General features: G+C 41.8%; 4 protein-coding genes, 1 non-coding gene and 3 pseudogenes across 14 annotated transcripts; 5 read left to right on the forward strand and 3 right to left on the reverse strand.

The window, feature by feature from the left end:
* Window positions 1-21,518: 21,518 nt before the first annotated feature.
* On the forward strand, window positions 21,519-962,290 carry LOC126948846 (cuticle collagen 2-like). 3 transcript variants are annotated; one of them, XM_050781278.1, is made up of 4 exons: window positions 21,519-21,522; window positions 959,756-960,069; window positions 961,451-961,535; window positions 961,970-962,290. In XM_050781278.1, the coding sequence occupies exons 2-4, from the start codon at window positions 959,770-959,772 to the stop codon at window positions 961,984-961,986; spliced, it is 402 nt and encodes a 133-aa protein (XP_050637235.1). In that variant the 5' UTR covers window positions 21,519-21,522; window positions 959,756-959,769; the 3' UTR covers window positions 961,987-962,290. The 3 variants fall into 3 exon arrangements, 2 of the variants coding, with proteins under 2 accessions (XP_050637235.1, XP_050637236.1); XM_050781279.1 differs by lacking the exon at window positions 21,519-21,522 and adding an exon at window positions 561,430-561,433; XR_007723557.1 differs by lacking the exons at window positions 21,519-21,522; window positions 959,756-960,069; window positions 961,451-961,535 and adding an exon at window positions 960,706-961,031.
* Window positions 60,930-513,374, forward strand: KCNH1 (potassium voltage-gated channel subfamily H member 1). Of its 2 annotated transcripts, none has more exons than XM_050781032.1 (11): window positions 60,930-61,196; window positions 87,214-87,337; window positions 90,981-91,087; window positions 104,568-104,696; window positions 112,344-112,462; window positions 168,773-169,246; window positions 259,189-259,618; window positions 377,317-377,516; window positions 383,728-383,980; window positions 417,050-417,246; window positions 507,612-513,374. In XM_050781032.1, the coding sequence occupies exons 1-11, from the start codon at window positions 61,118-61,120 to the stop codon at window positions 508,467-508,469; spliced, it is 2,970 nt and encodes a 989-aa protein (XP_050636989.1). In that variant the 5' UTR covers window positions 60,930-61,117; the 3' UTR covers window positions 508,470-513,374. The 2 variants fall into 2 exon arrangements, with proteins under 2 accessions (XP_050636989.1, XP_050636997.1); XM_050781040.1 differs by having other exon boundaries at window positions 168,773-169,165.
* LOC126948748 (importin-7-like) lies at window positions 290,836-324,761 on the forward strand (annotated as a pseudogene).
* On the reverse strand, window positions 513,957-864,389 carry HHAT (hedgehog acyltransferase). Of its 7 annotated transcripts, none has more exons than XM_050781213.1 (12): window positions 864,311-864,389; window positions 843,214-843,347; window positions 826,749-826,816; window positions 801,187-801,300; window positions 788,191-788,385; window positions 784,181-784,396; window positions 770,508-770,679; window positions 729,193-729,343; window positions 680,960-680,995; window positions 603,060-603,261; window positions 568,437-568,581; window positions 513,957-517,470 (listed from the first exon to the last, which is right to left on the reverse strand). In XM_050781213.1, the coding sequence occupies exons 2-12, from the start codon at window positions 843,302-843,304 to the stop codon at window positions 517,379-517,381; spliced, it is 1,482 nt and encodes a 493-aa protein (XP_050637170.1). In that variant the 5' UTR covers window positions 843,305-843,347; window positions 864,311-864,389; the 3' UTR covers window positions 513,957-517,378. The 7 variants fall into 7 exon arrangements, with proteins under 7 accessions (XP_050637170.1, XP_050637150.1, XP_050637159.1 ...); XM_050781193.1 differs by lacking the exon at window positions 864,311-864,389 and adding an exon at window positions 863,955-864,157; XM_050781202.1 differs by lacking the exon at window positions 864,311-864,389 and adding an exon at window positions 863,485-863,566.
* LOC126944415 (U5 spliceosomal RNA) lies at window positions 814,409-814,520 on the forward strand. Its single transcript, XR_007722049.1, has one exon. It is a non-coding gene; the product is annotated as a U5 spliceosomal RNA (small nuclear RNA).
* LOC126948871 (ribonuclease H1-like) lies at window positions 888,150-888,981 on the reverse strand (annotated as a pseudogene).
* LOC126948833 (hsc70-interacting protein-like) lies at window positions 926,297-927,850 on the forward strand (annotated as a pseudogene).
* Window positions 947,455-956,468, reverse strand: SERTAD4 (SERTA domain containing 4). The gene is made up of 4 exons (XM_050781272.1): window positions 956,214-956,468; window positions 955,543-955,734; window positions 954,098-954,213; window positions 947,455-952,119 (listed from the first exon to the last, which is right to left on the reverse strand). Exons 2-4 carry the CDS (start codon window positions 955,715-955,717, stop codon window positions 951,340-951,342), a joined length of 1,071 nt encoding a protein of 356 aa, XP_050637229.1. The 5' UTR covers window positions 955,718-955,734; window positions 956,214-956,468; the 3' UTR covers window positions 947,455-951,339.
* Window positions 962,291-996,232: the final 33,942 nt, after the last annotated feature.

Raw genomic sequence — 996,232 nt, forward strand, 5'->3', positions numbered from 1 at the left:
TTAAGACTTCCTCTTTTTTCTTTTTTTTTTTTTAAAGACGGAGTCTCACTCTTGTTGTCCAGGCTGGAGTGCAATGGCACAATCTCGGCTCACTGCAACCTCCGCCTCCCGAGTTCAAGTGATTCTCCTGCCTCTGCCTCCAGAGTAGCTGGGATTACAGGCACCTGCCACTGCACCCAGCTAATTTTTTGTATTTTTAGTAGAGACGGGGTTTCACTATGTTAGCCAGGCTGGTCTCGAACTCCTGACCTCAGGCGATCCACCCACCTCGGCCTCCCAAAGTGCTGGAAATATAGGCATGAGCCACCATGCCCGGCCTGACTTCCTGTTTTTAATGGGCCCAGGAAGTCACCTCAAAAATGTCACTTTGTTGTAAAAGCATCTTTAACAAAGTTAAAGATTCTGTGACCCAATTCCTTGTTAGAAACTCCATTAATGGAAATGATATTACATAGGATGCATAGGAAAAAACTCTAATGTCAGTTAAATGCGTATGTAAGTATGTACAACATCCCCATGGAAAACCCTAAATAAAAGAAATTTAAATGGGAGGAAAATATCAAATACCCACTGGTATCTAGAACCTAAGAGAGTGGATAAGGTTAACTACTAAGGATATGTCCGTGGGAGACAAGAAAGGATAAAAGGGAGAAACTCTGGGCAGACAAGGGAGAAAGAGAAAGAAGTGGAGGACAAATGGGGAGAACATCTAAAGGCATCAGAAGTTTGAGTTCATCAATTCAGGGGCCATGTGCTCCTTTCTTTCATCCTCAGCATTTATTGTTCATTGATTTTGCACCAGGCGCTTTGCAAGGCTCTGAGGCTCTGGAAACTGTCCCTGCTCTTGGAGCAGTCATGGGTGTAAATAATCTCATATTTCCAGCATTGGGGCAACTGTCTCTCTTATTGCATTTGTTCCCTTTATGCATTCTAGTACTCTACCTGCTCCCTGTTTAGGTTTTCAACTCTCATGAAGATTCTGCTGTATTTTATAACCTCACTTTTTATTTCCCAGAGCACTTTATGCAGTAGAAACAGCATAGCATCATGGCCCTTCAGTGCCAGAGAAGGGGTTTTTGCCTTGGGCCCCATGTCTTAGAGGGCTCCATGTATCACAAAAACAAAAATATGAGTTTATTCATAAATCCATGGGCAGGAGTTACCTGTGTTATGGTCTCAGCTGTGGCACAGCATGACCTGTAATCCCAACAGCCCCTCTCAAGACTAATAGCAGCGTTCATCTCATCTCTTGCCCTGTGTCCTTAAAATAAAAGGTGACTGTGTCGGAGTTCTGTGAAGGTTGTAGGTTGGGCCAATGCCAACTTCAGACACATATTATTTCTGAGGGAAGTATTTCAGCAGTAGAAGTGGTTAGGTAAGAGAAAAAAAATTGTCAATTCTTTCCTCTCAGGTGATGTAAATATATTTTTGCATAATGAATTATATCCCAATACTGCCCAGCATCCATTTTCTTGCTTGCTCTTAACATGGCACCTGGGAAACATTTTGCAATATTAAATGATTTGTATTACTCTTAAATCTACCTATATGTAGGTCTAGATATAACATGTATGAAGCATGATACTGATTCTTCACATAAAAGCTTGGGTATTAATACTGATTTAAAAGATGTCAAAAAGTAGTGTATGATAATGATTTACATGATGGAACTAAGTGTTCTGTAATATTTTAGCAATTATAATACTTTATCATATGTGGCTTCATTACAATGTTTAGACACACAACATAAAGTTCATGATTTGTTTTTGAATCTAAGTATTGCTTTAGAAATTTTATTTCACTTGCTGTTGTCTCAGTGCTGTTGTTCTCCAAATTGAAATTGGTAAAAATAGAAAAAACAGACTTACATAGGGACTTCCGTGGCTCAAGAAAGCCTAATTTAGAGTTACTTATGGGAGAAGCAAATAATGTAAAAATCTTGATTATGACCACATAATTAGTGATTTTGGTAAAATGAAAGTAAGAGTAGGCCGGGTGTGGTGGCTCATGCCTGTAATCCCAGCACTTTGGGAGGTTGTGGGTGAATCACGAGGTCAGGAGTTCGAGACCAGCCTGACGAACACGGAGAAACCCTATCTCTACTAAAAATACAAAAATTAGACAGGCCTAGTGACACGTGCCTGTAATCCCAGCTACTCCAAAGGCTGAGGCAGGAGAATCACTTGAACCCAGGAGGCAGAGGTTACAGTGAGCCGAGATGGCACCATTGCACTCCATCCTGGGCGAGTGAGATTCTGTCTAAAAAAAAAAAAAAAAAAAAAAAGGCTGGGCGTGGTGGCTCATGCCTGTAATCCCAGCACTTTGGGAGGCCGAGGCAGGTGGATCACGAGGTCAGGAGACCAAGACCATCCTGGCTAACACGGTGAAACCCTGTATCTACTAAAAATACAAAAAATTAGCCGGGCGTGGTGGCGGGCACCTGTAGTCCCAGTTACTTGGGAGGCTGAGGCAGGAGAATGGCGTGAACCTGGGAGGCAGAGCTTGCAGTGAACCGAGATCGTGCCACTGCATTCCAGCCTGGGCGACAGATTGAGACTCTGTCTCAAAAAAAAAAAAAAAAAAAAAAAAAAAAGGAAGTAAGAGTAGTAAGTTTTATAGAATCAGTGTAATTAACAAATTATGTATGCGTCTGTTACCCAGTTTTCACTGGCTCATCAGTGGAACACTCTGACATGTGCAATTGTAATTCAGTTCAATTGTCTTTGATATTTATCTGACTTCTGATCATATAAAAACATAGTTTTATACATTTTAAAATTTTGTTGTTTATAAAGGTAATTTGTCAAGGTAAGAGGTTAGAATATATTTTATCTGAAATTTTATTAATGTTGCCGATAACTTTTACGTATTTTCTCTATTGGCATGTGGGTCTCCATTTGTATTTTTGTCCTGGGCCATGCAAATGTTAGGGGAAGTTCCAGAAAGTAGCACGTGATTAATACATTTTTGTTTATTGGTTGATATAAGATCTTCATGGCAAATAAACATTTTCTTCATGCTTAGAATTGTTTTCCTTTCTAAAAACAGTACTTTGACTTGCTGAAAATCTTTTTCTTGCAGTTTGAAAACGAAAGTTTCTGGTGATTTCTTTTTTATTTTGAACAATGCTGATGTTTTGAAATGTATCTGTTGGCTTCCTTTGTGTTTCTCTTTCCCTTCTGCTTTCTGAAAAGTTCAATTATAGGCTGGGCACGGTGGCTCACACCTGTAATCCCAGCACTTCGGGAGGCCTAGGCGGGTGGATCATCTGAGGTCAGGGGTTCGAGATCGGCCTGGCCAACATAGTGAAACCCAGTCTCTACTAAAAATACAAAAATTAGCCAGACATGGTGGCATAAGCCTGTAGTCCTACCTACTCAGGAGGCTGAGGCACAAGAATCGCTTGAACCTGGGAGGCGGAGGTTGCAGTGAGCCGAGGTCGTACCACTGCACTCAAGCCAGTCTGGGAGACAGAGCGAGACTCCATCTCCAATAAAAAGCTCGATTATAAAAGTCGGGATTGTGACAGAGCAAGGTGGTTATCACATTGTGAAGTGGGCAGCCTCAAGGGGGAACCAGGTAACAAGTAGGCTGTGCGGAGCATCCTTGTAGGGGTCAACCTGACCAGGTGAGTCCGAGCCCACATGGGAGGAAGAGGCTGCCATACATGGGTGAAGCCTTGAGTGGGGCAGCGAGGACATTCATGAGGAGGGGCTCTCCAGTGGGGAGTGCCAGAGCCCAAGCAGGGTGGTAAGGTCACCAGGCATGAGGGCAGCCTGGCATGAGGTTTCCTGGCAGGATAAAGAGGGCCTCTAGGCAGGAGAGACCCAGAAGCAGTCATGGGAGACTCATTACAAACAAGGGGCTTGATAAAAAAGTCAAGATCTCAAGAGAAAGGGAAGTCAAGATTTTCACTGTCTAATAGAAAGGGAGAAAACTACAATGAATGCTATGATGTCAGATTAGAATTGGTTGTATCTATGTGAACTCATGGCTTTCAGTAAATAGAATATTACATCAAGAAAATAAATACAGCACTAAAAATAGATAGGGGTGTGTGTGTGTGTGTGTGTATGTGTGGCCTTGTGGTAGCAACTGACCCCCCAAGAGCAATAAGCACAACTTTCACCCAGATTTTTAAATGTCATTTTCTACTAAAAAGGACCAAGGGGTTTCCAGAGATATGACTAATTCCATTTTTAGATGAAACATTTGGGGCCGGGCGCGGTAGCTCAAGCCTGTAATCCCAGCACTTTGGGAGGCCGAGAGGGGCGGATCACAAGGTCAGGAGATCGAGACCATCCTGGCTAACACGGTGAAACCCCGTCTCTACTAAAAAAATACAAAAAACTAGGCAGGCGCATGTAGTCCCAGCTACTCCGGAGGCTGAGGCAGCGTAAACCCGGGAGGCGGAGCTTACAGTGAGCTGAGATCTGGCCACTGCACTCCAACCGGAGCGACAGAGCAAGTCCCCGTCTCAAAAAAAAAAAAAAAAAAAAAAAAAAAAAAAAATGAAACGTTTGGAACATCTTGGTGAGCCAGAGATCAAAATATTATCCTAGAAATAATAGGACCATGTCAAAAGTACCCAGAAGCAAGCTTGAAGGAGATTTCACTTGACAATTTGAGCATCAAACAAATGATATCTATCATCTAAGGGATTATAACCCATTGACTATAATAGGAAGTCATGAGTCCATGCTAATATAAATTAATAAATGGAACATCTGATAAAGAATGGGTTATTTAAATTGTTTCAAAGTGACTCCACACAAAATATTCATTAATTATAAAGAGAAGAGTAAATTTATAGTGGAGATGCCTGGCAGACACCACCTTAATCAAATGATTAAAGCTGATATTATCAGTAAAGGAACAAATAAAAATGCAATGTGAGGAACCACATCATAATTTCTGTAATATTCCTGCTGAAGGCATGTAACATGAATTTAATCATAAGAAAATGTCAGACAACTCCAAATTAAGAGACATTCTATAAAATAACTGCTCTATAATCTTCAAAAATATCAAGGCTGTGAAAGTCAAGGAAAGACTGAGGAACTGTTCTAGGCTAAAGGAGACTAGAGACAGGACAACTAAATGCAATATTTGATCCTTTTTTTTTTTTTTTTTCGAAACAGAGTCTTGCTCTGTTGCCCAGGCTGGAGTGCAGTGACCTGATCTCTGCTCACTGCAAAATGTGCCTCCCAGGTTCAAGTGATTCTCCTGTCTCAGCCCCCCTAATAGCTGGGGTTACAGGTGTGTACTACCGCACCTTGCTAATTATTGTATTTTTACTAGAAATGGGGTTTCACTGTGATGGCCAGGCTGGTCGCAAACTCCTGCCCTCAAGTGATCCGCCCGCCTGGGCCTCCCAAAGTGCTGGGATTACAGATGTGAGCCACCGCACCTGGCTGCAATATGTGATCCTTAACTGGATCTATAAAGGACATTAATGGGACAATTAGGGTCTGAGGGTCTGAGGATGAAATTTTATTGTAGTATCAGTGTTAGCTTTCTAATTCTGATGGTTGTGTTCTGAATTTGCAGGAAAATGTTCTTGTTTGTAGGAACTACATGCTAAAGTATTTGTGGGTATTGGGGCATCAGGTTAGAAACTTATTCTCAAATGATTTCTTCCAGAAGAAAAGTTGTTTGAACTCTACTTGCAACTTGTCTGGAAGTTTGAGATTGTTCCAAAATAAAAAGTTTACACTAAATGTAAACATTTAAAAATAATCCTTTAAATAACCCTTTAAAATATTTAAACATAATCCTTTAAATTGGCTAAATATAATTCTGAAAATGAATTTAAAAATAACAAATTCGGCTGGACACGGTGGCTCACGCCTGTAATCCCAGCACTTTGGGAGGCCAAGGCGGGCAGATCACGAGGTCAGGAGATTGAGACCATCCTGGCTAACATGGTAAAACCCCATTTCTACTACAAATACAAAAAATTAGCCGGGTGTGGTGGCGGGCGCCCCTAGTCCCAGCTACTCCGGAGGCTGAGGCAGGAGAATGGCGTGAACCCGGGAGGCGGAGCTTGCAGTGAGCCGAGATTGTGCCACTGCACTCCAGCATGGGCGACAGAGTGAGACTCGGTCTCAGAAAACAAAAAACAAAAACAAACAACAACAACAACAACAAAAACAAATCAGTCTGGGCACAGTGGCTCACGCCTGCAATCCCAGCACTCTGGGAGGATGAGGCAGGAGGATAACTTGAGTCCAGGAGTTTAAGACCAGTTTGGGCAACACAGCAAGACCCCATCGCTATAGTTTTTTTTTTTTTTTTTAAGATGGAGTCTCGCTCTGTCACCCAGGCTGGAGTGCAGTGGCGCTATCTTGGCTTACTGCAACCTCTACTTCCTGAGTTCAAGCAATTCTCCTGTCTCAGCCTCCCAAGTAGCTGGGATTATAGTCATGTGCCACCATGCCCGGCTAATTTTTGTATTTTTAGTAGAAACAGGGTTTTACTATGTTGTCCAGGCTGGTCTCAAACTCCTGACCTCATGATTCACCCACCTCGGCCTCCCAAAGTGCTGAGATTACAAGAGTGAGCCACCATGCCCAGCCAATTGTGTGTTTTTTTTAATTAGCTGGGTGTGGTGGCGTGTGCTTGTAGGACCAGCTACTTGGGAGGCTGAGGTGAGAGAGTTGCTTGAACCCAGGAGGTAGGGGCTACAGTGAGCTATGATTGTACCACTGTATGCCAGCCTGGGTGACAAAGTGAGACCCTGTTTTATAAATAAATACATAAGTAAATAAATAAATAAAACAGTTTTAGCCAACTACCTAAATACACTCCCAAGAGCACAGTTTAAGTACGACAACCCAGGTGTGTGTGTGTGTGTGTGTGTGTGCCTGTGTGCACGCATGTGCATTTGTGTGTTTGTGTGTGTGTGTGAGATGTTCTAATGAAACGGCAGGTATTCAAAGGGTACAAAGTTTCAGTTACACAGGAGGAATAAGTTCTAGAGATGTGTGTTGTACAGCATGGTGACTATAGTTAATACTAATGTACTGTACCCTTGAAAATTGCTAAGAGTATTTTTAAATGATCTCACTACAAATAATGATAGTTTGTCAGGTAATGCATATGTTAATTAGCTTAAATTAATAATTTCACAATGTATATATATATCTCAAAACATCACGTCGTACCCCATAAATATATACAATAAGAAAGAAATGGGAGATAAAATGTGACAAATTGCGTGCGTTGTCAGTGATAAATAAGCACAAAATGCCATAGAGCAAGGGGGAGAAGCCTCTATTCTGTACGAATACTGATGAGCACTCAGTACTGAGATCTGAAGTGGACTGCTGAGTGTAAAGTCTATTTCTACATTATGAGTGCAAAAAACAGCATGTGTTTCTGTCTGCTAAGGCAGAGCATCAAAAGTGGCTGCATTAATTGATTGATTCGTCTTGGCTCTGCCATTCCTGTGAGACCCAGACAAGTCACTTAATCTCCCTATGCCTCAATTTCCTCATATATAGAATAACAGTGCCTACCTCATAGGTACTCATAGGATGCACTTAAATAAGTTAATATATGTAAAGTACTTAGAACATTGCCTGGTACAGAACAAGCGCTGCATGAAAATGTTAGCTATTATTTTTGTTTTGTTATTTATTTATTTTTTGTTTTTTACTTTTTTTTTTTTTTTTGAGATGGGGTCTTACTCTGTCACCCAGGCTGGAGTGCAGTGGTGTGGTTATGGCTCACTGCAGCCTTGACCTTCCAGGTTCAAGCGATCCTCCCACCTCAACCTCCTGAGTAGCTGGGTCTATAGGCATGCACCACCAAAAAACAGAAAATTTTTATGTTTTTTTTTGTAGAGATGGGGTTTCGCCATGTTGCTCAGGCTGGTCTTGAATTCCTGGGCAATCTGCCCTCCTTGGCTTCCCAAAGTGCTGGGCTTACAGGCGTGAGCCAACTGTTATTGTTATTAACTCATTCATCAACAGTGCAATTTGCATTCTCAAATATGTGTAATGGTAAGGTGATGGTTCCTCTCCATACCAGGAGTTGAAGGAAACTTTCCCTGTTGTGGAAATCGCTTGTACCCTCTAGTCTGTGTCCCTTTGGACGCTCCTTAATGGGGGAGTGTCAATGCTCACCACACTCTGACCCCAGCTTTTCATCCTGACCCTGGAACGCCTCTTGCTGAGCTGAGAGCCCTTGGTCAGTACAGAATGTGTCTTATATTTTCTGGCAAATGGTTTATTGTTTTCCTTCATTTGACTCTGCTTTTATATTTACCTCTTCTCTACCTCCTTTCAGAATGAATCAAACTGGGACTACTGATCAAACTTCACCTTTCTCTGTGTCTCACAGTCTGTCTGTTTTGCTTTATTTCAAAGTCAACGAAGTATCTTCAGTGCATTTGAAACAGAAATACTTTTGTATTTTTATTTGATGTTTTGTATTTTCAATAGCCACTCAATGCTCAGGCTTCAGAAGTCTATGATTATAGAGCACATTGAACATTGACCTAAGAGGGCTGAGGAGATTTTTCTTAGGATCATGTGGAAAATTCTAAGTTTCACTTATTGTTATCAATCAATACTTAGATTTCAGTTCTTTTTTGTTTATATCTGTTTGAAGACTCATTTAGGCAACTCTTTTATAGCCTGTGACTCATTTATTTATGCACTTTATTGCTGTGTCACTGTGAAGAACAGATGGCAGTGAATAAATTTTGACTTGACTTAAGGACTTGAATTTCCCTTGCATTTATAAACTGCCATTTTTAATGCTGCCATCTCTTTTAAAGTTGTTTACTTGTAAACTTCTAAGAATATACAGTAAAAGCTGTGTTTCCTTTATCTAATCTAACACTTATGCCTAAATGTATACATCTATGGATAGAATAGGAACTTCAGAATTAGTTACAGCTGGGTTTAATTGTTGGCTCTTCAAGAAAGTAGTTCATAGTAACTGTATGTTTGGGCAGATTTCTTCATCTGTAAAATATTGACTATTGTCTTTCCAAAAGACCACCAGAAAAGAAAAACAAAACAAGCTGTTGATCAAACAAACCTAAATGCATTAGACTTACTGTAATAAGGGCAAACATCGCCTTGACAGAGACTTAGTAATATCCCAGAAGGGAGAAGTCAGGAGGATACTTATAGGAGTTAGGGTGAAGGCTGGGTAGTTTTAGGGTGGAGAACTGGTTGAGGATTGGGCAGAAATTATGACATAGTAGCTTTGATCTGGTGAGCTCAAGTGAGGCAAGCATATAGTTAATCTTGAAATTAAACTGTTTTAGTTAGCTCATGGTCTTGTCTTGCAGGAGAAAGTAGCTAGGTTATTTTCGCTTATTCTCAATACTGGTTCACACAGAGGTATGTCCAATCCCAGGACTGTTTAACATAGTGCATGGTTGACACACCTGACAGCAATAACTACGCATACCCTGATAATGACCCTGTGTGGCAGATGCACCTGAACGTGTGTTTGGCGTTCTGAGCTAAGGAATCTGGGAGTGGCCAATCTGAAGAGTCATTCTTTATTTAAGGAAAATCAAAAGGTAAAATTTTAAAAGCTAAACCAAGTACTTTGCAAGATTTTAATGCCAGTTTAAGCCTGTAAAACCTGTTTCTTCCAAACATAATTAATTAACTTATTGTCTTACTTAATACAACTTTCTCATTAACTACTGCTAGAAGAAGACAGGTGTGTTCTGGAAACTTGAATCACTAAGGGGAGGAGCTTCAATTTTGATCCCAGATATGTAAGTAAATTATTTAACTTAGTCAACTCTCATGGGGAAAAAGTTATTTAAACTAGTTAAGGGTCATCATTTAAAGAAGGTAAGATATTCGGCCGGGCGCGGTGGCTCAAGCCTGTAATCCCAGCACTTTGGGAGGCCGAGACGGGCGGATCACGAGGTCAGGAGATCGAGACTATCCTGGCTAACGAGGTGAAACCCCGTCTCTACTAAAAAAATACAAAAAAACTAGCTGGGCGAGGTGGCGGGCGCCTGTAGTCCCAGCTACTCGGGAGGCTGAGGCAGGAGAATGGCGTAAACCTGGGAGGCGGAGCTTGCAGTGAGCTGAGATCCAGCCACTGCACTCCAGCCTGGGCACCAGAGCGAGACTCCGTCTCCAAAAAACAAATAAAAAAAAGAAGGTAAGATATTCTAAAGATGCTACAGCATCAGAAAAAAGTGGGAGGTTTGAAGATCAGGATTCTTTAGGAATTTTTTTTCCTCTTTGAACTCGTATTCTTTGCTTTTGATCACTTTCATTGGAAAATAATTTCAGAAACTGTTTATCCAGTTTGCTTCTACTTTTATTGATAATCTTAAGTCTGTAATCTATTTTTTCATAACTCTCTCTAGAATATGTTTTTTTTTGTTGTTTTTGTTTTGTTTTGTTTTTTGTTTTTTTTGAGATGGAGTCCCGCTCTGTTGCCCAGGCTGGACTGCAAAGGTGTGATCTTAGCTCACTGCAACCTCTGCCTCAGGGTTCAAGCAATTCTCCTGCCTTAGCCTCCCAAATAGCTGGGATTACAGGTGCATGCTGCCATGCCCGGCTAATATTTTTGGGTGTATTTTTAGTAGAGATGGGGTTTCACCATGTTGGACAGACCTCTGGTGGTCCTCCCACCTCGGCCTCCCAAAATGTTAGGATTACAGGTGTGAGCCACTGTGCCCAGCCTATAATATGGTCTTAAGGACACTCTCAACCCAGATCTGCTGTGGTTTCAGAGGAGCCCTGGATCCTCTGAGAGTTATTCATTCACATCAAATGCAATTGCTTGGATGTTTTTCTTTTCTGCCACCATTCCAGTTTTCAGTGGAGGCATGCAGAGCACATCTGGTTCCAGGCAGGCTTCATTAGTTGAAAGATTAACAGAAGTGTAACTTTTTTTTTTTTTTGCAGGGATAGCAGGAGGGTAAGATGAACAGGAAAGAGAAATTGAGTACAGTAAAAAAAATTTCTTTCAAGAACTAGAACTCCCTTTACTCATTCATATGCACTAGGTATAAGGAGTTGAGGTGTCAACTGACAGCTGATTATGAAAACCTTACCAAGAATGTCTGAGTTTCCACAGATTTTAAAGCTCTAGACTGATCTATTTTAGTTTCCAGGCATGAGCTAATTCTTATGGCTACTATAGGGCTTTCTCACTCTTTATGAGGCGTTGGACTAATGGTAGCTACCATTTACTGGCAGCTGCTATATGCTGAGAACAAATTCAGTGCTTTCTCTGTCTTAATACTCTTGACAATGGTGAGAACTGGCATCCTCATATTATAGAACAAGAAACTGAGGCTCAGAGAGATTAAATAATCAATGGTTAGACACCAAGTAAACTGGAAAGCCAGCATTGAGATCCAGGCTTTTTAGCTCTAAAATGTGTATCCCAAAGGCAATATAGAATAGTGATTAAGAGTGTGGGCTCATGCCAGGGCTCAACCGCAGCTGTGTAACTGTGGGCAAGTTGTTGAACTCCTATGTCTCAGTTATCTCATCTAAAAATGGAGTTGTTAACCCAGTTAAAAGTGGGCAAAAGATCGAAGATGGCACATAAGCACATAAAAAGATGCTCAACATTCTATGTCACTAGGGAATTGCAAACTAAAACAATAATGAGGTGCCACTACGTACCTATTAATATTAGAATAGCAAAAATCCAAAAACTGACATCAAATATTGGAGAGGATGTAGAACAACAGGAACTCTCACTTATTGCTGGTAGGAATGCAAAATGGTACAGTCACTTTGGAAGACAGTTTGGCAGTTTCTTACAAAAGTGAACATACTCTTACCATAGGATCTAGCAATCATGCACCTTGGTTTTTACCCAAATGAGTTGAAAACTTTTGTCTACAGAAAAGCTTGCACATGTATGGTTATAACAGTTTTATTCATAATTGCCGAAACTTGGAAGCAACCAATATGTCCTTTAGTAGGTGAATGGGTAAACAAACGGGTACATTTATGCAATGGAGTATCATTCAGCAGTAAAAACAAATAAGCTATCAAGCCACAAAAAGACATGGAAGAATCATAAATGTATATTGTTAATAGAAAGAAGGCATTATGAAAAGGCTACATACTATATGATTTCAAACACATAATATTCTGGAACAGGCAAACCGAAAAGTGAAAAGATCAGTGTGTACTAAGGGTTTGGAGGTGGGGAGGCAGGGAGGAGTAGGTGGAACACAGGAAACTATGCTGTGTGATGTAGTGGTGGATACATGTCACACTTGTCAAAACCTGTAGAACCCCACAACACAGAGTCAACCCTAATGTAAACTGTGGACTTTTAACAATGTATCAACATTGGCTCATCAATTGTAACAAAAGTACAACATGAATAAAAGATGTTAATAAGGAAAACTATGTGTGCTGAGGGTGGGGCTGGGGAAGGGATGGTATAGGGGAACTGTCTGTATTTTCCACAGGATTTTTTTTGTAAACTTAAAACTTCTCTAAAAATTCAATTATTTTAAAAAGTCTGCCTCAAAACAAAAAAGAGGGTTGTGAGGATTCGATGAGTTAATATATATAAAACACTTACAGAGGCTGGGCACCATAGCTCACGCCTACAATCCCAGCACTTTGGGAGGCCAAGGCGGCGGATCACAAGGTCAGGAGTTTGAGACCAGCCTGGTCAATATGGTGAAACCCTGCTTCTACTAAAAATACAAAAATTAGCTGGGTGTGGTGGTGGGTGCCTGTAGTCCTAGCTACTCGGGAGGTTGAGGCAGGAGAATCACTTGAACCTGGGAGGTGGAGGTTGCAGTGAACCGAGATGGTCCCACTGAACTCCAGCCTGGGCGACAGAGTGAGACTTCATCTCAACAACAACAACAACAACAACAACATCATAAACAACAACAACACTTAGAGAGAAGCCTGGCATGTGCAGCGCATTGAGTGGTGGTGATGATGATGATCTCTGTTGCTTTCTTGGAGGTGATCAGACATTTACTTTGCCGTGCGTGGGGCTGCCTGAATGCTTGGCAGTAATGTTTGTGACCTTGGACAAATAACATAACCTTCATACCTTAATTTCTACCTCTGTAAAATGGGATAATAATTATGCCAGTCTCTTATGCTGTAGTGCACATTTAATGCATGAATCCCTACAAAGAGTTCATAACAGTAACAGCATGTGTGTGTATTATTGTTTCTATACTATCTTCCAGTTCTTAGCACTCCACAGATCCCTGCTCAAATACACCATCTGGTTTTTTGTTTTTTTTTTTTTCCTTTCCTTGTTCCCATTTCAGCCCCAAAACCCTTGAGTATCTTTCATCTCTATAACTCTGGCCTTTGGATGGTGCGCAGCATTTGCAGATTCTCATTATCTTCTGACCAAATGGATAGACAGAACTATAGAACTGAAACCTAGTCACAGCACTTCTGCAAGGAGAAGTTGTTTAACACTCAGTGTCATAAGAGCATTCAAGTTGTAGGTCTTACATGTGGTATGACTGATAAGTAATAGTCTTGCTTTCCTGTAGGTACTTCTTCTTTACTATCTGATGTGTCTGAGGCTCTTCTTTTAGCTTCTGGGGTTATTCCAACATTTGGGCACTTTCCCTATAACATCGATACCCCACCTTTTCCCAGGTTTTACTACCTGAATTATACTGCAATGACTTTCAGCCATTTGATCACCCCAGTGGCCATAAGTTCATAGCCCCATGTTTGACCTTGAGATTTGGAAGTTATTCCTTCTGGTATGTTAAATTCCCTTCATCAGAAAAGTTCACCCAGAGTTTAACTTCACAGTCTAATATGAATTCCAGATTTCAAATAACCTTTAATTTTTTGAAGGAATGAATTACAAATAGTTCACTGAAGTTAATTTCCTTTTCTGGAATGGTCTATTTATCTGTATCTGTGTATATATAAATGAAAGATATGTATTGTTTTGTTTTTCCTTATGAATTCTACAGATATTAGTCTATGTAGAGACAGAATGTTCTCAAAAGAGACAATCACATTTTTGTGAGTACATTAAGTTGGAAGTGTTTAGGTGCAGCTCTGCTAGAGAAGGTAGAGCCAACACAGTTTTAACAAAAACGAAAGAGAATCTGTTGCTTTGCGTTTTCAGATGTGATAGTCATGACCTGCATAATGATGTTTCAGTGAACTATGGACCATGTATACGACTGTAGTCCCATAAGATTATGATACTGTATTTTTACCGTGTCATTTCTACATTTAGATATATTTAGATAAACAAATACTTATTGTGTTACAGTTGCCTACAGTGTTCAGCACAGTAACATGCTGTGCATGTTTGTAGCCTGGGAGTAATAGGCTATGCCATACAGCCTAGGTGTGTAGTAGGCTATACCATGTAGGTTTGTGTAAGTACACTCTATGGTGTTTGTACAAGAATGGCATCTCCCGAGGCTGCATTTCTCAGAACATATCCCTGTTGTGAAGTGACACATGACTATAATTATGAACTAATATTAATGCATGAAAATTGGGTTCAAGTTATTCCAAACTAAAATATCTAGGGAAAATGTATATCCAAGGTATGCTGATAGCATTAGTGATTATTCTCAGGTTGAGAACACATATATACTGTTTACAAGTAAACTAAAGCATAGTTTGTTCACCAGTCTTCTTGATTAATGGGTCCTTAGAGTTCTCAAACATAAATCTTAATCTTTTAAGGTAGCCTGGGGGTTATGTTTGGTTTGTCAATGAGGATGGCACAGAACATCCCCAAAGGAGAGACTGCTCCCTCTCTGGATAGTTGATTGATAGTTTATAGCCTGTGAATACTCAATCCTGTTAATGAGTCAAAAGACTGTGATTGTTGATTATTCCAGCTTCACAGGGAACCAGTAGGCTATAAAACAATATTATAAAGTGCTTTTTGTTCCTCAGAAGAGAGACACTTTGCAACAATAAAATAAATATATCTTTAATAGTTTAAATTCCTTTGGAACACTAGAAGTTTACTCTATCCAGAGTACCTTGCATGTGATAGATCCTGTATAATTATAAGGAAGGGAGGACTCTACACACCCAGGTATAAGGTGTGATCCCCAAATATCTGAGACACATCTCAGTCAATTTCGGAAGTTAATTTTGCCAAAGCTAAGGATGTACACCTGTGACACAGACTCAGGAGGTTCTGATGACATATGTCCAAGGTGGTCAGAGCACAGCTTGGTTTTATACATTTGAGGGAGACATGAGTCATCAATCAATATTGGGACAACTTGGTAGTGGGGAGGGGGCGTCCAGGTCATAGGTAGATAAGAGACAAATGTTGCATTCTTCTGAGTTTCTGATCACCCTTTCCAAAGGAGGCTATCAAATATGTACTTTTCTCAGTGAGCAGAGGGATGATTTTGAATAAAATGGGAGGCAGGTATGCCCTAAGCAGTTCCCAGCTTAACTTTTCCTCTTAGCTTAGCGACCTTGGGGCCCCAAGATTTCTTTTCCTTTCACAAAGGCAAATATCTAAGGTTAAAAGGTTAAGATCCCAGGTATTCAAATAACTTTTCAATAGCCTGTATTGAACTTGTCTTATTTGCCTATGCCCACTGCAAAGGTATAAATACCCTATAACTTCTGTAATTGTTCGTTACCATCAGGTCACTGACAACTGGTCTCCCTGTCTCCAGGCTTAGCCCATTCCAATATATTCTCTACTTTGCAGCTGAAATGTTATTTCCAAATGTAAATGTAATCCTGTATCTTCTCTCTTTCAAATCCTTCAGTGGCCTTCTGTTGCTCTTGGATAGAGGGAATCTTTACCAGGTTCACAAGGTCTAACATAATCACCCACTTAACCTCTTCAAACACATCTCTACCCATGCCTCCTCCAACTCTTAGATTAAGCTATGCCACTTATTGGCCTTCTATTTACTTAGCCTGTAATTCTCCCCAACCCCCACATTGACCCTCAGAAAGGGTCTCAATTTAGATCTCATGTCCTCCTCTCCCATATTCTGTTCTTACTATTCTTACTTATTCTCCCAATTCTGCATCATAAAAGACCTAGAAACTGTGATGGCAAAGCACAGACACTCTTTGATCATTCTGGGCGTGCTGGGAAGTGGAGAGGCAGTGAGGGCACATGGAAGGAAGAGTCCTGCATCAATAAGTTTTATCTCCAGCACATAAATGACTGAGATGTCTGTTCCAGTTAAGAACAAAGCTGGTTGCTTCCCTTCCTCAAGATCTTGTGTAGCCTCATGGTTCCTGCTGTGGGTAAGAAGCTGGATTATTATGGTATGCCAGATTCTCTGGGTCTAAGGATCTGGCCTTTTTTCCTGGGTGAGTGATCTGCCCCTAGGCTTGATTATCATGTTTCTCCCATGTTTCAAAATGTCTGATCCCAGTTAACTCTAAGAATTGGTGAGAAATATTATTGTTTAAGACACTACTTAATTTATTATGTTTTGAATCTACTGTGGCTCCCAAGGCACTACCATCAGAGGTGTGCTGGTAAATGTGTAACAGTTAGCCCTCTGGGGAAAAAGGGAAGCCCTTATTTGCAGTATTTTCTTGTTTCTGTGGTGTAAATGGTCAATTTCAAGCTACTGATGCAGGACTTTTTGCTCCTTAGCTCAGTGAGCTCTGGGTTCTTGTCTCATGACCAGGAAAAAGTAGGCATGCAGACACTCGAAGAGTGAGCAAGGCAGGGAGTTATATTGAGTGATGAAACAGCTTTTAGTGGGGAGGGGATGCAGGGATGGTCCCCCTACTTGAAGGCGGGAAAGTTCTCAATATAACTGTGCCCAGGGCCTTTTATGGGCTCACAATGGGGAGTATGTGCTGATTGGTGTGTGAGTATGCAAAAAAGGTCAAAGCAAAGACAACACTCAAAGGTCGGCACAACAGTGTAGAAAACCAACTAGGGAAGGGCAGGTATATGTAAAATAGATGAAGAATGGGGATCAATCAGAGGAAGGTATGCCAAACGGGAAGGTGGGTTCTCGATCTGGTCCGGGGATTTAACTTGTAGCTTTGCTTTCAGGCTTTAAACTATCTTCGGCTTGTAGGTGGGATTTTGCCGGGGACCTGCCCCTAAGCCTAGGCATTCGGCAGCCTCCTGTCACTGTCACTACCAACATGTAGTAGCTCACCAAAATGTTGTATTTCAACTTGGCAGATAAAACAGATGCTAGTAACCTCAAGAGGTAAATAATAGTAAAGTAGTAAAACAATATAGAAGAAAAAGTAGCAAAATAATTAGGCAGTGATGGGTTTGAGTAGTTGATATCTTTATTTTAAAGTAATTTAATTATATTTTAACTTTGCATAATGGCTTGCAAAATTTCTAAAAATTTAACAATTCTCATAAAATGGTATGAGCCATCTCTAGTATATCACTGAATACTATTTTATCCTCTTAGCATAAAGTTCTCTTCACATTAAAATTAAGCAAACATGGAACTCACCCTCCTAAATATGTATTTAGAAAATTAACTTGTGTGTAAATGTAGAATTGTCAGTTAGGTATTGAAACAATTGCATAAAAGCAAAAAAAAAAAAATTATGAGATGTTACACTGATCTTTTCTCACTATTAGTCTATTTTCGTTTGTTTCAGTGTGTTTTTCTTCCACATAAAAAGAAAACAGACCAACTTAATAATATATGCAAGCTTGTATCTCCTGGGTTACAGCGTTGCTCAACTGTGGTCTGCTGACTCATAGCATTCTCATCATCTGGTATCTTGTTGGAAATAGAGAATCTCAGATATGAACCAGACCTCCTGAAGCCAAATCTGCATTTTGACAAGATCCCTAGCTGGTCTAAATGCACAGTAAATTTTGAGAAGCACTGATGCACTGAGTAAAGGCTTGATGTCAGATAAGCCTGGCTCTAGAATAATACTTTCCAATAGAAATTTCTGCAATAATATTAATAGTAATGTTTCATATATGTGTCACTAAAAACATTGGCCATTAATCACATTTGGCTATTGAGCACATGAAAATGTGGTTAGTGCCTGAGGAAGGTCCCCTTGAGTATTAAGCAGAGTATTGATTGGCACATGTGTATGAGAAAATTATCCAGACTGGACAAAGAACCATCCAAGAAGATTAAAGAGAATAGTACTCAGCTCTACTACAGAGAAGGGAGTAGTGCCTGCTTCTATAATCCAACCTGGAAAATGTTATATCATGGGATATTTAGTAGAGGACTCAAAAAGTTCTTGCCTCAGTAGTCAGAAATAATCTAGACTAAGTGCACCTCTGGTCTCACCTAACATCTTTTTTTTTTTTTTTTTTTTTTTTTTTTGAGACGGAGTCTCGCTCTGTAGCCCAGGCTGGAGTGCAGTGGCCGGATCTCAGCTCACTGCAAGCTCCGCCTCCCGGGTTCACGCCATTCTCCGGCCTCAGCCTCCCGAGTAGCTGGGACTACAGGCGCTGCCACCTCGCCCGGCTATTTTTTGTATTTCTTAGTAGAGACGGGGTTTCACCGTGTTAGCCAGGATGGTCTCGATCTCCTGACCTCGTGATCCGCCCGTCTCGGCCTCCCAAAGTGCTGGGATTACAGGCTTGAGCCACCGCGCCCGGCCTCACCTAACATCTTAAAAGCAAGACTAAAAATTATTTTCAAGTAAGATACCAGCATCCTAGAACAAAGTTCAAGAATACCTATGGGAATATAAAAATATCCAACACCTAAGCAGATTATTTTTTTTTTTATTTAATAAAGTTTTATTTTTCCAAATGAACAGTTGGTTGGACCTATTCGTGCATCTTCACCAACAGCTGGAGCATCTCCACCCTTTGTATTTCTGGTGTAAATTACTTGAGCTCTGTGCTTTGAAACCAGTTTGATAAATCCTTTACTAAGGAGCTCCTGAAGGGCTGCCCTGGCCAGGGAGCCTTGAATCTTCAGTCTCTCAGAGACCACAGCTGGGGTTATAAGTTTATAGTTGGGAACTTCCTTACAGAGTTTGTTATAGGTAGCTTTGTCAAACAAGACTATGTTATTGAGCTTGTCCTGAACTTTGCCTTTGGACCACTTCTTCTTTTTGGCCTTGTCCCTGGATTTGTTCACTGGGTCTTTGTCTTTCTTGGCCAACTTTCCAGCATCTTTCTTCTTGTTGTCCTTGAGCGCATTGCAAAGCTCAGAGAGCAGTGGCAAACACAGCCTTGCTAAGATGTTGGACAAAAAGCAGCAGATAAAATTTAAAATGTCTGATATCCAATCAAAAATTTCTTGCAAAGAAGCAAGAAATGATACAGATTTTAGAACTAACAGATAAAGACACTAAAAGATATTGTAAACATTTTGTGTACATACAAAGAGATAAGTAGGTATGTGAAGATATAAAAAGGATCCAACCCAAACTTCTAGAGATGAAAACTGCAATGTCTGAGATGAAAAAGACCCTGGATAGGATTAACAGTAGACTATAATTACATAAGAAAAGATGAATGAACTTGAACATATAACAATAAAAAGTATTCAAAATAAATCAGAAACAATTTATTTTAAATGAAAAGAGCCGTGAGCTGTGAGACAATTTCAGTGGCCTAATATATATGTAATTGGATTCCCTAAAATAGAGATGTAGGACAGAGGCAAATATTTAGAAAAAGAATGGCCAAATATTTTCCAAATTTGACGAAAGCTATAAATCCACAGGTCCAAGAAGCTCAATGAACCCAAAGCTCAAGAAACATGAATACAATGACATTAAGGCACATAATAATCAAATTTCTCAAAACTAGTCATAGAGAGAAAATCTTAAAAGCAGTCAGATAAAAAAGATAAAGATGATATCAGATTTTTCACTGGAAACAATGAAAATAAGAAGACAGTGGGATAATCTTTATAGTGCAGAATGGAGAAAAAAACCTGCCACCTAGAATTTTATATCCAGCAAAAATATCTTTTAAAAATGAAGGCAAAATAGGCTGGGCGCGGTGGCTCAAGCCTGTAATCCCAGCACTTTGGGAGGCCGAGACGGGCGGATCACGAGGTCAGGAGATCGAGACCATCCTGGCTAACACGGTGAAACACCGTCTTTACTAAAAAAACACAAAAAGCTAGCGGGGCGAGGTGGCGGGCGCCTGTAGTCCCAGCTACTCGGGAGGCTGAGGCAGGAGAATGGCGGGAACCCGGGAGGCGGAGCTTGCAGTGAGCTGAGATCCGGCCACTGCACTCCAGCCTGGGTGACAGAGCGAGACTCCGTCTCAAAAAAAAAAAAAAAAAAAAAAAAAAAAAATGAAGGCAAAATAAAGACCTTTTCAGACAGACAAAAACTTAAATAATTTATTACCAGCATATCTTCACTACAAGAAATGTTAACATTTTCATACTGGAAGGAAGTGACACCAGGTAGAAATACAGATTTACACAAAAGAATAAAAAGCACTATAAGTGGTAACTTTGTTAATAAATATAGGAGAGTTTTAATTATTTTTTAAATCTCTTATAAAGATAATTGACTTTTTAAACAAAACCAACATCAGTGTATTGAGGGTTTTATAACATGCATATAGGTAAAATGTGTGACAATCAGAAGTAATACCAATTCCACATGACCTCTTCCAGAAAAATATTCCTTACAGAAGAGGGAATATTTCCCAACTCATTTAATGAGGCCAGCATTATTCTGATGCCAAAACTATACAAAAGCATTACAAGGAAAGAGAACTACAGACCATCATTCCTGATGTACAGATAAGCAAAACTTCTAAAATCTCTCATCAAGACTCCTATTCCTATTTTATTGTCAAATTTCTTGCCAGCAGTAATATTAATTTCCTAGTTGGTTTCTATGCCTCCCCTCTCCTCACTCCTATTCATTATACCTACTCTTGACAAATCAGTCTTCTTTAACATGATTTGATCATGCCATTGCTCTACAGAAGTCTCTAATTGCTCCTATTGCATACGAAATAGATACAAAGTTGTAAGGTTATTATAGAAGAGGCTGAGAAAATTTTTCCACTAGCAAGCTACTAGGTAGAGTGTCCCAGGTGATAGATTATTACTACGCACTTGTCCAATGTAGAAAATGTCATGAGGTGATCTTTGGTCCTTCTTATCCAAATTGTACTTTCTAACATCAAGCTCATCTGTAATAACATGGAATATATATTGATCATGTGCTATGTGGTATTCATCATGTAAGCACTTTACATGCATCATCTCCTCTGTACAATCAGGATGATAATAGTATCTGCATTACAGAATTCTTAATGGGGATTAAAAAGTACGTATAAAATGCTATACAGTGTGGAAAATATTAAGTGCTATAATAAGCTATCATTGTCTAAGTACTTAGTCATGATTATTACTGTTGTTTAATCCGTATTACTCATTTAAGAAAATTATTGTATTAACTCTTTTTTTTTTTTTTTCTTTTGAGATGGAGTTTTGCTCTTGTTGCCCAGGCTGGAGTGCAATGGTGTGATCTTGGCTCACTGCAACCTCTGCCTCCCAGGTTCAAGCGATTCCCCTGCCACAGCCTCCTGAGTAGCTGAGATGACAGGCATGTGCCACCACGCCCGGCTAATTTTGTATTTTTAGTAGATACGGGGTTTCTCCATGTTGGTCAGGCTGGTCTCGAACTCCTGACCTCAGGTGATCCACCTGCCTTTGCCTCCCAAAGTGCTGGGATTCCAGGCATTAGCCACCGCACCTAACCTTTTTTTTTTTTTTTTTTTTTTTGAGGCAAGAGTCTTGCTCTGTTGCCCAGACTGGAGTGCACTGGCATGATCTCGGCTCACTGCAACCTCTGCCTCCCAGGTTCAAGCAATTCTCCTGCCTCAGTCTCCTGAGTAGCTGGGATTACAGGCATGCACCACCATACCCAGTTAATTTTTGTATTTTAGTAGAGACTGGATTTCACTATGTTGGCCAGGCTGGTCTCAAACTCCTGACCTTAAGTGATCCACCTGCCTCGGCCTCCAAAAGTAATTGGGATTACAGGTGTGAGCTAACATGCCTGGCCTTACCTCTTATTTATAGATGAAAACGGGCACAGAGAGGTTACGTAACTTGCCCAGGTCACATCACCAGTAAGTTGTAGAACTCATTCTTAAGTTGGATTCTGTTTGACCCCCAAGCTCATATTCTCAACCATGTTTTGACCTGAGTCCAATAAAACATTATTGATATGGTTTGGATTTGTGTCCCCACCCAAATCTCATATTGAATTGTAATCCCTAATGTTGGAGGTGTGGCCTGGTGGGAGGTGATTGGATCACGGGGGTACTGCTTCACGAATGTTTTAGCACCATCCTCTTCGTGCTGTTCTCATGAGAGTGAGTGAGTGAATTATCATGAGACCTGGTTGTTTAAAAGTCTGTGGTACCACCCGCACATGTCTCTTGCTCCTGTTCCCGCCATGTGAGATGTCTCACTCCTCCTTTCCCCTCCACCATGATTGTAAGTTTCTAGAGGTCTCCCCAGAAACAGCAGATGCCAGCATTATGCGAGCCAATTAAACTTCTTTTCTTTTCTCCTTTTTTTTTTTTTTTTTTTTGAGACAGAGTCTTGCTCTGTCACCCAGGCTGGAGTGCAGTGGTGCAATCTTGGCTCACTGCAAGCTCCCCGCCTCCCATTCTTCTGCCTCAGCCTCCCGAGCAGCTGGGACTACAGGCACTCACCACCACACCCATCTAATTTTTTGTATTTTTAGTGGAAACAGAGTTTCACCGTGTTAGCCAGGATGGTCTCAATCTCCTGACCTTGTGATCCGCCTGCCTCAGCCTCCCAAAGTGCTGGCCATGAGCCACCGTGCCTGGCCAAACCTCTTTTCTTTATAAATTACCTGTGTCAGGTTTTTTTTATAACAATGCAAGAACTAATGAAGAAAATTGGTACTGAGGAGTGGGGCTTTGCTATAAAGATACCTGAAAATGTGAAAGTGACTTTGGAACTGGGTAATGAGCAGAAATTGGAAGAGTGTGGAGGGCTTAGAAGAAGACAGGAAAATGAAGGAATATTTGGAACTTCCTAGAGACTGGTTGAATGGTTATGACCAAAATGCTAGTAGTGATACGGACAGTGAAGTTCAGGCTGATAAGGTCTCAGGTAGAAATGAGGAACTTATTGAGAACTGAAGTAAAGGTCACTTTTGTTATGCCTTAGCAAATAATTTGGCTGCTTTGTGCCCCTGCCCTAGGGATCTGCGGAACTTTGAACTTGAGAGTGACGATTTACGGTATCTGGTGGAAGAAATTTCTAAGCAGCAAAGTGTTCAAGATGTGGCCTAACTGCTTCTAACAGTCTATGCTTATATGTGTGAGCAAAAAATCAACCTATGTTTAAACTTACGTTTAAAGGGGAAGTAGAGCAAAGATTTGGAAAATTTGCAGCCTGGTCATGTGGTAAGAAAAGAAAAGCCCATTTTCAGGGGAAGAATTCCAACAGGCTTTAGAAATTTGTATAAGTAAAAAAGAGCCAATTGCTAATTGCCAAGACAATGGGGGAAAGGCCTGGAAGGCATTTCAGAAACCTTTGCAGCAGCCCCTCCTATCACAGGCCCAGAGGCCCAGGAGGGGAGGATGGTTTTGTGGGCCAGACCCATGACCCTGGTTACCCTGCACAGCCTCAGGACACTGGTCCCTGCATTGTAGCCACTCCAGCTTCAGCCATAGCTCAAAGGGCCCAGGTACAGTTTGGGCTGCTGCTTCAGAGGGTACAAACTGTAAGACTTGGGAGCTTCCACATGGTGTTAAACCTGTGGGGGGGAAAAGTGCAAGAGTTGAGGCTTGGGCACCTCTGCCTAGATTTCAGAGGATGTACGGAAAAGCCTGAATGTCCAGGCAGAAGCCTGTTGCAAGAGTGGAGCCCTCATGGAGAACTTCTACTAGGATAGTGTGGAGGGTAAATGTGGGGTTGGAGCATCCCCCCAACAGAGTCTCCACTGGGGAACTGCCCACTGGAGCTGTGAGAAGAGTGCCATCATCCTCCAGACCCCAGAATGGTGGATCCACTGATAGCTTGCACCACGCACCTGGAAAAGTTGTAGGCATTCAGTGCCATCCCATGAAAGCAGCTGCAGGGGCTACACCCTGCAGATCCACAGGGGCAGAGCTTCCTAAGGCCTTGGGAGCTCATCCCTTGCATAAGTATGTCCTAGATATGGGACTTGGAGTCAAAGGAAATTATTTTGGAGCTTTAAGACATAATGACTGCCCTGCTGGGTTTTGGACTTGCATGGGACTTGTAGCTCCTTTCTTTTGGTTGATTTCTCCCTTTTGGAATGGGAGTACCTACCCAATGCCTATACCCCCATTGTATGTTTAAAGTAACTAACTTGTTTTTCATTTTATAGGCTAATATGTGGAAGGGAGTAGCCTTGTCTCAGATGAGACTTTGGACTTTTGAGTTAATGCAGAAAAGAGTTAAGACTTTGGAGGACTGTTGAGAAGGGATGATTATATTTTGCAATGTGAGAAGAACATGAGATTTAGGGGGCCCAGGGGTGGAATAATATGGTTTGGATCTGTGTCCCCATCAAATCTCATGTCAAATTCTAGTCCCCACTGTTGGAGGTGGTACCTTGGAGGTGGATTTCTCATGAGTGGTTTAGCACCATCCATTTGGTGTTGTTCTTGTGATAGTGAGGGAGTTCTCATGAGATCTGGTTGTTTAAAAGTGTGCAGCACCTTCCCCACTCACTCTCTCTTCTTCCTGCTCTGGCCATGCCATGTGTTTGTTTCCCCTTTGCCTTCTGACGTGATTGGAAGCTTCCTGAGTTCTCCCAAGAAGCAGAAGCCGCTATGCTTCCTGCCTTCTGACGTGATTGGAAGCTTCCTGAGTTCTCCCAAGAAGCAGAAGCCGCTATGCTTCCTGTACAGCCGGCAGAACCATGAGCCAATTAAACCTTCTTTCTTTATAAGTTACCCAGTCTCAGGTTTCTTTATAGCAGTGTAAGAATGAACTAATAGAATTATTTTTTCTCATTTGCTCTGCAGTACTGAGTGGGCTCTTAAACAACTGTATCTGTCAAAGTGTTTCAATATAGGTTGATCCTCAAAAAGAGTTTGTAGTTGATAAGAAAGATGGTCCTTCCCTGAACCATTTCTTTAAAAATGTCAACACTCCCTAGAAGCTGTTCACACATCATTTCCCATTTTCTCCTGCACTAGTGCTGATATTACTTCTTAAATGCTGACAATATTTGAGAAGCTAATTTTAGACTTTCCCTCTGGTAGAAACTAGAAGTGTGAAACAATGAGTTGGTGATCGAAACCACTGTCTGGCCTTCTCCCCATTACTTTACCAATCACAGCTTTGCTCTGTGTCCTGAGTTGTTTTTTTTTTTTTTTTTTTTTTTTTTTTGAGACGGAGTCTCGCTGTGTCTCCCAGGCTGGAGTGCAGTGGCGTGATCTCGGCTCACTGCAAGCTCCGCCTCCCGGGTTCACGCCATTCTCCCGCCTCAGCCTCCCAAGTAGCTGAGACTACAGGCGCCCGCCACCACGCCCGGCTAGTTTTTTGTATTTTTAGTAGAGACGGGGTTTCACCATGTTAGCCAGGATAGTCTCGATCTCCTGACCTCGTGATCCACCCGCCTCAGCCTCCCAAAGTGCTGGGATTACAGGCTTGAGCCACCGCGCCCGGCCTGTGTCCTGAGTTTTATAAGTTTATTTTTAAGGTTCCCATGTAAAGGTTTTTTTTTTTTTTTTTTTTTTTTTTTTTTTTTTTTTTGCCCATTACAAAATAAGATGTTCTGTAATTTGCAACTCTTCTCTTGTTGCTCTCACTCCAAGTCAGCACTTCATTGCCCTTGTTCTCAAGTCATTGCCCTTGTTCTCATGTCATATCTCAACACTCCAGCCACCTCAGTGGCTCTCTATCATTTTCAAGACTAAGCTGAAGTTCATTATGCTTGGTTTGTGTAACTCACATGTCATCTATTACCCATTGAGAGCTAAATAAGGTCATTCCAAACACGAGGGAATCTCGGTTTCTATCTAAGATTTCTGTGTCTCTGTAGGGAGAACCCTTTGCATTAGCACCCCCACTTCTGGGCTCAGGTTTTAGTAGGTTGGGACTCTGCAGCAACTGAGATATGTAATTCTGTTCCTTTTTAAGTTCTACAAACATCACAGAATCCCCTAGAATATGCCCATAAAATCCACCGACACAAAGCTAATTTTGAAAGGGTTTACGTTGTGACAATGCAAAAAATGTCAAGTTGAGCTTTAGGCATCGCTTTTTTGAAATGCTTTTTGGCTATTTCAACACCATTTTTACTGACTCTTCATCTTACATGGTCTAAATTGCACATCATATTTCTGATTCTCTTTCTCTCCTCCCTTTTCAGGAGATAAAACAAATGTCTTTCTTTGTTTTAGGTGGCTTTCTTTAGCTATCTCCTAAAATGTTTACCTTGATCCCTGCTGACTTTCATGCCTTATGTTCTATCACCACGCAGCATTCCAAGTATTGCCTCAAAAAGTATAGTAACCTTCCTAAGAGGAATTCTGATATTAGCTGTTAAGATAATATATTTTTAAACTTTCATTACATCACAAGGCCCTTGTGACCTAAATTATGCTTATCCTTCTAGCCCACCTCTCTACTACTCCTGTGCCTCTTCTGCTACCAGCATACCATGTTCTTTCTCATTATCATATCTTAAAAACATATCATTATTCCCTATGCCTGGAAGCCTCTCCCATCATCCAATAGAAAAATATATATTTTTAAAGGAAAAATGTATCTTATACAAATATAAACACAAGTGAAATACTTTATTTAACTCATTTATTAATGAGGGAACTAGTAAGATGCTACAAAAACCAAAACAGATTCAAAGGAGAATCTAGTACAGACATGTATTGGGCCACATAAGCCATCAGGAATACTTAAATGAATTTACTTCAAAAATGTAAAACTGGCTTCTTCAACACCAGGAGAGGAAAATCAACTGAAACACCATCAAAAATAATTCATTTGCAGTCTCTGGACAAGAATAATTTGCATTGCTATCAGTCGTCTATAAGTTACAGAGTTGTAAATAGTTCAAAGGCCACGAAAGGCACAAAGACCCCATAGAATCAGGTGTCTTGGAAATATGTGCTAGCCACTGCCTATTTTCCTTTCTTTTTTTTTTTTTTTTTAAAAGTATTGTGGGCACATAATAGATATATATGTTTATAGGGTACATGAGATATTTTGATACAGACATACAGTGTGTAAAAATCATATCAGAGTAAATGGGGTATCCATCACCTCAAGCATTTATCCTTTCTTTGTGTTACAAACAATCCGATTGTACTTTTAGGTATTTAAAAATGTACAATAAATTATTATTGACTGTAGTCACTCTCTTGTGCTCTTAAATATCAGATCTTATTCATTCTAATTATATTTTATATATCTGTCTAATTATATTGACCACCGCCACCCCAGCTACGCTTTTCATCCTCTGATAACCATCATTCTACTCTCTACCTCCATAAATTCAATTGTTTCAATGTTCAGCCTCCACAGATTACTGAGAACATGTGAAGTTTGTTTTTCTGTGCCTAACATCGTTCACTTGACATGATAACCTTCAATTCTGTCCCCGCTGTTGCAAATTACAGGATCTCATTTTTTTTTTTTATGGCTGAATAGTATTCCATTGTGTATATGTACCACGTTTTGTTTATCCTTTTGACTATTGATGGACACTCAGGTAATAGTGTTGCAATAAACATGAAAGTGGAGATATCTCTTTGATATACTGATTTTCTTTTTGGTTTTTTTTTTTTTTTTTTTTTGGATATATACCAGTAGTGGCATTGCTGGATCACATGGTAGCTCTATTTCTAGTTTTTTGAGGAATCTCCAAACTGTTCTTCATAGTGGATGTACTAATTTACATTCCCGCCAATAATGTACAAGGGTTCCCTTTTCTCCACATCCTCGCCAGCATTTGTTATTGCCTGTCTTGTAGATAGAAGCTATTTTAACTGGGGTAAGGTGATAGCTAATTGTAATTTTGATTTGCACTTCTCTGATGATCAGTGATGTTGAGCACCTTTTTCAAATATCTGTTTGCCATTTGTGTGTCTTCTTTTTAGAAATGTCTATTCAGATTTTTTGCCCATTTTAAAATCAGATTATTAGATTGTTCCCTGTAGAGTTGTTTGAGTTCATTATATGTTGTGGTTATTAATCTCTTGTCAGGTTGATAGTTTGCAAATATTTTCTCCCATTCTGTGGGTTGTCTCTTCAATTTATTGATTATTTCCTTTACTATGCAGAAGGTTTTTTTGATCATTTTTTGCTTTGAAAGATTGCCTGTGCATCAATTCTCTAATGATGAGTGATGTTGAGCTTCTTTTCATGATTGTTGGCCACTTGTATGCTTTCTTTTGAAAAGTGTCTGTTCATGTCCTTTGTCTACTTTTTAATGGGGTTGTTTGATTTTTTTCTTGTAAATTTGTTGATGTTCCTTATAGATGCTGGATATTAGACTTTTGTCAGATGCATCGTTTGCAAAAATTTTCTCCCATTCTGTAGGTTTTTGTTTATTCTGTTGATAGTTTCCTTTGCTGTGCAGAAGCTCTTTAGTTTAATTAGATCCCATTTGTCAGTTTTTGCTTTTGTGATTATTTTTGGTGTATCAGATGACATGATTCTATATATAGAAAACCCCATAGTCTCAGTCCAAAAGCTCCTTCAGCTGATAAACAACTTTAGCAAAGTATTATGATACAAAATCAATGTGCAAAATTCACTAACATTCCTATGAATCAACAACAGTCAAGCTGAGAGCCAAGTCAGGAATGCAATCCCATTCATGATTCCCACACAAAGAATAAAATACCTAGGCATACAGCTAACCAGGGAGTTGAAAGATCTCTACAAGGAGAACTATAAAACACTGCTCAAAGAAATCAGAGATGACACAAGCAAATGGAAAAACATTCTATGCTCATGGATAGGAAGAATCAATATTGTTAAAATGGCCACACTGCCCAAAGCAATTTGTAGATTCAATGCTATTCCCACTAAACTATCATAGATATTCTTCAAATAACTAGAAAAAACGATTTTAAATCTCATATGGAACCAAATAAAAAGAAAGAGGCTGAATAGCCAAGGCAATCTACACAAAAGAACAAAGCTGGAGGCATCACACTACCTGACTTCAAACTATACTATGGGGCTACAGTAACCAAAACAGCATGGTACTAGTACAAAAACAGACATATAGACCAGTGTAACAGAATAGAGAACCTAAAAATGAGGCTGCACATCTACAACTATCTGGTCTTTGAAAAACCTTATAAAAACTAGCAATTGGGAAAAGATTCCCTATTCAATATACAGTGCTGGGATAACTGGCTAGCCAAAAGCAGAAGATTGAAACTGGACCCCTTCCTTACACCACATACAAAATTAACTTAATTTGGATTAAAGATTTACACGTAAAACCAAAAACTATAAAACTACAAAAACCCTGGAAGACAACCAAGGCAATACCATTCTGGATATATGTATTAGTTCTTCTTTAAGGGTTTGGTAAAATTCAGCAGTGAAGCCGCTAAGTTGCAGACTTTTCTTTGGTGGGAGACTTTCCATTATAGCTTCAGTCTTCTTATTAGTCTGCTCAGGTTTTTGATTTCTTCCTGGTTCAATCTTGGTAGGTTGTATGTATCTAGGAATTTATCCATTTCTCTTAGATTTTCCAATTTATTGGCATATAGTTGCTGATATGCCAATAAAGTAGCCTCTAATGATCTTTGAATTTCTGGAGAATCAGTTTTAATGTCTCTTTTTCATATCTGATTTTATTTATTTGGGTCTTCTCTCTTTTGTTCTTAGTCTGGCTAAAGGTTTGTGAATTTTATTTATCTTTTCAATAAACCAATTTTTTGTTTCATTAATCTCTTGTATTGTTTTCTTCATGTCAATTTCATTTATTTCTGCTCTGATCGTTATTATTTCTTTTTTTCTCCTTTGGTTTGGTGTGTTCCTGCTTTCCTAGTTCTTCAAGATGCATCGTGAGGAGAAGGGTGGCCAAGGTGGCTGACTAGAGGCAGCTAGTGTGCATGGCTCTCACGGAGAGGAATGGAAGGGGCGAGTAAATTCAGCACCTTCAACTGAAACATCCAGGTACTCTCAGTGGGACTAACCAAGGCAACAACTTGACCCATGGAGAATGAAGAAAAGCAAGGCAGGATGATGGCACACCCAGGAGTGACATGGAGCCAGGGGAGCCTCCCCAACCCAGGGAATGTGCAACCATGGGAACCCATGCTTCGCCCATGGATCTTTGCAACCCTCAGGTCAGGAGATCCCCTCATGAACCCACTCCATTAGGGCCTTCAGTCTGACAGATAGAGCTACGTGGAGTCTCAGCAGAGCAGCTGCTCAGGGATGTGTGGAGAACCAGGAGCTTTAGATACCTGGGCTTTCCTGGACTCCCATTAAAAGTAGCTGCAACTCTGGCAAAGCAGGAGATGAGACAAGTGTACATACCCATAGGAAAGAGGCTGAATCCAGGGGGCTGAGCAGTGACAGTCTACAGGCCCCACTTCCATGGCACCTCATAGGATAAGACCCACTGGCTTGGAATTCCAGCCAGCCACCAGCAGCATTGCACCTCCGTGAGACAGAGCTCGCAGCGGGAGGGGAAGGCTGCCATCTTTGCTGTTAGGGCGACTTAGTCATTTCAGCCTTTGGGCTTTGGAGAGTCCCAGCCAACTGGGGGTGGAGGCAGTACCCCTGCACAGCACAGCTGCTTTATAAAAGCATGGCCAGACTGCTTTTGTAAAGTCGGTCTCTGATCCTGTTCCTCCTGTCTGGGTGGGACCCCCAAATCGGGGCTTCCAGCTACCCCTGCCAGTGTTCTCTGGCAGACAAGAGTTTTGAGACCTCCCTGGAACAGAGCTCCCAGAAGGAGAGGTGAGCTGTCATCTTTGCTGTTTGAGCAACTTAGCCATTCCAGCCTTTGGGCTTTGGAGAGTCTGAGCTGATCAGGACGGAAGGGATCCTCCAGCACAACACAGCTGCTCTATGAAAATGTGGCCAGGCTGCTTTCTAAGGCGTGTCCCTGTTCCATTCCTCCTCACTGGCAGGACCTCCCAACCAGCATCTCCAGCCACCCTCAGCAGTATTATCTGGCCAACAGATATTTGAAACTTCCCTGGAATGGACATCCCAGAGGGAGGGGTGGGCTGCTACCTTTGCTGTTTGGGCAACTTTTTTTTTTTTTTTTTTTTTTTTTTTTTTTTGAGACGGAGTCTTGCTCTGTCGCCCAGGCTGGAGTGCAGTGGCTGGATCTCGGCTCACTGCAAGCTCCGCCTCCCGGGTTCACGCCATTCTCCTGCCTCAGCCTCCCGAGTAGCTGGGACTACAGGCGCCCGCCACCTCGCCCGGCTAGTTTTTTGTACTTTTTAGTAGAGACGGGGTTTCACCGTGTTAGCCAGGATGATCTCGATCTCCTGACCTCGTGATCCGCCCGTCTCGGCCTCCCAAAGTGCTGGGATTACAGGCTTGAGCCACCGCGCCCGGCCTGTTTGGGCAACTTAGCGATTCCAGCCTTCCAGCTTTGGAGAGCCCAAGCTGATCAGGGGTGGAAGTGGTACCCCAGCACAGCACAGCTGCTCTGCAAAAACATTGCCAGACTGCTTTTTAAAGTGAGTCCTTGATCCCATTCCTTATCACCAGGTGGGGCCTCCCAACCGGGGTCTCCAGCTACCCTTACCAGTGTTTTCTGCCTGACAGAGGTTTCACAGCCCCTGTGTTGGAGGTCCCGAGGGGAGGATCAGGCCACCATCTTTGCTGTTTGGGTGACTTAGCCATTCCAGCCTTCAGGCTTTGGGGTGTCCATGGCAATGGAGAGCTGAGGTGGATCCCCAGCACAGCACAGCTGATGTATGAAAACATGGCCAGACTGCATTTTTAAGCAGCTCCCTGATCCCACGCCTTCTCAATGGGCAGGACCTTCCAACTGGTATCTCCAGCCACCTCCGTCAGATGCATTCTGGTTGGCAACATGTCTGTATCTCCCTGGGACAGAGCTCCCAGAGGAAGGGGCAGGCTGCCATCTTTGCTGCTTTTCATCCTTCAAGAGATACCTCCAGGTACTAGAAAATCTGAGGTGACTAGGGACTGGAGCAGGCCTCCAGCATACTGAAGAAGCCCTAAAGAAAAGTGGCCAGACTGTTACATGGGTGCCCACTCCTGTATCTCCTCACCAGGCAGGTCTTCCACACCTGGCCTCCAGCCAGCCCTGCGCCAGAGCTACTGAGCCAGTAGCAACTCGGCAACTCCCTGAACAGAGTCTCCAGGGACAACTGAAAGCCTCTCTGCTACTGCCTCTACAGTAAAACTGCCCTTGCCACCTTCGGACAAACAAGGAGCAAAGGCCCTAAGTGCTTATCCACACTCCAACAAGCTGCAGTTGACCCAAGGAGAGGATGCCAGTCTGTCTCCCACTGGTCCCACACACCTTCCACTGCTTATCACCACACAGGGTACCCCTGGCTTGGGCCCACAGCACAGACCCTCCATCCTGGGCTGATTGCACTGAGTAATTGCTGATCTGCATTCCTCTGGGTGGAGCCCCCGGGGGAAAAGAAAAGACCCTTGGCCACAACCACTACTAAGGCCTATTCCTCTGCTGCCTCCAAGTTGGGGAAGAAACAAACACCGACATCACCCCAGAGATACAGTGGGCAGCCTAGGAGTGCCAAGCAGTGATCAACAACCAACACTCGAGGGGGAGAGGAAACCACACTTTCAAAGCATTGAGAGGGAACGTGGCTGTAATTATTAGGAAACGTAGGGGAGCCACAGAACCGAGCAAGAGTCTACCAATTGATCAGTAAGCCTAAATGCTATGTACTGGATCACACCCCAAAGCTTCAACTCCAAAAACACCTTGCAGGCCAGATGCGATGGTTCATGCCTGGAATTCTAGCACTTTCGGAGGCCAGGGTGAGCAGATTGCCTGAGCTCAGGAGTTTGAGACCAGCCTGAGCAACATGGTGAAACCCCATTTCTACTAAAATATAAACAATTAACAGGGCATGGTGGTGTGCTCCTGTAGTCCCAGCTACTCAGGAGGCTGAGGCGGGAGAATCACTTGAACCCTGTAGGCGGAGGATGCAGTGAGCCGAGATCGTGCCACTGCACTCCAGCCTGGGCAACAGAGTGAGACTCTGTCCCCAAAACAACAACAACAACAACAAAAATACCTTGCAAACGTACCCCACTTTGAGAGGTGTTTTTTTTTTTTTTTTTTTTTTTTTGGCAGAGTCTCACTCTATCACCCAGGCTGGAGTGCAGTGTTGTGATCTCGGCTCACTGCAACATCCACCTCCTGGGTTCAAGTGATTCTCCTGCCTCAGTCTCCCAAGGGATTACAGGCGTGTGCCACTACGCCCAGCTAATTTTTGTATTTTTAGTAGAGACGGGGTTTCATCATGTTGGCTAGGCTGGTCTCAAACTCCTGACCTCAGGTGATCCCCCCACCTCGGCCTCCCAAAGTGCTGGGATTACAGGCGTGAGCCACCGTGCCTGCCCTAACATTCCCCACTCTGAAACCAGAGATAGGAAGTCAGCTTCAAATAAAGACCCTGCACAAAGCCTTGGCACAGTGAAAACGTCCAGAAGTCTACACTGCAGTTAAAGGAATATCCACATGCAGAGATGAGAAGGACCAATGCAAGAACTCTAGTAACCCAAATGACCTGAGCGTCTGTTTTATGTCCTCCAAATGACCACACCAATTCTTCAAGAGTTCTTAACCAGGCTGAGCTGGCTGAAATGAGAGAAACAGAATTCAGAATACGGTTAGGAAAATAATCACTGAGATTCAGGAAGACAGCAAAACCCAATCCAAAGAAATTAAGAATCCCAATTAAAGCAAAACAGGAACCAAAGGACAAAATAGCTGGTATAAAAAATAACCTAAGAGGTCTGACAAAACTGAATAACACAATACAAAAATTTCACAATACAATTACAAATATTAACAGCAGAATAAACCAAGCTGAGGAAAGAATTGCAGAACTTGAAGACTGGTTCTCTGAAATAATGCAGTCAGACAAAAGAAAAAAAAAGAGTGAAAAGGAACAAACAGGCCACGTGTGGTGGCTCGTGCCTGTAATCCCAGCACTTTGGGAGGCTGAGGCAGGTGGATCACCTGAGGTCAGGAGTTTGAGACCAGCCTGGGTAACATAGTGAAACCCCATCTCTTCTAAAAATACAAAAATTAGCTGGGCATGGTGGTGGGCACCTGTAGTCCCAGCTACTCAGGTGGCCAAGGCAGGAGAATTGCTTGAACCTCGGAGGCAGAGGTTGCAGTGAGCCAAGATTGTGCCATTGCATTCCAGCCTAGGCGACAAGAGCGAAACTCCATCTCAAAAAAATTAAATTAAATTAAATTAAATTAAATTAAATTAAAAAAAAGGAACAAACAAAATCTCTAAGAAGTATGGAATTACGTAAAGAGGTCAAATGTACCAATCACTGGCATTTTTGAAAGAGAGGCGGAGAAAGCAAACAAATTCAAAAATGTATTTCAGGATATCATTCATGAAAACTTCCTTGACCTTGCTAGAGAAGCAAATGCAAAATTCAGGAAATCCAGAGAACTCCTACAAAGTTCAACACAAGAAGATCACCCACAGGCTGGGCATGGTGGCTCACACCTGTAATCCCAACTCTTTGGGAGGCTGAGGTGGGTGGATCACCTGAGGTCAGGAGTTCAAGACCAGCCTGATCAACATGGTGAAAACCTGTATCTACTAGAAATACAGAAAAATAAAAAATTAGCCAGGCATGATGGCACACACCTGTAGTCCTAGCTACTTGGGAGGCTGAGGCAGGAGAATTGCTTGAACCCGGGAGGCAGAGGTTGCAGTGAGCCAAGATCACGCCATTGCACTCCAGCCTGGGCAACTAGAGCAAAACTACATCTCAAAAAAAAAAAAAAAAAAAAAAAAAAAAAGAAGAAGAAGAAGAAGAACACCCACAAGACACATAATCATCAGATTTTCCAAGGTCAAAATGAAAGAAAGAATGTTAAAGGCAGCTAGAGATTAGGGGTAGGTTACCTACAAAGGGACCCCAGCAGACTACCAGAAGACCTCTCAGCTGAAACCCTACACGTCAGAAGAGATTGGGGCCTATATTCAATATTCTTAAATAAAAAATTTTCAGCCAAGCATTGCATACCCAGCCAAACCTAAACTTCCTAAGTGAAGGAGAAATAAGATCCTTTTCATACAAGCAAACGTTGAGGGAGTTTGTTACTACCATACCTACCCTACAAGAGATCTTGAAAGGAGCACTAAATATTGAAAGGAAAAACCACTACCAGATAACACAAAAACACACTTAAAAACACACATCAGTGTCACTATAAAGCAAACACATGAACAAGCCAACATAATACCAGCAAACAACACAATGATAGGATCAAATCCACACATATCAATATTAATCTTGAATGCAATCAAGATAAATGCCCGCTTTAAAAGGCATAGAGTGGCAACCTGGATAAAAAAGCAAGCTCCATCCAGGTGTGGTGATGCCAAAGTAGATGAAAAAAAGAATAACAAATAAACAAACAAAGCAAGATCCAATGGTATGCTGCCTTCAAGACACCCATCTCACATGTAATGACACACACATAGGCTCAAAATAAAGGGATGGAGATTAAAAATCTAGCAAGAAAATGGAAAACAGAGAAAGCAGGAGTTGCAATCTTAGTTTCTGACGAAACAGACTTCAAACCAATAAAGATAAGAAAGACAAATAAGGATATTACATAACGGTAGAGGGTTTGATTAAATACGACCTAACTATTCTAAATATATATGCACCCAACACAGGAGCACCCAGATTCATAAAGCAAGTTCTTAAGAGACCTACAAAGAGACATAGACTCCCAAAGAATAATGATGAGTGACTTCAACACTCTGGTGACATTATTAGACAGATCATCCAGGCAGAAGATTAACAAAGGTATTCAGGACCTGAACTCAACTTTGGATGAAATGAATGTGATAGACCCTTACAGAACTCTCCACCCCAAAACAGCTGAAAATACATTCTTCTCATTGCCTGCCATATAACGCATACTCTAAAATCAGTCACATAATTGGACATAAAATAATTCTCAGCAAATGCAAAAGGACCAAAATCATACCAAACATACTCTTGGACCACAACTCAATAATAATAAAATTCAAGGCCAAGAAAATCGCTCAAAACCATAAAATTACATGGAAATTAAGCACATGCTCCTAAATGACTTTTGGGTAAATAATGAAATTAAGGCAGAAATCAAGAAGTTCTTTGAAAATAATGACAACAAAGATACAACATACCAAAATCTCTGGGACACAGTTAAGGCAGTGTTAAAAGGGGAAATTCATAGCACTAAAATGCCTACATCAAACAGTTAGAAAGATCTCAGTTTAACAACATAACATCACAACTGAAATAATTAGAGAAGCAAGAAAAAATCAACCCCAAAGCTAGAAGACGACAAGAAATTATAAAAATCAGAGCTAAACTAAAGGAAATTAAGACAAAAAGCCATTCAAAAGATCAACGAATCCAGAAGTTGGTTTTTTGAAAACATTATTAAGATAGATAGGCTGCCAGCTAGACTCATCAAGAAGAAAAGAGAGAAGATCCAAATAAGTACAATTAAAAATGACAAAAGGAGTGTTACAACTGATGCCACAGAAATAAAAATAACCATCGGAAACTACTACAAACACCTCTTGCACACAAACTAGAAAACCTAGAAGAGATGCAAAAATTCCTGGACAAATACATTCATCCAAGATTGAACCAGGAAGAGATTGATTCTGTGAACAGACCAATAATGAGCTCTGAAATTGATTCAGTAGTAAATAGCCTACTAACCATAAAAAACCCAGGACCTAATGGATTCACAGCTGAATTCTTCCAGATGTACAAAGAAGAGCTGATACATTTCTACAGAAACTATTCCAAACATTGAGAAGGAGGGAATCCTCCCTAGTTTTTTTTTTTTTTTTTTTTTTTTTTTTTTCAGAGTCTTGCTCTGTCACCCAGGCTGGAGTGCAGTGGTGTGATCTCAGCTCACTGCAATCTCTGCCTCCCGAGTTCAAGCAATTCTCATGCCTCAGTCTCCTGAGTAGCTGGGATTACAGGTGCACACCACCACACCCAGCTAATTTTTGTATTTTTAGTAGAGATGGGGTTTTGTCATGTTGGCCAGGCTGGTCTTGAACTCCTAATCTCAAACAATTCACCCACCTCAGCCCTCTAAAGTGATGGGATTGCAGATGTAAGCCACTGTGCCCATCCCCTAACTCATTTTATGAGGTCAGCATCACCTTGAAACAAAAACCTGGCAGAGACACAACAATAAAAGAAAACTTCAGCCCAATATCCTTGATGAACATCAATGCAAAAATCTTCAACAAAATATCGGAAAACCAAATTCAGCAGCACATCAAAAACTAATCCACCATGATCAAGTAGGCTTGATCCAAAGGATGCAAAGTTGGTTCATTATATGAAAATTAATAAATGTGATTCATCACATAAACAGAAGACAAAAACCACATGATTATTTCAATAGATGCAGAAAAGGCTTTTGATAAAATTAAACACTCTTCACGCTATAAACTCTTAATAAACTAGGTATTGAAGGAACATACTTCAAAATAATAAGAGCCATCTATGACAAACCTGCAGCCAACATCATACTGAATGAGCAAAAGCTGGAAGCATTCCCCTTGAAAATCAACACAAGACAAGGATGCCCTTTCTCACCACTCTTATTCAACATTTCCTAGTATTGGAAATCCTCAACAGAGCGATCATGCAAGAGAAAGAAATAAAGGGCATCCAAATAGGAAGAGAGGAAGTAAAACTATCTCTGTTTGCAGATGACATAATTCTATATCTAGAAAACCCCATAGTCTCAGCCCAAAAGCTTCTTCAGCTGATAAACAACTTCATCAAAGTTTCAGGATACAAAATCAACGTACAAAAATCACTAGCATTCCTATACACCATCAACAGCCAAACTGAAAGCCAAATCAGAATGGCAATCTCATTCACAATTGCCACAAAAAGAATAAAATAAGTTAACTGGGAAGATGAAAGGTCTTTACAATGAGAATTACAAAACACTGCTCAAAGAAATCGGAGAAAACATAAACAAATGAAAAAATGTTCCATGCTCATGGATAGGAAGAATCAATATCATTAAATTGGTCGCACTGCCCAAAGCAATGTACAGATTCAATGTGACGCCTATAAAACTACCAAGGACATTATTCACAGAGCTAGTAAAAACTATTTTAAATTTCATATGGAACCAAAAAAGAGCCTGAATAGCCAAGGCAATCCTAAGTAAAAAGAACAAAGTTGGAGGCATCACATTAGCAAACTTCAAACTCTGTTACAGAGCTGCAGTAACCAAAACAGCGTAGTACTGGTACAAAAACAGACAGCTAGGCCAATGGAACAGAATAGACAACTCAGAAACAAGGCTGCACACTTATAACCATCTGATCTTTGACAAAGGTGACAAAAACAAGCAATGTGGAAAAGACTCCCTATTCAATAAATAGTGCTGGGATAACTGGCTAGCCATATGTAGAAGATTGAAGCTGGACCCCTTCTTTTTTTTTTTTTTTTTTGAGAGAGAGTCTTTCTCTGTTGCCCAGGCTGGAGTGCAGTGGCATCATCTCAGCTCACTGCAAACTCCACTTCCTAAGTTCAAGCAATTCTCTGCCTCAGCCTCCTGAGTAGCTGGGATTACAGGTGCCTGCTACCACGCCCAGCTAATTTTTGTATTTTTAGTAGAGACAGAGTTTCACCGTCTTGGTCAGGCTGGTCTTGAACTCCTGACCTCGTGATCCACCTGCCTCGACCTCCCAAAGTGCTGGGGTTACAGGTGTGAGCCACCGTGCCTGGCCTGGACTCCTTTATACCATATACTAAATCAACTCAAGATGGTTTAAAGATTTAAATGTAAAGTCCGAAACAATAAAAACCCTGGAAGACAACCTAAGCAATACCATTCTAGACATAGGAACAGGCAAAGATTTCATGACAAAGACACCAAAAGCAAGAGCAACAAAAGTAAAAATTGACAAGTGGAATCTAAAAGCATTAGAACTTCTGCACAGCAAAATAAACTATCAACAGGTTGAACAGACAACTTACAGAAAGGGGGAAAATATTTGCAAACTATACATCTGACAAAGGTCTAATATCCAGCATCTATAAGGAACTTAAACAAATAAAGAAGAGAAAAACAAACAATCCTATTTAAAAGTGGGCAAAGGATATGAACAGACACTTTTCAAAAGGAGACATACATACAGGCAATAAGCATTTGAGAAAAAGCTCACTATCACTGATTATTAGAGAAGTGCAAATCAAAAACCATAGTGAGGTACCATCTCACAGCAGTCAGAATGGCTATCATTAAAAAGTCAAAAAATAACAGATGCTTGCAAGGTTGCAGAGAAAAGTAAACCCTTATACATTGTTGATGGGAGTGTAAATTTGTTCAAACATTGTGGAAAGTGTAAATTTGTTCAAAGCATGGTGATTCTTCAAAGAGCTAAAAGCAGAACTACCATTTGACTCAGTAATACTATTCCTGAGCATATACCCAGAGGAATATAAATTATTTTACCATAAAGACACATGCATGCGAATGTTCACTGCAGCACTATTCACAATAGCAAAGACATGGAATCAAACTAACTGCCCATCAGTGACAGATTGGATACAGAACATGTGGTACATATACACTATGGAATACTATGCAGCAATAAAAAGAACGAGATTATGTCTTTTGCATATATATGAATGGAGCTGGAAGCCATTATCTATAGCAAATGAATGCAGGAACAGAAAACCAAATACCACATGTTTTCACTTACATGTGGGAGCTAAATGATGAGAACTTATGAATGTAAAAAAGGAAACAACAGATGCTGGGATCTAACAGGGTAGAGAGTGGGAGGAGGGAGAGGAGCAGAAAAGATAACTGTTGAGTACTGGGCTTAATACTTGCATGATGAAATAATCTGTACAACAAACCTCCATGACACAAATTTACCTATGAAACAAAACTTCACAGGTACCCCGAACCTAAAATAAAAGTTAAAAATATATTTAAAAAAATTAAAATAGTCTGGGTGAGGTGGCTCATGCCTGTAATCCTAGCACTTTGGGAGGCCAAGGTGAGTAGATCACCTGAGGTCAGGAGTTCAACATCAGTCTGGCCAACATGGTGAAACCCCATCTCTACTGAAAATACAGAAATTAGCTGGGTGTGGTGATGCATGCCTGTAATCCCAGTTACTTGGGAGGCTGAGGCACAATAATCACTTGAACCTGGGGGGCAGAGGTTGCAGCGAGTCAAGATCCCTCCACTGCAATCCAGCCTGGGTGATAGAGCCAGACTCCGTCTCAAAAAAAAAAAAAAAAAGATGCATCATTAGGTTGTTTATTTGAAGTTTTTCTACTTTTTTGATGTAGACACTTACAGCTGTAAATATTTTCTTTTAGTACTGCTTTCACTGTATCTTTTTTTTTTTTTTTGAGATGGAGTCTCGCTGTGTCTCCCAGACTAGAGTGCAGTGGTGTGATCTCGGCTCACTGCAAGCTTCGCTTCCTGGGTTCACGCCATTCTCCTGCCTCAGCCTCCCGAGTAGCTGGGACTACAGGCGCCCGCCACCATGCCCGGCTAATTTTTTGTATTTTTAGTAGAGACAGGGTTTCACCGTGTTAGCCAGGATGGTCTCGATCTCCTGACCTTGTGATCCACCCGCCTCAGCCTCCCAAAGTGCTGGGATTATAGGCATGAGCCACCATGCCCTGCCCACTGTATCTTATAGGTTTTGGTATGTTGTGTTTCCATTATCATTTGTTTCAAGAAATTTATCAATTTTCTTCTTAGTCTCTTCATTGTTATATTGATCATTAAGGAGTGTATTGTTTGATTTCCATGTGTTTGTACAGTTTCCAAAATTCCTCTTGTTACTGACTTCTAGTTTTATTCCACTGTGGAAGAGAAGATACTTGATATTATTTCATTTTTTCTGAATGTTTTAAGATTTGTTTTGTGGCCTATCATATGGTCTATCTTTGAAAATGATCCATGTGCTGAGGAGAACGTGTATTCTAGAGCCATTGGATGAAATGTTCTGTAAACATCTATTAGGTGCATTTAGTCTGTAGTGCAGATTAAGTCCAATGTCCTTGCTAATTTTCTTTCTGGAAGATCTGTCCAGTGCTGAAAGTGCGGTATTAAAGTCTTCAGCTATTGCTGTACGGGGATCTCACTCTCTCTATAAGCTCTAATAATATTTGCGTTATATATCAGGCTGCTCCAGTGTTGGGTATATGCACATTTACAATTCTTATATCTTCTTGCTGAAATGACTCCATTTTTATTGTATAATGACATTCTTTGTCTGTTTTTATAGTTCCTGTCTTAAAACTTATTTTGTCTGATACAAGCGTAGCTACTCCTGTTCTTTTTTGGTTTCCATTTGCATGGAATATCTTTTTCAATTCCGTTATTTTCAGTTTATATGTGTCTTTATAGGTGAAGTGTATTTCTTGTAAGCAACAGATCATTAGGTCTTATTTTCTAATCCATGCAGCCACTCTATGTTTTTTAATTGGAGAGTTTAATACATTTACATTCAATATTATTATTGATAAGTACATACTTACTTCTGTCATTTTAGTTATTTATTTTCTTGTTGTTTTGTAGTCTTCTCCTCCTTTCCTTTTTTCCTGTCTTCCATTTGCTGACAGTGATTTTCTCAGGTGGTACATTTTAATTTCTTGCTTTTTATTTTTTGTGTATCTGTTGTATGTTTTTTGATTTTAGGTTACCCCAAGTCTTACAAATAATATTTAAAAACCTATTTTTAAGCTGATGACAACTTAATGATGATTGTATAAACAAACTATGAGCAAGAGACAGCTAATAAATACTCTACAGTTTAAATTCATTCCCGTGCTTTGGCTGGGCATGGTGGCTCATGCCTGTAATCCCAGCACTTTGGGAGGCTGAGGTGGGTGGATCATTTAAAGTCAGTAGTTTGAGACCAGCCCAGCCAACATGGTGAAACCCCGCCTCTACTAAAAAATACAAAAATTAGCTGGGTGTCATGCAAATGCTTGTAATCCCAGCTACTTGGGAGACGGAGGTGGAAGGATCCTTTGAACCCAGGAGGCAGAGGTTGCAGTGAGCCAAGATCATGCCACTGAACTGCAGCCTCAGAGACAAAGCAAGACTCCATCTCAAAATAAATAAATAAATAAATAAATAAACAAACAAACAAATTCATCCCCCTGCTTTTTTTTTTTTTTTTTTTTCTTTTTTTTTGAGACGGAGTCTCGCTCTGTCGCCCAGGCTGGAGTGCAATGGCCGGATCTCAGCTCACTGCAAGCTCCACCTCCCGGGTGCACGCCATTCTCCTGCCTCAGCCTCCCGAGTAGCTGGGACTACAGGCGCCCGCCACCTCACCCGGCTAGTTTTTTGTATTTTTTAGTAGAGATGGGGTTTCACTGTGTTAGCCAGGATGGTCTCGATCTCCTGACCTCGTGATCTGCCCGTCTCGGCCTCCCAAAGTGCTGGGATTACAGGCTTGAGCCACTGCGCCCGGCCCCCCCTGCTTTTTAACTTTTTTGTTTCCATTTATATCTTATCGTATTGTCTTGAAAATTTGATATAATTATTATTTTTGATCAGTTCATCTTTTAGTCTTTCTACTCGAGATTTGAGAATTTACACACCACAATCACAGTGTTATAATATGCTGTGTATTTAGTATTACCAGTGAGTTTTGTACCTTCAGGTGATGTCTTCTTGCTCATTAACATTCCTTTCTTTCAGATTAAAGAACTCTGTTAGTATTTCTTGTAGGCCAGGTCTGGTGTTTATGAGATCCCTCAACTTTTGTTTGTCTGGGAAAGTCTTTATTTCTTTTTCATGTGGGAAGGATATTTTCTCTAGATACACTATTCTAGGATAAAAGTTTTTCCTTCATCACTTTATTTATTTATTTTATTAAAAAAAATTTTTTTTGAGACAGAATCTTACTCTGTTTCCCAAGCTGGAGTGCACTGGCACGATCTCAGCTCAGTGCAACCTCTGCCTCCTGGGTTCAAGCAATTCTCTCACCTCAGCCTCCCAAGTAGCTGGGATTACACGTGCCCACCACCACACCTGGCTAATTTTTGTATTTTTGGTAGAGATGGGGTTTCACCATGTTGGCCAGGCTGGTCTTGAACTCCTGACATCAGGCAATACACCTGCTTTGGCCTCCCAAAATGCTGAGATTACAGTCCTTCCTCACTTTAAATATGTCATGCCGCCTTCTTCTGGCCTGTAAGGTTTCCACTGAAAAGTCTTCTGCCGGACATATTGGTACTCCATTGTGTTGTTATTTGTTTCTTTTCTCTTGTGGCTTTTAGGATCCTTTCTTTATCCTTGACCTTTGGTAGTTTATTAAATGCTCTGAGGTAGTCTTCTTTGGGTTAAATCTGCTTAGTGTTCAGTAACCTTCTTGTAGTTGAATGTTGATGTCTTTCTCTAGGTTTGGGAAGTTTTCTGGTATTATCCCTTTGAATAAACTTTCTACTCCTCTCTCTCTCAATCTCCTCTTACGGGCCAATAACTCTTAGATTTGCCCTTTTGAGGCTATGTTTTTGATCTTGTAGGTGTGTTTCATTCTTTTTCTTGTTTATTTATTTATTTTGTATCTTCTGTGTATTTTCAAAATAGTCTGTCTTCGAGTTCACTATGTCTTTCTTCTGCTTGATCAATTCTGCTGTTATGAGAGTCTGATACTTTCTTCAGCATATCAATTGCTTTTTTGTTTGTTTGTTTGTTTTTGTTTGAGACAGGCTCTCTGTTACCCAGGCTAGAGTGCAGTCACGCAATCTCGGCTCACTGGAACCTCCACCTCCTGGGTTCAAGCAATTCTCCTGCCTCAGCCTTCTGAGTAGCTGGGAATACAGGCGTGTGCCATCACGCTCTACTAATTTTTGTATTTTTTGGTAAAGATGGGGTTTCATCATGTTGGCCAGGCTGGTCTTGAACTCCTGACTTCAGGTAATTCACCTGCCTCAGCCTTCCAAAGTATTGGGATTACAGGTGTGAGCCACAGTATCTGGCCTCAATTGCATTTTAAACTCCATAATTTCTTCTGAATTCTTTTAAATTATTTAAATCTCTTTGTTAAATCCTATCTGTTAGGATTCTGAATTCCTTCTCTGTGTTATCTTGAATTTCATTGTGTTTCCTCAAAACAGCTATTTTGAATTCTCTGTCTGTAAGGTCACATATCTCTGTGTCTCTGTAACTGGTCACTAGTACCTTATTTTTATTTATTTATTTATTTAATTTATTTTTTTGAGACAGAGTCTTACTCTGTCACCCATGTTGGAATGCAGTGGTGTGATCTTGGATCACTGCAACCTCTGCCCTCTGAATTCAAGGCATTCTCCTGCCTCAGCCTCCCCAGTAGCTAGGATTACAGGCACCTGCCACCACACCCGGCTAATTTTTTGTATTTTTAGTAGAGACAGGGTTTCACCATCTTGGCCAGGCTAGTCTTGAACTCCTGACCTCATGATCCACCCACCTCAGCCTCCCAAAGTGTTGGGATTACAGGCATGAGCCACCGCGCCGAGCCAAGTCACTAGTACCTTATTTAGTTTGTTTGGTGAGGTCATGTTTTCCTGAATATTCTTGATGCTTCTCGATGTTTGTCAGTGTATGGGCATTGAATAGTTAAGTATTTATTGAAATCTTCATAGTTTGGGCTTCTTTGTACCCATCCTTGTTAGGAGGGCTCTCCAGGTATTTGAAGGGACTTGGATGTTGTGATCTAAGTTTTTGGCCGCCATAGCTGTATCTGCATTGGGGGCAACCCAAGTTCAGTATTTCTGTGTCTCTTGCAGACATTTTGAGGTACCTCCTTGGTGGTCTTGGATAAGATCCAGAAGAATTCTCTGGATTAGCAGGAAGACTCTTGTTCTCTCCCTTATTTTCTTCCAGATAAATGGAGTCTCTCTCTCTCTCTCTTTCTGTGTTCTTTCTCCAGTTGCCTGGAGCTGAGGCGGGGTGACACAAGCACCCCTGTGGCCACCACCACTGGGACAGCACTGAGTCTCACCCAAGGCTCATAGTAACCACTGCCTATACTGCCTACTTTTCATTGAAGACCTCCTTGAGTAATCTTTTTGGTCCATATTACAAAGAACTCTTTGTACTCTCCCTCCTTCTACCACCTTATGCTCCTCTTTCTTTCCCCGTTTGATTTACCTATTCTGCTTCTCAGCAATTAACCTTCTTTTCTTGTAGGTACACTGATATAGTTTGGATGTCCCCTCTAAATCTTATATAATTTCCAATGTTGGAGGTGGGCATGGTGGGAGGTATTTAAATCATGGGGGTGGATTTCTTATGAATAGTTGAACCCCATCCACTTGGTGCTGTCTATGTGATAGTGAGTGAATTCTCATGACATCTGGTCTTTAAAAGTGTGTGGTACCTTCCCCCTACACTCTCTCACTTGCTCCCATTCTCACCATGTGAGACCCTGTCCCCCCTTCACCTTCTACAATGATTGAAAGCTCCCTGAGGCTTCACTAGAAGCCCAGCAGATGTCAACACCATGCTTCCTATAAAGACTGCGGAACCATTCGCCAATTAAACCCCCTTTCTTTATAAATTAACCAGTCTTAGGTATTTCTTTATAGCAATGCAAGAAAGGGCTAACACATACTCCTAACTCATCTGTTTAATAACCTATCAGCAATTTGTCCAGAATAAGTATTTAGTTAAAGTGTGGTTTTTCAAAATAATTCACTTCTTATCCCTTTTGAACAAAATCAAGAAAACATTTTCTTGAGTTTAGGCTTTTAGTTCTTTTAATTCAGCGGGGCTTGGAAACTTGAACTAACTTTAGCTACAGTTTCCTAAGATATTTTTTCCATATTTTAGACTTCAATTTCTTCTTTATGATGGTAAAAAGTTGACTACAGTTCAAATATTATTCTCTTTAACAAAGTAGGTAACAGCAAAAAGGATCTTGAGGAATTACATATTTTCTGTAGTCTGTTACATTTATATGCATATACTCCAAATGGTGGTCCTCTGCTTTACATATTCATTTTCTTGTTCTAAGAATAATGTTACCTGTAGCATTTTACACGGGTTCTCAGAATCTTAAAGGAATTAGTCTCTGGCATTTGTTCCCTAGGTTGATACAGCTATTTGGCATTTATCTTTTTTTTTTTTTTTTTTTTTTTTTTGAGATGGAGTCTGGTTGTGTTGCCAGGTTGGAGTGCAGTGGTGTGATCTTGGCTCACTGCAACCTCCGCCTCCCAGGTTCAAGAGATTCTCCTGCCTCAGCCTCACAAGTAGCTGGGACTACAGGCGCATGCCACCACACCCGACTAATTTTTGTGTTTTTCGTAGAGATGGGATTTCACCATGTTGGCCAGGCTGGTCTAGAACTCCTGACCTCAAATGATCCGCCCACCTTGGCCTCCCAAAGTGCTGGGATTACAGGCATTAGCCACCGTATCCGACTGGCATTTATCTTTTGTTATTTCTGTACTTACATTATTCAAAAGAGGAACTATTTAAAGAGTTATAGATGCTCTGGTTTCTTTATGTTCCTCTTCACTTTCTTCCTTATCAGGATGATTTATCAGAGTACTTTTAGAACTGTGTTGTAATAGTGAATAGTTTCTTTACACAGGTAAATTGAATTAACGCTCCTGAGTATTCATTCTATGTAGATCTTAATAAAAGATAATTTACTAAATGACCTGCTAGGTAGCCATAGAGGAGGCTGTTAATGCTGAGACAGTATTTACAGAAAAGGAGGACCATAGCGAGGAAACAAAGTGGCATTTGAAGAGCAGAGGCAAGTAGACCCCATGCTGGTGAAGAGAAAATCTGTGATAACAAGAACATGTATAGTGTAAATAAACCAAAGGTATCCAAACACACCAACAATTCCCCAGTGACTTAAAAGCACAAAGAGGAGTAGTTGTTCAGCGGGATTCAGAATTTTAAATTCTGAATCTTGCCCAGTGTTATGCAGAGAGCGCAATCCTTTTCTGTTGCTCTCCTGGACTCTCTGGCTATAGTTGGACACTCATTTGCATGGTTAAGGTTATAAAAATTGCTGCTTACGAGGCTCTGAGGGAGTCAGCATTGCTGGCCTGGGGAAGGAGAGGAAGGCACTGCCTGAGCTAGGCACTGTAGTGGGTGGAAAGCCGGTCTGGGGCAGGCAGGCATAGCCTTAAGCATTGTCATACAATAGAAACCCTTAAGGCCTCTGCCCACCTCTTCTCTTAGGAGACTTTTGCTACAAGTTCCTGGAAAGATTAAGGTGGGATGGGAGGACTTTGTCTTCCAAAATAAACTCTTAAAATTCATGGGTTTTCTTCCTTCTCCTCTCATGCGGTGAGTGACCTTCCCCTCAAAGAGCCCTTGAATTGCAGGCAGTTTAGCTGCATATACTGTTTTTAGAACCGTAAAAGGGAATGGCACAGCATGAAGTGTATGAACAAAATAAAACAAACAATCAAGCAAACAACGGTATGCCAGACATTGCTCTTATTGCTTTATGTGTATTAATTTATTTAATCACTCCTTGTTACAACCAAGTGAAGTAGATAATATGTTATTCTTATTATTCAGATGTGTTGATTATATGAAATTACACATATCATCCCATATTATTCAGGTATGCAGTCTTGCAAAGCAGTAATCCATTAAAAAAAAAAAAAGACTTTTCTCATTTTATACAATTTACAGTCATAGCTAATCCCAAACATTGATGAAAATTAGGGGAAGGTAGTCCCTGTTTCAGGTTAATTGAGTCAACTTTTGCCCTCTAGACCAAGGCATTTTTTCCCCTGATCCTCTTTTAATTTCTGAAAAAGTAAATTCCATATATGAAGGTTGACCATGTCCTTCTGCAGCTGGCCACACCTAGAAATGTAGATTAAGCATTTGACACCGCTATTGAAATCACACTGAATCTTCCAACCTCCTATAGATTATGTTTAACACACCTTGATCTATCCATGATCTTACCTGGCATACAGCCACGGTAGCAGGTCCTTAGATGGCTTTGAGTGTCTTATGTTTGATGACAATCTTTGGCTTACATAGGGTGGTAATAGGGCTCCTTTAAATATATTTTTTTGATTATTTGAAACTTATACATCAGGGGAATGAAACTTAACCTTGGTTTTTGTGATTACTGATAATGTTTCTTGCTATCCCCAAAAGCCGCCAGCACTATCACTGTTCCTGTATGAATAATAACAGCTAACGCAGAAACAGTGCTTGCGTTGTCCCAGGCACTGTTCTAATTACTCTATGTATATTATAAAATTTAACCCTCACAATAACCTATGCAAGCTAAATGAATTTGACTTGTTTCCTTCTTCACATCATTTTTTTCTAAGTCCAAGTCTCGTGGATGCAACTGAGTGGAGGACTCTAGATCACATGGTTAAACTTGATTGTGAGAGGAGCTGGCAATGTAGGTCCTGGTCTTTGACTTGGCGGGGGGTAAGGGGTGAGATGAGGAAATGAACACAATGTAGAAAGGCACCTAAAAGATGTTGGAAAACCATAAATATCAATAATGCCACTACAAAGACACAGAAGAAAAAAATAAAAAATACAGTAATCACAGAAGCCAAGGGAAAAGTATGCTATAAATGCCACCAAGAGGTCTGGTAATATGAAGGCTGAAAAATGTCCCCTGGCTTTAGTGATATGGAGGCCATTAATAACTTTAGTAAGAACCATTTCATTAGAGTAATGGGAGGGAAAGCAGATGTATTGAGTTGAAGAAATAATAGGATGTAAGGGAATGGAAATAGTCCAGGCAATTCTTTAAAGATTGACAGTAAAGAAGAGGAGGAGAAATATAGGAGAGCAGCTGGTAGTCAAAAGTGCTGTCAGGGGATTTTACTTTTTAATATTAATATGAAGGATTCAATAGAGAGAAAGTGACAGGCGATGGCATTCAGAGCACACTACAATTTCGAAAGGTGGAAAAGATGAGGGGATGGTAGCTAGCAATTATAAACAGGTGTTTGTGGTAGAAGCACAAGGGAACTCATACCATTGGCTTTTAGTTTTGGGAAGTTGGGTGCAAAATTGAAATTGGGAGTGAGAAGGAAGGAAGAAGGTTTAAAAGGGTGAATAGTAGAAAGCAAGCTTATCTAGAGCAGTATAACATGACGGCTAGATAGTGTTGAAGGCTCTGGTGGAATAGGAAATCATTTGGATAGTAATGCCAACCTGGCCTGTTTTGCAGCTTCATCCAGCATGGCTTAGCCACCTGGATGCATGCCAAGAGGGAGTAGATAGTGTGTTTATCCCGAGTTAGGTATTATGAAGAGATAGAGAGGCCAGGTAAGATACTAGTGAGAAAGTTTCTAAAATGACAGATCACACCATCTAAGCTGAATAACTTGGGGAGTAAAGGTTGTGGTGGTGCGGTAGTGGTTAAAGAGTTAAGTAACCTGAATATCGCAAAGATACAGAAGAATGTGGTAGACAATGGTTGATAGATGTTTAGGGTCAAAAGTAGATGTGGTAAGCAGCCTCTAAGAAAGTGGTCCCGACCTCCTGGTATTCATGCCCTGGTGTCATCCCTTCCCCTTGAGTGTGAGCTTGATTTTTAATGAACAGAACATAGTAGAAGTGATGGGGATGGAAGGTTACTTCTGAGATTAGGTCACAAAAAGAGTGTGTTGGGCCAGGCGTGGTGGCTCACGCCTGTAACCTCAACACTTTGGGAGGCTGAGGTGGGTAGATCACTTGAGGTCAGGAGTTTGAGACCATCCTGGCTAACATGGTGAAACCCTGTCTCTACTAAAAATATAAAAATTAGCCAGGCATGGTGGGGCATGCCTGTAATCCCAGCTACTTGGGAGGCTGAGGCAGGAGAATTGCTTGAACCTGGGAGGCAGAGGCTGCTGTGAGCTGAGATTGTGCTACTGCACTCCAGCCTGGGCAACAGACAGAGACTCCTTCTCAGAAAAAAAAAAGAAAGACTGTGTGGCTGTGGCTTTTATATTAGACAGTCACTCGTCTGCTCTGACACTTGCTCACTCTGTGGGAAGTCAAATGTTATGTTGTGAGCTGCTCAGTGGAGAGGTCCAGATGGCAAGGAACAGAAGGAGGCTTTTATCTAACAACCTGTCAGGAATTAAAGTTTGCCAAAATCCATGTGAGGGAGGTTAGAAGATCCTCTGCCCAGCTGAGCCTTCAGATGAGACTGCAATCCCAGCCAGCAGCCTGATTGTAGCCTTATGAGACACCTTATACCAAAGGCACCCACCTAAGCTGCACTTGGATTCCTGACCCAAGTAAACTGTGAGATAATAAATATTTGTTGTTTTAAGCTGTTAAATTATGCAGTAATTTTTTTCAGCAATAGGTAACTAATATTGTGGGGTTATCAAAGTACTAGTTAGATACGCCAATATCTTGTTAAGCTTTTTTTTTTTTTTTTTTTTTTTTTTTACAACAGTCATGTGAGAATTGGATTGCAGCAACATTTTAAAGGTTCCAAATCTCATGAATGAGCTGAGGAAGTCAACTAGAAAAGAAAATGTCAAAGGATCTTTTGAAAGGCTGAACAACAACTGAGGTACCCCTTACCTTAACATAATGGCACTTATCTCCAAAGTCCCACGCTGTAAAATAATTCTGATAGTTTATATTTTCTATAATAATTATACCTGCTCTAAAGCATTCTCCTTTAGCTCCAAAATGAAATGATTAAAGGTGAGTGAAAGATATTTATGTTTTAAGACATGAAAAACAAATTTATTTTTGCCAGTCTCACTCAACCAGAATTTAAGTATTTAAGGTCAGAGATGTTTTGTTGTTGTTTTTCAGCCCCCTCAAAAGGAGGAGGAGGATCCTCCTTTTGAAATTTTTTGTGCTCCCCTTTGAAGGAGTGGCTCCATTGTATACCTACTTGTCCAGGCAGAACACTGGTTACGACTTTTGACGTTCTAACTCAAATTCTTATATCCACAGATTCACCAAGTTTTGATGATTCTACTTCACACACAGCTCTTACATCCATGCAGTCTTCTCTATTTCCCTTACCATTGACATAGTATAGCCCTTGTCTTCCTTACTCAACTTTCCTTCTCTGTTTCTCTACATCCCCATTTATCCCATTGCTGTCAGAGATATTTTTATAAAATACAAATCATGTCATGCACTTGCCTAAACTTTTATTACACTACATTATTCATAGAATAAAGCCTGAATTCAGCATGACAATGAAACTTTTCTTGACCTGGCCTTAATCGGGGTTTCCACCATCTCCTCCCCTAATTGCTTGGGCAGTCACAGTGTTAGATCACTGTGCTTGTACTCATTGCTTTGGTTTTCAGTTCTGTCTTTCTTTTTTGTGCCTGAGGAATTTACTTGATTTCACAGAAGGTTGTGTACACACACACACATATATATCTCTCCAGAATTTTTTGATATTTGTAGTAGGAGGGTTTTAAAGTTTTCTAATTTGAAATATTGCCTGAATCTAAAGTTCTGCTATATCCTTTTCTTTCTTTCTTCTTCTTCTTCTTTTTTTTTTTGGGAGGTGGAGTCTTGCTCTTGTCGCCCAGGCTGGAGTGCAATGGCGTGATCTTGGCTTACTACAACCTCTGCCTTCTGGGGTTCAAGTGATTTTCCAGCCTCAGCCTCCTGAGTAGCTAGGATTACAGGTGCCCACCACCACGTGCAGCTAATTTTTGTATTTTTATAGAGATGGGGTTTCACCATGTTGGCCAGGCTGGTCTTGAACTCCTGACCTCAGGTGATCTGCCTGCCTTGACCTCCCAAAGTGCTGGGCTTACAGGTGTGAGCCACCGTGCCTGGCCTTTTTCCTTTTTGTCTATTTTTTTATTATTACTATTAAATATTTAGAGACAGGGTCTCACTCTGTCACCCAGGTTGGAATGCAGTGGCTCAATCATAGCTCACTGAAGCCTCAACCTCCTGGGCTCAAGTGATCCTCCTGCCTCAGCCTCCTGAGTAGCTGGGACTTCAGGTGCATGCCACCATGCCAGCTAATTTTTTATTAAATTTTGTGTGTGTGTGTGTGTGAAGACAAGGTATCGCTTTGTGGCCTAAGCTGATTTCAAACTCCTGGACTCAAACATTTCTTCCACCTCAGCCTTCCAAAATGCTGGGTTTACAGGCATTTGGTACCATGTTCAACCGATTTTTATTATATTTTTTAGAGATAGGGTCTCCTTCTGTTGCCCAGGCTGGAGTGTAGTGGCATGATCATAGCACTGGAGTCTCAAATTCCTGGGCTCAGGTGATCCTCCTGCTTCAGCTTCCCAAGTAGCTAGACTGAACAGCATAAGCCACCACACCTAGCTAATTAAAAAATTTTTTTTTGTAGAGATGGGTCTCACTATGTTGCCCAGGCTATTCTCGAACTCCTGGGTTCAAGTGTTCCTCCTGCTTCGGCCTCCCAACACTCTGGATTACCGGCATGGGACACTACATCTGGCCCATTTCTTTACATTTTAAACATTCTTATATCACTGTGCTCTATGTGAGGTTCTTTTAAACCACTAAAAGGTGGTGTTTTTTTTTTCTGATCTAATAGTTTCTTTGAAAAAGCAAATTTAATCCCTTTACATTAACTGTGATTACTGATATATTTGAATGCATTTCTGTCACTTTCAATGTATTTACCATATACCATATTAATTTTTTACGTCTTTTTTTTCTTTTCACGGCATATTTTGGTTTGATTGTATTTTCTTTATGATCATTCTCATGGAAATAATCCAAGAAAATTTCCTTAATCTTGCTAGAAGAATAGACATCTAGATACAAGACATCCAGGGAACACCTATGAGACACTATACAAAATGAATGCTACCAATGCATATAGTCACCAACTGTCCAAGGTCAATGTTAAGAAAAAAAAATCTTAAAGGCAGCTAGAGAAAAAGGTCAGATTATGTGCAAATGGAACCTTGTTAGGTCAACAGCAGACTTCTCAGCAGGAACCTTAAAAGCCAGGAGAGACTGGGGGCTATTTTCAGCATTCATAAAGAAAAGAACTTCAACCGAGAATTTCTGTATCCAGGCAAACAAAGCTTCATAAGTGAAGGAGAAATAAAATCTTTTCCAGACAAACAAGCACAAAGAGAATTAATTACCATTAGGCCAGCCTTGCAAGAGATCCTTAAAGCAGTTCTAAACATGGAAATGAAAAAGAATGATACCTCCTACCATAAAACCACACTTAAGTACATAGTTCACAGACCATATAAAGCAATCACACAATAGAGACTACAAAGCAACCAGCTAACAACTTCACACTAGGACCAAAACCTCACATGTCAATATTAACCTTGAATGTAAATGGTCTAAATGCCCCACTTAAAAGGCGCAGAGTGACAAATTGGATAAAAAAACATTTTTTTTCTTGCAGACATTCACTTACTGTCTGCAAGAGACCCATCTCACACTTAATGACACTCATCAGCTCAAAGTAAGGGGCTGGAGAAAGATCTACCACACAAATGGAGAACAAAAAAGAGTAGGAATTACTATTCTTATATCAGATAAAACAGACCTTAAACTAACCAAAAGGTTTAAAATGGACAAAGAAAGGGATTATATAATGATAAAGTGTTCAGTTAAACAAGACTTGACTATTCTAAATACGCAATGTTGGCGCACTCAAATTCATAAAACAAGTACTTCTAGACCTACAAAAAGACTTAGACAGCCACACAATATTAGGGAAATTCAACACCCCACTGACGATATTAGACAGATCACTGAGGCAGAAAGTCAGCAAAGAAATTCTGGACTTAAATTCAACACTGGATCAACTGGATCTAATAGACATCTACCAAATACTCCATCCATCAGCCACAGAATATACATTCTTATCTGCACATGGAACATACTCCAAGATCAACCACCTTCTCAGCCATAAAGCAAGTCTCAATTAAAAAAAAAAAACAACAAATCACACCAACCATACTCTTGAACCATAGTGGAATAAAAATAGAAATCAGTACCAAAAAGATCTCTCAAAACCACACTATTGGCCGGGCACCATGACTCACGCCTGTAATCCCAGCACTTTAGGAGGCTGAGGTGGGCGGATCACTTGGGGTCAGGAGTTGGAGACCAGCCTGGTCAACATGTTGAAACCTCATCTCTACTAAAAGTACAAAAATTAGTCAGGCGTGGTGGTGTGGGCCTGTAATCCCAGCTACTTGGGTGGCTGAAGTGGGAGAATCACTTGAACCCAGGAAGCAGAGGTTGCAGTGAGCTGACATTGTGCCATTGCATTCCAGACTGGGCGACAGAACAAGACTCCATCTCAAACAAAACAAAACAAAAACCACACTATTACATGGAAATTAAAGAACTTGCTCCTGAATGACTTTTGGGTAAACAATGAAATTAAGGCAGAAATTTTAAAAAAATCTTTGAAATTAATGAAAATAGAGACACGACATAGCCAAATCTTTGGGATGCAGCAAAAGTAGTATGAAGTTTAGTGCTAAATACTCACTTTAAAAAGAAAGCTCTCAAATTAATAATCTATTAATAGCATCATGCCTAGAGGAACTAGAAAAACAAGAACAAACTAACCTTAAAGTTAGAATAACAGAAATAACTAAGATCAGAGCAGAACTGAATGAAATTGAGACCCAAAAATCCATATAAAAAATCAGTGAAACCAAAAATTGGTTCTTTGAAAGGATAAATGAGATCAATAGATTGCTAGTGAGAATAACAAAAAAAAGATAGCCAAATAAGCACAATCATAAATGACAAGTTGACATTACAACCAATCCCACAGAAACAGAAAAGATCCTTTGAAATTATTATGAACACCTGTATGTGCACAAAGTAGAAAATCTAGAGAAAATAAATAAATTCCTGGAAACACACAATCTCCCATGATTGAAATGGGAAGAAATTGAAACACTGAACAGACCAATATTGAGTTCTGAAATTGAATCCGTGAAAACAAAACAAAACAAAACAAAACACTTACCAACCCATAAAAACCCTGAACCAGGTCCATTCACAGTCAAACTCTACTAGATGTACAAAGAAGAGCTGGTACTAATTTCACTGAAACTATTCCAAAAAATCAGGGAGAAGGGATTCCTCGCTAACTCATTCTATGAAGCCAGCATCACCATGATACCAAAACCTGGCAAAAGATACAACAAAAAAAGAAAACTACAGGCTAACATCCCTGATGAACATAGATACAAAAATCCTCAGTTAAATATTAGCAAACCGAATTCAATAGCATATCAAAGTGTTAATTCACTATGATCAAGTAAGCTTCATTCCTAGGATGCAAGGTTGGTTCAACATACACAAATCAATAAACGTAATTTACCACATAAATTGAATTAAAAACAAAAACCATGTGATCATCTCAATAGACATGGATAAAGTTTTCAATAAAATATTCAGCCTCCTGAGTAGCTGGTATTACAGGTGTGTGCCACCACGTCAGGCTAATTTTTTTATTTTTAGTAGAGACAGGGTTTCACCACGTTGGCCAGGCTGGTCTAGAACTCCTGACTTCAAGTGATCCACCCGCCTAGGCCTCCTGAAGTGTTGGGATTACAGGCGTGAGCCACTGTGCCCAGCCTTACCTGGCATTTCTGTATGCTTAGGAGAGCAAGGTGGTACCCACTGCACCTTAGCCCCATCTGCCATCTTAATTGTATATATATTTTTTTGTTTGTTTGTTTTGTGACGGAGTTTTGCTCTTGTTGCCCAGGCTGGAGTGCAATGGCATGATCTTGGCTCACTGCAATCTCTGCCTCCCGGGTTCAAGCTATTATCTTGCCTCAGCCTCTCAAGAAGCTGGGATTACAGGCACCCACCACCATGCCAAGCTAATTTTTGTGTTTTTAGTAGAGATGGGGTTTCACTATGTTGGCCAGGCTGGTCTCAAACTCCTAATCTCAGCTGATCTGCCTGCCTCGGCCTCCCAAAGTGTTGGGATTACAGGCGTGAACGGTTTAATTGTATGTTTCTATTTAATCTTTAAATGCCTTGCACTTTGGCTCCCTCCCTACTATTCCATTGAAAATGTTTCCACTAATATATCAAATGGCCAACTAATCATTAGAGCTAATGCACATTTTCCAGTGTTTATCTCTACAGTGTACAACAAATGACGCTTTTCTTCTTTCTTTTCATTTAAAGAGTTTTCCCCTCTGGGCTTCTATAAAACCACTTCTCTCAGTTCCCTCCACTTCTAAACTGCTCCTTCTCAGTCTCCTTTGAAAGCTGTAAACTGGTGATTTCCAATTTCGAGCACCACCCAGATGTTTCTCTTGGGTTCTAGATGTGAATATCCAACTTCCTACTTGATATTTCTCTGAAATGTCCTGCAGGCAACTCAGCTTTTTCATAACTGAATACAGTTTTCCCCAAGTTTGTTTTAAGAATTGAAGGGAAGTAATAGTGATATTGTCATCGGTCATGAACTTCAAAGTAGGAGACATTTTACATGAATGGAGAAGAGTAGTGGTTTAAATATGGCAATGAGGAACTAGACAAATTCTCACCTGAACTTCTGGCTTTTTTGAGACCCTGTCTCCAAAAAAAAAAAAAAAAAAAAATCATAAGCGAAGAGGTCAAGTTGAACTATAGTTTATTTAAAAAGAAAGGAAGATTTAGAGGGCACATTGGAGACAGGAAAGCAGTTGAAAGAAATCATGAAGAACATACACATTCATTAAGTGTTTGTTGAATTTCTTGTGGGCAGGTGCCAGTCATAACCATCTTTTAATCCTTAGAACCTATCCCAGTGTCTGCTATATACTAGACACCATGCAAATGTTTGTTATAATGAGACTGTTGTAAATGACTTTTAATTATTTCCCACTGAGGGAAGGGTGTGATAAAAGATCCTTTTCTTTTTTGTTTAGAGGAAATGAGAAGGAAGAATAGCTTAGGGCAATTGGAAGGATATAACTCAATTCTACAAATGCTTCACACTGTCTGTTGGGTTAGCCATGGGTAAGTGTAGACCCACATCAGTGCATTCTTTGCCCCTAGTCAATCGAATTCAGGGACTAGTATTTCCTTTGAAGCAGATTCTGTCCCTTCTCCCAACACTGGGGAGATACATCTATAGTAGGGAATCATTTTTTTCAATGTATATAGTCTGCCCAACATTCTTCCTATAAGTTGATTCAAATAGAAGTTTTGTTAACAGAAATTACATACAAGAAGTCAGTCAGTCATTGGGCTATAGAAGCTGAAATTTCTCATGCTGCAAATTCCTCTCCACTTTTAGATATTTAGATATTTCACTCATGGTGGCTGAATAGTGAAGTCGCCTCTATGTTCAATTTCTCCTCCACTTAAGTTGCTCATGATGATGCATCTGTGGCCTGCCCCTTCCAGCTCTCAGACCTTCTAGGACTCACAGGCAACTTTCCTACGTTAGAGAGGTTCCTGGCTTTTGAAAATCTGTCACCCACACCTTGTGGTCTTAATGGAAGGAAAAATGAAGTTCCTGTCTTTATATGATACCATTTGCCCCTTCTGATGTGTGGCATTGTCATCCTCTTCGTTTGATAGACTTGTTGTTGTTGTTGCGGGGAGAGATTTTTCTGTCATTTCCTGGACTCTTTTCCCAGCCAATCTGCAGACCACCATCTCCATATTCTCCCTATAGCATTATGCCTCCATCACTATCTATTACATTTGTGAACTCACTAACTACAGTGTAGCTTAATAGCATTTATGAGAACAAAGATAGTTATAGTGTGTCTTTGTTTCAAGGAGCGTGATACAGATATAATCTATAGCATGATACAGACATAAACACATCTTATAGCTAAGAGGTAAACAAAATGCTGAGGGATACAGGAGGAGAGCCCCTGAGGAGGAAAGAAGCCTAGAAGCAGTAGACTCACATTTTAGAATTTATTTCCAACTCTGTATCTGAACTCTGTATCCCTGCAGAAAATGGGCTACATTTTCTGCACAGATGGATAGAGGCATTTGAATTGGAACTCTGGTCACAGTTATCTAAAGTTGTCCCTTTAAATGAAGGAGTGGCTTTGTATGTTATGCAAAAATATAAGCGTTCTCAACTGTTTTCCAAGGTACATTGGTATATTGTGAATCCTTCACGAATCTGTAACCAAGTTTCGACAAATCTGTAAGATTAAAATTTACTCTAACTGAGATTCCTATATTACAGAGGTAGATCTCAGACAGAACTTTTAAGTTGAGCAGGTGCTGGAACTCAATGTTAAGGAGGGAACAGAAGGTGGCAAGTAAAAGGTAAGAAGCACAGTATCCTGTCAACTAGCACCAAGAAAGAGGGAGTGTTTACTGGAATATTGAGAATGTGGCTGTGGACAGGGGAGAATGTGATTCTATTCCTACAGTCAGATGTGTTGTGAGTGAACCAAGGGAATGGGGGAAAAAATTGGATGTACCTCCACAGACACTGTGAGACACTCACATTGTGATGAAAGATTGCTGACTTTTGAACAATTTAACTCTTAAATATTTATTTTATTTAAAAATCATGAACACTTCCAGCTTTTTTTTTTTTATGGCAAAAACAGTTCATTGGCTGTTCACGTAGTAATTATCTTCCTCTTGCATCCCCAGGTAATGACTGTGATCTTGACCTAAAAGCCACCTTAGTTAGTTTGAATAAGGAAGACCTTGAAAGGAAAGGTGACTGACCAGAAACACTCTTACGAAGCACACAATGAAGAAAGGATCATTTCTAAGCAAGTACTTAAAGTGCCATAACACAGTATAACAGTGCTTTTATAAGCATCCAGTCTTATTTAAGCAAAAAGATATGAAATAATGTGATCGTGTTATGGCACACAATCTGGAGGTTTAAAACTTTAAAAAAAGGACCACTTTGTAGTAGCACTACTTTGTTTTAGGTCTTTTAATTTCTTCAAGTGTGCCACCAAAAATTGTAGTATTCAAAAAGGTGCCAATACACACACACACACGCACGCGCACACACACACACGCGCACACACACGCACGCACAGTCCATGTTGAGATCCATTTCAGTAGTACATTTTAAATGGAAGACATCTCATTTCTTTTTCTTATCAGGTAGCCCACCAAGGCTTTAACATCTCTCATCTCAAACTAATATCATCTGTTTCCTTTTTTATCTAAGCCATAGAACATGAGAGCTCATTAAAACCTTACAAATTTTATTAACTCTATGATAGTTTTCCCCTCTGCATTATTTTCTTTATCTTCCTTTCACAAGCAGGATTATGAAGTTTCTTGATGGGTTTTTAATATTGTCATGAAAAATCTTCCCTTGGCATGTTTGTGCAATAACACAACTTTAAAAACCTTATTTAAATGGACTTATTTAAATGAAGTCGACAGGCACCAAACTGGCTCAGCTCAGCACCAAATGTATTTGAGAGTCATGTTCTCTTCAACCACTGTGTTATCTCATTTGTAATAGAACAAAGAACCACTAGACGGAGCTAGGGTTTAAGAAATCACAGTTCTAGACTGGGTGACAGGCGATGGGTAGAAGGCTATCTTAAGGGAAAAGTGTATCATTACTTTCATTTCAAATCCTATGACAACCTTATTTAACTCTCTGCTAACTGCAATCTGTTTACTTTGTCTCTTCACAAGACGAGACAAAGGGTGATATTCGTAATGGCCCAATTTATTTAGTCACTCCAATAATGACATCTGACCTTGGCAAAGCACTTTACAATTTAGGGTGCTGTCCCCATACATAATCTTGCTTGATCTTCACAGCAACTCTGAGAGATTTCTGGGCAAGAATTAGTTCTTCTGTTTTTGAGATTAATTAACTGAGACAGCATGTCTTTGCAATACATTAGGATATGTCAGGATGGCTAACCCAGACAATTAATTTCCAGGGTCAGTTTTTTTTTTCCTCTTACATTTTCGTGTTGACTGTTGACTCGGTCTGAAACTAGTAAAGTCTCCATTCATTTCCTCTGTGGGACATAGGCTTAGTCTCCCACCACACCGACGGGGGATATATAGTAAAAAGGCAGGTACAGAGTATGTTTGGTTCGAAATCCCCCAAAATAAGTGAACAAACGACTATTGTCTTAGCCCCTGTCCAGAAACCTTGGATGTACGTGGTTCTTCTGTATACTAGGGGTCAACTGTAAAAACTAACTGTATCCTCTGCACTACAGACTACCCTTCAAGCCAAAGCCACGGTTGCTTAATTAATACTGCCCCTCCCCTGAGCATTCGTCCTTAGAGACAAGTCCACCGTTTTTGATGTTTGTCAGGCAGTTTGATATTGATCATACCAAACATCAGGAGCCTGCATTTGTGTCTACGGTAAAAACAACCCAAGACAACTCTTCTGAAGCTGAATCTGCCAGTCACTCTGTAAATCTGCATTATTGCAATACAACTTCATTAATTACTGCTCCAACACTGGCCTAGAATCAAGGTGGGGCAACTTTCACTAGTCAGGCTGACAAATCTTACAGGAAGGCAAGAAGGTGTTCCCAGAGCCTTAGACGTCCCGGGGTCCCTGGCCTGAAACAGAGCAAAGGAAGAGAGTTACATCAGCACGCTCCCCCAAGACTTGTTAGGGGTGAATCCGCCCTGAAAGCTGCTCACAATGCCCTCTCCACCCAACCCAAGGCACATCCTGAACACATTTCCCGGCTGTACCCAGAGGGTGGCGCTGCCGTCCCAGCCTTGGTCCACGGCCGCCCGCCGCTTCCCGGCCTCTGCGGGAACCCCAAAGATTGGTCTCCCGCAGGCCGGTGGGGGGCACGAGCCCGGTAGGGGGCGCCGCCGGCCCAGGCGCTGCTGCTCCCTCCGCCCACCCGGAGGCGGCTGCAGCGAGCCGAGGCCGGCGCGAGTGCACTGCGAGGCGGGCCGCAGGGAGGGAGGCGCGAAGAGGGCGCGAGGGTAGCAGCCGTAGGGAGCCGCCAGCCCTGCCTGCGGGTCCCCGCGGGGCGCATGGGGCGCTTCGAGCCGGGACTGCGTGCGGGCCCCGAGTCCAGTTTCCTGCTGTCGTAAGCAGCAGCGCCAGGACGCCCCCCGGACCCTGAGCTGCTGGGAGAATGACCATGGCTGGGGGCAGGAGGGGACTGGTGGCCCCGCAGAACACGTTTCTGGAGAATATTGTCCGGCGGTCCAATGGTAAGAGGTGCATTCGGATTTCGATTACCCGGGCGTTTTATCCGTGCTTTTATTGCAGAACCTCTCGCCGCTCGGAGCCAGCAGATGCAGCAGAACCCGCGAGCTCCGCTAAGGAGCCGCGGCGCGGGCACCCAGGGCAGCCTCCCTGAGGCAGAGAAAGGTGGGCAGGGCGGGGCGGGGTCTGATGGGTCCCCATCCTAACAGGAGAGCTCTTCTGGGGACGCCTTTTGGGCCTTTCTCGCGCCCTCTCGGTCTCATCTCCAAGGGTGCGTGACAGCTGCTGAGCAAAGTCCTGGGAAAAGTGATGGAAAGCTGGCCGCAGCCGGAGCGAGAGCGCGTGCCCCGTCGGCACTGCCCACCCTTCCGCGAAGGCTCTGGGGCTCCCGGAGGCGCCGCCTCTCCCCAGGGAGAGCCAGCAGTAGAGATGGGCAACTCCCGGTCCCCGTTGCCTCAGAATGGGAGGATGCGGCTGCCTCCACCTTCCATCCCTGCAACTGAAAAGTCCGAGGTGTGGGGAAGTGCTGTCGGCGGCCTGATTCCACCCCTTCACTCCCCCACCCCTTTCCAGGTGAAGTTAAGGCTCACCTTCGAAGTGAGGGGCAGATGGTTCTCCTGGCGTCAGGTGGGAAGTGGAGGGCACAGGTGCAGAGCGGACTAAATGGTCACAGGTACAAACCTGTTATATTTCCTGTCTTCCAAACCCACAACTGTTTTATGCCACCCTTAAGTGTTGCTCACTTACAAATTCCCAATCTCACCAAACCTATAAATAGATCCATTACCCAATAAACTGATCATCAGCACTCATCTGTTTCCTTGTGGCATTAAGATCGACGGTAGCATGAAGCCTTGAGAGGCGAGAGTCCTAGGAGCAGGGATGGTAAGGAAGAATTCCAAACGCTTTTGGACTTACAGCGGAGAGACCCCAGCTAAGCACTTGCAGAGCAAAAAGGAGTCCTGGCAGTTGGAAGGCGCAGCGCACGAGCTCATCAAACGCTACATTGAAAGACAGCCAAGCATAAGATGCTCTTTGCAGACTCCTAGACCCCCCACCCCACCCCTTCCAGAAACAGATGACATTCTTCTACCAGGGGGACATGAGGAGCTAACTTAGGAAATGGGTTTTAATCATGTGTAAATCTCAAGATTTCAGATGAGATTCTGTTTGGATTTAGTTAGGGATTCAGGGGAAGGGCATGAAAAGTAACTTATGTTACTAATACTCTTTAATTAAACAGTGATTTAAGTTTATCTTATAATAAAACACATCAACTAGCATAGCAAATAATCATGTATTATTTAAGTACTTTCTTAGAAATGATCATTTCTTCATTGTGTGCCTCCTAAGAGTGTTTCTGGTCAGTCACCTTTGCTTTCAAGGTCTTCCTTATTCAAACTAAGGTGGCTTTTAGGTCAAGGTCACAGTCATTACCTGGGGATGCAAGGGGATGATAATTACTATGTGAACAGCCACAATGAACTGTTTTGCCATGAAAAAAGCTGGAGGTGTTCATGGATTTTTAAATAAAATAACTAAGAGTTACTGTGCTATTATTGCTATTTTTATTGGACTATTAAGGGGTATGGAGACAATCTTAAAAATTTGGTTATCCCATTGTCAGTGACACCAACTTCCTCATAAATATCAATGACAATTCTATTTTTCAGTAAAGAGGCAGTACCCTGTATGTTAGAGGGGAAACCCCAATGTATACTGTGTATATTTTTGAGTGGAGGGAGCAGGAAGAGAAACTTACATGTAAAAGTCACAAGATGCCTTGGGTTTGTAAGAGAACCTTAAGAATCTTGGAGCTGTGAAGGCAGAATACTGTCTAGTTTAGTTGATCTTATTAGAGCCACTTTCCCTCTGTAAGCATAGAATGTGACTAGAGTAAGTCACTGGGAATATTTTTAGGATGGGCGTTGTCATTTCAACATCAGTTTCAGCAGGTTGATTTCAATGAACCAATCAAACGAATAGCTTCAACAAAAATGAAGCATCTTGGGAGAGTTGGATGAATTTTTAAAATTATTATTTCAGAAGAAATGATTCTCATCTTGAAATATGGCACTTAATGTTTAAAAGGTGATCCTTTTTATAATATTTCCTGAACACAAATGGAAGAAAAATGCGAACTCCTGGAAATATCACAATATCTGCGTGCATTATATTATTTTACTGTGGTGGAAAAAGTCTATTTAAAGATATTGATTGTCTTGTTCTAAAATCCGTGAGCCCTTTTTTTGGACATTATGGTATTAAAATAGCATTTTACCTTGGAAAAGCAATGTTTTATGATCATTTTATTAGGTGTTTTCTCCCAGTGGTCCTGTGCACTATTAATGTTCCTCTTTTACAGATCAGAAAACTGAGTCCTAGGAATAGTAAGTGGCTTATTCAAAGTGGCAGAGCGAACAATGCCTGAGGCTGGTATTCCTTAGAGGACATATATCATATATCCTTCTCTCAGCATTATTATTTCTTCCAGCTTTTATGATTTAGTCTGTGGAACTATTTTTATCATCCTTTAAAAACTTCTCATATGATAATGAACAGTAGTACTGACTTCATTTTGGGTTATTTGAATATCTGATGTCTGGAATGTCAGAGAACTGTAGGAAGAGACAGACCTTAATTATTATCTAGTCTGCCTCTCCTTCCCCATCACTGTATAAATAAGGAAACATGCAAGAGACTTTCCTCAAATATTTAAGGGCAGAACTGATGAGGCCCCAAACCATTTGAATCCAATGTCATATTCTTTATGGTACACCATGCAGAAACACTTTCCTCATGTTACCATTATATTCTCTCAAGAAGCATAATTTCCGAGTGGAGATTAAATAAAATGCTATAACAACAAGAACAACATCCATCTTGGCTAACAGCCACACTACTACATCTCAACAGAATAATAGGGCAAAGGAGAGGCTAATTATATTTCAAGGAAATGCAGTCTGTTCACCTTTGTCAGTGGTTTAGCTGAAGGCAAAGGCGGGGATAATGGGCACTTAACATCTGTGTGCCCCATTATAAAGTACCAAGTCACTTTTCATAGAATATCGCCTTTGATCCTTATAAGCTAGTAGAGGAGGTGCAGTGTCTCCATTTTAGAATTTAAGGAACTAAAATCCTTAAACTAAAACTCACCTAAGAATCCTCAGGTTAAGTGATTTACCTACAGTTAGTAAGAGGCAGAGTTAGGAAAAGGCAATTAGAGACAGATCAGGAACTAGCCAGTAGTTGTTACTGGTTTCTTCATTCAACAAAGATTTATTGAATGTATTTATGGAACACTGAGGATACAGTGGTAAACAAGAAACCCTCCTTGTGATTAGCAAATTACATTCTAGTGAATCTTGGTCCAGGGTTCTTGCCCCTATTTTACAGTGTTGACTGGCTGAAACTGTTTAGGCCTGTCACTGTATTTAAAAAACATTTCTAAGGTGTTTACTGGTCTTGCTGGTATTAAATCTACTTTAACTTTCTTTGGTACACTTTGAATCCCATTTGGAGGAAAGATTTGATAATTATCTGTTTTTTTATTGCCATAAGTAGGCAGCAGAAATAATTAATACTCCATATTTTATTTGATTTTGCTTATGGTCATGTCAGTGATCATTTTAAATCCTACTGGCTTTGTTGCCACATAGGCAAAACCAGCCCGTTTCTCTTTATATTCATGGATGGAAAGTGTTGTTACAGAATATTTTTTGATAGTTGCTTAAATCTGCAGGCACTTGTTGTCAGAATGTTCGCTGAAGCAAATAGGAGATCTGTCTTAGAAAGGCTGGCAGACCTTAGTGCCAGGAAACTACAAAAATATTACTCTAAATGGTCCCATTCTGGGCAGAACATATGTTTTAGTGTTCGGGAACCTATATCAAACAATTGTAGGTGCCAGTAAGAATCCATGCACATTAGCAGGAGTGAAACACAGCACATTTTAGTACAGATTTATGTACATGTATAATTTACAGATTGCTAAATCAGCTGTGTTTTTGTATAGTGTTAAGTTGGTTCAGGTTGTTGATATAATTAGTTAGCAAACAGGATGAGAGCCACGAGTAATGTTGTGTCTCCTCATAGATGTTTTGAGCCATGGTAATATTTATAAAACAGAAAACTGGTTAAAATCCATTGTGCCTCTAAAAGGGGAAATTGATGGTAATCTGGATTATCACCAGCTCAGCAGAGCTTGTTTTTTCTTGCAAAATATTCTAAGTCTTCAGCCAAGGCTCAGCTATCTTTCTCTGAAAGTGTCAAAACGTTAAATCTATTGGCTGATGTTAGATGGGGGATTGAGAGGCTGAAGCCTTGTGATTTAATGTTAAGGAAATAAAGCTTCCAAATTCCATGACTTTTAGGCAACCCATTTATTTTAATAATCTATCTTAAAAGAATAGATGCATTTGAGGAACACTGTGGGTCAACTGAATCCTTGTCTTCATTGTTTCCAATGCCAGCTCTTCATTTATGGTTGGACCTCATTTGGGAGTGGTTCCTTGAGCATTACCTTGAAGCTCTTCAATTCTTCCCTTCCCTTTATTTTTGATTAGTTAATGGCTTGTAAACATTTTAAAATCTACTAGAATATCTGCTTTATACATTTAGGATATTTGGACCATAATTTTCTTGGTTTTTATTTTTTCTGTTTCTCTAAGTGGCCACACCTATAACTGTTGAGAAAGAGAAATAGAATCACAGCATCTTAGTTCTGGGGGACATGCTACACAATTCATTTTCCACTGTTTGCATCCTCTCCAGAACATCCCTCCCGATGGTCCTCCAGCCTGTGCTTGACTAGCTTCAGTGATGGAACCCTCACTTTCTCATGAGGAATATTCTGTTTGTAAGCAAGTATAATTGTGTTTCTTTTTGCCTCCACTCCTTGTTTTTCTCTTCTCTTCTTTCTGCCTCTTCCTCCTCCCTTTGTTGCTGTCATTTGGTCTTACCAAAATCTGTCTTCTTATAGCTACCACTTATTTGCAGTCTGCTCCGTGGAACAAAACTGACAGCCCACTGTTTTTTCCAGCTGCAAACCTTTAAAAAATTTTGATAAGTTTTGTATTGTATTCTTCTCCCCTTTTAATCTTTTTCTTTTTAGTTGTTCAGTACCACCAATAGAAAAGCACACAAAACAATTTTGTACAGCTTAACATATTTCCATAAAGTGATACTGTATGTCATTGCCACCTGTGTCAAGAAATAGGGTCTTGCCAGCCCTCTAGAAGCCCCCAAAGCCTTCCTGATCCTAAGACCCTCACTCTTCTCCCAACGGGTGGTGTCTCCTGATTGTATGATGATCACTTTCTTGCTTTTCCTCATAATTTTACCAGTTTGTTTTGCATTCCTAAAAAAAAAACCCACTATAGTTAATAAACAAATTTTTATTTGTTTTGGAGCTTTATATACATGGGATCATCTAGCATGTATTCTTTTGGCGGGTGGCAATTCCTCCATGTTGTTGCATGTACTGCTTCCTTTTCTTTTCTTTTCTTTTTTCTTTCTTTTTTTTTTTTTGTGAGACAGAGTCTCACTTTGTTGCCCAGGCAGTGGCGGGATCTTGGCTCACTGCAACCTCTGCCTCCCAGGTTCAAGCAATTCTCCTGCCTCAGCCTCCTGAGTAGCTGGGATTACAGGCGTGCACCACCACGCCTGGCTAATTTTTGTATTTTTAGTAGATACAAGGTTTCATCATGTTGGTCAGGCTGGTCTTGAACTCCTGACCTTGTGATCCACCCACCTCGGACTTCCAAAGTGCTGGGATTACAGGCATGAGCCACTGCACCTGGCCTGTTGATGCGTTTTCACTGCTGCATAGTGCTTTATAGTATGACTGTACCACACATTGTATCCATTCTGCCATTGATGGATTGTTTCCACTTTTGTGCTATTAATGCTGCTACAAACATTCTTAGTATATCTTTCGGGACCTGTGGGCCCACATTTCTCTTGAGTATATATCTAAGATGCACATGTTTAACTGCGGTAGATGCTGTCAAACAGTTTTCCAAAGGGTTTATATTAATATAGACTCCCACCAGCAGTGTATGAGCGTTTCCATCACTGCACATCCTTGCCAGCATTTGGTATTTTCTTTTTTTTTTTTTTTTTTTGAGACAGAGTCTCGCTCTGTCACCCAGGCTGGAGTGCAGTGGCGCAATCTCGGCTCACTGCAAGCTCCGCCTCCCGGGTTCACGCCATTCTCCTGCCTCAGCCTCCTGAGTAGCTGGGACTACAGGCGCCCGCCACTGCGCCCGGCTAATTTTTTGTATTTTTAGTAGAAACGGGGTTTCACCGTGGTCTCGATCTCCTGACCTTGTGATCCACCCGCCTCGGCCTCCCAAAGTGCTGGGATTACAGGCGTGAGCCACCGCGCCCGGCATAGCATTTGGTATTTTCTTCTTTTGTCTTTAATAGTGGTGTTGCCCAAACAATCTAGTAACTCATAAAACAGGGTCATTGAGAGTTATGTTAATAGGAGCACATGACCAAAATGAAATGAAAACAAAACTTGTTCTTGCCCTTTGGGAGGCATCAGTATCCACTGTGGGTTGAACTATTCTCTCTGAGGAGCTCCCTCACACATGATTGTAAATGACATGTGAAAGACTCGTACAGTTAGAATTATGTGCAAAGGGTACATGCAAGTGTGGTGGGTTTTTTTTTTTTTTTTTTTGGTGTGTGTGTGTTTAGGAGATTCATTTTCTTAATTTGAGAAGCACTAAACCCTGGGGACAGAGATTATGCAAGAATTAGAGCTGGAAGGGAGAAGTAACTAGGAAGTGAATGATTTATATTTGTTTCACTGAAATGAAAACAAAATGACAGAAGGAAAGGCACAGATTTAGTGGAGGAATCAAAACTCAATGGAAAATTAAAACAAAAAGCAAAGGCTAGCTTATGGTTCAGTTTTATAAGCACGGTGGACTTCCTATGTGCCCAATACTGTGCTAACAAGTAGGAATACCAAAATGAGTACAGCTTTTGTGATGCTGGGTCTAACAGAGGAATCTATGACGGAGGCCAACATGCTTTGTAAACCTCTCCAAAGATTTAAGGGATGTTTTAATAATTCAACACTTACTACATATTTTTCCCTTATAAACACCTCACCCAAAATTATTCTTACATTTTACAGCTATTTATTTTTTTGTGAGGTTGGGTGTGGGATGACCAGATCCCGTAAGTGAATTAAAAGAAGATTGCAGAATGTGTGACATTTTGTTCTGATGCTGTTGAGATTTTTTTAAACAAACCTTATTCCTCTGGGATATCCCACTGCTCTGTCTTCTTTGGCATGCTGTCTTGAGTTGCTCATCCATTGGTGTGAGTTTTTAGTACATCCTAGATGCTGGAATGTGTTTGATGCTCTGGCTGTTCTCTAGGCAAGTGCAGTCTTTTTTTTTTTTTTTTTTGAGATATTATAGGATCTCACTCTGTCACCCAGGCTGGATTGGAGTGGTGCAATGTCAGCTCACTACAGCCTCTGCCTCACAGGCTCAAGCAATCCTCCCATCCTCCCACCTCAGCCTCCCGAGTAGCTGGGACTACAGGCATGTGCCACCACACCCAGCTTTTTTTTTTTTTTTTGAGACAGAGTCTCTCTCTGTTGCCCAGGCTGGAATGCAGTGGTGCAATCTCGGCTCACTGCAAGCTCCACCTCCCGGGTTCACACCATTCTCCTGCCTCAGCCTCCTGAGTAGCTGCGACTACAGGAGCCTGCCGCCATGCCTGGCTAATTTTTTGTATTTTTAGTAGAGATGGGGTTTCACCGTGTTAGCCAGGATGGTCTTGATGTCATGACCTTGTGATCCGCCCACCTCGGCCTCCCAAAGTGCTGGGATTACAGGTGTGAGTCACTGTGCCCGGTCCCACACCCAGCTAATTTTTATATTTTTCGTAGAGATGGGGTTTTGCCATGTTGTCCGGGGGTGACCAAATGAACTCCTGGGCTCAAGCGACCCACCTGCCTCAGCTTCCCAAAGTGCTGGGATTACAGGTGTCAGCCACTGCGCCCTGCTGCAAGTGTGGTCTTGCTGAACAGATCACAGTCCAGCCAACTTCAGCATCTCCCTTGATTCTCACAGTTTCTGCTCTACCAGTGAAACACTCCTGTTAATGACAAAACCACTTAAAATTCTCCTGATTAGGTATTACAGAGTTACGCCAATAGTCAATTTTGCTTACTCATACTGATTGTTCATTATGTAAATTAAAATGACAACTCTTTTGATCAGTCCTATGTTGCATAAAACTGATGTTCTGAAATTAACGGAGTCAATGCTATAATTATTAATGTAATTATTAACTGAGAGTGACTAAAAGCCATCATTTCCCATAGCCTTTTAAACGTTCTGCAATCACAACAGGTGCTTCTGTAAGGAAGAGAAATGGCCTTCAGTCTCCTTTTTCTTCCCTTAAAGCAATGATTTAGACACCCTCCACTGGCATTCTCAGAGTGCTGGAGTCAGCATTTGAAAGATGATACTGTATTGGCAAATTTTACTGATATTTATCTATGGCTTAACTTTGATTTGTATTAAGAGTGAAGTTGGAAAATACGTCTTAGACTAGAACTTCAGGGCCATGCAAAGAAAATGGAGTTAATTTGAGTGATAAGACTATATTTATTTCCATTAAATTGATATTTAAGTTTTTATTTTATTTGCTTTCTTTTCCTCTCGGCATTATCAGCACTAAATATATTAGACTTCTATGCTGTCATCATTAAGGCTGTGCTTGAAGCCTCTGTGTGGGTCAAGGTACTGAATAGTTTGTTTGCCTCCCTAGAACCACACTCTTCTTTACCAGCCTGTCTCTTGTTGGAGGTTGGGAGGCTTACCTGTATAGAGTACACCTGTAGCCTTCCTTGCTTTTTGGCTTTTGGCTGCCTTCAGCTTGTGGGGTACATCACATGAAATGGGAAGCAAGAGAGAGGTTGTAGTCCTTATTCTCCTTGTTCTCTCCCGCGAGGTCATCTTAGCCTAGCTGTTTTCCCCTGATTAAAGCTTACCGTCTCTAGCTTGCTCTCTTTGGGTTTGGGTAGGGTTGGAGACTTAAAGCTTCCAGCTGTTACTAATGTCTTGGAGTGTTCCTCAGTGGAGTGCTGGAGCAGACTGCAACTGGCTGGTTCTACCTCTTAAGATGTGATTATGTGCATCTCTTCCTTATTCTTGGTTCAGGGACTTCGCTTTGGAAGCTTGAAAACTGCTTATACCAAGGCGTAAGGTATTTACACCTTAGAAATTGGCCAATGTTATAAATCGGGACTCTTTTCTTCCCAGAGTCAGCTTGCTAACACACTACTGCCTATACCTCTCCCACACCTTTGTAAATAGTTCCTTTATTAAACATTCCTCAAATTACCCATTGAGTATGTCATATTTTGCTGCCAAGACCCTGGCTGAGAAAAGCCAATTACTTGTTCTTTGGATAAAGTGGTTTCTGTCTGTTTTTTTTTTTTTTTTTTTTTTTTGAGACGGAGTCAGTCTTGCTTTGTCACCAGGCTGGAGTGCAGTGGCACAATCTCGGCTCACTGAAACCTCCGCCTCCCGAGTTCAAGCAATTCCCCTGGCTTAGTCTCCTGAGCAGCTGGGACTACAGGTGCTTACTACCATGCCCAGCTAATTTTTCGTATTTTAGTAGAGATGGGGTTTCATTGTGTTGGCCAGGATGGTCTTGATCTTCTGACCTTGTGATCCGCCCGCCTCGGCCTCCCAAAGTGCTGGGATTACAGGCATGAACCAAAAGTGGTTTCTTAACATTTTGTGCAGACCATTCAGTCATGGCGGTGAATTTGGTGAGGGGATGTGCACTTAGGTACTCCTTTCAACACACAAAAACACCTGGGTTCTGCCTGAAGAAGGCAGTATGTGCCTGCCGTTGCTTTTCAGTTCAGTGAGTTGGTCACCGACAAGCTTGATAGAATACTTTCACGTCCCATTTCCATCTTTTTTCATCATTCAAGAATGAGGAAATAAGTGTGTATACTGCATTTGCCATTTTGAAATGATAGCTGATACTTTTTAAAGAAAAAAGGGCTCCTAAATTTTAGTCACTCTCATGTCAGATGAAATTCTCCTTTACGCTTTCCCACCTGGCTGGAGCACTCCAGGACTGTGCTCCAGCCTGACTTCACTGAGTGGCCGCTTTCCTCCGTCTTTTCTTCATTTAAAATGTCTCCTCCCCTCCAGCTTCCCAATCCGTACCTCTCACGTGTCTCTAGTAACACCGTATCTCCAGTTTCCTGGTTTTCTTCTTCTCTTTTTGTATCTCTCTCTGGCCTTTGGTCTTATTCTCTCCCCTCAGTCTCTCATGTCCTATCCTCTCCTGGTCTTTCACTCCCGCGGCTCACTCTCTCGGTCTTGCTATTATTGGTCTCTTGCTCTCGGCTCATGCTTTTGTACTCCGTGGGCCTGGCCTCTGCCCCATGCCCTATGTCCCTTCATTCCCTCGCTGTCTCCTCTCCTTTCTCCATCTGTCTATCTTCCTGCCTGTCTCTGCCACTGTCTACCTTTAATCTGTGTCACCTTCTGTCACCATCTACCATCTGTCTTCATCACTGTCTCTGTTTTTGCTGTCTCTGCCACTGTCCATGTCTCTTTGCTGTCTGTCTCTGCTGTCTCTGCCTCCATCTATCCATCTCTGCCCATCTGCCTGTCTTTCTGTCTGTCCAGTTCTCCCTTCAAATGGCCTCATTTATGCTCCCCTGTGTATCTGAGCTCCCTGTTTCTCTCTCAAGACCACTTTTCTCCATTTACTCATCAGCATGCATGTGGTCAAAGATACATGCTCAGCTCTACGGATCTCTCAGCTTTAGTTGTCTGAGTTTTGTTCTGGGGAGAGAATCTCATTGGTCCAGCCCTGACTATTGGTTGTTTGGCCAGCGGTCCACTCCAGGCCTAGTTTTCTGTGACTGGGGCCTGGGTGGAGGGGGTAGGACATGGAATTTTGTGATATGTAGAGTGGGGCAGATAAAGCCAGATAGGGAAACTGGGCGTTGCTTAAAAATGGACAAGCGTGTCCCCTACACTCCTGCCATGCCTGGGACAGAGTAGTTACTCAAATATTTGTTGTATTAAACAGAGAGCTGCTTTGAGATTCCTCCCATTCACTCTGGTGCTATACCCTGTTCAAGTCTTTTTTTTTTTTTTTTAATGTTTCTTTTTTTTTCTTTATTTCTTCTAAAAAAAAAAAAGGGATATGTATGCAGAACGTGCAGGTTTGTTACATATGTATACATGTGCCATGGTGGTTTGCTGCACCTACTGACCCATTCTTTAAGCTCCCTCCCATCTACTCCCACCCCCAACAGGACCTGGCATATGTTGTTCCCCTCTCTGTGTCCATGTGTTCTCATTGTTCAACTCCCACTTATGAGTGAGAACATGCAGTGTTTGGTTTTCTGTCCCCAGGTTAGTTTGCTGAGGATGATGGCTTCCAGCTTCATTCATGTCCCTGCAAAGGACATGATCTCATTCCTTTTTATGGCTGGATAGTATTCCATGGTGTATATGTACCACATTTTCTTTATCCAGTCTATCATTGATGGGCATTTTGGTTGGTTCCATGTCTTTGCTATTGTAAATAGTGCTGCAATAAATATGCATGTGCATGTGTCTTTATAGTAGAATGATTTATATTTCTTTGGGTATATACCCAGTAATGGGATTGCTGGGTTAAATAGTATTTCTGGTTCTAGATCCTTGAGGAATCGCCACACTGTCTTCCACAATGGTTGAACTAGTTTACATTCCCACCAACGGTGTAAAAGCGTTCCTGTTTCTCCACAGCCTGGCCAGCATCTATTGTTTCCTGACTGTTTAATAACCATCATTCTGACTGATATGAGATGGTATCTCATTGTGGTTTTGATTTGCATTTCTTTGATGATCAGTGATGTTGAGCTTTTTTCATATGTTTGTTGACTACATAAATGTCTTATTTTGAGAAGTGTCTGTTCATATTCTTTGTCCACTTTTTGATGGGATTGTTTGTTTTTCCCTTGTAAATATGTTTAATTTCCTTGTAAATTCTGGATATTAGACCTTTGTCAGATGAGTAGATTGCAAAAATTTTCTCCCATTCTGTAGGCTGTCTGTTCACTCTGATGATAGTTTCTTTTGCTGTGCAGAAGCTCTTTAGTTTAATTAGATCCCATTTGTCAATTTTGGCTTTTGTTGCAATTGCTTTTGGCATTTTTGTCATGAAGTCTTTGCCCATGCCCATGTCCTGAATGGTATTACTTAGGTTTTCTTCTAGAGTTTTTATGGTTTTGGGTTTTACATTTAAGTCTTTAATCTATCTTGAGTTAATTTTTATATAAGATGTAAGGAAGGAGTCTGATTTCAGTTTTCTGCATATGGCTAGCCAGTTTTCCTAGCACCATTTACTGAATAGGAGATCCTCTCCTCATTGCTTGTTTTTGTCAGGTTTGTCAAAGAGCAGATGGTTGTAGATGTGTGGTTTTATTTCTGAGGTCTCTGTTCTGCTCCATTGGTCTGTATGTCTGTTTTGGTACCAGTACCATGCTGTTTTGGTTATTATAGCCTTATAGTGTAGTTTGAAGTCAGGTAGTGTGATGCCGTTAGTTTTGTTCTTTTTGCTTAGCATTGTCTTGGCTATATGGGGTCTTCTTTGATTCTATATGAAATTTAAAATAGTGTTTTCTAATTCCGTGAATAATGTCAATGGTATTTTGATGGGAATAGCATTGAATCTATAAATTACTTTGGGTAGTATGGCCATTTTCATGATGTTGATTCTTGCTATCCATGAGGATGGAATTTTTTTCCATTTGTTTGTGTCCTCTCTTATTTCCCAGAGCACTGGTTTGTAGTTCTCCTTAAAGAGGTCCTTCATATCCCTTGTTAGCTGTATTCCTAGGTATTTTATTCTCTTTGCAGTGATTGTGAATGGGAGTTCATTCACGATTTGGCTTTCTGCTTGCCTATTGTTGGTGTAAAGGAATGCTTGTGATTTTTGCACATTGATTTTGTGTCCTGAGACTTTGCTTAAGTTGTTAATCAGTTCAAGAAATTTTTGGGCTGATGTGATGGTGTTTTCTAAATATAAAATCATGTCATCTGCAAACAGAGACAACTTGACTTCCTTAAAATAACACAGGAGACAAATGTAAAGCCAACTTACCAAAAAAACCCCCTTTTCCTAGCATTCATTAATATTTTTATGTTGCTTACTTTGAGTCGTCACTTTTTTTGAGTTCTGAGAGTGAATGTTTTTGTGTTATTCGATTATGGTCTAAGTCTTTTTGTTCAAATTGTCTATAATATATACAGATGTGCATTAAGAAATTATTAAGACTGTAAAAATGAGAATAAAATCTATTGGGCCAGGCACGGTGGCTCACACCTATAATCCCAGCATTTAGGGAGGCTGAGGCAGGTGGATCAGCTGAGGTCAGGAGTTCGAGACCAGCCTGGCCAACATGGTGAAATCCTGTCTCTACTAAAAATACAAAAGTTAGCTGGGCATGGTGGCACACACCTGGAATTCTAGCTAGTCAGGAGGCTGAGGCAGGAGAATTGCTTGAACCCAGGAGACAGAGGTTGCAGTGAGCCAGGATTGTGCCATCGCACTCTATCCTGGGTGACAAGAGCAAAACTCTGTCCCAAAATATATATATATGTGTATATATATATAGAATCAATCATTAAATAGATTGATTAATCTATTGAAACACTTTTAAACAATTGATTACACAAATATTTCTTAACAGTAATTCAAGATATCACTGATCTCTTATTTCTTAAGTAAAATATCATTCAGTAATAAAAGTCTCTATATTTCAACACATTTTCATTCTCTTCCATACTTCTTGTGAAACTGGTTCATCTGTTTTTATTGTTTTAAAATTAATTTGATGCTGAATGAAGATGGAGGTCATGCTTTTGATATCATGTACTTAGGGGTAACTACCCAATAAATGAAGTATTTGAGTTTGCTTTTGAAATTGAAATCTCTCTCTCCATTGTAATTTACTGACTTAATAAAAAATGTATTTCTGTAGGATATTAAAATCAGAGAAAGCAAATAACTATTGAATCTCTTGAGAGTTCAGTTTGTTTTGTGCAAAGATTAGGCTTTTGACAATTTAGAAGAGTCATTTTCATGAGACTTTATTGTTGAAAATCACAATACAGCCACAAGATGACTTTTGCTGATGTTAAGATTTTAGATGTTTTATTTGGGTATATCATACTGATTTAATTTCTTGTTTCTCATTCCATCCTCTCCATTCTCCTAAATAACCTTGATCTGTCTTTTTTTTTTAAGTAATTTCTGGTATGGATTTTATTTAGGTTCAGGTAAATCAAACTATTGTTTTCTGGTCTTTATATAGTAAAAATACATAGCACTTATTCTCATTTATCTCAATCATTATCTTTCAATTCTTTTTTTTTTTTTTTTGAGACGGAGTCTCCCTCTGTCGCCCAGGCTGGAGTGCAGTGGCGCGATCTCGGCTCACTGCAAGCTCCACCTCCTGGGTTCACGCCATTCTCCTGCCTCAGCCTCCCGAGTAGCTGGAACTACAGGCACCTGCCACCACGCCTGCCTAATTTTTTGTATTTTTAATGGAGATGGGGTTTCACCATGGTCTCAATCTTCTGACTTCATGATCCGCCCGCCTTGGCCTCCCAAAGTGCTGGGCATGAGCCACCGCACCCGGCCTCAAACTTCCTTTTTGTAAGAGTACTGATATCCTTAGAAATCTATAATTCTAATTCTAAAATGTCAGGAAGACATGTGCTCTTCTGACTAAAATATCTCAAGTTATTAGATGTGTATTGTGAAATATTTACTGTAGCCCTCCAAATAACCAGTGTTGGCAGGGAACAGTACACTTGTGTGCACTGCTTGCTGAATGTAGCTTTTATCTGCGTAACTGCCAAACTGAGTCACTTTTCTAAGTCGTTGCTTTAGTTAGTTTTTCCTTTGTTATTTGTGGTAATTTTGATGAAAAGCGATTTTTAATAATTTCTCTTGAGAATATGTCTGTGTTATGCTTTATGGGCAAATGGCAGGCTTGGAATGATTTTGACACTTCTGACTACTGCAGTGTAGTTTGGCTCATGCCTCATCAGTTGGAGAAAGTTTACACAGTAAGGGGAGGAGGGGAGTCTTTTAAATTTTTAGAGAATGTTTGTTTTATGCTATGAACCAGAGGAAAACTGTGTGGGCTGAGGAAGGTTGAATTTAGGAAACCTTACACTTAATTGTACACACTCTTGCAGCTATAGACCCTTAGGGGGTAAAAAGGCATCAGAAGTCGGCAGTAGAATCTGGCTAATTTGCATCAAAGACCTGGGATGCAGGGGAACTTTCAGATGAGAGCCAATGAATAAATCATGTCAAGGGCAGCCAGGTTGAACCTACATATTTTACTGAACAATGTAGGAAGGACTTGATAAGTTCAGAAAATACAAATTTGGAGGCAGGTTTGATGCTTCAGAATGGGCTATTGGCTGATTGGAAGTTACACATTCTCCTTGTAAAAGATACATATGTACATATACGTGTGTGTGTGTATGTGTGTGCATCAATAGCATATTTGTTTTCGAAGACACATTTAGGCATTTTCCCTATATATAAATGGACCCACCAATATGTGATTTATTTCTACTGTTGAATCATTTGACAACATGGTACATTTTAATATTAATACTGCACATCACATCATATCCCAAATCCAAACAATTCCACTGAGCAAAAGCCTGATACAACATGGTTCACCTGGAATAAGGGTATTAAGTTTAGAGGGTGTTTCTGCTGTTTTTGAAGTGATCCAGGCTGCACAGAGTCCAGCATTTAGAGAAGTGATATTTCATGGTGATGACTGGTTTGATTACTCCAAATGGATGCATGGATTGCAGGTTGCGGGGCATCATCTGATTTGTTCTTTGTTATGCATCTGATTACTTAGAGAGTCGTATTTTATTGCTGCCAGAAGCATGGAGATTTAGTTGACCCTGTCCCCCATCAGATCTATAGAGCTGAAGTGACTTACCTACAGCTCATTAGGGACAACACTGTGACTAGAATTAAACTTGTTGTCATCCCCTTTCTTCTCACAAATTGTGCTCTGGGAAGCCTAGGGATTGCTGGGGAAGGGGAAGAGTAGATTACTAGAGTGTCTTTTACCCCTCATTCTTCTATTGGTTTTCATTGTTGACTAGATTCCTCGGTTCTTCTCCATGTAATCTCAGGACCTCTTTCTCTCTAGGTTGGCTCTGGTTGCACAGTCTCCTTATGGCCTCTCCTGTAGCATGGCCGAACTTCTTACAAGGAATTTCAGGGCTCCCAAGAGCACAGCAGCAGAAGTCACCAGATCTTAAGGCTTACGCCTGCAGTGGGCACAGCACCAACTCTACTGCATTCTGTTGATTGAAGCAAATCATAGGCCCGCCCAGATGCAAGCGGGAGAGAACTACACAAGGCATGAATGCAAGGAGGCAGGGCTTATTGGGGGCTACCAATATAATCTTAACTGGTTATAATGAGGCTTTGACTGTACACCTAATATAGAGTAGGGGACCTGAGATGTGTAACGGTCTGGTCTTTTCCACACACGTAAAAAAGAAGGACAGTGAAAAGGACTTACACAGCATCAGCAGTGTTGTAAAAGTGGCCGTATTTCCTCTTCCTCTGGAGGTATTCATAAAGGGTCTCACCAGTGTGATTCAGCAGTTCTAGGAGTCAGGAACATGGGTGACCTCTTAATACCCTTGGAATCTTGGGGGTTTGATGCTTATTAATGTGTTGGAGCCCATTTTACTCTCATTCTCTTCAGATTTTTACTCAATTGAAGACTGTCTGAAGGAGCCAAATGAGGGTCAAAATACAGAATCAGCTCTATTACTATTATTGGATTAGAGAAGATAGTGGTGCCATTTGTCTCCCTTCTCAAGCTTACACCCTGGCTTCTAGACCATGAGTTACTGACCTACTCCTAGGCTAAGAAGCTGAAGTTAAGCCCAGGTCTGGCAGGGCCTGTCACAAGTATTATAGATTCTGAGTGCCATAAGGAGACAAGTAGCCCAAACCCTCTCTTTCCCCACCAGGCTGGGGCATAGGCAAGTATGAGAGGCCAAGACAGAGTGATTCCTCTTGCTCTTGAGGTAGCTACCGAGAGTTTGGTCAGTCTGATTATGAAAGTATAAGTGGCGGGGATGAAAAGGCGGACAAAAGTATTCACCCCAATACTTCTATCTAGGGGTGGGTGGACAGTCTTTTCTCTCAGTGGAAACCCCAGGAGTGGAAAGGTAAGTATTGCCTGCATAAAAACTCTTTATCAAAATAGAGCTTTGAAATGGTGCTCAATCCTCCCAAACTCAGAGTACCATTAGGCCTGTGAGGGCATTGAAAAATTGCAAGCTGTGGCTCTGCTGATTCCATTAAAGACTGTTGCAGAAGTGATATTGTTAAGAGCCTCGGCTTTGGTGTTTGTGGTAGTTAATTTTATCAGTGGGCCATGGGGTACCCAGATATTTAATCAAACATTATTCTCAGTGTTTCTGAGAGGGTGTTTTTGAATGAGTTTAGCATTCCATACAAACTTTAGGATATTTTTTCTATTTATGTGAAAAATGTCATTTATTCGTTTGTTTTTATAGAGACAGGGTCTTGCTGTCTTGCCCAGGCTGGGTTGCAGCGGCATGCTCATAGCTCATTGCAGCCTTGACCTCTTTTGCTCAAGTGATCCTCCCACCTCAGCCTCCCGAGTAGCTGGGACTATGGGCACATATCATTGTGCCTGGCTAATTTTTAAAAAGTTTTTATTGGAGACAAGCACTGACTGTGGTGCCCAGGCTGGTCTCAAACTCCTGAGCTCCAGCAGTTCTCCCACCTTGGCCTCTTCAAGTGTTGGGATTGCAGGTGTGAGCCACCATGCCTGGCTGAAATGTCCTTGGAATTCTGATAAGGATTGCATTTAATCTGTAGATCATTTTGGGCAGTGTATTAGGGTTCTCTGGAGGGACAGGACTAATAGGATGTGTGTGTGTGTGTGTGTGTGTGTGTGTGTATATAAAGGCGGGTTTATATACATATTAATATTAACTAATATAAGTATTAACTTACACAATCACAAGGTCCCAAAATAGGCTGTCCGCAAGCTGAGGAGCAAGGAGAGCCAGTCCGAGTCCCAAAACTGAAGAACTTGGAGACTGATGTTCAAGGGCAGGAAGCATCCAGCACAGGAGAAAGATGTAGTCTGGAAGACTAGACCAGTCTTGCTTTTTCACGTTTTTCTGCCTGCTTTATATTTGCTGGAAGCTGGTTAGATGGTGCCCACCAGATTAAGGGTGGGTCTGCCTTCCTCAGCCCACTGACTCAAATGTTAATCTCCTTTGGCAACACCCTCACAGACACACCAAGGATTAATGCTTTGTATCATTAAATCCACTCAATTTGACACTCACTATTAACCATCACAGGTAGTCTGAACATGTTAACAATATTAATTCTGGCTAGGTGCAGTGACTCATGCCTGTAATCCCAGCACTTTGGGAGGCCAAGGCAGGTGGATCACTTGAGGTCAGGAGTTTGAGACCTGCCTCACCAACATGGTGAATCCCCGTCTCTACTAAAAATACAAAAATCAGCTGGTCATGGTGATGTGTGCCTGTAGTCCCAGCTACTCAGGAGGCTGAGGCAGGAGAATTGCTTGAATCTGGGAGGTGGAGGTTGAACCTGGGATGCAGAGGTTGCAGTGAGCTGAGATTGCACCACTGCACTCCAGCCTGGGCGACAGAACAAGACCCTGTCTCAAAAAAAAAAAAACCAAAAAACCCAACTCCCATTCCCCTCCCCCACACAAAAGAATTATTAATTCTTCCAGTACATGAACATGGGATATATTTCCATTTATTTATGTAGGATATTATATATTATTTGATATTTTATTCAAGCAGTGGGTTACTTTGCTAATTAAGTTTTGCTTAGCTTAAAATTAGGTTTCTGTTTACTGAGTGCAAAAAATAGTAAATAATCCCAGAGTCATTGATGTTTGGACGTAGAATGCCCATCTGTGCATTTGGCTAGAAACTCTGTGTCGCTTCACTTTAGCTCTCTTATTTGGCATTCTCAACCATGGGGAATACGGCCAACCACCTGGAGGAATTCAGAAGCCTTGGCTAAGCGAAGTTGCTGTCATAGTGTCCTCGTACTGGAATTTATGTACTTTATTAAGGAGATTCCCATTTTCTGAGCCTATTTATTCTTATGGCAGACATACTTCTAGAGGCATCCTGGTAAATTCACTCAGACATACATACATAGGCTTATTTCTTTATTTTATTGAACGGATCTAATCTTCCCCTTTGCTTTTCCCTCCCATCTTACTGAATAGCAAAGGGAATGTGGTTGAGGGGACTCTAAAGTGGTATCTCTAGCTCTTCTGGTTTAAATAGTCTTTTGGGTACCTCAGTCTCTTCTGGACTCAGATTCCACTTCTACCCACCTCATTGCTTCTAAGATGGTGTGTGGGGTGGAAACAAGTGGCACTTGCATAGCCTCTGGAGCCTCAGAGCCCTGGATGCAGAGCCCTAGTTTTCCCCTCTTGTTCCTTGAGTCTCTGGCAATGGTCCCTGCTCTGCTGGTCACTGGGTGCGCAGCTGATATGTGGGGCTCCAGTCCACAGCTGGCAAACTTACGTTCCACTCTCTTGGATGGAATAAAACTTGGTATCTCTGCCCCAATCCAACACACATATTCTCTCTCTTTTCTCTCTCTCTCTCTCTCTCTCTCTGTGTGTGTGTGTGTGTGTGTGTGTGAGAGAGAGAGAGAGAGAGAGAGACTTGATCTAATGTAGGCTATTCCTGGCCTCCAGCTCACATCTGATATTTGCCTGACTCACTGTCCTCCCCCAAACACCCCCACCCACCCCATTTGATCCTAGGATTGGGTAGGTTAACATACAGCCCTTGGCTATAAGGTCAGCTCGCTCCACTGTGATAATCATCCGCTTATTCAACTTCAGCAGCCACGGGCAGTTGGGGACTTCTGGATTCTTTCCAGACTCCATGGGAACTGAGGGAGGCTCAGGACTGTAACATGGCCAAGTTTCCTGTGCAGCTGCTTTGGGTCACCCAGTGTGGTGTTCCTCCTCACCCCTGAGTGTCAAATGGGGAGCCAGGCACAAAGTTTACCCTCTTCTCTCCTGTTCCTTCTCCTCTTCTACTGTATGGAAGCAGGACTGTTACAGAAACTGGCCAGCACGCTAGGTTTTAAGAAGTAAAAGATGGTAGTCTTCAAGTGGGAGAAGAGACAAAACATTGAAAAGACAGGAGAACCCAAGCATTCAACACTGGAACAATGACTTCTACTCACATCAAAATTTCCAGAGGGCATCATTGTATACCAGAAGCAGAATAACAATATATGACTACAATAACAGTATTCATAGAAATGGTCTGATTTTAGCACCTAATGGCATAAGGAGACTATGTAATATAATGATTAAAAGCATAAATTTTGAAGTCACACAGACCTAGGTTCAAATCCCAACTTTACCCTGGTATAAATGGTGATTGTGCATCCTCAGAGACCCAGTTTCCTCATGAGTAAAATGAGGCAATCCCTGAGACTTCCTTCAGTAAAGTAATATCACTTCACAAAGATTTATGTAAAGATTGAAAAACACCATGATACACGGTAAAGTACTTAAAACAGTACCTGGTACAGAGTAATTATCAATAAATGGTACCCATTATTATTAATACCTAAAATCTCACTTCTGTGGAATCCCTTAGTCCCTTAGATGATATTTGTGGTGTTATGGCATTTGTATGGGTAGCCCCTAACTTATAAACAGATTGTGTTCTGGAAGGTAATTTACAGGTCAATTATCTGTGGTTTAGAATAGAAGGGAACGTGCGTGCTAGGAATGGGGCAGGGATGGGGGAAGAATTTGTATACTGTTGGAGGCAAATGGCTTTGTGGCTGGGACTAGAAATCTTTTTTCCATTCTCTCTGACTCCTTGGGTAAAGAGGGAATTCCTAGACCTTCTATCATGGAGTGACGAGGGAATCTTGCTCCCTAGAGCTGTAATTGCTTGCTTGGGTTAGCAGTGAGAGGAAACTATTTTGGAATTTTAAATTCTATGGTGAGAATCTTCTGAGTGGGTGATAGGCTGATGATTCGATTCCTACTGCACTTTCTATTTTTCTGTTTCCCTTACTAAAGTCAGAGAAGATGCTAGTGGGCTTGTTTTTTTTTTTTTTTTCTTCTTCTTATTAAAAAGTAAACTTTAATGTCGAAAATGCAAACTTGGGGAGGGCAGAAAGATCACACACAAGGCTGTTACTTCATACTTGGAGGGTTGCACAGTGGCGGGGCAGAGGAACTTCTTGCTTCCCAGACGGTGGGGCAGCCGAGCGTAGGCCCTCCTCACTTCCCAGACGGGGCGGCGGCAGGCCAGAGACTCTCCTCACTTCCCAGACCGGGCAGAGGCGTTCCAATTTCCCAGACGGTGAGATGGCTGGGCAGAGGCGCTCCTTACTTTCCAGAGAGTGCAGCGGCCAGGCAGAGGGGCACCTCACTTCCCAGACGGGGCGGCGGCCGGGCAGAGGGGTTCTTCACTTCCCAGACCAGGGTGAGGGGCGTGGGGGGGCGGGGGAGGGGGGGCAGGCACAGAGTCGCTCCTCACTTCACAGTGCAGCGGCCAGTGAGGGGCTCCTCATTTCCCAGACCGGGCGGCGGCAGGCCAGAGACCCTCCTCACTTCCCAGATGGTGCAGTGGCCAGGCAGAGGCGCTCCAACTTCCCAGACGGTGAGGTGCCTGGGCAGAGGGGTTCCTCACTTCCCAGACAGTGCGAAGGCCAGGCAGAGGGGTTCCTCACTTCCCAGACGGGGCGGCGGCCGGGCAGAGGTGCTCCTCACTTCCCAGACGGTAGGGGGGCCGGGCAGAGGTGCTCCTCACTTCCCAGACGGTGGGGGGGCCGGGCAGAGGGACTCCTCACTTCCCAGACGGGGTGGCGGTCGGGCAGAGGCGCCCCTCATTTCCCAGTGAGTGCGGCGGCCAGGGAGAGGTCGTTCTCACTTCCCAGAGGGTGGGGCGGCCAGGCAGAGGGGCTCCTCACTTCCTAGACTGGGTAGGGGCCGGGCAGAGGCGCCCCTCACTTCCCAGACGGTGGGACCACTGGGCAGAGGCGGTGGGCTTGGTTTTTCTTAGATGGGGCTGTAATATGCACACCAGGGACTGAGGGTATGCTTCCAGAAGGATGAATAACTTTAAAAGGTGATCAGAACACTTTTGCGAGCACTTGCAGTGATATCCGGAGCTTGAAATCTATCTTGCTCTCATTTTTCAGTAAGTAAAAAATTTGATCAGTAAATTAATCTTTTAGATTAAATTAATTAAAATTAAGTACATAGTTATTTTTATCAAAGTCAGTAAGTTCATGTTAACAAAAATCAAGCAGAAGAGCTTGTAATGTAATGGTGTCAATAACCATTCTATGCCTTGTCCCTCCTCCCATCCTACTCACCAGAGGCCGTGTCTTCTAATTTTAGCTTTCTTCTTATAGTTTCTGCCATCTCTCTAAATAACATGCATTATAGCTATTTATAGATTATCCATTTTAGATATTATCTGTTGACTTCTGTTAATTAGTTGAGGTTTTAGCTCACTTAATCTTACTCCCTACCCCTCCTCCTAATATAATTATATTACTCTCTTATTATTTATTTTTGTAACTTTAAGTAAAATATTTATACCATTTTTTAATCAGCTGTACACACCATCTCTTATTCTCTTCATCATTGTTCTCTTTTCTCTCCCTAAACTTTTATCATCTGTATTTTTAGTGTCAGAATCAATGAGATTACATTCAGATACTTATGATAATTAAATATTTCATCCTTTATTATGTATTGGTTTTAAAATTGGAAATTAATAAGGTGCTTACCTTATTCTTACAATGATATGATGATGAGATTTTGGTTTTTGTTTTCTTTGATGTTTCTAATTCTCTTTCCTGCCATACCTTTGTTGACAATGTTGTTCTAAATAATCAAGAATATCATCAAATCCTGACCTCCTTTATCCGTAGATAATTCTCTTTTGGAACTTCTAGTCTCTGAATTGTTTCATGTTGAATACTATCTACTAGCTCTCTTCCTTGCTTTCTACATTTGGAGCTATTTTTTCCTGGTTTCCATGTTGTCCTCCTTTTTGCTTTATTCCCTCATTTTACTTAAGTAACTGCCAAAGAAAGAATATGTGGTAAATAATTTCCCCTAATCTTTGCATATGTGAAAATATCTTCATTGTACACTCACATTTGATTGTTTTAATTTTAAAAAGAATGTCTTCTGGCCTTTTCTCAAGTTGTTCTTCCTGCTGTTCCTCTTCAGGTGCATGTTTTTTCCTCTTGGATTGATCCTCCATGTCTTTTTTTTTTTTTCTTCTCCGTGTTTCTTGTCTCTTTCTCTTTCTGTATTACTTTCTGTTAGATTGTATCTTCTAAAATTCATGTTCAATATTTAATTGCTATTCATTTTTAATTTACAAGAGTTCTTGTTCCCTTATTATTTTTTCCACATAGCATTCTGTTTTTGTTTTGTGGATGTAATACTTCTTGAATCTCTCTAAGGATACCAATTAGATTTTTTTTTTAAGTTCTTCTCTGTTTCCTATAATATTGCACCTTCTTCCCCAGTTATTTTATTTTTGTTGTTCATTCTTTTTTTACGTAATTTTCATTTTTGTGGATTTTTGCATTTTTAATTTGTTTACTTTTATTTTACTGGGGTCTGGTATACAAAAGAAAATAAACACATATGGTCAATCCGTTATATATAACTGGCTATTCTTCCCTCTTTCTGCATAGATAATCTCAGTGGAGCATTAGCCATGATAAAGAATACTCAGTTTTTCCTCCTGCTCTAGGTATTTTGAGGGAAATTAACTACTATTTCAGGATTTAACAAAAGAGATAGTCAAACTGACTAGGCTTCATGTTCACTTGGGAGGAATTTAGTAAATACTGTACTACTTTTAAGTCTAAGCTATTCAGTTCAGGAAATTGAGTTTATTCAGGGAGAGAAGACCAATATGAAGGATTATTCTGCCCCTAGGATAAAATCAAAGCTCTCTGACTTTATTCATTCAAGACCCTTCCCAGTCTAGTCTCCAGTTACTTATCCTGCCACTCTTCCTGGCTGCCTTTTGTCTACCCTAGCCTGCGCTGTGTTCCGTGCTGCCATGCCTTTGCCCACGCTGGATCCTCTGCCTGGAATGTTCTCTTCCTCTCACACCCTCTTGAGTTCACGAAGACAGTGATCATATTTTAATTTCTATATCTATTGTTTTTGTATTATCTGTGCCAGTTACATATTAGGCATTCAAAAAGTTTAAATAAATCTTACTCATCCTTTTAGACTAGAGCAAATTCAAATATTATCCCCTCTAAGATACAGCCCTTTACCTCTCTCAGAGTTCATTGTTTTCTTACCTGTTTCTTTAGTTAGTTGTGGACATATCTATTTGTCTTGCTAAGTTCCTTGAGCGCAGGGACTGTTTCTTATCAATCTGGAGACCTCCAGGGTCTTGCATTGTGCTTGGCACCTGTTGGCACTCAAGAGCAATTTATGTATATATGGGACAGATGGAGGGAAGGACTGGTTGTAGATTTTCATTGAAAGCATATTTATAAAAATAGTAGCTTTATAGATTCACCTCATAAATATTGTGTTTTCTGTTCCTTTTAAATAGATCAAAGCATTCTCAATAATAGATTGCCATGTTTAGTAATTCCTCCTCCTTCACCCTCCTCTGTAAGATCATGGCTCACCACAACCCTTAGCTCCTCAGACACTGTCTTCTTCCAAGTCTTTTGTCTTCAGTGGTGTCTGTATGAAGTGGAATCATTTTCCCAAGCCTGCCAAATCAAGTATAAACTCATCTAAGAAGAGTGCAGAAGCCTATCTGAAGGGTTGGCTACCCATATTGTGAAAAAACTGTAAATGCTTTCAATTAAATCATGATATAATATATCACTCTTATTTCACTCTATGTAGTATGTGTATCTACAGACACACACATACATACACAATACCCTCTCCAGTTTACAACTAAAGAAGGATGTTTGTATTCTTTCTTTTTTTGGAGGGTGGGGAAGTGCATGGGTCTTCTGTGGAAAGGAAGGGCCAAACTTAAATAATGATTACATTTAAGTTCTGGATGTTATTTGCTTAATTGAAATGCTTGAAAAGAAAGGAAGCACAGTTGATTTCCTGAGCATAAAAAGTATTGATGACTGATTTTCAAAAATGTGGGAAGTAGTGAGAATACACTAAACTGGCCAAACACAGACAGCTCTGTGGCTGCATTTCAAAATCAGCAAGAATTTCAAAATTAGCAAGAAGGTCCTGTTGTGTGGGCATCTTGATCAGCCTCTAAAAGCTCTAGTATTAAGAGAGTCTAGTTACTATTCCTTACCAAGGGAAGGGTTCCATGGTGGTATGTGTGTCCATGAGGCAGTGCTCAGCCTCCTTCCTGTACCTTCCTGAGATGCCCCCTAGGTCGGGCAAATCCTAGTTAGGGTCAAGAAGGCAAATTTTTAGCCTCTGGCCAAAAGACTGAAAAGGCTAAGATGCTGGACAGAGCTCAGAATAAATTACTTTTGGGCTCTCTCTTGCTCTGTATTATTGGTATACCTTCACTGGGATGAAAAATTAGGACTTAAATATGTCTCATGGGAATCCACTGGATTTCTGCAGGATTCGTTGGTTTGGTTAGGTACGCTTTCTTTTCTAACTTGTTTTTGGAGTACAGTGACCTAAGTTAGCACTTGCATTCAAAATATTCACTTCTAAAACAATGTTGTTTTGTATTCCTTACAGGGCCACATTCCTGTTCAAAAGTCTCTGTTTTGGAGGGAAACAGAAATATCTGGATTGCTTGACATTATTTATGTCCTCATTGAATCTCAACTAATGTGTTGCCTCATGTGCCCTTTTTTCCCTTCTTTTTTTTTTTTTAACAGATACTAATTTTGTGTTGGGGAATGCTCAGATAGTGGACTGGCCTATTGTGTACAGCAATGATGGATTTTGCAAGCTCTCTGGCTATCACAGGGCAGAAGTGATGCAAAAAAGCAGCACCTGCAGGTATTTATGTTTGGGGTTGTTCTGCTGAACAATCTATTATGGTATCTTTTGGAAAAAGAAAGTGGCTTACTGCATTTGGGAATTGCCTTTACCTCATTCAGTGTGTATTCAGAGGAAAATTTATTGCCATATCATCTCTAGTTCATGTACTATACTGGGAAAATCAAAGCAGATATAAAACATAGTTCCCACAACTGACAAACTTGCAGTCACTAAGATGGGAGAAAACCCAGAAGAACTCAGGAAAACCATTCTGTCTATAAAATGTGAACTCAAAAGTTATGGCATTTTAGATTAAATTAAATGTGAAAGTTAGAGGCTCAAATACAGTGAAATGAAATTTTAGATGATTAGAACAATTTTTAAAAATTTGTGAGCATTTTAGAAGAGTAACTACAATGTTGGAGACAAGAGCCTTGTTCCTAGAGCTTTTCTTCAGTCAAAATTCTTTTTTGTTTTGAGATGGCTTCTTGCTTTGTTGCCCAGACTGGAGTGCAGTGGTGTGATCTTGGCTCACTGCAACCTCTGCCTCCTGGGTTCAAGCAATTCTCCTGATTCAGCCTCCTGAGTAGCTGGGATTACAGCCGTGTGCCACCACACCCGGCTAATTTTTTATTTTTATTTTTATTTTTAGTAGAGACAGGGTTTCACCATGTTGGCCAGGCTGGTCTCGAACTCCTGACCTTAGGTGATCTGCCCGCCTTGGCCTCCCAAAGTGCTGGATTATAGGCATGAGCCCCCACACCTGGCCTCAGCCAGATTTTTTTACTTCAGAAAAAGATGAGAGAACCAATATTTTGTTGCCTTCTAATTCATGCTATTACCTCTCTCTCTCTCTGAACTCTTAGCAAATTGTACTAACAGTGAAGCTGGTATATTTTTACAGGGTTTCTAACCAAGCAGTGTCCTTGGGCCGTGGTGTTAGAAAAGCTCTTTTAAAGCATCTTCCAGGTGTTGAGCCAGACATACAGCCTGGATCCTGCCAGACATTCCCCTGCTGTGCCCTGGCAAGGTCTTGGCCCACCATAGCCTTTTGGCTCCTCTCAGTCTCTGCCTTCTTCCGTCTTCTGTCTTCAGTGGTGTTTGCATGAAGTGGAATCATTCATGCCAAATGAAGAAACAAACTCATCTATGAAGAGTGGAGAAAGCTGTCTGACCAAGCATAGTCTTCTGTTTTCAGAAGTTGCATTTTTACTTGCTAAGTCAGCCATGTCACTTTACATTATTTTAAAATAAAACAGTCTTCTAAAATAAAATAAATGTCTGAGCTCATAAGAAGGAAGTATCAAATGTTTTGAAAATATTTCCACTTTCTTAAATCTTAGATTTTGGGGACTGAGAAATGGAAAATTGAAGATTTTTCCCCCTGACTGTTCAAGGGTTTAGAAATTATAATTCTTAATATAATAGAATTATCTTATATTCTTTGTGTGCTGTTATCCTCTAAAGTATTTATAGATCTGCTTATCTGCATCTACATCTCTATCTGTACTGCACATATATAATCAGAACAATTTCAGAGACGTAGCTTCACTTTTTAGTGGGACTTGAACAGCCTTTCCTTACCTTTCTTCTTATTGGCTATAATCAGACACTTTAAGGAAATCAGATAAAATAACTTGCTAATTTAGCCAGCTTTTTTTTTATGCACAGTTCTCAGCAACTTATTGAATTACCCGAAGGTATCCCTTCTCTATAAATAAACATACCTTTGTGCTAGCTATGTTCCTGATAGCTCAGGAGTCTCTTTTACTTATTTTGTGCATTGTAAGCATTTGCAATCTAAGATCCAGATAAAGGACACTTAGAACTACTGGTAATCTACAGCTTGAAAAAGTACATAAGACGAATGAAAACTGGGTGTAATTATGGCACTTCATTTATTTGAAGATTCAACTTTACAGAGATTTCTTTTACCTTGTTAAGGAAATTGCTAGCATATATACCATCACTTCATTTAAATGGAGGTCACTTATACAGAAAATTAATTCACAAAGAGAAAGAGGAAAAATCCTCTTATTCTTAGGCAGGGCTCAATTAGTCTTGATCTATTCTTCTTTCTAGAGATAATTCAACAAGCTCAGTTTTCCATTTCCTGGCTTACAGACGAAGAGTACAACCCCAAAGCAGAGTACATAAGGACAACCACAGATAATCACATTCCTCAGAGGACTGGGAAGGGACATAAAATAACAACTGTGACACAGAATTCACAAAGTCAACAGCTAGGACTCTTTTCTTATTGGGTGCCAGAATTTGGAAGCCTGTAGTAAGCCCAGGGTTGTTCCAGTATCAAGCTAAGCATAGTGCTTGACTTGGTGGTTCAGTTTTAGATCAGAAATTGCACTTGATAACCTCTGAGGTTCTTTGTAGCTCTGAAACTCTATGTTTCTGTGATTCAAGTCATCAAAAAAGGTTAGATTATATTGACTTTACAGTAACATTCAGGAACCCATGCCAGTTTGTGCATTACCTGACTTGAGGAGTGATCATTGCTGCTCTTTCTTGTTATTGCAGTCTGCAGGCCTGGGGTGGGCAGGGGAAATGCTTGCTGGGCCCATGGGCAGCCTTTGTCAGAGAACTGGACATTCCAGCCCCATTGAAAGATGTTTTTTCCCCCTTTCTCTGGCATTTTGTTAGTCTCCTGTGCCATTATTTATTCCACTTAACTGGAAGTATATCCTGTTCCCAGAGGCACAAACCATAATTTTTAGACCAGATTCAGTGTGGGGCCCAGGTAAATAGACAGTCCTGGCGATTTTCTTGCTTCTGGTGAGAACTAGTGTTAGTAGGTAGACCTTCAACTCTTCTGAGGTTTTCTCTAACACATTACATGTACATTTAAATAAATGAATTTATTTTGCTGAGAACTAGAAAAGGAAAAAAATCTATGGTCTAAACTTACCCAGCCATCTTTACCAGGAAGTCTCCCAGAGTTGTATTTCTAAAATGAAATCTGATCATGTTTCTCCTTTGCTTAAAACCCTCCCGTGTGCTCCCATTGCTTTCAAGATAAAGATTAAATTACTTCCCATGGCTTATAATGCCGTGGTCTCCTCCATGATCTTGCCTCTGTTTACTTCTCTATATTATCTGTTGCAAATTTCCCTCTCATTGTCTATATTTCAATCATACTGAAATGAACTATAATCAGGGTCTGGAATTAATCTGACTGTCACCTCTGTGCCTTTGCAGTTGCTTGTCTTTTGTTTGGAATGTTTTTCTCCTTCTTTCTCTCAGCCATTTTCCCTCCTTCCTGCCCTTAGACCTAATTGTCCTTACTTTTGGGACGCATTCTCTGATCAACCAGGGAGTGCACTGTGCCTATTCTGTGTGTTCTGTAATTCATTATGTGTGCTTGCCATTGTGGCAGTGATCACACTGTTCTCTAATCCACTGTTTTCTGATGTACTGTTTTATGGTGTGTATCTCTCATTAGACTGTTAGTTTTTTGGAGGCAATGAAAAAGTCTTATTCAGAGTTGAATCAGTAAATTTTTTTAAGTTAGTTAATGTTTTCGTTGTGTGTGTGTGTGTGTTCCACAGTACATAGCACAGTGCTGAATATAGAACAGATATTTAACATATGGTTGTAGAATAATGAATACTTGTTAATCTAACTTGAGTTCTTTGGTTGTTTGCAGTTTTATGTATGGGGAGCTGACTGATAAAGACACGATTGAAAAAGTACGGCAAACATTTGAAAACTATGAGATGAATTCCTTTGAAATTTTAATGTACAAGAAGAACAGTGAGTATTGAGACCATTCTGAACTATATCTTTTTATGTGTTTGAAATAGTAAAACATCTCTTCCTGTGTTGCTGTCTTGGTTTTTCTTCTCTCCCATCAGGTAAATGCTGTTACTTGAAGCCATTGTGTATGTTGGGATGAATGATACAGAGTGATCAGTTACACTGTTTCTCACAGGAACATTTGATGAGGTTCTTGTCACTAATTAAGACTTCTTCATCTATGTTGTTGTTGCTAAGAGTTAGTGTTTTTTCCTACTGGTTTACATATGGTGAGTTGCTAGCTTAAGGCGCTTGTAGACTTTTTAAAAAGGGAGGCACAAGATGGGACAGAAATTCTGTCCAGTTCATCTTTGTATCTATCTTCCACAGCACTTAGCACATTAGTGGGTGCCTAATTAAGAGCTTCTAAATAAAAGTTTGTCCCCAGTATTAAGAGCAATACATTGTTAATTTGTATTTGTTTGTGGCTACAATTACTTCCACAAAGTATGTTAATGAGGTATTAGGTCAATAGCCATACAGAAGTATAAAACTTGCTCTTCCCTTAGGAGGTTTCCTGTTGGAGATTAGCTGTATTAGAAGTAGGGAAAGTAGGGTATATGGGCCTAGCAAGGCTGCATGGGTGTTAATAGTGGTTTGTTTCTGTTTTTTAAAAACACTAGTTTTGTAAGAAGTCCTGTTCCTTATATGTAGGATTGACTGGTAGGAAATTGATTCAATTGAACAATTCTGGGGTGGTCCTTATGGCACATGAGGATAACTGTTTAATTTGGTGGCATTTAGGTTTGAGTGATATGTTTTGCCCTGGAAAGTAAAGGGCATGTGTTGTTTTTATCTGGGAGCAGCTGGGACTTTTTTCAGGTCTGGGGTATTGGAGTAGGTGACTGAGATTACTGTTTGCTTGGTAGTCTGTGCCGATACTGGTCTGAGAGATTAGCACTGGCCATCCACAAGCCCGAGAGGGTTGTTACCAAAGCTTTCACACTGGACTTGTTGCCTTGCTCCAATTCACTCCCTCTGCTGGCAGATCTAGTTCCCACCCCACTATTAGCTAGGAAAGGAACGAAGGGAAAGACTGTGGAGGGCTGTATGCCAGTGTTTCCACTATGGGGGAACACGACTCAACTCAAAGCAACAGCTCTTACCAGAAGCATACCAACAGCGGAAAGACATGTTCTGCACATGTGTCATAAGCTAATGGAATAAGTTAAAAGTTTACCACTTTGGCAGCACTAATGATTCACTTGCCATTCGTTTCAGTGAGCATGTGCCCCAGAGTGAGTCTGAGATGCGACAGGGCAATCTGCCTTCTCCTAGCTGTCTCTGAGGCTGAAGATCCTGTATTATGAGTATCTCACTATGCTGAAAGTGATTGATTCTGATATTTGAAGTTCTGTACTTTAGGTAGACATGAACTACCCAGGTAAACCAACTAGATCAAATGATGGCCGACCAAAGAATCAGCATTTCTTCCCTTCCTGAAGTTTGTGGTAGGTTTATTGATAGTCTCCAAAGTGGCATATCAACCTGGGCATCAGGCTCTACTTTATGGGTGATATTAAAGCATTTTCAAGAGTAATTATGATCATATACAATTTTCACCCTAGCTTTTACCTTTAGAAAATAAACTTTGTGTAAGGCATGACTGTATTTTAAAATGTGGATTCTTTAAGCGCTGTGAAATAGGCACAACTGAAAGTTAATTCCTCATCCGAGGTCATGTAGCACCAGGGCTAGTTTCCACTGTTTGCTCCATGGCCATTCTTAGTTTTATTGTGGGTACAAGGCAGGGCTAACACATAAGGTCATGCAGGCTATACCCTCTTAGGGGGAAGTGGAAATCAACTTGTGATTTCCTTGCTTAGTTCTCCATGGACCATGGTCTGGAATTGCATCTGTGCTGAGGAAGGAGTTTCTCTTTCTAATTCACACAAAGATGCCTAGTGGGTCAGCAGGGGCTCTGGACAAAGCTAAACTTGTACATATAACATGAACCATGAAACTAAGGAAATGATGAAGATAATGTTTTCTTCCTAGGACCTGCCCACTACCTCCAAATCCCACCCTCTCTTGAGGAATTAAGAACCTTTAACTTATTTGTTAAGCCTGGAAATTATACAGTTGGACTGGATTCTCTCTCTCTCTGTGTATGTGTTTTTTCCAATAGCTTTTTATTGACCTACAACCCTATGGCAGACAGTAGGCTCGCTGCTAGGGATGCAAATATGAAGAGACAGACACAATGTCTGCTCTTACAGCATCTGTAGGGGAAGGGGCAGCATCCATGGAACAGAGCCGTAAGTGCTTTGATGGTGACACCACATAGGTGGCTCACAACTCCAACTTAGGGGGTCAGGGAAGGAAGTCTTCCTAACAGACATTAAGTGCCATGCAGAAACTGGAAGGATAGAGGGGAGTTAGACAAAGATCAGGGCCAAGAGTATCCCAGGCTGAATGCATGTGAAGAGGGCTGCAGCAGAGAGAGAGCACTGAGGGTTCAAGAGACACAAACCCATGCTTCTTCAACTTTGACATGCATAAGAACTCACCAGTGAATGGAAATGTGTATTTCTATGCCGAGGGTCTAGCAAAGGATCTGCGGTTCTGCTTCCAGGTGATGCCGATGCTGCAATTCCAGATAGCAACAAGAAACAGATCACACTTGGAGTAACAAGGACAGAAAGAGCTGCAATGAAGACTGGCTTCCATGCCAACAGGGTGCATCTCTTTCAGAGCTCTACCCCTTGCACCCAGCCCAGTGCCTGACACATAGAAAGTGCTCCACCCAAACTCATGGAGTAAATAAATATATGAATAGATGAGGGGCCAGGCGCAGTGACTCACGCCTATAATCCCAGCACTTTGGGAGGCCGAGGTGGGTGGATCACTTGAGGTCAGGAGTTTGAGACCAGCTTGGCCAACATGGTGAAACCCCATCTACTAAAATACAAAAATTAGCTGGGTGTGGTGGCGGGTGCCTGTAATCCCAGCTACTTGGGAGGGTGAGGCAGGAGAATTGCTCGAACTCCAGAGGCAGAGGTTGCAGTGAGCTGAGATTGTGCCACTGCTCTTCAGCCTGGGTGACAGAGAGACTCTGTCTCCAAAATGTGTGTGTGTGTCTGTGTGTGTGTGTATATATATATAAAAACATATAAATACATGAGAAGTAATACGAGGTTGGAGAGGCTAGGAAGGGCTAGTCACACAGCCAAGTTAAATCGTTTAGAATCTGTCTTAAAAGCGGCAGTGGTAGAGAAGGCGGTGGAGGTGAGGGGTGTTGAGGGATTTTAAGCAGGGTGAGTATGTCTTCAGATTCCATTTTAGAAAGATGGCTCTAAGCCGAGGAGTGGTGGCTCACGCCTGTAATCCCAGCTACTTGGAGGCTGAGGGGGGAGGATCGTTTGAGCCCAGAAGTTTGAATCTGACCTGGGAAACATAGCAAAACCCTTCTAAAAAAGAAATGAAAAGAAATATGGCTCCAGCTAGAGCGTGGAGATGGAATACAGCTTAGTGAGCAGGAGGTAGAGGAGCTGTTAGGAATCCCTCTGACAGCAAAATGATAGTGGCCTGGTCAGGCCAGTGAATGCCTGGAAGAGGCATTCAAACTGACAGGTGTCCAGGGGGCTATGGAGGAGATGAGCGCAGGGCCTTTGTCAGTGGTGTCCTGTGATGGGCTCCTCCCTTAGTTTGGGAGCCCCAGGCGGAGCCCAGGAAGTAGGAAGCCCCGCGTTAGGTGTCTGGCCTGGCTGGGAGCCGGCATTGAGGAGTGAGGAGGTGAATGTTTGCTGAGTTACTTTGAAAGGAACCTGATATTTACCAAGAAACAAGAGAGAAACAACATGTTGTGGTGCAAAGTGAGGGCATCAGAGCCAGGGAGTGAGCAGGAAGAGAGGAGTCCACTGGGAATGGAAAAGGGGCGGAGGGGAGGAAGGAGGGTTTCATGTTTCTTTTCACCTCTGTGGAGGTAGAGTTTGCTTCTACTTTGAAACTTTTGCTTCTACTTTGAAACTTCGCTGTTCAATAGAGTAAAACATTCAGCATTTTAAAGCAATATAGAGTTCCATGAGGTAAAAGTTCTTCTTGTTGAGATTTTAAAAAGTGAAATATCGCTATCTTAAAGCATATATTTTCTCTGATTTTTAAATTAATGCATTTTTACCATGATGAATGCATGCAAAAAATTTAAAGAAAAAAACCCCCAACAGACTCAGAGAAGTACTATTATACTATTAACTTTTTGGTGTGTTTCCTTTTTGTTTTTGTCTGTGTACATTTTACATAATGGAGATTTTGACATGTATACAATTTAAAAATCATATGTTTATTTAGTCTTTATCACAAAAATATCCCCATTATTAAAATTTCTCATAAATATAATTTAGAAAGAATTTTATTAATGTTTCCTCTATTATTATTTATGAGGCTCAATTTTCATTATTGAAAACAATGCTGAGGTAAAAATTGTTATACAAATGTATTTTGTTGACATTATGAAATATTTCCTAGAAGTTGAGAATTGCTGTGTCAAGGAATATGAACTAAGGTTTCTGAGACATTTTGCCAAATAGCTTTCCAGAAGGACTGAACCCATTTCCAAGTCCTCATACAGAATGTGAGTGTCTGACTCATTATGCCTCACCAGCATTGAATAGCATAATTTTTAAATTGTCAAATTGCCCACAATTTTTTTTGTTTAATGAGCTTTTTAATGCTAGTGAGATTGAAGTATTTTTTTCCTATTTATTATCCATTTAAAATTACCCTTTTAAATGTTAATTGTTCGGATTCTTTGCCTATATATCCTATTTAATTATAGGGATTTTCCCACTCAATTTTACAAGCTTTTAATACATTGTTTTAGTTCTCTGTTTCCCAGTCTCATTCTCTAGGGTTTGCAAGGACAACTTTGTAGAAAGGATCTGTCATGCGCATCCATGTGAAGAGACCATCAAACGGGCTTTGTGTGAGCAACATGGCTGTTTATTTCACCTGGGTGCAGGCGGGCTGAGTCCGAAAAGAGAGTCAGCAAAGGGAGTTGAGGGTGGGGCCATTTTATAGGATTTGGGTAGGTAAAGGAAAATTACAGTCAAAGGGGGTTTGTTCTCTGGCGGGCAGGAGTGGGGGTCACAGGGTGCTCAGTGCGGGAGCTTTTTGAGCCAGCATGAACCAGGAAAAGGAATTTCACAAGATAATGTCATCACTTAAGGCAAGGACGGGCCATTTTCACTTCTTTTGTAGTGGAATGTCATCAGTTAAGGCGGGGCAGGGCATTTGCACTTCTTTTGTGATTCTTCAGTTACTTCAGGCCATCTGGGCGTATACGTGCAAGTCACAGGGGATGCGATGGCTTGGCTTGGGCTCAGAGGCCTGACAGGATCTTCTATTGATAAGCATTAATATTTGTCCTATCTTTTGGGGAGTTGACAGTAATTAGCAGAAGGCTTCATGGTGTGGTTTGGAATGAGTGGAATTCATTACATATGTTGAAGGATGGATTATTTGAAAGATTTCTATCTATTGGCTATTTGGAAAACCTGGCATTTCTGGAGTGCTATATATTTCATATTGTTACTTGCCTCATGTTTAGTATGCTGTATGATTTCCTTTTCTTTCTTTCTTTCTTTTCTTTCTTTCCTTCTTTCCTTCTTTCTTTCCTTTCTTCCTTTCTTTCCTTCCTTTCCTTCCTTCCTTTCTTTCCTTCCTTCCTTTCTTTCCTTTCTTCCCTTTCTTTCTTTCCTTCCTTCCTTTCTTTCCTTTCTTCCCTTTCTTTCCTTCCTTCCTTTCCTTCCTTCCTTTCCTTTCTTCCTCTCCTTCCTTCCTCTCCTTTCCCTTCCCTCCCTCCTTCCTCCCCTTCCCTCCCCTCCCCTCCCCTCTCCTCTCTTCTTTCGGTGACGTGATCTCACCTCACTGCAACCTCTGCATCCCAGGCTCCAGCCACCCAAGTACCTGGGACTATAGGCAGGCACCATCATGCTCAGCTCATTTTTTTGGGTATTTTTGTAGAATTGGGGTTTCACCATGTTGGCCAGGCTGGTCTTCACCTCCTAGCTCAAGCCATCTACCCATCTCTACCTCCCAGGTCGAGATTACAGGCATGAGCCACCATGCCTGGCCTGATTTTCTTACATCAATAACAGTTGTCATTAATGAAGTCATTCAGTAAATATTCATGTGTTCACTCCTGTGCTACTCAATTAATTTTTCAATTTTTCAAACAAGAAAATCCAGAAGTATTAACCCTGAATAAAAGCAGTCAGTACCTCCTCTGGACAGCACTCCCCCAACGTGTGACTCCACAGTTTGTGGTGTGGCTAGTGGCCTGGAATCTGGGAGCTCTGGATCAGCTTCCCACTCAGAGAAGCCCAGGGAAAGGCATCTGACAGCATTTCTGCTGAGCCAGCAAGGAGAAGCTGCTGGCCAAGTACACATTGATTACCTACTGTAGGCTCAGCACTGTGCCAGACCCAGTGGGCCACAGAGATATAGATGTAAGAAACAGACTGTGCCTTTGAGGAGGTTACAGTCTAGTTGTGGAGACAAATCTAATAGGCAAAGCAATCATATTTTACTTATTTGCTGAATGGGTTACCTTTTATTTATTCAATGGTAGGAGCTGCTTATATGTAATGAATGTTGATCGTAAATCATAGACATATTGAAAAACATTCTTCTCCAAACATTTTTTCTTTTAACTTCTTAAACTTTTTTTTTTTTTTAACCATTTAGAAGTGAACAAGTTTTGTGTCAATGTTTTCCTTTTTGGTTCCGAGTTTTATATAATGCTTAGGAAGTTCTCCTTACCTAAACAATAAAAATATGCCTCCGTTGTTCCTTTTGGTACCTTTATAGTTGTGTTAAAATATTTAGAATATTAAACCATTTAGAATTTATTTTTATATATTATGTGAAGCAACAATCTCACTTATTTTCCACATTGCTTATTCAGCTGTCCTGTTACTATTTATTAAATAATCCAGCTCTTCCTTTCTGATTTGAAATACCCTTTTCTTTATATGCTAAGGTCTCACACATATGTGGATTTGTTTCTGTCTTCTTCTCTAGGAACCCTCTAGTAATTTATTAGCTATGTGAGTTTGTCTAGGATACTTGCCTACTTGGATTCCCACATTTGAAATGAGAACAATATCATAGTAGCTATTCTACATTATAGAGTCATTGTGAGAAGTAAACCACAATGTTTCAGGATCTGACCCCATTGTAAGTACTCAATGAATATTATTTTTATTGTTTTTCTTTTGAGGCCTGTGCCAGTGACTCTTAATTACTGTAGTAGGCAGTCCCTGTTATTATTTTTCTTTCTAATAATTTCAAATATTTATTGGCCATGCGTACACCTTAATTTTTCTGTTTGAATTGAATTTTAATTCATCAGAGTCAGAGAAAAACAAATACAAAAACATGATTGAAATTGCATTAGAGAGAGAGATATATATTAGAGACAGAGGTTTGACATCTTATAAAATGGAATCTTATCTACAAACAATTTAACTCTCTCCATTTATTTAGGTCTTGTTTTATGCTTATCATGCAATTTTAATTATGTTGAGGCTTAAGTATTGATTTTCCTAGTTTTGCCCTTGTTATATATGAGACTGGCCCTCTTTCCTCAAAACAGGCAGAGGCAGCTTCAGAGTTTTGTTAAACACTTTGAAATACTTCCTGTTTTTAAGTCATTCAAACAGCCATGTGAAATGAGGTTGGGCATTTCCATCTTACAGGTGAGAAATTTAAAAGGAAGGAAGAAAGGAAAGTGATAGTTTTGGGGCCAGGCATGGTGGCTTACGCCTGTAATCATAGCACTTTGGGAGGCCGAGGCGGGCAGATCACGTGAAGTCAGGAGTTCAAGACTAGCTTGGCCAACATGGCAAAACCCCATCTCTACTAAAAATACAAAAATTAGCCGGTGCGGTGGTGGGCATCTGTAATCCCAGCTACTCAGGAGGCTGAGGCAGGAGAATCGCTTGAACCCAGGAGGCGGAAGTTGCAGGAAGCTGAGATTGTGCCACTGCACTCCAGGCTAGGCAATAGAGTGAGACTCCATCTCAAAAAAAAATAAATAAATAAATAAATAAATAAAAAAGAAAGAAAGTGATAGTTTTAAACACCTATGTATCAGACATGTGGGTATTTTTACTTTATTTTAAGTAACTCTGTTATCCCCATTTTACAAATGAAGAGTCTGATGGTGAGAGAAGTTAAACTGATGCGGCCAAGGCTCCCAATAACTGAAGATACAGGGCTCAAACTCAGGGGTTGGGACTCAGTAGCAGATGTTCTAATGGCCGGTGGCCATTACATTTCTCTGGTGCTGTCTCATCCTCTCTGTACTTGTAATTCATCTCCATAAAGTTGACCCCAGACCAATTGTTCTATTTCCCGGCACAGGCTACCATCCCCAAGTCTAGTTTCTGGACCTATTAGAGTGCAGCCCTTCCCAAAAGCCAATCACAGTGGCTTGGTCTGTTCCATTGCTGTTGAATATGGTCTGGATGCCCAGATGCCTGATTACAGAGAGTACTTGGGAGGAAGCCCAGGGTAGAAAGAAGATTGATGGAGGCCAAAAATTCTCTCATATATCTGAGCCTTGCTGTTTTGTTATCTGACTGCCAAGGCTGAGGAACCTCAAAGCCAGGTTAGGTTGTCAGGTTCATTACTACATGACCTAAGGGAGCTACATAAGGGATGAAAATCAGAGTGATCTAAAAAGGCTGACCTGGAACTGCCCTCCCATTGGACATCCTCATCTTGGAAAGAGCCTCCTTCCCAGCAGCAGCAGCAGCCTCTGCCATCAGTAGGGTTGTCAGGTGCTATGTTGTTCCTGGGTTTGTACATATATCTTTCTTTAATAAAGGATTTAACATTGACACTTTGTCCTTTTTGCAGTAGGACATCAAATGCTTACTTTTCTCAGTTTTTCCATAGTAGTACTTGGGTAAGGAGGCAGAAATTTTACTTCTTCCTGATTTTTTATGTACGTATGTGAATATTTGCATTTATTGCCTCTCTAGCATCTTGATGGAATGGATTCTGCTGTAGAATTTGGGTTCTAGGAGAGACCCCTGTAGGCTACTTGCTCCAAGTTCTGTCTGCAGGAAAGTCAATGTCTGAATGGAGCCAAAGGATTCCTGAATATCCTTGGAGGGTAGAAGGGAAACTGGCTTGAGTGGGGTCCAGGTTCCAGATGGTTCACATTCACTTGAAGCAACTGTTTCACATATTAAATCTTTAAGTTATATTTCATTAAATAAAAATCCTTTGCTGTTAAGTGGAAAAGGTTGAAATAGTAGTCTGTACCACCTAGGAGGGACTTACGTTCTCTTCTGAAAGAATTCCAGAAGTGAAAACTTAAGCCTGTTCTACTCACTTTCCTAGACTGTTTGGGTAGTGATAATTCGGGACTGAAAACACTGGGTGTAGGATTTATTTTTTTTAATTTAGCATTCCTAGAGCATCTACCCCACCAAGGCTGTTGTGCAACTCCATGACGGCACTCCCTGGAGTGGAGTGATGCAATGGCTTCACATGACCCTGTGCATAATACTGCATTGAATGCCAGGAAGTAGGGGTGCCGGTGGTAAGACAGAGGAAGTAGATCAGGTCTCTCGCCCTTGGAGTGTATTATGATCTATTTAAAGAAAAAGTCCTTAGCTGTTAAGCTTTGAGGGGGCCAGTACGTAACACTTAACTTCCCTGTCCATGATCAGAACCAATTGAGAGATAAAGGAATCAGGCCAATATAGCAGGGGTCCCCAGTTCCCAGGCCACAGACTGCTACCAGTCCGTGGCCTGTTAGGAACTGGGCTATATAGCAGGAGGTGAGTGGCAGCTGACCGAGCATTACCACCTGAGCTCCACCTCCTATCAGATCAGCGGTGGCATTAGATTATCACAGAAGCGCGAACCCTATTGTGAACTGTGTATGTGAGGTTGCCTGCTCCTTGTGAGAATCTAATGCCTGATGATCTGAGGTGGAACAGTTTAATCTTGAAATCATCCTCCCACCCTGGTCCATGGAAAAATTGTGTTCCATGAAACTGGTCCCTGGTGCCAAAAAGGTTGGGGACTCCTGCAATAGAGGATAAGATATCACTTTTGTGACTAATGAAGCTGATCCTGGGGAATGTAGTTTTTACCTGTGGGCAAGTGAGTTTCTAAAAGTGAAACCTAGAATCAGACAGAGTTACCTGTAAGTCACAGGTAGTACTGGAGAACTGCAGGCTTTTCCTCTTACCAGCCATCCTTCCTGCCTTTTGCCTTTCCCACTTTATAGGGTAGGGGAGCAAAGCAGAGAAGGGGCCAAGCTACACATATCCAGCTCTTGTCTCCCAGATTACCAGCCAACCCAGGAAAAAGGCCCAGAGTGTTACACTGCAAGATGTTCTTCCACAGAGAAACACCAGATCAGGAAAAAGGAGGTCCTTTCCCTTAAAAAGTCCCTATATTTAACTCAAGATGAACGCTAAGGCACTATGTCCTGATTGTATGAATTTTTGTTATAAGATATATATTTAGATACTGAAAAGGAATGGTCAGAGTAGTATGTGTTTAATTAGGGAACATGGCCGGGTGCAGTGGCTCACGCCTGTAATCCCAGCACTTTGGGAGGCTGAGGCAGGAGAATCACCTGAGGTCAGGAGTTCAAGACCAGCTTGGCCAACATGTGAAACCCCATCTCTACTAAAAATACAAAAATTAGCCAGGTGTGGTGGCATGCACCTGTAGTCCCAGCTACCCAGGAGGCTGAGGCAGGGGAATCTCTTGAATCCAGGACGTGGAGGTTGCAGTGAGCCAAGATCGTGCAACTGTACTACGGCCTGGGTGACAGAGAGACACACTTTAAACAAATGGACCTGTTAAGTGGGGAGAGTTCATTCATGGTAAGCTTGAGCTGTGGACAAATGAAAAAGACCTCCCAATACAACTAATACAATGGTTTTCATGATCTTGGAAATGTGGCTTAGTGTCATCCACACCTGTAGTCATAAATGAAACATAAAGAATGAGCAAGTTCCCAGGCATCAGGCCCAGCCGGTGCAGTGCAGTGATGGGCTACAGGGCTATAGCTGGGAGGGGAGGGTTCTGGAGATTCTAGGAGCAGGCATCATGAGTGGGTTCCTGTCACCTGATTTATTACTAATTGGTCAAATTAGTAATACATTTGTCAAATTAGTAATAAATCAGGTGACAGGAACCCACACACAATGTGCTCCAGCCTGGGCAACAGAGAGACATAGTTTAAACAAATTCACCTATTAAGTGGGGAGTAATTAGTGGTATTTTCTGGTTTATCATCTGAAAAAATGCTTAAATTTTTTTTTAGAGCAAAAAATTTTTTTTTGATTTGTGTTTTTGCCTTAATGGAGAGGGTACAATTGAGAGCTGTGAGGATATAAATGTAATTGCTGTGACACTTTTGAGTTTTCTGTTGCTTAATTGAAAATGGTTTAAAATCCTGCAGATTCTGAGAAAAAACTGGGAGAAACAGTAATACATACTTCCAAAAACAGTGAACAATTCAGAGGTCATATTCTTAACTTTGAAATGCTATTTGTGATTTTCATATGGTAGAGTTTTCTTTCAAAACACTTCTTAAGGTGACATTATAATCTGTTGGTATTTGCAGAACACCTAGAAACTGGCAGCTGAAAATTACACAAAGAGAATGGAAAGAAGATGAAAATTAACTATAGCGGAATACATAGATAATCAAGATTTAAGGAGAACACATTTCCATTGGATCTACTTGCTGCCTGTTTGTGCATTTCAGGGTTATTACTACTGACATGTGAATAGGTGGTATAGTTAAATCTCTGAAGTAGTTGTTGTCAAGCTAGATTGGCTAACTAAGCCTAATGTTAATCAGAGATGTCTGTCTGTCCCTGGTGTACAGTACAGAGTTTGATGTGATTGTGGACAGAGAAAGCCAGGTGACCTCTTGAGGATCTATTTTCATCTCCAAGATTCAGTGAGTTGTCTGCTCTCTATCTCACAAAATAACATATGTAAAATGCTGAGCACAGTGCTGGCTACATAGGAAACTATTACTTAGCATGGGGAAATAGCTACTTTATTTTGATTTGCAAATGGTTATAAAATAGTATGCAAAGTATTATGCCAGTTATGCAAAATTCAACAAATAGTTATTCAGTTCTTCTAGATGCTGTTGTAGGAGCCAGAATATAAGAACTAGGAAGAAAAGAACATAGGATTGCTTTGTGTCTCATTTAATTTTGTATCATAGAATAAATTGGTGCTTCTTGCTGTGATGTCTTCTATGGCTAGAAAATATTTATTTATTTTCCTTAATTATTTTTGGGAAGCCAGCGAGTGACTATGCAGATATTTGACTGTTGATACCTGAGTGGGTACCCTCTCCAAGAAGCCAGTCAGAATAGCCCTGCCTGCCTCCTTCTGTGAATGAAGACAGAGCTTAGGAAGAACTCATTTATCCTCCACTGTACCTCAGGAACAAGGATTGATATTGAAACACATTCATTGAGCTTCCTATGGCACGAATGTGATCGAAGCCCAAACCTGCTTGGAATCCTTCTTTTCTGGAGAGCTTTGTACGGGGGAATTATTGTGGTGTTCCTTTCCTTCTTCAATGGCTTGTCATTTACCATTGCATTGGATCTCTTAGATTTTTATTTTAAGGAGAGGGATGTAGAAATACAGTTTCTGGGTTGGACGCAGTGGCTCATGCCTGTAATCCCAGCACTGTGGGAGGCCAAGGTGGTCGGATCACTGGAGGTTGAGAGTTCGAGACCACCCTGGCCACCTCTACTAAAAATACAAAAATTACCCGGGCGTGGTGGTGGGTGCCTGTAATCCCAGCTACCTCGGGAGGCTGAGGCGGGAGAATCACTTGAATCCGGGAGGCAGAGGTTACAGTGAGCCGAGATTGCACCATTGTACTCCAGCCTGAGAGTCTAAAAAAAAAAAGAAATATAGTTTCTGGCCCATGTGTGATTGGTCATATGAGTCAAATTGGTGGATTCCTAAACTGGATTTTGACCCTGGGATCCTTTAGCAATGGATGAAGTTTGAAATTTGAGTTGGCATGGTCTGCTGGCCATGGTTGGCAGGGCCTATCTTGGCCCCTACTCTTTACTGTCTACTATGTGGTCTAAGGTAAGTCTTTAGGTCTTTGTACCTAAGTTTCTTCCATAAGATCAGGTGGGGTTTTCAACCTATTTCCTAATTGTTTTACAAGTTAAGAGATCTGCACTTAGAAAATTAGTTGAACAGGAGAAATCCCTTACTGAATAGTCACTGTGAAAGTTTTTATTCCAGCAAGAAAAAACATTTATGGTGTGATAATAACCCAGGACTTGAAGGAATAAGACCATTTGAAAAATGAATTAATATTTGTACCTATTCATTCCCAAGTCTTTGCTTCTATAGCCCCTCAAATGAGAATGCAAATTACTGACCAACCTTTTGATATTCCTTTCAGGGACACCTGTGTGGTTCTTTGTGAAAATTGCTCCAATTCGAAACGAACAGGATAAAGTGGTTTTATTTCTTTGCACTTTCAGTGACATAACAGCTTTCAAACAGCCAATTGAGGATGATTCATGTAAAGGTTTGTAATTCTCACTTGTACAGATACATTTATGCCTTTTTTGTCTTTAGTGTGGCTCTCATTACAGAGAATTTGTGGTTGTCAAGGCAATCAATTTACAAACCTCAAGATTCTAACTTTAATTTGTATGGAGCAAAGCACTGTGTCATTCCAGAGTGTATCCAGGGAGGAGAAGGGGAGAAAAAACACTTTGTTTACGAAAGCATTTCAATCAATTTCATACCTTTAATAATTAACCCTTTCCGATATTAGTTAGGCAGAAGAAGATAGTTTGGGAACTCTAGTATCATCAGAATCTTTTTAAGTTTTCACATAACAAATGTCAGTCATACAAATGGGGTGGTCTATGGCTACATTCATCTGCTTTATATATAAACTTTCTTAGATTTGACTGAATTCTAGCACTTCAAGATTGTTACAGCAGACTTTAGCACATCTTTGTGTCTGTGGTTGATTAAGTCTGTGACTGGTTAATTCATTTGGAACATGACATTAATGAAGCCAGGTCCTGAGTAACATTTCTATATGGGTCATTTAATTAGCTATGTGATCACAGATTTTAGCACTCATCTCAGCCATATCATATGCATGTATTGTTTGCATAACATAGGGGACCCAGGAAAGGAGATGGCTCAGGGTTTCTGCAACAACTGTATCCCTGAAGAGGTTCAGCTCATCAGGACATAAAAAAGATGGCAAGTTAGTCCCAGAGGTTTTGGATTAGGGGGTGACATAGAACCTCTTTCACATCCCTCGTTCATAGCTTACACTCAAGATAACCAAGAGGCTAGGAGTTTTTTCATGTTGCAGTGCTACCTGGCTCTGTGGTTGATTTTTCAGCTCTGCTGGCGAACTCTGCTCCTTGTGGACGTAGCAAAGAGGTGAGAGCGGAGTCCAGGGGAGAGTTAAACTGAGACATATTATTTTTGATGTGACAAAATTTTTGTTGTTAAATGAGCATGATAGGAGGAAATAAAAAGCATTATGTGGATGCTCTCTCAAGGGCTGTGTCCTCTGAGGGTATTTAAAATCCTGGCACATTTAGCCACTCACATTTATGGAGTTCTGAGCACAGTACTGTGAATACCAGTGCATCCTATTTTTTTAAAACTGTCTGATAGCTCACTAACTCAATTTCAGCTTGCCTTTTGGTTTTAAGACTGCGGCAGATGCAGTCTCTCAACCAGCGTTTCAGCCACCTGAGTCTCCCTTTGCTTACAGATACATGATTGCCCGATTTCTAGTTTCTAATTTGAAGATTTCTCAGTGCAGTAGCTATTTCGTGGCAGTGGGTTCACTCATGATTAAGTATCATCTTGTTACCATATAGAAAGGCCAGTTGCTTTTTTAACCTAATAAACTCAAAAGTAGTATTTTGAAGGCAATTGAATATTTTTACATTTATTTTTGCAATTTTTCTCTTAAAAATTTATGTGATTTGGTTGAATCAAAATGTTTTTTTTTTTATTACCACTGGAACATTCGTAGGTGATGTGCTGTTATTATTTAGTAGGAAAAGCATACCTAACAGAATGCTCCGTACCTGGCATGTAGGTGCCTGCATTTGATGCTCATGAAACCTAAAGAGGGATAAATCAGGGTGATGTAGGTTTATTTTCCAGGAATAAAATGCTCCACTTCATTTAACCTGCCTCAATGGTGCATTTCTCTGTTGATAAGAGTTTTGGTATATACACATACATACTTACAGACACTCATGAGGACATACACACACATTTACTCTGTTTCTTCTTAGCTGAGGGGACCAGATATTAATTGTTTTTGTCAGTGAAATAAATAGGAGTAACTTCTGGCTGGATTCATAAAAATTTGACACACACACACGTTAGCCCTCGATGTAGGAATCCTGCTAGTAGACCACGCTTAATGTCTCCTCAAAGACATGGCTTTATAAGCCTGTCAATTTCAAATGCCATGGCAGATATGTTCAGACCTTCCCACTTGCCATGTCATTGTGCCCCTGGCCCACTGTGGTTTGGTGGTCTGCTTAGGACAAGTCAAACTTTGTATCAGTGCGCTTATGATGGAAGCACATGATCATTCTCTAGGCCTTGTTATTTTAATTCTATAAACTGCAATTTTTGCTACAGGGATCAAGTCTAGATCCTAGAAAATATGCTGCCATGTGGCTGGATTATCTCCTGGCTTGACATTTCTTCTTGGATGTACTCTCAGCAGCTTCTTTCCGGGAGACCAGCTGGGTTTTCAGTATAGCACCTTAGTCACCATTAAGAATCTTGAGTCTTGCTGACTTAGGCTTGTTTAGAATTCACTTTGGAGATGAAATGGAAATGTGGATAATCTAAAACTCCAGAAAATTCCCAGATAATTGCTCTTTGGCATAGCCCCATGGGATGTTTTCCCACCACCATATTAGCCTTTTAAATCGGTTGTGTTCAAATTGTCTTTAAAATTACTTTGTTTTCTCAGATCATGTAGTACCTAATTTGGGGACTTGGGGCTGGGGTGGGTACATCCTGATAGTGATGCAAGAAGCCAGTTTGTGCCCCCAATTTTCCCACAAATCACCCGCAAAGGGTCCAACACATGGGATAATTGACAGTAGCCTATTTCAGGATCTGACACAAAGTAACTTCTCTTCTACCCAGAGCCTCAGGCAGAGGGGATGGGTCCTGGAAATGCTTTCAGAGTCCCCTCTGTCATTTGGTGTACCAGTTCTCACCGTCCTTTTTATGAGCTAGGTAGGCCTCTGACTTCCTCATCTTCACTTTGCTCTCTGTCTTTTGACAGTAATTCTCTTACTCTCTGACAAATAGTGCCCACGGATGGCATGGAGCAGGGAATGAAAGTCAAGTTAGGTTTGCTGTTTGCTAACAGTTCTGGGTGTGTGTGTGTGTGTGTGTGTGTGTGTGTGTGTGTGTGTGTGTATGCTTAAAGGCTGAATGAGAGAGTAGGTAGGAATTCCTGCCTAAAATGAGAATCTGTGATGCTCCAGTGATTTCATTTGTTCCTTATCTCTTGCTTTTTCTTTTGTTGTAGATAATTGGGAGTAGGCTGTGGGATATGTTTCTGTCACGTTCTCTCTTCTGAGTCAGGAGGGTTGGGCAAATGAGTATAGAATTAGAGTGTAAAGCTCAGAATTTTCTCTCTTTACATTGCTCACCAAAGGATGAGTCAGTCCTCTTGTTTTCTCTATTATCCTACCAACTAATGTCATATTAAAGGAGCAAATTCATTTTCAAAGATTCACTTGTTTACTTCTAAATTCAGAGTTAAACTTAAGGCAAATGCAGACAACAAAAGGAATGCAAAACTTTGGAGTAGGTTTCTAAGAGCCAGAGATTTAGAATATTGCAGGATGAAGGCTCTGGCAAACTGTTGTAACTGTTCACCCTTCTCCATGTATCTTCATGCTGGACATGGGAGAAATAGTAATAGACACAAGTCGCAGGCCCCACCCCCCTTCAATGTTAACATTTTATGTCTCCGCCCTTAGGCTGATGGGAAAGTGACGATTTAGTGACTGCTACTTGAAGAAGCCGTTCTAGATTTTTGGTGCTTTGTACATTGGTAAGGAAAAGATTGTGGGAGGAGACTTGAGGACGCTTAGGCAGTGGTCCACACTGACTCTCCATGCTGTACCCTGTGTTGACTATTCTCTGCTGGATGTTTGGATTATGCTATCAACTCCTTCTGAATTTCTGACCCTGTATCTCAGGATAAGGCTGTCCTCTGTCTTTTTTGGTACCCCTGGACTTACTCTCAGAGGAATTGGAATTCTAACTCATCCCAGCACCATCTCTTCTGGCCTGAAAAAGAAAGATTCAGGCTCATTGGTGGCTCAGCTAAGTTGACACCCACCAGCCATTGTCGGGTCAAGACAGGGTAAAAGCCATTTCTCCATTCCTGAGAATGGAGAAAAGACCCAGTAAATACCTTTTAGCTGATTGCTAGATTGTCTACTGTGTTCCTCTCCTTTTGTCTTTTTTCTTTCTATACTCTTCCTCTTCTGCTCCTGCCCACTTCCCCTCTCATTTTCCTGATCATGTATGGTTTCAATTTTCTCATGGCATCCACAGCTCTGCTATGCCTAACTTGCTGGTGACATTTGTGATGGAACTGGAAGAATCCTGGGCCAGGGGTTTCTTCATTTGAGCACTATTCAGTGTTGAACTTACAAGTGGGATGGAATTGGAGGAGTGGGTGCAGAAATGCCTGGCAAAAGAGAGGCACAGAAATACCCCCTAAAACTGAAGAGAGTTTGTGAAATGGGCTGCCTATCCTTTGGGACCTTATATCTATTGCAAATCCAGACAGAAGTAGGGTGATGAGAGAAAAAATATTTGTTCTTTATTTGTCCAATACACCTATTGTATTCACCTGTTGGGTGCCTGGCCTCATGCTAGGTGCTGGACACAAGGAAATGCCTGCGATAGAGCCTCTGAGTCTATTTGGGAGAAGGCATAGGCAGGTAAGCAAATAAAACAGTAAAGCGCAGTCAATGATCTAATATATGCCTGCCTAAAGCAAGTTGGGGTTCAATACAGGAAGCAGGTAAGCCTGCTAGGGGTAGGCCAGTATCCTTCCTTGAAGGACAACAATGAATCATGTGGAAAGTGACTGTCTGACTTCCCCTGAGCAAGACCATTTTGAGCTAAGTTCGGTTTGGGTTGTCCCCTCCCATTTGGCCTTTTGGACAATAGGAGTTTCACTTTCTTCAGAAATGATTCTTCTGATGGGTCTGCTGTAAGGGACATTGTTGGTCCAAATTGTATGTATTATCTTCCACCAAATTGGTTTGCTCTTCATATGTTTTTAATCTCCTTGAATAGCTGTCACCCCAGTTGTCACCCAAACCAGAAACTCAGGAGCCACCTAGGTTGCTTTTTCTTTTCCTCTATAGCTATTTTTTTCAGAGTCCTGACTCTGTAGCTGCCCTCAAGTCTCCCCTTGACCCCGGCCCAGGCCGCAGCATTGGTCTAGGTCCACATGGTCTCTTGCCTGTTGTCCTAACATACTTCTATCTGTCTTTTTTTTTTTTTTTTTTTTTTTCCCAGCCCACTATCCACTTTGTTGTTCTGTTCATTTAAAATGCAAATTGGCATGTGTATCTCCCTCCTCACCACATTTAAAGTCCTTCAGTGGCTCTCAGTGGGTTTCAGGATGAAGTTCAAGGTTCTTAACTTACCTTGTAGGTTTTTACTGTCCAGGTTCTTCTTGGTTTGGCCCCTACCAACCTCTTTAGCATCATCTCAGGACATGCCTGGCATCCCCCTCCCACTTATAAGCCATGGCCCTTCATCCAGCCATTCCGAATGTCTTGTTCTTCACTGACATATTACCCTGTTTTATAATTTTCTGCCTTTGTAGGTGCTGTTCCTTCTGTGTGGGATGTCTTTCTTTCCTTAAGTCTACCTAATTCCTACTCATTGTTTAAAACTTTGCTCTAGTGCCATTTCCTTCAGGAAACTTGCTTTGTCTCCCCCGCCTGGATTAGGTATATGCCTTCTTTTGACAGTCTTGGCCATAGCATTCTGTACTCATCCCTGTCATAGAACTTAGTTCACTATGTCATGATTTCATAATTGTCAGTCTTCCCTGCTAGAGTGTGTGCTCTCTGAGGCCAGAATCTGTGTCTTATTCATGTTAATGTCTCTAGTATCTAGTACCATACCTGGTACCTAGTAATTATGTTTATAGAATTAACACATGAGTGATTGAATCTATTTTTTCATCTGGCGAGGCATGATTGCCATTATAAAGTATCTATAGCACAGGAAAGAAAATATGGGTTTGGGAACTTGGGTAAAAACTTATTTCCTTCCTTCCTGCCCATCCTGGGTAGAAGTGTGATGCAAATTTCACACTGTTCATCCATTTCCTTTTCAACACCCACTCACCTTCCCATGCCCTTGCTCAGCCAGCCGAGAGCCCACTCTTTTAAGAGCCCACTCTTGCAAAGAGAATCAGGGCTAGGCCAGAGAGTGAGGGGCTATCCTGAGTCTAGGGAAATGCCCAGAGGTCCAGGGATATTCCTTTTTATTCTTTTATGTTATATCAGGTGATGAACCAAGGGGTTTGGGGCACCTGCTCTGCCAGCTCCCTCTCATCACTGTTCTCACAGTATATAGATCACGCTGGTGGTGGTGGTAGGGTGGGTGCAGAGCCCTTGCTGATGTTTACATACACAACTGACTGAAAAATAAACTCTCTGCTCTTCTCGAAAAGCTTTTTGGAATCCAGTTTCAGCTGTATTTTAAGCTAAAGTAGAGCCTTCCTCTGAAAGTGACTTAAAAAATCTTAATTCATAGTTCCCATAGCACATTCATTGACATTGGGGGAGATGTCAAAGACCCCTACAGAGTCCATGCTGTCCCCTCCTGTTAACATTAGTGGGATACCCCACCCGCCCACAGTCAAACCACTATGCGTATCTTTTCAAGCCAATCCCAGCAGTTCCACATTTCTGCTTCGTGGCATCAGGGTGGATGAAAGCACTACTGGCTTTTTATTGAAGCCTGGCACTTCTGGAATGAGACAAAAAAGAGCTGATTTGCTATTCTTACTATATTGACAAAAATTTATCCAGTTTATGATTCTCAAAGGTTGTATAGAAAAATAAAATATGGACATTCTTCTGCTTAACTCCATTGTCCTCTGGATCCTATCTTGGAAAGTTGCTCCAGGGTAAAATTTGGCAGATGAGATTTCTACTGGAAGGTGCTGAATGCTTCTAAACTCTAAAGGATATAAAAAAATAAAATTACCTAGTCCTGCTTTTAGCTGTAATGTAAAAATAGTTGCATGCTCTGTTTATTTGCTATATACCCCATGTCTGGGTTTTTGGAGCTCCTAAAACCCAATTCCTGATTCTTGAGAATCCCGACAGGACTTCAAGGGTCTCATGGGGCAACTGCATGGTCATAACCTTGATGTAGATGGGTTGTTGAGTGTTGAAATGGACAATTGTCTTTGGGGGCCTTTAAAAGGTGTCAAGATCACTCAGACATCTTCGATTCTCAGTAAAGACCTGTCACCAACCATCTTTCTTCCATCCTAAAGCAGACTAAAATCTACCACTGCTTTTCCCCCACCTCCCCAGGGGTTGAAATCATTTCTTACTCCTCTGGCCTTGGAGAAGGTAATGCATAGAATGGCTATTGAACTAGCTTGTCCATTTAAAACCCAGAACCAGTTGTTTCTGCAAGATCAGGTAGCCTGGGGATTGGGAACCAATTTGGTAACTCAATTTGGGAACTCAGATTTGGTAACTCTGAGCCAAGTTACCAAATCAGAGAACCATCTCAATTACCTGGTATTATCTGGTGAAGAAGGCTTGGGCCATAGTGGAGAGATGTGCTAGACTCTCATTGTCCGGGCACTCTGTGTCTTAGTCTCCCTATTTGTAAAATGGTACTAAAACCTGCTCTACCAGCTTCACGAACTATGATTAGGATGAAGTGAAAGTGCAGGGGAGAAGCAAATTGCGACACACAAGGTGCTTTTCTGAGCAGTGGGTCTTGCCTGCAGGGATGCAGAGTGACTGTTGGGAGCTTAGGAGGGCATTGGGGGTGTCTGTTTCTGACAGTATAGCTTCTAACGTGAATGTCTGTGCACCTTTGGGATGTGGTTGACCCTGTCTTTTCACTCTTCCACTTGCTTCAGGCTGGGGGAAGTTTGCTCGGCTGACAAGAGCACTGACAAGCAGCAGGGGTGTCCTGCAGCAGCTGGCTCCAAGCGTGCAAAAAGGCGAGAATGTCCACAAGCACTCCCGCCTGGCAGAGGTAAGAGCAAGGGGTTAGCTCATCTTGAGCCTCACTTTTAGGGGGTGCATAGGCTGAGACAATGGCACAAAACTAGGTGCTGTCATGGAGAGGACCTTCAGGACCCCCAGACGCCTGTCTTGGCTGGGCTTACACACCACAATGTGTGACACTGGGTAAGTGACCTAACTCCTTTGAGCTTTATACTTTCCCATGTGCAAAAGCAGGCTGGAAAAGCTCTGTTTCAGCTTGCTTGAGATTAAAAGTGTCAGATCACTTTTTTAAGGAGCTGGAAGTGCTTCGTGTACAGGAAGGAGTTTTTAAACAATTTTGTTATTAGAGCAATACATACCATTATAGGCAAAGAAGATACAGGAAGTGAAAAGAAGAAAATAAAAATTACCTGCAATCTCAACAACCACATGGCATTTTACATTTTTTTTGGTGTGTGCATTTAACTTGTTTCTTTGTAGATATCCTATTTCCTAAACGCTAAGAAATTCATTTTTTCATGTTAATGTTTATGAAGTTGAGACACATCTAGCAATAGTGTATACATTAAATGTGATTGTGTTACCTTTTCTTCACTTTATATAATCATGAGCATTTTTACATGTTAATGAATATACTTAAAATTATTATTATTTTGGTAATCTTTGTAGTAAGGAAAATTTGGCATTCTTCTTTTTGCTGGGGTAAGTGAGAGGTTAGGAAGCCTTGACAAGGTATCTTATTAGGCTTCACGCACCCAACTTGTCATTGTCTGCCTTTGATGGTGCCTGGTCTTTATTTTTATTTTATTTCATTTAAAAAAAATTTTTAACTTCTTTTTATTATACTTTAAGTTCTAGGGTACATGCGCACAACATCCAGGTGTATTACATAGGTATACATGTGCCATGTTGGTTTGCTGCACCCATTAACTCATCATTTACATTAGATATTTCTCCTAATGCTATCTCTCCCCCTGTCCCCCATCCCACTACAGGCCCTGGGGTGTGATGTTCCCTGCCCTGTGTCCAAGTGTTCTCTTTGTTCAGTTCCCACCTATGAGTGAGAACATGTGGTGTTTTGTTTTCTCAGTAAAGACCTGTCACCAACCATCTTCCTCCCATCCTAAAGCAGACATTGTGATAGTTTGCTCAGAATGATGGTTTCCAGCTGCATCCATGTCCATGCAAAGGACATGAACTCATCCTTTTTATGGTTGCATAGTATTCCATGGTGTATATGTGCCACATTTTCTTAATCCATTCTATCATTGATGGACATTTGGGTTGATTCCTAGTCTCTGCTATTGTGAATAGTGCTGTAATAAACATATGTGTGCATGTGTCTTTATAGTAGAATGATTTATAATCCTTTGGGTATATACCCAGTAATGGGATTGCTGGGTCAAATGGTATTTCTAGTTCTAGATCCTTGAGGAATTGCCACACTGTCTTCCACAATGGTTGAACTAGTTTACATTCACACCAACAGTGTAGAAGCTTTCCTATTTCTCCACATCCTCTCCAGCATCTGTTGTTTCCTGACTTTTTAATGATTGCCATTCTAACTGGTGTGAGATGGTATCTCATTGTGGTTTTGATTTGCATTTCTCTGATGACCAGTGATGATGAGCATTTTTTCATGTATATGTTGGCTGCATAAATATCTTCATTTGAGAAGTGTCTGTTCATATCATTCACCCGCTTTTTGATGGGGTTTTTGTTTTTTTCTTGTATATTTGTTTAAGTTCTTTGTAGATTCTCGATATTAATCCTTTGTCAGATGGGTAGATTGCAAAAATTTTCTCCCATTCTGTAGGTTGCCTGTTCACTCTGATGGTAGTTTCTTTTGCTGTGCAGAAGCTCTTTAGTTTAATTAGATCCCATTTGTCTATTTTGTTGCCATTATTTGTGGTGTTTTAGTCATGAAGTCCTTGCCCATGCCTATGTCCTGAATGGGATTGCCTAGGTTTTTTTCTAGGGTTTTTATGGTTTTAGGTCTCACATTTAAGTCCTTAATTCATCTTGAATTAATTTTTATATAAGGTGTAAGGAAGGGGTTCAGTTTCAGCTTTCTACATACAGCTAGCCAGTTTTCCCAGCACCATTTAGTAAACAGGGAATCCTTTCCCCATTTCTTCTTTTTGTCAGGTTTGTCAAAGATCAGATGGTTGTAGATGTGTGGTGTTATTTCTAAGGACTCTGTTCTGTTCCATTGGTCTATATATCTGTTTTGGTACCAGTACCATGCTGTTTTGGTTACTGTAGCCTTGTAGTATAGTTTGAAGTCAGGTAGCGTGATGCCTCCAGCTTTGTTCTTTTTGCTTAGGATTGTCTTGGCAATATGGGCTTTTTTTGGTTCCATATGAACTTTAAAGTAGTTTTTTCCAGTTTTGTGAAGAAAGTCATTGGTAGCTTGATGGGGATGACATTGAATCTATAAATTACTTTGGGCACTATGGGCATTTTCACGATATTGATTCTTCCTATCCATGAGGATGGAATGTTCTTCCATTTGTTTCTGTCCTCTTTTATTTTGTTTAGCAGTGGTTTGTAGTTCTCCTTGAAGGGGTTCTTCACATCCCTTGTAAATTGTATTGCTAGGTATTTATTCTCTTTGTAGCAATTGTGAATGGTAGTTCACTCATGATTTGGTTCTCTGTTTGTCTGTTATTGGTGTATAGGAATGCTTGTGATTTTTGCACATTGATTTTGTACCATGAGACTTTGCTGAAGTTGCTTATCAGCCTAAGGAGATTTTGGGCTGAGACAATGGGGTTTTCTAAATATACAATCATGTCATCTGCAAACAGGGACAATTTGATTTCCTTTTTTCCTAATTAAATACCTTTTGTTTCTCTTGCCTGATTGCCCTGGCCAGAACTTCCAACACTATGTTGAATACGAGTGGTGAGACAGGGCATTCTTGTCTTATGCCAGTTTTCAAAGGGAATGCTTCCAGTTTTTGCCCATTCAGTATGATATTGGCTGTGGGTTTGTCATAAATAGCTCTTATTTTGAGATACATTCCATCATTACCTAGTTTATTGAGAGTTTTTAGCATGAAGGGCTGTTGAATTCCGTTGAAGGCTTTTCTGCATCTATTGAGATAATCATGTGGTTTTTGTCGTTGGTTCTGTTTATATGATGGACTATGTTTATTGATTTGCATATGTTGAACCAGCCTTGCATCCCAGGGATGAAGCCAACTTGATTGTGTTGGATAAACTTTTTGATGTGCTGCTGGAGTCGGTTTGCCAGTATTTTATTGAGGATTTTTGCATCGATGTTCAGCAGGGATGTTGGTCTAAAATTCTTTTTTTTTGTTGTATCTCTGTCAGGCTTTGGTATCAGGATGATGTTGGCCTCGTAAAATGAGTTAGGGAGGATTCCCTCTTCTTCTATTGATTGGAATAGTTTCAGAAGGAATGGTACCAGCTCCTCCTTGTACCTCTGGTAGAATTTGGCTGTGAATCCCTCTGGTCCTGGACTTTTTTTTGGTTGGGAGGCTATTAATTATTGCCTCAATTTCAGAGCCTGTTATTGGTGTATTCAGAGATTCCACTTCTTCCTGGTTTAGTCTTGGGAGGGTGTATCTGTCCAGGAATTTATCCATTTCTTCTAGATTTTCTAGTTTATTTGCATAGAGGTGTTTATAGTATTCTCTGATGGTAGTTTGTATTTCTGTGGGATCAGTGGTGATATCCCCTTTATCATTTTTTATTGTGTCTGTTTACTTCTTCTCTTTTTTCTTCTTTATTAGTCTTGCTAGCAGTCTATCGATTTTGTTGACCTTTTCAAAAAATCAGCTCCTGGATTCACTGATTTTTTGAAGGGTTTTTGGTATCTCTATCTCCTTCAGTTCGAGCTTCCCTGGCTGCTTTGTTTACCTACTCAAGCCTCAGTAATGGCAGACGCCCCTCCCCCTGCCAGGCTGCTGTCTCACAGGTGGAGCTCAGACTGCTGTGCTAGCAGTAAGCAAGGCTCCGTGGGCTTGGGGTCGGTGGAGCCAGGCATGGGATATAATCTCCTGGTGTGCCATTTTCTAAGACCATTGGAAAAGCACTGTATTTGTCTGGGAGTGCCCCGTTTTTCTAGGTGCCCTCTGTCGTGGCTTCCCTTGGCTAGGAAAGGGAAATCCCCTGACCCCTTGTGCTTTATGGGTGAGGCGATGCCCCTCCCTGCTTTGGCTCGCCCTCTGTGGGCTGCACCCACTGTCCAACTAGTCCCAGTGAGATGAACCAGGTACCTCAGTTGGAAATGCAGAAAACACTTGTTTTCTGTGTTGATCACGCTGGGAGCTGCAGACCGGAGCTGTTCCTATTCGGCCATCTTGGATCTGGAATCCTGGTCTTTATTTTTTCAACTACATCTGGGCGGGACCAGTTAGAAGCATTAAATCTTCTTGACTCCAAACCACCGTCTTACCCAAGGAAAACAGGTAAACTGTCCCATTGACTGTAGATGGCTCGTCAGTCCTTGATCCACGTTTGGATGATTTTGGATCTATGTTCTAGCCTGGCTCCAGAGTTCCATACCCCCTAGTGGAGACACTACCAACATGATTCAGCTCACAAATAATGTTCTGAATATATGCAGTAATGTACAATGAGTTAGGTACAAAAGATCTCCTTGTAGTAACCAGAAGCTTTTGTCAACAATGGAGATGGGGAACATTCATTTGTACCATTTTAGAGAAGGAGAGATATTTGGATGATGGTAGCATCATTTTTTGTCATGATGTGGGCTTGGCTTGTGATAGAAAGGATGCTAAAGGAGACCTTTCAACTCACAGCCTGTACTTTCTCTGCTGCTTCTTATGGTTAATAGAATAACCTCCTCTCCTACGTCTCTCCCCTTGCTCACTCTTATTCAGCCACACTGGCCTTTTTGCTGTTCCTTGTACACACCATGCTTAACTGCAAGTCTTTGCCCAAATGTTATTTTCTCTATGTAGCTGACTGTATCAGTCAGAGTTCTACCAGAGAAACAGAGCTAGTAGGTACTTAATATGAAGAGATTTATTGCAAGGAATTGACTTACGTGATTGTGGTGATTGGCTACTTGTGTCCAAAATTCAGGGCAAGTTGACAGACTGGAAACCCTTGGGAAGAGCTGATGCTGAAGTTCACAACAAATTCCTTCTTCCTTAGGAAAACTCAGTTCTGCTTTTAATGCCTTTTGACTGACTGGATGAGGCCTACTCAGATTACAGAGGATTATATCTTTTCCTGAAAGTCGACTGATTGTAGATGTTAATCACATCTACATAATACTTTTACAGCAACACTTAGTTTAGTGTTGGCTTAAATACCTGAGTGCCACGTCCTAGCCAAGTTGATACATAGAACTATTACCTCCTCACCTCTTGTCAACTTGATACTCATAAGCATTTTTATAATCCATATTTAATCTCCAAATAAGTCAATAAGAAAATCATACTTCCATCTAACATGGTACAATTACTCTATGTACAGTGGAAAATATGCCAGCCTTTTCCCCAAAAGAGGCTGCGAAGTCATTGGTGATGTTCATTTGTCTTCTTCCTATCCTGTAATTCAAATACTGTGATATAAAATTAACTATTATTAATATATTTATGTTATATAAGAGGATAAGAAAGGGATGAGAATAATAGTATTATATATTATAAATTTATACCAAATTAAGGACAACTTCTAGTCCTCTTTTTAATCTGATCTATGTTTTCTTCCACGTGATACCTTCTAATGTAATATACAGTTTACTTACTTATTGTGTTTATTCAGTGATAAATCTCAAGCACTTAGAACGGTGTTTGGCACATAGTAGGTATTCAGTATTAAGGTTTTTTTTTTTTTTTTTTTTTTTTAATTGGTGGAATGAACGAAAGAAAGGAAACAATGTTAATGAGTTTTAGTCCACCGGTCTGGCATAAGTGGTTGCTCATTGATTGCCAATATAAGGCAAACATCTAGGTCTCATCTCAGCGGCTAGTATGTTTTAGTTAACCTGGCTAGAGGCTTATTGATTTTTATTGATCTTTTCAAAGAATGAGCTTTTGGTTTTGTTAATTTTTTTTCTATTGATTTTTTGCTTTCAATTTCATTGCTTTCTGCTCCAATTTTTGTTCTTTTCTTCTGCTTACTTTGGATTTAATTTGCTTTAATTTTTTAGTTTCCTAAAGCAGAAGCTTATTGATTTTTTATTTTTTTCTTTTCTAGTATATGCATTTAATGCTAAAAATTTCCCTCTAAACACTGCTTTTGCTGCATGCCACGAATTTTAATTTGTATTCTCTTTTTCATTTAGTTAAAATATATTTTATTTTCTCTTGAGATATAGTCTTTGGCCTGTGTATTATTTAGAAGTGTGTTGTTTGGTCTCCCAAGTATTTTTGGATTTTCTAGCTATTTTCTCTAACTGATTTCTAGTTTAATTCCACTGTGGCCTGAGAGCAGACATTGTATGATTTCTATTTGTTTGTTAAGGTGGGTTACATGGCCCAAAATGTGGTCTATCTTGGTGAATGTTCCATGTGACCTTGAGAGAAGGTGATTTCTGCTATTGTTGGACAAAGTAGTCTCTACATGTTCATTCTATCCAGTTGATTGATTGTGTTATTGAGTTCAACTATATCCTTAATGATTTTCTGCCTGCTAAATCTGTCCATATCTGATAGAGAGGTATTTAAGTCTTCAACTATAATAATGAATTCATCTATTTTTCCTTGCAGTATCAATTTTCTCCTGACATTTTTTGATGCTCTGTTGTTAGATGTACAGGTGTTAAAGATTATGTCTTTTTTGAGAATTGACTCTTTTATCATTATAATGACCCTCTTCATCTCTGATAACTTTTCTTGCTTTGAAGTCTGCTCTGTCTGAAGTTAATACAGCTACTCCTGCGTTCTTTTGATTACTGTTAGCATGATATATCTTTCTCCATCTCTTCACTTTTTAATCAATATGTGTCCTCATATTTAAAATGACTTTTTGTAGATGACATATAGTTGGGTCTTGTTTTTTCATCTGGTCTGACAGTCTGTGTCTTTTAATTTGTATATTTTAGACCACTGAAGTTTAAGGTGATTATTGATATAGTTGGATTAATACCTCTGGTATTTGTTGCTTTTTTCTGTTCATTGCCCTTTTTCTTCTTATTTTGTCTTCCATTCTTTTTCTGCCTTTTTTGGTTTTAATTGAGCATTTTATATGATTCAACTTTTTCTCCTTCCTTAGCAGCAATCAAAATGCAAAAAAAAATTATTTTTACTGGTTGCCCTAGAGTTTGCAAAATACATTTACAAGTAATCCAAGCCCCTTTCAAATAATACTATACTAAGTACCTTATAATAGGAAGATGTTCCTAATTCCTCTCATTCCTTGTATCATTGCTTTAACTCATTTCATGTATTCATAAACACACATATGCATGCATAATTGAATACACGTTATTTTTTCATTAAACTGTCATCTGTTAGATTAGTTAAAAATAAGTAAAATAAAAGTTTCATTTTACCTTCACTTATTCCTCTCTGTGCTCTTTCTTTCTTGATGTCCCTCTAAGTGTCTGACCTATGTAATTCTCATTCTCTCTGAAGGACTTCTTTTGACATTTCTTGCAAGACAGGTCTACTGGCAACAAATTCACTCCATTTTTGTCTGAAAAAGTCGATTTTTCCTTTTATTTTTTGGAGATGGAGTCTGCCTCTGCTGACCAGGCTGGAGTGCAATAACATGATCTTGGCTCACTGCAATCTCTACCTCCCAAGTTCAAGTGATTTTCCTGCCTCAGCCTCCTGAGTAGCTGGGATTACAGGCATGCATCACCACGCCCGGTTAATCTTTGTAATTTTAGTAGAGATGGGGTTTCACCATGTTGGCCAGGCTGGTCTTGAACTCCTGACCTCAGGTGATCCTCCCTCCTTGGCCTCCCAAAGTGCTGGGATTACAGGCGTGAGCCACTGCACCTGGCCTTTTCCTTCATTTTTGAAGGATAATTTCACAAGGTCCAAAATTCTAGGTTGGTGGGTTTTTTTTTTCCTCTCAACTCTTTAAATATCTCATTCCACTTTCTTCTTACTTGCATGGTTTCTGAGAAGTTGGATGTACAGTTGATCCTTGAACAACATGGGCTTGAACTGTGTGAGTCCACTAATATGTGGATTATTTTTTAAAAGGTATACTGAAAATATTTTGGAGATTTACAATGACTTGAAAAACATGCAGACCAACTCCTTAGCCTAGAAATATTGAAAAAGTTAGGTATGTCATGAATGCATAAAATATATGTAGATACTAGTCTATTTCATTATTACCATAAAATATAAACAAATCTATTACAAAAAGTTAAAATTTATAAAAACGTATGCACATAAACAGAACATTTACAGACGTAAAGAGGCAGTATTAAATAACTGCATAACATGAACTAAAGGACATACTTTACTACTGTAATAATTTCGTAGCCACTTCCTGTTGTTCTTGCTGTGAACTCAAGTGTTATGAGTATCCACTTAAATGTTGTGATGCTAATCATCTCCTCCTGAACAGTCCTTTTCTCTAGTAAATTTTATATAGCAGTAAAAAGTGATCTGTCAAGGTTCTCATCATGAATCTCTAGCATATTTTTTTTTTTATCGTGTTTAGTAGAATACCATAAACCTCGGTAACACTAGGGGACCCATACGAAGTGACACTAGTTACAAGAAAAAGTTGGATTGCTCCATATATATCATAGATTGGGGTCTGCAGCTGTGGCTGCCTGCCATTTCAGATAGACTATTCGTATTGTAAACAGATGATATAAATTTATGGTATTGATAAATACAGTACATTACTGTGAATGTATTTTCCTTATGATTTTGTTAATAACATTTTGTTTTCTGTAGCTTTATTGTGAGAATACAGTATGTAATACAAAATAACATACAAAGGATGTGTTAATTGACTTTATATTGTTGGTAAGGCTTCTGGTCAATAGTAGGCTATTAGTAAATTTTTGGAGTCAAAAGTTATTGTAGATTTGACTGTGTGGGGGCATCGGTGTCTCTAACTCCTGCATTGTTCAAGCGTCAACTGTAATTCTTATCTTTCCTTCTTTTTAGGCTAGGTGATTTTTTTTTTCCTGACTTTTTTTTTTTTTTTTTTTTTTCTTTTTGAGATGGAGTCTCACTCTGTCCCCCAGGCTGGAGTACAGTCGCGTGATCTTGGCTCACTGCAACCTCCACCTCCTGGGTTCAAGCAATTCTCCTGCCTCAGCCTCCTATAGCTGGGATTACAGGCACCTGTCGCCACGCCTGGCTAATTTTTGTATTTTTAGTAGAGACGGGGTTTTACTGTGTTAGCCAGGATGGTCTTCATCTCCTGACCTCGTGATCCCCCGGCCTCGGCCTCCCAAAGTGCTGGGATTACAGGCGTGAGCCACCACGCCCGGCCGTTTTTGTGGTGTTTGTCTGAGTTGGTGTTCTCTGTACTTCTGTGATCTGAGGTTTGGTGGGTGACATTAATTTGGGAAAATTCTCAGTGATCATTGCTTTGAATGTTTCTTCTGTTCCTGTCTTACTTTTCCTTCTGGTATTCTCATTATGTGTATGCTATACCTTTTGTAGTTGTCCCACAATTCTTGAATATTCTGTTTTCTAAAATGTTTTAGTTCTGGAAGTCTCTATTGGCGTGTCCTTAAGCACAGAGATTCTTTCCTCAGCTGTTTTCAGTTTACTAATGAATCCATCAAAGACATTCTTTGTTTCAATTACAGTGTTTCTTATCTCCAGCATTTTGTTTTGGTTCTTTCTTAGAGTTCTCATCTCTCTGCTTACAATGCCTATCTCTTCTTGCGTATTGTCCACTTTTATCTATTAGAGCCCTTTAAAAATTAACGCTAGTTGTTTTAAATTCCCAGTCTGATAATTCCAACATCCCTGCCATACCTGGGTCTGGTTCTGATGCTTACTCTGTCTCTTCAAACCGTGTTTTTGCCTTTCAATATGCCTTGTGACTTTTTGCTGAAAGTCAGCTGTCATGTGCTAGGTAAATAGGCCATTTAGTAATGTGATGGTAAGGTGTGGGGTGGGGGAGGAATGTTCTATAGTACTGTGATTAGGTCTCAGTTTTTAGTGAGTCTGTGCCCCTGGGCTATGAATTTTACAAGTTCTTTTCATTCCTCCCCTCACCTCTTGGCAGGGACAGGGTGGCTGGAGCTGGCTGGAGATGGGTATTTCCTTTCCTCCAATCAGTTAGTTAGGCTCTGGTTAAATAGTTTCTCCTGAGGTCAGGCCTTGTTAAGAAGATCAGAATGCTCTGGTGTATTTAAAAATGGTTCCCTTTCTCGTCCCACTGCCAGAAGCACAAGGGGATTTTTCTTCCGTCTTCACTGTGAGGACCTGGATAGTTCCTGGAGGTACAATTCACAAAGTGTAAGGGACTTCCTACGAATGGGTCCTCCCTGGAGTTTTTAATGCTCAGACTTGTCCACGTAGCCTACAGCAATTTTTCAGTTACAGTTTAGATTTTCCTACCCAGCACTGGTTCCTGTGGAGGTTTCTGTTCCTGCCTGTCTGCTCTGGCCATTTGTGATTCTCTGTATTCACCAGTCTGTCTTTCCAGCTTTGGAGGTATCATTTTGCCCTGTGCACTCACTTCTCTGATGGATCTAAGAAGAGTTGTTGCCGGGTGCAGTGGCTCACACCTGTAATCCCAGCACTTTGGGATGCCGAGGTGGGTGGATCACAAGGTCAGGGGTTCGAGACCAGCCTGGCCAATATGGTGAAACCGCTTCTCTACTAAAAATAGAAAAATTAGCCAGGCATGGTGGTGCATGCCTATAGTCCTAGCTGCTCAGGAGGCTGAGGCAGAAGAATCACTTGAACCCGGGAGGCAGAGGTTGCAGTGAGCCAAGATTGTGCCACTGCACTCCAGCCTGGGCGACAGAGCGAGATTCCGTCTCAAAAAAGAAAAAAAAGTTGATTTTTCAGATTGTTCAGCTTTTTACTTCGTTATTAGGATAGAGTGATGGCTTCTAAGGCATTCACATGATGTGTTGGAAGTTGGTAGGAAGTTCTAAACAGAAAAATGTGTTCTCCATCCATAGCTCATAGCTGATATTTTGTCCTGTTTTCTCACTGATCAAATGGAGACTGAATAAGAGTATGGAGACCTCCGTGAAACCTCCCACCGCTAGGAAAAAATTGACACAAAGCACAGGTGGACTGAGAATAGCAATTTTGCATTTAAATAGATTGCACGTGTTGTTTTCAAAGCCAGTTTAATCTCCCTGTTAGTCTGATCCTCTCTCCTGAGCTCAGGCAGTCTGGCCTTAGTTCTTACTGTAGAACTCGTATCTCCTTTATGGACTGATTCAAGAAAAGAAGGAAGGAAGTACTGTGTACCACATTCTGTGCTCCTTGTCTCCTCCTATAATCCTCTAAACCTGGAGCAGTTTTACAGCGGAGGAAACAGAGGCATAGGGAAGTTCACTCACTTGTTTGAGGTCACCTGGTGGTAAGTGGGGGACTCTGGAATGAAAACCAGGTTTACCTGACTCTGAACCCAGCCTTTTTCTCATTCGGGGCAATTCCTTCTGGGCGTTGTTTCTTCTTCCTAGCCCTCTGCTACTGCTTATACGAGGGCGACCAGGCTTTTTGGCTTTAGACTGGGTAGGGGATGCTGAAATCTCCCCCTTCTCAGCAAAGGAAACCCAGTTAATCTCTGATCTTAAAAATACCTTATGTCAGTGCATAAGTTAGGCTGGAGGACCTTTGTCACAGGTTGGACGCTCCGAGATGCAGACACGGAGCTAACACCTGTGAAAACAGGGAGGAAACAGCACTAGGCAGGGGTAGTATCAGGCCACAGTGCAGATCCACAGAGGCTCTACCAGCCTGACAGGAAGGCCATCAGCAAAGATTGCCAGTGAGAGAAGTCCCATATAGGGCAAAAATGACCAGGCCCTTAGCCACCTTCTTGCTTTGTCATGGGTGGGTGCTTGCTGGAAGCTCAGCTTTCTGTCCCTTAGGAACCAGCAGCTGGAGGCTGTCAGCTAACTGCAGTTCCTGAAGCTGGGCAGAGAAACCTTTTTAAAAGGGGATCTGAGGGACACACTTCTGAGATTTTTGTTGCTGTAACTCCTGGTGCCCTTATAAGGAGGAAAGTCTCAGTCTGTAGGAGAGAGCAGCAGTCCTGCTCATCAGGATTTGCTGTGTGGCTTCCATGCAGGAGTGACTCTGCTGGGTTTGGTCTGCCTGGGATCACTCCATGCTGCCAGCCTGGCCTCTTTCTCCATGGGATTACTGCGGGGAAGATGTGGAAGGGACACCATCTTTCCCCATCACATCATCTCTGGAACCTTCCCCATGAAGAAGCCAGGTCAAGATGTAATCTGAGATCTGCAATTATGATAGCTAGAGCGTAGGCACGAGCATATAGGCATGTCCTGGGGAGTGGGTATTCCAGCTCAAAGCTCATGATACCATCTCATTATAAGTTGAATTAGACGGTACATCTGGTAAATACCATATGTGTATTCTGCAGTTTTCCCCTCAGTTACAGGAATAGTGTGCTGAAACAGCATTAAGGGTTATAGCCTATTTGGCAACTTAATTTTACCTGTGTGATGTCAGGCAAGTCATTTCCTAAAAGCTTCTGTTTCCTCCTCTTCTCTTGAAATAGCGATAGTAATTTGAAATGAGAATAATATGTACTCATAGATTTGTGAAGAGTGAGAGCGATTCTTAATATGAACCCTATGGCATATACAGGTTGAGCATCTCTAATGTGAAAATCCAAAACTTTTTGAACACTGGAATGAGGTAGTGACACTTTTGCTTTCTGATGGTTCAGTGTACACAAGCTCTGTTTCATGCACAAAATTATTAAAAATATTGTATGATATTACCTTTAGGCTATGTATATAAAGTATACATGAAAAAAATAAATTTTGTGTTTAGACTTGGGTTCCATTCCCAAGATATTACATGCAAATATTCCAAAATCCAAAAACATTCAGAATTTTTGGTCCCAAGCATTTTGGGTAAATGATACTCAATTTGCAATAAATCTTCAACAGATATTAGTTTAATATTAGATTTAGACGTTTGGCTCTTTGTATCACTTTCTGGAAGCTTTCTCCATTTTCAGAAATCAGGTTTTAAAAATCAGATTTTAAAACTAAAGACGTATCTAAAGTAAAACATGAAATATCCATTGTTTCTTGGAAGTAACCAGTTTTTAAAGTTTATGTGTTTTATTATAAGCATTTGTATACTTTTTCCACGTTAAATTTTTTTTTTTTTTTTTTAAGAAAAGATCTCACTCTGCTGCCCAGGCTACAGCTCAGTGGTGTGGGAGGTCTAGAGCCTGGGAGGTCAAGGCTCAAGAGATCCTCTCACCTCAGCCTCCCAAGTAGGTGGGGACTACAGGTGTAAATATTGGGGTATTTGCAAATATAGGCCACCATGCCTAATTTTTCCATTTTTTTGTAGAGATGGGGGTCTCACTCTGTTGTCCAGTCTGGTCTCAAACTCCTGGGCTCAAGCTGTCTTCCCACCTCAGCCTCCTAAAGTTCTGGGAATACTGGTGTGAGTCACTGTATCTGGCTTTAAAAACTTTTTTAATTGAAAAAAATTGTACATATTATGTATAACATGTTGTCTTGAAATATATATACATTGTAGAATGGCTAAATCAAACAAACATGTATCACCTCACGTACTTATATTTTTGTGTGTGGTGAGAACATTTAAAATCTACTCTCAGCAATTTTTAAGGATACAATACTTTGTTATTAACTATAGTCATCATGTTATACAATAGATTTCTTGCACTTATTCTTCCTATCCAAATGAAATTTTGTATCCTTTGACCAACATCTTACCCAACCTTCCCTCTTTCTCCCAGACCCTGGTAACCACCATTCTACTCTACTTCTATTCAACTTTTTTAGGTTCCACATACAGGCGAGATCATGCAATATTTGTCTTTCTGGGCTTGACTTACTTCACTTAACACAATGTCCTCCAGTTCCATTTATGTTGTTACAAATGACAGGATTTCATTCTTTTTTATGGCTGAATATTCCATTGTATATGTGCCACATTTTGTTTATCTGTTCATCTGTTGTTGGACACTTAGGTTGATTCCATATCTTGGTTATTGTGAATAATGTTGCAATAGACATAGAAGTGCCAGTATTTCTTTGACATATTGATTTCATTTCCTTTGACGATATACCCTGTAGTGAGATTGGTGAATCATATGGTCATTCTATTTTAAATATCTTGAGGAACCTCTGTACTGTTTTTTCATAACAGCTCTACTAATTTACACTCCCACCAATAGTGTGCAAGGGTTTCATTTTCTCCACATTTTCTCCAATGCTTATCTTTAATCTTTTTGATAATAGTCATCTTAACAGATGTGAAGTGGTATCTCATCGTGATTTAAATTTGCATTTCTCTGATGATTGGTGATTTTGAGCATTTTTTTCATATACCTGTTGTCCATTTGTATGTCTCCTTTTGAGAAATGTTTATTCATATCCTTTGCCTTTTTTAAAATTAGGTTATTTGTTGTCTTACTATTCAGTTTTTTGAGTGCCTTATTTATTTTGGATATTAACTCGTTATCAGATTTATGATTTGCAAATATGTTCTTCCATTCTGCAGGTTGTTGCTTCACTTTGCTGATTGTTTCCTTGGCTATGCAGAAGGTTTTTAGCTTGATATAATTTATATATACTTACACATTTTTAAAACGAAAATGTGGTCCTACTATATTATTTTAAAATTCCCTTGATTTTTTTTTTTTGAGAGAGAGTCTCGCTCTGTCGCCCAGGCTGGAGTGCAGTGGCATGATCTTGGCTCACTGCAAGCCCCGCCTCCTGGGTTCACACCATTCTCCTGCCTCAGCCTCCCGAATAGCTGGGACTACAGGTGCCCGCCACCATGCCGGGCTAAGTTTTTGTATTTTTAGTAGAGACGGGGTTTCACCGTGTTCGCCAGGATGGTCTCCATCTCCTGACCTCATGATCCGCCCACCTCGGCCCCGCAAAGTGCTAGGATTACAGGCGTGAGCCACCGTGCCTGGCCAATTTATTTAATTTTTTTAACCCATTCATCAATATAATAGGTATGTTTTCCTAAGAGCATTTGTCTCCTTCATTCTTTTTAATGGTTGCATTATATTCCATTGCATTACTATATCCAAACCTATTCAGCTATCCCCTGTTGATAGATATTTGTTACCAATCTTTGGTAATTACAGATAATGCTTCAGTGAAATTCCTTGTATGCATATTTTTAGTTTTAATTCAGAAACTTTTCCTTCAGAGTAGTATAGAGTAATTTAACAAATATCCACTGAAAAATGTTTTATTTTTAATTATGGGTACATAATAGATTTACATATTTATGGGATACATGTGATATTTTGATACGAGCATACAATGTGTAATGATCAGATAAGGGTAATTGGGGTATCCATCACCTCAAGCATTCATCATTTCTTTGTGTTAAAAAATTCTATTTTTCAGTTATTTTGAAACATATAGTAGACCTGTTCTTCCTATTTAACTGTAATTTTTTACCCATTAACCATCTCTTCCCCTGCCCACAGATGGAATCTTGGTCTGTCACCCAGGCTGGAGCGCAGTGGCATGATCTTGGCTCAATGCCGCCTCTGCCTCCTGAGTTCAAGGGATTCTCCTGCCTCAGCCTCCTTAGTAGCCAGAACTCCAGGCACGTGTTGCTACACCAGGCTAATTTTTGTATTTTTAGTAGAGAAGGGTTTTCATTATGTTGACCAGGCTGGTCTCGAACTCCTGACTTCAAGTTATCTGCTTACCTTGGCCTCTCAAAGTGCTAGGATTACAGGCGTGAGCCACTGCACCAGGCCGAACCATCTCTTCTTTATCCCCCTGTTCCTCTTTATCTCCCCCTTCACTACCATCTCTTCTTTAGCCATTATCTACCCCCACCTCTACTACCAAATCCTCTTTATCCATTAACCATCTCCTCTTTATTCCACGCAGCCCGCCACCACCGCTATCATTCCTGGACTCTGGTAACCATAATTCTACCCTATCTTCATGAGTTTAATTATTTTTGGGGGCCCCCACATAATAACATGAGATATTTATCTTTCTGCACTTGGCTTATTTCACCTAACATAATAGCCTCCAGTTCTATCCATGTTGTTGCAAAGGACAGGATTTCATTTTTTTTTATGGTTGAATAATAATTCCATTGTGTATGTGTACCACATTTTGTTTATCCATTCATCCATCAATATACACTTAGGTTGATTCCATATGCTGGCTATTGTGAACAGTGCTGCAATAAATATGGAAGTGCAGATATCTCTTGGATATACTGATTTATTTCTTTTGGGAATATACCTAGCAGGTGGGATTGCTGGATAGTATGGTAGCTCGATTTTTAGCTTTTTGAGGAATCTCCAAATCCTTCTCCACTGTGGTTGTACTAATTTACATTTCTAACAAGAGTTTATGAGGATTCCTTTTCCTCCACATCCTCACCAGCATTTGTTATTGCTTGTCCTTTGGATCAAAGCCATTTTAACTGGGGTTATGTGATATCTCATTGTAATTTTCATTTGCATTTCTCTGATCAGTGACGTTTAGCACCTTTCACGTACCTCTTTGCCATTTGTATGTCATCTTTTGAGAAATGTCTGTTCAGATCTTTTGCCCATTTTAAATGAGATGATTAGATTTTAACTTACAGAGTTGTTTGAGTTCCTTATATACTATGGTTATTAATTCCTTGTCAGGTGGATAGTTTGCAAATATTTTCTCCTATTCTGTAGATTGTTTCTTTGTTGATTGTTTCCTTTGCCATGCAGAAGATTTTTAACTTGATATGATGCCATTTGTCCATTTTTGCTTTGGTTGCCTGTACTTGTGGGGTATTACTCAAGAAATCTTTGCCCAGTCCAATGTCTTGGAGAGTTTCCCTAATGTTTTCTTTTAGTGGTTTCATAGTTAGGTATTAGATTTAAGTTTTTAATCCATTTTGATTTGATTTTTGTGTTGGGTGCAAGATAGGGGTCTAATTTCATCCTTCTGCATATGGATAATCCAGTTTTCCCAGCACCATTAATTGAAGAGACTGTTCTTTCCCCAATGTATGTTTTTCACACCTTTGTCAAAAATGAGTTCACTGTAGAGGTATGGATTTATTTCTGGGTTCTCCATTCTATTCAATTGGTCTATGTGTCTGTTTTTATGTGAGTACCATGCTGTTTTGGTTATTACAGCTCTGTAGTATAATTTGAAGTCAGATCATGTGATTCTTCCAGTTCTGTTCTTTTTGCTCACAATAGCTTTGGCTATTCTGGGTCTTCTGTTGCTCCATATAAATTTTAGGATTAATTTTTTTATTTCTGTGAAACATGTCATTAGTATTTTAATAGGAATTGCATTGAATTTGTAGATTGCTTTGAGTAGTTGGATATTATAATAATATTGATTTTTCTAATTCATGAGCATGGAATACTTTTCTCTTTTTTTGTGTGTCCTCTTCAATTTGTTGCCTCAATGTTTTGTAGCTTTCATTGTAGAGAAATTTCACTTGTTTGGGTAAATTAATTCCCAGGTATTTTATTTGTAGCTATTGTAAATGGAATTGCTTTCTTGATTTCTCTTTCAGATTGTTTGCTCTTGGTATTTAAAATGCTGCTGGTTTTTTGTATGTTGATTTTGTGTCCTGCAACTTTACTGAATTTGTTTATCTGTTCTAATAGTTTTTTTAATGGAGTCTTTAGTTTTTTCCAAATTTAAGATCATGTCATCTGCAAACAATGACTTCTTCCTCTTCAATTCGGATGTCCTTAATTTCTTTTGCTCTGGTGAGGACTGAATCTGATTGCTCTACTTAGGACTTCCAGTACTATGTTGAATAACAGTGGTGAAAGCGGGCATCCTTGTCTCATTCCAGATTTTAGAAGAAAGGTTTTCAGTTTTTCCCCATTCGGTATTATACTAGCTGTGAATCTGTTTTATATGGCTTTTATTGTATTGATGTATCTTCCTTCTCTAGTTTCTTGAGGTGTTTACTTTTAATCATGAGGCATAATGAATTTTATCAAATGTTTTTAAGGTGTCAATTGAAATGATTGTATGTTTTTTGTCCTTCATTCTGTGGATATGATGCAGCACACTGATTAATTTGCGTAATTTGTTAAACCCCTTGCATCCCTGGCATATATTTCTCTTGGTCATGACAAATGATCTTTTTAATGTGTTATTGAATTCAGTTTGCTAGTATTTTGTTGAGGATTTTTGCATCAGTGTTCATCAGGGATATTGGGCTGTAGTTGTCTTTTTTTGATGTATCTTTGTCTGATTTTGTTATCAGGATAATACTGTCCATGTAGAATGAGTTTGGATGTATTTCCTTCTCCTCTATGTTTTGGAATACTTTGAGTAGCATTGGTGTTAGTTCTTCTTTGTGTTTGGTAAAATTCAGCAGTGAAGCCATTGGATCCCAGGCTTTTCTTTGCTGGGAGACTTTTTATTATGACTTTGATCTCATTACTTGTTATTGGTTTGTTCAGGTTTTGGATTACTTCACGGTTCAATCTTGGTAGGTTGTATATGTCTAGGAATTTACCCATTTCTTCCAGGTTTTCCAATGTATTGGCGTGTAATTGCTCATAGTAGCTTCTAATGATCCTTTCAGTTTCTGCAATATCAGTTGTACTGTCTCCTTTTTCATCTGATTTTGAGTCTTCTTTTTTTTTTTTTGTTTAGTCTAAAGTTTTGTTGATTTTTTTTTCTTTTCAAAAAACCAGCTTTTATTTCGTTTCTCTTTTATATTATTTTTCCTGTTTCAATTTCATTTATTTCTGTTCTGATCTTTATTATTTCTTCTACTAATTTTAGGCTTGGTTTGCTCTTGCTTTTCTATTTAAGATACATCATTAGGTTATTTATTTGAAGTTTGTCTACTCTTTTGCTGTAGGCATTTATTGGTATGAACTTTTAGTAGTGCTTTTGCTGTATCTCATAGGTTTTGGTATGTTATGTTTCCATTTTCATTTGTTTCAAGAAATTTTTCAATTTTCTTAATTTCTTCATTGACCCACTCGTCATTCAAGAGCATATTTTTAGATTTCCATGTGTTTGTATAGTTTCCAAAATTCCTCTTGTTATTGATTTATAGTTTTATTCTGTTGTGGTCAGAGAAGACATTTGATATAATTTCAGTTTTTTGAACATTTTAAGACTTGTTTTGTGGCCTAATTTATGGTCTATCCTTAAAAATTATTCATGTGCTGAGGAGAAGAATGTGTATTTTGCAGGTGTTGGATGAAATGTTCTGTAAACATTTGTTAGGTCTATTTGGTCTGTAGTGTAGGTTAAATCCCATGTTTCTTTATTTTCTGTCCAGATGATCTGTCTTGTGCTGAAAGTGGGGTGTAGAAGTCTCTAGCTATTATTTTTTTTGGAATCTTTCTCTCTCTCTCTCTCTCTCTTTTTTTTTTGAGATGGAATCTCGCTCTGTCGCCCAGGCTGGAGTGCAGTGGTGCAATCTTGGCTCACTGCAAGCTCCGCCTCCCAGGTTCATGCCATTCTCCTACCATAGCCTCTTGAGTAGCTGGGACTACAGGTGCCCACCACCACGCCTAGCTAATTTTTTATATTTTTTAGTAGAGATGGGGTTTCACCGTGTTAGCCCGGATGGTCTAGATCTCCTGACCTCGTGATCTGCCCGCCTCAGCCTCCCAAACTGCTGGGATTACAGGCGTGAGCCACCACGCCTGGCCCTGGGAATCTCTCTCTTTCTTTAGCACTAATAATATTTGCTTTACATATATGGGTGCACTACTGTTGGGTGCATATGTATTTACAATTGTTATAGCCTCTGACTGAATTGACTCTTTTATCATTTGACTCATTTATCATCATTAATGACTTTGTCTGTCTCTCTCTCTCTCTCTTTTTTTTTTTTGAGATGGAGTCTTGCTCTGTTGCCCAGGCTGGAGTACGGTGGTGTGATCTCAGCTCACTGCAACCTCTGCCTCCCATGTTCAAATGATTCTCCTGCCTCAGCCTCCTGAGTAGCTGGGACTACAGTCACATGCCACCACACCCAGCTAATTTTTTGTATTTTCAGTAGAGACAGGGTTTCACCATGTTAGCCAGGATGGTCTTGAACTACTGACCTTGTGATCCACCCACCTCGGCCTCCCATAGTGTTGGGATTACAGGCGTGAGCCACCGCATCTGGCCATCTTTGTCTCTTTTTATAGTTTTTGTCTTGAAATCTATTTAGTCCAATATAAGTATAGCTGCTATTCCTATTGTGTTTTAGTTTCCATTTGCATGGAATATCTTTTTCTATCCCTTTATTTTCAGTCTGTGTGTGTCCTTCTAGGTGAAGTGTGTTTCTTGTAGGCAACAGATCTTTGAGTCTTGCTTATTTTTAATCAATTTAGTTACTCTGTGACTTTTGATTGGTGAGTTTAGTCCATTTACATTCAATGTTATTGTTGATAAGTAAGGACTTCTGCCATTTTGTTGTTTTTCTGGTTGTTTTGTGGTCTTCCTTCTTTCATTTCTTTCTTTTCATGAAGGTGATTTTCTCAGGTGGTGGGTTTTATTTTCTTGCCTTTTTTTTTTTTTTGTGGATATGTTGTATGATTTTGATTAGAAGTTACCATGAGGCTTGGGAATACTATCTTATAAGCCATTATTTTAAGTTGATGACAACTTAATATTGATTGCATAAACAAGAAAAGAGAAAACTGGTTAAAAAAAAAAAAAGTCTGCACTTTAACTTCATCCCCTGCTTTTAAACTTTGTTATTTCTATTTTATTGTACTGTCTATCTTAAAAAATATAGCTACCATTTTTTATTGGTTCAACTTTTAGTCTTTCTACTCAAGATATGAGTTTACACACCACAATTACAGTTATAATATACTGTGCTTTTCTGTGTACTTACTATTACCAGTGAAAATTCAGAGAATTTCTTTTTGCTCATTAATATCCTTTTCTTTCAGACTGAAGGACTCTCTTTAGTGTTTCCTGTAGGACAGTTCTGGTGTTGATGACATTCTTCAGCTTTTGTTTGGGAAAATATTTTTTCTTCATGTTTGAAGAATATTTTTGTTCAATATACTATCCTAGGATAAAAATTTTTTCCTTCTGTATTTTAAGTATGTTGTGTCAGTCTCTCCTGGCCTATGAGGATTCCACTGAGAAGTCTGTTGCCAGATGTATTGGAGCTCCTTTGTGTGTTGTTTCTTTTCTGTTGCTGCTTTTAGGATCCTTTCTTTATCCTTGACTTTTGGGAGTTTGATTATTAAATGTCTCGAGGTAGTTTTATTTGGGTTGCTTGGTGTTCTGTAACTTTCCTGTACTTGAATATTAATATCTTTATTTGGAAAGTTCTCAGTTATAATCCCTTTAATAAACTTTTTTTCTGATCTCTCATCCCATCTCCTCTTTAAGGCCAATAACTTTTGAGACTATTTTCTAGTTTGTGTCTTTCTTTCTTTCTTTCTTTCTTTCTTTCTTTCTTTCTTTCTTTCTTTCAGTCTCTCTCTCTCTCTCTCTCTCTCTCTCTGTTTCTCTCTCTGTTTCTCTTTCTCTGTTTGTCTCTGTTTCTCTTTTCTTTTGTTTTCTGTTTTTTTTCTTCTTTCTTTTTTTCATTTTTTTGGGACAGGGTCTCTCTCTGCCTCCCAGGCTAGAGTGCAGTGGCACAATCATGGCTTACTGCCACCTTAACCTCCTGGGCTCGAGCGATCCTCCCACCTCAGCCTCCCAAGTAACTGGGACTACAAGCAAACGTAGTCCCAGTTACTTAAAATACCCAGTGAATTAAAAATTTTTTGTAGAGATGGGGTTTTGCGTGTTGCCCAGGCTGGTCTCGAACTCCTGGGCTCAAGCGATCTGCCTACCTTGGTGCCCCAAAGTACTAGGACCATAGGCATGAGCCACTGTGCCTGGCTTTTCATTCCTTTTTCTTTTGTCTCCTCTGTGTGTTTTCAAATAGCCTGTCTTCAAGCTCACTGTTTCTTTCTTTTGCTTGATCAGTTCTACTATTAAGAGACTGATGCATTCTTCAATATGTCAGTTGTATTTTTCAGCTCTAGAAATTCTACTTGATTCTTTTAAATTATTTAATCTATTAAGTTTATCTGATAGGATTCTAAATTCCTTCTCTATGTTATCTTGAATTTTGTTGAGTTTCCTCAGTAGGTATCTTGAATTCTTTCTTTGAAAGGTCTCATCTCTCTGTCTCTCTAGGATTGGTCACTGGGTGCCTTATTTAGTTCATTTGGGTGAGGTCACATTTTAGATGGTCTTGACACTGGTGGATGTTCATCACTGTCTGGGGATTGAAGAGTTTGGTATTGCAGTTTGCACCCATCTTTCTTGGGAGGGCTTTCCATGTATTCAAAGGGAGTTGGGTGTTTTGACTAAGTTTTTGGTTACTGCAGCTGTATCCGCATAAGGGCACACCCCAAGCTGTGGCTCTTGCAGACTCATAGAGGTACCACCTTGGTGGTCTTGATTGAGCTTCAGAAGAATTCTCTGGATTACTAGGAAGAGATACTTATTCTCTTCCCTTATTTTCTCCCAAACCAATGGAATGTCTCCTTCTGTGCCGAGCTACCTGCTGCTTTCAGATGGGTGACACAAGCACCCCTGTGGCCACCACCACTGATACTGTGCTAGGTTAGACCCCAAGCCAGTACAACACTGGGTCCCACCCAAGGCCTACAGTGACCCCCTGCCTGGCTATTGCTTATGTTCACTCAAGGCCCAAGGGCTCTACAATCAGCAAGTGCAAATCCAGGTGGCTTGTTTCCTTCTCTTCAAGGCAGTGAGTTTCCCCCCATCCTTGGATGGGTCCAGAGATACTGTCCAGGAGCCAGGGCCTGGAGTCATGAACCTTAGGTATCTACTTGGTGCTCTATTCTATTGTAGCTGATCTGGCACTCAAGCCATGAGACAAAGTCCTTCCCCCTCTCCCCTTTTCTCAAGGCCTGTAGCCACCACTACCTAGGCCCCTTGGCAAGTACTGCCTGGCTACTGCTGATGTTCACTCAAGTCCCAGGGACTCTTTAGTCAACTTGTGGTGAATACTGTCCATCCTGAGTTTCTCCTTTAGGGCAGTGGGCTCCCCTCTAGAGGCTCAGGGCAGGTCCAGGGGCCAAAACCATGAATCGGGGATCCCAGGAGCCTTCTTGGCACTCTACCCTACTGTGGTTGAGCTGGTACCCAAACTGCAAGATGAAGTCTCCTTTCTTCTTCCCTCTCCTTTCCTCAAGCAAAAGGAGACTGTCCCCATAGCCACCACAGCTGGGTATGGCTGGGTCACACCTGAAGCCAGCATGGTTCTGAGTCTCTTACCCAAGGACTCGGGTGAGCACTGCCTGGTTACCATTCCTGATTATTCAGGGCCCAAGGCTTCTGTAGTCAGCAGGTAGTGAAGCCTGCCAGGACTGGGTCTTTTTGTTCAAGGCATCAGGTTCCCTTCTGGCCCATAGTGTGTCTAGAAGTGTTGTCCATGAGCTAGAGCCCAGAATGGCGGGCCCCAGAACTCTGCCTGTTGCCCTATCCTACTGTGGCTGAGCTGGTATCCTAGTTGCAAGACAAAGTCCTTTTTACTCTCCCCTCTCCTCAAGCTGAGGGAAGGAGTCTTTCCTGGAGCTGTGAGCTGCACTGTCTGGGTTTGGAGGAGGAGTAACTCAAGCACTCCCTCAGCCACCTCAGCTGGTATCTTACTAGGTCACATTCACCCCACACTCACTATCTTCAAGTCCAGCACAGCACCAGGACTTGCCCAGGAATTATAGTCCTTGTGGTCTAGCTTATTTAGCATCACAGAGGACCTTGGCTTGCAGTGGCATGGCTTGTTGGAATGTAGGTTCTGATCTTTGGGATGGATGATTAGCCTCTGGTTAGGGCTGGTCTGAATTCTCCCTCCATGGGTACCAGTTGAGCTCTGCCCCATGTTACTTTCCACTGTGACAGGGCAGCACTGTGTTCCAATCCAGAGTCCCACAATCACTGTGTTCTCCCTCCCCTAAGTGCATGGATTCTCTCTCCATGCCATGTGGCTACTGCTGGGGATAGGGGAGGGGTGGTATAGGCAGTTTACAGCTGTCTTTTCTTCCCTCTTCAGCGCCTTTTTATATGATGTTAAAACCAGGTACTGTGATTGCTCACTTGATTTTTTTTGGCTCTTATGTAGGTGCTTTTTTTGTGTGGATAGTTGTTCAATTTCGTGTTCTTGTGGAGGGGGTGCTCGCTGGAGGCTTCTATACTGTCTTGATGTGCCTTCCAATCTAATCATTTTATGGTTCTTATTCTTACTGATATATTTGGAATATGTCTGGTATTATTCTGGTATCTGATTTTGTGTTTTCTGTTTATCTGCTTTCTCCCCCTCCAGTTCCGCCATTCCTTCCTTACTGTCTCCCCGTTCTTTCCCTTTTTATCTCCCTCCCTCTTTCCTTGATTTCCACTCAATGTTATTTTAATTTTTTTCTATTGGTTTCAAAGGTATACACTCTATTTTTGTTCTTTTATAGATTATATTTATATATTTTTAACAGCATATACTGATTTTGAAGCTAATAACTTTAACTGCTTCTAACACAAAACAAGGACCTCAGTATTTAGAGTATTTTAACTCTAAAGTACTGTCATACGTACTGTTCTCTAGCATTTTAGTTTTTTCTTATTTTTAACTTCCTCATTGGCCATTATTTTTCTATTCTATAGTTAATACCTAATTTGATTTATCAATATATATTTTACCATTTTGTTTAGTCATCATAGATTTTGTAGTTCACAACTTTTAGTTTCCGTCTTGCTGAAGTATATCCTTGAGTAGCTCTTTCATAGATTCGGAGATTAATAAATTCTTTTAGTCTTTTCATGTCTACATATGTCATTATTTATTCCCTCTCTCTGAAATCATAGCTTAACTGAATATTTAATTTTAGAATCATATGTTCACTGAGATGTTTGTTTTATTTTAGATTTTTTTTTTTTTTTTCTTATTTGAGGCAGAGTCTCACTTTGTCACTCAGGCTAGAGTACAGTGATGCCATCTCGGCTCACTGCAACCTCTGGTTCCCAGGTTCAAGAGATTCCCTTTCCTCAGCCTCCTGAGTAGCTGGGATTACAGGTGTGCACCACCATGCCTGGCTAATTTTTTTTTTTTTTTGTATTATTTTTAGTAGAGATGGGGTTTCACCATGTTGGCCAGGCTGGTCTTGAACTCCTGACATCAGGTGATCTGCCTGCGTTGGCCTCCCAAAGTGCTGGGATTAGAGGTGTGAGCCACCATGCCCAGCCAAATGTCTATCTTTTTATTTCTAGAAATTCTATGAAGTTCTTTTTCAAATCTTCCTGGTCTTCAAAAATAGTGTCTTATTTATGTCTATTAACATTGCTCCTTTTTTATTGCTTCAGAATTTAGGCACACCTTAAATCCTCTCTCTTGGTGTTTAATTTCCTCTTGTGGTAAGCTTATCTGCAACTGGAGTCTTTTGATCGGAGTCCATTGGATCTCCAGTTGATGAGGCATCTGATTGTGGTGGTTAAGTTGAGTTTATCAATGTCACATACTATGGTTTTGCCTGGTTCAGACCAACTTTTCTGTAAGAGTTTTAGCCTGGGAGCTCCTAACTATGAGAGCAGTGTAAATTCTGACTCTACACTCATGCATGGCACAGACTTGGGGTTCTGGTTTTTTACAGATAACCCTTTTTTCTACCCAAAGTTCTAGATAGATGATCAGTTTCCTTTTTATATCTTTTAGATATGGAATAGAGATTTTCTGTTTTGTGTTTCTCTGTCATGGCATCTCCTTTTCACTCCAGCAAGAGCTTGTGACCTCTACTCCTGTCTCCTATAGTGCATAACTGGTTCTGATAACCCCTGCTTCTGAAAAACTCTTGGTCTCTTTGGTTTCAGCTCTTATTAGCTGCACTGGTTTGTATTCCTGTTATGTTTCAATGTGTTTGGTAGAAATGGACAGTTTACTTGCATTACTTAGTCTACTCTATGGACAACTCTTTAAACACTCATGCTCTTATGAATAGGATAGATTACTAGAAGTGAAAGTAAGGAGGCAGGATGTGAACACTTAAAACTGGGTAGAAAGTGCTGAAGTTGAAAAATCAAGGTTGGACCAGTTTACACTGCCTATATAATCATGAGCCATTTTCTTTCTTCCCTCACCGTTAGAAATACTATTAATTGTTTTACTCAATCTTAAATTTTAACATATAAATAAAAATGTAAGGGAAAATTATCTGTTTTTTAATGAACTGCACAAAGATTTGGTCTGTTAAATCTGGAGGATGCTTTCCTTATGTGCATGAGAATACAGCTTTCAGCCATCTGTCTGTAGGATGTGCATGAGGAGTGAGAGATGGCCATAGCCAGTCACCTCTACAGGCAGCTGGACAGATACACAGAGAATTAAAGTTGTGATGAACTTTACCTGTTGAACACATGCACGGTCAGGCTTGTTATACACATTTTCTGGTGATGAGTGACCTGTGTGCTACTGTAGTAGAGCTGAGGCCATGCCCAAATCCTTAGTGTCCAGCTCCCCAATCCAGTAGCACTGGTGGAAGCTGCTAGGATTTCCATAAGCAAAAAATGTTACCCCTTTTTCTAAAAACAAGCTCCCTTGATTCTCAAACTCTAAAATTGAGATTTCCTATTCTTCTCTTTAACTTTTTTGGGTGTTGGCTTCATTTGGCTCCTCAGACTAGAGGAAAAGTGATAACGCTGAAATGACTCCTTACTATGTGGATCTGTTTCTTTGGAGAAGAAAGTCACTTTGGCAACAGGAGCTTCTACTCTAAGTACCTGGGTTTTCAGCAGTGTTGCCTGTCATAAAGAGTCTTTTAAAATACTCACAATGGTCTCAATGTGGGCAATATGGCTGTGACTGTAGGTTGTAAGTGTGCTGTTACTGGAGGCGTTTTGGATGACCGCTTCATGGTACGTTGAAAATGAGCTTGGGTAGTGGCCAAACCAGTGTATGACCTTCCTGCTGCCTTGCAGCCCTAAAGGCTGGCCTGTGCACACGGGGGCCATGGAATTCCATCTTACCAGCTCTCTCCTTTCTGAGGCTGGGATTTTGTGGAAGGGTATTCTCTGCTTTTTTCCTGGGAGGGCTGTTTTGTGTATGTATTTATTATGTTTTAATAAACTTCGTTTACTGAAGTCAGGCAGGGGAGAACTCAACTGTTCAATGATGCCAGGGATCAACTCTGCACTTGATTTTGGTGAAAAAGCAATAAATAATTAGCTGAAATCAGGTTTAGGGATTTTTTGCAATTTTTTTTTTCTTTTTCTTTAGAGACAGGATGACGTAGTGCAAAGAGAAAGAGATTTGGAGTCAGACTGACCCAAATCTCCTCCAAAGCTCCACTACATTCCAGCTGTGTGACTTTGTAAAAGTTACTTAGCCTCCCTAATCTTTCCTCATTCTCATGAAATAAGGATAATATTACTTATCCTAAAAGATTGTTGTGAGGATTTGTGATGCTTTTAAAGACAACTCTGATTTTATTACTCCCTTTAAAAATCCTTTAATGTCTTTTTGTTGCCTCTTTGGATAAATTTGAATTTTACATGGTGACTTACAAGACCAAACTCTCTTCTCTAGCCTCATCTAGCTGTACCCCGTTTGACCTCAGCATCAGCCAGGGGCCATTTATGCCTGTCAAACACTCTCTCTCTTGACCCTGGGCCTTGGAACATGCCCTCCATTTGCCTGGAAGCTCTTGCTCCATCTGTTGGCTGGGCTACTTCCTACTCACTCTTCAAGTCTCAGTGTAGATCTCATACCTCCTCTCTGAGGCCTTTCCAACTGCTCCTACCCCACTCCAGGTAGGCTTCCTCTTAGAAGCTGTCATTGCCATATTCAGTTTCTACTTTGAGTGTTCATGACACTGGGAAAACTTTGGTTTCAGGTTTGCCTCCTCCATTAGATGAAAGGCCCACACAGGCAGTATTCGTGTCTCTTAGCCAGGCATGGTGGCTCACGCCTGTAATCACAGAACTTTGGGAGGCTGAGGTGGGCAGATCACCTGAAGTCAGGAGCTTGAGATCAGCCTGGCCAACATGGTGAAATGCAATCTCTACTAAAAATATAAACCTTAGCCAGGTGTGCTGGTGCACACCTGTAGTCCCAGCTACTTCGGAGACTGAGGCACGAGAATCGCTTGAACTCGGGAGGCGGAGGTTGCAGTGAGCTGAGATTGTGCCACTGCACTGCAGCTGGGGTGATAGAGCAAGACTCTTATCTCAAAACAACAACAACAACAACAACAACAACAACAGAAACAAAAAAAAAGAATGTCTCGGTTCTTTACTGTTATATCTCCCATCGAACACAATGCTGATAACGTAGTAAGTACTTGATAAATGTTCATTGAATGAATGAATGAGAAAAGGCAGCAAGCACTTGGTTCAGTGCAGACCATTGGTAGGGACCTCAGTAAATGTCATTTCCCTTCCACATTAACCCCTTCCTCTGCTCATGTCACCTTTCTACCTTGATCATGGATAATGGAAAACTATTCATGACTGACTTGATTATGATGGCAACGCTTCTGTGACTCGGCCTCACCAGTAATTCTTAATCATATTGAAGTAAAAAAATACACAGCTGAAGATTTCAAGATTAAAAGTTAAAAGAATACATCTGAAGTATTTCTCAACAATATAGGAAGAAACCAAGATTGTTGCCCAGTTGCATTTCAACATGGGATTGTATTTGTGATGGTGTCATGTGGGTTGGTCCTGGGCTGCAGTGTAAAGTATATGGTTAATACTTTTAATTGCTTCCCGCTGCTCTTACCTCTTCCATTAAAGAACAAGTGCATCATGGAAAAAGTCCTAAGAATAGCACCTGCCTGGTTTATGGAGAAGGGTGTTTATCATGGGAATTAAGTTGTTGTTTAGCTAGGGATGTCTGAAACCCCAAATCAGGCTTTATTTTGTGACTAGAGCAGCACCCTAGCCTCTAGCATCAAGCTCACCACCCTAGCATCAAGCTTGCCTCAATTTTTTTTTTTTTTTTTTTTTTTTTTTTTTTGAGAATGTGTGGGCTGAGTTTGTCCTCACTTTGTAGTCGTAAAAACCCAAGTCATTTCTAAACAGGGAAGCTTTTTGGAACTCTATGGAATGGAAAGAAACACACATATAGGTGCTGGGATGGGTGTACCTAGAGTAAGGGTTTAGAGGACCAAGGTTTCTTATCACCCTCAGAGGGAGATGTTCAGGCAGTTGTAGATGATGGTGATGGTAGTATTTATGGAGGGTGACCTACTTGTGTCCTTAAATGACCAGTGAAGCCAATTTGGTGGCAAGTGGTGAGTACCCTGGCACCAGTCTCGAAGAGAAAGTTCTCTGTATTTGACTCTGGTTTCTTCTGCTGCCATCATCCAGGGAGATGACAGCGGACACTCCTGAGAGATGGGGATCTTGAGGCTGCTGGTATTGCCAACCCTTGTTAGGGCCCATTCTGGCCATAGTGGATTGGCCAGGTCTTCAAGCTCTGAGGAAAACTGGAGTTTGTTCACAACTTTGTCTAATGTTACTCCCCAGTTCAAGCCTGTGTCTTTTCTTTCTGGAATCCTGTAGTAGTCTTGTAGCAGACCTCCCTGCCTCCATACTGGCCCCTTCCAGGCCCTCCTCCACACTGCTGCCCAGTTACCTTCATCAAGAGCACTTTGACTATGAACCTATCTTACTTAAAAGTTCTTACCTATGCATCAAGGGCACATCAAGTCCTGCTCTCCCTTAATGAAGCTTTATCACCCAGTATTGCCCTCTCTAGTCCCCCCAAACACAATGACAACAACAACAAACCAAAAAAACCCTTGTTTCAGCCATACCAGATTCCTCTCAAGTAAGCTTTTGTACTGCCTTCCTTTACACATGTGAGCTTTTGCACACATAGTTGGTTTGCCTAAAATGCCAGACATATATGAGTGTTGTCTGCCTTGTGGCTCATCCTTTAATGGAGATCTTGACAATCACTTTAAAATCTAAGCCTTTTTTTTATCACCTAAAAGTCAATTTGTTGTCTCTTTTTCTTTGCTGTTAAAGTACTTTTACATATGCATTCCCTACCACTTGTTGCATTATATTTTAATAATTTGTTTATACATCTCTCTTCTGTTCTAAACTGTGGGTTCCTTGTGGGTACATTTTCATGTCCAGCTCTCCATCAGATATTCAGTTAATGGATGTTTTTATTAGACTCCAGGTTTTATAGAATTGATGGAGTCTATGAGGCTACTTTGTCTTTTTTTTTTTTTTCTTCAAACAAATGTACTTTATCAGTCTCCCTTTCTTCTTAATCTCAGTTCTGCTGTTCTTGGTCTCTGATCCTTGAGGAAGCTAAGGACTTTCTGGACCACCCCAATTTTAGGCTTGAAACTTCCTGATTCTCATCCGGAATCTCCTGAAGTAATATTTTTCTTTGTTTGTGCAAAACTATTAGTTTTTAAAATTTAAGTAGTTTTTGGGGAACAGGTGGTGTTTGGTAACATGGATAAGTTCCTTAGTGGTGATATCTGAGGTTTGGTGCACCCATCACCCGAGCAGTGTACACTGTGCCCAATGTGCAGTCTTTTATTCCTCACTCCCCCATTATTCCCCACTAGTCCCCAAAGTCCAATGTATCATTCTTATGCCTTTGGATCCCCAGAGCTTAGCTCCCACTTATAAGTGAGAACATACGACGTTTGCTTTTCCATTCCTGAGTCACTTCACTTAGAATAATGGTCTCCAACTCCATCCAGGTTGCTGCAAATGCTGTTATTTGGTTCCTTTGTATGGCTGAGTAGTATTCCATGGTGTGTGTGTGTATATATATATATACACATTCCATGGTGTGTGTGTATATATATATATACACACACACACACATACACACACACACCACATTTTCTTTATCCATTTGTTGATTGATGGACATTTGGGCTGGTTCCTTATTTTTGCAGTTGCAAATTATGCTGCTGTAAACATGCCTGTGCAAGTCTTTTTCATATAATGACTTACTTTCCTCTGGGTAGATACTCAGGAGTGGGATTGCTGGATCAAATGTTAGTTTTACTTTTAGTTCTTTAAGGAATCTCCACACTGTTTCCCATAGTGATTGTACTAGTTAGCATTCACACCAGCAGTGTAAAAGTGTTCCCTTTTTACCACATCCATGCCAACATCTATTATTTTTTAATTTTTAAATTACAGGCATTCTTGCAGGAGTAAGGTGGTATCGCATTGTGGTTTTGATTTGCATTTTCCTGATAATTTGTGATGTTGAGCATTTTTTAATATGTCTGTTGGCCATTTGTATATTCTTCTGAGAGCTGTCTATTCATGTGCTTATCCCACTTTTTGATAGGATTATTTCTTCATATGTTTTCATTTTTTTCACATTTGTTGGCCATTGTATATTTTTTCATATGTTTGTTAGCCATTTATATATTCTCTTTTGAGAGTTGTCTGTTTGTGTCCTTAGCCCACTTTTTGATAGGATTTTTTTTCCTTGCTGATTTGAGTTCCTTGTAGATTCTGGATATTAGTCATTTGACAGATGCATATTTTGAGAATATTTTCTCCCACTCTGTGGGTTGTCTGTTTTTACCCTGCTGATTATTTCTTTTGCTGACAAAAGTATTAGTTTTTGAATACTGCTTAACCATTCACAAGAATGTACACACACACACAGTCACTCATATCTATATTCTGATTTGATTGTCATAGTATCTCTCTGGTCTAGGCGGTATTAGCTTCATTTTTCAGGTGAGGAAACTGAGGCATGGAGATCTTGACTTGGTCAAGGTTGATCAGCTCTGAAGCCAAGATTGGGGTTCCCAGGCTGAGACTTTGCCAGGTTCAGCCTTCGAAAGCTGCACCTTGATGAACTTACTGTGTTTTTAGCCCCCTCTGTAATAGTGTCCCCACCATCCCTTCATTTTCTGATATCGCCTACCTGTTCCCCACCTCCTTGTCTCATGCTTTTGCATGTACCCACATGCCTGCGTTCACATTTACTTCATTATTTTGTTGTCTAGTATGTATATAGGTGATCCATTACAAATCTATGAGACTAATGCCTATATTTGTTTAAGCTAGTACAGGATATTCGTGTGGTGTGGTATAACTTCATGGTTTGGACCTGTGCTGTTCAGTGTGGTAACCACTGGCAATATGTAGCTATTAAGCAATTGAGATGTGCCTTGTCTGAGTTGAGAGGTATACTAGGTGTGAAATCCATAACAGATTTCAAACTCAGTATGAAATAATGTAAAATATCTCACTAGTGATTTTATGTATTGATTACCTGTTGAAATGATATTTTAGATATATTACATTAAATTATTGGATTAAAATATTAAATTTTACTTGTTTGCTTTTACTTTTTTGTGGCTGCCAAATCATATAAGACTCACATTTGTGGCTTGCATTTTATTTCCATTGTTAGTATTAATTTAGAGTATGGACTTTTGAATTAGACTTGGGTTTGAATTTCAGCTTCATTACTTAATTAGCTTTGTGCAGCTTAAGTTTTGGGCAGCTTAGCCTCTCTTGAATAACTTTTCCTTGTCTATAAAATAGAGACCAATATTTACCTCACATGGTTGTTATAAGGATGAAATTGTATTTTGTATGTGAGGTACTCAGCCTGGAACCCGGCATGAGAGCAGAGGGGTTTAAAGCATGGACCCTAGAGTTAAACCTGACAAGGGTTTCAACACTTGGCTGCACCCTTAAAACCTTTGTGGCCTTGGATAAGTTACTTTTCTAAACCTTAGTTTCTTCTTATAAAATAGGAATGATAATAGCAGGTGCCTCATAGAGTTGTGAGAATGAAATGAACTAAATATAAAGGGCTTATGAGGTCAGGGTAGAGCATGTAGTAAGTACTCAATACATGATAACCAATGCCATAACACCCTTGCTCCTGGGGAAGGGCGTCTGCTGGAAACTTTCATGCTATTAAATGGTCTACATGGACTCTCGTTTTTATTTTTATTTCTTCACGGAAGGTACATAGAATATGAACCTAGGACTTAACATATCCGTTCTTATCTATATCATGATTATGATAGCATTTTAAGAATGTTCTTGATATTATATTTTTGTCAAGAATTATACAGAAGAATTGAAATCAGGCTCTTGAAGAGATAGCTGCACTCCCATGCTCATTGCACTATTATTCACAATAGCCAAGACATGGAAGAAACCTAAATATCTATTGATGGTAGAATAAAGAAAACGTGTTATATACACACTATAGAATATTATTCAGTCTTACAAAAGAGTCAAATCCTGCCATTTGTGATAATATGGATGAACCTGGAGGACATCATGCTAAGTGAAATAAGCCAGACATAGAAGGACAAGTGCTGCATGATAGCACTTGTATTATTAATCCAAAATAGTCAAAGTTAGAGAAGCAGAGACTAGAATAGCGATTTCCAGGGACTGCGGGAAGGGCAAAACAGGCAGATATTAGTCAAAGGGCATAAAATTTCACTTATACAAGATACATAAGTCCTAGAGATATATAGTATAGTACAGTTAATAATATTGTATCCTTAAAAATTTGCTAAGAGGGTAGAACTCATGCTAAGTGTGTTTATCACAAAAATAATAATAAAGAGGACAGGAGGAAGCTTTTTTTGGAATGATGGACAGGTTTATGGGCATAGATTGTGGTGATGGTTTCCCAGGAGTATACTTATCTCCAAATCCTCAAGTTGTATACATTAAATAGGCACAGCTTTTTCCATTACAATCATACCTCAATAAAGTGGTTTAAAAATAATTATATAATTATTTGGATCTTTTTATTTAGTTTCTTCTTTGGCTTAATTTGTTCTTCAGCTAATTCTTTTTTTTTCTTTTTGATTTTTTTATTTCCATAGGTTATTGGAGGACAGGTGGTGTTTGGTTTCATGAGTCAGTTCTTTAGTGGTGATTTGTGAGATTTTGGTGCACCCATCACCTGAGCAGTATACACTGAACCCAATTTGTAGTATTTTATTCCTCACTCCCTTTTCACCCTTTCCCCTGAGTCTCCAAAGTTTATTGCGTCATTGTTGTGCCTTTGTATGCTCATAGCTTAGCTCCCACTTATGAGTAAGAACATACAATGTTTGGTTTTCCATTCCTGAGTTACTTCACTTAGAATAACAGTCTCCGATCTCATCCAGGTTGCTGTGAATGCCATTAATTCATTCCCTTTTTATTGCTGAGACCACTATTCCATCATTCATATATATATATCCCCCACAGTGTATCCACACATTGATTGTTGGGCATTGGGTTGGTTCCACATTTTTGCAATCGTGAACTGTGCTGCTATAAATATGTGTGTGCAAACATCTTTTTCATATAATGACTTCTTTTCCTCTGGTTAGATACCCAGTAGTGGGATTGCTGGATCAAATGGTAGTTCTACTTTTAGTTCTTTAAGGAATCTCCACACTGTTTTCCATAGTGGTTGTATAGTTTACATTCCCACCAGCAGTGTAGAAGTGTTTCCTTTTCACCACATCCACACCAATATCTATTAGTTTTGATTATTTTTGATTATGGCCATTCTTGTAGGAGTAAGGTGGTATCGCATTGTGGTTTTGATTTACATTTCCCTAATCGTTAGTGATGTTGAGCATTTTTTCATACGTTTTTGTCCATTTGAATATCTTCTTTTGAGAATTGTCTATTCATGTCCTTAGTCCACTTTTTGATGGGATTAATTTTTTTCTTGCTATTTTGTTTTAGTTTGTTGTAGATTTTGGATATTAGTCCTTTGTCAGATGTGTAGATTGTGAAGATTTTCTCCCACTCTGTGAGTTGTCTGTTTACCCTGCTGACTATTCCTTTTGTTGTGCAAAGGCTCTTTACTTTAATTAAGTCCAAGCTATTTATCTTTGTTTTTATTGCATTTGCTTTTGGGTTCTTGGTCGTGAAATCCTTGCCTATGCCAGGGGGTAAAGGGGTTGAGTTCTTGATTTGGTTCTCCACTTGGTCGTTGTTGGTGTACAGAAGAACTACTGATTTGTGTATGTTAATTTTGTATCTGGACACTTTGCTGAATTCTTTTATCAGTTCTAGGAGGTTTTTGGCGGTGTCTTTAGGGTTTTCTAGGTATACAATCATATCATCAGCAAACATTGACAGTTTGAGTTCCTCTTTACAAATTTGGATGCCCTTTATTTCTTTCTCTTGTCAAATTGCTCTGGCTAGGATTCCAGTGCTGTGTTCAAGAGAAGTGATAAGAGTGGGCATCTTTGTCTTGTTCCAGTTTTCAGAGGGAATGCTTTCAACTTTTCCCATTTCAGTATTATGTTGGCTGTGGGTTTTTCATAGATGGGTTTTTATTACATTTAGGTATGTCCTTTGTATGCTGATTTTGCTGAGAGTTTTAATCATAAAGGGATGCTGGATTTTGTCGAATGCTTTTTCTGTGTCTATTGAGATGGTCATGTGATTTTTGTTTTTAATTCTGTTTATGTGGTGTATTACATTTATTGACTTGTGTATGTTAAACCATCTCTGCATCCCTGGTATGAAACTCACTTGATAATGGTGGATTATCTTCTTGATATGTTGTTGGATTTGGTTAGCTAGCATTTTTTAAGGATTTTTGCATATATGTTCATCAGTGATATTGGTCTGTAGTATTCTTTTTTGGCTATGTCCTTTCCTGGTTTTGGTATTAGGGTGATACTGGCTTCATAGAATGATTTAGGGAGGATTCTCTCTTTATCTTGTGGAATAGTGTCAATAGGACTTTGAATGTCTGGTATAATTCATCTGTGAATTCATCTGGTCCTGAACTTTTTTTGTTGGTAACTTTTTTGTTACCATTTCAATCTCACTGCTTGTTACTGTCTGTTTAGGGTATCTAATTCTTCCTGATTTAAGCTAGAATGGTTGTATCCTTCCAGGAATTCATCCATCTCCTCTATGTTTTCCAGTTTATATGTGTAAAGGTGTTCATAGTAGCCTTGAATGATCTTTTGTATTTCAGTAGTGTCAGTTGTAATATCTCCTGTTTCGTTTCTTAGTGAGGTTATTTGGATTTTCTCTCTTCTTTTCTTGGTTAATCTTGCTAATGGTCTATCCATTTTATTTATCTTTTCAAAGAACCAGCTTTTTGTTTCATTTGTCTTTTTTTGTTTGTTTCAATTTCATTTAATTCTGCTCTGATCTTGGTTATTTCCTTTCTTCTGCTGGGTTTGGGTTTGGCTTGTTCTTGTTTCTCTAGTTCCTTGAGGTGTGACCTTAGCTTGTCTTACGCTCTTGCAGACTTTTTGATGTAGGCATTTTGGGCTATGAACTTCCCTCTTAGCACTGCCTTTGCTGTATCCCAGAGGTTTTGATAGATTGTGTCACTATTGTTGTTCCTCTTGAAGTTTTAAATTTCTATCTTAACTTCATTTTTGATCCAGTGATCATTCAGGAGCAGGTTGTTTAATATCCATGTATTTGCATGGCTTTGAAGGTTCCTTTTGGAGTTCATTTGCAGTTTTATTCTACTGTGGTCTGAGAGAGTGCTTGATATAATTTCAATTTTCTTAAATTTATTGAGGCTTATTTTGTGGCCTATCATATGGTCTATCTTGGAGAAAGTTCCATGTGCTGATGAATAGAATGTAAATTCTGTGGTTGTTGGGTAGAATGTTCTTTAAATACCTACTAAGCCCATTTGTTCCAAGGTAGTTTAAATCCATTGTTTCTTTGTTGACTTTCTGTCTTGATGACCTGTCTAGTGCTGTCAGTGGAGTATTGAAGTCCGCCACTATTATTGTGTTGCTGTATATCTCATTTCTTAGGTCTAGTACTAATTGTTTTATAAATTATTAGCTAATTCTTCATTCAGGTGATTTTTGTTAAACACTATGTGCCAGGCCTTGTGATGGTAAGTAGAGACAAGCACTTTGTTTTCATGGGGCTTATGATCTAGTAAGAGAGACATCTATAAGCAAGTAAAAAAATAGATACATGTATTACAATTCCTGATGAGTACAATAAAAATCCTGTTGATAAATAGAAAGTAACAGAAGAAGGAAATGGGTGAAGATTCTATTTTAGAGAGGGTATCAGGGAAGGCTTCTATAAGGAGATGACACTTAATTTGAGACCTAAAGGTTGAGAAGAATCCATCCACATGGAAAGTAGGAGAGGAGCATTCTGAGCTGCTACATAGAAAGAGTTGGTGTCTTTGCAGAAAGCCAGTGGGTGGGCCAAGCGCGCTGGTTCATGCCTGTAATCCCAGTACTTTGGGAGGCCAAGGCACCCGGGTGGATCACTTGAGGTCAGGAGTTCTAGAACAGCCTGGCCAACATGATGAAACCCCGTCCCTACTAAAAATACAAAAATTAGACGGTCGTGTTGCCGTGCACCTGTAATCCCAGCTGCTCAGGAGTCTCAGGCACAAGAATCCAGGAGGCAGAGGTTGCAGTGAGCCAATATCATGCCACTGCACTGCAGCCTGGGACACAGAGTGAGACTCCATCTGAAAAAAACAACAACAAAAACAAACAAAAAAACCAAAAACCAGTGGGTGGAATATGGTTGGTGAAGTCAGAAGGGTTCAGATTAGGTAGGAAAGATAGGCAGGGGATTGTAGGTCACAGCAAGAATGTAGATCTTATTTGAAGTCTGATGGAGTCTGATGTAAAGAGCTGGAATGTTGTGATCAGGGAAGTGACCTGATGGAATACAAGTTGATGTATGATATATGAATTTGAGGAGGGCAAGAATGAAAGCAGAGAGAGATGAAGCTTCTGCCATGGTGTTGTGAGACAGGATGGTACATTGAATATAGTTGTAGAGGTGAGTGAGAGGTAGTGAATGGCTCCTGAGTTATATTTATTTGGTGGTAGAAGCAACAGAACTCCCTGATAGATTAGTTCTGGAGGTTTGCTTGAAGCGGGAGCTGCACTGCACACCTTTGTGGTACTAGAGCAAGAGAGAGTGGCATCAGGAAAGCCAAGCAAGGAGGGTGTTCGAGAAGGAAGAACTGTAACATGCTGCTGAGAGGATGAGGTAGATCAGGATGGAAGAGTACACTGGATGTAGTAACACTAACCTTAAAAACAGCTATTTCCGTAGTGAGTGGAGGCAGTAGATTGGGATGTGTTGGAAGGTGATTTGAGGTGAGAAAATGGACACATTGTGTTTAGACTTCTCTTTCAAAAAATCTGGCTATAAAGGGAAATAGCAAAAGAGCTGTAGCAAGAAAGTTGAGTTGATTATGTCTAAAGATGTTGATGAATTGATTCTGTATTCAAAGAGAGGCTGATGGGAAGAAAAAAGAGAATCACAGGTTGAGGACTGGGCTAAAGCATTTGAGGAGGTGGGAGGATGAGACTCAGAGCACTTGGGAGGAATTGGCCTTTCACAGAAGAGGGCACTTCCTCTCTTGAAACAAGATGAAGTAGGTAGGGGAGGATGGACGCTGATTTGTAGATATGTGACCATTGGAGGATGCAGGAGTCTTTCCCTGGTTCTGTTTTTTCGATGATTCCTAAGGCAAAAACATGAGTTAAGAGTGAGGTGTAGCAGAGAATAAGACTTAAGAGCTTAGAATAAGATATTATGATCTCTGACCATTCTCAGCAGAAATCACTTTGCATGATGATATTTACTGGACACGAAAAATTTTAGTGTGTTAGTCTGTTTTCATGCTAAAGACATACCTGAGACTGGGAAGAAAAAGAGATTTAATTAGACTTACAGTTCCACATGGCTGGGGAGACCTCAGAATCATGGCAGGAAGTGAGAGGCACTTTTTACCATGGTGGCAACAAGAGAAAATGAGGAAGAAGCAAAAGTGGAAACCCCAAATAAACCCATCATCAGATCTCGTGAGACTTATTCACTATCACGAGAATAGCTCAGGAAAGACTGGCCCCCACAATTCAATTAGCTCCCCCTCCCACACGTGGGAATTCTGGGAGATACAATTCAAGTTGAGATTTGGATGGGGACACAGCCAAACCATATCATTGTACCCCTGGCCACTCCAAGTCTCATGTCCTCACATTTCAAAACCAATCACGCCTTCCCAACAGTCCCCCGAAGTCTTAACTCATTTCAGCATTAACCCAAAAGTCCACAGTCCAAAGTCTCATCTGAGACAAGGCACGTCCCTTCCACTTATGAGCCTGTAAAATCAAAAGCAAGCTGGTTACTTCCTGGATACAATAGGGGTACAGGTATCGGGTAAATACAGCCATTCCAAATGGGAGAAATTGACCAAATCAAAGGGGTTACAGGGCCCATGCAAGTTTGAAATCCAGCAGGGCAGTCAAATTTTAAAGCTCCAAAATGATCTCCTTTGATTCCAGGTCTCACATCCAAATCACTGATGCAAGAGGTACCTTCCCATGCTCTTGGGCAGCTCCGCCCCTGTGACTTTGCAGGGTACAGCCTCCCTCCCATCTGCTTTAACGGGCTGGCGTTGAGTGTCTGTGGCTTTTGCAGGTGTATAGGGCAAGCTGTTGGATCTACCATTCTGGGGTCAGCCTGGATCTTATTGTCCATGTTGCTACCAGCATTTTGGGCAAAGCTATTCAACAAGTCTCGAGGAAGTTCCAAACTTTTCCACATTTTTCTGTCTTCTTCTGAGCCCTCCAAACTGTTCCAGCCTCTGCCTGTTACCCAGTTCTAAAGTCGCTTCCACATTTTCAGATATCTTTTCAGCAGCACCCCACTGTACTGGTACCAATTTACTGTATTAGTCTGTTTTCATGCTGCTGATAAAGACATACCTGAGACTGGGAAGAAAAAGAGGATTAATTAGACTTACAGTTCCACATGGCTGGGGAGGCCTTAGAATCATGGTGGCAGGTAAAAGCAGCAAGAGAAAATGAGTGAGAAGTAGCTGGGTGCGGTGGCTCACGCCTGTAATCCCAGCACTTTGGGAGGCTGAGGTGGGCAGATCACGAGGTCGAGAGATTAGGACCATCCTGGCTAACGCAGTGAAACCCCATCTCTACTAAAAATACAAAAAATTAGCTGGGCGTGGTGGTGGACAGCTGTAGTCCCAGCTACTCGGGAGGCTGAGGCAGGAGAATGGCCTGAACCCAGGAGGTGGAGCTTGCACTGAGCCAAGATCGCGCCACTGCACTCCAGCCTGGGCAACAGTGGGAGAGACTCTGTCTCAAAAAAAAAAAAAAAAAAAAGAAAAAAAGAAAAGGGAGAGGCCGGGCGCGGTGGCTCAAGCCTGTAATCCTAGCACTTTGGGAGGCTGAGACAGGCGAATCAGGAGGTCAGGAGATGGAGACCATCCTGGCTAACACGGTGAAACCCCATCTCTACTAAAAAATACAAAAAACTAGCCGGGCGTGGTGGCGGGCGCCTGTAGTCCCAGCTACTCGGGAGGCTGAGGCAGGAGAATGGCGTGAACCCGGGAGGCAGAGCTTGCAGTGAGCTGAGATCCGGCCACTGCACTCCAGCCTGGGCGACAGAGCAAGACTCCGTCTCAAAAAAAAAAAAAAAAAAAAAAAAAAAAAGGGGAGAAGCGAAAGTAGAAACCCCTGATAAATCATCAGATCTCGTGAGACTTATTCACTATAATGAGAACAGTAGGGGAAAGACTGGCCCCATGATTCGCTTACCTTCCCCTGGGTCTCCCCACAACATGTAGGAATTCTGAGAGATATAATTCAAGTTGAGATTTGGATGGGGACACAGCCAAACCATATCACAAGGTATGGTCCTGCTCTCCTACTCTAGTTAGGTGTAGTTTGGGGATTAGAGTAGGTACTCTTAAGAGAGACAGGCTCTGGCCAGTGCGCCTGGTTTTGGACTTATTTGGGAAGTCCTGGAGAAGGTCCACAGTGGGAGATGGTGCCTTTGACCAGGAGCTGGTTGCATAAGATGACAGGAAGGCATGTTGCTATCATTCAGGGGTTCTGTAGAAAAACAGTAAGCTATTAAGAGTCTGTGCACAGTTAAAAAAAAAAAAAAAAAAGGCACTGAATCAGGAAACTGGACTGGAGTATATGGTCCTGTTTTGTCATCTGCAATGTGACTGTGAACAAATAGTTTACCTTCTGGGTCTATTTTCCCAATTTGTAAAATAAGCAAAATACCAGCCTTCCCATTGCATGAGATGTGATGATGTATGTCAGTGTGTTATGAAAAGTATTTCATGCTGTACAGATGGATTAGTGAAAAGACTCGGAGGCTTGGAGCTGACAGCCTGTGGCTTCTACTCCCAGCTTCTCTGCTTACTCACCCCTGGCATGACTCAGGGTGAGTCATGTCACCTCCATTATACAAAGCCTCCATTTTCCCATCTGTAGAACCTCCTCACAGGGTGGTTACAAGGATTTAAAAATACAATAGGGGACTTTTGGAAGTAAAAATGCTAGAGAAATGTGATAGATTAGTCAGTCTGATTTCCCTATTTTTCATCAAGAGAAAAACATTTTTTTCCTTCCAGAATCAATCTTCAAGATGAACATTGTTTGGCCCCATAAATAATGGCCTGTAATGAGCACTTCCTCTGGACAAAGCCTGGCATTGGATGTTGTAGCAGGAGAGTGTTAGAGAGTGTAGACTAGTGACATTATCCTAGCAGAAGTAGCATCTGCCTTTGGGGAACTCCCAGTCTGACTGGGCGAATAGGACAGACACAAGCCTCTCCTAGGAAGCTTCCATTGTACAAGACTAATCAAAGGAAGACACTAGAAGCACATGCTCATACTGACAAGGGCAGAAAAGAGGCAAGGGAGATTACTGACTGTACTGTGGTCACTAGGATCACCAAGACCAGGTTATTAAGCCTAATTTCTCTGTAAAGCTTCTGAAATCTCATTGAGCATCTAACATATGCTTCTATGGCATGCTTCTATGACTGGACAAGGTCTGTATCCTATGCATTGTGACTCAGTGCCCAGAGATTCCCTCCCTTTGGAGGATACTAACGCCTTTCCAGATAGTCATATCCTGAATGGTCCTGAGAAAGCTTTTTCTCCTGAGGGTGGAGATCGCAGGCTCATAGTGAAATTTCCCCAATTGTCCTGTAGAACTTATGTTTTTGGTTTCTTTTGAAGAAACATAGAAATTGACCCTCCCAGTCTTAAAACTTAGGAAAGTTACATTTGTCCTATCTGAGTCCCTTTTTCAGGAAACCAACCGTCAGGCCTCCCAGATAGTATCAAGGAGCTGAAACTCACCAGAACACTGCATCTGGACAATGAGATGCCAGACTTCTCACCCATCATGATTGCCTAACCAACCACCTGCTTCTTGGTGGCCAACTCCTCTTCCCTACCCCTCCCTAATTCTTGTTTACCCACATGTAGCTACATTCCTTCCCCACTACATAAACCCCCAATTTTAGTTGCTCAGGGAGATGGATTTGAGTTTGTTCTCCCATCTCTTGAGCTGCAACACCCGATTAAAGCCTTTTTTCCTGGCAGTACTTGTCATCTCAGTGATTGACTTTATGTGCAGCAAGCAGCGGAACCTAAACCAAGAGCCTGGTGCATTGGTAACAATCAGAGCAATGCTGTCACTTGTCTTTCTAGTCTGAATCCATTTCCACACACACTTCTGAGGAGGAAGATGGTCAGTCTCAGGGAAGTCTTTCTGAGGAATATGAATAGTCATTTGTACTGTATTTTGAAAGGACTGTTGGAGCCAGATAGTTAACTAGCTGTGAAATACTCTTTTGGTTAGGGAATTTCTCTTAAGCATATTGGTTTTCTGTAATAACTCACTTCATGGAATTTCCATCTTCTATTTTCAGTAATATCCTGATAATTGCTAAAGAGTTCATATCAGGGTGAAATATGTAGGATCCTAGGTCGGATGGTTAAAAACTTGATCTTGCTGGAATCACTCATAGCCTTTTACATAAAGACTTGGAAAGAGAATGTCTGACATTTATCCTGATAAAATGTCCTAGCAATAAAAATATTTTAGAAAGCCAGTACCCTGTGGTTTAAATGTAAAAGGCAACATCCTAGAGATGGGAAGAGAGGTACTGAATACAAGTCTCCATCAACCCTCCCTCTCTAGCCTAGTGCTGCCGTCAATTCATCTTTGAATACGTGTTGTAGGAATATCATCAGGGGAGACTCTGTGGTCAACCTGGCATTTTGGGGAGGTATGAAGACACTATTGAACTAAGACCTCACTCAGTCAAGGGCCTAATAGCATCCTAGAAAGAATCAGAATGGAAAATCCACCTAGAAATAATTATAGATTATATCAAACTGTCACAGAAGAGCCATTTTTCTTTGAAAGGGCATTTCCTCCTGAGGATTTGTTACCAAGAACTATGGAGCTCTAGATGACTGGTTTGCAAACAGCAGGTGTCTGTTTACTGTGGATTCTTTTGAGTTCTTGCTGAATAGTCTTATCACCCAGACTGTATCTTAAAAACATGCAATAAGCCCCTGCATAACTTGCTTCCGTTTTCACCTTGCCTTTCCCTTAGCTGAATGCTCAGGACCCCTTAAAATATTTGTAATTCATCTACGTTCAGTTGATTTTAAAAACTAGACTTTTTATTTTGAGATAACTAGAATCATATAGAGCTGTAAGAAACAGTGTAAGCGACCCCATGGGCCCTTTACCCAGCTTCTCCTGATGGTAATTGCCTGCAAAACTGTAGGATAATATCACAACCTGGATATTGGCATTGATACAGTCAAGGTACAGAATATTTTCCTCACCATAAGAATACCTCATGTTTTAAAGTACTATCAAAGGAAGTTTAAAGTTATGCTTAAAAGCTCTAAATCGGATGTTTGCTGTACCTGCCACACTATGTTAGAATGTGTCCTTGAAACATATCCTCCTGCAACTTCTCAAACTCTACTAAATTGGTATTTCTTGAAGTCTAACTCTGTGTTAACAGATCTCCATTTTAAATAGAATATGGTTTTAATTTTTGATAAGCCGCTGAATTTTAAAGAGAGTTTTTTGGGGCCACCAAATATTTTGGATCATGCAGAGAATATATATTGTACTGTAGTAATTTTGTATTTACATTTGTATGATGTGACATAATAGATGTGAATGTTAATCACTGTTTGACTATGTTAATAAAGTTGTTTAACTATATAAAAAAAGAATACCTTATGTTGCCTTTTTATGGGTACTTCAGCCTCCCACCCCCTTCCTTCCTGCCCTTACTCCTTCCTTAAGCCCTGGTAAATTACTAAGTCTCTTCCTATAATTTTGTCATTTCAAGAATATTACATATATGGAGTCATAAATATGTAATCTTTGAGGTTTTTTTTTTTTCCCTCAGTCTCTGGAGACTCATCCAGATTGTTGCATGTATCAATAGTTTTTATATTTTTATTGCTGAGTAGAGCTCTATGATATATATAGAAGCAACACAGTTTAACCATTTATCTGTTGAAGGATATTTGGATTGTTTCCAGTTTTGGCCGATTATGAGCAAAGCTGCTATAAACATTCATGTACAAGTTTTTATGTGAACATAAGTTTTCATTTTTCTGGGATAAATGCCCAGGAGTGTAATTGCTAGGTCATATGGTAGTTGCATATTTAGTTGTTAATAAACTGCCAAACTCTTCTGGAGTGCATGCACCATTTTACATTCCTACTAAGAATACATGAATGATCTAGTTTATCTGCATTCTCACCAGCAGTTGGTCTTGTCACTTTTTATTTTAGCCGTTTTGATAGGTGTGTAGTAATATCACAGTGTAATTTTAATTTGCATTTCCTGAGTGACTAATGATGTTGAACATTTTTTTCATGTGCTTATTAGTTATCTGTATCTCCTTTTGGGTAAAATGTCTGTTTATACCTTTTACTCAGCTTTTAATTAGATTTTTTATAGTTGAGTTTTGACGTTATACATTATAGATGATATATTCTAGATACTATTTATTCGATGTTTGCTTTGCAGATATTCCTTTCAGTCACAGATTTTCATTTCATCCTCAACACAGTCGTTTGTTTTAAATTTTGATGAAGTCTAACTTGTCACTTTTCCCATTTATGGATTATGCTTTTGGTGTCAAATCTAAGAACAGTTTGCCTGGCCCTAGATTCTGAAGATTTTCTTTCATTTTTCTTCTAAAAAAAAGTTTTTTAGTTTTATGTTTTATATTAAGTCCGCAGTCCATTTCAAGTTAGTTTTTAAATAAGATGCTAGACTTAGGTCCTGGTTCCTTTTCTGGCTTATTGATGTCCACTTGTTCCTGTACCATTTGTTAAAAATGCCATCTTTCCTGCACAGATTGCTTTCGCACCATTGTCAAAAATCAGTTGAGTATGTTTGTATGGGTCTATTTCTGGGCTCTCTATTCTGTTCTATTAATCTATGTATCTGTTCTTTTTCCAGTACCACATAGTCTTCATTACTGTAGCTATATATCAAGTGTTGTGATTGGTTGGAATGATTCCTCCTACTTTCTTTTTAAAAACAGCTTTATTGAAGTATAATTGATATATTAACCCAAAACTAAAACTAAAAACCCACTCATGTTTAATGTACATCATTTGATGAGTTTGAACTACTTAATTTTTCTTATTCAAGATTGTTTTAGCTGTTTTGGTTCCTTTACCTTTCATATAAATTTTAAAGTAATCTTGTGCACATCTACAAAAACTCTTGCCAGCATTTTGATAGAAATTGTGCTAAACTTGTATAACGATTGGGAGAGAATGGATAGCTTTAGTATGTTTAGTCTTCTAATTTAGGAACGTGATATGTCTCTCCATTTCTTTAATCTCTTTCATTAACATTTTGTTGTTTTCAGCATTCAAATCCTGCATGTGTTTTGTTATATTTACATCTGAGTATTTTTGGAATGATTATAAATGGTATTATGTAATTTTAGTGTTCATTCCTATATGTAGAAATACAATAATTTTTATATGTGTATCTTGAAGTTTTTATGTGAATTCTTTGGGATGTTCTGTGTAGCATTATGTCATTTGCAAATCGGGATAGTTTTATTTCATCCTCTCTGATCTGAATGCCATTTATTTCCTTATTTTGGGTTATTGCAATGGCAGTACTGTGTTGATTAAGAGTGGTGAGAGCTGATATTTTGCCTTGTTCCTTGTCGTAGGGGGAAAATTTTCAGTCTTTCACCATTAAGAGTAATGTTAGCTGTAGGTTTTTTGGTAGATGCTCTTTATTAAGTTTAGGAAGTTCTCTCTGTGTTTTTTTTTTTTTTTTTTTTTTTTTTTTTTTTTTTTTTTCTGAGAGTTTTATCATGAATGGGTGTTAGGTGTTGAATTTTATTGAATGTTTTGTATATCAATTGATAAGTGATTTTTTTATTAGCTTGTTATATCGTACATTACATGGCTTTTTTTTTTTTTTTCAATATTGAGCCAGCTTTGCACTCTTGAAATGTACCCCACCTTTTTTTTTTGTTTGTTTTTTGTTAAGTGGCAGGATTTTGCTTGGTTACCCAGGCTGGAGTGTGGTGCTATGATCCTAGCTCACTGTAGCCTCGAACTCTTGGGCTCAAGTGATCCTCCTGCCTCAGCCTCCCAAGCAGCTAGGACTATAGGCATGCACCACTATCACTGGCCTTTTTTTTTTTTTTTTTTTTTTTGTAGAGATGGGGGGTCTCACTATGTTGCCGAGGCTGGTCTTGAACTTCTGGCCTCAAACATCCTCTTACCTCAGCCTCTCAAAGCACTGAGATCACAGGCCTGAGTCACCACGCCTGGCCTCATTCTTTTTATATATTGCTGAATTCTGTTTGCTACTATTTGTTAAGGATATTTGCATCTGTATTTATGAGAGCTACTAGTCTGTAGTTTTCTTTTTTGTACTATCTTTGGTTTTGGGAATCAGGGTAAAATTAGTTTCACAAAATGAATTGAGAAGTGTTCCCTCTGCTTCTATTTTCTTTTAGAGATTGTGTAGAATTGCTGTTAATTCTTTAAATTTTGACACCATTATTTATTAAAATCATCTGGGCCTGGGGATTTTTTTTCTGGGAGTTTTAAAACTATGCATTTGATTCCCTCAATAATTTTATGGCTATCGGTGTGGTAGTTTGTGGTTTTTGAGGTCCATTTCATCTAACTGGTCAACTTTATGTGTGTAGAGTTGTTTGTAGCATTCCCTTTTTTTTTTTTTAATGTCTCCAGTGTTTATAGTGATATTCTCTTTTCCATTCTTAATGCTGGTAATTTCTGTTCTCTCTCTTTTTATTTTCAGTCTGATTACAGGTTTGTTGATGTTATTTTATGTTACTGATCTTTTCAAAGACCACTGATTTTCTCTTGTTTTCCTATTTTTAATTTCATCGATTTCTGCTCATTATTATTTCCTTCCTCCTGCTTGCTTTAGTTTTATTTTTGTTCTCTTTTGATAGATTCTTGAGGTGGGAGCTTAGAATATTGATTTAAGGCTTTTTGTCTTAGGTAAACATTTAGTGATAAACATTTCCCTTTTTGTGCTACTTTCACAGTATCCCACTTCTATTTTCATTTTCATTGAGTTCAATAAAAGTTTCCCTTGCCACTTTATCTTTGGCCCATGGATTGTTTAGAAGTGTGATACTTAGTTTCCAAGTGTTTGGATATTTTCCCATTATCTTTATTGGTTTCTAGTGTGATTCCATTGTAGTTGAGAATATGCTCTGGTGATTTTAATTGTTGTATTTATTAAGGTTTATTTTATGGATTAGCATATGATCTATCCTGAATACTATTTCGTGTACACTTGTAAAGACTGTATTTTGCTTCTGTTGGGGATAGTATTCTGTAAATATTGATTAAATTCTATTGTTTGATGGTATTGTTGAGTTCTTCTCTTTCTTTGCTAGTTTTCTACCTAGTTGCTCTATCAGTTATTGAGAGAGGAGTACTGTGGGTCTGTTTCTCCTTTTGATTTTATTAGGTTTTTGCTTTATATATTTTGCAGTTCTTGTTTGGTACATATACATTAGGATTGTTCCGTCTTCTTGGAGTGATGCTTTTTATCATTATGTAATTTGCCTTTCTGTCTCTATTGTTCAGATACTTTCTATTACAGAACAACAATCATAGGATAATTTCTATTGTTTTATCTTCAAGTTAAAGTTCACTAATTTTTTTCTTCATCTTGTTCATTTGTGGTTTTTTTTTTTTTTTTTCCTGAGACAGCTTTGCCTACTTTGTTGCCCACACTGGAGTGATCATGACTCACTCCTGCCTCAACTGCCTGGGCTCAACCAATCCTCTCACCTTAGCCTCCTGAATAGCTGGAACTACAGGCATGTACCGCCAGGCACGGCTACATTTAAATGTTTTGTAGAGATGGGGTCTCACTATGTTGCTCAGGCTGGCCTCAAACTCCTGAGTTCAAGTGATCCTCCTACATTGGCCTCCAAAGTGTTAGGATTACAGACATGAGCCACTGTGCCTGGCCTCATTTTGCTTTTAAGCCTATCCATTGGATTTTTTTATATTCGTTATTATATTTTCTGGTTCTAAAACTTCCATTTGGTTCTTTATATCTTCTTTGCTTGTCCCTAATTGCTTGTTAAAGCACTTTTATGATTGTTCAAAAATCTTTGATATTTCTGATACATAATTTTGGTGTTGGCATCTATTGATTACCTGTTTTTCATTCCATTTGATATCTTCCTGGTTCTTGGTATAATGAATGAATTTTTTATTGAAAGTTTGGCATTTGGGTAGTCTCCGGATCTTATTTAAAGTTTGAATTTTAGGTTTAACATTTATATGGCAGAAGAAGAGGTAGGCATCCTCTCACTTTTGCCAGGTCAGGGTAAACATACAGATTTCCCACTCAGCCTCAATTGACACCTGAGGGGGGTACTCCTCCTTGTTACTGCTGGGTAGAGATAGGAATTCCAGCTCCTCACTAAGCTTACATGGATACCTCTCTGCGTTGTGGGGGATGACCTCATGACTGCTGGGCAGTGGTGAAAATCCCAGCTGTCCACTAGGCTTCCTCTGACCATCCCATTGAGGAGGGAAAGGGGCACCTCATTACTGTTGGTGGAGGTGGCATTGTGTGGAAGTCCATGCTTCTTACTGGGCCTTTTCTGGCTGGAATATCTCAGTAGGAGAGGAGATGGGAGATTGGGTGCTTCATTACAGCCTCAAGAAAGGGGAAGTCTAGGCTTCCTAGTAGGCCCTGCTGACTTAGCTGAGGCGGGGTGGGGGCACACAATTTTTCTGTGCTATGTGGTTATAGTAGAGTGCTTATTATCTAACAGCTTTCTGTCTTTTGAGGCTGCTCATTTCCCAGTCCTTTTGGCTGGAAAGAATAGGCTTTTGTTGGGATTTTTTTTTTTTTTTTTTTTTTTGTCTGTACTCCTTGGAGTTTCCAGGTTGCTGGCTTCTTTAGCTCCAAGTCAGGAATACATGAGTCAAAAGGAAAACCCGGAGAGCTCACCACTGTGTCGTTCCTAGCCAGTTTGCTTTCTTTTCTCCACCTTTCAGAGTCGTCTTATATTTGTTTTAGATATAATGATGAAGGCTTTTTAGTTGCACTTAGAGGGAGGAATAGGGAAAAATATGTCTACTCTATCATTCCAGAAATGGAAGTCCTATTTGGTTCATTTATTTGCTGTATTCTTGTTGGGGTGATCAGACCCCACACCAGGTTGTGGGGGTGACAAAGTCCGGTGGAGTCAAAGGAATGAGAAAAGACAATTTGAGAGAGAAAGTGGGTCCACGGGGCCAACACTAGTTATGGAGGCTGCAAAGGCCCCAAGCTCTGGAAGCCCAGACTGTTTATTGGTGATCAAACAAAGAAACAGGTGGCAAGAATGTGGGGTTGAAAGGGGGCGTTGCATTAAGCACATGATTTACAGCTGTGATGGTTTAGCATTTATATGGCCAATTCTAAGACAAAATCCATCTAGGAGCCTGGGAGGGCTAGAAGCAAGGAGCCAGCAAGTCTAGACACATGCCAGAGGTCAGGAGAGGTTTTATGCCCTGAGCCATGGATTCTGTCCAAGCCACGAGGGGTTTTGGGCCCTGGGCTTAGACTATGGTGCGTCAGGGGAGCCTTCCACCCTTTAGCACAGAACTTGGTGTTCCAAAGGCCATGAGGGGTTTTAGACCCTGGACCCCAGACATGTTCCAAGACTCTTTTACATTATCCAAGCTCTGCCTCAGCTTCTCTCAACACTCAGCTTTTCCCAACAATTCTTAAAGGCCAAACTTCTTTCTTGCTGAGGTCTCAGAATCCAAGCTTCCTTAATCACACTCTTGTAATTTCCTTTTCATGGAGAGAGAAATTAAAATCTCAAGCATAGTAGGGAGGAGTGCATTCGCAGGAGGAGTGGAAAGAGTTCTTCCACCCAAAGACGCACACTGACACTCTGGATTCCTAGCTTTCCTTTGCCCCCTTTTAAAGGCTGGTGTCAACCATAGGGGAAACAGGGGTGTTCAGCTAATTTTACCTTTACTAAACGGTCTTCAACCTCTAGAGGTAACAAGAAGTTCCCATGACACAAGAGGAGTTTTACCTAGAGATTTATAAGAACCTGCAAGTGGCAGAGGAGCAGCTGGGAGTCCCTTCCAGCTTGGCTTGGTATGAGAAGGCACAGCTTGTTGCCTTTGACTAATGAGGATGAAACCCGTTGGTGAGTCTCTCCTGGAACCAACCTTCTCTGGACTTCTTCCTGCACTAAGTCTGCTTCCTTAGAATCCTAAGTTACTCAGGGAAATGTAACCATGATGTGGAACAGCATGTGTTTTGAATCTAGTTAGATCTGTTTTGTGATCCTGTCTCCATCTCTCGCTAGCTGGAGGACTTTAGAGTTCACTCACTCACTTAAAAACAGTCCTGTAGTGCCTCCTTTGGGCCAGCCAGCATGCTGGGCTCATGGAATGTAGTAGTTGGTACTCTTCGTTGCCTTTTTTTTCCTTTTCTTTCTAGCTATCAGCAAGTCCAGCTGGGTTATACTGCAGAAATATTGATATGTACAAAATTGGACTGCTTTTCTCTATCGTCTCATCTTTTTCTCTGTTATAACAAGTACCCAGATTCTATTCTTCCCTCAATCCTTTGTACCAACTCATTATCTAGAAAGCAGCCAGGGTGATCTTTTAGAAACATGCATCCGATTATTATTCTTTTACCTAAAACCCTCTGGTTACACCCAGCCGTACATAGAATAAAATCTAACACCTCCCAATATCCCACTGGGTCCTGTGTGGACTAGTTTCCGTTTTCCTTTCAGAGCTCATCTAGCATCTTCTCCCTCGCCTCCTCCCACTCATTGTGCTTCGGCCACATTGGACTTCTTTCTTTTCCTGATAATATCAAGCTTATTTCACCCTAGGGTTATTACACCAGTTACACCCTCTGCCTAGGATAATTTTTCCATACAAACTTAAATGGCTGGTTCTTTATTGTCACTTAGGTTTCAATTCAAACACTTTCCCTCTCTTACTCAAGTCACATTTTATCAAATCACAGTGTTCTGCCTGCCCCAGTGTTATTTAGTGGTTATCACAATTTGAAATGATTTTGATTTGTCTCCTAGACTGAGCTCCACGAGAGCAGGCATCATGCTGTTTCCTTCATTGCTGCACGTCCAGTACCTAGAACAGTTCCAGGCACAGAGCAATAAATATATTTAAAAATTTTAATTGATACATAATTATGTATGTTTATGGAGTACACATGATATTTTGATACATGTATGCAGTATGTAATGATGAAATTGGGGTGATTGAGGTCTCCATCACCTCAAACATTTTTCATTTCTTTGTGCTAGAAACATTCAAAATCCTCTCTTCTAGTTATTTGAAATATAGTAAATTATTATTCTATTCACTCTACTGTGCTATAGAACACTTATTTCTCCTATCAAATACTAATTAAAAAAAACTTTTATTGATACACTTTAGATATACTTATTTTGGGGGTACATGTGATAGGTTGATAAATTTATATAATCAAATCAGGGTAGTCGGGATATCCATCATCTTAAATACTTAATCTGTTTTTTTACTCTAGCTGAAATTTTGTATCAATTAACCAACCCTTCCCTATCACACTCTCTTCTGGTACCATTCTCAGCCTCTGGTAACCACTATTCTACTCTCTACTTCTAGGAGTTCAGCTTTTTTAGCTTTCATATATGAGTGGAACATGTGGTATTTGTCTTTCTGTGCCTGGCTTATTTCATTTAATGTAATATCCTCCAGGGTTATCCATGTTGCTGCAAATGACAGGATTTCATTCTTTTTTTATGGCAAAATGATATTCTATTGGGTATATATATCCATTCATATTTTGTTTATCCATTCATCTGTCAGTGGACAGTTAGGTTGATTCCGTATCTTGGCTACTGTGAATAATGCTGCAATAAATATGGGAGTGCCAATAGCTCTTTGACATACCATTTTCCTTTCCTTTGGATATATACCCACCAATGGGATTGCTGCATCATATGGTAGTTCTGTTTTTATTCAAGGAACCTCAGTATGTTTTGCATAATGGCTGTATTAATTTACATCCCCACCAAAAAGTATATAATAATTTCCCTTCATCTGGATCCTCACCAGTATTTATTTTTTATTTTTTATTTTTATAGAGATAGAGTCTTGCTCTGTTGCCCAGGCTGGAGTGCAGTGGCATGATTTTGGCCCACTACAGCCTCTGTCTCCCGGGTTCAAGTGTTTCTCCTGCCTCAGCCTCCTGAGTAGCTGGGATTACAGGTGCATGCCACCATGCCCGGCTAATTTTGCATTTTTAGTAGAGCCGGGTTTTACCACGTTGGCCAGGCTGATCTCGAACTCCTGACCTAAGGTGATCCACCCACCTTGGCCTTCCAAAGTGCTGGGATTACAGGCGTGAGCCACCACGCCCAGCCCATCAAAATTTTTTTGTGTATATGTGTCTTTTTGATAATAGCCATTTTAACTGGGATAAGATTATATTTCATTGCATTTTGATTTGCATTTTCCTGATGATTAGTAATGTTGAGCATTTTTTCATATCCCTGTTGGCCATTTATTTGTATGTGTTCTTTTGATAAATAGCTATTCAGATTACTTCCTAATTTTTAAATCACATTATACAATTTTTGCTGTTGAGTTGAATTCCTTGTATATTCTAGAAATCCCTTGTTAGATGAATAGTTTGCAGATATTTTCTCCCATTCTGTAGGTTGTCTTTTCATTCTGTTGATTGTTTCCTTTGCTGTGCAGAAGCTTTTCAGCTTGATATAATCCTATTTGGCTATTTTTGCCTTGGTTGCCGGTACTTTTGAGGTTTACCTTAAAAATCTTTGCCCAGTCCAGCAACATGGAGAGTTTCCCTAAAGTTTTATTTTAGTGATTCCATAGTTTGAAGTCTTAGATTTAAATTTTTAACCCAGTGTGACTTGATTTTTGAGTATGAGAAGAGATAGGGTTCTAATTTCATTCTTCTGCATATGGATATCCAGTTTGCCCAGCACCATTTGTTGAAGAGACTGTCCTTTTCTCAATGTATGTTCTTGGCACCTTTGTTGAAAATGAATTCATTGTAGATACATGGATTTACTTCTGGGTTCTCTATCTGTTTCATTGGTCTATGTGTCTGTTTTTATGCAACTACCCTGTTGTTTTGGTTACTTTAACTCTGTAGTATAGTTTGAAGTCAGGTAATGTGATTCCTCTAGTTTTGTTCTTTTGGCTCAGGATAGCTTTTGCTGTTCTGGGTCTTCTGTGATTCCATGTAAATTTTAGGATTAAGTTGTTCTACTTCTGTGAAGAGTGTCATTGGTAATTTAATAGGGATTGCATTGAATCTGTAGATTGCTTTGGGTAATTAGACATTGTAATAATATTCTCCTAATCCATGGAATACTTTTCTATTTTTTTGTGTCCTCTTCAATTTCTTGTCTCAGTGTTTTATAGCTTTATTTGTAGAGATTTTTTCTTCTCTTTGGTTAAATTTATTCCCAGACACTTAATTTTTTTCGTAGCTATTGATAATGGAATTGCTCCTTTGATTTCATTTTCAGATTGTTTGCTGATGGTGTGTGGAAATGCTACTGACTTTTGTATGTTGATTTTTGTATCCTGCAACTTCAGTGAATTTGTTTACCAGTTCTAACAGGTCTTGTGTGTGTGTGTGTAGTCTGTGTTTCTCTAAATATATGATTATGTCTGTAAACAGGGACAGTTTTATTTCCTCTGCTTCAATTTGGATGCCTTTTATTTCTTTCTCTTGCCTAATTGTTCTGTCTGGGACTTTCAGTGCTATGTTGAATAACAGTGGTGAAAATGGGCATTCTTGTCTTGTTCCTGATCTTAAAGGGAAGGCTTTCAACTTTTTCCTATTCAGTATGATGTTAGCTGTGGGTTTGTCCTGTAAGGTCTTTATATATATATATATTTTTTTTATTTCCATAGGTTACTGAGGAACAGGTAGGTGTTTGGTTATATGAATAAGTTCTTTAGTGGTGATTTGTGAGATTTTGGTGCACCCATCACCCAAGCAGCATACACTGAACCCAATTTGTAGTCTTTTATCCCTCACCCCCTTCCTACCCTTTCCTCCTGAGTCCCCTAAGTCTGTTGTGTCATTCTTATGGCTTTGCATCCTCCTAGCTTAGCCCCCACTCATGAGTGAGAATATACGATGTTTGGTTTTCCATTTCTGGGTTACTTCACTTACAATCATAGTCTCCAATCTCATGCAGGTTGCTGCGAATGTAAGGCATTTGAGTACCTTTCTTCTATACCTAATTTGTTGAGAGTTTTTTTTTTTTTTTAATCTTGAAGGGATATTGAATTTTATCAAATGCTTTTTCTGCATCTATTGAGATAATAATTTTTTTCCCCTACTGCTGATGTGATGTACCATGTTTGTTAATTTGCATGTGTTGAGTCATTCTCGCATCTCTGGATAAATTCCAGTTTATTATAGTGTACACCATTTTTTTTTTTGATGTTCTGTTGGATTCAGTTTGCTAGTGTTGTGTTGAAGATTTTGTATGTAGGTTCATCAGGAATATTTGCTTGTAGTTTTCTTCTTTCGATTTGCCCTTGTCTGGTTTTGGTATCAGGGTAATGCTGGCCTCATAGATTGAGTTTGGAAGAATGCCCTCTCCTTCAATTTTTAAAAATAGTTTGAGAATAGCTGGTACTAATTCTTCTTTAAAACTTTGGTAACATTCAGCATTGAAGCCATCTGGTCCTGGGCTTTTCTTTGTTGGGAGATTTTTAAAATTACTGATTCAATTAATCGTATTTCTTGTTATTGGTTTGTTAGAGTTTTCCATTTCTTCCTGTTTCAATCTTGGTAGATTGTATGTGTCCAGGAATTTATCCATTTCCTCTAGGTTTTCCAATTTGTTGGCATATGATTATTCATAGTAGCTTCTAATGATCCTTTTATTTGTTTGCTGTTTCTTGTAATATTTCCTTTTTCATCTTGAATTTTATTGGGGGTTTCTTTTCTTGGTTAAAGGTTTGGGTTTTTTAAACTTAGGTTTTAAAAAACCCAGCTTGTCATTTCATTGCTCTTTTGTATTTTTTGTCTCAATTTTATTTAATTTAGTTCTTATTTTATATCTTTCCTTCTTCTAATTTTGGATTTGGTTTGTTCTTGCTTTTCTAGTTCCTTGAGGTGCGTTGTTAGGTTGTTTATTTAAAATCTTTTAACTTCTTTGATGTAGGCATTTATTGCTATAACCTTCCCTCTTAGTATTGCTTTTGCTGTATCCCATAGGTTTTTGTTATGTTTTCATTTGTTTCAAGACACTTTAAAATTTCTTTCTTAATTTCTCTATTGACCCACTGGTCATTCAGGAGCATGTTTAACTTCCATGTATTCATAAAGTTTCCCAAGTTCCACATGTTTCAATTTCTAGTTTACTTTCACTGTGGTCAGGAAAGATTCTTGATATGAATTTGATTTTTAAAAACTTGTTAACACTGTTTTGTCATCTCACATATAGTCTTCCTGGAGAATGTTCCATGTGCTGATGAGAAGAATGTGCATTCTGCCACTGTTGGATGAAATCAGAGCAATTAATATTTATTGAACAAAAAGTTGCTTAATCTTTTTGAGCCCCAGTTTCTAACTTATGGAATAATAATTGGCTAATAGAACAAAGGTGTATTTAGAATTGAGATAATAAATGTGTGTAAAGTGTTTAGTATAACACTTGGCTCACAGCCAAATAGTAGTTTGTAATTGTTTCTTTATGATTATTTCTATTATAAATGTTCACTTTCATTTTCCCATATTCCTTTATACCTGTTATTGTATCCAAACGATTTATCTAGAGTGTTGTGACCATTTGTCAATCACAGATGCTGACTGGTTAGATACTTGCAATTAAATCCTAACTTAGTTCTCTCTTGGTCATGTTTTTCTGTACAGGTCCTACAGCTGGGCTCAGACATCCTTCCCCAGTACAAGCAAGAGGCACCAAAGACTCCCCCTCACATCATCTTACATTACTGTGTTTTTAAGACCACGTGGGATTGGATCATCTTGATCTTGACCTTCTATACAGCCATCTTGGTCCCTTATAATGTCTCCTTCAAAACCAGGCAGAACAATGTGGCCTGGCTGGTTGTTGATAGCATCGTGGATGTTATCTTTCTGGTGGATATTGTGCTCAATTTTCATACCACCTTTGTTGGACCAGCAGGGGAGGTGATTTCTGACCCCAAACTTATCCGCATGAACTACCTGAAGACGTGGTTTGTGATTGACCTTCTGTCCTGTTTGCCATATGATGTCATCAACGCTTTTGAGAACGTGGATGAGGTTAGTGCCTTTATGGGTGATCCAGGGAAGATTGGTTTTGCTGATCAGATTCCACCACCACTGGAGGGGAGAGAGAGTCAGGTACATCCCTCAAATCTCGGACCTTGTTGTCATGTCTTTAAAACTGAATTGAATGTGGGTGGTCAACAGAAGAATAAATGGGTGGGAAATAGCATGACTGATGTGTAGAACAGAGGGAGCATGCTTGATAGATACCCTTGCCTGCTGTTCCCATCCTTTGGCGGTTTGGAGGCCCTGCATGACGGTGAATGGGTGGGGAAGAGACCAAAGGCTTACTCCTACTCCACGTGGAATGTAAGCCACTGGTTCAGGAATGGTGGGCCTGCAGTAGCAGGCATGCATGGCCACTGCACTGGCAAGTCTTCTATTGAGTATATAGTTGCTGAATGTCTACCTATTGGTTATTCTAATTATGCAGACTTTTCTTTTATCTGCTGCTGACTTTTGGCTGTTTCATAGCCAATTAACTCCTGGTAATAGGAATACCATTTTCCTGAAAGTTTGCTTTTCCTTTTTTCTGTTAAATTTTGAGATGAGTTACTTCTTCGCTAAAATGAATTTGGAGGCAACCATGTACTGAGGTAGTCAGGCACCAGCTTGTGGTTAAGAGGAGCAGTATTGTTTTGGATTACACTGCTGTTTCAGTCCATTTTGTGTTGCTATAGAGAAATACCTGAGGCAGGGTAACTTACAAAGAAAAATCAAAATTCTGATGGCTGGAAGATTTCGGACCGGGTCACTCATGGTAGAAGGTGAAGGGGGGAGCCAGCTTGTCCAGAGATCAGATGGTGAGAGAGGAAGTGAGAGACAGGAAGAGGAGGTGCCAGGCTCTTTGTAACAACCTGCTTTTGTGGGAACTAATGGAGTAAGAATCCACTTACCACCCCACTTCCCCCAGAGAGGACATTAATCTATTCAAGAGGGATCCACCCCCATGACCCAAACACCTCCCATTAGGCCCTATTTCCAACACTGGGGATCAAATTTCAACATGAGGTTTGGAGGAGACAAACATTCAAACTACAGCAACTGTTTTCAATTGTTAGTCCTGCAGGCAATGGATGAAATTAAAGGAAGCTAAATTCTCTGTAAATGTGTTGGAATTAGGACATGCTCTAAGTCATTTTCTGAATGAGTGCCTGGGCCATGTGGTAGCAGGAAGGGCCACTGGACTGATTAAGGTGATTTTCTTTGAAAAAGTGAGGATGTCAAGTCATTGCAAAGAAAAATGTCAGATTCTTATCTAGTTTGTGTTCTGTGGGAATTGTCCTTCCTTTTTCTTACTCCTAGTTGACATTCCAGATGGATTAAGATAAGGCAGTTCATTTGGCAAGTCTCCAGCCCTGATCAGCTGGGCCCTCATTGCTTCAGATTACAGAGGCTCCCAAGGTCTCAGTCTGGCTGGGTTGTGTGGGTAATCTAGGAAGCCACCTGGAAACTAAGTTGAGGTGCAAGACACATTTCAGAACTAAAGGGCTCATAGGACTCAGGCTTGAGAACATTAAAAGGAACAGCCTGCTCCCTCCCGGAATGTCAAGACCTGGGACATCCAGGTCATCCTCCCGGGATGTCAAGACTCCATGTCTTACTGGTGGTATAATGATGCCTTTGTGCCTTCAGATCAGTACCAGCAGTGGGACAGCAGCCTTTTCTCTGGGAAAACAGAACTGCTACCACTTCTCTTTCCAGTGAGCTTCTCTTTCCAATGTAGCTCTTGCTACAAAATGCTGCCAATGTAGAGCTGGAAGGAGAGAATTTGGATGCTCAGATGCTCTAGATTCACAACAACCCATGCTTGTATCTGTGTGGTGGGTTTTAAAATACTTTAAAATCCCAAAGACTAATTCTCTGGGGTGGCTTGTGTGAATTTTGTAGGGGGATGAAATGAGTCAAGACTGATCATTTACAAGAGCAGAATCATACCTAACATGAATGTTGGGGTTCTTAAATGAGAATTTTTTTTTTTTGAGACAAAGTCTTGCTCTATCACCCAGGCCGGAATGTAGTGGCACGATCTCAGCTCACCATGACCTCCGTCTCTCGGGTTCAAGCAATTCTCCTGCCTCAGCCTCCCGAATAGCTGGGATTATAGGCACATGCTACTGCCCAGCTATTTCTTGTATTTTTAGTAGAGATGGGGTTTCACCATGTTGGCCAGGCTGGTCTTGAACTCCTGACCTCAAGTGATCCACCTGCCTCGACCTCCCAAAGTGCTAAGATTACAGGTATGAGCCACCACTCCTGGCCCACAAATGAGAATTTTAGTACATGTTGGGAATATTTTTCTCTGTGAGCACATTTTTAGAAAATTTTTTCTTAGGAAAATATGATCATTTTGGCTTAGATAATTCAAATAAATTATGTGAATCTAAAAGAGCTTCTTAAACACATATGGGGAAAGTGAAATTTAGCTTTAAAAACACACTGGTTTTTAAAATAAACCATTTTCTATTTAGAGTAATGGCACTGAAATTTTGCAGATAAATAGAACAGTTTTCCAGCTTCCACAGATTCTTATTAAAAATTGGCAGAACTATAAACACATATGTAAAATGTGTCAGTCACCTGGTAGGTTAACAGAGCAGAGTTCTTCTCCCCTGGGAAGGAGTTCCAAACCAACTGAATATGTTGGGTTGGAACTCCTTTGCTGTTATTTATAAATACCCCAGTAGTGGTTTCTGATTTATAGATTCATGAAATAGATTGGTTAATAGGAAAAATGTCAGTTATCTGTAGCTTTCTCATTGGTAAAGGGCTTAGTATCAAACCTCTTACTATCACCTCTGGGTCATAAATAATAGTATAAATATTAAGGGCTATAGCTATTGTTTCCTTCTGTAAGATATCATTTTATATTTGGTAATTTCTTTTAAAGCTTTGGCTAACACCTCAAATAATGCCCTTTCATAACAACTCTGGTGGTGTGGAGGGAGAGCAGTGTGAGGAATGGGAAGATTTGGCTTTTAGTTCTCTTGGTATCACCCGTTAAAACAGCTGGGATCCTTGTGCATATCATTTAGCCTTTCTGGATCATGGTTTTCCTATGTACGTCTTGGGGATAGTACTGCTATACCTGCCTTACTGCATAGCTTTTGGGTGGTGGATTATTTGAGTTTCCTGCCAGCTCCAAGAGCTAAAGTCTGGTGAATGCTAAATCTCATCTGCATTAGTCTCACCTCCAGAAGCTTACTGTAAGAACAAGAGGCCTAGCACCCTGACCTCTTTCTTGTAATTGGGGTGGGAGGAAAACAGGGTGGGGGCTGGGACCATTTAGCAGGTAATAAGTAGACCCACTTGAGGTCACAGCCTGACAGGACCATGGGGGTCTTATAGTTCAACCTTCTTAATTCACAAGTAAGAAAAAAGACTCAGAGGGGAAATGACTCTCTCAAGATCGAATAACATACCATATAATCACAGTAATAATGAGTTCCCTTCTGACTTCTCTATTCCTAATAGCATCAGATATTTATAAAATAGGAACAAAACACTTCAATGGACAGTTGAGTCAAAACTGACCAGGAAGCTTCTGACGTGTGTGGCTCACTCCTTGGCTTGTCTGAGTGTGGTGGAGAAGTTGGACACAGGGTCTGGTTGGGGTAGATGGAGGTGGGCAGCTACATTCTCCCCAAGGCATCTGTGTTGGGGATGACATGAGCAGTTGAAGATGCTTGCCAAGGGACAGACCCAGCACAGTTTCCCAGGCATAGTCCTTTAGTGAAATGACACCATTAAATTAGTGGGAATGAATGGCTGATGTTGGTTAGAGGATGTTGGAGAGCCCATGAAGGGCACCCCATCTTCTGAACCTGGATTCGGCTGAGGGAAAACCCCCTGGGTTGGAGAATTCTGATTAATGGCTTAGTGGCTTCCTATTTACCACATGCTGTCTTCTCACCTGTGATCTGTTGTGGAGTTACTAATCTAATATTACAGCTCCCTGTGCTCTAGGTTCTTTCTCTGGGGGAGTGTGCAGAGAAACAACTTATTGACTCATTTCTCATAAAAAGTACATGTGGAGCTAGCTGAATCATCTTTGGTGTTCTCAAAATTATGCCAATGGACTTGTGTGCCAGTGGAGACCACCAAAGAAGGACGTGAGCTGTGTTGGCTTTGCCATCTGTGTGTATGTGTGCAGTGGGGGTGGGGAGTTCTTGAAGTGAAAAGATTGGAGCCACCCAAAGCCTGGGTCAAAAAAGAACTGGGGTAAATTGTTAAAGCCTGCAATTATGAATTCAGCCCTGTGGATATAGCCCATCTCCATGATTTAAGCCACACAAGTGATCCCTTTGGCTAAACTTGTTTCACTTATGTAGATGGGCTACATTTGCGTCATTCTCCAGTCTGTTGGTAATAATCTGTTTCCGAGGCCGTTTGAGAATATGTTTGCACATTAGTTAAAATGGTTGGAGGACAAAAGGTCTGGAAACAGAGCAAACTAAAGCTTGGAATGGGTATGTCAAAGCAAAAGCTAAATAAGTCTCTTTCAAGTGCTGAGTGGATTGTTGGGCTAGTGTGTTTCATGTGTTAAAGACTGAATTATTACCGACAAAACAGATTCGCTCTCCTAAGGAAACTTACTGCTTACTGCTATTGAAGTGTGGAAATGCAAAGGGGAGAATGGGGCTGTTATCTCCCAGGTGACAGTGCTGGTGCCCTGGAGCCTGAAGGTGGCCAAGAGCTTTTTTCTATCCCTGGCTCTGAAACCTCAGGCAGCAGCACAACCAGCTAGTGCCAGTGATGCAGCTGACACTTGCCAAGAGCTCACATTCATGGGAGATACTCACCTTCTAGCAGAACAGGAGCAAAATGTGCCAATGAAAAGATGACAGCATGACAAATTTTCCTTTATCTTGTGATTTCAAGTTTCCAAAACACTCATACAGATCACCTTTATCCTAACTCTGTGTGGCAGTGAAGAGACTGCGCTGAACTGGGAGGACGGCAAGTTGTTACCCAAGAGGGACTTTCTCACCCAGTTGTGCAACCTTGTGAAAGTAACTTCATCTCCCTCAACTTTTCTTTGCCTCACCTGTGTGATGAGCCCATCCCAGCTCTAACCTTCTGTGGCTTGAGAGCAGGTATTATCCTGGTTTTGCAGATGAAAGGGACAGTTTGTCCATTTGCCTGATGGCAGCTGTTTTGAGGTAGTGAAACCGGACTCTAGTCTCCTGACTCCTGGGCTTGTGCTTTCTCCTGCAGGTCATGCTGTCTCATCAGAGAATCTGGAAGACGAGGGAACCAAGCTATGCATTTCAGTCCCTGGGGCCCTTTCTCTGAATCATTCCCTGGCGTGGCGCCTGCTGTTCCCCTCATTTTCATGGACCTTTTTCACAGCTGAGGGGTGACGGGTTTGGGTGGTCAGCCTGTGTGACCCTAACATGAGGTCACTGGTGCAGGTGTGTGGGGATGGATGGTGAGGGTGGAGGTCAGCAGTGACTCCAAGGTCTCATTGCCTATCCTGGGTGAATGGCCTCACCTCTAGGTTCTTCTAGGCTCACTATTCCCTGCTCTTCCAGGCTTTCCTTATCGCTGATGCTGAAAGCAAGTTGGACCAACGTTCATTGCTTAGCCTGTTAATTTATCCCTGTCAGTCCTTACCTGTGGTTCTTTTTAAGTAGATGGCTAACATTTCAGTTTTCACATCGGTGACTCCTCTTGCTGTCCAGCTGGAAGCAGTTGGGAAGCTGTCAGGTGAAAGTCATGAGATGACCAGGGCTTTTCTTCCCCTTTGATTTCTAACGATACTGTATAGGCAGTCCTTGTGGCTCATAATAGCAATTTGGTTTTTCAAATTAGTAGACTTTATGTTTTAGAGCTGTTTCAGTTTATAGAAAATTGCAGTGGGATGTACAGAGACCACCCTCCCCTCCCCTTCTCACCCACAGTTTCCTCTCTATTAACATTTTGCATTACTGTGGTACACTTGTCATCATTGATGAGCCAATATTAATACATTATTGTTAGCTAAGTTCATATAGCATATAGCCTATAGTTAACATGAGAGTTCATTCTTTGGATTATACATTCTATGGGTTTGGACAAGTGTGTAATGATGCATATCAACCATTACAGTATCATATAGAGAAGTTTCAGTGCCTTAAACATCCCCTGTGTTCCACGTATTTATCCCCCTACCCCAATTCCTAGCAACCACTGATCTCTTTATAGTTTTGCATTTTCAGAATGTCGTAACATAGGAATCACACAGCATGTAGTCTCTCAGATTGGTTTCTTTCACTTAGCAACATGTATATCGGGTTCGTCCATTTCTTTTGTGATAACTTTTTTAAAATTGCAGAATAATATCCTATTGTATGGATGTACCATGATTTATTTTTTTGTGATAACTTTTTTAAAATTGCAGAATAATATCCTATTGTATGGATGTACCATGATTTATTTAGCAATAGCAATTAAAAATCATCACTCTGTAGCAATGGCGATTTCAATTCTGATCAGCACAGGTCTTGGTCTGGGATTTCCTTCTGCTGTGGGTTTGATTGGAGGGTGGAGAGGAGGTGAGACCCCAGGATGCAGGCTGGCCAGTCTTAGCAGCCTGTGGTAGCACCTGGGTGAAAGCAACATTTCTTACAAGCCATTATGTCCGATAGTAAAATGGACAGAAAAACTAAGTCGTACCATAGTGTCCTCATATTTCATTCTTTTTTCCGTGGCATTTCTGTCTTTTATGTTTGTGCTGAGTATTTCTTCTAACCAATTATTTTGGGAAAAAGAGGACAAAATCAGACACACAGTAGTTTTCACTCCTGTGTCTTGTTAGCGGCAGGAAGTGCTGCGGATGAGTGCGTTTCTCTTTTGATGAGTGTGACTTGCCAGCAGTGGCCAGGGGCTGAGTCTGTTTTTAGTGATGCTCCTGATGTTGCCACTGCCCCCATGCTGGAAACATTGTCTAGAACTTTTCCTTTGATTTATGTTCTCAGTCTTCCTCCTGACTTGCACTCACAGTGGGTGAAGGATTGTGGAGCAGACATGCCTCTTGTTAAAGCAGAGGCTTCACATGGAAGACTGGGCTATAGGTGCTGTCCCTGCACAGGCACCCGAGTCATGATCCTACCTGGGGTGTGTATATGTGGGAGCTGGGGAATGGCTAGGGGAGCATTTCTAACAGCAGGAAGTCGATCCTGCATGGCTTCCAGGAAGCCGTGATTGACTGTGAAACTGTGATTCAAGAGTTAAAAAAAAAATGTAAAACCTAAAAACAAATGGCTCTGAGGCAATGCAAGAGTTCAACCATTGTAGAAGATTCCTTGTGGCAATTCTTCAAGAATCTAGAACCAGAAATACCATTTGACCCAGCAATCCCATTACTGGGTATATACCCAAAGGATTATACATCATTCTACTATAAAGACACATGCACACATATGTTTATTGCAGCACTGTTCACAATAGTAAAGACTTGGAACCAACCCAAATGCCCATCAATGATAGACTGGATAAAGAAAATATGGCACATATACACCAGGGAATACTGTGCAACCATAAAAAAGGATGAGTTCATGTCCTTTGCGGGGACATGGATGAAGCTGGAAACCATCATTCTCAGCAAACTAAACACAGGAACAGAAAACCAAACACCACATGTTCTCATCATAAGTGGGAGTTGAACAATGAGAACACAGGAGGGGACCATCACACACCAGGGCCTGTTGGGGGTTGTGGGGGTAGAGGAGGGATAGCATTAGGAGAAATACCTAATGTAGATGATGGGTTGATGGGTGCAGCAAACCACTATGGCACGTGTATACCTATGTAACCTGCATGTTCTGCAGGTGTATCCCAGAACTTAAAGTATGATAAAAAAAAAAAAAAAAAAAAAAAAGAGTTCAGCACTGGGGAGCAGAATAAACTCAGCTGCTGTGTCTGACTCCCCTCTGTTGACTTGCCATTCTTCTCTCCCAGGATCCTCTCTGGCCAACCCAAGTTCGGCTTCTCTTTTAGTTCCCCACCAACTTTTCTTGGCTCCTTTTTCAGGTTGGTCCCTCTTCGAAGAAATGTAATTGACTTAGATGACAGGGGATAGGGATATAACTCCCCAAGGAGCCCCTGGTTTAGTAGGGGCCACAGATAATAGACTCGGCAGAGAATGTGAGAGGTGTTCTAGGGGTCAGTTCAAGGTGTTGCAGCCTACAACCGGGAGCACTTAGCCTAGTGGGAGAATCCAGGGAGGCTTCCTGGTGGAGATGAGTAGGTTTAGCCTTGTGAGGAGGAAGTAGGGCGTTTCTGGGAGAGGAAAGAACATGTGCAAAGGGCTGTGCTATAAGGGATGAGCAAGACATTCGTTGTGCCCAAATCAGAGTTAGCACTGGGGGAGGGACGAAGGCCGAGTCCAGTGATAAAGAATCCTAGAGTCTTGCCAAGGAGTTTACAGTTTATCATGTGGGCACAAAGAAACCATCATGGGCTTCCGTTAGGGTGGGATCTCATCTGATTTTTGTTTTTGAAGGTGTACCTAGGAAGCAGTGGTGGGAATGAGTTAGGGAAATAACATGTCCCTGCTTTCCCTCCTCCCATATCTTGAAGCTACTGTAATTAGGTCGTCACCTCCACTAGTGCACTGAACTCCATTCCCCCAACTCCTGTTCCTCTGCCCCTCAGTCCTAATGCCTGGCCAAACCCCCATCCCACTTGGACTCTTATTTTCTGCCTCCTCTAGGCTGTGTCCTAGTCCCCGAATGTGACCGGAGAATGTGAGTGGAGAACTCCATCACTGTGCAGATTGACTTCAGCTCACCTGGAATTCCCCCTGAATTTCCCCAGGATGTGTTCTCCAACAAGGCAAACCTTCATAGCTTCTCCTCTCTCTTCAGGCTGACAATACCCAGCTCGCATTCTTCCCTGATCCTGTTACTTCTTATTCACTGACAAAAGAGGAGCGATAAAAAGAGAACTTGGCCGGGCGCAGTGGCTCACGCCTGTAATCCCAGCACTTTGGGAGGCTGAGGAGGGCAGATCACCTGAGGTCAGGAGTTCGAGACCAGCCTGGCCAACATAGTGAAACTCGGTCTCTACTAAAAATACAAAAATTAACTGGGCATGGTGGCAGGCACCTCTAGTCCCAGCTACTCGGGAGGCTGAGGCAGGAGAATCCCTTGAACCCGGGAGGTGGAGGTTGCAGAGAGCCGAGATCGCGCCACTGCACTCCATCTGGGTGACAGAGCAAGACTCCATCTCAAAAAAAAAAAAAAAAAAAAAAGGAAAGAAAAAGAACTTACATGTACTCCCATAGCTAAATCCACTTTGTGGCCTGCCCACATACTCTGCTTCCTTCCTTCTAGTGGGTCAGCTTTTGTGCTGAATTCATTTCCTCTTGCCCACTCCTCAGTTGTTTCCTTTCTCTTCTGTATGATCAAGGAATATATCCCCTCTTTGTAAAGCTCTCTGCACATACCCCACCTGCTGCCCCATTTTCCTGCTTCTTTTACTGAAAGACTCCTAGAAAGAGTTCTCTGTTCTTGTTGTTTCTGCTTTTTATCTTCTCTTTCTTGCACTTATTCTGATCGGGTTTTCATCCTTGTCACTCTATTGAAACTGTAACTGTTCTTGTCAAGGGTCCAGTGATGTCCACATAGCCAAATCCAATGGTCAGATCTCAGTTCTCATCTTCTTCTACATGTTGGCAGCATTAGACCTAGCAGTCTCTCATCTCACACAATAAAATCCACAATGGTTGCCTATCAGGCACTCCATAGTCTATCCCTTGGCTGCCTTTTACTGTTTTAGGTGCCATGGCCTCTTGCTGGTCTTGGGGTACTTGCTGTTCTCTCATTAGGGGCAGACCCCTAAATGGCCTTTCCTCTCACTTCATTGAGGTGTTTGCTCAACGTTACATGATTAGAGTGGCTTTCCCTGAGAACCCTACTACAAATTTCTATCCTTTTACTTTTTCATAGCACTAATCATAATCTGATATAGGCTTTGTTATAGCTAATCTCCTTTCAGTAGAATTTTTTGAAACTTTAAAAAATTGAGGTAAAAAATACATAAAGTTAAGTGTGATAAAAATGCATTAAAGTATATGGCTTAGTGAATTTTTACAAACATATACTTGCACATAACCACTACTTAGATCAAAACATCGGATTTCTCCAGCACCCTAGAAGGTTCTCATCCGTTTTATCCTAGACTGCCCTCCACTGAAGTAACCATTATTCTGATTTCTATCGCCATAGATTAGTTTTACCTGTTCTTGAAGTACAGGTAAGTGGTATGATTCAGTGTGTAATATTTTGTACCTGGCTTCTGTCAGCACAATGGCTCTGAGCATCAACCATATTGAGTGTGTCAGTAGCTTGCTCACTTTTACTGGGGTGTAGTATTAATTGTTTCAGTTGTATAATGCTACATAAGAAACCACCCTAAAACTTAGTGGTTTAATAAAATAAATATTTTGTTGCATAATTATTCTGTTGAAATTTGGGCTTGGCTCAGCTGGGCAGTTCTTCTCTTGACAAACATAGGTACCTCATAATTGGAATTCTACAATATTTGTCCTTTTGTAACTGGCTTATTTCACTTAGTGTAATGTCATCAAGGTTTATTCATGTTGTGTCAGAATTTGCTTCCTTTTTAAGGATGAATAATATTTCATTGTGTCTATATACCACGTTTTGTTTATCCATTCACCCATCAGTGGATATGAGTTGCTTCTACTTTTGGCGATTATGAATAATGTTGCTATGAACACTGGAGTACAAATATCTCTGTTCAAGTGTTTGCTTTTAATTCTTTTGGGTTGTATCTAGAAGTGGAATTGCTGAGTCATGATAATTCTATTTTTAGTTTTTTGAGGAACTACTATACTGTTTTGCATAGCAGCTGCACCATTTTACATTCCACCAACAGTGCTCAAGGGTTCCCTTTTTTCCACATCCTTGCTAACACTTGTTATTTTCTGTATATAGCCAGCTTAATGGATGAGAGTAGCCATCTAATATGTGTAAAGTGGCATTTGGTTTCTTTATAAACAATAGATTCTGAGAACTTTGAGATCTTTTTTTTGGTTTTTCTTCTTCCTCATGCATCTAAATGTAGGCAGTGGCACGTACTCAGAGGTAGGAAAATGACACCGGAAGTTATAGAAGCCGCTGGAAGAGAAAGTTGCAGCAAAGGCGGAATGATCTGCTGAGGGGCCCTGCAGGACTCATACATGCTGAGGAAACTTTTGAGCACAATTGGATTAGGAGAATTATGGGGGGCTTCCAGAAAAAAGCAAAAACACCTGTTTAGGAAGGTGTTGAAAGAGAGGTAGAGCTTTGCTGAGTGGGAAAGGGAGGACCACATGAGGGCAGGAAAGGTTAGGCACAGGCATTGCATATGGGGCTGGGGGAAGAGGCGATTTTCTTTGGTTTAATCTTTATTTGTGAAGGAAGACAAATGTTAGTGAAAAATAGCTTGGCCATTTGCTTGTTGTTCATAAAGCTCTTAACCCAGTTAAACTCTAGTGAAAGGGGGAATAGGAGCTCTGTGATCTGGCTCTGATCGAAGAAAACAATGATTGGGAGTCTGTGTCAGAGCCATGCAGACATCTTATGATTTCTTTTTATGTTACCATTGCAATATTTAGCTCTGGAGTCTATAAATGTTAACTTATAAGAAAGAGTGCTTCAGACTTTATGGGAGAAATACCGTGCCTCAGGGATGTGCTTCCAAGTGAAGACAGACTTAGTGTTAGCCTCTGGATAATCTTTACAAAAAGAATTTTTTAATTCCACTTTTTCATTTCAGTTTTTCATGTTACTTGTAAAAAAATTTAAAAATATAGATGTAGAAATAATGAAATAATGATTGCCCTTGATTTTATCTTGTTAACATTTTGGCATATATTGTCTGCCTTTTTGTTCCTTCATATATAAAGCATATATATGTTTGTATATTTTATTAAAATGGAATTACACTGTATATAGTGAGTTTTCTATTTTATTATCTCAACAATAGATTTTCCCTTTTTATGACATTAAAAATTCTTTTATAGCAGGAACTTAAATGATTATACAGTAGTTCATTGTATGGCTATATCAAGATTTGGCATTTAGGTTACTTCCTTTTTTTAACTTTTTTATCATAATAATGAAACAGTATGCCTTTGTAAATAAATTTGTGTCACATCTCTGATTGTTTCTTTTAAAGTGTTTAAAACAGAAATATGGTTTTCAATGAATTCTAACAAAGCAAGCATCTATGTAGCCATCATCCAGGTCAAGAAATAGAATGTGACCAACTCCCCAGACATCCCTCATTGCTCCTAATCACTTCTCCCTTCTTCCTCCTCCAGAGCAACCTGATTTCTAACACTAGTGTTTCTATTTTGCTGATTTCTGATCTTCATATAAATTAAATGGGACAATGATGCATTCTTTTATGTTATCTCATTTTGTTCAGTACAGCTTTCGAGAGATTCAGGAATGCTTTTGAGTCCATCAGTAGTTAGTTCATTGTTATTGTTTGTAATCGCTTGTATGAATATCCTTCAATTTGTTAATCCAATCTACTGTTGATGTTCATTTAGGTTGTTTTTTAAATGAATATTCATACTCTTAGTACCCTGATTTCTGTTAGACAGAGTGGAATTGCTGGGCTTTACGTGTATGTATATTGTTTAGTAAATACTGCCAAACAGCTGTCCAAAGTGGTTTCATTGAGTGTTTTGCACAAAGTGGTTGCAATACATGAGAATTTCCACTGCTTTACTTCCTTGCCAACACTGATGTTTCCAGTTTACTTAATTCTACCTAATCCAATGAGCTTTTAGTTGTTTCTTGTTCTAGTTTTGATATATATTTTTTGAATGACTAAAGAGGTTTAGCATCGTTTCATAAATTTTTGCTGGGAGTCAGCATCTTTGGTTATTCTCTTTTATGAAGTGCTTATGCGGTCTCCTTTTCTACACATAATACATTTTTTATTAAAAAATTGATTTGTAGAAGTTCTTTATATAGTCTGGATATGAACCCTTTATGGGTTATATGTGCTGTAAATATTTTTTCCCTACTATGTGTTTTTCCTATTTTCTCTTTTTAGGATGCATTTTGATGAGCAAATGTTATTAATTTAGAACAATATATCAATTTTTCATTTATGTGCTTTTATGTCTTGTTTAAATTTCATACTCTCAAGTTCAAGATACTTTCCCATATCATCTTCCACTAGTTTTATTGTTTTCCATTCACATTTAGATCTGAAATCCACTTAGACTGATTATTGTGTATGATATGAAACAGAGATCAAGTTTTATTTTTTCCTCAGATATCCAGTTGACCTAGTATCATTTATTTGAAAATGCCATCCTTTCTTCACTTGTCTTCAGTCCAGTCTTTCACTTAATTATAAGTGTCTTTATAGGTGTCTTTATAGGCCTGGATCTTTTTCTGGACTCAATTCTCTTTCACTGATTTGTTTGTACTTAACTTCACCAGTATCACATTGCGTTAATCAATGCAGTTTTGTAATGAATTTTAACATTTTTATTTCTCCCTTAAATATTTGGAAGAATTCACCACGTGAGGCAATCTGGGCTTGGAATTTTCCATTTTGGATTTAATTATTTAAATAATCAAAGACCCATTCAAATTGTCTGTTACTTCTGGAGTCAGTTTTTGTAAGCTGATTTTTTCTAGGAATATTTCTATTGTACTTAAAGTTTCAGAGTTATTGGTATACAGTTGTTCATAAATAATGTCCCTTTATCTTTTAAGGTCTGTAAGATATGTAGTGATGCTGTTTTCCTTTTTTCATTCTTCATATTGATTATATTTGCTCATCTTCATTATCTCTTATTTGTTCTCCCCCCTCTACAATCAGTATTGCCAATTTACTAACTTTATTATTAAATGTTTCCAAAGAAACAACTTTTATTTTAGAATTTTGGAATTTTTTATCTTTCTGCTACTTTGAACCTTAACATTGTGAAGTGTGTCTGTCTAGTAATAATTTTTCTTTAAAGTCTACTTTGTGTCATATTAATAGAGCAACACCAGTTTTGATTTGTTTTTAGTGTTTACGTGGTATATTTTTCTATCCCTTAACATAAACCTTGCTATATTCTTGTATTTTAGATATAGCTCTTCTAAGAAGCCTATTTTAAATCCACTCTAACACACTTGCCTTTAATTTGAAGGAGTTAATTCATCACCTTTATTACATTTGACGTGATATCTTAGTTTCTATCTTCTGTCTTGCTGTTTGCTCTTAGTTGTCTCGCCTTTTCTCTTTCTCTCCTCTGCTCTTTTACCTTCTTTTGGGATTATTTGGTATTATTCACCTGTCTATTAACTTTCTAATTATTTTACTACACTTTGGGTGGGCACTCTGGAAAAATACAGTTCTGTTGTAAATTAGTACTTGTACCCCTTCCTAGATACTGCAAGGATTTTAGACTGCTTTAAACTCTTTTACCTTCTTTACTTATATGTTATTATTGTCAAGTATATACATACTGTATGTATCTTCATTGTTGTCTTATGCATCGATACTTTTATCTATTTCCCCTTTCATTGTTCCTCATCCCTTCAGTCATATTCTGCCTTCCATCTGGTATATTTTTCTTTCTGCCTGAAGAACACCCTTTAGCATCTGTTTAGTCTGCTGGTGACCAATTGTCATATTTTGTTTGTCTGAAAATACCTCTATTTTGTTTCAGTTCTTGAAAGATATTTGCACTGGTGTGATTGGATTCATGATTGCTAATTGTTTTCTTTTGGTAATTTGGATATATTTTTCCATAATTCCTCAGACTTTTATTATTTCTTTTGAGAATTTAGCTCTTGGTTTAATTGTTGTCCCTCGTAATTCTTTTTTTTCTCTGGTGCTTTTAAGATTTATTGTCTTTCTTCCTTTCTCCTCCTCTTCTTCCTTCTCTTTCATCTCTTCTAGTAGTTTTATTATTCTGTACCTAGTTATGGCCAACGTTTGTCAGACCTTGTAGATAATAGATATATAATGCATTGGGAAAGATATTATGAAACAGCAAGGGATAGTGCAGACCTGGGAGCTAGTAACAGCAGAAGCCTGGATCAGGATTAGAGTTAGGGGCTTTATCACCCCTAACATGAAAGGGAAGGGGAGCTTTCACTAATAGCTAGAAGCAGAGAGGTAGTGTGAAGAAAGTTACTTCATAGAAATTTTTATATTGGTCAAGGGATGCAGGCATCCTATGGTGACTTTTTGGAGGCAGCTGGGGAAATAAATACCCTAATCTCATTGTCCTTTCTTCTCCTTCCAAACTTCTTTTAGTTCTCCTCATTGGTGATCTGAGATACCAAGCAAAGGGTAGATTTAGAGGAGCATATGGGGTTTATACGAATCCTTACATCTGTGGTTCAGGTGTCAGCAAACCTTTTCTGTAAAGGGGCAGATAATTCGTTTAGGCTGTTTGTGTCACATGTGGTCTCTCCTCCTTTCCTCTCCCCTTCTTCTTTCATGACCTTTTAATGATGTAAAAAAAAAAAAAAAATTCTTAGCTCACAAGTCATACCGAAACAGGCCACTGGCCAAATTTGGCTGACCCCTGGTGTAGTGGGAGGGTTCATTTTTTTGCTGGGATCAGTTTTGGAGAATTCTCTGCTGCTATCTCTTTATAACTTTATCTCCTTATAACTTGACTTTCTCTTTGCTCTGGAATTCCAAGGACACACAGGTTGACTCTTTGCACTCTATCCCCTGTGTCTGTCTTATAATCTCTTGTATTTTTTAACCTTTTCTCTTCCCATGCTTCATTCTGGATATTTTTTTCTGACTCATCTCCCAGTTTCCTAATACTCTTCAGCTTTGGCTAATTACTTCTAAACTCATCCAATGCATTCTTAATTTTGGTTATTGTATTTTTCAGAGTTAGAATTGTCAAATGGCTTATTTTATAGTTTTAAGTTTTCAGCTAAAATTCCCGATTTTTCCTTCTATCTTGTAAAATATGTTAAGGATAATTATTTTAATGTCTACATTCAATAACTCCATAATTCTGAAGTCTCCGTGGGTTTCATCCTATTGTGTTCTATTGTTTCTCTTAGTTTTCCCACAGATTGTTGTATCTCTTTATGTGCTAGTTATTTTGGATTGTGTACTGGACATTCTACATGAAATTTTTAAAAAATGTTTTGGGCCCTAAGATGGTATAGATTTTTTAGAAAGTATTTAAATTTGCTTCTTACAGGTAGCTAAGAACACTAGCAACCAGGCTCATCTGAATACAGTTTCATGGAGTGAGGTGATTTGAAGCTGTATTTCAAGACTTTTTCTGGTTTACTTTGCTCTAGAGAGTAGCCATTGTATATATTGTAGCCACGTGTGTGTGTGTATGTGTATGTGTGTGTATATATATATATATTTTTTGAGACAGCATCTCACTCTATTGCCCCAGCTGGAGTGCAGTGGCATGATTATGACTCACTGCAGCCTCAACCTCCCACTCCCAGGCTCAAGTGATCCTCTTACCTCAGCCTCTCTAGTGGCTGGGACCACAGGTGTCCACTACCAAGCCTGGCTATTTTTTTTTCCCCTAGAGATGGGGGTCTCACTATGTTGCCTAGGCTGGTTTTGAACTACTGGGTTCAAGTGATCCTCCTTCCTTGCCCTTTCAAAGTGCTGGGATTACATGCATGAACTGCCATGTCTGGCCACGTAAGTCTTCACTGCCTTGCTAGCTCACTGATGCATTCAAGCTGATTTTATAAAGTTGTTTGTCCAGGGTTTATAGTTGTTCTCAATAGGATAGTTCATCTGAATTTATCAGTCCGCTATTACCAGAAGACTCTGATTATTTCTTTGAGAAAAATCATTAGAAGTAGAATTATTGGGAAAGCGGGAATGTACATTTTAATGGCTTTTGATACATACTGTCTGCTTGCCTGTCAATAAGATTGTACAGGTTTACAGAGGTACATACTAGTTTTCTTGTACCTCACCAGCACAGGATAGTAATTAAAAAAATGGTCAGTTAGATAGGTCAAAATTGGAATTTCATTGAGTTTTTATTAGGGCTATCATTTAGACTGTCTGAATTTGAGTCCTCTTACTAGCTAAATGCCCTTAAGCAATTATATTTAACTTCTCTGTGCTCAGTTGCTCATCTGAAATATTGGAATAATGATTATACTCACCTCATGGGATTTAAGTGAGGATGAAATGAGTTAATATAGGTGAAATGAGTAGAGCAGTGTCTGGTGTATCAGCATCTTTCAGTAAATGTTATTTTAATTGTTTTTTTATTATTAATATTTATCTCTTCTTCACTGGTGGTCAGAGTACAATGTTATTGAGGGCTTTGCTCATGCAGTTCTTTCCATATCTGAAGAAGCCTTAGCTATCTCTCAAAAATCTTAATCATCCATTATGGTTTAAGCTTAGGGGTTCCTTTACTCGAGATACCTTTTCTGATTCCTCTGAGTCAGGTATAATATATTTTTCTTTTTTTTTTTTTTTGAGACGGAGTCTTGCTCTGTCGCCCAGGCTGGAGTGCAGTGGCCGGATCTCAGCTCACTGCAAGCTCCGCCTCCCGGGTTTATGCCATTCTCCTGCCTCAGCCTCCCGAGTAGCTGGGACTACAGACACCCGCCACCTCGCATGGCTAGTTTTTTTGTATTTTTTAGTAGAGACGGGGTTTCACCGTGTTAGCCAGGATGGTGTCGATCTCCTGACCTCGTGATCCTCCCGTCTCGGCCTCCCAAAGTGCTGGGATTACAGGCTTGAGCCACCGCGCCCAGCCTATATTTTTCTATTCAGCCCCCACAGCATATTACTTACACTTGGATTATCGATACATTCTGTCTTTTACTACAGATCCATGGTCCATTATACACAATCCCCAAATCCCAAAAGCTGAGAAAAATGAGTATAACCTATTTAGTGGCAAAATCTCTACTGGCCTGAATGTACTTGAAGAAACCCAACCTGAGTTGATGTTTACTACTTAAGATCTTGACATAGCTCACTTAGTTTGAATATTCATACATTTCTCTGCAAAAATATTCCTATGCTTTAGGACAGGTGCTGCCCAATTCTGTTTAGGGGTGTTTGGTCATATATGATAAATGGACCTTATTAGCTATCTGAATTCTGCAGCCTATCTGGGCCTAAGGCATTTGGGTAAGGAGTTTTGGGTCTGCTTAAATATTAAGAGTTGTATGTGTACTGTAAGTTTAGGAAGGATATCTTAATCCTTAGGCTTTCCAGGCCTGGAAATAGGGGTTTATTTTTTCTCACAGCATTAGAATCCATTGGCAGATAATTGCTATATTAATTCAGTGACTTAAGTTTATCTGGGCTGAGATTTCTGTGATTCTCTTGCTCTTTCATGTAGTCACAGAATGGCTGCTCCAGTTCTAGTCATCAAGTTTATGTTCCAAGTAGAAAAAAGGAAGAATGACAAAAGGCAGAAGAACATAAGCCTCCTGAATCTGTTCCTCTTTTAAAGATTTTTTGGAAGCCTGTCTAGTGACTTCTACTTATATATCAGTGGTCAGAATTGTGTGATGTTGTCACCTCTCTGTGTAAGAGAATGGAAGGAATATAGTCCTTAGCTTGGTAGATGGCGCCCCACCAAAATAGAGATTCTCTAGCAAGAAGGAATGGAAAATAGATGTGGGGTAGACAATTAGATATCTTGGCTGATGTTTTTTGAGAACTTAAGTGTTTAGTAAGTGTTAAATATTTTATACATCTCATCTCCTGAACTCCTCATAAGAATCTTACGAATGGCCGGGTGCAGTGGCTCACACCTGTAATCCCAGCACTTTGGGAGTCCAAAGCAGGCGGATCATGAGGTCAGGAGATCGAGACCATCCTGGCTAACATGGTGAAACCCTGTCTCTACTGAAAATACAAAAAATTAGCTGGGCGTGGTGGTGGGTGCCTGTAGTCCCAGCTACTCGGGAGGCTGAGGCAGGAGAATGTCATGAACCTGGGAGGTGGAGGTTGCAGTGAGCCGAGATGGCGCCACTGCACTCCAGTCTGGGTGACAGAGCAAGACTCTGTCTCCAAAAAAAAAAAAAAAAAAAAAAGAAAAAAATAAAAGGAATCTTACGAATCTGGCATATCATCATTCCATTTTTATACATGAGGAAAGAGAGGCTCAGAGAGGTTTCCATCTGCCGAAGGTTACACTGATAGTCATCTTGGAGTGGGATTTGAATATAGGCTTGTTTGATTCTAGCATATACTTTCAACTAGTGTGCTTCACATCTACTGGGGTATAACACTGAAAGGTTAGGTAGAAGCCAGATTTTGAAGGGCGTTGACTGCAAAAAGGAGTTTAGACTAACCCCTGGCGTACATAATTATTTTCTAAATGATTACAATTATGTTTCTGTGCTAACCAGATCCATTGTCTTCATGCTATAAAGTTCTTCCCCTTTTTGTTGAACCTGGTGCTTTTCTCTAGCAAGAACTTGGAAGGGGGCCCATCCTTTAAGACCCTGCAGAGACTACCATCTCCTTGAAGACTCTCTTAGACTGACTTGGTCACTTTCTTTTTTTGCATTCCTACAGTATTCTGTACAGAAACCAAAATATTTTTATGTTGTATAATCTTCTTACATGATTAATTATGACTCAACTCAATTTTACTAGTGAGAAGGGATTGTGTCTTGTTCCTTTGCAAGTTGTGGCACTTAGCACAGTTTCTGGCACACAATAGGCATTCAGATATTGATGGAATGAGGAAAACAATGAATGGGTGAATCAAGATCACATGAGATAGTAAGAAAAAACAAGTCTGCAGAAAGTATCTTTTTTATTTTAATTATAATGCTGAACAATTAGTGGAATCATCATTTGAGTATGATCAATACCAACTGTTCATGAATGAAGTCTAATAGTTTATAGGAGAATGTCAGAATGTCAGCAATTCTGTGTTTTGAGTTAACATTATGCTTTAATTTTTTATTATATTTTAAACTTTAGATATTTTCTTTATGCATACTAAGATAATGAATATTTAATAATGCTTCATCCTGTTTATTTATTTCTTTTCTTTGAACCTCATAAAACCCCTATAAGCACAGATTTCTTTTTTATTACCTTCTGACTACTGATGCAGTCAGAGACACAGAGAGGTTGGTGACTTTGTCAAGAAGTACAGCTAGTGACAGAACAAATCTTGTTCTCACTTGAGATCCCAGAATTACTTAATATTTGGGTGATGTCTTGTTTAGCCTTAGGTTCACTACAATTAGGGGTCAAATTTAGCTTAGATAATTCTGGTTTCTTTGGAACTATCCAGCTCATAGCCAACAATACGTCGCAGCCACAGTATATAGAAAAGGGAGCACAAAGAATGTGGAAGATATTAAAGGATTTTGAGTATTAAAACTTTTCATGGGAATGAGTGTTAAATGTATTTCTCCAAGCGCAGGAAATTTATGTTGATAAGACATAAGGTTTGCAAATTAGCTGAAGTGTGTCTCAGGATGTTGGTTAGGAGGGAAGAGAATATTACAATCAATGACAGAGGCTTTTGTAAGAACTAGAGGCTTTAAGGCTTCCTTTAGGAAGCAGTAGTTTATCTTTGTGTACTGTTACCTTTTTAATATTTTGAAAGTTTTTGAAGGTAAAGATGTGTAATCAGTGCTTAGTAATTTACTACATGAATGTTACCATACACATATTGGAAATTAAAGTGCATGAGAATCATTCCTTTTCGGTAGAATGAGAAACTCCTTTGTGGGTGATATGAGATGGTCAGGAAAAGTCCCTTGGAAACATCATCTCTCCCACCAGGCTGATTAAAATTTAATGACATATTACTTGTTATATGTTTACACACTAATCAAAGTAACTTAAAATAGCGTACATATTTCTAATTATAATTGTGAGAGGAGCAGTGGAGGGCTGATGTAAGCAGAGAGGGAGGGTTGGGTGAACTTCAGTGAGTGAGAAAGGAGTGTGTGCTCCACTGTCGTCACAACTATGTGGGTGGGGGCCTAGAGGGAGACTTCTGAGAGCATGACCTGCCTCAGAGACATGGATGGAGGTGCTGGAGACAGCCTGTCGTCTCCCCACTGGTGCAAAGACAGACCCATGAAAGTAGTGCAAATGGTGAGTGTAGGTTTAAGCATGTTGTAAACAAGTTGGCAGATCCATTTAGGGCTATTTAGAAAAGGTAGGAGAAGTCTCATTAAGGGAAAGCATAAAGAAAAAATAGAAAATAAAACATGCTAAGCAATAGAGGAGACTTCTTTTTTAAGTTACATTTTATAATCATTTTTTTGAAATGGATGTATAAAAACGAAAAGATTCCATTTGAATAGAAAAAGCAACAAATAGCACGGTAACACTTAGAGGAAAGAAAGAGACCTTACAAATAATGCCATTTAAAATGTTTTATAGAACCCCTTATTTATGTCTCAATTAAAAAAAAAAGTATTAAAAAAGCAGCCACTAGAACCGATGAAATAAAAAAAATATGAATGTGTTTTGTGTCTTTGGGAAAAGATATGACAAAAACATGCTGCCTTACCTCTGTATTTATTCAGCAGTGATTGATTAAATACCACCAGAAATGAGCGCTCTGTTCAGTGCCTTGGAACTTTTAGGGGAAATATAATTTCTTCAGGTTGAGGATTTTGAGCTAGGTCTGCGAGAAAGATATAGCCCGAGATTGGCAGATAGAATCATCAGGTGGTCAAACGATAGTATCTTACTGTTGTGCAGAAGGGCATGACAAAATAACAATCACCTGTTTGATTCGGTCTCTTATTAGATGCGTGCCCTTGGGCACATTGGTTATCCTCTGAATCGCGGTGTTCTCATCTTTAATAAGAGCAGTGTCTCCTTGCAAGATGTTGTAGGGATTAAATTAGATACCTATGTAGACGAATGCAGTGCCCACATTGTTAGCATTTAGTGACTAGTGTTGTCAGCCCAGGAAACTATCCAAAAGAACAATTACTAACCTCACAAAGGTACTTGATCCTGGGAAGTATTGCCTTTGGGAAGCTGCTCTTTATTCCTGAGGACTTGAGCTTGAGCCTCTTGATGATCATTCACTCTCTGCATGCCGGAGCCTTGGCTAAAAGGGGAGGCCCCAATCTCAGGAGAGATTTTACAATAAAGCCAGCTCTAAAGGGCAGACCAGACTGGCAGTGCTAAGGGCTAATTCTGTTTTCTGCTTTCAGGTTTTCATCCTTAAAAAAATTAAATCTTATTTTATTTTTATTGACAAATAATTATTTATATTTATGGGGTACAATGTGATATTTTTGATCATTGTGGGATGATTAAATCAAACTAATTAACATATTTAACACCTTACCTATTTTTTGTGTGTGTGGCAAGAACAGAAAACCTCTTCTAGCAATTTTGAGATGTATAATACATTAACTATGGTCACCATGTTGAGCAATAGATCACTAAAACTTATTCCTCCTGTCTAACTGAAACTTTGTACCCTTTGACCACCATCTCCCCAACTCCCCCTGCCTCCTCAGCCTCTGTTAACCACCATTCTACTCAATACTTCTATGGGTTTGACTTTTTTCGATTCCAAATGTAAGTGAGATCATGCAGTATTTGTCTTTCTGTGTCTGACTTACTTCGTTTAGCATAACGTCTTCCAGTTTTACACATGGTTTGCAAAAGACAAGATTTTCTTCTAAAAAAGAAACGCTGTATAATTTTCCAGTGTGTGTATATACTACATTTTCTTAATCCATTCATCCAACCATGGACACTTAGCTTGATTCCATATCTTGGCTATTGTGAATAGTAATGCCTGCAGTGAACATGAGCATGCAGATATCTTTTTGACATACTGATTTCATTTCCTTTAGATATATACCCAGAAGTGGGATTCTGTGACATGGTAATTTTAATTTTAGTTTTTTTGAAGACTCTTTCTGCAATTGATTTTATATCATTTTATACAGTAAGGAGCAAAGTAAGGGCCCTTAGAGAGGATTACTTCTTGCCTGTTTTCCCATAGTCTATGTTGGTAAAGCAAAACATAGATTGTCCATGTTATTGTGGGGTTCTAGGTAAACTCTGTATTATAATGCCTTAGCACTTAATATTTTTTCATAGCTCTTTTCCGTATGCAATTTCATTTTGATTCTTATAATCAAAATGGATGAAATACTGATCTTGGAACCAATATTGGTTATCATTTATTGAGGTTGTAATATGTGCTAGACATTCTGCTGATGTTCTATAAACATTATCATATTAAATCCTCACAATTATGCAAGGTAGTTATTCTTACTTCTGTTATGCTGTTGAGTAAACCAAAGTTTAGAAAAGTTGAGTAACTTACTCTCAACTTACAGAGCCCCTCAGGGATGCATCTGGGTTTAGAAACCAGGCTCTGCTGTCTTTCTATCTTACTGATGGGGAACCTGAGATCAAGAGAGGGTACCTTGCCCAGGGTCACACTTGGAATTTCAAAACAGTAGCTTGTCCAGATTATTGTGAATCTTTTCTTGACCTGTGGGCACCCTGCTAACCACCAAATCCGCCTAGCATAACACTGGGTAACATGAGTAAGTAACATGAGTAATGGCCAGCAGGCCCCTCTGGGATGCTGCAATTTACATTTTTCTTCATTTACTCCAAGGATCCGTGCATCTATCTCCTTCAACAGTTAGGACTCACAGCCCTTGGTGTTGGCAGCTTAGCCGTTGTACCCTCTTCTCATATTTACAATTGAATTTACCATCCTTGCTGAATCAATCTCTGGAAAGAAGCTGTTGATAAAGGGCACTTTGGCAAGGCTGTAACTGCAGCCTGATTTGAGATGCTGCTGTAATTAGTTATAGGTTGGCATTAGCTAAATTGAATGTAATCCATCATGCTTATTGGATGTGGTAGGGGAGATATGTACCCTGAAGGGTCAGCAAGAAAGACACGTTAAGTATCAGATGAGCTGAGTATTTGCCCAGGAAGGTGAATATACAGAGCAGTGCAGTATGTTCATAACACAATAGCTTTTCTGCAATCACACAGAAGAAATAGTAGGGACTAAGGAAGAGAAAACACTTAGAAGCTTTTAAAATAAATTGGGTTAGTTACAAAGTGCCCCTTATAAAAATCAAAATCAAACAGTAATTTAGGAAAGTAGAAAATGAAATAAGTGACTCATCAGGTAATAATGAAATATTTTTCAGAAAGAATGGAATTCTCTCTAGGCACAAGTATCTCAGTGCCTATAGATTATCCTGAGAACCCCAGTGGTTTTCACTGCATTTGGGAACTTGGGCTGTTTTAAATCTCTTGAAGTGCTACACACAAGATACTCCAAATTATAACTGCTTGGCAGCTTTTTCTCATTTCTGTTCCTTGACAACAACAACAAAAACCCTTTATTAAGAGCCTGATGTTAAGAAGCAGGAGGGCATATCCGGTGTATGGCTCCTTAGACTCCCTATTTTAGAGGGTATGCCCTTGAAGATACACTGTTGTGGCTGGCTACATAGGTGTCAGAAGCAACTCAATATCTGAGTATAGAAATTGATAGATTCTAACACTGGTTTGTGTATATTCCAGCTGAGGAGCAAATCTCAGCTTGTGGCTATAACAAGAAAATTCACAGACTGGCTTTGATATCTTTCTATTCACAAAAGTAGTACTTTATGTCTTTTACCTTTGTTTTTGCTGCATAAACATATTGGAAGTTTGTTAAAAACAATTATCCACAGCAGAAGTTAACATCTCTGAGTCTTGAACTTAGGAGAGGGTGATCCTTGTGTGGAGCAGATGCATTGAAAAAGCACAAAACTTGACCTGCTGTACTTTGTTTAGCCACTGGTGGGCCAGCCCATGATCACGGAGGTACTGACAGAGAATGTGAAGATGTCACAGTTTGATTCAACTCATATGTGGAAAAGCAACCTAAAATGTGTGACAGTAGCACTATTTTTGCAAAAAGAAAAAAAAATGTTAGCTAAGTAGCTACATTGAACATCTATTATTTTCATCCTATTATAAGCATGTCAGTTTCCAAGCCATGATAGAGACACACAAAGCTAGTTGGTCAGCACCACCAATTCAGTGAATGAAATTTGTTTGCTTTATTGAACATTGTCAAGTCTAATCTCAAGCAGGCAGCAAATCATAAAACATAGCTTCCATTTCATTTTGTTTTTCTTCTAGAGAGAATCTGGTTTTCTTTGTCTTCACTCCACTACAGCATGAACACTGCTTCACTGCGGGGCCTCACATATTAAACAGCAATATTTGTTTAGCCTGTTTATAGGCCTTCTGTTCTCACATAATCCAATTCCAATTCTGGCTCCCCAAGTTAGTCATCATAGTCATTTATTATGTCTTGGGGCAACACTTTCAAATATGTTACTTCTAAGTATTTATCCTGCTATCAGGAGATACATTAATCCTAGGCGATGGCTTACTGCAATAGACCTGGCTTGTGTTATTGTGGTTCATTTATTTTTGGTTTATCTGAATTTGTAAACAGTTCTCAGCATATCTTGCAATAATAAAGCAATAATAAAGCTTTAAGTACTGTTTGCATCATTTTTCTAGCTGTTACTTAATTTTATTCCCAATATTCCTGTGTGGATGTTGAAAATTTTATGAAAAAAGACAAGAGTCAGGAGCAATTGACTTGTTCAAAGTCTTATTGCTGGTGCACTAAAGATTAGATTTCATGACCCCCAGACCAGTTTTCTAGTTCTTGCCTAACTGATTTCTGAGCCACTTTTTTGGGGGGTGGAAATTAAGATTAACTTTGCTTTTGGTGTCCTCTTTCAAACCATACCCACTTCCCCCTAACCTATGCACCAAACTTAACACATATGTGCCCACATACATGTGACCACACATACACATTCCCCTGGCCCCTCTTTACCCTGCCTTGAAACCTTGAAAATTTTAGCTCTTCACTCTGTTTCTAAACAGCCTCCACTTCTAGAACTAAGAGTAAAATGAAGGCAATTGGAGCAAAGGGAACAATTCTGGCGTAGAATAAAAGTCTCCACGAGTTTCCCAGGAAGTTTTGCCTGAGTCACTGGAATTCTGGCCCCATTTCTGTTTCATTTGACAGTACAGATGGACTTTGGGCAATTTGAATATAATTATAGAGAAGGAAAACCTGGTTTCAGATTATGTCATTCCTTATTGAGATAGTATTTATAGAGATAGTATTTATAGCTAGCAAATGAAGACATTTTTATATTGAAAAAATGTTCTCTATATTAATGACCAGATTCATTTAGGACAGCTACATAGTTACTCCTACTCAGTCATAAGAAAGCCAAACACTGGCCCTTCTTTTTTCATGCTGGTGATTTTCTTCATATAGCCATGGTGTGATAAGGGATGATTCATTTTTTTTTCTTTGTCGTTGTTACTTCTAATGACTCATTCATGGACTGAGGAGCCCCTGAGACTAGATGTAGTTGCTGAAGCAATCATATCTCTAATGCTGAGTTTTCCTTTTGACAATCAGTTCCCTGACAGTTCAGTCCAACATGGTCAATGCATAGAATAAGACATGAGTTAAACTCTGTGTCTTTTTCCATCTGACCTAAATATGCTGAAAGCACTGTCTGCCTGGGCCAGGTGAGATCTTGAGTGGCTTTCTCTGAGTGACTTTAGTGCATGTTATCCCCTTTCATGAAATGGTTTTGTTCTGGAAAGTCAAAGGATTGCTTACAGAGAGGGATATAAGAGTTCATATTGTGGGATGTTTATGAAACCTTCTTTCCACATTCAAGATACCTAATGAAAGTTTTTAAAGCTCTCATAGTGGAAAATGCACAGGCTTTGGAGCTACAGGACCAAGGTAACATCTGTAACTAAGCCTCAGTATCATTATATGTAAAATGTAGGTAGCAATATCTGCTTTGTCATATGTATGTATATAAATGCACACACACATACACACACACACATTGCCTAATACATTGTGATGTCCCTTTTCATAGCTTCTTATCTTGTTGCTTCTCAGTATATATCCAGTGCCACCCCTCTCTGGAGATCCAGAGAACTGGATGGACTCTCCCTATTAATCCTCGTACCATTCTCATGACAATTCAAGTGCAACAAACAGAGTCTCTTTCAGCCTTGGATCATATCATAATACAGTGCAAATGATTCTTTTCTTTCCTCTGGGCTTTCTGCTGACCCACCAGTTCATTTGCATATGCTATTTCTATATCTTTCATCAACATACTTTTGTTAATATTGCAGTTTCTTAGTTTAAAGGCTTTTTACCCTCATAACCTCCTAGATTGATTGTTTCCTGTTAGTGCATTGGAGGGTAGACACATCAGGCTCTCAACATCATGCTGCCTGTAAATCTCGTGTTAGGGCAAGTTAGTTCTGGGAAGGTGACTTAAGGCAGCAAATCCTGTTATCAGCATGTAGATTCTTGTGAACACCCATTACACAGGTGACCTTTTCTGATTATGGGCCTTACGTGCTCCTCTTCATTATGGCTGCATCATCATGTCTTAACCTGTATCTGGGGATCAGGTTTGTAGTTGAGCTCATATACCTTGCCCAGTTTCCAATTTCATGTTGTACTCACTTAGCAGTTGTTTCAGACAAAGCTTGAACTACAGCTTGCCAACCATGAAGGAAGCCATTTCAAGGGTAAAGGAGATGGAAGAAGTGAACATAGAAGGAAAAAGCATATTTAATCTAAATGCCTAAAATAATTTAGCATTTCGTGACATGTTAATAATGTTGCCAGGTTACAAATATCATAATTTGTTAATATTTGTCCAGAACCTCTTTGTTTTACCTTGTCAGAAGCTAAAGATATTACAATAAATAAAGATATTATAATAAATATAATAAAACTGCATATATTTCAAAATTTAGATGTCACTAATATTACCTCCTGTTAGCATGAATTTCCTGTCAGAAATAATTTAATTCATTAGCACTTAATGGTTATCTTGCCTGTATGAGAAAAGCACTACATAGGGTGTGCTGAAGATGGGAAACTGGGGAATTGATTGATAAGCCAGTATAACTGGTTTGGGTAAAGAGTACCTGGGAACTTTCTCAGCCTTCAAAGACCAGAAAACACTGCAATGCTTGAAATAAAAAGCTCCTGAGGAAAAATTATAAAAATGACATGAGAAAAATAATTGAGTTTATTACATCAAACATATAGACAAAGATTTAACATCTATAATAAATTTATAGAGTTGAGAAAAAGATCCAGATATGACGAAGTAAAACAGGAGAAAGGAAAATTCACTCAATGGGAAATATAAACCAGAAAATGTTCAATGTTACTAATAATTAAAAATGCTAAATGAAACAATAATGAGTATTTGAAAATATGGATTAGCTATGGCTCAGTGAGGTTGGCAAATCCTCTTCCTAAAAAGCAACTATAAAGTTGGACAGAATTGACACAAATAACAATTTCAGTGTTTTAGAAACTGTCCAAAGTTATACAACAATTTGAGAAACATTTATACTTAAAGAACTGTATGACTTCCTGTAACGACAGCGGGAGTCTCCAATGTTTTTTCTTGAGATTCCTCTCATTTTCCTTCCTCCCGCTACAGCTTTGTTAGCATGGAGGTTTGGCCAGGGCAAGGCAGGCTATGAGGACTAACAGCGGTGTTGCTGAATTGACTTGATTGAAGTGGCTGGTAATGCCCACACCCACCAGCATTGTCAGTGGAAGTGACAATTTCAGAAATAGGGTGAATGGGAAAGGCCAACATCTCTAGAAGCCCAAGGTTGTAGGATTGATTAAAGTGAGCATATTCCTGCCTGAGGTGCAGCAAAGACTGTAGAGAGCTCAAACTGTCCATATACTGTTGACCAACTTTGAGGCTGTTTGAATATGCAGAGGAGACACTACAGGGCCCAACAGCAAGTGAAAGTCTAGGCAGACATAAAACAGCTTGGACTTTGAGTGCATGTGCCTACCCACACACAGATTCACTGGCAGAGGATGAAAGCCTTATGGACTTGAGATGTTAGATCACATCCTCTGTCTAATCATTGACTGACTGCCAACCTATGTAGACACAAAGGTGACTCTTAAGAGTTTAGGCTTACAAATGAAAAACAAGCATAATAATAGTTAACAGGAACTCAACAGGGATATCATAACCACACACACTGAGGGAGACAGATTTCACAGATTTAGCTGAGACAAGTTATTAAACAACAACCTTCAAGTGGGGAAAAATCAGTAGAGTTACTACAGTATATTACCTATAACGTTCAGGTTTCAACAAAACATGATCAGGCTTACAAAGAAACAGTAATGTGTGACTCACACTCAGAAGGAGAAAAAAAGTCAATCGAAACTGCCTCTCAGTGTCCTCAGATATTGGGTTTAGCATACCAAGTCTTCAAAGAAATTATAAACATGTTCAAGAAACTAAATGCAACTATATTTAAAGAATTAAAGGAGAGTATAACACCAATGACTCAATAAGTAAGGAGCTAGAAATTATAAAACAAATTCTGAAGTTGAAAAGTACAATAACTGAAATAAATTCATGAAATAGCTCGAAGAGCATATTTCGAATGTTCTGAACACAAACGATAAATGTTTGAGGTGATAGATATGCTACTTATCCTGATTTGATCATTACACATTGTATACATGTACTGAAATATCACACTGTACCCCATAAATATGTATGATTGTTAAGTGTCAATTAAAAATATTAATAAAAGCAAAAAATCCATTTTTTTTCAGGTTGGTAGGATTCAGCCCAGTCACCTTAATTATGTATAACATTGGGTTGAAGAATATTTTTTTTCCCTTTGAATCTACTGACCCAACGAACAACAATCTATGTAAGGCTATAAAAATAAAACTGTAATTTCATGCCAAAAAATGTCAGGCACAGGAAGACAAATACTGCATGATCTCATTTATTGAGAAATTCAAAACAGTTGAAATTACAGAAGCAGAGAGTAGAATGGTGGTTACCAGGAGCTGGGGGTGGAATGATGGGGGTACTGTTGGACAAAAGGTGTACAGTTTTAGTTATGCAAGATGAGTAAGTTTAGGATAGCACAACAAAATGACTATACGTTATTGTATACCAGAAATTGACTAAGAGGGTAGATCTCAAGTGCTGGATTTTTCTTGAGTTTTCTTGAATTTCTTTTTGAGAAAAATTCGCTACAGGAGCTAAACAGCAAATTTAAGATTGAGAAGAAAAAAGTTAATTTGAAAATAGATTAATAGAAATTATCTAATCTGAAGAACAGAGAAAAAAGATTAAAGAAAACTGAACAGAGTAAAAGACAAAGTGAAAATTGTGAAAGCTAAGAGAAAATGACTTGTCGATATGATGAATGGCTGACTTTTTACCTGAAGTAGTGGAGGCCAGAAAACAATGAAATGACCCATTCAAGAAACAAAATTTTCCTCAACCAAGAATTCTAATCTATCAAAACTATTCTTCATAAATGACAGCAAAAGAAAGACATTTCTAAGAAAGACTGGGGAAACTGGTTGCTAGCAGACACGTCTTATAGAATATACCAAGTGAAGTCCTTCAGAATGAAAGGAAATGACATTAGTTTTAACTCAAATCCCAAGGAAGAAGTAAAGGGCATCAGAAATGGTAAGTACATAGGTTAATAAAAAATACTTTAAAATATATCTTTTTATAATCTCTTCTCCTAACTTCTTTAAAGGATGTGTGGATAAAGCAATAATAATGTATTGGGTACAAAACATCTATTGATATATGTATGATAATAGCACAAACTCTTAAAATGGAGGAAGGGCCAGGCGTGGTGGCTAACACCTGTAATCCCAGCACTTTGGGAGGCCGAGGCAGATGCATCATGAGGTCAGGAGATCAAGACTATCCTGGATAACACAGTGAAACCCCATCTTTATTAAAAATACAAAAAATTAGCCAGGCGTGGTGTCACGTGCCTGTAATCCCAGCTGCTTGGGAGGCTGAGGCAGGAGAATGACTTGAACCCGGGAGGTGGAGGTTGCAGTGAGCCGATATCGTGCCACTACACTCCAGTCTGGGTGACAGAGACTCCATCTCAAAAAAAAAAAGAAGAAACACATAAAAATTATATCTCTGAGACTAGTAGTACTCTGTTAATAAAGCCAGACAAAACAACAAGCCAATATTCTTATTAATAAAGACACAAAGCTCCTAAACAAAATATTAGCAAACCAAATCTGGCAACATGTAAAAAGAATTATTCACCATGACCAAAAGAGATTTATCTGAGGAATACATGGCTGTTTTAATATCAAAAAATTAATTACTGTAATATACTGTATTAATACGATAAAAGACAAAATCCACAAGTTGATATTAATAGGTACAGAAAAATCATTCAGTAAAATCCAACACCCATTTGTGATAAAAATGCTCGACTCACTAGAAATAGAAAAGAACCTCCTCAACCTGATAAAGAGCATTTAACAAAACACCTACTGCTAACATTATGATAGTGAAAAAGTGGATGCTTTATCCTTAAGAAGGGTAAGAGAGAGGAGGAGGGAAGGGAAGAAAGAAAGTCGTCATTGAACTGTATATATTTCTGGGGAGGCTGTGGTGAAACTGACAAACTCATACTCTGAAAATTGTTGCAAACCTTTGGGAAAATAGTAATAGATGGCAAGAAAAATATATTAATAAATTAATGTAAAATGTTGAACCTATCTTAAAAATATTCATTTGAAATAATTCAAAGGAAAAAAAATCCCATGTGCATGGAATATTTGTTGCAGCATTATCTTTAAATATGTAACATTGTAAATAATCTACTATTCTCATAATAGTGAAATGGTTAAGACATCATTTTGATGATGTTTCCACTTAAAAGTAGCTGCAATGACTAATGACATTGGTGGTAAGTATATTATTTTCATCAAAGAAAACAGGCTTTAAAATTGTAAGTTTGCTATAATTAAAAACTTAAAAATAAAACTGTATGAAATTATATATACTATACCTACACTGGAAGGAAACATTACCTGATAAGGTCAATGAAATTACAGTTGACTTTCCCTTCCTTTAAAAAAGTTCATTACTCTTGCCACAAAATAAATATGACTCTGAGAGGAAAAAAGTGACAAATGGATTTGGAGTCATTTAAGTTTGAAGAGAAAAGAAAGGATAGCTATATGGTTGGAAATCAGGTTTATAATGTTCAGTTGACACGATTTGATGGTTGATTAGGTAGGGAATTGAGAGAAAGAGTCTTTGTTGACCATGAATTTCTGTCTTAGAAGATGTTGACTCCATTAACGGAAGGACAGTATAGATATAAAGAGAATGGGTCTAGGGGCTGTATATGCTTAGAAGGTGATCTCATTTTTTGTTACATTATTGAGCATCAAATATAAGAATTTAAGTAATGTTATTTCACTGTGGGATATGTTGAATTTGAAGTGCCAGTGTGACTTTCAGGTTGAAATGTCCAGAGGTCAGAATGATATTAACATAGAACTTTGGAGAGAAGTTGGGCTAAAAGGGTAGCTATGGGAATCATATGCATGTGGGTGCTAGAGAATGAGGAAATGTCATTGAAGTTCATGATCAGTAGTCATGAATTTTGAGATAGCAGATGAAACAGAATGATGGATGCCTCATGATAAAGGGTAGAAGAGTAAGTAGATGGGAGGCAAACAGCCCGTTTTGCTTTTTTATTTTATTTTATTTTAATTTTTTGTGAGACATTTGGCAGTGAATGGAAGGAGAGAGATGAGACAATACTCAATTCAGTCAGTACTCAAACTCAAGCAAGATTGTAGAAAGGATTTGTTATAGAGGTTTTTCTTAAGATTTCAGGCTGAGATTTTCCTGTTGCTTGAAGAACCATCTAGACTCATTACTGCTGTGAATGCATTCTAGCCCTCCTTTGACTTGAATACACATTTGTCCAGTAGATATAGACCTTTTCCAGTGAGGCAGGCATGATTTCATTGTGTTCTATCACTGAAATGACTGTTGCCCTAGTTACATTTACTGTTGCAATGAGAAATGAATTTTTCAATCTATCATTTTACTGCCTTTTACAATGATTGTCTTCATCAGAAAACAAACTGGCTTGCCAATTTTGATAGCCTCTTTGTTAAAAGCAGGGTTTTATCTTTTTTACTTTCCCAATATATAAATAAGCCTTTTTTTTTTTTTAAAAAAAAAAAAAAAAGGAACTTTAGGGCAACTGAAATCATTCAAGAGAGTGAGAGGTTTCTGGATGAAGACCAACAAAAGGATTAAAACTCCTTAGTCTGGAATTATGAAGGTGGAATGGGGCAGAATTAAAGTCTAAACTGACAAAAGTTATCAGGAAGCACAATCCAGTCTACAAGTCTTAGAAACCAGAATGGGAGGCAGCCTTTTAGGTGCTAATACCTGTCTCATGGGGTCCTTGTAAGGATCAAGAGATACTATATTAAAAAATGCTTCCTAACTCATAAAGCGTGATTCAAATATATGATGTTATAATTAGAACTTGGTGGGTGGTGTTTTAGGAGAAAAAATAGGGAAAAAAACCCCTCTGTTTTAAAGTTGTGTAGGAAGCATTCACCAATGTAGCATAAATAGATCTTAGATTGCTCACATAAGGTCACAGGCATTTGCATCTGAGTGGATTTTTAAGGACTTTTGGGTCTTTTCTGTACCTTCCCTTGACCCCCAAAGGTGAACTACCACATGTTACTCATCATGTGTATTTGTTAAAAACATAATAATGGATTACATGCACACTAATTCTACCATTTCTCTCAGCATGTAGCATTTTAAAAGCTTCTTTAAGTATGAAGTATATATATCTTTGAGTATGAAGTATATATACATAAAGTACATATACAATATAAACAATGTATACTAGAAAATAAGTTCAGATAATATAAAAATGTACAAATATTGAACAACTCATTCTCCAGAAGGAAAAAAAGTCCTGATTTGTAGATTTTGCTAATTTCTATGACATAAATACTTTTTCCATCACTGATTTCAGGTTACCCACAAGACTGCACTGAGTATCAGTTAGGAAGAGATGCACAGTAGCACATTGTGTAATATTTTCACCATCCAGATACATAGAATAATCTTGAGAGCATGGCTAATAGTAAAATGCAGTAAAATAGGAGGTAAAGTACTTTGAGTATTTATTATCTTGGATTTTCATGTAACTAATTTAATTTTAAGTTCATGTAATTTGATTTTTAATAATGACTGTGTTTAACGACTAGCTTTCAAAATTTCCGAAAATTTAACAATTGCTTTCTTGAGCTGGTGTAAGTGGACTCAACTACACAATGCTCTAGATAACTTATGGGTCACAGAAGAATGATAGGGATTGGAAAATATTTAGACCTATAAGATGATGAAAATGCTACATATGAAGCATCATGGGTTGGCTGTGGTGGCTTATGCCTATAATCTCAGCACTTTGGGGGACTGAAGTGGGAGGATCGCTTGAGCCCAGGAGTTTGAGACCAGCCTGGAAAATATAATGAGACTTCGTCTCTGCTACAACCCAAAAAAGTCTTCATTCTGACTGGCGTGAGATGGTATCTGATTGTGGTTTTGATTTGCATTTCTCTAGTGATCAGTGATATTGAGCTTTCTTTCATGTTTATTGGCTACATAAATGTCTTCTTTTGAGAAGTGTCTGTTCATGTCCTCTGCCAACTTTTTGATGTAGTTTTTTTTTTTTTTTTTGATGTGGTAGTTTTTTTTTGATGTGGTAGTTTTTTTTAAATAAATTTTTTTTTAAAATTTAAGTTCCTTGTAAATTCTGGATATTAGACCTTTGTCAGATGGATAGATTGCAAAATTTTCCTCCCATTCTGTAGGTTGCCTGCTTTCTCTGATGAGTTTCTTTTGCTGTGCAGAAGCTCTTTAGTTTAATTAGATCCCATTTGTCAATTTTAGCATTTGTTGCAGTTGCTTTGGGTGATTTCATCATAAAATCTTTGCCCATGCCTATGTCCTGAATGGTATTGCCTAAGTTTTCTTCCAGTATTTTTATGGTTTTGGGTTTTACATTTAAGTCTTTAATTTATTTTGAGTTAATTTTTGTATAAGGTTTGAGGAAGGGGTCCAGTTTTAGTTTTCTGCGTATGGCTAGCCAGTTTTCCCAGCACCATTTATTAAATAGGAAATCCTTTCCCCATTGCTTGTTTTTGCCGGGTGTGTTGAAGATCAGATGGTTGTAGATATGTGGTCTTATCATGTTCTTTGCAGGGACATGGATGAAGCTGGAAGCCATCATCCTCAGCAAACTAACACAGGAACAGGAAACCACACAGGAATGGGAAACCAAACACGAACAGGAAACAAACACCGCATGTTCTCACTCATAAGTGGGAGTTGAACAATGAGAACACATGGACACAGGGAGGGGACCATCGCTCACCGGGGCCTGTCGGAGGTAGGGGACAAGGGGAGGGAGAATATCAGGACAAATAGTTAATGTGTGCAAGGCTTAAAACCTAGGTGATGGGTTGATAGGTGCAGCAAACCACCATGGCACATGTATATCTGTGTGACAAACCTGCACATTCTGCACATGTATCCTGAAACTTAGGAAAAGAAAAAAAATAAAAGCAGGAGAATAAAAAAACCAATCAAAATTAGTTTGGTGTGGTGGCATGTACCTATACTCCCAGCTACTCAGGAGGCTGAGGTGGGAGGATCACCTGAGCCTCAGATATTGAGGCTGCAGTGGGCAGAGATCATGCCACTGTACTCCAGCATAGATGACAGAGTGCAACCCTGTCTCAAAAACAAAATGAAAAAAAGTTGTGGGATGAGGCTAAGACATTACTTAGATGGTAATTTAAAACATCAAAGAAGAAAGATTTAAAAATAATAAGCATTCAACAAGATAATTTAAAAAAACAAATTATTTAAAAGTAGGAGGAAGATAAAGATGAAAGCAGGAATTAAAGATTTTTAAAAATACACAGGCAAGGTTAGCAATATCAAAAGTTGACTGTTTGAAAAGACTCACAAAAATGATAAAACTTTGGTGAGAAGGCTTAGACCAAACAACATTAGGCCTAAACCAAGGCAGTTCTACAAATATAATAGAGATTTAGAAGACAGTAAGAGAAAATTAAGCATTTAGAGCAGTATGTTTGAAAACTTAGATCAAATAATAAAATTCCTAAGGGAGATAAACTTGACTCAATTAAAATAACAGAAAACCATCTTGCCCTAAAATTGTTAATAATTGAAGTGGCATATAACTTCTAATGAAGAAAATGTAAGCACCAGGTGATTTTATAGATGAATGCTACCAAATTTTCAAGATATATATTATTCTAGTCTTATGTAAAGTTTTTCAGATAATAGAAAAAGAAGGAATACTCTCAATTCATTCTGTAAGACCAGTAAAATCACAAAACCAAAACATAAGCATGGTGCAGAAAAGTATAATTATAAGTTAACCTCACTCATGAGGATGGATGAAAAATTTATAACCAAAAAAGAGTAAACAAGAATTCATAAAGTACAGAAAAGGTAAGGTGTTATAATTAAGTTGAATTTATTCCAAGAATACACAGGTGGTTTAATATTAGAAAATTTATAAATCTGATTTATTACAGTAACAGATGAAAGGAGATAATCCATATAATTATAGATGCAGAGAAGGCAAAAAGTCAAAAACGTTTCCTGATAAAACCTCTTAGCAAATTAGGAATAAAAAGGGATGTTCTTAATTTGATAAGGAATATCTATTAAAAATCTTCTGAAAACATCATTGTAGTGGGGGTATATTTTAAGAACATTTTATTTAAAATCAAGAACAAGACAATGTTCACTATCATAGCTTCAAGTCAACATTTTGTTCAAAGTCCTAGCCAATACAGTAAGAGAGAAAAAAGAAATAGTTGTAAGGATTGGGAAGGAAGCAACGAATGAAGAAAAATTAAGTGGAAGGATATTCTCTGACAGATATTAAGACTTCTTATAACAATCTAATAATTGGGACAATACAGTATTGATGCTGGATAGACAAATAGACAGATGGAACTGAATAGAAACAGACCCATATATCAGGAAATAGGAAGAATAAAGGTAGCATCACAGGTCACTAGGGTAAGGAAGGACCACTCAATAAGTGGTTCTGGGATATTTGATTATTTGTAGAGATGAAGTGGTATTTTTTTTCTCCCTCATACCACATGTAAACAAGAAGCTTCAGACAAAAAAAAAAAGCTTAAGTCATTTGACTTAAGTGTGAAAGGCAAAACTTTCAAACTTTTAGGAAAAACCCTTATATCCTTTGCATAGCAGAGGGTGTCTTTATTTTTTTACACTTTATTGTATTTTACTTTATTATACGTTAAGTTCTGGGGTACATGTGCAGAACATGCAGGTTTGTTACATAGCTTTACACATGCCATGGTGGCTTGCTGTACCTATCAGCCCATGATCTACATTAGATATTTCTCCTAATGGTATCCCTCCGCAAGCCCCCAACCCCTGACAGGCCCCAGTGTGTGATGTTCCCCTCCCTGTGTCCATGTGTTCTCATTGTTCAACTCCCACTTATGAGTGAGAACATGTGGTGTTTGGTTTTCTGTTCTTGTGTTAGTTTGACATGAACTCAATCCTTTTTTATGGCTGCATAATATTCCATGGTGTGTATATGCCACATTTTCTTTATCGAGTCTATCATTGATGGGTATTTGGGTTGGTTCCAAGTCTTTGCTTTTGTGAACAGTGCCCCAGTAAACGTATGTGTGCATGTGTCTTTATAGTAGAATGATTTATAATCCCTTGGGTATATACCCAGTAATGGGATTGCTGGGTCAAATGGTATTTCTAGTTAGAGATCCATGAGAAATCGCCACACTGTCTTCCACAATGGTTGAACTAATTTACACTCCCACCAACAGTGTGAAAGCATTCCTATTTCTCCACATCCTCTCCAGCGTCTGTTGTTTCCTGACTTTTTAATGATTGCCATTCTAACTGATGTGAGATGGTATCTCATTGTGATTTTGATTTGCGTTTCTCTGATGACCAGTGATGATGAGCATTTTTTCATGTGTATGTTGGCTGCATAAATGTCTTCATTTGAGAAGTGTCTGTTCATATCCTTCACCCACTTTTTGATGTCTTTTTTTTTTTCTTGTAAATAAATTCTTTGTAGATTCTGGATATCAGCCCTTTGTCAGCTGGGTAGATTGCAAAAATTTTCTCCCATTCTTTAGGTTGCCTGTTCACTCTGATGGTAGTTTCTTTTGCTGTGCAGAAGCTCTTTAGCTTAATCAGATCCCATTTGTCAATTTTTGCTTTTGTTGCCATTGCTTTTGGTGTTTTAGTCATGAAGTCTTTGCCTAGGCCTATGTCCTGAATGGTATTGCCTATGTTTTCTTCTAGGGGTTGTATGGTTTCAGGTCTTATATTTAAGTCTTTAATCCACCTTGAGTTAATTTTTGTGTAAGGTGTAAGGAAGGGGTTCAGTTTGAGTTTTCTGCATATGACTGGCCAGTTTTCCCAACATCATTTATTAAATAGGGAACCCTTTCCCCATTGCTTGTTTTTGTTAGGTTTGTCAAAGATCAGATGGTTGTAGATGTGTGGTGTTATTTCTGAGGTGTCTGTTCTGTTCCATTGGTCTGTTTATCTGTTTTGGTACCAGTACCAAGCTGTTTTGGTTACTGTATCCCTGTAGTATAGTTTGAAGTCAGGTAACATGATGCCTCCAGCTTTGTTCTTTTTGTTTAGGATTGTCTTGGATATGTGGGCTCTTTTTTTGGTTCCATATGAAATTTAAAGTAGTTTTTTCTAATTCTGTGAAGAAAGTCAATGGTAGCTTGATGGGGATAGCATTGAATCTCTCAATTACTTTGGGCAGTATGGCCATTTTCATGATACTGATTCTTCCTATCCATGAGCACGGAATGTTTTTCAATTTGTTTATGTCCTCTCTTATTTCCTTGAGCAGTGGTTTGTAGTTCTCCTTGAAGAGGTCCTTCACATCCCTTGTAAGTTGTATTCCTAGGTATTTCATTCTCTTTGTAGCAATTGTGAATGGGAGTTCTCACATGATTTGGCTCTGTTTGTCTATTATTGGTGTATAGTTTATAGTATAGTTTGAAGTCAGGTAGTATGATGCCTCCAGCTTTGTTCTTTTTGCTTAGGATTGTCTTGGCTATGTGGGCTCTTTTTTGGTTCCATATAAAACTTAAAGTAGTTTTTTCTAATTCTGTGAAGAAAGAATGCTTGTGATTTTTGCACATTGATTTTTTACCATGAGACTTTGCTGAAGTTGCTTATCAGCTTAAGGAGATTTTGGGCTGAGACGATGGGGTTTTCTAAATATACAATCATGTCATCTGCAAACAGGGACAATTTGACTTCCTCTTATCCTATTTGAATACCCTTTATTTCTTTCTCTTGCCTGATTGCTCTGGCCAGAACTTCCAATACTGTGTGGAATAGGAGTGGTGAAAGAGGGCATCCTTGTCTCATGCTGGTTTTCAAAGGGAATGCTTCCAGTTTTTGCCCATTCTGTATGATATTGGCTGTGGGTTTGTCATAAATAGCTCTTATTATTTTGAGATATGTTCCATCAATACCTAGTTTACTAAGAGTTTTTTTTAGCATGAAGTGGTGTTGAATTTTATCGAAAGCCTTTTCTGCATCTATTGAGATAATTGTTGTTTTTGTCATTGGTTCTGTTTGTGATGGATTATGTTTATTGAGTTGCACATATTGAACCAGTTGCATGCCAGGGTGAAGCTGACTTGATCGTGGTGGAGAAGCTTTTGATGTGCTGCTGGATTCGGGTTGCCAGTATTTTATTGAGGATTTTTGCATTGATGTTCATCAAGGATATTGGCCTGAAATTTTCTTTTATTGTTGTATCTCTGCCAGGTTTTGGTATCACGATGATGCTGGCCTCATAAAATGAATTAGGGATGAGTCCCTGTTTTCTATTAATCTGAATAGTTTCAGAAGGAATGGTACCAGCTCCTCTTTGTACCTCTGGTAGAATTTGACTGTGAATCCATCTGGTCCTGGACTTTTTTTTGGCTTGTAGGCTGTTAATTACTGTCCCAATTTCAGATATGGTTATTGGTCTATTGAGGAATTTGACTTCTTCCTGGTTTAGACTTGGGAGAGTGTATGTGTCCAGGAATTTATCCATTTCTTCTAGATTTTCTAGTTTATTTGCATAGTGGTGTTTATAGTATTCTCTGATGGTAGTTTGTGTTTCTGTGGGATCAGTGGTGATGTCCCCTTTATCATTTTTTATTGTGTCTATTTGATTCTTCTCTCTTTTCCTCTTTATTAGTCTGGCTAGAAGTCTATCTATTTTGTTGATCTTTTCAAAAAAACCAGACTCTGGATTCATTGATTTTTTTTTTTGTGAAGGGGATTTTTGTTTCTCTATCTCCTTCAGTTCTGTTTTGATCTTAGTTAATTCTTGTATTCTGCTAGCTTTTGAATTGTGATGTTAGAGTGCCAATTTTAGATCTTTCCTGCTTTCTCTTTTGGGCACTTAGTGCTATAAATTTCCCTCTAACACTGCTTTAGCTGTGTCCCAGAGATTCTGGTACGTTGTATCTTTGTTCTCATTGGTTTCAAAGAAGATGCTTATTTCTGCCTTAATTTTATTATTTACCCAGTCTTCATTCAGGAACGGGTTGTTCAGGTTCCATGTAGTTGTGCAATTTTGAGTGAGGTTCTTAATCCTGAGTTCTAATTTGATTGCACTGTGGTCTGAGAGACAGTTTATTATGATTTCCATTCTCTTGCATTTGCTGAGGAGTGTTTCACTTCCAATTATGTTGTCAGTTTTAGAATAAGTGTGATGTGGTGCTGAGAAGAATGTGTATTCTGTTGATTTGAGGTGAAGAGTTCTGTAGATGTCTGTTAGGTCTGCTTGGTACAGAGCTGAGTTGAAATCCTGGATATCCTTGTTGATTTTCTTTATCATTGATTTGTCTAATATTGATAGTGGGGGGTTAAAGTCTCCCACTATTATTATGTAGGAATCTAAGTCTCTTTGTAGTCTCTTAGGACTCACTTTATGAATCTGGTTTCTCCTCTATGGGGTGCATATATATTTAGGATAGTTAGCTCTTCTTGTTGAATTGATCCCTTTACCGTTATGTAATGGCCTTCTTTGTCTCTTTTTGATCTTTGATGGTTTAAAGTCTGTTTTATCCGAGACTAGGATTGCAACCCCTGCTTTTTTTTGTTTTCCGTTTGCTTGGTAGATCTTTCTCCATCGCTTTCTTTTGAGCCTATGTGTGTCTCTGTACGTGAGATGGGTTTCCTGAATACAGCACACTGATGGGTCTTGACTCTTTATCCAATTTCCAGTCTGTGTCTTTTAATTGGAGCACTTAGCCCATTTACATTTGAGGTTAATATTGTTATGTGTGAATTTGATCCTGTCATTATATTGTTAGCTGGTTTTTTTTGCCCGTTAATTGATGCAGTTTCTTCATAGTGTCGATGGTCTTTACAATTTGGTATGTTTTTGCAGTGGCTGATACTAGTTGTTCCTTTCCATGTTTAGTGCTTCCTTCAGGAGCTCTTGTAAGGCAGGGCTGGTGGTGACAAAATCTCTCCACATTTGCTTGTCTGTAAAGGACTTTATTTCTCCTTCACTTATGAAGCTTAGTTTGGCTGGATATGAAATTTGGGGTTCAAAATTCTTTTCTTTTCTTTTTTTTGAGATGGAGTGTTGCTCTGTCCCCAAGGCTGGAATGCAATGTCCACTCACTCTGGTGCAATGTCTGCTCACTGCAAGCTCCGCCCCCTGGTTCATGCCATTCTTCTGCCTCAGCCTCCTGAGTAGCTGGGACTACAGGCACCCGCCACCATGCCCGGCTAATTTTTTTGTATTTTTAGTAGAGATGGGGTTTCACTGTGTTCGCCACGATGGTCTCGATCTCCTGACCTCATGGTCCGCCCATCTCGGCCTCCCAAAGTGCTGGGATTATAGGCGTGAGCCACTGCACCCGGCTAAATTCTTTTCTTTAAGAATGTTGAATATTGGCCCCCACTTCTGGCTTGTGTGGTTTCTGCTGAGAGATCCACCATTAGTCGGATGGGCTTCCCTTTGTGGGTAACCCAACCTTTCTCTCTGGCTGCCCTTAACATTTTTTCCTTCATTTCAACCTTGGTGAATACGACAATTATGTGTCTTGGGTTTGCTCTTCTTGAGGAGTATCTTTGTGGTGTTCTCTATATTTCCTGAATTTGAATGTTGGCCTGTCTTGCTCTGTTGGGGGAGTTCTCCTGGATAATATCCTGAAGAGTGTTTTCTAACTTGGTTTCATTCTCCCAGTCACTTTCTGGTATACCAGTCAAATGTAGGTTTGGTCTTTTCACATAGTTCCATATTTGTTGGAGCCTTTGTTCATTCCTTTTCATTCTTTTTTCTCTAATCTTGTCCTCACACTTTATTTCATTAAGTTGATATTCAACCTCTGATGTCCTTTCTTCCACTTGATCAATTTGGCATTGATACTTGTGTATGCTTCATGAAGTTTTTGTGCTGTGTTTTTCAGTTCCATCAGGTCATTTATGTTCTTGTATAAACTGGTTATTCCAGTTAGCAATTCCTCTAACCATTTTTCAAGGTTCTTAGCTTCCTTGCATTGGGTTAGAATATGCTCCTTTATTTAGCTCAGAGGAGTTTGTTATTACCAACCTTCTGAAGCCTATTTCTGTCAATTCGTCAAACTCATTCTCCATCCAGTTTTGTTCCTGTGCTGGTGAGGAGTTGTGATCCTTTGGAGGAGAGGAGGCATTCTGGTTTTTGGAATTTTCAGCGTTTTTGTGCGGGTATCTCCCCATCTTTGTGGATTTATCTATGTTTGGACTTTGATGTTGGTGACCTTTGGACAGGGTTTCTGTGTGGATGTCCTTTTTGTTGATGTTGATGCTCTTCTTTTCTGTTTTTTAGTTTTCCTTCTAAGAGTGAGGCCCCAGTAGAGGGTTTCTTAAGGCAGTTGCCAAAAAAAGCTAATGTAAGTTTGATGCATTTGACCACATTAAAATTAAGAATTTCTGTTCAGCAGAGACTGCATGAAGGAAATGAAAAGACAAGTTACCATTTGGGAATACGTTTTTAAAGAGAAGTTCCACAAAGCAATAAGAAAATGGCAAAGAACCCAGTAAATTAATAGGCAAAACACATGAGCAGCCATCACACTGAAGAGGAAGCACAAATGACTACCAACATAGGAAATGATGCTTTACCTCATATGTAACCAGAGAAACAGGAATAAGACTGCAAGTAGATACTGTTACATGCTCAATAGATCACAGAATGTAAAAAGTCTGAGAACCTCAAATGACAAGCATGTTACAAGACAGTATAAAATCTGGCAGTCTCATTCCTAGGTGTGAGACTCATCCCTAGAGTCTCATGCAAAGTTGCATCAGGGGCATGTTCAAGGATGTTCATAGCAGCATTGTTTTTATGATTAAAAACCTGGAAACAACCCAGATCTCCATCAATGCAAAATAAAATTCCATTGGGTGGTATATTCACCCAATGCATAACATAGTATGTTTATAAAGCTTAAGAACAATAAAACTAAATAGCATTATTTAAGGATCTGTACATTTGTTAAAAGTGGAGAGCTAGCAGGGGACAGGAGGGTTAGAGACTCCATTTCTGCCAAGATGAAGTAATAGAGACCCAGCCTCCTGAAACAATGAAAAAAAAGGAAAAGATATATGAAATGACAATTTTCAAACTATCAGGTATCAGACAATCAAGGAGAATGATCTCTGAGGGCTGAAAAACAATCTGAGCCTTATAATTCCCTGGCTTACTGCCTGGAGAGGCCATGCCATAGGGAGGGGGAGTCCAGGCAGAGCTCAGCAGTCTTCCTGAGTAAGGAGATGGAACTAGGAGTATAGGTAGGCCAAAGTGTAACACCAGAGAGAAGAAAACTGCACAGAGAGAAACAGCTGCAGAGAGCTGCAAAGGGTCCCCCTTTTATCTTCAGCTGAGTAGTGATCATTGCAGGCCTGTGTAAAAACTACTTGAAGTCAAGGAAAGGGCTACTCAAAAGGATTAGAGAGAGCAGTACTTGGAGTACACACAGGACTGGAAATAGTTCCCATTAGCTAGCGTGGAAAAACTACAGATGATAAAATTATCAGACAAAGCATTAAAACAATTATTATAACTGTATTCTTTTTGTTTGTTTTTTAAGACAGAGGTTTGCTTTTGTTTCCCAGATTGGAGTGCAATGGTGCAATCTTGGCTCACTGCAACCTCTGCCTCCCAGGTTCAAGCGATTCGCTTGCCTCAGCTTCCCGAGTAGCTGGGATTACAGGCATGCACCACCACGCCTGGCTAATTTTTAAGTTTTAGTAGAAACGGGGTTTCTCCATGTTGGTCAGGCTGTTCTTGAACTCCCAACCTCAGGTGATCCACCTGCCTTGGCCTCCTAAAGTGCTGGGATTACAGGTGTGAGCCACCATGCCCAGCCTCTATAACTGTATTCCGTATGTTCAAGAAACAAGAGAAAAGACTGAGCTTAATAAGTAGAATCATAAAAAATATAAAAAAGACTCATCAGACTTCTAGAGATGAAAGGAAAAAACATGTCGAATGGATTTAATACTGGATTAGAAAATATAGAAGAAAAAATTGTTTATCTTGAGGGCATTTAAGCAAAAACTGTCCCATTGAAATAAAAGAGAAAAATGCCTGAAAAAAATCTGCTTTTTGAATTATGCTGTTACAAGAATAAAAAGACAAGCTTCATGCTGGGAAAAAAAAATATTTGCATGTCACATATCTAATGAAAAGTTTTAGCCAAAATATGGAAAGAATGCTTAAAACTCAATAAGACGAACACCCAATAAAAAATAGACAAAAGATTTTAACAGACATGTCATCAAAGCAGATATAAAGATGGCAAATAAGCACATGAAAACTGACCCAGACATGATACAGAAGATAAAATTAGCAAACAAGGCATTAAAATAGTTATTATAACTTCATTGTATATGTTCAAGAGATAAAAAGCTCAGCATCATTAGTTATCAAGAAATGATGCTAAAACTACAAGAAACCACCATGTACCTATTAGAATGATTAAAATTAAAAACTGACTATACCAAATATTGATGTGGAGGAACTGGAACTCTCCTACATTTCTGGTAGGAACATAAAATAGAATAATCATTTTAGAAAACAGTTTGGATGTTTCTTTAAAAATCAAATATATACCTATTATGTGACCCTGCTATTTAACTTTTATTTACTGAAGAGAAATATAGCATGTGACTATATAAAGACTTGTACACAGATCTTCATAGCAGCTTTATATATTTTTTAAGGGAAAAATCCAAACATCTTCAGTAGGTAATGGGTAAGTATATTGTGATGCATTTATACAATAGGCTACTACTCAGTCATACAAAGGAATAAACTGTTGATATTTGCAACAACGTAGATGAATTCTAAAATACTTTTTTTGAGTAAAAGAAGTCAGAGTGTACACTGTATGATTCCATTTAAATAAAAATTCTAGAAAATGCAAACTGATCTATAGTGGCAGAAAGCACATTGTGGTTGCCTGGAGAGAGAGGTGGAGAGAGCATGCTGAAGGATGGGACATTACAAAGTGGTGAAATGAACATTTTGTGGTCATGAAATGCAATTATTTTGATTGTGGTGATGGTTTGATGGATGTGCAAAAATTACTATACCTCAGTAAATTTTTATGTAAAGCAAGAGGAATGGAAACCTAAAATTTGTGATACAGGTAGTAGTTAATTCTTGGAGGAGGCTAGGAAGGAGCACATGGGTGGATGCAATTAAAATTGATGATGTTCTAGTCCTTAGGCTGCATAGTGGATTCATTATTTTTATGTGACATATACATTTCATAATTATTTTATGCATGTGAACATTAAGTAATAAATTTACCAAAATGCTGCTTGTGGTAAAGAACATTTCTGGCAAAGAGAGCCTCTTGTCCATTCCAAGGTGGCTGAATGGGAACAGCACTGGTCTGCAGCTCCCAGTGTGATTGACGCAGAAGATGGGTGATTTCTGTATTTCCAACTGAGGTACCTGGTTCATCTCATTGGGACTGGTTGGATGGTGGGTACAGCCCACAGAGGGCGAACTGAAGCAGGGCGGGGCACCGCCTCACCTGGGAAGTGCAAGGGGTCAGGGGATTTCCCTTTCCTAGCCAAGGGAAGCCGTGACATACTGTACCTGGAAGATTGGTACACTTCTGCCTAAATACTGCACTTTTCCCACTGTCTTAGCAATTGGCAGACCAGGAGATTCTCTACCATGCCTGGCTCAGCAGGTCCCACGCCCATGGAGCCTTGCTCACTGCTAGTGCAGCAGTCTGAGATTGACCTGCGAGGCTGCAGCCTGTTGGGGGTGTGGTGTAGGGGCATCCGCCATTGCTGAGGCTTGAGTAGGTAAATAAAGTGGCTGGGAAGCTCGAACTGCAGCTCAACAAGGCCTGCTGCCTCTAGACTCCACCTCTATGGGAAGGGCATAGGTGAACAAAAGGCAGCAGACAACTTTTGCAGACTTACACGTCCCTGTCTGTCAGCTCTGAAGAGAGCAGTGGTTCTGCCAGCATGGCATTTGAGCTCTGAGAATGGACGGACTGCCTCCTCAAGTGGGTCCCTAACCCACATGTAGCCTAACTGGGAGATACCTCCCAGTAGGGGCCGACAGACACCTCATACAGGCAGGTGCCCCTCTGGGACAAAGCTTCCAGAGGAAGGATCAGGCAGCAATATTTGCTGTTCTGCAATATTTGCTGTTTTACAGCCTCTGCCATGATACTCAGGCAAACAGGGTCTGTAGTGGACCTCCAGCAAGCTCCAACAGACCTGCAGCTGAGGGACCTGACTGTTAGAAGGAAAACTAACAAACAGAAAGGAATGGCATCAACATCAACAAAAAGGACATCCACACCAAAACCTCATTTTTTGGTCACCAACATCAAAGACCAAAGGTAGATAAAAACCACAAAGATGGGGAGAAACCAGAGTAGAAAAGCTGAAAATTCTAAAAACCAGAGCACCTCTTCTCCTCCAAAGGATCGCAGCTCCTCGCCAGCAATAGAACAAAGCTGGACAGAGGATGACTTTGACGAGTTGACAGCAGTAGGTTTCAGCAGGTCGGTAATAACTAACTTCTCTGAACTAAAGAAGCATGTTCTAACCCATCACAAGGAAGCTAAACACCTTGAAAAAGGGTTAGACAAATGGCTACCTAGAATAAACAGTGTAGAGAAGACCTTAAATGACCTGATGGAGCTGAAAACCGTGGTACGAGAACTTTGTGATGCATGCACAAGCTTCAATAGCTGATTCAATCAAGTGGAAGAAAGGATATCAGTGATTGAAGATGAAATTAATGGAATAAAGTGAGAAGACAAGAGTAAAGAGTAAAAGGAAACGAACAAAACCTCCAAGAAATATGGGACTATGTGAAAAGACCAAATCTATGTTTGATTGATGTATCTAAAAGTGATGGGGAGAATGGAACCAGGTGGGTAAACTCTCTTCAGGATATTATCCAGGAGAATTTCCCCATCGTAGCAAGGCAGGCCAAGATTGAAATTGAGGAAATGCAGAGAATGCCACAAAGATACTCCTCGAGAAGAGCAACCCCAAGACACATAATTGTTAAATTCACCAAGGTTGAAATGAAGGAAAAAATGTTAAGGGCAGTCAGAGAGAAAGGCTGGGTTACCCACAAAGGGAAGGGCTAACATTGGATCTCTCAGCAGAAACCCAATAAGCCAGAAGAGAGTGGGGCCAATATTCAACATTCAACATTCTTAAAAGAATTTTCAACTCTGAATTTCATATCCAGCTAAACTAAGCTTCATAAGTGAAGGAGAAATAAAATCCTTTACAGACAAGCAAATATGGAGAGATTTTGTCATCACCAGGCCTGCCTTACAAGAGCTCCTGAAGGAAGCACTAAACATGGAAAGGAACAACGGTACCAGCCACTATAAAAACATGCCGAATTGTAAAGACCATTGAGGCTGTGAAGAAACTGTATCAATTAATGGACAAAAAAAGCAGCTACCATCATAATAACAGGATCAAATTCACACATAACAATATTAACCTTAAATGTAAATGGGCTAAATGCCCCAATTAAAAGACACAGACTGGCAAATTGGATAAAGAGTCAAGACCCATCAGTGTGCTGTATTCAGGAGACCCATCTCACGTGCAGAGACACATAGGCTCAAAAGAAAGGGATGGAGGAAGATCTACCAAGCAAATGGAAAGCAAGAAGAGCAGGGATTGCAATCCTAGTCTCTGCTAAAACAGTCTTTAAACCAACAAAGATCGAAAGAGATGAAGAAGGCCATTACATAATGGTAAAGGGATCAATTCAAGAAGAAGAGCTAACTATCCTAAATATATATGCACCCAGTACAGGAGCACCCAGATTCGTAAAGCAAGACCTTAGACAGCTACAAAGAGACTCAGGCTCCCACACAATAATAATGGGAGATTTTAACACCCCATTGTCAATATTAGACAGATTGATGAGACAGAAGGTTAAGAAGGATATCCAGGACTTGAACTCAGCTCTGTACCAAGCAGACCTAATAGACATCTGCAGAACTCTTCACCCCATATCAACAGAAATATACACTCTTCTCAGCATCACATCACACTTATTCTAAAATTGACAACATAATTGGAAGTAAAGGACTCCTCAGCAAATGTAAAAGAACAGAAATCACAACAAACTCTCAGACCACAGTGCAATCAAGTTAGAACTCAGGATTAAGAAATTCACTCAAAATCGCACAACTACATGGAAACTGAACAACGTGCTCCTGAATGACTACTAGGTAAATAACAAAATTAAAAAGAAACAAGTTCTTTGAAATCAATGAGAACAAAGACACAATGTACCAGAATCTCTGGGACACAGCTAAAGCAGTGTGTAGAGGGAAATTTATAGCACTAAATGCCCACAAGAAAAAGCAGGAAATATCTAAAATCAACACCCTGACATCACAATTAAAAGAACTAGAGAAGCAAGACCAAACAAATTCCAAAGCTAGCAGAACGCAAGAAATAACTAAGATCTGAGTGAACTGAAGGAGAAAGAGAAACAAAAAATCCTTCAAAAAATCAACGAATCTGAATCCAGGAGCTGGTTTTTTGAAAACATCAACAAAATTGATAGACTGCTAGCAAGACTAATAAAGAGGAAGAGAAAGAAGAATCAAATAGAGACAATAAAAAATGATAAAGGGGATATCACCACCAATCCCATAGAAATACAAAGTACCATCAGAGAATACTATAAACACCTCTATGCAAATAAACTAGAAATCTAGAAGAAATTGATAAATTCCTGGAAACATACACTCTCCCAAGACTAAACCAGGAAGAAGTGGAATCTCTGAATAAATGAATAACAGGCTCTGAAATTGAGGCAATAATTAATAGCCTACCCACCATAAATACTCCAGGACCAGATGGATTCACAGCCGAATTCTACCAGAGGTACAAAGAGGAGCTGGTACTATTCCTTCTGAAACTATTCCAATCAATAGAAAAAGAGGAATCCTCCCTAACTCATTTTATGAGCCAGCATCATCCTGATACCAAAGCCTGGCAGAGACACAAAGAAAAAGAATTTTAGACCAATATCCCTGATGAACATCGATGCAAAAATCCTCAATAAAATACTGGCAAACCGAATCCAGCAGCACATCGAAAGCTTCTCCACCACGATCGAGTTGGCTTCATCCCTGGGATGCAAGGCTGGTTTAGCATACTCAAATCAGTAAACATAATCCATCACATAAATAGAACCAATGACAAAAACCACATGATTATCTTCATAGTTGTGAAAAAAGGCCTTTGACAAAATTCAACAGCCCTTCATGCTAAAAACTCTCAATAAACTAGGTATTGATGGAACATATCTCAAAATAATAAGAGCTATTTATGACAAACCCACAGCCATTATCATACTGAATGGGCAAAAACTGGATGCATTCCCTTTGAAAACTGGCACAAGGATGCCCTCTCTCACCACTCCTATTCAACATAGTGTTGGAAATTCTGGCCAGAGCAATCAGGCAAGAGAAAGAAATAAAGGTATTTAATTAGGAAAAGAGGAAGTCAAATTGTCCCTGTTTGCAGATGACATAATTGTATATTTAGAAAACCCCATCGTCTCAGCCAAAAATCTCCTTAAGCTGATAAACAACTTCAGCCAAGTCTCATGGTACATAATCAATGTGTAAAAATCACAAGCATTCCTATACACCAATAGCAGACAAACAGGGAGCCAAATCATGAGTGAACTCCCATTCACAATTGTTACAAAGAGAAAAAAATACCTAGGATTTCAACTTACAAGGGATGTGAAGTACCCCAGCAAGGAGAACTACAAACCATTGCTCACTGAAATAAAAGAGGATACAAACAAATGGAAGAACATTCCATGCTCATGGACAGGAAGAATCAATATCATGAAAATGGCCATACTGCCCAAGGTAATTTACAGATTCAATGCCATCCCCATCAAGCTACCAATGACTTTCTTCACAGAATTGGAAAAAACTACTTTAAATTTCATATGGAACCAAAAAAAGAGCCCACATATCCAAGACAATCTGCAGCAAAAAGAACAAAGCTGGAAGCATCACGCTACCTGACGTCAAACTATACTACAAGGCTACAGTAACCAAAACAGCTTGGTACTGGTACCAAAACAGATATACAGACCAATGGAACAGAACAGAGGCCTCAGAAATAATACCACACATCTACAACCATCTGATCTTTGACAAACCTGACAAAAACAAGAAATGGGGAAAGGATTTCCTGTTTAATAAATGGTGCTGGGAAAACTGGCCAGCCATATGCAGAAAACTGAAACTGGATCCCTTCCTTACACCTTATACAAAAATTAATTCAAGATGAATTAAAGACTTAAATGTTAGACCTAAAACCATAAAAGCCCTAGAAGAAAACCTAGGCAATACCATTCAGGACATAGGCCTAGGCAAAGACTTCATGACTAAAACACCAAAAGCAATGGCAACAAAAGCAAAAATTGACAAATGGGATCTGATTAAACTAAAGCACTTCTGCACAGCAAAAGAAACTACCATCAGAGTGAACAGGCAACCTAAAGAATGGGAGAAAATTTTTGCAATCTACTCATCTGACAAAGGGCTAATATCCAACATCTATAAAGAACTTAAACAAATTTACAAGAAAAAAACAACCCCATCAAAAAGTGGGCAAAGGATATGAACAGACACTTCTGAAAAGAAGACCTTTGTGCAGCCAACATACACATGAAAAAATGCTCATCATCACTGGTCATCAGAGAAATGCAAATCAAAATCACAATGAGATACCATCTCACACCAGTTAGAATGGCGATCATTAAAAAGTCAGGAAGCAACAGATGCTGGAGAGAATGTGGAGAAATAGGAATTCTCCTATTTCTCACTGTTGGTGGGAGTGTAAATTAGTTCAACCATTGTGGAAGACAGTGTGGCATTTCCTCCTGTATCTGGAACTAGAAATACCATTTGACCCAGCAACCTGATTACTGGGTATATGCCCAAAGAATTATAAATCATGCTACTATAAAGACACATGCACATGTATGTTTATTGCAGCACTATTCACAATAGCAAAGACTTGGAACCAAGCTAAATGTCCATCAATGATAGACTGGATTAAGAAAACGTGGCACATACACACCGTGGAATACTATGCAGCCATAAAAAAGGATGAGTTCATGTCCTTTGCAGGGACATGGATGCAGCTGGAAACCATCATTCTGAGCAAACTGTCACAAGGACAGAAAACCAAACACCGCATGTTCTCACTCATAGGTGGGAACTGAACAGTGAGAACATTTGGACACAAGACTGGGAACATCATATACCAGGGCCTGTCGGAGGCTGGGGGACTGGGGGGGAGATAGCATTTGCAGAAATACGTAATGTAAATAACGAGTTGATGGGTGCAGCAAACCAACATGGCACATGTATATCTATGTAACAAACCTGCACATTTTGCACATGTACCCTAGGACTTTGAAGTATAATTTTTTTAAAAAAAGAATGTCTTATGCTAAGTTATGAAGGCAAAAGAAAGAATAAGGAGAACTGCAAATTTTTGAGTATATCTGGAGCTGGTAGTGAAAGAGGTCAGTAGGGAGAGAGGCAGAGTTAGAAGTAAGAGATTGAAGGTTCTGGATAAGAGACGGTTTTGAATGCCATTCTAGGGGGTGTGAATTTACTTGTAGGCACTGGGAAACCACTTGTAGGCACTGGGAAACCACTGGAGGATTTCCTGCCCAGAAAAGACAGGATTGGATTAAAATTAATTGGATTGGAAAGAATCCTGAATTTCCATTTATGGAGACAGATTGGAGGAGGTTACACCTGAGCCAGGGAGACCAAGTGAAATGCTTTGGAGTATTCCATGCAAGAGAAGATGAGGGCTATGGAAATGGAGGAAAGGGACAGATCCAGATTGCCAGAAAAGTTGGAGCAAAACCAAGAGAGTTTTCATAGAAACCAGGGTAAGATAGAATTTTGAGAAAGGTAATTGTCAGCAAATACACAAGGATTGAAAAGCTTCTTTCAGTATATCTAATAGAAACTTTATGGTGAGAACAGCCCACGTGGATGTTGAGGGTGGATGCCAGCTTGCCCTAGGTTCAACCTGAGTGTTGAGGTTGGGGCCAAGTGGCAACTTATATTTCCAGAAAATAGTCTGTGCCTGGAGGGAGCAAAATATTTTATATTCAAGTGATAGAGTTCCTTAAGATAGGGAATCCAGAGCAGAGCTGGAGGGCTTAGCCTTAAAATAGAAAAGGCTCACCCTATGCTCTAAGAAAATAGAAAGGTGGCTATAGGTGTAGGAATAATAATAGGTGTGGGAGAAAGATTGTGAGGGAGTTCATATTTGATAGCTTTGATTATCTGGGTCAAATAAAAGCTGGGGTACCTTTTGAAATTGAGTATGAAAATTTGGAACAGCTGTAATAGCATATTAGAAAAGGAGCTAATCAAAAACCAAGCAGTCAACCAATTAACCAGCCAAATAAAAACCTCCATAAAAATATTACTGTGGTTGAAGCTACTGCATATGGTTGCCTAGCTTAGGTAAATGCACAAGATTAGAGACACCAATAATATTCTCATAATAGTTTACCTGAATGATATTCCAAGGGTTGTGAAGTTTACAACCTCAACTGTACATGGAAGCCTTAGCTACAGGCTAGCCTGAAATTAGAAACCATAAATTCAGTAAGAACAATTGGCAGGTTTATGTGACTTTTTTTTTTTTAAAGAGTGAGTCTTTGGATTGATCCAAAATACTTAAAGTTAGAGTGGACTTTTGGGAGCCATGGAGTAGTAAGGCAAGAGGGCTGAGTGTTGAATATGATTGTTAGAGGGCAACAGAAATGACACACTTTAATCTTTATTCTGGCTCAGAGCTCTGTATGTTCTCCCCCTGTTGCTGTACTGCACGTATTACTGGTTTGTCTGACCCTTCCACAAGCTGTAAGCCCCGTAAAGTGACCAGGCTTAATGTCTGTGCCTAGGTCAGGACCTGCACACAGTAAGGACTCCATAAATCTCTGCTGGATAGACTGATAGAAAGATGAGGCTTTATGAGGAAGGAAGTTACATCATCAAGGAGTTATGCACCAGGGAGAAAGGAAAGATATGGTGTATATCTGAGTTTCAAGGGCTGGTGAAGTAGGAATAAGGGTGTGAATGCGCTGGAGGGAAGGAGTTTATGGCCAGAGATGAGTACATCAGTGTTTGGTACTTTAGAATTAGTACACCCTGTGAAGTGACAATTCCTTAGATATTGCCTGGGCAGTAGATGCTGAGGGAGAGAGGAGGTAAAGAGACAGAGAGGAAGACCAAGTGCTCAGGTGCTAGGCAGCTTGTCTGGGTGACTGAGGAAACATCACAGAGGAAGATGTGGGCCCTTGGAGGATGGTGTACCCCACGCAAGTGTCCTCAGGGAGTGACATGAGTGGCCACAAGGTAGAGAGATAAGAAGGAGGGCCAGGAACGCATGGCTTAAACCTCAAAGAAGAAAGGCTTTTGCACAAGGGAGTAAGGAGAATGTTCTAGAAAAGACAACAGTGTGCGTCATATAACTGTTTTAAGAGGGTGAAGGAGAGTTGGCCTGAGTTCAGTCGAGGTTATCCTATTTGTACTGACGTGGTTGTGTTGCTTTAGTCCTTACTCTGAGCACCATATCTCTTTTAATATATATAAATAGTCAATGATCATAATAAGGGTTTGATATTTTAGTAAAATTACACCATTACAGAAAAAGCATAATCTACTGGATTTTATCTCATTACCAATACATTTCTCTAATGCCTGAGGAAAGCTGATCCCGTTAACCCCTGGAACCATGACAAGAGGAGTATCTAGAAAGAAATGCTTCTGCTAGGCAGCTTTGTAAACTCAGACCAACAAACTGCCAGCAGATTGCATAGCTTCCATTAGCTAAACACCAGAGGAGCGGGATCCCAGCAGCTCTGGCTTGTTATATAAATTACATGCACACAGCAGGTTCAAATGCTCCTAAAGCATCAAGAACATTCTCTTTGACATATATTAGCATAAGTATTTCCATCTTTTCCATTTTCCCCCTGGATCTTATGCTTTACAAACCCTATCTGTAGTTTCCTCTTTATGTTTTCTCAGTTTTCCTGGATGCACACAGGCTATGCCCCCCACCGCCTGCTACTTTTCGCACAGCACACCTGTATAGAGGCCGTCTGCCCCTAGTGGAGTTTCTGTCATAGCCCTGTGGACAGAGCATGCCCACCCTGGTTCTTGGATGTCCTGAGTTGTGCTGTTTGAGTCTGCAGAGATTCTCACTGCACATTTAGGCTGAGTCTGTCTGGAAATACTCCCCTTCTCTCCCAGTTTTAATTAAGAATGATTCTTTACCCATTTAACCTTTTAATGTCATTTATAGCACTTTACACATTCAGATATAATCTTATTAAACTTTTATTTTCTTTTGCTTATTTTTGTTTCTCCCACTAGAAGGTAAGTTCCGTGAAGGCAGAGATCCTCTACTTTGCTTCATGTTGAATCTCCAGGGCTGGGCCTGGCACTTGAGGCCACTCAAAAAGTAGCACTTTTTAGCCAGTATTTGTCAGTTGTTCCTATGTTAATACGAAGATTAAAGTACATACTTCATAGAGTTATTGTGATGATAAAATGAGATGATGTATCTGTCACATGAGTTAATAGTCCCAGTAAGTGGCAGGTGGTAACTGGACACATTCTGGAGCTCTTGTTCAGGGCCTGTCTTTAAGAAATCTAAACTGAGAAGTGAGGGGACAGCAGCTGCCAGCTTCCCACTTGCCCTCCCCTGCCTGGGCAGTAGGTGGCACTCTGGAGGGATACCAAGAAGAGGCTGTTACCTGGTACTCAGAGAAAAATGAAGGTGGGAAAGAAACTGACTTATTTATACATCGGTTTTTGTTCTTGTTCTCTTTGTGTTTGTGTGGCTTGGCAATCTTTTCCTCACTGGCTTCTGGTTTTAGAAGAATACTCTGTTTGATTAAAGCAGGTTTCACATGGTTGGTTCACTGTTTTTCCATTCTTTCTTTTAAATATCCTCCTTATACCTAGCTGATTGATTCATAGCATCTTCATATAATGTTATCTCATAACGTTGCTGCCAAGGTCTGGAATTGGGGTGAGCGGCTCCGTGTTTAGAATATAATTACTTTGCAGCAGCTTGGAATGTACCAAAGTAATGACCAGATGAACAATTATAATGGGCGATATGGCTAATTGTGGCAGATCAGCAGAGAACGCTGATCATATCACTAAAATCAACAGCAGAAACCTGAGCATTGGCTGGTGCAACCGGTTCATTGCGTTTATGAAGTGCTGTTTTGTGTGTTCCCCTCTAGGAGGAGCCAGGACCTGCGGGAGGTAGAAAACTAGCAGAGGGCATGTGTTCTGCCCTTGCTGTTACTGTCATGTTAGGAGAGAAAATAGACTGGGATGTAACAATTGAGGACTGTGTTAAAACAACAACAACTGTGTTCACATTGCTTAATAAAGCAAAGGGGTAATCTCTTTGGATGCGGTTAATTAGGGACGACTTCCTGCAGTAGGTGAACTTAGGGTTTGTTCTTGAGGAAGGTGGTAAGATTTGGGCTGACAGGGTTAAAGACATAGGAAAGGAACTTGAAATGCCAAAGCTGAGGAATAAGCAAGATGTGTACTGGGCTCTTCCAGGAGAGAAGGGTTATGACACCTTAGTATATGGGACATGTGTTTGCAGAGGACACAAGGGCTAGCTGACTCATGTTTCAATCTGAGGTTGGTCGATTTTACTCTGGCAGTCCTTGGGCAGTTCATGGTATCTTTTTCCCTTTAAGTATAAAAGGCATATAACAATATTAAAGAAAACTATAATAAAAAAATTGTTCATTACACATCACTCTAACCCAGGACTCAGCAAACTACAGGGCAAATCTAGCCTACCACTTGTTTTTGGACAGCCCATGAGCTAAGAATGGTTTTTACTTTTTTAGATAGTTGATGAAAGACAAAAGAGAGGGATAATATTTTGTGACATGAGAAAATGATATGAAATTCAAGTTTTAGTATCCATAAATAAAGTTTTGTTAGAACCCAGGCATGTTTCTTCATCTGGATGTTTTCTTTCTTTTTTTTTCTTTTTTTTTGAGACAGGGTTTTGCTCCGTTGCCCAGGCTGGAGTGCAGTGGTGCAATCTCGGCTAACTGCATGCCTCCCGGGTTCACACCATTCTCCTGCCTCGGCCTCCTGAGTAGCTGGGACTACAGGCGCCTGCCACCACACCTGGCAATTTTTTTTTTTTTTTTTGTATTTTTAGTAGAGACGCGGTTTCACTGTGTTAGCCAGGGTGGTCTCGATCTCCTGACCTCATGATCTGCCCGCCTCGGCCTCCCAAAGTGCTGGGATTACAGGTTTGAGCCGCCACGCCTCGCCTACATCTAGATATTTTCTATGGCTGCTTTAGGGTATAATGGCAGCATTGAGTAATTGTGACAGAGACTGTATGACCAGCAAAGCCTGACGTCTGTCCCTCTACAGAAAATCTTTGTTGACTCCTGCCTTAACTCAATGATTTTTCATTTCTGCTTATTTCCTTCCTGTCTTTATCAAAAATGTGCACAGAATTTACATAGTCATATTCATTTTTGCCTACAGCTTTTCTTTGTCAAACATTCTTCTATAGTAGTGATAACTAATTTTAATGAGCATGTATTTGTGTATTGCTTTATAATGTAAAAAATGCTTTGTATCCATTATTATTATTATTTTTTAAGAGACAGGGTCTTACTCTGTTGCTAGAGTGCAGTGGCACAATCACAGCTTACTTCAGCGTTGAACTCCTGGGCTCAAGTGATCCTCCCGCCTCAGCCTCCTGAGTAGCTGGGACCACAGGCATGCACCACTATACTCGGCTAATTTTTTCCTTTTTTTTTTTTTTTGTTTTTACAGGGGTAGGGTCTCACTGAATGTTGCCCAGGCTGGTCTCAAACTCCTGGGCTCAAGCAATCTGCTCCCAATCCCTACCCCAAAGTGCTGGGATTACAGGCATCAGCCACTATGGAGGGCAATTATCTTGATTTATTATCACAAAAACCCATGCGATAAGATGGGAGTGTTCTCATTCCATGGAACTTTCATAGTGATTAAGTGATATGCTCCAGATCACACAGATAGCAAGCAAGTAAAGCCAGGATTTCTGATCCCAAATCTCTTATTCATTTTAATTTTCTGATAACTTACAATTTTTTCCCAAGCTAATTTATTTTTAATTAACAATTCTTCTGTTATCGGTTATGTAGGCTGTTCCCAGTTCTTGTTTACCAGTGGTGTATCTCAGTGAACATCATATATAGACTGATATATGTTATTTATTTTTTTTTAAGGTGAAGAATTGAGCTTTAACATTTGCTTTTCAGCCAAGAGACCCGGTGGTATGAATGGGGTAGGGATTGATCTATAAGGAAGAAGACAATTCTAGGGCAGGTGGTCTCACCCTTGTTCAAAAGCTGTCTCCTTAGAGGTTGATCTAATTTCCAAAGTCATTCAGCAATTATTTGTATGGTGCCTGTTAGCACCAGGCACAAGAACAGGTAGGTTCTGGGGCTTTGGTCTTGAAATTAACAGGGTCCCTGCCCTCAGGAGACTGATAGTTACATATAGGATGGTGAGGGGACAGGTAAGTTGGCGGTGATATTGCACTGTGGTGAGTTTACAACAGGAATATGTGCTGGATGCTTGGGAGTAGGGCCACTCTGGCTGGGATGTCAAGGAAGAGTTCTAAAATGAAGGATAGGTAGGAACTTGGTTAGGTAAAAAGCAGAAAGGGGAAGACAGTGAGAAGAGAAATCATTTTGGGCATGGAAACCCACCTACATGAAGGGCAGGTGGTAAGACAGACCATGGCAGATCTGAGGAATTCAAGTTGTTCAGCGTCACTGGAGTGTGGGTGTGTGAGAACATGGCAGGAGAGAAGGCAGGAGGAGCGGGCAGGGGCCAGGTCACAAGGGCCTTATGGGTGGCAGTGAGGTGCTGAGAATAGTCCAGGTGGAGAATAAAACACAAATTTGGGCCATGTTTTTCCCTTGTTTATTGTGAGATGTGTCTCTAGGGCTGTTGTTGATGCCTCAGAGAAGGCTGTGCAGTATATTTCTGCATCAAAAGTTGGATGAGTAATACGGGAGTTTCTAGAACAGGAGTATCTCAGTGACTGGCTCACAAATAAGTGCCCTAGTTTTTGTTGCAGAGTGAAGCAAATGGGAAAGGACTTCTGATTCTGAAACATGGTTTTTGTCTCCAGGCTTTCACCAAGGAGGGGCAGGGCATCTTGCCTCCCTAAGGCAGCCTGGGTACGCGTGCTCCCGGGCTTCCAGGACATTGACTGGGTATCCTGGGGCTGTTTTCTGGTCCAGTGCTCTGTAAGTTCCCACAGAAAGTACAAGCCATGCCTCAGACTCCTAGGAATATTCTCCGGACCAGCAGGAGCTAGTCTGACCTTCATGGTGCGATCCCTCTGAGACGTTTGCAGTTATTTTATGAAGACCAAGTGGGATAATATTCATGGAAAAGTTTCGTAAACTGTGAAGTGCTACATGGATGCTATGTATTAATTCATCCAGCTAATCTTTGTTGAGGGCCTGCTATACTGGCAGTGTTCTGGGTGCTGAGGACACAGCAGTCCCTGCCAAGGCAGTGTGTACATTCTAGTGTGTGAGGCATCAACAAATAAATGTAAAGCCTCTAGTACACTCAATGGTGATAGATGCTCTGGAGAAAAATGAAACAGGGAAGGGGGTCTAGGAGTTGTGATTTTAAGTATGTCAGTGAAGTCCTTGGAGAAGGTAACATTTGAGCAACAACTCCAATGAGGTGAGTGAGGACGATTGGGTGCCAACGTTCTGGCAGAGGATAAACAAGTGTGAAGGCCCTGCGGTGGAAGGGTATCCAATGTATCTGAGGAAAAACGGAAGTTCCCTGTGACTACGTGGGAGTGAATGAGTGAGTGAGTTGAGGGGACAGTGGTAAGAAACAAAGTTGGAGACATCCTGAATCAGGAGAGAGAGCATTGCAGAATGTGTGGCCCTTGGGGACCACTGTGAAGACTTTGGCCTTCATCCTGAGGGGAAGCCCTTGGAAGGCCCATTTATTGTAACTGTTCCTCCTCTGCTCTGGCCTCCTGCACATCCTGAACCACGTGACTTGGGTTTGAATTTGGCTTTGCCACTTAGTCACTTTATAATCTTGGGAAAGTTACTTAATCTATCAGTGCCTCAGTTTCCTTCTTTGTAAAATGGTGATACGTGTAGTTCCTAACTTACAGGAATTATGAGAATTAAATAAGGTCATGTTTATAACATACAGTGCCTGGCACATAGTAAACACTGTGTAAGAGTTAGTTTAAAACAGCAAAAAAAGTTAAGTACTGCATCCTGAGACCTCAAATAGATATTTGTGCACCAATGCTTATAGCAGCATTATTTGTCGTAGCCAAAATGTAGATACAACCCAAGTGCCCATTAATAGATGAATGGGTAAGCAAAATGTGTTGTACACACACAATAGGATATTATTTATTCACTAAAAAGTAATGAAATTCTGACACATGCTGTAACATGGATGAGCCCGAAAACACTGTGCTAAATGAAAGAAGCCAGACACAAAAGGACAAACATTGTATGATTCCACTTATATAGGTTTCTAGAATAGGTAAAATCATAGAGACAGAAAGTAGATTGGAGGTTATCAGGAGCTGGCAAAAGGGAGGATGTGGAATTAGTGTTTAATTCAGTTTCAGTTTGGAAACATGAAAAATTTCTGGAGATGAATAGTGGTTATGGTTGTACAACCTTGTGAATGTATTTAATGCCACTGAACTGTACACTTAAAGAGGGTTAAAATGGTACATTTTATGTTATATATTTTTTATTGCAATAAAAAAATACTGTAGCCTGTTTTTTTCTAGATTTGACCACAAGGAATAATGTATATTATATGAGGAGTCAGGAAACCAGGGTTTGTGTCTCAGCTTTGTCATTTGCTGCTCTGTGCCTGGAATGAGGCACCCTTTCCTGCACTTCTGGTTCCTTATCTGTAAGAGAAGGGGTGTGGGATCAGTTACCCCTGAAGTCCCCTCCTGACCCATAGTTCTGTGATCCCAGAACCCCTGAGGCGAGGCTTATGTCCTCAGCTCTCCATTTAGATGGCAGTTAGGTGGTCCCACCCTTTGGCAGCTTCCTTTGGCCATCTGCTTTCTGGCCTGGGGAGCTGTGGCTCTGTTTGCTTGCCTGGAGGGCCTTTGCAGTGGAGGGCTGTGTTCTGTCCAAACATGGGATTGTGTCCTAGTATCACCAGGAAAGGGATTTAAATTACTGTCCATAAATGCATTATGACTTTAAAAGCCATTTCTAAAGATTACCACTACTGCCACCAGTACTCATTTTTAGATGTTTTGACTTTAAGTTTCTAAAAAACACGCTTATGAATTGATTTGCTGTAGACTCATAATAGTTCTATGATTCAGGTAAGAGTTGGGGGAACTGCAGAGTGACCCTAGCTAGGCCAGTGACTTTGGAGTCAGTTTCTTTACCTCTCTGGGCATTAGTGGCCTCCTCTGGGGCTGAACTGAGAGTCCTGGGAGTCTTTTAGTGCCTACTTTGTTTTATTTCTGAGCCAAAATGATTTGGATAATACACAGTATTTAAAGAACTGAAGCCAGCTTTCAGTCCCTGGGCCCAGTATATGTGGGAAACGGGTATCTACGGAGTCCCCATGGAATGTACACAGGTTCTGCCCTGGGTAGTCCCAGGACACCATCCTGCCTGTCTTCAGGTCACCTTGTAAGAGCCCAGAGTCCTCAGTCTTTGCGAATATAGCGGTGACCAAATCTAATCTATTCTGACACTAGTCTTTTGGGGATGCAAGGAGCATCTTTTTATTCTACCACTGCTTTTGTTTATTTTTTTATTTTTATTTTTTATTATTATTATACTTTAAGTTCTAGGGTACATGTGCATAACGTGCAGGTTTGTTACATATGTATACTTGTGCCATGTTGGTGTGCTGCACCCATCAACTCGTCAGCACCCATCAACTCGTCATTTACATCAGGTATAACTCCCAGTGCCATCCCTCCCCCCTCCCCCCTCCCCATGATAGGCCCTGGTGTGTGATGTTCCCCTTCCTGAGTCCAAGTGATCTCATTGTTCAGTTCCCACCTATGAGTGAGAACATGCGGTGTTTGGTTTTCTGTTCTTGTGATAGTTTGCTGAGAATGATGGTTTCCAGCTACATCCATGACCCTACAAAGGACACAAACTCATCCTTTTTCATGGCTGCATAGTATTCCATGGTGTATATGTGCCACATTTTCTTAGTCCAGTCTGTCACTGATGGACATTTGGGTTGATTCCAAGTCTTTGCTATTGTGAATAGTGCCGCAATAAACATACATGTGCATGTGTCTTTATAGCAGCATGATTTATAATCCTTTGGGTATATACCCAGTAATGGGATGGCTGGGTCATATGGTACTTCTAGTTCTAGATCCTTGAGGAATCGCTATACTGTTTTCCATGATGGTTGAACTAGTTTACATTCCCAGCAACAGTGTAAAAGTGTTCCTATTTCTCCACATCCTCTCCAGCATCTGTTGTTTCCTGACTTTTTAATGATTGCCATTCTAACTGGTGTGAGATGGTATCTCATTGTGGTTTTGATTTGCATTTCTCTGATGGTCGTGATAATGAGCATTTTTTCATGTGTCTGTTGGCTGTATGAATGTCTTCTTTTGAGAAATGTCTGTTCATATCCTTTGCCCACTTTTTGATGGGGTTGTTTGTTTTTTTCTTGTAAATTTGTTTGAGTTCTTTGTAGGTTCTGGATATTAGCCCTTTGTCAGATGAGTAGATTGCAAAAATTTTCTCCCATTCTGTAGGTTGCTTGTTCACTCTGATGGTAGTTTCTTTTGCTGTGCAGAAGCTCTTTAGTTTAATGAGATCCCATTTGTCAATTTTTGCTTTTGTTGCCATTGCTTTTGGTGTTTTAGACATGAAGTCCTTGCCCGTGCCTATGTCCTGAATGGTATTACGTAGGTTTTCTTCTAGGGTTTTTATGGTATTAGGTCTAACATTTAAGTCTCTAATCCATCTTGAATTAATTTTCATATGAGGAGTAAGGAAAGGATCCAGTTTCAGCTTTCTTCTTATGGCTAGCCAATTTTCCCAGCGCCATTTATTAAATAGGGAATCCTTTCTCCGTTTCGTGTTTTTGTCAGGTTTGTCAAAGATCAGATGGCTACAGATGTGTGGTATTATTTCTGAGGACTCTGTTCTGTTCCATTGGTCTATATCTCTGTTTTGGTATCAGTACCATGCTGTTTTGGTTACTGTAGCCTTGTAGTATAGTTTGAAGTCAGGTAGCGTGATGCCTCCAGCTTTGTTCTTTTGACTTAGGATTGTCTTGGCAATGCGGGCTCTTTTTTGGTTCCGTATGAACTTTAAAGCAGTTTTTTCCAATTCTGTGAAGAAACTCATTGGTAGCTTGATGGGGATGGCATTGAATCTATAAATTACCTTGGGCAGTATGGCCATTTTCACAATATTGATTCTTCCTATCCATGAGCATGGTATGTTTTTCCATTTGTTTACGTCCTCTTTTATATCACTGAGCAGTGGTTTGTAGTTCTCCTTGAAGAGGTCCTTCACATCCCTTGTAAGTTGGATTCCTAGGTATTTTATTCTCTTTGTAGCAATTGTGAATGGAAGTTCATTCATGATTTGGCTCTCTGTTTGTCTGTTACTGGTGTATAAGAATGCTTGTGATTTTTGCACATTAATTTTGTATCCTGAGACTTTGCTGAAGTTTCTTATCAGCTTAAGGAGATTTTGGGCTGAGACAATGGGGTTTTCTAAATATACAATCATGTCATCTGCAAACAGGGACAATTTGACTTCTTCTTTTCCTAACTGAATACCCTTTATTTCTTTCTCTTGCCTGATTGCCCTAGCCAGAACTTCCAACACTAGGTTGAATAGGAGTGGTGAGAGAGGGCATCCCTGTCTTGTGCCAGTTTTCAAAGGGAATTTTTCCAGTTTTTGCCCATTCAGTATGATATTGGCTGTGGGTTTGTCATAAATAGCTCTTATTATTTTGAGATACGTTGCATCAATACCGAATTTATTGAGTGTTTTTAGCATGAAGGGCTGTTGAATTTTGTCAAAGGCCTTTTCTGCATCTGTTGAGATAACCATGTGGTTTTTGTCTTTGGTTCTGTTTATATGCTGGATTACATTTATTGATTTGCGTATGTTGAACCAGCCTTGCATCGCAGGGATAAAGCCCACTTGATCATGGTGGATAAGCTTTTTGATGTGCTGCTGGATCCGGTTTGCCAGTATTTTATTGAGGATTTTTGCATCGATGTTCATCAGGGATGTTGGTCTAAAATTCTCCTTTTTTGTTGTATCTCTGCCAGGCTTTGGTATCAGGATGATGTTGGCCTCATAAAATGAGTTAGGGAGGATTCCCTCTTTTTCTATTGATTGGAATAGTTTCAGAAGGAATGGTACCAGCTCCTCCTTGTACCTCTGGTAGAATTCAGCTGTGAATCCATCTGGTCCTGGACTTTTTTTGGTTGGTAGGCTATTAATTATTGCCTCAATTTCAGAGCCTGCTATTGGTCTATTCAGGGATTCAACTTCTTCCTGGTTTAGTCTTGGGAGAATGTAAGTGTCCAGGAAATTATCCATTTCTTCTAGATTTTCTAGTTTATTTGTGTAGAGGTGTTTATAGTATTCTCTGATGGTAGTTTGTATTTCTATGGGGTTGGTGGCGATATCCCCTTTATCATTTTTTTATTGCATCTATTTGATTCTTCTCTCTTTTCTTCTTTATTAGTCTTGCTAGCGGTCTATCAATTTGTTGATCTTTTCAAAAAACCAACTCCTGGATTCATTGATTTTTTTGGAGGGTTTTTTGTGTCTCTATCTCCTTCAATTCTGCTCTGATCTTAGTTATTTCTTGCCTTCTGCTAGCTTTTGAATGTGTTTGCTCTTGCATCTCTAGTTCTTTTAATTGTGATGTTAGGGTGTCAATTTTAGATCTTTCCAGCTTTCTCTTGTGGGCATTTGGTGCTATAACTTTCCCACTACACACTGCTTTAAATGTGTCCCAGAGATTCTGGTATGTTGTATCTTTGTTCTCTTTGGTTTCAAAGAACATCTTTATTTCTGCCTTCATTTCGTTATGTACCCAGTTGTCATTCAGGAGCAGGTTATTCAGTTTCCATGTAGTTGAGCGGTTTTGATTGAGTTTCTTAGTCCTGAGTTCTAGTTTGATTGCACTGTGGTCTGAGAGACAGTTTGTTATAATTTCTGTCTTGTACATTTGCTGAGGAGTGTTTTATTTCCAATTATGTGGTCAATTTTGGAATAAGTGTGATGTGGTGCTGAGAAGAATGTATATTCTGTTGATTTGGGATGGAGAGTTCTGTAGATGTCTATTAGGTCTGCTTGCTGCAGAGATGAGTTCAATTCCTGGATATCCTTGTTGACTTTCTGTCTTGTTGATCTGTCTAATGTTGGTAGTGGGGTGTTGAAGTCTCCCATTATTATTGTATGGGAGTCTAAGTCTCTTTGTAAGTCTCTAAGGACTTGCTTTATGAATCTGGGTGCTCCTGTATTGGGTGCATATATATTTAGGATAGTTAGCTTTTCCTGCTGAATTGATCCCTTTACCATTATGTAATGGCCTTCTTTGTCTCTTTTGATCTTTGATGATTTAAAGTCTGTTTTATCAGAGACTAGTATTGCAACCCCTGCTTTTTTTTGTTCTCCATTTGCTTGGTAGATCTTCCTCCATCCCTTTATTTTGAGCCTATGTGTGTCTCTGCATGTTAGATGGGTGTCCTGAATACAGCAAACTGATGGGTCTTGACTCTTTATCCAGTTTGCCAGTCTGTGTCTTTTAATTGGTCCACTTAGTCCATTTACATTTAAGGTTAATATTGTTATGTGTGAACTTGATCCTGCCATTATATTAACTCATTATTTTGCTCGTTAGTTGATGCAGTTTCTTCCTAGCCTTGATGATCTTTACATTTTGGCATGTTTTTGCAATGGCTGGTACCGGTTGTTCCTTTCCATGTTTAGTGCTTCCTTCAGGGTCTCTTGTAAGGCAGGCCTGGTGGTGACAGAATCTCTAAGCATTTGCTTGTCTGTAAAGGATTTTATTTCTCCTTCACTTATGAAACTTAGTTTGGCTGGATATGAAATTCTGGGTTGAAAATTCTTTTCTTTGAGAATTTAAATATTGGCCCCCACTCTCTTCTGGCTTGTAGAGTTTCTGCCGAGAGATCTGCTGTTAGTCTGATGGGCTTCCCTTTGTGTGTAACCCGACATTTTTCTCTGGCTGCCCTTAACATTTTTTCCTTCATTTCAACTTTGGTGAATCTGGCAATTATGTGTCTTGGAGTTGCTCTTCTCGAGGAGTATCTTTGTGGCATTCTCTCTATTTCCTGAATTTGAATGTTGGCCTGCCTTACTAGGTTGGGGAAGTTCTCCTGGATGATATCCTGAAGAGTGTTTTCCATCTTGGTTCCATTTTCCCCGTCACTTTCAGGCACCCCAGTCAGACATAGATTTGGTCTTTTTACAAAATCCCATACTTCTTGCAGGCTTTGTTCATTTCTTTTTCTTCTTTTTTCTTTAGATTTCTTTTCTCGCTTCATTTCATTCATTTGATCCTCAATTGCTGATATTCTTTCTTCCAGTTGATCGAGTCGGTTACTGAAGCTTGTGCATTTGTCACGTATTTCTCGTGTCATGGTTTTCATCTCTATCAGTTCGTTTATGGCCTTCTCTGCATTAATTATTCTAGTTATCAATTCTTCCACTCTTTTTTCAAGATTTTTAGTTTCTTTGTGCTGGGTACGTAATTCCTCCTCTAGCTCTGAGAAGTTTGATGGACTGAAGCCTTCTTCTCTCATCTCGTCAAAGTCATTCTCCGTCCAGCTTTAATCTGTTGCTGACGATGAGCTGCGTTCCTTTGGAGGGGGAGATGCGCTCTTATTTTTTGAATTTTCAGCTTTTCTGCCCTGCTTTTTCCCCATCTTTGTGATTTTATCTGCCTTTGGTCTTTGATGATGGTGATGTACTGATGGGGTTTTGGTGTGGGTGTCCTTCCTGTTTGTTAGTTTTCCTTCTAACAGTCAGGACCCTCAGCTGTAGGTCTGTTGGAGATTGCTTGAGGTCCACTCCAGACCCTGTTTGCCTGGGTATCAGCAGCAGAGGCTGCAGAAGATAGAATATTGCTGAACAGCGAGTGTACCTGTCTGATTCTTGCTTTGGAAGCTTCCTCTCAGGGGTGTACTTTTCATTCTGCTACTTGGTGCTTATACACAACCTGCTCACTACTTAAAAAGAAGGGGAGAGGCTGGGCGTGGTGGCTCACGCCTGTAATCCTAGCACTTTGGGAGGCCGAGGTGGGTGGATCACAAGGTCAGGAGATGGAGACCATCCGGGCTAGCTCGGTGAAATCCCGTCTCTACCAAAAAAATACAAAAATTAGCTGGGCCTGGTGGCGTGCACCAGTAGTCCCCGGTGCTGGGGAGGCTGATGGACGAGAATGGCGTGAACCCAGGAGGCGGAGCTTGCAGTGAGCCCAGATCGCGCCGCTGTGCTCCTGCCGCGCCACTGCGCTCCAGCCTGGGCGACAGAGGGAGACTCTGTCTCAAAAAAAAAAAAAGGTGGAGACTCATCAGTTCTATTATAGTTGGGTTGAGTTTGGGGGAGAATTTTCTGAGTGATTGGGGGAAAATAGTAGGCTGGTTTGGCTGGTGTCTTTGGAATAGCCATGGAGACTTTGATTTCATTGCTTGTTTCCAAAAGTCTAATTGTAATCAATAGAACTCATCCTCATGGCTGCTTGTCCAACAGTTAATTCATAAAAAAACTACATTCACATAAAATGGGAAAAATTGCAGCATTTTTTCCATAGGATAGTTGTGAGAATTGAATGAATGACTGTAAGACTAAGAGTTAGGACTGATTGGCACATTGCAAGTTCTTTAAAATTATTGTTATTTGCTACTACTTAGCAGGATTGGGATGACAGGTCAAAGTCTATATACAACTTTTCCACAAAAATAAACTTCTGAGTGGTATATTTGTTATTTTGGTAACTTCTGATAATTATAGTCAAAGAAGTGCTAGATCTTTTAGAGCAAGTTTAGAAAGACCAATACCTAGGTATAAATTGTATCCTATGAGTTTTCATTATTTCAGATATCCTTGTTTTTTTTTTTTTTTTAAATAACCGTATCAGGTGAAACTGACCTTTGCTCCCCTATGGGTCTCTGAGTGTCCTGAAGCACAAGTCTAGGATCCCTGCCCGTTTTCCTGACACTTACACGGCTGTTTTGGTCCAGTATATGTGACTGCTTGTTTGCAAATTTTCAGAGAAGGGGCATTATTCTCCTTATTTATTAACTCTCATCTAGGGTTAACTTCTTTTGATAATTCAGATTCTTTCTCTTCACTGTGGAGAAATAGTTTCTCCGCTTTGTGACTTGTCTTTTTTAGCTTGTTTTTTTTACAGCTGGAAGACAGCAAGGTGGCACCCTTGTGAAACAACCACTAATACTTTTATGGGCATTAGCCCTGTATTACCTGCATTTCTCCTAGTTTATAGGTGAAGATGTGAAGCTCGGAGAAGTTGGGTGACCTACTGGGGTCACAGGGGGCCTGGTCTTAGCCTGTGACCTTAGATTGAATCCCACATGTGATATGGTCCATCCATGAGACTCCTCTTGGCCTTTTGTTGTTGTTTTCCTAACAAGAAGGCAGTTTATTTTGTCTATGGCTTCTCTTATTCTCAAAAGTTTTACTTATTGATTATTTTAATCCACACAGAATGATTAAGTATGTTTACTTACTTCTGCCTGTCTCCAGAAACTTTGGATCTATATATTTACTGGAAGCCTCTTAAAGGAGCTATAATTTTCTTTACAAATCTCTACAGAGATTTATCCTCAGAAGGCCTAATGGCAGTAGAGTGGAGCTCTGTGTCTCTCAGCCGCTTCATGGAATGGAAGTCTAGAATGATTAGTAGTCTCATCACCATTCTCTGTTGAGCTGCAAAGACAAATGGCTCTCACGGGTTTAAATCTATTTGTGAAGATAGGACAGAGTTAAAACCATAAACAATATAAAGGCAAAATACTGATCCTCCTTCCAGCTGGAAGGGGGCCCTTATTACCTTAAACCTAGAAAATCCCTGAGTTAGGATTGCGCTGTTTCTCTGTGAGTCCTCTGTTTCTCCCTGTCCCTTTTTCAGTCACACTGAGAGGCATCATGGGGCCAAGTCCACCCTCATGGCACCTCTTTTGGGAACCTGCTTTGACTTCCTGTGACTCCTCAGAAGTATGCCCAGTGGCCTGCCAAGCTTTTTTTCGGAGGGTACTCTGCCTCACAGAGCTTTGGTTTGCCAAACATGTGAGGTAGTCCCTGAGTATTGGGAATTCTCAGCACCCTGCCCAGTTCTCACAGATACAACCCAGGTGTTTGGGCTGCTGACCTGTACTTTAGCATACCAGGCTCCCCAAATTCCAGGGAACCTTTTGCACATCTAAACCAGCTTTTTAAAACCCTGCCTCCTTTCCCCCCACCAGCTAGTGGAGGCCTAGGGCAAGCATACCACAAATTCTCAGTGCTTGTCAGGAGGCTACACATTTGGAGGCTTCTACCTTCTTACTTGAAGCTTGGTGTTGGGCAAGGATGCCACTGAAGTGGATTATGTTTGTGGAGGGAATGCGTGCTTTTTAAAGGCCAAATTAGATTGCATAGGGAGTTACCTGTGTTTTCCCTCTGCATGAAGTAAATAGTGTTAGCACATGTGGTCAGGAGACCCACCCGCTTCCTTGCTTCTTCAAATCTTCCTAGTCAAGGTGATGCTTTCCTAATGTTGGTGCTGTTCTGTATCCAGAGCTCTGCCCAGGGGACTGATAAGTGGACCAGTACTATACTCGGGCCCAGGGGCAAACATGCCTATAGATGCAACCCCCATGAAAGTCATTGGGGTTTTCATCCCCGCCAGACCCTGACATACTGTCATCTTGGAGAATTTAAATCAAATTAGCCTAAAGTAAATTAAGGGCATGGCTAACTGCATCAGTGTCAGGATACAACAGGATTGTATTGCTTCCTTCAATATGAGAGAAATAGATTCTAGGCTACTTGGATTAATTTCATTTCCTTGGGAGAAGAAAACCTCAAATTTGTGTTCTGAGAAGATGGAGATGTGGTTTGATAAAACCAGATTCTCTTTTCTGTATCCTTTGGATTTTATTTGGCCAATGAAAAATATTTCAGTTTTCAGGCCTCTAGAAGGAAAGAGAGCCCTACATTATCACAACTGAATACACAGCTTATTTCATGGTTTGAATTGTAAACAGAAAGGAAGTGGATGGTATTAAGCAACATTTGTAAACTTCCTTCAATGATTGTTTTCTATGGAGACTGCAGATGTGCCTTTTGGACACATTATTGGGTTAAACAAATGGAAGGTTGCAAGCTATCCCATTTTTAGTTAAAAGCTCTCTTTACACTCAGTAACCACATCCTTCCCCTGAATATGGCAATGGACCTGTTAAATAAATAGAAGAAAATCTTGATGCATACCCACAGGTCTTGTGCTAATTCAGTCTTAATGATGGCAGCTAACTTGTGCTTGCTGCTGCATTGCAGCTTACAGGCTGTGTTTTCTCTGTGGCTGATTGTAGGCAACATGAGGGCAGGAAATTGTATCTTCCTAGGTTTTGTATTACTGGTAGCTCTTGGCTGTGTCTTTCTGTCCTAGGTTTTCAGGAAATGATTACCAAATTGAATTAAACCAGCCTAAAGTAAAATGTTGAAGCAATGGAAGGGAAGAAAATTATATTTAAGCTTCATTGAGTAACTTCCAATAAAATCTGGTAAGCCAGTTTATTCCATGGTACAGTTGTAATGGCTTTGCAGTTCTCAGAGTAATGGGATCATCATGGAATATTTATTCTTGAAGTCATCTCTGTTTTATAAAGACAACCAACAAGACTATCTCTGTTAATAACACAGTAAATCCTTATAACAGACCACTAATTTTCCATCATCAAAACTTCTTATAAGTCACAGTTTAAGTTTCCATTCAACAAACATTTATTGGGCATCCACAGTGAGCTACAATTCTAAAGATGAGAATTTAAAGGTGGAATCTATAGGGCAAAGGGTTAAGAACGTATACTTGGTGGTCAGTTGATCTAAGTTCAAATTCCAGCTGTGCTGCTTTCTACCTGTGCTATATTGCACAAATGATGCTGTGTATCTGTTTCTTCAACTGTAAGTTGGGTATATAATATCCTTACCTCAAAAGGTCATGATGATTAAGTGAGTTAATGCATGTAAAATGCCTTCTGTGCCTGGTAGTCAGAAACCACTCAATAAATATTGATTATTCTCGCCAAAGATGTGTTTCCTGACCTCAAAAGCCTGTCAGCCTAATAGAAAGACATTGTGACAAATGCCAATCCGGCCTCAGGACATCTTGCACTTGCTGATCCTTCTGTCTGGAACATGCTTCACTTAGATTCTTTTGTAGCTTCCACTCTCCTCTCTGTTGGGCCTTTAATGCTAACATCTCAGTGAAGAGTTTTCCTTCACAACCCTATTTAACAATGACCATCATCCCTCTTTTTGGCACCCTATATTTTCATTTCCTGCCTAATTTTTCATCTTATTGTCATATAACAAAACATTACTTTTCTTATCTATTCTCTGTCTCCCCCTGCAGTCAAATGAAAGTTCCAGAAGGGCATGGATTTTGGTCTTGTCACCAAGACCGGTTTATTAGTGCTTGAAACCGTGTGTGGCTTGTACTAGGTGTGCAGAAATTATTTGTTTAAAGAATGAATGAAGAACCATTCATGGGAGCCTAGAGGAGGGCATGTACAGCTCTGCCTATGGGGATTAGGGGGCTTCACAGAGAGGAAACTGTTTGTGTTGCGTCTTAGACTAGCAGTTCTCATTTTTTTGTCCATAAAGACCACATGGAAAGTTACGTTCCTATGATTGATACCTGATTCACAGTTTCTAAGACACTGCCATATTCGTACTCCTTTCTTACAGTCAAGAAAGCCAATTAGAATTCAAGTCAGAGAGTGATACTATTCTTGAGATAAGGTCAAATCCACACTAATATTTATTTTAAAAGATAAACTACTTGCATACTTTATACAGTGATAATTTTTTAATAATAAAGATGTTGTGACTCATCTTCCCACTGGGATATTGAGAAGTGTACCTGAGGATGGGTAGGAGTTTTCCAGGCAGACAACCAGTGTGACAGCGTTTGAGACAGAAGAAACAGTGTGAGTGAAGGCACAGTGTGATTGTGGAACCACAAATAATCTGATATGACTAAAGAGAGGTTCCTGGGAGAGAAAGAGTGAGAGATGAGGCTGCCAAGGATTAAATTATGAAGGGTCTCATTTGCTAAACTAAATAAATTTTATCTAGAAGACAGAGGGAGATATTGCCTAGTTTAAGTGGGGTTGTGTTGTATTTCTAAACTTTAATTATTTTTATAACTTAATTTAAAAACTGAATAAGTAAATTCACATGGTACAATGTTCAAAAGAGCAAATACAGTAAGAAAGTCTTCCTTCTTGGGGACAATCGATATTTCTAGTATTTAACATGTATTTCTAGAGTGATTTTATGTATAGATAAGAAAATAATTTATTTCCTATTTTTATCCAAATGGCAGCAAAATTACCTATTGGAATACCAATATGCTTAACATTGCCCTTCTTAAAAGGACATTCAGTGAAGAAATGCTTGCATGACCAACTAAGATGATGATACCTGGTTTTGTACTTGAGAGATTATAGACCCAGAGCACATTCTCCAAGTTAGAGATAGGAGATAGAATGAGGGTTAGACATGCCAAAACCATAGACATTCCAGTGACATGCTGAAGGGTCATTCCAGGGACATTCCCATAGAGGTCTTGAGGTCGGGAGGAATGCCTGGATTGAAAAGGTAGATTTGCAGGTCATTAGTGAATAGATGGTGGTTAAAGCCACGTTAATGGATGCAGCTGCCCAGGGAAAGGGGCTATATTGAGAAGAGAAGGAGGTCTAGAAAAAGCCTTAGGGAACAATTTCACATAAAGAGAGGTGCTTTGGGAACCAAGGGAGGATAGTCTTTTCTCAATTGTTGTAGTAGTCAGTGTTCAAATCTGGTTAATATAAGGAGGGAAAAAGGTTATTAAAAGGATGTTAGGAACTCACAGAGCTTTTGGAAAGATCAGGAAAACATTTGGAGGCTACGTGGCCAGGAACAATGCCCCAAATCATGTTGTAGAATGAGAACAGGAATATACCACTGCTGCTGCTACTGGACATGGACCTGTAATATACACAGCTGATAAAACCATCAGGGGACACTGAATACCACTTCCAGAACACGATCCACTGCCTCTGGGAACTAGCAATACTGCCATGCTCTAACCAAAAGGGTCTTGTGTAGTTCCTCCATTAGGTACTATTCAGTTACTGGAGTGGGTACCTCTGATGGGCCAATTCTAGATCATGTGCTCATACTGTAGTTACATGGAAAAGCAGGTATTCTGGCATGCTCAGCTTGTGTGGTAGGAGACAGGATACACCTTGTAAGGTGATGATTCCTCAAACACAGGAAGACAGTTGAGATACTGTGTGGCCATACAGAATGTCAAATGTTCATTACAAGTGTCAAGTGCTGAACGTACAAAATTAGAAAGTCATTGGTGACCCTTGGGAAGGTAGATTCTGAGAAGCGGTAAGAGTGAACGTCTGATTGTGATGGATGGAGAAATAAGTGGTAAATGAGAAATTGAGCCGTTGTGTGTTGATTGTAGTTTTAGAAAGGAATGTTAGGAAGTTTGGCAGGGCAAATGTGGCAGGAGGGCAAGGAGCAAGGTTGTTAGAGCGGTGGGAAGAGAGTACTCGAAGTGATGTAACTAACAGAGTCTAGTGTGATACAAAAGGAAGTGGAATCTGCAGAGTTGATAGCTGGAAAAATAAAAAGAGATGAGGAATAGAGATATCAAAGAGAAGCCAAAAATTAGGTAGGATGGCGATAAGTGGAAAAGAGTGGGAGGCATGGAAAGTTGCACTCATCGTGTAGAATGCTCATGTGTAAATATTTCAGAGCTGGTGTGGTTTCCAGTGATGATGTGGAGTAAAGGTAAAGATCATTGGCAATGAGGAGGTCAAAGAATAGAGTGTTGAATGATTTTTCCTCATGGACATTAAAGTTTCCTGTGCTGACAGCAGGAGATTGGGGAGCCAGGAGAAAAGATTCAGGGGCTATAAGGGAGGGACCAAGAAATTGGTATGCAAGATAATTAATGAAAATACTAAGTCTAATTTCTGGCACATTTGTAAGCATTAAACAGATGTCACCCATTCATAATTAGATAGCAGTAATGAGGATGTGGTATTGCTTGATGGCATGAATGTTAAGGGAGAGGAGAATTTTGGTTTTTGAGTGCCAAATAGCACTTGTTTGGAAGATGCAAGTGTAGAGCTTGAAAACTCTCTACTATTAACTCCAGGATGTAAGGGAGAAGAGGGAAAAAAAGCAGGGTGCTGGGGGAAAGCCAGGTTTCAACTAAAGCAAGAAGGTGGTAAGAACAACCTATGAAGATGCTGAGGTTGGGAATTTCTCTACACATGAAGATGGGTTCCAGAGGTCTCAGAGGGAAGCATTGAAAAGGAGGTCTTTAGCTGGAGGAGGATGCAGGGAAAGAGTAGTGATGAGTAATATGGGGTTGAAAGCTATCAGGAAACTTTAAAAAAAATTTTCCTGCAGAATTTGCTATGGATGTGATTGTGTCTCCATACGGACCTGGAAGCCTGTCAGAACTATCTATCAACCTGAAAGACTAAGTGGTTCTTTTCAGCAACACATTGTCATCAGTCTGTGACTGTTATTTCCCTGTCTATGACAGAAAAAATAAAATCGAGCAGAGAATTGGTGAACCTGGTTAGATGAGAAGACAATGTAAAGCCCAGTTTAAGGGAATGCTTTATTTAGGCCAAGTGAATGGCTAAAATTTGCTAGCTTGCACACAGATGAATCTAATAATTGCTAAATTTCCATTTCAATTTGAATTGCATCAGTATAACTACAACAGAGGTTACTGAGATTTACCAACGCATTCTCTCCAGTCATAGATGTTGGCCTTCAGGGATAAAGCTCACTAAAATAGGTTCTCACTGTCTCTTCATCCATGTTGATCCAACTTGAAATTCTTGATTGTTCGTAATTGCAAGTTTGTGTTAAAGAACTCTATGGAATTATTTGAAATGTGAGGTAGGTTTTCTTTTAAAATTATTTTTAATTGGCACATAACAGTTCATTTTTATGGGGTACAGTGTCATTTTCAATACATGTATACAATGTATACTGGTCAAATCAGTGTATTTAGCATATCAATCACCTCAAGCATTTATCACTTCTTTGTGCTAGGAACTCTTTTAGCTATTTAAAAACGTATAATAAGTTATTAACTGTAGTCACCCTGTAGTGCTATAGGATACTAGAATGTATTGCTCCTCTCAAGTTGTAATTTTGTATCCAATAACTGAACTCTCCCTATTCTCTCTCCCCTTTTCAGTCTCTGGTAACCATTGTTTTTGCTCTCTACCTCTATGAGAAAACCTTTTTACCTTCCGTATATAAGTGTGAGCATGTAATATTTATCTTTTTGTGCCTGGTTCATTTCATTTAACATAATGTGTTCCAGGCTCATCCATTTGTCATCCTGCAAATGACAGGATTTTATTTTTTTATGGCTGAATAGTGTTTGTGTGTGTGTGACATTTTCTTTGTCCATTTATCTGTTGATGACACTAAGGTAAATTCCATATCTTAGCTATTGTGAACAGTGCTATAGTAAACATGAGTGCAGCTATCTCTTTGACATACTGATTCCCTTTCCTTTGGGCATAACCCAGCATTGGGATATCTGGATCATATGATGGTTCTATTTTTAGTTTTCTGAAGAACTTCCTTACTGTTGTCTATAGTGACTGAACCCATTTATATTGCTACCAGTAGTGTACAAGAGTTCCTTTTTCATCTCATCCTCACTAGCAATTGTTACTTTTTATCTTTTTGATAGTAGCCATTCTAACTGGAATGAGATGGTATCTCATTGTGGTTTTGATTTACATTTCCCTAATGATTAATGATGTTGAGCATTTTTTCATATACTTTTTAGATCATCTGCCAATTCTTTTTTTTTTTTTTGAGACAGAGTCTTGCTCTGTTACCCAGGCTGGAGTGCAGTGTCACCATCTCGGCTCACTGCAACGTCCACCTCCTGGGTTCAAGCGATTCTTCTGCCTCAGCCTCCCGAGTAGCTGGGACTACAGGCGCGAGCCACCCTGCCCAGCTAATTTTTGTATTTTTGGTACCATATTGGCCAGGCTAGTCTGGAACTCCTGACCTCATGATCTGTCCACCTTGGCCTCCCAAAGTGCTGGGATTACAGGCGTGAGCCACCACGCCCAGCCCATCTGCCAATTCTTAATCAGATTATTTTAAATGTTTTGCTTTTGAGTTCCTTGTATATTCTAGATGTTATTTAAGGATATTCATCCTTGTTGGATGAAGAGTTTACAAATCCATTCTTTAGGTTGTCTCTTCACTCTGTGGATTGTTTCCTTTGCTTTACAGAAGCTTTGTAGTTTTATATAATCCCATTTGTCTCTTCTGGCTTTGCTACCTTTACTTTTGAGGGGTTACCTATAAAATCTTTTCCCAGACTAATGTCCTGAAACATTTTCCATACGTTTTCTTACAGTAGTTTCATAATTTCTAGTCTTACATGTAAGTGTTTAATCCATTTCGAGTTGGTTTTTGCATGTGGTGAGAGATAGGAATCTAGTTTCATCTTTCCGTATATGGATATCCAGTTTCCCCAGCATCATTTATTGAAGAGACTGTCCTTTCCCCAATGTATGTCCTTGGGACCTTTTTTGAAAATAAGTTGGATGTAAATACATGGGTTTATTTCTGGGTTCTTTTTTCTATCCATTGGTCTATGTGTCTGTTTTAATGCCAGTACTGTGCTGTTTTGGTTACTATAGCTTTGTAGTAAATTTTGAAGTCAGTGTGATGGTTCCTGTTTCTAATAGTCTCTAATGATCCTTTCTATTTCTGTGTTATCCATTGTAATGTCACCTTTTTCATTTCTGATTTTATTTATTTGGGTCTTACCTCTTTTTTTCTTAGTTGGTTTAGCTAATGGTTTGTTGATTTTGCTTACCTTTTTTAAAAAACAACTTTTCATTTTATTTTTTTTGTATGTTTTTAAGTCTCTATTTCATTTATTTTTGTTCTGATTCTTGTTGCTTCTTTCCTTCTACTAATTTTGTTTGGTTTGTTCTTGCTTTTCTACTTCCTTGAGTTCACTGTGAGGCTGCTTATTCAATGTCTTTCTGCTTTTTTGATGTAGCTGTTTATTGCTATAACCTTCCTGCTTAGTATTACCTTTGCTGTATCCCATTGTTTTTGGTATGTTGTGTTTCTGTTTTCACTTATTTTAAGAAAATTTTAAATTTCCTTCTTAATTTCTTTAGAGATCCATTGGTCATTTAGGAGCATGTTGTTTAATTTCTATGTATTTGTATAGTTTTCAAAGTTGCTGTATTTATTGATTTCTAGTTTTATTCAGTTGTGGTATGAAAAGATACTTGATATGATTTAATTTTTAAAAACTTCTCATGACTTATTCTGTGGCCTAACATATGATCTATCCTGGAGAACGTTCCTTTTGCTAATAAGAGAAATACGTATTCTGCAACTGTTCGATGAAATGTGGGTAAATGTCTATGAGGTCTGTTTGGTCTGTAGTACAGTTTAAATCTGATGTTTGTTTGTTGATTTTCTGTCTAAATGATCTATCTAATGCTGAGAGTGGGATGTTGAAGTCACCAACTTGTATTTTATTGGGGTCTATCTTTTCTTTTAGATCTAGTAATATGTGCTTTATATCTATGAGAGCTCCAGTGTTGGGTGCCTATATATTTACAGTTATTATATTGTCTTGCTAAATTAATTCTTTGATCATTATATAAGGAACTTCTTTGTCTCTTTTTACAGTTTTTGGCTTAGAGTTTATTTTTTCTTACATAAGTGTGCTACTCCTGCTTGGTTTTGATTTCTGTTTGCATGGAGTATTTTTTTTTCCATCCTTTCTTTTTCAGTCTCTGTGTATTTTTACAGGTGAAGTGGGTTTCTTTTAGGTAGCCTGTGGTTGAGTCTTGGTTTTTTATTCATTCATGCAGTGTATATCTTTTAATTGGGTAATATAATACGTTCACATTCAAGGTTATTATTGATAGGTTAGTACTTCTGTTATTTTTGTTGTTTTGGTGATTTAGATATTCCTCATTTTCTCTGTTACTGTTTATCTTTGTGGTTTGGTGGTTTTCTGTAGTGACAAGGTTTAATTTCTTTTTCATTCTCATTTGCATATCTCCTCAGCCAGTAAGTTTTATACTTTCATATGTTTTTATCATAGTAGTTATCATCCTTTCTTTTCTAGATGTTGGACTCTCTTAAGCATTTCTCATAAGAAATGGTGATTCCCTGATATGTGACTTGAAGCTTTTTCTCTTGCTGTTTTTAGAATTCTATCTTTGACTTCTAACAGTTTGACTATAATGTGCCTCACAGATAACCCTTATTGGGTTGAAACTATTTGGGGACTGTCGAACTTCCTGGATGTGGGTGGATGTCCATATCTCTCCTAAGATATGGGAAGTTTCCAACTATTATTTCATTAAGTAGGCTTTCTTAAGTATCTTTTCACCTTCTTGAATTTACATAATGTAAAAATTTATTAACTTAATGGTGTCCCATAGACTTTCTTCATTACTTTTTATTTGTTTGTCCTCTGGATTACTTCAAGAGGCTTGTCTCAAGTTCAGAAATTGTTTCTTCTGCTTGAACTAGGTCTGTTGTTGACACTCTGGATTGTATTTTTTATTTCGTTCACTGAGTTTACCTCCAAGATTTCTGTTTTGTTCTCTTTTATGGTATCTATCTCTTTGTTGAATTTCTCATTTAGATCATGAGTTGTTTTTCTTAGTTTTGCTGAATTATCTATCTGTATTCTTTTATATCTCACTGAGTTTATTTTGTTTTAATTTTTAAAAATTTTATTAGGTTTCTGGGGAACAGTTTGTGTTTGGTTACATGAACAGTTCTTTAGTGGTGATTTCTGAGATTTTGGTGCACCCATCACCAGAGCAGTGTACACTGTATCCAGTGTCTAGTCTTTTATCCCTTACTACTCTCACCCTTTCCCCTGAGTCTCTAAAGTCCAATGTATCATTCTTATGCCTTTGCATCCTCATAGCTTAGCTCCCACATATGAGCGAGAACATACAATGTTTGTTTTTCCATTCTTGAGTTACTTCATTTAGAATAATAGTCTCTAATTCCATCCAGGTTGCTGTGAATGCCATTATTTTATTCTTTTTTATAGCTGAGTAGTATTCCATGGTATATATATTCAGCACACTTTATCCACTTGTTGATTGACATGCATTTGGGCTGGTTCCATATTTTTGCGATTGCAAACTGTGCTGCAATAAACGTGTGTGCAAGTATCTTTTTCGTATAATGACTTCTTTTCCTCTGGGTAGATACCTAGTAGTGGGATTGTTAGATCAAATGGTAGATCTACTTTCAGTTCTTTAAGGAATCTCCACACTGTTTTCCATAGTGGTTGTACTAGCTTACAGTCTCACCAACAATGTGAAAGTGTTCCCTTTTCACTGTATCCTTGCCAATGTCTGTTATTTTTGATTTTTTTATTATGGCCATTCTGTAGGAGTGAAGTACGCATTGTGGTTTCCCTGTAATTAGTAATGTTTAGCATTTTTCCATATGCTTGCTGGCCATTTGTATATCTTCTTTTGAGAATTGTCTATTTATGTCCTTAGCCCACTTTTTGATGAGATTGTTTTTTTCTTGCTGATTTGTTTGAGTACTTTGTAGATTCTGGATATTAGTCCTTTGTCAGATGTATAGATTGTGAAGATTTTCTCCCACTCTGTGGATTGTCTGTTAACTCTGCTGCTTATTTATTTTGCTGTGCAGAAGCTTTTTAGTTTAATTAAGTCCTACCTATTTATCTTTGTTTTTGTTGCATTTGCTTTTGGGTTCTTGGTCATGAAGTCTTTGCCTAAGTCAATGTCTAGAAATGTTTTTCCAATGTTATCTTCTAGACTCGTTATGGTTTCGGGTCTTAGATTTAAGTCTTTGATCCATCTTGAGTTGATTTTTGTATAAGGTGAGAGATGAGGATTCAGTTTTATTCTTCTACATGTGGCTTGCCAATCATCCCAGCACCATTTGTTGAATAAGGTGTCTTTTCCCCACTTTATTTTTTGTTTGCTTTGTCAAATATTGGTTGTCTGTAAGTATTTGGGTTTACTTCTGAGTTCCTTATTCTATTCCATTGGTCTATGTGCTTATTTTTATACCAGTACCATGCTATTTTGGTGACTATGGCCTTATAATGTAGTTTGCAGTTAGGTAATCTGATGCCTCCAGATTTTTTCTTTTTGCTTAGTCTTGCTTTGGCTATATGGGCTCTCTTTTGATTCCATAAGAATTTTAGGATTTTTTTTTCTAGTTCTGTGAAGAATGATGGTGATATTTTGATGGGAATTGCATTGAATTTGTAGATTGCTTTTGACAGTATGGTCATTTTCATGATATTGATTCTACCCATCCATGAGCATGGGATATGTTTCCATTTGTCTGTGTCGTCTATGATTTCTTTCAGCAGTGTTTTGTAGTTTTCCTTGTAGAGGTCTTTCACCTCCTTGGTTAAGTATATTCCTATGTATTTTACTTTTTTTTTTTGCGGTTATTGTGAAAGGGATTCAGTTCTTGATTTAATTCTCAGCTTGATTGCTGTTGGTGAATAAAAGAGCTACTGATTTGCATACATTAATTTTGTATCTGGAAAATTTGCTGAATGCTTTTATCAGTTCTAGGAGCTTTTTGGATGAGTCTTTTTAGGGTTTTCTAGGTATATGATTATATCATCAGCAAACAGTGACAGTTTGAGTCCCTCTTTATTGATTTGGATGCCCTTGATTTCTCTCTTGTCTGATTGCTCTGGCTAAGTCTATCAGTACTATGTTGAATAGAAGTGGTGAAAGTGGGCATCCTTGTGTTGTTCCAGTTCTCATGGGGGAATGCTTTCTTTTCCCTGTTCTGTATGATGTTGGCTGTGGTTTGTCATACATGGCTTTTATTACCTTAAGGTATGTTCCTTCTATGCAGATTTTGCTGAGAGTTTTAATCATAAAGAGATGCTGAATTTTGTCAAATGCTTTTTCTGCATCTATTGAGATGATCGTGTGATTTTTGTTTTTATTTCTGTTTATGTGGTGTATCACATTTATTGACTTGTGTATGTTAAACCATCTCTACATCCCTGGTATGAAACCCACTTGATCATGGTGGATTATCTTTTTAATATGATGTTGGATTCTGTTCATTAGTATTTTGTTGAGGATTTTTTAATCTGTGTTCATCAGGGATATTGGCCTGTAGTTTTCTTTTTTGGTCATGTCCTTCCCTGATTTTGGTAGTAGGGTTATACTGGCTTCACAGAATGATTTACGGAGGATTCCCTCTTTCTCTATCTTTTGGAATAGTGTCAGTAGATTGATATAAATTCTCAGAATATCTGATAGAATTCAGCTGTGAATCCATCTGGCCCTTGACTTTTTCTTGGCAGAAATTTTTAAATTATTTCAATCTCGCTACTTGTTATTGGTCTGTTCTGAGATTCTGTATCTTCCTGGTTAAATCTAGGAAGATTGTATTTTTCCAGGAATTTATTCATCTCCTCTAGGTTTTCTAGTTTATGTGCATAAAGGTTTTCACAGTAGCCTTGAATAATCTTTTGTATTTCTGTGGTATTAGTTGTACTATCTCCCGTTTCGTTTGTAATTGAGCTTATTTGGGTCTTTTCTTTTTTGGTTAATCTTGCTAATGGTCCATCAATTTTATCTTTTCAAAGAACCATCTTTTTGTTTCGTCCTTTTTGTTTGTTTCATTTAGTTCTGCTCTATCTTTGTTGTTTCTTTTCTTCTGCTGGGTTTGGGTTTGGGTTTGGATTGTTCTTGTTTGTGCGGTTCTGTAAGGTGTGACCTTAGGTTGTCTATTTGTGCTCTTTCAGACTTTTTGATGTAGACACTTACGGCTATGAACTTTCATCTTAACACTGCTCTTGCTATATCCCAGAGGTTTTGATAGGTTGTTTCACTATTATTGTTCAGTTCAAAGAATTTTTAAATTTTCTTCTGGATTTCATTTTTGACCCAGTGATCATTCAGGAGCAGGTTATTTAATTTCCATGTATTTGCATGGTTTTGAGGGTTCCTTTTGGAGTTCATTTCCAATTTTATTCCACTGTGGTTTGAGGGAGTACTTGATATAATTTAGATTGTCTTAAATTTACTGAGACTTGTTTTGTGTCCTATCATATGGTCTGTCTTGGAGAATGTTCCATGTGCTGAATGTGTATTCTGCAGTTGTTGGTTAGAATGTTGTGTAAATATCTGTTAAGTTTATTTGTGGTAGGGTTGACTTTCTGTCTTGATGACCTATCTAGTATTGTCAGTGGAGTATTAAAGTCCCCCACTATTATTGTGTTGCCATCTATCTCATTTCTTAGGTCTAGTACTAATTGTTTTATAAATTTGGGAGCTTCAGTGTTAGGTGCATATATATTTAGAATTGTCATATTTTCCTGTTGGACAAGGCCTTTTATCATTATATGGTGCCCCTTTTGTCTTTTTTTAACTGCTATTGTTTTAAAGTTTGTTTTGTCTGATATAAGAATAGCCACTCCTGCTCACTTTTGTTGACCATTTGCATAGAATATCTTTTTCCACCTCTTTACCTTAAATTTATGTGAGTCCCTATGTGTTGGGTGAGTCTCCTGAAGACATCAGAAATTTGGTTGGTGAATTCTTATCCATTCTGCCATTCTGTATCTTTTAAGTGGAGCCTTTAGGTCATTTACATTCAATGTTAGTACTGAGTGAGATTTGAGATATTATTCTATTCATCATATATTTGTTGCCTGAATATCTTTTTTTTCCCATTGTGTTATTGTTATATAGGTCCTGTGAGATTTGTGCTTTAAGGAGGTTCTATTTTGGTGTATTTCAAGGATTTGTTTCAAGATTTAGAGCTCCTTTTAGCAGTTCTTGTAGTGATGACTTGTTAATGGTGAATTCTCTCAGCATTTGTTTATCTGGAAAAGATTGCATCTTACCTTCATTTATGAAGCTTAGTTTTGCTGGATACAAAATTTTTGGCTGATATGTTTAAGGAGGCTAAAAATAGGATCCCAGTTCATTCAAGTTTGTAGGGTTTCTGGTGAGAAATCCGCTGTTAAGCTGATAGGTTTTCCTTTATAGGTTACCTGATGCTTTTGCCTCACAGGTCTTAAGATTCTTTCCTTTGTCTTGGCTTTAGATAACCTGATGACTGTGTGCCTAGGCAATGACCTTTTTCCAGTGACTCCTCTTGGTGTTCTTTGAGCTTCTATTATTTGGATGTCTAGATCTCTAGCAAGGCTGGGGAAGTTTTTCTTGATTATTCCCTCAAATATGGTTTCCAAACTTCTAGATTTCTCTTCTTCCTCAGGAATACCAATTATTCTTAGGTTTGGATGTTTAACATAGTCCCAAATTTCTTGGAGGCTTTGTTCATTTCTTAAAATTCTTTTTTCTTTTTCTTTGTTGGATTGGGCTAATTTGAAAGCCTTGTCTTCAGGCTCTGAAGTTCTTTCTCCTGCTTGTTCAATTCTATCCTGAGACTTTGCAGTGCATTTTGCATTTCTCTAAGTGTTTCTTTCATTTCCAGAAGTTGTGATTGTTTTTTAATTTATGTTGTCTATTTCACTGAAGGATTCTCGTTTCATATCCTGTATTATGTTTTTGATTTCTTTAAGTTGGACTTCACCTTTCTCTGGTGCCTTCTTGATTAGCTTAATAATCGACCTCCTGAATTCTTTTTCTGGCAATTCAGAAGTTTTGTCTTGGTTTGGATCCATTGCTGGTGAGCTGGTATGATCTTTTGGGGTGTCACAGAAGCTTGTTTTGTCATATTACCAGAATTGTTTTGCTGGTTCCTTCTTATTTGGATTTACTATGTCGAGGGGGAAGTTCTGGGATTCAAGGGCTGCTGTTCAGATTCTTTTGTCCCATAGAGTGCTCCCTTGATACAGTGTTCTCCCACTTTCCCTAGGAATGGGGCTTCCTAAGAGCGAAACTGCAGGGATTGTTTTTGCTCTTCTGGGTCTGGTCACCCAGTGGAGCTACTGGGCTCTGAGATCATACTGGGGAGTGTTGGCAAAGAGTCCTGTGATGTGATCCATCTTGAGGTCTTATAGCCATGGATACCAGCGCCTGCTCCAGTGGAGGTAGCAGAGGATTGAAGTGGACTCTGAGGATTCTTAGTTGTGTGTGTGTGCGTGTGTGTGTGTGCGTGCGTGCGTGTGTGCGTGCATTTTTTGAGATGTAGTTTTGCTCTTGTTGTCCAGGCTGGAGTGCAATGGTGCAATCTCGGCTCACTGCAACCACTGCAACCTCCACCTCCTGGGTTCAAGCGATTCGCCTGCCTCAGCCTCCTGAGTAGCTGGCATTACAGGCACCTGCCACCATGCCTGGCTAATTTTTTGTGTTTTCAGTATAGATGGGGGTTTCACCGTGTTTGCCAGGCTGGTCTCAAACTCCTGACCTCAGGTGATTCACCCACCTCAGTCTCCCAAAGTGCTGGGATTACAGGTGTGGAGGTTGTGTTTTTGTTGAGTGTGCTATTTTTTGTGTTGGTTGGCCACCAGCCAGGAGATGGCACTTTCAAGACTACATCAGCTGCGGTCCTTTAGGGAGGATAAAAACTTGCCCAGGGACACCTGGTTAAGTATTCAGGTTTCTCAGGTAGTGGGCAGTACCATAGGGCTCCCAAGAGATTATGACCTTTGTCTTTGGCTACCAGGGCGGGTAAAGAAAGACCACCAGCTGGGGGCAGGGATAGGCATGTCTGAATTCAGTATCTCCTTGTGTGAGGCTTGCTGCAGTTGCTGTGGGGGTTGGGAGTGTGGTTCCCAGTCCAGTGGAGTTATATTCCCAGGGGGATGATGGCTGTCTGTGCAGAGTCATACAGGTCACCAGGGAAGTAGGGGAAAGCTGGCAGTCACAGGCTTCACCCTGTTCCCATACAGCCCTCAGTCCTAAAGGCTGGTCTCACTCTCACCATGTCCCCCCTAACAGCACCGAGTCTATTTCTGGGAAGCAGGTAACCAGGGCTAAGAACCTGCCTGAGGCCGTGAGCCTCCCTACTGAGAAAGCAAGCTGACTCACAGGTTTTTGGCATATCAAGGAACCTGTAACAGTGATCAAGTTCCGTCAGAGGGTCTGTGGATTTTTTGGCTTTGCTGGTATATTCCTGCAGTAGTTCTTGGAGCAAAAGTTCACAGTGTGAGTCTCCACACACTGCTCTGTCCATCCAAGTGGGAGCTGCAAGCTAGTCCTGCCTCCTGTCTGCCTTCTTAATCCCAGTGGATCCTCACTGAGTTTCTTTAAGAGCATTATTCTGAATTCCTTTTTAGACATTTTATAGATTTCCTTTTCTTTTGGGTCTGTTACAGGAGAATTATTGTGTTCCTTTAGAGGTGTCATGCATTCTTTCTTTTTCGTGTTTCCTGTGTTCCTACATTGATATCTGTGCATCTGGTAGAATTGTTACCTCTTCCAGTTTTATGGAGTGGCTTTTGTAGGGAAGGACTCTTCTGTAAGTATATCCTATAGCATCAGTTGGGTAGGGCACTTTGGCTTTCATTTGGGTGAGTCCAGGAGTGTAGTCTCCAAATAGGTTTTTTTGTTTGTTTGTTTGTTGTTTTTGTTTATGTTTTGGCTGTAATCAACATCAATGGTATCTGTGAGTGCCTCGGTGGCCTAGACTACAGTTGTTAGTGGAGGCAGTTATGTGGCTTTTCTGGGGGTTGGAGCTGCCTGACAGGCTGGTTCTGAAACCCTGGAAGTGTACATCATGTACAGTGGCTCCACTGGTCATGGAGACAGCGTTGCTGGTGGTGATATGTCCCAGGTGTAGGCCAGTCCCTGGTTCCACAGTGTGCAGAAGCTCTGACAGCCAAGGGGTGAGGTGTGTTTACTGATGCAAGAAGTCTCATGTTTTTAGTGTACTAAAATAAAATAAAAATATTTGGAGTATTCTTTTTTATTTATCTCATCTACTGAACTCAGGCAAGTAAAGAAAAAAATCTCAAATTAATAGCTTAAAATGCTTTTAAATAACTAGAATTCCAGCTGCTAATGCAGTAAAAGAGAACTAATGCAACAACCGTGTAGTAGAGTATCAGTGTACACATAGATAAACAACACAATGAAAAAAATGCTTGTTTTTTATTGTTTCAGGGGCTCTTTATAACAAGAAAGAATTGTATAATAATTCAAACTTAAATTTAGTTGAGAAAATATTGAAGACCCTTTCTGCAAAGGCACTGGGCTCTAGACCTTGTATGGGTATATTCATTCCCTAGGGCTGCTGTAGCATGTTACTGCATAAATTTATTCTCTTACAGTTCTGGAGGCTAGAAGTCTAAAATCAAGGTGTTGGCAGAGCCATGGGGAGAATCTATTGCATGCCTTTCTCTTAGCCTCTAGTAATGATGGCAATTTTTGGCATTCCTTAACTTGAAGATACCTCCCTCCAATCTGTATCTGCATCACTCCAGTCCTTGTATCTGCATCTGTTACATACTATTTTCCCTCTGTATCCATCTCTTCTCTTCTTATAAGGACACCAGTAATACTGGATTAAAGATCTACCCTATTTCAGTATGACCTCATCTTAGCTAACTATACCTGCAATGATCCTTTTTCCAAATGAGGTCACATTCTGAGGTTCTAGGAAGGACATAGATTTTTGTGGGGACCTTATTTAACACAACACATGCTGAATACATGGGGCTTCTAAAATGAATAAAAAGTGGCTATTGCCTTCAGAGAGGTATAGTTCCTGATGTAGTTGGGGAAATAGGTACAGGAAATTAATGCAAGGCAATGTGTTCAAGTGATAACGAATATAGAATACTTATGGACACATGGAGGAGTTGGTACTTGGTTGGAGTTGGTGACAAACCTGAAGACTCACTAGTATGCAAAACAGGAATGCTGAGCATTCTGGGCTGAAGGACCAGTCCGAGCAGGCACAGTCGTACAATTGTGCCTCCACAATGTGGGATGCTTGCAACACTTTGAGTGTATGGCTAGAGGATAGCATGGCCTTTGGCTAGTAATTGCATGGACTGTGGTGGCCACAGAGGAAGGATGGAGAAAGGACGAAGTAAGAGGGAGATAAGAAAGATGATGGGACCCCCAATGGCAGTTTATCTCTATAAATGACTGCCACAGAAGTCTGCTCTTCAGAGATAGTAGGAGTGGGAGTGGTCTAGGAGAGGCTGGATGACCATTTCTTAAAGGTGGTCTAGAGGACATTGCTGAACTCAGAGGAATTGGCCTAGGTGAATTCTATGCTCCCTCTTAGCTCTCCAATTCTGCAATTATTAGGCAGAAATATATTTTCAGTTATCATGTCTTGTATCTCTCACTATTATTATGCTTTTGATTCTTCCTCATTTTCTCCCTATTGAGCACCTTCCATATTCTAGGTGTTGGAGATACAATAGTGAACAAGAAGAAAAAGACACTGTCGGTTTAATCTCTTCTCTATAGCATTAGCACAAAGAGTACATAGTGGGTTCTACATAAATGTTGCTTTGAACTGAATACAAGTAAGGAAAAATGACAAGGCCGTTTTGCCCTGGGCAGTAAGTTCTGCTTCAGAGTAGAACTGTTTGAAAGATGATTTCAGGGACCTCCTTATGAGGAGGTGGAGAGTAGGTGGCTGCTTATGTGGTGTTTGATTTCTGAGTCATCAAAAACACTCCTTTGCCTCCCAAAATATCTCCTCCATGCAGGCTGTGGGTACTTTTAATTCCACTGTTGGAAGTTGGTTTCCCAAGGTTTTCTCCTCTGTTAGAATGTAAATGCCTATAAAGAGAGGATATCCATTTACCCTCATTAGTCTTTTGTGCTTTAGTATAAGGGATTTTCTCAGCCCTTTTTACATAGTGGGTTTTTCAGAAAAACACACATAGGGAAAAAGAGACCCAGAGGAGGAATATTGGGCATGCCAAAAGTAAGGTTTGTTAAAAACGGTTTGGATGAGACTGACCCTGGAGATGTAGTTCTTTGGCCTACAAAAATCTATTCTTATTCTTGCATCTAGCCATTTGTTGGTGTATGTTGGACAAGAATGGTTGAACATTTTATGGCTACGAACTTGTCAGTTTTTTTTTAAAGGGCAATAAATCTCACCTCTTCCATCCTCACCTCAACAAAAATAATTTGCGTGGCAACCTGATATATGGTCTGTATTGACAAGGCTATGCTACGTATGGTTTACGTGTTCACATGACAGAGGGGTTCTGTATTTGTCAGGGAAGGCAAATACTAGCTGCTGTAACAAATGTTCCCCAAAGTTCCAGTGGCTTATTTCAGAGGTTTCTTTCTCATTTACATCACAATACAATTCAAATTGATTTTGGGGGAAGGGATATTCCACATAGTCCTTCTGGGACCCAGGCTCTTTTCATGCTATGGGTCCACCTTCAATGTGTGGCCTCACAGTCATGCTAGACTCACCTGGAAGATGTGCTAGGGGAGAAGAAGCATGTAGAGAAAGCACACTTATTAACTGCCATGGCCTGGAAGTGACATATTTCACCTCACATTCCATTGGCAAGAACTAGTCCCCAGGAACTACCCAGATGGAAGAAGCTGCAAAATATAGTTTAACTGTATCCAGGAAGAGGAAAAGCCTCTTGGTGGATCTCTGGCATAGGTTCATCAAAAAGCATTTGTACATTTTCCTTTTGTCTGTGACATAACTTGACCCTTGGAGTGTTGTCATTAAAGGGACAGTGGACAAGAGAGAATAGCAGTAACATTGAAACTGTTAGTGTTTAAAATAATGAAAAGTAATTCAATCTACTTAGTGAAGGACATCATCCTTTCTTGCATTTTTGCTATTTAAGGGAGGACAAAGTCTTGACTCAAATGTCTGTTTTGTTTGCTTGTTTATTTGCTTTGTAATGGAGGTAGAAAAAAGCTAACAGAAACTTCACTTGCATACATCTTGGAATCACGTTAGAACACCTTAGGTTTGGGGTTTTAAATGATATGGCTTCTGCAATATGTTTCAGCTATCTTTGGTAATAAGAGTATGTTAGTGTATGGAGAAGACTTAGAGATCCTCAGTCCACCTCCCATTGTCTAGAGAAGAGAACCGAGAGGTAGCTGAATTATCCAAATTCACAGCAAGTTAGTGGTTTATATTGGTCTCAGACCCCATTTTCCAGGTTTGTACTCAAGTGTTTTCTTCACTACCACAATGCTGTTCCCTAGAAAACTACTATTTGGAGAATAGACCTGGCTTGGTGTGATCAGTGGATGCCAGCCAGAAGGGAAGAGGCTTGACCAGGTGAAATCGGAAGGTTCCTTCTACCTTTTAGATTCCTTGACTGATTGTATTTAAGTAGGTGGTGTCTGATTGTATAATCCCTGGCCTGACAGAAGTGATATGGCCTTCTAAGAATTTATAATGTTTCTGAGGAAACAGAATCTCAGTTCCTTATTCTTCTCAGCTATTTCTTTATTTTTAGCTTTTCAAAAACTATATTTGTTTTTAAATTTATAAACTTATTTTTAAAAATTATAAATAATATTATAGAAATTAAGTAAATATAACAAAAATATATACAAAATATAAAATTACCTGTAATTTCATAACTTGCTAATGCAGCAATAACCTCTTAATATTTTGGTGTACTTCCCAACCATTTTCAGTACATATATATTTGCATATTTATGCACAATATAATTTGGATGAAATGTTATGCAATATGAAATAAATGTTATGTAACCCTTAAACTTTTTTCATATTATGCAATATCTCATTTCTGTGAGATGAAATATTACACAACCCTTAAAATTTTTTAAAGTAAGTAATGATATGGAAAGATGCCCACATATATTTGTTTATTATGTACAATATAATTCTAATTCTATTTGTTTTGTCTGCTTGCTTACTTGCTTTTTAATGGAAGTAGAAAATGCTAACGGGAATTTTCATTTCATACATCTTGGAATAAAATTCTAATTTTACTTTTTTTAAGGGTTGCATAATATTGCATCTCATGGAAATATACTATGCTTAAAATAATGGCCCAAGTGGGGCGGAGGGGACGAGAGTAGTATCTTTGGTTCTTTGGCCCTGACGCTGTGTTCCTCTTCTCCCAGGGCATCAGCAGCCTGTTCAGCTCTCTAAAAGTTGTCCGGCTGCTCCGTCTTGGGCGAGTGGCCCGTAAGCTGGACCACTACATTGAATATGGAGCTGCTGTGCTGGTCCTGCTGGTGTGTGTGTTTGGGCTGGCTGCACACTGGATGGCCTGCATCTGGTACAGCATTGGGGACTATGAGATCTTTGACGAGGACACCAAGACAATCCGCAACAACAGCTGGCTGTACCAACTAGCGATGGACATTGGCACCCCTTACCAGTTTAATGGGTCTGGCTCAGGGAAGTGGGAAGGTGGTCCCAGCAAGAATTCTGTCTACATCTCCTCGTTGTATTTCACAATGACCAGCCTCACCAGTGTGGGCTTTGGGAACATCGCCCCATCCACAGATATTGAGAAGATCTTTGCAGTGGCCATCATGATGATTGGCTGTAAGTATGACAGTGCTGGGTGGGGTGGTAAGGTCATGCTGTTTGGCCATCTCTTCTGTTAGCTGGAAATAGGGCAATGACTATAGTGCCAGCAGGATCAGGGGACTAATAACTTAAAACAAGGGAGAGATTTTTTTAAAGACGAGGCTTATAGTTACTTTGATAATTAAAGCAGTATATGCTTACTGCAAAAAAATTTAGAAAATACAAAAGAGTGCAAATTAGAAAGTAAAGACTATCCATAATTCTACCTCTCAGAGATAACTACTAATACTGTTGGTGTCTTCCCTTATAGACTATTTTCTTTGCATATCTGAATACATATAGATTTTTATAAACTTAAAATGAGACCTTACTGCATACACACTTTGGTAAACTATTCATAGAACAGTGAGTTATGGAAGTCTTTTCATGTCAATTTTTTTCTTTTTAATAAAAATTGTATATATTTAAGGTATGCAATGAGATGTTTTGATATAGTGAAATGATTATGACAGTGAAGCAAATTAACATATCCATTCCTTTACATCATTACCTTTTTTTTGGTGAAAGCACTTGAAATCTGCTCTCCCAGCAAATTTCCTGTAGGCATTACAGTATTATTAACTATATCCGTCTTGCTACATGTCAATTTGAACATAGCTGTAGATCAGCATAGTCTAATATAGTATGAGAAAAAGAATGTATGAAAAATGAATGCAAAACATCTCATTAATTATGTTTTATATTGATTGTATATTGAAATGGTAATATTTCTGGGATGTATCGGTTAAGCAAAATATTCTCTTAGAATTAATTTGTTTCATTTTCTTTTTAAAAGTAGCTCCTAGGAAAAATTTAAATTTAATCATCTGGACAGTGCTGGTCTAGATCAACATTTTTGATGTCTTGCTTGATGGGAAATTTTCCAACTCAAAAAAAAATCCACAGACACAGAGGGAAGAAAGGCTCTTGTTCAGTTGAGAAGTAATAGGTTATTGGAGTAACTTCATTGGATTGAGAAACAACCTTAGTTCTTGAGAAAGATACTTAGATCTTATTGACTTACTGACCGTTGTATAGCTGTTCTATTGCTGAATGTAGAAGCAACTTGTGGCTGCAGACAACAATGAATTCCCCTCATTAAAGGGAGTCTTATGTAGGAAGGGACCTAACTGGGATGGAGAAAGCAAACAAGTTTGAGTGGATTGGACTCATTGTGAAACTGCCAAGTGCACCCTGTGGGCACTTCAATGACAAATTGAGATGTGAGAAGACAGTCCTCTGGTGCAACTTCAGTTTAGACAGGTCTGAGCACACGTAAAAACTCTTGGGTTCTTGTTTCAGTAGGCAGAAACTGTTTCTCTTGATGTACTCCTTTAGGATGGAGTTGACAAATTGTTATACCGCCCAGGGAAACCTGAGGCTTCAGCCCGCCTTGCTTTGTCCAGCTGACCAGAGATTCAGCATGCCGCTTTGTGAGTGGGTTTTATTACCTCAAATTGTCACATTTGCTGCTTGGTACCTCCTTTTTTGCAACAGCCTCATCATGTCTGATGGAGTCCTTTCATAAAAGCCCTCTCTGCAGGCAGAGTTTTCCTGAGAGTATTTAAGGAATGTGTCTAAGGGGGTAATTGATTTGTGCGAAGTATGTGCCTATGGAGCTTTGGGTTTGTTCCTTACTTTAAAATGGGTTTTAATAGAGATGATTGCCTGGCCATGGGAAGCAGTGTTAAGGATCTGTGGGTGGCTAATTGCTTCATCTTAATTAGAATTTGAGGTGCTTTCTCATGTCACAGAAAAGGATTTAAGATCTTTTCTCTTCTGGAACTGTTTCAGCCTTAACTGCATGTATTTCCTAGGCAGTGCTTACTTACAGCATTTTTGTAAGCCTTGGGGCTCACAAAATAAACAACCAGATGCACCGTGCTTAGGACATGATTTGATTTCCTTCTCTTAGAGGGAGGGAGAGATGAGCCACTTTGTCAATCGAAATACCTTGTTATATCCATTACGGAAAATTTGCTAAGAGTGGTCATTTAGGAAATGGGTCCCATTTTATGGACTTGCAAAAGGCTTTCAAATATGAGATTTCCCTGCAACTTCTTACCTGGAAGAAAATAGTTCTGGTGGCATGGTGGCATATAGTAAGGATAAGCAGTTGGGTTTTGTTTGTTTGTTTGTTTGTTTTTCCCAAAATGATTCATCTATGGAAAGCACAATTTCTTGGGTATAGTCTCCAGGGAAAACTTCAATTATTACCGCCTCTTTTCTCTTCCCACCTTCTGAGAGTCAGGTGATCTCTCTCTCTTTCTTTTTTTCTCTCTGTTGCTTTCTCTCTCTGTCTCTCTTCTCTTTCTCTTCTCTCTTATCTCTCTCCCTTCTTCTTCTTCTCTCTTCTCTCTCTCTCTCTTTTTTTTGAGACAGAGTCTCACTCTGTTGCCCAGGCTGCAGTGCAATGGTATGATAGGTTCACTGCAACCTCTGCCTCTTGGGTTCAAGTGATTCTCCTGCCTTAGCCTCCCAAGTAGCTGGGCTTATAGGCCCGTGCCATAACACCTGGCTAATTTTTGTATTTTTAGTAGAGATGGGGTTTCACCATGTTGGCCAGACTGGTCTCGAACTCTTGACCTCAGGTGATCCACCTTCCTCGGCCTCCCAAAGTGCTGGAATTACAGGTGTGAGCCACCACGCCCAGCCCACTTCTTTTTTTAAAAAGGTAAAATACATGGGTAGTCACCTCTGCATTATGCAGCCAAGGATGATGTTTAGTTAAGCAAGTCTACTTAACACCATTTCCTTGAACACTTATTATTTGCCAGACACTGTACAAAATACTCTACACACAATTTTTTCTGCTCATGACAACGGTATATGTTAGAGATTATTATCTCCATTTTATAAGGAAATGGAGGCTCACAGAAGTTAACTCACTTTCCCAAGAACCTGGGACTGGTAGACAGGAGAGACAGGATTCAGATCCAGATCTCTCTCCTGTGGTAGTGTGGTCTAATGACACAGACCCCAGCAGTCTCTCCACACTTAGGCACTGAAAATTCACTTCATAGATTTTAGCAAGCCAGCAGTTTCTGCAGTGGAAACTTTTTCTTTGCTTGTTTGTTGTTGTTGTCATTTTAAGAACAAGATTATGGTACAGACTCAGGGGACTGGGTGCTTAGGAAACCAGCCATTTTTCAGCAACCTGTCACAGTTTCAGCTGTTCCACTTTCCATGTGACACACATCTGCCAAATTGTGCTAACAAGAAAGTTACTGCACTTGGTGTAATGCGTTGGTAATTATCCTTGTAAATTTATACTCCAAACAGTGTTTGTTCAGGACAACTGCTGATGTCTTACTAGATTTACAGGGTTCTCTTTTACCTTTTTTTGCCTGTGTATACACATGTATACACTGACCTCCTTCCTGTACAGCTCGTGGGATTAGACTGACATCAGATTTGGGATCTCTAGGAATGGGGAGCATTGACCACAGCCTGTACTTACATCAAATGCTCAGTGCTGTCTCCCTCCCTGACTACCAGGTCACTCTGGTAGTCAGGCCTAGCACTCCTTAAGGGGTAAAAAGAGACAAAAAGCCAGTGGGTTTTTGGAGTGCTGGGTATGTTAATGATTTTCTCCTCTTTGCACTGAATTTTATATGCCTTAGTAATAGTGTTTCTTGGCTATCTTGTTGCAGTGTATTAGCCATAATATAGATTATCCGAGCTTTCTATTACCTCCCCTGTCTGCTCTGAACATCTCATTACAACTTGGCTAATTCCCCAGAGGATGACATGCAGCAGGAAAACTAAATATTTTCAAGCTAGCCTACCTTTTTTCAGTTCTGAGAAGAAATTGCTTTAAGAAGGGTGAAAACTGTTGACTAAAATGAGCTTTTGTGATTAGCTGTGGATTTAGGTGATCTACAGTGTCTCCAAGTGCCTGGTTTTATGTCTGATTTCCATTCTGGGGTCTTGGCCTGGATTGGGGCAAGCCAGCTTCTGCCCTGGTTTCCCTGCCTTCCCTGTGTAGATCTGTGGTAGTCCCTGGCAGGGGCTGACTATAAGGTATGGTGAGTGGACTCATTTTCTCTAATATAGTCTCTCCTGTGCATTGGTAATACCAAGAGAAGCACAAGGCCATGCCAGCCCTCTGTGTGACATCTAGCAGAGAATGTCCCCCATTCAACAGGCACATACTGAGTGTCTCCCCACGTGCCAACAGATGCCAGGCTAAGTGCTAAGGATTTGGTGACTTAACACCATAGTTGGTGCTCTTAAGGAGCTGACAGTATGGGTGGTGGAGGTGGATAGGAAGGACAGAGACAGACCCTGTCAGCCCAGCAGCCAGCAACAAAGACCTAGAGATGGAGTCTTCACTGTGGCTGATCCTTTCCCTGGCCTTTGAGGAATCCCTCAAAGGAAGAAGAATTGTCAGGGGAAGAGTCCTTTTATGTGGGAGGTCTCAGGTTAGGGACCTGACCCTGTTTGGGGGAGCTCTCCAGGGATAATTTGATGGCAAAGAGATAGTTTCCATTTTCTAAATATGGGCTTTGCACTTTTCTGATTCTCTTCTCATAATGTCATTGCTGTCATTCTGTCATTTTAAGTCAGCCACATCTATTTCCTTTCTGTCTGCTAATGGTAGGGGGTCTAGACAATGTACTCCTACTCCAGACACTCTCCACCCCCAAGCCTAATATTTGGTCTCCTACCTCAGCACTGCACAACACCTGTCTCTTTGAATTCATTTCTCTTCCCAGTTCTCCTCCCACTTCAGGTCCTTAAAACTCTAGCTGAGTGTCAGCTAAAGGGACTCTCGTAAGCATTTCCTTGGTCCAGTTCTCCTCTCTGCTTCTAGTTCTACTGGGCCAGATACCATCCGGATCAATGCTTTAGGTGACCTCTCCCTCAGGCCTGGAAACTCCCAGACAGCAACTGGGCCCACCCTAGTGTTTCCTTCTATTGCCTTCTTGCCTGGGAGGAAGAGACACTACTTACGTGCACTGCCGAACACTTGACCCCATTACCTCACCCACTTGTAGCCCAGCAGTATCCCTTGTGGCCTCACTTCAGCTTGGATTGTCACTTGCATTCAAATATGGGATTTTCCCCTGCCTCCTTCGTGACCTTATTTAAAGATTTCTTGTTTCTTTCCGTTTCACTTCTGCTGTGTATCCCTTTTCACATTCTGTACCAACATACTGATTTTTCTAAAACCATGTGGGTCACAACTGCCAGGAGGCTGTAATGATATTCTTAGGAGACTTCTGACACATGGTGGACTCTTAGTAAATGTTTACTGACTTCTTGAATCAGAGCAATTGAGAAGACCCTGATATTTTGGAAGGCTTCTTCAGTGCTTCAGTGCTATTGGCAACACTTTTAAAAAAGTAGGATATGGGTTCTGCTGTTGGACAGAGACCCAAAGTGGCATGAACAAAATTTTCTAAAAGTTTAGGGTTGGCCTGGCTACTCTGCAGTCATCAGAGACCGAGGTTTCTCTGCTATATTCAACACATGACTTTCATATTGGGATCCCATATGGCTTTTTTTTTTTTTTTTTTTTCCCCAGCCATATGTTCTTATTCCAGAAAGTAGAAATAAAAGGAAGGGGAAAGCTGGTCATACTCCTTACTTTTGAGAACAAGACTAGGAAGTTGTCTATCACTTTTGTTCGCATCACATTGGCTGGAACTTGGTAACCTAGCCACACTGGGAAGGGAAGCTGGGAAATATAGAAATACAGTATTTATTCTGAGTGGTCATGTGCCTGAGTAGAAATACAATAATATAGACAAGGAAAATTGATATGGGGGGATGACCAGTAGTGTCAGCCTCAACTTTCCTTCTTCTCCTCATAGTCCTATTCTGTCAATTGATACTAGGAAACATTAGTCCTCCACAGCAGGAAGAGCTTGTTGGAGCTTTGTCCTTATATTTCTAGTTGAGAGACTTTGATTCAAATCTTAGATCTGCTCTGTGCTTTGGGCTGTATCCTCTATTTTTGTGAATTAGAGGTAAGAGGCTCTCCTGACAATCTCACTTGGCCGAAGTGAAAATTAAATGAGATAATAATATATAACAACGTTTTGGAAAAATTTGAAATTTAACATTCAGATGTCATGATTTATTGTTGTTAATAACAGTGTTTGTTTCTTGCTCTTCCTAGTTAACTTTTTCTTTTTTGTAATTAGAAAAAAGAAGAAAGTAGTAATTGCTACTCCCTTCTCAGGAGCATGAGAATGCTGTTTAATTTCATTTTTGGTTTATATTTATTTTGGGAATGGGGCAGTGTTCAGAATGTTATAGGAGAAATAGCCTTTCATTTCCAATTTATCGTTAGAGTTCTTTTCTAGCCAGCAATCAGCTTGATTTTTTCTCTATAACCTGTTGTGTTTTTTTCCCAAAAAAGTTCTGCCTACTACTATGCATTTCAGTTGGGTGCCCCCATTTTGGACAACCTTAGACTATTTTCTGTCTTCCACATCACTTTCTCCCCTCCTCCAGAAAACTCTGGTTACTCCCACCCTGTTCATAACCCTTTGTCATTTCATGCCCTTAGACTGATGGACCCTATTTTGGGTTTATTCACTTGGTTTCACTTTACACTGCTCTGTGAACATTCTTGTGACATCATGGCTATCTTTTTTGCCTGCTATTTGGTCCAGCTCTGGTGAGGCTCTAAGCTTCCTGAGGGTGGGACTTGTGGGTCGTCTTGTTCTTTCTCTTCTCTTTTGTTCCTAGGCTGCTGTAATGTGGGAAAGAGCCTACATTTTGAAACCAGTCAGTTCTGGCTTTCAGGCCCACCTCTGCCCATGATTAATGCTTTGACCTTCAGCAGGTTCCTTAACTGAAAATGGAGGTACCAAATGGGGATGCAAAAACAAAATGATGTGAAGTACCAAAATACCTAGCCTAGTGCTTCCATGCAGAGTGTTTAAACAATGATAACTCTCTCCTTGCCCCTCTGTTTCTTCTCTTGCAGCACAATTATAGGACCCAACAAAGGATGGTGTTTCTCAACTATTTGTTAGTTCTTTGGGTATGCTCTACTTTAATAGAATTGAACTTGCATAAAATATCAGGTACATTACAGTGTTTAAAGTACAGGTCATTAAATATAAGTATATCTGGATGTGAGGTTCCTTAGATACAAAGCTTCTTAAAAAAAAAATTGGCCTGAGTGCGGAGCAAGTTATGGGAAGCCCTTAAGTAGAAAGTCATTTTGTGTGGTTGGGAAGTCCTCCCAGGCTTCACTGTTCAGGCTTGACTGGCAGGATCTTCACTGGACAGGACATGGTAACAGGAGCAGCAGGAGTGATCCCCGTGGAGAAGGGGAGAAAAGACTACAAATAGTCATGCACTGGGTGCCCAAGACATGCCAGGTTATGCTGGGAAGTTTTCACTACCCAGTAACTCTTATAAATAGGCTTTCTTATCCCTGTTTTGCAGATCAGAAAACTGAGTTCAGAGACATGAAATAACTTACTTAAGGTCACAGTTTGAGAGGTGGCTGGACTGGGTTTTGACTTCAGTTTCATCTGACAAAGTCATTCCCTTTGTCTTGTTGCTTTCCTTGATTATTTTGGGATTTGGCAGGAGAAAATGTTCTTTGTGATGTGTGTGTGGTCGGGGGATGCAGGGTAAAGAATCAGGGAGAGAAAGAGGGCAGTGGAGAGATTGCAGGAGAGGGGTGGAAGATATCTCTATTATTTTGAACTATAATTACGGTGACAAAATATCTTGTGTGTATTGTGGGAGGGCATCATCCTTGTTCATAGTTGGATTACTGCACTGGGCAGAGGAATTTACAACAAGTTTTAGATGTTCAGAAGCTTTGATGATGGAATGCCAACCGATAAGGGTCATTGTTCTGATCTTATAGGTACCCACATTATTTGAAAAATTCCTTTCCTTTTTAAAAATATAATTTTAATTCAAATGTCAATTATAATATGGAGATGTTGCTAAAATCCAATCCTTTGTTTCTAGTAATATTTTGCTTCTATGTCTGTTGTCTCCTTTGAAACTCACAATACTCCATAAGGCAAGTAATGTTCTCCCCATGTTATGGATAAAGAATCTGTGGAGTAATTTGTCAAAGGTCACCCAGCTAGTTAGAAACAGAGCCGGCTCATGACTCCCAACTAGTGCTATGCTTGCTCTTGTAGATCTCCATGACAGCAGTTGGTACTGGTAGCCACAGGCCACAGTTATGTCAGTAGATTGCAGAGGCTGATTCCTTTGTAGGGTGTCCTTGAAGCTTGAGCAGGAGGGGTGAAGGTGGGCAAAGAGTGGTGAAAGTCTCTATTCTACTTTAAGCAGAGGAACTTGATTAATCACATTTCACACTTCTTCAGCTGCTTTTTGGCAAGCATTTATTGTGGCTCTCAACTGCTAGACTGACAACTACAGGCAGCTATAGAGAAATCACACAGAGGAGAAAAGAATTTTCCTTTCCTTCTTTAAAATTGGTGGGAGGAGGAAAGCCCACCAGGAAATAGTTTCTAAAAATACATCAGTAAGTATGGTCCTTGAGAAAACAAATGTTATATTTACCTGCAGTTCTCCAGAACCTCAATTAATCAACAGTGTAGCTGAGTACCTCTGGGCTCAGCTGAGTGCGTCATGTGCCAAGCACTGTGTGCCATACTGAGGATGAAGCAGTTAATGCGGCCGACAAGCTCTGCCCTCCCGTTGCTTGGAGTCTGGTAGGGGAGCCAGATGAGTCAATGAGATGAGTCTCCACTAAGGAAAGGACAGCTTGTTATGGGCACATGTGCAGGGTGTCTTCCCAGTGAGGAGGTCAAGGAGGGGTCAGGCAGTGTATACCCCATTTATTTGGGAAGAGCCATGAGCCAGGCACCTAAGGCTTTTCTAAGATTTATCATGTTGCATCTGTGTGCTGATGTTTTCACAACCAGACTTCAAGCTGCTTAGGTCAGGGGCTGTGTGAGCCAATCCATGGTCCACAGTGGGCTCAATAAATATAGAATGAATGGAGGAAGAGAGAGAAAATATGATATTTTCTCCACAGTTAACTTACAATCTACACAAATGCAAGTAGGAAAACCATGTGCAGCTGGAAAGCACTAAGTGTTCATGGAATAAGCTTTCAGATTTCTAGGAAGATGGTGATCTTTTGTGTAATATGGACGTGAATGTGGCATAAAAGAGGAGAGATTTTACTTGACCGGTGAATAATGGTTAGGATTTGCATCACTTACAATGATAGGTAAGTAATAGCAGTATTAATAATGATGAATGATTGAACATATACTGTGTGCAGAGCACATTACACACATTCTTTATTCACCTGTCCCAACACTTATGTCACAGGTGTTATTATCCTAGTTTTATAGGTGAGGAAACTAAGGCTTAGGGAGGTCAATTCTCTTTCCCTTGGTCAACCTTCTTGTGAATGGTGCAGGCACAATGCAAACCCAGATCTCTGTCTCCCAATCTCATTGTCTTTCCACCTGTCTGTGCTGCCACCCCAGTCACTGACAGCAATGAGCAGGATACTGATGCAGGAACCTGGGAGCTGAATGCTGCAGAAGAAGCAGCCGCAACCCCTTGCTGCCAAATAGTGGGCAGAAAGAAAGATGCGCTGATCCGAAAGGGACTGAGCACCTGTTTTGTGTCTTCTGGCTTGTCAGCCCCTCAGACTCCTTTTCACAGTAGGCTAGTGCTTGATGACCACCTCTGACTGTTTACCATGTGTCAAAAGACGGGGATTGCAACATTTTGCAGTAAGGCCAATTTGATGAAATTTTTTTTGGTGCTTGATGACCACTTCTGACTGTTTTCCATGTGTCAAAAGCCCGGGATTGCAATATTTTGCAGTAAGTCCAATTTGATGAAATTTTTTTAACATCCAGATCTCAATCCCGTAGTCTTCAGTTTAGAAAAGTCACTGAGATGCAGACTTGATTTTTTACTTGGAGGACTCCACCAGGGATTTCTGGGTTATATAACTCAGTTTGTTTAGACAGAAGATGCTACAGCCCATGATAGTGGTCAGCTTGTTGGCATCAAAGACTGCCCCTTTCTCTGGACAGGCCCCCTTTGAATTGATGCTACTCAGAAAGGAGGCTAACTAGACAACAAGGATGATTTGTGAAAGTCATATCCACTGCCAATGAAACCAGTCAAGCTGCATGTGCAGCTGCCATTAGGTCAGGAGAAAAACTTCCATTTTTGAAATTATATAGCATAGAAAGTCCCTGGGATCAAAAGAGACAAGCATGGGTATGGATCTTGGCTGCACTACTTAATAGTCAGCAAGGTACTTAAGTCCTGGGACTGCTTCTTCTGAAAATGGAAACGATGCAAATTAAATGGCATAAATGAAGGTAAAGATTCTTCCCTTTCAGAACCTTTGTTTCTGCTTAGTGTTCAGTCCGGCCACAGATGGCCTGCTAGTTGATGTTAATGCCTTTCTTTAACTACCCTTTGTGTGTGTTGTTTGTTCATTAATGTGGTTGAATGGTTCAACAGTTCCACCAGGGGCTTTGGTAGGTGTTGGATGAGTGTGTAAAGGAGGGAGAAGGTGTTATATGCAAATCTGGTAACAGAGAATAGGGACAGCCCAATGCTTTGTATAAGAAGAGCTTGATAAGGGTTTGTTTGTACAACTAAATATCAAGAAGAAAATCTTCCGATGAGGATACTGCAGAATGAGAAGCTGTTAGAGCCAACTCCATAAATTCTCACCTGACAGTGATTTTGCAGACTCACAAAATGTTTCCATTTTCACTTTTCCCCATTGTGAAGCTCTTTGCATGCATGGGAGAGAATAATTTCAGCTCTCATCAGCTAGAGGTCTGGCTCTGAATCACAGCTACGTGGTGATAAAAACCCACCGTCACTGCAAGAAAGCTTGACAAGGAGAGAGGTCTTGGAAGAACAAAAAGAGCAGAGGCTTTAAAACAAAATCTAATATGTGAAAAATGACCAGTGAGTTCTGCAGAGCTGCAGGTGCCCTGCTTGCAAAAGCCGACCCTGGTCAGAGGATGATCCTTTGTTCCTCCTTTGCAGAAGGAGATGGGAAACAGAACTGGTCTGGGCAGGAATGGGGGTGGCTGAGCCAGAGCAGGGGTGGGCGTAGGCTGTCCCTCCTCCTGATCACATAAATGAGGGCTGGGCCCCCTTCTTAAAGATCCCTGGGTTTGGTGTGAGGGAGTTTCAGTGCACCCATTGGGGAAACTATAGTAAACTCTAAGAAGTCCCTATGAAGCCTGGCTCAAATGTTCAAATTAACAGAGAACAGACTAACGGCACCCCTGCAGTGAAAACACAAAGTGATCGGGGCTGTTGGGGACTACCCATCTGGCCCAGTCTTGCAAGCAGAGAGGCGGGGCACAGGCAGAAGCCACAGGTTCTCCCCTGGCTGTCATTTTGATTCCATCCCTCCTGGGAAGGTCAGGTGTTTAATTATACTGAGCTGTGCTCCCATGCAGGTGCTGGCAGCCTTGGATGGAATCCAGCACCTTAACAAGTGAAAGGGAAGCAGGATTTCTGAGCAAAAGACTTTCTGAACACATTGTTGAAAGTATGATTTAAGCCTTCCATCTTTGCTTCTCTTTCTCTCTCCCCTCCACAAATATTTATCAAAACCCTACTATGTGTCAGCCACTTAGAAATGATGTGAGAACAGATGGATAATTAGCCATTCATTTTCTGTGGTAATTAACCAGCACTCCAGTGATGACACAGAGGTTAAGATTAGGAAGAACCTCACACTCATTTCCTCGGTTGTACTAAGAACCATGCCTCTACCATCCTGTGCCTTTGCGGTTGGCTTTTTATTGCACCAAATTCTATGACTTGATGTTTATCCAAATGTGTCTCCCCATTTTCCTTGGCTACACCAATGTGGAAACATAGACATGGAAAAGAGTCACAGTAGCAGGAACAAAACAGTTTCTTTTTCTGTTGCTTACCAGAAAGACCATTAGAACCCAACTTATGGCTTAAGGGGTAAGAGTAATATCTCATGGTAACTCTGGGTGACCATAGCTGCTTGTTCTTCCACCTGGTAGCATCTGCTCTCCTTCCCTGGCCACTACTGATGCATACCACATCGTTTCTCAATTGCTATGTGAACCCCCAACCCCAACGGGATGGATATTTTTCTCCATCAAAGTGCTGATGTTACTTCTTCTGTGTCACCCACAGTCACATGCAGACGCTCTGTAGTTTGCTCCAATGTGGGGGAAATGTCCTCCTCCACCTGTGCTCAGCCCTGGCATTAGGACAGAACAGGATCACGTCATACTGCCAATAATAGAATGTTTTTTCCATTCAGCTTGCCTTTTTTTTTTTTTTCTTTCCAGCCCTTTTTCATAGACCCTGATTTGAGCTTGGGCCAGAAGACACTGGGTGGGGCTGCATTCTCCCTTTCCTTCTCCTCGTGCAGAATCGCACCCTATACCAATGTTCCTAGACAAAGCTTGTTCTTGGCAAACATCTACATATGGAGAAATCACATTTCTACCATCTTTTGCTTTGGCAATCGGCATTTTGGACCAAACTTCGTGATTCCCAGTAGAGTGAGTCCTTCCCCACTGGGTACAATTTCTTGGCACTTAAGAAGAGCCATTGGACCCTGACTACTTGGAGATATAACCCTGGGAAATGGTCCTGAGTTCCCATTTACCACTCTTATCTGAGTGATTCCTGGGAACTCTCATATAAAAAAGTTTCAGCCTTTTTGCATCCATGTGGTTGGATATCGCTTTAACCAAGTTACAATTTTAAATTTATGGTTGATTATCTGTCAGATACATAATTTGCAAGAAAGTGAAAGTGCCTTTTCACTTTTTTGATGGTGTCCTTTGATGCCAGAAGTTTAACATTTTGATGAATTCTGATTTTTCTATTTTTTCTCTTTTGTTGCTTGTGCTTTTGGTGTCATTTCTTAAGGACCTTGGTCTTTAATCTACTCACTTGGTTATTACCTCCCTAGCCTCCAGCTAGCCATAAATTTGATCAGCATGGCATCAGTGTGAGAGTGTTCTGCCCATGTAATTATGTCTTCACATCGTATCAGGTAAAAGCAGTACCTGCTCTAGAGCCACTCTTCTTCTCCCACTCACTTCAGAAACGTGCAGGGGGAGCTTCTCAAATCTGTCAGTGAGAGAATCCGAGTGAATGTGAGAAAAAACACTGAATTGTCAGTGACACACGTAGCTCACAAAACCCCGACTTTTTTAGGGACAGGCTATTTGGACATACTGTTTTTAAAACTTCACCCACTGGATGTCTCATTCCTGTGTGGTCAAGAAGGCATAAGAAGTAGTTATAGAAATCCATTTTTCTGGGATACTGCTGAAAGCTGGAACCAAGACGGTCACTGTGTGGAATGACAATAAGCACTTCTCTCCAGTACTTGATCCTGAGAGTTAGAGGATATTAGCTGAGTCTGGGAGGAGTCGTGTGGTGTCGAACTGTGATATCTGCCCCGGCAGCATCTTGCCATCCCTTCCTCAGCACTGTGTCTGCCACCATTCCCTGGCAGCCAGACATGGCTGCTGCTTGCTCCATATGAAGTTACTGATCTGCTTTTCACAGTCATCTGGGCCCTAGAGACCGGCTGTTTCTTATCCCCAGGCTTATAAGCTGAGCCTGAGGCTTGAGGCAGGGAGAAGACTCACATGAGGTCACATACTGACCTTTCTACAGCCAGCCCTGCTGAAAATAGAACCCATGACTTTTACTTCTGGGAGTTCAGACCTGACGGCTTGTGTCACGCCCCTTGCCCCCTCCATCAGCTGCTCCCTTGAGATCCTGAAACCAAGCTAGAAGAGGAAGTAGGAGTATGTAGGTGAGGTTTGGTTTGAGAGGAGTAAGGGCTTTACACTGGCCTAAGTGGATTTGATTTAAGGAGAATGAAAATATTAATTCTAGTTCTCTATATTGATACACTGCTTTGAGCAAACAGTGTTTTACATACATTATGCCACTTAATCATCATTGTGACACAGTTGAAGAAGTGAGGCACAGAAAAGTTGATCAATTTTCCAGACATGACACAGTTACTGAGAGGAAGAAACAGAGCTTACATTTGAGTCTTCTGAAGTGCTCCCTCAGTGCCCCACAGCTGCCCTTTTGTGAACCCCACTGGGAACACAGAGAGGGTAGGCCAGTTTTACAACTTTTTTTTCCCCCTGAGATGAAAGACATGATGCTCACACAGAACTCTCTTGCTCTAAGCTGTCAATGTGAACGATTTATTGTTGGCAATAGTCTCAGTTCACTGGACTCCGGGCTACATGTCAGGAACTGAAGGGTGACTAACTCACTCTATGGAACCAGTGCTTGACTTGGGAAGGTGTCTACATTGACCGTTTGGATCCTGATCAGACTAAGGGAGGAGATTTAACCCCAAGTCCCTGGTACTTGACAGTACCAGGATGCCTTGCTTTTATATTTGGAACAGTCAGGATAATGACAATGTTGATGATATTAAGAGCTAAAATGTATTAGACACTTACTATGGACTACTCTTAACTCATATTGACTAATTTAATCCTCAAAGCCCTGTGAGATGGGACTATTATTCGCATTTTACAGGTGAGAAAACAGGCCCAGAAAGGTGATAAGTCATTTGCCTAAAATCAGCTAGGAAGTGGAGGAACTGGGAGAGTCATAAGTTGCAACTGCGGGTACCAACTCTGTGTGTAGCGAAGACCTGTCCTATGTCCAGATCCCTACAGTCACCTTTTAGGGATGGCTCTTCTTCCTCTCATGCTGCTACTTTGCCTCTGCTTCTGCCTCCTTAAGGAGCTGATGGTTTGGGGAGTCATGAGGGAGGTCAAGACTGGGTAAACCTTCTGATGAACGTAGGCAGTGGAGGTGGTCTCCTGTCTCCCCCTCACATCCCCTTAGTTACTCACTCTCTAGGGGGCTTTGAAAAGTTCCCAAAGCTAGGTGTTCTTTTCTGAACTTCAGTTTCCTCATCTGTAAAATGGAGGAGGTGATGGCTCTATTTCATTGGCAGAGTGATTGACAGGCTTAGATGTAATGGTGGTGAAATCCCTGGCATGGCGCCTGGCAGATAGTAAGTGCTGAATAAATAACTGCTGGAGTTACTGCTTTTATTATTATTCCTTTCCTCTTCCTCTTCCTTTCTGTTCCTACCCTAGACAGAGATGTGGGTGTTGCCTAGTGAACACTGTCTAGAAGTTGTCTAACCACAGTCCCGCTTCCAAAATTGGTTCAGAGAGCCATGAAGTGCATGAAGGTGGCCAGTCTCCACGCAGCCTGGGGTCCTGAGCATGCCCCTTTCATTATGAAATGGCAGGCATTATTCATTTATTTGTATCACTGGTCTTTGGAATAAATTAAATAATACTGCCTCAGAAAGAATTTCTCCGCACCTTCCATTGAGTACATCAACTCTCCTCTCCAACTGCTAGCCCACTAGAGATGGAGGCCCTGGAGTGGTGGGGGTGGGGAAGCATGGGGGAAGGCTCTTGGGTCAGTGGGGACAGAGTCCAAGAAGGATATTCTTCTACACGGTGTGGAGGCTTCTGATATGCTTACCACTTTGCAGATTCACTTAGCTGCTGCTTTCTTCTTTTAATCAGGCTTTTTGTAAAGCAGTTATCTCATTATTTAAATATCCTCCAGTTGAATGTTCTCACACTCATAACTTAATGACCTTAATTACGCTTATTAGTGAGAAAAGTATTTGGCATTATATTGCATTGCCTGCTGACATTCCACCATTCCTTAGAGGCTTATGTTTCCTGGTCAGGTACATAAAGAGACTGCAGAACAGGAGAACTACTAAGATACAATAGCCCTTTCTATGCCCACTGCAGCTCACTGTTCTCCAAGATTAGGTGTCCTTGGCTTGGCTATGCTGTCTCTTAGGGGCGAGGATGGGAAAGGAGAGAACAAGCATCTGGAGTGGGGCCAATTCTGTTTGTGTCCCCAAGGAGCAATTTTGCTTTTCTATGCCTCTGTTTTATCACCTGAAGATGGGAAAAGTAACCTTCATCTCTCCCTTCCTGAGAGGCAGAGAGTTGGTAGTAAATTTGAGATCTGCTCTACACTATTGGTCCAGGACTTTCCAGAGAGGACTTTAGTGGAGAAAATGTTGAGAGGTGACTTGAGATGTCAACTCTTATTCCAATGGGAAAGTGAACAGGATCTTAATCTTTCGATTATGATATTTCATTTTTTCTGTTTATTATGAATGCCTGTTCTATACCGGGTACATCATAGGTATTTCTTGGCAGCAAATAGACAATTTTTTACCCTGAGCCTATATATCCATGAAAAAATTTTTGCTATTTGTTAATGTAATGAAATACATGCTATATTCACCATCCATGCTTAGAGTGACTGGTAGGAATACTTTTAATGACATTAAGAGGCCATGATGAGCCTTTCCCAAGTCCTGCCAGAGAGGTCGCTAATTTACTGCCTGTCTTTGACAAGTATATTTTATCCATTCATTTAACAAAATTTAGGGCTGATAGATACTGAGATAAATAAAACAAAACTTCCAGAGGCAGCAATCTAAGAGGGGACAGACAAGTACATAGATAATTTGATACAGCATGAGAAATCCTGTGGTTGTAGTTAAGTATGGACTTCCAAAGGAAGAAGTGGGTAGAAGTGACCTAAACTAGGCTTTGGAGTTAAGGAACAATGGACATTTAATGTGACCTAAGTTAGCCAGATGAAAAAAAAAAAGAGAGATGGCAGGGCATGGAGGCAGACCAGAGGACCCAGTTCATTGGAAGAGAATGAAATGCATTCACATAGCTGAAATGCAGGGGAAGAGAGCAACTAGCTACAATCAAAGCAAAAGTAGAAAGTAGGGGCTGCTTTTGAAGAGATCTATGTGCTAAAGAGGTTATACTTTCTCCTGAAGGTAGGAGGAGGTATCCAGGACTTTAATCAAGAAGTAGAAATTATTAGAGATTGGATTGAAGAGGAGCAAGATGAAAGGCAGACATGACAGGAAGTTTTTGTATTATTTTAGTGGAGAAATGATGATTGTCTGAGTGAAGGCAGTGGTAGTGGGAATGGAGAGAACGGGAGGGATTCCAGAAGTCTTAAGAAAGTAGGTGGATAGCTCTTGGCAGTGTCGCTGCCTGGGGTTAGGGACAGAGTAGAGTGTACTGCTGTACTGTGGAGGGCCCACTTCACCACAGGCTTCCTTCCCAACAGGGCAGGTAGATACAGCATTTTAGCAATGCCTGAAACCACCACTTTCAGCCATATGGCGGGTCTGTGGGTGGCTGGGCAGCAACAGTGGGAAACAGACGGGCTGCCTGGCAGCAATGATGAATGGGCTCATCTCCCGAAGCCAAGACTTCCCTTTTAGCCTCAACACAGAGCCATCTTCCTCCCACCACCACCATGTGCACAGAGGTTTAAGGGCCCAGGGGTCACCAGATGGTGTTTTTGGCCACATCTGCTCATGCAAATAGAGACCATGGTCAACAGCAGAGCAGCATCTTAATTGGTTCTCTTTTTCCTGCAGTGTCCTTTGCTTGAGTTCCTCTGGGCTGAAAGTGAAAAAATGCTGTGTCTTGATGGAATTATTTTACTAAAGAAACATTTGATCAGAGCCTGAGAATCACTCCTCAGCTATTGGCACATGTTGGTTTTGTCTGCTCTGCAGAGTTGGGAACCAGCTGCTCCTGGTGAGAGGGTTGCGGGTGGCGGTGGGTGCCCTCTCCTTTTCCCTCCCCTCGTTGGTTCACTTACTGGCATTTGATGTTTCCTTGGAGTCTGTTCATCCTGGTCTTCCTGGGGCCCCTCCACTCTTCTGAGCTGCCCACATGTAGCCCAGCATCCTTAGTGAGGCCAGCTCTTAGCACTGCCTGTGAGATGTGGTATTTGGAAAAGGGAAGACTCCCCTGTGTCCTCTGAATGCCTGAGGTTTGGAGGCCCAAGTGCTTAGATATTCACTCTCCTGAAATCACTATGCATTTGTTTTTCTTATTTGGGGCTCTAGGACTTTGCTGCAAGGCCCCAGGCTGCTTGATCCAGGGTAAACCCACCTGTGTATTATTCCTCACCCACCTTCTCTCCATCCTCCTCCTATTCATTTGGCCCTTTTCTTCCTACCTAGGAATCACCACACTTAACCTGCTCTGATCCCCAAGCATGGCCATCTCACCTTCTGCCTTTTCATCTCCCTTTCCCCACTCTGTCTCTCACTTTCCTCTTCCTGAACGGGTCTGGGATTTGATTCTGAGCTGCAGAATTGTTTTCCAGAAGCTCAAGGGGCTTTGAAGGAGAGATTTTCCCTCTTCCCTCAGCCAGATTTTGGGCCTCAGAGGTAAAGGCAGGTTCCAGGGTGGCTGGCTGTGCACTCACAGACTGCTGCTGGGCCTTGAAGCCTCTCACTTGGGAAAGGAGAGCAGTGTTAAAATCTTTGACTCTGAAACCAGGTTGTCACAGGAGCCCCTTATCCCTGTTAGTTGTAGAAGAAACTGCATCAGGGGAGAGGAGACCCTCCCTTCTGGGTCTGCTGTACCCAATTCAGGGGCTGCTGTTGACACAGATGAAAGTACACAGTGGGTACAGTTTTTCTAAACCTCTTCATTTACCTCATTCCTGCCCCATCCTACTTCCAACCTCATTACCTCAAACTGGGAGCTTCCTTGAATTCACTAGAAATAGAAATGGTTAGGTCTATTTTGGGACTATCTCTTGGAGCCTAGGACTAAGGGGAGAAGAGTCAATGGAGTGGGGCATGTCTGTCTACCTGCCCCTGCTAAACTCAACAACCATGGTGAGATAAACGCCTTTCCAGCATTTCAAGGCTGAGGAACCCACAGAGGGAGGAATTAATTCAATTTATTCATTCTGGCGTCAGCCCCTATTCTGCAGGCTGCTGAGGCCCAGCTGCTGTGAGCCAGTCGGGAGCAGAAGTCTCTGGCCTAACTGTGAACTCTAACAGATGGTGGATACAGCAGCTCCTGAAGGCCTGGTTTGGTTCCCTGGTTCCTCCAACCACAAACATTCTGCTTTTTCATTTTTCTCTTTGTTTCTTTTTTCTAAGTCCTTGTGGTGCTTTTTTTTTTTTTGGAGTTGGGTCTACATAGTAAGTCAAATTAGTGGTACTTCTCTCCATGAGTTAGGAGTAGAGGGAGAGCACCCAGGCCCTTTGAGGACTTTGCCAGCCTTACTGGTACCCTTAGCAAAGGGCAATATAAAACCTATCAAGTAGTAACCCTATGGCATACTCCTTTTAACTATTTCTATTAGTATTATAGGACCTTTTGTCTTTATCTGGCAGCTTTTCTTCTGAGCCTCTAAGCATTACTCAGGTTTTAAAATTTACACAGGGAGCTGTCTATGTTGACTGTGCTTTATTTATTCATTGATCATATATTTATTTGGTGTCCTGAGTTCTTGGCACTGTGCCAGGCTATGGGGCTCCAGAGATGAATTGTTCTCAGAGCCTGCCCTCAAGGAGTTTACAATCTGATGGTCTAGCAAATTACTCTAAATCAAAGTGGGTATGATAAATGCTGCAAAAAAAAAGTATCTGGATAAAGGGCTATAGGAGTTTGGAGAATGAGAAATGACTTTCAGGAAGACACATCTTCTATAGTTTTATGAGCAGACCTCTGAAAATACTATGTTAATGGTAACATGCTCCTCAGAGGCTCATTATTATCATTACTGGTAAAGCAGGGATTGACCTGTGGGTCATGTAGCATTTGATGTGCATCTTAAAGAAGCCGCTATATAATTTGGATATGGGGATGAGCATTTATCTGTCCATCTGGCCATTGGAGATACCCCACTTAAGTAGCCAGAAGGGGAGTCAGGGGTCAGATCTGTGTGGGATTGCTGATCATTTAGTGAGCTTAGAACACACATTTAAACAAAACGACTAGCAAGTATGGTTAGGAAGAAAGGAATGCCAGTATGCAGGATGAGTGGGTCCAGGAAAGCTGGGCTGGAGTGATACGATGAATGAAGCTGTGCAGAAGAGCCAGGAAAAGGTATTTTGAAAGTGAGGTGTGGTTTTCAGAGGTCAAGGATTCCAAGCTATAGGTGATACTGTCCCTGCCCCAAGAAGCTCAGTATCCAAGTGACTACTAGATTCTGTTACATAAAACAGATAAATGGAATATAAGACACCGTGTGAAACTATTCTTCTCTTTCTCAAGATCAACAGGCTTGTCTTGAACTGCTAAAGCAGCTCTTCCTCCTAACTTTCTTAACTTTCTTAGTAGTGGCACTGACTTCCCAGCTACCATGCCCCATCTCCAGCCCCTGGACCTTTTCCCTTTTTTTCTGTGTCATTTTCTGCTTGAGAAGTCAGCATCCACAAGACCCTTGGTGTCCTTCACTTCTTTAGGTTCCCGTTATTACACCCCCAATCTTGGTCTGCATCACTCCTCATGGGAACAGTGCAGAGCCTCCTGATTTTGACTCTGCACTTCATGTGTTCCTCTCTGCCCACACCATCCCACACATCCCCATCCGACCTGAGCACCCACTGCCATGTGGAGAGTCACTTGGAGGCAGAGTCCTGTGAGGAGGATGCTGTAGTTACCCAGGTGAGAGCTGAGGTGAGCTCTGATGTTGCTGGTGGCAGTGCAGATGGAAAGAGGAAAATCCAGGATGGATTTTGGAGGTGGAACCAACAGGACCAGGTGATGAATTGGCTGTGGTAGGGTTGAGGGCAGAGCATTTGCAAGACTAGTATCTTATATAGACCTGGGTTCATGGAGGTGGACTAGCTGTGGACGTGGGGGTAGGGGTGCCATTTAGGGGTAGATCATGAATTTGAGTTTAAATATGTTGAGTTTGAGCTATCCAAGAGATGTAAGTAGAGAGTTGGCTTATGAGCTGGGGCTAAAGAGAGAGGATTGGTCAGAGATATAGATCTGGAAGCTGTTGACATGTAGCATCTGTTAGATCCAGATGTTAATTGAATATGTACTATTAGATGCAGCTTTTCTACCAAAAGTCTTAGAGGGAGGGCTGTCTGTGTTTTATTTTTGCTAGGGTAATGTGAGCTGTGTATGACTATAATAGGGTACTAAAGTTGGGCTTCTTTCTATCTGGCTAGATTGAGGAGAAGGGGGATGGAAAGAATGGAGAACAAGGTACTATCTGGATTTAAAGAAAAAAGCCTGTCAGTGAGGAGAACCCTATTACTCCCGTAACCATTGCATACAAAGATTAATGTGGCTCTTCTGCCACTCTGCGGAGAGATGGACTGTGTGAGCTGTGCAGAGGTTCTTCTAGTTCCGTCGTGACCTTGGTCCACTGTTTATGCACCATAAATTAGTAAGGTGGCTAATTGCACTGAATCTGCATCAGCACTACCCACTGGTCTAGTTAATATCCCTGCCTCTGCCCAGAGTTCTGTTCCAGAAAGTCTCTAAACGAGCTAAACATACCCAAGTGCTTCACACCTCCCACAGCCTTCCCTAGCCCACCATGCCTCACAAAACATATTTGTCCTTTCAAATGAAACAGTAATCTTGGCTTATCTAGATTCAAAAGTTCAAAGATGTATATAGCTGAAAAATAAAGAAACCAACAAAAGAACTTGTAAATGCCCTTCTGCTCAGATGAACTTTCTGAACAGCCCCAGCTCAAATTCTGATAGGAGCACCGGGGATGATTTGTGCCAGATACTCTGTTGCCCTTCCCAGCTCCCTTGGTATGTGAATGGAGATGACTCTGAGCAAGCCTACTTTCCTTCCAGGCATCGCTGCATTGTTTATCTGCTTTGCATTTGTGTAATTATTTGTTTAAATCTGTCTCTGCCCTTTCACTCTCTCTCTCTTGTTAAGCTCCTTAAGTGGAAGAACTGAGTTTACCTTGTTTACCACTGTGTTCTTAGGGCACAGTATAGTATAGTGCCTAGGAGGCAACAAGCATTTAGGACTAAAGAATTATACCATTTACTACCCCTTTTTCCTAAAGTTTCTTCCCTCATGATGGGTCTTTTCTATTATCTATTATCATAGATTTAGTTTTTTAAAAATCTGACTTTAATACGTACCTTTGTGGTACATATTAAAGAACTGTTTAGTACTTTAATAGTGGTACAAATTAAAGAACTAATTAAAGTACATTTCAAGAACTAGATAATGGTTAACAGCCTGGGCCTTAGCATTTGACAGACATAGACTTGAATTCTGTTCTGCTTAGCTAATGGCTGTGAGACCCTGGGCAAGATGTTCAAACTCTCTGCGCCTCATTCTCCTCATCTGCAAAATAGGATAAGTTTCTTACCTGAAAGTGTTATGAGGATCACATGAAGTCACCAATGTAAACCACCTAGTAGAATGCCTGGCCCACCAATTAGTGGAAGTTAAACACAAATACATTTTGAGAGCTTGTCTTTACCATTGTTCTTTTAGATCAGTGGTTCTCATATTTTTGGTCTCAAGACTCCTTTATAATCTTAAAACATTGTCAGAAATCCCCAAATCCCAAAGAGTTTTTGTTTGTATGAGATAATGATAATATATATATATATATATATCTCAATACATATTGTTTTAGAAATTAAAACTGAGATTTAAAAATCTATTCATTTAAGAATAAGAGTAACAAAGTTATTGCATGTTGACTATCAGCATATTTTTAGAAATAATTTTGTGTCAAGAGTGTTGTTCTTTTAGCTTTGCAAATCTTTTTGACCCTACCTTAATGAATGAAGCTGGAATCTCATATCTACCTCTGTATTCAGCCCATTGCAATATTACATACCATGTGGTTTCTGGAAACTCTATTCACTGTACTTTTGTGAGAGAATGAGAGTCAAAAAGGACAGTAATGTCTTAGTTTTATTAGGGAAATAATTTTGAATGTAAGGACCCCTGAAAGGGTCTCGGGGAATCTCTAGAGTTCCTGGTCACACTTTGGGAACTGCTTTCTAGATACTGGGTTCTATAAAATAGCATCATAGTCAGATATTTAGGGTTAACCTGAGCAAGTAACTAATGAGACTGATTAAAAACCATTGTGAGCCCAGCCCTGGAAGGCACTGTTAGAATCTGAGTCTGAGCTTCCTTAATTCACTCTGTGCTTCTTCTCCAGCACCCAATCAGGCAGACAGCTCTCTTCAGCTTAGCTTCTCTATTTGTTCTGTCTTCACCTGAGTCCAGGCCCTCATTACCCCACACCTGAATGTCAAGCCAGGCTTCTCTTGGGTGTGGCAATTTGATACAGGAGAAAAAGAGCATTTTGGAGTCACTTAGACCTGGTTACAAATTCTGGATTCATTTACTGTGAGGTGTATCTGTAAAAGGTGGTTGACAGGACTGCCCGTGCCCCTTCCAAGGGGTCTTGCGGTTCTAAGTGAGATTATGATGCCACATGCCTGACACAGGCTTGGCTCACAGTGGGTGCTCAGCAGCGAGTTCTGCTCCTTTCCTAGGCAGTCCCAGCCAGTTCACTCTCTGGACTGTCAGCAAGCCCCATACTTGTGAATCCCTGAGGTGTCTAAAGCCAATATTATACACATTTACCACTCACTTGCAGGTCGTATGTTTCTTACCTTCTGTGCCTTGTTTCTCAAGACTGTAAGCCACCAGAGGGCAAAACCATGCCTCTTAATGTTTCTGTACCTTCCGTGGGGCTGAGGTTGATAAATATTTATTGTTTTGAGTAGAATAATTAAAGGGCATATTTTCTGCCCTTGACAGATGCCCAGTTTGGTGGGATGATGTATCCCATTTGTACGAGGCAATATAGTCATACTTAAAAAGTATTATTATAAACAAGTGATAATCAGCAGGCAGGTCAGCTCTGCAAACAACAGAGATACCTGCCACAAACACTACTGTTTAACAAAGAAGATTTCCAAGTCTTTGTCAATGGTAGACATATTTTCAGTATTTTTCAATATAATGCAATCCACAAGGGAAAGAGAAAAAAATGTAGTGCCTTAGAGTTGTTTAGAAAGGCATTGGACTAAGCCAGATGTTCCTGGAGGAGGCAGCTGAAAGGTGGTCCCGGCCAGCCACTACACAACCACTGCCACTTACCCCTCCAGGGGTCTTGCTATCTCAACAGGCTTCCTAGCCCACTCTTCTTAGAGCCCATAGACTTGTGTCTCCTTCTCGTCTTGGAGCATCAGCCTGCTCTCTTCCTGCTTCTGCCTCTCAGCTTCCTCTGTACCATACCCTTTAAAGGTGGCCCAGATGGCAGGAGACAATGCAAAAGAAGCTGTCTGAAGGTTGGTTGTGCTTTTTGCTCTTCTAGTGCTACTGCCCCTCTCCCTACATTCCCCAAAGGCAGGTGAGCATGCAAGGCCTGGTACCTTCTTGGAGCAGGGGAGGGAAAACCATAGCAAGAGCTATGGTTTTACAAATGGTTATAGAAATCCAAATTAAGATCTCAGTAAATTATCCTGTCTTATTTAAAAATCACAGTAGGGCTCTTGTCTGATTTCATATCCTTGGAAGCCTGGAGGAGCTGCTGGAACAGAGGGCAGGGGTGTCCTCATCACTGTGTCTAGGAGAACACAGTTAATTTCTTTCCTTACCCGTGCAGGTGTTTGAGGTGAAGGCAGTCTCTAAAGTAGATCCTATGTAAGCTCCTGATGGGTTTGTAACCAATCCAGTCAGAGGAGGTACTTATTTTTCTTGGTTTTAAAGATTTTTATCCATTATCTCCCTTGCCTACTTAGTTTTATGTTCAGTCCGTTCGGCTCCCTCTTTTGCTCTTAGATAAGAGGATTTCTACTTCTCTTTTCTGGTGAAGGAAGCACAAGTGGCCGACCTTTTTTTCATAATGGTCCTTCACTAACTTGAAGACCAGCTTCTTACCATCCACTACATCCAGATCACTGTGGTCACGTTGCCCTTCGAGTTATTAAGGAGTTAGTGCACATACTATAGGCTTAGTGAGAGCTCACTACTGATCCCACTGTGAGTGAAGTAAAGCACCCTGGGCCATGGAATGCTCCTTCCAGGAGAAGATCATCCCATTTAGAGGTATGAAGCCAGTCACAGGCAAGGATTTGTCTGCCAAGACCAAAATATACTTGTTTAGAAATGCTGTAGGGATGTGCTATCAGGAGGTTCCTATTCTAAAGCTGTTTGCTGGAAGACAGAAAAAGATGGCGTTTGGTAACTGTACAGTCATACACAACCTCCTCCATGGGGTAATAAATAGGAAGGAAAAGTCTGGTTTTTTTTCTTATTTTTATTTTCTTCACTTGTTTCTTGTTCTTTCCTCCTCCCTCTCTTTTCTTTCTTCAACCTTTTCTTTTTTCTTTGTGTATCAGATTGACATGAATTCTAAAGAAAAGCTAAACTTTCCCCTGAGTTGCTAGACACCAGAAACCCAGAATGTTCTGGAAAGAGCCTCCACTTTTAGTCTGATGTTATTGGTTTACATGTAAAATATACTCACTTCTTCAGGGATTTAGCTGAGGGTCTAGGGTCCAGGACTCTGTACTTATTCTGTCTGTTTACTGGTCATATTATTCTCCTCAGCCAGTCTATCTAATGTAGATACAGAAAACATAAAGGAAGAAAATCCTTCAGTCTCCTTTTTAAAGGTATTCTTTGACCTTATGTCTATCACAACGTTGCCCTGAACTGCTTAGATGGTTTTAGGGCTACTGTCTACAGCCTGGTCACTACTCAGTTTTTTTCTAGGGTTTATATTTTTGATGGTAGGGATTTGTCAGTAACATTTTTTTTTTTTTTTTATATCACATACATTGATGACACCAGCTTCATCACTTACCTGTGGTTTAGAGTGGTTCAGGTCAAGGTCTTAGAATTAAGGACTAGGAAAACCAATTTGTACTTGACATTTAATCATTGTGGATTTTAGTTCTCTTACATAAAACGGGGGAACATGGTCCTATATCAGCTAATATCCAATAATGGGGAGGACTGAAATTGTTTGCATAAAAACTGAGATTGTTGGTATAAAACCTCCTACATGTTTAACTCTTATTAAGTTTCTTCTCACATACCCTACTCTGATAAGCAATACCAGTAACAATTGTTGACATCCTAAATTACTCAGAATCTCTTGTGGTTGTCTGCAGTATTACTGTAGGATTGCTTATCTGATGATCTGTCTATGTTAATCTCAGCTGCAGTATGGTTTAGGATGTGTCTATGTAAATGCCTGTGCCTGCATGTGATATGGCTTTGTTGGAAAAGCAAAAGCAGAGAGACAGTCCTGCCAATCTAGGTCCATCTTTTTGGTAGCCATGTCCAAGAGTATTTTTTTTTTTTTTTTAGTTTGAGAAATATCTCTTCTCTGAAACTATATTCTGTCTTCTGTTCTCAACTTTTATCCCTTTGCTATGTTTGCTGATGTCTCTGTAGACCCCTGTTGGTAATGGGTGTGTGTGGGAAGATAATTATGGGTCAGAGAGGCCTTCTATTGCAAAGGGGAGACATAGTACTTCATCTCTCATTCCCCCTCCTCCACCTAAACACCATTTTAGCTTTTGCTGCTTTGTTAGGAATATATTAGAGGATTCCATGTTTTATAAAGGGATAAACCAGAGGAGAGGGCCTATGTGGTCTCTTTCTCTTTACAGCATCCTGAGATGCTGTAAATATCCAATGGACCACTCTTGCCATCCCCATTGTAATTGAGGCAATGGAAAAAGGTAGCCTACATCTATGATATAGAATTAACCTTTGTTAATTATTATTCCATCTACATTGTGTGCCATGCATGTGTGAAGATATAAAAATGAATAAAGCACAGACCCTACTGTTAAGGAGCTCAGAGTCTAGTAGAAAGAGAAATGCATAAATCCAGTGTTAAAATACACTGTGATTAATTTGTCCAAGGTTATATAACGAAGACCAGATTTACCCTCTTATCTGAAAAAAAAGGAAACAAAAGTGAACAGAAAGCTTAACAAAATATATAAAACAATACTTTCAAGATACTAGACATCAAGCAACAAAGGACAGTGATCCCTAAGATGCAGGAAATAAGTTAGCCCTATGATTACCCCAGTTTACTGCCTTGAGAGAATTTCTGCATCCTGGTTGTGGAACTCAGTCAGAATCTGAGGAGATGGACCTGAGAGTGTGGATCTGATCAAGGCAGCTAGATATGACAGAAGAGAGTATTGTCTTGGTCTGTTTTCTGCTACTAAAACAGAATACCACACAGACTGGGTAATTTAAAAAGAAAAGAGTTTACTTAGCTCATGATTCCTCCAGAAAGCTGGGAAGTCCAAGAGCATGGTGCTGGCATCTTGTCAGGGCCTTCATGATGCATCATAATATGGCAGAGGGCATTACACGGTGAGTGGGCAAGAGAGCCAGAGAGAGCTCGTTTTCACAATAAAGCTCCTCCAATAATAACCAACTCATTTTCAAGATACTGACATCAATCCATTTGTGAGGGCAGAGGGATTACGTTTTCAACACGTGCACTTTTGAGGGACGTATTCAGACCATAGCAAGTATCAAATAGGAGAGGGCTGCACAAAGAGAAAACTAGGAAGATACTGCAGAGAATCTTCCTCAAGCCTTCAATAGATAACTAATCAACACTTGTGAATGAAGAAACTGCCCAAAGCTAGGAGAAGAATGACTCAAAAGGATTATTAAAAAACAGTGACTGGCCAGGTGCGGTGGCTCACGCCTGTAATCCCAGCACTTTTGGAGGCCGAGGCGGTGGATCACAAGGTCAGGAGATCGAGACCATCCTGGCTAACATGGTGAAACTCCGTCTCTACTAAAAATAGCCAGGCATGGTGGCGGGTGCCTGTAGTCCCAGCTACTGCGGAGGCTGAGGCAGGAGGATGGCATGAACCCGGGAGGCGGAGCTTGCAGTGAGCCGAGATCTCGCCACTGCGCTCTAGCCTGGGCAACTAAGCAAGACTCCGTCTCGACAAACAAACAACAACAACAACAACAAACAGTGACTAGTGCTTGCACAAGGTTGGGAAGAAGTTCATTTCCCACCAGGCCAGCTGTATTCACGGGATATTGGATTGAGTAGTCAGAAGGGTCTTTCCTTGGCAGTGGGAAATAATTATCTCTTGACTAAAGAATGCTCTGGGTCCACTTAACAGATCTTAAAGGTAAGACCCAAAGGATCAAGTTGTTTCCAAATAATTTAACTGTGTTCCAGAATAAAGCTCAAAAATATGAATACCCAGTAACCCAGAAGTCCTATTCACAATGTCTGACATTCAATAGAAATGACCTATTAAGCAAAGAAAGAAGAAAATACAATGCATGATGAGGAGAAAAATCAGTCAGCCGAAATTGACTCAACTGTTACAGGTTTTTAGAATTAGCAGGCAAAGACATTAGTTATTATAACTATATTCCATATGTTACAGTATTTAAGTAGAGACATGGTAAATTTTTTGTTCAAATCAAGATTCTAGAGATGAAAAAGCATTGTCCAAGATAAAAAATGCATTAGGTAGGATTAATGGCAGAATTGACACTAGACATTGCAGAAGGGAAGATTAATAAACTTGAAGACATAGCAATATGTACTATCCAAATAAAATACCTAGAGAGAAAAGAATTTAAGAGAAATGAAAGAGGCATCAATGAGCTATGACACAACTTTACAGGGCAAATATACATATAATTGGAGTCTGCAAAGGAGAAGAGAGGGAAATCTTTCTGAGCCTACTCTGGCTTGCAAAGCTGCTTTTATAATTTAAAAAATAAAAATAAAAGCAAAGGATGAGAGAGAAAGAGGGTGGAAGCAGTATTTGAAGAAATAATGGCTGAAAAATCTTCAAACTTGATGAAAAACATGAATTCACAAATCCAAGAACCCAGAAAACCCCAAGCACAAGAAACATGAAAACACACAAAAAACCTATGCCAAGGTACATCATAAAAATTTCAAAATCAGTGATGAAAAGAAAATCTTAAAGGTAACCATAGGAAAAATATATGCAGCGTAACAAGGAACAAAGACAGATTTCTTGTTAGAAAGAATGCTAGAAAGAATGCAAGTAGAAAACAATAGAGCACCATCTTTAAAGTACTGAAAGAAAACTATCAACCTAGAATTCTATATCCAGCAAAAATATCTTTCAAAACAAGATTTAAATGAAGATATTTTAGACATGTAAAATCTGAAAAAAGTTTATCAATACACCAGCACTATAAAAAATGTAAACAGATGTCTTTCAGACAAACCAAAAATGATACTGAATGAAAATATGAATCTCTATAAAGGGATGAAGAGCACTAGCCTTTCTGCCTGAACTTTCTTCTCTTCTTTTAACTCCTGTCAGTCCTTAATGACTCAGTTCACATGACCACCACTTTTCCTCCAACCCCTTAGAATGGAATCAGTATCCTTCCCTAGGCTGTCTGTGATTATCTCCTACATTGCGTTTATCATGATAATATAATTGTCCACTTGTATAACTCTTCTAGGAATTTATGAGCTTGAGGGCAGGGACTATATATACTGATAACTGGTACATAGTCAGTGATCAACAAATGCTTATTGAGTGGATCAGTGTTCTGAATTAAGGCATGGCAGTGGCAATAAGACAGAAAGGTCTTTGGGAACACTTCTTGAGGCAAGACCAATTAAGACTTGTCAAAGGTGATTGGGGATAGTAGACTCCACTGTATTATTGTCCAAACTTTAGTTTTTTGGGGTTCATTTTTGCCATTTTTGGGTCCATACTTTTGGGTCCATTTTTACCGAAGTTCAACCTGTATTAATTTTTAACTCAGTATTACTGCTTAAATGAACTCATACATTTTTACATAGATAAATGTGTTTTTTTAAAAAAATATGGTGTGACCCATGCTGGGATGGAGGCATGTGTGGGGGAGCTGTCAGTGAGGGTGTTTGACTGTTTGCCTCTGAGAGACAAGGAAGGCTTTGCTGTTGCTTGCATAAATGAGTGATTGAAAGAAGGAATGAGGTGCCATTTTAATAGCTCTAAAAGGAGAAACTGGCATTTCTTCAGGCAGAAAAGTGGGAAAGACTAAACCTAGAAGAAGGTACTGATAGGCAAAAGCAATGAGGCTGTTTTAGAAATGAGTTTCAGGGCTGGGCGCGGTGGCTCAAGCCTGTAATCCCAGCACTTTGGGAGGCCGAGACGGGCGGATCATGAGGTCAGGAGATCGAGACCATCCTGGCTAACACGGTGAAACCCCGTCTCTACTAAAAAAAAAATACAAAAAACTAGCTGGGCGCGGTGGCGGGCGCCTGTAGTCCCAGCTACTTGGGAGGCTGAGGCAGGAGAATGGCGTGAACCCGGGAGGCGGAGCTTGCAGTGAGCTGAGATCCGGCCACTGCACTCCAGCCTGGGCGACAGAGTGAGACTCCGTCTCAAAAAAAAAAAAAAAAAAAAAAAAAAAAAGAAATGAGTTTCAGGCTTCCAGGGAATGGTGTAACTGTGGGACAGGATATAAGGGGTATATATATACACATATACATACACACACACACACACACAGTTTAAGTTCTGGGATACAGGTGCAGAACGTGCAGGTTTGTTACATAGGTATATACACACCATGGTGGTTTGCTGCACCCATCAACCCGTGATCTACATTAGGTATTTCTTCTAATGCTATCCCTCCCTTAGCCCCCCGACCCCCTGATAGGCCCCGGTGTGTGATGTTCATCTCCCTGTGTCCATGTGTTCTCATTGTTCAACTCCCACTTATGAGTGAGAACATGTGGTGTTTGGTTTTCTGTGCCTGTGTTAGTTTGCTGAGAATGATGGTTTCTAGCTTCATCCATGTCCCTGCAAAGGACATTAACTGATCCTTTTTTATGGCTGCATAGTATCCACGGTGAATATGTGCCACATTTTCTTTATCCAATCTGTCACTGATAAGCATTTGGGTTGGTTCCAACTCTTTGCTATTGTGGATAGTGCTGCAATAAACATACGTGTGCATGAGTCTTTATAGTAGAATGATTTAGAATCCTTTGGGTATATACCCAGTAATGGGATTGCTGGGTCAAATGGTATTTTTGGTTCTGGATCCTTGAAGAATCGCCACACTGTCTTCCACAATAGTTGAACTAATTTACACTCCCACCAACAGTATATAATCCTATTCTCCACATCCTCTCCAGCATCTGTTGTGTCCTGACGACTACTACTACTACTACTACTACTTCTTCTTCTTCTTCTACTACTTCTTCTTCTTCTTTCTTCTTTCTTCTTTCTTCTTTCTTCTTTCTTCTTTCTTCTTTTTCTTCTTTCTTTCTTCTTTCTTCTTTCTTCTTTCTTCTTTCTTCTTTCTTCTTTCTTCTTTCTTCTTCTTTCTTCTTCTTCTTCTTCTTCTTCTTCTTCTTCTTCTTCTTCTTCTTCTTCTTCTTCCTCTCCTCCTTCTTCCTTCTTCCTTCTTCCTTCTTCCTTTCTTCTGTTCTAGGGTATGTCTGCACAGCGTGCAGTTTTGTTACATATGTATACATGTGCCATGTTGTTTTGCTACACCCATTAACTCGTCATTTACATTCGGTATTTCTCCTAATGCTATCCCTCTCCCCTGCCCCCACCCCCTGACAGGTTCCAGCGTGTGGTGTTCTCCATCCTGTGTCCAAGTGTTCTCATTGTTCAATTCCCACCTGTGAGTTAGAACATGTGGTGTTTGGTTTTCTGTCCTTGTGATAGTTTGCTCAGAATGATGGTTTCCAGCTTCATCCATGTCCCTACAAAGGACATGAACTCATCCTTTTTTATGGCTGCATAGTATTCCATGGTGTATATGTGCCACAATTTCTTAATCCAGTCTATCATTGATGACATTTGGGTTGGTTCCAAGTCTTTGCTATTGTGAATAGTGTCGCAATAAACATACATGTGCATGTGACTTTATAGCAGCATGATTTATAATCTGGGTATATACCTAGTAATGGGATTGCTGGGTCAAATGGTATTTCTAGTTCTAGATCCTTGAGGAATTGCCACACTGTCTTTCACAATGGTTGAACTAATTGTTCAACCACAACCACAGTGGTTGAACTAATTACACCAACAGTGTAAAAGCATTCCTATTTTCCACATCCTCTCCAGCACCTGTTGTTTCCTGACTTTTTAATAATCGTCATTCTAACTGGTGTAAGATGGTATCTCATTTTGGTTTTGATTTGTGTTTCTCTAATGACCACTAATTATTAACTTTTCTTTCATATGTTTGTTGGCTGTACAAATGTCTTCTTTTTATAAATGTCTGCTCATATGCTTTACCCAGTTTTTGATGGAGTTGTGTTTTTCTTGTAAATTTTTTTAAGTTCCTTGTAGATCCTGGATATTAGCCCTTGTCAAACTGAGAGAATGCAGATCTCCCATTCTATAGGGTGCCTGTTCACTCTGATGATAGTTTCTTTTGCTGTGCAGAAGCTCTTTCATTTAATTAGATCTCATTTGTCAGTTTTGGCTTATGTTGCCATTGCTTTTGTTGTTTTAGTCATGAAGTGTTTGCCCGTGCCTATGTCCTGAATGATATTGCCTAGGTTTTCTTCTAGGGTTTTTTTTTTATAGTTTTAGGTCTTACATTTAAGTCTTTAATCCCTCTAGAATTAATTTTTGTATAAAGTGTAAGGAAGGGGTCCAGTTTCAGTTTTCTGCATATGGCTAGCCAGTTTTCCCAGAACCATTTATTAAATAGGGTATCCTTTCCCCATTTCTTGTTTTTGTCAGATGTGTCAAAGATCAGATGGTTGTAGATGTGTGGTGTTATTTCTGAGGCATCTGTTCTGTTCCATTGGTCTATATATCTGTTTTGGTACCACTACCAAGATGTTTTGGTTACTGTAGCCTTGTAGTATAGTTTGAAGTCAGGTAGCATGATGCCTCCGGCTTTGTTCTTTTTGCTAAGGATTGTCTTGGGTATATGGGCTCTTTTTTGATTCCATATGAAATTTAAATTAGTTTTTTCTAATTCTGTGAAGAAAGTCAATGGTAGCTTGATGGGGATAGCATTGAATCTATCAATTACTTTGGACAGTATCGCCATTTTCACGATACTGATTCTTCCTATCCATGAGCATGGAATATTTTTGCATTTATTTGTGTCCTCTCTTATTTTCTTGAGCAGTGATTTGTAGTTCTCCTTGAAGAGGTCCTTCACATCCCTTGTAGGTTGGATTCCTAGGTATTTTATTCTCTTTGTAGCAATTGTGAATGGGATTTCACTCATGATTTGGCTGTCTATTATTGGTGTATAAGAATGCTTGTGATTTTTGCACATTGATTTTGTATCCTGAGACTTTGTTGAAGTTTCTTATCAGCTTAAGGAGATTTTGGACTGAGACGATGGGGTTTTCTAAATATACAATCATGTCATCTGCAAACAGACAATTTGACTTCTTCCCTTCCTTTTTGGATACCTTTATTTCTTTCTCTTGCCTGATTGCCCTGGCAAAAACTTCCAATATGATGTTGAATAGGAGTGGTGAGAGAGGGCATCCTTGTCTTGTGCTTGTTTTCAAAGGGAATGCTTCTGGCTTCTGCCCATTCAATATGACATTGGCTGTGGGTTAGTCCTAAATAGCTCCTATTATTTTGAGATACGTTCCATCATTACCCAGTTTATTGAGAGTTTTTAGCATGAAGGGCTGTTGAATCTTATTGAAGGCCTTCTTTACATCTATCATCTATTGAGATAATCATGTGGTTTTTGTCATTGGTTCTGATTATGAGATGGACTATGTTTATTGATTCGCATATGTTGAACCAGCCTTGCATCCCAGGTATGAAGCCAACTTGATCATGGCGGAGAAGCTTTTTGATGTGCTGCTGGATTCGGTTTGCCAGTATTTTACTGAGGATTTTTCCATCGATGTTCTTCAGGGATATTGGCCTGAAATTTTCTTTTTTTGTTGTGTCTCTGCTAGGTTTTGGTATCAGGATGATGCTGGCCTCATAAAATGAGTTAGGGAGGAGTCCCTCTTTTTCTGTTGTTTGGAATAGTGTCAGAAGTAATGGTACCAGCTCCTCTTTGTACTTCTGGTAGAATTCGGCTTTGAATCCGTCTGGTCCTGGGTTTTGTTGTGGTTGTTAGGCTGTTTCAGCCTGTTGGGCTGTTTGGTTGTTAGGCTCAATTTCAGAACTTGTTATTGGTCTATTCAGGGATTCGACTTCTTCCTGGTTTAGTCTTGGGAGGGTGTATGTGTCCAGGAATTTATCCACTTCTTCTAGATTTTCTAGTTTATTTGCATAGAGGTGTTTATAGTATTCTCTGATGGTAGTTTGTATTTCTGTGGGATCAGTGGTGATATCCCCTTTATCATTTTTTATTGTGTCTGTTTGATTCTTCTCTCTTTTCTTCTTCATTAGTCTGGCTAGTGGTCTATTTTGTTAATCTTTTCAAAAAACCAGCTCCTGGACTTAATGATTTTTTGAAGGGTTTTTTTGTGTCTCTATCTCCTTCAGTTCTGCTCGCATCTTAGTGATTTCTTGTCTTCTGCTGGCTTTTGAATTTGTTTGGTCTTGCTTCTCTAGTTCTTTTAATTGTAATGTTAAGGTATTGATTTTAGATCTTTCCTGCTTTCTCCTGTGGGCATTTAGTGCTATAAATTTCCCCATAAACACTGTTTTAGCTGTGTCTCAGAGATTCTGGTATGTTGTCTCTTTGTTCTCACTGATTTCAAAGAACTTATTGTTTCTGCCTTAATTTTGTTATTTACCCAGTAGTCATTCAGGAGCAGGTTGTTCAGTTTCCATGTAGTTGTGTGGTTCTGAGTGAGTGTCTTAATCCTGAGTTCTAATTTGATTGCACTGTGGTCTGATAGACTGTTTGTTATGATATCTGTTCTTTTGCATTTGCTGAGGAGTGTTTTACTTCCAGTTATGTGGTCAATTTTAGAATAACTGTGATGTGGTGCTGAGAAGAATGTATATTCTGTTGATTTGGAGTGGAGAGTTCTGTAGATGTCTGTTAGGTCTGCTTGGTCCAGAGTTGAGTTCACATCCTGAATATCCTTGTTAATCTTTTGTCTCAGTGGGGTGTTAAAGTCTCCCACTATTATTGTGTGGAAGTCTCAGTCTCTTTGTAGGTCTCTTAGAACTTGCTTTATGAATCTGGATGCTCCTTTATTGAATGCATATATATATTTATATAGTTAGCTCTTCTTGTTGTGTTGATCCCTTTACCACTTTGTCTTTTTTAATCTTTGTTGGTTTAAAGTCTGTTTTATCAGAGACTAGGATTGCCACTGCTGCTTTTCTTTTTTTTCTTTTCATTTGCTTGGTAAATACTCCTCCATCCCTCTATTTTTAGCCTATATGCATCTTTTCACATGAGATGGGTATCCTGAATACAGCACACTGATGGGTCTTGACTCTTTATCCAATTTGCCAGTCTGTGTCTTTTAATTGGGGCATTTAGCCTGTTTACATTTAAGGTTAATATGGTTATGTATGAATTTGATCCTGTCATTGTAATGCTAGCTGGTTATTTTGCCTATTAGTTGATGCAGTTTTTTCATAGTGTCTATGGTCTTTACAATTTAGTATGTTTTGCAGTGGCTGGTCCTGGTTGTTCTTTCTATATTAGCACTTCTTTCAGGAGCTCTTGTAAGGCAGGCCTGGTGTTGACAAAAATCTCTCAGCATTTGCTTGTCTGTAAAGGATTTTATTTCTCCTTTGCTTATGAAGCTTAGTTTGGCTAGATATGAAATTCTGGGTTGAAAATCATTTTCTTTAAGAATGTTGAATACTGGCCCCCACTCTCTTCTGGCTTGTAGGGTTTCTGCTGAGAGATCTGCTGTTAGTCCAATGGGGTTCCCTTTGTGGGTAACCCAACCTTTCTCTCTGACTGCTTTTTTTTTTCACTTCAACCTTGGTGAATCTGACAATTACGTGTCTTGGGGTTGCTCTTCTTGAGGAGTATCTTTATGGTGTTCTCTGTATTTCCTGAATTTGAATGTTGGCCTGTCTTGCTATGTTGGGGAAGTTCTCTTGTGTAATATCCTGAAGAGTGTTTTCCAACTTGGTTCCATTCTCTCTGTCAATTTCAGATACATCAATCAAATGTAGATTTGGTCTTTTCACATAGTCCCATTTTTCTTGGAGGCTTTGTTCATTCATTTTCATTCTTTTTTCTCTAATTTTGGCTTCATGCTTTGTTTCATTAAGTTGATCTTCAATCTCTGATATCCTTTCTTCCACTTGATCGATTCAGTTATTGATACTGTGTATATATCAGGAAGTTCTCGTGGTGTGTTTTTCAGCTCCATCAAGTCATTTATGCTCTTGGCTAAACTGGTTATTCTAGTTAGCAATTCATCTAACCTTTTTTCTAGGTTCTTAGTTTCCTTGCATTGGGTTAGAACATGCTCCTTTAGCTCAGACAAGTTTGTTATTACATACCTTCTGAAGCCTACTTCTGTCAATTTGTCAAACTCATTCTCCATCCAGTTTTGTTCCCTTGCTGGTGAGGAGTTGTGATCCTTTGGAGGAGAACAAGCATTCTGGTTTTTGGAATTTGGAGCCTTTTTGCGCTGGTTTTTCCTCATCTTCGTGTGTTTTTCTATGTTTGGTCTTTGATGTTGGTGACTTTTGAATAGGGTTTTGGTGTGGAACTCCTTTTTGTTGGTGTTGTTGCTATTCCTTTTGGTTTGTTAGTTTTTCTTTATCAACCAGGCCCCTCTGCTGCAGGTCTTCTGGAGTTTGCTGGAGGTCCACTCCAGACCCTGTTTGCCTGGGTATCACCAGCAGAGGCTGCAGAACAGCAAAGATTGCTGCCTGTTCCTTCCTCTGGAGGCTTTGTCCCAGAGGGTCACCCACCAGACACCAGCTGGAATTCTCCTGTATGAGGTGTCTGTGGACCCCTGCTGGAAGGTGTCTCCCCGTCAGGAGGCACGGGGGTCAGGGACCCACTTGAGTAGGCAGTCTGTCCCTTAGCAGAGCTGAAGTGCTGTGCTGGGGGATCCGCTGCTCTCTTCTGAGCCAGCAGGCAGGAATGTTTAAGTCTGCTGAACCTGTGCCCACAGCCACCCCTTTCCCTTAGGTGCTCTGTCCCAAGGATATGGGAGTTTTATCTATAAGACCCTGACTGGGGCTGCTGCCTCTCTTTCAGAGATGCTCTGCCCAGAGAAGAGGAATCTAGAGAGGCAGTCTGGGTATATTGGCTTTGCAGCGCTCTGGTGAGCTCCACCCAGTTTGAACTTCCCCACAGCTTTTTAATACTGTGAAGAGAAAATTGCCTACTCAAGCCTCAGTAATGGCAGACGCCCCTCCCCCTGCCAAGCTCAAGTATCCCAGTCAGACTGCTGTGCTGGTAGCAAGAATTTCAAGCCAGTGGATCTTACCTTGCTGGGCTCTATTGGTGTGGGATCCACTGAGCTAGACCACTTGGCTCCCTGGCTTCAGACCCCTTCCCAGGGGAGTGAATGGTTCTGTCTCATTGGTGTTCCAGGCACCACTGGGGTATGAAAAAAAACTTCTGCAGCTAGCTCAGTGTCTGCCCAAATGGCCACCTAGTTTTGTGCTTGAAACCCAGGGCCCTGGTGGCGTAGTCACCCAAGGGAATTTCTTGGTCTGCAGGTTGTGAAGACTGTGGGAAAAGCATAGTATTTGGGCCAGAGTGCACTGTTCCTCACAGCACAGTCCCTCAGGGCTTCCCTTGACTAGTGAAGGGAGTTCCCCGACCCCTTGTGCTTCCTGGGTTAGGTGATGCCCCACCCTGCTTCTGCTTACCCTCCATGGGCTGCTGCACCCACTGTCTAACCAGTCCCAGTGAGATGAGCCGGGTACCTCAGTTGGAAATGCAGAAATCACCCGCCTTCTGCATTGATCTTGCTGGGAGCTGCAGACCACAGTCGTTCCTATTCAGCCATCTTAAGATCCATTATAAGGGGGTTATGGTCAGAGTCTGTTCTTGGCCTCAGTCCGGATCTGTGTGCACTGGCAGTGCCTACTGAAGGCAAATAGGAAAAGTGTGGCTTCAGATAGTTAAATTGAGAAATCACCCTTCAGAAGTTTGAGTAACTGCCTAAGGCTCTGTGAGTGAACTTCGGCCCTGAGTTGGTCCTGGAAGGGTAAAGCTGACTCACAGTAGGCCAATGACTGACTTCTTTCTCTCTGCCTGGTGTCTCCTCCAGAAGAGATGGAAGACAGTCTTCTGAATATTCCATTAAGCCATCAGTTCAGGAATTGCAGTACATAGTACCATGAGTGCCTGGCAGAGAGCAGGGCAATTTCTGGAGAGATGTCTAGCAGCTCTTCCAGCACAGCTTTGGTAGGGGAGTGACTCCCTCTCTGAAGCAAGTATGGTTCCAGGCCAGGCCTGGGGAGAGTGAACAGGCATGGAGGATGGCAGACAAATTTCTTGGGTGCTGCTGCTCTTCTCTCACCAAAAGTACGTGAGGAGTAATCCTGAGGTTGAGGAAAGATCATTCTAGGATCTGAAGTCAGGTTTGAGTTTGAGGGCCTAGCTCCATGACTTACAAATTATGTGCCTTCGGGCAAAGACATTTAAACTCTCTGAACTCTGGCACCTTCCTCTATAAAACAGAGCTAAAACGAACGTATCTGCCTTCCTCATGGGATTCTCACAGGCTAACTGAGATAACAGATACAGGAATGCTTTGTAAACCTCCAGGCAGGCTGCAGGTGCTAGTTGTGTAGGAAAGAGAGGATCCTCTCAAGTAACAAAGCTCTTTTGAGAAGGAGGTTGCTTTGATGTAGATACCACATCGTTGGACTTGATGCTATTGAAGCCAAAGATGCCTGTGGTGGGGCTTGGTTTGTACTTGCCATTAGAGTGAGGACTGTTGACAACTCTGTCCCTTTCAATAATGACCATGCTGTATGCATGCATGCGCCTATGGATGCAACAATTTCTCTGCCATGTTTTCTCTGCGCCCTAGTTCTTTTTCTGTGCATGCCTCTCACTAGATCTGACATAGGCATCCAAGGACATGGACATGGCTTAGAGCTGTTAGTGTCTGTAGAACTGAGAGGCTGATGAATCACTGTCCAGAGCATGGGCTGGGAGGAAGAGGTTTGCCTCAGACCAGATGTAATCTAGGCCCTTGGTTTCACCATCCAAGTTTAATCATTTGATGAATCTTGTTCAGTTATTCATCAGTGTAATAAATTTCTATTGAACATCTTGTATTTCTGAGTCTATAGATATTCTGTTTCTTTTCCTGGACAGTTCAACCTTCACCAAGCTTGCTTGGCATTAATGAAAATGGGCTGTCCAAGACAGAATAACAAACCTGTGAATTTGTATAGCTCTTTCTTTACACATTACAAAGCCTTTTGCATGGCTCTTCTTAATCCTCTCAATAACACTATGAAGTATAAAATATAATTTATATGCACTTTGAGCCAGGCTGGCTGGGATGCAAAGAGATTAAGCAACCTGCTCAAGATTGCATAGCTAGTAAAGGGTGGTGTCAATATTTAAACATAATTTCTGGTTCTAGAATCCCAATGCCATCCCATAACAGGACATGAAGCAAATTGTGCCTTGTCCATGAAGAAGGCCAACAATTGTTAGGATATATGCTTTGTGTTATTTTTCTAGTGCCAAGGATGTGTTCATAGAGAAACTCCTCCACCCCCAAATCCATTCTGGTGCCTCTGGTGATCAAGGACCAACATGCCTAAGACAGGGAGACTAGGTTAGCCTCACATGTGTTAACCAGGAAAGAAGAGCTTTTCTCTATCAGAAGCAAAGCTCTGTTGGGATCCTTTGCCTTCATTAGCACACATTTGCTGCTCTAAGGTGCTGAGCTTTCCACGTATAACTGAATTCATTTACATTCATTTCTCCAAAAAAGCCTAGACCTCTGGATTGGAAGTTTTTCTAAATGCTTGCTTCCCCACCATCATACCTAGCACTTGTCTCTGGTCTACTGGATTTGTAATTTAGGAAGAGAATCAGGTGACTTCATTTGTTAGGGTAGGATTTATTCATTATAACCACCACCACAGCTACTGGAGCTTATTACTCATTCTTCCATAATGCATTCCTGTGGCTGCATACTTCACAGTCTTTTTCACAGTTTCTATGTTTTTACTGTGTATTAATGATTCAATTTTGCAGAGTGATAATGTGATGACGCTTTTGCTTCTCAGGGCTGAAAAGGTTTAGAGATTTTGCCTAATGTGGCTTCTAATTAGGATGTAGTTTAGATGCAAGCATTGAGTTTTTCTTTCCAAACAAAGAGAAACACCTCAGCAATCTTCCAGTGAGCATATTCAGCCTGAAAAGAAAATGATTTTTCCCTCCTACTCCTCATCCTCCTTATGTTTGTGCTTTCTTCCTCCTCTTGCCTGCTCCAAGTACACCAGAAGCATCTCTGACTCATAGCAAAGGAACCAGAAAGTTCCTCTTCTAATCTTAAAAGTTCCATACTTTGAAGTAAAGGGGGTGGAGGTGGGTTTGTCATGCGAGCCTGTTCTGGCATCTGCAAGCCTCCGTCTATCTGAGCACTGTTGATTTCCGAGGGCTATTTTTGATCCTGAAATCTGGGGAATGAGTTTAGATGTTATACAATGGCGGTGGGGTACGGTGATTCTATCTAGAGCTGACTTTCTCTGAAGCTATCCTGATATTCTCTCCTCCCTTGATGGGAATTTAACTTTTTTCTCCCGCACCCAGATGAGGATGACCCTTGCTCAATCTCCGTTTGAGGAATATTGCTTACCTGCTTGGTATCTGTACCCGTGACTACACGTGTCTATGAAAACCACTTCCTTTGGGCACCTCTTTAAATTTTTTAAAAATTTTATAATAGAATTTTATTTTTTAGAGTGGTTTTAGGTTCACAGCAAAATTGAGTGGAAAGTACAGAGATTTCTCGTGTATCTCTTAACCCCCTGCCATGCACAGCATTATCAATATCTCCCACCTGAGTGATACATTTGGTACAGTTGATGAAACTACATTGACACATCATTGTCATTCAAAGTCCATAGTTTACATTAGGGTTCACTCTTGGTGTTGTACCCTCTATGGGTTTGGTCAAAAGTATAATGTCATGTATTCACTATTATAGGATCATACAGAATAGTTTACTGTCCTAAAAATCTATGCTCAGCCTATTCATCCCTCATCCCTCTAACTCCAGGAAACATTTGATATTTTTTCTGTCTCTATAGTTTAGCCTTTTCTAGAATGTCATATGGTTAGAATCATACAGTAAGTAGCCTTTTCATATTGGCTTCTTTGACATAGCAATATACATTTAAGTTTTCTCTATGTCTTTTCATGGCCTCATAACTCGTTTCTTTTTAACAGTGAATAATATTCCATTGTCTGGATGTACCACAGTTTATCCATTCATCTACTGAAGGGCATCCTGGTTGCTTCCAAGTTTTGGCAATTATGAATAAAGCTACTGTAAATATCTATGTGCGGGTTTTTGTGTGGGCATAAATTTTCAATTCATATGAGTAAGTAGTATGTTACCAATCATAACAAGGAGTATGATTGCTGGATTGTATAGTAAGAGTATGTTTAATTTTGTGAGAAATCACCAGACTGTCTTCCAAAGTGGCTATACCATTTTGCATTCCCACCAGCAATGAATGAGAGTTCCCATAGTTCCAGAATCTTACCACATTTGATGTAGTTAGCATTCTGGATTTGGGCCGTTTTAATATGTGTGTAAAGATGTCTTCTTATTGTTTTGGCTGGGCATGGAGGCTGACGCCTGTAATCCCAACACTTTGGGAGGCCATGGTGGGCGGATTACTTGAGCTCAGGGGCTCAAGACCAGCCTGGGCAATATAGTGAAAGCCCATCTCAACAAAATATACAAAAATTAGCCAGGCATGGTGGAGCATGCATGTAATCCCAGCCACTCGGGAAGCTGAGGCAAGAGAATCACTTGAACCTGGGAGGCAGAGGTTGCAGTGAGCTGAGATTGCACCACTGCACTCCAGCCTGGGCAACAGAACGAGACTCTGTTTCCAAAAAAAAAAAAATCCTGTTATTGTTTTAATTTACATTTCCCTGATGATATATGATATGGAGTATCTTTTGATATGCTTACTTACCATCTGTTTATTGTCCTTCATAAGGTCTCTATTAAGTCTGGCCCATTTTAAAATCGGATTTTATTTTTATTTTTGAGTTTTAGAGTTCTTTATTTATTGTGGGAAACAATCTTTTATCTGATATGTCTTTTGGAATTTTTTCCCCCATTTTGTGACTTGCCTTCTCATTCTCTTGACAGTGTCTTTGACAGAGGAGAAAATTTTAATTTTAATGAAGTCCACCTTATCCGTTATTTCTTTTCTTGTGCCTTTGGTGCTGCAACTGAACAGTCATCACCAAACCCAAGATGATCTAGATTTTCTCCTAAGTTTTCTTCTGAAAGTTGTATGGTTGTATTTTATGTGTAAGTCTTTATTTTGAGTTAATTTTTGTCAGAGGTGTATGGTCTGTGTCTAGTTTCATATTTTTGCATGTGGATATCCAGTTGTCTGAGCAACATTTGTTGAAAAGACTATCTTTTCTCCTTTGTTGCTTTTACTCCTTTATCAAAGATCAATTAACTATATTTGTATGTCTATTTCTGGGCTTTCTATACTGTTGCATGGATTTATTTGTTTATTCTTTTACCAACACTGTATTGTTGATTACTGTAGCTTTTAATAGTAAGTCTTGAAGTTGGATAGTGTCAGTCCTCTAGTTTTGTTTTTCTCCTTCAGTGTTATATTGGCTATTCTGGGTCCTTTGCCTCTCCATATAAACTTTAGAATCAGCTTGTTGATGTCCACAAAATAACTTGCTTGGAATTTTTATTGGAATTGTGTTAAATCTACAGATCAATTTGGGAGGAACTGACGTCTTGACAATATTGAGCCTTCCTAACCATGAACATGGACTACCTCTCTATTTATTTTGTTCTTTGATTTCTTTCGTAAGAGTTTTGTAGTTTTCTTTACGTAGATCTTATACACATTTGTTAGAGTTATAACTATTTCATTTTTAGGGGTGCTAATATAAATGATACTGTGTTTCTGATTTCAGATTCCATCTGTTCATTGCTGACATACTGAAAAGTAATTTTTATGTATTAACCTTGTATCTTACAACTCTGCTATAATAATCTATTAATTCCGAAAGATTTTTTTGTCAGTTCTTTCAGATTTTCTGCATATAGAATTATGTAATCGGCAAAAAAATTTATTTCTTTCTTCCCAATCTTTATATCTTGTATTTCCTTATCTTAATGCATTAGCTAGGAGTTTCAGTATATTGAAAATCAGTAGTGAGAAGAGACATACTTACCTTGTTCCTAATGTTAGTGGGAAATTTTTGAGTTTCTCACCATTAACTATGTTGTTAGCTTTAGGTTTTTTGTAGACATTCTTTATCAAGTTGAGGAAGTTCCCCTGTATTACTAGTTTACTGAGAGTTTTTATCAGAAATAGGTATTGGATTTTGTCATATGCTTTTTCTGCATCTATTGATATAATCATGTGATTTTTCATTTTTAGCTTGTTGATGCAATAGATTGCATTAATTAATTTTTGCATGTTGAACTGGCCTTGCATATCTGGAATTCCACTTGTTTTTGCTGTATAATTATTTTTATTCATTGTTGGATTTAATTTGCTAATATCATGTTGAGGATTTTTGCATCTCTATTCATGAGAGATATAAGTGTACTTTTCTGTAATGTCTTTGTTTGGTTTTGGCATTAGTGTAATCCTGGCCTCCTAGAATGAGTTCAGAAGTATTCTGTTTCTATATTTTGAAAGTGATCGTAGATAATTGTTGTCTTTTATTTCTTAAATGTCTGATAGAGTTCACCAGTGAACCTATCTGGGTCTGGTGCTTTCTGTTTTAGGAAGTTATTAATTATTGATCCAATTTTTGAATAGATACAGACCACTTCAGATTGCTTATTTCTTCTTGGCATATTGTGTCTTTCAAGGAATTGGTCATTTTCATCTAGGTTATCAAATTTATGAGCATAGAGTTGTTCAAAGTATTCCTTTATTATCCTTTTAATGTTCATGAGGTCTGTAGTGATGTACTCACCTTCATTTCTGATATTAGTAATTTACGTCCTCTCTCTCCTATCGGGGAAACCCCATCCCTGATATTCAATGTGCGTTCTTTTCTATTTCTCTATGTGTCCGCTGGTCTGAGAAATAAAGGGAAAGAGTACAAAAGAGAGAAATTTTAAAGCTGAGTGTCCGGGGGAGACATCACATGTCGGCAGGTTCTGTGATGCTTCTTGAGCCTTAAAACCAGCAAGTTTTATTAGCAATTTTCAAAAGGGGAGGGAGTGTATGAATAGGGTGTGGGTCACAGAAATCACATGCTTCACAAGGTAATAAAATATCACAAAGCAAATGGAGGCACGGTGAGATCCTAGGACCACAGGACGGGTCGAAATTAAAATTGCTAATGAAGTTTCAGGCACACGTAGTCATTGATAACATCTTATCAGGAGACAGGGTTTGAGAGCAGATAATCGGTCTGACCAAAATTTATTAGGTGGGAATTTCCTTGTCCTAATAAGCCTGGGAGTGCTACGGGAGACTGGGGCTTATTTCATCCCTTTGACTACAACCGTAAAAGACAGCCATCCCCAAAGTGGCCATTTTAGAGGCCTCCCCTCAGGGACACATTCTCTTTCTCAGGGATGTTGCTTGCTGAGAAAAAGAATTCAGCAATATTTCTCCTATTTGCTTTTGAAAGAAGAGAAATGTGGCTGTGTTCTGCCCAGCTCACAAGGCAGTCACAGTTTAAAGTTATCTCCCTTATTCCCTGAACATTGCTGTTATCCTGTTCTTTTTTTCAAGGTGCCCAGATTTCATATTGTTCAAACACACATGCTGTACAAACAATTTGTGCAGTTAACGCAATCATCACAGGGTCCTGAGGCGACATACATCCTCCTCAACTTACAAAGATGATGGGATTAAGAGATTAAAGTAAAGACAGGCATAGGAAATCACAAGGGTATTGATTGGGGAAGTGATAAGTGTCCATGAAATCTTCACAATTTATGTTCAGAGACTGCAGTAAAGACAGGCATAAAAAATTATAAAAGTATTAATTTGGGGAACTAATAAATGTCCATGAAATCTTCACAATTTATGTTCTTCTACCACGGCTTCAGCCAGTCCCTCTGTTCAGGGTCCCTGACTTCCTGCAACACTCTCCTTTTTAGAATTAGCTTAGCTAGAAGCTTATGTATTTTATTGATATTTTCAAGAAACCAGCTTTTGGTTTTATTGATTATTGATTTTTAAATTTTATTGATTTCTGCTCTACCTTTTATAATTTCTTTTCCGTTTACTGTGCATTTAATTTGCTCTTCTTTTTCTACTTTCCTAAGGTGGAAGCTTAGGTGATTGATTTTAGATCTTTCTTCTTTTCTAATATAGGTACTCAATGCTATAAATTTTCCTCTATGCACTGTATTTGCTGCATCCCACAAATTTTGATAAGTTTTTTTTTTTATTTTAGTTTGAAGTAGTTTTGAAATTCTCTGGATATTCCTTCTTTGACTCATGTGTTATTTAGAGTTATATTTATTCTCCAAGTATTTCAAGGTTTTCCAGCTATGTTTCTGTTGATTTCTAGTTTAATTCTATTGTATGATCTGAGAGCAGACATTACCTCGTTTATATTCTTTTAAACTTGTTAAGATGTCTTTTGTGGCCCAGAATGTGTTCTATCTTGGTGACTGTTCCATGTGAGCTTGAGAAGAATGTGTATTCTGCTGTTCTTGGGCAAATTAGTCTCTACATGTCCCTTTTATCTAGTTGACTAATGATGCCATTGAGTTCATTGGTATCCTTACTGATTCTCTGCCTCCTGGGTATGTCTATTTATTACAGAAGGGTATTGAAATCTCTAACAGTAATAGTAGATTCATCTTTTTCTCCTTGCAGTCCTATCAGTTTTTGCCTCATGTACTTTAAAACTCTGTTGTTAGATGCATACTCATTAAGGATTATTATATCTTCTTGGAGCATTGATCCCTTTATTATGTAATCTGGCACCTTTCAAAAAGCAATATCTAAATGATTTCTTTTAGCTGGAGACTTATAAGTTCAAATATGGCCAACATACATAAATAATTGAGTATAATATTGAATTCATATACCAGATTTATAATTCAGGAAGAGAATTAAGTTACTTTGCTATTTATGCATTTAATTAATTTCTTGCATCTGTGTTTGACTTACACTGTTAATGACAGAAGGAAAGAGATCATTCATTTATTCATTATCACCTGTATATCAGGTGGTATCATGCTGGAAATGCAATGATGAGCAAGATAGGCAAGGTCCCTGCCATCTGGAGCTAATGACCTAGTGTAGAAAACAAAAAATTAAATAATATTTATTCCCAGTGTTAGGGGAGCTCTGAGTACACAGGCTATAGATATCTTTATACTTTCTTCAGAAGGTTGTACCATGATATGTACATAGGACATGTTCAGTTATTTGTAAAATAAATGGATTGAATAAATGGTATGGAATAGTGCAGTGAAAATGGGAGCAGATTTTGAGAGGAACTTTTGGATAGTGATGGGGGTTCCGTCATTGTCAGTAATGTTTCTCATGAAGCAGATGGGTCCTGATGCAAGTGTGGAAAATGGAGCATCATGTGACTTCAATGTGAAAGAAATGCATTCTTTGCCCTACCTGCTTTGATGACCTGCCCAGTTCCTGAGATTTCAGCATCATCCATCCTCCCTCAGGGCAGCTGAGACTCAGAGCCACTTCCCTTGCTGTTTTATACACCTATGAGACTTTCTGTGAGACTGCAGTCAGTGTCCTGCTTCAGACTCCTGCAACCCAGTCTTCCATGTTCCACTTACGTCTCTGCTCTATTCCTCTCTCTTTCTCTTCTTGCTCATATGAATGACCACATCAACTAGAGCTCTAATTAGTAAATTTCTAGAAAGCAGTTTTCCACCTGCAAAAGCAAATGGCATTTTTTGCAAAGTGTTTGTCCTGATTGGTGAATTATGGGATTCAGTCTTTGTGTGACTTTTTTTTTAATTCAGAGGATTAAAGTCATGCTAAATTGACTTAGATCTCCCTCAAGAGAGAAGTACCTATGAGCTCATTATCTCTGAGACTGAGCAGTAAAGTTAAATGCTTGGGTAGGCAGGGTGGAGAAAGCAATCTGGTATACTTATCCATTTTGAGTTAATTTTTACTGTAATCCTCTGGAGGCAGAACAAATTATGCCTGCGTTTGACCATGCACTTAGAGGGGTATAATGGCACTTAGTGACGCCAAGGGTGCTAAGGGTTTCCATGAGAAAACTAGATGTCCTTCACTGCCCCATACAGAGCTGAGCACTTTGTGCTACTCATCGCTTTATGGCTCCTTGAAAGAACAGGGATTGCACTGGTTTCCTCTTCAGCTTGTTTATGTTAAATGCTGTCCCATTTTCAATGCCTCTCAAGAGAAGCTTATAAAAGCAAAGACCCCACAGAGAAAGGAGAACCTCAGGGGATCTCTGTAGATGTAGGGAGAAGAGCATTTAAAAGATTTCAATTTTTCTCATAGACCTAGTTAGCCCTGGCTGTAGTGTAATTTCAGGGAATATGTCTTAACCTGTCTCATTATGGCAGAGTTAGGAATTGAATCCTAGGGAAATGGGAAGAAGAAATTTTCCTACTGTTAAACAACCAAATTCCAAACAGTGGCTGTCAACTGAAATGGAGAAAGCAGAGAGACAAGTAGATTTAGGATGAGAGGACGGTAGATGAAGGATTCAGGTTTCGAATTGTAAAATTTGAGATGCCAAACAGAGATGTTTCTAGGGTTCTTTGATCTACCAATCTTTGTATATCACTGTGTCCACATCTACTGTTTTAATTAATATAGACATTTAATATATTTTAACTGGTGGGTCCATTCTCTTTGCTGTTCTTTTAACAATTGTCTTAATTATTCATATATTATTGACCTTATGCTGGAATTTTCAAGTAAGTTTAAGTGCTCTGAAAACTCTTGGATGTTTGCTTGCAACCTTCCCAAATTTGTAATACAATTTGGGAAGAATTAACATTTTAATAATGTTGGGTTTTGTAATTAATGATTTATTTCTCCATTTATTCAGGAATTTTTAAACATTTCCTGTGATGTAGTCCTGATAATGTTCTCCATAAATGTTCTGCACATTTTTGTTTTATTCCTAGATATTTTACACTGTTTGTTGCTATCATGAATGGTCTGTTTTTTCTTATTAGATATTCTAATTGATTATTGCTTCTTAAAGTAATGCTATTTTGTTGTTGTTGTTGTTGTTGTTGATTTTTTGAGATGGAGTCTTGCTCTGTCGCCCAGGCTGGAATGCAGTGGCGTGATCTTGGCTCACTGCACCTTCCACCTCCTGGGTTCAAGTGATCCTCCTGCTCATCCTCCCGAGTTGCTGGGATTACCGGCACCTGCCACCACGCCCAGCTAGTTTTTCTGTATTTTTAGTAGAAATAGGGTTCCCCATGTTGGTCAGGCTGGTGTTGAACTCCTGACCTCAAGTGATCCGCTCGCCTTGGCCTCCCAAAGTGCTGGGATTACAGGTGTGAGCTACTGCACCCAGCCAAAATATTGCTATTGATTTTTGTGTGTGGATTTTATAAACAGCAAGTTTCCTAAACCCTCCTAATAGTTCTAATAACTTTTACTCATTATTGACTTCCATTTTCCATATAGACAAATATATAACCTACACTTAGAATTTTAACTCATTTTCTAATCATTACAACTCTTCATTCCTACTGTATTTTTTGGACCTTCGGTAGAATATTCAACAGCGGTGGTCATATAGGTTTCCTTGCTTGTTCCTGACTTGAATGGGAAAGCTTTTGAAATTTTACCATTGAAGGTAATTTGGACTCCAGGTTTCTGATAGATATTCTTTCCAGATTAAAGCACTGCTTTTCTAATCTTGGCTTATTAAGAATAATTCATGAAAGTTTTATCAAATGCTCTGTATTTCTTGAGAAGAATCATATGTTTCATTTCAATTCTTAATGTGGTGAATTACATTGATAGGTCTCCATTTCTCTTCTTTTCTTTCTCCTTCCTTTCTTCCATTTCCTCCTTCCTTCCCTCCATTTCCTCCTTCCTTCCCTTCAAGTATAGGAAACTGAATTAATCATACTCCTAAGTGTATGGAACACTATCAACCTTGGTTGTTTCTTTGTTATTTTTCTTACCCCTTTAATCCACCATTCTGCCTTCAATCTGTATATTTTGAGATATATGTATCCCTGAGAAATATACAGTGAGGTATGTGTATTTGTAGGGGTATATGAGTTTAATTTACTTAAAAGATATTGTGCTATGAATATATTTCTTTTTTTTTTCATTAGACACTATGATCTTTGGCATTATAGCTATGCTGATATATATATATGTATGTATGCTGCTATATATATGTATATATGCTGCTATATGTATATGAATTTGTGTGTATATATTGATGAAAAAATATACAAATCTATTGTATTGTTCCTGACATGGTTCTGCACAATATTCAGTGCTGTGCAAAATGACTACATTTTACTTATCTAATTCCCGGTGGTGGACTTAGGTTTCCTCTGTTGCCTTGGTACCACAGTGTTGTGATGAATATCCCTGTTCATGTTTCCATGAGACCTTTGAGAGAGTTATTCTGGAATATATACAGAAGAAAGTATGGCATGTTTGCCAGATTTTCTAATATTGGCCACTTCTTATATTCCTAGGATAAATCCTGCTAGTCATAGTATCAGGATGCTTCCATCTATAAATAATAGAAATGTCTAACTTCAATTGTTTTAAACAGCAGGAAAATTTATTCTCTTACATTGTGAGATGCCCTAATGTACAGCTTCTTCAGCACTGTTTAATTCAGTGACTCAAAGACAGCATCAGATTTCTTCTGTCTTTCCTGTCCTTTACCTCCACGTGGGCATTACCCTTTGCCAGACTTCCAGGGCTACATGCAGCTGCTACAGTGCCCAGCAGATGTAGAAGACTTTTTTTTTCTTTGACTCCTTTTAAAAGTGAAGAAACTTTCCAAGAAACTTCTATTCTCCAACCTCAGTAGACTTTCCTTTATGCTTCATTGGCCAGAATTATGTCACATGCTCAGGGCTAAACTAATCCCCAGCCTTGAACTTAAACTATCAAAACTGAGACCAGTGACTCAAACTTGGCTGCATATTAGAATCACTGAGAAGCTTTAAGAACTGAATTATAGCCTCTCAATTCCACTTAACTGAATTATATTTACAATATTTTATCTATTTTTTCACTACTATCTCATTGTCTATTGTAATTATTGGTCTGTTTGACTTTTTGAAATTCTTTTTTTTTTTTTTTCAGACAGAGTCTCGCTCTGTCTCCCAGGCTGGACTGCAGTGGCCGGATCTCAGCTCACTGCAAGCTCCGCCTCCTGGGTTTACACCATTCTCCTGCCTCAGCCGCCCGAGTAGCTGGGACTACAGGCGTCCGCCACCTCGCCCGGCTAGTTTTTTGTATTTTTTAGTAGAGACGGGGTTTCACCGTGTTAGCCAGGATGGTCTCGATCTCCTGACCTCGTGATCCTCCCGTCTTGGCCTCCCAAAGTGCTGGGATTACAGGCTTGAGCCACTGTGCCCGGCCTGAAATTCTTTAAGTCTTTCATTTTCATAAATCTCCCTATGATTATTTACTGTCAACTGTATCTGGAGTGACTTGACTCACATATTATTGTTTTTTTTTTTCTGTTCTTTTTATGTCTTTGAATCAGGGGCATAAGGCGGGAACCCTAGGGTTGGGCCTGGTGGCTCATGCCTGTAATCCCAGAACTTTGGGAGGCTGAGTTAGGAGGATAGTTGAGGTCAGGAGTTCAAGACCAGCCTGGCAAACACAGTGAGACCCTCTCCATCTCTATAAAAAGTAAAAAAAAAAAAAAAAAAAAAAAAAAAATGCTGGGCACAGTGGCATGCACCTGTAGTCCCAGCTACACGATAGTCTGAGGAGGGAGAATCACTTGAGCCCAGGAGTTGAATGCTGCAGTGAGCTATAATCACTCTACTGAACACCAGCCTGGACAACAGAGTGAGATGTCTCTAAAAACAAATGAAAAAAAATGTAAAAAAATAAAAAATTTTTAAAAGAGGGAAACTCCAACTATTCAAGCACATTTCAAATCTTTGTTCATGATATGCCTTCCAATATCTCATTTTTCAAAGTCATATGGTCAAGCCTGAAAGACAAGAAGCAGGGGATTCTGTTACATACAAGGCCATTGCAAGAGAATGGATAATATTGCTTAGGGGAAGCAAGAAGTAATAGCAGTAATTTAATCTGCCACCAGTAGAAAATGAAAAATGATACTTCAGTGGTCATGGTAGCCAAAATTGAGAAAATAGACAATTCTGTCAAAAGCTACAGAAAGCCCAGTAGGACTTGAAAGGAATAGTAGGACTTTGAAAATAACATTTAATGTGGTTCAGAGATGATTGGTAACTTTTACAGAAAATTAAAGTATTGAGGATAAAAGCTTGATTAAAGGGAATTAAGAATAAATTGGATAGAAGAGTCATAGAAATGAAAAACCATGTGATATGGTTTCGATCTGTGTCCCCACCCAAATCCCACGTTTAATGATAATCCCCACTATTGGTGGTGGGCCCTGGTGGGAGGTGATTGAATCATGGGGGCAGAGTTCTTATGAATGGTGTAGCATCATCTGGTCAGTGCTATTCTCATGATAGTGAGTGAGTGAGTTATCATGAGATCTGGTCGTTTATAAGTGTGTAACACCTCCCCACTCTCTCTCTCTTGCTCCTCCTCTGCCATGTAAGACATCTTGTGCCCCGTTTGTCTTCTGCCATAATTGTAAGTTTCCTGAGGACTCCCTAGAAGCTGAGCAGATGTCAGCATCATGCTTTCTGTACAGCCTACAGAACCATGAGACAATTAAACCTCTTTTCTTTATAAATTACCCAGTCTCAGGTATTTCTTTATAGCAATGAAAGAATGGACTAATACACTGTGTTTATGAAGAGCTGGAAAAGGGAAGAAAAGAACACACTCTTTTTTTTTTTGTAAAATAGGAGAAAACTGTTTAAAAGCAGAAGTGAAGGGAAATTGAAACTTCTTTGCTAGTAGCTAGGGAATAATTATAATCCTCAGGTCAGTCAGAGGGATGGTATGCAGAGTGTATGGAAAGACCATTTTAATCACCATCATTGTCATCATAGCTAACATTTATTAAGCATTTACCATGGTGCAGGCACTATATAAAGTACTTAACACAGATTATCTTGCTTAATCCTTAAAAAACTCCGTGAGATACGCAGAATATATTTTTCCTATTCCGTAAGTATGGAAACAAACTCAGTCAGTCAATTGTCTGGGGCTATCCAGCTAATAAGTGGCAGAGCCAGTATCAGAATCTAAAGACAGCATTGTTCATCTTAAAGAAGGACGGGCTGAAGTGAAGATAATATACCCTTAAGCTGAATGATCTCATTTCTATGATTTGTATTGGTTCTAAATAGAGAGAAAAAGGCAACTATAGTGGGAAGAATATATAAGTATCATAGAGAACCAAGGAGATTTATTAGAAAGAGTCACTCTGTAATGAACCAGTTCTCATCTCCTTCTGTCTGAGATCTTCAACTTGACAACAGATACTGAGAAGCTAACAGGAACTAAGATTTGAGACTTAACATGTCTACTAATAAAGCATGACTAATAAGATGCTGGGACAAGGATAAGAACGTTAATGAAAAGCTACCTGATTAACAGAGGCTGAAGCTGTTAGCAGAGTTGGCGAGTGTATTTAAAATAGGTGAGTGAGGGCACCTGGGTGACACTGTTCACAGTAGGGGAAAAAAGAGGCTGAGAATCTCAGCTGGGAGAGTACCCTGTGCTTTTTTCATTTCAATTCTTGTGCTGGGAAACCCAAAGTGTACTGTGTTCTCAGAGATATTCATTAGACCTAAATCAAGCCTTGGATATTGCACATCACAGAGACAGTATTAGCAGTGGAGGTGTGGGGGTGAGGATGGAGAGAGGGACAACACTGGGTTTTTTTTTTTCACTGTATTAACATAGATAATATCAGTGACTTCTACTTCCAGACACAAGAGAGTGACTAGAGTTGGACTTACTCTATTACTGTAAACAACTAGAAAACCAGACAAAAATCTATAAAAACTCCTTTTGGTAATTAGTACAGTTCTGTGACTCCTCAGAGAAGGGAAACAAATGACATAAGCCCTGTGATAATACCAACTTTCTGCCCGGAGATACTTTCTGGACCACAATACACACTCGAGAAGAGCATGATATCACAGAGTTGAGAAGACAAAAATTTGAATTTGAAGAGGTTGAGTGGCTGGAATGTGCTCAGTAGAGAAAACGCTGAGGATCTTTACAGAGTTCCTCTTGCAACTGCAGCTCACTGCTATATGTAGGCTAAAACTGCATAAGCCAGGCAAAGAACTACCAGGTATCTGTAAGCTGAATATTTCCAGAGGCATTACAGGGCTGGTAGAAGTTTGAGTTATGACCAGCCAGGGTTTAGGGTCCTGCTTAATATTGACGGCATTCCAAAATAAGTCACAGCTTAGTTATAGGACTAAATAAGCCCTAGAGTAAAGTCTACTTAATAAAGTTTTCATAAAGCCTAAAAAAGGATCAAACTGATATGTAATTAAGTTAACTGCCAGTCAGAACACAGTTCAACATCCATTAAAGAGGACAGTATTCAGCAGTCAACAATATGAAGGCACAATGTCCAGCATCCAATCCAAAATTACCAGGCTTGCCTAAAAGCAACACAACAAAACAAAACACATGACCCATAACTAGGAGAAAAATCAGTTAATGGAAATAGACCTAAAATGACAGAGAAAATAGAATTGACAAACAGGGTCTTTTGAACAGCTGTTGTAAATATGCATGTCATTGGAGTCCCAGAAAGGATGAAGGGCAGAAAAAATTTCAACTAGTGGCTAAAAACTTTTCATATTTTATGAAAATTATAAACTCACAGATCCAGGCAGGTCAACAACTCCAAGAAGGATAAAACACAAAGGAGTTCATGATCAAATTACTGAACAAAATTGATAAAGAGAAAATTTTAAGAGCTGACAAAAAAATTACATACAGAGGAACAAAGATAACAATACTCACATATGTCTTGTCAGAAACTTTTAAATGAGAAGAAAATGAAATCACATCTTTAAAGAGCTGTAACGAAAACAGCAAACTGTCAACCTAGAGTTCTATATCCAATAAAAATACCATTCAAAAATAAATATGAAATGAAAACTTTTTCAGGCAAACAAAAGCTGACGAATTATTCACCAGTGGACTTAAGATGCAAGTTTTTCAGATGCAAGACAAACACTATCAGTGAAACTTAAATCTATACAAATGAAGGAAGAGCATCATACATGGATAAATGCAAAGAATAAACAGCAAATCCCAAAATGTTATATACTTTATGATTCCATATATTCAGTATTCTTGAAATGACAAAATTATAGAAGTGGAAAACAGGTTAGTGGTTGGTAGGAGTTAATGAGAAGAGGATTAAAGGAAAGTTGGAAGGAAGTAGGTGTGACTATAAAAGGGAAATGAGGAATCTTGTGATGAAATGTGTTAAGAAGATATTTTAGTGGGGAAATAGTCTTTCAACAAATGGTTCTACAAAATTGTATGTTCATATACAAAAAATGAACTTCAACCCTTTAGACTCAAAATTTAACTCAAAATAGGTAGTATACTGAAACATAAAAATTAAAACTGTAAAACTAGAAGTTTTTCAACATTGGCATATGCAAAGATTTCTTAGGACACAAGACATTTGAAACATAAAAGCAAAAAAATGATACATTGGACTTTATCAAAGGCACTATTAAGAAAGACACCATTAAGAAAATGAAATTTTAAGCCACAGACTAAGCTGATAAAGATTTGAATCCCGAATGTATTAAAAAAAACTTATACAACTCAATTAAAAATAATTTTTTAAATAGGCGGAAGATTTGGACAGACACTTCTCACACACACACACACACACACACACACACACGCACACGTAAATGGCCAAAGGCACATGAAAAAATGCTTCATTTAGTCATCAAGGAAAGGCTATTGAAAACTACAATGAGATACCCACTATGATGAATAAAATTCAAAAGACTTACATATATTGCTTGTGGGTACGTAGAATAGTATTAACATTTTTGGAAATCAGCTTGGCAATTTCTTATAAAGTTAGGCATACATTTATAAGACCTGGTGTTTCCACTTCTGTTCATTTACCGAAGAGCAGTGAAAACATATGTTCACACAAAAACTTGTATATCAGTGTTCATAATAACTAAAATTAGGGAAAAATATCAAATGTCCTTAAGCAGATAAATGCAAAACAAACTTTAGTCTATTTATATAAGGGAATACTCTCTGCAATAAAAAAGCAATGTATTAGAGATATGCATGACACATGGTTGAATTTCAAATATATTATCCTGAGTTATAAAACAGTCCAGATCCCAGATAGTACATGCTGTAGGATTTAATTTATCTGGAATTATAGAAAAGGGCAAAACTTACTTAAAATGACAAAGTAGCTCAATTGTTGCCTAGGGCTGGTCATTTTGGGACAGAGGGGCACATGGGACTTTTTTTGGGGTAAAAAAATATCCTGTATCTTGAATGTGTTAGTTATATGGTGGTCACATTTGTGAAAACACATCAAGCTATGAATTCAAATGGAAGTACTTTGTCACATGTAAATTATACCTCAATAAAATTGTTTTTCAGAAAGCACCGTCTAATTGCTTTTCACAGTACCTTTGGTCACATAGCCACATGTCAGGCTAAAGCAGAGGAGCATCTGTGGGTGGTTTTCTATTCTTGACATTGCCCCCACTTTAATATGAATTTGCTTTGGACATATATATGTGTGTGTGTGTGTGTAAACATATATGTGTATGTGTGTGTGGATATAAATATTGAAATAAAACTCACCTACCATACAATTTGCATAATTAAAATGTACAATTCAGTAGTTTTAAGTACATTTATTGAGTTGTGCAACCATCACCACTATCAATTTCAGAACATTTTCATAATTCCCGAAAGAAACCCCATACCCATTTTCAGTCGCTTTCCATTTCTCCTCACATTTTGTAGGCCTAGGCAACCACTAATCTACTTTTTCTAAATCTAGATTTACCTGTTCTGGACACTTTATATAAATAGAATTGTACAATATGTGGTCTTTTGTGATTGGCTTATTTCACTTGGAATAACATTTTCAAGGTTCTAATATTTTGTAGCATTTATCAGTACTTCATTCCTTTTTATTACTGAATAATATTTTATTGTATGGCTATACCACATCTAATTCATTTGTTCATCAGTTGACAGGTATATGGGCTGTTTTCACTTTTTTGGCCATTATGAACAATGCTCCTCTGAACGTTATTGAACATTTATGTACAAGTTTTCATATGGACATTTGTTTCTGCCTTTTTTGGGTATAGACTTAGGAGTGGAATTGCTGAGTCATTTGGTAACTCCATATTTAACATCTTGAGGAACTGCTAAACTGTTTTCCAAAGCATCTGCACCACTTTACATTCTTCCAACAATTTCAGTGTTCTAATGTTTCTACATCATCACTAACACTTGTCGTTTTGATTATGGCCATTTTAATGGGTGTAAAGTGATGTCTCATTGTGGTTTTGATTTGCATTTCCCCTATGACTGGGGATGTTGAACATCTTTTCATGTGCTTATTGGCCATTTCTATGTCTTCTTTGGAGAAATGTCTGTTTAGATCCTTTGCCTATTTTGGGTTATTAATATTTTCACTATTGGGTTATGAGTTTTTTTATAATATATTCTGTATACAAATCTCTTATGAGGTATTTTATTTGCAAATATTTTCTGCTAGTCTGTGGGTTGCATTTTTTCGTGCTTGATGGTATCTTTTGCAGTACAAAAGTTTAGGTTTTCACATAGTCCAATTTATCTAGTTTTCTTCTGTAGACTGTACTTTTGGTGTCACAATTAAGGAGGCTTTGTCTAACTCAGGGTCATAAAGATTTGCCCCTATATTATCATCTAAGAGTTTTAGAGCATTAGCTTTTACAATTAAGACTATGATCCATTTTGAGTTAAATTTTGTGTATGGTGTGAGGTAGGGGTCCACCTTCATTCTCTTGCATGCAGATATCCAGTTGTCTTGACACTATTTGTTGAAAAAGTTTTTATTCCCCCATTGAGTTGTATTGATATATACCCATTTTTTTTTTCAACTAAAGCTGATCTGTAACATACTTTTTGACTCACATTTAGCCTGGATCCATCAGCTACCTGAGATAGAGAATGACAATAAGGAATAAAATGGGAATTCACCCGTTTGATTTGATTGTTCTTTGCCCCACAATCTAGGCTAAGTTTCAAAATAAAAATTATCTATCTTAAAGAGTTGGGGGAAAAGTAAGAGAGGGGCCTTATTCCAGTTTGAAAAACAGAGGTTCTGAACTGTACCTTTCTCTCTACTTTGGAAAATGCGATTGGGGTGTAGGAGAGACTAGTAAGGTGGCCCAGTTTCCATTCTATCTGGAGATACTGTTTTTCAAAGTCTTCCCTTACATAAAATGCATTTATTAGAAAAAAATAACACTTAAGAGTTACAAGCTTAGCTTCAGCACTGTATGTACACTGTGAACATTTAGGCATCAAATGAACAGCTGCCTTTTTTTTTCTTTGCCACCTTATTCCTACTGCCCTAGAACCCAAGATCATTTAGTTTGACCCAAAATGTCCTCTAAAGACTATGAGCTTTGAGTTTTAATAAGTAGTTAACAGATTTAGATCTGAATTTGATACTGCTTTGGTGCTTAAAAACTATATGACCTTGGTCAAGATGTCTAAACTTTTTGAGCTCAGTTTCAGGTAAAACATGGAGTAATAATAAACTACCTTGCAGTATTATTGTAAAGACTGAATTAATGAGCTGTCATATGAAAATATTTGTTCCAGACATTGCACATAATATCTCTGCATTGGGAGACTATGGGAGCATATATTTAGCCTGACAAATGAAGCAGATTGTATATTCCAGAGATAGCTTTAATATTACCTTCCATTCCACATGTTCTTTTAAAAATTTGCCTTTGATACTTGTTCTCTGCCCTTGAACCTGGAAAACCTTGTGGCTATGGCAGAAGTCACATTATAGTGATAGGCTAAGTCATCAAAGGTCATACAGATTCTGCGTGATTTATTTGGGACACCTACTCTTATAACCCAACTACCGGCCGGGCGCAGTGGCTCATGCCTGTAATCCCAGCATTTGGGAGGCTGAGGCAGGTGGATCACAAGGTCAGGAGATCGAGACCATCCTGGCTAACACGGTGAAACCCTGTCTTTACTAAAAAATATAAAAAATTAGCCGGGCATGTTGGCGGGCGCCTGTAGTCCCAGCTACTTGGGAGGCTAAGGCAGGAGAACAGTGTAAACCTGGGAGGCGGAGCTTGCAGTGAACCGAGATTGCGCCACTGCACTCCAGACTGAGAGAGAGAGCAAGACTCCATCTCAAAAAAAAGAAAAAAAAAGAAGAAAAAAAAAAGGAACCCAGCTACCATTCTGTAAAGAAACTCACACAGCCACATGGAAGGGCCATGTATGGGTGTTCCAGCTTACAGCTTCAGGTTATAGCTGACAGCATGGGTCAACCACCAGTTATGGCTCATAGATGATTCCAATTAAGTTACCCCATCTTTGAATCTTTCTGAATGAGGCTCCAGATGTCAAGAAACAGAGACAAGCCATCCTGCTGGGCCTTTTCTAAATTTCTCATGCTCAGAATCAGTGAACATGGTAAAATGCTAGTTGTCTTACTCTGCTAAGGGTGAGGTGATTTGTTTTGGTACAATCAAAACCAGGATTTTCTCCACCTGCCTTGATTGTTGTTGTCCAAGTACCTCAGTCCCTCCATAGGCATAGGATTTGGGCACTAAAGCTGCAGCCCAAACCCTTAAGGTTACCATCCATTGAGTGTTTACTGTGTGCAGTGGCAGCTGACACATGTTTTGCTTGCAATTAGTCCTCACAGCACAGGAAGCTATCTTCCTCCTCCTTTCTTTTCTCACTTCCCCACTTGTTTTGCTGAGTTGAGAGGAACTTGGTGATAATCTTTTGCTACCAACTCCGTTCTTGAAGGAGCATGGTAGGGGGACCTGGAGCTGCATAGTGGACCTCAGCCCTGCAATGCCTTAGTCTCCCCTAAGCTGCTCCTCATTCCCCATATCCTCACTGCCATGGCATTGCTACCATGCTGAGGGGGTAGAGACGGCATTCTGGGGTCACACCTGGCTCAATAGTAGAGACAGCTGCTCTGCTGTCAGGCTGAGGGAAGCCTGCCCCAGCACCATCCGCTCCATGCCATAGGCATATGAGAGCTGGGCTCAGTTAGTATCAGAGGGGATCCAGCCAAACCCTCTGCATGTTTCTTGTAAATTAGCCCTACCCTTAGCAGTGGACTCATGAGGCTCTCTGGAATGTGCTATTCCATCCTGCACTGATCCAGTTGGTACCTGCCATGGCACCTCTAGTTAGCAAGTTTTCTAATTTCCCTCTCCTGAGAAGGGTGCATGTGCTTGTATGATCAGTAGCCCCAGAAACTATCACTTGAGGCCTTTCTACATGACAGGGGAGAGGTCAGGGTTGACAGAATTCAAAAGTACTTCACTTGGAGCACCTAATGCTCTGGAACAGAGGGTGAACAAGTTAAGCATAGAGACCTGCATCAAGAAGGAAGGACACAGTTCTGGCTGCAGCCTTTCATGAGGGAACACTGGCAAGGCACAGCTCCTGTGGGCCTCATCACCTGACTTTCCGTGCTTTCCTAATAAGAGCTGTGAAGAGGAGGGTTGAGGAATAAAATGTAATGCCAGTAATGGAGGTACCATTCAGATCTCACACATAGACATGGAAACATTACTTAAAATCTGTCATCTGTAACTTAACTGGAAATGGCATTTACTATTATCAAGGGGGAAAGTGGTTTTGACTAAGCTGGTCACCAGCTCAGAAACCTCTGGTGACTACATGTTGCCCAAAGTACTGATGTTGGAGTTTTATATGGTGTCGAGTGTACTTCAGCCATCTTCCCAGATTGCAGCCTGCTAGTAATCCTGTACTCAAGAGCTAGTAATGTGATTTTGGATAAGGCCTATTCTGGGTCTGCACTTGGTCTTTTGTAAAATGAAGAGCCTAACCTAAATGGTCTTGAGGTTTTCAGAGCTAAAAGTAATCTTAGATTCTATCCTCCTTCACCCCCTAGTGCCCAACACTCTGCTGGGTAACGAGCATGTGCTTGATGGGTACATTGATAGGCTCACCAGGTAAAGCAGACCAAGCCTTTCTGCTCCTTATCATCCCTAAACTTAAAATTTTTCCTTTTGGAAGCTCTTCATGGATTCAAGGAAGGTCTCTTGGCCATTCCTTTTTTTCATAGGGGATAAGTGATGCTCCTTTCTTCCTGAACCTTCTAACACAAGTCATCAAAGCCTAACTTGACATGCATGCCCTGAAGTCCCTTCTCTTGCCTTCTAGGACAGGGCAACTCACAGTTAGTATTTGGTTTTCCTGCCATACAGTTCACTGGCTTCAGGGAATCTGTGGGGAAGAAGGGGACATTCCTGTTGGTTTGTACATTTTTGAGATTCAGCCAAACAATAGTGAGCTAAGACTTCCTTAAGCTGAGATAAGGGCCTTTGCTCCATTTCCTGAACATTTCTCTAATGTTGCCCTTTCCACAAGAGCAGGAACTGGGTCTTATTTCTATTTGTATGTCCAGCATCTAGCACAGTAACTCTTAAGTGGATGCTCACAAATACTTATTTTGAGCAAAGCAAAAAGGAATTGTTTTTCATTCCTGCCTCTAACTGTTGAAAATATTGGCCACGCATGGTGACTCAGGCTTGTAAATCCAGCACTTTGGGAGGCTGAGGGAGGATGATTGCTTGAGACCAGGAGTTCGAGACCAGCCCGGGCAACTTAGTGAGACCCTATCTCTACAACAACACAAAATCAGCTTGGCATGGTAGCATGAGCCTGCAGTCCCAGCTACTTGGGAGGCTGAGGTGGGAGGATCACTTGAGCCCAGGAGTTCAAGGTTGCAGTGAGTTAAGATTGCACCACTGCCCTTTTGCGCCAGTTGCTGCTGTGGCAGGTCCATGTGTGCAGTGAGTAGCACTCTTCCTGGCCCAGTAGCACCGAAGCCCTGGGTTTGACTGAGTCTGTGCTGCGATGGACCCCAACACCATTATCGAGGCCCTGCAGGGCACCATGGACCCAGCCCTGCGAGAGACCTTGGAGTGCCAGCTCAATGAAACACACAAGTCTCTGAATTTTGTCTCACCGCTGCTCCAGATTACTGTTGGAACAACTGGATTTACCTGTGAGGCAGGTGTTACGTATTTGAAAAATATAACACAGTATTGGCTTGGTCGAGAAACAGCACAAGGGTATATATCCCCTTATACTATTCCAGAAGAAGATTGCCATTGTATTTGAGAAAATATTGTAGAAGCCATTATCCATTCTCCTGAGCTCATCAGGGTACAGCTTACTACATGCATTCATCACATCATCAAACATGATTATTCAAGCTGCTGGACAGCCATTGTGGACAAAATTGGCTTTTATCTTCAGTGCGATAACAGTGCTTGTTGGCTAGGAATTCTTCTTTGCCTTTATCAGCTTGGAAAAATTATGAGTATAAAAAACTAGAGGAGTGGAGTCCATTAGTAGTAGCAATGCAGCATTTTCTGCCAGTTCTAAAGGATCATTTTATCCAGCTTCTTTCTGACCAGTCTGATCAGTCTGTCATCATCCAGAAACAAATATTTAAGATCTTCTATGCTCTTATTCAGCATATACTGCCACTGGAACTGACAAACCAACAGAACCTGACAGAATGGATAGAAATTTTGAAGACTGAAACACTTCGAATTGAAGAAGATGATCGACCTGAGTTACCATAGTGAAAATGCAAGAAGTGGGCCTTACATATTTTAGCAAGACTTTTTGAAAGATATGAAAGCCCTGGCAATGTTTCCTAGGACTATAGTAAGTTGGCTGAAGTATTTCTGAAGGCATTTGTTGTTGGTGTCCAGCAAGTTTTATTAAAGGTGTTATAACAATACAAGGAGAAGCAATATATGGTTCCTCAAGTTTTACAACAGACATTAAATTCTATTAATCAAGGAGTTTCTCATGCTCTCACCTGGAAGAAACTGAAACCCCATATACAAGGCATTATCCAAGATGTTATTTTTCCATTGATGTGTTATACAGATGCTGATGAGGAACTTCGGGAAGAAGACCCTTACGAATATATAAGCATGAAGTTTAATGTGTTTGAAGATTTCATTCCTTTTACCACTGCTGCCCAGAAGCTTTTGTTTACAGCCCGTAGTAAGAGGAAACAGGTACTTCAAAAGACTATGGGATTTTGTTACCGGATTCTTACAGAACCAAATGCTGACCTTTGAAAAACAGATGGAGCCCTGCATATGATTGGGTCTTGAGCTGAAATACTTCTGAAGAAGAAGATCTATAAAAATCAGATGGAATACATGTTGCAGAATCATGTATTCTTTCTCTTCAGCAGTGAACTAGGCTACGAGAGCAAAGGCTTGCTGGGTGCTTCACTATTTTTGTGAAGTAAAGTTCAAAAGTGATCAGAACCTTCAGACAGCTTTAGAGCTAACAAGATGTCTGATTGGTGATAGAGACATGCCTGTGAAAGTGGAAGCTGCCATTGTCTTTCAAGTATTGATCAGCAATCAAGAAAAATTTAAAGAATATATCACACCATTCATCAGACCTGTAATGCAGGCTGTTCTTCATATTATAAGAGAAACAGAAAATGATGACCTTACCAATGTAATTCGGAAAATGATCTGTGAAAATAGCGAAGAAGTTACTCTTGTTGCAGTAGAAATGGCACAATAGTTGGCAATGACATTTAGCCAAGTAATCCAGATCAGTCCTGATAAAGAAGGTAGTGATGACAAAGCAGTTACTGCTATGGGAATTCTGAATACAGCTGACACACTTCTTAGTTGTAGTTGAAGATCATAAAGAGATAACCCAACAGCTTGAGGGAATCTGCTTACAGGTCATTGGTACTGTTTTACAACAGCATGTCTCAGAATCCTATGAGGAGATATTCTCTTCAGCGCGTAGCCTGACATGTCAACAAGTGTCTCCACAAATGTGGCAGCTACCACCCCTTGTATTTGAAGTCTTTCAGCAAGATGGCTTTGATTACTTTACAGATATGATGCCGCTCCTTTATAATTATGTAACAGTTCTTAGCAAGACATTTCTGTCTGATACCCAGTATCTTGAAATGATATACAGTATGTGCAAAAAGGTTCTTACAGGAGTTGCAGGAGAAGATGCAGAGTGTCATGCGGCAAAATTGTTAGAGGTCATCATTCTGCAGTGCAAAGGGCATGACATTGACCAGTGCATTTCCTTATTCGTGCAAGCAGCCTTAGAAAGACTGACGAGAGGTTAAGACAAGTGAACTTTGAACTATATGTCTGCAAGTTGCAATTGCAGCTTTGCATTATAATGCATACCTATTACTCAATACCTTAGAAAATCTTCACTTCCCTAATAATGTTTAACCAGTTACAAATAATTTTATTAGACAGTGGCTTAATGATGTTGACTGTTTCTTGAGGCTTCATGACAGAAATATGTGTGGTCTCAGTCTCTGTGCTCTTATTGATAATGGAACAGACACCCCAAGGTTTGAATCAGGTTTCTGGACAGATTTTGCCAGCTTTTATCCTTTTATTGAATGGATTGAAAAGAGCATATGCCTGCCATGCTCTTTTGTCCAAAAATGACAGTGATGATGATGAAGCTGAAGATGATGATGAAACCGAGGAACTGGGGAGTGATGAAGATGATATTGATAAAGATGAGAAAGAATATTTGGAGATTCTGGCTAAGCAGGCAGGTGAAGATGGAGATGATGAAAATTGGGAAGAAGATGATGCTGAAGAAACTGCTCAGGAAGGCTATTCCACAGTCATTGATGACGAAGATAACCCTGTTGTTGAGTATCAGATATTTAAAGCTATCTTTCAGACTATTCAAAATCATAATCCTGTGTGGTATCAGTCTCTGACTCATGGTCTTAATGAAGAACAAAGAAAATAGTTACAGATGTAGCAACTCTGGCTGATCAAAGAAGAGCAGCCCATGAATCCAAAATGATTGAGACGCACAGAGGATACAAATTCAGTGCTCCAGTTGTGCCAAATTCTTTCAATTTTGGAGGCCCAGCACCAGGGATGAATTGATTTATCTCTTTCTTTCCTACTGTGTGATTGTAGTGAAGAGCTTGTGTTCCTCCTAGTAGTGGTTCCAGAACCGGTTCATGTTATCTATTCTAAACTAATGATCAATAGATGGACAGAAAAAAAAATCACAACAATAATCCCGGGAGATAGGACCTGACCATGCAACCTGGCACTGGAAAAGAAACCGGCGGGATTTTGGGGATGGGGAGGATTGGAGGTACCTTAGGGGGTGTATTTTCTTTATTTTTTGAAGAAAGTAAGATCCTGACTCTGAAGTTTCAAAGTGACACTGTGGAAATCTGACACAAGAGGGGATGTCATGAAGGCAACTTTTCTTTTTCTGAGGAAAAAATAGGCATGGGCTACTTAAAATGTCTCATTTACAGTATAAAACTCAAAGGTAGATGTAATTTTTAAACCTGTGAGAATTTGTTCAATTTCTGTCTCTTCCTCACCATTGGGTATCTGTTCTTTATATGTAAATAAGATAAGGTAATTTGATAGCCTTATTCAATCATCATTTTTATTCATCATTGTTCCTATGTAGATTATTGGACATTTATTATAGCACTACATAACTGATTATAAAACTCTGTAAATGAGTTAGCACTTTCATATTGAAACAAGCCTGCTAGCCTACGTATAAAACAGCAAAAAGTTTGCTGTTTATAAAAAGATGTAATGGGGTTGGGGGCAAGGGTAATTTCAAGTTATTGATTTAAAAATGAACTAGCAATTTTGTACCCGGTGACTTTGTGGTCCACTCACTTCTGATAGGGACTTGAATTTGGTATGTAAAAATGGGTTGGTGGTATTTCATTGCTGCTAAAAATGACAACTCCCTCTGTGTCCTGTTTTTCTTAAAGCTGTCAGTGTAGAAGTAGGTATTTAAATACCAGACTTTGTGGCACATATACACCATGGAATACTATGCAGCCATCAAAAAGGATGAGTTTGCGTCCTTTGTAGGGACATGGATGCAGCTGGAAACCATCATTCTTAGCAAACTATCACAAGAACAGAAAACCAAACACCGCATGTTCTCACTCATAGGTGGGAACTGAACAATAAGATCACTTGGACTCAGGAAGGGGAACATCACACACAGGGGCCTATCATGGGGAGGGGGGAGGGGGGAGGGATTGCATTGGGAGTTATACCTGATGTAAATGATGAGTTGATGGGTGCAGCACACCAACATGGCACAAGTATACATATGTAACAAACCTGCACGTTATGCACATGTACCCTACAACTTAAAGTATAATAATAATAAATAAATTAAAAAAAAAATAAGAAAGGTGGTATCTAGACCATTTTAATTGGATATGAAGTTCTACTGTTAAAGAGTTGATCTAAGAGTATGGCTAAACATCTATATGTGCAATCTATTAAAAGAACTTAATTCAGCTATTATGTCTTGATTTGATTGCAGTTTTAAAACAACATAACAATTTATAACAATTATAACAATTTTTTCCTCATTGGCCTGTTTTTAATCCTGTACCTAGAAAGAGTACAAAATGCACACTTCGAAAGTTGATATTTAACACTTACCCACTCCCCGTTCCCCATCTCTTCTACCCTTCTTGTTGATTGTGGTATCTGATCTTAACTAGATAGGCTGAAGGCATGTGGTTCCCTCCAAAAACACTACTGATACCACTGCAAAAACAAGCCAGCAAAAGAGAGTGTAGAGAGGTTGGCTTGCTTCCCTTTCTTCCTAACTGCATGTTGAAAAATAAGCCTTTATTGATCTTAAACATCTGTCAGATGAGTCATCATTGGATTATTTTTATATACATGTATATACAAAATATTTCAAATTGAAAGCAACATCTTAATGGATTCAAAACTATTACAAGCTGTTGTCTAAAACAGATGAGAAAATGTATAACTGTAAAAACAAATGTACATATTGATGTTTAAAATGCATAATTAAGAAAAAAAAAGATTGCAACACTACACTTTGTCTCAGCCATGTGGACAAATCACCCATTTGGGCACATTTTCACCCTGACTTCTTTCTGTTCAAGCCTTTACAGTAACCACCAGACAGTCCCCCCTCACCCCCACCCCCATGCGAAAACTGTTGTTGCCTGGGAAACAGAATAAGACCTGTCTCAGAAAAGAAAATTCAGAGGTCCGGCCTTACGCATAAACAAAATAGACATCTGTCCCCATGACTCATGATGTGATTTTTAGAGTGCCTATAAGGCCTCGGGCTCCCATATTTATTCTCTGCTTCTGTAGGATCAAGCTCCCAGATATTTGAAATTCCTTTAACAAGGGTAAAGTCTTCATTATATAAAGCACTAAACATGTGGTTGCTGCTGTGAACAGTAACCTATTGACCTGTATGTGCTCTAAGCCAGTGCTTCTCAGATTTTAATGTGCATACAGATCACCTGAGGGTCTTGTTAACATGCAGATTCTAACACAGTAGGCATGGGGTAGGCTCATGGCTTTGTATTTCTCACAAGCCCCCAGGAAGGCTCTAAGCTAGAGCACCTCAACTGAGACTGCATCCAACTTATCCATGATGCTACTAAAAAGTTTAGATTCAAGACCTCCATTATAGGCCTACTAAATGAGCACCTCCAGAGTAAACACCAGGTATGAGTGTGTGTGTGTGTGTGTGTGTGTGTGTGTATATATAAATATATTCTCGATACATTTATATATATATATAAATATATATTCTTGGTACATTTATATATATAATAAATATATTCTCGATACATATATAGTGGGTTTAATGCTCATTTGAAGGGCAAAGAGCAACTGATGTTTCAGTTTTTTCCAGGGGCTGTTTCTGGCTCTTTTGACATCATGTGAGTGGGGATTATTCCAGGCGGGCTCTGGTTTGGGAGTGCTACATGAAACATCCCTCCCAGCAAATTTCTCTAATATCTCTAACATACCTCCTCTACCGGTGATTCCAATGTGCTCCTCTGTGTAAGAACCATTGCCAAGATTAGTTTATCTTGATGGGAAGTTCTAGCATGAGGGTAGGGGTGGGTGGGGGTACTGTCTAGTGGTCACCGTAAAGGCTTGAACAGAGAGGAGTTAGAATTCTGGGATAAAAATGTGCCTAAATGGGTGATTTGTGCACATGGCAGAGACAGAGCTGGAGAATGAGCAAGAAGAGGCTGGACAAATGTCCTTGCCTTCATTTGTGTTTTTTAGCTTTAATGTTTCATCTTGATCAACTTTCTCATCACCTCACCCTTCAGGTAAGCTGCCCTAGAAATCAGTGGGAGAGTAGTTTTGGGGTGGGGGTTAGGGAGGAGCAGCAGAAATCTACCCTTAATACTCATTTGAAGGGCAAAGAGCAACTGATGTTTCAGTTTTTCCAGGGGCTGTTTCTGGCTCTTTTGACATCATGTGAGTGGGGATTATTCCAGGTAAGCTCTGGTTTGGGAGTGCTACATGAAACATCCCTTCCAGCAAATTTCTCTAAAGAGTGGTTGGTACTTACATTACGAATGAGTTCAGTGAAAACTGTGGTCTCTAGCTAAATATGGAAAACAGAGTTTTTAGATGGCAGCTGCCCAAAGGGTTTGTAACTCTTTTTCTATAACAAGCTCAGTTGAGAACTTGAGATTTTCTAAGGAGGAACATTTGAAAGGGTCTTGGTGATGGAGGCAAAGTAACATGTACAGCAAGAGGCAGAGATGACTCCAGAATGCCTGCATCATTGCTTGGGGCAGGAGACCACCTGCTAGCCAGGTGGCATATTAAGATTAAGAATAAGCTAATTGCCTACTTTTTTAATGCTTGTTAAATTATTATTTGCAAATAAATGAGCCACCCAGGTACAGCTCAAGTACTTGCAGGTGGAATGAATCACTGCAGGGAGAAAGTACTAAGGGGAAAAGTGGGTTATATTAATAGCAATGTCCAGCCCCCTTGACTGTGTGAAGCCATCACAGCACTCCCAGCTGAGTCGTGACACTCTGCTATAGAAAGGCAGCAGGTGAGTGGGGAGGGCAGGTGACCCCAAATAACACATGAGCCTACTGAGACTGGGCTTCGCTCTCCATGGTGCTAGCAGAGCAACTTTGCACTCTATAGCTCAGTCTATATTCTGGATACACTTACCTGCTCTGTGTTTTATGTTTAGTTCCAGGCCTAAAGAAGGAGAATATGGTCAAGGCCACATCCTAAAAATCAACAGACATCTACAGCCTGGACTTCTCTCTTCTCCCCAGGTGGTCCCTGTAGCCATGGCCACAATGCCTACACTTTTGATGGAGCTATTGGCCACCGGAGTGGGTGGAGTATTATTTGGGAACAGGGGAAATCAACTTTGCTTAGAAGCTTACAGTCAATAGTAAGGGATTTAAGAAAGGCTGGGGTCGTGTCTCTTGTCTTTTAAATTCTTTGCTTAGAAAATTGTATGAGAGAGTATCTTAATCCCCCTTCTGCAGTATCCCTCTCTCTGATTGTGGTTTCTTCTTCTGGCTGTCAATGAGTGTTTTTGCCTGTAACTGGTGATGTCTCTGGCCTGGGGTATGTTTACTTGTTCTTAAGTGGATAAAACTTTAGCTGATGCTCTTGGGAGGAAACTTCCAGAACTTTCTCACATTCATGCCATTACCCTCCTTCATCACTAAACATTTGTATGCAGGGGATATCAGGTTAAAATGAATAAAAAGAAATTGCAAAGGATAAGCTAAGAGGTGAGCCCCAGACACTTATCATCAACTAAACATCTATTGTCTGAATTATTACTTCCCAGCCCAGGGGCTGTCATGATGCTCAAGCCAGAGCTAAGGTCAATTGTCTGGTTTTCTGTACCTATACATATATGAGATCTCCGTGGTGCTAGCAGAACATTTGCATTCTCTGGCTAAATCTGTGTTCTTGATACACTTAACCTGCTCCATTTTATGTTTAGTTCTCAGCCTGTAGGAGGAGAATATGGTCAAGACCACATCCTAAAAATCGACAGACACCTGGAATCTAGACTTCTCCCTTCTCCTCAGGTGGTCACTGTAACCATGGCCACAATGTCCACACCATTGATGGGCCAGCCCCAGGTTGTAACTGGTGCCCCTGGTTGTAACTGGTGGACAGCTACCACTTTCCAGCCTGGCCTCCAGACCTTTCAGATATAAGTTCTGCCACATTTCTTAATCTGCTCTTCAGAGATGCTCCCAAAGCTGCCATGGGTAAAAGTTGGCTCTGTAGATTCAGGTTTTGGGAGCCTGTGCCTTTGGTTGTAGATTTTCCAGGTACCTTTCTCTATTTTCTTATTTTTGACCATACTGGAATTAGGCTTTGATTATTCATCCCTTTTCTTGGACTAGCTGAGTTAATCTGAAGCAATTTGGCCTCTGAGTCCCAGTTTCTTCATTTATACGTTGAGGGGATACCCTTCTATTTTTGTTATTCTGTGAAATGAGATATAAACTTTCTCATTATAACTTGATAATATATTGAGATTGGGGGGAGGAATGCATTATTGTATAAAACAAGATTTGTGGATTTTAAGTTAATGGGTAGATTCCAAATATAAAGGCTCTTTTTCTCTAAATTGATCATTTGCTGAATTTTTCCTACTTAACATACCATTATAAATATTAGGGGAAGAATGTTTCTGGAATAACATGATTTTTGGCACTCTTTTATTTCATTTATGTGATAAATCTCATTGAGATAAACACATTATGCCAGTAGATAAGACTTTGGTTTCTTATTTTTTTTTTGGCTTAGATAAATGCTTTTACTGCTAGGGGTATTAAAATGTCACCTGATTTGGAGTCATCAGTCTCCTAGAAGAAGAATTGAAAATGCTTAACAAATAATTCACAAGAGGCAGAAGATAACTGGGCTGACTTGAACCAGGACGGTTTGGGTCTGTAGGCAGAATTTAGACAAAGGTATTGATCAGAAAGACAGGACTAACAGTGGATCCATTTGACAAGAAAGATGCAAACCAGGGACCTGGGAAGACCTGATAAATCTTCCAAGGATTGTGTTTCTCTAACCCTGGGCTAGGGGCAGTTGTGGCTTTTGAAGCTCCTAAAGGTAAATGCTTCTCTGGTTAGTTGCACCCAGTCAGGCTGGGCCTGGGCTCTGTAGAGTGCCCTTGTCCCTGGGAAGGAATGCACTTGCCCACCAGGAGCCCTGGGTCCTCCTGTAGGAGGACCCAAATCCCTCCTCCCTGGGGGATTTGAGGTCCATTGCAAAGGTTCTGGCACTGTTGAGTCAGCAGGATTAGCCTCTCATGACAAGCTCCAGCTCTCTCTGTTTATCATCTGCCTCAGTGGCCAAGCCTCTGGGGAGCAGTCCAAACTTGGGCCACCTTCCAAACCTGGCTTTCTGTTATTTTGTGCCTACTATGCTCCATACTGTGGGTAAGGGGCTTTAGATGTGATCCCTTTTAAGCCACAGAGGCCCCGTCAGGTAGGTGTTATCTCTGCTTGACAGAAAAAGAAACTGAGACTCAAAAAGGAACAAAAGTTTACATGGCCAGTAAGTGGCAGAGCTGGGGGTTGAATCCAGCTCTGTCTCACTACAAATCTCTTGCACTTTTTTACCATAGCTGCCAAACATTATCTTGGAAAAATGAACATTTTAGTGGTTTTTCAGTAGAGCTTTTCAGTGGCCTTATATTCATGCTTGATTTCCACTGGAAAAGCTAGCACATGATGGAAATGTTGGAACTAGGGAAAGAATAGAAGACAGGGGCACCAAAAGAGGACATACCACTCAGATAAGATGTGATGTGAAACCCATCTTTTGAGCATGAACAGATGGCATAGTTGTGCCTAGAATTTCCACATTGCCTTTGGCTGTATGGGTCTTTTTAATGGGATATCTAAGAAATTCTAACATCTTTTCTTGATTAGTAAAACTAGTGTTTGTTCATGAAAGAAAGGGAACCATGAAATGATTTTAACCTGTAACCTACATAATGTTTGTAGCTTTAGAAGCACTTACTGTTTCCCTTGGGCCAAGCATGTTTGCCTAAATATTATTTAAATAGTGCCTCCTTGTCTTTGGTGGATGAGGTAGGGACTCTTAAGGGTGAAATTCTCATTCCACAGGGGTTTTGTTTATTTTGTGGTTCACAAAGGACAAGGGGCTCTTTAAAATTTTTTTCCTCAGCAATCTGGGGACTAGAATCATTAAAATAGCAGGGTTCCTAGAAGTCATTTAGGTTATAAATTAAAATTTATTCTCCTGGTCAAAGAAAACCTTTGCATGCAGCCCATGTTGATTGAGGGCCTATTATGTGCTAGGCACAGCACTGCAGCTTTGCAGGACTTCGTTACTTTGCTTGCCTGCCCCCTCTCCAGCCTTCTCTCGCACCACCTCCTCTTGCTTCCCAAGCTCCCAGCTCCAAACACTTGAACTTCTTTGAGCTTTTGAACATGCTAAGTCCCTCCTTCCCTCTGGGCCTTTGTCTATGATGTTCCTTCAGCCTGGAATCCTCCTTCTCCACTGTATTCTCTGATGGCTTTTCCTCCTCCCTCACACATACTCCCCTTACAGATTACCCCCAGAGGGGGAAAAACCTCATTCTCCATCTTGCTTTCTTTCTGAGCACATTGTTTTTTTTTTTTTTTTTTTTTATCCTTCCAAACACTTCTAATTTGTAAATATGTATTTGTTTCCTTATTTATTCTCTTTCTCTTCTACTAGGCTTTAAACTGTGTGGGGGCAAAGGCCAAGTCTGATTTGCTCACCAGAATATCCTCAGCATTTAGCATGATTCCTGGCATGTAGTAGGCAGGGACTCAGTAAATACAGTCATGTGCCACATAACCTTTCACTCAACAACAAACCATGTAAAGGACGGTGGTTCCCAAATGTTATAATACCATATTTTTACTGTGTCTTTTCTATGTTTAGGTATTTGCAGATACACAGATACTTACCATTGTATTATTACAGCTTACAGCATTTAGTGCAGTAACAAGGCGTACAGGTTTGTAGCCTAGGAGCAACAGTCTATACCACATAGCCTGGGATTATAGTAGGTATCCCATCTAGGTTCATATGAGTATACTCTATGATGCTCACACAAGGATGGAATCACCTAAAAATGTATTTCTCAAACTGTATGTTATTGTTAAGTGACACATGATGGTATTTATTGATTTTTGAATAGGTATATCTCCAATTGATGAAACAAAAGGTCAGAGAGGTCATGTGACTTCTCAAAGTTACTCACCTAGTGAGTGGCAGAGGTATGACACTAATCTAGTTCCTGACTTTCAAATCCAGTGTTGCTTCACTTTACAGTGTTGTGTGACTTTTATTTTAAGAACATAGCTTTCCTGCCACACTGTTGGGGTGATAGAAGTAGATTCTTTTGGTTGTAATAGTTATGTCTTAGCTCAAGAAATGAGAAAATGAAAGAACAAGGTACCCAGGCACACTAGACCAAGAACACTCTGAGGGAGACAACAACATGTTCTCTATTAGCTGGAAGCTTCTTGGGCTCAGGAGTCATAGCTTTCCAAAGGCTGGCAGGGCTGTGGCCAGAGAGAATCATGTAGCATGATTTAGTCAACTCAGAGAGAAGGCTGGATTGACTCCTTTTTCTGTGTCCCAGAGCAGACAGCACATGGCTTTGTCTTCTGAGGATACGTGGGCCATGAGGACACATATTGAACAGCCCTTTAGGTGAGTGAGAAGGTTGATTTGGCAGCATGAGAATGCAGAGAGCTGCCTGCTCTCTTGCTGTGCCTGAAATGACCTTTTTGTGCATGAAATGAGAGATACTGAGCATGGCTGTTGGAGGCCAGTAGGCTCTAAAGAGGTAGAAGAGACGTCTGGAACAAGCTCTAGAAAGTAGGCTTTTGATCTCCCCCAGGATGCTGATAAAGACTATTTTCCCTTTCCTCTGATGAAAAGCTTTATTGTGGTTTTCACTCATTGTGAATCATGATGTTAGAGTGGCATTGTTCTGCCTCTTGGCTTGCAGTTGAGACTGCTGCGTCAGGCCTGAGCTGGTGCCCCAGAGTCCCTCCAGAGTTCTTGCTTTGCCAAGGCCGAGCTAGCAGAACTGTGGGAGGAGTGATAGGCCTGCACATCTCCAAAGCCCCCTTTGGATTCAGCAGTTAATTTCTGGGTTCTGCATTTAACACAGATCCAAATGCTTTTTAAAAAAAAAAATTTTTCTTTTTCAGACAGAGTCTCACTCTGTCATCCAGGCTGGAGTGCAGTGACAGGATCTCAGCTCACTGCAACCTCCGCCTGCCGGGTTTAAGCAATTCTCATGCCTCAGCCTCCTGAGTAGCTGGAGCTACGGGTGCGTGCCACCACACCCAGCTACTTTTTTTAGTATTTCTTTTTTCTTTAGTAGAGATAGGGTTTCACCATGTTGGCTAGGTTGGTCTCAAATCCTGACCTCAAGTGATCCACCCGCCTCGGCCTCCCAAAAGGCTGGGATTACAGGCCCGAGCCACTACACCTGGCCCCAAATGTTTTTAGATAAAAATTAATTATTTGCTTTATCTCTTCCTGCTAATCAGTGTCTTTCACAGCTCATGTTCTCTTTTCTCCTTCTGTGATGTCTTCCTTGACTTTTTTTTCCCTTTTTTTGAAAGCTTTCTTCCTAGGACAGGCACTTAAACAAGTGCTTTGCTTTACTTCTTCTCACATATGTTCAGCTTCCTCCCCTAAATACAGGGAATGCTCCCCAGGGAAGATCCCAGGGCTCATACAACATGTTGTTCCTTCTAAGACACACAGTGCTGTGGTTTGCCATGTGCTCCATGGACTTAGACTTAAATCACAGATAGTGACAGCAGGAAGGGATTTGTTGGTCATCTTGTCAAGAAGTTTCCACCCTGGGCTGTGGGCAAGTTTGGGAAAGGGGTGGGGTAGATGGAGTTCCTTCCTCTCCTACCCTAAGTAGCCATTCTTTGTTTTACATATCGAACTTCTATTTAAATTGTTGCTTGATTAAAAGGCTCATGGCAGCCCGGCACAGTGGCTTATGCCTGTAATCCCAGCACTTTGGGAGGCCGAGGTGGGCGGATCACCTGAGGTTGGGAGTTCCAGACCAGCCTAACCAACATGGAGAAACCCCCTCTGGTAAAAATACAAAATTAACCAAGCGTGGTGGTGCATGCCTGTAATCCCAGCTACTCGGGAGGCTGAGGCATGAGAATCGCTTGAATCCAGGAAGCGGTGGTTATGGTGAGCCGAGATCGCGCCATTTTACTCCAGCCTGGGCGAATGAGCAAAACTCCATCTCAGAAAAAGAAATAAAAAGGCCAGGTGCAGTGGCTCACGCCTGTAATCCCAGCACTTTGGAAGGCCGAGGTGGGCGGATCACGAGGTCAGGAATCGAGACCATCCTGGCTAACACGGTGAAACCCCATCCCTACTAAAAATACAAAAAATTAGCTTGATGTGGTGGCGGGCGCCTGTAGTCCCAGCTACTCGGGAGGCCGAGGCAGGAGAATGGTGCGAACCCGGGAGGCGGAGCTTGCAGTCAGCCGAGATTGCACCACTGCACTCCAGCCTGGGCAACAGAGCGAGACTCCGTCTCAAAACAAAACAAAACAAAACAAAACAAAACAAAGGCTCATGGCTTAAAACCATGGTTTCACAAACTCTATTCTAATTCAAATCCTCCAAGGAGGCAATGGTGATCTAAATGAATCCTTATAGAAATTCTTAGAGGGAATTCTGTTGTTTTTAATTCTGTCTGAATTGTATTCATATGGTAGAATGTTTACAGGATTCTGTACAAGTATATGTATATTTTAATATGTGCACATAATACACACACACATATGTATGTATATGTGTAAGGCCAGATTCCAATGCTCATATCTTTAAAGAAGCAGTTGATATCCTTCTATCTAGAAGTAATCTTGCATTGCCTTTTAGTGTGCTACTTAATCTTTTTTTTTCTCTTAAAGTTATTTTACTTTGCCTTGAATTGTAATTAGTTGCGTACATTTCTTTCTCTGCTATACTCTAAGCTTTTTAAGGTCTAAGATACTTAACTCTTTACCTTTGTAACCTCTATAACACCTAATAATGTGCTCTGCCACACATGCAATTAAGGAATCTGTAGTTTATTTGAGAAGAATAATAAACTAGAAAAAAATTGACACGGAGGCCCAGCTGGTAAGATGTTATTATGAAGTCGAATATATAGTATATTATTATGAAGCCAAAATTTCATACATGGGCCTCATAAGAACCTAATTTGTTTTTCATACAGAAAAATGTCACATGACTAAGATTGTAGCTTGGCCAACTATCTCACAGATGTATGCTGTTATTCACAAGATGGGACAGAGAAGATGGTACTGATGGCTCAGTGCAAATTAACTTCCATCACTGAAAAAAACAACTTTAGTTATAGGGCTTATTATAGAAGGCCAGTAATATCAGTGATATAAAGGACTGCTTGTGAGTTAGATGCTAGAGACCACTCTTGCACTAATGATCTAGAATGTGGGTTGTTAACATGGACTATTGAGTCTTGACAGAACTCAACTCAATGCAAATTAAATTGAATTGAATTTATAAAGACAAGGGTTAGGGAAAGTAGCCACGTGACCAACCAGTCAGTAAGAAATGTGAGCATTGGCAGATTTGTATGGTGTCAATTCTCGGTGTCAAATCATTTTCTAAATTGTAAAATGACAGGAAAGAGATATGGTATGTTGAGTAACATAATTCAGACAACATTTATTGAATGTCTACTATCTATAAGGTATTACTATGTATAAGACACTATCTTTAACTATCTAGAAGGTATTAAGATTCAAAAGATGGAGCTTCTTACTTCCAAGAACCTATAACTCCCTTTGACAGTCCTGTTTCACAAATTCTTCACTACGTAAGTGGACATTATCAACTTTCAACACACTTAAGGTTGAGATTTCTCAGCAGTTATCACTGTTTTTCATCTTAAAGGACAGTTGCCTTCCAGGATCTGACCCACCCTTTCAGTCTTCCACTCTTCATCTCTGGCCTGCACACTTACAGCTAGGGGAATGGTTACATTCTATCTAGTTTTGCTCATGGTAATTTTTGGTCATGAGGGAGATGCTAAAAAATTTCTGAAAAAACAACACACACACACACAGAAAAGGGGGTGATAGGTTTATGTATTATAAGAATTATTGCATGGAAACTTGACTTAATTTAGGTCCCTGTGGGAAGTATTAGAATATGACATTTAAGTGTAAGTATATTATAATTTCCTGATAGGCACTAATGACCTTAATGAAACTTCACTTCTAACTAGTGATTAGGATTTACAGTGGGAATAACGTGACCCTAATTAATGGAGGTATTTTTGTGCTTCTTCGCTGTTACCCTTGTTTGTTCTTTAGCCATGACACAAACAACAGGTTGCTTTAGCTTTTGGATTAAGTGTTCCTCTGCACACAAATGATGAGATTTTTGTGACCTTGCTTTTATTTATTTATTTAGAGACGGAGTCTCACTCTGTTGCCCAGGCTAGAGTGTAGTGTGCAATCTTGGCTCACTGCAACCTCTGCCTCCCGGGTTCAAGCGATTCTCCTGCCTCAGCCTCCCACGTAGCTGGGATTACAGGCACCTGCTACCACACCTGGCTAATTTTTGTATTTTTAGTAGAGAAGTAGAGACGAGGTTTCACCATGTTTCCCAGGCTGGTCTCGAACTCCTGGCCTCAATTGATCTGCCTGTCTTGGCCTTCCAAAGTACTGGGACTGCAGGTGTGAGCCACCACGCCTGACCACACCTTGCTTTTAAATCTAGTACTTACATGAAGATTTTGAGGGGCAGGGCTATCTTTTGACCTCTCTGTAAACAGTATGGAAAGAACTTGCTTTTCTTGTTGACACTGACTTTTGCCCTCCTTCAATAATTAAAAAAAGGCTGTAATTTTTAAATTTGTGGGGAAATTGGGCACTTGTTGGTTAATTGGCAATATTTACATGCTACAGTTAGTCTCATTAGGCTTCGATTATGTTAATTAAATTCTTGTCCTGGAGAGCAGGCATTCACTCATTTTTCTTCCCTGCATCCCTCCAAATGTGCCTCTGGAAGCTGCTTCCTTGTGGTTTTGTGAGCACATGGAGCAGAATCCTTGTTTTTTATTTGTATATCCCCAGCACTATTCTGACATATAATGCATACTTAATAAATGTTTGTTGAGTTGAATCAAACAGGTAGAGACATAGTTTGGAAAATTCATGATGGTAACTCCAGTGACTTCTAAACTTGTTTTCCAGGTACAACAAATGCTAGCCCATACAAATGCTTTGCAGGTCTTCCCATTCCCATCCATCTTACTGCATTATTAAAATAAATAACAATCTTCATGAAAGAAGAGAGATGGAAGAAAGGAAGAAAACTATTTGTTTATTTATTTTTTTGAGATGGAGTCTTGCTCTGTTGCCAGGCTGGAGTGCAGTGGTGCGATCTCGGCTCACTGCAACCTCTGTCTTCCAGGTTCAAGTGATTATCCTGCTTCAGCATCCCAAGTAGCTGGGATTACAGGCATGTACCACCTTGCCCAGCTAATTTTTTGGTATTTTTAGTAGAGACAGGGTTTCACTATGTTGGCCAGGATGGTCTCGATCTCTTGACCTCATGATCCACCTGCCTTGGCCTCCCAGAATGCTGGGATTGCAGGCATGAGCCACTGCACCCAACTGGAAGAAACCTATTTGAATGCCAGTTTTATGCCGGGCACAGTGTTAGAAACTTTTACATACAGTTTCTTATTTATCACCAAGGTGTTTTTTCACTTGCCCCAACAGGTTATTTTTATCAAAAATCCAGCTAAACCAAAAAAGGAATTGTAACTTGGCTTGCTGGAAATCCCTAAGGGCACCAGATGCTGCTGGAGGGTATTGATAAACATGGGCCGTGACAGAAGTCCTTCTTTGTGGTCTCATCAGTAAATCAGTGTCTTTTGGAAAAAAATTATTAGTTGGTATATTGACAGTAAGCCATACCAACTCCTAAGCCCTTCTTACTCAGAGTCAACTGCTATTCACCTGCACAAGGCAGCTGACTGTTTCTGAAGCAGAGTTGTATGTGAGGTAGAGATAAAGGCAAGTCATCTTCTTAGTCTATCTGTGCTCTAAGAGGAGATGAACTAGATGACACTGGTAGCTGTGTTTCTAAAACAAAATGTTATTACAGATAACAAACAGCTGTTCTCAACCTCTGACAGTAAATGTGTTGATGCTGTGCTCCTTTCTACACAAACATGCATTAAATGGACATGATTGTGTGACCTTTGGTAAATACCGTGTGCCATTTGGTTGTTTTTAATTAGCCTTGACCTCCCTGTCTCAATGTCCACTTAGGGCAGTTTATCCCTAGTATGTCAGGTGTTGGGAGATTTGTTTTCAAACAGAAAAGAATTCCAACCCAAAACCCTAAGTGATAACCCATACTAGAGTAGAGTTACAGCATAGAAAGATCAGCATTCAGCCAGAATGGGAGGGTGTAAACATTTGTCAAATAGCCTGCTTCTTCCACCTTCTGAAGAGCTCAGCATATTAGTGGTTAGTTTCTTAATAAATTATACAATAGGATATTCCAGGGGGCCTATTTTCTGGGTGATTGCTCAGCATATAGAGCACCAATCACTGTTAGTATACTTAACGGTTTATCAGAATGGTCCAGTGTTCTAGAAATGCCACTCCCACATTTCTTGCAAGCACATTAACTCAACCTAAGCAGCAGAGCTATGCACTAGTTGACCCAATGCAATATCAGTTCTTTTTCTTGCTTCCACAAAGAGAGCTTTCTCTACCTTCTGCGGGTCTTGTAATGGATCCGTATTAGATGACTTTGAATGATTTGCAGGCACATTCCTTATTTCTTTCACCGAGGACATTTTAGAGGGAAGACTACTTTCTCTGTAACTTTGGCTTATTGACTTAATACATGTAACGAACGAGGAAATGTGGGTGGTGGGGCATCCATCTCCCAGATGGGAAACAGAGCCTCCTTAGAGTTCTTGCAGCCAACTGTCTCACAGATGTATGCTGTTATTCACAAGATGGGACAGAGAAGATGGTACTGGTTGCTCAATGCAAATTAACTTTCGTCACTGAAAAAAACCAACTTTAGCTATAGGGCTTGTTACAGAAGGCCAGTAAGGTGTTACAGAAGGCCAGTAATGTCAGAGGTGTAAAGGACTGCATATGGGTGAGATGCTAGAGACCACTCTTGCACTAATGATCTAGAACGTGGGTCTATTAGGGTTGCCAACCTCATCATCGCTGAGGGGATTTTCAGCCTAGTTTCCTTGAAACTCAGCTGTTTTATCACCTGAAATCGAAAAATAGTAACACCACACAGCGGTATGAGTAATAAATGCTATGCCATGATGAAAGGATCTAACCTTGTACCCCACACTTAGTAACTACTCAGTAGATGTCAGTTGAGCTTGAATTCCTCTACCATCCCCGGCTTATTAAATCATTGCACCTTTGACTAGCATATAATGGTTATTTTTTAAATCTAGTCCATTTGTTAGCATGGTCTCTCACCATCTGTGTTCCCTGTCTATCTGCCAACCTAGACAAACCCTCTTCGTGTCTCTAAATAAAGAGTTTGATTTTTTAAGATAACACTTGTTATATTTTGGGTTTTATTACCCTATGCTGCAGAGTATTCTTATTTCAAAGGAATAATTTCATGTCTTATTAAAATAACTAAGACCTTATGTGATTGTCGATGAGCTTCCACGATCATGGTAGGGGAGGTAAGCAACGTGCTCTTGTGCCCTGGTGCTATTTTTGGCTAACAGAGCAAATGGAAAATCCAGAGCTGGTGGGGACAAAGCCAAATTTGCAAGTACATCAGATTTACTGAGTAGGTGTGTGTTGGGTCAGTGTTTATAACCAGAGCCTACAGTAAGTGGAATTAGAGCAGTCAGTGGGTATTCATTTGGAGAAATTTGGTTGAAGAAGGAGCTCATGTTATAGCCACTTAAAAACCTGCTTATCAGAAGTTTTCAGGATTCTCTCACACGGTGTTATCCCACATAGATTTCTTAATCCCCTCCAGAGTGTGCATGGGATTGAAAGACAACACCAAGTCTCTGTCCCTGGTCCCCTACTGCTTTAGTCCAGTAGTATTAACAATTCATTAGGGTCATAATTTATTAGGGTTCATTCGTCCTTAGAAAAGAAGACAGATCCTATATATATACAGGAAAAAACCTATTAGTGAACAGTTTTCCCCGTATTAAAATAAGAGATTATAGAAGCCTTGGGGTATAATAATAGCAGTGATTATTCCCATATAGATTCAAGATTTTGGATCTGCATGGGCCTGTTACTTTTTCCCATGTCCCCAGTCGTATAAAGTTATCACCATGGATGGCTGAGAGATTTTACAATTTCTTAAGTAGTTTTAAGAATATCTACATTTAATCTAGCTATATAGGAGTAGAAGTTATTTCACAGTTAATTATTTTTCCCAGCCTGAACAATATTCTAAAATTCAGCATTTGCTGTGCAGGGAGTAAAATAAACTTCCCATTCCCTGATGGTTTTCTTGACAATGTAGAGGATCCCAGAAACTCAGAGCTAGAAGGAACTAGTTGAGAGCTTATAGTCCACTGGATCTTACAGGGAGCCTTGAAGGCTGGCCTTTTATGGTATTAATTGGTATTAATAGGCTATTGAACCACCGTGACTTCCTTTTAGAGGAAGACCGGTATAAATGACAAAGCATGGAACTGAGATGAGAGTATCCGCTTTGGAAGAGGAAGAGGAAGAGGAAGAGGCATAAGCTAGTGATTACCTTAAATAGTTAAAGGGTATTTAACAGGAACCAGCTTCGTGTGTTGTCCATTACTGACTGACCATTTTTGGGGTCCAGATTTTGAGTTGTTTTTTTAAGTAGGAGGAACAGGTTTTTGCAGAGGCTGCTGCTCTGTTTTGCCCCATCTCCATTCAGTCTACCAGCCCACGTTTGTGGGACAGCTGCCCTGGTGTCTGTCTGTGAGGAGAAAGGCAACAGACCCATATAAGATTCAAATCCACAAGTTTGACCTTGTTAGTGAAGTCTGATCACCAACAGTGTAAACTGCACCATCATTCCTCCTGATAGTTTTGGTGAGCTCGTGATTTGTTTGAGTTTTGTTATTCTAATGGTAGCAGGGAAGCAGTGGTAGCTTGGGTGACTGGTGAGGGGCCTTTTGGAGTCTGAAATGATAACCTCCACAGAAAGCTGAAAACTGCTAATGCAGGCTATCCCTTGAAAACAATTTTAGTTTCTCTTCAACATCTCTAGAGAAGACGCCAAGCTTGCTTTTGCAACACTACTTTGCAAAATGCTCGAAGTGAGTTCTTCCAAGTATTTAATTCCAGGACCACCTGGTGGGATGTTGTTATTTCCATTTTGCCCTCTCCTGATGGGATCCAGTGGAGAGGCTTGACACTGTTCACACAGGTTCCCTTCACACAAATGCCCCTCTCCTGCCTGCCCCAGGCATGTATGCAAATAACTGTTGCGAAGCAGCCCCAGTCAGCTGTTTCTCATGGTTTTTTTTCTTTGTTTTTTCTTTCTTTTGCCTTATGATATATTTTCTTTTCTTGGCTCTTCATTTAACCACCTGAAAGACTGAAAGCATTCAGGAGAACAACTGCTGGTTTTGTTTGTTTTGTTTTTTTGTTTGATTTGTTTTAGATCTAGCATGTTAAAAAAACAAAAACACCCAAAAGGCACCAACAACAGCAACAAACAAAACAGCTCCAGAGTTATTATCTGAGGAGTATGCATTGCCTTTACCAAAAGAAAAATGCCCTAATGCAGTTAATGCTGTGGTTGAGAGACATTTTTTCTTTGACCTCTGTTGTCATAGACTGAGAAAAATAAATATATGATCAGATATTTCCTGGAGAAACATTTCAGAAAACATCAGGACTGTCTCTCTCTGTCTCTCTGTCTCTCTCTCTCTCTCTCTCTCTCTCTCTCTCTCTCTCTCTCTCACTCTCACTCTCACTCAGCTTGGATAACTTGCTTATTGGTCCTGGGCCATTCCTTTGTTCCAGGTAGATCTCCCTTTAGACAGGCAGTCAGGTGATTCTTTCATTTGTCCTAGAGAAGATAGATTTCAACTTAAGAATGCTAAGGCAACTTTTCCCACTATGAATACAAATTGTTTTTCTTTAGAAGTCTATCTTTTGAGTTTTAAAAGATACACAGAATACTTGGAAATGAAATCGAGTATAGAGCATCACTTTAAAAACTAGAGTCACATTTGATATAAAGTTCTTCTGTCTTATAGCCCTCAGGGAACTTTCCTTACTATAATCTCAAAAAGGCTATTTTATTTTTAAGAAAATAGACATTTATATGGCAATTTACAAAGCATTTTCTTCTTCCTTTTTTTTTTTTTTTAAATAATTTCCAACTTTTTTAAGTTCATGGATACACGTGTGGGATATGTGGGTTTGTTACACAGGTACATGTGTGCCATGGTGGTTTACTGCACAGATCATCCCATCACCCAGGTATTAAACCCAGCATCCATTAGCTAGTCTTCCTGATTATCTCCCTCTTCCCACCCCTCACCCTCCGACAGGCCCCAGTATTTGTTGTTCCTCAGCATGTGTCCATGTGGTCTCATCATTTCACTCCCACTTATAAGTGAGAACACGCATTATTTAGTTTTCTGTTCCTGTGTTAGTTTGCTAAGGATAATGGCTTCCAGCTCCATCCATGTCCCTGCAAAGGACATGATCTCATTCCTTTTAATGGCTGCATAGTATTCCATGGTGTATATGTACCACATTTTCTTTATCCAGTCTGTCACTGATGAACATTTAGGTTGATTCCATGTCTTTGCTATTGTGAATGCTGCTACAATGAACATATGCGTGCATGTGTCTTTATAATAGAATGACTTATATTCCTTTGGGTATATACTTAGTAATGGGATTGCTGGATCAAATGGTATTTCTGCCTCTAGGTCTTTGAGGAATCACCACACTGTCTTCCACAATGGTTGAACTACTTTATACTCCCACCAGCAGTATAAAAGCGTTCCTTTTTCTTTGCAACCCTGCCAGCATCTGTTGTTGTTTGACTTTTTAATGGGCATTCAGACTGGTGTGAGATGGTATCTCATTGTGGTTTTGATTTGCATTTCTCTAATGATCAGTGATGTTGAGCTTTTTTCATATGTTTTTTGGCCACATGAATGCCTTCTTTTGAGAAGTGTCTGTTCATGTCCTTTGCCCACTTTTTAATGGGGTCATTTTTCTCTTACAAATTTAAGTTCCTTATAGATGCTGGATATTAGACCTTTGTCAGATGGATATATTGCAAAAATGTTCTCCCATTCTGTAGGTTGTCTGTTTACTCCGTTGATAGTTTCATTTGCTGTGCAGAAGCTCTTTAGTTTAATTAGATCCCATTTGTCAACTTTTGCTTTTGTTGCAGTTGCTTTTGGTATCTTCATCATGAAATCTTTGCCCATGCCTGTGTCCTGAATGGTATTGCCTAGGTTTTCTTCTAGGGTTTTTATAGTTTTGGGTTTTATATTTAAGTTTTTAATCCATCTTTAGTTGATTCTTATATAAGGTGTAAGGAAGGGGTCCAGTTTTAATTTTCTACATATGGCTAGCCAGTTCACTCAGCACCATTTATTAAATCGGGGATCCTTTCCCCATTGCTTGTTTTTTGTCAGGTTTGTCCAAGATCAGATGGTTGTAGCTCTATGGTCCTATTTCTGGTTCTCTATTCTGTTCTACTGGTCTATGTGTCTGTTCTTGTACCTCTACCAAGCTGTTTTGGTTACTGTAGCCCTGTAGTATAGTTTGAAGTTGGGTACTGTGATGTTTCCAGCTTCGTTCTTTTTGCTTAGGATTTTCTTGGCTATTTGGGCCCTTTTTTGATTCCATGCAAATTTTAAAATAGTTGTTTCTAATTTTGTGAAGAATTTCAATGGTAGTTGAACAGGAATAACATTGAATCTATAAATTGTGCAAAGCATTTTCATAAAATAACAGTGATACCTAGCATTTATTAGTTGCAATGTGGCAGACACTTTTCTAAATGCTTTCAAGGCAATAGTTCATTTAACCCTCTAAATAACTCTATCAGATAGGTACTGTTATTATCCCCATTTTCATGTGGACACTGAGGCATCCAGGTGCTAAATGACTTTCCCTAAATCATATAGCCTATAAGTACCTAAATGAAGGATTCAGTTCTAGGGATAGCCAATTCCAAGGTTCTTGTACTTCCTACTACTTTGTGTAGTCTGTTAATCATTGTTGTCATGTAAGAATCCTGAGTTTCAGAGTAATGAAGTGACTTGATTCTAGTTTCCCAGCCAGAAATGACAGAAAAAGTTTTAACATTTTTCCCCCTTTTATTGATTTTCTCTCTGTCATGGATCTTCAGGTCAGTATTTTATTGGACTCATTTGCTGAGTCCCTATTCTGTGCCAGGTACTGCACGAATCATTGGTGATAACAAAGATAATGAATGTTCTACCCTTAAGGAATTCACAATCTGAGTTTGGGGAGTTAATACAGATGAAAATATCATGACAGATACAAGCAGAGTGCCAAATACTACAATAGAGCTAAGCACAGGGAGCTCTGGGAACACAGGGAAAGGATGACTAGCCCAGCCCAGATGCTGTCCAGAAAAGCTTTTTAGAGGAGCTGAATCTCCAGGAATGAAGGGAGTTAGCCAGACTGCAGACTGAGAATAGGAAGATGTTCTGGACAGAAGAAACACCTTGTGCAAAGGCCCAGATATATTTGAGAGCATGGAGCTTTGAGGTAGGCCCCGTATTCTTTAGAAATGAAGCCAGAGTGGTAGACAAGATTCAGATCATGAAGAACATTGTAAGTCATAGTAAGCAGTGCTGACTTCTGCGTTTGGTTGGGAGCCATTGAAGGATTTTAAGCACGTGTTGTAGAGAATGGGCTAGAATAGATGAAGTAAGCAGGGAGACACGTTTAGAGGGTGTTAGAATTGTCTAGAAAAGAAATGAGGGTCCTGATCTGAAGCAATGGTTCCAGCTTTTCCTGCTTCTCCAGGATACGCGTAATTGATTTATTTATTGGTTCAGTGGCCAGTACCTCTGCCTACCATCCATGCCAACACTGAACATTTGCTCTCTCGTCTTTGTAGTATTTGCTTTTCTTTGTCTTTCTATACAATTCATGTACCTCTGTCTCCTATCAGACCCCAGCTCCGCGAGGAGAGATACCGTGTATTTTTTATCTTGGTATTCACTGCAAAAGTGCTGTGACTTACACATGGTTTTCATGTTCCTGATGGGGATAGTCTCTGTATAGCGTGACTGTAGTCTAGACCTCTTTTTTTGGAAAGTGCTAGAAAGTGGACAGGGAAGATCAAGGAGGAGAATCATTTTGCTCTACAGTAAATTGAGGGGCATTAACAGATGAGAAGTTTGTATGACTCCACTTGGACTCTGCCAAAGTGCATCAGCATTTCTGAGACTTAAGGTAATTTCCTGGCAGGCTTAATGATTACTGTCAATAAGGTTATACGACTTCTGTGCAATCTCTTAAATTAGATTTCAGCACAAATAATTAGAGGTAGGAATAGCACTTTCCAGTTCTATTACCTATATGCCTAAGTACAAAGCTACCCTCTTCACTGTCATTGAAACCCTGCTCTCTTCCTTATAAATTCTGTGGGGGATAGCCATTTAGCTCAGAGGCTTTCAAAATGTATTTATCTTATTAAACAAAAGGTTACATGAAGCCCAATATAGAAATCCTTTTTTTTTTTTTTTTTTTTTTTTTTTTTTTTGAGATGGAGACTCGCTCTGCTGCCCAGGCTGGAGTGCAGTGGTACAATTTTGGCTCACTACAACCTCTGCCTCCTGGCTTCCAGTGATTCTCCTGCCTCAGCCTCCCTAGTAGCTGGGACTACAGGGGTGTGCCACCACACCCACCTAATTTTTGTATTTTTAGTAGAGATGGGGTTTCACTATGTTGGCCATGCTGGTCTCAAACACCTGATCTCAGGTGATCTGCCTACCTTGGTCTCCGAAAGTCCTGGGATTACAGGCTTGAACCACCACGCCAGGCCTTTCTGAAATCATATTTTTAAGGAGTTGTTCTCACTGAGGCCAGAAACCAGTTGGGAACTGAAGCCCTGTTCAGTTGTCCTCTTCTCCATCCTATTCCTACCTCTAAATAAATAAGAAGTAATGAACCAATTAAGATCATCAGTATTTCTCCCTAACTCTTCACTTTGATCCAATTTCTCTGACGTGTCTAACTATATTACATGTAGGTTTTCACAGGCACTCAGTAGTTCTGTTGCTATGGTCTAAATTGCTCTACCACTCTGGGCTTCCTCTTCTGCCTTTCCCCCTCTCTCCCACGTTCTGGTACAACATTCTCTAGGACTGCCTGGAAGATATTCTTGCACCTAGCGGTAGAAACTTGCAAAGATTCTAAATCAGAAATAATCATAATTTAGATAAAATATTTACTTGAAAAGATAAGTGTTAAGAAGGTAAATGTTTCCCTTGAATCTGTGCAGGTTAGTGCTCTGGTTAAAATTTAATTAGAGTTCATGGAGTTGTGGCACACACGAGTATATTTAATGGCCTTTATACTTTTTATGTTAAAATTAATACTTGGTCTCACAAAATAAGAGACTAAACTCTGTGCCTAAAGATTTTTCAAGATGACTAAGAGGCTTAGTGAGATCAGAGACCTTATCTTATTTGTGCCTACATGTGAGCACGTAGCCATTTATTTTTATTGAACATACACAGAAAGGATTTGCATACATTAAGTTTGGTAAAGAATTACTTACTACAAGGAACAAAAGGCATTCTGTGAGTTTTTAGTCACTCAACTGAAGATCATCAGTTCAGTTATCTCCTATCTTCAGAAAGCTTTATGACTCACATACAGAAGCTCAGCAAAGTGGGGGCAGGGAGGGTGTCTCTGTCAGCCATACAAGGTAGCTGTCTTAGCTATAGTTTGCTGTAACAAACAATAGAAATTTATTTCTCACAGCTCTGGAAGCTGGGGAGTCCAAGATCTAGGCACCAACAGGTCAGCGTTTGGTGAAGGCCTACTTCCTGGCTCATAGACACTATCTTTTTTCTGTGTCCTCACATGGTAAAAGAGACAAGGGAACTCTCTGAGGTCTCTGTTACAAGAGCACTACTTCCATTGGTGAGGGCTCTGCACTCATGGCCTAATCACCTACCAAAGGCCCTGCTTAATACCATCACAGTGCGGATTGGGATTTCAATGTATGAATTTTCAAGGGACGCAAACTTTTAGTCTATAGCAGGGGCTTTGTAATGAATTCTTAGCATTAGAATAATTCTCAGGTTGTGTGCCCTACTTTAAGAAACCTGGTTTATAAATATATCATATTTAGTAATTCTCAGATCTGTTACTGGTGATTATTCACTTTGCAAAACATCTTTACAGGTAAGTGTACTTACTCAAATTCCTGAAAATAGTTCTTCTCTTAGTTCTTCCCAGGGACTGTTTACAGATTATTAATGATCTGGTGTGAGGAAAAGAAAAACTTAAAGCTAAATGTTTAGGGATCTGCTGGCTCTTTGAAGAACAATCAGCAATAGTGATAAAGCATCTCTAACGTTATTTAACTTCCTCAAATTCAATATATATATATATATATATATATATGTATGTATGTATTTGAGAAATGCACCATCTGTTTAATGACTTGTCTAGAAGAGTATAGCTATTGTAATTTGCTGATATTTGCTTTGTTGTATAATATATAAAACATTTCACTGCATAGACTATCTGCAGCCTCTCTGAGGTGGCTTGTAGTACACTTCTAGTGAGTGAAAAAAAAAACGGGTCCTGCTCTGTCAAGTACGAAGAATTTAACTTTCTCTGACTTTGATTGATGTCATTTGTGATCTCTGAAAGAAGGTGTTTACCTTGAAGTTTTATTCTCCTGCAGAGACGTTGGCTTTTTTTTGAGGTTACCTTTTGTTATCCATTCCCTGATGGACACCAAATAATCCTGGTTATCTTTTAAAATATTTGTTTTCAGTTTAAAAAATGTATTTATATACAGCCTTAATGAAGGAACAACTGATGTACTGGAGAGGCATAAATCCTCAAAGCCAACAAAACAAATCAGAACACGGCAATTTTAAAAAGTAGAGCTGAAAAGACTCTGGAGAATTGGGAAAATAGGCTTATCAAGTTATGCCACAATATCTGCAATATTAACCTAAGCTTCAAATATTCCCTGAGTGCCCAGTATATGCCACATCCTGGCTAGGTTGGGTCTAAGGAGAGGACTCTCAAACATCTAAGCAGGCTCAGATAAGAGAGCATAGCCTTTTAGGTCAGACCTTACCAGGAGTTCTCTGTTTTAGTACATTATAGGAATTTGGCAAATTGGGACATATCAGAGAGGAACTGATTGCCTGGAGAAGATTCTAGAAGACTTTTTTTTTTTTTTGAGAAACTATTTAAAAGCAAGGGCTGTTTATCCGAAAAAGGGAAGATTTTTGGCAAATCATGAGAAATGTCCTTAAATCTGAACTGTTCAATATAGTAGCCACTAACCACACATAACTATTTAAGTTGAAATTAATTAAAATTAAAAAAAATTGTTCCTCAGTTGCACCAGCACATTTCAAGGACTCACTGGCCACGTGTTGCTAGTGGTTACCATACTGGACAGCACATAGATACAGTACATTTCAATCATCACAGAAAGTTCTGTTAGGCAGCATTACTCTAAGTACTTGAAGAATTTCATGAAGAGAAAAAACAGACTCTTCCTGTGTATCTCAGAAGGTGCAGTTATGTTCAGTGGAGAAGACCTAGAGGAGAAATGTTTCCAACACCTGAGCTGGTCAGTAACAGAGTAAACAGAGTTAGAAGGCTGTCTAAGGGGGGAAATATTTACTCTTGGTTACCCTTATTAAGAATGCTGTAGGAGGAAGTATGAGGAGATGATTTCTGCAGCTATTAGATCTCATGTGCTTGCCCCATGTCAAGTGCTATGCCATGGCCCAGATGGCCTACTGAGGCATCTATTCATAGCTATTTGCAACTTCCTCCATTGTTTGGTGATAGGAAGTAGCTGGTGTCCTGGCAGAGGCTAATCTCAGCTCCCTTTCTCAGTCTATCTTAATCTGATTTGAACCTCCTTGGGAAGGATGGTAATTTACAAAACTCATTAAAAGCTTTCAATGAAATTATGCCTAGTAAAAGAATTTATTTCTGGAAACCTAAAAATGGGAATATATTTTCTGAATATAAACTTGGATGGATGATTGATGAGGATAATTAAAAGGCTTTGTATTTTAACCCCTATTTAGGCTTTGAGTTAGCTAAGATAACTTGAACTTAAGCAGAATAAAGCATCAGTTAGAAGTTGGCAACAGTATTTTCCTTGGATAAACCACAAAGCAAGTAATTGACCTATATGTTTGGAGAAGTCTGTGTTTGCAGGTGTCTTTATGACAAAGTCATGCTTTCTCAAATGCTTGGTCAGACTTAGAATTGAGGGACCATAATCAGTAGGTATTTATAAAGCTCTTTAGCAGCTTTTAATGACAGTGTGCCTGAAAACTCAGATAATTATCTCTGGAAATCTAAAACCAGTGCTGGTTACCTAAATACATTCCTTAACTGAAGTTTGATGGTGTTGCCCTGTACAAGAACCTCAACTCTGGCCAAGCTGGGGCAGTTTTATTGGTCTTTTAGAGTTTTTAAATGGCACTCTCAAACCTCCTGGGAGTACCAGCGGAGAAAAATGACATAAATTAAATGCATTAGGATTGTGTCCCTCCAAAAGATGAGGACAGAGAAAAATTTGTAGTTCTCTGGAGTCGCTGGAGATAGATTGTGGTCCGAATGACTCAGTTGTCTTGGATTGACCTCGTCATTTTTCATACCCGCCATAGGAAGTCGTTGTCTACTTAAAATTTTTCTTTTGCCTTTGCTGTTTATTTTCAAACATCTTTTAATTGCTCCTTTGGATGGAGCAGCTGGTTTCTTTTCTTCTTCCTCTCCTTTCTCCTTATTTGACACAGAATCTGGTTTATTCTGTGTGATTGATGGAGCACATTATGCTCCAGGAAAATGTCTTATTGAGGTCTTCCAACCCACCCTGTGCTTGCTGGTCAGGTGTCAGCTCTACCCTGACCCTCAGGGGAAATGACTCTGCAAGGCAAACACAGACGCTTTTATCTGCCAGAGCTGGGCTTCTTTAGGAAGCCATCCTTGGTTTGATGTGGCTTCACTAAGGAAGAACCTCTTGACTATGCCTGCATATGGTGAAGGGAAGCTTCTCGTGGGAGGTGATGCTTGAACGAAGTTAACGGATGAGTAGGAGTTTGTAGGCAGATGACGGGGAAGGCATTTCAGGGAGAGGGAGTGGTCTGTGAAAAGACAGAGAGACACCAAAACTTGAGATGGGTAAGGGAAACTTAAGGATATTTCTGTGAAAGGAACTAGTAGGGGAATCATTTATTTATTAATAAATATTTATTAAGCACCCTTGAGGTGCTAGGCAGTAGTCTAGGCACCAGATTTACATTAGTGAATATAACAAAGATACTTTCCCTTGTGGAACAGATACTCAAGTGGAGGGAATCAGAAGATAAGACACATAATAAAAGTTGTATTATTTATTTCTAAAGCGCATAGAACAATTTTTCCCACATTCTAAAGGCTATGTGACTGATTAATAAACTGAATAATTTTATGGCTCGTTAGAAGGTAGTAAGTGCTATTGGGAGTTGGGGATCATAGAGTTTGGTAAAGGAAATTGCAAGTGCCAGTGGGGGTGTTGACAGTGAAATACAATGTTATACCTCTTTGAGAAGCCTTTTTAAAAAATTCAGTTGAGCCAAGACTTAAAAGAGATGTAGTTAGCACTAGAGTTATTTGGGGGAAGAGTCTTCCTATACAGGTAGCAGCCAGTGCAAAGGCCCTAAAAGCAGGATGATGTCTTTAGGCAACAGCAATGATGCCAGGGTGGAAGGATGGTCTTAGAGAGATAGCAGGGGACAGGTCAGAGGGAATTCTGGATCATGGCTTCAGCTTTCATTTTGAGTGACATGGGGAGTCGAGGGGACATGATTTGATTTAGGTTTTAAGAAGTCACTGACTGCTCTCTTGATAATAGACTCTGTAGGGGGGCACATGAAAAGGCAGACAGCCTGGCCGCAATACAGGGTACCAATCTGTAAAGGACCCTAAAAATAGCGCTGGGAATGTAATAAACAAGACATTGTTGGTACTAGAACTTACCGTGGGAAAGTACTGTACACAAAGAGGGAAAGAGCCCAGGGATGTTTAACATTTGTCGGTTAACAACTATATATATTAACATTAGTTGGTTAACAAATATATCTGTTGAATGCCTTCTTAGGAGGATAAGCTAGTTAGCAAAAGGATAGGTATTTTGTTTTGCTGAGTGGGAACTCCAATTTCCTTCTTAGACCAGAGTTCTTGTTGAATCAGATCACTTGGAGTGCGCCGTGTGTCAGTCCCACTGCCCTCAGGAGAGATGCAGGGGCCAGATCCTGAATAACATTGAATACTCTACACAACATACTTAAAAACATAAGCCATGCACACCTCCATGATGGCCTTCCTTTCCTGCCTTCTCAACTTGTGGGAGAATCTTCTAATCTGTTAGCCTGGAAGCAGTTTTAATGATTTTTGTTCATTGTTATTCAGGAAGTCATTGCAAATTATTTCTGAAAGGACCTGCTTTTGAACAGCGATGTTTAGCTGGGGATGGCTCAGAGCCTTAGCTGCTGCTGTCGTAAAAGATGTGGACTCTACCTGAGAGCGGAGCCCCAGGAATCTTTTACATGCAGGAGTAGCCCCCAAAAACACATTTTTAGAAAAGACAACCTAGTCATCAACAACTTACTTTAATTCAACATGTTTTGTTGAGTGCCTACTACATGGCAGGTCCCAAGGCTTCTTGTCATTGGCTCACTCATTCCTGGTCTGTGTGGTCTGTCAGGGCTTGTATGGTAAATAAGGATTTAGCAAAAGAGGAAAAATTACCTGGAGCTCGTAATCTGCTGGGTTGGGGGTGGGGTGGAATGGGCAGATGGTTAGAGACCCTGACAATGATAGTGTATCCAATAAGTGTTCTGAGATCTAGATGTTACTATGGGAACGTTGAGGAGTCAGTCCTTATCAATGCCCAATTTGTCATTTTTGTATTATTATGTTACATTCTTTGCTTATTTATCCTTTTATTACATTGTGAGTTCCTATGTCTGTGATTTTTTAAATATTGCAGTACATGTAAGTGGGAGTTTAGTAAAGGACCCTTGATAAAGTAGTGTAGTTGCTATCATTTATTGAGTTCCTCCTATCGTCATGAACATTTTCTCAATTAATATTCCAATAACCAATTGAGACAGGTATTATTTATCTCCATTTTATACGTAAGAAAACTGAGGCTGGGCACGGTGGTTTATGCCTGTAATTCTAGCACTTTGGGAGGCTGAGACGAGTGGATCACCTGAGGTCATGAGTTCGAGACCAGCCTGACCAACATGGTAAAACTCTGTCTCTAATAAAAATACAAAAATTAGCCAGGTGTGGTGGTGCATGCCTGTAATCCCAGCTACTCAGGAGGCTGAGACATGAGAATCACTCTGCCAACCTTACCAGGAGGCAAAGATTGCCGTCAGCCAAGATCATGCCAGTGCACTGTAGCCTGGGTAACAGAGTGAGACTTTGTCTCCAAAAAACAAACAAACAAACAAATAAACAAACAGAAAAAAACAAGAGAGAACTGAGGCACAGAAGGGCAATTTTGCCTAAAATAAGAAGCCAAGGCAATGACTATTGGAACTGGTTTGTGATCCAGAACCCTCTGACCCCAAAGCTATGCTCTTAACTACCATTATGTTCTGGATTAGCCCCCTTGTGGTATTAACAGAAGGAGATGATGTAATACGTCCTAGTCTTCAGTTCCTCTTCAAGCAAATGGGAATGATCCTTCCTCTGCCTATTTCAGTGGTATGAAGGCAGTTGTGTTGTTTGAATGTAAAGTATAATCAATAAATATAAAGTATAAAAAATTATTCAGCATATATAAAAGCTCTTTTAGCATACAAATTGTCTTAGTCATCTTTGATCTTACCAATTCTCAGCCTAGGTTCTTGAAAAGTACTAGTACATGTTAATGTTTGCTATATGATAAAATTAGTAGGAGAGAATACATAGTCATAGAGGGGTTTTACAAGCTGATATTTCTTTTTTTTTTATTTTTTGAGATGGAGTCTCGCCCTGTTGCTCAGGCTGGAGTGCAATGGCACAATCTTGGCTTACTGCAACCTCGGCCTCCTGGGTTCAAGTGATTCTCCTGCCTCAGCCTCCTGAGTAGCTGGGATTACAGGTGCCTGCCACCACACCTGGCTAATTTTTGTATTTTTAGTAGAGACGGGGGTTTCACCATGTTGGTCAGGATGGTCTTGAACTTCTGACCTGGTGATTCGCCTGCCTCGGCCTCCCAAAATGCTGGGATTACAGGCATGAGCCACTGCGCCTGGCCACGAGCTGATATTTCTAAGAGGTTGGAGTTACAGTTATGAAATTGTAAAAGGTAAATTTATATTCAGTCCGGGTTTAAGAAACTAGGGCTTTGACGGTGAATGTGTTTCCCATCAGACTCCAAGTGTCTATGTGCCAACTCTGCAGGCACTGGCAGCCTTGGTACAGGTGCTGCCCAGGCTCTGTGCCTGCACAGCCTGGATAGGAGGGGATAGGTAATTGCTCACTGGGTTCTGCACACAAAAGCACATTTTACAAAGCTGCTTTTCACACATAGTCAGTTGGAAATGTAACTTTCAGAGTGTAAGTCATTTTAGTTTCTATGTATTCAGAATAATTGCAGAACTGCTTTAGCAGATAATTTCATGGAGAGAAGAAAAATACTTGTTAGATGTTCTTAAATGAAATCCTGAAGGCTGAACTGGGGGTTGCTAGCTTCTTTCTGATGGCTGTGCTCTCTTTCAAAAGAATGAAAGGAAAAGTAAAATAATTTTAAAGTTCTCCTTTACGTGAAGGGTAAGGTGTCATGCTTCCTACATTGTTTGGTCTTTTTTATTGACTCTTCTACGGTTGGTTTTATCATCTGAAATGCATTGAGTTGATCTGAGTTTCCATATTTCTTATTTTTACCTTATTCTTTTTGGGCAGCATTACTACTTCCATAGGGAATCATCTTGTAAAGTCATGGGGATGGGGATGGGAGAGAACTGGAGAACGGGTGTGGATGGCTCCTCATAAACCCATTGTTGCCAGTAGAAAGAAGTTCAGAGCTCACCTGCTGATGATGGGTCTGGAGAATCATCCTTAAATACAAAAATGAGAATAGTAGCATATGGCCTTTTCTTAGTCCTTTAGTTCAGTACTTCTCAGCCTATCTGTGGGGAAGAATTGCTTTTAATTTTGAAGAAATATTCAGTCCATCTTACACTAATACTTTTGTGAAAATGTAACAAATTAAAATTAGAAAACTTTAAAAAGAATAAAATGGAAACCCCTTTTTATTAGATTCAGCAGACATAAATTTATATTTCAGTAAACAGATTTAGAACAAACAGAAAAAAGTAAAGAATACAAACACCATGCACATTTTTTATTTGAATTGTACACCCAAGTGATTAACATAGAGTATCCCTATTGTACTTTCGTTTTCCATAATCATAAACAATGCTATAAGTGAAATACTAGTTCCTCATAATAAATGCCTATATGCACACTTTGCATGAACACCATGTGAGTTTCTGCCCTGAAGTTACTGATACTGTAAGAAACAGAATATAATCAATTGTCTATAATAAAATATTGTGTGTACTAATACCAGAAATGTACACAAGGTACATTGGTGGCACAAAAGAAGATGAAGTGACACTTGAATTGTCTGTAAAAAGGAATGCAGGGCGCAACTGTTCTCAAAGTATGATTTGTGGATCTATGATGGTCTCAGGCCTTTTCAGAGACTTCATGAGGTCAAAATTATTTTTATAATACTAGGATATTTGCCTGTTTCACTGCATTCCTATTTACACTGATAGTACAAAAGCAAAGGTGTGTGAAATGGCGGACACCTGAGGATGAATTAAGGCAGCTTCAAACTGTGTTAGTAGTGACTGTATTCTTCACTGCCATATACTCATGTATTTTTTAAAGCCAGTTTCACTTAATAACATAATATAAATTATTAATTTATGAAATCCCAATCCTTGAATGTAGCTTAATATTCTGTGGGACAGAATGAGAACTATAGACCAGCACTTCTGCATATTGAAATACAAGGTTGTGTTAAGGAACAGCATTTGTGCAATTGTATTCCAAGCTGACGTAGCTGTTGTCTTCATGGAACACCATTTTTACTCAAAAGAATGGCTGTCAAACTATGGTTATTCAGACTTGGGTATTTGGCAGAACATTTTCTTGAAACTGAATGAGGTGAACCCATCACTTCAAGGAAAATAATGGAAAGTATTTGTTGCCAATGATAAAATTAAAGCTTTCAAGCAAAAATTAGAGTGATGAAAAACTGGTATCTGCCGCTGTGAGTTCAATAGTTTCCAATAAAAAGACTTTTTATAAGATTGGTGATGTTAACAAATGTGATTTTTAAAATGTTTAGTGAAATATATTGATTTTTCGAAAGATCTGCAAAAGTCAACAAATCCATATTTTCCAAATGACCAATGCATGATATTACAAAATAATGCTGGGTAAAAGAGCCATTCAAAATCTGAGATAGACCAATTAATAATAGGCGTATGAAATAAGAGTATGAAAAGCTCATTGATGTGGTTTCAGATTTCACACTACAACTAAACTGTAAGAGATTATCATTTGTTAAATTCTAGGATAGTATCAAAGAAGACTATCCCTAGTTACCTGAAAAGGCTATTAAAATGCCCCTCCCTTTTCCAACTACATGTCTGTGTAAGGCTGGATTTTCTTCATATACTTCAACCCAAACAACAGGTCACATTAGATTGAGTGTAGAAGCAGATATAAGAATCTAGTTATCATCTATTAAGTCAGACATTAAAAAGATTTGGCAATGTAAAGCAACAACATTTCTTTTACAAATTATTTTCTATTTTGGACAGTATCATTATTTCCATAAACTATGTTATCTATATTAACATGCAGTGAGGAGATTTTTAAGTGAATAAACACATATTCTAAAATTTCTCAAGTTTAATTTCTAATATTATAAATATCAGTAGATATATATCTGTAGACATAATCTTATGTAGATTATATCTACATAGATGCCTACCTCTTTATATAATCTACATAAGATTATATCTGTTTATATTTATGATATTAGAAATTAAACCTGAGGGTCTCAATCTCTTAAAAGTGGAAAGGAGTCCTAGGACCAATAAATTTGAGGCCCAGATTTAGGGGGGGTCACATTTACTAGGATAATGGACTTCCTGGGAACAAAGGTTTAGAAGCCTGAGCAAGAGGTCAGGGTGCGGTGGCTCATGCGTATAATCTCAACAGTTTGGGAGACTGAGGTGGGAGGATTGATTGAGGCCAGGAGTTCAAGACCAGACTGAGCAATATAGCGAGACCTTGTCTCTACAACAGCAACAACAACAACAACAACAACAAAAAGTAAAAAAGCCTGAGCAAGAAAAATGGGCACATTTGGAGCACGGTGCACAGTTCAGATGGGCTTCAGTGAAGGGCAGGAGACAGGGGAGAGCTGTGAAAAATGAAGCAGTCTAGGTAGGCAAGGGCCACTAGGGTAATAAAGCACTCAGGCCTCAGACTGCCTGGGTTCAAATCTTGGCTCTACTACTTGGTTGCTGTGTGATTTGGGGGAATTTACTTGACCTCTTTTTCAGTTTCCAAATATTTAAAATAGGGATGATAATAATAGCACCGTCTATATTGGGTTGCTGTGAGGATTTAATGACATAATCTCTCTAAAATACTTGGCATAGTGCTTGGCATAAAGAAGGCACTCAATACATGTTTGCTATTTTGTATTAAGACATTTGGACTCTGTTCTCTAGTAAGAGAATTTGGAGGGTTTTAAGCAAGAAAGAGGTCCAAATGGATTAACATGTGCTATAAGAAAAACACAGGGAGAGTATGCATTGTACTTGGGACTTTCCTTAATGCGGTATGGGCCTCAGGGGAAGACAGTTACAGCTGAGTTCTACTGGCTACTTCTGTGAGTCTTCAACCTCAGGAAGGCTCTTGGGCCTTCTTACAGTGTACCACTTACTTTGAGAGCAATTTTCTACACAACTGGGAATCAGTTCTCTTTTGTGGAACATTTCACTGACCTATTGACTTTCAAATTTGGGTTGATTTTTTTCACTCATATAACTCTTCACATGTATGACCACTTACAAAGCCATTTCACTCTCCTGAACTAATTGGCTGCCTGGTACCCATTTTTACATTAGCATAGTTTCTGAGGTGGCCCAGAGTTACCATGGACATAGTCAGCAGGACTGGAGCTGATCCAGGAGCAGCTCACACAGAGAGGAGTCACTGGTGGCCAAGAAATCATTGTGTAATACAGGGAGTAAAATTCAGTTCATCAATAACGTATTGAGAGTTTACTCTGTGCCGGGCATTGAGGAACAGCAGAAGTGAAAAGCTATCCTCCCACCCCGATCCTAGAGTGGCTTGTTTTCTCTTCTGGTAGGGGGAATAAGGCATGTTTGCACATGACTACGTTTCAGGTATTGTGTGGAGTGTTGAGACAGAAGTGAAAGCAAAGTACTTGGGGAGCCCAGAAGAGAACCTTAGAGAGACTGACAAGGGCTTGATGATATTTGAGCTGGGTCTTGAAAGAGGGATCAGGTTCTAGCACAGAGAAATGGGCAGATGAGAGTTTTTATGTGGAGGGAACAACATATGAACATTGGGTACAGATGGGATGTGAAAAGCATGCAGAATCAGCAGCATAATTTTGTGAAACCCAGTGCAAAATGAAAATGTGGGTCCTCTTGCTTGAAAATTGTTAGGAATTTCAAGACAGCAATAGTGGAGCATTGAGCTAAGCATAGGACCTTCTAAGGGTAGGGGCCCGTGTGACTGCACAGGTCACACGCCCATGGAGCCAATTCTGGATGCAGGAAAGGGGAGACCTCAGGGTTGTCTGAAGCATAGCTTGTGTGAAAGCAAGTAGTTGCAGACAAGTTTGCAAAGGCAGGTTGGAACTCTATGTTTGGGCACCATGCTTAGGAAGATAGACTTGATGCTAAGTTTAGTGAGGGCACTTCTGAAGTTTGGAGCTGGGAATGACCAAAACAGTGTTTTGGGAAGATGGCTACTGAAATAGAGGCAGGATTAAAGGTGGTTTGGGAGGAACTGAAGAGAGGACAAGAGCATGGGAAGCTATTGACATGTGGGTCATTGAGAGAGAATGGTTCTGAATTCAAAAGGAGTAGCAGGAATGGAATAGAGAAAATGGAATCCAGAGACATCAGAAGTAGTTTTGAGTTAATTGAACTGAGAAGGGTGAGGAAAGCGATAGGCAGAAATGATGTCAAGGTGTTTAGCCTGAGTGACAGGACTGATAAAAAATGTTGAAGGAGAGTTTATAAGTGAGGGAGTTGGGCATTCAATCTGTGTTCTTTGACCAATTGGCTGACTATCCAGTGATTTCATTACTCTGCCAGGATTTAACCCAGGCAATAAGAGTTAAATGGTGGAAATAATTGAGTAGGTATAAATTCTTTAGCAAAAGCCAGTCCCTGTACTCTCATTATATTTAATGAAGCTCTGAAAATGGTTTCGTGGGCAAATCTAAGTGTCTTAGCCTGGCATAAGGCTTCCCGCCTGGCCCCTGCCTGCCTCTTCATCCTCGTCTCTCACTACTCTCCATCCATATCCCATGTCCCAGGGCTCTGAATCATTTGCTTTTGCTTGAGAGTCTGCCTTCTCCACTTCCCTGCCATACCCCTAATTCCCACTTACCTTTCAAAATTTTTCTCTGGGCCCACTGCATGCCCTGCCCATCCCCATCACCCCAGTCTAGACTGGGTACCCCTTCATAGCACCCTGACCATACCACATTTCTTTGTCTATTCATCTTGGACGAGGTCCTATTGGACATTGCATTTGAGAGCTAGTACCATTCCCCACCCAAGGGAGAGGCTTGCATCTGTTTGTGAAATAAATGAAGAGATAGAGCTGGGCACAGTGACTCATACCTGTAGCCCCAGCAACTCAGGAGGCTGAGGTGGGAGGATTACTTGAGCCACGGAGTTCGAGGCTGCAATGAGCTATGATCATGCCACCACACTCCAGCCTGGGTGACAGAGTAAGACCCCACCTCTTAAATAAATAAATAAATAGCTGGAGTTAATCTGCTGGACCAAGTGATTGTCTAAAAGCCTATTCCATTTCAAATTAAATAGTTGTACAGCTTCAATTTCCAAAGAGGGCATATGATCTGCAATTTTTTTAGCTGGAGTGTACTGCTGCTGATTAAATCGCCAGTTGTGAAATCTGCCCTACTCCTCCACATTCCTTCCAGCTTCCCCCTAAGTTTCACTCCTCCTGGCTCTCCTGTGTGGCAAGTATGTGCTCACCCACTACAGATGTTTCTGCATGGACCACCAAGATGATCGTGGCCAAACTGCACTTTATAGGTGATATATGGTGAGGTCTAGAAATGAAAAAACTTTATTATTCTGACACCATACCCTGACCTGTTGTTGTAACCAGAAACCGGGGAGGAGCAGGGGCATCCCAAGAGGGATGGGGTGGGAATGGTCTGCGTGAGTGGATTCTCTACAGAGAATTTTAAAATATTAACATACCAACTGAAAGTTGGTCTAATTTCTATTATTACCATTTGCTATGGACTGAATGGTGATATCAGTCCCATTATGTATCTCCCTTCCCCAATTCCTATGTCGAAGCCCTAATCCCCAGTGTGATGGTATTGTCAGGTGGGGCCTTTGGGAGACCACCAAGATGATTGTGATCAAACATCAGTTTATAGGCAAAACAAGGTGAGGTTCAAAGCACTTTAGTGATTCACCTGAAATCTCACAGCTCCCAGATCATTTTTCATTACCCCATTAGTATGATTTGAAAAACTTAAGATGGTATGATTTAAGTGCTTTGCATTGGTTTCTTATTGCTGCTATAATAGATTAACGTGAACTTAGTGGCTTAAAACAACACAGATTTATTCCCTTGTAGTTCTGGAGGTCAAAAGTCAAAATCAAAGTGTCAGCAGGGCTGTGCTCCTACTGGAGGCTTCAGGGGAAGAATCTGTCCCCCGGCCTTTCTCAGCATCTAGAGGCCACCTACATTCCTTGGCTTGTATCACCGTCCTCACATCATTCTAGCCTCTTGCTTCAGTCATCATATCTCCTACTTCTGCCTTGGACCTTTCCCCGCTCCCATTGTAAAGACCTTTGTGATTACTTTTGATCCATCTGGATAATCCACAGTAATCTAAGATCCTTAATCAATCCGCAAAGTTCCTTTTTTGTTGTTATTTTTTGAGACAGAGTCTCTCTCTGTCACCCAGTCTGGAGTGCAGTGGCATGATCTCGGTTCACTGCAACCTATGCCTCCTGAGTTCAAGCAATTCTCCTGTCTCATCCTCCCGAGTGGCTGAGACTACAGGTGTGTGCCACCACGCCTGTCTAATTTTTGTATTTTTAGTAGAGACAGGGTTTCACCATGTTGGCCAGGCTGGTCTTCAACTCCTGACCTCGTGATCCACCCCCCTCAGCCTCCCAAAGTGCTGGGATTACAGGCATGACCCACCGTGCCTGGCTGTGAAGTTCCTTTTACCCTGTAAGGTAACATATTCATAGGTTCTAGAAATTAGGATGATTAAAAGGATGTGGACATCTTTGGGTAGCCATTGTTTTCTGTCTACTACATGCTGCATAAGGCAATTATAAAATGTTTTCTCAAACTAGTTCTCAAGTTAATAAAATGCTCATGTTTAAGTTGAAACAGACACAGCATTTCTGGATTAGTTATCTATTCTGTGAAAACTACTCTAAAATGTAGAGGCTTAAAACAACATCAGTAATTTATCTTTCTGGCTTCCATGGATGATGAATTTGGGAGCAACCCAGTTGCAGTCAGATACTGGCTAGCGCTTCTGTCATCTGATGTCATGACTGGGCCAGAGGAGCCACTTCCAAGGTGACTCCCTCACATGACGTGCATCTCCGCGGGGCTGCTGGAGTGTCTTCACGGCATGACCACTGGCTTCCCCCAGAGCAAGCAATCAAGAACGATTCAGAAGCCAAAATCCCTTTTTGTGACCTAGACTGGGATGATTATTTTTTCCTAAGTACTATTACAGTCCTGGTAGCTACACCAAGTCAACTGTTCTGTGGTGGTGCTGTGGTGAATGGAAAACCCAGAGAATTTCATCAACAGCAACACTATTAACAGAAGAGTAGGAGCCAATGATTTCTAATATTTATTTTTTGACAAGTTTATCATGGTGTATAAATACCCCCATCAAACAGCTAAATACAAATGGAATACTGGTTTTTTTTCCCTAAACGGTTTTTCTAACTACTAGTCACTGCTTAGCTTAATTTTCATGTTTCTCTCTACTCCCAGGATAGCCATGATTGCCGGGAAGCCCCAGTAATTCGGGGCAGGAAGCTGGTCTGAGGTGTCATGGCAGACACTCAAATCTTGGCTGTTCAGAGCCCTTGTGAAGGCTCACTTCCCTCCTCCTGACACTTGGCCAGTCTTCCTGAGCCATCTCTCTTCCTGAAGAATCATGACCTTTCTGATTTCAAGGCTTAGAATCACCTTTTTCTCTACACATTTTTCCTTTATACTTCCTCTTTCAAGTAAGAAAAAGGGAGAAACAAAGAGTGTCATATTTTCCTAGACTGCGAAATCCGACTGTAGCCTATGATTATTTCCTCTCAACTAGGAAAAAGTTGCTGTATCACCTTAGTTACTAATTTCTTCAATTAACTCTTCCTTCTATTTTTTTTTTTAATCATTAGTACCCAGTTAGCATTAAGCACATCTTTGGCTAAGCCTGTTGTTTTACAATCTGTTTTGTAAGGACACACAACTTTCCTTAAACATATTAAAATACTTTAACTTAACCAGACTTTTTAAAAATAAGGCATCCAGTGGTTACTTGCAAACTAAATTAGAAGCTCATGGTCGTGGATGAGGTAATGGTGCCTGTAAGAGTTACGAGAAGTTTTAAAAAATCTGCTTGCTCACCCCCTTCTCACCACACTGCTGGCTGTAGGTAAACCTGAGAAAACAAAATTTTTAGAAAGCTTTTCTGGTGATTCTAATATTCCCCTGGTTGAGAACAATGGTCATTGTTGTTCCAGGTAGGTAGGGCCCCTCTGGGTGTTGTTGATTACCACATACGAGCTACACTTAGGGATAGAGTGGGGAAGTCTTATGTGTTGGTTCTGGGAAGCTTTTGGGAAGAATTATGTTTTGAGCTGTACCTTAAATAGTAATAACATAGCAAAAAACTGACTTGTTGAACACATACTACATGGGGCACTTTATATATATCATCAAATTTAATCCTCACCAAAATCTTACTATAAGGCAGATGGTATTATCTCCTTTTTACAGATGAAGAAAACTGAACTCACACTAAGTGTTTTGCTCAAACTCACACAGCAAGTAAGTAGCAGAGCCGGGATAGTCAGTGTGACTGCAAAGCTCTGATTACTATAATGCAGCAGATTTGGTACAATGGAAACAGCAGAGATTCATGGTTGGGTAATGGCCAGAGAATTATTTCCTACCTGATTAAAATCTTTGTGAATGAGAAATATCTAGGCTTATAAGACGTCTTTAAAGTCATTTATGGACATCACTATTAGGCTGGAAATTGTCTTTCTAGCGCCAAGAAGATGAGAAAAGCCAAGTTTTTATCATGAATAGACCCTGTATAATATCATCCATTTCAATTTTTTCTAATTACATAGTCATATATTAGAGCTCAAAGGGCTCAAAGGAAGTTTAGACCCCCTTTGAGCCCCAGGGAGTCCTCCTTCTTGTCTGACTTCCCCATTTGACAAGTTTGTTTACTCAAGGAAAAACAGCAGAGCTTAGAGCAGTAGTTCTCAAATGAGGGCAAATTTGCCGTCTAAGAGATGCATGGCCATCAATGTCTGGAGACACCTTCATTTCACAACTGGGATGTGCTGCTGGCATCTAGTAGATAGAGGCCAGGGATGTCCCTAAACATGCTGCAACGCACAAGACAGTGTCCCACAGCAAGTAACTGGCCGCAAATGGCAATGCTGCTAAGGCTGAGAAGCACTGGTGCAAAGGTTCAGGGCATAGATTTTGTATCCAAACTTCCTAGGTTTGAATCTAGCTTTATGTATGCTTACTAACTATGTGACTTTGGCTAAGTTACTTAAACGCTCTGTGTCCCATGTGCAAATGAGATTAATGATAGTCCCTATCTCATAGGCCTGTAAAGAGATTTAAATGAGTCAGTATATGTGAAGCATTAGGACAGTATCTAGCACACAGTTGATATGTGTGTTTATTGTTTCGAGAGGTATTTGACTAGTTTCAGAGCCAACCTGCTTGGGTGTTTTCTTCCATCTGTTACTGGCTGTGTGACTTTGGGGAAGTCACTTAAACATTTTTGACTAGATTCTTTATCAGTGAAATGGATATCATGATAGTATCTACCATTAAGATAAATTATGTATGCAAAGTAGTTACAACAATGACTCACATATGATTAGAGCTATATAAGCATCAGTTGTTATTATTATTCATTTATTCATTCATTAAACAAATATTTGGGACTTCTATGCCCAAAGAGTGAAAGTCACTTGTCCTACAGCTCAGCAACAGAGTCAGGATTAGGACCACTGACTTATACAAGATGAATAGTTTTGTCAGATATGATAGGCTCACACTTCTCTACTTCTTGGCATCCTCTGTGGTAAAAGGTTAGGGGGATCTATTATTTTGGAGGCAATGTGGAGAAGAGGCACCACTATAACTTGCAGTGTAACTTAGCAACTAAAGGATTCCAGTTCTGCCTTTGATAAACTAAAAGACTTATGGTTATTCAGTGTGGAAAATTAGCAAATGCTAGAGGTACTGAGATTAGAGTTGGCAAAAATTAGCAAAGTGATTTTAATTTATTTCTATTGAAAGAAGTATTTCTTTAAAAGCCACTTTCTGTCCAATTATTATGATGTTTCAGTGTAGTTCGTGGTGATAGTAGTGGCTTCTGCAAAGTTTTTCACTTTTATTTTTGTTTTGAGATTTAGAAGAAAAATAAACATCGAGTTTTGTGAGAGTTTCTAACTTAAAAGTAGATGTTAACTACTATTGGAAAACGGACCTAGTTAAGATTAACACGCTTGTTTAAATGACTTTTAAAATTGTGTTATTTTAAATGGCTTTGTTAATTAGATTCCCTTTGATGACTCATATTGGAGAAAAATAAACTTAGAGCTCTCATTAGGAAGTAAAGCAAGACCTGGGTTTGCAAACCTACAAGCCAGTCTACCTTTAGCCATGTGCATTGTAACTAAATGGTTGTCTTTTTGCAATCAGGAACTCAGCGAGTTCAAAATAAGTAAAAGTGGCAAATTATCTGAAGACCTTTTCAACCTGTTTCTGACCTTCTTGATTCATCTGCAGAAGTAATTGCCTGTGGAAATTGCTGTGCTTTTATCTGTGGTGCTATTAAAACACTGGTTGAAATGAGGTGGCACAGACTGCATTGTTAATGGCTTACTGTGGAGCAGGAGCTGTTGTTTTATTCGACAGTTGAGAAGTAGCTGAAAATAACCTTCTGTCTCCCCTGTAAGAACTGTGCTTGTTAAGTGACATGCACCAACACGGCCAAGTTTGAATGTGGTGTAGGAATTTATGCTATTCTTAGCAGGTTATTAAATGAGAGTTTTTAGGCTTTTCTTGTTATAAAATAGGGAATGTATCTATGTTTTATATTCTCTGTTTCGGGGGGCTACTTTCTGTGCCCATGGCAATGGCTGATGTGTTGAAGAGAAATGAGGGGATAGTGCTGGTGTAACCGAAATGCGGGTTAATCGCTCGCTGCTTGCAGAGTCTGATTAACAAGAGTGAGATCTGGTAAAAAGAAAGTGACTTATTTCCAAAGCTGGCTTAGAGGAAGAAGCACAGATGTCCCGCCTTTAAATATACCACTTTGCTTTTGGAACAGAAATCAGACACTTTTAAAAGGCAGGGGAGGAAGTGAGCAAGGGGGTGGGATCTGTGTGTTACCTCCGGTGCCTTATCTACTGGGTGGTTTAGCTGGTGACTGCTGGCACCTTCGTGGGCAGGACTAGGCCAAAAGCGCCCCAGGTGGGATGGAGTTTCATATCATGAGGCAGTCTCCTGGTAGGGGGAGTTCATAGAAATCAGCTGCTATCTCAAGGCAACCTCCTGGTGGCCTGGTGGGTGAAAGTTCCATAGTGGGCATGCTTCGGTCTGTAAATTGACTGTTGACTCTTGAGGAGTTAGGTGAACTAGCCCTGTAGAGAGTATCTGGTGGAATGGGGTCATGATGATAAAAGGGTATTTTTGCATTTGTAAAGGGCTAAGAAGTGGAGAAAGAGAAAAAATAATTAAACCATCTCTTAGAAAAATGGGGATACTTGGTTCCACTGGCAGGAAATTCAGAGCTGAGTGTACTTATTTCCATCAAGGTGTTGCTAATCTGTGGGATGGTTCTCTCAATCTCACCTGGCTTCATGGCCATTTTCCTGTATAGTAGAGTAAGGTTAGCTACCTTCAGAGTCTCCTTATGCATTCTCAATATGGCCCAGTATCTTTTTTTGTTCATCTGGCCATCCTCCCCGCTTGGGGGAGGACGTTATACTTAAATCTTATTAGGGAAGTACTGAGTATTTATTGGTATAGCATAAACCAGTGTTTCTCAAACTTTAACATACCTCAGAACCACCTGGAGAATTTGAAAGAAACAAATTCCTGGGTCTCACCCCCGGGGATTCTGATCCAGTAGGTCTGGGGTAGGCCTGAGAATTTGCATTTCTACCAAATGCCCAGATGATGTGATGCTGCTGTTCCAACATTACACTCGGAGAAGCCCTTGGATCATTGAACCAGAGCAAACTCACCTCTTTGAGACAGACTCTTCAATAGCTTGTCAACAGCATTGACAAACTGAATGCACCCACTGAATGCAGAGGAAGGTGCCTCTGAAGTGACTCCACCAAAATTTCCACACTCCAGAAAGTCTTCTATTTAAGGAAAAGCACAGGCCAACTTATCACAGTAGGAGTATAATCATTCAAAGCCAAGAGCTGAAGAAACCAGAATCCAGAGATGATTGATGGAAAAATATGAACACTGAGTGGTTCAGGAAAGAAAACTAAGATTTACTGCAAATCTGTTCCATCCAGCATTGTGTTTGACAGTTGTCGTATTAATTAATTGAATATTCCCAGCCACCCTAAGAAGTGAGGATTATCCTTCCCCTTTCATAAATGAGAAAACTGAGGCTCTCATTACTTGACTTAGTGGCAGGGCCATGAATTCCATTACAGTGCTGCTTTCTCATCAGAACCTGAGTTATTTTTACTATACCATGCTGCTTCCCAGACCAGCACATGACATATCTGAGCATTTAATGTTTGTTGAATTAAGACATCTGATGATAAAGTTAGGTAACATTTCCAGGAAATAATTAACTTTCGAGAAAATTTTTTAGTCTTTAATTATCCTGCTGTTAATTATTACTTATTGAGCATTTATTATGTGCAAGATACTGTGATAAGCATTTTATATATTATTCCACTTATTAAAAAATATAAGGTAATTATTTATTATATACAAAGAAATTTAAAGAGAGTAAATGATTATCCTGAAGTGGGTAGTGGAGCCAGTATTCCAAATTGCAGCTCTTGTCTCCAAAGCATAGACTCAGCATTCTCCTGTGCATCCTCCTCCTATGCTGGATTGATCTGCTAGCATGGCAATGAGTAGATACTTCTTTTTCTTCCCATTGTTACTACTTGTATGAGTCCATTTTCATGCTGCCAATAAAGACATACCTGAGACTGGATAATTTATGAAAAAAAAGTGGTTTAATGCACTCACAGTTCCGTGTGGCTGGGGAGGCCTCACAATCATGGTGGAAGGCAAAAGGCACGTCTTACATGGTGGCAGACAGGATAGAAAACTTGTGCGGGGAAGCTCCCATTTATAAAACCATCGTATCTCATGAGACTTATTCACTATCACAAGAACAACATGGGAAAGACCCACCCCCATGATTCAGTTACCCCCCACAGGGTCCCTCCCACAACACGTGGGAATTATGGTAGCTACAATTCAAGATGAGATTTGGGTGAGGACACAGCCAAACCGTATCACTACCCATTTCTGCCCAAGAAGTGAGTTTCTTGGCTATGGCTTTTAAGTTACGGGAAATAATTTAAAAGTTAGTTGTCAGTTACCATGCCAGTATAAACACTATCCTCACACCTACTCCACCAATATCACATTCAAAGAAGCAAAAGCAATAACAACAGTAAAGACCAAAACAATTACATTAACAAAATTAGATGTGTTGCTCTTACATGGGCTGGATGAAATAGAATAAGGACTAAGTCTGGTTCTCAGGTCTTATTCCCTACCCCCTCACACTCTCCCCTTGTCTACACTTACTCTTCAGCCCCTTCTCATCCATGAATAGCTTCATAACACGTCAAAGTTCTTAGTGTTTATGGATTTTAGAAATTCCTTTGAAGGCCTCTGTGCATGATGAGCTTAGTTGAAAACATCTCTCTTCTAGACTCCAATATTGTTTGGCAATGATAAATTTTGAGTCAGTGCAATTAAAAGGCAGCAGTCTTTTAATTCAATTCAGGTTAGTGTTCTAGGTTACTGTCTTCATGACATGCTGTCCAGTGTGCGTTAACTGTCATGATAGTTGACTCTAGGATGATTAACGGAAAGAGTAAATAACATTGGGAGTTTCTATGTGCCAGCTCAGTATTCTGGATACTTTCACACAATATCTGATTTAATTCTGCCAACAACCCAGGGGGAAGTGAGCAGACGTTTCTCTTTTTATTAGATTGACAGAAACAGAGGAAAAAGAAGTAAAGTTATTTGCCTCTGATCACACAGTTCTAAGCAGCTGAGCTGGAATTTGAACCCAGAAGAGTATAACTCTGAAGATCCCATCTTTCCTTCCTTATCAAGAGAAATGTTGTGTGTGCAGAAATCACCTATAGGGATTTGCTTGGCTTCCCTTAACATAGAAAGCAGAAAATTTAACTTGTGAGCTCCTTTTCTGCCTTTTTAGACTGTATTTACTCTGTCTCATTATTACTTGGAAGTGAGAGAGTGTCTCTGGACCACTTTGAGTGCTCAGTGCCAATGTTGTATGTGTTAATGACACTCTCTCCTGCACCCTGCACAGCCAACAGCACAGCTACTTAATGAGCAGTTCATCCTAATCAAATGACTAATGGGGAATTAAGGATGATAAGACTGGAGATTTTGTTTTAAGGGAAATTCATATAAGAGTTATTTTCTTTTTTGGCAAAAGAGGGAACAAATTAAGTCTCCTTAAAATAAGCAGCAGTAAGGTGTAATCTTAATGGATATTGAATTTCAGGCACTATCTGGCTTAAAAGCAGAGATTGGAAAGGGCTTCTACTTTCTCAGTTTTTCCCGTTGGCATCTATGAAATCTCAGGGTGGCAGGATAGTAGGAGTAGTAGAGTTGAAGAGAGGGGAGATAGAAAAAAACAGAGAGAAAGGGAGGGTGTTAAAGTCTATATTTAGAAAATATATAGTGGCTCTTAATAGGTAGTTACTTTTTCTTTTCAGTTTGCCTATCCTTATTCCAGAAAAAGTGATCAATGAATAATCCAGTCAGCCTTGGCTGTGAAGAGCAAGACAAAACCAACATTTATGTTCATACAGCTTGACAACATATTCTGAAATAAAATAAGGAGTTGCAGTAGAAGTTAGAGAATCATCATACCACTCTTCTCAAAGTTCTTAGCAGTGCAAGTATCACCTGGGATCTTGTTAGAAATATATATGCTCTAGGGCCCACTCATGACCTATTAAATCTACTTTGGAGGTGAGACCCCAGAATGAGTTTAAAGGCTCTCCACATGATTCTGATGCACACTGAAGTTCGAGAATGGATGATTTAGTAGATACAGTGTGTGGCTGGAGTCAGACAGATCCTGGGATCTGGCCTTGCTACATATTGCCTTATTTCTTTGATCTTGGACTTCAGTTTCCTTACCTGCTAAATAGTGACTATCTACCATGAGGTAGTAGTGTTATTTATCATTACTGTTTTACTCTGAGCGCTTATCTTTGCAGGTTTGGTACCATTTTTCACTTTCATATGGGGAACATTGGGCCAAAGCCAGTAATTCCTGAAGCCTTTGCAAGTCATTGATACTGCTTTTGCTGTAATGGCTGGCTGAATGCACATGTTTCTATCTGATTACCCCTGAAACCCCACAAAAGCAACAGTAAAGGGGAGTCCTTTTTACAAGCATAAATCCATAAAGACAAAAAGAATGAGAGGAGAGACAACAGTTACATAAATCTGAAAGCTGGAAAGCAATGACTGACTTGGTAGACCCCATAAAGCTGAACCCTAATGTGACACAAGGGAAATCTGAAAAATAATTTGATTTGCAACAGAACTCCCAAAAGATTTTCACCAGAACCCCCACTCAACTATTAGTGACAATAAGTACCTCCACAAGTGGAGGTGAAGGTGGAGCTAAGAAAAAGAGGGCGGGTTAAAAATTTGCTTAGCAAGTATTTAGGCCCACAGATGTCTTCCTCATTTTGTGCAGTTGGGTCATTGCGCCTCCTGACATTAATGAAACCTGGTCTATTCTTTAGAGGTAGTCTCTGGACTGGGGGACAACAGGCACAGTGAAATAGAGGTGCTATATGAAAATAAGAATTAAGGGAAACTTTGTACACTGAATATTGAAAGCTTCAACCTTTCTCTCCCTCACTTAATTGCTGAATATTGCCAGCATTCTTGACAGCAAATTGAGTCTTCTCTGAGCAGTCCAAAAGGACAATCCTAAAGTTGGTAGCATCATGGATTCTTCAACACAAACTCTAGCCAGGTCAGTCTACAGTGAATTCTCACAGTTGACAATGTCTACTCATTCACTTAAAGCTTTTAATCAGTTTTCTAGGGCCCCACTCTTAAATATGAGTGGATATCTAAGGATTACCATATATTTCTAAGAAGAAAGGCAGACAAACATGCACATAAATAAATGAGGAAACAAAGACCAAGCGAAGAGAAGTAAACTCAAAAATGGACCTATCATTGATATCCTTTGAGAAAACAGGAGAAGATACTACATCTAAGAAACAACAGAATGCACTTAAAAAGGAACATTCAGACAATGAAAAAAATCTCATGGAAATTAAAAGTATAATATCAAATGAAAATTCAATAAAAAGAGCAGAAGCTGAAGAAATTTCTCATAAAGTGATAGAATTAGGAAGAGAGAAAAATAAAATTAAATTAATCTAGGAGTCCAACATTTGCATCACAGGAGGCCAGGGAAAAGAAAATATAGAAATGGAAGGGAAGAAATTATCAAATAATCCAAGAAAATTTTCTTGAAATGAAGGGCATACATTTCCAGATTGAAAGAGTTTAGCACAATGGATGAAAATGGAACCATAGCAAAAAGGTGCATTATTACGAATTTTCAGAACCTTGTAGAAAGAGTTTCTAGAGAGAAAAAGAAAACAGGTTATAATATGAAGGACAAGGGATCCTACTAGTTCTGACTTCTCAAATTGCAAGATAAGACTGGAGAAATGCCTCCAAAATTCAGAGAGAAATTCAGAGAGAAATGATTTCCACTTTAGAATTCTACACCAAACTAAGCTATTAATTGAATATAAGAGTAGACATGTTAGGTCTCAAAAAACTTTGTTCCCATATATCCTTTTTCAGAAAACTCTTAGAAGATATCTCATTAAAAAGAGGGAAAGGGGTAAACCAAGAAAGAGGAAGACAGGAGATGCAGGAATAAGGGGCTCTAACCTAAATAAGTGAAGAAACTTCCTAGATTGCTGATGAAGAGTGAGAAATAGAAATAAAATTCTAAGCCCCTTCACTGACTGAACAGACCTCCTCTTGGCCAAGGGGACTTCAGAGAAGCCTTGGAAACTGAGTTCCTGGCCATAATAGGATGAGAGGTTAAACATGCCTTGTTATAACCCCTATCTCACCAAATGCCCTAAGTCTTTCTTCCCTAAGACTAAACAGAAACCAGCCCGTTTGAAAGACTCCACCACTGATAATCACTGATGCTGCGGCTCCCTTTTGTGGTTTTCACAAAACAGCTGAACTGCATTCCTTCCTGATACGAGACCACTCACTACAGAATGGTTCTGGCTAGTCTATGGAGGATGGACAGTGAGGGTTTTCATGTACTCTGCTTTAAAAATGCTATCCTTGGTTCATGCTAATGCTGCCATTTTTTGAACATGGGTCCCATGGAGAGGCATGAAGCTCAGCTGTTCACATGCATGTTTCTCTTTTATGAATATTCATGATCCTTCCTACAGCTTATTTAATATATATATTTGGCCACCCCCATTCACCATACATCTTTGTCTTATTCTTCTCCCTCTTGAAGTGTCTGCTTCTGGCTTCTGGCTGGAGGCTATGCTTCCCAGCCTGTCAGAATAGCCCCCTGCAAGCTGCAATCCTTTATGAGAAATAAAGCTCTCCTTTCCAAATTTATGAACCTTGTCTTTTTAAGTTCACAGGAAAGAGTCACACAACTGGCAATGGCACAGTTCAGAAGCTTCCAGGAAAAATTTAAGAAAATGAAATTGATAAAGATATGTGTTTTTGCTACACCCGCCTCCCCCCTCCCCCACCCACCAAATTCCACACAGCTATTTCTTTTTTTTTTTTTTTTTTTTTTTTGAGACGGAGTCTTGCTCCGTTGCCCAGGCTGGAGCGCAGCGGCCGGATCTCAGCTCACTGCAAGCTCCGCCTCCCGGGTTCACGCCATTCTCCTGCCTCAGCCTCCCGAGTAGCTGGGACTACAGGTGCCCGTCACCTAGCCCGGCCAGTTTTCTGTATTTTTTTAGTAGAGACGGGATTTCACCGTGTTAGCCAGGATGGTCTCGATCTCCTGACCTTGTGATCTGCCTGTCTCGGCCTCCCAAAATGCTGGGATTACAGGCTTGAGCCACCGCTCCCGGCCACACACAGCTATTTCTAATTAAGGGCTGGATAATACCATCTTTTTTTTTCTTTCTTTCTGGGTAGGAACCCAAGCTCTCGCTGTGATGTAGTTAAACTGTAAACCACTCAAATATGAAAGAAACCTCTTCTTCTCCAAATCAGCATTTTGCCTTGAGGTTGGGGGAGGTCTCCTTACTTTCTCAAAACGGAAAGACTCAAAGAATCCACATTTGGAGCCATCCATAACACCTTATGCACTGGGAGGTTCATGCTGGCTTTTTCACTCTCCTGACAGTGGCATTACAATATCTCTCCCTTCCTCTCCACATCACACGCATGTATCTATTCAGGTGACAACTGGACTTACATGTCTTCTCTCCCACTTAGGTTTTTAGTATTTAAGGTATAATGCTTTATATATAAGATACCAATATAATTTAAATGTTACATGCATGAAAAACATGTAATCCCCCTTCATATAAAATTAGGGGCTGGGCATGGTAGCTCACACGTGTAATTCCAGTACTTTGAGAGGCTGAGGTGGGAGGACTGCTTGAGGCCAGGAGTTTGAGACCAGCCTGGGCATCATTGTGAGAACATGTTGCTATTTTTTGTAAAAAGGAAAATAAATTAAGGAAGGGGCATTAAGAGGAGAATTATCAACCTTTAGTGTAATAATATTTCATAATAGTAATCATAATTGAGCAAGGGCCTCCTGAGGACCCCTAACCTTCCAGAATGCCTCAGAAGCAACCTAGAACAAGAGCAGCCCTGAGCTGTAAATGATGGTTGTACATCCCTGCTTGACGTCTGACCTGCTGCCTGGTTCTCCCAGATCATGGACAAGAGAGTTATTCTTACTATATCGATTTGGTGTAACTATTGTTTTAGGCTCAAGATTAAATTAATTTTCTGGCAGCCATTCTAAAAGAGGCAAATGTACTCTTTGCCTGTGATCCCTGGTTCATTGTGAATCAGAAAACAGCTGAAGCAGGACTGCCCACATAGGCTTGTTCCGTTAGAGTCAGACTGACTGGAAAAAGACAACTAACCCATCTCCTGGGAGGATGGTTAGTTCTGACCACACTTCATGCACTATTGGCATGGAGGAGGCAGAACCTTCAACTGCATTGTTATGAGGCTATCTATGAGCTTAGAAGAGCTAGTGTCTGCTTTTTGTCTGACTCCTTTTGTTCAGATTGACACCAGTCCCTGGTACTTTTCCAGAGAACTCTTTGATCCTTGTTTACAACTCTCTTTCGGTGGATTTGTGTCCTCAGTCCTTCTCTTATCTCTAGATCCATGCATTTCTCTCTTATTTTTTGTCTCCCATAGTATGTCAGCTAACCCTGACATAAGATTATTTGGAAGAAATGCTTGTGGTACATCCATACAAGGAAGGAACTATTGATACATGCAGCAACTTGGATGATTTTGATGAGTGAAAAAAGACAGTATCAAAGGGTCACATACTTTGCGATTCCATTTCTATAACATTATTATTATTATTTGAGACAGAGTGGCTTCGTTACCCACCCAAGCTGGAGTGTAGTGGCACAATCTCAGCTCACGCAACATCTACCTCTCCCAGGTTCAAGTGATTCTTATGCCTCAGCCTCCCAAGTAGTTGGGACTACAAGGTGTGTATCACCATGCCTGGCTAAACTTTTTTTTTTTTTTTTTTTTTTGTATTTTTAGTAGCAACAGGGCTTTGCCATGTTGACCAGGCTGGTCTTAAACTCCTGGCCTCAAGTGATCTGCCTGCCTTGGCCTCCCAAAGTGCTGGGATTGCAGGCATGAGCCACTGTGCCTGTCTTTTATAACATTCTTAAAATGACATAATTATAATAAAGGAGAAAAAGTTGTGATTGCTAGGGGAAGCATGCCCATAAAGGGGAAGCACAAGGAGGTCTCTGTGGTGATGGAAGAATTCTGTATTTTGAATGTAGTGCTGGTTACATGAATCTACACATATGATAAAATGACACAGAAGTATACATATACTTTATAGCAATGTCAGTCTGTTCTTGATATTGTGCTGTAGTCATGTAAGATGAGAGAAACTGGGTGAAGGGTACGCAGAATTTTTCTGTACCATCTTGGCAACTTCTTGTAATTTTTTTTTTTTTTTTTGAAACGGAGTCTTGTTTTGTCACCCAGGCTGGAGTGCGGTGGCGTGATCTTGGCTTACTGCAACCTCTGCCTCCTGGGTTCAAGCGATTCTCCTACCTCAGCCTCCCAAATAACTGGGACTACAGGTGTGCAACCTCATGCCCAGCTAATTTTTATATATATATATATTTTTAGTAGAGATGAGGTTTCACCATGTTGGCCAGGCTGGTCTTGAACTCCTGACCTCAGGTGATCCACCTCCCTCAGTCTCCCAAAGCTTCTTGTAAATTTCTAATTATTTCAAGTAAAATGTTTGCTTTTCTTATTTAAAAAGAAAAATGAACTATTATTAAACAATACATGCAATAATGTGGATGAATCCCAAAATATGCTGAATCAAATAAACCAGTCAAAGAAGAGTAAAAAAGAAAAAAATATAAATACAATGAGCTACATCAAAGCTAAAAACTTTTGTGCTGTAAATAATACCACAAAAAAGTGAAAAGACAACCCATGTGATGTGAGAAAGTATTTGCAAATCGTTTATCTAAGAAGGGATTTGTATCCAGATTATATAAAAGATTCTTACAACTCAACAATTTAAAAAACCAATTGAAAAATGGGCAAAGATTTGGTTTCTCAAAGAAGATATATAAATGACCAATAAGCACATGAAAAGAAACTTAACATCATTGGCTGTTATGGAAATGCAAATCAAAACCACAATGAGATGGCAAGTCATACTCATTAGAAAGAAAAAGACACAATAACAAATGTTAATGGAGGATATTGAGACACTGGAACTCTTATATACTGCTGGCAGGAATGTAAAGTAGTGCAGTTACTTTCGGAATCAATTCTGCAATTTCTCCAACATGTGAAACGTAGTAACCATATGACCCAGCAATTTCACTCCTAGGTATAGAAACAAAAGAATTGAAAATATGTTCACATAAAAACTTGCACACGAGCCAGCTGGGAGCGGTGACTCATGCCTGTAATACCAGCACTTTGGGAGGCTGAGGTGGGCGGATCACAAGGTCAGGAGATCAAGACCATCCTGGCTAACATGGTGAGACTCCGTCTCTACTAAAAAATACAAAAAATTAGCTGGGCGTGGTGGCGGGTGCCTGTAGTCCCAGCTACTCGGGAGGCTGAGGCAGGAGAATGGTGTGAACCCGGGAGGTGGAGCTTGCAGTGAGCGGAGATCGCGCCACTGCACTCCAGCCTGGGGGACAGAGTGAGACTCAATCTAAAAACAACAACAACAACAACAACAACTTACACATGAATGTTTATAATAGCCAAAAAGCAGACACAACCCAAATGCCCATGAACTGATGAATGGGTAAATGAAATGTGTAATATCCACACAATAGAGTGGTGTTCAGATTAAAAAGGAATGAAGTACTGATACATGCTGCAACATGGGATGAAGCTGGAAAACATTATGTTAAGTGAAAGAAGCTAGTCATGGAAGGCCGCATGTTGTATGATTTTAACTTATATGGAAATCAGTAAAGATAGAAAGTAGGTTAGCAGTTGTCTAGGGCAAGAGACTTGGGAGGAAATGGAGAATGATTGGTAATGGGTGTGGGATTTCTTTTGGGAGGAATATATTCTAAACTTAGATTGTGGTGATAGTTGCACAACTCTGTAAATATACTAAAGACCGTTGAATTTTGTGGTTTAAATGGATACATTTTATGGTGTATGAATTATATCTTAATAAAGATGTTAAAAAGATTACATACTGTACGATTCTATCTCTATAAAATTCTAGAAAATGAAGGTTAATCTGTGGTGCCAGAAGAGAGATCAGTGGTTGTTTGGGGATGGCAGGTGGAAAGCAGGTGGGGATGGGAGGGAGGGATTACAAAGAGGCATGACAAAGCTTTTGTCGGTGATGGATATGTTCACTATTTTGATTGTGGTGATGGTGTTATTGGTGTACATATGTCAAAACATAGCAAATTATATACTTTAAGCATGTACAGTTTATTATATATCAATAATAACTCATCTTTTAAAAAGCCAGAGCAAAAATGTGTGAAATTTGACAAATACCTATTAAGTACTGGTATAGTGTTAGATCCTAGAGATAGAACGGCAAGGAAAAGAAGGGTTCAGCCTTCAAGCAACTCACACTGTCAGGGAATAGGCAAAGAAAGAAGCACATGATTGCAAAACGGTGTCATATGAGTTCTGTAGAAATATGCCTGGTAAATCATGGTCGCACTTGTGGTGACAGATGGAGGGCAAAAGGTATTTAGGAAGACTTCCTGGAAGCAGTAGCTGTTGAGCTCAGCATTGAGCAATGGAAGTTAGAGGTAGAAGGTGGGATTTTGTAATAACAGAATGATCCTTCTTCCTAATGCAAATGTAGGGGGAGCTGTAGTAGCACATAGTACATACTTGTTATGTCTCAAAGGGGACTTGATTTTATTCTTACCATATTAAAGCTATGTTTTTCCCCAGGAGCCACATCACAGTGAAGCAGATCGGTGCACTAACAATAAGTGCAAAACAAGGATATAACATCCTTCACTGCCCTCTGCAGACTTGCAATTATTTATTTATTTGTGATTATTTATTTAAGGCCTGTCATTCCTGCTCTGTTTTTAGCTCTGTGAGGACCAGGTCTGACTGTTTATTTACCATCCTGTCCTTGGCAGGTAGCATAGTGCTTGGCACATAGCAGAGCTTGATAAAGATCATTCACCGATGGGTTTGGATTTTGACTGGTATGGAGCACATAGGCACACATTTGACTAGTGACCTCAGGCATGGCTCAAACTTTTTATGACAGAAGGTATAAAATGAAGCAGTACAACTCACCCCCGCCCCCGCAACCCACTGCTAGCCCCCACTGCTGTGTCTTAGTTCTGTCCCCAGCCATGCCAGCTCCCATCCACCCTAACCATGCCTCCCACAGGTTTCTCCTAGTAGCTCGGTGTTAGGAGGCTCTTTCTTTGCATCCATGCCCCAGAAGCTCCAGGTGAGAGGGTCTCCTGAGAATAGTCAGGGCAGTCTGCACTGCGGGCGGGAGGGGGAGGCAGCTCTGGCCAATGGCCTACTCTGAGCAAGCTGAGCATTCTGGAGCCCTGGCTTAGGGACCACTCACGTGTTATTTCTTCTCCTGCTCCTCCTCCTCACCTCTAGCACTTCTCTATGCCACCATCTTCGGAAATGTGACGACCATTTTCCAACAGATGTATGCCAACACCAACAGATACCATGAGATGCTCAACAGTGTTCGAGACTTCCTGAAGCTCTACCAGGTGCCAAAAGGATTGAGTGAGCGAGTCATGGATTATATCGTGTCCACTTGGTCCATGTCCAGAGGCATTGACACAGAGAAGGTAAGGAGGCTGAGGAGCTCAGGGAAATCATTTGTCTCTTGCTTTCCCTAGGGGTGTTGAGGCTTGCCTAGGACAGTGGATCTCAGACCTGGCTATGCTCAGAATTCACTTGGGTACTTTGGGATTCCAGGTCCTACCTCCAGAGGTTTTGTTTACTTCTAGATCAGCCTTACTCCAAGACCAACAATCAAAAATCATTATTTAAGAAATTAGAAAAGCAGGGTGTATTTCCTGGAGAAGAGAGGAGCTGGAAGTTTAACTGTCCAGGGTAGAATTTCCCAAACTTGGACGATGATAAGAATCAGGGCCATGACTAGAGAAGGGAGATCAGTATTGCCAATTTTCTTTTTACCCAGACTTGAAGATAGGACAGCACTGTTACTGATCTTGTCTTCATTCAAACTTTCGGTATTTTGTTCATCATGGATTTTTTTTTGCATTAACCTTGATTTAAAAAAAATAGCATTAAACTATGATTTATCTTGATTACTGACTTTTTTGGCATTCCCTTAATTTTATGTGCCCAAGGCTGTTGCCTCACTTAGCTCACCCTCATCTTGACCCTGATAAGAATCCCATGATGTCAGGCCAGATGCAGCAGCTCATGCCTATAATCCCAGCACTTTGGGAGACCGAGTCAGGTGGATCACTTGAAGTCAGGAGTTTGAGACCAGCCTGGCAACATGGGGAAACCCCATCTCTACTAAAAATACAAAAAATTAACTGGGCATGATGGCATGTGCCTGTAGTTCCAACTATTCAGGAGGCTGAGGCAGGAGAATTGCTTGAACCCAGGAGGCAGAGGCTGCAGTGAGCCAAGATAATGCCACTGCACTCTAGCCTGGGCAACAGAGCAAGACTGTCTCAAAGAAAGAATCCCATGATGTCATCATTAAAAATAATCCCAGCCCCATCCCAGATCTGTGGAATGAGAAGTTGGGGGAGGTGAGGGAACATTTTTAATAAGTGCCCTTAAAAACTATCCCAGCCTTCACTGGATCTATGGAATGAGAACTTAGGGGAAGTGAGAGAGCATTTTTTTTTAAGGAGTTACTCTTTTTTTTTTTTTTAATTATACTTTAAGTTCTAGAGTACATGTGCAGAACGTGCAGGTTTGTTACACAGGTGTACATGTGCCATGAATTTTTAACAAGTGCCCAGGCAACCCTATTCACTAGACAAGTCCAGGAAACAGTGAACAAGAGTTTGTGCCTTCATCATCAATTGACTTGACCAGAACATCAATTAGGCATCTCTCTGGTTATTTGTTTTCCCACCTGTAAAATGGAGAGGGTGATAAATTCCTATTGTTCTCTAACGGTTGTATCATTCTAGATGCATTTCAATAGAGTAATGAAAATTTGGTGGTACTGGAAATAATACAGAAAACATACAGTGGACTTCCTATTATTAACTTAAGAATTTTCTTTGCATATTTTCTATAAAAAAGATTTAATCTCAGATCTATTGAGATTAAATCCATTCTCAATGAGATTCGTTCTCTGCTTCTCAGTCTTTATCAAGTCTGTTTTTTATCACCAGTCTGTAAGTACTCAGGGCATACTGATTCTTTCGACTGTTAGAATGAGGAAAACAGAAAGATAACACGTTTGCAAAAATACCTAATGACACATTGCAAACCAAATTCAGCTGGCTTTGGGATCAGCTACTTATGTTCCTAGTCTTCCTTCATTAGAATTGTCAGTTGAGAGTTGACAGTTTAAAAAGAAAAATTGAACTGAATTTAATCCTCAACTTGAACATTACTTTGGTTTTGCTCACTATTTGCCGTGATAACCATAACACCACTACTACAACCTCAGCTACCATTTATTGAACATGCATTAAGAACAGATATTTGTTTTGCTTCTTCTATATGTCTGGTCTTACACTAGTGTCTCATTTAGCCTCCACAGCAACCCTGTTACCCTATTGAAGGGGGTAAGCACAAGAGGCCCGATTCATTTTGCTAACTGCCCCTGGTCACAGAATAAAGAATGGCAAAGCCAGGATTTGAACACCATTTTGTCTGACTTCAAAGCTTGTGCTTTTCCTACTATTACTTAAAAAAATTTAAAACATGTACTAGAGAGAAGGAGGATGAGTCCCAATAGAGTCATTCTAATTTCTTGGATGGGCAGGGCATCAGCTGGGGCTGAACTTAGTGGCTGCCTTTGCCAACCACCTGCCCCAACTACGCCTGTTGTTTCTGCTGTGTTCTCTCAACAATGCCTGTAGGTTCTGTGGGTTCCTGGCAGCTGATGGAGCAGAAAGGAACTTTGATCTCTCTGCCCTAGGCTCCTTTTCCCAGGCACCAGGATGCCTTTGTAAGTCTGGTTGTCTGGAAGGAAGCCCTTCCCCCCGCTTGCTGTAGGGCTGGCTGGGTGGCTGCCCATGGGAGACAGCACCGTCAGCATTTGCTCTCTCTTACTCTCCCTGCAGATCTGTCCTGCAGATCTGCCCTCACTTTCCTGAAGGGCTTTGGGATTTACCCCAGCTCCTGGTCCAGATGGAAGAGGGAATAGCCATGGACCCAGCTCACTCTGGAGCCCAGTCTGTCCCGGTCTGGCTGCTCCTCTGGGCAGGAGCTTGTGGCAGGCAGCTGCTGGGGAGAGAACCAGTCCTGTTGTCCTGTACCTCTCCACATCTGCCCCTCCCCTCCAATCTAAGTCAGAATGGTCAGTGATAACCAGGGAGCCAGGGCATGTGGGTGGTAGTGCTGGGATACCCCAGTTTTACCAGCTATTGGCTGGTGACTTTGAACACATCACTTGTCTCTCTCCAAGTCTGTTTTTATGTCTATACACATGGAAACATGATCTTTAAGACTAGGTGACCTCTAAAGCCCTTTTGGCTATGACCTTCTGGACTTCAAAGCCTCCCTGAAATTGCTGCTGCTGCTGCTGCTGCTGCTGCTATGATGACAACATCAAAAATGAGAGCTCACAGGCATTGAACACTTGTATGTGTCAGGCATTATACCAGGATGTTCCACACAATAGCTCATGGAATCCTCAGAAGAATTCTATATGAAATTTCAAAAAAATGAAGACATGGGGAGAGGAGCTAACTATTGCCTCACATTCATGCATCTAGTGAGTGCTGAGGCTGGGACGTGAATCCAGTTCTACCTGATTCTAATGCCTCTTCTCTTACTTAGGACTCCTGTTCTGCCTAGCCTGGAGGAAATTCCACATTGACATCTCCCTTTAGCCTTTGAGACCTTCAAGGAAGAGTAAGGATGGTCTCTTCTCAAAACCTAGCAGTATGAAAGGTGGCCAGAGCCGGGGAGGGTGGCTCTGGGGTCTCAGAGTTGAGACCTCCCCACTCCACTCAGAGAAAGGAATTCCAGACACCCCACCCACCTCAGTGTGGAGCCAATAGATGGGAAGAATGATGGAAATGACTGACGGCTGTGACAGTTTGCAATTTCTCCCCTCCAGGTTCCCTCACCTGCTCACACTGTACTCTCCATTGGCTCTGGGAACAGTGCCCAGAATAAAACACTGTCTCCATGCCAAGGCCTCATTCCCTAGCAGCCTCTTCCAGGGAAAGAGTAAAGTCTAGCCCAGGGGAAACCATATATTTAAAGGTGAACTCACCTGAAGAGTAAGTCTTGGTTCCAGACTACTGGGCACAGTTTTGACATGGTGTGCGAGTGCGCCCCATTATCTAGTGATCTGCTCAGAGAGAAGAGGAACTAAATTAAATCTGCATTTCTGCAGGAGTCGTGTTTTGAATGAGCCTTTTAGAAGTAAGTCCTTAGCAAGTGCTCCGCCCAAGCATTAGTATTCTGAATTTTCCTCTCTGCCTTGGTCTGTCCTGTGTCTGTACTCCCAGAGGGCATGCTCACTTGCTGGGCATCCTGCAATCCCAGATCAAGAATGCAGAGGTACACAGGGCAAGGGCATCTGTGCTTTCCGAATCCCCTACTGGGGCCAGGCTTTGTCCCAGGCTGTGTACTGGTAGATATAATTTCATTTAATCTCACAAGTCAGTGTTAACAGTCTGCATTTGATAGGAGAAAGGAAAGTGTCACCTGGAGGGGAAGGAGCTGGGATTTCAACTCTTTGACCTCTTTCCACTGCTCTACCTCCAAGGAGTGCACAGGGGCACCTGAGGGGGTGGGGATGTAAGTGAAGCCATCGGGGGTGAGGTGAGGTTTGAGCTGGACTTTGAAGGAGGCTGAAAGTCTTCCAACTTTGGGGATGAGCAGCAGATACAGTAGCAAATGGCTTGTGCTAAGGCAGAGAAGCAGGGGTGGGAAAGTACCCAGAACCTCAAGGAAAACGTCATCACTGAACATACTTGATTTTATGCCCCTAGCTTTGCTTATAAGCTAGGATGGGAGAATGGATTATTTTAGAAACACTTCTGATTTCTCTGGAGACGTTTGCTTGAAAGTGTCCGTACTTAATGCTTGCTGTGTAAGGGGCCATGCAATGTTTTATTGCAAACATTTAGTCCAGAGAAATATTTCTCCCTCTAGAAAAACCTGCAAATTTTTAATTTTTTCAGAAGATGAGACCTGCATAGCCTCCTCCAGTTTTCATTTTGCTTGAATTCCAAGATGCTGCCGAGATGTTGATAATAAAATTACAAGCCTTTTTTGGGGGGCAGCTGCCTAGTATAGGAATTGGTTGGGATCTAAACCAGGCTCTGATGTCAAGCTATCTAGTTTGAAACCCCAGCTGTGCCATTTCCTGGCAATTTTGGGCAAGTTATTTATCTTCCTTGTGCCTCAGTTTTCTCATCGTAAAATGATATAATAATAACACTTACACAGTTTATGGGAGGATTAAATTAGCAAATGCACGTAACAGTTTAAAATGTAAAATCATAACCCTGTTCAACTTTGCCTATCCTTCTTTCCTTTTTTTATTGTTTTCTTTAAGCACATACCACTAAATTTTATTTATTTTGCTTATTATTTGTCTCCTCCCATTAGATGGTAACTTATATGAGGGCAGGGAGTTTTGTCTTTTTTTATTTTTATTTTTTTACTGCTTCATCCTCAGAGCCTAGGATGATGCCTGGCATACCATAATGTGTGTGATAAGTATTAAATGAATGAATGATTCTAAAGTGCTTAGCAACACCTGCCACTCAGTAAGTGCTTAGTAAATGTTACTTTATATCTGTCTTTAAATAACACCCTATATTCAGTCCATCAGCAAATCATATCTGTGCTACGCTACGTTACAAATCTTTTCTAAATTTAACTGCTCCTCCCTGGCTCTCCTGCCAGCATCCCAGTCAAAGCTTTCCTCACCTCTCACCTGGACAGCTGCAGGAGGGACCTAACTAGATTCCTTGACTAGACTCTTGACACCCTATAGTCAGCACTCTCTAACATCACTCTGTAGCTTCAATGATCTTCTTCAGATGTAAGTCAGGTCATGACATTCTCCTGCTCAAAAATCCTCCAGTATTTTCTGTCATACTCAGAGTAAAACCCAAGGCTTATTACACCTGAAAGTCTCTTGTACTTTGTGTTGTCTTTGATCCTCATCTCCTGCCCCTTTGCTCTCACTCCTTTTGGCCATTGCTCAGGCTCTCTTAGGGTCTTTGTGTTTGCTATCTTGCTGGGATGTTTTTCTTCACATGGCTCACTCAGGCCCTTATGCAGGAGTCAGCTTGTTACCTTCTGGGCCGGGTGCGGTGGCTCAAGCTTATAATCCCAGCACTTTGGGAGGCTGAGGCGGGTGGATCGCGAGGTCAGGAGATGGAGACCATCCTGGCTAACACGACGAAACCCCGTCTCTACTAAAAGTACAAAAAATTAGCTGGGCATGGTGGCAGGCACCCGTGGTCCCAGCTACTCGGGAGGCTGAGGCAGGAGAATGGCGTGAACCTGGGAGGCGGAGCTTGCGGTTGAGCTATGATGCCACTGCCCTCCAGCCTGGACGACAGAGTGAGACTCTGTCTCAAAAAAAAAAAAAGTCACCTTCCCAGAGAAGTCTTCTCTGACCACTAGTCTGCAGGAGTCCTACTTACTCCCAGTGCTGACTCTCAGACCCCTGTCCTGAACATTCAGCACAGATTTTTTTTTTTAGAAACTATCTGTCTCATCTATAAGAATATAAGCTCCATAAGGGCAGGAACTTTGGTTAGAAGAGTGTAGTCTGGTGTAGTGGATGTTGCTCCTCCCCCTGAAGTGCTGAAGGCCACAGTGAGGACCCTCACACTGTTTTTTTCTGTGCCTGGCTAGGTCCTGCAGATCTGCCCCAAGGACATGAGAGCTGACATCTGCGTGCACCTGAACCGCAAGGTTTTCAAGGAGCACCCAGCCTTCCGGCTGGCCAGTGATGGCTGCCTCCGGGCACTGGCCATGGAGTTCCAGACGGTGCATTGTGCCCCAGGGGATCTCATCTACCATGCAGGAGAGAGCGTTGACAGCCTCTGCTTTGTGGTTTCTGGCTCCCTGGAGGTGATCCAAGATGATGAGGTGGTGGCCATCCTAGGTAGGTGTTGGCTTTGCTGGATGAGCAAAGGTACCTGGGGTTGGCTTAGCTACTGGGCAGCTCAATGCCACTGCTGCCTTCAGGTAGAGATTGCTTCATAAGGCAGGGCCAATTGCTAATATTCACTTATCTATCCAACAAACAAACAGCGAGAGCCTGTTTGGCACAAAGCCAGTCGCTGTTTGATGTCTGGAGTATTTCAATAAGAAAAATGGGTTTTATCCTCAAGGGGCTCTCAGTCTAGTGTAGGAGACGAACAAATAAGCAGACATTCACAGTACAATGGGAGGCACATCTAACCCAGTATTCAAGTGGGAAGTCTTCCTGTACTTATGCTAAAACTTAAAAATTGAGAATGAGTTAGCATGGAGAAGAGAAGGGATGACGTATCCTAAATGTGTCACATCCTTTCAGAGGGAGAAATTCATGACTCACTTGGGGAACTACAAATTATTTAGTGTGGCTGGAACACAAGAGGGGACATGGTAAGATGTCAGACTAGGGAGGGAGTGAAGCACTAGTCAGATCGTGGCAGACTCTGGAAGCCACATTAGGTGACTGGGATTATTTGGGGGAGCCAATGAAGAGCTGAAAGCAGGGGAGAGGCATGATGAGATTTGTACTTTAGAAAGATGACAGTAGTTGCAGCTTGGGGAGTGGATTGAATGGGGAAGGCTGGGGTAAGGAGACCAGGTGGGAGGCATGTTATCTAGAGGCAAGTTGATGGTGGCCTGAACTAATACTGTGGCAAGCAGATGGAGAGAAACAGATGGAGTTGAGATATTCAAGAAGTAGAATCAAGAACCCAATGACAGATTTGCTGTGGCGGGGAAGGAGGAGTCAACGAGGACTATAGGTTTTCTCACATGGATAACAGGGAAGCTGGTACACCATCCACAGCAATAGAGAATGTGGGAGGAGGAGCAGGGACGTGGGGGAACGTGTTGGTAATCAGGACATTGAGCATCAGTAGCTTTTAGGAAATGTGTCTGGTTTTCTGAGCTAGCCAGAGAACAGCTCTTTATTGGTGGCATATCTCTAAGGGGGCAAGCCATCATCATAATAATAGCTATCATTTATGGTCATCTATTCTGTGCCATTTGACACACAGCATTTGACACACAGATACTCATTTCACCCTTACAGTAACCCTATGAAATGGTTTTATTATCCCCATTTTGTAGATGAGACAATTAATGTTCAAAGAGGTTAAGGAAATTTCCTCATGGCTGATGAAGTCCATGAAACCAGCATTCCAGAGTCCCTCTGACTCCAGAACCTCTGCTTCAATCCAAAATGGATTACAAAATGTAATACTGCAATTCTGATGATAATTTTTTTTTTTTTTTTTTTGAGTCGGAATCTTGGCTCTGTTGCCCAGGCTGGAGTGCGGTGGTGCGATCTCGGCTCACTGCAAGCTCTGCCTCCTAGGTTCATGCCATTCTCCTGCCTCAGCCTCCCAAGTAGCTGGGACTACAGGCACCCGCCACCATGCCCAGCTAATTTTTTTTGTTTTGTTTTTGTTTTGTTTTGTTTTGTTTTGATTTTAGTAGAGATGGAGTTTCACCGTGTTAGCCAGGATGGTCTCCATCTCCTAACCTTGTGATCTGCCCGCCTTGGGCTCCCAAAGTGCTGAAATTACAGGCATGAGCCACCACGCCCAGCCTCTGATGATAATTAATGTAGTATGCTGGCCCATTAAGTTGCCAGCTACTGGTAGAGATTGTAAACGTGTTTTAACTTTTACAAATGATTTATTAGAAAACTGAGGCCGGAGGAGATTAAGTTATGCTGAAGTTAGAATTGAGATTCAAACTACAGAGAGACATTAGATAGTGTTATTTTAAAAAAGAAAGAAAGAAAGAAAAAGAAAAGCCCCAACTTTGTTCCCGCTTGACTTTGGAGCACACAATATGTAGCTTCCTTCTTGTTTTCTTGGCCCTAAGCCAAGTGGCTCTCTTGATTACATTTGGCTTAGGTTAACCTAAGGATGATTTATGTTCCTTCAGCATACATTGGCAGATGGTCAGAGGGAGCGTGGGATAGAAATTGGGTGGGGTGGTCGGGTGCAGTGGCTCATGCCTGTCATCCCAGCACTTTGGGAGTCTGAGACGGATGGATCTCTTGGGTCCAGGAATTTAAGACCAGCCTGGGCAACATGGCAAAACCCTGTGTCCACAAAAAATACAAAAATTAGATGGGCATGGTGGTATACACTTGTGGTCCCAACTACTCAGGAGGCTTAGGTGGGAGGATCAGAAGCAAAGGTTACAGTGAGACATGATCACATTGCTGCACTCTGGCCTGAGGCCTGAGTGACAGAAGGAGACCTTGTCTCAACAAACAAACAACAACAACAACAAAAAACAAGCAAAAAGAAATTGGGTGGGGAATGGAGGCTGAAACTGTTTGCCAAAATAAGTGTTCTAGATTCCATGGTATCCATTGAACTCTGCAGACCAGGGTTACTCTGTTCCTTGCCCCCTTTTCACAGAGAAGCGAGATTCAACTGTGTATACATAGGACTCATGAAGGTAAAAACCATTGCTTTAGTATGTCTGATATGAAGGAGCATTTTTCTCTACCTTTAATACTCATCAGTTTCCTTGATAAAGAGGAATTTCTTTTATTTATTTATTTATTTATTTATTTATTATACTTTAAGTTCTAGCATGCACGATAAAGAGGAATTTCCACTGGTGGTCATAGCCATGCTTTTATGTTTGCCTGGCTGAGATGAGCACCTGTTAACTAGCAAGCAATACTTTAAGTTTGACCTTTGACTTAACCCTTTGATAAGGGCATCTTTCACTCATCTTCCCACTGATAACTGACCATATGCCTTTCCATGCTCAGGGCATCCTTCGTGACTCACCACACACAGCTACATTTCTAGGAGTTGGTTTGAACACCTAGACTTAGGCATAGAGGCATGACGGAGCTAAAGAGGGGTGGGGGAGACAAACAGCTTCCTAGCCCCTTCTCATTTCCTTTCATCCTGGGCTTCTCGTGAGGAAGAAACCAGGGCTTGATTTATTGTTGAATTACTTGACCTTGTTGACTGCGTCTCTAAATCTAGCCCTCTACTTTGGGCCTTCCCGGGCATTCTGCCTGCTCTAGTTAGCAATGTGGACAGGATCTCTGAAATAGCTCAGCAGCTTTGGATTCAAAGTGGTTGTTGCCTTCAAGCTGTCTACACTAGAAAAAGCTTCTCCACTTTGTCTCTAGGAGCCAGACTGGGTCTGAAAAGTAGGTCCAAACTCAATATTCTAAATAACTTATCAGATTTCAAGGGGCTCTTATTCTCTAAAAGGTCGAGACAAGTCCTTCGAGTCAACCTGAGCTCTGGACAAAGAGGCAAAAGTGACTCTAAGCTGTTGGCTCCCTGGAAACTTAAATTTAGAGTTTTGTTCTTGTTGTTTTTCTATAATTAGCATATCTTTGGTCAATGGACTGAAATCAGTTTTTTCTTGCAAGGGGGTTAAGCATCAAATGGGCATTATAACTATATTGTCTGTTGATGCCCTTCAATACAATTCAACCAAAATGCATTGAACACCTGCTATCCGCCAGGCACTGTCATAGGAGTGGGGATATAGCAGTGGACCAAACATTAGTCCAGCCTCCTACAAGTGGAGGGGGCTGACAGTGGAAAGACAGCCATCACTCTGCATGATTAGCATTGACAGAGAGAGAGTGCAGATATTCTAGAGGATCACTGGATGAGCAATTATTGAGCAGCTACTGTATATCCAGTGCTGTAAAGAGGACAGAAAATATCCAAGTAATCCTTAGTTATCACAAGCAAGAGGTTTTAGAAAAAAACGCCAGAGCTCATCCATCTCGTTGTCTTGCTCTTTGTTCTGTTATTATCATTTCACTCATTTACATTCTGCTAATTTGCCTCCTCCTTCCATTTCTAATATTCCACTCACATTCTCTGTTTAATTTTAGCACAGATGCCAAGAACAAAGGAAAGGGCCAGTACTCATAACTAAGTGTGTTTAGTTTGTGTTAAAAATAAGGCCCTTCTAAGGAAAGTCTTTTAAAGAAGTGTTTTTCAAACTTTTGTGACTGGAACCTGCCATATGAAATGTATATTACTTTGCAAATGAATACATATACAAGTGCACACACAGTTATACGCAGAATTTGATACTTCTCTTGCTATGTGAGTTGCAACCTGGTATTTTCTATTAGATAATGTTCTCTTTCATTAAAAAAATGACCATCATGACCCACTAAATTGTTTTCCTGACCTGATCACAGTCTGCAGTTTAAAACGTGGTCCCACAAATCTAGATGATATTCTCTGAGGACAGAGAACATATCAGAAATCTCTTATGATCTCCTGTCCCTTTACTCTTCTCTCTGCCTTAATTTTGCATGAAATCCTTATATCTTTTTGGAATTCCCTTAGAAATCATTTAATGGCTTCTCAAATCTAGTTTCTTGGCTCCTTGAAATAAATTTGAGATTTTCACATGTGCATTTTATTTATTAGATTTTAAAAAGTAATTTAATTTTTTATAGATATCAATATTAAAAGATAGAGATACCATTTTCCCCCTATCCAAGTAGTACTAGTAGCATCTGCATGTAAGTAGTTATCTTGGTGTTCTGTGTTACCGTGTGACTCAGCAACATAGATGAGTCATGGACTAGCATCTGGGCTGTGCATAAGTGTGTTAAGTATCTCCCTGCATTTCCATCTTATAAGTGCAGTATTTATATGATCTCCTTTCACTGCGATTTAGTGTCCCCTTAGTAATGTTTATGCGTTTTGCATTTTAATACTGAATTTGTATTTTCTTTATGGATCATCTTGTGTTTTTCCATTTTGTGGATTTTTTTTTTTTTCCTTGGGGCAAACAGAAGTATTTTGGTCAGGCTACATCAAGCGGTAAAAAGAGTCCTGAAGCTAGAGATTTAACTCTAGTCCTGGTTCTGCTATAACTCCTTGCAGGAGTTGCCACTAGCTGGTTAAGAGTCTTCAAAGACCTCCTGTGTTTCTACCGAGCCTGTCACACAGCATCAATTGCATGTTTACTCCCCACTCTCCTGTGAGCCCCAGACTCTTTGATTTCATATCTCTGGCACCTAGCACATGGAAAGCACCAGAGGCTATTTTCTGAATAGAATGCAATTGAAAGGAAGGCAGAGGTTAGGCTGTGAGGAGCCCCACAGTCCAGAGTAAGACTTTATCTTATGGGGATAAGGACCCAGAGAGAGTTTTAGAAAGGGGGTTGACAGGAAGATTTGGGTTCCACAAATACAGAGGCATGGAGACTAGCAGAGAGGCTCAGGAAAAATGGTGAACCCCTGAATAAGGAAGTAGAAGGAGAGCCAGAATCTACAGATAGCAGGGGAGGGAGAACCTCTGGGATGTGGGAGGTGCGGACAGGGAATAGTTTCCGGAAGTGACTGGAGAAATCAACAGGGCCAGAGGAGGAGGAAGTGAAGGAGGAATGAAGATGGGTCTATTTTGTTCAATTTGCAATGTCTTTTTGGAACAGGTCTAGGTATGGCTTTCGACTACAGGAAACTCTCTTCTTGATTTGTGGATGGGCCAAAGTCTGCCAAGAAATGGGAAGAGCCATGGGGAAGATTGATGAGCAGGCCCTAGTTCACGTGGCACAGATCTTACTTGCAGTCCTGTCACTATTGAGTTAGGACTTATATGTACATAAAGGCATAAATGCTTGTTCATGGATGAAATCTTCTTTATTTTATTTACTTATTTATTTTTAGAAGGACACCTCCTTGTCACAGTTCCTAATTTGGAAGGTACTCTCATTTTTGCTTAGTTAACTTCCTTGGGTTCATTGACCTAATTTGGATATTACTGCAGCATCTATTTATTTAGCAATCACCAGAGCATAACATGGTCTTAATCTCTTTGGGGGTACAGAGAAAAATCTTGTCTTGGAGGAATGTTCCATTACATGGGATGAGACAAATGCATGGCTAGTGGCAATAAGTAACGTGTGTACCTTTTTCTATAGACTTCTTGCAGTGAGCAGGGAAATGCTCATGCAGGAGGTAGAAGTTGAATTGGGCTTGGAAGGACAAGTAGGAGTTTTGTAGTCTGAGTCTGAAAGTAGAAAGTACAGCACGGGCCTCCAGAGGTATTAAAGAATACATGGAAATGCATGTGGCATGTTCAAGTACTAACGTGAGCAAAGCAGACTGAGCAGCCTTTCCATGAGGCCAGTGGTTTTCAACTATAGTGAACACAAAACTCAGCTGGGAAACTTGTTCATCATGCCAAGCCCCATTTGTTCCCCACAGGTTCTGAATCTATAGCCCTAGCCCCAGAGGTGATTCCATGCATGTGGTTGGAGGACTGCGCTTTGAGAAACATTGCTTTAGGCAGTTACTGCTTGATGTTGTTTGTGGAACGGGATGAGATGATGAACGTGGGGAAGCAACTAAGGCTGGGATGCACTGGGTAGGAGACCTTTTATTACATTAACCTAAACCACATGAAATGATCAATTCTCCACTTTTTTGACATACTACATGGTAGGATCAACTTCCCAGTGATCTGTATAAGAGGCCTAGAGTAGCAGCTTTATGAGGATGGAGTCAAGGTTTGGACAGGTGAGGTAGGGCATTCTAAATGGAAAAGATGATGTGAGCTGAGGCCTAGGGAAGGAAAGTGTTGGGGGTGTTTCATAACCACAAGACAGTTACTTGAGCTGTAGCTGTGAGCCCTACGGGGCAGCAGTGGGATATGGGGCTGGGGAGGCATATCAGGGCTAGTCTATGAGATGAGTTTAAAGGTCAGCATGAGGAACTCAGCAGTGGAAACCACTGAAGGTGGTGAGTAAAGCATGGCACTATTACAGCTGTGATTTGTAAAGATTAATGGATTGAACAGAGAGACCAGGAGGCTGTTAGGTAACTATGGCTTATAGCAGAAGTAAGGAGTGTTAAGATGCAGGCAGTAAAAATGGAGACAGGAGTAGGGCTGCCAAATACAATACCACATGCCCAGTTTAATTTGAATTTCATGTAAACAATACATAGTTTCTAGTATAAATTTTATCCAGATGTTTCATGGGATTTGCTTATGAGTGAAATTATTCATTTATTGGAAATTCTATTTTAACTGGGTATCTTGTATTTTTATTTGCTAAATCTGCCATCCATAGTTGGGAGAGAAAGGTGCATAAAACATCATGAAGCAGAGTCTGTAAGGTTGTAAGTAGGATGTGGGGAGCAAAGAGAGGGAAGCAAGAGGGGCAGTTCTGATGAGTGGGGAAATGGGGGCATCAGTGGTAGAAGATGAAGTCAGGAAGAAATGGTGTGGTGAGCTTCATTTTGACCTGTTACATTGTTGCATTTAATGGCCAATAGTGTATCAAAGTGGAGAGTCCAGCAGAGACTTGGACCCTGTGGGTCTGGAATCAGGAAAAGAAACCATGGGTCAAGACAGAAATTTGGGATTTAGAGGAAGAAATATGAAATGCATTTTTTTTTTTAAAAAAGACACAGATAGAACATAGGAATATTTTTCTAAGTGACCAAGTATTTCAGAGCATTTGAAAGGAATTGGGAAAGCCAGGTGTGGTGGCTTGTGACCATGGCCCCAGCTACTCAGGCGGTTGAGGATCATTTGAGCCTTGGACTTTGAGGCTGTAGTGCACCGCGATCGCACCTGTGAAGAGCTACTGCACTCCAGCCTAGGCAACATAGCAAGACCCTGTCTCTTAAAAAAGAAAGAAAGAAATGGGAGTGAAGCCATTCACAATACTCACAAGAAATTTTAAACGATACTAGAAATAAGCAAAGTAAGTAAAATACAGTTTTTAAATGCAATCTGATCTCAGTTATGTGAGGGAAAACCATTCATAGATAAAAGCCCATAGGTGTTTTCACCAACGTGTTATAGTGCATGTCTTGTTTGTGAAGCTTTAGGATATTTTAATTTTTTAAAAATATTTGTCTTTCAAGTTGTCTTTAAAAGAATATATGCTACTTTCTAAATGTGGGGGAAAAATTTGTTTTAATTTTCAAGGGGATATTGAGAAAGTCAACATTACTTCAAATTTCACATTTGTTGGTTATTAGGATATAATTTAGAAGAATGATATTATTTTTCAAATAGATGTCTTGACAGCATTTTTTTTTTCTACCAATTCGATCAGAAAAAAAGTGGCATTTATTTTTGCATCTAGTACCCAACCCATCCCTCTAAGAGTTCTTCAAAAGAAGGATGGCCAGGCAATGAAGACAGAATGGCTTATCTGACAAAGATCTAAAGCAACAACAAAAGCAACAATAACTTTCTGTAAACCCTCATTATTTTAGAGGATTGGAGAAGCTAAATCCTTCACAGAGATGCTTCCCAAGATTCTTGTGAGCTGAGTATGGAGAGGAGGGGGTCCCCCATGCACTGCCATCACTGTGGTGCATTGCTCCACAGTGCTCCAGGGACTTGAAGTTGCTAGGTAAATATTGCTGCCACTTGCCATATAATAATGTTGTTTGCTCATGCTTAGCACAAAGGGAGGAGGCTGTGGGTAAGTGTCACCCTAAACACTCCAACCAAGCATTAATAGTCATACAGCTGTTCCATCATCTGAAGAGATTAAACTAAGTCTGTACTTTTAGAAAGAAGCTATAATATGAATAATCTAGAACTTCAGAAATACAAAACCACTTGTATCATGTAATGCACACATTATCTGATTGAGAGAGGGTGGAGGCGGAGACCAGGTCTCTTTCCTAATTCTGTGTTTGCTTAAGTAATTTTAAAAATTGGTTTACAGTCCCCGAAGACACTAGCAGTTAGGAAGTTGATTGATCTTTCTAAAGGAAATTTTCATAACTTTATAGTGTCTAGACAGAGGGATTGGTTGAATAATAAATTATGGTAAATTAAGGCAGTTGTTATGATAATGATATGAAGAAGTTTTACTGGCATGCAAAATGTTTCAAATATAACTTTAAGTGGGATAAAAGCAGAATATATAGCTATATATATAGTAACCTTAACTAGATCAAAATGCATATATGAGTAAAAGAAAGATGGAAGGTATACCAAAATGTTAACTGAAGTTTTCTGGACAGTAGACTTATTTGTAATTTTTATTGTCTATTTTTCAACATATTTCAGTTATTTTCTATAACTCACTTATATTCTTTTATAAATAATCAGAAGGGGAGAAAACAAAGTTCTCATCCATAGCAATCTTGGAAAATTAGCACCTGCTTTCAGTGGAAGATTTGTGTTCTGTTTGCTTGGTGGAGAGATTTGGCTAATTTAATTTTATCTAATTGCAATAATGAAGAACAGAAGGAGAATTGTCATGAAGTTTCCAAACCATTGCTTTAACTTAGCCATTTATGGCTGAGTCCCCATTCAGACAGAGGTGCCAGCCTTGTTTTCTCATGATCAGCATAGTCCCCACAAGGAAGGCTGATGACTCATATTTGGGTGACGTTTTAATACTTTTAGGGATAGCATTTATGTCACAGAGTAATTTCTTTTTTTTTTTTGTTATACTTTAAGTTCTAGGGTACATGTGCACAACATGCAGGTTTGTTACATATGTATACTTGTGCCATGTTGGTGTGCTGCACCCATCAACTCATCAGCACCCATCAACTCATCATTTACATCAGGTATAACTCCCAATTCCATCCCTTCCCCCTCCCCCCTCCCCATAATAAGCCCCAGTGTGTGATGTTCCCCTTCCCGAGTCCAAGTGATCTCATTGTTCAGTTCCCACCTATGAGTGAGAACATGCGGTGTTTGGTTTTCCGTTCTTGCGATAGTTTGCTGAGAATGATGGTTTCCAGCTGCATCCATGTCCCTACAAAGGACACAAACTCATCCTTTTTCATGGCTGCATAGTATTCCATGGTGTATATGTGCCACATTTTCTTAATCCAGTCTGTCACTGATGGACATTTGGGTTGATTCCAAGTCTTTGCTATTGTGAATAGTGCCACAGTAAACATACGTGTGCATGTGTCTTTATAGCAGCATGATTTATAATCCTTTGGGTGTATTGCCAGTAATGGGATGGCTGGGTCAAATGGTATTTCTAGTTCTAGATCCTTGAGGAATCGCCATACTGTTTTCCACAGTGGTTGAACTAGTTCACAATCCCAGCAACAGTGTAAAAGTGTTCCTATTTCTCCACATCCTCTCCAGCACCTGTTGTTTCCTGACTTTTTAATGATTGCCATTCTAACTGGTGTGAGATGGTACCTCATTGTGGTTTTGATTTGCATTTCTCTGAGGCCAGTGATGGCGAGCATTTTTTCATGTGTCTGTTGGCTGTATGCATGTCTTCTTTTGAGAAATGTCTGTTCATATCCTTTGCCCACTTTTTGATGGGGTTGTTTGTTTTTTTCTTGTAAATTTGTTTGAGTTCTTTGTAGGTTCTGGATATTAGCTCTTTGTCAGATGAGTAGGTTGCAAAATTTTTCTCCCATTCTGTAGGTTGCCTGTTCACTCTGATGGTAGTTTCTTTTGCTGTGCTGTGCAGAAGCTCTTTAGTTTGATTAGATCCCATTTGTCAATTTTGGCTTCTGTTGCTGTTGCTTTTGGTGTTTTAGACATGAAGTCCTTGCCTGTGCCTATGTCCTGAATGGTTAGGTTTTCTTCTAGGGTTTTTATGGTATTAGGTCTAACATTTAAGTCTCTAATCCATCTTGAATTAATTTTCATATAAGAAGTAAGGAAAGGATCCAGTTTCAGCTTTATACTTATGGCTAGCCAACTTTCCCAGCACCATTTATTAAATAGAGAATCCTTTCCCTGTTTCTTGTTTTTGTCAGGTTTGTCAAAGATCAGATGGCTGTAGATGTGTGGTATTATTTCTGAGGACTCTGTTCTGTTCCATGGGTCTATATCTCTGTTTTGGTACCAGTCCCATGCTGTTTTGGTTACTGTAGCCTTGTAGTATAGTTTGAAGTCAGGTAGGGTGATGCCTCCAGCTTTGTTGTTTTGGCTTATGATTGTCTTGGCAATGCGGCCTCTTTTTTGGTTCCATATGAACGTTAAAACAGTTTTTTCCAATTCTGTGAAGAAAGTCATTGGTAGCTTGATGGGGATGGCATTGAATCTATAAATTACCTTGGGCGGTATGGCCATTTTCACAATATTGATTCTTCCTATCCATGAGCATGGTGTGTTCTTCCATTTGTTTGTGTCCTCTTTTATGGGGTTTTCTAAATACACAATCATGTCATCTGCAAACAGGGACAATTTGACTTCTTCTTTTCCTAACTGAATACCCTTGATTTCTTTCTCTTGCCTGAGTGCCCTAGCCAGAACTTCCAACACTATGTTGAATAGGAGTGGTGAGAGAGGGCATCCCTGTCTTGTGCCAGTTTTCAAAGGGAATTTTTCCAGTTTTTGCCCATTCAGTATGATATGGGCTGTGGGTTTGTCATAAATAGCTCTTATTATTTTGAGATACGTTCCATCAATACCGAATTTATTGAGAGTTTTTAGCATGAAATGCTGTTGAATTTTGTCAAAGGCCTTTTCTGCATCTATTGAGATAATCATGTGGTTTTTGTCTTTGGTTCTGTTTATATGCTGGATTACGTTTATTGATTTGTGTATGTTGAACCAGCCTTGCATCTCAGGTATGAAGCCCACTTGATCATGGTGGATAAGCTTTTTGATGTGCTGCTGGATTCGGTTTGCCAGTATTTTATTGAGGATTTTTGCATCGATGTTCATCAGGGATATTGGTCTAAAATTCTCTTTTTTTTTTTTGTATATCTGTCAGCCTTTGGTATCAGGATGATGTTGGCCTCGTAAATTGAGTTAGGGAGGATTCCCTCTTTTTCTATTGATTGGAATAGTTTCAGAAGGAATGGTACCAGCTCCTCCTTGTACCTCTGGTAGAATTTGGCTGTGAATCCGTCTGGTCCTGGACATTTTTTGGTTGATAGGCTATTAATTATTGCCTCAATTTCAGAGCCTGCTATTGGTCTGTTCAGGGATTCAACTTCTTCCTGGTTTAGTCTTGGGAGAGTGTAAGTGTCCAGGAAATTATCCATTTCTTCTAGGTTTTCTAGTTTATTTGCATAGAGGTGTTTATAGTATTCTCTGATGGTAGTTTGTATTTCTGTGGGGTCGGTGGTGATATCCCCTTTATCATTTTTTATTGTCTCTATTTGATTCTTCTCTGTTTTCTTCTTTATTAGTCTTGCTAGCGGTCTATCAATTTTGTTGATCTTTTAAAAAAACCAGCTTCCGGATTCATTGATTTTTTGGAGGGCTTTTTGTGTTGTCTATCTCTTTCAGTTCTGCTCTGATCTTAGTTATTTCTTGCCTTCTGCTTGTTTTTGAATGTGTTTGCTCTTGCTTCTCTAGTTCTTTTAATTGTGATGTTAGAGTGTCAATTTTTGGTCTTTCCTGCTTTCTCCTGTGGGCATTTAGTGCTATAAATTTCCCTCTATACACTGCTTTAAATGTGCCCAGAGATTCTGGTATGTTGTATCTTTGTTCTCATTGGTTTCAAAGAACATCTTTATTTCTGCCTTCATTTCATTATGGACCCAGTAGTCATTCAGGAGCAGGTTGTTCAGTTTCCATGTAGTTGAGCGGTTTTGATTATTTAGTCCTGAGTTCTAGTTTGATTGCACTGTGGTCTGAGAGACGGTTTGTTATAATTTCTGTTCTTTTACATTTGCTGAGGAGTGCTTTACTTCCAACTATGTGGTCCATTTTGGAGTAAGTGCGATGTGGTGCTGAGAAGAATGTATATTCTGTTGATTTGGGGTGGAGAGTTCTGTAGATGTCTATTAGGTTCGCTTGGTGCAGAGTTAAGTTCAATTCCTGGATATCCTTGTTAACTTTCTGTCTCGTTGATTTGTCTAATGTTGACAGTAGGGTGTTGAAGTCTCCTATTATTATTGTATGGGAGTCTAAGTCTCTTTGTAAGTCTCTAAGGATTTGCTTTATGAATCTGGGTGCTCCTGTATTGGGTGCATATATATTTAGGATAGTTAGCTCTTCCTGTTGAATTGATCCCTTTACCATTTTGTAATGGCCTTCTTTGTCTCTTTTGATCTCTGATGGTTTAAAGTCTGTTTTATCAGAGACTAGGATTGCAACCCCTGCTTTTTTTTTGTTTTCCATTTGCTTGGTAGATCTTCCTCCATCCCTTTATTTTGAGCCTATGTGTGTCTCTGCATGTGAGATGGGTCTCCTGAATATAGCAAACTGATGTGTCTTGCTCTTTATCCAGTTTGCCAGTCTGTGTCTCTTAATTGGACTATTTAGTCCATTTACATTTAAGGTTAACATTGTTATGTGTGAACTTGATCCTGTCATTGTGATATTAGCTGGTTATTTTGCTCGTTAGTTGATGCAGTTTCTTCCTAGCCTTGATGGTCTTTACACTTTGGCATGTTTTTGCAATGGCTGGTACCGGTTGTTCCTTTCCATGTTTAGTGCTTCCTTCAGGATCTCTTGTAGGGCAGGCCTGGTGGTGACAAAATCTGTAAGCATTTGCTTGTCTGTAAAGGATTTTATTTCTGCTTCACTTGTGAAACTTAGTTTGGCTGGATATGAAATTCTGGGTTGAAAATTCTTTTCTTTAAGAATGTTGAATATTGGCCCCCACTCTCTTCTGCCTTGGAGAGTTTCTGCTGAGAGATCTGCTGTTAGTCTGATGGGCTTCCCTTTGTGTGTAACCCGACCTTTCTCTCTGGCTGCCCTTAACATTTTTTCCTTCATTTCAACTTTGGTGAATCTGACAATTATGTGTCTTGGAGTTGCTCTTCTTGAGGAGTATCTTTGTGGCATTCTCTGTATTTCCTGAATTTGAATGTTGGCCTGCCTTATTAGGTTGGGGAAGTTCTCCTGGATGATACCCTGCAGAGTGTTTTCCAACTTGGTTCCATTTTCACCGTCACTTTCAGGCACCCCAATCAGACGTAGATTTGGTCTTTTCACATAGTCCCATATTTCTTGGAGGCTTTGTTCATTTCTTTTTCCTCTTTTTTCTTTAGACTTCTCTTCTCGCTTCACTTCATTCATTTGATCCTCAATTGCTGATACTCTTTCTTCCAGTAGATCATGTCGGTTACTGAAGTTTGTGCATTCGTCACATATTTCTCGTATCATGGTTTTTATCTCTGTCAGTTCATTTATGGCCTTCTCTGCATTGATTATTCTAGTTATCCATTCTTCCATTCGTTTTTCAAGATTTTTAGTTTCTTTGTGCTGGGTATGTAATTCCTCTTTTAGCTCTGAGAAGTTTGATCAACTGAAACCTTCTTCTCTCCACTCGTCAAAGTCATTCCCCATCCAACTTTGATCCGTTGCTGGCAATGAGCTGCGTTCCTTTAGAGGGGGAGATGCGCTCTTATTTTTTGAATTTCCAGCTTTTCTGCCCTGCTTTTTTCCCATCTTTGTGGTTTTATCTGCCTTTGGTCTTTGATGATGGTGATATACTGATGGGGTTTTGGTGTGGGTGTCCTTTCTGTTTGTTAGTTTTCCTTCTAACAGTCAGGACCCTCAGCTGTAGGTCTGTTGGAGTTTGCTTGAGGTCCACTCCAGACCCTCTTTGCCTGGATATCAGCAGTGGAGGCTGCAAAAGATAGAATATTGCTGAACAGCGAGTGATCTTGTCTGATTCTTGCTCTTGAAGCTGTGTCTCAGGGGTGTACCTTGCTGTGCTAGGTGTGGGGTGTTGGTCTGCACCTAGTGCGGATGTCTTCCAGTTAGGCTACTCAGGGGTCAGGGATCCACTTGAGCTGGCAGTCCGTGTTGGGAGATCCACTCCTCTCTTCAAAGCTGTCAGACAGTGTCATTTGCATCTGCAGAGCTTTCTGCTACTTTTTGTTTAGCTGTGCGCTGTCCCCAGAGGTGGAATCTACAGAGACTGGCAGGCCTCCTAGAGCTGCTGTGGGCTCCACCCAGTTCGAGCTTCCTGGGTGGCTTTGTTACCTACTTAAGCCTCAGCAATTGCGGGTGCCCCTCCCCCAGCCTCGCTGCTGCCTTGCAGTTAGATCTCAGACTGCTGTGCTAGCAATGAGGGAGGCTCCATGGGCATGGGACCCTCCTGGCCAGATGTGGGATATAATCTCCTGGTGTGCCGTTTGCTAAGACCCTTGGTAAAGCACAGTATTAGGGTGGGAGTTACCCAATTTTCCAGGTGTTGTGTGTCTTAGTTCCCCTGGCTAGGAAAAGGGATTCCCTTCCCCCTTGCATTTCCCAGGTGAGGTGATGCCTCGCCCTGCTTCAGCTCTCGCTGGTCGGGCTGCAACAGCTGACCAGCACTGATTGTCCAGCACTCCCCAGTGAGATGAACCCAGTACCTCAGTTGAAACTGCAGAAATCACCCGTCTTTTGTGTCGCTCACTCTGGGAGCTGGAGACTGGAGCTTTTCCTATTCGGCCATCTTGCTCCAGGACCCTGTCACAGAGTAATTTCTAACATGCATTATCTTTAGTTCTTTTTAGTCTGTAAATTTTCAGCTTATCATTAAACTGAATTACAGTGAATTACAGGAGTGTTTCTGAGCGGGTCAGCAAATTCCTTCTTCTTGAGTCAGGCTGACATTGTAGCTGTCCTAAGGATACGCAGGTTCTTGCACTTGGACTGGGGACCTATCTTCTCCTCAAAGTCATCCAGCCTAAGATATCCTAAGTCTTTCATATCCTGGACTACCTTATATTGTTCTGCTCAAACCCATGCTTTCATGGATGTATTGATTTGTTTATTTTATAACCATGCCAGGTACAGTGCTAGAGGTTGGAAATACAACAGTGGGCCAAACAGATACACCTCTCATAAAGCCAAACTTCTCAGCCAGGAAACAGACAAGTAAATATGCATTTTATAACATAGAGCCAAGAGTTGTAATAGGACTAAGAACAGGATGCTGTGGGAGCTTATATAACAGGCATCTAATCCAGCAGCTATAAGAAGTCAAGGATGGCTTCCTGAGAGAGCTGATGTCTAAGCTGAATTCCGCTAGGGACAGCAGTGACTGTGGGGAGTTGCAAAGGGATATTAGAGAGTGAGTGTTCTAGGAATAGGGAGACGCATCTGCAAAGGTTTTGGAGACACATCTGGGGAAAAAAAAAAGTAGTTCAAAATACCTGGAGTATAACATTCTCAAGAGGGTGGAATAGGTGAGCAAGGCCTTGAGACTTGTTAAGGAATTTGGACTGAGGGTAATGGAGAGCCAGTGAGGATTTTAAAGCAGAAGAATGACAGAATCTCGTTTGTGTTTAGAAAAATCATCCTGGCAGCTGTGTGGAGAAAGGAGTAGAAAAAGCCAAGATAAAAGGCAGGGAACATGCTGAGAGATGACAGTAGCCTAACCTGACTTAAATGGCTATGGAAATGAAGAAAAATAGATCCAAGAGGTATTTTATGTATGAAATTATCAGAGCTTGGCCATCTATTTTCGATATGAAGATGAGCAAGAAGAAGCAGCCTGGAATGAGTTGGATGACTTTACTGGGATGGGCAACACTGGAGGATGGGCAGGTTTCCCAGGAAGGAAGACCAGTTCCATTTTTAGATCTGTGGGTCTGAGCTGAGTGAAAGTAGCCAGTGGGAGATTCTGGACTCAGAAGAAAGATCAAGGCTTGAGGTGAAAATCTAGGGAAGATCATGGTCTAGATGACAATTGAAGCCAGGGGAGAGGCTGAGAACACCCAAAGAGACAAGGGAGGGAAAGAAGCAACAAAGTCTAGAACACAGCCCCAAGGAATACCAACTTATAGGAGCCTGAGATGGATTTCCAGAAAAGGAGGAGAGACCAGGAGAGAGGGATATAACAGAAGTCAACTGAGGTGTGTGGCAGGGGAGGGGTCGTGGGGGAGTGTGACAAATGGTCATTTTCAAGTGTTACAGAACTATAGTTCACGAAATAGACAATGTCATGGATTGTAAGACACACTAATATTTTATGGCCCATTAAGAATCAGTGGGCCATAAATGCTGCCAGGTAAACTGGCACATTCCGATTTCAGAGATAAAAATGCTCTACACCATAAGTGTATGCTAGAATCAAAGAGGTATGATTCATTGAAAACTGCAAAGTGTCTTTTAGATTTATCAGCAAAGGAGTTATTGACTATGGTGAGAGTAGCATTAGTGGAGTGTGGGGATGAGGAGCAAGATTCAAGTAGTCTGAGAAATGAAGATGGATGGGGGTATTGGGTTCAGGGGTGCTTAATAAATTGCATAGATTCCCCCAAGAGTTCTGAACCAAGAGAGAAAATAAGTATGATTGGCACAGGTCAAGGCATCACCTTTTATTTTCCAGGTAGACCTAATATTAGAGAATGTGCTTTATATTTGCATCCAAGAAGACTTCCTAATATTGAGACCCAGAATTAGACCCACCTCGTGATGATGACCAGCACAAGCCTCTTCCTATGTGGGTCTGCTCCGTAAATCTTATGGCAGAAGAGGACAGAGAGAACATCCTTCCTACAGGCAGTTCATTCCGAGGAGAGAGCAAAGGGCTGGTCTACGCATGAGTTCGTTTTTCCTGCAAACCTATCAGTCAGGTGAAGGTTCAGAACATGATGCAGCTGGAGCCACCTTGCCATGGAGAGACATATCAGGAATGGGGACAAAGTAGTTCTCCTTAAGATTAGGAATGCAAGCTGAGGCGGGCAGATTGCAAGGTCAGGAGTTCGAGACCAGCCTGGTCAACACAGTGAAACACCCCGTCTCTACTAAATATACAAAAATTACCCGGGTGTGGTGGCAGGTGCCTGTAATCCCAGCTACTAGGGAGGCTGAGGCAGGAGAATTGCTTGAACCCAGGAGGCAGAGGTTGCAGTGAGCCGAGATTGCACCACTGCACTCCAGCCTGGGCAACAGATTTAGACTCCATGTCAAAAAAAAAAAAAAAAAAAAAAGAGTGAGAGAGCAGAGATAGTGTAAATAAGACTACCAAGAAGTTTAGTTGATAAAGGAAAGTGAACCCAGCTCAACCAGCTGTCTTCATTCCCTACCACCCAACTTTTTTCCTGCTTTTTGGAAAAATTGTCTATTTATTTCATGTATATCTAAATTATCTCGCCTCACCATATAAAGGCCAGCTCCATTCTCATCTTCTCTATGAAATCTCAGTAGTACTGCCTAGCCCTGCCTCTCCCATACCTCGGGATTCCTTTTTTTACTATTGTTTTATACTTCATTGTTATACACATATGTAAGTTTTGTCTCCTTACATTGTGAGCATCATCTCTTTGAAGATAGAGATGATCTCATAGCCTTTTGTTTTATCCCCCAATCACTGGAATTCTGCCTGATCCATAACAGGTAAGGCCAGGTTGTGGAACTAGGCTGAATTGCGTGGAGAGAGATGGTAAGACATAACCCCATCTTTGGAAACTTTCAGTCGACTCACTGCTTGGGAGAAAGTCAAGCACACTTTCCATGGAACCTGGTGTATAATCTTACAGGTTCTTGGGTGTATTTCATTGACCATATCTGTGGCTGACACACTCCAGTTTCCCATCTCTAATATAGAGATGGTTTGCCGAAGAGCATAACCATTGCACTCCTTTGTACCAACATCAAAAAACAAAAACAAAAATGTTTCTTGAACATCTCTGAGATCTCCCACAAGACCTAGAATGAGACAAAACTTTTCTAGGCATTGATGCCCTTTAGAGAAGTAAAGTGAAATACAGGCCTATCTCTGCAGCCAAGGCCCCCTCAGCACCTCCATTGCTCACTTTCTTTGTTGGTGTAAGAAATCCAAAAGAACATGTCAGTTAAGCACTCGACACCCCAGCACAATCAGATAAGACCTTAGAGTTAAGGCTTTATTCCTGCTAGTGCATTTTCACTACTTACATGGGAAAACAAGTTGATGAGATTTCCACTGTGTCTGTCTGTCTTTGATGTATGTTCTAACGTCTGTAAACTGTAACAGATAAAACAAGGTCACATACTGCCAGCAGCATTTATTTTTTGCAGTAAGGATAAAAAGCAGAGCTTTGTACCTTTACTACAGATAAGAGACAGCAACATTTATAAGATGTCAAAACTTTGTTTACCTACTCTTCTCCCATGTGAGAGAGTTATTAAGTGTTCAAAATCAACTTGGAAAACTGGACTCCAGCACCATTGGGATGAGGCACAGAATGGGTGCTGGGTGCAGGGTTCCTGGCTGGTGCCTGAACCTGGCACACTGTGAGTCCTCACTAATCCTTGCTTTCTGGTCCACAGTCAGGGCTGGGCTGGAAAGTGAGTGATATTACCAAGGTTTCAGCTCTAGTTGCTGGAGCTTTTGTTCTGAATGTGCTGCCAGAGTCTTCATCATCATCTTACTGTTTAGTCCATCAGACACAGGGAAGCTCATGCTTTTTCTTAGAGCAGGTGAAAAAAGCACCTTTGCATATACCTCTATTACAGAGGTCAACATATTGTACTGCCCCACTGGATCATGGACTCCTGAATTGGCTAGGTTGCAGGTTCAGCTGCTCCAACAGAAACCCAAAAGAAAGGAAGCTTAGACAAGATGGAAGCTTATTCTCCTCTTATGTAGCAGTCCAGGTGTAAGAGGGCTGGTGGGGCAACCTCATGGTATTAGGCACCCAGCCTCCTCCTAGTATGGTACCTCACTCTAACTAGGTTGTTGCCCTTGGCCTCCTGGTCCAAGCTAACTTACATCCTTATTCCTGCCAGTAGGAAGGGGAGGAGGTACAGGGAAAGGTAAACATGATCTTTCTCTTTAAGGAAATGATCTGAAATTGCACATATCCCTTCTACACACCTCCCCTTAGCCAGATCTTGAACAAATGGCCACACTTGCCTGCAATTTAGTCTTTATTCTGGTTGTCACTATGCCTAGCTAAAAGTCATGAGTTTCATTACCATAAGAGGAGAGAACTGATTTGGAGGAAACAGCTGGAAACCTACCTAGGCCATCGCTCGGTAAGGTCAAAATTTTGTCTCCCGTTTATCCTCCTTTCCATCACCTAGCATTATGCCTACCTAAAGCAGGTGTCACTGAATGTTGATTGAAGAGGAGGGCTGCTTGAGGGAGGCAATGCAGAGGATGACACCCTGGGAATCTTGCATTTCCTTTGCCAGCATGGAGACCATGAGGCAGTCACAGGCAATCATTTAACCTCTTCAGAACTCACTTTTCTTTCTTTAAAATGAGGCTGATAATCCCTGTGGAATTTGCTTCACAGTGCTGTTGGGAAGATTCTTCTTTTATGGTGGCTACTATTTATTGAACACCTACTATGTTCTAAGCATGGTGCTAAGTTATCTGTTGACATTCATTTATGTAAACTTTACAACAGCCCAATGAGGTGGTGTCTTAGTCTATTCCAGCTGCTATAACAAAATAGCATAGACTATGTAGCTTTTAAACAACATAAATTTATTCTTCACAGTTCTGGATGCCGGGAAGTCCAAGATCAAGGTGCCAGCTGTGAGGGCTCACTTTCTGGTTCAAAGATGGTGCCTTCTTACTGTGTCCTCACATGGGGAGGGCACTCTCTCAGCTTTCTTTTATAAGTGTACTAATCCTTTTCCTTCCTTCCTTTCTTTTTTTTTTTTTTAAATTATACTTTAAGTTCTAGGGTACATGTGCACAACGTGCAGGTTTGTTACATATGTATACATGTGCCATGTTGGTGTGCTGCACCCATTAACTTGTCATTTACATTAGGTATATCTCCTAATGCTATCCCTCCCCACTACGCTTTCCCCACAATGGGACCTGGTGTGTGATGATCCCCTTCCTGTGTCCAAGTGATCTCATTGTTCAATTCCCACCTGTGAGAGACCATGCGATATTTGGTTTTCTGTTCTTGAGATAGTTTGCTGAGAATGATGGTTTCCAGCTGCATCCATGTCCCTACAAAGGACACAAACTCATCCTTCTCTATGACTGCGTAGTATTCCATGGTGTATATGTGCCACATTTTCTTAATCCAGTCTGTCACTGATGGACATTTGGGTTGATTCCAAGTATTTGCTATTGTGAATAGTGCCACAATAAACATACGTGTGCATGTGTCTTTATAGCAGCATGACTTATAATCCTTTGGGAATATCCCCAGTAATGGGATGGCTGGGTCAAATGGTATTTCTAGTTCTAGATCCTTGAGGAATCGCCACACTGTTTTCCACAATGGTTGAACTAGTTTACAGTCCCACCAACAGTGTAAAAGTGTTCCTATTTCTCCACATCCTCTCCAGGACCTGTTGTTTCCTGATTTTTTTAAAAAAAATTGCCATTCTAACTGGTGTGAGATGGTATCTCATTGTGGTTTTGATTTGCATTTCTCTGATGGCGAGTGATGATGAGCATTTTTTCATGTGTCTGTTCGCAGTATGAATGTCTTCTTCTGAGAAATGTCTGTTCATATCCTTTTCCCACTTTTTGATGGGGTTGTTTGTTTTTTCTTGTAAATTTGATTGAGTTTTATAGGTTCTGGATATTAGCCCTTTGTCAGATGAGTAGATTGCAAAATTTTTCTCCCATTCTGTAGGTTGCCTGTTCACTCTGATGGTAGTTTCTTTTGCTGTGCAGGAGCTCTTTAGTTTAATTAGATCCCATTTGTCAATTTTGGCTTCTGTTGCCGTTGCTTTTGGTGTTTTAGACATGAAGTCCTTGCCCGTGCCTATGTCCTGAATGGTATTACCTAGGTTTTCTTCTAGGGTTTTTATGGTTTTAGGTCTAATATTTAAGTCTCTAATCCATCTTGAGTTAATTTTCATATAAGGAGTAAGGAAAGGATCCAGTTTCAGCTTTCTACTTATGGCTAGCCAACTTTCCCAGCACCATTTATTAAATAGGGAATCCTTTCCCCATTTCTTGTTTTTGTCAGATTTGTCAAAGATCAGATGGCTGTAGATGTGTGGTATTATTTCTGAGGGCTCTATTCTGTACCATAGGTCTATATCTCTGTTTTGGTACCAGTCCCATGCTGTTTTGGTTACTGTAGGCTTGTAGTATAGTTTGAAGTCAGGTAGCATGATGCCTCCAGCTTTGTTGTTTTGGCTTATGATTGTCTTGGCAATGCGGCCTCTTTTTTGGTTCCATATGAACGTTAAAACAGTTTTTTCCAATTCTGTGAAGAAAGTCATTGGTAGCTTGATGGGGATGGCATTGAATCTATAAATTACCTTGGGCAGTATGGCCATTTTCACAATATTGATTCTTCCTATCCATGAGCATAGTGTGTTCTTCCATTTGTTTATGTCCTCTTTTATTTCACTGAACAGTGGTTTGTAGTTCTCCTTGAAGAGGTCCTTCACATCCCTTGTAAGTTGGATTCCTAGGTATTTTATTCTCTTTGAAGCAATTGTGAATGGAAGTTCATTCATGATTTGGCTCTCCATTTGTCTGTTACTGATGTATAAGAATGCTTCTGATTTTTGCACATTGATTTTGTATCCTGAGACTTTGCTAAAGTTGCTTATCAGCTTAAGGAGATTTTGGGCTGCGACAATGGGGTTTTCTGAATATACAATCATGTCATCTGCAAACAGGGACAATTTGACTTCTTCTTTTCCTAACTGAATACCCTTGATTTCTTTCTCTTGCCTGAGTGCCCTAGCCAGAACTTCCAACACTATGTTGAATAGGAGTGGTGAGAGAGGGCATCCCTGTCTTGTGCCAGTTTTCAAAGGGAATTTTTCCAGTTTTTGCCCATTCAGTATGATATGGGCTGTGGGTTTGTCATAAATAGCTCTTATTATTTTGAGATACGTTCCATCAATACTGAATTTATTGAGAGTTTTTAGCATGAAGTACTGTTGAATTTTGTCAAAGGCCTTTTCTGCATCTATTGAGATAATCATGTGGTTTTTGTCTTTGGTTCTGTTTATATGCTAGATTACGTTTATTGATTTGCATACGTTGAACCAGCCTTGCATCTCAGGTATGAAGCCCACTTGATCATGGTGGATAAGCTTTTTGATGTTTTGCTGGATTCAGTTTGCCAGTATTTTATTGAGGATTTTTGCATCGATGTTCATCAGGGATATTGGTCTAAAATTCTCTTTTTTTGTTGTATCTCTGTCAGGCTTTGGTATCAGGATGATGTTGGCCTCATAAAATGAGTTAGGGAGGATTCCCTCTTTTTCTATTGATTGGAATAGTTTCAGAAGGAATGGTACCAGCTCCTCCTTGTACCTCTGGTAGAATTTGGCTGTGAATCCGTCTGGTCCTGGACATTTTTTGGTTGGTAGGCTATTAATTATTGCCTCAATTTCAGAGCCTGCTATTGGTCTGTTCAGGGATTCAACTTCTTTCTGGTTTAGTCTTGGGAGAGTGTAAGTGTCCAGGAAGTTATGCATTTCTTCTAGGTTTTCTAGTTTATTTGCATAGAGGTGTTTATAGTATTCTCTGATGGTAGTTTGTATTTCTGTGGGGTCGGTGGTGATATCCCCTTTATCATTTTTTATTGCATCTATTTGATTCTTCTCTGTTTTCTTCTTTATTAGTCTTGCTAGCGGTCTATCAATTTTGTTGATCTTTTCAAAAAACCAGCTCCTGGATTCACTGATTTTTTGGAGGGCATTTTTGTGTCTCTATGTCCTTCAGTTCTGTTCTGATCTTAGTTATTTCTTGCCTTCTGGTAGCTTTTGAATGTGTTTGCTCTTGCTTCTCTAGTTCTTTTAATTGTGATGTTAGGGTGTCAATTTTAGATCTTTCCAGCTTTCTCTTGTGGGCATTTAGTGCTATACATTTCCCTCTACACACTACTTTAAATGTGTCCCAGAGATTCTGGTATGTTGTATCTTTGTTCTCATTGGTTTCAAAGAACATCTTTATTTCTGCCTTCATTTCATTATGGACCCAGTAGTCATTCAGGAGCAGGTTGTTCAGTTTCCATGTAGTTGAGCGGTTTTGATTGAGTATCTTAGTCCTGAGTTCTAGTTTGATTGCACTGTGGTCTGAGAGACAGTTTGTTATAATTTCTGTTCTTTTACATTTGCTGAGGAGTGCTTTACTTCCAACTATGTGGTCAGTTTTGGAATGAGTGTGATGTGGTGCTGAGAAGAATGTATATTCTGTTGATTTGGGGTGGAGAGTTCTGTAGATGTCTATTAGGTTCGCTTGGTGCAGAGTTAAGTTCAATTCCTGGATATCCTTGTTAACTTTCTGTCTCGTTGATTTGTCTAATGTTGACAGTGGGGTGTTGAAGTCTCCTATTATTATTGTATGGGAGTCTAAGTCTCTTTGTCAGTCTCTAAGGACTTGCTTTATGAATCTGGGTGCTCCTGTATTGGGTGCATATATGTTTCGGATAATTAGCTTTTCCTGTTGAATTGATCTCTTTACCATTATGTAATGGCCTTCTTTGTCTCTTTTGATCTTTGATGTTTAAAGTCTATTTTATCAGAGACTAGGATTGCAACCCCTGCTTTTTTTTGTTTTCCATTTGCTTGGTAGATCTTCCTCCATCCCTTTATTTTGAGCCTATGTATGTCTCTGCATGTGAGATGGGTCTCCTGAATATAGCAAACTGATGGGTCTTGACTCTTTATCCAATTTGCCAGTCTGTGTCTTTTAATTGGAGCATTTAGTCCATTTACATTTAAGGTTAACATTGTTATGTGTGAACTTGATCCTGTCATTGTGATATTAGCTGGTTATTTTGCTCGTTAGTTGATGCAGTTTCTTCCTAGCCTCGATGGTCTTTACACTTTGGCATGTTTTTGCAATGGCTGGTACCAGTTGTTCCTTTCCATGTTTAGTGCTTCCTTCAGGATCTCTTGTAGGGCAGGCCTGGTGGTGACAAAATCTCTTAAGCATTTGCTTGTCTGTAAAGGATTTTATTTCTGCTTCACTTGTGAAACTTAGTTTGGCTGGATATGAAATTCTGGGTTGAAAATTCTTTTCTTTAAGAATGTTAAATATTAGCCCCCACTCTCTTCTGCCTTGGAGAGTTTCTGCTGAGAGATCTGCTGTTAGTCTGATGGGCTTCCCTTTGTGTGTAACCCGACCTTTCTCTCTGGCTGCCCTTAACATTTTTTCCTTCATTTCAACTTTGGTGAATCTGACAATTATGTGTCTTGGAGTTGCTCTTCTTGAGGAGTATCTTTGTGGCATTCTCTGTATTTCCTGAATTTGAATGTTGGCCTGCCTTACTAGATTGGGGAAGTTCTCCTGGATGATATCCTGCAGAGTGTTTTCCAACTTGGTTCCATTTTCACTGTCACTTTCAGGAATCCCAATCAGACATAGATTTGGTCTTTTCACATAATCCCGTATTTCTTGGAGGCTTTGTTCATTTCTTTTTACTCTTTTTTCTCTACACTTCTCTTCCCACTTCATTTCATTCATTTGATCCTCAATCGCCAATACTCTTTCATTCAGTTGATCGAGTTGGTTACTGAAGCTTGTGCATTTGTCATGTAGTTCTCGTGTTATGGTTTTCATCTCTATCAGTTCTTTTAAGATCTTCTCTGCATTGATTATTCTAATTATCCATTCATCCATTCTTTTTTCAAGGTTTTTAGTTTCTTTGTGCTGGTTACGTAGTTCCTCCTTTAGCTCTGAGAAGTTTGATCAACTGAAGCCTTCTTCTCTCAACTCGTCAAAGTCATTCTCTGTCTAGCTTTGTTCACTTGCTGGTGATGAGATGCGTTCCTTTGGAGGGGGAGATGCGCTCTGACTTTTGAATTTCCAGCTTTTCTGCCCTGCTTTTTCCCCATATTTGTGGTTTTATCTGCCTTTGGTCTTTGATGATGGTGACGTACTGATGGGGTTTTGGTGTGGGTAACCTTTCTGTTTGTTAGTTTTCCTTCTAACAGTCAGGACCCTCAGCTGTAGGTCTGTTGGAGTTTGCTTGAGGTCCACTCCAGACCCTGTTTGCCTGGCTATCAGCAGTGGAGGCTGTAGCAGATAGAATATTGCTGAACAGCGAGTGTTGCTGTCCGATTCTTGCTCTGGAAGCTTCATCTCAGGGATGTACCCCACTGTGTGAGGTGTGGGGTGTCGGTCTGCACCTAGTGGAGGATGTCTCCCAGTTAGGCTACTCAGGACCCACTTGAGCAGGCAGTCTGTCCGTTTTCAGATGTCAACCTCCACTGCTGATACAGTGGTCTGAGAGACAGTTTGTTATAATTTCTGTTCTTTTACATTTGCTGAGGAGTGCTTTACTTCCAACTATGTGGTCAGTTTTGGAATGAGTGTGATGTGGTGCTGAGAAGAATGTATATTCTGTTGATCTGGGATTACAGGTGTGAGCCACTGTGCCTGGCCAGGGCAGTCATCTTAATCATAAAGGTTCTATCTTCATGATCCAGTTACCACCTACAGATCTCACCTCCAAATACCACTGTATTGGGAGTTAGGGTTTTAGCATATAAATTTGAGGGGGCAGGGACACAAATATTCAGACCATAGCAGGTTGGTATGATTAGCCACATTTTATAGTTGAGTAAACTGAGACTGAGAGAGATTCAATAAGATGCCCAGTGCTGTTCATTTACGTATACATTCAACAACCATTGAGTGCCTGCCATGTACCAGAGACAGTGCTGGGTATGCAGCAGTTCCAAGTACGATGGGTGTTTCCAGGGGGAAACAGAGTGAAGAGGACATACATAATACGGAGCTACTCTGCTCAAGGGATCAGAGAGGAGGTTTAGGCATATTTTGAAGGATGAGCAGGCATCATCCAGGCCAAGGTGTAGGGTGAAGTGTCTGGACAGTGCGGGGAAAACCCTAATGTGAGACAGGAGCCAAACTTAGAGGGACTCCAAGACTCCCAATGTGACTGGAGGGCAGGGAGTGGGAGGAGAAGTCCAGCAGGGGCCAGCACGAGCCCTCAATGGGTTGAACCTGGGCTTGCAGCCAGCTTGTCTGGCCCCAAAACTCATATTGAAAGAATAGATGATCAAGTTATTGGAAAACGTGTTGAGGGCAGTACTGGGGAGGAGGAGATTTGGGCATATTCTCTTTTTGTGTTAGTCATGGCTTCACTAACTGAAGAGAGGGCCTGGTATGTGGTATAATCCAGGTGGTCTGAGACCTGAGCCCTTGTCATTGTCTTCCTGAGCTATCTAGTCAGTGAGTATGCACACATTCTGCTTAGGGCTTTCCTGGAAAGATTAACCCAGCTCCCTTTATCTGTCTTTTAAGCAGTTTTTCTCTTGGGCCAGGAGAGAGGATGCCCCTTCCTCAGAGCCTCTCTCAGCGATGTCAGGTCTCTGCAGCTGCATTTCATCATCCTGATGAAGTGAGTGAAAAAACCCCTCTTGTCCTGAAATGGCATAAGGACAAAGGACTTCCTGAGACCCTAGGGAAGAGGAGTAAAGGCAGTGGAGTAGGGGGAGGAGGGCAAACCTTACTGTACTCCGTGTTTCTGGCACCTCTCTCAGCCTCCCAGAGAAGCCCCCAACAGAGTAGTGGATCTAAACCTTTAAAGAGCTACTCACTCAACAAGCCAGTGTTTCTCACTCTCAGTGTACAGTGTGGAAGGTGCTGAGGTGAGTTTGCTGCCAAATAAGGAAACCAGGCACTTTCCTCCAAGGATTACAAAATATAACTCTCATTTCTACAGGTGAATGAAGGAACAGATAATTCAAAATACGGGGTGGTTCTGAGGCTTCCAAATGGCTTTTCAGTTTTTTTTGTTTTGTTTGTTTTGTTTTGAGCCGGAGTCTCGCTCTGTCGCCCAGACTGGAGTGCAATCTCAGCTCACTGCAACCTCTGCCTCCCAGGTTCATGCCATTCTCCTGCCACAGCCTCCCGAGTAGCTGGGACTACAGGCACCCACCACCACCACCACGCCCGGCTAATTTTTTTTTTTTTTTGTTTTGTTTTGCGTTTTTAGTAAAGACGGGGTTTCACTGTGTTAGCTAATGGTCTTGATCTCCTGACCTCGTGATCCACCCACCTCCCAAAGTGCTGGGATTATGGGTGTGAGCCACCACGCCTGGCCATAGCTTTTCAGTTTTGCTAAAGAGGCATATCTTTGTGCCTTAAGGCGTTGCTCATGCTGATCCCTCTGCCTGGAATCATCTCCATGCTTCAGCTTTATGCGGCTTAACTTGAACTCATCCTGCAGGTTGCGACTCAGACATCAAATCTTGGAAGACTTCCCTTATCCCTTGAACTTGAGCTGGATACACCTCCTGGACTCTCCCTTGTTATAGGCCCTAACACATTATAGTCACCTGCATCTCCTTCCCTCACTGTATCTGCTGTTCTGCTGTTACACCTCAGCCCCTAGAACCGTGCCTGGCAAAAGTTGCATGAATGACTGAATGAATTTGTTTAAATTGGTTTGGGTCTAGAAATAATGATCTTAATAGCAGATAGTGAGTTTAATACTAGAATTATATTTTGTGGAGTACATTATAACACTGTGAGATTGTCCTTAAAAGAGCATATAATAGGGAATAGTGAAGACAAGCAGCCAGAAATTTCATTTTTTTCTGATTTCCCAGGTGTGCCAAGCTCACTCAGAGCCTGTCTTTGAATAAACAGTGCCTTCTCTCGAGGGTTCCAAGACTTAATTGTAGAGTTCAGATCAGAATTGCTTCCCTGCAACTCTTTAACCTCAGGAAGGCTATTGATCCTTCCAGGGTCCCAGAGTTCCAGCATCTCTTGAATTCACCATGGTAATCCCATTTCACCCCACTCACCCCCCTTCAGCTTCCTCAAGTGGCTGGCTGTTCTAGCCTTTGCCCTTCATTAAGCCAAATTGCCTGCAGGGACTTGGTTTTCTTCTGTGCTGTGCCCCTCCCTGGCCCTGTGCCACCTCAGCCCTGTGTCCCACTTCCCAGCTATGTTTTGTGGATGTTCTTCAGTCCTATGTTGGTACCCCATAGGGCTGTTTAGAGTCCACTGCAGAATTGGAGATTCAGTAAAGACAGCTGCATATAATTGAGGGGAGGAGGAGGAGGATTAATTATTACTGAGATGTTTGCCTGGAGTTTTAATTAGCCTGCCTTTCCTTACTTCCCTCTTTTTTTTCCCCCCAGCTCAGAATGTCCTCTTAGAATGTTAGTATTTTAGAGACTTGGAACATTAGGTTTTAACATTCTGCACCCAGAGCCTCAGTGTAATAAATAAATCAATAGGCTGATTGCCTCCAGTAGCTTGATTGCTGAGTGCATTGGGGTACCTTTTGTTCTTGAGTGAATGATCATTTCACACACTGGCAAATGAGAAACAAATGTGGGTGTAGTGCTTGTCCGGGCTTCTGATTTGCAACCCTGACCTGGGAACTCATTATTTCCAGCATTGTGTGTAACTTATGAGCAGCTTGCCAAATGTTCTGTCTCCTTCCCCTTGACAGTTCTCCCAAGTTATGTGTGTCATAAAAACATTTCGCATTTGCCAGAATAATCCTGAGTTTGTTTTGGATCTGACAGGTCCTCTGATATTACATTCTTAAATCTCACTAACAGATAATTTATACCAAAACTACCGCCTTGACAGGAAGTAAAGTTATATGATTTTCAATTTGGGTTGAAAATCAACTCAAGTTTTGACAATACTGAGACTCTTAGACCCTACAGATTAATCATGATTATCTTACCGTGAAATACTTTTTGTAGTAGGAACTACCCTCCATTTATTTTTTCTGTCAAAACCTGTGATTGGAAAATGTTTCATAATGGGAATATTGTAATTTCTACAGATGCATTTATTTCATGGTGTATTCCAACCACAATATGGTTGCCCCTTATTTTATGCAATAGGTATGCCCCTGAGGAGTTGCTTATAAACTGAAATTTTATAGATATATTTATAATTACATGCACATGCAGTGCTACTGTTTTACCTAATAGTTTCTTTTGTAATTAGAAAAATGACTCCCAAATTCATCTGAAAAGTATAACACTCATGTATTTTGGTCTTGTTTAGATGAAGTAATCTTAATACAAATCAGGCAAGATTATCAACTAGCTTCTACTCTCAATAGTGCTGGCTTATAACACATTTCATCCCAATAGGAGACTGCAGGTTTTATACATTCTACATTTTCTCACAGACATTCAAACGCTTCCAGAGGAAAATCTGCCCCTCTTAGAGCCACCCCTTGCTCTGTCTTGTATAGTTCTTTCAGGGAAGGAAGAGGGGGATGCTAGCTCAGAGTTGGGATGATTTGTGATGTTCTGCTGGAGTATTACATAACCTAGCAGGTAATTTTTTTTGAGACAGGGTCTTGCTCTGTAGCCCAGGCTGGAGTGCCCAGTTATAGCTCACTGCAGTCTCAAACTCCTGGACTCCTGGGTTCAAGCAATCCTCCCATCTCAGCCTCGTGAGTAGTTGGAACTACAGGTGCATGCCACCATGCCCAGCTATTTTTCATTTTTTTGTAAAGGCGATGTCTTGCTTTGTTGCCCAGACTGGTCTCAAGCTCCATGATTCTGTGTATTCTGGCTCTCTATTGCTGTGTAGCAAACCACTCCTACATTTAATGGCTTAAGAAACTTATTATTGTCTCTTCCATTCTGTGGGTTGTTTAGCTCAGCTGGTTGGTTGTCACTTGCACTTCCCACATGTGGGTGCAGTCAGGCATTGACTGGGGCTGTAGTCATCTGAAGGCTGGACTGAGCAGGACAACTAAGATGGCTTCTTGACATGACTGGCAGTTGAGACTGTCAGCTGAGAGCTCGGCTGGGCTGTGGGCCCCAGCACACACATGTGACCCCTTGTGTGGCTTGTGCTTCTCACTTGTTGATTGGGTTCCAAGAGGGACAGTCCCAAGAATGAGTGTTCTCAGAGATCCAGGCGGAGGCTGCAAGGCTTCTTATGACCTTGACTCAAAATCCCAGAACATCGCTTCTTCCACATTCTATTGGTTGAGGCCAGGGAGTGACTAAGGCCAGTCCAGATTCAAGGGGAGGCAATTAGACTTCACCTCTTGATGGGAGTTGCAGCATGTGTGTACTGCGGGGAAAAGAATGGGTAGGGCCTATTTTTAACTACCTACCATAATGTTCTGGAGGAAGGACGTTCCCTTGAGGAACAAGATGACACAAATATGAAGGGTGCATAAGCCATTGTGGGCAGTGTAGGGAGGTTATAGAATGCTTAATACATATAACATTTACAAATGAATTGGCCAGCTTTGTTGGTTAGAACTGAGTACTGGGGAGTACACAATAAATGAGCCTATTTCTGTGGAAGCCAGTTAGCGTCCTACAGAGAGAAACATTCCCCTTTACTGACCCCAGCCCTAAATGAGCCACCTATGTTACAGATGTTTGAAAAAAGAACTTAGTTAGGGAATCTAAGTAGCACAGTTTTAAAGACGTATTTGCCTAGAAGCTACCCCAAGTATGTATCCTATTCACATTGACTCAGTAAAACCATCTTCGTAAATTAGAACCACAAACACATAGAGAACTGTGAAGTAATATGTCTAGTATAAATGTTTTTCAGCTCACATTTTGGAGGTGCTTAGGGAAGGCTGTGCCCACAGCTATCTTACATACTTAGAATGGACACTTTTTGATGTTTGAGGTAAAGTCAAGTTCTATCCATGTACTTGGAAGTATAATTACCTCCTTAGCTTTAATCAGGAAAACAGCTGGCCTGTTAAACACACTGAGCTACAGGTCCTTTGATTTCAGCTGTGGAGCTTGGCCGATCTGGATGCACAGGCTGACAACTCCCTTGAATACATTACTTTTCACCCTTGGTAGCATTTTCCCCTTCCTCCTGCGTACTCCTCGTTGGCTCCCTGGGGATTCAAATTTGTGTTTATCGTGCTGAAAATTTAGAGGCAAGATAAACAACATTTTAAACTATTTATAACCAGAGGCTATGCCAGAAATGAATTAGGCTTTGCATTTGACATATGTTAAAATGTTGCTTGCTGGCAAAGGTAGGAAGAATATCCCTAGGTGTGAAAAGCAGATGGTTAAAGACGACTGATAAAGCTTTGACCCAGAATATGGCTATATGGGATTAGTACTTGTCTTAATTTGGGCTTCTATAACAAAATACCATAGACTGGGTAACTTATAAACAACAGAAATTTATTTCTCTCAGTTCTGGAAGCTGGAAGTCTGAGACCAGGGGCTGGCATTGTCAGGTTCTGGTGAGGGCCCCCTTCTGGTTTGCAGACTGCCTATTTCTCATTGTATCCTCACATGATAGAAAGAGCGCAGGAGAGCTCTTAGGAGTCCCTTTTATAAGGACATTAATCCCATTTATGAGACGCTCCACCCCCGTGACTTAATTACCTCCCAAAGGCTTCGCTTCCTGATATCATTGCACTGAGGGTTAGGATTTTAACATATGAATTAAGGGGGAGGGGCACACACATTCAGTCCATAGCATTATTCTATTGACTTATTAAATGTTTTCTTGTGGAATGCTAGGGATAGAGAGGATCCTGGAGATGCCATTTATATAGGGCCCATATTTTTATACCACCAGGAGGACATTTAGCAAGGGTAAGGAACATGCTCTGGAAGGAGGTATGGGAGAGAGGATGAGAAAGAGGCACCATACAAACATAAACCTTAGGGTGGTGGACACACTGTGGTAAGGAAAGAACTCTGTCTGACTTCTTGCATGTGAATCATCCCAGAGAGAGACCTCTCTTGCTCATTAGATCGCTGATGAAGAGTCCACATGCTCCCTTAAATATTCACCTCTCAGTCACACTAGTATAGACCCACCACAGTCTACCTCCGTTCTTTCTTTCTGCCTATAAATATTGGTTGAGCTCCTACCATGTGCAGGCACTGTGTTATGTGGATGAATAAGACACATGAGCTATCAAGTTGAAAGACATGCAATAAACCAGTGAACAAGTAATATAATGAAAGATTATGATTAGTGTTATGGGGGAGAAAAGGGGTGTGATACAGAATAATGGGCGTGTGTGTCCTGTTTTGGATAGGATGATCAAGATAACCCTTCGAGGAGGTGACATAAATGATTTCAAAGTGATTAAACTTTGGCATGTGTTAACTGCTACTTAAACATTTCTTAAACTGCATGTTGTTAAGGTTCACGTTAAAATAGTGTTTGCCTTTTCTGAGCCCAATCTGCAGAATGCTGAATGGACAGCAGTTCTGGGGAATAGAGGGAAGCCAGCTGGATGGGGAGACCTCTCCTGGCCAACACGTTCCTCATGACCACCTTCTCTCCTTAGGAAAAGGAGATGTGTTTGGAGATGTGTTCTGGAAGGAAGCCACCCTTGCCCAGTCCTGTGCCAATGTGAGGGCCTTGACCTACTGCGATCTGCATGTGATCAAGCGGGATGCCCTGCAGAAAGTGCTGGAATTCTACACAGCCTTCTCCCATTCCTTCTCCCGGAACCTGATTCTGACATACAACCTGAGGAAGAGGGTGAGTTAAAAGTTTCAGTTATTTTCTACAAAGAACAGTCCCTGTGCACTTTGGATAATCACTGTGACCAGAAAAGTCCCTTTGCTGTTTATTTAAGTAGAGTAATTGGTTCTAAAGAGGTTCTGTTTGTTGTTTGCTCTGCGGGGCTTTTGCTATAAAATGGAGGAGAGAGGGGATGTTGCTAGATTAGAAGATGGATCCATTTTGGTGCAGAAGGGATTTATTCATGTGTGTGCTGGGGGCAGGGATGTGGCTTTTTTTTTTCCCCTCATCAATATCTAGACCTCCTAGCATTTTGAAAAGATGAGTAAAGCGTGAGGTTGCTAGTCAGCAAAATGGCTCTGTGGGGCCACTTAATTACTGCAAACTGAATTCTCTGCGGTGACTGGGATTTGCTGAGTAGTGTGAAGCCATTAGCCTGTCAGCTAGTAATGATAATTTTTTAACAGATATGAAAATGACTTAGTTGGGTCCAGAGAATAAGAGAGACATGGAATTTGTTTGTCTAGAGAATATTTTGCATGCAACTGCCAACTAAACTGGTTGAGAAATGATTGGTGGTTTAAGAACCAGAAGATTTTTCACCTTAAGTTGTTTCTTCCACTCTCAAATCATCAGAACTGCTCCATCTGTCTCTGTGAGGATTAAAGTATTGGTCTCATACTTTTGGGGTTTTTACGACAGATTTTCTTGCACTTCATCTCTCTAACTCTTTTGGTTAAAACAATAATAAGATAGCTCTGCACCTGGAGAAATCATATGGAAAGGTTGTCATAGGAATCTTTCCTAAAATGACTACTTAATCTTTTCCCCAACCTGCTTCTTGTCTCATGGTTCCTATTTACATTGTCTAATTTGTCCTGGGAAACCCTGGCATCAACGTTGATGCTGCTTTTCCCTCTCTGAAGCCTCGTGTTACTCATCAGATCCTGTTGGTTCTATTTAAGCTCTCAAATCTAAGTCAGTACTTTGCCTTCATCCTCAAGGCCCCCACAGAATTCTCAGGACACAAAGCTCTTCATTAAAAACCTTCCTCATGCCCTAGCTGGATCATGTAGTGGGCTCCAAATTCACCTTCCTGCCTCATGTCTGCCCTCAATGGAGTGCTTCCTTCTTATGGCTGCTTGACTAACCTTAAAAATCTGATCTGTCACTCTCCTACCTGACGAAAGGATATTATCTGTACATTTCAGCATGGTGTATGTGGTTGTCCACATCTGGCCCAAACTTAACCCCTGAGCCCTGACCTCAACTTCTCTCTATGCCCACCCTTCCCACCCTGAATTGCCACCATGAGAATTCCACACAGTTCTCCAAGCACGCGACACCCCTTCAGAGTGCTGTGTCTCTGCCTGCTGCTTTCCCAACCTGGAATTCTTTTCTGTATGTGACAAACCCCTGTTAGCCCTAAAAACTGCTGAAATGTTTACTTTTTTATTCATCAAACCCAGTATTGTACCAACTGAACGAGACTAGACTTATAAAACCCAATGATACTCAGTTCCCTATCTCCAGGAACCTAAAGTCTAATAGAAAAGTTAACACAAGAAAGATAATTGCGTAGAAGATGGTAAGTACAGTGATTGTGATTTGAACAAGGTTTTATGGGAGCATAAAGGAGGCGGACAGCTAAAGGGAGTCAAGGATTAATTGTCAGGGGTGATACCTGAGCTGAGTCCAAAGTACGAGTTTGCCAAACAGAAGGGACTGATGATCTACTGGGAGGGGCAATTTGCACAAAGTCTGGAGAAAGGAAACAACCCTTTGTCTTCTAAGTCCAATGCCTGTCACTGGGCTACCCCAGCAATATTCCTCAACCTGTTTTAAATCCCTTGGACTATCTTGTGGGTCCCTGCACAGAGACCTGTGAAGGCAAGGGCTTGGTGCCTTAGTATCCTCAGTGCATAACCAAGTGTGGGGTGCCTAGAATTAATAAAAGTTTGGGAATGGCAAGGAGAAACAGATGGGATCTCTGGGCCTCAACTTCCACATTATAAAATGCAAGATTGTGGCGAGATGGTTTTTATAGTTCTGTGGTTTGAAACCCGGCCATTTAAATTCTAGTGGAGGGTGGGCGGTGGTGGAGAAATGTGCATCCAGTGTTCTTCCTGGTTGATCTGTTGGTTGGGAACATAGGATGCTTGCTGGTGATACATTTAGCCAAGTGGATTCTCTTATAGTCTATTTTTTGATGTATTCCTTCTTTCTGTGAAAGCAAGTTGATTATAATCAGCTTTCAGTGTTGCTGATAATATAGGTTGAAAAAATACGCAGTTTGGGTTATTTGGAGGAGTAATCTTCTTGGAATAATGGTGGCTCAAGTAAATCTGTCTTTAAAAAAAACACAAGAATGACAACAAAAACAATGACACCTCAGTGGTCAGGTTTTTTCTATAAGTACAGAGTGATAGCTCTGCAGAAGAGAAGACTCAGGGGCTACATATTTGAAGGGCTGTTGTGGAGGAGTTTTTATAGCCACAGGGTACAGAGGAAGAACCAAAATTATAGACAGATTTTGGCACAGTATAAAAAGTCTTTTGAAAAAAAATCAGAACTCCCAAAAAAATGAAATAGGCTGCTTTGAGTGTATCAAGTTCGTTATTATGAGGGTACTTAGGCATCTCCTAGGTACCCATACTCAGAAACATTGTGGAAGGGACTTAGGCAACTGTTGGAGAGTCAGACTAACTGACCTGCAAATTTCCTTCCAGCTCTGAGTGACTATGTATGAGTCTGGTATGGATCCAAAGGAATTTTAGTGAAAGCCTTTGTGTAAAGAGGTAGCCATTCTTTTTTGGAAAAAAAAAAAAAAAGAGGCTTGTCATTTTGGTATTGCCATTGTAGTCTCTTGTTGTGTCCTTCTGAGAATTAATTTGTAGTTACGTAGGGCATGGAAGACAAGAACATTACATGCATGAATTATTCTTGTAGCTATTTTTTTTCCTGGTAAAGTGAAGTGTATTGTTGTAGCTGTTTCTATCTTGGCAAAATTAAGTGTTTTATTTGCTAAGATTCTTGACAACAGAGTGCCTTTGACGTCTGTCTGGGGAGTTGCTTGATCTTGCAGATCTTCTCCAATGTGCAGTAAAGACTCTGAGCTGGAAGATGACTTGGTAACCATTCAGTCTCTTCCCTACTTCCCTAACATCCTCATTTCACATTTTATAGAAAGGTCACAGAGCTGGGTTGGTAATGAAAGAATTGGAGCCAGAAGTGACACCTTGACTAAAGCCTTCCTGATCACAGCTTCCTGTCCTACTCTAGCCTCTGTATTCTAAGCCACATTCCTTTTCCCCTAAATCCAAGGGTATAAACATCACCTAGCTCTCAGCTCTGCTCTTGGAACCCAACTCAGAAAGAAACTGTTGATTTCCTCCATTTCCTCCAAAGCCACATGAGGGCACAGACAAGGATGAAAGAGACAGAACCTGGAGGCAAATCCAGCATTTTGACCTTTAGTTTTTCTTGCTTGTGAGGTCTGAGCCAGGTGAGACTTTGGTCTGGGTCCTGCTTCTGCCACTTATTGCTTCTATAATTCTGGATAAGCTAAAAAAGTTTCCTTTCTGTAAAATGGGGATGATGAAAATGTCTAACTTGTAGGGTAGTTGCAAGCATTAAATAAGATAATATTTGCAAAGCTCACATGAGTGCAAAGCTACATAGCAAGTGCTCAATTCATTTGTGTGTTATTGTTATTTTGTTCCATCCACTTGATTGATACCCTATTCTTTATTATCCTGTGCCTTTTGAAAAGTAAAAAGAAGGCAGTTCCTCTGCCTTTGTTCACGCAGGGTTATTGCCCTGCACAATGTTCTGTAGGGTAGGTGTTAGCCGTAGGTTCTCTGCACCTCTTGCAGCAAAGGAGGGATCAGTCACTCTGAGAAGTGGAATCCATTGCTGGCCTTGCTGCCTCTCCAGCTCCTGCCAGTGAAGAGGTCAGCAATTGCCCACCGTTTTGGCCAGTTCCATTCTTGGAGGGAAAAATCAGGCTATTTTGAGATCTTAGGTCAGTTAACAGGGAGTCTAGAGGGAAGCACAAAAGAAAAGCATAGCATTATTGTTTCTTCTGAGGGAGGTGGCTTGTGGCTCTTCATGAAAAGAAGGGGAATTAGAGCCTTCCTCATCAAATCCTTGGCTCTCTAGGGTGCCAGGTCTACGTGCATTTTCCTCCAGGCCTGGTTTCATCTTGTATCTGTAATCAGAGCTTTGCAGACTATAAACAGTAAGTTATTACCAACTCCAGATATTGTGCAAGCTACGTCACTGTATCAGTATGTGTATGTCAGCTTATTACATCTTTGGAACAGCCTCATGATATTACCGTATCTTTCCCATTTCTCAATTGAATAAACTAGGACCCTGTGAGGAAGAAAACCCCTTTTCCAAGATTGCCTGGTTAATAAGTGGCAGATTCCAAACCTGGCATGTGCTCTTCTGGCTAAGCAGTGTCACATTCTGTGGCAGCCTCAGTGAAGTGTGGCTCTCAGCTCTTCCCATATTGGTATTCTTTGGCTTCTGCATTCTACTCTGTTAACTTTTCAGGGGAGGCTTGTGTTGTCTCCTAAGTATCTTTCTCCAGTGGCCTTTGCCACCGCCAGTACACTCAGAAACATGTATGGTAAAACCACAGTAATACCCCAGGTTGGGAGATGTGACAAATTTCCCCCTTGTAGTGACAGGGGCACAGCAGGTAGCTGGGTGTGCTGGGTGTGGGAAGCATGACATGTTTCGCTTTGGTTAGGCAGCGGGTTAACCCAGCCATGCTGTTAGTAACTCACTAGAAAGGGCAGTGCTTTGAGTCTAAGGACTAGGTTTGAATACTGATTTGACTGCTGACCAGCTATGTGCCTTTGGGCAAGTTACTTAACTATTCAGAGCCTCAGTTTCTTTGTCTGTGAGAAGGGGCAGTACAAGTCCTTCCTAATTAGGTTTTTTACATTTTATGTATTTATTTTAAGTTCTGAAATACATGTGCGGAACATGCAGGTTTGTTACCTAGGTATATACATGTGCCATGGTGGTTCGCTGCACCTATGACCCGTCATCTAGGTTATAAGCCCCACGTGCATTAGGTTTTTGTCCAAATGCTCTCCCTCCCCTTGGCCCCCACCCCCCGACAGGCCCCAGTGTGTGATGTTCCCCTCCCTGTGTCCATGTGTTCTCATTGTTCAACTCCCACTTATGAGTGAAAACATTTGGTGTTTGGTTTTCTGTGCCTGTGTTAGTCTGCTGAGGATGATGGTTTCCAGCTTCATCCATGTCCCTGCAAAGGACACAAACTCATTCTTTTTTATGGCTGCCCTAATTAGGTTTATTGAGAAGTTTACATACAGTAAAACAAACAAAAAGAAAAAGTGACACAGTACCTGTAGGAACCACTCAATACATACTTTTCCCTTTCTCCTCCCCACTGCCCATCCCCTACTTCCACCTCCAGTCTTGGAGGTTCTGAATTCACACTTTGTTGCCCTTGGTTTATAACCAGCCTTATTTCTTTACTCAATGTTTCACTTGGGCTGTACTTTCCTTTCAACCTGAGGTAAGGTTTCACTCCCCAGGTCCTAGGGAATTACATTCTCCTTCTGATCATTAGGACAGTAGAAGCAATGTACCACAATTAAATGATGTACTGCAGACAAGCAATTAGGTAATTAACAGCAGTCAGTGCATGGGATAATTGGCACGTAGGTAATTGGGAGGGCGGTTCTCATTCTGTGTGTAGGGCTTTATTTTTAAAGCCAATATTGTTGTGTATTGAGTTTGTTTTGTGCAGTGTTTGTTTATATTAATTTGTTCCAGGATGATTTTTTTTTTTTTTTAGTTTGGTTAAAGCCCCAACTTAGTGAGTTTGGGAGGGAGCTTGGGACTATAGTTACTGATGTTTTCAAAGCTGGGCCCTCCTAATGCCTGTTTTCTAAAACTGAGGTTGCCATAGTGAACTGTCTTGAATACCATATGTACATTTCTAGCCCACTTTAACCAAAGAGCATTTTATTCTGGAGAAGAGAAGATGAAAGCATTGAATGCTTGGAGAAAGCTCTGCTCATAAGTGGCAGTGGAAAGCTTTTCAGTTTTCTCCCTGAACAAATTCCTGTGGAAGGTTGGTAAGATGGAAAGAAAGACCTTAAAGCTAGGTACTTAAAAATGTCATCCACTTCCCCCCTGAATCATCATAGCCTAAGTTTTAAAAATGATCTCTGCATAGCCCATATTTTCCTTGTCATCCCTCCATATGTGGGCTTCTGTGAAATTAAAATCATCTATTAGTCTGTCAAGCCAAAAAGATAATAAAATCATGGTGTTGGAATTAGGAGTCGGGGGAGGGGGAGAGATGATGTGAGTGACATGACCATAATTCTTTCAGAACAACAAACCGTAAATCAAAATCAATTTCCGTTTTCCTCAAGAGGATCAGTGAGCGATGTTAGGGACCTGTGCAGTCTTTCATGGGTCCTCAGGTGTTCCCCAGTACCCCAAGAAACATTTAGCAGAACCCCATCTTGATGCTGGAGGTGGAAGATAATAAAAGTGCTCCATGCTTCATTATGTATGAATTAGCTTAAACTGTAGTCTGTCAGGCTATGTCTGGCTATTTTTAAGGAAGTTTTAGTGAAGTTTAATGAAGTTCTGGAATGAACGTGGGCTTTAAAGCTAGATCTTCACATCCAGGCTCTGCCATTTGCTAGCTGGGGCAGGGGGTCAGGATGGGTGGCATTGAACAAGTACACCTTGTCGTCTTCCGTGGATCTACACTGCCTACCCCAAATGGTAGTGATGGGAAAGAGTGAGAAAGTGCCAGGCACATTGCCTCACATGTGGTAGTATACAGCTGTGTTACTTCCCTTCCATTATTCATAGCAATGGGGGCAGCAGAGCAAAGAAAAATAGGAGCCATAAGGGTTTGGCTGGTAGGATAATCATGTGGAGGTACTAGATTGGTGGTTTAAAATGTGGATCCTGCAGTCAGAGTATTTGAATTCAAATCCTGGCCCTATTTAGTGACCTCAGGCCAGTTACCTAACCTCTCTAGGCCCTACTTTATTCAGGTATGAAATAGAGGCCTCAGCACCATTCTTTGACATAGCAAATTCTCAGTGTTTGTATGGCTATCATTATGATAAAGAGGATGCTGATAATGATAAGGATGATGACAATAAAATCATCAAATGTATTACTTAGCTTTTCTGGGACTTAGGTCCCATTAGGTGCTAAAAGTTTTTAAAAAGAAGTAATAGGCTGAATTTTAACATCTAGAAATCTCCTGAACAGAAAATTCTAAAATTTGAGGCTGACCCCCTCAAGTAGCCCCAGAGATCCAGGTGGTTCATCAGTGAGGTTTGGTGAAGAATGGCTCTGTTGGATTCAAAATGGATCTGATTCCTCCTATAACAGAATGAATGGAGGGAATGGTAGAGTCAGGCATGGAAGAGAGGAAGGAGGAGGAAAGTTGTAATTTATCTTTTAATACTCATCAAGTTACTTGATGTACTGTTACATACAGTGTTTACCACAAATTAGAAAAGATCTGGCTTAGTTTAGAAGAATATAAGGTTAGTGCAGTCTTTTGGAGGAGAGTAGCATCCTTAATAATAATTTCTTAGGTGTATGTAATTGAAGCATAATAAGGGTAGTGCTCATGGATCCTAGATCAGAAGTTCATCCTCAAGTGAGCAAGTTGGCTTCTTGCTGTCTTAGATGTGTAACCCAAGATTTCTCATTCATGTGTTCCCTAAAATTTTGAATTATATCTGTAAGTATTATCTATTATGAAATACCTGTTAAAATCCACCAGAGCTAGTGTTTTACAGAGCACATTTAGGAAGCATGGTCTAGATGTTCTTTAGTATCTCTTCCAGCTCAAATGATCACTGACCTGTGGAGCAAACAGGCCTTGCCTCTGAAACATCAAGAAGCCAAAATATACTCCGGCAGTGGGAATCTCTGTCACCTGGTCCTCAGTAAAGTCCCAAACAGAGATTACTGGCAGGGTCTCCCCAATTTCTAAACATCTTCCTCAACTCAGCTCCCCTCCCACCTCTTACAAATGCCCAGTGGCCCACTCATTTTCTAGTGAATAGCCAGTCATATTTTCAAAGTGCGTTTCGCTTGTGCTAATGTTAGAAGGCTGTCAAAAGATGTTTTCTAACTAGCTTCAAAGTTCCTCCTTGCAAGTTACTTTCTCATTCTTTCTTTGGCCCAGTCAAATTTCACATTTCTAACTCATCTGCCATGTTGTTTGGGCTTCCTTTTTCCTATTTAAGTGTTCCTTCTACTCTTAAAAATGTGCCCTGTGGTTCTGAGCATGTCCTTATAAATTTTGACAGTAAGTTATGGAGGTTTTTATTGTAGCCTTTGCTTTTGGTAAGCAGAGTCAGGATTTGAACCCAGGCTGCCTCTCCTCTGATAACAATAATTACCTTATAAGATGTTAGATGAATAAAAAGAAATGTTAGTTCTCCTCCATTTCCAAGGGGGATTTGAATACCTGCATATGAGCTCACATATAGAATCTATCCCAGACCAAATGTCCATGCAGACCATATCTGGTATAATATATGTCAGAGGTCCACGCTGTTTTGGTTTATCTCGCTGCAAACCTTGTTGTTGGCAGTTTACTTCTTACTAATGTCACTTAATGGTCCTTACCCTGCCTGTGCTTAACTTAGATTTCTAGATTGAAATTTTGAATTTATAATGGGACCCTGCTCCATATAGCTTCTCTTTAATCTCTCTAGTCTAGATGAAGCCCCTTGTCTTTTAATTCAATTAGCAACAATCACCTCTTTGTAGTTCTCGTTGTATTTCCAGTTAACTTTTTTTCCCGAGATGGAATCTTGCTCTTGTTGCCCAGGCTGGAGTGCAATGGCGTGATCTTGGCTCACTGCAACCTCTGCCTCCCGGTTTCAAGTTATTCTCCCAACTCAGTCTTCTGAGTAGCTGGAATTACAGGCATGCGCCACTATGCCCAGCTAATTTTGTATTTTTAGTAGAGACGGGGTTTCTCCATGTTGGCCAGGCTGGTCTCAAACTCCTGACCTCAGGTGTTCCTCCCAAAGTGCTGGGATTACAGGCATGAGCCACCCTACCTGGCCACACTTCTCTGTCTTGATCAGCTCTTTTAGAGCTTGGTACAAAGCAAATGTTCAATAATTCAATGAGTCAATCCGTCAACCAACCAACCAACCAACCAACCAACCAACAAAAATATACAAATCTGCCAACCAGTATTGGGCATGTCCCTCCATCTTATTACTGCTATATATTCTTCTGTTCTTCTTCTTTTCTGAGACAGAGTCTCCCTCTGTCGCCCAGGCTGGAGTGCAGTGGCGCGATCTTGGCTCACTGCAACCTCCATCTCCTGGGTTCAAGCAATTCTCCTGCCTCAGCCTCCCGAGTAGCTGGGATTACAGGCACCCACCACCACGCCTGGCTAATTTTTTGTATTTTTAGTGGAGACAGGGTTTCACTATCTCGGCCAGGCTGGTCTTGAACTCCTGACCTCAAGTGATCCACCCACTTTGACCTCCCAAAGTCCTGGGATTACAGGCATGAGCCATCACAGCTGGCCTATTGCTGTATATCTTAAAGCCTTGGCTAAAAGAGTCATCTTTCCTTCTTTGTCCTTCTGAAGCTTTTCCTATATATTTCATAGCCCATTCCCCGTTTTTTCTCTCCCCCGGGACCTGATTGTGGAGGTCTCTCAGCCTCTGCAGATATCACTGGTGCCAGCATAAAATATAATAACCATCCCAATTTATTGTCTCATCTGCCAAGTGTGTGCTAACGCCTTTACATGTATCCCACTTAGGTACTGAGGCCAAGATAGGTTAAATAATTTGCCCCTGATCCATTAAGCTAATTGGAGTTAGAATTGCAGCTCAAGCCTGGCAGTCATCAAGCCCATACTCTTTTTGCCGTTGTTTGTTTTATTAAATTTTAGAATCTGGGGGTATGTGTGCAGGTTTGTTACATGGGTATGTTACATGATGCTGAGGTTTTGGTTTCTGGTGATCCCACTATCCAAGTAGTGAACATACTACCCAGTGGTAGATAGTTTTTTAACCCTTTCACCCACCACCATTACCCCCTGCCCAGTTTTGGACCCTTCCGTACCCCCACCCCCAGTTTTGGAATCCCAAGTATTTATTGTTCCCATCTTCGTGTCCATGTGTACTCAATGTTGAGCTACTACTTATTAGTGAGAACATGTGGTATATAGTTTTCTGTTTGTGCATTAATTCACTTAGGATAATGGACTTCAGCTGCATTTATGTTGCTGCAAAGGCCATGATTTTGTTCTTTTTAATGGCTCTGTAGTATTCCAGGTGTATATGTACCATAGTTTCTTTATCCAATCTACTGTTGATGGGCACCTGGGTTGATTCTATGTATTTGCTATTGTGAATGGTGCTGTGATAAACATATGAGTGCAGGTGTCTTTTTTGGTAGAATAATTTATTTTCTTTTGGATTTGTAACTAGTAAAGGGATTTCTGGGTGGAATGGTAATTCTATTTGTAGTTCTTTGAGACTTTCCAAGCTGTTTTCCTCAGGGGCTAAACTAATTGGCATTCCCACCAACAATGTGTAAGCGTTCCCTTTTCTCCCCAACCTCACCATCTGTTATTTTGTGACTTTTTTTTAACAATAACCATACTGACTGGTGTGAGATGGTATTCTTTGTGGTTTTGGTTTGCATTTCTTTGATGATTAGTGATGTTGAACATTTTTTCATGTTTCTTGGCCACTTGGATGTCTTCCTTTGAGAAGCATCTGTTCATGTCCTTTGCCCACTTTTTAATGAAGTTATTTGGTTTTTGCTTGTTGATTTAAGTTCCTCATAGATTCTGGATATTAGTTCTTTATCAGATGCATAGTTTGCAAATATTTTCTCCCATCCAGTAGGTTGTCTGTCTACACTGTTCGTAGTTTCTTTTGCTGTGCAGAAACTCTTTCATTTAATTAGACCCCAATTGTCAATTTTTAATTTTGTTGCATTTGCTTTTGAGGGCTTAGCATAAATTATTTGCCTAGGTCAATATCTAAGAGGGTATTTTCTAGATTTTCTTCTAGGATTTTTATAGTTTCAGGTCTTACATTTAAATCTTTAATTCATCTTGAGTTATTTTTTGTATATGGTGAGAGGTAGGGGTCCAGTTTCATTCTTCTGCATATAGTTAGCCAATTTTCTCATATCATTTATTAAATAGGGTATTCTTTCCCTATTGTTTGTTTTTGTTGACTTTGTCAAAGACCAGTTAGTTTTAGGTGTGTGGCTTCATTTCAAAGTTTCTATTCTGTTCCATTGGTGTATTTGTTTTTGTATCAGTACCATGCTGTTTTGGTTACTGTAACCTCATAGTGTACTTTGAAGTTGGATAATGTGATTGCCTCCAGATTTATTCTTTTTGTGCAGGATTGCTTTGGCTATTTGGGCTGTTTTTTTGGTTCCATATGAATTTTAGAGCAGTTTTTTCTAATTCTGTGAAAAAAAAAATGACATTGGTAACTTGATAGGAATAGTGTTGAATCTGTATATTGCCTTGGGAAGGATGCACATTTTAATGATACTGATTCTTCCAGTTCATAAGCATGGAATGCTTTTCTGTTTATGTTGTCTATGATTTGTTTAAGTAGTTCTTCTCATAGAGGTCTTTTACCTGCTTGGTTAGATGTATTCCTAGGTATTTTATTTTTGTGTGTGTGGCTACTGTAAATGAAATTGCATTCTTGATTTGGCTCTCAGTTTGCACATTATTGGTATATAGAAATGCTATTGAGTTTTGTATGTTGATTTTGTATCCTGAGACTTTCCTGAAGTCATCAAATCTAGGAGACTTTTGGTCTTTAGGGTTTTTTAGATATAGAATAATGTCATCAGCAAAGAGATAGTTTTTCTTCTTCTTTCCTATTTGGATACCCTTTGTTTCTTTCTCTTGTCTGATTACTTTGATTAGAACTTCCATTACTATGTTGAATAGGAGTGATGAGAGTGAACATCTTTGTTTTGTTCTAGTTCTTAGGGGGAATGTTTCCACCTCTTGTCCATTCAGTAGGATGTTGGCTGTGTGTCTGTCATAGATGGCTTTTATTATTTTGAGGTGTGTTCCTTCAATTCCCGGTTTGTTGAGGGTTTTCATTATAAAGAGGTTTTGGATTGTATTGACTACTTTTTCTGCATCTATTGAGATGATTACATGGTTTTTGTTTTTCATTCTGTTTATATGGTGAATTACATTTTTTGATTTGCACATGTTGAACCATCCTTGCATCCCAGGAATAAAGCCCACTCGATCACAGTGAATTAACTTTTTGATGTGCTGCTGGATTTAGTTTCCTAGTATTTTGCTGAGGATTTTTGCATCTATGTTCATCAGGGTATTGATCTGTAGTTTTCTTTTTTTGTTGTGTCTTTGCCAGATTTTGGTCTCATAATGATGCCGATTTAGTAGAATGAGTTAAGGAGGAGTCCCTCCTCCTCAAATTTTTAAAAATAGTTTCAGTAGGACTGGTACCAGCTTTTCTTTGTACATCTGGTAGAATTTGGCTGTGAATCCATCTGGTCCAGGGCTTTTGTTGGTTGGCAGGTTTTTTATTACTGATTCAATTCCATTACTCACTATTGGTTTGTTCAGGATTTCTTTTTCTTCCTGATTCAATCCTGGGAGGTTATGTGTTTCCAGAAATTTATCAGTTTCTTCTAGATTTTCTAGTTTGTGTATGTAGAGATGTTCATAATAGTCTCTGAGGATCTTTTATATTTCTGTGGGATTGGTTGTGATATTTCCTTTGTCACTTCTGGTTGTGCTTATTTGGAGCTTCTCTCTCCTTTGTTAATCTAGCTAGTGGTCTATCAATCTTGTTTATCCTTTTCGAAGAACGAACCTTTTGTTTTGTTGATCCTCTCTATGGTACTTGATCATAGAGAGTACCATAGAGAAATGCAATTTCATTTACAGTAGCCACACACACAAAAATAAAATACCTAGGAATACATCTAACCAAGCAGGTAAAAGACCTCTACGAGAAGAACTATTAAATACTACTTAAATAAATCATAGACAACACAAACAGAAAAGCATTTCATGCTTATGAACTGGAAGAATCAGTATTTTTGGTCTGTTTCATTTAGTTCTGCCCTGATTTTTGCTGTGTCTTTTCTTCTGCTAGCTTTGGATTTAGTTTGTTTTTTCCTAGTTCCTTTAGCTCTGATCTTCGGTTGTTAATTTCAGATCTTTCTATCTTCTTGATACAGGCATTTAGAACTATAAACTTTCCTCTTAACACTGCTTTTGATGCATCCCAGAGGTTTTAGTATGTCGTGTCTCTGTCTTCATTTGTTTCAAAGAATTTTTTAAAATTTCTGCCTTAATTTTGTTGTTTACCTAAAAGTCATTCAGGAGCAAGTTGTTTAGTTTCCATGTATTTGGGTAGTTTTAAGAGTTCCTTTGGAATTGATTTCTATTTTTATTCCATTTTGATTTTTGATTATGATTTTGATTTTTTTGAATTTATTGAGACTTGCTGTATGACCAAGCACATGGTCAGTCTTACAGTATGTTCCATGTGCAGATGAGAAGAATGTATACTATTGTGGTTGTTGGGTAGAGTCTTCTGTAGATGTCTATTAAGTCTGATTGGTCGAGTACCAAATTTAAGCCCAGAATTTCTTTATTTTTCTGCATTGATTATCTGTCTATTGCTGTCAGTGGGATATTGAAGTCCCCCACTATTATTTCATGGCTGTCAAAGTCATTTCTTGGGTCTAGAAATAATAGTATTATAAATCTGAATGCTCCAATGTTAATTATATATATATTTGGGATAGTTAAGTGTTCTTGTTGAGTTGAATACCTTTATAATTATGTAATACTGTTCTTTGTCCTTTTCTACTTTTGTTGGTTTGAAGCCTATTTTATGTGATATAAGACTAGCAACTCCCTGCTGTCTTATGTTTTCCATTTGTGCAGTAGATCTTTTGCCATCTCTTTACATTGAGTCTGTGGGCGTCATTACATGTGAGATGGGTCTCTTGAAGATAGCAAAAGGATGAGTCTTGTTTTTTTTATCCAATTTGCCACTCTATTTATTTTAAGTGGAGCATTTAGACTATTGACGCTCAAGGTTAATGTTGCTTTGTGAGATTTTGTTCCTGTTGTAGTGTTGTTGGCTAGTCTCAATTCTGTCATTGCTTTATAGGGTCTATGGGCTATGTGCTTACACGTACTTTTGTGGTAGCAAGTATCATTCTGATATGGTTTGGCTGTGTCCCCACCCAGATCTCATCTTGAATTCCCTTGTGTTGTGGGAAGGATCTGGAGGGAGGTAATTGAATCGTAGGGGCAGGTCTTTCCCTTGCTGTTCTCATGATAGTGAGTAAGTCTTATGAGATCTGATGGGTTTATAAAGAGGAATCTCCCTGCACAAGCCCTCTCTCTTTGCCTGCTACCATCCATGTAAGATGTGACTTGCTTCTCTTTGCCTTTTGCCATGATTGTGAGGCCTCCCCATGTGGAACTATAAGTGCATTAAACCTCTTTCTTTTGTACATCGCCCAGTCTCGGTTATGTCTTTATTAGAAGCATGAAAACAGCCAAATACACATTTGTTTCCATGTTTAGAACTCCCTTAAGTATTTTTTGTAGGACTGGTCTGGTAGTGATGAATCCCCTTAGCAATTGCTTCTCTGGGAAAGACTTTATTTCTCCTTTGTTTATGAAGCTTTCTTTGGCAGGAAATGAAATTCTTGGCTAGCATGTCTTTTCTTCAAGAATGCCAAAAATGGTCCCCAATCTCTTCTGGCTGGCAGGGTTTCTGCTGAGAAGTCTGTTCTTAGTCTGATGGTTTTCACACTAATACTATGAAAGGGTAATATTATAGTATTACCCTTTATAGGTAATATGACCCTTTTTATCTAGCTGCCTTTAAGATTTTTTTCTTTCACATTGACCTTGGATAGTCTGATCACTATGTGCCTTGGAAATGGTTGTCTTGTATAGCAGCAGTTCTCAACCTTTTTGGCACCAGGGACCAGTTTTGTGGAAGACAGTTTTTCCATGAACTGGGGTGGCAGGGATGGTTTCAGGATGAAACTGTTCCATCTCATAAGGAGTGTGCAACCTAGATTCCTCACATGCACAGCTCACAATGGAGTTCACGCTCCTATGAGAATCTAATGCCACTGCTGATCTGACAGGAGGCGGAGCTCCGGTGGCAGTGCTTGTTCACCTCCTGCTCATCTCCTGCTGTATGGCCCAGTTTTCAACAGGCCAGGGACTGGTACCAGTCATGGCCCCAGGAGTTGGGAACCCCTGTTGTATAGTATTTCACAGGAATTCCCTAGATTTCTTGTATCTGCCTGTTGACCTCTCTAGCAAGATTGGGGATATTTTCCTGAATTATGTCCTCAAATATATTTTCCAGGTTGCTTACTGTCTCTTCTCTCTTGAGAATGCTAAAAAGTCATGTATTTGGTCACATTACATAATCCCATATTTCTTGAAGGCTTAGTTCATTTTTTAAAATCTTTTTTCTTTATTTTTGTTGATTCAAACAAACAAATTTGGGTTGATTCAAAGGACCTATCTTAGAGTTCTGAAACACTTTATTATGCTTGGTCTAGTCTGTTGTTAAAGCTTCCTACTATATTTTGAAATTCCTGCAGTGAATTTTTCAATTCCAGAGCCCTGTTTCATTTTTTCTTAATATAGCCATATTGTCTTTCAAATCTTGGATTGTTTTTCTGGCTTCTTTGTATTGGAATTCAACTTGCTCATGATGTTGTTGGGTATTGGTCTTTGCCATCCATGTCCTGAATTCTATGTTTGTCATTTCAGACATTTCATTCTGGCTCAGATCCATTGCTTGGGAGCTAGCGGGGTCTCTTGGAGGTGACAGAACACTCTGGATTTTTTATTGCAGTGCTTCTTGCACTGGTTCCCTCTCATCTGAGAAAGCCAGCACTCCTCCTTTATATATATATATATATATATATATATATATATATATATATATATATATATATATAGTGTGTGTGTGTGTGTGTGTGTGTGTGTGTGTGTGTGTGTGTGTCTATCATTTGGATAGGTTTGGATAAAGCTTCTTGATTTTTTAATTCTTTTTTCCCCTTGGGGTATGACAGTGGTATATATTGTGTTAAGCAACTGCTTCATTTCTGGGAGCTTTCAGGGCACCAAGGCGCTCTGTATGAGTTCCATGGTTGCACACATTTTCGTGCTGTGGCTTCTCACACATTGCTTATTGTAGCAATGTAATTTTTGTTTGGTGATGAAATTCAGGCTGCAGTCTAGTAAGTGGCTTAAGAGTAAGAGCCGGCAGTTAGGGGCAGGGACAGAGGCAAGGGAGAAGCATGAAAAGCACCACCTCCCAGTGTGCATTTGTCTTCACTGGGGATGGATTCACTAGAGAAGCCTGAGAAGTGGTTTCTCTCAGCCTATGCTCCCTGAGCCCCAACAGAAAGAGCCACTGCTGAGTCCACAACAGTGGACTGAGGAGGTTGGTGGAGGATGATATATTATCCCCTCTCCAGGTCCATTTCCAGGCTTTGGTGGTGCTCCCTTTAGCAGCGGACACCACACTCACATTTTCTTTGACTCAGTGGGGACTTTGATGGGCTGTGCTTCTCACTTCTTTAAGGGTAGACTGTGCTTGAGGTTAGATCTCCAGGGGAGTGGGTTCCACCTCCCTCTTCCTCCTCAGCTGGTAGGCCACTGTCCCCCAACTGACCAAGGGAGCAGGCTGGGGCATCTGGTAATGGCATACATAGACTGGTTCCAGGTCACAAAGCTGTCTCTGGCTGCAAGTCTTGGTGCCTGGGAGAAACCTTGGCTTCAGCTACTCTCCTGTTTCTGTCCTGAGATGGGAGAGAGTCTAATTCCAGCACCTACTGCTGGCGCACTCTCCACGCTTGCCACTCAATTCTGCCTTTGGGGGCCTTTGTCCTGTCCAGAGCAAGCACTCCAATCTCTGGGCTGAAACTAAAATGCCTGCTTTGACCTCCACTTCTAGGTCACCAAACAATGTCTCTAAACTCTCAAAAAGGCGCCGTCTGTGGACTTGTGACTAGAGCAGGTAGGGCCCCTCTCAGGTGAGGAGCATAGGCAAGAAGCTGTGGGGAGTGTGGTCTGCTTGAGTCTCAAGACCATGCTCTTGCTTTTGTGCTGCACCTCTTCCAAACAGTGACCTCATTTCTCTATCCTAGTAGAGCTTCTCTAGGTGATGGGTCCTCAGTAACCCCTGGAGGAAGCTGTCAGCCCAGTGTTGGTTTTGGAGGCTGCCCTGTGTAGCTCTTTAGTAATTCTGTTAGAGCAGCAGGCCCCTGGCCACTGCCTAAGGGTATCCGGGATCTATGGAGCCACCACCGGGCTTGATAGCTGATGGTATTTGCATGATTGCTGTTTGTTCAGAGATGGAGGAAGGAGATGCAAATGAGTTTGCATAATTAAACAATGGAGCAGAATGAGACTGAATGATCTTCCTGACAGATGGCTATTTGGCATGTGGCTCTGCTGTGGTACCACTGAGGTAGCATAAAAGTCTGGTGATAGTCTATGACAGGAATATTCAGAGCTGCAGTTTGCTTCTGTTCATCATGAGAGGTCAGAGGAATGACCTTCAGCTCTCAGTTGAGTAGCCAGCTTGACTGGAGATTTGTACCTGGGCAGAACCTGAAGAGTCAGGGAGTGGCTTAGAATATGGCCAAAGCTGGGCTGGGATGAAGCCTTAAAGTAAGAGTGGGAATATGATAACCATGAATCTAAGGCCTTTTCTGGCCATGGGAATAGGAAACTCTTTGAGGGAGTAACTCTTGAGCTGGATCTTGATAGAGGGGTAGGAATTTACCTGACTAGAAGAGAAACCCAGTCCCTTCTGTGTACTCCTATGTCCCTTATTATGGACAGGGCACAGAGATGGTTGATTCAAATGCCATCATTCATCAAGTCCCATGGTGGCTCCATAGGGCCCAGATACCCATAAGTGGTAGCCAGTGGCCTGCTGCTTTAATGGAATTACACATGAGATAGACAGGGCATGCTGAAGCCTCCAGATTCATCACTGGGATGACAGCCTCCCCCTGGGGTACAAAGGGCCCATTGGCCAGGACTGCACTCCTAGGATCAGAGAAATGGAGTCACTATTTGGAAGAGGTGCAGCACAAAAGCAAGATGATTGATTAGATGGCTCATACTCAATCAGGAAGGTGCCTTTTCCAGGATGGGCTGATGTGAGAACAGCGAATCTGAATTGCTAATCAGTAAGAACCTAGGAAGACAGCCTCCTGAGAGAAATCACTATCTAGCTTCCCCACCCCCCAAATTTGTTTCTAGCTCCTTCCTGACCTTGTTTTACCTAAGAGAAGGCTGCTTAAAGACACCAGAATGGAACTGTCTCAGACTTTCAGGGTAGGCCAACCTTCAGGATTAGCCTTTTCTAGAAGTGTCTAGGGACCCCAAGGACAAGTGGATCAGTATGGACTGGGAAGTAATATTCCCAGGGGGCCACCAGTAAATTCACTATCCCTTCCATCCTAATTCTCACTGTACCTGGCAATGTTATAAGGTCCCAGTAGCTCCTCAAACTTTTCTCTTCCCAGACTTTTACAACTATCTGACTGTCCCTGAGCTGCCTATAGTAGCAAAGGCCAGTGTATTTTCCATGATAGATTTAATGTTTTAAAAACCTCTTGTAACAGGCAGCATACTGAAGATTGTGCCTTATCACTTGGAGATCTATTTGCAGACAGCTTCTGTATTCTGCTGTATTTCGTAGCACACTTCTTGCAAATGCTTAAAGCAGTCATGAAAATAACTTCTGGTTGACAGAGTATGATTTTTTAAAGGAGGACATTTGTTTGTGTTATAGCATCTAAAACCCTGCATTCCTCAGGCTGGAGCACATTATACACTGGACACCCCCTATTGATGAAGTGAAACTGCATCCTAACTCTATCAGAAGATCTCTGTAACCATCTGGATGAACCAAGATATGAAGCTGGGTTCCAAAGACTGTAAGCAGGGGGAGGGTTTCTTCAGGCTATGGGACAAATCCTATGGCAGATGGCCGTAGGTGGAAGGATCATATATGAAAAAAAAGAGAACACCTGTAGAGTTAGGAAATGGAGTTTAAAATATTGGAAATCTTGACAAAGAAAAGTACACCATGAGGGGCTCCGTAGCTAGCAGCGTGCCATGCAGTACACTGGCAACCTCTCCTTCCCTAAAGTCACGATTTCAAGCATTTTTGCAGCAGAAATGTGATTTAACTTGGTTTCAGAAAAAACAATTATGAAATTATTATGTAAAGTTAAGGATGTATGAATAGGGCTGCTTTTCTCTCATAATGTTCTCTCTTTGGTTTTCACTTCACTGTGGGGAGGACTCAGAAAATTTGCTGTGAGTGGAAGCCACTTTCTTTTGCCCTAGGAAAGTGGGGATCTGGGGAAAGAATTGGGCTAAGGGAAAGAAAGGGGCACTGAGAAATAAAGGCAAAGCGTACTCATAATTGGAGATTTCAGGAAGATGAATGGATTTTGCAGAAATATTTATGGAAGGGAGGAACCTGGTATCTGCTCTGCACAGCCAAACTTCTTGCCCAGGGAGGCGGATGCCTTTGCAAACCCCAAACTGTGAGCTGGGCTAGAAGAAAACCCAGGGAAGGGCTTGCATGCCAAATCCAGTTTTCCCAGTCCTTCTGCCTCATGGCTGGATGAACGTAGCCACAGAGTGGCTTTGTTTAGCTATTATGCTGCATGTTGAGGCAGTTGGAGAGCTGCCAGGTTTTTCATCCTGGGCTTTGTGTTAAAGCACTTCCTAATTCTTCTCTGACATTTCTCTCAGGTTAGAACCTGAACAGGGGTCCTTTCAGCTCTAAGCTTGTTGGACCAGTGCTGGAGGCAGCTCCTAATTATCTGTGGTTATGAGCAACAAAACTCCTTGGATTCTCTCTATAAGTAATCATTTTAAGCACCTCTTCCATTTCCACCAGCCCCACCTAATCTGTTAGCAAAGCTGCATTCTGTGCCCACAAGCAGGGGCAGCCCACCCCCACCCCGACCTTTCTGTGCTTCCTACTTCCCTCTCTGCCACTGCTGGTGACTGCTTTGCATGCACAGGGGGCACAGAGGGGACTAAAGCATAAGCAGCTGCCCCTTTGTCACTGCATGAGCTTCGATTACGAATGTCTCCTTCTGCAGAAGCAGGCCCTGTTTGCACTTGTATCATGCATGCATGCTCGTCTAACACCAATGGCTGGAAGTTTGCTTGCTTTCCTCATGGACTGTTGTGTGCCAGCAATGTTGCTGCTGCTCTGTGTGTGTGTCTTTGTGTGTGTCTGTGTGTGTGCCTGTGTCTTCTTGTGTATCAGGCCTTTCTTATGTTGCTATAAAGAAATACCTGAGACTGGATAATTTATAAAGAAAAGAGTTTTAATTGGTTCATGATTCTTCAGGCCGCACAAGCATGGTGCCGGCATCTGCTCGGCTTCTGGGGACGCCTCAGGAAGCTTTTGCTTGTGGCGGAAGGTGAAGTGTGGAGCAGGCACATCACATGGTAAAAGCAGGAGCAATAGAGAGAGTTGGGGGAGGTACCACACACTTTTAATCAAGCAGATCTCACAAGAACTCACTATCATAAGAACAGCACCAATCCATGAGGGATCCGCCCCCATGACCCACACACCTCCTACCAGCCTCCACCTCCAACACTGGGAATTACATTTCAACATGAAATTTGGGCAGGGAAAAAAATATCCAAACTATACCAATGTGTTAGCAGCATTTCCTCCTATCAGTGATTAGTCTTAAGAGTGGCAGCCAGGGAGAAGAAGGTTGGTTAATCCACACAGCCATTCCTTGGATCCAATCATCCCAAAAGTTCTGTTTCTTGACAAGATGGTGGTGTTTTCAGGTCAGGTCTACTTGGCTTGGGAAGTATTTTTTTCCCTTTGGGTCAAAGATAAAGATTAGTCTGATATTTGTAAGCTTGAAAACCCTACAAAGTGTTATGTCATGTGGTGGTCAATTGTTATTTGTGTATTTTTGCACTATATGGAGGGTAAATGCCCCCACTTGGGCCCCTGGCTTGAGCACAAAATCTTTAAGAATTATAATGGCTGATGTAGGGGTGGAATAGGGCCTGGGGAGAATAGAAAGTACATGTAATACACTTTGAGTGCAGAGCCTTTTGGATCAGGGACCTTTTATGGTGTTTACAAATAATCCATGCCTACGACCCCCCAGTGAGTTTACCATGAGTTATTCATGATCCTGAGTCTTTGGCCGAGGAGACAATAGGTGCACCTCCACTGAAAGAGTGGGAAGCCGTGCATCCAAACACCTGGGCCCTGAGCCCAGGAACAAGTGTCCAGGACAGACCCTGCTTCCTCCCCTCACCAAAGCCGAGGACAACCCCATGGGGAAGCTGGGCTACTTGGCTTTCTTAGGCTGTCAGTGGCTTCTGACTCCACGTTTCAATTGTTTACTTAGTTTCCACTTTATTTAGTGTCTTTTCCATTATTTGTGTGTGTCCTGTATTGTTCAGAAGTCTCAGATTTTCCTCATCATTCTTGAACTTCCTGTGGAAAAGAAAACCATCATGTTGGTGGCTACTTGAGAGTGGTACAAACTGTGATATCTCCCTCCCATGTCCCACACACACTTGGGGAATCCCCAAATTATTGGTTTCCTATGACTGTTATAGCAGATTATCATAAATTTGGTGGCGTAAAACAACATAAATTTATTCTGTCACACTTCCAGAGGCCAGAGATCAGAAATCAAGGTGTTGGTAGGGCCACACTTCCTTTGAAGGCTGTAGCGGGGAACCCTTCCTTGCCTCTTTCAGCTTCTGGTGGCTCCTGATGATCCTTCGCTTGTGACCACATCATTCCAATCTCTGCCTCTGTGTTCATATGGCCTTCACCCCTGTGTCTCTCGGGTTCAAATCTCCCACACCTTTCTCTTTTAAGAACACAGTCACTGGACTCAGGGCCCACTCTAAATGCAAGATGATTTCATCTTGAGCTCCTTCAATTAATTACATTTTCAAAGATCTTACTTCCAAATGAGGTCACATTAATAGGTACCAGGGTTTGGGACCCTGGTACATAAGGATCCTTGGAGAGGTTTGGTGAGGAGACACAATTTAACCAACTACACACCCCTTTCCTCCTCCTCCTCTTTCCTCTTTTTCTCCTCTTTCTCCCTCTTCTCCTATTCTTTTCCCTCCTCATCCTCTGTTCTCTTTTTCTCATTTTCCACCTCTTCCTTGAGTACCTTGAAGCCAGCACAGGAATCTTCTTCTTTTGCAGAGAAGATTCTTATGTAAACTGTGTTTCTTCTCCTCAATAGTTCTTGGAAGAAGTTCCAAGTATTTGGTTAATTGACAGTTTCTTTGACTCTCAGAGTAAAATATCAGTTTCCTTTGCCTTCTCATGAAGCGCACCTCCCTAGAACCCAGTGGAACTCTGCTTGACGGAGGGATTCACAAAGCACAGAGGACATCAGGATCTCAGGAAAGAGATTTGTGTTAGACATTAGAGCTTCTGGCTGCCAGGAGTTATAAGCTGGTGGTAAGTGATACCCAAGGAGTTATGGACTCTCCTTCATTATAGCTGGTTAAGAACGATCTTTTGTTGACTTTCAAGCTCAGACCTCTGTCCTTTTCTTGTTCTAAAATCTTCGATGATTCCTTACAGCCTTGGAGTAAAATCCAGACCCAGGGATCTTCTATAAACTTGTATTTCCGGTTGCAGTTCAGATTGTATCTTCATTATTTTGCCTGATACCTTCGCCCCCCTGGGCTACAACAGTTACAGAACATGCAGTGTACTCTCTTCTGCATATATCTTCTATTGAAATGTCCTTCACACTTCCTTACCTCCTCCTGTCAAAACCCAATCTGGCCTTTAAAATCCAGCTCAGATTCTGTTTTCTGCTTGCAGCCTTCCTCAGTCTATATCCAGCTGAATTCTCTCTCTCCTCTAATTTGTGTTTCCATGGTGTTCTGCTTATCCTTTAGAGCAGGTATCACCCATGGTTTCTTTTTTTTTATTTTTATTTTTTATTTTTGAGACGGAGTCTCGCTCTGTCGCCCAGGCTGGAGTGCAGTGGCACGATCTCAGCTCACTGCAAGCTCCGCCTTCCAAGTAGCTGGGACTACAGGCGCCTACCACCGCGCCTGGCTAATTTTTTGTATTTTTAGTAGAGACGGGGTTTCACCGTGTTAGCCAGGATGGTCTGGATCTCCTGACCTCTTGATCTGCCCGCCTCAGCCTCCCAAGTGCTGGGATTACAGGCGTGAGCCACTGCGCCCGGCCCCACCCATGGTTTCTTATATGATTCAGCACATGTCTAATATTTCCCCTGGATTTGGGGGCTTTATTCATAAATTTATTTCTTGCATTTATTCATACAGTGCCTCAATTTTATGAACAATAATTTAAGCTACTAGAACTACAACTAAATTTCCACTCAGCCTTTGCACTTCAAGTCAAAAGTTAATAAGTGGGGATTCCAGCCTCACATTTTCAGCCACCCTCTTCTACCTCTTAGCAGTAGGCACCCTCAGGTCCAGCCAGGCCGCTACCCCAGTGGCCCCTACCCATTACACCAGGGTGACTAGCTGTCCCACTTTGCCTGGAACTGTCCTAACGTTAGCACTTAAAGCCCTGCATCCTGGGAAACCCCTTAGTCCTAGGCAAACTGGGATCATTGGTTGCCCTACTCCACACTTATCCTCTCCTGACTCTTGCTAAAATTCTTACAAATTGAATTTTATGTCCAGGTTCTATCTTCCTCTAGTCATTAGTCATACAACCACTCAAACTGCTTTCTTCATGTGAAGATGGGCATCTGGTCCTGGCTCTGTCCCTGCACAACCCTCCCAGCTCTTCTGTCAAATGCAGCCTCATCAGTGTGATTCCTGAGCTTTCATTCCAGCTCATCAGCCTCCTGACCTTCTCTCTCTTCTGCTCTGCCTCAACCCAGACTGTAACTCAGTCTATGTAGCTGACCCTCCCAGTTTCCTACACCACATCAAAGAGGGCCTGGGAGTACTGGAACCCCATACATAACTCTCCTCTCTATAGAACCACAACTCAAAGATGCCTCCTCCAGAAAGCTCTGCCCAGGAAACTCCTACCAGCTTAGCACCAGTCCATTATTCTTCCTCTGGAGGCTCTCAAGTGGCTGAATTGATCAGTATCTCTTAAAGGAAGTACCTGTTGCCCTGGACTAGGTGCCAGAACTTGGGCTCTACTCCAAATTTGCCACCAGGGCAAGTTCTTAACCTCAGTTGTGTTCATTGTAAAATGAGAACATTAGATGAGCTCTCATATTTTTAAGAATCTTCCCAAACTTGGATTCTAATAGTATCTGCCCATCCAGTTTGCTCTGGAGAGTGTAAGATACAAATGTCTTAAACAAGATGGCGTTGGAAAGAGGCTTCTGAAATCCCATCTTACATTGGCTCATTCCCTGCCACCTGTCCCTGCTTGACTTGTAATTCCTATCTTTATCTTTCGATTCCCCTATAATCCCATCCTGGCCCAGCCAAAAAAGCTACCACCTACAGCTTAAGAGATTTGAAAGTATAATTAGAAGACCAAGATTCCTTCCTGTGACTTGGCTTATGAAACTGAAGATTTGGGATGAGCAGTTAGATTCTTAAACCTTGTCCTGGGCTCAGTTTCTACCAGACCCAAAATTATGTCTGGTTTTTCCCTTTGTGCCCCAGATAAACTCATCAGGACCTACTTGTTGCTGTCCTTAAATGTTTTCAATGTAGCTGAGTCTATTGAAGCAACAGGCTGGGTGACCTTCCTGGCTTAGAACTCTAAAATACAACGCAAACAACACAGTTAGCATCTGTACTCTGCTTTACTTTGGACGAGGCACTTTCACATATTTTATCTTATCGGATCTTTGCCACAACTTTGTGAGGTTGGTACTATTGTTATTATCCCTGTTTTTCCATTTGGGGAATCTGAGGCTCAAAGGAGCAAACTGTGGTATGTGGGAGTGCGTGGTCAAACGAGAGCTTGAAATCACATCCTGAATTCCAAATCCCATGCTCTTTCTGCGGCCCACATTTCAGCCCATGTGCCTGCAGTAAGATAGCAAGCAGCCAGCTGGACGCGGTGGCTCACGCCTGTAATCCCAGCACTTTGGGAGGCCGAGGTGGGTGGATCACCTGAGGTCAGGAGTTCGAGACCAGCCTGGCCACCATGGTGAAACCCCATCTCTACTAAAAATACAAAAATGTGCCAGGCACGATGGTGTGCACCTGTAGTCCCAGCTACTCGGGAGGATGAGGCATGAGAATCACTTGAACCTGGGAGGAGGAGGCCGCAGTGAGACGAGATCACGCCATTGCACTCCAGGCTGGATGACAGAGCGAGACTCCATCTCAAAAAAAAAAAAAAAAAAAAGTGAGCATTGGCTCCTGTCACGCAGGGGTCCTCAGAACATTCCACTGACAGAGGTGGCCAAGGGAAGTTGCCTGTGTCCCAAGTTATTTCTATAAACTGGTGTCTCTCAACCTGTAATCTGCACACAAATCATCTGGGATCTTGTTAAAAATCAGGTTCCAAGTAGGTTCCAATTCAGTAAGTCAGGAGAGGGGTCAAAATTCTGCATTTCTAATAAGTGTCCAGGTGATGCTGTGTTGTTGATTGAACACCCTGTCACTGAGGGCTTGGGCATAACATAGAACTGTTCCTTACCACTGGAGCCCTGTGGTATTGCTCATGCTGTCTGTTCTTTGCTGTTAGGTTTCCCCCATACAAGGTTTTCTCTCTCTAGTGAAAATCGGACCATCCAGTATCTCCTTTTACTTAAAAGCTTGGGTAAAAGCTCTCCCAGAAGCCTCTCTTGGGAGTTCTGTATGTTTCTGCCTCTCTGTGTGCAGGCAGTGAGCCTGCCTGGGCTCTGTGGTGGCCTGGGGTAGCTTTCCCATCCAGCCAAGGGAATTGAGGAGCTTCCTTATTAGAATTCTTCTTGAGGGCCTGAGTGGACCTAGTGGGACCCTGATGGCATTTGAGCAAGACGAGAGACTGCAGGGTGTCAAGAGCCAAGCCTCTAAGACCAGGCCAAACCTGGCTACCGAAAGCAGGAGAGCCTGGGGAGAATTCAAACTGGGGCAGTACAGGGAAGGCAAAAGGAGGAAGCCGGAGCAGAGCCAAGTGGACAGGGCAAGGAGAGTCTGTGAACAGGAAACAGGCAGAAGGCCAAAGCCCGGGGCAGCGGGAGCAGGTAGGACAGGTGGGGTGTGAAGGGCCAAGCGGAGATTTCAGGCCTGAGGCTCTGAATAAAGCTGGGGAGTGGGAGGCCTGGTTCAAGAGGGCTAATGCAGGGAGGACTCAAGGGTGACAGGGTGACAGGAGGCTGTGGGCTGAGACAGTCCAGCCAGTGAGGATGGGCAGGTCACCACAAAGCCAAGTCCAGCCTTCCAGTTAGAAAAGCACCTCAGAACTGATGCCTGCCTGGCGTGGGCCAGGAGAGTCTTTGGTATAAGGGGTCAGATCTCCTTGGAAAGGGGCTGTACTTATTTATCTTGGCCTGCCACCTCCTGGGGGAAAACATATTTTGATAGAGTTATTACTATGATTATGTAGCTTCCATAGTACCCTCACATTTGAATACTGGTTCTTTCTATTGTCATTTCCCAGCAGTAGGTTTCACTGTGGTACGCAGCCCTGTGCTAGGCACTGCATTCTCTCTGTAACAAATCATAAAGGTTTCAAGGAGAGGGATTACGGTTTGGAAGTTCTGTCATCATGGTTGCTCAGCAAATGCTTCGTTCACTAAGGGTTTCTTTCTCCTGTTTCTAAAAGTGGCTGTCTGAGAGGCAGATTGAGTGTGGGATGTGTGTGTTTTATTTCTGATGGTCAGGGTTGAGCATCAAGGGGTGAGCATGGGTTAAGTGAGCCCAGATACCCACTATCCCACTCCTGCTTCACCCCCTAGGGAGGTCTGAAGGCCACGTGGACACAGGAGCATGTGAGCCTGCTGGCTCCTGCTGGCCTCCTGCACCTGACACACGCTGCATCACCCTGGGACCTGGCCTTCACACCCTTGCAGCTGTGCCCCCTATGGAGTTAAACCAGAGCTCTGCCCCTGAGCAGAGCCAAGGCACGTGGCTGGCAGTGCCATTGTGCCTGAACACACACATACACGTGCATTGGCATGTACTGGCTCTCTCTCACTCATTCCCGAACCTGCTCTACTCATTTGTTCCCTGTCAAAGGATCTCATCTCAGGAATTAAATTATATTTATGTGATTTTTTTATATAATTGTTACACGGTGCAGTTAGGGGAGAAATGTTATTTTTGTATGATGGCGAATATGTCTAATTTCATAAATATAAAGTAGTTGGTGGAATAGCCAAATTAGAACTAATGAAATCCTAAACTGTGAAATCATAGTAAAGAATTTGGTAGAATACTATTACATTCAAGCCATTCAAGCATGCCTACTTTAAGAAAAAGGTGAAATAGTTTGCTCCTTAGTAAAGCCATTTTTTTGCATGTGAAAGGTAAAGGAATAGACAGTTTGCCCCTAGGACCTTATCATCTTCCCAAGTCTTTGTTGTTTCTTAATCTGCTCATTAAATCCTCCAGTAAATATAGTGGTATATGTCAGCCCCATCCTTTCCAACATACATATGAATTCATGGGACCTGAATTTAAAATGCTTTAATATTATGCACCCTTCCCTTGCCCTTCCTCACTCTACACTCAGAAACTGGGGAATGAAATTAAATCTCCCAGAGGAGGACTGAAGTGTGTGCCCCTCACTGAATCCCCACCTCCTTAGACCCTGATTTCTATCTCGGTTGCAGAGCAGCTGCACAACCCAGGTTGGCAGGGGGACATAAGCCAGTGCTGTGGTCACACCTCCCTGTGGCTCTCCAAGACTGCCCTGAGCTCAGTAACATCAGGTGAGATAGGCACACAGGAATGGGGCAGCTATAGATGTGGACTCATTTTATAGCAATCAGTTTGGTAATTCCTATCTGCTTAATAAATCCATTACTTTCTACTTAACACCTAGTCTCCTCCTCCAACCTACAAGGTGGTTGTTTCTCTGGCTATCTCTTCCCCTATTGCAGTGTGAAGTCTTGTATGTTTCTGGAGTTTCTCTAATGAACGGTCTACTCTGACTACATTACTGGACAGAAGATTCCCAAAGCCAGAGAGGGCTGTGCTGAAGTCAACAATTTCCCCCTTCCTCTGTGCCATTCTGCAGAAAACCTTGGTGTGCCCTCTACCCAGGGCCTAAGGGACTGCTACTTAAGCAAAGGTTGTAATAGCCTGACGTGGTGGCTCACACCTGTAATCCCAGGACTTTGGAAGGCCGAGGTGGGTGGATCACTTAAGGTCAGGAGTTCAAGACCAGCCTGGCCAACATGGTGAAACCCCATCTCTACTAAAAATACAAAAATTAGCCAGGCGTGGTGGCAGGCACCTGTAATCCAGCTACACAGGAGTCTGAAGCAGGAGAATCGCTTGAACCCGTGAGGCGGAGGTTGCAGTGAGCTGAGATTGCGCCACTGTGACAGAGCCAGACTCTGTCTTTAAAAAAAAAAAAAGAAAGAAAGAAAGATAGAAAAGGTTGTATGACATCATAGTCTGTATATTGCAGCCCCTGTGCTGTCCTGGTGCTATGGGGAGTAGAAGAGAGGCTTTGAGAGGCACTGGGATGGATTAAAAGAGAGCTGGACTTAAAGCCAGGGCTCACATTCTACAGGTACCATTAAGTAATTGTATGACCTTGAGCAAATTTCATCACCTCCAGAGCCTCTATTTCCTCATCTGTAAAATGAAAGGGGAGGCATCTCTGCTTTACTCATACAATTGTTATGAGTTTCACCTAAGAGCATGAGAGGTAGTTTTTACACTATAAACTCTGCACGAGTATAAAGTGCATCTGGGGCCTTGCCTGAGAGTCTGGCAGGCTGCATGACTCAGAGTAAGAAGGGAAAGGAGAAGGGTGCCGCTGGAGCTGGCCACCATTACAGTCCTGAAGATCAGCCTCTTTAGAGGGTCACTGCACCATGTTTATCAATAGCAGGATCAACTAGATCCCAGGATGCTGGCCAAAAAGAAATTGGCATACCACAGTCTCTCTCTGTGTCTGTGGCTGCCCCAGCTCTTGAAGAATGGGCCTCTTCTGGCATTCCCCTCAAAATGTTGGCCTGCCTAGTATTCTGTGAGTAAAAGCACCACTCAGTCTAGTGCCAGAGTGGCCTTTCTCCCTGTTACTCTGCTACCACCCACCACAGGCCTGGGTCCTTCTCCTAGAAGAGGGCTGCTTGGCTATACAGCCACTGTGGATGCCGTCCTGACTCCCCGCCTCTTTCCCCTAAGGCCTCCCCTGAAAAGCCTTCTAGAACTGACAGCTGGAGAAGAGAAAACAACTGGGCACTGTGGCTGGGCCAGCCTAGCACTGCTTGGGGGCGGGTGGGAGCAGGTTTATCTGATCAACTTTGGGATAGTAGAAAAAGCTAGTTCCCCAGTGTGATTTGAAACATATAATCTGGTGGTACTTTCCAGAACAGTGTGTAGATGGCAGGAGACCCCTGGTATCATGTGACTCCTGCTTTGTATCGTATTATACCAGATAGATGGCTTTTAAGTCTAGTGACCATCGTTTCTTGATTGGCATATACGGTCAAACACAGGCCTTTTGGCTACTTTCAAAAGCAGGCAGCCATCTGAAAAATACAGTTTTGGATGTGAAACTACCAGAATTTCTAGTTTAAAAATTGGAGCAGAATAGTTGAATCCTGGCTGCCCTAGAAAAATCCAGGGGATAGAAGGCACCCATAAACCATTTCCTCAGAGACCTTCCCTTGCTCTCATGCTCCCAATCCAGGTTAGTCCTCACATTGGCTTTTACTCATGGCACTTTTTTCTTTCTTCATAGCACTTAAACAATTTATTATTATTATTATTATTTTTGAGACTGAGTCTCAGTCTGTTACCTGGGTTGGAGTGCAGTGGCATGATCTCTGCTCACTGCAACCTTTGCCTCCTGAGTTCGAGCGATTCTCATGTCTCAGCCTCTCAAGTAGCTGGGACTACAGGCATGCACCACCACGCCTGGCTAATTTTTGTATTTTTAGTAGAGACAGGGTTTCACCATGTTGGTCAGGCTGGTCTTGAACTCCTGACGTCAGGTGACCTACCCACCTCGGCCTCCCAAAGTGCTGGGATTACAGGCGGGAGCCACCGTGCCCAGCCAACAATTTATAATTTTACATGTGTAATCTTTGTTTAACATTTACATCTCAGAGTAGCTTTGCCCCGTGCTTCATCCCCAGTAACTAACAGCTTGTGTCTTGTAGGGTGGGTCCCATGGATCTTTGCCTCCCAGACACTAGGCATATTTTTCAATGTGTGGTTCCTCATTAAAAAGGTAAATTCATGACCCCACCCTAGATCAACTGAATTAGAATCTATGGGGTGAGGCCCAACAACCTGTGGTTTGTTGGTTTGTTTGTTTGTTTTTCTGTTTGGCAAAGTCTCACTCTGTTGCCCAAGCTGGAGTGCAGTGGCGCAGTCTTGGCTCACTGCAACTTCCATCTCCCAGGTTCAAGTGATTATCCTGCCTCAGCCTCCTGAGTAGCTGGGACTACAGGCACATGCCACCATGCCTGACTAATTTTCGTATTTTTAGTAGAGATGGGGTTTCACTGTGTTGGTCAGGCCGGTCTTGAACTCATGACCTCGTGATCCGCCTGCCTCAGTCTCCCAAAGTGCTGGGATTACAGGTGTGAGCCACCGTGTCCAGCTCAACCTGTGTTTTACCAAGCCCTGCATGTGATTCTGGTGCCCTTTGAATCTTGAGGGCCATTGTATTAGGATTTGGGAGAAATTCTACAATGCCGCACAGGTTAAGGAATAGACTTACATGGGTGATGGTCAGTAAGAGAAGATAGACGTGGGTTCCTCATTATCTCATTGGGGGTGCTGGGGCTTGGGTACACTCTGAGCCTGCATTCCGGTGGAGGGACCACACCCCCTTTACTTATCCTCCCCCTACAGGACAAGTGAGAAAACAAACAGTAGTGAAGGGACATAAAAAAGCACAGGCAGGCTGGATCTGGGATGTCAGCTGGTTACAGGAGTGGTCTGGGAAAGCCTGCTGCCTGGCACTGGAGAGCGCTAAGGCCCATGAGAAGCTGTAGACCACCCACCTCAATGGAGAGTAGAAGCCCCCAGCCCCTGGGAAGTGGAGCTTGAGTGTAGTCCTTCCCACAGGGAGAAGGGGAGGCTCCCAGTCCCAGCTAACTCAGTGCCCAGATGTTGCAGAGCGGGCTCCCAGAGTTATTTTGGGACAGCTCTGCTAACAATCCTGACGCAGAGTAGGCGCTTGATATTTTGGGGGTGAATGAGTAGAGTCACCTCCAACTCTGAGGCTGATTCTGCTTCGCAGTTTAGATGCATCACCTGCAGACTTGTGGCTGCTGAAATATTTAAACAGTAAAGATTTCTCTTGATAGGCAGGCCAGAGGCTGTGTTAGTCTCAGTCCTGTCCCCAAGTCTAAAAATAGGCGTTCTTGTCCTAGACTTCCAGATTCCTCACTTCCATGCAGTCACCCTGGCTTCTTGCGAGAGATGGAGGGTTCCTCAGCCCACTGCTCAGGCTGTAACCAGGACCCCTAGATTGTCAGATCTTCCTAGGCCAGTGGAGAGTCCCAGTCTTTCTGGCTGCCAAGGCTAAGGTGGTGATGAGGAGTACCTCTTTCTACCTGAATGGAAGAGCCTACTAGAGATCTGATTCCAAAGGCTTTCCGTGAGGCTGCCTGGCCTTGCTGGGAAAGCTGCTCTTGCCTTCATTCTACCCTCTTCACCCTAGGGCCTCTTCCAGGGCACTCTGATTGGCTGTGATTGTTCGCTTGGTAGCCTCTGAGCAACTGAAGGGAAACCAGTTACACAGTGTCTCCCTTGACACCTACAGGAAAGGACAGCTCCATCTAGCTCCAGGATCTCATCTCTTTCTTCCCTCTTTCTTCTACTCCCCATGACTCTTGCTTTGGCCGGGAACTCACCTTATCTCCTCCAACTTTTGTGAAGTAGCCTGTTTAATTTATTACATGAAACATTTACAAAGGGCCCCCTTCTTGATTCTTGATTTATTCCTGGTGCTTTAATCTTTATCCTCTTTCTTTTCTCCCTCCCCGCTGGAATACATTTTTTGGATCAATAAATAATGCAACTGATAATGCTTTGAAGTCTTTTCATAGTATCTCCCATACTTGAAAACACACACAACACACATGCATGTGTGTGCGCGCACACACACACACACACACCATGAACTGAGCCTCCTCGTTCGTAACTTGCATGTCTCAGGCACATTATTCTCCCTCTTGTGCTGCATTAGACAGTTAGTTCCAAGTTAGTTCCCAGATATGATTGCCTTCCAGACAGCTTCTTGAGCCCCCGATCCCTTGTCTAGAGATAAGAGCTGGAGGGTGCGGCACTAGGAACATAGCAGGGCCTTTTAAATTTATCATTGTTTTCTGGGAAAGTGCCTGAGGCAGCAGTCTAAGGCTCAAACTGTCTGCTGTCACTCAAATTCAGCCCCATCCAGTAAGAACCACTGCGTGCCCAGAACTGTGCCGGGAGAGATCCCAGAGATGCAGTGGTCTGGGGCCTGCCTCCTTGAGCCCATAGGAAAGTGGGGGCTATGAAACTGTCAAGCCAGGATTTCTACTTCCCATCTGGATGGGTACCCCAGCATTGTTACCCTGGGGACTGAAAAGCCATGGGTACCAGTGCACCAAGACTTGCAGCTGAATGAAGGGAATCCTTTGAGGACAAACCACCTTGAAGAAATGGTCCCCTTTTGCTAACATTTATTCTAGCCAAATTCCCAGAAATAAAGTGAGATTTATTCAGGCCAAATTCCCAGAAATAAAATAATTCCTTCAGAATTCATGGTGACTAGATTTGACCTGTTGTCCTTTTATTTATTGTTTTTTGTGTTCTCTGCCTTTCTGTGATCCAACTTGCTAGTTCTGAGAAGGCCTTTGGTTATGCAGCACTGTCACCTCTTGGCCTCAGCTCCAGCAGGTGACCTCCTGACTCAGCCTTGCAGCTCACCCAGTTGTTTCGCTTCTAGTAGTTATGGGAGCACTATCTCTAATCAATTAACTTCAGCCAGATTAAGCAAGATTTTGCCTGCCAGGAATCCCATCCATGCTCTTTAATCTAGCGGGGCTCTTCTGCCCATCCCCCAGCACACTTCCTTTCTGTAGTCCTTTAGAATATCCCCACACTGATGTCAAGTTAAGTAACACAGATCATTACTGCAAGAATCAACAGGTGCCCCAGGCTGCCCCTGTAGGTTGGTGGGCTATTGACTGTTTCCGCTTGGTACCTGTGACAGGGCTGGTCCCTTGTACACAGAATGCTGGCAGGCCTCGCACAGTTTGGGAGGCACAGTCTGTGGGGCAGGGCTTTCTGTGAGGGCCTTCCATTAACCACCTGTGCCTCTATCCTCCTCATGTCTGCTTTCTTGCGGTGTTGCTTGGGTAGAGCAATTGTTAGGTGCAGCTTGGTGTTAAAATTCCCCAGAAGGAAAATGGCCTGAGTACAGCTTCAATTTTCACATCTGCCTGGCCTCATCTTTTACAGCTGTTGCTTTTTTCCTGTCCTCATTCCTTTCTCCTTTTGCCTCCCCACCCATACAAGCAGAAGGACTGAGGAACAGTACTGCCAAGGAGGAATGGTTTGGCCTGGGTCCTCCTGCATGCCTCTTGCCTTAGGGGATTCTCTTGCACCATTTATATGGAGCATGTTATATTTACTAGTGTGTTTGTTTCATAATATGAATTCATTTATCCTGTTGTAGGTAAATCTGTGTTTATACAAGTCAAAATGAAGAAGTTTGCAATATTCTGTTATTTTTTATGTCTTTACTGTCATGGATCATGTGATGGCATCATTCAGAAAGCCCTTCTTCTCACACTCGACAATACGTACCCCAGGCATTTGAAGGATCCTAGTGTCCACTTTATCACAGCCTGCAGTGGGCCAATTTAAATGAGCATGTGTCTCCCTAGGTGGAAGGTATTATTTAGTCCTTTTAAAGACTTGAATTTTCTTTAAATGAGGGGAAAGCAGGTACCTTGATCAGTAGTTTGGGGAATAATTGAAGGGATAGGTTTCAATTTTTGGTTTTGAGACAGGTTACCTTTGCTGTAGTTTAGCCTCTGGAACTGGCTTTTCCTGATGATCTGTGACTCCTCCATCATGGTGATTGTGAAAAAATGTTCTCCATCCCTCCCTCCTCTTCCTTCTCACTCTCTGTTTTTACATTTAAAAGACATGGTAAGTGTGTTTTAGCTGTCACAAGCCTGAGTTTGATTCTTCCAAAGTCTCTTTTAGTTAAAAAAAAAAAAAAAATTATAAAATTTAGTTAGAGATTGTTTCTCAAAGTTGGGGCAAAGAGGAAAGAGTTAACATAGGAGATGACTATTTTAAATCCCAGCAGGTAAATAACAGAGTGAGGAAAATAAGATCGTGGCAGCCTGTAAGTAAAATTCTAAAAAGCGTGCCAGAAGAGACCAGCTTCTGGCAGAGTGTAAGACTGAGAATCTAGGAATAAAACAAGGAAAAACAAACCCAGAAACAATAGAGTTAGGTAATCGTGAGAGGAAGAAGCAGAACCGAATATAGAAGCCTCATATCATGGCTAACATTTCTTCAGGTCTAAATATAGTCACCATTGTTAGAAGGCAGAAGTCCATTTCTGAAAAAAAGATAGGAGGGAATGAAAAGAGCTTTATCAGAGAGTTGATTTTGTAACTGTATTTGAAGAAAAATGGGGTGGACATTCTTTTCAGAGATGGTATTTCCTGATGTTCTGGGGAACACTTTGAATGTATTGATGGAAAGAAATGTGTAGGGTTGGATTGTCATGCTCATCTTTATCTGTCTGTGCCCTCCTGCCTTGTGTACCCTTCTCTCTAGCATATCCATTTTCTTCCTTCCTTCAAATCCCTGAGTAGGTTTCACTTTTTCCAGGAAGGTTTACTGTCTTTACTTAGCTCCTGTCTCTCCAGCCACTCTACAGTTAACTCTCTAGAGTCCCTGCAAGATTAAGCTTTTGCTGTTTGTGCTCCTGTGTTTGTTTCCATCCCCCCACCCCCAATGTCTTGGATTGACCTTTAGGACTGAGACTAAAATGCAACATCTGAGCTTTTCTACCTGCAGAATATAGGCCCTGGAGTCCTGAATTCAGCTGGGTGCGTGTTGTGCTGCTAGGTCCATCCTCCCCAAGCTCACAAGAGATGCTGTCCTGGGTGCTGATCAACTGTGGGTCATGCAGTTAAAGTGACTGCTAAACTTGCAGATATCATAGCCTGAAAATTCAGTTTAGCTAAGACCCTATGGCCAGTTTCCAAATACAACTACAAGCACTTTTAGTTGGAGTTGAAAAAGGCTATCAGGGGCATTCATGCCAGACTACTAAGATTTATCAGCTCTTATTTATCCCTGACCTCTGCTAGTCTCTTTTCAACGATAACAAGCCTGGTAAAATAGTGCAGCACCAGCCCAGCAGTGCATGTTCAGGGTGACTTTGGGTCCTGCCAAGTTAGCTTCATCTCTGAGGACTTTCCATGGCCAGATATGGCCTCTCAAAGGCAAGAAAGCAAACCATACAATCTAGTGGGGGCCTCTAGCTGTTGCTTCGGGGGCTCCCTAACTCCAGAAGCTATGATGCAGAATGAAGGTTCAGTCCTAAGACAATGTGTAAGATGACTGATCCCACTGTTCTAACTCTGGTCAGGATGGGGAGTGAGCATTATTGAGCACAGGATTGGCAAATCAAGCTCTAACGTCTGGACTTTTTTCCATACAGTCTCCTACTTCAACTTCTTGGGCTTCCATTTCCTCTTCAGTAAAATGAGGGGTTAACTCACATTTTAGAGATACAAAGTAATATGGGCACCTGTCAATATTATTTTTAATAAGATCATAAAATTTTAGATTGAGGGTAGTTCCTAGAATATCAGTAGAAAGACAATCTGTCTGACTAGAATGCTCATGGAGCATGTAATACTTTTATTGAGCCACAGGATAGTATAGGAATTGGGAGTGAAACAGCCTATCAATTAGAGTTATTACATTTTAAGCACCAGAAAGTGACACTAGCTACTTGAGAAAAAGGGGAATTTATTGGAAGGAGGTAAAGCTGCTTACAGAATCGAAGGTATAGCTAATGAATCAGGCTGAGAAACAATAGAATCAAGGTCAGGCACAATGGCTCATGCCTGTAATCCCGGCACTTTGGGAGGCCAATGCAGGAGGATCACTTGAGCCCAGGAGTTCAAGATCAGGCTGGGAAACATAGCAAGATTATTTTACAAAAAAATACAAAAATTAGCTGGGTGTGTGGGTATGCACCTAAGGTCCTAACTACTGAGGAGGCTGAGACAGGAGGAGGAGTCCTTGAGCCCAGGAGTTTGAGGCTGCAGTGAGCTCTGATTGTGCCACTGCACTGGAGCCTAGTGACAGAGCAAGACCCTGTCAAAAAAAAAAAAAAAAAAAGGCCAGGAATACAGGTTCATTGTTGTCAGGGCAATACTGCTGGGATGGATCCATTCCAACTGATTTTCCCAACCCTCTGGAGTCATAGACCCAGAAGAGAACATCTGATTTCCTAGCTTGAGTCATGTGCCCAGCTTTAGCTACATTTTCTCATTTGTTTACAAAATATGCAATGAGAGTTTCTGATGTGTCAGGCTGTGCTCTGTATCAGGGATACATCAGTGAACACAGTTGCTGCCTTCATGGATCACTTGATGTAGAGTGGCCAGAGAAGCCTTCACAAGTAAGGAAACATTTGAGCAAAAGCTCAGATTCATTGAAGGAGAAGGCTGTGTAGATATCTGAGGAAGAGGGTCCAGACAGAGGAAATAGCAGGTGCAAAGACACTGAGATGTCTGAGGAGAAGCAAAAAGGCCAATATGGTTGGGGAGGGGGAGTGAATGAGAGGAGAGCGGTAGCAAATGAAATCAGAAGTGGAGGTGAAAACTCATTCTTATGGGCCTAGAACTGGTACTTATTATAGACCAATGCATGGACTTTGGCTCTTACTCTAAGGGAGATGGAATCTTTGGAGGGTTTTGAGCAAGGGAGTGATATGTTCTGTCTTGAATTTTGAAAGATAAATTTGGTAACTGTGTTGAGGACAGAGTGGGACAAGGGTAGAAGCAGGGAGATGAGTCAGGAGCAGACTGTAATAATCCAGTTAAGAAACAATGGTGACTTAGTCTAAATTGGTAGCAATGGAGGTGTGGGGAGAAATGGCCAGATGCTACAACAGGACTTTCTGTGGGTGTTTGAGAGTGAACAGTTGCAAGGCCTTCGGCCTGATTAATTGGAAGGATGAAGTTGCTACTGAGTTGATGAAGACTTTTGAAGGATGGAATTTGAGGGGTATGTGCATGGAGAGGGGGCATGTAGGAACTGAGAGTTCAGACTGAGAGATCAAAGGGGAGTTCTGGGCTAACTATATAAATTCAGGAGCCATCAGCCTATTGATAGTATTTAAAGCCATGAGACCGGGTGAGATGATCTGAGAAATGAATGCAGATAGACAAGGGAAGAGGTCAGAGTCTGAATCCTGAGTAGAGAGAGTATAAATATTAATTGACTCAAAATCTTAATTGATTGAAGGACAAAAGTTGATAGTTCTAAATGCCAACAGGTAAGACAGCAAACAGTTTTTATATCAGAAGAGAAAGGGTCAAATATACACCCAAACCACAGAAGTCTACCTTTTCATTATGCACCAGATGACTTTCTTTTATTCCCCGTCAGTCTCTTCCCTTTGGGTGTCTTTCCTCATAGTTACTCTGTGACTGAACCACTTAGCTCTGAGACCATTTCTCTGTCCTCTGGCTGCCCAGTGACTACCTTTTCTCTCTCCTTACTTTCCACTGGAAATACTCCAGTGAAAATCCAGAAGTCAGGGCATGATGAGATCCAGAATAAAAGATCTGATCACCACGTGGCTTTGGCTTCTTCTAGACTGCCTTTCCTTCTTTGCTTTGTTCCCTTACCAGAAAGCAGCTACGACCTCCTTTAGCAAGAGCTGAATCATGTAGTTCTGCCTAAATGGTGATGTTGCTTGGGAGGAGGGAGAAGAGAGGGTAGTCAACACTCTTTGGTAAGCAAGCAGCTCAGGCACCCAGCCTAACTAATTATGCCTAGCAGTTGCTCATGCTGTGCAGAAAACCCAAAAAAGAGGTGTAAGTACTGTGAGAATCAGAGCCTTGATGATCTGGAAGCGTAATCAGAACGGCTCCAGAACCGTTCCTCTGGCTCCCCACAGCTGCTCTAACCTCTTTTCCTTCACTTGTCTTCCTGGAACCTGGGTATTTAGATGCTTAGGATTATTTGGGGTACATTTATGTATACATATTAAGAGTTTGTGTTTTTTTCTCTGTATTTGTTTCCCATCCTTATCGTTAATCTAGATGTTTTCAAGGGCAGATGATATGGAACCTCTGTGTTCTAGTCATGGGTAATGTTTTTTGTTTGTTTTCATTTTTGTTTTGTTTTGAGATGGAGTTTTGCTCTTGTTGCCCAGGCTGGAGTGCAATGGCACGGACTCAGCTCACTGTAATCTCCACCTCCAGGGTTGAAGCTATTCTCCTGCCTCAGCCTCTGACTAGCTGGGATTACAGGCATGCACCACCACACCTGTCTAATTTTGTATTTTTAGTAGAGATGGGATTTCTCCTTGTTGGCCAGGCTGGTCTCGAACTCCCGTCCACAGGTGATCTGCCCACCTCGGCCTCCCAAGTCATGGGCAATCTTAATAAATGCCTACTCTTTACCCAGGAACATCCCACTTAAATCTAAAGTTTTAAAAAAGGAGATAAAATAATGCAAAGTTGGGCATGGTGGCACACTCCTGTAGTCTCTGCTACTCAGGAGGCTGAGGCAGAAGGATGGCTTGAGCCCAGGGGTTTGAGGCTATGGTGCACTATGATTGTGCCTGTGAATAGCTGCTGCATTCCAACCCGGGCAACTTAATGAGACCCTATCTCTAAAAAAAAATTAAAACTAAAACAAAATAATGCAAAAGAACAGTGAGCTAAAGTACAGCCAGCAGAAGGCAAAATGGATAAGATAATCACTATAATGAAAAAATATAAAGTCTTGAACAAAACACCCATACATCGACAAATAAACAGTTCTGGCAAAACTGAAGTGGCAGGAAATAGCTAAAGTATGCTCTCTCTCTCTGGCTCTCTGGTGCTCTCTCTCTCTCTGTCTCTGTGTCTGTGTGTGTGTAGGCATGCCTGCATGCATGTGCATGTGTGTGTAGGGACAGGATATAGTATCCTGGACCTGTGCACTCAACTGTGGGGAGAGAATGGTATAGATTGATTCACAGGCAAGTAAAAACCCTGCATCCATTGTGATCAACATATAGAAACTTTTTTGGCAGCTTTCTTGTCTTACAGCACTAGGTTAAGGACTGATCAGCAGATTTTTGTAGATGGAATATCTGCCTCTAATGCATGACAGTCCATTTTTACAGGCTATGTGCTAGGCAAATGTGTCTTCCATCTCCCCTGGCACCTATCAACACTTTCCCCCACCCATCCCAGCATCACACACACACACACACACACACACACACTCATCAAACATTTGTTGAATGTCTTTTAAATGTAGACAAGACATATAGAGATGAATTCCCATTCCCAACAAGCTGGACATCTGAAAAGTGACTCAGAAAGACAAAAAGTCTTGGAAATAGAACAAGAAAGGTGATGCCTGGGGTGTACAGTAGGTCTGTGGAGGCAGGAGGACTGAGAAGTCTCCACAGAAAATGTTCTGTCTCCTTCTGCGTCTAATCAGATGAAGGGGCTTCACTACTGGAGGAGAGGCTGTGGGGGGCATGCATTCCAGCCAGAGCAGTCAGCACACACAAAGGCCCTGAGGTGCAAAATAGCATGGGAAGTATGGAGCATTCTAAATCATCCAAGACTAAACAGTGGGGTCCAAGGCATGACTGACTGCAGGGAGAAGAAGAGAATAAGCCTAGAGAGTCAGGCAGTGGCCAGTTGCAGAGGTCCTTCCTTGTAGGAGCCACCAAAGGGCCTTAACTAGGGGGAAAATTGGGTCACTTTCTTAACTAGATAAAAGGAGAATAAATCCTAATATTAATAGCTTACATTTCTTCAGTGTCTGACACTAGATTATTTCCTTTAGTCCTTCAAACAACCTTATGGGGTAGGTGCTATTAAGGTTTTTTGTTCAAATGGGTACCCTCTCTAGGCCCTAGGAAGTCCCATGAGCAGGTCAGCCATCAGAGTCAGGGGCCTGCAGCTCACTCTTCTCCTGCTGCCACAGGGGGTGACATCTTCCACATATGGTGCAGAGGGGCAGAAGAGAAGGCTGAGCCGTGACAGGAAGGCCACGCCTCTGCTTTCCAAGTGCTGTTTCCTGTAGCATCTGTTTTCCCCAAAGGTTTTGGCGGGGTGGGGTCGGGGGAATGATATTAGAATAAAAACAGATGCTTTATGTAGTAGAATGCAAACTTTACCTAATTGTAAGATAAAAGGTAGGACTTGAAGAAATAAATGTTGCTTTTTTTTCCTTTTTTTTTGAGACAGAGTCTCGCTCTGTTGCCCAGGCTGGGGTGCAGTGGCTGGATCTTGGCTCACTGCAAGCTCCGCCCCCCTGGGTTCACACCATTCTCCTACTCACAGCCTCCCGAGTAGCTGGGACTACAGGCACCCGCCACCTCGCCTGGCTAGTTTTTTGGTATTTTTTAGTAGAGACGGGGTTTCATCATGTTAGCCAGGATGGTCTCGATCTCCTGACCTCGTGATCCGCCCGTCTCGGCCTCCCAAAGTGCTGGGATTACAGGCTTGAGCCACCGCGCCCGGCTGCTTTTTTTTTTTTTTTTTTAAATGGGCCCTGAGCTGGGTCTCTATTTTCTTTCTTGCTCCCTGTACCTTCTGGGACATTTTGGTGAGAAGGCTTAAGAAGTACAGTCAACCAATGTTGTGACCTCCAAAGAAGAGACAGCTTCTGATGAGGTCCCTGCAGCTGGGGGCTGTATGGAAATAGTTGGGACTTGTTGAGGGAAATGGGGAGTCCTATTCAAAGGGGTTCAGTAGGAAATCCTTTCATGAAATCAATTGCCATCACTCCCCTAATTTATCTCTTTTATGAGTTAATCATCTTTAATCATTTGGAATTAAATGTAGCATAAATAATGATAGATATGTCAATTTTGTGTTTTGAAGTCTATGATTCTGTATTGCAAGATTTCAGAACCTTGCCTGCTAGAACCATGGACAGAGCCATCAGAATTAGGACTGGCTTTTAAAATAGATTCTAGGGGAGCTGAGTGTGACTTCTGAGGGCTGTGTGTGTGTGTGTGTGTGTGTGTGTGTGTGTGTGACAGACACACTAATTGAAGATGCTCCAGGCATTAACTTATTGGAGATTAAAGGTGAAAGAGAACTTGTGACCAGACCTTGAACAAGAGAGAACAATGAAGTGGCTAAGACCTGCCTTTCTCCTTGTCCTTCTGTGTCCTTCCCCTCTTTGTTGTACACCCCAGATGAGCTTATATTCTCTACCCACACCTCTCTTTTCACAGCCCTGCCCAGACTAGCTCTCCTCAGAAGCACCTGTTCTCCTTTCCCCATCAAGGTCAGCCTCCCTATGAGTCACATGAGGTCTTCCTCTTAGCTAACAAAGTAAAAATCTCACGAGTGTCCTGGTAAATGCCCACAGCTGGTGCAGCTTATCCTTCCCAGAGGGCAGTGCCTTTAATGACTATGGTGATACCTGGAATTTGTTCAGATAAAAACATAAATGTTAATGCAGAGCCTTAACCCAGATCAATTAATTGTTAATGGTATAATTTTAGGTATTGTAACAGGCTGGTTTGGAAGGTAATTGAAGATGAAGAGGGTTCCTGGGGGCTTAGAATTCCTACTTCATCCGCACATGCCCAGACAAGCATTGTGCTACTTTGTAGCTACCATCATCTGGATTAACCCTCAGGTAAACTCCAACCTTTAGCCAAATTTCTATGTACTTTGATTCTCCTTTCTCAAGTCAGAGTATTTTCCAAACCTAAGCTCAATTGATTGAGTTTCACTCAGAAAATCGCTATCCACTTTGCACAGCTTTCTGAGAAGTACATTCTCTCTAAGAACTTGAAGTAAGAAAGAAAAAAAAAAATAGGCCATAAGAAAGGATACTTTGTTTTCCATTTAACTTGCTTTGCTTAATTGATAATTTGATCATCTGGTTCTTCTGTCACCAAAAGCAAGGAGAAAGGAGCCTGTTTCTTTAACTCTCAGAGACTTCTTAGAGGGTATGTGAAGAGACTCACCTCAGAGAGCTGCTGTGCCCTGGGCTCTCGATGACCCATCACCAAATCCAGAAAGTGTTAAGGGCCTTGCTGTGGTCCGAATGTTCGTGTTTTCCCCAAATTCATATGTAGAAAACTAACCACCAAGGTGCTGGTATTAGTAGGTAGGGCTTTTGAGAGGCGAGTAGGTCATGAGGGCTCTGCCTGCATAAATGGGATTAATGCCCTTATAAAAGAGGCCCCAGAGAACTAACTTCCTCTGCTACATTGTGAGGAATGTGCTGTCTGTAAAGCAGACAGAGCCCTTGCCAGACACTGAATCTGCCAGCACCTTGGTTTTGGACTTCCCAGCCTCCAGAAGTGTGAGCAATATATTGCTGCTATTTATAAATTACCCAGTCTAAGCTATCTTGTTATAGCACTCCAGTGGACTAAGACAGGCCTCCTCTGTGATGAAGATCAAATGAGGTTCTGTCCTAGAAGGCAGATAGACGACACAGCCTCTGCCCTTGAGCCATGAACACACAATAGATGAGATGGCTGGCTTGTGAAATTGGGCAAAGCAAGGATGTCTGCTAGAGGAGCCTGCAAGGGGAGAGGTCAGTGTGAACTCCAGTGGTTAGAAGAACCTGGAACTTGTGCATGAATTGTGTCCCTTTCTTGTTTGACCCACTATCTCTCAGGTACCTCTACCAGCCTTTTGCTCATGGTCTCGCCGTGGGCCACTTACTTTCTGAATGTTATGATGCTGAGTTGATGCCTAAGCTGGTGGTGTACCCCCAGAGGAGCCACACTGGGCTGCCTGGTTCTGCTTCTGGGGGTGAGTTTTGGGGAGCAGTTCCTGTAAGAGAAATTTATCCTCAGCCACCTCATTTCTCTCAGAGCTGTGACCAGATGGTGGGGGTTGCAGCTAATGTTATTTGGGATGTTCTCATGGTCACAACTGGCCTGGGTTCCTTCCGATCTGATGAATTCCTAAATGACTTTCTGAGATGCTCAGGGGCCTGCATGCCTCCGTGGCACAATGGGCCTCAGGTTTCCCAAGAATACTCATTTGTTTCATTTGCTCCAACCTGACATGTCAGCTTTGCACAGAAAATCAGAAATGGTTGAGATAAGAGGCATGAGCTCTGCTTCTCAGTGTGGGTGGTAGAGCACCCTGCCGAGCTGGGAGGAGGAGTTAGGCAGGGCAAACTTCAGGTATTGATTCTCTCACTTGCTCAGTGTTTGCTTAGGTAATGGTTTGTGGGCTTAATAAATGTAACTAGAGCTCTGCTGCTTTACCTGGAAACTCTATCAGAGACTCCCCAAGACAGTTGTGTATTTGAACAGCAATATATGTATTTTTAAAGAGGTAATTTAATCTGGATTTATATCATTGATTATTTTTCAAAGGGCTTGTGGCATTTCTTGAGATCCCATCTCTTTCATAAAATTTCCCCATAACTGGAAATAAGCCCTTGAGTTCTTCTCCCTGGCTTCCATTACACTCCCCTGTCTCTACTTTCTTAAACTCACTTATTTAAGCCTCTGTAAAGAATTTTTCTATGAAGAGGTAAGGCCTGTGAAAGAATAAAAAGAGAAGTGGATCAACCAGTGTGAGGGACTGTAGAGTAGTGGTTAAGGGTGCAAGCTCTAAAGCCATGCAGCCTGGGTGAAGCCATGCAGCTCTGCCACTTCCTGTTTGGTAATGTGGGGCCAATTTTTTAACTTCTCTGTGAAGCGAAGACCTAGCATTTTTTAACTCCAAGTATATGGGCTTTTATAAGATGTAACGTGGCATGGATACATGATCACTGTAACAACAAACAACATTTCCTAGAAAGTTAGGGAAGGGGATGCATCATTTCTGCTTTAAAGGCTTGCACCTAATTGGATAGATGAAATCTAAGGAAATAACAGAGCAGGGAGATAACTCTCAAATCTTTTCTTCCTATTCTCTGATCACTTGGCCCCTTTCATGTCATAGATTCAGCTGTCTTGTGAATCACAGACACCTCATCTTTAATGAGGAAAAGGAGAGTTAAAAAGACAGGACGAGTAAGGTTAACACCCAGATACCTGCCTGGTTGGTGTCCGGAGGAGAGGGTTATAATGGCCATCGAGTGTATTACAGATCCCAGTTGAAAGCAGAAAATCCACTTGGTTTGATTACGGTTGGGCATGAATAGGCAACATGGGCATTCCAAATTGTCTTAAGTGTAATTTGAAAAGAACAAAGCAAAAACACTGAGGGGAGGTGCTTGGCTGTAGCCTGGGCAGAGCTTTTCTGTAGGGCCAGGTAGGGAATCCAAACAGCTTACATTCACTTTTGCTTGCTGCCACATCTGACCTCCCCATGCGCTCAGACTCCCGCCCCCACCCGCCCCGTCTTTCCCTCAAAATAGTAAGACTCCAGAAGGGTTACATGGGGAAAGCTGGAAAAGCAATGGTAATTGGCAAATTTCATCAGTAATTACTAAATACACTCAAAATTGTAGGGGGTCAGAGGTAGGGAAGGAGATTGGCTATTATCCAACTGTCTCTCAGTTCAGAACCAATTTGCTACCCTTAGAAAGATCATCTGGCGAATGGTGTGGGCCATTTCACTCCTTTTTTGTTTAACCTCCCCTGTCAAGAGCTCTTTCTGATATAGATAAGCCATGTTTTGACACCAGAAACTAAGGCCTGACCTTGTCCCTTTGAAAACTGGTAGCACCCGCCTTTTAGAAAGAAGGGAATTTGCATATGAAGTGTAATTTTCCTGCGTAGCCTTAGGCAGCAATAGTTCCTGCCTGCAGCTTTGAGATGTTATCATTATCATAATAGCAAACACTTATATAGCATTTACTGTGGGCCAGGCACTGTCCTTAGCACTTTGCGAGGTAACTATGTTAATCTTCCTCCTGTATCATCACAGTTGCTCTGGAAAACAAGACCACTGATCTTTATTTTAGAGTAAGACATTGGCTTTATTGAGAGCTGCCTGCAGGAATGAATAGAGAGGGCCCAGCCAGAAGTTGGGGAACTCTCTTGACTGACCTCATCAGCCCTGGATGGTTTCTATCCATGAAAGAGGGTGGGGTGGGCAGAAAAAGACAATGGATATTGATACAGTAAGTCTCAAAGTAAGCTGATATGGCAAAAGCTACAGCATTACATGGCTCTGGTGTTGACTTAAACCCTGTACTTGAAATTTTGAGAGCTATTTTTAAAGTACTGATAACATATTTTTGAGAGGGGTCATCTTCATCCAGGAGGAAAGGTTTTATCGGTTTCCTAGGATTTTTCTCTGACAGCCTGAGGAACAAGGAATCTGTCTGTTATTGAATAAGGTAGATTGATTTACTTTTCATAATAAGTTGTGAGGTGTTTTGCAAGTAATTTATTACTAATGACAGTCGATTGCAAATGTTTTTATATGATTTACTTTAAAAATTATACCATATTCAAAGTTCTACCTATAATAATGCCATTCTTACTTGAGTTTCAGTATGCTTTCTTGAGTGAAGAGAAACGTGGTGTCACAGCTCACAAGCTGTGGAGGGCCACCTGGCAATGCATGGTGTACTTGAACTTCCCCTGCCACATGTCAGGGTGGACATTATTGCCATAAGTATTGAAAGTTAGACTTGGAATATTTCTACCAGAAGCTTCCCTTTGGTTTTGAAGCACAGGGAAAGGACAGCTGCATTTTTTTTTTCTTGATAGTCTCTTAACCAAAGTTTGGGTCAGTAGGAGGAAGAATAAGGACATAAAGAAAACCTAAAGAAGAAGCCACTTATTACATCTGATTTGATCTTTTGGCTCATAAATGTATCCTGTGCTCTAAATTTTCTTTCCTTTCCCCCCTCGCATGCCGAGGAATTTAAAACTGCAGAATGGCTTGAAGGGAAATGATTACTTTTTCTAATCCTTTTCTGCCCACATAGAAGCCCAGCTTTACAGTTTCATGTATAATCTAACCTCAGCCACATTATAGTCCACTGTGAGCTTGCTTTTTCATTTGGTAGCCTTTGGTTGTTACCTGACAGTATTTGCTTTGGCTTAGAGTATTTTGGCAACAAAGACATCTGAATGTTCCAGGCAATTCAGGCCCTACTAATGAAGGCCCTTTAGCAGGTTGGGATGCAGATTTGGGGTCAGAGAAGAGCAGCATGCCCAGCACAGCTGGTTCCCAGCAAGACATTTGCTGGCCCTATCTATGCCAGGTGAAGTAGCAAAGCCATCAAAATATAGAGCTGTACTTTCTACCTAAGGGGCCGTCTATTCAAGGCTGCTTTTCCTTTGTAAACGCATCTAAAACTGGCTCCTCCTGTTGCTAATCAATATTTAGTGTGGCAGCTGCGTCCCTGGACGGCTGTGTGTGTGTGAGCGTGTGTGTGTGTGCTGGGTGCACATGGGACCTCTGCACAGATACCTCAAACCAGTAGTCCCCCATGTCTTTTCCCATTTTAAGTAAATGACATAGAATGACCAGAGAGAAATTTATTTAAGATTTTCATGTCATCAAGGCAAAACATTAATTCCAAGTCATGTTTGGTAATTGTTATACTGAAATCTGTTATTTCACCATTGGTCTCCATTTGTTCATTAGTTCATCCGTTCTATCACCTGTCCTACTGTGTGGTCTCTCATTATCATCTATTTATTCGTTTCACTATTCACCATTCTTTAAGAATTCCTTATGTGCCAGGCACTGGAAATGAAAGTAACTCACAGTCTATTTCATGTGGTCTCAGGCTCCAAGATCATCACTAAAGAGGGCACAATGACATTCTGAAAACATACAACTCGTCAGAACTCAGACAAGGGGGCCTCAAGAGTCTTCAGACTCCTAAGCCTACATTAATTATGGCTTAGAGCAGTTGTTTACCAACCTTCTTTCAGGAAGAGCCTATTTTAAAATGTAGGTTCAATAAGAACCCCCAGAGATTAAGATTCAGTAGATATTTGATGTTCCCTAGGAGTCTGCATTTTAACAAGTATCAATTGATTCTGCTGCAGGTTGTCTGCTGACCATAGAGAACACAGGGTTAGAACCTCCTGGTCTCATTTGTCCTGATTCGGTGGTTCATTCACAGTTGCTTTGTAGTTTAGATCAGTCTCTTTTGTTTGGAGGATTATTGAGATCCCTTGAGATTAGCTGTGCAGACAATGCAGAGACAGGAGATGTGCTTCAGGATTTTTTATTTTAAAACTTTACTGCTTCCTATTCCATGAGTGCCTTGTGGACTGTTTTGAATACTGGAAAGGGGATGAAAATGTGCCTGGTTCTTGCATGTTAGCTGAAACTGGATTCCAGAGAAGGCTTATTAAATTATTTCCAAAGGACCAAACTCCCTGATTCCTTGTTAAAAGGAGCTTTTTTTGTTTGAGAGAAGGATAATCTTTTGTGTATCTAATGGCAGAACATCTACATTTTTTTTTTAAGATGAGGAATACCTCATCCTGCTCCTATGCCTGTAAACACACCCTACCCACTATTTCCTCATGGACAATGAAAAGTTAACCAGAGGACCAGGCTTGGTGGCCCACACCTGTCATCCCAGCACTTTAGGAGGCCAAGGTGGAGGATTTCTTGAGGCCAGGAGTTCGAGACCAGACTAGGCAACATAGGGAGACAGCATCCTACCAATATGTATATTTAAGCAGAGGCCTTTCTCCTGTGGGCTTCTTGAGTAAGATAAGCCTCTATGAGCACATTAGAACTGTCAAATACTTACCATGAAGGAGACACAGTGGGAATATGCCTTTGCCTTGCTCATCAAAAATAGGACTTTAATACTGAAGTATATACTTCTATGTACTTCTCTTTTTCTCCCATTGAAATACACATCTTTGTCTGGTGGCCAGTATAGTTTCTCCTACAGTATGAGGAACTCATGATAGAGTAAGAAAAGACATTTGTGCTCTTCCTAATCCCACACACCATCACAACATAAGTAATCATTCATCATCATTAGCAATTGTTGACTTTTTAACCCATGCCCAAGTAGTGTCGGCCAGACCGAGAGTGGTGACAAAGGAATGGCCTCCACCTCCCTGAGCTCATTCTGGTTTCTCACTACATTCATAATAAAAGACATGGGAAGGGTTTCCATACCCACCTCTCTCTTTTGAGCGTTGAGTAGGCAGGCACTACTGAGCTGGAACCTGCACTTTTAAATGAATAGAGGAGAGTAGTCCAACCCCCTGGGAACTGTCCGTGGTCCTGAACCACTTAGGCATGTTTTGGACTCACCCTGTTTGGGGTTCAGTGCAGCATGTCAGCAGGAGAACTTTTTATTAAATCCCTCTGTTTAATTACCTCATCCTGCATCTGAGGTTGCTGACCTTAAAATAAGATAAATGTTGTGGGTGACTGGCTTAGATAAGGGAGCACAGGCTCTGTCCACAGAAAAGTTTGTCTCTGGGCTGTGAACTAGCCTAAGGGGACTTAAACATGACCTTGGTCCTGTCAGCATTGAGTCTAAGAAGTTGAGCTTGCCTCCCTGGGATGATTTGTTACATACCTGTCCAAGCTCTCTGACACTTCAGGATCCAGATGCCAACCTGGCAGGGTTCCTTCTGTCCTCTGCATGAATTATTATAGGCATCTGAGAGGGCCCTTTCTTGAGCTATTAGTTGTAATTGGATTCATGAATAATCAACTTGCTCCCAAGTCTCCCCATTTGTTTCTGCTTGCTTATGGTATTACTGCACATCAGCGAGTCACCAAATAACTTCCTTTTCAGAAACTGGGCAAGTGCTGCTCCTTGGCTTGTCAGGAGCTGATACCAGGATCCTGTTCATTTACCCCAATTTGTAGCCTCTTCCAGGGAGACTCTACCTCCTTTTGCATTGAAATGGATGAAAACGTTCTCATAAATTTGTGATGCGTTACTTTGCTCTTCCATTCCTTTGTCAAAAAGAAGGCATATAATACACTTTCTATATGCCAAACTCTGGGAATGTGAATATGATTAAGAGGCAGTCCTGTCCTCCAGAAGCTTATGGCTCAGATAGGCACACAGATAACTATAATATAATGTCAGAAGTCCTGTGATTGTCAGAGGTAGGGAAGTCTTTGCAGAGAAAGTGACATTTGTACTGGGCCTTGAAGGGTGAGGAGAAGCCCAGCAGACAGAGGATAATGGGCATTCCTGACAAAGAACATAGCCCCAAAAAGAATGGAAATATGTGGATATGTAAGGGCTGCTTGGGAAATAGAGTAGTGGCTCAGCACAGGGGACTGGGAAGGAGAAGGGGCTAGAAAGCCATTTTCTGAAGAGCCTCGAGAGCCACTTGAAACCTTTGAATGAGACAGGTATAGTCTTAGCTGCCCTGCAGAAATGAGCTTCTACAGCATTAAGAGCCTATTCATCCTTCATACCTCTGTGCCGATTTCCTCCATTCAGGCTTCTTCTTGTCTAAGAGGCCTTCCCTGATCACCCTCTACCCCCAGACTGAGTTAAGGGAGCCATAGGCAAGTCCATCATTTAGCCACCCATTGGGTTATAATTGCCTTCCATGTTTCGAGCTTTCACACAAGACTGGAAGCTTTCTTAGATCTGGGTCTGGATATTACTTGGTGTTTTTTGTCTAGTGTATAGGGCAGTATCTAGAATAGAGAGGGGGCTCAGTAAATGTATCTTGAATTAATGTATAAAAAACTGAATGAATACCTTAAAACTACTTGTAAGATGAAGCCTAATGTGTCACATCTAGGGTTCAGAAATACTTTCATAGGTAATGCTGACTGTGAAATATGTCTGTGTAGTGCAGCTATGGGCTATGGGCAGTGTGATGCTATTAGGAACAGAAGTTTTACAAGAGGGAATGCTAGCCAGGAAGGTCTTAATGAAGTTAGAAGCCATAGTCTGACTAGAAGAAAGGGTTAATTGCTTGTCTGAATGGCAGTGACAAGCTGATGGTTCTGATTAACCAAGTCTTTATGTCTCAACTAAGATATCTCAGCTAGATCTGGCCACTGCACTCCAGCCTGGGCGACAGAGCGAGACTCCGTCTCAAAAAAAAAAAAAAAAAAAAAAAAGATATCTCAGCTAAAGTGTCCATGGTGGCTCCTATCTGCAGGAAAACAGGCATTTATAGGGAAAATTATTTTCTATAATTTCCTCATGACAGGAGAAGTCAGGGAGATGGGATGTTCTGTTCCACATAGCAGCCAGCGGAAGATGTTTCAATCCTGATGATTTTGCCCTAGAAAATGAGGACTATTAACTGAAGCATTCATTGGAATTGGCAGCAGGACGCATCTGTCTGAACAGATGAGGTACGAGGATGACATTGGCCATGAATGCCCTTTGTGAGTCGGTATTCTCACTGTGGGTGCCAGAAGCTAGTATGTGGCCCTGAAGTCAAACTACAACTGAACCCTCAAGCACATAGCTAGAACTTGATAAAGTACCAAGATTTTGAATGTCTGAAAATGCTGTTTGCAAAGCCCATGCATTCTGCTGTAGGGAAAAGACATTTAACCCTCAGTCTGTTTCTATTTATAAGAAAAGTAAACATTATGCCAAATGGATTTCTTTTTCTGAATCTGTCTCCTATCTTCAGTAGGAACACTATTTGATGAATATTTATTTAAATCTGTGGATTGTTCCTTCTTGACTGACAATATTGCAGAGAAAAATGAGCAGAGGCCTAGAATCCTATTCAGATCCTAACTCTATTGCTTACTGGATCAGTGGTTATCCAGCCTTGCCTGCACATTGAAATCATCCAGGAGCTTTTTTTAAAAAAATTCCACACCAGAAATTCTGATTTAATTGGCTTAACGTACAGCTTGGGCACTGTGGTTTGGGATTCTAAGTACAGCAAAGGCTAACAACTACTCTACTAAGAGAAGCACCTTGGAAAAGTTACTAAACTTCTCTGGGTCTTATTTTTTCTTGCCTGAAAATTGGGAATTAATATAATCCTCACATATTGTGAGGATTAAATCAGATAAAGTCTGTTCAGTAAGTGATGACTACTATTATTGTCACATTTCTAAACACGGGATCACAGATAGCCCATGTAAGCTGGTAACCTTGAATGACACAGACCATAGTCTTTCCCTGGCCACAGTGGGAAATGTGAGAAGCTATGGATACCCCAGCGAAGGCCATGTCAGATCCATGATGAGGAGTGCTCATCTCACTCCTAGAACAGATCTTTGACCTTCTGTCCACATGAGGACAGCACGTTTGCCATCAAAAGCATCAATGCTGCCCAACCATGCTTCAACTCACACGTGTCCTTTTGCTAACCTTTCGAGTGCTGGACCTTTCTACTCAATGGTTAACTTGCTTGTATTTTGTTTGAAAATTGTTTTTTTTTTCTTTTTCTTTTTCTTTTGTCTGTTTTTCCCTTTCAGCTTAATGAAATCAGGACCCTGAAGCCAGCAGAACCAAGAGAACGGAAAAAATCTTGATTTCATTTTTCACTTTGTTCGGCACTTTGGATGATCGTCCTCAGATTCGGTCATCAGAAGGCCTTTCTTTGTTTTGATGAAGGCATCAGGGTTGCTAACTAACTTTATTTTAAAAGGAAGAAACATTCGGAAAGTGTTTCTTCTTGGTTTTTCTTTAGGGAGAGTTTCCTGGGGGCCAGGATGGACATTTCCCCACTTGACCTTCTCCACCTCTGAGGAGTGGCTGGATCTAAGTAGGGCTCCTCTGCTGGGGGAATGTGGCTGCCACGGTTGACCCCATGGATGACCATGATTGACCTTCATGGTGACCACGGTCCTCCTAACAAAAGAACATTTTTTCTCATGGCTAAAGGATAAAAGAAGCCCAATTTTACTCTATATAACATATTTTTAAGTCTTCAGTTAAAAAATGTAAGGTATCATATTTTTTTTTCTTTTCAGGAAGGAAAGGGATTTGAGAGACCATGAGAAACACTGGCTGTGGGTGAGCCCAGGCAGGCAGGTTTCCCGTTGGAGTTTTCTGTCTGATTGCCTTGTTGATTTAAGTACTTTGCTCGTACATCTTTACTGATTAATTTTCCCCTTATGGTTATGTGCCCTTCAGAAGTCTGTTTATATTTCCATAAATTGGTGTTGATTTTTTATCAGGTTAAGTTGTCTTCCCTGAGGTCTATCAGGAACGGGAAGCACATTAACCCCAGCAAGACAAGTGTGAGATTTTCCCCAGATGCCTCCGGTTCCTACACAAATGGATGTTAAACAATGAAATTTCTGGGAGGCTGTTCTCTACCCATTATATAAATTGAATTTCTCTTCTTCCATCTGTCAGACTTTAGATTGCTGTATTTTACTAGACTTGATTCCAAGGTATTTCAGAAACTCATAGAGGACAGTCATCCTTTCCATCCACTTTTATTGAGACCATACACTGTGCCAAGCTAGAGGACAGAGGATAAATCAAATCCCGAGAAGCCCAGGTGGCTATGAGAGAAAACACATGTGTAAATGATCTCTATGCTGAGGGATAACAGCAATGAACATGGGGCAGAGCCATAGAGAGGCAGGAGCCGTGGAGGGCAGGACTCATCTGTGCCATCAACACTACCAGGCCCTTCTACATCCCCTGCGCTCCCAGGGGCACAAGAGAACTTCTGATCCCTTCTCACGAGCTCTGGCTTTCTGGCTTTCCTTCATTCACACAGCACTGGCTGTGCAGTGGGCTCCTGCTATATGCCTATGTAATTTGAAAGCCATAGTCTCTCTGTGGTGGCCAGAATAATGGGGGGAGGTTGTCACTGCCCAGAAAATAAGAGTAAAATATTAATATATGTGACTGTATAAGCACACATAACAAGAAACACTGAAGCCAAAACAGCCCTTTTACAAATACCTTTCCCTTCTCACCTTTGAGCTTCACTCCAGTCCTACAAAGTAACACAGAACAGATCCTTCTTATCCCTATTCATAGAATAGGGGGACTTTCTGGGTTTAATGTGTAATCTTTTAACGTTAGAGCAGACTTTCTTTTTTATGTCTCTGTGAAGCTCATGATCCCTTGTGAGGATCCAGTTCCAGTCCTTGGCCTGCTTTCAGTATGGGGCTGGAACCCACTGAGGAACCTGCTACGTGCCCACTGGTGCATTGATTGGCAATGGAGGGAAGTGGCAGGGCGACTGGGGGAGAGGGTCGCCTTCAGCAGACCCTGAGTCCATTTAGAATCAGAAGGTCAAATAACTGGGCCTAGTCGGTAGTCTCTTCCTGGAACCACAGAATAGAGGACAGCTGGACCCTAGCCATTGGCTTCTGACGGCCTCTTTCTATAGCTTCTGACATGTCTCAAAAAAGCAACAAGGGGCTGGAACAGAGTCTACTTCATGCCTTGTGCCTGGGAGAAATTATGTCTCTCCATTGAGGGAGAATCTAAATTTTATTTTGGCCATCAACTTCTATGCAGTCTTCTGTTAAGTCTCGAGTTTTTATCTGAGATCTCATTATTCTAAAAACAATGCAAAAATACCTCAAGAGAAAATACATTTTATAAGATCTAAAAATTTTATTAACCCAAACCACCAAGTGATTTGACAGCTAGTGGAAGCCTTTGTAAGCATAACTCTTGCATTGAAGAATTTTCATTGGCATTAAAAACCACTCTGATTATCAGGCTAGCTCCTGGTAGGTGGCCAAGAGCTAGAGCAGTAGAGCCTGGGTTATGCAGGTTAACTATAGGAACCTTTATTCTCCAGGGGCATCAAGTACCTATTGTGTGTGCAAACCCAGCACCAGTTGGAAGGGCCCCTGGATACAGTGGAGAGAACCCTGAGCTGAAGCAGGAGGTCTGGGCCTGGGTTCCTAGCCTCAGTTGCCAGGTGCTCAGGGCTGTTATACATGGCACTTCCCTCTACTCTCTGGGTCACTGAGTCCTAGCTATCAAATGAGGCGTTGTACCTGGGTATTGTGGGATTCTTCTAGCTCCAAAGCCCCAGAGGAAGTAATACTGGTTGCTAAAGTTAAAAAGGAAAGAGATACAGAGGGAGAAACAACATCAATGTCAGAGTGACTGTCATATCATGCATGACATAGCTTTTGTTGAGTCTTCTACTCCCACTACCCTGTGAGGAGGCCCAGCTTTCCTGGATAACATGAAGGAGCAGGGAAAACAATCTCAGCTTCTATAATTGCTCCTATCCCTGGTTAGGAAAGAGATCTACCCCCTTTTCCTAGACCAGAGTCCCTTGAGACAGGGATTTGGCCAAGGAGAACAGGTGAGGCAATGTGGTGATGCCACTATATGATTAATGGCACACATCATTTTTGGCCAGAGTTTGTAGAAACAAACAATAGATCTATGTTAGTCCCAGTTCTTTGGGGGCAAGCAAGGTCAAGTTAACCCATTATATATAATTAAAATTCTATCCCTTATGATTTTACCCTTTGTCTTCAGCACAGATCCCTTTCACATTCTTTCTGAGACTGTCCCCAAGTGAACTTGGTCTTGAGTGACTTTACTTTATTTACTGCTTAATTGCATATGCTTATTCTTACTCTTATATCATTGCCATAAGAAGGAGATGAAATAAGAAAGTTTTGTTGGCAAGTCAATGCAATGTAGACCTTTACTGAAATTCTATTTGGATTATACCTCCTGCCTTGGCTTACCACATATTTCCGGTCAAAATAATGCAATGAAGTCCTCAGTTCCCATTCCCAGCCCCCACTTTCTGCACACCTGTTTTCTCTTTGTCTCTGTAAGTTCTGGATGACCATATCAATTTGATTTCTCCTGAAAAGTCTTGATGCTGTTTGTACCTTCCACAAAGCCATTTTCTCTTATTCTCTCCATTTAGCAGTTTGCATTCTGCTGTCTCACTAGTCCTGTTTGGCCACAGAATGTTCCATCTGCTTTAGAGGTGTTCCCAGTATACTGCAATGATGTGGCTCTTCTTTTCAGAGGGTGAAAATCTGCCCGCCGCTGCATTTAAGAGGAATATAGGAACGAGAGGAGGGATACATAGGCATTTACACACATAACCCTAGAAAAGGGAGGGAAGGAAGCCCAATGGGCCACGACTTGAGTCAGATGTTTGACCCTCTTTGTCTCACTTGATCCTCACGCCACCTTGTACAGTGATATGGAGTGTTTTCCAAATTTACAAATGAAGCAATGTTCACCAAGAGTTAAAAGGAATGTTATTAAAAGTTAAATTATTCATCTTATTCCACATATTGAGCTATGCAAGAAAAATGACCTTATTTTTCTTTTTTTTATTTTACTTTAAGTTCTGGGATACATGTGCAGAATGTGCAGGTTTGTTACGTAGGTATACATGCACTATGGTGGTTTGCTGCAGCTATCAACCCGTCATCTAGGTTTTAAGCCGTGCATGCATTAGGTGTTTGTCCTAATGCTTTCCCTCCCCTTGCTCCCCACTTCCCAGCAGGCCCTGGTGTGTGATGCTCCCCTCTCTGTGTCCATATGTTCTCATTGTTCAACTCCCACTTATGAGTGAGAACAGGTGGTGTTTGGTTTTCTGTTCCTGTGTTAGTTTGCTGAGAATGATGGTTTCCAGTTTTATCCATGTCTGGGTGTATACTAAAATGACCTTATTTTTCTATGATTCAGTTTAGGTTTCCTTATAAGTCCCCATACCGACAAATAGCAGAATCTTTATCTCAGGAAATTTGGGGCCACTCCCCACATTTCTCAGGGGTTGATTCCGAGTTCTAGCTGGTGCTGTCCAATATAACTTTCTGTGATGATGGAAATATATTTGCACTGCTCCATGCAGTAGCCCCCAGCCATATATGGCTAATGAACACTTGAAATGTGGCTAATGCAACTGAGCTAATGCCTTTTTAATTTTATTTAATTTTAAATTAATTTTAATTTAAATGGCCACATGTAGCAATGGCTACCATACTGGAAAATGCAATTGTGGGCAATTTTACATGGTGCAAAGGCATTTGGTGCCTTGGTTGGGGGCTAATCTTGGGAGTTGTCATCTACCACACTGGAAATCTGAAAATCGTTTTGGTTTCCATTGAGATATCATTGATCGCAACCCACTCCTGAGTCTTCTCCAGTTCCTGACCCCATGGCTCTTGAGGGGTGGCTCCCTCTTAGCCACCTCTTCACACTTCCTTGGCTCTGGGGCTACATTGTCTAACGTGGTAGCCACTGGTCACATGTGCCTATTGAGCACTTGAGATATAGCTAGTCAGAACTGAGATGTGCTGCCAGGGTAAAATAGACAAGGGATTTTGAAGACTTCGTATTTTATATATATATGTATATATATTTATATATACACATATACACACATACATACATATATTTTTATTTATAGAAGACGATATTTTATATATACATATATATTTGCATACACATATTTATAGAAGACAGTACTTTTTATATGTATATTTTTTATGTTGATTACTAAGTATTTTGGAGATATTATGTTAAATAAAACATTAAAATTCATTTTACCTATTTCTTTCTTTCTTTCTTTTTTTTGAAATGTGGTCTCACTCTATTGCCCAGGCTGGAGTATGGTAGTGCAATCTCAGCTCACTGCAACCGCCGCCTCCTGGGTTCAAGCAGTTCCCGGGCCTCAGCCTCCCCAGTAGCTGGGATTAAAGGTGCACACCGCCACGCCCAGCTAGTTTTTATATTTTTAGTAGAGACGGGGTTTCACTATGTTGGCCAGGCTGGTCTCAAACTCGTGATCTCAAGTTATCCTCCCGCCTCGGCCTCCCAAAGTGCTGGGATTACAGGCATGAGCCACTGTGCTCAGCCAATTTTACCTATTTCTTTTGACTTTTAAAATGTAGGTACTAGAAAATTCCCATATGTGGCTCACATTTGTGCTTTTGTTATATTCCTCTTGGACAGCACTCCTCGAGGGAATCTGCTATTCCTAAGTAAATCCACTGCCGCAGATCCGGTCTGTAGAATCAAGAAAGTGTCAAGGGGTAACAGGAAATACCAGAAGGGGGTATTTCAAAATGTTACTTCACCACACCAGCAACTGGGTTTTCTGATGAACTGTGGAAGGAGCGTGCCTAGTCCTTCGGTTCTAGGAACCTGGAGCCAGGGCTTCTTACAGACAGTCTGCTCAGGAGTGAGATGAGGCCCAGGGAAAAAGGGAGGGAGAGCACTGGTCAGCCTCTGCCTTAGAGCAGGACGTGTCTCATTGGTCAAAAGCTGAATCCCTGAGAATTGGGGAGCGGCAGGGGCCATGCTGAGGTGCAGTCTGGGGACTAAAGTGCATTCCTGTCCTGATCCATCCAGGTTTGGTTGATGCCCTTCATAACCCCTACATGTTGAGCACAGGGATAACTGCCAGTCAGTTATATGCATTCAGCCCTAGGCCAGAAATGGGATCTCATCTCTGTTGCCCCAGGCTCTAGCTGAGGGCCTAGCTCTTCAAAATCCCTCAGGGAAACACAAGTTGGGCAAATGAGGGCAGCTTTTTCTTCTCATGGTATCTCACCTGACCCCAGCAGCTTCCTGGGAGGCAAAGAAGGGATACTTGTAAAGCTAAGTGATTTTAGATATTAATCAGTATGTGGTCAAATAGAAGATATAACTCAAATGGAAGATACAAACTCATCATTTTTGTTGCTCTAAGTTGATCAGTCAACTTAGTGCTGTATGCCCTCTTCCAGGGCCCACAGAGGGTCACACATGTGTTTGTTTTGATGATTATTGTTGCTAACTTGGGCTAGAACCTCTAGCCCCACTTTCTTAGCCCCGAAAAATCATAGCAACTCGTGATTATCTGTAAGTGTATGCCCAGCACCTACTCTTTTCAGAGGCCCTAATGATCTCCATAGTTGGAACAGAGAGAGAAAGCTTCCTCGGGAAGCCTGCTTGGAGAGACAGGGCATGTAATCAGAGACATTTTGGTCATCACACCCAACAGAGCCTGCAAACAACGGAAGATTAGCACAGGAGGCCTCTGTGAATGTAGTAGACATGTCTGGAGGAAGTTAAAGTTCCATGCAAGTTGAAGGACATAACCCAATTCCATTTTAAATGCCTGTAAGGAAGACTTCACTATTTGAAGAACCCTGTAGTAAATCATTCTTCAAAGTAAACCCTTTAGTGATAACGTACAGTTGTTGATGTGTTTCAGTAAAGTCTAGATTGTTGTATAGCATGCTTTTTGTTTTTGAGACGGAGTCTTGCTCTGTCGTCCAGGCTATAGTGCAGTGGTGCAATCTCCGCTCACTGCAACCTCCGCCTTCCGGGTTCAAGTGATTCTCCTGCCTCAGCCTCCCCAGTAGCTGGATTACAGGCATGCACCACCATGCATGGCTAATTTTTGTTTGTACTTTTAGTAGAGGCGGGGTTTCACCGTGTTGGCCAGGATGGTCTCGATCTTCTGACCTCATGATCCACTCGCCTCGGCCTCCCAAAGTGCTGGGATTACAGGCATGAGCCTCCACGCCCAGCCTGTGTAACATGCTTTCTTAAAGCAAGACCCACTCAAGTATTGCAAATGGAATAAAACTGAGTAGGAATTGCGGGGGAAGGGGGTGAGAGCAGGGCAGTGTTTAGAAGGGAATGTGATACATAAATTTCCTAGTTGTCTTCTCTGAGGGACTGTTTCCATTGTCCCAGGATCTACTTTCCTTTGGATCCCTGAAGCCAGGGTGGCAGGTCCCCTGGAGCTTCTCCTGAAGTCTTTGTTCTTTTGTCTGAGAATGGCCCTGTTGCCCTGGTCTCAGAGCCCTTGCTGAGGCAGGAAGCCTTCCACCGAGGTCGAGGTGGCGGTCGCGGTCGCCTCCTATCCCAGTCATTCCGAGAGGTTGTTGGTTCAGCTACATACCTCAGAGAGCGTTTCCCCTCCAGGCCCCATAGAAGGTCACACGTGGGTTTGTTTTGATGATTATTGTTGCTAAAATTGGGCTAGAACCTCTAGCCCCACTTTCTTAGCCCTGAAAAATCACAGCAACTCATGATTATTGATAACAATTAGCTCTTGATGGGAAAATTATGACCTAGTGATTATGGTGCAAAATTCTGGGGATGTTTTTATGAAGGAGATTAGTAATGCAAAGTTGAACCATGCCAAACTAATCCCATTACATGTTTTTTGTTGTTGTTTTTTTTTTTTAATTTTTAAAATAGAAACAGTGTCTTGCTATATCGTGCAGGCTGGTCTTCAACTCCTGGCCTCAAGCAACCCTCCTGCCTTGGCCTCCCAAAGTGCTGGGATTACATGTGTGAGTCACTGTGCTTGGCCCTGTTAAGATTTATATTGTGTGTTATTTAAATCTGACTATTGAGGCAAAGGCTCAAGGCAAAGGGAACTGGGCTCCTCATCCCTCCCTACCCTCTTGCAGGGAGTGACGGGAGGCTCACTCAAGTGCCTGGGTGTGAGTCATCTGGTGTAGGCAGCACGTTGGTTCTTCCAGAACTAGCCCTGCAGCCTGTCAGAGTGGGTGGAAGCCTATCCCTGCCCCTGATGGAAGATAGCTGGGGGTTTCTATTCCCAGAACTTTGACTGAGTTGTCATGGGTCTTTGCTGCTGTCAGGTCCCCTATTGAGGCAGATTCTTCCTGTGGACTCAATCTGAAGCTTTCTCTGCAGGCCTGGCTGCATGCCCTCTGTACTCACCAGGACCAACACAGGTCTCTGATGGGTAGTCTGTGCCAGCCAGACTTCACCATGGATTGGTCCCTTTGGGAGGAGATAGTGCACATCCCTAAACATCCCGAGCACCATCAGAGCAGTGGCCAGGGGAAAATGAGGTGATACATCAGCCACACAGAGGCACTGCATAAATCAAGTCAACAAGACTCATTTCTTACTTTCTTGAGTGTGTCCTCCAGAGAAGATGCCACAGAGACACAAAGTACATGCAGAGTGTGGAGTGCACAAAAGATGAAGGCAAAAATGATACAGACTGCCTTCCTTTGAAGTCAGGGATAGTATCATGATCCTCTTTATGTCTCCAGCAATAGCACAATGCCTGGCACACAAAAGCCATGGGCTACCTTTTGGAAGAAAGAGTGAATGGATAATTCAGACTATAATTTATGATTATGCTGCATATGTATATTCTGATCCCTTGTGTGGATGTCACAAGGTCATTGCATGTATCACTGTGTTCAGTTCTCCACAACCCATCCATTGACAGGGGCACTGAATTTTAGGTTAACAACTTGCCTAAAGTTGCATGATGAATAAGCAGCAGACGCCCCAACCCTAGGTAAAGGCAAAAAACTGGAAGAAAGAAAATTTTCATGAGCACCTATCCCAAACCAAGTATCATTATAAACCCTTTTGTCTGCCTTGAAACATTTATGTTTTGTAAAATTCTGTGAACTATACTTTACTCCCCTTACTGACAGCTGTAGAAGCCGAAGTTTGGAGAGGTTAGGTGATCTGCCCTAGGTACACAAAGCCATTAGTCATTAAACAGAGAAGTTGATTGGAGTCTATGTGCAAGTCTACGGCCCGAAGCACTTTCTGTGACCCCAGTTGCCTCCCTCCATACACTCTAGACAGGAGAAGACCTCTTCTTCACATGTGTCTCACAGTGGGAGCAGGGCAGGCAGCATATTAGCCTGTGGGTTGGAAAAAAATATCGATATTCATACCCTTTTGTTTAGGACAATCGTGAGAAGCCTCCTACCAGAGTAACAGGAGAATATGTGAACCCTAGGCTCCCAGGACACAGGTCTAATTTATTGGTGCTGAATTCCTGTTAGCTCCACTCAGAGATGCCTCAGTTTGCAATAAAATTAACTTTTGTGTATTTGACCTCTGAATTTCCCACTCCATGAAAATATATTGTCTTTAATACAACATGAGCAGACATAATTCAGCCTGGAAGTATATGGAACAGCTTCCTGAAGGAGGTGGCATTTGAATTGGGCTGTGAAGTGTAAGGACTTATTGGGGCTGAGAAAGAAGGATCATGAATTGCAGGTTGAGGAAAGAAAAAATCAAAGACAGGTGGGCCATTCTTCCCCCTATCCCTTCCCTAACCCCTGACACCTCTATGCAGAAATTCACCACCCAAAGCCAAGAACAGTTAAGAAGGCAATCTATTTCTTTATGGAGAGCAAGGAAAGAGATCACATCTTGATATCTATTTTATCCCCAGAGTCTACTAAAGTCCTGGCAATTAGAAGATGCTCATTTAATATTGATGGAAGAAAGGAGAGAACAGACCACATTCCCCAAAGTCAGAGCAGAACTGCATCTTCAGTGCTGAAAGCATGATTTGGACACTTGATCTCTTTGGGAATTAAGGACTAGGTACTCCCAATCTGTGTCTGCTGATATTGCCATCTTTCCTTTACCAGACTCAGATGCTAAATTTTCCTTTACTCACCGGATGCTAAATTGGTGGCATCTGTCAATCTCATGGTCCGTACTTGGCTATATCTCATTTCTTACCTTTATTTTCCTTCTGCCCTTATTATGTTATCATTTATCTTGTGTTTTATGCATCTAAGCGAGCATCTTTGAATTTGTTGTTTTTTTTTTTTTCAAACCAAGGTAGAGAAAAAAAACTTTTTAAAGGCGAATAAAATAAATTGACAAACACAGGAGCAAACCCCAGTTAAAGAAATATTGCCTGCACAATAGCACCCCTCCTGATGGAGAAGGTAGAGTGGAGAGAATGTGCACGAGTCATCTGCATTGTGTCAGGGGAGCCAGGCCAAGGGAAGGCAGGTGGCTCCGCTGCTGGGGTTGGGGGACTGGGGGTGGGGAAAGGCAACTGTTCATAACTTCTTCAAGGCCTTGGCATTGGACCTGGGGCTGATAGACTAAAATTCCAAGACTTGTAGGCAGGTACAGATCCCTGTTAATGTGGGTATGCAGCTCTCAGAACCCTTTTAATGAACTTATAACAGGAATGCAAGGGCCACAGGCATTAGGAATGAATGTTTCAGGCAAGCAAAGGTGAAACTCCTGACTAGGTATGAGCCAAACCACCTGTGACACCAGCAGCAAGTACTGCCGTCACTTTCTGCTGTCTACAGCATTGTTTTTGGAGGAATGGACAGTCATACCAGCAGAAGGAAATATTAAAGGGAAGTCATTCTAGCATCAGGAGTTTTGCTTTTCAAGCTGGAAAGAACAGACTCTGGGCCAGAAAGACTTAGGAAACAGCCTGAAGGCATTTTTCTTTCTCCCAGCCTCTTCCTTCTGCTGTGAGCCTCCAGGCAGTGTCCTGGGCTCTATTCCCACTCTCCCTCCCAGCCCTGAATCAGGCAGAGTTTTTATTTCAAGTACCAGGAAGTGTCAGAAAACAGCCCCCAAGGAGGTGTTGATTTGATGTGAAAACTTCACACATGGGCTGAATGACCCTTGCTTTGTTTTATGTTTAGTTCATAGAAGTATTATTTTTATTTGAGTTGTTTTAAGGAAAGGCAAATATCACTCATGGTTGGTACAGCATTACCACGTTCCTTTTATGGATTCTGGAGACTTACGATTACTATTTTGAACATAGGGCTTTTTTTCTGGCCGCTTCATCTCATCTACGTTCTTTGCTAGACTTCATGGTGCTAATGGCTGAGAACTGTACTCAGAGAGTACATTCCTGGCTCGCTGTCAGGAATGGGCCCTGTGGGTTGTGATTCCACTTGGTGGCCAATGATGCCCTGAGCAGCTGTCCTTCTGCCATTGTGGACAATAACATATGTGGGACTGTGGCCACCTAGGTGAAGGAAACTGTGTAAGCCTGGGGTGAAGGGGCTTCCTCCAGAGAAACTAACACGCCTCTGAGAGCCACAAGTTCCCCACTGTGGCCTTCATCATACACTCCTTCACCAGTTGTTCATCCTGACCCTACTGTGTGCATGCCCCGGGGATAGAGTGTGAGCAAGGCAGGCAAAGTCCCTGCCCACAGTGGACTCTCAAGCTGCCAAGGACTTCAGAAAGTTGACGCCCGTAGCGCTTGAGGCGTGTTATCAGGGATACCCTTGCATCATTGTATGATAAAGGGGTAGAAGAGAGAGAAACCCAAACCAAGGTGAAGGGTGAGTCCCAGGGAGATGACATTTGAGTGAGGACCTGAAGGAAGTAAGAGCTGGCTAGGCAAAGAGGAGGAGGAAAGGCAACTCAGGCCAAAGGAACAGCATGTAAGACCCCTCAGAGACTCTAGAGAGGCTGGCATCTCTGAGGAGCATGAGAAGGTCCTGGTGAGAAATGAGCCAGATTCCATAGGCCCCGGGCTAAGGCTAAGCTTTCCCTGATGGCCCAATGCCTGGGAATGGTAGTACAATTTAGAGAGATGAAGGAGAACCTGGCTTGGGCCCCTGAAGAGAGTAACAGCCCCAGGACTTTAAGATTTACATGCATCTTAGCAGAGGCCCAGGTGATTTCCCACAAGATTTCTGGCAGGCCAGGTATGATGGCATTTATATCAGCCCTTTAAAATTGGTGCAGGTCACAAGGTTGGGACTGTTGAATTCACTATTTGAGCACGGAGTCTGTGCAGGCAGGGGTATGCAGAGCAGCGGGTGTGGTAAAAGGAGCCGGTGTTTGAGGGCAAGCAGACCCAAGTATGACTCCCATGCCTGCCATACCACTTACCAGCCATGTGGCATTAGGCTTCTCTGAGCTTCATCTCTTCATTCTGTAAAATAGGGATAAGAAGATAGTCAGGCACTACCTAGCGCCATCAATGGTAGTGGTTCCATAAGATTATAATGGAGCTGAAAAATTTCTGTCACCTAGTGACGTCATAGCCATTGTAACATTGTAGCACACTTAATTTATATATATATATAACTTTAGTGTAGCCTAAATGTACAGTGTTTATAGTCTATAGTAGAATACAGTAATATCCTAGGCCTTCACATTCACTTCCAACTGACTCACCCAGAGCAACTTCCAGTCCTGCAAGTTTTATTCTTGCTAAGTGCCCTATACAGGTGTGCTAATTTTAAAAAATCTTTTAAATTGTGTTTTTACTGTACCTTTTCTATATTTTAATATGTATAGATAGACAGATACAATTACCTATATTCAGTACAGTATTCAGTAGAGTAACATGCTGCACGGGTTTGTAGCCTAGGAGCAACAGGCTATACCATATAACGTAGACATATAGTAGGCCATCCCATCTTGGTTTGTTTAAGTATACTCTAAGATGTTCACACAATGACAAAATTGCCTTGTGACACATTTATCAGAATGTATTCCTGTTAAGTGACACATGACTGTATATCACAGGTTGCTCATGAGGACTAATTAGCATAGTGATTGTGCCATGTACATCACATTATCTGCTTGTGGGATGTTTTTCCCAAGACTCAACCGTACAGACTAATAGTGTCTCCCCAGCACTGTATGGGAGAGCTCCTGGGCTTGGGAGGACCCAGGCACAGTGCCTGCACAGCAGTCAGCTATCATTTCTCTCTCTCTTTCCCTTTCTCTTTCTTTCTTTCTTTCTTTCTTTCTTTCTTTCTTTCTTTCTTTCTTTCTTTCTTTCTTTCTTTCTTTCCTTCCTTCCTTCCTTCCTTCCTTCCTTCCTTCCTTCCTTCCTTTCTTTTTCTTTCTTTCTTTCTTCTTTCTTTCTTTTTTCTTTCTTCTTTCTTTCTTTCCTCTCTTTTTCTTTCTTCCTTCCTTCCTAACTTCCTTCCTTCCTTCTTTCTCTTCTTTCTTTTCTTTTTCTCTCTTTTTCTCTTTCTCTCTTAGTGTATTTCTCTCTTTCTTTCTCTCTTTCTTTCCGTCTGTCAATCCACCCACCCATTTCTACTTCCCTGTATGTATCTACATATGGTTTTTAAACTAATAGAATTATGGGTCTGACTCTTAGTTAACTTAGCTTCATGATGTCACCATTGTCTGTCTTAAGTCTCTGTGTTAGTTTGCTAGGGCTTCTGTAAAAAAAAGTACCACCAATTGAGCAGCTTAAATAACAGAAATGTATTGTCTCACAGTTCTGGAGGCTAGAAGTCCAAGACCAAGGTATCTGTAGGGTTGGTTCCCTCTGAAGCTTGTGAGGAAGAATCTGTTCCATACCTGTCTCCCACCTCCTGCTAGTTTGCTGAAATCCAGCACTCCTTGGCTTCTGCTGCATCACCCCAGTCTCTGCCTTCATCATCACATCCCTGTATGCATATCTGTGTCTCCAGGTCAAAATCTTCCCCGCCTTTGAGACAGGGTCTCGCACTGTTGCCCAGGCCGGAGTGCGGTAGTGCAATCTTAGCTGACTACAACCTCTGCCTCATGGGTTTAAGCAATTCTTTTGCCTCAGCCTCCCAAGCAGCTAGGACCACAGGTGTGCCACCTTGCCCAGCTAATTTTTGTATTTTTAGTAGAGATGGGGTTTCACCATGTTGGCCAGGCTGGTCTCGAGCTACTGGCCCCACGTGATCCACCCACCTCAGCCTCCCAAAGAGCTGGGATTACAGGTGTGAGCCACCACACCCAGCCCAAATTTTTCCCTTTTTATAAGGACATCTGCAATTTTAGATTAAGGATTCCCTGGTCTTGAGCCTCAAATCCAAATGCCTCCTTCACCCTTGTCCTCCCTGCCCTATTCTCTTTCCAGGGAAATGGAATTGTGCTGGTTGGAGGAGTTAGGGTCTCTTAAAGTAACCCAACAGAGACTTTACATTTTGGAATTGGGAATCTGAATGTTACAACAAGACCCATTGAACACTTACTGTCCTAGCAGGAAATCCTCCCAGAAACTAACCCAATCCAGTTAAAATTACTAGTTACTTCAGACTGCAGGCTCAGTACTTGTGCCTGAATGAGTGAGTGGGTACAAGAATGAGTAAGGTAATCCTTACCCATTGGTGGGTCAGTCCAGTAACCCTGCAATAGTAAAGGAACTGAATATAATTCGAGTTATCAGCAAGTTTATAGGGTCAATTTATGGAGACTATGATTATAAAATCTGTTTATGGACTCTATGTAAATATAAGATCTCATGATGTTTACTATTTCATTAAATAGTATATTTACATCAAAAATGAATTTAAAGCAGAAGCCTGTTCTTAATTATTAGAGGGGAATAGAGATCATGTTATGTTCAGAAAAGAGTTGTGCACTTCTGGCTGAGAGGATCAAGGAAGGCTTCATGGAAGAAGTGGAATTCCTCAGTCCTTTGCAATAGAGAAAGTATTTGAACCAACAATGGGAGTCCGGGAAAGGAAGAGCAATCCAGGGAAAAGGCAGCATAAATGGGCTCCAGAAAGGGTGAATGCTGGACACCCTTTCTTTGCCTGGAGAATAAGACAGTGGATTCCTTCTTTGCCTGGAGAATGAGACAGTGAAGGGCTGTTGCAAACACACAAGATGCTTCATGTGATGAACTGTTTAGTATCTGCATGGCCTGCTATTGTACCTGTGTTTGCATTATTGTGTCCAGCCTTGCCATGTGCCTGAATCATACACCACTATCATAGCTAGAGCACACTTAAGAGTGAGTGGTATACAAAAAAGAAGACCTCATTTGCCGTTCTGTGAAAATTGTGTCTGCCTGAATAGATTCAATCTCAGATGAATTGGGAGGGAGGGAGGGAGGGCAGGGAGGCCTCCTTGTATGTGTTCTGTCCCCAGGACAAGACACATTGATGGCTCTTTTATAGGTTCCTAAGAGGAGGGAATGGCCTGGCTGTAGGAGTTTCATCTTTGTTAGTGCTGAGGGACTTTTTAGAAAATGCTCCTGCAGACAGGCCACATCTGGAGCCCACAGCCTGCCACTGGGCTGGAGCATTAAACCAGCAACATGGTGAAGATGTTCCATCTTCCCTCTGTGTGGCCAGCTGGCTTCCTGGCTGAACACTTACACCTAAGCTCTGCCTGCCAAGAGCACGAATCAGGCCGCCACTTTATTGACCATATAAAAAACAGCGTTGGGGGGGAGTACGGCAGAGCATGGCTTGGGTTTTTACTACCAGTAATTGCTTGTGCTGTCCCTGTCCTTGAACAGTTCTTGATGTAAATAGCTCTATCTGGGAGGAGACTCTGGGTCAAGCCAGGGTAAATGCCCGCCTGCCTTATTACAGGCAGACTGTATGCTTGAAAGGGGAAGAGGCCTGGTGCTTCTCAGTGCTGGAGGAGATGGGAACAGAGACCTCTTTGCAGAGCTGGGGTTGGGTAGTGTGTATTCCCAGGGTGGGGTTCCTGCACATCCCCTGATTACCTGGCACCTGCTCCCACCCATCCTGGATATGGATGCACTTGCCCACGCCTACCAGACTCCTCTCAGGTATTGGTCAAGGCACAATATATATGAAAACCTGACCTCGGTGCATTCTTATGCCAATCCCTACACACATACACACACAAACACGCACCTCACATACAAATATCTGCTTACTTCCTGGACTGTGAATTCCCACACAGTAGGGACTATGCTTTCTCTTCTGCACCCAGCCTTCGGTGTGATGCCTGACAGAACTTGGGTTGAGTACACGTCTGGCAAATGTGAGATGAGACAGAGATAACAGGAAATGCCCATCGGGGCCCTTCCCAGCAGTGGAGTTCTTTCACTTCCTTGCTGATACATCCTTGAGCCTTAGTTTTCTCATCTGCAAAGTGAAAATAACAGTATCCATCTGGGGTGATATGATGAGAATTAGCCACTATTCTTAGCACGAATTGCTAATAACTGTTTTTATTGCCTTCTATTTACTTAGTAAGGCATGGTCTGAGACTCAGAAGAATTAGCTCCCAGTATTTCCTGGCCAGGAGGCCTGAAACATGTCATTACCCTTCTCTGGGCCTCAGTTGCCTCATCAGTAACACAGAAGAGTTAAACAAAGTGATATGTGCAGTCCTTTCCAGCCCTGACAGTTTGTGGTTCTAATTAAATCATTAGGTATCCATCAAACAGGTTCTGAGTCACCAGCCAGGGCTCACATAATCCCAAATAGTGGCTAAAGCAAAGGTCAGTTTTATTTGACTTTCAAATGCTTTGCTTATTTTGTGTTAGATTTTACTTTCCATGCTGCATTTTGCTCCTGCAAATATTAAAGGTTGTTTGCATCCCCTGCACATATCAATGACTGGGGACTCAGAAGGGGCACAGCAAGCCCTCTGTGGAATGCTCCCCACCCAGGCACGGTCCACCCCTGCAAGGGCTGGTATCTAAATTCCATGGAGCTGATGGCGGCAAAGGCTGAGTGAATCTGGAAGGGGAACTTCCTCCTCCTGTTTACTCCAGAAGAAGGCTTTGTGGAAGAGGGGAGATTTCGGAATGAATTAAACTGGTGACAGGGATTAGAACTAATTGGCAAAAGGACAGGATCTGGAACCTGACTCTCTGGGTTCAAATCTTGTTGCTTCCACTAACCACTCCAAGTCTCAATTCCTTCATCTGTCAAATGGGGCCAGTGATAACACCTACGTTAGGATTATTGCAAGGGTAAAGTAAAATACAATATGCAAATATCACCTGGCTCTTAGCATTCAGTGCTGCTGCTGACTGTGATTACAGTCGGAGGAACACTGTTTAGGGCTGGCCTGGTGTAGAAGCAGAGTGGGATTAGGATCGAGATGCCCAGATACTGGGGAAACACACAGCATAACTAGGGAGTGGGGGAGGTAAGGAAGGAGAGATGGCTGATCACAAGAGGAGACCTTGGCTTAGAGCTACAGAGCATGGGGGAAATGCTGATCCCATAGTAGGAGGGAAGACCAAGGAGAGATCAGGAGGCCTCAGAGTTGAAAGCCCTGAGATCCATCATCTGGGCACTTTCCTTTTATTACATCTTCAAAGCAATGGTGTCAGGTTTAGAGTGGTTTTAGCCTCCTTTCTTTTTTGGCTATGGAAACTGAAGCCAAATGGGTCTACCTCAGGGCCAAGATTGACCCTCTGGTTTCAATGGGACCAGAATTCTGCTCCCCAGCTCCTGGGACAGCCAGCCCCAAGTCTCTATCACTGTTGCTTGGATGGATGCTGTTTGGTTAGTCCAAAATGACACCTCTCTGGAAGTTAGTTTTCTCTGTCTGACCTCCATGTGTTACACTAGGTGAAGGTTAAACCCCCAGGGAGGAGAGACTTGTGAGGCCTGCAATTCTTCTCTGACAGCTTTGTCAGCAACTCAGGGGCTTGAGCAAGCAGACAAATGAGAATCTGCAGGCCTGTGAACTGACCTTCTCCTCTGGAGAAGATGACAGGTCTTGTCTATCTCAGGTACTTCTCAGCAGGTGCCCTCGGCTCTTTTCCCCACCCTCAGCTTGGCAGGGAGTGGTAGAGGGGAGGGAGGATGAAATATGTCTTTCCTTCTTCAAAGGTGGTAATGCAAGTGAGATCAATTCTTGTCTCCTGCACAGGGGCTGCCCCACCTCCCTACCTTCCTCTCCCCATTTCTAGCCTTGGAAAATTCAGACCAAGGACCCCTCACCTCTACCCAACCCTCCCAACCTTCAACCCCACAAACCCCAGAGAAGGGAGGGAGACCTTGGGCTTGCAGCCTGGCAATGAGGTTTCTAGATGGATCGTTTGCTGTCCCTGGCTCTGCAAAGTGTGTGTAGGGAGGAATGGTATTGACCAGTTGCTCTCCGTGTGTGTGAAAGCGTGAGCCAGTGGAACTGGGTTTAAATAAAAGACCAAATTATGTGTAGGTTTATAAAATTCACTGTTAGATGATTAGATACAGATTTGGCTACTGAGGTATATATGGAATGTTAACTCTAAACCTTCAAAAGGAGAATAGCATTTAGGTTTGGAAGAGCCATAGATCTTGTCTCTCTCAGCCTCTGTCATCTCATTTGTACAAAATAAGGACACTTGCCCCATATATGTGATCCCAAATGAGATAATGTGTGTGCTGGCTTTCTGTCAACCACAAAGTAGGAACAAATGTCAATTTTCATATTGCTAATAATGGCAGAAGTAACGGCTGTCTTCATGGAACAGTTTAGAAAGTCACTGGCTTGAAGACAGAGCGCTAGACCAGGTCCCTTCTGGTTTTAGCATCACCCTTGGGCTCCTCTGCCTCTGTTATCAGAGGAAACAAAGGAGGAGAAATAGGAGTGAATTGAAGGAAAGGCTGTGATAGGCCTCTAATCTTCTAGGTGTGGCGATTGTTATTAGAAATGAGGTTGATAACCTAAATGCTGAAATGGCCAGGAAGTCAAGGACCCTCCTGCTATTGAGACAGCAGAGCATTGTGCTGCTCCTTAGCCCCCTCCCTTCCTTCAACTATGATCAGACCTTCCTTCAGACTTCATAGCAGGGGCAGGAAGGGCTGCTGCCTTTGACACATGTTGTCAGGTGGCACCAGAAGCTTTCCCCACCCTTGACCCAGGGAGATTGAATTGTGATGTCCGCTCTGGCCCAGGGCACCTCTCCTTGCCCTGACATTGTTTTATTACACTAACAGCGGCCACCGGTGACAGTCCTGGAGAGGTGTGTCCTGTCTCTCTTAGAGCACTTGGCCTATGGGGTGCACCCTACACTTGAACATGGAGCACCATCTTTGAATACTGGCCTCCCCTTGCTGGCACCTGAATTCTAGCTGTGCCTTCTATGCCCTCCTGCTTTGGGGCTGGGCCAATTCACAGTATAATTCAAAACTAAGCACAAGCCCGAGATTACAGATTTTACATAAAAATCGATACTGTCCCTCAAAGATCAGATGTTTCATGACCACACACTTCTTTGTGTCCTGCTCTCTGCGGGCCCTGGAAGGGACACAGAAATATGAGACATAGTCTTTGTCATCAGAGATTTTATGGGAGAGTTAGGAAGGCAGCATTTAATCTTGTCTTTTGTAGCATCATCATTGAAGAAAAACACAATGACACAAGCAAATATATGTTAATAAGTAGTATTTATTAAATGTGTACTAGTTGTGTGTTAGGCACTTTACATGCATTCTTTCTTTTAGTCCTTACAATTACTGTATAAAGCAGGTAGGCACTGTTATTAGCTCTATTTTATAGATGAGAAATCTGATATCCAAAAAGGTTAAACTTGCCAGTGATGTATGAGAATGCTTGTTTCCCCACACCCTGTTATCAAAGTGTGGGGTGAGACTTCCGGATTTTGAGCAATCTGATAAATTTCAAGAGTGGTATCTCAAGAGTAGTTTGAATGTGTACATCTCATATTATGGGCGAGATTTAGCATTTTTTCTTATGCTTAGCAGTCATTTAAATTTCCTTTTCTGTGATCTCTCTTATCTATTTAAAAAAATAGGAATATTGGGGTCTTTTACTATTTTTAGGAGCAGTTTTTGTCATATTATAAATTACAAGTATTTTCCCATTTTGCCATTTGTCTTTTAACTTGCACATGTTGTTTTTTGCCGTGCAGAAGGGATTTTTATATAACCAAATTTATTTTTATTTTATGACTTCTGGATTCTTAGTTAGAAAGGGCTTCTGGTGTACATTTTAAAAATTAAAATAATAAAATTGTGTTACATTTGGGAGATTAGCCATAAACATCTATTTCTTCACTTTCCAGAAAACCCCATGAAATGATACAAAAACCATTTTTAAAAATATAGAAACCTAGAAGGACTAATTTGTTAAAACTTAGGAGAAGAGAAAGTAGCAGATAAGTAATTTTGAAAGATGGAAGGCAGACGGAGGAAAGATAACTGATTTAGTAAAGTGGAAGAAGCTGCGACACAGATGCAGAAGGGGCTAAAATGGAAAAGGAGCCTTTTTTTTTCTCTTGCAAAGCCCAAGAAAGCTCTGGCCTTAGAAGCAGAAATCACCGTGGGGTGAGGAGGAGGTAAACTGCAGCATTAAAATTCAGGGGTTGGCTTAAAGTCCTTATATGGGATGGAAAGAATTCCAGCTCTACAGCTCTACCTCATGCAACCCAGTGACTATAGAGATAACTCAAGGATCAAAAGAAAAATGCTTACAATAAAGATATAAAGTCCATATATCCATGAAACAAAACAGGATGCTATTTAAAAATTCAAAAGAAGCAAAGAGCCTTTGAGTTTTAAAAAATAAGATAGTAGAAAATTTAAAACATAATAAAAGTCTGGAAAATTTAATCAAAGAAATCTTATAGAAGATAAAAAGACAAAGAATAAGGAAAAGGGGGAAGGGGAAGTTAATAAAATTCAAACATCGACTCTACATTTCAACTGATAGGAGTTCAAAGAAAAACAGAAAATGGAGGGGAGAAAAACTATCAAAGAAAATAATATAGGAACACTTTTCAGAGCTGAAGAACAAGAATCCTCAGATTGCAGGGCCACCAAGGGTCCAGGTCTTTGAGTTAAAAAGACCCACATCGAAGCACAGTGTTGTGAAATTCTGAAACTTTCAGAGGTTAAAAAAAAATCTTTAAATCTTCCAAAGTGATACAGTAAGTTACACTCAAAGGATTAGTAATCAGAATGGCTATCTTAATCACAATGCTCACTTACAGAAGCTAATAAACAAATACTTTGAAAATTCTGATAGAAAAATGAATTTCAGCCAAGAATTCCATGCCCCAAATTGTTATTCAAGGGTGAAGATAAAAACTATTTTTTAAGAATGCAGGAATTCCAGTGGCTTTGGGGGCATGTTTTTTCCTGAAGAACCCCTAGGGGATGTGCTCCAGCAAAATGAGGAGAAAACTAAGAAAAAGAACATAGCCATAGGTCAGCTAGTGGCGGCAGACCCCAGGCCTGGAAAACAGCCAGATGATATTTGAGCAAGGGTACAGATGGCCCCAGAAATGATGTCTCCAGGGGAAAAAATGGAACTAATGTTTTTAGAAACATGGAAAATATTTTGGGGGGCACATGATAGAGGTATTCAGACGTGTGAAGTAAATTAGTGATGGGTTTATTGGACAGCCAGGCAAATAAAAGAAAGATGGAAGGAAGGAAGATTAACTTCAGGGAAAAGGGTTATATTAAAGAAAAAAAAAAGAAAGTTTGTCCAAGCATTGCTAATAAATAACAGCCAAAATTCAAAGCCAAGGCTGTCTGATCCCAAGGTGGTGCCTTAGAATCTTAGAAGAAAGCTCTGCTACAGAGAAACTTTGCGACCTTAGTAAGCCACTCTCCCTCTCTGGGCCTCAGTATCCTCATCTATATAGTAATTGGTAACTATACAAAAAGTACAAACCAAGCCAGGCATGGTGGCTCAGACCTGCAATCCCAGTGCTTTGGGAGGCTGAGGTGAGAGGATTGCTCAAGGTTAGGAGTTCAAGACCAATCTGGGCAAAATAAAGAGATCCCTGTCTCTATAAAAAATAAAAAGAAAAACTAAAAAGTACAAACCATAAATGAAAAGAGAAAAATTTGATCATTAAAGTGAAAAACTTTGAGACAACAAAAGACCATAAAAAATGATTAAAAGACAAGCTATGGACCAAGACAGTGGTTAGCAAACTATAACCTGAGCCAATCCTGGCCCACCATCTAGTTTTGTAAGTGAAGTTCTATTGGAACACATCCGTGCCCATTTGTTTACATTTTGTCTGTTTTTGTGCTATCGTGGCAGAATTGAGTAGCCTGCAAAGCCAAAAATATTTACTATCTGGCCCTTTACAGAAGCAGCTTGCCAACTGCTGGATTAGGAAAAGATTTTTTTTCCCACAGATGTAAATAGCAACAAATTAAGGCCTAAAATATATACAGAGAGATGACAAATCAATAAGAAAAAGACAAAGAGAATACAGGGTTAAGGTGGGAAGAAAGAGCAGATTGTGGTGCTGTTGAAACCCAGGCAGAGCAACTTTGAAGGAGTCAGAAGGTTCATGGACCCAGGTGTGCTTTATACTCCAACCTTGGCCTCACACTCCTGGCCAGAGGGGCCCAGATGAGAGTATGAAGCTGGCTTGGACACCCCATACCTGCAGCAGGGAATGCAGCGAAGCTTGTGAGTTGTGCCAGTAGGCAGTAAAGTGTCTGCTCCCTATACCAAAGATAGCAGTGTTTCATTCCCTGCTTGGTGTTTCCGTAAGCCTCTTAGTGTGTTTGTCATTCCTGGTGGCCTTGGAGGACAGTATAATTGTTGCAACCATTACATATAGAGAGATGTCTTTTGAACAACATCTTTGGTGGCTCATCACTTCCTGACTTGCATGGTGGTTTGTCCCTTCCTCACTTGGGTGATTTTCAAGGGCTGTAGCAGGACAGAAGATTCTTCCTGAGATGGGAGCGGGATCTGAGACCATCAGCTCCGGCTCTTTCTGTCCCAGCCAATTTAATTTAATCCCTGGGAGTTGCCACTGATAAGTGGCTGAGTCCTTGGCAGCTGGTCAGGAGGAAGGCAAAATAAGCTTGGGTTTGTGGGCTCATACCTAGGTTCAAATTCCAGCCGGCCCTACCACTTACTAGCCCCAAACACCTTGGCGCCTCAGCATCCACATTCATAAAATAAATAATAGTAACCCAGCTGCCAGCTATACGCATCTGGTTAGGTTAACTTTTTAATTATTCTTTACTCCAGGAAAAACTCATGTGTAGGATGGGGTCATTGGTGAAACATTTTTGACATGTCATTGAAAATTAGAGATGGGGCAGGGTTGGGGGTTGGGGGTGTGGAGCACAGGAAAGCACACAGGAACAGGTAGGTCCTGCCAGTGGTGGGCAGAGAAGCTCTTCAGCCACCTTCTGTCTAGCTTTTGTGGTTCCCTCTGTTCTTAGCTTATGCCGAGTGGCTGTGCCTGCTGCCTGGGGATCCACCTACCTAGGCCTGAGAGATTCCACTCCTGCTCCAAAGATGGCTTCTCAAAGCTCCCCCTCAGCAGAGTGGGGCTCTCCTGGCCATTATACTCATGCTACAAAGGTATTCCTCTGCCAGCCTTTCTCTGAATGGGTCTGTGTCCACACTGTGCCCAGGTTTGGCCAAATACAGCTCCTTTGGCCAGGCATAGGATTGTCCCTCCTGTTGAATCAGTGGCACATGAGGGCCACATTCTCAGTAAAGAGAAGGCAAAACCTTCAATCCAGGGTGGGGAGAGGCAGGCATAGTATTTATTGAGCACTGGGGATGCCATGTGCTTTACGTACATTATGTCTCATTTAACCCACATGCCTACTCCACAGAGCCTATTGTTCTCTTTACAGTGGGTACAAAAATGGAGCAGAGAGACTCACTTGGGGAGCAGAAGGTCCAAAATGTAGGAACAGAGTGTAAGGTAGAGACCCAGCTGGAGAAATACGCTTACTTTATGTGGGTCCGTTGCACAGTAGGCTGGGAGATGACAGTGGTGCAAAGGAAAGAGAGTCTCATTTTCAAATAAAGGTGGGGAGTCCCTGTTCTCTCCTCCTAGTATCAAAGAAGAAGGGGCAGCTGCCTGTGGGCTCTGCAGGAGGATGCAGGCTGGATGGTAGGCAGGCACTGCAGCCCTCGGGCTCTGGTGGCAGGTCAGCCTGGGTTCAGCCTCTTACTCACTGTGTACAGTCTTGTCCCCAGCTTCCTCCTCTCCATGATGGGAATGGTAATAGTGGCTACCCATAGGGTTGTCGTACAAGGTCATGGAAATAATGTATGTGAAGTGTTTAGAACAGAACCCAGTACATAGGAGAGCCCAGCATCTGGCAGCCACTGTCATTATCAGGTGACATGGGGCTCCCTCCCCTCCGTGATTCTGGTACATAAAGGCTCATTTCTTTGCCATTTTGATGGCTCTATGCCCCCTTCTCTGCCCTTTCTCTTGTTGTTTCTTATTTCATGTTACCTTCCTAGTAAAATCCTTTAGCCAGAGATCCTTCTCTTTCTCTTTTACCTTCTCTTCATCTGGTTATGGTATGTCTATTCTTCTCTTAGGGCCTTTGTCCGTCTCAAATGCCCTGTTCCCCTGGACTAGGAACCCACTTCAGCTTTCTCCAGACCCCATGGCTCTTGGGGATTTCCCGCGGGCTAAGCTGTGGGAGGTGCCAGCCCATGGTGGTCAGAACAGATCTTGGTGGGGGCAGTCCACAGTGTTTATTCTCCTTCTGCCTCCTCTCCAACCAAGAAAGCCAAGATTGGTCTTACCTGCTTCAAATATGTGGGCTGGGTAGCTTATAGGTGTGGAATGGGAAAGCTAAACTGTCCAGATCCTTAACTTAACTGTCCAGGTAGAGCTTTCAACCTCTAGGTCAACTGAAATACTTAAGGTTACTCCTGGAGTGAACACACCAGCCTTCCTATTCTATATTGGATTCAGTACTAACTTTTGCCATTTGTGTATACTGACAGAAGGAGAGAAAAGCAATCCACAAACTGTCTATCCATATACCTACAATGACAGCATGTGAAAAAATAAGTAGAAATGATACAATTGCTTGATATGCACCATAAGTCCCCTAATTTTGCATTATCTGCTTCCTGAAAATTAAAATGCCACTTTCCCAGATGCATTGATGTGGATTACCGTACCAGGAACAAGGATTGCTGGGCACGTGTGGCTGATGGAAGCAGAGGAGGGGCCTTGGAAATACTGCCCTTGGCAAACTGCATGGCCATGCTCCACATGGGGACTGGACTCCAGGAGTGAGGAGCCAGTAGTCCCTGAGCCCTGGCCATGGGCCAGAAGGATACAACCTCCCCGTACCCACCATGGCAGTGAGTGGTAATAACATGAGTATACAGTCTGCCAGGGTCAGACTACGGATTTTGTGTGAATGTGCAGTTTGAGAGACAAATTACTTGCCTTGCTGCCTTGAAAAGAGGAGCACCTCAGCGCGTGATCTGGGATTGAAATCAATGCATCCCACGTCTCCATTTGGCAAGAGCATCTTGCAGGCCTGCAAGAAAGATAGATGAATATTCCTGAGGGAAAAGTTGAACTCTCAACCCCCAGGCCTGGAGCCCAGTCCCGCTGCGGGAGGCAGCACAGGGTCTGGGTTATCAGCAGTCACAGTTTAGCATAATCCTCAGAGGAGTTCAGTTCATGTCCTAGCACAAGCTCAGAGCCTGGCATAAGCAGGTATCCTGCCCATGTTTCTTGGGCCCAGCAGGAAGACCCTTTTGGCCCTCAGTTGCTCAGCTCTCTCCAGAGCTCTGGTGACCTTCCCAGGGAAGCTTCCCAAGCAAAGCAGCATGAATTTCTTCCCTTCCCAGGGCCCCTTAAGCTCTGGAACATGTGGGTTCCCAGCCCTGGTGGCAAAGTTTGGATATCAGCAGACTTGGGTTCTGGTCACCCACTGACTGACTGAGTAAACCATCAGCAAAGGACTTCTCTAAATTTGGAATTCTTAACTTTCAAAGAGGAATGAGAATTAGTTTCAATTTCACAGGCTTGTGGTTGAGAGTTGGAAGATAAGTTATGTAAAATGGTTAGCATCAACCTGCTCAGTAGATGGTTGTGTGTTACAGTTTCACCCAGGGCCACAGTTGGGCAAGTGATGATTCATCAAAAGACAGTACTTCTAAGATAGACTTGGATAAAATTCTGCCTCCTTCCCTGCACAGGCCTCTATGCGGGCTGTTCTCTGAAAGCTTTAGGAACAGCAGATCCTCTGAATGAGGAAAATAGACTGAGTAGCAAGGAAGAAAAATGCCCTTTCCCCAAGTCCTGGTAACCAAGGAAACCAAGAGACATTCAAAGCCTTGATTACTGACAGTGGCAAGGGTGACATTAGCCAGTGCCCCCCATAAAACGAGGACTGGGTTACCAGGTGGGAGTTCAAGTGTCTTTCTTTCTCATGCTACTAGTTTTTTGGGAGAAAGGTATCAGCTCCCACTAGGTTTCAGTGGGAGCGCCTACCCCCTTGCTAGGCTTGAACCCGAGCTCCCTCCTGCACACAATCACTCAGGGCCCAGTCAGGAAAACAGAAACTGAAACTATACTAATTTTTTAAGAGAGGATTTAAATCATGATGTTGGAGTTGAAAGGCTAAAAGAGCAAAAAGGAGATGCTGAGGACACCCAGGGATTAATAATGGAAATAAACAGCATTCTCTACCAGGGCTGGGAGCACAAAAGGGCAGTATTACCAAAACCTAGGAGGCTGGAGGAGGGGCCCTAGCTTTGGTGAGTGGGTGTTCCATGCAGCCCTCTGAGAAGGGGTGTTGCCTATCTTGTGCCAGGACCTCTGAAGAAGAGGCACGTGTAGCTCCTCCCCAGACTTCTGGAAAGAGAGCTTGGCTTGACCCGTGTCCCAGAGAGTGGGGAGAGCTGTGGAGCTGCACCCTGACTGCCCAGGTACACAGCTGAGAGCTGAAGAAGCTTGTGCAGGGAGTGACCAGAGAAACTGCTGGAGAGTGGGGCTAAAGCTGACCGGGGCTGCTGGAGCCATACTACAGGAGCTGAAAGCAGGGAGGAAGCCCCTTCTCTCCTCCTCCCGCCTATCAGTCTCCTGCCAGAGCTGCCACTGGTAGACCCTAACAGGAAACCAGACGGCAAGGGAGTCTGGGTAACTTACTGGCCGGTGCCTAGCCAGTAGAGTGTGGAGGGCGGACTTGGTGCTAATTGGCAATACATAAAGAGCTGATGCACACATCCCGGGGCTCACTGTCTCATTTCATCCTCACGATATTTCTCTCTTGTAAAGCATATTATTTCCAAATTATAATAGACAAAGATAGAAGTTAATTGACTTGCCCAAGTCACGCAATCTGTCAGTCCCCAAATAGTTACTGAATGTTTGCTGTGTGACAAGTACCCTTCTAGTTTTGGGACCACAAAAATGAACAAGGTAGAGTTTATTCTAGCAAGGAGACTTGTCTTACTGAGGGAGGGAGGGACAATGGGAGTAGGGAGATAATTCAAACACACAAAGAGATAGATGAATATATTGATAGTCTCAGGTGCTAAAATTGAACACAGTGTAAATATACTAGGTGTTAATGGGAGATAGGTTAGAAATGGTCCAGGTCCTAAGGGACTGATGTTAGCACTATATACCAAGAACTCAAGTGAATGACCAGTTACCATTCTGAGTCACCATCACATCTGTAAACTGGGAGTAATGCTCTCACAAGTGGAAAAGTTCCTCATGAAAGCACATTCAACAGAGCATCTCCCAGAGCTGCTGTCATGACTAAGCTGGATAAAGTAAAGGACTTGAGCCGCTGGCGGCAGCTGCTCAGGAACTCTCCGTTGCCCCCTCTCATTAGGAGAGTGGCGTCATGGCCTGGTGGCCCCGTCCATGGCTAAGAATAGAGCAGTGCCAACTCTGTAAATCAGTGTCGGCATTCTAAAGAGAGGTTGGATTGTTCTAGAACAGCCTCTGAACCACCATCCTGACTCCAAGGAGAAGCAAACACTGTATGGGCGCTGTCTCCCATCCCCCCTTCCCTTTCTCATTCTCAGTTGGTCCTTCTGTAAAATGCAGCTGTTTCCCAGATCAGCTCAGGCTGGGAAAGCTGTTGGATCATCAGCTTCTGAAAGGAAGAGTCTTAGCTTTCTTTAAATGTGGACCAGCTATCTCATACATTTCATACATTGCTCTGTATTCAGTAGGCACTGCATAAAGAGTGTTTGAATGGCTGATCAGAGCTGTTTCCTTGTTTAATGAAGTTTCAGAGAGAATATCACCTCTCCATAAAGAAAGGACCTGAGGCTTAAAACCCCAGTCAGAAATTTAGGTTTGGTCGAAGAATGGACATACAGAGCCGTGAAGTCCTGTGAAATCCATCACAAAACAGGCTCTCCCCAAGGGGCCTGGGACTAGGGACTGCCTAGCTCCAGGGGGATTCCCTGGGAATTTTGGACTACAGACCTCACTGGCTGAGAGTTTCTTCCCCACCTAGGGGACAGGCTGTGGCTCTGCTCCCCACTGGGCATATTCCCTGCAGACAGAGGGCTCAGGCAGCATGGATAGGATTACTGCCCACTCCCACCACCCTTCAGCTGTTTTTGGCTTCAGATCCAGTGCCTCAGGCCTCTACCCAGGATAGAATACCTGTCAGTCACTAAGGGGGAAAAAAAAAAGCAGAGGGAGAGAGGGCTGGGAGTAGCTGGTAAGAGGAGCTACGTGTGCAGCTGGTACACTGGCATCGAGAAGCTACGTGTGCAGCTGGTACACTGGCATCGAGAAGGGGCATCTTGTCTGCTGAGCACGTGTGTGTGTGTCCTCGAAACATGAGTATGAAATATGTCCTATGTGGCTGCCTTACCCTGTTTCCCCTGTCTTTACTGGCATGATCTTCATTCTAGGCTTAGGGCACTGGCTCTCAAATAGAGGTGGAGACTAAAGGGCAGAGAGGGATGCAAGGAGAGTAGTGCCTAGATGTGTATTTGGAAAAGCTCCCCAGGAGATTCTGTCCCTCTTACTGGTTGGCAAGTGCTGCTGGAGGTGGGGAGGGCAGGGGTTCTAGGCTTCCCCATTATGCACTGCCTGAGTGAAGGGGCAAAGACAGGAGTCCTGAGGGCTGCCCACTGGGGCCACATGCTTCAAGGAGCTTTTAATGGAAGTAGGAAGAGGTTCAAAGCTCCAGTCTGTAAGACTTGTCCTCCTTTGAGGGATCAGAGTGGAACCTCTTGGGAGTGGAGACATAGGCAGGCAAGCAGACTCCTAAAACTGCCTCTGGAAGGGCTAAGGGAAGGCCTGTGTTTTGCACATGCTTCCGTCTGGTTCCTAGGATGGGAGACAACATTAGGGGCCAAAGCCCTCTAGAAGTTAGTAGCATGTGTTTCCCAGGGATACCCACAAGGCTGCAAATGCCCCTCAGGGACCTAGTGCAGGTGAGGCCACAGGTTGAAGTTGGTCTGTCAAAAGAAGATGGCCACCAGTCTAGGCAGGGACCCTTATGAGAGTGAATAAGATGATGCCTGAGTCTTCATGGGATGGCACTGATGGGTTGGACAAGTCATTCTTGATTCAGGTTCAGGTTAATGAGGTGCAGAGTTTGCAGATTGTATTTGTTTCTCCTTGCATCACGAACTGGTGTGTATGTCTAGAAGCGGGCCATGTTGTGTTTTATCTGCCCGTTCCTCTGCTTCCCTGGGCCATCCCCTCTATATCTGTCACTAGCTTTAGTCACAGTCTTCTACCTGGCCTCTCTTCAGTTGCTCCTCCCACCCACCCACGTGGGGTTCTGATTCCTACTGACCTGATTATCTACTTCACCTTCACTGAAGAAGAACTAGGTGGGAAGGGAGACTGCTCTGGCTAGGACAGTAGAGTTTGAGGGGTCTCTGAAACACTGATGTACCCATGCTCAGTGTGGGAATATTCATGCTGGGACTAGAAAGAAAAGCAGCATTGGTTTATAAATGTGAAGGAAGGGGGGCTTCTCTCAAATGTTATTTCATTGCAACTCCACAGGAAGAAGAAGTAGGAACTGTACAGAAGACAACTAAGGCTTTGAAAGATCAAGTAATTTCCTCAGGGTCTGAAACCAGCACACGGCGGGTGTGGGCACTTACATCCATTGTCTTGTTGGCTTCTATGCCGGCCTCAGCTGCGTGAGGATAAATACTGAAGCAGAAGGGAGAACAGCTGGCGAGGCCTAAGCGCCTTTAAAGGGCAGGGCTGTGGACAGGGCCTCCGTTAGGGGAGGGAGAGAGGAGGAAGTGGTGAAGCAGACCTTGTGTTCTAGTTTGAGGGCTGCCATACAAACGACCACAGACTTGGTGGCTTAAAACAAATTGCTTCTCTCTCACAGTTCCGGAGGCCAGAAGTCTGAAATATAGTTGTCTACTGCCTTGGTTCCTTCTGGAGGTTTGGGGAAGGATCCATTCCAGGCCTGTCTTAGCTTCTGGTTGCTGTCAGCAATCCTTGGCATTCCTTGGCTTGTAGCTACATAACTCCAGTATCTACCTCCATCTTCCCCATGGCCTTTCTCTGTGTTCTGCATTTTTCCCTGTCTCTTGTAATGGCATTCATCACTGGTCTAGAGCCCACTCTAATGCAGGATGATCTCATTTTGAGATCCTTACCTTGCTTACATCTGTGAAGAACCTTATTCCAAATAAGGCTGCCTTCTGAAATTCTGGGTGGACACGCCTTTCGAGGGTCACAATTCAGTCCACTACACTGAGGGAGCACAAAACAAGGAGAAGGTGACAAATGTGACCCCTAGTGAAATGCCAGAGGATAGCAACTCCTGCACAGCAGTGCCATCTCTTCCTTGAGTAGCAACCCAGGGGCACATCTCATTCTCCGGGTGGCACTGAGAAGGAAGGATACTCATCTGTCTTGGGTTTGAACCTTCCTGAAGAAAAAGGAACAGGAGCATCTGTGGGAGTCTTTCAGGCCCCAGGTTGGTCTGTCAAAAGAAGATATGTCCAATCCACCTACTGCCCATGTCTGCCAGTCTAGTGGGGACCTTAGAGGAGTGAATAAGATGATGGGATGGCACTGATGGGTCAGACAAGTCATTCTTGATTAATGCCAGAAGAAAGTACAGATGCTGCATGGTGATGGGAGGGGCCTGCCTGTTAGCAGTGTGCTGAGAGCCAGTGGACCAGGTCCCCTGAGAACAGAACAGCTCTAGCCTCTAGGGTTTTCCAGGATAAAGGCCACTGGGACATCTGTGCATTCCTACTCCTTCTGCCTAGTGCTGGGCCCAGAGGTCACGAGTGGTCAACAGGGTAACTGGTAACCTCAGCATCCTTCAGGGAGGCAGGATTTTCCAATAAGCCAAACAGTTGGGCTCATGTGTTGCTAGCCCTCTTTTTCAACTTAACCAATCAAAATCTGGGCTCCACCCTAAGTCATTGGTTCATCCTGACAAATTAAAACACCACATAGCCTAATGCATCTAAAGAGGCATTCCCTCTTTAGATCCTCTGGGAATCTTGGCTTCTTGGCCTCTCGCCTTCCCTTGGCCAGATATTCTACTTCCTAGTGCTGCCCCTGAATTCTTTAGAGAAGTTGCCAATGGACAAAGACGGAGAGACACTAGTGGAGGTCATCAGCCTATACTGAGAGAAACTGTCCTTTGCCCTAAAACCCAAGGCATTTTCCCTAGAAGAATGGCCTCAGACATGGTGTGGGCAGGGACTCCAGTTGCCCGGGTTTGGCTCACAGCTCCACAGCTTTGTCCTCTTGGGTGATCACTTACTCTTTCTGAACTTGGTTTCATTATTTGAAAAGTGAGGATAATAATGTACCCACCTGCTGGGGTTTCCTCGAGGATGGCACAGGTCCAACATTTAACACAGTGCCTGGCACATCAGAGCTCTCCATCAGCATCAGCTCCTCTCACCAGGACTGCCACCACAAAGACACTGTTCTTCCCTGGCTGGCGTTTCTGCCTTTGTGTCTTGGCGTGGGCTGTTCCCTGTTTGGAATACCCTCACCCAAATTCTTTACCTTTTATACCTAATTCTAGCTCATCCTTCTAGAATCATCTCAAGGACCGCCCCCATAAAGAGTAATACATAATACATTTACTGAGCAACCATTAAATGTCAAGCACTCTCCTTAAGGGCTTACTTACATTATCCAACTTAATCCTTATAACAGTCCTGTGAAAGCAGTTGTATTCTGTGCTGAAACTGAGGTTTGGGGAACACGATCCAAGTCCACCTGACTTCCAGCGTGTGCACATGCCGTCACTCCATGCTGACTCCACAGGCTCCTGCCCTCGCCCTCCCACCCTGGGCCCACTTTAGCACTCTGTGCTTATGATGTGAGTTTACTGCTCTGTCTCCCGAGCCTGGCATCCCCTGGAGGACAGTGCTGTGCTTTGTTCCCTCCAGCCTCAGGCTAGGGCAGCACACAGCCTTAGCTGAACTGGCCTGGGTCCCTCTGGGGCCCCCTCCCCTCCTCGAGGCTCAGGGCCTCCCATGTTCTGGGCTGTCACGTATTCATCATGATTCCAAGTAGAAAATGTAGCATTTGATTCCATTATAACAGAAGTGATCTTTCTGAGGGGGTTGAGAAGTGGCCTTTTCCAAAAGTAAAACCCAACCAACTGCCTTATCCTATCTGCCCATCTGCAGTTTGTTTTTCCATGTTTTAAGTTTCTTAAATGGCCCAGTTTGTTAACCTTCATGTTTTATGCTCTGCCATAAAACCAGGCAGGGTGACTGGTGGAGGAGGCTGGTGGGTGAGGAAACCACAAGGAAAGCTACGTCAAGTGGGCCTGTGGGGATGTTAGGGCCCTTCTGACGCTCGGCCACTCACGGTGCTTGAGTCAGCACCAACATGGACCCCAGCTCTGGGACAAGAGGCCTGGCTCCTACTAGCAAGGAGCTATAGAGTGTGGGCGCCCTGCTGAGTGCTCTCAGACAGTGGGTGCTCAGTAAATGTTTGCTTGGCTTTATGTCCCCCCACTCTAAGACAGCTTTTTGTCAGATCTAAGAAAGAAAGAGTTGAAGGTGGTTGCGGGGCCTCCCCGTTTCCTCTCAGTCATCCTTCAGGGACCAGAGGCTGAGTGAGAGACCAGGGTCATCCCCCACTCCAATCCCAGGTAGCACCTAGGAGGGCTGAGTCTGGCTGGAAGTGTGAGTACAGGCAGAGAGGTGCGCAGGAGGCTGGTGTGTGTGGCCACACTCGTGTGAGCACAAGTCCATGCACAGGGGACAGCAGAGTAGCAGTGACCTCACCATCCATCCATCCAGGGGTTCTGAGAGCCTAGTCAGCAGACCTGGGTCAGGCTGCCCATGTCAGAATCACTTGGGAGCTTGCTGCAAATGCCAGTTTCTAGCCCTGCCATGGGAAATTCTCACTCACTAGATAACCTCTTCAAGGGGTTCTGAAGTGCAGCCAGATTTCAGAACCATTGATCTGGTACAACCAAGGAAGGATATAACTTTCCCAAGGTCACACAGTGACTAGTCAGTGGCAGAGCTAGGACCACTCCAAGCCAGTGCTCTTTCTACTGTTGAGCATTTCAGATTGGGGACATGTGTCTGAATCCAAGAGAAAATCATCTAAATCCCTTTTGATATATCCATAGATTTCGATGACTCATATCTCAGCTCATTTATGCAAACCACTGAGGATTGACATTACATATGTATTTTTATTCCACAATCTGAGTTCTTTTAAGTAACTGTGCGCCCACTTGGGTGCCCTCCTCACATTCTCTTGCTGCCAGAACTCCAGCAAGTCCATTCCCCTCCTAGGCCTGCCTTTCCCCCATGCATGAGACCCCGAGGGGATGACTCCTCCCCTTGGCCTGGTCCTGGCTAGGGCTTGAGAACAGGTTAGGCTTGAGAGGAGCCAGGCCCTCTTAATGTAACCCAGAAGAGGTGGTCGACTATCCTGGCTCACGTCAGATTCCAGGGGTATTGGTTTTTCAAACCTAGTAGAAAATAATTACCAAGAAATCCCTATAGCTTAAGGATCTGAGTGTCAATTCCATTCAGCTCAACAACCATTTTAGTCTTCCCAGACTTAGTGCCGTTGCTTGGTGCAAGCTTAGAGGGATGCCAAGTTGGATGAGCAAGGCACAGCAGCGTCCCTGCCCTCCAGGCGTCCTCTGTCTCCAGGTTGCAATAAGTCATGAGCTGCTCAGCATTCTGAGCAACATGTCAGGCTAGAAAAATATATGCCCCTGTGGGCTGGCAGGACTCTGGCTGGATCCAGGAAGGATCTGGACTTATCCCATTACCAGTGCCTTGAAACCATGCCAAGAACAGAGTAGTTTTCTATCACCAGGGCTGGGCCTTTTCCAGTGCAACAAACTCTCCAGACAGACCCCAGCACTTCTCTGTTGGTGTGGTCCCTGACTAAGGATCTGTGATGTGAAGAAAGAAGGCAAGAGCCAATGAGCAGTTGTCCTCATTGCAAAAATGTTCATCTCAGGGGTACTTTTAGATGTCAGTTCCCTGAGCTCATGTAAGAGTTCAAAAATAAAATCAGCCAGGCAGAGATGATGAAATCAGTATGAGGTCAGTCTGCAATGAGGATGAGTGAAAATGGAAGTCCTTTAGGATTTTATTTTCACACCATCCTTCAGGAGCCTATGTGTGGTGCATAGAGAAGTTACCTGTGATCTCTTTTTCTCTCTCCCCATTAAACCACAAACATTAGAAGCAGATTTTTGGAGGGAGGGCAATATACATCACTTCTTTTGGCTTCACAAACGAGGATGGCTATAGCCACAGAGTTTGGATTGACCCTGGCCTGTCTACCAGGGGGTAATGCATCTGCAATGGAGTCCTCAAATCTCAAATTCCAGGGGCTTAGCGAGTGAGTTAGAGATAGGGGGTCCCCTTTAGCTGGAACAGGAAACATCTGCCCATCTGTCAGGGCTATACACAAATACAGAGAACATCCCATACCCTACACATTGATATAATTTTAGTGTTTTCCAGAGGGGTTCTTTCATTCAAAAGAGAGGATCTGGGGGAACTGGCTTAAGAAATGCTGCATATAATGTCTTCCTCTTAGACATTCATAAGGCACATTAGCATGGTAAGGCTCTGAGAAGTACTGCAGTAAAGCAACCCATTTAACACTGGCTCAAACGTACCTAACCTTGGAACTTCTCCCACCTCATAGTACCTATTAGAGCATCATGAAATACTTTGGACAGACTTGTTCCCCAGACCTCCATCCATCACCTGTCCAGTACAGGGAGCATCCTGGGTTACGGAGTTGGGAGTCATGCCCATCATTCCCAGGATACACTCTTGCCATGGGAAGCTGTGGAGCATCTCCAAGCAGACGAAGAGCTGCTGTGGCTGGTGCTGGTGGCACAGACCTCATTGTCATGAGTCATACAACCACTCCTGCCCACTCAGATCTAAAATACTTGGCAAAATGCGTGGTCATGGCTGCCTCTGAGACACACTCCATGACTAACTTCTCCAGAAAAGCAGTTGAAGTTAGTAAGCAGAGCCCTTGACTCCAGATCAGCAAAGCTGTCAGACCACATCAGCTCTGTAAAAATTCCTTTTGCCTTGTCTCCTGGGGGTGGCAGGTTTTACCTCCCTGATTCTCAAAGGAAGAACCAGGCATTTCTGCAGGATAGGAAGTTCTTCCCTGGCTCACCTGTCCATTGGTTGAGACAGTGACGTTCGGGGGGCTGCCTATCACACAGGATGATGGAGGGCAGCCTAGGATGACACTTTGGAAAAAAAGCCTGCACAGATCCAGAGACCCGTGGTTCCACCAACAGGCCCTGTCTGTGAGTGCCTGAACTGCCCACATCGACCACACAGTCATAACACCTGAATATGCTGGCTGGTTCAGTCCAGGATTCTGACCCATGGGGCCTCTGGGGGACAAACACAATGTAGCCACACCCTCAAAGAGGAACTCCCACTTCCCCTCCGAAATGTCCACCATGAATTATGTTAAGCCTCTTTGGATCAGTTTTTTGTTGACTCCTCAATATCTGAAGAACTTCCTTTTCATTAGTCTTAGAACATCTCAAGTCTCAGAGGCTGCCCCTGACCTTTGATGTTGAGAGATGTGTGTCCAGGCCAAACTCTGCTTTTTATAACATTGACTATGACCTCTGTGATTTCATCTTTCCAGGAAGAAGATATTATCCCACGGATTCATTAGCCAATATTTATGTGTTCTACATTGCACAAATATTTATTGAGGGCCTGCTAGGTACCAGGCACTTTGAACAGCTGGAAATTGGAAACAAAACGGAAAATCATTGCTCTTTCAGGGCAAATAATAAGCAAACATTTAAAAAGTAAAAAATACAATGTGACCTCCAAAGTACTGTTCTGAGCCCTCAGGGACCTTTTAGCGGGATAGGATATGTTTGTGTTCAGGAATTGTTGCTTACAAGGAATAGACCTGCCCAAACTTGCTCAAGTGAAAAAGGGGGATAGTGTTAGGAATCAGATATCCTGCAGATATAAAGGGCAGGAAAAGAGCAATGAGCTCTAAAAGCCATCATCTCTCTTGGGTACATTCACATTCTCACCCACTTTCTCCTTCCTCTTTTCTGCATTCCTTCCCTCCATTCCACCTTCCTTCCTATTCTCTTCTCTCTCCTCCCCTCTCTAAGAAGGCATGTGAGTAGGCAGAAGAGAGTTGGCCTCTCTACTACAAAGGGATACAAGATAGAGAGTAATCAGGACAGAAGAGCAGTCAAACTGTAGAAAGGGCCATTGGAGTGGGGAGGTAGGAGGATAACTTACAGCACATTGAAATCAGCGAAGACTTTCTGGAGGAGGTGCATTTGCGCTGGGTCTTGGTGTGAAGAGGATTTGGATGCCCAATGGAGAGCAGAGGCCATTCCCAGAACAGAGTACAGCGCGTATAGAGGCATCCAACTCAGAGCACAGAGAGAAAAGGGTCCCAATCACTCTACTTGTCACTTCCCCATCTCCCCATGAGGACTTTATTGGGTTTCTCTGTCCCTCTTCAGGGTGGACAGGATTCTCCCGAGTCCCACTTCTTGGATCTGCAAGCCAGACTGTAGGGGCAGTTGGGGTACGGCTAAAGAGGGGACCAGAGGAGGCAGGGATGGGAGAAATGCTGCCCAGTGGAGGTCAGAAAGTCACATATCAGAATCCAGATACTAGCTGGAAGATTTAACCACCCATCCACCTGTTAGTGACCTCAGTGTAAAGTTATCTAGTGACAGAAACTTTGACCAAGAAGTTAGTGCACAGACATGGGCCTCTAGTCTGCCAGTGATTTGCTGATGGATTCCTAGCATCAAACAATTAACTGTTTATTTGGCTTCTCTGTGTTGGGCACTATAAAACAGTCGTCTTGTTGGTCATACCTGAGAACCTACTGGTGACAGCACAGGGCAGGGCCTCTTGGAGGAGGTAGGGCAAGTTGCGTGTCATCTTCAGCTGGGGGCCTTGAAAGGGCGAGGACAACAGGAGCCATTTAAGCATCTCCAGTGGGCCAGTGATTTCATATAAGTCATCCTGTATCAGCTTTATACCAAGTCTGAAAAGTAGAGATTTTCCTCACCTTTTAAGGAGGAAGCTGAGACTCAGAAGTTAAGATACCTGTGTGAGGTTACATGGTTAAGTAATGGGGCTGGGACTTAAACTTAGTTCTTTCTGACCCCAAACCCCTGCTCCTGGCATGATACCATGTGTGCCTCCCCAAGACCGGTGGTCCTATGGCAAGTCCCTGGGACAGGTTCTGGGTGGGTCTAAGTTGCCTGCCCAGGGCACAAAGTTTCCCAGATTGGGATGATGAAAAAGCTGCTGTTCTCCCTTACCACAGGCCTCTCCTCTACTTCTACACAATCTCAATACCTGTAGTCCTCAAATCAGAAATTTACACTAAAAAGACAACCTATTACAGGTTGCGTCTCACAAATTCAAACATGATGTGGGTCAAAACATGTCCCAGAGTCTAACTGGCACATGCAATATAAGCTAGAAATTATGGGGCTTTCCCATAGTCAGATGCTGACCTGGGGAAGGCCCCCGTAAGCTGTGGCTTATGCTGCACTCAGGGCCAAATTCATGAGTCTGTTTTGCTGATGGTCCATCCTCTGCGTGAAGTATTGTTATCATTAGTCATTACCTGCTGGCCACCTAATGGATCTGGGGTTTGATACCTTGGGTACAAGTCCCCTCTAGGCAACTTACCTGTTAGGTGATATCTAGCCACTCTGAGCTGCGGTTTCCTTATGTCTGAAATGGGGATAATAACAGGTGTTCCAGTGACTTCACAGTGCTGTCAAAAGGAATACATGAAGTAACATTAAAGTGCCTTGTGACCTGCAAATCACTGTCCAAGTGTGGGTATTATTGTTAGGACAAGTTTATGTTCAACTTTATAGACGTTAGTCTACTGTAAGCTCACCAAGGACAAGGAGGACTTCCGTGTGAGACTGGCTTTTACTTTTCACAGCCAACCACATTCACTTAGGGTCCAGATCTGTGGGTGGCCTTGGAAACCTTAGCTGTAGCCTTGCCAGGGGACTTTCTTGCCCTGAAGTATGGTTTAGACCAGAGATGCTCCAGCTTTTGTGCAGAGATACTAATGGAGTAGGTCTGAAGTGGGGCCAGAAAAATGATATTTGAAAGGCTCATGAGATGATGCTGAATTGCAGACAAGGACGGATTTAAGGGAGGCTAGGACAGTTTCCTGGGAAGATGCTCTTTGGATTCTTCAGCCTCCTGGCATGTGGGGAGGGAAAAAAATGGGATCTGTTCCTCTTGAAGGGAATGACAAAGGGAGTCAATTACCTGCTGTTGGAAAGCTGGGAGTCAGTGTCAATAAAAGGAGGGTGAGGTCAGTCATAGAGAAAAGCCTCGTGAGGCCTTGCAGGCTGTGAGCCCCAGCCTCTTGGCAGCAGGTGGACTGGAAGGAGAGGGCCATGATAGGCAGAGGGGCTGAGCTGGGCTGCTGCAGCCAGCATGTGGCTAACATGGCATGTCGTTCTCTCTCTCTCTCCAGATTGTGTTCCGGAAGATCAGTGACGTGAAACGTGAAGAGGAAGAGCGCATGAAACGAAAGAATGAGGCCCCCCTGATCTTGCCCCCGGACCACCCTGTCCGGCGCCTCTTCCAGAGATTCCGACAGCAGAAAGAGGCCAGGCTGGCGGCTGAGAGAGGGGGCCGGGACCTGGATGACCTAGATGTGGAGAAGGGCAATGTCCTCACAGAGCATGCCTCCGCCAACCACAGCCTCATGAAGGCCAGCGTGGTCACCGTACGTGAGAGTCCTGCCACGCCCGTGTCCTTCCAGGCAGCCTCCACCTCCGGGGTTCCAGACCACGCAAAGCTACATGCACCCGGGTCCGAGTGCCTGGGCCCCAAGGCGGGCGGGGGCGATTGTGCCAAGCGCAAAGGCTGGGCCCGCTTCAAAGATGCTTGCGGGAAGGGTGAGGAATGGAACAAGGTGTCCAAGGCTGAGTCGATGGAGACACTTCCCGAGAGGACAAAAGCATCAGGCGAGGCCACGCTGAAGAAGACAGACTCGTGTGACAGTGGCATCACCAAGAGCGACTTGCGGCTGGACAACGTGGGTGAGGCCAGGAGTCCCCAGGATCGGAGTCCCATCCTGGCAGAGGTCAAGCATTCTTTCTACCCCATCCCTGAGCAGACGCTGCAGGCCACAGTCCTGGAGGTGAGGCACGAGCTGAAGGAGGACATCAAGGCCTTAAACGCCAAAATGACCAATATTGAGAAACAGCTCTCTGAGATACTCAGGATATTAACTTCCAGAAGATCCTCTCAGTCTCCTCAGGAGCTGTTTGAAATATCGAGGCCACAGTCCCCAGAATCAGAGAGAGACATTTTTGGAGCCAGCTGAGAGGTCTATTAAAAGAAAAGTCAGAGACAGACACCTACAACCTTGCCGTGACCACCATCCCTACCACACACGTCCACATGACCAACAATTTTCAAGTAGGCTTTTCCTGACAGAAAAAGTGGGGCCAGTGGCTTAGACGCGCTCTTTCTCTATCTGGAAAAAGATACGGGAAGGGTAGCGTGCCCCTACCCTGCAAGGTGGCAGCTGCATCTGAACCATCTTTGCACAATTTTGAAAGAAGGGACATGCTGTCTAAAGGGTATTTTCCTTCATTTTTAATTTTTTACTACCATGATATTTGTAAAAGATAAACTACCAGAACAGAGCAGCAGCCATCTGGGGACTGGTGGGAAAGTGCCGAGAACCTCTCATGTATATACCATGCTGGGCTCCTTTGCCAAGACCCCCAACGGACTGTGGTGGGCCAGGGACTTCCCGGCATCCCCGTCCTTGTACAGCCTGTGTCTGACATCACCATGTTCTCCTGTAGTTGTCATTTGTAACTAGCTCGGGACAAGCGGAGCTTGAGGGACAGGAGGGTAGAGCCCGGAAACTTTCTGTCTCATGGTTAAGGCCAGAAAAGCAGCTGCAGGTGTGGTGCATGCCGCCCGTAGACATTGGAGCTGGGAATCCTCAGGTCTCCTTTCCCAAAGGTGATGAGGCAAGGGTAAGAGCTGGAGAGGGGTCCTTAGGATCCAAGGGTTCTCTGCGGTGCGGCCCACAGCCTGCTCCTCTGGGACAGTTGACAGGGAGGGCTCTGGAGTCCCCAGCTGAGCCTCTGGCCGTGCTCCATGCCGCTGGCCTCACACACAGGCTCTCTTGCCTCTGTTCCTTCTTGGCCTCTTCCCAAGTGTCCCCGTGGCATTCCTCAGGGTATGGAGCATCGGCAGGAAGGGTCATGAGCCCAGAGTTGCTTTATTAACAAAGCAGACACACACAACCTCAGAACTGTAGCAAGTGCTATGTTTATACTTTGATTCTCATTGGGATTGCCCTGCAGACCTTTGTATTTTGTTCGCCGCACGGGGTCATTATAGGCACTTGGGAGCCATGCTGGGCCTTATTTTAAAGCCAGTCTCTCGATTTCCTACTAAAATCAGTAGGATTTCAAGAGAAAATGGCAAAAGATTTCAGGATCATGATTGTACTCTCTTCAGGAGCTGGAAAGAGAACGAAGCAGTGAGTTTCCAGCTATCTCTGTAAGGTGATGGAGAAAAGTGGCCTTGGAGCCGTGGCTCCCAGTGATGGTCACAGGGCTGCATATGGGCCATCTGAGCCCTTATGCCACGATGCTTGGGGACAGTCCACTGCCTCGTGGTCACCTAAGTCAGGTTATTCATGTGCTTGGGCTTCTCTCAGTGGCATCTGAGAAAGGAAAGGGGAGAAGTGTCTTCCAGGCACAGTGGAGCTGGGCAGGGCACATGCCCTAGAGAGGTGTCAGGACCCCAAATACTGACAAGCAAGGTTAGAAGTTCAGCTCTGAAGAGTCAGCTTGGAGGGAATGGAATTAGGAGTACAGGTGACAGCATGGACTTATCCAGGGAGCTTACCTTTGCCTATGTTAGATGGTGACCCCATCCCTGGTACCTCTGCCCTACCAAAGATACTCAGTGTTTCTGAGAGCCTCTGGTCCGAGCCTACCCACCACCCCACCCCGCCTCGCCGCCTCAGTCCTGCCCAGTGCTCACGGTGAGTCCCAGGGCTGGGCCCTCGGTTGTCTGTGCAAGGCAGGGCTGACCTCTCCTGGTTCACAGGGTTGGCACAGATGGCCCTGGGAAGCCAGGGCCTGCGAGCTCAAGGGAGAGTCCTGCTCCAGGAGCCCTAACCTCATATGTAGCTTCTCACATGAGGCTTACAGGGGCTGCCCCTAGCTTCTCCAGGCTGTGACATAATTCGATTTAGCCTCAGGTGGCGGCATGCAAAGAAGAGGAATTCTAATTTCCTAAGGCCGAGTCACAACTGTCTGACTTTGGATAAAGCTATGAGGCCTTCAGCCTCTTTCACTTGAGAAGCTGCCAACCAGTCCTTGGGTAAGAGCCCGTAAAATATCTGGAATCCCATCTGTTGGCTGCCCCCTAACATTCTAGTCTGCCATTTCTTAAACATGCTCCTCAACCTGCTTCTGAAGTTTAGGAGCCACCAATTTTAAGGCAGGGTAGGCCTCTAATCCACCCCCAAAACCCAGCCTCAGAAGCACCTGCCCCTGGAGACTTTTTGTTGCCTCCCAGCTCTCCGGGGACTTGATGGCAGGCTTCTTGTCCAGCACTCCATAGCCAATGTCAAGAGGCCCTGCCACTTCCCTCCAGCTCTGCCTGAGGGAGATGGATGTCCATGAAATCTCTCAGACCTCTGGGTATGAGGGGCAAAGATGATGTAAGGCTTTGAAGTCCAGACATGTTTTAGGGTGGAATGTAGCTTTGGAAATGCACTCCTGAATCAGTGCAAACTGGGCTCATGACTGGAAGCCAGCTCCTGCGGCAGGAATCTGTTCCTCTTGGGGTCACAGGTGCACGTGTGGGTGCATGGGCTTTATTCTCCCGTAATCCTCCCTAGGATTTGAGGGATTTTTTGCTGTAATTGTTTTCTCTGAAAAAACATTGTGTAAATGAGCCAAACCTTTCTCCCTTCCTTTTCACACCATGAACTTGGCCGCAGGCTGCTTTGTGCTGCCTTCCCATGCCAGGATGCCACTCTGGGTTCCCGAGCCAGGACCATGTGCCTCAGACACCACTGACCTGAGCCTTCCAGTATAAACCATTATCTGGTGGCTGGAGAGAGATTAGGGAAACAAAAAGTTACTAGGTATGGGACAGAACATTTAGACTTCAGAAAAAGTATGCCAAGAGAACAGATTTGCCCAGGATATATGTTTTTCCTTTTTGAGGAGTGGGGGCATGATATGTGGCACCATTGTCTAGTAAGTGCTATTTGATTTCTACTAAATTCTTTGCTTTGAATGTCATTCATACTGAAGCTCCATTTCCCAGAGAATATCCTGACAGGCTGCTTTGAAGTGGGGAGGTCTTGTCCCTGTCACTTGGCTGCTGGTTGAACATGCTCCTCCCGGCTGATGGAGGGGGTGGGTTTAGGGTTAACTCTGAGAACTGAGATGGTCAGTGAGGTGGTGTTTGTTCTTGGTGGGGGGGCACTGACTCCAGCAATGGGCACTGCCATCCCATATACTTACAAAGGGCTCCTCCACTGGACATGACAAGATAGCCAAAGGACAGAAACAGAGGGGACCATTTGGTTGAAAAACCAAATTATCTAGTGTACAATTAATGCAACTCATTGCATTAATTAATGCAATGCTACATTATGCTAACAAGGTTACAACATTAATGCTACAGGATAGCCCAAGTATTTAAAAAACTGAGCCCATTTCGCAGCCTTCCAGCAAACTTTTGGAAATACATTTCTTACTTGATTTCTTCTTGTTATCCAATCCCTGGGGGCCTGTTTTACCCTCAACCTCTTTGATCCAGTGTGCTGCTGTTGGCCAAACATCAGCCCTTTTGCTGGAATCCTCCTCTTTCAGAAGTGGGGAGGGCTGAGCAGGGGTAAAATTGTACTACACCACCCCATCCCATTCAGCAAACTTCCTCTCCAAATCCTTAGTTGGAAGGTATTATACCAACTGTCAGGCTCTTTGAGCCCTTGTGGGGACTCTAGGAATACTAGGTATAGGAAGATCCTCATTTTCCCTTGTTGCACTGACCACTCTGTCTCACATGCATACTCTGGGAAATTTTAGGAGCCCTGGTGGAGATACACATTGCTGATGTGCATTTGATTAATAGATTGTACTATGTCTTGCAATAAAGACGTTTAGCCTTAAGACCCTTGAATGGAACTCCAGCTGTGATAGAGCTGCCAACGCCCCTTCCTCTCTCCTCCCTTATCACCTAGTGTTGCTTAAAGAGGAGGCCATTGAGGGCACACTTGATGCCCCAGACAGCCTCCCTCTGTTGCTAAATCATTGTTATTGCTCTATATACTGCCTTCTCACTCGCTTCAATTAAGATTACCTTCACCAGCTCCTGTGCCCTCCATCTGGAGGAGACTTCATGATCCTCTCAGCACTGACTGCAAACAAACATCAGAGAAAAAACCATTTTCTCACCAAAGGTGTTCATGTTGAGAAGTTTTAATTTCTACCCCCTACAGCTCAAAAGAATCAATGTGAATTTATCTGCAGCTTAAATTCAAGTGAAACTTCATTCTCATGTAAGCATATCAGACTTACTTATTCTGGAACCTCTAGAACTGGACTTGAATTCCCTGCAGGTGCCAGAGCGGTGGGTGCCCTCCCTGCCTGCCATTAAACTTTTCTTACAGCCCTTGTCTCTTTATCTATCTGGCTTCTGAGTCATCCGATGGATCCATTAGTTGTTCAATGAGAAGAAGTTCACAGATCTCGTATCAGGATATAAACTGATCTTACGTTAAGAAGGATGCACCCTCCCCTAATGAATGTATTCTCTTTATATTCCGATGCTGTATTTGTGCATTAGTTGGAGACTGTCCACATCCGACGTTTCGCCGGCACCTCAAGGACACTTCTACTCATGAGCAGTTCACCATTCTGGGGCTTCTCCTTATATTAATACGCTTTCCATTGAGTCCTGCCAAATCCTTTATTGGGTTTTTCTTTTTCCTTTGCATCTGTCACTTTGTCCAAATGAGCATGAATAAACAAAAGTGTAAATGAGCTGATACTATTTTTGTGGTCAGCTGAGGATGCTGCCAAGAACACCACTGTATATCTGTGGCTTGGGAATGTTAAGAGGAACGTGCAGGCCCCTCCATTGATGATATTCCCTTCTCAACATTTTTAAACAAGCACAAATGATATTTGTAAAAAAAAGTTTTATTTATTATGGTAATAAACTATTTTATACATGATACTTGCTTTTGCCTTTCCTTAATTTTAGGTCACTGAATTGGCTGTTCTGGCCTAAGATGACATTTGTGACCTAAGTTGTGACCTAGGATGGTATTTTCTATTCAAGAGTTTGGGAAGCTCTTATTTGGACAGCACTTACAGTTTTTTGAAAACTTACAGTTCCAGATTCACCAAGACTGTGTGTCAAAGTACCAAATAGTGAGAGAATGGACATGAACGTATGTGGCTGTACGATCTTAAGGTCCAGCTGCAGTTGCTGTACGAGGGCACAGATGTTGACCTCAATGCCTGGTATCACGGAAAACTGTATGACACATGGATCTGATACACCAGAAGCTGACCACCCCCAACTTACTTAGATGTACACTTTTTTATTTTGAACAATTTGGATTGAAATTTGTATAAAATATCTTAACGTTTCCCTCGCACCTTTTAAAACATAGTATGAATATAACAATCTTTTTTGAATGACTCAGTGTCTACAATATGAGCTCTGATCTGTGCTTTACACTTCATTGATAGTCTCAGAAGCTATTAAGGTAGCTTGCCTCTAATCGAAATAGTCCCATACACCAGCATGGTTTCAGTTTTGCTATTTTAATAGGTATTGCTTCCTGCTCATGGCAAGGCTCCACAGTATTACCAACCTGAGTTCTTATTTACCATCCAGTGGACCACTTTACAAACATGGCACTTCTCTTATTATAGACAGTGTAACTTAATTAGGGGATGGGGAATCTGACCTACAAGCCTCTGCTTGATCTTACAGGATCACAGTAGGGGTACAGTATTTTTAATGATGTTTCCTTACATTGTGTGCAATGTAATGTTTCCTTACATTTTGTGCAACTGATTTAATCAAATTGCACAAAAGCATTATAAAAATAATTTAAGGGTGATATTGTTTAAAATTCCAAATTATTGATGTTTGTTTCAAAAGTATCACTAATAACGTATTAAAGCATTATTTATTTATTTATTTATTTATTTTTGAGACAGGGTCTCACTCTGTTGCCCAGGCTGGTCTCAAACTCCTGACCTCAAGTGATCCACCTGCCTCGGCCTCCCAAAAGTGCTGGGATTACAGGTGTGAGCCACCATGCCCAGCCTAAAGCATTCTATCTAGATCTCTTCAATGTTGCAAAACATCTCTGTGAATATGATTTTTGTAATTAGTCAAAAGGACCAGTAATATAGAGCTAAGTAATGAATGCCATGTTTTGGGTGCCAGATGGAGTTCAATGATTTTAGAAAGAGGGTTTTTTTGTTTTAAAATGAAATAATTTCCCTGAGAAAGGCCTCAGAGAGGCTTTCTCAAAAGGCGCTGAGGCCAGTAGTATCACGATAATTTGGCTTCTCATGTTGTCCACACTGAAGGGAACCCTATTGTATGGATATATTCTGATATACCTGCTAAAAACCAAACTCATTATATTATGGTTAATTTACTATTTTCTTTGTCAATGGTTGTATTATTTTAAATAAGCAAGTGAGCAGTCTCAATTTCTGTAAGGGGAAGCCGCCCCCTCCCCCACCAAAATTGCTATTCTCCCAATATATAGATTATTATACAATTATTTGTGTCATTGATTTTTTCTTGAGGCCTGCTATCTTTAATGGAACAAAATGTTTTCTCCTGACACTTCAAACAAATTAATTTGAAAAAATAACCTTTCAGTCTTCTTGTGTGGTCCCAAGAATTAGAATGACTAAGGTTTGGGTGTCCTTCAGGTATCTTGCTTCCCTCCTTGGGTAGCATCTTGGCAATTGTGCTTGGAGCTCTTGGTCTTGCCCGCAGAGTGAGGCTGGTATCAGAGGATCCAGGGTCTGGAACTGACCTTGGGACCTTGTCTAGTCTTTTCCCAACACTGTGCCTGAAGTTGCCCAGGGCTGATGACATGTCCAGTGTCCTTGACTGAACTCCTCTGTGTGCCCAGGCGCCACTATTCAGAGTAACTACAAGATTTTAGTTAATATGCATGAGGAAAGAAGCATCATCATTTTCATATTACAGCTGGGGAGTAGGAAGAGGTTAAGCAAAACAATGGTCCTAGATAATCCACATATTAATTAATCAGCCTCAAATACAGAGCTAAACACAGTAATCATTTATTAATTCCTGAGAACCACTATGAATCATATAATAGTTTAAAAGAAATTCAGGATTGCCACTTTCAAATATATCCACTGACTCTTCCAAAATAGTTTAATGAATGAATAAGCCTATTTGTTTTTCTATAAATGGTATACTTGGAAGAGCTCAAAACTTTTGTATTACTTACATGTACACATACATTAGACACTTCCATATCATCATTTTTATACTTCTTTTTTTCTTAGCAAGCCCTTTCTTTCCGAGTAAACTTCAGCCGAACTCCCTCTGGCTGGCCACAAATCCTGAATGAGTGTTAGTCCATGAAGGTTTACTGCATTCATGTAGGTGCCCACTCCTCCCTGAGGCTCATTCCCTCCTAAAACTTCTGAGCACCCTGGAATCACCGGCCCCATGTCTCTCTCTCTCCTTTACCAAGACAGCTGCTGAGGCTGCTGCTATGCAGGTCTACCTGCCCCTCTCTGGCCTCTCTCTTTTGCTTTAGTTAACACATAATGTGCCCACCCAGGGTAGTCAGTATCTGGCTCCTCTCCCATCTCTTTGCCAAGCAGAGAAGCTATGAAGAAAGACAGTCAATAAAATGGTCCTGTACTCTAGGAGTTTAAGCCTCATTGAGTTGATAACCTCAACTCAAGACATAAGGGCCATGCTATGTCATAAACAGGAGGCAGCACTAGGTCCAAGTGAGCCTTTCACTCAATGACAACTTAATTCACCTACTTGAGATGTTGTAAATTCTCCTGTAATTAGATATATTATGGATTCAAATTTTAAGGCTCCTTTACCCCTCCCCACTCCAAAAAAAAAATTCCAAATTCACACAGAAGTATTCTGAATTATCTACCACTTGGGACCTTTGGTAGCCTATCCAGCATCTTTTTAGAGGAGTGAATAATCAAGTTATGTGAATATATTTAGATTTTAAACATTTTCCTCAAACATATTAAAAATAATTCTACAAACATGTAGATTATCTACATGACAAAAAAGGCTCCATTTGAATCAAACCATAACAATATAAACCACTAAACGTGAATCACTGAGTAGGAGGATGACTTTTGAGACGTGTAGAGAGGGTGGACAAGACTCCAGGACACCATCCTCATGACTAGCCTGATAGCACCCATCTGTGGATACACTATCCTGTGGTTTCTAAATGCTGCTTCTGTATTAAGAAACTATTAACTGTAAGGTAGAGGAACTACCATGTTATACTTCTCTGCAAATCTCAGAAACAAGCACCCAAATGTAGATCACCCTGCTGAAGCTCAAATCACAGGACTCCTTGGGTATGGATGCCTTAGAATGCTACAGGGCTGCTACTGTCTTCTTGGACTAGGTAATTCAAAAGACAGCTGTGGCTTGCTCTCTTTCCTACAGAGGGGCTGAAGTGTGAAGCTCAAACTCTAGTGCTGCTTCTAGAGACACTGTGGGATGTGATGAAGGAGGTCACTTAAACATCAACGTCACTCAAATATTTTAGAAATACTGCCCAGAAGACAGGCCTAATCAGGATTTCTGTGTCTCAATCAATAAATGTACACTACATTCTATTCTTGCTTAAGGGGAAAGAATGCAAAGGGCTCATGAGAGTAGGTTCTAGACCAAAATGTCACCTTGTGTAGTTGGGCAAGACACAAAACTGCCCTGGACCCCAGCTTCCTCAATAGGAAAATGATGGGTTGGGGTAGAAGATTTCAAAGACTCCAGGTTAGAAGATTGTCTGGCTGTGAATTTTCTGTGAGATCCAGCATCCAGTCTTGGAGTGAGAACATTCAACCGAAGATGAACAGATCAAATCCCTTAGAGGCTGTCCTGGAGTGAGAGGTCAGGGTGAAGCACTGTTTGCCTTGGAGGCCAGCAGCAAGGACTGGCCTGGGCCCAACAGCATTAGTCCATAGCATAGGTCTGGGCCCAGGCAATGCCCACGTGGGAGTAGCAGTACAGGAATCCCAGGACAGAGAGGGTCACCCATGGCCAGCCTGCAGAGGGAGGACACAGATGGAAGAGCAGTTAGAAATGCTTGGGGCAGGATGTCCCATATGGGCAAACTGTCCCCTTTTGGAGAAGGCAACCTGAGAAACAACACAGGCCTCCTGGAAAGTCTGCTGTAATGACAACTTCAGCAATTGAGTCCTACATTACCATCAGAGTCAGCATAAAATGAGGAGTGCACTACTGCAAACACGAACCATGTTTAGAAAAAGGGCAAGCTTTTAAAGAATCCATGTTTAGGGCCAGGCACCTGTAATCCCAGCACTTAGAGAGGCTGAGGTAGAGGATCACTTGAGTCCAAGAGTTGGAGACCAGCCTGGGAAACATAGTGAAACCTCATCTCTTCAATCAATCAATCAATCAATCAGCCAGACCTGGTGGTGTGTTTCTGTAGTCCTAGCTACTTGAGAGGCCAAGGAGGAAGGATCACTTGAGATCAGGAGTTAGAAGTTACAGTGAGCTATGAATGCACCACTGCAATCTTGCTTGGGCCACAGAGTTAGACCCAGTATTGGTTTAAAAAAAAAAAGAAGAAGAAGAAGTATCCATGTTTAGAGGACTAAAGCAGTTAGTAATTGAAAAAGGAAAAAAGTCCATGAGTCTGAGAAAAAGTAGTCTCATGTGCCACTGTAAACATGTAGGTCATGTTCCAAAACCTGTACTTGTAGATGAGTTGTTTGAAACCAGGGTACGTTTCCCCCTAGAATAATATTGATTCATGGACAAGACACAAAAATCACCATCATCATCCTCACCGTTGTTTTTTTGTTTTTGTTTTTGTTTTAACTCGTAGTAAGTGTGAAATAGCACTAATAGGAGCTCTGAGCCCTGGGGCATTTAGGATCCTGAAGCTCTAAATATAGGGTCCTCTGTCCTTGGTCAGCCTCCCCAGAGCTTTCAAGAGTTCCAAGTGGTGGAGAGTGGGATAGAGACTTGCAGACGTGGCCTGTCCTTGGCAATGAGACAGGAAGGTGCCAGCAGCCGAGAGGAAAAGGGTGCTGGACAAGATCAGGAGGGTCATTTGATTGGGGGCATCACAACATTTCACAGAGAGCTTTATAAATTTAAATTTTTGACATTTCTTTTGAATATGGCTAGCTAGGAAGTCATTACCTTTGTCACTCCAATTGTGTTAAAAGAAAAGAATGACTGTGAAATGTAGGCATTTACAATGAACTACATTTTTTTCTTAAAGTCCATGAGTCCCATAGTAAATCTCAAAATGTAGATTGAGCATTATACTGAATTTAGTGCCATTTGTAAGCACACAGAAGGGGGAGCCTAAATTAAATATTTGCTTTCAAAACTGAAAGCTTTTAGTGATTCCCTCTACAAATACTTGTCTTAGAATATCTGATGTTCTTTTCTTTTTCTTCTTCTTTTTTTAAAATTAACAGCCCTTTCTGCTGAGTATTTGTTGCTTAACAATCTTCATGTCTTCTGCATGTTTCACTTAAACATTGATTGGGGGTTCTGGAGAGCCAGAGATGCTGGGGAAGATACAAGATGGCAAAATGGAAAGACCCAGTCCCGTGTCAAAAGCACTCCCACTCCAACTTGGGAAAGACACACACACACACACACACACACACACCAGTGGGACTTATGATCCATGTGGTAAGCACTGGATGATGGAATGCACAGAGCACATTTAAACTGGGCCACATGGGCTGAGCAAGAGTTTGTCAGATGGCAAGGGACAGGGACCAGCTACCAGAGGAAGACCACTTGATGTGTAATCTTACAGGCCATCCAAGGAACGGGGATCATGTGACGTGGCTGCTGCATAGGGAAGAGGCAGGCAGGCAGACAGTGGTAGGAATAGGAAGGAGGCTGCAGGAAGCCCATGGGGATGGTTACAGGCTCTCTTCTTGCTATGTCAGCCATTAGCTACCATAATTATTAATATGGCATGGGGAAGTCACTGTAGCATAGTGGTACATGTGCAGGCTCTTAAGTGGGATGAGTTCAAATTCTGGCTCTGCCACTTGCCAGCTGTGGAACCTTGAGCAAGTTAATGAACCTCAAATGAAAAACTAGGGATAGAGCAACTTACTGAACAGTGTCCTTACAAGGAGGGAGTGAAATGATGTAAAGACTTGCATGGTGCCTAGCATAACACAGAAACTAAAAAAAGGTAGTAATAATAATGGTGAGAGGGCATGGAAGTCTTTCTCCACCAAGATTAGAGTGACAACAGGGAAGTCAAGCCCTGGCCTTCCTTGCGCCTTAGCCTAGCTTTCCAGTGTTCTCCCAGGCCCCGCAGGCAAGAGAGGTGAGGGCAGCAGAGGACACCTGGCAGCCTGGCTCCAGGACCAGCCCCACAGCTCCACTTCCTGCTAGGCAGCCAGTATGTATCCTGTGGCTGCCATAACAACTTACCAAACTTAGTGGATTAAAACAATAGACATGTATTCTTAGTTCTGGAGGCCAGAAGTCTGAAATCAAGGTGTTGGCAGGAACCCTTCCTTACCTCTTCCAGCTTCTGGTGGCTCCTAGGATCCCTTGGCTTATGGCAGCATCCATTTTCACAGAGCCTTCTTCCCTCTGTCCTCTCCTCTTCTTCTAAGGGCACCAGTCATTGAATTTAAAGGCTATCCCAAATCCAGGATTTCCTCTCAAGATACCTGACAAGTTACATCTGTAAATAACCTATTCCCAAATGAAGTCACATTCTGAGGTGCCAGGTATACATGAATTTGCGGGGGAACACTATTTAGCTCAATACAGCCAGGTACTTTCCCAGAACTTCCAGAAGGATCCATCCTGCTGGAAGCCCTCAGAACTCTCATTACTGCGGCTCAGGCAAAGATGCCAGGGGACTGGCCAACACCTGCTCCTCAGTGGGTTCAGGGAGCAGGATGAGGGGAGTGGGCTTTGGACACAGAAAGCACTCCTGGACTTCAGCTGTGTTTGGAGTGAGGCATCAGCAGTGTTTGGTAAACATGGAGCCCAGTGGCCAGCTGTGGAGATGGGCCAATGGGGATGCTTCGTTTACACAATGCTAGGCCTGGGGCATTGCACAGCTCTGCTTGGCACCTGTGGCTATCAAGTGACACCCTGTGAAAGCTTCCGCCTAACACACAGGACTATAAGGAAGACTGTCCCCAAGATTGCACAGAGGTGAGGCATAGACATGTTTAGCACAGGCCATAGCTAGGTTCTGAAAATTCTCCCCATTCTTACTGTGTATGCCATCCAGAGAGGTGGCTAGATAGCACTTAGGAGGACTTATAATCCTGACTGTATTATGAGATCCTATTAGGGCCTCAGTTTCCCCATCTACACAATGAGAGCTCAGAATAATTTTTTTAAAAGCATACATGCAAATAAAATAAGATCACAGATTTGGTAGTGCTTTTAAAAGTGTTTTAGAAATACAAAAGATTAATATAGGGCCACTTGATAATTCTGTTACATACCCACAGCTCACTGGACTTTTTAATGCACACATGTTCCTACAGACAGTAGACCTGGCATGTACCAATCGGCTGTCAAGGGTTCCTTATCCTTTCCTGACCTCAGGAGTAAGATTTATGATGACAGAATCATCATGAATGGTGATTCCAAATGAAGTAACATGCTGAGGTACCAGGTCCACATGAATTCCAGGAGGAATACCATTTATCCCAATGCAGTCAGGCACTATTTAGAGATGGAGTTTCGCTCTTGTTGCCCAGACTGGAGTGCAATGGCGTGATCTTGGCTCACCTCAACCTCTGCCTCCCAGGTTCAAGTGATTCTCCTGCCTCAGCCTCCCAAGTAGCTGCAATTACAGGCATGCACCACTACTCCCAGCTAATTTTGTATTTTTAGTAGAGACAGAGTTTCTCCTTGTTGCTCAGGCTGGTCTCCAACTCCTGACCCCAGATGATCTGCCTGCCTCGGCCTCCCAAAGTGCTGGGATTACAGGCGTGAGCCACCGGGCCCGGCCCAAAATTCATTTTCAAAATGATGGTAGGCCAGGCACGGTGGTTCATGCCCATAGTCCCAGCACTTTGGGAGCCCGAGGCGCCCAAGTCACTTGAGGCTAGGAGTTCAAGAACAGTTTGGCCAACATGGCAAAACTTTGTATCTACTAAAAATACAAAAATTAGCAGGGTATGGTGGTGTGCACCTGTGATCACAGCTACTCGGGAGGCTGAGGCACAAGAATCACTTGAACCTGGGAGGCAGAGATTCCAGTGAGCCAAAATTGTGCCACTGCACCTCTAGCCTGGGCAACAGAGTGAGCCTCTATCTAATTAATATATACATATATATATATATATAAAATAATGATGGACCTTCAGTCCTTCATCTTCCTAGGGGGAGAGGGACTTGTTGTGTGTAGGACTGAACACTGGTCTCCCCTAATCATGCCTTCTTCCCCTGAGGCCTCTGGGGAGCAGGAGCACTGGAAAAGCTTTCTTAACCATGCAGATGCATTCAGCAGTGGGAAGGCTGCTGTTGCTGAATCAGCACAAATTCCTATCCCAAGGAATAAATCAATCCATCCTAATGGGACATGAGTTAATTGAGTTGCTGAATTGTGTCTGAGCTATCAATTACCGCATCACAGGCTCACTTGGCTGTCAGGCTGGGCAGCACTCCTGAGCCTGTGACTACCATCTTGTCTCTAACAGGGCTTTTTCAAAGACCACATCCTACTAGTACCCATTTTTAGAAGAAAATGGCTGATGGCCAGCACGTGAACAAACTTCAGGGAAGCTTTCTTCCTAGCCACCCAGCACCATAGTCTGTCTACATGTAAATGCTCTACAAAGAATATGCAATCTACTACACCATTCACAAAGAATACACAATCTTAGTTAATTCCTACAACACTCTGAGGTAGAAATTACTATTCTCATTTTAAGAGGGAGAAACTGGGGCTCAGAAAGGTAAATAACTTGTCATAGAGCACCCAGCTAGCGGATTCTCAAACTTTGGTTTTGATTTCAATCCGATAGTGATAATCTTGCTTGAAGTCACATCGCCTCACAAAGGCCCAGAGTCCACATCCCAAGCCCGGGGTGTCAGGTTGAGTCCTATGTGGAAAATAGTCTGAATGATGTCTGTCCCTTAGTTTTTAAAATCTACCATTACCCACTATTTATCTAGCATTAATACTGCCTTAACTTCCTCCTTCCACCAAGGCTAGAGACTCCGGCACCCCACTGCCTGCTGTCCCTCTGGCTCGTCCACTGTGCAGTCATCACCTTGCTGGTTCCCAGTTCTGAGGGTTGAACAGCGCTATGACCTTCCCAGCTTGGCCCTTGGGTCCTTACAGCTAAAATGATAGATTCTTACTTTCTGGTCCCATAGAGCAACGTCCCCCAGTGACTCAAAACCAGTCTAAGAAAGGAAAGAGAGGAGATTCCCATTACTCCTAAGAACTACCAGGTGGTAAAGAAAACAAGATTCACCTCCTAAGACAAACTCTTCTTGGTCAAAGCCTAAGTCTGCAAATGTGAAGGATATATTAGGTTGGAGCAAAAGTAATTGTGGTTTTTGTCATTACTTTCAACGGCAAAACCGCAATTACTTTTGCAGCAACCTAATACGATTCTTAAATGTCACGAACATATCCATCCATGTCCGTAGGGTGCACTGTGCACATGAAACAGCCCACACAGCCATCCTGCTTAACACCAATGTGAGGCTGATGAATTTCAACCTCCAGAGGGTTTGCTAATGGGCTGGCTCAGAGAAGGAGATATCCAATGGGGAAGTAGAGTGAAGGGAAAGAGGCAACTCCAGGAGATGCTGCCAAAGACAGATTTATAAGACTTGGTGACTGATGAATTTGGGGGCCTCTGTCACTGACTCTGAGCATATCCTCAGCATGTGCCCTCAAGGCTGACACTCAGTTGGTGTGCATCAGAGAGACTATACCTGACATTAAAAGAATGATATGCTACCCTAGAGTGAGTAAAAGCCATGGTCCTGGCCTCTCCCTCATGACTTGTCTTCTACAAAAAGAGGGGTCACATGTGGTTCTGCAGGGGCCCCAAGGGTCTGCTCTTGCACTTGGCCACCATCTCTTTGGATCTACAGGTCCGTGCCTGTGCCCTGATATTTGTTAGATATCCCGAATATCACATATCTCTGCTTTGGTGGCATTTTCTATTTTGAGGCCACTGGAGAATGAGTGCTTCTTTCCTTAAAGAACTGCCTCATGTACCAGATCCTAGTCCTAAGGTGCTGACACCGGATCTGCAAACACACTGGCCCTGCCCTAGCACTCTCTGCACCATCCCACCAGCTTCACAACCATTATTTCATTAATTATTCAGAATGACTTTATGCACTGCTGCCTTCATTCAATGAGCTGGCTCTGACAGCACTTAGTTTAACCGTGTTCAGATCTGATAGGGGGGAATGATAAGGTGGCTTGGCAGCTGTATTTAAATCTTATTTACTCCAGCAGTTGCAGTCTGCAGATATCGTGGAGTCATTCATCAAATGGCCTTGAGCCTGCAGACCTTCCTCCAGAGCTAAATTTAGAGTTTTAATCTTAATAAGCCTATGAGGCAGGAGCCTTCTTCCGTCAGAGGGCTGGTTTCCTTATCAAAAGATACACAGCAAGAGCAAAGCTGCCCCAGGCTTCTGAGCCTATAAACCACTGGATCTAACTCCATACACAGGCGGAGCTGGACAGAAGCTTTGAAGAACGGGCTTTTGCTACCTCAAGGTTCTAATAATAATTCCTTACCCTCACAGAGTTTACGCACCTGGAACTCAAACCCCAGTGTTCAGGCCTCACAGTTTTTTTCAAAAAATGGTCAGCTGTCACTTTCACATCCTCTCAGGAGAAAGGACTAGATGGTTGTCATTTGTTCAAAATTGAAGCAGAAAATCCCAGAACAGCCAGAACCACCTGGAGGTGAAACGCAGACTGCAGGGCCCCACCCCACAGTTTCTGATCCAGTAGGTCTGGGGTAGGCCTGAGATTCTGCATTTCTAGCACGTTCCCAGGTGATGTGGATGCTGCTGGTCTGAGAACCACACTTTGGGAACTACTGTTGTAGGGGAATCTGCAGGGGGAAGGGCTTCCTACTAAACTGGGTGCTCACGCATGGAGCAGAGGAGACAGACATTTACTGAGCATTACATGTGGCTTGGCTGGGTACATCCCACATTCTCACAACCACCTTATCAGACAGGTGTCACCAGCCCCATTTAGTAGATACGGAAACTAAGGCCCAGAGAAGTAGTTTTCCCAAGGTCTAAACGCTCACTGGACATTAGAACTCAGGGCTCTGCGACTCCACAGTGCACTTGGCCACTGAAGCTCAGAAAGCAGCAGCTTGCTTCAGGCCACACGGTGAACCCTCCTGGCCAGGATTCTTTTCCTTCAAATCCTTGGCCTCCAAATCTCATTTCATCCCCCTACTCCAGGTGTTCAAGGTGACAGGGAGGAAGGAGTTTCAGGATGGTATTTTTAGACCTCAGCTATCACTCACTCACTCGATCCCCCCATCTCCTGGGGCCGCCCTTTCTTGTCTTTGTAGTGGGGGACAGAGAAAGCATGGATGAGCATGCTTATATCCTTTGTCTTGGTTAGTGCCTAATTTCGACTGTGAGCATTGAAGAGCATGTTCCCAGTGCCTGCATGATCCTTTATTAAAACCGTTAAAGCCACAATTACATGGCCCCTGCTAAGGGCTGAGCCTGCAAGGGAATTTGGCAAGGAGAGACAGAGGAAGGGGCAGCTGGGACCACCCTCAGGGAGCTTTCTCCATTCTGAGCAAGAGATCCTTGCTAGGAGCTGAGCGCACATTTTAACCAGCACAAACAGTGGTCTTTAATAAATCACATTGTTCACAGTCAATTTCACATCCTGATGAGGCCAACTTCTACCACATTTTTCATCCTTCCCTGACTCCCGATGCAAGCCCCGCAGGCAAGCACTTACTAAAGCACTCACTTCCATGAAGTAAAATCATTCCACCTGAAATGCAGGGAGTGGGGAGAACCAGCCAGAGCCACTTTTTCTTCTTCTGACAGCACAAGCAGAAGGGGTGCTGGAAAAAACAAATATTTTCTCTCTCCGGGGACAACTGGGTAGGGGACCCGCTTTCCAGAAAACTGTCCACTGCAGTGGTTGCTACACCCCCAAATCAAGCCCCCGGAGCCAGAGGCTGCACAGTCAGAACACACTTCCCCAGCTGTTTCTCTTCTTTAACCTGTGTTTTTATTCCAGCCTAATTAGGAGTGTTGTTCATTATTAATTCATGACCACACTATAAAACACAGTGGATGCTGCCTAGCAAATGAGCTCATGGAAGCCACTTTCCTGAAACGGGGATGGCACACCACGAATCAGGCTTCTCGTCAGACGTGCCTGACAACCGCTCACCCACATCCGTATTTATGAAGCACCTACTGTGTGCTTAGCATTCAGACAAGCAGCCTGGATTCTTGCCATAGGCACAGTCTGCGTCTTTGTTTGAGGCCTTATGCAAAGGTGCCACCGAAGGCTGAGGGCATACTCTGGGGCCACCACGCTCCTCCCCTACACCTCATGTTCAGCTCCACAGCTCTGGGATCCAATTGTGCAGATGACAAAAGACTCAGTGATGACACAGATAACAGAGATAGGATTTCCAAAAACTAGGTAGGATAGGAGGATGAGCTGACACTAATGAGTTAAAATTGAGTAAGATGAAAACAGCTAAACTTAGCAGATTTTTGTACTTTAATTTTTAACTTCTTTTTTTTATTATACTTTAAGTTCTATGGTACATGTGCACAACGTGCAGGTTTGTTACATATGTATACATGTGCCATGTTGGTGTGCTGCACCCATTAACTCGTCATTTACATTCGGTATTTCTCCTAATGCTATCCCTCCCCCTGCCACCCACCCCCCGACAGGTCCCTGTGTGTGATGTTCCATGCCCTGTATCCAAGTGTTCTCATTGTTCAATTCTCACCTATGAGTGAGAACATGCAGTGTTTGGTTTTCTGTCCTTGTGATAGTTTGCCGAGAATGATGGTTTCCAGTTTCATCCATGTACCTGCAAAGGACAAGAACTCATCCTTTTTTATGGCTGCATAGTATTCCATGGTGTATATGTGCCACATTTTCTTAATCCAGTCTATCATTGATGGACATTTGGGTTGGTTCCTAGTCTTTGCTATTGTGAATAGTGCTGCAATAAACATATGTGTGCATGTATCTTTATAGTAGCATGATTTATAATCCTTTGGGTATGTACCCAGTAATGGGATGGCTGGATCAAATGGTATTTCTAGTTCTAGATTCTTGAGGAATTGCCACACTGTCTTCCACAATGGTTGAACTAGTTTACACTCCCACCAACAGTGTAAAAGCATTCCTGTTTCTCCAAATCCTTTCCAGCATCTGTTGTTTCCTGACTTTTTAGTGATCACCATTCTGACTGGTGTGAGATGGTATCTCATTGTGGTTTGGATTTGCATTTCTCTGATGGCCAGTGATGATGAGCATTTTTTCATGCGTCTGTTGGCTGCATAAATGTCTTCTTTTGAGAAGTGTCTGTTCATATCCTTTACCCATTTTTTGATGAGGTTGCTTTTTTTTTTTTTGTAAATTTGTTTAAGTTCTTTGTAGGTTCTGGATATGAGCCCTTTGTCAGCTGGGTAGATTGCAAAAATCTTCTCCCATTCTGTAGGTTGCCTGTTCACTCTGATGGTAGTTTCTTTTGCTGTGCAGAAGCTCTTTAATTAGATCCCATTTGTCTATTTTGGCTTTTGGTGCCATTGCTTTTGGTGTTTTAGTGGTAAAGTCCCTGCCCATGCCTATATCCTGAATGGTATTGCTTAGGTTTCCTTCTAGGGTTTTTACAGTTTTAGTTCTAACATTTAAGTCTTTAATCCATCTTGAATTAATGTTTGTATAAGGCGTAAGGAAGGGATCCAGTTTCAGCTTTCTACTTATGGCTAGCCAGTTTTCCAAGCACCATGTATTAAATAGGGAATCCTTTTCCCATTGCTTGTTTTTGTCAGGTTTGTCAAAGATCAGATGTTTGTAGATGTGTGGTGTTATTTCTAAGGTATCTGTTCTGTTCCATTGGTCTATCTGTCTGTTTTGGTACCAGTACCATGCTGTTTTGGCTACTGTAGCCTTGTCTTATAGTTTGAAGTCAGGTAGCCTGATGCCTCCAGCTTTGTTCTTTTTGCTTAGGATTGTCTTGGCAATGCAGGCTGTTTTTTGGTTCCATATGAACTTTAAAGTAGTTTTTTTCCAATTCTGTAAAGAAAGTCATTGGTAGCTTGATGGGGATGGCATTGAATCTATAAATTACTTTGGGCAGTATGGCCATTTTCATGATATTGATTCTTCCTATCCATGAGCATGGAATGGTCTTCCATTTGCTTGTGTCCTCTTTTATTTCATTGAGCAGTGGTTTGTAGTTCTTCTTGAAGGGGTCCTTCACACCCCTTGTAAGTTGGATTCCTAGGTATTTTATTCTCTTTGTAGCAATTGTGAATGGGAGTTCACTCATGATTTGTCTGTCTGTTACTGGTATATAGAAATGCTTGTGATTTTTGCACATTGATTTTGTATCCTGAGACTTTGCTGAAGTTGCTTATCAGCTTAAGGAGATTTTGGGCTGAGACAATGGGGATTTCTAAATATAAAATCATGTCATCTGCAAACAGGGAAAATTTGACTTTCTCTCTTCCTATTTGAATACCCTTTATTTCTTCCTCTTGCCTAGTTGCCCTGGCCAGAACTTCCAACACTATGTTGAATAGGAATGGTGAGAGAGGGCATCTCTGTCTTATGCCAGTTTTCAAAGGGAATGCTTCCAGTTTTTGCCCATTCAGTATGATATTGGCTGTTTGTCATAAATAGCTCTTATTATTTTGAGATACATCCCATTGATACCTAGTTTATTGAGAGTTTTTAGCATGAAGGCTGTTGAATTTTGTTGAAGGCCTTTTCTGCATCTATTGAGATAATCACGTGGTTTTTGTCTTTGATTCTGTTTATATGATGGATTACGTTTATTGACTTGTGTATGTTGAACCAGCCTTGCATCCCAGGGATGAAGCCAACTTGATTGTGGTGGATAAGTTTTTTGATGTGCTGCTGGATTCAGTTTCCCAGTATTTTATTGAGGATTTTTGCATTGATGTTTATCAGGGATATTGGTCTATAATTGTCTTTTTTTGTTGTGTCTCTGCCAGGCTTTGGCATCAGGATGATGCTGGCCTCATAAAATGAGTTAGGGAGGATCCCCTCTTTCTCTATTGATTGGAATAGTTTCAGAAGGAATGGTACCAGCTCCTCTTTGTACCTCTGGTAGAATTCGACTGTGAATCCATCTGGTCCTGGACTTTTTTTGGTTGGGAGGCTATTAATTATTGCCTCAATTTCAGAGCCTGTTATTGGTCTATTCAGAGATTCAACTTCTTCTTGGTTTAGTCTTGGGAGGGTGTATGTGTCTAGGAATTTATCTATTTCTTTTAGATTTTCTAGTTTATCTGCATAGAGGTGTTTATAGTATTCTCTGATGGTAGTTTGTATTTCTTTGGGGTCGGTGGTTATATACCCGTTATCATTTTTTATTGCATCTATTTGATTCTTCTCTGTTTTCTTCTTTATTAGTCTTGCTAGCGGTCTATCAATTTTGTTGATCTTTTCACAAAACCAGCTCCTAGATTCATTGATTTTTTTGAAGGGTTTTTTTGTGTCTCTATCTCCTTCGGCTCTGCTCTGATCTTAGTTATTTCTTGCCTTCTGCTAGCTTTTGAATGTGTTTGCTCTTGCTTCTCTAGTTCTTTTAATTGTGAAGTTAGGGTGCCGATTTTAGATCTTTCCTGCTGTCTCCTGTGGGCATTTAGTGCTATAAATTTCCCTGTAAACACTGCTTTAGCTGTGTCTCAGAGATTCTGGTACATCGTCTCTTTGTTCTCACTGTTTTCAAAGAACTTATTATTTCTGCCTTCATTTCATTATTTACCCAGTAGTGATTCAGGAGCAGGTTGTTCAGTTTCCATGTATTTGTGTGGTTTTGAGTGAGTTTCTTAATCCTGAGTTCTAATTTGATTGCACTGTGGTCTGAGATACAGTTTGTTGTGATTTCTGTTCTTTTACATTTGCTGAGGAGTGCTTTACTTCCAACTATGTGGTCAGTTTTGGAATAATTGTGGTGTGGTGCTGAGAAGAATGTATATTCTGTTGATTTGGGGTGGAGAGTTCTGTAGATGTCTATTAGGTCCACTTGGTGCAGAACACCCCACTGTCAGTATTAGACAGATCAATGAGACAGAAGGTTAACAAGGATATCCAGGACTTGAACTCAGATTTTGTTTTTTAATCCAACTATACAAATATGGAGCGGCAGAAGTGTGGGAACATGGTATGAAAGGAGCGTTTGATGGATTAAGTGATATCTACCTGGTAATGATAAGACCCTGCAGAAGAGAAGACAGTTGCTGCAAATATATAAAAGTCTACTTTAGAAGAGTGATGCCAAGAGGTCTGAGCACCCTTAGGGGCAGGGCTGGGAGGAAAGAGGAGACGCCAGGAGGAAAAGGGACACTTGGGCCCTTGGACACCAAAACAAGCTCGAGAGACTGAGCTTCCTTGGGCTGGAGCAGGACAGCATGTGGGCCAGAACATAAGGGAGGAGATTCCTTCTTTGATGGGAGGTAGAACCTGGTCTGCGAGCCTGTGTACCTGCCTTCTTTCTTCCTATGTCCCTGGAACCAGGGCATGCATGGTAAAATGGTCAATGAATAAACAAAGACGAGACTGAAGAAACACAGGGTTGTTGACTTTGGAGTACCCATTCACAAGACTGCCTGCTTCGGGCCATTAAAAATAATAGCTGTGGCAAAACCTCTGATCAAGACCACACCCTCTATGTACATTTGGCCCTCATTTTCCAAGCCTGTGCAACACAAAGTTAATTGACGAAAGTGCCCACCGTCTAGGCATCCTCTACACTTGTGGAAGTGCCTGGGAGAAGAGGCACCTGGTGCGCACTGGTCCTGAACACCTGGACTTACCAAGGGAGGGAAGGGCAGGAACGCACTCCACACACCCACTCTCCTACCACCACCAAATGAAAACGCCAGAAAGAGTTGTAAGGGAAAGGAAAGACAGAGATGCCTAAACTACGTGAACATCTCAAAGGTGATGTCAGCAAATGCTTCTGATATGTTCTTTTCCTAAAGCAGTTGTTGGATAAAGAATTCTAAATTACTTGACTTGAATTTCTGAGCAAAGAACAGAATGATAAAGCCAAGTCCCCAGGGGCAGCAGCCATGGCTGCAGCAACTCTTCCCAGAGCTCCCAGAAGCGATGATGAGCTAGGATTGCAGGCCACTGCTCTGGAAAGGGAAGGAAATGTTCCTGCCTGTCAAAGATGCCTTTGTTCTCACCTCCATGCTCCCACTGTGTCTGCAAAAGTCTATTTTGCTCATCAACACACTGAAGATTGGGACTAGTTGAAAGCTGGAGGTATTGTGGAGCAAGAGCTTTTCTGTGCATCATCTTCCAGCAGCTGCTGCTCTTCATCCAGCAGTGGGGCTAGGCTGTCCAGAGGCATCCCCACTGTCTCCCCTGCTCCTCCTGCCTAAAAGTAGGATGGGCTGTGCCTGTGACGCAGTAGGTGGCTGTGGAGCCATTTCTCGTGAAGGATCCTGAGGCCATAGGTTTGGTCCCACTAGTGCTCATTTTAACCACCTGAGCTGCCTTCTTCAAAAGCAACCTGACAGGAGCGCAGAACAGTTCTGAGATTAGTTCGGAAAAAAACATGGCTCCAACATTTACAAATGGTATTTGGAAAAGGCATCTCATCTCCCAGATCCTGTACAAGGAGGGGTGTGGGGAACACAGGTAAAGGCATCCAAGCTCAAGGATGCTACCGTGGTGGCGCTGTCCACATTGCCCCCTGCAGCCAGCCCCTGGAGGTGAAGCAGCTTGCCATGCCTTGGGAGCACAGGGCATTTAGGTGGTCCTGGGCACCAGGAGGAGGCAGCACAGGGAGAGGCCCACTGGGAAGTCAGGGAGTCTGGGGGCCCTCTCTGCTAAAGAAGCATGAGAGCTGCCTGAGGGTGGGGCAAGGGCTCTTATATCACTGTTCAGGGGAGAGAAAAGGAATATAGAGACCCCACATCTCTACCCTTCCTCCATCAAACCCACATGGAAACCCTGGTGACCAAGGGTTCTTTGCTGAGGGTGAGAGGAGAGGCACTGGGCTGTCTCACGCTATAGCTGCTCCTCCTGGCGTGACCCACTTCCCCTGCAGGAGCATAAGGTTATGGAGCCATTGGGGACCAGGGGATGAGCACGGCTGCCTGGCCCTGGAGAGGAGCCATGGTCACTGCTGCTGTCATCTCAGGCCACATGGGAAACAAGGGGCTCAAAGGGCGGGGGCTCGGGAGTATGTGTGCTCAGCCTGAGAGTAAGAGAAAGTACATGCGTGACTGTGGACTCCAGCGAGGCTGACCGGCTCCAGGTGCCATGCTGTAGAAGTGACACTGTCACACAGAAGCCACTTCCTCTGTGTAGGTCTAGAAGGGCTCCTCTATGGGAGGTCTAGAAGGGCTCCACATGGGGACAAGAAGATAAATAAAAGTGTAGCCTAGAAAAACTACATGAGGTCACCTGGAAAGGGAAATGGACTTAGTCTATGTTACTCCAGAAGACAGAACCAGGACCCATGGATGGAAGTGACAGGAGATGGATTTTGGCTACTGTCAAAAGGAGCATATAACATTTAGAGCCTTTGAACAGAAAGTGGGCATCGTTCTTGGAATCACTCAGCATGTGAGCGTTTGGGAAGCTGTTAGGAAGGCATCCATTGCAGTTATCTGCCTCTGAGAGAAGGTGGGACCAGATGATCCCTACAAAGGTCCCTTCTAATTCTAAGAGGTTACAGTCCTATAAAATACAGGTCTTCAAATCATCCTTCCCTCCCCCCAGAAAGTCAGTCCAAGGAATAAGCTAAAAGACCAATGCAGAAGCAGGGAATGGAGGGTCATTTGTCTATAACTAGAGCAGAAGGCAGTGTTCTAGCAAGCTGTGGAAACGTCAGGGGAAATGGCAAATTTTTAATGACGTGCTCATGAGGATATTTACCTGATGTATAAAGTGACTCAGATACTTTTTTCCACTTCGGTTACAGGGAAAGACGTTTTTGTGCCTTACAGATCCTGCTCTGAAGGAACACTATGTTCCCACAGTCAATGGCAGGTCTGCCTGGGACAACAAGCAAGTCCTGGTGGGTGCTCCGAGCCCAGGCTAGGATGGTTGTCCCCTGCACCCCCACCAAGAGTCCCTCTCGCAGCAGCCCTGCTCACTGGGTTGCCTACATTTCCTACACTTTGCAGGAGCTCACAAGGAAGCATTTCCTCTTCACTGGCTGATCTGCTCAGAATCAAACACCAGTAACCAATTGTCTACAGGGTCAGAGGAGACAGGACAGGGCGCCATTGACGTGGATCAGAGGAGAAGCCAATCAAGACAGCCAAGATCCCAGTGATTGCAACAGTCACTAATGAGGCATTAGCACCTTCCCTGCCTCCTCCATGCTTTCTGTTCAGGCAACGGGAGTGGCAGGGAGGCTGGGATCCTTTGGGAAACTTTTCCCAGCTATTTATTCTCTTCCTGGTAATCTTTACATGGGGTTAATTGTTGGCCTCCAGGGAAGGGGCCTCAGCTGCCGCAGCTTCTGGCTGGTTATGTTTGTGACCTCAGAGCACAATATTTACATGATGGAGTCCTTGTAGAGTTTCCAGATGCTTCTTTGGTTTTGGGTCAGTTCGGGACGTGCAAGCAGCCTCCCTCAGTGGGCTTTCTCTGATTCCTCTAAAGTGATGGGGTAGTGTCTACAAGGGTCAGCCCTATGGCTGGGATCTGGACTTCTCCCCATCTGTGTCCCAAAAACTGGAGCTTGAGGTGATGTCCAAAGAAGGAACTGTGACAGTCCCCTCCCTGTGCCTCTGGTACATCTCTGACGTCACCCTTGGGAGGAGTACTGACCTAGGCTGTTGGAACCCTTCCCATTGCAGAGCCTCCCACCTCCTTCCTAGAGGCTGCTGTGTACTCATTCCACAGGGAAGATATGGCTCTGTTCTTGCCGTTTGGCTGGAAACAATCTGATCTGAAGATAAACTAGCCATCATGCGACTCGCATCATTCAACACTTATTGAGCTCCTACTATATACAGAGCAGTAGGCTAAGTGCTGGGGTACCAGCGATTAAAAGGCTGCCTTTCAGTTAGGGTAGGGAGACAAGAATCTCACGTAAAACAATAAATCAGAACCCCAGGGTGTTTCCTGATGTTAATGAATGATTCACTCAACATTTATTATGCCTTTTCTGTGTGCTGGGCACTATGCCAAGAGCCAAGGCATGTGGGATGGAATAACTGGCCTCTGCCCTTGGAGAGTTACAGTTTAGCGGAGGGAGGGACCCAGGCATTCATGGTGTGGGTTTCAGAACACTGAGAGCCGGTGGAGAGGACACAGGTATAGACAGGGCTAAGCACATGTGGAAATGGGGACTGCCTTGATTCTATCAGTCGCCAGTGCGTGAACGGGAAAGGCCAACCATGGCTCACTATTCCACTGTCACGCTATTCTGCTGTCACACTATTCTTGTCACACTATTCCCGTCACACTATTCCCCTGTCACACTATTCCCATCACACTATTCCGCTGTCACATTATTCCCATCACACTATTCTGCTGTCACACTATTCCTGTCACACTTTCCATCACACTATTCCCGTCACACTATTCCCCGTCACACTACTCCCGTTACACTATTCTGCTGTCACACTATTCCCCTGTCACACTATTCTACTGTCACACTATTCCCATCACACTATTGCCCTGTCACACTATTCCACTGTCACACTGTTCCCATCACCCTATTCTGCTGTCACACTATTCCCATCACATTATTCCACTGTCACACTATTCCCATCACACTATTCCACTGTCACACTATTCTGTTGTCACACTATTCCCATCACACTATTCCTGTCACATTATTCCACTGTCACATTATTCCCGTCGCACTATTCCGCTGTCAAACTATTCCAGTCACATTATTCCCGTCACACTATTTCCATCACACAACTCTGCTGTCACACTATTCTGCTGTCACACTATTCCGCCGTCACACTATTCCACCGTCACACTATTCCCGTCACACTATTCCACTGTCACACTACTCCTGTCACACTATTCCACTGTCACACTATTCCAGTCACACTATTCCCTTCACACTATTCCGCCGTCACACTATTCCACCGTCACACTATTCCTGTCACACTATTCCGCTGTCACACTATTCCCGTCACACTATTCTGCTGTCACACTATTCCATCACACTATTCCGCTGTCACACTATTCCCGTCACACTATGCCACTGTCACACTATTCCCATCACACTATTCCACTGTCACATTATTCCCATCACACTATTCTGCTGTCACACTATTCCTGTCACACTATTCCCCGGCACACTACTCCCATCACACTATTCCCCTGTCACACTATTCCCCGGCACACTACTCCCGTCACACTATTCTCCTCTCACACTATTCCCTGTCACGCTATTCCACTGTCACACTATTCCCATCACACTATTGCCCTGTCACACTATTCCACTGTCACACTGTTCCCGTCACACTATTCCGCTGTCACACTATTCCCATCACATTATTCCACTGTCACACTATTCCCATCACATTATTCCACTGTCACACTATTCCCATCACACTATTCCCCTGTCAGACTATTCCGTTGTCACACTATTCCCATCACACTATTCCCCTGTCACACTATTCCACTGTCACATTATTCCCGTCACACTATTCCGCTGTCAAACTATTCCAGTTACATTATTCCGTCACACTATTCCCGTCACACTATTCTGCTGTCACACTATTCCGCCATCACACTATTCCACCATCACACTATTCCCACAGTATTCCTGTCACACTATTCCACTGTCACACTATTCCACTGTCACACTACTCCTGTCACACTATTCCACTGTCACACTATTCCACTGTCACACTATTCCCGTCACACTATTCCGCTGTTACACTATTCCTGTCACACTATTCCGCTGTCACACTATTCCCATCACACTATTCCCATCACACTATTCTGCTGTCACACTATTCCCATCACACTATTCCCGTCACATTATTCTACTGTCACACTATTCCCATCACACTATTCCCCTGTCAGACTATTCCTATCACACTATTCCCGTCACACTATTCCCATCACACTATTCCCATCACACTATTCCCTTCACACTATTCCACTGTCACACTATTCCCATCACACTATTCCCGTCACACTATTCCCATCACACTATTCTGCTGTCACACTATTCCCATCACACTATTCCCGTCACATTATTCTACTGTCACACTATTCCCATCACACTATTCCCCTGTCAGACTATTCCCCTGTCAGACTATTCCCGTCACACTATTCCCGTCACACTATTCCACTGTCACACTATTCCCGTCACACTATTCCCGTCACACTATTCCCATCACACTATTCCCCTGTCACACTATTCCACTGTCATAGTATTTCCGTCACACTATTCCACCGTCACACTATTCCCATCACACTATTCCCCATCACACTATTCCCATCATACTATTCCGCTGTCACAATATTCCCATCACACTATTCCCGTCGCACTATTCCCGTCACACTATTCCACTGTCACACTATTCCCATCACACTATTCCTGTCACACTATTCTGCTGTCACACTATTCCCATCACACTAATCCCGTCACACTATTCCGCTGTCACACTATTCCCATCACACTATTCCACTGTCACACTATTCCCATCACACTATTCCCCTGGTCACACTATTCCACTGTCATAGTATTTCCGTCACACTATTCCACTGTCACACTATTCCCATCACACTATTCCCCATCACACTATTCCCATCATACTATTCCGCTGTCACAATATTCCCATCACACTATTCCCGTCACACTATTCCCGTCACACTATTCCACTGTCACACTATTCCCATCACACTATTCCTGTCACACTATTCTGCTGTCACACTATTCCCATCACACTAATCCCGTCACACTATTCCGCTGTCACACTATTCCCATCACACTATTCCACTGTCACACTATTCCCATCACACTATTCCCCTGGTCACACTATTCCACTGTCACACTATTTCCGTCACACTCACACTATTCCACTGTTGCACTATTCCGCTGTCACACTATTCCACTGTCACACTATTCCCGTCACACCTTTCCACTGTTGCACTATTCCGCTGTTGCACTATTCTCCTGTCACACTATTCTGCTGTCACACTATTCCATAACAGTATTCCACTGTTGCACTATTCTACTGTCGCACTATTCCGCTGTCACACTATTCTCTCGTCATACTATTCTCCTGTCACACTATTCCCGTCACACGATTCCGCTGTCACACTATTCCCATCACACTATTCCACTGTTGCGCTATTCCACTGTCACACTCTTCCACTGTCACATTATTCTCCCGTCACACTATTCCACTGTCACACTATTTTCCTGTCACACTATTCCCGTCACACTATTCCGCTGTCACACTATTCTCCCATCACACTATTCCACTGTCACACTATTCCTGTCACACTATTCCACTGTCACACTATTCTCGTCACACTATTCTGCTGTCATATTATTCCCGTCACACTATTCCATCACACTATTCCCATCACACTATTCCGCTGTCACACTATTCCCATCACACTATTCCACTGTCACACTATTCCCATCACACTATTCCCGTCACACTATTCTCATCACACTATTCCAATGTCACACTATTCCCGTCACACTATTCCAATGTCACACTATTCCCGTCACACTATTCCAATGTCACACTATTCCCGTCACACTATTCCTGTCATACTATTCCCGTCACACTATTCCACTGTCACACTATTCCCGTCACACTATTCCAATGTCACACTATTCCCGTCACACTATTCCTGTCACACTATTCCCATCACACTATTCCACTGTTGCACTATTCCACTGTCGCACTCTTTTGCTGTCACATTATTCTCCCGTCACACTATTCCACTGTCACACTATTCTCCTGTCACACTATTCCCGTCATACTATTCCGCTGTCACACTATTCTGCCATCACACTATTTCCGTCACACTATTCTGCTGTCACACTATTCCCATCACACTATTCCACTGTTGCACTATTCTGCTGTCGCACTATTCTGCTGTCACACTATTCTCCCGTCACACTATTCCACTGTCGCACTATTCTCCCATCACACTATTCCACTGTCACAGGCACACCTTCCAGTGGTTTCCATCCTCCATGAAGACCCTCCTTCAACACGCAGAAGGCCTGCCCTCCAGCTCCTGCCCCACCACCTTGGCTGCTGTGGCCTCCAGCATGACTAAAACTTTTTTTCAAAAAAAAAAATCTATTTCTTTTTGACGAGATAACGCACAAAATACAAAATGTACCAAAGGGTAGGCAGGGAAAAGGAAATCTCCCCTCACTCCTCTGTCTATCCCTCAGTTCCTCTCCCTGTAGGCATTTTCTGTTTCCATTTCCTTGTTTATCCTCCCACAGATATTGTATGTACACAGAAACGTACACATTAAATGGTATTTAACTTTTTTTTTATTTTGAGACAGGGTCTCACTCTGTCACCCAGACTGGAGTGCAGTGGTGCAATCTCAGCTCACTACAGCCTTAACTTCTTGGGCTCAAGCAATTCTCCCACCTCAGCACCACCCTCCCCCAAGTAGCTGGGACCACAGGGATGCAGTGTCACACCCAGATAATTTTTGTATATTTTTTAGAGAAAGAGTTTCATCATGTTGCCAAGACTGGTCTCAAACTCCTGGGCTCAAGCTATCTGCTGGCCTCAGCCTCCCAAAGTGCTGGGATTACAGGCGTGAGCCACTGCACCTAGCTGGTAGCTGACTTTTCATTCTAAAATATGTATTGTTTTTGAACCTAAATACTACACACACTGTTCCTATTTTTTAAGGTTCTGTATCTTGGAAATTGTCCCATGTACATATATATAAGGCTTTTTTGATCTAACAGCTTGGAAGAATTCTGAAGAATGGATGTGCCATAATTGATTCACCTGGTGGCCTCCAGTGGACATTTATGTCCATTCCAATATTTTGCTATTACAATGGATATCTTTGTATATTTCATTTCACATGTGTGAAATTACGTCTGGATGTCAAAGTCCTAGAAGTGGAACTGCCGGGTCACTTTTGAGAGGTACTGCCAAACTGCTCTCTCTAGAGGAGCTGGCACTTTATACTTCTACAGGAATCTATGAGGTGAAACTTTTTGATCTATGCCAACCTGGTATAGTACCCCTTGTCCTACTTTCAAGGTGCATTTCTCTTTTGCAGAGTGAGGTTGAGTGTCTTCTCATTTGCTTCAGAGACATCTGCATTTCCTTTTTCTGAGAACTCTCTGCACCCTTTCCCCATTTCTTCTAACAGGCTGGTGCCTTTTTCTTACAGATCTACCGGAGCGAGGCTGTTATTACTGCACCAGCCTGAAGGGTGTTCTGCGGCCCCCTTGGAGGGCACGGGCAAGGGCACTGAGTTGCGGGGGAGGCTCCATAGGCAGGGCCAGGCCTGCGACTGCCTGCTTGGCTGGGAGCAGTTTACAATGGCTGGGCACCTTGGTATCTCCAGGTGCTCACACACTGGGCTCTGTGCTCAAAGAACACAGTGGGCCCTGGGTTCTGCCCTCTGTAGCAGCTCAGATTTCACTGTTTCTGAATCTTTATTGAGGAAATCAAAACCAACTTCCTTACTACTGGCATCATAATCTCTGCAAGGGGTTCATAGTGAACCACCATCTACAGGAAAGGCTGTACCCTACTTCTATTTTCACTCTTATGACCCTTCAGCTGCAGAGCTAGAGACAAGAATTTGTTTTGATTCCTCCATTCTTTCTTTCTTTCCTTCCTTTATTCCTGTCTCCACTCCCTGCTCTCTCTCTTCCAATCCCCTCTATTCCATCTATCCATCCCATCCACCCACCCATTTAATACTACTTAGGGTGGGCAAGGCTTTTCTCATTAAGACTTCTCTCTTGGAAATGCCATGATTGAGTGGCTGATGTGTATCCAGCATTTATTCCAATTACTTCCTCCAGCTCTTGAAAGCTAGGCTTTCCTTCAGTTGAGTCAGTCAGGATGGATGATGTATTAGCCTCGGTCATGCCATTTCTGGGCCTCTTAGGGTCAGGGTTCAGGGTTCCTGCGGGCCCCCCACCTCCAGCTCCATTAGTTCCTTTCCTGGCTTGCCCTTACTGACAACCAAGCCCTGGCCTAGAGGCCACCAAGGCAAGGTCAGGTGACTGCTTTACTTACTGGGATGCCCAGGTTTTCCATGATCCTGTCTGGGATGGTCTAGGCCCTATGACTATGCTTGTTGTGCACCTCAATTCTGAGCAATTCCTATTGCAATATAGCGGGAGAAGAGGACAACTGAACTTCCTTCCTGTTTCCAGTTCTTGTCAATGTCCTTCCAGCCCGAGAAGGCAGCAGTGGGTCCAGCCTCCGGCTTCTAACAACACTCTCAACTTCAGCAGTACTCACCTACCTTGGGGTCTCAGAGCGGGCTGCGCAGCCACCCGGTCTGAGGTTCAATCATAAGCCACAGGGTACCCTTCAGCATGGCTGCTAGGGGCCTCTTCTCTGAAACCCTTGATTCTAGCAATTCACTTCTTCCCTTGTGTTTCCCAATCCTAGAGACAGTAACTGCTTTCTACAGCTACATATATCTGGGATGCCTCAGTGTCCCTTTTTGTTCTTTCAGCTTTCTAATACTTGTGTAATTCCCTATATTAAATCCCTGCTGCTTAAATACCTAGTATAGTCTCTGTTTTCCAGACTGGATCTTGACAGATACATCATCTAACTCCCAATTATACACCAGACACTGATCAGTGCCCCTGTAGGATTGAGAACACCAGGAAAGGAGGGGCAATAATTCTGCTGAGTCTGGAGAGATGAGTGGGGGCATTTGCCATGCACAGAAGACAGACCCAGAACTTTGAGGGTTTCAGCCTTTATGGAGAATCAACTAGAGGAGCTCTCATCAAGTGTTCTCTTTCTCCTGTGATCAGAGTCACAATTACTCCAGACTCCATTCTGAGCTGGTTCCTCTCTCCCCCTAGGGATGAGATTGTATGGCTCCTGGCAATTATCTACAGCTTTCCAGTATATTTAATCAGTGAAATTTCATATAGCTAATGAGTCTTCTCTTTCCCTTTCTAAATTTATAATATGAGAATATGTTAAAAAGATTATATTTGCCCCTCATGGACAAACTAAGGAAGGAGTGTGCCATGAAGCAAATAAATTCATAAATTATAGGCCTGCCTCAGGCCCATGCGCCTCTAGCTCATTCCCACCTCACCCCCCGCCTCCCACCAACACATTATAAGCAAAGAAGGGCTCCAATGCTTATCTTGTCTGAACTAATAGCTATGCAGGGATATCCAGCTGACCTAGAAAGAGATTAAATATACCTTCTATCCAAGAGCTTCCAAATGCTCTGATTAAGAGCTTGAGTTGGATCTGAATCCCCTTAAATGTATTTATAATTGGCTAAATTCCAAAACTGCAAACAAAAGGCCCTTGTATTATGTTTGCTCTTTTAATGAAAAGAAAAAATAACCAGACCATGCTCCCAAGAATGCACCTATAGTTCAACCCTTTTTATGGGTGACCTTTAAAAATGAATTTTTGAAAACTCTATTTCAGCATACTCTCTAGGATGCAGAAACACAAAGAAGAAAGGAATAAGATGTCCTACCCTCCATGGTTGGGGCCAGTTTCAGGAGCCAGAACTCCCAGCCACAGAAAAGAGCCCTGCTCTTGGACTGAGGGGTCCTGAGCTCTATCACTTGTTAGCTCTGTACACCAACTTCTCTGAGCCTCTTGTTTTCTCATCTTTAAAACCAGAATATTCAATCCCTACTCACAAAACCATTATGAGAATAGGAGCCATCTGATTCTCCATTTATTCAACAGGATTGAAGAATGGGAAATCATAAAAAATCCAAATCTCAAGCAGCAAACTTGAGCTGTTTCAGAGTCGTATTCAATATCCCAGTCCTCAGCATCATGCCATATAGGCAAGATGAACAGGTTTCTTCCCCTTTCTACTGGGGAGGCAGGGGAAAGACTCTGACAAGAACGTTCTTTGACATCTCACAACTATAAATCCAAAAAGCTTTCCTGAAGCCTAACACTTGTCACTGAACAAGCACATTTCTGATGCTAAATGATATGAGTAGCCTATGCACGTATAGAGACACAAACCCTGAAGATACTCTCCTTGCATAAACACCTTGCTGTTTTATTGTTTTTAACTTCCAAATAAGCTGCTGCCATATAAACCTATGACCGCTTCAGCATTGTTGGCTCTGTCGGTGGCAAGATTTCTGTCATGCTGACCTGGATCCCCAAACCCAACACTCCAACATTCTGCTTTCCCATTACCCATAAGTGGGACACGATAGTTGACAACACATAGGACAGGTCAAGGTCATTCTTGACTCTGATCTCCATGTGGCTCCTGCCAGAGATGACATAAAACCTTTAGGGTGACACAGCGTGAACAGTATCATGGCTCCAGGCAGCCCATCCTCACATCGGGAACAACAATGCATTTCTCCACTATCTGAGGCTCATGTAGGTCTATCTCAGTCATGGCAATGTTAGGTCCCAACACTACCAATCGCTGCTGTATTCTGCGTGACCAGCACTGTGCCAGGGTTACCTTGGTCTGACCCACTCAGGCCTCTCCAGCTTACTCTTTAGGAACTGATGTGAAGCCATGGCTTATTTTGTAAAGCCATGCCAATTTCCCGTGGCAATTGTGCCATGCTTAGAAAACTCATGAAAATGAGTCTCTATTCCTAGCTCGCTTAGACAAAGAAAGTAAAAGGGGATCCTGGGTGTGCTGAGTGGTCCGAGGGGAGCCAGAATGAGATTCCAAACCCCATCTGAAGACAGCCATGTATCTGAGACTAATTCCCCTGTATTACATACCAGAGTTGACTATATAGCCAAATTTATGCTAAATATCCCCTCTACCCTCTTTAAGTATTTGCTGAGGCCACGATTATACAGTTGGGCTGATTCCAAGGATTTGAATTACTGGAAGCTGTTTTCATATATACCAATTGGGTTATTTAACACAAAATTCAGCAGTGCTAAATGTCTGACTCCGAATAAATTATAGAATCATTATGCTGGGAATGGTCTGTTTTTAAAAGGCTCAATCCTGGTGTCACTTGAACTGAACCATAAATTCCCTGAACATTTCTGTATGCAGGCATGTTAACTCAAATGCTCATAATAAAACCGGCTTTTGCATTTTGCATAATTCACATTCAGACCTCCATGCAATTTTCAAATTAATCCTGCATTATGTAGTAACACACATGCATACATAGAGCCACTCATTTCTCTATAGGACAGATAAATCCTCACCTGGGGGAAAACAACAACTGCTGGAAAATGCATGTTCTGGACAATGCGTGTTGTGCATAATCAATCAGCTTGTGGTGCTTTAAGAGTAAGTGTATATACATTTAGGGTCTTGGGATGATAACCAAATAGCACTGAATAAGCAGATTGGATATGGAGGAAAAAATTTAAGACCTCCACCAATGAGTAAAGAACTCAGAGCTGTGCAACAGCAGAAGAGAAGAAACAAATGCTGCAAAGATGGAAAGAACCTTGTCTCCATCACCATCCTCACCAAGTACACTGCTGGGGAGAAAGGTCCTCAACAATAAATGCATGGCTTCAAGTCTCCGTCAGCCGAACGTATGCTGACTACATGTTCATACTAGGCCTCTGAGGATCAGCGAGGCAGCACTCAATTTCCTTGAATATTTTTATCTGCGGATGTTCCGCAGATTCTCCATGCAAAAGTGGCTCAGACATTGAGACTGATGATGACATACCACACCAGGAGGGTCTGAAAAGGTTACTACTCATATAATGTGGCTTTCTGGAGATAGCGGGGATCCAAGCCATTCCAAATCAGCTTAAAAAAAGGGAAGGGCAAGTGGCTTTGGTTTTAATTGTGGTGAGGGTCAGACCAGTGGTTCGATTTGCTTGGTTTGAACTTGCAGCCCGTAAGAAAGGTGCGGGTCTGTTTTCTTACAGGCTCACCCAGAGGTGGGACACAAGAAATCAGAGGGGTGGGGCTTGAAAGCTGTCAGCAGTCAAGCATCAAAAAATGGAGCCAGATTCTTTTTTTTTTTTAAGACGGAGTCTCGCTCTGTCTCCCAGGCTGGAGTGCAGTGGCCCAATCTCGGCTCACTACAACCTCCACCTCCCAGGTTCAAGCGATTCTCCTGCCTCAGGCTCCCGAGTAGCTGGGACTACAGGCGTCCGCCCCCACTCCCAGCTAATTTTTGTATTTTTAGTAGAGACAGAGTTTCACCATATTGGCCAGGCTGGTCTCGAACGCCTGACCTTGTGATCCACCCACCTCGGCCTCCCAAAGTGCTGGGATTACAGGCTTGAGCCACCACACCCGGCCCAGACTCTTTACTACAATTTTTCTGCCTTCAGGCTGCCATTGCAGATTTAAAACCCCACTCTGAAATGTACCTAGTATGTGACTTGACCTACCTAAAACTGTCTCCTCAGCAATAAAAGTTGTATAGCATTTAAAGTAAATGATTTTACACAGATTAAAGGAAACTGGCCCAGTGCCCAGACATAACAGATGTTCAATAATTGTTTCTGAATCTGGAAATTTAAGAAGAGAAATCTGTTTCCTCCACATAGTTTCACATTTACCCTCGGCTTTTTGTTCTTGAGAAAACCAGAAAGAGGCCCTCAGCTCTGGTAAGGTTCTAACTCCTTGCCAGAGATATTGGGATAAGGGTGGGGATAGAAAGGAGTGGACAGGGTTACATGGCTGGGGGTGCTGGGAAGCAGGGAGGCTGGCAGCCAGGGTACCGCATAAGGCAACTCCCCCTAACATGCCACACGACATTTCCATCTGAGGCAGCTCTGCTGGTCACAGGGGAGAGATAGGCATCCTGGCTGGAGGAAAAATGGCCCCAGTGGAATGGGAAAAAGGACCAAATGGTAGGTCTTATGGGTTAAATTGTGTTCCCCAAAAGGTACGTATAAGTCATCACCCTCAGTACCTCAGAATGTAATGGTTTGGAAGTAGGATCTTTGCAGAGGTAATGAAGTTAAATGAGGTCACATTCAATGAGGATAGGCCCTAAACCTAATTAAGACTGGTATCCTCATCAGAAGAGAAAAGACAGAGACAGGAGTGATGTAGCTACAATCCAAGGAACACAAAAAGAGCAAGGGAAAGTCAAGGCAGGATTCTACCGACTCTCGAAGAGAGAATGCGCTTCTGACGCTTGGATTATGGACTTCAAGCCTCCAGAACTGGGAGAGAATAAATTTCTGTTACCTAAACTCTCCAGTTTGTGGTCTTTGTCATGGCAGTTCGAGGAGGCTAATACAGTGGGAAGGAATCATCCATTACTTGCACCTCTTTTTTCTTTGAAGATTTGCGTGTATAATTTTACTCAAAATTGGAATAGGTAGGGATGCTAATGTTTATTTTAAAATAATGAACAAATTACAGATCTTCATTTATTGCCAATTAGCCATTAATTTCTCAGAATTATTTTAAATATGTAATGAGAAGATATTTTATATAAAAACATCTAGAGTTTCATATAAAAACATCTAGAGTTTCAGTTCATAATCATTTTTATACTCCATGGTTATTACTGTAGTAAAATTGTAAACAAAAGATAAAGACGTATTTCTGCAAGATCTGTAAGCAGAGAGAAAATGTTAGCAGTGATTATTTCTGGGTTATGGGATTATACGTTATTTTCTTCCTTTTCTGTTATTTTCAAATTTTCCTTAGTATGATAAAAAATATTGGCAAAAGAAACAGTTTTTCTTTCCAAGAGATACTGTAATTTTCATAAAAGCAAGAAATAGGATTCAGTGTCTTCTTGTCTTATGGGCTTTTGTCTTGACTTTTAATCCGAGGGCTCAGGGATATGTTCACAGCCTCTTCATTAGGACTAAAAGGATTAGAATAGAGTGCACAGTGGTGAGAACATTCATTCACTCCTTTGGAGATTAGAAAACAGGAACTTATCCTGCCAGCACAAGAGGCTCGGGCTAGGAGTTTGTAAATATTTTTCCTGCTGTAGTATATGAAGTCTCTTTTATTCTCAGGAGTTTTCAAAAATAGGCCTTAAAGTCCAGCTGCTTAGAAGTCTCTTGTAACAAAAATCAAACACATTTAAAAGTAAATAGAGACTTCTGGTTCTGCTATGATCTCCCACTACTTACACGAAAAACTCCGTGCAAAGTATACAAAGCAACTACCAGAGTACTCAAAAAAGCAAACACAGTCAGCAGATTTTGCAGGACTCAAAACTTGCTGAAGCACGGGGGTGAGTTTCCCATTATCTTTTTCTTCTTTTATCTCTCAGCTGAGCTGGGAGGGCAGGTCTCAGTTGCAGAACTGCAGGGTGAAGCAGCAACAGGGAGGCTAAACCCCTGATGGAAATCTGGTCTTTCTGGCCAAAGCGATCCAAAAAAGGGGGCCCTGTGGGCTGGAGAGCATATAGGGAACCCTGAAGGAGAGTGAGCTGGGTAAGGGGTTTGCAGTGCATGAACCCCCACAGGTCTCAGACAGCAGGCCTCAGCTGCACAGGAGGGACCCAAACTGGTATCAGGAAGGCCTGGGCAACTGAACTAACACTTCAAGCATGACCGAGTCCCAGACTAAACCTTGAGTGGCACAAAGCAGACCCACAGCAACACAGCAAAAGCTTTGAAGACAGAACTGAGAAAGAAAGCATGCACCTCACAGCGTGAACTTAGCCAGGTTAATCTTTTCATAGCTTGATGGTGGGAGCAACTGCACAAGTATATCAACTTGTCAAAATGTGTTGAATATTATCCAGTACTTGGGATAAAGGGACTGCATTTTATGTATAAAAGTTACACCTAAATAAAGTGGATTTCTTAAAAAGTACAGTGACAAATGGTGGTGTCTCCATAATAATGAAGGTAGTATCTGGTAGGGAGGCAGCCAGGTGTGACGGCAAGCATGTCCCGTCTGCTAGGCTGGGCACCCTTCAACAAGTTGTGTAACCTCTTGGATTCTTTGTTTCCTTGTCTATAAAGCAGAGATTATACTAACCACCTTTCTAGAAAATTTTGTGAGGACTAAATATATTAACATAAGCAAAGGCCCAGGCAAGTGCAATTAGTAAATGTGAAAGAAACTCTACCTCCAAATGACTACTCCAGAGGACGTGGCCATGCGCAATAAGTGGAAGTTACAAGGAGAGCCCTTACCAGTGGCAAAAGCTGTCAGGCAGACCCATGTCATCTACTGCAGGTTTCCTGGAGTACCCCAGGGCTTATAACAAGTTGTTCTGTGCAAAAAGTGGCCCATGGTTAAATGTTTAGAAAAGACTGAATTAAAGTTAAATAACTCTCCTTACTATATGGCAGAAGTGTCAATGTGTATCATAAATTTCCAAGAGGACATGCTATGCAAAATTTTCCAAACTGATTTTGCCAAGGATCACCTTTTAGACTGAGCACTTCACTCTCCCAAGACCAGTATTACTATTTTTTTTTTTTTTTTTTTTTTTTTTTTTTGAGACGGAGTCATGCTCTATCACTCTGGAGTGCAGTGGTGCGATCTCAGCTCACCACAACCTCTGCCTCCCACGTTCAAGCAATTCTCCTGCCTCAGCCTCCCAAGTGGCTGAGATTACAGGCACCCACCACCATGCCTAGCTAATTTTTGTATTTTTAGTAGAGACGGGATTTCGCCATGTTGGCCAGGCTGGTCTCGAACTCCTAACTTCAGATGATCCGCCTGCCCTGGCCTCCCAAAATGCTGGGATTATAGGCATGAGCCACAGCGTCCAGCCCAAGACTACTTCTTAGACGAAGCACTTTACTCTCCCAAAATGATTACTATTTCTTTGGATTATACTTTGAGAATACTTTGGGAAATGCTGAACTCTGGAAATGAGCATTGGACTGAGAGTCAGGAGACTTGGCCTCTAGTCCTGATTGTATACAAGTAACGTTACCTTTCTAGACCTCAGTGTCTTTTTCAAAATGGGAGGGTTAGACCAGAGTCTCTCCTCCAAGATCTTTTTGGATCTAACTATCTACAATTCTACGGCTTCTGCAAAGTATACTGGAATAAGTATGCTGCTTTGGGAGAGAGGTGGGCCAGAGGACCTCCAAATTTCCAAATAATTCTTCAAAATATCCATCTTTTCAGCTACAGATCTTAAAACAGAAAAAAAGGAATTTCTCCATAAAATAAAAATTTCCAAAAATATCACATCTTAATTCTTGGCATATGAATATATCATTTTCCACCAACTCTAAACACCACTGGCTCATCTGTGTAATGTTTCCAGATGCTTCTGCAATTAGTTCTTTTGTATTTAAATTCTGTCCATTAAATTGAATAAGATGTTCCTTCTTCTCTTCCAACAAAGTTGTCTGGTGGTTAAAAAAAAAAAAAAAAAAAATGAAGCTACTGAAAGACAACGCGAATGCCACTCTCTGCAGGCAGGTTGTTCACACAAAATCTGCAAAAGATTCACTGACCAGTGCTAAATCATGATCTCCTCCATCTCCGCATCTCCAACTTCAACTGACATGACTACCATGATGCCTTACAAAAGATGAAGGAGTGATTCACCCTCTGGACGTGTGGTATGTTCCAGAACATTTTGGGATACGTAAGCTATTTTCCCACCTATATAAATAATCATTTCATTTGTGATTAATCAAAGACTAACACTGACTATGAGTTTTATATTTGTTTCCTAAATAAATCAAGAGATGTACCAATATTGTAGAGATTTCAATTCTCAACAAACTTATATACACATTCAATGTAATTCCAATCTAAAGCCAACCAAGTTAATTTTTTTTGTAGAAACTGAAAAGATGTTTCTGAAGTAAAAAATTTAAGTGTATCCAAGACAATTCTGAAGAATTAAGATTAAGGAATCACATTCACAGCAACAAGATTTAAGATAGTGCTGTATTGGCCCAGCAAGAGACAAACAGACCATGGACATCTGATTTATGACAAAGGCTGTAGTACACATCTGTGGGGGATACAATGGTTTTTTCAATGAATGTTGCTGAGTCAATTAAATATCCGAATAGACCAAAAAAATGGATCCCTATCTCACATTAATACACAAAATTAATACTAAACATATTTTAGACATAAATAGGGAAAGTAAAAAAGTAAAGCTTCTACTGATAGAAGATAATACAGAACAATATGTTCATGAGCTTGGGGTAAACAAATATTTCCTAACCAGAACATAGAAAGTACTAACAATGAAGGAACTGACTGATAAATAGGACTTGAAAAGTAAAAACCTTGTCCCTCAGAAAACATCATTAAAAGAGTAAAAAATGGAAGCCATAGAGTGGGAGAACATATTTACAACATACAAAACCAACAAAAAATTCTTACCCAGAATATATGCCTATAAATCGAGAAGAAAAAGCCAATCAACTCAATTATTTTTAAATGGCCAAAAGACTTCTACAGACATTTCACAGAAAAGAATATACAAGTGGCTAATAAACATTGCAAAGATACTTAAACTTTAGTCGTCAAGGAAATGCAAATTAAAATCATGATGAGATGACAATCACACCTATCAGAATAGCTAAAATTAAAAAGACAGTTATAAGTTTTGGAAAGGATTTGAGGCCACTAGGTTCCTCATGCACTCTAGTGAGATGATAAATTGGTACAACCCCATTGGAAAACTGGTGACGTCTACTGAAGCTGAACGTACACGTATCATAAGACCCAGCAATTCCTAAGTATATACTCAACAAGAAATATGTACAAGGTTTTTAACAGTCTCAATCTAAAAACAATCTACAAGTCCATCATCAGTTGAACAGATATATGAATTGTGGTATGTTCACACAACGAAATACTGTACAGCAATGAAAATGAACTATTGCTACACATAACAATGATAAATCTCTCAAACATAGTCTCAAAAGGAGCCAGACACAAAAGAGAAATACAGTCCCTTCTGCTTTAATGTGATGTATGTGTTCCTCAAAAGTAACACAATATGCAAATACATGCAACTAAAATCATAGGGCTTATGAGAAAGACAGGAACAAAACATTCAAAACTTTGGCAGTGACAAATTTTAAAAAATAGGGAAATCTAATAAAAATGGAAGCACGGTTTTACACATGAATTGTTAAGAAATGCATACATACTAGAATAAATATCATTTTATGTTGAAAAAGACCTGAAGTTTGCTTGTGGAAGAGGGTGTAAGAAGGGTTGCAGCTTGCAAGTTATTGTGATGTGGTGGAAGTAGCATTGCCTACGACTGGATGGAGTGTGTAACACCAGATGTGGATGGGTGTGTCTCATAACACAATCAACCCAGGTGGCTGGTAGATACATGAGGTGCATGTGTGTGCATGCTGTGCTTTCCTACTGGGCTCAGTTTCACTGAGTGAAGATTTCTGCATTCATTTAGAGTTTCTTGAGGACAAAATTGCATATAAGCAAACACTAAATTGCATTATGCTCGAATTGTTCTCTAATGCATCAATCATAATGGAAATTTGCATTTTCAAAATAAGCATTACAGTAGAACTGCTAGTACCTTATCATTCTATTTAAATAAAGTTCAAACGTAGGCAAAATTTAATCTATATTGTTATTAGGTTGGTGCACAAGTAATTGCTGTTTTTGCTATTAAAATTAATGGCAAAAACTGCAATTACTTGTGTACTAACCTAATAGGTATCAGGATATTGGTTAGTCTAAAGGGGATTATAACTAAAAGGGATCACAAGGAGTAATTTCCAGAATGCTGGATACTGACTAAACAGGTGTTTTCAATTTTAAAAACTGATCATTTGGCACATTTAACACTTGCGCATTTTACTATATGTGTTTTATGTGTTCCTGGGAGTCTTCCTAAAAGAGATATTAACAGATAGGAAGACAAGTGCTAAGATCTTCCTGCGCCACTATATGGACATTCAGTTCTTCCCGAAAACACATACACTAATCACTGACACCATGTCACAAACATTTACATAGTTCTTTTCACACAGTATTCAGTAGCTCATCATTTGTACCCTAAAGAACAAGGTAAGGTTCCTTTCAGTTATTAAATCCAGCCAGACAACTCGTAAAACCCCAGCATTTTCTTAGTAGTGCGATGTAGTGAAAATAGCACTGAAGAAGCAGCTAGATGACATGGGCTCAAAACTCAGCTCTGCCATTTACTACCTAGGTGGGTTTGGCAGGTCAGTTAACTTGAATTCTAGTTCAATCTATATCATAGGACTATAATGCAAATACATGTGCTTTGCAAACCGTAAAGAGAATTGTGTCCACCTAAGCCAAGATGCTATTGCAGTATTTTCTCCCTCAATTCCAGCTGAAATTTAGTTTAAGCCTCCTATTTCCTTGTTTGTACTTCAAAATCCCAAATAACAAAACTGGCTAGCATTAGCCTAAAGAGGTGTGTGTGTGGGGGGGGGGGGGGGGGGGGAGGTACACACACACATGTTTTGAATACAGTTCCATGTTAGGGCTTTGGCAAAGTCATTTTGATGGTGAGGAATTTAGTGTTCTGAAGGGTTTATACCTTCATCAGAAAAAAAAAAAAATATATGTCCACATAGCATCTTGAGGTATGTGCAGATCTAGAGGCATTTTAAAGTCCACTACTCAGCTTATTGGAGTCAGAACTCAGTATTCTGTGGTCAGAGAAGAGTTTTCATTACAACTAACATCTCATTTCACCCCTTAGCCCCAAATAATTCTCTTCCTAAGGCCACTCCCTCTTGTCTTCAAAAAGTGGTTTTTTTACTAAACCAAGAAAAATGAAGAAGAGCAAAAATCTAATATCAAACAGTACGTTTCTAACCCCAGATGCTGATTATTTGGATAAGTTAGTTTGTAGTATCTACATCACTGGATATATGAGAGCTGCCTAGGGCTGCTGAGTTCTTGCCACCTTCAAAATTCTCAAAGCACTATAATCTACCCACTAACTCAGCTGGAGATACACAGAATAGTAATGGCTTCTTCTTAGCCATGGATTAACACTTCCAGGCTTGAAGAAATGAACACTAGCCAGGCATTAGAAGGGAAATTAGAAGTCTCCCATATTGTTAACCAATGCTGGCATTAACAGATCAATTATGGTAGAGTATCTCAGGGTAGTACAAGGAGGATTCCAATTAAGAGTCATTAGGGGTGCTCCTTAAAACACTGGTTCCCGGATGCTACCCTAGACCCACTGAATCAGAATCTCTTAGAGGTAAGAGCTCAGGACTCTGCATTTTAAATAATCTCTCCAGGTGACTCTGATGGGCAACAAAGTTAGGAAACAACTGTACTGGAGGTTGGGCAAGGAAAGAACTGACATCATACTAATGATGACACAAAGGTGAACAGTCTCATTAAGAAAGCTGTTTTAAACCAGGTCAACCTTGAAATCACTCACCATTGTGTTAAGAATGAGGAATGCAGTTACCAGGCATCAAACCTGCACTGAGCCACTGAAAGGAGGAAAGAGTGAGTGTCACACACATTTAACACTGAGATGTCACAGCAAACAACAAACCCAAAATTTTCTACACACCATTCTGAGGACTTCTGTCAGGTGAGATGTGACCTAGATGTTCCCGCCATTTCAGTAAGCTGCTGGCTATGTATCAAACACCCCACAGTCCCCACATCTATGCATCCATCTGTTTACTGGAGGGATTGATAAAGAGCATTTCCTCTGCAGAGCTTGGAAAACTCATCTTATGCTAAGTGGCAAGTCATAAGGACACCGGAAATGCCAAACTAGCAAGATGAAAAGCAGAGACTTACATGATGACTAGTACAGACTAAACTAGCAGATGAGCAACAAATCAAGTTTTTGGTTTTACATTTTTTTTTTTTTTTGATTGACAGAGTGAGGGAGGAAGGCAAAATGGCATGGGATGAGATGGGAGGGCAGAAGGAAGGGTAAATGGACAAATGAATGGGTTGAAGGAAGAGTGGACAGGCTGTTGGGTGCGTGGATGAACGGATAAAATGGATGGTAAGGCCAGGCGCGGTGGCTCACGTCTGTAATCCCAGCACTTTGGGAGGCCAAGGCGGGTGGATCACGAGATCAGGAGATCAAGACCATCGTGGCTAACACAGTGAAACCCCGTCTCTATTAAAAATACAAAAAATTAGCTGGGCGTGGTGGCGGGCACCTGTAGTCCCAGCTACTCTGGAGGCTGAGGCAGGAGAATGCCATGAAGCCAGGACGCGGAGCTTGTGGTGAGCCGAGATCGCACCACTGCACTCCAGTCTGGGCAACAGAGCGAGACTCTGTCTCAAAAAAAAAAAAAAAAAAAAAAAAAAAAAAAAAAAGGTGGTAAGACAAATAGACAGATGGACGGAGAGGATAGGGCCATATCGGATCAATTATCTTTTAGCCTTAAACTGTTTTTAACATGCCCTTATTGAGATATGATTTGCATATCACACAATTCACCAATTTAAAGAACACAGTTCAGTGGCTCTTAGTATATTCACAGTTTTGAAACCATCACCACAATAATTTTTTTTTTTTAATTTTTAAGTATTTTATTTTTGAGGGAGGGTCTCACTCTGTCACCCAGGCTGTGGTGCAGTGGTATGATCATAGCTCACTGCAGCCTTGGCCTCCCAGGCTCAAGCAATCCTCCCACCTCAGTCTCCAGAGCAGCTGGGACTACAGGCACATGCCACCACACTCGGCTATTTAAAAGATTTTTTTTTTTTTTTTTTTTTTTTTGTAAATACAGGGTCTCCCTATGTTGCTTAAGCTGGTCTCGAAATCCTGAACTAAAGGGAAGTGATCTTCCTGCCTCAACCTCCCAAAGTGCTAAGATTATGGGCACAGGCCACCATACCAAGCCCCATATTCAATTTTAGAATATTTCATCATCCCCTAAAAAGAAACCCATGCCCATTAGCTATTACCCTACAAATCCCTATCCCTCCCAGTTCCAGACAACTACTACTCTATTTCTGTCTCTATAGATGTGCCTATTCTGGACATTGCATAAATAGAATCAACAACATGTGATCCTTTGTGACTGGTTTCCTTCATTTACCATGTTTCCAAGGTTCATCCATGTTGTAGCATAAATCAGTACTTCATTTCTCTTTATTGCTGAATAATACTCCATTGTACGGATATGCCACATATCATTTGACAGACATTTGGGTTGTTTCTACTTTTTGGCTATTATGCAGAATGCTGGTATGAAAATTCATGTACAGGTTTTGTGTGAACATAGCTTTTCATTTTTCTTGGGCACATATACAGGAGTAGAATTGCTATGTCATATAGTAACTCTATGTTTAACTTTTTAAGAAACTACCAGACTGTAGACTAAACTGTTTTTCATTTTACACTCCCATCAGCAGTAAAGGGAGTAGCTGTGAAGTGCTATCTTATCGTGGTTTTAATGCACATTTTCTGATGTCTAATGATGCTGAATGTCTTTTCATGTGCTTATTAATCATTTGTATATCTTCTTTGCATAAATATCTATTCAGGTCCTTTGCCCTTTTTTTTTTTTTTTTTTTTTTGAGACGGAGTCTCGCTCTGTTGCCAGGCTAGAGTGCAGCGGTGTGATCTTGGCTCACTGCAACCTCTGCCTCCTGGGTTCAAGCAATTCTCCTGCCTCAGCCTCCCAAGTAGCTGGGACTACAGGCGTGTGCCACCATGCCCAGCTAATTTTTGTATTTTTAGTAGAGACGGGGTTTCACTATGTTGGCCAGGATGGTCTCTATCTCTTAACCTTGTTATCCTCCTGCCTTGGCCTCCCAAAGTCCTGGGATTAAAGGTGTGAGCCACCACCCCCAGCCCCCTTTGCCCATTTTTAACTGGGTGAATTGTCTTATTTTATCATTGAGTTATATATTCTAGATACAAGTTCCTCATCATTATATGATGTGCAAAAATTTATCATATCCTGGCTGTATTTTCATTTTTTTGATGTCCTTTGAAGCACCAAAGTTTTTAGTTTTGATGACACCCAATTGATCTACTTTTTCTTTTGTTATTTGTATCTTTGGTGTCATATCTGAGAAGCTATTATTTAATCCAAAGTCATGGAGATTTATCTTGTTTTAAGAGTTTTATAGTTTTGGCTCTTACGTTTTGGTCTTTGATCCACTGTGAGTTAACTTTTGTATATGATGTGAGGTATGGGTCCAGCTTCATTCTTTTGCATGTGCATATCCACCAAACTATTTTGATAGAAGAAAAATGGGGCCATGTGGCAGAATAAGGTTAATGTAATACCAGTACTAATAACTAACTACCATTAGTAAGGGGTCATCATGTGCCAGGAACTGTGTAAGGTTATATTTATTATCTTATTTAATCTCTACAACCCCCTATGAGGTAGATATTTTTCTCAATTTACAGGTGGGAATTTGAGTATTAAAGAGGTTAGGTCCCTTGTCCAAGTTCTCATAATAGTAAGTGGCTCAATTATGTCTGACTCCAGAGTCCTCCACTACCACCCTACACTGCCTCTGTAATAGCCCTCAGAAATCGGGGGACATCTCAGACACACCTAACTTCTCTTAGCAATTCAATATGAATTCACTAATAAAGCATTTACCTAACACCTCCTATTTATATTTGAAGCACATTGTCATTTCTTAGACGTTTCAACTGGGATGTTTGACTCTGAGGAAAAGCAGAATTTCTGTAGAATCTAACACTTCAGCTTCCGGCAATGGTAGGTATATTATTTGTACCAGTACTTCCACTGGGAGAAAACAGAATCCTAAAATTGACAGATAAATGTTTTAATTTTTTTCCCTAAACAGCTAGCAACATTCCGGAAAGACAGTAAGGAATAACCAGGCCAAAATCTAAGAAAAAATGAGAACCAAAGGGGGCAAACAAAGTTCTTAAAGTTTTTTTGTTTTTTTTTTCCTGAAAACATCTGTCTGTCCAGACTGTGCTGCAGCCTTTGGGGTGAGACAGCAGAAGAAAAATCCCAGAGCCTGACAAAAGCAATGAGTCTAACAGGTGGGTCCTCAAAAACACATTAAGCTGGGGTCCAGAAAATAATCACACTCATCCTAAGGTTAAGGGTTAACCAGAGGTAAACCTAGTTCCCACCTCCAAAGGAGAAGGGGAGGGAAGTGAATCCCTCCCTAAGGAAATGCAACTCTTGAGTCAGCCCTATTGGTCTGGCAGATGCAAGCACAAATTTTGTCTGGAGGAAGATACCTTCACACTGGGCCTCAGGAATACCTCACACGTAATTACGCAAGATAATGAGCAGCACGTAGTCAAAGATAACCAAGTATCCAAGGGAAGAGAAGGTAGGGGTAAAACCCAGCAGTAAAGGAACACAGCAGACACAGATTCACACAGATTAAAAATACTTAAAGTATCAAACATAGATTACAAAGCAGCTACGCTTATTGATGTTTAAGGAAACAAAAGACGAATCTGAAATATCTGTAAAATATCTGCAGAGAACCGAACACTTTCTATAAAAGGAGTCCCCCTTCCAGAGCGAACTTAGCCTTGGAAAAAACATTAATTCAGGCAGTACATGGAGCAAGCGGCTCATCTCCGCAAAGCACCCCCTCTTTGTTTTCACATTCTCCTTGGCACTTGCATATCCTTTCAAATTCTAAGGGCAAAGGCAAAGAAACAGAGGGGAAACTTGGAGTGACCATTCTTTCTCCAAACTTCAGAAATTAATCTATAATGAGCTCCCAAATAAAAAGGATAAACCTCAGGTATTTTTGCCCATCTCAGGTACCAAAACCATTATTGTACAAATTATGAAGACTTAACTGATTCCCTAAAATTCTCCCTGGGAGAACTCTGAAGATTTCTTTTCCCATCTTTTCTGTCCTTCGATGCCCCACAGCCATAGCTGAGAGCCTCACCATCTTTCCCACAGCTTCCTCCTGATCGCCCTGCGCCTAGGACTGCTCCCCTTCATGTGACCTCCAGATGGATCTTTCAAAAATGAAAATCATGTCACTTTCTTGCAAAAATCCTTGTAGCCCCTGCCTTTCTCAGCCTACTAAGGATGAAGTGCACACTCCTTAGCATGGCATGTATGGACTTCATTCCCTGATCCTCAAGTTACCTTCCTGGTGTTTGTTGGTGCAAACAGCTTACTCATCAATATCACACCTTGCATCCTCTCCTGCTATATCCCAGGATGCTTGCAGTTCCTGAATATATGATTTATGCCTCCATACCTTTATACAGGCTGTGACCCATCCCCCAAGTCTGGTACTTACTCATCCATTAAGCCCGCCTCTGATGTCACATCTTCCATGGTGACTTTCTCACCCAGAAGACAGAATTAAGAAGACACATATTAAGGCAAGTGATAGCCAGAAGTTTGGCTGTGTTTTAAAATCAGCTTATTGGTGCAACCCTGAGCCATTCACCTTTTTGTCCCCAAAGCATATATCACAACACTATGTCCCAAAAGCCCTCTCCTTCTGGCAGTATTCTCTGTAAAAATAACTTAGCCTTGCACCTAGACTCAGCTGACAACTGTCCTTCTTTCTCCTGCATCAGATAAGCTGAGATACTTCCCACATTGCTTATTTCCTTGCCATGGACTTTTGCTTTTCTTGGTAAAGCCCTGGCTGATAGAAATTTTGTATTGCAATCCAAAAGTCATGAGCCAACCCTCCAGCAACCTTAAATGGCAGTCATAAAGTGAAAAAAGTAATCAAGAGGTTAGCTTCAAATATGACTAAAGTCAGTTATGGATAACTGTGAACGCAAACAGAAAAACAACAAGATTGGGAACAATTTTGTTAAGTTACAAGTTAGCTGGTTTCTTCTAGCTTATTAAAAAAAAAACCCAATAACTTTCTGAGAAAAAGCACAGCTCCACAGACAGACCTGTGTGACCAGAAAATGTCCAGGCATGGTTTGGCTGCTGTGCCATTATGTTGTCCGGTATTTTTCAGATTTTCTATGATTGACAACCCTCAGAACACAAATGGCTCCCTGCTGTGCATGACTCAACAGATGTGTTTCAAAGGCCTTCTCACTAAGGCAACCCAACTTGGAACCATGACAAATGAGAGTGCTCCCACCTACCCAACATGTAAACAATGGGGAAAAACGGAAATCAGGTTTACCAAGCAGAATTCCACATTCCCTTGTATCAGCAGAGTGGCCCGGCCTCCCCCAGGCAGGCCAGAAACATCTTCCTAGTGCTCTCTGGGCAGAATGTTCTATCCCCTGGCTTAGCACTCAGCTGTCTGTCTTCTTACCCCACTAAAAGCCACAGGTTACAAGTTAACTCTTGTAGGCAAATGCCCCTGGCCCCAGTAGATTTCTAACAGCAAAGAAATACAGTAACTTTTTTAAAACAAAAGGTTAAACTTCCCTTTTCATTTTACTGATAGCAGGTGAAGTCCTCCCAATTTTCTGTTTCCCAAGATCACCTAAAAATGCAACCAAAAAATATTTTTTAAGTCCTGAGATGTGCTGCCTGGAGACCTAAGTAGGGCTAAAATTAGCAGCTGCCTCCTTCTCTGGGCAAGAGTGGTCAGCAGCTGGCATGCTACAATAGCCAGAGGAGAACAAAAGGGTGCAGAGAGGCTCTGCGGGCACACGTGCCAGCAGGCGCCCAGGGGACAAAGGCTTCGGCCCTGGGTTGGTGGGATGCAGGGTGGCTCTCAAGTGGAGTATCAGCTCTGCCTGCCCTGCCCGGAAGCCTCCATCTGCCAGCCTGACACAGGGTGACATACACTGCCAGGCTAGCTATTCCTATCTGCTGCTTCCTGTGTAATCAATGTCAGGGGTCAGAGAAGGGCAGAAGAGGAGAAGATAAATATGAAGGCAGGTCGGGGCTGGAAGTCTGGCTTTGTTTTAAAAGTGGCTGATTGGTGCATCCTGGGACACTCACTGCGGGGCCGTGTTTCTGCTCACCCGCCTTCACCTACCACATCCCTGCTCTTGCCTGACCTGGATCACCCGTGAAAGATAATGGCTCCCCAGGAGCTAGAAGGCTGGCTTTCCTTGCTCCTCACCTCCCAGGGCCCTCACTGTGCCTCTGGATAACCATGTGACATTGCTGTGACTGGGTATTTGACGACTCCTATCCTCACTTCACACTGTTGGAATGTCTGTCCTACGGCCCATGCCCAGACAGCAAAGTCTAACCATTATGTGGACCTGAACACTCGAAGTGGGCGTTTCTGGCCCTCCAGCTGCTGGACTCATGAACTGTTTCTTATAGTGGGGAAGAGTCACTGCCAGCCCATCTCAGTACCTCTCCCTACCCCAACTCCATACGCCACACAACATAATGCTCCCTATATTCATTCCCTAGGGCAGCCGGAACCAAATACTACCAACCAGGTGGCTTAGAACCACACAAATTTAGTTTGTTGGTTATAGAGCCTAGAACTCTGAAATCAAGGAGCCAGTAGGAACAGGCTCTCCTCAACACCTGGAGGGGAGGAGCCTTCCTTGTCCTTCCCAGCTTCTGGTGGCTCCAGGTATTCCTTTGTTTGTGGCAGCATCACTCCAATCCCTGCCTCCATCTCCCCGTGGCTGCCTGGGTCCCTGTGGCTTTACATCATCTTCCTCTGTGCATGTCTATCTTTGTATCCAAAGTTCCTCTTTTTATAAGGACACCAGAGTATACCCTAATAATCTCATTTTTAACTTATTGATATAGGAATTAAGAAGAAATTATTCAGGCAGATAGTGAGGGTCAGGAAGTCCTCAGTAAGGTTTTCCTTTTAATGAAAAGCAGCCCCAAACCATATTCTAACAAAGAGTAGCTTGTAAAATTGAACTGCAGACATAGACAAGCAAGCTGGAAGCTTGCATGGCAGTTTGAATGCCGGCAGCTGTGCCAATAGGAAAGAGGCTATATGGGGACTAGGCATGTCCAAAATGGCGGCTCCATCTTCCCTTTTCTTTGCCAACCATGTGTACAGTAAGGAGCAGGCGACATGGCACCAGCCAGGCTAGCTTCCTCGTGCCATGTAAATGTCACACCTGGTCCAACCAATCTTTGGGCCCTATGTAAACCAGACATCACCTCCTCAAGACAGAGAGCTGCTCTCCTTTCTCTTTCTTTTGCCTATTAAACCTCCACTCCTAAACCCACTTCTTTTGTGTCTGCATCCTCGATTTCCTTGGTGTAAGATGACAGACCTCAGGTATTTACCCCAGACAATGACGCTGCTTCATTATCATCTCTATAAAGACCCTATTTCCAAAAGGTCACATTTTGAGGTATTGCCGATTAGGACTTCATTGGGTGGGCACAATTCAACCGTAACACCCTCTTTTCCATGCTTTCCCCTTTCAGTAGCTTCCCCTTAGAGAGAATACTCCACAGCAGCAGCTAATGTGATCAGGGCAGCCCCTGGCAGCTGGGAGAGTTAAGTTAGTACAGAGGAAAATGGCCCAACTAGGCCCAATTGACAGGTGTCAGCTGGAAGCTCTGACCCCTTCAACAATCTTACGTGGTACCAAACAGGTGCTGACAAAACAGGATATGCTTTTTTTTGTCTTTGTTTCAAGATAATGAAAAGGTTTTTTTGTATAGTCTTCACTCTCATTTGTTGAATATTCACTGAAAGACTTGAGTGCCTTAATTACACTTAAGATAAATGACCACAGTGCCAGATAGAATTCCTGAGGCAAGGAAAAGGTCCCCTGGATTCTACTTTCTGATCTTCACTGCAAAGACAAGAACCACGGCCAGCCATGTTGCTGTCCTTTGTTGCATTTCCAGCACTGCCCTTACATATGACAGTCACAAGCCCTCGGCTCTTATGACAGCCAACCTGAGATAATTCTGTTTCCCCAGTCGTTGAAATTGTGTGCCAAAACAAAATTATCTCCTCTTTCCACTGCTTTCTTGGTCTGGAAAAGAGTAATTACACTGGAAACAGGGCTTGGGACCAATCAAATGCAATGTCGGAGTAAACCTAAAGAGGGAAGCCAGAGTCCTTGACCATCTGAGCAGGCTTGGGATAAAAAGAGTTGTAGGCATGTGGACTGGTCAGTGCTGATCCAGCTAACAGGCCTCAAGCTGGTCTATCAGCCCCAGAGCCTGGAAGGTCTGACTCTTGTCACCCTTCCAACATGCTCAGTGGAGAAGTACTAAGAATCAGAACAATTAACCAGGCACCTTAGACTGTCTCTGGCAGTGACACCCAGGGATGGGTCACAGTGAAAACAGTGGTTGCCTGTCATGATTTAGGCCTCACAGAGCAGAGAGAGAAGAGTAGTCTGATACAAAGAATGTAGAATTTGGAGTCAAAGGGCTTGTAATCTCACCTGATATTGCTGCTTAGTAGCTGGACAATTCTGAGGTGTTTTCTATACAAATAATCCAGGAGAAATAATTGGGAACAAAGGTAGCCAGTGCCTCTGTTTGCAAGAAATGCAGAAACAAAGAAAACCCTGGAACACTGTCTCCCAACATGGATTGAGTAAAAAAAATAAAAATAAATCTCCTGTAACAGAAAAGTACAAAGATATGTCGGCTTCAGGCATTCCTCAATCTAGGGGCTCAAAATTATATGGCTTCAGTTTCCATCGTGCAGCTCTGCCTTCCTCTGAGCTGGCCCCCCGCCTCCGTGGCTGTTCACTGGGAGGACGAGAGGGCTCAGCAGCTCCAGCTCTGCATCCTGACAACTCCACACTCCAAAGGAGAGATTGCTTCTGCTTCCCAATAGTTCCAGCAAAAGCTCTGGAATTATATCACATGGCGAGACGGACCCTACTGCCTGGCCAGTCCCGGGCCACTCATTGATTGTGGATCTTAGATACGGGGTGTGCCCCACCGGAATCACACAGATTGAGGGCGGGTGGGAGAGATCTGTTCCCAAAGGAAAAGCAGGGCGCTGTTACCAAGGAATGGGAAACAAACACTGAGCAGGCAAAACTGCAGCAGTCCTCAACAACACCCTTGAAATTCCCTGAAGATAACAAATCTCACGTGTGTCCTTCTGTGAAATTTAAGTATTACCTTTTTTTTGACAGGCAGATTCACATTTTAAGGAGGCTAGTGGCACATCCCAATTGCTATTATAACCAAATCTCTTTAGAAAGAAGCTATGGCAGTGGTGTCACCGAGGGGTGTTCTGTGCCACAGCAATTGCCCATGTCAGCGTGGTGCGGTGGGCTAAGTAACGGCTCCACTAGAGACGCGCACCCTCTAAGCCCCCAGACCTGTCAAAGTCAAAGTCACCTCACACAGCAATAGAGACCTTGCAGGGGTGATCAACTGAGAGATTTTGAGATGGGAAACTTCTCTGGATTATCCAGGCATGCCCAGTGGAATCACAAAGGTCATTATAAGAGAGACAGAGGAGGAGGCCAGGTGCAGTGGCTCATGCCTGTAATCCTAGCACTTTGGGAGGCTGAGGTGGGCGGATCACGAGGTCAGGAGTTCACGACCAGCCTGATGAACATGGTGAAATGCTGTCTCTACTAAAAATACAAAAATTAGCCAGGCGTGGTGGCGCACACCTGTAATCCCAGTTACTCGGGAGGCTGAAGCAGGAGAATCGCTTGAACCTGAGAGGCGAAGGTTGCAGTGAGCTGAGATCATGCCACTGCACTCCAGCCTGGGTGACAGAGACCCCATTTCAAAAAAAAAAAAGAAAGAGAGAAACAGAGGAGGAGACAGCAAGAACAAGAGGTAGATATGTGTGACAGAAGAAGACAGATGAAAGAACATGGTTTGAAGATGCTACACTGCTGGCTTTGAAGACAGAGAAAGGAAAGAAGGCATGAGCCAAGAGAAACCTATCTCTGTAAATTGGAAAAGGTAAGGAAACAGCTTCTCCCCTATAGCCTCCAGAAGGAACCAACGTTGCCAACACCTTGACTAGCCCAGTGAGACTGATTTCAAACTTCTGGTCTTCACAACTACAAGAAAAATAAACTTGTGTTAAGCCAACAAGTTTTTAATAACTTGTTACAGTAGCCATAGGGAACCAACTTGGCAACACAGCAAGTGGTCAGGGTTCAGTGCCCTGGAAACTCTAATTAGCAGGAAAAAGTTTCCACAACCTAGCACAAAAGATTTAAATGTTATCTGGTTGAAAGCCCTTCCTGGGTATTTTAGAATTTGTTTCAGCTTTAACATAACCCTAGGTGCACTTATGAATAAGGACTTTCACTCACTATTCCTCACATTCTATGCCTGGTGACTCGGCTGGAATTACTTGTGGGAAAACTAATGCCCAAGGCCTCTGGCTGGCCATGTGGCATGCAATAAAGAAACCAAGGCTTCTGCAAGTCTTGACATTCAGATTCCAAGAATGGTCATAAATAGACCAATGACGTAAACACGGATAGACCGTGTAATACATCTACATGTCAACCTCATCACCCTTAAGTATGATGCACAGGAAGCCCCTGCTTTTCAAACTCTTCTAGAACTTTCAGAGGATCCAGTGAGGCACAGACACAATCAATGACAGCAGTGAAAACTCCACTTGGAGAGAAGGGCCAGGGAAGGCCGTGAAACAAAGTCATCAGAAAGGATGGCCTCTGAGACACCGACACCTGCCCTCTGTCCTCTTTCATCAGAAATGAAATTTTTAATCCCAAGAATTTGAGAAGATACGATGGGAATGCATTTCTATTTAACCACAACCCTCCAGAATCTCTAGTGCAATACTCTAGTTCAGCTTTAAATAAAATGCCTGTCCAGAACCATTTGAGTTCGGAGGCAAATAAACTGCTCAGACAAGCTAGTAATCAGGGAAAAATATACTTTCTCTTCTCTCAGCTAGAAATAGCAAGCAAATATGGGGACCTGCATAAGAAAATTACCAGCTCCTCTCTCACTGCAATCTAGAGGGAAAAAGAATAAAATTCTCCTTGCCTTGGCATGGGGTCACTCCAGGAGCTAAGTGTTAAGGCAGAGCTTGCCAAAATAGATCGGATGATAGAAGGAAAAACAAACATCCATGTGTGTATGTGTGCATGTGTGTACAGGTGTGTGTGTGTAAGGAGGCATCAGACAGGGCAATGTTCCGCGGATGCCACATCTCTACCAAGCTCTTGTCACTGCAACACTGTCACTGGATCACCCCAGTGATCCAGGCCCCTCCACTTGGGAAATGGTTTGGTTTTCCTTTTTTCTTTTCCTTTTTTTTTTTTAAAACAAAGTCCATGGCTTCCCTGGACAAAAGCACACAGACTTTTCAGAAGAAGCACCATTCTGCACCCATACAAACATTATAAGGCTCTCAGCTCTCTCAAGGCCAGATATATTCCCAGTGTATAAACACCCCCCTTGAATACTTTTTCTCCTCATTACCCCAGGACAGTGGAGAGAGCACTGCCAAGATGCTTAGGCCACAGCTGGTTTATGGGGACTGGCCTTGCTGATCTGGAGTTACAACTCATTGATACCTTTGAATTACAGAGCTCTATTCAGCTGCTTGTTGAAGAAATTATCCTTCAATGTCAATGATTTATGGCAGGCATGAGAAAGCTCCTTCTATTAACAAATGCTTTTCAGAGCCAAAGCACTTGTAAAAAGCAACCTGCATTGGTCTCTGCAAAGCATGACACAGCAGAGTTCCTCCTAGAACAGCATTTGGACCAAATCTCCAGCCATATCCTTCTCAGATCCGTGGACCAGCTAAATCTTTTAAATAAAGTTTGTGAGGCCTAAATATGCATATTCCTCAAGCAGCTTGAAGCATAACTTCAAAAGTAAAAATTTGGAGTTTTTTTTTTTTAAAACAAAACAAAACAAAACAAAAACATAGATCCCTTATTCTCTGCTGAATAAACTCAACACTACTTCTTCAATCTCAGCAGCAGAGGTAACACTTCCTGACCAAAACTGTTTTGGGGATGACACATTACCAGAGCCCTAGGTTTGCCACTGAGCATTTCTATCCCTTGCCTTCAGACTCTGTCTTCCACTCTCTAGACAACAGGGCAGGTGCACAACAGAAAGGGAAGGGTCTGGTTTTACAGCCTCATCTCACCCATATGACCCACAGAGACCAGGACAGACATTTTCATGGAAATCACTAAAATAAACTTTGTAGTTTAGAGCAAACAAATCTACGGCTAAATTCAAGTGAACTGGAGACAGGAAGATACCAATTTTAAGACAACTTTTCCAGGTGAATCATGAGATACTTCTAGGGACATCAGTGATGCCAGAAGAGGGCTCCCTGGGAAACAGAGAGGGGTATCTTTTAAGACACATGTGTATCCACACCCCATTAGCTGTGAGGTGTTCACAAATCTCCTCAATAATCCCTATCTCCTAGATACCCATCTGCTCCTTCCTACTTCTCCAGGACTCTGAGGCAAGACCTGTTAGAGGGATGTGGTGTCAGCGGTTCCTCCCTCTTGCTGCAGCAGGTCCCAACCCATCAAGGTGCAGAGGGAAGGGCCACCTTTCCCTTAAATCTGGAAATCTAGACACTGAGCTTAAATGCTCTCCATCCCTAAAGCCAGCATTCTTACTCGCTTCATTGTATTTCCTCAGTGTGTAAAGATGGGCTCTGGAGCGACAGGAACTGATCATGTGTCCCAGGGAAGATGCCAAGACTACAAGGCTGTCAAAGGTGCACATTTGTCAGCAATTCCATATACAGTTTGACAATCCCTTAACTAAACTTTCTGAGGTCAGATGAGTTTCCGAATTCAGATTTTTTTAATTTTACAAAGCTCGGATATGAACAGCCCCAGCAGAGACTGAGGGAGCATCGTATAGACTCATTATTTTATTTCACCAAAACAGGAATATTCATATTAATCTTCTATCAAGTCACATTAGTTATTAAATGAAATCCAGAGTTCTCCAGGATGGGAGCTTGGACACCGTCTGGTTCATTTACCTCCAAGAGATATCTAAAGCCAATCCTCCAGGGACAAAAACCCACAGCAAGGAACAGATGAAGGGGCAACTGCCAAAACCCCAGCAGACATTCCCTGACTCAGGAGGCCCATGGCACAGGCCAGCAGAGATGCAAACAAGCTTATTTGGATAATCACTGACATAGAAAAAGCCTTCTAAGCTGAGTTTCTCTGGCCTCAGAACCCAGAAGAGAGATGATTCCACAGAGCCTTCCACATTTATAGAATCAGAGTTCCCAGGGCTGTGGCACCGGAGTCCAAGGAGGACATAAATAGTGCGTTCAGTCATAGACCATAGCAGGTCCCATGTGGCAGCAGCAGACCGCGTTTTCAGAGCCCAATCCCATGTGACTGAGGTTAACTCCATAGGATGTCAGGTAAGTCACACTTTGATCTTCCTGCCTTTCTCTCTGCTCCCTTCAATGCCAACATTCCCCGGGGTTTCTCCCACCCTGTTCTCTTCTCACTCTACACAGCTCCATGGTTAACTGCATCTACTCCCCTGGCCTCACGTACAACCTTTACGCCCTTGACCCCCACACATCTCAATCACTGGTTCCACCATCTTCTCCAACTCTAACTCATATTTCCAACTGCCTCTTGGGCATTTCTGGCCAGGCCCATGTGCCGCTCCTGCTGTGCCATAGAGAGCTGGTGCACACTGATATCTGCATGCTTCCCTACACGCCCCTGCCTTGTACTTGGGTTGGTCATGTGACTGGCTCTGACCAATGACATGTAAGCAGAAATATCACGTGTTTGAGCACCTGGGGTGCCAGTCCCGTGTTCTCTTCTCCTCCATGATGCCAGGACAAGATTTTGGAGAATCGAAACAAACATTGTAGGTCCTGGAGCCACTGCTTAGAAAAAGCCACCGGCTTTGTATTGAACTGTCAGAGAAACAAACTTCTATGGTGAGAAATTACTGAGATTTTGGAATTTCAGACAAAGCAGCCAGTGGTAATTTCCCTGATATACCTGCCTTTTCTACCTAGCAAATTCCTGAATTATTACTTCAATTCAAATGCCACCTCTTCTGAAGAGTATATCTTCCGTGGAAAGTCAGTTACTCTATCCTGTGACCTCCAATAATTCACTCATACACCCGGCAGAGCAATTCCCTGAATCTACCGCACATTTTTGTGTGTTTGGCACTCACATTTGTGAGCTTCCTTTTTCATCTCTGTGTTCTCAGTGCCTCGCAAGTAGCAAACACTGAATGCATTTGATTCAGGGAAGTGAAAATCAGAGCTTCCTCATTATGTGACAAGCAAACCAAATCAGCACTTTCCCCCCAAGTCACAATGTTCTTATCATTGTGCTAGGTTCTGTGAGAGGGCCCAAGAAAAGTAAAAAATGCTGTAACCCACCTGTATCTTCAGATCCTTTGCACCCTACGATCTCTCATCTCTATTAAAGGAAAGCTTTCACTTAGAAAGCACATGGTCTTTCCAGGAACTATCAGCTAAAACATCTCACAGAAAGCAAGATCAAAGAGGGGTCTTTTAGTGACAAGATTAAAGTAGAACAGGACTCTCTCTTGGCCCTTTGAGCCTGGCTCACCCAAGGCTGCCACAGTTTAGGCCCATGGTTTGCCATTCTGAAATACTGCAGCTGTGTTGCTGTTATTTCTGGTGTGAAAAGAGCTGCAGCAAAAGCACTGCTGCCTTCTCAGGGACCCAGATGTGGAGATGATGGGCCAGCTGTGCAGTTACGTCATCACCACTTGGCAAAGCTTCCCAAAGCAAAAGCACAAGACCGTGTCACTGGGCAGGGAACAGAGCAGGGATCTTCTCTTTTAAGATGTAGCGAGTTGGCTACAGTAGTATGTACTGTGAGTAGTTCCAAATCTCCCGATTCTCATAGATATAACTCAGTCCCAGCCCAAGGGAAATGGTGACCATAAATAAACAATGATCAATTATTAATAGAATATTTTGACAACTCCCACATAGCAGCAGTTTACCTGCTGCAGGTATGGCTTTGCTTTGGATATTCAGATTACCTATTTAATGTACATTAAACATAAGGTTGGCCCCTGGTATTCACACAAAAATACCCACAACCAAGAGCTGTGGCAAATACCAATGCCATGCCACAGCTTCAGGAGAGTACAAGGAAGCTTCTAGGGCAGATTCCTAGTAAGACATTCAGAGCAATAAACAAAACAAGGTGAGATTTTGCAGTACATTGCAGACTAGGACCCACGGACATTAGGTGTCTCTGTTGTCTGTTGATTATAACAGAATATCTAAAACTGGATAATTTATAAAGAAATGGAATTTATTTCTTACAGTTATGGAAGCTGAGAAGTCCAAGGTCAAGGGGCTGCATCTGGGGAAGACCTTCGTGCTGGTGGGAACTCTCTGCAGAGTCCTCAGGTAGCACAGGGCATCACATGGTGAAGAGGCTGAGCATCCTAGCTCAGGTCTTTCTTCCTCTTCTTGTAAAGTCACCAGTCCCACTTCCATAATAATCCATTAATCCGTGAATGGGTTAATCCATTCATGAGGGCAGACCCCTCATGATCCAATCACCTCTTAAAGGCCTCATCTCTCAATACTGCCAATTGGGGATTAAATTTCAACATGACTTTTGAAGGGGATATTCAACCACAGCAGCAGGAAAGATTAAGAAATATCAAATCATTGGAAACATAGTGTAATGGAAGGGAATATACACTTTGGGAGAGTTGGAATAATACCTTTTGGTGTTAAACAAGTATCACATACAGGAGATATGGAGCATCAAAAAGAGGGGACACTTAAAGTCATAGCTAAACATAGGCAATTATTCCTGGCTGGTACTTTAGAGGTCACATACTATGAACATAACAATGAATGAGTTCCCCAAATCCCATCCATCCCATGTGTGATCCCACCCGCATACATGGAAAACAAGAAACTGATTGAAAACAGCACTGTCAAGCAACTTACCTTGTATGAAGATCCTATTCCAGTAGGTTTTCCCAACCTCATTGCCCCCCAGAAACACCAGGTTGGACAGGATCAGCATCGAGGTGGAACAAGACGCAAGGGCAGCGTGGAATCGATGGCGAGCTTGTGGGGAGAAGTATCGGGTCTGTGAGAAAAATGGCAAGAAGGCATCTCATGACAAGGGTGGAAAAAATGGGGCTAAGACATCATCCAGCTTTCTCTGTCACCAGCCCAGGGTGCCTCCCCACAGAGCCTGAACCAGGTCATTATTTAAACAGCTCTCAAAACTTCAATTCCAGTCTGGGTGTGGCGGCTCATGCCTATAATCTCACACTTTGGGAGGCTAAGGTGGGAGGATCACTTGGGCCCAGGAGTTCAAGACCAGCCTAGGCAACATAGTGATATACCATCTCTACAAAAACAATTTAAAACTTAGCTGGGCCTGGTGGCATGTGCCTGTAGTCCCAGCTACTTGGGAGGCTAAGGTAGGAGGACTGCTTGAGCCCAGGAGTTTGAGGCTGCAGTGAGCCATGATCACACCACAGGACCCCAGTCTGGGTGACAGAACAAGATCCTGTCTCAAAACAAAACAAAACCGTACTCCTGCAACATATTCATTCTACCCTGAGGAAAGAAGTGACATACCCCAAGTTGTTTCTTTGAGGGAGAACAAAATGTGAGGGCTTCCCTCTGACATGTGGAATACAAGCACTGAAACCAGTTAGGATTTAGCACTCTCCCTCCTCCACTTGTTTTCTGCATGTAAACCTACAGGTGGAAGAACTTCAAACTGCTGTCTGTGATAACTAGTATATATAGCTCCACGGAATTAGGTCAAGATCAGCATGCTCCTCTGGGCCAGTTACAATGACCCTGGGAAGCCAGCCAACTGCCCCCTAAACCTGACATGCTATTAAGAGTAATCTCATAACAAGGGTGTAGGACAATCAGTGTGAGCCGAGCCTACTGCTGGAATCAGAGCTCAGGCCCACACTTCACCCGCGGCACACATTGGCACTGAGGATGAAGTGTATCGGCGTGCCTGAAATACTCAAGGCTGGAGGGATGTTTTACGGCATCACAATAACGAATTCCACTTGTCCTTCCTAGTTCTTCATTGTACTTCTCCTTTTAAGATTTTCCTAGGGATTTCACAAAGCAAACAAAGCCTTTATTCTTCAGCACTGACTGTTCTGGGAGCCCCCTCCCTAGTGAGGTCGCGGTGCTGGAGTGTGCGAGCCTTATTAGCACTTGCACGGGGACCGCCCCGAGGGACTGTGTGTTCAGAATGAGAACCAGGTACAGCACAGCAGGGGCTCAGGGTATCTGATAAGCACCTCCACCTAATCCACAGACACAGAGAAAGAGGGAGCAAAGGGTCTGGAGATATTTCCCAAATATCCTCCAGAAACCCACACATCTCTAGGGTCACATGCACCCTAATTTCAGCTGTGTTCCAATTACAAACAGAACTCGGAATAACTCAATGACAGCAGCCGATGCAATTCATGACAGGCAAAAAGGACTAAATTGGAGGGCGAGTCTTCAGCAAGAGGCTTACTTATTATGGCGGCCCTGCTGTGAATCTCCTGTGACTGCTTTGGAAGTCATGGTCGGTGTCCTCTCCATCTAGAGAAACGAATTTCTGACTCCTCCTGTTCTCTCCTGCCAGCCCCAGGGTCTGTTCCTAACTCTCAGATCTGGCTGCTATCCTCTATCTCCCCATCTTCCCACCCACGGCTCTCTGCTCCAACATCACTTTGGAATGTGCTTTTACTGCTGGCAAACACAAGGGTGGCCCGCTCACAGAGACGCTGTGCGGTGGACAGTGAGATGTTTGCCTGACCATGGTTGTTCTGGAATGCTCTCCAGTGATGCAGACTGTCCCTACTTAGAGGCCACCAGGCAAGATTACCTCTAGTCTTGCCCCTGCTCTAGGAGGCCACAGGCACGTACAGGAGGACACTGTCAGACAAGACCTGGTACAAGATAACTACATGGTGTGAAAACTGTTAATGAGAGAGAAATGGGGAAGGAGCAGGCTTATTATTCAGCACTCTTCACCTCTGAGAATAATAGGACATTAATCTACCACTTTCTGCATTCTAAAGCAGAGGAAGATATTTTCTGGGTATTACTGACTCAATTAGCAGTAACTAGGAAGGCAGGGTGAGAGGAAGTTGGGAGACGGGGGAAGATCCAAAATGGATTAAGAAAATATGAATTGTCTTAATTGACATAAATGCATCCAAGTAATTCTCTCCAGATACTGCGGTTACTAACAAGACATTTGATTCCTAAGGGATCTGCTGAGTCTGACACGCCACCACTTCTGTTCTAACCACATCAGTCTCCCCCAGCCTCACATCCTGAGAAGGGAACACAAAGGCACTGTGTCATCTTTCCTTTGTTAACGTCAACTACCGAGAGTGCACGTAGCTTGTTAAGCTAAGTGGCTCTTCTTTTGTGGGAAGTGACTACAATTATTAAATAATCAACAGAGAGGTACTGAGAGAGGAAGACTCTCTTTGCATGGGGCTGCTAAGCAGGACTGTGGAGCTGACACTTGGGGCAGGGTAAGGACTGGCCACAGCAGGAGGAGGAGCTGAGGGCCAAGGGAGGTGAGAACAGACAGTGTGTCTTGGAGGCATAAGGCTCCTCAGTCTAGCCCTGAGGCCCCAGCTCCTACAGTTCTTCCTTTGATTCTGTGATTACCCCCATATCTTTCCAAGCTGCATGGTTCCATGAGTTCCTTTATCTACTTAGGATAAACAAAAGTCAAAATCATACCAACTGTGAAGGAGCTGCTGATCTCAGAGATAGGAAGGGAGGGGGGCAGCTAAAATCTGGAACGAATGACTACAATCCAATTTTTATAAATGTTTTTTAAAAATTTGGAAATTAAAAAAAAAATTTAAATAAGCAAGAATGTTAAAAAGCACAGCCTGTTAGAATCAAACTAAAAGGATTTAAAGGAGAAATCAAGATGTCCATAGGCAATTCTTGATTATCCCCCAGGGTGAGTGGGTGGGAGACAAAATAGATGATGATCAAGGAATCCAAAAACCTAATTTTAACCAACAGCCTCATCCTCTGACAAAACTAGCCATGCCAATAAGCAGCAAAATGAACAGAGTGTTGCTCCTTTTCATGGTGAAACGGTAGGGAAAAAGAATGATGGGCCACAGGAAGGAAAAGGGGGTGGGATCTGTCCGATTCATCCACAAGAGGGTAACAACTAACAACAAAGCGGACAGGAGTCTCAGCTGCAATTCATCTCTCCTCTTTGCATTCTCTGGACACTTTGGAAGGTGATGGTTTTGACATCAGGGATCTCTCTCTCCACCTTGGGAACCCCCTGGCTCAGCCACTGGTTTATAGGAGCTCTAGGGGTAAGTTCCCAGGAGGAAACAGGTCATGTGGACAAAACTAGAAGGTATATTCCCTTGGACCAGGCAGCTACATCAATAAATTTAACTTTCGGAATCTCTAAGGCCACAGGGCCAAAGCCTCCACTTTAAAGACTTTTTCTCTTACACTCTCTTTTCCGTAGTCCTACGGCAATTACCCCGGTGGTCCTTCATCACCAGGATGCAGGCCTCTCACAAGTGGGAGGCATGCCTCAGGTGTTAAGTCACCATCCTCATGGCTTAGGTACTTGAAAACTCCCTTGAAAAGAGAATTCATGTTGAAGAATTGTAAACGAATGGGGGAATATCAGAAGACAGTGAAAAGCCATCAGGTATGACAAAGAGAATTGCCAAGTTGATCAGTTAAGGCAATAATGGACAAATAGAATATGATGTTCATTAATACGAATTTATCAGGACAAAAGAGAGCTCTGGTCTGGTCCTGGTCTCTTCTTAGGGCATAGATTGGTCTGTAGCAATCTGATTATCTGGCAGCAAAAAACTGGGAGTGGCACTATCCCCTAGGAGATGTTTGAAAAGTTGCTGGGCATTTTTGGTTGTCTCAATGACTACAAGGCAATATGATATTTGGTGGGCAGGGGCCAGGGATAATAAACACACTGCAATGTGCAGGACGGACCTGTCCTGCCCAAAAGGTCAGCAGAGCCCTGTTGAGAAAGGGCGAATTGTTCTCCTGCACATTCATCACAGAGCAGAGTTCTCGCTTGGTCTATGTGGGCATTAGGAGCAATGCCAAAAATGTGCCCCCTTTCCTTTGGGATCCAGAGAAATGCATCCCAGTGCAGGGAATGTTCCCTCACAGCATTCAACCACTAGGCCCCTCCTATCCTGCCCACCACCTGGCATCATCTGGAGAGTGAGGAGGAGCCTCCTGTGCCCCGGGCCACAGACAGGCAAGGTGTAGCCACCAATTCCAAGCTTCCTCCCCTGACATTCCTGAAATCCAGAAGAAAAAGGAAGAATGGGAGGTGGGGCACTTTAGAATCACTTTGTTCTCAGGCAGGGGTGACCAGTTCCCTACATGGTCTCTATGGTACATGACAGAGGGGTGGGTCGGGCTGTTTCTCTTCCTGTGAATGTGAATATACCCACTATTCAGGTGCAAGGGCAGGTGCTAGACTTTTGGCCTGGTTACAGCAAGCCCCTGAGAACACTCAGAGCACAGGCCTAGGGCTAACCTCCAATTCCTCTGAGTAGTCTGCCTGTGATCCAAGAGACTGACACGGGATGGGGGAATATCATGACAACACTCAGCTATGGCAACACTTGGCTTTAAACTTCCCTCTAAGACACTGACTTCCAATGGGAAGGACTGCAACCCAAACCAACTAAACCTTAGGGCTAAACTAAACTTATGTCAAACTCCTTTGTACTTCCAGGTGTGAGGTGTCTGTGGCTTCCTGTGTATATTCAAATCTCCATGGCAACTCGTCCATCTTTTCCAGGCAGCATCCTTTCCCTGGAAATCACAGGATTGGTGGGGGCAAACAAGCCAGGGATGGGGGGCTGCAGGAATGGGGGTCAAAAGCAAAGCTAGAAACATACGTGGAGATGGGAGACAGATGGCACAGTTGGGCTGGAGGTTGTGGGCTTGCCAGCCCCTCACTCATCCACGGATGGGCTGCTTGTGGGGCTGAGACGGGAGGTGGGGACAGGCTGAGCATCTGGAGGAGCAGATGGCCGAAGGAATGGCTGCTGGAGACTGTGACAAAGGCTTGGCAAGTGGGACCTGATGCTGCTTATTTTTAAGTGGTGGAGAAGCTAAAAACAGAAACTGGGTGGGTTTGAGCAGCTGGACACGGTTCTTCCATATAATCACTGAAGTTTTCCATTTTCTAATAAAAATGCTAACCAGAGGGTAAGAGAGGATGAAAAAGGCAATGACAAGGGAGGGGTTGGTGGAGACCAGAGAGAGCAAATGAGCGGTGAACACCCCACAGACTGTTAAGATGAGGCTAGAGACAACAAGAGACACAATTATAACTCTCAAGAAAGAGAAGAATGACCAGAGTGACACAATCAAGGTCAGGAGGACTCAGATTCCAGTCACTCCAGGGCCCATGTCCCACCTCTGTGCCAACCTGTAGGACGTTTTCCCTTCTCAAAACATTCAGTCATTTTCAGCTAGAAGTCTGTGTTTCACCAGTTTCCCCTCTCTCATGTTCCTACCAGCATAGCAGGTTCCTCAAGGATAGGGCAGGACTGTTTCTCAACTATGTACCATCCAAGAGCCATGCATATCCTATGTGTGCTCAATAATTAGCTATCACCGGTCTCATTCTTTGCCCTAAATAAGTTACAGAATTTCCTGAGTTCCTAAATGTTCTATCCCACCCTATATCCAAGCTGAATGAATACATGAAGACCCTCTGAAAGCAATACCTCCTCCTTCCTTCAAGTGTACAGGGCTTCAAACAACAGCAGGTCAATGCAGTTACATTCTCCGAACTCTGTGTGCATGCTCCTGAGAGAGAATCAAACACCTGCAGCAATGAAGGCAAAGCCAGTTTTCTTTAACTGGACAAGTTACCTTCCTCACACTTTAGATGTCCAGCTTAGTTTAAAAACTGCAGAGGCCAAAGTTTAGCATTTAAATCCATGCAGTACGTGAAAAAATTTCAGAGTACTCTCAAATAACTAAGGAAACAACTGGCTCTGTCTAGTCAGAGAACTTAAGCCATGTTTGGGGTGCCTGGGGTCCTGCTAAAAGTTCCGGATTGAGCAATAGTACTGCCTCACCCTAAGTTCTTACTTTTCTACTGCCGTGGCTCCACCTCCAGTCTGCACATCTCTGCTTCGAGTTTTCCAGAAGCCACAACTTTAACTGACATGTCATACTCTAGCCTTTCTCCCTGTAGTTCGTTAAGCACATTATGTGTCTCTACTCTGCAAAATGCTTTGATATTTCTTCACTGCTTAGAGACTGAAATCCAAAGTGGGAAGGCACTTTAAACTGGATCCCATTTTACTTCCCAATCTTAACTCTCCCCACTTTTTATCAATGACATGGCTGTCTTCAGTGTTCCCCAAACATAACATGTGCTTCCATATTTATGCGACTTAGCAAAAGCTGTTCTCTCTACTTTGAATGCATCTTCCTTATTCTTCAAGTCCCAGCTTAATGTCAGCTCAGGAGAGCAACAGCTTTGGACCAGCCCAACTTGGGTTTAGGTTCTATATTTCTACTTTTTATCTGTGTTGCCCAGGATGTGCTGAGGCTCTTCATTTACCTAATTCACATTGGTATTAGCACAGTCAGTTACCCATTTTCTGTTTCTATAACCCATGGGCTAGACAACATCTATCTACGTTTTAGATAAATACAGTTTGTGATGCAAAAAATTCACTGTGTGAGCAGCTTTACTTATACTGTAAAATAGGTAAAAACAATTCATATTTTACAAATGAAGAACTAGAAGAGCAGAGAGATTAAGTAACTTACCCGGATCATAGACTGATAAGTGCAGCGCAAGAATTCACATGTTTCTCTAACTGAACATCTTCATGCTCCTACTACATTACACAACTTCATATCTGTGAGGCAGTGTGGATTCCCTTCTCTCAACTGCAGCCTTCAAGATCTTTGCCTTTTGAGTGCCATACACAAAGTGGATTTTCAAAAAGTATTTGTTCAACAAATACGTCACGCATGTATCCCACTAACAATGGTTGGCAGATACCAACTGTTGATTTCAAATGCCATATGTCTTCAAGAACATATGGCTTACAATGACACTGGAATTTTTAAAAGTAACTGGAATCTACAAGTGCAGTAGGAGATTTAGCAAATCTCCCTAGAAAGTGATATCTAACAGAGCAAAATAGAAATATAAAATATCTGCATAAAAATTAATAGGCCCTGGGGGAAAAGGGGGGTTGGAGAGATGCTGGCTGGTCAAAGGATTCAAAATTTCAATTAGATAGGAGGAATAAGTTGAAGTAATCTATTGTACAACACAGTGACTATATAGTTAATAACAATATATCATATTCTTGAAAATCACTGACAGAGTAGATTTTAAGTGTTGTCACCACAGAAAATAAGTGAGGTAGGGCATGTTAATTTGCTTAATTAAGCCATTCCACAGGTATATACATTTCAAAATATGTTTTACACAATACATTTTTATGTGTCACTTAAAAATTTTTAAAGGAAAACAATAAGCCAAGCATCCAAATGAGAAAGAAGTAAAATGATTTCTGTTCACAGATTACACGTACAAAACCCTAAAAATTCTACCAAAAATGTTAAACAAATTCAGCAAAGTTGCAGGATACAAAAATCAATGTGCAAAAAAACAGTTGTGTATCTCTATACACTAACAATGAGAAACCTGAAAAGGAAATTAAGAAAGCAATTCTATTTATAATGGCATTAAAAAGAATAAAATACTTACGAATAAACTTAACCAGGGAGGCAAAAAATTTGTATAATGAAACTACAAAACAATGCTGAAAGAAGACATAAATACAAAGACATCCCACATTCATAGATGGGAGGAAGTTTTTTTTTTTTTTTTTTTTTTTTTTTTTTTTTTTTTTTGAGGCAGGGTCTCACTCGATCTCCAGGCTGGAGTGCAGTGGCACAATCATGACTCACTGCAGCTTCGACTTCCTGGGCTCAAGCAATCCTCCCACCTCAGCCTCCTAAGAAGCTGGGACCACCACAGGTGTGGCTAATTGCAATTGGCTAATTGTTTACTTTTTTGTAGTCTCACTATACTGCCCAGGCAGGTCTTAAACTCCTGGGCTCAAGTGATCCTCCCACCTCAGCCTCACAAAGTGCTGGAATTATAGGCATGAGCCACTGCACCCAGTTGGGAAGAATATTGTTAAAATAACAATACTACCCAAAGTTATCCACAGATTCAATATAATCCCTATCAAAATCCCAATGACATTCTTTGGAGAAATAGAAAACCCCATCCTAAAATTCATCCAAGATCTCAAATGGCCTAACTAGCCAAAACAACATTGAAAAAGCAGAACAAAGTTGCAGGACACAAACTTGCTAATTTTAATACTTAAAACAAAGCTACAATAATCAAAACAGTGTGGTACTGACATAAAGATAAACATATAGACAAATGGAATAAAATAGAGAGACCAGAAATAAACCCTTATATACGGTTAAATAGTTTTTGACAAGGCCAAATGATTCTCAACAAGGGCAGAAAGAGCATTTAATGAGGAAAGAACAGTCTTTCCAACAAATGATTCTGGAAAAACTGGATATACACATGCAAAAGAATGAAACTGGACCCTTATACTATATACAAAAATTAACTCAAAAGGGTTCAAATATCTAAAAAGAAGAACTACAACTATAAAACTCTTAAAAGAAGACAGGGGGAGACCTTCATGACATTGGATTTAGCAATGATTTCTTGGCTATCACACAAAAAGCACAGTCAACAAAAGTAAAAAGAGATAAACTTGACGTTACCAAATTAAAAACTTTTATGCATTAAATGATACTATTAACAGAGTAAAAAGACAACCCAGGAATGGGAGAAAATATCTGCAATCACATATTGATAAAGAGTTTAATAACCAGAATATATCAAGAACTCCTACAATTCAACAACAACAAAAAAGCAATTTAAAAAACTGGACAAAGAACTTGAATAGACATTTATCCAAAGAAGATATACACATGGCCAATAAGCACATAAAAAATCATAAAGGAAATGCAAATCAAAACCATGAGATATCACTTCACACCTTCTAAGGTGGCTATATCAAAAATGAAATAACAAGTGTTGATGAGGATGAGAAGAAATTTGAAGCCCTGTGCATTGCTGGTGAGAATGTAAAATGGTACAGCCACTGTGGAAAACAGTATATAGGTTCCTCAAAAAATTAAACACAAAATTGCCATATGATCCAGCAATTTCATTTCAAGGTATAATACAAAAAAGAATTGAAAGGGACTCAAACATATATTTGTATACCAATGTACACAGCAGTATTATTCACAATAGACAAAAGGTGGAAGCAACCCAAATGTCTATCAATGGATGAGTAAACAGAGTAACATATACATAAAATGGCATTTTAGCCTTAAAAAGGAAAGAAGTTTTGACGTATGCCACAACATGAATGAACTTTGAAGACATTATACTGAGTGAAATAAGCCAGATACAAAGGGACAAACATTGTATGGCTGCACTTATATAAGATACCTAAAACAGTCAAATTCATAGATACAGAAAATAGAACAGTGGCTACTAGGGATGGAGGGAGAAGATGAGAGATTTCAGATTAGGATGATGAAAAAATTCTGGAGATTGAAGGTCATGATGGCTGCAAAACAATATGAATGTATTTAATACCCCTGAATTGTATACCAAAATGTGGTTAAAATGGCAAATTATATGTTAAGTATACATCATCACAATGAAAACATTAACAGGCCTTTGCTAACAGATATACGGAACAATGAATACATGCAATTTTCAAATGCAGGTGGACCATAATCAAACTCAACATGTATTAAACCAGGAAGGGAGCCTAAATACATTCTAAGAAGTTATCATGAAGGCCAGTATCATCCTGATGCCAAAACCTGGCAGAGATACAACAAAAAAAGAACACTTCAGGTCAATATCCTTGATGAACATTGATGCAAAAATCCTCAATAAAATACTGGCAAACAAAATCCAGCAGCACATCAAAAAGCTTATGCACCACGATCAAGTTGGCTTCATCCCTGGGATGCAAGGCTGGTTCAACATATGCAAATCAATAAAGGTAATTCATCACATAAACAGAACTAAAGACAAAAAAACCCACATAATTATCACAATAGATGCAGAAAAGGCCTTCGGGAAAATTCAACATCCCTTCTTGTTAAAAACTCTCAATAAACTAGGTATTGAAGAAACATACCTCAAAATATAAGAGTGATATGTGACAAACCCACAGCCAACATCCTACTGAATGAGCAAAAGCAGAAACTGTTCCCCTTGAAAACCAGCACTAGACAAGGATGCTCTCTCTCACCATTCCTATTCAACATTGTATTGGAAGCTCTGGCAAGGGCAATCAGGCAAGAGAAAGAAATAAGCGCATTCAAATAGGAAGAAAGGAAGTCAAATTATCTTTGTTTGGAGATAACATGATCCTATCTTTAGAAAATCCCATCATCTTCTCAGCAAACTATCGCAAGAACAGAAAACCAAACACCACATGTTCTCACTCATAGGTGGGAATTGAACAATGAGATCACTTGGACACAGGAAGGGGATCATCACACATCGGGGCCTATTGTGGGGAGAGGAGATGGAGGAGGGATAGCATCAGGAGATATACCTAATGTAAATGATGAGTTAATGGGTGCAGCAAACCAACATGGCACATGTATACATATGTAACAAACCTGCACGTTGTGCACATGTACCCTAGAACTTAAAGTATAACAATAAAAAAAGTATATATATATACTTTATATATATATATATATAAAAGAAAACCCCATCATCTCAGCCCAAAAGCTTCTTAAGCTGATAAGCAACTTCAGCAAAGTCTCAGGATATAAAAAGAATATGCAAAAATCCCTAGCATTCCTATACACCAACCACAGGCAAGCAGAGGGCTAAATCATGAATGAACTGCCACTAACAATTGCTACAAAAAGAAAAAAATACCTAGTAATACAGCTAACAAGGGAAGTGAAGGATCTCTTCAAGGAGAACTACAAACTACTGCTAAAAGAAATCAAAGAGGACACAAATGGAAGAACATTCCATGCTCATGGATGGGAATAATCAATATCGTGAAAATGGCCATACTGCCCAAAGTAGTTCATAGATTCAGTGTTATTCCCATTAAACTATCATTGACATCCTTTACAGAATTATAAAAAACTATTTTAAAATTCATATGGAACCAAAAAAGAGCCCAAATAGCCAAGGCAACTCCTAAGCAAAAAGAACAAATCTGGAGGGATCACACTACCTGACTTCAAATTATAGTATAAGGCTACAGTAACCAAAAATATGTGTCTGATATAAGAACAGGCACATAGATCGATGGAACAGAAGAGAGAACCCAGAAATGAGACCGCATACCTAAGCCATCTGATCTTCAACAAACCTGACAAAAAAAGCAATGGGGAAACAATTCCCTATTTAATAAAGGGTGCTGGGAGAACTAGCTAGCCACATGCAGAAAACTGAAACTGGACCCCTTCCTTATACCATATAAAAATTAATTCAAGATGGATTAAAGACTTAAATATAAAATCCAAAACTATAAAAACCCTAGAAGACAATCCAGGCAATACTATTCAGGGCATAGGCACAGGCAAAGTTTTCATGACAAAATCCCCAAAAGTGATTGCAACAAAAGCAAAAATTGGCAAATGGTACCTAATTAAACTAAAGAGCTTCTGCACAGCAAAAGAAACTATCATCAGAGTGAACAGACAACTTACAGAATGGGAGTAAATATTTGCTATCTATCCATATGACAAAGGTCTACTATCCAGCATCCATAAAGAACTTAAATAAATTTACAAGAGAAAAACAAGCAACCCCATTAAAAAGGAGGGAAAAGACATGAATGACACTTCTCAAAAGAAGGCACAAATGTGGCCAACATATTTTTAAAAAGCTCAACATCACTGATCATTACAGAAATGCAAATCAAAACCACAATGAGATAGCATCTCATGCCAGTCAGAATGGCAGTTATAAAAAAGTCAAAACAACAGATGCTGGTGAGGTTGCAGTTGCAGAGAAAACAAAACAAAACAAAACACTTTTACACTGTTGGTAGGAGTGTAAGTTAGCTCAACCATTGTGGAAGGCACTGTGGCAATTCCTCAAAGACCTAGAGGCAGAAATACCATTTGGCCCAGGAATCCCATTACTGGGTATATACCTAAAGGAATATAAATCATTCTATTATAAAGATACACGCACACGTATGTTCACTGCAGCACTATTCACGATAGCAAAGACGGAGTCAATCTAAATGTCCATCAATGATAGACTGGACAAAGAGAAATGTGCTATATATACACCATGAAATACTGTGTAGCCAAAAAAAAAAAACAAGATCACATCCTTTGCAGGGACATGGATGGAGCTGAAAACCATTATCATCAGCAAACTAATGCATGAACAGAAAACCAAGCACCGCATGTTCTCACTTACAAGTGGGAGCTGAATGATGAGAACACATGAATCCACGGTGAGGAACAACACACAGTGGGGCCTGCTGAGGGGCTAGAGAGAGGGAAAACATCAGGAAGAATAGCTAATGGACACTGGACTTACTACCTTAAAATCATCACTTAATACCTAGTGATGAGATGATCTGTGCAGCATACCACCATGGCACACATCTACCTATATAATAAACCTCCACATCCTGCACACATACCCCTAAACTGAAAAGTTGAAAAAATAAAGAAAAAAAGTTACCATAAAAGCTATGCTCACTGATAACATTGCAATAAAATAATGCATAACAACAATTTGCAATAATTAACACACCATTACATTTTTTAAAATTTCATTCATTCAAACCAAAAGTGTTTATTTAAGGAAAAATAAAATGAGTAAACTTTAGCAATTTTTATCAATTAAGAAAATAAGGCAAAATAAATAATATATATAGAAAATTTTTAAATCTTTGGAGATTATATAACAATATATTTAGAGATATAGCTTAAAAAGGTAAATTATCTAGAAAATATAAATTACCTCAATTTTGAATAAAAGAAGTAGAAAGTTTGAAAAAGCATAAACATAGTGATATGGTTAGGCTTTGTGTCCCCGCACAAATCTCATCTTGAATTGTAATCCCCATAATCACCAAGCGACAAGGGAGAGACCAGGTGGAGGTCATTGAATCATGGGGGTGGTTTCCCCCATGCTGTTCTCACGAGAGTGAGTTTTCATGAGATTTGATGGTTTTATAAGGGGCTCTTCCCCCTTCCCTTGGCACTTCTTCCTTCAGCCTTGTGAAGAAGGTGCCTTTTCATGATTGTAAGTTTCCTGAGGCCTCCCCAGCCATGTTGAATTGTGAGTTAATTAAACCTCTTTCCTTTATAAGTTACCCAGTCGTGAGAAGTTCTTTACAGCAGTATGGAAATGGACTAACACACATAGAAAAACTGAATTAGTGGTTAAAGCCCTATGTTCAAAGAAAATTCACCTAAATGATTTTTAGTTAATTATTTTTAGAGATGGTGCCTTACTCTGTCACCCAGGCTAGTGTGCAGTGGCATGATTATAGCTCACTGGAGCCTTGAACTCCTGGGTTTATGTGATCCTCCTGCCTCAGTCCCCTGAGTAGCTGGGAGTACAGGTACGTGCCACCATGCCTGGCTTATTTTTTTTAAGTTTTTGTAGAGATGGGGTCTCACTATGTTGCCTAGGCTTGTCTCAAACTCGTAGCCTCAAACAAACCTACTGCATTGGCCTCCCAAAGTGCTAGCATTACAGGTGTGAGCCACCATACCTGGCATACAGGTGATTTTAATGAGCAAGGTCTACCAGATGTCAAGAAGAGATAAATTCCATTTCACAAAAACTTTTTTGGAGAGTAGAAAACCATGGAAAGCTTCCACTCATTTCATGACATTAACACAGCCCTGATATCAAAGTCATAAAAACTTTCACTTTAACGGTGGAAGAAAGGCTAGCTTCCAGTTTTCTTATGTTAGCTTTTTATGACTAACCAAATTTCTTTCCAAGTTTAATGGTGTGTTAATTATTGCAAATTTCCACCAAATTTCTTTCCAAATTTAGTGGTGTTAATTATTGGTAATTTTTGTTGTTGTTCATTTTTATTACCTTAAAATATACAAATTAAATAGCAGCAAGTCAAATACAAGAGTAACTTAAAAACACTCTCCATGGAGTAAGATTTACCCCAGGAATGGAAGGGTGATTCAATATTAGAGACATACAGATAATCTACGTAACTCATGGAAAATAATCTTATGATCACTCAATAAATGACGATAACGCATTGGGTAAAATTGTACACTCATTCACAATAAAAACCTCTAGAGGACTAGAAAAAGAGAAAGCATATGTAAGCTGAAAAAGAGGATATACCAAAATCCCACAGCAAGCATTCCCATAAACTTCAAGATAAAGACATTTTATCCTCTATTATCCAAAGCTGTACAAAATATCCTAGTCAGTACAATGAGATAATTGGATGTAGTAAGAGTTATAATTGTTGGCAAAGACAAGATTGTCATTATTTGTGGGTGATGTGACCATTGATATAGAAAATTCAAAAGAAATAACTGGCAAATTAGCAGAGCTAACAAAAGATTTAGACAACATAAATGCAAAAGGTTAACTCAATACAAAAATCAGTACTTTTCCTATACCAAAGCAATGATACAAAAAGAAGTATGCAAGACTTCTAAGAAGAAATGATGAAACTTTATGTAAGACCATAAGAGAAGATGTGAATAATTAACGTTTGCTATGGTTTGAATGATGGTGTCCCTTCCAAAATTCATGTTGAAACTTAATCCTCATTGTGGTGGTATTAAGAGATGGGACCTTTAGGGGAGTGATTAATTCACGAGAGCTTCACCCCATGAATGGATTTGGGCTCTTTTAAAAGTGCTTGTCAGAGTGGATTCACTCACTCTACCCCTTCATCTTTCTTCCTTCTGCCATGTGAGGACACAGCATTTGTCCCCTCTGGAGAATGCAGCAACAAGATGCCATCTTGGAGGGAGAGACTGGGCCCTCACCAGACACTTAAATGGCCAGTGTCTTGATCTTTGACTCCCAGCCTCCAGGACTCTAGGAAATAAATTTCTGTTCCTCATAAATTACCCTGTCTCAGGTATTTCATTGTAGCAGCACAAATGGACTAAGACAATATTAACTGTACTCAAATCATACTGCAATTCAATGCACATCTAGCAAATTCCAATAAAAATACCAAAGGAAGTTTTGGGGAACTTCACCAGTTCTAAAATTCAGACGGAAGAGTCAACAGGCAAAACTAGCCAATGCAATTCTGAAAAAATGCCAAAAACAGGTAGGGGCTTTCCCTAGCAGAAATCAGGACACAATATAAAACTCTAGTATTTAAAACTAAAACAATCAACTAGATCAAAGCAACAGAATAGATAGCCAAAAAGTGAATCCATGTATATTTTGATATTTACTATATATTCAAGGTGATCTTTTAAATAACTGGGGAAAGGATAGAGTATTCAATAACACAATTTTAAAATGTAAAAACAATTCATAACTGCAGGCTATACAAAAACAATCAGTTGACCAAATCTGGCTCATGGGCCTTAGTTTGCCAACTCCTCTGTCCTATTTTATTCTTGGTAACTACCCTAAAGAAACACGTACACACGTGTACAAGGAAGCTCAAAATGGAATCTTCACTGCAGACGCATTATTTGCAAGCGAAAAAAAAAAATAGAAGCAACCTGAATTTTCAACAGGAGAATGGCTGAATGATATATCCATACCATCCATACCATTCCTGATTACACAGATCTGCATACACTATCATAGAAACATCTTCACAGCATATCAGTGAGGAAGAAAACTGCAAACTTTAGAATATTCCTTAAACCACACAAACACAAAATAGCAAAGGTATGGGAGACTATATTCGAACTGATAACAATGGTTACCTCTTGGGGAGGAAAATGAGCAGGGTGTGTTTGTTGGGGGATGGGTATCCCGGAGGACTTTCAGCTTCATCTCTCTATATGTATTTTTTAAAAGTATATGGCTGTGAATGACTTCATTAAGTTAAAAAGAAGTAACAAGGGAAAAACAAACAAAAGAAAACCTAGGAATCTTTCCACTAAATGACCTTAGACCCCAGCCATCTCCCTTGAGCATAAAGAGTCAAGGCACATGGGTGGGAAGATGAAAGTCTGACGACCATCACACCCAAGTGATAGCTGCGCATGGTACTGAGGGCCTCCCTCTCCAGGCTACACTTAGGTCCCTTGGGACTAGTGAATAAGCCTAGGATGTGACAGCTGTGGCCTCAGCTACATCGTGTCAAAACCACAAAAACAACAGTTTAAAGCAAGGCCTCCTTTTTAAGTAATCTTAATATTTTAAAATCTAAGAATGATTCACCAAGTGATAGGACACAAAACTCCTCTACTGATATCCAATTAAACATAATAAACATCTCTGATCCCTTTGTAAGTCTCATTAAAATGCAAGTAAACATTTGAAAAAGGTATACATCCACAGATAAAAAATGAAGGGAAGAGCAGGGTGAGCAAAGACAACTCATTTTAATAAGATAGAGCAAATTAAAGAATTAGTAGATTTGAGATACCCAAATACTAGATGTCAAAGACATGAAAGTCATTTATACACCAAACACCCATAAGGCCCAGGCATAGAGGCACCAGGTACCACAGATGGCAAGAGTAACCCATGAAGAAGAAAAAAGCTGGGAGACTAGTTAAAAAGCTGGGTAATAAACATATAGAGCCCGAGGTTTCCCTCTTCCTCCTTTGCCCCCAGGATAAAAGTTCTTTCATAGATAAATTGCATCAAAGAGAATTTAAAGGCAGGGACAATGGGCACAGTAGAATTTTAGATATATACCAAAGATGTTTGCAGTAATGCTTCCAGAGCAAAAAACAGAATACATACACTAATGAAAATGGCATTTCTCAATAGAAAAGCAAAAAGCTAGGAGACAGATAATATCTTCAAAATTCTTAGGACAAATTACTTTTCAACCTGAAATCCAGTGCCCAGTCAAGTGTGAGAGTAAATATAAGACATTTTTGAAAATACAGGGTCTCAAAACACTATCTCTTTATGGCCTTTTTCTTAAAAAGCTACTAAAGGATGTGCTCCATCAAACCAAGGGAGAAAAAGAAAAAAATAAAAATAAAAAAAAACAAGACCCAGCACAAAGAAACAGGGATTTGTTAAAGGAGAGAGGAGAAGGGAAGCAGCAGTACAACAGCTAAACAGAGCATCTAAAGAGCAGTGAGTCAGGTGGGAAAAGGGGATGGAAGGGCATCAAGAGAGATTCTCCAGGAAAGGAAGAGAATAGACAGATGAGCAGATACCTCTGACCATGTGGAAAATTCCATCTGAGGGATTTTCCAGTTCTATTGGAGAATCTGGGAAGCAGGAGGGACAGTAAACTAATGAAAGAAAAAAATGGCAAGGCAATTCTTCACCTAAGTGGAAGAAACAGTTGTATAAGAAAGGAGATGCACTTATATTAAACAGTTTGGCAGTGAGCCACACTTACCATGGTGTGCTGAGTGCTGAATTAACAAACAAAATGGAGTTATTATATTAAGAGGAAAAATAGGGAATAGGACTAAGATGCTAAACTTTCATGAAGAAAGCAGCTAATAGTTACAATTCATAAATGAAGAAATAGGCTGAGCGTGGTGGCTCATGCCTGTAATACCAGAACTCTGGGAGGCCAAGGCAGGTGGACCTGACCTGAGGTCAAGAGTTTGAGACCAGCCTGGCCAACATGGTGAAATTCCATCTCTACTAAAAATAAAAAAATTAGCCAGGTGTGGTGGTGCACACCTGTAATCCCAGCTACTCAGGAGGCTGAAGCAGGAGAATGGCTTGAATCCGGGAGGTGGAGGTTGCAGTGAGCCAAGATCAAGCCACTGCACTCCAGCCTGGGCAACAAGAGCAAAACTCTGCCTCAAAAAAGGAAAAGACAGACAGAAAGAAAGACAGACAGACAGACAGACAGACAGACAGACAGACAGAAAGAAAGAAAGAAAGAGAGAGAGAGAGGGAGGGAGGGAGGGAGGGAGGGAGGGAAGGAAGGAAGGAAGGAAGGAAGGAAGGAAGGAAAGAAAGAAGGAAAGAAGGAAGGAAGGAAGGAAGGAAAGAAAGAAACATAAATGAAGAAATAATAAAATTAGTGTACACTTTGGAAAGAAGTAAAAATCAGAAACAACTAAGAGAATTGAATGTTGCGTTGCTGTTGCTGGGGAAAGGGACCCAAGAATGAGATGAAGGGAAGCTGCTTGTTTGCTTATTTATTTATTACATTCATGCTTGATGTGTGAACCATGGATGTATCTTACTTAAACTTTCAGGTTTCAGTTTTTTTCCTTGTAAAAATGGGAATAATAAGACACACCTATAAGGCTGCTGTTAACATCATATGAGATAACGTGGTCAAATTCCCTCTGTGAACATTCCCTTTTTAGTTGGACCAATTTTTCAGAGTAGTTATTTGATAAACAGGTTGAGAGGAGACACAATCAAAACCCACGTTGTCCAAGTACTGAGGGCTGAATATTAATCAATCCAATGCCCAATACGCATAAGCAGCAAAGAGACATGAAGTGAACGGGTGATCTAAGTAGGAGAGGTTTATCAAAACAAAGATTCTTCTAGTCTGAAATCCAGGAAGCTTAGATCATGTATAACTGGGTTTGACTCCCTTCCTCATTTAACTGTGTTCTTAGATAAATTATTTACCTTTCCCAGTCTCCAGTTTCCCTATCTGTAACACTGGAGGTAGTAACACCTACCCTGGAGGCTTGCTGCAGTGGTTACATCAAATAACAAATGTGAGAAATTCTTGTACGGTATCTGGTACCATTTCTTCTTTAGCAAAGGATGGCAACTACAACAGACCTAGTTTGTTCTGGAGAATGACAACTCTAACCTTCAATTTCTTTGTTCTTCTTCTTCTTCTTCTTTTTTTTTTTTCTTTTTTTTTTTTTTTTTTTTGTTGTTGTTGTTGTTGTTGTTGAGTCTTGCTCTGTTGCCCAGACTGGAGCACAGTAGCTATTCGCCAAGTAAAATCATAGCGTGCTATAGCACGGAACTCCTGGCCTCAAGCGATCTTCCACCTCAGTCTCCTGAGTATTTGGGACAACAGGCACATGCTATCAAAACAGGCTGATTTTTATTTGTTTTTGTAGCAAACATATCCCACTGTGTCTCCCAGGTTGGTCTCGAACTCCTGGCCTCAAAGGATTCTCCCACCTTGGCCCCTCAAAGTGTTAGGATTATAGGTATGAGCCACTACATCGTGACTAACTTTCAATTTCTAACATAACTCAAGCATTCAGGATCAGCTAGTCAAAGCCTCCCGAGGGTGAATCCGTCCTGCTCACCTCTCTCTCAATAATTTTTAGTTAGACAACAGTATGCATTTACTGTAGCAAAAGTTGAAAATATAAATAAGCAAAAATAAGAAACTATGTATCACAAATAATACTACCAGTAAGAGTTAACCACCACAATTATTTTAGTGTATAACCTGTCACATACCTTTCTGTTCATGTGTATTTTTAAATAAAAATAAGGTTTTATTAAATCTATCATTCTTTGGTGATCATTTTAAACTAATATGTCAAGAACCCATTCCCTCTCAAAAAAACTATTTTAGGCCAGGTGCGGTGACTCAGGCCTGTAACCCCAGCACTTTGGGAGGCCGAGGTGGGCGGATCACGGTATCAGGAGATCGAGACCATTCTGGCTAACATGGTGAAAACCCGTCTCTACTAAAAATACAAAAAAAAAAAAATATGTATATATATATATACACACACATATATATATATATATATAGAGAGAGAGAGAGAGAGTCAGGCATGGTGGCATGCACCTGTAGTCCCAGCTACTTGGGAGGCTGAGGCAGGAGCATCACTTGAACCTGGGAGGTGGAGGTTGCAATGAGCCCAGATCGTGCCACTGAACTCCAGGCTGGGCAACAGAGTTAGACTCTGTCTCAAAACAAAACAAAACAAAAAAACTATTTTAACATCACTTTTAACAGCTGCAGTCAGTTTGATGGATGAACTTCACCTTTTATACTGTACCCTTGCTTCCTACCCTTCCGTGGACAGTCAGTGTCTGTTCTAGCGATTACTCCAGCCTATTAGGTAAACTGCAGGTTTGACACCAGAAGAAAAAGCAAGATCCAACTTAAATTGTGTGTTTCAATACATGTCAGTAATCACAAGTATATTAATACCAACCCAGCTTATCTCTAACAAGACCAGCAGCTGCTCGAAAGGCTTTTTAAAGCAGAGTTTATTTCTAGGACTTGGAAAGAATGTGAGGTACTTTAGAAGAATCTTATTTTGGAAGTCCTGCACATCTCTGCCTTAGATCTTTAAAACTGCGTACATACGCGTGCACACACACATGCTGCACACATATAGTCACAGCATATGTACATATATAAATATACATTGTAAAAATATACTGCAGTAAGTATGTGCATATTATTTTAGGAATAAACAAGGGGGCTATTTTTCTTTTCCTCAATAACAGGAACACTGGAAATTCAAGCTTTGTCACCTCCGGTGGGTAATTTGGATTTAGGGGAGAAAAAAAGATACCCAGAATTGGAAAGACACAGCCAAAGCTTCAACATATACGTACTAAGATTATTTGTTTTTCCCAAGTTCATCTATGGAAAGCTGCTAGGCACTAGACTGTGATTAGAGCAACCACCATTCATCTGTGCTGCAGAAACAGAGACCAGAGACTCACAGATGAAGAATCAAACTCAAAAATAAAAAAAAAAAAAAAAAAAAAAAAAAAAAAAGAAAAAAAAAAAAAAAAAAAAAAAAAAAAAAAAAAAAAAAAACACAAACCACCAAGAAAAGCCAGTTTCAACCATTTACATTTACGCTGTGGATCTCATCTTTGGCTCAGTACTCGTTCCTGAGATTATGGTGTCCCAGGTGAGCCTTTGCATTAAGCAGGGAGAAGGTATAAGAATGCCATGATAGCAGCCGGTGATTGGAGCAGGTGACCTGTCTTGCTCCAGCAGAAACTGAGCAGCCAGGGAAAGGCAGCAGAAGGCCAAGCACTGGCCGGTCCTGGCGCTCATCAGTCCAGGAATAACTGAAAATGGGTTCTATTTCAAAGCCTTCTATCTGTGAGCTGACTCAGTCATGGAAAGTTAAAAAGAACCTTTGAAAATGCTTTTGTCATACTAAACATATTGGAACTAACGTGGAATTATTTTCAGAATTCTGCCTCTTAGACCAGAGAGGTTAAGATTCAGGCTTCCAGTTCCCACAGAGAAGAAAATGTATAACCAGAGAATTGCATAGTGTGTTTCCTGCATCGCTAATGATCCTTAGGACTGGGAGACAATGCCGTGGGGGTGCCAACGGGTCGTAATCCACCAAGGAACGCACTGTTCATAACAACACACATTGCTTTTTCCAGACCCAGAGGCCCGAGTGAGCACTAATAAGCTGGCACAACAGGCTAATTTGATGTGTGGGATTAATATGTTAATTTAATGCTCTCCTGTTTGGTTAAGTGGTTTGTGTTTCTAAATTTCTAAGCATGGCATTCAAATCCCTTTATATGGGAACCATGTGGCCCCTCTAACCACCCTTCTCCCATTTGTCTTGGCAGCCTCGTGACCTAGAAACAGCATGCCCGTGCCTGACTTCAGGCAGTGTGTGCACTGTTCTCCCAGCCTGCAATGCCAGTCTTCTTCTCCCTCCTGACCCTAGCCAAATCCTACAGTTGATTCTCCAGGTTGCTATTCAAGCCTTGGCTCTTTAATGAACCTTTCCCAAAAGCTTCGCTCACACTGACCGCCATGAACATCAGCTGCCTCTGTGCCTCATTCTGGTCACTCTGCATGTAATGCCTTATAGTGGCCCTCAACTGGTCTGTGCATATCTCGTCTCTCCATCTGGATCATAAGCCCCTGGGGGGCAGAGATGAACTCTCACAGCTTTCTTTTCTCACTGCCAGCACTCTCATTTTACTCGACCCCTGAGTAGCATCACCACCATGGACCACTTCCCCTCCATGAAATCTCCCCTCTTCTTAGTTTCTGTGAAATCACCTTCTAGATTTTCCTCCTCCTCAACTCCTCCTCCATCCAACTTCTCAATACTGGTGTTCCCTGGCTGCCTTTTCTTCTCTTTGCACACACGCACGCGCACATTCTCTCTCTCTCTCTCTTTCTCTAAGAGTCTCAAATATTCTCATGGCTCCAAAATATCATCTATATGCTCCCAAATTTCTGTCTCTAGCCTGGACCTTTCTTCTAAGCAATGCCTGGGAAGGCTAGGTCAATCAGCATTTTATTATGTTTATAAAGGCAAGTTCATTTGTCATATAGATATCCTAGCTCTTCATAGAGGGAAGCTCCCGTTTCATGGTTTTATTACATCTTTAATCCAAAGCAGTCATCATAATATGAGTACTCTGATAGAAGGCCAGGCAAGGAACCTTAATTCATGGCAGGGATCATGTCTTATTCAGTTTAGAGTCCTTCAGTAATGTGCAAAGTGTCTCCCACATAAGATGCTGAGAATTTTTTCCCTAAATGAATAAGTTAAGAAATGAATAGCCATGCTGACTATGCCTAAGTGGGCTCAGTCGAGAAAGGGTACCATTTTCTGGAGGAAATGGCTTATGTCCAGTAACTGCTTGATTTCAATTTGTTGAAAGAAATCCAAATGGTGGAGGAATAGAAGGCCATGAGCCATTATCAAACACCACAGCTCTTCTCAAATTTTCTTTATACTCCCTCAGAGGCTTAGTCGGGGCTTGGACTACTGACCCCTAGGAAAAGGTTTTCTAATCAGGACAACTAGACATGTATGTCTTGTCAAGTGGTAAGTTAGGATTCTACAGAATCAAATAACCATAGTTTGGATCATGTTGGTCAATTTACAATCAACAATACTTTTAAATTGGTTGATCTCTTAAAACCAATTTGGAATTCTCTATCTTCAAAATCAAACTGATCAACATGGCCAATAAATTGAATTACCACCACTATAGAGTCTTTGGGTTCTCTCTGATGTCCCAGAACATCAAATCCCTACCACAACCATCAGACTGATTCTCGGTGGTTTTCACTAGAGGTGTGTTTCCTCAATTAAGTCTATAAATAGAAATTTTACTGCTTCAGAGAGGATATAAATCAGCTCAGCAAGACACTCTTGGGGCAAAGAGGGGGAGGCAAGGCTGGGAGGGGAGAACGAATTTAAATTATTCAATGAAATGGAAATCAGGGGTGGGGGTAGGTGAACTATTTGAGATATAGATTCTCCTTTGGGTAGGAATAATCGACAAGCAGCCTGAAGGAGCCTTCCGTCAAAGGAGAGATCAAATCGAGAACTGGCAAGAAGTGGTGTCACTTCAAAATGTTTCCTCTGATTAAAATATTTCAATGCCAAACAGAAATCCTCGCTCCCTGGAGAGTACATGTATAGAGAAAAAGCGCAGTCCTCCAGCAGTAACTCCTCTACATCCACCGAGCTTGGATGCTTTGTGAAAATGCCTTTTGTCAGCTTCCTACAGCTCTGTGTCTCAGTGAGTCACAATCAACAATCCCTTCTCTCATAAAGCAGCAGGCTACCAGGAAGACTAATTCCTCCTTACCCCATTGTTTCCTGTATATATATTTTGTGCACTGAGCATTATAACAGCATTTTGCCATCACTAGACCTATTTGTATCTATGCTGCTGCTTAGTAAGATAATCTCCCAATACTCAATAACTCTCAGTCTTAGTCAGTTTTTTCAGTGTTCAATCTATATTCTTCATGTTGCTGCATAAGCCTATTTCATCTTAAACTCCCCTCAGTGAATGAAGTCAGAAAGGATCATTCATTCTTTCTTTTATTCAACAAGGCATTGTGCCAGGAATTGGGATAAGGGTCAAGAATACAGTATTTCTGACCTTGTGAGGCTTACAGTTCAGTGAGGGAATAAATTATGTTAAAATTTCCATTTCAACTGTGATAAATATAGCAGAAGAGAACATATACAAGGTACCCAAAATAAATTATCAAATGGGATCTAATTGAGTTAGGAGGGCCAAACTAGATATCATTTGAGCTGAAATCTGAAGGATGAGTAGGGGTGGAAGGGAAGGAAAGAGAGCGTTCTAGAAGATGGAAGTACCTGTGTTGGGGAGCTGAGGCTAGAGGGACCAGGTATGTAATGAATGGAAAGAAGAACAGAGAGGTGATGGGGGGAGGAGTGGGAAGAGGCAGTAAGTTAAAGATCAGATAGGGTGTCATAGGTCATCTTAAATGTTGTGGACCTGGTTCTAACAAAATGGGAGTCACTATAGGATTTAAAGGGCAGCAACATGGCTAGGTTTTTATGGAGAAATATCAGTCAGGACTATGAGGATAATAAATGGAAGGGGGAGGAAGTGGCAGCAGGGATTTAGTTAGAAGCTATTTGGTAGACCAGGAAAGAAATGAGAGCAGCTTGAATTAGGATTTCAGTAGAAATAGAAACAAACAAAAAAATTCAAGGTCTACTTAGGAGGTAGAATGTACAGTATATGCAGATGAATCTGAGGGGGAGAGAGGTACAAAGGATAACATAATAGCTTTGGCCTTGAGTAGCTAGATAGATGGTGGTGTCATTTGGGGAAAGACAGTATGCTGGAATTACTGGGAGGTAGGGGTGCATGAGCTCAGTATTACATGTGCGACACCTGGGAGATTTCCAAGTCAAGAGGTTCAGCACGTTACGTTTTCTAGAAGGGGGGTATGTTCCAGAGTTGCACTGTTTAAAATGGTGGCCACTAGCCTTATGGTAGATACTGGGATCTAAATTAGCTAAAATTAAATATATTTAAAATTCAGAGTTTAAATAGGCACTAGCCACATTTCAAGTGCTCAATGGGGCTAGTAGCTACTGTATTAGACAGTGCAATGAACATTTCTGTCACCATAAATGTTCTATCAGACAACCCTGTTGTAGACGATCAGAGGGTTTCCTATTTCCAACACTCAGCTCTGACAAGTATTTGGGTGAATGTTCAGCTCTCAGTCTACCAACACCAAGAAATAGAATTCTTCTATATTTTGATCCCCAAATAAGACCTTGGGGTTGAAGATGAAGACATGAAAGAAGTGGGAGGTGAAGCAAGATGGCCAAATAGAAGCCTTCACCAATCATTCTCCCTGTAGGAGCACCCAATTAAACAACTATCTACACATAAAAACACACCCTTATAAGAACCAAAAATTGGATGAGCAATCATAGTACCTGGTTTTAACTTCATATCACTGACAGTGGCTCTGAAGAGGGTAGGAAAGACAGTCTTAAATTACAATGCCACCTCTCCTCCATCCTCCAACAGCAGCCACATGGCATGGAGCAACAACTCGTACACTTGGGGGAGAAAGATCACAGTGACTGTGGGACTTGGCACTGGAACTCAGGGCTGCCCTGTCACAGCAGAAAGCGATACTGGGCAGAACTCAGCCCAGTGCCCATGGAGGCGGCACTTAGAGCAGCCCTAGTCAGCGGGGAAGCATCCATCCCCCGAAGTCAGAACTTGGATTCCAGCAACCCTTTTCCCCAAAGGCTAAGGGACTCCAAGGTCATAAATAAACTTGAAAGGTAGTCTAGGCAACAAGGACTGATTCCTGAGCAAGTCCTCATACTTTGCTGAACTTCAAGCCAGTTGATTTCAGGGACATGTGACCTAGTGAGACACCAGCCAGGGCATCCAAGGGAGTGCTTGCATCACCCCTCTCCCAACCCCAGGCAGCATAGCTCACAGCCCCAAGACAGATTCCTTTCAAACTTCTGCTTGAGAAGAGGAGACAGAAGAATAAAGACAACTTTGTCTTGCAATTTGGATACCTGCTCAGCCACAGTAAGATAGGGGGCCAGGCAGAGTTCTGAGGCCTCCATCCCAACCCCTACCTCCCAGACAACATTTCTAGACACATCCTGGGCTAAAAGAGAACCCACTGTTTTGAAGGGAAGGATGCAGTCCTGGCAAAATAAATCACCTGTTGACAAAAGAGCCCTTAGGCCCTGAATAATCAACAGTGGTAGCCAGGCAGTGCTTGCTGTGGACCTTTGGTATGACTCAGAGATTTGCTGGCTTCAGGCATGACATAGCACATTCCCTGTTGTGGTAGCTATGGGGAACTCCTCCTGCTTGAAAAAAGAAGAGGGAAGAGGAAAGAGGACTTTGTTTTGCAGCCAAGGTACCAGCTCACCCACAGTGGAGTAGAGCACCGAGTAGGCTCTTGGGTTTCCAGTTCCAGGTTTTGGCTCAGACATTTCTGCACCTGTCCTGGGCTAGAAGGGAGTCTACTGTCCTGAAAGGAAGGACCCAGGCTTGGCAGCATTCATCACAAGCTGAATGAAGAGCCCTTGGAGGCTGAATGAACACTGGCAATAGCCAAGCAATACTTGCCACAGGCCTAGGGTGGTGGTAGCCATGAGAAAAGACTCCTCTGCTTGTGGAAAGGAGAAGGCAGAGTGGCAAGGACTTTATATTGCAGCCTGGGTGCCAGCTCAGCTGTAGTAGAATAATGCACCAAGTATATTCCTAAGGTTTCTGACTCCAGGACCTGGCTCCTGGATGGCATCTTAGGACCCACCCAGGACCAGGAGGAACCCATAACCCTGAAGGGAAGGATACAAGTCTGGCTGGCTTTGCCACCTGCTGATTATAGAAACCTAGAGCCTTGAGCAAACATAGGTGGTAGCCAGGCAGTAGTTACTGTAGGTCATGGGCAAGACCCAGTACTGTGCTGACTTCAGGTCTGACCCAGTGCAGTCCCAGTGGTGGTGGCCCGCAGGAGTTTTTGTGTCACTCCACCTCCAGCTCTAGCCAGTTTAGCACACAGACTCCATTTGTTCGGGAGAAAGTAAGGGAAGAGAACAAGAGTCTTTTCCTGGCAATCCAGATAATTCTTCTGGATCTTCTCTAAGATAACCAAGGTGGTACTTCCATGAGTCTGCAAGACTCACAGCATTACTGGACATGGGGTGCCCCATAATGCAAATACAGTTAGAGCAACCAAAAACTTAGATCACAATGCCCAAGTCCCTTCAAATACCTGGAAAGCCTTCCCAAGAAGCATAGGTACAAAGAAGCCCAAACTGTGAAGACTACAATAAACACCTAACTCTTCAATGCCCAAATACTATTGTACCATGCACAAGCATGACAACCATCCATGAAAATATGACCTCACTGAATGAACTAAAGAAGGCACCAGAAACAAATTGCTGAGACACAAAGATATGTGACCTTTCAGGTAGAGAATTCAAAATTGCTGCTTTGAGGAAACTAAATGAAGTTCAAGACAAAACAGAGAAGGAATTCAGAACCCTATCAGATAAATTTAACAGACACTGAAATAATTACAAAGAATCAAGCAGGAATTCTGGAGATGAAAAATGCAACTGACACACTGAAAAATTCCTCAGAGTCTCTTAGCAGAATTGATCAAGCAGAAGAAAGAATTAGCACACTTGAAGATGAGCTATAAGAAAATACAGTCAGAGGAGATAAAAAATAAAATAAGAGAATGAAGCATGCCTATAAGATCTAGAAAATAGCTTCAAAGAGGCAAATCTAAGAGTTAATGGCCTTAAAAGGGAGGTAAAGAGAGGAAAAGACAGGGGTAGAACATTTATCCAAAGAGATAGTATCAGAGAACTTCCCAAACTAGAGAATGATATCAGTATTCAAGAACAAGAAGGTTACTGAACATCAAATAGATTTAACCCAAATAAGACTACCTCAAGATAATCAAACTCCCAAAGTCAAGGATAAAGAAAGAATCTGAAAAGCAACGAGAGCAAAGAAATAAATAACATACATTGGAGCTCTAATACATCCGGCAGAAGATTTTTCAATGGAAATCTTACAATTCAGGGGAGGGTAGAAGACACACAGTGCTAAAGGAAAAAAACTTTTATCCTAAAATAATATATCCAGCAAAAATATCCTTCAAACATGAAGGAGAAATAAAGACTTGCCTAGACAAACAAGCTGAGGAATTTCATCAACACCAGAACTGTCCTGCAAGAAATGCCAAGGGTAGTTCTTCAGTCTGAAAGAAAAGGATGTTAATAAGCAATAAGAAATCATCTGAAGGTGCAGAACTCATTGGCAATATCAAGTACACAGGAAAACACAGAATACTATGACAATGTAATTGTGGCCTACAAACTACTCATATATTGAGTAGAAAGACTAAAACACAAACCAGTAACAAATAATAACAACAACAACTTTTAAAGACATAAACAGTACAATGAGATATAAATAAAAACAACAAGAAGTTAAAAGTAGTACAAAGTTAAAGTGTAGAGTTTTTATTTGTTTTCTTTTTGCTTATTAATTTGTTTATGCAATCAGTGTTAAGATGTCATCAGTTTAAAATAACGGGTGATAAGATTATTTGCAAGCCTCATGGTAATTTCAAACAAAAAAACACACAACAGATACACAAAAAAGCAACAAATTAAAACACACCACCAGAGAAAATCACTTTCACTAAAAGACAGAAAGGAGGGAAAGAAGACCACAAAACAGAAAATGAATAGTAACATGGCAAGAGGAAGTCCTAATTTATAAATAACAATGTTGAATGTAAATGGACTAAACTCTCCAATCAAAAGACAGAGTGGCTGAATAGATTAAAAAACACATATAGATTAAAAAACAGGACCCCATGATCTGTGGGCTACAAGAAACACACTTAACTTATAAAGACACATAGACTGAAAGTAAAGAAATGGAAAAAGATATTCCATGCCAATGGAAACCAAAATAGATTTCAAGACAAAACATCAGCAGCTATACTTACATCAGAAAAATAGATTTCAAGACAAAAACTATAAAAAGAGACAAAGATACATATACCATCATTATACAATGATAAAGGGATCAATTCAGCAAGAAGATATAACAGTTGTAAATAATATATGCAACCAATATTGGAGCACCCAGATGTCTAAAGCAAATATTATTAGAGCTAAAGAGAGATATCCCAATAACAGCTGAAGAAATTATACACCCCACTTTCAGAATTAGACAGATCATCCAAACAGAACATCAACAAAGAAACATCAGCTTTAACCTGCAGCACAGGTCAAATGGACCTAATCGACATCTACAGAACATTTCATCCAACGGCTGCAGAACACACATTCTTCTCCTCCACATATGGATCATTATCAAGGATAGACCATATGTTAGGCCACAAAATCAGTCTTAAAACATTTTACAAAATGAAATTATATCCACTACCTTCTCTGAACAATGGAATAAAAGCAGAAATCAATAACAAGAGGAATTTCGGAAACTATACAAACACAGGGAAATTAAACAGTATGCTCCTGAATGACAGAGGGTCAATGAAGAACTTAAAAAAGAAATTGAAAAACTCCTTGAAACAAATGATAATGGATACACAACATGCCAAAACCGATGGGATACAGCGAAAGAAATACTAAGACGAAAGTTATAGCTATAGGCACCTACATCAGAAAAGTTGAAAAACTAAAAATAACCTAATGATGCACCTTAAAGAATTAGAAAAGTAAGAGCAAACCAAACCCAAAATTAGACCAAAGGAAACAATAAAGATCAGAGATGAAATACATAAAATTGAAACAATGAAAATACAAAATCAATGAAATGAAAAGTTTGTTTTTTCAAAAGATTCATATAATTGACAAGCCTTTAGCCAGACTAAAGAAAGCAATCAAGAAAGTAATCCCAATTATAATAGCTACGAATAAAATTAAATACCTAGGAATTAACCAAGAAGTGAAAGATCCCCACAATGAAAATTATAAAACACTGATGAAAGAAATTGAAGAGGACACAAAAAATGGAAAGATATTCCATGTTCATGGACTGAAATAATCAATATTGTTAAAACATCCATATTATCTAAAGTAATCTACAGTTTCAGTGCAATCTCTATCAAAATACTAATGACATTCTTCACAGAAATAAAAAAAAATCCTAAAACTTATATGGAACCACAAAAGACACAGAATAGCCAAAGCTATTCCGAACAAAAAGAGCAAAACTGGATGAATCACATTATTTAACTTCAAAATATACTATAAAGCTATAGTAACCAAAATAGTATGGTATTGCTCAAAAACAGACACATAGATCAATGGAACAGAATAGAGAACCCGGAAACAAATCCACACATCTACAGTGAACTCATTTTCAACAAAGGTGCTAATAACATACACTGGGGAAAGGACAATCTCTTCAAAAAATGGTGCTGGGAAAACTGGATATCCATATAAAGAAGAATGAAACTAGACCCCTCTCTCTCACCATATTAAAAAGATCAAATCAAAATGAACTAAGGACTTAAATTTAAGGTCTCACAATATGAAACTACTAAAAAAATACATTGGAAAAACTTGCCAGGACACTGGAGTTAGCAAATAATCCTTTAGTAATACACAACCAAAGCAAAAATGGACAAATGGGATCACATCAAGTTTAAAGTTTTCTGCACAGTAAAGGAAACAATCAATAAGTGAAGACACAACCCACAGAATAGGAGAAAATATTTGTCAACTGTCCATCTGACAAGGGATTAATAGCCAGGATATATAAGGAGCTCAAACAACTCTGCAGGAAAAAAAACCTAATAATCTGATTAAGAAATGGGCAAAGGATCTGAATAGACATTTCAAAAAAGATGACATACAAGTGGCAAACAGGTATATGAAAAAGTGCTCAACATTAAAGTCAGAAAAATTCAAGTCAAAACTACAATATGATATTATCTGTCCCCAGTTAAAATGGCTTTATCTAAAAGACAGACAATAACGAATGCTGGTAAGGATGTGGAGAAAAGGGCATCATTGTACACTGTTGGTGGGAATGTAAATTAATACAACCACTATGGAAAACAGTTCGCAGGTTCCTCAAAAAACTAAAAACAGAATTATCATATGATTCAGCAGTCCTATGGTTTGGGATATACTCAAAAGAAAGGAAATCAGTAAATTAAAGAGATGTTTGCACTCCCGTGTTTACTATAGTACTATTCACAATAGCCAAGATTTGGAAGCAATCTAAGTGTCCATCAACAGACAAATAAAGACAATGTGGTACATATACCCAATGGCGTATCATTCAGCCATAAAAAAGAATGAGGGCCTATCCTTTGCAACAACATGGATGGAACTGGAAGTAATTAAGGAAAATAAACCAGGCACAGAAAGACAAACTTCACATGTTCTCACTTGTTTGTGGGAGTTAAAAATTAAAACAACTGAACTTGTGGAGACAGAGAGTAAAAGGATGATGACCAGGGGCCTGGAAGGGTAGTTGGGTGGAAGGATGGTTAATGAGCATAAAAATATAGTTATATAGAATTAATAAGTCATAGTATTTGGTAGCACAACAAGGTGACTGCAGTCAACAATTATTATATATTTAAAACTGACTGGAAGAGTATAATTGGATTGGTTGTAACGCAAAGAAAGCATAAATGCTTGAGATGATGGATACCCTATTTACCATCATGTGATAATTACACATTGCATGCTTGTATCAAAATATCTCAGGTACCCCATAAATACAAACACCTACTATGTACCTGCAAACATTTTTTGAAAAGACGATATGACAAAGAAAAAATAGTTTTTTTTATTTAGACATCTGCTAATCTATCTTAATAAAACAGATGAAGGATATACACCATGAAGAAAGGGTGTGATGGTTAATTTTATTTGTAAACCTGAATGGGCCCAAATAGTCACTTAAATATTATTCATGGGTGTTCCGGTGAAGGTGTTTCTGGATGAGATTAACATTTGAATCAGTAGACTGAAGAAAGCAGATTTCCTTCCCCAATGTGAGTGGGCCTCATCCAATCTGTTGAAGTTCTAAATAGAACAGAAAGCTAAGACAGTATTTTTTTCTGTCTTCAAGCCTGTCTTTGAGCTAGGACACTGGTCTTCTCTTGCTTTTTTTTTTTTTTTTTGGACTGGAACTTACACCATTAGCTCTCCTGGGTCTGAATTTCTCAGCCTACAAAATCACACGGTCTAATTCCGTACACTAAATTTCTTTACCATCATCCCTACCGCACCCCACCCCCGCCCGCCCACCCAAACACACACACACCCTATTGATCCGTTTCTCTGGAGAACTCTGAATAATACTGAGGACGTGAGGGGCATGCAGAATGAACTCACAGAGGCAGTAAGTCTTTATTTGGATTTTGACAGAAGAACAGGAAACTGATTCATGGAAAGAGAGAGAGGAAGGGTAAACTAAGTGGGGAAATAGTTCCCTCAAAAATTTGTGTGCATTTGGATGTTGTGTGGAACTACACAAGAAACAGGGTACTGGAGGAAGACTCTATGTCTGGACAAGTGGAGGAAGAACTGAAGAATCGATCTGATATGAAAGCACTAATTGTACACTAACTTAACACTGAGGCTCACTCAGACAATGGGGATAAACAGAGTAATGGGATCCTGGCCATGTACTCAAGGAGTACATTGTCTAAATAGCCGTCACCTCCTACCAGGCTTGTAGGTGATAAAAATAGGTTTCATAAAATATATTCTTGCTCAATAAAGATGCAAGCCAAACATCACATTTGCAACATATAAGACAAATATTTTGCCAAGAAAATGCATATCAAAAATTACTATGTACCAAGGTACCTGAATTATAGATGGAAGGTCAAGTGAGGTGAATGAGTGAGTCCTGAAGCAAGCTGTGATGGAGCAAGGTAGACAGGCAAGAGCTTCATCCTGTGAGTAAATGTGCCTGATGCCTTGATTTATTTTGAACCAAAATGAACAGGCCACAGGCTACATGGCACAGTTGGGTTACTCCAACGTTTTAGATTTCTAAAATTATTACTAGCATAAGCTATGGCTCAAAGGCCACAGAGCACTGCTTAACATTAAGTTCAAGGTTAATGTTAGCTGCTTCATGAAACAGCACAGAAATGAGTTACAGGGCTACAGACAGGGCTGAAAAGAACCTTCTGTCTTTCAAAGGTGATAACTGTGTTTTCAGGCTTTGGAGCAGAATGCTCAGATTTGAGGGAAGATTAAAATCTTTATGATACCATCCTTTTTCGTTTTCCTGTGTGTTACATAGCCATGGCTTTCACTGAAATACCATTTTCTATTAGAATCCACTGGCATTTCCTTCCTGCTGATGGCTGGAAAAATATTTATCTTTATACATACATGAGCATATTTAAATCCCCTCCAATGTGTTGTTTGACTACTCAGTTTATTTCAGTTTTTATTGAAATAACTGTCCACTTGTACTATGGCTATCTTTATAAAAACATATGTAAATGTATTCTGTTTTGACAGGGTTTTTTAAAGTGCATTTGCTTTAGTTATTCATATTGGTGGAATTTAGCCACATTAATCATTTTTCAAATTTTCTGTGTGTGATTGCCTGCCATGAACACTGATGCCAGCACATTTCTTTTTAGCTACTTTTTTTGGGGTTAGAGGGATATTGCTGCATCTTCAGAACTGATGATTTCCGACAAGATTGTAATATATCATATACCACATTTGCAAGATAAAAGCTATGCCCATAGTTTAAAATCACTTAAAATATATGTGTAAAGAGAAATGCTTAATTGATTTTCCAAATCACTTTCCTGTAAAGTTGAACTGTTTCTTAAAACCTTAGTTGTTTTTTATACTACTATATACAACACCCATCAGGATTTAAAATTCCAGTTATACTCAATATTAGCAAGGTCATTCTTATGCGCCATTGGTAGAAACATAAACCAGTGTACTTTTGTCTACAGGGCAGTTAAGAGTTAATAGGCAATATACATAAGGAACATTAAAGAAGAGAAAAACCTTGAACCTGGAAATTTCACTTATGAGAATTCATCCTGGTTATGATATTCATTTTAATCCAGTGGACAGCTGCAAAAAACCTTTAGAATAATATGATTACTAATAATAGGAGACTAAAATAAATTATGGCATATCCACATAAGGGAATTCTATGTAGCCATTAAAAAGGGTGGTTAGGTATGGACTCAGTGACTTAAAAAGGTGGTCCAGATACAATCATCTCTCTGTAATAGCATTTGTTTTAATGTTACATACATATGTCTGTTTGTATAAACACATAGAAAAAATTTAGAAGAATGGATCTTAACATGGTTTCTGTTGAAGGGAGGTTTTTTTCTTGTTTAAATTTTCTAATTTTTACATAATACATTTTTTATAGTTATAACATATATACGCATACACACACAGAAACACACATAAGCACTACAGAAGCTTCTTTTCCAGCTGTCTTGTCTCTAGGCATATGAACTTTGAACCAACCTAGCAGAAAGGGCCCACGGCGAGGGCAGGGAATCTGATGGCCCCATCCCTCCCAGACCTAATCTGCGTAGCTCAGCTGTCCCCTAACACAGAAGCAAGGACCCTGCTCACCAGACTGTCCTGGATGCAGGGAATCTCCACCAGCCTCCGGACTCCATTCTCCACGGTGACTCCCAGCCAGTTGAGCGCTGCCCAGCACCAGAGGTAGTCGTAGCCGCCATGCCAGTAGCTCACAAATGCAAATGTCATCGCCGTGGAAAACAGTGTCCCCAGCAGGCCATGCTGGGACCCGCCCACTGGAATGTACACATACCTAGAGAAAGAAGAGGCTGTTAGGAGCCATGCAGAGGGCTGCCCTGCAACTCTGCCTGCTCCCTGGCTTGACTCTCCTGTCGCACACTGCTGTTCACATATGCAGATCCTTCCTCGCTTCCAGGAGGCCAGATTCCTTGGATTCTCCATCCCACAAGGAGTTGGCAAAAACCCAAGCCTCAGCTCTGCAGGGTGTTAGGTTAAATGAACACACAGGCTCAAGAGCTCTCATTACTAGAGCAAAATAGCACTTACAAGAGGCAGGGCAAGAAGTCATGAATTTAGAGTTTCTGAAAGGGGTGGGCCCGGGCCCAATCCTGGAAATCCAATCACAGAATGGCAGTTAGGCTTCTGGCTACACGGGACCAGCAACCTTCAAGGCAGGTGATATGGTTTGGCTGCGACCCCACCCAAATCTCATCTTGAATTGTAGCCCCCAAAATCCCCATGTGTCATGGGAGGGACCCAGTGCGAGGTAATTGAATCATGGGAGTGGGTTTTTCCTATGCTGTTCTCGTGATAGTGAATAAGTCTCACACGAGATCTGATGGTTGTACAAAGGGCAGTTCCCCCGCACAGGCTCTCTTGCCTGGCACCATATAAGATGTGCCTTTGCTCCTCTTTCGCCTTCCGCCATGATTATGAGGCCTCCCCAGCCATGTGGAACTGTGAGTCCATTAAACTGTTTTTTCTTTATAAATTACCTAATCTTGGGTATTTCTTCATAGCAGTATGAAAATGGACTAATACAGCAGGTGCGGATTTTACAGCTCAGACTATTAAGTTTATGGTAAACCCATTATTTAAATGCAGTTGGTAAGATCACGTTCCTAAACAGGCAGGAGCTGGGTGCAGCAGATGGGTGCCAGAGACGGTTCCCCAGCTTTCTAGGCAGGTTGCCCAGAAGCAGTCGTGAATTCACAACAAAGAAAAGGGCTCTGTGCTCATAGGGCAGCCAAAGTACCAGACAAAATGCACAGCCGTCCCCTGGGTATGTTCTCTATTGCCGAGACAGCTGCCTGAGTACAGAGAGACAGGACTATGTTCTTCAGTCAGTATTTTCCTGCTTGAGTTGGACAAAACTCACACCTTAGGCTGTTAGGACCTGGAAAGCTAGGAGCTTTTTGCAATAGCCTTTTTAAAAAACCCATAGGCCTTTGTTTATTGCTGATCAGTGCTTCTTTGTCCAACCTTCCTCCAGGAGGGAAAAGGAGAAAATCCTTTTCTGAATACACAGTATGTTCCAAGTACTAGACACTTTACATATACTACTTTGTTTGATTCTTTAAAGCACCATATGTATGGTTTATACCCACTGCCCCAGCATTTTAAACAACTTAGCATTTGTCCTGTTTATATACCATTTTAATTTGGGGGAGGCGATCAAACTTGTTTTTGAGGAGGAAATAAAATTGTTTTCGGAGAGGAAATTGTTCTAGTCAAAATGTTTTCAACAGGACTATTTTATTTTTAGAGATAGCATCTCTAGATGTTACCCAGGCAGGAGTGGAGTGGTGCAATCTTAGCTTACCACAACCTCAAGCTCCTGAACTCAGACAATGCTCCCACTTCAGTCTCCCAAGTAGCTGGGACTACAGGCATGCACCACCACACCCAGATAATTAAATTTTTTTTTTTGTGGAGATGATAAAAGTTGCGTAGGCTGGTCTTAAACTCCTAGCCTCAAGTGATCCTCCTGCCTTAGCCTCCCAAAGTGCAAGGATTACAGGCGTGAGCCACCACACCTGGCTTAATAGAACTGTATAGGTAGGCAAGCTAAAAACAAAAGCAACTTATCAGGCAATAAATCTTTTAAAAGACTATACCATTGTAATTACTTCAAACTATGCCACTGGACAAAGACTCTCTCCTTGACTAAACTTTAGTCAAGCTCCTCTAAGCTCTCTAGGCCTCGACCTTGGTGTCCATCTTTATTGTAGCAAGAATACTGCTAAGTCGGTTTAGAACAAACCCCCCACCTGCAGTATCTGATCATGCTCCAATATCTGGCCAAATTCTTCATCACCTACTCTTGGTGTCTGATCACCCTGGCTGCCTTCAGGAGGAATCCTGTTAAGTCTGTTTAGCCAGAATCCCCCTATTTCCCAACGTTTCCTCTTAATAGTAGTCTACTCAATGACCTCCACCTTGCTCCTTGGCTATATCCCCCTTGTCCAAGCTGTATTCAGAATTGAGCCCAGTTCTGGCTGGGTGCAGTGACTCTTGCATGTAATCCCAGCACTTAGGGAGGCCGAGGCGGGTGGATCACCTGAGGTGAGGAGTTCGAGACCAGCCTGGCTACACGGCAAAATCCTGTCTCAACCAAAAACACAAAAATCAGCCAGGCATCGTGGTGTGGGCCTGTAGTCCCAGCTACTTGGGAGGCTGAGGCAGAAGAATCTCTTGAACCTGGGAGGAGGAGGTGAAGGTTGCAGTGAGCTGAAAACATGCTACTGCACTCAAGCCTGGGTGACAGAGCAAGACTCTGTCAAAAAAAAATAATTGAGTCCAGTTCCATATTGAGGTCTCTTTTCCCCTATTACAATAGTTCCCAAATAAATTTTTTTACTGCTTCAACTACTACCTATATCTGGTTTTTCTTTGACATCCTCCACTCTCAAATATGTTCCAGTTTCCAGTTTGGATAATAAATTATTTGATCACCTTACATAATCCCATTTTATGGGTGAGGAAACTGAGGTTGAGAAATTAATTTGCCCAAGGTACATAGTTGGGGAGGAGAAAGACCAAGAAGCAAATCTGCAACTGTACACCCAACTTACTGCTTCCATTACATCCGTGGGCTAATTTTTAAAGTCCTCTATATTTCACCCCAATCAGGAACTATTAAACTGGAAGGTATGTGAGAATGTAGCAGTTTCAGAAATAAGTAAAGCAAAGCCAATTCTTTCATTTGTGCAAAAACAGGACCATCTTGACAATCAAATTAGCAAATAGGCATCAAGCAGTCAATACAGATTACGGAATCTTCCACCTGCTGTTGAGCATGTCTTTAGGCCTTCAGGGAATTCCTGGCACTATGGGAAACAGACAAGACTTTGTTCTTGCTATAAGGATGGGCATACCTGCTTGTGAAACAATAGCAAACAAGTCCCATCATTAAGCTATGTGACATGGTACAAAGTAGACTAGGAAGGTTTCAGAGTGCAGGGGAGAAGGGTGTGAGCGAAAACAGTGGGGCAAAGGAGGCTGAAGGGCGAAGCCTCTCATTCTGGCAAGGCCAAGAGGATGAGTTTTGGTAGGCAAAGAGAAGCTTGGGTTCTGCGCCAAGGACACAAAGGAGGGGCTGGATGACAAGTCAGAAAAGCCTGACAGCCCAGGGCACAGTGGTCTTATCCGGTGTTCTGCTGCCCCCCAGAGGCTGCTTGGTTATTGGTGTAGAATACTCAGCAGAGGCAAAAAATGGGCCAGAATTACGCTGCTTCCTACCTGCATGGAGGTAACCGCTGGCCCATCATGAGGCCGCCCTTAACTTTACATAACCAGTGTTGTATGTAAAAATAAAATAGGGTGATCAAACCTATTGCAAAAGGATGAAGAACGACTTCTCTTTAAGGAAACTGTGCAGAGGGCTATTTTATAAAACAGATTATCAAATTCTCTTTTCACCCAACCTGCTTCATGTTGTTGTGGTTGCTATTGTTTAAATCGTATCTCACTAATTAAAAGTGAGCTGCAGCCAGGGACAGTGGCTCACGCCTGTAATCCCAGAACTTTGGGAGGCCGAGGCTGGGGGGGTCACTTGAGGTCAGGAGTTCAAGACCAGCCTGGCCAACATGGTGAACCCTGTCTCTACTAAAAATACAAAAATTAGCCAGGTGTGGTGGTGCACACCTATAGTCTCAGCTACTTGGGAGGCTGAGCCAGGAGAATTGTTTGAACTTGGGAGGCAGAGGTTGCAGTGAGCACCACTGCCCTCCAGCCTGGGCAACAGAGTGAGACTCCATCACACACACACACACACACAAATTAGCTGCGCTGTATATGTCAGAAAACCATAGCATAAAACCCTCTCATTCTCCACACCAGTGGTACTTGATCTTGAATTCAACTCCAAGGAGGACACGTTTTCAAGCTTGTGATCAGGAAACATCTAGCCCCAAAATTACATGCCCAGCTATTTTGGGCATCTCCTGGAACCAAGGCTCTGTTACTTTGCCTTCAAAATGACAGCAGACAAACATCTCTGAAAATTCCTTTTATTCCAGAAATTCATATATGGCAGGTCTCCAAGGACATGAGGCTGTTTGTTTCAAACCAGAAGAGGGTATAGTTTCAAGACTGGAAGATAAAAATCTCTTCTTTATTCTTAATTTCTAGAAAACAGTACGTGTGGTAAAAAGGAGAGCAAACAGGTTATTTTCTTTTACAAATTCTACCATCTTCTGTCAGTTTCATGATTAATAAAAACAGAAACATGTCTCTTTTTTTAGAAAAGCAATAGTATGAAACTGCTTACTAAGATTCGCTGCACAGTAAATTGATTTCCCAATGGAAGAAAGCAATCAGCACCACCTTCTCAGCAAAGCAAAACTATAAACCTTGCTTCTCGTCAGTGACTGTGTCAGGCTGAGTCTTCATGAAGCCTGCCTCGGCCTGGCTGGCTTCGTGTGGTCACCGCTTATAGAAAATGCTGCAGCCACCTTCTTAATTTAAAAGCATCTCACCGAATCAATGCACCATAGCACACCCCCAACTCAGGAGGAAGAATCCATATAAAATGTAGACAGTATTGATGACTTCTACCCTTTACTCAGTGCCCATGCGCCAGATGCTTTATGCATACTATTTCTAATCATTAAAACAACCCTCCAAGGAAATAACTAGGCCTATTTTACACAGGAGAGGTAAAATCTGCACCTAGAATGTTGTGTTTTTGGTGATATATTTCCTGTTTAACCAAATCTTCAAAGCAGTCTCCACAGAAACATCCACTGATGTTTTATTAACTGAAAAATGTCCTTTCTAGGAAAGAATTCTTGCTCAAGAGAATAATGCTTACAATTTACAAAGGGATTTGAGCCAATGAGCTCTGTTAGCCACTGTTCAGTGTCAGAAGACAAGAGGTATAACTTCTGCTTTTGAACGACTAAGTAGTCACCCTCTGTCCCACAAGCAGAGATAACACCTGCTATCTCAACTCCCTGACATCCTGCAGACATCTGCCTATTTCAGAAGTGGGGCACAAAAAGTTGGTGGCTAGGGTGATGCTGAGTAGAGGTACATAAAGGGAGAAGAAAGTATCTAGCTCCCTCACACCTACTATGAAAAACAACACAAATATACGCCCTACAGTGGGAGACAGGGGTGGAAACAATCCTTTTTAAGATAAGGTAAACGCATTTATCTTAAAATCGCAACACTTCCTTTTTCCAAGGACCTATACAATAGCTCCTTGGCTTGCTACATTACCACTTAATTCTATGACAGACTAATCCCAGACCCCAATAAGGTATGAAGATGAAGCACCAGACACTGACGGATGTGGCTTTTACTGTCTCCTGCACTGAGCCGAGGTGGGCTTGCTGGTTTCCTGTCATTATTTACCTATTCCTCGGCCGGGCTAAGGCAGGCAGTTGCTGACATCCTACTCCAGCTCCGCCTTAACTTTCCACCCTTATTTCCCTTCTCCCCACTTGGCTATGGTAACAAATCCTAAAATCCTGAATAAAGGAGAATTTGATAGCTCCGTGCCCTTGGTCATACCATTTCCACATCTAGAAGATATTCCTCCATCTTCCCTGATTTTCCAACACTTACTCAGTCTATAAACTCCAGTTGATTTTCCATGTCCAGGAAGTCTCTTTTGCATTTTCCAGCTTGCAGTTTAACCCAGGAACCTACGGTGTGTACTGTCTGTTCCGCTGATTGAACAGCTATTTACCAAAATGTGTCTATTATGGGTGTCATTTGAACTAAATTATAAGATTCATTCAGACAGCACTAGATATGTGATGTGCGTATGCATATGCATGTATGTGTGTATTACACAGCTACTAGTCAACAGTACTTATATACGTAACACAATTTCCATTTACTGCTGATAGCCTCGAATAGCTTTTAAACTTGTTGTAAATTGTCACCATTGTCATGGACCCATTATAAGCAACAGGAACAAAGGGAAGATTGGTTATAAGGTCCTGTACCAGGTACTGGGAGACTTTGGAAGACACCTGTTCCTAAAGAATACAGACCACTGAAAGACCCTGAACTTTCTCCATACTTTGTAATCCTAATTACCCTATTAAAGTCAAAAGTATGTGTCACTACACCTCTGGAACTACTCTAACCCTAAGAGATTTACCACCCAAAGTAAAAGTACTAGTCCTTCAAAGAACAGAGCCTTTAGTGGCTAGGAAAGGCAAGACTTTTGTCCATGTTACACTGGTGGTGAGGTGACCTCACCTTGGCTTCATCTGGGCCCTGAGACCGGTCCCTGTGCTCAGGTTTCTCTACAGAGCTGGCTGTGCTGTCCTGAGCCCAGTTCTCATGGGCAGTAGCTCCCCTGACCTAACCCTGGCTCTGGCTTTGGCCTTGGCCCACATTTTAGTGCTCTTTCTCATAGCCAATGATGACCCTCCAGTCAAATCTCCATCTTCTAGGTAGATATCACAAAGGAAGCTACACATCTACTTATAAAAAGTTTTCACAATCTACCCATCTGACAAAGGTCTAATATCCAGAATTTACAAGGAACTTAAACGTATTTATAAGAAAAAAACAAATAATCCCATCAAAAAGTGGAAAGAGGATATGAACAGACACTTCTCAAAAGAAAACATTTATGTGACCAATAAACATATGAAAGAAAGCTCAACATCCCTCAGCATCAGAGAAATGCAAATCAAAACCACGATGAGATACCATCTCACACCAGTCAGAATGGTGATTATTAAAAAGTCAGGAAACAATAGATGCTGGCTAGGCTGTGGAGAAATAGGAACGCTTTCACATTGTTGGTGGGAATGTAAATTAGTTCAACCATTGTGGAAGACAGTATGGCAATTCCTCAAGGATCTAGAACCAGAAATACCATTTGACCCAGCAATCCCATTACTGGGTATATAACCAAAGGAATATAAATCATTCTACTATAAAGACATATGCACACATATGTTTTTTGCAGCACTATTCACAATAGCAAAGATTTGGAACCAACCCAAATGCCCATCAATGATAGACTGGATAAAGAAAATGTGTGGAATACTATGCAGCCATATAAAAGAATGAGATCACGTCCTTTGCAGGGACATGGATGAAGCTGGAAACCATCATCCTCAGCAAACTAACACAGGAACAGAAAACCAAACACTGCATGTTCTCATAAGTGGGAATTGAACAATGAGAACACATGGACACAGAGAGGGGAACAACACACACCAGGGCCTGTTGGGGGGTGGAAGGTGGCGGGAGGGAACTTAGAGGACAGGTCATCATAGCAGCAAACCACCATGACACACATATACCAATGTAACAAACCTGCACATTCTGTATACATATCCCCCCCGCCTTGTTTTTTAATAAGGAAAAAAAGTTTTCAAAGGAAGATGCACACAAAAAGGAATATAATTTGCTTTTAATATCTCTCTGTCCAGTAGAGATAATAACAGCATCTTAATAAGTAATAACCAGCAGTTGGTTAATGGGCAACCATAGGCTTTGTCATCCTCCAGAAGGCTAAGAGGAGTCTATTTTCAAAGCAGAGAAAATATTTTGAGCTGGACTAATTCTCAGCTCCTTTACTAAAAGATGCTGTATAAAAGCTTCATATGCAAATCTGAAAATTATCTATTAAAAATTCTATGCCCTCTTTGGCAACAGAACATTGTAGAATTTATAAAATAGAAATTAAATTCAAGCTATATTTAGCCTACACTTCAACTTCTAGGTAAATGTAATTAGATGCCAACATTTAAAAAATAATAATTTCTTTCTTTTCTCACTGAGCTGGTAGTTCAGTGATTTGAAGTACTGTGCTGATAAACCCAAGCTTGTAGCCTCCATCTTAGAGAAAGATTCAACCACACCTTCATAGTTCAAAACCCAAACTCTGGCTTCACAAAAGCTCTATCTTTCTCACAGAAAGAGAGGCTGAGAGAGTATGAATGGCTCAGTCTAAGCACATCTGTCACTAGAAAACAGCCCAAGCAGCAACAGTGGTGAAGTGGAGGACAAGAAAGAGGGCAGTGCTTGAGAGCTAGAAGATGTGACCTTGGCCCTGCTCTGCCACTCACCAACTTCTGTAACCCCAAACTTGTCAAGTAAACTTCTCAGCTTAAATATACACACTGAGTATGCACTAGCAGCACTAAAACCTTCTTTGAGTATGAGTTGCTGTGAAGATCAGATGAGACAATATATAAAGACTCTGGATCCACATTTAATTTTTTTTAAATCATGGCAAGAACACTTAGCATGAAATCTACACTGCTAACAACTGTTTAAATGCATAATACAGTATCGTTAACTATAGGCACAATGCTACCCAGTGGATCTCTAGAAATTCTTCATCTTGCATAACCAATATTTTATATCCATTGATAAGGAAAAGACCCCCTTCCTCTCACCCCTGGCACCTGGCAACCACCATTCTATTCTTCGCTTCTATGAGTTTGACTAGTTTTTAACCTTTAAGTTTAGGCGTACATGTGCTGGTTGTTATATAGGTAAACTCGTGTCATGAGGGTTTGTTATACAGATTATTTCATCACCTAGATATTAAGCCTGGTATCCATTAGCAATTTTTCCTGATTCTCTCCCTCCTCCCACCCTCTATCTGTGGTGTCTGTCATTCCCCTCTGTGTGTCCATGTGTCATCTTTTATCTCCCACTTATAAGTGAGAACATGGAGTATGTGGTTTTCCGTTTCTGCTAAAGATAATGGCCTCCAGTTCCATCCATGTTCTTGCAAAGTACGTGATCTCATTTTTCTACATGGCTGCATGGTAGTCTATGGTGGATATGAACCACCTTTTCTTTATCCAATCTACCATTGATGGGCTTTTAGGTTGATTCCATGTCCTTGCTATTGTGAATAGTGCTACAGTGAACATCTACATGCATGCGGAGTTTGACTATGTTTAGATTCCTCATATAAGTGGAATCATACAGTATTTCTCTTTCTATCATGGGCTTATTTCACCTTCATAGCCTTATATATAACTGGAATCATACAGTATTTGTCCTGTTATGGGCTTATCTCACTGAATACAATATTCTTCACGTTCATCGATGATGTTGCAACTGGCAGGAATTTCTTCTTTTTTGAGGCTGAATAATATTACATTGTATGTATATACCACATTTTCTTTATCAATCCATATATCAATAGATATTTAGGTTATGTCCATATCTTGGCTGTTGTGAATAATGCTGAAATTAATATGGAAGTATAGATATCTCTTCTAGATACTGATTTCCATTATTTTATATACTCAAAAGTGTGATCGCTGAATCACATAGTAGCTCTTTTTTATTTTTCTGAGGAATCTCCATACTGTTTTCCATAGTGGCTGTACCAACAATGTACAAGAGTTCTATTTTTCCACATCCTCACCAACACCTGTTACCTTTGTTTTTCTAGAAAATGATAGCCATCCTAACACATATGAAGTGATATCTCATTGTGATTTTGATTTTCATTTCCATGACTGGTGATATTGAGCATCTTTTGCACATATACCTTGAAACATACAACCTACCAAGAAAGAATCAGGAAAATCTAAACAGACTAATAACAAAGAGATTGAATTAGTAATTAAAAACCTCACAACAAAGAAAAGATCAGGACCTGATGGCTTCACTGGTGGATTCTAACAAACATTCAAAGAAAAAGTAATACCAATCCTTCTCCAACTGTCAAAAGAACTGAAGAAGAAGAACACTTCCAAACTCATTTTATGAGGCTGTCATTACCCTGATACCAAAGCCAGACAAAGACATCATTAAAAAACTACAGGTCAGCTGGGCACAGTGGCTCACATCTGTAATCCCAGAACTTTGAGAGGCTGAGGCAGGCAGATCACATGAGGTCAGGAGTTCAAGACCAGCCTGGCCAACATGGTGAAACCCTGTCTCTACTAAAAATACAAAAATTAGCCCAGTGTGGTGGTGCATGCCTCCTGTAATCCCAGCTACTTGGGAGACTGAGACAGGAGAATTGCTTGAACTCAGGAGGCAGAGGTTGCAGTGAGCTAAGATTGCACTTCTGCACTCCAGCCTGGGTGACAGAGTGAGACTCCATCTCAATAACAAAACAAAACAAACCTACAGGCCAATATCCCTGATGCAGATAGATGCAAGAATACTCAACAAAATACTAGAAAACGAAATTCAACGGTATGTTGAAAGAATTGGTTCATCATGATTAACTGGGATCTACCCCCTAAGGTGCAAGGATGTCTCAGCTTACACAAATCAATTAGCATGATACATCACATTAACAGAATGAAGGACAAAAGCCTTCGTTATCATCTTAATACATGGAGAAAAAGCATTTGACAAAATTAGACAAACTTTTGACAAAATTAGACAAACTTTTATGATTAAAAACTCTCAACACACTAGGTACGGAAGAAATTTATTTCAGTACAATAAAGGCCATATATGACAAGCCACAGCTAACATATTTGACATTGAAAAACTGAAAGTCTTTTTGCTAAGATCAGCAACAAGCAAGAATGCCCACTCTCACCACATCTTTTCAACATAGTATTGGAAGTACTAGCTAGAGTAATCAGAAAAGAAAAATAAATAAAAGGCATACGAATTGGAAAGGAAGAAATAACATTATGTCTGTTTATAGATAACATGATCTTATATATGAAAAACCCTAAAGACTACAAAAAACCCATTAGAACTAATAAACAAATTCAGTAAAATTGGAGGACATAAAAGTAACATAAAAATCAGTTGATTTCCTATAAACAATAAATGATCCAAAAAGAAAATTAAGAAAAAATATCATTTTTAAAAGAACAAAAAAAAAAAAAAAAAAAAGAAAAGAAAAAAATAGAATGACAAAGAATAAAATACTTAGGAATAAATTTAGCCAAGAAGGCAAAAGATTTGTACACTGAAAACCATAAAACATTGATGAAAGAAAGTAAACACACAAAAAAAATGGAAAGATATGCTGTGCCCATGAATAGAACTCTGGAGATTTTAACACTGCATACACATGAAAGGTTTATACTTACTAATAATGGGCCAGCAGCAGCATACTTCATTCAACGAATATCATGTTAAGTGTTCTTAACACACACACACACACACACACACACACACACAAAACCCAAAGGGGTACAAGGAAACTTTTGGAGGTGATGGATATGCTTATTACTTTGATTATGTTGATGGTTTCATGGGTGCATGCATATGTCCAAACGCATCAAATTGTACACATTAATATGTGCAATTTTTGTGTATCAATTACACTCCAATAAAGCTGGGGTTTTAAAAAGCCATTATCATAACAAGTAGCACTCCTATATCTTTCATCAGCATTTGAAGACACCAAGAACACTGAACTGCTTGCTCAGGGATGTTCTTTACTTGAAACCATTAGTCCTAAAAGTGTCACTATCAAATCCAGGTCACTTAGTGCTATTGGGTCAAAGCTATGGATTCAACACCCACATATACCTGTTGATTATGCTTAATCCAGATGACAGCCAGCTGTTCTCCACACACCTAACACTGGCTGCGGAGGAGCCTGCAGAAGGTATGTGGGTGTGCCAGGGTAAGGCAGTACCTACTACGATTTTGTCTATCTCCAACATTTTGCCATCAAATAACTGTCACCCTTCCCCTCAGGTTCCCCCTTTATCTGCCAAGTAGAAAAGTCACATGACCAAGTCCTTTTCTTATAATGAGTTACTGCAGTAACTAACTGTCTAAAGAAAGTCCTTATACAGGTTTACACATTTTATCAGTTTAAGTGACCTAATGATGTCCTGGGAGGTCAAAGTCCTGATGACACATGTGTCTTTGTGGTATTACAATCTTCACACCAGAGACTGTAAAACAAGCAAGCAAAGCAAAAGCACCAAAAGCACTTTTCAAGATGTCATGCATCAAAACTAGCTCCCAGTCACAAACAGGGACATGCCAAGGCCCAGGGGAGGTGAACACCAGAAAGGGGTATGTACTGTTTCCCTCCCTGGGGTTTCTAACCCTCTTCTTCTGCTTGAGAGCACACTGAAGCCTCAGCATCCCCAGGGCTCCCAGGCCCAGGTCTATTCTGGGTTATAAATAAATACTATATAAAACAGATTCTTTGGAGGTTTGAGCAAAGGAGACAGAGTGGGAATTTACACTCTTTAGTGCTGCAAAGCTGAGTCTAATTGCTAATAAAAAGGTCCTTGAAGCCTCAGTTTAATAACCACCAACATTTTCTGTCTGCCTGCCTGTCTTCCCACCTTTCTCCCAGGAGGATGCTAAAAGCATTTATAAGCTTCCCTAGGCCAGAGGAAAAGGTGGGGGCGGGCGGGGGGGGGACGAAAAGCCAGAAGTAAAGGGGCAAATGAGGATGTCCGTATGATGAAGGGATGCATGACTTCTCCCACTGCACAGTCAGGAGGAGAAGGGGTAGGGGAAAGAGCCCACCCTTGCCCCCAAGGCATTTCCCAACCTTTGCTCCATCAGCAGATCCCAAATCCAGGGATTAAAATTGCCACCATCCTGGGCATACACCTCCTCTAATCAGCATGTGAACTATGGGTTTCTCCTGGATGTTTCCTTTCCATCTCTGCCTCTCACTCACATCCTATTCAGTGCCACTCCTGCCGGTCCTAATCTTCAAACTCATTTATCATGGCTGTTAGGAAAATGTTCACTCTAAAATAAACTTGTACAACTTAAAGGTTACTGTGCTGGTACAATGCCTTGGAGTCTCTGGAAGAAAGTGCTCTGAGGACAAGTGCAATAAAGAAATGCCTAGCTGGTTCCCGAAGCATTTCATTCCTCATCTGGGTTTATGGTGTAATGATTTTGTGGCAGTCAAGCTGGAGAGGGCCCCAGAGGCGGGGTCCATGGCCTTGATAGGTGTATACTCCAGGTTTTCAAAGCAACCCAGTACCACACATATGAAGTCTGGTCTGTTGGTCAGTTAGCAAAAACAAAAATCAACAGCCGACGTGTGTAATATAAAGGAAAAGAAGAGGTAAGTTCTTTGTGGTCAGGAAGCATCTAGTCTAATAAGGGTGGGCAAGTCTCTACCTTCGGGGGTCCCACTTCCAGTGGATTCCCATTGTATTATGGCCTAAATTAAACCCATCAGCTTGGCTTTCTCTAAGTCACTCTCCAACTGCCTCTTATGCCACTAATTTCATCTTACCAGCCTCCAAAATAGATTCTCCACCCCAGTCATTAACTTCATTCCTGCCCAAACCTGGGCCTTGTAATCATGCCATGCCATCCCATCCCCCAAGCACGGAAGGCCTCTGGTCAGTCTTTTCCATCATTTGATCTTTCAAAATGGGTTTAACATTCACTTACACGAAAATTTCCCCAGCCAATCTCACTCTTTGATTCTTTACCTCTTTAAGATTCATGCATTCATCTCAACCTAAATGATTTCTTTCAACTTGCCGATGTGCTGCTCTTTAGTACTTCTGAGCTACCTCACCAGGCCTGACGGCATGCAGGATTCCCCGCCTTACATCAATACCTGCAACACAGAATTATAAAATTTCCCTTCTTAGTCCACCAGGGTCTAATTTAGACTCTGAATTCAGGAGGACACTCAATAAATCCTAGTGAATTTCCTTTGTCTCCTGCTCTTTCCTTCATCCTTCTCATTTCCCTGATTCATCTCTCTTGCCTCTTCTTTTCTTTGACTGTCACTCCCTGTAAACAAAAGATGATTCTCCAGCTAGAAACTGTGACTTCGTAAGTAAATATCACTGTTTATGTCTGCCGCCACTGTGTTCTCCTCTAAAGTGCTGTGGGGTTTCGAGGGAATCTTTACGAAGTCAGACTAAATCATAGATACCAACAGGAGATACCCTGAGCAAAAGGGATGGCTGGCAGGGACTGATGGGGGGACACATACCAACGCCAACCTCTCCAAGAAAGCTGCTGGAACTACCGAAAGAAAAGGGAGATTTAACCACAAAGCAAAACTCCAGGGTTACATGTTTTTAAAATTAAAGCACTCAAGTTGTGATATTTAACATATATGACCTTAACTTTAAAAGCATCAAATAAAACCATGGCTGTGCCCATCAGTATTCGATATCTGTGAGGGGATGGGGTCCAGGAGGCCAAGAGTTGGCCTTTGCTGTATTACTTGGGTTAACTTTCCTGACGATACCTCTTCCTTGGCCAGGCACGTCACTTCAATTCCAGCGTGTTCGCAGGTCACAAAAAGAGTAGTGTGGGTCAGGCGCGGTGGCTCACGCCTGTAATCCCAGCACTTTGGGAGGCCAAGGTGGGAGGATCACAAGGTCAGGAGATCAAGACCATCCTGACTAACACGGTGAAACCCTGTCTCTACTAAAAATACAAAAAAATTAGCCGGGTGTGGTGGCGGGCGCCTGTAGTCCCAGCTACCCGGGAGGCAGAGGCAGGAGAATGGCGTGACCCCGGGAGGCGGAGCTTGCAGTGAGCCGAGATCACGCCACTGCACTCCAGGCTGGGCAACAGAGCGAGACTCCGTCTCAAAAAAAAAAAAAAGAGTAGTGTGGAGTCAGGACCTTAAAAGCACCTTAAAGCACAGAGTAGGGCAGATGTAGGGATGAGTAAGTCAGGGTCACAGATTTCAGTGGCAGTCACTTTTCTGGTTTTTGATTTACAACTGGGAATAGCTGAAGGGCTAGGAGAGAACCAGGGAATGAAGCCTCTTGAAAGGTCTATAAAGTCTGGGAACATTTGAGACATAAGCATAAACGCTCTTGAAGAGTTACAAAATATCACAATAGTGTGCTGTTTGCTACTGGTTTCTATCAAAGCAGAGGGGATCTGTCTTCCCTGATTGGGTTTCAGAACACAGAGCTCCTGAAATATTAGCTTATGCTTTTGAGTTCCCCATTTTCCCTACCCCTCTGCTGCCATGAAGTTAACTCTCGTCTTTTAACCAAAATTAAAATGCATCGGCAAGTGCAAAATGCACAGGGGAGAGTTTGAGTGGTGGGTCTCACTCTGTTGCTCAGGCTGGAATGTACTGGTGCAATCATGGCTCACTACAGCCTCAAACTCTTGGGCTCAACGGATCCTCCCATCCCAGCCTTCTGAGTAGCTGGGACTGCGAGTATACACCACCATGCCTGGCTACGTTTTTTTTATATTTTAGAGACCAGGCCTCACTATGTTGCCCAGGCTGGTTTCAAACTCCTGGCCTCAAGCGATCCTCCCACCTTGGCCTCCCAAGTCACTGGGATTACAGGCACGAGCCACAAAACCCAGCCAAAAGGGTTACTTGTAGGAAGCCTGAGATTAATCTTGACTCAAGGTAACAAATTATTTCCTAATAGCACATTTCTATTGTATCCTGGGCTTTCTTTAAGGCATACTGGAAATGAAAATGGTCATCTAGGGTGGCCACAGGTGAGTTTCAATGCCCAGAAAGGGATAAAAGTGGGAGAAAAAGCCAGCAAGTATTATATGGATACCCTTTGCAAAACACTGACACTCAAGACTGTCTTCAGGAGGAAAGAAAATAAAGGTCTCTGAAACTGATGTGATTTTCAAAAAAATAATCAAAGTGGAATGACTGCTGGTGGTAATGAGGCGGCTGCTCCCTCTCCAGACTGAAATCCACACTCCGACAAATCAGCTTTGACAGAACTGTTTCAACTGCCTCTCATTTACCGTAATTATGATTCACGATCCCTATCAGAGATGGCACCTTTTAAAGTTTGGCACTAAAAGGGAAAACTGATAATGCTTGAGCTTGGGCATGAATGACAATAAATCTGCAGTAGCCAACACAGCCGTGCCAGTGTAACATTTACGGAAACAAAGCAGGAACATCATCCCATGCTCAGGAAACAATGGCCCGGTAAGCATTTTTCTCTTAATGCAGTCAGGGCTGCGGGGATGATGATGCTTATTTGAAAAATCCCGTGGTAATTGAGTAAACTCTTGAGTGCACATTAGAGATTAATATTTTAAGAGCTGGCATGTTACAGACAGAGGCAGTCTAAGGATGACATTAAACGTGTGACATACAAGGCAGAGTCTTCAGTAGATTAAAAATGCTTCTGTTCATGCACTAAAGTCATAAGAAATCCAAAGATGTCAGCTGTAGACCTGGATATTAACATGGTGGTCCAGGCTAGGAAACAACCACTTCCCAAGGGTTGGGGAAAGAAGTACACCATACTGATGGCATTTCACTTGCTTGGAAGGCTCCCTCTCAAGTATGGGGTCAAGATGAGAAAAGAAGTTTTATGGGTCGGAGAGTACTGAGCTCGACTTTACCTTACCCCTGAGAAAGGCAGGCAGAGAAGATGAGAGTGATTAGTCACTCCCCAGTACAGGCGGCTAATGTTGCTGCAGAGAGAAGCCAGGTCCTGAGTGTGGGGATACAGAGAAGCAGCTGGGTCCAAATGAGGGATGTGCTGTTCCAAACTCTTCCCACCCACACCATGGTCCTGCCTTCCAAGACTATGACAGGAGAAATTGTAGGCAAGGGGCAGCTGCCAAGCAAAGCCATTTCATGGAGCCAAAGAACAAAGAGATGCCCTCCAAGCGCCCGCATGCCTGTGGAGCCTCATTTACCCAGGCGGCGTATGTTGACTTGAATCTAACAGCCAGTAACCAAATCAGCAGATCTGGGTCTCTAACACCATTAGCTTTCCTGACAAGAAAGGGAAAGGCATGGAGGAGATGCTATGTATCTGGTTCATGCCCAGAGACAATGTGAAGGGCAGAAGTAGCTGATCCAGAGCTCACCATCTTTGCCTTGGGTAGCACAGATCAGACAGTTTATTTTCAGAGGTTAAGAAGCTGACCCTTTTTCAATTCGACGGCCGAGGCCAAGAGATTGAGAGAGGCTCCTTCAAGAGCATTCCCTATTTACCTAAATGAGAAGGCCAGAGGAGAAGGCTGACTGTCCATGCTGCAAAGCATGGGAGTTAAGGTGAAGCTGTGGGCTTTAACACTTGCCCCTCTTATGGCACCAGGAGCCAAGAACCATCCAGAGGGATGCTAGAATGGGCTGGACTGCTGGGGGCAACCAAGCTACTCTTCAGAGTTCACTTGCGGGGCCAATATTGCTAGCCCATCTAGTTAGCACCACTTTCCTGCTGCGTCACCTTATGACTTGACAGCACTGCCTTAAGTGACCTCTCCTGCAGCTCAGTCACTTCAAATCACAATATTCTAACTCCTCAGTGAGGAGCTTGCTTGGAGAATACAAGTCTCTATGTTAGAATGTATGCCAAGGGTGACCCCACACTCTCATTAGCGCAAAGGTCTTTTTAGTCTGATGCTTATCCTTCTGCTCCTCTCCACACACACTCCTGGGTGGTGGGTCTGTGGCTCACTGTCTTCCTCAGCAGCACCAGCCCTGGGCACACAGCTGCCTCTGGCACAGCTGCGGAGTCCTCTGTGTTCTTTCCAGCATCTCTCATACCCTCCAGGAGTCCCTAGTTCCCAGGGATTACACTGTACATGGTCAAGCTTCCATCAGGGTCTCTGCTGAGCCTCACAGGGCTGCACAGCTCTCCAGAGGGCCCTCATCCAAAGTCCCCTTGGGAGTAAGACATCTCCCAGGATCATGGTCTGAGCAGAGCATGGGACTTGGCAAAGGACCGAACCCCCTCCCATGACTCTGGATGAGCTCAAATACTTCCTAGGGGTGTACTTCCAGAGCAGAATGTGGGCTAGAGATCATTACTCCCTTCTCACAGTGCTAAGGTAAAATGTCTCCCTTTCAAGGTGCAAGTTTCTAGGAACAAAGCACATAAACTCTAACGGTGGCTCAGGGTTGCACCTATATAACCTGGTATCACAAACTGTATAGTGACTTCTACTAGAATCAAACCAAGCCACTCTTGGCTCCCCAGTCGTTTTTGTGTATATTTGTGTTTGTGAAAGGAATGTGCCTATAAAAAATAGGCTGAGTACCAACTACAGGCTAGGCATAGGGATAATATAAAGAGGGATTGAAACGTCTGTGCCTGCCTGGGGCAGACAGTCTAGAGGTATGTTTAACATCTAAAGGTACAGTTAAAAAAAAAAAAAAGTCGAAGCAGAATGAAATAAATGCAGCCTGGAGCTATAGACAACTTGCATGTGCTGGGGGATGAGGGGCTGATTCTGAGGGGCAGCTCCCAGGGACAGGTTCATGGGGAAAGCCACATCCGAGATAAAGAAGAGGATATATAAAGCAGTAGAGGGTTCTAATTTTGTCTTTACTGGCTAGTTGACATCGATCCCAATGTACCCCTAATACCACTGACAAGCTCTTGCAAAGTCAATGTCAGAGGAAAAAGATTATCATTGCCTTCCTGAATCAAGGAAAAAAAAAATCCTAAAAGTTCACAAATTAAAAAAATGTAATTGTACATTACTATGGAAAATCCAAAAGGTAGACTACAAAAAGACATGTGGGTACATTATAAACAAATGAAATAAGCCTTTCTCAGTGAGTGGAAAACAAACAGATTTTGCTGCTATACATTGTGTGTGTGTGTGTGTGTGTGTGTGTGTGTGTGTGTGTGTGTGTGTGTGTGTCTGGCTCTGTCACCTGAGCTGAGTGCAATGGCACAATCTTGGCTCACTGCAACCTCCACCTCCCGGGTTCAAGTGATTCTCCTGCCTCAGCCTCCCGAGTCTCTGGGATTACAAGTGCCTGCCACTGCACCCGGCTAATTTTTGTATTTTTAGTAGAGATGGGGTTTTGTCATGTTGGCCAGGATGGTCTCAAACTCCTGACCTCTGGTGATCCGCCTGCCTCAGCCTCCCAAAGTGATGGGATTACAGGCAGAGCCATCGTGCCCGGCCTCTGCTGTTATAATCGTATAACACACTTCTGACACCCCATGTTTGGGGGTTTTCTCCCACATACCAAGCAAGCAATCAGTTCTGGAGTGACATGAACTGGGTGTCCTCTAACTGAATTTAATTCTGATACTATCTACCTGGAGATAGGGTGAGATCACACAGGTTGGGGACTTGGCCCCACAAAACTGAGCCCTACTTCTGATGCCAATCACAAGCCCTAAGTTGGTTTACCTGTGCTTCTGACCAGCTGAGGCAGGAGCATAGGGTCTGGAGGCTGGGAACATAAGGCTGATTCATGCTGACTTCCTAGAACTAAATCAAATGGAAACACCTCAGCTATGATAGGAAATATCCTCTCCATTTACACAGGGCCTACACTGAGTAAATGACTTTGTAACTTTACTTGATCCTCTTCATTTACATACGGCATAAGCCAACTAACCAATGGAAACCTCTGGAGGGTATTTAAACCCCAGAAAATTCTCTAACGGGGCTCTTGAGCCCCTATGCTTGGGTCTGTCCTGACCCTGTAGAGGATATTTTCATTTTCAATAAATCTCTGCTTTTGTTGCTTCATTCTTTCCTTGCTTTGTGCATTTTGCCCAATTCTTGGTTCAAGATGCGAAGACCCTAGACACCCTCCATCGGTAACATAACCAGCCATAAATTGGGGCTCCCACGACCCTCCCTCCTTGGGTTTAATTTGCTAGAGCAGCTCACAGGACTCAGGGAAACTTACATCTACCTTAAATTGTTATTATAAAGATTATTACAAAAGAGACAGATGAAGAGATGCATAAAGCGAAATGTGGTGGAAGGGGCTCAGAACTTACATGCCCTCCCCAGGTGTATCACCCTCCAAGAGCCTTCACACGTTTAGCTATCTGGAAGTTCATCAATACTCTGTCCTTTTGGACTTCTATGGAGACTTCATTACGTAGGAATGGTTGATTAAATAATTGGTGATTAACTTAACCTTCAGCCACTCTCCTATTCCCAGAGGTTGAGGGGTGGGGCTGAAAGTCCCATCCCTCTCGTCAGGCATTGGTCTTTCTAGTGATAAGCCTCATCCTGAAGCTACTACGGGGCTGCCAGCCATCAGTCAACTCCTTAACATACAAAAAGACACATGACTTTAGAGATTCTAAGGATTTTAGGAGTTGTATGTCAGGAAACTGGGAGGAAGATCAAATATACATTTCATAATTTCACACTTAACAAGTTACCTGAGAACCAAGGGCACCCAGTTATAAAATCTGGATTTTGGTTGCCCCCCAAGAATGAGCCTGGCTCAGCAAGCAGGTCCCTGGGTATAAGCAAGGCTGTGTCTCCATCTCTATAACCCCGAACAGCTGTGACCCATGCTGGGCCACAGCATCTCCATCTAGGACATAAGTTTGGAATCTATGCCCAGCTCACCTCATAGGATGGTACATGATGATCTAATAAGGCAAAAGGGATGGAAAGGAATGGAGAAATAATGTAAAACAAATTATCACTATACTGACAGGATATAAACAATAGCGTATTAGAGACACTACTGATCATCAGAAAAGGATTTGCATTGAGTTAAATATTTTGATAAAGAAGAGAGAGAAAACACTGACTGCTCACTGGGAACCGGGTACTGCGCTGAACATTTTATAGGTGTTACTCAATTTATGAAGCTACTCTGGGCAATTTCCCCCTCCCCCAATTTCCAGATGAGGAAAATAAAGCTCAGAGAGGTTACTTACTTCCCTACTTGAGGAACTGGTCACTTTGTTCCATGTTGCATCAAAGAGCAGAACTTTTCATCCACTGGTGAAAATTACAGTGATGCATGTTCTCTTCGATCTGAGATGTCTAAGAGTAAGAAAGCTACACAACTAATGGTGGAGGAGAAATTGAGACTTGGGTTTGTCTGATTTCAAAATGTGCATTCTTCTTGATGAAACGGGAGAGTTGCCTGACGTCCCTCGCAGGACGTGCAACAGGAATGTGCATCCTCTGGAGCAAGCAACCCCGGGCTCCAGCCCCATGGCAGCATCCAGGGGTGGGAGCCTGTGACTCCCAAAGCCCAAATGGTCATGTGTTACAGTGCATTCTTTTAGCCTTGCCATCTGTGAATGGCTTAAGTGTTAACCAGCTCAGTGGACCCTCTGCCTTTTTGCAAGGGCAGGGGGCCAGTGTGACAGCTTTCTGTATCCAGAGCTCTTGTCCAGCATCCCTGAAGAACTGGGTCACACATAGAAGGATGAATGCAGGGGTTTTAATGAGTGGTGGAGGTGGCTCTCAGTGGGATGGATGGGGAGCTGGAAGGGGAATGGAGTGGAAAGATGGTCTTCCCCTGGAGTCTGGCCATCTAGCAGCCAATCTCCCCTCCAATCATCACCAGCTGAACTCCTCTCAGCATTCACACATTCCTTCTCTTCTCTCCTTCTCTGCCATGCTGTTCAGTCATTCATCAGCTCATCTCTTTGTCTTGTCTCCTTGTCCCCTCATCTGCTTATGGAGCCTGGGGTTTGGGGTTTATATGGGTACAGGATAGGGGTATGACGGGCCAAAAGGCAACTTTTGGGTGCAAAAACAAGAATGCCTGTTCTCATTTAAGGCCACAGGTATCCAGGCTTGAGGATGGGGCCTTTGCTGGGGAACCACCCTCTTCTGCCCAGTATTTCCCTATCTCGTGTCTGTATCATCACTAGACCAAGTTGTTTCCCCATGATTACTACAAATATTAATATAGATAATCTATATGCTTAACACTACAAAGACAATGTTTAATTTGATATTTTCTAGCTTTTTAATATCTACTGAGCCTCCAGTAAATGTCAATCACCTTGTTCTGGGCTTTCCACCGTATTTCATTTGATGCTTTTTTGGCATCTTTAAGTGTTCACAGTTATGTTTGTGAACCTAAATCATCATTGTAGCAGCAAAGCATGGCAGAGGTAGATAAAGTATCCAACTAACTGTGAGGTGATACAAAAAATTCAACGCATTTCTACTCAAATCTGGTAGAAACTCCTGATGACAGCAAGAAGTCTGGAGGCCAAGAATGACCCCCTATAGTTGGTACAGAGGACACTAGAACTGGAAGGGATCTGAGAGGCCATCTTGCCCAGGGACCCCTGAGCTACACTCACACCAAGAGCCATCCAGCCTACACCTCCACACTCTTAGCAGATCTCAGCTTGTGAAACAGTCTTTCTACTTTTACACAACTTAGGTTGAAGAAAACATGCTTCCTGGTGCTTTTCATTGGTTGGTCCTGACTCTCTTCTTCAAAGAAACACAGAGCAAATACCAACCCATCAACTGGCAGCCTGCAAAATAGCTGACGAGAGCTTTTAGCTCTCTCCAAAGGCTTGCTTTTGCCTGCTACAGATTCTCAGCTTCCTTGTCCATTCTTTGTGATTCTAAACTCTCTCACTGTCATGGTTTCTGTTTTTTTTTTTTTTTTTTTTTTTTTTTTTTTTTTTTTTGTATATTTCCTTGTTTGTGTCCCTCTGGGATTATGCAGCCAGAAACAGAAGGAGCATTCATGGAATGACAGGAATAATGAAGAACATACTAGGAATGCCACATTCTTTTCCTAACCGTATATTTGCATCATCACCAAGTATTTTCTAAGTATCTACTACATGCTGATACTGTGCTATCCAACAGAGGTGTACAGGAACACGCCAGATCAGACTAAAAGCTTATATACAACCTGTTACTGAGGATGTCTGTGGTAACATTTGTTTCAGGGCAGACTTAACTCACAGCAGAGCTTGCATCTACCACTCTTTTCTGAGAAAGTCAAGATCAAGACCATTATATGAGCACCCTCTCCTTCTTGCCTAACCACATATATCATCCTTATCACCATCAGCACACGTCCATTCACTATTTGGCCCTTCTCCCATAGTAAAAGAGATGCCGTTTCCACAACTAAGGCTAACTCTGCTTGTTAGCTCCGTCTCCTTCTGCCTCCTGAGGAACCATGCTTCCCCTTCCCAGCTCCCATCCCCAGTATCTCTGTCCAACTTATCTGACTGGTTCTTTCCTTAGCCTAAAGATGCACTTCCCCATTTCATAAATGTCTTTCTTTCATCCACAGCTTCTTCCAGCTTCAATCCTAATGGCTTTTTTAAAGCAGGTATTTAAGGTCCTTGAAAGAATAGTCTACATACAGTCTCTAAGTCCCTCCATCCCATTCCCTCCTTAACCTGTTGCAGTCTGACTTCTGTCCCTCCCCTCCCCATTCCATCAGCTTTTGTCAAGGTCATCAAAGACCTCCATATTGTCACAGCTGATGACTACATCTGTGTCTCTCTCTTATTTGTCCTGTCTATTACATTTGCATTGACAGTGCCTTCCATTTTCCTCTTTAGATAATGTCTGCTTTATGTCTTACCACTACCGTACTCCTTACCTTTAGAAGTATTTTTTAAAATCCAGAACTACCAATGAGCTTTTTGTGTATGTCCTTTATGACATTCTTCTATAAATACACATAGACACATACTTCTTATAAGAACAGGATGGCATACATTCCACTTTAGGAAACTGTTCCATTCACATAATCACGAGCATCCTTCCACATGACTTTGGCTGTTCGCATTCTTTGCTTCTGTGGCTCCGATGGAGCTCTCTGTTTTCCTTTCATCTTTAGAGCCACTGCTCCTCGTGCTCCCTCTCAGGCTACTCAGTCTCTGCCTAGTTCTAAAAGTATCAGCAACCACTCATGGTTCTGTCCCTTAACTTCTATGTGCTGACACTGGGAGACCACATCAGCACATTAACAATGTAGTGAAGCCAGGCACTTTACGCCTGTAATCCCAGCACTCGGGGAGGCTGAGGTGGACGGATCACCTGAGGTCAGGAGTTCCAAATCAGCCTGGCCAACATGGTGAAACCCCGTCTCTACCAAAAATACAAAAATTAGCCAGGCAGGGTGGCGGACTCCTGTAATCCCAGCTACTCAGGAGGCTGAGGCAGGAGAATCACTTGAACCCAGGAGGCAGAGATTGTAGTAAGCTGAGATTGCACCACTGCACTCCAGCCTGGGTGACAGAGTGAGACTCCATCTCAAAACAAACAAACAAACAAACAAACAAACAAACAAAAACAGTGTAGTATGGGTTCATCTATCACATTAACCAGCTAGTCAACCACTCACTGAGGCTAATAATACATTGATGCTAATATACAGTAGGTACTCAAGAAATATCTACGAAATGAATTGAAGGCAAGGAGGAAGAGAGAAGAGCTGAAGTGACGGGTACTCTGAGGGAGGCCAGCCCAAGTAACTTGGCATGGTGAAGACCCAATATAAGGTTATGGAAAAGAATAACAACGGGCCGAGGGGAAAATATCAGAGAAGTATCAAAACCAAAATTTCTCCTTCACACCTATGCTAAGAGTTGGATCTGTCATGCAGTTGCTGAGAGCACCACTGAATAGATATAAGAAGTGGTTCCCAACTCCCTGCTCTCCCATGACCAGCCTCCAGGAATCACTGTGCAAGAATGCCCTTGTGAATGGGATCTGAAGAGGCTCTCCCTGGACTTCACTCCACTGCAACGTTAAAGAACCCTCCCCACCGTGCTTCCCACCCACTATCCCATAAACTGCCTTCCACGCCCACTCCACTCTGATTTCACCTTTAGGCTCCATCTGGAAGCCTCCTCAAATAAACATCATCCATCTTCCAAACTCAAATTATGATCCCCGGCCCCTAACACGATCTTTTCTGCTATTTATAAATTCTTTTTTTTTTTTTTTTTTTTTTTTGAGATGGAGTCTCACCCTGTCGCCCAGGCTGGAGTGCAGTGTGCAGTGGCCGGATCTCAGCTCACTGCAAGCTCCGCCTCCCGGGTTCACACCATTCTCCTGCCTCAGCCTCCCGAGTAGCTGGGACTACAGGTGCCCGCCACCTCGCCCGGCTAGTTTTTTGTATTTTTTAGTAGAGATGGGGTTTCACCGTGTTAGCCAAGATGGTCTCAGTCTCCTGACCTCGTGATCTGCCCGTCTCGGCCTCCCAAAGTGCTGGGATTACAGGCGTGAGCCACCGCGCCCAGCCTATTTATAAATTCTTACCATTTGGATAGTTATACAGTTGTTCAGTTGCTTCATTTTCTTAGCTATATTGGAACCCCATAGGGCTGAGACCTCATCTGTTCCAGAATCTATACCCCCCATGCCCAGTACCCTTCTGTATTCCCTCTAGGTACTTGCCACAGGCAGAATCACTTGACCCAGAAGCATTAAAACCAAGGAGATGCCTCAAAATATAGCGGTTAAGGCATGGATTCACCCTTGGATTCTAATCCCACCTTCACTTAGTAGTTGTGAGGCTCTGAGCCAAGTTTATCTGTTCTGAGCCTTAGACTCCTGATCCTTAGAGTAGAGGCAATAAAATCCACCACAGGAATGTCGTAAAGCTTAACCAAGACATCGAACACAAAGAGCTCAAAGAATGCCTGGCATACAGCAAGCACTCAGTAGATGTTGGATGTTAGCTGTGACAAAGATGCACCTCAGCAGAAAGAAACATCTCAAAGAAGCAAAAGGGCAAAGCAAGCAAGGAGCCCTGCTCCTCTCTCCAAATCATGAATGGCCTCAGGACAGCTGTAGCAAATTCAAAATTCTTTACTCACCCCCCACCCCTTGGCCCTTGGGGATTGGATTGAAAAGAATTTCTGCTAAATACCCTTTTCTTTATGAGTGACATTCCTTAATAAGTTGTTTAAGTGGAAGCCCCCAGTGTCAACGATGCAGATTGGAAAAATATATATCCTTTCCAATTACCTTCTCTAATTAGTGCTTGTATGATTCGTGCTGCTAATATTGTTTACACTAAAGGGTGCCCTCGAAACAGCAGTCAACTATCTCCTAAGTATTCAACAACTACTTAAAACTGAGCTGGTTTATCGAATGATATCTATAAGTTGTAATCTTATAATTTACATTGTATTTGGTTAGTAAGTTTACATTGTATTTGGTTAGTCTCTGTCATATTCATTCATTCATTTAACATAACACCTACTATGAGCAGCCACTATGCACTGGAAGAAGTTAGTAAGTGACTATCAGGTGTCAGGCACTGTGCTGGACACGATGAGGAAAATGAAGTTGCTAGAGACACAGCCCCCACCTTCAGGGAGTGTATCCTCTGCCTGACAGACAAAACAAACATTGAGAGTGACAGCCAAAAGAATTGATGTTAAATGTTCTCACCACAAAAAAATGATAACTACGTGAGGCAATAAATATGTTAATTACCTTGACAATCACTTCACAATGTGTACATACATCAAAACATCACATTGTACCCCATAAATATATACAATTATTATTTGTCAATTAGAAATCAAATAAATGCAGAAAAAAGAGAAAATGACAGCAGTTTAAGGTAATGTGAGTAGCATACAGAGTAGCAGTAAAACAGGGTTAAGAATGAACACTTACTGAGCACCTTCTAGGCACCAGGCAGATGGCTGGGCACTTGCCACATTTAAACCTATGATGTGAGGTAGAAAACCCACATTTTCCAGATGAGGAAACAGATTTGGACTCACACCTATCTCTGAAACTGGCATCCTGTCACCATGCCATGCTAACTCTCTTTGCCCAGCCTCTTCATTTAGACCTATTTATACATTTAGACTTATTTATACAACATTTATGCAAAATGAGGTACAGAATGGTTAAGTACCCTGCTCATATTTAAACATTATGAATAGATTTATTTTCAAAAGTTCTCAGTCTTTTAATCCTACAGACTCTTTATGATGAAACTAAAGGGCCTTCTATCTGTCCAAACAAGTGGCCCAAGATCACCTTGAGGCCATGATGAAGGTAAAAGGTACAGGCCAGTGAAGAAATCACCTAGTTCCATGGGACCTACCCCACACCTCAGCTAGAAACTGGGATGTGGCAAAAGATTCTGTTTTAAACCTGGAAAGGAGATGACCATTTTCACCACATCTTCCCCTTCTTTCTTTGAGAAAAGATGTATCAAAGAGCATCATAGATACCGGCCTCAGTGATCACTAGCTTCCTTCACTCTCCATGGTCAGTGCAGCTCAGGAGTTGGCATTTCTTAATCTGAAAAGTCTTTAAAGTCAAAAAGAAAGAGGAAAAAAACGGATCCACCACACTCTGTTTGTTTGTTTGTTTGTTTTAAGACACAGGGTCTTGCTTTGTCACCCAGGCTGCAGGGCAGTGGCACGATCATAGCTCACTGTAGCCTCAAACTCCTGATCTCAAGTGATCCATCCTCTTGCCTCAGCATTCTGAGTAACCAGGACTACAGGTGCTGCCATCACACCTGGCTTTTTTTTTTTTTTTTTTTTGGTAAAGATGGGGTCTATGTTGCCCAGGCTGGTCTTGAGCTGCTGGATTCAAGCAATTCTCCTACCTCGGCCTCCCAAAGTGCTGGGACCACACCGCAGCCTCTTCTATTTATCTTGAATGATGTCATAGCTGTCATCCTTTTATGCGGTTCTTTTTAACTTACAGGTAAGTGCCCTGGGCAGGGTGAGCCCCCAAGAAGCCAGAGGTCTCCTCAGGGAATAACTTCCAGTTATAAACAAGTCTCAGAACAACTTGGAGAAAAACCAACAAAGCATGAGAGAGGTGAGATATAGACATTCCCATTGTTTTTAAGGGAAAAAAAACCAAAAAACTTTGACTCTGTGGAAGTCACACACATTCTCACCATGTTCTCTTCCTTGTTTGTTTTTGTTCACAATTCTGAGAAGTAATAAGCAAAGAAATAAAGGACCATCTTTAGGAACTAAATACCAATTCAAAGGTCAGGACTAGTCCTTAGAAGGGTACAAGAGAGAAACTGGAGGACTGAATGCCTCAGGACACGGTTTTCGCGTGATCCTAAGAGTTCGTGGGAAAGGAGCACACAGGAAAACTTGGCCGAGTGGTAGAGTTAAGAGATGGCCAATTCAGGAGAAAGACACAGGATCCCAGGGCTTAAAGGGCCTTCTACGATTACAGTGAACCAAAGTCTTCAATCCCCTGGCACTACTAGAAACAGCTGCTCCCAAATTACTGACTGAGCAGGCTTTCAACCTCATTAGAAATGTCTTTGAGAAGGAATTGCCATAATTTCTCAGATAACACAGTCTGATACACTTTGTTTCAATAATGTCACACACACACAAAAATACCTACACTTTTCCTGGGTGACATCAATGACTGAATGGTCAAAAGAAGGAACCACCACATCTGCATAAGTCACTCATCCACAGAGCAGCCAGCATAGTGTCACAATAAAATCCTGTTCCGAGCACACAGAGACCAGATCTGGATTTCTGCCTCTGACCTATGGTCTCTAGGACATTTGGTGGGAAAACCTGGCCATTTTTGTGAATGGCAGCATTGTGTGGTGGAAAGATGAAGGTTTAGGAGTCAGACAGGCCTGTGTCCAAATCCTAGCTCCACCACTTCCAATCATCAGTGAGAATCTGCAAAGTGAGCTATGATCTATGTATAAGGGGTGCTGAATAATAAATGCTGAATGGAATTAAAAACTAGATTCACTACTATATCCTGCTTCACATCAACCTTTACCGACTAACCTCTCCTCCAGCACTTATCCACTCCATTTATTCAACAGATATTTACTGAGTACCTACTATGGGCCAAGTGGACAGAGATTAAACTGTTTATTTAAAATCATGAACAGTACAGAGAAGGTCCCCGCCCTCATGAAATATTCTAGTAGGGGAGACTTAAACAGATAAGCAAATGAATAGGTAAATACTTTCAGACTACTATTTTAAAAAAAAAAGCAATACAGCATGATAAGGGGCTAGAGCCTGACCACATCATTCAGAATCTCAGCATGGATGGCAATGCTTGATTCAGTACTCTTTCCTGTGTGTTAATCTATAATCTGAACTAGGCTGAAACTTCTCAGACATATGGATTCTGCCTTATAAGTCATCACGCTCTGTGATATCTATGGGAATGCCAAGCACATAGCAAATGCTCAGCAAATTTCTATCAACTGACAATGAACTGACTGAAGAGGATTCTACCAAGTTAGATACCATCCAATTCCATGAGTTACTACTTGATATCACTATGAAATAAACAGAAACTTTAGAAGCACAGTCTCCTCACTACTCCAGACAGGACCTCATCATTAGCACTAAGCTGACCCCAAGACAACCCCGCAACTTCCATTTCAATTTCTCTGTGCGCCTTTCCCAAGGATGCCCCACCATCCCAGCCATATGACCCCAACCCATGCATGCCTGGCCTCAAGAATAACTGGTAAAATTCTGAATGGTTCAACAGCCTTTTTCCTATAGAGCTGTTTTGGAGATTCAAAGAAAATGGCAGATTCTGTTTACCCATTTCGAGATAAAACATTTTTCTTCCTCACTTCGCCAAAGCCTGTAAGCTCTGTTTACCAGAAGCCCCTCAAAGTGGACCAGAAAGCAGCAAGAAAAAAGTCACCAAATCCATTTCCTGCCCCTGGAAAGTATATTTACTCTTCCCTATCCTTTCCCCTTAAGCTCCTTCTACAATCATTAACACTACGAACTGCTCAAGCCAACACAAACAGGTAAGACCCAAAGGCAAGTCCTGGCAGGTGGCCAGCATCTGCTCTTAGGGACAACTGCATCCTTTCTTTCTAAATAAAGTAACAAGAGAAAGAAGCACAGGGTACCCCTCCTACCTTAGCCAGGTAGGAGAACTCTACTGCAGCACTCCTTTGCAAAAGAGTTGCCAGCCTTCATTTTAAAGCTTCCACTATCCTGATTCCTTCTGGAACTACGAAGGACACTGAGACCACCAGGTTTTGTGAGACACGTTTTCTATTCACTCGGCTTTTATCCACCCACCGTTTGCTGGATATCTTCTGGCAGAAGGCTCTGTGTTAGCTGTTATGGGAAATTCAAACCTGAGTCACAAAAAACTCTCTGCCACCAAGGAACTCACAATACAGCATTACCCTCAAATACAAGGTTGAATCATTCTCACTGCTCAAGTGGAAGGAAAAATCCCCAGGGATCCAGTTCCTTTTAAAGTGTAGCCACTTTCCCAGGACACCACTGAAAGCCAAGCAGGAAGAATGCTCTTCTGACTCCTCAGGAAATCCGCCCAAATACCCATGTGGACAGTGTCTTCTGGCCTGTTCCACCCACGTACTCCTGGCCGCCCACATAACCAGCCAAGTGCCTTGCTCACTTCTTCCTTGACAGTAGGTGATATGGTTTGGCTGTGTCCCCACCCAAATTTCAACTTGAATTGCAATGTTTTATTTCGAAATGGGTAAACAGAATTCCCAAACCCTCTGGAGAGAGTTTTCCCTCTTGTGGGAGGGATCCAGTGGGAAGTAATTGCATCACAGGGGCTGGTCTTTCCCGTTCTGTTCTCATGATAGTGAATAAGTCTCATGAGATCTGATGGTTTATCAGGGGTTTCCACTTCAGCTTCTTCTTCATTTTCTCTTGCTGCTGCCATGTAAGAAGTGCCTTTCACCTCTCGCCATGATTCTGAGGCCTCCCCAGTCATGTGGAACTGTAAGTCCAATTACACCTCTTTTTATTCACAGTCTCGGGCATGTTTTATCAGCAGTGTGAAAACAGACTAATACAGTAGCCAACAAGTAACTGGCCTGATCCACTACCGAAGCAGGAGACGTTCGTGTACAAGTGCAACTTAGGTTCTGATCGTCAGGCTGGGGAAGATTCCAAAATTTCAACTTTCTAAACCAGGGGTTTCAGGAGTTGGAAAGCAGTGGAAGGGATTGGCTTATCTTGGACTCATCTGCCTTCCAAGGACACTTGGAGGTTCATGGGGGCATTTGTTATGGGTCCTCCACTCACAAATAGAGTGAAGACATTCTTTCTTTATCACATATCCAGGAGTTTAGCAAGTGTCAGTTAATAACATATGCATTTCATACCTTAATGCATTTCATTGATTGCTCAAAGTTGGTCCCAGCCACATTCTGTCTCCCTCCTAGGGTCTCTTTCTCACCTGTGAGCCTTTGGCACCACTGGGTCCTCCCCATGTTCCTCCAGCTCATTCAGGGGGAAGGGCTGATCCTGAGCCCTGCTGTGAGTGTGGGTGACAATCAGCACCATCTGCAGGAAGCCTCACATCTGGGTCCCATCCCCTATTTCTACAGCACAATCTTACACTGTCCTTCATTTAAAAGAAGAAACTGCTTATCTAGCCCTTCAGGGGGTCAGTGGCTTTGAGCTGTTTTTCCAGTGGTATTGGATTATGCTGACTCTAATATCCTTACTTTACCAGAACAAATCACACCCATTCACGAGTGGCTGGCTATGTTAGGGGTGAAATCTGTGGTCCATGCGTTGTTATTCTTGGTCAAATTATAGGAAGTTAAATTCCATCATCTTGGTCTCATCAGCATCAGTCTCCAGCTCAAAGAGCTAATCAACAACATCTGCCAAACTACAGTCAATCAAACATGGCAAGAGAGTGAAGCTGTCATATCAGCTCCCCTCTTGAAGGCCGCTCTGGGCCCAAAGGATGGTATATGTGTTCGTCAGCAGGAGGAAGGATGTTTGGAGGCCCAAAGGCGATGAGAGGAAAGGAGGCAGTAGGTGTTGGCAGACCAGGAGGGAGGGCAGCCCCCTGGGGTTCAGGTGAGCAGCAGGGAGCAGTGGGAACCAGGCTGGACATGTGCACATTTATATCATATATTCATGCACCTAATAAACATCTGGGGGCTGACCACAGCTAGGGGACATAGTGATAAACAGAAGAGACACAGCCCTTGGCCCTGGGAGAACTGACCTTTTCATAAGAATGGACTCAAATGATGGAAGGTTCTGTTTGTTTGCATCTTTAAGAAAATCAGGGGAAAGATACCACTTGAGGGAAAACTCTCCAGAGGTCAGGCAACATGAGACAATATGGGAGGAGCCTCGTAGGGCTGCAATTTACATGCCCTCCATGCCCCCTGCTGCTGGAGACCAGATGAGAAAAAGACCACAAGAAGGGGAGGAAAAGAAAAGAAACGAGAGTATAGACTAAACCCCCTGCACACTACAGTTCTGACTCCTCACAAAATACTTTTTTAAATGAAAATTGTCTTTAAAAAAAAAATGGGGGAAGGACATGTGAAAGAGAAAAGAACAAACATGGCTATGCTTTCAAAAACAGGGCCTCCAAACATCGACATTAATAAGCAAATTTATTGGTAGGAAGAAATTCCAATCAATACTAATCAGGCTCAGCTGGCCCACTTCTCCTCACAGGGCTTAATAACACTTCCCAGCCCTGATCTGATTGGAGTCCAACACATGCATACTAATGAGGCCGCCAGTGCAGAATTTACCACTAGGCTTCTAAGAGGGTTTGATGGGCACCATTTCTGTCCCGGATGTCTGTCAATCAATATATATGGGCTTCAGCCATTAATTCAATGGTTTGTTGGTAATACCCAACAGATTCAAGCCTGTTATCTAACAGTTATGAGGGACAGTGTGTGAAAGCCTGGCTGCTTTGAAACAGCACAAACTCCTCTCTGAAAATAGAAGTCCAGAGAATCTCTTCTTCTCACAATTTCCTAATTGCCCTCAACTATTCTATGTCATGCCCACTCTCCACAGACTCCCACTGACGGGCGGCCACTCCCTTAAACAGGACTAGGGCCCAATTCCAGGACTTCCCAGTCTTGTTCATCTCACAATTCCAGTATTGTGCACGAATTAAAATTCTTCCTGTCTCCAGCATGGGCAAGATCTGTTGCTTGTTCTCTCAGCTTGGAGAGAAGGTGTACTGCAGGCTGATGCTTCCTCTTCCTGCTTATCTGGGCTTCACTATGGTGTCACAGCAAGGGTTGGGGTGAGTAGAACTACAGGCAGCAGAGGGGTCTTCTCAAGTGAGTGCTTAAGGCAAGGAGGTAGCCTCTTTCTGTAGGTTGTTTCTGCTTCTTCAAATTGGCTGGTTGTTAGTTTTTCTTTGTGGTGAATGTTTCTAAATGCCAGGCTTTTGTGGAAAACTTTCATTGGTTCCTTGAGGGGATCCCCCTTCAAGTCCCTGGGTGTGAAATATCCAACTCAAGTTCAACATATTCTTTCCTTCCTCTGGCCTCTATCACAGGATGCCCAATATACAGCCTCTTGCTTCTGGGACCCCCTTTATCTGGTGGGCAGCCTTCTTTGCAGGAGAGGGAGGTAGGCAGAAGAGAAAACACCAGCAGGATGGCTCACACCCAATCATCTTCCAGGGGACCCACTCAACAAACACGAACCTTATGTATTCCAGCCTTGCTAAACGGCCTGAGAGCAGACTGCTAAATGGCACCCTCTCTTTCAGTGCCGCCATCTCTCTCCTGACCCTCAGATCTCCAGTGAACCACAAGACACACCTTGAGAAAGACTAGATGGTGCCACATAAATCCATCATGAAAGACAGGAAGTCAAGGAAACCCACTTTCCTGATTTAGAGATGGCAACTTCTCACTCAAGGATCTTAGCACTTTCATGGTCTTACGCTGAAACCCCCCTGCCTTCTCGCTAGTATGTTCCCACACATTGCACACACATGCACATTTTCACAGCACCTCCGCGGACACACACCCACAACTCACACACAGGGAGGGTGGCCTGGTCTCTGGGTAGAGAAAGGTGCCCTTGTCTCCAAACCCAAATCTCAACCTTCAAGACACAAACCCGGCACTGAGCTCTGACCAGCACCAAAGGGCAAAAACTCCCTTACTCCTCCGAGTACAGCATCCCACCAAAGCTCATCTTCACAAGCCAGGACAAAGCAGCAAATGGAGGTTACAACCCTAGCTGAATTAGGAGAGGGTCAGGGTTTTCCTGAAAGTAATTAGTTCAACAAACATTTTTGAACCCCTCATGATGACAGACATTACAAGGGGCACTGAGGATGCAGCAGTGGACAAAACTTTCACTATACAATTATAATAATGTGCGCCCTCATGCTAAAATCATTAACCTATCTGGTTTATCATCATCATCGGTATTATTACTCTCTTTCTTAAAATGCATCCCCTCCCTGCTCTCCACACGCAGTGTTCATAACCCAGCAGCCCTGGTTCTGCTCGTTCGCTGCGGGCTTTGCGTGCCCATGACATATGACAACAGAAATGGAGCCTGTCCACTTTAAGTTTTCAATAAAAATACAGATCCCAGTGATGAATATTTTATCAGGGAAGAGAACAATTTCAGGGCCATTTCTAGTAATATGTCAGCCCCAGACAGGAGTGGAAGGGAGCTGGAGAGTAATGAAGTGGATACGCTTGGGGTGGAGCCACGGCCCAGCAAACCATACAGGGAAAGGAAGAGGTGGAGAGAGGGAGAGAAGGAGGCAGAGCCCCGGGTGGCCTAAGCAACTCTGAGCCCATATCCCCATTTCCAGGGAAGGAGGCTGAGGTCCATGGAGAAATGATTTGAGAAGCTCACACTGCAGGAGTCTAAGCCAGCCCTGAACACCAAGATGTTTTACTCTGGCCTCAGAGAAGAGTACTGTCTGATGCCCTGTGGCCACTGAGCAGGGCTAGGGTTGAAACCTTCAGGAGACTATGAAACCCCATTGCTAGGTGAACTGTAACTCCGATGCCCAGACGGTTAAATTTAGGTCTTATTACTCTGCACTTCACTCATGTTTCTGAAGTCTCTCTTCTGCCTTCCAATGTGTATGTCTATCTTCCCCATGATCCTAGAAGGGCCTCCACAGAAGAATGTCCTCCCCTCCATCTGGAAGTCTCCTGAAGCTAAAGAAGCTCTACAGCCTCTCTGACCCCAACCCTTTCAAAGCCTCTAAAGGCAGGGTACAAAGTGGGGAGCCAAGTTGACAGATGAAGAAGAGCAAACGGACACACTCTGAAAATTCAGCTTGGGGTCCAATATCGCAGGACTTGGCTGTTCTTGCTGTGGGCCAGGAAGCCAACCTTGGTTCCCTCTTTCTGGGCAGCAGTAGAGCCACTGGATCCAAGAAAAAGGTTCCATCTCCCATCTTCCTCTCCCCTCAAAGGCCCTTGGGCTGGCATGACATCAAGAAGATGTTGACGTCTTAGGACAGAGAGATGCAGTGGAACAGGCAAAGATGGGGTAGAGCCACCTGAATGGGGGAATAAAGACATTTAACTCTTCAACGCAGACACTGCACTAAAGGCTGGGGATGTGAGATGAAGGAGACCTGCTCCCTGCCTTCATAGACCAGCAAAGAGAGAGACAGCTACAAGAAAACAGAGGTCGGACTCAAAGGAGGGCAGGAATCATTCTGTGAGGGTAGAAAGCCAAGGAGGGCTTCTCAAGGGGAATGAGGAGGTCCATTAACATATAATCACCAGGCAAACCAAGGGTAGCCCCATTTGCTCTCCTGGCAGCTGAGCCCTCTCCAGGAATTGCTTTTACTCCAAGAGAGCTGCCTCACCCAACAACATGGCCCTCCCTGGAGGCAGCCCACATCAATAACTGGTCAAGAGGGAGAAGCTTACAAGTGTCCGGTTCCCTTGACTCAAGGCAGGACAACTGTGAAGGGTGTCTCAATTCGAGAGCAACATGGGGCCAACTAGGTGAGGCCTCTGCCACAACTGCCCAGCAGTCCAATTTTCCCCTTGCTTAATCTTGTTTGCCTCATTCCCTCAAAATTGTCCATCCCACGAGCACTTGCCAGTGAACTACCTGTTCACAAATTTCCATCTCCAAGTCCATTTCCCGTATTTCCACCACCTCAGCCAGGCACAAGGCACAGGCCAGAGGTTTTCAAGAACAATATCTCAGAAGGACACAAATTGGACATGTAAGGTACCTACGTTTTAAACAAGCAAAGCACTGATTACTTGTCAAAGATGCAAGCTTTCTCCCAGAGCCCTCTGAAAGTTGTGTGAGTCCCTGAAGAATCTACCTGGAAAATTCCAATGCCCCGAGGAGCTTTCTCAAAACGTACTCCTGCCACCTGCTTCCCTGCGTATCATCCTTACTCTCCACAAGTCTGTTTATCCATAGAAACAAAATGTTAGAGCTGTCACTGGGAATACAAATGGGGAGAAAGCCACCCTCAAGCCAATCGATAATGCTGGAGACGAAGCAACTGCAGTGCTCTGCAGGTCATAGATTATGAAGTACAAAGAAAGGAAACTTAACTCCTAGCACTGCATTGTAGCCGATGGTCAGTAAGGAAAGCTCATGTTCCAATCTGATTCTATTTTAGCCACTTGGCAGAAAATCATCACTGAGGCACAACTGAGATGGCCTTGAAGGTTAATAAAAATCTTAGTTCACTTTCTAAGACTTCAACATCACAGAACTTTTCAGGAGCTCTGCCTCTCTGCAAGGCTTGCACGCCTATTTACAAAGGCAGTAGCTTCTCTAAAGTACCTTGGTTACCAAAGCAGCCTGGGAGTTGATAAACCAATTTGTTTTCCCTTCAATAAATTGTTCATTAATGTTGCTATGACATTTACATCTTAAAATGGTTTTATGACTTGAGATTAAAAAAGAACCGTTCCAATAAATTTCATATAACCGAGAAGATTCCTGGCATTTTGATTAAGTAGTTCCTTGTGATGATAAAGTTTTATCTTGAATAATGAAGGGGGAAAGCATTAATCACTTTAAAGTCATTGTTGCCTGGTCTCTGGAGCCAACAACCCAGCAGGCTCTCCTAGGGGGTTACTCAGAAACACAATTTAAAAAACAAAAATAAACCTACCAATCTTCTAGCAGGGTTACAGTTTTCAGAATAATTGCTAAATCTGCACTGTCTCTAAATGGTGCAGAATCTTCAGAACTGTGACGAGTCATGCTGGGTCCCCACTTTCCAGTTCCTCGTGGGTGGGGGGTGCTAAGGATTCTACTTTTGCTCGCCACTGGGACATTCCCTCTCTCCCTGGGCTTTGCAGCGGGCTGCACTAAGAACCTCTGAAGGCACTTTAATTCGGTCACTGGAGTATACATCACATCCTACAAGGAACCCAGGGCTTCAGAGAAGAGCCAACACATTTGATTATTCCAGTCACATGGAGTTCTTTTTTAAAAACCCACAGATCTGCGCTCACTTACTATCGAAACCTAGACTCTAGCTGATGTCAGGATTCTTACATCCCCTGTGTCCTTTAGCTCTGTATCAGTCTTTAGGAGTTCTTACTCCTGCTTAAAAAGTCAACACTTCTGGGCCAGGAGTGGCTGCTCACACCTGTAATCCTAGAGCTTTGCAAGACCAAGCTGGGCAGATCACTTGAGGTCAAGAGTTCACGACCAGCCTGGCCAACATGGTGAAACCCTGTCTCTATTAAAAATACAAATTATCTGGAAGTGGTAGCATATGTCTATAGTCCCAGCTACGTGGGAGGCTGAGGCAGGAGAATCACTTGAGCCCAGGAGGCAGAGGTTGCAGTGGGCTGAGATCACGCCGCTGCACTCCAGCCTGGGCAATAGAGTGAGACTCTGTCTCAAAAACAAACAAAAAAGGCATCCCTTCTGTAGATTAGGCAAGCCACTGAGAATTCGATGTTGAGTTTTGGTGGGGTTAACAGTATCTCTTTCCCACCTCTCTCTCATCCCTAGCTTTCCCCTGCAGGAGAAAAGGGGGTCAAAACAACATTAACTGAATGCCTACTATGTGCTCGTTCCTGTGCTTACAGCTTTATATCATTTAAGCTGCACAGCAGTCCTGAAGTAGGTATTATCACCATTTTACAGTTGAGGAAACTGAAGTTCAGAAGAGCTTAAATAACTTACCCAAGGACACACACAGGGTAAAAGGTGGAGAGAAGGAGCCATGCTCCGTTGTGCTTTTTCTACCGTACAGACAGATTTCTTTCCTCTCATGTACTTTTGGATGTACACATATCAACTAACCATGGCTCTTATATCCAAGGCATTTACAAAGGAGTTAAAAATCCCAGCCAGCTGAAGAGTAAGTCAGTGCTGATCTGTAGATTTCAGAAAAGAGAGAAGTCTGTGTGGCTGGAATAATCAAACAGCTTTAGGGAAGAGGTGAGACATAAGCTAGGCATGAAAGGATGAGTGGAGTTTAGATCATCAGAAGTAGAAAGAACAAATACTTCAGGAAACAGCACAAAGGCTTGCAGTTGAAAATCAGCACAGTGCCTGGGGAGGATAGTGGATAAGGGGGTGAGTAGAGACAGTAAACATTCTCTTCTCTGGCTCTGATGAGCCCTTGCTTGGTACATGTGTCCTAAGATATGACAACTCTGTTTTTTTAGAAAGGCAGAATGCAAGTGAGTAGTATGATCCAAATGAACAACAGAATTTTATCTATTTACGGATATCTTAATCTTCTCACACTGCTTTTTTTTGAGATGCAGTCTTGCTAAGTTGCCCAGGCTGGCCTCAAACTCCCAGGCTCAAGCCATCCTCCCACCTCAGCCTCCCAAGTAGCTGAGACTACAGCGTACACCACTGTACCCAGCTTCCTTATTTTTATCCTATCATAATGCCATATGGTAAACAGATGTATTATTCTGCTCACTTTACGAAGAGGAAAAAATGAAGTCTAAATTGCCCACAACTCTTCCAAGTAAATGGTGAACCTAAAACTCAAGTCTCCTTATTACCAGACCCTGTAGGCAGATAGATGTCTTCCCATGAAATGGCCTTTGAGCACTGACTGACTAGAACTATGGATTCTCGCCCCTTTGCACACTCTTCTTACAATTTCGGGAATTCAGGGAGTCCTGCCAGCTTGCCCTGGACTTCATAGAGAACCATGGACTCTGAATATAAACCTCCCCACAGTACCACACTCTGCCAATCCATCCTTCGTATGCAACTGACAAAATGTATTTCCTAAAAGGCTTTATTGCCAGTGGCTCAATACCAACCCTTCATTATAGAAACCTAAATGAAAAATAGACAACATCTGATCATTCTTTCCTCACCCACAGTAATAAAAACAATGACAAATAACAAAAACAACAATCATGCCTACTTTAGTGCTTTACACGTATTATGCCATTTGATCCTCACAACAACCCTACAAGGTAAATGCCATTATTATTACAGGTGAGCAAACTGAGGCAGAGAGAGATTAGGCAACTTGCCCAAGGTAGTAAGTGGCAGAGCCAAGAATGGAAGCTGGGAGCAGGTTCAAAAATCCACGTTCTTAAGAACCACTGCACTGCACTGCCATTTGCCATCCGAGAAGCCCCGCCCAGGCTGAACGCATAAGCCTGGCAGTAAACTTCAGAATACTTCTCCCCCAGTTAGCGGGGTCTGTTAGGCATTAGGAACAGCAATTGAAATAATGCCAAATACAGGCACTTTGGGACCTGCCTTAATAGGCAGATAAAATAAATATGCCCTCATCACAACCAGCATGACTACTGTTGATGGGCCTGGATCTACTTTCTTAATGGGAATTCCATATGCTTCTGTAATTTTCAATTAATACCATTAACAAGTCCAGTGATTTCCTTCTTCATGGAGAACCAACTTAAATTTCTGCTCAAGTTCTAATCAAATAATTAGGTAGCTAGCCTGTTCTAATTCTTCATGCACCAAGGAGAGCCCTGGCATAGCAGGAGCATCAAGCCACAGTTGGGTGCCTGTCCCCACCTTCTGTACCACCTGCCTCACGAGCTCCCCTCAGTCCCCTGGTTCCTACTCCAGATCTGTGACTTGGAATCTGATTCATCCATTCATCTATTTGTTCTTCATTAATTCATTCAAGCAAACAAACACTTATTAAACACCTACTATTTTCCAGGCCTTGTAGGCTCTGGGGATACAACATTTTAAAGCAGCTACTGTTTTTGATAGTCCTTGTATCACCTCCAACAAAGCTCCCTTAAAGCACTGGACCTTGTCCAGGACAGTAACATAGGCCAAGATCAGACCAGACAGTTGCTTACTTGGCCTTGGTAATTGGGTCTGGCCTTTTTCCGAGGTGTTCTTGGGTGCTTTCCCCAATTCTCCTCTGCCTTGGTGCCCACGGTGAGCACTGATAGCAGAACAGAAATGTTCCATAAGACAATGGCGACTACCAGGACGGTCCATCACTGCTGGGTCAGTGAGTATAGTAGGGTATGAAATAAGAGAAGAAATCATGCAATTATGTCATCAGAGTTTTCCCCAAGATCTTTCTGGACTCTGAAACACCACCTTATCATACAGCTGTTTATACCCACCCTACATGAACATTATTCTGACTTTTTAATGCCATTCAGCACTTCAAAGTCAATCTGCTCGGCTGTGTACACACACTCAAGATGCCCACCTGGCTGGAGTAACACACCTGCTCAGATACTCCAGATTCAGTACAGGCAGACAGAAATAGGTCCTCGGATGAGGTTCTGGAGTCACAGGAGGACTTGGTCGAATGTACAAATTAATGCTATTTGGAGGGAAACTTGGAAGTCTGAATTCCCAGAGGCTTTGGAAGAAATGAGATTTTCATGACTCATTTAATCATCTTCCTCACAGCTCCCAACTCAGTGCTAAGTACAAAATGGTGCCCAATATGTTTTAGAGACTAAAAATAGTAACTAGATTATTGGAATACTGCCAAATAGAGGCCCTTTGGGACCTGCCTTAATGAGCAGATAAAATAAATATGCCCTCATCACCACCAGGATGACTACTACTGCGGGACCGGGATCTACTTTCTTAACGGGATTCCATATGCTTCTGTAATTTTCTATTAATCCCACTAACAAATCCAGTGATTTCCTTCTTCATGGAGAACCAACTTAAATTTCTGCTCAAGTTCTACCCAAATTATGAATCAAAAAGTTTTTGTCTTGCAACCTATTAAATTTTCTGAGATGGAGTTTTGCTCTTGTTGCCCAGGCTGGAGTGCGATGGCACAATCTTGGCTCACCGCAACCTCTGCCTCCTGGGTTCAAGTGATTCTCCTGCCTCAGCCTCCTGAGTAGCTGGGATTATAGGTGCTTGCCACCACGCTCAGATAATTTTGTATTTTTAGTAGAAACGAGGTTCCGCCATGTTGGTCAGGCCGGTCTCGAACTCCTAATCTCAGGAGATCCACCCATCTCGGCCTCCCAAAGTGCTGGGATTACAGGCGTGAGTCACCCCACCCGGCCTAACCTATTAATTCTCTCTATTCCACTTCAGCCCATCTCCTGACCACTAACGCCATCTGAGACCATTTGAAAGGGTCCAGAGAGGCCCTGGTGATGGCCCAGTTCATCATGATCTGTCACTTCACCCCACAAAAACTCCAAGCTGTTCTGTCTCCACTCTCCCCTTATTCTTTCCCATCCAGCCTTCATTATCAAGTCTGTCACCCGGACTTTCAAGTTTTCTCTCAAATCATCCCACACTCTCCATTCCCACTTTCACGGTAAAGCTTCAAGCCCTGCTTCTTTATTGCCCAGGTCGCTGCAACCACCACCTTGCTTTTCTCTGTGCCTCCATCCTCACCACCACCAGCTGCCACACCCTCTCCACACTGACACTGGGTTATTTTAAAAATGAAATCTGATGCTGTTAAGCCCGTGCTTAAACCCATGTGGAGGTTCCTCATGCCAGACAAGATAATGTCCCACCTTCCTGGCCTCTCCACAACCCAGCCTCTCCTCTTACCTCCCTGTAGACCTAACCGCCCCAGCCACACTGGACCGCCATCTTTCCAAGCATGCACTCATCTTCCACCTCTGCACCTCTGCTCCAGGTGCTTCCTGCTCAGCAGTTCCCTCCTCCTCCATCTGCCATGCCTGGTGGAATCACACGCCAACCTTCAAGTCCAGCCCCTGGATCACATTCCCTGAAATGTTCTGTGGCTTCCCCAGGCCAAGTGGATGGTCCTGCTTCTGTATTTTCCCATCACTTTATTCAGACTCCTAGTATGGCACTCAAATACATCACATTCAGGCAAACCATGGACCACTTTGTATCCGGGACAATGTCTTTCCCATTTTTATGTCTCCAAGGCCCAGAGTGTTGCCTGGCATGTAGTAGACAGACACTGAGAGAATGTTAGCTGAACTGACCAGTTGAAGTAGAGTAATTAATTCTGGCTGGTGAGAAACAGCATAGTGTCATCTAAAGGGATGCTTAGACTAAATGTTAAGCAGAAGGAGGAAAAAAGCTGTAGTATGAAAACAGCATGAACAAAGGAAATGCCCTTCCTCATGACCTTCAACAAATAGTTAAAGGAACCTATTAAGTGCCAGGTGTTGCACTAAGTGTTGGCGATATAAGCAAAACTATACGTGGTCCCTACTTTAATGGAGCTTACAGTCCAACAGGGAAGAAAAGCAGTCAAATCATTTCACAAATAAATGAAAAGCTGTCATGAGGCTCTAAAGAAATAAAACATACTACTCCAGGAGAAACAACAGTTTTACTTAGAGATGAGAGAAGGTCTCCTGAAGAAGTGATGACTAAGGCCTGGTGCAGTGGCTCACGCCTGTAATACCAGCACTTTGGGAGGCCAAGGTGGGTGGATCTCTTGTTCCCAGGAGTTTGAGGCCAGACTGGACAATGTGGTGAAGCCCCATCTCTACAAAAATTACAAAAATTAGCTGAGCATGGTGGCACATGCCTGTAATCCCAGCTACTTGGGAGGCTGAGGCAGGAGAATCACTTGAGCCCAGGAGGTGGAGGTTGCAGTGAGCCGAGATTATGCCACTGTACTCCAGTCTGGGCAACAGAGTGAGACTCTGATCTAAAAAAAAAAAAAAAAAAAAAAAAAAGGTCATGACTAAATTGAGTTGTGAAGCGAAAGCTTATTAAGCAAGTGAGAGAAGAATAATATTCTAAGCTGATGGAATAGCTTGTGCAAATGTCTTGTGGCAGCAAGAGAAAATGGGCACTCAAGGGACCCAAAGAAAACTCATGAGGCTGAATGCTGAGAGTGAGGGATGCCTAAAGATGATGAGGCTGCAGAGGTAAGAGAGGTAAGAGAAGAGGCCTAAGCAAGGAGAGCTTTATAGTTCAGTTTAAGAATTTTGTCTTCAAATCTTCAAAGCAATGGGAATCACTGGAGTATTTTAAGCAAAGGGTACCTCGATCAGAATTGTGTTTTTTGTTTTTAAAAAGCCATTCTCATTACAATATAGAGAATGGGTAGGAGGAGGAGAACACATGGATGTTGACTAGATGGGAAACTACTTCAGTCGCCCAGATAAGAGGTGACAGTAGCCATGGATATTTAGAGACAGTGGGAACATTTGGGAGACATAGGTATGTAGAATCAACAGACCTGGGAATTTAAGGGTGAGGACGAAGGAGGTATCAGAGATGACTCCTGCCATCTGGTGCATGTAATGGAAGAAGTGAAGACACCGTTTTTTGAGGTAACAACTATTGAAGAGATAAGATATTGAGGAAAGATCATGAATTGTGGCTAACGAATGCTTTGAATGAACTGGGAGTGGAAGGACACCTGTAAGAGAACCAAACCCATGTATGATCTAGATTAGGAATAGCTGGTAGAGTCTTCTCTGAAAAACACCCTGGGCTGGGCATGGTGGCTCATGCCTGTAATCCCAGCACTTTGGGAGGCCAAGGAGGGCAGATTACCCGAGGTCAGGAGTTCAAGACCAGCCTGGCCAACATGGTGAAACCTCGTTTCTACTAAAAATACACAAATTAGCTGGGCGTGGTGGTGCACACCTGTAATCCCAGCTACTCAGGAGGCTGAGGCAGGAGAATCACTTGAACCCGGGAGGCAGAGGTTGCGGTCAGCCAGGATCGCGCCCTTGCACTCCAGCCTGGGCAACAAGAGCAAAACTCTGTCCAAAAAAAAAAAAGGAAAGAAAAGAAAAGAAAAAAGAAAAACACTCTGGAGCCTTATGAAACCCTTCTAACTTTCTCTAGGTAAAGATACTTGACAAGGTCCCTTGACAGGAATCCACATAGTCAAAAGTCACTAAGACTGTACGTATCACCAGCTACATCCCCTCCCACTGTTGATGCCTAGAGCTTGAGAGATTCCCACACCTCAGGACCAGCAGTGGGTGAATACAGTGCACGGGCAGTGCATACTATTTCCTTCTCCATCTTTTGCAGAAAATAAAGAGTCTTTTCTCAGGGTCTAGTATTTGAGAGGGCCGAAGACCCTGAAACAGACAAATCTTGGATCTTACATACAGACAGCTCACAGGCCACCTGCAACCCAAAGGTACAGAAGAGAAAAGTCAACCATGTGTTCTGGGACCAAGAACTGCTTCAGCTGTCGAGATTATGTGGAAGGTGGAGACAGCGAGTGTAGAAAAATAGGGCTGGAAAGATGAGCTGGGATTGGATATGAGGCCTTGATGAACTAATCCCTATGGGCAGAGAGGAGCTACCAAGGTTTCTGAGGATGTTACTAGACTCTCATCCATGTTCTGTTAAGGTAAGGAGGTCATGGAAAGGACGGACTTAGAGGCAAAAGAACACAGGCAATAATACAGAGCATAGTAGGAAGGCCATTGAGGGGGTCCTATGAAGAAACAATGAGAGCCCCAATAATGAATTCAAAGAAAAATTTGGAAAAATTAAAATTCAAGACATATGAGGTCTTTTGAAGGGGTGGGGAGGGTTGAGGCAGGGTCTCACTCTGTGACCCAGACTGGAGTGCAGTGGCACAATCCCAGCTCACTGCAGGCTTGAACACCTGGTCTCAAACTCCTGGCTTCAAGCAATCCTCTTGCCTCAGCCTCCCAGAGTGCTGGGATTACAGGTGCAAGTCACCATGCTCAGTCAGACATGAGTTTTTTAAAGAGTCAAGAGAGATTATTTGAACAATTCCCTTAATTTTTCAGAGAAAATGAAAGAAGGAAAAAAAGAAAAACACCCTGGAGCCTTATTAATTTTTCAGAGAAAAGGTAGAGAAAAAATATTCAGAGAAAACATGCCCAACCATCCTACTCATGAAATTTACCCTTCCTGTATCCTCCCCTAACTTCCCTGCCCCTGTTAACCCACATTTACGAAAGTAGCTGAATTTCTTTTTTAAAAAGTGTCTGCTTTTTTAAAGGCTATTCCATCAGCTCCCGATTATGAACTCACTAAACGTGTTTTCTCTTTCTCGCCAGGACTAATGTTCCATAAAGGCTTTAGAGCAAGAAAATCAAAAGCTTTGCTTAACTGTGGTCATTACAATGAAGCAAATGCAGTTTTCCCCATGATGCCTGTCTGTGAACAATGGTGCCATACTAACCTACCTCTGTTGGCAAACAGCTCTGAGATCAGCCCCTAAACCTTTTGCAAATGTAAAACAAAACAATCAAAATATATATACACACAAAGATGTCCATATATGTATAATATATATACAACATGTATACTTAATATGATTTAAGACAATATTATTTTATTTTTGTTTTTTCAGAGACAGGGTCTCACTCTGTCAAACAGACTGGAGTGCAGTGGTGTGATCCTAGCTCACTATAGCCTTGAGCTCCTAGGCTCAAGCGATCCTCCCACCTCAGCCTCCTGAGTGGCTGGGACTGCAGGTTCACACCACCGTGATTGGCTAATATTTTATTTTATTTTACAGAGACAGAGTCTCGCTATGTTGCCCAGGCCAGTCTTCAACTCCTGGCCTCAAACAATCCTCCCAACTCAGCCTCCTGAAGTGCTGAGATTACATGGGCAAGCCACTGCATCCAACCAATATTGATTTTTTTTTACTAAAACACTGATGCAGCAAAAACTGTTAAGAATTTTATTTATTTCCTAAACCCAACATTGATACAACAGAAACAGGAAAATAAACTAACGCATTTGCTGAATTGGAAAGAAATCAAAATGTGTTTTGAAATACACCAGAGGGATGACCATGTCCCTGGTAAGCCAGGGGTAACAGTTTAGGTGACAGCAAGAAATTTGGGCAGTTGGAGGCCAACCTCCCACCCCTACCTGTTTATTCCCTGCCCAGAGGTGTGAGAGGCAGGCAGATAGATAAAGAGTAATCAAGATCTAGAAGGATACGTAGGTTGTCATCTGTCAACAGTGACAACTTTCTGTTTGTCTCATCTTGAAACAGTTTGAATTTCACTTTCCTTTGCCATTCAAAAAGCAGGGCTGGCAATGGGAAAAACAGACAAAGGGACATCAAGGGAAAGGAAAAGAGAAAGCAGGAGGAAGGAGGAGATGAATCCACCAACTGGCCAGCCATCCCCCATTCAGATACTCGGCACAGAGGCATTCCCTGGAATAAGCGCTGATGCTGATGCACTCCCCGGCCAGTGCAGAGACATTCTCCAAGGGAGGGCCACACTCACATTGCTGGCCTGGGGCACTGGGCAGACAACAAATCCTTCCCATGCCCTCAACTGAGTCATTCAGACCAGGAGACCGGGGGGATGCTGACATTCCACCTAAACCTCTAAAGTTCCCTGAGGATGTAGATATTCTTTTCTTTTTGTTATTGCTTTGTGTTTTGTTTGTTTGTTTTTGAGATGGAGTCTCGCTGTGTCACCCAGGCTGTAGTGCAGTGGCACAATCTCAGCTCACTGCAACCTCTGCCTCCCGGGTTCAAGTGATTCTCCTGCCTCAGCCTCCCAAGGAGCTGGGATTTCAGGAACACTCCACCACACCCAGCTAATTTTTGTATTTTTGGTAGAGACGGGGTTTCATCATGTTGGCCAGGCTAGTCTCAAACTCCTGACCTCAAGTGATCTGCTGCCTCAGCCTCCCAAAGTGCAAGGATTACAGGCGTGAGCCACCGTGGTTGGCTGGTATTCTTTTCTAGAACAGTCAAACTTGCTACGTCTGCCTGTGAGACTTTGTTAAGCCTTTACCCTCAAAGAGCTTGTTTCCCCTCATTTAGAAAATAGCAAAACCCCACACTCTACTGGATTCACAGAAAGATTTGGGGAGACAATGTTGGTCAAGTGGCTAAACATGATACCCCATGCACAGGAGGTTCTTAGTAACTCATTGTGGATTTATTCAGAAACACTGCTTAGTATTGCCTCTATTTTTTTTAAATATAAAGCTTATATTTTTTCATTTAAAAAGCAATACTTGGCTGGGTGCAGTGGCTCCCACCTGTAATCCTAGCACTTTGGGAGGCCGAGGCAGGCAGATTGCCTGAGCTCAGGAGTTCGAGACCAGCCTGGGCAACACGGTGAAACCTCATCTCTACTAAAATACAAAAAAATTAGCTGGGCGTGGTGGTGTGCGCTTGTAGTCACAGCTACTCAGGAGGCTGAGGCAGGAGAATTGTTTGAACCCAGGAGGCGGAGGTTGCAGTGAGCTGAGATCACGCCAACACACTTCAACCTGGGCAACAGAGCGAGACACTCTGTCTCAAAAAAACAAACAAAAAAAATTTAAATAAAGCAATACTTAAGCTGGGTGTGATGATGCATACCTGTAGGTTCCAGCTACTTGGGAACCTAAGCAAGGGAGGATAACTTGAGCCCAGGAGTTCTAAGCTGTAGTGTGCTATTACTGCACCTGTGAATAGCCACTGCACTCCAACCTGGACAATGTAGCAAGACCTCATGTCTTAAAAAAAAAATCAATATCTACTCATTGAAGCAAACATACACACTATATATAGATATATTTAATATTTATTATATTTAATATATTAAAAATATATTTCTATTAAATATATATTTAATGTATTTAATACATTAAATACATATTTAATATATTAAAAATATATTTCTATTAAATATATATTTAATATATTTGATATCTATATATATTTAGTATACACTATATGTATGTATATGAAGGTGAGGGCGAGTCAGAGAAAGAGAGCGAGAGAGACAGAGTGTGTGTGTGTGTATAAAGAGGGAAAAAATCTCCTATTTACTACCACCAAAGAAAACCACATCAATATTTTGGTATTTTTTTTCCCCAGTTTTCTCTCAAGGCAACATTGTATGAATGTTCATATTTGCTACACTGTTGTCATTATACTAAACTGCAATTGTAATTCTGATGATAAATGCTACCTTAGAGAAAGGCTGTTTTGGAACATCTTTTATGTCAAATTACAGGATTATTGCCTAAATTGAGAGTAACAATCCCTAACAACATTCTTTACTTTTTAGTTTCATCCAGATGCTATTGTGAAAAGAAATACCAAGCCCTCGGCCATCTTCTATGTCACTAGAGTGACCAAGTCATCAGGGTGGCTACTGGGTGACCAGTCTCCTCAGGACTTTAGGGAGACATTCGGTATTAAGCCTACTGACAGTCTCACAGAGCAATCCAATCCCTTCACACTTCTTTATTATTTGATTTAAAATTTTTAGTGTACTTCAAGCAATGTTTTCAATTAAAGGTTGCCAGGTGGCCTGCTTCATAAGCCCATGATGATCTGAGAATGCCCTTATAGGAAGAACTTTTCTTGAGTAGAAGGAACAGATACACACTCTCATATCCAGGAGGATTTACTGGAAGGACACAGGACAAAATTCAAAGGATGACAGAGCTTCGTGAGCACAAGAAAGGCATTGAAACAGCTGCCCTGTCCCTGTGTGTGGCTTCTCTGCTCCTCTCTGACCCCACTCGGCATCCCTGCCTCCTCATAGCTTCTGGCCCTCTGCAATGTCAGTTTCCACATTGCCAGACTGGGGAGCTGTTGACAACACCCCCATCTCTGTGACTCCCTACCTCGAGTCCTCAAAACCAACTGCAATATTTTCTCTATTCCAAAATCCTCAAAGTAGAATCTAGCTGGCCCACCTCATCCCTGTTTACCAGATCTTAAATCGCAGGTTACTTCTGAGGAATGGCCACTGCTACTCCTACCACTTTAGCAGGAGATGGCAAGGCCACCCAGGCTCAAAGGCCTTCCTACTCCATAGGTCCTTCCAGGTCAAGACCATTGTGTGAGAAGAGGGCTTGTCCAGGGCAGGTACCCTAAAGCATTTTTAGAGAAGTCATTCAGTTGGCTTCAAACACTAAAACAATTTAACTGGATATAAAATTATTGAATCGTAGTCTTTCCTTCTCAGTACTCAATAGGCCTTGTTCCACTGTTTTTTTTTTTGGCCTGAGGTGTTGCCAGACAGATGTCCAACATCTTTTTCTCCTCCTAAGTAACCCTTGTCTCTGTGTGGATCCTTATGTACCTTTTCCTTTTGTTCCATAATTCACAAATTACAGCAGAATATGCTTCCACGTGGCTCTCTTTGATTTTTTTTTCCAGACAAGTTCCCCCTCTGTCACCCAGGCTGGAGTGCAGTGGTGCAATCTTAGCTCACTGTAGCCTCTGCCTCCCAGGTTCAACCAATTCTCTTGCCTCAGCCTCCTGAGTAGCTGGGATTACAGCAGTCCGCCACCCTGCCTGGCTAATTTTTGTATTTTTGGTAGAGACGGGGTTTCACCATGTTGGCCAGGCTGGTCTCAAACCCCTGCCTCAGGTGATTCACCTGCCTCGGCCTCCCAAACTGCTGGGATTACAGGCGTGAGCCATTGTGACCAGCCCCTTCTATGCATTTTGCTTGTAATATGGTTAGTCCTTTCAAATCCAGGAAAGTTTTCTTCTTTATGTTGCCCTTTTTAACGCTTCTGCTCCCATTGTTCAGGTTTTACAGTTATCTCTAGTATTTATTATTTTCTTTTATCTTTTTCTACAATGTGGAAGACAATCTCAAGATGGTCTTCCTCACAGGAGTATTTTCAAGTGTCAATTTTGATCTTCATGTTCTCCAAAGAAAACTTTAATTATGTGATTGCATCCTTATTTTTCCAGAAATGCTTTCTTATTTCTCTTAACTCCATTTTTCTTCCCTTCTTATCCTCTATTTATGGTTTATTACTATTTCATATATGCCACATGAGACTAAAGCTTTAAAATATTTGACCTGTTTTTTATATTTATAATAAATAATCTCACAGGCCTGCTTTTCCTCTGAGACTTGGAGTGATGAGTCCCTTACTTCACAGTGGAAACTTTCTTCAATGGCTAAATATTATTTATTTTCTCTACATAAATCCTTAGAAGAAGTAAAATGTATTCATATTTAGCATTTATCACCAACTGCTATCTACCAATGAGGAATATATTGACTTTTGCTGTGATTTTCAATGCTTAATATCTCATTTTCATTACATACTATAATAGCAATTATGGGATACAATGAATCCATTCTCATAAAAGTCTGTATGGAGAAAAGAAAAAAAATACAAAATGTGTACAATTGTTTAAAGGAAAAGAAAGCCTTGTAATACAAAAAGATACTTTCATCACTATTTCTAATTATCAAGAAGAGAAAATCACTGAAAAATTTTTATAGCATCCAATTACCAAAAACAATAAAACCCAGAATCATAAAATTCTCTATAAAATTAATAAAGGAGAACTTCAAATGACTCGAGTTTCTCAAAATTTTTCTTATTTCAATTGAAAGGGTAAAGGAAACAGTTTATTGCTTTTCACTTTGTTCTGTTTCTCCTTAAGCAACAGTCAAATCTCCTCAAGTAACACACTCGATGAACAAAATGAGGTGCCAGTCCCTAGTCCAATTTCAAGTTTCCAACAGGTATTCTCTGATATGCTGCTTCTTCCTTCAGGGCGCATTTTCCTCTACTCCATTCCTTGCTTGTTTGATCAATTAACCAACAGGACACATTAAAATGGCCCTTCCCAATGTGTCAGCAGGGCCCTTCCTGTCTCCATTTTCACCTACCATAGCTGACCTGTGGAAGACGGAAGATCGAACACAGAAATGAACCCCAATGGCCCAATCCTGTGTTCCTCACTTTCTGTCTATTCATTTTATTATTATTGGAGTCTCCACATTGATGTGGAAAGGGGGGTGTATATGAATTGAGAAGAGCAATACAACAACTGCGCTGGAACGGAATGCAACAATGACACTGTATTTGTACAAGGAAGGGCAGCCCACCTTTCTGCTAGGAACAGACTGTGTTTCTGAACTGGGAGGACAGGCAGACAGCAGAAGAAGGGTGAGGGACTTCGTAGCACAGCATGCACAAGCCACTGACAGCATTTTCAGACAAGTGAGCTTTCTGTGCCAAAGTAAAGGAAATTTCTCATTGATTCTGACAACAGACTGAAGTCCAGCCCTACTTTTCAGTGTTGATTTCGTTCATCTTTTCTCAGTGTTCTCTAGACATTACATTACAGTGGTGGTTGGGTGAGGTTGTATCAGAGGCAACAGACTGAAGTCCAGCCCTACTTTTCAGTGTTGATTTCGTTCATCTTTTCTCAGTGTTCTCTAGACATTACATTACAGTGGTGGTTGGGTGAGGTTGTATCAGAGGCAACAGACATTATTTTAAACTTGAAGACCTATAGCCACCTTTTTTTTTACACCTTCCTTTATGTACAGTTCAAAACCCAATGTGACATTTTATCTTTAACAGTGGTTTTCAACCAAGTGCAATTCCCCTCCCTCTCCATACCCCAGGGCTAGTTGGCACTACCTGGTGATATTTTTTATTATCACTTGTAGGGGGTGCTACTGACATTTAGCAGGCAGAGGCCCAAGATGCTGTTAAACATCTAAGTACACAGGACAGCTCCCACAACAAAGAATTAACCAGTCCAAAATGTCAACAGTGCCAACATCGCCGAATCCTGCTGTATGGCAAAGGTCCAACTCAAACAGAAGCCCCATGGGGGAATTATCTGAGGGGTGTCTTTGCTACTCCCGATCACCTGTATTAGCCCCCTATTCATTATCTGAATGTCCCAGTTACATTAACTTTCTGCTGATTAGGAGACACAAATCCTTCTCCAACTCAAGAAAAGACAGGTTCTCCCATATTGCTCTTTCACCTCCACTGTAAATGATACAGCAGACAAGAGATACAATCACTAACAGGCAGAGGCTGAAAAGTCTGCAGTCACAAGCAGTAATGTGGTACTGAGCCCAGCATGCCTGGGCTGGACACACATGAAAACAGCAGACAGCTGGGTTCCCCAGCAGGAAACTGGAGGGAACTGGCTGCATTCTGTTCAGACAAAGAAAGTTGAGTGAGTACTGAAAAGATGCTCTGAAACTCGTTCTCAAAATGCCAGTAGTAGCTATGAGCCCTCAGGGAACAACAGGCATCAGAGACTCTGGGTTGGGTGGATGAAAGATGGTAAAGGTCTGTGTGCTGGAATAGGCTAAATTCATACAAATATCCCAGGACTTTCACACAGGCTATTTATATATTTTGCAGCAGTGGCTTCAGTGATGAGGTGCTTACTAAAGCACTAAACGTATTTTCCCCAGTTAAAAAGGAAATATTCTCAAAAGGAATTCCACCACATTAAGGAAGCCAAATCAGTTGGTCATTAGCACTCTGATGGCCAGTGACAGCTCATAGCTGGACTTGATATGCATATGCCCGAATCTCCCCAGGAGTGGCTGAGAGTTACAGAGCTCGCTGCTAGTTGGGTAATTACTGGAATCTTGAGCATCCGCAAGCTGCTCTTCCAGGCTCTGTAATTCAGAGCTAAGGGGGCCATGCTATTGGTTACACAGCTTTTAGCATATTTGCATGTTTGTGTTGTAGTTGGTTTGGTTTGGAACACTGTTTATTTCGTGGGTGTCTTTATTTGTTGATGTGCTATTCACAGGGATTCTCCCCCACCCCCAAATTTTCAATCAAAATCTTTGCTATGTTTTCTGTGTAGATACAGCACAAGAAGGGATGCATGCATGCACACATGCACGCGTGTACACACACACACACCAGCAAGAGTGTCGCTCATAGTAGCTTCTGTCATAAAAGGCCAAGCCAGTCTGACATCTGATGTGTGAACAGAGTTATTTGCACACCGAGCGAACTGGCCTACCCGCTCCCACTGACCTCTCTCCCCCATCCAAAGGGATTCTAGCCAATGTCCAGAGAATCATCAACTATGAAAGACAGATTATTTATATTATTTTACCACACACACACACACACACACACACACACACACACACAATGTTTCCCAGTCCCCTTCCCCCACAGTATTACAGCTCAGTAGGTTAGAGCAACACGCTAGTAATCCACCTTACAATACTGTACAGTGCCACCAAGTTCTTCCACATAAATCATCTAAAACCCAATCTTCACAAAACCCTGTGATGTAGTCACTGTCTTCTATTTGGCAGATGAGGAACTGGAGCCCGATATGGGCATGTTCACATGGCCAGGTAGAAGTAGTGCTGGCAGTGGAGGTCCTATAACCCAGAGCTCCATGCATAACAATGGTCTTCCTCAGGGCTGGGATGCATTGCCTTTGCCCCAGAGAGGCCTGTGCTCCTCCCTAGTGCTCAACACAGCTAAACAATCCTACAAAAGGCCAGAGGCTGGTCAGGAAGCCTAGTTAAGAAAATGTGGATGCAGCCGGGCGCGGTGGCTCACGCCTGTAATCCCAGCACTTTGGGAGGCCGAGGCGGGTGGATCACGAGGTCAGGAGATCGAGACCATCCTGGCTAACACGGTGAAACCCCGTCTCTACTAAAAATACAAAAAATTAGCCGGGCGTGGTGGTGGCGCCTGTAGTCCCAGCTACTCGGAGGCTGAGGCAGGAGAATGGCGTGAACCCGGGAGGCGGAGCTTGCAGTGAGCCGAGATTGCGCCACTGCACTCCAGCCTGGGTGACAAAGCGAGACTCTGTCACAAAAAAAAAAAAAAAAAGAAAGAAAATGTGGATGCATGGTTTTAGGTCTAACATTTAAGTCTCTAATCCATCTTGAATTAATTTTTGTATAAGGTGTAAGGAAGGGATCCAGTTTTAGCTTTCTACTTGTGGCTAGGCAGTTTTCCCACCACCATTTATTAAATAGGGAATCCTTTCCCCATTTCTTGTTTTTGTCAGGTTTGTCAAAGATCAGATGGTTGTAGATGTGTGGTATTATTTCTGAGGGCTCTGTTCTGTTCCATTGGTCTATATCTCTGTTTTGGTACCAGTAGCACGCTGTTTTGGTTACAGTAGCCTTGTAGTATAGTTTGAAGTCAGGTAGCATGATGCCTCCAGCTTTGTTCTTTTGGCTTAGGACTGGTTTGGCAATGAAGGCTCAATTTTGGTTCCATATGAACTTTAAAGTAGCTTTTTCCAATTCTCAAAGGATAGGAACAGACACTTCTCAAAAGAAGACATTTATGCAACCAACAGACACATGAAAAAATGCTCATCATCACTAGCCATCACAGAAATGCAAATCCAAACCACAATGAGATACCATCTCACACCAGTTAGAATGGCGAACATTAAAAAGTCAGGAAACAACAGATGCTAGAGAGGATGTGGAGAAATAGGAACACTTTTACACTGTTGGTGGGACTGTAAACTAGTTCAACCATTGTGGAAGACAGTGTGGCAATTCCTCAAGGATCTAGAACTAGAAATACCGTTTGACCCAGCCATCCCATTACTGGGTATATATCCAAAGGATTATAAATCATGCTGCTGCTAAAAAGACACATGCACACATATGTTTATTGCGGCACTATTCACAATAGCAAAGACATTGGGGACCAACCCAAATGTCCATCCATGACAGACTGGATTAAGAAAATGTGGCACATATACACCACGGAATACTAGGCAGCCATAAAACAGGATAAATTCATGTCCTTTGTAGGGACATGGATGCAGCTGGAAACTATCATTCTCAGCAAACTATCTCAAGAACAGAAAACCAAACACCGCATGTTCTCACTCATAGGTGGGAACTGAACAATGGGAACACTTGGACACAGGAAGCGGAACATCACACACCAGGGCCTGTTGTGGGGTGGGGGGAGGGGGGAGGGATAGCATTAGGAGATATACCTAATGTAAATGATGAGTTAATGGGTGCAGCACACCAACATGGCACATGTATACATATGTAACAAACCTGCAAGTTGTGCACATGTACCTTAGAACTTAAAGTATAATAAAAAAGGAAAACAAAAAAAAGAAAATGTGGATGCAAAGCCAACCCTCTATCAAGGAGTGACTTCAGCAGTGCATCCCACTAGCAGTACTCCCATGGAAGGCAAAGAGAGACCAACCCAATCCACAAGGTCCTTATTGAAGGCCAGAATGTTAGACACAAGAGGTACAATTCTATGGGTATCTTAGCACTGACGTGATGGGTAAATCTAGACCCTATATATTTGACCTTTCTCTGGGAATTCTATTACAGAAAATCCAAAATTGAAAACTCTAAAATTTGAAATGTTTGAGCTCCGTGATGATGCCACCAGTAGAAAATGCCACACGTGGTCTCATGTGACAGGCCACAGTCCAAATGCAGTCTAAACTCTGTTTCATGCACATAATTATTTAAAATATGGTATAAATTACCTTCAGGCTATGTATATAAGATGTACATTAAACAAATGAATTTCATGTTTAGACTTCAGTACCATCCCCTAGATATCTCATTATGTATATGCAAATATTCCAAATTCTGAAAAAATATAAAATTCAACATTTCTAGTCCCAAGCATTTCAGATAAGGGGTACTCCACCTGTATTTCTGTTTATGTACAGGACGTAGTGGGGTGGGGATTGTTATATAAAAAGAGCATTAATGAAACAAACAAAATATAACAAAACCCTAGGGGGAAAAATGTATAAATCTTTACCCCATGTAGCGTGAATAATCATCTCCCCACATCCTCAGGTAGCCAAAGCTAAATATAACAGAAGTGTACAAATCCACCATGGTAGCAGTGCAGTGACACAGTATTGAGTTTGAAAAGAAAACTTGACAAGCTCCACGTGAGCCATCAGAGCCAGGAAAAGAATGGATGCCCCTCATAGACCATAGGTGCCTGCTCAGCAGTGCCCGGAACAGCACCTAGGAGAACACTCATGAAAAAAAAAAAAAAAGGTACAATTACCCCAGTGCGTGGCAGCTAGCCAGGATGAAAAGATGTCCTTCCACTCTATACGGCAGCCTGAGACTCCTCATTCCCCCACCAGCTCCCCATCCACTTTCTCTTCCAGCCTCCTCCCTAACGCCACATCCCTCAGTGAGTTCGGGGACCCGGGAGTATTCTGCATCATCAAGCCACCAGGTGCCAGCACAAACTCATTTAAGCTGGGCCTTTTTTGTTCTTGGAGTCAGGATTGATTTCTCAGAAATTTTAAAAAGTTTGGTAAGACCAAATTATCAAACCCTTGATTTCTTTATTAGAGAGAAAGCCAGGAAGATCAAAATCATTGGAAATCCCTAAATCTCAGTTTATCCAGTAGCTTCCTTGGCAGGACTACAGAACCCGTTTAAAGATCCCCAATCTAAAGCAATGATCACATAGCTTGATTTTTTTCCCTCTGAAAATACACCTATGGGTGCACTATATACAAATGCTGCCGCTCTCCTGCCTGCTCCAGCAAGATGCATCAAGGACAGGATGGAGAAGCTCTTACAGACAGAAAGCTGCAGGTTGTCTGTGAGTCTCAGAGGTGATTACAAACATATTTAGTCATGAAAAGACCATCTCCAGACATAAGGCCAAGAGCAGCATCTGGGGATGCACTCTTCTCAGGCATACCCATTTCCCTTGGAGTTGACAGTCCCCACAGATGCTGTCTTCTGAAGCAGCCAGCTGCCATCTGTACTTCTAAAACAGCAGAGCTACTAACAAAAGAGCCAGATTTTCTGTGCCATTCACCTCCATCTCACCCAATTATCACTCCTGGCCATACCCAAATTCCAGTGCCAGTGAGCAATGATAGGGCTGGAAGGTGACGATCAGGGACGTTCCACCATTCAAGACATTTATATTGAACGAAGTGCCATGCTCGATGCCACAGGGACTTCACACCGAAAAACAAGGAGAGGCTTCTGAGATGCTCACAAATCTAGTGAGAGAGAAAGACTCAACTAGGGTATATTCCAGAAAAACTATATGGAAAAAAAATAGGTAGTGCAGATTTGACTCAGTAAATAGAATATGAACCCAAGTCTCATTTTTCAGTTACAAATATTGTCTTTAAGAATGTGGCCCTTTCTCCACATTGCCCACTAGGACTCTTTCTTCCTTTCGTATTCTACAATTATCAAAGGCTTGTGCTCTGGCATTTCTAACTGGTTTAATCATTCTAATTATATCATAAATGTTTGTTCCCCCTCTCCAACGAGACCACAGAAAACTCAGGTAGTCGCTTACCTTTCTGTCCCATCATTGGCCTTAAGAGTATTCTGCATATGGTAGGAGCTCTGCACATGGTGCTGACGGAAACATAAAATCCAGTATCTAAAACTCCAATATGGGGTCTGGAGAACGTCATGGTTCTTGGATTGCTCAATTGCTTATAGGAATTTGCCTGCTTCAGTCAAGTCACAGAATTCTACAGTTATATAAGTTTAGGGCTAGAAGAGACCTTTTAAATCATAAGGTGTTTTTACCAATGAGTAACTGACGTCCAGAAATGGGAATTGGCTTTCCTAAGGCCATGAAATAAATGGAAAAGCCAGGACTAGAATCTTGGGCCTCTGAAGCATCAGATGAAAATGAAAAAACATTATAGAGTCCAGAGATAAAATAAGGAACCTCCTCTCAGTAGCACAGGGAGAAACAATACATATCTGCATTTTATTACAACTGAAAAATTGTCCTGTGTAATCAGATGCACTTTCTCAGCTAAATGTTTTCCAGTTCATTATTTTGCTTAAAAATTGATTAAAATGTTCAAAAATCTATTTCCATTTCCAAAATGGATTTCACTGCAATAGACTCAGTATATTAATAAACACATACAAATGTCACTCTACGAAAAACACATTGTCTGCAAATAACCTTTCAATTAGAAACAGATGCTGTGGGCTTTCAGATTCTAAAGTGTTTTTATTTTAAATGGCCTTTTCACAGCTGAAACCAGGCTGCTCGCTCTTTCTAGTCCACACACATTTTGAAGGTCAGACCTTCCCCTGGGATCACATGTTGCTTGCAAATACCCAGGAATCATCGCCTGTTTGGTGTAGAATGTGCTCTTGCATCTGTCTTGTCAATAAAGATTATCCCACCCACCCTTGCCACTAAGCAAGCCTTTTCACATAGATTTGGTGAGAGGAAAAGAAACAGTGCTAGTTGCAGCTATGTCAATCTTTCTCATCAGATTCAAATTCCACAAATACATACTGAGTGCCTATTAAGTGTTAGACCCTGTGAGAGGCACTTCCACATGGGTTTTCTCTCCTTAGCCTTGAAACAGATGGTATTGTGGACTGATGGACAGATAAGAGATAACAATATCCACCACTTAGGGAACTGTCCGAAGTATTTTACATACATTAGCAAATTTATCATTTCCAACTCACATAAGAAAAAAACCGAGGCTCAGACTTAGTATGCAGTAGAGTAGGGATTCAAACCCAGGTGGTTGAATTCCACAACTTACACTTCTAACTGTTAAGCTATTCCGCCCCTCTGCAGCATGCATTAACAAGAGATTCTAGTCCTCTGCCTAGGTTCCTCTTCTTCCTCTTCAACAATGTTAGAGACTATCTGAAGCCCACAGTCCCGTTATTTACATGCCAGAGGTCCACCAGCTTTTCAGGTTTACACAGTACTTTCAAATACAGACTGTTCTACAACACACAGTCACACACTTTAATTACCATAGTTCATACGTACAGTCATGCATTATATAATGATTCAGTCAACAACGGACTGCATATACGACGGGTGGTCTCATAAGATTATAATGCTGTATTTTTACTGTACCTTTTCTATGTTTACATGAATACTTGCCATATTACAACTGCCTGTAGTATTCAGTACAGTAACACAGTGCACAGGTTTGTAGCCCAGGAGCAACAGGCTCTACCATATAGCCTATGTGTGCAGTAGGCTATACCACATAGGTCTGTGTAAGTACACTCTATGTTGTTGCACAATGATGAAATTGCCTAACGATGCATTTCTCAGACTGTATCCTGGTTGTTAATTGATGTATGACTAACTGGTAAAGGGAAAAATAATATCCTTATAAAATAGAAATTGTGACTGTTTATAAGCATTTTTTTTCTTAGCCTGTCAATACTTTGAGCATCTGAACATAGAATTCATTAACAGAATTGACTAGATTATTGTACCAAATACCCACTAATCCTGCCTCTTTTTATTGGCTTAGTTCGGTCAACACGCTGTCCTAGAAGCACATAGGGCCCACCCAGTTCTCCCAGGTTCTTGTTTAAAAGAACAACCCAGAACAAGGATTCAGAGCCATCTCTCTCAGACATCCTCAAGTCTGTGCAAAGTCTGCAAATGCTTCTCCATCTCTCCCTGCCTTTGTCTCCAGAACAAGTTGCTCTGTTAATAACTCCTTATTCAGTACTCCTCATTCCTACAGGCTGCAGGGTACGCCTGATTTCCAAGTCCCTGCTGGTACTGTCACACATTTTTCTCATTCAGGAAAGGGTATTCGAATGCAAATGAATCTCCTCTAATTAATGCAAATATGCACATCATTGCAAACATTGGTATTAATATTATGATTCATAACAAATTAGCCCTGATAGCCCCGACCCTTGTTTATACCCCTTTAGTCATGTTACCTTCACCTTTTAAGGTAAAGGCTAATATGTACTTACTAGAAGATGTATTTCCTAGGAATTCAACATGACGTTTCAAATGTGCTAAGATCCTTATTAGGACTGTTACTGTCTTTCTTGGTGCTCTGGACAAAGTTGAATAGATTTTGAGTGATTTATTCAACTCTATTTTTCCCACAAATCCTATGATTTTTGTGTGCAATTTTACATAACCTGAGCTTGTATACCCTACATCAGAGCAGAAACATTTGAACTGGCAGCACAACCAAAGGATTAAACTTTATCCAGTTACCTCAAGACTCACGTGGTACCTCTTCAACACTGAGTCGCTGTGAGAACAGAATGAATTACTGTCTTTACCGTGCTTATTTATATAGTCTGATATATAACTCAGTTTTTAGTTGCAAACAACAGACTCTAACTAAGCAGAAAAGGAATTTATTAAAGGACATGTGCTCACAGAATACCTGGGTGAGCCAGCAAATCAGGCTGGGAGACCATTGCTCCCTGAGGCTGCTCCAGTTCACCCCACTTTTGGTGACACCGCCAGCAGCACTGTGCTCATACTGCAGATGCCTGTGCTGCAGACACCTGTGCTGCAGAACCCTGTTTATGCTGCAGGGAAAGCTGCATACCATCTCTACCATCTTTGCTGGAAATAGTTTTGTGGGAGGCCCTCTCATTCCCATGATGCTCTTCTGAATTGCAGTTACCCCTTTGATGTCCCTGAGAAGCTGGGCCTGGGATACACTGGGGTACTAGCCACAAGAGAGGCCCAGAGAGTGACTTTTTGACTTGTACTTTGAGGAGGCCGAGTACATAAGGCTAGAAATTCCCTAAAAGCCACAAGAATGTTCAAAAGGTACTGCATAGCTAGAGTAGGGATTAAATTTTACACAAGTCACAACAAATACTGATCTCTCAGTACCACATTGATGTCACCGCTCCTCATAGCTGAATTCAGTGTTCTGGTCTGATGTACAACAGCTTAACAAAAAAATCCCCATTTTTTTTCTTTTTTTTTTGAGACAACGTCTCGCTCTGTTGCCCAGGCTGGAGTGCAGTGGCACCATCTCGGCTCACTGCAACCTCCACATCCTGGATTCAAACAATTCTCATGCCTCAACCTCCCAAGTAGCTGGGATTACAGGCGCATGCCACCACACCTGGCTAATTTTTGTTTTTTTCAGTAGTAACAGGGTTTTGCTATCTTGGCCAGGCTGGTCTCGAACTCTTGACCTCAGGTGATCCACCTGCCTCAGCCTCCCAAAGTGCTGGGATTATCGGCATGAGCCACCGCACCTGGCCTCCATTTTCTAACAAAATTTGATCTTATATGTTGATCAGCATTTGAAAATATCCCCAAGGTTCCAAGGCTGCACTTATCAATGGATGATATCCCAGGGGGTAACAATTTGTATGAGCACATGGGGGTTTTGACTTGCTGACAAACCAGGACATAGGTGCATCACAGATTTCTACAGATGGCAGGGTATGCCCGATTTCCACGTCCCTGATGGTACTATCACATTTTTCTCATTCAGAAAAGGGTATCTGAATGCAAATGAATCTACCCTAATTAATATAAAACTGTACATTATTGCAAACATTGCGATTATGATTGGTAACAGATTAGTGATAATATTCCTCACAACAGATCCTTTCACTTCCGCATATTAATAGGCTACACTATGCATTTTCTAGTGAAAGTTTCTCCCTTCAATATGTTAATTACATCATCTGAATGAGAACTTTAGACATGCTAGGATACATTTGCACACATAATTTTTAACTACAGTTATGTTTCCCCAGGAAACTCCTTAGTCATTCATTTCCAGTCTATTGCTTAGCATCTAAAACTGACTTTGATCTTTAAAATGGCATTCAAGGCCCTACATGGCCCAGCCCTGGACAATCCACCAGTCTCACTATGCGCCTCACTCTTGGTGCCCAGAACACAAGGACTTTCTTTCTCTTCTTCCTCCTGTGACACACCCTGCTGAAAGGACACAAAGATAGATGTGTACCCGCCCCCCACCCGCTACACCCTTGTTCTGCTCTCTAATCTTTGCACATACCAGAGATTTCGTAAGTTCTGTGAGTACCTGGTTTTCTGCACGTACCAGAGATTTTGTTTTGCACATACCAGAGATTTTGTAAGTTCTGAGGCAAGGTCACAAGACATGTTTAAGTAAGATAAACTCTTGCTGCCATAAACCTGCTCTCCCGCCTCAAAGTTTGAACCAAAATATCAGAAATGGCAGGAACCAATCATAGTTAGCCAAATCGCCTTGTTCAAACACTAGCCAATCATATATGTGATTTGTATATTAACTCTATGCCCACTTTTCTTAGACTATATAACATTGTTCGGAGCTGAGTGGGGGAGCTCTCCTGCCCGTCTCGTTTCACGAGCGAGGGAGAGTTCCAGGTTCGAACCTGTAATAAAGATCCTTGCTGCTTAGCTTTGACTCTGGACTCTGGTGGTCTTCTTCGGGGAATAAACGGTCTGGGCATAACACTGCTCCTCCCACCACAGGGGTTTGATATGCTTTTCCCTCCACCTTCCACCCCAGAGATCCTGGGAGAACCTTCCCCATGACCAGTCCCTGCACCACTCCTGGGTCAGGTGCATTGTGACACACACTTGCAGAACCACGTGTCTCTCTCTCGGCATTACTGGTTGCTATACTTTTGCTGATACGCATATGATCACCTGATGAACACCTCTCTGCTCCTAAAGCATAATAAGCTCCCAGGGGGTAGGAACTCCATGTCTTTTTGCTCACTGCTGTGTTCCAAGAACAAGTAGGGTTTCTTGCCCATGGTAGATGCTAAAAAAATCTGATATATAAATGAATGGGTTTATGCATTTAGAGAGATTGACTTCACCCATTTATTTATTTGCTTGATTTAACTCAGAGTTTCAAAGTATCTGACTTTTCTCTCAAAGATGACAATGTCTCCATTTCACAGATGGGGAAACTGAAGCAGTGCTATTAAATATTCGCTAATAAATTCACATGGCTAGTACATACCAGAGATGGCCTGGGTTTGGCCTACAGCAGCTCCACTCATTAGTACCACACTGTTGGCATACCATCCTCTGCCAGGTACTCAAAGGAAATTGTAGAAGAAAGCAAGCCCACAATTCTGGCCCTCAGGGAGCTTACTTGTGAATCGCCAAATCTTAAGCATTAGCAGAATCACTCATTTTCTTTATTGTTTTCTTTTTAAAGGTGTTGCCACTCAGTATGCTAAGATCCCAAAGAATGACAAGATAGCCAGGGAAATGATGATGCTGATAATGGTGATGGCTAACCGCCATTGTATTACTGCTGGACACTATTCTAAGCACTCTAAGTGTACTGTGTTATTTGGTCCTCAAAAACCTCCTGTGAAATAGGTATTATTATTAATCTTCATTTTACAGATGAGGAAAGTGAAGCACGGAGCTGTTAAGCTGGTCACACAGTCAAGAGTAATGCATCCAGCACACAAACCCAGGCACTCAGCCATGGGAGCCTGCGCTGCAAAACCGCGAGAGACCACACAGCATGCTGCAAGGGAGGACCTGACGCTTCCAGGGGAGTCTGAGCTGAGTGCTGAGCCAGCCTATGCAGGAGGAGGGGGCGACACATGCATTAAAGGAAAGAAGAGAATGAAGGAGCCTCTGCCTTCTTGGGAGGTGGTGATGAGGGTGGGGCTAAAAGTTCCCATCCTCTTATCACATGGTTGGTTACCCTGGTACCCAGCCCCCATCCTGATGCTATCCAGAAGCCCATCAAGACTTGCCTCATTAGAACAAAAGACGCTCTGATCACTCAGGAAATTCCAAGGGATTTAAGAACTATGCATCAGGAACTGGGGTCAAAGACCAAATATCAGGACAAAATATTATCGTAGTGCCCCTAAGTGTTTTAGGAGCTCTGTGCTGGAAACTGGGAGGCAGAGACCAAATATGTATTTCATATTATATCACAACATCACAGTAATTTTATGGAATTTCAGTAGTTTAAATTTAAATAGCCATGAGTGATTAATAGCTACTGTATTGGCTGGCACAGATCTAGACAACAGAAGCTGCTCTCTAGTATCAGAAACAGCAAGGCTGCTTAGCAGAGGCTGTTGAGATTGGAAGGGACCTTAGAGTTTATCTGGTATAATTCTCTCACCTCACAAATAAGAAAACTAAGGCCCGAACAGAAGCAACTCACACAAAACCGCTGCAGCTAGAGAGGTACAGCAGTCTAGAGTGCTGGTCTTCTGCATCTGATCCAATGCCCTTTCCATTCCACAGGCTGCTTCTGTTACTGATGCAAAAATAGCTCTAATTGTGTTTAATTCTGGTCTGTGGAATTGATGCAGCTCACAGGCAAAGCTAACTAAAGATCATGTGCTCCCCCTGTTGAGCTAGGCATCTCCAATGTCCATTGAGTAAGTAACTATATTAGTTATTTCAGTTGCAAAACAAACAAACAAACAACAACAACAAAAAAAACCAGAACCCACTCTGGTTAGTTTATTAAGGAAGGTTAGGCAGTTTGCACAATCTCTGAAAGGGCCAGAGTTCCAGGCTCAGCGGTGATGCAATCAGAACTGCTGACAAATTATACCACCACTGCTCCAGTGGGGACTCAACCATGTCTGCCACTGGACTCAGGGAAAGGGGCTCTCCATCTCCAGCGCTGGGCATAGGACTCCACCCCAGGACCTCTGTCCCTCCAAGCTGGGTATCACCACTACCACCCTCACCAGAATGCACTTCAGGTCCCACCTCTGCCCACCTACCATTCTCTTCAGAATCTAATCTCAGGCACGGGGGATCTGAGACTCTTCCTGCAAGGAAGAAAAAACATTTATGGCTTCTACCAGATGCAGCAACCTCATAAGGCAGAAAGATCCCCCATGCATAAGAGAATTCAGAAGAAGGCAGCGCCAACACTTAGCAAACGGCCTGTCAAGTAAATAACCCATCTGTACTGGCCTAAGACCATGGATCTCACAGCCCGTCTTGCTAAGCAGCATCCCTGACTCAGAGCTTTTTACATTTAAAACTATGTCTCTACATTGCAAATATCTCAAACAAGTCACCAGGGGCTCTTTTTGATTTTTTAAAATGATACATTTATTCACAGGAACATCTGTATTGATAAAGCTATGTATGGTGGGAACTAAATTATGCATCTCAATTCTCAAGTGTGGAGAGTTTCTCTTCTTTTTTTCTTTTCAAACCTGGATTTTCTCATTAATAAACTCAAATATAGCACAGCCAGGAAGACAAATAATTCTAACAAGTTTTTCCTCAAAAGTGGTAACAGCAAGATCAGGGTAAGGAGTGAATCTGAGAAATCTTCTAAAAACGAAATATTAGTGAAATGTGGAGCATAATCATCAAGGCCCTTCCATTCTAACACTCTGTGAACATAAGAAAAGGACTCCAAAGCAATCCAAGTGTTTGCATCTGAAGGACAAGGAATGTTGTCTTGGACATTGACACGACTGTGATGGGGAAAGCCTGGAAGGGGATTTAATTTTTGACAAGAAATGGGAGAACACACCAACACAGTATGTGACAGATTGCACTGGCAGTCCCAGAGAAGGAGCCAGCCTTGTGGACTTAGAGGGTCTCTGCATCCTAAGATGGGCTGACACCCAAGGCGAGTGGGCATCAACACAAGGGTGCTGATGGCTAAGAACTGGGCCTTCAGAGACCTCACTAACTAATGGCCAAGCAAGAGAGACGAACCAGTGACAAGGCCAAAGCCCTGGTTTGCTGAGTGGCCAGAAGACAAGATGGGTACTTGTCATCCTGGGAAAACTGCAAACCTCTATCCCAAGTACATTTCGTAGCCCTGACCCCAACTCCACTCAGCTGCCCATACTTCTGGAGACAGTCTATTGCCACGACCAACCCTCACTTAACTGCCTCGAAGTGAATATTCACGTGCATAATTACATATTTTAGAACACACCAGGCAAGCAGAAAGAAATTAAGAGGTATTTGAGGTCTATTGTTGCTCAACACAGTGAAGCTTTCACAGCAGCTGTCTGTTTGAGAAACCCCCGAGTAGCAGGACAGACCTGGACTAGGAGGCTCCAGCTCATGATGCAGAAGCGCAGTCATGGTTGAGGTTCAAAATTCCCAGTTTCTCTAGATTCCCACCTAAGTCTGTCAGAGTGACTTTCGAAAATGTAAATCAGATCCTGTCACTCTCCTACTTAAAACCCTTCAAGGGTGCCTATCACGTTCAAAATGGAGCCCAGTCTTCATCACAGTCTGGCTGTTCCCTCTTCCTCCAGCCTCATGGAGGACTCCTTGCTCCTTCACTGGCCAGCCCCAGGCTCCCCTTCTGTTCCTCAAGCATATTCCTTTGCAACTCAGAGGCTGCGTGCTTGTACTTCCTTCTGGCTCGAACAGTCCAGCCCTGGCCCTTTCCCCGGTGACCCCTTCCTCCTCATTCATCTCTGTGTCACCCACTGCCTCAAAGACGGCCTTCCTGCCCAGCCCTTCAAACATGGCACTCACGCCTGCACCCTCCATCACATCAAGGGAATGATAGTGCTTGCTTACTTGGGTTCTTTTTGTTCTTCCATTAAAAAAAAATTTTATTGTAGAAACACTTAACATGAGATCTAACCTGTTAACAGGTTTTTAACTACACCATACAGTACTGATAACTACAGGCGCATGCTGTACAGTGGATGTCCAGAGCTTATGCATCTCGCCTACCTGAAACTTTATACCTGCTGATTAGCAACTCTCCCTTCCCCCAACCCCTGGCAACCATCATTCTATTTTTGCTTTTGCTTCTGAGTTTATTTTAGATACCTCATAAAAGTGGATTCATGCAGTTCTTGTTCTTCTGTGAGTGGTTGATTTCATTTAGCTAACATCCTCCACACTCACCCATGTCATCACACACTGCTTACTTGTTTTCTCATTTACTCACTGGGATGTGAGCAAAGAGAGGGCAGGGACATTGTCTATTTTGTCACTGCTTTGATCCTGGCAGCCAGAATAGTGCTTAGGGCACTTAATTTGGTATAAAAATAAACGGGTTAAATGAAAAGAAAATTACATGGTTACTAAGTCCTTTTACATTTTTGAAAATAAACTTTATTTATCTTAATATGTTGAGGAGCCCTCTAGACATTAGACGTTGTGAGGTACTATGTGGAAGATCCAGATGAGTCAGATCCTGCTGGCTACCTGGGAGGGGCTGCAACATGTATGTGCACACATGCGAACACATGCTATATTTAAAGCTGGGGTCCCAAAGTCCCCTAAGAATCAGAGTCACTGGGAGTGATTCACAATTATACTCATTGCTGGACTCTACCCAAATCTACTTAGCCCAATTCCCAGATGTAGAGCTTGGAGATCTAAAGTATCCAGGAAGATTCCCAGGATCCAGGAGGCTTGGGAGACAGCGTTATCGAGGTAGAGGGAGGAAGGCTGCACAGAGAAGGCAGCATCTGAGATGGACTGAGACGGGTGGGATTTGGATATGCACTAATGGGGGAAGCACAGGCACTTCTGATATAGCTAACAAAGACGCCAGGAGATGGTGAGGCATGGGGCAAAAAGCAGCATTTGGTCCCAAGTGGCAGTGGCACAAAGGGAATAACGGTGAGATGAGATGGAAAGGTAGCCTGAAGACCCACTGTGGTGGGCCCAGGACACGAGGTTGTATAAAGTCTGGTTCCGAGGAGGGAGGGGCAACATCAGGGCTGGGTTTCTGTGAGACTGATGGGTGGCCATAAGCAAAGTGAAAGAAAAGCTATGAAAGGTGAGGGGACTGGGAGGAGGCTCGGACAACTTGGTTGGAAAGAAAATGAAGACCTGCATCACAGCTAACATCTGCATGGAGTGTTATGGCCCCTAAAACACTTTTGACACACTTCATCCCATTCAAGCCTGGCAAACAACTTCCTTGAGCCAGAAACTGTGATTTCCAATTTACAGATAAGTAGTCAAGGTCTTAGAAAGGTTACGTAAGTTATCTAAAGTCACGGGTAGAAAGAGTGAAGAGTGTGCCAGGATTCAAATCCTGTTACTCTGATTCCAGAGGTAAAGTGGGACTGGGGAGTGGGGGGCAGGGAGATAAAACTAGCCTTGAGTTTCCATCATATCCAGGCACAGAGCTGAGTGATTAGCATGTATTATTAAACCTCATCACAGCTCTGTGGGATAAGAAGCCCAGTTCACAGACAAAGGTGCATATTATTCTTTTCCTCCAGAAACAGAAAGGAAGGGGTGGATGTGAGAGATGTTAAGAAGACAAAGTCGGCCGGGCGCGGTGGCTCAAGCCTATAATCCCAGCACTTTGGGAGGCCGAGACGGGCGGATCACGAGGTCAGGAGATCGAGACCATCCTGGCTAACATGGTGAAACCCCGTCTCTACTAAAAAATACAAAAAAATAGCCGGGCGAGGTGGCGGGCGCCTGTAGTCCCAGCTACTCGGGAGGCTGAGGCAGGAGAATGGCGTAAACCCGGGAGGCAGAGCTTGCAGTGAGCTGAGATCCGGCCACTGCACTCCAGCCTGGGCAACAGAGCAAGACTCCGGCTCAAAAAAAAAAAAAAAAAAAAAAAAAAAAAAAAAGAATACAAAGTCAGTAGGATTTGGAAAATGACTGGGTGCAGGAGCAACGACGGAAGGGGGTTCCCAGCTCCATGGGAGCCAGTGGACTTCTCTCTAGCACCCTGCCTGTATTTTCATTAACTGCCTCTCTGGGGCCTATTTTGGTTACCTGGGTCTCTTCACTCACATGTTCTTCACTTTTTATTTAAAACACTTTAGTACAAGAACATCATACAGATCCTTAGCTTCTTTCTGGTGGAATCAAAGAAAAGTTTAAAAGAAACTGATACTGCAGTCACTTCAAAGGAGATGAGTTTTCATCAGGCAGGGATGAAAGAGACCTGGGGACTCCTCCCAGGTGTCATTTCTCCCCCGAATGCCACTAAAAGATGATGGGCAATGTCTAATTAGGGCCGCAAAGATACATACTTTAGACTCACCTCAGGTGGAAGTGGTGTTTTAATAAGCTCATTCACTTTTTATATCACTAGTAAAAACTGTTTCAACAGAAATCGACCTTTATGTTACATTTACAAAATACAAAGTTTAAAATCCTATGTAACAAAGCAAGTATTTTTGCCTCTGAGTTATCACCTCTGTGTTTAAAAATATATACATAATGGGCTGGGCGTGGTGGCTTATGCCTGTAATCCCAGCACTTTGGGAGGCCGAGGCAGGTGGATCACAAGGTCAGGAGATAGAGACCATCCTAGCTAACACGGTGAAACCCCATCTCTACTAAAAATACAAAAAAAATAGCCTGTAGTCCCAGCTACTCGGGAGGCTGAGGCAGGAGAATGGCGTGAACCCGGGAGGCAGAGCTTGCAGTGAGCTGAGATCCAGCCACTGCACTCCAGCCTGGGCGACAGAGCAAGACTCCATCTCAAAAAAAAAAAAATATATATATATATATACACACACACACACACACAATGACTTCATCTTTCTTTCCTGGTAGACACAGAACATGCATGTGTTTTAGCTGGTTCTAAACTGCTAAACTGAATACAGATGCTAATTAACTTCCCATTACCATCCTACTTCCAGGATCAAATGTGTGCCTCTCTCTTTCTGTTTCCAGGGCAGCTCAGAGCCAAAATAGGTCTAAACGGTCCTAAGGGGACACTAAAAAGAGAGTGGCTCATCTTCAGCTCTCTTCCTTCTCAGAGGGAGTACATAAGCCTCAATTAATCCTTCATTTGACCACCTCGCTTCTTAAAGACGCAAGGCAGATTTTTTGAACGTTTCAGACATCACACAATCCAAGAAACACTTCAGATGATGGTGACCAGACTTCTTCATCAATACCAGGAATGCTACAATTAACTACAGCAAATGTAGTGATAGACTTGTGGTATCTGAGATAAAGAAAGTTAAAAATTACCCTGTGATTCATAAAATTCAAAATGCCAATGATTTTTAGCCCAAATAATAATTCTGTTCTGTTGTAGGGCTAATTTTATGAAAGGGTCAGGTATGGGGTATCAACAAGGAAAAAGCCAGAAGCAGGTAATATCATTTATAATCATTTCAGAATTCAGTAAGCCACCAACTCCCATATTGCTGAAATTGGCTGCCCTTCTGGCCATTCAAAGATACTCCAGACTTCATGGAAAACCTGCACCAACCTCCAGAAGAACAAAAGACACTACAAGTGAATAGTTGTCCTCTTCTACCTTCTCTTTCATCAGAACAAAATCATGCTTCAAAAGGGCACATGTATTTCATATAAATGTTGGCCTTTGTATGAACTGAATATACACTATATTGAACACCATTCTAATATGCAAAATCTATTTATTTGTGGAAAAATTTATCTTCTAAGGACTCTATTAAAGATCTCCAGAGATCTTCTCAAATAGCTTCAGGGCCATACCAGAGGTTCACTGCCTTGTTCTATTTGCCTAAGAAGTATCAGTGGAATTATTTCCATACTTTGCATTTCCACTAGTCCTGAGAAGGTATCAAGACCTTCTCCTTAGGACAGAAGTAGTGGCTCTGATGAACTCACACATGGTCTCTGGAGTAAATGTGAAAAGTGATGATAAAATTTATCTTGCTATTTTTTTTAAAAGCTAGATTCTTATTTGAAATATGTATTTGAAATTAATTAAAAGATACATGTAAATAATATAGAAAAAAATTCAGGTGAATACTTTTCTGATTTTAAATCTGTAAGTTAAAGAGTAATGAAAAATTATCAATTGACAAATTTAATGTTTCAGAGACACTGGGAGAAGGATAGCATTGGGTCCTCTTTTAAAAGTCATATGTCCAAAGTTAAGTTATCAGCTTTAAAAAGTTAGTCTATTATAACTACAGCACTCTTTATGTTAATCCCATAGTAACCACAAAGAAAGAAATTACAGCAGATACACAAATAAGATTAAAAAAAAAAAAAAGAAAGAAAAGAAAAAAAGCTTCGCAACACAGAAAACCACCAAACCAGAGGGGAAAAAAACAAGAGAGGAAAAAAGGAAAGAAAGATCTACAAAACCACCAAAAAACAATTAGCAAAATGGCAGGAGTAAGTCCTTACTTATCAATAATAATCTTGAATGTCAATGGATCAAATTCCCCAATTAAAAAGACAGAATAGGTCAGGTTCAGTGGCTTACATCTGTAATCCCAGCACTTTGGGAGGCCGAGGTGGGTGGATCATGAGGTCAGGAGTTCCAGACAAGCCTGGCCAAAATAGTGAAACCCTGTCTCTACTAAAAATATAAAAAATTAGCCAGGCATGGTGGTGGACGCCTGTAATCCCAGCTACTCAGGAGGCTGAGGCAGGAGAATTGCTTGAACCCGGGAGGCGAAGTTGCAGTGAGCCGAGATCATGCCATTGCACTCCAGTCTGGGCGACAGAGTGAGACTCTGTCTCAAAAAAACAAAAAAAAAAAACAACAAAGTGTTTTAAAATGAGCTGAAGATCTTAATAGACATTTCTTAAAAGAAGATACACAAATGGCCAACAGACATATGAAAAGATACTCAGCATCACCTATCATCAGGGAAATGCAAATCAAAACCACAATGAGATACCACCTCATCCCAGTTGGAATAGCTATCACCAAAAAGACCAAAAAAAAAAAAAAAAAAAAAAAAAAGGTCAAGTGTGGTGGCTCATACCTGTAATCCCATCACTTTGGGAGGCCAAGGCAGGAGAATCACTTGAGCTCAGGTGTTCAAAGGCAGCCTGGTCAACACAGTAAGACCCTGTCTCTACCATTAAAAAAAAAAAACAAAAAAACTGCTGGGCATGATGGTGCATGCCTATAATCCCAGCTACCTGGAGACTAAGGCAGGCAGATTGCTTGAGTCCAGGAGGCTGAGGCTGCAGTGAGCCATGATCATGCCACTGCACCACAGCCTGAGTGACAGAGGGAGACCCTGCCTCAAAAAAAAAAAAAAAAAAAAAAAAAAAAATGCAAACAAAAGTGTTGGCAAGGATGTGCAGATAAAAGAACCCTTTACATTACACACTGTTGGTGGCAATGTAAATTAGTACAGCCACTTTGGAAAACAGTTTGGAGGTTCCTCAAAAAATTAAGAACCAAACTACCATATGATACTGCAATCCCACTACTGGGTCTACATCCAAAGGAAAGAACATCAGTATATCGAAGAAATATCTGCACTCCCATGTTTACTGCAGCACTATTGATAATAGCCAAGAGATGGAATCAACTCAAGTGTCCAACAACAGATGCACAGATAGAGAAAATGTGGCATATACACACTGTGAAAGTTAATGATACAAATTGGATCACTATTGTGATGCCCAACTAAATCAGAGTTGAGGGGCCAGGGAAGAAAAGCACTTGGGACACATAGCACCTGCTCCAAGAGTTAAATGTTCCACAAGCTCAGGTGTTGAAACAGCCTGCTGTAACCCTAAGACCAGTTTTACCTAATAGCTGCTGAAATGACCTCCCGAGACTCTAACACTGGTTTTATTTACCATCATCAGTCACCAATCAGAGCTTACCATCTCTCAAAAGCCTCTCTAGTGCCAATGAGCTTTCTTTCAAAACAATACATAACATTTCTCTGTCCAACACAACTCCCAACTTTCTGTTTGTTCTCTGGACATATGGAAGGCCACCTGGTCTGTATGTATGCCCTGAATTGAAACTTCTTGCTTCTCATATGTTTGTTTTTGAGACACAGTCTTGCTCTGTCACCCTGGGCTGGAGTGCAGTGGTATGATCTCAGCTCACCGCAACCTCTGCCTCCCAGGTTCAAGAGATTCTTGTGCCTCAGCCTCCCAAGTAGCGGGAACTATCGGTGTGTGCTACCACACCCAGCTAATTTTTGTATTTTCAGTAGAGATAGGGTTTTGCCATGTTGGCCAGGCTGGTCTTGAACTCCTGCCCTCAAGTGATCTACCTGCTTTGGCCTCGCAAATGGCCTCGCAAAGTGCTGGGATTACAGGCATGAGCCACTGTGCCTGGGGCCAAATAAAATGTTTTAAATTTAGAGATTCATCTCTATATTTTATTTGATTTTGGCAACACAATGGAATACTATGCAACCATAAAAAAGAAAGAAATCCTGTTATCTGTGACAACACGGATGGATCTGGAGGATATCATGTTAACTGAAAAGATCCAGACATAGACAAATACTACATGATTTCACTGACATGTGGAATCTTAAAAAAATTAATAACACAGTAGCAGAGAATAAAACAGTGATTACCATAGATGGGGTAGAGAGGGGAGGATAGGGAAAGACTGGTCAAGGGGTACAAAGTTTCAATTAGATAGGAAGAGTAAGTTCTGGTGTTCAATTGCACAGTAGAGTGACAATGGTTAATAGTAAGGTATTGTATATTCTATCAAATAGTTATTGTATAATACCAAATACAGCATGTTCTCACCACAAATGACAAATGCATAAGATGACAGATATGCTAACTACCCCGATTTGATCATTATACAACATATATATCAAAACATCAAATTGTAGCCCATAAATACAAACACAATGTGTCAATTTTTTTTTTAAGTCATGATGTTATCCTGCTCCACTGAAAACTACTGCCCCACCTGAGGTGGTCAGACAGGAGCAGTCAGAGGTGGGGGACGGAACAAAACAAGTATCATTCATCTTTTTTAAACTATTATTTTTTAGCTGACAAAAATTGTATATGTTTATGGTGTACAACATGTTTTGAAATACGTTTATATTGTGAAACGGACAAATCAAGCTAATTAACACATGCATTTCTTCATATACTTATCTTTTGTGTGGTGAGAAAGCCTAAAATCTCCTCTCTCAGTAATTTTCAAGAATACATCATTATTAGCTATTGTCACCCTATTATACAATAGAGCTCTTGAACTTCCTTTTTCTAACTGAAATTTTGTATTCCTTGACATTTCTTCATTCCCCACTCCCAGACCTTGGTAGCTACCATTCTACTGTTTCTATGAGTTCAATTTTTTTAGATTCCACATATAAGTGAGACCACATGTACACCTTTGTCTTAAAAGAGACAGTGCTGGCTGCAATTCTGAGTAAGATGGAAAATGCTGGCCAGGTGCAGTAGCTCACGCCTGTAATCCCAGCACTGTGGGAGGCCAAGGCGGGAGGATCGCTTGAGCTCACGGAGTTCAAGATCAGTCTGGGAAACATGGCAAAATCCCATATCTATTCAAAGATAAAAGAAGAAAGAAAAAGAAACATGCCTCAGTCAGCAAGAATCAAACCAAAAATCATTTACTTTCTTGCCAAAGCTAAACTAAGCTAAATTTAAACAAGCCACCCTGTTATCTATAATGAAACAGAAATTTTTATTCTGTAATCTCTTTCCCCAGGTTGGTCAGCTTTTCTTACGCAGTGTCACATTAAGAACTCCAGCCAGTAGGCTTCTTCTGAGGCCATTCCTAGGTGAGTTGTGATTGCTGCTTCTGTCTATGATTTCTATAAGATGCAGAACTGAGCTCACTGAATTTTCCCACAGTCATCACAAAACACTAATACCAAAAATGCCCACATTTCATTAAGTGTGACAGCTCCTTCCTGCCCCCATGGCTCAGTGGAGTACTTCAAGGTTTAAAAGGAAGCATGTCCCTCCTTGCAAATGCCTAGTCTGAGATCAAAGATAGGGCTCTTGGCTTTGTGGAAATTGACGTCATTCCAGAGAAGTCGACATGACTTCCATCAATTTAAAAGATGCAGCTGATTAATTTCAGGCATGCTGTAGTTTTTTTTTTTTTTTTTTTTTTTTTTTAAGCCAAACACTAAGTATTCAATACAGCCTGACAAACCAAACTGCACATTAAGAGCTTTTGGAGCTAATAAATGTAGTTAATCTTAGAGGGGAGGAGGAAACCTATGACAATTTCTCCCACATTTGCTCTTTTACAAAGGGAAGTATATTTTCTTCTCTTGGCCATTATAGAGTGAGAAGGATTCCTTAAGTACCATCCCTTTCACTCTTTCAACCCTCTAAGGTTTTCTCTAATGATATATTTACAAGAAAATGCCATTGCTGTCTGAGGTTACTAAGGGGCCACTCACTCCCCCTAGCAATCAGGCTCTACTTCTCTCCACCTAAATGAAACTGCTTTCTCTAAGTCTAAAGGACACTTAAGACCTTCTGGTGGCTAAATACAAGAGTTCATCCCATTAAAAAGAAAAAAATACCCACTCCACCCACCCTCTCCACCAGCTGCCCTATCTTTCTTTCCTCCCCTTCACAGCTTATCTTCTTAAAGGAGCTGTTGCTGCCATCCCCTCACTGCTAACCCCACCATGCCCCCACCCTCTTCAACCTAGCTTCAGGGTCATTGTCCCAAAGAAACAGTTCTTATTAAGGTGTCCAGTCATAAATGGTGCTGGGTCCCATCAGGTTTGACTTCCCTCCCAAGCTGGGAGAAGAAAATACCCCCTTTTTTTTTTTTTTTTTTTTTCTTTTGAGACAGAGTCTCACTCTGTCGCCCAGGCTGGAGTGCAGCAGCCCATCTTGGCCCACTGCAGCTTTGGCCTTCTGGGTTCAAGTGATCCTCGTGCCTCAGCCACCCAAGTAGCTGGGATTACAGGTGTGTGTCAATACGCCTGGCTAATTTTTGTATTTTTAGTAGAGGCAGGATTTTTTCTCATATTGCCCAGGCTAGCCTTGAACTCCTGGCTTCAAGTGATTTGCCCACCTCAGCCTCCCAAAGTGCTGGGATTACAGGCATAAGCCACTGCACATGGTTGAAAATACTTTTTTTTTTTTTTGAGACGGAGCCTTGCCCTATCACCGAGGCTAGAGCTTAGTGGCGTGATCTTGGCTCACTGCAAGCTCCACCTCCTGGGTTCACACCATTCTCCTGCCTCAGCCTCCCGAGTAGCTGGGACCAGAGGGGCCTGCCACCATGCCCGGCTAATTTTTTGTATTTTTAGTAGAGATGGGGTTTCACCGTGTTATCCAGGATGGTCTCAATCTCCTGACCTCATGATCCACCTGCCCTGGCCTCCCAAAGTGCTGGGATTACAAGTGCGAGTCACCAAGTCCGGCCTGAAAATACTCACTTTCTAAAGAGAGCTGCAAATAAAGAGGTGAGATCCACCCCATTCTGGGATTACTGCAAGATGGAGAACTGCCTCTGCTCCCAACCACCATCTTTACCACCCCTACCCCTTACTCCCAAGCTGGGAAGAGGAAAGAGGAAGAGACTCCTTGGAGTCATTAAGTTGTTTGCCTAGTGGGGCGCGCTGTCATGTGATGGGAGAGGAAGAGACCTACTCCCAGAGGCTAGGGATGCCTGCAAAACTAACCTCTCGTTCCCCAGTAGGATAAGCAAGAAACCTGCTAATTTTCTCTGCTCCCTGCCCGAATGAGGGTAAGGAAACACAGAAGACGGCATGGCAGGGTAGAGAGAAGCCTTACTCTCCCAACAGCGCTCGCTTCACAGAATGCTGGTTAAGGTGACCAGTTAGAGCATCTTCCAGTACCTGCCCAAAAGGGCCTCCTGCCAGAGCAAGGGGATCCCAGCCTTGGTCACGTTAGAGCCACTTGACCACTCCCTCTCCTTCCTCCAGACCCAACTTAGGAGGAAGGGTTGGAGCCCAGAAGAAGGAAAAAGAGGAGGGATAGCAGAGGCAGACCCACCGTTCACTCCAACTACAAGCCTGGCAAGGGATAAGCACATGGAAAGCTTCAAATCAAATGTCTGTTTTTGCAAGTGACAGCATTCCCAGGCATATCCAAGTAAGTGGCACATGGTAAGCTTAAGTTATTTGCTGAATAATCGACTGTACAGCTTCTTCTCAACCTGCTTCACCCCTCTTGTCCTTTCTGTCTCATCTCATTCATTCCCTGCTAGCCCTAATATTTGCTGAAGGTTGATCCTATACAAGTTTCTGAATCTAATCATTGATAGGTGACTAAGACATGATCCCTGACCTCAAGAAATTTACTATAAAAAATAAGAGTACAAACTTGCATCCACTACAAGGCATTAAGGGAACAGTACAATGGGAGTTATACAAAGCACCAAAGACATTAAATAAAAAACTCGAACTACTCCCTGAAGTAATAATACATCCAGATTCTTCTGATCAGTTCAAATATGGAATGTTCATGCCTGCTTTCCCATGACTGCTGGTTCTTTGTCCTTCCTGCTAAAATGTATTTACCCTTGCTGTGTTGAAGATAGCAGTTCACACTCTACTATCTGTGGAGTAAGTATGGATGGTCCTGGAGAAAGCCAGGACCATCCATATTCCTTGAGTAGGAGGGAAGCCGAGGAGATTTCACTGTGCAGCCTTGGATGAGGCCTTGGAAAAGAGGTCAAAGAGGATAAGGCCTGCATGGCCTTACTCAGAACACTACCATATCTAGTGCAGAGGAAATGTGGTTTTTGGTGGGATTAAAGGTGATGTCAATTATGTACACTTCCTCTCAAAGAGCATCTTACCAGTAGGGAGATGGCCACGCATTGTAGAGAACGAAACCAGCATAACACTTACCCAAAAATCACATTGAGTTTACAGACTGTTCATTATCAGGCTATTAGACAATATTAACTAGCATTTAGAGATACATACTTGCAGAAAGCAAATCGCTTTACATAATTTCTGGTTTCCTTGTCATCTTTAGCTTGCAGTCTTTCAGCAACCATTTCTGCTTCCCTCAATAGTTTTGACAAGCATTTTAATGATCATTATTTATCATTATTAGAGTAATACATGCTCAATATTAATACATTTAGAAAACACAGCAAAACTGATAGCAGACAAAATATGCATATTCTTAAAACTATAATGCTGGTATATTTCCATTTAACCTCTATTAGATTTAATAGCTATTTGAAATTAATATGTCCCATAAGCCAACTCTGGTAAAAATCACCAATAAACTAGGATATAAACTGTCATCTGTAATCTCTTTCAATTATGAACAAGGTTGTATCTTCACAACTATAAAGCAACTGAAAGATTCCACTTAAAAAGACTAAATTCAGTGGAGGGAAAATTGGTTAAGGCGGTTGTTTAATGTCTGAATACAAGCTGGCACTCCTAATTTTTCAATTAGTTTTTCCAGCAGCCTAGTAGTTGGAATTATACTTGTCTGAGATCTTACGTAACTATCACTTCAGAAATAAGCCACTTTAAACATCGATTTCTTTAATTGCTTAATCATGTGTGATTCTGGGAACCACAAAAAAACTAGTGTTAGCAATGTTTTCTTGACAAGTATATATATACAAATGCCATTATTTATCAAGATATTTAACAAGGATTTTCCGTTTCAGTCTTTCATAATAGACATGCTATTCAATGTTACCTAAAATAAAAATTATTGGCTTACCTGATTAAGAACTTATGCAGTCCAACATCAAAATACCTGTTCAAAGGAGACATAGGCAGGCATATCAAGAAAAGATATTTACAGTAATGGTAGACTAGACAACTATCTATATAATTTAAATTCATAGCATGAATAAATGGATTGCTATACCACAGTAGTTCTCAAGATGCGGCCGCTGGAGCAGCAGCATTCCTGGGAACTTGTTGGAATTGCAATTCCAGGCCTTCTCAGGCCCCACCTCAGACATACCAATTCTGAAATTCTGGGGATGGAGCCCAGCAATTAAACTTAACAGCCCTCCAGGAGATTCTGGTGCAGAAACACTGCTCTCTAGTAGCATAAGTGTCTCAGCAAGGGTAAGCTCGCTCTAGAAACAAAGGCCATGAGAGTGGATCTCCCAGGTACCTTCCACTTTTCCAATAGAAGAGTCCGTTTGTAATATTCATGTCTCAGATGTTCATTTAAAAAATATATATGTATACAAACACACACACACATATATATGTATACGTATATGGTTTTTTTTTTCCTTCAGACAAGGTCTTGCTTTGTCACCCAGCCTGAAGTGCAGCGGTGCGATCACACTCACTGCAGCCTTGACCTCCTGGGTTAAACCAATCCTCCAACCTCAGCCCCCAGAATAACTGTGACTACAGGTGTGTACCACCACACCGGCTAATTTTTAATTTTTTTAATAGAGACATGGTCTCTGTTGCCCAGGGTGGTCTCAAACTCATGGGCTTGAGCAATCCTCCCACCTCAACCTGCCAAAGTACTGGGATTATAGGTGCAAGCAATCGCACTCAGCCCGAAATATGTTTCAAAAGCACACCACCACACTAGCCAAAGGGAAGAAGGTTAGAGGGGGTAGTGGGGTGGGGAGAGGCTGGTGCAGCAGTGGCCTTCCAAGCCCCACCTAGTTGTAGTCCCTGGAGCTTTCCACCTGAGGAAACAATCCTGTCCCATCTCTGGGTCTGCCCTGAGCAGGGGATTGGAAGAGCTGCAGCTCCATGCACTAGCTGGGAGCCTGCCATTGTGCTTGAGCCTCATACCAGGCATCCCATAGCACTGGTCTATGGCAGACCCTTGAAGTCACAGCCTTTTCCTGACACCACCAAACTGGTACAGTCCATATAAATGACACTGCTTGGTTTCTCTAACTAGCATGCTTGTTCCTCCCGAACCTCTGATTGTGTAGCCAGTGCCCTTCTCTCCCTTTGGGTCAGAGTGTGAGTAAAAAGACCAGGTGGCCGGTGTAGTCTCAGCTACTCGGGAGGCTGAGGCAGAAGAATGGTGTGAACCCGGGAGGCGGAGCTTGCAATGAGCCGAGATTGCGCCACTGCACTCCAGCCTGGGCGACACAGCAAGCCTCCATCTCAAAAAAAAAAAAAAAAAAAAAAAAAAAGAGAGAGAGAGAAAAAGACCAGGCAGCCAGAATCATGATGATATAGTTCCCCAGGCGGAATCACTGCTCCCAGCACCTAAAGGGTGGTGGTTGCATCCCACCCACGAGTCTCACCTCTTGGGTTGCCAACCTGACTGAGTAGGGCCTGAGTTAATTCTGTCCCTTTCAGACAAGGGGTAATGGACGCAGGAATTCACCCTCGAGGGGGGTCTGACTGTCCAGACCCCACCTGTCCCTAGCTTCTAGCTCCACCCTTGCCTTATCCCTCGAACATCCCATCATGCCTGGTACCTCGCCACCTGACATTTGACAGGTAATTACTGTCATTCCCTGTGGGATACCTTTAAATGACAAGATTCTTTTATGTACTTAAGTATCTGTTTACAGACAATGGACACAGCATAGGTGAGAATAAAGAAACTCAAAGCCAAAACATGACAGACCTCATTTACTATATCACTGACCTAAAATAATTACATAATTCAGGAAAAACGGGATTAGAGATACATAAATTCCATTTATTCATAAGTCTTCTGCACAGAGCTGTTCTCTAAAGAGAGATCTACCTGTAGGCAGAGGTGATGTGTTTCATTTGAATTTTACATTGACCTGGAAAAGATGCTAAGTTCTTTCTAAAATTATATTTAACACAAATTTTTTAAAAATAGAAATGATCCCTTCTCTTAACCAAAACCAAGGCTACCTTGCTCAGCCCCATAAATAAATATCCACACCACAGACAGCAATTTTAAGGTTGCCACATCTATAACATGGGAGGTAGAAGTATGTGTAGATTAAAACAAAGATTTCAGCTTCCTTCACTCATCCAAAGCTTGAGAGCCTTTTCAATTACATTGGGAACAGACAGCAACAGACTATTCCAGGAATCACAGGACAAAGCAGACATGGAAGAAATCAGAGATCCGCAGTATATACTGGGGTAGGAGGAAGGCACTGAAACAGTAATGAAAAACCTGATAATAATGAGAAATTGTATTTATTGTTTAGAATCTGGCAAGTACTATGTTTGGTGCTCACATACGCATGCCGGTGAGGCAGGTACTGGTATCCCCAGAGCTGACAGCCAGTAGAAAACAAAGCTGGAAATCAAACTGAACCCTAAAATGCATGAATTACTTGTTCTTCCCAAGCACCCCACTAAAAGCAAGGTTCTCACTGCCTTTCGTTATTACTAATTGAAAATGACTGCTCATGTTAAAAGCTGATGTCTTCCCGCTTCCACTTCATTTCTGCTTCTCCCAGCATGGCTGCCCTGCTCCAGGGAAGCCCAACTGCTTCTTCTCCCACCTGCTTCTTCTCCCACCTGCTTCTTCTCCCACCTGCTTCTTCTCCCACCTGCTTCTTCTCCCACCTGCTTCTTCTCCCACCTGCTTCTTCTCCCACCTGCTTCTTCTCTCACCTGCTTCTTCTCTCACCTGCTTCTTCTCCCACCTGCTTCTTCTCCCACCTACTTCTTCTCCCACCTACTTTTTCTTCCCAGGTTCCACCCTCCTCCTTGGTCTCAGCTAGCCAGGCTCCACAAAGTGATGGAAGTTCAGGTAAGTGGAGATGTACATTATTTGTCCTTTTGTTTCTGGATGACTATCAGTTTAAAAAAAAATAAGGTTCACCCAACTCATGCCAACACCATCATTCTCATTCAACCTAGCCATGGCCTCCAGGGGATGATGTGGTAGTCAATTCATTTCTTTCCATTTCCAGGTGCCCTTCCTCATAGAAACGGTGGCCAGCCAAACCAATTCCCTCTCCCATCTCCTCCTCTACTTGTAACATGAGGCCTACCTAAGGACACTAAGCTTTAGCACACCACCTACTGAATATTTAAAAACTAAATATATTCGAAACCATCTCTGTATTATAAGACATAACAATCTCTGAAAGGCAAAATGTGTCTTTCTTATTCAACTAATAGCCAGGAAATTATCCATTCTTATAGCCCTGAAAGATTTCCATTGCAAAGCACATCTTAGGGCTTTGAAAATACTTCCCAATGATAATTCTGTGTAGACAGCCAATACATGAAAGGATGAATGTATCTAAAAATTAATTCGAGCTCCAGAGGTGGGACAAAGAGCAGGTTTTTAAAAAATCACCTCTAAATATAGGAGCCCTTACAATGACTACAAGATATGGGTAGAATATACATAAGCTTTAATTTAATGCTGCTTCTCACATTCCTCGGATCATGTGAGAAAGAAAGGCAAGGTTAGGGGAGAATAAAGGGTTATAGTTTCTCACCATGCAGGCACAGTACAGCGCACACAGAGTGGAGAAGGGGAAATGTTAATAGTAAAAGCCAACACACATACAGTGGTTAGCATGTACCAGGCACTCTTCCATTCTACACACATACACACAATTATGTTTGCAGTAACACTATGAGGTAGACAGATACTATTATCATCTGCACCACAAAGGAAGAAACAGAAGCACAGAGAGGTTAAGTGATTGTTGGTTAGGGGTAAAGCTAACACCTGAGCCCAGATAGTCTCCACTAGCCAGAAGACCCTCCAGGGAACAGTACCTTGGTTTTGAGGAATGAATAGTAGGAATGCACCAAGATTAACTTCCTGAGTTTGGTTATTAGAGGGCTGAGTATCCCAAATCCAAAAAATCTGAAATCTGAAACGCTCCAAAATCTAAAACTTTTTGAGCACCAATGAGATGCTCATAAAAATGCTCATGGGAGCACCTTCAGATTTTGGATTTTTTAATTTGAGATGCTCAACTAGTGTAACTGCAACTATTCCAACATCTGCAAAGCTCAAAATCCAAAAACACTGATTTCTGGGCCCAAACATTTCAAATAAGGGATATTCAACCTGCATATTGCAGTTATTCAGTTGGTGCAAAAGTAATTGCATGTGGTCTTGGCCATTAAAAGTAATGACAAAACCCACAATTACTTTTGCACCAACCTAATACATAGGAAAGTGTCCTTGGAAGCATACAGTGAAGTATTTAGGGTGATGATGCTTCATGTCCACAACCTAATCTCAAATAATTCAAGGGGAAAACGTTACATGTACCATGCTTCTAATGTTTGTGACTTTAAGATTATTTCAACATTTTAAAAATGAAAGATAAAACAGAAAGCACACTCCTTGCAAAATAAAGACAAACAAGTTCATGTTTTTTGTATATAGAAATTAACAATGCATCCTAAAATCAGAATCTACTGTCTATAACTCTAATTAGTTTTTCCTCATATCTTTTGTTTTTGAGCTGTAAATGAGTGAACATATATAAAATGAAAATCAAGACCACATGATAAAACCAACGATACCTATCTTACTGGCTGGAGAACGAAGTGGTCCATAAAGCTGCTCTTCATAAGAGTCATTATCTTAGTCTTACCAACTTCACCACCAATAAGTCAGGCAACATATTTAATATGATGCTAAAGGTTTGGCTTAAAGAATGTATATGCCTTTCATCCTGTTCCCATTAGAAAGAAATAAACCAAACATATTTGAAACTATAAACTGTTATTTAAATTTATGTGGTATTTTAAAAATAAGTTATTTCATCATTACCTGAAGAATTTTAAGTATCATAAGAGAAAATTACTCTATCCAAAAGAAAACTGTGGTCTACCCAACCAGAGGGCTAGCCTTATGTTACCAGAATTTGTGGACTTTTGCAGCTTCCTCAGAATCATGAGTCAATTCTTTTATCATCATTATTATTACATATTGACATATTATAGTCATATATATTTATGGGGTACAAACTGATAACTATGATTTTTGAACATAATATGGAATGATTAAATCGAGCTAATTAATATATCCATCACCTCAAATATTTAACATTTTTTGTGATGAGAATATTTGAAATTTACTCCATCAGTGATTTTGAAACGTTCAGTATGGATTTCCTCTTGACCACGGTAAACCTAACTCATGCTCCTTCCAAAGAGTTAAGGGGTGGGGCCTCCCCTGTGGGGCCATCTTTAATTTCAAAACACTAGCAATCCAATGAATTCTAGAAATATATTCTCATGGCCAGGCGTGGTGGCTCACACCTGTAATCCCAGCACTTTGGGAGGCCAAGGCAGGTAGATCACAAGGTCAGGAGTTCAAGACCAGCCTGTCCAAAACGGGGAAACCCCATTTCTACTAAAACTACAAACATTAGCCAGGCATGGTGGTGGATGCCTGTAATCCCAGCTGCTAGGAAGGCTGAGGCAGGAGAATCACTTGAACCCAGGAGGCGGAGGTTGCAGTAAGCCGAGATTGCACCATTGCACTCCAGCCTGGGCGACAGAGCAAGACTCCATCTCAAAAAAGAAAAAAAAAGAAATATATTTTCATTTAGTTTTTTTATACAGATGCAAAAGGCACCTTAAGGAGCTACAGTAGGAAAAGAATATACATTGTTTTCTTAGAAGTATATGCCAAACACTGGGCTAAGCACTCTGTATATCCTAATTTTTAATCCTCACAACAACCCTGTTAAATAGGTCCTATTTTATGAAGGCTTGTGTCTTTATTCCCAGTCTCATGGCTATCAAATGCTCAGTCAGGATCTAGCTTAGAGCAGACACCAAAGTCTGTGCTTTTTCCTTCACATATTCAACCACAGACTCATTTAACAAATATTTATTATGTGCCTATTCTGTACTAGATACTGGAAATTCAGTGATGCACAGCACGTAACCTCTGCTTCAGGGAGAATAGAGCCTAAAGGGATGGAAAAGTCAACAATAATTTCAATGCAGCGTGACTGATAACTAATCAATCATTCTCTCCCACAACAGACCAAAAACTTCATAAGGGCAAGAACCAGAGCCTGCCGGAAAGCAATAAATGTCGTTGAGTGAAGCAATGTGTGAATGATACGCCCGTAATAAAGCACCAATGCTTCTGTCTGCTCTGGCACTTAGCATCGTACACTGAAGATAGAAGAGGCTCAAAAGTAGTTATTTAATACATTGAATATTTTATGTAAGTGCATAAAATAAACACCCACAGATAAAAATGGGGCTTCTCTTCTGCAATAAGATACTGATCAAACTGTAGCACAATCATTCTTATCACCTTTTAAGGAAATAGTCTCACTGCTAACCAGCTCACAGAAAACCAGGATTTCCTTATGACGAGGCATAAGGAACATGGATCCTGTACATATTATTCTTAGCTCCTTCCAGAAATTAAAAATAGAAAATCTCGTACAATATGCAAGTTTTGTTATCTGCACATCAATTGATAGCAGCCACAGGGAGGCAGATTTCAGCTTGAGATAAAAAGAAACTGGAATGGATGACCTTTAAGATTCCTTTAAGCCTCAAGTTTCCAAGTTCGTGTTTCCGGCACTTTCAGGCAGCATCTCTAAGTATGAGTGCTCCCTCCCACAGCAGCAGCTCCTGTCTGATTACCATCAGCAAATTAGTAGACTGTGCCTGGGCTAACACAACCATGGCAGCCCTGGCAGTTTATTTATGATTATGACTGCTGTACTCATTAGAGCCTCGCAGTGCATCAAAATTAGGCTTGTTGGGCCTGACAAAGTGGTGCTGCCCATATGCTTACTCACAGAGCACAGAGGTTTATATATCACCTAGCTTAGAACTGCTCCTTTGACGGAGGAGGGATGGGGGCCACACAGCACCTCCATGGCAGAACTCAGACCAGAACCTATGGCCAGCTCCAGGACTTGTTCTGCACTAACAGGCTGCCTGCCCTTTGGGGTCCTGTCCTTCCTCCCAGGCTAATCTTGGCTAGGTGGGAGCTAGGGATAAAAACAGCAATGGACTATGGCCAGGAGTGGCAAATACCATACAACCGAGGTATATTTTAGAACCACTGTTGTCATGGCCACTAAGGATGACAGGCAAGGTAGCATGTAGACAATATACCAAAATTCAGCTCTCAATCCTTGCCTCCACCTCTTCCATTTTCAATCTTCAGTCTTTTGTCACTAGACTTGTTTATCCCATTAATGGGCTGCCAAAGTTCAGCCTTTACATTCCTGCCTGGGAAGTTTGAAAACTAATTTGCACAGCTGGGGGTAAAAACCAAAGCACATCGCTAGGGTAACAAAGTTGATACCTAGACTCAAGAAGCCCTGATTAGTTCTGGCTAGCCTACCCAACCCAATTTTAGACAGCAGAGAAGACCTGAAGTGTATCTGCCCTAACCTCCTCCTCACTTGACTAATTCGGAAGCACAGAATAAGGAACATGAAATAATTGGGATACAACAAACAGCAGAGCTCAGGCTGATCGACCAGGCCCCCTAGACCCCAGCTTTTTGTTCAAAGTGTCCCAAGGCTGCCCTCCTCTCAGTGTCAAGCAACATCTTTATTTTCTAAGGATGCCCGAGGCACAATTCTTGGAATAGGCTTACTGATGACATCATATAGTAACTGGCACCATATCATACCATCTTCAGCTCCATCTGTTATCCTACATCTCAACCTGCTCACAGTCAAGAATAAAAAACCGGGCCAGGTGTGGTGGTTCATGCCTGTAATCCCAGCACTTTGGGAGGCCAAGGAGGGTGGATCACCTGAGGTCAAGAGTTCAAGAACAGCCTGGCCAACACGGTGAAACCCTATTTCTACTAAAAATACAAAAATTAGCCAGGCATAGTGGTGGGCGCCTGTAATCCCAGCTACTTGGGAGACTGAGGCGGGAGAATCGCTTGAACCCAGGAGGTGGTTGTTGGAGTCAAGATCACTCCGCTGCACTCCAGCCTAGTCAACACAGCGAGACTCCATCTCAAGAAAAAAAAAAAAAAAAAGAATAAAAAGCTACGCTGGGAACATAGTGAGAAGTGAAAATGAACTTAGACTAGCATGATCCCAGTTGCCAGTCAAACACGTTTGGTGAAATACCAAGGTCTGATGGAAAAGTAGAAAACAAGCCCTGGGAGGACAAACTCCTCGGAACATGGTGAAAATAGTCCTGAGTTACCACGTGACATGCTCTTATGGATCAGACAAGTGTGTCTGCCATCAGATCATCAGGAAGGAGGGTCTGGAAAAACAGCCCACAAGCCTGAGATCTAGGCATTTCACTGCTGAAGGAAAGGTGAGAAGGCACCAGTCCCAGGCATCATCAGCTCAGGAGTAAAGACATTTCCCCAACAACAGTGGAAATCATGACACACTGAATGTAGAATTAGAAATTCGAGATCTGGATTCTGACTCTACCACTTAATAGCATTTGACCACAGGCAAAAAGTTAATCCCTCCATGGCTCTGTTTTCTTAACTGTGGCATGGATACAGTGATACCAACAACAGAAAAGGGAATGAATGTAGTAGGTACAAATGCTTCAATAACGTTCTACAAATGTTCAAGATTGTTTTCTCTCCTCCTTAGACGTCATTAAGAATCCTAACAGAGTATTCTCCAAACTGTATGAATGCTGTGATTATCCAGGAAGTATGTATCGAGTACCTTCTAGATGCTCAATAGAGCTACAAGAGATGCTTAGGATACAGCAATGAACAAGCGAGTTCCTACCCTTGTGAGTATTCTGGAAACAAGTCCTTTACTGGATATGTAATTTGCAAATATTTTCTCTCAACCTATGGTTTATCTTTTCATTTTCTGAAAATGTCTTTGAAGCATAAAAGTTGTGAATTTCAAAAATCCAATTGATCGATATTTTTCCTACTGTGGATCATGATTTTGGTGTTATATCTAAGACATCTTTGCCTAACCCAAGATCTTGAAAATTTTCTGTTTTCTTCTAAAAGTTTCATAGTTTAGCACTTAAAGTCCATCATCTATTTTGAGTTAATTTTTGTGCATGGGGTGAGTATAAGGGTCTAAGTTCATCTTGCATTTTATCTCTTCATGTAAAAACGTCTATTGGACACATTTGCCAAATTAAAGGTCACTGGCAACTTAGAGGACTAGTTTCATTGAGCGGTGGAAATGGAAGCCAGACTAGAGCCAAGTAAAGAGAGGATGAGAAGGAGAGGAGGACACTACCCAGTGTGGGTAGTTCTTATGAGGAAGAGTTATGTCCTCAAGGAGAAAAGGAACCATAGTCACCGAAGAAAGATGAAACAAACAAGGTTGGTTTTTGTTCATTTGGGGGAAAGTCTTCCATTGTACCGGTGATAGGTACAGAAGATTTAAAAGAAGATGAATGCAAATGGCAGTGATTTGGTGGAGATAATATTTTCAAGAGTATAAAGCAAAATCATCAGATGAGAGAAAAGTAGACAGGAGTTACATGTGGACATTTGTTGGTTTTGCTTGTTTGCTTGTTTGTTCTGAGGGAAGGCCTGGCTTTCTTTGGGGACTTACCTCTCACCTACTGTGTCCTGTTCTAGTGGGACAATTAAACCTTATCCCTGCCTGCTAGAACCATGGGCAAGGCAGCCAGGCTAAGTAAAATTAAATCTTGAATATATAGTGGCTCATGCCTGTAATCCTAGCACTTTGGGAGGCCAAAGTGAGCCAATCACTTTAGGCCAGGAGTTCGAGCCCAGCCTGGCCAACATGGCAAAACCCTGTCTCTACCAAAAATACAAAAATTAGCTGGGTGTCATGGCACATGCCTGTACTCCTAGCTACTCGGGAGGCTGAGGAAGGAGAATCATTTGAACCCAGGAGGCGGAGGCGGAGGTTGCAGTGGGCCGGGATTGTGCCACTGCACTCTAGCCTGGGTGACAGAGGGAGACAGTCTCAAAAAATCTTGAGTATATAAGGAGTATATATATTAAGTATATAGTATAAGCTAAATGAAATCTTGAGTAAATAGACAGCAAGAAAGAAAAAAAGTTATTGAGGCTGATTCACTCCAGGTGTTGTGCCTTCATATGACCATGATACCACTTTGCTGACGTATTATAACTATAATAAATTCTATTAAAGAATTCTAAACATGAATTTATAAGTTGTTGTCTATTAGGAAGATAATGATTAGTACTTCAATGGAACTTTAAATTTACAAAGCACCATCACAAACATTTCTTAACAAACTGTAAGGAAAATAAGGCTTGTATATTATAACCATTTAACAGCCAGTGGTACCTAACAGAGCCTGGTTCTTGGCACTTAGTACAAGCCTGGTAAATATGAAAATGCATGAATGCATGATTAAATGATTCTCCTACAATTCTGCAGCTAATAAGGGACCTGATTTTAACTTAAACTCAGATTGCCTCACTAAAAATTCCGCGATTTTCAAATGACTAATGTATTATAAATTAAATGAGATATACTTTTCAAAAGATTATGCTTATAACTTCTGGACTAGGAAAGATTTAATTCTTAAGAAGAATACAGGAGACCTAAAATATAGGCAGAGGGGATATTAACTGTTGGGATAGGACTAAGGATGAGGGTTCCCACATATTAACAAAATTAAAGCATCCAATAAGATGGGCAGAGCTTTGTTCTTTTTTTTTTTTTTTTTTTTTTTTTTTAAAGGTGGGGGTGGGCAGCTCAGGGAGAAGGTTTCAGATGAAGCAAGGCAGTGCTCTCGATATGCCAGATTTTGTGTGTGGATATTCCTTCCTTCCAAGCACTGGCCTGTACCTCAGAGGTGAAATGCCTATAAACTAGCACTTCCCAGATCCCCTTTCCAGCTGACTTCTGATTCAGTTCTCCCAATGAGAGGCACTCTCATAAGAACTGAAGGGAAAAAAGCAAGGAAAGCCACTTTTCCCAGGGGGCAGCTGCGGACAGGCCTGTGGACGTCAGCAGATGGCAGACATGGGTTTCGCTAGCTGCTTCTGCAGTGAGGGACTCTTGAGACCCCACTTTGGTGCTGCAGACAGCCAAGATCAGCAGCAGCAGCTTCCAACAGCCTTCCGACCCTCCACTCACCACCCCTCTATGAATTTGGCGCGCCTCCAGTTCCCTATAGTTAATCCTTGCCACCCAACATATCTTGAGTGATTTCCATTTTCCTACCCAAACTCCCATGCAACCGATGAAACAGGGCAAAGCTGCTGCGGCAAAAGGGAGAAAGGGGAGGAGACAGGACAGAAACAGATGTGCCAGGAGATTTCAAGCATCTGCAAAGGGCAGAGGCTGGGGAAACCGAGTCTATGGGCCAAAATAAGAGTGGCAAATAAATCCATTTAATGAATAGAGTGCCTACTATGTGCCAGGCATGGCATTAGAGGCTAGAAAAATAAAACTGAACAAAGCGGAATGTGGTCCTCCAGCATTCAGTCTGGTGGAGGAAATATAAGTGATTCAATGAATCCGGAACAAAGGGATAAATGCCAAAGAAGAGATAAGCATGAGGTGCTGTGAGAGCTCCTGAGGGGGTGTTTACATTTTACCAGCATTGGGGAGGGCAGGAGAGGCATGGAGGAAGGGTTTCCCAGAGGAGCTGATGCTCTAGCTGGGCTTTGAAGAACAGGAAGTTGGACAGCCTGGTGTGGGAGGTACTTCCCAGGTAACATGTCAGTTCCATAGTGTTTAGGATCCTCACTGCGGAAGCCAACTGGCAACAGTCCCCACAGAACATCACTTGAGTTGGTGACTGATAAGGGAAGCTGGTTCCAGAGCCACAGGAGATGGTGACAAACGTTGTCTTCTTTCTTCCAAGGAGCACTTCAGTAATGATGCCCAGAGGGCAACCAAAAGCAGCAAGATTAAGAGGAGAGAAGTCTACATCCCTAATGGAACCACAGAGCCCTGCTGGTCTTTCTGCCCAGGTTGCCCTGGACAACCACACCACTGAGTATCTCCAAACAGAGAACAAGGATATATGACTTACACCTTCCTCTCCATGATGCTCCAAAAATTACATAGAGACACAAGCTTCAGCATGTGCTTAGAGAGTAAACTGGACCCAAGACACCCAGAGCTTCAGGAAACTAAAGAAATTAGGTTAGGCTTCTAAGGGTTGAGTTCTGGGAGCTGGGTAATTAAATGAGTCAATACTTATTAAAAATGCCAGCAGGTCACAAGAATTCAACACAAAACTAATATAAGGCTATTATTAATACAATCTTAAAAGCTGAACATCTTCCCTGCATGTGTATTTTTATAATCAGTCATCTTATTAATACCTCATTCTACCCTTCAGCAGTTTGTTTGTGAATACATCACAACAAGTGATTATTCATGACATGTGTTTGATGAATCTGTTCATTACGGTTTGAAAAACTGCCATCACATGATCCCTTCAAGGATCTAGTTTCACCTCTCGGAATAGTTGAACATTTGGCCTTGTTACCCAAGGCCGACTGGTTTGAAAAGTTGCTTAACTGGAATGAGGTACACAGGCTTTCCCTCCTTTTATATTGAAACAAAATACTTTTTACCATAACCAGGACTCAAAAGACAACAGTCATTGTATCTAAAAATGATACTAACAAATTTTGAAAATATATTTGACGTTAGTGTCATTCTCACTAATTTGTGTCCTTTCCTTTCTCAGTTTTACTCACATACTCATGATATATCGGAGCCTTAAGAATTCCCATTTGGTTATTTATTCCCTACTTGACTAAGATATAAGTAGAGTTTCGGGGTTTTGAAACAACAAGCTCTCCTAGTCTTTGCAGCCGCCTCTCCTAGGCTTACTAATTACCAGCAAACTGTCTACGTCTCTTCTTGGGCATCTCTCTCACTTAAGTGGCTGAGCTAATCTAAGTGAATATGGCTATTTTCCCTTCCATAAATTTTTTTTTTTTTTTTTTTTTTTTTTTTTTTTTTTTTGAGTCAGAGTCTCACTTTGCCATCCAGGTTGGAGTGCAGTGGCACAATCCCAGCCCACTGCAACCTCCAACTCCTGAGTTACAAGGATTCTCGGGACTACAGGCATGCACCACCACGCCCAGCTAAGTTTTTTGAATTTTTAGTAGAGACGGGGTTTCGCCATGTTGGCCAGGCTGGTCTCAAATTCCTGACCTTGAGTGATCTGCCCATCTTGGCCTCCCAAAGTGTTGGAATGACAGGCATGAGCCATGATGCCTGGCCACTTCCATAACTTTCTATCAAATTCTTTTTATTGAAGTCCAGAAGAAAAAAATTAAGGAGCCACAGTTTGTCAACTGTCAATGTCACAATGCAGCATAGGCAGGTGTGGGGAATGGGAAGCAGAGACTAGAAGGACACGGATGAGGATGGAGTTCTGCAGGGCTGTGTCACGGCTTGAGGCCTGAGGTTCAAGGCAGTGTGACACAGATGGTCTTCTCAGGACTAAGCAGTGCATAGGCTGATTTGCACAGCAGAGGCAGCAAGGAAAAATAAAAACAGACTGCAAGGCAGGGAAGCAATACATACAAAAGAGTGCCTGGCCTTTCACAATCCACCATGCCAACAGTTGCTTTGGTTTTTCCTAGTTATAATTAATGCTGGGTGAGTGGGCCAGGCCTACAGCACCCTCATTAGCCACCCATTGCTCAGACAGCATTCTGGACAGAGAAGAAGTCACTTCATAAAGCCAACTGATGATGTTGCTGTGTCTTCAGGGATATGCACAGGCGAGAACATAAAGGGGCCTTCAGTGTTCTCTAGCTGAGTGGTTCTCAACCTGCTCATTCAAGCTGCCAGTGGTCCCTATCTGTGTTATAAAAACTAAATTCCTCTCCTACTGAATGTTACAAAATTTTTAATACTTTTTTTTAAAAATCAATCTTATTTCAAGAAATAAGAATCATATTGTTGTCTCAACATTTAAATTTTTAAGTTTCATATACTTCAAGGAAAATTAAAATTTACTACATTTAATAGAAACACTAAGAAAAGTAGTATCACACGCATATTGTACCCCAAACATTGTTCTTCTGGACATAAATCCACGCAAGAGAATAAAGAATGTAATTTCTTTATATTTACTGAGCTTCTCCCATGAGCCAAATGCTGTCAGGTACAAGGATGGACAGTCCCTGACCACAGGAGTTGATAGCTTAGGGGGTCAACTGATACATAAATAAAAAATTATGGCCAGGCTTTGTGGCTCACACCTGTAATCCCAGCACTTTGGGAGGCCGAGGCGGACAGATCACAAGGTCAAGACATCGAGACCATCCTGGCCAACATGGTGAAACCCCATCTCTACTAAAAATACAAAAATTAGCTGGGCGTGGTGGCGCATGCCTGTAGTCCCAGCTACTTGGGAGGCTGAGGCAGGAGAATTGCTTGAACCGGGAAGGTGGAGGTTGCAGTGAGCTGAGATCATGCCACTGCACTCCAGCCTGGGTAACAGAGCGAGACTGTTTCAAAAAAAAAAAAAAAAAATTAGGGTCAGCCCAGCATTCTAACAGTAGTAACTCTTCGAGAAAAAATGGGCCTCTACAGACCCGCGAGCCCACTGAAAACAGCACATCCTCCAATCCTCCAATCCTCCACTGTGACTGGAAGATGCAGAGAAGCCCTCAGGTGTAAAATCTTAAGCCAGAGAAGACCTGTGGCTGCAGGGCTGACAAGTAGTAGGAGAGTGTTGAAGAGTAAACAGTCAACATCAAACTAAGAAACTTTCTTGTAGAATAGTGCCTTTCCAATTAATTAGTAGGGCTCACTTTATATCAAGAAACAACTCCAGTTTGAAACTCTCACAGTTTCAAATTAAGAACCCAAGGCCATATGTTTTTACTTTGTGTTGTGTTTTCTACTGGTCTTTTAACTGTTTAACTAGAGACTTCCAGCCTGCTTAGGATCTATTAGCACTTCAAAAATAATTTGTTCTTTTTCAGTCATTTACACTAGTCAACACAAAAAATATTGGCTAGGAGAGCTAAAACAGATTTGTTTTCACACCAGGGAATATATCAAATTATATTATACAAATCATGTCTGTAATTATTCTACAAGATTCCTTTAAGTAGGGCATGCCTTTATGTTTCTAATAATCCCTATTCTCAAAATATCAAAGTTTAATTATACCCCATTTATCTCCAGGTAGAATTTTCCATAAGCTCATTACTCAGACCACACTCCTAAGAAGACTAAACAGGCAGAAAGATCAGCTGAAAGTATAACTGCTATCACAAACTCCTGTATTGTATTCTATAAGAAACAAGCCATGCAGTTGTGCATGAAATATGGCCACAGATTTGAAGTGAGAACTCACAACCAGCAGATATACTTGACAGATGACCAGATAGGTAAAAGGTATAGAACTACAGAAATCAGACAGAAGGACTCTGAAAGGACATTAGTATAGGCTCAATTTACTTAAGGACAAACAGTCCCCCATAGCCCAGTAAGACTTCCACTATCTTGCTTCATTGTAAAAGTCACTGGTGTTCATATTCATGATCTTAAAGTCACAGGTAATTAACCACGGGTGTAGAGCGCATCAACAGCAGAGCTTCTTAAATGGGCTTCTGCTAGCTAATGTATACCTCTGCCTAATGGTGCACAGTATTAGACACTGTACAGCAGTGTTTCTTAAACACTTTCTCACACGACCCACATTTAAAGATGTATCTTGTATCTCAACCCAGTTATAGAAGTTGTGATGGCCAGTCTCCATGATGGCCCTGGACAATCCCCACCTCCCACCCTTTACACTCTCGTAAAGTCCCTCTCGCACTGTACCAGGATTGCTAGATGTGACTAACAGAAGAGAAGAGAGTCATAGCAGACTTGATTACTTTTGATCTGATACTCTTAATTTTGATCTGATACTGCATCTTCTGTCTTGGGGGCACACTCTTGTTCTCTTTCTGTCTTAGGTCATGTGTTCTGGTAGAAACCAGCAAAGATGTCATGAGTAGCACTAAGAAAAGGCCTATGTGGTGAGAGGCTGAGGCCTCCTGCCAACAGCCACAAGCACAGGCCTGGAAGATCAGCCCAGCGAGGTCTTTAGATGACTGCAGCCCTCGCTGACAGCTTGTCTTCCACCTGAATCAAACCACCCAGCTAAGCAGGTCACAGATACCTGACCCCTCTAAATAACAAATGCTTATTGTTTTAAACTATTAAGTATGGGGGTAATTTGATAACTAATGCAAGTATATAACTAAAAAGATTCCCCAAAAAAACTGTAATTACCTTTACTCTCTCTGACCCATGAATACTGATATTTTCTATTCCATTTTTTGAGACAGAGTCTGACTCTGTTACGCAGTGGTGTGATCTTGGCTCACTGCAACCTCTGCCTCCTAGGTTCACGTGATTCTCCTGCCTCAGCCTCCCGAGTAGCTGGGACTACAGGCATGCACCACCATGCCCATCTGTCTTTTGTATTTTTAGCAGAGATGGGGTTTCACCATGTTGGCCAGGCTGGTCTTGAACTCTTGACCTCAGGCAATCTGCCTGCCTCAGCCACCCAAAGTGCTGGGATTACAGGCGTGAGCCAGCATGCTCAGTCCTATTTCATTTTCAAATGTTGCCTGAAACCCACTAAAATGATTATGACCTACAATAGGTCATAATCTGAATGGTCCAACAGGCATTAAAAATCTAACAAATATCTGGAATTCCTTATCTATATACATATACATTTATACACACATAAAGAGAGGGAGGAGGACGGACGACAGGATCTTTATTGCTAACAAACCATATCCATATCTACTACTTCAGTTGATTCTTGCAATAACTGAAAGTAAAGAAAGGATTAAAATCTCCACTTTCCCAATGAGTCAAAAATGTTGCTTGAAAAAGGCTATTTAATTTGCCTAAAGTTAAAGAACTAAGACCAACAGAACTGAGCCCAGCCCTCAGGCCCTCTGATTCCTGGTGCCCTTTCCACTAAGCCACCTTTGCTGTGTTTCCCCAGAAGTAATCTAATATATAAATGTTGTAATATAATTTATATAAAATCTTTATGGAAAATATACATTTAGCATGTATTATATATTACAGATGTATACAATATTTTATACTATATATAAAGTTTATAATCTATTATATAGATATCCTCCTTGATTTTCATTGAGTTCCCAGGACCCCATGTTCTCTTGGTTTTCCTGGTAACTCACTGGCTGCTCCTTCTCAGGTTCCTTTGCTGATTCCAGCCTCTCACTGCTGGAGAGCCAGGGCTCATCAGTCTTTGGTCCTCTTCTTTCCTCTGTGTACTCATGCCATTGGCAGTCGTACCACCCAGTCTCTGGGTTTTAAGTACTACCTATGCTAAAGACTCCCAAATTGGGAGTTCCAGCTCAGGCCTCTTTCCTGCAGTCCAGAGCCACACATCTCCTTACTTTTTAAATAACTCTACTTGGATGTCAAAAAGCAATTTCAGGCTGAGCACAGTGGCTCATGCCTGTAATCCCAGCACTTTGGGAGGCCAAGGCAGGTGGATCACCTGAAGTCAGGAGTTTGAGACCAGCCTGGCCAACATGGTAAAACCCTGTCTCTACCAAAAATACAAAGTCAGCCAGGCATGGTGGTGTGCGACTATAATCCCAGCTACTTAGAAGGCCAAGGCAGGAGAATCACTTGAACCTGGGAGGCAGAGGTTGCAGTGAGCAGAGATCGCACCATTGCACTCCAGCCTGGGAAAAAAGAGCAAAACTCTCTGTCTCAAAAAAAAAAAAAAAAAAAAAAAAAAAAAAAATGGCAGTTTCAAACTTCACACATCCCAAACTGAACTCCTGATCTCCCCGCTTGCATCTACTCCTCTGGTAGCCTTCCCCATCTCAGTTGATGGCAACTCCATCCTACCAGTGGCTGAGGCTAAAAACCCTGCAGTCATACTTAACTCTGTAACCCTGACATCCAATCCATCAGCAGAGCCTGTTAGCTCTACTTTGAGATATATCCAGAATCTGATGACTTCTCACCACTTCCACTTCAATAGCTTCCTAAAAGGCTCCCCTTGCTCCCAAAAAGCCATTCTCAACAGAGCAGCCAGAATGATCCTTTAAAGACCCAAGACACATCACTCCTCTACTTAATGCTACAATTGTTCCCCACTTCACTCAGAGGAGCAGCTCAAGTCTTTACTATGGACTACAAAACACTGCACATGTAGGATACAGGCAAGGTGATGTTGCAGAAGCAGATTGAGATTTAGCCTTTAAGCCAAGAGTGAGCTCAATGAATCAACAGTATTCTAACCCCCCTCCCTTCAACCAAATTCTAATATTTATCTGCTTCAATAGAAGAACAAAAGAATTGAGCATGGCTTGTGTTCATCAGACCACACCTGAAAGGTCACCCTCAATTTCAAGTGCCTACTTTAAAGACAGATTGACAAAGAGAGACATGTCTGATGATAACATCCAGGCTGAGGCAGGAATGTGAAAGAATACCATTTGAGGGGGGATGCAAGGAACCGGGAAGTTTAAGATGGATAAGTAACGAACCAGAAAACAGGGTTTTCAGGTGGATTTCAGCTCAATTATGACTATAACCAAATGGGCTGCCTTGAGAACTTTCCTGTCACTAGATCATTTTGGCAAACTCAGCACCCAGTCTTAAGGTTTTAAGTGCTACCTATATGCTCAAGACTCCCAAATCTGTATTTCTAGCTTTGACCTCTCTCTCATACTCCAGACGTGGGATGACTAATTTTATGTGTCAACTAGGCTAGGCTATGGTACCAGTTGTTTGGTCAAACACTAGTGTAAATGCTGCAGGTAAGGTATTTTCAAAATGTGATGAACACTTCAATCAGTAGACCTCAAGTAAAGCAGATTACCCTCCATAATGTGGGTGGGCCTTATTCAATCAGTTGAAGGCCTTAAGAGAAAAGACTGAGGGCCCCAAGGAGGCAGAAATTCTGTCTGCAGACCACCTTTGACTAAAAAGTAGAACATCAACTCTTCCCTGGCTCTTTAGTCTGCCAGCCTGCTCTGCAGAGTTTGAATTTGCCAATTATTTAAAATTAATAATATATATGTATGTATATCTACATGCACATACATACATGTGAGTGCAATCTATATTGATTCTGTTTCTCTGGAAAATCTTGACTGCCATAAGACCTATAGATCTCCCTGCTTTTTGACTGTCTCTGCTGGGATGACTAAAAGTTGCAAACTTAGCATTGTGAAGGGTGTTATAAAGGAAACCAAATATTCAGATGGTTGGCTGAACTAGAATCAAGGTACTTGATCCTTTCGACTGCTGATATTCTGTTAACTTTGAAGGCATTTGTAGAAAAAAGAGGGTGCACAGGCTAAAGAGGGGAAAAGGAACTATTTAAGAATTGGAGCCCAGTAGCCCTCTAAGAAATGAGATCCCAAAAGGCTGATAAGACACTTGGCATCTGAACCCATCCATTGACAGGAAGAAGACAAAGACTAACGCACAGAATAGAATTCAGAGATCATTTAGTCTAACTTGCTTTTGGTGCAGAGTTTTGCTATAACCTAGGCAGTTGCTACTGAAACAAAATCCCTTTATTAAAATTATATCCCTTATTTTGAGCTGACAGTGGCCTGTATCTTTCATCCCAGTCTTGGTCATGGTTCTGCCATGTTAAACAATACAAAGTAAGTAAATGTACACTCCAGTCACTTATATATCCCAAGACAGCTATTTAAACCCTCACCTACTCATGCCTTCTTTTACAAAGCATGGGTATTTCTCAAATATTTGACCTATTTCTTAATCAAATAGGCTTCCAAACCCCTAACCATTACAACCACATTAGACACATTCTAGTTTGGTAATATCTCTCAAAGTGCCTTCACTCATCCATGCCTCCCTCCATCTAACCATCCATTCATGAAGCAGCATTTATGAACACACAATATACAGGTAGGAGATATATAGAAATGATCAAGATATAATCCCTCTTTTATGGGGATGGGGAGTGAAGAACTACAAGTAAACAGACCATTATTGTGCTGTGTCATAAATGGTAGGAGAGAAAGATGAACTGGAGCTACAGGAGACTCTGAGATAGAGTGAAATCTGGTAGGCTGTTGAGAGTAAAAGAGTCTTGACCTAAGCTGAACTTTGAAGGTTAAGGAAGAGTTAGTGGGAGGATGTAGAAGATAAATGAAGAGGATGCAGGTGGGTACATGTGTGATGACATTCTAGGCGGAGAAAGTAGCTTATAGGAACTAAATACAGGGTCAGGTGCAGTGGCTCACACCTGTAATCCCAGCACTTTGGGAGGCCGAGGCAGCAGACCGCCTGAGGTCAGGAATTCAAGACCAGTCTGGCCAACATGGTAAAATCCTGTCTCTACTAAAAATACAAAAATTAGCCAAGCGTGGTGGTGTGTGTCTGTAGTCCCAGCTATTGGGAGGCTGAGGCAGGAGAATCGCTTGAACCCAGGAGGCGGAGGTTGCAGTGAGCTGAGATCGGGCCGCTGCACTCCAGCCTCGATGACAGAGTGAGAGTCCATCTCAAAACAAACAAACAAAAAAAACTAAACACAGAGAGAAAGAAATATGGTCCATTAGGTGAATGCCGGTAGGGTAGAGCTCTGCAAGTAACTGGGTATGACTGAAGGAATAGGAGCAGAAGCAAACTGGGAGCAGAATATAAGTAATCACAATAAAAGCGAATCTTTATTAGGTGTTTAGTACGTGTTAGAACTCATTTAATCCTCTCAACAATACTGTCACGGTCGTACTATTATCCCAATTTACAGATGAAGAAGCTGAAAACCAAAGAAATAAATAACTTGCCCAAGGGTTCTCAGCTGGTAAGTAGATGAACAAGGTCCTAACCCAGGAAGTAAGTTTCATGGCTCAAAGCCATAACCACTGCCTTCCCACCAGCTCTCTGAACTTGCTCCTCATAGGAGTTTGTGGTTTATCCTAAGGCACTAGGGAGCCACCAAACAGTGTTAGGCAGAGCAATGACTGGATAGAGACTTATTTATCTTCTAGAAACATTTCAGTCTGGCATTAGTGAGAGCACAGAGGGAGAGGGCTCAAGAGTGAGGTGCGAGGCCAGTTCCGAGAGATGGTGATGGGCCTGCAAAGGTCAGCTTGAGAGGCCTGAATCAGGCTTGAACCCCATCGACGAGGGTCTCAGAGGACTTAGCAGCATATAAATCACTGCCCCTCCCCCATTTCTTCCCACTTTCAATCCAGGAGAGAGACACACACACACACACACTCTCTCTTTCTCTCTCGATGTGTGTCTCACAAAAATGGTGTCTTCAGACAGTTTATGTGAGATGGCTGCATAATGGAGACACTTAAACACATATTGGCTGTTTCAACTTTTTCCATATGGATTTTTTTTTCTTATGTTCCTTACAATGTGTTATTTTTGTCTTCTGATGTAGAAGAATGTTTCTGCAAGTTCATAGTTGAAACATTTTTCTACATCAAAAGTAAAAATCTCTACTTTGGAATGTTTTTCTTAGCAGAAAATTTTCACTTGGGTGAAAGTCTCTTTTCCTATTAGTGGGTTTACATTTGACAAAAATTAAGACATGACATCCAGGTTAAATCCCACAGGCCTCAATTTCAAGTTGTGATGTGATGCCACCATCAGGTTAGCAGGTATGTCTTTTGTTCCCTTTCTGAAAACATTAGTTTTGATGAATAATCTCAATAATCTCATTTGCCTGAGGGCACATGGGGATTTCAAACCTGGGAAGTTTGCTAAGGTGTTTGATATGGCCAGAATATCAATGTCACTTCTTGGGTGAATATGAAAATGTTTAGGTTTGATTTCTGAGCTTCAGCTTTCCTGTCCCTGTCCCCTAGAGAATTCTCCCAGGAACCAAGTCTAAGTCAGGGCATTTCAACTCCAAATGGGGAGAACCAAGGAAATCAGTAAAGACATCACTCCATTCATATCCATGTGTGGTCGTTATTTCTGGTGGAGAAGATCTGCTGGTGGCAGAAATGTATGAGATGCTCAGAGATACCTTTTCTCTCTTTAGAATGTGTTAAAGGCCAGAGTTATTCCCTGATTTCACAAGCCTCTTTCTCCCCGCTCTTCTACACCATTGCTTGGTCTCACTCCACGACTTGAAGGCCTTGGCAGCCTATGAGCCTGGAATCCAGACCACTTTACCAGACGTCAGGGAGCAAAGCTCAGATGCCAAACTTGGGTTAATCCAGAGGCCATGGTACTGGTTACCAGATCTAAAAACAATTGAGGAATTTTACAGTTACTTTTTTTTTTTTTTTTTTTTTTACTAAAATGGGCTCACAAAATTCTTTGCTTCCTTCTATATCTCAGCAGTTAATAGCTGCTCTATGTTAAGACGTAAAACAGTCATTGAGGACTATGCCTCCTACAGACAAGCCCACTCAACTGATCTGAAATAATCATAAATGATGTTATGGCCTTCACAAAGGACTGGGACTGCGGGCTGTGGGGGATGCATACCTGGAAGTGATATAGGGTGAGCATCTGCAGATTCTCCTGAGCTCCTCTTTCACTAAAGGCATGGATCCAAAGGTGTGTGCTCTGCTTAAGAAGGTCATGGGCAGTTTTCCTGGATTCACAGATGGTCAGCATGTAGGAAGCCTAACCTACAACCTCAGCTTTTCTAGCTCCAAATAAGAAATGCAAACAGAGAAGCTGATGGTTACCAGGACAACACCGAATGCCAGTTGCTATAGAATAGAAAGAGAACACGACCAAAAGAGGCCCTGGTCAAGGGGAACTGACAAGCTACTTGGAGGAGGCTGCAAAAATAATAATAATGTGGAAATAATTATGACCACAAGTCAAGGCGCACAAAGTAAGATCCTCAGATTAGCCTGCTTCTCTCTCATGAAGGCTTTAATTGGTGTTTATTCAGCATTTATGTATCAAATTATGTAAGGCAATTATGGCATTAAGCTGACAGCCTCAGAATGACTTTTCTGTCACTCCTCCTAAAGAATCCCAGCTTAACCCTATCTCCAGTTAACTTTCTTCAACTCTCTTCCCTCCAGCTTAATCTCCCCACTCCCTGATCCCCACTCCTAGCTCTTCAGGGACAGCAGAGAACTATTTACTAACAACACAATATTGTACAAATCAGCACATTTTAAAGAAATAACTTGCACTGCATTTAAATAAAGTTGTACCCTAAATGAATGATATCAAAATAATGACTTTGTATCAAAGAGCTAGAATCCTGACTGAACACATACAGGTAGAAAGAACATTACTTAAGACTTTTCAATAGAATTTGTCGTGAACCATTCAGCAAAGCATTGCTTCTGTTGTCCACTTTTTAGTATGTAAAGTTCCTTTTTCACTTAAGCCAAATCTGAGAATAGTTCCCTCCAGGTCCCCATTTTGGCTTCTTTGCTATGTCTGTGAATGTTTTACCTTATTTTTCTTTTTGTGAGACAAGGTCTCACTCTGTTGTCCAGGCTGGAGTACAGTGCCACAGTTGGCTCACTGCAACCTCTGCCTCAGGGGCTCAAATGATCCTCCCACCTCAGCCTCCTGAGTAGCTAAGACTACAGGTGTGTACCACCAAGCTCTACTAATTTTTAAATTTTCTGTAGAGACAAGGTCTCACTATATTGCCCAGGCTGGTCTCAAACTTCTGGGCTCAAGCAATCCTCCTACCTCGGCCTTCCAAAGTGCTAGGATTATAGGCATTAGCCACTATGCCTGGCCATGTTTTACCTCTTATTAAATTCATTCATTCATCGAATGAATAACATTGAACAGCTACTAGGTGCTAGGCATTGTTTGGGCTGTTGAACTACATGAGTGAATAAAATGGGAAAACATCTTCACTCTCATGGAACTTCTGTTCCAACAGGGAAAGGCAGACAATCAACAATTCACCCCCATTATGTGTATAATAAATAACTAGAGCATATCATGTGTTAGTGGATGGCCAAGTACTAGAGCAAAAAGCAAAAAGAAAAAGTGGAGAGTGATGGGGTGAGTGGGGATGTCAGTTGAAGTTTTAAACGGAATGGTCCAGGTAAGCCACCCTTTGAAGGTGATATGTGAGTCAAGATTTGAAGGAGATGAGGGAATCTGTGATGCAGATATGTAGGGGAAGGAAGAGCCAGGTGACCTTTATAGGTTTTCCTTCTCTGTTATAAATTGCTGTGCTGTGCATCAAATTCTCCAGTGTAGAGGGAAAAAAAAGATTGCTTCCTTCCACCCTTCTGGATCTTTGGTCTACAAATTAACATAAGACAGATTAACAGAGGAAAAACAATTTTAATTACATACAGATGCATGGGAATCCCACGAGGAAGCAGCCAGATGATTGAAACTAATGTATCATCTGAGCTACAGAGAAGAATAGGGGTTTGGGGCTTCTGAGGGGTGGTGAAAGCAAATTATGGAAGGTGAGAAGAGGAAATGGATGGTGAATAAATGTTGCCTTGGTATGCAGATTAAAGTCCCTTAGGTGATAAAAGCTGTCTCTTGTAGCTTTCTTCCTGCTACAGATGCCTTTACTAATAAACATTAATGAGCATTTCCTTCATATATGTACATTTCCTTTACAAAAGGGGAAATTTATACTTTATTTTAGGCAGCTGAGGGAAAGGTAAAAGAGCATTTCCTGTGTTGGCTGGTTCTCAGTTTCTTTCAGCTCAAAATAATCTGCCAAAGTGGCATATTTTGGAGCAACATCTTCTGAACCCCTTCACCAGCATCTCTGGATCATTCTTCCAAGCCATTCATTATCCATATCTCTCAGTGTCATACTAGAAACACATATTAAAACATGCATGTGCTTCCTGGCTGTCAAAACAAATTTGGAAGAGGATAGGACTCTAGCAACCATTGTGAACTTCCCTTCAGAATACTACTAACCCTTGTCTTTCAACTGGATACCTCTGAAGACCATTCTCTGTGAAGTCCAGGGAGGGGCTCAAATAGATATTGTGGGGCTCTGTAGGAGACCATGTTTATGCTCTCCCATAGCTTAAAAAAAAAAAAAAAAAAACAAACAAACAAAAAAAAAAACACCTCCTAGTTACTTTTCATTATTTTTGAGTATTGACTTATTCTGGGAATGGCCTCCCTTATACCACATCCTCACGGTTCTGCAACCCCTTTGTCCTCACCTTTGCTCCTGAGCTCCTCACTCTGCCCACATATCTGCTGCTCTGCTGTCTGAGCTGACCCTAAGCTCTTTGCACAGCCACATAGATGCCTGGCCTGGCAGCTCCCATTTCTGCCCATCCTCTCCTACTGCCTACGCCTCTGCATCAAGATCTGGACTTCTTAGGAGTGAAATCTGAAAAACCACATCACAGGTGTGAAGAACAGACAACGAAAACAATTTAAAATAATTATATGGTTCTAAGTTGAGAGTGACTGGGGACTTCATTATCCCTCCTTTTCACATTCTTCAGAGAGCAGAAGCAGCTTTCAAAGCCACAGTATAATCAGCAAATCAAGTTTTCCTTTAGGCTAGCAGCCAGTGCAGGATTTAATGACAGAGGGGAGAGGACACTTGCCTGCCTAATGCCCAGGCCAATAAGAAGATAATCAAGAGGCTTGATCTTAGATGACAGTAACTCCTGAGATGAATGCTCTTGATTCTTGAGTTTTCAGAAGCCCCTGACTTTCTAAGTATACAAACTGCAGAAAAGGTACTATTGGATATGAACTGTCAATACTGGGGGCAAGTCCCTTATTAATACACCACCTTAGAAGTTAGCCTGATGCACAGGAAAGACTGTGCTTCCCCCACACTGAAGGTCTGGGTGTGGACTCTAACTGTCCACTCAAAAGAACCTATGTTTGGTCAGTCCTACCTGTGGCCAGCAGGTAAGTACACAGTGCTGCCGATGGTCAGAATACTTGAAAAGAGGACCCAGCATCTAGATAAAAGCTCTAATTATTAATAATGTGAATAGCACTTTCAGCAGCTCAAGAACAATCCTTCAAAATGAATGAAGAAGAAATGAGAAGCTGATTGGAGTGGCTTCATTATGGGTAAGCATTCACTTAACGTAGTCTTAGGAGGAATTCAGAAATATGCCCTTTACTAGGCTGTTACAGAAATTCATTTCCTATTTTTGTGAGAATACTTTGTTTTTATGTCCTTATGTGAGAGCTAGCAAATGTATTAATTAACATCCTGATTACGCTTCTATCAAAAGGGATCATTTAGGGGAGTGGTTAAGAAGTTGTTAAAGAAGAAAACCCATGAAAAGTGCCTATTTTGTTAGACACAATAGCAGAATCATTACGGTGATGAGTAAGGGCAAATATGTGAGAATACTAATTCAAGCACATACAATTCCTGACTCAATTTTCAGAATTAGAGAGTTTTAAAGTTGAAGACCATCTTAAAGATCCTAATCCTATTCCCTCTCTTGGCTTAAAGGAAATTGAGGCCCAATATTACAGCCTATCAGATGCCTTTTGGAAACACAAGACCACACAGGGAATACAGTCTGAGACTGACATGGTTTAGCTGTGTCTCCACTCAAATCTCAGTACTCCCATAATTCCCACATATTGTGGGAAGGACCCGGTGGGAGAAAATTGAATCATGAGGGCGGTTTCTCCCACACTGTTCTTATGGTAGTGACTGAGTCTCACGAGATCTGACTTTGATAAGGGAAAGCTGTTTTGCTTGGTTCTCATTCTCTCTTTGCCTGCTGCCATCCATGTAAGACGTGACTTTCTCCTCATCGCCTTCAACCATGATTGTGAGGCCTCCCCAGCCATGTGGAACTGTACATCCTTAAACCTCTTTTTCTTTATAATTTATACCCAGTCTCAGATATGTCTTTATCACCAGTGTGAAAACTGACTAATATAGAGACCTCATGATCCAAACAGCCCCAGGACCTAAGGAGTTGCTGATGGGAGAGGTCCATGTGTCAGTTCTGCTGGGAGCACCCAAGGAAGAGATGAAATGGGTCCTGTTCTTAAGCAACTGTGAAGAACAAGAAAGAAGGCTATAGCTCTGACCAGGGCTGACTAGTGAAGAAGTCTATGGCGGCCGACCCTGAGCCTACAGAGAGGAGGACTTGCCTCAGAGTGATCGGACCATAGCACTGTGTGCTGCATATCCTAGGAGGAGGAGTCGGCATGTTAAAAAGTCAGGTATACAGATGTGTTTTTATTCTCACTCCCATCTAGGTCTTGAGCCCACTCCTGCATGGGGGAAGAGGAGGCCTGAGCTCTTTGTTCTTTCTCTTTCCTCATTCATATTCTCATGTACTCTCTTCTCTCTCTTGTTCTTCTCGTAGCCACTCAACACGAGGCAAGACACTGAATTTCAAATTTGGGCTCAGTGAGGAGCAAAGAGACCCCATGAACCTCTAGCCCACACCTCATCTTACTCTGCACATAGCCATCAATGACTCCAAATTTATGTATGGATACTTTAGGGATCACAGAGGGAAAAAATATGATTGGCAGGGCAGAGTTTATTAATATAAGGTATCCTTCTCAAATCCCATTTGGGCATGTCCAAGGACACAGAAGCAGGTCGATGGGGCTCCCCTTGGGTAAGACTGAGACAATGTGAGCACCAAAAAATAAATACATAATTAAGTAATGAATTGTAAACTACTAAAAAACAGGAAGTGGTGCATCCGTACAGATAATAAATATACAAATAAACTGGGGGAAGGAGCTCATGTTTTCAATAGAATACCCAGTGCCACTGGTAAGTGCCAAAGTCAGGAAGTCATCATTTTGCAAACATCAGGGTAAAACTGGCTCAGGCAAAAATAACCCATAACACTAAGTCTAGGGGGACATTTTGACAAAGAGCAGAGTATTTGCATGGTCTTCAAGTGTCTTCCCTAGACTGTTTATTAGCCGCAAGGCCAAAAAAAAAAAAAAAAAGTAACTATGGTAACAGTAGATAAATCAGACAAAATTCATCCTTCAGGATGATGAAAATTAACATCTCTAATGGGCAGAGTGGGACATGGTGTCCCTCCAGATGACATACCCCGACAAGGATATAACACTTCTTATGTAGTTTTCCTGCCCAGAATGTATATCAGTCTCATCATGAGGATTCTTCAAAATTATGAGTGTTCTATTAAATAAGGGAGAACTCTTAAATGTCATAAAAGACAAAAAAAGGCTACGGACATTTTCCAGGTTAAAGAAGATCCTAGAACTCCAACTACATGTCAGGCATTTTTGCACTCTCTTTTCTGTGAGAAATCAGGCTTGGGGTTAATAATAAGGTTTAGCATTCCTTACATGAATAATCTGCAGGTGGAAAATCAGTTTTTAAAATTTCACAGGCCTCTTACATAACCTAGCCCATGTTGAGGCTTGTAGAAACAAATAAAACCAGCATTGTCCTTGAAGTTGAGCCTGTCAGTCAGTCACAATCCCATTTTGCCTCTGGGCTCTGCTTCTTAGCTAGTTTTTTTTTTTTTTCCTGAATTGTGAATTCACAGCATTTTCACCACAGCTTTTGCTCTGTGGCAAAAATGGATTTATCCTTATAAAAAGATTTATAGTATAGAAATGGATTTATACTTATATTATTCTACCTTGGTTGATGGGTCTTTAATCTCCTTTCCAACTGAGCTTTCAAAAATGTAACCCATGAGGAGATAAACAGTCCATATAATAAAAATAACTTCCTTAACTGAGCTGGGCACAACTGACTTTAATCTGAGGCCCTAGTTCATTCACAAATTAAAAATACATCAAATAAATTATATCACTTCTTCCACTTTGCATTTTAGGCTTTATTTATTTAGATGATGGCTATTAGACATAAATAGAAACTAATCTATTTTCACATCACCCTCCTTTACCCCACAAATACACAGAACCTAAAGCTGGAAGGAACTGCTGGAACTAGATCAGACCTCTCCCCTGCCTTCCAATGACAAGATACCAGGGGCCCCACTTCAAAGATGAGGCAATCATAGCCAGGGGCTGACTTAAGGACATGCATGCAGGCAATGACAGAGGCAAGGTTAGGATGCTGCAGGGCTCAGAGAAGTGTTCTCTCTGCTCTTCTAAACAAATGCAGAACATCATGAAATTACGCACTTTATGGTCTAGCTCTCTAGCTCATCTTGCCAATCACTAATATGATTTGACGCATTCCATTTAATTTCCCACTATTTGAATAGTCCCAACACTCTCCCCATGGCAACAGAAATAAAAGTTTGTGAATTTTGTGCCAAAATAATAGTAGAAAGAGTCACAGTGACAAAGGGCCACAGAAACAGAAGAGAGTGCTATTATTATGCATTGGTTACATTTACTGGTGGTAAATCTACAAGAAGTACATTCATGTCAGACAGTGTGTATAAAAAATAACTCTCCCCAAAGCCCCAATATCCCCAAGCACAAAAGAGGCTACGTTTATACAGCATAGTATCTTTGGAAAATAATCTCTGGCTTTGAATCCAAGACGGAAGCTGAGATTTGCTTGAGTGCATGAGGAAATGAGAAGAGAGTGATGAAGAGCTACTGTCATGAACATATTACACCTTTTAAGCAGCAAGAAATTCATTTAATAAATTGATTGAAGCCTGGAATCTAATTAAATCTAAAAGAGGTATCAACCTGAAATGCTAATAAGCTCATGCTCAAACTGTATACACGGAAGCTCTGCTGTGCATGCCTTTAATAATGCATTACCTAAAGTATATTCTGTATTCATTATAGCAGTACAGCAACGTGACATGAATTATTTCCACTCTCTACTTCGGATGCAAATATCTTCATGCAGGCAATCTATTTAGCCACATTCCCCTTCCCAGTGAAGGTAAATGAGATGTGGCTTTCAACGGCTGCGATCATGGTTGTAAAAAGGAAAGCTGAAACTTAGCAAGGAAGCATATGTACCTTTTATCCAGACAAACAATGAAGGGAATATTCTTCTATCCAATTACTGGCACCCTGTGTTTAAAATAATCTGAATGTGTAAGGCTAATAATGCAAGATGCCAAATTGCATTAGAGAAACTAAAGCTTCAATTAGTTCAATTTCAAGTGGCAGCACATTTTCAGATAGGCACCAGCAGCAGCAGGTACTGTAATCCCACAGTTTAACTCTCCTTGAGATGCTCCAAAAAGGTGGCTGAGTTCTAAGAACTGTGCTCTATTTGTGATCTGGGAGTGATCCGGGGACCGGGAGGTGCAGAAGAGTTATTTTTAGTGGTGACCAGATGATGACATCTAGGCTTGTCTATAGATTACTGCTGGCACCCTTTTAACTGGTTTACTGCTGCCTCAACACAGTACAGTGCTGAGACCATCCTGGCTAACATGGTGAAACCCTGTCTCTACTAAAATACAAAAAAATTAGCTGGGCGAGGTGGCGGGCGCCTGTACTCCCAGCTACTTGGGAGGCTGAGGCAGGAGAATGGCGTGAACCGGGGAGGCGGGGCTTGCAGTGAGCTGAGATCCGGCCACTGCACTCCAGCCTGGGCAACAGAGCCAGACTCTGTCTCAAAAAAAAAAAAAAAAAAACTTCTTAGCTCAAAAACCTTCCACATCTCCCCATCTAACTCAGATATAAACCAAAGGATGCACTATCGCTTACAAAGTCCACTCCCCCACCCTCATCTCCTGCCACTCTCCTGGTCACTCCACACTCCATGACAGCCACACTGGCCTTCTTGCTATTCCTTGAGCACTTTGGGCACACCTCTGGCATTGGCTGCACCTTCTTCCTGGAACACTTCTCCAAATACCCACATGACTCCTGTAATCTCCTCCAAGTCTTCATCAGATATCACCTTCTCAGTGAGGCCTATGCTGATCATTCATTGACAGTCAATCCTTGTTATTCACAAATTGTGTATTTGCAAATTCATCTCACTAAAATTTATTTGTAACCTCAAAATCAATACTTGAGGTACTTTTGTGGCCACTCGCAGGCAAGTTCCATGCAGCAAAATATGTACATCACCCGATGAGGTCTGAAGTGCTGCTGAGGATCTCAGCTGGGTGAGGTCCAACAAGGCCCATGCCGCATGCTTTAGCTCTCATACTACGAGTATCCTTTCTGCCACCTATTTAGTGCCATGTTTTACACATTTTTGTGTTTTTGGCGATTTCATTGCTAAAAGTGACCCCCAAGCACAGTAATGAAGTGCTGTCTAGCGTTGCTAAGTACAGGAAGGCTGTGATGAGACTTATGGAGAAAACACAAGTGTTAGAAAAGCTTTATTCAAGCACAAGTTATGGTGCTGTTGGCCATGAGTTCAATGTGAATGAATCGACTACATATGGTAAAGAAGGCGTCTTTAAGCAGAAACACTCAAAAAAACAAAGTTATGTATTATCAGTTGATGAGAAGGTTGTGACCAGAGGCTAGCAGGAACCTAACTCTGTATTTCCCCTAGAAGCAATGGCTCAGTGGTCACTAATTCAGTGTTCGTAAAATGATATTGACTGTATACTGCAACCCTTCCCCCAGAACTCCAAGTCTCCCTCACCCTGCTCTATCTTTTTCATAGCATTTATCACTTCCTAACACACCATATCATTCACTTATTTATTAGGTTTGTTAATTATCTGTCTCACCAGCTATGAGTAAGCTATGTGAGAGTATGTGCTTTTGCCTGTTTTGTTCACTACTATATCCCCAGCACATAGCACAGTTGCTGGCACATAATAGGCACTCAACAAATATTTGTTTGATCAGTGAATGGATAGATGGATGGAGTCACAGCCTTCCCTGAAGCAGAGATCTGACAAGTGCCTTCCTAGAGGATAAGTACCACATGAGTGTATCTAGGAAAACAAAGGAATAAGGTGGGAATTCTGTCCTGGAGGGGAGCTATCAGGGAGAGGTCAGAGAAACATTTTATAGTCAGCTGAGCCTAAAGGGAAGCAGAGGCTGGGTGGGGAACAAAGAGTTTACCTGCAGGCTCTGAAGCTGAACCCAGGTAGCCAGTTGCCAGGTTTCTAGAGGCAGACTGTAGATGGAAAGTTCAAGCCAGCAAGGGGTGCAGGATACAACAGGCTCCAAACAGAAAAGGGGGAGGGGGGAGGTGCCAAGCACCATCATAATTGCATTAATCCTTAATAACTAAAATCCCTGGTGGTGTGCCTCCTGGAATAAGCTCCATAGAGTTGCCCATGTAAACAGCAGCTTCGTTACGTATCAATGGCTGCAGCTCCATGTCTTTTCTGGCAACTATTTATGCCTAGTGTTCCATTACTGGAACACGAAACATGTGGGAGTAATTTATATCCTACTGCTCAATGTCATTGCCGAGGTCTGATTGCAAATATTCAACAAATTGCAACCTCAGGCATAAATGGGTTAATTGGTGGCTCAACTTTGACTCCTCAGCTCGCAGCTGTCCATGGGATTTCAATACAGAGGTGAAGTCTCTCTCAAACCTGATTCACCTCCAGCACACTTTGGACCTTGGTGTCAGTGTCCCTGGAGGGTGACTACACCTCGTTCTACCCCAGATGAACTTCCGATAGCTATGTAATTCATATTGTGTCAGTTTACTCAAAAGACACACATACACACACACACACACACCTTTAATGCCTGAATGTCCAGTAACAAACAGAATATAAACCTTAATTTATACAGAAAGATTAACTTCTCACCTTCATCCCAGCAGGTAGGCATCAGTAGCCCATTAACAGGTAGAGAAACTAAGGCTTAGATAAGTTGAGTACCTTGACCAAGGTGACAGAACTAGTAAGGACAGGATGTGACCCCAAGTCTGCCGGACTCCAAAGCTCATGCTCTATTCTCTACACTACATCATTACATAACTCCCTTAAATGCTTTTTAAATGAATTAAAATATTGCTCTGCTTTTCCAACAACTTTATATCAATAGTGATGTACAATTATTCAAACAAAACAATTTATTTCACTTATTTTCAGGGAATTAGTGTAATTTCATTTAGTTTTCAAGGTGCCCACTGACCACAATATTTACATTTTAAAGACATGACAGTTTAAAGCTAATCACTGGTAAACTGTTACAGAAACCAACATCAAGGAAACTAGGACATGCTGTTGGGAGATGACATGGTATTGTCTCAGGTCTGCCACTCTCCTCTCTGGGCAAATCGTTTAACCTCTCTAAGGTTTTATTTTTCTCATCAATAAAATGGAGATAACAAAAACAAGGCCTTCTCTGACTAATCTATTGAACCAATAATGAGACAATAGATGTGGAAATGTTTTTTAACATTCAGGGGCTATAGAGACTCAATGATGGTCATGCCTGTCTTATGACACATTACTTGTCAGTATTAACTCCCTGAGGGCAGGGACTCCTCTATTCAGCTCTGTATCATATCCATTTGTCAATGGTTGGCCCATAGTAGGTGCTCAATAAATACTCCTTGACCAAAGAGAACTTGGACTATCAGGTACAATTCATTCAGAGAGGCTCTACAACAAGTCTAAATAGTCTGTGAGCGAAGTATTGATGAGAATAATCTAGACCATTTGAGAATCAAATATGAAGTTACAGAATCATTTGGGGAAAGGTCATACGATAGGGGACACTCTGTTCAGTGAGATGCTGATAAAACTTGCCCAGGAACAGCTGACAAATTGTTTACTACTCCTGCTGCGGGCACTTCCACCAGCCACTCAGTGGTCAGAGTACACAGCCAACAGATCACACTTTAAGCCCACAAGGGTCAGACGGCGTGACACAGATGCCACCACTCTGCAAACCCTCTCCCAGATGCTTGTCTCTCATTATGGAGGGAAGGGGTCCAGAAAAATGCTTCCCAGCACCAGGAAAACATTTAAGGACACATTCCTCAGGGCCAACAGTTCCAGAGTATCCATCTAAGATTGGATAAATGGCACTTTTGAGGTGCATATATGACAAACTCACACAAGAACAGCCCCTGCATAGATTTCTTGAGGGCAGGTCCTACCCCTACTTGTCATAAGGAAAATTCCTTTCTACCTACATTATGTGGTCAAGGCTCCACTAGGAAGGTGCTTTCATAGAGTGTGAGAGAATCACTCTCCACCTCACCTAACATCCATCCCTCTCCTCTGAAGCACAGGCAAGATACCTGGAACCCTTAGGCTACTAAAGATTTTCTCAGATTCCAGAGATTCAGCCTCTCACGCTCCTATTTCACCATCCCAAGAGCCAAGGACCACAGCCAAATTCCACACATAACTCTAATTGAAGTCTTTACTCAAACCAGGAAAGGGGCTGGTCCAGTTTCTTGGTTCCACCTATAGGACTCTTACAACCAACAACCTTGAGGAAGGGAGGCACCCAGGCTACATTTTAGTTGATTATGATTGAGTCAAAGGCAAATATTGGCAGATGATCTTGCTAAAACCTTTTGGAAAATTAAATCTGCTAATAGAAAATGAAGCACACAAAAAGCATAACACATAAAACCAGTCCCTTGAATTTCCCTCTGGATCAATCCTATTGGAGTGAGTGATGACACAACTCAGGAGGAAATACATCTGTCTCAAATATACCATATCCCACTCTGTAGCAGGAACTCACTTGAGAAATCCCGGGGAACCTAAGATCTTAGCTGTCAGTTTTTTCATTAAAACCAGACTGTAGCCGGGCGCGGTGGCTCAAGCCTGTAATCCCAGCACTTTGGGAGGCCGAGGCGGGCGGATCACAAGGTCAGGAGATCGAGACCACAGTGAAACCCCGTCTCTACTAAAAACACAAAAAATTAACCGGGCGCGGTGGCGGGCGCCTGTAGTCCTAGCTACTCAGGAGGCTGAGGCAGGATAATGGCGTGAACCCAGGAGGCGGAGCTTGCAGTGAGCCGAGATCGCGCCACTGCACTCCAGCCTGGGCAACAGCGTGAGACTCTGTCTCAAAAAAAAAAAAAAAAAAAAAAAACCAGACTGTAAGAAGGGTACCTAATCCCAACTGCAACATAAATATAAGTAATCTTGGAAATATATTGCTATGACAATTACTGCTACCAATTAAGTCAGCCGCCGACTAGACAAGTATTATTTGCAGATTTACATTATGATGACAATATGTCAAAAGATCTGAACTACTGCCCCCATCACCAAGCCTCTGCAACTCCATTTCCCTTAGTCTCCTAATGACAACACTGTTCCCCACTCCCAGGTGAAGAACCTCGATTAAAATAATGCAGCAAGCAACCTCGCCTGACTGCCTCCCAATCACTTGCTAATCACAACCCAGGCGCCACCTGTAGGACATCCATGATGTATATTTTAATTAACTTCTTAGCAAATCCTCTGTAGCCTGCAGCTAGCAACATTTCCCAGAAATGGAATGCCTACTTGAACTTGTCATCTCTATTTCAACAGTAAGGCCATGCCCCTGATGATGCTTTCCAGAAGTCTGGTGGGTCAGCTCTCCTATTTAAATAGTCTCACAGGAAACTAGATCCCTCCCTGCCATGAAGATCAGGTGGCCAATCCTCCGAAATTCACAGAAGGATGTCTACAGGACTTGGCCAGAAACCAGGAGAGGCTGGGCATTCCCTCCTGAACGGCGGAGTCCCTCCCCTGTGGGCTTCTTACACACAAGAAGCAACTCTAGGGAAACAGTGGGAAGAGGGCAGGGAAGAGAAGTCATATATAGGAAAATGAATTCGAGGACAAATGCATCCTATGATGACAAATGGGCCAACTCATTTTTTCCAAGTTTTTGTGGCTGTAGATCAGTTGCCTTTATATGGTTTGAGCACCTATAAGTCGAGCTTCCCTGATTCCTTACCTCCTCCAAAGAGCTGCCCTCCAGCACCCTCCCTGCCTTAGAACTGGTCAAGTTTGTTGTCACCTGTCTCTTCAGTCCATTTGTGGTGCCATCCCCTGGTAAAGTCAGTAAAAACTCCCATTTAAGTTCTTCAGGGTCCCGGTCCCTGTGACCCATGTGAATGTAACATACTGAATATTCAAACATATTTACAGTTACTCATGGCCATCATCCAGGCAGTCTATGGAGCCTTGCACATCGAGGAGGAGAAGTCCTGAGGAGTCATCTAGCCCAGTGACTCTCAAATGTTAATATGCATACACTGTTCCTAGGAGATCTTGCTGAAAAGCAGATTCTGATTCCAATCTTGTAGTCAAGATCCTGTATTTCTAACAAGCTCCCAGGAAAGATTGATATGGCTGTTCCTCAGACCCTACTTAAGACACCAAGAATCTAATGCAAGGCTCTTGCTAAATACCAAAACGCTGGCTTTGTCAAAGCAAAATATCAAATACAAAACAGTAAGGTATAGCAGTCCCTGGCCTCCAGAAGTTCAGTGGCATTTTGTCTGATATAAGAAGGGTCTGGAGGCTGGGTGCGGTGGCTCATGCCTGTAATCCCAGCACTTTGGGAGGCTGAGGCAGGCGGATCACGAGGTCAGGAGATCGAGACCATCCTGGCTAACACGGTGAAACCCTGTCTCCACTAAAAATACAAACACTTAGCTGGGCGTGGTGGTGGGCACCTGTAGTCCCAGCTACTCAGCAGGCTGAGGCAGGAGAATGCCGTGAACCTGGGCGGTGGAGCTTGCAGTGCACCGAGATCGCACCACTGCACTCCAGCCTGGGCGACAGAGTGAGACTCCGTCTCAAAAAAAAAAAAAAAGGGTCCGGAGAGTGTGCCCTATGGTACTAGAAAGCCAGCACCCAAGTCACAGAGGTTTGTGAGAGAGCTGCACAGGCTGGACTGAGGAATGAAGACTTGTTCTGCACTACTGCCAGTAAGGTGAGTGAGAGGAATTTGGAATAGAAGATTGGAGCCAGGCTTATACACCATGCTAAAGAATAAAGCATTGTTTGCAAGCATGACAACCAGAGAATTTGTCTTAACTTTTACCCTGCAGGTAATTACAGTTTATGGTTCTTAGTAGAAGACAAAGTATTCATCTTGTTCATTAGGTAAGCAGTTGGGCAGTATCAGAGAATTTGTTAGTATACCAAAAGAAAGTCTTTGAATGTCTGTACAGACAGGTGGATTAGAATAAAAATGGCAGTAGGTCTGCGAAGCAACACAAAACAAATGTTGTCTGTAGCTGTAATCGTCTGCCATCTCAGGACTCACAAAATGGATAAGAAAACTTCTGCCTTTCTTCTGGGTATAACAGAAAGAAGAAACCTATTCACCCACGGTGCTACAGAATATGCAAATTTTCACATGCTCCTCTACGAGCAAACACACTTATGGTTCAAAACCTTTCTTACTAAGAGGATTAGGATTTAAACGCAGTTAGCATGTACTAGCTCTGTGATCTGGGACATATCAGTATCTCTGATTCTCACTGATGATAATATCTAAATCCTTACTTAACAATACAATTACACGAGAATAAATAAGCTAATTCTAACGGGATTTTTTTAAACTAGAACAATGAATTTCACTCTCAGCAATCTCTCATTCCTAGTGGTTGTCTGGCTGCTCACAAATTCAGAATCAAATCTAATGAGTCAAAACTTATTTTCCTCCATATGACAAAAAGAATACGCCATTCTCCCTACAAAGGCTGGGCAACAAGGCTTCCTTCCCTAAAGAAGAATATGTCATCAAGAGAGAATAGGAAGAGGAAACAAAAAACTAGTCCCTTGTGACACAGTGAACCATGGGAAGAAAAAGAAAGAGAAGGAAGAGGATGAAATTATTCAGTCTCATGTTCTAGCTTCCCCTGCCCTCAGGTCACCCCATGGCATCCTGAAAGGGAAGTCTGTCATGTAGGTGGAGGTAAAAACCCAATCAGAGAGGCTCTGGCTTTACTTCCTGGTTCAGACTCTGATAGACAACTCTTGCAAGATGCTTTCCACAAAAACACAGGGTGATCATATCACAGTAAACGTAGTTAGGCAGAGTGAAGGAGAGAGCTTGGCTGGCAGTGCTAAGTCTTCCTCAGCAATCCCTGTGCAAGAAGAGATCCAGAAGTTCTTGCATTAAAGGTAGAGGGATGAAGGCCAGAAAACCAGGATAAGGTGCACCATGATGGATGGCAAGGTAAGCCTACCACAAAGTACACAGCTTTGTCAGAGCCTGGCCAGGACTCAAAAGGTTCTGCCTAGTTAATAAGAACTGGGGTTAGCTCGGCACAGTGGCTCACACCTGTAACCCCAACACTTTGGGAGGCTAAGGGAGGTGGATCACTTGCACTCAGGAGTTCGAGACCAGCATAGGCAACACAGTGAGACCTTGTCTCTAAAATTAAAAAAAAAAAAAAAAAAAAAAAATAGCTAGGTGTGGTGGCCCACACCTGTAGTCCCAATTACTTTGGCGGGGGGGTGGTGGGGGGGGTGGGCTGAGGCAGGAAGATCACTTGAGCCTGGGAAGTTGAGGCTACAGTAATCCCTGATTGAGCCAATGCACTCCAACCTTAGTGACAGAGTGAGACCCTGCCTCAAAAACAAACAAACAAACAAACAAAAAACACCTGGGGTGAGGCCAAGTTAGGAAGAAAAGAAGTCTGGACCCCAACCAGGCCAAGTTCACCACCTTTCCCTCCTCATCAGACTCACTCTTATCCACTAGACCAATAAAGAAACACAAACTCCGTCTTGGATTCTAATGCTGAGTTTTTCAATACACACAAAAATGGAAACATTTACATTTTAAAGAAACACAAAACCTGGAATGCAGGCTGCTGGAGGATGGGCCCAGAAAGTCTCAGGTCAATATAGGAAATAGAGACTATGGCAAAAGACAGCATTTTATGATGACCATAAATGGACTTAGGCTGGCAGGTTAACCACTGGAAATAAAAAATTAAGTTAAACCTATATTTCAAAAATTAAATTTGCCAAGCATGGTGGTGCACGTCTATAGTCCCAGCTACTCAGGAGGCTGAGGTGGGAAGACCACCTGAACCCGAAAGGTGGAGGGGTGGAGGTTGCAGTGAGCCATGATGGCACCACTGCACCTAGCCTGGGCGACAGAATGAGAACCTGTCTCGGAAAATAAATAATTACTCTTTATCTCTTCCTCAAGGGAGTGGGAATAGTGAAGGATCATGCATTCTTTCACTTAGAAAATATCGGTTTGTTAAGTGCCTACTATGTGCCGGTCCCCATGCTAGGAGGCAGGGATTCTACGGGGGTAGTCTTTCGAAAAGCTAAAGAAAAACTGAATCAGTGGCTTGTGGATCCCCAAATTAGGAATTTCTGCCCTACATAAAAATAAATTTTAGATGGAGTGTAGAAGGACATTCTCAGCTGATGACTAAAGGCAGAAATTATACAGGAAAAGAATGAGAGCCTTAATTGCATATAAATGTGAAATTGACATATCCAAATATTCTGTAAATATTTAAGAAAAATAGAAGGTTGCACTCAGTCCTCAGAACTGAGGTGGGGCAAAAAGCAACACTACTTTGCTGAAGGTATGTCTGAATTAGAAATAAGGTAGAGCTAGGAGACCCAGAAGCTTAAAGACCAGCAGATGTAGGACAATTCTCCTTTTTCATTGGCAAGGAGGACCTGACCCAGCATGAAATGAGATAAAGGAACAGAAGAGGAGGACAGTCGTCAAGGTGGCTGTGGGAAAGGAGATGCAGGAGGAGACACTGGCAGGAGAAATTAAGTCAAATTAAGTCTTTGTGGGCACCAGGTAAAGCCTCCACTTCCTTCCTCTATTAGGGCAGCTGTTTCTGGATTGCTGTTTTTAATACAAGGATGTAAGATAAGAACAGAAGCCCCCAGTGGCCCCACACCATTCATCCAGTCAGTGACTCAGGTTAAACTGGTGATTCTCTTTCTCCCCAACCCTCCCCCTCGGTGCTATAAACCAAAAACAAAACACTGAACCCCCCAACCGACTGAATGGACCTCTTCTCTTGGCTAAGGGGATTTAAAAGTAGACCTGAAAAATTAGTTCAGGCCATGATGGGAAGAAGGGGTTGAAATGCCTCATTATACTCTCTTCCCTTCAAAATTCAGGCACAACTGACCAGCATTAACATTAAAACAGAGATCTTAAGACAAAACAGACTCTTTGTGGCAATAAGATACCAAATTTCAACCTGACTCTAGTATAGCATTACATGACAGATAGCAGGCCCTGAAAGAAATTAAAGTATTTTACCCTAAAATATATCTCTTTGACATATTCTGAAATGACCCTGCAAAGCTGTCTCTTGTGGGGGAAATTTACATTCTGTAGAGAATCCCCTTCCCTTTCCTGGTCCTTTTCTGATCTTGAAGAGATTGGCTGAGAGTTGAGCACCTTTTAAAGGTCTGAAGAGGAAACATTTGCCATCTATTGTCTCTAAGAGTAGCTACTTCATCTACATAATAAGAACCTTGGTCTCCACAACCCCTTCTCTTAACCCAGACATTCCTTGCTATCGATTCTAGGTCTTTAGATGATAACTCTTTTCCCAACTGTTAATCAGAAAATCTTTAAATCCACCTGTGACCTGTAAGCCCCCACTTCAAGTTGTCCTGCCTTTCCAGACCAAACAAATGCATAACTCACGTGCAATCATTGATGTGTTATGTCTCCTTGAGGTATAAAACCAAGCTATAACCTAACAAACACAGGTTCTCAGGACCTCTTGAGACTGTGTCTTGGGCCTTGATCATTCATATTTGGCTCAGAATAAACCTCTTTAAATATTTTACAGAGTTTGACTATTTTCATCAACCGTGACACAGACTGAACCCTTCCCATCACTCCTTGAACCATTCCCTTTCTAGGGAGTCAGTATGTAAGCCATAGTCATTCTCAGGTACCTCTAAATTCCAGATCCTGTCCCACAAGCCCCACACTCCAGACTATGAAGGAGAAATCTGCTTCAGTTCCATTTCACTAGAGAGACAGTAAAAGGGAGTGATCAAGAGCACAGACTCAAGAGCCATGTGTTTGGATTCAAATCCCAGCTCCACCACTCACTCGCTGTGTGATCTAAGGAGAGTTACTCAACCTCTCTATGCCTCAATTTCATCATCTGTAGAGTGCAAAAATAATAGTACCTACTTCACAGGGGTTTTGTAAAGATGAAATACATTGAATATATAAAAGAACTTAGAACTGTCCTTGCAGAAGTGGGAACAAGCTGTGTGGGAGGACTTTTTTTCTGAATAAATTATACTTGAGTGTGTGTGCATGCACAAACACAGGGATACACATTTTCAAAGCTGTAATAGCTCAAGTACCTTCTAATTGATTTTGAGATGTTATCTGATCTTATTACAGGAGCAGATAATTTTACTTTCCAAAGGTGGTGAATATTTTAGATGAATTAGACTTGTTCTTAATATTTGTCCATTTCCCTAGATTATCTGTAATTATATTGACTACTTCATAGGATACAAAATTTCAGTTAGAAGGAGTAAATTCAAGAGATCTGTCGTACAATATGGTGACTATAGTAAACAACAATGCATTGAAAATTGCTAGAATTTTGTTTAAATCTGCAAAAAAAAACTCTTCTCACTAAATTATTTGATATTGGAAATAGTGACTTTTTCAGAAAAAATGTTATATTAACATATATTGGGCTTAATAATGTTATTTTAAATGAATTTAAAACATGTTTTAAAAATAACTGTCCTGGCAGAATGTAAGCATTATGTTCTTTGCACTGCTGCTACTGCTATTGCTGTTATTATGATTATTATGATTAGAGTTTGGGCTATTCTGAGGATGTGTTTTAGAAAGGCTTCACTCCCAGCCCCACATCCAGCTCCTCATCTTCCTCTTTAAGGCATTAGGATATCTCCTTTCAGCACCTCCCTCAGAAAAATCCTACCCCCAAAGATAAACAGTTGCCAAACTCCTCTCTCACAGCCAAGTCTGAATTGAATCCCTTTTCTCCCTTTATATTTGTAACTTTCTCCCTCATCTCATATCGAGGATGTGGCACAACATCTGATAAAATAATGACAGTAATAAAGTAAGAAAGGCAAACATTCTTCTTTCTAGATTCCTTACAAGGCAAAGTCATTCGCAAAGAAATCGCGGCAGATGCAATATGTTGGCATGTCATGCATTAATACTTAATGAGAAAAACAGGGAGATGACAGTGGCGTATCAACAGCAGTCATGGTATGGTACACCTACAGCCACATATCACCACATGCTGCAGAGAGAAGCCGCTCAGCTGCCAGACCTAAATACTTGGAAATCTTGCTCTTAAGACCTGGTGATCAAAATTTCAGAAGAGTGACCAGTGTCCATTCAGCATAGATTTCCACTGAATGCTGGGCACCGAGGTGGGTGCTAGGATTACAACATTAAACAAGAATAAGACATGATCACTGCCTTCAAAGGGCTTATGGGTTGGTGGGTTGCAACCAAGTAGAGTGTGACTATTACCATGAAAGGTAGAGGGTTCCAGCTCCATTAGGAATTGGATACCCTTTATAGTATCTCCATCTTACAGAGAAGGAAACGAAGGCACAGAGAGGTCATCGGCTAATAAGCAGTGGAGCCAGGATTCAAACCCAGGCAGTTCAGGCTCTAGATCTGTGGCCTCAGACACTATGTTCTGGTGACTGGTGATCAACATCTTCCATCTGAAAATGTCTGGTGCTTCTTACATTAGATTACTTCTTACTCTAACAGTCATCTAAGAGCTTGTCAGTAAAGGCACCCCAAAAAAAATCTTCCACACGGGGAGAAAATGGAGAAGAGGACACAGTATCTGTGAAGCAAAAATAAATCCGTGAAGCAAAATAAATTCAGGAAGCAAAATATAATGATGGTTTGTAAAATTTGCTTTAACTTGATAGCCCTTTCCACTTTGATCTATGGAAGTCTATGTTTGAAGGAAAAGGTAAGGGGATTTCAAAATATGAATGCTACAAGAAAGAGAATATGTTTTGAGTTTGTTGAGATGGAACTATGAGATAGGGGTTGACTAAGGTAGGTACCCAAAAATGTGAGGTAATATAAATGTCTAGTGGCTGGAAACTGCTTGCAAAGTTATATGAATGAATAAGAGCTCTGTGAGGGGTTGGGGAGAGGTCATACTGGGGCAGATTCAGGGGACTCACATGCATCTAATTTGAAATCCATGTCTTCCACATTTTGTCACTCACCTCTTCTACCTTCCATCTACTTCAACACTTAGCACCTTATCAGGTCTTTCTTTTCTGAGAAATTAAAAAACAAGCAAATGGTGGGGCTGGGCACAGTGTCTCATGCCTGTAATCCCAGCACTTTGGGAGACCAAGGTGAGAAGATTGCTTGAGGCCAGGAATTCAAGACCAGTCTAGCCAAAATAGTAGAGACCCTTCCTCTACAAAAAATTTTAAAAATTAGCCAGGTGTGGGGGAAAGGGGAGGGAGCACATTAGGACAAATACCTAATGCATATGGAGCTTAAAACCTAGATGATGGGTTGATGGGTGCAGCAGACCACCATGGCACGTGTATACCTATGTAACAAACCTGCATATTCAGCACATGTATCCCAGAACTTAAAAAAAAAAAAAATTAGCTGGGTATGGTGGTGCGTGTCTGTGGTCACAGCTACTTGGGAAGCTGAGGCAGGAGGATCACCTGAGCCCAGGAGGTAGAGGCTGCTATGAGCTATAATCACACAACTGCATTCCAGCCTGGGTGACAGAGCGAGACACTGTCTCATAAATAAACTACAAACGAACAAACGGTATAAGTTTTACTCTATTTGTAATGATTATTAATCATTATTTATATAATTATATAATGATTAGTTAATCACTTATATTTTGGTGTCTGCAGCTTGCCTGCAGTGTATCCAGTGCTTTAGTATATGATCTTACCTAACCCTTACAACAATCCAGTGAGATGAGTACTATGATCAGCCCCATTTTAATGCCTCAAGAAACTGAGGAATAAGGAGATTTGTGGGGGTGGTTGTACTTTAGCACAGGGATCCTGGTGGTCATCTCCCTTCAATGTGGCTGGGGCTAACAGACAAGTAGATGGGAACACAGGCATTGTCTAGTGACAAGATGCTGTTCCTAGTCTTTTCATCCAACACCTCAGTCTTCCTCTCACATAAGGAAGCAGACAAAAATGACAAGACCAAGGCCCCTCCTCTGAAGGTCCAGCCCGTACTGCTTCCACCGTAGTCTCTGTCTCTGAATCATCACATCTCCGGCGCAGAGCTGAAATTTAGCCTTCCATCGGCCAGTCCCATCACTGCTCCCTGCCTCCCTACCCCAGTCCATTAGCAGGTGGACCTCTCGGTCACCTCTGGCTTTGTTTTATTTTCAAGCAAAAAAAAAAGTACTAAGAAACTACCCCTTCCTGAGGACCTACTATATGCCAAGCTCGCTCAATCCTCATAGCACCCCTATGAGGCAAAGTAGTACTATTCTCCTATTAGAGATTAAAAGACTGACCCAGAGAATTTAAATTATTTGTCCAAAGTCACATAACTAGTAGGTAGCCAGCTCTTAGTCAATAGATCGCTGCCCAAAAAAGCAATCTTTTATTAACAGCACCTATTTGACCTTTTCTTATTTATGCTCACCCTATTCCAGCTTTCTACCCAACAATGTCGGTAGACATGATAAAATATTTCACCAACTCCATGCCCGCCATCCTGCCCTGCAACTGGTGGTTAAGCATGATTCAAAGGCAGTACTAATGCAAAGCCAGCAGTTTGTAGAGCTGATTTATCATCTAACATGCTGGACCAACTCTCTACCTAGGGACCTAAATTCTTCTATTGACCTAACAGCCCACGCAATCTACCTGACTAAAAGAAGGTGCTCAGATTCCTCCTCATCCCCAGCCTAAAGATACTCCTATGTATTAAGGTCTAGCAGCCACCAACAGCACCCAGATCCCCCTGGGATAAGCAATGATGCATGAGTTTGCCTCTGAACACCTGAAAGCATCATAATTCAAGAAATGCAGAGGGCAAGCTGTGCAGGATTCCTGAAATAATTGAAACTGACCCATAACTCACCAGCCACCATGGGAAATTCTATCACTTTGCTTCCACAGCTAGAAATCAAATCACAAAAATAGGATCAGATCTCTTATTTGGAGCCTTAGACATGCAATGTCATCTTTAATGACTCCTGGCAAAAAATGCTCATTACAGATCTCAGCCCATCTAAATTAAAATGTGAAATCCAAAAATTAAGCAGAAAATTATCATTTTCTCAGGTCCATAAGACCATGGAAAAATCATGCAAGTGGGAATACATGTACTCCTTGGAGTCTTATTATATCTGTAAATAATCTGAGCAGAAATTATATGAAAGAGAAGGTTTACGAGGAAAGAAAAACAAACCCATCAGGTCCTAACTTTCAGGTTTGGGCCTTCTTGGTGAATTGCAATTTTTCACAGTCAATTTGAACTAGCATGGCAAGGAAGATTATGTCTCTGGTAATGGCCAATTTTATCTTTTCTATGATGTAGAGCTCATATTCCTCTGATATGGCAGGCTGCTGACTTCAAGTCTCTCAATGCTAAGTAGGCTGAAAGATGATGCAATCAGTCAGCATGGTGTTCAGGAGGGTATGGCTCCATTAAAATGGGGGGGGCTAAATATTCCTCTATCAGCAGTTCTAAATCTCATTCAGTGTAGATCTCTGAGAAGTTCAGGTAACCATTAAATCATCTCTGGAGATTCTTCTCTCCACTTCCCATCCACCGTACCCTTTACGTCGCCATGTGAATAGCTGACATGACCCAGCAGAATAATTTGCATCACCAGCGTTCACATCTGCTCATGATTAAATTCTTCTCAAACCTAAATTCAGGAAGAGAGCCATTCCCTGTCCGCAGCAATACTTCAACAGATGGCCCAGAAAAAGTAAGGTTAGCTGTTAATAGAAATTACAAATTCAAAACCTAGTTTCCTTTAACAAGCATTCTTAAAGAGAACAGTTAGAGAATGAGACCAAGACCAGTGTCAGGGTTATGCTACCAGATACCGAACATGCAACATGGTCAACCTCCTCCTACTAGTAAAGGAGCATCTGCAAATCACACAAAAGAGACACTCTAATTGTTATTCTATTTTTTTTTTCAATTAAAAAACTACTTCTGAGTCTTACATTGTACACTGAATCTCAGAAAAAGTTCATCTCCATACCTAAATTTAACTACTTAGTATGAAATGGCCATTCTGTACAAAGACCTGTGTGTTTCTAAGTATAATTAGCAGCCCAGAAAATCCTTCAAGAAACCTAAAAATGTGGAGAGGAAAACCTACACCTATGCATGCTAAAGAAGCCAGGATAAAAGTCTAGGTCACTCCCAGGAAAGGCCCTCTTTGTTATTTTGTCACATGCCCTCAGAAACACCTCTTTTTAGAACCACATCACTCCAAGGGGTCACCCCAGAGCTTCCTCCTCAGAATAACTTTTCATTACTACTCTTGTCCACATTTGTCTTAAAACTTTAACTGAGTGAGGGGAGAGTGTCTCAGCAGCCTGGGGTCTCAACTATGTGAGTCTAGTTCTAATCAAGACAGTGACAACGGTCTGGACAGACATGTTCTCTCCACCTCTGTGGTTGATATAGAGCTGAAGGTCTTCCTTGGACAAAAAAAAAAATATTAAAATAAAGGACAAGAAGACAACCATTTTGAGTATGAAATGTAGTCAACTGCCAAAATTGCCTCTGGTGACATAATGGGTTGGTATTTATGGACATGGGCCCAGAAACCAGCATGCATGCCAGGGAGTTATGGTTTTATCATGCCAGCCAATACGGGAGAAGCCTTTTAGGGGAATGTGCTTCCCAAGAAATGCAACAGTACAAGCATTCACACTGAGTAGGCACAGGGACTGTGCAAGGTTCACACCAGATACTTGTGACATGTTCCCAAATCATGCTGGGTCCCAACACATTGACTCAGTAAGTGACTTTGATGAGTAAATCAAAAGTTAACAGAGCCTTCCAACCAGCGTCACCTTTTCAACAAAAACCATTCCCTGGCTTTCTAGTTAGAGAGTACCTCTTTGCCAACATTCCCCAATCTTGCCATGAAAACAGGGCAACCTGTGATATTTGATGAAGTAAGGACAAATCAAAGTAACTACTCGACATTCCTTGCAATCACCATAGGAAATTTCTTACTCCAAGAAGCAAGCTGGACCAAAAATAAAATGTATTTAGAGAGGCTCTGATAAATTCAGCATCTGTAATAAGTTACTATGAAAAATCAGGATGTTGAGTGCTACCCACCTCCTTTTGAACAGCAACATTAGATGTGGCAGTATTTATTGAGCTCTTTCCCTACCTGTGTCTTGGGTTTTTTTGCCTACAGAGACGAAATTTAAGAATGAATAAGCCTGTAATCCCAGCTACTGGGGGAGCTGAGGTGGAAGGATCTAGCCCAGAGTTTGAGACTAGCCTGGGAAACATAGCGAGAACTTGTCTCAAAAATTAAAAAATAAAAAGGAATGAGCCACATGAATCAGGCACCGACTCCCATGGTTGTGCCAGTGCTGACCCTGAGGTTCTTCCATTAGGTTTCCCATTGCAAACACAATCCTGTCACTTATTACACTCTGGAAGTGATAAGAGGAACACAGCAACAAGTCCATCACATTGAAAACAACAATCTGAAATGGCAGAAGGACTAAGGACAAAAAGACTCCACACCAACCATAAGACTATGGGTCAAAATCTAGAAAAGTAAGAAAATTTCAGAAAAAAGTATCTGTCTATCACGTTCACTGAGCATAAGAATAACACAAGTGTTAAAGCTAACATTAGTAAACATCTATGTTATACCACCTGCTCTACACACATTAGGTTATTTAATCTTCAAAACAACTCCTTGAGACAGAGATTACCTTGACTACCGTTTAAGAAATAAGAAAAATGAAACTTAGAGACATTTATAAATAGTATGCTGCAACACTGGCCTAACCTATTATCCTGAGTCTTTTTTTCTTAACAGTCTCACATATACTGATGTCATTTTCAAGAAAAAGAGAAAGCAATTAAAAAATGAAGATACAGTAGCCTTTCCCAAGTTAGTAAGAAACTACTTCAAACATAACCCTTTGTGCACCAGTACACAGACTCAGAAAGAAACTTTCTTATCTCACCTATCTACATAGACTAATCATAATTGTGAGAGACCCAGAAAGCATGGATTAGTCATCCTGTTAGTAGGATGAAGAAACGGATGCCAAATGCAGCTTGAGCGAGAGACAGGGAGAGGACAGTAGCCCGAACCCTTTGAGGCCTGTCCAGCCGTGCTCCTCCCACTGGACAAGCCTGACCAACTTTAGCAAACCCAGCGCCTGACCTCCACATCCCGGTGAAACTGAACATGGTGCTCACGCAGCGAGGGAGGGCGGGCGGAGTGAGTCCATCCAGGCGCATGAGCAGAGCCGGCACGCCAAAGAGCACCAAGTACTTCACGTAGAAAAAGAGCACCTGGGCTAACGCCAGTCCTCCTGAAAGGCAAACAGGCCGGTCAGACACACGGATGAGAGTCACAGCAGCTTCCTGGAGGAGACCAACACCCCAGGAGCTATGCCAACTGCCTCGCTTCTCCACCCACCCCTTCCTCCCTTCCACTTGCACATTTTACAAAAGTATCCCACATTGGTTTTCTTCAATGAAAACCATTTTCGATTAACAAAAAATGAAATTTCATTATTGTGACAGGCAAGAGGACCTCTTAGCAGTCATGCTTTTACAGATACTAGGAAAGAGAATGCCCAAAATGTGTACAGTGCATTAAAAAACTATTACAAAGAGGAAAATCCTTCCAAAATCTTTCAAAACCTACGTGATAATGGGTACAAAAAAAAAAAAAAAAAAAAAAAGAATAAGATCTAGTATTTGGCCGAATAACAGGTTAACTTTGGTCAATAATTAATTACACATTTTAAAATAACTAGAAAAATATAATTGGGTTATTTTTAACACAAAGGATAAATGCTTGAGGTAATGGATACCCTATTTACCCTGATGTGATTATTATACACTGAATGCCTGTATCGATCATTATGCATCATATGCCTGTTTGCTGTATCTCCCATACCTCATACATACATGCATCCACAATGCACACCCAAAAGTTCAAAGTTAAAAAAGAAAACCTACACGAGTCTATACCCACTAGGATAACTAGAATCGAAAGGTCAGATCAGCAAGTGTTGATGGAGATCTGGAGAAACTGGAACCACCAGGCACAGCTGCTGGGAATGCAGAGCGAGGCAGCTGCTTTGGAAAACAGTCTGGTGGTTCCCCAAATGATTAAGCAGAGTTACACATGACCCAGCAACTCCACTCCTTGTTATATACCTAAGAGAAACGAAATGTTCACACAAAACATATGTTCACACAAAAACATGTACCCCAATGTACAGAGCAGCATTATTCACAATAGCCAAAAGAGGAGACCACCTAAACATCCATCAGCAGATGAATGGATAAACACAGTGTGGTCTGTCTATACAACAGAATAACTTCCCACCATAAAAAGGAATGAAGTACTGATAAATGCCACAATGTGGATGAACCCTGAAAACATGAAGCTGAGTGAAACAAGCCAGTCACAAAAGACCACATATTGTATTATTCCATTCATATGAAGGCCCAGAATAGGGAAATCTATAGAGACAAAGTAGATTAGTGGTTTCTTGGGGAGAAGTGGCAGCAATTAATAAAAGGTGGGGTTTCTTTTCAAGGCGATGAAAATATTCTAAAACTGGTGGTGGTGATAGGTGAATCATATCTGTGAATATACTAAAAGTCACTGAACTGTACCCTTTAAAGGGGTGGATTTTATGGTATGTGAGCTATCTTCCAATAAAGCTCTTTGGAAAAAAAAAAAAAGGAAAACTCACATGAAGGCCTGAGGTCTAGCGGAGTAAGGAGGCAGTGGGTCCGCCAGAGCAGTGCCCACAAGGAGAAGACCACAGGCCAAGCCCAGAAGGAACCCCCAGGGAAGATGATAAATGGTCACACGCTCTGTCACCTCAAGATTGCCCTCCCCACTGTGCAGAAAATTACTGCAGGACATGTCGGTGTGGCAGACCAGGTTATCTTCTGGGATATTCTGAAGGAAATAACCAAGCTTCAGAGAGGTACTAGCAGAAAATACCACCGTCTGTCCTCTTTGATGCCCCACTATGATCTTTGAAAGAATGTCACTATTATCGAGTGTGTGGCTATAAATGGTAACCCTGGTGCCAGAAGAAAAACATAAGCCACTTTCTGAATATACAGTTTGGGTGATGGCAGGTGGTGTTTCAAATGTGAAAGTCATACATCCTACAAGGAGAAACCCCTGGGAACCGCTGTGTCTCGTTCCCATTCAGAAGTGATCAAACAGGTTCTTCAGACTTTTGAAAATCAGACTACAGTCATACTTGCTGAAGGGCTAGGGATAAACTTTCAGCATTCTTGGATGTGCCTGGTAAGAGTCAGGAAAACAAATCTGATATATGTGTGTGAATATATATGTATACATACAGGTGAATATAGGCATACACCACACGTTCAGCAAGAAGTGAGACATATGTCCTAGCAATACTATCATAAAATACTTGAAGGGCATGTGATCACTCTGGGTGACAAATCAGTCTCACTGGCTGAGATGGCAATGAGGGAGGCTCGCAACTCATGCAAAATGAACCACTAGGCTCTAGCCAGAAAAATTCCACAACTAGAGATGGCAGGACACATACGTAAGAATGACTGATTAAAGGGTACAATGCTTCCAGAGCTGAAAATAATCCACCTGAAAACTGAAGGCAACAATGGACCTATGGAAGAGTATGCATGGTTAAGGCCATGCCAAGCTCTTATGTATATGAAGCATCACAGACTTCTCCTCCCTGCTAACAGGATGCCAGATCAGGAAAAATGGGTTGCTTCATGTCTCAAGTATTGCTTTATTTTTTACACTATTTTTGTACATTTGTCAGATCCAAGGCATATAAATTAAAATCTACGGCTGAGTCTACGTTTTTATGAGTCACTGTGTGTACAAAATATTCACTATTTGTTAGTACTTTCACACAGAACTGGGCTAAGGAAAAGACTGATTTTGCATAGATGTTTAATAAACTCTACTGCTAAATATAATTAAAGATAAGGTAATTGGGCTTGATTTGGGTTTTCTTAAAGTGCTATGTGAATGGAAAGCATGTATACATATGTAACAAACCTGCACGTTGTGCACATGTACCCTAGAACTTAAAAAAAGATATAGAGAAAAGTTAACCAGATAACCAACAATATGATTAAATACATTTTTATAATATTTTAAAAAAAAGAAGTCATACAAGTGTTCTATTTTCCTGTCACTGAATATTTCTTATGACTTAAGATATGAAAGGCTTAAATAGATTTTTTTCCTTGAAATTTTAATATCTGGTTTACTAGCTTATATAATAAAAGACACATAATGATTTTTAAAACAATATTAAATTTAAAGATTAAATTACAAATAATAATTTGTGTGTTAATTTTCTTTAAAAATTGGGTTTGCACCGTGGATTTCACTACTCTGCTGTCTTGCTGTTGATTTTCATTATCCCTTTGAAAAATGCATGGCTTGGCCAGGCACGGTGGCTCATGCCTGTAGTCCCAGCACTTTGGGAGGCTGAGGCAGGTGGATCACGAGTTCAGGAGATCGAGACCATCCTGGCCAACATGGTGAAGCCACGTCTCTACTAAGTAAACACAAAAAATTCGTTGGGCGTGGTGGTGCATGCTTGTACTCCCAGCTACTCAGTTCAAGCGATTCCAGGTTGAGGCAGTGGAATCGCTTGAACCTGGGAGGCGAAGACTGCAGTGAGCCAAGATCGTGCCACTGCACTCCAGCCTGGTGACAGGGTGAGACTCTGTCCCAAAAAAGAAAAAGAAAAAAAAAAAAGAAAAAAGAAAAATGCATGGCTCACTCTTCTTTCCCCTTGACCTAAAAATTAGTCTCTTTCCCTTGTAAGATTTGGTCTACGTTTCAGGGTTGACCCTAAATATCTTGTTGCATTCTCTTGGGCATACAATAGGCAGGAAGGCAACATAAGACTATAAATGACTCTACTCTGATTGCAAGTTATTTGACATAAATTGAACTAGCTTCGTTATGCTCAAAAAAATTACATTTTACTATTTTTCAATACTTTAACAAATATTTCTGGGTTTGTATATGTAAGATTTTCTCAATTAGCAAGAGTTATGACTTTATCTAACCCAACTTCTTCCCCCACAAAAAAAAGCCATATATGAGTTCATGTATTACACACTCCTTTGACATTCATTCAACAAGCATGTGCAGAGGGTATGACTAATGGAATCACCAGTTATGTCCTATGAGAAATAGACCAGAGGTCAAATCGGTGGGACCTAGCCTCAGGGGATTCACAGTTTCACTGCAGTCTCATTTATCCTTCTCTTTTGCCACACAGTATTTTCTTCTGCCTCTGTGCCCTACCCCTCCTTCTTTTCTTGGCAAAATACTATGTATCCTTCAGATCCCAGCTCAAATATGGTCTCATCTCATTCATTTAACATACAGTTATTGAACATCAGCTCCTTGCCAGGCACTGAGCAATATGGTGGTGAATAAAAAGGCATGATAACAGCCCTTATGGAGTGTTACGGTCTGTTGAAAGAGAAAAGAATGTAAATTAGGAGTGAGATTAATACTCACACCCCGAGGACAGGCAACAACCTAAACACAGAGGATCAGACACCATTCATTGCACATATAACAAACATTCATTGTGTACATATGTGCCAAGCATGGTTCTAGGTGCTTGGAATGCATCAGTGGATACTCCTGCTCTCATGGGGCTTATACCCTAGCAAGAGTCAACAAAAAAATAGACATAAAAATAAACTTTATAAACTTTTTAGGAAGTATGACAGAATGACTTCCTGACGATGGCTGCAACTGTATCTTTCATCCCATATGGTCTTCTGCAATGTGACCTTGCCACTCCCCCATCAAGAGTAAATCTGGGCAGGTCCTAGGACCAACAGATACAGAAGAAGTGATGTTGTTCTAATTCCAAGCGTGGTCTGCCACTGGCCGGACACCTTCCACTTCCTGCCCCTTGGAATGCTCAATCTTTGAATAGTACCTCTTAGAACCCAGTTGTCATATAAAGAAGGCCAAGCCACACAGAGCGGCCACATGAAGATATTCTGGGGAACAGCATCAGCTGAGCTCCCAGCTGACAGCAGCCTGAATGGCCAGCCATGTGAGAAAACCTCTTGGACATCCTGCCCAGTTACACCTTTGAAAGACGGCAACCCTGGCTGATGTCTGACTGCAACTATAGGAGAGACCCCAAGCAAGAACTACCCAGCCAAGTACAGTCAACCAACAGAACAGGGAGACAGAGGCAATCATTGTTTTAAGCTGGTAAGTTTGGAGATGGTTTGTTATTCAGCAACAGCCAACTGAGACAGAGGACAATAAATGTAATGGAAAAAGCAAAACCGTAGAATAGGGTGAGGGAGCTCTGAAGTGCTGAGGTGGCTGATGCTGCCCTTTTTAAAAGGAGAGTGGGGTGGTCTTCATCAAAACAAGGACATTTGAGCAAAACTTGAAGGGGGTGAGGAGGTCAGCTAAGCAGCCACTCTGCTTCCTCTTGGGCTCTCATCATACTCCCTTCTTATGATCTGTCTGTCCTTATCCTATCAGACCACAGTTGTATACATGTGTGTATAGCTTAAGACTATAGGTTCCTTAAGATCAGGAATGGTGTCTTATACCTCTTGCATTCCCAGCACCTAATATTTGCCATATGGTTGATGTTTGATAAGCATTTCCTTAAGAAGTAACTGAATGAAAAATTCCCCTTATACTACAGTAGGTAGACAAACTGTATCACAGTACTTCCGGGAAGTGCATACAGTCAGCTCTGAGGATTTTTAAATCTCTACTGAAGTTCAGACCTGCCACCAAATCAACGAGTCTTCTGTAGGTTTGGGACCTTAGATATTGTATTCCCAGTATCAAGAACATTGGTGAAAAGGAGAGAAAGAAGTCCCAGCACTATGTCAGCTACTGCCTTGAAGTTACTAAATGTGTAGTTAATTCTGCCTAACAGCAGGCCACCTCTAATTGGGCCATCTTGAAACTCAACTCGTCTGAAACAGAATTTAGCTTTCTCCCCTTGAAAACTGTAAATGGCACAGATTTTCAAGACAAAAGGAGACGAATGTCAAATTCTATAAGAGTTCTAGGAGGGCTGAGAAAAGATCCCAACTAGCTCCCCTGGAATTTAGTTCTTCCCAGATTGACATACATACCTACCCAGCCCTTCTTTGTGTTTAATCTTGACTTGTCATAATTTTAACTAAAAATGAAGAAGCTAGTGACTGGATCCCATCTGGCTGATCACCCTTCTCTCGGCTCTAGTCCACAAATGAGTGGCTAAAAATCTCACGTTGAAAGGTGGAGGGAATGGGAAGGAGAAGCCAAGGCCAGGCCCAACCTATTTTTCCTGCCCTGACATTCCTGTCCTCATTGAACCACTCATTTTATCCAATTCTCTCCTTCACTTTCTCTTTGCTCACACTCTTTTCTCTGCCTAGAGGTTCCCTTCCTCCATTTTGTCTGTCAAAATTCTACCTAAGTTTAAGGGTAGAGTTACCCTTAAACTGCCATTACGCATCTAAGTGCGATTATTTCTTAAAGTTTTTCTAACTGCCCCAGCTGAAATAGTCACACAGTATTTTCCCAGTACATAATGTGGTTCAGCTTTCTGTAAAGTCTAGTTATCAATAAGATCTGAAGGGCAAAGATCACAGCTATCTTCTTTAATTCCATCTCCTTAGCACCAACCAGTGCCTGGCACATAACACAAAATGAGCAATGAGTATTTGCTGAATGAATGAATGGGATGAAAGAATGAATGCACTTTCATGTCCATTATCCCACTGTTAATTTTTACCACCCTATCCCACAAGTATTGCCCCCATATATCATATTAGAATGCAAAGACTGATAAGGATTAAGTGACCTTCGCAAGCCTCAAAGTCAATCCACAGTTGGGACTTTAACCCAGGTCTTTTGGCTCCAAAATCAACGGCATCTTCTCCAAATGCCAAGCTTCCAAAAGTACCTTCTCTACATACAAATTTTTAGATTTTTAAAAAATGCTTTACTCATATGATTTCAATTCTAGTGTTCTATTATCTGTACCACATATGAGGAAGTGCAACTAACATTTCTACTACTCATTATCTTACAGGTCTTTTTGCACTTGCTGATACTGTCTACCAGATTACAGGATATCCAGAGGCCATCCCCACATGGCTGAACATCAGGACCTCCAAGCAGCAGGCACACAATACAGAGTAGCGCATCCAATGAACCTTGTTAATGATCAGAAGATCTTCCCGGGGGTAAACACAAGGGTCTGAGTTGTATGAGATCACCTTGTGAATTGTTAATTCCCCCACAGACCTGGAGAACAACTCAGCAACTGCCTCATGAAAATTCACTTCCCTCAGCTTCAGGAAGCTGCCTTACTAGCTTGTGCCCCCCGACTCTCTCCATGCTCTCATCTCCAGCCTGTCCTGGGTTCCTGCATCAGTCCATGGCCTGACCTCTCATCTGGACATTTTCTGCTCCAAGTCCCTCTAATAACTTTTACTTTGTACACATCAAACCTACGCTAGATTTTGCTTAACTTTGTGATTAAAGCTTTGTAGCTTCACCCCATCTCTACTAAAAAATACAAAAAACTAGCCAGGCGAGGTGGCAGGTGCCTGTAGTCCCAGCTACTCGGGAGGCTGAGGCAGAAGAATGGCATAAACCCAGGAGGCGGAGCTTGCAGTGAGCCGAGATCCGGCCACTGCACTCCAGCCTGGGTGACAGAGCGAGACTCCGTCTCAAAAAATAATAATAAGAAGAATAATTTTTAAAAAAAGCTTTGTAGCTTCAAGAACATTACATTTTTTTTAAATAAGTTTTTTCTCATATGAGGTTATTTATAAGAACCTCTTATATATAAGATCTGGGGTAAGTACTGGAAATATAAAGATGAATCAAGAAGAGTACAGACCAGGAACTTCAACATAAGGTAGAAGTGCCACAACAGACACTTGGAGATTTTCTCTCCCAGCCAGGGGTGAAGGAAGAAGAGAAGCTAATGTCCTGAGGTGGTCAACACCAGTGCTGAGAGTCATCATGATGGCTCTGTAGACACACTGAACAAAAGGTAGCTATTGCCCCACAGGAGTTCTGTAATGTGCTTGGTCAGGAGGAGATGGATCAGCACCCAGAAAACCAAAGTCAGTAAATGTGACTGGTCAGGGAAGGGAGTGAGGTCATGGGCCGAACTGAGGAATGGCTGCCATATACTCCAGGGCAGCAAGTGCTAGAGCCCAGAAGGAAGAGCAGCGTGTAGGGGAGAGGCACCGGGGACACCTCGTGTGAAGCCTGGCCAGCCAGAGGGGCCAAAGAAGCAAAAGGAATTCAGTCATCTCTAGCATTGATTTCTGGAAATGAATGACTATAGCAACTGGTGTCATTTCAATTCAACCTAAACCTCTAGAGCTAGAGGCAGCCCCACCAGGAATAAGCTAGTGTCCCCACTTCTGAGCTCAACAGTGTCACTGGCCTGCTGAAGGAGAAACAGTCAGAAACCAGTAGCTCAGACTCATCCACTAAGAGATCCTGAGCTGAATCTCTGACTAAGGGGAACACCTGTAATCTACCTGACTGTGCACGGTCTATATCACAAAATCCCCTACTCATAGTACAGCAATAATATGCTCTAAACAATTGGCTGTGCATGTTGATGGCAAGGCCATGCACACCCGGTAGTGGACCCTCTGGTGCTCAAAAAGGGGGTGGTCCCAGGACCCCGGCTGCATCCGGCTGGTGAGTAGTTCACAGAAGAGGCTTCAGGGCTGCTTCTAGGAAATGCAAAGACTGAGTGTTCAGAGTAAGTAAGACCAAACCAGGGAGGGAGGGGAGACAGAAAGGGGAAAAAAGGCAACAAGTCAGAGGCGGGAGGAACATTAATCACATCCGTAAAACTAGGAACAAACAAAGCAGACATTGGTAAAATGAAGCAAGAACAGACTAGAGTGGGTTGGAGAGTGGTTTGGGGCTATAAACTTCTGGCTGCATAATTCCTTTCTGCGTGAACGCACAAAACACTACAAAGAGGCCAGGCTGTGCCCCTTGGGTGCATCAACAGACCTGGAGGGACAGCAGCCAAACAGAAGGGGACAACGCCAAAACCTGGTGCTCTCCTGATGAGAGCTATGGCAGAGTTTTGCACTCTCCTCCCCCCACAAATTGCTAGAGTGGGATCTACACACCCTTCACACGTGGCTTCTCAGACAGTTCCATCTCGTCTCTCACGGGTCTTATTATTTACCAATATCCACGTAAAACAATAGTCACACAAACAGTAAAAGCATAAACAGATGTAGAAGAATAAAAATACCAAATTCAGGATAGTGGCTGCCATTTAGGGGCAGGGTGGGAAACACAATCAGGAGGGAACCCAATCAGGCTTCAACTATGTTGTAATATTTTATTTCTTAAACTAAGGGTGGAGAAACAAGTGTTTGCTCCATTCTCTCTGTGGTAAGAACTACTATTACTCCCCATTTTACAGATGGAAACTTGGACACAGAAAGGTTACAACATTTGCCTAAGATCACACACTAACAAGTGGCAGGGTCGTAACTTGAATCGGGTCAGCTGTCTCCAAGTCACCATGTTTACTAGATTCACACGCAACTCTGAGGCCAGACGTGGAACAGAGCCTGTGTGAAGCTGACCAGGGAGTTATTAAAGGGAGCCGACAGAGGTTATTTCAAGCAGGGAAAAAAAAAAAACAAATGAACCAAAAAAACACAGGGAAGGAGCTCTAAAGGTCCTCAGAAAATCCAGCCTCAAGCAGCACAATGTATGCAAAGGTATTTGAGATCAAATGAGGGGGTGGCGCATTGTGGTGAGCAACTCTAGGTGAACAGATTTGCTCTTTGAGTTGTTTCAAGCTAATACCAGGTCAAAGAAGCACAGGCACAATAAGAGATACCTTTTTCTGCTATAAAGGACAGGTGATGTGAAAGACAGGGACAAGACGACAGGCACTTAGTGTGCCAAGGACCATCAAGCTCAGGAAGCCTTTCAGCCGCTCCCAGAGGTGATCTCTGTCAAGGTCAAGAGTCAGCCCCAAAAAGGGCTTCCACAGCTGCATCCAAATTGTCTCCTGGCCTCCCATCATTCTCCCTTGCTTTGTCCTTAAATGAGAGGAGCCAGTGATCTGTAGAAAGGGCTCTACACTGGTCAACCATGAACTAACACTCTCCCAGGTAACTGTTTCTTCTTTTTCTTTAACACCAAACTGATCCTCTCAAGGTCACAATGAGTGGTTACTAACTTGGAAACCCAAGAGAGAGTTTACTTCCCAGAGTGACTATTCTTTGAACATGTTAGACATGGAAAATCCTAGTTTTGGAAAATTTCTTAACGGGTTCAAATCACCAAAATGCCCCTCTTTAAAGAAAAGATGTGTTGCTGGAGGAGACAATTTACCTAGGTAGAATATTAAATCCTATTTGCCCATCTTGTTCCTCAGGATACCACCTATGACATCATCTTGTACTTGATTCAAGAAATGCAGGGAAGATTCCACACAGCAGAAGCAAAGTAATACTCCACACACACAGCCAGGCAAGACTTAATGAAATAATGTGGGACAAGAAGGGAGCTTTATACAGGGCAAAATGTCCTGACAGTTCTAAAAAGCACATTTTCAGGCAGAGTCCATGATATGGTTTGGCTGTGTCCCCACCCAAATCTCCACTTGAATTGTATCTCCCAGAATTCCCATGCGTAGTGGGAGGTACCCAGGAGCAGGGAGGTAATTGAATCATCGGGGCTAGTCTTTCCTGTGCTATTCTCGTGATAGTGAGTAAGTCTCATGAGATCTGATGGGTCTATCAGGGGTTTCCGCTTTTGCTTCTTCCTCATTTCTCTCTTGTCACCACCATGTAAGAAGTACCTTTTGCCTCCCGTGGTGATTCTGAGGCCTTCCCAGCCATGTGAAACTGTAAGTCTAATTAAACCTCTTTTTGTTCCCAGTTTCGGGTATGTCTTTATCAGCTGCATGAAAACAAACTAATACAATCACTCACTTTGCCTAAAAGAAGTGCTCTGTAAAATCTATGTGCAGAATGAATTGAAAATTAACCACTAATTAAAGGATTCTATTGCAAATCCTTCAAAAAAGTAAAGAATATCTTCAGAAAGCAAATAATTGCCCCCCCCACCAAAGTATCCAACAAATTCAGATTTCCATACGTCAACTTGGCTTAAAAGTTGACGTATGGAAATCTGAATTTGTTGGATACTTTGATGCAGCTATTTTCTTAGATGCAGCTATTTTCTGCATCTAAGAAGTTATATGTACACCAAGTTACCTGAGCACAACAATGAGTTAGGTAAGAATGAACAAAGATCATGGTATTCTGAGGGGACTATGGGGGAAGGAGATAAAGGGGGAAAGGGAAGGCAGAGAATAGTTGGTATTTTAAATAACCGTGCTGCAACTTGCTACATTTCAGTATATATTTATAACAGCACATCAAGCAGGCATCTCTTCCATTCTGCAAGCATGCACCATGAAATTATCTTCACACTACATAGAATATCTGTAATTGAACAGTCAAGTTCCAGAGTAGTAAATCCCAGAGTAGCTTTAGGTTCACACTGCATTAATTTTAAATAACCTCAGGATTCTAATCCAAGGAGAAAACTTATTAAAAATCTTTCTACTGTATCTTAACAAACCTTAGAATGTTTAATTCCTCAAAAGAGTGGAAAAAGAAAGGAATATTATGCTAACTAATATATGTTTGTCTCCCCAGCTTTCAAAACAAATATCAGATGTCAAATGTCTTATCTCTTTCCTCTCACTGTTATGTTGTAGAATGAGAAAAAGCAAATGGATAACTTTGCTGGCATTTCATCACCATTTAGATAGGTGCACAGGCGTTATATCAACAACAGTTAGTACTTAAACACTGAGCTAAAAAACTGATTACTTACACTTAGACAGGTTTTTAATCTCCAATCAGTGAACAGTTAAGTGTTTAAAAAGGACTCTAATGTACATTTCACAAAGCTTTATTATAAACTTTGCCATGTAACTTTCAATTATTTTCACTTTTCTACCTCCTCGCTCACTCTCAAATCCCTTGCTAAAGCTCTTTTCTCCCATAAACTCACATACCTGGATTTACCATGGATTTACCATAGAGAAGCACCACTCAATAATGAATTGAAGAAATGTTACCTTTTTGAGTTCTTTTAAAGAAAAACCTCAAGTCACTGTCTTTGCTCCCGTTAATCCTAGGCTTTGCCTAGTTAGGGTAAAGCTCCACTCTGCCATATTCTGTTTTCTTAGAAGATTCTGAAGTTCAAAAGAATGTAAGAGTTCTTATCTTTTAGAGATACTACTGAAATATTTACAGGTAATAAGATGTCTGGGATTTGCTTTAAAACAATACGGGAGAGAGTACAGATGAAAGAAAATTGGCCAGGAGTTGATAATTGTTGAACCTGGGTGATGAATACATTAGGGTTAATTCTACATTTTCGCTTTTAATTTTCCAGAATACAATATTCTAAAAGGGGAGGCATTGAGAGCCCCCACCTCAATCCTGAATATTCAACTTCCTCCTCACCACCCACTGAATGCATGTGCAGGGGGCAATGAGCAAAATGGGCTTATCTCAGCACAATCCCACCTCCTTGCTTGGCCTTTGTACATAGAAAGCATGAAAAATAGAAAAATGGAGAGGCCAATGATGGGAGGGAGAAGGGGGAGAATGTCAAGGATCAGAATAATGAATTAGCTTATCAGTCCTTAGATCGCTGGGAACTGGCAGCCTATGAAGAAGAATGTCTTTCTACAACAAGATGCCCCATGATCTTTAGCAATTACAACAGCGCTTCTGAAATGTATCTGGTCCTAAACACCTTCCGGGATAATAATCACAGAGAATCCTAGCCTCTCCTTGAAAGATTCTGTTTAGTATCTGAGCCAGAGACCTGAAATCTATATATAAAACAAGTACTAGAAAATTATGCCCAGTCAAGTTTTAGAGACCTAAGTTAGAAGATCCACACTCTACCTTGTTTCCCCATTTTTTAAAAGATATGTCATGTTTTGGGAGGCTGAGCCAGGAGGATCACTGGAGACCAAGTGTTGGAGACCAGCCTGGGCGACACACAAAACCATGTCTCTGTAAAAAATTTAAAAATTAGCCAGGCATGGTAATGCATGCCCATAGTCATAGCTACCTGGGAGGCTGAGGTGGGAGGATCACCAGAGCCCAAGAGTTCAAGGCTATGTTGAGCAATGGTCGCACCACTGCACCCCAGCCTAGGTAACAGGGTGAGACCCTGTCTCTAAATAAATAAATATAAATATAAAAAGATATTTCAAAGTGTAAATAGCAGCTTTCTTGGAAAAATAGAGATTACCTTTCTGTTGTTTTAATTTTCCAAATACTAATTTCGCTAATATTTTCAGATTTTCAGGTATAGAAAAGAAAAAAAGTCACCTTTCTCGCTCAGTTTGTTCTGTGGCAGAATTTCAAAGGTAATGTTCCAAATTCATTCTGACATCCATCACTGAGTTATCCGAAAAGAGAACATGCAGGGAATTTCAAAGAGAAATCTTGTGCCACAGAAGTGACCTTTCATTTTATTAGCTAAAGACTGCTATCATTTTGATAAGCACAACTTAACTGTAAAGAAACAATGCTCTGCTAGCCTGAGAGTGAAGATCAGCAATCACCCAGACCCAACCTAATACTCCCTACTAGAGAAACCAAGCTCCAAGCTTCTCTGCAGAGTTCTGCTAAAATACTTCTACAAATAGCGCTATTTTTTTTTTTTTTTTTTGGGACGGAGTCTCACTCTGTCGCCCAGGTTGGAGTGCAGTGGCGCGATCTCGGCTCACTGCAAGCTCCGCCTTCTGGGTTCCCGCCATTCTCCTGCCTCAGCCTCCCGAGTAGCTGGGACTACAGGCGCCCACCACCACGCCCAGATAATTTTTTGTATTCTTAGTAGAGACGCGGTTTCACTGTGTTAACCAGGATGGTCTCGATCCCCTGACCTCGTGATCCGCCCACACTTTTAACAAAACCCTATTTTAACACCTATTTTAACAAAACACTTTTAACACCACCCTATTCCATCGGGTAAGGATTAGTAGAAAAGAAAAAAAAGTTACTGCCAGTTATCAAAGCTCCCTCAAAAGATAAATCCTCAGCTAATTTTCAAATTTGCTAGCATTCCAGGGGAAAGCTGTTTGTACATTTTATCTATATATTTATTTAATATGTAGATTCATTATAAAATGTGCCCTCTGCTATTGTCACAGTCCTTGGAGTTCGTAAAAAAAAAAAAAAAAAAAGATTTACAATGTACCAATTATAAAAGATATGGCCAGGTACGGCAGCTCATACCACTGCACTACAGCCTGGGCAACAGAGCAAGACTCCATCTGAAAAAAAAAATTTTTTTTAAAGATACAAAATAATTTTTTAATTCTTCAGAATAGGAAAGTTGCACTCAGAACATCTTCCCTTTCACATAAGAAATGTTTGAAAAGCAGGATGTCTCCATGGCTCCAGTGATCTATACAGATCTCCCATATATTTTTCCTAGTCGGCACCCTTCCCAATAGCTTTAATAGCCATATTCTCACTGTTTCCTGTCCCCCACCCGAGACGCAGTCTTGCTCTGTTGCCCAGGCTGAGTGCAGCAGCGCAATCTTGGCTCACTGCAACCTCTGCCTCCCGGGTTGAAGCAATTCTCCTCCCTCAGCCTCCCAAGAAGCTGGGATTGCAGGTGCCTGCCATCAAGCCCTGCTAGTTTTTGTATTTTTAGTAGAGATGGGGTTTCACCATGTTGGCCAGGCTGGCTTTGAACTCCTGACCTCATGATCCACCCACCTTAGCCTCCCGAAGTGCAGGGATAACAGGAGCCACCACGCCCAGCCTATATTCTCACTATTGAATCCCAAATACGTATCACTAACATTGATATTTCCCCTGAATCCCAGAACTATGGATGCATACTCCCGCTGGAAATCTCCGCTTCCTCTCTATACCTGTGGCCCCACACAGTACCTGGCACCCAACATTTAGAGAGCGAATTCATGAGTAGAAATTTCTTTATGAAGACTTAATGAAACTTTGATGAACTGATGTGAATTAAATGACCATCACTTTTTCAGTGATCACAATTACATTTGAGGAAGGTCAGCACTTAAATAACTCCTCATAATCATTTAGCCTCCCTTAATATGCCCTGTGTCACAAAATTGGTGACAGTTTAAGACTGGAACTCTCAGCTTCTCTCTCCCAATGAAAAGTAATTCATTTTAGTCATGAAGGAGCAGAGGGAGGCTCCCTCTAAACCTGGGGGCTCAGGGGAAGTAGTTCAGAAGTGAGATGTTTTAGAGGAATTAACTAGATAAAGAAAACCTGAAGCAATGGCATAGCCAAAGCATGAAGAAATGAACCATCCCAGCGCAGCTGGGGCGGAAAAAGCGTAGACAGGAAGGGTGATGCGACTTCAGCAACGGGAAAGGCACTATCAGAAAGGGTCACACTCGTCAGCTACAAAGCACAACTTTATAGCGGGAGACCTGGGAAATCAAGTAAGAAAATTGTATGATTTGTTTTGTGTTTTAGAAAGATCAGTCTGTTTAGAAAAAAAAGTAGAGGATGAGCTTTGTTCCTAAGGGGAGAAAAGGCAGAAAAAGGAGCTAGACAGAGAAGACAGAACAGCATGGCCAGAGGCCAGAGTCTGAGTTTCAGATATGGCAGAGGGATCCAGGAGGTCCGACCACTAATTTTAAGCTGCTTGTGGAACTGTCTCCCAAACCTTTATTAAAGTCCTCTAACACGTTCTGCATCCAAAGAGATTTTTGTTGGTGGTTGTGTGTGTCATGCATGGCGTGTGTGTACAAATTAAGAAAAATAACCAAATGCCACGTGATAGCCAGGGTGATATTCAATAGGGACAGCAATATGATCCCCAAACAGAACCAATTCCATGGAAGCAGGAGGTGAGGGACAGAAGTGGCATAGGAGTAAATGTCTCAGAACAGCACTGGGCCCACGCTCCATCTAGAGAATAAAGAGTCAGGTCCACCTTATCTAGAAATTAAGGAGCTGGGAGACCCTCACTGCTGAAATCCAGTGACAGTCCAACCTACAGCCTATATATAAAAACATGTTCTACATAAAATCTGAAAACTAGAGTAAGTTGAGAATTTTTTAATTTCACAGGAGAATTTAATGAAAAACAGTTTAAAGTAAAAAGATTCAGGGAAATCATGAAAGCTGGGATGAGAATGGCTACTTCGGTAGACTCTCTCTCTCTCTCTGGTCTAGAAGCAATACCCATCCTGCTCCAACCTCAATACTTTGCAAATTACCCTAGAGAGGCTGAATATTAGGCTAATTTGGTCTAATTTGAATTGGTTAAATGACTAGCTATCTTTTACTGCCACCTCCTGGCCCCTTCTAGTATGTCTACCCTAAACTATTACACTAAGACTGATAAACCCTCCTATGCATACACAAAATATCAATTACATTCAAGAATCTCTTAATTGCTGGGTACAGTGGCTCATGCCTGTAATCCCAACACTTTGGGAGACTGAGGTGGGTGGATCACCTGAGGTCAGGAGTTCAAGACCAGACTGGCCAACATGGTGAAACCCTGTCTCTACTAAAAATACAAAAATTAGCCGGGGGTGGTGGCAGGCGCCTGTAGTCCCAGCTACTCGGGCAGCTGAGCCAGGAGAATCACCTGAACCAGGAAGGCAGAGGCTGCAGTGAGCGCTGAGATCGAGCCACTGCATTACAGGCTGGGCAACAGAGCAAGACTCCATCTCAAAAACAAAAAAGAACCTCTAACCAAATAAATTGTCAAATTAAACTATGACCACATTGCAGATGGAAAGTTATGCTACCGAGTGGGAGTCCCTGATCGAGGCAGCCAGTCACCCAGCCACATCCCCTTCAAGGTGGCTGTACACTGACAGTCACCTCAGCCAGGGTCTGGGTCCTCCGATTTGTGGGTCAGGAGCCTGATTTGTCAGCACCCTGAGACAGATCTGTGTGTAGGGGTAGACACACATTAACCCAGCTCACGGAGACAGATCTATATTACCAGAATGTGGGCCCTCATATCTTCTTTAGGTCAGTCACATAAGAAGTCAAATGATGAATTCAGAGAGTGCTTGGTGAGAAAGAAATCAGGGCCGGGGCACTGGCCCTGGTTCAAGAACCTGAACCTTCAGTGACTTCAAGCTGTGAAAGATGGAGGCACCTGTCTCCTCCACAGGGATATTCTGCCACCTGACATGACAAAGCAAATTGCTGAACCAGGGCATCCTTCCCCAGCCAATGCTTGACTGCGAATTGTCAGGATTTGCCTTCTGGACGTTTCCTTGTCTAGTTCTGACTAAACCAGCTCCCTTTCTGATCGGCAAAATCTTTCCAATGGTATGATTAAAGCCTCCAATTAAATGATCCTCAATCAAGTGCCCACCAAAATACATGTTTCTAACCCATCATGCACTGATATAAAAGTCTTCTCTCTGTAGTGGGCTGCATTTTCTCTTTTTCCAAGCTTTGGAAGCACCCTGTGGTAATCTCCTGTAATTACTTCTAATAAACAGGTAGAGACAATGTCCATTTGTTGAAAAGCTTACAGACAGCTTGCGCATCTCTACTGTCACAGCTATTCCTCTCAACCACCATGGGGGTTCTCTGCGTAAGTACTATGATTCTTATTTTACAGATAAGGACACTGAGATTCAGAGATGACAAGTGATTTTTCCAATGTCACAGAATTCGTGGATATGGGGTTAAGACTAAAGCTCAGATCTTCAGACCCCAGATGAGTCTACTGAGGATACTTGCTTTTAACAAACTACAAAGGCGTTTACCTGACCAACTGCACTATTCATATACTCAATAAATATTTATGGAGTGTCAAATATTAGCTATCTACTGTTTTAGGCAGTGGGGACACCATGATTAACAAGTTCACTAAGGTTCCTATGTCCATGGAACATAGACTCAGGGATGGAAGGCAGACAAACGAGGAAAATTTCAGATGGCAATGAGTCCTACGCAGAGAAAAAAAATCCAGTGATGTAGAACGCTGGTTGTCTATTTCTGTTTGGGTCACCAAGGACAGCTTCTTTGGGGCAATGACATTTAAGCAGAGATGGGAATGACAAGAAGTCATATGATGACGAAAGGCAAAAGCATTCTAACATGAAGGAACGGCTCATAAAAGCACCCTGCAGTGGCACCATGCTTGCTCTGTCTGAAGATGAGCAGGAAGCCCAGAGTGCTGGAGCACAGAGGCCGGGGCAAGGGTGGGAGGAGATGAGTCACGGAGGCAGGTGCCAGACCACATGATGTTTTGTTAAGGAGGATCAGACTGGCTTTAATCTAAGCTCAATGACAAGCCAGCACACAACTGCAGAAATATTCTGCTTTTTAACAAGGTCGCACCATTGTAGAACAAGTTTTACACCCCACAATCCCAAAGTCCCGATTGTCCCATTATTCCTAACATCCACTGACTGGTGTCTTGATTAATATGGTATTTTTTCCATAAACGGGAAGGACATATTTGAAAGGCTTCAAACACTATAATCTTGCAAGAAGAAAAGTTTGTCCTATCTAAAAACTCATATATATATATGCAGTAGGTTCATAGCCTCAATATTCAAGCAATCTGACCTCCAAGAAGCCCTGTAAGGTTCCCGTGAGGCCCCAGTTGTCTTTTGGGAAAAGGCTGGGGGAGAGGGCCACAGTTCCATGCCTTGCCCACCTGACAAGAGAATCTCCCGCAGGTTCCGCCCTTTGCGCTTTTCCCATAGTTGGCTGCTTAGATGGCACCTGACTGCAGCTTGCTTCATACTCAGAGAGAGAGCCTGTAACTGTCCAAGAGCAAAGGAATGTTAATGAGCACCCTAAGAGGATAGCAGGGGAGGAGAATCCAGAAAATAGAGAAAGGTAGGGCAGGTGGCAAGAGATGTCTAGCCTTCTAAATAGAAATCAATTGCATTAACAAAAAATCAGTCCACCACCAACCACCTCTCTCAAACACTGCTGATGTCAAGAAAGAAAAATGACACTACCCTTCTAAAGTCTGGTTTGGCAATGAGTTGCAAAAGCCTTTGACCTAGGAAATTACCCTGAGGAATTCACCATCCCAGGTGAATTTAAAAAGGTTAATGTAAATATGTTCACTAAAACATTATTTATAATGAGGCAAAATTTTAAGCAATAATCAACAACAGAGAATTGGTTAACTAAATTATAGTAAAGCCATAGAAAGGAATACCTGAAAACTAGTAAAAAATATATATACTCTAAAAGAATGAAATCTAAAAGATTATTTCACCACATAGAGGAAAAGTTCGTAATATAGTAAGCTTTCAAAGTAGGTTGTAAGCTCTGAAGCCAAGGCAACCTTTTAAAAGGAAAAAAAAAAAGTAGCCTGTAAAGAACACAGGGCTTGCAAATCCTTGTAGATTATCTGGACAAAATGCAGAAGGCAAATAGTAAAGGCAGAGAGGGCTAGCGAGAGATACTAGCACAATTCTATTTTATATTCTCTGCACCACTGTGCTCACTAGTCAACATGTGACCACTGTTTAAAACTTGTTTGTGTGTTGGCTGGGCACAGTAGCTCAGGCCTGTAATCCCAGCACTTTGGGAGGCTGAGGCAGGCAGATCACACAGTCAGGAGTTCAAGACCAGCCTGACCAACATGGTGAAACCCTGTCTCTACTAAATATACAAAAATTCGCTGGGTGTGGTGGTGCATGCCTGTAATCCCAGCTACTCAGGAGGCTGAGGCAGGAGAATCGCTTGAACCCAGGAGGTGGAGGTTGCAGTGAGCCGAAATCACACCACTGCACTCCAGCCTGGGCAACAGAGTTAGACTCTGTCTCAGGAGAAAGAAAAAAAAAAAAAAAAAAAAAAAACCTCGTTTGTGTGTTATATATTGGCTGGCCATGGTGGTTCACATCTGTAATCCCAGTACTTTGGGAGGCTGAGGTGGAAGGATTGCTCAAGTCCAGGAGTTTGAGGCCAGCCTGGGCAAAATAGTGAGACCCAGTCTCTATTTAAAAATGTGTGTATATGTGTGTGTGTGTGTGTGTGTACATATATACACATGTTTACATGTGTATATCTGTTTTTATATACACATTTATTGCATGTTGAAATGTTTAGCAGATTATGTGTTGCTCTTAATTACAAATTTGAGAAGATGTCAATGAACAAATACTTTTTCCAACTGCCAATCATTTCCACTTTCATGGTGAGGAAAATATGTTGCTATTATTACTATACTATTAAAAAGAACAGTTTGAACTAAGATATCTTTGGTGAGCCATGGGGCTATCTTTGTCAAAATCTAAAGACAAGCTTGACTTTCACTGACATTAAAATGCAAATAATTTGAAAAAGTGTCATATTTGTAGATTAACCACCAAAAAACTCACTTAGGTAACAACTTGACAGCCAGAAGGTGTAGACAAAGATTGATCGGAAAAGTGAGCAAGGTCTCTTTTGGCAAAGACACTTGACATTCAGACCAGTACCTCTGGAAAAACAATTACTGAGCTTTCTGTCCCTCTGGGCCCAGCAGGCTTCAGATTTCCTATGTAAGAGGTCTTATTTGCAACTTGATTCTCAAGCCATTCAACAAGCTGCTGCTGTCTAAAATCAACATGGGCATTTGTGAAACTTGACCACAGTCCCTCTCCCGTTGCTCATTCCTTACCCTCCATCCACATCACACAGTCCCCGCGGGTTCCCCTGCACTTTGAATAGGCTCTGTCCACTAGATGAGCACACTCTAGTGGCAGTGACATTAGTGGCAGCACACAGTGGCTAGTGCAAGTTACCCTAGGAGGCGGTGGCATCCTTACAGACTGTGGCATATTGTGGGGTTTGAGTCCTGGCTGCATAGCCCTGGATTCAGTCCTCTGAGTTCAGAGTCCTGTGATTGTATGAGCTACTCATTTTCCTTTTAACACATTTTATTTTCTGCATAAATCATCCAAAGTTGGTTTCTCCTACTTCCAAGGAAGAAATTGATAGTTTCAAGAAACTGATACTCAGTACCTGTCGGCACGAGACACTCAGGAAAACCTGGGGAACCTAGACTTGGTTGTCTTGATGCTTTGGAGCTGAAGGCAGTGAAAATCCAGCTACTAATCAATAGTGAGACTCTGGAAGCTCCAGGTACACAGTATTGAAATTGTTCATCAAATTATTGTCTGGAGTCACCTGGAAAGAAGCAACCATTGAAGCCAACACTGGGTGACCGAGGAGACAATTCCACAAAACACTATTGTGGTGAATACTAGGATGCACTGCCCAGATTTCCTTAAGCAATGAAGGACTCACTGTCCCAGCTGATGGGAGGTGACCAGCAGAAACCCCCAGCTGGGGATTGCCTCCACTGGAGATTGCATCCACTCAGGAAAGCTACCTCGCCCAAGCCTTTCTGGGGCAGGCTACATCCAAGGACTGATTGCCATGGGGGTAGAAAGGCTTAGCCTCCTCACTCTGCTTGGGACCACTCCAAAGAATTACCCCACGTGCAGAACTCCCTACAGAATCGACTGGAGCTTCCATGAAGACTCCATCACAGTTGGCTCTTCCCTCTTCCAGGTCCTCCTTCCACCCCTTTCCTCCCACAAGAATTAATCTCAAGAGAACACCCTAATAAGCACCTGCAAACTAGCCTCCCTGGGGAACACAGTTTACAACTACTAAGGGCATGATGTCTTTAATTCCAAGAAATATGGTGTAGGCTGGTGGCTTTCAACTGCCAAGGAGAGCTTAAAGAATGAGAGTAAGAGGAGAATGACAGGCTCAAATTCCTAAATTCTCAGCTCAGGGCATGGACTGAAACCCAGGGACCTTCTCGGCCTCTGCTAAAAACCATCTCTTATTTCTTGTAGTCAGCAGGCTCAATAAACAAAAAAACCAAAAAGTTTTATCCTTATCTTTATTAAATTACATTGCCAGCTGAATTCTCACCCTTGCAAGGTATCTATAGACTGGGCTACCAATCCACAAAGAGTGAAACTCCTAAAAACTAAAACGGATATTTAAGGTGATTCAGAAAAGCCCAAGTCCCCAAACCTCAGGGAGCATCACTTCCCAGCAGTGACAGCCCATTTTTCCCTGTGTAAGGCTTTCAGGTGAGGCTGATCTGGCCTTACCTGAAGACCCTTTCAATGAAGTCTCATGAAGGAATTACTTTGCAAGAGAAGCAGATTTTCTTCATCTCTCCTGCTCACCATGCCTCACTGTCTAGAAATGAGCCCCAGCATGCCCCAAGGGGCCTATTACAAGGCTTTCACTCCAAAAGAACCACAAAACTCTGACCTATATATGTGCAAATGGATTCTGAGGAATCTAGATGGAGGGAAGAAGACTAACTGGATGGGGTGGAATGATCAATATGAGTACACTTACCAGCAAGTCAGGATTCCACATGCCAGCTGCAGCAGCTGGGAGTGGAGCTGACTGTATGACTCTGGAAACCCAGACACCACAGCTGCCCATATGTGTGGGGCTGAGATGCCAGAAATTCTTTGGGAAGTCATAGAGGAAGTAATAGAATGATTTCAGGAGATAAGAACGTCAGGGTGGATTTATCATGTGTGACCTGCTAGCCCACTCCCTAATTATGTCTCTAAGAGAGCTCAGAAGACACTCCCTTCACTGAGAATTTGATAAATAAATACACTAGTGAGGGGAGCACAAGCATCTCAGAAATGTGTTGCCAAGGCCATTCTCTGCGGGCTGAGAATGCTGTTAGGAGACAACGAGATTCTTCATTTCAATGCGGACACCAAACCCCTTAAGTAATAGACTAAATAATGCCACTTAACCCCAAGGTGACGTGTGCATGATGACCACAGTAAGCCACATGGCCTTCCTGGTGGTCAGATGCTCTGATTCACTGGGATTTTTGGAGAAGGGCAACTGATCATGAGGTCCATAGACCTTAAACAGACAAATATTCAAGTTGAACCTCTCTGTGTCTCCATTTCCTCACTGTAATATAGCAATAAGATTCTACCTGCTCATAGGGCTGCCATGAGAATTACACAGGCTAATATAATACAAAGCTTTTAAAGCAGTGTTTGGCACAGATTAAGTGCTCAATATATGTTAGCTATCATTTCCACTACTGTTATTTTTATTTTCATTATATAACTGGCAAATAATCTAGTCTTAGTGAACAAGGCTTAACTTAAGCCACCATGATCATTTATCCAATTTCCAGACCTGAGTCAGTTCACAGATCTAAAGATTCTAAACTAGAGAGCCAAATAACCATAAGAAAAATCATTAATAGAGCATGCCAATAGGACCTACAAAATTAAGAGTGGCAGGCATACCAGATGCCTTAGTAAGTATGAGCATATCAGAAATAAACATATATATATATGGGTATATCACTTCAGAGCAGTTTCTGGAAGTTCAAGATACAAGTAAAGGGCAAGTTGGTCTACCTTATGCCACTCATCCATAAGAAAGAGGCACAGCTTTGGCAGACCTCTTCGGAATTTGGAAGTGATATATACATAACTGTGCATGCCATTCTAACTCATTCACCAGGTGAGCTATTCCTGACCACAGGACACCAGAGAACCATATTACCTGAGTGATCCATTATCAACTAGAGTTATCTGATTCACCTAGCCACAATATCAGGAAGCATTCCATTATCAATGGATACATACACGTGTGTGTACACACATACACACACACACAAGGAGAATCCTGAAGTCACAAATAAGTTGCAGGAAAAGAGAACTCTTCCTCCCAATATGCCGACTCCTGCTACATAGCTATCCTTCTCTCATCCCACACCTAAGGCCCAAAGAGGACTTGGTAGAGGAGGGGAAACTGAGCTCTGTTCACTGACGGCTCCCCATGATATGCTGGAATCTGCTGGAAATGAACAGCTGCAACCTTGCACGTGAGGTGGCCCTGAAGGACAGCAAATAAGGAAAAAGCCTCACACTGGGTGGAATTTCAAGTGGTACATATCATTAGTCAATTTTTCTGTAAGAATCTAAAACTGATTCATGGGAGTGTCCAATAGTTTCCTGGGATAGTTAGGATTGTGGAAGGAATTCAACTGGATAAACGTTAATAAGGAGGCATTTAAATCAGTGAAGAGGCATATAAATGAACATCTCAAAATAAGCCCAGTGGAGATATTTGTGACCCATGTAAATACTCAACAAAAGGGCCTGGCAGTCTAAATAACAAGGTGTCATGGCCCCTGCACATCAGCCAGCTTCTTTCCACAGCCATTCCAATGGGCTCATGACCAAAGTAGCCGCAATGGCAGTAATGAAAGCTTTGCATAGGATCAACAATGTGGACAGCCTCTCACCAAGATTAACCTGGCTATTAGCACAGCTGGGTCCCTAATTTGCCAGTTTCCTATGACCTTCCATATTCTGGTATGAGGCTGATTATACTAGACCTCTTCTGTTTTGGAGGGGCCAGAGAGTTGTTCCTTGTGAATCTGCTTTCCAAATTCACCAACGTGTCTGCCAGTTTCACCATCCATGGGCGTAATGACTGTCTTAGTCACTGTCATGTTATCAGACATCACATCACTTTTGTCTAATGACCTCACTTTGTAGCAAATGAAGTCAGACGTTGGGCTATGGGATTCACTAGTCTTATCCCATCATTCGAAAGCAGTTAGCCTTACAGAATAGTCTGTCAAAGGTTCCCATACACATCATCATGTGACGTTGAGATTCTATCCCACAGGATATAGAATGTGCTCTGAGCCAGCAAACTCCATATGGTGCTCTTACCTATCACCTAAATATGTAGAGTCAGTATTCAAAGAGGGGAAGAAGGAGTGGCACCTCTCACTATTGCACGTCTTAACCTACTCCTAAGAAATCCTCTTCCCATCCATGCAACTCTGTGATGTGCTTGGTTAGAGGTCTTACCACACAGCAAAGAAGTGCTTCCACCAGGGGACAAAACAATGACTCTATCAAATCAAAACCTACTATCACCCAGCCATTTGGGGTTCCTCATGGAACTAGGAGAACAAGTGAAAGAGGAGTTATAGTACAAGCTGGAAGGCTTAACCTTTACTGTCAAAGGGAAATTGAGTTACTCCTACACAATGGAGGCAGGAGGAGTATAAAGGAAACTTAGGGGATTTTGTGGGGTATCACCTAGTATTGCCATGTCTACTGGTTAGTTAATGGAAGACAACAGCAGGACTTGCAATGGCTTAGACCTGTGAAGAATCAAAATTTGGATCACACCAGAGTTAAGAAACCCAACAGCAGAAGTACTAACTGAAGGCAAAAAAGAACACAGAATGAAGGGGAAAGTCACAAACCCCCTGATCAGGCACAGAAATTGCTCTATCCCCATCAAAATGCCAATGACATCCTTCACAGAAATTGAAAAAAAAATCCTAAAATTCATATGGAACTACAGAAGACCCCAAATAGCCAAAGCAACCCTGAGCAAAAAGAATGAAGCTGAAGGTATCACGCTATCTGACTTCAAAATATACTGCAAAGCTATAGAAACCAAATCAAGCATGGTAATGGCATTTTAAAAAAGACGTACAGATCAATGCAATAGAATAGAGAACCCAGATATAAATCCATGCATACACAGTGAACTCATTTTCCGCAAAGGTGCCAAGAACATAAAATAGGCAAAGGGCATTCTCTTCAATAAATGGTGCTGGGAAAACTGGATAACCACATGCAGAAGAACCAAATTAGACCTCTATCTCTCACCACATACAAAAATTAATTCAAACCACACTACAGACTTACATCCAAGACCTGAAACTGTGAAACTGCTAGAAGAAAACATTGGGAAAATACTCCAGGACACTGGTCTGGGCAAAGATTCTAGGCGAGGCCTCAAAACCACAGGCAACAAAAGGGAAAAATAGACAAATGGATTACATCAAGCTAAAAAGTTTCTGCACAGCAAAAGAAATAATCAACAAAGTGAAGAGACATCCCACAGAATGGGAGAAAATACTTACAGATTATCTATCTGACAAAAGATTAATAACCAGAATATACAAGGAACTCAAACAACTCGATACCAAAAAAAAAAAAAGAATCCAATTTAAAAATGGGCAAAAGACCTAAAAGACATTTCTCAAAAAATGACATATAAATGGTCAACAAACATATGAAAAAGTGCACAACATAACTAATCATTAGAGAAATGCAAATCAAAGCCACAATGAGATACTGTCTCACCCCAGTTAGGATGGCTTTTATCAAAAAAAAAAAAAAAAAGATGCTGCTGAAGATGTGAAGAACAGGGGAACCTCATACACTGTTGGTGGAAATGTAAATTACTACAGCCTCTATGAAAAACAATATAAAAACTCCCCCAAAACACAAAAATAGAACCACCATATGATCCAGCAATTCCACTACTGGGTATACACCCCATAGAAAGGAAATCGACATGTCAAAGCAATATCTGTACTCCCCATGTTTATTGCAGCATTATTCACAATAACCAAAATATGAAATCAACCTAAATGTCCATTAATGAATGGAGTTAAAAAACTGAAATATAAATACAGTGGAATATTATTCAGCCATAAAAAAGAAATTCTGTCATTTGTAGAACATGAACGGAACTGGAGGTCATTATGTTAAGTGAAATAAGCAAAGCACAAAAAGATAAACACTGCATGTTTTCACTCACATGTCAGAGATATAAAAGTGAATCTCGTTAAGACAGAGTAGATTGGTGGTTTACCAGAGACTGGGAAGGGTAAGCAGAAGGGGAGGATGAAGAGAGGCTGATTAATGGGTACACATATACACTTAGAAGAGAGAAGACCTGCTGTTCAATAGATCAATAGGGTAACTATAGTTAACATTAATTGATTGTACATTTCAAAACAGCAAGAAAATAATTCAAATGTTCCCAGCATTTAAAAAGAGATCCCAATTACTCTGGTTATATGAATGTATCAAATTATCACATGTACCCCCAAAATATGTACATTATATATCAATTTTGAAAGTTAAAAAGTTTTCTTAATGAAAAACATAAAAATTCACTCTAAACCATTACCTGTACTTTATTTGCTGTATAATGCATTTACATGTAAATTTTGACTAACATTTCTCTTCATTCTCATCTCTTTCCCCTTCTATTTAATATGAAGTGTGTCAATGGTAGCTAACTCTACAACTGAGCTCACAGTTGTAGGATATTAACATTATGACCTAATTCCAGGAGATGTGGACACTCCCTTGAGCCCGCTGAGAGCCTGGACTTGAAGAGTTACTTAGGGAAAGACGTGTGCATGTTTTCAGCTCTATAAGAGATAGTGTGTGTCTTCCTCGAGGTGTTCAGTCTGTGGTACACCACTTGAGGACTATATCTAATAACACTTCCTTGCTTAAACTTAAACCTTGTTTGAACTCGGCAGACATGGATAGGAGCTGCTCAGTATCCTCTTCCTGAATATTCCTGCATATTAAGAGAATTCGGCCTCCCACTGGCCTTCAGAAAGCTATAATCACAATCACATTTCCCACTAGTTTCTGATTGCTTTTAGTTGCTGAAAGCAGAAACACTGAAAGTTTCCCCCAAACAATTTCTATTTTCTCATATCTGATTATTCTTCAACCCTATATTCCCAAAAAATGAACAGTGGCAACCATGACCATAGTCAACCACGACTCATTTGCCAAAACTGAAACAGAATCTCTTCAGTCCCCTCTTACTTGGCCTCTCTTCAACTTCTGATAAATTGTGCACCTCCTTCTTTTTTAAACCTTCGCGAGACACTTGTTTCCTTCCTCATTAATTAATATTCCTTCTGATTCATTAATGGCCCTCTTTTTCTATTCACCTGTCAAATATTAGTGTTCTCTAAAGTTCTATCCTTCCAGTAAGATACGTCTAATGCAGGTGCTGGGCCAGCTGCAGCGGGGGCAGAGGTAACCCCACGTAGACCAGTACAACGCTGGTGTGGAAAACATCCACAGCCCAATGCCCTGCCCAGGCAGTGCTCAGGGAGCAGATCTTCCTGGAGCCTGGCCTCCACCTGAGAGGCTGATTACAGCAGCTCTAACCCTCACTAGAAACTGAAGGAGAAGGTTAAAATTAATAATCATCATCAACATCACCCTGAAGAGAGAGAAAAATAAATGGGAAGAAAATTTTACTTTGATATCTCCAGGAGAGGATTAAGGGAAATGAAAGAAAAACAAATGTCGCCCTGTTGCCATGGAGCCCCCAATGTCCTCTCAATCACAGTGAGTAGCAACGGAGCCCTGACAGACAAGCAGCCACCACTGTTTTTTTCCATCCCCGCCAGGAGAGGGTTGAACACCTTCCATGGAGTATGTGAATTTCTCTCCTTTGATTAACCACATCAATCCCATGAGAAACAACCTCTATTTATATTCTCTATTTCTGTTAACTTTGCAGCGATCCCTTTTTGGAATAATAACGTAAGATGTATGATTTCCCTTTGCTGCCTTATGCAAAATCTTGCATCACTCACTCATCTGGATATCTGGCTGCTCACACTAACACCAATCTGATGTCATTTGCCAGGCAGAGTCCCTGTGAAATTTTACTTCACCTGAACCTGCACGTGAAGTACTCATTAAGCACCTGTGCTGTCAGTGCTGCAGGAGAAAGACCCCAGAGGCAGTGGTATAGGCACTTCTCTAAAGCAGCTCTCACTCAGCTTGGGGTGTTCGGAGGGGGTCATTCCTGGACAGGGTAGAATGTTACCCAGTCCTGAGATCTTTAGAGATGAAGGATATATTGTATGTCTTCTTCCATGTAAGACAAAGAGGCATGTTTTACTCTGTCTGTGCTGCTGCCTCACACTTAACTACAACTTTTGGATGGAAAAAATGGCCATCATGGAAGGAGAGCCCTACCATTGAGAGGTTAAAAGTGATAGAATAAAAAAATTACTGTAGCTCTGTATTAGTTCAGAAGGAAATCAGAGGCTGCAACCAGGGCGCAAAGCCCATATGCCTTCTGCAAACCTTATAACCCCCTTATGCTTATTTTATCTTTCTGAACATCATCTCAAGAAGGATTAGCCCCCAAACCTTGAAGCTGAAGATGCCCACATGCTGGAAAGAAAGGGGGTGTTTGCCATGCTATACTCCAACCATGGCAGCCTGGAGAGACGGAGACCCTGAGGAGTGGCCTGGAGATGGCAGGTCCACCAGAAGGAAAAAAGATGCAGTCAGGACCCACTGGGCTATGTGACAGCAAGGCCATCTGAGACTACGTGGCAGGGAAACAGAACATACTAGGCATCATCATTTAACACAACCAAAGCAGCATATTGGCTTCTGCCTCTATTTTTTCACCTTTGATTTATTCTGTAACCTTGGTTTTTAGTCTCCCAAAATGAACAATGTCAACCATAACCAAAGTCAACCATGACCTCCCGTTTGCCAAAAGAAAGACTCTCTTAAATCCCCTCTTACTCAGCCTCTTTTCAACCTCTGATAAATTGAGCTTTCTTCTTGCAACCTTCACAAAACCATTGGCTTCCTCCCTTGTTTATTAAAATTCCTTCTCATTCGTTTTTGACTCCTCTTTTTCAGCTCACCTCTCAAATTTTAGCATTCCCTAAAGTTCTATACTTGGCCCTCCTTTATTCTCATTCTACACATTTTTCAAGGAAGTTCTTTCACTCTTGTGGCCTCAGTTATCACATGTGTGCAACAGTTCCCACGTACCTGTCTCCGTTGTCAATCCCACTCCTGAGCTCCAGTCGCATCTAACTATATAGTTGTCCTCTGTATCCCTGGGGAATTGGTTCCCAGAACCCCTACAGATACCAAAATCCATGGATGCTCACTTTTCAATGACACTTTTGAGAATGAAAGGAACTATTATAATGATGTCAGGACAACAGATATAAAATAGGACTGCAAAATGGGATATTTGGTCACTCTGCAAATCATAAGCCTCAAATTAATTGTTTTAAGAGTGGAATAAAACAATTATAAAATTTAAATCTTCTATTTTCTTGGCTGCCTATTATACTACTTTTCAAATTTTCCAATTTGAAACACTACACTGCAACTTTGTATTCAGAAGTATTTGCCCTAATACAAAGTACTGGCTGCCTCTCAAACAACTCTCTTCCCCCAGTCCTTGCCATTGGAAAGGGAATTTCATTCCAGTGTCCAACCTCTTCCCCATAGTAACCTGAAAGAAATTCCTGGTTACAACTAATCATGGGATGATTATAATATGGGCATATGACCCAGATGATGCAGTTACAGCTACAAGGTGCATAAAGGGGGAAGCTGCTGGAAATGTTTCTTGGGAGATTTCTTCCTTCTTAAAAAGAGGTATAGGGGAATTTCCATTTCTGGCAATATAACAGACTGTCCCATCTTGAAAATCATGCCAATGGAGAACACCTAAGAAATGTTAAATGAAATATGTAAAAGCATCATTTTAAATTATATGCTTGAGCTATTTGGAAAAGTCCTTGGAGACCAAACATATACATATAAAGTAAGAGCTGAAAAATGGGTGAGCGGTGGTGCTTGTCTTTACCCTGGTAAAACCTGCCAGGCTGCAAGGACCTAGGCTTTGTTTTCCACAAGCCACATGTGGGGACAGGCGGCGGTCCTGGGAGCCCATACACATAGGAGATCAGGGTGAGAGCCCACACAAATTCAGATTTCCAAAGCCCAAAATTCCCATTGCCGGTGTGTCCCCTCAGAATCCCAAGCCAGAAATGTAAGTGGCACCACGTTGGTAATAACTCCAAGCACCTGGCAGATATAAACCTAAATATTCTCTGGATGAATGTATTTCAAACACAGACACCAAAGAATTCCCAAAGACAAAGCAGCAATTAACATGGGCTCACAATCAAACATCCCAAAATATGGGTGAGAACTGACAGAAGTAAAATGGATAATCAGACTAACAAAGATTGCAGATGTAGAATTACAAGCTATAGAATATAAGATAAACATATTTATCATGTTTGAAAACATAAGTAAACTTGAAAGAATATGCAAGGAAAAGAAACTATAAGACCTCACAGATACAAAAAGGCATCAAAAAGAACTTATAAAAATAAAAAATAGGACTGATAAAAAGACATATTCAAATTTAGAAGAATTTAACCAAATATCAAATCAGTAATATGAACACACATTAAAAAGCATTATTTCAAATGGCTTTTGAATACAGAGCACTCAGTATCTACCTCGACTCTAAGAGAAAAAAAGAACTGAAATGATTCTTAAATGTCATTCAGTGATTTTTAGTCAAAATGTTGAGTATTATAATTTTGAAACTACTCATAGTGTCACCACAAATAATATGCTCATGTAGTTAGAAACTATGATCTTCATTAATAAAGAAAAAAGGCACAAGTATAAAATCAAAGTTGCTAAGAAAACACATAGTAATGTTAAATCTGAATTTAAAATCTCAGTATGAACTCACATTTTACAAAACTCATGTTTTTGTAAAAACATATTCCCCAGTCTACTCACTGGAAATTTTCAGGCCTCCAAACAATAGCACCCCTGTAGTAATGGACAGACTCGGATCTCGGCTCCCAAATATAATTCCCCAACTAAAAGGAACGAAGGCTCCTTTGAAGATTTGGCTGATTCCAATACAGGGCTAAGGAAAATATAAGATGAGCACTGGAGTATCTTTCAGTTCCAGAAACTAAGGACACATTCAGAGTCAAATAAAGGCTCGTCAAGAGAACACAGAAGCCAGCCTGACCAAATTTGGGACAATTTTAGCATCCAAAAGGAAAATTACTACATTGAATTGTAAAATATAAAATTATTTGACACTACTATTGAAGGAGAATATTTCACTGAACTCCTTATTCTATAAAATGAAGTTTAGGCCGGGCGCGGTGGCTCACGCCTGTAATCCCAGCACTTTGGGAGGCCGAGACGGGTGGATCACGAGGTCAGGAGATCGAGACCATCCTGGCTAACACGGTGAAACCCCGTCTCTACTAAAAAATACAAAAAACTAGCCGGGCGAGGTGGCGGGCGCCTATAGTCCCAGCTACTCGGGAGGCTGAGGCAGGAGAATGGCGTGAACCCGGGAGGCGGAGCTTGCAGTGAGCTGAGATCCGGCCACTGCACTCCAGCCTGGGCGACAGAGCGAGACTCCGTCTCAAAAAAAAAAATAAATAAATAAATAAAATGAAGTTTAAAGAGGAACGATTACACATTTGCCCTGGCTTTTTATGAGAAACTGTAGTCAGCTCCAGTTTATGATGGAAAAGTCTTCTTTACAGAAGAATGCCAGCTATCAAATGCAGGTATAATGATAGATTTGGAAAATCAGCATTTCAAACTCCTACTCAAAAAACTGATTCAGGCAAGTTTCATCAAAAAATGTTAAAACTATTCACTAACACTATTTTCCAGGTTTTTGGGGAACAAGATACTCAGATAGCACTGAATTAACATCCCACATATTGCTTGCTAATTGCAAAGGGATAAATGTACCTTCAGAAGAGAGAGATGGGGCGCCACCACCATATGCAGGTGATTTAACTTTGTGATGCAGAGGGGGCCACCTGACATTATATGCACCCCACAGATACAACACGAAACACAGGGCATTCTATATTAAGTTATTTTTGCAAAAAAATTGTTTTATTAAATCAAGACTCTAGAGGATCTAGATCTAAGTTTCAATTTACAGAAACAGACAGGATAGAAGAACAAATTTAAGAATAACGCAATTTAAAAAAATCAAATCCAGCGTGTGGGACATTTTAAAAGACAATAGGTCTGGACTCCTCAAAAAGTCTTATCATTTTAAAACATGGTTGAACTATTCTAGATTGAAGTAGACTAATAGACATGAAACCAAATGATGCATTTGGCTGATTCTGGGTTGACAAAAATAACTTTAAAATATATTTGGAGACAACTAGGAAAATGTGAAGATAGACTAGATATTAGGTATTAGAAAAGTACTATTTTCAAGCGTGATATGTAATTGTAGTTAGGTAGGAGAATGTTACTTGGGGGCAAAAATTAACAATTGTTGGATCTACACGGTGGATCCATTGTGTTTGTTACATAATTCCTTCAAACATTCTAGATATTTAAAATTTCTCATAAGAATTGGGGAAAGTTTAAGTATGCCATATCACCTATGATTTCATAGGTGATATGATAGGTATTGTAGCTAAAAATAATTAACCACTTTAATCTATGAAGGTTTTTCTTTTGGCAGGGGGCGCGGAGTGGAGGACAGAGTCTCACTCTGTTGCCCAGGCTGCTGGAGTGCAGTGGTGCGATCATAGCTCACCGCAGCCTTGACCTCCTGGGCTCAAGTGATTCTCCCATCTCAGCCTGAGTAGCTGGCACTACAAAATCATATAATTACATGGAAATTGAATGACCTGCTTCTGAATTACTTTTGGGCAAATGATGAAATTAAGGCAAAATGAGCAAGTTCTTTCAAACCAACCAGAATAAAAATACAACATACCAGAGTCTCTGGGACACAGCTAAGGCAACGTTAAGAGGGAAAGTTATAGCACTAAATGACTACAACAAAAACTTAGAAAGATCTCAAGTTAATAACCTAACATCAAAACTAAAAGAACTAAAGAACCAAGAACAAACCAAACCCAAAGCTAGCAGAAGACGAGAAATAACCAAAATCAGAGCTGCACTAAAGGGATTAGAGACTTGAAAGGTCAGTGAATCCAGGAATTGGTTTTTTTAAAAAAATTAATAAATAGACCACTAGCTAGACTAATAAAGAAAAGAGAGAAGATTCAAATGAACACAATAAGAAACAAGGGGGATATTACCACTGACCCTACAGAAATACAAACAACCATCAGAGAATATTATGAATATGTCAAACTAGAAAATCTAGAAGAAAGTTATCATTTCCAGGACACATACACCCTCCCAAGACAGAACCAGGAAAAGAACTGAATTCCTGAACAGACCAATAAGAAGCTCTGAAATTTATTGAAGCAGTAATAAATAGCTTACCAACCAAAAAAGCCCAGGACCAGATGGCTTCACAGCTAAATTCTACCGGATGTACAAAAAAGAGCTGGTACCATTCCTACTGAAACTATTCCAAAAAATTGAGGAGGAGAGATTCCTACCTAACTCATTCTATGAGGCCAGCATCATCCTGATACCAAAACCTGGCAGAGATACAAAAAAAGAAAACTTCAGGCCAATGTCCTTGCAAACATCAATGCAAAAATCCTCAACAAAACACTGGCAAACAGAATCCACCACTGCACTAAAAAGCTTATCCACCACAATCAAGTAGGCTTTATCCCTGGGACACAAGGTTGACTCAACATATGTAAATCAATAAATGTAATTTATTACAAAAACAGAACTAAAGAAAAAAACCACATGATTATCTCGATAGATGCAGAAAAAGCTTTCAATAAAATACAACATCCATTCATGGTTAAACACTCTCAATAAACTAGGTATTAAAGGAAGTAAAACTACCCGTTTGTAGATGACATGATCCATGTTGAGAAAACACCATCATCTCAGCCCAAAAGCTTCATAAGCTGATAACTTCAGCAGAGCCGCAGGATACAGAATCAATGTGCAAAAATCACTAGCATACGTATACACCAACAACAGTCAAGCTGAGAGCCAAATCAGCAACAAACTACCATTTACAACTGCCACAAAAATAATAAAATACCTAGCAATGCAGCTAACTAGGGAAGTGAAAGATAGCTACAAGGATAACTACAACCCACCGCTCAAAGAAACCAGAGATGATACAAAACAAATGGGAAAACATTCCATGTTCATGGATGGGAAGAATCAATATTGTGAAAACGGCCATACTGCTCAAAGCAATTTACAGATTCAATGCTATTCTTATTAAACTACCATTGACATTCTTCACCAAGCTAGAAAAAACTATTTTAAAATTCATATGGAACCAAAGAAGAGCCCATATATCCAAGATTTTAAGCAAAACAGAACAAAGCTGGAGGCATCATGCTACTTAACTTCAAACTACACTAAAGGGCTATAGTAACCAAAACAGCATGATACTGATACAAAAACCAACACATAGACTGATGAAACAGAACAGAGAATCCAGAAATAAGGCCACACACATACAACTATATGAACTTCAACAAACCTGGCGAAAACAAGCAATGGGGAAATAATTCCCTATTCAATAAATGGTGCTGGGATAACTGGCTAGCCATATGCAGAAGACTAAAACTGGACCCCTTCCTTATAGCACATACAAAAATTAACCCAAGATAGATTAAAGACAGAAATGTAAAACCCAAAACTATAAAAACCCTGGAAGACAATCTAGGCAATACCATTTGGGACACAAGCATGGGCAAAGACTTCATGACGAAGATGCCAAAAGCAATTGCAACAAAAGCAAAATTGACAAATGGGATCTAATTAAAGAGCTTCTGCACAGCAAAACAAACTATCAACAGAGTAAACAGACAATCTACAAAACGGGAGAAAATTTTTGCACACTAGGCATCTGACAAAGGTCTAATATCTAGCATCTCAAAGAACTTAAGCAAATTTACAAGAAAAAAATAAACAATTTCATTAAGTAATAGGCAAAGGACATAAAGTCTTTTCAAAAGAAGACATACATGTGGCCAACAATCATGTGAAAAAAAAGCTCAGCATCACTGATCATTAGAGAAATGCAAATCAAAACCACGATGAGATCCCATCTCATGCCAGTCAGAATGGCTGTTACTAAAAAGTCCAAAAATAACAGATGCTGGCCAGATTGTGGAGAAACAGGAACACTTATACACTGTTGGTAAGAGTGTAAATTAGTTCAACCATTATAGAAGACAGTGTGGCAATTCCTGAAAGACCTAAAGACAGAAATACCATTTGACCCAGCAATCCCATTACTGGGTATATACTGAGAGGAATATAAATAGTGTTATTATAAAGACGCACTCATGTGTATGTTCATTGCAACACTATTCACAATAGCAAAAACATGGAATCAACCTAAATGCCCATCAACAATGCCCAGCCTGGATAAAGAAAATGTGGTACATATACACCATGGAATACTATGCAGCCATAAAATAGAACAATATAATGTCCTTTGCAGGGACATGGTTGGAGCTGGAGGCATAGAAGAGAACAACATGCACTGGGGCCTATCATGGGGTGGACGGTGGGAGGAGGGAGAAGATCAGGAAAAATAACTAATGGGTACTCAGCTTAATAGCTGGGTGATGAAATATCTGTACCAAAAAAAAATAAACCATGGCACAAATTTCCTATGTAATAAACCTGCACATGTACCCCTGAACTTAGAGTTAAAAGAAAGAAAGAAAGAAAGAAAAACCTAAAGACTCTACCAAAAAAACTATTTGAATTGATAAACAAATTCAGTAAAGCTGCAGGGTACAATTAGACAAAAATCAGTATCATTTCTATACACAAACAGTGAACTAAAGAAATCAAGAAGGCAATTCCACTTCCAATAGCTACAAAAAAGTAAAATAACTAGGAGTAAATTTAACTAAGGCGGTGAAAACCTTCACAAGGAAAACTGCAAAACACTGATGAAAGAAATACAAACATTGAAGAGGATACAAACAAATGGAAAAACATCCCATGCTCATGGATTGAAAGAATATTGTTAAAATGACAATACTACTCAAAGCAATTTATAGATTTAATACAATTCCTATCAAAATACCAGTAACATTCTTCACAAAAATAGAAAAAAAAAAAACCCTAAAATTTGTGTGGAACCACAAAAGATCCTGAGTAGCCAAAGCAATTCTGAGCAAAAAGAACAAAGCTGGAGTCAGAACACTGCCAGACCTCAAAATATACTACAAAACTGTAGTAACCAAAACAACATGGTACTTGCATAGAAACAGGCACATAGATCAATATAAAAGAATAGAGAACCCAGAAATTAATCCACTATCTAAGCCAACTGATTTTTGACAAAGCTGCCAAAAACACTCATTAAGGAAAGGACAGTCTGTTCAACAAATGGTACTGAGAAAACTGGATACCCAAATGCAGAAGAATTGAACCAGACCCCCACCTCTCACCCTCAAAATGTAATACCAGGCCAATGTGGTGAAACCCCATCTCTACCAAAAATATAAAAATTAACCAGGTGTGGTGGCAGGCACCTGTAATTCTAGCTACTGAGGAGGCTGAGGCAAGAGAATCACTTGAAACCAAGAGACGGAGGTTGCAATAAGCCGAGGTCACACCACTGCACTCCAGCCTGGGTGACGGGACGAGACTCTGTCTCAAAAAAAAAAAAAAAAAAAAAAGAAACAGAAAATGTGGTATTTTTACACCATGGAATACCATGCCACCATAAAAAAGAATGAAATTTTATCATTTGAGGCAACAAAGATGGAACTGGGGGACATTCTGTTAAGTGAAATAAGCTAGAAACAAAAAGTTAACGCCACATGTTCTCACTCATAGGTGGAAGCTAATAAATGTTCATACAGAAGTGAAAAAACCAAAGAGAAAATACTAGAAGCTGGAAAGGGAGGGATAGGGAGAGATTTGTTAAAAGATACAAAACTACAGTAGGTAGAAGGAATAAGTTGTAGTGTTCTATAGCACTGTAGGATGACTAGCGTTAATTATATATTACACAGTTTCAAATAGCTAGAAGGAAAATACTGAATGCTCCCAACACAAAGAAATGATAAATGCTTGTGATGATGGATATGCTAATTACCCTGATCTGATCACCATACATTGTATGTACCAAAACATCACCATGTACCCCATGAGTATGTACAGTTATTATTTGTCAATTAAAAAAAAAATTATTTTGGATGGTTTATATTTTATCAGTCTATGATGCAAATGTCCATAATAACCAAAGATTTTTTTAACTTTAAAAGTTTTAGAAGAAAATAGAGAATTACCTAATTATTTTTATTTATATTTTTGAAATAATTATTTTTGAAAGACCCAAAAAAGTAAAAATGATAAATAAAAATGTCTAAATGCAACTGCATTAAAATAAAGCCTGTTCATCAAAAGACAACATACAAACATTAGAAGTCAAACCACAAACCAAAAGATGTCAATATTTGCAACTACACATACGACTTTTTTCAAATAATATAGAATAAATTTTATGAATCCATAAGAAAAAGACAGAAATACCATTAGAAAAATGGGCAAAAGTTATCAACAGTTATTCATTAGAAATGATATACCAGGCCAGGCACAGGGGCTCATAGATGTAAGCTTAGGAATTTGGGAGGCTGAGGTGGGTGGATCACTTGAGGTCAGGAGATCAAGACCAGCCTGGCCAACATGGTGAAACCCTGTCTGTACTAAAAATACAAAAATTAGCTGAGTATGGTGGTGCACGCCTGTAATCTCAGCTACTTGGAAGGCTGAGGTATAAGAATTGCTTCAACTCAAGAGGTGGAAGTTGCAGTGAGTTGAGATCACCCATACTCCAGCCTGGGTGACAGAGTGGGACTATCTCAAAAATAAATAAGAAATAATATAATAAAATCCTTTAAGCCTATGAAAAGATGCTCAAATTTATTAGTAACCAAGGAAAGGCAAATTAAAACCATGAGATAAAATTCACAACCACCAGATTTTCAAAATTAAAAGATATGTGAATTAATTTCTGGGTTCTCTATTCTTTTATATTGATCTACATGCCTGTTTTTATGCCAGTACCATGATGTTTTGGTTACTACAGCTTTGTAGTATATTTTGAGGTGTGGCAGTGTTCTGACTCCAGCTTTGTTTTTTTTTTTTTTGCTCAGAATTGCTTTGGCTATTCTGGTTCTTTTCTGGTTCCACACAAATTTTAGTTTGTTTTTTTTTTTTCTGTGAAGAATGTCACTGATAGGGATTGTATTAAATCTATAAATTGCTTTGAGTAGTATCAAGTGTTGGTGAGAATTTCAAGCAAGGGAAACCCTCATACACTGCCAAGAAGAGCATAAATTGGTTTAGCCAATTTAAAAAATAATTTATGTTATAAATATGAACATATATACTACCCATGATACTTATTTCTAGATATAGATATATAGACATACATATATTCGAGCAATGTTTGACAAACTCTGGATAGTGACTCATCCAATTCAGGGATTTTAAAATAGAATATTTTAAAATAGAATAATATGGAACAGAAAATATCAGCCAGTATACATTGCAGGTGGTTCAAGGTAAAGTATGACTTTGTGAGAGTTTACACACAGACACAGACATGCATACACTCATGCACACACCTGTAATACAAAATGTATTTCTTACTGTGGGTAATGTGCCAAAGAGTTTGAAAGTTATAGCCCTACAGGGAAACCCTTACACGTGAGCTCCAAGAGACACAGAAATGGCATTATATGGAACAGCAAAACCCTGTAAAAAAACTCAAATGTCCTTCTATATGTAGAATGGACAAATAACTTCTTGTATATGGATACACTGGAATGCTATACAGCAGTGAAAATAAGTGGTACCTAGTTACATGTTAACATGAATATTTCTCAAAAACATGTTAAACAAGAAAATCAAGTCATAGAACATACATACCAAGTATGAATCTATTCATATGAAGAGGTGTTAACATATGCAATTTTAACTGTGGTAAAAGTACGACGAAAAAAAAGAAAAGGATAAATACAATATTCAGGTTACCTTTTCAGAAAGGGTGACAGAGGCTGATGGGATTAGGAGCACAAACTAAGGGCTTCTAAGATTCTGGTTAGTTTAAGCTGAATGGTAGACATACAAAAGGTGTGTTGGTGCCATCAGAGTCACATAATTTACTACCCCTAGTGCTGAACTTAGGTATCATTGTTATATGGAATAACTTTTCCTTATTGTTTAAGCGCCATTTTGAATTGTGTCTTCCATTACTTGTAGTTTAAAAACCCTCACGCTGAAACAGTCCCTTAGTTTGTATCCCGTACAACTGGGATCTGACTTAGTATAAGCTATCATTTAATCATATTCTGTTTGTCTAATTGTATCATTAAAACCTTACAATATTAAGCAACCCCAAACTATAAAAAATTTTGTTTTGAAGAAAGAGACTATCATTAAAATAGCTTAGCATTTTTTCCATCTTAAAGGTTTCTTCCTTGGAAACATCCTGATTAAGTACGTGTGATACCAAGAACAATCAAGATTTGTTTAGGAAGATCTATGAAATGTTAAACAGATAAGGAGGGAGTCGGGCTTGTACTCTTGCCCTCAGCAGGAAACAGCTTAATCTGCCTGAGGATCACACAGTTATTGGAGCTACAGGCTGGAGGTCAGAGTACAGGCAGAAGTCAGTCACTGCGGGAGTCCTCAAAAAAAGAGAGAACAAGGAAGTGAAGAGATTTTATTCAGAAACGGGCATGGGCTCTGCTGTTTTGGCCAGAGGAATAAAGAAGAGTGGTTTCTCCACAGACAAATCCTATACTGGAGACTAGCCCTGCGGAGGAAATAAGACTTCCATGCCACCTCCCTGGCAGACACACAGGAAAGGGTAGATAAGAAAAGGGGATCTACAGAGGGAAATACACACACACCCTTTATTCTATCCCCCAGACACTTTACAAGGTATACCCTCAATGTGCGGCACTTTCTAATATCCTCCTATTATTCCACAAAGTTAAGTCTCCCTGTTTTACAGATGAGGGTGCTGGAGCTCAGAGGTTAAGTAAACTGCCAAGGTTACCCATCAGTCATTGGTGAAGCTGAAACTCAAACCTACAACTGTGTGATCCTCAAACTCATTCTTTTTTGAGACAGAGTCATGCTTTGTCACCCAGGCTGGAGTGTGGTGGCATGACCTTGGCTTACTGCAAACTCCGCCTCCCAGATTCAAGTGATTCTCCTGCCTCAGTTTCTCGAGTAGCTGGGATTACAGGTGTCTCTCACCACACCTGGCTAATTTTTGTACTTTTAGTAGAGACATGATTTCACCATCTTGGCCAGGCTGGTCTCAAACTCCTGACCTCAAGTGATCTGCCCGCTTCAGCCTCCCAAAGTGCTTGGATTACAGGCATGAGCCACCACAACCAGCCTCGTATTCTTTTATACCCTATGCACAAAGAACAAGGAAGACTGTGGAACAACTCAATCTTGGAGCATTCCCTCTTAGAATGAACTCAAAGCTGCCCCCAGCAACTCCTGCTTTCTACTGCTAAACGCAATGCTAGCTATCTGTGAAGATGTGGACCCAGCTAAGCTCAGTAGGATCCCATTACAGAGGAGAATGCCACCATTCTTGGTTCCCAGATTATAAGCACAGCTCTCACTTCCGTCAATCATGTCAACCACATCAACCACTTCTCACGTGCATAATCTTGGCCACAAGAGGAGTAGGTTAAAAAATAATAATAAAGAGGGTTTGCTCTAGGCAGCTGCACCCCTCCTCACCCCCACTCCAGCTCCACTCTGATGCTAACTGACTACTGGGGCTCATCCCACTGTTAGTGATTCCCACAATTACCTAACGTCCACCCAGAGACAGCCTCCAGGAGGGGGATGCTGCTGTAGATGGCATGCATGTACATCAGGTGAGCCATCAGCTCGGCCAGCCACCACCAGCAAAGAAGGCGGCCCAGCCCCAGGGCCAGGACACACAGGTTGCCCTTCAGGGATTCATGCTCCTGCTGCTGCATCTAAAGTGGAAACAAAAGAGGTCATTAGATGGTGATTGATTTCTAAAACAGTCCCCTCGATAAGATTTTTCATAAACTTCCCACAAACATTATTGCTATGCCGGCTGACAGAGGGTTGGTTTGGCTTGTCTTGGGAACACTCAACATTCTTGGGTGGAAGAATCATATCTGAGCTTGAACACTGTCTCAAAATAAGAATGGGGGATGGGGGTCAACAAGCTAGCGTAGTGCCAAGAACCAAAGCCACGTTCTGCACTGATCCCTCCACTCCAGCATCAGCCCTGGGAAAACCCAAGTGGAAGGGCAGCACACGGTGTATTTTCCCCACTGGGAATTTGGAGTTTCTTTAGGCTACAGGCGCCACCCTGCCTGAATTCTTCCATCACCTACTCATGTCTGAGGCTGGTAAAAGCAGGGCCCACTCAAAAAGAGACACAGGACTGGTAGAGGAGACAGAGAAAAAGACAGGGGCTGAGAGCAAGGGAAAATGATGTGTGGGAGTGTCATTTCACCCTAAGTTGTTTTCGAAACATGGCAGACAATATGTGGAACAAGTCTCTTGCCTAGTAGGCAGCAGAGCATAACAGTTAAGAATACAGACTTTAGAAAACATACAATAAGGTGGGTCACGGTGGCTCACACCTGTAATCCCAGGATTTTGGGAGGCCCACGTGGGCAGATCACCTGAGGTCAGGAGTTCGAGACCAGCCTGGCCAATATGGTGAAACCCCATCTCTACTAAAAATACAAAAATTAGCCAGGCGTGGTGTGACACATGCCTGTAATCCCAGCTACTCAGGAGGCTGAGGCAGGAGAATTGCTTGAACCCGGGAGACAGAGGTTGCAGTGAGCCAAGATCACACCACTGCACTCTAGCCTGGGCAACACAGTGAGACTCCGTCTAAAAAACAAAACAAAGAAAAAGTAAAATAAATCACTTTGGGTAGTTTTGTCATCAAAACAATATTGAGTCTTTCACTCCATAAACTCGGGCTGTTTTTCCATTTATCAGGTCTTCTTTAAATTTCTTTCAGCAATGTGTGTAGTGTCCAGTGTACAAGTCTTATACCTCTTTGATTAAAGTTATTCCTGAATATTTTGTTCTTTTTGATGTTATTAGAAAAGGAATTTTCTTCTTTAAAAAATGGACTTTAGAGTCAGAGGATCAAGATCAAATTCTACCACAAACTACGCAGCCGTGTGATCCTGAGCAAATTACTTAACCTTTCAGAGTCTGGGCTTCCTCAAACATAAAGTAAAAAACATTGTTGTGATGATTAAACATGATGAAGTATGTGAAGTACTAAGTACAGTGACTGGCATACAAGAAGCCCTGGATACTTGGTAGTTAGTATCTATCATTAACCATTTCCATGTATGTCTTCCCATCCTTCCCATGTGATGTCCCAAACAACCAGCTACAGGGCAGCATTAGGAGACAGCTCAGAGCCAAACACCAAAGGCAAGAGAGGAATGTCACAGATACAAATAGAAGCTACTGAGGGCATACTCAATACATGTGGACAACACAGACGAAAAATTTTAAAGCCTGGTTCTGTGGTCTCACCTCACTGCCTGTTGTTTAGAGATGCATAATAACTTAAAACACATAGATTCTAGAATTCATAAACATGCTGGAAAATGTGAAGTGAATTCCATTTCATTCAGCCTTATACCACTAAACAAATATAAATACAGAAAAACTAGAGAGAGCAGTAAGTTTTCTGGATCTCACAATGACAAGATTTTATTAGACTGAAAGCTCCCTTGAAATGTAGAGGACAGACTAATGTTAAATGTCGAAGCTGCATCTGCACACATTAGCCGGTGGAGGAAATGAGCTTGCTTTAGCATTTGACTACCAGGGCTCATGACACAAAGGCCCATTCCGTGAGGTAGCTCCTTAGCTTCTCTCTCCTCTACCATCAGGATGCAGTGGGTCCCACTGCAGCCAGGAGAGTGGCAGGCACTGCCCCCAGTGGGGAAGAGAGAGTTACACAGCAGGGGATTTATTTTTATTCCATTTTCTAACACTTCCAGTGTTAGAAACTTCCAGTCTCTCAAACTGTCCTCCCGCAACAAGAAGCCAGGCTAAGAAATTTTGGTCGGCTCATTGGCATTACAATCTTCTGCACAAACAGCTTTCTCCCTTTTGCCATCTGCTTGGTTAACTATGCCCAGGAAAGCTTGTTGGTTTAACTTTTAAAATGTAAATTAGGCTGGGTATGGTGGTGGCTCACATCTATAATCCCAGTACTTTGGGAGGCGGAGGCAGGTGGATCACCTGAGGTCAGGAGTTCGAGACCAGCCTGGCTGACATGGTGAAACCCCATCTCTATTAAAAATACAAAAATTAGCTGAATGTGGTGGCACACACCTGTAATCCCAGCTATCCAAGAGGCTGAGGCAGGAGAATCATTTTAACCCGGGAGGCAGAGATTGCAATGAGCCTAGACTATACCACTGCACTCCACCCTAGGTGACAGAGAGAGACTCTGTCTCAGAAAAAAAAAAAAAGGAAAAAATTGGCAAAACTAACAGGAATTTCCCTTTTGCCTTTTGTTTCCCTCAGTTCACTTCAGGAAGACATTTTATGCAGTCATACCAATCTGCATTGTTAAGAAACTACAGTAACTGCTTTGGAGAATTCATCTGGTTAGTATTGACAGGAAGCAGAACTTGAGTTCTCCAAGAAGGAAGACTGGGTATCCTTGGGTATTTGCAGACTTGTATTGATCAGACCTAACTGCAATTAAAGATGCACTAGTGACCCCAGGCAGACCCCTTTCTGGGCATAAACTGAGGATGGTTTTCACTTGAATCCTTACCCCAAGCATGCATGCTCTGAGAGACCCTACAAAGTCTATGGCAGCAGATCTGTTACAAGCCAGTCAATCACTAAATCCTCAATGTGGAAACATCGACCTGCCAGATCATTCACGTTTGTGTTAATAAACAAGAAGTTAAAAGGAAATAACCCAAATGTCCAACACTAGGGTGTTGGTTAAGTGCATGTGTGTACCTCAATATTATATAGTCATGAAAACTATTTTTATTCAATGTGCATAAAATAATCCAAGGCAGGAAAGATATACACCAAATGTCAACAGTGGTCATCTTTGGATGGTGAGAGTTTAGTTATTTTTTGACAATTAATATTTTTTTTTTTAAGACACAGTTTCACTCTGTCACCCAGGCTGGAGTGCAGTGGCACAATCTCAGCTCACCCCAACCTCTGCCTCCCAGGTTCAAGCGATTCCTGTGCCTTAGCCTCCCAAGTAGCTGGGATTACAGGCACGTACCACCACCACACCTGGCTATTTTTTGTATTTGTAGTAGAGACAGGGTTTCTCCACATTGGCCAGGCTGGTCTCAAACTCCTGACCTCCAGCGATCCACCCACCTTGGCCTCCCAAAGCGCTGGGATTACAAGTGTGAGCAACCACACCCAGCCAAATTGGTTCTTTTTTAAATCAGAGAAAAAGTAATGTGACCTTACAATATTGTGAATATTTGGACCCTCTCTGTTAGTGAGGCCAATGTCCTCAAGACCCCTCTATTTCTTCATCCTGTTTCTCCAAATGCCTGGCATCGGAACTTCTGCCAGGAAGCCCAGCATCCTCTATGAGTGAGTATTCTTCTCCGTGTTTTATGCTAGACTAATTTTTATTTCTCCTTTCCTTCTCCCTTCACTCTTAGGTTTTTTGTTTTTTTGTTTTTTGTAGCTATGTACTGAGTTCTTCTTTGTTCATTCTCAACCCTTTTCCAGCTCTCCAAAGCAAATTCATTTTGACCTAATAACCACTAGCAAAAGAAGAAATGATTACAAACACACTGCTCTGGTCTGCATGTTTGTGTCCCCCTAAAATTCATATGTTGAAATCCTAACCCCCAAGGAGATGGTACTAGGATGTGGGGCCTTTGAGAAGTGATTAGGTCATGAGAGTAAAGCCTTCATGATTAGGATTAGTGCTCTCATCAAGGAAACCTCAGAGAGTTAGCTAGTTCCTTCTACCATGTGAAGACAGTGAGAAGGTGCCAATCTATGAACAAGGAAGCAGGCCCTCACCAGACACGGAATCTGCCAGCTCATTGATCATGGAATTCCCAGCCTCTAGAACTGTAAGCAATACATTTATGTTGTTTATAAGCCAACCAGTTTATAGTATTTTGTTACAGCAGCCCAAATGGACTATGGCCGAAAATCAGTACCAAGAGTGGGAGTGCTGCTTTAACAAACACCCAAAAATATGCAATTAGTTTGGAAGGGGTAATGGATAGAGGCTGGAAGAGTTTGGAGGTGCATGCTTTAAGAAGTCTACATTGCTGTAAATGGATCTTTAAGGGAAATTTTGGCAAGGGCTCAGAAGGAAAGGAGAAGAGCTGTAGAGAAAGCCTCAATATTCTTAGAGAAGAGCTAAGCAGTAGTGAACAGAATGTTGGTGGAAATATGCATGGTAAAGGCCATCTGATGATTTCTTAGACAAGAGAAATATGGTATTGAAAACTGAAAGAAAAGCAATCCTGTTATGAACCAGCAAAGAAGTTGGCTGAATTGTGTTCATATCCTAGTGTTTCGTGGAAGGCAGAATTTGTGAGTAATGAAATTGGATATTTAGCTAAAGCCATTTCTAAGCAAAGTGTTGAAGGTGCAGCTTGGCTCCTCTTGACTGTTTATAGTAAAACAGTAGAGGGGAAAAGTGATTTAAAGACAAAATTGTTAATCAAAAGGGAAGCAGAACTTAAAGATCTGGAAAACTCTCAGCTTTTCCATACTATAAAGAATGAGAAAGCCTCTTCAGGAGAGAACATTGAGAATGTGGCCAAACAACCACCTGATAAGGTTAGTCAGCTGTTTAAACAGAAGCCAGGACCTCCTGTCCAAGACAATGGAAGAGTGATTCCAAAGGGAATTCAGTCATGAAAACTATTTTTGTTCAATGTGCATAAAATAATGAAAGGCTGGAAAGATACACACCAAATGCCAACAATGGTAATCTTTGGATGGTGAGATTTTAGTTATGTTTTACAATTAAAATTGGTTCTTTTCAGTCAGAGAAAAAGTAATGTAACATTATAATATTGTGAATATTTTGACCCTCTTTGCTGCCACCATCATCACAGGCCAGAGTGCAAAGGCCTGGGGGACAGAGCAATTGCAGATGCAAAGGAGGGGATGTCACTGCCCAGTCCTGCCTCACACTGTGGGCTCTGCTCCCCACTCCCCATCACCAAACTCCTTGGCTGCCCCAAGAGTGGCTTCTGTGGGCCCCAGTGCAGTGTAGTTGGCACTGCAACCAGCGAAGCTGTAAGCGGGTGTGGCTGCCTCCACCTAGATTTCTAACAATGCCTACAGAGCCATGGGGCCCAGACAAATAACTGCACAAAGGCAGGGTCCAGCAGAGCCATGCAGGTGGCACTGCTCTCATGACCCCAGACCAGTAGAGCCACCAGCTCAAGATTCTGGCCTGGGCGATTGGCAGGAGGCGCAAAGCCCCCATGAAGGCAGAGCCACAACCCCCCTCCCTGCCACCATGTGTCCAGAAGGCACCCCAGTGTGTCTGGAAGGTGAAACCTCCACCCTCGTGGGCCTGGAGGGCAGAGTAATGAGCCAAAATGATGATTCCTGAGCCTTAAGGTTTTGGACTTCCTCGGGAGCTTTTACTCCTTTCTTCTTTCTGATTTCTACCTTTTGGAATTGGAGTGTCCATCCTATGCCTGTCTCACCATTGTATTTGGGTGCACAGAGCTTGATTTCACAGGCTCATAGCTGAAGGGGAATTTGCATTAGGATGAATCATACCTTGAGTATTACACACATCTGACTTAGATGATATTTAAAGGAGACTTTGGATTTCAGACACTTGAGCTGGTGCTGGAACAAGTTAATACTATTGGGGCTATCAGGATGGAATGAGTATATTTTGCATGTAAGGAGGATATTAATTTTCAGGTGGCAGGGGCAGAATGTTATAAATTGAATGTTTACATCCCTCCAAAAATTCCTATGTTGAAATCCTAACACCCAAGGTAATGGTACTAGGAGATGGGGTCTTTAGGAAGTAATTAGGTCATGAGGGCATTCTTCATGGTTGGGAATAGTGCCCTTACAAAAGAGATGCTGAAGAGTCAGACCCCTTCCACCACAAAAGCACACAGTGACAGATACCAGCCTGTGAACCAGGAAGCAGGCCCTTACCAGACATCAAATCTGCCAGTGTCTTGATCTTGGACTTCCCAGCCTCTAGAACTGTCAGAAATAAATGTTTGATGCTTAGAAGCCATCCAGTTTATGATATTTTGTTATAGCAGTCTGAATGGACTAAGACATATACTATCCATTAGTCTGTAGAGGCTAGAGGAGTTCACACCAAGGTTAAGACATGTAGAGGCAGCAAAATCACTGTAGACCAATGGACAGGTCTTTCCTGGCACCCAGACTCTTTTCTTTATGACACAGGCTGTCACTCTATTGCCTAAGCTGGAATACAATGATGTGACCCTACCTCATGGTAGCCTTGATCTCCTGGGCTCAAGCGATCCTCCTGCCTCAGCCTCCCCAGTAGCTGGGACTACAGGCATGTACCACCATGCCCAGCTGATTTTTTTATTTTTTGTAGAGCTGAGTTTCACCATGTTGCCCAGGCTGGTCTCAAACTCCTGGCCTCAAGTGATCCTCCTACCTCAGCCTCCCAAAGCACTGGGATTACAGATATAAATCAGTGTGCCCAACCTGCCCAAACTCTTGGAGAGAAGCAAGTCTTCTAGCTGAACGCGATAATGGCCTCAAAAGCAGTGTTGACAGCAGATAATCTTCACCCACAGCCATATTTCTACAGTTTCTAAATAAGCAACTGTGCATATGGCCCACAGGCTGTTCAGCATAACCTACCCCAAGCTCAGGTCCCCTGAAGGCCAGGACTGCACCTCAGGCTTCCAAGCAGTGTTGGGTATGGAGCCCCATCCCAAGGAGTGGAGAGATAGCAGCTGGACTGGAAGGGAGCCAACAGGCCAGAACCAACAGCCCCCATGACAATCAAGAAAATACCACTAACACCCAATCACCTCTCAGTTCCAGGCAATCACGTTTCAAGGTCAATTCAAAGGTTTCCTTTCCCTCCTCAAACTACATAGTTTCTAAAATGACACAAATACCTTAATTAAGAAAAATCATGAGGTACATTTTGTCAGATGTTGCCTTCCTAATAATGACTTCCCTAGTTTCCACAAGCTAAAACTTCCCTACCAGGTTTAATAAGGCATAATTACATGTCACTACAGGACCAAAAGGGCTAGACCTTTCTCTGCAACACTCCCTTTCTGGTGCTAACTGCCTCCTTGCTCTGAGCAACAGAAATGTTTATTAATTGCACAAATAAGCCAGGTATGGTGGCTCATGCCTGTAATCGCAGCACTTTGGGAGGCCAAGGCAGGCGGATCACTTGAGGTCAGGAGTTCAAGACCAGCCTGGCCAACATGGTCAAACCCTGTCTCTACTAAAAATACAAAAATTAGCCATGTGTGGTAGCATGTGCCTGCAATCCCAGCTACTCAGGAGGCTGAGGCAGGAGAATCGCTTGAACCTGGGAGGTGGAGGTTGCAGTGAGCTGAGATTGAGTCACTGCACTTTAGCCTGAGCGACAGAGCGAGACTCCATCTAAATTTAAAAAAAAAAATTGTACAAATAAACATAGCAAAAGAAAAACAATCCAACTTTCTATTTGCTTTCACCTGAAAAAAAAATAAAAAAATAAAAAAAGGTTTTTCATGATTCTTTAGACTCATATCATTATTACAGTCTATTTACATGTGCAATCTAATTGACTGTCTTTTGTTTAAAAAATCCGGCCAGGCATGGTGGCTCATGCCTGTAATCCCAGCACTTTGGGAGGCCAAGGAGGGCGATCACAAGGTCAGAAGATCGAGACCATCCTGGCTAACACAGTGAAACCTCGTCTCTACTAAAAAATAAAAAAAAATTAGCCGGGCCTAGTGGCAGGCACCTACAGTCCCAGCTACTCAAGAGACTGAGGCAGGAGAATGGCGTAAACCCAGGAGTTGGAGGTTGCAGTGAGCTTAGGTTGCAGCACTGCACTCCATCCTGGTCCACACAGCGAGACTCCATCTCAAAAAAAAAAAAAAAAGTCCAAAATTTGTCCCTTTTCGACCCAGCAGGAAGAACAGACAGCCCATATACAGCCCATCTAATGTGCAGGGCAGCTCTCTTGCCTGCATGCAAAGTACTTCATTTGAGACATTTCAAACCTAGGGGACTGCCAACCTTAAGACCACTGGAAACTGCTACCATGGAAATTGAGAAGTTCAAGCATCACTAAAAAATACACATTAACTCATCTGCAAAGTGCATTTCAAAATGCATTATATTTTAAAACCTCATTTCATGCAAATTGCATAAAAAGGAATAGCGACGCCTTTCTCTCTCTTCCAAATATATTCTGATGATTAAAGATGACAGTTCTCAAAGCTGAAAGGTTCTTTTTCTTCACACGCGAATAATACATATGTTTGTGAGCACAAAACAAAAGCCCTCCCCAGAGCCAGATATTCAGCTGGACCACCTGAGCCACTAACTTAGTGGCTTCTCTTTGCTTGGGTCTAGGAGGCCTTGTGGCAGTTGTTTTAGTCCTTTATACTGGTCACAGACCATACCCTTACTCCTAACTAATCATTCCCTAATCAGACCCACATTACTCCCACCCCCCCTACCCATCCAGACCAAGGCCAGTGACGTCCAGTGAGCTCTCCTGGAACAGCAAGTGGGGCCTCCAGGTGTTGCTGCTGCCAAGACTGGTACTTGGTCCAGCCAGCTTGAGCCTCCAGACCTGCATGTCCACCAGGCGACACTCCATCCCACTCTAACTCCTCTCACACACCAAGTCAGCACAATAAGGCCCATGTCTTGATTCCCTTCACCCTATCTGCATTGCAATAGCCTCTCTTTGTCTCTGTTTCCCTGTCCATAAAGTGGTCATGACAGTATCTCTCTCATAGGTTGTGAGGAATAAACAAGCTAGAATGGCCAGGCACAATTGTGTGTGCCTGTAACCCCAGCACTTTGGGAGGCCGAAGCAAGAGGATCACTTGAGGCCAGGAGTTTGAGACCAGCCTGGGCAACATAGCAAGACCTCATCTCTAGTAAAGTATTTTTTTTTAAATTAGCCAAGTGTGGTGATGCATACCTATAGTCCCAGCTACTCAGGAGGCTGAGGTGGGAGGATCACTTGAGCTCGGGAGGCCAAAGCTACAGTGAGCTATGATTGCACCATTGCACTCCAACCTGGGTGTCAGAGTGAGACCATCTCAAAAATTTGAAGTTAGAATTGTATAAAGCCTGGCTCAGACTAAATGATCAGCTAGTATATTTTATTACAATTCGCATGATTCCAGGAGCCCATGCCAAATACTAAACAAAGCTTCTGGGACATTGACTGCCTTGCACAGCTCTTGCCAGTCCCAGCAACTCTGGGACTGCCCCCATGCCTGTTCCCGCAGCAATTGCCTGGGTCTCTCTTCAAATAGATGGAACCAGCACACTGGCCTCTTCTGAGCCCAAGCATGGCCATGGCCCAGTATCCCCTGCTGCTGTGCCTGCCTACCAGACTGGATACCCAGGGTCTCCCTTCTGACCTAAACTACGCTACCGCATGCTTTCTGGCCAATAATCACAATAATAAAAGTAAGAGACCGAGCATGGTGGCTCACACTTGTAACACCAGCACTTTAGGAGGCCGAGACAGGCAGATCACCTAAAGTCAGGAGTTCGAGACCAGCCTGGCCAACATGGTGAAACCGTCTCTACTAAAAATACAAAAATGAGCTGGGTGTGTTGGTGCACACCTATAATTCCAGCTACCTGGGAGACTGAGGCATGAGAATCACTTGATACCAGGAGCTGGAGGTTGCAGAAAGCTGAAGTTGTGCCACTGCACTCCAGCCTGAGTAACTGAGCCAGACTCTGTCTCAAATAATAAGAGTAAGAATTAACACTTTATAGTATTAACCTGTCAAACCACATTACCTATACACAATTATTTAATCCTCACAGCAATCTTGAGGGAGGCACTATTATTCTTCCCATTTCACTGATAAGAAGACTGAGGCATAAATAAGGTAAATAACTCAGCAAGCACTCTCAAGCCAAAGCAGAGCAGGGATTCAAACTCTGGAGGGTGGGCTCCAGGACCTTTGCTCTTAACCTCCATGTCAAATTCCCTATTTGACCACTGGCTTCTCTAAGGTGGGAGAGCACAGTGCCCAGCAAGGAAGAGTCCCTGGCCTACCACGCTAAGGCTGCTCCTCTCCCCAGTGCCTACACCACACCAGTCAACCTCTTCAAGACGTACCGGCCCCAGGCTCCAGGCTAAGCAAGTAAACACCATGTCCTTCCCTTCCCTAAGTCCCTCAGGATCCCTGCCTCACCGCTGACTTGGTATCCGAGTGCCACAGAAACATGAGAGAAAATCAAATCGGGCCCATGTTCCTAAAACTCTAAATGCCACCAGAAATAGCCTTCAAGTTAAGGCGCTGAGGCAAATTTTTACCTGTTCGTGACTAATTATGCAAATTTCATACGCTTTACATTGCAGAAGACACCTCTTCTATACCTCCCTCATTTTGTGTATGTAAATTGGGTGGAAGATACGTTCTCCAGGGGTATGCCTAAAACTAACATTGTCATTTGATCCTTAGGAGTTTGCAGATACTGGGTGAAGATTTCCCCGCTGGGGTTGGTTTCCACGATGGGGCACTGCTGCCCCCTGGTGGTGCAGCGTCATTCTCCTGCTTTACGTTATTTTTAGGCATTGACCTGCCAGTCTAAGAACCATGCATTTCAATATTTCCAATCCTTATAGCTGAAGGCATTTCATGCATGCATTCATTCAAGCATTCATTCAGAGCAAATCTAACTTACAAGTTCTTCCAACTAGCTTTCTTTCCCCACCTCCCAGCCTTTTCCTTCTTGGCTTCTCTGAAAGAACCCTTTCACTACAAGATAACCTTTTTGGTTTAACCCCCTCCCCCTTTAGAGCCTCCTTCTCCATAGAAGGGAAGTTTCCCACAGCCACTTTCAGCAAGTGCGGAAACCTCCTGGCTTTTTAAATTTGCCCTATATCTTACTGAACATTTATCCTTTTCTAGAATGACTGTTTCATGAATACTCCCCAAAACATAGAGGTTTTAATTTGCCCTTTCGAGTTCCCTGCTGTCAGCAATTGCTATTGTTTTGGAACAGGTTAAAAAAAAAGGGGGGGGGAGGAAAAGACATGGATAAAACCCAGAGTGTCTATACCCGGCCCCTATAGGAAGCAACCTGCCCCTTCACTTCCCCAGACTGAGACTCAAGAGAATGAGAGCCCTTGGCTAAGGATTTAGGTGGGAAATAATCTTAAAGCATGCCTCTGTGTGACACAGGACCCTACTAGAGGCCTCTAATATTCTTACTAGACCCTAAAAGGCACAATTGGAAAAGGGGGCCGGGCGTGGTGGCTCAAGCCTGTAATCCTAGCACTTTTGGAGGCTGAGGGCAGACTGCCTGACCTCAGGAGTTAGAGGCAAGCCTGGGAAACATAGCAAAACCCGGTCTCTACTAAAAATACAAAAAATTAGCTGGACTTGCTGGCGCATGCCTGTAATCCAGCTACTCAGGAGGCTGAGACGCGGGAATCACTTGAACCCAGGAGGTAGAGGTTGCAGTAAGCTGAGATTGCACCACTGCACTCCAGCCTGGGTGACAGAGTAAGACTCTGTCTCAAAAAAAGAAGAAAAAGGAGATGAGAAATAACAGGAACAGATATTTTGCATAATAATAAAGTGCAGAGCATACAGGGCAAAGCTTATATATAAGAGGAAGTTGGGAAAATAATCTGTTTCCTCCTAATGGATTTAGTTTATGTTTCTCTGAAAATTACCAGCCATCCTCAGGAAAGGGGTGTCTGTGTGTGGATGTTTGGTCCAAAAGTTATTGCCTGGCAAACTGGGAATAATTCAAATACTCACAAAGGTAAGGAGATTGTAAAAGAGAGGAACCCACCCTATGCTGTGCCCACCCTACCTTTACTCCCACCCTCCTCCTGAAGGGCCTGTTAAACCACCTTCCTGGGTTCTAACCCTACAGGTTCTGATTCAGGAGGTTGGAGAGGACCTGAGAATTTGTATTTCTAACAAGTTCTCTGGTGATACTGACGCTGCTGGTCTGGGAACTACACTTTGCAAATCATTGAGTTAGAAGATCAGCTGCCATCATTAAACCATCTCTTTCACACAATAATTTTAAACACAATTTCAAACGCAGATTTTAAATTCCTTCATGACAAAAGAACAATCCCAAACCGAGGTATGAGAAACCACAGACTAAACATATCTGTCTAGAATATCGATTTCACTTACAGATTTCTAGAGATATAAAAAGTTACATACTTTCACTGGAAATTTTAGAACATTATGTTATTGTTATAATGCAAAAATATATTCTTTAATACAATGCATAATTCAGTGGAACTTTGAGGACAAAATATGATTTCTAAGAACCCTCTCTTCTTTTTCAGGGAGCATCTTTCATGTTGCTGCCCAGAAATGTGCAACACTGCTGCTTGCCCTGCACTTCCAGGTGTGTGCATATGTGTGGGTGTGTGTTGTGCGTGTGCATGCATGTGTGTGTATGCACGTACATGTTATTCTCTCCTCTATGAGGATTGTTTTGTTTTGGTGGTGGGGGTAGAAGATCCCTTGAGAAACACTGTTTTAGGCATTGTCAATTACTAATTCCTTATGTGAATTAACTTAGCAATTATGCTCCATGAAACTAGAGGTAGGTTGAGGAGGCAGAAAAAAAAGAAAGTTGTAAGCAAGGGGGAAAAGTGAAGTAGGGGGGAACAACAAAGGTAGTTTAACATGGCATTTCAGACAAGGATGCTGTCCAAGGAAGGCAGGCAGGGGCCTGGGCACAAAGGGGAATCCAGTCCTGAACACACACCATTGCCTTCGAACTTACTTCAACTCCACTCTGTTCTCACATCTAGGTCACCCTGAAGAGCTCCCAGGCTATGGCAGGACTATTTCTTAAGCAGCTTGTGAATATAAAAGGAAACATATTATTTGCCAAGCAACAGCTTAGACAGTTTCCTTTTCTATTCCTTCAAGTAATAGCATCATAATCAAATTTTTTTCTTTCCTTGGGACTTCGCCACATTGGATACCAACTCCCAAACTCCTCGTTGTGCCCCACTCATTAATCCTGGTTGCCAGAGTTCACTGAAAATCAAGGTGGGACCCCCTAGAGCTAACATATCTGAGGGGTCAAACTTTAAAGGCTCATTTCTCATATGCATTTCATCTATTCCATAAAACCTCATGAGAACTAATAGTGTTGTAAATCTGTGGGCACCTCTGAATGAAATGACTCAAGAGTCAGAGAAGCCCAGAGCAACAGTGACAAAGGCTTAATCTACAGAATCCCAATCCCATCCCCAGCGGGCTCTACCTGTTTGATGAACTCCGGGAAGCTGAGGATGGGCCCATTGTGGAAGACTGGATAATAAAAGACATAGGCCAGCATCCAGGGAAAGGAGTAGGAGGTCGATGCAGCAGGCAGCTGCTGCCAGCAGAGCTCCAGGCTGAAGCTGGTGTAGTAGAGGCAGCGAACGGTCAGCGTGAACTGCAGCAGGTAGTACTCGTTTTCTGTCTTGTACCACCTTCTCTACAAAATCAAAAGGAGAGAACAACCTCTGAGTGGCCAGCAGGGACATCGTCCAGTCCCATTGCAGCTGCTGGCCAGCAGGGCCACCTTCATCTGAGAATCCTAGCGGGCTCTGGGAAGGCGACCTCTTCTTCAGGTAGAGCAGCTGTGCCATAAAGGGGAGTCGAGAACCAATGAACACCAGGTAAATCTCATTGGTAATCAAAGCAAGCAGTTAATGAGCAGTAGGAAAAAGAACATCTCTAATGTAAACTTAGCATTAGGACTGACACAACATAATGAAGGTTTTCCCAGACACACATGTAGCAGATACCCAGGGCATAAAGTGCAGATTAGCTACATCCAGTGGATACTCTGACAGCTTCTTCAACTATTCGGATAACAAAGAGGGGCTTAAAATGTCCCATGGGATTTCTGTCTTCAACGTATTTTTCTTTTCGCTCTTTTGTTACCAGTTTGGCTCTACATTTAGTTGAGTAGCATCTGTCAAATAAGTTTTATAGACAAATATTAAAAAATAAACCCTGCCCTCAATATGTTAAATTCTCAAACAGGACATAGATGTGTAAACATGCAATTACAATACAGCATGAAACAAGAAATAACCTGTGCAAAAATATGCGTGGAACAAAAGATGAGAAGGAAATACAGTAAAATGTTAATATCAGGGAGTAAAATCAATAAGTATTTTCTAACTTCTATATTTTTCTATATTTTTTATGTTTTCCAAAAATACATTCAGTGAGAAAAGCTATTTATGGAAATATATAGAAGAAATATAACTTGGGTCAAAGGAGAAAGTAATTAATTTGATCCATCAGGGTCTCTTAAAGCTGTACACAGAAAAACCAACCACTGAACAGAGTTTCTACTTCTTGTACAAGACTTTAACAGCCACCAAGGGGAAAGAGGATAATCATATCAGGGGAACCACATGTGCAAAAGCATGGAAACCCGGCTAGTTTCTAATCATATGATCTCCTTCCTCAATGTTTTTCAAATCACTGTAAAACTTACAGAACAAATGAATATTTATTTACCTCCAACATCCATAACTGATACTGTCCCCAAAGAAATGATAAATGGAATTAGATTCTGTTTTTACACTTGCCAGGTCCCCAAAAAGTTAGGTATGAACTTGTTTTCATTTTTACTGTAAATCTGTTTTTAAGCACACTTGCTTAAATGGTTGCCTAGTTAATCACTCTGGGAAGTATCTTTTGTTAAAATGGAGTGATTATCTGATATACTCTCATAAGTCCAGATTTTGATATATGTGCTTAAAATATTAGCCCCACATCATTAATGAGAGTGAGAAAAATTAAGATAGACTAAAAACAGCAAAAAATGCTTCAACTTTCAAAATGCTACAATTTTCACAAAATCACTTAACATAGATTATCTTGTTTGACTATCAGAACAATCCCATGAGAAAGGAAGAGGAATTATTACTTCCATTTTCCAAATAATGAGACTGAGGCTCAGAGGCTAAATGACTGCTCCAGCTTCAGAGTAAGAAGAGACGGGGATTAGAAAAGACTAGAAACCAGGTCATCCATCTCACATTTCCCATCATGTTCCTTCCCATTACTGTGTCGATGCAGGGCATATGAATGCTAAGTGCAGTCACCTGGATCAACGAAGGAGTGACTGAATGAACAAAAATATAGATACCACAGGAGTTCCAGTCCCACAGTGATTGAATAAAGAATATCCAACACAGCCCAAGATTTTGAATGTGCCTATGGAGATCCTAGGGGGTTAGAGGAAGGGATAGGTGTGTGTAGTGTCCCCAAAGCTCTATGTGACACCTGGTGACTTACATGCTACTGTTTTATTGTGTCCCCGGTTTGTAAGAGCCAGCAGCTCTCAGAGCAGTATGTGATACTAAATGATCTGTGTTTTCTGTGGCCCTCTTTTATTACTTGCCTTTAGAGACTGAGGTCTAAGCTGTACTTTGAAAGAGAATCAGGTGGACAGGGATGATGGGAAGGGTTGGTTCCAACAAACAGTGTAAGCATATGTAAATGTGTAAAGGGAAAGGTAAGCAGATTGGCCTGACTCAAAAAAACAGCTCCTGCCAGTTGGGCAGTGTTTGGGAACCGGGCTAGGAAGGAGAAGGTCGATGAAGGTGGGAAACATCAATGGTCCTGCCCTAGGCACATGACCCCCAGTGTTTTCCAAGCTGTGCATCTCTCAGGCTGGCTATTCTCAGAGTCAACTGACCCCAAAGGTGAAGGGCTCTGAAACCGAGTGCCCAGGACCAGACCCTGGAGCTGGGGACTTGGACTTGTGTTCTTCTTGCCATGCATTTCTACCTTAAAAGAAAGCTCCCACTTCTGGATGGTTGAGAGTTCCACACAGACTCTCCCTTTTCTCCCCTGCAGCCGCAGACCTTGGCAGCTCCAACTTGCACATGTAAAGGGTGTATTCAATAGACAAGTGAGAGAAGGAATCTCACACAGCCTGAGTGGGCCTGAGATAGCCTGAGGGGCCTAAGCTTCATTTGCACAAGCAGGGCTAGGTTATTCCAGTTACCAAAGACAGAACCAGATAGTCCGGAGCTGTCCAGGAGATGCTAGCCACTGCCAGGAGATGATCAGAGAACACACAACAGAAATCAGAAAATGCAGTGCAAGAAGAATTTGCTGATAGGTGCAATCGCCTCAGCAAGGCACAGTAAACTCTTCAACTCGGAAGGCAGTCCCTCTGTCATCCACCATCCTCTGGGCCAAGTCTGATGTGCAATCGTAAAATAAAAATGCACTGTTATTGTGACTAAGAAAAAAATAAAGCTAAAAGGTAAGTGCCTATAAAATAAGACTTTACTAATGCAAACAAAAGCTATAAGGAAGTGTGGTTTGAGCCCAGTGTCCTCCTCTATTAGCACAAACAACCCATAGGTGACTGAGTCTGTCAAAATGCCTCTGGGTTTACTAAAATGAAAGCTTGGTCTGGGCCCTTTGGAGATAACCCTTTGTTTTCACTATCTAAATTGAAAGTGCTTCCACTAGGTCACATGAGTAGATAATAAATCTGTTCCTGACCAGGCACAATGGCTCACACCTATAATCCCAGCACTTTGGGAGGCCAAGGCGGGCAGATCACATGAAGCCAAGAGTTTCAGGCCAGCCCGGCCAACATGGTGAAACCCCGTCTCTATTAAAAATACAAAAATTAACTGGGTATGGTGGCAGGTACCTGTAGTCCCAGCTACTCGGGTTGACTGAGGCATGAGAATCGCTTGAACCCAGGAGGCAGAGGTTGCAGTGAGCCAAGATTGCGCCACTGCACTTCAGCCTGGGTGACAGAGCAAGACTCCATCTCAATAAATGAATAAATGAATCTGTTCAATCAACTAGGAAGAAGAAAAAGACCTGACTTACCACCACAGGGCCATTGTGGCCATCAGATGAGTTGAGTGATGTGTACATTCCCTATAAATTGTAGGGCACTCTCCAGATGATTTTTAGTAAATCCTCTGTTTGTTTCTTCTCTCTTTGTTCCTGGCCCTCTGGCCCTGTGACATCTGGCACTCCACATGCCTACCCAAACTCTGAGAGATGGTACAGGGCCAGCCCTGGGCAATCTCACAGGGCTAAAACACAGCCAGGAATGATAGGACTGCAGAATGCACCACTAGGGTTCACATGTAGCAACCTTGTATGGCCACTATGGGGAGCCCCATCACAGTTCTACAATCATCTCATCTGAAAACCAAGGTGTCTACTGGGATCAAGGCAAAGCCAAAAGGGCCTTCTCTGGATTCCCGATGGTAACAGGAAGACACTTACCTTAACTTCCTCCACACCCTGCAGCCTCAGTGTGGAGAGCAGGAGGAGAGAACAGAGCCACGACAGGAGCTGAGACCGGAACTGGGCCACGCAGAAAGAGATGGTGGTATGGAGCAAAACCATGGCCACACCAGGGGTCCCCAGCACACACCAGCAGGCCCACATCCCATAGAGCATGAGAATCCAGGGTCTGTGCTGCAGACAGGGTGGGGCCCAACCAGAGAGAGACAGGGAGGGAAAGGAGAGGGAGGAAAAGAAAGAGAAGTGAGCTCATGGAATTGATACTGAAAGTTCTACATGTAAGAGGATCACATTTAATTACCCAATAAAGAAACTCTAATTATCACTGCCCTGGGAATTTTGGTACAAAACAAACAAGATTCAGAGGGACTTTCCACATTAACCCCCAGAGTCCCAACAGCTCCACCCAGAAGCAAGTAACCACTCTCCTGCCTTCAACCAAAGCCACCCAGACCCCTGGGTCACACAACAATAAGATATTGGATTGACTTTTCAACAGACACAATGAAAGCCAGAAGACAGCTGGAAAACTGCCAACTGGACCACATCCTACATACGCCATCCTTCAGAAGTGAAGGTGAGAGGAAGTATTAGTACACATTTCTAGGAAGGCTTCTTAAGAAAACTGGATCATCCAAACCACGAAAGACTTTCCAAAGTCTAAGCCAGAGATTTTAAATATGTAGGGATTTTTCCATTTTTGATTTTTTGCATATTGATTAGTCAAATTTATGTCATAGAAAAATTGCATCTTACCTGCTTTATGAGCTACTGAGGACTTTGCATAGTCTACCTGATTGATACATTTATTCCCATTTTAGGAGAATCACAGATTTTTATCTAATCATCAAGTAATTTATCGTTATCACATTGAATAAGTAGATGAATTAACATATCTTTGCTTCATGATATAACTTTGGTCAGATCTGATGGGGAAATCCTTATTTAATAACTATAATGTTTTAACTTTGAGATGCAAGATATCATTGTGGTTTAATGATTCAAGCTTTGAAGTCTAACTGCCTAAATTGAAATGCTTGTGTCTCATAACTACCTGTGTTACCTGAGGTAAATGACTCCATCTCTGTGGATTAATTTCTTCATATATAAAACTGGAATATCCCAGCATTTTGGGAGGCCAAGACAGGCGCATCACCTGAGGTCAGGAGTTTGAGACCAGCCTGACCAACATGGCATAAACCCCATCTTTACTAAAAATACAAAAATTAGCCAGGTGTGGTAGGTGACTGCAATCCCAACTACCCAGGAGGCTGAGGCAGAAGAATCCCTGGAACCTGGTAGGCAGAGGTTGCTGTGAGCTGAGATCGCACCATTGCACTCCAGCCTAGGCAACACAGCAAGACTCCATCTCAAAAACAAACAAAACAAAACTGGAATAATAACGGTATCTCCTTCATGGGGTGTATACACAGGAAGGACTCTACAAATACGGTTGTTATTCCCATAGGGAAATGTGATGTCTCACAGGGACGCATTTTAAAATGTGGATCCCAGGAACACACCGAATTGAAAAGTGAGAAGTGCCTGAATTTAAGTCTTCTTGTGGAGCCAAAGACTTTTCAGGGCAAGACAGGTGTGGAGTATAAATTGCAAATCCCATGCTTTGATGCTAACACTTTCAAAATATTGCCTACCTACTATTCTTTCCCAAACCTATACTCTAGTTTAAGAGAGAACATTTTAAATATGAGACTAGGTCAGCCATTTTTAAGTTCCAGGAAAACCAGAGAAATGTGAAGTTCATTTTTACTATTTTTCCATCCTACTACCCACAGAAAACAGCCACATAAATTTGCTTCAAACCCTCACCTCTGGGCAGAGTCCAATTATAAGGAATACGTCGCCAAAGACTATTTGAAGAAGTAGTTTTAACAAATGAAAAAAAGGAGGTTCTTTTCCAACATGACCTACAGCATTTACCAATGGAATTCTTTTTCGTGCATGTGTGGCTACATACATAGACACAGTTATGTTTTTATTAAGTGCTATTTGATCCCTTCGGAAAAAGCCTGTTTGCTAGGATTCATCTGGGAACTTACCACAGTCTGAAGCTGCTTCAACTTGGAAAATGCTGAAAGAACCTTCAGGAAATACTTCACAGTGCTGTGCAAACCCCATTTACTGGAGAGACTCTATGATGAATTTAACAGTGGTCTCCAAAGCCACCTTGAGGCAGACAAATTTGTCCCATATTCATCCCCCACTGTTTCCCTACTGCCAAACAGTACAGGCAGACGACACTTAACTGGTCTAAGACATCACAGGACACGCTCTCACATGAGCCTCATGTTCTCTACCCATCTTAGTATTATGCACTGATTCTCCCCAGGTACAAGCAACTCTACTGTATACATTCATGATGTATAGGCCACGAAAAGATGTGAATAACGCAAAAAGAATCACCTACACAAAACTGTTGTATAGATTAGAATCCCACTACAATGTTGATTTTCATACTTTGTCTATAAAAATGCCATTGGAATGAATCCTATCCCCAAAACACCATTAAAATCCTGCAAGAGGAGAATCACTTGAACCCGGGAGGCAGAGGTTACAGTGAGCCAAGATCGCGCCATTGCACTCCAGCCTGGGAGACAAGAGTGAAACTCCATCTCAAAATAAGTCACAAACAAGTAAACAAAATCCTGCTAGAGCAGAATCAGCCTCCCATGCCTTGCAATCCAACTGGCATCATGGCAGGGCCGTCCCCATTATAGATGTAGCCCTTAGGGCACAGCTGCCCAACCACGATCCTTCCCATGCACATACCTAGATCTCAAGCACTATGAAGAGGGTTCCAGGATTAAAGGGTGGCATGGCCCAGCAGGGTGAGCAGCAGCATGGACGGCCTGCTCCTCTGGGCAGGAGAAGAGCTTTTTCTAAGCATTTCAAAGGCCAGTTTCATAAGCAAAGGCCTAAGGATAGCCCTGTCCCATCCATCTCTACTCCAAATGTGTGTATGTGTTTATCGACCTTTTTTCTCTCTTAAGTAAAAATGCTTAACTATCAGTATTAAGCCTCTGACATCTGACATCAACCAGGCCAGAATTTTTTTTAACTTTTCAAAAATAAAAAAATAAAATGTGTTGCATTTTGTTCCAAAACAACACTTCTGACTCATCACTAGAAAGGCTTTCAGACTTTTTTTTCCCAAGTTCTAAAGGTAATAAGAGCAGACATGCAAGATTTGGTCATACATGTACTGTACGTCAAACTCAAGTTTGAAAACACACCTAAACACCAAAATAGCCCAATTCATTTAAATTACAAGGTTCAAATCATGAATGTGATTGGGAATTACTTGTTACTTGAAAGAAGACACAAAGAATCACATTGATCACATCAAGTGTATAAGTAAAACATGGCCTTAATGTTGGATTGTGATGTTTCTGATGTATAAATTTAGATTCCAATTGCATACAACTTTTATATAATGTTCTCAGATTTTTATTGAGATAGTTGTATTCACATATACATACAGGAGACATCCCTTGTACACTTTACCCGGTTTCTTCCTATGGCACATTGTTTAAAACCACAAATATCACAACCAGGATATTGATGTTGCTGCAATGCACCAAACTTACTCAGATTTCCCTAGTTTCACTTGTATTCATTTATGTGTGTGTTTAGTTCTATACAATTTTATCACATGTATAGGTTTGGTATCTACCACAGTAAAAATGCAGAACGGCTCCATCACCACAAGGATTCCTCATGTTGCCATTTTATACCACATTTACCTCCTTCCCACTCCTCTGACCACCCCCATCCCTAATCCTGACAACCAATAACCTCTTCTCCATTTCAAAGATTGGCCTTTTTCACTCAGCGTAATTTCCGGCAGATATCTTCAAGTTGCTGTATCAATGGTTTGCTCCTTTTCATTGCTGAGTAATGTTCCATGATGTGGATATACCACAGCTTGTTAGCCATTTACCTACTGGAGGCTGTCTAGGCTGTTTCCATTTTGGGGCTATTACAAATAAAACTTATGCAAACATACATGTATAGATTTTTGTGTAAAAATAAGTTTTCATTTTTCTGGGATAAACGCCCAAGATCACACTTGCTGGGGTGCAAGGTAGTTGCATATTTAGCTCTATAATAAACTATAAAACATTTTCCAGCATGGCTGTAGCATTATACTTTCCTGCCAGCAATGCATGTGTGATCCAGTTTATTCACATCTTTGCCAGCATTTGGTGCTGTTACTATGTTCTATCTGAGCCATTCTGGTAAGTGTGTAATGACATCTTGTTGTGGTTTTAATTTGAATTTATCATGCTCTTTTAAAAGGTATCAAAGCATGAGTGACCTGAAGCTTGAGATGGGTTTGCTGGAGCACAGGATGACAGCCCCACTGGAACTACTCTGACCCTCCCTTAATGCTCTTTATTCCAGGTTCTTCCATTTCTAATAGAAGATGAACAGAAAGCAGGGGAAGAGGGAAAATGTTTAAAAGTCTGATGAAAAATAAGGAAGTGTACCCTATTTATGTAGCAGTGGAGACAAAGCCAGACTGAGAACGCTATGGCCTCTCTGATGAGACATAGATCTTACTAACCCTGATTGACTTAAGCAGGCATCCTTCCCCTCTGCTCCCTGGGTCTACACTGAACCACTCTCAAAATGGGGTCTGACTCTACTTGATAGTCTCCTTTAACAGGCTAAACTCCTGCTTTGTTTAGATTACAGTAATGTGAGCCCAGAATCTGGCACAGTGCCCAGCATATATCAAGTGTTTCATAACTACTGGATGGAAGGACGGAGAGAATAGTTGCATGGATGGATAGCTGGGTAGATGGATACGCTTTCCCAAGTCTTGGGATTCAACCTTGTGATCATGACTAAGAAGAAACAAGAAAATAGTACTAAAATGTGGGCTTTGGAACCTACTAATGTGAAAACCTACTGTCTTCCAAAGTCTCTACTTGTCCTACTTAACCCTTTATAAACAAAGGCTGTTTTGCGTATGTAGGTAGAATGGAAGAGACATTTCACATCTCACCGCCTATTACCTGTTTGCCACTCACAGCATCTCTCAACTGTACTTCTGTTGGGGGAAATCTCCAATAGTTAACAACTGATGGGGCACAGGTACCAATCCAGGAAAGTGGATACCTGCTATAGAGCCTTCTATCCATCACCCCAGCAGAGTCTCCCGGGAGAATAACCAGTTGAGCTGGCAGAGCTCCAAGGATGGAATCAGTGACCCTAAGAAAAGACTACAGATTTGCTCTTTCTTTTGAAATCCATACTCTTAAAACCTTCTTCATAAGGAGTCAGGAAAAACTGCCAATGCCCCTTCTCACACCATCTGTTTCTACTTCAGCTCATTCTGTGCCAAGGGCGCCAAGTGATAATAGGATGTGCCTGAGTGGGTTCCCTCCTTAGAGTTTACCTCTGTAGGGAGGAATGAAAGTGTCAGCCTTGGTCAGAATTCCTGTTGGCAACATTATCAGATGTCCCTGCCTATTCTTTTTGCACATCTGCCAAGAAACCACTCAATGGGAGCATTATTTGGGAAATAAGAATGGGAATCAATCAATATTCTCATGTATGACATAATTTATTACATACTACATAATTAACAGCAGCTCCACTGAAATATATATGTCTTATATATACATATATATTTATATACAATCTCCCCAAACAGAAAGATACAACCCACCCATCCCAGAGTCTGAAAAACTGCATTCTAGCCTGCTTTTTCCTGGGAGTAAAGGCCAGCAGGCCCACACAAAAGGAATTTTATCTCTCCTTAGACATGCATTGATGGAGGTAGAAAGGGGCTGATTCCAGGAGAACCATTAGCACATGATATTTCTATTCGGCGCATGGATTTGGGAATGTCCTGGAAAAAAGCTCTGCTCCCTGCAGCCTTCCAGAGGTTGGTTAACTCATCTCACTCAGCACCATGGGTCAGGCTTCTCAGCCCTTTCATATCCTGTGCCTGATGAGCTCAGCCCATCAGCCAATAGCTAATGATGTGGGTTCTCCCCATCAGAGGCACAGTGAGAACCCAGCTGTGTGGTTAGCAACAGCACCCACCCTCAGCCCTACACCAGGTCAGACTTCTCAGTAAGTTCACATGGGGGTATTTTTTGGTTCTGAGGGCAGAGAACACAACGTCTCAGGTGGTGGTGAGGCCACAGTTGGCATTCATGAAAGGAGGCAACTATCTGACCCGCGACATCCAATCCAATCATAACACACACACACAGCCAAAGCTCAGAGCCGTGATTCAGCCTTCCCTCCAGGGCCACTGGCTCCTGATGAAGTCTCACCAAAACCCAAAGAGAGAGCTCTATCCAGGGAAAGGGTGTTTAACTGAGCCAAGTAACTCAGTGGAAAGTTTTATTTCTTACCATGGCAAAAAAAAAAAAAAAGATAGATCATGCTTTTGAAAATAAAAATAACCTGCCACCTCTCCGTGGGAGGAGGTGCAGCGAGCCAAGGAAGAGACGAGATTAGATATTAGATAAAGGAGAAGGCTAGAATCTTTCAGGGCTTAAGGCTATAGCAGCAAGAATTGCTAAAGCCTGTCCCTGCATAGTATTGCCTATAGTTTAGGATGCCTCAGAGAATGGGGAAAAAAAAAAAAAGGACAACTGCAGCCTAAATCTTCCACCCTGAATAAGTACCAAAAACAACTACCCGAATTAAGGCCATCTGGAACACTTAGTCCAGGTGGTGAAAGCAGAGTGCTAATGAGGCCAACGCTGTGGTTCATACTTATGTAAGGGCCAAGCAAACTCAGACAAAGAAAGCACTGTGCCCCAGCCACAGGCCGAACCCGGCCCACCAGCTGTCTCACAAATCAAACCTGCGGTCACCCAGAGGATGACAGAGGCACATACAGAGGGAGATGACTCAGTGCTCACTCTGCCTTATTCCAAGAAAAATGCAAAAGAACACCTCCTACGGACATTGGATAAGATGTGCTCTGCAGAGAAAAAGACTAGTCCCCCTGTCCAGCCCTGCCTGGTAACAAGATGCAGGAAGCTGAAACAAGTGAACTCCATTTTCCTTGAAGCCACAGCTCAAAAGCCACCTTCTCGGAGGCCTGCCCTGACACCAGAAAGGCAGGTGAGGCCCACACTTTCTCCCACCATAGCGTGCCCAGCCAACCACATCAGGTACAGAACAGTGAACAGTATTTGCTTTCCTAACTTCCCACTCAACTGTGACTCCCCAAGAGAAGGGGCTGTGTTTCTCAATCCTTTCCCCCAGGACCCAAGACAAGCTTGAAAAGACCATCAGCATGGGAACATTGCTACGGATGCTAGACACGGCCTATGCCCTTGAGGATTTTGGAATCTCAAGATGGTCCCCTCCATTCTTGAATAACATAAACTGCTCTCAGGAGCAAATGCCAGCAGATGACAGCAGCAGACACCATCTATTGGGCTGTCCTCATGTGCAAGCATAACCTTGAAAAACGTTTGCTTATCAGCCCCTCTCCACAACTCCATGAAGCCAGCAGTGCCATGCCGCTTGCACAACTGTGGAAACAGCCTTAGAGATATTCAGGAACTTAAGGTTACACAGTTTGAGAGTAGCAATGCAGGGATTGACCCTAGCGCTCTTAACCACACCAAATACTGCTTCCCACAAGAGGAGGAGCAAGAAGTCAAAGGTACAAGCAAATTAAATGAAGGGACATCTATATCCTAATACAGCTAGATTTCTGATAGTGTCAGGTGCAAAACAGGAGCTGAACGTAGAGGAGGTTTGGAAAGAGGGAGGGGCATCTAATCAGGAAAAGGTAATTAATCTCAATCATGCATTCTCAACAAGGGTTGTATCTCCTTCAAATGAGGTGGGGTGGGGCAGATTTTATAGGCTAGACCTAAGGATAAAATGGAAATTAAAATTAGTGATGACTGGGCATGGTGGCTCACGCCCGTAATCCCAGCACTTCGTAAAGCAGAGGTGGGAGGGTCGCTTGAAGCTAGGAGTTTGAGACCAGCAAGACTCCATCTCTATTGTTTTTTAATAATTGAACATTTGTAGAAGACTAGTACTATATTTTGTCTAAGTTTTAGGTTACTTGTTGGTTATCGGGGGCAAGAAAACCTTACTCCTTATGCATACGCACACTAAATAAACAGATATATACAGGATATCTGTAGTACTCAAATTTCACAGAGGAGGAGAGATGATCAGGGAAAAAATTATCTCGAAAGGTGCCTCAGGGACAATACTGAAAAAAATTTAAGAAACACTGATCTACAGGAAGCGAACAGGAGGAACAAGAACAAGGGTGAGAGGCAAAAGAGACCCATCAGAGGAGGCCATGTGGGTCCTGATGCACATGGCCCAGAGACATGGGGGGGACAGATGAAAACACAGTGTCCCCAGGGCAACTCCACCTTTCCTTCTGCCCATCATTTCATTCTTCCATGTGTTCAGTTAAAAATATACGAAATATCTGGCCAGGTGCACTAGCTCATGCCCGTAATCCCAGCACTTTGGGAGGGTGAAATGGGAGGATCACTTGAGGCCAGGAGTTCAAGACCAGTCTGGGCAATATAGTGAGATCTCGTCTCTACAAAAAGTTTTTAAAATTAGCCAGGTGTGGTGTCACAGCCTGTAGTCCAAGCTACTCAGGAGCTGAGGAAGGAGGATTGCTTAAGCCCAGGAGTTCGAGGTTACAGTGAGCCATGATTACACCACTGCACTCCAGCCTGGGTAGCACAGTGAGGTCCTGTCTGTAAAGGAAAATAAAATCACACAGTGCTGGTGGCTGTAGGATAGGCCCTCCTCTGGCTTTACTATATAATGTGTTACTAAGTAGTTATACCAATATATATTCAACACCCTTTCTGGATGAGTTCAGGCAGCTAACGCTGATATCATCAGGGGATTTTTGTTTTGTTTTTGCCAAACTAGAAAGCATAAAATGATATCTTATTGTAGTTTTAAGATGCAATTGTTTGATTACTAATGAATTTAACATTTTTTCATATGTTTATTGGTCATTTATGTTTCCTCTTCTACAAATTCCTCTTCATATCTTATATCATTTTTCTATTGAGTGATTGTCTTTTATACGAAATTTCTTTATTCCATATGCCAATCCTTTGTCAGTTTGCAAATTACTTTTCCACTATTGACTTGCCTTTCCACTTTTCTATTGTGTCATTAGATAAAAAGTTTTTAATTTTAATGTAAATTTATCAGTGTTTTCCTCTATAATTTGCACTTTTTGTATCTTGTATGAAAAAAATCTGTGTCGGCATCAATATTCTATGTCATATTTTCTAAAAGTTTAATACTTTTGATTTTCATTTTAACTTCTTAATTCATATTGAAAATTATTATGAGGTAAGCATATGTATACCTTCTAGTTTGACAAAAGTAGATCTTGTTTTTATTGCTTTTCAACTTAATTTCCATAATTACTTATTAATCAATAATTAAAAGTCAAAAAAATAGATATTGCTGTAAATGTGATAAAAAGGGAACACTTTCACACTACTGGCAGAAGCATAAATTAGTACAACCACTATAGAAAACAGTATAGGAATTCCTTAAGGAACTAAAAGTAGAACTACCATTTGATCCAGCAATCCCACTACTGGGTATCTACCCAAAGGAAAAGAAGTCATTGTATGAAAAAGGCACACGCACCTGCATGTTTATAGCAGCACAATTTGCAATTGCAAAGATATGGAACCAATCTAAGTGCCCATCAACCAACGAGTGGATAAAGAAAATGTGGTATATGTACACCATGGAATACTACTCAGTCATAAAGAGGAAAGAAATAATGTCTTTTGCAGCAACTTGGTTGGAGCTGGAGGCCATTGTTCTAAGTGAAGTAAGTCAGAAATGGAAAACCAAATATCATATGTTCTCATTTATAAGGGGGAGCTAAGCTATGAAGACACAAAGGCATAAGAATGTATAATGGACTTTGGGGCTCCGGAGAGAAAGGTTGTGGGGGTGAGGAATAAAAGACTACATATTGGCTACAGTATACACTGCTTGGGTGACAGGTACACTAAAATTTCATAAATCACCACTGAAGAATTTATCCATGTAACCAAAAACCACCTGTACTCCAAAAACTATTGAAATAAAAAAACATGAAAAAAATCTCCCTACAATAATAGACCTATCTATCTTTATGTTTATGATCACTTTTTGTTTTATATATTTTGAAGCAAATAAACTTAGAGTTTTAATATCTTCCTAATAAGAAATGAACTGTTTGTTATTCAACAGCAGCCCTCTTTGTCACCAGTAATGCTCTTTGCCGCTATTAATAAAACTGCACCAGTAGTTTGTCAGAGGGAGAGGGGTTTAATATTTGCCTGGAACATCTTTTCATACTTTTACTTTCAAATTATGTGTCCTTCTGTTTTAAGGATATCCAGCTAAGAAAAGCCTCTCTGAGCTCCGTTTTGGTTTTTGTTTTCCCTTATTTCTCTTTCTTTTTTTCATCTAGTCTGACAATCTTCATCTTTTTTGAGAATCCACTTATGTTGATTGTAATGACTGACATATTTAAACTTATTTCAACCATTTCTTTTATGCTTTCTCTTTGTTCCACTTTTCCATGTTTCATCTTTACTTTTAAGGATGAAATGTCTAAAATGAAGTTCATCATATTTTAAAGGGATTAAAAAAACTGATACTATATTATTGATCCTATCTTGCAGAGGACAACTGCTATGTTTTGAATGTTTGTCCCCTCCAAAACTGGTGCTGAAATTTAATCCCCAGTGTGGCAATATTGTGAGGTACAGCCTTTAAGAAGCAATTGAATCATGAGGGCTCTGCCTTCATTAATGGATTCATTCATTCATAGGTTGTATTAGTCTGTTTACACACTGCTACAAAGAACTACCTGAGACTGGGTAATTTATGAAGAAGAGGTTTAATTAACTCACACTTCCACAGACTTAAACAGGAAGCATGACTGGAATGCCTCAGGAAGCATGACTGGAATGCCTACCATCATGGCGGAAGGCAAAGGGGAAGCAAGCACATCTTACCACGGCAGAGCAGAAGAGAGAATGAGCAAAGTGGGGAGTGCTAGACTTTCAAACAACCAGATCTCATACGAACTCTATCATGAGAACAGTAAGCGGGAAGTCTGCCCCCATGATTCAGTCACCTCCCACCAGGCTCCTCCTCCAAGACGTGGGGATTGCAATTTGACATGAGATTTGGGTAAGGACACAGAGCCAAACCATATCATGAATTAATGAGTTATCATGGGAGTGGGACTGGAAGCTTTATAAGAAGAGGAAAAGATACCTGAGCTATCACGCTCACCACTTGATCTCCTGCATGGCCTCAGGACTGCAGAGAGGCCAGCAAGAAGGCCCTCACCAGATGTGGCTCCTCAACCTTGGACTTCCCAGCCTCCATAACTGTGTAAATTCCTTTTCTTCATAAATTACTAAATAAGTTCATTTTCTTATAAAATTACTCAGTTTTATGTATTCTAAGCAACAAAAATTCACTAAGACCATAAATGAAGATGCAGTGAAAACCTTTGCTCAGGTTAGAAAGCTAATCAGTGACCAAACTAAGGACCAACATGAGTAATACAATGTCTAGCACTCTTCCACCACACAATTAGTACAATCCTCGAAGTACATCATCTTCCCCTCACAGAGGTAAAGAAAAAACAGTATGAAGCTATTCATTTTACATATAGGAAAACTAAGACTTATGGTAATAAGTCATTTACACATGAGTGGGAAAACTTTGTTACAAATTAAAATGTTAAATTTCCAGAAATTTTGAATTCTTGGGGAAAAAAAACTAAACAGAACTTTGTGGGAGAAAAGAAAACCATTAACGAGGGCTGAGGTAGATATATTTATTACTAGCTTAGGAACAAAAAAAAATATTATTAGGTCTGCTCACAAAGTTACATGAAATTTTAAAATATATTCAGATCTGACGACGTCTAATATTTTGGATTTTGCCAGTTCAGCAGCCACTTGAGTACAAAAAAATAATCAATATCATATTTAAGAGGAAGTTAATATGCTGTTGGGATTTCCTATCTTCCAGGGTTAGAAGCAATGCCCAGGAAGCACCGATTTTCAGTAGAGTCAGAAACTGACTCAAGTTAGGTGCACATCTCTAACCACAAGGCATCCTGTTTCTGTATCTCACTTTCTGGTCTCAATCTCCAGAGGTCTCTGTTTCTCTTCTACTTCAGTTTTATCACCTCCGGGAACCTCTGAGAATCAAAACATTTTTCCTAGGTTGAATTCCATATCAGGTATTAGTTGTGTCTTGTTTTTACTCAGTAAATTTCCAAGCACAGACTTTTTCCTCCACCAGGAATCTATAGCAAGCAAGAAGCATTTATCAGAGGCCTCTGATCAACACCCTGGCCTTCAGGTGACAGAAAGATCCCCCTGGCAGTATACCAGGTCCCTTGCTAGCTAGACCTGTGAAGAGGGTCTCAATCCTGCCTCATATAAAAGTAGTTTTCAAATAACCACTTTGAAGAATCTTTCATTATCTAAGCCAGACCAAGGCAAGAGCAAAATGCTACTGGACTTCCCATCTAAAACAGCGACAGCAGCATAAACTACTTGAGATTAAAATTATTCCCACTTCTTAAGTAAATCATCAATTTTCTTCTGAATTTGGACTCGTCTAGATTCTCAACAACAGGCAACTTTTTGATAAATTGATCGGAAGTGATCTTAAAGACCACCACCACCCTCCATGGTTAGTTTTACTCTACAACCTTTATATTCAATGTCTGAAAATAAGTTGGAAAAAGTAAGTGCAGGATATGAACTATGAACTTTTATCTTAAATGTTATATTGATCGTTAACAACTTTATCATTTTTTCCAGGCCCCCAATGCTAATATTCATGTCTTCTGATTCCTAGCTTGGACTCTTTCTTTACAAGAAGCAAAGGAAAAACACACTTAAAAGGTAACACCACAAATAATCATACCTTTCTTGCCAGCAGTGTGGCCATTTGAGACACTACCATGTGGCCAAGGAGAAGCCACACCAGCCACTGCTTCCCCCATTCCATCCAGAAGCTCCACTCAAAGTCGGTCGCATCCTAAATAGGACAAAATAGGAGTTTATCAGAGGGATTTCAGTACATGTCTGAGTCAGAACACAAACTCCAGTTAATAAAACTGGAAAGGTCAGTGTGAGTCCAAACTCTGTACAGGCTTTACACACTTCTAGCCTTTCCCCATCCACCTGTACACTCCCCTCCAGCTTGCTATTAGTTAATGGCAAAAACTGCAATTACTTTTGCATCAACCTAACAGAATCATTGCTATTGCCATTCCCCAAATGCACCTTGGACTTTTCTACAACTCAGTGTCTTTGTTATAGCTGATCTCCCAGAGCCCTCTATAGTATAGATACTATTATTATTTCCATTTTGCAAAAGATGAAACAGAGACTTAAAGAACTCAATTCATTTACCCAAGGTCACAGAGATAGCACAAGTAATGAATTGAGGCTATCCCGGTTTAGACAACTAGATGTTTTCACTAAGAAGAGAAATGTAAATTGGACACTAATAATATGGCTTAAAGTCAGTCATTCTGAGTCTTGTTACCATTTACAGACAGAATAATTTGTCAGAGAAATTAACTAATTTCATATAAATTTATAATAAAGGAGTGAAAGGTACACTTCCCTTCCCCCCAAGAAGCTCTGTGTCCATGTGGCATTCTGTGTCTGCATCGGTACCAGGTTCCACAAGTATGAAGCTCCCCAGCAGGAGTAGGTAGAAACCTCTGAAAAGAGTGGACATGTGGATGCTTAGAAACCAGCACCTCCAAGTCATGGCCTCAGGAGCCCCAGAAAGGACCACAGAGGCCAAGAGGAGCATGGAGAGATGCACACAGGATGGAGGGGGATTTGAGGTCTCAGAATTTTCTAACCAAAACGTGTGCCTGGAAAAGGACTCCTGAAATGACTACTGATATTGAACCCCTCACCAATCTCCACAAGTAGAACTTGAAGTCTCTCTTAACTGGATTTGAAGAAAAGTGTGATTTTTTTGGTGTACCTAAGATTGTGGCGTAATGTCATACCAGTTACACACAAATAAAACTTTTTTTGCAGAAGGTAAGATACACATAAAATTGATCTTGATTCATAACAGACTATGAGTGCAAGGTAGCTAAGACTGGAGGCTTGGTTTGGGTCCAGAGCCCAGATCTACTCACACTTGCTGTGATGACCTTGAACATGATTCTTAACCTTTCTGTTCTTTTTCTTCATACAACAATAGTACTTACCTTACAGGGATTTTTGAGGCTTAAATAAGAGCATATGTATATTAAAAGTTTATAACAGCACACAGTACTCACTAAACAGCAGTACCCATTACTCACTGCTAGACCCATGTGCTTCCCATCCCTTGTAAACCACCAGCCAAGACTGTTTCATGCTTTACTTTGTGCCACTCATTTAAAAAAAGTTTTCCCATTTCTTCAAATAAGGAAATACAATACTGTGCATTCTCAAATTACACGTGCTCTCCACACCCCAGATCCTGATACATGATCTGCTCCTAAAGCCCCTGTCCCCTGCTGGAAATCATGTATCTAGTTGAATTGCTTCCATTTAGAGATGACTACACCAGAGTCTGGGACATGCCCACCAACACACAGCCAGGCAGCACGGCAGAGAACTCAAAGCTTTAACCTGGCTCCTGATCCCTGATCCACAGTTTATTTCCCCATCTAGAGATTTCCAAGTTAGCTGAGAGTCAATTAACCAAATAAAGGTAAACAAGTTCAAAGGTCATGTGATGAGGCCATGTTAGTAAAATACTTTTATAACAGGGATATAGCTAAAAAGACACGGAAAGCCGAGACTTTTTTTTTTTTTTAACACAAACTCAAAAAAGAAAAAACAACGTTTGAGTTTTTTAAATATAACATTTTTGAACACTTAGAATTACATTTAGAATTCATGACCCCAAGCTTACCTATGCCTCAAAACTTCTCCAAGTTTAATTTTTTAGGGGGGAAAAAAGGATATAATATGACAAAACATCTAAGACTTTCTGTTCCACCAGAAAGTCCAGGACTCCTGAAAACTCTGCTGGTAAAATCCCATCAACAAAAATTACGCATGGCCTTTCACCGCTAATTATTACAAAAAACATTCATTTAAAGGCAATAAAAATGTCTCTCTCATGTCTATTCTTCCCCATTTAAAAAAGTTACCTAAGGGAAATGACCACACACAAAAGCTGGGCCAATGAAAAGGTCAAGATGATGTTTAATGATTTGGGTAAGAAAAATATTGACTCACTGCTTCTCGAAGCAAAAGCTTTATAGACTCTGAGCTCAGTCACACATTTCAAGGCAAACATGAAAGCCTGAAATCAGGAACAACATCATGTTCTGTCCTTTCCCCCATTTTCTTTCTTGACTCCATGGTTATTAGTCAATTAAGAGTCTCTTCTTTGGGACTCTAAGGGGGTCAGCTATAAACTGGGGCTAAATCCCAGCCAGGCAGAACTAGGCAGGCTTCTCCATGGAAGCTTGGAGGCTGTACTCCAAGGAGAAGTCACCCACATCCAACCTCAAGGTGGACACAGCCACCTACTTGTTAAAATGCAGATTATGATGCAGTCAATCAAGAGTGGGGCCTGGGATTCTGTATTTCTAACAAGCTTCCAGATGATGTGATACTACCAGCCTGGGGACCGATCTGCACAACTGATGAAGCCTTCCTACAGCTGAATGTTCATAAACTCACAGAATCCTTAACAGCTCAGCCCACCCCGTACCATTCCCAGCTGGGGAGGGCACACACTCCGAAGCTGCTACCTAACACTCACCAACAGAGCAGTCATCCTCCTGTTCACCGTTCAAAGCTCTGAGCACCCAGACTTCGGAATTCACTGAACAAGTTAACAAATGCGGTTGTTTATTCCGAGGCTTGCATTCTGCCAACAGGCAATACTAAGGACTCTGAGAGACACAATCGTTCTGGGTTTCTTAAATAGTAACTCTACCTTCCTGGCAAAACACTTTTTCCTTTCTTAACAAAGGAAAGGGTCTGGGCCTAGTGTTTGTAACTGCTGCTTTTGCTACCCACAATGGAGTTCTACTCTAGGCACCATGAGGAGCTCAAAGTCTAAATGGGAACACCCCCAGCACCAAGACCACCACACCCCACAATGAAGACACTAAAAATCCACTGCAAAGTGAGAGGGGTAACAGTGCTGCAACTCAACTTCATATGTCCAGGAACCTGACAGACCTGTCCTTTCTTCCCATACAATCACTGATGAACATTCGAGTATGTGTTTTCTAATTACAACCTCATAACAATCTTTAAAGTGGTTCGTTTGTTTGACAGACCTTATCTTTTAGAGAGTTTTCAGTTCACAGAAGAATTAAGCACAACGTTCAGAGAGTTCCCATAGACCCCTTAACCCCTCTCCATCAGCATCCCCCACCACAATAATATATTTGTTCCAATTGGTGAACCTACACTGATTCATCATTGTCATCCAAAGTCCATAGTTTACATTAGGGTTCACTCTTGATGTTGCATATTCTATGGGTTTGGACAAATGTATAAAAACACATATCCACCATTTTCATATCATACGGAATAGTTTCACTGCCCTAAAAATCCTCTGTACTCTACCTCTTCATCCCTCCTAACCTAACCCTGCCCCCCCTCAATCCCTGGCAAACAGTGATCTTTTCACTGTCTCCATATTTCACTTTTTTCAGAATGTCATGTAGTTGAAATAAATAAGTTTTGGGTTTTTTGTTTTTTGGGTTTTTTGGGGTTTTTTTTCTGTCAGCAATTTGAAGCTCTTTTTATTTGAGACACTCTCACTCTGTTGCCCAGGCTGGAGTGCAGTGGCACAACCTTGGCTCACTGCAACCTCTGCCTCCCAGGCTCAAGTGATTCTCGTGCCTCAGTCTCCCAAAGTAGCTGGGACTACAGGTACATACCACCATACCTGGCTAATTTTAGTAGTTTTAGTAGAGACGGGGTTTCACCACATTGTCCAGGCTGGTCTCAAACTCCTGACCTCAAGTGATCCACCAGCCTCAGCCTCCCAAAATGCTGGGATTACAGGCATAAGCCACTGCGCCTGGCCTGAAGCTCATTTTTCCTTTATTCTTCTTTTTTCTTTTTTAAGTAGTTCTGTTTTTTATCTCTGTGTTACTAATGAGTTAACTGGAGGTCAGAGAAAGCAGATTATTTGTCCAAATCTAGTAAGGGGCAGAACTGGGTTTCTAACCTAGGCCTGTCTGATGCCAAGGAGGAAACCCTTTTCTGAGATGTTTCTACTCATACTTGCCCCTGTACCTGAACTCTCTGCCCTTCCCACCCCTTTGGCCCACAAAACTATTTGACTAGACAATCTCCAACCCAGAGTGCACCTCATTAATGCCCCACAACCACAAAGCCAGCCCAGTGACATGCACAAAACACTCACTAAACAGTACAATTCAAATGTCAGCACAGAAGTGAGGCTTTCCCATCCCTGCGCCTCCCAGGTGGACCTCACTGCACTCCCTTCTCTGTCATCCACATCTCAATTCTAGAACTTTTATTATGGCATATTTATTATATTACTTTTATTCATGTATTTTCTCTCTGGAGGGAAAAATGGAGTTCTCCGGGAGCAAGAACCTTGACTCAAATCTGTCTCCTATATAACCAATATTCAGTAAGCCTTTCAAACGGCGGGGAGCAGGAAGGGAGCCAAAAAATCAGGCCATCTAGTACTTATCACATTTCTCCCCCTGTTTAAACTTGGAAAAGTCACTTATCTGGACTTGAATTTCCTTGTGTGTAAAATGAAGGGCTCCACTAGCACAATGTCTAAGATTCCTTTCAGAAAATGGGAAAGACAGTTATTTTCCAGGCTAAAGGAAAGAAATACTAAGAAAGTGCTTGTCACCCACCCGTGCAGAGGGGGTGGTCCCCCCTTCTCACACCCCTATGTCACTAGGGAAGAAAGTTACAAGAAAAAATTCCTGGCAAGTGAGGACTTGCCCTAGCAACTCACCACTGAGTAAATCTTTCCTCCTTCTAGCCTTGAATTCTCATCGCCCTTAAACCTTGCCAGATCACAACTCACTCTCAGCCGCTTAGCTGGAGTACTGTGTTGTTATCACAAGGGATGGCTAAAATTCTGGTTCTGTGCTTTCTCTTGCATTCCCCAGAAAATTGAGGACTATTCTCTAGCTGAAAACAACATAAATGCATAGTTACTGAGGCCTGGTCAATAGACTAAAATGTAAGGTACCAAGCCAAGTGCCAAGGCACTCATCAAGACGCCCTAAGTGAATGAGAGAAATTCACCCTATTGCCACATCAGTTAGCTCAGTCTGCTAGTTCCTCAATCCAGATCCCTGGCCCCACTGTTTTTGGAGTCTTTTTGGATTTTTTTTGTAATCAGTCCATGACCTGCTGAATAGTTCCACTGTTTATCTCCTAGTGAGATGGGTCAGGAGCACTGTTTTATTATGCCTATTGATGGCATTTGTAGATAGCTTGCTATCAGCTCAGAAGTTTACATCTACAAATGAAGCAGAGTCTAAGAAAGGCCATGGATGAGCCTTGAAAATGATTTGAGGTCAGGTGCAGTGGCTCACGTCTATAATCCCAGCACTTTGGAAAGCTGAGGTGGGTGGATAGCTTGAGGCCAGGAGCTCGAGACCAGCCTGGCCAACATGGTGAAACCCCATCTCTACTAAAAATACAAAAATTAGCTGGGAGTGCTGGTGCATACTTACAATCCCAGCTACTCGGGAGGCTGAGACATGAAAATCACTTGAACCTGGGAGGTGGAGGTTGCAGTGAACCGAGATCATGCCACTGCACTCCAACCTAGGTAACAGAGCAAGACTTTGTCTCAAAAAAATAAAAATAAATAAAACTTTTAAAAAAATGATTTGACCCATTGTATAATCATTCAAATATTTCAAGAAAGTTTATTGAGCATCTAGTATATGCTGCTTCATATACTCAATCACAGCACATCAATTAGGCTTTGATATCCAGGAAAGTCTTGGAGCTACTGCAAAATCGTTTTCCTCCCTGTACCATATGCTAGACCTACTTCAATTTTGCAGACTGTTCTCTACTCACTTCTACCCATTTGGCCTTATTCCTTCCATTCCATGCCCCCTACACAGCACCAAAGTAATATTTTTAAGAGCATAATTGATCATGTTATTTCCCCCACTTAATATTCTTCATGTGCTCCCCTTAGCATTTCAGAGAAACTTCTCAGTGAGACTCATGCAGTTCTTCATAAAATGGCCCTGTCCCCCTGTCCTACCTAACCTTCACTGCCCCCACCATCCCACATTACAACTGCATTGACCCCTCTGACCCCATAGCCTGACATTCATGCAGCTGGGCCTCCCACACTTTGCTCCCTCTATTTGGAAAAACCATCACTGAAGCATCATGTGAATGAGGACCTACCTTTCAGGTCTCAGCTCAGGCAAGCCTTCTCCCAGGAAGTCTTTCCTAATCCATCCATTCAGCCTGGACTCAGTGTCCCTTGCCTATGCTCTCATAATATGCCACTATGGTTACCTGCATCAAAGCAACTTATCCCACTGTGCTTTTTATTATTATTTTTTTTTTTTATTTTTTATTTTTTTTTTTTTGAGACGGAGTCTCGCTCTGTAGCCCAGGCTGGAGTGCAGGGGTGCGATCTCAGCTCACTGCAAGCTCTGCCTCCCGGGGTCACACCATTCTTCTGCCTCAGCTGCCTGAGTAGCTGGGACTACAGGCGCCCGCCACTACACCCGGCTAATTTTTTTTTTTTTTTTTTTTTTTTTGGTATTTTTAGTAGAGATGTGGTTTCACCGTGTTAGCCAAGATGGTCTCGATCTCCTGACCTTGTGATCCTCTCGCCTCAGCCTCTCAAAGTGCTGGGATTACAGGCATGAGCCACCGCGCCCGGCTTATTTTATTTTACTTTATTTTTGAGATGGAGTCTCGCTCTGTCACCAGGCTGGAGTGCAGTGGCATGATCTCGGCTCACTGCAACCTCCACCTCCTGAGTTCAAGCGATTCTCCTGCTTCAGCTCCCAAGAAGCTGGAATTACAGGTGTGTACCACCACGCCCAACTAATTTTTGTATTTTTAGTAGAGATGGGGTTTCACCACATTGGCCAGGCTGGTCTCGAACTCCTGACTGCAAATGATCCACCCTTCTCGGCCTTCCAAAGTGCTGGGATTACAGGCGTGAGCCACCAGGTCCAGCCCCCATTGTGTTTTAATTACAGGTTACTGAGCTGTCTCTCCACTAGACTGTGAGCTCCTTTCCGACAGGGTCTACATATATATTAAGCATTGTATCCTTCAATAAACATAATATATTAGATGCTCAATAAAAGTTCGAAAAATTTGAATGATTATACAATGAGTCAAACTATTTTTAGGAACCTGATATCAGCACAGTCTGCTGGGAAAGGGGAAGAAGAGATACCAAAAGTGAAGAACCCAGTTTCTGGCTTAGAATGCCTTTATAACCCCAGGTAGGGAGAAAATATAAGCTCACAGAATAGTTCTAGTGGATGATCTTCTCTGCAGATTTTCCTGACCAACTCAAGGCCCACTCTCTGAAAAATCAATTACTGACTCTCAAGACATGGCCAAAGCATAGTATTATTACAATAGAGGACCCATTTCATATTCATAAGAAACACATAAACTAAAGTATGGAAAACACCTGGAATACAGCCAGGAATGTATGAAGTACTATGTCCTTGTTTGTTCAGTAAATATACAAATAAATGAACAAACAGCAAACTCGATTTTACTTTCATAGGCCCAGAAACACAACTCCAGGAGTTTTCAAGCCGCACATCCTGAAACAGTTAGAAGCACCCATAGTTAGAATATGAGAGAGTTCAGCTGTTCAAGATCCCAAACCCAGTGCAACAAAAGGAAAGAAGAAAGTTCTAGAGATTGTGGACTGAAAAGAAGTGAGTCCACAGTTAACAAAAAGGAACTTCAGCATTCAGGAAAGCAACCATCTTCATCTTTTGCTAAGAAGAAAACATCTGCTTGTACAGCAGGTACTGCCAATTAACTCAACCATGACTCTTCAATCCTCTCTAGCATTACTTCCTACACATTACAGGTTAGAAGGTTGAAAACTACATATCCCCAAATTCCCTGTAGCTGGCAGGTCTAAAAATAGCTGAACTTCTGATGGACAAATACAAACACTATGACTCTGAGAGTAAAGGAACGATGCATGGGCTGTAAGACTTCTGAAGAAAATGGTGGCAGAGGCCCTTTGGCTGTTCTGCAGCAGCCATGATGGAGATTCTGGGGTCTAGTCAGGTCAGAGATGCTGAAGCTGTCAGATGTGGCACCAGAGCCCTAGGTTCTCAAGCCAGGGGCTATGTAGCAGCAGATGTGTAGGGTGGCTCTCGGAACTGTTTCTGGTAGCTCACTTAGTGCCTGCTCCTAGAGGTCTTTCCATTATTCTGAAATGTCTTTAAATCCCTGCAATAATTGTCTTTTTAAAATGACTGCAACAGATTCTGTTGTCTGCAGTGGAACCATGACTAACATACTATGGAAGAAATGTTTCCTCTGATTGGAATCCAGCTCCAGCTTAATAACAAAAGCATTATGAAAACAATTCACTTTGAAGGACACTAGTCTGAAATAAGTCTATTCAATGGAGGAAAATGACATGGAAGAAAACACCAGCTAGGTCAACCCAATGAATGCTCAAGAACTAGGTAATGAAGGCAGTGATTGTTTGTTAGAATACAGTCACAGATGCATTTATGTATTTCAAAACCAAAAGATATGTAATGTTCTCTATACCAAAAAAAGGTAAATGTTTCAGGTGATGGATATCCCAATTACCTTTATTTGATAATTACACATTGTATAGAGGTGTCAAAGTATCAAATGTACTCCAAAAATGTGTACAACTATTGTATATCAATTTTTAAAGAAAAAAAAAGGAAATGACCTACCTTACCAACCACTGTATATTTTTCATTATTATACCTTTTTCCTTCAGAGAAAACAGTATAGAACTGAATATATTTACTATTTTCCTTATCCTCATACCTAGCAAGTTGTAAAAATAAAATACTACAGAAATGCTACACGTTTGTGTACTTATTTCCTAAATAGCATTATTTGCTTATTGTTTACTTTGAGACCATATATAATATCTTATTACACTAAATAAGAGTTATCTGCGATCAGAGAAAACCTTTATGAGGTTCTTGAAATCACAAATGTTTCCCTGCACATTCTAAGGCAGCAAACTGACCTGAATGGCCCGTAAATCTCCAGACAAGAAACACAAAAGGAGACTAATTTTGTAAGAATTCTGCACAAAAGAGGCACTGCTCTCCGAATGAACCCGGGCTAATGATTCATTGAGCAATTATTGGAAGAGTTTTCTTTTTCCTTCAACAACTGCTTTTCTCTTTCTAAAAGAATTTGAACTAAATCATTTTACTGCTTACAATTTCCAGAGACAACACACTCTCCCAGTCAATACTTTCTGAAAGATAAAACGCTTCCACTAATAAAACCTTTTTTTCTGGAAATAACGAAGTCCCTGCTGAAACATCATCACCCTCCTGCATAGGTGAAGATGCTTACAAGGGCAGGGACGCCGCCAACAGGACAGGCCCAGGCTGCCCTGTTCTATTGTGTACCATTCCCAGCCTCTTCATTGCCCCTCGCCACACAAGCCAGGCAAATTGGTCCAGGGTAAAATGGTAAAGGGGAGGTGTTTTGTGGAAGAAGAAAAGAGAAAGCCTCTTAAGACAAGAGGACCTAATGAACATGGGTAAATTATTTCGCATATCTTCAGCCCAACTGCCAACCTAAACTCAGTAACATCCTCTGGTCACAACTCTCTACCTACCTACCTATTTCTCAGAAGTCACTTTGGATTATGCAGGAGAGCAAGACTGCAGAATCTATTCGGTTTAACATGAATAGATTGTCTCCCTGCTCTGTCTATGCCATATTCCCACCTTTCCTTTCCTCCTAAAGCCAGCAAAGAAGGAATCAAATGTTTAAAAAGAAACATTAAATTTCAGGGTGAACTTGAAGGCACAAAACTATATTATTTTCCCCACATCTCTCAAATTGGAAAAACACTATATTTTCTACAAGGTATATGGAAAAAAAGAGCTATAAACAATGAAAAAAGGTGATAAACAAATTGGAGATCATGACAAAAAAATGTAATAGAATGAGATGACTGGAGAACAGAATCATGACTCCTCAGCTTCAAAATATGCTAATAAATCACACATACCATTAATGTCACTTCCCCAGAATATCAAAAAGACAAAGTGAGTCACAATAACATGGAAGGAAAAAAGATCCTCAGCCTGTTGGGGGCCACAGCCCCTAAAATGATCCTTACACTCAGAGAATTTACTCTCTGCTGAGGAAGTCTTCACACATGCAAGAAAACTGGTTTGTACAGAACGTCTCTGCAGTGGGCAAACATAGCAAACTGGAACTCCACATGGAAGCCCAAAATGTTGGAGATCCCCAGGGCAAAAGGCCAATTAAGAAAGAAAGTATAATCTCAGAGAGAAAAAGGAAGAATTAACACTTTTGCCATCTATTTAGGGGAAGAAGAAAGGAACCCTCCATAATCCCAGATGCCACCTTTCTACTTTACACACTGCCTGAAAGACCAGGGAAACAGGTGAGCAGAGCTATGTTGAAGAGTACTCCCATACATCTTTACCTCTGTCCCCTTTGCCCATTAGCTCCCAAGCTGTTCAAGAGACACCTCCCCACCCAGATCACCTGTGAACCCACCAGCCATCACAGGCAGCCCAGGAACCTGGGAGACCGGGAATAGAGACAGACAAGAACAAGACCAAGGCTCACCACATCCTCAGGGCACACTGCCCCATCCTTCCCCCGCTGTCCATTGCTTCTACCATCTCTCTTCAGAAACCTATTTGTGTATTAATAAAATAACTCATCTTATTTATGATACCTGAAACTTACTTTAAAACACAGACTACAACACAGAGACCTCTGCTTTCAGGCAAGACATAGTCCGCACATTTATCCCTATCCCTCCACTAATGACAGCTAAAACCCTTGGATGTAATCTATAAAACAAATGCAAGGAGATTCTGAACGGTGAAAAGAGCAGACTGGGCTAGAGAGCTGAGGACCTACGGAATGACAATAAGCAAAATAAAATTAAGTATGAAGTAAATGTTGATATATTAATATTTACATTAATGCAATATTAATTATACTTAATATAACTTACTAGATGGGCTTAATAGCAAAAGTAGATTACATAAGAAAGAATTATTGAGCCAGGCATGGTGGCTCACGCCTGTAATCCCATACCTTTGGGAGGCCGTGATGGGTGGATCATTTGAGGCTAGGAGTTCCAGACCAGCCTGGCTGACATGGCAAAACCCCCTATCTAGTAAAAATACAAAACAATTAGCTGGGCATGGTGGCACATGCCTGTAATCCCAGCTTCTTGGGAGGCTGAGGCAGAAGAATCGTTTGAACCCAGGAGGCAGAGATTGCAGTGAGCCAAGATTGCACCACTGCACTCCAGCTTGGATGACACAGTGATTTTTTTTTTTTTTTTTTTTTGAACCTAAGGATAGGTCAATAAAAATCACCCAATCTGAACAAGAGAGAGAGAAAACTGACTGAAAAAATACAGCCTCAGAGACCCTTGATATAAGAACAAAAGACCTGACATTGGTGTCATTAAATTTTCCAGAAAGAAAGAAGAAAAAAAATGAGGTTAAAAATATGTTCAAAGAAATAATGGCAAAAAAAAAAAAAAATCCCCAAATTTGGCAAAAAGCAAAAACCTACAGATTCAAGAAGCTGAATAAACCCCAATCAAATTAAATACAGCAATTAAAAGACAGAGCTTGGCAGAATGGATTGCTAGAAAAATGACCCAACTCTAGACTGTCTACAGGAATTCACTTTAAATATAATGAAATGGGGAGGTGGAAAGTTAAAAGGATGGAAAAGAATATGGCATACTTACATGAATCAAAAGAAAGTGGGAGTGGCTCTATCAATGGCAGATAAAGTAGACTTCAGAGAAAGAAAATCACCAGGGTCAAAAAGGGTCATTGCAGAATGATAAAAATATCTTCTCACCAATAAGATATAAGAATCCTAATATAATTTTAATATATATTAAAAGCATTGTGGTTTTTCAGGGATTAGAGATGAGGAGGAACAGGGTGAGTATGGCCACAGAAGAGGTAGCACGGAGTAGCTCTTCAAGGTCCTATATCTTTATTATGTTGGTGTTTACATGAATTTACACGTGATAAAACTGCATATAACTATATACATATACACAAATAGGTGCCTGCAAAACAGGTGAAATCTGATTAAAGTCTGTGAGCTGTACTAATGTCAAGTTCCTGGGTTTGAGTTTACTATGGAAGGTTCCCCACTGGGGAGCTAACCATCAGGTCCTCCTGTTGACAACAGCAGACACCAGGGACTGCTGGGGGGTGGGAGGGAGGACTGGCAAGGGCTGAAAAACTATTGAGTACTGTGCTCAGTACCTGGGTGACAGGATTATTCACACCCTCAACCTCAGCGTCACACAATATACCCAGGTAACAAATTTGTGTATATACCCCTGGAATCTAAAATTAAAAGTTGGGGGAAAAAAAGATTTCCCCACTGGGGAATCTGGCTAGAGGTACACAAAGCCTCTCTGTACTACTGCTGCAACTTCCTATAAGTGTGTAATTGTTTCAAAATAAGATGATGCTAAAGATAACAAATCGTACTGCAAGTCCCATTGTATAAAAAGGGCTAAAACGAGAGTTTCTATGGTTAACCCAGGATGGGATTTAGAACCCTGCTAGCATGTCCTCTACTTCGCCCCCTAGTGGTAGCACCAAAGGCACCCGGTGAATAACAAGGTGTGGAATCTCAAGGCGATGACTCAACATTCATTTGCATACCCATAGTACCCTGCACATAGTAAATTATTTAAAGCTTAAAAGAATATTTCTTTTGACTCAACATTTCTAACTATGGGAAGATTAAATAATTCTTTTTGTGCAAACTGTAGGCAGTAATTCTTTTTGTGTGAACTGTAGGCACCATCGGTGTACTAGGAGTTGCAGTTACTGCCATAATGAGTTAAAACCGACTTTTGGTATTCACTGGTTTCTCTTCAGATCGAATAAATCTTTCGCCTTTTACTAAAGATTTCCGTGGAGAGAAACAAATCAGTTTAAAATTAATTTTTTGAAGCCTTGCCTTGGCAAGGCAGATCATGTTTTATAAAAAAAGATCTTAAAATGAAAGCATTGTAGTGCAGCAACTTTAGGTTGTAGTGTTATATTGTCGCTGTTCACTGTTAGCTTAAACACTGAGTAACAGAACTTGCAAGGCCATGGTTAACTCTTGTTTTCCATCTCAAAGCTCCAAGTCATATATGAGTCAAATATCTCAAAAGTCATATAACTTTCCCTGGTGGCATCTGACTTGCTAATTAACAACATTAACATTAGAGACACAGACTGGCTTAGACAATTTAGAAGTGATGGCCTTTAAGATCCTAAATTCAGTCACATGGTTGGAGAATTTCTGGTTGCCTGTCTTTAAAGAAGTCCCAAATCCATCCCACTCTAGATAATATTCTATTTTCTATCTACCTAGTAAAAAATTCAATGCAAGGTGGTGATGCAAGCTCCTTAAAGGACTCCATCAATTCCACTGATCAGCTTGGTGTAAACTGGTTTCCACTGCTTGCCTAGCAAGTGTTTAATAAACGTACATATGCCAGATAGAATTTGACCTGAGATTTGCTTTCATCAAACCTGGGAGCAAAATTATGGTGGAATAACAAACCTTCATCCATCTCAAACTTTTCGGCAGCTATTGTCATCCCTGAAAGTGGCATCAGTCAGTTCCCCACACAAAGACACCCCACTTTACATCTTCTCCCACGTGCCCCTGTGATCTCGCTCTTACCTTGCTGCTGCTGCTTAATTTCTTTTTAACAAAGGCTTATCAACTGTCATGTCATGATTTTAAAAGGTAATAACCTTTTTAAAAATGCTGACAGGCACCACTTTTAGGAAATGTACTGAGAGAAGGAAATGTTTTCCCTCCTTCCCGCTTCCCCATACCTCCCCCCAAATTTCAGATCCCGCCACTATTCAACCTGCCCTAGGCTGGAATAATCCCTTCCCCCTTTCTCTCTGGGTCTTGTTATGGCACTTATATAATTCTGAATCCTGTTACAGCACTTATATATTTGTGTGTAAATTAATCCACCTCTAAGGACAGTTCTTAACATTGAAAGTATCCAAATAAGGAGTCCAGAAAGAGTGAGTTAGCATTTGAAGGACTCTAATCAGAAATCTACTCCCATACATGACTACAATTCAAATAATTCCAACATGGTACCTAAAGCTGCACCTGAAAGTTTACTAGCATAAGGAATGTTAGGAATAAATATTTTACTAATGAAAAGCATGGTGCTCAACATGTGATGGATTAAAATTTTTCATTATTACCCTTGTACTAATGAAGTATGTAAGAATCCCTTGAGGCCAGGTGCAGTGGTTCACACCTGTAATCCCAACACTTTGGGAGGCTGAGCCAGAAGGATTGCTTATGCCCGGGAGTTAGAGGTTACAGTGAGCTATGATCATGCCACCGCACTCCAGCTTGGATGACAGAGCAAGACTCTATCTTTAATAAATAAATAAATAAATAAATAAATAAATTAGTCTGGGTATGGTAGCTCACACCTGTAATCCTAACAGTATGGGGGGCCATGACAGGAGGACTGCTTAAGGCAGGGAGTTTGAGATAAGCCTGGGCAACAAAGCAAGACCCTGTCTGTACAAAAATTTTAAAACTGGCCGGGCACGGTGGCTCAAGCCTGTAATCCCAGCACTTTGGGAGGCTGAGACGGGTGGATCACGAGGTCAGGAGATCGAGACCATCCTGGCTAACACGGTGAAACCCCGTCTCTACTAAGAAATAAAAAAAAAAAAAAAAAAAAAAAAAAAAAAAAAACTAGCCGGGCGAGGTGGCGGGCGCCTGTAGTCCCAGCTACTCGGGAGGCTGAGGCCGGAGAATGGCGTGAACCTGGGAGGCGGAGCTTGCAGTGAGCTGAGATCCGGCCACTGCACTCCAGCCTGGGCTACAGAGCGAGACTCCGTCTCAAAAAAAAAAAAAAAAAAAAAAATTTTAAAACTTAGCTGGATATGGTGGCACATGCTCACAGTCCCAGCTATTCTGGGGGCTATGGTGCTGGCACCACTACACTCCAGCCTGGCCAAGAGAGACCCTATAAAAAAAAAACAAAAAAAACTCCCTTGAGTCCAGCACCCAAAGCATTGAAGGTCTAACACTCTCTTGGTCTGTGTCTTTTGCTTCAATAAGGCTCTATCCTCTAATCAGAGTAGAAGGGTTTCAGCCAGCAGAATAGAATTGCACCAGCCTCAGAAGGAACTTCCTGCAAGATGCTTGTTGGAGTACCTAAAGACAAACAATAGAGGCTTCACAAGCTTTCAGGAACAGGCTCAATGATGGGTTTTGTACCTCCCTACCTAATGAATGTTTGTACTTGTAGGAGAATTCAGAGTTAGACACTTTCACTGTTTAACATACCACTTGGTGGCAAGGTTGTGGGAGAGAAGACGTTTAACTCCTATTCACCTCCAAATGCCAGAAGTTACCAAGAGTAAAACCAAAGAACTTTATTTTGTTAAACAACAAAATAGGCGTGGGTCAGTTCAAAACATAGTACTTCCATTCAAGACTCAGCTCCAACCCACCTACTCCAGAGAGTCTTCTCTGATCATTCCAAGGCTAGAAACTCTCCCAGCAATTTTTGGCTACACCGACTAGGGACAATCCTACATATGGAAACACTTTGTTAAACGGCATGCCAGGGCCAGCTTTCAGGCAGGACCCACCAGCAGGGCCAACTGTCCTGGCTATGTACAGCCCTGGCTCTTGTTACATACTTCACACATCAGCCGTATTAAAGCTAGGGGTGTCCTCCTGGAATTCTCAACTAGAGTATAAACTTGTTGAGTAGAGAAATAATGCCTCTTACTTCCTTAACCTACAGTATTATCACAACCCAGACCAGAAAGCAGGTAGTAAGCACTGACTTGTAAACTGACTGCTTTGTGACTGAGAAATTTCTCACCATTCTCAACAGTGGGAATGTCTTCATCTTTGCATCGAACTCCCTCAAACATGAGTAGACTCTTGATAATGTTTGCTGAGTTGAGGTGAACATGCCCATTGGGGTTGGGGACTTCTTGTAAAGGAACATTGATCTCTTGGCAACATTTGCTTTGTTTCATGTGTGTAAATTCTGGTGAGTTTACAGAGGTTAGGCCTTAACTCATTTTCATTAAGCCGCAGCCCCTCAAAGATTATTCCAGCATGTCTGTCATCTCTCTGCCTCCCTCCATCTGACAGGAGATTAATAAGTGATTTGGCTGTGTGTGTGAATGTTCAGCCTGTCTTGATTAACAGAAAATTGGATTTTATACAGTTTTTCCCCTTTCCAGAGAGGCTTGCTTAGCAGAGACAGATTCCTGTGTACCATGCCAGCCCCTCCAGACAAAGAATGTGGGTTGAAGGGTCTCCAAATGGCAGGGGCAAGAAACCCACGGATGAGGCCAGGTGGGGTGGCTCACACCTGTAATCCCAGCCCTTTGGGAGGCCAAGGCGGGCGGATCACTTGAGGCCAGGAGTTTGAGACCACCCTAGCCAGCATGTTGAAAACCTGTCTCCACTAAAAATGCAAAAAGTTAGCCAAGTATGGTGGCACATGCCTATAGGCCCTGCTACTTGGGAGGCTGAGGCACGAGAATCGCTTAAACTTGGGAGGCAGAGGTTACAGTGAACCGTGGTTGCGCCACTGCACTCTAACATGGGCAACAGAGTGAGACTCTGTCTCAAAAAAATAAATAAGAAAAAACCCATGATTAGCGATGGAAGGTCAGGTTTGCTTCCTTCTTGTGAACACAAAGAATGCCGGCTCCTTACCCATCAGTACAAGACCTTTTGTCTAGTCTCATCCATGCTAGATTTTCTTCCTGACATTTAAATTTGCAGACAGGTAGGAAAAACGTAAGATGCTAGTGATTTCCTGGTGAGAACAGGAATAGGAATTGTAGCTCTCTGCCTCATGTAAAAACAGGATCTGCAGCCAGGTGCAGTGGCTCACGCCTGTAATCCCAGCACGTTGGGAGGCCGAGGCGGGCTGATCATGAGGTCAGGAGATCAAGACCATCCTGGCTAACACGGTAAAACCCCGTCTCTACTAAAAATACAAAAATTAGCTGGGCGTGGTGGTATGTGCCTAGAGGCCCAGCTGCTCGGGAGGCTGAGGCAGAAGAATCACTTGAATCTGGGAGGCAGAGGTTGCAGTGAGCCGAGATCACATCACTGCACTCCAGCCTGGGTGACAGAGTGAGACTCTGTCTCAAAAAAAAAAAAAAAAAAAAAAGAAAAAGAAAAAAAGCATCTGCATTGTGAATGGATAAACAGCAAATTTGTTTATTAATTCTTAGCCACCAGGTAACCTGCTCTGTTCTCTCTCTTTTCTATCTAGTAGTTCATGGGAAATATTATTTGTTTCATTGAAAAGGTCCTTGAAGGCCAGGCGCAGTGGCTCACGTCTGCAATCCCAGCACTTTGGGAGGCCAAAGTGGGCAGATCATGAGGTCGGGAGTTCAAGACCAGCCTGGACAACATAGTGAAAACTCATCTCTACTAAAAATACAAACATTAGCCAGGCATGGTGATGGGCACCTGTAGTCCCAGCTTCTTGGGAGGCTGAGGCAAGAGAATCACTTGAACCCAGAAGGCAGAGGTTGCAGCGAGCCAAGATCATGCCACTGCACCCCAGCCTGGGTGACACAGCGAGACTTTGTATGGGGGGAAAAAAAAAAAGGTGAAGGTAGAATCAAGCGTTTAGCTCTGCAAAACTAACAGATTGAGAGAGAGAGAGAGAGAGCGTGTGTGTGTGTGTGTGCACGTGTGTGTGTGTGTGTAGAGAAGAGAAAGAAGACAGAGACAGGGCAAGACAGGAAAATCAGTCAGAGGGCTTCAGAAAGAGTCCACAGAAGAAATGGCACCTGAAACCCTTCAATGACTGACCACTGCCCTCTGGATAAAGTCCAGACTCCACATATGGCACTCCATGGCCTTTATGATCTATTCCCTGCCTATCTTGAGTCATTTGCCCTCCTCACAACTCAACCTTCTAGCCAAGTCAAATTTATTTCACTCAAATCCAGGTCGTCAGGCATGCTATTCCCTTCACCTAGCTTTCCCGTCGCCCAGCCATCACCTCCCTTCAGTCCCTGCCGGTGGGGTTCTCTGCACCCTCTGCCTCAACAAGCCCCAGTGGCTATTGCACCACCAGCTCACTGTCACATCATCACCTTCCCCAAAACTTCAGAGCCCACTCAGGACAGAGACTGAGCCTGGAACGTCACAGCATCCCTGGCACGTGGCCTGGAAGCTGCTTACACAGCAGGTGCACATTTAGCTCATTTGTTAAATGAGTCAAAATGGAATGTTGTTTTCCTGAAGTATTAAAATGCAGAGGCATTTATAAATAAGCCAGATCTTAAAACCTTCATGGGCAAAGCATGAGTAGCTAAAAACTACATCTTTATAGAAGTACCTCTTTCTCTATGTTCACAGTCATTCGTATTCAAGCTTCCCTGCCTGCCTCTGCCTCTTCTTCCTAAGCCTCCTCACAGGCACTGGAAAGTCCTTTCTGATTTTACTTCTGAAAGAACAGCTTATTTAGAGGTCTGCCCCAATTTCAGAAACCTGTCATGGGAAAATGTGTCCTCAGGAAAGAACAGAATTGATTACTTGTAACACTCTTTATAATGCATTAGGATTTTGAGAGCTCTTTTCAATAGCAGTCCCCCTCTACATGTAAATGTCACTCTGTAGAACATTACCTCCTTGCTAGAAAGGGAGAATCAATTCTTTTTTTTTTTTTTTTTTTTTTGAGACGGAGTTTCACTCTTGTTGCCCAGGCTGGAGTGCTATGGTACAGGCTCGGCTCACTGCAACCTCCGCCTCCCAGGTTCAAGTGATTCTCCTGCCTCAGCCTCCCAAGTAGCTGGGATTATAGGCACCCGCCACCACCCAGCTAATTTTTGTATTTTTAGTAGAGACAGAGTTTCACCATGTTGGCCAGACTGGTTGTGAACTCCTGACCTCAGGTGATCCGCCCACCTCAGCCTCTGAAAGTGCTGGGATTACAGGCATGAGCCACCGCGCCCAACCAAGAATCAGTAATTCTTAGTGCTAAAGCAAGGAATTATTCATCCATGGAAGAAAAAAATAACAATAACCAGAATAACATGTATTGTTCATCGATTCTATACTAACCACAAGCATGCTGGGTGTTTTCTGTCCATCACCTCTTCATAACCTTTTATTCCCATGTTTCAGGTAATACAACTGAGGCTAAAAGGAGGGAAATGAGGCCAGGCCACAGTGGCTCATGCCTGTAATCCTAGCACTTTGGAAGGCCGAGATGAGTGGATCACTTGAGGCCAGGAGTTCGAGACCAGCCTGGCCGACATGGCAAAACACCATCTCTACTAAAAATACAAAAACTAGCTGAGTGTGGTGGCACATGCCTGTAACCCCAGCTACTCAGGAGGCTGAGGCAAGAGAATCACTTGAACCTGGGAGGCAGAGGTTACAGTGACCCGAGATCATGCCACTGTACTTCAGCCTGTCTCAAACACATACATTTTTTTTTACAAAGGAGGTAAATTATTTTCCCAGATGTAGCAAAGCCAAATTTGAACTCAAGCCCATCCAACTCCAAACCTGTGCTCTTTCCATTATGCCAAGTATTTATGATCTTGAATCCTAAATAAAATGAAAAAAATTAATGACAATATACCTGACATAGAACTTCATTTGCATCAGTTTGGTTCAGATGCTACTGTCTAGAAACATGTTTACTTCATCGAGCAAGCAACATGGGCACTGAAATATTTCCCCTATCTCCCTGGCATCACTAGAGAGAAGACCAGTAAGAAGTAACAGACAGGGACTGGCAAATACGACGACAGATCACGCCAGAACCCAGCAAGTCTGGGTTCACCCCATCCCTGCCACACACAGGCTCTAGCACAGCACGCTGGAGCCTGCGGGGTTGGGGGTTCGCGGGACGCTTTTACCCTGACAGCCTGGAAGAGCAAACATTACAAAAAAGGATGCAAAAACCAAAGCATATGGAGTCTGAACAGCCCTTGACAGCCGCACCTACACAAGCACCCACACCGCATCTGTTGTCTCGGCAAGTGCCATCAGCGTTACCCTCAAAGAAATGACAAAGCTCAAAGGCATTCTTGATTGGGGCTGTAATCCTCCAAACCCGAACATCGTCAAAAATTGGAGGACTACAGTCAGGTCCAGCTCCCTTTCACTGCCCTAAGTGAAGCTTCACTTCGAGTCACCATTTCCCTAATATGTTCTTCCCTTTTCTAACCACAGCGACACCACTGGAACAGCGTCTCCTCTACCGATGATCTTGCCAAACCCTACCCATTCTTTGCAGCTCAGGTGAAGGTGCAGCCCCTTCTCCCAGAGGCAGTTTGTGATTGTTTTGTGCCCAGAGTGGTCTTTCCCTCCTCTGACTCTACACACCGTCCCACTTCGCCCGCTTACCTACACGGCTATCTAGAGGCACGGAGGACGATGTATTTCACCTCCATGCTGCAACCTGGCACTTCACTCTTTCCTACAGTTAAATTCAACAAAATACTCACTGACTCTGCTCCAGGCATTGAAGATACAGAAATGATTAAAATCCCAGCCTTGCTTTTGTGGGACCCACAATCTATGTGAGAAAGGATAACACCAAATAAAATTCTACAAATCAATTTTTCATAATAGGGTACACAATTTGATCCAAAATAGAGCTATCTTATCACCCTGTTTACTGCCTTCATGTCATTTAGCTCAGTCTGCGGCCATTGTTTGTTCATTTCTTTGTGGTCAGCCTGTCCCTAGTAGGAGACACTAGCATAGGAACATTGTCTGTCTGGTTCGCCACCGTCCCCAGCACTCCATATGGACTTGAGCACAGAGACCCTCTCGTTGAAAGCTGTATTTGTGGAAGGAAGTAAAGAGAGAGGCAGGGAAGTGTCAGGAACTATGAGTACCAAGGCCGGCTTGAGGTTCAGGCAATGCTTCCATGACAGGGAGCCAGCTATGATCTGGAGTGTGAGTGACGGCCAGACAGGGAAGGCGTGAGCCCCAATCCAGAAGAGGAACAGGATGAGCAAAGGTAAGAATGGCAAATTGGCATGACTAAGACAGTGGTCATTTAAGAGCACTTAAATATTGCTATAGACCAGCTGCTTTTAAAAGGGGATGATTTTGCCTCCTGGGGGCATTTGACAATGCATGGAGACTTTTTAAATTGTTTTTTGTTTTTGTTTTTATTTTTAGAGACAGGGTCTCACTCTGATGCCCAGGCTGGAGTGCAGAGTGCAGTGGCACCATCTCAGCTCACTGCAACCTCCACCTCCTGGGTTCAAGCCATTCTCGTGCCTCAGCCCCTGGAGTAGCTGGGATTACAGGCACATGCCACCATGCCTGGCTAATTTTTGTATTTTTAGTAGACATGGGGTTTCATCATGTTGGCCAGGCTAATCTCAAACTCCTGACCTCAAGTGATCTGCTGGCCTTAGCCTTCCAAAGTGCTGGGATTACAGGAGTGAGCCACCATACCCAGCTCACTTTTTTAAATTGTTAAGGCTTAGGGCAGGAAATGCTGCTAGCATCTACTAGGTAGAGTCCAGGGATTCTGCTAAGCATTGTACAATGTCCAGAGCAGCTCCCCACAACAGCCATCTGATCTAAAATGTCAGTAGTGGCCAGGCAGTGTGGCTCACACCTGTAACCCCAGTGCTTTGGGAGGCTGAGGCTAGGAGTTCAAGACCAGCCTGGGTAATATAGTGAGACCCCCATCTCTACAAAAAATAAAAAATTAGCCAGGTATGGTGGTGCATGTCTGTAGTCCCAGCTACTCAAGAGGCTGAGGCAGGAGGATCGTTTGAGCCCAGGAGTTCAAGGCTCCAGTGAGCTGTGATTACACCACTGTACTCCAGCCTGGGTGACAGAGCAGGATCCCATCTCTAAAAAAAATAATAATATTTAAAAAAATAAAATGTGGCCAGTCATGGTGGCTGACACTTGTAATGCCAGCACTTTGAGAGGCCAAGGCAGGTGGATCACTTGAGGCCAGGAGTTTGAACCAGCCTAGTCAAGATGGTGAAACCCCATCTCTATTAAAAATATAAAAATTGGCCAGGCGTGGTGGTGTGTGCCTGTAATCTCAGCTACCTGGGAGGCTGAGACAGGAGAAATGTTTGAACCCGAGAGATGGAGGTTGCAGTGAGCTGAGATTGTGCCACTGCACTCCAGCCTGGGTTACAGAGCGAGACCCTGTCTCAACAAAATAAAATAAAATGTCGGCCAGGCATGGTGGCTCATGCCTGTAATCCCAGTATTTTGGGAGGCCAAGGCAGGTGGATCACCTGAGGTCAGGAGTTCGAGACCAGCCTAACATAATGAAACCCCATCTCTACTAAAAATAATAATAATAATAAAATAAATTAGCTGGGCTTGGTGGCAGGCACCTGTAACCCCAGCTACTCAGGAAGCTGAGGCAGGAGAATCACTAGAACCTAGGAGGCAGAGCTTGCAGTGAGCCAAGATCATGCCACTGCACTCTAGCCTGGGCAACAGAGGGAGACTCTGTCTCAAAATAATAATAATAATAATAATAATAATAATAATGTCAGCAGTTCTGAGGTTTACCAATCCAGCTGCAGACTAACATTCAAGGGATGGGCTGGTCAGAAAACATAAACTTTCTTCTAAAGGTCATGATTTCTAGTCACACCTAATATCTTCTTTTGATTAGAATTTGGACCAAAATAGCATGTGCTTGCCACCTCCTACAGCCTCTGAGAAAAGAAATATTCAGCAAAGACTGTTTTGATCCTAAGGACCTATATCAATGTCCTTCATCTGCTGGATATCCACCAGGACTCACCATTTCCTCCATAAATTCTAGGGCTCCAAACCACCCACCCCACATGCAAGGTGATGAGAAGCAGAAAGATGAGAAGGTGAGAGGCGCTCACAGCACTGTCGATGAATGAGAGACAGAGGGATGGACAGACAGATTTGTCGGGATGGCAAAAGACTGAATCCTTGGAGCTTTCAGAGTACGTGCCTGTGCCACGTGGACTTTTCTGTGAAGGCAGAAGTGGCCTGAGCAACAACACTCCCAACCCCAGCCCTGTTATGAGAGCTGCTGTGGAGAGTGGAGAGCACTGAGAGCGCTGTGGAGAGTGGAGAGCACTGTGGAGAGTGGAGAGCACTGTGGAGAGTGGAGAGCACTGTGGAGAGTGGAGAGCACTGTGGAGAGTGGAGAGCACTGAGAGCACTGTGGAGAGTGGAGAGCGCTGTGGAGAGTGGAGAGCACTGAGAGCACTGTGGGGAGTGGAGAGCACTGTGGAGAGTGGAGAGCACTGTGGGGAGTGGAGAGCACTGAGAGCACTGTGGGGAGTGGAGAGCACTGAGAAGTGGTCATCTCTGCAGGGCTCTGGAGCCTCTGCAGGGAGTCAGTCAAGCAGCTGGGCTTGACCCAATGAAGTGACAGGAGCCGGGAAGTCAGTGAAGACAAAGCCCCTTTGTCTAGAAGTAGCAACACACGACTGGGCTGAGCCTGCCCCTTGATAATGAAATCCGTGGCAGCTCCAAACCTTGTTGGGGCCTCACCCTGTGTTTCCTTTCTCGTGCTGCCTCACCACTGCTCCTCTGCAGCTCAAAGTCTCTCCAATGTGTCTGCTTATTTGTGCCCCTGGCACATAATTCTATATTTCAATATTATCTAAAATGTTTGAATTTTAATTCTAAAAGGAAAAAAATCACCTTTTTTTTCTGCTGTAAGACATCTGCTAATGTTATAGTCGTAAAGAGTAGATCTGAGACACACAAAGGCTACCTCCTATTACATCTCAAATTCCACTTTGTGACAAAGCTTCCTAAATGTCCTCATCTCTGAGGTGGGTACAATACTACCCACATTACATTCTCACTAACAATCCTAAAAAGAGCTTATTTAAAGAAGAGCTATCTAGAAATGGATGCCACGGATGAAAATTCAATTTACATCTAAGTTTTCATGGAAGTATCTGGTGGGTAGAGCAAGGAAAGCCAAGAATGGCACCCCACGCAGGGCAGGATCCTCTTCCTAGTTCCAGACAAACATGGGCCTTGGATCTTATGCATGGCTCTGTACAGCGCTGGGAGAAAGGAACGGCTTACCCTAGCAAATCAAAATGGAAATTGAGCTATATTTGTTACAATTCGAGTAAGATCTGCAACTTACAACAGGAGAAAAATATTAGTACAGGCAGTACCCAACTTGGACATGAACTGTCTTGCAAAAGTTCATTCATAAGCAGAATGTTCAGAACCTGGAATGCAAGGTGTCTTTTATGTCCCAAGCCAGCCCACAAAAAGCTGATTGAATTTATGATTTATTTGGTATATTACATACTTAAAGTAAAAATAGAAAACACAAAACAAAAAACAAACAATGCTCTGATAACATTTTAAAAACATATAAAAATACTTAGAAAAACAAATATGCAGCCCATAATCAGCCTTGACCCGAAGCCCACACCATGAGCTGGGCCCTGGACCCTCCACGGTCCAAGTCGTAACTGAAATGGGGCCCTAAGAAACTGAATGGAGAAGAATGAGAAGAACTCCAGCCTCAAAAGGACAGGGGTTCTGGTGGGAGAAAAAAGTAGTCAGGCATCTCTCAATTGGAAGAGAAGGGTGTGGTACCCTACCCAGAATATATACTCTAGCACAGACGTGCTACTGGTCACATCTAAAAAGACACGGGTATGTGAAAGAACAGTGGCCACTCTGCCTGCTACCAAAGTAGACAAAATACAAAATGAGCTGCTGCTGAAGACAAGCGAGCCAGCACCCTGGCACCGCCCCACCAGAGGGAGGAGGAATGTGAATTCCCAGCACGCTGTGCAGCAGCGTGAACAGCCAGGGACACTCAGAGGCCGGAAGGAAGATGTTTCTGCAGCTGCCAACGGTCGGTGTAGGAGTGTCCAGGGGCCACATGTGATTCTGATGGATCTGGCTAGGTCAAGAAAGAAGTTTCTGAGCTTTCCAAAAGTGAAAACTGTCCTAACTGATAAGGTTAATCATATTTCTGGTATCTTCAGAAGAGAACAGGGGACAAGAAGATACAGACCCTGGGAATGCCTTCCCCAACACAGCACACTCACACCTTTACAGCAGAAAGGACACCTCATTCCAGATTGTTGCTGAATACGATACCTGGATCGACTCCAAATACAAACGTGATGTGAAATATTGAAACCAGGTTTGAAAACTGAGATTTTTTATTCATCCACTTTGTACCTTCTTTAATCCTCCAAATAAAGTGTCAGTCTCCAGCTCAAATTCCTGGTCCAGCTCCTCTTCATGTTCTGACCAAAACAAACCAACAAAAAAAAAAGTCTTCGTTAGTCACAAATCTAAACAAAATTGGGTTGGCTGAAGAGCTGAAGCACTAAAGGAATTGGACCATGTCCTGGAGAAGCAGCCGGTGGACTAAGCTGCAGGCACGGAAACATACCACACTGCTTGACCCTGCTTTCCAGTGTTCTGTGACCTAAGTTCCTGGAAATACGTAAAGCCACTGATGGAAATTTGGCTTGTAATAAGGGTCACAAAAGGAGAGAGCAAGGGAGAAGAGTTTCCAACACAGGAGAACATGGGAAGGGTTACTGCAAATGGCCGACGTGCACATGCTGTTAGAAATTTTGGGCCAGGCATGGTGGCTCACGCCTGTAATCCCAGCACTTGGGGAGAATGAGGAGGGCGGATCACGAGTTCAGGAGTTCGAGACCAGCCTGACCAACATGGTGAAACCCTACCTCTATTAAAAATACAAAAATTAGCCAGGTGTGGTGGCAGGCCCCTGTAATCCCAGTTACTCAGGAGACTGAGGCAGGAGAATCGCTTGAACCGGGAGGCAGAGGTTGCAGTGAGCCAAGATTGCACCATTGTATTCTAGCCTAGGCAACAAGAGCAAGACTCCATCTCAAAAAAAAAAAAAAAAAAAAAAAAAAAAAAGAAGAAGAAATAAAGAAAAAAAAAAGAAAGAAATTTTGACACTGACTTGCCACAAAATATGGTGATTGGATCCACTATGATATAATGCTAACAAAATATAATAAAATAGTCATATAATGGTAATGAGAATGTATATAAGTAAACAATACAGTTGATTTGAAACCAAAGATAAAATAATATCTGCAAACACTTCTTGGGGATATACAATAACCAGACACAGTACAAGATACTAGGAATGAAATGCAGCCAGACTGGTGTGGCTTTTGTCTTCCTGGGGCTTACTGTTGACTGGGGAAGATAGACAAACACAGAATAAGAAATGACGATAGTGCTGATGAGTGAATTGATGCAGGAAGGAATGCTGTGGGGGCTGATGCTGAGGTGCGATGTCCTGTAGGCAGCTGCATGGGTGTGGGTGGAGCTCAAAGGAATGCTCTAAGCTGGAGATAAAGACTTACGAGTTCTCAGTATAAGGGTGGCACAAAGCCACCAGAATGACTGAGATTCCCCCCCAAAAAAGGACAAAGAGTACCTAGACAAGAATGGGGAAATATTAATGCTTATCAGATCAACAAAAGTATAAAAACCACAAGAAACCAAAAAGGAGCTACCCAGAAGGAAACCCAGGAGAGAGTGCTGTCACTAAAATATAATCATGAAATGATGCTGGGTTCAGAGTAGGATCAAGGGGCAGATTCACACACACTAGATGCAAACAGCAAGCCAAGCGTCAGACTACAGGCAACATTTAGGAACAATACAAAAGGGAGGGGCTTGCACACCGGCCCAGGGTACACATGGCACACCTCCAGGAGCCCAGCTACAGTGCACTCCAAGTGCTCTGGGTGTGCCATGGAGGTGTGTGATTACAGTAGGGCACTGGTCCTCTCTGTGACCGCTGTATGCAAGACGACATTGTGTATGTGTGTGTGCACGCACCTATTTGCATGTTGCACTGCACACAGACACACAGACTCAAGTCCAAGGGAACAATTGGCAAACAAATGACAAGTTACTGTGATCCAATAAAGAAGTAACAGAAACCTCTGAATTCATTAGGGCAAAGAGAGTAGAAAAACTTTCTGCCTCTTCCCTCTTCTGTTTTGGCTTCACTTTCACACAAACTGCAACCTTTAGAAACATCAGAGTTACACGGGATTAAAACAAAGCGAAAACTTAAGCTCTCTTTTTGGTGCTTCTTGTTTTAAGAGTTCACTCAAAAGCAGTGGCATTTATTTACACGCTAGCCTCAGAGTTCCTGAGGCTGGAACATACCTCCCTCTAGTGGGAGCAAGGAGCCCTATGCAGACTGGAGAATGATGATAAAATCTTGCCTAGTGCTGCCCAATAGAAATAGAACATGAGCCACACTTAAAAATTTAGTTTCTAATAGCCACAAAGTAAAAAAAAAAAAAAGTCAAGTTAATTTTACTATATTATTTACTCCAATATAAATTGTATTTCAATATGAAATCAATATTAAACAGTGATATGAGTTATTTTACATTCCCTTTTTCTAATTCTTTAAAATCCTATTTACATGTCATCTTTATAGCACACCTCAGTTTGACCTGGCCACATTTCAAATGCTCCCTCCCTATCCAGTGTGGCCCATGACTACAGTACTGGACAGCATAGCTCTAGACCAAAAATCCGTCCTTGACCAGGCGCAGTGGCTCAAGCCTGTAATCCCAGTACTTTGGGAGGCCAAGGCAGGCAGATCACCTGAGGTCGGGAGTTCAAGACCAGCCTGGCCAACATGGAGAAACCCCATGTCTACTAAAATACAAAATTAGCTGGGTGTGGTGGTAGGTGCCTGTAATCACCGCTACTTGGGAGGCTGAGGCAGGAGAATCGCTTGAAGCCAGGAGGCAGAGGTTCCAGTGAGCCGAGATCGCACCATTGCACTCCAGCCTGGGCACAAGAGTGAAATTTCATATCAAAAAAAAAAAAAATCTTTCCTCATGTTTTGGAGAATTCATATATATCACCTTTGTCTCATTTCTTGACACAAATGCTCCCTGACATAAATTTTAAATTCTAAGTTAAATCCATTCATGACCCATTTGGAACTCACTGTCTTCACATTGCCTTAAGTTAGCTGAAAACCCCAGCTGCAGAATGTAGTTGATACAGGAGAACCTGAGGCAGGACATCTTTCCACAAGTTGCAGTAACCCTCAGAATTTCTGATTATATGTTCTGGTAACCGCCCTTTGGGTTCATTTGGCCCGCTGCCCAGACACAGCACATTTATCAAGACAGAGGAATGATAATAGAGAAATTTAATTCACACAGAGCTGCCTAAATGGCAGATGAGAGTTGTATTATTACTGAAATCAGTCTCCTGAAAATTTCCCCCGCCCCGCCCCAGAAGAAGTCTCGCTCTGTCGCCCAGGTTGGAGTACAGCGCTGCAATCTCGGCTCACTGCAACCTCCGCCTCCTGGGTGAGAGCGATTCTCCTGCCTCAGACTCTCGAGTAGCTGGGATTACAGGTGTGCGCCACTATGCGTGGCTAATTTTTGTATTTTTAGTAGAGATGGGGTTTCACCATGTTGGTCAGGCTGGTCTCGAACTCCTGACCTCGTGAGACTGGTTTTTTGTTTGTTTGTTTTGTTTTGTTTTAAGGATAATTTGGCAGGTAGAGGGCCAGGGCTGATTGGTCAGGTGGGAGATGAAATCATAGGGAGTCAAAGCTGTCCTGTTGTACTGAGTCGGTTCCTGAGTGGGAGCCACAAGATCAGGTGAGCCAGTTCATCGATCTGGGTGGCACCAGCTGATCCCTCCAGTACAGGGTCTGCAAAATATCTCAAGCACCAATCTTAGGTTTTACAATAGTGATAGTTTTACCTAGGAGCAATTGGGATGGTTTAGAATCTTGTGGCCTCCAGCTGCATAACTCCTAAGCTTCATTTCTAATCTTATGACTAATCTGTTAGTCCTACAAAGGCAGTTACATTCATAATGTTTGCACAGGCAGTTTTATTCTTAGGGAGGGACCTCGGACCTTCGTTCTTTGAGCAGAACTGGAGTTTTTATCCTAAGTCAAACACAGTCAAGCAAGAGGCCACCACAAACAGAAAAGCAGCCTTCTGTGCCTGGGAATTCTCTCCCCATCACAAAGGACTAACTGGCAGAGCCCGCTCTTTCTTCCAGTGCCCTGTTTCTATTTCCCCAAATTCAGTGCTTCAAAAAACTGCCTGAGAGCATAGAAATGAAGCAATTTCTGCTGATGAGTCCTGATTACCACGTCAGCTGTTGATTCTTGCCTTCCACAAAAGGATACATCAAAGCTCCATCCTACCTACTGAGTGAGAGGATTTGCATTTTAATCGCTGTCAATGAGCTGTGGTGGTAAACCATTTACTTAAAACCTCTAACTAACCTACCCCTTTTCACTCTCAGCATTTTGATGGGAAATTAATTCTGGGGTGGGTGTAGTAAGAGGGCAATAATCAGAAAGAGAGGAAAACACATACACACACACACCCTAGTCTGACACAAGACACAAGCCACTGGGAGCAGCACACCCAGTCATGGCGCACGTGCCCCGCTGTTTCTACGCATTGGCAAAACTCCAATCAGCTCCTACTGATTATTTCTCCAGGAAGCCACGAGTACAACAGACTGTGGTAGTCATTGAGAATAGGAAGGGCGGCACAGAAAAGATGGGCTTCTGATGATGGGAGAATTTAGTGGTAAGCAACTCTCAAATATTCATCTGCAGATTATCCTACAGAAAGGGGGTGGCTTTTTATGACACTCTAGAGGCCTAGGGGCTCCTTCTTTCCTCTTCCAATTTCCACTTGAGGAATAAAAAAGTGATTTAAAAATAACCCAAGGGAAAGCAAATCATATATGCCAATGGATGTAAAAGGAGACACTGCATAAATGTCCTTCAGAACTCCCAAATAGGGCTGCTCATCTGCCACTCACCTGAGAAATTCTGAGTCTGCAGGGGCAGACCACCAGGTGTGTAATTTGCATGGGAAACTTTAGAGCTTCTGGGAGAAGGAGAAGCAGCCTGGACTGAAATGGAAACTCTCAAGCCAAGAGTAAGCCATAAGCTCTATGCATGTTCAGTGTGTGGGGTCTGACATGGAGCACCAGATGGGGAGCAGAAGGAATGAGGAGCTGTGGAGTCTAATACTAGGGCTTGCCCGCAAATGCCCGCCAGCCCAGTCTCTGCCCCATGTCATTGTGGGAGGCTTACTAGAAGTCTTAAGAAAGCAGATTATCTGGAAGCCAATACTCCCCCTATGTGAGGATAAAAAAATATTTTTCCTCTAACTTTCGTAGGTTCATGACTGAGGCCCCTGTAACAAAAGGCACATTAACAAGAGAAGAGCATACAAATGTATTTAATGTAAGTTTTACATGATACAGGAGTCTTCGTAAAGAAATGAAGACCCAAAGAAATGGCTAAATTTGTGTATTTTATGCTAGGTTTGATGAAGATTGGACAGTCGTGGAGAAATAGATTTGGACAAAATGAGTATGTTCTAATGGCAATAAACTGAGGGGAACTTAGCAAGACCTATTTCTTCTGTGTGATCCTTCATCTTCTGAGATAAGGATGTTCCCTTCCTTTGTGTATAGAGAAGGCACCTCTCAGATGAGGGTTTTATGACCTGCTTCAGGGGAGAAAGGTTGGGAGTAACTTTCCCGCTTCTGCTGTTTTCTCAAATGCCAAGATGCCACGTTTTGAGGTAGTGCTCCTGAACCCCAACACCTACCTGAAGGACCAGTGTCAACCCAGGAGGAAAATGCCAGTGCAAGAAGGAAGGGATAGGCTATAAGACTTGGGATCCATTCCAATACGAAGACAGTGATTCAACTGTTTCCTAAGACTCTGGCCATAGGTAACAATGGAAACCACAGTCAAATATAATGTGAAGCATCACCAAACAGAATGTTTGGAGCCTTGGCTGTTCCACAACACTCACTGTTAAAGCTTCATGACAGGCTGTTCAGTTCCCGGCTCCTACAGAAGTACATTTGGGTCTTTTCACAAAGTCTTGTTAACTGAAGGACCCCTGGTGGCCCCAGCCATACTCAGTCAGCTCACCTGGTTCTAAGAGCAAGGACACCTGTTCAAGGACAGGACCAGTGGCCTTTGTTTTCCCACCCTGGACTGGGCTCTCCAGAGTTACTGATCATCTTGCAACCAAATAAGTTCCTCTAATCACAAAAGTCAGTGGGAAAAATTACTTCCAAAAAAGCCCATGCCCCATGAGAGGTTAGCAAGTTGCATGAACAACGTAAAAGAAAGAACTGATCTATAAATGAGCTTCTGTATCCTTTATTCATAAATCGAGCTTAGTAACAATGAAAACCACAGGTTTATACAGAAATAAACAAAAGGTAGAAGGTGAATGTGTTCAGCTATACTAGCTGTATCCCACTTTAAGAACAACTATATAAAAACAAAGAAACAGGGAGTGGTGATTCAAATAAATACTTTGCACCATAAAAAGCAAAGGCTCCTTAAATATGAGGGCTCCCTGGTGCTAGAGTGTATTTAAAGAAACATTAACTACAGATATATCACTGAATATTAAAAAAATGAAAAAAAAAGCCTGTGACATGAAAATGCAAATCAATGGGAAACACAATTTCATTTATGAAAATGTCATTAATATGCAACTTTTCAGGATCATAGCTACTTCATAAAAGAAGATGTGCCTGGTCTCTGTAAAATCAGAAGGTTCTAGGGTGGCTGCTTTTCATTAGAAAATAATTTTCACAGGCCAGGCATAGTGGTTCATGCCTATAATCCCGGGACTTTGGGATTTGGCTTGAGGCCAGGGGTTCAAGACTAGCCTGGGCAACATAGAAAGATCCTATCACCAAAAAAAAAAAAAAAAAAATAGCCAAGCAAGTGTGCAAGTGTGGTAATGTGTGCCTGTAGTCCTAGCTACTTAGGAGGCTGAAGTTGGAGGATCACTTGAGCCCAGGTGCTTGAGTTTGCAGTGAGCTAGGATCGAGCCACTACACTCCAGCCTGAGCAACAGAATGAGACACTGTCTCAAAAACAGTAATAATGAAATAGAAAAATATGAATTGTTCAAACTGACTTAAGAATGAAAGCATACAAATAACCCTGAAAAGTACTGAAAAGTTTTCAATGAATAAACTCCCAAAGAGACTTCATGCCCAGACATACTTAGAAGTGAATAATATCAGACACTGATGCAGACATTTCATAAACTACCTTAACAGTACCATAATATTTTTTAAAATGGAATCATCTCCAGTTGTTTTATAAAGCTAACAGAATATCAAGATTGAAATTGGGGATGAGACAAAACAAAATTACAGGACAACCACTCTCACTTAGAAATCCATATTTTTTTAACCCTAGGGGGAAAAGTATGTTTAAAAATACCATGGCCATGGTAGGTTTGTAGTAGGATTGAATTCGTATGGTTTGCCTTTGGAAAACTGATGACTTTAAAATGTATCAATAGGTCAAAAAAGGAATAGGTACTTTAAAAACAAATAAAATTAAACACTTATTGCCAATTTAAAGGGGCTAGGATTCCTTAACATGAGTTTTTAAAAACAAGTAAAGCTTGTTCAAGCTTTCACTATACAGAGATTTCCATTAAAGTCAGAATTAAAACAGGATAACATTCAACTGTTGTATTGTTCTAGATGTCCTAGCAAAGCAAAAACAAATGAAGCAAAACTACCATCATCATCTGCGGATGGTATTATCTAAATACAAGAACAAGGAAAATCAAATGAGCCAATGGAACATAAGAGAATTCAATAAATTGCTAAAATATAAAATAGATAAACCAAAATAAATACCTTTTGTGTAGATCAGAAATAATCAGCTAGGAAATTTGGAAAATATCCCAATCGCAAAAGGAGAAAGGAAAAGACTCAGAAATAATCCTAAGTTTCAGCAGGATCTATTTTGAAGAAGACCACAAACCTTCATTAAGGGAAGTGATTAAAGATTTTGAATAAGCAAAGAAAAAAAATATATTATTGGATAGAAAGACACATTATAAAGATATCAATTATTTACAAATTAATTTATAAGTTTATTACAATTCTAACTAAAACCCTAATGATTTTTTGAAAGTAGCCAATTTCAAATATATATCTGGAAGAATAAGCCAGTAAGAATAGCCTAAGAAAGATCTGAAAACAAAGAACCAATGACTAATAACTTACTCCAGATACTTAAGCATTTTATAAATCAAGGATAATTAAAACAGCACAGTATTGATGTAAGAATTGATTGAGAAGTCAATTAAACAGAATATAATAATTTAATATGTGAGGCCAGGCAACCTGGCTCATGTCTGTAATCTCAGCACTTTGGGAGGCAGAGGCAGGAAGATTGCTTGAGTCCAGGAGTTTGAGACCAGTCTCAGCAACATACATCTTGTCTCTATTTTTGTAAAATAAAAAATAAAAATAAACTTTAAATTTTAACAAAAGAATTCAGTATATGACCAAGATTCCATCATAATTATCAGAATCACCAGTAATCCCAGCACTTTAGGAGGCCGAGGAGTTTGAGACCAGCCTGACCACCATGGTAAAAACCCGTCTTTACTAAAAATACAAAAATTAGCAGGGTGTGGTGGTGCACACGTGTAATCCCAGCTACTCGGGAAGCAGAGGCATGAGAATTGCTTGGACCCAGGAGGCAGAGGTAACAGCGAGTAGAGATCGTGCCACTGTACTCCAGGCTGGGTAACAGAGCAAGACTCTGTCTCAAAAAAAAGACATAATGTTTAGTTACCTATTTGTGAAAAAATATCACATCATATACTAAATACACTTGAGATGGATTGAAGAGCATTCAACTTGCTGGGAGCAGTACAGAAAAATGGATCTCCTCCTTTGGAAGCGTGAATTGGCACAGCCTTCCTGAGAGCAGCCTGGGTACATCTATTAAGCACCTGAAAAATGGTTGTGTGGTTTTACTCTATAATTCCTCTTCTAGAAATCCTTCTGAGAAAAACAATCAACAATCCAAACACATTCTTTACAAAGTAAATGAGATAAGCATTCAACTCATGACACTGAAATAAAAAGGAACAGACCAAACCTAAAGAAACAATAAGGAAGGAAATAATGAGATAAGGGCAAAAATCAATGAGTTAGAAAACAAAAAGAAATGACTGAGAAAATAAAGCCAAATGATGAAAAGATTAATAAGATTTCTGGCACCACTGATGAAAGAAAAAAAAATAGAAGGGAGGAAGAAATGGAAAGAGGAAATGAAGAGAGTGAAGATGATGCAGATAAAATATAAAATAATGAAACCACAAAAAAATTTTAAAAGTTAAGAGCCACAATATACTAATCAAACTGAAAACCTACATAAAGTATATAGATCCCTAGAAAGCTGTAAAATGTCAAAATGGGTACAAGAAGAAATAAAACATTTAAATAAGAACCAATAGGTGGTAAACTGAAATAGTCAAAGACTTCCCCTCCCAGGTGCTTTCTTTAAAAAAAAAAAACAAAAACAAAACAGGTGAATTCCTTCTATCACCAGGATTTTCAATGATGGGAATTCAATAGTTTTTATTCTGAATATTGCATTAAATTGATATGGCCAGAAAAATATATGGCATTCTTTTAGGCAGAGGCATCAATTCGTTCAAGGCCTATCACACAAGCCTTCTGATGCATGGCACATTGCATTTTCACATTAAATGTAAACAGAGAGGGGCTGGGCGTAGTGGCTCATGCCTGTAATCCCAGCACTTAGAGAGGTTGGGAGGAGTGGATTACCTGAGGTTAGAAATTTGAGACCAGCCTGGCTAACATGGTGAAACCCTGTCTCCACTAAAAATACAAAAATTAGCCAGGTGTGGTGGCATGCACCTGTAGTCACAGCTACTAGGGAGGCTGAGACAGGAGAATTACTTGAACCCAGGAGGCAGAAGTTACAGTGAGCCGAGATTGTGCCACTGCACTCCAGCTTGGGTGACAGAGCAAGACTATCTCAAAAAAAAAAAAAAAAAAAAAAAAGAAGTAAACAGAGATAAAAAGTTTTATGTCTACTAAGCCATAAGGCACCAACCTAATGCAATAGCTGTGTATTAGCCACAGTACTGCAGAGCACCAGGGGCGAGGTCAGCCAGCATAGCAGATCACTGTCACCACCCCAAATATTTCCATGTGACTTCAAGATACTCTAATTTGGTAGAGTTGCAAGGAAGAAGGGGTATTCTATTGAGTCCCTGCTATGGATTTGCTGAGAGATTCCATTTGACTAAAACTGTTAAAATCAGTCTGCTGTCCCCAACCACATGACAACCCCACTACTGCTGATAGAGACAGCCGTGAATGAGATGCCTGCTCTGTGCCCAAGGAGAGTAGCCATGCAGATGCCCACCAGAGACATTTCACTTAACAAATACACTTGGAGCCCCTAGTCTATTCTAGGCAGCACATTTGCTCCAGACACGAATGCCCTAAAAAAGTTCACAGTAGAGACAATTTTTCCAGTGACCCACTTCTACAATGTGGGTAAGTAGCACTTTTTCCTGAATTAGAAAGTGAGATATGGAACCAAGAAGGCTCAACACTGCACCAGTTAAACATACTTAAGCATGGCACGGGGATCTGGCTCCTGTGAGCTAAACTGGCAAAAGCATTTGAGGAATATATTTCTTGGGAATGTCGGCACTGACAATAAAAGGAAAGGCATTAAGGATTTAGGAAGCTTCAGGCTAGGGAGTGGTCAGCATGATGCACAGCATGACAGCATCTTGACAGGTTAAGGTGCAGAAAAGTTTTGTACTATCTACAAAGGGACCCCTTGCCCCATTCCCAGAAGCTACCACAACATAAGAAGTAGAGTTGTAGAGTCCTAGGTTTAAGCTTCAGCTCTATTAGTTATTAGATACATGACCTTGGACAAGTAATACTTTTGAGCCTCAGTGATTCATGTGGGTAAAGAAGTATAACACCCATTATAGAAGAGAAACTCCAGGAGGTGGCTGCCATCAGACTCTTCTCTTCCTCCATATGCTGCTCCACCTGTAAAAAGGTGTAGTCTTTCCTCCCCTTCAATCTGGACTGGCCCTGTGATTTGCTTTGACCAATAAATGAGGCAGAAGTGACCTGTATAACTTCCCAGGTGGCACGTGCAACAGCTGGAACCCAGCTGCCCCGTTATAAATGTAAGAAATGTAAGCCACATGAAGCCATTTAGAGAGAACCATAGTACTCCACTTGACAGTCCCCAGCTGAGCTCCCAGCTGACAGCCAGCACCAACTGCCAGCCATGTGAGTGAGCCACCCTGGATGAGTGAGCCCAATCGAGCCACCAGATGACTGCAGCCCCAGCTGACAATACAGGAAACAGGAGAAAGGCCAGCTGAGTCCAGTCCAGGTATATTAAAGTCAAAATCTCACAGAACACAAAAAATCAATGTAATCCAACACATCAACAGGCTAAAGAAGAATAAAATGATCAAGAAATGCAGAAAGAGCACTTGACAAAAACCAGCATCTATTGTGTTGGTTAGTGCTATGTGTCAACTTGACCAGGCCAGGGAATGCCCAGATTAAACACTATTTCTAGGTGCCTGTGAGGGTGTTTCTTGAGGAGTTAAGCATTTGAATCAGATACAGTAGGTTGCCCTCTTTAATGCGGGTGGGCACCATCCAATCCATTGAGGGTCTAAATAGAACAAAAGGAGGAGGAAGGAAGAATTCACTCTTGTTTCTGGCTACTGCTTGAGCTAGATCATCTCGGTTCATCTTCTCCTGCCCTCAGACTGGGATTTACATCCTAGGCTGCTCCAGTTCTCAGGCCTTCGGACTTGAACTGAATGGCACCACTGGCTTTCGCAGGTCTACAGCTTGCAGACAGAAGATCATGAAACTTCCCAGCCTCTATAATTGTGTGGGCCAATTCCTTGTAATAAATCTCCTTTTATAGCTATATGTAGCCTGTTGATTCTATTTCCCTGGAGAACCCTAACTAATACAGTCGTTCATAACAAAAGCTCTCAGAAAACTAGGAATAGAGGGGAACTTCCTTAACTAGATAGATGAAAAGCATCCATAAAAAACCCACAGCTAACGTCATACTTAATGGTGAGAAACTAGAAGTTTTCCCAGTTAAATTAGGAATAAGGCAAGGATATTCCTCTCATCTCTCTTTTTCAAGATTCTACTGGAAATCCTAATTAAGGCAACAACAACAAAGAAAAGGTATATAAGATTGAGAAGGAAGAAATAAAATCATCTTTGCAGACACCATGATTACCTATGTAGAAAATCTGAAAGAACTGACAGAAAAACTCCTGGAATTAATAAGCAATAACAACAAGATTGCAGGATTTAAGGTAACTATACCAAAGTCAATTTCTTACCTATATATCAGCAATGAAATAAATAGAATTTGAAATTTAAAACAACACCATTTACATTGTCACCCAAAAAATGAAATACTACTGAGCTATAAATCTAACAAAATATATATAAGATCTATATCAGGAAAACAATAAAACTCTCATGAAAGAAATCAAGTAACTAAATAAATGGGGAGATAGTCCATGTTCATGGCTAGGAAGACGCAATATTGTCAAGATGTCAGTTCTTCCCAACTTGATCTATAGATTCAATGCAACCCCAGTGAAAATCCTGGCAAATTCCATTGTCTGAATATACTGCAATTTATTAATCCATTTGCCTGCTTAATGACATCCTGGTTGCTTCCAATTTTTAGCAATTATTAATAAAGCTGCTATAAACATCTTTATTTTATAATTAAAATTATTTTGTAGATGTCAACAAACTGACTTTAAAGTTTATACAGACAGGCAAAAGACCCAGAATAGACAACACAAGTAACAGTCAGAAGACTGACACTATCCAACTTCAAGACTTACTGTAAAGCTACAGTAATCAAGACATTATGGTATTGGTGTAAGAATAGACAAATATATCAATAGAACATAATAGAGAGCCCAGAAATAAACCCAGATAAATACAGCTAACTGAATTTTGACAAAGGAGCAAAGGCAAAACAATGAGGAAAAGATAGTCTTTTCAACAAATGGTGCTGAACAACTGGACATCTACCTGCAAAAAAATCAGTCTAAACACAGACCTTACACCCTTTACAAAAATTAACTCAAAATGAATCATAGGCCTAAATATAAAATGTAAAATTATAAACTTCTAGAGGATAACATAAGAGAAAATCTAGATGATGTTGGGTAGGGTGATGACTTTTTAGATCTAAGACCAAAGGCACAATCCTTAAAAAAAAAATTGATAAGCTAGACTTCATTAAAATTTCAAAATTTCTGTTTTTCTAAAGACACTGTCAAGACAATGAGACAAGCCGTACACTAGGAGAAACTATTTGCAAAAGACATATCAACCCAATTTAAAAATGGGCAAAAGAACCAGACAGACACCTTACCAAAGATACACAGATGGCAAATAGGCATATAAAAAGATGCTCCACATCGTATGTCCTTAGGAAAATGCAAATGCATTTCCTTATAGAAAAACAATGAGATACTACTACATACCTATTAGAATGGACAACATCCTGAACTGTGACAATACCAGTTGCTGGCAAGATGCAGAGAACAGAAACCCTGATTCACTGCTGACAGGAATACAAAAGGCACAGGCACTTTGGAAGACAGTTTGGCAGTTTCTTACAAAAATTAACATATTCTTACTATATGATCCAGCAATTGCACTCCTTGGTATTTATCCAAAGGAGGTAAAAACTTATGTCCATTCAAAACCTATGCATGATCTTTATAGCAGCTTTATTTGTAATTGCCAAAACTTGGAAAAAACCAAGATGTCCTTCAGCAGGCGAGTGGATTAATAAACTGTGGTTTTTTCTAGACCACAAATTATTTAGCAGTAAAAAGATAGGAGCTATCAAGCCATAAAAAGACACTGAGAAGCCTTAAATGCTTATTACTAAGTAAAAAAAAAAAAAAAAAAAAAAAAAGTCAATCTGAAAAGGCTACATTTTGTATGATTCGAAGAAAAGGCAAACATATGACATTCTAGAAAAGGTAAAACTATGGCCACAGTAAAAAGAGTAGGAGCTACCAGGGGTTGGGGCAGGGGGAGGGAAGGATAAGTAGCCGAAGCACAGAAGAGTTTTAGGGCAGTGAAACTGCTCTATATGATACTACAATGGTGGATATGGGTCATTACACATTTCTTAAAACCTAAAGAACGTACACCACCAAGAGTGAACCCTATTGTAAAGTATGGACTTTGGTCGATAATGATATGTCAGTGTAGGTTCATCAATTGTAACAAACGTACCCCTCCAGTGCTGGACGCTGCTAGTTGGCGAGGTTGTGTGTGTATAGGAGCATGGGGTATTATGGGAGCTCTCTGTACTATCTGCTCAATTTTGCTGTGAACCAAAAACTGCTTTTCTTGTTGTTCTGTTTTTGAAACATGGTCTTGCTGTGTTGTCCAGGCTGGTCTTAAGCTCTTGAGTTGAAGTGATCCTACTGCCTCAGCCTCCCAAGTAACTGGGACTACAGGAGTGCACCACCATGCCTGGCTTTAAAACGACTTTTAAAAAATAAAGTATATTCAAAACGGGAGGTAGGGGGAATCTCACAGAACAGTGAGAGATCATAAAAGGTGGTTGTTTCTTTAAAACACAAAGCTTCAGGATAGCTTGTTGTGCAGAAATAGGTAATGAAGATACCCTTCTATGGAGGAGACTGCCAATGGACTGCTCATGTCCCTTCTTGCTTTCTCTACAATAGAATCCGTGTGCTTTGGCTGGATAAATGGCCTCCCAACCAGAGATTACATTTCCTAGCTCCCCTCTCAGTGAATGTGGTCACAGGACTAGGTTCTGGTGAGTAGTACTTGAATAGATATGATATAAGCCACTTTCAAGTCAAGTTCTGAAAAGGAGAGAGCCTGTCCTCCCCTTCCCTTCCATCCTTCCTGCTGATCAAAGAGCAAACTTGACAACAAGAGCTAGAGCAGCTACCTTACAAAAGGTGGGACATGTTGAAGACAGCAGGGGAACATGGGAGAAGGAACCAGGGTCTCTGATGCTGGCTAGACACCACACTAGCTGTGAACTACAGTTACTCTGGAGGCTAAGTTTCTGCAGCCAAGCTTGTTTTCTAAATATCCTATCTCATAGGGCTGCGCTAAAGATCAAGTGAGACAAGGTACATGAAGTATCTAACACGGAGCCTGACACAGAGCAGGTTAGTTCCTCTTCATAAGCTCTGAGAGCTCAGAGGCTCCAGCAAGAGAATGCAGCCACTTCGACAGCCTTGCCCAAAGAACCCTGCTCATCTCCTTTAGATGGTCATTTCCTGCAACCAAGTCCGTGGCTATGAATGGGACACATTCAGAATGCAGAGGAAGATCAACCCTGGTGATCCATAGAGTAGCAGATGCTGAAGGCAGAGCATTCTCAACTGTACTTCCCAAAACCTACCTTTGTCATTTTAAATGACTGCACTACTTTCAATATGCTGTCCTGTCTTCAAGATAAGGTCCAAACTCCTTGGCCAAATATACAACCCATGTCTTTCACAACCTATCCCTGCTCTTTGATCTAAGCTCAACTCTTTCACTCCCCATCACACTCTGCACTCTAGTCCTGATGAGTGGTTTGTAGTTCCCTGATGATGGTAAGCTATCTCCAACATCATTTGCCTGCAAACTTAACTCTGTTCAGAGTTCCTCTGCTCAATTCTCTACTTGGCTGACTCTTGCTCTTCTTAAGACAAGGCTCAGTAATCACTATCACCTCAAGGACACTCTCGCTACCTATGGCAGAGACTGCTCAAGGACCCTCCAAAATTCTTTCTCTTTCTTCCATAACATGAGAAGTTTTAGGCTGGGTGCAGTGGCTCACACCTGTAATCCTAGCACTTTGGGAGGCTGAGGCAGGAGGATCACCTGAGGTCAGGAGTTCGAGACCAGCCTGGCCAACATGGTGAAACCACATCTCTACTAAAAATACAAAAATTAGCCAGGCGTGGCGGTGGGCACCTGTAATCCCAGCGGCTGAGCTGGGACAATTGCTTGAATCCAGGAGGCAGAGGTTGCAGTCAGCTGAGATCGTGCCATTACACTCCAGCCTGGGTGACAAGAGTGAAACTAGGTCTCAAAAAAAAAAAAAAAAAAAAAAAAGTAGTTTTAGGTAGCACATAGCCACCAAGCTAATGACTATTTCCCAACCTCCCAGCTGTGCCCGTGGGACTCAGTGCTGGCCAATTGGGCGTGAGCAGGAGTGACTAGTGCTCCCTGCCAAACTGCCACTAAAATAAAGGAGGGCCCCCATTCTCCTTCGTATGGGCAGGGATGTGACCTGATGATGATTTATCTCCAGCACTCAGACAAAGGCAACACACTAAAAATGACAGAACAAGAAGATAAAACGAGCCCGGGTCTCATATGTCTGAGAGGAGTAATGATGAAAGAGAAATTTAAGAGTTTTACTTTGAATTCTGAATGCAAATCCCCTCCATGGCCTTCAATAGCCTTTGAATCAAACCCACCAATTATAGAAGACAAGCCACAGCATCACCTAAAAGACCAAGGATTAGGGTAGAAAACTTAATGGACTCAGGTCACTGATTCAAACTATCCAAGACAGGGGGAAGCAAATCAAGGCCCACATCATCCGACACTATTGGATCATCTTCTTGAATCTTCCACCTCTGCTCCTTTTTTTTGACAGGAGTTTCCTTGTTTGATAGAAGGTCAGAAAAGCTTGGGGCCTTACCTCTGGAGACTTTGTAAACTTCATAGAAGGAATAGAAGTGGAAGCCTAGTGAGGCAAGTAGGTAAAGTGCCAGTTCCCATCGGGGCAGCATGGCTCCTAGGCACGAAGATTCCCGATGCCCACGCTGAGAGTTTCTGAGAAAGAGACAAAACATTAAGCCATGAACATGGCACTAGAGAACAGCATCTTAACATCAATTCAGTTAGTTCACACTCCCTGAGACCATCACTATTCGAGGTGATACAGACATAACCCCAATAAAGCCTCCTCCTCCCTGTGACCTTACTCCCTCCTGCATCCAACAAACACATGCACGCGCACACCCACACATACACCACACACACGCATCCTGCCTGTCAAAGGGGTCAGGTCTTTTCCTAGGGGTTCCCACAGCCTCCCATCAGAGTATACATCAGACAGTTCTCTACTCATTGCATAATATACTTGTCTCTTCTGTGGAGTGAACCTCAGATAGCAGGGACCATGATCGCTGACTCCCCAGCCCCTAGCGCAGTGCCTGGAATGTAGCAAGAAGGGACTACCATGTGCTTTGTGAATAATAAATGGCTTCAAAAAGTCTGAAAAGCACAAACAATATCCAAACCTCTAAGCCAACAGGCTCACCATCCTTGTTGTCCCTTTCAAGTATCATACTATAGGCCAAGCATGGTGGCTCATGCCTGTAATCCCAACACTTTGGGAGGCCAAGATGGATCACTTGAGGCCAGGAGTTCAAGACCAGCCTGGGCAAAAGAGCCAGATCCCATCTCTAAAAAATATAATAAAAACTTAAAATCAGCGGGGCACGGTGGCACACACCTGTTACCCCATCACTTTGGGAGGCCAAGGCAGGTGGATCACTTGAGGCCAGGAGTTTGAGACCAGCCTGGCTAACACAGCAAAACCTGTCTCCACTAAAAATACAAGAATTACCCAGGCGTGGTGGCGCTTGCCTGTAATCCCAGCTACTCAGGAGGTTGAGGCAGGAAAATCATTTGAATCCAAGAGGCTGAGGTTGCAGTGAGCCAAGATTGTGCCACTGCACTCCAGCCTGGGTGACAGAGTGAGACCTTGCCTCAAAAAATATATATAAGAAATCAAGTACCATCCTGCAGTTGATGATCAGAATGGAATACTATAAACCTCTCTGTCTGCCATGCATCTACGCACTTTATTTATGTATTTTTGGAGACAGGGTCTATGTTGCCCGGGCTGATCTTGATTTCCTGGTCTCCTCAGCCTCCTGAGTAGCTGGGGTTATAGGCACAAGCCACTGTGCCAGGCCTCATCCATACATTTCTTAAAGGGCAGTTAATGACATAACCACAGGCATCTGTGACAGACACTGCTTGTTACCCACTGCCCCTCACTACCCCTTTTCAGAATTCAGTCTCTCTTCTCACACAGCAATTAAAATTTCCTCTGGACACCAACACTACACTGTAGCTAAGTGTGGACACCTGAATAGCTCCATTCAAAAGGATGTGAGTGAAGGGACATGGCTGTGGCCATCTCTTTCTTTCCCTCCCTTTCCTGTTGAACAGAATTGGAACAGCCACCATGGATGAAGAGGTGAAAGCCATGTGGACAAGACAGAGGCCTCTCAGCCCCCAAATCCATGTACTACCCCCAACCCCCAAAGTGCCCCAGACTACTTAGATCTAGACTGTTACAGGAGAAAGAAATGCATTTCTAGGTTGTTGAAGCCTCTCCTATTCTAGATCTCTCCATCATGGTAGCCATGACTATATTCTAAGTAATAGAGAAGGTACAGGAAAGTTAGATCCTAAAATTCAGCAAATTAAATGATTCCAAATGTTCCAACTAACAGAGTTCACTAAATTTAAACCCATTTATGGCCTTTACTGCTTTACTTAAACCTCTCAAATATGTCTCATTGTGGATGCCAAACTAAGAGCAAAATTTTAAGCCGCACCCCCCTCCCCAACCCCACCAACTACTTCTAACATGTGACAGTAATGCCAAAACCCAGAATTCACACATTATCTCATTTTGTTTTCACAACAGCCTGGTGAAGTAGGTGGAAGTGGAACAGGGGAGGTAGGCATTTTATAGATGACAAATGTGATGAGGTCACAGAGCCAGAAATAACTGAGCCAGAGCAGAAAAGCAAATACTGCATGATCTCACTTATATGTGAAATCTAAAAAAAGTCAAACTCACAGAAGTGGTGGTTGCCAGGGGCTGGGGGGAAGGGGGAAAATGCTGGTTAAAAGATGTTGGACAGGATGAATAAATTCTGAGGATCTATCATACAGCATGGTGATTATAGTTAACAATAATGTATTATAGTCTTAAAAAGTGCTAAGAGTAGACCGTAAATGTTCTCATCATAAAATGATAAGCAGGTAAGGTGATGGGTATGTTAATTACCTTGATTTAATCATCTCACAATGTATAGCTAGACATCACATTGTACACCATAAATACGCACAATTTTTGTCTAAATAAATGAGTAAACAAATAAGTAAATAACTGAGCCAAGGCTCAAAGCCAAGTCTTTGGACCCAGGCCCCTGCCCGTCCACTCTGCCACGGCCAATCCCATTAATGCCAGTGTACAGTGACTCAGACTGAGAGCCTGACTCAGAATCTGCCACACACAAACTCCTTTCTTCAGGCCACTGGGAGACAGAGCAGGAAGGGAAATAAACTTCAGCTTTGATAAACCATGATTTCAGAAATAAGCGGTCTTGCACCCAGAGTGCCCCATTTCATTACCTAAAAGTCTGGACTTTTCCTGCAACCTAAGAGATCCGGAAGCAGTCATTCATGCTTTAAAACACATGCCTAAACCCTAGTATTTCAATAACACGTTCTCAAGTTCCTTACTATTTTTCAGAACTACTTCTAGCTTTATCCATTTCTACTCACAATTTATTTTTAAATACTTTCATCTTCAGAATAACAAGACTCCTTTCTGGAGCTTTTCCGGAATTTGATAGGCTTCCCCTTAGTGGGAAGGTAATTTTAACTTCTTGGTTTATAATTTAATGTCTTGCCTGTCAAAAGATGTTGGTATTACATCGGATGACCTCTTTGCCTCATGAAGAATCTGATTAACAAAAAGCTGATCTTCTAAAAGGATTGAAATTTGAACACAAATGATCTTGTAGACTAAATGAAAGTTTTAGAAGGCTTGCCATTAGATGCTTTTCAGGGACATTCTATCTGAGACAATTCTCCTGCATTAAGGATTTAATCCTCAGGGAACTAGAAAATTCGGTTTAATAATTTTTCATTTTGGTGCTTTTTTTCTTCTTCCTGGAGACAGGGTCTTGCTCTGTTGCCCAAGCAGGAGTGCAGTGGCATGATCTCAGCTCACTGCAGCCTCAACTTCCCAGGCTCAAGTGATTCTCCTGCCTCAGCCTCCTGAGTAGCTGGGATTACAGGCACGCACCACAACGCCAGGCTAGTTTTTTTGTTGCCCAGGTTGGTCTCAAACTGCTGAGCTCAGGAGATCTGCCCACCATGGCCTCCCAAAGTGCTGGGATTACAGGCGTGAGCCACTGCACTCAGCTTAGTGCTGCTCTTAGCTGGATTGTACAATGTGTCCTTATTTAACATCACTAGTAGGGTCTTGGAAATTGTAACTTTAAGCAAAACAATGTATAATGCAACTAATTTTACCATAGGCTAATTGATATAAACAAAAGGTAAGTTCCTACTGCATATTTCTGGTCACAAAAACACCAAACATCTAAAGACCAAAACACTTCTAATAGTAAACACTGAAATAAACATGAATAAACATGAGCTATACATACACTTAAAGATTAATAAGCACAGGTAAGATCATTATTTACCCAAGTTTGATGAATCAGCAAGTGATGGCAGTTGTACTGGTGGTGGGTGAAACCAAGGAATAAAATGTTTGCAAAGCAAAAATTATAACGAGCACCTCCTGCCACCATGCAGTTCAAAACATTTACAATTAGGGTGGGCTCACTGAGAGCTTCCATACTACATTTTTTTGTCATGCATTTGTATGATTATCATAGACTTTACAAATTTTTATTAGGTAATTTTTATGCATTCATTTTTCACCCCACTTGTTCCAATTTAGGGTCTCTGGTAGCTGGAGCCCATTCCAGCAGCTCAGGACGCAAGGAAGGAACCAATCCCGGACAGGATGCCATCTCAGCGCAGAACCCACTCATACTCACACCCCCACACTCATTACCAAACACAGGTTCAGCTGCTCACTACTTGCAAAACAAATTAGCAAGATAGAGGTATGGTAGAAAGAAAGTGACTTGATTACAGACCAAAGCTAGCAATGGGCAAGACGGTCTAGACTCTTGCCTTAATGGAACCACTTCAAATTTCCAAGTGAAGTGCAAAGGCTTAAGAAGGGGAAGGCAGGCTGGGCGCGGTGGCTCACGCCTGTAATCCCAGCACTTTGGGAGGCCGAGGCAGGCAGATCACAAAGTCAGGAGATCAAGACCATCCTGGCTAACACGGTGAAACCCCATCTCTACTAAACATACAAAAAATTAGCCGGGCGTGGTGGCGGGCGCCTGTTGTCCCAGCTACTCGGGAGGCTGTGGCAGGAGAATGGCGTGAACCTGGGAGGCGGAGCTTGCAGTGAGCCGAGATCAGGCCACTGCACTCTAGCCTGGGCGACAGAGCAAGACTCCGTCTCAAAAAAATAAAATAAATAAAATAAAAATACATAAATAAAAAAGAAGGGGAAGGAAGTTGTGGCATGGGGTGAGGCTGTGTAGGCCCGCATGACTTGTTCCGATGACTCATCTTGAATTGTTGCTCCATCTTGTGAATGGGCTGGCATCATCTGGGGCTCAGCTGGGTTGTAAATTGACTGTAGCCTTGAAGCCATCTCCTGGTAGGGGAGATTTTCACAGGTGTCTGTGCTGTATCAAGGTCTAGTCTCTGGAACCTCGACTTCAGGCTGAAGGAGCCTAAAGACCCGACTGAAAGCAGATAACAGTGGCCCCAAAGGCTCCCCAAAACAGGAGGCAATTGCAGGGATTCCTAGGAATGTCTGGCTTTTGTTGAATTTGAATTCCAAATTTGGGGTTGACGGCTAAGCCAATTTATGAGGCCTTTAAAAGGGACTAGATTCAGAGCCCCCAACCTTGGACAGATGAACATCAACAGGCATTCGATGCCATCACAGAAAAACTTAATAGGGTGCTCAGTTACACTCACACACTGGGACCATTTAGACACGCCAATTCACCTAATGGGCACAGCTTTGGGACGTGGGAGGAAACCGAGTAGCCAGAGAAAACCCCTGCAGACATAGCCAGAATGTGCAAACTCCATTTTCTTCTATTCAGTGGTATAAGGAAACAATAACAGTTTCAATAATGCTACATGTTTTGTAGACATATGCACAAAGATACACAGTAGCAGCAAAACAGCAGGTAACGAAGCAGCAAAACTAGCTGACCCCTCACCCCCAAAATTTAGGGATTGAACCAAATAGTCTCCACCTGACAGCACAGTGATAAATTCTGGCACCAAACCCACCTGTGGGGTCGGGGGAGGAAGGGTGGGCAGGTGCGGGGGGAGTCCCAGGCTCTGTCATTTATTGGTTGAGGAAACTTGGGTAAATAATGGCCTCCCAAATGTTTTCTCATAGGGTTGTTGAGGGGTTAAATGTAAAATGCTTAGCCCAGGGCCTGGCAGTGAATAAGCACTCAACAAACATCAGCAGTTACTAGTGAATTTCATTCATCAGGAGCCCACCTAGCCCAGACCCTGATTTTCCCCCTGAATCAAAGAAATCTGGCTGACCTTCCAAGGGTGTGCCCATCCTACCTGCATCTGGACCTCTTTCAGGAGGTTGGCATCCCCAGGGCTTTCGTTAATGTCTCCTTCCTCTTCTGACGTCCAATCCAAGGCCACCCTGGACAGCAAGCAAACTATCCCTGGGGGCCACCTGCAAGCTTTCAGCCCAGCCCAGTGCCTCTTCCTCACCACCTACCTCTCTGCTACCCTCAAGGGAACGATGGGCATTCCACTTTCATTTTCACCACTCTCCATTACACGAATGCCACCTCAAAACACCACCACCGCACAGACATTCCCCCACCCTCCTTAACCGACCTTTCTTCCTCACCTCTCTTTTCAACTCTTGCCTGTAGCTGACTGCCATAGTTACTACTTGAGACTGTCACTACGACAGTCACTACTGTTACTACTTGAGATCGTCATTACAACAGTTACTACTGTTACTACTTGAGACCATCATTAGGAGACTAAAGGAAGGAGGATGAAGGCAGAAATGAAAACTTAAAACAAAAGTAACTATTTTAAAGGAAGGGGCCGGGGAAGAAGAGAGCTCCCTGCTTCTAGTGAGCAAAAGCAGCAACCTCCAGCTTCTACAGCCCTTTGTCTTTATTGGGTAGAAAGAGCAGGGAGGAGGAGGTAACGACTGGTCAGCTGCTTGATTGATCACAGGTTCACATTATTGCTAACAGGCTTCAGATTTGCCTAATCACAAGAAACACTGTGCCTGGGTGGTGACTGTCCCCAGCATTCCTTCTGGGAGGCAGACACAGTTTGTCAGTTTGCCAACAACCTGCTTTCATGAGAAACAGTTTGCTGTTTACTCATATAGCTTCCAGTGGTATACTAAGTTGATCACGACCCTCATTCTTTCAGCCTTCAACACTTGCCCACTTATCTCAGGAAAATTATTTCCCTACTTTGTTTTCCCTGTTTATTTCAGCTGTGCAGCCAGAAAGTAAATCAGAGTAGGTATCTCTTAAGGGATTTATGACACAATGAAAACGAAAAGGAAAAAGAAAAGGAAAGCTGTATATTTGGGAATATGACTGGAACCTTTTTAAAATGTCCAGGCCCTTAGAGGTTCCCAAAAAGTCTCTCAGAAAATTATCAAGTGTCCATTTCTCATGCTCTAAACAAGCGTGTCCCTCTTTAGGCAGAGCTATCTGAAATCAAGGAGATTCTTACTAAAATGTGTAACTGATGCTTCTTTTCTGTTTTCATGCAGTCAGTCCTGCACCAATATTATCAGCTAAGTGGGTAGCTGTGAGATAGCCTAGAAAAGTCATCACCACTTACAGCATCATTTCTATAGAAAACAGCCAATCTATAGTGACATAGCCTGTGTTTAAGTAGCAGTCTACCTGATTAATCTACATAAATGAGATTGCACTATTGATACGTAAGAGTGATTGGGTTGTTGGGATGTGTGATGGTGAGATGTGCCTACGAACACTTTCCCAGTTTGGGAATACTGGTCAGAACTGTAAAGAAGAGAAAGTGTGGATGGTTCAGGGAAGGGAGAACAGGAGCCAAGTTGTAAGGAGTCTTAAAACATACGATTTCACGTTTAGATTTTATTTCCTGCAGAACCTCAGGCTTGCAAGCCAGTACATAAAATTATTCGAACGAAGCTCTACAAAGCAGCGCCTTGATGCTGTGGTAGACCCAAGAGGCAGGGAGGTGGATGATTTAGGCCCTTAGTGAAAGTGGAGAGAGTGCTGGAACCAAGCCACATAGACGGGGAAAATATAAGTTGTCCCTGGCATCAAACTAGTCCAGAAGTTGGTAGGGGGGAAAAAAGAGGAAGATAAAGAAGATAAAACAGCAACTCCAAAGCTGTAAGACAACAGGATCTCGAAGTTAAATGTTGAAAAGAGTGAGAATTTCGAGGCAAGTGAGGACACAGCGACAGAACATGCCTTTAATATTAGACATTAAAGGAAATCATAGCAAAGGTTTCCCTAGAATCAGACGGAAGGAATTCAGACTGGAGTAATAGGGAGCTTTCTCCACCTGCAAATTGGGTACAAACACCCCAAAGTTGAATATTTCAAAAAATATATTTATCTGGGAATTATAGAACTCAAGAGGGCCACAGAATAAAACCTGAGCTGTAAAATGGCAAGAATCTCTCAGCTAACAGAGCTTTTTCTATACTGGAGCTACTTACATTTGCATTTACTTTGGAATTACCCTCCACCTGCTTTCAAAGTTGCCATCTACTCTGATCCTCACAGGAGGGCTAAGCTTTTAGAGCCCTTTCAGGAATCAGAATCCTGCTTGGGAGGAAGCAGCGATCTGCCCATGGACAGAGAAGCCAGCAATGAAGCAAAAATTAGAACCAAAATTCCCAACCCCCGCTGTCATACAGGCAGAAATCCGGTTCCTTGATCTTGGAAGAAAAGCACAGCTCACCTTGCCAAACCCTGAAACATGCATAAACATAATGGCTGCAAGATGGTTTTCCCCCAGCAACTTCCAATATCATTCAAAAGTACTTTAGCTTTAATTCTGATGCAGGCAACTAATGGATTCCAACACTTCCATTTTAAATTTTTTCTGCTTTTAAATCTTGATATCAAGCACTAAATGGGCTATAACCCAATATTCACACGCACCAGAGGACTTTAATAAGACAGCTCTCATCATTAAGCTAACAATCCCCCCACACCAGCATCACCATCGTCACTTCTACTGACTAACTGCTTAATGTCCTAAACGAAGATTTCCCTCTACTGAGTTTTCTTATGCTTTAGTAATAGCTGTACTATAACAAGTACTATTTAAGGATTTCCTATGCTGAAAAGGCACTTTACAAGCATTATCTCACTTAATCTTCATAACAACCCTTTGAGGTTGGTGCTTCTGATAACCTCACTTAACACAAGAGGAAACCTAGGCCCAGAAAGGATAAAGAAACCTGCCCCAAATCACATAGCTGGTAGGTGGCAAAGCTTAAATTCATACCCACTGAGTCTAACTGCAGAGCCTTCCCCTCAGCCACCTCACTATTCTTAGAGTGTACTGGATTCATTTTCCAAAATCTATAATGAAATCAATCCATTAGGAAAGCCAGAAGGTAATATAAGTGGTCTAAGTGTAATAGAATTTTTAAACGTTATGCATAACATTAGACACTCTCTATGATGAAAAAAATTTTAAATCAATGAAATGTAATCAAAATACACATGAAACATCTAACTCACGTACATTCCTTAAAAGATTTACTGAAAAAGGCAAACTAAACCAAACCAATCTACCTTGTAAGTAAGAGGGGAAAGTTAGCAGTTATGCAGAGATAAGAGTAAAATTGAAATAGGTCTAAATTCAGGAACAAATGAGCACTCTGGAAACCACAAGTAATAAAAGTGAAAGAAGCACATGCCCACTGAAATGACAATGGCTTTAAAGAAAATGAAATAGTAGTGCAATATTCTAGCATATTCGGAAAAAGTGGTATGACACTTTTGCCTTTTCCAGAGTCCAATTTTCATGAAACGGAACCCCATTTTATAGACTCTAAATTACATGATTTTCTCCAAGAAAACCACCAAGTCCAGATTCCCATATCACAATTCTCTCCAAACCCGACTTCAGTCTTTTTTTTTTTCTCCTTTTCTGAGACATAGTCTTGCTCTGTCCCCCAGGCTGAAGTGCGCTGGCATGATTCCAGCTCGCTGCAACCTCCACTTCCTGGGCTCAAGCAATTCTCATGCCTCAGACTGCTGAGTAGCTGGGATTACAGGCGCACACCACCACGCCCTGCTAAGTTTTCTGTTTTTAGTAGAGATGGGGTTTTGCCATGTTGCCCAGGCTGGTCTTGAACTCCTGGCCTCGAGTGATCCTCCCGCCTCAGCCTCCCAAACTGCTGGAATTACAGGTGTGAGCCACCGTGCCCGGTCCCCACATAAGAGTCTTATAAAGACTCTTATCCTTCAACACACATAATACTAAGAGGAAATACTTCTCCAAACCCAGAAAGGTTTCACCAACACAGAAGAATGACTAGATAGACTGAAAGAGGTCCACTGGACTGGGGAAAATGTCTAATTACAGAATAGTTTAAAATACCCACTACTTCCAAATCCACACCAACATATTATGTATCAGTTATGTATTGCTGCATAAGAAACCATCACAACATGTAGTTCCTTACAACAATAAACATTTATTCTTTTTAAGGATTTTGTGGGATGTCAGTCTAGATAGTTCTGTTCATGTCCCTCCTGGGGTCACTCATGTGACTTCTGTCATCACACAACTCCACTGGGGCTGGAGGGGGCCATGATGACCTCATGCACACGTCTGGCATTTGGCACCAGCTCACACAAGGCCCCTCCCTTCTCCTCCAGGCCAGGGCTCCTCCTCTGGTAGGCTAGACTCGGCTTTTTCACAGCAGTGGGGCTTCAGGGTACCAAAAGAACAGAGGCAAGAGGTGCAACATCCCTTAAGGACCAGGCTCCAGAGTTCACAGAACACTTTATTGGTCAAAGCAAGTCCAAAACCCAGCCTGGATTCAAGGAGGAGAAAACAGACCATACTTCTTTATGGGAGGAGCAGCAAGGGTACCTTAAAAAGGGGTGAGGACACATCTATCACACCAGGTATATTATAAATAGTTACTCATCAATAAAATCTGGAAAATTAGTTGAAAAGATACCTTTCACAATGGATCTTTATTACATAAAATATCACAAAGGTTGTTCCCTCCCTTCTTATATATGTAGTGAAAAAAATTAATTTTTTTCAAAATCAGTGGGATCTCTGTTGCCATTTGGTCTCATCTCCAGCCAGTTTGGGGAATTCTTTTTATAATAGCCTACTTGACCATTTCCAGTAACATTACAAGGCAGAGAAACACTGTTCCTAAGCAGCTGTTGCTTTTGTTGTTGTTTTTGTTTTGAGACAGGGTCTCACTCTGTCACCCAGGCTGGAATGCAGTGGCGTGATCACAGCTCACTGCAGCTCCAAACTCCTGGGCTCAAGCGATCCTCCTGCCTCAGCCTCCCAGGTGCACACCACTATGCCTGGCTAGCAGTTCTGATTGTTGTGTTTTCCCTTGAAATCTACCCCTGTATTTCTAAAACATACAGATTTCTAAAAAATACAGGGGTGGACTTCCTCTGCCACTAGTCCTCTCCTACCTTCTGGAACTAAAGGCATGGAGACAGCACAGTGTGATATGGTTTCAGGGATGGCTCTGGAGTCAGAATGCCAAAGATTGAATCCCAGCTTTGCTGCTTCATGCTTGTGTGACCTAGGACAAGGTGCATAACCTCTCTGAGCCTCAGTTTCCTCATCTGTAAAATACAGTAATAGCGAACCTCAGAAGATTGATGTGAGGATTAAGTTAATTTATAAAATGATAAAACAGTGCCTTAGGCATAGTAAACTCTGAAATGCTTATTTGTTGTTTTTAATGCTATTACTGTTGAGTATGCTAAAAAGGCTTTTTTATTCTTTCCAATACTCCTCCTTCAAATATTTATAGATAACTAATGCCATCTACTCCATCTAAACCCTCTTCCAGACTAACATCTATGATTCCTTCAACCATTACTTCAATGACTTGGTTCCAGGTTCCTTTCTGAAACAAGGTCTCACTCTCTGTTGTTCAGGCTGGAATGCAGTGGCACAATCTTGGCTCACTGCAGTCTCAACTTCCCAGTCTCAAGCAATCCTTCCATCTCAGCCTCCCAAGTAGCCAGGACTATAGACAAAAGCCACCACACCCATTTTTTTTTTTTTTTTTTAAGAAATGGGGGGGCGGGGTCCTCACTATGTTGCCCAGGCTGGTCTTGAACTCCCAGGCTCAAGTGATCTTCCCACCTATTCCTGCCAAAGTGCTGGGATTACAAGCATGAGCCACTATGCCTGTCCCCAGATCCTCTGCCTTACTGTCAGTTGTCTCTGTATAATACATGTACCTAAACCTGAACCCAAAGCTTCAGTTGTGTCAGTGGGAGGACAAGTCCATCACTTCTCTTCTTTCAGAAACTGCACTCAAATAATGAAATCTTAGACCCATGTCTTCATTCAACAAATACGAATGAACTTCTACTGACAACTAGGAACTGTGCTCTTTGTGAAGACAAAATATAAAGATCCCCTCTGTGGGGTCCACCAAAGATGGGTCCCCTAGAAGTGTCCATGTCCTGATCCCTGGAACTGTGAATATGTTGCCTTACACAGCAAAAGGGACTTTGCCGATGTGATTAAGGATCTTTTGATTGAGAGGTTAGCCTGGATTATCTGGGTGGGCCCGAGGTAATCACAAGTTTCCTTTTAGGAAGGAGGCGGAAGGGTCAGAGACAGAGAGGAAGTGTGAGGTGATGATGGAGGCAGAGGTTAGAGTGGTGTGCTTGGAAGATGGAGGAAGGGCTCCCGGATGAAGGAATCTAAGAGGCATCTAGAGGCTGGAAAAGGCAACGACAGCAAAAAGATTCTTCCCTGGAACCTCCAGAAGAAATGAACCCTGCTGTCATATTTTGGACTTCTGACATCCAGAACCATAAGGTAATAAATGTCTGTTGTTTTAAGCCACTGAATTTGTGTTAATTTAGTACAGGTGTAATAGGAAACTCACATGCCACCCCTGCCCTCAGTTAGTTCATGGCCTTATGGGAGGAAAGTACCTAACTGAAAGGATTTATAGAAAACAGATTGTTTTTTAATCCACTGGTCATGAACTTTTAAAACTTAAATTGGAAGAAAAGTTTTTTAATCCAGTGGTCATAAACTTTCAAAACTTAAATTGGAAGAAAATTAAATCTGAAAACAAAATTTTCTACTTAATACTCCCTTAGCTTTTATTTCCACCTCACACTGGTATCAATCTTATAATCAAACATAACTCTAAGTCTTTTTATATGAAATTCCCTTAAGCCAGATCTCTGCCATTAAAGATTGGCAAAAGGGAGTCAATTTTATAAGTCCCTAATTCAAAAAAAGCTACTGATGCGATATTGCATTCTTTCCCCCTGAAAATTCTCAACCTATTTTAAACCTTTTTAATCAGCAAGGCTCGTGCCCACCACATCTTACACTCCCCAGCCTGGGAGCATCAGAATGAACCTAACTTTTTACAAGGTTTTAAGTAAACTTTATTAAAATATACTTAAATGAAGAAAAAACCTTAAGACTTCCTTTTTACTATTTTTTATTTTCTTAAACAGGGTCTCACTCTGTCACCCAGACTACAGTGCATGGCATGATCATAGCTCATTGCAGCCTCAAATTCCTGGGCTCAAGAGTGGTCCTCCTGCCTTAGCTTCAGGAGTAGCTGGGATTGCAGGCTCACATCACCACACCCTGCTATTTTTTTGGTCTTCTTTTGTTTAGAGACAGGATCTTGCTATGTTGGCCAGGCTGATTTCAAACTCCTGACCTCAAGTGATCCTCCCTCCTCAGCCTCCCAAAGTGCTGGGATTACAGGAATGAGCCACCATGCCCAGCCCTTAGGGCTTTCGAGAAGTGGAAAGCCTTATGTAATTACCAAGTAATTATCACTGAGATAAAAATTGCATGCCAGGCCAGAGGTAGTGGCTCACATCTGTAATTCTAGCACTTTGAAAGGAGGAGATGGGCAGATTGCTTGAGCCCAGGGGTTCAAGACCAGCCTGGGCAACATGGCAAGACCCCATCTCTAAACAAAAACAAAAACAAAAAACAAAATCAGCCAGGCATGGTGGCTCATGCCTATAGTCCCAGCTACTCAGGTGGGCTGAGGTGATAGGATCACTTGAGCCCAGGAGAGGGAGGTTGCAGTGAGCTGAGATCACACCACTGCACTCCAGCCTGGGTGACAGAGCGAGATCCTGTCTCAAAAAAGTGAAAGAACGCCTCTGAAGCCCCTTCTGCCCTTTCCTAGTCACTAACTCCATCAAAGGTGACCACTAGCCTGACTTCTACCACCATGGTTTATTTAGTTGTCTGTTTTTGAACTTCACATGAATGGAATCACATTGCACTTACTCTTTTACATCTATCTTAGTTTTGTTCAGCTTTGTGTCACAAGATTCATCCATGTTGTTATGTGAGGCAATAATTGGTTCATTCTTATTACTGTACAAATTAGTGCTTTTTGTATCCTATTCAAAAAACTTGTCCCTGGGTCATAAAGATATTTTACTTAGCTTTCTTCCAGGTGCTTTGTTTTAGCATTCACATTTAGGTATATGATGTTATCTTAATTTTTGTATATGAGATGAGGTACATAATCTAGCTTCATTTTGTCTATGTAGATAGCGAATCGACCTAGTGTCATTTACTGAGAAGACCATCTTCTCTCCACTGCCCTGCAGTGTTGCCTCTGTCATAAATCAACAGACCACAGATGTATAAGCCTGTTTATGGATTCTCTGCTCAGTTCCATAATCTGTGTAGTTTTATGCAATACCACACTGACATGACTAAATACTGATCTAGTAGCTTAGGTCCTCCAATTTTGCTCTTAAGACTGTCTGGAATTTCCAAATAAATTTTACAATCAGCTTATCACCTATTTTTGAAGAAAAAAATTTGCCAGGATTTTGATTGGGATTAGCCCAAATCTATAGATTTGCAGAGCAATACCATACCCTCTGTTATTTTAAATCTAATTTATCTCAATGCTCCAGCTTGCAAGGAGGTTTTTTTTTTTTTTCTTTTTAATCATGAATGGGTGCTGAATTGTATCAAATAATTTTTCTCCTTTACTTCATGTATGGAGTTAAATTGCATTTGTTGACTTTTCTAGTGTTAGCCAAAGTTTACATTCCTGAAATAAATCTAACTTGGTCATGATTTATTATCCTTTTTATAGATTGCTAGATTTGACTTACCATTATTTAAGACTTATGTGTCTGTATGAGCATTTGGTCTATAATTTTCTTGTCATATCCTTATCAATTTTTAGTAACAAGATTGTGCTGGCCTCATAAATGAAACTGGAAAGTGGTTCCTCTTTAATTTTCTTAAATGTTTGGAAGTTTCACTAGTAAAGCCATCTGGGCCTGAAAATTTTGCTGTGGAAAGGTTTTTAACTACAAATTCAATGTCTTTGGTAGATATAGGACTACTCTTTTTTCTAGCTTTTGTCTTCAGTAATACATTTTATTGGAAAAAACTTGTCAATTTCATCTGAATTTTCAAATGTATTACCATGAAATTGTTCATAACATCTTAAGAGCTTCTGTCTGTGGTATATGTGATTGTAGTTCATCTTTCCTCCCTGACACTAATAACATCATCTACCACTAAGGTTAATTTCTACTCGCCAAAAAAAAAAAAAAAAAAAAGACAGGTAGGGTGTATACATGACACACATCCACTATTTCAGGAATATTCTCCAATTGTATTACCCACAGAAGGAGCAGAGCAGGTAGATTATATAAACAATCCAGCAATGCTCTCTCAAAAGCTTTCATCAAACAGAAACAACTGTGAACCCGGGCTAAGGGGAACACTAACTGAAGGAGAAGGAAACTGCTATCAGTAATGCGCTAACAGGCCAGGTGTGGTGGCTCATGCCTGTAATCCCACCATTTTGGGAGGCTGAGGTGGGCAGATCACTTGAGCCTAGGAGTTTGAGACCAGCCTCGGCAACATGCCGAAATCCCTTCTCTACTAAAAATACAAAAATTAGCCAGGAATGGTGTTGCACGCCAGTAGTCCCAGCTGCTCGGCAGGCTGAGGTGGGAGCCTGGGAAGTTGAGGCTGCAGTGAGCTGTGATCCAGCTTGGGAAACAGAGCAAGACCATTTCTCAAAAAAAAAAAAAAAAAAAAAAAAAAGTGATACTCTAAGGTGGCCAGCAAGTACTTAGATGAAAACAACCACTAAGTAGGGTTGTACGTAACCCAGGATCCCCAGCCCTCCACTCCCAAGGTGTCCATAGAGAGAATTCAGCGGGATATGAGCTCAAATATCTCTATTTTCATGAATTTCTGGTTGAAAATTAGCATTTCATTGGATTATAGATGTGGACAACAAATCACAGTAGTAAGAGCAGTTCCGGCCAGATATGTTGGAATTACGCCTGTAATTCCAACACACTGGGAGGCCGAGGTGGGCAGATCACTTCAGGTCAGGAGTTCAAGACCAGCCTGGCCAACATGACGAAACCTTGTCTCTACTAAAACTACAAACTTAGCCTGACATGTTGGTGAACATCTGTAATCCCAGCTACTGGGGTGGGTGAGGCATGAGAATTGCTTGAACTCGGGAGGTGAAGGTTGCAGTGAGCCGAGATTATGCCACTGCACTCCATCTTGTGTGACACAGTGAGACGCTGTCTCAAAAAACCAGAAAATCATGGTAGTAAGAGCAGGTCTGATGACTGTCACCAGGAAAAGTCAGATACTTTCATACCACAGATACTTTCATACCACAGTGTAGCTTTTGAAAATACTACAAAATACCATTTACGTGGGCATCACTACTTTGAAATTACAGGAGTTATTTGCTACTGCACTGAATTTGTTTTTACTTTTTAATAAAAGTTACTTACTATATTAATAAAGAAGTACATATACTCATAAATTTGGAGCTTTTTTAGTTTTTTCACTTTATTATTTAAGAAACAGGGTCTCACTCTGTCATGCCAGCTAGAGTGCAGTGGCCTGATCATAGTTCACTGCAGCCTTGACCTCCTGGGCTCAAATGATCATTCCTCCTCAGCCCCTCAAGTTGTTGGGACTACAAGTGATGCTAGCACTGGGGAGTGGCTGCAAATACAGATTAGCATTAACAGAGAGGTTTGACTACACAGAGACCATAATAAATCAATTGCTTGCAGACTCATATCAAAGTCCTATCAGTGAGTGTCAAGCAACAAGCTGCGTCTGGTGGCAGGCTTTATAATGGCAAGTAAGTTGATGTACTTCCACTGTACAACCGTATCCGTGGGCAGGCTTTAATCAGAATCTGACACCTATTTTAGTCCACTCATGGCCCGCCCATTATTTTATTTACCACTTCCAGCTGTGCCTGTTTCCTACGCTGCACATTTGTCTCAGTCACAGTTTTGGTAAGCCCACAAGTTAACCCTAGCCGAAATGAGAAAAAACAAACATCACTGGTAAGCTTCTTTGAAAAGGGGGAAAGACCCAATGATGAGACAGAAGACGCTAAGACTGCCAACAAAAAGAAAGCTGCGTTTAAAAGAAAATACCAGGAGTCAAACTCAAATTACAGGTTCATTGCAACAGGTGATTCACATTCTCCAAACCCACTTTGTATAACATGTGGCTACTGGCTATCCAATGAAGCCATGAAACCTTCAAAACTGCTTCACCACATAGAGACCAAGCACCCTGCATTAAAAGACAAACCTTTGGAGTGTTTCAAAAGAAAAAACATAAGCACAAAGAACAGAAGCAATTATTGAAGGCTACCATTTCATCAAATGTGTCTGCAATGAGAGCATCATTCTTAGTGGCTAACCATATTGCTAAAGCTAAGAAGCCCTTTACTATTGGTGAAGAGTTGGTCCTGCCTACTTCTAAGGACATTTGTTCTGAACTTTTAGGAGAGGCTGCAGTTCAAAAGGTGGCATGTGTTCTTCTCTAGCAGCATAACTAGGCGAATTGAAATAGCAGAAGATATTGAGGCACAATTGTTAGAGAGGATTAATGAGTCACTGCAGTGTGCAATCTGGATTGACTAGTCTACCAATGTTGACAAGGCAACAATGCTTGTTTTTATGTGATACGGTTTTCAGGAGGATGTGCATGAGGATGTTAGATGCACGAGGATGTGTCACTTGCACTTTTGTTGCTAACCAACACCACAGCTGCACAACTATTCAAGTATTTGAATGATTACCTATCAGGAAAACTGAATTGGTCATTTTGGGTAGTATGTGCATGAGCAGAGCGACTGCTACGGCTGGTTTCACTACTCAGGTCAAAGAGGTCACTTCTGAATGAGTCTATGCACTGTGACATCCATAGAGAAGTGCTGGCTAGCCGGAAAATGTCACCTGAACTTAACAACGTTTTGCAGGATATGATTAAAATTATTAACCACATTAAAGTACATGCCCTTAACTCACATCTGTTCACGCAGCTTTATGAGATGGACGTAGGGCACACACATCTTTTATACACAGAAGTGGGATGACTAAAGATAGATCACTGGCCAGAGTTTGAGTTATGAGGGCCACTCCAGGGATTTCTTTTAGAAAAACAGTCACCACTGGCAGCACATTTCACAGAAGGGGCTGCAAAACTTGCTTACTTGCTTACCTCCTCAATGAACTCAATCTGTCCCTTCAGGGGAGAACTGTGTTCAAGTCAACAGATAAATGGCTGCACTCAAAACCAAACTGGAATCATTGGGGCGACAAGCGAACACGGATTTCTGACATGTTTCAAACATTAGCAGAGATTTTGAAAGAGACTAAGTCAGGGCCTTCTCTCTCCCAGCTGGTGCATGATCACCTATCTCAGCTTTCAAGAGTTTGAGCATTACTTCCCAACTACAAGAGACCCACGAACTGGGAAGGATCCTACACCCATTTGTGAATAAGCCAGGTGAATTGACTTTGTCCATGCCAGAAGAGGACCAGCTGCTTGAGATCGCAAATGATGGGGCCCTAGAAGTACGTTTGAGACGACTTCACATCTCCATACATTCTGGATTAAAGCCAAGGCGAAACATCCTGAGATTGCCACAAAAGCACCAAAAAGCCTGCTTCCGTTGCCAACATCCTATCTTTGTGAAGCAGGGTCTTCTGCAGTGACAGCAACCAAAATGAGACTATGGAGTAGACTGGACATAAGCAAACAGACTTTGCGTGTCAATGTCTACCAACACCATCAGATGGGACCGCCTAGTTGCAGGAAAACAAGCTCAGGGGTCCCACTGATTCTACTCTATGGTGAGTTGTATTCATTGTATATTACAATGTAACAATAGAAATAAAGTCCACAATAAATGTAATGCAGGGGGGGCATGGTGATTCACATCTGTAATCCCAGCACTGTGGGAGGCCAAGGAGAGGATGGCTTGAGTTCAGGAGTTCGAGTTCAGGAATTTGAGACCAGCCTGGTTGACGTAGTGAAATCCTGTCTCTATTAAAAATGCAAAAATTAGCCGGGTGTGGTGTCGCACACCTGTAAGCTACTCTGCAGGCTGAGGCACGAGAATTGCTTGATCCCGGGAGGTGGAGGTTGCAGTGAGCTGGTATCGTGCCACTGCACTCCAGCCTGGGTGACCCAGCAAGACTATCTCAAAACAAATAAACAAAATAAATGTAACGCGCTTGAATTATCCCAAACCATCCCCACTCCCCCGGTCCATGAAAAAAATTATTTTCCATGAAACCGGTCCTTGGTGCCAGAAAGGTTGGGACCACTACTTTAGGGAACACTTCCCCCTGGGCCAGGTCCATCTGGAAGCTGGGGGTGCAGTTAAGGCCCATGCTCGCAAATTCGTGATGCTACCTACAGAGCTCCCAACATCTGGCCACCCACAAAAATGGCTGCTCCCTCCAGAGACTTGACTTTCACCCTAAGTTCATCCATCTAACCTACTCCCAAGGAGGGGACAAAGTAAACAGCAGATAAAGCACAGGCGTTGATCCAAAAGAGGAGTCCAAAACCCAGCCCTGACATGTACTAGTCTGCAGCTTTGGCTCCCCTCCAAGGCTTTCTCTATCCCACTGTGAAAAGCTATACCACCACCTATCTTTCCCAGTTACTGTAAGGTTTAGAAATAATGTATCTAAAGCACCTAACAAGCACATAGTCTCCTTAAATTAACATTAATGGAATCTCTCAGGTCAGAGCTGTCCTTATCAAACACTTATTCACAATTAAGGACTGACTGGCAACCAGAAAGGAGGGAGAAAAATCACAGGGAAAATGGAACATGAGGAATGGAAGGGGGAAAAAATCATTCCTCAAAGTCTCCTTCAATTAACTACCACTTCTTCAATGAAGCCTTCCCTCTCTTCTCCTTGGTTCCCATAGCACTTAATCACATTGAAATCGGTCCTTAGCTCTGAGAATGAATGAGATGCCAGGCGCGGTGGCTCACGCCTGTAATCCCAGCACTTTGGGAGGCCGAGGCGGGCAGATCACCTGAGGACAACAGTTCGAGACCAGCCTAGCCAACATGGTGAGACCCCCGTCGCTACTAAAAATACAAAATTAGCCGGGCTTGGTGGCGCATGCCTGTAATCCCAACTACTCAGGAGGCAAGGCTGGAGAATCGCTCGAAACGGGGATGCGAAGGTTGCAGTGAGCTTAGATTGTGCCATTGCACTCCAGCCTGGGCGATAAGAGCCAAACTCCGTCTCAAAAACACAAACAACAACAAAAACAGAAAGAGACAGAGAAGCAATGTCTCACTCCCACATAATGCAAGCCTCCGAGGATGCCAAATGCCCTAGCTCTACAACCCTGATCCAAGAGCAACGAACACAGGTAGTAACACATTTTTTAACACAATGCTACCTGTAAAGCACCTCTGGTGAGGATTGGGGGGAGGGGTTTTCCGCATAAAGACCTGTCACCTGAAGGTTAGACTCAGAACAGAGGAAGGAAACTGAGTCCTGAAGACAGAACGCAAAGGAAGTCTCTAACTTTAGAGTCCCTGGAGTCACAGCAGGCAGGCAGGCAGGCAGGCGCACCGCTGATACTGCCAAGGGGACCAGAGTTCGCAACTCCCCGCAGCAGTGCCGGAAGCTGGGGACGAAGCCAAGGAGAGAGGACGCCAGCTGGGCCGTGCGCGGACATGTCCCGGCGCCCAGATCCCCGCCTTTGCCCGGGCGCACTGAGCGCGCGGCCCCCGCCGCTTTTGTCTCCTTCGCCCGACCGGGAACTTCCTCTGTCCCGCCCTCGGGCGCGCACACGGGAACTGGGGTAGGAAACGGAAAGCGTTTTGTGCATTTTTTTTTTTTTTTTAACGAAGTAAACTGACGCAGAAAATTCACCATCTAACCTCCCCAGGACCCCCTACGGTCACCAGTTACCAACCTCCGGGCTGTCCCGGGCGGCGGCGACGGCAACGTTCACGCGAGCCGCGATTTCCCAACACCCCTCTTTCGGCACTTCCGAGTCCCAGCGACATCGGCGGCGGCTGCGGGCTTCCCCGGGACGCCACCCTCTTTCCCCCGGAGCTGCCCTTTGGAGGAGTAGCCCAGCGCGCGTCCTCTGAGCACGCCCCTGCCGCCGTGCCCGCGCGCCCTCCGCGCCCGGCCTCGGGAACCCGCGGCGCTCCCGGGGCGGTGGCGAGCAGGCCGTGCTGCTGCAGGGGGACTGGCCACAGAGCGGCCTGCCTCTCCGAACCGCGTGTGCCCCGCCGGCGGCCCGGGACCCCTAGCCCCGCTCACCCCTCGGCTGCTGGTTTCCACTGACCCTGGCGTGTATATCTCTCCCCCCACCTGTATATTCATTGCAGGTGTGGGGCTGCCTGCAAGTTAATTGCAGAGTGGAAGTCACCTGAAACTCGAGGTGGGCCTTCATTCCAACACCAGTGGTCCCCACCTACGTTTTGTAGGCGAAAGGAAGGTAGTTCGGTGCGGTGGAAAGAGGGCGGGCTTTGCAGCCCTGGAAGTTTCGAGGGCTTGCTGTGTGAACTTAGCCCCTGTGAGCCTCCCTGTCCACCTCTGTAAAACAGAAATAAACTTCCCTGCTTTTCCTTGTAAATTAGAGTGAAGATCAAACAGAATAAACTTTATGAATTGTAAAACAACTTACAGAGATCACTACTGCAAAATGGGTACGAAGATTTTGATTGCGTTGTGAAGAGTGAAAGATCTGAAGATGCCCCCACGGGGTGTAATTGGCACGATGTTGCTGCTCGGAGGCCTCCAAACCTGAGCCAACAGACAGGCTTGCCAGAGTTCTACAGACTTATTTCAGCATACTCACCTGGCTCTCCTTAAAACCTCGGGCTTCTGGATCCCTCCCCAAACCAAATGAATCAGATTGTCCGTGGCAGGGGCGGCTCAGGTGGTTCTATGATAAGGTAAAAGTGGATAACTCTGCCCTAGGCAGCAGGGAAATGCGGAAGCTGTGCTCTCAGAAATTTCATCTAGCAGTCATTGTAATGGTCGAGAGGATTATTTTAACGATTGTAGAATTCTCCAGGAAACCAGAGTATGAACTCTCCAAGAGCTGGAGCCATCTTTTCTTTCTGCTTTCTCCCAACCCACCCACCCCAAAATCTAGTACAGGATGGTGTTCAGTAAGCAGGTGTTAGTAAACTAGCCCCAAATAGGAGTGCCAGATTTAACAAATAAAAATACAGCATACTCAATTAAAATTGAATTTCAGGCTGGGCACGGTGGCCCACACCTGTAATCTCAGCACTTTGGGAGCCGTAGCAGGAGGGTCGCTTGAGGCCAGGAGTTTGAGACCAGCCTGGCCAACATGGTGAAACCCCCTCTCTACTAAAAATACAAAAATTGGCCGGGTGTGGTGGCCTGCGCCTGTAATCCCAGCCACTTGGGAGGCTGAGGCATGAGAATCGCTTGAACCGGGGAGGCAGAGGTTGCAGTGAGCTCAGATAGCACCACTGCACTCCAACCTGGGTGACTGAGCCGGACTCTGTCTCAAAAAATAAGTACATAATTTCAGGTGAACAATATGTAACTTTTTAGTATCACTATGACCCATGCAATATTTGAATATACTTGTGTTTAAAAAAAGAAAAAAGTACTTACAGGAAGCTTGTAATCCCAGCACTTTGGGAGGCCAAGGTGAGCAGATAACTTGAATCCAGGAGTTTGAAACCAGCCTGGCCAACATGATGAAACTCCATCTCTACCAAAAAAAAAAGAAAGTTTATCTGAAATTCAAATTTACATCCTAGGTATCTGAAAATCAAATTTAACTGGGTATTTTATCTGGCAACTCTAGATCCAAGGGTTTGGCAGAGGGAGTGGTGGAATAAGAATTCAACTCAGGTAGTGTCAGACTTAGAGACAGGGATGTGATAACAGCTCCTACATAATTTCTAAAAGATGCTGTTGTTAATATAGGTTCAGTGTGATTTAACCCCTATCTATAAACACACTTCAAATTCACCAGAGAACACAAAGGAGATAAAGGTAGATTTAAACACAGGCAATCAGAAACATCAATTAAATAAAAATAGCCAAAAATTATGTGTGTATATATATATTTCAGAGAGAGTCTCACTCTGTCACCCAGACTGAGTGCAGTGGCATGATCTCAGCTCACTGCAGATTCAAGCAATTCTCATGGCTTATCCACCTGAGTGGCTGGGATTACAGGCATGCACCAGCCACCACACCTGGCTAATTTTTGTAATTTTTAGTAGAGACAGGGTTTTGCCTTGTTGGCCAGGCTGGTCTCGAACTCCTGGCCTCAAGTGATGCACCTGCCTCAGCCTCCCTAAGTGCTGGGATTACAGGTGTGAGCCACCGTGCTTGGCCATAATAGCAAAAATTTAAAGATTAGCAATAGACTGGGGTATTTGCAAGAAATTTGCAAAGTGTTAATTTTAAAATTATATATAGAGTTAATACAATCAATAAGAAAACATTAGAAACCAATTATAGACGAGCAAGACACATTTATAGACAACCCACTAGAAAAAGGAGGAGGGAAATAAAATTAGGAAACAAAATATATTGCAAAAAGCTCAACGAAATGTATAGTAAAATAAGAACACACAATTTTCACACATTAAGTTGGCAAAAAATTAATAAATAACATTACAGCCTGGCATGGGTGCTATGTGATAGCACTCACACACAATGTTTAGTTGGGTAAGCAATTTGGCAATATGAAAACCCTTAAAATTTATCAAAATCTAAGAGAGGTGGGGCAAGATGGCCAAATATAAGCCTCTACCAACTGTCCTCCCTTCAAGAACAACAAAATGAACGACTATCCACAAAAACACACCTTAATAAGAACCAGAGATCAAGTGGGCCATTGCAGTACCAGGTTTTAACTTTGTATCACTGAAAGAGGCACTGAAAAGCGTAGAAAAGACAGTCTTGAATTGCAGACGCTACCCCTCCCTCATCCTCCAGCAGCAGCTGGGGAAAGATTCTTTCAGATCTTATGCAAGACCACTAAGGTGGTACCTCTGAGTCTGCAAGAGTCATAGCATTCCTGGGCTTGGGGTGCCCCCTAATGCAGAAATGACTGCAGTGACCCAAAACTAAGATCACAACACCCAAGTCCCTTTGAATACCTGGAAAGCCTTCCCAAGAAGGATGAGGACAAACCCACGCTGTGAAGACTACAATAAATACCTAACTCTTCAATGCCCAGACACTGACACACATTCACAAGCATCAAGACCATCCAGGAAAACATGACATCACCAAACAAACTAAATAAGGCATCACTCCCAGAGTGACCTTTCAGACAGAGAATTCAAAATAGCTCTTTTGAAGAAACTCAATGAAATTCAAGATAACATGAGAAGGAATTCAGAATCCTATCAGGTAAATTTAATGAAGCAATTGAAATAATTGAAAAGAATTAAGCCCAAAATTCTGGAACTGAAAAATACAATTGATGTGCTGAAGAATGCATCTGAGTCCTTTAATAGCAGAATTGATCGAGTAGAAGAAAGAATTAGTGGGCTTGAAGACAGACTATTTGAAAATACACAGTGGGAGGAGACAAAAGAAAAAATAATTTAAAAACATGAAGTACACCTACAAGATCTACAAATTAGCCTCAAAAGGCAAATCTGAGAGTTATTGGCCTTAAAGAGGAGGTTGAGAAAAGATAGGGGTAGAAAGTTTATTGAAAGGGGTAATAACAGAGAACTTTCCAAACCTAGAGGAATAGATCAATATCCAAGTAGAAAAAGGTTATAAAACGCCAAGCTGATTTAACCTAAATAAGACTACCTCAAGACATTTAATAATCAAACTTCCAAGGGTCAAGGATAAAGAAAGGATACTGGCCGGGCACAGTGGCTCACACCTGTAATCCTAACACTTTGGGAGGCTGAGGCAGGTGGATCACCTGAGGTCAGGAGTTTGAGACTAACCTGACCAACATGGGGAAACCCTGTCTCTACTAAAAATACAAAATTAGCCAGGCATGGTGGTGGGTGCCTCTAATCCCAGCTACTTGGGAGGCTGAGGCAGGAGAATCACTTAAACCTGGTTGGCAGAGGTTGCAGTGAGCTGAGATTGCATCACTGCACTCCAACCTGGGCAACAGAATGAGACTATGTCTCAAAAAACAAAATAAATTTTAAAAAAAGCTCTACAATGGAGCGCCAATACGTCTGGCAGCAGACTTTTCAGGGGAAACCTTACAGGCCAAGAGAGAGTGGCATGACATGTTTAAAGTGCTGAGGAGAAAAAAAATTATCTTAGAATAGTATATTCAGTGAACCATATCCTTCAAACATAAAATTATAGAAATAAAGACTTTTCCAGACAAAAAAAGCTGAAGGATTTTTCATCAACACCAGCCCTGTACAAGAAATGCCAAAGGGAGTTCTTCAATCTGAAAGAAAGGGACGTTAATGAGCAATAAGAAATCATCTGAAGGTGCAGAACTCACTGGTAATAGTACATACACAGAAAAACAGAATATTTTAACACAGTAATTGTGGTGTGTAAACTACTCATATCTTGAGTGAAAAGACTGAAAGAGGAAGCAATTAAAAATAATAGCTACCACAACTTTTCAAGACATGAACAATACAATAAGATAGAAACAACAAAAAGTTAAAAAGTAGGGTAAGCAAGTTAAAATGCAGAGTTTTCATTAGTTTTCTCTTTGCTTGCTTGTTTGTTTATGCACTCAGTGTTAAGTTGTCATCAATTTAAGATAATGTGTTATAAGATATAATTTTCAAGCCTCATGGTAACCTTGAATCAAAAACATACAACAGATACACAAAAAATAAAAAGCAAGAAATTAAAACATAACCACCAGAGAAAATCACCTTCACTAAAAGGAACGCAGAAAGGAAGGAAAGAAGGAAGAGAAGACCACCAAACAACCAGAAAACAAATAACAAAATGGCAGGAGTAAGTCCTTACTTATCAATTATAACATTGAATGTAAATGGACTAAACTCTCCAATCAAAAGACGTAAGAGTGGCTGAATGGCTTTAAAAAACCAGAGGCTACACTTCTCAGCCTGTAAGATGGCCACCCTGCAGTCTGCAACCTTATATAAGAAATAAAGTCTGTTTTCTAAATGTATAAAAAATGTGTGATTTTATTTTAAGCTGACACATGTCAGAATTTCCTTCCTTTTTAAAACTGCTAATATTCCATTGTATGTATGTCACACATTTTTTCCATTTATCTCTCTATGGACTCTTGAGTTGCTTTCTTCTTTTGGCTATTGTGAATAATGCTGCCATGAACACAGATATACAAACATCTCTTTGAGACCCTGCGTTGGGTTCTTTTGAGTATATACCCAGAAGTGAAATTGCTGAATCATATGGTAATTCTGTTTTTAATTTTTACGAAGAATTGCCATACTATTTTCCATAGAGGCTGTACCATTTTACATTCCCATCAACAGTGCAATTTCTCCATATCCTCACCAATACTTGTTATTTTTTTATTTGTTTTTATACTAGCCATTCTAATCATTATGGGGTAGTATCTCCTTGTAGTTTTAATTTACATTTCCCTAATGATTAATGATGTTGATCATCTTTTCATATGCTTATTGGTCATTTACATACCTTCTCTGGAGAACTGTCTAATCAAGTCTTATGCCCATTTTTTAAAATTGTATTGTTGGTTTTCTTGTTAAGTTGTAGGAGTTCTTTACACATTCTGGATATTAATCACTCATCAAATATATGATTTGCAAATATGTTTTCCCATCCCATGGGTTGTCTTTTCACTCTGCTGATTGTGTCACTTGATGCACAGACATTTTAGTTTTGGTGAAATCTAATTTAACTATTTTTTCTTTTGTTGCTTTTTTTTGTTTTTGTTTTTATTTTGTTTTTTGAAACAGGGCCTCACTGTCACCAAGGCTGTAGTGCAATGGCACATTCATACCTCACTGCAGCCTCCATCTCCAGGGCTCAAGCGATCCTCCTGCCTTAGCCTCCCAAGTAGCTGGGACTATCAGGATATGCCACCATGCCTGGCTAATTGTTTTTATCTTTAGTAGAGAAGAGGTCTCACTATGTTGCCCAGGCTGGTCTCAAACTACTGAGCTCAAGTGAACCTCCCACATCGGCGTCCCAAAGTGCTGAGATTACAGGCATGAACAATCATGCCTGGCCAGTTGCTGGTATTTTTAATGTCATATCCAAGAAACCAATGTCATGAAGATTTTTTCCTGTATTTTCCTCTGAAATTTTTATAATTTTAATTCTTATGATTAGGAGTTTGATCCATTTCAAGTTAATTTTTGTATTTGGTATTAGATAAGGGTCCAGCTTCAATCTTTTGCATATGGTGATCCAACTTTCCCAATACCACTTGTTAAAAAGCATAAACATCTTTTAAATGCCAGGGATTGGAGTAGAAGGAATGGATGGTAGGAAACTAAGTTCCTTTTGGAAATGAGAAATAAGATTAATGGAGTAAACCAATGTCAAAGTCTAAATACCAGGAGAAAAGTTGGGTTGGGGAGAGTGTAGATGGGAGGAGAGGGAGAAGAGGGAGATTCTCCCCCACCTTTAATGCTTCACACACAGGCAGAAGTGGCTGAACTTTGAGGATCTCTGCTTCTCTTGGAGCAGTAAGGCCTCTGGACCTTCCCGACTTGGAGCCAGAGCAGTCAGCCCTGAGGCAAGACATGACCGGACATACCTTGGCTTGAAAGGCTTCAGTTCTGACTACAAGCAAAGCCAAGGAGAGTCCTCCCTGAAGTTGAGAAGCAAACCAGAAATAGAGTAAATAGAGCAAAATTGATGATAATTGAGGTTTAAAGGAGGGAACCAATTTGTGCCTTGGTATTGTATCTCCTTAAAAACAAAAATACCAAAATTAGTATATAAATGTGAGTAATAAATGGTCAGTCCCTCTCTATACTATTACTTTAATCATAAGTCATTAATCAGGCACCTGCACTGGGTGTGTTTTCTCTCTGACTCTCAATTAGTAGAATCTAAGTATTCCACTGGGGCATCCCATCCAGACAGACAGACCTGAGTATCTGGTAGCAACTCTCCAGACAGAAAAACTGGTGCTTAGGAGGGATTAACCAGGCCAATCCTCCTTTTAAGTTCAGCCGTGACTCAGCCACAGAATTATACTCATTCAACAGAGGCATAAATGGTTGCTAAGACTTCATTGATAGAGGCTGGAAGACAAAGGAGTGAATTTCTAATTACAAAGATTCACACTCAAGGAGCAATCATGAGCTATTTTGAAGGATTCAAGGATCTACCCAACCCTGACCATCTGGCATAGGCTTTTGTCTGCTCCACCTATAAGAATGTCCACCCTGGTTTATTGTGATTTTCAGTAATCAACATTGAACTAGCATTTGTCTAGCACCAACTTTACACACAGCACAAAACTGAGTATTGGGGGAGATTTTATAAAAAGGGAAAAAAGACTTCTCCTGCAGGAAGTTGCAGTCTGGCTGGGGATTCACCAGATATACACAAAACAATAGGCAAATCAGAAGTACAATTAAAATGATATAGTTCAAACTACTCATAAATGCTGAAGAACAGGCTCATATCAGTAATCTAAACTATGCAGAGTGCAATTCATTAGCATCTCCAAGAACCCTTCCTATCCAGGGTAAATTCAATCCCTGGCAAAATTAATCTCTGCCCAGTCACTCTCTTCTATCACATTATTCTTTTACATTTTCCTATAGCACTTACCACTCTCTGAACTTCTCTCATTTGTTTATATATTTATTATTTATGTCACCATTATTCAGACTACTTGGAAGACAAAATACCATAGTAGGTTGTAAAATAAACTTAATGGGTCACAACTACATTTAATTTTTTTTTTTTTACTTATTTTTTAACAAAATGAAGTAGAGTAGAATAAGCAATTAGAATAAAATAGAAAATATGAGAACACATCACTGGACTTTTTTAGGAATTGTGAACACTGTAAGAAATACTACATCCAATTGCTATGAGTGGGATTAAGAAAGCTAATAAAAGACTATGAGGGGCCAAGCACAGTGGCTCACGCCTATAATCCCAGCATTTACAGAGGCTGAGGCAGGTGGATCACTTGAGGCCAAGAGTTCGAGACCAACCTGGCCAACATGGTGAAACTGCATCTTTACCACAAAAAAAAAAAAAAAAAATTAGCCAGACATGGTGGTACACACCTGTAATCCCAGGTACTTGGGAGGTTGAGGCAGGATAATCGCTTGAACCTGGGAGGTGGAAATTGCAGTGAGCCAAGATCGCACCACTGCACTCTAGCCTGGGTGATGGAGTGAGACTCTGTCTCAAAAAGAATTAAAAAAAAAAAAAGACTATGATGAATATCAGTTGGCTAGTACAAGTCATTCTACCTTCTAAAAACAAACATCTCATTTGATTTTCTGATATATGATATGAATATGCCCATGATATTTATAAGATAATTAGCTGTTTATATTTTATGTTAACATTAGTCAGAGTTCATTGTAAAGCCTTTTTCTGAAAGAACATTGTCAAGTGAGATATGTCTCAGGTTTGCATCAAATGTGTATTTTGTTAAATTAGCATGAATTTCCCTTTAACAGGATTTCTTCTTATTAGAAAAGAATAATGAAGGAAAAATTAGAGAAATGCCCAAGTTCAACCTAGAACTGTAAATAGTGACAATGTTGAGAAAATGATTGATTCTAATTAGTTAGCTTCAACTTCATTTGAGATGTCTTTTAAAAAGAAAAAGAGAGGCCGGGCGCGGTGGCTCAAGCCTGTAATCCCAGCACTTTGGGAGGCCGAGACGGGTGGATCACAAGGTCAGGAGATCGAGACCATCCTGGCTAACCCGGTGAAACCCCGTCTCTACTAAAAAATACAAAAAACTAGCCGGGCGAGGTGGCGGGCGCCTGTAGTCCCAGCTACTCGGGAGGCTGAGGCAGGAGAATGGCGTGAACCCGGGAGGCGGAGCTTGCAGTGAGCTGAGATCCGGCCACTGCACTCCAGCCTGGGTGACAGAGCGAGACCCCGTCTCAAAAAAAAAAAAAAAAGAAAGAAAAAGAGAATGCACAGCTTTATAAGACGGATTATTTTTTTAAAAATTTTCAGTGCATAAAATCCAACAAAAGTGACAAACCCCAATATATTATTTGCAATGACACCTTCAAAACTAGGAGGACACTTGGAAACACAGCATGCTAGACTTACTAATAAGCCCTTCAAACATTTTTAAAAGAAAACAAAGGACAAAAAATTATTGACACAATTTCTCTGTTGTTCTATTAACTGTTTTTTTGTTTGTTTGTTTTGTTTTGTTTTGTTTTGTTTTGTTTTGTTGAGGTGGAGACTCAACCTGTGGTCCAGACTGGAGTGCAATGGCACAATCTCGGCTCACTGCAACCTCCACCTCCCAGGTTCAAGTGATTCTCCTGCCTCAGCCTCCCAAGTAGCTGGGATTACAGGTGCCCGCCACCACGCCCGGCTAATTTTTGTGTGCGTTTTTAGTAGAGAGGGGGTTTCACCATTTTGGCCAGGCTGGTTTTGAAATCCTGACCTCAAGTGATTCGCCCGTCTCAGCCTAACAAAGTGAGATGATTACAGGTATGAGCCAACGCGCCTGGCCTGTTCTATAAACTGTAAACGAGACTTAGTTACATATGGTTGGACAAAAGAGAAAATGGGTCTCACACAGTTGTTGAAAAATTATTCTTCTAACTCTCCAGAACATTGGTCTGAGCAAAGATTTCTTGAGTAAGACCTCAGAAGCACAAGCAACCGAAGCAAAAATGGACAACTGGGATCACATCAAGCTAAAAAGCTTCTGCACAGCAAAGCAAAAAATCAACAAAGTGAAGTGACGAGTCACAGAATGGGAGGAAATATTTGCAAACTACCCATCTGACAAAGGGTAACCACAATATATAAGGAGCTCAAACAACTCATTAGGAAAAAAATAATAATCCAATTTAAAAATGGATAAAAGATCTAAATAGACATTTCTCAAAAGAAGGCATACAAATGGCAAACAGGTACAGGAAAAATGCTCAACATCAAATCATTGGAGAAATGCAAATGAAAACTACAATGAAATATTATCTCACCCCAGTTAAAATGGCATTTATCCAAAAGACGGGCAATAACGAAAGCTGGTGAGGATGTGGAGAAAGGGAAACCCTTGTACACTGTTTGTGGAAATGTAAATTGGTACAACCACTATAGAGAACACTATGGAGGTTCCTCAAAAAATGAAAAATAGAACTACCATATGATCCAGCAATCCTACTGCTGGGTATATATCCAAAAGAAAGGAAATCAGTATATCAAAGAGATATCTGTTAGTGAAGTGCTATTCACCATAGCCAAGATACGGAATCAACTTAAGAGTCCGTCAACAAATGAATGGATAAAAAACTGTGGCACATACAGAGAATGGAATATTATTCAACCACTAAAAGGAATGAAATCCTGCCATTTGTACCAACACAGATAGAACTGAGGGACATTATGTTAAGTGCAGTACGCCAGGTGTAGAAAGACGAATATCTCATGTTCTCACTCATATATGTGAGAAAAAAATTTGAACTCAGGGAGGAGATTAGTGGGTACAATTATGGCTACCAGAGACTGGGAAGGGTAGCAATGATAGGGTGATAAAATGGAAATGGTTAATGGGCACAAAAATACAGTTAGATAAAATGAATAAGATCTATATGGTAGCACAATAGGGTGACTATAGTTAACAATACATTGTTGTCTACTTTAAAATAACTAAAATAGTGGAATTGGAATGTCCCTAACATAAAGAAATGATAAGTGCTTGAGATGATGGATACTCCAATTGCCCTAATGTGATTATTACACATTGCATACCTGTATCAAAGTATCAAATGTACCCCATAAATATATAAAACTATTATGTACCTATACTACTTCAAAATGAAACCACTTTAAAAAATCAATCTTTCAAAATAAAAACATAAAAATTATTCTCTAATATAAATAGCTATGATGAATATGAATTTTAATACCAAATCAGCTAATAAATTGAAGTGTACAATTCTTTGGGATAGTAGTATTTCTAGTCAGATCTGTGCTACTGCAGAACCTTCTAGAGTCATGCTTCTCATGTGGTTAAAATCCAGTATAGACCTTGAGATCCATCCCCAAAAGAGCACAGATACTGCAAGTTGTTAAACTCCTCTCATGTATGCAAAACAACAAGATCTGTGTGAGTGTGGGGGGGTGTCTGTGTTGTTTAACCGCACACACAATGGATTGTATATATTTACAAAAGTGGAAAAATGCTTTGTTGGTCAATATCTACTAAAATGGAAAAATAGAGCTGGGCATGATGGCATGCACCTTTAGTCCCAGCTACCTGGGTAGCTGAGGAGGGAGGATCACTTGAGCCGAGGAGTTCAAGGATATAGCATGCTATGATCATGTCTGAGAAAAGCACTGCATTCCAGCTCAGACAACATAGGGAGTCCCTATCTCTAAAAGAAAATAACAAATTTAATTATTTTAATTTACGTTTTAAAATAAAATAAAATGTAATAATGGAATTATGAGTGACAGGCAGGGCCAGCTGATATTGCTAGAAAACAGCAAAGCTATTAAAATATTTGTAAAAACTATTAATGACAGTTGTGTTTAGAAATCAGAATCAATAGAAATGTGCCATCTCTTGAAGTAATTCTGCTAAATCTCATAGAGGTATTGGAAAACATCATGAAGGTTGTTAAATTTATTAAAAAGAGCTCATCAATAACCAAAATATTGATGTGTTTTGGTGAGACTGGAATGAACCATACTCTCACACTGAAGCTCACTGAAATTCATTGGTTACCCTACGGAAATGTAAGGGAAAGTATTAAGCAGGATGAATAAACTCAGAAATGACAGTCACGTTTTTCTAGTTGGAAAGCAATCTCATTTGGCAAGCAATCTCATTTTCAAAGACAATGTTTGGCATTTTTAATTAGTATATTTAATGGAGGTTATTGATTTTTCTTAAATGAACTTAAATGTATAACTTCAGGGAGAAAACAACAATATAATTCAGCAAGTCCAACACGTCCAGGATTCCAAAGACATTTTGTTATGGCAAGTCACCTTAAGAGCAATCACCCTAGCACCTATTTGTTCCTCATATTGTTACAACATATTGAAAATGATATTATTAGTAAAGTCAGTATGATGGAAATAAAATTAGGGAGATCGTTATATTTCACTCCTCAGTTTCAAACTTGGAGTGATTTTCCAGATGCAATCATGATTTTCCAGATGACAAATTGTAAACACAAGATAAAAGGTTTCAAATGAAAGACTCATTTTCTTTTCAGAACCCTGAATCAATAAGTGACCTAAACTTGCTGCCCAAAAGGGGTGAATGAATTATTGCAGCTTAGTTCCATGTACGAAAGAGTAATCACAAGACGTTAAATGAATCATAATTGTAGGGTAAGATTAAAGAAGAATCTCCATTCATAGGCAAAAAGAATGCATCTTTATTATCACCACTCACAATTACCTATTTGTATGAACAAGGATTTCCAACTTTTAAAACCAATGAAAACAAAGGAAAGAAAGAAACAGGCACATGAATGTATGCACAGTGAGAATTATCCTTGTATGTTCTGGACTGGAATAAACTTAGAAGCAGACAAGTACTCCTAGTGCATTAAATACAATCTTGCCTGACTCTTGTTTTTGTATTGCTTGTTGGGGAAAGTTTTCTTATGCTGCATTCAAGTTTTTTGTTTTTGTTTTTGTTTTTGTTTTGAGATGAGGTCTCACTCTCTCACCCAGGCTGGAGTGCAGTAGCACCACCGTACCTCACTGCAGCCTTAACCACCCAGGTTCAAGCACTCCTCCTACCTCAGTCACCTGAGTAGCTGGGACCACAAGCACCTGCAGTGATTTTGTTTTATTTTTTGTAGAGACAGGGTCTCGTTATATCGCCCAGGATGGTGTCAAACTCCTTGGCTCAAGCAATCTGCCTGACTTAGCATCCCAAAGTACTGGGATTACAGATGTGAGTCACCACACCCAGCTGCATTCAAGTATTAATAAGGCAATATTAACTTTATGTTTTTAGTTTTTATATTAGTAAGAGCAAGTGTTCTACAAAACTTTGCTTCTATTGTGTGGGGGCAGAAGGGAGAAGGAATATACTACATTGCCGTGCAAAACACATTTCTTACTGGGAAGTGTGACTTAAAAGAAAGCTGAAAACCTCCAGCCACTGTCTGCCCTCCCCAGAAACCAGCCCCTATAGAGTGTAAATTTCAGAAGGGGAAGAATTTGATCTGTCTTGCTCATCATCAAATCTCCAGTAGCACCTAGAACTGTGCCTAGTACATCTTCAATAAATAGTAATACTTGCTAGATAAAGAAGGAACTCACCAACTCAAAGGAGAAAATTCAAACTTATAGTTATGTTTTGTTTGCATTCTTGAGTCATCTTTCTCCCTTTTATAGATGTGGCTTTTAGAAAAGATAAAGGGAAGTTACCGTGATCATTTCCTATGAGGATCTGCAGGTTGCTAAGGAGAAGGACAGACTCCCAATCCCTTCTGGTTAGAAGAAGATTCTGGATGATCTTGAGTTTTAGGCCATAGAAAGCCCTAGAAGGAGAATGGCTAACAGCAGCAGGAGGGATGGGTGCAGGTCAAGCTGCAGGCCTGTGCAGCAAGACCTCACTTTTCCAACTTAGCAGAAAGCAGCCTTGCCTTTGAAAGTTTGCTGGACTCTTTCTGAGCTGAGAGAGAGGGTCTAGTTTTCATCCCTAATTTTATGGAGGTAGGGCTAGAACAAAGAAACTAACAGACATGAGAAATGGTCTCTGGATGTAAAGGGTAGGGAAAGAGTCAAATTTAGGTTAGCCTTAACTTCCTTTTTATAAAATGGGGATAATATTTGTACCATATCATAGGGATGGTGTAAGGATTAACTGAAATAATAAACATGAAATGCTAAGCATCATACCTGGCCCATAATACATACTCAATCATAATTAGTTACTATTACTATTACCAATAGAATATGTAATGCTTGGATTTTTTTTTGTTTGTTTTTTGAGACTAAGTCTTGCTCTGTCGCCCAGGCTGGAGTGCACGGGTGCAGTCTCAGCTCACTGCAACCTCTACCTCCCGGGTTCAAGCGATTCTCATGCCTCAGCCTCCCAAGTAGCCAGAATTACAGGTACCTCCAACCATGCCTGGCTAATTTTTGTATGTTTCACCATGCTGGCCAGGCTGGTCTCCAACTCCTGACCTCAAGTGATCCACCTAACTCGGCCTCCCAAAGTGCTGGGATTATAGGTATATTTGGGAATATTAACTGAGGGTTTTTCCCCTTGTGCTTCTTTATAGCCATTACTCTTTTCTTTATCATGTGTCATACTCCATACACATTGTTCTCAGACAGAAAGTAGATAAAGCTGAGAAGAAAAAATCTGTTGAATGTCTGAATGGATTTATTTTAAACCCATAGTAGAGACAACAGCTTGAGAGGCAGGACTTTCTTTGATTCTGAAAGCTGTGCATTTTGAGAAAGAACAAAACAAGTGTGTAGCTGCTTCCTAAGTTTTGGTATGGAGCCCAGAGCCCGCCCTCTGAACCAAGTAAACCCACTATCAAGGCAATATTTTTTAAACTGTGGGCTGAGACCTCTTGCATCATAAAATCGGTTTATTGGGATGAAACCAGCATTAAAAGAAACAGAATACAATGGACTAGGAAATCCCAGAGTTCTTTGCAAGGTAATGGTAATGTTGTTTCATGAAGCTGTTGTTTCATGTGTGATGTATACGTGTGCTCGGCCGTGATGTAAAATGCATTTTCTATTATGGTCACATCAAAGAAATTCATACATCACCAGAGACTCTCCATAGCAGAGGACACATGTGTCTCTCCTCTCAGAATGCACCAGGGAGAATCATAGTTCCTGGGAGAATTTCCACATCCAGAATGGCATTGGAAGAACAGAGCAGTCATGATTTAGGGTGGCCACTCAGAGCCCCCACGCATCTTGGCGAGGCTGGAGAAAAATCTGAAAAGTTTCTATGGCCACCAAAAGGGATGCAGAAGAGGCCCTGGACAAGCCAAAAGGATCCAAAGGAGCTGCAGTCTGGACCATAAGGATGTAGGCAAAGGGAGGCGACAGTGGAAACTTGGCCATCAGAAACTAGTGCTGGCTCAGGACAATGAGATCAAGTTGCAAGGGTCACTAGTCAGTGGAAATTGGTGTAGACAGAATGTCATGATGGGCCAGACACTGCTTTTCTCCCCACACCGACATGATGCACGAATGCTGCACCCAGTCACATGCCCCCTGCAGCTACAGAGACTGAAAAAATGTCGGGGAATAAGGGGAGGGAACTTCTGATTTGCTTCTCAAAGACTATGTTTTAATTCTGTTTTCAAACAGAATGAGGCTGGGTGTGGTGGCTCGAACCTGTAACCCCAGCACTTTGGGAGGCTGAGGTGAGTGGATTGCTTGAGTCCAGGACTTCAAGACCAGCCTGGGCAACATTCCGAAACCCTGTCTCTACTGAAAATGCAAAAACTTAGCCAGGTTTGTGGTGTGTGCCTGTAGTCTCAGCTACTCGGGAGGCTGAGGAGGGATAATTGTTTGAGCCCAGGAAGCAGAGGTTGCAGTGAGCTGAGATCAAGCCACTATACTCTAGCATGGGCGACAGAGCGAGAGCCTGTCTCAAAAAAAATGGGTCTGATGGTACATTTCTAACACAAGTTACATAAAAATAAAAATTTAAAATAAGAATAAAAACAGAATGGGCACTGGGTGTGGCGGCTCACACCTGTAATCCCAGCATTTGGGACGCTGAGGTGGGAGGATTGTTTGAGCCCAGGAGTTTGAGAGCAGTCTGGGCAACAAAGTGAGAGTCCTGTCTCTACAGAAAAAAATTTAAAAATTATCCAAGTGTGGTGGCACGCATCTGTAATCCCACCTACTCGGGAGGCTGAGGAAGGAGGATCCCTTGTGCCCAGAAGGCTACAGTGAGCTATGATCGTGCCACTGCACTCCCACCTGGGTGACAGAGCAAGATTCCATCTCTAAAAAATAAAAGATAAAAAACAGAAAAGGCTGGATTTATCTTGAATTAGGAAGGCCACAGACATTGGAGGTTGAGTTAACGATTTGAGGTCAGCTCTAAGAAAATTAAGTTACATCCTTGAACACCAAGAGCTGTGACTGTATAAAATATCAAAACTGACATGTTATTATTAATGAAGCCTTTGGATTTGGCAAGTAGAAAGTCATGAGCAACCTCCAAAAAGGCAATTTCCACCATGCTTAGGACAGAAGCCAGATGGGAATGGGGTCAGAACAGAGTGGTCAAAATAAACTGCTCTTTGGAGACACTGGCAAGGAGTGTGGGTGTGGATGAGTATGGATCGTAAGCTTGAGGGAAATTCCGTTTATTTTAAATGGAGAAACCTAATAATTTATAGGCAGAAGTTGTAGGCAGACGAGAAAGGCTTACACAGAGCTGTCCGTGGGTAAAGGAAGGTTCCAGTGGACGTAGGATACATTACTACTCAGGTGAAAACTGGTCAAATCCACAAAGGCAAGGTGCTCTCAGGATGGTAGCACTCACAGTGGTACTGCAGGGTGGAGTATGAAATGAGAAGAAAGGTATTTCTAATGGTGTGTGTCTGATCGTGCTGGTCTTTTACTTCCATCTCCTTCTTAGGCTCAGCACCCTGGGACCTGTGAAGGTTGGAGACCCCGTGGAAAGATTCCAGAGTCCTTAAGCTCCCAGGAGCCTCGTTCAATGTTATGGTTCTTCATTTAAACCCCATTGCCTAGTGGCTGTTGAGTTCTGCCTGCCCCTGTTCTCTGATCACTGCTTGGCTGACCCTTTTCTGTGTCCTCTGCAATCACAACAGTTTCTCAGTCCCAAGGGACAATTCTGTAAAGGAACTCAAATGGAGGGTTCAAAATTGAGGCAAGGCATGTTTATGAAACAAGTCTCTCAAAGCCCGACGTTTCCCATGGAACAAGGGCTGTCTGTCCCACCCTGGCACTCATTCCTATCCCCCCGCCCCCGCCCTCCGTGTCAAAGGCTTCTCGGAAAAGAAGACCATGACATCACTTCCTTCGGGTGGTGCAGGGTCGTCTGGCCTCACCCCCACCGCCTTTGGCCGCTGACCCCCGAGGAAGTGAGGCAGCGGCCGGAGCCAGGCACGCCCTGAGCTCGCTCTCCTTTTTTCCCTCTGGCTCACCTCTGGGTGAGGTCCCAGATGCCTTGAGGAAGTGGGCCGTCTTCAAAGTATCTCAGTGCCTCCCAGTGCCCTCTGTTATTTCCTTTAGAAGCCATGTGGAACTGCAGGGGTGAGGAGACACCACTAGGTGGCTGCACAGGACCTTGTTTGTTTCCATAGGTGCCAGGCTAGTGGCAAAGAGAGATGAGACCCTCTGCCACTTGTGTGTGTGTGTTCCTGTGCATGCACCTGGCAGGAGTAGGGGGTGGGGAGGTGCCCAGCAGGGAGAATGGGGAGGCAGAGACAGAAGTTTAAGAAAACTCAATGTTAAAAATGCCTAAATTTACAAAGCAGGTAAGTTGAAGGGCTATCCTTAATGCCGACCATGGAAGGCGTGCAGAGCTCCTCCTTACAGGTGAATTCTCTTGATATTTTTAGTCCTTTTTAGTTCATCAATTATTTAGCAGAGAAACTGAAGTGTTAGCCTACTAACATTTCTGGCTACTGAAAATGAATCAGAAATGAGGATGTTGCATGAGATCTGAACTCTTCTAAGAATCTGATTTGCATTAATTTTCATTCATAATCAGAAATTTGATGAGTGCCTACTACCTGCCACACCCTGGGCTAGGTGCTGAGGAGAGAGCTGTGAACAACACTCTGTACTCTCACGGAACTTAGGTTTTAGAAAAATGCATATACACTGTACATAGAAAAAAAGTGTACAGTTTCTCCAGCTGTCATTCTACAATTCCATGAGTATACCCTTCCCTTGCACAGCCCTCACATGAAGTATGGGATAGTAAGACTCAGTTAATCCGCCAAAATTAGATGCCACACAGATTTTCTGGAGTAGAGTTGCAGTGTAATTTCTGGCATGTGGTCATTTTACCATCAAGAGTTCCAGAAGAAGTGATGCCAAGGAATTTCCAAGTCTCTCTTCTTTATCTGTTTATTGCCTTCTTAGGTCATCTGCCAGTGCCAGGACAATCATCTGAGACGTGGGCCGCTCCTGCGGCATTAAAAGCAGTGGGAAGGCTGAAGACCACAGGCTGAAATACGCAATTGGAAAATAAGAAAGAAAAGTGATCAGAAGTCCTGGACACCAAGAAGATTGTGGAACAACTCAGAATATAAAGGTGTGGCATTTCTAAGCACTGCCAAATTTATTTCTCCAGCCAAGTCAAACATGACACAATGGAAGTCAGCTCCCAGATGCCCCACATGAGAAAGCATAGGTTATAGATTCAGTGTGGAAACCACATTTGGGTTTGGGAGGTGGCTGGCTTGATCTGTAAGAGGGTGGGGTATGACTTGCACCCATGTGTGTGTGCACATAAGCTCATGTGAGAACTAGTTAGGAGAATGGATGTTCATATGGAATCATGGAACACCAGAGCTAGAACATACTTTCAAGCTAATTTAATCCATCCTCTCATTTTATAAATGCAGATACCAGGCCTGCAAAGGAGAAGGTCTTGCCCAGTATCCCAGAGTCAACACTGACAGAACTAAGACTATGTAACTCAATATCTTGATCCCCAGTTCGTAATTACAGTCATTTTATCTGTTCTTAAAGGATTATAGACATGTTTGTTGCCTTTTTTAATTGGATTTACTTGACTTTCCTTTACATGTTATGGTGGTTGAATGGTGCCACCATCCCCCTCCCAAAAAAGATACAGAATCTGTGAATATGCCCATACTTTTATATTTATTTTTAAATGTTATTCATTTATTTTTTTATTTTTTTTGAGACAGAGTCTCACTCTATCACCCAGGCTGGAGTGCAGTGGTACGATCATGGCTCACTGCAGCCTCAACCTCCTAGGCTCAGGTGATTCTCCCACCACAGCCTCCCGGGTAGCTGGGACTACAGGCACACGCCACCACACCTAGCTAATTTTTTGTATTTTTTGTAGAGATGGGGTTTCACCCTGTTGCCCAGGCTGGTCTCTAATCCCCTTATTTTTAAAAAGGATCTCTGCAGATGTAATTAATGAAGGATCTTGAGATGAGATTGTGTTTGCTTAGGATCAGCCTATATCCAATGACAAGTGTCTTGAGAAGAGAAGAAGAGGAGTGAAGAAGAGAGGAAAGGAAAGGAGAGGAAGGGTGGGGAGAAGAGGAGAGGGGAGGGAAAGGAAGGGGAGAAGAGGGGAGGAAGAAGGCACATGGAGAAGAAGACAATGTGAAGACAGAAATTGGGGTGATATATCTACAAACCAAGGAACCCAAGCATTGCTTGCAGCAACCAGAAGCCAGGAGAGAGGCATGGAACAGCTTTTCCCTCAGTGCCTCCAGAAAGAACAAACTCTGCTAGCACCTTGATTTTGGACGTGTGACTCCAGAACTGAGAGAATGAATTTCTGTTGTTTTTAGCTACCAAGTTTTTGGTACTTCGTTACTGCAGCTGTATGAAACCAATACATTTATATGTCTCAGTTCCTTCAACTGCCTTTGTTCTATTCTTTTGTTACCTTGAAGAGGGAGGCATTCTTTGAGCACAGTAGCACATCATGGTTATGAGATGCTGTTGCTATTGGCAGGTGAAATATTGCTTATAGATGGTCCTCTTGGAAAAATCTAAAAATGTTGTACTCTAAGTGCCACTAACTAAAACCAGCCTTGAGAAGTTCTCAAGACAGGCCTTCCAAATGCCCTAAAGCTGTCTTCATATGACCAAAAGGAGAGCCAATGGGAAAAGAACACAACAGTTTTTCCCCATCCCAGATGTTGAGTGTGGTCATGACTGGCTTTTATTAGAATCGTGTTCTCTCTGGTAATATGAGAGGCTGTTATCAGTATGATTATTTATTTATCATCTAGGGTTTTTGTTTGTTTGTTTGTTTGTTTGTTGAGACAGGGTCTCATTCTGTTGCCCAGGCTGGATTACAGTGGCACAATCTCAGCTCACAGAAGCCTTGACCTCTTGGGCTCAAGTAATTCACACACCTCAGCCTCCTGAGTAGCTGAGACTACAGGTGCATGCCACCATGCTTGGCTAATTTTATCATTTTTGTAGAGACAAGGTTTGTCCCCAGGTTGCCCAGGCTAGTCTCAAACTCCTGGGTTCAAGCAATCCATCCAACTTGGCTTCCCAAAGTGTTGGAATTACAGGCATGAGCCACCATGCCCAGCCCTCCTAGGTCTTTAAATGACTTTGGATGGCGCAAGGGAGTGGGAGTCACACCTTACATGAATTTAAAATAGAATCGGAATTATAAGTGATATTATAAGGCAAATCTATTGCATAATGCAATGTCTTCAAGCATATTTTTCCTTTTCATGTGGTTGTTGGCAAATATCTGGAATGGGAAAGAGGATCATCCTTTTGGGAGACTTTATCTTTGTGTTCCTCAATGTTGCAGAAATAAACACACAACTTTAATTTGTTCCCCAAAGGAAGAAATAATAAAAACAACCTACTCAAAACTAGTCAGAGTTGCTGGAAAAATCAGGAAATAGCTTTTGTGGTTTATTTGTTTGTTTGTTTTTCTTTGTAATTTTCCAGGAAATCTAGTAAAGACAGTAGCTGCCCTTTGGATAACACATTCATTCCAAGGGCCAAAGATATTGGTACATGTGCTGAAGGTGCCTCATGTCTTGAACACATCTCTCCATCTAAGCTTATAGCACCCCAGGGCTGGGCTCAGAGCCACAGCGTAAAGAAGTGAATGGTGTCAATCTAAGGGAAACAAGACAGCCGACATCAAATTTTAGAATAATGTCATCTGATGAATTAATTCCACTTTGAGCCCAAACTGAGATTTAAACATGTCAGAGAATGGACCTAAACTGGTGGGTGGACAAGAATAGTCAGTTTGCAGGTTTGCTATATGGGGTAGAAACAGACGGGAGGAGGTTTGATGGCCATCTGGTTGGAGGTAAAAATAAAAGGCCAAAGTGGGATTTGTTCCATACCTGGCACCTCAGTTTGGTGTCTGAGCCTGGTAGAAAAGGGGCTGTGAGCTAAAGCTATACTATTGGTCTTTGTGAGGGACTCAGTGAGGCCTGAGGCAAGAGTATCATTCTTACTTTCCTAAGGGACCAGCATGACACAGGTTGCCAGGCAGATGGGCCAGGACCTAGTGCTGTTCTGGCCCTCATGGATTAGAAACTTTGGCCTCTGGATTTAGTTGGCTTGGAGGTTGAAATTCTGATTGTGGTGGCCAGAAGCTAGGGCAATGGAGAGTCACTCTCAAGAGGTTTTGTGGACAGAGAACATTGGATGGGACTGAGGCCAGAGAAGAAGGATGAGCCTAGAGGAATCTGTGTGTTGACTATAATAATATGGTCACCATTCATAAGGACATGTAAGACATACTCTATGAAGTCTGGATGGAACTTTGTTGAAACAAATAAAAGGTCCTAGTTGAGTATGTGGTAAGAAGAGTCAATAAAACTTGGGTTATTACGATGTTTTTTTAATTTTGTATTTTTTGTAGAGATGAGGTTTTGCCATGTTACTCAGGCTGGTCTCAAACTCCTAGACTCAAGAACACCCACCTCAGCCTCCCAAAGTGCTGGGATTACAGGTGTCCACCACGGTGCCTGGCATGGGTTACTACTATTAAGGTGACCCCCTTTAGTACCCAAGAAACACTAAGGTTGAAATTACACCTCATCTAATAGGCCATGTTTTCAAACTGTGCTCCATAGTAGTCTAGGTATTCTAAGGAGACCCTTGAGACTGGAGGAGTGGCTCACAACAGAGTCTGGGCCTTCTACCACAGACTCAACATCAGCCACCATTTCACCTATTTTACCTACAGTAAGAGAAGTTTTGTAACTAACAAAAAGGTCTTCATAGCTTAATGGAGAGGTCTCAAACACCTCTGCTTTAGGGCTCCCTTGACTAAGCCTGGCAACATGTACCAAGTAGATTTTCAATGAATTACACGTTTATTTCTATATACAATCTAGCCAAAAGATGATTTGAAGCAGTAATAAGTTTTTACTAATGGATGACACCAGAGTAAGTGATTATTTCTAAAACCCATTGAAAATAACAAAACAATTAAAATATTAAATGTTTGGGAATACTGTTTTATTCCTTTTGGACTCACCAGAAATGAACAAACACAAATGTTAATGTGGGACATTTATAGTGATTCTATCTATTGGAAATAAGCAAAATAGTAGTAAACGATCATATGTACCTCTGTTTTAACTGTATTTCCAAGTTATGATTTGTGAGCCTGTTCAGTAGTTGTTATCTAATTTTCCATTGCAAGAAAAAAATGGCCAACTCATAAGTTGTGTTTCTGTATGCATTTAGATTAACAGATTATTATTGGTTTTTTTAAAAGGGAGGTTTTGGCCGGGCACCATGGCTCACGCCTGTAATCCCAGCACTTTGGGAGGCTGAGGTGGATGGATCACATGAGACCAGGAGTTTGCCTAACCAACATGGTGAAACCCTGCTACTAGAAGTACAAAAATTAGCTGGGCGTGGTGTGGCGCACATCTATAATCCTAGCTACTCTGGAGGCTGAGACAGGAGAATTGCTTGAACCTGGGAGGCAGAGGTTTCAGTGAGCCAAAATTATGCCACTGCGCTCCAGCCTGGGCAACAGAGCGAGACTCCGTCTCAAAAAAAAAAAAAAAAAAAAAAAGAAAAAAGAAAAAAAGAAAAAATAATAATAAGGGAGGTTTTTAAAAATTAATGTTCCATTAATAAATAAAAAATGTCTGAATGCTGCTAACAGTTTTGAATGCCACTAGCCTTCAGAACATACAGATCAATAAGGATTTTCTTCTAGGCAGAAGTCTCAATGAAAACAGCGTGTGTGTGTGTGTGTGTGTGTGTGTGTGTGTGTGTCTGTCTGTCTGTCTGTCTTCCTGTATGTTTTCATTTTATGATAAAAAGGTTTAAAACTAAATCAATGATCATGTCAAACTTTTTTTTTAAGTGTGCACAGTTTTCAATAAAAGAGCCAAAGAAATTTTGGAAAGATTGATTTATACATCTTGGTCTTTACAAGTTGTCTGTTCCTAGAGAGTGGCCTAGCAGCCAGGGTCGCCTGTGTGCAGGCTTGGCCTGTTATATCATTGCCCAGCAGACAGGCATGTGAGGCTAAGACCAGCTCACATCCTCTCTGCTGAGCAGCCCACCCAGGCCCCGGGCTGCATCTGTCTCTAATGTGCCCACATGCACAAGTCACCTGTAAAAGCAAGAGATTCAAGTCTGTGAACTGGAAGGTAAATGGATTTTTTCAGAATATTTCTAGACTTCTGACCTGCATCTTTTAACCAATGTTTTTTTGATTTCTTATCAAAATCAAAGCTGTGGGCCAGGCACAGTGGCTCACACCTATAATCCTAGCACTTTGGGAGGCTGAGGTGGGTGGATCACTTGAGATCAGGAGTTTGAGACCAGTCTGGCCAACATGATGAAACCCCATCTCTACTAAAAATACAAAAATTAGTCGGGCGTGGTGGCACGCGCCTGTAGTCCCAGCTACTCGAGAGGCTGAGGTAGGAGAATCACTTGAATCCTCGAGGTGGAGGTTGCAGTGAACTGAGATTGTGCCACTACATTTCAGCCTGGGCAACAGAGCAAGACTCTGTCTAAAAAAAAAAAAAAAATCAAACCTGTGGCATTTTACAACAGATTGCAATAAAATAAGCAAGAACAGTATCAAACCTAGTAAGCATAATGCTGAAATCTCACATAATTCTTAAATCTGAGAGATGTTCAATTTATTATATATTTAACCACTTTTTATCAAAATGTATCACAGAATGCCACCGTGCCACCATGATTCAGTGTGAAAGCCACATCTGCTCATCCACTGCAATGGTCCAGCCTGTAGTCTCTTTTCTGTACCAGTAAGCAAAAGTAGCAAAACAGCCACTGGCTCAACTTTTCCCAAGTAATAAAGTCACTTTGCTTAGTCTTCAGAATGTTTAGCTCCTCTTGCTAATCTATCAGCTTTTTCATTCCCGATAAACCCTGGATGACCAGGAACAAGTATCCACTGAATGCCCATGCTTTGAGTGAGCTTCTCCGGTGCCACAAAGTCCTCTTTGTTCATCACCTCTTTCCCTGTACTTGTCTTCCACCTGTTCTTCTTCCCACCTTGAACCCAGTTAGTTATACTATTTACAGTAAACATACTATCTGTGTACGGAACCAATTTATTGATGTTTTCAGCCTCTCCTTGTTCAATGGTGTTGCAGGCTGCATGATTTTCTGCTCTTTGGTTTGTCTGTCACCCAGGAAGTCTAATGCCTACATTTAAAGGATGGCCTGGCCCCCAGTAAACATCAGTTCCCACAAGTGCTCTCCTCCACCCGTTACTGGAGCAGCAGCCATCAGTGTACTCGACGACAAAGCCTTCGATGTAAGAAAATGTCCCTGCTCATTCGAGGTGCCGGCTCTGTGATTTGCTTCACAGGCTTTGCACACGACTCTGCGCTTTCATCTCCATCGCCATTCAATGGCTCATGGAGTCCCTTGATGGCTTTCGTTTGTGATTCTTGTACATGTTTATTTTTCTGCCCTTCTGAACCTTCTGGGCTTGCAGATTTCCTGACAAAGGCCCAGGCCTCATTTTCTGTGGCAAACTTCTTAAATCTGGCAGCAGGAAATAGGTCCACCTATGCTCTACATTCACTCCAGGTCAGAAAGACCCCGGTCCTGCAGGCCCTCCCCACAGCATAGGCCATCCTGAGGCTGCAACGGTCTCTGCGGCAGCGCACAGCTATCAAGGCTGGCACATGGCTCACCCTCGCTTCAAACCAGTGCGACCCCAACAGTGCCCACCAAAAATAGCTTCAGTAAAAGTACACTCTGAGGCCGGACACGGTGGCTCATGCCTATAATTCCAGCACTTTTCGGGGTGGAGGTGGGTGGATTGCCTGAATCCAGGAGTTGAGACCAGCCTGGGGAACATAGCAAAACCCCATCTCTACTAAAAGGATTACAAAAAGTTAGCTGGGCATGATGGCCCACACCTGTGGAGGCTGAGGTGGGAGAATCACCTGATCCCGGAAGGTCGAGGCTGCAGTGAGCCCAGATTGTGCCACTGCACTCCAGCCTGGGCGACAGGAGTGAGAACCTATCTTTAAAAAAAAAAAAAAAAATGTCCACTCTGAGGCATAACTAAAGACTTGGCTAATTATTTTTCTCTATGGTCAGTCGGTGGACCACTTGCAAGAACTAACCCATTTGTGTAGCTGTGTCTGATAAGACGGGCCTGCTCCAGGGCAGAACATTCTTCTGAGGACCAAAGCTAGCCAGATCAATACATTTGAAAAAGTCCTTGTCATAAATCTATCAAATCCCCTATGCCTTGAGCTAAGCTGTGGAGAAAAAACAAAACGTGATCTTCTAGAATGTTCTTGAGAACTTTACTTTGAAAGGTAGATAACATTCTCTGAAAGCCTCTGCACTTGATAAGATTATTTTGTTCAGCACAGATCATAGCTATAAGGAGCTATTCCAAAAGAGGGGTTAGCACTACCTAGAATTCCAGATTGAAGCCAGTTGCACTACAGGCTGCCGGGAGGGGATATCATGAATCAGAACATATGGACCAGACGCAGCCCTTCCCTGAGCAGCCACAGACAAGTCCAAGGGACGTGGCATAACTGCCGCCTGTTTCCAAGCAGGCAAAGTGGTCCAGAAGAGTCTGATCAGAAGGGGCCAAATGGGAATCCAGTTTCATGAGTTCTTGGCAGCAACGATGCTCGCCGTTAGGGGTAGACTGACATGCTAACAGGAACCAGCCGGCTCCATGTGAGGCGTGAGACCGGGATTAGGCCCAAGTCCTGGGAAACTGAGCTGGCAGCAACCAGCTAGGTGACTGGAACACAGGCTAGGGCTACCTCGGATGCCAAACACCAGGACAGAAGGGACCTAGCAGAGATCCTGGCTGCTTGGGTATCTGGAAGCCAGCTTCGAGGCCATGTTCTTAGTGCTCCAGCCACAGACAAAAAGCAGCAGCAGAGGGTCTTCACTTCCCATTCTTGATGAGAGAGAAATGCAGCCTCTAGCCTGGGCTTCCAAAGCCCATTCTAAGCTCTAGCCAGGACAAGGAGGAGCAGGGCTGGGGATCATTACATGGCAAAAGGTGATGGTAGGCCTAGGAAGTCTTGAGTTTTAGAGTGGCCAGCTTGAGCAGGGATACTCACAGATTAGGTATACTTCTTGGTAGACCACCACCAAAGCCCCTGTTTCCACGTCGATATCTTGAAATGTGCTTTTACTGAGAAACCAAGATCAACTTTTCTCTGGCTGAATGGATATAAGTTAATTCTACATTCAAAATAGATTTTAAAAAACCACACACATCCTCAGAAGAATTTTTAAATCCTTTGGAGAAGCGTGAGGAGGTAGCTTTCCCATATTCCCCCATAAGTGGACCACATCTTTGCTTTTGTGCATTTTCCTCAGATCCTGGGAACCAGGCCCAAAAACTGTTGAAAAGGGGTTTTCTAATGTAAAACAAATTCAGGTTCACATTTAGAGAATACTAAATGCAAGTGTGCAAGATCACGTCACCACTTCGCTCTTACTTTGTATCAGTCCAAAAAACAAATATCCAGAAGCCGCTTCCAAGTCCTGACTCTACATGCAAGTTGCTGTCTGGAACCATTTTCCACCATGCCACATAACCTCCTGGATGATTAGCAAAAATCGCTTTCCACTTACTACTTGCAGCTGTTTGGAATTCCACATTGCTGCTCTGCTAAGTAGCAGAGCCTAACTGGGCGAGCTGTACAGTAAACACATGAATCTCTGCCAGCGTTGGCATCTAACAGCACCATGATTTGCAAACATGTTGAATTGCTATTTTATTCAATAAACGAACTTACAATAGAAAATAGATTTGGAAGTTACATCAAACTTGTTTATCTTGTTACAGTGGGCTGGGTAAAGCTATTGTGCTTTGGTTATAAAGAAATCCCTATCGGGAGGCAGCAGGCGGAGTCTCTGCTATTCTTTCCTAGGCTAATATTAAGCACTCAGAGTACACCTCGGTCACACTGACTCGCTCTACATGGAGCCGGACACCTGCTCCCTTTAAAATCTCTTTTCCCCAGCACTAACTCCATAGTTTGGGTCAATGAATACTAATTATGCTCTCTTAGTCTCAGTGTTACTCATCAAATACTACTTTTCTCTATATATTCCAAGAAAAAATATATTAATATATAATATTTGGTGGAAATGCATGTATATATATGTGCACATATGTACATGTGTAAATGTATATATGTATGTGTCTATGTGTGCACGTGTGTGTGTAAATTTCCTCATGTCAGGGCTGTGCCTTCTTCATCAGCTGAGAGCTCTCCAAGGGCAGCAGGCTGGGTCTCCTCTCTCAGTATCAGATGGTCCTGAAATGATTCTCACCCCTACCGCCATCCCCATCAGTCAAGAGACACCCTCCATCCTAGGACTGGGAGTTCCTTGACCCTTGTGGGGAGCAGAAGGGGCAGTACCTTCTGTATGTGACTGAATGAAGGGAGGGCAGTAAGCTCACAGTGGAACAACACAGGATGAGGAAGAAAACTCTCAAAGATTTGCCCAGATAATAACAGCACTTACTTTGCCAGCTTCTTCCATCTGAGCAAATGGGTGTGGTCATTATAAGAAGGCGACTATTTCCCCCAGGTAAATAGGGTATGCTATTTGGTGGAAAGGGAAATTGTAAGAGAAAGTGTCTCATTTCTGCAGTTTGAAAGCAGGTAATCTCTGTAGTCTGGGTGTCTATTTACACTGCTTTTCAACAATAAAGGGTAACATTACCTTAATAACCTGCTCATCTGAGGCAGGGAGGATACTTAAGGCATCAGAGAAAGAGGCATTTACTCTGATGAGCCACTTTCCCCAAACAGCACAAAATCGACACCATTCGCCCAGGAGATTTTTTTTTTTTCTGGATTTCTAAAAATATTTCCTGGTTATGGCATGTGATCTAAGATACAGGCACCCTCGACTCACTCTTCTGTAGCACCTTGACTTCCTCACTGCCATTCCTGCCAGACAGGGAGGAAAGGGGAAAATCAATGGAGCACTGGACTTTGAAAGAAGAAAGTTTTGCCACTTAAAACCCCAACTAAGGCCAGGCATGGTGGCTCACGCCCGTAATCCCAGCACTTTGGGAGGCCGAGGCAGGTGGATCACTTGAGCCCCGGAGTTCAAGACTAGCCTCGCCGACACGGTAAAACCCCATCTCTACCAAAAATACAAAAAGTAGCCAGGCATAATGGCATGTGCCTATGGTCCCAGCTACTCGGGAGGCTGAGGTGGGAGGATCGCTTGAGCCCTGGAGATGGAGGCTGCGGTGAGCCAAGATCACGCCACTGCACTCCAGCCTAGGTGACAGAGTGAGACCCTATTTCAAAAAAGAAAGAAAGAAAGAAAGAAAGAAAAAAACTGAGTAATGTGAGGCAGAAAATGGTTTTGTAATTTGATCTCAGTGCTCCCAGAAACACCTCTCGGAAAGGGGTTCGTGCAATGGGAGAATATCAGCTCTGCTTCCCAGCTAGGAAGGTTGTTTTCTCCCCTTTTCTTTTTTCAAGGAGACCTCTGGACATTTCTGACCTAGGCGCTGCCCTCTTGTAGGTAACTGGAGCACTTATTTCAAAATGGCCTTTTTTTGACAACTCTTCAAAAGCTGCCAGATGACAAGCCGCACCCACTCCCACACCCACAGCTCCAGGGCATTGTTCTCTGTCCCAGCCAGCTTGGAAACCTCTCGTCTCAACTTGCATTTAAAAAGGATCTGAGGACAGATTCTGGGAAGATTTTTTTTTTTTCATAGATATGGCCTAAGGCATACAATGGTTTTTTTTTTTGGTCATCAACAACTAGTACTTACAATGCAAGCAGATGCCTTTTCTTTGACTGAAAAAGCTTAGTTGGGCATTATGGCAGTGATGTGGACTGGGAGTCTGTACACTCAGTAAACTCATTGATTCAGGCTCAGCTAAATCAAAACTTGATCAGTTTGACCTTTGAAGAAAGGGTTGGGTCTTTTTATTTTTATTTTTTTTTAACTGTTTTAAAAAAAGGAGAATTGGAAGGGTAGTTAAGACCAGAGAAGGCACGTTCAATCTATTTGGCATGCTTCTAAGTACCCAAGGATATTACCAGCATGGGAATAGATGTTGCTCCGTACAAAACAGTCTTATCTGTTCATTAACCAGGTTCCACAAAACCATAAAACTGCCTCTGAAAAACCCTGTGAACAGTTAACTCAAATGTGATCACGAAACTAAAAATACTTGAAATGGCCTCAATCTTTACAATGATTTTGTAACAGGCTATGATGAGATGGAAAAGTTTAGGTTGTGGCTTTGGAATTCTTGGGTTCAAATCTTGGCTTACTCACTAAGAAATATTAGATAAATTGCTTAACCTCTCAGAGCCTGCGCTTCCTCCTTGTTTGTAAGAAGATTCTTCACTCCAAAGAGTAAATGGAATATTGCTTATAAAAGTGTTACTGATACAGACAGGAGGCAGGGAAATACTGGGTAGAAGAGAGTGGTTCCCCAGCAGAGGCCCCACCCTCAAGCCTGGAAACCACGGCCCTAAATGAGAACAGTTATCCTTGTTTTCCTGCCCAAGTGTTTGCCAAAACCACCATGGCCCACCATACCCCGATTCTGTACCCATAAAAACCTCAAACGCCAGGCTCCACAAGCAGAAGAGCGGCAGAGCAGCATGGCAGAGAAAGGGAGAACAGACAAAGCGTCTGAAGGTCAAGAGCTCAGCTGGGAGCAGTTGCAGAGGAGACTGGCTGCAGGATGCCTGAACTCCAGGGGAAGATCATCTTCCCACTCCATCCCCTCCCCAGCTCCCCGTCCCACTGAGTACTACCTCCATCACTCAATAAAATCCCTGCATTCACCATCCTTCAAGTCTGTGTGACCTGATTCTTCCTGGATACTGGACAAGAATTCGGGATGCACTGGATGCAGGAACCCAAAAAGGCTCTCATACTGACTCTTCACTCAGCTGTTTAACAGTAAAGCCATCCCCATATGGCAGGGTTAAAAGAGTATTGTAACACCCCTAGACACTGCTGTGGGGCTGGAGCCCAAAAGCACTCACCCCAGCTCCTGCACCTGCTCACCTGCATGCTCCCGCTACCTTAAGGGATTTGTGTGTTTGTTGTGGGGGGGCGGTAAATAAATGAGCCACACCCCTGTTGTGCATCCTACAAAGAGGCCAGGGAACTCTCTCATTTCATCACTGGAAAGGGGTCCTGATCCAGACCCCAAGAGACGGTTCTTGGAACTCGTGCAAGAAAGAATTTGAGGTAAGTCCATAGAGCAAAGTGAAAGCAAGTTTATTAGTAAAGTAAAGGAATAAAAGAGTGGCTACTCCACAGGCAGAGCAGCCCTTAGGGCTGCTGGTTGCACATTTTATGGTTATTTCTTGATTATATGATAAACAAGGGGTGAATTAGTCATGCCTCCCCTTTTTAGACCATATAGGGTAACTTCCTGACATTGCCATGGCATTTGTAAAATGTCATGGCACTGGCGGGAGTGTAGCAGTGAGGACAACCAAAGGTCACTCTTGTCACCATCTTGGTTTTGGTGGGTTTTAACTGGCTTCTTTACTGCAGCCTGTTTTATCAACAAAGTCTCTATGACCTATATCTTGTGCTGACCTCCTATCTCATCCTGTGACTTAGAATGCCTTAACTCTCTGGGAAGGCAGCCAAGTAGATCTCAGCCTCATTTTACCCAGCTCCTATTCAAGATGGAGTTGCTCTGGTTCAAAAGCCTCTGACAAAAGCATTTTGTAAACTGTAAAGTGCTATACAAATGTACTTTGTTGTAACAACCCTGTTATTAGATTATAAGACCTCTGAATCTGAATTTCTTAAGTAAAGCCCAGGAATCTGTATTTTTAAACACAATTCCTTAAGTGTTATGCAATTAGGCTTGGGAACCACGTTGGCGTTGTCCCTGGATCAGCACAACCTGCACCACATGGGAACTTATTAAAAATGTACATTCTCAGCCATGCCAGACCTTTGGAATCAGAAACTCTGGGGTAGGGTCCTGCAGTCAACATTTTAACAACCCTTGCTGGTGATTCTGAGCCAAGCCAATTACTGAGAACTACTGATCTGGAACACAACTTCTCATTCTACAGCATTCATACAAATCACCTGGAGGTCTTGTTAAAAATGCCTGGGATGCGGGGCAGGAAAGGGTGAGGAGACTGTGTACTTTTGAAGGAGCTTTCAACTAATGCTAATTTTGTCAAGCACATTTTAAGTAAGGAAGACCTGAAAGACACCAGGCACCCTTCAGAAGATGGGGTTGTGATCCTCCTGGGCCACCTCAGGCCAACATCTGACAAGAGTGCAGAGGGAGAGAACATCTTATCCTACACTCATCCCCTTGACTTGAGTGGTATCTGTTTGAAGGGTTAAAAAGATGTGGATTGGGAAGACAATCAATTGGATGCTGGGGCCCTGTCTGAGCTGCTCATTTATGTGGTTGGGAAAGGAAGTGACAACTCCTGAACCCTGGTATCACAGTGATGGCTTTGTGGAGGGTCATTGTAGGGTAAACGCACCTGTCAGCATTAAGTTTAGCAAACCCTCGGAATGACCCTGTGTGGCAGATGCACCAGAATGTGTGTTCTGAGCTAGGGAATCTGGGAGTAGCCAACCAGGAGATTAATTCTTTGTCTAGGCAGAACATCTGAGTCCCCAGCCCATCCTGTGGAACACCGGTGGTACAGGGGATTGAGGCCCTGAATTTTGGGACAAAATGAAGTCTGCTGGGTGACAGTTGTTAGGGGGAGGGTGTTAAGTGAAAATGCTATACAAACTGCATGAGATTTGGAGGCCATTGCAGTTTTCCTGCCCAGCCCACTGCCACTAGGCCACCCAATTATGTTGTCCATCCTGATGCTCCCCTGTATGGAAGCTGCTAATAAAACCCCATGTCTCATTTGCTGACTCTGGGCCTCACCTTCAGCCTCTTGAACTTGGTGCCTCACTCACTGGGGTTAATAGGGGTTTCACACAACTGTCACCCAGCTCTGGAATAATCTGACTCAGTGTCTTCTCTGATCTTTTTACCAGGATGTTTCATTTGTTTGTTTTTGAGACAGGGTCTCACTCTGTCACCCAGTCTGGAGTGCAGTGACACAATCTCAGTTCACTGCAGCCTCAACCTCCCAGGCTCAAGCAATCTTCCCCCTTCAGCCTCCCAAGTAGCTCAGACTACAGGCATGTGCCACCATGCCTGGCTAATTTTTGTATTTTTTGGAGAGACTGGGTTTAACCATGTTGCCCAGGCTAGTCTTGAAATCCTGAGCTCAAGCAATCCTCCTGCCTTAGCCTCCGAAAGTGCTGGGATTACAGGTGTGAGCCAGTGCAACCGGCCACAGGATGAGTTTTTGATAGGAAGAAGGGAGGAGAAGAGCTGGTTCAGAATTCCCCCAAAATGATTTTTTTAACCCCACAACCAATCCCCTCTCATTTCTATCTTTCCAAAGGGAGCCTACGTCTGGGGAAAATCTGGCCAGAGAAGACTTTGATTTCAGACCCATAAGGATATTTCCAGCAATAGAAAACACAGACACTATATTCAAACGAGGAAAAGCATTTGGAAGCACCTCTGCCCCACCCATCCCTGATTCCCAGGCCCCGGTGTCAACCTCAGTGACATGGCCCTTGTCAGAGGACAGGGTGTTGAGAGGAGATTCTCCTTGAAGGGGAGAAGCATCTTTCTGGGATTTAATGAGATCACTTATTGTCTCTTTGCTCTGATGAAGATGGTAAATGTGACGGGTGAAATACAAAGAATAATTAGTCCCAGAGGTAAATCTGTCCCCTACAAGACATCTTTTCTTCCCCCTCAGCCTGCTGAAAAGTTTACTGCTTCCAGATGTGCCCGATTTCAACAGTAAGAGGAGCCAGTTCCTTTTGAGCTGCAAACTTGTCAGAGAAAAGCTGGTTTCTGAGAAAAGGCTGAAACTGGAGAGATGATTCCTAAAGAAAGCATTGATGTCGGGGAGGAAATACGGCCATAGTAAAGCATTGCTGGTCTCTCCTGGGGTCTCGACCCCGAGGAGGAGGTGGAGGAAGGCCTAGGTCAGCTCCCATCATGGTAGTGACTTCTCACTAATTAGCTGTTAAGGAATCCACCAGCCTCTGAAGGAGACATTTGTGAGGAATGCTTTCCTCAGATCCTGCCAGTGCTCCTGCAAAGCCAGCAAGTCTCAGCCCAGCCGGGGACTTCCTGCTTTCCCAGAGCTCAGGACAGGCCTCAGCCACCGTCTGGAGAGGCCGCTGGAGCCCACACATCAGTCTTTGATAAACACCAGTCACTCCCTCTTTAGAAACATAAGCTGTTTAGTCTCTGCCAGTTGCCTGGTAGCTGGAAGCGAATCCTAAGAGCTATGTGCCCCCAGGGACTGACTGCATGACCCAGCCTTGTGACTTCAGATGGAAGAAAAGCTAATATCATGTAGGATAGCGCCTTTTTCTCTCATGTCCACTCTCTTTCTGAGGCTCTCTGCAATTGAAAAGTACCCCAGAGGTGGGCCTGCCCTGAGAAGAAAAGTGGGTGGGAGGGCATGGCCAGATATTCCACATGTGGGCCTCGGGAGGCTAGGGCAGTGTTGCCCCAAAGCCTGGGATCTCCCCTTGACAAGAGGGACTAGAATCCTGGCAGGACAGATGCCTGTCTGTGAAGAGGAACTACTGAGAGGGGCCTATAGGGGAAGGTGGACTTTACACTACCCACCTGCCTGGGTATGAGCAGAGGGAGTGGAGATAGAAGGCCAGTAGTGCTGAGGGCAGACCTAATGTACAGGAAGCACAGTCCTGACAGACCCTGCAGGGAAGGCTACAACAGCAGCCCCATGTGATGGCCAGAGGATTGTGGGGAGGCTGAGTTTGTGAAAATTATTTCTCTCCAATTTCCCCCCACCTTCACTCATTACACTCTTCTCGTTTGCCTCTTTGCTGTGGCTCCTCACACACCATAGACATGCCCCTATGTCTTTGTTTGGGCTACCCTAAAAGCAGATCCTGAGCTGGGAGACAAGCAGGCTGACATCCATTAGGCACAGTGTCGAGGGCCCACAGGGCTTTTGGGGGCCCACGGAAATGTTGTAATTTCTTTGTAGAAACAAAACAATATATAATACTTTTAGATTAAAAAATGCTTTAGTACTGGCTGGGCACGCTGGCTCAAGCCTGTAATCCCAGCACTTTGGGAAGCCAAGGCGGGTAGATCACTTGAGGCCAGGAGTTTGAGAGCAGCCAGGCCAACATGGTGAAACCCCGTCTCCACTAAAAATACAAAAATTAGCCAGGCATGGTGGCAAGTGCCTGTAATCCCAGCTTCTCAGGAGGCTGAGGCAGGAGAATCGCTTGAACCCAGTGGGCAGAGGTTTCAGTGAGCCAAGATCGTGCCACTGTACTCCAGCCTGGGCCACAGAACAAGACTCCATTTCAAAAAAAAAAAAAAAAAATGCTTTACTACATAATATTACTATGTTCATCTTTATACAAATGCAGCCATAAAATATTTTTGTATTTTTTAATTTTTGTTTTTGATGAAGGGCTCAGGGCCACAAAGGCCAAAATGCCTAAAATCCACAAAAGTTACAATGTAGCCCTGGGTACAAGAACTGTGTAAAGTGCTTTATATAGTACACATTATATAAGTCCTCATAATGGTCCTATTGTTCCCCTCATGTGACAGGCAAAGAAACTGAGGCTTAGAGAGGTCGAGTCACTTACTCAAGGCCCCATCTAATGGGTTGGGGAGTTGGAATTCCAGCTACCTCTTGTCTGACTCCACAGTTCTTGCTCTTCCCCATGGTCTGCAGAAACTTGAAGGACTTGGCAGCAGGAAAAATTTGGTGGGGAACATGTGTCTTCTCTCTACTGCTCTGATTTCTCAGGAGAGGGACCCAGGAGGGCAGCCCAGTGTCTGGCAGCTGAAACTTTGCAAACAGCAGTCACGGTGCATCTCTGCAGACTCTTGGATCTGCTCCCTCTGCCGCGGCCAGATGCGTATTTGTGGCTTTTCCTCCTTGGCTCCTTTCCCCAGGTTTTCATTCCTTTTATTCTGGGATGGAGCTGAAATTTTTCCAACAGGGCCCATGGTGGACACCCAGAAGTCAGTAGGGACTCCAAAAGGAAGTTAAGGCCGGGAAAGGGGGCCAGGAAGAGGGAGACCAGCCTAAAGTACACAACACTCAATTCTTTATTACTCACATGTGGCCTGACCGCTGGTGGACTGGCTCCAGGAAAATCTGAACCCTGGGCTGAGCCTCTCCGCCGGCTGGCCAGGACAGACCTGGATGCCCTCCACCCTCCAGCCAAACTTATTTTTTTCATATCATAGCTGCAGAATATTCGGACCCTCTAGTCCCAGTCGCACAGTGAACTTGAGCTGTGTGACCTTGAGCAAAAGGCAAAATCTTTCCGATTTTCAGTTCCCTCATCTGTCAAAGGAGGAGGCTGTGGGACATGATGGTCTTTGAAGGTCTATTAATGAAACAAACAGAAAACCTGTGTTTCTAAGTTGGTGAGTCTAGAAAGGTACGTCTGTTGCTTGGGGAAAAAAAAGTCCGAAATCCCAAAGAGCCCCTTTTGGCAAGTGTTCTACTTAAGACAAACCGGGCTCTGCCCCTCCTGAGGCAGGGGGTACCCAAGGACCGGCTTTAGCCGACGTTCCTTCTGCAGAGCATCTCGGACGACGCCGCCTCGGAGGACCCGGGGCACTTTTGAGGAGGCGACGGCGGAGCAGGGCGGGTGGCAGCGCAGGCGTGGGAGGCACAGGTGGCCCGTACGCGTCGAGTTAGGGCGCCCCCTCCTGGGACGCCTGTGCCCCGCCCAGTCCCAGGGCCCAGTCCCGGGGCAGACACTGGCCGAGCCCGGAGCCTCTTCGCATCGCCTCCCACCCAGGCCAGGCCTGCATTTCCCCCGGGCCCCGGCGCAGCTCTGGCCCGCGGAAGTCGCGCGTTCTTTCTTTCCCCCTCGTTAGTCGAGCTGAAACCTGATCGTGGAAAGTCTGGGGCGGGTGTCAGAGCCGGCCTGCTCTGGCTCCCAGCGCCTGGGGCGATTCCTGCTGGAGGAACCCGGGCGGGGCCCGCCGAGGGGGCAGGAGGTCGGACACCTCGGGAACAGGCCTCTTTGTCTCTGCGCGGGTGAGGGGCTGGCAAAGCAGGAGAGCGAGTTAATTGCAGGGGCGGGGAGTGGTGGGGGGACTGGGTAAGCCGAATGACACCTGACAGCTCTGAGAGAGCCCCCCAACCCCCGCCGCTGGGGGGTGGTCCTCCTAATCCCCTTCTCAAGAGGAAGCTAATTGCTGCAGCCAGAGAAGGCAGGATAAAAGCGAGCGGGCACCCACACCCACCAGGCCTGGAGTCTTGCTATTTGCTGCTAAATTAATATAATTATATTACCTAATGCAGAAACCACGTTAAGAACGCCAGCTTTCGGCTCCAACAGGAGCTTCTGATGGGTTAAAGGCAACATCTTGCTTTAATTCCCCCTTTTTTCCCATCCTCCCCCCACTCCCCACCACCACCAACTACAAATGTCAGAAAAAAATTATTGAAACCAGATGTAAGGTTTTTGGGTGCACATTTTCAGGCAGTTCTGCGCTAACAGATGCCTTGTATTAATAATGTACAGTTGTGACAGGAAATATGGTTTAGAGTCCTGGAAAAACATGAAAGCTAATTCCATTACCCCTTTTCATGGTACCCACTTCTCAAATGTTCAACTGGTTTGGATTACAGTGAAACTCTAGAGGAAAAACGATTTGGTCTGAGATGGTAACTTGGTTCTGCTTTCCAGCCTCTCCCCTGGAGCAGCACCCACCTTGTTAGGCACCTGCAGACCTACCTTCTATGTACATGCAAGTAGCTAGAGATGAGGACATCTGGACCTGATGCCTCCCCAGGGAAGGCGTTTCCAAATATTCCCCCCTTTCCTGGTCATGAGGACCCGGTAGACAGTAAAAGCAGGGCCAATGATCGCAGCTTCACATTCTTGCCTGGGACAGTCCCTTTAAACCTGGCCTACCCACTCACACTTCACTTGGAGCAAAAGTAAAAGCAATAAAACACTTTTATGCTCGAGGAACCAGATAAATCCTAGTAATTGATCCCAGGAGAGGGATTATTAAGGGGCTAAGTGCAATGCTTTCCAGAACCGGGGGTGTAATAAGCATGAAGCCAAACAAATGCACAATTTGTTATCTGTATTTCATCACTAGATGCATTGCAAGCAACGGGCTTGAAAATGGCTTTTCTCCAGGAGGGGAGAAGGCACTAAAATAGCTGTAACACATCCATTGACAGTTATGTTCTGTTGCTGAAAAATGTCTGCATTCTCCATGGCTCACACAGTCAGTCAGGCGTGCTCAGAAGGGTCAGAATATTCCCATTCTGCCGTTTTCGGGGACAGATTCCCCTCCACTTTAGCCAATGTACAATGCTAAAAGAGACAACTGTTTCAAGGTCTTCCCCGCTCTAACCCTACACTTACGAAGAAATAACAAAGTAACCAGCAAGGATATCGAGCTGCCCTGGACCTGTAGATAAGAAAGACTTTCCCTGTCCTAGACAAGAGTGAAGAAGGAAAGATATCAAAGATATCTACTGGTTCAGTTGGGTGAGACCTAAGAATTACAGCATCCAAAATGATAGCTAATCTTTATCAAGAGCTTACTATGTGCCAGGCACTGTCCTATCTGCTCTTACACCTGTGGCATCTAATCCTAACAATACCTGAGAAGGTAGGTGCAGTGCAATTATATCCTTGGTTATAGATGAGGAAACTGGGTTTTAGGGATGCTGGATAATCCGCTGAAGGTTGCAGAGTTAGTGACAGAGCCAGCACTCACAATTAAATCTGTTTGATTTCAAAGACAGTTTTTAACAACCTCGACTATCATTTATTCTAATAGGTAAGGAAAGTACGCTGTGAATTATGGGCAAATCCACACTATCATTCTTTTAACGAAACTTTTTTTTTTTCAGGCTTGGTATATAGTTGATGTCTAGAATATATTAACAGAAGGCTGCCCTGTAGAAGTTTTGAGTTAATGGTTTCCATCAACGTAGGAGTGGAAGAAGCTACTGGGGATCAGGAATCAGAAGTCCTGGCTTTAAGCCCTAGCTTTAGCCCTCACTGGCAATAAAATCAAAGCAATTGGTCTCTTTGACTTCAGTTTCTCCACTTTTAAGGTTGACATGATAATACTTGCCCTGCTTGTGAAGAGCGTGTGAAATAATAGCTATTCAAATTTTTACAAAGCACCAAGCCAATAGCTGTGTGACCTTGGGCATGTTCTTTTACTTTTCTGATCCTTTTTCATCTTAACTGTAAAACTGTGGGATTGAATGAAAGAGCATCCAGCTTCACCTCCTGCTCTGAAACTACATTTCAAAGATGGGTGTTATGGCATAGTTCAAAGGAGCAAAAGCCAGGAAACAGAGGGTTGCCTTCCAAGAGGGAATAGCTGAACACATTATTACATGTCCACGCCATGGAATAGTATGTAACCAATGAACATGGAAAATCAGAGTATGCCAGATAGCTTGGAGGAGTTTCTATGAGGTGGTGTTGAGATGAGGAGAGAAAAGGTGTATAAATGATCCCACATTGTAAAGCAATGAACAGCATTCCCCCTGGGTATGTGTATAGGTATATATTCTATACAGAATTACATAAAAAAGAGAAAAGTATACTCCATATTCAAGGTGTTATGGTGGGAAGAAATGGGGCTAGGGCTGACTAAAGAAAAGGAAATAGGGGGAAAAGACTGCATTCAAAAATAATAAGACAACATGTATTTGTTCAATGCATATGCTTGTGTAAAGGTCTGTATTATGAATACATGCTATCTTTTTTTTTTTTAAACAGGAATTACACCCCCCGAAAGTTCTATTTTTTAAATGGTGAGCCAGGCACTTTTATTAAAAATAACTAAATTTTCTTATTTAGACCTGTACCTTGGTGCAAGAGAGTACTTACATACATAAGCATCAACCTGCTGCTATGCCCCTCACCTATTGACTGTATGTCAATGAGAAGTTCCCCTGTGTAGTCTGGGCCCAGTAGCTCATGCCTGTAATCCCAGCACTTTGGGACACCAAATTGGGAGTATCGTTTGAGGCCAGGAGTTTGAGGCCAGCCTGGGCAACATAGTGAGACATTATCTCTATAAAAAATGAACAAAATTAGCTGGGTATGGTGGTGCATGCCTATAATCCCAGTACTCAGGAGGCTGAGGCAGGAGGATCACTTGAGCCCTGGAGGTGGAGGCTGCAGTGAGCCATGATCGGACCACTGCACTCTAGCCTGGGTGACAGAGTGAGAACTTGTCTCCAAAAAAAAAAAAAGGTTTCCTATGTAGAAACTTCCCTAACATGGTTTGTTCCTTAACATAGTTTGAATACTCCCTGTCCTTTAGTCATGTTTATGCTGAATATTTGCATACGAAACCCTTTGTCATATAAAGAAAATCTTCCCAGCACCTACCTAAGTGCTTCGTTTATATTCAACAAATACCTGTTTGCAGACACTGACCTAGAGGCTGGTGATGCAGCAGTGAGTACAACAAAACCTCTGCCCTGATGGAGTTGACCTTTTAGTGGGGGAAGTTGATGATAAAAATACGTCAATAAAATATAAAAACAGTGTGTGATACAGAGTATGAGTAAAATAAAGCAAATAAAGCAGAGTGAGAGAGGAGGCACCAGGCACTGTGTTAAAGGTGATCTTTCTCAGGGAAGACCTCCGAGGATATGATAATTGGAGAGAGACCTGCATGAGGTGGAACAGTGAGTGCAGTGCAGCCTAGTTAGTAGGACCAACCAGGGAGGGTCCAGGAGGAGGGAATGAGCTTGGCATGTTTCAGAAGCAGACATGATCTCACTGGTCTCATCCCCACCCCAGCCACCAACCTGGTTCAAGCCGCCACTGTCTCTTACCCTCTCCCCTGCTATAGCTCTAACAAGTCTCTCCATTTTTATTTCTTCATTTCTGTGGTTGATTTTCTACATACGTAGCCCGAATCATCCTTTAAAAATGCAAATGTGATCATGTGTTAGAACACTTGTAGTTTGTACCTCCAAGAGCTTCCCATCACTCAGAACAACATCAACTGTCTTCACCTTCCTTGACAAGATCCTCATGATCTGTGCCAAACACCTCTCTGACCTCAGCTCCTGCCTTTTCTGGCTCACTGCTCACTAGCCTCCTTGCTCTTCCTTGACCAGGCCATGTACACACTTGCCTAGTCTGCTGCCTGGGCTGTCCCTACACCGAGAGTTCCCATAAATGGACCATGATTCCCCCAATTGCTCTAGCAGTAGATTTAGGAGTCACTCTTGATTCCTTTTTTTTTTTTTTTTTCTCACACTCCATAGCCTATCCATTGGCAGGTCTTGACAGGTTTCCATTCTAAGGAGATTCCAAATCAGACTACTTCTTATCACTTCCACCAAAGACCCTTAATCTAAGCCACCACCATCTCTCACCTGCCCACCTGGATTCCTGTAGCCACCTTGCTTGCCATCTTGCACCCCATAGCCTATCCTTCACACAGTAGCCAGACAGATCTTTTTTTAATTATTATTTTTTAGAGACAGAGTCTCACTGTGTCACTCAGCCTGGACGGAATGCAGTGGTGCAATCATAGCTCACTATAACCTTGAACCACTGGGCTCAAGCTATCCTCCTGCCTCAGCTTCTTGAGTAGCTAGGGCTACAGGCATATGCCAACATGCCTGGTTAATATTTTTTTAAAAAAGTTTGTAGAGAAGGGGGTCTTACTATGTTGCTCAGGCTGGTCTCAAACGTCTGGCCTCAAGCAATCCTCCTGCCCCAACCTCCTACAATGCTGGGATTATAGACATGAGCCACTGTGCTTGGCCCAGAAAATCTCTTTTTTTTTTTTTTTTTTTTTTTGAGATGAAGTCTTGTTCTTGTTCCCCAGGCTGGAGTGCAATGGCACAATCTTGGCTCACTGCAACCTCTGCCTCCGGGTTCAAGCGATTCTCCTGCCTTAGCCTCCTGAGTAACTGGGATTACAGGTACCTGTCACCATGCCCGGCTAATTTTTGTATTTTTAGTAGAGATGGAGTTTCACCATGTTGGCCAGGCTGCTCTAGATCTCCTGACCTCGTGATCTGCCTACCTTGGCCTCCCAAAGTGCTGGGATTACGGGCATGAGCCACCATGCCCAGCACAGAAAATCTTTTAAAAAGAAATATTCAACATTCAAATAATATTCATTGAGCCCAGCTATGTGCAAGAGTCTATTTCAGTTGCTGGAAATACAGCAGTGAACAAAATAGAAGAGGTCCTTGCCCTCGTGGAAACAAATGTTTGGGTGAAGAAAATGAAGAAGAGTTCTATTTTTGTTTTATACATGTTAAAATAAACAATCAATATACTAGGTTGGTGCAGAAGTAATTGAGGCTTTTCACATTACTTTTTGTTTGTTTGTTTGTTTAAGACAGAGTCTCACTCTCACCCAGGCTGGAGTGCAGTGGTGTGACCTCGGCTCACTGCAACCTCTGCCTCCCGGGTTCCAGCAATTCTCCCTGCCTCAGCCTCCTGAGTAGCTGGGATTACAGGCATCTGCCACCACGCCACCATGGACTAATTTTTGTATTTTTTAGTAGAGATGGGGTTTCGCCATGTTGGCCAGGCTGGTCTTAAACTCCTGACCTCAGGTGATCCGCCCACCTCGGCCTCCCAAAGTCCTGGGATTACAGTCATGAGCCACTGCACCAGGCCTTCCATTACTTTTAATGACAAAAACCATGATTACGTTTGTACCAACCTAATAATTGGTCAATATTATCAAAAACCTTTGTGTATATATAAAGCAGTAGCCAGTGACATCTTATTGTTGTTGCCTTAAAAGTTCAGTTTTGCAAATTCATCATTTAGGATGCTGTATTTTTCCCAGAGTTTTAATGCTCTGCATTGAGCTGGTGATAGATACCTTGATATCACATTCCAAACCACGGTATGTGTGTTGTACCTGAGTTCTAGTTTGGAATAACATTTCTAGATATTTTTTAAATGAAAAATATAATTCTTTGCTAATGCATATGAAACAAACACTCCACTCGGGGAAGATGCTCAGGAAACAAGCATTTCAATGAAACACATAGGTGAGGCTATTTATCTACTGACTCATGTCAGCTCCAAAAAGGATTTAAGAGGAATAGCTCTACAGAATTGGGCAATTTTAACTGTCATCAATCACAATTTAATCTAAATTTGATCTTATTCCCAAACTTTGGTTAAGATGCTTCTTCCAAGCTGCCTTTAATTTTACTTTGGATGTTTGCTCCAAGCACCTGGAGAGCAAGGATTATGGTTTATTCTTTATTTGGCCACAGTGCCTAGTATAGTTCCTGGCAGAAAATAAAGGTTTGTTGAATGACTAAATGAATGAAACTTTCCTAGGGCAAGCTTTAAATCTAAGCCCTCTGACCAACTTGTAATACATATAGGCATAAAAAGTACCTTTCTAGCTTTTCATGGGCATTTCAGCAAGAGCGGTACTATGACTGTCCCCTTTCCACAGTCAAATGCTAGAATTTTTCTCCATGGCTCTCAGCTCTTTGTACTTCCAAAGCCCCCTGTTTTAAAAGAGTTCAGGTATAGGAAACAGAAACCATTATACCAATTTTAAACAAAAAGATTATGTAGTATCAGGAATTAGATGCCTGAAAGATTATTGCCAGGGCCGAAGCAGCAGACCCCAGACTGTGCCTCCTAGAATGACTTTCAGAACAGCACACCAGAACTGGCCCAACAGGGGAGCTGCTACAAAGGTGGGCAAATCTGAAGCTGATGAATTTAAAAATCCATAGCTGGATTCAGGCATCTGCTACCACCACCATCACCACCACCACCACATCATTGCCTCCTGACACCTACAAGACTGGTGACAGAGCGCTGGAAGGCTGCTATAGAGAAACATACTGTCTGTACAATTATGCTTGCTGCTGGTTCCAGGGATGGCTCTGAGCAAGACCCTGAGGTAGGACAAGCTTAGCTGCTTGGTTCTCTGGTAGATCCTTAATAGTCAAAGCTGCATGAAGACAGCCTTTGTCTCACTTGGGTCAGGCACATCTAATTGGGAGAACCTAATTGTCTTCTAGAAACCTAGCTGCAAGGGAGTCTGAGAAATGAGGAGTTTAGTTTACCCGCTTCTGTAAATCAAACAGGAAATGCTACCTGTGAAGGCAGACTAGATGCTGAGTGCCAATCAACCATAACCACTACAATCCTCCATTTGGCAGAATAATGACAATACAGCTGACATGTAGCATTGACTACATACTGCTGTAAAGAAGGAAGAACTATCTGTGACATCCCAGTACAACAGCATTAAACTCTCCCGTGAACAAATACCCACTTTAACAGGAGGAGGAATTACAACTCAATTAACATGTGATCACACAACACCCCTGCTGAAACTGCAGGAGGGAGCAAGGGACAGAGAGAGATATTTTCAGTAGGATGAGAGAGGAAGAATTATCCATTTTAAATAAGCATCTTTTACTCCGGATTGCCTTCTCTGTGACCATACTGAATATCTTTCAGCTGGTCAATGTGCCTGATGGGGAAGAGACAAAGTTGTCCCCATGCTGAGAGGAGAGACCCAGTTCCAACTTGTAGGGCTCTCTGGGGTCTGGCTTGGTAAGTTGCTTTCTGCTATTATATGGTTCTAATTAAGCAGAAAGCTTGACAAAGGAAAAAAAAAATAAAAATAAAAATAAAATGGAGAGAGCCCAAGGATAGGAATTGGAGGATTCTGAGGGAATCATTGGGGAGAACACCATTTAAAACAACCATGGAATTATGTGTGTTTGGGAGCAAGGCAGAGAGAGCAGAACCCCAACAAAAGTTGTGCCATTTCTTGAGAACCAGAGATGCAGGAGTCCTCCAAAACTGCTCAGCCTGTCTCCACCACCCAGCAGCTGCCACTGGTCATAGATAGCCTGGCCCTCACTCTTCAGTGACCTCAAGAACTTTTCTTTCTTCCTCCCTCCCTTCCTTCCCTCCCTCCCTCCCTCCCTCCTTCCCTCCCTCCCTCCCTCCCTTCCTTCTTTCCTTCCTTCCTTCCTTCATCCTTCCTTCCTTCCTTCTGTCTGTCTTTCTTTCATTGTATTTGAGACAGGGTCACTCAGGCTGGAGTGCAGTGGTGTGATTACAGCTCACTGTAGCTCCAAACTGCTGGGTTCAAAGGATCCTCCCAACCTCAGCCTCCTGAGTAGCTGGGACTACAGGTGGGGCCACCATGTCAGGCTAGTTTTTAAATTTACTGTGGAAACATGGTGTTATGGTATTGCACAGGCTGCTCTCAAACTCCTGACCTCAAGCAATTCACCTGCCTCACTCATGGACTTTTCTGATCTTGCTTGTCTCTGTTTAGAGTTTCTGGAGTAGAACCACTGTCAGGATGAGTGGGAAGAGCATCCCCTAACCTGTCTGTGCCTCAGATTTCTCATCTTCAAAATGGAGGGAGTAAAACTACTTACCTCGAAGGGCTGGTGAAAGGTTAAAATGAGATGTAATTAGTTTAGACATAACATTAATACATAATTAGTTTAGAATAGAAACTGGCATGTGTTAAGTGTTAAAAGAAATATTGGCAGCTTTTGTTGCTTTATCTCTTCGAATCCTTGGCAAAAGTTAGAGATCATGGATTATCTAGAGGTAGGCCATGGTGGAGAATTGAGAATGAGGTGTGTGGTGGTGATCAGATGAGAAAATCATATAAGTTGCAGGAAGGGGGAGTGACTGAGGAAGCTTTTGTGGAGTCCTAATTAGAGAAACAGAGTTAGGCTAGCAGGACCAAGGGAAAGCAAAGAGAGAAAGCAGATAAACGGCTGGGTGTAGTGGCTCATGCCTGTAATTCCAGCACTTTGGGAGGCCGAGGTCAGGAGTTCAAGACCAGCCTGGCCAATATGGTGAAACCCCGTATCTACTAAAAATACAAAAATCAGCCAGGCATCATGGTGTGTGCCTGTAATCCCAGCTACTCGGGAGGCTGAGACAGGAGATTTGCTTGAACCTGGGAGGCAAAGGTTGCAGTGAGCCGAGATCATGCCACTGCATTCCAGCCTGGGCAACAGAGCGAGGCTCCATCTCAAAAAAAAAAAAAAAAAAAAAAAAAAAGAAAAAAAAGAAAAAAGAAAGCAGATAAACTGTAAGTCTTCCTTTCTTTCTTCATGGTCCAGGACACATAGCCCTCCTGAGCAAATAACTCACAATCTTCCTGCATCCAACTATCACCAGACACCTGCAAGCTATTATAGCTCACTGCAACCTTGGCATTATCAGAACTGCACAAAGCCCTCTTCAACAGATAGCATAAACACTCTTCTATAGAATCTCCAGCAAGCCTCTGTTTCCTGGCAGTCAGATTCTCTTCTGCTGGCTGCCCATTGCCTCCTTGCAACGTATTTTCCTACTTTCTCTAGTAAATCTGCCTATTGTTATCTACAGCTGTCTTGGTAAATTCTTTTACCCCTGCACCACTGGCCCAGGTACTCCCTGGGTACTCCTTATCTGCAACAGCTTTGGCAATGCATCGTGATAGCAAAATGTCAGAGGTTGGCCAGCAAAGTGAAATGGAGCCCAGAAGAGAATAAGAGTAACTAGGAGTAAGAAGAAGTGTGGCTGAGACCAAGATGGGTTAGGGTACAGATTTAGCTACTATACCAAAGGCCAAAATAATGGTGTCTCTAACAAAGCTTATTTCTCTTACATAAAAGAATTTGAGTAGATGGTTCGGGGTTGGTATGGTGGTTCTGTAGTGTTGGAGGCTTCTTCTATCTTGTAGGAGAGCCAGGTTTCTTCTACCTTGTTGCCATGCCATTCTCAGCATGTGGCTTCACCTCCCAGTCTAAGATGGCTACTCCAGCTCCTGCCATAACTCCTACCTTTCAGCTCATGGGAAGGGAAGAAAGGTGACACTGGACACATTCTTTTGCTAAAGGAATGACCTAGAAAGTACACGTACCACTTCTGCTCACATCTCACTGGCCAAGACTTAGTCACGTGTCCATCTCGTGCTGCAAAAGAGGCTGGAAATGTGGTCTTTAGCTGGGTAGTCATGTGCCCAGGGAAAGGAATGGAGGGAAAGGGAAGGAAAAATGGATATGGGGAGTGGGCAATGCATTGTGTCTGCTATAAGACTAATACATATTTTGGGATGCTAATGGAATTTTTATTGCTAATGATTTCTGAAAACGTCTGACAAAGTTGCAACATCTTGTTTTTGACCAACATTCAAAAAAACCAAACTACATAAAGAACTGGAAGCTGGAAATTTCTTACAATGACCCCACTACTACCTGAGTACCAAAGCCTTATCAATGCTGATGACCAAAAAAAGACTTGAATTGTCCAATTTCTCTCTAGGAAAATATTTTGGAGATGAATTAAGATGAATTAAGTCAAATGACTATTAAAAAAATCTTTCTTCCTCTTGATTAATGATTCCATCCATTAACATTGATACTTTTTAAGCAGCTTACCTTTTCTGAAGGAAGATATTAAAGGACAGAACATGCCAAGCTTTTAAAGTTTGACAAAAATACTCACTTAAATTATTATTAGATTCTGAGATCTGCTCTGAAGGTGATGAAGGAGCTTTTTGGAATAGAGCCAAATGCTAATGCTGATTTCCACAGCTGAGCAAGGTCTGTGCAAGCACCCCAGGATCACTCCCTGCTTTCTCTCCTGCTGTTTATTACCTAAAACATAGGTTTACATATGTTGAAATGTTTATATTTGTCCCAAGCCTTTTCTGGAGGGAATTGGGTATAAATAAACCACACAATGAATCCCTTCCTCCCTAGAAACTAAAAATGAGGTCATCTCCTTTGTCTTTCCCCATTCCTCTCCTGATAGGAATGTAGATTTTTAAACAAACACATCAAAAGTATGCTGTGAAGAGGGCTCAGTGTTAGTAACAGCGGGCTTTTTTGTCTTATAATTGCCCTGCTATAAAAACTGAGAAAGGAGATGGAGAAAAGAAAAGGGAAAAGAGAGGAGAAAGGAGAGAGAGGTACTAGGTTCTTATTCTTTGAGTCTTTTTGGTGCCGTAGATGACTTTGATAAACTAGTGAAGCCTATGGACCCCTTCTCTGAAGAGTGTCTTCAAATGCGTAAAATCAGATGTATAGGATTACCTAGGAAACCAATTATATTGAGATAGAGCTCCACTTATGGATTCTTTAGGAGGTCTGCGGACTGCAGATGAACTCTCTGGGTTGTCTCCCCTGCCTACATCATCAGCTCCCTTAAATCAAGCATAAGTTCCAGCGGTTCAGGCTGTCTTAGTTTGACAAATACAATCCCTTACATGAAGCTGCTACATTGTATGCCCAAATTCTTTCTCAGACACAAGGTCATTTCTGTTCCATGGACATGGAACTAGCATTTGAAGGCTGTTACTATGAAGCTCAAATGCACAAGCCTCTTTACTGCAGGTTAAATTGGCCCCACAGTGATAGATCTCCACAGGTTCTGCCTGGATGCCACTTGCTTTCCCGTAGCACTGAGCAGAGACATGATACTGGGATTCAGTCCTTAAAAGTAAAAACCTTATAATAAATATGTAAGCTCCTCTTGATGAAATATGTAGTAAGAAGAGGCTGTTTTTGTTACAGTCTCAGCAATGCACCACAATGTAGCAGTCTCTCGTTGTGAGGTATCACTCCAAGTTCTTTGTCTCACAACCAAGAGAATTAAGGAGCATAAACACAAAGGATGAGGTTGGAGTGAAAGTTTAATAAGCAAAAGAAGAAACTCTCTGCAGCAGAGAGGGGTCTCAAAAGGGTTGCTGTTTTTATAGTTGAATGCAAAGCCTTTTATAAGAAACTGATGGGAGCTAGGCATCTCATTTACATAAGGTGCAAATTTCTGGTAGCTCCACCCCATTTTCCTAATGTGCATGGGGGCCCTTAGCGCCATATTGTTTTGTTCCCCTTACGCGCATGTGTTAAAGCACAGAATTTTCCATTGCAAGCATGTCTGGGCAAGTCACCTGTGTAGTTGTTCTTATCTGTGCAGCTGTGGGAATGTCTTAGGCAAGACCCCCTGTGCAAGTTTCCTTTTCTGTGCCTGCAGCTTGATTTTTCAGGCTGTTCTTTTGTTTGAAATAATTTAACTGAGGACCCACTCTAACTGCCTGCTTGACCGGTTTCTTCCTTTCTCATCTCACATTCTCATAGTAGCAGAAGCTCTTAGCCTTTGAAAAAGGGCTTTGTTTTGGGCAAACGAGAGACAGGATGATGGGGAAATGTGGGGAGGGAGTCACCAACTCACACCTTAACTAATTCTGCCTCCACTGTGGATCTGGACTGAAGAACCTACAAAGGCAGATATCATCTCAGTGTTGGTCCTTGGGTGCTTCCTCACGTGGACAAGTTCAGAGTAGGAAAGATGATACCAGGCAGGTCCCCAAGACTCCTGTCATCCCCCCTTCTCACCAAGCCTCACTTATATCTAACATGTATCTTCAGGAATCCCCAGGTGGGGAATGACTCTTCCCCAGGTTGCCTTACTGAGACCTGAGAAATAAAAAACAAAATTCCAAGGCCCTAACTGACTAAACTGATCCCCTTTTGGCCAGGGGGACCCCAGAGAAACCTTGGAAGCTGAGTCCTTGCCATGATGCTATAGAAGGTTGGACATATCTCATTACATCCTCTCCCTTGATAACTGCCGTTAGACTTTCTTCCCTAAGGGCTACACAGAAACCAGACCTTTCAAAAGACTCCACACTGATAATGTCAATGACTAGCTCATCTTCCCAGGTATAGAACAAAGACAAGATGAGATTAGTCGCTTCTTCACCCTTCTCTGAGACATCTGCTTCCTCTATTCCTCTTCTCTTCAAATGTTCACCTTATATTATGTAAAATATAGATTTCCTGGGCACTAACTAAAGTCTGACAAACGTGTAGTCATTCCTCTCACTGTTCCCATTCCTTCTTTTAAGGAAAATGTATAAATACTAAACCTCCTGAGAACCTCTTTGGAAAAAAAGAGCTGCAGATGTGTCTGTGACTCTCATTTTTCCTGGGTGTGCCCTCAAACTGGCTTAATAAACCTCGATAATTTGAAACTTATGCTTCAGTCACTAATTTTGATTGTCAGGCTCCCACATCTAAGGGAGCCATTTTACTGGTTCAAAGACTCAACCAACTCAAGTCTTATGCACTCAGCCCCTCCCCTACCCATTATGATGAACTCTGGTCAACAAAGAGCCATGTATAAATTCCATCCAGAGACACAAGGTCCCCTTGGGACTGCCAATCACAACAGGGTTACTTCTATTGTTTCCACTATGGGTGGAACCAAAATAATTCCTTAGCTAGTGAAACCCCGTATCAGGTTCTGTAAGTACCATCGGACTGTACTTAGCAACATTTCGTTATGGCCCACAAGGTATTTGGGCCATTTCCCTAAGGAAAGTCCTTTGTTTCCTTACCTCCCTCTAGGAACAGTACTCAGCTGGGCCCTTGTCCCACAGAGAGAGGGGAGAGCACTCATCCTGTGTGACAGGAAAGGGGTCCTGATCTAGACCCCAAGAGAGCATTCTTGGATCTTGTGCAAGAAACAATTCGTGGCAAATCCATAGAGTAAAGTGAAAGCAAGTTGATTAGGAAAGTAAAGGAATAAAGAATGGCTACTCCATAGGCAGAGAAGTCCTGAGAGCTGCTGGTTGGCTATTTTTATGGTTATTTCTTGATTATATGCTAAACAAGGGATGGATTATTCATGAATTTTCAGGAAAAGGGGTAGGCAAGTCCCAAAACTGAGGGTTTCTACCCTTTTTAGACCATATAGGGTAACTTCCTGATGTTTCCATGGCATTTGTAAACTGTTATGGTGCTGGGAGGAGTGTCTTTTAGCATTAAAATGCATTATAATTAACATATAATGAGCAATGAGGATGACCAGAGGTCGCTTTTGTTGCCATCTTGGTTTTGGTGGGTTTTGCCTGGCTTCTTTACCACAGCCTGTTTTAGCAGCAAAGTCTTTGTGACCTGTATTTATTATTATTATTATTATTATTATTAACATCATCATTTTGAGATGGACTCTTGCTCTGTCACCCAGGCTGGAGTGCAGTGGCACGATCTCGGCTCACTGCAACCTCCACCTCAGGTTCAAGCAATTCTCCTGCCTCAGCCTCCTGAGTAGCTGCAGTTATAGGTGTGCACCACCACCCCAGGCTAATTTTTGAATTTTTAGTAGAGGCAGGGTTTCACCATGTTGATCAGGCTGGTCTTGAACTCCTGACCTCGTGATCCACCCGCCTTGGCCTCCTAAAGTGCTAGGATTACAGGTGTGAGCCACTGTGCCTGGCTTTTTTTTTTTGACCTTCCCACCTCAGCCTCCCAAAGTGCTGGCATTACAGGTGTGAGCCACCACACCCAGACAAGATTCTTTCTCAGGATTGTTATAGCTATTCTGGGTCCTCTGCAAATCCATATGAATTTGAGAATTAGTTTGTCAATTTCTACAAATAAACAGTTGTTCAAATACAATAGATTATCGTTTTTCTTACCAGATATTTGTAGATTTTCTTTAATAGATATTTCTTCATTTGCTGTATGCCCTTAGGCACGTTTCCAGAGCCTCTAAGTGTTTGGGGTTTTAAAAAATGATTTTCATCAATTTCACTGGAGCTTCCCAAATCATCATACCAGAAATCAATCTCTTTAACAAAGGATCACACACGCGCGTGCGCGCGCACACACGAACTCCTACAACTCAATAGCAAAGGGAAAAATAACCCCATGTTGAAGATGACAAGAAACAACCAGATCTCTAATACATGGCTGATAAAAGTGCAAATAGAATAAGCACTTTGGAAAACTGTTTGGCAGTTTCTTAAAACTTAAATGTTTCACCTATTCTATCACTCAGCAATTAGACTCCTAGGTATTTAGGCAAGAGAAATTAGAGTTGTAGCCACAAAAAGACTGGTATAATAATGCTCACAATGACTTTATTCCTAATAGCCTGGAAATAACACAAATGTTCATCAATTTAAAAATGCATGGCTGGGCGTGGTGGTGCACACAGTAATCCCAGCACTTTGGGAGGCTGAGGCAGGTGGATCACCTGAGGTCAGGAGTTTAAGACCAGCCTGACCAGCATGGTGAAACCTCGTCTCTACTAATGATACAAAAATTATCTGGATGTGGTGGTGCATGCCTGTAATCCCAGGTACTTGTGAGGCTGAGGCAGGAGAATTGCTTGAACCTGGAAGGCAGAGGTTGCAGTGAGCTGAGATCACACCATTGCACTCCAGCCTGGATGACAAGAGTGAAACTCCATCTCCAAAAAATAAAACAAAATTTAAAAATTAATGCATAAGAAGAAAACATAATGTATGCATCCAATAGAATACTACTCAACAATAAACAGGAATGAGCTACTGATACATGCAGCAACATGGGCTTTGAAGTCAGGCAACCAAATTGCAGTATGACCATGGGCCAATTACTTGGTCTCTGTTATCTTTTCTGTAATGGGATTGTTGTGGGTTGACTCGTATTCCCCAGAAATTTATGTGTTATGGCCCTGTCCCCCAGTACCTTAGAATGGCACCATTTGGAGACAGGGTCTTTAAAAGGGTCATTTAAAATGAGATCATATGGGTAGGCCCTAATCCAATATGACATGTGTCCTTATAAGAAAAGGAGATCAGGACACAGACACTGTCTCAGTCCATTTGGGCTGCTATAGCAAAATACCACAAACTAGGTGGCTTATAGAGACCAAATATTTATTTCCCACAGTTCTGTAGGGTAGGAAGTCCATGATCATGTCTGCAGAAAATTCAGTGTCTGGTGAGGTCCCTTTCATCATAGATGGCACCTTCTTGCTGTGTCCTCATATGGTGAAAGGGATGGGTTTTTTTGTATAAGGACACTAATTCCATTCATGAGGGCTCTGCCCTCGTGACATAATCACCTCCTAGAAGCCCTACCTCCTAATACCATCACACTGGGGATTAGGATAGGAACATGAATTTGGCGGGAACACAAACATTCAGAGCATAGCAGACACAGACAGAGAAAATCATATGAAGATACAAAGAGGAGAAGGCCATCCACAGCCCAAGAAGAGAGACGTCAGAAGAATCTAACCCTGCTGACACCATTTATTTATTTATTTATTTATTTATTTATTTATTTATTTATATTTATTGAGACAGGGTCTCACTCTGTCAGCTCACTGCAACCTCCACCTCCCAGGATCAAGTGATCCTCCTGCCTCAGCCTCCCGAGTAGCTGGAACTACAGGCGCGTGCAACCACACTGGACTAATTTTTGTGTTTTTAGGAGAGATGCGTTTTCACTATTTGCCAGGCTGGTCTTGAACCCCTGGGCTCAAGTGAACTCACCCACCTCAGCCTTTCAAAGTGCAGGAATTACAGGCATGAGCCACTGCACTCTGCCTTGTTTAATTAGTTATTTTAAGATGGAGTTTCACTCTGTTGCCCAGGCTGGAATACAGTGGTGTGATCATAGCTCACTGTGGCCTCGAACTCCTGGGCTCAAGTGATCCTCCCACTTCAGCCTCCCAAGTAGCTGGGACTACAGGTGCAGACCGCCACACCTAGACAATTTTTAAAATGTTTTTGTAGAGACAGGGTCTCCCTTTGCTGCCCAGGCTGGTCTCAAATTCCCGGGCTCAAATGATCTCCCCGCCTTGGCCTCCCAAAGTGCTGAAATTACAGGTGTGAGCCGCCATGCCTGGCTCTTACTGACAACTTGTTCTCAAACTTCTAGCCTCCAGAATTGTGAGAAATACATTTCTGTTGTTTAATCCACCCAGTTTGTGGTACTGTGTTGTGGTAGCCCTAACAAACTACTACAGGGATCATAATTCCTATGGACGAAACTGTGGGAAGGATGACTTGAGAAAACATGAAAATCACCAATCATAGTGCTTAGAACATCGTGAATGCCCAGCAATACTATTCCTTTTGAGGATGTAAATTGCCAGGCAATGTGTAAAAGAGGCCTGTGGTGTGTGTCAATACACATAAAGCTGGGAAACTATGTGCATATGTGTGTGAGCATGTGTGTGTGTGTCCACATGTATATGTAGTTTTGCACGTTAAATGGAGTATGTCAGTCACATTCATATATCTCACAGTGAAGCCTGGAGCAGAAGGTGAGCTTTCTGAGGGCAGGACCCCAGCCTGGGTAATCTTATAAAACAATAGGACAGAGGGCCAAATCCAGCCCTCTGCCTATTTAGTTAAATGAAGTTTTATTGAAGTACAGCTACACATGTTGGTCCACATATTGTATCTAACTGCCTTAGTGCTACAATGGCAGAGCTGAATAGTCTTGACAGAGATTGTGTGGATCACAAAACCTAAAATATTTACTATCTGGCTCTTGAAAACACAGTTTGCTGCCCTTGTTATAGAGTCCAATGTGATAAAGATTAAATAAATTATTCTTTCTCTTTCCTTTTCCTCCTTCTTGTTATGGAAGGAGACTAAGAAAAAGAAAAACAAATGAAAAATGAACATGAAAGTTACATTTTTTTTTTGAGACGGTGTCTGGCTCTGTTGTCCAGTCTGGAATGCAGTGGTGCCATCTCAGCTCACTGCAATACCCGCCTCCCTGGCTCAAGGAATCCTCTCACCTCAGCCTCCCAAGTAGTTGGGACTACGGGCATGTGCCATCATGCCTGGTTAATCTTTGTGTTTTTGGTAGAGATGGGTTTCACCATGTTGCCCAGGCTGGTCTCGAACTCCTGGACTGTCTTGAACTCCTAGACTCAAGTGATCCTTCTGCCTCAGCCTCCCAAAGTGCTAGGATTACAGGCATGAGCCTAGCATTGCAGTGAGCGGAGATAATTTGGCTGCGCTCGGCTGTAAGTTACTTTAGATTGATTTTGTCTAACTTCTTTATGGTTATGAGGAAACTGTAGTCTAATACAGTTCTGTCTCAATCTCCTCATCTGTAAAATAGAGATATTTTGAGTTGTAAATGTGCTAATACAGTCATGTACCACATAAAGAATGATGTTTTGGTCAAGGAAAGGCCACATATATGATGGTGGTCCCATAAGATTATAATGGAGATGAAAAATTCCTATCACTTAGTGACATGGTAGCCTATGTAACATTGTAGCACAATGCATTACTCATGTGCTGGTATAAACAAACCTACTCGTGTAAAAGCATACAATTATGTACAATGCATAATAACTGATAATGATAATAAACAACTATGCTACTGGTTTATGTATTTACTATACTATTTATCATTATTTTAGAGTATGCTCCTTATACTTATTTAAAAATAGCTAACTATAAAACAGCCTTAGGGAGTTCCTTCAGGAGGTATTACAGAAGAAGGCGTTGTTATCGTAGGAGACGACAACTGTTGCCCCCAAAGACCTTCCAACGGGGCCGGCGCGGTGGCTCACGCCTATAATCCTAGCACTTCGGGAGGCCAAGGTGGGTGGATCGCTTGAGCCCAGGAGTTTGAGACCAGCCTGAGCAACATGGTGAGACCCCTTTCTCTACAAACTACACAAAAATAAGGCCAGTGTGGTGACACAGGCCTGTAGTCCCAGCTACTTGGTAGGTTGTGGTGGGAGGATTGCCTGAGCCCGGGAGGCAGAGGTTGCAGTGAGCCAAGATCGTACCACTGCACTCCAGCCTGGACAACAGAGCAAAACCCTGTCTCAAAACAAACAAACAAACAAAACAAAACAGAAACAAGAACAAGAAACTTTCAGTTGGACAAGATGTGGACGTGGTTCTCTACATGATGTTCTGGACCCCGTGTAGGCCTAGGCTAATGTGTATGTCTGTGTCTTAGTTTTTAACAAAAAAGTTATATAAAAATGGAAAAAAGCATATAGAATAATGACATAAGGAAAGAAATAGTTTTGTATAGCTGTACAATGTGTGTTTTAAGTGTTAATACAAAGGAGTCAAAACGTTTTTTAAATTTTTCAAAGCTTATTAGGTAAAAAAGTTACAGTAAGCTAAGGTTAATTTATTATTGAAGAAAGAAAAATTTATTTATAAATTTATTGCAACCTAGGTGTAGAGAGCTTATGAAGTCTACGGTAGTGCACAATAGTGTCTTAGGCCCTCACATTCACTCACCACTCACTCACTGACTCACCCAGAGCAACTTCCAGTCCTGTAAGCTTCTTTCCCAGAGAATGCCCTGTACAGGTCTACCATCTTTTATCTTTTATACTGTATTTTTACTGTACCTTTTCTATGTTTAGATAAGTTTACATACAAAAAAATCTTACTGTTGCCTATGGTATTCTAGAACTTACCACTGCCTGTTACAATTGCCTGTGGTATTCCGTACAGTAACATTCTGTACAGGTTTGTAGCCTAAGAGAGATAGACTATACCCTGCAGCCTAGGTAGGCTCTACCGTCTAGTTTTGTGCAAGTACACTCTATGATGTTTACACAATGGTGACATCACCTAACAATGAAATTACCTAATGACACATTTCTCGGAACATATCCCCTTTGTTAAACAATGCAGGACTGTACACATATAAGCAATTAGAACAGTGTCTGGCACAAAGTTTTGCTATTATTCATATCATCGTTAACTTCTCTTCCTTATGAACATCTGAAAAACCCCTATCTTTTTTGGTTTATATTAACGTATATACAATTCATGTCCTTCCCTGCAGAGAACATGAGAGAATGAGGGCAAAGGGGGAATCAAAGTTGGAAAGGCAGAAACAAGCAACCCAAGGCGCCTGCTTGGCACCAAACGACTCCCCAGGTAAGCCCTAGCCAGCCCCCATCCCCACCCCCAGCTGGCCTGTGCTAATAGAATTCAGAAGGTAACACAATCCTCAGGCTCTGAATTCTTAGAGGCTCCTGGCCAGGGGCTATGGGAGCTGGCAGGAGGCCGGGAGGCTGAGGGCTGTGATAAAGATCAAGTGCCCACAGCCCTCCCGTCTCTTCCACCCCACCCGGGGCTGCCTCCTGAAGCCTGGCCTCAGTGCAGGTTTGCAGATTTTCTCTAACTGGCTGTCTGGCTTCCTGGAGAGAAAGTGTTCAAGCCCAGAGAGCCTCAGGAATGAGAGTCTAATCAGACCCATGTGTGGAGAAAACCTCTAGTCCTTTTTCTTAGTTCTTGCTGCTTTTGTCCCCACCTGGGAAAAGACAGTAGCCCAATAGGGGAAGGCCTTTCCTATGGGGGGAAAGCTTGTGGTCAGGGTCCCCCTTCCCGCCCACCCCCAACATTTTCCCCTATGGCTGGGGCTTAGAGCCCAGTCTGTCACCCTGCAGGGGAATGTGGATCCAGACAGGGCTTTTGCTCCTCCACCCACCCCAGGACCAACCACAGTGAAAGTAACCACTGAAACACAAGATAATTGGGACCCCTGGGTGTCAAACAAGAAGGAGGGTAGAAAACACACAAATGGCTAGAGACATGGTCCTTTTGGAGCCTCAGCCCCTGCCTAAGCTCCCTGTCTGAGGCAAAAACATGAGGCGCCCACAGGACACAAGAGAAATAAGACAGAAACTTTTTTTTTTTTTTTTTTTTTAACTCGGTACCTCAATTGGATGCAAAGAGACAGAAACTTATGATCAAAAATTTTTTGACTCTTACAGGATCCAAATTTCCAGCAAAGCACAAACAACCATGGCAAGAAACTGCCTGGAGTGCCTTCTGTCACCTTGTCACCAAGATCAGCAGTCAGCACTTCTGAATGCGTCTCGTCTACACCATGTGCTATATAGGCACCTCTACATACCGTCCATTCTCATTACTTAGGGTACTTATACCCTACAAAATCACTGCAAACCTCGAACCTCTGGTCAGAACATTTTCATTAACCAATCAATACATAGCCTTGTTTTATGTGTTTCTATGAAGTATGTATCATTAATTAATTAACATTGAACTCACAGCCCACAACACTATCATTTCAGCCTGAACAAAGCTTATCTAACACACTTCTTTTCTCCACAAATCTCAGCACAGTCTTTTCATGCTTAGGAGCGGGAGACACCACTTCAGCACTATGCTTGGGGACCATTTTAAACAGTGAAATCACCAAGAAAAAGCACAAAAAAATGCCAAAACCATGGCACTAAATAGACTGCAAAAGGGGCACTTGTTTACAGCATGAGGGCTGAAGGAAGAAGGAAGAGCATGCCTTGTCCAGCCTCAGCTGGGAACATGATTCGAATTTCTGCTGCTCTGTGCGTGTCTGCAAATGACCCCAAAAACACTGTAAATATTGATTTGAGGGTTACAAATACATTTTAGTGAGTAGACAAATTTGTAAATACAGAAGTCACAACTAACAGGACCAACTGTATATTATCCTGTTTATTTCTCCTAGCAATTCTATGTGGTGGGTATTTATTATTATTATTTGTAGAGATAGAGTCTTGCTTTGTCCCCTAGGCTGGTCTCAAACTCCTGGGTTCAAGCAATCCTCCCTCCTCAGCCTCCCAAAGTGCTGGGATTACAGGTGTGAGCCGCCACGTCCAGCCCGTGGTGGGTATTACTATTCCCATTTTAAAGATTAGAAAACTTGGGAGCTGGACACGGTGGCTCATGTCTGCAATCCCAGCTACTCAGGAGGCTGAGCAGAAGGATGCCTTTAGCCTAGGAGTTTGAGGCTGCAGTGAGTCCACCACTGTAGTCCAGCCAAGGTAACACAGTGAGACTCAGTTTCTAAAAAAAAAAAAAAAAGATTGGAAAACGGAGGCTCAGAGGGGCTTATGTGATTTGTACAAGGTGGTGTGGCTAACAAGTGGCATTTGTATGTCTCCCACATCAAGCTTAAGACCTTTCACCTGGAGAAGACTCTACCAGAGAAGATCATCCCGCCTCAGTCAATCTTTTATTCTGTATCTATTTGCCATACATAAATGGACTCGTTCAACTACTACTGTGGGCTGGTGTGTTCTCTTTAACTTATCTGGGGGTGCTTATGGGGATGGGGAACTATATCCCTCTTCCTCTATCTCCAGATTGAACTCAGATTCTTGAGTACAGAGAGGGCTTCTCCTGCTGTTTATTCCCCAGGAGCTCTGCAAGCAGTCTTGAGAAAAGCAGTCCCCATTCCTATCCTGGATTCAGCTACTGCGACAGGCTCACAGGGCCGGTCATCTGGGGCAAGTGTGGGAGGGCACAGGTAGCCTCTGCATCAAGTCATTCAACAGACGCGATATTGGGCCCTTGCTATTTACTTAGTCCAGTATCAAGCTTGCCTCAGGGACACTGTGAAGACATAGGAAACATCTCCACCCAGTCTGCTTTCACATAAGTTACCTGTGGTGTGGGAGATTAAGACACAAACATCACAGGCCAGCCAGAACCATGCATGGTGCAGAGCTGAGCTCAGTGCAGTCTTCAGTGGGTAAGGGCATCCATGAGGGCTGGTGTGGGTCCTTCTTCATGGAGAAGGAGTTTTGTCGTGGAACTCAAATAGTGAAAGGGATAGACGGAAGGAAGGAGGGGAGTTCAGGCATAGCTTGTGAGGAGATCAATGTGGCTAGAATCTGGGCTGCAAGCTCAGGATGGAGTTTGGCAGCAATGAAGAAACAATCCAGGAAAGAATCCATGAGGGTGCGGGAGATGACAGAGCTGTTGACTAAGGGTTGGAGGCTGGAACTGCACTAGGCAGCACATTCTTGGTTACTCCCGAACAATGCTGAGTGGAGCGCAGAAAAACTTGATGCGGGTCCCTTGCCAGTCACAGTGGGGCTTCAGCCCCTTCCAGTGCCCTGATAATAGGACATGCTACAGAGAAGAGGAAATGCCCTGTCAGGGGTTTTATCTTTATCCTCAGAGCCCCACAGCTGCCTTTACCTCCCCAATCCATTTTTTATACTCTCCTTCTCCAACTGATTCCTCAAACCACCCAATCTGGCTTCTGTTCCTTTTCTTTTCTTTTTCATTTCCTTTGTTTTCTTTTCTTTTCTTTCTTTCTTTCTTTTTTTTTTTTTTTTTTTTTTTTTTTTGGAGACAGGGTCTCACTTGTCATCCAGGCTGGAATGCAGTGGCATGATCTCTGCTCACTATGGCTTCGACCTCCAAGGCTCAAGCTATCCTTCTGCTTCAGCCTCTCAACTAGCTGGGACCACAGGCACACGTCACCATGCCTGGTTAATTTTTTGCTCCTTTTTGCAGCGATGTGGTTTTGCTGTGTTGCCCAGGCTGATCTCAAACACCCAGGCTCAAGCAATCCTCCTGCCTCAGCCTCCCAAAGTGCTGGGATTATAGGCATGAGCCATCATGCTTGGTCCCCATTTCTTATAAAAGCCATTTTCATGAAGATCACCATTGACCTTCAAGTGACTATATCCAAGGCACATTTTTTTTTTTTTCAGTTTTCAACTAATTGGATAGTTCTCTTCTAGAATGTAACATCATGAAGTCAAGGAATTTTGCATTCATTACTATATTCCCAGAACCTGGAACAGTCTGGCATAAGTGCCTGCTAAACACAGTAGGTACCTGATAAATACTCATTGAATAAATGAGTGAACTTTCTTTCCATGGCTTCTGTGACGCCATGCTCTCTGGTTTTCCTTCCACTCCCTGTCTGTGTCCTCTCTGTCTTTTTCGGTAGACTCTTCTTCTTTATCCTGACATGTAAGATAACTCCAAACCTCCATCCTAGGCACTCTCCTCTCCTCATCCATATTGTTTTTCTTTGGGACACCTTATTCGCTACCTTTAAGTAGCATCTGTGGCTCATGGCATTGTCCAAGAATGGCCACACCTATATATTTATCCCATCCCACATACTCTTCTTAAAACGTAACTGACACTTTTCCATCAAGAAGTAGGGTCTAAGTTTCCTCCCCTTGAATCTTCCTGGCAGCTTATGACTTCTTTGGTCAAATGGAAGTGACACTCTATGACTTTGGAGGTTAGGTCGTATGAAGAATTCAGTCTCCACCTGGATCTCTCTCGGGCTTCTTGATTTTAGAAGCAACCCATCCTGTGGTGAGGAAGCCCAGGCCAGGTAGAGAGGCCACATGTGGGTGTTGGCAGCCAATGACTCCAGTTAAGCCCCCAGCCAGCAGCCAACATTAATATCATATAGGCCAGGCATGGTGGCTCATGCCTGTAATCCCAGCACTTTGGGAGGCTGAGGTGGGCAGATCACGAGGTCAGGAGTTCAAGACCAGCCTGGTCAATATGGTGAAACCCCGTCTCCACTAAAAATACAAAACATTAGCTGGGCGTGGTGGTGGGCACTTGTAATCCCAGCTACTTGGGAGGCTGAGGCTGAAGAACCAATCACTTGAACCCGGGAGGTGGAGCTTGCATGAGCCGAGATCGCACCACTGCACTCCAGCCTGGGCGACAGAGCGAGACTCCATCGCAAAAAAAAAAAAAAAAAAAAAAAAAAAAAAAAAAAAAAAAAACCCAAACCATATATTTTTTATATATATATGTAGTTTCAGGTCCCAGCCATTGAGTCTCCCAGCTGAGACCTCAGACACTGTAGAACAAAGTTATCCTCTCCATGCACTGTCCAAAGTCTCAATACAACAAAACCATAAGAGATAATAAATGGCTGTTGTTTGAAGTCACCAAGTGTTGAGGTAATTTGTTACTTGGTGAAAGACACCCACTATACCATCTGTATGCCGATATTCTCTAAATTTATATTTCCAACCCAGTCTTCTCCCTTGATCTCTGGATCCATATATACAATTGCCTGCTCAGCATCTCCACTTGGATGTCTCAAAGGAGCTGTGATCTCACCATGATGAAAGCTAAACTCTAATTTTCCCAGAGGTCTGATCCTTTTCCACTGTTTTCTTTCTTAATAAATGGCTCTTCCTTCCAACCATTTTCTGAATCCAGAAATTTAGGAATCTGTCCTTAATACTTTATTTTCCCCACTGGTCCACAAGAAATCCATCAATAAATTTGGTCAATTTTACCTCTTAAATGTCTATCTCCCTCTTTCTGCTTCTTCTTTTTTTTTTTTTTTTTCAGATGGAGTCTTGCCCGGTCACCCAGGCTGGAGTACAGTGGCACTATCTCGGCTCACTACAAGCTCTGCTTCCCGGGTTTGCCATTCTCCTGCCTCAGCCTCCCCAGTAGTTGGGACTACAGGTGCCCACCACAATGCCTGGCTAATTTTTCGTATTTGCAGTAGAGGCAGGGTTTCACCATGTTAGCCAGGATGGTCTCGATCTCCCGACCTTGTGATCCACCCGCCTTGGCTTCCTAAAGTGCTGGGATTACAGGTGTGAGCCACCGTGCCTGGCTTTTTTTTTTTTTTTTTTTTTAATTGAGACAAGATCTTGCTCTGTTCCCCTGGCTGGAGTGGAGTGCAGTGGCACAATCTCAGCTCACTGCAACCTTCACCTCCCAGGTTCAAGCAATTCTCCTGCCTCAGCCTCCTGAGTAACTGGGACTATAGGCACACGCCACCACACCCGGCTAATTTTTATATTTTTAGTAGAGACAAGGTTTTGCCATGTTGGCCAGGCTGGTCTCAAACTCCTGGCCTCAAGCAGTCTACCTGCCTTGGCCTCCCGAAATGCTGGGACTACAGGCCTGAGCCACCATGTCCGGCCAAATGTATCTTAAATCTTACAACCTCTCTACATCCCCACCATCGCCGTGATCCAATCCACCATCACAACTCACCTGCCTGAACCCATGTAGTAGTTTCTTACCTTCCCAAATCTAGCCTGCTTCTCTCCACTTTGTTCTTCACACTGCAATCAAAATGATCCTTATTTGGAAATTAGCTGGGCGTGGTGGTGGGTGCCTCTAATCGCTGCTACTCAGGAGGCTGAGGCAAGAGAATCACTTGAACCCAGGAGGTGGAGGCTGTAGTGAGCCGAGATCGCACTATTGCACTCCAGTCTGAGTGATAGAGCAAGACTCCATCTCAAAAAAAAAAAAAAAAAGTCCTTTCTGTGCGGTCATGCCAAGCATGATCCTGGAACCTGATCCTGGAACCAGGCTACAGACCCTCAGCTTTGCCCACCACCTCCTGACCATGGACCCCCACAAAGTGAATGAACTTCGGGCCTTTGTGAAAATGTGTAAGCAGGATCCCAGTGTTCTGCACACCAAGGAAATGCGCTTCCTGAGGGAGTGGGTGGAGAGCATGTGGGGTAAAGTACCACCTGCTACTCAGAAAGCTATATTCGAAGAAAATACCTAGGAAGAAAAACCTGATAGTAAGAAGGTGGAGGAAGACTTAAAGGCAGATGAACCATCAAGTGAGGAAAGTGATCTAGAAATCGATAATGAAGGTGTGATTGAACCAGACACTGATGCCCATCAAGAAATGGGAGATGAAAATGCAGAGATAACAGAGATGATGGATCAGGCAAATGATAAGAAGGTGGCTGCTACTGAGCCCTAAATGATGGTAAACTGCAGAAAGCCACTGACTTATTCACAGATGCCATCAGGCTGAATCCTTGCTTGGCCATTTTGTAGGCCAAGAGGGCCAGTGTCTTCCTCAAATTACAGAAGCCAAATGCTACCATCCGAGAGTGTGACAGAGCCATCGAAATAAATCCTGATTCAGCTCAGCCTGACAAGTGGCGAGAGAAAGCACACAGACTTCTTTTCTTTTCTTTTCTTTTCTTTTCTTTTCTTTTCTTTTCTTTTCTTTTCTTTTCTTTTCTTTTCTTTTCTTTTTTCTTTTTCTTTCTTTCTTTCTTTCTTTCTTTCTTTCTTTCTTTCTTTCTTTTCTTTCTTTTCTTTTCTTTTTTTTTAGAGGGAATCTTGCTCTGTTACCCAGGTTGGAGTGCAGTGGCACAATCTTGGCTCACTGCAAGCTCCGCCTCCTGGTTCACACCATTGTCTTGCCTCAGCCTCCTGAGTAGCTGGGACTACAGGCGCCCGCCACCATGCCCGGCTAATTTTTTGTATTTTTAGTGGAGACGGGGTTTCACTGTGTTAGCCAGGATGATCTCAATCTCCTGACCTTGTGATCCGCCCGCCTTAGCCTCCCAAAGTGCTAGGATTACAGGTGTGAGCCACCGCACCCAGCCGGGAAGCACACAGACTTCTAGGCCACTGGGAAGAAGCAGCCCATGATCTTGCCCTTGCCTGTAAATTGGATTATAATGAAGATGCTAGTGCAATGCTAAAAGAAGTTCAACCTAGGGCACAGACAATTGCCGAACATTGGAGAAAGTATGAGCAAAAATGGAAAGAGCGAGAGATCAAAGACAGAATAGAAAGAGCTAAGAAGGCTCGAGAAGAGCATGAGAGAGCCCAGAGGGAAGAAGAAGCCAGATGACAGTCAGGAGCTCAGTGTGGCTCTTTTCCAGGTGGTTTTCCTGGGGGAATGCCTGGTCATTTTCCCGGAGCAATGCCTGGAATGGGAGGGGGCATGCCTGGAATGGCCAGAATGCCTGGACTCAATGAAATTCTTGGTGATCCAGAGGTTCTTGCAGCCATGCAGGATCCAGAAGTTATGGTGGCCTTCCAGGATGTGGCTCAGCATCCAGCAAATATGTCACAATACCAGAGCAACCCAAAGGTTACGAATCTTATCCGTAAATTGTCAGCCAAATATGGAGGTCAAGCATAATGCCCTTCTGATAAATAAAGCCCTTGCTGAAGGGAAAGCAACCTAGATCACCTTATGGATGTCTCAATAATACAAACCAGTGTACCTCTGACCTTCTCATCAAGAGAGCCGGGATGCTTTGAAGATAATCCCTACCCCTCTCCCCCAAATGCAGCTGAAGCATTTTACAGTGGTTTGCCATTAGGGTATTCATTCAGATAATGTTTTCCTACTAGGAATTACAAACTTTAAACACTTAAAAAAAAAAAGATCTTTGTTTGGGACACTTGAATGAATTTTCCTTGCTCTTAAGACCAAGACAAAAATCCTTAACATGAGCAAACTCTATGAGATTCGGCCCTTGCTTAACCTCTCAAAATCCCTGCTGTCCTCCTCTGGATTTCTGCTCTGCACTCCACTGTGACTGTTCCTGGATTGCACTGAGCTCCTCCCCACAGAGGGATGTGCACACATGGTCACTATTCTCGGGAAATCTCCTCTGTCCCCTGTCTTTTACCAAGCTAATTTTCATACATTCTTCAGATCTTAGCTCAACCAAGGAAACTCTTCCTGACTCTCCCTCACCTTCTTTGTAAGGTCTTCTGTAATATGCTGTCATTGCTCCATGTGCTTTTAAATCTCAGCCTATCTCTGTCTTTAATTGCACATCATCCGTGAGACTATTTGATTAGTGTCTCCCTTACAAGACTGAAAGCTCCAGGTCAGCAGGAACCACACGTCTGTGATGTCCCTTGCACCATGCAGAGGCATTCTGTAAATATCTACTGCTTATGGAATGAGTGAATGAAGGTGCAAATCCAAAATGAGTAACAGAGCAGCAAGTTCCAGCCTTGAGGCCCAGGACCGTATTTCTCAGTTTCATGAACCTAATATGCTGGGGAGAGCCTGTTGTGAATCACACAGCACCCTCTCCTTTCTCCAGAAGATACATTTTCTTTTTAACAGAATATAAATTTTCTTCATGTTTCACGTTCCATACCCCAGTGTCAGCGTGGGGATAGGGGTGAGGGATGTCAATTAAACTAATCTTGGCAATCCCCTCGCCCAGGATTGATTGAGGAATAGGTATAGGACACAAGGCTAGTGAGACAAAAAGGAAATTTGAGTTTTATAAAGGGACAGGAAGATGCTCTTGGGTGAGGATGTGATACTTGGAACCACTGTAGCCTCTTGTGGCCCTGAGGGAACAAAGGCCCAATACATGGCAGAGGCAAAGGCTACTGGTGGGGAGAACCCACCTCCTCAATGAACACATAAAATGACCACCATTGAAACTGCTTATTATATGGAACAATAAATTGTTCCTTATTGGTTTAAGCCAGGGTTTCTCAGCATCACCATTGACACTTTAGGGTGCATAATACTTTGCTGTGGGCAGCTGTGCATTGTGTGTGGTCCTATGCATTGTGGTATGTTGAGAAGCATCTCTGGCCACTGCCCACTAGATACCAGTATGACCCCCTCCACCACCCATCCCAGTTGTGACAACCACTAATGTCTTCAGACCTTGCAAAATGTCCCCTGGGGAGTAAAACTGCCCCCAGTTGAGAATGACTAGTATAAGCCAACTGAACTAAATTTTCTATTACTTGCAGCCAAAAGCCACTTAACTGATACAGCACCTTTTCCACTTAGTTTACCCATAGCAGATGAATCTCTTTTTATCACACCCACATCTGCCTCTAGCACCAGAGCTGCTCACAGACCCATTCACACGATTACATCTTCCCACCAACCCCATTCAATCACAGCCTTCCTACTCCTGCTTTACCACTCACTTCCCCAGTCCCAGCTCCAACCATCTCTGTCTCTCCCATCTCCTGCCACTTGCTGTGAGAGCTGATGGCAGTGCTGTCAGTTACTTGCTCTTGCTCTAACATTGCTCTCTGCTACTTCTGCTCCTCACCAGACGGAGGTCAATAGAAGCTTCCTTCAAATTTCCCCTGCCAAGGCTCTTTCTCCACCCCCGTTATTCCTGCCTAACTAATTTCATCTGTACATCCATTTATCCATCCATCCATCCATCCATCCATCCACTATTCAACAATATTTTGCACACTTACTATGTGCTTGGAGCTACAATAGACACTGGATAGTGAATGGATTAAGATATAGAACTTGTCCTTAAAGAGCATGCAGTCTGGCTAAGAAGACAGTTCACTAAGTCAATGAGAAGTACTGTGTAAATGTTGAAGATATCTGACCTACTAGGAAAAAAAAATGCATTTTCACACCCTGAGTGGCCCGCACATTTAATTAGGTACTCAAGATAATGGAAAAAGTGGTCTTTATCTATTCATGGAGCAAGTCTGGCAAAACTGTATCTGCCAATGTGGTTAGTCCAGTTCCAGTAACTGGATGCATTTGGGAGAAGGGAGAAGGCCTGAGAAGAACTGGGTTCTGTTAAGTCAGACTTTTTTCCCCCTGTGCACTTTTCTCCAACTGGTCTGAATTAGTGAGGTCTAACTGTTTCTATTTAAGAAAAAGGCAACAAAATCTTGAGGGCGTGCCTCCAAAAATCTTGCCAAAAGACACACATGCACGCACACACACACACACACACATGCACACATCACCACCACCACCAACTCCATCATCCACACACTCTGCCCTCGGGACAGGGACACACAGTGACACACACTGTCAGGCAGTTAAGGAAAAAGCAGAAATTGGGCATCCGTTCAAACAGCTTGAAGTTAAGAGATGGAAGACGGCTGTCGGGAGGGCAGAGCAGAGAGGGGCTTTGGTAAAGGAACTGCTCCAAGCACAACAGAAAAGGTCTGGCCTGAAGATTCTGGATTTCCTCTTTGGTTCTTTCAAAGAATGAGTCTCTGGTTCTATTTGGCTGGGGGACCAGCACTTGCGGGGTGTGGCCTCGGGCTCCCTCTTCCCCTGCACAGTAACACTATTGTTCGGTAACTGCGGCCAATTTATGGAAAGAGGTGGAATGTTTATGTAACTGACTCCGCTTTAGACAAGATGTTTGAAAGGGGAAAAAAATGACTGATGGAAGGAGGCCAGTCCAAACATGGTTTTTCTTCCTTTCTGGACACAGATGTTGGAAAAATGAGGAGAAGGAAGGAGGGAGGGAGAGAAGAAAGTCAGGGTCTGAGAAAAAGTGCCAAAGTCCAAGCTGGCCAGAGACAGCCAGAGTCTGTCTCTGAGGCCAGGGGCAGAGCCTTGGAGCAGAACCTCCGTTTTTGGAAGCTGCTGCTTTAATTAAACAGGTCAACCCAATCAGGACAGCTCTGGTGTGGGGTCTGGATCTCATTAGCCTAACATGGGTGGGGTGGGGCTGGCCTGGGGGAGTGGATCCCTGGTGTGTCTGTAGTGAGGGGCAGCCTGAGATGAGGGAACTTCTTTACTGCTTTCCCCAAAGCCAGGCCCCAGGCAGCTGGAGCTGCCAGGAGGGGCAGACCACAGATGGAGAATGCGCTTCATTAAGCACGAGTCAGTCCGCTCTGCAGCCTGGAGGCCCAGGCAGACTGGAAAAATCAGAACTGCTTTGAAAGGGAGTCACAGGAACAAATCTCACCCCTTCACTCAGCCCAAGTGCGGGGTAGTTAGGAGAACGAGATCCATACCTACACTTTCCCTTGAACCTAGGTTGCGCACTGAATGGCAAAGGCAGAAGTAAGAAGAGATGATTGTCTTCCAGGTTACAGGACTCCTGTCCTTGGGAGCTCCATCTGATGGGGAGACTGGTTCCTGCCATTAAAGATCTCTGGTTTGATGGGGGAAGAACTCAATCTTGCACTTGGGGATACCTAGTAGATAGCCCCTAACCCTGGGATCCCTAGTCTGGTGAGAAAGGCAGGACTGTAGTAAATGAAACAATAATCAGACTCTCATAGAATTGGCATGTAAGCAGGTTCAGTGAGTTTTATGCAATGTGGGGACATCATATGCTAAAGGACTTATGTTTACAGTGGATCAGGGTTAGGGGTAGTTCCTAGAGGAGGGAAGGTTTGAGCAGTAAGATGACCGTGGCTTGGCTAGGACCATAGCCTATGTGTGAGCATCTGTGATGATGCATTCTCAATTCTTAGGGGACAGGGCTTAGGAGCCCATGTCCCCAGAGGTCTCAGTTCAACTGGCTGGGTGTGGTGAGGTAGGGCCTGGAGGTCTGACCTCTCTCAAAATAGGAGAATAAAGACAAATCAGTTGACCACTTGGTTTTCCCCAAGGGCTGGCTGGGTCAGGTTGCAATGACATTTCTGTCAGCACGTCCCAGAAGCCAGGGACTGTCAGATGTCCCCCAAGATTAAGATGACTATATAATTTATCATTTAAATGAAGACTTTGGAGAGAGCAGGTGTGTTATTAATCATTATGCTGGGCCCATAGGCATAAACCAGGCCTGTTCCAGATAAACCAGGACATTTAGCCTCCCTCCCTTCTAAGATCTTTAAGGGCCTGTGTGTGTGTGTAGCTGAGGGTTATGAGAAACTGAAGGATTAGCTTCAAATATTCTCCTCAACACCCCAATTCGACTTGATTTTTAGAGAAACATGATTATTATGGTAAATAAAACATGTATGTATACAATGTGTGCTTATAAATAGTATATGTGTGTATGTGTATCTCTATATATATTTCTAGATAGATGATAAGAGATATATACACATATAATACAGAAGTCACATGAATTTTTTAAAAATTTGTTGAAATTAGGCCAGGTGTGGGGGCTCATCCCTGTAATCCCAGCACTTTAGGGGGCTGAGGCAGGAGGATCCCTTGAGACTGGGAGTTTGAAATCAGCCTGGGTAACATGGTGAAACCCCATCTCTACAAAAAAACTTTAAAAATTAGCCAGGTGTGGTGGATATGCCTGTAGCCCCAGCTACTCTGGAGGCTGAGGTGGGAGGATCGCTTGAGCCTAGGAGGTCCAGGCTGCAGTGAGCCGTGATCACACCACTGCACTCCAGCCTGGGCGACAGAGTGAGACACTGTCTCAAAAAAACAAAACAAAACAAAATTAAGTTAAAATGAGAGACCTCAAAATACAGTTGTCAGAGCAAGTCTCCTGGGACTATGTCCCCAGCATCAAAAAGGGCACTATCATAGACATATTCATGGCTGCCCAAATGTTTTCAATACCCTCTTGATATTTTGATAGTTTTTCAAGGATGCATCCTACCTTTCCAACGAAGACTAAAACAAAAGAAAACGGCCCTTATTTTTTCATTTCCATTGCTGCTAGGGGTGCTAGTCACATCAATCTGAGTCAATCTTTGTCTCTGAACAGAGTTACCCAGGCACAGGGACATGGCAGAAAGGGGTCCTCCCTTTTTGCTGGCACCAGATCACAGCAGGCACAGAGTGGGTAAGAACTGGCAGCTTCCTGCTCCTGACGGAGGCAGCAGCTCCCCTGGCAGCCGGATCTGCAGTGTGGCTCTTGGAGTCATCCTGGAAGCTCAGACTCAAGTCTGTTTTTCAGTCCTCTCAATATCCTTACTTCATGCTTAAACCAGATGGGGAGGATTCCAGGTTTTTATATTTGCTTTGTTTTACAAAGAAGGACCCTGATCAATTCAGAGGATGCAAGGGCAAAGTTTAAGGAGACCTGTTACCTACAGTGTGAGGGATGGGGAAATTTAGCCCCAAAGGATGAAACAGCTGCATAGAATAAAACCATCCCATCTATCTGTTGCCCAGCCCCAGCCTCTTTGAACATCCACTTGCTCTCTTCTGTTCTTCCCTCTTCCTCCCCTTCCCTGCCCCATCTCTGGAGCTCCATCACATTTCATGTCCTTGCTTCCTCACACTGTTCCTCAGAGGTAGGGAGGTCAGGGGGTGCTTCTCTCTGGAAGGTAAAATGCTACTCTGGAAGGTAAAATGATGTGTAGAGAGTGCAGGATAGTGGTACAGCTGGCTAGGGGTGGAGCTGGGATGACACATTCATTCTTAATCTGGATCTCATTGTGTAGGGGCTTGGTGTTTCCCAAGCCAGGGCTCCCTGGAGCCAGGAGCAGCTCAGGCATCTGTAAACCTCATTATAATTGGTATATAGTGAAAGGGCAGACTGACTCAGATTTCAAGTCCCACTTTTGCTCTGAGGCTAGTGCAGTCCTGGGCAAATCACTGGCCATCTTTGGGCTTCATTTACCTCATCTGTCAAATGAAGAGGTTGGTCTAGATCACAAATTCTTAACCTTTTGGGTGTCATAGACTCCCTTAACAATCTGATCTTTGGGCCAGTTGAGGGGGCTCATGCCTGTAATCCTAACACTTTGGAAGGCAGAGGTGGGCAGATTGCCTGAGCTCAGGAGTTCGAGACCAGCCTGGGCAAAACGGTGAAATCCCGTCTCTACTAAAATACAAAAAAAAAAAAAAAAAAAAAAAAATTAGCCGGGACTGGCAGTGTGCGCCTGTAGTCCCAGCTACTTGGGAGGCTGTGGCAGGAGAATTGCTTGAACCCAGGAGGCAGAAGTTGCAGTGAGCTGAGATCACTCCACTGCACTCCAGCCTGGACAACAAAGTAAGACTCCAACTAGAAAAAAAGAAAAATCTGATATTTGGCCAGGTGCAGTGGCACACACCTGTAATCCCAGCACTTTGGAAGGCTGAGGCAGTTGGACTGCTTGAGGTCAGGAGTTTGAGACCAGCCTGGCCAACATGGCGAAATCCCGTCTCTACTAAGAATATAAAAATTAACCGGGCATGGCAGTGCATACCTGTGATCCCAGCTACTTGGGAGACTGAGGCAGAAGAATCACTTGAACCCAGGAAGCAGAGGCTGTGGTGAGCTGAGATCATGCCACTGCACTCCAGCCTGGGCAACAGAGCAAGACTGTTTAAAAAAAAAAATCTGATATTTTTCATTCATCCCCAGTCCCTCCCCCTAAAAACTGTACAGACAATATTTTGTGTAAAATTTCAAGGGGATCATGGACTGTTTAAAGTCTATTATTCAGTAAGAGGATTCAAAGCTTTTTTTTTTTTTTTTAATCAGACTCCCAAAGGGATCTATGACCCCCAAATTATAAGAGCCCTGCTCTAAGGGCAGCTTGAGCAATGATTCTGGAGAGCTCTATGGAAAAGCCTGCCTACTGATCTTGGCTCTGCCCCTTGAAAGTGTTTCCCTTCATTGAGCCACAGTTTTCTCACCTATAAAATAAGGATAACGATACCTGTCCTGCCAACACTATAGAATTGTTGGGAGAATTACACCATAAGGGAGGTGAAAGTTTTTGTAAACTCTAAAGTGTTTTATATTATAATAGTGATCAATCAGCCAGCTCCCTTTCCCCTTTCTAAAGCCTGAGGGATGGTGGCAACATCAGGCTAGAGCTGGCAGAGTTCCTGGTAACGCACAAGGGCCTGAGAACTGGACCCCAGGAGTGTTGTCTCTTACAAATGGGTGACTCTCTCCCCGCCATGGGACCTCACTGAGGCTTCATCCTGTTCCACTGCTCCAGGCCCATAGACAGCACTTCCACTGGAGCTCTTTGTTCTCTGCAGTGCCCTCTTCTACTCAGCATGCTGACCGAGCCTGCCCACTGTCTGGAGCAGTCACGTGCTCATGCATCCACTGCTATTCCACAAGGTAGCAGAGAGCACTCAGGGAGGTAGGACGGGCATGGTGAGTACAGTGTCATCTGTACCAGCCTGTCGTCCGCTCCATGACACTCCTAATTTCTCAGGCCACACGTCTAAATGTGAGGTTCAGAAAACATGAACCTAGGACTCATTCCCCTTGGGATGCTGTCAGATTGAGGGCATGCAGAGACAGGCATCTGCAGCTTGAGAAGGAGCCAGGATACACACTCACACACATACACACACAGTCGCAATCGCCCAGGAAGGGCCTGTCTGTCACAGGCCTGGCCTGGCCTGCATGGCACCGAGGTGCTACATCAAAGGAGAGCAGTGGAGTCGGCGATTACTCGGGCATGTGGCTCACCTTCCTGCCAGTATTTTCCCTGACAAGACTTTACTTGCCACCCACATTTTCCTCTCTGGTAACAGAGAGGATTAAAGGCTCCTCAATCTGCTTCTAACTAAAGCCCTCACCACTCCAGGAACTACTGGAGCTACTGTCTGCAACTCCTCTTCTCCCCCGACCTGCCTGCCCAGTCTTTGGCTCTGTCACTCTAGGATAGCCCCACACAACCCTCCCTGGGCCGTGGCGATGATGCTGGAGGGTGTAGACCAGAGCCAGCCAGCCCCAAAATGTTGACCCTCTGGTGTCGGGGAGTTTTCACTGAGCAGTCCCTGGGAGTGATGGCAGCTTCCATTGCCTTTCCCAGTCCTTCCAAAGTCTTGAACTAGGGAGATGGGCTAAGGGTCCCCAAGAAGCAAGAACATGGTGCCCAGAGGGCACGGAGGAGAGGGGATGTGGTTGTGAGCCAGATGGGGGCTGCATGATTCCCTGTACAAGGGATCACGGAGATCCAGGCCTTGACTTGTCCAATATGGCAGCCACTAGTTGTATGTGGCTATTGAGCACTGAAATGTGTCTTGTCCTAATTGATATGTGTTGTCATTGTAAACTAGACCCCAGATTTCAGACTTAGCACAAGACAAAAAAGAATGTAAAATATCTCATTCAAAATGTTTATATTGATTACATGTTGAAATGACAATAATTTGTATATATTTGGGTTAAATAAAATATATTATTAAAATGTTTTATAATTTAAAACTGTTTTTTATTTTGTCAAAATTAAGGGACTGGGTGTGGTGGCTCATGCCTGTAATTCCAGCACTTTGGGAGGCTGAGGCGAGAGGATTGCTTGAGTCCAGGAGTCCAAGACCAGCCTGGGCAACATAGCGAGACCTTCTCTCTATTAAAAAAAATTAAAAAAAATTCTTTTTAAATTGAGACAGAGTCTCACTCTGTTGCCCAGGCTGAAGTGCAGTGGCACAATCATAGCTCACTGCAGCCTCGACCTCCTGGGCTGAAATGATCCTCCCTGCTTAGCCTCCTTGAGTAGCTGGAACTAACAGACGTGCAATACCACACCTGGCTAAGTTTTAATCTTTAGTAGAGACAAGGTCTCCCTATTTCCCAGTTTGGTCTTGAACTCCGGGTCTCAAGTGATTCTCCAGCCTCGGCCTCCCAAAGTGCTGGGATTACAGGTGTGAGCCACCACACCCAGCCTTCATTGTTAAAATTAATGTCACCATTTTTTTTTGAAATGAACTTTTTTTTTTTTTAATGTGACTACTAGAAAATTGAAAATGACATTCATGATTCGCATTATATTTTTATTGAGCAGTGCTGGTCTAACAAAAGCACAGAGTTCCCCACGGGAGATCAGCCACAGAGAGGGGACCAGTGAGAGAGGACCTGCTGTGCCCATCTTGAACTCTTCTCTACCATCGGTCTTGTTCAGCTGTGAACAGGAGCCTCTGAACAGCTTGCCTGAGAATGAGACTGACATGGAGCTAGAACTAAAGCTCCTGACTGCATTTTAATGCTCTGTTCTCTCAAGACAGGGCCCCTCATTCCCTCACACCTGGGGCTGGGTTGATGAATTTGTGGCTTATGGTGCAGGGGAGGGGGAAGGTACCCCCAGGGTATCCCCTGGGCATCTGTCTAGGGGACCTTCACTGCTGGACTCACCGAAGTTTTAGGGACCAGAATGTGGTGGTAGTTCGTGTTTATTCCTGCCAGGAGCCCTTGTCACAGCCTGCAAGCTTAGAAAAGAGAGATTCCCCTTCCCACGTAGGGCATATTCTATTATTTATTAACCCCGAGGAGGCCTGCCCACGATGGCCTTCCAGCTGGTTAATTGGATTTCATGACAACTTTTTTAAAAGGAATGTTCTGAGGAGCAGTGTTGTGTCCTGCCCCAGGGGTCCTGTGAGGTTTCCTCCATCTCCTTGAAAACGCAGCCACTGCGGTATAACGTGGAGCTTTAATCATACATGTCAGTGTAGCTCCAGTCACATCAGAAGCTGTGGTGGGGCTGACACAGCCACTGATGCTCCAGGATGGGAAATAAGTCCCTTTCTTACCTATGATACAGAAAAGATACTCTGGTGCCTGATGTGTGGGGGACTACTAGGTCATTTGTGAGGCACTTCTGCTTCGATTACAGTCCCTCGTAGGTGAAAGTGTGCTGCTTATCACAATCAGCATGTCATAGGTTTGCATTTCCTTCTGAGGAGACATTAATAGACGTAAGGTCCTATGATAACAGCTATTAGCATGGCTGAGGCCCCTATTTAAACAACTGCTTTGAGACTAGGCGGCTAAACACTAGTATTTCACGCATGGGCTCACTACTCTTCCTCCCAGGTCAGTTTTGCCATGGTTGTTTCATCCAGAGGATGTTCAGGGGAGGGCAGAAGGGGAGCCCCCTGGAGATTCATGGCCACCCACTGTCCCATGGCCTAAGCAACAGCTAAGGAGAGGGACAAAACCCGCTGTACAAAAAAAGCTATGTATGCACAAAGCTGCATTTTTAAGGACAGGCAAGAATTCTTGGTGTTCTGGTAGAATTTACTGGAAAACCCTTATAGACTGTTAGTTCCTGCCAGAATGGGTTATTTACAGGGAGGCCTACTGAGGATGGAGACTGGGAAACTTAAAACAAGAAGGTAAGGAGTTAACCCCCTGTTTAGTGTCTTTCTTGTGTAGAGTTCTGACACTAGACACTTACAGTAAGTATGTGCCCATAAACCACTATCCCATGGACCCGAGGGAAGAGCCCCTTCCTAGGATTTGGAAGGGTCCCTGGAGAGAAGGAATGGCGGTATGTGTACTGAGGCACTAGAACCCCTAGGGATGTGTGCGGTGGAAGTTCAGATAGCCACGGAATCTATCCTTTGACAGGGTGCTCTCTTTATCTGGAGGACTTGCTCATACAACAACAAATGGTCACCCTAAACTATTCCCCCACATCAACAAGGACAAGGATCCTAGAGCTATTCATACTGCGTGTTTGGCATAAAGTGACTTACATACACCATCCCAATAACTTAGCTACGGGTATCGTTAGCCACATTTTGCTCATGAAGAAGACTGAGCTTAGAGAAGTCAAGACATTTACTCAAGGTCACAAAGTCATAGGAAGCCAGGGTTTTAACTAAGCTCTCTGATTCCAAAGCCCATGTTTAATTTCTACTTTATAATGCCTTCCAAAAAAAAATCTCCCCCAAAACTATGATTCTAGTTGAAAAGTAATTCTAGAGAGGGGGGATATTACATTTTATGTATCACAGAACAGAACTATAGTAGTCCTGGCAGGCTTCACACAAAATGTGGACCTTGAATTGGCCTTGAGAGCAAGTTACTCTTTGTATAAGTGGGGGCATGGAGAGGTTATCCCAGGCTAAGGGAAAAGCTGGAGTGAAGGCTGGGAGGTGAAAAGTTGCAGGTCAGCAGGAGAGGACATTGAGAGGACAGACGTGGCTGGAGCAGAAGGTTCCCCCCAGGGAGCAGAAGGTGGGGCTGGGCATATAGCCTGGGCTGAGGTCTGGAGGGCACTGAAAGTCAAACCTGGGAGGTAAACTGCTCCTGTTTGCCTGGCGATTTAGGACGATCAGCTACAGAATGGATGGAATGGAAATACTGGGGAACTTAGGGGCGCCCTGGGCAGGGCTGAGGCTCTGGACTTCACCTCCGTGGACCTTAATCTCCCTTGCTGTGAGAAGGGTAGATAAGCCTGAGTGCTCAGAAGCCTGGGCCCCTGTGGAGCTTGGTGATGCTAAGGCACCTGAGGGATGCTAAACCACCTAGGTTATGGCTGCCAGGTGCAATGGCAGAGGTGCAATGGTAGCACCTTCTTTTTCCATGTAAAGATAACTAGAGGGAAAGAATTGACTAATTGTGTGAGAGCAGAGGGAGGAGTTCAGGTGACTCTGAGAGTTCAGGTGTCTCTGAGATTCCAGTTGGAGGATGTGAACAGAGTATCCCTCCCTGCAGTTGGTCCCTAACACTGCCTGAGGCCACACCCAGGTCTAGGAGCTCCAGTCCACCCCCTGGGCACTGGCATTCTGCATGCCTGGCTTGGAGGTAGGGTCTCCCCAACTCCTCCCTGCCCCCTCTGCAGTAAAGCTGAGACTTTTCCCATTTCTCCTGCCTCTTGTTTCTCTAATTTTATGATTGTATGAAAACAAAGTTCCCAAATTGCCTTTAATTAGCTTTAATAAGACAGCCTTTTTGCTAATTAAAACGATTATTAAGAAACCATTTATTGAGAAAGAACACAGTTGTTAGAACCTACGAGAATTCTGAACTCTTAATAATAACAACAGCAGCCACCACCAGCCCCATCAGGCCCCAGAAACTCAAACTGGGTAGTGCTCAGGCTGGGGGCCCAAGATTTCCAACTTCTCCCTCTCTCCAGAGCACCTTGTGGGCAGATGCTGCCCGCAAGCCTATAGTTGCTCCTTTCCCCAGCACTGAGGTTCTCTCTGTAGAAAATGTCCCCGGTAAGTAAGCAGGGGCAGGTGCCTGTTAAAGGGTCTGATGCAGCCAGAGTAAAGCTGAGCAGGCAGTCAGGAGACAGTGAAACCTCCAGTCACTTCATCTCCCTGGACCTTTATCTCCCCTGCTGTGAGAAGGGTGGGTGGGCCTGGGTGGCCTCAGAAGCCCAGGGCCCTCTGGAGCTTGGTGATGCTAAGGCGCTGGTTGGAGCCTGCACTGTGGAAACCCACACCTCTGGGTAATGCGGGAGTCTGGGGCTAGCAGAGCCCAGAGCTTATTTCATCCTCCTCTCCTCCGTCTCCAGGAGGGCTGCTCAGGCAGCTGAGGCAAGAGACTCCTGTCGCGAAGCTGTTGAGGAGATTCGGAGACTCTGGGCTCCCGCTAGGAGCAAGCAGGCGCGGTGCAGCGAGGCGAAGCCCAGGCGCGAGGCCCGGAACGCGGAGGTGCACCTCCCCGGTCTCCGGGTCCCTGGGTCCCCGGGTCCCCGAGTCTCTGACCGCGGCGCTTTCTCCCGCCCCCCTCCACCCCGCCCCGCGCTGCACAGCTGCTGACAGCTCCTGGGTGACGCGAACGGCTTGTGCTGTCACATTTCCTTCCTGTAGGGAGGGGGTGGGGAACTGGAATCTGGAAGGGCCGCGACTGGAAGGGAGACTACCCAGGTGGAAGGCGGTGTAGAAGGTTGCTGGAGAGAAGATGCCCCTGGCCTTTTCTAGCGACGTCGTCTAGGCCGTATCTGCCTTCTGGGGTCAGGAGTCTTGCTACACCCTAACCCCGCCTACCTCACAGTCCTCCCAGGGTTTTTCCAGGGACCTGGTCAGCTTGAGGTCTTGGCAACACTTGAAAAGCACCGTGGTTTTTGATTTAGTTGTTTAATTTTTATTTTTAAATATTACAGTGGAAAGAACGTGGACTTTGGAGTCCCGCAGCCCTGGACTCCAGTTCGGTGGGCTGAACACTTAGCTTTGTGACCTTTTGTGACACTCAACTGAGCTTCATTTCACGACAGCTTTTTTCCCACGGGGCTACTGTAAGGCTTAGATGCAATAATGGAGGTGAAGTTGCCCAATCGGTAGCCTAAGACCCAGCGCTACTGTCGGGGGAATGTGCACTTGACCCTCAACCAGTGAAGGCGAAGGATAAGCTTCGAGTTTATCCTTCACCCTAAACCCGACGCCCAGCCGGCCTGGGTCTCCTTGGCGCTCGCTGGCGTCCAGGGTCGGCAGCGGGGCTGGGGACGGTGGGAGGGGGTACCCGGCAGTCTCCAACCACGCCGCATATCGGAATCCACGCGGACATTTGAAGAAACATTCGCTGGGAGGCCTCAGCAGAGTCCAATTCATCGCGAGCCGCGTGGGGGTAGGGTTCAGGCCTGAGGGTTTTGTAAAAGCTCCCGAAGGGGGCTCCGAGGTGCAGTCAGGATTCAGAACTGGTGACTGAAGAAGAACGACCGCGGTCTCGGGGAAAAAAAAATAAACAAAGAGGCCTTCCTGGGGCGGGAGGGAAGAGGGCTGGCGGGTCCCCACCCGTATGCAGGTGACCCCTTCATACCCGCATTCCCACGCCCACGGACACGGTTACACGCACGCTCGGACACACGGGCACCCACACTCACCCGAACACACACCCCCACGCCCATTCACGCTGTCCCGGACACACCCACACCCACTGCATTCTCCGGGCGAGTCCTGCGGCCGGAACCCAGACAGAGCGCGCGCGCTGGGGGCCGGGCCCCGCCGCTCCGAGGGTCTCAGGCCAGGCCGCCCGAGCGCGCCACAGCCGCTGACAGCGCGGCTCCTCGGAGCCCCGGGCGCTCGGTAGAGCCCCCGCCGGGCCGCGCTGCGCTCGCTCCGGCTCTTTGTTATGCTAATTCCCCTTCCCAGCTGGTGCCAGCTGCCTGCACAATGAGCGCCCGGAGCCCTTGCCAGCCCTCGCCAGTCAGGGAGTGGGGGCGGGGAGCGAGGGCACCTCACACTGCGGTCGCCCTCCTCACCACCCCCTCGCCGTCCCAGCACGGCCCAGCTTGGCCCGGTGCTGAGCCGCCCAATAAGCAGCCTTTCCCCAGTCCTCCCCTCCCCATTGCTTGCAGGGCCGCGCCCCCCGGGGCCTGCAGGGCATCCTCTGATTCATTCCAGTCGCCCGGGCTGCCCGCCCTCCAGGTGCCAGGGCTTGATGAAAAGTAAAAGGCTCCTCGGCGGCTCGAGAGCCGTGAGGATGAAAGGGAAGCAGCCGCCTCCCAGACCACACAGCTAATCCTCCCATAAACCTCGAGCAAATAAGGGGAGAGGAAGAACAGGCCGGCTACAGATGTGGAGTGCAGCCTCCGGGGATCCCCAAATTAAAACTCGTGCAGGGGAAGCCCTTGGACCACAACCAAATGACACTAATTGGGTTATGGGACCATAATCTTGGCTGGTATTTTAAAAAAACCGAACAAAAAAACAGTTATAGTCACAGCTGCAAGAACTGTCTTCATAAAAAGAAGGGGGAAAGTCCGCTATTTTATTAGGCATAAGAATGAGAGAGAAGAGGGTTCACGGATCTCCCGCCTGCATGGTGCAGGCAGGCTGGTTGCTTGCAGGCGAGGACAATCTTGTGCCAGGGGGAGCCACGTTGTGCCTGGCTGGCTCCGGGTGTGTGGAGCTAATCGGCTAAAGGAGGCGGGGGCAGGAGCACTCCAGGGGGAGGGGCAGAGGAACTGCAGTGAGAATGGGGGAGCATGGCCTATCTGGAGGAATGTATATTTTCAGAAGACAATAGATTAGCCGCCATATGCAGAAAACAGTTATTTGGGACAGAAAAATTCAGAGATGTATTCTTAAAGAAAGATCCAGAAGCCATTTCTCAGTTTCACTGGGAGGGAAAAAAGGCATTCTGGGGAAGGAAAGGAAAGGGTGACATGCAGAAAACTCAAGTGAACATCTTCAGAAAAATCCCTGATTGTTAGAATCAGGAATTGTTAGAATCAGAAGACAGGGTCAGAAGGGAACAATCTTTTAGAGGTCCTTTGAATCCAGCCTCATCATTTGACAGATGGAAAATCAAGATCCAGAGAAGTGAAGGGGGTTGTTCATGGTTAGACCGCTACTGGGTGGCAGACCTGGGCAAGAATCTGTCTCCTAACTCCTAATCTAGTTCTCACCACTAAGTTGGTTATAATCTTGTGGTTAAGAAACAGCAGTCATTTGACCAGAAATCAATACAATAGATTGACTCTAAGCAAATAAATGAAGACTTAGGATTTCTTTTTCCTTTTCTTCTTTCTCTCTTTCTTCTTTCTTTCTCTTTCTTTGTTTCTTTCTTTCTTTCTTCTTTCTCTTTCTTCTTTCTTTTCTCTCTCTTTCTTCTTCTTCTTCTCTTTTTTTTTTTGACAGATTCTTGCTCTTTGCTCTGTCACCCAGGCTATAGTGCAGTGGTGCAATCTCAGCTCACTGCAACCTCTGCCTCTGGGGTTCAAGCGATTCTCATGCCTCAGCCTCCAGAGCGGCTGGGACTGCAGGCTCACTGCAACCTCCACCTCCCGGATTCAAGTGATCCTCCTGCCTTGGCCTCCCAAAGTGCTGGGATTAAAGTGTGCACCATCGCGCCTGGCCTAACAGGACATTTTTAAAAGATTGAGTTAAGCTTTGTTGGATCTATAATAAGAGTTAGAAATCAATTAAGTCACACAAATTCCATCCCAGGATTCTTCCTAGTATGTATTTCTTTATTCATCACTTAAAACACCCAGATGGATAAATGGCCCCAGAATTTCTTTAAGAGTTCTTTCTGTGCAGGGACAAATACCATCTCTAGATAGAGATGTCCCTTGTGCATTAGGTCATCTTGCCTAAAACCAGCTAGGTCAAGATTGGGCCGGTTGAGAATTCTAATTGGTCATCTTAACTGGTTAAAATCCTACTGATTGGAAAATAAAAATATCTACTCCAGCTGCTGGTTTTCCAAACTCTGAGAGGACAGAGGTTTAGAGATGGCCAGTCTAGACCTCCCTGGGCAGGCTGAGATGTCCTGGCTTCCCACTGCCTCTCTCAGCTGGCTCAAATGGCAACTAATGTTGCCAATCATGAGATCCTGGTCCAGTCAAATAGGAGGGGAGCCTCTTGCAGAGAAGTCCTGGGACCCCCATGATACAACACTGCATTTGCTCTCATTATACTCTGTTGTCCATTTCTCATTCTCAAGCCATATGGTTCAGTTTTGTTCTCATTTCAGGACCTACCCATCAGCAAGCCTACTACAAGTGAACCTCACCTTATGGAAAAATACATACTCTTCAAAAATAGAGAGATGGAATGTAATTTTGTAAATGGAATTCTATTTTGAAATTATCAGTAGATTTCTGAGTTTAATGGCAAAACAGAAGGGATAAGAGTTTGAAACAGGGATAACCAACCTCTAGTTGACCTTATACGTGGAAGCTGTATCCCCGTTATTTTATAATAGGCTGTGTCCTTGGTTATGGTTATCCAGAAAATTCTGCTTTGGCCTCCAAAATTATCAGGTTTAGGAGCACAAGGAATAGCGTTTAGTCTAAATTACCTCCCCTGCCCACCCCCCAACTTTTTTTTTTTTTTTTTTTTTTGAGACAGACTCTTACTTCCTCATCCAGGTTGGAGTACAGTGGATCAATCTAGGCTCACTGCAACCTCTGCCTCCCAGGTTCAAGTACTTCTCCTACCTTGGCCTCCCAAATAGCTGGGATTAAAGGTGCCCCCCACCACCACACCTACCCAGCTAACTTTTGTATTTTTAGTAGACACGGGGTTTCACCATGTTGACCAGGCCGGTCTTGAACTCTTAACCCAAGTGATCCAACCACCTTGGCCTCCTAAAGTGCTGGGATTACTGGCAGGCATGAGCTGCCGCGCCTGCCACCCCCTTTTTTTCCTAACTTAATACTGTACTTTTTCAGAGTAAAAACTAGGTTTAAGAAAATTATTCGATACAACAACTGAATAAACTTGAACTTTGGCAAATCCTGGAGATGAGTCAGAGGTTAGTGGTTTTTAATCTTTCCATTTGTAAGGGACACCTCTTATTCCCCTCACATAGCGAATGTTCTGAAAGATTCTGTCTGACAAACAAATTGTATTTATTAAGGATAATGCCTTCATTTTCCCAGTCAGAGTTTCTTCTCCGTTTGTGATAGCCTGGAGCTGATTTAATTCCAGCCAAAGGTAAGGAAATCTGATGTGGGGTTAGCCTGTGCAACCACTTTCAGAAGATTTTATGATTTGCAATAAGGTATTTTAAATACTAAACATATCTCGAGGACACCATGACTATTTTCATAGCTAAGGGCCCTGGGACCCCAGGTTTCATACCATCCCCCTGTTTAACTTCAAGCTTGCTGTACAGAACCAAAGAGGCTGAATACTTTCCACCAAAAGGAGGATCTGGCACTGTTGGATTCCACCTGCAGGGTATTCAAGGACCGTAATGGAGGAGTCATGGAGGCGTGTTCGTTGCAAACCCATAATGTACACCCAGAAAATGTTGAGTCACTTCCCTGATATTAAAACCTTTAATCCTGACAATTGTGAGGTGGATAATGTGTGCTACTCCATTTTACAGATGAGTAAACTGAGGCACTAGGAGGTAAAGTGGCTTGCTGGCCAAGGCCAAGCTTGCACAGCTACCCTGGCAGAGCTGAGATTTTCATCCAGGCAGTCTAACTCCAAACTCCCTACTCTTAACCCTCTGCTATACTCCAGTCTTGTGAGAAACCCACAACCTCTGTGCCTAAACTGAACAGGAGAGAGATTCCTTGGGCTAATGACCATACCTGTTCACAAATACAGTTTCGTGGGTTTCTAAGGACATGGAGAACAAGGAGAGCCCCTCCCAGATCAAGAAAGGGCAGACAAGCCATGTCTCTCTTCCTGCAAAAACATTTAAAACAATCCTTTAGTCCCTGAAATGTTTTTTTCTGTTTTCCTAAAGAGGTTTGATGAGGAAACAAAAAAATTCTGTCTTCTTTCTCTTGCAGTCTTTAGACTTTTCCTTAAAGAGAGTGTATTCACTCCGCAATGTACGGGGAGCACTGTATTTTTCAGACTTCCTTCAGCATACTGGACCAGACATCAACTCCCTAACCTTTTGCCCAAATCCCTTGCATAGCCTGTCATTCTTGATCATTTCCTTATTGTGCACACAGGGATGTTGTGAGTTTTGAAGATGGTATAGATATCTGAGTGCTGTGCCAAGTATATTTCAGAAAGATCTACTCATCTCTTGATTGAGAGGATACCAGGGTCTTAGCACATCTGAGCTTAGTTCATTGCAGTCACTTTAGAGGGTATCTGAAGCACGTGTGTACTGACCAGAGGAGGCAGTGGAGAATCACATGCCTGATGCCTGGACTCAGCTGCTTCCATTGAAAGATCTGGATAGAGGTAATGCCTGCTGAAGGCCAGGCTGGTCTGTGCAGCACAGGACTAGGGTACGTTAGATCCCTTTCTCCCAAAATTCTGATATTTGCCTATTGTCTTGGAGATCTTGGCAGAAAGCAAGATCATAACTTACATCTCTGCAAGTTCTTTTATAGGTAGGTCCTCCCAACAAGATTTTATCACATTTTTATATTTTTAAATCAAGAGAAGAGTCAAAAAAATGGGGTTGAGAAATATAAGAAATGTCATGAGAAACCACTAATACATCCCCATACATTCTATCAGTTTCATTGTGGTCAAAAGCAGGTGTTTCCACGCTGTGAATAAGTAGTTTGCATTTTCAAAATTAACAAATTGGATCAACAACAAGGAAAAGAAACCAACCATAGACAGCCCACCAGCGGATTGTTTACCAAAGAAGATGAAGCTCATGGCGATGGTTTGCAAACACCACCAGACTAGCTTGTGTAAATTCCCTTCGTTTAGTCATCGTTCTTCAGCCTGTCACAGATACTGAAGGGAAATGCAGAAACAGGAAATTACAGACTATTTTAAACAGCATGTTTTATTAAACTCACTTGCTGATGCACTTTATGGCAGGATGCGAGATTCAAGTGTTCATAACTTACATCTTTGCAAGTGCTTTTCCTAAGTGAGTTCTCCCAGCTCAAATATGGCAGGTACCCAGGGCTGGGAAATAATCTCCAAACTAGTAACTCTTTCACCCCCGGTCGTGTAGCTATATCACATAAAATTGAGATGTTTTAGCCATGTCAAGAGAATATACCTTGCTGAGGCACTATAGCTAAGAAAGCAACAGAGGCATCTTGTAGTAACTTAAAAGATCCTTAATGCATTTATTTTAAACCACAGAATCAAAACACAGCAATCTTAAAATGAATCACTACAAACCATACATTGTCTCTTCTTTTATTATTTAAATACTGATATCATTCTCCTCTTCATGGGACAGTTCTGCCTCTAGTTTAAACCACCATTACTAATGCCATGCTGAATGCTTGTCTCTGAAAAGATCTAGCAAAATTGGCAGGGGTGTGATAACCTTAACTACAAATGAAATAACTTCAAATGTAAGGGGCTGTCAGAAAAATGGAATTTCACAACTAATTATTTCCAAAAAAAAAGTCTCCTGCTCACCATTTGTTAGAAGGATATAAAAACCTAGCTGCATCACATAGGAATCCTTGTATCCTTGTCTTATATTTGTTGTGAAGTGGATGTCTCTTAATGGTCATGTCTTCTACAAGTTGTCCTCTGCTCTGCTCCTGATACACAGAAAGGAAGTCACCAAGTGGAGCTGTAATACAAGTTCATAACTGGAGGGATGGATAGCCATGTCTCGATGGAGTTAACTGTGAGCTCTAAAAATAAATACTTTCATTCACTTGCTTCACCATTTAACAAAGTAGCATGTAAAATGTTCTACATTTTTGTTGTCTTAATAAAAGATCATGCCAAAGATGCTTTACCCTAATTCTCAATTCATTGCCAGATAGTGGCATCTGCTGGTTTTGAATTTTTCTCTCTTCCTCCCATGTCCCCTGTCCCTGCAATCCTGTCCCTAGGACCCCTGCAAAGTGAAGTATAGAATAATAGGATTTTGAGTGGAAAGATGATGATGAGACTTTTGCCCTTTGAAAATCCCTTTGCCAGACCACCTTCTATAATCTGCCATTTTTAGAAAGGAAGGACGAGAGACAAAGGTTAATGATTTCATGAATGATATGCACCCAGATGCCTAGGGGAATAGCAATTAAAGGCACTCTTGGGGAGCAAGGCCACTTTCTTAAATGAAGGTTTCCCTTCATTTATCTTTTAATAGTCTTGATTCTGTCATATCAGGTTTTCCTTAAAGCACAGCACAGCAATGAGAGAAGGTGCTGCTTCCAGGCGGGTAGACAGCAGTGTGGGTGGAGGATGTCTTAGCTTTTCCAAGTTGCTCAAGATAAAACTATAGAATCCAGCTAAGGGATTTAACTTACTATGAAGGGTGTCCTGGCCACTCTAGGAAAATCTAATGGAATATCTCACGCATAAAAGACAATTCTGGGTGCATGGGAGGTGAACACAGGAAGTCCTAGCACTCTCACCTACTAACAAGAGAATTTTTGTAGTTTGGATGGGTGTTTAGGAATTAGTTTTTGGTGAAGAAAATTTTTTTGTGATGCTAGAAATATCCTGGAAACAAAAACTTGACGATGACTAAAAAGAACAGATTTTTATTCTGCTGCATTCAAAGGCATCACTTATCCTGCAGAGAAGTGATTCTAGTGGGTTCTACCGAACAGGTGCAGGCGCTCACAGCTCAGGTGAGTGCTGCTGAAAATCATCAACTTTGTCATTTTACAGCTTTGGCCATCAAGAAAAACACTGTCTAGTAATGCTGGGGCCTTTAAAAAGCAGAAGGATAAATCCTTCCGTTCATATTTAAATCTCCATGAGATATTACACTCGTAATAAGAATGCTACATTTGACAAATTAGTTTTTAACTAGCTTTCCCCCTTTATCAAATATTAGCTCCTAAGAACATTAATACACAATTGTATGGAATGCTACTAGCAATAATCTGTAGTTGTTATAACCGTTTACATATGGGTCATCTTCACAGTTCGACATTTCATAATGCAATCAGCTAAGATTCAGTATTTACGGCTTCATGCTATACAATTTTTTTCAGACACACTCCAGAAAGGAAAATCTTTACATTCTTTCAGACATAACCTTATTGATCACCACATCATCTATTAATATTGTGCTTCTTAATCAACAGAAACTTAAACTTACAAACTAGGATCATTCTAAAACACCTGTCAGATTGGCATTTTAAAATACTCTTTAATTTAGAAAACTCCTGTGTGGCCACTATCCATTACAGTTTCTAGATGTTTTGAGTTTTTTAAAGGAGAGAGAATAATGGAAAAGAGAAACATAGCCAATAGCCATTAAAATTTTAAAAAATCTTAATGAATTTTTATCATTTTAATAAATATATATCAAGAAAACCTCACTTTATTACAACACATTCATATACAAGCATCTATTAGCTAAGTTTTGAACATCAAATGTTTATCAAATATTGAAAATAAAGGACAAAACATTACTAGAGTATTTAGCTATAACGCAAGAAAATGTTTTAAAAATTGGTCCTTGTGGACAATTGTCCAAATGATCCTACTCATACACTGTATGAATGAGACCTATATTTAATATTAATAGCAATAATAAAAAAGCTTTATCTTGGAGAAACTGGGAGGGTTTACTTATTTCCTCCATTTGGCATTTGGTTTCTGTGAAGTATTGTTTAAACAGGTCCAAGTCAATTAGTAAACCTGGAAACTGGAATGGCAGGAAGAGTTGGCTGGAGTGGAAGGAAGGATGGTAGGAGGGCCACTCTGAACACTTTTCAAACGTACAAATTAAAGATATTATTTGGAAAATGTAGACCAAATACATAGTAACTATTATAAATTAAGTCCCATTTCTCCAAAATAACTTTCAAAAAACTAAAGTCTTTACATTCTTTAAGATAAACCTTAATGATCACCACATCATTTATAACATTGTGCTTCTTAATCAACAGCAAAGTTCATATATAAAAACCCACATGCTTTTATAATCTAAACAAGTGAAATGATGCAAAACAGAGAAAAGTATAATGCATGCCACTGGTTCGTGAACTTCATTGGACAAGAAAACAAAACAAAACCCAAAACCCAGAAAACCCAAACCCCAGCAACAGACAGTTGCCATAGAAAAGCTCGAGCAGCCCGTGCTGCTTTCTAACAGCTCTCTCTCATTTCCTCCATCCCTATTGAAAAAATGCCAAATCCAAAAGCAATTGGGCATCAAAAATAAAGGAAGAATAGAGATGTCGAATCAAAAGTTGAACACAATAGTTCAAAGTTAACAGTTTCCACACCATATTGATCCACCCTGTGTTTTTTTTTTTTTTTTCCTGTTTGTTAAATCCCTGCTGTAACTCTGATTTATCCTTAATTTTCACATTGGCAAAAATTAAGATAAAGTAAGGCACCAAAAATCGCCCTGTATAACACCTCTCTAAAAGCCTCATCACCCATCACAGGCAAGCCAGAAACTTGCAGGGAATACCCTCTCTGTGTAAGACTGTTGATTGCCGCCCCTAGACAGGTGTGTTTCATTATGTTACATCCTATTTTCATCTGTCACGCAAGACTGTTAGGTACAAATACTTAACAGCACCATTAAGCCATTTCATCTAGCTCCCTGTCTTCAGTCTTTTATTTAAAAACAAAATTATATCATATAGAAGCAGGTATCTTTGCTGGTTATATTGATTTGCTTACCAAATAACTCCCTAATTAATCGGCAAACATGTAGAAATTTCTTAGCTAGTGACAGGCTCCTTGGGGGGCAATGGAAATATTGCAAGGGCACATTGCCCCCCAATCTAATCTACTGGTCTTTTCTGTCAGAAAACTATGATATACTTTTAAGCATTAAGTCAATCATTTCCTTGGTAAAAATCACCACATTTATAAGAAGCTCGCTGATGCCTACTATACAGATGTTTTATGCAATCTGCTCTCCAGGCATTAAAACGACACGGCATGTTCATGGCATAATTTTATCAGTTGTACAAAATCCATTCAAAATAAAATTTATGAGAGCTAACTGATCATGCTGTGCATGCTTCAAAGTTCGGTGAGAAGATGGCTCATATTTTACTTCCTTTGCTGCAGCACAGTTTGTTACTTGGTGGTGAAGCCTCCTTTTTCCGTAAGGACTTTTTCCAAGATTCATTTACATTGTTTCTTTCATTATATCCGGTCTCAAAATAATCATAAAATTGGCCTTTGCACTCAAAAGCAAGGTCATTTCCCACAGGTTCATGGCTGAGGGGGCCACCATCTCTGTTGGTGTCATTATTTGCTTTCTCCTCATTTAATTTGGCCTTTTCCTGAACACCAAGTGATCTGACATTAGTGACAAAGATTTCGTTGGCAGGTATCTGGCCATCACTCTTGTAAACAGGTGCACTGCCTACATCGAAATCCACCTGGTGGGAACAACTCGGTAGAGACAAAGGGGGAGAGGAAGAGGAGGATGAGGAGGAAGAAGAGACGGAGGGAGAGGAGGCAGCAGTGGAGGCACTTCCAACATTAGCATTGACAGAAAGGGGTACATTTAGGTAGTGGCCACCACATTCTTGGTAAAAGCAGCAGGCATGAAACTTTTCACATTCCTCTTTGGCCATCCGTGGTCGTTTTCGGTAAGGGCAGTCTTGAGCCATAAACCACTCTTGGGCAGAGGTGCCATTGAAAGAGCAGGCAGGGAAGCACCAGTTATTCTGCATGATAATTTCTCCATGGATCCTTTTCATCAAATTGTTTATAAGGACAGATCTTCGGAGGTATACTTCAGGATCATCGATAAACTTTAGCTTTTCTAAGGACATATAAAGGATGTGGGCTCGTTCCTCAAAAATTGAGATGGTCTACAAACCAAAACCAAAACCAAAACCAAACAAAACAAAACAAAAAAAACAAAAAAGGAAGAGAGAAAGCTTAGAAAATGGACTATAAGAAAACACCATCATAGCATACTTCTTTCTTGGCACTGTCTGGGTCTGGGCATGTTGTGGTCTTGTTCCCCAAGGTTCATTTAGAGAGGCTGTCCCCCATTCTGCCGATGTTCCCTTTTGTCACTTGGCTGGAGTGCCCACCCACTTCCTGATTCACTGGTATGGCCAAGCACTAGGGAATCAAGCCACAGTGCAGACCTCAGGAGGGACAGTTCAGGTGGTTTGATCTATTATGGCCCAGTAAGGAAGATGCTGAAACACAAAACTAATCTAAGCTATTAGAAGTCAGGAGAGGAGGTACTTTCAGAGTTGGGGTGAGTGGGGCAAAGGGTAGTGTTAAAAGCAGGTCAAGGAGGATTCTGGTTGCTGGTTATGTTTTGGTTCTTGACCCGGATGTTAGTTACATGGATATGTTCACCTCATGAAATTCATCAAGCTGTACTGTGATACTTGTACTTTTTTATGTGTGTCTACACAAATACACATACACACAGACACATAACTCATATATTATACATCAATACGTGTTTTTAAAATGATGTCAAAATGCAAGTCACAATGAATATACTTCAAACCCTGGTCTAGCCATCAAGGAGCATGAGATTTGGCTTTTAATACTGTCCCTCTTTTAATCCTTTGGGTTTCATACTTGCAATTATCCTTGCTTGATAAGAGGACACAATAATGAATGAGGCTCAGGCCCTGACAGAATCTGTCAGTTGAAGGACCAAAGTAGGCTTCCTTGCAGAGCTGAGTGGGAGATGAGATGCCGAGAGGAACTGAGAGGGCTCACTCCTGAGCTGTGTGACACTATCACTATGTGATGGTTGGTGCAAATCCAGTAGCAACTGGGAAACTGCTACAACCACAACACAGAAACTAAAAAGGAAATAAACTGCTTGTGTCCGGGGGACCAGCTATTCCAGGTCATCAAAAAAGCAAACTGGCAGCATAACCTGAGGAGCTGTGAACTAAACCAGCCCATACTGACCAAAGGCAGGGACTACACATGCAGGGAAAAGCCCAGTACCTACCAATGCATTCTGCTGTCTTTTCATGAGCAAGGTAAAAGTAACATCTAAAGGATGAGGTGGCAGAGGGGGAAGACAAGAGAAGACAGAGAGGAAGACGAATTGAAAATCCTCTCTGCATTTCAGACAACTATGGTCTGCAGTTATACCTGCCTCAATTAAATCAGCAGATAGTTATTGAAGGAAGGTAACTCTAAAGAAAAACGAACTGATATTTCAAAAGTTTAGGTGCCCAGTTTCATAATTCTATGCAATTTCCCCACCTTGTTTTTTTTTTTTTTTTTTAACTATACCTACAAAAAAGTTAGCTTTGGTCTTTTCTTGGAAATGAAGTATATTTTTCAACAACTTATATGTAACCAATGTCCAGGGAAGTGCATATTTCTACTTGCATACACACATTCAAGGATGGTGAGTCTACCCACAAAAGGTCAGGAAAAGCTCTGCGTAACCACCCCCATGTGGACACACACAGAAGTAACATTGGCTGCCAGAGCCAGAACTTAGACTGGGGAGAACACCACGGGAAAGAACAAGCATTTCCCCACACACAAAAGTGCGGAAGAACCATAACCCGAAACGCAGTCTGAGAAATATTAAATCATATGTTAAAAAAATTCCTTGGATTACATAATTTTGACATTTCTGGGTAGAACAGCTCTTGCCAGCTTTTTCTTCAAGTACTTGTGAAAAATAACACAGGACCCAAAAAAGTGACAACGATTAATGAGGCTCCACTGAGAAGTGGCTCATTTTCATTGCTTGGGTGAAACAATTTAATTCCTGGAAGTGGATCAAGCAACTGTTACTAAGTATCTTAAACTCTTAATAAAAATAATGACTATTAAAAAAAAACATACTTTATGGCTACAGCTGCTGAGTGGTGGGTGAAAATCCTCTTCTTCCACATACTTCCTCTTAAAGTATGCGATCTTGGATGTTGTTAGAGGATTTGAAGTTCCCCTGTAATGTGATCCTGTGGTAATAAATCAGATATGACAAATGACATGCGGTTTGCCAGAGGTTCTCCAAACAAAATACTTTCATTTCCTGTCCTTCTAGATGATAACTTGGCTGCATATTTGTCTGAACATGTGGTGATTAAAAATAAACATTTGTCTTAATAGTTGCTATCATATGGAATCCTGTGACCCAGGCTAGGAAAAGATTTCTAGGCAATTATAGAGGAAAATCACATACTTTAGCATTTAATAAATATGCAGAATCTTAAATCTATGCAAAAGGAAACTGCAATATTCAGAAAGGGGAGGAGAGTAATTTCTCTAAAATATATTAGTATTTATTTAAATTGTTTAATTAATGACAACATAGCACCACTGTTCAAATGCATACATCTTTAACTGTAACCACTGATAACCAAACAACTTTAAAATATTATTGGCTTTAGGTTAGTGAACAAATGGTTATCTGCATATTGGAATTATAACATTCCTTTTTTTCAAAATGCAAAATTCAAATTTTTAAAATTTGAATTAAAATTTTGGGTAACTAATGTCCTTTTCACTCTTCAAAATGTAGTATGCCAACCATGAAGACCACAGTTTTTAATCTTTTTTAGCAAAACAGACTTCATTGAGTACTTGTTTTATATTTTAGTTTATTTTAAAAAATAGCTAATACTGCACAAAAATCCGAAGGAACTTAAACCATAAGCAGAAAGAATCAGGAAGGACATATTTTTATTTTCTTGGCTTTAAATTTTTTCCTACAATCCCAAAGCCAGTTGTGTGCTTAACCCATTTATGCCAGAGGTTGCACATTTTTTGTGTGTCAAGTCAGACCTTGGTGATGACCTTGAACAGCAGGATAGAAATAACTTCCACAAGCTTAGCGTTCCAATAATGGAACACTGAGCCTAAATGGGTTAATAAAGAAAAGAGACACATAGCTGCTGGCGCAAAGTGCCGATTCCTTTATATCTCATGGGATAAAGGTGTCATTGTTGAGCCCACCAGAGCTTTCATAGTTGTGAGAGAACCATATAGTTCCACAGGGCAGAAAACCAAAACCCAAACTCAGAGTTTCAATATCTGGTTTGGCCCTCTTAAAAATACAGAATATAATTCAAGCAGCAGCATGGGTAGACACAGGTTTGAATGCAATTTAAATATCACCTTTGGTCCTCTCTCTGGAGCTCTGGACTCACTTATGAGAGGTGCACAGCAGCCCGGGAAGTCCTTGGAGCTTTAGCTTTCCTGGCTCAGAGGGGCACTCCAGACACCACCTCCTGCCCACCAGGCTGACTGCAAAGGGCAGCAAGGAGCGGGGGGGTCAAGGGAAATACCTGCCAGCGGGGGACCAGCTCCCCGATCTCCCTGCAAAGGAGCCTGTGCTGGCCCTGGGGGGCTTGGGCCTCCGTAGCTGTCAGCCTCCCATAGTGTTTGGTACCCAGCAATTTCAGCAGCTCCTTCCGAGACAATGGGCTCGCAGAATCTATTCATGGACAGAACCAGAGTCATCTCTGACAGCCTCAGATCTGCAAAGAAAAGAAAAAAAAAAAAACAAGAATGAAGAAAACAGCCCTAATCAAGAGCAAGCCAAGGGACGGCCTTGGCATCTTCATTTCTTTGCTTTGGGAAACTTTTACTTCTCGGCCCTCCCCTTCACCCTGAAACATTTTATTATTTTTTCAAAGAAAACCTCAGCAAACTCTCTAGCTGCTATTAGCTCAGCCTCTGTGTTCAGCAATCTGCATTTCATGGGCGGATCTTTAAAACCTCATTTCTTATTGTTCTCAGATTCCCCTCAGCCTTCTTCTAGACAGCTGCTTTGCCTCCTAAACACATTTTCCTCCTGACCTTCCAAAGAAAATGTACCGCTAAGAAGCCAAAACCCTTGCTCTTCCTTTCTATTAATAAGGCAAAATCAATTTTCCAGTCAATCCCCCGGGAGTCTCCTTTGATGAAATCCACTAATCAATCAAAAGAAAAGGGCAGGGGAAGCAGAAATATCCACCGTAATTCCAACTGATGTTCTGAGGTTCAGTCTGTTCCGCTGCCCCCTGCACCCTCCTCCTCTTGTTTCCGCAGGCCAGTTCCTCTACAACATGCTGGGGCTCCCTCCACTTTCTTCTCCCAAAGCAAAGCAGACAGAGAGACACTTGGTAGTTGTTTCCACCAGCCCTGATCGGCCTGAACTGGATCTGCCTCCAGTCAAAACACTGCGAGATGAAGACAGAAAATTGGCTCCAGTTTCAAGCCGTGAGTTGCAGTCCCACAGGAGCCAAGCACAACATCAACGGAGCAGGCAGAATATTAAACAGGAGCCAGGCTCTGGGGCCAGAGGCAGCCAACAACTCTTTACACTGCAAAGCCCAGACACAGAGCAGGAACTTTCCAAGAGGCAACACATCACTGCCCTTCTCTCCAGTTCACGCCCTTCTCCCTTGGGCCTGCAGGGAGATGGGAGCCTCTGCTCTGTGAGGCTTCCTGGGCCCCTCTATAGCTCAAGCAGTGGGGCCGCTTTCATGGGGGCTCTGTGTCTTCACTTGGCCCTTTGCAGCTCTCAAGGTAGGGTCAAGAGTAAGTTCAAGGGAGAGGAGAGTCTGATATGAAGGTAAAAAGACCTAGCAGCCATAGACCAGTGGTGACAGTAGCACAGCCTCAGTGCCTCCTTAACTGCCAATCCCTTTAGGAGACCCAAGCCCCCACTATCTCATTTTGTGGTTTCAAGAACTGTCACACAAGTGATGTCAGGCTTGCTTTCTGAAGATTGATTGTTTTTCAGATATAAACTAAGGGCCCAGTTCTTGCTTTCTTTTCCAAATTATACAGCTTGTAATGTTTTTGGGAAAGACTGGGAATCTATCATTGTCTCATGGGAGACTATTACCTACATGCCATAACTGGGGTCCACTTCCAAGGAAAAGGAGGAAAAACACCAGGGAAAGGCAAAACAGCATCATTAAAGTGACAATGTCCTTCTGGCTAAAAGAGCAGTTCTTGGCAGCAATGACTCTACCTTTCACCCAGTCTTCTCTCTGAGGTCTCAAATTCTGTCCCAACCACACAGAATAATGAAGCAAGACCTTTTGACAGACAGGGAAGGTGTACAGGTCAGTGGAGAGAATTAGGACTCAGCTGGTTTGGGCTGCTAAAACACTTCCCCTTTCTCTTTTAAGACACCCTCCAAAGAGACATCAGTAAGGACTTATTAGTAAACCTTAAGACAAGTGGGCAAAAGATAAATCTTTATAAACAAACGATGGGACATGTCATTTATTTTTATCTTTGAGTCATCAACAAAGAAATTTAGCCTACACTGATTTAACAAATTAAGCCCTTCTGTCCATCACTTCTCAAACTCCACATCCAAGTAGGGTATCAAACTTCATGATGATTTATTCCCTGGAAGACTCTCATGAAATGGTCCAGTCTCTTAAACTATTCTAAGAGACAATCATATCAGGAAATACTATTGCCAAGAGCACATGAATTACAGCTTTTCAACAGTCAGCGGCCTGTTCTTATTGAGAGAATCAACATTTTCTAGTTTGAAGTTTACACTCACTTTTGTGTTAGATCACGGGAATAAGATGCAAGGCTTTTGCCTATGCAGAATTTTATTTCATGTAAACAAAAGCAAGTTGACAAACTCATGCCCCTTAAGAAAGAAAAACATTTGCAGGCCCCTGGCAGCAAATTACTTTTGTTTAATAGGACATTATATGGGCCCTGTGCTGTTTTATGTTTGTCAGAGTTTGTTTATATTTTAATAACTTTTTGGTAGGAGTTTTTTGGTTGTTAGGGATTTCAGTGTTTCTATTTGTTAGCATTATTTCCAGCATATGAGATGCTATTATGCATGTGAACTGGAAACATGGCATAACAGTATTTATCTTGGCTATTTTTTTGTTCACAATATCTAATTTTAGTAAGTTTTTCTTCTGTAAATTGAGAACTGTTACACACAAAACCCTAAACTAGAGAGGCTGAGTTCTGCAAGTGATTTATGTAAATCTGAATAAAACGTGAATGAATTGGGATTATTTGGGAACAGGGAGGAGATTTTGCAATTGAGTCTTCCTAGTCTATTTAAAACTTAACACTGGATGTTAACAAATTAAGAAGGCAAGTTGACTGTTCATGAAAAATTGGACACTGCAGCATTAAGCACAAATGCTTAACATGAATCTGTCTTCATATTATATGTAGAGATCTAAACTGTCATAATTCTCAGTCTGATGAGATTTGTATTATAATTCTGCTACTGATGTCAGCAGTTCAAGTCCACAAATTCATGTTCTATTAATATTAAACAAATAAAAGGATATACATTATGACAAAATTTATTTTCTAACATCTGAGGTGGTGGATTCAACAGGAGGGTGTTAGAGTGTGTTTTGCCTATGCATGGGTTTAAAAGATTAAAAAAAAAAAAACAAAAACAAGCCCTAACCCTTCATCCTCAGGCTCCTGAATGTCTGTTTTGACACCCAGGTGGCTGTAGTGGAATGACATGTCCAGCATCCCCAGAAGGCTGAGGGCTAGAATGCCAAGCTTTTCCAGCAAATGTTCATAGTAAAGTTACCAGACATTTCTACACAATTTGTTTTTTTCCAGATGAGTTGTGCTTATTCTTTCCTCAAAGCAATTATGATGCTAATAGGAGTGGCTGGCACACAAAACAGGATAGCTATGAATTCAGCGGCACCTTGAATCTAACAAGGGGCGCCAGGTTATTCTTCGCTCACCTCTTCTTCCATCTGTCATTGAAAACTGGAGAGCATTTGATTAAGATCATTACAGCAGTTAGCAGTCTGATTCCAGCACTGGAAAGCAGGGAAGTAAAGGGCTATTTCCACCCTCGATCGATGCTGCCAGTCTTAAATGGCATCAAGCCCCTGACCTCCACATTGTCCTAAAATGATCTCAATAGCTTGTCCGGCTCCTGGTGGTGGTAGTGGAAGGGACTGGATGGGCGGAACAAAATCCTTCAACCCTTCTAAACAGACAGATGTCGCTTTTCTGCCGGTCCCTGCAGTACACCTGTCTGCCCTGGGAAGTACATGTCTCAGCTGCAGCCCTACGAGGTCAAGAGCTTGAAGCTGGGTCCTGTGGTTGGGGCTGCAGGTGCTGGGTGGGCTTAAAGAGCACGAAGGGGTGCTCCGATGTCCAAGCCCCGGTGCCCAAGGTGTGTGTGTGTGTTGGCGGCGGGGCGGGGGGGGGGTCCGAGGTTTGGAGGGCCGACCTCTTGAAGGCGGGCGGCAGCCACCAACCACATTCTGGCTCCCGCACAGACACACCCCCGGGGTGTAGGTGCCGCAGCCCTCAGCCCCTCCCGGGGTAGCCAGCAGCTCCCAGTCGGCCGCTGGCCGCAGGAGAAAGTAAACAACACCCCAAGTGTCCGGGAACAAAGGCAAGTTGTCTTTCTACGGTGCCGGAGCCGTGTGCCTCTTCGGAAGAATAAGAGCTATTATTATTCTTTATGTCTTATCCTTTTTTTTTTTTTTTTTTTTTCAACCAAGTTTCCTTCTAAGGGAAATAAACACCAAAGGTAGGATTCCAAGGAAATGACTCACGGCGGCTGGCAGGGCTCTGGCGGGGCTGGCCCGGGCCCCCGCGCTCCAGCCCGCAGCAGATGCCGGCCCGGCCCTCCCTCCCTCCCTTGCCGGCCAAACCCGCCGGAAGCCCCCGGCCGCGGGAGCGCCCTGCGCCCATGGGACCTGGCGGCGAGGACGCCTCTTCCCTGCTTCTGCGACCGCAGCTGGGCACTCGGAAAGTTGCTAGGGCCGAAGAGGCTGGAGGGGAGGAAGGGAAGAGAGAGGCGGAGGCGTGGACCAGGCGGGCAGCAGCCTCAGCCCGCCGGGGAGGTGAGCTGAGGACAGAGGAGCCGCCGCCGCCCGCAGCGCGGCTCTGCTGCCTGGGAGGAGGGTGCGGGGGCGGAGGTGGCGGGGGACAGAAGGTGTCAGCTACTGCATCAATTCCTTTTTCTTGCAAACGCGCGCTCCTGACATCCACAATCCCTCTCTCCCCACCTGCCAAGCGCCGCGGCATCCGGACCTGGGGGAACCCCTCCTACTGACCCCCGTCCCCTAGGATGAGGGATTAAGCGACCACCGAGGACCCTGAGGTCTCACCAGAGCTTCTGACCCCACCCGCCCCTGGAGTTGTCTGGGTGCGCGCGGGTGGCAGCCCGAGCAGCCCTAGAGGAGGCGGCGGTTCCCGCCCTGGTGAAGGCGCCGCGGCGCACGCTAGCCCAGGGAAAAGCCCGCGCCGCCTCCGCGCCCAGCTGTGCCTTGGCCCCCACGCCGCCCCGACCCCGCTCCGGCCGCTGCGAGTCCACTCGGTGACCTCGGCGCAGCCCTGGTGCCAAGAGGGCGCGCGGGAGGCCGCGTGGGTGCCCGTCTGAGCGGGCAGGAGCCCCGGGGGGCCCTCGCCCTCCACCCGGCCCGGCCCTCCCTCTCCACCCGGCCCGGCCCTCTCCCGCCCCCGCGGCCCGCGCCCAGCCCGGCTCTTACCGCGGGGTCAGCGGGGAGGCAGCGGCCGCAGCGCTTGAGCCGCTGCTGGTCCGCTCTGGGCTCGGCGCCAGCCCGGCTGCCGGTGCACACTCACGGGTCCCGGCCCGGCGGCCCGCTCGGCGGTGACTGCGGGTGCGCGGCGGGCGAGGGTCCCGGCAGGTCCCGCCGCCGCGACTCGGGCGCTGCGCCGCCGTCGCTGCAGACGGTTATGGTAATGAGCGGCTCTGTCTAGCGAGCAGCGTGTGAAACCCGTCAATCCTGTTTGCCATTTCCCCGTGGATTTCCGAGGAGAGGTTCTGCAGGATGCCCCCAGGGTGAGAGAGGGAACATGACAAGCGCGCCCGCTCTCCCTCCCTCCCTCTGCTCCCGCCGCCGCCGCCGCTCCTCAGGCTGCACACGGGGCGCCTTTCCCGCACCCCCACCCCAGCCCGCCCCCTGCCTCCTTCCCTCCTTCCCGCCCTCCCTCCTCCTTCTCCTCCCCTCCCTTCCCGGTGCCCGGGGACACGCGGGCCCAGCTCCAGCCCGCAGCCCAGACCCCACGCGCTCTCCGGCTCCCGCCCTAACCCTGGGGGCTCGGCTCCAGCCGAATAATGTATTCACACTGCAACCTTCCGAGATGTCTTGTCTTTTAAAATTTGGTTTAGTTTTGTTGTTGTTGTGTGTGCGTGTGATTAAAAAAAAAATCTGTGCCTTTCCCACCGTTTGCAAAAGACTTTCTTCTCCTTTGCCACAGCAAACGGAGATGAGAAACAGATGTCTTTGCAGGACCAAACAGTTACTCTCCCTCGCCGCCCCCGCCCGTTTCCCTCCTGAGCTGCGTACGTATAAAAAAAAAAAAAAAAAAAAAAAAAAAAAAAAAAGCTACCTTGGTCCTGCTGCAACTTGAATTGGCAACTCTTTCTGGGTGGGGAGCCTCCAGGGAAAACCTCCAGGAAATAAAAAGTAATACAAGAGATTGTCCTTGCTGAAGAGAATGTAATTTAAGCCTTGGAATCAGAATTTTTGCAAATAGTAATTTTCTCCTATAGTGGCCTCAGAGTTTATTTTTTAAAAACATTAATTCATAACTTCTGTCTAGGGACCCCTCCATAGCCGAGATGGGTCATTTTAGGTGTAATGAAGGCAGAGGCTTGGAAGGCATAGACCTAATAAAATCGGGAGAAGGCACCTGCACAAAAGTGTTACAAAGACTATAATGTTTGTTTCCTGCCACTATGCCAGATGTGCTAAATATAACACTTCTTTAAAACAGTGATCCTCCGACTGTGAAAAACCAAACCTCTGGCTGCCTGGCACCCTAGGAATCAAGAAGACGCACAGACTGAAAATCAAGGGAGGAAGGAACAAGATCAAGGATGAGGATTAGCATCTGCAAATTGAACTCTATCTAATTTGCATGTTTATTTCTTAGAATTGTAATTAAATTTGTGTAATAAATGTTTTCCATTTCATTTGTACACTTAAAACTTGGGTGACTGACATGCAGTTAAGTGAATTTCCTTTTTTTTTTTTTTAAGCAAATGTAGTTTATTCAATAAAGTAGCAAACCAATATTAAACATAATTAGAACTAATCTGTTTTGAAGGTGTTTCTGTTGAACTTTGTACATTAAAGACTCTCAGAGGTTTTAAGGGTATTAGGAAGCTGAGAGATGGCAATTATGCTGAAAACAGACGAACCCAACAGCCTACCAAGAGCATTATTTCATTTTTTCCAAACGACGTTCCAGGGTTGCATGCCTAAAATTGGGAATTGGGCATCCATCTTGGCTTTATTCTGAACCATATTAAATTGCATTGGCTCTTGCATGATGTAGGCCATTATGATGATAACTTAAGAATTGTAAAGATGCCATTTTGTGCAGTCAATGGAAGTTGCATGTCCAGATTAACAGCAGAATATAATTTTCATTTGGGTGGGAGAGGAGGGTTAGGAAAGGCACAAGGGCGTTTAAAGCAGTGCAAGTATGTAGAAATCCAAATTTCCAAATATCTAAAACTGGTTATTGTCAAACTCAAAGAACTAAATGTGAGGGCTTGGAGGCATGGCTTATTATGGTTTTTATCTCCCTATATTAAAGTTTTACAGCATTTAAAGGACTATGGGGAAATCCCCACATACACTTGGCTGTGTCAAAATACATAAAACCAAAAGGAGCAAATTAAGCATAAAATTGAGAAATAACATGAGACTAAGTTATCAGCATGGGTGCACTGGTATCTTTGGAGCTTTGGCTCTGAGAAATGAGCCTTCTGGGAAACTGGCACTGCCCTTGGGTGGAGAAGACTCTTGGCTTTAATGTTACAACAAAATGATATCACAAGTATCAGATCATTGTACTTCACAGCATCCTTGCAGTTCTGATTATGAACTAGACCTTGTCCTCATCAGATATATTAGGTTAGCATGTTTTACTGACAGCTTTCCCTGCCCTACTTTTAATCCCAAGCTTAATGTTTTTTGAGATTCAATACCCAACTGTTGACAACATGAACCTGTGTCTACAAGTACAAGAGGCAGACAAATGTCTATGGAATGAGAAACCTCATTACAAATTTAAGGTGAGTATGTGGTAGCTATGGCATGAAAAAAGAACTAACTATAAATCAATAATGAAATATTTGGAATGAGTAAATGTTATTTCTAATGAGGTACAATATTTAATTGAGAACTATGATGTCATCATTTTGGGGTGTGTGTGTGTGTGTGAAGTTCCAAATAGAAGTTTGATTATAAAACTTATAATACTTTGAGCTGCAGATTTACTGAAGGCAGTGGTTGTTTTCCTTTGTTTAACAAATAGACTTTCAGACTTAAAATTGCTGAAACCCATTTCACAAAACCTTTTTGTCATTTGTCTGATAGGGAGATTTCACAAGTAAAATTTGACTTCTTCAGATTGCTGTGGATACAATTCCCATTTGGGTTAATTGAAAGTTAAAATTACTGGCTTAAAAAATAGACCATTTTTGGCTGGGTGCGGTGGCTCACGCCTGTAATCCCAGCAGTTTGGGAGGCCAATGTGAGTGGATCACCTGAGGTCAGGAGTTGGAGGCCAGCCTGACCAACACGGTTAAACCCTGCCTCTACTAAAAATACAAAACAATTAGCCAGGCGTGGTGGCAGGCGCCTGTAATCCTAGCTACTTGGGAGGCTGAGGCAGGAGAATAGCTTGAACCCAGGAGGCAGAGGCAGCAGTGAGCCGAGATCGCACCACTGTACTCCAGCCAGGGTGTGACAGAGCAAGAATCCGTCTAAAAAACAAAACAAAACCCATTTTTTTATGGCAAAAAGAAGCATCTGCACCCAATTCCTCTTCTATTCTCAAACCTTTTCCACTGAGGCTTTCTTATCCGATCACTCCATTGTAACTGTTCTGGTCAATGTCACCAGTGACCTCCACGCTGTTAAATCCAAAGGCCATTTTGCATCTAACTTGACCCTTAAGCAGCATTTGACCCAGGTGCCCACTCCCTCCTCCTTCAAATGCCTTTATCCTGGCTCCTGGGACAACACACTCACCTGGTTTGCCACCTGCCTCACTGGTTGTTCCTTCTCAGTCTCCTTTGCTGGTTCCCCCTCTTATCTAGGACCTCTGGATGTTGGGTTGCCTCAAGCTCAGTCCTTGCACCTTGTCTCTTCTCTACAGCCACTTTCTTGTGGGTCTCATCTAGTCTCTTGCCTTCGAATACTCTCTATATTCTGATGACTCCCAAATTCATATCTCTAGCCCAGGCTCTCTCCTGACTTCCAGACTGCATGTAGATGCCTAATGGGTATCACAAGCTTTACAGACCCCAAACTCAACCCCTGTTATCTCTGCTTTCCCAATCTATGCCACCTTTAATAGTCTCCATCAATAAACAACAGTATTTTTCTACTTGTTCTGACAAAAAGCCTTAGAGTCATCATTGATTTCTTTTCCTTCATCTCCTCTATCTAATACATCAGAAAGTCTTGAGAAGCTACCTTTAAAATTTTTCTTGACTCGGTCAGGTGCGGTGGCTCATGTCTGTAATCCCAGCACTTTGGGAGTCTGAGGTGGGCGAATCATGAGGTCAGGAGAGCGAGACCATCTTGGCTAACATGGTGAAACCCCATTCTACTGAAAGTACAAAAAAAAAGTAGCCAGGCATGGTGGCACGTGCCTGTAGTCCCAGCTACTTGGGAGGCTGAGTCTGGAGAATCCTTTGAACCCGGGAGGTGAAAATTGCAGTGAGCCAAGATCACGCCACTGCACTCCAGCCTGGGCAACAGAGTGAGACTCTGTCTCAAAAAGAATTTTTTTTTCTTGACTCTGATCACTTCTCAATATCTCTACCACCACCATTGTGGTCTACGCTTTCATCATGATCTTCTGCCTAGGATGTGACAATGGCCTCCTAACTGGTCTCCCTGCTTCCGTCTTTGGCCCTGTCTCCAGTTCAATCTCAGGTCAATAGCAATGGTGTCAATTTTTGCCAAGGCTCTTCCTAGAGCTCCCCATTTCAAAGTAAAAGCCATGTTCTTGCAATAGCCTACAAAGACTAGAAGTCTCTCTTTATTTCTCTAATCTCACTGCTTCCAACCACTCCAGCCACTCTGGTCTCCTTTCTGTCCCTCTAACAGCCAACCTTGCTTTCCTCAGGACATTTGCACTGGCTATTCCCTCTTCCTGTTGTGCTCTTTGCTCAGATAGCTGCACAGATACATGTTCACCTCTTCCACATCCCAGCTCGAGTATCATCTTCTTAATAAGCCCTGACCACTATGCGTGAAATTCTAACACTTCACCTTTATAGCCTGCTTGATTTTCATCCAGAGAATAAAATAAAGATCACCTTCTAATCTTTTATGCATATGTTCAATTTATCACTTCTCTTCTTCCACTAGAAAGTAATGTCCATAAAAGCAGGGATTTTTGTCTTTTTTTATTAGCTCCCATATCTTCAGCAACTAGCACAGTGCAAGTACTTGGCATACTGGAAGCACTCAATAAATATATAATGATTGATTGAACAAGTGACTGACAGTTTCACGTATATACAGAATCCAAACAAGGCTAAAATAGTGCTAGTCTAATCTAGTGTATGTTGGTGAAACAGGCAGTCAGTTTTATTACCTCATTTGTCTCCCAGAATCCTCTGGCCTAGAGCTGCCATCTGCCCCGCAGCCTTCCAGGACCTGAAGATACTACCAAGATTCCCAGGACCCAGTGGTTTCATGCTGCCCTACCTGCCTGAGAGTCCCAGTACTAGATTTGATTCCTGTGGATGCTGGTGCTCTGGACCAGCCTGCCTTGCCCCCAGCACAGATTTTCATCATTGCCAAGATGCTTGTGCTAAGTTACAGTCTTATACAAGATGACAAAGTGTGTAAAATTACTCTCTAGGAGCCTAGGATATCATTTCTTGGCATAGCTACCCTTTCAGAGTTCCTCCACTTTCTTTCTTATCCTCCTTCAAAACTCATTCAGAAATACTCTAATAATTATGTGCATTTTACATGCAAGAATTGATCTAGGCACTGCAGGTGAAGTAGAGATTAATAAGACACTATTCCTAGACTTATGGGTTGTCAACACAGTGAGTAGCATAAGACAAGCATAGATACGTTGGCACTATTTAGTAAGTCGGGGCACAGCAATGGCCATGGGAGTTCCACGATGAGATGATCACATCCAGCTGGGAGAGCCAGAAAGATGTAGTGAAGAAAGTAAAACCTGAAGTTGACCTTGAAGATACCTATCTTGGCTGGAAATGGGGAATGGGTGAAATGTGGAGGAAACAATTTGAGGAAAGCCACGTAGGCTGGAAACCAAAGGGAATCTCTGAGAGGAGTGAGTGTTCTGGTTAACTAGTGGGTACATGAAAGTAAAAGTGTATCGTAATATAGTGTATGATAATACAGTGTATATTACATAACACAGTGTATCAAATATATTATGCTATTAATATTGTATTATGAATATACATAATTCAGTGTATCATAATATACACTGAAAAGCAAGATGAGTTTGATCTGAATTTAATAAGCAGTGGGGAACATTAAAGTTTTCAAACTGGAGAATGATATGATTGAAGCTGAGCTTTAGGAAGAGTAACGGGCCGGGCGCGGTTGCTCAAGCCTGTAATCCCAGCACTTTGGGAGGCCGAGATGGGCGGATCACGAGGTCAGGAGATCGAGACCATCCTGGCTAACACGGTGAAACCCCGTCTCTACTAAGAAATACAAAAAATAGCCGGGCGAGGTGGCAGCGCCTGTAGTCCCAGCTACTCGGGAGGCTGAGGCAGGAGAATGGCGTGAACCCGGGAGGCGGAGCTTGCAGTGAGCTGAGATCCGGCCACTGCACTCCAGCCTGGGCTACAGAGCGAGACTCCGTCTCAAAAAAAAAAAAAAAAAAAAAAAAGGAAGAGTAACGTGCAGTGGGGAGCGGTGCTGGGCATTGTGAGTAAGAAGCTCTTTCGGCAGTCTAGGGAGGAAAAGTGCAGGTCTGCATGAAACACGGGGCCTCTGAATGAGAGCCCTTTCAAGTGTGAGGTATCGCTGAGTTGGAATCCTCAGGATATAATCACTGACTGCGGGGAAGAGAAGAAGGAAAGATGCCTCTGACGTTACTACTTGAGTGACGTTACTACTACTGTGTGGCTAAGTAAACCCATAACAAATGAGAAGCAGATATGAAGAGAATAGCATGTGTTGGTTCTGGGTATTTTGAGGATGAAGTGTAGACAGGGATGTCCACTTGTTAGCTGAATATTCCATTCTAGGTGTGGACATAATATGAGAGCAAATTACAAAAATTTGTGATTATTTCAATAAACATCTCTTAGGACTTCAAAAAATTATTGAAGACATTTCAGAGAATTAAACAGCAAAGGGTTTGGGTCAGCATCTTGAAGAATCTGATAAATGCATTTGTTCAGAGATGGAAAAAAACCATTTTGGGCTTAATGTGTGACTTCTTTCAGGAATGTCTGTATTTAATAGTATACAAAGACCCTTTTGGCTAAAATTTAAAATAAAAAATTTGAGAAGTGATGGTGGAGTTTGGGTAGCAGGCAGTCTCTTCTAACTGCCCCGATATCATGACACAGAAGTAGTTATGTGCTGGGCTTCCTCATGTGGTTGCATTTACTTATTTGCCATCACAGGTGGAAAGTGATTTGATATTTCATAAATAATCCTGCAATAATTCCTGAAAAGATGTAAATCATTGACAATGAACTTGGAGTGTTATCTCTCTCAGGGACATTTGTATGTTAATAGGAGTCTCATAATGCTATAAAGACTTTAATCAAAGCAATTAATAACTAATGACATGATTTCAGATGTAATACAAGTATTATTTCTGAATGGAAATCACTATATATTTATATATGTAGAGAGAGTCCCTTGCTCAAGGTACTATTTTGGAAAACCTATATTAGTAAATAGGTAGGAGTGGTTTACAGTAAACATATCAATCCTTTTTTAATTGAAAAATAATTAGAGTTAAGGTGTCACTCTGTTGCCCAGGCTAGAATGCAATAGAGTGATCAAAACTCACTGCAGCTTTGAACTCCTTGGCTCAAGCAATCCTCCTGCCTCAACCTCCTAAGTTGCTGGGACTACACACACACAAACCACAACTCCTGGCTGTTTTTTTATTTTTTTGTAAAGATGGAGGTCTTGCTTTGTTTCCCAGGCTGGTCTCAAACTCCTGGATTCCAGTGATCCTCCCGCTCCCAAAGTGCTGGTCCAAAGTGCTGGGATTACAGGTATGAGCCACCACCACACCTGGCCCTGGCCCATACCAATTATTTGTAAAGAGATGTCATTCTAACATCCTTGGTAACTTTTTCAATTAAAATTTTTCAGTTGAAATACTTTTAATGCTATTAATATTGTATTAGCTAAAAGAGTATGGTAGCCTGCTGGGCACTGTGGCTCACACCTGTAATCCCAATACTTTAGGAAGCCAAGGCGGGGGAATTGCTTCAGTTCAGGAGTTCAAGACCAACCTGGGCAAAATAGTGAGACTCCCCTCTCTATATTAGGAACAATAATAGTAATAATAAAAAGAGTGTGGCAATCATGTGTACATCAACCTCAATATTCATCCCAAGTCTTCAGGGAGAATATGGGTCCTAAGTTAGGCATGAAACTTGGATGGGACCTGGATAACCAGAGGGGAGGAGGAAGAGAACCTTCTTGTGGGTTAAGGAATAACATTCATGAGTTCCACAGGTAAGAGAACAGAATGCTCCAGGCATGAGGGCACTGGATGAGTCAAAGCCAACTTTAAAAATAGTTATATTAAGGAAGATGGCATTGCTATTGGAGGAAAAGCACAGAAAGTGGAAGGAAGTTATTTAAGCAAAAGATGGCAAAAGAGTGTGTGGGGTATGTATGTGTATTGGAGGTAGGGGAGTTCAAACTTTTTACACAATGAACTGAGATAGTAAGTAAATAAGAAAAATGGTGACACATCTATCTTCTGGGAGTATTACCTTTCTTTGTTCCCTTTTCCTTTTCTTCTTCCAAGAAGAATGTTCCTCATTTATCCTCTTCCTTCCTTTGGCAGTAAGGGTCTGTACAGTTTTTTGTTGACCAGAAACCTAAACACATGGGTCCGCATGGTGCCAGAACACAAATTCAGAAGTATGAATGACTGAAGAAGTCGAGTATTTCATCCAAAACCTGAAGGCAGATTTTGGTGAGGCCTGGGAGAGGCTGTGCAGGGCTGTGTGAGGGCCCCCACAGCTGGACAGCAGAGTGTACCCCAGCTTACACCTAAATATAACTGGCCATGCAACAGGAGGAGGTTCCAAAAATCATATTAGGGTCAATCTGTTAAAAAAAAAATAGGGCAGGCACAGTGGCTCACGCCTGTAATCCCAGCACTTTGGGAGGCCAAGGCAGGCAGATGACGAGGTCAGGAGATCAAGACCATTCTGGCTAACATAGTGAAACTCCGTCTCTACTAAAAATACAAAAAATTAGCCGGGCATGGAGGTGGGCGCCTGTAGACCCAGCTACTCGGGAGGCTGAGGCAGGAGAATGGTGTGAACCTGGGAGGCGGAGCTTGCAGTGAACCAAGATCATGCCACTGCACTCCAGTCTGGGCGACACAGCAAGACTCTGTCTCAAAAAAAAAAAAAAATATATATATATATATATATACACGCTGTGTTCGTCCATTTGTGTTATGAAGGGATACCTGTGACTGGGCAATTTATGAAGAAGAGAGGTTTATTTGGCTCACAGTTCTGCAGGCTGTACAAGAAGCATAGTGCCAGCATCTGCTTCTGGTGATGGACTCAGGGAGCTTACAATCATGGTGGAAGGCAAAGGAGGAGACTGTATCACATAGAGAGAAAGGAAACAAGAGAGAGGGGAGGGGTGCCACGCTCTTTTCAATAACTAGCTCTCACACGAATTCACAGACTGAGAACTCACTCATTACCATGAGGATGGCACCAGATTCATGAGGAATCTGTCCCATTCCCAACAATGAGAGTCACATTTCATCCTAAGATTCAGAGGGACATATTCGAACCATATCATAAGCCAAAGAAAACAAGAGCCAAAAAACGGGCAGTCTGGAGAGAAACTGAAGCTACTTATAATCTGATTTGAAGAGTCCTTTCCTTCTCTATTTGCCCCTTCTGCACATTGTTATAAAAAAGATAGGCTAGCCGGGCGCGGTGGCTCAAGCCTGTAATCCCAGCACTTTGGGAGGCCGAGACGGGTGGATCACGAGGTCAGGAGATCGAGACCATCCTGGCTAACACCGTGAAACCCCATCTCTACTAAAAATACAAAAAAAAAAAAAAAAAACTAGCCGGGCGAGGTGGCGGGCGCCTGTAGTCCCAGCTACTCCGGAGGCTGAGGCAGGAGAATGGCGTAAACCCGGGAGGCGGAGCTTGCAGTGAGCTGAGATCCGGCCACTGCACTCCAGCCCGGGCTACAGAGCAAGACTCCGTCTCAAAAAAAAAAAAAAAAAAAAAAAAAAAGATAGGCTAAACATTTTATGAAGCTTAATATTCGTTCATGGGTTATATTCATGATACTGCAATGTCATCACAATCAAGGAGCATTTATTAAGTGACTAATAGTCACACTGGCACATAGAGAATTAATCCAACATGGTTTTCTCAGGAACTGGAGGATTTGTAGATATTGCAGTATTTTCTCAAGCTTACTCTTCACCTTATTTTTTAAAATTTGTAATTATTTTTTAGAGATAGGGTCTCACTGTGTCACCTGGGCTGGAATGTAATGGTGGGATCATAGCTCATGTAACCTTAAACTCCTGTTCTCAAGTAATCCTACCTCCTTGGACTCCCAAGGAATTGGGATTACAGATGTGAGCCACTGCACCTGGCCCCTTCACTTTATACATATGGAATTTCTAAAAGTCTTTTCATCTTAGTGTATAGCTAGTCTATTTTGTTTTTAGCATTTTTAAAAGATTATGAAAACCTCAAAGAAAAGTTTTGGTAATTGACAAGGGCAAGGATATATTCCAATTAAGTAAACATATGAGCTATATAAGAAAGTATAGAGATTTAAGTGTGGCACTAATTATATGTATTAAATATAATTAAATTTATTTTAGGTAGTGTGCTTTTTCTTGACTAAAATAATTATTACTTGGTTTAAGTGAAATGTGTGTACTTGTCACAAGCATTGATTTTCCTAGGTCAAACATTTTACAATAGGGAACTGGGGTAAGTAAGCCAGTATTATGAAGGCATAAATTCCTAATTAGGATGAATATATAAGGGAAACAGCATTTGCTCATCATTCTTCCTATTTGTAGGCATTAGCCTGGACTTGGTTTAGAGTTTTTTGATATAACATCCATGTTTAGAATGCATGTAGAGTAAACTGACTGTATCAATAACTAGTGTCAGGAGAGGGGAACTAAGGAATCATGTTCTGGCAGAGAAATACCTGGAGACAAATTAATTTTTGAACATTTCATTTTATATTACTACTTTCTGTGTAGTATAAAATGTGTAGGCATATCAAAGTTTGTAACAAAAACTGCTTATACCATCAGGAAGATGTATTTATTTTCAACAATGTAAAGGGAAAAGCATACAATTGGGGTGGGAGAGGGACAGAGAGAGAAAGAGAGAGAAAGACAACCTGCAGCAGACATCACCTGAGCGGGAAATTACACATCCTGCACACACAGGCAAGCTCTGCACACACATGCACAGAATTCATCTCTGACAATTTAATTGTTTAATGGTAGGACTAACAAGGAATCCTTTCTAAAGTAATGGCATATAAAGGCTTCCTAGTGAAGTTAATATTCCTGCTGCATTTGATGGGTGTTTCCCATTTGTGCAGTTCTGCCCCACCAGACTCCTGGTGTTTGATGGTGGGGAGACAGGAGGGGCGGTAGTGTCTGTATTCAATAGCAGAATCTGGAGAATGCCTTAGCTTGTGACCTTAGCCATTAAAGCAATAAATCCAAGGCCACGATAGGCACCAGAGCAATTGCTCGCATCGGTTGTAATGTCTTGGCTTGCACTCCTAGGATCTGGGCTTCCTGAACTGGAGAATATTCTGAGTACAAAGTCCTGCTTGCCTCACTGTCTGTTTTCTCTTAGTTCACTAGAATGGAGATTTGGCAGCCATTTGTGCTGAGGCTGCAGGACCTCAGTTTGACCAGCCTTCTAGATAATGCATGCATGATGCCTCTGATGCTATGGTTTACACTTTCATCCTGAGCTGAAGTCTCTTATCATATTTCCTTATGGTTCACCTTGCTCGTATCTGTGTTTTAATTGAATCAAATAACTAAGAATAACTATCTTAAGAACCATAAAGTTCTCAGAGCAAAGCCTAATGTGTTCTCATTTTGTAGTTTCCATTCTAAAATCAATACATTTTACATTTTTTGCTCAGGTTACCAGGCTTTGGGGAGAAAAGTTTCATTGCCTACATCAGAGAAACCCAGGGGACGTGGTTTGACCACAATAGAAACTTGCTTTGCTCGGGAGTACGGTTTTCCTTGGGTTGTGGATTGACTCCCGCCATGCTGTGTTGGCTCAGCTCGTGGAAGCACGATCTGTGTCTTTCAGTCTAGGAAAAGGCTTAGTAGGCAGAGTGGAAAATGACAGACTATTTTTAACACAAGCTTTCTATCCCACAGTTCTGGGTCTTACTTCTATTATCATTACTTATTCATAGACTTTCATTCCCAAATATCATTACCCTTTACAGTAATAGGATCAGCAAAGCAACCACTTAAAACAAAACAAACAAATGCAGGAATCCAAGTCCTGTACACAGAAACATTTTCTCCACTCTTGCCAGCTCGCTGCCTCTCCCTGATTACCTGGGGGAGAAGTGGTTCTTATCAGTCACTAAGAAACTCAGCTGCTTGACAAATGCCAGAGTAACAAAAGGGTTTGGCAGTGGGGAATGGTATGAAGGCACCAACCACTGAGAGAGCAGGGAAGAGGTAATGAAATCCCAGAACAAACAAGGGAGAAAGTAGGGAGTGGAGGAAGCTGGGAAGCGGGAAGAAAACTAAGGAGAAATATCCACAATGTGTATTCCTGCAGCAGAAAGCCCTTCTAAAACACACTCTATTTAATTTACAGTGCCATGTAACTATTATGATACCGTGTAATATAATGATTACAGGGTCATATAATTATTCCCTGCTTAATAACAATAGCTACAATGTGTTGAGGACCTACTATGTGCCAGATGCTTTCGATATGTTACTTGATTTGCACAACTTTTGATAATAGGTACAAATTATCCCCATTTTATAGCTAAGGAGATTGAGGCTTAGAAAGGCCTTAGTGTCTTGTCGAAAATGGCATGCCTTCATTCAGTGGACCTGGAATGTAAATTTAGACCTTATGAGTCCAAAAACTGTGTTTATAACCACACTTTTTTTTGTACTGTTTCCCACTGTATTACACTGCCTTTTTGTTTTCAGTTATTTGTATCTTCACTCATACACCACCTTGTTCCAGAAATGATTTCAGATGGTAAAAGTGCCTTGGAGTTACACACATATCTAAGCAGTTTGCATACGGTTGCAGCACTCTACATTGCATATTTGTTGATTGATTGAGCCAGAGAACCTCATTTGTCAAGAGTTCAGAATTCTTTCACTGTGGAGTCCCTTTCCCTTTCTATATTTATTATTATTATTATTTTGAGACAGAGTATCACTGTCACCCAGGCTGGAGTGCAGTGGCTCAATCACAGCTCACTGCAACCTTGACCTCCTGGGCTCAGGTCATCCTCCCACTTCAGTCTCCTGAGTATGTAGGACTACAGTTGCACTCCACCTCACCCGGCTAATTTTTGTATTTTTTGTAGAGACAGAGTTTCACTATGTTATCCACACTGGTCTCAAACTCCTGGGCTCAAGTGATCTGCCTGCCTCAGCCTCCCAAAGTGTTAGGATTACAGGCATGAGCTACCACGCCCAGCCACTTTCTATCTTTAAAAATAGGCCTACCACAAACTTATCTGTGCAGGATGGCTCGAATACAGGGACAAGAGACTGGACCACTTAATCTGTCAAAATCTCTTCTAGATCTATGATTCTGTAAAGGACGAAGTTATCATGTATAGTAAGAATTATTTTCTCTTTAGTAGTTAATTACAGAAAAGTGAATTTGCAGGGGGTCCAGACAAACACTACCTCAGTCACTTGATCATCAACAGTGATAACTTAAGGTCATCATTCTTAAGTTGATAGCTTATACCCTTGATATGCGGTCTTGAAAATGAAACCTTACTTCTGTGATAGTCCTCCCCAAAACCCATAACTTCAGTCTAATCATGACAAAAATATCACACCAATCCCAATTGAGAGACATTCTACAAAATACCTGACCAGTCCTCCTTCAAACAGTCAAGGTCAACAGAAACAAGGAAAATCTGAGAAACTGTCACAGTCAAGAAAAGTCTAAGAGTCGAAGTCTAAGGAGGCAGGATGACAGTAATGTAGCATCCCTGGGACAGGAAAAAGACATGGAGTGAAAACTAAAAAATCTGGATAAAGTATGGACTTTAATTAAAATGTATAAATATTATATCATTAAGTGTAACAAATGTACCATACTAATGTAAGATATTAATAATAAGAAAAATTGAGTTTAGGGGGTACGAGAACCCTCTGTACTATCTTCTCAATTTTTCTGTAAACTTACAACTGTTCTAAAAACATAAAGTCTGTAAAAATATTTTGGCACACACACACAAAAGGGAATGGGCCAAGATTACTGAGAGAACCAGGGGAATGGCAAGATGTAAGCTACGTGTTCCTGTCCTGAAACTCAATCCAATCAAGATGAATAGCTTTTTCTTGAATTAATGCCATTTTGTTTCCCATTGATCTCTGGATTTTTTATGACTGGCTTTCGAATATCAGCAGATAGGACCAAGTTGCTGAGGAAGTGTCCACTCAGTTCCTGGTTCCCAGAAGGTAATTGTTGAATGAATGAATGTCATTGTAATTTAACTTATAGAGCTTTCCTGGCTCTGGGATGCATATAACTCAGATTGGGTTTTAGACCTTTCGGTGACAGCACCCCTCTGCCCCTACACCTGGTTTAATGTCGAGCTACTCCAAGGTGTTAGTTTCATTCATAAGAACCCAACAACTGATTAAATAACTATCTCGGCCAGGGGCAGTGGCTTACACCTGTAATCCCAGCACTTTGGGAGGCCAAGGCAGGGGTATCACCTGAGGCCAGGAGTTCGAGACCAGCCTGGCCAACATGGTGAAACCCTGTTTCTATTAAAAATACAAAAATTAGCTGGGCATGGTGGCACATGCCTGTTATCCCAGCTACTCTGGAGGCGGAGGCAGGAGAATCGCTTGAACCTGGGAGGTTGAGGCTGCAGTGAGCCGAGATTGCGCCACTGCACTCCAGCCTGGGCAACAGAGTGAGACTCTGTCTCAAAAAAATTAGTTAGTTAATTAATTAAATAATTATCTGAATTCAAAACTCTAATGCCACATCCTGTTTGGATTACTGGTTATCGATAACTCCCAATGTCTTGTATGCAGCAATATCAGTGACTTTGTTACCAACAGAAATCACAGTTATTTGCATGTCACAATTGTTGTAAATACCTTGAATTATTGTTTATACTTGTCATTACTTTGAAATTATGACATTTATTAGATTTACTACTGTATCTTGATATTTAGTGTGTTAATAAAGAGGCACATGTACTACAGTGTCACAGATTTTAAGATATTTTGATAATTACATTTTAATATAATTGGTTTTCTTTATAAACCTATGATGTTTTAGAAATACATTTGAAAACATTTTTCTAAGAAGGTGTTCAAATGCTTCTGCCAATTCCTAAGGAGGTTCATGGCACATAAAAGGCTAAGCACCCCTGAAATACAGCCTGGTCAACAAAGTGAGACCCCATGTCTACAAAAATCTAATTTTAAAAAATTAACCAGGAGTGGTGATATGTGCCTGTAGTCCCAGCTAGGAGGCTGAGGTAGGAGCATCGCTTAAGCCCAGAAGGCTGAGGCTGCAATGAATTTTGATGGCACCACTGCACTCCCTGTCTCAAAAACAGAAACAAAACAAAACAAAAAAACAAAGAACCTTGAAGCAGTGGAAGGAACACTGAACTATGACCCATGAGTTCTAAATTTTGTAATCTCCATCAAATCCCTTGATGGAGACATCTCACCAGTGTCAACCCTGTAAGTGTAAGAAATCACTGTTATTATATTTGTTACGTTTGACCATTAGATAAAAATGACTTTTTTACCAGAGTTTTAAATGCAGTTCATTGCTAACAATATTTTTCACTCAATGATTTAGACCATGCTTACATGAGCAAAGTGAAATGGAAAATTGAGCCAATTCTCTGGATAATAATTCATGCTAATAGGTTCCCACATTTGCCTGCAACATCCAGATAATCAAAGAAAATGTGTTTTTAACTTGAATTATCAGCATAGCTGTATCACGATTCTCAACTCTACTATGAATGCATAGATTAAAGTGCCAGAATTGAAGTTCTTAATAAGATGAAGAACAATAGGACTTTTTCAGGTCCTTATTCTAGAGATACTCCCAATGTGCACATTGAAATAGCATGTATCTTCTGGGGACATTTGTGCTTAATTGTGCATCAAGATATATACACACCACTGATTAAAACATCTGTGTTAGGTAAAAATTGTCAGTTCTATTTGTTTTTACAGATCCCTAAACCAATTGAACTTCTGTGTAATACATAGGTTTTAGGACAGTGTTGTCTAGTTCAGACCCTCAGTAGTTTGCCAGCAGGGAACAATGTATTTTTCTTCTTATTTTTTGAGACAGTCTCACTCTGTTGCCCAGGTTGGAGTATAGTGGCATGATCTCAACTCACTGCAATCTCTGCCTCCCAGGTTCAAGTGATTCTCATGCCTCAGCCTCCCAAGTAGCTGGGATCACAGGTGAGCACCACCACACCTGGCTAATTTCTGTATTTTTCATAGAAGCAAGGTTTCACCATGTTGGCCAGGCTGGTCTCGAACTCCTGGTCTCAAGTAATCGCCAACCTCAGCCTCCCAAAGTGCTGTGATTACAGGCATGAGCCACTGTGTCCTGCTGCAAGGAATGTTATAAATGGAAACGTTCTTGCCTTACAGTATATAGATCCTAAGCAACGTAAATACAACTACGTGCATTCACTCATCTTTTAAGAAAACATACAAACCAAATCTAAACTGAAAGGACTTGAATTAGTTAGAAAATCAAATAAGGAATGCAACTGGAAAGTGTTACTCTGATCCCTTCCACCCTCTGACAGAAAAGTAAATGTATTTATTCAGTCTAAAGAAATAAATAATCACATTTTCTTTCTCTGCTATCTCCCCCAACAACTTTTCATTCATAACTATACAAATGTAGCTCAAAAGAAGAATTTAATTCAATTGATGATATAAATATGTTGAGAAGATATTTATAAGTATATTGACTCTCTGGATAATATTTACAACAAAAAGAAAATCTGGGGACCAGACCACCACTTAATAGAAAAAGCACATTAAACACTGTATTAGTTTTCTGGGGTTGCTATAATGAAATACTACAAACTGCGTGGCTTAAATAACAGAAATGTTTCACATTGTTTCATAGTTCTGGAGGCTAGAAGCCTGAGATCAGGGTGTAGGCAAGGTTGGTTTCTTTCCAGAGCTGTGAGGAAGAGGCTGTTCCCTACCATTCCCTTAGTATCTGGTAGTTTGTAGGCGATCCCTGGTGTTCCTTGGCTTGTAGAAGCATCATCCCCATCTCTGCCTTCATCTTTGCCTTCATCTTTCAATGGCATTGTCTGTGTGTGTGTGTCCAAATTTTCCTTTTTTGTAAAGACACCAGTATTATTGAATTAGGGTCCATCATGAAGATTTCATCTTAACTATATGTGCTGCGAACTTATTTCTAAAGAAGGTCGCATTCTGAGATGCTGGGGGTTGGCACTTTAACATATAAATATTGGGGGAACACGATTCAACCCATAACATATACATTAAGTGTTCCATTCATACTTGAAGAACCAAATGGGAAGGTAATATACCTGTGAAAAGCTAGAGGGGCTTGCACTTCTTGAGAGGAAACAACATCTGAAAAGCCCTGATGTCAGTGTAACCATTAACTTAGCATCAAAATTAATCCAAATTTCTTTCCTTCTTTAAAGCTCCACTGTCTTCCATAACATAGATATGTTTTCTTTTCTTTTTTCTTCTTTTCTTTTCTTTTTCCTTTTTTTTTTTTTTTTTTTTTTTTTTTTTTGACAGGGTCTCACTCTGTTGCCCAGGCTGGAGTGCAGTGGCACGATCATGGCTCGCTGCAGCCTCGACCTCCCCAGGCTCAAGCAATCCTCCCACCTTAACCTCTGCAGTAGCTGGGACTACAGGTGTGCACCACCACTCCCAGCTAATTTTTGGTTTTCTTTTGTTTGTGTGTTTGTTTCGGTAGAGACAGGGTTTCAACAGGTTGGCCAAGCTAGTCTTGAACTCCTGGGCTCAAGCGATCCATCCACCTCAACCTCCCAAAATGCTGGGATTACAGGCATGCACCACAGTGCCTGGCCTGATATGTTTTCTAAGACAAGAAAAGAAGCTTTCTGCGATTACCCTTGGATAAAATTGACTCTCTCCTCTAGAGGTAGGCCATGCTTACACTGTAGTTTCTCACGCCCCCTGGCACACTGTGGTTTTGCGCCTCATGTAATTTGAGGGGAGCATCCTTATTGCCAAAGACTTTATGCTTCTGAGAATATGTCCAAAGCAGGGAATTATGCCCTGGAACCAACTTTTAATTGAAATAAATTGAAGAAATGTGTTTAATGCAGACCTACGTTCCAATTCAAACTTAAGAAATAAATTCTGTTTTGATTTTTCCTCAATTTTTATTGAAGATATCCATATGCATAGTTAAAAATGTTTAAATTCTATAATTCTTATAACTTAAACCAACAATTTCCATCCCACTTCACCTTACCCTCAATTACTGCTATCCAGAAACAACCGCTTAGGATACATTTTGGTCTTTCATTTGGTAGTCACCTTCATATTTTTAATAACATTTTCGTAATGTTGCTTTCTTACATTTTTACATGTTGGTTATCATCTGTTATTGCCTTCCTGCTAGGTAAGATGAGGCTTCCGTTCTTTTATACCTCCTGATTCTTCACCTATTCTCACTTCATCTTCCTAATATAGTTGTACCATGATTTTTGATCAGTTGAATATTCATTGAATTTTGAACACTGTGTAAATATTTTTCACAACTAGACATGTAGTGAACTACAATTATATATATTTTTTTGTAAAACCTTTTTTTCTCTCTGGGATTAATAATTGTCAGTTTCTTGTTCACTTAATTTTCTAGGTATCTATCATTAAGACACTGATAGAGCATAAAACTCCTTTCAATGTATTCAAACATATTCTCTTTTCTTTTCTTCCTTTTTTTATTTCTCCTGCTCTTTTTCTCCCTCCTCCTCCCTACTCCATTTCTTCCTTCTACACACACACACACACACACACACACACACACACAGTCTCTTTTGAGTCATCCCTCCTGGAATCATCTCTTTTCTTGCTCCAGTCAGAGATACTGGTTGCTCACTAGTCCTGCTGCATCCACTGTCATCCTGGATCTTCCATTGTCATCATCCTGGGATTCACTTTTCCTTGTTCTTGGGATCAGTCCTCTATCTCTTGTTTCTTGGATCTCATATATTATTCTTTCCTAGTTTGCTTCCTTTTGGTGGATCATTTTTGAGTCACTTTCCAGGGAAAGGCACAAAGGAAGCAGATTTTTCTGAGGCTTTGTGTGCCAGTTATTAATTTATTGCATCTCAGCTCTATTGTGCTTCTTTATGATACTGGAGCTGGACCCAATAAACATTTCTTCTTTGCCAGCTGGAGCAATGGTAGGCTTTGTCAATAGAGGGCCCTGGAAAAACACCGCACAGCATGGCAGACAAGTTCTCATGTGCAGTTGTCAACAGATGTGCAGGGGGCTCAGTGGCACTTGCCTTCAAACAAGTTTCTCCACTCAACTTCCAGTAAGTTCCTCCAACTCTCCAGCAAGCAACTTCTCATGAGCCAGCCCTAGCTTGCTCTAGCGGGTGACCTCCTGCCCACTGGCTCTGGTTGGCACACCGCAGTGGACAGCTTCTGTCCACAGTACCCCAGTGAACTTCTCCACTATTACATGGGCCTCAGTCACACCCTCTACAATGAGGTCTGAATCTCAGCCTTTGCAGGTCCTTCTGAGCTTATTTCTTCCTTGATTATGGATACTCTGTCTCCGCCTTAAAGGAAGTAGTCGTTCCCTACAGTTGGTATTCCTGTCTTCTTTGGGCTTTCTTTTACATCTTTTAGTAATTAATCATCTTTTACTAGCTGAGCATGGTGATTCATGCCTGTAATTCCAGCACTTTGGGAGGCCAAGCGGGAGGATCACTTGAGCTCAGAAGTTTGAGGCCAGTCTGCCCAACATAGGGAGATCCCATCTTGACAAAAAATAAAAAAATTAGTCAGGTGCATTGGCTTATGACTGTAGTCCCAGCTACTTGGGAGGATGGGGTGGGAAGATCACTTGAGCCCGGGAGGTCAAGGCCGCAGTGACCTGTGATCCCACCACTGCATTCCAGCTTGGGCAACAGAGTGAGACCCTCTCTCAAAAAAATCATATTTTTTTTACTAACTAATAATTCTTCATATTAAATTTTCCCTGTATCAGAATACTAACTGGAATCTCACCGATACACTTTGCACATCTGGAAATGTCTTTATCCTTTTGTTTAATTGAATGCTTGGCCAGATAGATAATTCTGGGTTGAATATAATTTCCTTCTGATTTTTGAATACTGTTAAATTTTTTTTAGTTTCCATTGTTAGGTATTGAGTAATTTGATGCTAATCGGAGTTCTAATCCATTGTACATGATATTTGGAAAAAAATTTCAAGGCTTTTAGGGTCTTTTCTTTATTTTAGGGGTTCCAAAATTTCATGATGTGTCTTGGCATGGTTTTCATATGTGTCTTGGTGTCATGCTGGGCATAATCTGAAAACTTATGTCATCGGGTTTAGGACATTCCCTTGAATTATTTATTTTAAAACACCCTCCCTTCATTTTCCTGACTCATTCTTTCTGGAATTCCTATTATATGGATAGTCTACAGTGGTCCTCTAATTTTCTAAATTTTATCTCCCATTTTCTGTCTCTGTCTTTTTCCCCCCTAGGAGATTAACTTAATTTTATTTCACAATTTTTCTCCATTATTGCATATTTAATTTCAGAGTGAGGCACTAAAAAGTTGGATGGAACATTTGTGTGAGTGGTGGGGGCTTTTGGAATGATGACCACCATCACAGGGTGGCTGGGCTGGACAGTGTCATAGTGTCCTCCGACGTGAGTTGTCTGTGAGTGTCTGTGAGTCTTTCCTCTTGCATTGGTCAACTGACCCAGAGAGAAATCTTCCAATCCACTTGGAGGTATCAAAGCAGTTTGTTGTCTGGGAAAATACCCGAGGTTCATCGTCTCACGTCGAGAGGATTAACGACACGGACATACACACATGGAGTGGGTTAAGGAGCGGAAAGTTTAACAGGCGGGAAAGAAGAGAACAGCTCCCCTGTGCAGAGGAAGGGCTCTGAATGGAAAACCCGCCCTTGGCAGGAAGCAGTAGGTTATATAGGGAGGCTTGAGGAGGTGGTATCTGATTTACATAGGGCCCAGGGGATTGGTTTGACCAGGTGTGTCATTTACATAGCCCAAGAAGAACCTGGCCATCTCACCTTAATCTTTTATTATGTAAATGGGGTTCTTTACGTGGCCGGCTCCAGGACACGCACACGCATGGCAACCAAGAAAAGGGAGGGGGAATTGCCATACTGTGTGAACCTGGCTTTTAGTACAGCTGCTGGCACTCATCTATCCCTGCTTCCAGCTTGCTTATTTATGCTTGCAGCTTGACTTTTCAGGCTGCTTTCTGTTAGAAAAGAAATGGTTTTGGGGCTGCTTTTTATTAAGAGAAAAGACTTACTGAGGACTCCTGTACCCTCACTATCTGCCTAAATAATTTATTTTTATTTTTATTTTTATTTTATTTTATTTTATTTTTTGAGACGGAGTCTCGCTCTGTCCCCTAGACTGGAGAGCAGTGGCGCGAGCACGGCTCACTGCAAGCTCCGCCTCCCGGGTTCACGTGTTAGCCAGAATGGTCTCCATCTCCTGACCTCGTGATCCGCCCGCCTCGGCCTCCCAAAGTGCTGGGATTACAGGCCGGAGCCACCGCGCCCGGCCAATAATTTATTTTTAACTCCTATATTAGTATCAGCCTGCATGCCAGCATTCTTAGGAGCTATGTCAAAAAGCGCAATGCGATTCTCACCTTTCACGTGTAGATTTTCATTTTTAGTACGGTATCCCTGTCTCCCACTTCCTGATGTCCTCTGACCTGAGCCATTATGGTGCAGCTTGTTCAGAGAGTCATCCAGTCTTATATCGGGTGGGAAAAGGGTAGTCATTATTTGGGGTGAAAGAGGGGATCTGGGGATTCTATTTCCTATACAGATTTACCCTATCCTGTTTGTATTTATTTATTTATTTATTTATTTATTTTGAGACAGAGTCTCACTCTGTCGCCCAGGCTGGAGTACTGTGGTGTGATCTCGGCTCACTACAACCTCTGCCTCCCAGGTTCAAGCCATTCTTCTGCCTCAGTCTCCTGAGTAGCTGGGACTACAGGTGCACACCACTATGCCTGGCTAATTTTTTGTAGTTTTAGTAGAGGTGGGGTTTCACCATGTTGCTCAGGCTGGTCTCCATCTCCTGAGCTCAGGCAATCTGCCCGCCTCGGTCTCCTAAAAAGGTAGGATTACAGGCATGAACAACCGTGCCTGGCCTCGCCCAGCTAATTTTTGTATTTTTAGTAGAGGTGAGGTTTCACCATGTTGGCCAGAGTGGTCTCAAACTCTTGACCTGAGGTGATCTGCCTGCCTTGGCTTCCCAAAGTGCTAGGATTACAGGCGTGAGCCACTGCACCCGGCCCTGCCCTTCTGTTTTTAGCCCCACCCGATCAGCACCTTGAGATATGTGATACCTATGATTTTTTAGCTTTTCTGGGGTTCTGTAAAATCAATTGTCTTGTTTCTAGACCACCTCCCTTTGCCTTATGGTCAGCTTAAAGTTTCAGCTTTCTCTTACCTAGTAACTTCCCACTCATGTATGTATCTATACGTTCTATCGTGCTGTAGTGTCATCTCTTCTTTCTTTGTCATTGCCTTTATGGGTTTATGTCTTTTAGGTAATCTTTTTACTTTCATGTTAGTGAGGTTGTGGAAGGAAATGGAGGCAAACATGTGTATTCAATCTGTCATATTTAATCAGAAGCCCCCCCACCTTATTTTGCTTCTTAAAATTTCATTGTAAGAGGTATGAGAGGAAATAATTTCTTCCACTAGGCCTGTAGGGTAGATCTAGATGGAAATGCAACGTTTTCCAAATGCAAAGCTTCAGCTAGAAGAACAGAAAATTGGAATCAAGATATTCTATATAAATATAGACCATTAAGACCTTAAGCATCAACATTTACAGTAAGTTAGAAATTCACTGAATTAACAGGTTAAAAAAAAAAACTACCAAGATTGCCAACTTTAAAAGGAATCTCTAAATTCCATAACAACATATTGATTGATATAAATGCAATAAACTATCCTAAATCTCAAAACATAATAGTTGGAAAGAGAAAGTTATGCCCTTGATATGTCTAAATCCGTTTATAATCTAACTTATTTAGAGAAGAGAAAGCAGCTCATTGATTTCTTCTTTCTCAAAAATTCTCCATGTTGAGGAAATTGCTGTCTATTGTCACTTTTAATTTTCAGGAAAAGAGAGGAGGGCGTTAGGTAGAGGTGAGTACAGAGGAGCAGGTTACAAGTTAAAGCAGACATCTACTTGGACCTTTGAGTATACTTAGTAAATTTATGCAAACACCAGCAACGTGTGAACACAATGTATGAAAATGTGTTTCTCTTCACTCTTACCGGTAGTGGAAAATAATTTAAAATTCCTTAATTCTTATTTAAAATTAATTTTTTGTACATTTGTAACAAATATAATAATGATTTTTAAAAATTTAAGCCAATGCAGTTTAAGATTTTTCTTAAAGCTCCATTGCCTTCACTCATTGAATCAATATTTCATTGCTTTATAGAGATGGTAGATACCAGCTAGAACAACAGTCATTGCTCAGTTCTGACTGTCAATTTTATTTCACTTTGGCCTGCTGAATGAGAGAACGGTCTGGAAAGCCAGGCTTTGTTGAGGGAGAAAATGTCAAACCTTCTCTTCACTTATCAAAACCAAGGCTTGGTGACATAGGCGGCAAGGCCTTGGTCCCCTGGAGGGGGCGTGCACTGAAAATTACTGACATGAGGCAGACTGATTAATAGGAGAAAAGGTATACACATTTATTTAACATGAATACATAGGAGCCTTCAGATTGAAGACCCAAAGATACAGAGGAAATTGTCCATTGGTATGCTTAGATTCAACAAAGTACAAACCACCATGTAGAAATATGATTGGACAAAAAGGGTCTGATCTAATGCTAATAGACTGATTGGGGAAACTCAGGGAGGCCTGCCTGTTTAGATTCTTCTTGACCTCCCTGAGCACACATTCCTCCTCCTGTGTGTGGGGCAGATCCCTCTCTAGAATGGGGTCTTATGACCTATAGTCAAACAAGGTAGGTTGGATAATTTCTTTGTGGCCAGTCTTTACACAGAAAGATGGAGGGAAAATTGAGTAATATATTTAGGTTTTGTGGCTACCTTTGGGGAATAGGGGTTCTGGTTTCTATGACCTGCCTTGGGGAAGAGGGATTCCAGCTTTATGGCTAGGCTCAGGGGAGAATGGAACTGAGAGACAACAGGACAAGAGAAAATCAAAGGAAAACTTGCTTCTGAGGCTTTTATTTTGGGGTACTTGGAGTGTGATAGATTAATGTCCCTGTACCTGGAGAGGAGTGGATGGCACTTGGACAGCTGACACATGGAGGAGGGGAAGGAGGAAGATTCCAGAGGTGCAAGATTAGGGTGAAGACATCCCTAGATCCTTGAGAAAGGCCCCAGCAGACCTTCTCTACCTGGTTAATGGTAGGCCTCATTACCTTATTAGGGGAAACCAGATCTACCCACCTTCATTGTCTTTTTATAATGTTAGATTTTCATTGATGTTATTTTAATTAGAAAAGTCACCAGTTACATGGAGTTTCTAAGAAGGCAATTTTTTTAGTACTTTTCATTCATCCAGTAGTCAGAGCTGCGGGCACACAGGCTCAAGCCACTCTGAAAGTCAGTCAGTTTTAGAAACCACACATAGTAGTACACTGAATCAATATAGAAATGTTATAGGTTTGGCCGGGCACCGTGGCCCACGTCTGTAATCTCAGCACTTTGGGAGGCAGAGGTGGGCGGATCGCTTGACTTCAGGAATTTGAGACCACCCTGGGCAACATGGCAAAACCCTGTCTCTACCAAAAAAAGAAATGTTACAGATGTAATCTTTTACAAATAAAGTAACTTTTAGTATCAAGAGAAAAGATAGGAAAAAGGGTTAACAAACTAGTCTAAGGAGAGTGATGAAGGCTGATAAAAGAAAAACTTCAGCTGAATTAAATTTAAAAGAGTTTAATCGAGCCATGAACATCAGGAATCGGGCAGCCCCCAGAATCACAGCAGATTCACAGTGATTTCAGCATCCAGCATGGCCACGTGGTGGAAGAAGATTAATAGACAAAAAAAGGGAAATGACATACAGAACTCGGAAGTGAGGTACAGAACGGCTAGATTGTCACAGCTCGGCGTTTACCTTATTTGAACACAGTGTGAACACTCAGTAGTGAGTGAATGGTTGAAGTATGGCCGCTGGGATTGGCCAAGATTAGCTCTTGTGACAGGCACATACTCCTAAGTTAGGTTTTCAATTTTGTCTGTTAAGCTAGGTTACAGTTCCTCCAAAAGGACTCAAATATAGAGGTACGGAGTCCTTCTCAGGCCATATTTAGTTTGCTTTAACAAGACAAAAAGAATCTCCTGGGCTAGGCCAGGGAGGTCTGTCGGTTTTGTAATGAAGGGTCTTTGATGTGGCACAGCCTTCAGCCTTTGGCTCAGTAGATGCCAAACTCTTTTTTTTCTTTTTTTTAAATCATGAGTGACAGTAAGTTTTTATGACCATTGAGTCCCCTGGTGAGGACTGATAGTGGAAGAGTATGTTTGTTTATGTTCTTGTCTTGTTGGGTATAGTCTTTGTTATTTGTTTATTAAGCAAAACGTCTTATTCTTGTTGGCAAAGTGTCCGACGAAATGTAAAATGGAGTCTTTTTCTAAGGGAGTTATTTCAAGGATGCACTATACAGTAGTGGTGTACATGTGACATCATAGACAGCCCCAGAGAAACTCCGGATGGGTTGAAGGAGACTCTGATAATATCTAGGCTTGCACTTTGGGTTGTAAAGGATAACGATCAATCTCTCTCTTTCCAGTTGAGGGTAAATAAGAACTACCCATGCAAATTCGTGGCACCTTGCTGTTTTGCCTTCTATTTTAAAAACTGCTATTTTAAATAATAATAGTTCATTTAAAAATTATTTTTATGGGCCTGGCACTATGCTAAGTACTTTACATAAATTATCTCTGTTTTTTCACACTGTCCTATGAGAGACACTATTTCACAGAGAGGTAATAGACATTAAAAGAAGATTAATATCTGCTCACTTGACCTGTTAGTAAGTGGTAGAGCCAGCATAGGAACCAAGATCTGGCTATCCAAGTTCTTAATGTCTCTGCAAGGCTGCCTCGCCCCTCTGTCCTTCCATTTTCCTCCCACACTCACTCCAGTCCCTTCTACTATCCTTGTCTTCTCCCTGAGCCCTGCGGAGTAAACTCTATAACTAACCATTTATATTAGTTTAAAGAGAGAATAATTGTAGCATACTTGAAGTTCATTTACACTACACTGTTACCTCAGCCAGGCACTTGAATTTTAAAAATTTTATTGAGGTATAATTTACATATCATAAAATTCACCCATTTAAAGAATACAGTTCAATGACTTTTCATGTTTATTGAGTTGTGGCAACCATCCCCATAATCCAGTTTTAGAATATTTTCCTCAACTCAGTAAATTCCCTCATGCTGAGTTACAGTATTTCATGTTCCCACCTTCAGCCCCAGACAACTACTAATCTACTTTTCTCTCTATAGACTTTTCTTTCTTTTTTTCCTTCTTCTTTTCTTTTCTTTTTCTTTCTTTCTTTCTTTTGTTTCTCTTTCTTTTCTTTTTTCTTCTTTCCTCTTTCTTTCTTGCTTTCTTTTCTTCTTTCTTTCCTCTTTTTTTCTTACTTTCTTTTCTTTTTTCTTCTTTCTTTCCTCTTTCTTTCTTTTTCTTTCTTTTTTCTTTCTCCTTTCTCTCTCCCTCCTTCCTTCGTTCCTTCCTTCCTTCCTTTTTTCATTCCTCCCTGCCTCCTTCTCTCCCTCTGTCTCTCTCTCTCTTGCTTGCTTGCTTCAGGGTCTCATTCTGTCACCCAAACTGGAGTACAGGGACAGGATCACAGTTCATTACAGCCTTGACCTTCCTGGGTTCAGGTGATCCCCCCACCTCAGCCTCCTGAGTAGTTGGGACTACAGGTGCATAACACCACCATGCCTGGCTAATTTTTCTATTTTTTTGTGGAGACAAGTTTTACCGTGTTGCCCAGGCTGCTCTCAAACTCATGGCAATCCACCTGCCTGGATCTCCAAAAGTGCTGGGATTACAGACGTGGGCCACCATTTCTGGCCTAGATTTGTCTTTTTAGGATAAATGAAATCATACAGTATGTAACATTTTGCATCTGGCTTCTTTCACTTAGCACAATTATTCCTGAGATGTTGTAGCAGTTTCTGCTCATTCCTTTTAAGTGCTGAATAGTATTCTGTTGTGGATATACCACATTTCATCTGTCCAAATGATAAACAAAATGATATTTGGGTTGCTTCCACTTTTTGACTATTACAAATAATGCTGCTATGAACATTGGTGTGTGAGTCTTTGTGTGGGCACATATTTTCGTTTTTTTCTTAAATAAATATCTAGGAGTGGATACTGGGTCATATGGTAAGTTTATGTTCAACTTTTTAACAAACAGTCTCATTGCATTTAAACCTCATATCTGAATGTGAATTTAAAGTCTTTTTCCTCAACTAAGCAAGCATCAGTAAGCAATGGAGAGGTTCATAAAGTTGGAAGAAATTTTATGGGGACTATGAGTTCTTTCTTAAACGGCATTCGTAAAGTGTCTCTGTGTATTAGTCTGTTTTCACACTGCTATAAAGAATTACCTGAGACTGGGTAATTTGTAAAGAAAAAAGGTTTAATTGACTCACAGTTTCACATGGCTGGGGAGGCCTCAGGAAACCTACAATCATGGTGGAAGGCACAGGTGAGCCAAGCATGTCTTACACGACAGCAGAAGAGAGAGCGAAGAGGGAAGTGCCATCCTTTTAAACCATCAGATGTCATGAGAACTCACTAACATGAGAACAGCAAGGGGGAAGCCTGTCCCCACGATCCAGTCACCTACCCCCAGGGTCCTCTTCTGGCATAGACAAGGGGATTACATTTCTTTTTTTTCTCTCTCTTTATTTATTTATTTTTGAGACAGAGTCTCGCTCTGTCACCCAGACTGGAGTACAGTGGCACAATCTCATCTCACTGCAACCTCTGCATCCTGGGTTCAAGCAATTCTTCTGGCTCAGCCTCCTGAGTAGCTGGGACTACAGGCACGTGCCACCATGCTCCGCTTTTTTTTTTTTTTTTTTTTTTTTTCTTTTTAGTAGACACAGGGTTTCACCATGTTGGCCAGGCTGGTCTTGAACTCCTGACCTCAGGTGATCCACCCGCCTCGGCCTCCCAAAGTGCTGGGATTGCAGGGGTGAGCCGTTGCACACAGCCCACAAAGTTTTAAAGATTAAATTGGAATGTTTATAGGTTGGTCATGCATTCTCCATTTTACCCACGTTTCCCCCACTTGCTATTGACAAACATAACAAAGTTAGAGGATTCACACTATCTGACTTCAAAACTTACTGTCAAGTCACAGCAATTAAGGCAGTGGTACTGGCCGGGCGCGGTGGCTCATGCCTGTAATCTTAGAACTTTGGGAGGCTGAGGCAGGGGGATCACAAGGTCAGAAGATCAAGACCATCCTGGCTAACACGGTGAAACCCCGTCTCTACTAAAAATACAAAAAAATAGCCAGTCGTGGTGGCAGGCACCTATAGTCCCAGCTACTTGGGAAGCTGAGGCAGAAGAATAGTGTGAACCCGGGAAGCAGAGATTGCAGCGAGCTGAGATGGCACCACTGCACTCTAGCCTGGGCGACAGAGTGAGACTCCATCTCAAAAAAAAAAAAAAAAAAAAAAAAAGACAGTGTGGTATTTGGTGAACATGTAGATCAATGGAAATGAATAGAGAGACCAGAAACAGACCCATTCTTATGTGGTCATTTGTATTTTGATGGCAGTGCAAAGGCAATTTAACAGAGAAATAACAGTCTTTTCAAGGAATGGTATGAGAACTATTGGACACTCATATGCTAAAAACTTTACAGAAACACTGCTCTTCATAAACACTGTTGAGGAAAGGAAAAGAAATCCATAGTCTGGAATTAAATATTTGCAAAACACATATCTCCTAAAGAACTGGTAACCACATTATGTATCGAAAGAATTCTTTTAAAAAACCTTCAATAATAAAGAAACAAATAGGCTGGATGTGGCAGCCCATGCCTGTAATCCCAGCACTTTGGGAAGCGAGGCAAGTGGATTACTTGAGGTCAGGAGTTCAAGACCAGGCTGGCCAACATGGTTAAACCCCATCTCTACTAAAAATACTTTTAAAAAAATTAGCTGGGCATCATGGCGAGTGTCTGTAATCCCAGCTGCTGCAGAGGCTGAGGCAGGAGAATCATTTGAACCCCGGAGGCGGAGGTTGCAGTGAACCAAGATCACGCCACTGCACTCCAGCCTGGGTGACGGAGTGAGACTCTGTCAAAAAAGGAAAGAAACAAATAACCCAATAAGAAAATGGCAAAAATTTGAACATACACTACACCAAAGATCATATACAGATGGTAAATAAGCACATTAAAAGATGCTAAGCATTATTGGACATTAGGGAAATGCAAATTAAAATCATAATGTGTTACCACTGCATCTATTAGAATGGCTTACTTTTAAAAAACAACAAAAACAACTTTCCATATCAAGTGCTGATGAAAATGCAAAGCAACTTAAGGTTTTATGTATTTGGTGGGAATGCAAAATGTTATAGCCCCTTTGGAAAACAGTTTGGAATTTTCTAATAAAGTTAAACATAAGTTACCATATAACCCAGAAATCCCACTCTTAGATATTTATCCAAGAGAAATAAAAACTTATGTTAATACAGAAAATTGTACATCAATGTTTCTAGTTGTTTTATTCATAATCACCAAAAACTGGAAACAAAACCAATGTCTGTCAGTTGCTGAGTGGCTATATTAACTGGGGATGCTACTCAGCAATAAAAAGGAACAGATTGGCCGGGTGCTGTGGCTCACTCCTATAGTCCCAGAACTTTGGGAGGCCAAAGTGGGTGGATCACGAGGTCAAGAGATCGAGATCATCCTAGCCAACATGGTGAAACTCCATCTCCACTAAAAATACAAAAATTAGCTGGGAATGGTGGCGTGCAACTGTAGTCCCAGCTACTCGGGAGGCTGAGGCAGGAGAATCTCTTGAATCTGGGAGGCAGAGGTTGCAGTGAGCCGAGATCACACCACTGCACTCCAGACTAGCGACAGAGTGACATTCTGTCTCAAAAAAAAAAAAAAAGGAACAGATTTACTAATAAACATAAATAGATGAATCACAAACGCATTATGCAAAGTGAAAGAACCCAGAGCCAAAAGGTTACGTATTGTTTTATTCCATTTATATGACATTCTCAAAAAGGCAAAACCAAAGAAAAAGGACTGATGGTTACTGGGGATTAAAAGCAGGGCAAGAAGTTGAAAACCAAGGCGCATGAGACTTTTGGGTAGAGAAAGCTGTTCCATATCCTGATTGTAGTGATGGTTATGACTGTATGCATTGAAACTCATAGGATTTTACACTGAAAATGAACTCTGTTATGTGCAAATTATATCCCAATGAGCCTGAAAGAAAAGCCAATAGGGCCACTCTTGACATTAGCACTTATGAGATAGTAATCTAAGCTAACCTAAAAATATGGAGAGAGTTTCTCTTTCTTTGGCTAATTATTAAGGATTCAATATGGGAAAAGGCAGTTCACCAAATTTAGCTTGTATAGAAGACGCTCAAAATTGTGGAGTATTCCTTTAGCACAAATCTAAATAAAGCTTTTCTGGTCATATTTATAGGCATGCTCACATTTTTACCTCTCTAATATAGCTGTTAAGAATGTGATATCTTTTCAGTTTCCACTTCAACTATAAGCATTTTTCGTTTACGTTTTCTGGTGTGCATACAGTATAAATTCTGTTACATCACTTTACACCTTTTGTTGTTTCTGACTGCAGCACTTGCAAATCATGTTTAATTTTGTTTGCCCAGAATAACGATGAAATGCTAAAATATATATATATTCTATTCACACTTCACACTCTTACAGTAACAGAAGAGTCTTAATGCACTTCTGTCCTCTGAGGTAGCTTGTGGTAAAACAGGAGAAACATTATGAATAATTAAAAATATGATATTTACTCCAGGAGAAAGATAAATCTTTGAAAAATCTCTGCCGGCAGAAAGCTTCACAATCAGGTACCATATTCTTATAAATAAATTGCCAGTTTTTTCAGGTGTCAAGGGATTTCACAGTCAGATGTTAATGAGATAAAGATGCTCAACTTGATCATGAAGGGTGGGAAGAATGAGGATTGAGTTGCTTCTCGTTAATTCTTATCATTCTTCATTGTTAGGTAACAAGTAGGTAGCAGATGCCAGTACTGTGCCAAACCTACAGCTGTAAAAGGGTAAGGCAGATCCTAGACAGAACAGTTTATTCTGAAATATTTGATTTCAAAATATTCAGACTTTAGGCAATTAACTTAGTTTTTCCTCATCATAGAGACAGGACTCTATGTCTTTTATGTAATTGGCCATTTGACCTATTTTTGTTTTTCATGTTATTACAGAAAAACTCAGTTCTCTAAGTGAGGAATTAAGGTCAACTGAAAAATAAATAAATAAATAAATAAATAAAAGAAGTGGTCTGTTAGTCAATCTGTCCAATCAATGGATATGGTGTTTGGCTGGTATTCAGTAGACCTGGGTCCCAGCTCCACTGTGACATTAACTAGTGTGACTCTGGATAAGTCCACCTGCCTGGGGCCTCAGTTTTCTTATGTGTACAACGATGCATTTGAATTTGATAATCTCTAAAATCAACTACAGCTCTAAAACCATTGCTGATTCTTAATGCACCATCAATTTTTAAATTACTTGAAAACAATGTCTAAATCTATATTACATATAATTAAATCCTTGATAATTCAGAATGCATTTCAAAACACTGCATACTTTATAGAGTCATTACTGTGAACAGCCTAGCAAAGTTCTGGTTAAATAGAAGTTTCAGGCTAATGGAATCCTCATTAGATTCGCTTTTACAACTGTTTTTCACAAATATAAAATTCTAATTGTAAAGAAAAATTTACCTTCATTTTAACAAAATAAAACCCAATTCTGCAATTAAGCAGGAAATAAAGAGATGTAACTCACTTATACATGGGTTGAGGTCGTTCACACAGAGCATTCTGGCATTGTCAACAAGCCCAGACTCTTTCACTAATATGCAATGCAGACTATCCACTGGAGTTTATAAAAAATTTGGACAAGAGAGGATATTCGAGTACAGGGGTGCAATTTCAGCTCACTGCAACCTCCGCCTCCTGGGTTCAAGCAATTCTTCTGCCTTAGCCTCCCAAGTAGCTGGAACTACAGATGTGCACCACCATGCCCTGCTAATTTTTGTATTTTTGTGTAGAGATAGGGTTTTGCCATGTTACCCAGGCTGGTCTCAAACTCTTTGGCCTCCCAAAGTGCAGGGATTACAGGAGTGAGCTACCATGCCCAGTCTTCAGACTTTTAATACAGTCAATTGATTTAGAAGCCAACAAATTAATTTTTACAAACAGTGAATACAGTTAACCATCTTTAACATGATTATGTGAATTGGAATTTGTGCTATTTGAATAAGGACAACATAAGGAGAACCCAGATCTACAAAAAATAAAAAAAAAATTAGCCAGGCATGGTGGCGCATGCCTGTAGTCTTAGCTATTCGAGAGGCTGAGGTGGGAGGATCCCTTGAGCCTGGGAGGTCCAGGCTGCCGGCAGCGGTGAGTGCACCATTGCCTTTCAGGCTAAGCAGCAGAGCAAGACTTTATCAAAAAATAATAATAATGTGACAATTTAGTGATAAAGATGTATACAAATGTTACTAGAGGAGAATTGACTTACACACACACATACACATACACACAAGTTTGTGTAAAATGACCATTCCATATCAAATTTCAAATAAAGCCTTTGAACAATTCTTAAGCATTTTGAAGCACTAGGTTTACATATAAATAGCATCATAACTCATTTGTTATTGAAAGCAGGTATAAGAATGTATACTTTTTAAAATCCCTATGCTTTTATAGTTGCCATTAGTAGGAGAAATGGGAAAGAAGCAAAACAACGTCTGAAAACTATTTTAGATGGAATGGTCATCTGGTTTTGGTGAAAATGAAGAGAGGAGGCTTTTTTCACATATCCTGGCTAAGGGTAGAAATTAGAGCAACCTTTCTGGAGGGCATTATAGCATGATTTGTCAGAAGGCTTAAAGATGTACATACTTGGATCTAGCAAATTTAACAAAAACAAAAACAAAAAAACCAAAAAAACAAAACTGAGGAAGAAAGATTCAGCTTTGAGTGCATACACGTTTTGGACTATTATGTCTTTTGGGTGAATTGGCCCTTTTATCATTATGTAATATCCTGATTTATTCCCAAGCACTGTGGACAGAGTAATATTCTGAAAGTCAGTTAATGGAGGAACACAAATAAATGAAACACCTGTGATAAGAAGTGGAAATCTAGAAAATATATTCATTAACTTATTATTGGAAACAGTTTATTGGATTCTGCTTGGGCCTGAGCAGGTACATGTTAGTGATTACATGTATTTGTAGACTTGGCTTTCTACTGTTAATAGTCTGAGATACATGACCTCTAATTAGGCATGAAACAAACAATAGTAAACTTTACACATTTTTCATGATCATATTGGGGTTTATTGCCATATAAATTGTTTATGTAAAATCTATATGATTTATTACATAATCCCATTAGATACATTTTATTGCTTTCCTGTGGTTTTGTGCTTTGCCTTAATATTATATTTGAGCACCCCTTGGAGTTTATATTAGAGCATTTAAAAATCATCAGTACTAAATAACCAAGGAGAATGCCTAATACAAGAGAGAAACAAAGCTACATTGCCGTCTTTAGACCAAGTCTTCCTTACCTGATTATCTGGATATTGTGATGAGAATTAATTGAGCTCAAGGTTGTGCTGACACCTTGTGTCTAAATATATTTGAGAGAAATTTTGCAAAGTTGAAAGAATTCAAATATAAAACCGAATGTGTAGCTCTATCTACTTCACCATTCCTATGGTTTAAATTATTTTCTTGATTATGCTTGATCACCCATTTCACTTTCCATTTGCTACCATACTATGTGCTGTTGTTTGGTGTTGCAATATAAAAAAATATTTATGTCCCGTCGGGTGCGGTGGCTCATGCCTGTAATCCTAGCACTTTGGGAAGTCGAGGCAGGTGGATCACCTGAGGTCAGGAGTTTGAGACCAGCCTGGCCAACATGGTGGAACCCTGTCTCTACTAAAAATACAAAAATTAGCTGGGCGTGTTGGCGGGCACCTGTAATCCCAGCTATGCAGACTGCTGAGGCAGGAGAATCACTTGAATCCAGGAAGCAGAGGTTGCAGTGAGCCAAGATTGCACCACTGCACTCCAACCTGGGAGACAGAGCAAGACTCCATCTCAAAAAAAAAAAAGTCCCAAGTAATGTAATCATATTATAATAGTAGATTTTTCTTTTGAAAATCAATATCCCTTCGTCTTAGTAAGAAGGTCTCTTTAAAACAAAAGGTGTTACTTTTGTGTGTGTGTGTGTGTGTGTTTTCTGTCTCTCTTTAATTCATTAACTATTTAGGAAATAACCATTTTAAATGTTTATCTGTTGGTTTAGAAACTCATTGAAAGTAGAAACCACATCTTTTATTGTAATTATTTACAAAATTTAGCAAAGTTTTACATGTACATAGTTACTTTCGTAAAAAGGACTTTTTAAAAAGCTAATATTTGCTGAACACTTACCATATGCCAGATGCTCGTCCATGTATTTTACACACTTTATCCCTAGTAAACAAGATTAATAACACATAGAACCATCATGTGCAGGTTCCACTCATCAATCCTCTGTCAGGTACCAGAACCTGTATGTACCTTTCTGCCACATTTTGAGCCAGCCCAGAAGGATCAACGAGGTCTGAGCCATCTCTGTTTGAGGTCTTTGACACCGCCTAAATCTTTGATGAGGACTCTATTCTCTAAATATTCTTGAAAATTCTTACCAAACACCGCATGTTCTCACTCATAGGTGGGAACTGAACAATGAGATCACTCGGACTCAGGAAGGGGAACATCACACACCGGGGCCTATCATGGGGAGGGGGGAGGGGGGAGGGATTGCATTGGGAGTTATACCTGATGTAAATGACGAGTTGATGGGTGCAGCACAGCAACATGGCACAAGTATACATATGTAACAAACCTGCACGTTATGCACATGTACCCTACAACTTAAAGTATAATAATAATAAATAAATTAAAAAAAAAAA

Source organism: Macaca thibetana, chromosome 1, assembly GCF_024542745.1.
Source record: "Macaca thibetana thibetana isolate TM-01 chromosome 1, ASM2454274v1, whole genome shotgun sequence".
Classification (NCBI taxonomy): Eukaryota; Metazoa; Chordata; class Mammalia; order Primates; family Cercopithecidae; genus Macaca; species Macaca thibetana.

Excerpts from the sequence above, each read along its gene's own strand:
- KCNH1 (XM_050781032.1), top strand. The coding sequence starts at position 61,118 with ATGACCATGGCTGGGGGCAGGAGGGGACTGGTGGCCCCGCAGAACACG. Across the intron at positions 104,697-112,343 it reads TGAGGATGATTCATGTAAAG|GCTGGGGGAAGTTTGCTCGG; the intron begins GTTTGTAATTCT and ends CACTTGCTTCAG. Across the intron at positions 383,981-417,049 it reads TGAGGTGGTGGCCATCCTAG|GAAAAGGAGATGTGTTTGGA; the intron begins GTAGGTGTTGGC and ends TTCTCTCCTTAG.
- HHAT (XM_050781253.1), bottom strand. The coding sequence starts at position 864,048 with ATGTCGCTGGGACTCGGAAGTGCCGAAAGAGGGGTGTTGGGAAATCGC. Across the intron at positions 784,397-788,190 it reads AGGGTGTGGAGGAAGTTAAG|AGAAGGTGGTACAAGACAGA; the intron begins GTAAGTGTCTTC and ends TTGATTTTGTAG. Across the intron at positions 568,582-603,059 it reads CCTGCATCCAGGACAGTCTG|ACCCGATACTTCTCCCCACA; the intron begins GTGAGCAGGGTC and ends TTTTTCTCACAG.
- SERTAD4 (XM_050781272.1), bottom strand. The coding sequence starts at position 955,717 with ATGACTCTGGTTCTGTCCATGAATAGATTCTGCGAGCCCATTGTCTCG. Across the intron at positions 954,214-955,542 it reads AGCTGGTCCCCCGCTGGCAG|GATCACATTACAGGGGAACT; the intron begins GTATTTCCCTTG and ends TTATTACCACAG. Across the intron at positions 952,120-954,097 it reads TCAGCAGCTGTAGCCATAAA|ACCATCTCAATTTTTGAGGA; the intron begins GTATGTTTTTTT and ends TTTGGTTTGTAG.
- LOC126948846 (XM_050781278.1), top strand. The coding sequence starts at position 959,770 with ATGACTCACGGCGGCTGGCAGGGCTCTGGCGGGGCTGGCCCGGGCCCC. Across the intron at positions 960,070-961,450 it reads AGCCTCAGCCCGCCGGGGAG|CAAACGGAGATGAGAAACAG; the intron begins GTGAGCTGAGGA and ends CCTTTGCCACAG.